The sequence below is a fragment of the Pteronotus mesoamericanus genome, unplaced genomic scaffold (assembly GCF_021234165.1).
Source record: "Pteronotus mesoamericanus isolate MK-2021 breed Mesoamerican mustached bat unplaced genomic scaffold, CSHL_Meso_final contig_657, whole genome shotgun sequence".
Taxonomy (NCBI): domain Eukaryota; kingdom Metazoa; phylum Chordata; class Mammalia; order Chiroptera; family Mormoopidae; genus Pteronotus; species Pteronotus mesoamericanus.
Window position 1 is genome coordinate 2,562,877 of NW_026555229.1, and position 1,114,865 is coordinate 3,677,741.

The 1,114,865-nt window shown below is 40.0% G+C and overlaps 8 protein-coding genes, 1 non-coding gene and 3 pseudogenes across 14 annotated transcripts; 5 read left to right on the forward strand and 7 right to left on the reverse strand.

The window, feature by feature from the left end:
• The first annotated feature begins 16,820 nt into the window (after positions 1 to 16,820).
• On the forward strand, positions 16,821 to 16,927 carry LOC129077370 (U6 spliceosomal RNA). The gene has a single exon (XR_008529830.1). It is a non-coding gene; the product is annotated as a U6 spliceosomal RNA (small nuclear RNA).
• A 7,420-nt stretch (positions 16,928 to 24,347) lies between these two features.
• On the reverse strand, positions 24,348 to 108,701 carry HPS1 (HPS1 biogenesis of lysosomal organelles complex 3 subunit 1). Its single transcript, XM_054581329.1, has 21 exons — positions 108,491 to 108,701; positions 107,160 to 107,266; positions 106,043 to 106,159; positions 100,595 to 100,732; positions 100,234 to 100,376; positions 99,723 to 99,831; positions 97,391 to 97,551; positions 96,837 to 96,954; positions 96,106 to 96,207; positions 95,900 to 95,975; positions 93,674 to 93,729; positions 92,405 to 92,572; positions 92,139 to 92,318; positions 91,023 to 91,084; positions 90,403 to 90,537; positions 90,264 to 90,329; positions 89,032 to 89,176; positions 86,861 to 86,974; positions 85,174 to 85,256; positions 83,911 to 84,645; positions 24,348 to 24,362 (listed from the first exon to the last, which is right to left on the reverse strand). Exons 3-20 carry the CDS (start codon positions 106,157 to 106,159, stop codon positions 84,483 to 84,485), a joined length of 2,136 nt encoding a protein of 711 aa, XP_054437304.1. The 5' UTR covers positions 107,160 to 107,266; positions 108,491 to 108,701; the 3' UTR covers positions 24,348 to 24,362; positions 83,911 to 84,482.
• Positions 59,180 to 81,951, reverse strand: PYROXD2 (pyridine nucleotide-disulphide oxidoreductase domain 2). Its single transcript, XM_054581330.1, has 16 exons — positions 81,825 to 81,951; positions 78,275 to 78,294; positions 75,782 to 75,875; positions 75,623 to 75,696; positions 73,548 to 73,703; positions 71,481 to 71,634; positions 69,643 to 69,704; positions 69,442 to 69,539; positions 67,220 to 67,361; positions 66,686 to 66,820; positions 65,171 to 65,243; positions 64,758 to 64,914; positions 62,462 to 62,616; positions 61,636 to 61,742; positions 60,058 to 60,178; positions 59,180 to 59,250 (listed from the first exon to the last, which is right to left on the reverse strand). The coding sequence occupies exons 1-16, from the start codon at positions 81,949 to 81,951 to the stop codon at positions 59,180 to 59,182; spliced, it is 1,746 nt and encodes a 581-aa protein (XP_054437305.1).
• Positions 108,702 to 117,052: 8,351 nt separating the features above from the next.
• On the reverse strand, positions 117,053 to 767,291 carry HPSE2 (heparanase 2 (inactive)). 3 transcript variants are annotated; one of them, XM_054581332.1, is made up of 12 exons: positions 767,002 to 767,291; positions 763,856 to 764,013; positions 703,884 to 704,045; positions 378,464 to 378,637; positions 346,673 to 346,844; positions 324,512 to 324,559; positions 264,951 to 265,044; positions 251,127 to 251,233; positions 245,917 to 246,031; positions 145,360 to 145,505; positions 138,378 to 138,524; positions 117,053 to 117,228 (listed from the first exon to the last, which is right to left on the reverse strand). In XM_054581332.1, the coding sequence occupies exons 1-12, from the start codon at positions 767,289 to 767,291 to the stop codon at positions 117,063 to 117,065; spliced, it is 1,779 nt and encodes a 592-aa protein (XP_054437307.1). In that variant the 3' UTR covers positions 117,053 to 117,062. The 3 variants fall into 3 exon arrangements, with proteins under 3 accessions (XP_054437307.1, XP_054437308.1, XP_054437309.1); XM_054581333.1 differs by lacking the exon at positions 378,464 to 378,637; XM_054581334.1 differs by lacking the exons at positions 378,464 to 378,637; positions 703,884 to 704,045.
• Positions 362,214 to 362,923, forward strand: LOC129077097 (40S ribosomal protein S8-like; annotated as a pseudogene).
• Positions 767,292 to 816,782: 49,491 nt separating the features above from the next.
• CNNM1 (cyclin and CBS domain divalent metal cation transport mediator 1) lies at positions 816,783 to 866,705 on the forward strand. Of its 2 annotated transcripts, XM_054581335.1 has the most exons (12): positions 816,783 to 818,362; positions 837,031 to 837,174; positions 840,609 to 840,749; positions 842,394 to 842,563; positions 844,234 to 844,333; positions 845,167 to 845,214; positions 848,521 to 848,583; positions 856,569 to 856,732; positions 863,411 to 863,594; positions 863,745 to 863,894; positions 865,496 to 865,597; positions 866,573 to 866,705. In XM_054581335.1, exons 1-12 carry the CDS (start codon positions 816,799 to 816,801, stop codon positions 866,650 to 866,652), a joined length of 2,910 nt encoding a protein of 969 aa, XP_054437310.1. In that variant the 5' UTR covers positions 816,783 to 816,798; the 3' UTR covers positions 866,653 to 866,705. The 2 variants fall into 2 exon arrangements, with proteins under 2 accessions (XP_054437310.1, XP_054437311.1); XM_054581336.1 differs by lacking the exon at positions 848,521 to 848,583.
• Positions 866,706 to 871,640: 4,935 nt separating this feature from the next.
• On the reverse strand, positions 871,641 to 894,919 carry GOT1 (glutamic-oxaloacetic transaminase 1). Its single transcript, XM_054581337.1, has 9 exons — positions 894,718 to 894,919; positions 886,734 to 886,915; positions 879,755 to 879,878; positions 879,155 to 879,267; positions 878,824 to 878,928; positions 876,874 to 877,024; positions 876,622 to 876,787; positions 875,516 to 875,658; positions 871,641 to 872,449 (listed from the first exon to the last, which is right to left on the reverse strand). Exons 1-9 carry the CDS (start codon positions 894,833 to 894,835, stop codon positions 872,310 to 872,312), a joined length of 1,242 nt encoding a protein of 413 aa, XP_054437312.1. The 5' UTR covers positions 894,836 to 894,919; the 3' UTR covers positions 871,641 to 872,309.
• An 81,206-nt stretch (positions 894,920 to 976,125) lies between these two features.
• On the forward strand, positions 976,126 to 978,736 carry NKX2-3 (NK2 homeobox 3). Its single transcript, XM_054581717.1, has 2 exons — positions 976,126 to 976,489; positions 977,994 to 978,736. The coding sequence occupies exons 1-2, from the start codon at positions 976,126 to 976,128 to the stop codon at positions 978,734 to 978,736; spliced, it is 1,107 nt and encodes a 368-aa protein (XP_054437692.1).
• A 64,554-nt stretch (positions 978,737 to 1,043,290) lies between these two features.
• SLC25A28 (solute carrier family 25 member 28) lies at positions 1,043,291 to 1,052,839 on the reverse strand. Of its 2 annotated transcripts, XM_054581338.1 has the most exons (4): positions 1,052,549 to 1,052,839; positions 1,046,362 to 1,046,590; positions 1,045,257 to 1,045,313; positions 1,043,291 to 1,044,139 (listed from the first exon to the last, which is right to left on the reverse strand). In XM_054581338.1, the coding sequence occupies exons 1-4, from the start codon at positions 1,052,837 to 1,052,839 to the stop codon at positions 1,043,622 to 1,043,624; spliced, it is 1,095 nt and encodes a 364-aa protein (XP_054437313.1). In that variant the 3' UTR covers positions 1,043,291 to 1,043,621. The 2 variants fall into 2 exon arrangements, with proteins under 2 accessions (XP_054437313.1, XP_054437315.1); XM_054581340.1 differs by lacking the exons at positions 1,046,362 to 1,046,590; positions 1,052,549 to 1,052,839 and adding an exon at positions 1,046,002 to 1,046,355.
• A 13,814-nt stretch (positions 1,052,840 to 1,066,653) lies between these two features.
• Positions 1,066,654 to 1,067,060, reverse strand: LOC129077283 (40S ribosomal protein S15a-like; annotated as a pseudogene).
• A 4,823-nt stretch (positions 1,067,061 to 1,071,883) lies between these two features.
• Positions 1,071,884 to 1,111,635, forward strand: ENTPD7 (ectonucleoside triphosphate diphosphohydrolase 7). 2 transcript variants are annotated; one of them, XM_054581341.1, is made up of 13 exons: positions 1,071,884 to 1,071,953; positions 1,072,251 to 1,072,343; positions 1,073,426 to 1,073,608; positions 1,089,105 to 1,089,310; positions 1,089,557 to 1,089,707; positions 1,093,542 to 1,093,645; positions 1,095,792 to 1,095,848; positions 1,098,788 to 1,098,921; positions 1,102,619 to 1,102,785; positions 1,105,354 to 1,105,678; positions 1,107,527 to 1,107,612; positions 1,108,649 to 1,108,810; positions 1,110,285 to 1,111,635. In XM_054581341.1, the coding sequence occupies exons 2-13, from the start codon at positions 1,072,336 to 1,072,338 to the stop codon at positions 1,110,514 to 1,110,516; spliced, it is 1,815 nt and encodes a 604-aa protein (XP_054437316.1). In that variant the 5' UTR covers positions 1,071,884 to 1,071,953; positions 1,072,251 to 1,072,335; the 3' UTR covers positions 1,110,517 to 1,111,635. The 2 variants fall into 2 exon arrangements, with proteins under 2 accessions (XP_054437316.1, XP_054437317.1); XM_054581342.1 differs by lacking the exon at positions 1,073,426 to 1,073,608.
• LOC129077102 (receptor-binding cancer antigen expressed on SiSo cells-like) lies at positions 1,104,022 to 1,104,598 on the reverse strand (annotated as a pseudogene).
• Positions 1,111,636 to 1,114,865: the final 3,230 nt, after the last annotated feature.

Sequence of the window (1,114,865 nt, forward strand, 5' to 3'; positions counted from 1 at the left end):
GTATATGAACTACTTGGAACAGTGCATGGCACATAGTAAGAGCTGAATAAAAGGTGGCTATTAGTGCTATTATTATATCTGTCCTTGGGAGTTCACAGTCTGGTGAGACACAGACAATAAAAGAAACATAATTTTCTAATAACTCGAGCAAGGAAGTGATGCTGAGTTCTACCAAGTAGTGGTATTGGAATTTCCTGCTTCCCTGTTCTCTGTGAAATGCACTGAGCTCATCTTCTGTGCTTAGCTCTAGAGGTGAGTCCATCTGCAGGCACTCCTGCCACACTGAGCCCATGGGGTGTGTGGGTTCCAGGACCTGGGACCTTGCCACTTGGCCTTTGTTCAGGTTTCACCTTCTGAGAGAAGAAAACTGGGTAGGGATTGGAGAGCATTGTGAGGGCTTCTTCACAATTCTGCCCTGCAGACAAAAGACAATGAGATGGAAAATTCAAATGGCCAAAATGAATATATAAGAGCAAGAAGTTTAATGGCCTGGTGCAAGCAGCACATGAAATGATAATCTGCTGGCAGAAGAGAAGCGTTTCGGAAGCGATGAAGCAGGAAAGTATTAGTGGGGTGAAGCTGGGGACCCTCACTTCCCCCGTTCCTCCAGGGGTGGGCTCTGGGCAGCTGTCTAGACTGGCAGGGACTTCATTTTTCCATTTTGCTGCACCTGGAAGAATCACTCAGAGGTGAAACTCTGTTTTCAAGTATCACCTGCTTTAATATATTCAAAATGTTGAGGACAATATTTCCTGTAAATTCTCAGCTTTAATCAGACCTGTGATAATCGTGCTTTCCAATCCTAACTGTAGAAACTAAACAATTCTAAGTTTTTAATTTATTGTCAACTTTGAGCTAGCTTTAAAACATTTTAATTATTTTAAAAATAATGTATTATTTTGGAATACATCACAATCTATATGGAAAATCTACTTCCTTTTAGGAAGTCACGTGTGCTGGTCTTCGGATGAGATGGGACTGAAGCAAAATGCAACTATTAGGGCTGCCTGCTGGTAGGACTGTCCATTTCCTAGGGCAGCTGCTAAATGGATCTAGGCATGATCTAGGCCTTACAATAATGTTAAGCTGGGGCTGTGGACAAGCAAGGGATGAAGAAGCAGACTGGGGGAAAGGGAACCCACAGAGGAGAGATATATGGGTGAACTAGCACCATGCCTGGCAATGAGATTTCCCACAGGGGTGATCTTGTTCTGATGGGTTTGGGTTGAATGATGCCTCCCTCAGAGATATGTCTACACCTTAATCCCCAGAACCTATGACTGTGACCTTATTTGGAAAATGGGTCTTTGTAGATGTGATTGAATTAAGGATCTTGAGGTGAAACCATCCTGGATTATCTGGGTGGGTCCTAAATCCTTAAAAGAGATGGAAGAGAAGAAGACCAAGTGAAGACAGAGATAGAGATTGGAGCCAACCACAAGCCAAGGAATGCTTACAACCACCAGAAGCTGGAAGAGCAGGGATTCTCCCCTAGAGCCTTCAGAGGGTCCACAGCCCTGCCGACACCTTGATTTTGACCCCGTGATATTTATTTTGGACTTCTGGCCTCCAGAACCATGAGACAGTAAATCTCTGCTATTTGAAGACCCCAACTTGGTGGTAATTTGTAGAGCACAAAGTGGTGAGGACATTGGTTGAAGACAGGAACCCATGAGGACTGTGGCTCCAAACAGGGAGGACCTTTAGAGGCCATGGACCCCAGGGCACGGGTTGCTGTGGGAAAGAAGGGAACAGAGGTCAAGAACCTCTTTCCTCTTGGGCAGCACAAGCTCAGGCCCAGGGTGAGACATCCTGGGTTATCTGGGTGGGACCGCTCCCTGGTGACATGGATGATCAGGTGCTGACTTCCCTTTGATTCCTGCTTCTCCATCCTTCCACCTGGTTTGTCATGGTCACAAGGACAAGAATGGCTCTGGTGACTTAAGGGTGCATGAGAACATGAAGTGGCAGGGACATCATCTCAGCAGCAGCCAACTGGCACTGGAATCCAGTGCTTCTGCCAGATGTCTCAGCTGCTCTGGGGCTTCTGGATAGTGCTGGGGTTGCCTGAGCCCTGGGGCATGTCTGGTAGCAGGGCCCCATGTGTGGGCAGCTGGAAGGGGCTTTCTGACCCTTATGGGCCAGATTCATGCTCAAATCTGCTCAGTCTTCTCACCCCCGATCCTTGCTTTTTTTTTTCTTTAAAGATTTTATATATTTATTTTTAGAGAGAGAGGAAAGGAGGGAGAAGGAGACAGAGGGAAACATCAATGTGTGGTTGCCTCTCGTGCACTCCCCACTGGGGACTTAGCCTGCAACCCAGGCATGTGCCCTGACTGAAATTGAACCGGCTACCCCTTAATTCACAGGTCGGCACTCAATTCATTGAGCCACACCGGCCAGGGCAGATTTTTTTCTTTTTTTCTTAAAGCTTTGGTACCTGCTGCTGCTTGACTATTGGTAGCCACAGGAGGAGATAATAGCATGAATGAACAAGCAGCACACAGATACAAAAGAGAAACTGCACACACAGCCAATCTGAGCTTGGCAGCTATTTTTTCTCCTTCTAGGACATGTGTGTTTGTGGTTGCGATATTATATTGCACACATTAATATAGTCATATTTTCTGCTAGTAAAATTGTTGCTGGCACATAGAATGGCATTAAGTACCGCAGTATTTCATGGTGTTCCGCAAAAAGCCCCATAACTTCCAGGTGCTCAGCCACATGGACAAGTTTGAGAACCGCTGATCTATAATAAAGGGTAAAATCATTGAACACATAAGTAAGCAGGATGTTTGAAAGAAGCCATTTGTCACTGATCCGGCAGCATTCTGGGAGGTAGGAACTGTATCAAGTACAAGCAAACTGATAAATCTAAGTTATTTAAATTTTTCAAAATCATTTGATTAGACATCATGTCTAATAGAATTGATAGGAAACACTCCTGATGACCTCTTTTGGCCTTCAGAGCCAAACTAGACAGCCAGCTTCATTATTGCATGAATCAAACAGAGCCTCGTTACTTCCTGGCTACACACGGATATGTCTTTCCTAGACTGTCCATGCAAATGCATGCTAAATGTTTAAAAGCCACATCACAGATGTTGGTCCCAGGCCCCAGAGACCATGCACCCACCTCTCAATCAGGTGACTTGGAAAGCACCCTCTGGAGGAGGGAATACCTTGGGGCCAGGGCCATTGTTTTTGACCTGACTTGCATCCTACTGAGCTATTAAACAAAACCCCTGGACACTGCCTGGCCTCCTGCCAGAAAACATTGTTCTGCCTCTGAACTCAGCAGTGGATGAGCCACAGTGGAGTGTGGAATGCATCTTGGTCACTGGCCCCCCCCCCCAAATCAGAGACAGTTCAGAGAAATTTCCAGAAGGCCAAGGAGGTATTGATTTGGGATGAGGAAAAATAAAAATAGAGCATACAATAATAACAAAATTCTTCTAATAATAATATCACAGGCAAGCAAGAGATATATTTTAGACCTGGAAAGGATGTCTTCAAATAAAAAAAGCAAACAAAATTTCTTTGTAAAATGGAGTATATTACAAGAAAGCATACACAGAAAACAGCTGGAGGGAAAAAAAGAACAAAATCCTTCTTTGATGGATTTACAACTGGCTCTTTAAAAAAAATCATAAATTTGGGGCATGTTATTCATTCAGTGATCATGTATTCAGTCCCTGCCATGTGTCAGGTCCTGTGCTAGGCCCTGGGGAAATAGCCATGCTGAAGACAGACACTGTCTGCCCTTTGAGGAATGAACTCTTTGGTTCATTCTGGGGGAATTCCAGAAGGAAGGTGGTAATCACAACATCAGGAGTAATGTGGGAAGGGTCATGATGGAAGGCCCAGTACCTGAACAAAAGAGGGGCATCTCCCCTAGACCGGAGGAGTAGGAGCATCGCTGTGGTCACTGGTAGAGATGGAACCCTGGCTGACTGAGCCCTGGGTAGCATTTCTCAGGTGGGGCCAAACCCTGCCCCTCGGAGAGGAGCTACCATGAGCACAAATGGTTGTGAGAGCATTTTAATGAGAAGACCCATTCATAAAACAGCTGCTGCAGACCCAGAAGCTCAGACAACGGTAGCCTGGTGAGTCTACCCTATTATAAATATTTGATGTTCTAAAATGGTATTACCGTAAATATTATTTGCTGCCCTGAAAACTTTCAAGCTCATAGTTTTAATTTCCCACATTAGGAGTCTAATGAAGAGGATTTCAAAGGGCCTCTCCAGGGACAGGCTTTCCTGGCAGGTTCCAGGCTAGGCCCTAGGTGGGAGGGGGCAGTTAAATTTGGATGATGCGCTGCCTGCAAAGGAGATGGCAATTGCTTCAGGTGTGAATGGACAAGGTGGTGCTGGGGGCCCGAGGAGACAGAGACTCCTTGTGGAGTCCCGGGGGAAGCGGGGCAGGCTACACCTCAACCAGGCTTCCAGAGAGATGGTCAAGCATCGTGGTAAGGAGCTTGGGCCTGGAGCCAGCTGTTTCTGAGTCACAGGGTGGCCTCAGATGAGGTACAAGGTCATCTCATCTGCAAAATGCAGATAAGAACTGACCTGCCTTCCTTCTAGGGTGACTGCTTAGGCGAAGGTGTAGTAACCCCGTGCCTGGCACATCGGGTCAGCACTGCTGCTCTTCCCTTGAGCATAAGGAAGCTCCTGCAAGAGCCCATGCTGCTGCTGCCCTTCTAACCATGACCCTCAGGTTAGAAGCCAGCCCCCTGAGCATGGCTCTCAAGGCCCCCAAGAGCACACCTATCCTCTCCCCATCCTGACCTCCTCACAGCCAATTCAGGCCCAGGCCCCAGCCAGTCACCTTGCAGCTGCCCATCACTCTCACATCATTGCCTTGTCCTCCTCCTTGCCCTGCTCCTCTTTCCGCTGGAGCACTTGCCTCTAGGCCTCGCTGGCCTGGCCCTGGTTAACCCCTTCTAGCTGTCAAGCTTTCATTGCTCATGCCTCCTCCACAAAGCCTCCCTGACATTCAGGCACACCTGCTGGTCTTCTCGGGCCACCACACCCCATCCCTGTGAGGAACTTAAGGACTGCCCACTTCTTCACATAGCTGGGAGCACCTGGCGAGGGTGGAGACATGTTCACCTTTCTCTCTCTCAAGGCCCACCTGTCTCCCCAGAGTGCTTGCTTTGTGATGTTCAGTAAACGTTGAACAAATGAATGGATGACACAGATATTTATAACTTCTAAAGGCTTTCTGTATCTGGTGTACTATTCCACCAGATTCCCTGGGAGCATTATGATGCTTCTCAGCAGCTCAGAGAGGTTAAGTGACTTGTCTGGAGTTACTTAGTAAGTTAGGAGCATGATTGCAACCTTGGCTCATCTCTATCTTGGAACCCAGAGTATCTCTGAATGATTGTTGAGTTTACCAGGGTCTGAGCCATCTAAGCTTGGGTCAGGATCCCTTTTTCTGCCTCTGGCTGATTAGGGGTTGAGGGCTCCTCAGAAACTTTAGTCCTGGGATTCCCGCAGTTCCAAGTCATTGTGGGGTGAGGTGGGAGAGGAGGGGTTCTTCCTGGAACTGAAAGCCATCCAGAGGCCCCTAGTCATTAGAACCTATAACTTGAACCCCATGAATTCCCAAGGCATTCTCTTTCAAGTCCTTGTAACCCCACCTACGGAAGAGGAAACTGAGGTGCAGTTCTGTCCCCTGCTCAAAGTCACACAGTTGGTAAGTGGCAGAAGTTGGCAAGAAACCAAGCTCTTAACCACTGCTCATTTCCCTGGGTCTTTGAAACAGAAATCACGCCAGGGCCTAAAACAAATCTAGCCCCCAGGATGGCTGGTGCTGATGATTTAAAGGGCCGAGCAATGCTTAATCTTCCTGCTGGGCTCCCTCATTTTAGTAAATGCAAAGATTTAAGAGCTCATAAAACTGAGCTATAACATTGCTGTGCCAAGAGCTCTGCATGGGCTCTCTATCCTGGGCCGCACCTGGCCTGGCGGTCCCAGGCTTGTCCCAAGTCACCCTGAGTGAGTTCTGCAGCCAATTAAAGCTGCCAGGCTCCTCCAGGCCTCAAGAGGCCCATCAGGTTGTTTACGTGCTTACCAGGGCCAGATTGACATGCGGTGTGACAATGTGCACAGTGACTGACTGAACTCGTAAATTGTTCAGGATTCTGGCAGTAGCAGCAGCAGCAGCAATGCTGAGTGGGCATCAGGGTTCAGTCTGGTCACACAAGCAAATGAGCACAGGCAGATCATCTGCACGGGGACCATCTTGCTATGGCCACAGTGAAACAGAAGCTACTCATGCTGTGGAAATGACTCTGTGGCCACCAGCAGCCCTCTGTTTAATCTGCCCCAATAGTATGTTTCTTCTGGTTGAAACAGACTTCCAAAGTATCAGGTTCATGACACCAGCATACACATCCTCAGCCATGCCTCTAACACCTAGCATGATCCTGTGCTAATGTAGATATCAAGTCAGTGTGCGTTGCATGGAAGGATGGATGGGTGAATGGAAGGAAGGAAGGAAAGAGGGAAGGAAGAAAGAAGGGAGGGAGGGAGAGAGGAGGGAAGGAGTAAATTGTTTATGAAGTGTTCACAGTTTTTCATATCTCCCTATAGCCTCACCTTTTGCAATGTGACTTTTCAGGTCTTCATGTGAATAGGTAGAGGTTTTTTCTTCCCCATCCCTTAAATCTGGGCTGGCCTTGTCACTTCCCTTGGCTAATGGAATGCAGTGGAAATGAAAATGGGCCACTTCCAAGCCAAGATCTCAAGACATTTTGTGCACTTCAATTGTTTCTCTTGGGACTCTGTGGAGCTGCCAAGTAGATAAGCATGAACTAAGTGACTTGCTAGATGATGAGTGATGCAAGGGCCAGCCAGCAAGGGCCAGCCACCCCATCATCTCGGCCTACAGCCAGCCGGCCTCCCGCTGACCCTCCAGCTGATCACAGATGCAAGATTTGGTCCAGTCAAGGTCAGCCAAGCCTGGTTTAGATCTGCCCAGTTGACTCATAGTCTCATGAGAGAAGTTAATGCTCATTGCTTGTAAGTCATTTAGCCATGGAGTGGCTAGTTATGTAGTGATAACTGATCTGGTTGTAGAAGCCTTGGGAAATGGTGTCTTTAGGTTCCACATAGCCCCAGCTTTTCAACTTCCTTTCCCCTTTTATGCTAAGCCCTCCTCTCCCATCACACCCTAGTCAGAGCATGCCATATTTGGATGTTCTTCTAAGTCTGTGTCTAAGATGCTGGGTATGCTTCTTCGATTCAATTCAGCCACCAACTCCTAGGGAGCACTTGCTGTGGAAAAGGCATCATGCCAGCTACTACGGAGATAGAGAAAAACAACCTTAGGCTTTTGCCCTCCATGCAATGTAGGGGGTAACACAGCAGTTTGGATTCAGGATCAGTTATTAGTTAGTGCCTATTGTATATGCAGTACCATGGTAGATGCTGGTGAAAGAGAAATAAATGATGCAGGGTCAGGATAAAGATTCAGTCTTCTCTGAGTGCTGGAATGGTTTAGTCCCTTCCCTCCCTTTTCATGTGTCCCTGCTTGGAGAGGAACAAATATGCTGAGGCAAAGACTGCAAGGAACACATGTAAAGTTCCACATTTGCACTCAAAAAAATCAGTTTTGCAAGAGCAGGTTAGGGGAGCCATGGCTCAGCATCAGTCCTAGTGAAGAGGATATGAAGAAGTTTTAGTCACCAAAGCTACAGCTGAAAAGCCCATTCAAATCTGATATTACAGGAGAAGTGTAAATTCATTATAGTATCAGGGAATAGGGTGTGAGAGCTGCTGGGCTGGTCAGACTGCATCGAGGAGAAGGTGTTCCTGCAGGGCTCTACATCCTAAGGACCATATTAATAGACCAGGGTGTGGCCGGAGCCAGGAAAATGGGACTGGGATGTTTGAGGGAATTTGTGTTATTTAGCCTGGAGAAGAGGAGGCTAAAGAAAGATGGGAGGGCTGATTCAAATGTTTGAAAATCCTGTTGTGTTAAAAACGGCTGGTCTTTTCCAGTGTTGTCCAAGAGGGTACAAGGTGATGAACTGCAAAGAGACAACTCTCAGTTCAACTTAAGAAACAGTTGTCTAACATCTTGAATCGTCTGTTCACTGATGGGCCAGCTCTTCCTCTGTGGAGATCTGCAGATGCCATGATTAATGGTTGCTAGGAAAGGGATTTCTGCGCGTGGTACGAATTTGGGTTCAATGACATCCAAGGTTCTTCCCACCTCTGAGTTCCTGTGAAGGGCTCTATGAAATGGATTCTAAGCTGCCATGGTTCTGCAATGCTCTTTTTATAAAGACAGCTAAAGGGAAGGTCAATATGGAACAATGCTCCATCAGTCGCATTGGACTCTGGTGACTGCCAAGAACATTTGAGACACAGTCTATGTCAGGAGAATGTGCATTAGCCTTTCTATAGGGGCCTATATAAATGTTTTATTTATATAAAGATTCATATGTACATGTTGTAAAAATATTGGCCATAATTTATATAAATATGGCATCTATAGAAATGTGTAATTTACAATTCTGCTTTGAAAAGGTGGGAGAAAATCCTGGGCCTGTCTTTTCATTGTGACAAGTGTCTCATCTCCTCCCATTAAAGGGTGCAAGAAAAAATGAAGCCACTGTGTTAACCAGAGGGAACTGGAGAGGAAGGCAGGCAAGGGAGGGAACTAACAAGAAACACCAAATCAAAGAGGTGCTCAGAATAACAGGGCTGCAGTGAACATAGGGGTGCATATATCTTTACAAATTAGTGTTTTGAATTTCTTTAGATAAATACCCAGAGGAGGAATTGCTAGGTCATAGTTTTATTTTTAATTTTTGAGGAACCTCCACACTGTTTTTCCATAGTGGCCGCACTAGTCTGCATTCCCACCAACAGTGAATGAAAGTTCCCCTTTCTCCATCCACATCCTCATCAGCACTTTTTGTTGGTGATTTATTGGTAATCACCATTCTGATAGGTATGAGGTGATATTTCATTGTGGTTTTAATTTGTGCTTCCCTGGTGATTAGTGATGTTGAACATTTTTTCATATGTTTGTTGGCCTTCTTTATGTCCTCTCGGGAAAAATGTGTATTCAGTCCTCTGTCCAATTTTTAATCAGATTGTTTGTTTGTTTGTTTAGTGTTAAGTTGTATGAGTTCCTTATATATTTTGGACATTAAACCCTTATTGAATGTATCATCGGCAAATATCTACTTCCATTCGGTTTTGTTTTGTTGATGGTTTCCTTTGCTGTGCAAAATACTTTTTAGTTTGATGTGGTACATTTGTTTAACTTTTTCTTTTGTTTGTCCAAGCAGACACATCAAAAAAGATGTTGCTAAAAGCAGTATTAAAGAGTTTATTGCCTATGTTTTTTTCTAGGAGTTTTATGGTTTCAGGTCTTATATTTAAGTCTTTAATCCATTAACTGCACATTATTTATAATAGCCAATATAGGGAAGCAACTTAAGTGTCCATCAATAGATGAATGAATAAAGATGGGATACATATATAAAATAGAATATTACTAACTCATAAAAAATGAAATCTTGCCATTAGCATCAAATGAATGGATCTAGAGGGTATTATGCTAAGTGAAATAAGCCCAACAGAGGAAGAAATGCCAGATGACTTCACTGCTATGTAGAATCTAAAAAACAAAATAACCAACCAAACAAAACAGAAACAAATTCAGATACAGAGAACAAATTGACTGTCACTAGATGAGAGGGGTTTGGGGGTTTACCGTAATAATAGTCATGGGATATAAAATACAGGATAGGGAATATAGTCAATAATATTATAATAACTAGACTTATTGAGGTGATCACTTTGTAAGGTATACAATTGTCTGATCATTATGCTGTACACCTGAAACTAATATAATAATGTATGTCAATCATAACTAAATAATTGAAAAAGAAGTTAAAAAAGAATAACAGTGCTCCATTGTAAAGACTAAGCAGCTGGGTGAAGGGATGTGAAGGAGCAGTGTTCACTGTTTCCGGACATGCTGCTTTGAGACAATGATGCTGTTGATGATAATAATAGTAATAATAATTAACATTTACTGAGCACTTGCTATAAGCCAGGGAATATGCTTTATACACTGTATCTCACTTAAACCTCACAACAATCCAGTGTGGTAGTGCTCTTATTATCTTTATTTTGCAGAAGAGCAATTGAAGCACAGAGACCTTAAGTAACTTGTCCAAGGTCACACAGCCAGGAAGTAACAGAACTTACATTTTAACCTAGATCCTTTGACTAGAACCTGTACTTTTAGCCTCTTCCCAGTCACATCTTGTTTGTCTGTCTTGGTAGTGCTTATAGGGGGCCATCTGTCTGTCTTTCAGTCATCTGCAGTCCCCAGGGCATGATGAGATGGCGTCAAGAAACATTTCAAGAGCCCTGAGTGATCCCACCACCTCAATATATTGATTCTTCCTCTGGAAGGAGACAGGCAAGAAAGATGAGTTCTGCCTGTTGGCATAAATTAGCAGTGTGCCCTTGCGGTTTTGTCTCACCTTGCCGCCTCCTTGCCATTCAGGTGGCAGGCCCGCCTGCAGCAGAGCTGTTTCTTCAGAGCAATTCACGACCAGCACATGGCAAATGCCAGGACAACAGCTTCCACGCTGAGCCTGGACAAATGGCAGAGCAGAGCAGAGGGCAGTGCAATTTACAAGGAATCTTAGCAACCAGGCAACAGGCAATAAACCAGAAAATCACGGAGGAAACTCAGCAGAGCATGAACTAAACGAATTGCAGGATTTGTGAACCAATTTACACCCGTCAGAGGAAGGGAGAGAGAGGCACTGGGAGGCTCTGAAAGCCACAGCCAGAGATCTGCAGGCTGTCACCTCCGGCAAACCTATGGAAGGGCAGTAAGGACACACAGTCCCTGCTGGGGACAGCTGAGCGGTGGCCTCTGGGGACATGGCTGGGTGGATCTTGGGCATCCTTCTCTGAGACAGATCTGGGTGTGTTAACAGCCCACTGGGAAGGATGGATGTCAGGTGCAAGGGGTAGAGGTGTGAGTGAAGTGAGTCTCCCTTTTCCTCATGCCCAGAAAATCGATTAGAGACAGATGAAGTGTTCTCAGCCAGAAACAGAGCCCACCTTTGGTCTCCATTCTAAGAGGTAAGTCTCTTGGGAAGCAAGCATCATCTCTCAGGTGAGACACCTCATTGTGAGGTCAGAAGCAGACTTGTGAGGATGTGGAAAATAAGCAAAGTAGGGAAGGGCCCCTTCTTTTCAGGATGACATTGGCACCTGATGCTCAGAACACATTCCATCCTGAGAGACCTCTGGGAAGATCAAATCTGTCTGTCCTGGAGCCTGTGGAGTGGGGAGAGGACAGGTTTTCATGACATAAATATACCTACCTGGCTAAACAAGACAACCAAAGAAAACACTACCTTCAATTGCACAGGGCCCAGAAGGGTGTCTGCTTTGTGGCAGTGCAGAATATTCAAGTCTCAGCTGAATAAATTACACACTAATAGTAATACATGGACACGATGCAGCATTAGGATTAAGGGATATAATCTCAAGTTAAAGACAAAGGCTTATAATGAGTCCTAATAAGGGGTCCGCTGTGCTGCCCCAACAGTGTAATTCTTGCTGGTGCTCCTGGGGAGTGAGTGAGGTACTGCATTGTAGAGACAGGGGCCTCAGTTGCCCCATTGGTAACCAAAGTTTTCTAGGGCCATTTCCCGCTCTGCTTGCTGTAGTGATTTTCAGCAGTTCACGTATTTTCAGCAGGGGGTTCACGTATTGCCTTAGGAGAACAAGTGTGACCCCAATTTCCCAAAGCCCCATAGAACTCCTCCTTGCAGCTTCTGGCATGCCTCCCTGACTACCCATTCTTCTCTTGCCTCTGAGTTCTCCCGCCTCCACTGGCCACGGAATGGCTCCCCAAGGCTTTGCTACTGCTCAGCAGGACACAGCACAGGGGGTCCTGCACAGGATCTCCGCAGGCCTCTGCCACAACTCCTGGCTAGGGGACCACCTGCAGTTGGGTTGGAGGGTTGGGGGAGGGAGTAATGACAAGGATGGCAGCTACCCAAACCCAGGACCTGGCCCTTCACTGGGTTTTCTGGCCCTGAGTATGATGGAGATTGTTTGTCTGCCAACCTAGGTGGTGGTGCACAGAGTAATTCACACAATTTAGATTTTAAAAAAAGGTAACAGTATGGTGTAGACTCTGGAGTTAGACATCAGTGAGGTTGAGTTCTCCCTCCACATGGTCATGAGACTTGGGCAAGTTACTTTCCCCTGAATGCATCAGTCTCCTCGTGGGTACTAATACTATTATTAAAGATAATAATCCCTGCCACATAATTCTGAGGAATACCTGAAATAACACACATAGGCCCTTAGTGCACTTTGTTAGCACATGCTCAGTAAGAGTTAGCTATTTTTAGAACCCAAATTCCAGGGACCAAAATGCATACATTCTACACCTACTCATTGTTAGGACATCCCAGAGAATCCAAGCAGCAGCCCCAGGACTCTGAGCTGCAGTGAGGTGCTTGGGACAGGCTGAGAATACACATAGGAGTGAAGTCTAATTTCCAGGGGACTTGAAACTTAACTGAATGGTCAAGAATCAGGCCAAGAAAATAAGATCAAGAACAAGAACCAGATCTTCCCAGAAAGATCTATCATAAAATGTATCTGTCAGCTTTTGCTGCATAACAAACAAGATAACATCTCAGTGGCATAAAATAATAAGCATTTATTTTGTTCATCTGGGGATGCTCTGCTTTGTATGGATCCCAGGCTGAAGGAAGCTATTCCCATGACTACAACAGAAGCACATGGAGCAAGTGCAAGCTCACCAGGCCTTTTAAGGCTTAGGCTTAAGGCTGAGGTTCACATTTCTGCCCATTCTATTGACCAAAGCAAGTTGCAGAGCCAAACCAAGGTCAAGGACGGGGGAAATGCACTGTGCCCACACTGAGACCATGGCAAGGGCATTGTTACAAGGAAGGGTGAGGAATTTAACATAAAGAGTGGGTCTTGATGTGGGAGGAGGAAGTGAATATAGGAGATGGAGTTTGCCAAGGTCACATATGCCAAAATGGGGAGACATACACCAAAGGAGATCCATGGTAGGGCTTAAGGGGAGAAAGGAATGTTAAGTGACAGAGCTGGTTCAGGCAGAAGCAATAGTGTCTCCTCACATGGGTCCCAGAGCACTGAGAAACCTCTCTCCATTTTGCTTTATCAGTCACTAAGTGAGCTGGCATGAGTGTAGTGGCTGTAATCTTTGCAGGGAAATATCCTGCTGTTATACCAGTGAGAGGCTGTATTTGATCAGAGAGGCTTACCAGGACTTAGTTATATAGGAAAATGGCTAAGTGAAACTAATATATAATATCTCATTTCTAAAAATTCCTATTCTTCTCAGTCAGGCATAATGTATCCAAACTGCTTCTTCTAATAGCTCCATGGGTGCAGTTGCCTGGAAATACCAGGAAGGAGTTTGGAATTAATGAAGGGAGTTATTAATTACAAATGCAGATATGACTTTAAAGCAAAGGCCTAGGGATACAGATTATTGTTTATTTATTTATGATTTGTGTTCCTACTAACTTCCAAACAAATTTGAGATGACTGACTATTAAAAATAGAGGCCCCAGGACAATGAGATTAAAGATGAAATATCCAAAGTCATATGGATGAAGGGAGGAAATGATTAAACCAGAAACCTAGCAGAAGATAGTTACTGCAATTGCGCATTAAATTGAGCTAAAGCGAAAGGGGAAATGTGATGAGTTATTGGATAAAAGGAAGTATAGCCATTTGTCAGAAGAGGCAAACTTTTCCCTGACACTCATTGTGAGCACAAATTTATCATGAGAATCTCAAATAAGGACAGCAAGGCACATAATAAACGCTCTCTTCAAAGACTTCTGTGGAAAATGCAGAAACATTCTTCAGATGGTCGTTTATTATATCGACCCCGGATAAAAGCTGAGGTCTTAGGGATGAACCCTTCTAGATTTAATATTGCCCCAGCTAATGGCTTATAGATTGTGGCAGAGGCAGGTCCAGTTAAGAGTGTTTAGAAACCCAGGGCTGGAGCCAGAGGTCAAAGGCTTGGGAGAGATGTGTGGCTTTCCTCCTGGAGGCTTCGCGGGGAAAGCACTCCCCACTGACAGACACTTGTCCCCCCAAAATCGTGAGAGATAAGCAAGGCAGCCTCCTTCTGAGTGTGGGAAGGTCAGGAAAGTCCCTTGGTAGAGAACAAAACATGAACAATCAGACTACAGAATGGAATGTGTTGTCACGCACACAAATAGAACACTAAAGAAAACAGACTTAAAGGAAATCCGCTGAAATGTTCATGGTGCTATATTTTGGGCTGTGACAATTTGGGGCATTCTTTTTTAAAATATAATTTTATTTCCTTTTCAAATATTCCAGATGGAGCTTGTTAACTTTTGTAAAGAGACAAAAGAAAGAAAAAGGTTTCTTTTGTAAATCCTGATTTTTTTCTTCTGACTTTTCTTGTCTTTCTTTTTTACATTAATTTATTTTATTTGTTAATTATAGTTGACATTCAATTTTTTTATATTAGTTTCAGGTATACAGCACAGTAGTTAAACATTCAAATAATTTATGAAGTGATTCGCCCCCCATAATTCTAGTACCCACCTGGTACCACAGATAGTTATTACAATGATATTGACTATATTCTCTAAGCTTTAGAGCTTAGTCTAAAGTCTCTGTACTTTAAATCTCCATGATTATTTTGTGATTACCAATTAGAGCTCCTTAATCCCTTCACCTTTTTTCACCTGGCCCCCACGCCCCTCCCCTCTGGCAACCATCAGTGTGTTCTCTATATTTAGAAATTTGTTTCTGTGTTGCTTGTTTATTTTGTTCTTTAGATTCCACATATAAGTGAAATTATATGGTGGTTGTTTTTCTCTGTCTGACTTATTTCACTTAGCATAATACCCTCTATGTCTATCCATGCTGATGCAAATGGTAAGCTTTCATTCTTTTTTATGGCCAAGTAATAGTCCATTGTATATATGTACCACAACTCTTTAAAAAAAAACTATTTATTTTTAGCGAGAGAGGAAGTGAGGGAGAAGGATAGGGAGAGAAACATCAATGTGTGAGAGAAACATTGACCAATCCGTTCAGCTGGGGACCTGGCCAGCAGCAACCCAGGCATGCGCCCAGACCTGGAATCAAACTGGTGACCTTCCAGTTTGCAGGACGACACCCAACCCACTGAGCCACACCAGTCAGGGTAGTATCACAGCTTTTTTATCTACTCATCTATTGATAGGCATTTGGGCTGCTTCCATATCTTGGCTATTGTAAATAATACCACAATGCACATAGGGGTGCATATATCTTTTCAAATTAGTGTTTGGATTTCTTTGGATGAATACCCAGAAATAGAATTGCTGGGTCATAAAGTAGTTCTATTTTAAATTGTGAGGAACCTCCATACTGTTTTTGACAGTGGCTGCACCAATGTGCAATCCCACCAACAGTGCAGAAGGGTTCCCTTTTTCCACATCCTCAACAACACTTGTTTATTGATTTATTGATGGTATCCATTCGGCAGGTGTGAAGTGATGCCTCATTGTGGTTTTAGTTTGCATTTCACTGAAGAGTGGTGATGTTGAGCATCTCTTCATATGCCTATTTGCCATCTGTATGTCTTCTTTGGAGAAATGTCTGTTTGGGTCCTCTGCTCACTTTTTAATTGGATTGTTTGTTGTTTTGGTATTAAATTGTATGAATTCTTTATAAATTTTGGATATTAACCCCTTATCAGATGTATCATTGGCAAATCTGTGTTTTCTTGAACAGGTGCTTTTCTGAGTGTGTGCGAACAAGCACTCTCAGAGCTATGGCTGCTCATTCCTGTTTCTGCTTCTCTCACAAGCTACTAACCTAACTCCACCCATTCAAATAGTTTATGTAAATCACAAGCCTTAGTTTCATGATGGGGTAAAGGAGATAATGAAAGAATTTGGTAGCTGCAATTCCCTGAAAGTCAGAATGTATTATTTCATAGGTAAAACTTCTCTGGTAAGAAAAGTGGCAATATATGGCAAAAGTCTTAAAAATCTGCATACTATTGCTATACTAATTTTACCTGTAGGAATTTATTACAGGTAATTACAGGAATTACCTGTAGGAATTCTCGGGAAATAGTCATGGCTACAAGTGATAAAATGTGGGGAACAACCTAAATATTTACCATTACTTAGTTAAATAAATTGTGATCCTAAAGAGCACAACTCAACCATCAAAAAAAACAGCTTGGAAGGATTCTTAATGGCAAGGGCTGATGCTTTGTGATTCACTAGTAAATAAAAAGTACAGGTAACAAAAGATCATGTGGAGGACCACTGTATTTTTGAAAAAGGGAAAAAATGTATGTATCAATAGGGTTATAGGTAATTGTCCTCCCTCCCCCTTATTTTTGGCTTTTCTGTATTTACTAATATTTCTGTTATGACTATTTCTTTTTAAAAAATTTAATTCTATTTTATTGACTATGCTACTACAGTTGTCCTGATTTTTCTACCTTTGCACCCCTCCACCCAGCACCCTCCACTCCCTCAGGCCATCCTGTCACCATTGTTCATGTACATGAGTCACGCGTATGTTATTTTGCTACTCCATTTCCTATACTGTAATTTACATGCCCATGGCTATTCTGTAACTACCTATTTGTACTTCTGAATCCCCTCACCTCTTCACCCATTCCCCACAGCCCCCTCCCATCTGGCAACCTTCCGGTAACTAACTTCTTTTCTCTTGCTTTTAAGAGTCTCTCTTGCGCTGGCTTCGGCAGCACAAATACTAAAGTTGGAACAATACAGAGAAGATTAGCATGGCCCCTGCACAAGGATGACACACAAATTTGTGAAGTGTTCCATATTTAAAGAACAAAAAAGAGTCTCTCTTTTTCTTTAACCTTTGGTCTTTTAATGAAGATGTGTCTTGGTGCGGGCCTCTTTGCATCCATCATAACTGGGTCTCTCTGTGCTTCCTGGACTTACATGTCTATTTCCTTCACCAAATTAGAGAAGTTTTCTTTCACTATTTTTTCAGATGGATTTCCAATTTTTTGCTCTTTCTCTTCCCCTTCAGGCACCCCTATGAAGTGGATGTTGGATCTCTTACAGTTGTCCCAGAAGCTGTTTACACTATCCTCATTTTTTTGGATTCTTTTTTTCTTCTTGTTCTGCGTGGTTGTTTTTTTGCTTCCTTCTGTTCCAAATCAGTGTTTTGGTTCTTGGCTTCATCCACTCTACTGTTGTTTCCCGGTAAAGTGTTCTTTATTTCAATTAATGCATCCTTCACTTTTGACTGGGTCTTTTTCATGCTGTTGAGGCCTTCACTAAGTTCCCTGAGCATTCTTATAAAAATGGTGTTTTGAACTCTGTACCTGATTAGATTGCTTATCTCCATTTTGTTTAGCTCTTTTTCTGGAGTTTTGCTCTGTTCTTTCATCTGAATCATATTTCTTTGTCTCCTTGTTTTGGCCGCCTCCCTGTGTTTGTTTCTATTTATTGGGTAGAGCTGCTTTGACTCTGTGTCTTATTAGTGTGGTCTAATATATTAGGTGTCCTGTAGGGGCCTGTGGCACAGCTTCCCCTATTACCCAAGCTGGGTACTCAAGGTGTACCCTTCGTGTGGGCCGAGTACTCCCTCCTCTTGTAGTTGAGCTCTGGTTGCTATTGGCAGATCAATGGGAGGGATTTACCTAGGCCAATGAGCTGTAAGGACTGGTTGTGACCCCTGACCATCAACCTCCACCATTCATAGAGGATCTGCTGTGCAATAACAAGGTAGTGGTGCTCCAATGTGGTCTGTAGCTGTCCACTGAGTGTGTTGGCCCTGGGGATTCCTGGGTGGTGCAGACCAAGGTCAGCCCCCACTTGTGTGTTTCCTGAAGCACCCTGCCTGAACTGAGATGACTGCTACTTGTGCTGGGCTTGGAGAATCTCAGGTGAAGCCAAGCTGTGTCTCTAATCTGGCTGCAGCTAGGGCTCACTGAAACCAGCTGTTGCTTGTTTGATAGGATTTAGGAGCCAAGACCAGCCATTCATGTGCAAATGCAGCTTAGGTGGATGAGGTAGAGCCTCTTTGGATCTCCAAGGGGGATCAAACAGTGTTAGCCAGGTTGACGGAGTCTCAGATATGGCACCAGCCTACAGGCTCTGTCAGGGGAGGGCTCAGCAAAGGAACAATGGCCTCTGCTCACTCTGGTGCCAGGCACTTCAGTTCCTCCCTATATACCACTGGTGCCCTTCAAGCTGACACCCCCGTGCTGGAGCTCAGAGGGAGTAAGTCTCAGTAGGTAAGTCCATATGTAGGTTCTCCAAGAGGAACTGCTTGGGGCTCCAGCAGCCTCCTCCTCCTCAGTCCCCACTGGTTTTGCAGTCAGAAGTTATGGGGACGTATCTTCCTGGCACTGGAACCCTGGGCTGAGGGGCCTGGTGTGGGGCTGGGATTCCTTGCTCCCCATATATCCCTCCCAAATTTTTATCCATGTGGGTGTGGGAACAGCCCTTTCCATATCTGAACCCCTCTTACCAGTCTGGATGGATGTGGTTTCCTTAATTCCATAGTTGTGAGATTTCCATTCAACTCAATTTCTGATTTCCTGAGTGATGGTTGTTCTATATTTTAGTTGTAATTTTGATGTGGCTATACAAAGAGGTGAGCCATGTCTGTCTATGTGGCCATCTTGACCAGAGCCATGACTATTTCTTTAGTAAGAATAAAAAAGGGGGAAAGCATTTTTTTCCAAAGCAGTACTATTTCTGGAGGAAACTTGAGGACCATCCCTCACGGTGGGATGCTCTTTAAAAGGCGCATTTGGAACGGGCTTTCCCATTTGTCACCGCCCCTGCCCCCTCATTCCTTTTTGTCCCTCCTGGGTTTGAAGCAATTTGTGTGAGAGCCTAAAGGTCCAGTAGGTCTATCCTTTTCTCCTCCCACTCTCATCCCAATGGACGTGATGGTAAAGGATTAGGTAGGAGGTGATTATGAGGCTTGTCCTAAAACCTCAGCTACCAGGCGATGCTCTCTCCTGAATGTGAAAAACAATGGGAGGCAAAAACAAGCACAATTGCTGACCCTGACATTAGGCTGGCTTTTAAATGATGACCCATTCTCAGAATAAACCAGCTTCTAAGAGACAAGGACCCAAAGCAGTGCCCCTGGGTCTTGCGGACACACTCCTTGAGATTTATTTGGCCTTTTGCTATTAAGTTCAGCCCTTTGAAATCCATCTCAGTCCAATTTCTTACCATGTTGCTTCTCTTTGCAGACAGGCTAAGACAGATGAACATTTTCCCTCTTGGTTTCCGTTGCTCATAAGCCATGCCAGTGAAAGGAAATGTCTTTGAGGGAAAAGAATAAATTTGACCATGTCAAAGTGTTGCCTGGACTTTGTGCTGGGAGATGAAGGGTTGTCTTGTGGAAATAAAGACAAGCCAAAAAATAAAATGCCACTAGGGTAAAGACAAGAAATCACAGGCTACAGGGGTCCTAGGCTTGGAGAGACATGAATGAAACTGGCAAAGTGCCTCATTGTCTGTTGAGATGGTTCTTAAAGTATGGCCTGGGATCCTGGAGGGCCTTGGAATTCTTCCATGTGTTTCAGAGAGAGCAAGGAAGCAGGTATTTATTGAGGGTCTTGCAAATGCAGGACGTGTTGCAAGTGAGACCTTATGAAGCGCCACTACCACCGTAGCAGGTAGCTGTTGTTATCCACCCCCTACAGTGACAAGACCAAGGTTCGGAAGGGCTGATTAACTTGCCTGAAGGCACATAGCTAAAAAGCAGAGGAGTGTGAATTTGAACCCAGTCATGTCTGACTCCTAAGCATGAACTCTTAATGCCCTACCATACGATCTCCTTCACTGTTAAGAATTTATTTATAATATGACAAAAGTAGATGGAAATTTTAGGACAATGCTTTGCTTTGGCACTGATTAACTCTGTTTGTCAGAGGCGCTTATTTTTAAAAATGTTAAATGCTTTCTATTTCTGGCATGAATCAGTTGTTTGCTTTTGAGATTGTAAACAAAGGGTTACTTCAGAGTGTCCTACCAGAGCAATACCAGCTTCTTATTTACTCTCGTGAGAGCTCTTTAAATTTGTTATATTTTGTTTTGGTGTTTTGCACTGGTCAGCATAAGAGGGGATTGTTCTTGCTTCACCTCAGTGGATAAAGGTGAGAGCTTTTTAAGAGGTTCTGCTCACCACAGTGAGGAAGAGCGCTCCTTTACTTTATCAAGGGTCTAGGGTACATGGATTGCAACCTCAGGACTTGTTTTGTGAATACATTTTTATAATTTATTTTGAAGTACTTGCAAACTTACAGGAATGTTGCAAGAAGAATACGAAGAATTTCTAATGCCCCTTTACCTCAATTCTCCATTTGTTTACAAGTAACCCATTCACTCCATACTTTCTCTCTTTATATATATATATATATATGTCTTTCCATTCTCATTATTGCTTTTTCTAAAGTATTTGAGAACAAGTTGCAGACATGATCCCTCCCCCACTACATACTTCAGTATATACTGAATCAAAGACACTCTCCTATAAAACAACCACAAATCCTCTGAATCAAGACATTGTTACAACAGATTTCACCCAGAATTTGCCAGCTGCCCCAACAACATTTCTTTTTATTTTTTGGTTCATGACCAATCTGAGAGCACGTGTTGCTTTGGGTTGTCACCTTTCTTTATTTCCTTTCAATGTGGAACATTTGCCCTTCTTTTCCCTTGACCTTGACAGTATAGAAAGAATACAGTTCTTTCATTGGGTTTTTCCAAAGTTTCCTCATGCGTAGACTCAGGCCAAGCATTTTGACAGGAAACCCACAGAAATGAGCCTGGGCTCTTCTCTGTGCACCTCTCTGGGGTCTCATGATGCTGACCGTCACACCACTGATGGACCCTCAATCATCTATCCAGTCAGGGTGGTGTCTGCCAGGCTTCTGTGCTGTAAATGCACCATTTTCCCCTTTGTGGTTGATAGGTATTTTGTGGGGAGATATTCTAAGGCTACTCGAACATCACATCTACTCAACCTTAGTGTCTGTTGGTGCCCCTATCAACAACCCCTATGATGGTTGCCAAACAATGATAACTGATTTCCATCATTCCTTCTACATTTGTTTGTTGACCTCGTGTGGTAAAGAAGAGCTACCTCTTCTGATTTACTTGTCTGTTTATCTATCTATCTATCTAAAGTTTACATCAAAACTTCTAACTACAGTCTATCACTTCAGAATTCTATCTTTCCCTGATCCGTCTGTATTTGTAAATCCCATCTTCAACAGTAAAAAAAAAAAACTAGGCTCTAATTAGCCTCAATATATTTACTTCTCCACTTACTCCTTCTTACTTAGTGAAGCTTCTGATGATGCCTGCAGCCTCTGGGTTTCTTGCCCTGCCCCTACCATCTCGGCCCTTGGCTGCCCCCTTGGCCCTGTTGCCTCTCAGCTCCTGGCCATACTGCCACCTCCAAGGGAAGGAAAGAGAGAGAAAGAGGGAGAACAGGAAGTGAGGACTTGATCATTTTCTTCAGGGTCTTCCTTCTGTGGCTAACACAATCTGAGGCGACCTTCTTTGGGAATCATTGTCATTCATAGGCTATGCTGAAGGGATGAACGTATTTCTCTACCGAAGGATTCCCACCCCTCCACTCTTCCAAGCGATTGGGTAAGAAAGAGTCAAGGCAGGTGGCTGGGCAATAACTGGTGAGATTCTTTCCAGGACTTGAGCTGAAGGTGGCAGGGACTCTAGCCGATGAGACTGGGCCTTGCTGAATGATGGGTACAGACTGGCCTGAGGCTGCCACTTCAGCCACCGCGCACAGGTGTGTGGGTCAGCAGAGAGGACTGAGGCATGGAGCACAAAAACGGGTCCAGCTTTTGCAGGGTCCAAAGCTTATACCACTTTAAGAACAAATTCCTTAAGAAACATTCTTTAAGAAAAAATATGGCGATGAGTATGTAAACCTGAGGCCTCTAGATGCCCCTTACTTTTTCCATAACTGTTTTATTTAAATTAGCCCAAGTGGCTTTCTGCTTCTTGCACCAAGAAGCCAAAAGTCTGAGTATTAAGGTACTGACAACAAGCAAACACTAGCTGATTTTTCTTCTTTCAATTGTGAAGGCAAACTCAGTTCCACATTTTTGTCCATGAAAAATGTCCCTCTTAACTAGACCAGTGAATTGCCAGATAAGATTTGGGATTTGCAGCAGTAAATAAAGAGGAATCAGAAGTTATAGTTTTGGCATTGCTGTCCCAAATTTTTAGTCTGGTTCACAAAGATGCCTTCTAAATCAAATGTCTGAGTGTCCTTCAGGATTGCTGTTGATTCAAGATTACCAGGGATGCTTTATATCCAGTTTCAAATAACTTCAGAGTTCATATCAGAAAAAAAGCTTTCAGACTTGCTAGCAGAATATACTTGTGAAAGTGGAAAATTAACCCTTTTTGCAGGAAGCAGTGAACCTCAGTGAACAGAAGTGAACTGCAAATTAAGGAAACTACTCAGGTTTAGCCCACTCGCCAACAGGGGGCAATGTACTACAGGGGCGGTCCCTCCTGTCCCTTCTCTTCTTCTTCCATCCCCCCATGACAAACCAAGAGTCGTAACCGATTTGTGAGACCTTGTAAGAAGGATATTGCAGATTTAACATTGCTGATGTCAAAAAGAAGAAAAACCACCTAGTGTTAGCGTGTGAAGACCTTTTTATCATCTATGCAATTCCTGGGTCAGGTCTAGCTTGCACTCACTAGCTAAGCAAGTTACTCATTTTTCTTGAACGTTGGGTCCCTCTTCTCTAACATGGGTGCAATATTAACACCTACAGCTCTTTGTAAGTGGCAGAGTAAACAGCAAGCACTCAAACATAGCTAACAGTGGTGTACTGTGTGTTAGACTCTGTCGTGGCTGCTCAACTTCCATCATTTCATTCAAGCCTTACATCAGTCATATGACTAACCATATGACATAAAACAGCTCTTTTTATTCCCATTTTACAGATGAAGAAAATGAGGCACAAAGGGGTTAGATGATTTGCCGAATGTCCTTTAACTAGTTAATTGCTATATTTTATGGCACCTGAAGAAACTGGTGTAAGGAAGACTGAGATGACTTGCTCAAGCTGATGGCATCAGTCTGATGAAGGAATACCTCTTTAGTTTCACAGGAAATTGGGTTTTTTTCCTACTCAGTGGGGAAAGCTGAGACTTGGAGAACACGAGGAGACTTGTGAGCCTGAAACCCAGGGAGAGAGAAAGTAAAGCTTCTCAGGCCTCCTCCAGCCAGGGTGGAGCACCTGCGTGGCTCAGAGACTCTGGTACTTCCTCCTCTGGTCAGGGAAGGAGCAGCCATCTGTCTATGGGCTCAGGAGTCGCCATCAGCAGTGCTGACGATGTGGATCACCTGTTACCTCTGCAGCTCCAGAGAGGTGTCCATGAGGGACTTTTACTTAGGGGCCAAAGTAACCCACCATCCTTTAAAAGTAGAGAGCTAAAAGTCAAATGCACATTGACGTTTTAAACATAGCAACTCCTGCATTCACTTTGCCACATTATAATTAAATGGCATCAGGCAGGTTTTTATTTAAGACTTTGACTCATTTGGGGGATAATTTGGTGATCCCTCAAAAAGAAAGTCTTATTATAGAGAGATATTGCGTAAAGGGCACTCAGGCCTTCAAAGGGACATTAAACAGCCATGCGACCCAACTTGGTCACATGGCTGTTCAGTGGCAGAGCCAGGACTAAATACTTCCTTGGAATTAAGGCTTAGGCTGTGGAGTCATTTTGACATGGGTCCAATCCCAGCAAGCTCCTCACTGGGAATCTGAGCAGATTCCTTCTTGTCTCCAAACCTGATTTTCCTTCCAGGGCTGTTTTGAGAATTATATAAGATGATGTAAGTAAACACTTAGCAGAGACTAATATGAACTATTATTGTAGTCTAATGTTCTTACAGCTCAAGAATAATACTGCATGTCTAATTCTTTTGCAGTATTCCCTCTTTCCCTCAGCTTTTTGGAAGTATAAGGAACACACAATAAACTGCACATACTTAAAGTGTACAATTTCAGAAACTTTCTGGGGTGATGGCTATGTCCACTATCAAGATAATGAACATAGCCATCACCCCAGGAAGTTTCTTTGTGTCCTTTTATAACTCATCTCTCCTCTCCCTCCCGGTCTCTGAGCAAATGCTGATCTGCTTTCTTTCACTATAGTTTGCATTTTCTAGAATTTTCATAAATAAAACCCTACCATATGCACTTTTTGTTGGTTTTTTTTTTTTTTTTGCCTGACTCCTTTTACTCAGTGCAGTTATTTTGAGAATCATCCAATCTATTATTGGCTTGTTTTTTGGAGGACGTCCTTTTCTCTCACAAGCAGCTGACAAACTGTTTCCAAGTGAGAGACAGGGGCCAGGGGAGCGCTGCCTCAGGGTCTCAGCTGCGGCTTCCAGGCGTGGATGCAGATGCCTGGGGTTTCCAATGCTCCCGTCTTAAGTGCTCGGGCGCTCCCCTGTCCCAGGAGCATGCAAGTGCAGGTGGTTCAAAAGCAGGAGGACCTGAAGGGTTCCCACCAGGCAGCCTTTCACATTACACGTGCACAGACGCCACCCCCAGGCGCTCATAGGTCTGGTGGGTAGAATGGTGGAAAACCACTTTTCTAAAGTGATGCCACGAATTTCCAAAAGTCACTTGGGCAGTGAACATTAAAGCAAAAGGAAGGGAATTCAGATAGCACCCGGTGGTAAGAATCACATTTCACAGAAAAAGTGGGATGCTCTGTGGTCTCCAAAATACATTGTTAAGACATCCATGGGCCATCACGAATGATGTGGCACCTACAGTGTTTGTGACCACATGTGAAAATAAGCCTGCCCCCTGGGTTCATTTCAGCATTCTAAACCTGTGTGACCAGAGAGCCATCGTGTGTTGTGTGGACCAGGAAATAAACAAGGGTGGTGCCATCACCTGCTCCACATGCGATGCCAGAAAACCACGCTCGAGAGGACACGGAAATCAATATCGAAAATGAGACACTCGAGTTACCGCAAAGAGCTATTTTTGCTTTTTCCAAATTGCTCTGTTTCTCTAAGAAGCTATTTTCATGGCAAAGCCAGCCTCTTCCTCGGCTATGTATAGGGACAATTCAGCAATTTAAAAACAAGTGGGAAGAGAAAAGAAATTGGCAAATAGGCTCACACCCCAGGAATAAATCTGGGGCAATTCAAAAGGCAGTGTGAGTTGGTTATTTTTCCAAATATCCGGCCTCTTCAAATTCCACCCTGGGGGTTGGAAACCATCAAGAAATAAATATACATGCACGTTGGAGGGTCACTTTCTAGTAAGCACTCAGTGTTTAAAAATAGGGATTGAAATGGAAAAGTCTCCTCCATGTCTGGTGGTGACAGTCCCCTGTGCTGTCGTTTGCTCCGCTATCCAGGGACAGTGTTTAGATGGCAGGTGAGGGGAAGTGTGGGTCTATTTTTAAAGCTCTCTGGTTTTCTGACTGTTGCCAGGGAGAAGGTTGACAAAAGAGGAGCACAGCAAAAGGAAGGTCACCTCAAACATTGGTTCAGTGAGTCACTGGACAATTATTTACTGGTTCAACTGCCCTGAAATACACAGAATCTGCCCACTTGGCTCCATCTCCTGAGCCGCTGTATTTGTCCGGCAACCATTATTTTTCCTCTTCACTAAGAGGACTTCTGTTTTCTCTTGAGGCTTCTCCAGTAATCTGCTTTCCACCCAGAAGCTTTTAAAAAGTGGAATCACAACCTTGATTGATAGAAATGCATGGTAAAAAGTCTGGAAGAATAGCCAGCAAACTGTTCAAAGTGGGTATCCCTGGTGAAGGGATGGGGGGAGACCCAAATGTTTTTACTATGTGGTTTGAATTTTATACCGTGGACTGTATTTCTTTCATAATTTTAAAAGGATCTCAAACATTTAACTTGGTCCCTATACTCTAGGAGCTCTTAATCTTGCATTAGATTCCCAGACACTGAAAATTCTAGGAATTAAGCTTGTTCGTTATGATCTCAGGGGACAGAGGCTACTGTGGGGTGGGCCTGACTGAGAAACTGAACATCAGGGGAAGCGTGCTAATCAGCAGAGCTGCCTGAGAAAGATCCGCAGGCCAGCCAGCATCGGGGCGAAGGCCAGGGCAGGTGTTTGGGCTGAGGCTGGGGGCCCTCTGCTGGAAGCGGTGTCCAGGACTTACGTGTCACCTTTCCCTACAGTTCCATGACTCCATGGGCTGTCCCAGAAGGCACATTTTTTTGAGCCAGACTGCTAAAGGGATATTCTCCAGGGGGTCCCGTTACTGTCTGCTTTTTTCATTTCTGCCTCCAATTTCTGCCAGACAAATACATTCCTAGCAGCCTTAGTTGCATGTGCCAGGTATGGATAGGGTCCTTCTACGAGATAAAAAGAACACACAAGACGCATGGGAAGCCAAGTTGCATACTAGAAGCGGAAAGGGGAAGGAACTCCTGGAAAGGAGATGAAGGAGAAGCAAACAGCACAAGCGTCCCTGCTCAGCTTTGCCTTCAACCCTGCGCTATAACTCCACCCTAGCCATGCCCACCGCTGCCGCCCAGTGGCTGGCTTCCAGGTCACCCAGGTTGCTTCCCTCAGGCACAGCACCATTTCTCCAAGCAGCTCATTGTTTGGCTCCTGGAGCAGAAGTCAGTCATACTGCTGTTCAAAGCGATGACCTATCCTTTGAGATGTCATTATTCTTGCTCTGGAATGAATAGAGATATTAGTCTGATTGGACAAGCGCTTTATGGAGCCTTCCTTGCTCCCTGTAGACTCTTAGACTGTTACAAATCGGTTGAACCATGTTTTTATTTTTTCCACCACCTCAAGGCCATACCATTTTTCTTTTTAATATACAGACCATGCCTTGCACAGAGTAAGTGCTCAATAAATATTTGTTGAATTGATTTTCTTGTTCTGAGAAATGGCAGAAAGACCCCCTTGCTTTATGCGCATAATTCTTTCATGCGGCTATTGTTGAATTCTTTTCCCACACCAGGGTAAGTCTCAGGGTCTGAACTGCATCTTGGCTGGATCAACAAAACAAATGTGACCGGAGACGGAGGACAGGTTCTGGTGGGAAAGGGAGCCCCGAGGTGGTAAAAGGAGAATAATTCCAATCCCATGTGGGCAGGGGACAAATATGAACCATAGGCTGAGAGTGTATGTGAAGAAGAACAGATGATGGGAGGGAGAACAAAGCAGGGTGCTGTGACGGGCTCAGGAGCCAGACAGTGACAGATGAGGGTGGCTCAGCCAGACACCCTGGGTTTGCCTCCTGGTTCTGTGACACGTGTCACTCTGGACAACTCATTTAATTCCGTCCACAGAACCACCACAGCATTGGGGAAATGAGGCAACTCTGTCAGTGTGAGGATTTAATGAGGGAGCTAATATATGCGGCAACACTGTAAACTGTGAAATGTGATGCAAAGAGAAGATGAATTAGCAAGATTTGAAAACATTTCATGTCCTTGAAGAATCCTTTTTAAAAATTTTTATTTATCTAAAATATTTTAAAAAATTTCAATTACTGTTGACATTCTACATTGTATTAGTTTCAGACATACAACATAGTGGTGAGACATTTATATAACTTATGAAGTGATCCCCCATAATTCTAGTACCCCCTGACACTGTATATAGTTATTGGCTATATTCCTTATGTTGTGCTTTACATTCCCTTGACTACTTCTTTTAATCCTCACCCAAGAATATGTTTATTGATTTTAGAGAGATAGGAAGGTGTGTGTGGGGAGAGAGAGAGAGAAACATCAATGTAAGAGAGGAATAATAATTGGTTGCTTCCTGTATACACCCTGACTAGGGCTCAAACCCACAATCTAGGTATGTGCCCTGAAGGGGAGTCAACCCTGTAACCTTTTGGTGTGCAAGATGACGCGCCAACCAACTGAACCATCCAGCCAGGGCCCCTTGACTATTTTGTAAGAACCAATTTTGACTTCTCAATCCCTTCATCTCCCTTTCTTTAAAGATTTTATTTAGTTAGTTTTTTAGAGAGGGGAAGGGAGGGAGAAAGAGAGAGGGAGAGAAACATCAATGTGTGGTTATATCTTGCACACCACGTGCTGGGGACCTGACCTGCAACCTAGGCATGTGCCCTATACTGGGAATTGAACCAGCAGCCATCTGGTTCGCAGGCCGGTGCTCAATCTACTGAGCCACACCAGTTAGGGCCTAATCCCTTCATCCTCTTAAAGAGCCCTTTACAAGTGTTCTTTTGCCTTCTCTTTCCTTCTATAATTTTATTCATGGGGACCCAGTATCTCCAAGCTTGAAGGGATCTTAGAGTTCATATGACCCATTCCTGTCATGTTCTGGACTTAGTAATAGACTCAGAAAGATTCAGTCACACACCATCAAACCCATCAAAGTTGTCTGGATTGGACTCTCCTCATTTAAACTTCACTTTGTTCTCTACTCCCCTAGTTGACACTTCCCTTTTTCCTCACATGTCATGTTAAGGACAACCCATGCTGCTCAGTACAAACAGTGGGTCTAACTACTGAGTGCGGGGCGGGGAATCTCACCCCACAGCTGCTAGGCCCTACAGCCATAATTACCGTAGGACTCTGCAGCTATGGCCAGGCTGTTTTGGAAAGGATGGTTTTCTGTGGGCTCAGGATTCCATTGGTCAAGGTGGGATGGGAAAAGATGAGGCCTCTGCACCCTTGTATCCTGAGCATCCTCATACTCTCTCGCTCCCAAGATTGACTTCCTTTGATTCTCTTTGGTTTCTGTGCACACCTTGCAATGTGTCACCCCTCCATTTTAGCTCATGTCTTTGATGCAGCCCTTTCCCTCCTCAGTGGCACACTCGTGAATGTCCCTGTTTGGTGCCTGGTCTATCTTCCTGACCAATACAAACACCGGGGATTTGATATCTATCCGTAGGCATGTGTATCACAGAGAGGTCACATGGCAGAATGATTAAAGAACCAATCAGAGAACAAATAAGATCAGTCCTGTGTATTTACAAAAAAAAAAAAAGATTAATAGTGAGAAACCCCAAGAAAGATGAGTGCTTTCTGTTTTGTGTCATCCCTTCCTGAGAGAGCAGAAGGAGGAATGAGGGGCTGACAGTCCCAGGTAAGGCAGGCTGTTGAGCAAGGGAGCCAGAAGCCTTTTTTGCCACCTCATTTAGCAGCCTTCCAAATGCAGCCGCCTTCTCAATCGTTGGGATACTTTTCCTTCTGCTGTCCTCTGTAGCCTCCACAAACTGCTGGCCCAGCTCAATTGCCCCCCTGCAGCTGTGCACCGGTGACCTGCCTGCGTGGAGCTTCTGACCTGCCCCTGAGTCCTGCCTGTTGAATGAATGGCCACTTGACCTCCCCCAGATGTCTCACCTTGCACTTCCTGATGCGGAAACCAGCCTCCCGCTCTGCGGTGAAGTCTCTTGATCCTGGCAAGCCTCTTCCTGGCTCCCCACATTAATGTCCTCCCTACAAAGACTAATGATGACAGTAAGATGGAAGATATATTTTCCAAACCACCAAAGGCATCACATAAATATATGAATGCATGCATTTGTCAAATACTGGCATACAATACTGCTAATGACTGAATTAGAGCTGGCTTGGGAAACAAGGATAAGCTATCAGCAAACCCGCCAATTTGTGGGAGCCAGATACTGGGAAGAGTGTGCGGTGTGAGTTCTCACACACTCACCGGTAGTTACGCTGCTGCTAAAATAAGTCTCCCTTTCCTCATTTGCAAAATGGGCCTAATAATCAAAATAGTGCCCATCCTATTTGCTTTGCAAAGTTCTTGTGAGGATCAAAGAGCATAAAACTCTATGAAACTTTTTTAAAAACCCTATACTTACATACAAGATTATTAGTTCCATAATTAGCAGAGTGCCTTGCCCAAACCAAGTGCTTACTAGACTTTAAACTGCAGTTTGGTTGTGAAAGGAAATGTCACTACTTTGTGACATTTCCAACCTGGCATTCTTATTTGCTTGCTTATTCCTGGTCTCCCCTATTAGACTCAAAGCTCAATAAGGGTAGGAATTCTGGCCATCTTACACTGAGCTTTGTCCTTGTGCCTTGGGTGGCCTTGGCATGGAGATAATGCTCACTGAGCAGTTTTGGAGTGCGTGACTTACAATGTAGGGAGTAGGTAAATTGGGCTTAATTCTGGGGACCTCTTGCTTATTTAACTAGAATTTGATGCTGGTGTAGAAATAAAACATACCTTAGAAAGTGACTGGTTCATCTTAGAAATGGAAATATGGATGGCAACACTGAGCATGAAGAATAGGTTAGGGACCGTGAATTTTGAGTAGAATGAGAAGATGTGTTCCAAATGTCTTCTAAAGTGCTGACATCATTCGTGTTGCTCCAGGAGGTAGATGCAAGACCTCAAGTGAGATGGGGTTTGTTTCAGTTAAAGGTATTTGAAAATGAGTTGGCTCAGGAGGTGTGAATTTCTTGTCAAGGGAGGTATTCAAGAAGAGGCTGGATGAATTTGTGGCATCAATGTTGTAGGTAGATGAGTTACTATGATACTAGACAAGATATAAGATGGCCTTCATCTGGTCTTGCCTATAGGGCTCTACAAAGTCCAAACTAAATAATTAATATAAAATAGCAGGAAAAAGGTTAAGAACGGGAATGGGGAAGAGGAAGAAATGGGTACCCCTGCTATTTTGCTTCTTTGAGAATCCTTTCCACCCCCAATCTGAGGCCCCCTTTGGGGAACCTCAGACATGACTCACAGCCATCTCAGAACAACCAGTGGTCACATGCCCCTTCTTCAGCCAGACCCATGTCTCTTACAGGGACACATGGCCTGGGTATAGCCCTCAACTCCCATCACCCCCATTCTTAGTCACCCCTTTTACCAGACCTGCCTACATATAGCTCTCCACCTGTTCTTTAGTATAAGCAGACAACAGTTTACTTCATGCTGAGCTGGATAATGGCTTTTCAGACATGACCTCAATACACTCATGTCAGGTGGGAATTGGTGGGCCTCAGTTGTGGATTACATGTTTATGCCCCCTCCCCGCCCCACTTTCATGTACTGAAGCCCTAATCCCCAGTGTGGCTATATTTGGAGATGGGGCCTCTAAGAAAGTGACTAAGGTTAAGAGAGGTCATAAGGGTGGGCCATGATTTGATAAGCAGGAAGAGTATCCCCACCAGCAACTGTATCTGCCAACACCCTGATCTTGCATTTCCCACCTTCCAGAACTGTGAGAAATGAAACACCCAGTCTGTGATAAAGTCACCCAGGCTGTGATATTTTGTTAGAACAGAGCCAGCATACCTTATAAATATAAATATACCTTCCTACAGATTAATATACCTTCTTTGTAAAGTAGCTTCAAGAAGAAGGCATGATTTGAGCCTCTTTCCTGCCACTTCTAGCTGAGGGGCCTTGGCCACATTATTCCTCTTCTCTCTAAGCCTCAGTGTAGCCATTACTGAGATGAGGGCTGCAACAGCTCTCGCTCAGGGCTACGGTGAGGATTAAGTGAGGAGTCTTATGTTGGGTATCTGGTACAAGGTAAAATTTAACTTAGAAAGTATTAAATTTAGTGAAAGATGCTATCATCTTGAGACAAGAACCCCTCTTAATATAAGCGCTTGGAAGGAAAAAAAACCAATAGCCATAACATAAAGCACAAGCCCCTAGAGAGGCTGCCTCATCTGGACTTTGAACTTGAAGTTCCCACTTGTTTGACAGTTATCTTTTGGATTTATCATCTACCAACACCAGCCTCTCTTGGGTCTCTAACATTTACATCCAAGAACTCTGCTGGAACATTTAAGTTCTCCTGCCCTGCTGAGACCTGCAGACATAGGCAACAATTCCATGTGCGAAATTTCCAAGCAATGATCATGGTCCTGGGACCATAATTCATTCCTTGAGTCCACCCCCTGGAGGAAGGCTGGAGGTACCCCACTGGGGGCCAACCTACCCAATTGTTCCATGAGCCTTGGCAGCTTTTTAGATCAAATCGGATGCAGGGAGAGATTTATAGCTTCTCTCAGAATACCCTCAACAACAATGTCTATGTCAATTCCAGATGAGCAGCAGGAGAAGGTTCTTGGTGCCAAATTACAGGCCTTGCTTCTGAAAGCAGCTGCCCTGAGTGTTAGCCTTGAACACTTCTCAGTGTGCTATCTCTCCAGAGTGTGCACATCTGGACTTGAAACTAAGAGTAAGAACTATACATTTTCCTTGCTGCTGAAGTATGGCTCCCTGGGGACCCAGCAGGTCTGGCCAACACAGTCACTTCCTACATCCTGACCTCCAATAAGCCCACATTCTCCAAGATAACAGAAAAATCTTCCAAATCTGCAAGCTGCTGTCAGCTAAGAATTCAGGCATCCTTGCCTTGTGCTGCGAGGAGGCTCTTAAACATATCACTGCCTGGGCTGAGTTTAGTGGAGAAGGAAGCAGAAAATGTGATTAACAAGTAACTATAAAATCTTGCAGTCATTTGAAAAAAAAAAAAGGAAGAAGGGAAAGAAGTTAAGCGTAAGTAATGGCCACATCAAGCCATTTCCAAAAGCTCCATCTCACTAAATGGCAGTCATCTTGCTTGCCAAGTAGAAACCACCTTAAGGCATTTCAAAATTAGTGACATTCTGCCAGAAGCCACACTAGCTGGCTGCACAGAGATCTGACCACTGTCAGCTTGCTGGAGTCTCAGACATCCTGACAATTGACTTAAAAACATATGATTCCTCCTGCAGGATGAATGATGGGGATTGGTCGGTCCTCAACGACAGTGTCATGATCAGGTGTGATATGTTACAACTTTTGGGTCTCAGAGGTAAGGTAGACATGCTATGAAAGGATAGAAAAATGTTTTGAGATTTCTACTTAATAAACTTCATCATCTCACTTATATTTTGAAGTAATTTCCTGAGTGAAAGAAAAGTTGTTAAAGGAAAAACAAAGACCACAGCAGGGATGAACTAGGTGGGAGCAGAGGTGATCTGGCTGCCCTGGGAGGGAACTTGCACTGTGGAGGGCATTCCTCAAGTGGCTGTAGGATGGCAAATAGCCTGGATTTTTTTAAAATTCATACCCAAGGACATTTTTTCATTGATTTTTAGAGAGAGAGGAAGAGAGAGAGAGAAACATAGATTAGTTGCCTCCCATACATGCCCCAGCTGGGTATCAAACCTACAACTCAGTCATGTGCTCTGACCAAGAATTGAACCGACAACCTTTCAGTGCACAGAACAACACTCCAACTTAGCCACGTTGGGATTTTTTTGTTCTAGAAAATGAAGTTTCAGTGTTGTTATGCCAATTAAAGTTTGAAGCTTACAGCCTGGTTAGGATGGGATAAATCCATAAGTCTATATGTGTGAATTCACATCTGTACTAACAATCCATGAGTCCACGTGTCATGAATCTACAAGTCCATACCATGAACCCATGAATCTATACTATGAAATATATGTTGAATCCATCCATAAACTTGTACCTAATGAGTTAAAACAAATCCCACTTTCCACTGTGAGGTCCAGCACTCTGGGATTGCTCACAGGCCATGGTCCTTCATCAGTTTTTCTTGGTTAGAACCAGTAAGGGTGAAACACAGCATCCAGTCTTGATATCTGCAAGGCAAATGATGCAAGTGGAAGTTCTTCTTTTACAGAATGGAGTGGTTGAGGCAGGAGTTGACCAAGTACCGCAAGAGCATGCTCTGAACAGCGTTGCTGCTGTGGTGGCAGGGAAGAGATTGAAATTTGTAGGACTGTGTGTATGTTTCTACAGCCCCTGCCTGAGCCCGCATTCCAGGTGCTGCAGCTCTTCCATCCTTGCCCCAGAGATTTTTGACTTTCCTTCTCTTTGAACCTCTGGATCATACCTCTTCTTAGGTTTACCCTACCTTGCTATCCTAGAGAAAGTGTTCTTGCTCAATTTTGTTTTTACAAATTCATTCTTTTGTTTAGGGTTGATATTTCAAACTTCTCCTTGAATTATGTGTTCTTCTATTATCTGTTACAATCTACTTTCTACACTAACTGTTTGTTAGTGTGGACCAGAAGAGCATCATGTTTTGGTGAAGAAGTCAGACAAGGTAGATAGATGCAAGGATGATGTTCTCCTCAGTCCCTGGGTCCAAAGTGTCCAGCCCAGCCTGATAGTCAACAGACTCAGACTAAAAGGGGCCTCCTGACTTAGGTCCCGAGGATGTACAACATAGTTGGCTATGTGATAGGGACACGAAAACCACATAAAAGGGACCCCAGAGAGCTCCCTCATCCCTTCCACCATGTGAGTACACAGTGAAAAGATGGTCTTTTACCAAAAAAGAAGTGGGCCCTGACACTTAGTCTTGATCTTGAACTTCTAGCCTTCAGAACTGTGAGAAAAAGATGTTGGCTGTTTATGCCACCCAGTCTATGGTAATTTTGTTGTAGCAGCCAAAATGGACTAAGTAGGTACTGTTGTTACCCATAGGCTGTGGATTATAGGGATGGGCCAAACTCTTAAGGAAAGGTCAAGAAAAAAGTTCTTTGTCTGAAAGATGTGGTACCTGGAGCTGTGGAATTCTGTTACATTGAGGATGGAAAAATGCCCATGTCTGTTCCAATCAAGAAAAAAATCATTAATTATGAAGAATTTAAAACTTGTCAGTGTGTTCCATGATAAGAGCTAGGGCTAGAGTTCAGAGAGTGAAGTGACCTGGAGCCAGGTTTATGCTCAGGAGGGAGAGAGGAGGGGAACAAGCACCAGCAAGGTTCCTAAGGATGTTTAAGCTCAAGTCAGGTGTGTATGGAACTTCCACGTCAACCTGGCACAAAACATTTGAAGAGTTCAGAAAGGAAAAGTGGACTGTCTGTGGCAACCTGTAAATTCAGGGGGCAGATGCCACCTGCCTAGAAGACACCTCTGGATTTTGATCAGTTGAAGGAGTGTGGGGCAGCTGCCAGGGGAAGCCCGCCTGGAGATGGGGACTTTGGTGACACACAAACATAAGGAGGGCTCTGGCCTCCATCTTTCCTCTTGTTTTTTCTCAGAAAGCAGAGAAGGCCTGGAGCCCAGGAACTTAGGATAAAGAAGGGCAGATAACAGTTGGCCAAGATTTTACCCTTTTGAGGTTGCTGAGGACATGAGGAGACACACTTGCGCACCATGATGGGGTGGACAGGGAACAATCATTTTGGAATTCAGTTTGGTAAATCCACACACGTCTACAACTAGCCTCTCCTGGAGTAAGAGTGTATCTTGCATTCCGGGGCTTTTGCTGGTGAAGACTAACAAAATGCAGGAGCAAAAGCATTCGAATTGCGGGCATCTGCTTTGTACTTCCCACAATGCCCCTCACCAGTGTTGCAACTGTGGAGAGTCTGTTTCACCTGCTTCAAAATAGTCATGGGGTTGCTGGGAGGGTGACACAGGAACAGGCTTTGAAAATTATAACTTGCCTCTCAAATGTCAGTGAATATTGCTGTTATGGCACGTGAAGAAGTGGAGCTTTGGAGTTTGGGGGGCTTTTTCTGAGAGAGGGAAGAGGTAAAAGGCTAGGAAAGTATGTCTTGCTCTGGATGCCTGGAATTGCTGTGCAGGAGTTAAAATCACAGCAAAAGAAATAACTATGAAAATGAGCTTTGGACACAAGATAAGCTTTGGACAGAAGTTCAGGAAACTCAGGAAGTGCCCGTGAAAGTACGCAAAGAGCAAAGATGAAAAACGGCAAGTATGTCTGTCAGGCTACGGAGATCTACGATTAAAGAAGAAAAGAAAGAATGAATAATGAGAATTAAAGTTCTGCAGACAAAAAAGGGAGAAGGAGGAAGCAACTCCTGCTCTTCCTGAAATACATCCTTCATCACTCCATGCGAAGGAGGCGGGGGTGGTGTAGAGCTTTGAAGGACAAAACGGGCAAGTCAAAACCAAAGCGCTAATGAGATAATGAGAGGTTAATAAGAGCAATTTCCAGATCTGTCAGAAAACATGGGTGTGACTAAGACTCAAACATGATTTGGGGGTCCCCTCTAAGATGCTACTGACAGAGGGGGAAATAGGGGATTTCAAGAACATAAGCACTGGAGGGGAAGGACCACTTCTGGGACAGATGGGTTTATTAAAGAACCTTTTCCCAGCAGAGGTGCCTCACCATCCAGAGAGGGAGAGAGCTGGAGAGGGAGCACATGCTGGATGAGCCTGCAGGGGTGGGTGTGACCCATACTTGCCTCCTGTGTCAGTGCCCCTGCCTGCTCCCCTTGTAGCCTGGAAGTCCAGGTCCCCATCTGTACCACGTTATATTTGCAAGGACTTTATTACTACCAGGGCTGTACTATTAGTGGTGAAAACTGATGGAGTGATTCAAGGCACAAGAATGTTCTCTGAAGACTGGTAGGAAACATGAGACATGGAAAATCATGGTTGTGACAGTCTAAGTAAGTCACATGGGGCTTCTGATCCCAGTGCCACGACCTGATAACCTTATCTCCCTGGAAAGGGACTCAACTACGCAGTTGACTTGCTGAATCTCAGTTTGCTCAGCTACAAAATGGGAATGACAGTCCCAGCCTCAGAGAATGACAATGAAGATCCCCTTAGATAACAGGTGTGGCACCGAATTATCCTCAGTGCTGTGCTCAAGAAAGCGTTTCCTTTCCTGTGCATTCAGAGAAGCCCAGGTGCCTGGATGTACAAATAGAATCTTAGTGTGCAGCTGCCCAGAAAGCACCTAACACCGTCATTTAGACATTGATGCAAGCTCACATCATGTCCCTTTGTCCTTATCTTGTCTTTTCAAGCCCAGGGGTGTCTTCTAAAAAATGGGAAAGCCTAAATCCTTTAAAAGAAATACCAGTGCCAGGCAAATGCCATGGTGCATGGGTAGACATCTCAGCCTTCCCTGAGATCCACTTTCGGGCCTTATTGCTGGCCTGTCTGTTCCAGACCCAACCCTCTGTTTGCTCCTCTGTGGCCTGGTGCCTTCTTTCCTAGTTTCACCTGCTCTGTTTGTCCTGGACTTAATATTCGCCCATTCCTTCTGGTTGAAGCTTTCCCTTTCTGACCTATTCTCCAGTGTCCCGCTTTTACAGTCCCAGAAAATGTCCCAAGTCTTCTGTCTAACTCCAGCCTAGTAGTTGGCACTAATTTACACTGAGGGGTAAGTGAGGCTTAACTCAGGGATATATTTGCAGCCCAGGAGGACAGAAGGTTTGAGGGACAGAAGTCCCTGGGTGGGGCGTGGCAGTGGATATGCAGTCGGCAGGGCACATGCCTTCAGGAGTGTGATTGCTCCTTGCCCAAGAGAAGCCCCTCTTCGCCCCACAGACCTGCTCCACAGGTTCCCAGGAGAAGGGGTGAAGCACTGAATGTGAGACTCAGCTGGGCCCCTGGTCTTTGGTGGCCTTCACCTTTTAGCTGAGATCGAGAGTATAGTCCCTGTGGTGCAGCTGTGCAGGCCACCGACCTAGCCAAGTGCCCCGCCCCACCCCTGCACCCCGCGCTGTGCTGGGGCACAGGCTCCTCACCTGACCCATGTGACTAAGACCTGTGAGCAGTGAGCTCGGTGTTTTGCCCCCTGCTCTGCCCCCTCTGACACACAGTATTTGAGCTGCAAGATCCCATTAGCTCTCCTCTGACCCCGGGGCTTTGCGTTTTCCATTGAATTTATTTTAACCAACATTTATTGACTGTGTGCAAAGCTCTGGGCTCAGCATAGGAAGAAAAAGAAGGGTGAGCTCAGCGAGCTCATGACAGGAACAAATCTGTGAGCCCAGGCTGCTAGAAGAGGGCCGCACACAGGGCTGGTGAGTGAGTATGCGGGAGGGCAAGGGGCTGGAGAATTCATTCCGCAGGGTCAGGGGCCAGGGCAGCGGGTGTGCTGCTGGTGCGTGAGGACTTCAGAGAGCGGGGAAGATTTGAGGTAGGCCTTCTTAGGAAATGGTCTTCAGGCAGGGGACGCCATGACTAGAGGCACGGAGGACTGGGCCTGGGCAGAGCCTGAGGCAGCTGGTGGGAAGAAGCTGGAGAGGGTGGTGGGGCCAGGCCACCAAAGGCATTGCTTAACTCTGGAACCTGAGGCCAGAAGTGTCAGGGTGTCTGGGGTCTGTGTGATCTCCTGGCTGCATGGAAATACCTGAGTAGATAGCATTTTAAAAGAGGATTGTTTATACATTTCATCAGGATCTCAGCGGGATCTAGAGCCATTACTGCTGACATAGACTATGGGGTATATATCAGAATATTTTTAAAAAATTAAAAACATCACTATAGAGGTTTTCCAAACATACCAGAAATGGGGGGAGTAATATAATGGGCTTGATGTCCCACCTCCAACGATGACCAGCTCAGGGCCAGTCCTATTTCAGTGTATCTTCACCTCTTCCCGCTTTCCTGGGTTAATTTGACGCTAATCCCAGACATCATATTGCCTCAACTGTAAATATTCAGTTTGTGTTTCTAAAAGATAAGGACTCCTTTAAAAAGTTTTTTTTTAACATAAGCACGATACCATTAAGTCATCTACAATGACAATATTTCCTTAATATCATCAAATGTCCAGTTAGGTGTTCCTATTTCCCTCTTTTGTTTTTGTTTTCTTTTAACAGTTTGCTTATTAGATTCAGGAGCCATTTAAAGCCCGTATATTGCTTTTTAAAATCTCTTTTAATTCACAGGCTCCCATTTGATGTCTTTTTTTCCCTGACAGTTTTTTTTTGTTGTTGGAGACATCTGTCCTGTAGAGTTTCCCGGTCTGTTTTGCAGGCTGCCTGCCCGTGGTGTCACATAACACGTGCCCCTCTCTGTGCGTTTCCTACAAACTGGGAGAGCTGGAGATGTCATCAGATTCAAGCTTGATTCTTTCCTTTCATTCTTTTTGTTTTGAGATGACTTCAAGAGGTTCATAACGCCTGCTCGTCTCCCTTCCAGCCAGCAGTGTGACAAGCTGGGGAGGGAAGTGCCAGGCGTTTCAGAAAGGACTCTCTGTGGAGTGGGGTCTGGGCAGAGGCAGGGAGACCTGGAGGTGGGAAGGCCAGTTAGAAGGCTCCTGCAGAGGCCGCGGAGATGCTGCCTTCCAGCCTCACAGATGATTTCCAGGAGACAAGGGGTGCCTTCGCTCTGCATTTGCAGGAGGCCCCCTGGAGCTGCGGGCGTCTCTCTGAAGCTCAGGCTTGTTTTTGTGACTGGGAGGAACTTGAGAGCCACTGGAGGGCCAGAAAGCAACTAAATACAGCTAAATAAATGAGCCAGTTTTATAGATATGTTTGCTTATTCTGTGTCAGCCTGCAGCTTTGCTAGGTGAATTAGATTTCCAACGTGTGGCCCCTCCCCAGAAACACAAAATCCCCAGAGGTTAGGTGGTGGGATGGAAGTGACTGGAGCACAAGGAGAGCTCCGGCCTGTGGTTTGGGGTGTGTTCCAAAGGAGAAAAACAACAGCTGTTTTATTATGGTAAATGCTTAAATGGTGAAAAAAACCCAGATTGCAGGATCTACTCTTCCCCAAAAGGTACAAGGAACCTAATGTTTGAAAGTGGTTTTAAATTGGGGGGTGGGGCGGGGCAAAATATTCTCGTTGTCCCTATGCCCATCAGTTAGGTCTCCGAGTCTTCTGAATGTGTGTGGGGTAGGAGGAGACTATCCCACCTCCTTCTGGAATGGGTACACAGAAAAGTATCCATTAGTATAATTTTTGAATGTGTAACTAGGCTTATTTTCTGATAGTCTTGAGTCATAAAATCAGACATTCATTTTAGAAAACATTTTGATTCCAAGACGTAATAAAATCATATTGAATGCTGTGAAACATATTACAGTATGTTTTTAAAGGAAAATAATACACTTTGGATCACTATTAAGGAGCTCAGCTATTCCAAACAGACTTTAAACTGCAAATAAAAATGTACTTGGATTATATTTTGAATTTTGGCATGATACCTTAGAGACCTGCTGTAGCGACAAGGCCAGACACTGCAGGGCCTATCAACCACCACAACTCCCTCTCCCCAAACCCTGCAGCTTGACCCAGTGCGAAGTAAAGCTGATGGCTCCTCAGTGGGTCCATTTCTGAGTGTGTTGAGGAGGCTGATTCAAAGAATGACCAGGTTGTTGTGGCATGGAGAGAGCAGAGAAGCCGAGAAGCCCAGCCCTGATCCAGGAGAGTTTTGGGCAGTAGTTGAAACAAGGTAAAGGAAGGATCTTGAAAGTCAATGAGCCAAGGTTTTAGAACTTGATTACCACTTCCTGATTGGGTGACCTGGGACATGTTATTTAACTTCTCTTTTGGTTCCTTCATGAATCCATAGGTATAAAAATTCCTTGTTTCTAATACCCAATAAGTGGGAATTAGAAATAATGAGTAGGGAAATTGGGTATATGCCTGGAACTAAGTAGTTGCTCAAGAAATGATAGCTCTTATTACCAGGACACACAAGAAAGTATATCTTTAATAAAGGAATAAATTAGTTGTCACTTATAGATGAGGGGATAGTTTGTGATCTCCTTTTATTATTCAGTAAAGGTAATATGAAGGAATTTCCCTGATTTATAAATATTGAGAGTCTGTTGTGTGGTAACCAGCTTCCAAGACAATGCCACGATTATCCTGGTCTTCACGAACAGAAGGGGATGTGCAGTCCCTTTCCACATTGTATCAGGATTGGCTTGTGTGGCCAATCCAATATGGAGAAATAATAGGAAATCATTTTTTGAGATTTGGTCATAATATCTATTGTGTCCACATGCAATGAATGAAGTTGGATCCTTATCTCATACCCTATGCAAGAATTTATTCAAAACAGATCAGAGACCTGAATATAAGGGCTAGAACTATAAAACTCTTACAGGAAACCAGAGGAAAAAAAATCATTATGGCCTCAAATTAGGCAATAGTTTCTTAGATATGACATCAAAAGCACAAAGAGCTAATGAAAACACAGATAAACTGGACAGCATCAAAATTAAGACTTTTGTGTCTCAAGACCAAAGTTGATCAAGAAAGTGAGAAGAAAACCCACAGAATGAGAGAAAAATGTTGCCAATTATATTTGATAAGGGCCTTGTACCTAGAATATATAAAAGACTCTGACAACTCAATATTAAAAAGACAATGCAACTGAGAAATGGACAAAAGATCTGAATAGACACTTTTCCAAAGAAAATATACAAATGGTCAACAAACAAAAGAAAAGATGCTCAAGTTCATTGGTGATGAGGGAAATGCAAATCAAAACCCCAAGACACCACTTCACACTCACTAGGATGGCTATAATAAAAAAGATAGGTGATAACAAGTGTTGGAGTGGGTGTGGAGAAATTAGAACCCTGATATTACATTGCTGGTGGGAATGTAAAATAGTGCATCTACTTTGAGAAATAGTCTAGCAGTTCTCAAAATGTTAAATACAGAGTTACCATATGACCCAGCAATTCCACTTATCAGTATATACCCAAGAGAAATAAAAACATGTCAGCTCAAAAACTTACACATGAATGTTCATATTAACCAAAATGTGGAAACAACCCAAATGTCTATTAATTAATACTAAAAATATTCACATACCATATACTCAAGTATTTATCAGCCAGCTTAAAAAAATAGAATATTACTCTTCTATGCCCTTCCCAGTGGAACTCCCCTCCCTCTTCCAAAAGGAAATTCTGATTTTTATGTTAATTGTTCCCTTAGTTTTCTTTCCATCTACTGTCTTCTAAGTGTTCTGTTTGTTGGCTCATTTGCCCATCCTGGCTGACACATTTTCAGTTGGAAGGATTCTAGACCAAACCAACCAATTTCTCAGGTTTTTGGATGAGAAATTCTGACAGGAAAAATATTATACAGGTCTCCTTTCTCTCATGACCACCCTAAGTAACATGAGAGTGGGTGCGATGTCTGTATCTTAGCAAAGGGACTCTAAATACCATCTACGCCGGAGATGAAGAAGGAGGGCAGGACGCTGCAATCCCTGCTCTCATGCAGTCATCACTAGTCAATCATGGCATTCTGTCATATTGATCCCAGGCCAAACAGTTTTTTGTTGTTAAATTATAACAAGTCCTCATGGTCTAACTCAAGTTTTTCTTCTCCAGATATCCATATAGAACAATTCAACTCCCAATTATTTCTCTACTAACTGCTCAGAACATACTTTCCTGGATCTGGTTGGCTTGGCCCCCAGGAGGTAACTTGTAAGCTGCCTCCGGGCCGGGGTCTTAGCCTGATCTTACAGCCTTCAGGGTACCTAGCCCAGCCTCAGGTTATAGTTGGCACTTCATTAATGCCCACTCATTGACCTGCTGAGATCATGTTCAGCCAATCCTTGGGGGGGGTCTCTGGTGATCTGGAAGCCAGAGACCAAATGCTCCAGGGCTGTGCTGTTGGAGGAGTGGCCAGTTCACTCATAGTATCCATAGGTCTTGTCCTGCAACTATTTATGGCAACCTACCTGGCTTTCTTACTTTCCCAGTGTTCCTGACTTTCCCATACTTTGACCCGATGGCCTGTCTCCCTGCTGCTGGCCTTCTTTTGCCCCAGCAGCCCTAGCATGACTACTGTGACTTGGATGTGTACCCTGAATATTCCTCTTGGCCGGGGCTTCCATTTCTGCCCTGGACGACTGCCTCGTTTGGCCCAGTCTGTCTCTCCTGGGCTGGGCCCCACAGTATTTGCTTGGCAAACTAGACATCAGGGGACTTTCCTCTCCATGCTCCATTGAATTGTTCTGGAGCATGAATTTAACCCATTTCCCAAAAGGTTTCCCTCAAAACACCACTTTTTGCCATGATTTTGAGGTACTTGAGAAGCAAATCTACAGGATATAAGACAACTGAATAAAAGTTTAAATGTTGAGTCAGTCACCTTGTTGTTTCAAAGGCTTCTAACATGGACAAAGCTTTGGGACCGATAAGAAACTGACCCTTCAATCCTGCACACTCAAGGGATCACAGACAGTTTGAAGTAAATTGTCAAATGACTTTTGTCTGTGTCAGCTGAGGCTGGCTGCTGACTGCTGGACCACCTCTGTCACCTCCCCATGGTCTCTCATCCTCCGCCATCCTGCTAGGGCCTAGCACATGCCAGCGCTTCCCAAGTCTGTCACATTTGCTACTGTCCATGGCCACACTTAGAGCCAGCATGGAGGGCCACTTCCACAGGGAGTGAAGACAGGGGACAAATTGAGCCTGTTAGTGCCATCAACCAACTATAGAAAGGTAAGTAACACTTTTATGCACTTACAAAATGCCAGGGACCATGCCAGAGGCTAGTGTCCCCACTTAAGAATGGGGAGGTATCACTCTGAGACACTGAGTTGCTTGCCCACAAAGTTAACAATATGGAGAGAGATTCAAACCTGTGCTGCTGGAGAGCTGGGTGGGACTGGACCTCTGAGAGAAATATAAGTTAATCACAGTGAGGATGTGCCATGAAGCCACAAGGAAGTCCTCCTGAATCAAGCCCCTGAATGAAGCTCCCAAAGTAGACCCTGCTCCTCACCTTAAAAAGCATAGCCTTTCCCCCAGCAGACGCTGGTCACAGGCAGTGATTTCTGTTGGTGCCCATGGCTCTCTATCCCTCACCAGTGGAGGTGAAGAGAAAAAGGTGGAGAGAAAGGAAGCAATGTGTCCTTTAGGGCTGGCATCCCAGAGCTGATGGCCTCAGCAAAGGGGCATCTGAGGACCTCTTCTCTCTTGTGTAGGTCTAATGCCAGGCTTTACTCTCTGAGGGCTCAGTGGTCACCAAAACTCTTTTCTATATTTTCAGACAAATCTTTTTGTTTTTCTGTTTTGTTTTTTTTTTTTTAACAATTTTGGAAGTGTTAGGTTAAAGACAAGACTGTAGATGGGCCACAGAGAAGGCCTCATTCAGACAGCTCCCATTTGATATAAAATCCTAGTAAGCCCATGGATGGGGCTCAAACTGTCGTGCTCACATGGCACATGCATCTGAACACGCATCTGAACAGTAACACAAATCACTTGACGGAATAGTGATCCGAAGTGAACTCGGGCTCAGGACAGAGGAGCAGGTTAGGGCCCCCTAATGGAACCTCCGTCATTCTGCCTTTGAGGGCTATTGCAAGCTGCGTGGAGTCATGCCAAAGAACAAAAAGTTTTTGAAAAATGCTGTTTTCAAATTCAGTGGAAATAGTCTCAGACGAAAGGAGGCACAGTGAAGAGCACAGAACTCGCGCTGCTTACAGCAATCAAAACAGGCAGGAATGACTCCAGAGCAGCCCTGGGGCTCTGCCTCCACATTTCAAAAGTCTGAGTCAAGCCCTGATCGTTTAGCCCCCCTGGTGACTTCCTGAAGCCTAATTACAGTTCAGGGACCAACACGCCCCTCTGGGTAACACACAGAGGCCTGCACGCAGCCCTGATGACCCCTCTTTGCACACACGGGGTGAAACAGGAGACAGATGAACAACAGGAAAGAGTTGTTCGGCCCCAAACACACCACCTGACTCGGAGCCAGCTTGACGTAGCCGGAATTTCCGACTTCACCTTAACCCACCCTCAGCAAGTTCACAAACTCACTGCCCTCTTTATCCCCAATGAAAGGGGACAGTTGTCTTGCTCTGTGCCCAGGATGCCGGTGTGTTTACTCTTCTTTGTGGGGAGTATTTCTGGGTCTGTCCTCTTCCTCACAATGTAGGACAAAGCTCCCCTCACAGATCAAGGAGGAACTGGGGATCCTGTTCTAGTTCCATTTTCTTACCCCAGGATAAACAACTTTACCCTCAGCTTTATGAATTTCTTCCTTATTCTTATATGTCAGAAATTTTCTTAAAAAATTGACCTGATATCTCATGATCTGTTGACAAAAGCACCATTACACATGCCCCAGTTGTATGTAATTCACTTGCTGTTCTAGCTGAGGCCTTGGTAGAGGCTGGATTCAAACTCAGGTTTTTAACTTTGATTCCAAGGCTCTTTCCTTTATGTGATTATGCATCCCTTAAGAGGGAGACAGAGGAGAAAGAGGACACAGGGAATAGGAGAGAAATAGAGTTGATCAACTATTACCTGGTTCCAAGCAGCAGAAACTGCTTCCAGCTGGCTCGGATGGCAAAGGGCAGGTGGCCTTCAGAATCCAATGGAGTGTAGGAGGCCTGGGCTTGGAAAGAGTCAAGAACCAGAGTGTTCTAGGGCCTGGTAGGAGAAGCAAATTTACAGCTTCCTTGGGGCTCTGCCCCTGGGATAAATTTGCTCTAGTGGTTTCTGTCTCACTCTGTCAGGGTCCCAGGAGAAAGGCTGATTGGTTGTGTGAGGGCTACGTGTGTGCCCCTAACCCTGGGGGGAGAAGAGACGACACACAATGCGGGAGAGACTTCTAGCTCTGCAAATGCTGTTAGCAAATAAAGGAGACGTGGGGGCTGAGTGCCCACAGAGCATATCATTACTATGTCAGAACTTCCTAGGTTTGGGGGACTAAGATACTAGCCTCCCCAATCTGGATCAGGGCTTCAGCTGGATGCTCCAGGTTGAGTCCTACTCAGTTCTTCTAGAAATAAAATGAGAAGAGCTAGCTAGAAAAGGTATGATGTAACTATAAGTGATTGTGATCGCATTTGGCGTAACTCACAAACTAACACTTCTTTTTCTAGCACCACTTACCACACAAGACTCTGAGGAAATACCTATCTCTTCTCTGTGCCTCAGTTTGTTAGGCTGTAAAATGGGAGGATAATCACGTGTGCCTATTCTGTTTCTGTCCCCATGTTGTTCCAGCAAATAAAATAAAAATTGTCAGAAGTTTGTAAGCTGTGGGTTACATACAAATAAATACAGGGAGGCAGTGTTATAATTTTCATTATTATCCAGGGAGGCCAGGCTGCTCAGAGTAAGTAGATGGAGTCAGGAAAAGCAGCTGCGAAACAGTGACAGAGAGGCTGGTGGAGGAGTGGAGGGTGGAGACCTGGAGGATGCAATGGTTTAGGCTTTCAGATTCTTCTCGGCTTCTCAGCTTCAAGCACTGTGAATAGAGGAGGCTCCTCTAGATTCCTTCACCCATCCCCAGGTCAAATGGCCTGAGGGCAGAGTTATAAATTCCACCAGTGATTTTCAAAGCTCCGATATAAGCTTTACCTCCTTTACTGAGAACACAACCGCTAAACCCTTCCTGGCAAGTAAGCTCCTTGAAGCAGAGCTTTAACAAAGCTGGGTTGCCTCCAAGCTTCCCCTCTTTGCCTTTCATGGGTTGGCATCATACAAGGATGGATCCTGATGAAATACATCCTCTTCCATCCCTGCCCGTTCCTCGTTGGCCGCCCTTCCTGCAGCTGTGCTCCAAGATGAGCGTTTCAATCGTCGCTAACTCATAGCTCCACCTCCCTCTACTCCAGAAGGACGGGAGTGCCTCTCCTTGCTTACAGGCCCCACTTCAAGCCATCTGCATGTACTACAGGGCACTTGCCACCTGACATCTTGATGTCCAAAACCACCCACATCCTCCGGATTCTCATCAGTTGTGCTATTTATGCCCCTGAAACACAAAATAGAAAGACCAGCCTTCTCATGTCTTTATTCTCAGTGTTTCATACAGGTTCCATGGAGCTGGCCCATCACAATATGGTGTTCTATCAGTCTTTTTACTAACTCCTCATTGTCTTCCTTATCCTTGACCCTCACAGATTATTCTAGACCTTTTCTTAAACCCGATTCCCACTCATGCCTTTATTGCTTATTTACTTCCTGGAGGTTTCTTGAGGTTATGGACTCTGTTTTTTTGTTTTTTGGTTTTTTTTTTTCTGCTGTATCCCCAGCACCTAGCACAGTGGCTGCTCATTATAGGTGCTCAGTAAATGCTTGTGACAAGAATGGATGACCGCATGCGTGAGCCCTCCGAAGCTGCTGCAACGTGTAGTAATCCCCTCCAAACTAAGCATTATTGCGCAGCATGCCGGAAAGGCTTCTCTTTACCTGGTCTCCTCACTTTGGGAATTGAAATCTCTTTTGCTACAGTCACTTGGGGGGCCTTCCAGAACAGATTTACAATATAGGGTCTGGCAGAAGTAATGCCTGCTTGAGTGTGGTTGGTAGGTTAATTATATGGTTGTAATAATTTATAGTTTTACAATGAACATTTCACCTAAAATGTCATATAGTGTGCTTGAGTGTGATATTGTTATGTCCCAGAATCACATGCTTAGGATTTTGTAATCAAAAGGGAGCATTATTTGTGCTGGACCCTGTATAATAATATCCAGTCAAGTTTTTACTGCAGGACTTCTAAAAACAGCAGCGGAATTGTCTGAGACTACCTAAACCTACACTACAGAATGAGAATTAAAGACAGTTGACTGTAAAGTAAACTTAAGCATAATTATACATTGTGAACCACAGATCCACAGCGGAATTCTAATATTAATTTCCAGTCACTCCTCACCAAGGGTGGTGGAAATCCTCAGCCAAGTGTGGTTCAGGAAGTGGCTCTGTTATCACCTGGTTTAGGTTTATCCCCTACTTGCCTTGAATCCTCTCACTCCAGCTTCCGGTATGTTCCTGCCCCACACTGGTCGTCCCTCACCAGGATCCCTCACGTCAGAGCCTACGTATTGCATGGACTTCTTATGTTCTGCTTGCAACTCTACACAGTTTAGATTTTAAATTAAAAGGGTGAAAGCAGAAAGGTGTGAATAAAAGTTCACAGAACATCAGTGTTAGAAGAAACGTTCAACATTATTGAGTCCAGGGATGACACAGTTTTCTGTCTCAGGTGACGTGCCAATCAATGCTGGAAAAAAATACAATTACCATTTGGTAGCTTGGCCTCAGGCAAGGGATGAGGGGTGGCCTGGCTCATGCCACACACTTGCCTCCTTGCAGAAAGGCAGGGATGTCATATGGATGAAGGGAGGGCAGGATTTAACTTGCAAACAGCACAGGTATTTTAGGAAACTGGAGGCCTGGTGGCAGTAGTGTTCTTTTACTCAGTATCAGTTGATATTCAAGGTCACTATCAATCCAATAAGGCTAGTAGCCAAGTGAAAAATAGTATCTTACATGCCTGACTGGTATGAGGCAAAATTTTAAATTATAATTTAAAACATTGTAATTTAAAGAAAAGCAGACAACACTGTGATGACACATAAAGACATATATATGTATGACAGAGTTATAAAATAAGATATTGCTCATTAACAAATATACACCTATGGGATTAAAAGAGATAATAGAATGTGTAAGTTACCTGGCTCTCTGAATTTCAGTGCTAGAAGTAAAACTCAAAGTCTCTAATTTTGAAATTTCAAACCTGAAACTAAAATGTCCAATTGTGGTGACTAAGTCATTGAAGGTTTATATATGTCATGGATTGTTATACACCTCTCCAACATCATGATTATTATAAAAGAAGGGCTTGGAGCGCCATGGGGAAAGGCTTGTTCTGACTCCAAGTGAAACCTCAATTTTGTAAAATGAGGATGATCACAACTAGGGAAAAACATTGCTCCACAGGAAAAAAAGCCCTCTTCATTTCTCTCTGTGGTAAGAAAGGGTTAATGTTATGTATTATATATAGTTCTGTCATTATAGCTCTCTTGGTGTTTTAATCTATTTCTGAGGCATCAAAATATTAACAGCATTTGTACTCAAGAGCTGTCATCTCATGGGTGATTTTTTTGCTAGTTTTATTAACATCATCCCTTTTTGTTTAATGTGGCAATGGTAGGGAAGAAAAAGAAAAAAAAAAAAACAATGACAATTTTACCCTGATAAATGACATTTTGGTGATATCTTTCCAGGTATTTTAATAGACACGTAAGTACATTTATTTTATAAAATTAGGATCACATTCCTCGTCCAGGGAACACTTACAACCCCTGAACTTGCCTGGGCTGTGGGGAAGCTTACTGTCTCCTCCAGGTGGAAGGTCACGGGCAGTCATGTCACAGAGTCGTCTGTAACTCAACCAAGTCTGCATGGTGCATCTATAAGGAGACTTTAAATATAAAAGCAAGATAATGTGCAACCTTCTCCATTTCTGCAGAGCAGTCCTTCTCAGACAATCTGATGAGCTCTGTGCTTTTGTCCTAGGAAAAAAGCAGTGAAGGGCAGGACGGCTCATGGAACCTCTTGCCCTTTGCCAAATGGGGTGTGGAGAGGGAAATGTCAAGTGGTCCGGCTGGAGGCACTTGGCCAAGGACATCATCCTCAGGGAGAAGGGGAGGGGTGCCCACCAGGGCCGCCGCACCCATGTGGGGCCCAGACAGAGGCCCTGTGATCATGGCCCCTCTCCGTGCCCACACTCTGTGCCCGCCCCGGGGAGGAGGCCCCCAGGCTCACTGATGCTGCTGCCGAAGAGACAGGAAGGACACAGCGAAGACACTATTGAGGAGCTGCCTCTCCTCTTTTATTCCCAGCCAGAAGGAAGACCCTCTCACACCTGGGGACTGTGAGCCACTTAGGGGCCCTTCATTAGTTTCCTGGGGCTGTTGTAGGTAAGTTCCACAAAGTGGGCAGCTTAAAATAACAAAAAATTTATTCTCTCACAGTTCTAAAGGCTCAAACTCCAAACCAAAGGTGAACAGGGCCCTGCTCACTCTGAAGCCTCCAGGGGAGGACCCATCTGGGCCTCTTCCAGCATTGGGGAGCCCCAGGTTCCTTGGCTTGTAGTCCCATACTCAGATCTCTGCCTTCACCCTCACGTGGACACCCTCCCTCTGTGTCTGTGTGCTCACATGGTGTTCATGTGTGTGTGTGTTTATTTCCCTCTTCTTATATGGACACCAGGCATTGGCTTAGGCTCACCCTAATGACCTCATTTTAACCTGATTTTATCTGCAAAGACCCTGTGTCCCAATAAGGTTGCATTCAAGGATAATGGGGGTAGAAACTTCAACATTTATTTTTTGGGGCCAACTGAATTAACCCTCTTTCACTACTTCAGAAGTATTTGGAGGGGGTGACTAAGTAGGACAGGCTAAATATCTAAAAATCCTACAACTTTCCCTCCTAACACACCCCTAAAACACTAAAAATATATTGGGGGGTCTTCCTGACAGTGGTAGCTTTGTTAAAGTCCTTTAACTTCCACGGGCCTTGGTTTTCTCATTCACTAAGTGAACTAACGCAGTGACTTGCATGGCACTGGCCTCGACGCCTTGGTGAGAACCAGGTGTCATGCTGATGGCTGGACCGACCAAGGAATGCAGACCTTCCTTTGCTCCTGCAGGTGACTCACACGCATTCCATGGACTTTCCTTTTCACGCACAATTAAAGGCTCCTTGCCAGTAACCCACCAACATTTGGTATTCATAAACTAAAATTAGCATCTGCATGGTTTACTAAGGACTCAATTTTGTTATTCCACACCTACTTCACATAGGTGGATTTTCTCCAGTTTTTGGAAGGATGTTTTTTAGTCAGTTCTTCAGGAGTTGTTATGAGCCGTTGTGGTTTCTGATTGCTGTTATTCATACTTCTTATTTATAAATTACTATTGGTTTTGTGCCCTCATTATCCATTTTAGTCCGATGAGAGAGTTTGGTTTGTCGTGCGTGGGTATTTTTGGCCTATAAATTATCCACTGTCTCCATGTTATATACAAATGAATTGCAGTTCAATAAGTAGTCACTCACACGGCCCTGCTGCTGAAGGTGTAACCCCTTACCGTCTGCTGCTATGGCAGAGGGAGCTGCTGCGCTAGTTTGCTCAGAACTGAGGATTTTGCCAAGATGCAGAACTTTCAGTACTAAAACCAGGAAAATCTGGGCAACCTGACATGAATGGTCACCACACTATTTAGGGACAATTTTATTGGTGGCTTGCTTGCCTGTGCTATTCTAATAACTGTCATCTTACAAGCAAGAGTAGTATAATAAAATTAGTAAGATTATTTTCGAGACCACAGGCCACTCATTTATAATATAAAATCAAGTGTATAATTTGAAGATCTCTTTTAACATTAAATAGAAAGCCATGTGTTTTGCATGTTCAAGTTCAGTGTGACATATTCATTGGATTCCTCTGCAATTCTCATCCCCTTCCTTTAAACCCCATCCCCCTAATGATCAGACTCAGGAGAAATGGAACAGACTGGACGTGGTGGTTCTTTGGCCTCACCCAAGTGGGCATCGTCAGGAAAGTTTAGGGGTCCCTGGGTAAAGGATTCCTAAGGATGTTCCTCCTGCCACCAGCCCCCTGCAGCCTATGGTTACAAGTCCACTTGAACTTAGATCAAGATTCTAAAATGCAGAGTGAGAATCAGCCTGGTGAAGCACCTTGGAGGTTCTCACCAAGAAACATCTAAAGGGTGGGTAATTCTGCTCCCCTTAGGGAGATTTTGATACTGATACGGCCTCCTCTGAAGAGAGTCCAATGTGGATTCTTTCATTTGGCTCCACTGTTTTCCAGGAAGGGGGAGGGGAGGCCAAGCAGCTGTCATTTACTCATACATTCGTCTCCAGCAGGTTAGAACTTGGACTAGGGGCTTTGGCTTTAATTTAATTTCGTCCTCACAACAACTCTATGAAGTATGACTGATCCTGTTTTGCATGTCGAATTCAGGCTGGCCCTCCTGGGCCTGCCTTTGCTCAAACCCGGTCTCCCGACCACGCCCCAAAGCCTCTGCGGTCCCAAAGGCCCCAGCACTCCACTTACCTGAACAGAGGTCACTTTCAGATTGTGAAAGTGACAGAAGCCTTAAAAAGCTCAAACAAACAAACAAGAGGCTAACAATTTAAAAATAAAACCAATACGCACTCAGCCTGGAATGGAAGCTTCCAATGGGTTCATCCGTAGAACTCATTGCTCCCAATTTACCACACATCCTGGGCAACCCCTCCCCCACCATTCAGGAGGCATTTAGGGCTTTGTTTGCTCATGTGGTATTGTGGCCACCATAAAAGGTGGCTGAACCATCAGTGACAGGCAGCTTTGCCCCCACATGTCATCTCCTTTTGAGTCTTCAGTGGGTAAAAGCAAACATTTTTCTGCCTTATATTTCTAGAAGAATTGTTTTTAAGAGTGGGTAGGCAACTATGTTGTGACCTGATTCTTGCTCAGCCATTAGATTTTTCTGTCCCCTGCCAAGGGGACAAACATTCAGCATTCCAGACAGGGTTAGTGGTGGGACTGCTATTTATTTTACTGCTAATCCCACTTATGTGAAATTAATTTACTCTTCTATTATAACTCTCCTTGCTTCCTGCCCTGATGGGCTCCTATAATTTACACCTGACTGCTCCATTATGCTCCTGCTTCCTGGGCTAAGGGTTGGGAGCTAGGGCTTGGGTGACTCACTTTAGAAGGTCATTTATACAGAAGAGAGGTTTTCTCATTATAGACTGAGCAGGGTTACTATAAAAGCAGCGGTGGTGTTTCGTTTTTCTCTGTCCCCCCTCCCCCTTCTTAATAGCAAGTTCCCCTTAGGCCAAGCCTTTCCAAGGAAGTTTGTTTACTATTATTAAACTTCTTCCTAGCTCCGAATACAGGCTGCTACAGTTTATACAGCGTGCAAATGAGTCTCTGGCTTCTCAAGTGGAAACCAGCCCCGGGTCCTCACCTGCCTCCGTCATTGATGAAATGCAGGTCGGCGGCAGGGTCCCAAAGCAGGTGCTCACAGGAAAAGTGTCTGAACTGCTCTTGGAATAAAAGGCTCGAGGGGCCATTACTTACAACGTTTTACAAATATCTCTGATGGAAAGCAGAGACTGCCCACTAAAGCTTCCCGAATCTGGGTCCCATAGCCAGGGTCTCTCTCCTTTCTTGCAGCAACAGTGAACAATGAGCCACTGGCATTGTGGCTGCTGGTGACTGGGCTCTTCTATGGAGACCAGGTGGGGCCACGCTGACCTCCAGGGACACCCTCACGGTGAGCTCTTGGCTGGGGCAGGCAGTGGGGTGTGATGGTCTAAAGATCTGGTTCTAGCCTCCTGGAGACAGTGTCCCATTCCTGACTCACGTCTGTCCCCGAACAGCTCATCTGAGTACCTTGAGAGAGTGCCAGGAGGGGGTGACGGCCACTCGAAAGCTTGCCTTGGGTGGTCTCTTCCAACACGGTGTACTGACCTCTTAAGCAAGTAAAGGAACTGGACATCCTCCAACTTGTGTAAAATTCCCAAAGTCTTCTCAGATTCCACGTTGGCTGCGGAGTGAAACCCGCCTTTAACCGGGCATTAGGGTTCTCGGTAGCCTCCCACCCATTTCGCATCATTGCTTTTCACAAATGCCCTTCCCGTCCAGCTGTGCACTCTGCTCTCTCCACCCATGTCCACCTCCTGGCCTTTGCCACATGCCCCCTGGAGGAACTAGAATACCCCCCTTATCCTGGTCACTCATCAAGTCTTTTTACCCATTGAGTCTAGAGTGATCTCACCCTAGCTCAAGACCCCTCGCTGGAAGAACTACTCTCTGATTCTCCCCATTCATAGGTAGCTTGTCTTTCCATCAAATTCTACTGTGTTTTCTGCAGATTCATATGGCGCTACAGGTGTTAATAATTTATATATGCATGTTTTTGTCCCCCCACCCCAACTAGACTAGATGCTTTGGGGTTAGGGACCATGGATTGCTTCACTTTTGTGTGTAGCCCTAACATAAAGAGAACCACAATTAGCAGGATTTGTGGTGATACAACCACTTGTCTACTAGTGGGATCCAGGGTGTAGCTTCTGATCATGACTTTTGGTATCAGAAAGACTTCAGTTCAAACCTTGACTGTGCCCACTCCCAGCTCTGCGACCTTGGCTTAGGCAAGCTGTTTAACTTCAGTGGGCTTGTTTCCTCATCTGTGAATGAGACTCTGTGTAGACGGTTCCTGGGTTTGTTGTGAATTTAAAGTGAAGTAGTGCATGTGAAATGCTTGGTTGGTGCTGTGCTTGGCACAGTGTCAGGACTCCATAAACAGCAGCTGTTATTATTACTACCTGAGCCTGTTTTGGGCCTGTGCCCAGGTACCTCCACTGCAGCAAGACTCAACAAGTAGCAAATTAATGGAGACGTTGGTTTTAGGAGAGGCATCCTAGAGAGAATGTTGAAGTGAGTTATGGAAATCCAGCAAGGAGAACAATCGAAGGTTAGCCCAGTCCTATTTCTCCCAATTTTTCAATACCCTGCAGACAGACTATCTTTAGCGGATTCTCCAGATACTACAGAGCTTTTCCCAGAGGCAGGTGAAGAGAGAATGTGTACAAGTCTGAAAACCTGTGCTTGTCACCTGACCTTGAACGTAACAAACTGCCAGGTAGGAAGGGAGCTCCAATTACAGTCATGGAGTTGGAGGAGCTCTTTCAAGGCAGATTGATTTATTGGGCCAGAAATACAGCTCACCAGCCCACACACAGATTCCACCTTTGGCAAACTTCCCTGCCTGCTTCTTTCTCTCTTGCCCTGACATATTGATCTATGTGTGGGTGAGTTGGTGTAGTTGATTATAGAAGTGCATGTGGCTGCTGCTGCCCTAGGATGGAAGCTCCTAGCTTGGGGGCCCGCTCTCTGAGAGATCTTCAAACCTGAAATTGAAAGGAATCTTGTTCCATTTCTTGATGTGGTGGCTTGAATTTCATTCCTCTGCTTCATGTGAGCCCAGAATGTTCCAGAGTGCCTCTCACCTTGCCTGAACCCTCTGAATGCAGTAACATGTCACTTTGTAAGGAAGAAAACTATTTTTTGTCATGTGCCTCATGCTAGGCAAAAAAATCACTATCCCCATTAGTCAAAAGCAACCAACACTCAGAAGAGTTAAGGAACTTTCCCAAGGTCAAATGGTAGTAGAACCAGCATCCAAACCCCAGTGTCTCTGACTAACGACCACAGTGATGGCTGACTCCAGGCTTACCCCGCTGGGGACAGGTGGCCAACCATCATGGGAGAGGCGTCCAGATCACAGGGCCATTTTAGATGGAAATACTTTGAAATCTAGGAGCACAATTTGAATTGAAATCATCAGGTATAATGTATGTATGCATTTATACAATATGTATGTTATATATATATTCCTCGCATCTCTTCTGTGAGGAAGGCACCCACAGTGCCTGTGTGCACAGCAGCATCGGAGCCAGACCTACACTTCTTCCACAGGTCCTGGAAGAGCAAGCAGGAGGAAAGGCCAACTGACACAGTGGGGAAGGTAGGTCTGGCTCCAATGCCTTTTCACTATTGACAATGCTATTACTTCTTCTTAAGAGACCCATTGTTTTGGAAGATGTCTGCATACCATGCTACCAAGCAAATGTCCTTTGCTCAGTGTCATTTCATTCATCTTGCAATTTCTTTATTAGTCAAAGACATATCTCACCATAGAGTTGTTGATCTGACAACAAGCATAACATAACTGAAATAATTTCAGATAAATCGAAAGAAAGTTCTCGGTTGGGGTCACCTCTGTAGCATCCAGTACTAGAACACAGGACTTCTGTTGGGCGGTTGAACACTGGCAATGTGCTGCCTGTCCCCTCTGTGGTGGCGATGGAGACCGCCCACCCCCACTAAGGAAATCTGAGACCCAGACGTGTTGGAAATTCACAGGCTTATGATCAGTACATTCGTGCACAAGTAATAAGTTATTTGGACCAGGCCTTGACCATCATTTTCAACAGTTTCAAAGTCCTATCCATTTACTTTGGATTTGTTCCTAAGTTAAAATAGGTTATATGAAGGCAGTAAGGAGGATTTTCCAAACTGCCATCAAGTGGCAGAAAGACTTCAGGCTACTGCTAACATTTGGGTGCACTTGTTTCTTTCCCATTTGTCTCTCTGTTCTCCATGTCTCTCTTTCTGTGTCTGTATGTATATATATGGTAAGTATATCATACATATATCTCTAATATATAAAAATATATACATACATGTCTATATTAGAGACAGCTATATACTTTTATCTTTACAAATCAAATTGGGATCCCACTGTCTTACATTTTATCAGCATTTTTTCATGTTATTAAAAAAAGTAATTTCAAAATGTGATTTTTTAAAAAACATTGCCATTTGATCATCCATTCCATGCAGTACCATGATTAATTTAACTAATTCTCTATTTTGAGACATTTCAGCTGTTTTCAAATAACACTGCATGAATATGCTTGTACTTCTAGCCTTGGGGACAGCTCTGATATTTTCCTTAGGCTAAATGACAAGCTGTTGAATAACCCACCAAATGGGGTGACTTTTGGATGTTGTCTTTTGAGTCTCATTATCAAATACAAATCTATGCCTTTGCCAACAGCATATGAGAATATCTTTTTCTGCCTACACTGGTCATTTTCTACTACAAATAATTTTTCTTAATTTTATAGTTAAAACACAATAGTTTGGTTTTAATTGAATTTACTTGATTACTAGTGAGGTTAAGTTTTGTTTTATTTTGTTTTTTTAGGTGTGCTGGCCATTTGCTTTTCCTTATTTTGCATTTTCCCCCCTGCATTTGGCTTCAGTGAAGTATTTTGCATTTTGTGTTCCTTTTTATTCCACATGTTTTGCCCTCCTCCACAGAACGCCCTGATGTGCTTGGGCAGGTCTCTGTCTTTGCTGCTTCTCTTCCTTTACCACAGGGGGTGGGGTGGGGAGGGGTAACATCAATATCCCACAAAAGGACTCAGTGCTGTCAAATGCTTTGCAAACAGAACACGCGTCAGGAAGATGCACACTCACAGGACTGCAGGTGGCTTGGCCAGCCACATTTGTCACCCCTCCAACTAGGATGCCTGGATTCCTCCCAGACTGTAAACCTCACATCTCACCCAGACTCGGGACACCGTCACCCAGGGGCCATCAGGGCCAGCGGGGCTGGCCACGTTACCTAACAACTTTGCCAGGTCAAGTTCACAAGCCTGTCGGGGTTTTTATACAATTGTGCCGCAGAGGAAGTGACTCCCCGCTGCTTTGGGGAAACGGACAAGTGTAAATCAGGTAACGATATGCTGCTTATTTATCCTTGTAAGGGCTTTATGTTCTGGAGTCAGCAAGGGACCCATGGCCTGATCCGTGGCCAATCCCACTTCTCAGCTGGCTGGCATGTGCTGGGGGCTGGTAGGAGCCAAGGCGCCCCGTAGGGCAAAGGCCCGGTGGTGAACCAAATGCGTCTTCCAGAGCCCTGAGAACAGACAGAAAGCCACCAAACAGTGGGAAATTCTTTCTCTCGCTGCTGAAGCTGCTCTTTGGCCTCTCCTTGGACTTCTCTGAGTTCCTCCCCCTTTGGAGGGAATGTTTGCCTGGACAGCAGCTGCATCCTGGTGGACGGGACCATGAGTCATTCAAGTAGGAGCAGATGTGGTAAAGGAGTAGCTTTCCTACCTTTGGCTGGAGCTGATCAGCAATCAAGTCCAAGGCTGAACTCAGTGTCCCAGAATAAATGATGGTACACCTCACAAGAGACTATCAGACAGCTATCAAAACTAGTGTTTTCAAAGAATTTTTTTAACACTGAAAAATGCTCATGACACAAAGTAAAAGAAAAATATAAAACTCACATATAGAATATAGGATGTGATCTAAATTATCTAAAAGACTAGCTAGAAATATTGTAAAATGGTAACTATGATTATTTCTTCAGGTAAGACTATGTTTGAGTTGTATGCTCTTTCTCATTATATTTTTAAAATTTCTTGAATTAGGCGTTTTTGACTTTTATTTACCAGAAAAGTCCCAACTATTAATATTTTGAAAGACCAAGTCAGAAGCCCCAGGCCTCTGAAGATTTTACAAATTTGTATTTGTTCTCAATTCTGTTCTCTTTATGTGACAGAAAGGGCTGAGCTGTGACACCAGGGTGATGAGAACAAGGCAACTTCACAGAGAAAGAAGACACATCTCACACCAGATATCAGCCAGCACTTGCCCTCATTTCACATTCTCCGTTTTCCCTCCCTCCCTCCTTCCCTTCTGCAGAGTACAAAAATGACAGCAACATCTCCACCAACAGTATTAGCAGCAAGACCGCCACCATGCACTGAATACGCACCATGTGCCAGATGCTGGACTGAAAACATGACCTTCTGTCTTGATCTTTAAATTGCAATGCCTTTGCAGATGAGAAACCTGAGTTCAGCGAGGTTAAGTAATGAGGTGGGTATATCAATCTGTCTAAACTTGCCTGGGGAAAGGAGGGATGAGATGCCCCAGGGGATCTTCCGCCTCCTCTGCCCATGGGGCCGACTGGGCCTGTGGCCCTGGATCTGGGATTGGAGAAGCTGGCTGGGAGGGTGTGTTACCACACACGCGTTTGCGTGAATCTTTCTAACCAAGAGTGACAACCCACTCTCTAATAGCATGTTTGTGTGGAGAGATTTTAGTGATGCGACAAGTATGTCTCACTTACAGGAAGTAAGAGGTGGAATGCTCTAGAGGCAGGAATGTGGGCTCCCAGCTGGCCCACACCTGCACCTACCTTGCATTCACCCTCGATGGCTGTCTGCTGACTGGTAATTTTGACAGTTTGAGATACCAAGCATTGTTCAGGCCTGTGGCCCCAGTGGATGACTGGTGGGTCTCTGGGGAGCTGGGTCGTATTTGCCTGGACTGTAGATTGGGTAGATTGGGCCGTAGCAGGCGGTCATCCGATCTGACGGTCGTGGGGGCCCAGCCGCAAGATGGGGATGCTTGCTGGCCACATGGGCTGTTTGGAGCTGGTGTTGTGAGAATGGTGGGTATTCTAGATGAGCAGACCCCACCTGCTGTCACACAGACATACGGTTACATAATCCCACATTACCTATTCTACTAATACATAGAACAGCGCAAACTACCTGTATAAAACATTTTTTTAGATTATTTTTATTTATTTTTAGACAGAGGGGAAGGGAGGGAGAAAGAGAGGGAGAGAAACATCAATGTGTGGTTGCCTCTCGTGTGCCTCCTACTGGGGACCTGGCCTGCAACCCAGGATTGTGCCCTGACTGTTAACCGAACCAGTGACCTTTTGGTTCACAGGCCAGTGTTCAATCCACTGAGCCACAACAGCAAGGGTTAAGACATTATTTTTAATAAAATAAAAGCAGTTCATTCCTGAAGGCACAGCTACAAGGGTAATCAGTACCAAATGCAACTTGAATATTTTTTCTAAAATAGTCACTTCAGCCTTGAGGACTGGTCTGCCTCCAGCCATAGCCTGTGAAGATGACCCAATGGGGCTTTAAAAGCTCAAGGGTGGATTCTTCTTCCTGGGTTAGGGTCACATGCTTTTGAGGTCCCCAAAAACAACGTGGGCTGCATTACGTCCAGTGGCTCCCATGACACCTCCTCCTGGAAGGGAATCTCCCATGAACCAAAGCTGCACTCATCCCGAAACCCAGGGAGGGGGCAGGGCCAGGGCTTGCAGGGGACCTGCGGCCAAACAGAGTGGGGATGCCCGAGAGAGGCAATCGGGCCATGGGCAGGGCCACCCTGATGACCGTGAAGACAGATTCTGGCCCCCTGAGGGTTTCCTGCCGCAAGAGTCCTGGGGAGGGGCCCGGGCACACAGTCCAAGGAGGTGTCCCCTGTCAGCCTGAGAGCTGATGTGCTTAGATGGTGAGGCTCTCACTCAGCACATGAAAGACTGAGGGCTTGAGGGGGAGGATGTGGAAGCACAGAGCCTTTACGGGAGGCTGAAGGCTGCTCAGTGCAGAGAAAGTGTCAAAACAAAGTGGCGGCCTCAGTGAAGTCAGCTAAGTCTGGGACAGGTGCAAGGAAGAATTTGTACATTGAGAAACTTTGTCTTACTAGATCCTTATTGGCCTAAACCCTGGAAGGGGAATTTAGGGACATGGGTCTCCCAGTCCTAAACTGGAATTTGGAGAGGTGCCTCTGGGACATACCCTCAGACCTCAACAGGTGGCAGTGTGAGCGGGCTGAACCGTGGGCTGTGGCCGGCCTGGCAGCGGCCCCTATGTTTCCCCAAGAATTCTGAGAGTTCTGAATGTGGGGGATGGCTCGTTCCTGTGGCAGTCCCATGGCCCCGCCCTCTCTCCCTGCCTCCCTCGCTGCTTATCCGGGTCCCCTGTCTGCATGCCTCTGATGTCTGGCCAGCCCTTGCCACCCACACAGGTGGTAGGACTGCAGGTCACTCACCAGGATGGGCCCCGCTTCCACAGAGGTACAGGCCCCGGAGAGGGCAGCGGTAGTTGGCATGCAGGGGCACAGGGCGGGCAAAGTAGAGCTGGTCCAGTGTCATGGCGCCGTGGAATATGTTCTGCGGGAGGGAGGGTCACAGTGGTTACCTGGGGAGTATGATGATCTTTGCAAGTTTCTCCCCCTCCCCTGTTCTCTGAGGAAGGGTCTCCTCCCGTGATGTTTCCTTGGTTCTTACAATGCATAAAGGGGAGGGGAAGAGAGAGAAGGTGCGTGTCCTGGGGCTGGGGACGTGGTTCTCCAGAGGCATCTTTTCAGGAAGAAAGAAGGGCGGGGACTGTCTTCAGGGTGCGAGGAAACCGCATGGGAAATTTTAGACCGGGAATCTAAATGCTTTGCTGCAGGCTGTGAATCCTGCTCACTGTTTGAACATAGAGGAATTTGACTTATTTTAGCCGCTGGCACATGTTTCTTTGATCAAGACACACATCCAAGCCTGGGCCCCGGGCCCTATGCTCCAGCCAGCCACAATAAGTGGCAGACAAAGGGCATGGGGGTCCAAGCTCAGTTCTGCTCCGATGGCCTGGGTTGGACCAGCCTCGGAGGGAGGCAGTGTGGACGAGTGAAGGTCGGGCTCATGGGGCAGGTCTGGATGAGAAGACCAACATCTGCAGGACGTCACCACAGGGATGTCCTTCGAGCCAGCGTGCTCAACGTGTCCCCAACTGAGCTTATCCTTGTCCCACAAGTCTGCGCTCTCCCATCTTCCCTGCCTCAGGAGACGACACCGCGGCCTCCAGCCTGGATCCCCCACGTCTGCCACCTGCACCTGACCTCTGCGTGCACATTGTCAGCAAGGCTTCTAACTTCCGCCTGCCCCATGCCTTCCACGCCCGCCACTCCTTCCCTTCCCACTGCCTGGCCTCCTTTATTCTATAGCTGGGCCACTGCAGCCTAATGAAAACATAGCATGAGCCACAGATGTTTTATTTTCTAGTAGCCACATTAAAACTTTAAAAGGGGACTGGTGAAATGAATGTCAATATATATTTCATTTAACCCAGGAGATCCAAAATATTACCATTTCAATATGGGAATATGGGATTAATATAACAATATTTAATGAGACTCTTCACATTTTTCTCACACTAAGTATTCGCAGTTTGGTGCGCCTTTTACACTTGCAACCCATCTCATTTTGGCTCAGACACACCGAAGCGATCAATAGCCACATGGGCCTAGTGGCTCTTCCATTGGAACTGGTCTCCTACCTGGTCTCCCGGCCTCCAGCCTCAGTAAGTTTTGGATGCATGGACTAGAAGTCCAGAGATACGCTGCCTTAAGGAAGGGAGCGCCCTCTAAAGAAATTCAAATGGGGTAGGCTGACGTGGATGTCTAGGCGGAAGGGCCACCTTCTCAGCAGCCGCCGCCTCCTATCCACACTCTTCCCCCAGCTCCCTGGATCTGCCCCGTCCTTGCCATGGTCTCTGCCACTGTCCTCCCTTCCAATGAAGGCTGGGTGTGGAGCAGGGTTGCAGAGAGAAGAATGTGATGAGCAACCCTCAGGCGTGTTCTTACCCCTCCAGGAAGCCCGAAGATTCTCTCCAGATCAGGTGGTACGAGGATGTCTCTGCCCACCACGGAGCCCTTGAAGCCAGGGGCGTAGGCCTCGATGCAGTCGAACACTGGCACCAGACAGCAGGGACAGGGGTGGTGGGAGGAGGAAGAGGGGTTACTGCTCACGATGTGGCAAATTGACTATAGTTCATGAAACTATACACTTAAAATGGCTTTATTTTAGAATATGCATATTATATCTCAATAAGCAAAACAATAACAAAATTAGTCCCTAGGCAAATAAATAATCCAGCACAAAGGCCTATGGGTCTCAGGCTGGTCCAGCCCTTCACTCTTTCTCACCTTCTCACCCTGACCCTAAACACGAAGTCATCTGCCTCCCTTTGACTGTGCAAGGCGTTCTTCACCTTATTGCTTAGTTCAACCTGTCTCTTTTGCTTGGAATGCCCTTTGCTGCCAGGCTCACTCCTATTCGTCCTGTAAGGCCCAGCCCAAATGGCCCCCCTCTTTGGAAAGCTCTCCTTGTCTCCTTGGCTCATCGTTTCCTCCTTTGGTTCACACGGTGCCTTGCACTGTAACGTGTTTCTTTATTACTTGACGTGTCAGCAACCTGAGGCCAGGAACTGTCTTTCTGACTTTCTTGGCCCAGTGCCTGACCCTAGAAGACATTCACTACATCGACTTAGATTCCCTTGGGGACTTCTCTCCCCATTGGGATAGAATCGGAAGCTGTTAATCCCGAATGGAGTGGTCAGAAGGAGAGGGGTCCATTTGGACCGTAGCGCCCCCTGGTGCTCTGGAGGCAGCAAAGGCCGGCCCTCTTTACCTCTGTCCACATAAGCATTTTTCTCTTGCTCGTCCCAGACTTTGCCTCCGGCCAGAGTGTAGGGAGTGTACTGAGTGAAGAGGGAGACCACGTGGCAGCCGGGGGGAGCCAGGGTGGGGTCCAGCGAGGAAGGTATGCATAGCTCAATCATGGGCCTGTGACAAGAGGAGAGACTGACAGATCTGAAGGGGCAGTTGCCCGAAGGGAAGGGGCTGGGGGCCACTCTGAGATGACAGGGGACAAAATGTAGATATGGGGCAAGATGACACCAAGGCTGGGCTGATTGTCACTCTAAGGCCATGGTGGCTGGTCACCAGCACGGGGTCAGTGGCCACTAGGAGATTCCAGATGACCCCTGAGGAGGTCCCCCAGCCCTGAAGGCGTGGCCTGTCCCTGCCTTCCTCCACCTCACAGCCTGTAGAACACTGGATCTCAAATGTCCCCAGGGTCCAGACAGAAAACATGGATAAGTGAGGAACGAGGCTAGGACAGCAAGTGCTTGGGCAGCCAAATTTCAACCACGCTCACCCCTGCCTGGTGACCTTTCCTGAGCAGGCCCAGCAAAACAGCTGCTGGGCAGCCTGACACCCAGAAGAAGCGGAGACTGCTTCCTGCCCCTCCCTGTTCACAGCACCTGCTCTACCTGAAGCACATTCTTCCTCTGGCCTCCAGATAGGACCACCCTTAAGGCCAGGTGACAGGCCCCTTCTCCCCACACTTGCAGCATTTCCTCCGGACTCGGTTGTCCCCCAGGCCTCTCCAAAGCAACTTGTCCAAACCCAAATGCCTGGTATCCCCTACCACCTGCTGCTCCCTGAACACATCATCTTCCCCCCTTTCAACAAAAAGAAACACCATCTTCCCATGGCTTCTCTTTCTCACTCACGCCCTATTTCCTGTCCAACAGCAAATCCTAGCAGCTTTACCTTCAAACAGGGTGGTATGTGGCCACTTCTCATCACTCCCACTGCCCCTACCCTGGTCCAAGCCACCATCCTTTCTCTCTTAGACTCTGTAATAGCAGCCAATCACGACAGATGCCCTTTTTCTCCACAGAGTGGACACAGTGGCCCTTCTAAAATGTAAGTCAGGCTCTGCACCAACTTCCCTGGAGTAAAATCCGAGAGCGGTCGACATGGCCCCACAGATGTAGCAGCTGCAGCTCAGACCCTGCCTCCTGCCCTTCACTCCCAGGTTCTTTCTCCAGCCACCGCAGCCTCATTCCTGTGCCACCAGCACAGCACCACCCTCCTGCCCCAGGGCCTTTGCACCTGACTTTCTCTCTGTCTGGCTGTTCTTCCTCAGGTGCCCACAAGACCTGTATTCCCATTTTCTTCAGGTCTCTGCTCAGATGTCCTGTTATCAGAGAAGCCTTTTCTGACCTCCTAATAAAGACAACACCTCTCCATCCCCTGACCTACTTTTCTTCATCTCATCAGTGCATGCTTGTTGCCTGTCTTGTCTCCCACCATAAAATGCCAGTGACCTGAGGGCAGAGGCCTTGCTGACTCTTCTTGCTGCTTTGCGCCCAGGTCCCTAGACTGAGCCTGGCACAGAGTAGGGGCCCCGAAAGATTTATGAATGGATAAGTGGGCTGTGCCCTCTACCCTTCTCTCAGGGCGCACATCCTCTTTACCTCATGCTATAAATAGCTGTGTGCCTGTCTTATGATAAACTTTGTGTTTGTGTCCCCTGTTCTCCTAACCAATGACTATGCAGTACCCAGCACAGAATAAGTTTTCAGCACGTTTTGGTGGACGGTTGACAGTATGCAAAGATGCTTGCTCCTGCAACATCCCTGCCTGTTCCTAGAAGCATGGAGACACAGCTGGGGTGCGGTGGGAGGTAGGAAATGCCTTTACTTCCTACCTCCCATTTTTGCATTGAGGCAGCTTCTCAGAGGTAAAAGGAAATATAGAATCAAGTGAGTGTGTGCCTTTGGTTGGGTTGCTGAACTAGAGAACCACCTTTTCTCTTCCAGAAAATGTTTCTCCAGTTCTTCTCAAACGCCAGCACTGGCCCCTCTGCAGTCTTTTGCCCCTTCTGCTAACCTGTGACACTTGGCCGAACGTGTTTGACTCTTCACTTCTTACCTGCCTGGGCCCACAGATTTCTTGCCTGGGGTGCATTTCCAAGTCTTAAAATCTAAGTATGGATTTAGGCAGGTCCTACGTCATTGTGAACATCTAATGCCAGGCGGAAGAGGCGATCCCGGCTGCGTCCGGACAGTCCCCCCACCTCACCAGGGCCCTGTGTGAGAACACCGCAGGGGACGCAAAGCCCCGGGACCACCCACCTGTGGGAGGGCCGGCCATCCATAGCATCTTCAAAGGCCTGATGGAGCAGGCGGGTGTCCTCACAGTTCAGGTGGATGGAGCACTGGTGATGGGGCAGCGGCTGGCCCCTGGGAGTGTTGGGGGCTGCCAGGAAGTCAGGCAGCCTGTTGACAGCCACTGAGGAACCAAAGCAGAGGAGGGATCAGGGCCCAAAGGCCTGTGTCCTCAGCCCCCCGGCACCCTCCCTCTCTGCCCATCACCCAAGTGTTAGGCTAGGAAGAGAAAGCATGAAAAAGTGTTTCACTTTCAAACTGGGGGGCAGGCTGGGGGTTGGGGATAGACATGATGACGTAGGCCCGTTTTCCCCAGACCCGGCCATGGCTTACTCAGATCGCCTCAATGAGACGGCTCCACAACAGGGCGCGCCTCTTACCGTTGATCTTGGTGACAGGTGACTGGGTGTCCAGCTGAGAGATCCTCTGCACGAACTCTTCAGGAAGCCACTCCTGGAAGCAGAAGTTCCCATAACAGGTCTGGGAATCGTGGAGGCCCCAAAGCGGCTGCCTTCTCAGACTGGTCTCTTAACCTCTATCTCCAGAAATCCTCTCCACCTTTCAGAGATCAGCCAAAACACCTCCTCCGAGAAGCCCCCCTGCTCCTGCTCAGCACAAACCACTTCTCCCTGTGTGATCTGCCAGCAGTCCTGGCTGTAAATGGCCCACACTTTTTGGTGAACAGGGAGGGGCAGGAAGCAGTCTCCGCTTCTTCTGGGTGTCAGGCTGCCCAGCAGCTGTTTTGCTGGGCCTGCTCAGGAAAGGTCACCAGGCAGGGGTGAGCGTGGTTGAAATTTGGCTGCGCAAATATCTAACTCCTGTGTTAGATATGGCCAGTGGTCTGCGGGCCTCTTTTGCCTCCAGTCCGTAAGCTCCTGGAAATCTCGATGATCTCAGAAGTGCCTTAGCAAGATGCTTTTTAACTAATGTTTGTTGGATTTTATTAGTAGAATCACTCAGAAAAAGTGGTGCATGCCCCAGGAGTAGTCCCCAGAACGGGTGGAGGCTCCATGTGCGCACACATAGTATCATCTATTTTAGGGACGGGGAGTTGTGGTCAGCTGCAAAAATCACTCCAAATCCTCCCCCCTCCCTGAATGCACGCCGCTTTGTCACGTTCTCCTGTTCTGACTCTGGGGTTGGCCATGAGGCTAGACCAGTGTTAGTAAATAGGATGCAAACAAAAGCCTGCAAAGCACTTGCATGGTTGGGTTTGCTTGCTTTTGACTTCTGCCAGATGCTGGTAATATGCTAGAGGATGAAAGAGAGGTGGAGCACAGCCAAGTCACCCGGTCATTCCGGCAGAGACCACGCAGCACAAGCCACAGCCCACTGCCCCCGGCATGGGAGCAAGCCCAGCTGAGATCAGCAGGGCCCACTAGTCAGCTCGTAGCGGGCGGAGGTGGACGAGCAAGCGACATCAGCTGAACTCAACGAATATCAACTGATTTCTCCAGCTCGCTATGCTAAATCAGTATTTCTTGTGCTGTGCCTCAAAGTCACATGGGTGGTTGTTACACGCCATTCAAATGGAAACCGGTCATGGACACAGACGGGAACTGGGGTTGGTTAGGAGGGCGCAATCAGCATGACAGGGGAGTTGTATAAATAACTCTGGATTGAAAGTCAGACCTGGGGTCCAGCTCTGGCTCTGTCCCTTGCCACCTGCATGCCCTAGGGCACCTCACCTCTCTGGACACCTCTCAGAGAGTGTGTGACTTCTTTCCTGTTGCCTACCTGCCTGCTAGGTAAGAAACAGAAGGACTGGCTTCCCTCAATGTGCATAGACTTGGCACTTGCATCTCCCACCCTGGTGCAGTCCAGCCTCCCTGATCACCCCATTTTTTTAGCTCCTGTCTTGGCAGACACCTTCACCTCCATTCCCCAGGCCTCACCTGTGGTGTCAGCTTCAGGAAGGTGATCTGCGGTGATGCGTTGGACAGCACCACTTTGCTCCTCACCTCTGAGCCGTCTTGTAGCACGACGCCTTGAACGCGCCCTCCACTGCTCACCTGCACCTTAGCCACTGGCTAGACCCCACAGGAACAAGGCCCCGGAAACCCCCAGGAAGGAAAACTAGGTTAGATCTTGAAGGATGTCCGTCATCTCTGCTGCTCCTAGACATTCACAGCTTCCCCATCTGAATCCACCCTGCCGAGCTCTGCAGCTCCTCGGTGAAGCCTCAGCCGTCCCCTCCAGCTGGAAGGCGCAGCCCGGGTGTGGATTAGCGGTGGGGAATTCAAAGGCGGCAGAAAAGCTGGGACCTGGTTGACCCCTGCTCAGCTACTAACAAGCTGTATAACCTGAGCCCCTGGATGCTGAGCCCCGCCTCAACCATTGGTAAAACGAGGGAACTTCCAAATCGGAGATTTTGCTCTACCTTAGGCTCCTACCCAGTAATCTGAACAGGGAGTATAGGGGCCATTCACCTTTTCAGTGAAGATACTTGCTCCATGTGCGGCGGCTGAGCTGGCGATGGCACCAGAGAGGGCACCCATGCCACCCTGGACGTAGCCCCAGGCTCCCTGCACCCCCTCCAGGCCCCCCATCATGTGATGCAGCAGCACATACCTGAGGGCAGATCATTGGAATCAGTTGGGATTTAATCTCCCCAGAGTTCAAGGTGCAAATACTCCATCCTCTCGCGTACCTTCGGCCTCTCCCTTCCCCACCCAACCCTGCCCCACTAGCCTTTCAATGGGATCTAGGTTCTCCTTAGAGTCCTTGGCTTCCCCATCTTACATTCCCTCCCCATGCAAGTGTGTCTGCGTGCAGCTTTGGTATCAACAACAAGGCGATGATGCCCACACCCACAGCCCCAGCTCTGTCCTGCGCTCCAGCCCATTTGTCCACAGGTATCTCCAGTTGGACGGTTTCTTGGCAGGCACCTAAACCCGCCCCTTTCCCACATTCCCCAGCCTCTTTCTCCTTCAGTCTTCGCCATCCTGGTAAATGGCATCTTTGGCTTCCAGAAGAAACCTGGGTGCCTCCTACTTGTCTCCCACTGCCTACATCCAATCACGGGCTGTAACTGCCTCCTAATGAGCTGCCCCACGCCCCTGCTCCCTGCTGTGGCTTCCCTGTCCAGGCCCCTCTCTCCTCTTCCACAAACCACTGCGGTAAGTTCTCCCCGACTGGCCCACCTTCTCCTGCTCTTTCTTCCTGCGGACCTTTCTCCACGCAGAACCTGGAGCCTGATCTCAACACCCAGCTATGTTCCCATCTCTTCTCTCCTTTCAAGCCTTCACTGGCTTGTTGCTCTTAGCAGCATGGCCAGACTCTGAAAAGGGCCCCCAGGCTCCTGCCTGCTTGTCAGCCTCGTCCTTGCTGTGTACCCCCTGCACCCCTTCCAAACCGCACCTCTTCCAGTTTCTTGAATAGGCCACACGGCTTCTCAACTCCCAACCTTTGCACACGCTGTTCTCACAGCCTGCGGCCCCCTTCCTCCCTCATCTTTTACTTAATTAATTCCTCCTGTCCTTAGATCACAGACTAAACACCTCTTTCTCGTGGTGGGCTTCTCTGACTCCTGAGCACATGGTTCCCCGGCTTTGTTTCCCCGATCACGGTGCTCACAACACTCCACTGTCATTACTTGCTCTGAGTCTACCTCTCACCCACAGGATTTCAGCTCCGTGTACCACTATGCTAGCCCCAGCACCCAGCATAGGCAAGTGCTCCATCAATATTTATTGAAAGAATTAATGAAGAAACAAATTACTTGAAGGCACATTTTACAACCTGGGAAGTAGCTAATCCTCCTGGAGACCCACAGAAAAAGGGAGAGGAGGCCCCAGCTGAAAGGTCCAACTTGGCTGTCTGGTCACAGAGTTTGGCCAAGGTGTGGCAAGTGCTGCCAATCCCCCTCTGCCACGGCCCTGGGGAACCTGGGGCCGGCTTAATGCAGGCTGGAAACCACTTCCAAAGGGCGCTCTCCTCCCTTGAGAGAAAAGCCACATTGACAGCTTCTAGCTGCATCTTCTGGCGCATTGGACAGGGCCCAACACCTGGCAGCATCCTCCATCCCAACACACACACACACCCTCCCTTCCTGCTCTTATGAGGCTCACTGAGTCCTACACAACTAAGGACTCCACTGTGTCTGACTGCCCCCTCTCGGACCAGCCTGTCAGCACAACCCACTCACAGAGCGAAAGGCAGCTTCCCACGCTCACAACGGTGCCTGGGTGTGACCATGCCCTGGGACCCAGGGAAAGGATCAGAGGGAGGTGGAGGGACAGCCGGGCTTCCTGGGAGAGGAAGAGATAGGAAGAGAAGTGAGTGAGGGAAAGAAGAGGAGAAAAAGTGGGAAGACGGTATGTGCATGTGATCTACCCCAGTGGGAGGCAGTGAGGGGCTTTTCTTAGTGAAGAACAGAGAGTAGTGGCTAAGAAGGAGGGTTTTGGGGAGGAAGGTCAGATAATTTGGGCTGCAAATCAGCTCTACCACTTACTAACTGTGTGACTTTGGGCAAGATATTTTCCCTCTCTGAACCACGGCTCTTAGATGTTAACTTGGGGGTTAGAAGGATTGTGTATGAAGTGCGTGGCTCCATGCCTGGTTCGCGGGGTGAGCTCAGTGAATGATAGTTATCACTTTTGGGGACGAATTCACTCCTCTCCTACTACCCCCCCTTGTCTCCTGCACTCACCCACTTCCTGGAGTGCGGGGACTTGTCATGGCTCCGATCACAGCGTCCGTTGCTAGAGTGGCTTTTAGAGGCTCAGACTCAAACCACTGATCCAGCACCTGGGACAGCAAAACGTTAGGGAAAGGAGGGGGAGGCTCAGGGACCTCAGGAGATGGGAATGTCACACTGCGAGGTGCAGCCTGAGGCCGGGGAGCCCCTCACCTTCGTCATTGGAGCTGTGAGCACCTGGTAATACTGGGGCAGCCGGGCTCCCAGGATGCGGCCTAGAAGAGGAAACCCAGAAAACATAAACTGAGACAGGCAAGAAGGAAATGCTCTGATCTGCAATATCTCTGCACTTGCTCCTTTGTCTGTAAAATGGGAGTAATATATCATACACCCAAGACCTATTGTGAGGATTCGATGAAGGTGTAAATGTCTGCAAGGCCATAGGCACTTAATACATTTTTGCTGCTGGAATTATTCTGGGAGAATTTTAACTTGTGCCTTATTCCCTGAAGTTGAACTCTGTAAGTCCTGTGTCCTGGGAGGTAGCCGGTTTGGCTAGTCCACTCCTCGGATACTGATTCAGAGCATCTCAGAGAGTGACTGGGTAGTAAGGCTGTGAGGACAGGGTCTTGATCTCTAGCTATTGGAGCCCCCATGCTTAGGTCAGTGGGGCACATAGTAGTTGCTCAATGAATGTTCATTACATGAACATTTCAGCATGAAGCTCTTTGGACGGGTAATCTGAGAGATGATGTCTACTTTTGGAGTGTGTGATAGATACCACTGGCTCCAATCCTTCTCCTCCCCACCCCCATCCACATACTTGGTCCTGTAACTCTGCAGTGCCTCCCACCCTAGCTGAGTTGCTCCTGCCCAACTCCTTGATTCTAGACTCATCCACATGGTTTGTTTGGCCAATGAAATGTCTGAAGATGTGATGCGAACAGCAGCTTGAAATTGGCCTGCCCATCAGGGCTTCCCTCTGAGCTTCTGCCATTGCTGCCAGAAGGCCATGCCTGGACTAGCCTGCAGCTTCCAAGGGAAGAATGAGAGGCACCTGGAGCAGAGTTCTGCCTCAGGCACAAACATATATGTGAGACCAGACCAGATTAGCTGAGCCTAGGTGCACGAATCTGAGAATTCATGAGAAATAAATTTTTATTTTTAATGCCACTGGAGTTTTATGGCTTTATGCAGCAATTTTGTGACCATAGCTAACTATTTCAGTGTTTTTCTAAAATATAGATGCCAAACTGGTCTTTATAACCTAGAGGAGTAGTACAAAGACCTATGCTTGCTTGCTTGGCCAAACTTCCCTTCTCATAACCATGGCAGACATCACTAATTGATCACAGAATTTTTTTCTTGATGAGCCCAAATCTAGCATCTTCTTCAGATGGGGCACCTCTTCAAATCTCTTATTCCAACTGGCTGTGGTGACAAGCTTCACGCAGACTTCCATCAGCGTCATACAGTGCAGCTCACAGCATCTCACCTCACACCTGTAGGATGTGCCTCTTCATTTCTGCCTTGGGGCCTCTCTGGCACCATGACAGGGTACCCACAAGTAACTACTTGGCACCCAGGAATGCACAGCCCTGTGTGGGAATTAATACCCCATGGGGCCACCTTTGCTCAGTGGGAGGCAGAACCCGATGGAGAAGTGGTTCCCCTTTATTCTCTTGGGAATGGTCTCGTGCATTTCATAAGTCTTCCAGAGGGTCCTCACGGGATCCTCACTCTGTCACCCACATGGTGGCCAGCAAGCAGCACACCCCAGTATCGAGTCCCCGTCTTTCCAGTTTCAGTCCGCCATTCTCTGGGTCGCCTTTCAAAATGCACTACTCACATGTAAGCCTTTGTGTCAGGCTCTGGTTTTAGGGCAGGCCAAGCTACGACCTCCTCCCTCACACGCTCCAGGCCACCCCCAGAAGTGGACGGCAGCAGGCAGGCTGCCTTGGAGGTTCAGGCTTATGTCTGGTAACAGAGAGAATGGGCTCCACTCCCTGAAGGTCGCACGTCGTGCCCTGATGCCAGCCCTGTGGACTTACCTGCCTGTAGCAAGGGGCTGAGGGTGGACAGCGACTTGAGCCTTTGCAGCAGGGAGCCCCGCCGGAAGGCCTCCATGTCCACGGGGGGTGCGTCCAGCAGAGGGTCAATGGCTAATGCCAAGCGATTCATGAAGTCCTCATATTGGGGAAAAGCCTAGAACAGAGCCCCAAGTCAAGGCCCCATTGCCCAGAAGGGACATGGTCCCCATGCCTGCCCTCCATGCTGCCCCCTGCAGCCTGCTGCCCCGGGGCCGAGCCTCTGCGGTTCCTCGGGCCTGGCGCGGAGCCAGCTGAGCGTGGCTGTGCTGAGCTCCTCCCTGTTCTAGGTCTATGTGCTGCTCTAGGTCCCTCAGGGGAGGTCAGAGGGAGCCTGGGCAGCCGGAGGGCCCTCAGGCGGCGGCAGGAACAAGGGACTCATGCTGGCCCAGACCAGTCGTCAGCCACAGAAAACCGGCAAGCACCAAGGGTGTGGTCTCTGTGACAAACCAAAAACCATTTAAAAGTTTCTTTTTTCTCTCTTGTTTGTCCACATATTGCTGATAAAAGTAAGAGCTCTTTCCTTGATCCCAGCAGGCCAACTGTGCTTTCCTGGTCTGCAAATCTCCCACGGCCTCTCTTCATAAGCAGGCACAGTAGTCTCTTCGCTTCGCCCCACAAACTCCCATGACAGAGTCCACTTTGACACCCACCCGTCCTTCACTGTGTCACTGGAGGCCTTATCTTCATTTTCAGCCCAGAGGCTTTAATTTTTGTTTCATCTAGACACACAGCTATACCCATGGAATTTTAATAATTGTTACATAAGAAAAGTTCTGTGTTGAAGTGCATTTGAGAAGTCTTGATAAATGTGAAGCTGAACAGCTTTCTCCGCAGCAGGTCTTTAATATGACAATGCACAAAGACAAAGGCGCAATTTGGGCCCCGTACCTTCCACGGTGGATGTACCCCCTCCTCCAGCTTCGGAGGCTGGCAGCACTTGAGGCCACAGCTGCTGTCCCACAGGCCCAGGGACCAGCCCTGCCCGGAACCCTCTTTAGTGCATCTGAGATGCGCAGGATCCGGAGAACAGGGTGCAGGTAGGCAGCGGTCCCCAACCCAAGTGCATGGAAGAGTCACTTTGAAAAAAAAGCAAAGCTCCCTCCGTGACTCTGACTGTCAGCCAGGTTTGGAAATTGCTCGTTGAAGAGATGTACTGTGCGTCTGTGGTCCTCTTGGTTTTACCCAATACTAGGTTAACACAACCAAAAGCAACACACGTTGACTGTATTAACCTAGGTTTTTCTTATAAAAATGTCTCCACCGAGATATTAGTTAATGCTATGCCTTCAGCTTATCTCTAGGCTTAGTACAAAAAACAGCCACTTAAGGACTCTTTTAATAACTGCAAAACCAATCACACCAGGCCCACTACATTCAATAACTCTTTAGACAAAGCTACACAACAACTCCCTTCTAATGCGAGCCTCAGGAAAAAGCGTGCACTCCCCACCAGGTGTGGCGCTTCCCTCCATCAGCCCCGCCTGCCAGTGCGGACGGTTTCTTGCCTTGGGCTGCCAGGGGATGGATGCCAAATCGAATGAATATTTATTACAACTCTCTTGTCCTCTATTCCTGATCCAGTCCATTCTCTCCTTAATCGTCTCTGATCCATCCTTAATCCTTCCTTTTGGCCTTCCTGTGCTTTAATATTGATAACCACTTACAGTTTTGCCAGAAGCAGGGGAGACAGAAAACCCGTGCGGTGTGAGTCATAGGAGTGGGTTCCCTTTTGAACCTCAGCAGGCAGAGGCCACTGACCAGAGGCCTCGGACTGGACACACACGGGCTCGGGGGGCTCCAGTGTCCACTGGTCTTGGCCACTGGCCTCCATCCCCTTCTCTTTGCAGTGCCCAAGATCAAAGGCTGGCACAGGCTGGAACCCTCCTGGGGCAGGTGGGATGGCTGTGCGAGCGCCTGCGGCCCTTGGACACGGGCGCCAGGCCAGCGCCAGCCAGCCCCGGCTCCTCTCACGGGCTGCCTGCGGCCTGGACAGGGAGGGAGAGGTCAGCCGCCGGTCACTTTCCCCACCTGGGCATCCTTCCGGGAGAACTGGGCGATCTGCTTCTGGTTTTCCGCCATGTCTGTGCCCAAAAGCAGGGACCGGGGCACCTTGCTCCCTGTGCCTTCTTCCAGCATGGGGGTGAAGGAGCGGGGGTTTCGAAGATGAAGCCTCAGCCCATGTTTCTGCAGAACACAGAGCAAGCGACACTTGAAGAAATTCGGGGCCTCTGCCCTTGACCCTTCTCTGATTGTGTTTATGACCATGTATGTACCTGTATGCAGGCTCCCGAGGCCCTGATTCCTATTTTTAATATACGTATATAAAATCCCCCTTGCCCAAGTACTCTGTGGCAGATCATATCATACCATGCCACACCATGTCATAGCACATCATACCACACCACAACATACAATGCCACACCATGTTATGTCATACACATCATGCCACAGCGCACCATGTGGTCATGTACACCATGCAACAGCACGCTACCCTGTGTCAGGGACTGTACCAGGGCTTCCAATGGTCACCTTACAACAACCCTACATCTTTACTGTACGTATGCAACAACAGAGGCTCAGAGACGCTAACTTGTCCAAGGTCACATGGGGAGGTGGATCTGGGTCTCAAAACCACATCTCTGTGACTCCAGAGCCCTGGCTCACTCTCAGCACTAGCCTGTAGCTTCCCCTACTCCAGAGATAAATAATTAAAATTTAGAAAGACACAATAAAGCAACAATTATGTGAAAATCCATATTTACAAGGGAGATAAATTATTCACATCAAAAAAATTTTATTTACTTTGCAGACTCATTTACTCCAGGGTCACCTTAAATGGAAGCTCCCTTGATGCATTTAAAATATGATTTGCTTTACAAATATTTGAGTAGCACATGGAACTTTTCAGGAGCACATTAAAAAAAATAAAGTGAATAATCATGAGAAAGTTTCTATTCTGTGATTCTTAGTTTTTAGAAGCTAGATTTTCCAAAAGAAGGGGCTACCCACGCACCTGCTGCCCCACACCCGCCACTGTGCGTAACTGCTCCGCACTGCCTCCCGCTGCAGCCGGCTAGGGACAGAGGGCCCGAGACCCACGTCCAGTCCTTGGCTAGATTTCACCCGGTCCCAGCTGGCGATAGGCTCATTCTCTCTTCCCTCTTCCCTCTTCCCTCTTCCTTCTCTCTTTCTGTCTTTGTCTCTCTCTTCCTCTCTGTTTTTGCCTCTCTTTCTCTGAAGGGCTCAAAGGCTCATTTTTTCATGGGTTTCTGTAGTTACTGAGTTTGGAGAGCTTCTCTGTGTGAAAGAGTTCAAGGCGCCAAAGAGCTGTGAACAGTGGCTCAACGTCTTATTAATTTCAAACTTTTAATTTAGAGCCCAAGGCTGTGCTAAAAGTGCATGGCAGCTTCCTGTACAGATGGCAAAGGACATTTTTCTCTCGAGTGACAGAGGCACCAAGCAGGTAGAAGCTAGTGGGCTCAGGGACGAGGCGACCAGAGATTATAAAAGAGGCACCGTTGGCCAAGCCCGTGGACTAAGGTTAAGGGAAGGCAACAGGGGCAGACTGAGGGGCCTCCGACCCCCTCACAGCAGCCCAGGGGCCAGAGAGGGTGAGAGTCCCTCCGGCTTCCCGCTCAGGCTGCTGAGGATGGTAACAGGATCTAAGGTTTAATCAGCCTCATGTCCTAAGACAGCTTTGCAAACCTGGGGGCTCAAAGGCTCAGCTAGGTCCGCGGGGTGGGGGGCAGACAAGATGCCGGAGAGCGATGGACCGGGGAGGGCAGGGCTGGGGCCCCGCCCCACGCGGGGGTCAGAGCGCTGCGCGGAGGAGCACCGGTCTGCTGTTGTCACAGCTCGTCCATCAAAAGAAGTTTCATTTTTATGTGAAATTTCCTGATTTTTAAGACATTGGGTGGGCTGGACAAAACCCATCTGTAGGGACGTACCAAGGAGACCGTGTGGGATGGACAAGCTCTCGGATGGAAGAGGGACCTGGGGTTCAGGGAAACATCATGGGCGCAAGACAGGGAGCCTTCACCCCAGAGGGAAGATGGAACTGACCACCCCGCCTCCGCCCAGGGGCTGCAGGGCAGGAGCTGTACCTTCAGCTCCAGCTCAGTGTAAATCTGGGGCCTCAGCAGGCTGAGAAGGTAGGATGCTCGGGAGAATTTAAACCCTGAAACCAGATAAGATGAAGCCGTTACCAGTGGTCACCGATGGTTCCCGCTGCCGCCGGTTCCCGCACCAGCTCTCCGGCTCACCTGGAACGATCTCCTCCGTCACAGCTGCGCCCCCGATCACGTGGCGCCTCTCAAAGACGGCCGTGCTCACCCCCAGTCTCTGTAGGTAGGCCGCCTGGAGAGACACACGGGGGGGGGGCCCCTTCATCGCCGGGGACCAGCCTGCAGTCTCAGGGCCCTCACCTCAGGGCCAGCCTGCCACCCCTCAGCTCCTGCTGTTCCCGCCTCCAGGAAAGCCACGCCCCTTGTTTCTCCTGTAAACTCGCACTTTCCCAAAAGTCTTCCAGGATCCCACCTGCTGGCTCCTGCCCCGGTACGTCCTAGCTGAAGCTCACCTCCCCTAGTGCCAGGCCCAGGTGCCTATGAACTCAGGTCCCTCTCCTCCAGGTGGCGCGACCTCAGCCCTCCTCACAGGGCCTGAGAGGCGACACAGTGACCCTGCTGGTGGGCGCTGAGCCAGCTTTGACTCTCCCGCTTCTAGTCCTCTCTCTTTCCGCCAGGGCAGCCCCGACCCCCAGTCTGCCAGGCCTCCATTTGCTCACGTGCAAAGGTGGGGCCCCTGAGAGCGATACCCGCGCCACCTGTTTTCGCCGCCGCTGGAGGATTCGCGGAGCTGGGCCCTGGCGCACAGACCGTGCCGGATGAACGAAGCTAGGGCTCTAGTACAACTTTATTTGGAGGAACAGATGATGGAGGGGTTTATTCATTTTTCTCTACCACTTAGTTGGAACTCAATAAATATCTGCTGATTAGAATTCCTTGGGCTTTGGGTCTATGCTGGTCCTTCACCACCACCAAGGTGACAACAGGGGCATGTAGCTCACAACTCAGACTTTTTAAAAACAGTTCACTTGGCACCTACTAGGTGCCAGACACTGGACTGGATCATGTTATCAATCCAGTGCCCTCAAGGTAGGACTCTAGTTCTTCCCATTTCACAGGTGAGGAAACCGAGGCTCAGCGAGGTGACTCGCTTTCCTCAGGCTCACGGAGCTGATGAGTAGAGGACCTGGGAATTGAACCCAGCTGGTCTGGAGCCAGGGCTACACCCCCAGCACATCCCAACGAGAAAGGAGAAAGAGCGGCGCCGACCGTGGGAAGCTGGCCTGGCTCTCCCTGAGAAAGGCCGCCTTGGACCAGGGTAGCCCCAGAGCACAGAGACGGAGACAGAGCAAGCCCCCTCCACAATTCTGTCCAAGCACAAACAGAAAAGGGGCTCTGGGCCACCTGAAAATACCAAAGGCTCCCTTTCTGGGCTGAGTGACTGCTGCTTCTTCACCAGTTCCCGTTCTCCTCCCTCTCCCTGCAGACCAGAGTCATCGAGGTGCCCAGTCAGAGCGGTCCCGCTTTCTGACAGTGTCCATCGAGAGCAAGCGCCTGCTTCCTCGGATCTCCCTCAAGTCATCCAAGCAAAGCACCTCCTAACGACCTCTCACTGAGTCGCCCCGGCCTTCCCTGCCTGCCCCCCACCCCCACACCCTGGGTGCTGTCTCCTGGCTGCAAAGGGTCACCACCCAACTCGGTGAGCAGGGAGGGTGCCTGGGGGCCCCTGGGCCAGAGACCTCCAGCAGTGAGCCACCAGCCTTTGCCTGTGCCGGGCCCTGGGACACGTCACCTGCTCCTTTTACAGCAACTCCGTGAGGCTGGGCGTCCCTGCCCTGGTTTCACCGTGGCTGCAAGAGCTGGAGTGACCTGCCTTGCCCTCCGCAGGTAGGACATGGCAGAGCTGGGGGGCGAGCCCAGGTTTATAGCCATACAAAACTGATGTTTTAAATTACTGATTGCTTGAATTACAGAATGCCCCCTGTAAAATGTTCAACTAAGATTGCTTTGTCAGGGAAAGCATTGAGATTTAATGCATGGTTCACCCCTCCCCGGCGTTGCTAAGTCCCCTCTATTGATATTCTAGAGCTGCCACTGCTTCAGAAAGATGTTCTACGTTTGCCTTGTGTCCTGAACACCCACTGGCACACCGTGCCCTCCTAGCCGCACACGGACTCAGGTCTGAGAGGCACAGCCACAGGGTAGCCCTGGCCCAGCTCAGAGTGGCAGGCCCCTCCTCTGCTGCACTGGCTTCCATGCCACCTCCAGGGTGCACGTGGGACCATGTGGCTGCTGTGTGCTCCCCGCCGGGCCTAGGCCTGGCGGGGAGCACAGGGCTGTGCACCCAGGACTGCCCATAACCGGAGCAGAGGGCCCCACCCAGCTCTGGGGACCTGACCCCCAGACTCCAGCACATCTCCCAGGCTGTGCCGGTTACACACTTCCCCAGCTTCTCATCTCTCACCTCTGGACGTTCCCCGACTCTCCCAAGGTCAAGGAGAAATCCACATGCATTAAGGAGAGAAGAAAGGGAGCCCCTGATGTCCTTTTTAACTACTGCAGGTGTCTGTCCCACCTGGCCACGGGTCAGCACCAGGGAGGGGGACAAGCCTGCCTTTCCTTCTCTCCCAGGGCTACTGAGAGCCACACACCCAGGGGCCAGTGGAGTGGGGCAGAGGGGGAGGTACTCACAGCCACCAGCCCGTTGTGACCTGCAATGATACAAGGGAGAGGGGAGGAAAGCAATTCCGGTCAGTAGGCATACAGACACATTCCTTGAGTAATGTGGTCACCCATCCCTGTCCCCATGTCTGTGAAGATGCTGGAGAGGTAGCAGAGTCTTGGGGGACCCCCTAAACCTGTATCTGGATGTTGGAACAGCCTCTAGCTTGATGCCTTAAAACACCTGGTCTTTGGACAGTCAGAAAACTCTGGTTCTTCCCCTGGCTCGAAAGATGTCCTTTCACCCTGGCTTGGCCAGGGGCTCCATGCTGCCGGGAGGGGCAAGGAGAGATCTGTGGCCATCAGATGGAAGCTGAGCTTCCGTCACTTGGGGATGAGTGGGTGACTCTTGGGGGAAGCACCACAGTTTACTTGGCAGGGAAGAGAAGGGAACGTGGCTGGATCGCTGAGGTTGGAGGTTTCTGTCCAGGATAGAATCAGTGGCCAACCAGGTAAGTGTTGGTCGTGTGGACGGTTGCGGTCAAGCCTGGCTGGTTTTGCCAAGTGTGGTTCACACACTAGTGCTCTGGAAGTCTTCAGGCACATGGGTTTGTCTGTCAATCCCCAGCGCCCCCAAAATAAACTAAGTACCATCCAATAGGGAGTCATAAACGTAGATAGATTCCATGTGTGCTAGAGTAGCTAGTACGTTTCAGGGGTGCCAGGATTTTGGGCAAACTTACCTATCTTACATGCAAAGTTTCTTTCTAAAAATCTTAGGATGGCTGCCTTGGGTTTAGGAGCCCTGCACTTGGTTCAGGATCCCATGTTCTGCACCAAGCCCACTGCTAGCAGATGCCTCTCCAGCTTTAAGAAGCTTCAGGATCACCTGGGAACTCGTGCAAATGCTGAGACTCCCAAGTCTCTCCTCAGAGTCCAGCGGGCTGTTGGCGGGGCCTGGGATGGGCTTTCTCCCAGGTTGTCTGACACAGGGGGGTCCCTGGGGCTGAGAGGCTCCCTCTTTCTTTACTTTTAGGAGAAGGTGCAGCTGTCCATGGATCCTCCATGGACAGAGAACAGGCCCCAGTAATGTTTGGGGAAAGAGGCGGAGCTTAGTCTGGACTGCCTGGCATGTGTCTGTCCCTGGTGATAAAAGGTCATCCTGCGTCTTCAGAGATGTTAGATGACTGTGTTCTCTGAGCATCAACTCAAATGCTGTGTTGACTCAAATAAAATGCTCAACTGATAACTTCACAAACATCCATAAATAGGGGAACAGCAATGACCCATGTGATGGATTTCTTCACAGCTGAGCTGATTTTGTTTTAAATTTTCCACATAGCAACTCCCAGAGTTTTAGAGGTCATTGAGCCAGCCTCTCACCCACTGGAGGAATCTCTAGCACAGTTTCCAAACCCCTCCAACACCGATCCAGGGGAAGGAAAGCACCCGCACTGCGGCCTGGCACGGCCTGCACACGCAGGTGCACTGCACAGAAACAGGTTTCGTGAACTGATATTAACTCTTATCATGGGATCAGCAGGCGATGATCTATTTGACAATATATTATTTTTTTACTTGCTGGTGGATATACTATTTTTACATACTTTTGAAAATTCTCTTAAGAAAGTTTGAAAAATATTGTTGGGTGGACTCATGAATGGGTTGCATCCTGCAGTTTGAAAAACCCTGCTCTCAAATACACACAGCTTAAAGGCCAGCTGCCCCGAGCGCAGCCGGGTTCTGCTATTTACCAGGCATGGCCCTGAGAGAGTCCGTTTAAAGGCCAGGAGCCTCACGCTTCTTCGTATGTAAAACAGAGACAATGCTGGGGACCTTGCAGTGTCCGCGGAGAGAATAACCAATAATGTATGTAAAGCCCTGGCCTTTAGCAGACCCACAATAAATGGTAGCTATTGGTCCTTTAATTAGTGCTGATTATAAATCTTGGAAAACTAATAAAGGCTTCCAGGCAACTGGGTTCCAGTTCAATCATCACAGATAAGCCCACAAATGCACAAACACACCTCAAATGACAAAGGTCGAGAATCTCTCCCCCCTCCACCCCCTCCCTCTGAGTCCTGGCTGAACCCGCCTGTGGCTTCTGGTGACCTCTGAAGTGGCCTTAAGTTGCAGGCTCAGCTAATCTCCAGGCCTGACCCTGCGATCCTCAGGCAGCGGGCACCAGGCCTCTCCAGGGAAGCTGCTCGGAGCAAGGGTTCCTGAACCTTCGGGCTGCCGCCGCCTTTATCGGATCCACTCAAAGGGCTGGTTAGACATGCTGACCTCCCGAGTCACCTTCAGTCCTGAGAATCCTAATCACCAGGTTGAGGGCCTGGGAAACCCAATTTTCACAAGTTCCTGGGTCATTCTTAGGCACATTGAGTCAGATGACTAAGTGAGAGTCATCTTCGAGGTGGCTCCCCGGTACGGGCATGACTTCGGGGATGCGGAGATAAGGCTCATCGGTGTGTGTGTCTGTAGCTGAAACATTGTGAATAGCACAGAGAACGGAGGAAAGGGCCTTCCCGATTTCAAAAACTATCATCTGATTGAGGAAAGCGTGTCCCATTGCTGAAGGAGCGAAGTTCAAGTATAAATCTTCTTTGTTTCACTTATTTCACTTTTGTTCTACTCTTTAAAGTGAATAAAAATATCAAACATTTTTGGGGGGAACTATCCACATTTGTCAATTGCAACCATAGATTGGCTACTGAGTTTGGCAAAAATCACAGGAATTCGGAGAGAGTCATTTGGTTGGCTGGGGTTTAGCACACCGTCATTTTATCTGTAAAGCTGTGTGCCACGCCACTTTTAGATGCAGCTTTAAAGCTGTGTGATGGACATGTTCGCTCAGTCCTGTCATTCTCTCTCTCTGTAAACCCAGTTGGAAATAATGTCAAAAGCTGAAATTCAGGCCCTTCGTGCGCGTGAATGGCAGGTCCCGAGGAAGGCCAGCCTGGTCCCGGCCAGCAGCCTCGCCCTCACCGGGTAGCATCCTGTGCTCCGCAGCCCGCGGGCCAGCGGGCTGTAGCGGGACCACTGTTGCAGATTCCACACCCCACATGTGCAAGGTGGTGGGGGCTGTCACTCTCTGCGGACACGCACTAGGATCTCTGGGACTCATTTCTATTTCTCCCTAGCTCCCCTATAGGAAACAATTCCAGTTTCCTCTGGGGACGGGTGACCTTAGTGATGAGGTTGTGGTGACCAGAACTCAGGGCACCTGGGGTGGCTGGGTTTCACGGGTCTGCTGTCCCAGGGCTCTTTCTTTCTAACCCTTATATACCATTTGCTTTTCAAGAATGTGATGGCAACCAGCAAACTTCACAGGAGATGGAATGACCTAGTTCCCCATCGTCATTCTAGATGGGAAGATGCAAGCCCAGAGAGGGAACGAATCTGCGCCAGACCACACAGCAAGCAGAGGGCAGAGCTACCCCAGAACCCCAGTGTCTGCTTGCAGACTGGTGGGCTTTCCACCGCAGCCCCTGCTGTCACTTGCCCCAACTCCTGGCCAGTTTGTGCCCAGAAAACAGGGGAGGTTGGGAAGGAGGCCCTCCCCGGCAGCCCGCTTTACCTGCTCCTATTATCACCGCATCGTACTCAGGCTTCAGGCGCGCCTTGGCTTCCCAGTGAGCTTGTCTCCAGTCAGGGCTGGGAGAGGCACGCAGGGCCCTGGAGAGGCCTCGGCCACCTGCAGCCATTTCTGCCCAGTGCCAAACCAGGAATTTGCCTGCAATCAGCGTTTGCCCTCCTCAAGCAGGGGGGAGGGGCAGGGCGGGCGCAGGAAGAGAGGAGGAGCTGCGGTCCCGCGGCCCTTGGGCCACGACTGCACGAGGAAGCGAGCTGCACACGCCCCCGCGGAGTCCACACAGGACAGCGTCCTGGGAGGTCGCCTGCGATCCCGGCAGGAGAGGTGCGGCCTCCAGGGCTCCGGAGAGGCATGTCTGTGCTGCTAACTCCCTAGGGCTTGCGCGTGCCCGGTGCTGTGAGGACCCCGGGGCTCCCGTTTTACAGACGAGGGCCCAGAAGCTCAGAGAAGGATGTGCGGCAGTGCGTGTGCACCGCGCGCGTCCTGCTTCTCATTAAGGAATAAATGTCTGGGATGGGCTGAGTGGGAAATTTGAGACTCAGGTTCGACTGTGCTTCACGTCCCCTGTGCTGCTGGCCTGTGGGGCGGTGAACCCCGCAGGGAACCCAGGCCCTCAGCAAAACTGCGGGGAGGGCACGTCTGTCTCTGCCCACAGCGCCCCACCACCGGCCCCCCGCCCCCAAAAGCGGCGCGGTCCCGGGTTCTCTCCCAATTGCTTAACCTCCGTGAGCTCAACAGGCTGCTGCAGGTGCCTGAGGGCCTTGGGGCCAGTTCACGCACCTGTAATTCTCGGGGTTCACCTTTTTTTCTTTTTAAAAAGATATTTTCAGGGAGAGGGGAGGGGTGGGAGAGGAGAGAAACATTGCTAAGTTGTCTCTCCCACACCCCGAGCCGGGACCTGGCCTGCTACCCAGGCATGTGCCCTGACCAGGAATCGAACCAGAGACCTTTTGGCTTGTGTGTTGATACCCAACCCACTGAGCCACACCACTCAGGGTCATCTTTCTCTTTCGTTGGCCTGGCGTCTTCTGGCACCTTCCCCAAGAATCCTCAGGGATTAAAGATCACATCTACGAGTATCTTGTGCTAAAGTGCCTTCTTACTACCCGCTGGCCTGTCTTGAACTAGGAGCCCTTGTTGTCAGCCCGGTAGTTCGCAGGCCACTCCCCTTGTAGGAAGAAAACACCCCCGCGGCTGGAAGCGTCCATGCTGCTCTGACATCTGCTCCAGAAACCCGCTGTTTGAAACTCATCTCCAAGTTGGGAGGACACAGAGAAAAAGCGCTTCTGCGTAAGGGGGCGTTCCGAGGACCGTCTCCTCTCGACACCTCTCCACTCACCATGGAAGTTCGCCCCCCTGCGGAGCTCTGCGGAAATCCCACCCAGGACGCTCGATTGGTGTTACTAGAATATTGAAAGGTAAACCAAATATGTCACCGCATGCAGCTGATAAAATTTAAGGGGACAAAGTGGGGACCCTTAAACAGTGGAGGGTGGGGGGCTTCCAGACTTAGTTTCCCCTTTGTGCTGTTCTGTATTTTCCACAATAGATATTTTTAAATTTCTGTCCATTAAATTCTATCAAGGAGTGCAGTCCCAATTACCTCAGGTGACTCTGTCCCTGTCACCTTCTGAGCACTTTAGCCTGGGATGTGATTCTAGTTCCTTTCTCTGCCCCGCTGGGCTGTTCTCTTACTGGGAAAGGGCAGCCTTAGTGGCACGAGTTTGGGCTGGACTGTGGACACAGAGGGCCCGGCTGTCCGCGTGTCATAACCGGACCCAAAGCTCTGCAGCGCTGGGTGCCGCCTGCTGCCGCAGCACCTCTGCCCAGGCCCAGCGCTCCAGCGGCCTGCCATCCTTGTGTCCATCCTGGGGTGGGAACTCCTAGGTTGGGGGCTGCACCCCTTGGGCAGTGGACCTCAGTCCCCGGCACACCAGGGTCGCCTGGGATCCATGGCTGGAGGACGTGGTCTCTAGGGGGGGCTTGGGCAGGACTCGAGCACTGTGTGGGGCACCAAGCGGCCGGGAGTGTCCAGGGGCCCGGGTGTGTCTGACTTGGACAATATCAATACCCGCACCAGTATTTATTGAGCACCTGTCCCGTGTCCAGCAGGCCCCACACACCTGGAAAGGGAGGCGTTGTCACTCTGTGTGTGGGGAGACAGGCTTAGTTTGGAAAACCTGCCCAGAGCTGCAGATGGGAAGTGGAAGAGTTGGAATTCAACCCTGGCCAGCGGAGCAGCGTCCGCGTGGGGTGGGACGGGGCAGGTGTCTTCAGACACAGCAGACACTGGGGATTTGCTCCGTCTCCTGGGGATAAATGGAGAGGCAGCCCTGAACCTCACAGCCACTGCTGTTTTAGGGAGACCGAAGCAACCTCCCGGTCGCCCTCCTCCACAAGACGGAGGAGTCTCGGGGCTTGGTCACTGCCTGGAGTAGAGGCTGTTCTAGGTGAAGTTCCTTTAAGAAATGCTAAAGGGAGGGAACAGAAGAAAACAAAAAAGAAAAGAAAAATTTTGGGCTGCCCTGGGGACTGTCCCATCCTCAGGTGGCCTCCACGGACAGAAAGAGGCTCTTGCCATGAGGAACGCCTGCAAGTGAGCGTGGGTCTGCAGACCCGGGGTGCACAGGTTCGTGGCACGGCCTAGAGCAGAGGCACACGGGAGGCCTCCCACAGGCGCCGGGCCAGCTCGCCCGCCTGCTGCACCAGCACGTCTACGGGGATGACTGACAGGTGGAGGGCCAGCAGCTCGTGGCACCTGACAGTCTCGGCCGGGTGGCCCTTGCTGTAGTAGCGCAGGAGCTTCCTGTGGGGGAAAAGGGAGGGCAGGTTTCAGGAGCGAGGCCCTGACCTCCCCCGCCCCGCCCCTGGCCAGCGACCTCCTCCGCAGCTCACAAGCACCGGCGCCGCCCCAGCTCCCAGCACCAGGGCCAGCAAGGGATGCCCGGCCCCCGCTGACCTGACCGTGCAAGGCTCAGCCCCGGGCTGCCACAGTCCATCCCCATGGGTTCTCAGTCCTGTGTGGGGCCTGCTCGCCACACGTCCCAGCTAAGACGCCACAGAGCCAGCAGGGAAGTCCTGGGGCTCCCACACAGATGTTTGCAAAGGCTGCCAAGGGGGTGCCAACAGTGGGATGGGCAGAAACCCCAGTGCGCTCCACTTGCTTCTCTCACTGCAGCCGGGCTGGGCCGGGCCAGGCCAAGGAGCCTCTATGAGGGTTTCTAGCTTCTTTGGGTGGTGGCGGGGGGGGGGGGGCATCCTGAAGGAGGAACTGCCACGTATCACCCAACGTCTGTGCACCCGTAGCCCCATCAGCCTTCCGAAGGGGTGTCACCTGTAGTAGTCTCCGCCCAGCATGCCCACGGGGGCCGAGTCATCGGAAAGGACGGGCACCTCGATTATCTGGAGTTTGTACCCCTGAGGAGGGAGAAAGAGGATCGTGACTGGGGAGGCGGTGGGTGCGGCGGGAAGAACATGACTGTGGGTCAGACGCACCAGGTCCGGGGCTGGCTCAGCCCTGCCTGGTACGGGCTTTGGTGCTGGGAAAACCCGTGGACCTTTTACCTTGCTTTCTCATCTGTGAATTGGGAATAACAATAATTCCCAGCGAACACTGGGGATAATGTGTATACAGGCCTGACCATTGTGCCTGGCAGATGGTAGCTCCCACTGCCATCGATGAATGGACCTGGGTCAGCATGCGCAGGAGGGCTGCTGGGACAGTGACCCGGGCAGGTGTCATGAGGAGCGAGGCATTATCAAAAGGCCCGTCTCTCTTTGAAAACACTGGGAACTCACAGGGTAGGATCTGGAGGGGAAGGGAACCAAGATCCCCTGGGCACCTGCTGTGAGCCAGGCCCAGTCACGGGGCTCCTCAGAGAGCTTGTGCGGCACCGCGGGGCCCGCCCTGCAGATGGGGAGCTGGGCTCGGCTGCAGTAAGTGGCCACTCACGGTGGCGCAGGTGCGGCCAGACTTCACACGGGGCTCCCTACCCCACAGCTTTTACTTTAGCCTACCCCACAGCTTTACTGTGGGGCCAACCAAGCACACAAAGCTGTGTCTCGCTCTAGAAGTTCTGAGGACACAGAGCAAAGATGGGAGCAGCCTACAGGTCAAAAGAGCTGAGCCTTTTGAACCTGGCTTCATCACCTATGGCCTCAGTGACCCCAGCCATGGTGCCTGATCTCCAGATCACCAGTTTCTCCAACGTGTAGAATGCGGTCAGTGATACCTGCCCTGACTGTTGCGCGGGGTTGTGTGGATGTGGGGTTACGAGAACCGGGGTGAGAGACTCTAATATCTGCACCGTGGAAAGGGATGGCCATCACCTCAGGGACCCTTCTTGCCCAGAGCAGAGAGAGAGTAGGGCATGGGGGGGAGGGGACAGGGGAATGGGGACCAAGGGCATTTGGGGGGTAGAAGAAACAACCCTTAGAGAGTAGAAATAATGACTAATGGTGACAAGGGAGAAGAAAACAAAGAGAAGTGGAAAAGGAAGAGGAGTGGGGAGGGAGGGAAGAAGGCAGGACATGGGCGGGGAGAGAGAGGGAGAGGAAGAGGGGGCATGGGGACGGCACAGGCAATAAATTCCCAGGCCGTGCGCGGACACTGCAGTGACAGTGAGGCCTAGAGACGCACTGTCGGCTTCCCCCTGGGCAGGCTGTTGACTGCTCTGGGCCTCGGCGCATCCAGCTCTGCTGTGGGAACGAGTGTGCCATGCTTCCTAAGTGCAGTGGGTGGCAATGAGGCACCGCTGAGGCAGCACGTGATCTGGGCGGCCTCCCTCACAGGAGCGTGCGTCCCTCTGTTCACACACTGCCTTGAACAACAGCATGAGTTTTTGAGACCACTGGGTGGAAGGGTCAGAGAGCCGGTGTGAAAATGAGACCTCTGAGTTCTTGGTCCCCACCCGCCTGACTTGTCCGTCGGCTCCACCAGGGACAAGAAGAGATGAAGAGACAGGCTGAACACAGCCCACAAGCAGCAGCCAAGAGTTGCAGCAAAGGAGAGTCACACCCACCATCTCGTTCTGGAACCAGAGGAAGTAGGAGCAGTAGAAGTCGCCCTCCTGGAAGAGCAGCGTAGTGTAGCCCTTCTGCAGGTATCGGCGTGCCAGCCGGATCAGAGACCAGACCTGGGGCAAGAGGAGAGAGCGCTCAGCCCCGCCCGGCAGCGCGCCAGCCGCAGGGCCGCCGGCTACCCCTGGCCGGGGCGGAACTCGGGCTCTCGCCTCCAGGGGCGGAAGCACCAGAGGAAGAGCTCCATGGAGGCCAGGGCCATCCTGCTCATCGCGTCCCTGAGTGCCCAGCCACAGCCGTGGCTCAGAGCCAGAGCTCAGGGACACATCCACAGGGGATGGACAAGGGGCTGCCCCTCCAGTTACCATGACAATAAAATATATGTAAAAACACTTTACATAACTTTGCTCTACACACTAGCTATAGATTAGTAAACACCCTTCAGGTCAGAAACCAGCCAAGGATGATGTTAATGGCCATGGTAGGACACAAGGGGGCGCCGCCTAGAAAGCCTTCCCGCTCCCTGGGGCCAGCCACTCACCGGCCACCTTCTGCTGGGAACCCTGGGCACACCTAGGTTCTAGGCCTGGAAGGTGCAGGTAAGGTGCTCGGAAACGCAGGGCGCCCTGATCCCAGCAGGTCCCCTGCTGCAGGGGTGAGGTCCAAACTAGGCTCACCAAGGGGCCTGACAGAAACACGGGGCTCGAGGACTAGTGACTTAGATGCCTTCTGCCATGTTCTCTGCCCTAATTCAAGGACTTCCGGACGCTGCCTGCGCACCGTCTGTGGGCAGCTGCGAGGACGGCTTGACTGCCCTGTTCCCAGGGCTGGGAAAGGCCTGAGGAGCCTTCTCACCAAGGAGCTGAGTGGAAGGCACGCACGATTGACTCAAACCTGCCCACGATGTAATGTCTAATTACATCTGCAAACAAATACATGGATTTGCTATGTTTTCAGGAAAGCAATCTGACAACATGTATCAATAACCTTAAAAACATTCCTCCCATTTGACTTAGTAATTCCATTTCTGGGAACGCACAGTGAGAAAAATCATCAGAGATGAGGACAAAGACAGATGCACACAGGTGTGTGCTGTGGAATTATTTATAATAGCAAAAGCCTGGAAGTAATCTTCATGTTCAACATCGGGGAAATGGCTAAGTAAATTATGTTGCATTCGCATGATGGACTGTTGTGGAGCTGTTAAAGATCATGTTTATAAAGAATTAATGACGTGAGGAAATGCACCCGGTAGAAAGTAAAGTGAAAATGTGGTAAACACAACTGCAGGCAGAAAGAGCTCAACCACAGCGACCTGCACAGAAAAATAACGGGAGAAGTGCACCAGGAGAAGGCAGCTGTCTCTGCAAAGAGGGACAGAGCTGGAGGACGGAGAGGAGGAGCGGGGAGGAGGGGGAGGGGGAGGAGGGTACGAGTAAATACTCAGGAAGTTCTGTCTCTAGGCTGTGCCACAGATGGTGCTGAATGCCATGCGCGCACCGCTCCGTGTGTGCGCTCCCCACAAGAGCGCTGCGCTGTCGCTAGTGCCGCCATCCTCTTTCACACATGAGGAAGCTGAATTTGCACTAAGTAACACCCCAGCCTTGTGGCTACTGAGAGCCAGGGCAGGATTTCCAGCGCACACCTTGTCACCCATCTGCTTTTAACCATTAGGATACACAAAAAGGGGGTGGGGGGAGAGAGTGAGTGTGTGTGTGTACACGTACACACACATAAAAGTGGAGGAGGGTCCGCCCTCCTCGTCATCAAAAATACTAGTTTGCCAGGAAGAAGAGTCAGTCAAAGAGGAAAAGAGAATCCTCAGGGAATGTTTCCTTAGTAGAAATGACCTAGTTTGAAGTCCTGATAGTCAAATTAAGCTTTGTTTCTTCTTTCTTTTTTAATTCAGCAAACACTTATGGGGCATTTATTGATGCCAGCACTATGGCGGGCTCTGGCCATTTCTCCCTCTGACCTGGCTGCCCAGTCTCTGCTAATCCAGGACATCAGCAAACACCCTGGCACTGACCGAGGCCCACGTGGCCCTGGTGCCGACCTGGGCCCGAGGGCGACAGAGACAGGCCACTATCCTTCGGAGCCTGCAGAGCTGGGCAGGGGCCGGGCCAGCATCCCGTCTGAGGGGCAGTGCAGCGTCCGGGCCGGCGGTGGTTACCTTGGTTCTGATGAAGGCAGCCAGGGGCCCCCTGCCCAGCTCCGATGAGGTCCTTTCACTGCTGCTGAGGGAAGGGGCCACCATCTGGCCGGTCGTGCGGTCCACGTAGATGAAGTGCACCAAGCCTGGGAAGTCTTCCAGGTAGGTTAAGGTCTGAGTTAAGGCGCTCGTTGACCAGAAACGAGGAGGGCGCTTCTCTGTCCCTGACCTAGGCTCCGGCAAGGCTAAGCAGTGGGGCCAGAGGCTGCGCCTGCTGCGCCCGCCGCTCCCGCAGGTTAGCGTTTCAGCCAACACTTCGGGTCCCCCCTCCCAGATCTCCCTCTACTTCTGAACCCCTCACCTGAGAATTTCTAAGATGCAAGTACAATGGATCCCTGACATTAGCACATTTAACACACGGAGTTCTGGATGCAACAGGAACAAGGGTCCCGGTTTTACGACATTCATGACGGATGCATTTAAATTCTCCCCCCCACCCCCACATGGCGAGGCTGGTGGAGAGGAGAGCCATGTAGGTGATGAGTGCGCCGAGCAGGCTGCCCAATGCTCACTCCTCACTGACTTTGTTCACCACTACACTTCACCTCGAGAGGTTGGGAGGCTGGGAACAGACGCCCGTGGAGCGCAGTGGCTGGTGGCTCTGCCACCCCTTTCACCTGCACCCTGGAGACAGAGGTTTCAAGGGACTGGAGACCAGACCCTTCAGAGACCTTAACATAGGCAAAGTTGCTTTATGTAACACTCCAGGGAAAATCAGTGTTCAATAAAACTCCTGTTCCACAGTGAAAGGGTCTTGTAAGTCCGGGGCATGGTTTCTTAAACAGGGATAAAGATATTCTGTGCAGGCCTTTCCCGAGCCTTCACGTTCTGCTGTGAACTGTGACCTGTAAGCTGGAGGACACAGCTGTCGGACCAACCCGTCCCCAGAACTTCCGCCCCCTCTGCAGTGCCCATCAGCGATTTTCTGGCTGGGCAACGCCAACATGAATGAATTCTGAGGCTTTTACAAAGCAGCTTTGGGACCCAGGGAACCTGGCTCCATCCCTGGAGCGCTCCAGCAGACAGGCACTGAGGACACTGTTTCTTATCATTGCTGCTCAGGGAAAAGGAGCCGAGGCGATGGGGTATATATTCTCCCATCCCAGCCACAGTCCTTCCGAGGGGGCCAGTGGAGGGGCAGGCGGGCACGAGGGCCTTTTCTGGGCCGGCTTGGGGCTCAGACAGCAGGATATGACACCATGGTGACGTTCCTCCTGCTCTTCACCAGCAAAAAGTCCTTCCAGTCCATCAGCTTCTCTCTGCCAGGGAAGCAGGGGCATGGAGAGGCAAGCCCCACCCGCCCTGGCCCTTGGGGGTCGCCCCCACACTCACTGCATGAGCGCCTGGACCTGGTCCTGCAGGTGCTGGGGCAGCTGGGGGCCGCCCCGGCCCGGAGCTGTGGCCAGGAAGCTCAGACGGTAGATGGCGCAAAGCTGCCGCTTTAGCTTCCCACACGCCTGGACCAGCCTGGGCACCGGGAGAAGAGTGTCAGAGTGGGAAGGGCCCTTGGAGAAAGCCTCGTCCCCTGAGGGGTCACCCTTGCCCTTGCACTGATGACGGACACAGCTGACGAAGTGCACCTCACCCTCGTGACCTGGAGGCAGCTCCCCAGTCCCCCCCCCGCGTGGTGCTCCATGCACTTGGATGAGGTTCATGGGATCCTGTCCAACTCCATGGTTTATTTTTACCAATAAATGGGGGGAAGTGACGTGTTCGAGGTTGCACTGAACCAGTGCTGGAGCTGGGCTGTCCCCAGTGTTGGGTACTCACAGCCCAGCTCCTCGGCCTCTGGCCCCTCTGCTTCCCGACCTCCCTCCAGCGTCCTTGGGCTGGACCCCACTCTCCCAGGACCCCTCTCCCCTCAGAAGCGCCTTCCTGAACATGCTCTCCCTCTTGGGCTGGAGGCAGCTTCCCTACCCCCGCACCCTCGCCACAGTGGGCCCACCACTCACTCCCAGGACGATCCGGGTTCACTTTTGGAGAAGGCCTTGGTCTTGAACTCCTGCCAGGTGCTCTGCAGGACAGGGGACAGGCCAGTTTCTGGCAGTGTAGCCACAGTGAGGTCCAGGGGAGACCCTCGGATGTCAGCCTCCTGAGGGCATATGCAGGCCCAGCACCCGTGTGTCCTTGCACAGCCAGAGTGAAGATCTCAGCCAGGCCCCCAGAGCCCTGCACCCACTGTCCACCACGCTCTACTCTCTTGGCAGGTGTCTATTTAAAAAGCAGTGTCTGTGTGCTAAGTGCTGGGCTCACGGCCTGGATGGCACAGCCCTGTGAACAAATGCTGTCAGTGACTCGAGGGAGGGTGGACACAGGGCGGGCGCTGGGAAGGAGCCCTGGCCGCCTGCTTAGGGGGGAACTTGGCATTCTGACAGCCGCCCCTGCGAAGCCCTGAAACATGGCCCTCGGCTGCTCTGAGCGCTGGGACCCCAGGTCTCCCAGGGTCTGGCCTCCACTGGCTTGCCCTGCCTCCCCTAGTACTCCTGCTCGTTTCAGACCGGCGGCGCTGCGGCCACAGCGACTCTTGCTGGGCTCCTCACGCGGACCCAGGCTCCGCCAGCTCTCATCCCGAGCACTCTACCCGGCATTCCTTCTAGGCTCCCGGCTCCGCTGTGCCCTGCTTCCTACTGCTCACGCGCTGCCCTCGGACACTGTCCTTGTCTGTTTGCCTCATCTCCCCACCAGGGCTCTAAGCCCTCCGGGGGTGGGAGTGGGAGTGGCTTCTCTGTGAGACCTGCCACGCTGTGACTGCGTCAGGGGCAGACCCAGGCTTTTACTGAGTCCTGGAGTCAGGCTTTGGCTCCCCTGAGTAATCCTGGACAAGTCGCATTCTAAGTCCCAGTTTCCCCTTGTAAAAAAAAGGGAATTACAACTTGTGTTCTGCCAAACTTGCAAAAAGATGTTCTGAAAATGTCAAGTGCCATTTTAAGTTTTTGCCACAATTTCTTAACGGAGAAACAAAGCTGTGGTGGGCAGAGGTGGCGCCTGCAGCTGCTGGCACTCGCTGGTGTGGACTGAACGGGCCGCCTCCTCCCCCAGAGGTGGGCACAGTGAGGACTGGGCCTCACCTGAATCTCTTGCCCCTTGTAATTCTTGACAAACTTGTCCATCCTCTGGCGCAGGTCCCCCAGGAGCGGGAGGGACCGCAGCGAGCTCCGCCCCTCCTGTCCCTCCTTCAGCTTCTTCTCCAGCAGGGAAAGCCCGTCCAGCAGCTGGTACACGACCAGGGCCAGGGGTGCGCTGGGGCTCTAAGGGAAGAAGCAGAGGGCAGGGGTCAGGCAGCCGTAGCGAGGCGTGCAGGCCGCCGCGTCGCCGGGGCAGGCGGGGCTCATACCTTGGTCAGGAGCACCATGCTGATGCCCGGCCACAGGGGCAGGCAGTACATGGTGTGGGGCACCATGGGGCAGTAGCTGTCTTTCACACTGGCATCCAGGAAAATCCTTCTGGGGCAGGAAGGTGCTGGGGAGTCAGGGATCAGCGTTTGCAGGGTGTCTTCGGCTATCTGCGGAGGGAGAGGCGCCATCAAGGGAGGAGGCGGGGGACCCGTCTGACCCCCTCCCCACACCGGATCCACCCACGGCTGTCATCCCCCGCCCTCACTGTGAACCACGGGAGCAAACATTTTAGCTCCAAGAAATCCCAGCGCTTCGCTCCCACACTCTGCGGACACTGCTATAGCAGCTCCAGTTCTAATGTCTGCCTCTCTCAGCTCCTGGGCTTTTCCACCCAGAGTCAGGACGGGATGCCAAGTCGGGGTGGCGGGTGGTAGAGAGGAAACGAAAAAGGCAGGAGAAACAGACGGGTGGAACAAGGGCGAGCAGTTCTCCCTCCACGTCTTCAACATAAATGAAGGCATTTAAAGCAATACTCTATCACTTCAACCACCCTCAGAACATCATGACGGCCATTCTAAGGGGGAAACGGAGGCATAAAGTGACTAAAGGAGCAAGTCCCCAGTCTTGCAGAAGGCTCTGAGTAAGCCAGCCTTCAGAGGGCAAAAGTAGAGAATGAAGGGACTCATTAGAGATGCCACCAAGACTTCTCTGTGAGGTGGTCGTTGCAGCCTTATGATAAAAGCAAAACGCTGGATACAATATACCAGTTGTTCTGGGGATTTGCCAAATAAATAATAACACACATAGAATGGCCTCTTGAACAGCCATTAACCACGCTGCTGAGGAGGCCTAATGAATGAGAAAATGCTTAAGGAAAAAGCATCGTGATGTACACTAGGGTTCAAATTTGATAAAAGAAAAAATATACATGTAGTACGTGTGTGTAGAGATTTGTATTCCTTTTCCATACTTTCATATTTCCCAATTTTTCTACAATGACTATATTTACATTTTCATTTTTAAAAAATACATTAAAAATTAAGTTAGACTCTCATTCCCAAGACCAGTGAGGAGAGGAGGGGTTTCTCTGGCGCTGGGGTCTCCTCTCACCCCCCACCCCGGCCCCTGCCTCTGGGCCGAGCTGTCCCCTGCACTGCTGGCCCTGAGGTGGAGGAAGTTACTCAGAGAAGCCTCAGAGTCCCCAGCACTCACTGCGGCAGCTCAGGTGAGCTAGTGCCTGGCACACCCCTCCCCCGACGGGGGCTCACCTGGATCTCGGAAGCATCTGTGGGTGGGGTTCCCCCGTCCAGCCAGACGGTGCTACCTACAGGCCACAGGTGATAAAATAACACAAATAATTGGAAAATAGAAATAAGAGCCCGAGAGTGTGTTAGAGGGGGAGGGTGGAACAGGGACGGCCCCGCCCCATCTGCTGTCGGGACCGGGCACCCAGCACTGGGCACCCAGCACAGGCTGAGCAGCGCTGCCCTTCCCCCCGCCTCCCCCGGGGCCAGGCTGCAGGCACAGGCAAGCCCTGCGACACCAGCGCTAGAGCAGCTGGGCTGGGAAGAGAAGCTCCCCCCAGAGCTGGTGCTGGCAGCATGCACCTGAGGGTGCGCCTGGCAATGTGGGGGCATGTACCTCAGCCCCCTCCTCGCCCCCTTAAGCCTTTCCTTGCTTAGGCCCTTTCCACCCCTTTAGGCCCGGGCCGGGCTGTAACAGAGTCTCTTCCACAGGAGGCAGCGTTTCCCCAGTCAATCAACACACTTTTACTGAGCACCTACTATGTGCTGGGAATTGAGCTAGATTTCCCCTCCTAGCATAGCTCACAAAAACCTCCTGAGCCCATTACATGTTGCAAATGTTATATGTTTGTAATAATAGTGTTCCCTCATAGTTTATTGCAAATAACTATCATTTATAACCATGTTTCTCTGGGGAAAGTCTGTTCCTACATCTCAAACACCCGATTTACAAATGGATGAGTGCAACTCAGGCCATTTATTTATAAGCTGTGAGTTCTGTGCACTGTGGAATGGCACTGTTTACAGCTCTGAGACATAAAAAACTAACCACTGAGAGAAAGGTGCACGGGGGAGGACTGCGGTGAATGAGGGGAGGGGGCAGAAAGAAGCGACCACCCCAGGCGGTGCTTCTCACTGTGTCCCGGCTCATGTGGAAGCTCAGAGAACAGCGATGGGTCCTGGCCTCAGAGAACATACATGCGTGAATGAGCTGCCACACGGCCTCAGGGCACCAGGCTCCTGCCCTCTGTCCAAGGGCCTAACATTAAGAACTTCTAACACAGTGGTTTTCAACTGTGGCTGCACACGAGACCTTTTAAAAATCCTGATGCTGAGGCCCTGGCCAGGTTGCTCAGTTGGTTAGAGTGCGGTCCCAAGGTTGTAGGTTCGATCCCCAGCCAGGGCACATGCAACAATCAACCAATGAATGCATAAATAAGTGGACCAACAAATGGATGCTCACTACCCCCCTTATCTTTCTCCAAAAAAAAAAAAAAAGAAAAAAAAAAGAAAAAAAAAGAGTCCTGATGCCTAGGCCACACGCCAGGCCAATTACGTCAGCGTCTCTGGCACAGGCCCAGCTTCAGCAGTTTCTGAAGACCCCCAGTGAGCCCACTGTGCAGTCATGGGCGAGAACCACTGCTCTAACCTAAATCTGTGCATACCAGAGGTTCTCGCCGGGCGGCTCACGGGCCTCGCGGGGAAATTTCTGGAAGTACTCACATCTGGACTCCAGCCCTGGGACTACAGCTTAAGTAGTCTGGCTGAAGCTGCCTAGGCCATTCCACTGCCCAGCCAGGGTCAAGAACCAGGGTCTAAGGAAATCACACAGCATATTCCTTTCAGAGCCGAGTCACTGAGGAGTTTCCCTCATGAAACCCTGGCCTTTTTCCTCCCATCAGAAGATGTCAGCGTTCCCTTTTCCCCAAGAACTTCAGAGAAAACACGTGATTCCGAGCCACAATGACAATAGTCTAGATTTTGGCTTATCTATTTCTCTAAGCAATGCTGCCTTTTTTGTTTTGTTAATAGCATTTAGAATACTTTTAGATTATTTTTGCTGTTTACCCACATTTTTTGAAAAAACAGGTAAGGTATAAACTATAGAGACCGAATAGTTATACTTTAATTCACTGTACTTGAAATCAAATGATTACTACTAATTTTAACTACCTGATTACTTAATTATGAAAAAAGAAAGAGAAAGCAGTAAACACACATGTGAGAGGTGGATTTTTAAATGGAATCACCTTGTCATAAAAACTTTTAGTGACCATTTGAGTGACCGCTTGGGTGGCCTTCACATCCTTGAATCCAGGCTGGAGCTGGCAGGGCAGGTAGCACTGGCTGCAGACCCTGCACTGTGCCCTTACACGCAGGGGCCCCCTGAACCCTAAGACGGACTCCCTAGGGCTGCCACTTGGCATCTGCCTCCTTCCCCCCGACCACCCCCCTGACCCCAGGTCTCACCTGAACCTGAACTCTGCTCCCCTGGGGAAGGAGCTGGGGTGAAGTACTCCTCAGGGAGGGAGAAGCGGTCAGTCTCCTGTGGGGAGAAGGGGGCCGCACGCGGTGAGGGCTCAACCCTGGCCCTGCTGGCCTAGCAGGGGCAAGACCTCCCCGGCCCTCCCATCCTGTCTTGTCCCCTCCCCTCCCTGCAGGCACACAGCACTTACAGTCCCTGCAGAGCTCCGGGCTGGGGCCGAGGACCGAGGGCTCCGGGCCTGCTGCAAGGGGATGTTCTGGCTGCTCTGCCGCCTCCACCTCCGTAGGGAAGGCTGCGGCAGGCACGGGAGACCGTCAGAGGCGCGTGAGCGGCTCTGCCACCAGCCCTCCACCTCCCCGCACTTCCCAGCACAGCCCTCCAAGCAGAGGCACCCACATGAAGCCCTGGCGTGTGCCCTCACTCTCCAGGATGTTTCAATTCTAGGTGGTCTAGTCTTTCTTCAGAACCACTGACATTCCATCACGCTGATACCAAACCACCACTGAAGACAATGAGGTTGGCTACGCTGGCGGCCAGCACTTCCTGAGGGTTCCGTACGCCCCAGGCGTTGCTGGGCTCCAGGCAACTGTTTCCCTTATTCCTCAAAACCCTGAGCGGTGGCTGCCATCGCTGTCCCACTGCACATATCAGGCAATTGAGGCTCAGAAGGGGCAAGGACTTGCACAGTTCACATAGCTAACTGGCAAAGCAGAGACTATCTGCCTCCAAAAATCTGTACTTTTAACCACATGCATTCTAGAATTCTCCCCTATCTGAAAGCAGCAGGAAAAGCGTCCCACCCAGCCGTGTGCCCTGTGACCCCGGAAGGACGGCCTCCCCAGCTGCCTGGCCGGCACCCTCTGGGCTGTTTTCTGGGCCGTCTCCCAGATGGCCTCCTGCGGCCCCAAGAGTTGCAGAGACCTGAGTGTCGTTGTCATTGTCGCTGTCGTCCTCTGCTGTGCTCTCGCTGGGGTATAGGTCCTGAACCAGGAGGATGAGGGCGAGGAGGTCGGCTGGGCGCAGGGAGCTGGCACTGTGGCTGCAGAGAGAATGGGCAGCTGGTCGGCACGTGCCCGGTGCCCTGGGTGGCAGTGGGCGGGGACAGTCGGTTAAGGAAATCTGGAGCATGGTCCCTGTCCTCAAGGAGTTTACGAATGTGCCAGCTGATTTCATCCTTTTTGGAGGAAGGGAAGATAGATATAAAACTAACTCATCAATTTTAAACTAAAACTTGGTAGTGTTAAAAAGAAAAAAAGATTACCAATGGGAAACCACCAGGGACCAGGGTAGCCTATCAGGACGCTGAGAGTATTGCAGGGAGAAATAATTCAGAGAGGGGCGTGAGCTGAGAGGGGCTGAAGAACAAAGACTCTGAGAAGGCTCCACGGAAGAAGTGGGTCTTGCAGGTTTTCTCAGCCGGGGAAGTGGAGCTCCTCAGCTGGGTGCGGGCAAGGGGCCAGGGCCCGTGGGCTCACCTGGAGTAGAAGGCCAGCAGCTTGGAGTGCACGAGCAGGAAGGCGTGTAGAGCCTCCTCGCCGGCCCGGGCGGGGCTGGAGTTCACAGCCTGGATGACGTGCCGCTCCAGCGCCTCTATGCACAGCTTGCAGAGCTGAGGGTGAACCAGCCGCTCCACAGCCTGGCCACACGTGGGCAGGGCGAGGAAGCCATGTCATCCGCCACCCTCCCCAGCTCCAGGCCCTGGCTCGTGGGGACATTCACTCAGTCCACACTGAGCACAGACTAGGTGCCAGGCACGAGGGAACAGGGAGACTCAGGCCAGCACCGTCCCTGCCTTCCTGGGGCTTTCAGTCTGCTCACTGGAATCTAGTGGGTGATTCAGACAACGTGCAAGGAAACAGACAAACTAAGTGCCATGTAAGAAACGTACAGTGCTGGACTAGAGAAAGTAGGGAGACCTACATGGGTCAGGTATACGAAGAAAGGTCACTTGAGGAGGGGACCTTTAAATTGAAAGAAACCAGTTTAAGAACAAGAAATCCTGTCAGAGAAAGGGGGTGGAGAGGGTGCTGCAAACAGAGGAAAGAGCACACGCAAAGGCCCAGAGGCGGCGTGAGTGTCAGGCAGTGTTGTCCCACTAATACGTAAGGCAAGCCCTAAGCACAATTAACAATTTTCTGGTAACTACATTAAAAAGAAAGGTAAAATTAATTTTAATAATTTGTTTTACCCAATATATCTAAAATAGTTTTGACATAGAATATAAAATGATTAATGAAATGCTTGACATTCTTTTTTTTTGTACTAAGTCTTCAGAATCCAGGGTATACTTTACAGCATAAGTCAATTTAAACTACATTTCAAATGTTCAATAGTGCTGTGTAGCTAATGGCTACCATGCTGGACAGAATAAAACACAGAGTCCACCTGAAATGGAAAGACGTCCCAGGCGGCCAGTGCACAGAGAGTGAGGACAAGAGAGGCATGAGATGAGGCTGGGGCAAGACAGGTGGTGGCAGACCATACAGGGCCTGGTAGGCCTGGGAAGAAGTTAAATTTTATTTTAATTGCATTATATCACCTACAAAGAGCCCTTCCTAATGTCTCAGAAAGAGGTGGCCACAACACCCTTTGTACTGCCATGGATTTTGATGAGAAATCCAAAGCGACAACACCCCAGCTACTTTGTTGTATATTTTAGCATATATGTATGGCTGATTTCCCCTCAAGGGCAGGCAGGGATTGTGTCTTTCTTTCTCTCTGTGCTCCCAGGGCCTGGCACACCTCTTAGCATAGAGTAGGCACTATATGTTTATTGTTTGAGTGAATGAGTGGGCTACGAAAATTAGTTCCTTCAGATCTATTTTCCCATTCACTAATCTTCTTTCTAGCTATGTCTCACCTATTATTTAACCCATCTCATGAGGTTTTCATTTTAACAACTATATTTTCATTTCTAAAATATCTACATGGTTCCTTTTTAGCTCTTATGTTTTTAAATATTTCATAGTTACTTTATTTTAAGTACCTAATAATTCCAGTATATCAAACTCCTTGGGTTCTAACCCAAATGGTTATTGACTCCCTTGACTCCCATTCATGGGGACTTATTTTCTTATGAATCTGACAGTTAATTGTGAGCTCACATTGTTTCCTCTTAATCTGTCATCTACAGCAGTAAAGCAGTGGCTTTGAAAGTGTAGTTCCTGGACCAGCATAATCAGCATCACCTGGGAACCTGTTAGAAATGCAAATTCTAGAGTATCCCACCCCCACTGAATGAGAAAAGTGAGGCCCAGACACCTGTATCTAATAAGCCTCCAGGTGATTTGGATGCACAGTGGGGTGTGCAAACTCCTGATGCAGAAAGAATTTTTGTCTCTCTGTACAGGGGTCAGGGAGTACAGTGGTCACGTTAGCACCTCAGGCCTGGGCTCAGGATTCTGGTTGTAGAGTTGGTATCATTTTTTGCACTTGACCACCTTGTTTTTGGTGCTGCTTATTTTTCACTACTTTCCACTCTACCTTCAGCTCAATGTAATTTTTTGGGGGGGGGTCAGAGTTGAGAGGGGCTATCTGCAGAGATTCTTATAATTTACTATGAGCCCCAAAGCTGCAATAAAAAGTCTTTCTTATGCAGGAGCTAGCTGTTTTGTTGTAGACAGGTCCATCAGATGCCAACCCCATGGTCAGAAAATTATGTGGCCAGAAGAGCACCTCTAAATGCATGAGTTTGGGGGGCTTCCTGTGCCCTCATTCACCAGAGGGTTCAAAGCACGGTCTGAAAGCTGCACGGCCCTTCTGAGCGGACACCCCCACGACCCGAGGGCTCTTGCACCCGGCAGTCACCTCCACAGCGAAACACTGCTCCCGCTCCCGCAGGCGGCCGTAGGTACACAGCAGGCCCTGGAAGCGCTCCCACGCCTGGATGCGCTGCAGCACGTCTGGGGGCCGCAGCCTCGGGGAAGAACAGGACAGAGCCATGAGCAAGCTGGTTGCCCCCAACTTCAACCAAAAGAGCACAGTCCTATATCCCTGCTGAGGCTGGAAGAGCTCATGTGACCTGACCCAATAACTGGGAGCCCACGAAGCACAGAGCGGGCCGTGTTCGGGCTGAGCCTAGTTGTGGAGTAGGAAGGGCAGGGAAAGGGAGCCAGGCGCCTGAGAAAATCGCTGCACTTCTCAGTCTCTCTCACACACAGATATGTGACACAAAGCCAGCTAGAGGCCCAGGAAGGTGCCAGGGGAGAAGCAGGGGCAGAAAATGGGTGGGCAGCTGCCCAGAGGCTGAGTACACACTGCCTGGCCTCAAGAAGCTGCTTAGCAAAGGATCCGGAGGGGACCAGCCATGAAGACTCACTCCTTTCGGATGAGCTGGCAGTCCACAGTGACCAGCCCGAAGTGCAACTCGAACAGGTACTTGAGCACACGCAGCTTCTGCCGCAGGTCCCCCTCGCCCTCACTGTGGTCTCCGTTGATGGCGACGAACAGGCATTCCCCGAACTGTAGGCACAGCAGGCTGATTCTCAGCCGGCCCCGGGGTCTCCCCTCACCTGCCCTGATCCCTGGGACAGTGAGAGGAGGACCATGTCCCAGGGGATTGCCACAAGCCTCAACTTCTGCCTCCTAAAGGAGTCTGAGGTCCCGGATAAGGGAGAGGCAAGTGGACTGCCCAAGGACTCGTGGGTGGAGGAACACGGGCCCCAGAGCCACGCACTCACCAGGTGAAGGACGTAGAGATAGTCGCCATTTTCTGTTGAGAAGCAGGTGTACGTGTCTGAGAGCTTCTCCAGCATCGTCATGGAGGAGATGATGACCGGGGCCAGGAGGGTGCTGAGCTGGTCCTCCAGGGCAGGCAGCTGCAAGAGGGGCAGAAAACAACACTGTTTGAGCATGCCAGACACTGAGGACAAAGAAATGGACAAGATCCAGGCCTTGCTGCCAAGGGTCTCCCTAGTTTAAGATCTGCTGGGAGGATATCACTGTTTTGACAGAGGGACACAGAATGATGTTGCCTCCAAACGCTGGGTGGCAGTTAGGAAGGCCGGAAAGGGGTGGCCAACTAATTGTGCTGTTTAGGCCCTGAAGGTAGAAGGGAACAATAAGGAACGAGGCCACATTTCCACAGAGGAATGCTCGGGGCATTTAGTGGAGAGCTGGCCAACTCTAAGAACATTCATTGCGTGTGACAAAGTCCAAGCTCTTTGCAGCAGAAGGTCTACTGTGGGGGAAACGCATCCCAAGGAAGATGATCAGACAGAGGCGAAGACACATGTACAAAGATGTTCACTAAGGCAGGGGTCCCCAACCCCGGGGCGCAGGCCACTACCGGTCTGTGGCCTGTTAGGAACCAGGCTGCACAGCAGGAGGTGAGCAGTGGGCGAGTGAGCGACGCGTTGCTCACATTACTGCCTGGGCTCCACCTCTTGTACAGCTCTCCCCCCACCAACAGTTCCCCCACAGAAAAATTGTCTTCCACCAAGCTGGTCCCTGGTGCCAAAAACGTGGGGGACCGCTGCACTACAGCATCATTTATAGTAGCAAGCCACTGGAAAAAATGTGGATGTCTAGTACCAGGGGAATAGTTAAATATATAACAGTCCGTGATGCAAGAATAGAGTGTTTCAGTGACATGGAACATTCCTGTGATACAATGTTATGTTTTTGAAAAATGGTGTGAATGCTCTGTATATTAAACTGCATAAAAAGCACTGAAAAATATTGAGTCAACATGGTTAAACGTATTACTTCTGGATAGACTGATTGTGAGTGATCTTCCCTCCTACTTTTTATATATTTCTGTACTTTCCCTATTTCCATAAGCATACTTTTACTTTTACAAGCTCTTCCCCCATCCATCCTCTCTGCTCTCCAAAATAAGGAACACAAAAAATAAAACCAAAAAGAGACTGGACAAATAAGTTGAAAATCTGCGAATAAAATGGGATAAAGCCAGTGGAAAGGTCAGAGCTCAAATTCACAGTACTGGAATGAAAAGAAGAACAGCAGACCTCCTCCAAGCTGATTTCGGGAGACTGGACTGAAATAGACAGAAAGCAGAGTCCAAACGCTGGGCTGGTGAAATCTATCTCAATACAAGGAGCTCAGTAAGACCTTGCCTTGAAAAGCAAGACAGGCAGCCAGCCAGCAGCCATGAGCAGCATTTAAAACGCGAGCAGAACGCAGCACCGTGCGGCTTCTTTTCCCCCAACGTTCTCAGCGTTCAGGGACTGCGGCCTGTGTCCGGCTGCTGCCAAAGCGTCAGTGAACCTTCAACACTGGTTGCTCCTCATCACTCAGGTCCCAGCTCAGAGGGCCCCTCCCTGACCGCCCTCAGGCCACCCTGCCCCAGTCACCCCTTGTCCCCTACCTGGGTTACCATTCCCTGACTTCATGGTGTCTATTTGGTTCATTGCATGTCATCCCTCCTTAGCCTCTAATCCCATGGGAGTAGCGTCATAGTCCCTGCTTCACCCTCAGAGACCGGCACAGAGTGGGTCCTCAATTAATACTTGTTGATTGAATATCCCTCCAGAAAGGCAAATGCTTGTTGCATTATTCACATATAACTATTTTCTGGAGCTGTCATGAATGAATTATACTAATAGAAAAGTCACTTAAAAATCTAGATTGTGTACAGCAACTCACCTTAAAAGGAGTGACTTTTTTGGCAGGTATAGCAGGGATGTTTTTTGGTGAGAGGAGATGAAAATATCTGGTGCAGGCAGAGTGTAAAGGGACAGTCTTGTATACTAGCTGGTGGAATTATAAAATGGTACAGTATCTTTGAATGGCTTTTGAATTGATGTTTCTATTTTTAGGAATTTATCCTAAGAAGAAGTGAGATGTTACGTAAACTTCAAGCACAAATGTTTCCTACAGCAACAGTTACAGAAAACTAGAAGTGCTATACATGTCCAATATTGAGGAAATGGTTAAAGACATTGGAATATGTTTCCATTAACATATATGCTTAAAAATTTTTTTAATTTTTAAAAAATATTTATTTATTTTTAAGAGATGGGGAAGGGACGGAGAAAGAGAGGGAAAGAAACATCAATGTGTGACTCCCTCTTGTTTGCCCCCTTCTGGGAACCTGGCCCATAACCCAGGCATATGCCCTGACTGGGAATCGAACTGGCAACCCTTTTGGTTCACAGGCCCACACTCAATCCACTGAGCCACACCAGGCAGGGCAACATTTATGCTTCTAAGAATAACAAAACAGAACAACACTTCAGATATAATGGCAAGTGAAAAAAAACAGGAAACAAAACTTTCAAAACGGAATGATCCCAACCATCTAAAAAATGAAAGACCCAAAGTACATATGTTAGAAAGCTAATAGCTATGGGTAGTAAAATTATGGGTCATTTAAAAACGATTTTTCTCTGCTTCCAAATTTTCTATAGTTAATTCACATTATCTACAGAATGAGGAAAAAGTGTGTTATACACATTAAACAAACAAAACTTTAAAGACCAGTCTCTGCTGGTCAAAAGGTTTAAAGACCCTTTTTTATACTAGTCATGTAGAAACTGAAAAATCAGGAGTTCATCAGTTTGTTCCCTTGCCAGGTTATCATTAAAGAGGAAGAGAAACAGCATCAAAGGGCCAGTTAAAAGAACACTTAAACATTCACAACTTAAAAATTCGATGTGTTGACTACTAAAATGTAAGAGCCAAAGATAGACCTCTTTTTTAGTTTCATTACAACCAGTTAAATGCCCATGACCTTGGCTATTTTGCTTTATTCCTAAAGGCTGTAACAGGAATATCAGCACTTTGAGGAGAATCGCTTGAGGTCGAGGTGCCGCCGGTCAGGCCCAGGCGCAGGCAGGGCCTGAGGGACGACCAGGCCCTGCTGCTGCAGAAATGCAAGGACTTCTCGACTGCATCCCCCACTGATTTTTTTTTTTAATCCAAAATTAATCTGGAAAAAATTCTCAAATACGTGACTCCTTTAAAATGTAGAGTGGAAATTATATGAGTGAAAATGACAATGATCTCTGAGTTGTTATATTAAAGTGTTCAACTGGATGTCCACATGCAAAAAAAAAATTAACTTTCTAACTCATATCTGACACCATATAAAAAATTCAAAATGGATCATTTGATCTAATATAAACCTAGAACTATAAAATTTCAAGAAAATATAGGGAGAACTCTGTGACCTCGGGTTGGGCAAAGATTTCTTAGAAATGGCATCAAAAGCATAATCTATAAAAGCAAAGAAAAAAGGATAAATTGAAATGATCAAGATTATAAACTTCTGCTCTTTGAAAGACGCTGTTAGGTGGATGCAAAGATTTAAGACACAGGCTTGAAGAAAATACTTTTAAAAAAAGTGTATCTCCTTGAACTTATATCCAAAATACATAAGAAACTCTTGAAACTTGATAAAAATAAGAAACAATAAATTGGCAAAAGATTTGAATAGACGCTTCATTAAAGAAGATATAAGAATGGCAAATAAGCACATGAAAAGATGCTCAAAATCATTAGTCATTAAGGAAATGAAAATTAAAATACAATGGGATTCTGTTGTGAACAAATTATATTAATAGAAAAGTCACTTTCTATTAGATACCTCTCAGAGTGACTAAATTTATAAAGCTTGACCATAGCAAGTGTTAGTCAGGCTACTGAGGAAATGGAAGTCTCATGTACTACTGGTGGAATATAAAATGATACAACCTCTTTGGAAAAGTTGGGCAGTTTCTTAAAAAGTTTAGCATACACTGACATGATCCAGCCATGTTACCCTAGGGATTTCTCTGAAAAGCGAAAACCAATGTTCATACAGAGAAAGGCCTGCATGCAAACGTTCACAACTGCTTTACGTGTAAGTAAAAGCTGGAAACAACTGATGTTATTACCATCAACAGGTAAGTGGATGGACAAATCGGGGTGTACTGTTAGAACAGACTACCGCTCACAATGCCGGGGAATGAGGTACCCACGTGGTGCAAGAGGCATGCCTCCCCATCAGGTTGCGTGAAAGAAGCTAGAGCGAACCAAAACCAAAGCCACCCAGAGGACCGCTGTACGGTTTCATCATATATAAGTCTAAACAATAGACTCATCCATTGTGACAGAAAGCAGAGCTGTGGGGGGAGGTGAAGGAGGACCACAAATCCGGGGGATGGTGGGGATGTTCATCTTATTGACTGTGATGATCGCAGGTACTTGCACATATTAAAGCGTATCAGACTGCACACTCTGAGTATGTTCAGGTTTTAGTCTGCCAATTACACCTTAATATGGCTGTCATAAAAAGTAATGTGTTAAGCTTATGCTAAACTGTTTAGGTAAAGAAATGGGTGACATTAAGTTTCTTTGCTGTGTGATTAAAATTCTATTAGGCTGGCCAAAAAATTCGTCTAGTTTTTTCTGTACGATGGCTCTAGCAGTGCTTAGTTGTCTTTAACTTCATTCAAAACAATTTTGCTAGATTGTATTGTGACAGCTGTCATATCAGCATATATTTAAAATAAAATTTACCAGTAGTGGTAAATTTTTGTGTAGCCATTTTAATATTGAAGATGGAAGAAAACATGGAACATTTTCAGCATATTATGCTTTATTATTTCAAGAAAGGTAAAAACACAACTGAAATGCAAAAAAAGATTTGTGCAGTGTATGGAGAAGGCACTGTGACTGATCGAACATGTCAAAAGTGGTTTGCGAAGTTTCTTGGCACTATTGACAATTCGGCCAAATAACTCTTTGCTGTGAGGCTGTCTCATGCACTGGAAGATGTTTAGCAGCACCCCTGGTCTCCACCCACTAGAAGCCAATAGCGGGAGACAGCCGACATGCTCAAAATATCCAAATCAATAAAGTTATTGGTGAAAATGAAAAATGTGTCTTCTATTTTACGGAAAAAACTTAACGGGCTTTTTGGCCAACCCGATACCTCTTCTTGCCCTCATGTAGCCCAGCGGGCCCCTGGGGTGTACCATGCGGTCACTGCGCCCCACGCGGCATCCCAGAGCATCAAGAGGCCAGCGCTGAGGATCGGGGTGGGGGTGAGGGACCCGGCACCGCACACACTGCCCTGTTAATTCCATGGGCTGGGCAGGAGCGGGTGGCCGGGTTCTCTTGCCTCCTGGCCTTCTGGTGGTTCTGTGCTGCCCCCTCCTGCCCACCTCCTGTCCCACACTCACCTCTTCTCCCTCATTCTCTGACTGCCTGAACTTCAGCCGCAGACTCTCTTCAAACTCCTTGTCTGTCCAGTAAAAGAGGACCTCTGCGCCCTTCGTGGCCACCAAGACACACTTCATCTGCCAGGGAGAAGCAAGGTCAAGGTCACCTCCCAGCCCCACATCCTTAAGCCTGGCCTGAGTAACGACGTGGACCGCAATCCCAGCAATCCCAGCAAACATCTCCCGAGTCCCTACCGTGTGCCGGGCACCACCCCAGGCCTCCTGGTGTTATTCTGTCACACCCTCACAACCACCTGATAAAACAGGAACTTTCACTTCCTCCCACTTTATAGGGCACGATGTGGCACAGCTTGGTGAGGCCAGGGAGTGGAGGTCTGATCCTCACTAGCATTCCGAGGTCTCGGACTCATTTACACTCTTTAGGATCCCCCACAAGACCAGCTTAGCGGTACTTACTGAATTCCCCCCAAATATCCCGTTGCTTTATCAACTCTAACTCAGTGCACATGGCCTCACGGTGTTTCCAGCACAGTGACAAAAAGAGAATGGAGCCTATTCCTGTAGCATTGCTATGCACAGGCAGAGACTGGGAGAGTAGTGAAGGGTGAAGAGGTTGCTGGATGAGCGCAGGTGGACCTGGAGGAGGCTCTGGGACTCCCACGCAAGAGCGGCACAGCTGGGGACTAGAGGGACCAGCCTGATGGGAAGGGAGGGTGGGCTTGGGGCATGGTGGGTATGGAATGGAGGCTGTGGTCAACAGCAGGAAGCCCGTGTGGGCTGGGAAGGGTGTGGCCATAGATGGGTGAGGTCAGGTTAGGGAGGTAGATCATTCACGTGTGGGATAATGAGGGCTCACACTCTGCTCCTTGGTTGAGGCCAGGAGAAAAAGTGTAGCGTAGAGACACTGCAGGCCTTGATGACTACCTGGATGCAAGGGAGGAAGGGCAGAGCAGGCAAAGATGACATCAGGGTACAGAACTGAGCAGGGGGTGAGGAGAGGGCTCTGCAGGCCTGGGGAGAGCCCAGTCCACGGCCTGCCTCACTCTGTCCACCTCCCACAGCCCCGGAGCGGGTGCTGCCCGCCTCGGTCTGCCCCAGGTAGGGGAGACTCATCTACCTTGGCAAGGAGCACTGCAGAGCTTCCAGGTCGCTAGAGGTTCAGAACAGGCTGCAGTGGACAGACTTGGGGACCAGCTCATGCAGAATAGCATAGCATCCTGGGCCCTGCAAACGCTTAAAACAGAGAGGTCATGAGAGCACAAAGTTGACTGTTCCCAACCCCGCTCTCAAACAATTAGAACAGGAACCCAGCAACACAGTCATTTGGATATAGCAAGTGCCTGCAAACATTAATTCCCACCTACTGTTTCCTCCTGAGCGTTCCCATTTCACTGTGGGTCACTCAGCACCCTGGTGTGGTTGGCAAACCCACCCTGAGCAGCCCCAGGGAACGTGCTATAACTGACTGTGGGGACAGCTTGGCAGTCAGATGGACAGGGAGGCAGTCCCAGAAGAGAGTGGGTGTCACTGGAGGACCCGGTGAATGGCAACAAACCAATAAAAAAGGAAGCTGACACCTGGTTCAGTTTTGGCTTTGCCAAGGCACATAAACCTCTCTGGGCCTCAAACTCCTGCTGGGAAAAGGAGGAAAAATCCTCTGCTCTACCTCCCTGTAAGGTTATAGAGTCAGGGAGTAACCAGGCAGGACTGCCCTTAGCAAAATGCTTTCTTACATAAAGGGGGTGTGTGCGGCGGGGGCGGGAGGGGGGGGTGGACGACGACGAGGACGGGGTCCTGATTCTTATTTCCCAAGTGCCCTTCCATCAAATCACAAAAACTGGTTCCAGATCATTCACATTTTGATAAAAGACGGGAATAATATAAAGCTTTAGCTTAATTAGGAAACCAGAAATTGTAAGCAAATTAGAGGCAAGAAAGGGCTCTTAGGGGCTCTGCATTTTTCTGCAATGTAACTGAGACTTGCTACATCACCGGCATGACTCGCCTTAATGCCATATTCCGAGGAAAATGGAAATGCTTCCTAGTGAACATTAGGTTCTACTTTTCTTATTCCAAAAGGCTGACAAGAGAAACTCATCGGTGTTATTCCCCGTTCTCTCTATCCTGCGCTCAGGCGGAAACACGGGACCCATGGGAGGATGGGGCCGGCCAAACCGGTGGTGGGGCGGGCCGGTGCCCCTTTACCCCATTCTGCCCAGCAAACCACCCCTGCGGCCGGCCGCCGCTCCTGCCTCCGGGCAGCTCCTCCTGGGGCCCGCTCGCTTAGACCTCGGCCCGGCCCCCGCTGGGCTGTCCGATTCAGAAGGGACAATCGGCGGGGTGCAAGGAGCAGCTTGCCGCCGCGGGGCTCCCTACCCCTGGCAGCCTTCCCGTTTGCCCCGCACTCTCCAGTTTCCGCAGCAGTTTCACCCCCACATCCCCTCCGACCTCACAACTACCAAGGGAAGAAGGCCCGGCTCGCGGAAGCCGCCCCACTCCGTATCTGCAGAAACTTTGGTTCCAAGAAGTGAAGCGACGGGCATCTGTCCACACAGGCGGGGCGGGTGAGGCCGCGGGGGTGGAGCCCGCTCCCGCACTTCCGGGAGAGCCGGGCCGGGGACGGGAGGAAGCTCTGCCGCCCGCCGAGGGGGCAGCCGAGGGCCGCGCCCCGACAGTCCCAAAGGTCCACAAACCGGATCGCTGCCCGTCCTAGCCCGGCCCCCGGCGCGCTTCCTGGTGGGGCCACGTGACTTCCCACGTGACCACCCCTGCCCGGCTTCGTCTCCATCGGGGTTGTAGTTGACTCCGGCTCGGCTGCCTGGCGAGGGGGACTCGGACTCCTGCAGTCCTGTGCTCACCTTCCTGTTGCCGTCGAGGAGAGCGCCGAGGTTCAAGGGACCGGGGGCCTTGCCCACAGCCGTCAGGGGCAACTGCTGCGTCCCGCACTGTACTAGGCCTTCCCCTTGCCTTAGTTAAAGTGATTCCCCATTGAGGCACTAGGATAGTCCCCATTTAGCCTCATTCTACAGAAGAGGAAACTGAGGACCGAAGAGAAGTGACTTGCTGAGGAGGCCCCATTAGGAAGAGAATCCAGGTCTTCTGGGGCAACTGATGCGGGCGTCCCTGGCCTCCAGGGGAGGCCGCAGCATTCAGGAGGGCCCAGTTGCCCCCAGAGTGCCGACACTGGCATTTCTTCAAAAGTATTCTTAGTCCATTGTGTGTGTGTTTGAGGGGCTGGGGAGGGAGTGGCGGGAGAGCTGTACATTAGGGACTTTGTTTTTAACTCGTGTTTGCAACATTTTCTTAAATTGTGTATTTGTAGTGGCTGAAGGTGGGAGAGCTGATAAAGGTCATGGAAGGGACTAAATCTCCATCCCTGTCACCCCTCAGTGCCCTGGAGTCTCCGGGGAGCCTTGAGCACAGCCCAGTAGGGGATGACTTTCAGGGGCTGTCTGGGATACTGCGGGTTGAGCGCTCCCCCACCTGCCACTCCGATGGAAGGCGGGGGCCAAGAATTAATGCCTCTGTCACCTGCAGACAAAGCAAGCATCACTTCCCCTTCTCTTCCCCCATTCACTGTTCAGTCCTCGCAGTGCCCAAACCTTCCAACTCCGCTTCTACAGCACATCGCCTCACCGCAGGCATCTCCCTCACCCATAGTTGAGATCTGGCTGTGCACTCTTTATCCTGTTATTTCCACCACCATGTTTCTGTCTTGTGTCAAACTCTTCATAAGCATGAATTTCAGTGGTTGGATAAATTCCATCAAGAGGATATGCTGCTATTCATTCCCCCTACTAATCCATTTCCCATCAGCAATGTATGAGGGTCCTATTTTCTCCATATTTTCACCATCACTTTTTGCCTATTTTAACTCAGATGTCCTCATTGGTGTGAAGTGGTATCTTGTGATTTTGATTTGCATTTCTCTAATGACTAATGATGTTCAGCATATTCTCATGTGCCTTGCAGCTAATTGTATATCTTCTTTGGAGAAATGTCCATTCAAATTTGTTGCCCATTTTAAAATTAAGTTAATTATCTTTTTAATTATTGAATTGTAAGAGTTCTTTATATATTCTGGATACAAGTCCCTAATTAGATATATGATTTGCAAAAACATTCTCCCATTGTGTGTTTTGTTTTTCACTTATCACGTGTAGCACAAATGTTTTCAATTTTGATATAATCCAATTTATCTCTTTGTAATTATGTCCAGGTTTTTGTGTCAACATAAGGTTTTATTTCACTTGGGTAAATAAATACCTAGGAGTGGGATGGCTAGGCTGTATGCAAAGTGTATGTTTAAGTTTTTATTAAGCTGTTGAACTGTTTTCCAAAGTGCATGCACCATTTTACATTCCCCCTAGCAATACTGAGAGTTTTAGTTGCTCTGTAGCCTCCTTAGCATTTGATATTATCTTTTTATAACGTTTGCAATTCTAATAGGTATGTAGTGGTTTTTACATATGTATCTCATTGTGGTTTTAATTTCCATTTTCCTAATGACTAATGATGTTAAACTTCTTTTCATGTGCTTATATACCATTTATATCCTCTTCTCTGATAAAGTATTCAAATCATTTGCCCATTTTTGAATTGGATTACCCTGCTTCTTATTATTTATATGATTTCTTTATATATTTGGATACAAATCTTTTTATCAGATGTCTGTTTCACATGTTCTTCCAGTCTGTGGCTTTGTCTTTTCATTTTCTTTACAGTGATTTTCAAAGAATAGAATTCACATACTGTCTAAAAAATCTTTGCCTATGCCAGGGTCACAGAGAGTTCCTCCTGTGTTTCCTTCCAGAAGCTTTATAGTTTCAAGTTGATTTTTGTAGATAGTGTGGCAGAAGGGTTCATTATTTTGCATATAGAGATTTAATTTTCCTAACTCCATTTGTTGATAATATATCCTTTATCCACTGAATTACTTTGACACATTTATCTCGTATCAGTTGACCATATATGTTTGGATCTACTTCTGGACTCTATTTTGTTCAATAAATTTGGAAGGATTCAGGTCACATTAAGGAATTTATTGATTTTTTTCTCAAACAGCTTTTGGTGTCACCAATTTTCGCTGGTTTTCATTTCAACAATTTCTCTACTGTTATTTACTATCTCCTTTCTTCTGTTTCTTTTGGATTTAATTTGCTTTTTTTATAACCTCTTAAGGTAGAAACTGACCTGATTTGAGACCCTTTGTCTCTTCTAACAGTGAAGTTTGGTGCTATAAACTTCTCTCAAAGTACTGCTTTATCAGCACCTACGACTTTTGATATGTTGTATTTTAATTTTCAATTCGTTCAAAATACTTTCTAACATTTCTTTTGATTTTTTTTTGACCCATGGGTTATTTAGAAATGTGTAACTCATTTCCAAGTATTTGGAGGTTTCCCGGGTATCTAGATTTCTATTTCAATTCCGTTTGGTCAGAGAACAGCTTTGTGTGACTCGAATCCTTTTAAATTTACTAGTGGCCTAGGGTATGCATTTTGGGTGATGCCCATAGCAGTCTTAGAGGTTAAGTGCTGAAGGTGGTGGAGAACCCAATTAGCCTGGATTCCTAAAGGACCACATGGAACAGAACCGCTGCCCACCTTAGCCCCATTACTACCAGCTGAATTTTTCATGAAGTATGAGCAAGAAATAAACTTAAATTGTGTTAAGCCATTGAGATTCTGGGGCTTACCTGTTATTGTAGATAATAGTTACTTAAACTAAGACAATGACCTCTAACATGAATAATAAAATTTAATTTCCATTTAGAGTACTTGATGCAAAGCTTGTGGGGTTGGGGGGCGAGCGCAGCACACCATGAAATCAAGGATCCCCAGCATGTGTTAGTTTGTCAGGCAACCAGTCTTAAGGTCAAGGTGTAGCACTGACAACAGTCACCGCCCTTTCCCCACAGAACACCCTGAGAACAGAAAGTTAGAGCATTCACATTTTATTACTTACAAAACATTACCTCAATATATAAACTACCTCATGAACCCAAACTGTCTGCAATCATCAGGCTCATATAATCCTTAATACAATCTGTTTTCTGGAAGAAAATATTAACACCTGTTAAAATCCCCTGCACAGAGAGGAAGCTTTCCCTGGGAGGTGTTCCTGCTCTCATTTTGCCAACTTCCAATCAATAAAACTAAGGTTTCTTTTTGCTTCTTCCAAAAATATAATTTATTACATAACATTTACAGCGGGATCCTAGGTTTTCATGAATAATAATTAGAAGAGTAATATTAGTGACATAGGCTGCAAGGAAGGGCCCCCTTTTCTCTGCTGGGTGCTTAGGACAGCGGGGTTTATTCACGAGCCAGTCATTTGGAACTTGGTCCGCTCCCCGCAAATACTCCCAGGGTTCTCGGGCTGCTCTGGTGTTTGGAATGAAATAGGTGCCAAAGCACTTGATTTGCTGTCTTTTGATATTTTGGCTTTCTTGTTTTAGAATGATGTTTGCAAATACTACCCATATGGCAATGATTAATGGGTTTTGTTATATAGTTGGGGAGGGTGAAGAGAAACTTCCAAAATTCTGGGCGGTGGCGGGAGGAGGAGCAGCGCTGGCAGAAGCAGGGCATGCGAGGGTGCCAACTGGCTGTGTCACTTAGTGCCGGGATCTAGAATATCAAGATTTGTCACCTGCGGTGGGTGGTCATGGGGGGAGTGGCCTTTTAAATTGCTCTACAGGAAACATAGAGGGAGAGGAGCAGACCAGAAGGGCCACTGGTGGGCCAAGATGATCCCTAATTCAAAATCCTACAGCCAAGGCTGGTCATGGCCCAACTCACTACCCATTGGAGTTGTTGGCTTCCCCAAGCCCGGGATCAACTGTCCTGGGTGAAGGCACTACTGGGGTTCTCTGTAGATATGCAGAGGGTGTTAAGAAAGCTAACTGTGGATATCACAGGGATGCAAATAAGTTGGCCATAACCAGTCCAACGAGGGAGAGAGTACAATGTAATGAGAGCAGGCTTTGGAATCCAGCGGACCTGGGTTCAAGTCCCAATCCTGCCACTCTGCTTATCTGGATGGCCTTGGATAAAATACTTCTCTGATCCTCCCCAAATACTTACTACCCAGGACTGAGATAGGAAGGCAGTTACAGAAGCCTTTGTATTCCTCCCAGTGGAACTGAGAGGCAGTGATTAGCATGTTCCAGTTGTTTGGGCCTTATAATAACTGTTTCTACAACCAAAATTTAATTCCCTCTCAGTACAGCAGATTTCCCTGGGCTCCATGTGGAGGACAGAGTGACTGGCAGAGGTGAGGCTGTGGAACTAGAGTGTAAGTGACTAGAAGAGAGCAATCAGGAGTGTCCGGGCTGGGAAAGTGGTGCTGAGGTTGGGGTCAAGGGGAAGCAGAAGCAGCCATGCTGCATGAATGTTTATGCCCATTCCTCCCTTGCCTTCTCCAAGTCATTTATCTCTATTATTTTTGGTTGCTCTATTGATATTTCAAATTTTTGAAGTCCTTTCCTGTTCCAACGTTTTCATCCACCTGGTTTGCCTTTGCTTCTACAGAGATTAAACACTTCCCTTTTGTTTCAGATATAAAACCGCTCTCAAGGGATTTCCAAGGTGAATCCTGCAGCTGCATCCACCCCAAACACAGGGACCTGGAGTGCACGCGGTGGAGCACACCTGCAGAGGCTGGGCCTGGCCCGGGCCCCCGGGAGCTCAGCACTTCACAGTCCTGCAGGGTGCCCCCCGCCCCAGCGGCCTCACCCCGGAGGCCCCAGAGCACCGGTGAGGCTTCTCAGGCGGATTCCACCAACAACCTGTGCCCTGTCAGAGGTGCAGGGCTTGGGGGCATCTGCCGGGGGAGAGGCTGGGGCTGCAGAGGGCAAGTGGGCCTCTGGGGATTGTGGTTCTGGGAGTCCCAGGCCTGTGTCCCACTGTAGCTCAGTTCTGGTATTTTCAAACTTTTCTCCATTTGGAGATAATGCTGACATCTCACAGTTGCAGCTTTTTCACGGCACTGGAAGAATTGGGACACTCTCTCCAAATAACAATGAGAATTTGTTCTGAGCCTTTGCGATAAGAAAGGAGAAAGAAAATCATTCCTAGAGGCAGAAGGAGCAGAAAATCTTCTCAACAAAAGACACAGACTTCTCATTACACATTATCAGGCTTCAAATAAGCACTTTAGAAGCCCATTCTCTGGTTTAAAATAAAGTGGTTCTTAAGCCTTAGATTACCTCAGCCGTGTCTTGTTTTAGGAGGAAGTATCCGATCTGGGAGGCTGGTGGATGAGCTCTTTTGTCCTGGGGTCCAGCCTGCCACGCAGCTCCCCTGAAGTGGATGACTATGCTGAATTTTGCCACAGGGTGTCTTTTGCAGGAAGTGTGATAGGGGACTCCATTGTAAGGAGCCATCCCCACTGATTTAGTCGTTACCCCCACCCAAAATGAAAAATCCAAGATACATGCTCTGTACTAAAATCTCTGTGGGATGTGATTTTTATACTGAGTTTCTCGGTTCCCTTTGACAATGCAAATACTTCTTCCATGAGACAGTTGCAAAGTTAGAATTTAGGACTCTGAAGATAAATGCCAGTGATTCCCTTCTCCTTTTTTATTTACTAAAAACCAAAACAAACCTCTTAAGAGCAGCATTTAGTACAAAGACACAAGAAGCAGAAACTGCCTATATTCTGCACACGTGGAGACTTAGTGAAGAATCGACACTTACAGAAAGTGTGTCTGAGTGGAGCTCTGGAGGTCGTGGCTGTACTGAATTAGCGGGACCTATGAATTGGTGAAGGGGTGAGTCTGCGAACTGGGCAGTCACTGAGTGTGGGAGTGAAATAAACAGGCTCTCGCTTATTCTGAGCTCTGCAGCCCATCGCCCTGGGTGACCCTGGGAACGCTCCGGGCCCTCTGCATGCCTTCCAGGAAGAGCAGGGGCTACTGTGTGTGTGAAGCTAACTTGCAGAGGCCAGGCCTGCAGGGACCTCAGGCTGCTCTAGTTATTATCAGGGGCCCTGCAGCAGTGTCGGCACCAGTGTGTAGAAGAGATTTTGGTATCTGCACAAAATTTTAAAAGTGTGGGGAAATGACTTTTGGGCTCTCATTTGTCTTTTTCGCTTGGGCCCGGTCCTCTGTCACTTCTTTCTTGCCCTTTCTCTCTCCATCCCTTTCAGGGCTGAGCGTCAGTGGGAGGTGCCTGCTCCAGAGGAGAGGGGGACCCACTGACCTCAGGGTCGCTCCTCCCTCTCTCCCACTGCGTCCAGGCTGAGCCTCCCGCTGACTGGGTCCAGCCTGTCCCCGGTCTTTTCTTTCTTGCTGCACCTCCAGTGTGCTGTTCCTTCTGTACTAATAATGAGCCTGTCAAAACCGTGTCCACTCTCTTCCTTAAACATAAACAGCCTGTTGGCTTCCCTCTCCCCAACTCCCAGTTCTCCAAGCGGAGAACCTTCTACCTCCTCTCCTGTTTAACCTTCCTCCTGCCTCTCACCTTCCATCACTTTGCAGGCTTTGCCCTGGTCCTTATTCACCTCCCTGGCCGCCTTGGCAGGCTCCCTGGTGTCTGCCTTCGGCAGTCCTGCCCCCAACCCCCATTTCTGTCCCTTCCTCACAACAGCAGAACTTGGAGCCCTCCTTTAGTTGGAATCCTGTGATATTGTCAACTATCCCCTCCTTTAAAAAAGCATCTATCATGTCATTCATCCTGAGAAAGAAAATCACATCTGCAGGAAAGGAAGTCATTTCAGTTGCAGATTGTTTGCAAAGACCCCATAGCCTGCCCAGAAGGTCCTCACAATAAACTTTAACTCCCCCAACTTGCCCCCACCCCACCAGCAGCTTCTCACCTCCCATCCCACAGTTTCCTCATCAGTCCTGTCTCCAGATGCCACCTCCCCAGGGTGGCTAACTGAAAGCTTCGGTTGCCACTCAAATAAGCTGGTCTGGGACAGGCGGACCTGGTCATCTTCAATGACCAGATTAGATTTCTGCCTAGTGAGTGCACTGTGAAGAGGCAGAAAGATTACAGTCAGCTGTGTCTTTCAGTGAGGACCTTTGATTTATGCCTCTTTTTTTTTTTTTAAATGGTTTTGGTCAACCAAATCATTAAGGGCTTGCCTTTAATAAATATTCTTTCAAGTTTGAGGCAGGTCTAATTATTTGCTTTGTTGTTGTTGTTATTGTGTGGAAGTGTGGTGGTGGTTTGTTGTGCTTTCTCTTTATACTAAAGCTCTTCCCCTCACAGCCACATGATGGATGGCGATCGCCTTTCATGGTGCCTAATGCATTGCTGTCCACTCAATGAATATTGTTACCTGACTCCCATTTCAGCCCTGGGGGAATGTGGATTCACAGAGGAATAGAACCTTCTTATAAAATCTGGAGTATGATTACAATTTTACTTTCGAAGCCCCTGCTTCCCAGAGGAATAGCCGGTGATGGATGCCACTGTCAGAAGCCCAGATGTACACACTCATACATCAGCCAGGAAATTACATAAAGAGCTCACCCAGCAGCCAGTGCTGACTCACCCACTTGCTCCCCGCTGGGAAGAGAGCTGATAGGAAGCCCAGGGCAACAGCAGGGAGCAGACAAAGGGAAGGAGTTGGAAGAGGGCGGGGCTCTCGAAAAGCCCACCAGGTTTTTTTCCTTGCTCATCTTCCTCTGAGGGCAGGAGCGCAGGCTAAGGTCTGTAGTGCCACGGCCTTGTGACCAGAGACAAAGGGAGTTGTTTCGTTAGTCTGGGGCGTGTGCTTTAGCTTGGTTTCACGGTACACGTACAAGGATACATACAGCCCGACACACATACTTTCATCCTTCTGTAGGTACAGACGATGCCCACATTTTCCTTTGGGGTGGATGTGACCTACCTAGGCTAAGCTCATGCTATCTCGGGAGAGCAAGTCTATGTTGATCCCAGCAGGATGGGGCAGCAGAGACTGGTTTGTTGCTAAGATGTCTGAAAAATGTGGATACTATCGGGGCGGAAGAGTGGAAAGCAGCCCAGCGGGCCCGCTGGCACTGTGTGAGTGTGAGGGCGGTTTATCGGTAGCGGCAGGCCAAAGCGTTGACATTCTTGACCACATAAAAGCCCATGGTGACTGGAGGGATGACCAATGTCCTGCCGGCCCGCAGGGGGCGGGGCTTCAATTCAGGGAGGGTCCCATCGTCCACCATCACCAAGGGCTGGCCGTTCAGCTGCACTGACCTGCAGTGAAGAAAGACACAGGGAACTCGTTAATAAGGCATCGCGAGGGAGCCCTCGCAGCAAAGCCTGGGTGGCTCCTCCGGCCGCCTGCCTGATGCGTGCACGGCCGTCACGTACCCTTTCCATGCCCAGGTTCTCTCCCATGGGCCTTATTTTAATAACACATTCGGACATCTCAGCAACACTCTGAGGAAGAAACTGTCATTATTGCCATGCTGCCCTGGAGGGGTTAAGTGACTTGCTCAAGATCATACAGCTTGTAGATCTGGGAGCCAGGATTTGAACATGTCATCTAGTTCCATAGACACATCATTTAGACAAGTGACAAGTCTCTGTGATGCAGAAGCTGAAACGTATCTCATGCTTAGGTTTTTAAAAATCACAGTAGCACTTTAGTTAGGCCTGTGGAATGGTGCACAGGCTTAAAATGATTGTAGAAATCTCCTATTTAGCTCAAAATTTTCATTCATTTATTTGACAGCTTAGAGAATTGACATCATATTACTTGTACAGGATTATTTTAAAGGACAGAGATACAGCTAACAATTCTCCTTTTTCTAATCTGAGAATGAGTTTTCATATCTAATATTTAATGAATGTTTCCATTTTTCTAGCAACACAATGAAGTATAAGGTGATAGAAGCAGGCATTTGCGATCGTAATTCCCCCATCTGGTCTGCTTTTATTCTCCCTGGGTAGCGCCTCCTCCGTTCCTGAGACGGCCCGCATACACAGTGCTCCTAGAGAGCAGAGGGAAACGGATCGCCCATTCCTGGCCTGAGGTACAGAGTCCAGACAACTCCCAGCTGTTCCTGACTGCGGAGTGACTTGTACGGCCATGTACCCAGGCTGAAGCTCAGTTTTATGGGTCAGTAGAAAAGGCCAGAGTCAAGCCACCAGCTGGGAACATGGCTGTGAGCTACCCTCAGAAAATCAACATTGCGTAGTGATGACTGTTTCTGGGACTTGCCCAGGCTTCCATGTGATAACATTGCAGTGATATCATCTGAGCTATAAAGAGAATAAAATGTTAGTAATTGATGTAAAGGTCTTTTGTTTAGTGTTCCTTCTGTGCTGTGAGTGATAGACAGGTTTAGAGAGAGATAATCAAACCCATGCCCAACAGAGCAGTGAGTTCCCAGAGATAAGTGTGTTGTAAATTGCTCCCAATGGAGAGGGAGGCAGAGAAGCAGGTCTGAGTCTGGCCCCACATGAGTAAGTTGGCACCCAGTCCAGATCTGACAGACCAGAGGGGCAGCTCCGCCCTTCTCGTTGGTATGACTAAGGAGTGAATGAGCGAGGAGGAGACCCCTGTGTAGAGGGCCAGGCCTGACTCTAGAAGGGATGGGGATGGGAGGAAAGAGATCTGAAGATGCGCACTGACCTCATCAAATAGGCAAGGAGCTCTTGCTCTGAATTTGAGTGATTCTCTGGTGAAGACGGGCTACTCATTGGAATGGGAGGCAGGCTGCAGAGAGGTGTTTCTTTTGCAAAAAAAACCCCTCAAACAATAACAAACAATATCCCTCTCCCCCAAAACCCAGACAGGTCTTCACAGTGTGTTTTTATCATTTTGTTTCAGGTGGTGTGACTATCCAGCAACCAGACCTATGCATTGTCAAATACAAGTTCAACAATATTGATTAATCTTTCCAAGGCATACTCAAATGTACATCACTCTCTACTTGAAAACCTTTACCTTCCCTCTTGCAGAATTAGGTGCAAGCCCTTTCCTAGAGGAATTGCCTATTGCCTTTGCCGATTCAGATGATCCCAGCATACTGCCATCTTTGGCTGTTAGGTAGTGCAAAACCAAGTGTGTTAGGCGAGGCTTTTAATTTCTGTGCTAATAGTGAGTAGTTATTCTGGAACAGGCCCCATTCTGATTTCCTCATTCGTTGGTTAAAAAGCTAACTTGGAGTGGCTGGAAGCAGGAAGCGTAGTCAAGACTCTGGGCTGGTCTCTAATTCGAGGAGCTGGGCTACTGACTTGCTAGATGGCTAAGGCAAGTCTCCTCACCTCACTCTCTGCACTTTGTGCATCTGTAAGAATGCTGCATAGGCCGTAGTGTGAATGCAATGAAATAAAAATAAGAAGGTGCTTTGAAAGCATAATGAGCCATATAAGTGGAAAATGGTGTTTTTGTTATTCTTTTCATTGCCATTTTGGATACATAAACTTTTTGGTCCATCTACTTGCCTGCTCTGTGGAACTGACAAGTTTTCATGGCTCCCTGTCTTCTCTTCTGTTGCCTCCCATGTTCTTGTTCTCTCTCTCTCACTCTCTGTCTCTGTCTCTTGGTTTTCGTTCTTCATTTCCCTTTCAGAGGGACTGTTCTCTCCTACTGCCTCTCAGAGGTTGGGGTTCCCAGTCTTTGCTTTTGGACCTCTCCTTTTCTACACTCCATATTCCCCCCTTGTGCCATTACCCACACCCAGAACTTTGATTATTATCCACATACTGATGCTTCCTAGACCTGCATCTCTAGCCTCGATCCTTTGAACTTATATATCCCCACTTAGCTGTCCCACAGAAACGTCAAAGTCTCCATGTCTAAAGTAAAATCTATTCAAACCCTGTCCTTTGCTCTGTCTTTTTATCTGTGGGCTGGTACCACCATCTGTCCAATTACCTAAGCCAGAAACCTGGGAGTCATCTGATATTTCTCCCCCAGTTCCTATATCTAAGGTCCCTAAGTCCAATCAATTCTGCCTTTTAATATTTTTCATTTTTGCTCCTTACTCTCCATTGACTGCTGTTATTTTAGTTCAGTGCCTGCCCCACACTTGCCACATTGTTGACCCAGTGATCTGTTGCTGTTTCTGCTTCAAGCTCTCCAGTAAGTCCCCATCCGTTCCATTTGCATTTGGACAATGAAGCCTAGTTCAGCTCCCTCTCCCGTCTCAGGTCGTGCCAGTACCCTTACTCCAATGCTAACCATGGATCACAGACCTCTGGGCAGGTGCGGGGGATGAGTTGGCAGTTACTACAACAATTTCATCAACATATGCATGAACAAAGATTGTTTTGCAATGAAAAACTAGTAAGTCTAGCACATAGATAAGATAATATTTCTTAAATGAAAATGTCAGTAGATACTGTTGGGATTAAAATACACAAGTTCATTTAGAAGTATAGTAAATATTTTTCAAATGTGAATGCCATTAGATGCTGTTAGAATCAATAAGACACAAGTTGGTATAAAACAGTAAGGAAATTCCCAACAGGATTTTTTGGGAGGATGAGGGCATCATGCATCTTTTTTTTTTTTTTAAACAAGAGTTTTTAAAAGACAATCACTGCAGTGTCAACACTGCAAAGGAAGCCGCCTACTCCCCCAAGTCCCGCACCCTTGCCTCAGCAGGGCCGAGCTGAATGGCGTGCAGTTCGGCTCCTGGGTTGTTGCGAAGACGCTCTCTCTGTTAGACTGCCTGCTTGGGCAATTGCAGAGCTTGCTCAGGTGTTGCTCCCTCGGGGGATCCTTCTCTGACCCCTGCAGTAGGAGCCCCACCTCTGGGCTCTCTTGTACCCCGAATTTATCTGTTACCACCTCACCGAATTGTTGTGATTTATTTGCTTGATCCCTTACTGGATGGTAAACTTGGTGCGAAAAGTGAACGTGTCTTTTGTTCTTAAATCTTAGGTGCCTAAAAAGATGCTTGGCACAGGGTAGGGACAAAATGTTTTCTGAACAAGTGAATGAATTTCTGAGACTCTTTTGCATTATTTCTGGTCCTCCAGGTTGAGTTTCTCCAGTTGTAAGGGGGCTCCTTGGAGCTCGCTAAGTGTCTACAGATTTCATTAACACAGTGATTTTCAACCTTTTTCATCTCATGGCACATAAAACATTACTAAAATTCTGAAGCACATCAAAAATAATTTTTTTTTCTGATCTGACAATAAATATAGGTATAATTTTGGTTCATTCACACAGGACTGCTATTGTTGTGTTGGCTGTTGTCATTTTTTAAATGACAATCTAAAGGAAAAAAGGTCAGTGCGCCTGACTCAATAGGTATTGCATGTTTTAAAAATTCTGGTGGCATGCCAGGTGAAAATCGCTGCATTAACATACCAATTACTCTGGCTCTCAGTGTCTCTCGAGATGTTAGATAGGCCCCAATTCTCAGTCACCCACTAGAGAACTTCATCCCAACCTGAAACAAAGTCACTGATCATTGGGAGTGCTTTTCATCCTTAAAAAAGATCTGTAAGACCATCTCTTAGTTAAGCCAACATGAGTTAATTTCGTGAGAACTTGAGTCCTCATACATCCTGATCTACAAGAATTGCTCACTATAAACATGGCCCATGTGCTTAACCACCTCCATTCTATTTTTCCTTACATTTTTCTTTTAATATTTATCCTGTTATCCAGTGACATCATATCATTTCATTTTTATGCATTGAACAATTTGCAAATTTGCAAACATAATCATGTTAAGGATAAAAATCACTGATTATTGAGCACTGTCCGTGCAAAAGGCACTATACTATGATTTACTTGGACTATTGCATTTGTCCTTACAACTACCAACTGAGGCAGGTGTTAGCATCCCAGTATTTCAGATGAGAAACACCAAAGCTTAGAGGGGTCTAAAACTCATCTAAGTCACTCAGCCAGTGAGTGGCTGGGCTGAGGCTGCAACGCTGCCCTTCACCACAGTCCTACCTGGCCTTCCTTGTGATTGCTAAAGAGCCCTGTGAAGTACGCTGGGCAAGTATTGTTATTATTATTGTGACTTTACTATTGAGATGAGGTCAGGGAGGTTAAGTGGTCTGGGCAGGGTCATGTAGCTAATAGGTAGCTAAGCGAGGTCTCCAATTCAGGCCTCCTGACACCTCTTTCAACTATTTCATGTTTTTCTTCAATTCCAGATGGCACTCACCAGGATCGTGTTTCTTTCTTTGAAAACCATTCTTATTATATTTTCATCATATTCTGGATCTCCTTACTGCCCATGACTTTTCAAACCAAATACTAACTGACCAGCCTATGTGGAACTATTTCTCTTAATTCCCCTAGCTGTTAAGGGCATTTAAAGTGTCCAAATATTAGAACAACTGGGTTTTATCACCATCTGTTTTTACTAAGTCTGAGTTACTTTGCAATTCCTAAAGTTGTTTTCTTTATTTTGGATGCTAATGGGATTCAATGTCTCAATTTGGAGTCAAGCCCTCTGCTCCCCAGGCCTCTAAGGGAGCCTCTTGGCCTGGTCACCCTCCTGCCCTTCCCCCACCACCTGTCTATAATCTCTGGTCTTCATGTATGACCATGGTTCTTGCTAGCAATGGACGCTGAAGCAAGTTTTAGCGGAGTCAACTGTCCTGAGGGCTCAAATGCAGGTCTAGTGAGCATGCCCTTTGACAGTCTTGAAGATAATTTGCTGGACTCTGACCTGGCCCCAGGTGGACTTTTGCAGGGGTGGAGACAGGGCAAGCCTGTGTATTATTGAGAGTAGCCTTAACATTCCTTCTGGCTTGAACATTTTTCAGGTAGGTGGCCCACACCCTAGCAGCAGGCCTGAGGCAGAGCTGAAAGTGAAATTCAGACTGATCCTGCCCAAACAGAAATCTGACCATGACATCTACCTACCCAACCTTGGAACGTTGTCCAAAATGTCCTTACAAGAGCCCATCAGCAAGGCCCTCTACACACTCCTCCAGCCCGTCAGAGGCTCACTGGAGCCCCTGCCCATTCCAGCTCCCCACTACCCATCACCTCCTTTCATTCTGTGCTGCAGTTTCTCCAGCCACAGCTTCTCTAATCTCAGGGGTTTTGTACCTGTTCTCTCTGTTCAAAACCTTCTCCCTGCTTCCAGCTTCCTCTCCTGGCTAACTCTTGGCTGTCCTTCCGCCAGGCGCCCCTCCAAAGCGCTCGCACATTACCCAGGGTCTTGAGTGGCCCTCATCATCACACAGTGTCGGGATTGCTGACTGCGAGTCAACCTCTCCAGCAGGCAGGGAGACCATGTTTCTGTCCTCCTCATCCTGCACGCTCCTGTCCCCCAACTCACAAAGCAGATTCTCGAGAAAAGGACTGGATATAAACATGTGGGGAGCAGAAAAGACACTGGACTGGAAGCTGGAGGCTGGAGTTTCAGTCCAGACTCTGAGAATGACACGTGCGGGTCTAGGCATGTATGTTGTCTGCAGTCTCAGCTTCCAGATTGTTAAATGATAAGGGAGAGGGAGGGAGGCAAGGAAGAAGTGGGGATTGGGCGAGAAGGAGAGAAAAGAGAATGAGTAAGAGACTGAGTGTGTGTGTGACCGGGGTGGAGGTGGAGGGGAGGGAGTGTACGGACGTGGGGTCCGGCAGGTATCAGCTTCCTTTGCTCCCCAATGATCCGCACACCTCCTAGTTCTGACGCTGTTCCCGTGTGCTTCCCATGAGCCGCTAGAGGTCACTCTTGTTCTACACAACACTTTCGGGGAGCTCGACTGGGTGGTGACTCCCAGGAAGCCGGGGCGCGTGGGCCAGCCTGCCCCACAGACCGCTGCCTCGTCCCCGGAAGGCCGGGAGGTGAGCCCTGCGCTTGTTCTCCCAGAGGATCAGACCACAGGCTCAGTCAAATCACAGCAAAACTTCGTTGGGGTCCGCTTGGCAGGGGGTCCACCTGGAATGGGGCTCATGTTTAAGCATACGTGCAAACCTGGGCTGAGATTCCTGCCGGGGGTGCGGGATTTCGGGCCAGTGTGCGGAGAGGGGGTCTGCGCAGGTGCGGGCCTGGCGGTGCCTGCGCGACTCCGCGCCCGGCTCTCCAGGCCCCGGTCCCAGGCGCCCCAGCCCACTCGCCAGCTGCGCACCTGTGTGCGTTTTACAGGGCCCCGAGGCCTGAGCTGTCCCCCCCTGAGGCCCCCTGCCTGAGTTAGAAAGTTGGTATGTGCAGCTGCCCTGCCCTTTTCCAGGTCAGGGGCAGGTTAGGGTCGCAGGGAGCGCGGCCAGGTTTGAGGAGAGACCTTGTTCCCTCCCCTGCTCTGGGAGGGGCTGTGCATCTGGGGTCGCTTAGAGAGGAAGTTCTTTGAAACAGCCATGAGTGATGGCGACTCCTCCGAGAGGGCTGCTGAGGAGCGGCCACTGCAGCCTGGTGTCCCTGGTCCCACGTGCCCAGCTGGAGCAAAGGCTGTGTGTTTATGACCCTCTCTGGGGGCGCTCCTACTCCGCAGGGGACGTGGGGAGGATGACTTCCTCCCAAGTGTGCCCTTAAGTTTTTCTCCCATGTGCTTTTTGCTCTGTTTGGAATCTGGTACAATCTGTCAAAAAGCAAGCTCTTCCCTCCAGGCCCCATCGGATGTGGCCCCCTCCACAGGGGCCTTATCTGAGAGCCCCAGCTGGAGGAGAGGCACGTTCCCTGCCCCCCTTTTAGCACGCACCCTTCTCCGCTTTATTTCATCCATGTGCAGGAGTCATTTGGCCTGCTAAACAGAACTGTTTTCATTTCTTAATTTTCAGCCCCATGTGGTTCAGTGCGTTCTTGCCTATGATAGTTCAAATTAATGCTTGTCGAGTTCTGCTCCACCCCTCTAGGCATTCTCATGTGGCTGGTTAGACACTCCAACCCCTTCTGTTGTTAAAGAGAGGAGGCCTAATGAGAGAAAAAATGGAGATAAACACTTTCTGTTCCCCCCATCCCTGCAAAAGCTCACATCATAAGTGAAGTTCCTGGCCGCTGAGACACTGGGGGGCTGCTGAGATCATCAGCCTTCACCCTACTCTTTGAGTGCATATCGACACAATGAGGAGTATCCGTCAAGTTTCAGTATCATGGAGGAAACACTAGGACTCCTCTACACAAGCAGAGCTGGGGGTTTTACAGGCAAGTTGTTAGGAATGTAGGCTTTTCCTATATGCAGTTAGGTTTGGGAGGTCCTGATTTGATCTGTGTTCTATCTAAGTCTGTGTAATAATTGTCCAAGTCATAGTGAAATTCTACCATGCACTTCTAAAGGCTTAAAGTAACTTAGCACATTTGGCAGACAAGATGAGAGTCCAGCTAAGGAACCTGAACTTACGCCGATATTAACTCCCAACAGAGGAGGGAATCATCTAGGGGCAGTTTGGGAAGAATATTTGACTCTGCGACCATCTGAAAGCTCCATGTCATAGGCATATCACACTCATACCACAGGACCCAATGGGAACCAGCTGTCAAGCTTATGGAGGCTCGAATATGTGGTTTGCTCTGTTCCCTTCCCATTGTAAAGGTTCAGTGCCATGACCACCAACATTCATAAATAGTGTGTAAAAGGCGTTACTCATATTCCTACTGTTCTTAGTGTTGTACAGATTTAATGATAACAAATGTAGTCCTTACCCACTAAGGCAGAAAACACAGAGACATGCAAATGTGTGGTCAGACACACTGTAATTAACACATTACACAAGGAGACAGAAAGAAAATCAACTTCCTGGCTGGGATTTCCAGGCCTTCTGAATCCTGGCACTCATATACTTTTGTGGCCTTTCCCCTTCACCCCACAAAGCATCCTATACGCCAGTCCTGGAGGTGATGTGCCACACCCCCAAGCAAAATGGCCTTTGAACTTCTGTACTCCCAAATGTTTACTAAACATGCCTTCCCTCCAGCATTTCCTAGACACATGGCTCATCCGTCCAGCTTCTCCTGGTCCATGGCCCTGAGCCCTGAGGATTTCCCAGAGTTCCAGGTCAGAATCCATCTCTCCCTTCCTTACACGGCCCCTCTCCTATATTTTCCATCATGTGGTTTGCCTTGTCTTAAAGTATCCCCTGCGGGGAGGGACCAGGTTTCCCCAGCCCTCATTGTGGGAGGCTGGAAGGGGCAGTCAGGGGGTTGGGGGAGGGCCAGGAGCACCCCTTCACAGGCAGTCCGTGGGTGAGGTGGAGAGAGCCAGGGGATAGGGGGGAGGAGGGGTGGGTGTGGGTGTGTACGCAGGCGCACATGTGCACAGACAGGTTTTCCCACATGTAACAGTATGAGGTAGAGTCTGTAAGCCATGCCCCAAATTAGTTCCATTACTATAAGGTCATGGCTCCCTGGATATCTATTCAAATATGTTAAATCAAAGGGATATATATCTCAGTTTTATTGGATTTTGACAGTGTTCCTTATAATATCAAATGCACTGGTATATCCTAAATAGGAAAAGATAAGGTGTCCCAAGTGGTACAGTTTCTATTCCAGGATCCACAGATGTCTAAGTGCAAAAGTGTGGTTCTCTGAGTCATTCTTGTGAGGATGAGCAGGAGAGAGGTAGTCTGCTAAGTGACAGTGATGTTGGCTGCTGGTTCACAGTCTGGTGCTCCAGCCCCGGGTTGGGAAAGAACCACAGCCTCGCCCTGCTATGGGGACGGGGTGGGCTAGGACCTTTCAGTTCCCTGGACCTTATATTTGTCCATCACCCAAGCTACAGCCTCTAGAGGCTATGGAGAAAGGAGAAGACAGGGACCACATCTTTTTAGCATACCAGAATTGCCTACATGTCCTGCTCGCCACACCTCAGTTCAGATCAACTGCTTGGAAACGTCAGCTTTGCTCTAACATGAGCATTTACCACTGCTTCATCTGAGTCACCTGGAACAGAATGGAAATCTCTGCAATAAGGGTCCCCAAGTGAGTGGAGGTGGGGAGGGGAGACCACAGCCTTGACGGACAGCTATGCAGAGATTCCAGCTGCTGGGAGTAAGCTGGAAGAAAATGCACTCTGTAGCTGAAAACAAATGGAAAACCCTCAGGAAGTAACAGTGAAAACTCTGGACTCCTAAACATTTTGGTTTAAGATGTAAAGTCATCGTAAAATATAAAAGCATTTTATAATCCTCTAATCTGCACAGTGATCTGACCATTACTAATCCGGGAGTTGAAACAAACAAGAAAACCTTTGAGGAGTCATACATTTGGTCACAAAGAACTCACGGGGGCGGGGGTGGGGGTGGCTCAAGGTACCTTCACACCTTTGGCTACATGGCTGAGTTACTGAACGAAGAACAGAATCTGGGTGAAATCAAAGATGCAAATCAGCAGGGATCTTGTTCCAGTGTTTTCTAGAGGGACAATGGTTCTCCACCTTTGCCACATATTTGAATCACCTGGGGAGCTTTAAAAAATACTGGTGCCTGGGTCTGAGCCCAGAGATTTTGGTTTAATTGGTCTGGGTGAGGTGTGGGCATTGGGGTTTTTTAAACTCCCCAGTGATTCAAAGTGCAGGCACAATGGAGTGCGAGGGGCAGGGACGTGCGGCAGCGAGCCTGCAGCGAGGGGGTGGGACCAGGAGGCTTTCTAACCGCGCCATTCTGAATTTATTTTGAAGAAAACAAGCATTTTTTTTTTTTTACTCTTTTAGAGTACATGTTAGGAGGTCACATTTTTAAACCTGAAAGGAAGATGTGGACTTTTAAAAGACATGCTTTTTGTTGAATAGTCTGAAATGAGCATTTTTGCTATTTCAGTAGACCTGCTTTATTAAGGTTTCTCCTGTACACTACACTAGTTTTAAGGTTTCTTCATGTACACTAGTGAGATGAGCTTGCTCCTCAACACGTACCGGGCAAGTGTGTGTGTGTAGTACTTTACGGGATGGATGAGGAGTGGAGTCAGATGAAGCATTCCCACAGACAACGAACTCAGGCATTTCTTTAGCACTGAAGGGGAAAACTTTGTCCTTTCCTTGAATTGCAACTTCTATAAAGCCATGTAGAGTCCTCTCACGCTGATCACAGAGCGCTCCCTACAGACAAGCTCTTTAGGCAAGGGGAACTATGGGGATTAAATATATCATTCAGTACCCTCACTGTATTTTCTAGATACATATGTAATTATTTACTTAGGTAATGCTATACACATTTGTTAGAACTCATCTCTTTCTTAGGCACAAACACCTCAAAGGAGCACAAGGATTCTTTTAACAAGAGTTAAAAGAATCTAAACTCCTCCAAGGTTCAGTGAGAAAGCTTACATTGACTAAAAATGTGTAAGACCCATTTCTCTATGTATTTACTTCTCTTTTTTTTGTCTATAGACTGACTCAGCCTTATGCATAAGTACTCTTATAAATATATAGGCTCATATATATTTACACTTCTACCTTCACAGTGTCTACTTCAGACTTTCTGAACTGGAACGGGAACTGAGGTGTTGCTGGTTAGAGTGAGCACCGCCTCCCTGCTCCCTCCTGGCTGCTCCGAGTCCTCTCCCGAGTCCTCTCCCGCAGACATCTCTCCTGCCACTGAACACATCTCTCAGCCGCAGCAGCTTATCTCGCCTCCCCGGGGGTTCCGAGTGGCCTTTCAAAAGGGCTGCAGATGATGTGGTTGCATCTGCGCCAGTAGGGCCGTTTCCTCCAGTAGGGCCTCTACTCGAACGCTTACTTTTAAAAAAAATGACATTTTTAACCAGCACTTGAAGCCCTGCATGAGTTAACAGGTTTCTTCACAGCCCTCAGCTTGAAGGGCACAACTGTCGATGTTTTTTACCTCTTACAGGACTTCAAAACAAATTCCAAATTCATTAAAGAAACTGATAGAAAAACAAAACAAAAAAGAAACTAGGAAGAAAATAAAGATACATATTTATCTTATTTCAGAAATATAAATACATAAGAAATATAAGTGGAATAGAAGAAGTCACACAAAAAATATAGATTTAACTATATAAAAAGGAAACACTTCTGAATGTCAAGATAATACCCTAAAAATGAAATAGTTGGAAAATAGCAAATAAAATACTGGAGAAAATATTTCAACACATATGATAGATAGCAAAGGGGAAATTGCCTTATATTAGAAAAAACTTACAAATCATTCATAAAACAGATAACACCCCAGTAGAAAAATAAGCACAGGACATAGAAAATTCATGACAACCATACAGTACTAATAAAAATAAAAAATTCAACCTCACTAATACTCAAATAATACAAATTAAATAAGAATACTATATTTCATTATTAATTTGGCAAAGATTAAAAAATATTACTATTCTGTGTTGATGAGGTAGATTGTAATAACGTAATGTTCACATTTCTTACTTCTTAGACCTCTAAAACTAAGCTTATCTGAGGTAAGGAAATTGAACTGTTAATCATATGAGATAAGGTTCTAAAACTCAGTGGATTCCAACGCAAAGGGGATAGTGAGCAACCTCTACATCAGGCTACCTGAAGAATGGTTGAAAGAGCTGAGAGTATTTATCTTGGAGACTAGAGTTCTAAGGGGAAATATATTGAAAAATTGTGAAGAAGAAGGTATAGATTTACTCTGCTTTTTTTTTTTTTTCAGCAAGGGAAGAATGGGAAGAAAACGCCCTTTGGCCACATATAAAAAGGGTCTTTCCCACAATCAGAGCCGTGTAGCCCTAGACTGGGCCAACCCATGAGATGAGCAGCCTCATCGAACAGAAGCTGACAGGCTTCCTCTCAGGGATCTTATGGAAGAACATCTTGATCTGTAAGAGTACCTCCATTTTTTTTCCTGTATAAAGTTATCTTTTAACAAGTGCAGAACTTTTATAGAGTGGTTTATTTAAAAGAGTGACTAATTTAAATTATCTCAGACAAATGAAGATAATGGAAACCTGCAGGGAATACATCCGGTAGACCAGAGTTCAAAAACTCCAGGTACCAACTAAGATCAGCAGCACAGAAGTTAAACACTTAGACGTCTCGAGTCCGCTGAGATAAATGGAGTAACGGCCCTTTGGTCCCAGAAAACAGGTCTTCAGACTTTGTGGTTGAGTGAGTAAAAAACCTGCTTATAGAATTGTTAGGGTTGCGGTTTTTCCCGAAGCTCCTTTTGCCATGTCTGTCTAGGTCCCAAAATAAATGCAGTGCTTCCAGTTATCACCAGAGAGAGATTGTGGTGGCTCAGGTGGTGGCCATTTCAGACCTCAGGACTTTTCACACCAGCCAAGCTCTGAATCTGGAAATGAACTATCAGAATGTGGTCTGTTTCAACATGGACATGAAGTTATTTTTAAAGTCTTAGCCCCTGGGAGTTACTTCAGTATTTTCACAACCAATCTGTTTGGCTAATATTGAATGACACCTCACAAAAGGTATGCAGCTAGATGCCAATGTTCTTCTTTGATATAGAATTTAAAGGGGGTAAAATTAAAGCAAAAATGTGTTAAAAAAATCTAGCAAGATGGGGATCTGGAGCAGTATGTAGAATAAGGGGAAAAATTCATTTCTTCCCAGAATAGGCGATAAGATTCTTGTTTCATAGCACCCTTGAGATTTTTTTCAGCTAAAATCATGGCAGCTGAAGGAGAGCCTCATGCAGATATGAAATTCAAGCATTTAATAAGGAACCCATTACCCCCAAAGCTGAAGAGCCCTGCACCTCTCTCCTGGTACCATCCACAGGCTGCTTCCTGCTAGTTATTTGTTTCTCATAACAGAGATGAGCTCCTTCAGGGCAGAGACCTGAGAATCACCATCCTCCCTCCCCCAAATATGCCACATTAAATAGCTTTTGATGGCCAGGTGCTGACATGGCCTGCCATTAAGTTGATCAAGAGACTTTCTGATCTGAAGTATTCACATTAAACTTTATATTCAGACTTTCCCCCTAATTTGTCACTTGGGATTCCTGAGTTCTTATATACGAGGATATAGATATGACTACACTTCATTTAAAATCTTAGCTAGATTAATTGCTACTGCAAGTTAGACTGCTGAAGAGGAAAAAAGTTATGTCTGGTACAGAGTATGACCTCAATAAAAGTTGATGAATGGTTGATATATCCTCTCCAGTTTCCCTGGGAACCCTTCCCGGCCAGCACCTCCCCTCAGAGATGGGCCTCTGAGCGGGGCTTGTGAGGCGGAGGGTAGCGGGCAGCGTCTGTGTGTGGGGTCACAACAGAATACGTTGAGATTGATTTTTAGAGACCGCAAAGTAAGCCAATTTACAATCACTCCTGGTATTTAATAACCCCTTTGGTTGAGAAGAGCACAGAAGAAATAGGAGGGAACCACCCAATTTTGCCGAGAAAAAAATTTGCTCTTACTAAAATTCTGTGATTAGGAAGCAGAATCTTAGAAGCAGCTCAGAGAGGAAGTTTTAAGAAGGATCTGAAATTAGGGCTTGTGAAGAAAAGTTAATGAAACTGGGATGAGTTTAGCCCAAAGGAGAGAACATTGCTGAGTAAACTACTATCTTAAAAATATATTCATTATGTAAAGAGCCTAAGATGAAATTAATCCAGAGAGTATCATGACAGAGTTCAGTTATCCATACTGTATATTTGTCATTATGTCATTATAATTTCATATTACTGGACTCTGGGGGTAGTACAGTGGTGAAGAAAGTACACTGGATTCGGGGTAGGAGAGCTGAATGCTAGGTATTTTCCAGCTCTATCACCTAAAAGTTGTGTGACTCAGGAGTAAGTCACTTAATGATCTGAGAATCACCTTCTTCAACTCTAAAAGGGGAGAGAGGCAGGAATTGCTGTACTTGCTTCACAGTGCTGTTCACAAGGTTAAACGAGATAATGGCTATGAGAGCTGTTTATTATCTATACAGTCCCAGCCACAGCCACGGCAGGCCCCCGTGTGCTCATATAATTAAGAATTCTTATGCAATTCAGACAGAATGGAAACTGTGGGCACTCCTTCCCCAGAGGTCTTTAAACACAGAACATCTTCTGGTCCAGATGTCCTAGCCGCAGACTGTCTGCAGGCAGGGGAATGAACCGGAACACCTCGAAATGTCATTCCACTCCAGGATCTTAGCATCTGCTGATTCCCTCAGGTCAGTGTGTCGGAATAAAACAGCCAATGTGAGAAAAGTTGTTTTCTTCTTTTCTAATTTTTGGATAGTTTTCCCTCCAAATGGAAATGAACCAGACACATAGGGAAGAACACTGGGATCTAAACAAACACCTGCTCTTGGTTTGAGTTTTCTCCCCAAAAGTGAGTCCTTCTGCTTTCTGATGTAAGTTGACTTGTTTGGCCTGACTTCATGTTGCTTCTCTGTTGAAAGACATTGAAGATATTTATGTCTGGGGTAGAAGTAATTCCCTGCCCCTCCTAGAGGACGTTTATTGATTTGTGATTGTGTGAAGCAGTGGACAGATTCTCTCCTTTGTAGACAGTAGAGCTGCCCCCAAAGGTGCTCTCTGACTTAGCCAGAAGGGGAACTATTATTGTCTTGGGAGCGAATGGTCAGTCTCCCTCACGGAAAGGCAAGAAATCAAGTACATGTCAGAAAGGGACCTGAAGCTGGAGATTTTTTGGAGAGAAGCTAGCCTCATATGACCACCACTCCCTCCTGTAGCACAGTCTCTTCGTTTGGACTTTCAGTGGCTTGAAGAAGCGATTCAGCTGGTGAGCATGCAGACAGAAGGCCCCACAAGTGAAGTGGGGGTGGGGGAAAGGGAGTGGAAGAAAAGAACAGAACTTCTGAGTTTGGTGGGAAGCAGTAATCTTTTACCTCAACCTTCCACTGTGGAGGAGTCTCTGATTGATAGGCTACCTCTTGAGAGAGCCTACCTTGCCCTTGGTCAGACCAGGGAAGCCTTGGGAAAATGAGCTCACGTTGTGGTGAAATCTCTCTCTTTTAAATGGTACTCCCTGGTTTTCTATCATTTTAGAGGATTCTAGGCCAAATCTGTTCTCTTTCCTTTAGCAGTCCTTTGATTATCTGAAGAATGTCTTTGCGACTTACCTTATTTTTCTTCTCTGGATTAAATCTGCTCATTTCCTTCAGCCATCCTTGAAGAATATGTAATCCAGATACAGGACACCCTTCCCTTATACACACTGAAGTTTTGTCAGAGTTTCTCTTTTCCTATCCTGGAGGGTATAGAGCACCCTCCTTTTGTCTGGTTCCTAGAATGAGAACTATCTCTTATGAGACTTGGGTGGTGGGTCTTATGACTTGTCCACTAACTGAGATGAGAAACAGGAACCTTCACTGTAGACCTGGATGCTTGGACTCTGCATGATTATTGTCCTTAAAGGTGCTTCTTGTGCAGTAACACCTGACATACCTGAGCCTGGAGTTCACATGGAGAAACCCTTTCAGAGATTTCAAATATTTCCATCCCTGATGGCAATTTTGAGAGAAGGCAAATTATGACATGTTTTCTACTAATCGAAAACGCTTGCCAATGTCCCCCTCCTCCTGAAACCCCAGGCCAGAATGCCCAACTGGTGGACTGAATGGTGCACTGACTTGCTCTATATCCTCTTCCAGGTTCCTCCAGACAGGAGCAATTATAGGTTCTCCTGTTTCCAGAGCTTTCCATCTGCTTCTGAGCTAACATGGCTTCAGGCTGCAGCTAGGAATTAGCAGACACAGAACACAGAATCTGGCCCCAGAGGCTTATAAAAGAGAGGAGGAGACACCAAAGGCTGAAATCACTTCCTAGCATTTCCTTTCATCCTTTCCTGCAGAGTCTGCTGCATCGAAACCATGCCCTTCCTGTGAGACCCCCAGCCCAGCACTGCTGAGGGCTCTTGCTGTTAGTAGTTACTTTGCAGAGTGCTGGATGGGGCACTGAACATGTACGTGGAAGTCCCTATCTGGCAGCTTATAGTCCAAAAAGCCACAGTTCAAGGCCAGAGCCACCAAGGTCTACAGTGGGAGAGGTGTTAAATTAGCAGTAGTTTATAGGAGAGAAACAAGTTTAGAGAAGTGAGCAAAGGGCTCAAAATTCCATAGTGGAGTAGATGCAGGGTTCCAGCTGGAATCTCTGTTGACTTCCAATCCAAAACTCTCTTAAGTATAATGTATGCAAAATCATATGTGTTGCCTGTCTTTATACTTACATATGTATGTGTGTGCATGGGTGTGTAAGATTTTCATTTGTAGGAGGTTTCATTTCACTCGTGTGTTCTAATTTGATTCTCACAATAACCCCATCTGACAGACCAGGGAGCTGAGGTTTGGTCACACACGCAAATGGTAGCAACTGGATTCATATCCAGGCCTTCTGATTCCAGCTCCCTCTGCTTCCAATTGTGTGACATTGTTATTTGATCTTAGTAGGTATTATCAAATCTCTCTTCAAGACCTCTATGGAATGACTAAGTATTTTGTGAGTTCCTTCCATGTGGTACACATGGTCTTCCTGATTCTGGGCAGGCCCAGCTCCTAATCTCTTTCATTACAGAAGACCCAGAGCTGTCACAGTCACTGCTAAAGAGTCATCCCCTCTGTCAGACATGACTTTTAGGTCAATATTAATGGCAGTGGGAGAAGACTTCCAGTCAAGATGGTGGCATAGGTAAACATGGCTCCTTGCACAACTGCATCAAAATTACAACTAAATTATAGAACAACCATACTCAGAACCATCAGAAATTGAGCTGAATGGAAGCCTGACAACTATGGAATTAAAGAAACCACATCCATCCAGAGTGGTAGGAGGGGCAGAGATGCAGAACAGGCTGGTCCCACATCCACATGTGGTAGATGAAAATTTGTGAGGGATATCTTGGGAGTGAGGAGTTCTAGCCCCACACCAGGCCCCCTTAGCCCAGGGCTCCAGTGCCAGGAAGATAAGTCCCCATGTCTTCTGGCTGCAAAAACAAGCTGAGATTGAGTCGGTGGAAGAAACTACTGGAGTCCCAAGTAATTCCCTTAAAGAACCCACACATAGACTTACCCAGGCTCACTCCCTCTAAGCTCTAGCACCAGAGGAGCAGCTTGAAAGGCATACAGGGAGGAACTGAAGTGTCTGGCATCAAGGTGAGGGCTAGGGGACAGCTTTCTCCCAGACAGAAAGGCAGGCAGAGACCATTGTCCCTTTTCTGAACCCTCCTCTGAAAGAGCCACAGACCTGGTAGGTGAGTGCCATATCTGAGACTCCATCAACCTGGTTAACACTGTTTTCCCCACCCTGGAGATCTCCTGAGGCTCCATCCCATCGAACTTTCAGCTGTTAACAGTGACTTTTCCATATGAATGGCTGGTCTTGGCTCATGCTTCACAGCTTCCCAAATCCTATCAAACAAACAACAGCTGGCCTCAGTGACCCCCAGGCCCAGCACTAGCAGCATCCAGACTAGATTCACAGTTTGGCTTTGCCTGGGACTCTCCAACTCCAGCACAAGTAGCAGCCCTCTCAGATTGCTCTATACTTCAGGCAGGGTGCCCCAGGCAAAACACAGGTAGGGGCTGACCTTGGCCTGTAACACTTGGGAAACCTCAGGGCCTGCTCACCCAGTGGATAGTTACAGACCACACTGGAGCACCACCACCCTGCCCCTGCACAGCAGATCTTCCATGGGGGTGGAGGTTGATAGTCAGTGGTCACAGCCAGTCCTTGCAGCTGACTGGCCTGGGTAAATCCCTCCACTGACCTGCCAACAGCAATCAAGGCTCAGCTAACCCAAATGAAGAGCACACCTTGAGTACCCAGCTTAAGTGATCAGGGAGGCTGTGCCACGGGATCCTATAGTACTTACTACATTAGGCCACACTACCAAGCAGGGAGTCTTAGCAGCTCTACCTAAAACATAGAAACAAACACAGGGAGGCTGCCAAAATAAGCCGACAAAGAAATATGGCCCAAATGAGAACAGATCAGAACTCCAGAGAAAGAGCTAAACAAAATGAAGATAAGCAATCTATCAGAGGCAGAGTTCAAAACACTGGTTATAAGGATGCTCAAGGAACTTAGTGAGGACCCCAGCAGCATTAAAAAAGATTTAGTCAGAAACAAAGGATACACTAATTGAAATAAAGAACAATTTATAGGGAAACAACAGTAGAGTGAATGAAGCTGGGAATCAAATCGATGATTTGGAACATAAGGAAGAAAAAAACAACCAGTCAGAACAAGACAAAAAAAGAATAAAAAGAAATGAGGATAATGTAAGCAGCCTCTGGGAAAACTGTAAGAGGTCAAACATTCACATCATAGGGGTACCAGAAGGAGAAGAGAAGGAGCAAGAAATTGAAAACTTATTTGAAAACATAATGAAAGAAACCTTCCCTAATTTGATGAAGGAAGTAGATATGCAAGTCCAGGAAGCGCAGAGAGTCCCAAAACAGATGGAAGCAAACAGGTCCATACCAAGACACATCATAATTAAAATGCCAAAGGTTAAATATAAAGAGAGAATCTTAAAAGCAGCAAGAGAAAAGAAGTTAGTTACTTACTAGAGAGTTCCCATGAGACTGTCAGCTGATTTCTCAAAAGAAAGTTTGCAGGCAAGAAGGGACTGGCAAGAAATAGTCAAAGTCATGAAAAGTAGGGACTTACATCCAAGGTTGCAGTACCCAGAAAAGCTATCATTTAGATTGAAGGGCAGATAAAGAGCTCCCTAGACAAAGAAAAATTAAAGGAGTTCATCATCACCAAACCATTATTATATGAAATGTTAAAGGAACTTATTTAAGAAAAAGGAGAAGATCAAAACTATGAACAATAAAATGGAAATAAATATATATCTTTCTGCAGTTGAACCTAAAAAACAAGCTAAGCAAATAAGAACAGAGACAGAATCATGGACATGGAGATGGATTTGACGGTTGCCAGATGACAGGGGTCGTGTAGGTGAATGGGCAAAGAGGTGATGGGATTAAATACAAATAGGTAGTTACAGAATAGCCATGGGGATGTAAAGTTCAGCATAGGAAATGGCTACTGCCATTTTGGCTACTGCCAAAGAACTTATATGCATGACCCATGGGCATCGTGTGGGGATTGCCTGAGGGAGTGGGGGATGCTGGGTGGTGGGGGGGTGGGGCAAAGGAGGAAAAATTAGGACACCTGTAATTGCATAATCAATAAAATGTAGTTTAAAAAATAAAGGACTAGTAACACACACACAAAAATAGCAGTCAGAGACTTAAACTCATGGTCCTCAGAAAATTAGACCAACGATGAGAATTTTAGAGCTGGAAGGGATCTTAGTGAAAATATAGTAATCCTTGAATTTTGCAGATTAGGAAATTGAGTCCTAGGATTAGGATTAAAGGATTTGCCCAGGTCACAGATTCTTTAGGAAACCAGAACCAAGCCTCCTGCCTCAGATGAAGCCCAGGGATTCAGCATACCAGTCGTGAGCTACTTGGGAGTTGAGGGAGAGGGGATAAAACACTCAAGAGTTCTGCTGATACAGGTAGGATTGAGAGGAAAGAAAAGTATAAGCAGTGTACATGTAGCCAGAAAACAGAGCCAGAAGGTGAACCAAGACTGAAAGTACAATTCTAGGGTGGGCTAAAAAACTCCATAAGTGACTTCCCAGATTGTGTTTTGTTCCCATTGCATATACAGTTGGAAGCCAAATGCAAGCCACCAAGGTTGCAGTACAACAGCGAATAATTAAAGCACAAATAGTTGTGGGCAGCTGTGGGAGTGCAAGCCACCTGCTCCAAGTTTACAGCTTTGTTAAACTTGGTAAACATTAAAAATGGAGTGGGAATGCTCCCAGTCCGCACAACCTCCCATACCCTTCCTGGGAGGCCTCACTTGGGGAACTGAGGTGGCTTTGCCCTTGACCAGGCCCTTGTCACTGGGGCAGAGAGCTGCTCTCTGCTGATAGAAGTCAGTGTTGTCAACAGTCTCTAGTAAAAACTGAGAAAGTAAGGAGTATTGCAGAATAATGTATTTATAGAGTTTGAAGGGACCACAAAGCCTCCAGAATATAATTTCTTTATTGTTGTTCAGAGAAAAAAATTGAGATCTAGACAGGTGATGTGCTCAAAGTTACTAGGTTAGGGGCAGAGCTGACTTTGAGGTCTGCATTTCTGATCCTTTGTTCCGTTCTCCTTCCTTGAAGCCCCGCGTTTATAAATGATGACAGAGTCACAGCATTACAAAATGTTATGGCTGAAAGGGATGTGGTTCTCAGCTACCAGTGTTTTAGCTTGTCACATGACTAGGGGGTGCTATGGGCATTTAATGGGCAGGGGCCAAGGGTGCTAAATAGTTTGATCATCCTGCATCATGAAGAATTGTCTTGCCCAGATACCAAGAGTGACCTTGTTGAGAAATATTTCATCCACTGTTTCATTACAGTTGAGAGATCCAAGCCTAGAGACAGGGAAATGACTGACTCCCAAAGGGAGTCAGTAGTCCCCTGACTCCATCCCGCTGAGCCCCTGAGTTAATTAACAGTGCCATTGATGACTTCAGCAAAGGTGTGACTCTTGCCCCCTCCCCACCCAGCTTCTGCTGCCCTTGCACCTGAGCGATGTCCAGGCCAGCACTTACCTGGACTTCAGGCCCTCCTGTCCGTAGGGCTGCAGCAGGTACTGGTGCACAAGCTTGTCCCTGAGAGTCCCAGCCAGTTTGATTTTCTTTCTTGATCTGTGCAGGTTGATGATAAAAAGTGTGATGGACCCCCGAACATAGTTGTGGCTGAGATTCAGAGAGAGAGAGAGAGAAGGAAAAGATGGAAACAAAGTTGGTCAGTTAAATGCATCTAAATAATTTACAGACCACAGGAAGCAGGACTCCACCAGCATAGGGTACTTATTTTATGGTTCTTGGCCACCTTCAAAAACAGAAAGGCCTTGTTGTGGTGATTTCCTGCAAAGAAGATGGTCGCTTCTCAACATCCTCCTTTTGTTTTTGGTTAAGTGTATTGTAATGGTTTGAGAGAATAAAATATCTTTCTTTAAGTATGGAAATAAAACATGTTGACTACCTAAATAAATAAATAAATATAGATAAACACAAAAAGAAAATTCCCAGAATTCAACATGTCGAGATACAACAACATTTCCATAAACATCCTTCCAGTTTTTTTAGTTTACCAATTTGACAAGTGTTTACTGAGTATGTGACGTATTTCCCAGTTTTTACATAATTGGGATCAAGTTGTTTACACAGTGTTTTCAGTTCATGAACATCTTAAACATGTTCCCATGTTATTATATGATATATTGTACTTATAAAAGAATGCTAAATTCTTCTGTCATAGAACTGTAACATAATTTATTTAACTAACACCTTACTTTTGGGGACTTAGGTTGTTTTCAATTGTTTGCCATTATAAATTATGTGATGAAGCACTGGACTGTACATAAACTTTTTGCACATCATGATTATTTCTGATGGATGAAGTCTTTGAAGTCGGAAACATTAGGTCAGGGGAATGACATTGTACAATGCCTCACCAAAACTTCTGGTTTGTTCCTGGTGGTGCCCCTCCCTGTGGAGTATTTTATGTCCCTGCTCTGCTGAAACCAGTGAAATGTGGGTGAGCATGATAAAACCTCCGGCCAGAAGCTTTAAGAGCCGACCCATGTTTTGTCCCTTTTCTCCCTGCTGGAAGACTGGCAGCATTCTTATCAGAAGGTGAGGTACCTTGCTGACCAGTAGCCTGGATGGAGACAATGTGAAGCAGAGGTACAGCTGAGCCATGACAGACAAGGGTTGGGAATGAGAAATCCATTTTCTCCTTGAAAGCCATGGATATCTGAAGGCCTTTTGTTATCAGAGCATAATTTCACCAATCCTGACTGATAACACACATTTTGATAATATCGATATTAACGCTCTAGAAAATCTGTACGGATTTGCTCTGATTGACTCTGTACAAGATCACACTTTTCCTCATACTCTTAACAACACTGGATATTAAGCTTTCTCAACCTGAGAGGTGATAATGGGGTTTCAATATTATATTAATTTCTAATTTTAAAAAACTCATACCAAAGTGCAGTTAGCCATTTCACTTCTTTTGTAAACTGACCATGCCTTTTGCCCATTTTCTGTTGGTTTATAAAACTATTTATTTACTAAAGATAGTGAGCCTTTGCCTTCATGTATGTTACAAAATTTCCCCCAGTCTTCTTTAACCAAATTCAGTTCGCTTACATTGTATTTGATGTGTAAAAGTTAAAACCTTTATGTAGTCAAATTTATTGATCTCTTTGATTTCTGCTTTAGCTGTTTTACCTACCCTGAGATTATAAAACTGTTTAACATTTTGGAATCCTTTTAAACTACTACAGGATGTTCAGAAGCCTGGGAGAACTATATGCCTACATGGCCTTTCAGTATGTATCAACAAAGCTATAATGATTTCCTTCTCTCTTGTAGGAAAAAAGATTTTGTTTCTAAGGGGTCCCTTAAGGCCCCATCTGGATGGGTTAATGAGAGGAAACAGAAAAAATGACCTGATCCAGCCTTCAAAGGGGGAGCTCAGAGAAACTCTACATCAACTTTGCCCAGAGGAAAATACCATTCCCTGCAGTAACAGCCCCCTCAGCCCCTGGGTCACTCATCTCTTCCAAAGGTGATAATTAAGGGGTGAGTGACCAAGGGTAGGTCAATGTGATAGCTTGGGTTGTTTATTTGTTTTTAGTAATATAGTTTCCAGGGCTAATGCCTGGATTTTTTTATTCAACCCATTTGTGATGAGGGCTTGGAAATCTATAATAAAAAAATATCTTTCTGGGATATTTGGCAGAAGAGTTGGGTTTGGGAACCCTTAGTGGGATGGCTCTAGCCACCCCACTAAGGTCATGAGAAGTGTATCCCACTGGCTCTGTGTCATGGTTTTTCTTGCATGTGTAGGAGGGCACCTTACTGTGTTCAATGCTTTCTGTGTGCTTATATGATATTCTGATAAATTATTAGATGACTTTTCCATCTGGTCCCTTCTCCCCTGGTCCTTCTTCTCAATCCCCTGAAACATGTGAACTAGCTATTGGAGCCAAATGAACTCGGTCAGAAGAGATGCCGACTTATTTGAGCAGACTTGTGTCACCAGAGCTCTGGAGAAAGATGCTGCTAGTCTGTGTCAGCATTTACCATCACTGAAGGACACCAACTATATTCCATTGGCAGGCCTTAAGCTTAACTTACTGGTGTATGAAACTGAGGAAGACAGCATGAACTACTGCTGCTCTGGGCTCCAGAGTGTGAACGAAAGTAGGCATGCATGGATACCAACTTTGCCAACTACAGTAATCCCTTCTGTTAACAGTCATCCAACAACCTTCTCAAAGGCCAGCAGTGGAGGAGGAGAGAGGTTGGTGCTTGCATTTATGAGTTTCTCTTCTGCAGAGCCACGGCATAATGAGGCCTCAGAGACTGGAGAGGAGAGGGTGGGAGGTGGGGAGTGGTAGGTGGGAGGCAGACCTGAAATCACAGCATTGCTCCAGGGAGAGCTGTCTTTTCAACTGCCTGGCAAAGACCTGATTTTCATTTACATAGTTCCCCTGAGGGAGACAAACCAGTACTGAAAACCAGCCCAGAGACCAAGGCTCAGAGGCTCTCATAGAACTCCTAGAGCCTCCTGTCGGGTAGGATCTGCCTCTGCCAGGCCTTCCCTGCTCGGCTGATGGGCAAGGGCATGAAGCAGAGGTCTTGCCGTGAAGACGTATTTTTGGCTGGGCAGTACAGCACCATCCTGAAAGTACGGTGTTGAGAATCCAGATTCCTGAAGAATGCATATTCTCTGCCCACAGAAAACTAATCTTGGAATGGTATCTGTTCCCTTGGAAAATGGGGTCTGATTGAAGGTGTGGCCTGCAGGCAATTAGTCCAGGTGGTTTTTGGTTTTCTTAATGAATGTCCCTTTTTGTCTGGTAGAACATCTGTCTTGCTCTATGTCTCACTCATGGTGACATTTTTACCACCAGCGGAGAATCCTGCACGTATCTGGACTTCATCTTTCTGGCTGTTCTTTTGCTGCCTAACATCTTCTCTGTGTTGCTATGGGAGGAGGAGGAAGTGAGTCAGAAAAGGGAGGCTGGAACTGGAATATCTTGGACGTAAGAGGTGGGGAATGTCATATGGGGAGGTGCATCTTGACTTCCAGATAAAAAACAGTCACCATCCTAGAAGCTGTCTCTAGTGAAGCTGGGAGACTAGGAAAGGGAAGGAAGGGTGGGTGATACTTTGGAATCACAGTCATTCTCAGGGAAAGTCAATGAGCTTGAAAACTAGGTTGGTCCATTGTCTCCAAATCTAATTCAAAGTTTTTGGGTTCGGTAAAAGTCAGGCCATGTTTTGCCAAACATTTTTTCCCCCTAATTTCAAAGCCCCTGTGTATTTTAAGGGAAATTTAATCCACATGTTTCTGATTCATTTACACTTAACTCATCAAAATATTGTTTTGTAAGAGCCATTTGATGTCCAAGAAGCCTCAGGAACCTTTTTTATGAGCCTTTAAAAAAACTTCTTCTGAAAAACAGGAAGTCATGTTTTGCCAATAATAAATGAACTTGAACCCCAAAAGGATCAGTTTTGCTTCAATATCCACCAGGTTCCAATTGGTTCTGAACTTGGCTAAGGACCTCTGTGCCTCCCCAGAAACATACATTCTCAGCAAATGGTGTAGAAAATGGTTTTTCCCAGTCAAAACGTATTTGTTCTCTGAACAAGAAGACCAAAGGTGAGACCTCCCATGCTGCAAGTGTCCTAATTTGCTAACTCTAGGACAGGAAGCAGAAGACCATCTGCTGGTGTTGGTATGGGCATCTGACTTTTGCTCTTAAGTCTATCATAAAAGACAATGCCCTCCAAGGTCAGAAATGACCCACAATGCAAGAGACTGCCATGAGAGACACAGAGGTATTCAGGTAGCGGTTGCCTAACCGTCAGGGAGAGTGTAAAAGGCACTGCTGTGTTGTATAGGACACGAGGGCCAAAAGATCTCTAAGGGTTCTGTCCAACTGTAAAGTGGTTTGCATTATTAATGGTGTTATTGCATATACAAGGGTGATGCCACAGAACTGTGGAATTCAGTATAACATAAGTGCAAATTACTGGCAAGGTGGCTGGCATATAGCAAGTGTTCAATACACATTGGAGTGCAGGAGCAGTGTTAATAGACACTTTCTCTGGGTTCTTCTAAGGTAAGTTTATACTTTTTCACCCAATCCTTGATTTGACCAAGGATATATAATATATTTTCAGAGTACTGGTCAAGGCTGAATTGTGTGCCGCCAACATGCCCACTCTGGCACATTTTGTGACCTGGGCCTTGTTGGCCACAAATAAATTAAGTGAATCAGCAGTGTTTCCTCAGGACTGTTGTGGAGGATGAGGGCATACAGACAGGGTGTGTGGCTTCCCAGAGAGATGGAGCAGAGGCACCTCTCTCCTTGTGCCTACCTGTCTGGGGTGCCTGACACCCAGTGACATGGAGGAGACCTGCAATCTCAGCCCGTGCAGTACATCCACTGAGGGCTTTCTTTTCTACAGGAACAAAAAGGCCTTTACCCCAACTACTACCATTAGAGTCATGTGTAGAATGGATTAGTAAAGTTTTTCCTTCCTTCCTCCCTTCCTTCTTCTTTTAATAGGGAGAAGGAAGAATGGCCCTGAGAGAAGCACAGTGGCACCATTTCCCCAGAGAAGTTCTGGAGTGACTGATGCCCCCCAGAGAGCAGAGGAGAGCTGGTGACATAGAAAGAACATTGACTCTGGATGATCTGAGTGACTTGTTGGAGGCCTCGTGCTAGTGAGTGTCGAATTCTTAGCCACTCTACCACAGCTTCTCCTTCTGGCTGATGTTGTGGTATCAAAGCAGAAGGGAGCTAGAACTCTACATCAGAAATAATGTCTTAATGCCTGTTTCTGCATTCACTCATTTATTCATCAAATATTTACTGAGAACTTCTTTAGGCCAGTCACTGTATTAGACACCAAGAATACAAAAACAAATGAGACACTGAGTTCATGGTATACTCAGAATATTAGTGACAAGTTCAGTGAGAATGTGGAAGAACGGCAGCATCAACGTTGGGAAGAGGCTAGGTGAGGGGCCCTCTGTGAAGACACTCAAGTTCTGCTCAGCCTGTGCTATTGACATTTCCCCCCTCGAGTCCTCAGACAGATGGTATGAAGGCCACAAACTGATGTGCTTCCCAAAAGGGACGAAAGGTGCCAAGAATAATTTTTCTCTCTTGAAGCTTGGGGTCCACCTTTTGGGTGGTTACTTCGGGGTGGAGACAAGGAGCACAGTGTTTCCTTGTGTGGTGATCAGATAACTCCCGGCCAAGGCCGTAAAGCAGTCACTCTCTGTCAGGTATTGGACTGAGCTTCCTGCTGAGCAAAAGGGATGTTGAAAACCTCTGGCCTCTGCCCAAACCAGACTCCACTCATCCACAATAGGTACTTGTATCTAAAGACAAGACAACTGGCCCCTGGCTGCCTTTGCTCAGAGTGATTCTTTGAAAAACCTTATCATGAGAAATTAATTGGCTTGGCTCCTCTCTCATCAAGGAAGGGGAAGGAGCGCCTGTTGTAACCTGACCACGGGGCCCTTTGTGCTGTCTATTGCCCGTGATCGGCCCCTGACAGGCCTGCTGGAATGAAGGCCTGGCTGGGGACACTGCCCCCAACCCCCCCACACCCCCTTTCTTTGCATTAAGAGAAGGAATTCTCTTTTCCAGGGCTGCCTACTCTGTTCCTTAAACAGGAAATGATGTAAGAAAGACATTTATGGTCTGAGGGGTTTTGCTTTAGGCTCAGTTTTAAAGTTTCACTTTATGATTCTCATGTTTTAAAATATTTTATCTGCCAAACTTTACTTACTGATAACTATTTTTCCTGTTTGTTTTAAAGACAACTTGAACAACAATTAGTGCCCCAGATCACAAAGAGGGGGACAGCTGTAGGTCACCATGCTGGGTTGCTGTAGGTCCAGCCCCCTAAAACGGATTTTGTTTAACTTTTTAACCCTTAAAGTAGCTGAAAAGATTATTGAAGTACTGAAAGTGGCTCTAAAGCTGACATGACTCCTTTGGGTACACCTTCTCTCACACCAGTTTGGGACACACTGGTGTGGGGCTAAGTGTTAGCATGTAGCTTTCCAGCATCTGTCAGAAATGTCAAATTATTTCCTTAAGCTCTGCTGGTGGATCACAGGAACAGATTTTATACCTCGCCTTGGTTTAGCCAGAGGCGTACAAAAAAGCCTCGGGCATTACATCAACTGGCACAGAGAAAAGGCTTAATAAAAATTTGTTGGATGAAGAAGTAAATGAACAAATAGCATGTATTTTTATGAATGTTTTATGAATAAATCCTCTAAGTGTGAGAAAGGGGTTTACTTGGGGAAAAGTTATTTATCAGAGATCATTTGAAATCCACAAAGAGCAAGTAGAATGAGTAATTCCAGAGGCAGTGTTCAAGAAGTCTTAAAGGGGTCCCAAAAGGCATGGAATTCTAAGAGGGCCCAAAGCCTGAAGCCCCTCAGGCAGCCTTCTGTGACACCTCTCTAAAGACTTACTTGTGGTGGTTTGTGCAGTGAGCATAAATTCTCAGTTTGTCCCGGATCACTCGGCCTGGCCGCGGCTTCCTTTGGAGCCCAGCCACGTGCACGGCCAAGACCTTGGGGCCGATCAAGCGCTTGTACAGGAGAGACAGCCAGTAGTCCTGAGGAGAACACACAAGCAAAGAGTCAGGGGAGGACACATATTCAGGTGTTCTGAGTACACATGACAAACACACAGGCCAGAGAGTCCTTCTGAGCAGGAGTACATCCTGACCCATGCAACTGACCCTGTAAGCGTGGTCACCCAGAGGAAGCGCTCACCCTGGGTTGATAGTAAAGTCAGCACTATCTGAAGTGGCTTTTCAACTGACCTAAGGGGTTAATGTAAATGGAGGTGACTCAGAGCCACATGCACACACATGAATCAAAGTTTCATTGGAAATAAAAGTTTCATGTGACATAACAACTAGTTGGGGCCTTAAAGTTTCAACTTTACTTTCCTATGAGTGTACTTTTATATTGGTTTATGGCTTCTGTTTAATTGTAGAAGGGAAGATTTACAATCTTTAGAATTGCCACCAATATGAGAATCCAAAATGTCATTCTCCAAATATCGTCGCTGAAGACAACTAGTGTGGTGTGAGAGAGCTGAGGTTTCTCCAGGTAGGAGACCAGAAGCCTTGATTCCAGGGTCAGAAACAAAAACAGAAAAATGTTTGCAAACCATGGTGCTAATTCTGGGTCATCCCCAATAATTCTAAAATAAAAAGAATAATTATAAACTAAAAAGAACATGATATTTTAAAAACTATTCCAGGGTCTATTTGGAACTGATAAATATTCAATTTGTAACCCACACATGTACTTGAACTTTGAAAAGCCTGTTCATCAACACCTTAATTTGTATTATATTTGCTATTACCATATTTTGTGTTTGTATTTGATACAAACATACAATTGCATTTGCATTGTGTACGCGTTTACTCCCTGGTGCGGGGTAATGACTCAGTGTTTGCAACACAGGGCTTCCTAATTTGCCTACGGGCTTCTCCCACCACTTCAGTCCTGTTATTCAGTGAACAGACTATTCGGTGCCTGCCATTCGAGGTCTTAAAGATGTCAACCATGTCTTCTCAGCCATCATCTTTCCAGGCAGAAGCTCTTAATAATCTTTTTATCTTCTCTTGTGTAGCCATCTTAACATCAGCTGCTTAAAAATGCCTGATGAGTTGCATAAATCAGAACAGAGTCTCAAAGCCCCTTTGCCACCAGGAAAAAATCTGAATTGGTCCTGAGTAGTGGACTCTAAACCTTGCCGGATCATCTACCTGAATTAACTTCAAGTGGTCTTAGGATGACTATTAAATATAGTCTCCTATTATTTAAAAAGGCAAATATTTCATCAATGTCAGTCTTACAGATACAAAATCTCATTGGTTTAATCTGCTCTCATTTGATTACAGTTTCTGTGTTGTTGAGTGTAATGTGTTTATTATAGTCACCCATATTTCCAATGAGATGTCTACCTTTTACTTACCATTCTGTAACATAGCTTTTAATATGATTAGTAAGAATCCTTTAGAATGTATGTGGGCAAATGTTCTGTCCAAGTTTGTAATTTTCCTTTTATTACCTTTTTAAAAATTTTTTGATATGAAGAATTTAAAAAACTTTTACAGGAAAAGATGTCAATCTTTTTCTTTCCATTTCTTTTATTCTTAGAAAGTCTTTTCTCACACAAGAATCAGACAAATCTTCACTTATGTTTTTCTAGTTCTTATTATAATATCATTTAAAAATTTAACTTTTTAGTTGATTGAACAACATATTGGTTGTGTGATAGTAGCCTTATTATTTTCTGAATAATTTATTGGTTGTTGTACCATCATATAGTGAATAATCTATCCTTAAGTCCATCTTTATTACATACTAACTATATAGAAATATAAATAGTATTATAAATAGAATAATTCTATCATAAATGGAATAATTCTATACATTAGTAATTATATATGATATAGTTTAATATATTACCTTTACATATTTATTTATCTATGTATTATATTATGATATAGTGTATAATACAAATTAAATATATGTAGATATAGGAATACATCACGTATTTTATGAATTTTGTATCATGACATACTGATAAGAAATGTTATATATAATTCTGCATCCAGATTTTCTATTCTCTTCCACTGAACTCTCCATTTCATTATCAGTTTCACATCATTTTAATGATTAAAATTTACATTTTCATATCTACAGATTTAAGTCTATTTCATTATAATTTTTTCTTATCAAACTTTTCTTAATTAGTCATATCCATTTACTTTTCCAAATAAACCGTGAAATAACTTTTTATAGTGTTTGTTGTTCCAGAGAAGTTCGAGGCTAGCATGAATTTTATTCTATGTTTGGCTAGCCTGTTTATTTTCTATCTTTTATGTTCTGCCACGATGCTTGTAGGAGTCTTGTTTTATCCTTGATATTTGAACTTTTACCAGGAATGTGTCAATGTGGGCTTCTGCATTAATTTGCTGGTATTCGGGAGTGCTTGTGATAAGAAAGACTAAGTAAGGCCTTTCTTCAACCTGTGAGAATGTTCTTTAGATACAGCCTTAATCTTATTTCTTTCTGCTTGCTGCAGTCTCTGTTTCGGGAGTCTGTTAGACCTCCATCCTCAATTCTGCACGAGCATCATCTCTTTTCTCATTTTTAAAATCTTCTGTTTTCTCTCTACAAGAAGAGGCCTCAAATTTGTCATCACACTGAATATCTATTTCCCCTAGGATCTTTTCTGTCATTTATTACAGTATTAGTTTCTTTGTAATCTTTTTTTGTCTCAGTTTACCTGATCAGCACTCGTTTAATATTTTTTCCCATTTTATGTGTACTATGTATATTTTCCATTTACAGGAGAATATATGATTTTTACATGAAAGTTCTGAAGCATATGAGAACCCATCATCCACCTTAAAAGCTACAGTAATACCCACACTGTTGCGACTAGTTATACGATTCTTCCCTTTCCTGTTTTTGTGCTTTTCATTCCTTTGGTTCATATTTTAACTTTACCCTGAGCAATATATTATGTAATTTATTAGCTTTTAAAAAGCGACATCATGCTGTATGTAATTTTCTATGTCTTTTTTTTCTCTTCACATTATGCTTCTAGGATTCATCCAGGTTGTTACACCTACATACAGTTCATTCATTTTCAGTGTTGTGTACTTCACTGTGTGAACATACTTCAATTTATTTATCCATTCTTTTGCTGATGGCTGTTTGGGTTGCGTCCAGATTGTTGCTATTATGAACAATGTGGCTTTCAACATTCTTGTTTCTACTTCCTAAGACACAGAAGAAATCTGGAGAAGCACTTCTCCAGTTGTGATTGGAAACCAGCAGCAGCCTCATCGCTTACATGCTTCATAGAAACACAAATTTACAGACTTTATCCCAGACCTATTGCATCAGAATCCCCAGAGGTGGGACCTCCAGATTGCATGGCTGCGCAGGTGATTCTGCTGCTCATTAAAGTTAAAGAAGCACCATAGCACTGTTCTAGAGTAATACCTAAGAGTGGAATTGCTGTGTCCTACACAGATATACAAACATTCACTTTATAGGATAAAGCTAAATTGTTTTTCCAAAATGATTCCAATTATCCCAATTTATACTTCCTGCAAACAGTGCCTGTTTGATTCCCTTTGATCCACATCCTTGCCAACACTTGTTATTTTCAGACTTCTTCATTTTTGCCAACCTAGTGGGCATATAATATTTAGCTTTTTTGTATGTTAGTAAGTCCTTCCTCATGCCTAGTTCATAAAGATATTTTATATTTTCTTTTAAAACTTTCATTTTTTTCATAGTTATGGCTTTAATCAATCTAGAATTGATCTGGGGTATGCGGTGAGATAAGTATCTAGTTTTATATTTTTCCATATGAATAGTCAATTATACCAGCATCATTTATTCAATGGTCTCTCATTTCTTTAGTGACCTACAACCCCCTCTGTGTCAGATATTAAACTTCCATATATTCATGGGTCTGTTTTCTGGGCTCTTTGTTTTGTTCCATTTTTCTGTCCTGCACTCTTTTAATTGTCGTGGTTTTATATATAACTTAAAATCTGGTAAAGCAAGTCCTCCTGCCTTATTCTTTGGTAATGGCTTTGCTAATCTTGGGACTTTACTCAGTCATAGACATTTCAGAATCAGATTATCAAGTATCTACACAAAATCTCCTGTGACTTTGGAATTTCATTGAATTTATAGATCAAATGAAGATAATTTATATTTTTATGATGTTGAGCCTTCTTATCAATAAACATGAAAGGAACAGAAAAAAACTCCTTCCACTCAGGGGTCTTTCTTCCCTCCCTCCTTTCCTTTCTCCCTCCTTCCTTTCTTTCCTTCATTCCTTTGAGGGTGAAGGCTCATAATCATCTATTTTTTTTCTATTTAGAAGGTATCTTAGATCTTTCAAAATGAAAGCAAATCTTGAAAGAAGAAGAAAACATGGAAAACTTTTCAATTCAGAGACTGAAATCAGAACACATTTTATTTTTAAAAGTTTTCTATTCACCATTTAGCAGTAAGCAAGCAATAAAGAGAATTCAGTGTTAAGCCCCAAGTTTGCTCTATTGGCAGATTCATTGAGTTTCCATTTATAGATAAGGTACTTTCCAAGTGCTTCTACATTTCTTTTCTCTCTGCCTATCCTTTTGGTAATATATGAAAAATATTTGCTATGGATCTCTTTCACTTCCAAAAGTGTAAGTCAACGGACAAAAAGCCTTGGTTTCCCTGCTCCTACTTCACCCCACCTCCCAGAATTCAAGGATAGTGCACTCAGGTAAAGCGTGGTCTTGGCAATAGCTCTGTGTTTCTTGTACGGTGTAGACAAATGTTTGCTTTTTGTTTTTTTAAAAATATGTGTTCATGCCCTGGGTGGTATGGCTCCTTGGACTGAGTGCCAGCATGAGAACCAAAAGGTTGCTCGTTCTATTCCCAGTCAGGGCACATGCCTGGGTTGTGGGCCAGGTTCCCAGTTGGGGATGTGGAAGAGGCAACCAATTGATGTATCTCTCACACATCGATGATTCTATCCCTCTCTTTGTCCCTCCCTGTCCCTCTCTCTAAAAATAAATAAATAAAATCTTTAAAAAAAGAATCTTTTTGGTCATACATGTTGTTTAAGCACACATACATTTGTAATAAAATTGTGTGTATAGGTATATAAGCAATAGGCTGATAAACACAAAATTTGGGATAACAGTTACCTTAAGTAGATCAAGAGGAATCAGGAAAATGGCATATGAGAGAATTATATTTTGATGAGACTTATCAGCAATGTTTTAGTTTTGGGTTTCGGTGGTGGATTCACAGGTGCTGATTGTATTAGTTTGCTTTAAAAGTAACATGCAGGTATGGATACTCTTTTGAATGTGTCAAATGACATATTAAAAAGATAGTAAAGAATAATTAGGGCTGCATTTGTTAATCAGAGCTTCCTGTCTGAAGATGACATCAAGACCCATCCATAGGCTGGCATCTCTGAATTGTTTTACCCAAGGAGAGATGGTTTATGGTCACTTGCTCTTAGGTTATCATCTCTCCCCTCCAGGGAATGGGGGATTTTGGTTGATGAGTCAGCTGACAGTAGGTTAAACACCAAGGTGAATGTGAAATTTTCATTTATACTTAGCTCCATTCACCATTTTTAGTCTTTTCTTTCACCTGTGTTCTTTTCTCAATTCCCTATTTATCTTCCTCTTCCTCCTCCTCCTTCTTCTTATAATCTCCACCCTCTCCCTCACTGTCCTTAGCTCTCATAAACTAACAGATGACTCAAATTGTATTTCCTTCCTTCCTCCCTCTCTGCCTTTGTCCCTCTCTGTCTCTTTTCTCACTTTCTTTCTTTTGTTTTACTGTCAATATGTGCCATTTATATAATCATAAATAAAATAAACAAATAATACAATCTCTAAATATATCTTTTAAGGTAATGACATGAAAAAGCAGAAATTATCTTTATGAACAAACAGGAAAGAAAGAAGAATGCATACACACATCTCTAACAACAACAAAAAAGAACGTAGTAAGAAAGATGGAATATAATGAGAAGTTTTCAGACAATAAAAGTCATCAAGAAGGAAGGCAAATATATTGGCTTTTTATGTCAACAATAAAAAAATCCACAGCAAGGAATGCATTGCAATTTTCAAGGGACAAAGAGAGACACAAACAGACATTCTTTAAATGTATCAGACATGAGAGGGGACTGAAGAAAAATAGTGTCCATTTATTAGTTGGAGAGGAAAACTAATAACAGATGACACTGAAAAGACAGAGGTTTTAAATCTTTCCCTTTTCTTGAGTATTTGTCAAAAAAGTCAATTGTCTGAATGCTAGACAATGAAGTATATGGAGTAAGTTGAACCAAAATAAATGGGAAAAGAGAAATAAACCGACAAGAGGGTTGCAGAATTTACTGGATTTATCGCTGAACCATGTGTTCATCCAGTCTGAGATTATTTACCCATTCCTACAGTCCACACTGAGGAGAGCACCTGGCTTATAGGAGGTGCTAGAATTCGCTGATGGAATGTGGACCATGTTTAAGGCTCTGTGCTAGGCATTAGGGAAACTGTGGTGAATAAGGCACATACAGTTCTTGCTATTGTGAAGCTCATAATCTAGCAAGAAAGAAAGTCCTTAAGCCAATGAGTTAGATAGTGAATTAATTTTAATGGTACTAATGGTAATGGAGGAATCTATGAGACTGTGAAATAGAAAATGTGACCCAGTTTGGGGGTAGGAGGCAGTCAGGGAAGGAGTCTGTCATGGAGTGACATTTAAGGAAGAGAAGGGAGGGGATAGAAAGTGTCTCAGGCAAAAGAAAGCTTATGCGAGAGCTCTGGCATGGGAAGGAGTTTAGAAAGTTTGAGAATCTGAAAAGAGACCAATTCAGTTTGGAGCTCAGCAAGTGAATACCAGATGAGGATGGTAGGTCCAGGTTTGATAATAGACTTCAGGATTTTAGAATCTGCCTTAAAATAAATGGGAAGCCACTGCAGAATTTTAAGAGGTAAAGTGACATTATTCAATTTACATTTAGCAAGTTGACTTTCACAGCTGTGCAGAAAATGGATTGAAGAAAACCATTTAGGAGGTTAGTTAGAAGAAAGATGACGATCGTTTAAGGTGAGGAAATTAAATTAGAGAGAAGATGAGGGATTTGAGAAATATTTAGGAGATAAAATTGATTGGACATGGTGATTGATTGGATATAGAGAATGAGCATTAAGCAGGATTCGCAGCTTTTTAAATGCTCAAATCCTTGATTGCAGAGGGTGGGATGGCTCCCGGCAGCCCAGCAACAAGAGCTGTATTTCCCATCTGTCCTCAGCACCACCTCCTCCTTCCCCAACCCAGCCCACTTAAACTCAGTGGGATCAAGTTCAGCCAGGGATAAGTAAAGAACATACCTAAAAGGAAACAGAATCAAAGACCGTAACAGTAATAACTAACAAATGTGCACTGGTTAAATCTTTCCTAACGTGCCCCTGAACTTTAGTTCTGAAGTTTGTTTTGTCATTTTTAGTACATATAAATCCAGTGCATATTTTTGAAATGTTTTGTCTTTATTCCACTTCACTCATTATTTCTCGCATTTGCTATTCCCATCAGTTTAGAGCCGAGCAAGCGGGCTCTTGCTTTAGAGAGCCAAATTCTGGTCTGCCGTCAGCTGCACCCCTTCCCGTGGGGTAAGATGTCCGCAGAGCCAAGGGCCCATGCCTCTTTGGGGATCATGTTGTGAGTCCCCATGATCCCAGAATTCTCTGCTCAGATGGTCCCTTGCTTGTTGCCAGAACCTGCGTGGACCTCAACCTGGATTCTGACTTCCTGAGAGTTTGCACAACCAGCTTGGAAAGGTGGTAAAAGGAAGCTATGCCTGGAGCCTTGAGCAGGGCTTGCGCTTGCCGCACCTCATGGCCATCAGACCCTTGATGATACATTATAGAACTAGGGCTGGGAAGGGGGTGCTGGGCGGGGGCCCGAGGCTCTGACCAACCCAGTGAGAGCTGTGAATACATTCTTTTATTCTATAAGCATTTCATGAGCACATATTAGTGGTATGCGAGGTATTCTGTTCAGCCTGGGTGATACAAAGATGAACAAGACATCTTCCTGTCCTCAAGGAACTTAGGGGCCAAGATACATGTAAACAACTCTGTAAAATGAGGCTCACCAAAGTAAACACCACACGAGCAGGAACCACTTGCACTCTGGGAATTCAGAAGAGGAAACAATTAATTATGACTGGGGGACTTGGGGAATGCTTCACAGAAACAAAAGTGGAGAAATAATTTGCTTACAGTTGAAAGATATATACTCAAACCCTGGAAAGTTATTTATTGTATCCAAACCCGAGTTTCTTCACAGGGGCTTAATGAGATGATGCACCTGGAAACAGCTACCATAATGCCTGGTATATAAAAGTATTTGGTAAGTGTTGTTTATCCTTCTCTTTACTCCTTGAAAGATCTTTTTTTAGCCTCATTTGAACAGTTATTTTATAGTATGTATGCAGTTATGCTTCAAGTTGCCCCAAAATGTAAACTTAACTAGTGTGTGCGAGTGTGCGCATGTGCTTTGGAAAGTTTAACGATGGCTGGAAGGAAGCTCCTTGAGATCAGGGCTTACCTTTGCATCCCTAGTGCCCGTGAACAATAATGTTGGTATTCAGGAGGTGTCCTTTGATTGAATGAATTATTCAATCTGAATTATTCATCTGAAGCTGATGGGAGGGCTTCCAGGGCTGACTGTGAGTGAAATGGTAACTTTGCAAGGTCGTGGTTTTCCCGAGCACTGGTAAGCCTTCCTGTAGGTGCCTCAACTTGTATATTTTCAACATTTTCTGCTTCTGGGAAGTATACATGTACTGAAGTGTGTAAGCAAAAAGGCAAATATTTTTCCTTTATAGAGCCTCTTGTCTGACTTCTAAAGTTACAAAAACCTGACTGACTCATTTATTAGATGGAGTACAAATGTTACATCAGTAGCTACTCTTCATCTAGGAGAAACGAAGAGGAACGCCACCATGGATGTCTGCCCCAGATGTGCTGGTGTGCTCGAGCTCACATGGAAGGGAGAGGACCCTGCTGCTCTAGCCTCCTCCAGAGAGGGCACTGCAGGGCACATCCAGAAAGTTTCTGTGGGACTATAGCATCTTCGGACAACTAAAAGCTATAATTTTCCCTGTTACTCTTTCTAGAGGGAATGATATCCCTCCATCCCATGGTTTGACCACCTTACTTAAAATTGTCAAATAGCTTCGCATTTCTTGCAAACAAGAGGCTGAGACCAGTGGTTTTAACACAAATAGGGCCCTAAGTGCCTTGCCTATCATGCTCAAGGACATTGATTTTTTTTTCCCCTCCCACATGGGCAGGGCCTTCTTGTTTCTGTAATTACATCCCACTCCCATCCCACATACCCCTCTCCAGCGTGCGCGCGCACACACACACACACACACACACACACACAGTTAACTCTTAGATGCTAGCTTAGGGTCATTTTCCCACGGAAGACTTCCTGGACGCCCCCGACCCCCGTCCCCTGCCTGAGCTAAATCACATTTCTGTGTTACATGCTCTCAAAGAACCATTTCTTTCTCTTAGGACACTTGATTCAATTTGTACTTGCACATTTATCCGTAGAATTTCTGATTCATATATCTCTTCCCTTCTGTCCGTTATGAGTTTCATGATGATGGGACTGAGTTTTCTCATTGCTGTATTCCCAGAGCCAAACCCAGCATCTGTTTTCCCTTTGGTCTGGTCTCCTGTCCCTTGGTTCTCTTACCCATCTCTAGAGGGACTTCAGATGATCTACTTGAAACAAAATTACAGAATTTTTCTCTACTGAGCCTCATCAATCCCAGAGCTAAATAAGGGTGAGGGGTGTAGGTTCAGTTGGAGCTCTGTGGAGCAGCCAGTGAGGAACTCCTAGCCCAATACAATGGAATGATGCACAGAGAACTGACTGGAATCGTAGCCCAGGAAGCCTCCAGTTTAGAAATGCAGGCCAAAGGGTCATCCCACAAGAGGCACCAGAGACACTGGTGTATGCAGCCAGAATTCCAGGCATATTGCAAGTGAAAGCAGCCACAAGTTTGCACAAAGAATTTATAAAGGCTCACATTCATCTGCTCACTGTGACAGTGATGTTGTCTGGCTTCAAAATGCCAGGGGCATAACTGATAAGTTTGTTGTAAAAAATGTCATACTATCTGATTTTAATAAGAGTTATTTTTGGAAAAAATGCATTTGAACCATTCTTGGTTCAATAATTTGGATAGTTAGATCATAATGGTCTAGCATGCCAATGGAGCATTTCCTAGTGTTTAGTATCAAGAATGAATTGACAGATGGTGCAGTCACCGTGGGAAAGTTTGGCAGTTCCTCGCAGTTAAATAGAATCACCACATGATCCAGTAATTCCACTCCTGGTACATACCCCAAGAAAGGAAAACAGGCGCTCAAATGACATTACAACATTATTCACAATAGCCAGAAGGTAGAAATACTCAGGTGTCCATCAGCAGATGGATGGTTAAATACAACGTGGTCTATACATACAATGGAATAGTATTCAGCCATAAAAAAGAATAACATTCTGATATATGCTACGGCATGAATGAACTTTAAAATCATTATGATGAGTGAAATAAGCCAGACACAAAATGACAAATATTGTATGATTTCACTTATATGAAATACTTAGAATAGGTAAATTCATAGAGCCAGAAAGTAGAATAGAGGTTACCAAGGCTGGGGGATAGTTATTGCCTAATGGGTACAGAGTTTCTATTAGGAGTGATAAAAAATTTTGGAAATAGATAGTGATGATAGTTGCACAACATTGCGTATATACACCATGATATTGAATTGTATACTTAAAAATGGTTAAGTTGGCAAATTTTATGTTATATATATTTTATCACAATAAAAAAGGGAAAAAAAGAATAAATCACCAGAAATAAACTTTCTTGAGAATAACTTGGCAATATGCATCAAAAGGCCTTAAATCACTACATACTCTTTGGCCTAATAATTCCAATTCATAATTTATTCCAAAGGAATAATGATAGATATGTGCAAAGACATATCCGTAAGATGGTTGTAGTGGCCATTGTTGGTTTTGTGTCCTAGTATCAATTCGTCCCCCTCTGATTACAGCATCTGGATTTTCTTTGGGGAATGATTCAGCCATGATTGTTTACTATTTTTCAAGAATCCCTGAGCTCCTTTGAGAAGACTAAATGTTCACGTTACGTTAATTGAACTTTCTCTTGGGGAAGCTGGAAACCGAACAGTGTGCCCACACCCACTCAGAGTGGTTGAAGTGGATTTCTTCTATGGAGCAGCACCTTAAAAAGACTAAAGTCATTGGTGCTGCACCTGGATTCCATGTTGCCCTGAATCCCATCCTGCCCAAGATGGGTGCTTCAGCTTTTGAGTACCTTACTTCTCTGAAGTCCTTTATTTTTTTAAAATTTTTTCTAGCATGTTTAATTAATATTACTTGAAGAGTAGATTTATATAGCCTCTGATTTACAGTATTAGGCAGGGGAATGTTCCCTAGTGAACACAGTATTTATTTCAACAATACAATCAGGTAAACGAGAGGTAATCGCTTCACATTAAGCCTGCTCAAAATATGCCAATTTGCCTACAAGTTTTACCTTAATTCCATCAACTCTTACATTCTCAACTACGGCCTCCACTAGGAATTTATCCACAGGTTTGGGTTTATATATTTTATTGGTTATGCTATTACAGTTGTCCCATTTTTTTCTCCCCTTTATTTCCCTTCACCCTGCACCCGCCCCCGCAACCAGCATTCCCTCTCACCCCCTAGTTCATGTCTATAGGTCATACAGCTAAGTTCTTTTGCTTCTCCTTTTCCTATACTACTCTTAACCTCCCCCTTCCTATTTTGTACCTACCATTTATTTTATTCCCTGTACCTTTTACTCCATTCTTCCCCTTCCCCTTCCCCATCCCCTCTGATCTCCATTTCTGTGATCCTGTTCCTGTTCTAGTTGTTTGCTTAGTTTGTTTTTGTCTTTGTTTTTTAGGTTCAACTGTTGATAGTTGGGAGTTTGTTGTCATTTTCCTGTTCATAGTTTTTAATCTTCTTTTTCTTAGATAAGTCCCTTTAACATTTCATATAATAAGGGTTTGGTGGTGATGAACTCCTTTAAATTTACCTTAGCTGGGAAGCACTTTATCTGCACTTCCGTTCTAAATGATAGCTTTGCTGGATAGAGTAATCTTGGATGTAGGTCCTTGCCTTTCATGACTTTGAATACTTCTTTCCAGCCCCTTCTTGCCTGCAAGGTTTCTTTTGAGAAATTAGTTGAGAGTCTTATGGGAACTCCTTTGTAGGTAACTGTCTCCTTTTCTCTTGTTGCTTTTAAGATTCTCTCTTTATCTTTAACCTTGGGTAATGCAATTATGATGTGCCTTGGTGTGTGCTCCCTTGGGTCCAACTTCTTTGGCACTCTCTGAGCTTCCTGGATCTCCTGGAAGTCTATTTCCTTAGCCAGATTGGGGAAATTCTCCTTCATTATTTTTTCAAATAAGCTTTCAATTTCTTGCTCTTCCTCTTCTCCTTCTGGCACCCCTATGATTCAGATGTTGGAATGTTTAAAGTTGTCCCAGAGGTTCCTAAGCCTCTCTTCACTTTTTTTAATTGCTTCTTCATTCTGCTCTTGTTGAATGTTTATCTCTTCCTTCTGCTCCAAATTGTTGAGTTGAGTCCCAGTTTCCTTCCCTTTACTGTTGGTTCCCTGTATATTTTTCTTTATTTCATTTTGCAAAGCCTTCAGTTCTTCCTCTATTTTGTGTCTATAGTCAATCATTTCTATGAGCATCCTGATTACCAGTGTTTTGAACTGTGCATCTGATAGGTTGGCTATCTCTTCATAGCTTAGTTCTACTTTGGGGGTTTTGATCTGTTCTTTCATTTGGGCCATATTTCTCTGTCTCAGCGTGCCTGTTACATCGGAAGGGGCGGAGCTTTAGGTATTCACTGGGGCAGGGCAACCCAGGTCTCTGTGTTGTGGCACTGTATGTGGGGGAGGAGTCCAAGAGGGAACAGTGCTGTTTGCTCAGCTTTTATCTGGCTTTCAGTCACTTCTCCCACTACCTACAAGCAAATTGTGGCCTTCTGTGCTGACTCCGGTGTGGGTGATCTGTGTACATACTAGGACCCTGTGGATCTCTCCAATAAACTCTCCTGTGAGGCTGGGAGTTTCTGCTGCCATGACACCCCCCACAGGTTTTTATAGCCAGAGGTTTTGGGGCTTTTCCTGCACTTGATTGTGTAGTCTGTCTCACTCCCCAGCTGTTCTTCCCAGTTTACCTGCATGCAAATGTGGGACCACCCCATCCTTCAGCCACTGCCTTGCCCACCTGGTCCGCCAGCTGCAGCCTTGCTGTGCATCCTCTCCACCCCGGCTGCCCATCTCTGCCCCTCCTACTGGTCTGGATGAATGTTTCTTCTTTAATTTCTTGGTCGTTGGACTTCCATACATTCTGATTTTCTGGCAGTTCTGGTTATTTTTTGTTTTTAAATTTGTTGTTGTCCTTCTTTTGGTTGTACGAGGAGGCAAAATGTATCTACCTGCACCTCCATCTTTCTGTCTAAGTCCTTTATATTTCTTCCCTTCTTTTTTCCCTTGTGACCAAAGAATTGTAATTGGTTCAACAGCAATCACAGCATTATTTTTAAATTAAAAAAAAAAAAACTGTTGACATAAAACTGAAAACTGTTAATTAAATAAATTAACGGATAAACAAATTATGCTAGACCAACTATTAAAATTTTGCAATCACTAAAAATTATATTTGAGAGGAATATTTAATGATGTCAAAAGATGTTCATTATAGTGTATAGAAAAAGAGCAGCCTCTAAAATTGGGTGATCTTATTTTTGAAGGGAAATAAGTGTTTCCCTGTGCTGTGAAACTTGAAGGATATAAACCCAAATGATAGCAGGAGTTATCTCCGAGTAGCGCTGCTCTCCTCCCAGTTCCTTGAAAACCCACTTCTCTCACACCTCTGGGCCCTGAGAAATGCTGCTCCCTTTGTCTGGAGTACTTCCACCCATGCTCTGCATGGTTAATGCTTGTTCTTTGTGTTTCTGCCTAAATGAAACTTCCTCTGAGAAGCCTCCTGAAGTCCCTAGCCTGGGTTAGGGTTTCTCTTGTATGTGATCTTGTGGACCCTGTGGTTCCTCTTTCAGAGCAGTTTTCATACTGTATGCTAATTGCCTGTTTACTCATATGTATTCACCACTGGATCTTTCAGTGAGATCAGGGTCCATGTTTGTTCATAACGATGTCGAGGAACAAATACTTCTTGAGTGTTTACTATGTGCTTCACATGTATCATCTCACTGAATTCATGAAACAATCTTGTGAGGAGGCACTATTATTTTCCCTCTTTGCTGGTGAGAATACTGAAGCTAAGAGATGTACCTAAGTGAAAGAGCTGAAGCTCCAGCACCTAGCACGATGCCTAGGTGTATAGTAGGTGCTTAATAAATATTTCTTGAGTTAGTGAATGAATGTACTAAAATTGTGTAGATAAATCTCACCATTGCAGTTCTCTGAATATATAATTTAAAAGTGTTGCTAGAATTAAAAGTGCCAGCCTGATCCTTTGGATAATACTTCAGTGTGCAGCCAAAGGGGGAAAACATCTTATCTCACTCATGAATGAATTCACAGTGAAGTTCCCATAAAAATTCAGAGCCACCACTGCCTGGAGATAAAAATCTGCCCCATTCCCTCTGCTCCTCTGAATGCTTCTGTGAGAATGAATGTAATAGAGGCCACACTTCACTGGCTGAATTAGACCCAGGGAAAGGCAAGAGGAAGGCATCCTTGCAGAATGCCCTGTACCCCACTTTGTTGCACTTTGAAGGCCTAAGAAGAGCCCAAGTTCCAAGAGTGAGGGTCATTGTCCAGACCCTCACACTGGGAAAAAGGTCCTGGAATATGAAGAACAAACCTGGGGCAAACGTAATAATCAATTGAGCACTGCAATGTAAAGAAAAGGAATAAGCTGCTAAAATCTCCATTTTTAGTGGAGGAAAATTCACTGATTTCTCCCTGATTGTCTGAGAGATTCTATAAAATTTCTATGTATGTATATACATACACACATACACGTGTATGTATATAGATATATCCATCTGTCTCTACCCTCAGTTCCTGCTTCTACCTGGTTTGACCCCAGTTCCTGACACAGAGCTCTGAAGTCCCTTGGAAGTCCCTGGGAGTTAGGAGCAGCTTTTGTTCACCCAAGGCCACTCCTGCTGGCTTCCTGGATCACAAAGACAGAGCATGACTAGAAGCTTGGAGCTTTCGATCTTCCCTACCCATTCTCTAAAGAGGGGAAAGGCCCTGGAAATCGAGTCAATAATTGATTGTGGCTGCATGATACAGACTCCATAAAAATCACAAAAGTACAGCATTTGGACAGCTTTTGGGGTGGTGAACACAACTCTGTGCCAGGAGAGTGGTGCACCCCAGCTGCTCAGTGACAGAAGCTCCTGTGCTCGAGACTCTTCTGGACCTCACCTTCTGTATCTCCTCACCTGGCTGTTGAATCTGTATCCTTTATCATATTCTCTATTACATAATAAACCAACAAACATAAATAAATGTTTCCCTGGGTTCTGCTCTAGCGAATTATCAGATCTAAGAAGGGGGTGGGTCATGGGAAAACTGATTTATAGCAGGCCGTTGGTTGGAGTGCCGGTGGGACTGCACCCTGAAGCTGTGGGATCTGACACGAGCTCCAGGCAGTTAGTTTGAGACCGAAATTGACTTGTAGGACAACCAGTTGGTGTTGGAAAATTGGTTGGTAGGGGAAAAACCCGACACATCTGGTGTTAGAAGTGTTGTGAGTGTGGCAGCGGTGTGAGAGTAAAGGAAAAAACAGATTTTTTCTTAGGTAGATTCCTGTTTTCAAGCATAGTTACTTTTTCATCCAGGATGCAGGGAAATATACTAGGATCAATTCCTTCTCTAGAATCACAGGAACCTAGAGAAAAAGTATACCATTCCCCTGATTCTAAAACCTTGGGCAGGGCCTTTTAGCCTTGGCACTATTGGTAGCTTGGGCCTGTGGCAGGCTGTCCTGTGCAGTGTGGGATATTTAGCAGCATCCTTAGCCTGCAACTACCAGATGCCAGTAGCTCACCCTTCCTCCATTTGTGACAACCAACCATATCCCTAGACATTGCCAAATCTCCTCTAGGGGACTAAATCACCTCTCCTTGTTTGGAGAATCACTGCCCTAGAGTGTGGCAAGTGGAAAACATTGGTGCATTACTCTTCCACACTTCATAGGATATCTTACAAATAATACATGTGGACATATCTGTTTTGTTTATTTATGTGAGGTAGAAGTAAATAGTATCCCATTAAGCTAACATTCTATGCTTGATAGTGATATGTAAGAATGTCTAACATCTGCCTTGGCTGGTGCGGCTCGGTGGATTGAGTGCCAGCCTGCAAACCAAAGTGTTGCGGGTCGATTCCCAGTCAAGGCACATGCCTGGGTTGTGGGCCAGACCCACAGTGGGGGTTGTGTGAGAGGCAACCACACATTGATATTTCTCTCCCTCCCCATCTCCTTCCCTTTCTTTCTCTAAAAATAAATAAAGTCTTAAAAAAAAAGAATGTCTAATATCTTGTTAATAGTAATTTAAAAATTTCCTTCCAGTCACTCCAGTCAACTAATGTTTTTGAGCGTGGGAAACTTGTATTAAAATCTTTGCCTTTGCAATGGAGCCATCTTCCTGGCTCATTTTGGATTTCTGGACACTTGTGTAGGCCCCTAGCAGAAGCAGAAAGGCATGGGTTTTGGAGATCGGCAACCTGGACTGGAATTCCAGTTCAAACCCATTTCTCTGTGTCCATTGCAAGTCAGACAACTGCGCTAAGCTGCAGGTTCCTCAACCGTAAAAAACTTCCTTGCTTGAATATGGTGAACATGAAATGAGATGAGGCCTGGTAAAGTGCCTGGCCCAGCCAATCCTGGCAGGTAGAATCAGTTGCTGCTCACAAATTTTTTTTCCTTTGTTGCTTGATTATTACCCAGGAAGTAAGAGAAAGCTTCCCTCCCAGTATCTAGAGCCCCAGAATATTCCTTCAGCTCTTCTCAAAACATAGTGAGGGCAAGTGGCAAAGTCAAGCTGCCAACTATAAGGGAAGGATCCTGAGTGGACGGCACAGCTTTCCCCTGGAGTTTGTTGGAAGCAACTTGGGAGGCAGTAAGTACTGGTCTTGAGTGGATAGAGCTTTGTCAGGGAGAGGCCTCCCAGGCTGAGAGGACTGCGGGCACAGAGGTTTTGTTTCGCTCAGGAGACCTCTTGAATGTCATTTTGCAAGTTGTGTGTGGTTGGCAGTAATGGAAGTCAGACAGGCTCCAGTGACACTTCACCACTGCCTGGGTGAGACTCCCATCGTGGGCAAGTTACTTTCCCCCTGTGTCTCAGGACTGTCATCTATAAAATAGGATAATATTGTGCCTACCTCATGAGGCGGTTGTGAGGATTAACGAGATAGTAAAGGAAAGGGGTTAGGCAGTGCCTGGTGAACAGTAGGCACTGAGAAATATCAGCTGATGTTAGTGTTAATAATCATCTTCTGTAAATGCCTGCACTTCTATGTGTTGTATGTGAATACATTAAAAAAAATTAATGATAAGAAAAACAAGATCTAACGTAGATAAGACAGAACGCAAACAACTAACCAATCAAAAGAAAATAAGCAGAAGATAAACTATATATCGGAAAAATGCAGGAGTAAAATAGAAGGTGAAAGTAGGCAAAAAGGATAAAAGTTAGAAGTGGATAGTGGCATTTTTATGTAAAAGCTGAGGGCAGTTACAAGGGTGCTACAAAGTTAGAGAATTGAGCCAGGGACAAGGACAGAGAAGCGTCCTGCCTTCACTAGAAATGAAAGGATAGTAGAAGGACTTTTTGTCTACATAGCATCATTGCCATAAGTTAGCACTTGCTGAGCACCTGTGATGCACTGAATAAATGGAAATAACTAAGACAGTCTCATATTTTGAGAAGGTCATAGTTTAGCTGGCGAAAAACAGTATGGTCTCTCAGTAGAGCTTTTGAGCTAAATCTGAGGTCCCACATCTTCTTCCTTAATCAACTCATCCTTTGGGTGTTGGTGGGTAGACAGGTGTAAGCCCCTATAGGTTTGAGTAGATCCTCTTTCTCTCCAAATTTGTCCTCTTTTACCAAAGCTTTTCTGTACCAAAAGTATCTGTGCAAATTGTGAAAGTTAAGTGCACATGAGCTACCGAGAGAAGAGGCTTTGTAATAATGCAGTTCTGGGTAGGCTACAGAAGCCGACCTAGTGGAGAGATTTCTGGAAGGGCTTTTGGAGAGAAACTGATTTATTCCTTTGTCCATGGTGGCAAAATGCTAGCAACTTTCTGACTACAAAGAATAGAACTGAGTCTGTGAAGTCAGCCACAGACAACCATAGCTTTAACGGGCCAAGCAAGGTCAATGAACCCCAGAGGAGCCATTTTCCTCTGATGAGCTCAAGGGATTCATAACACAAAAGTGAAGGTGGTCTCCACCCAGGCAGCTCCAGGAAAGCCTCCGGAACGTTGCATTGCCCACAAGCTACTTTGCAGCTGCTTCAATTAAAGAATTAAACTGTATCTGAGCAGCAGCAACATCCACAAGAGCCAAATTGGATTTCTCCTTGGAAAACTAGCTGCAGACCACATCTTTATTGTGTAGACACTCATTAACAAATATGTAAAAAAAAAAAAATACCAGTCAGAGAAAGATGTTTTCCTGCTTTGGAGGCTTTCTATTTTAATTTATTTTATTTTTTATTGACTATACTGGAGTGACATTGGTTAATAAAATTATATAAGTTTCAGGTGTACAATTCTATAAAATATCATCTGTATATTGTATTGTGTGTTCACCACCCCAAGTCAAGTTTCCTTCCATCACAATTTATCCTCCCTTTACTCTCTCTACCTCCTCCCACACCCTTTTCCCTTTGGAAATCACAATACCATTGTCTGTATCTATAAGGTTTGTTTGTTTGTTTGTTTGTTTGCTTAATTCCTTCAGCTTTTTTCACCAAGCCCCCCAACCTCCTCCACTGTGAGGGTTATCAGTCTATTCTTTGTATCTATGTCTGTTACTATTTTATTTGTTGGTTTATTTTGTTCATTAGATTCCATATATAGCTGAAATCACATGGTATGTGTTCTTCTCTGACTGAGTTATTTCACTTAGCATAATATTCTCCAGGTTTATCCATGCTGTCGCAAAAGGTAAGAATTCTTCCTTTTTACATCTGAGTAGCATTCCATTGTATAACTGTACCAGAGTTGTCTTTTTTTTTTAATCCTCACCAGATGATATGTTTATTGATTTTAAAGAGAGAGGAAAGGAAAAAGAGAGAGAAACATTAATGTGAGAGAGAAACATCAATAGGTTGCTTACACATGTGCCTCAACTGGGGATTGAACCTCCAGCCTAGGCATGAGCAATGACTTGGAATAAAACCCAAAACCATTTGGTGTATGGGATGACACTCCAACTGAGCACCTGGCCAGGGTGAAAATTAAAATGTTAAATATTTAGCATGAACTTTGCCATCCAACCTTATATTGCACATGTGAGGCTTAAATGCTAATATAAGGGCATTTAACTTTTATGCAAATCACCAAAATTATACAATCTGCATTCATAGGTTTATATGCATATGCATTTTGTTCTTGCCAGAACAATGGAAACACTGCACAAAACTAACTCAACTATTTTTATTTTACTCCTGATATGTGCACATTCTACCAATACTCTCTACCTTTGGGTTACTGACAAGTAAGTAAGGACTGAAAGAAAAAGGACTATGCATTTCCCTAACTTTCCCTTCCCTTCTGCTGCCACTTTCACCAAAGTCGTTGTCTAATTCAGGAAAGTAACATGAGTAGGAAAAGATATGATAAGGTTCTTCTATATTTTTTGGAATGAGATTGCCATCTTCCTGTGTTCAAAACAAGTCCAGTGTGAACAGAAAGCATCGCCTCTTAAGGCCGTTAGCCCCTTCACTCCCCACTTACACACACTCACCCTGCACTCACATGGAGCCTCACTGAACTGCCACGCAGTGTGGGTCGCCAGAATCCTGTGCTCATGGGCATCACAGACACTGTACGTCAACTGGATAGCAAAGAAGTACAGACCTGCATGTTGTGCATACCCCCTCTGGTCAGTGCGTGCTCCTTTGTCTCTCTAGACTTCAGTTACAAAACAGAAGTTCAACAGCAAAATTATTAAGAATTACAAGATGGCAACAGTAGAGCATCAAGCCAATTGCTGTTTTCCTGCTTTGGAGGCTTTTAATTAATTTAATTCATTCTGGAACACATGGCTGAACCTGAAATGGCTACAATATGTAACTGATGGGAAAGCATGACCAATGCAGTTTTGTCTATTAACCCACCATCTGCAGGACAAACATGCCCAGAACTCAACTAGGGTTAGGAGAAGGGGCAAGCTCCACTTACTTTTCCTGAAGACTGGACAGGGGCATTCTATGCTTGAGGCGCTTAAGTTCAGGATCTTGCCCGAAGAAAAGAAATACTGGCTGCAAAGAACTAGGTTAATCTCTCCATCTCTCCTTATTCCTGAGCAGAATCTGAATGTCTGGTCAGGACACAGCTAATGAATCCTAGAACCATGTACAGGGAGGATTTAAAAATTAATTTTCAGGAAATATTCCCAAATAACCTCACATTTTACTGTTTTAAGTATAGAATATAGAATATGTGTCTTTTATGCGGCCCATTAAGTTGTCTGGACCCCTAACCCTGCTCTACAGGGCCCATATGCAGGTGGATCTAGGCCTTCCAGTAAAACGGACTTCAAGATGTAAGGTACAATCCATCCCTTAAGAGGGAACTGTATAGGAGAATCAAGATGGTAGCAGAGTGAGTAGAAGTCACACCGACCTCCTCCCAGGACCAATTTGGAATTACAACTAAATTGGGGAGAAATCGCCTGAAACAAACAACTGAACAATAGCAAGAGAGGAGCCTTATAACCTCGGACAGACAGAAGAATCAGCTTTAACACAACTGAGCTGCTACTTACCCTGGTCTCTGGCAAAGGCGGGGGCAGAGTGGGCTAGAGATGCCTGAAGAGAGACTGGGGAAGGAGGCTTTGGGGAGAGAACTGAGAGAGTAGCTGGGAGGATACTGGTGCTGGCTCATCCCCCATACAGCAGCAGCCATCTGGCTCAGGCAAGACCACTCCCCTGAGCCATGAGAGGACCCAATAACCCTGCCCCTAGGAGGAACTCTGCCCAACCCGGGGGTGTCTAAGCTGGTCTGCAGAGTGCAGAGTGACTAGATTAACAGCTGAAGGAGACAGCCACAGACACTAGATTCCTAGAAGTCTTGACCAGGCTGCCAAAGGTCAGACAGGGTCAACATCTGACATCATCAGAGGCAGACCCAGAAAGAAAAAACAGTGGTGTCCTACCATAGAAGTTCACTTCACAAAGTCGGGAAATCAAGACAGACCAATTTAAGAAGCAGAAGCAAAAAAAGAAGAGTTTCACAAACAATGGGAAGACAAAGAAACACCCCACAATCAGAGGGAAAGGAGGAATCCCCAGAAAGAGAACTAAATGAAATAGAGGCAAGTAAACTATCAGATACTGAGTTCAAGCAATGGTTCTAAGGAAGTTCAATGAGCTCAGAGAGAATTACCAAAAAATACAGGGAAACTACGAGGAACTTACTGCAAAGTCAATCAGCATGAAAAAGGACATAAGAACTATCAATAAAAGACAAGAGGAAATGAAGAATACAATTTCTGAATTGAAGGACATAGTAGAAGGAATTAAAAACAGGCTAGATGAAGCAGAGGATCTAATCAGCAAGCTGGAGGACAAGGTAGAAGAAAGCTCCCAGAAAGAGCAAGAAAATGAAAAAAGACTAAAAAAGAATGAAGAGGTGTTGAAGGAAATGCAGGACAACCTGAAACGTAATAATACCTGTATAATAGGGACACCAGAAGGAGATGAACAGGAGGAAGGGAAAGAGAATCTGTTTGAAAAAGTAACAATGGAAAACTTCTCTAATTGGAGGAGAGAAAAAGTCACCCAAGTCCAGGAAGCAAAGAGGGTCCCAGGCAACAGGAACCCAATGAGGCCCACTCCAAGTCACATCATCATTAAAATGGCAAATAGCAAAGACAAACAGAGAATCCTAAAAGAAGCAAGGGAGAAAGAGTTAGTAACATACAAGGGAGCCCTGGTACAGCTAGCAGCTGACTTCTCAACAGAAACATGACAAGCCAGAAGGGAATGGCAAGAAATATTCCAAGTCATGAAAAGCAAAGGCCTGAAACCAAGACTGCTCTTCCCAGCAAGGCTCTCAATTAAAATGGAAGGTGAAATAAGGAGTTTCCAACAAACCAACACTGCAAAATATGCCAAAGGGACTGCTTCAAGAAGATGAAGAAAAAGAGTCTATGAGTACCCAGTTCCTTTCAAAGTCACCAATACTTGATATAACCAATATTTTTAATATTTATTAATCTGATTGTGACAATGATGTGTTATTTTAATTGTTCCTTTATTATTTGTTGAAACTAAACCTGCTTTTGTATATTCCTATTATTTTTAAAAAGCTTTAAATAACTTTTTGGTATTCTTCATCCATTTTTTGATTAAATGTTTGTAGAATTTTTTCCCTAAAAAAACCCCTATTAACCCTTGTTTTAGATGTGTTGCAAATACCTTTCTATTCTATTACTTGTCCTTTAACTTTTTAAAAATATATATTACTATGTAGTCTTAAATGTTTAATATAGGCATATTGTCAGTATTTTACTTTATAGCTTCTGGGTTTGAATATTTTACCTCGGGGTAAGAAAAATATTATTTTGTGTTTTCTCCTAAAACTCCTTAGATTCTACATATTGATTTTTAACTCACCTGCATATTTTTTGTCTAATGTGTGAAATAGGGCTCTATATTTGTTTTATTTCAAGTAATAGTGGTCCATGTACCTTATTTGTTGAATAAGCTTTTTTTCCCCAATTGATTTGAAATATCAATTTAATCATATGTTATATTGTTAGACAGATATATATGTTTGTTTCTAGAATGGTCATTTTATTTCATTGATGTACTTGATTGTTTCTGTGCTGGTGTCATGTTATTTTAATTGCTGAGACTTTATAATGGATTTAGATTTGTTAATATTTTATAATGGATTTTGACATTAAAAAAATAAATAAATAAAATCAATCTGCATTTAAAAAGAAAGAAAGAAGGAACTCCTACCTTTTGTGACAACATGGATGGAACTGGAGAATATTATGCTAAGTGAAATAAGCCAGTTGGTGAAAGACGAATACTGTATGATTGCACCTATAAGTGGAATCTATTCAACAAAATAAACTAACGAACAAAATAAACCACAGGCATGGAAACATGGAGCAGACTGAAAGTGACCAGAAGGGATGGGGAAGGAGGACAACGGTGGAAAGAAGGAGAAGGGAGTAAATAAACAACACATATGAATGACCCATGGACACGGATAACAGAGTGAGAATTGATTGTGGGGCGGGTGGGAAGGGTGGAGGAGGGCAAAGGGGGAAAAACTGAGACAATTGTAATAGAATAAACATGATTTAAAAATAAAAAATTAAAAAAAGAAGGAACTGTATACATAGTGGCTTTTAGGGTATGTTCATTGATATCAGGCTTTATGTGATTTTCAAATTACAGTTAATTTTGCAGTCAGTGCACCCCAAAACCAGGGCATTCCTGTAAAGAATCAAGCTGGGGAGTAATCTGTCCCCCTCCATATCCTGTAACAGAAGCTGGTAGGGATTGGACTTTGCTGTTTATAAAAAGCACGGAGGTGTATGAGGTGTGCAAGTCATTTCTAGGTTGTGTGTGGAAATAGATCTTGAGTGGAATAAACCCCATCTCCATCAGGGCATCTCGAGAGGAGGAGCCAGAGGCAGTAGAGGGAAAAGGCAGAGGACAGCAGAGGACCTGCATCTCTCCCGGGCCTTGAGTCGAGCTTTTATTACAGTGACCATTTCTGTTGACACCAAGTGAAGAGGAGCATTGACAATTAAGTGGCAAAACCACACTGCCAAACAGAACTATTCCAAAAGAAACTACATGAGAAACAAAATTAACCGAAGTGCTCATCCACACAGCAGGATTTTTCTGGCTTGTGGCTCAGTTTTTCCTATGTGGATGCTGCCCTATGGCCAGGGCAACACGTAGTTCTCTTGGCTGGGCCTGGCACAGAGCCACTGGGAAAGGCCTGTACTTTTAGCATTACCTCATCCTTCCTATTCAGAGAGTAATTGAGGGTGAGTGACAGGAACACTTTGGAGCAGGTTCTTTGCCAATATTATGTTCTTATTCTTAATAAGTGCAAATGGGAAGCCACAGTACAAACTCAGAAATATCTTTGATACTTTTATACATAATTTCCACATATTGGAAATCAATCATTACAAATCCGAAGAGCTTCATCTGTGGGGTTTTACAGACTTTGCACAAGGAAATATTAGTTGATGGAGAAGCTGGAGAGAACAGCAACCTTGGTATGGAAATTCGGTATGAAATAGAATATGGACTCTTTGAAATGCATAACATTTTTTAAAATTCAAAGTAAAGTCTAATACCATAAAACTTCCAGCTGGAAAATAGATTATTGTGCCTCACACGGAGACATTATAAATCTCATTACAGAATTTGTTAATTCTGATATTTGCAAAAGCACATTGACCTAAGTCTTGATTTGCACAAAGTCAAATCCTCCATACAAAAGAAGCTGATGGAAAATTTTATCCTAATTTTTTGATGATTACCTTTTGTTAGTTTTAAGTGACAGTGGTGGTTGCTTTAATAGTTTAAGTGGGGCACTGAGAATGCATTTTTAAATTTCCCTTCTGTTAGGAATTAAATTTTGTTTCATACAGGTTCACCGCCTGTTCTCTCAGTTTTCTTGTCAACTAGAATGAAAAAATTGGCCGTGCTCCTTTCTAGCCTCTCTACCCCCTTAGCCAAAAATGTAAACAAAATTTTCAGATGTCCTTGAAAGAAATTGGACTAGAAAGTCCAATAGGTTTGGGGCCTTTCATTTTATAACAAGGGATTTCTTTTGGCAGAGTCAGGATTCTGTTCCACCTGTTTTTTTCCCCAACTACCCAATCCTATAATCCATATTCAGGGCCCAGGTGGGCTTTATGGGCATGCAACCTGTGCAACTATACTGGACCCGGTGCGCAGAAGCCTCTGGGAAACAAGGGAAATGTCAACTCTGTGAGTATGATGATTACAAGTAAGGTCTAGATAGAATCTTTGTCTTTTACTGTGAGTCATTTGCAAGGATGATAGAGAAAGTTATTGACTTTCTATCAAAGTCAATTCTTACAAAGAAAACTACAGCTTTGGTGTGGTTGTGAAATAGAAATGTGCATAAGTCATTTATACAAATGTCATTTCTCTCATAGCATAATAACAATCACATGTATCAGATGTATCAGATCAGCTCTGATGTTTTATTTTGATTATAACACTAACTCCAATGTTAAATTAAATCCTATGGTATGAAGTTTAGCACTAGTCATGGGGAACCAGTCTCATTCCAAAATCACATTTCCTTGGTTCAGATTTCAGTGCCTCTACTCATGCAGCATGGCCATCTGTTCACAACTTCAAAATAAATACAGAGAACATTGTTTCTAAAGGACCTGGATGCTAAAATACAGAACATGGTCATCATTAAGTTTGCAGATGACACTGTTGGAAAGAAAGGAGGGTTAGGAATTCCAAACAGGAATTAATGCAGGGTACAGGGTTGGAGAGAAAAATCATAGAAGGGAGCGATGGTGAAGGATCGCCTGTGGTCATGACTAGATTAGGATCAGGGTTCACTGGGGATGGGGAGATAAAGCTGGTAGAAATTTCTGGGGTCTAGCAGTCTGGAATAAGACCTAGCATCAAACTAGGCTAATATCAATTTAGGTTCCTTGCAAAGATTTTCAGCCAGTCTACCTTTGCTTGGAGTGCTCAAATCAGGGTTTGTACAGTGTTGGTGTGATTTAGGATTTAGAATATAATAGAAATGTTTTCTCTCTTATCCTTACTCCTTCCCACCCAGTCCGCCAGCAGCATATCCTTTCATTTCCACCTCCGACTATATCTCTCAGCTGTCCCCTCTGCCCTCTTCATTGCTATTACCCTATTCTGGGCCATCACTGTTTCTCATCTTGTCTGCAACAGCTTTCTCTCTAGGCTCCCTGCCTTCACTCTTTACAATTCATTTTCCACAGAGCAATTACAGTCATTCTCCTCAAACTCACATCAGATCATATCATTTCCTTGTTAAATCCCTTCACCAACTGCCCCTCGCTCTTAGACTAAAATCCAAGATCTTCATGGTGATCTGCACCCTCTGCATGATCTGGCTCCCGCTCAGCTCTCCAGCTCAATTTCAAATCACTTCTCTCCTCGCTCACTGCTCCTAGCCTTCTTCTCTGTTCTGTGAATCCTACAGCCGCTCTCCCTTCAAAGGCCTCTGCATGAAAGGTCTTCTCCCAGCTTTGCTGGAGGCCATTTTATTCTCATCTTTCAAGTCTCCTTCACCAGGTTTCTCCAAACCTTCAATGCATTTCTCACGATCTGTAATTATCCTATTTATCAAGTTACTTATCATTTGCCTCTCCTCTAGAAAGACTTTGCTTCTTGAGAGCAAGAGGCCATACCTATTTCCGCATAGCTCTATTCCCAGAACCTAACACAATGTGCAAGGCTGGTGCTCAATAAATATGTATTGAGTAACTAAACTTGTCTCCTGTCACAGGGTAACTGCCATGCCCAACATATCTTAAAACTGGACCTCTGAATCTATGGTCATTCCTGGGGAAGGTAACTGCAGCCACAGAGCTGAGGAATGTACCTGGACAGTGAAATTAATCATATTTTCCAGCTCCCAAGTTGCTTATCTGAGGCCCTTCATGGGTGGGAGAAACTCTGTGAATCTCTGAACCTTCTATTATAGCAGTAGTAGCTTTGAAAAAACCATTTTCTTTCTTTTGTGCACTTTCCACTTATATTTTCTAAGATATATAGAAAGTGCTTTGGAGAATGCCTCCAATTTAGTATCACCTACATTCTCATTACGGTGGCTTTAACATCTGCCTTCTAGATCAAGAGGGATGATGAGAGAGACAACAATTAAACGGTTCCTCATCCCTGACAGCCTCACAGCAGGCATTCCTCTGTTCAGCCCAGAGTCACTCATCACTCTCCTGCATTTGCCTCCCCCAGTCAGCTTTAGTTCATTCGACTGGCTTCGATTCAACACACTTAAGTTTTGAAAGCTGAGTTTATGAGATATAATTCCAGATACTTACATTCTCTGAGTCATGTCATTTTATCAAAAAAGCATATGATGCAAGTTTTAGAGGGCATTTCCAGAGGCACAGCTGGAACTTGGGGGAAAAAAAAAGAAAGAGTCGGAGAGCAAGGGGATGAACGGTACTTTGATCAACACTCATTCCCCAGGCCACATGGTGATTCCATCAGAGGACCTAAGTGTGTGCAGATCAAACCGTGAGAGCCAGTGGAGGACAGACACCCAATTAGTTATAATAACCTTTGACTGGTAAGTGAAAGGAGGGACCTATGGAAACGTGGACACCCAGAAGGAATTATGGGACAAAAACACTCTGAGTTTCCCATCTGATGTGTCAGCCGGAAGTGCAATCCCTCTGAGTGATATGCTGTGCATTCATTAGAACGCAGGGAGCCAAGTGATTGGGAAGCAATAGCTCCAAATGAGCTTTACAGTTACTGCAAATGAACAAAGGAAGGCCATATATTTTTAAGAGAAAAAGCCATATAAATCTGACAGCTCCACCCCACTCAGCAAATCCCCATCATCTCTAGCCAAACCACTCTATTTTCCTGACAGACTTGAACAGTGGGAAGACATCGTGAAAAATAAGTGGTAAAAACCACAAACCTCTTATGGTACATGCTAGGCTCAGTTACAATGTCTTTGGGTTCATCCAGGGCAAGGTAGGTCACTTTCCATTTTTAAACGCCACCCCCAATCCATTACTCAACCAACACACATGCAGGAACAGTCTCATACAACACAAGATGAATTATGCAAGTAAATATTTTGCTTCTTTTCTTAAATTGCATTAAACTTTTCTGCTTGTTTTGAAACTTCTGAGTTATTGGTCTTAATAATACTATTACTCAGGTAAGGCTTTTGTTTTTGTTGTGTTAAAAGAGACTAACAGGGATGAAAACAGTGTTTTAAAAAAGTTTCCAGCAAAATCTGCAATATAATGATAGAAAGTTATATCTATCCACATTTAATACCCTTGAACAAGTAATTTTATTTCTAGGTATGTTTACTGAAGACTTACAACAATACACACAGACATGCACAATGACTCATTTTCTCCATTTTTGTACCCAAGCAGCTGAATGTAGCTGGAGAAAAGCACACAACAGGCAGACAGGCTTCATTTTAAATATGATCCCGTACCTCAGATGTGCTCTAGTGTTACCTATGATGTAATCCTATGATGCTTCTCTATCTTCTTCATCAAGCTTGCTTTGCTATTCTCTGAGATAATTATTTTGTACATTTGCTTTCTGCTCAAATCCTCATCTCCATTCACCCCTCTCCTTCTCAGTTAATAACATTGCCTTATGCTTCAAGCAATATGAGAAGTGCCTTGGTTTAGAAGTGCCTTTTCTTCCAGTCTTCCAATCTCTGCACGGCTACCTTTGTGGCCTACACTTTCTTCCTGAGCAAGTCAGAAATGTCAGTTAGAAAAGGTTAGTGTTTATTATCTTTCATCCTGTTTTCTCCTTAATAGTCAATACTCATACTCTCACCTGGCTTTAAACATATTGACAAATTTATATCATCAGTCCAAACATCTCCTTTGAACTCCAGACTTGCGACTAATCTGCATACTCAATACTCCACTTGGATGTCTCCTAAGCATCAAAAAATTAATATGTTCAAAGTGTACATTTGATTCATCCTTTCCTATAAATGTATTCTTTCCCCAGTCTTCCTAATGCAGTGAATGGTTCCACTACTCAATAGCTGTCCAGGTTTTTCTTCTTCAATCCCCACATCCATCCCTGTTATGCATGTCAATTTTACTTTTTAAAAGATATCTTGAATTTCTCTATTTCTATAGCCACTAGTCTGACCCAAACCATCCATCATCATCTTGTCTATACTGCTGAAATGGTAAGCTTTTTGGTTTCATCCTTATCCCATTAAAATCTATTCTCCACAGAGTACCTAAGTGGTCTTTTATATATCTCTATCTCTAACTATATCTGTATCTACATATCTATGTATCTATCTATATCTATCCTTTATCATCTATCTATTTCTAATCACATTACTCGCCTGAATAAAATTCTCTAGTGGCTTCCCATAACATTTTGGAATTTCAAATATATTATGATTGGTGTTTGCTTACCTCTCCAATGTTATTTCATGCCACTCTCTCACATCCATCACCTTTTAGCTACATTGGCTTCTTTTCAATTCCTTTAAAATGCCAAGTTCCTTTCTATCCAGGGCTTTGTAATGCTCTTCCCTATGCCTACAATGTTCTGTCATTTCTGAGTTTCAATTTAAATGTCAACTTCTCAGAAAGTCCTTCCTGGCTCTGCTGTTAAGGTAAGTGCTCCCTGTTAACTTTACAATAGCATGCCTTATTTCCCTCAGCACTTATCACAACTTGTAATTACATTATAACCGCTGCCAGACTGTAAGCTACACAAGGCAAAGGATATTATTTAGATATGAATACCTAGCCCTTCCCACAGAGAGTGGTCAATAAATATTGATGAATATTTGAGTAAATGATTGAATACACAAATGTTAGTTATAGCATTGTTACAATTGCAAAAGTATACACAACTTATATGTCTATTAATAAGTGAAAAATTATATAAAGGATGATGACATAACCGTAGAATAAGGATAGAACGATTTGCACAGAGATAGAAATCTACCCAAGATACAGTAAGTGAAAAAATAAAACTGCAGCACATCATATTTAAAAAGGTTTGTGCCATGCATAAATATATTATTGCATATGCATGCAAAATTTCTAAAACTAGCATGAGAAGCTGTTATATGGATAGTTGATATTTCTGTTTAGAGGGAATCCTTTATACCTCCAATATAACTTGAATTTCTTCATAATTATGTTACTTTTATAATTTAAAAGTTTTTAAAATAAAAATATAAACATATTAATTAACAAAACTTAACCAAATATTGAGTTCCTGCTGCAAGGGCTACTAGGCCTTTCTTGCTAGGGGTTACTGAGATAAAGGATGCATGCGTAAGTAACTATTTTCATTCATTGATGGAGACCTGCTGTGCTTCATTCCAAAGAAATAACTCAAGGTGGCTAAAAATAACTATGCTTAAAGTGACAGTTAGAAAACTTGAATTTGTAAGCAGATCAGGGAGGACCTTCTATGCAGAGCAAGAGGTCTGCACTTAACTGGACAGGATCTAGGGGGTCATAGAAGACTTTGAACTTCAAGAAGTTCAATATGGGCAGCTAGAAGGCTAATCTACCAGGGTAAATTTAATCTCTTAATAACATTTTATGATTTAAAAACCACAAACCAGGTAACACTCTCATTACTCCTCTGCTAACAGTAATAAGATGGAGTTGCCTCCAGTTTTAAAGTGCTTAGGTGATTAGAGTCATCCCTGATTCCTCTAGGTCAGATCTCCATGATCCTCACCGATTGTCAGGGCTGCATCTTCTTTGAAAAATCTGCTGACCACATTGGTGCCCACTGGCTCTTTCTGGCTGCTTCATTTGTATTTATGGACAGACATAATACTGCAGGGGTGTGTGTACTTGGTAGGGTGAACCATTTTCTCACTCTTGCTCAAAGATACCTAGTCCAGCCAGACTTACTTTGGCTCACTTGTGTGCCCCGTCCCTCACTTGGAGGGCTTTAAAGCCTCTGGCGGTTGTCAAACTTTAGCGTGCAGAAGGAATCACTTGGAGGGCTTGTGAGAATCCAGATTCCTGGGCCGCAGCCCCAGAGATTTTGATTCAGTAAGACAAGAATTGTCCCGAGAAGTTACATTTTTAACAAGTCTCCAGGTGTTGTTGATGGTCTGGGGACTCTATGCTGAGGGTCACTGCTTTAGTGGTGTACCCCTGACCCTCCTTTCTCCCTGCACAGGGATCCTGAGACACATGACATGACACCACACAGGAGAGCACTCACCCTTTTTGTTAGTGTGCAGTCTTGACTTTGCTGCCTGAGAAGCTCACAGCAATCTTTGCTTTTAGGGATTCTCCCTAAGTCTAGTCACCAGATTTTAGCCTATCATTTTACCTTTCAGAGAGGGTGGAACAATAGCCTTCTTTCTCTCTCTGGGATTCAAAGAACAGACTGCAGATTCTGGGAAAGCTCCCCTTGTCTATTCTGACCCCTATTTCTTCTGGTCTTGTTGATTTTCAAGGACAAGGGCTGACCTGGTTCTTTCTCTTCCATGGGTCTGAGTCCATTTTCATATCTGCAGATGCTTTGGACTTACTCTAATCTTTGGTATCTTGATATCCACTGAGGACCTATGACCAGATATGCCCCCTTCGTGGAGCCTCAATATTTTCAATTGCAGGGACTGGATGATCTCTAAGGTCCCTTCTAATTCCAGTGTTCAATGAGTCTGTAGATCTCTCCTGGTACTCCCATTCACTGGATGTTTGGCTCTGACTGCTATAAAGCCAGATGCATTCGGGGGCAGTGCAGGCAACAAAGATCTCAGCCAATGGGCTAGACCTCAAATGAAGCAGCTGTGATGTCAAGAAGCATTGCCATAATCTGAGGCTCAAACAATGTAAAGTAGAATTTTATAGAAGAAGGTAGGTTTTGAGAGGTATTTATGGGAGTCACAATGGGACATTTTGAAGATATAATAATGCCTTAATACAAAATTTCCTGGCTTTCTTTTGAGTCACTGGAACACAGTGTTTATGTTTCGTAATGTTAATCACATGCAATTCTTCTAAATCTGGGATCTAATGGATGCAAAAATTGGTCCAAATGTCAATTTTAAACATATGTTTTTATATTGAATGGACCTGTATGGTTCCAAACACCGGTTAACTCTTTGATGAAATTAGGGTCTGATTTTTCAGAGGTGGCTCTGATTGGTATTCAAGATGGGAGAAGTCCTTAGATCACTCCATCGACAGGGGCAGCAGAGGAACTGGGAAAGCACTCCCTGAAGCACAGCCTGAAGGCCTGTGATGGCTCAGTGGACACGGCTCACTCTGGGAAATGGAAGAAATTAGGAAGCTGTCCGGCAGACTTTGGTAGGATGTGGAAATTTCAAAATTGGACAGAACAATGAAAGCCAATGTGAGAAGCCTTTCATGGGGACTTTAAATGCAGATGGAGAACATACTGATTTTGTTGGTCATTAATAGTTATTCTGAATTTCAAAATGACCATTTTCATTTTTTTCTAATGATGTGAAACAGTTTCACTTGGTCCTCAGAGAGCAATTAACCATATTTTTTGTTGGTGTCCAACAACCGTGTGTGTTGTTTTGTCTCTAGAAAAGGAGGCTGGGAGATGACTTAGCTTTTTGGGACAATAAGAAATTTATAATTTAAAAAGTAACAGAAATAAGGGGTAGACATAGGATTAGACATCACAATTAGAATTGGCAAAAGCCATGACACTGAGTGATAGGTGGCATCTGCTCTGATGCCAAAACTACCCTGTTGTGTCCTACTGAGAGACTAAGGACACTTTGATTCTTAAAGCTGGACACCAACTTGGTCATATGATGCTTTAAATAATACTGCCATGACTCACGAACATTTGGATAATTGAATTGTATTGCCTTTTGAGCCAGTAAAAGTCATGGAAGAAATCTGCTTCACAGTCATAACCTGGGATTTTTTTTTCTACCTCCAGTAAAATTTCTCAGTTAAATTATCCATTCTATTCATTAGTCTTCACTCAAAATAACAATTATTTCAGAAAATCAAACCCACTATCAACCCAAGATCAACCATGAATAAGATATCAAAGGATGTGCCATAAACTCAGAAAGGAATTTCTAAAGAGATGTTTCAGCAAAGACAGTATCAGTAAAGGAACTGTAGAGCCTTGCAAAGTGACTATTTCTGAAGAGAGATGTCTTTATTTGGGTACGTAAGTTCTGGAAGTTTTGATAAAAAAATCAGCATGTTATCTCCTAACTTTGCTTTATATGTAAGGTAGTTACTCCTTCCTCCATTCCCACACTACATTAGATTTTAAGAATGAAAGTAAAGTGGTTTATACTTGGAAGGGTTCAACTTGGTGGGGTGCCCAAGAAAACTTTACACTTTTCTTTTTTTACTACTGCCGTTCTTTTTTGTTTAGTATTATTTATTTATTTTTATTGTTCAATACATTTGTCTCCATTTTCCCGCCACTACTACTGCCTTTCAAATGCACTGTCCTAAATGTCATCTCAAAGCTGACTTCTTAGCTTTTGGATGTTAATGAAAGTTTTCATTGTCAAGTATTAAAAAGTCCAAAGCAATCTTCTATCAAAAATTCAGTTTTTCATCCAGTTCCATTTACATCATGACCAGTTTAGGCTTGATATTCAAATCAGAAAATTAGTGAAAGAAGGGAACAAATATTTCACTTGTTAGTTTTTTATTTAATCCTCTTTTCTACCAATTCCTGAAGGTGTAGAGGGAAAGAATGAAGGTGATTGGGGGCAAAAATGCCTTATTGACTGGTGTTATTGCAGTCTGGCTTTGGTGCACCCTCTGAGGGAGATGCTCAAGCCATTGACTCTTCTTGTGGGACACACAGCAAGTCCTCCCAAGAACTCTCCTGGCGCTCCTCCATTAGTGCTTCTGGAGCTGAGGAGCCAGAGATGTTTATGAAGTTAGCAATTAAAACAGTGGGCTTGCCATCCCAAACTAATGGATACCTGGTCTGTTCTCTTATTATCTCAATCCTACCCTCCTGGGTGCATTTTAAAATGACCATGAATTAGGCAAGTCCATGTGGCCTCACTATTTGAAGAAAACCAAAAAGAAATGAGCAATGATAACTACATGGAGTAACTTGTCCTGATGCTCCAGCCTGTGCATTGTCACTGAAAGTCACCACCCATCTCCAAAATCCTCAACTGTCATTTTAATGGTTACTAATAAAGCTAAATGTTGTCATATTTGGGAGGAAAGCAGAAGTGGCTTTCAGGAGTTCCTGACATATTCTGGATGCTACCAGGAGCTATTTTATAGTTTAACATGGATGCTGATATCCAATGGATATGGAACATTAGCAAGAACAGCTGAATAGAAAGGAATGCAATAAGAGCAAATCACAGAATGACAAGAGTCAGGCATAATGCTCAGATATTGCATCCGGTCAAAAATGCCAATGATGGTGATTCTTGCATTTTCTCTAAAACATTTAAAAGTCATGGCCAGCTACTCTTTTTTCTTTCTAGGGAGTAGAGGTTATTCGATTCACTTATGGGAGGACATACTGAAATTTGCCTAGCTCTCTTTAATGTTTCCTAAAAGAATGTCCCAGTTTGTACATTTATGTGGAAACTTTCTTTCTCAAAGGTTGCTATCCTTTCATGTAAAAATAATTATGAAATATGTTGCTGTTTTAAACACATAAAGCCCATGAAACATGCTTTTCTCTAATGCATATTTATTCTTAGTTTAAATGTTTGTAAGTACTGAAAGGTCTATGGTATGATTTATAAAGGTAAATGGGCTAAAACATACAGCGAGATGGGCAGCCACCTGTGGTGCCATAAAACCCGGACCCAGAAAAGTGGCCTGTTTGTTTCTGCATTGGCCCAATAGTGCTCACATAGGACAGCAGGATACTATTAGAACAGTAATGATATCAGAGAAATGGCATAATACTTTTAAATAAGTAACTATAGGTATTGATATAGTTTTAATAAAAGGTAATATAATCATGGTGATGACTGAAAATATTATTTCTTTGGTGCCTGAAATGAAGGCCATTTTTACTCTGGCTTAATATAAATTAAGATTCACTTTTATCCAATATGACTTGTTTGGGAAATAGCCAAGAAATAATTCAATATTATGAAACATGCAACACAGAAGGTAGGCCTTTATTTAGGGTATGGTTCCTAAGCTCTGAGTTTAAGCACCAGCAAATTTGCAAAAACAATTTGGGGTAAAGAGGAAGAACCTTCTTCCTCTCCCTACTGCTGGGCCGATAAAACTCTATTCAGACACAAACACAATCTTCCCTTCATTAACTACTCACCCCCTTCTTGCATGTAGACAGGAAATGGGCAAACCCTATTTGGTTTGGGTCCAGAACTGATTTGGGAAGTCCTGCATGGGTGGTATAGTGTGGCACTTTATACCCATTGACCTCAGCTTTGGGATCTCAGTTGAAATAGACAAAGAAATGTCCAATTTGTTATAAAAGTAAAGGCTCAATGAGAATCAAAGCCAAGTCTAGTAGAAAGGACAGTCTCAGTTAAACATTAAAAAATAATTTCATACGTAAGTATTTATTACATTATTTTGGATTGGTGAAGAACCCAAACAAAACTGCTAAAGCAGCAGGACTGGAGGAAATCATTAAGGTGATGCTGAAAAGAGAGAGTGCTTCTGATGTGAGCAGTGAATAGCTATGTCCTTCCTACTGAACTATTAAGGCAGAGTTAAGCAGAGGTGGACCTAGTTACCAGAGAGGGGAAAGAAAGGGGAAGGTCAGGGTTGCTGGTGATACATCAGGGAGTAAGGCCAAGAGCATAAGAGGCAAGAGGTAAAAAAAAAAAAAAATCAACAACAACACCACCAAAAGCAACAAAACACCCAAAGATCAGAGTCGGATAGGGCAAGAGAAGGATTACTGGCCTGTATCAATAGATCAGTGCTGGTGAATTAGTTCATTATGAGGGAGAAGAACATCTAAGGCTCTGGGTGCTGAAACCATATTCAGTCTCTCATGCACACACACTCACAGGACACAGTGCTCCTTGGGTCCATACTCTGTACCAGGTACTGTGGTGGGGACTGAGATTGCGGCAATGAACACAACAGAGTTTACCCATAGATAAGGAAGAAAGAAACCACCTTGAAGGGACTAAAAGAAATTCAATTTGGCTGAAGCACAGAGTACAAGTAGAAGAGTGGCAGGAGATGGGGCTGGAGCTGTAGGTAGAGACCAAATCATGTACCCTGTGCACAATTTTAATGAATCTGAATTTTATTCCATAGGCAATAAACTAAGGGTTTTAAGCAGGTGTTAATAAGCATCGTGTTTTAGGAGGTCACTTTGGCTTTAGTACAGAAAATAGATTGAGGAGAAGCACTGAAGAAGGGCAGAGACAAATTAAGGAGGCAGGATTGAGGTGAAGAGGTAAATCAACATTTGTAGCTTAGGCAATTGGGTGGATGGTGGTGCCAATCATTTAAATATGACACAGGAGGACCCTCCAACTTACGGCAAGGGAGTGGAAAGGGATGGGAATTGAGATGTTGAGTTTGCACTTAGGCATGTCTATGAAGCACCTAGACAGACATATCCAGTAGGCAGCTCAAAGTCAGGAGAGAGAAATGGGATAGGTATGTACATTTATGAATGACAGATATGTGAGTGGATGAGCTTACACAGGGTATATGTTGAATAAAAAAAGAAGTAAGCCTAGGACAGAACCCTAAAGAATATTAATATTTATAGGATGGGTAGAGGAAGAGTAACTTGGAAAGAGAAATTGTCTCAAATGAAGAATGGTGTCTCAAAGTCAAGCATCCATCAGCCTCCTCCCCCCATTGGGCTTTCTTCATCTTCCTGCATTCCTGACCGTTATGAAGCTTCCTTAAACTTGGTTTACCTAATCTTACCAGTAAATTTGGTAATATATTTATTAGTGATTTACATTAGTTTCTTAGGGCATCTGAGAGAGAATAGGCAGATTATTCTCTAGGACTCTGTATTGTCCCCCAGCACATCTCATTAAGAAGACCCAGGTCAATTGTTCTGAACTTTGGCTGTATGCTGGAATCATCTGGGAGCTTTAAAAATACTGATAAATGTGTCCTATCTCCGCCCCAAAACTCTGATTTAATTGGTCTAGAATGTTGCCTAAAAATTGAACTTTTAAAAAGCTCCCCAAGTGATTCTAAATGTGTAGCCAAGATTAAGAACAACTGACCTTAATTAAGATGGCTTATGATCTTGCATCCATGTTTCCTAAAAAAGGGCATACATTCATCTCCAGAGAACTGCTTGGTTTAACTTAATGGAAGAAGTGAAAAGTTTGAGCGGGCTCTTGAGGAATGCAAATGAATGGAGTGAGCATGCCCATCTGTGAGGACAGCGAAGGCTTTGGAGGGGGCCACAGCAGATGGTTTCTTATGTATTGTCAGTTACTTTGACAAATTTTGTCTAAATTGTCCATAGTTGGCCAGTGACAGAGCCTGCTTTTTATAGTAGCACCAAACAGGGAACCCGAATATCACACTCCAGAATTACTGACCCATTGCACCAGGAAAGCAATATGATTGCTTAATACTAGGCTTAGGAAGCTGTGAAGAGGTCGAAATCTGTTTTTGGCTCTCTTGTCAATCCATTTAATCAACAAATCAACTCCACAATATTTAACAGCCTGGTAATTGCAAAACATGATGCTTACCCTTCCTTAAAAGGTATGTTAAGAAATGTTAAGAAAGCTGTTTGTGATCCTACTTTAAACATTTTACTCATATTTTTAGAAGGGTGAGGGTGATATTCTACTTCAGCAGCTTTCCCACTTGCATCTTTCTTGTATCTCTGCATTTCCTTCTTTCTTTGTTCCCGGCTCTCTCTGCCCCCCACCACACCTCTCTTCTTCAGTTTCTCTCCACTTCATTCTCTTTTCTTTTTTCCCTCTCACATGGCTCCTTCTTTCAGTTTCTTGGCAAACTGCTCTACATGCTTTGACTTTTTTTCTCTTTTAATATCCGTATTCATTCCTGGTTTTACCCACTGTTAAGCACACCTTTCTTAGTTTTGTCTCCCACAGTTCTCCCTGTACCCTTGAACAGTCTCCCTACCTCTTTAAGAGAAAGCATTATGGGAGAAAAGCCCTTAAATGGAGAAGTTTGAAATCTGGACTTTGGGCTCCACCCCAATGATTGTGTTACCTAGAATAAGCCAGTTAAACACTGAAAACCTCAGTTTCCTCATCTGAAAATAAAGTTGGTGCGGGTCAGTGCTCCTCAACCCTGACTGCATTAGGGTAGAATCATCTGGAAAGTTTTTTTAAGAATTCCAGTGTCAGGATCCGATTCCAGGTCAATGCAATCAGAATATGTGCTGAGGGAACAGTTGCAAGGTCCACTTTCTCTGTCACTGTGGGGTATAAGGAGACTGCTCTATTCTCCAAAATTCTGTCCCATCTTCTTTTTGCCATATCAAATCTGGCTCTGCTTCGGACAATCCATTTTTGTAATTCCAAGGTCCTAGGTTTTTAAGGCTGAGTTAAAACAAATGTGAAGGAGCAAATAGCACTCAGGGTTCAGTTTGAAAGAAATCGGAAAGGATTGGTTGGGTCACATTTATTTTAACCATATCAACAATGACTGTGTGAGGCAAATATCACACAGGATGGAGTATAGATGTGTGCATGGAAAATCTCAATGAGAGAAGGTAAAGCACTAATCTAAGCGCCAACCAGAAAAGTTACCATGAATAAAAAGATTAAAATGTTAAATAAAAACCAAGGATTTCAGTTTTATAGAATTATTGATACAGAGGCCTTGGAAGAACTATGGATTGTCTAATTCAGCAGATTTCAAAATACTCCTCCCTTTTCCAACTACAAATCTGTATAAGTACAGATTTTCTTCATATAATTCAACCAAAACAATTTATTGTAAAAAATTGAATGCTGAAACAGATGAAAATTCAGCTATCTTCTGTTAAAATAGACATGAAAGAGAAGTGTGAAACTATAAAACAATGCCATTCTTTTCAATTACTTTCTTGTTTTGGAAAATAGAGTTATTTTTATGAGATGTGTTATTTATGTTAATATAAATGGGATTTATATTAATACATAAATATTTAAAAATTTTTCTCAGCTTTAATTTCTATCAGGTAAATACTGATAGATATAACCCACGTAACTTTGGTTTCTTCAATAATTTTAAAGAGTGAACAGGGGATCTGAGACCAGAAGTTTGAGACCTGCTGGTCTAATATGACAAGCTATTGGAGGACAGGGAATGTGTCTGTTTTCCTTCTCACATCACACTCAGCCCTAGGGGCCTAGTACAGTATTATGTATGAGCTTTATGATAGAGTAGGAAAAAAACCCTAAACAGCCAATCATCCATTGTTTGATTCAACAAATGTTTACTATTCTAGGCATTGGGAATACATTGGTGAAGAAAACAGATGAAAATGTCTTTCTTGTGGGGATTTCCTTCTGGGTTTTAGTTCTGATCTTGTCCCCAACTCACTGTGTAACTTGGGTAAATCATTTGATCTTCCTAGGGCTTAGTTTTCCCACATGTGAAAAGAAGAACTTGGAAAGAATGATATCTAAGGGCTTCCTTGAATTCTGTGCTTTTATAACTTTGGGCTTCTTGATGTGACCCTACTGATTCACCTGAAATGCTGCCCCTCATTATCACCTAGCCAACTCTTCATTTATAACATCTTATTTTAAATGCCATTTCTTCAAGGAGACTTAAGGACACTAATTGGATGGGTAGTTGCCTGTTCAATACCTGTCTTACCCACTGAACTGTGAGCTCCCCGAAGGCAGGGGGTGTCTGCCTTTTCACCATATGAATGAGACACAGCTGGTGCCCATAAGATATGCACAGAGATGCCGCTCTGTTTAAAACTTTACCCTTCTATCTAATATTTCCTAACCACCTTGCTTGCTTTTTAAAAAGTCCTTGGCATTTATCTCTTTCTCAGTTATCATGTTTATTATCAATGGTGGGGATGGAGATCTACAATAATGAAAATCCCAAAAGAGTACACGCAACGTAGGAAGAAGTCAATAATTTTTTGTTGAATAAATGAATAAATGTTCCTTGAATATGTCATCAAAGGTAGAGCACATACATTGAACAATTTTTTTAGCAGTGGAGTTGGATTTATTTGTATATGTTTTCCCCTAGTTTCTCTTGTGCTTAAAAATATATATATATTTATGTGAATTTTGAACAAGGTCGTGAGCAAGGTCTGTGATCTGTAAATGATGCAAAATAAACTGACCCATGTGGTAAAGGGCTTGTGACTGACTATGGTTGTAGCAGGACCATGAAGATGTAGTGACCAAATGCAATTATAGTTGGCTTTCCCATCCTCTAAAATCATTTAAAAGTGTGTCTTAAACACATTTTTGAGGAAATCAAGCACATATGAAGGAAGCAAAAGAAGCATTTTTTAAAAATAGAGAACAGAGTCCACAGGATCTTAGAACAATAAATCAAAGACACAAAACATAAGCTCCTTCACAAGCATAACTGAAATAGATAATGTTCTCGAAAATACAGTTTGCAAGATTGAGGGAAAGTTAAACAGCAAGAAAATTAAATAAGCAAAAGCAACTAAATCATAGCACATTAAGACTCGGATTCCAGTTAGGAAACAGCAAGTTTGGAAAACACAGACAGTTCAAATGCATCCACCATCATATAATTGGATTCTAGATGTAAAAATTTTTTTAAAAAGTAAGGATAATTAAATTTAAGGTTGTATAGACTTAAGGACTATAATATAAGTTGTATCAAATTATAAAGGGGAAGCAAGAACAATGTGAAGAAGAGAAATAGCTGGGTTTCTTTAGGGATAATCTTTACTTAGAGCTCAGATGACTCATTAGACAGATGATTCTTAATCAATTATCTTTATATAACTTTAAAAACCAAGGTTCTCCTATAATAATTTAGTGTGCAATAAATGTTTAGAGCCATTGTAGTTAGAAAAACAGTTTTCTACATCAGAGTTTAATTTTTGAAATTTAATTTTTTCAAAGTTAAACTTTACTTCCTTGAAATGTGCTGCATACATCAAATTCTGAAACACACAGAAGTATTATATTTATCAAAATATTGCAATGGTCTCCACAAATTACATAAAAAAAAAGTAAAGTAAGGATATTGGAACTGGCTTGTCCATGTGAAAGAATTCATTTAAATTCAAAATTATTTGAACTAGACATAATTTTCAAGTTGGGCAAGAGATCTTTCTCTCCTAACAATAATTTAATTTAAAGACTTATTATGCACTTAAGAGATTCCAGTTCTGGAAGTACAAATATGGATAACACATAGTCCCTGCCTTCCAAGCTGATGGTCTCAGAGGGGACAAAAACACCCACAGATAACTGTAATATAATTAAATTTATACATTTCATAAGAGGACAAAGCATGAAGGTCACAAAGATCACAAAGATGTATCACTCACATCTAATAGTTTTATTTTTAAATTTTTATTTATTGATTTTAGAGAGAAGAAGGGAGAGAGAAAGAGAAAGAGAAATATCAATTTGTTGTTCCACTTATTTATGGATTCATTGGCTGATTTTTGTATGTGTCCTGACTGGAGATCAAACCTGAAACTTTGGCATAACAGGACACTCTAACCAACTGAGCTACCAGGCCAGGGTCCTATCTAATAGCTCTTATAAAACTTTGGCCATGATCTTGATTCTCTGATGACTTAGAGCATGGTGTTGACAAAAAAAAAAAAATACAAAAAAAACAACATTGTTAATAATGGGTGGACAAATTCCCTTTCCCTCTATCTTCCTATATGACTTTAGAGATTCAGGTGAGGGGGTACTTGGCTCCTTTGAACACTGACATAGGCAAACTACTGTAGGAATCCCGTTTAGCACACTGAGAAGCTAATATATTAGGACCATTCCCCCACCCCATAATTCTACAATCAAATAGTTCAGCATCTGGATCCATCTTGAAAGGGTCAAGAAAAATAAGCACAAAATTAATCTTACTGTGATACTCATATTTCTCCCACTGTGGCAGGTAAGAAGGATAGGGTTTTTTGATTTGCTTCTTACTAGATCCTTATTGAATTTCTTACAGAATATTCCCAAATCACCTCTGTTCCTACAGAATCCCCAACTTCACCTTCTTCTGTCCACTTGCAGCAGATGACCTCAACTTGTATTTAATTGTAGTGTTAAGTCATCTGACACATGTATCCTAAACTCCCGTTCTAGCAACCTGGAAATCTTGATAATCTTATAGTGTATGCTGGTTTAGAGTGGAAATTTTGGAATCAATTTACCTGGAATTAAATCTTGCTTACACAACTTACTGGCTTTGAGATTTCAGACAGGCTATTGAAAACTCTGAGACTCATTTTCTCGTAAAATGAGAAATATAATAGTACTTACCTTATAGAATTTTGATAAGATTAAACACATAAACTATTTAGAATAGTTCCTGATATTTAGCAAAAGACCAAAATAATACTGCTATTATTATTATTATCCTTCCCCTGCAGAGAATGAAGTGTCATACTTGTTAAAAGTCCCTCTTTCTTCAGATTTCCTCCAGAAGTCAACTCCTTTGATTATCTACATCTTATATCTTGACTTACATTAAGTCTCTGCCCTCACTACTTCAAAATTCTATTAAAAAATCTATTTCTTCATTCCTGTGGCTCTTCCTGAAAGACCAATCTTGAAAAAACATCTGCAACTCCTGCTTTCTTTTAAAATCACCTACCCACTATTTTCTTCTAATCAGTCTGATGCAACTGTTTTTTCTCATCGCCAGTGAGCTTCTCATTACTGAACGTGAGGGTTTTACTTAGCCATTTTTCTTCTCTACTGCTGCATGTAACATTGGCAAAGTTTGCATTGACCAACAACATCCTTCTTGAAGCTCTCTGCTTTCTGTGAGCCTCGATAGTTTCAGTCTTCCTACCTCAGACTGGGCCATCTCCTCTAACTTTATTAGACACGGGTTTTCCTTAAGTTGTCCTTAGCTTGCTTCTACTAGATCCCTTCCTCAGCAATATCACCTACTCCCACAGCTGAGCTCTGCATCTGACTCCCAGATAAAGATCCCTGGCCTGATATCTGCCCAGGTCTACACACTAGTGTTTCCAACTAAATGTAGGATATTTGCACCTGCAGTTAAAACCTTAACTGGTCCAAGTTTAAATATTTTCCTTCCAAAAGAAATTTTCTCTCATCCAAGTACTAACCAGGCCTGGCCCTGCTTGGAAATTTTCTCTTTTCTTTTTTTAATCCCTGTTGGTGTTGGTTACAGACTGAATGTTTGTATCCCCCTCAAATCAATATGTTGAGGCCCTAATCCCTCAATGTGACGGTATTTCAATGTGTGGCTCTTTGGAGGTAATTAGGTTTAGGTGAGGTCATGAGAGTGGGGCCCCATAATGGGATTAGTGTCCTTACAAGAAGAAGAGGAGAGGTCAGAGATTTCTCCCTTGATTATATGAGGACACAGAGAGAAGGCAGGGCTGTATAAGCCAGGAAGAGGGTTCTCACCAGGAACCAAATCTGCTGGAACCTTGATTTTGGACTTCTCAGCTTCCAGAACTGTGAGAAATAAATTTCTGTTGTCCAAGCTACCCACTCTGTGGTATTTTATTATAGCAGCCTGCATAAAAACAATGATTTTTCCTATCTTTTAAAACCTTCCTTCTCTCAGTTTCCATCCCCACTTAGTTGACAAGTATTGTAGATTCAAGTCCTATGGATTTGCAATGTCTCATGCCCATTTTTTCTAGTTTTGCTGTCTAGAAACTGTATGTCCTTGGGCAATTTACTTAACTTCTATATATAATGGTGAAGAAAAAGAAGATGACGATGGTACTTATTCATAGGGTTTTTTATGGCACTTAACATAAAACAGAATGCTGCCTGGCACAAGATAGTTACATAAGCATTAAATAAATGAATGAAATAAAGATAAGTAAATGAATAACCTTCCTTCATAATGAATGGATGTAACATAAATGAATGCAATAAATGAATGAAATGTGTAACATAAATGAATGAAATAAAATTGGATAGAAGGGTCTGAATTTAATGGGAGAAATTCTTGCAGGAGATAAAGATTTGTGAGTTATGATTCTAGAGGGAATGATTGAAGTCATGTGAATGATCAAAGAAAGTATGTAGTATATAAAAAACAGAAGGACCCCTGCTTGGTGGGCTTTTTCTCTTATTTCAACCTGTCAAAATTCTTCAATTACCACATTTCATCAATTCTAGACTTATTTTTTCACATTTTAAACATCTCTAGGATGTGGATTTCTCTTACAATTAATGACATGTCATAGTTTAATTATCATAGTTCTTTTTTTCTTAGTGGTGCATGAAATAAAGTTCTGTCTTTAACCGATAGCATTTTAGATTTGATTAGATACGAGAAGTATGATCTCTTTTCTTTGAACCTCTAAGACATCCTACATAAGTTTCACCTATAACATTTACTTTAGTCTGCCTATATGAGTGATGCCTGTCAACCACTACATTGTAAAGTCCTCAAGGGTCAAGACAGCCTCTGAGTCTCCTCTTTGTTTCTCTTGGAAACATATTGAACAGTTCTGCCTGCAGAAGACATCAATAAAAATTTTTTGAATTAAATTGGATTCCAAAGTAGGATATCAATTTTTAGAATTTCTGATATTTTGCAATTAGCCTCATTGCTGTTCCCATCTCTCTGTTAATTTGACATGCATAAACACACACTTGTTTTCAGATTACTAACATTACACCTGATTCAAAGCATCTGTCATATGAATTCCATGTGACATGAATTCATGTGATCACTTCCACATGAATTCTTGTGGAACTGATTGCATGAACTATTTCAAGAAAACATATTCCTGGCATTCCTGGGAATATTTAAAAGTTATATTGAGAACAGAGAATACTAGTCACATACATATTAATTAGGAATAAACTATGGAATTGCAGTAGATGGTTTTTCTTTCTGAGTTATCTAGGTTTGTATTGTCTGTTCTTCCTATGTGTTAATAAGTATTCCTTTTTCTGTTGACACGTAGGACTTTGGATGGCCCTTACCTGTGTGTACAGTCTACCAGGATCCTCAGGGGTCAACCACATGCTCAGACATGCATCCTTATTCAAGTAAAAGGCTCGCCTCTTCCCCAAGTCTCCCCTTTGTACAAAGGATACCACCTTGGTAACAGCCAGGTGACTCTCCTGGTTTGCCCCAACTGATCTTTCTGCCACCCTTTTCTCCACCATTTCTAGACCTGCCATCCATTGCTCAAGCCCTAATTTCACCTCTTAATTTCTGGATCCTCAGATCACACAGAGTCATTAGCTTTCCCTCTTTCCAAGGCCATTGGTTGCTGAAACCTCTGCAGAGTCACAACAGGAAAGAGCAACTTAGTTGTCCTCACCAAAGATTGCTGTTTGGTGTCTCTCCTTTGTATGGCTCTTCTTGTGCTGGTTGAGGAGTCACTTTTCATTCCCATTGAAACTCCTTTCTTCCAGGAGGATGGTCAGCTCTGTCTCTGTCTTGTTGATCCTCTAACCCCTGTTTATTTTTATAATATAATCTCGCATCACGATACTGTTCATTAGTGCTCTCTCCTCCTCGGAGCTCACTGCGGACTCAGGGTACTCAGTGTTAAGTAATTAGAGATATAACCACGTAATAGTCACTATGGGAACACGTGATCCCTTAGTCCCATTTTCCTTTTTCCATCATTTAGAAAGTAAAATTCAAATTCCTTGGCACTGCCTCCAATGCCACCAAGACTCAGACTCATCCCACCCTTGAAGCCTTACTTCTCAGAACACCTTACTCCACTAACTAGACCTCCAGCCAAATCAGATTATTCACTGTTATCCAAACTCATTAAATGCTCAGGCATCTATCAGTCTTTGTTCCTGCTGTTTACCTGAGCCTGAAATGTTCTTCCTTCCTTCCTTTTTTCCTTCAATTTATTTTATTATGGTGGAATATATATAATACAACATTTACAGTTTTAAGTGTCTTTAAGTGTACAGTTCAGTAGTACTAAGTACATTCAAAGTGTTGTACAACCATTACCACCATCTATCTGCAGAACTCTTTGTTTTGCAAAATAGAAACTCTATACCCATTAAACTAAACTCCCTATTGCCTGCTGCCCCCAGCCCCTGGCAACCACTATGTACTTTCTGACTCCAAGATTTTAACTTTTCAAAGTACCTTATATAAGTGGATTCATACAGTATTTGTCTTTTTATGACTCGTTTACTTCACTTAGTATGTATGAGAATTTCCTTCCTTCCTAAGACTGAATAATAGTCCATACTACGCATATACCACACTTCATTAATTCATTCACTTATTGATGCAATTTGGGTTGCCTTCACATTTGCTGATGTGAATAATGCTGCTATGAATATGGGTGGACAGACATCTTTCTGAAACCATCTCTCCCTTTTTGCCCACTGAAATCCTATTCATTCATCCAGGCCAAACTCAAGTAGCACCTTCTTCATGAAGTCTCTCAGTCTCCACCTAGAAATAGTTGTTTCTTCATCTCATACAAGTCTTTCCTTGTATTGTTATATCTACATATACTTTATTGTGTCTTGAATAACTATTTGTACATAAACATATAATTCCTCATAAAATTTAAGTTCTCTGTGGTCAAGGACCCCTTCTTCTTATCTCAGCATTCCTTACATCACTCCCCACAGTGCTCTGTGATGTTTACTGAATGAATGACTACATCAAGTCAGAGAATTTGTTTGCAGTTACACAAGTATCATAAAGTGGGCAGCCAAAAGAATAAGTTGAATACCCAGAAACTTTTCCAATTCTGAATTCCCTCAAGTTAACTAGGAAATCTTATCAATTGCAAAGAAAATGTGCTGGTCTTGGAATTAAGAGGCTCTGGTATTTGTCTTGGTTCTGCCAGGGATGGTATCTTTTTTCTGCCTTAGTTTCTTCTTAGTTGAGATGAGGGAGGCGCGCTAGATCAATATGTCCCAAATCTTTTTTTGTGTGTGCAAAATCTGCACAATACCTGTGCTTTATTTGCACAATAGTTTTCTTTAAATCAACCTAAGCTTAACATTACTATTAAGGTTATCCTTGTCCTAAAATAAAGTATCTGTGAAATTATGGTTTCAATGTGTTAGCTGTAATTCTTTTCTAACACAAAATAAAATAAATGCAACTATTACAGTAAAACAATCTATGTACTATTAAAATAACTGTCTAGGCTAGTAGTGGCACATGGACCACTACTTTGGGAGGTATTGGCCTAGACTCTCCTAAGGTCTCTTCCAGCAATAACAGCTCCGTCTTCTCTGGGGAAGTCATGTCCCCTCTTGAGCCATTTAGCAAAATGCATTAAATGAGTCTTTAACTGGGAATGATTTAGCATTAGCCCCAGGGAATGGAGTGCAACTTAATAAGCCTTCCAGCACCTCTAATGCCTGGGATTCCACCCTCTTTATGCCTCCCTTCTGAGCGGTGCTGTTTGCACATTCTGCCTTTTCTGCAGCCGCTGCTTTCCTTCAGGGCCTTGTCTGTGTTTGCCTGCCCAGATCTCCCCTCTGAGGGCTGTTTATGTTTGCACACTCGGCTTGTCTTGTGGACTTGTCTAACTAAATTCCCCTTTGAGGGCTGTATATTTTGGCACAGCCTGGCTCTCTAAGGGATTCTTTTGTCCATTAACACCTCTTGTCTTGCAGTTATACCAAAGTCTTTGCTGCTCTTGCCTCAAGCAAATAAGTCCACACCATTCTGTTAACAATTTTTCTGTGTACTTCTATTTATTTTCTATACTTCTACAATAAGCATGTATAAAATTTGTAATAAAACCCTAACATTTTAGCTTTTAAAAATGTAAAGGGGACATCTGGTTGCAAATGATGCAATAAAGGCATTTTAACTTCATTCCCCTCCTTAAAAACCCACTGACAAAAACAAAAAGAATGGAAAGCAGCAATAAGAAGGTCCATTATCAATGAAATAAGGAAACAACCCCAATATATGATAATTAGCGCCCTTACCAAGTGTTAGGCTTGCTTGCTTGAGGTAGAATAAAAAGCCACACTTCTGAAAGCTTGTTAGCACTATGAGATCTAAGGGCATAGGTGGAATACCAGAGAAATGGAGAATATTCCCATTTGATACTCATCTGCCTACCACAAAAAAGATGGAATTGAATAAGAAACCATGTTGACCTCCCACTTTCATTGTTTACCACCTGCACCTGTAGCCAAAAGAGACTGGTGGTAATAATGGGAGGGGTAAGCTCACTAGACTGTAATAGAGGGTCTCTCTCTAGATGCACAGAACAGAGGAGGAGCATACTTCCAGAGCGAAGGAAATATGAACTTAGTGGAAGGATGTATGAACAACAAATCCCAATACAAATGGTAGATTACCCTGGTGAACATACTTCTTCAGCAAATGGCCCCAATCAAAGATAAATAATATCAGAATAGGAAAAATAAAACTGTTATTATTGACTGACAATATTATGTGTATGTAGAAAATCCAAAGAATCTACAAACTTAGAATTAAGTGAATTTAGCAAAATCACCACCTATAAGGTCAACATACATAGAAAATAAAATTTTAAAAAGGTATAATTCCAACAAATATCAAATACCTAGGAATATATCTAATGAAAAGTGGGTTAGACCTCTATCCTGAAAACTATAAAATATTATTCAGAGAAACTGAGAAGTCTAATAAATGAAGAAATTTACCATATTCACAGAATGGAAGACTTGCTGTTGTAAAGATGTTAATTCTCCCTAACTTAAAGTACAGATTTAATGCAAACTCTATCAAAATTGCAGCAGGTTCTTTTGCAGAAATTAGAAGGTGGTTCTAAAATTCATATAGAAATACAAAATGCCAAAAATATCCAATGTAATCTTGAAGAAAAAAAACAAAGCTGGAAGAGACTTACTCCACCTATAGTAATTAAGACACTGAGATTTTGGTACAAGAATAAACAAACTAACAAATAAAATGTCAACCAGAGTCCACAAACAGATTCTTACATACATGATTACCTGCTTTATGATAAAGACAACACTGCCGAATCCTGGGGAAAGGATAATCTTTTTCAATAAATGGTGTTGAGACAATTGGATCTCCACATGGAAAAATGTTTATTGACCCTACTTTCTACCATACAATGAAACAATCCCAGATGGACTGCAAAGCTAAATATGAAAAGTAAAACAATAAATCTTTTAGAGAAAACATAGAACATCTTTGAGACTGTGGAGTATGCAAATATTTTTAAAACATGATAGAGAATGCTGATCATAAAGAGAAAATTGATAAATTGGACAGTGTTTATCAAAAGACACCATTAAAGGAGTGAAAAAGCAGGTGACTGAGTAGAAGAAGATATTCATAGTATACATGTATATTTTAAAGAATTCATATTCAGAATATATAAAGAAAAGGATAGATAATGCAATAGAAAAGTGAGAAAATAACTCATCACCTCATAAAAGAAGCAATCTAAATGGCCAATGAACATAAGCCAATGAACAACATCATTCATCACGGCAATGTAAATCAAAATCACAATGCAATACCAATACATATCCATGAGAATGGCTAAAATGAAAAAAAAAATTAGTGTTGACAAGGTTGTGGAGAGACTGGAACTTCCATACACTGCTTGTGGGAATGTAAATCTGTACATACATATCAGCAGTACCTATTAAAGCTGAATATATACATATTTATTATCCTGCTTCTTCATTTGTAGGTATATTTGTATACTCGAAAGAAATGTAGACATATGATCACCAAAAGATGTTCCTAGAAGCACTATCTGTAATAGTTAAAATACTGGAACTAAATGTCCTACAACAGTAGAATGGACATATAAATCATGGTGTATTCACACAGTGGAATATATATAGTAGTGAGGATGAACAATCCACAACTACATCTAACAGTGTGAATATTTCTCATGAGCATAATGTTCAGTGAAAAAACTCAGACACAAAAATTAAACACTACATGGTTCCATTTATATAGACTACACAAATGGCACAATTATTTTATGGTATTAGAAGTGAAGATAGTGGACAGAGGTTACTACTGAGACAGTAAGAACTGGAAGGGAGTACATGGGAGCTGCTTCTGAATTGATAATATTCTGGTACTTGATCAAGGTACTTGTTGCATGGATGTGTTTAACTTGTGAAAATTCACTTACAATATGTGTACATTTCTGTATACATTATGTTTCTTTTTTAAAAATTGATTTGAGAGGGGGGAGGAAGTGGGGGGGGAGAGAGAGATCAAGATCGATTTGTTGTTCCACTTATTGATGCATTCACTGGATGCTTCTTGTATGAGCCCTGACTGGAGATCAAACCTGCAACCTTAGTGTATCAGGACAATGCTCTAACAAACTGAGCTACCCGGCCAGGGCATCTATTACTTTTCAATAAAGAATTTAAAAAACCCAATTAGTTTCAAAAACTTCACAAATGGGAGATTTTACCAAAAAACACATATTTCTGGATTTTCTTAAAAACATATCAAGATCCATCCATGGTGGCTCACATCTGAGACTCCATGGGAGCTGAGAAAAGGCTCTCTAGCCTTCAGAAGATATGCTCTAGTCCCTGCTCACGTCACCCACTGATCCTCCCTATCTAGCCCCACAGGAATCTGTCTGTTGATTCTTTAGCTCACCTCTGAGTCCCCAGGATAGAGCTCACTCTTTGCCTTGTATACTCCCTTCCCCTCTGCCCACTCTTGCCCACTCGCACCAATCTCCACTCCCATCTGATCCTACCTTAGCTCATCTTTAGTCATCTCACCCTAAAGCCTTCTCTCCTGGTCTGCACTGGCACTTGCCTGATTATGTCTGTCCTCACATCCTCCAATCCTTCCTCCCCTTTTACACATCTTTATTCCATTAATTCATCCACCCACTGATTCAACAAATATTTATTGACTACTTATTATGTACCAGACTCTATATCAGAGGCAGGTGAATTAAGGGACAACCTTGCCCCTGAGAAGCTTGTACTCTGAGAGAGGCAAAGACAAACTGTAAAAGTCACTATCCAGGTAAATAACTATATGTATTTTGGCAAGTCTGAGAATAATTCTGTATGGAAAGAAGGACGTAGGGGTTCTGGAGAGTCCTTGTGGAAGAAGTGGGTTGTAAGCTGGGCTTTGAAGACATGGCAGTTATTTGGATACACAGAATAAAAAAAAGTATATCCAGACATGGGCTGGATTCTGGTTCCATTTGGGAGAAATTAAATACTTCAGTGTGGTTGGATACAATGAAGAGGAGCAGTGGGAAGTAAGGTTGGAAAATAAGTAGGGGCCAGACGGTGGAGGGCAATGGATATCTCACTATGGACTTAATTTTATAGGTAGTACAGGCTATTGAATTGTTTTAAAAAATGGAATGCAGAGTTGGGGTTATAAAGAGGCAGTTTCATCCATGATCACCTCTCCCATTCTCTCTAAGTCCCTGGGTCTCCTCCTTAAGCTCTACGTTTCATGACTACCAATCGCATCCCCAAATCTCCTTGAAAAATCTCCTCTCCCCACCACCACAGCAATCCTAGGTACTGGCAAAGATGGTCACGGCCTGCTTCTTTCTCCCTAATTCCTTAAAATGTAACTGCAAGTGTTGCCTTATTCTTCCAATCAGATTTAATTGAAACAAAGAGCAACTAGAAGAAGGGGCAAAGCCACACAGGACTTTTCTCTGCCCTGAGAGGCACCTTCCGAATGGCCCTGGGCCTTGCCCCTTCCTTTGTGGTTTACTGTTGAACCCTGAGCAGCCTGAGACCAAAGCCTACTTCTGTCCCCCATAGGCCCCAGTTTCCTCTTTGCCTCTCAGGCCTTTTCTTCTCTACTTAGTGTATTTTTTTTGTTCATCTCAGGAGGACTTCCCTTCCCTGATCACTTCTACTACAAGTCATTCAAAATTGAACACCCAGTTAAGTGTATAAATTGCTCGATTCCATTAGAGCCTCAAGGACACACTTCAGAGAGCCTGGAAAGGCAGGGATTAGGTCTTCTGACTTCAAATCCATTGGTCCTGTCTTCTATATAAGGCACTCAAACAGTATTAGTGGTATGAACAGACAGATAATTCAATGAACATCTCTCTCTCTCATGAGGATTAGTTTCTTATTTTTTTTCTATTTTTCTCTTTCTTATTTGGATGATTTGATTTTATAAGGGGCTTGACATGGAACATTTAATTTTAAGATAATCTTCCATGTTCCAACTGTCATGTAAGTGGTTCCTGGTGCCCTGGCTTAAAAAAAAACTTTAAGAAAAGGTACATGTGTTTCTCAAAAGGATACACATAGAGTTATCATATGACCCAGTATTTCTACTCCTTTATATACCTAACAGAAATAAAAACTTATGTGTACACAAACACATGAATGTTCATAATAACCCAAAAGTAGACACAACTCAAGCATTCATCAACTGATAGAAGGATAAATAACATGTTATATATCCATGTAATGAAATATTATTTGGCAAGAAAGAGAAATAAGGTAGAAATATATGTTATAACATGGATGAACCTTTAAGCATATGTTGAGTGAAGAAGAATGAACTGAAGACCACATATTGTATAATTTGATTTATGTGAAATGTCCAGAATAGGTAATTCTATAGAGACAGAAAGCAGATTAGTGATTCCTTAGGTCTGAAAGGATTGGTGGCAGACAGGGAGTGGCTGCTAATGATTATGGGGCTTCTTTTTCAGGTGATGAACATGTTTGAAAACTGACTGTGGTGATGGAGGGTTGTACAACTCTGATGATACTAAAAATCATTGAATTGTATACTTCAACGGGTGAAGTATATGGCATGTAAATTATATCTCAATAAAGCTGCTATAACAAAGGCATTCATTGAGTAAAACTTAGAAAATATAGAAATATATACTGAAGAAATAAATTCCCCTTTCATATACTACACAGAAATAATCACCCTTGACATTTCTGCTGTACTTCCTTCTTATGCTTTTCCAATGGGCACACATACACAATTACAGTCATTCTCTAAATTCAGGTTTGCAGCCTGCGTGTTTGGCTTAATAGTGATCACAGGCACCCTCTACAGATGCTAAGGACAGGGGACCCAAGATCAGACAGGATTTCTGAGTCAGAATCTTGCTTTTGTCCTCGACTTACCATGAGCAAACTCTTTAACCTCTCTAAAGCCTCACTTTCCTTAACTGTGAAATGAAAATGATGACACCTACTTTCCATGGGTTGAATATAAAGTTCTATAAATGCTATTTTTCTTCATTCAGTGCCCAGTAAGGATCAGTTTGTTTCCCTCAATTGCAAGACAGACTGCTCTCACCAGTGGCCAGCTCAGAGAAACAAGAAACCAGGTGGTGCTACTGTCCTCACTTCAATTAAACTAAATGTTCTTTTTCTGGGGGGAGCAGTTGCCACAGTGGCAGAAAGCATAGGTTCTGGATCCAAATAGGCTGGCAGATATTGTGACTCTGCCATTAACTTTGAGCAAGTTTTTTAACTTTCTGTCATTCAGTTTTCTCTAGTACTAAATTCCTAGGGTTTTTTTTTTTTTTGAGAATGAAATGTATTATTAGTATCTATACAGTACCTGGCACATAGTTACTTGTTGTTACAATGTTCTTACCCAAGTAGTAGTCTACATTCTTATTTCAACCTTTTAGTTGCCCAATAATTCTTAACTTCCAAACCTACAACATTTCTTTCCTACCATCTGAGTCATAATGTACTGGCTCTAAATTCATAATGGTTGCTCATCCACATCCACTAGCCCACAGCACAAAGCAATTTTTGTTTGGCAAACTGAGTAGTTAAGAATATTGTTTCCATTAATTTTACTACCTACGTACCTCCTGGAGGCAGGGCAAGGCAGTTTAGTTAAACCAAACCAAACAAAGCATTTAGAGGCTTATAAATGAGTACTTATTTGCAGTTGTTCATCCCAGCCAGATGGGCATGTTTTAAATATTTCCAAAGGAGAGATTTCACAAGCTCTCTTAGAAACCTGTCTTAATGCTTCCAGCCCACATTGGAACTCGTCTGAAAATCTAATGTCTGGGGCGACTCAACAATTTATTATCCAAACTGGGACATTTTTAAGAGTACTAATAATTACCACAGGAACAAAGTGAGGCAATTTTGGGCCACTGTTGGGACATACTGTCACCCACTAATGGCAGCCTTTCCTGTTGCGAGTGCTGCCCACGTCATTCTCCTTGGTACTCAGTGGAGAAGAACAGCTGGCTTTCATGGTCTCTGTAACAACCTTATACACTTAAGCTTTTACTTTTTTTGTTAATTTGTGGAATGGAAACAAAAGAAGTGGAAGGCCAAAACTTGAAGGCAAACTTGAAGAACTTTTTTCCTTGCCCTCTTCCAGCTCGATGGTAATATTAATGATGGTGATGATGATGATGATGCTTACAGAGAACTTAACATGTACCAGGTACTCTTGTGAATGCTTTCTTTCTGTGTATGATTTTATTTAATCTTCACAAAAACTTATACTATCATCATCATCATTATCATCCTTTTTTTGTAGATGAAGAACTGAGTCACAGAGAGAGGGAGCATCTTGACAAATTTGTATACAGCCAGGACCTGCCTCAGCAGGAGACCAGAGGCTGGGCTTTTACCTGAAGTGCCCAACAAAGGCCTTCTGCATGACCCTGGGAGGCCACAACCTTTTACCTCGGTGCCCTGCCCTGACTAACAACACCAGTCTAGTGGGTGGATTCAGTTCTCTGCTTTCTGAGGACTGACACACAAGGGTCTGAGCTACAGGATCTCCAATGGCAGGGAGATGACTTAGTCCCTGTGGCTCCAGAGGGAAGAGGAAATAATGGAAGAAAAGTAGATGAGAATTATAGATGGTAAAATTCAACCCAGTAAAAGAATTCTTTCCCTCCATTATAATCATCTTGCATTAGACTTTGCCCAGGAAGCAGTGGGTTCTACATGACAATGTACTCAAACAGGGGTAGATGGTTTGTATCTTGGGGCAGTCACAAGGGAGTCTGCTGTTCAGAAACACCTACTGGTAAGCTTGTAAAATGCAGATTCTGAGGCCATGTCCTTATAATGCTGACCCCAGGAATCTGTATTTTTAACAAGTTCCCTTGCTGACTCTGACTCAGGTAGCCCAAGCAACACTGCTGTAAAGAAATTCCTGCTTGGGGTGTGAGATGAGATGAGGTGGAAGGCAGGGTAAAGGGATAGAGAGACGGGCTGACACATCCTTTCTGAGCTGAACCATATGGTTTGCGTGAACTTTACTCTTTTAGTCTCTCTAATATTAATCTTCTTTTTGGATGTTTATTCCTTGGTTTCCTGACAGAGAATGCTTGAGTGACATATGAGGTGAGAGATCTGGGGTGTAATAATACCATGTCATGGAAACACTCATAAAGCCATGACCCTATGGCATATGAATTCTACGTGGGGTTTGCACAGGTATTAAATGTTCTGTGGTTGGCTTTTGGAAGCCTGCTCTATCCTGACACCAGGATTTCTAAGCTGGCCTGGAGAAAAGCAAGCCTGCAGCTTCCTGGTGTTTGGAGCAGATGGGGAAAGAGTCTGAAATATTCCTTGTCATCACCTCCAGCTGACAGACCACAGGCAAAGGAGGCAACAGGGAGAAGTTAGACCAGTTGAGCTGGGAGAAAAGAGAAATCAATGGTGATGCCTTGTGAATATTTCCTTCTACGCGTTCCTCTGGATGGTGTGTGTGTGTGTGTGTGTGTGTGTGCGCGTGCGCGCACGCACACACACACCAAATTGTGTAGCACTTGTCTCTGGCTAGAGACAGTAATAAATCAGGGGCTACAAAACCACCACTAGCCACCTCCTGCAGGCCCTGTCAAAGAAACAGGCCTTCTTGAGCATAGCTGAACCAGCAGGATCCCTAGTACTGCAGCCCCACTGGATAGGATAAAAATCACACATCTGGGGTCTAGTGTACCAGATGTGCAAAGGGCTAACACAGAAAAGACCCTGCTGGGAAGACCACATCGGTCTCAAAAACATTAGTGAAGGATTCAAAGATTTTTATAACCTTGCTCGCCATTGTGCTTTTTTTAGGCTTGGATAGTAGACTTTTTCTTATGCTTTGATTCTCTGTCCTGGGGTGTCAAGAAGGATGCAGAAGGGTGTTGATCTCACTGAAGCAGTGAGAGTGAAGATCTAAAAGCTAAAGGAGTACTCGTTGGAGTCTTGGGTTTGAAATCAACTCATGCACTTACCAGGTGTTTGACCCTGAGCAAGTTACTTTAACTCTGTGAGTTTTAGTTTGTTAATCTCTAGGCGGGGGTGGGTCAGCCTCACTCAGCAGTGGCACCAGGCCCTCCTGAGGTACCTGGTCCAGGGTTGACCTTCCAAAGACCTGGTCAGCAGTTCAATCCCTGTTAGGTACTGAGAACACACCTAAGAAATAATGAGAAACAATCTAGAGAGAACCTAAAAACTGTACTTTTAGAATTAGGTTTAATTGAACAACAATTAAAAAATTATATAATGAAGAAAAAAAAAGAATTAGCTTTAGTGATTCTCATGTTTTTTGTGTTTCTTTCCTAAGATGTTAGGATATTTTTAGAACTCATATATTAGGCCTGTCATTTTTGTTAAACATTTGGAAGTGTTTTTAATAAATTTGCAACCCACATTTAAAAAAAAGAGTGATAGCCATACCTACCCCATTGGGCTGTGGTAGAGATTAAAGTACCTCTGTGGGTAACCCTGAGAATAACCCTAGCTAAGGTACAGTACTTAGCAGCACTATGGCAGAAAGGGGGAGATAAGCATGCTCAACCACTCCAGGAGAATGGGTAGAAAAAGGGAAATAACTTCCTGCTCAGTCATTCCCGAAGTTGTGTGGGGACAGAGCAGTTGTTCAATTGTCCTGTAAGAGTCTCGCACTACTAGGGATGCTGGGAGAAGTGCTGACTTCTTACCTGATCCACAGCCCTGGCCCTGGTTGGTTTCTCTTTTCCTTGGAGCCCAACAGCTTTCTTTCTCTCCCTTGGGATTTTCCTATAACTCATTCCTTTCTGGGATCCACCCCCTGCAGCCTAGCCACATCAGGATATTTTTCTGTAGAGCAACAGTGACGTGGGACTTGAAGATTAATGAGAGTCATTCAAGGTTCCTACCCAGCTAAGACAGACAAAGAATTCCTGGCAATCAGAGCCTCCATTTTCATGCATTTGTGAGTTCAAAGTTAAAAATTGGATTTCTTTTGGGGGTGATGAAAGTGTTCTAAAATCAGAGAGTGGTGATGGTTGCACAACTCTGTGAAGATATTGAAAACCACTGAATTGTATATTTTAAATGTGTGAATTTTATGGTATGTGAGTTATATCTCATTAAATCTGTTGCAAATAAAATAGGTTAGACTAGTTAGATTTCCATTCTTCTGCCTTCTCTAGTTTTAATTGAAATATAAATTGTCATTGAATTGTTAATTTAAATTATTAAATATAAATTCAATTAAACTATAAAGAGCTATAACATACCATATAGCTTTAAGAATCAAGATTAAATACCACCTCTACCACAAATCTACATGCCTTCTCATTCTCTTCCCTCCTCAAGAAATTTTGTACCTGTCAAAATTCAATTCATCTTTCCAGGTTTATCCTACAAAACCTTTCCGGGTCCCCACCAGCAAGACTCTCTCTAACCATTATCAAACCAGTGCTTAGTTACTCCTGCCCATTCTCCATGGAACCAGACTCCAAGGAGCAGAGATGAGGAGGTGAAGAAGAACACTGACAGGACCACTCTTGGGGACTCTTCCACCCAGAGGCCTCTCCCATTCACCTCTTCTGGGAAAGCTCCCCAATCTCTGACTCAGACCAGGAATGACACCTCAAAGACCTTCTTGCCTCCTGGATCCTCCCATTCCACTGACTCCCAAAGAGTTGGACAAAAGAAATGTCCTCACATGCCAGTTCCATTTATTTTCCTCTCCTAATTAAGAACCCAACATGATCCATTTGCATATTGAGTTCGTCCAACTAAGTGCTAAAAGGCCTTCTCTGCACCAGCTGTTTTATATCTCACTGGCATCTCCAGCACTTGTCAACATGCCCACTGTCTCTGTAAGTTCTTCCCGGCAGATGGAATCCTCTCCCCAAGCCACTCCTTCCTTGTCCCTCACCTCTTTCCAAAGCCAGGCCCAAACCTCCACCTCTTTGAAGGCAGACCTCCCCTAAGGAGCCTATGCTGCAGTTACCTGATTTTTTTTCCTTCAGCTTACGGACCATTCTTTTGCACTTACGGGTATTATTTGCAGGCATGGCTTCTATCACTCTATGCCCTCACCACACAATACAGTACACTGCACCCAGCACGTACTCAAATAAATTCATTTGCTGACTTGACTTTTCTTCTTTAAGAAGAAACTCCTTGTTTTGTTTTTAACAATAAACAGTTAATTAATTAATTAATTAATTATTAATCGTCCATGTGGGAACTATTTCCTTTCTTTTCTGACCTGGTCAGAATAGGCAAACCAGCATGTAGTGGTGACCTGGTAGTTAGATTCATTGTTCTGTCTGCTCAGCTCCTATTTATTAATTCCCTTAGTTTTTCATGTAAAGCAGAACCATCAGATGGTTAACCCCAGAAGCATCCCCTTGTACAATGTGACCCTGTAGCCACAGATGAGGGGTCCGGGGTGGACAACTGACTAGGATAAATCAACTGGAGTCCCTTCTTTCAAACTGCACCTTGCACATTCTGACTCTAAGTTTGAGGTTTGAAATAATCCATCATGCCCAATTTTTAAAATACTGTTCCTTTCCCACATTCTGTTTTCAACTGTATAGTGTTAATTATTGTATGTTTGAAGTTCTAGTCCTGTACAGTGTAAAATCTCAAGTGTATAAATCTAATGAAATATGCTTGTTGTGGCCTTGCTGAGGGCAGTGGGGCTGCACAACTTTCTTTTTAAAATATAATTCAGGCAAATAAAGGTATTAAGTTATACTAGTGCAATGGAAGATTTATTATCTAAACTTGGAAAAGTCAGGCAATTTCAGAGTTGGATTCCAGGAGAGATATTTCTAGAAAGGAAAGTAGGAAAGACCTAATGCATGTCAGTATTTGGTCCATTTATTGCCTGGTACAATAATCTTGTGGATTAACCATGGGGATCACGTTGCACAAACTCTAGCCTGTACCTTACACAAAGGAGACCTGTATTTAATGAATGATTGTTGAATGGGTTTCAAAGGAATTAAATAATTTTACATTTTGAAAAAGTATTTATCCTAAAAGAACTGACCAATAAAACTACATTATCTCTATTACAAAAGGAAAAATTGAGAAACAGAAAAATGAAGTAACTGACTTAGGTCTCCTAACGTGTCCATAGTAGACCTAGGACTGAATTCAAGATTCCCCCACTCTGTGGACTGGACTCAAATTTTGATATTGCAATGTTCATGGACTGCTGACTTATTTCATGAGATGAAGAAATGAGCAGAATGGAGGGCATTCAAGGCTGCTTCCAAAACAAAGTTCCAAACAAATCTCACTCAAAATAATTGTCAGGCAAGCAGGGGTCTTTAAGCCCAGGCTGATTCATTTCAGGCACTAACAGCTGGAACAGGCTCATTTTCACAGCTGTCCATCTCACAGGGACTTTTATTTTTTCCAGCTTCGGCTCCCAGTCCTAGGGTTCTAATGCAGAGGAAGAGAACTCCTCTATTTCCTTTCCATTTGTAACTAGCCTTACATCTAATTTCAAAATAAAAATTGCTTTTCAAGTACAGTATCTCCTTTCCATTGAAGCAAGATGCTATAGTTGATGATCTATATTGTGTGTGTGTCTGTGTATCTAGATATAGCGTCTGTGTGTTCCAGAGGTCACTTTGCTTGTTTCTATGAACATGTAACCATATCTCCATGTGCCCTTTTCTGTTTTGGTCACTGCTCTAATTTTCTCTTTCCTAATCTGATCCACACATGCTCATGTGCACGAGGGATAACTGGAATTGGGTTCCTTCCTTCTGAAGGCACCTTGTTAACTCTTGTACCTGTCATTTGTATACTGCCAACTGCATCCTCCCCAACTCTCCACTTTTCTGCTTTTTTGAGAATGAATGTACCTTCCATGACTAATGCAATCTGTAAGCAGCCTTCATGCTGATTCCACAGATTTTAATTTCCTAACATTTCCCTTTAGACTCTTCCTAACATCCCATTTTTAAAAAGAAAATCCCCATCTTGGAGTTAGTCAGAGGATCCACATGGCCTCCTGTGTGAACCTGCCACAGGCAGCTCAGACACCTCAGGCGGTATGTGGCCATGTTCAGGCAAGATCTGCACAGATGAACTAAAGCAGAGGGCTCTAAGAATGCATTTCTACCAACATGTACTAGGAACCAACTGTGTGCTGAGCACCCAGCTAGGATTGGCGAACAAGACAGAAATTACTGAGTAAGGCCTCTGGCCTCAAGGATCCCTCAGGTTGTTAGCGTAATAGTCAAGGCTAAAATACATAGAAGACAGCATGATGCAGCATAAAGGGCATTGGTTTTGGGGCAACAGATCTGCATGACTGTGGGCTAGTTATTGTGCTTAACCTTATTTTCCTCAATTATAAAAGGAGATGACACCTTTCTTATAGGGCTTGTGAGGATTTATGCAAGTGGCTAGGCAGACAACATGGTGACTAATTATTTGTAGTTATTGTTTCTTAATATAACAGCAGCATTTACTATTAGGGCCCTAGAGCCAGAAATACAGAATATGAAACTCACCTCTAGTGTAGAGAAGTATTCAGAGATGCCTTTAGTTCAGAGAAGAAAGGAATTGTTCCAGCTCACCAGTGAGCCTTACATCTGAGGCCAGAATATGGAACTTCTTTCTACTCCCAAAAAAGAGGTCTATTTTTTACCATGAAGCAACTGGAGAGGGATTCTTTGAAGACCCCACTCTAGGAAGTGTTCATTGTTCAGATACACAGATGAAAAGGCAAACACTGCATTTGCCGTCCTCCATTCTAGAACCACAGTGAAAGGGCATGAGAGCAAGTTTCTTGCTTGATTCCAGCTCTGAGGATAGATGATGGGAACCACTAGGAACTCTGCACTGCTAAGCTCCTGTACACTTTGCCCCTTACTTTTTTCACAAAGGTTACAGGTCACACAGATCATGGCTCAAACCTAAAAAAACATTTCAGCTGCTAGGGAAACTAGGCTTGTCACAAAATACACTACCTGTGTAGATGAGGAGCTGAGGTTAAAAACCACCAGGGCTATTAAAGGGTTCCTAGAGATGACCTTTAATTTAATTAGTCCCAATGAAGCCAACCTAATGAGATTATTTCTATATTTATTTTTCTTTTATACAGCTTTATTGAGATATAGTTCACATACCATATAATTCATCCATTATATGTACAATTCAATGGCTTTTAGTACATTCACAGAATTGTGCATCTATCACCACAATCAATTTTAGAATATTTTCTTATTCTAAAAAGAAACCCTGTACACTTCAGTCATCACCCCCCAACATTATTCTCCCCTCCCATCCCCAGCTCAGGAAACCACTAATCTACTTTCTGTCTCTATAGATTTGCCTATTTTGGAAATTTCATATAAATGCTATCATATAATATGTGGTCCTTTGTGACTGGCTTCTTTCATTTAGCACTTCTATATTTCTTGAAGGAAGGTAGCCTCAATGTTTGTCAAAGGGGAATAGCTAAAGCAGAGTGCAGTCAAACTGTGGATTACTACAATACTTAAAAAATTAGGTAGATGTACATATACTAATAAAGGTCTCTAATACATGCAAACAAATACATGTGAATCTGGAAGAACACACATCAAAATGATAAAAGTGGAGACCTGGAGACCTCCATGTAGGGGTAAAGAGGAATAACAGGGTGGATGGAATACAAAGAATATTCTCCTTATTTGGAATATGTTAATTTTTCAAGGATAATTTATTCATGTATTACTTAAAATTTAAAAATTAATTAAAATGATAACATGAGACTTCTGGTTTCCAGTTCTGCATGTAAAAAGCCTGGGGATAGCCCCTTCATCCTAACAATAAGTAAAAACCTGAACAGACTTGAAAAATCAACGACTCTTCTTGGATCCATATGAAAAGGAAGGATGCAGTACAACCCATTGGCCCCAAGACTGGAGAGTCAGTTGGGTGAAAACAGGTCATCACTGCTAACAGGGGCAAAAACTTAGGATCAGAAACTGCCATGGGGACCAGTGCCCAGGTAGGGAAACCTGAACTATAATTTAGTTAAAAACTCCAGGGAGGTCCATTTATGGGTATTCCCCGTAGTTTACCTCTAGGAGCTTGATCAGGTTCCCACAGCAGATTCGGAGAGAAATGCCCTTGAGCTGCTGGCAGGGGAGGGGCAAAGGCACTGGAGTGCTCTGCCCTTCAGTAAGAACTGCCCTCAGGGGAAATTAGTTAACCAGAGCCTAACCTGCTGGGGTTTTATCAGCACCTACTGACCTGGGGAAGAAAAACACTCAACTCCAGCTCACTCTAGCCACGCTGCCCCACCTAAGGGAAGGAGAAAAAAAACTGAGACACAATTTGAGTTCTCAGTGGAGAGGCATAGCCTTACTGAAAGACAGATGCGAATATAGAGCCCCTCTCCCCTCCCTACCCTGCACCACCACATTACTAAAGGCCTGTTTATGGCAGTTCCTTTTACCCAGTACATCATGCCCATATAGCATGGAAATATTACAAGGCATACCAAAATCAAAAAACCCCTCCCACAATTTGAAGAGACAGAGCAAGTACCTGACACGGATGTTGGTATTATTAGACTGGGAATTTAAAACACCTATGATTAATGTAGTCCAATGAATAAAGTAGACAACACGCAAGAACAGATTGGCAATATAAGCAGTGAGATGGAAACCTTAAGAAAGAACTAAAAAAAATGCTAAAGAAATAAAAAAAAAAAAAGCCACTACGGAAATGAAGAATGCCTTTGATGGATTTAATAGTAGACTGGACACTAATGAGGAAAAAAAAAGTCTGAGCTAGCGGATATGGTGATTGAATCCTTGGAAACCAAAAAGCAAAGATAACAAAGATTGAAAAAGAGTATATCAGAAATGATAAAGAGAAGCAGGAGTTTTCTTTGGAAAGCCCCTGCTGAAGGAAGCTAGACAGGAAGTATTAGGTGCCTTGACATCTCTTGAAGAACTTGAAGCCTTTCAGATATGAGCTTTTATGTCATCACAGACACACTCAATTGACCCAATGTGCAGACAAACTCCTTGGATGAGATTCAGGCCCAAGTCAAAGACCAGGAAGGGATGATTCCCTTTGTCCACAGGAGTAGAAACAAGCTCAGCTTCTACCACGGGACAATGCCAAGTTGTCCTAAGCTTCCTATTCATTTAAAGGAAAGTGGACAACTGGGACTATGAACACCGAGACTGTCAAGAGCTGGAAATATAAGGGATGTAGGAACTACAATACAGGATGGTTATCCAGGATGGTTACACAAAGAACAGGATCCAACTTGTAGAACCTTGGGAACTACCTCAACCTCAGTAGACTCCACACACATTAGTATCTCCACAAACTAGTTTTTTGTTTCCATCCCTCCCCACCACCTCTAAAATTTTCTGGGATAGCAGGAAAGAGAGGGGCTAGGCAGGCTGATTCTGTGGCCAGTCACTGAAGGGGAAGATCCCTAAGAAAATGGGTGAAGCGGCCTTGACAAGGAAAAGACATCAGATAGGATCCTGGGTTTAAGCAACTAATTATGGATTGTGAGAAGAATTTAGGTTCATTTTTATTAGACTCCGATATTTCTTAAGATCTAAGTATGATGGAATTTGCTTATATAATGACCATAGAAGGGATACCAGCTATACGTATGGAGGGAAAGAATACAAGTCACCACCAAGCTGTGGTGGTCCGTGGTAGATCTTAGGTGGAAGAAAGGCGAATTGGAGATAACAGAGTTAAGATAGAACTCATCTATTCTGGTGTGCCCAAATAGGTAAAGTCACTTCCCAATTGTGAATTTGTAGTAGCAATAGTCATAGAAACACTGAAGATAAAATATTTAATATTTACTATGTGACAAATACTATGCTCAGCATTTCATTTATTATTTCAATTAACCCTCACAACAGCCTTATGATGTTATCATTATTCCCATTTTATGGTTAACGAAATAGGATCTCAGAGAGATAAAGAAATTTGCTTAAGTCGAACAGTTAGTCAGAGGCTAGAACTCCATCCACTTCATGTCTCCTGATTCCAGTCTAATATTACTGCCACACTGTGATGTCAATACTTTCTTGCCCTAGGCCTCTTACAATCACCAAAATCTTTAATTCCCTATAGCTTCCAAATTTAAGACAGGCTACTTAATCTTTTCTTGTCATTTGAAATTGTATATCTGAGCTAAATTCATCTGATAAAGACAAGGGATTATTTTAGTAAATAATTATTCACTAAGATTTTGCTAATCCTGTGTGAACCTCCAGTTAGTATTTTCATATGCTAACACCTCTAATCTAAGTGTTTATTTTCACTGTTTACCTAAAAATTGAAATAGACTGTTGAGTTTCTAAGTGAAATGAAACCCTTGCTTCACTTTTTAGTAGAAGAAATATATGTGAAGGTCAAAAATGAATTCAGAATAATCTGAGTATTATAAACTAAACTACAAAGTGACCAACCTATAATATCACAGATAAAACCTAGAGCAGGTTAAAATAATCAAAGGTGTTGTAGAAGAGCACAAATCACCAGGGAAACAATAAAAATTCTGGCATATGAGAAGGTGGATTACATTTACCCAAGGGAATAGTGTAGGCTGAGGGGGAGGGGCAAGTGTTTGAAGACCACTTACCCACAGAATGAAGTCAACTGAGGACCACAGAGAAATAAAAAGCAACTCAATTTGGTTTAATATTCTTTTCATGAGAAACAGAAACTGTTTAACTCATCTGCTTTTTCAATTATGAACAGGAAACATAAAACTATAGTCAATAAATACACTGAAAATTGTAATAAAGATTACTCCAGGCCCATGTTACAGCCAGTGAAAGAGGAAAAGGAGCAGTCAAGAAAGAGGGAATGTAGGGAGAGAATGGAGGATGCTCAGCAGGGTCCCAGGCACCTCTGTACCTGTCCCTGCCAGGCCTCTTTTGCTCTTACAGAGTGCCCTCCTCAGAGCTATCCTGTTTCTGTTCTCCTGGTGCCTGCCTACATTTCTAGAATTCTCCTTTAGCTTCCAATCTCTCCCCCTCTCCCGGGGTCTCCACTTAGAGAAAAGTTGATGATGATCAATGACCCCTTCTCTAAGGAAGCCCTTACTTTCTTGAATCTTTCTACCAAGCTTTCAATTACTAATTAGCCCTTCTTTATTCTTTTTTTAATTACTAAAGTCATATTTATTCACATGGCTAAAAATAATACCAAAAGGCTTATCATATAATAAAGCGTGCTGCCCTCCCACCAAACATACTATTTATTAATGATCAACTTTAGAATTTTCCCTGATTTTCTGATATGTAGGATGAGGATTTTAGCTCTTTAAAAGCCCAGGCCCTTTATTCCTTCTCCCAATGGAATTAAATTATATTCTAGCTTCCTCTACTGTTCACCTCTGTAATTTCAAACAACATATTCAAACCAGTAATTCTTTTGTCAGCAACCACATGCAATTACTTAGTGATACTCCACGGAAAAAGGAAAACAGCTACTGTCTTTATTATTTCACTGTTTTCATCAATATGATTTTCTTATTTCAGGAAGCTCTTGACCAGAAAGGTACAACCTGAAAATAAATTTATTGTTTGTTTTAGGAACTTCATGAAAACCTATTTAAACAACATTAAACTGCTCAAGTTTTCTATAGATCGCATTAAATGACTGTTCACTCTCTAAGACTCTGCAACTGTCAAAATTAATGACTGTGACTTTCACCAAGAAAGGAATAGGAGGGCCTGTCGGCAGAGTTCTCATACTCTATGTTGGTCAGGATAGCCCTACAGGAAACACCCCATATACTTCCTCTTCTTGCTTATAAACATACTTCCTCTTCTTTGTTTTGCTGGACTTGCACATGGCTCAACATGTCTGCATATACCTGATTACGATCCTTCCTTTTTCCCAAAATAAATCTTTTAGCTGAAGGAATACCCGGTCAACTTTTTGTTTGCGGTCAACAAAACCCTGCCCTCAAAACTCAAAATTATGGCATGATATTGTACTTAGGCAACCCTAATTAAGGCTGCACGTTGAAAGGCCTACTTTAAATCAGAATTCAAAAAAGCCTCATAAATATCCTTACTTTATCTGTGCCATTCTGAGATGTTGCTCACGTGGTAAAGGTTATTTTCTCTGACTACATGAAGCAATAAACTCAGTTTTCCTTTATCAACAGGTTAGTCTGGTGATATTTTGGGGCCAACATTCAACAGCTTTGGCCGTCCTGCCAAGGTCCAGCTGAGACTTCTTCACCAACAGGACCCAGGGTTCTCAGTTCAAAACCAGTGCTCCCAGGGCTCCTCGCCCCCTACTGGGGCATCTTTGACACTGCTGCTGGGGTTACTAAGGCCTGCATTGGGCCTGGCTCTAATTTATTTTTTATTTTATTTCCTTGAGCTCCTCAAATGCTGAGTTTATTTTGGGTCCCAGGATTAAGAAACCCATTTTAGGAATCCTTTGATTAGTTAAAACACTACTATTTGTTTCTGACTGTCCTTCCCCCTCCTTATTGTGCATCTTTAGGATGAAAAGGAGAGGACAAAGACTCAGTGTCTATTCCTCAAGCTGGTCCCAAGGTCTGAGAATTTCAGGAGGTTTTGTCAGGGAGGAAAATTTTCCTCTAGCTTCTAAGGTCTCTGGCTGAAAGTTAAACTAAGACAGATTAACCAGAAAAAAAGCAAACAAATTTATTAACGTTTTACATTAATACACAATGAGGTGGGAGCCTTTAAAAAGAAATGAAGACCCAAAGAAATGTTGAAACCTTAGTATACTTATGCAGGTTTGATAAAGAGCGGACAGCTGTGGAGACTTGTGATGAGTCAAAGGGCATGAGGTGAGTGTAGTAAACCGGGGAAACTTAGGAAGGCCCGTTTGTTTGGCCTCCCCACTTCAGGAGTAAAGGTGGGGGGTGGGGAGAAAGTACACTTCTGCTGTTGTCTCAAACTCCTCCAGCTTCAAATATTCAGTATGCCAAGGTGCTGTTTTGGGGGGCAGTGTGTCCTGAATCCTGTCAGTTTCTTCTTGGGTAGCATCCTTTGGAAAACTGTTTCAGGTAAGTTTTCGAAATTTTATGAAAGCTTGTCTCACACTTGCTGTTTTGTCTGTGAGACTGATTCTTAGGAGAGTTCTCCTCTCCAAACTTCTGTCCCATGGGAAGTTCAAGTTTTCTAATGGTGACAACCCAGCCATTTGGACAGGTACCTAAGTTATGAGGTACAGTGACACCCTCAACCATTCCCAGCCTCTCAGGGGTTTGTCTCAGTCTAAATCTAATGATTCAAACTTCTGGGCTATAGTCCTGCTTCTTACATGTACATATAAAAAGCCCAAATTCATTAACTTACTTTCTAAATGGCATAATTATACCAAGGATAATTTAGAATTGCAGAATTTTTACATGAACAAAAAATGTTCATATGCGAAACATCTTCAAACGAAAAGGAAGTAAATATTAAATGGTCTGCATTTTTTGATTGGTACAAAGAGCATCTAAAAGAAATTCAAATTCCAAAATTGTTTCCTTAAGCAATTCCTTGGCCAAGCCAAAAGAAAAATGTGAAACACTCAAAATTATCTTTTAGGTGCCCCCACAACTCACAACTCAAAACAATTGGCCCTCACTTTACTATTTTTGCTCTCCCATCCTATGTTATTCCTTTTGCTCTGCTTCTATCTCTTCTTTACCCACTCTCTTTCTGTCATAGATGGCCAGAAACCCTCAAAGCCCAGTTACCTCTTAAAACTAAACCCCTTTCAGAATAGGGCTTTTAACTCCTGGTCTCGACCTGAGCTGAGGGCCATTGAAAAAAGACTTTTCAAAGCCTACGCAAGATATAGTGAAATTTGCAGAGAAACTTAGAATAGTTTTAGGATAGTTGTGCATCATCCAGGGCTCCCAAATCCACACCCTTTAGTTCATAGCTTAGTGGGAACCTCAGGTGCAAAAATTCGGATAAGAAGACAGAAAGGGAAGACCCTGAGAATCACTTAAAGTATCCAGAATTGCATCAGGAGCTCCTATTCAGTCCTGTAAGTACAGAAAGAATGAATCTACATAAGACTTTGATGATAAGCTCTTTAACACTGTTAGAAAGCATTCTGAACAGATCCTGAAGCAGAGGGACTCTAGCTCTCTTCTCACTTCCTGTGAATGGCCTTGAGCCAGAAATAGGGGATTTACTATGCAAGGAAAATCTAAAATGAGCAAGAGTCCTATTGGCAGACCATCAATGCCTCACTGTATATTTTAAAAGAGTCTGAGAACAAAAGTAGAATAAGGTTTGCCAAGGCAGTGAGTGCTCTCCATTGCTGCAGTAAGTGATAACATTCACCTTTGGCCCATTTAACAAGACTACTTGGGTGCACTCAACTCCACTTTGAAAAAGAAGGTCTTTGGTTTTCCCATCTTTTCCCATACCTCTCCTCTCATCTTCCACCTCCCAACTTCTGTCAGTGTGCCCTTACTTTTACACTTTTCCAAGGCTGACAGTATTTATGGTCTATTCTATAACCATGACTATCTTCCATTATTTGTCTAAAGGGGTATTCTAAATATTGAAAAACATCTGCTGAAAATCTTATCAACTTTTAATTTGTTCTCATTTGAGTCACGATTTTCTTATTTCGTTTTCTCCTTCATTCTCACTCTTCTTGTCCACCTCAGAGTTTGTAAAAGGCCTTTCTTTTATTCTTGAACTCTATGTCTTTATCATTTTCTGTTTTTCTTAAAATCTCCGATATACTTCCTGTTTCATCAAATTGCCCCTTTTCTCTCTTAAAACCTTCTGCCTGGAGTCCTCCATCTTCCTGTTGCAGTTTGGGGTGTCTGCTCTATAAATGTGCTGCGCAACTGGTGCTTTTGGATTTTCATGTGTAAAAATTTTTGAATTTGCCCTTACATTTGATTGAAAGTTAGATGAGGTGTAGATTTTTGCAATAAAAACTAACTTTTCTTAGAGCTTTGAAGATATTATTCCATTGTATTTTAGCCTCCCCTGTTTTTGATGAGAAATTTGATGCCAATCTAATCCTTGTTCCCTTTTCCTTCGGAAGCTTTTAGTATCTTCTACTGAATTTTAAAAAATTTTTACAATAATGTGTATATATGTAGGTCATTTTCTTTCATTCTGCTCAGAATTTGCTAGGTTCTTAAAAATATCAAAACATTTATCTCCTTTCAGTTCTGGGATGTTTCTTTGCAGTATTTCCTTGATCACCTTCTCTCTTCTGTTTCCTTTGTTCTCTTTTCCAGGATGCTTACTAGTGAAATTGTGTGTCCTACTAGTTCTCTCTACTTGATAAATCTTAGCTCATAGTTCATCTCTTTGTTTTTCTTTCTGTTCTAATTTTGGTGAGTCCTCTACTTTTCAATGTTATTGTTACTATTTTTAGAAATAATATTTTCAGTTTCTTAGAGGTCCTTATTTCTTAAATCATTCCCTTTTTAATACATAATAATATAGCCTGCTCTTCTGGTTTTTAATGTAACACAGTAGACACTGTTTCAGCTGACTTCCACCAGCCACTTACTGGACACATTCCCTCCCATCTGAGAACCACAATAGTGGTACTCAGGACTTACTGCATGCTCACAGCTGTTAGGCTACTCACTGGTTTGCTCACAATCCTACTTCCATCAGTCAAATTAAATACCTGTCAAGAAGAGATGTGCTTTTCCCCCAAATCTGTTATGCTAATGGTGGTTGATTTTCATGAATATATGAAAAGTAATGAAATGTGAAGATAGATGTTATTGCTGTTTATTTAGATGTAGACCAGAACTGAAGAAAACAATAAAACTATATCAGAATGCTGGTCTCAGATTTTTCTCAAATATCTTAAAATATAGCACAACTTTAAAGAAAGCGAAACTGGAAAAGATCAAAAGGAGTTACATACATTTTTGTAGTAGCAAACTTTTGTATTCTATTTTCAGTTGTATCACTACTGAAACTACAAAAATGACAGGCAAATACACTTTGACATGCCATTTTGCAGAAGGGAATGCCAAAATGTTTTGAGACTTTCAAACTTTTAAGTCCTAAAGCTCTAACTATGACTAATATAAGCTTTTAAAAAGATCCTGAGTTTAATTTAGGGCTTAATAGATAATTCATGTTATTTTAGTGCTTAAATAGATAATTCATGTTATTATGGTTCTATAACATTTTATTCATATAAACAAGGAATAATTTTACAGAGCTGCAAATGGTTATTTCATAAAATGATATACTATTTAGTAAATTCAGGTGGTTAAAAAGGTCAATTGAGTAAACCATGTGAAATTCTCCTAATGACGCATTGGTGAAATAAGAACAGAAGCTTTAAGCTTCTGACCTTTAGAGCTAACTTGGTTCCACTAAAACCTGAATGAAATAGTACTGGAATTGGAGTGGACCCAGTTCTACTGGATGGAGTAGACCCAGGGATCATCTTAGCCACGTGGCTTTAGGCAAGTCAAAGCCTTTTTTGAGGCTCAGTTTCTTCATTTGTAAAATGGGGATAAATATCGAATGCTTACATGTCTAATAAGATCTTTAAGACAGTGAAAAAAATCACTAGTTTTTTAAAAATATATTTTGAAACTATTAGTGATTCTTAGGAAGTTGCAAAGATAATACAGACTGGTCTCATGTATCCTTTGCCAAGTTTCCAGTAATGGTTATACCTTCTTAACTAACTTATAACACAATATCAAAATTAGGAACTTGAGATAGGTATACTGTGTATACAGCTGTATGCCATTTTACCGCATGTGTATATTTGTGCAAATACCACCACAATCGAGATATAGAACCATTCACCAAACAGATCTCCCTCAGGTTAACCCTTCATAGTCTTGTCCACCTCACAAGCACCCACCATTTCAAATCCCTGTCAACTATAAAGCTGTTCTCCATCTCTATAATTTTGTTATTTCAAGAATGTTATGTAAATAGAATCATACATTATTTGACTTTCTGGCTTTTCTTACTCAGAATACTGCCCTTGAAATCCATCCAAGTTGTTGTATGTGTCAATAGTTCATTTCTTTTTATTGCCGAGTAACACTTCACAGTATGAATGTGCCACAATTTAACCATTCACCTATTGAGAGACATTTTGGTTATAAACACATTGCTGATTATTTCTCATGAAGCTTCTATGATTAGTAATGTATATGTTTTTATGTAGACCAAGTTTTCTCTGGAAAAAATGCTTAGGTGTATGATGACTCGTTTGTAGGGTATGCATTTAGTTTTCAAGAAACTGCTACACTTTCCTCCCTGCGTGGCCCTACAGTTTCAGTGTGTGAGTGATCCTTTCTCTGCAGCCCAATCAACAGTCAAAAGCATGTGAAACAGCAAAAGGTACACAAACTTGAGGTATGTTGGCATGTTCACACAATGCAGAAGTGTCAATTTTTCTCTCTTCTAAGCTCTTGAAATTTCCATATATTGGGCCATTTTCCATTTGACTGACAGGAAAAATAGAATGATAGGAGACTGTGTGGTTATGTTGAAGCCAGGTGGAAAATGGGACCACATGTCCTGCTGAGAAGAGTAAGGAAGTGGGAGGTGACGAAGAATGTTCAGTTCAAACCCTGGGGGACAGTCTGTCAGACGAGGTTACCTTAAATCACTCACATTAGATTCCATTTGCAGTTTGAAGACACTCAGCCATGATGAAAGCATTATAATCTCAGGAGCGGGCAGAAGGGCTACACTAGCTCCCCCCGCCCCAAGCTATGAACAGGGAAGGCATGAAGAAAAGAATTTACTTGAACGCTCTCCATGTGGTCTTTCTGTATAGGCTAGTTTGTGCTTCCTCACCGTATGGAGGTTGGGATACAAGAGTAATTATCCTGAGAGGACAGAGGAGAGTGCATAATGTTTTATTTTTATTTTTATTTTTTTCCGTTTTTAAAAAATTTTATTTTATTTTTTCAAATACATTTGTCTCTGCCTCCCCCCACCACTTTCCCTTGCCCCCTCCCTCCTTCCCTCCCTCAGCTCTTCCCCTTTGGTTTTGTCCATGAGTCCTTGCTATATGTTCCTTGACTTTCCCCTTCCCTTCCTTTTCCCCACCCCACCTCCCTCCTTCCCTCTTGTCTCTGTTGATTTCTTTTCCTTTCAGTGTTGCTGGTCTTACTTTCCTTGCATCTTTGCATTGTTGGTTAGGTTCTGCTTATAGGTGAGATCATATGCTATTTGTCTTTCACCCCCTGGCTTATTTCGCTTAGCATAATGCTCTCCAGTTCCATCCATGCTGTTGCGAAGTTTAGTAGTTCTTTTTTTCTTTCTGCTGCATAGTATTCCATTGTGTATATGTACCATAACTTTTTGATCCAATCATCTACTGATGAAGAATGAGTAATGTTTTAATGAACTAGTCTTAGAAGTCATGTAGTATATCTTCTACTGTGCTCTATTAGTGGATGTAGTCATAGTGCTGTGCCCCAGATTCAAGGAGAGGGAATACAGCACTTTCTGCTTTATAGGAGGAGTGTCAGGTCACAATGTAAGAAGAGCATGTGAAGTGGAAGATATAGTTGTGGGAGTTTTAGAAAAGAAGGCATAAGCATACTTCTGGGGTTCTAGTTTAGTGAATTTTCATGTATTTCAGTCTAAGTGGGGGTAGCCCTATTTCTGAAAAGAAGCAGCTCTTCTTTCTCAATAGTCTGATTTTGCTGTCTTTGGGAACTTCAGGCGCTGGCAAGGTAGCCTTTGGATAGGCCTGACAGCATTTCTTCCAGTGAGGCTGAGCACACCTCGCGCCACATGGAAACAGCTTTCTGAGGAAAGGAAATGCAAGGGGTGGGTGTGAAGGGTGGGGGATGGGTTGGGCTTCCCTAACTGTCTTCTCAAGACAAACACCCAGGGTAAATATGTTTCATACACCAAGTTATGGCCTATTAGAATTAATAGGACCTCTTAAACCTGAAAGATGGAGATGAGAAAAAAATTATAAAGTACTGCTTGCCCAAAGTCACTCTTGCATGGAGTTGAACAGGGAGAAAAGAAGATTTTGGGGTAAGAATTCAAGTTTGTGAAAGTCCTATTTAAGTGAACTTGACAACATGTTCTATAAAATCAATTAATGATTTGTAAGCCATCAATAATCCAGGAATTCCTATTAGTTGAATGCTGCATATATGAGCTGTTCAGTAAAACATTGAGGATAAGTTTTTAAATTACTTCAATTTAAACTGAGGAACACTAGAAGAAGAAAGTGAAACAAGTCTTAGACTCTGACTGCAGACTGTGTCCCCTCTGTGCCAGCACCACCTCCCACCGCACATATGTCCCCCGCCACCCAAACTCCTTCTTAGCCCGTAAAGCTCAGTTTGACGCCACCTGCTGGCCAGAGGTTCTCTCTGCCCACATGGAGCTAATTACCTCTTCCTCCTTGCTCCCGTAGCTCTCTGTACACTCTTACACTGCAGCACCAACCACGCTGAGTTATAATAAGTTGTTTATGTGTCTGTCTTTGCCACCAGACTGAGAGATTGTTGAAGGCAGAAATGGTAACATTCATCTTTGCAATACACAAATTACAAATTACACAGTACCTGGGATAGAAGGGGAACTGAATAAATGAAGAATTAAAACAGTGGAAAGTAAAGAGGGTAGAGAGCCAGTCGCGGAGGAAAGAAAATGGATGGATAGACTGATGGAGTATTTTAGTTCTCCAAACTTTAGATCTCAAATATGTGAGCAGATTTTATACGGAGTCTCCAGAATTCTTAGTGATTCAGGGTTAGGGTCAATTGTTTCCCTTATATATTCAATATGTTTTTCTTATAGTTCATACCATCATCCTGTTGACAGTGGGGTGAATCCGGATAATATGACAAGTTGTAGTATTAAATGTTTTTATTTAGTATTGTTATAATTATTTGCTTATTATTATTCTTACTCTTTTCATGTCCTTTTTAAAAAAATATTAATGAGTGGATCGAAAAATATCATACATTTATACAATGGAATACTACACAGCAGAAAGAAAGAAGGAGCTCCTACCCTTCATGACAGTATGGATGGAACTGGAAGGCATTATGCTAAGTGAAGTAAGCCAGGTGGTGAAAGACAAATACCATATGATCTCACCTATAAGTGGAACCTAATCAACAAAACAAACAAGCAAAATATAACTAGAGATATTGAAATAAAAAACAAACTTATGGTAAACAGAGGGGAGGGAGAAAGGGGAGAAGGGGGGAAGAAGGGGAAGGGTCGTCAAGGAACATGTATAAAGGACCCATGGACAAAGCCAAAGTGGGGTAGGAATGAGGGTGGGAGGTGGGGGTCGATGGGGTGGGGGAAAATGGAGACAACTGTACTTGAATAACAATTAAAAAAAAAAAAAGAGTTTCAACATTTAAAAACAAAATATGTGTTGGGTGTCCCGAGATCACAACATCCAGCTGTAAGTAATTTGTAAAAATCAGTCCTTTCTTCTTCATGAAGAAAATTGATTTTTACCTTGAGAAAGTCATTTTAACTTACTACGACAGTGTGGGTTTTATAGCCTTTATGAACTCAGAGGTTTTGTAAAGATTAACCTTTTAATTACAGTGCTAGGATTATATAGTGGACTTACAGCAAATTTATATTTAAATTACACAATTTTTTACTCTTTGGTTAATATAGTTTATTCACAGTCACTATAGTTGTTAGAAAATGTAAGCCATCACTTACCACGACTATGCCCATTGACATCAGTGTGTTTCACAGGCATCGCGATAGGCGAGCCGGCCCTAGATACAGGCATTGACAGCGGGCGCATTATGTACAGAGATTTCAAAAACAATAATGAAACCGACTAAAAGTCAGTCTGCTTTTTATTATCACCATGTGCCAACAATTCTAAATATTGCCAGTGATAGAATACTCCTCCCTGAAAAAGTCTTTTGTTGGTCTTTGAAACAAACTACAGTGGTTACTGTTAAGTTTTAATCGTGTATCAGTAAGCTTCAACTTAGTACATTTTAATAATTTGTTTGTTCGTAAACATTGTATTCTACATGGAAGTTAATTCAGAGAACTGGCTTCTTCAGTGAGTCCCCTACCCACATGGAGTTGGCAACGCCTCCTCCTTCCGAGACCCAGCCTGTACCGGCAAGGAGCTGCGCGGGGTGGTGCCCGCCCTCCGCCAGCCAGGACTTCCCCCTCTCGCTCCTGTGGCAACACGCAGTCCTGGAATTAAACTGGGGCTTCTGCAGAAACAGGGACTGCTCCATTATCTTAAAGATGAAAAAACAGAATGAGTGATATTTCAATTCTGTCACTTTATGTGACCACTTGAAGATTTTGTGTTTAAAATTTAAACAGTACAAGAGCTGTGAGGAGTACTGTTCTTATCTGACAAATGCAATTTTCATTTACACTAAAATCATTTACTGAATTTGAACAATCTCTACATAAAAATATCTTTAAAATAGATATGTATTTACTTTAAAAATTTTTCAACTGTTTAATACTAAAAAAGGAATCAAGAAAATGATGTTATTACTGATTATCAATGCAAATAATTGTCACACTGAAGAGATCCCCGGCGTACTGAGCGGGCCCCTGTGTGACCTGGCCCCTGGGACCAGCGCAGGCAGTGCGTGCACCAGGCGAGGTCAGCTGTGCCAGTTCCTCTGCTCCACTTCCTCCTCCAGGGCCTGTTCCTTCTCAGTCCCCGCCCACTGTTGACCAATCCAAGATTCCTTTTCTGAAGTTTTGCTCTCAGCAATCAGTTAATGGATTCTTTTATAGCTTGACCCTCACTAAAGTGTATTTACATTTTATGGGAACCTTTAAAAAAAGGTTTATTTTATTCTTATGAGAGAGTGAGAAGGGGAGGGGGAGGAATGGAGTGGAGGAGAGAGAGAGAGAGAAGGAAAAACTGATGAGAGAGAGAAACACCGATTGGCTGCCTCCTGCACAAACGCCAGCTGGGGACTGAGCCCGGAACATGGCCATATGCCCCGACTGGGAATCAAACTGACAACCTTCTGGGCAATTTCTTGCGCAGAAATGAAAGAAGTTGGAAATAATTTAATTGTGCATTCCATGCCTGGAAGACTTGTTAACCCATCAATAGAAAACAGCAAAAAACAGTTTATACCCCAAGACTCCTTTGAACCCTCACCTTAAAATCCTCCACTGAAGCCAGCATGCAACAGTGGATATTTGTGAAAGGAAGCCAGAAACCCTAAATGTATATGTAGACAGGTGCCTTATCTTTCTACCTGAAAGGTCAGACCCGCCTCGGAATGAGCGGTAACAGGCTCCTTCCTGTATTACTAAGGAGAGTGGGAAATATGTGACAAAATACTATGGTAGTAGAATGAGAAAAGCAAAGACAGAAAACAAAATTGAAATTTTCTATAAGGATACAAGTTCTACTAGAGGTTTCCAATAATTTAATGGCTCAATAACTCAAAAAACAAACACAAACACTTTGCAGTTTGGACTGAGGCTACCAGGTGGTGATAGTGTGACAAAGCCATGACTAAAATGCCTTAGGTCACATGGTTTGCCCTGAATTTTGGGTTAGTTGCTACATGGAAAGTTACCATTAGCAAGAAATATGCCGGATTATACTGTTAAGCACTTCTCTGTTTTTAAAAGTTGTTCTAAAGCAGGATCTTTTAAAAGGAACAATCACCTGGTATTTATTTGATGTTGAATGATTTATATTAAAGAGGTATATTTTTCACAAATGACAATTTGTCAATGATTAGAGGAGGAAGGCAGAAGCTGCCACCACCCTGGGATAAACACATACCTCTGCCTTGAGCTTGCTTTCCTTCTTTTTCTTTTTCATTTTTCTTTCTTTTTTTCCCTTTTTTATCCCCCCCCCCCCCACTAGGGCTGGCTCAGAAATGGCATGTAAGAATATTGTTATTTATGGATTTTGCTATATTTCTTTATTCACTTCATCTAGGATGTTTGAATTAAATCATAAGAAGGCCTCAATTCTCTTTCCTACCTCTCTACTTTCAAAAATCTTCATTCTTTTCTGTGCAAATCATAGATGAGAGAGAGCGCATGCAAAACAGGGCAGGCCGTTGGGTTCAGGGAGTGCAATGGTCTCTCAGGCTTTGCTTTCTACATAAGAAGGTTTAACTGTCATCAAACTCTTTTTTTTTCCTTTCGCAAAAATTACCTAACTTATTTTGTTAGAAGTGAGTATAACTTACTTTGCATGTAAGTTCTCATACATTTCTTTTACTATTATTTCATTTGAAATAACTGAAGGTAGAGGATTGGAAAAAGTCAGAAATTTTCCTAAAACTGCATTTCCTCAAAGAGGTGGGCATACCTCACTTATGGAAGCATATTTTGCAACCTAAAAATAACCTCCTTGTTTGCCCACATTCCATTCTGAAAAATTTATGATAGGCCTTATTTGCTTAACAGGCAATTGTAGGGGAGGAAAAATTTTACCCTCTTAGGTTCAGCATGGCATCTGGGGTCTGTGAATTAGACAGACAGAAGACAGATTAACTGGAGGAAGGCATACACATTTTCTTTGATGTTAATATTTTAACTTTTACATGCATTGAGTTCTTCATAGAAAAAAATACCCAAAGAAGCAGTTAGACTCAGGTTTTATAATATTTTGACAAAGGGTGATGTATTTGTGAAGAAGTGGCAAGACTAAGGAAAAGAATCTTGGGCTTCCAGGAGCAGTAAGCTGTGGGAAGGTAAATCCAAGGTATATAGTGGAAACTCAGGTATCTAATAGAAGACAAGGGTTATTGAAGGTTTGTGTATGCACGCCCATCTTGATGCTGACTTTCTGCTTCCAGTGATAAGCATTGTTTTTCCTCCTCCTGGTATGTGAGAGGTGAGGGTGAAGACCTTTACAAACAGGAATTTATGTTCTGCTTTGAGGCCAACACATTATTCTTTCTGCATTTATTTGTTGCCTCTTAACTGTCTTAAAAAAATCCTTATGTCAAAGTGGCATATTTTGGGGATGGCATATTCTGATTCTCTTCATCTTCATCTCTTGCCTACTTTCACAAAATGAAACTTTTCTAATTTTTAATCAAGGTTATGGTAGTTCCTTATGAAAAGGAAAGAAGAGTTCACAATGGGCAACAAAAGAGACAAAGATCCTATTTAATATCAGTCTCTTCTTTATTATAAATTATAAGGTAAAGGATTCATGTATACTAATAACATTGCCTGTTACATGTCTCAAGAGCCACCAAGCATATCTTAGCTCCCCAAACAGTTTACTGTTTCCAAATACACCATATGTTGATAAGCTTCTCATTTTATGAGTCCCTTCCTCTCCTTGCAGTGCTTTTCCTTTCCCCACCAGCAGCTATTGTCCACTATCACTGTTTATCTAGTGAGATCCTATTCAGTAAAGTACAGTGCCTTTGTGTCCCAAAGGTCACTCATGTAGGCCACTATCACATATTCATCATCTATCTCCACTGATATTCCCCCAATATTTAATAAAAATACTTTTTAACTTAAATAAATGTATAAACTGGAAAGTTATCAAATCAAATCATATCAAATTATGTGAAATTTTATGTTTTAAAAATTAATTTATTGATTGATTTTAGGGAGAGAGGAAGGGAGACAGAGAGACACACTGATTAGTTGTTCCACTTACTGATGCATGCATTGGTTGATTCTTGTATGTGCCCTGACCAGGGGGTCAAACCTGCAACCTTAGTGTATACGGTTCATGTTCTAACCAACTGAGCTACCTGACCAGTCCCTCAAATTATGTAAACTTTTAAAAAGCACCATTTTCCATAACTAGAAAGTTAGCCATAAACAATAAGTGCTATGAAAAAATGCATTATTAAATTCTAGTGAGAACGCTGCCAAGTGCTCTGAGCCCGAGGCTCTTTGTAAAATGGGAGATTGGCAAGATTGAAGATGTGTAAAAACATTCCATCACACTGAAACTTCCTCTCATACTTTAACAGAAAAATGAAACGGCAGTAATTCCCCCACTATGGGATTCAGTGTTATGCAATGCTGTGTCATGTGTCGCCTAATCTCATTCACAGGACACCAAGGTTCCTCTCCCCTATGGGAGTGTGGAGGTGGTGCTGGTCCCACACTTTGGAAACACTGGTGCAGGAGAATGATGGTGGGCTTTGGAGCCAGATTGTTCCAGGCTCAAATCTGAGCTCTGCCATTTATAAATTTGGTGTTGGACAGGTCACAGAACCTCTGTGAGCTTCACTTGTTACTTCTTCTGAAGTAACTAAGATCTATCCCCGTGGATGCTGTAGACAGAACGTTTATGTCTCCCCTCAAAATCTCTATGTTGAAACCTAATCCCCAATGTGAAGGTATTAGGCAGGAGGGCCTTTCCAAGATTGATTGAAGCTCTCATGAATGGAATCAAGGCCCTTACCAGAAACTCCAGAGAGATCCTTCAATCCTTTCACCATGTGAAGACACACAGAAAAGACAGCCAGCTATGAACAGGCAGAAGGCCATCATCAGAAGCCGAGGAGGCTGGCACCTTGGTCTTAGACCTCCCAGCTTACAGAAATGTGAGAAACAAATTTCTGTTGTTTAAAAGCTACCTAATCTATAGTATTTTTGGTACAGCAGGCCAAATGGACTAAGTGGGACATTTTGAGGATTTAAGATAATGTATATATAAAGTGGCTAGCACATGATAGGTCTTAATAAATAGAAACCTATATTAATATTAAGTTTATCATCATTATCATTACCATTCTTCAATATGTAAATTGAATGTCAAGCTTATCTGCAAAAATGCAACTTTTCCCCCATGAATTTCACAGTACTTTGAACATATTTTCATTTTGATAGAATAATCCGTGTCTGCCTCATCTGTTGTTTGCTGAGTTTTTCAATGACAGGGCCTGTTTTCAGCCCAGCAAAGCAGACAGTGATTGAAATTTCACTGTATTCAAGAACTTCCAGCCAAGATGGAGGTGCAGGAAGATATACTTTGCTTCCTTGCACAACCAAAAGAAGGATGACAACAAATTTAAAAACAAAAAAAACCCCAACCAGAGCGTCCAGAAAATTGAACTGTGTGGAAGTCTGATAATCAAGGAGTTAAAGAAGAAGCATTCATCCAGAGTGTGCCACAATGCAGCAAGGTGGGCTGCCCTGCCGTGGCCAATATCTGAGGCTCCACCCCTTATAACTTAACAGATATGCCATGACAGAGAAATATAGCCCAAATGAAAGGACAGATCAAAACTCTAGAAAAAGAACTAAGCTATGAGGCAATAGTCAACCTATCAGATGCAGAGTTCAAAACACTGGTAATCAGGATGCTCATAGAAATGATTGAGTCAGACACAAAATAGAGGAAGAACTGAAGGCTTTGGAAAGTGAAATAAAGAAAAATATACAGGGAACCAACAATAAAGGGAAGGAAACCAGGACTCAAATCAATGATTTGGAACGGAAGGAAGAAATAAACATTCAACCAGAATAGAATTAAGAAGCAAGAATTTAAAAAAATGAGGAGAGGCCTAAGAACCTCAGGGACAACTTTAAATGTTCCAACAGCCGAATCATAGGGGTTCCAGAAGGAGAAGAGGAAAAGCAAGAAATCGAAAACTTATTTGAAAAAATAATGATGGAGAACTTCCCCAGCCTGATGAAGGAAATAGACTTCCAGGAAGTCCAGGAAGCGCAGAGAACCCCAAAGAAACTGGACCCAAGGAAGAACACATGAAGGTACATCATAATTAAATTATGCAAGATTAAAGATAAGGAGAGGATCTTAAAAGCAACAAGAGAAAAGGAGACAGTTACCTACAAAGGAGTTCCCATAAGACTGTAAGCTGATTTCTCAAAAGAGACCTTGCAGGCAAGAAGGGGATGGAAAGAAGTATTCAAAGTCATGACAGACAGGGACCTACATCCAAGATTACTCTATCTAGCGACTACTATCATTTAGAATGGAAGGGCAGATAAAGTGTTTCCCAGATAAGGTCAAGTTAAAAGAGTTCATCATCACCAAGCCCTTATTATATGAAATGTTAAAGAGACTTATCTAAGAAAAAGAGGATCAAAAACTATGAAGAGCAAAATGACAACAAACTCACAACTATCAACAACTGAATCTAAAAAAGAAAAACAAAATAAGCAAACAACCAGAACAGGAACACAATTGCAGAAGTGGAGATCAGAGGAAATGGGGAGAGGGGAGAGTGGGGGAAAAGAATAAGAAGCATAAATAGTAGGTACAAAATAGACAGGGAGAGGTTAAGAATAGTATAGGAAATGGAAAAGCCAAAGAACTTATATGTATGACCCATGGACATGAACTAAGGGGGGGAAATGCTGGTGGGAAGGGGGGTACAGGGCAGAGGGGGATAGAGGGGAGAAAAAAAACTGGGACAACTGTAATAGCATAATAAAAAAATATGCTTAAAAAGATTTTAGATTAAAAAAAAAGGAAAGCCTACTGTATTCAAAGGTTTTTGAGCCATAATTTGGAAAAATTTGCAAATTCAGTTATCAAGACAAAGAGTACTCTAGGTGGGTTATGGCCACATTGTTAGAACAGTTGCTCAGAAAATAGCCTATTGCATACTGGACAGAGACACCGGAGTATTTTTCCACTTTATAAATTAAGAGACACTTAAGGCCAGAGAATTTTCCACTATGTCCTTAGCATGTCCTTGCTCCCACAGCTGTTCCTCTCTACTCTTAATAAAATTTGAATTGCCCAAACAGTGGCTGCTAATTCACAAGTACAATTCCTCCCTCTTCTGAGAACTGTCTTGATCCAACTATTCCCGAAACTAGCTGAACTTCAGCTAACCCCTCCTGCTAAAGTCCTGTTAAAAAATTCTGCCCTCTTTCCCCAAGTTACCTTCTTTCTCCTGGCATTTTTGAATAAAGGAGTATGCTAATATACTCCAGGTGATTTTCTTTGGAGAAGGCAGTAAAGTATACTGAGAGTGATACTTTGAGATCTAAAACCAATGTATTTAAATTTTTAAAAATCATAAGAATAAAAAGAATATATAACCAAATGTCCTTTCATTCTCTGTAAATCTTATGGCCCTTCAACTCTTTATATAGTGTATCAAGTACATTCAAGCTTCTTTAGAAGATCAGATACCACTTACAGCAGAAGAATTAGGGCTCAGCTTTGATTTTCAAATTTGCCTCAAAAAACTTAGTGAGGCAAAATTTTAGAAAGTAGATTTTATTAAGTACCCCCTCCCAATTCTTAAAGCTTTTCTTAACATAGCAACGCTAAGAGGTCTGAACATCAAGTTGCACTGGAAGCCCTTCTGTAGAGAGGATTGAGGATAGGATTGACAGAGGGAAGATTTGGAGGGGATAAGACCAGGGTTAGGAAGTTACCTGGATCACAGAAAAGAGATGCAGCATTCATCCCCCTATTTCTCAGGCCAGGAAGAAGGAGAAATTGAAAGAAGAGTGTATATGTGTCCTACTTTTCATATGAAACTCAAGGTCAGGGGAGACAGCATATAACAACCAAGGGCAGATAAAATGGCACAGAAATGGTGGCTGGCTTGGTGTGATTCCGCAAAGGGAGAGTCTGAGTCAGTGCTTCCCATCTGCCAGGGCCTTTGCGTTCCTGAAGGAGATCCACAAGTTCCCATGTGCTCTGCAAGCCCACAGAGAACTGCTGTTTTAGAAGAATCTTGGTGACAGTACAAGAAGTCCCAGAGTATGGGAGCTCAACATGGAGCAATAGTAATGCCCGTGCCCAATAGAAGGTGCCAACATTAAGCCCAAAGACTTGGCAGCACTGGCCTCACTTAAGTAAATACCAGGGCAGTGCACCAAGTAGAAAGAAGGAAGAAAAGAAGGAAAAAGAGGTGGAAACTCTGAAAAGCCTGCAAAATGATTAGGAAGAAAAGACTCAGTTACCTTTAATTGGCAAGTTGGTTTTTGTTGTTGTGTTTTGTTATTCTCAAGCAAGGATAGGGGCTCAGAAGCAATGAGTTAAAGTTTGTTTCCTAAAGATCTGAGTTGTAGAGTATAAATTCATGTCCTCTTGTAAAATAACCTAATGGTTAAGATGAAGTGTTCTCAGATCAGACTTGGGCTTTGAATACTGGCTCATCACTTTTAGCAAGGATTACAGTCCTCCTTTTACCTTCCACTCGAGGCACATTTCTGTGCCTTACAAGAAATCTATGCCCTGTAGAAGGAATCTAAACTCTTTTATAAATGATAGCCTCTCACATGTCACAAGACGACCTTCACATCATCTATGAGGTTGCCCTTCTATAGCCTAAATTCCCCAGGACTTTCAACCCATACTTACGTCTTTGATTCAGTTCCTTCACTATCCAGGTTGCTCTCTCTAGAAGCATTTGCAAATTGTCTGTTTTCCCTTCACACTCATTCCACACTGATGTAAGACTTTCAAACATCCCACACTGCTTCATAAGACTTCAGTTTTATCCTCAGTCTTGATCGGAATGATTCTTTTCATTCCCTTGAATCCTCATTTTTGACTCAAACTCCTCATGGAATTACTACAAAATTTAGTCAGCATATCGGAAGAAAGGCCTCTGTCAGCTGTGACTCTTCTATCTATATGTTCACAGTATTTTCTACCTTGTCTCAATTAAGTTAGTAGATTTAAATAAAGATAAGCTGAATTAAAATGTTGACTCTTGAGTCCAAGCCCCCTCATCATTACTTCTCTACAAAGCAGTGAGAGAAAATATTAGACAGGCATGTCTGCTTATACCTACACCAAACCTCAAAGCCCACTGTCCTTTCTCCTAATGAAAAAGATAATTTTTCATTCTCCACACACCCCATTAAGAAGAAGCAACCATCCTGCCAATGAGAACCTCCGGTTACGCTTATAGGGGTCATATCATTTAAAAATTGTTCTGTTTAAATATCACACCTTATTATTTCACTTTGGAATTCTCCTGTCTATTCAGGATGGTGGCTAAGAAAAGAGTTACATATCTAGGCTGGAGACACAGTGTGCCACCTGCTGATAGGTATGTCACTTCAGCTTTTCTCCAGTATAAAAACATGCCATTGATTAAAATCTGTACCCCAGGTTTACATACACCCAGGATTAGATGCCAACTTTATTCTGATAGAGATTTCCTCTCACCACAGGAAATTACATTTATGATAAAGTAGTTTCCAAATAGAGTACAATGTAGTCGCTAGAGAATGAGTCCTGGAGACAGACTGCCTGGTTTTGAATTCTAGCTGCTTCACTAACTAGCCAGTAGATAAGTCATTTAATCCCTCTGAACTCTACCCTCTTTCTCTACCTTAAAGTGAGAGTAATAAGGTCTACATCACAGTATTGTGGACATTAAATGAGTTAATATAGTAAAATGCTTAGACCATACAATCAATCCAATCAACAAGGGATTTGCATTATGTAGAGAGACTTTCAACAAGCCATGGGAACCTTCTTCCCAACAGAGTCATATGGATAAGCTAAAATCACTTAAATATAGGAAGAATACTGAATCAGGGGTCAAAAGAACATGATTCGAGTGCCTAACACTGCCACTTGCTCCAAATTATTTGTCATCTCTGTGCTTCAGTGCTTCATTATCTTCATCTGTAAAAATGAGATAGTAATATTGCCAGGCAGTTACTGGGAAGTTTAAGGAACAATTTGTATAGAGTACCATGTAAATGGCAAAACATTATACAAATGTAAAAGACTGCTATTGTAATTGACCATTACTAGTTTTCTCACACTTCACTGGGTATACAGAAACTTTCATAATATCAGGATATCCTACCTCTCAGAGAGTAATAGGTTATTTCCTTCAATTCTCTTTTCTAGACTCAAAGAAAAACTTTTTATATCTTTGGTATTGGGACATTTGGCCTTCATACCAATGTACTTGATAACACTGCAAAACATGGCCCAATTTCCAAGATCAGAAGTTATCTATAAAGATTGAACTTTAGTTTGGCCTGTTTAGATGGATGGCTGACCTCTTCAGAAAGTATTTTCAAATGACAAGGAAGGATAAAACACTTATAGAAAGGGTCTCTGTGGATGGTCCATAGTGCACTTATGACTTCAAACAAAGACTGTTCTTCCCTTGGAAAGGTATCCATTTGGGCTTGAGTGTCAGTGTCTCTTGCTTGAGAATTCAGACTCCATTTTGCCTCTGGACTCTATGCTCAAAGATTATGATCTTGGCTTTGGTTATTTATTTTCTTGAGTTGCCTGGAAAAGTTAGTTTAATTTTAGCCAAACCTTTCTTCTACCAAGTAAAGATTGATATAACCAAAGGCAAAGGCTTTGCTTACATTCTGTGGGCAATAAATAGCATTTCATATCAATAGTCCAGGGCCTTTTATCTTGCATCCTCAGGATAAGAATGACCAGCCTTCTATCACATGGGCCAGGCCAACTAGAAATCACCCTTAATGTCTTGTAGTCTTCATAACTTTCTTGGGTTCTCCCTAAAACAAAATCGCTCTGTTTCTGATTATTTTGCCCCAGATGTACCTGGAGCAAACTTTCAAGCTGAATCTCATTTTCTTATTTCCTGTCCGTATTTCTAACCTCCCCAGACCCCCTGGATAATTTATCTATTGCACTAATATTTGCAGTTAAAGAAGTATAGACCTGCTCCTTCTTAGTTTTTGGGCTCAGGAAATATCTCCAATCATTTTTCAATCATTTGTGGTCCACAGAGAGCCAAAACATGCCTTTTCTGGGGAAATATAATCCACATGTTTATGATTAATTTATATGTAAGTCATTAAATTGGTGTTTCTAGGACATTTCATTTGGCAAGCTACCTCTCTCTCACCCTTCTAGTCCCTTCTCAAGTCTTATTTGAGTTGGTATGGAACCACTGCACCAGGTGCTTTTCAGAGCTGGCAAAACACTCAGAAAAGTAGTCCTGAATGCATCTGAGATTCCATTATATCCATGTTGCAGTTGATAAACAACTGCCTGAATGGTGGGTGTGTCACAGTATAGAGAATGAGTAAAGAATTTAAAATCAGTGTCCCTTCAGGCAGTAACTCTTCCTCAGAGTGGGGCATGGCTTCCTATGCTGAGTCACCCAAAATTCAAGTTCATTTCAATATAATTCCAGCCAACTTTATAAGCTTTCCTTATGTACCTATTATGTGCTAGGCATAAATTATAATATTCCCTGCCTTCAATTTTCTCATTTTCTAAAAGGTGAGACTGACCTGTGTATTTATAAATATGATAGACAGCATTGTATAGTGTGAACCAAGAATAACATATAATCAAAATGCTGTGAGAAAACCAGAGTGAAGGATTTCTATCAGGGACATTAGAGAAGGTGGCACTTGGGATGGGCTTTGGAGAAAAGCATGAAATTGGAGTAATAAAGGGTCAGTGATTTCAGTGGAAGACATGTAACTTGGGAGTGACTGGTTGGAAATAGGACTTAGAATGGCAGAACAAATCCAAATTATGGAAGATCTTGAGTGCAATGTTAGGAATCAGGGGAATTATGTAGGCAATGAGGTTTTTGAAGAAGGGGAATGACATGACCACATCTCTGATACTGTGGAAGATTTATTGGAAGTCACTGTGATGATTAGATAAGAGCTAAAGAAGCTCTCTGTGATTACAGAGACTAGAGTAATGATGGTTTTGCTTTAAGAGATAATTGCTGAGATGAAATGTGTAGGGCTTAGAGATGAGCAAGGTATGAAGATGAGGTAGGTTGTGATCTCTGGGTAAAGAACCTAAATGCTCTGGGCCTCCATTTCCTCAACAGTAGATTAAACATAATATCTCCAGTAATTTTAAGGATTAAAAAAATGTGGTATGAAATGACCTACTTCCTGGCATATAGCAGGCTCTCATTTCATGGCAGCTAAAAGATGAAGGTGATACTGAGGTGTATAGACTAGGATTTTAGAACAACCCAACACCCTTGTTATTTGGGTCTCTGAACATTTTGTTATTCTACTCACAGGTCTTTCACATGTATGCTCTCTTAAACATCTAGTTATTGGATCATTTTAAAGGCAACCAATCATTACAGAGGTGTATGGTAGTTAAAGTGGTCATTAACATAAAGGCCATGCTTTCTAAAAGGGACTCTGAACTGCTAACTAATAATCAGAAACACCTTTAAGGTGGGCTGTGTGTAATTAGCACATTTGCATCAGTGACTCTGTACCCTAGCTTGAGACAGCCCAATTCAGGGGACAATTTTTTAGTGTCTATTAGGTACTGACTCTGTACTTGATACTAGAGGAGATACAGGAGTCAGTATACCAAGTCCCTACATTCAAGGAATTTATAATCTAGGAAGGGAAATATGACCAGTTTGCAAAAGACTAAAAATATTTATAGATAACACCATACATACTAAATGCATAAAAGAATACAGATGCAATGCTAATGAAATTTAGAAGCTGGAGAAAAAAACGTTGTCTCAAGAAAATTCGAGAAAAATTGTAAGAAAGAGTCAATCTGTGTGAAATATAGCTAGGGGTTTTCTTTGTTGTTGTTGAATGGAGATATTAGGGAAGGCAATTATGGGGAACTGAAGAAATTCCATCATGCATTCACACACCCAATCCCATTGTCATTCAACAAACCTTTACTAAATACCTACTATGTTTGAGGATAAAAGTTTATTAAAATAAAGTCTCAGCACCCACAGTTTCATGGTCACTTTCAACTCAAGTGATTCTTCCCCTCATGGCAGAGGAGGAGAAAGAGAGATGAATGGATGCATTGCAATACAATCTGGGCAGTATTTTATAGAAGTCCTGTAGATAGTGGCCTTATTAAATGGCATCTGTATTAGTTAGGGTTCTCTAGAGAAACAGAATCGATAACCAACAGGATATGTGTGCTTATATTTCTATCTATCTATCTATCTATCTATCTATCTATCTATCTATCTATCATCTATCCATCCATCCATCCATCCATCCATCCATCCATCCATCCATCCATCCATCCGATTGATTTTCAGTAGTTGGCTCACACGGTTACAGAAGCTAGCAAGTTCAACATTGGCAGGGCAGACCAGCATCTAGAGGCCCAGGGAAGAGTTATGATGTACTTAGAGTCTAAAGGTGATCTGCTGGCAGAATTCCTTCTAGCTCAGGGGTCAGTCTTGTTTCAAGTCTTCAACTGGGTGAGGTCCACCAGTATTATGGAGGATAATCTGCTTTACTCAACTACTGATTAAAATGTTAATCTAATCTTTAAAAAATACCTTTGTTTAAATGTCAAAAATATTGTTTAACTAAGTACATGGCCTAGCAAGATTGACACATAAAATTAATCATTATGCTGTATGAGACAAATGCAACAAATCTGGTCCCAGACTCTGTCAGTCAGATTCATCAGATTAGTTGACAGAGTGGCACACTGGAACACTCAGGTATAACCCTATATGCCAACGACATATAGGGTTAAGGAGTAGATTGTTGGGAAAGGCAGCTGGCCACCAATCCTGATTGTTCCTGCATGTTCTTGGTGGGTGTACCAGACTGTAAGGCTTAACTATCTTTTGATAAAAAGCAGTTACTCACACAGGCAACTAAGTAGATCAAAGTGACCACAGTGAGACTACCATTACACTGCTCCCCCTGAGTGGAGCAAGACTATCTTGTTTGCTGCTTGCTACAATGTTTGCTGCTTGCTTAAAAAGTGCTGCAACTCAAACCAACAGTCTGTGCAACATTCATTCGGGTCCATTGCATTGCTCCAATGTAATATGGTCCCCAGAAGAACCAATGGAAATATGCTAATGCTCATACTTCTTCCGGTGCATGGATATATAAAGTCTTTTGTCTCTGACCCAGGAGTATTGTATCTTTGGCCTACATCTATGAAGCAGCAAAAGCTAACATATTAGCTTGTAAGTAAGGTAAAATCTTAGGCCCTTCACAGTTCTTGACAGCTTTGGTGAAAAGGATGGGATGTTGACAGTGACATGACTTTCTGGATAAGGAAGGACAAGTAACAGAAGGAAAAATAAGTACAAGAAAAGATGCTCAACATTATTAGACATTAGGGAAATGCAAATCAAAACCATAACAAGATGTCACTTCACACCCACTAGGATGGCTATAACCAAAAGTCAGAAAATAAGAAGTGCTGATGAGGATGTGGAGAAATTGGAATCTTTGTATATTGCTGGTGGAAATATAAAATGATTAAGTCACTATGGAAAACAGTTTGGCAATTCTTCAAAAAACTAAACAGGTGGCCCAGCAATTCCTCTCCAAGATATATATCCAAGAGAAATGAAAACATATGCCACATGAAAACTTGTACATGAATGTTTACTAGTGGCATTTTTGATAATAGACAAAAAGTAGAAAGAGCTGTAATACCTATTAATTTATGAATATATAAAGTGTGGTATATCTAAATTATGGAATATTTTTCAGCCATAGAAGAGAATGAAATATTAATACATATTATAATATGGACGAATCTTGAAAACATGCTAAGTGAAAGAAGCCAGTCACAAAAGGCCACATATTGTGTGATTCCACATTATGAAATATCCAGAATAGGCAAATCTATAGAGGTGGAAAGTAGATTAGTGGTTTCCAGGGGCTGGAGGAAAAGGAAAATGGAGAGTAACTGCTAACAGGTATGGGGTTTCCTTCTCAGGTGATATTCTAAAATAAATTGTGGTAATGGTTGCACAACTCTATGAATATACTAAAAACAATTGAACTGTACACTTTTAAAGGATGGATTTTGTGGTAGGTGAATTTTACCTCAATAAGGCTTATTTGAAAAGAAACCCTAAATTAATGTAAATGCAAAAAACAGAATAACTTCATTTGTTCCATCTCTATTTTAAAATACTTCTGCTTTTATTTAAAAAAAACAACAAAAACATAGTTGAGTTAGAAAAAACATAATGTATTCTCTTTGGCTCTTGGGTTCACTTCTATGAGAGGCCTATTTGTTAATTCCTAACCATGATAACCAGACATCATTGTGCCCTTAGTATCTGCAAATATTTAAAAAGAAATAACCTTAAGTTTGTCATATTATGGCACTTATAAAAGATCTTTCCAACCCATCACAGAGCATTCCAGATTATTTTTAGATTACTTTCTAGTGTTTTAGGTGAGCCAGTGGGGGTAGGAGAGAAGAGGCTTCTCATTTCCAGAGCTGGTCTTGCCACTCTATCATCTGTAGGTGGCTTCAAGAATAGCACACTATACTCCTAAAGTCAAATGCAGTGAGGCTATAATTGCTTCTTCTCCTTAATTTATTTAGGTTGCTGCACAATTTGCTATAGCTGTAATCCCTCAGTACTGCAATCTGGGAACAATATAAATGGTTGATGGCAGAGTAAGAATTTCAATTGTTGCTTCCCAATGATTCACATAATGTGCTGTCATTAGCACTGATGTTACATATCAAGGTTTTCAGGGCTTATTGGGCCATTTATAAAAACCAAATGAAGGTGTTAGAGCTAGTATTGCAGTGTGGTTACTGTCTTAATTGCCTTCACTGGGAAAGGCTGGCAGCATATTCTCTGGAGGAAAATAAAATATAATTTTAAGTTTGTCTTTAACCATTTTCTGTCAGTTCCTCTCAAGTACAAGAATCACAGCTTTCCTTTTTTGTTCTTCTAATTTTCTAGTAATAGAATTTTTATAAAAAAGATCTACTTTTCATATATTAGTTATAACTTGATTTCCAGATATCTGTACAGAGTCAAATGGATATTATCTAACCACAGTTACATTCACATTACAAATAATAATTATTCCTGTGACTATAGAATTTTATATTTTACAATGTGACTTTTAGCAGCTAACATTTATTGAGTACTTACCATGTAGTAAAAGTTATATATGCATGGGCTCAAGTAATCCTTTCCAGCTACCCTCTGAGACAGACACTGTTATTGTCTCCATTTTAAGAAGGGAAGTTGAAGTTTATTAAGGTTTAGTAATCTGCCCAGGGACACAGAACTTGTGATTGGTAGAGCTGGACTGGAAACTCAGGTCAGTCTGATTCCAAAGCCAATCCTACTTTTAAGCACAACATTGAAATACTCCCCAGCCCAACCCCAGCACAGTTATCCCCATTTTACAAAACTGGAAATTCAGATTCAAGCAACTGGTGCATTGCAGTGCTGCACTTTGAGCCTGCATTGCCTGGTTTCAGGTGCAGAGCTCTTTCTTCTTCAGAGGCATCTCCCATCAGGGTGAGCTGTTACAACTGCTAATGTCTGTCGCTGACATCCCACACATACAACTCAGGCTGATAAATAAGCAAAGGATGAGGACTGTAGTAAAAAAAAATCAGAGGGGCTTCTATTTAAAGCATTAGGAGCCAAAGAGCTGCCCACCTTTTCAGACAATGCAGGCGCAGGCTCTGATCTGAGGAGCCCGGGTTTGGAGGCACCGAGGAGGAGAGAAGCAAGTCATGTTCACTGGGCATGCAGCCCAGGCGCTTCAGCCACTAACGTGGTGGTGGCCTGAGCCCCAGCAATTGATCTTGCAGCCCAGGACACCCTTCTCTCAGCAACAGGTTTCCACAAAGGGAGGCTGTGCATGGAGAAGGTTTTGTCAGGGCCTCTAATGGGAGGATTGGGTTTCACATCACAGCTACCCCTAAACAGGTACACTCTTTTTCTTTCATCTTCCTAAGGGCTCCCACGGGAAAGAAAACGAGAAAGGAAGCTGCAGCAAGAAACAGGTCACAGGCTGGTTTGGCTGAGTTTTGTACCTCCCTGCCTCACCACCTCCAGCTTTGAAATTCTTTAATTTTCACTCAGTCTGTGTGGCCACTCAGCTTGTCTAAGTAATTTTTCATAATTCATCTACCATGACTCTCTGGAAAATTAACACCTCTGTAACTTTGCAGATGCTATTGCCTTTCTTTGGGAGATTTTCTTCAGACCCCAAATTTTTCTTCCTATGGTTGACTTGCTCTTCCCCTTCAAGATCCAGCTCAAATGGTGTCTCCTCCAGAAAGACTTTCTTGATGCCTCATGCCTGCGGGCAAGGGCTGGCTTCCGTCCCTCTTCTGTTCTGACCAAGCGCTTCTGCCGCAGCCCCTGCTGACTCATCTGTCTCCCATCCACACCATAAGCTCCTTGAGGACCAGATAGTGACTCCAGTCTCCAGCATGTATCTGTCTAGCATGTAGTATGAGTGTGATAAGTGTTTACGAATGAATGACTCAATGAATGATAAATGAACTAGGTGAGGATAGTATTTGGTCAACTCTTTAAAGCACTTAATCTTTTCAAAATACTCTGGTATTACTTTTAAAAATAGCCTTTTTTTCAGATTTAAAAACAGTAATGCTGATTGTAGCAAAATTTTATACACCAAAAAATCCACAAAGAAAAAAATAAATACTATCTGTAATCCTACTACATAAAGAAAACCACTTTTAACATTTAGATGCAGGCTTTTCCAGTAAATTTTTGATGTATACATGTATATACACAAAATCAGAATCCTATTGTCATATCTAATTTTCTCAAGAAGTGTAACAGTATCTTTCGTAGGCAGATAGAGCAGACATTTTTATCACAATTTAAATGATGAGAAAATTGGAATCTAAAGATACATATCTAATTAATGGCAGAGCTAGGACTAGAATTGTGAATCATTTCATTATACCAGGCTTCTGCTACTTCCCTTGCCCCCTAATTAGGTGGTCTTCTTAAAGAAGAAATTGTGCATCCATCCAGCATCAATAGAACATGGGTTTGTAACTGGCTGTTCTTCTTCAAGGAAAGGGACAGATTTAAGCTGATCCTATGTCTGTATCATGGCTGGGCAGTGCATAAGGGGCACTATCTAACCTTTTGAAGGGAAACAAGAATGGAGCACCTGGGACCTTAGCCCTGTGACAGGCTAGCTACTGAAGTTAGGCAGGCACCATTAAGATTCAATTTTTTTCCGATGGCCAAATGACATCTGATCAGTGGTGGCTTGGCTCAGATGCTGTTGCTATGGGAACCATAGCCATAGGTTTCATCCCACCATAGACTAGTGAGTTGTACTACAATCCATGACCCCTTGACTGTATTCCAGAACAATGTACACAGCAAGTGTTCAATAAGTATGCACTGGGCTGAACTGAATATTTATTATTATTCAGCAAGAGCAGTCAGCAAAAAAGAATGCTGGTAAAAAGTATAAAAATTCCACCACTATGCTCAATATAGAAAAGGCAACCCAATATAAACTAGTTTTCTATTTTTTTCTAAATAGAGGACTAAATTGTAATCCCTCAAATACAAACACACACCAGATTGTTAGCTTTGTGGATGAGGGAACAGTATCTTATTTATCTGCATGTCCCCAGAATACCTAGCACAGAACTAGACACACTTGAAGTGTTAATGTTTTTGTAATTGAATTATATTTGCTAGGCTGGAGTGGGAGTTAGGAAGATGCTGAATAGTAATTCACCAGTCCTTTCCCTGAGAGTTCTGTAAATCAAGCTCTAAAAAAAAAGCAACAAGCTAAATTCCCAAACCCTCTCTTAGGAGAATGTCCACAACTGGTGGGGTCTGGACTATGTCCACTGAATGTGCAGATCTCTTATGCATGAACATCACTTACTCCCAAGGGAGCCCATGACTGGCTGACTGGCTGCGGAGGCTCACGCGTTCCCTCTTTCCCAATGGCACGGGGGTCAGGGGAAAAGGGTGGGAGTTGACTGATGAAGCACTGCTGAACTAAATGTTCTCTTCCCAGGAGAAGGAAAATCTCCCAATAGGAGGAGAGTTGGCACTTCTCTGGAGGAAGAACCATAAAGAACATGGATATCATCGAAAATGACCTTTTCTGAAGACAAGCTTTCTCTCTTACCTTAGACTGGAATGGTGCTATTGAAATGGCCTTGTCAGAGCTGGGCTGGAATTCTACAGACTGGGGTCAAAGCAGACTGAGTCCGTGAAGGGTAATACAAGATATGGGTTGAGGAGCCATTAGGCCATGATCCTAACTTTTAAAAAATTTATTCTAGAACATTAACAAAACAAAAACAAAATGGCATTTTCTAATAAAAACCTTTCCTGAAATGTACTGAGCTAGGTTTGAAGGAGCTGGAATAGAAAATACTGATTTTTCTGGGAGGCAACCAAAACACTACTCAGTAATCCCCTAAGCTCTTAACAAATTCTCTTGAAGATTTAATCACAATATAAAATCTGCAAGTTTTTATTGGCAGTGTTTGGTTATCAGCTGTACAACTCTCTGAAGTGGCATCCCATACAATTCCCAGGTGTATCTCCATTACACATTCCAGGGGGTTGCTGGCAAGGACTGTCAGATTGGTGCCCTGATCCCGTATAGGAAATTCTTTCCAGGGGACTTAGGACACACTCTCCCAGCTGCCAAGTTCTCTGCTTATAAGGTGAAGAATTTATTAGTGCAAAGATAAAAAGAAAGGCTGCTACCTTTTTAACTGTTTTTACATACAGTTTCTTTATTGGAGCTTGGTGTGTTTCCAGAAAAACAGCTGTCCAGCTCATTTGTGCTAAATCAGTGGGATTTGTTTTAGCTTCCTATGAACTTCCGCGAGCTCTGCTACCACCACTTACCAACCCAGGTCTCTTGTGCCATGCTTTCAAAGGAAGTCACTTGCAGCAATGTTCATTTGAGAAAACCACGCCAGGAAGATTTGCATCTTTAACTGGTACATGGCCCTGCTCTGGAATTCAGGTTTGTCCAGTTCTAGAAATCAAGTCTATCTAAGTCACCCAAAGACCATCTTTTTGTAGTCTAGGTTTTCTTTTCTCAAGTCCCTTAAAATGCCTATATCCATCTCCAGACCCAAATCCGAGGCAAACATTGACCTAAAACCATACTGCAGACTCAACAGAGAGAACTGCATGAAATAGTGCAGCGTGAGTTAAAAATAGGATTTGGAAGCGAGGAACCCTGAGAGTTCCTGCTCTTCTACTTTTCTGACCTTAGATAAGTCACTTAATAACCTTAGTTTCTCTTTAGCAAAATAAATATAGTCATACTTATCAGACTACCTTCAGAGCAATTATGACAGTGTAACTATTTTATCTGCATGTTTATTTATTTTCCATTTTCTCAGTATGCCTCACTATGTTATAAGCTTCAAGAGTTCCTTGTCTCTAGAGACAAAAAGAACAATTCAGAGGATCAACCAATCCAGAAGCTGGTTCTTTGAAAAGATTAATAAAGTTGACAAGCCTTTAAGCAGACTCATCAAAAAAAAAAGGGAGAGGACCCAAATTAATAATATCAGAAATGAAAGAGGAGAAATAACAACTGATACCACAGAAATACAAATGATCATCAGAAACTATTATGAACAATTATATGCCAAGAAATTTGAAAATCTTGATGAAATGGACAAATTTTTAGAAAAGTATAATCTTCCAACACTGAAGGAGGAAGAAACAGAAAGCTTGAACAGACCACTAACAGCTGGGGAAATTGAAGCAGTCATCAAGAAACTCCCAGCACACAAAAGCCCAGGGCCAGACGGTTTCCCAGGAAAATTTTACAAAACATTTAAGGAAGAGCTAACCCCTGTCCTTCTCAGACTATTCCAAATAATCCAAGAGGAGGGAAGACTCCCAGACTCCTTCTATGAGGCCAGCATCACCCTGATCCCAAAACCAGATAAAGACCCTACAAAGAAAGAAAATGACAGGCCAATTTCGCTGATGAACATAGATGCTAAAATCCTGAACAAAATATTGGCAAACTGCATCCAGCAATACATTCAAAAGATTATCCATCACGATCAAGTGGGATTCATCCCAGGGATGCAGGGATGGTTCAATATACACAAATCAGTAAACATGATACATCACATAAATAAAAGAAAAGACAAAAACCACATGATCATCTCGATCGATGCAGAAAAAGCATTTGACAAGGTACAGCACCCATTTATGATCAAAACACTCAGCAAAATGGGAATAAATGGGGCATTCCTCAACGTAATAAAGGCCATATATGAAAAACCTATAGCCAATATCATACTCAATGGGCAAAAACTGAAAGCTTTCCCACTAAGATAGGGAACACGACAAGGATGTCCGCTCTCACCACTTCTTTTCAACATCATATTGGAAGTCCTAGCCACAGTGGTCAGACAAGAGAAAGAGACAAAAGGCATCCAAATAGGAAAGGAGGAAGTAAAACTATCATTGTTTGCAGATGACATGATAGTGTACATAGAGAACCCTGTAGACTCTACCAAAAAACTCCTCAACCTAATAACTGAATTTGGCAAAACAGCAGGATACAAAGTCAACATTCAGAAATCAAAGGCGTTTTTGTACACCAGCAATGCAATAGAAGAAGAAGAAATCAGAAAAAATATACCATTCGATATACCATGAAAAAAGATAAAGTACCTAGGGATAAATTTAACCAAAGACACAAAAGACTTGTAAGCAGAAAACTATACAACATTGAAAAAAGAAATTAAGGAAGACACAAATAAATGGAAGCATATACTGTGCTCATGGATTGGAAGAATTAATATCCTCAAAATGTCCATACTACCAAAAGCAATTTATAGATTCAACGCAATCCCTATTAAGATACCAATGACGTATTTCACAGAAATAGAACAGACATTTCAAAAATTTATATGGAACCATAAACGACCCTGAATACCCGCAGCAATTTTGAGAAAGAAACACAAAGTAGGAGGGATCACAATACCGGACATCAAACTCTACTACAAAGCCACCATACTCAAAACAATCTGGTACTGGCACAAGAACTGACCCATAGACCAGTGGAACAGAATAGAAAGCCCAGAAATAAACCCAGGTCTCTATGGACATCTAATATTCGACAAAGGGGGCAGAAGCATAAAATGGAGCAATAACAGCCTCTTCAACAAATGGTGTTGGGAGAGCTGGACGGCTACATGCAAAAAATTGAAATTGGATCATCAGCTGACACCATACACAAAAATAAACTCAAGATGGATAAAAGACTTAAATATAAGTCGCAACACCATCAAAGTCCTCGAGGAGAACATTGGCAGGAAACTCTCAGATATCCCATGCAGCAATTTTTTCACTGATATGTCTCCTAAAGCAAGGGACATAAAGGAAAGAATAAACAAGTGGGACCTCATCAAAATAAGAAGCTTCCGCACGGCTAAAGAAAACATCTGCAAAATGAAAAGGGAGCCAACCGTATGGGAAAATATATTTGCTAATGATACATCAGATAGAGGTTTGATCTCCAAGATATACAAAGAACTCACTCGACTCTACTCCAAGAAGACAAACGATCCAATCAAAAAATGGGCAAAGGACCTGGGCAGATGCTTTTCTAAGGAGGAGATACAGAGGGCCCAGAAGCATTTGAAAGAATGCTCGGCATCACGAGCCATCAGAGAAATGCAGATCAAAACCACCATGAGGTACCACCTCACACCGGTCAGAATGGCCGTCATAAACAGATCCACAAACAACAGGTGCTGGCGAGGCTGTGGAGAAAAAGGAACCCTAGTACACTGTTGGTGGGAATGCAGACTGGTGCAGCCACTATGGAAAGCAGTGTGGAATTTCCTCAGAAAGCTGAAAATGGAACTGCCTTTTCCCCTGCTGGGACTATACCCTGAGAACACCAAAACGCCAATACAAAAGAACCTATGCACTCCAATGTTCATAGCAGCACAATTTACAATAGCCAAGTGTTGGAAGCAACCTAAATGCCCATCAGTAGATGATTGGATCAAAAAGTGATGGTACATATACACAATGGAATACTACGCAGCAGAAAGAAAAAAAGAAGTACTAAACTTTGCGACAGCATGGATGGAACTGGAGAGCATCATGCTAAGCGAAATAAGCCAGGGGGCGAAAGACAAATACCATATGATCTCACCTATAAGCGGAACCTAACCAACAATGCAAAGAAGCAAGGAAAATATGACCAGCAACACTGAAAGGAAAAGAAATCAACAGAGACAAGAGGGAAGCGGGGGGCAGGGAAAGGGAAGGGAAGGGGAAAATCAAGGAACATATAGCAAGGACTCTGGACAAAACCGAAGGGGAAGAGCTGAGGGAGGGAAAGAGGGAGGGGGCAAGGGAAAGAGGTGGGGGGAAGGCAGAGACAAATGTATTTAAAAAGTAAATAAATTAATAAAAAAAAAAAAGAGTTCCTTGTCTCTTTGATTCATCACAGTGGCCCATTGCACATGATAAAAAGAGTGAATAAAATTTGAATGAGCGAAGGAAGAAATAGAGCAAGAAGGAAAGAAAGGAAAAAGGAAAGAGAGGGAAGACAGGGTGTTCAGAACATTATTGATGTACCATATATGAAAGTGGTCTGTAAACTAAATATTATCCACATTATTAAAAAAAATTATTACATACATTTGGTGCATTAATTACACCAGGGTGATCTTTTAAAAATGTTACTTCCCTGCATAAAACCATCCAATGTCTTTTCATACTACTTACCGTAAAAGTTGAACTCCTTTTCGCTCAGAGAGCCCTATGGGAGCTGACTCCGCGGGCCTCCTGCCCAGTCAGCCTTTGCTGCCCTGCTAGGCCCCCATCAGTCTGCTGTTCTTGTGATCCCTCTACCATGCCTGCTGTGAAGCCTTCGCTAGCCTCTTCCTCTCCCTGGAAGCTATCCTGCTGAATCTGAATAGCTCGCTCCTTGTCATTTGAATCTTAAGCTTAAATGTCACCTCAGAGAAGACTTCCTTGTGTGTGTACTGTAAAGGAGCCTTGCTGAACCCCCTTATAGTGTTCTATCAGTTAAAGGTCTGCTTATCTATTACTAATCTCCTTAATACCTGATGATTAAGTAGTTTCACATGATATTATATCTGTTTAAGATATTTTTCCAATTTTTATTTTGTTTATCTCCACAGGTTTATGTGCTCAAAACAAACACAAAACCCTATGGTTCCAAACTGAAATTTCCCTTTCCACCCCTCCATACCCAGCCCCTGAATACATTTTGAGAGAGGTATCTGGGCCCTGTGAATAAAAGCAACTGTGCCATTCACTTTTAGTATTGTGATTTAATTAAAGTGATGGGCAATCACTGATACAGTAATTATTCAGAAGTCTGACTAGAGGGATTGTTTGGAGACATGGAAATGGTGCTGTTGGGTGCCAAGCTGTTCTCGGTTCTAGGCTCGGAGGCCTCCTGGTTCAGGGCTGGGAATAGGCAGAGGGAAGCGAACGGCAGAAACACTCACTGGTTCCATTGGGTTTGTTTACTGTTTACTGTGGACCCCGGAGGAGCAGTACTTCTATAGAAAGAGCACTGGGCCAGGGCACAGGGGACACAGGTTCTCAGGCTGGCTCTACCTGCCCTATTTTCCCCTACCCTGGGCTGTTGGTCCCTCTGTTACATGAGGTAGAACTGGATCATCTTGAAGAGAAGTCCTAGACCTGACATTGTAGGGTTAATGAGAGGAGTCTGACCTTGCATCATGACCAAGACGTCTGTGAAAAGGATGGACCATGTAATATTTCTGATAAGCACAGCTTTTCTGGATTAAGTGGGATTTCTCTGACAGGTCTGTCACTGGACAAACCCAGATCTCTGCTTTAGCCGTTCATGTTTAGCTTTCTGTTTCCTTTGTTTTGCCAGGGAAACCGTTGCTCTCGGCAAGGCTCCTCATTGCCACACAGGGATCAACATCTCACTGTACATAAACTTCTTCAGCCACTCTCCAAGAGATGGGTTCCTACTGTATCTGATCTTGGCCAGCACTCTCCCATCTGCTTTCAACATGCTACATCTGACATTAACTAATGTCTCCTATTAGCATTAAAGAAAACAATCTGGAAAAATTCACTCTCTAGCAGAGTTCAAACAGGCCACAAGTAGATGTGGAATCTCAATTGCACAAGGCCTCTTAAAATATAGTAGTAAATAAATACATAAATATATTATATATAAATGCATATATATGTATGTGCATATATTGTGTGTATGCATACATGCCCATATAGAGGTGTGTGTAGGCAGTGGGTGGTGAAGCCAAAAGTCTGCAAAATGGGTCAAGAATGCTTCTGTCCAATTTATGAAATTAACTAGTAACAGAAGAAGAAAAATTCTCTCAGCATGGAACAAGGCACGATCAAAAGAACTGAATGACATGGGAAAAGAGCTGGGAATCTTTATCTCACACTTACTGGTAATGGGTTAAAATTCTGGTCCACGAGGTGATTGTATCCATGGTCAAAAAATGAGTGGCGTATCACAACATCAATGCCCTGATTGGCCAGCATTCCTAAAGTGTTCAACCATCTAAAAAGCAGGGGGAGAAAGCTACATCAATACATTTAAAAATGGCATATAATATGCTTTACAGAGACTGGCTAACACACTAACCCCCGCCACCAAATTTACCTCATACTTTAAAGGAGAAGATTATTTTAAGCATTGAATAAACAGCTGGAAGAGATTTTAGAGATTATCAAATCTAACCTCTCATTTTGTAGGAAAAGAAACAGAAGTCCAGGAGAATAAAATGAATTGCCCTTGATCATAAAATAGCTTGCTGATAATGACTTATATCTTATTTCTGTAATATTCAAAAATAAAATGAACACCCTAGCCACTTGTAAGCCTTATTATTGCCCCTGGCCATGGGATATACAATCACAGAAGCACACACATTATACACTTTGTCACTTAAACTGCTTACATTCTATCACTGTACATGTACCTTTCATCATGTGTCTCTAACTCAAACACTTCTATGACCTGTGCAAGAGTGGTCCAATCATTTGTATTGCTCATATATTGCCATCAGCAATCGATACAATAATAATTGTCCATGACACTGAAGCTAACTATACAGGGATTTGAGTAGGCTGCTATCACATATATGTCACTGTGGAGGACCTGCATTGCTCAAACACATTGTATACCCCATTATGCCAAATACCTACTTTCCAGGGCATGCCATCCTTCAAAAATACTGTTCTCTTGGTTCTTCCAACACCCATGCTAACTCCACCTTCATTATTTACAAATTCAGTTCATTCATTCATTCATAAATTCATTTACTTTTTCTCCTTGTATTCCTACTTTTGAAACTTAGGGAATTGTAATAATATATGTGTTAGAAGAACTTCAGTGTTCTCAGTAGAGAAGATAAGGCATTTCACAATCTTTCCTGAGCATATGTGTCTAGCTTCATCTTCACCTCTTCCTTCCCTTTTTCTCACCCTAAATTATATTCCCTAGGTTCTAAGCCACATAAAACTACTCTTGGCTGCCCTGATATACCATGCTTTCACATGTTTACTTGAGGCTTTATATATATTTTACCTTCTGCTCAGTATTCACTTTCTGTCTTCCTCTAATCTACCTCATCTAGCAAATTTCTCTCCATCTGTTAATCTCCAAGTTAACCATCACCTTCTTCTAACTTCTTCTGCCCCAGGCAACAGTAATACCTTCCTCCTCTGTACTTCATGAAACTCTTATTCATCCCTTTGCCAGCCTGTTAAATGATAATCAATTGCTTACTTCTCTGCTGTCTCCCAGTCGGTTATAAACTCATCAGGAACAGACATATGTCTTAGCTTTGTACCCAAAACATCCCACCACAGTTCCTAGTACACTATAGATGCTCAACCCTCTTTATTATGTTGAAATTGATCTGGATCAAATTAGATTCAAGGAACTTTAAGAATCACCATTCAGCATACTAGGGACAAATTATGCATAGTTATGATTTCCCCAAACTCAAACCATATGGAGCTCCAAACTAGTGACCTATAGAATTAAGATTTTCCCTTACTGCAATAAAGAACATTGCTAATTTTTATATTATAAATACCTATCATTAATATTTTCAAATATTTTTCACATTGAAAATTATTATTTTATTCTTATAAAAACTAGCAAAATATTTGCTTATAATTATAGTTACAAACATAAAACAAAACAAACCACAGAAATAAAAGTTTTAAATGAAAAAGAAAATGTAACAATAATATAATAGAACTTTTTCTGTTATTGTTCTGATTGGAAAGTTGCAATGTAGGGAATTAAAATTATTTTTGGAATATCACATGGTTAAGCTACTTGCTTTAAGATTTTTATTAATTTAGCAACCTTGTGCAATCAGGATAACAGGTTTAGCTTTTCCTTTGAGACACAGTATTAAATGTCTTGTGGTAGAACTGTAACATGAATTTTGGGCAGATACCTCCTAAAGTGTTCTTTGAATGAGAAAATAGCACAAATACAGTATAGTCTATATCTAACAAGTATTTACCTATAAAAAGAAGTGTGTCTTATTCTCCTTTTTATCTCTCTCCTTGTTGGAAGAATGAAAAAACAGAATGATGAGTAAATATGTAATCACATGTATGTGAGTCCCTTTACAGCATCTGGTCAAAACGAGACCATATTTTGGTATTTTTATATATAAAAAACCCCTGCTTATTCATTTATTCTTTGTTCAAGAGTATTAATCAATCAACTGTAAATGCTAGGCCTTGTTCTCAGCATTGGGGACAGGTTAAAAAAAATGCTTGTGTGACCACGTAAGTCATTTATAAAATGTTCCAGGTATGTAAATAGCCTGTATATATATATATACACATTTATAGGAATGGTACCAAGTTACTATTTGTCACCTCTGCAGAGCCTAGCACAATCATCTGTAAAGACTGTGTGTGTGTGTGTGTATGTGTGTGCGTGTGTACATATATAATTAATTAACAAATAAATGTTAATTAGTAAATCTGCTATTTTTGCTAGTATATAGGGAGTTTTTTAAGGAACTCTAACATGAAAGGGAAGTATATGCTTCTTCCTCTCTGAACCCACATCCTATATGGTATGCACATCTTTGCAGTGTGCAAAAATGACTATGACCAGAACTCCTGCTTCCCCAGGCTTTTCAGAATGGATGGTTAGTAGTGAAGTTATTGTCATCTTCCTGTAATAACAAGCCCTGAGAAGGAGAAATGAATGATATTCCAAGTCTCCCTTTTCTGCTCAAGCAGAGAAGGTGGTAAGCTGGTTGAAATCTTCCACCAAGGTTGCTACCATATCTATTATTTTCCATTCCCTCAAAGTGTACTGAATATCTGCAATGTGCCAGGTACTACTAGAAGCTGGAGGCATAGTAGTATGCCAAGGGTATATTGAAGTGCACCAAAGAATTGCAAAGTGCTGATGGGAAAATTACCCTGGAATACTTGGCTGTAAAGAATTCTGATTCATGATTTCATGGGTATGTGTACTAGTAAGCTCATAGTTATGCCATATATTGAAAAAAGGCTAAAAAATGCCTTCTTTCCAATTTCTTGCTTTCTGGAACTTCCTATCATACTTTACTTTTTTTTTCCTAGGAAGCAATGTATGGCCCTTGAAGACAAGTGAACTCAAAGGGCACAATGCTGGATAGCTGCCGGTGGAGTTAAGAGCAAATGGGTGATAATAACATAAGAAAGAAGACCAGGAGCAGAATAAACTACTTTTCACATGATCTGTGCCAACTAAGCAATGGGTATCTGACTTAAAACTAAAATCTAAACAACTATACTCATCTGTGTTCTGCAAAATGATGAGAGGTCTACAGATATTTGGCCTCATGGTGCTCATGAGAAAACAGGTGTCTCTCTAGCTCCCTCCATGAAGGTCTGTGGTATTTCTCTTTTCACATCACCCCCCAAATGGGACAATGCTCATAAAAACACTCAGTGCAACTGGGTTGCTTGCTGGGCCCTGCAGCAGAGATCTTTTGCAGTAGCTATGTGAAAGCCATTCCACTGCGGTAACCTTTGTCCCCGGGGCTCCCAGGGAAACCCAGTGGGAGTGTATTTTGGAAAAAAGACTGTCAGTAACAGGGTAGCAAATGATGACTCACTCCATTTCATTCATCTGAACCACGCTCCTTAACAACTGCTCTGTGCCACTCAATGTTAGAGGCCAAGGACACATGGATGGAAGACCCAAGGTATCACAGTGTATTAACAGCATTGACTCATTATCTTCATCTGCACTTGTGGGATTTCACCGTAAAGGCAATCTACTTGACTGGCCTGATTTGTTCTCCACAAAGATATCAAAGAAGCTTCTTAGGAGGATCTTGCTCAGTCAAAAAGCCAGGATCTTGGGACTAGACTAGACCAGGTTAATTTGTGGTCCTGAGTGGTTTGTCCTTGCTATATAACACTGACAGGACAGTCAGAAGCCCTTATTCTTCTGGCTTAAATTGTTCTTCAGACAACTGCAGTAGCCTTCAAATTCATTTTCCCATCTCTTGCCTCTCCAAACTCTTGAGTGTACTGTTGCCAAAGCCAACATTTTAAAATACAGGTCAGATGGTTTCTCGTAGCCATCCCTCTAGCCCCCTCCCCACCCCCCTGGAATCTTCACTGGCTTGCCACTGAGTACAGAACAAGGCTGCATTTCCTCTGCTGGGTTTTTAAAGCCCTCCATGATTTGATGGTAGACCTCCTCCCTAGTCTCAGCCCTTCTCCATCCCTGCAGATGCTGAGGCTTTGGTCACACTCATCCTTCTCCCTCCCCCATTCCTTCAGTTGAGAATGCTCCCCGTGCCATCTCCACCATCTCCACCAACAGCAAGTGGAGTAATCGCTCTAGGTCCCACCCAAATGCCACTCTTTCCATGAAGCATTTCCTGATCCTCTCAGTGAGAGAATTCTTGATTCCTTGCATGTCTACCACTTTTCCTGTATAGACAGACCCTGTGAAGCAGAAAGAAAGGTAGTCTGATGTAGTGGCAAGGAGGCTGGACTCTGGAACCTGCTGCCTGGGCTCCAGTCCAGTCTCTGCAACTAACTAATAATAGCATCTATTTCACTGGCTTGTTATAAAGTAATAGTATCTGTTTTGCTGGTTGTTAAATTCTTAATTACATATAAAGCACTATAGATGGTGCTTGGCACATAGAAAGCACTATAGAGTTAAAACTATTATCATTGTGGCATTTATCTTCTCTGACTTTACTTATTTACCTTGTCTCCCTTCCTCCAATGTTAAGATTTTGGAGGGCAAAAACCCTGTGTTATCCTTACCTAGCCTATCTCCCATGATTGTGGTGAAAATTAGATGAGAAAATGTATGTTGTCAGCACTACAGTTTGCACTGGTGACATTAAATAAACTTCTTATTACTTTTATGACTATTGCTGCTATTATCTTGTTCTGATGCCTGTGTCTGACATTTTAGTATCTAAAAAAGTCCCTAATCACTGTCTTTTTAATGGTAAAATGCATTCACAAATAAATGGATGAAGAATTTTCAACAAGAAATGGACTCCCCCCTCTCATGGGCCGAATACTTAGCAACTGCCCAGTTTCACTGTCCTTTCCTCAAAGCGCCTGGGAATAAACTTTCAAGTGTTACTCACAGGAATCCTGCAGCGTAGGAATCTGAGAGGTTGTTTGTGCCTCCAGCTGAGGTGGTTACCACACCTTCAAGCCAAATCTTCTTTCCTGGGGTGTATGTATTAACCACCTGTTCACACATCAAGAGCAGAAGGGGAGAGTGAGATATTTAAAAAGCTATTCCAAAAATAAGAAAAAAACACCTATTTCCTTAAGGAAATTCCTCCAATCCCTTGCTCCCAGGTGGTAATGACCTGTGCTTTTTTTATGTTGATGCAACCCACACACCAGCATTAATATTAATATATATTCTTTCAAAAAAATAACCATTTTTTCCAAAGTAAATTCAATGTGACAAGAGAACAAGTGCATATTCCAGGACACAAACTGCAAGCAATACCCTTCACAGGAAAATATAATTCTATGATATTTCCACATTAAAAAGCAAGGAGAAGCAAATTTTATTAATACCCTGTTACAGTACACGGTCCTGGATGAGTGCACCATCCATGCATTGGAAGTCATGAATCATGAGAGAGGATGGAGGTCAGTTTTGGGGAAAAGTATTTTATAATTATGAGGGCATATATACATATTGCAACCACACTTTGAAATAGCTGCAGCAAATATAAAAAGAAAATTCACCGTTCCCCAGTGAAAGGTCCTATACAGGGAGCAGTCTCCTAAGTAAAGGCAAAGCCTCTTGTCAAAGGTGGCCTTCTGGAGTTTGAAATGGCCCAGTTTCTTCTGACCCACAAGCTGGAGATTGGTCAAACTATCCCAGTCAGAGCTGAGATCCTTTGGAAAGCAATCTGGCAGTACTTAGGGATAATGTCGTACACTGCGTAAGCTCTGGAAGCAGAGCCTGAGACAAAGACCTGTATATAGGTAGTTCATTTGGGAAGTAATAACGGCAGGAATGAGGAACTCGGGGACTGAAATAGGGAAGAAGGGAAAACTAGCACAGGAAGTATTTTTAAGGTGGCATCAAATGCTGGCAACTTGTACTCAATCCCACAAGGATCTTGGTAAGAGCCTTATGAACTGTGTCTCAAAACTGTCACCTAAAAGGGAACAAGGGGAAGTATTTATCCCTTGGCTTGTATTCTCCAAAGGTCAAGAGCAGCCTTGTGACTGTCAACCCCCTCTCCCCATGACCCCATTTCATTGTGCAGGCATGAGAGCTGAGCAGGTTCCCTGTGTTCCATATCTTTGCCTTAAAGAAGTCCCCACACAGGAAATGTAGGGTGAGGCCCTACTCTACCACATCAGCACCACGCTGGTTGCAGCCTGTGCACCTGCTTAGTTCTGGTCTTGGCAGAGATGGCTAGAGCAGCAGGTGGGACTGCAGGGAATTTGGTAATGCACAAGAGGCACTGGATAAATACAATAATGTATTTAGGTAGGTCCTATGGCCCACCAATTCTTCTGTACGTATAGACCAAATCAATTTTCCCTTAGGTCTCTAAGGAGACAAGTATTAGAATGTTGACTATGTCACTGTTTGTAGCAGATGCCCATTGCTAGAGGAACAAAAGTGAAATGTGGTGGATATATACTACCACAGCAATACATTCAACGTAAAGCCAGTAACATGAACAGGTTTTGAAGGTTTAGTGGTAAGTTAAAAAATAGCAATGGGATAAGATTTATGGCACAATATTGTTTATATAATTACTCATTCACATCCAATACCACTAAATAATACAAAAAGATATGTCTCTTAAAGACATATCAAACACATAAGGAAGACATGTATTTGAGGGAGGTATGCGTGAGTGGGGATTAGAAATGAAGGTGAAAATGAAAACAAAGTAGGTCTTTGCATGAACTGATAATAACTTGCTGTATTTCAGGAATATGATTTTAATTAATTCTCTGCACCTCAGATACAAAAATATGAGTCTATATGGTGTAGCATATATGTCAGAACTTTCCTTTTCCCAAACCCATGGGCAGACACCAGCAGATTACTTATTTTATTTCTTCCGAGGTATAGCTCCTGCCCTTTCTGCCATCTACTAGAGAATTTTTGTTATATGAGACCTATTTTAAAATAAGATTTGGCAAATTGCTTGACTCTTTTGGGAATAACAGTATAAAAATATTTCAAAAATTTCAGATGAAATTAAGATAGTAATCAAGAATGGGAGAAAAACCCTGGGAACTAATAGTGGAGGTCAAATGATAATGTTGCTAGAGATTAAATAAGAGTTCCCCTTGCACCCAGAAGGAGAAGAGTCATTGAGGACACCACAGGTAGTACTGTCTGCACTCTCAACACTACTCACAGTGCCTAACCCAAGCGGAATTGAAAATAGTATAACTAAGAAAGCCAGAAAAACACCTTAAATAATCAGAAGACAGAGCCAAAGGGTGAAATTAAAGGACTACATCAATGTTTCCCCTTAAAATACACCTGTGCTAGGAGAATACCTGTGCTCTCGATGAACTTTGTACTTCTTTTATGACTAACTAGAGCTTAGTAACATAATGGTGTTTTTCATTTTGTCTTTGGCTTCTAGGATATTCAGAATTTAATTTTTGCTCAAAGACAGATATTGAAATGAGGCAGTTAGAGAAGGGGGTTGGTTAAACAAAACAAAACATAAAGGTAAATACTACAGTATGATGAACCTTGAAATCATTAAACTAAGTGAAAGAAGCCAGACAAAAAAGGGCACATATATGATTCCAATGTATGAAATACCCAGAATAGACAAGTCTGTAGAGACAGAAAGCAGATGAGTGATTCCTTGATTTCCTTGGGCTGGAGAAGGAGAGGGAGAAGTAGAGAGGCAAGAGGACAGGGAGTGACTACAAATAGGTGTGAGGTTTCTTTTGGGGAGGATGAACATGTTCTAAAATTAAATAGTGGTGATGGTTTCACAATTCTGTGAATATAGTAAAAGTCACTGAATTGCATACTTTTAAAGGGTGAATCTTATGGTATGTGAATTATATCTCAATAAAGTTGTGTGTGTGCTTTTTTTGATATTTAAATTACCTAATAATTATGAAACATTTGGAAAAGTATCTGGTTTACAGTAAGCTCTTGAAGTGCAAATCAAAATTACCTAGACCAAGGTTCTTCAACCTTGAGGTCACAGAGCAGTGCTGGTCCAGGCCTGTTAGGAACCAGGCCACACAGCAAGAGGTGAGCTTGCAGGTAACGTGCTTGAATCATCTAGGCACCATCCTGCCCACCTCAGTCCGTGGAAAAATTGTCTGCCACAAAACAGTCCATGGTGCCAAAAAGGTTGGAGACTGTTGACCTAGATCACTCTCCTTATCCAAAGTAAACATGATAATATTTGGATCAATCTAACATTAAAACTGGTTGCTTTTCTTATGGACACAACGCTTGTAGAGGTAGGTAACAGGCCAGATATATGCTAAGTAGCAGAGGAAGGCCTGTTTAAAATTTAAAATGTACATTAACATAATTAGCATTCAGAGAAGTTCATTTATCCACTCTCAGCACAAGAGCAACTCCTGTCTTTTTAAAGAGAAGTCACACAAACAAAAAAAACACACAGTGAGGTAGAACTTTGAAAGAAAACCTAAATGAGTTATATGAAATGTTTTGTGGAAAAGAGATTCCTAGAAAGTACTCATGTTCAAGATTCTGCAAGTAGGTATGGATCAGCAAGGACTTTCTGAGCATTTACTCTTTGTAACAAGACGAGAGTCTTGGTGAGCAGCATGTCTACCATGAGCAAAGACCATGACGATGACATGGTGGCAAGGTGCTGAGGCTGGGTGCTGGTTGGGCTGGGGGTGGGGGGAAAATCCGTATGGGCAGGATAGGAGAGAAAAAAAATCAGGAAAACCAGATTAAACCACCTGCAAAATTCCCTTAGAAAGTGAAACTCTAAGAAACTGAGGGCTATAGTTCAACCCTGTGGTTTTCTGCATAAATATGATTCTCCCTGTGCTGGAAGAGAGAAAATTGCAGGACTGGAAAAAACGAGGGTACGTTCCTGGTGAGAAATGACGTGCCAATGAAGGTTATTTTAAGGAACACCCTGTCTGAGGAGGGAGAAAACTACAAATGCTGAGATTACTGATAGAAGGGTAGAGGGAGGTCCAGTGGCTGGCTCTCTTTCAGCAGCCTTTTATTCCTAAATAGACTTCAGCCATCGGGCACACGCAGACAAGGGAGTTTTGAAGCACCCACACTGATCAGAATCCTTGGGCCTGCAGTGTGCAGCGTGGTGTGAAGGGAAGCCCAGCTCCCTGCCCTCACATTTCGGGGTTGAGGGAGTCAGGACTATTTCATGTGGCTATGCTGAAGGAGGAGGGGTGAGAATGGAAGAGAGAGGTTAGGAAAAACAGCAATAATTTTTTTAAAGTTTTATTTTCTCTACCACTTTGAATTTTTTTAAAAGAAAAAACAGTAAAAATAGAAAAATAACCATTTAAATGGCACGTTTTCAAAACTGGACTTTCTTTTCCTGTTTCTCCAAAACTGTGACCTAAGTCTTTAAAAAAGGCTCCTGAGAGCCTGGTCTCAGCCACTGGCTGTGCAAGAGATGGTAGCCTTGTTGCAGCAGACTTGTTGTTTATGGTTATCCAAACCCAACACCTTCCTTAATGAGAAAGGAAGCAATAAAACAGGAAGAGTGGACAGGCCAGCTGGGCTAATCAGCCCTGGCAGGAGGCCCACCTCCAAAAGAAGCTGGAGTCCATTATTTCCAGCATCTCATCTACTTAGAAATCAACCTTACCCAGGACCTCAGGAAGAGTAGTAGCCCTTTAAGAAACTAGAATTGGTCCCCTGTATCATCGGTTCAAAGCTTTAGGAAGCTTCTTAAACCTTATTTATGCACAGAGTGTCTCTGCCTCTCTGTTCTGTATTATGTTTATAAGAGGTCCTGGTCTGGTAATGTTCCTATGTTTATTTTCATCCTTCTTGCGTGTTTTTGGCTCTAACCTACCTTCCATATTAGAACAACAAGGGATCATTCCATTCTGCCATCTCCTTCCCCACAGCCCCTTTGCTGAGTGTTAGATCTTCCCATTTTTCCCTTGGTCTTCCTGCCAAGTCCATCCTCCTCTAGTCCACCCTCCACACTGCTGTGTGTGGTCACAGAGGTGTGTGTGGCCACAGGGAGAGGTCTGTGTGATTAGTTAGGAAATATGCTATGAGAAACTGGTTACTAATGAATTTAAAAGCAATGATCTGGGGAATGATTTACAAAAAGAGAGAGAGAGAGAGGATTCAAAGTTGTCACAGTAACATTATCTTCATTTACCAGAATTATGAAATGTTTTTTTTTTTTAACTGAGAAAAAAACTAAGGAGCCAAAAACTGCATACAACCCATGGTCTATTTTATCCATTTGTCCATGGGAGCACGTTAGACAACAGGAAATGACAGTGAGAACAACTGACCCATACAAATATGATGCCAACTACTTTAATTAACTTGGTATCTAAGATCTTTCGTAAACCCTTTAGCTACCTCTTCTGCCATCCCTCCCCACAGCACCTATGGCTTATAACACAGAATGGACTCATTATTTTCAACTGCACAATCTTCATTCAGGTATTCACTGATCACCTTCTCCCCTATCCATTCCTCACCCACGTTGTCTGATTTTTTTTCCCCCATGGCTTAATTCACACTACCTCCTCTGTGAAACTTTACTTAAACTTTCAGAAAATTATTCCTCTCCTCTGGGCCCCAAGTTCTTTGAACCTGTCTCTGACCTTAACCTTATTATACTGAGTTGTAATTTTCTGTTTGCCTATCTATTTTAGCTCCTACACTATATGAAGCTTGAGAAAGCCACATTTTTTCCCTTTTTGCATATCTTATAGAATGCCTATTAAATACTTATAAAATAATGGGATAATGAAATAACTTATGTGTTAATAAATGAGATAACACTTTACTGATGAGAAGTCTGAGTTTTAGAGAAGAGAGCCTCAAAAACTGAACAGCAAACATGAAATCATTACAGTTGCAGCTCAGGGCTATGTTCACTTTTCTACTTGAATTTTTCTGTTTGAGGAAACACAGAAGCTTTTAGTAGACTAAACTGCTTCCCTATTTAATGTCCTTCTTAGGTTAGACAAGCAGGGCTATTTTGAGCTCAGCCATTCCAATATCTCATCACATTCTTCTTGATTTATTTCTTCTGTCTAATGTACTTTCTGTCAGTTTCATTAATTTTTTTCTGAATAATTTCTTTTTATCATCTCCCTGTTCTGGAGAACCACATTTGCCCATTTTCTTTTGGTATTAGATCAATTTTTAATTTGCGGCTTCTGTGTCATTTTTAGGATTTAAAATTGCATTCTCTGCTCCTGTTATCTCAAACCACAGAAAAAGCAATTGAATGTAATTGCAAAACTACATAAAATTAAAATAAGACATACACAGAAAAGTCACTGGGGAGGCAAGGAAATTATGAGCTTGTGCAAGAAAATAAAGAAGAAAGTTTCTCAGCATCCCAAAGCATGTTCAAAGATAAATATTGGTGGAGGAAGAGATTGGACAGCAGCTACTTGCACATAAATCAATCATTCTTCCTTTTCCAGCCTTTTCTGTGACTAACCAACCCTCACTTTTACTAGACAGTCTACCCATTGACAAATGATAAGTTCCACTAGCCTCAGTGATAATTTCCTCTCACTTAGGACAAACCCTATAATCTCCCCATATCCATTGGTAAATCCCCTCAAGCTGCTTCTTCCTTCTGAAGATTTTTGCCCTGAACAGAAATTTGTTCCCAGGGCTGTTCCTCCAATATCCATGGGCAGCACATAGCTCTATATTGTTACTGCCTTGCACATAACAGGACCAAAAGCCTATACACATGAAATATATAAACAGAGTCCAGGAAAGGAATGCAAATCACTCCCTGAAAAGCTTTGTCCTCTTGCGCTACCTAATTTTGTGGTAACATTAGATATGATCTAATATTGTGGTTCCAACTTTCATTCAATCCTGATTTCTAAGACACCCACCCCAGACTATATCAACTGATTTGGGGATTAAATTGATGTTCTTTTACCAGGACAATTCAATATTCTTCTTTGAGAGGCTCCCTAATGTTGGGTGGTTAGGAATATAAATATTGCATGTATTACAAAATAAATGGTTAACAAGTATGAGATGCAGATAGCGTATTGGATAACAGTGTAGGCTCTGGAGTTAGGTGGGCCTGAGTTTGAATTCTAATTTTACTACTTAGCAAGTGTGACCTTGAGCAAATCAGTGGTTTCCTCAATAGGTTAGTAATATGTGATCACTTAATAAATGACATTTAAAATCTAAAAGGTAATACAATTATATTCCTAGAAGTGAATGGTGCATTTTTCCCATTTTAATTGTTTTGAAATCAGAATGTTTTTCATAATCAGAATCAAAAGAAACTTATCAGCTGTTTACTCTCTCCCCCAGCTGTTATTAATGATGGTATATTTTATAATTATTAGTGCATAAGAATCAAGAAAATATGGTTTATGTAATGACAATAACCTCAACTTTGGAGCTCTTTCATGGTAAACATACCTTTCCAGTTAGAGTACCGATTTGTCATTAGTGTCTCATATATGAAAGCGTAGAACCACAGTTTCTCTTGGGTCATATTCTCCAATTTGCAGATGCACAGCCAAGTGGAGTCACGGAGGCTAATTTACTGGGAAGTTCTTGAAGTTTACACTCCAGCTCTGCACTTCCACAGTCCTCTACCAACATCTTACAAGGGCCTAGTAATGCATTCATTTGGTCAGCTATATTTCTAAAACATGAAAATTTGTTTTGTTTCTTTTCTTTAAGGAGGCCCCCATTGTATAAGCTTCTGGCCACATAAAATTCAGAATCACCCAGGGATGTTGCCCAAGGTATTAGAATGACATACTAACAAAATACATAGTTTGCATTTAGGATCCTCTGCTTCCCCTGAATACTTCCTTGGGCTGTGTTTCTTTTCCCCTCAATCAAAACCTGCTCTTGGGAAAAGCCTTCTATTTGATATTAGCACCATAGCATGACTTTAAACCTGTGTATTTTACTTTTTCTTGGGATATTTACATTTTTATATCCTTATTCTACTGTAGAATGAAATATTACTTTTGTAAAATGAAATATTCAACATTAGTAGAGTGCAGTGTTATTTTGCATCACAAAGAGATCTTTCCTTCATTCCCAAACACATGCCCAGAAGACTATCTCCAACTATGCCTACATATAGCCATAGTCCATTTACGGCTGCCTAAATCAATTTCTACCTATTTAACACTATATTACAAACTTAGCAGCAGATTAGATTCTTCTGCAACTAGATCCAAATGTGAATGAGACAAAGATATTAGTTGACTTCTACACTTCCATTATTTGATTCTGCTCATTCACCTTCCCCTCTGGCCTGCCTTCCTCCCTCTAACATTTATTGAGCACCTGCCAAATGATAAGCACTATGGTAGGCACTAGAACATTGAAATAAGCATTCAACATGATTGAATGAATGAGTGGATGAATGAATGAATAAATTAAATACTGACTTTTGTGGTGATAATACTGTTCTTAATCTAGTGATGTGTTTTCATTTTGCAGTTTGTTTCATTAGAGAAGGTTAACAATGTCATTGTCCTCATTTTTCCTTATGAGTCCAGTTATTTTATGATCCTGAAGCAACTGTTATCCTAAAAAAAAAACACTGATTTACCCTCTTCCCTCTTGATATACTAATAGGCTCAAATAAGTAGGTAAATCAGAAGATTGGTTGAGAACAAAGGTTCTTTATTTGAACTATTAATTACTTTAAAAGAATTAAGTATTCCTCTGCCTTACATACTTCCATAATCCTGCAACTAAGATATACTGGAAAAAGTGGCATAATGTTACTGTGTTTGCTTAAATTTCAAGAGTTAATCTTTATCAAATATTATCAGCAATCATAAGCAATGATAATATTAGCAAAAGAATGATCATGGTTATATCATGAACCATATAAACCATACCCTCTACCATATACACCCACAAGCAGGAGTCCTCTGCTCACACCTTAGGAAGAACTGTATAAATAACAACTTGTCTATCCTTTAAGTGTTAGCCTGAATGTTACTTCCTTTGGGAGGATTTTTTATATTTCTCTTCCTTCAGAAGGTAGCTATTTCCCACTGTGGGCACCCATAGCACCCTATATGTTCCTATTATAGGAGACAGTGCATCTCACTCTCATTGTTTGCTTCATTAACTATTTTCCCACTAGACCATAGGTCTATGAACACAACTACCATATCAGTCTTGCTTACCATTTTATCCTCAGGGTCTGAAAAATACTAAGAATGTTATAACCAGCTGAAAAATGAAGGAAGAGAAGAAAGAAGGAAGGAAAGAGGAAGAAGGAACTTTTCAACTATTAGGGAAGCCAATTGTCAGCTTATTTAGTATTTAAAATGCAATCATATAGTCAGTATTCTTGGAAATTCTTCCCTTGTGACTGGGATTTCACCAACTCCTTCCTGTACTTATTGAATTGCTGAAAATAATAACAAAAAGTGTTATTTCCTCCTCTGATTCCTCTAGGAGATGAAGACACAAATCACTGAATCCAAGTGACTCAAGCCAAAGTGGTTCTTCTTGGTCCTTACGTCATTGTTCTGGAGTCAGCCCAGCTATCCACACTATACCATCTGTACGGTATCCTAAACATCTCTTGCTTTCCCAACTGACCCTTGCCTGCATTGTTAGATTCTCAACTGTTTTCCCTTGACTCATCTCCCAAAGTACAGATGATTATCCTCAATTCTAATGGAAGGGAGAGAGAGTGTGGATCAGCCAAAGTGGGTTGTCCAAACACTGTCTCTGTTTAGCTTTCAAAAGCATCATGTAAATTTTCATATTACAGGAATTCACCCACTTCTCAGAAAACTGACAATTCTTATAAGTGGCAGTCCAAATTTGGAAACCACAGCTGTTTTTAGCAATTGAGTTATTGCGTTTCAGGTGCCAAAAATATCACCTATCATACTCTCCAGGGTTCAAAGAAAGAGAAAGAGAAAAGAAGCAAAAAAATTGAGGATAAAGGTAGCATGAAGCTTCTTCAGTTACATAAATTATTAAAAATAACTACAATAACTGAAACCACAATAATAATAACATAAAGAATCAGCATTCAATAGCAGTGAACAAAAAGAAAGGGCTTTACATACCCTTCCTAATCTTCCCAAGAAGGAAGGTAGTGTTCTTAGCATCTTAATTTTACAGATAAAGAAAGAGAATCAGAGAAATTAAATAATGTCCCAAGGTCACACCACTAAGCCTGAACTCCAACCCAAGCCACGAGACTTCAAATCCTGTATCCTATTTCTTATTCAAACAGGCTCACCACTGATTTACCTAACCAATCCCATAAAAATCCATTTTGGAGGCAAATTGACCCTTTTTCTGTCACTGTGGGCCTGCGGGGAGGGGGAGAAGGATGTTATTAGGACTGCTCTGAACTTCCCAAAGTACAGAAAAAAGCAAAGATTTCATTTCCAGCTTTTGGATGTGGGTTCCACGTAATATTAAAATCTTACTTGGCTCATGTCCAAACTGATTTTGGGAACTCGCAAGAAAGCAGTTTGGTCACTCTGCCCTGGTTTGCACCTTGGACTCTAAGTTTCTATACTCCCTTCCTACCCACAGGGGACTTCAGGAACAGGAAAAGCACCTTTTCCACTGGCAAAGCTTGGTGACCCTTCTCTAGTCTTCTACCAGCCCTCATCTCCCCAGGGCAGGCCAGTACTTAGCACATCCTGGGCTGTGGTGAGAGACCTCATCCTGAAGACCCTAACAACTGGGTCCAGGCTGCTGCAGTCAATGGAGAGCCTACCCTGTACATCAAGTCTCAGGAAGTCTGTGATCAGGTAATACCTCCAGCAGATACCCATGTAAGGCAAAATCTGGCAGCAGCTTTGTGAGAGAAAGCTGGAAAAAGAAAACTAGGAGGGAAATAACTGAAAGGGCTACTAAATGAAACATGGATGATAGAACTTTGGCAGACAGTATTTTCCAAAAATAACTGCAAAAATATTTCTGGTCCTATACACTCTTCTTGAATCCTGTCACTCCCCCACCAAGCAGAGTTTATTTCCTTTCCCCTTGACCGTCTATCAGTCTTGAAGTGTCTCAATAAATTATTGTTGAAGCGATGCCCTGTAACTTCTGAGAGTAGGTTAGAAAAGGTGATACAGTTTCCACCTGGCTCTCTTGGGTTTCCGGCTTTAGAACCTTGGGAGGAAGCCCAGGCTACAGAAAGAGCTCAGATGTAGGTATCCAGTTATCAGTCCCACAAAGGTGCTAGTTGACAGCTGGCATCAACTAACTGCCACATGCCTGAATCCACAAGCTTTATAATGATTCCTTTTGAGTCACAACAGCCTTTGAGTCTTCCAGTGAAAGCTTCAGACATGATAGAAGAAAAATAAGTCATCCCACAGTTCTCTCTGGGAATTCCTTACCCATAGAACCCACGGGCATAGTCAATGGTTGTTTTAAGCCACTAAGTTTTGGGGTTATTTGTTATGCAGCAAGACACGATCAGAACAGGAACTGAAGCCTGAAGGGACTTCTGGGTATGTTCTATTTGCAATAGCAAAAGGTAACTCCGGGCCCTAATGCAAATTCTAGCTGTCGCCTGCCATGTGCCTTCTACATGTAGGTCATTTGTTTCTCTTATAAGTTCCATTCTTTCTCCCTGCAACTGCACTTTGCCCTCCTCATCCAAGAGACATGTTTTTAAAGCTCTGAATCTTAACTGCGCACACAGAGTTTGAGCCTTTTTTCCTTTGGCCATGCCTACTACACAAACCAGGTGATAAGCTTAGCTTATTAATTTCAGTCTTTGAACATTCTCTGATGGTTAAGGAGTATGCAGTAGTGGAGGGTAATGGGTTGTGGGAAGAAAGGAAAGAATCTAACTCCTGACACCTTTGCCTTAGTTCTGACTTGGAGCTTTTTGTTCTACTTAAAAAATTATACGACTACAGCTAGAACCTTCACTGTCAGTGCCATGATACCACTGAATCATTTTATTTCCACTTTGACTAGGTCAAGACCAGAAAAGTAAAAAATACAGGGACTTGTCTATTTTGTACAATGTTGTAATACAAATGCTTGGAATGGCGCCTGGAACACAGTAAGCACTCAATAAATATCTACTGAATGGAAGAATGAATGAATAAATAAATGAGATCTATTTACCCCCTCCATTTAGAGAGAGCATTACTTAACATTGGATTAGCATAATATGCTTAGAAAACTGTAATGTTCAATAGGTTGGCATTGTGTAGCATTAGGTAGTGTTTCTCAACCCCTCAAAGTAAGCATTAAACCTTAAGCTATGAGTTCCTCAAGAGCAGACATCATGTTTTTTTCATTTTGTATCCCAGAACCTGGAACTTTGGTACTTGCTAAGTGCTCAGTAAATATTAAATATTTAAATATTAAAAACTAAATAAATGTCAAACACTGACAGATATTTCAAGTCATTTAGTTCTCCTAGGCTGTGCCCAGTAGATGGCAGTGACAGATGAGAGTACTGGCCAATACACCTGATTCTCAGAGAGGTCAGACAGGGATGCACATGTCCAGAAGTCCTGAGGCTTACCAGTCTCTATAACCTTTTAATAATAAGAGGACTCAAAAGGATATTTGTAATCTGAGTATAACATTTGTATGAATGCAAAAAAGGTTACAGACTTCCACTTTAACAATCAAAAGTGGTTATCTATGATTGCTGTTATTTACACAGGATTTTATTTCACAGCTAATTTTATATACAAGTCATTCATTTATTTGTCTGTTCACTTATTTATTCATCCCATATTAATGGCAGCTGATCTGTTGCTATTTTTCTGCAAAGATTTATTTAATCTGCTCAAGAGATAGTTGAGTGTTCAAAAGGTCCCCATTCCCTGGAGAAGGGCCTGATTAGGTAACAAAAGATGTGAGATCACCATTTTGAAGGGGCAGATGGAAATTGTAGATATAAGATCCTCATGATTCAGAATTAACTAATCCAGTATATTTCAAAATGTGATCTGCATTGGGTAGAGTCACTTAACAGATGACTATTAAATATGGAGATGTCTGGGATCCACTCTAGGCATACTAAGTTGTAATATCAGAAGTGAGATTGGAAACTTTATGCGCAAGCTCTGGTGATTTTGACTCTACTCAAGTTTGAGAACTATTGATCAAAGGTGTCTTGTTAATAGGACCTACATGCAATTGCTTAATATGGCTTTCCTCACATCTCTACTTGTTATCTGGCTGATTCTACAACATCTAGAAATACTATAAATATGGTTCCCAATTGCCAATTCCACAGGTCAAAATTTCACTGAAAAAATGTAATAATTTTCTTCTTCAGCTAATCCAAAATCAACTCCTGCAAAAAAGAAAACAGAGTAAACCTATCCTTAAGAAACTCACAATTTAGAAGCAAAATATTACAAAATATTTGTTACAAAGAACATGTATGAATGACCCACAGACATGGACAACAGTGTGGGAATTGACTGTGGGAGTGGGAGGATGGGACAGGCAGAGGAGAGCAAAGGGGGGAAAATAGGGACAACTGTAATAGAATAACAATAAAAAATGATTAAATAAAAAATAGAGAATCTTTTAAACCTTGGTGTATAACATTCCAACCCTTCTCAATTTGAAAAACAATAAACAATCACCAACTATGAGAGGGAGCTCTGGACCATGCAAATCTGGACTACACTATTTTTCTACCCTGCTTCCCACAGTGCTGACGTCCATCTACGCCCCTGTGACCTTTGCCTTGCCTTACCCCCAGACTGTCTTCTCCTCTTCCCAGGAGGCTTTTACTCACTTTCTGAATTTTCCTAATCTGGTCAGAGAGTGTATCTAACAGGCGAGTTTTCAGGAAGTCCATCACCTTGACCACCCGGCCATCAATGTAGCAACTGGAATAAAAATAAAATAAAAATCAGACAAAATTTTGAGTAGGAGACTACATATACTTCACTAGCCAGAGGTCTCTGTTGCCTGAGAAAAGAGCCCAGGATTCACCTGGGTTCTTATATCCTAAAACGTTTGATCCTGAGTACTTTTCAAGTAAATAATATACTTTTCTCCTTCTTTTTAAAAATTTTATTAAATTTATTGGGGTGACATTGGTTAATAAAATTATATAGGTTTCAGGTGAACAATTCTGTAATACATCATCTGCATATTGCATTGTATGTTTATCATCCAAACTTCAGTCTTCTTCCATCTCCATGTGTGGGCTAATAGTGTGATTTTTTTTTTCAGTCTTTGTCACATGAAACTGCATTGCTTGCTCTATAGGAATAGATAGGAATCTGTAAAACAAATTGGGTAATGGAGAAAAGCTTCTATTTCCACCCTAGGGGGAAAAAATCAACACCTATCCCATACCATCCCTATTTAGACCTTAAAGTAATAAAGGTATGTGAGAGGTTTGAAAGAATACTCAAACATTTTTATAGGTTTCCACACCTTTATATAAGAAAACAAACACCAACCACAAAAATCTGATTTAGTGTACAGTGAGTGGGTCTCAAAAGATTTTACCTCCCTGGACGAAATACCTTATAGTCAACCTTCTTTTACTATCTCCAAAGTAAATGAATGGTGAATGAATGAATAAACAAATAAGTGAGTTGGATATATTAAAGTGCAGGAGCCTTCTCCTAAAACAATAAGAAGGCACTCGTAGGTGGCTGGTGAACAGGTTTTGTTAGGTACCTTCAGTGAAAAATCAAGTTGTCCTGATACTATGCTGTGAGCATTTAACTCACAGTTCCTGCTTCTTGAGGACCCTCTTTGTGAATTCTTACTCTTAAATTCTAAGCTGAGACTGGCCCAGGGTTAGGTGACTCAACCCTTCCCATCCCCATCTTCGCAAAATTCCAAATTAGATCAACTAAACCAATGCTTATGAGTCCCAGGTATCTTTTCCAGCCCACTTAGGTCTCATTGATTGATGGCTAACAATAGATTATTTCATTTTTAACAACACCAACCAATCAGTACACATTATAGAACAATGTGAAAATTCTTTTTTAATGTCAAATTCCCATACCAGTATATGATGTAGTAGAATGGTTAACTTTTTTTAATTGTAAAGCACATGCTCTGGTTGAAGGGAGGGTGGGAGATGACCCCCCCCCGCCCCATTCAGCCTTCCCTTTGGCCTCCCTCACTACCTCAGACACCTCCACAGAATCCAACATTGGTATGTTGCAGAGAGTATGGGTTTTGGAGCCAGAGATTTTTGAGTTCAAATTCCAAATCAGGTATTTCCTATCTATGTGATCTTGCACAAGAGAGTTGGCCTCTATCAGCCTTAATTTTCTTATTCTTAAAAGAGAGGTAACATATTAACTTCTCAGTATTAACTAAAGTTTAAGCATATAAACCTAAAGTGTCTGGCACGCAGTAGGAACTAACTCATTTTTTTTCTAATTTCTCTAATTTTCAGCTTACAAAGATGGGGCCATAAACAATATGGGACTGATTAAATTAGTTTGAGTATAGAATTCTAAAAGTGGAGCACTTAGGGAAAAAAAGGTGGTGGAGGAGTGAATGGGAGTCATGCTGACCTCCTCCCCCCAAGACCAAACTGGAAGTGCGACTAAATAGTGGATAAATCACCTGGAAAACAATGGAACGACAGTGGGAGAGGAGCCTTGGAGACATGGACAGACAGTGGATTCGATCTCACACATCCCAACGGGTGAGGAGTGTGGTGGAGGCTTGAGAGGGTGGGCTGGGTGCCCACGGGCACTAGCACCAGAGGGACATTGAAATGGCCAGTTAGCTCCCCCTGAGAAGAATGGGGTCTGAATCATAAACAGGGACCTCTAAACCACAGCAGCTAAAACCAAGAAAATACAGACAAAACGCAACCCTGAAAAGTTTAGGGGCGCTCTCTGCCAGAGACAGGTGGCTGGGGATGCAAAGAGACATTTAAAGGGCCAACACAAAAATTGCAGTGGCAGCCACCCTCCTTGATCTCTGGGTAGAGGCGGCAGTAGGGTGGGCTGGTTCCTGGGAAAAGACTGGTGAGGAAAACTTTGTGAGGAGAACTGAGACGGCGGCCAGTGGAGCCCTGGTGATAACGCACCTCCCACTCTGCCGCTACCATCTCGCTCAGGCATAAGGGAATCAATTAACCTGCCTTTTGTGCACTCCGCACACAGCTTGTGCATGTGAGCTGGAGGGCTGAGTGCAGACTGGCTGGGAGAGCCTTGAAGAGAGACTGGAGACGGAGGCATTAGGGAAAGAACGGGAGGAGGAACCGGGGAGTCCGGACTCCCTACTCATTCTGTAGTCTCCCTTGTGGGCTGGAAAGGCGTGCCCCCAAAGAGGCAGAAGCGGGGCACGCATGAACCAGACTATCTGCGATTGAAACGCAGTCCACACAGGTGGTGGATCCTTGGCCGAAGGGGTCACGGAACTGCCCGGAGGCCCCTGAGGAGAGACTGGAAATGGAGGCATTGGGGAAAGAACGGGAGGAGGAACCGGGGAGTCCCGACTCCTTCTCCTTCCCGTAGTCTCCATTGTGTGGGAAGAGTTCACACACTCAAAGAGCCAAAAACCAAAAACGACACAATAGACACCCCAAAATCACCCAGTGCAGGCATGCACACTTGTGCTAAGTGGCCGGTGAGGGTTGGCGGGCGTGTGTATGGACCTGCGTGGGCTGGCAAGGACTCCCACAGATTGGCACCGATATGGCCTGTGAGGGAGTGCGTAGAGCAGCGAGGGCAGGTGTAAATTGACCCGTGCAACCCGCGATTGCGGAGTGGCTGACAGAATTAGTAGATCCCGGGCCGAAGGGGTCACAGAGCTGCCCAGAATCTGTGGAGACTGGAGACAGGATTAACCAGAATCCTAGAGCTGACTTCCTCCCATTTCCATAGTCTCCATTTGGTGAGGGCAAGAAACTCACCCAAAGAGCCAAAAGCGGGGAAAGGACAAAATAGAAGACCCTAAACTGACCAGTGCCAGGGTGCCCGCCGGCCAGGGAGGCCAGACGAGTACGCGAGGTCGCGAATAAGCCCCCTGGGCTTGGGTAAGCATGCGCGAACCCAGGCGGGCAGGGAATCCGGCCGCGCCGGGGAGTGCGCTCAAGGAGACGGAGTCAGAGTGCAGAGCGATCCAAAGAAATAGACCATCGCTGACCGAAGGGGTCACAGAGCTGCCCAAAGCAGGAGTCAGAAACAGACAGAAGACTCCTGGAAGGCTCAAACAAACGACCCAAGGTCATATAGGGTCAACAACTGACATCATCAGAGGCAGGCCCAGAAAGAAAAATAAAGGGATAAATAAATAAATAAATAAATAAATAAATAAAAAGACCCACCTACTATCATAGAAGTTTAATCCACAAAGTCAGGAAATCTAGATGGCCCAATTGAAGCAGAAGCAAAAATAAATAAATAAATAAATTACTTAACAGACTCTCACAAAAATGGGAAGAAAAAGAAGTTCCCCCCACATGAATGGAAAAGGGGAATCCCCACATAGAGAGCTAAATGAAATAGAGGCAAGGGAACTATCAGACACTGAATTCAAAACAATGGTTCAAAGGAAGTTCAACGAGCTCAGCCAGCTCAAAGAGAACTATGAGAAACTGCAGAGAAACTATCAGGATCTTACAACAAACTATATCAACCTGGAAAAGGTCATAGAAACTATCAAGAAGACATAAGAGGATATGAAGAATATCATTTCTGAATTGAAGAACACAGTAGAAGGAATCCAGAGCAGGCTGGATGAAGCCGAGGATCGAATCAGTGAGATGGAGGATAAGGTAGAAAAAAAGCTCCCAGAAAGAACAAGAAATGGAAAAAAGACTCAAAAAGAATGAAGAGGCATTTAGGGAAATGCAGGACAACCTGAAACGCAATAATATCCGTATAATAGGGATCCCAGAAGGAGAAGAAGAGGAGCGAGGGATAGAGAACCTCCTCAAAAAAGTAATGATGGAAAATTTCCCTAATTTGAGGAGAGAAGGACTCTCATGGATCCAGGAGGCACAGAGGACCCCACTCAAGAGGGACTCAAGGAGGTCCACTCCAAGACACATCATCATTAAAATGGCAAATGTCAAAGACAAAGAGAGAATCCTCAAGGCAGCAAGGGAGGAGGAGAAAGTAACATAGAAGGGGGCCCCGATACGCCTAGGAGCTGACTTCTCAACAGAAACACTACAAGCCAGAAGGGAATGGCAACAAATATTCCAAGCCATGAAAAGCAAGGGCCTACAGCCAAGGCTGCTCTACCCAGCAAGGCTCTCAATTAAAATAGAAGGAGAAATAAGGAGTATTCCAGACAAGAGACGACTAAAAGAATACATCTGTACCAAACCAGCACTCCAAGATATGCTAAGGGGACTGGTTTAAGCAGATGAAGGAAAAGAATGAGAAAGAGAGGAACACAGGTACAAAGAGAAAAGATGGGTAAGTTTCTATCAGTAATATCTCTCAATGTGAATGGACTAAATGCCCCAATCAAAAGACACAGGGTAGCTGAATAGATAAGAAAACATGACCCACACATATGCTGCCTACAAGAGACCCACCTCAGAGCAAGAGACCTACACAGATTGAAAGTAAAGGGATGGAAAAAAATATTCCAAGCAAATGGGCAAGAGAAAAGGGCCGGGGTTGCCATACTTGTATCAGACAAAGTAGATTTCAAAACAAAAGCCATAAAGAGAGACCCAGAGGGGCACTTTATAATACTTAAAGGAAGAATCTATCAAGAAGACATCAACATTGTAAACTTATAAGCTCCCAAAATAGGAGCCCCCAAGTTTATAAGGAAATTGTTGGACAACTTCAAAAAAGATATAGACAGCAACACACTGATAGTAGGGGATTTCAACACCCCACTGTCAAAAATGGACAGATCTTCCAAACAAAACATTAATAAACATATTGTGGCGCTGAAAGACACACTGAATCAAAGAGACTTAACTGACATATATAGAACCTTACATCCAAAAGAAGAAAAATACACATTCTTTTCAAATGCTCATGGCAGTTTTTCAAAGATAGACCACATGATAGCACACAAAGCAAACCTCAGCAAATTCAGGAAAATCGAAATAATACCAAACTTTTTCTCAGACCACAAAGGCTTGAAACTGGAAATCAACATCAAAGAGAAATTTCAAAAACTTGCAAACTCATGGAGACTGAGCACTAGACTATTAAACAATGAATGGGTCAATAATGAGATAAGAGAAGAAATCAAAAAATTTCTGGAAACAAATGAAAATGAACAGACAACAGGCCAAAACCTATGGGACACAGCAAAGGCGGTCCTGAGAGGGAAGTTCATAGCAATACAGGCTTACCTAAAAAAGATAGAAACATTTCAAATAAAAGACCTAACACTACAACTTCAGGAATTGGAGAAACAACAACAAATAAATCCCAGAGCAAGTAGAAGGAAAGAAATAGTCAAGATTAGAGCAGAACTGAATGACATAGAGACAAAAAAAACAATTCAAAGGACCAACCAATCCAGAAGCTGGTTCTTTGAAAAGATAAATAAAATCGACAAGCCTTTAAGCAGACTCATCAAGAAAAAAAAGGGAGAGGACCCAAATTAATAATATCAGAAACGAAAAAGGAGAAATAACAACTGATACCACAGAAATACAAAGGATTGTCAGAAACTACTATAAACAATTATATGCCCAGAAATTTGAAAACCTGGATGAAATGGACACATTTTTAGAAAATTATAATCTTCCAACACTGAAGGAGGAAGAAACAGAAAGCTTGAACAAACCGATAACAGCTGGGGAAATTGAAGCAGTCATCAAGAAACTCCCGGCACACAAAAGCCCAGGGCTGGACGGTTTCACAGGAGAATTTTACAAAACATTTAAGGAAGAGCTAACCTCTGTTCTTCTCAGACTATTCCAAATAATCCAAGAGGAGGGAAGACTCCCAGACTCTTTCTATGAGGCCAGCATCACCCTCATCCCAAAACCAGATAAAGACCCTACAAAGAAAGAAAACGACAGGCCAATTTTGCTGATGAAGATAAATGCTAAAATCCTGAACAAAATATTGGCAAACCGCATCCAGCAATACATTAAAAAGATTATCCACCACGATCAAGTGGTATTCATCCCAGGAATGCAGGGATGGTTCAATATACGCAAGTCAATAAACATAATACATAACATAAATAAAAGACAAAAACCACATGATCATCTCGATAGACGCAGAAAAAGCATTCAATAAGGTACAGCACCCATTTATGATCAAAACACTCAGCAAAATGGGAATAAATGGGGCAACATAATAAAGGCCATATATGAAAAACCTACAGCCAATACCATACTCAATGGGCAAAAACTGAAAGCTTTCCCACTAAGATCAGGAACACGATAAGGATGTCCACTTTCACCGTTTCTTTTCAACATCGTATTGGAAGTCCTAGCCAGAGCGGTCAGACAAGAAAAAGAAATAAAAGGCATCCAAATAGGAAAGGAGGAAGTAAAGCTATCCTTGTTTGCAGATGACATGATAGTGTACATAGAAAACCCTGTAGACTCTACCAAAAAACTCCTCAACCTAATAAGTGAATTTGGCAAAACAGTGGGATACAAAGTCAATATTCAGAAATCAAAGGCATTTTTGTACACCAGTAATGAAATACAAGAAGAAGAAATCAGAAAAAAAATACCATTCGATATAGCAAGAAGAAAAATAAAGTACATAGGCATAAATTTGACCAAAGACGTAAAAGACCTGTAAGCAGAAAACTATACAACATTGAAAAAAGAAATTAAGGAAGACACAAATAAATGGAAGCATATACTGTGCTCATGGAATGGAAGAATTAATATCATCAAAATGTCCATACTACCCAAAGCAATTTATAGACTCAACGCAATCCCTATTAAGAAACCAATGACATATTTCACAGAAATAGAACAGACATTTCAAAAATTTATATGGAACCATAAATGACCCTGAATAGCCGCAGCAATTTTGAGAAAGAAAAACAAAGTAGGGGGGATCACAATACCGAACATCAAACTCTACTACAAAGCCACTATACTCAAAACAATCTGGTACTGGCACAAGAACAGACCCATAGACCAGTGGAACAGAATAGAAAGCCCAGAAATAAGCCCAGGTCTCTATGAGCATCTAATATTTGACAAAGGGGGCAGAAGCATAAAATGGAGCAATAATAGCCTTTTCAACAAATGGTGTTGGGAAAGCTGGACGGCTACATGCAAAAAATTGAAATTGGATCATCAGCTGACACCATACACAAAAATAAACTCAAGATGGATAAAAGACTTAAATATAAGTCGTAACATCATCAAAGTCCTAGAGAACATTGGCAGGAAACTCTCAGATATCCCATGCAGCAATTTTTCACTGATATGTCTCCTAAAGCAAGGGACATAAAGGAAAGAATAAACAAGTGGGACCTCATCAAAATAAGAAGCTTCTGCGCAGCGAAAGAAAACATCAGCAAAATGAAAAGGGAGCCAACCGTATGGGAAAATATACTCGCTAATGATACATCACATAGAAGTTTGGTCTCCAAGATACATAAAGAACTCACTCAACTTCACTCTAAGAAGACAAACGATCCAATCAAAACATGGGCAAAGGACCTGGGCAGATGCTTTTCTAAGGAGGAGATACAGAGGGCCCAGAAGCATTTGAAAGAATGCTCGGCATCACGAGCCATCAGAGAAATGCAGATCAAAACCACCATGAGGTACCACCTCACACCGGTCAGAATGGCCATCATAAACAGATCCACAAACAACAGGTGCTGGCGAGGCTGTGGAGAAAAAGGAACCCTAGTACACTGTTGGTGAGAATGCAGACTGGTGCAGCCACTGTGGAAAGCAGTGTGGAATTTCCTCAGAAAGCTGAAAATGGAACTGCCTTTTGATCCAGTGATTCCCCTGCTGGGACTATACCCTAAGAATCCCTAAATGCAAATTCAAAAGAACCTATGCACCCCAATGTTCATAGTAGCACAATTGAATAGCCAAGTGTTGGAAGCAACCTAAATGCCCATCAGTAGCTTATTGGATCAAAAAGTGATGGTACATATACACAATGGAATACTACGCAGCAGAAAGAAAAAAAGAACTACTAAACTTCGTGATAGCATGGATGGAACTAGAGAGCATTATGCTACGCGAAATAAGCCAGGGAGTGAAAGACAAATACCATATGATCTCACCTATAAGTGGAACCTAACCAACAATACAAAGATGCAAGGAAAATAAGACCAGCAACACTGAAAGGAAAAGAAACCAACAGAGACAAGAAGGAAGGAGGGAGGTGGGGCGGGGAAAAGGAAGGGAAGGGGAAAGTCAAGGAACATATAGCAAGGACTCATGGACAAAACCAAAGGGGAAGAGCTGAGGGAGGGAAAGAGGGAGGGGGCAAGGGAAAGTGGTGGGGGGTAGGCAGAGACAAATGTATTTAAAAAAAAAAGAATTCTAAAAGTGGAATTGTATCAAAGGGTATATGCTTTTGAAAATTTTCGTGGTTACTTGTAGTAGGGAATAAAACAAAACAATGACATGAACTTTCACCTCATTCCTGGTACAAATGCTAGACTCAGATACAGTAAACATTTATTATGTGCAACCCAGAGTGGTAGGCATGTCCACGTCCATTACCTCCTATTAGTACTTCAATATTAGTACCTCTGGTTTTTAAAAAAAGTTGTGATTAGACAGCATACTACATGAAAGCTAGACATATTAACACATAGTGTTAAAATTGAAAACAATTCATGCAATGTTAATCTAACACACATTAAAAGACATGAATACTTGTTACTATTTTACATGATGATTAGGCATATGCTAAAAATGCACTGCAATTAGTGTTCTGTTATGTTTTAATCAAATATATTACAGTCTTCTCTTTGTTAGCGCCTAGTAACTATTTTACACATCAGAGTTTATATATTTTGCTGGCAACCCATACAGTTAAATACTTACCAAGATGAAAAATGCTAGGTGCACTTTTTCTATATGTAGAATTCCCTATGAACACCCTTCCTATCTCACAAATCCATGGTCCAGGGCTGAGGTACCCTTCACTCTTACCCTCCTTCCTTTTGTTTCTTTTCTCAAGTACACAGAATGTAGAGTTAGAAAACTTTGGTTCAATGCCAGCTTTGACACTTATTACTGATATGATAATTGGGTTTCCCCTTATTTAAAATTGAATTAAAAAGAAAATATAGTATTTTCACAGGGTTACTGTACCAGTCAAATCAGAAAAAAAAAAATTCTGGGCTCAGAACCTAGCACATAAAAGGAGTTCAATAACCACATCTAGCCTCCAAGGTGGGCTCTTAAGTAACCTGGACTAAAAAGTCATGGGATGAAGTGAGCAGGGGAGCACCTGTCTGGGGAAGGAAAGCACGTTCATCAACTGTAGGATTGGGAATGAGGGAAGTATCAAGCAGCAAGAGCAGACAGTACCGGTTGGTGGGAGGCAGAGGGAGGGTTGGAGAGGGCTGTGATTATGTTGCAAAATATGGAGCTTGAAAATACCTTTACAGTCAAGCAGGTAAGCTTGCTACGTCATCCTTGAGAAATGACTATCTAGCACAGGGAACCAGCTTTCATATACTAGCACTCTTCCACTGGACGACAGCTTAAAGCCATGGAAGGTGCTTCTAATATGGGTTTAAAATTTGCTCCCTTTTACTGTCCACTCAATAGCTGCTTTCTTAGACCCAAGAAATAGTCCAATGTCTCCTTCATTTAACATGTAGAGGGAGAATTCCTATAAAAACTTTGGCTTAAGCTTTTTAAAGCCTGTTCCTGGCCCCACATTTAACCTGGTAAGCTGGAATCAATCATTCTCAGTTGATCTCAGGCTATTTCTCTGGGCTGTGAATTACACTGGAGCAGGGCAGAGTTCCAGGCAGGAAGCAAGTGTGACAAGGTTATCTTATCTCAATAGTGTAGGTAAGAAGGAATCTGGGGCTATGCAGGGAGCTCATGGAAAGAAGTAAAAGCGAGAGTCTGTGAAGAAAAAACTAAAATAAAATAAAGCTCCGTGGAGTGTAAGAAAGAGGAAGGGAATGAGTGATGACTACAAATGAATGAGAGAGAATGTTTCGGAGAACACCCTGCCAAGGACATGCAGGCCACTGAGACTAGGTTGTAGGCTTGTCAAAGAAGATGAATAACTCTGTGTGAAATATCAAGGATGCAGAGAATACCAAAAAGGAAATATACAACAGGTAGTTGGAGATTTAAGGAGGATGTACAGAGAAAAGTTGAGACAGGTAATGTTGACCTGGGTGTCTTTTTCAGTTTGTAGGAAATAAATAAAGCCATGGCTGTAGAGAAGTTCTCTGAGAGAATAAGGGAAATTAAGAGAGAGGTCAGACACCCACAAAAATGTTTCTCAGCTATGGCCCTGGGCATGGCCTCAACCTTTGGCTCAGTTAAGAATCCTTTCCTTCCCCAACCTGACGGACAATGGTGTCTTTTTAATAACCTCAGTCTGAGTCAAATTCACATTGGGATGTCAGAGGAAGCCCCATATTATACAGAGACGTTTTAATAACTTTCATTTGCAATCTTAAACCCACATTTGTTTTGTACTGAGGAAGTAGGAACTTTGGTCCTCCAGGAATTTAGTATCACTTTTAAGAGGGGATAATTTAACCACAGGTATGAATCTGATAAATACCTAAGCCCTTTTCTTGGGGACCCTTGAACACTTAGCTTTCTCTACTTAACCCTTCAGAAGCTGCTAAGAAAACATTGAACATCAACAATCTGTGGTTATTTTAAAAGTCCCTGCCTATTACAGAGCATTCTTTCTCTGACAATGGCTGCCTGTAGTGAGGGGCCCAGCACATCTCTTAGATTTGGATATGGAGGAGGTGGGGTAGCCTGCGGTAACCATTTGGTAAGAGTCAATTGTTAAAAATGAGGATGACGGTGATGCCTCACTAAGACTAGGTAAAAGAAGTAGAATCAGATTCCAACTGACTATCCAGTGACCTGGGGGCAACGGTCTGCTTTTCTCTGCCTTTCTCACTGGAATTGATAAAGATGATTCTTAGCTACCAACCAGTCTCTCCAGAAGAGTTAATTCATTTCATAATGGCTACAAAGGTGCCAGGAGTCTAAATAAATCAGAGAGAGAAGGAAGGATTGAGGGAAGGAAAGAAAGAAGGGAGAGAGAAAGGAAATTCATCATTTAGAGGTACTTCCACATAAACCCTGGCAGAATGGTTGGTTCTAGAAACACTAATACTGATATATTTAGGTAAGTCATAGTCCTCCTCCAAGCTCTCTTGAAATTGCAGCATCTCTTAGGATCACACCATAGTGGCTGAGCTATTCAACTAAGAGTTGAAGCCAGGAGAGACTGTGCAGAAATGTTGAAACCTTTCTGTGCAGAAAAATAGTCTGTCTGGCTCAATACCAACAACGTTCAACCCTTCTTCTGCTGGTCTGTAGATTGGCAGATAATATCAAGCACACATCTGGGGAGGTAGCAAAGATGACAGAATATACAAAATGAATGGGACCATTTACCAATTCATTCACCAACTCTCCTGCCCTCCACAGTTTTAAATTTTATTTCCAGTTTAATATATTTCATCTTATTTAAAGTTTTACCCTTTATATGGAAAATGGTGTGGGGATTGACTAAGGAAAAAGGGGGGCTGGAGGAAGAGGGCAAAAGGGGGAAATTGGGACAACTGTTATAACATAAACAATAAAAAACTTTAAAGAAAATGCATACAAAAATTAAAATATAAGAATGAACAATCACTGAGAAGCCCAACACCAAGAGAGACCCCTTGTTAAAATTTTGCTGTATACCCTTTCAGAGTTTTTCATAGTAAACACACATAAAATTGCTCACAATTAGTTATTTTTAATAACTTACTCCAGATCCTATTCTACAAGCATATAAACTTAAAACTGTCCCACGCTAGACTCCCAAGCCCATCTCACTGGGATACTGACAGAAACGTTAGAGACGCTAGGCTTCAGGTCATCTTACTCTGACTTTAATTCTGCTCTGTCCATTTAGGGATCCTCTGCCAGGGGCAGGTCTCATCTCCTTTCTGTCTCTGCCAGCCAGGTTTTAGCCTGGGCTCCCCTTCCCGCTTCTCCAGGTCCCTAGATCCAGCCCTCAGCATTGTATGTACTACAATTAGCCACTTATGCCCATTAGCCTCTTAAAACATTTAATGAGGAGAGTTTGTTGGCTCCAGTGGCAGCTGGTTTTGTTTACCTGGCTCTTTACTTTAAAAGGAAAAACCTTTGCCCCTTATTATCTGACCCCTTCTTTTATTTCAGGTAATTGCATTAGTGCTGGCTTCCCCACACTCAGGAATTTCCGGACCTATTTTGCTGCCTGCTGCTTTTAGGGAGGAGGGGCAGTCTGCTCAGAATTCTAACACCCAGCCTGCTGACTGGGCAGGTAATTCCATAAAACTGAGGCCTTCCCCACTGAAGGGGGAAAAGGTTGGATAATCATTAGAACAACCCTGTTGACCTATAAAACCTATTCTGACACCTTGAAGCCAAACACTGGAGAGGCTGACTGGAGTTTCTCTAAAGCTCTGTAAATTGTATTTGTCCCTCCTCCAAAGGACCTCACTCTGGTTTCCTGCTGAGCACATTCTTCACACTTGCCTTTAGGTTGTCTTTCTGAGACTACATTATTCTTGCTCTTCTTTGCAATGGGTCAACCCTCCTATCTTGTGCTCAAAGTTACTTTGGGCAAGTAAAGCTTGGAAGAAATGAATACTATTACAAAAAATTTTTTTAAGAATACTACTAAATATTGCTGTTTCTTTGAATTTCTTAAACCAGTTCCGGTAAGTCCACACAGGAGTCACCCCGCTGATTACAAAGTTGAGGTTCAGGAATTTCCAAGAGTTAGTACTCTGAAAAGATGTTGTCATTGAAAAATGGTATAAGTAGAGCTCAGGGTTGTGGGTAAGTCCACAGGCACATAATGGGTGCTCAAAGAATACATTTAATGAAACCATGACTGCCTGAATGATCAAACCCATAATAAGTCAAAAGGGTGGCCCTGAGGCTTAAGAGCTGTTCTAAGAGCCCCAGTTTTCTTGCTCTTTTTTTCTCTCCTAATTCCTTGCACACTTTTGGTCCTGAGGCCAGGTCCTTCTCCCTCATGAACCCAGTGTATGTGGAGTGACACTGTCTCCTGGCAGAGGCTCAAACTGCTGACCCTCCTTGTAGTGCTGAGGAGAGCTCTACAAGCAGCACATAAGGACAGGGGTGGAAAAGCCACCTGCAGCTCCAGCCACTGGAGTGGACTCTGAGGAGGGCACCCCTGGGCATTTTCAGTCACAGCAAGTGATGGCATCCAAAGTATGGACAGGAGTGGATCCATGTGTTTTGGGGCTGAAACTTAAACAAATTGTGGGACCCTCTTTATGAAAAAGGAATCAAAAGTACAAAACACAAGATTAGTTACAAAAGTAAATATTTATTTAGAATGGCAAAATAAATCACAGCTCCCAGAATCAAGCCCCTTACCCATTTTGTTTTCTCAGAGCTCTTCAGGCAATTTACAGGAAATGCTCACAGAACAATGCTTCCTGATAGCATCTGCCTCTACCCCTTAACACCTAGCTAGGGTGTCCAGGTTCCAAGATGAGACAGATGTCTGAAAAAAATTTGCCCCTCTGAGTAATCTCAAGGGATACTTCCTGATTTCATTATATTCTTCAGAAAAGGGCAGAAATATGAGCAAATATTGTCATGCTCCCCATAATGACATTTTGTTCAATGGAACCTATATATGGTTGCAGTTGTAACATTATATAGCACATTATAGTACTCATGTGTTTGTGGTGCTGCTGGTATAAACAAACCTACTGCACTACCAGTCTTATAAAAGTATAGCACATACAATTATGTACAGTACATAATAATAATAAATGACTATGTTATTGATTTAGGTACTTATTATACTACACTATGTTTTTATCATTATTTTAGAGCATACTCTTTCTACTTACAAAAAAGAGTTTGCTGTAAAACAGTATGTAACAGTATGCCACGTTACTGTGGTAGCAACCTCTCACATTTCATGTTTACCTAGTTCCTTGATTGCATCATTTTCTCTTGTGCTTGATTTAATCTTCTGTTGTTTTGTACAGTAAGTAACATGCTGTATAGACTTGTAGCCTAGGAACGGTGTGATATAACATATAGTGTAGGTGTGTAGTAGGCTATACCATCTAGGTGTGTGTAAGTACACTCTGTGATGTTCATATAATCATGAAATTGCCTAATGACATAATTCCTTGTTGTTAATGGTACATGCTGTACTTCATATCCTTATCCCCTGTAGGTAAAATGTTTTTCTCCTGACTTCTTTCAAGGTTTTCTCTTTTTCTTTGGATTTTGGCAGTTTGAACATGATATTTCTTGGTGTAGTTTCTTAGTATTTACACTACTTGGTATCTATGAGCTTCCTGGGTCTATGTATGATATTTTGCCTTTCATTAATTTTGGAAACTTTTGCCATTATTACTGATTTACTTCAATTAGAACAATATTACTTCATTGTTCTTCTGTTGTGTTCTCTCTTTTTTCTCCTTCATATATTCATCTTCCAATTACATGGTACACACTTTTCAAATGTCCCATGGTTCTTGAATGTTCTGTTGTATTGTTTGTTTTTTTCATTTTTCATTTCAGTCTGAAAAATTCCTATTGACCTATTCTCAAGTTCACTGATTCCTTAGATGTGTCTGATCTCCTGACGAGCCCATCGAAGAGATTCTTCATTTCTGTTACAGTGTTTTTGATTTCTAGTATTTGCTTTTGGCCATTTTGTAGCATTTACATCTCTCTGCTTACATTATCCACCCATTATTATATATTGTGTACTTCTTCTATTAGAGCCCTGAACATATTACTCACAGTCACCATATTTTGTTGTGTATAATGCACATATTTTTGCCCAAATTTTTGAGGGAAAAATAAGGATGTGTATTATACATGGGGAGTACTAATTCTGTATCTATATAATTCTTTTATTTCTTAATTCTTTTATTTAGGCTTATGCATTAAAAGTATAACTCTAGAAAGCAATAATAATATTCATATGAAAATAATAACCTGGAATATGATAATCAGTTTGTTTCTAAATATAAATAAATGAATAATTGAATTAAAAAATTAAAATGAAAGATTTTTTTCCTGACAGTTTGAGCCAAAAATGTGGGTGCACATTATACACAGGAGTGCATTATAAATGGCAAAATACAATATTTTTAAGTCCCCGTCTAATAATTCCAACATCTGTGTCATATCTAACTCTAGTTCTGAGGCTTCTTTTGTTTGTTCAGACTGTGTGTTTTTTCCTGCTTTTTGGTATACCTTGTAATTTTTTGTTGAAAGCCAACATGCTGAATTGGGTAATGGAAACTGAGATAAACAGACATTTACTGTGAGGGTTTGGGCTAAAAGTTGGGCTATATTATGTGTTTGTTGTAGTTGTAGGTACCAGAGGCCTGAGATTTCCCTAATGTCTTGTTTGTGAGTCCTCTCTTGACTTTAGGCTTCCCTAATTACTCCTCCTCAGGGAGAGTCTGTGTGTTGCAGTTCTTTTAGCTAGAATTCACTGTTACTATATTAGCACCCTGTTGATACTGTGGTTGAGTATAGAAGAAGGATATTGTTCCCTAATTTTATGATTCAGTCTGTTTTTTACCAGGTCTGCACCTCTTGGATATGCGTGTCACTTTTTAAGTTATTCTTTCTTAGATGAGACAGGAAAGCTAGGGAAGTTAGAGTGAGAGGAATGCCTTCCTACAAAAGGGATAAGGCTCTGGTTATAACTTTTCCCTTAGAGAGCTGGCATTTGTTGAAGGGAATGCTCTGATTATATTCCACAATGATAACTCCTACTTTCCCCTGGCCAGAGCTACTAGGTGATTTTTCTTGGATTCCACAAAAGCGGAGGGTGAGGGGCTAAGACTGAAGCTTCCAGGAGTTCCTCACTTTCAAGCCAGTCCACACTAAATCTCTCTTTTGAAAGTCATTAAAAATACTTCTTAAGTGTTCCTACCAGTTTCTGGTAGTTTAAGTTTAAGTATCTTCTGTTTCAAGTAAGCAAATTTTGGTCGACTCTGGATTAACCTGTCTTTCCAGATTTCACAGTGTTGGTTTGCCCTGCAATCATAATTCTCCAAGAAAAGTTGTTCATTTTCAGATTGTTTATCTTGTTTGCATTGAATAAATAAGGATAACAACTTACTCTTTATACGTTGCGGCTAAAACCAGAAGTCCACCAAAAGAATTCTTATGCATTCCAGTACCAACCTTTTGACAATACTTGCGTTGTGTCGTGTCAAGAAATAGCCTTATCTCCAATGTTCATTGTCAATTAGTGTATTAATGTGATCAGTTAGTAATGTCTGCCATGGTAATGGGAATAAGAAATGAAGGCACGTGTGCCACATACTTGCCATTTTTGACCAAAATGATTTTAAAGCCCTTTCTGGATCCAAGGCTCAAGGTCTCCTCTTTGACACAGAGTCAAATGATACCATTGAGTGTCCCCTCAACACATATGAGAATCCTATATTTTAGTTGATATTAATTAAATTGCTTTTGCATATAATGTCATCCAACAAATGCACACAGGAATATATACAAAGAGGAAAGCAAAACAAAATGACTTGCCCAAAAGTCTCATACAAGTTTCCTATTCGAGTTTTATTTTCCACACTGTCATTTATATACAAGGTTGAGAAATTACTTCTGTTTTGTACTTCCTCTGTCCATATGCCATACCTTTCCTTAACGTGGATTTTGCATCCATGTCTTTGAAAGAATAGGATAGGCAAAAACTGTCTATATTACATGTATGTGTGTGTGTGAAATAGCATCCATGTCATCATACAGGAGTAGACTTTTCAGAGGACCCACCAGAAAAATGGGTCCTATTATCAGAAAAATGATATTTCTCATAAAAATTACTCTTGTTTTTGACTTACAGACACTAGATTTTGATTTCCATTTTGCTTTGGCTACTTGGAAACAGAATGGAATTTATAGTCCATCTCTAACAAGAGAATAAAACAAGCTTATAAACATTTTGGTGATAACATTTCTCACTGCTTTATTGTTCTTCTAACACTATTTTCCATTTACTCTTACCTCCTCACTTATTTTTATATCATTTTTCTACTGGACATAAAAGTGGCCAGATGGAAGGTTGAGACAAATAGTGGGGAAAAAGAAGGCACTCAGTTATTCACAAACTGTATAATTACCCCTCTATATATACAAGGCAAAGCCAAGCACCTTTGTCTTATTTCCTCCTTTATTTTCTTTTCTCCAATATCAATCTTTTATCTTATTAATATTTGGGAAAGCTTCAGTAAGTCATATTTTCTTAGAGAGTTTAAAAACACTCTTTTCTTTGTCAGATCAAATGTTTTATTTGATACAATATAGTATGAGGTTGAATTATGAATCTATTAACCTTTAGTTTATCATAAATATATTTCCTCTTCTAAAAATCTTTAGACATTTTTATGTTTCCATAGGACTAGATTGGTCCTCCTAAGTGGCACCAAGATTTGATAAGGATTGAATTAATATAATCAGAGCAACCTGATATTTCCAGAATATATTTCTTCCAAGATTACAGTACTTCACAGATAAGCTTAAAGGATCTTTCTGAATGAGAACAGGGCAATTTTGCTTTCTTCTTTCATAATGAAGAACAGTAGTCCAGGGCTTCACTATAGGACAGTGTGTGTGTGTGTGTGTGTGTGTGTGTGTGTGTGTGTGTGTGTGTGTGTGTGTGTGTGGGTGCGAGAGGGAACTAAAGAAGTGGAAGCAGCCTTGGTGTTATGGGGAGACTGATAGGCCTACACTAAGGTAAAGGCCTATAGGCTTGCCCAGTCATCTGCAAACATGACTGAGGACTATGTGGTCACCGTTCACCATTACAACTTCTTAACTCTGCTATTGTAATGCAAAACAGCCATAGACAATTTATAAATTGATAAGCCTGGTTGTATTCCAATAAAACCTTTTTTATGGAATTTCATAAAATTTTCACATCACAAAATATTATTCTTTTGATTTTTTCAACCATTTACAGATGCAAATAACATTTTGTAGGTTTGCTGACCTACAAAACCCATCATAGGCTGGGTTTGGCCTGTGGACCCCAGGTTGCTAGTACCTGCCACACTAGACAATTAAAATTCTCTACAGCTACAAAAGTACAAGCTATCCCTTTGAATTAAGTATTATCAGCAATATTTCCCAGAATTGAATATACAACTCCTGCTGGTAGGGTGAATATATCTATCTCTGGTATATATCTGTAATAATTTCACACTTTAGCATATGAATTGCCATCATAGAAAATATGTTAAATGTTTTCAATTCCCTGGCCATATGTAGAATCCTTAAATCTACATTTTTAATCAGCATCTCAGGTAATATAATTTGTCAGTAGATCCAGACTTTGAGAATCACTGAATTACTGTACATTACTAGATCTTTGGCTTATACAAAACAAACAAACAAAAAGCCCACCAGGTCCCTAGTGACAAGTGCTCAAAATAAGTTCAACAGAAAAGAAGGTGCTAAAAGCACACTAGGTCTTCCAACATTGGTTTCCAACAATTGTATAAATCTCCAGATCCCTCTGTTTCACTCTTCCTAGTCTAAATAGCTTCCTTCTCTGTGAACCCTTCTAATCTACTGTGCCCACAATGATTTATAGTAATATAAAGTCATGAATCCAGAAACAATCCAGGGCCATATCACCCACTCTAATCTGAACTGACTTCATAAAAATGGAATTTGGACTTAAGTCAACACATATGACTAAGTAGATGCTAGGAATCCCCCATCCAATCTTAAACATGTAGAAATGTTACACAAATGGGAGAAAGAAAGAATATTAGTTAAACTTGAAATGAAGGTAAATCTCCAGATAGAAGAAATAAATAGAGCTTCAAAATCAGAATGGTAACTAGGAGCTATGACTTACACAACAAGTCTCAGAGGGCTGCTCCATACATGAAAAAGGCAGTTTGTGAAGCACATTGTCATTTTTTTTTTGTCCTTGTTAAGATAAAATTCCATCTTCTCTTACTAACTAGCAGGAATATTTTATATATTCTAGATGCAAACCATTTGTTGTATAATCTCATATAAGGCCAATATCCTGTCTCAGTTTATGACTTTCCACTCTTCATGGTATTTTTAAAAATGTTTAATAAACAGATATTGCTAATTGAAATGCGCTCCAATTCATCAATCCTTTTTTCAGGTTTGGTGATTTTTATGTTCTATTTAACACATGTCTGGGTTGCAGGCTGGTACTTCAGTAGGGGGCAGATGAGTGGAAAACATACATTGATGTTTGTCTCCACTCTTTCTCCCTCCTTACCCCTCTCTCTAAACACAATGAAGTAAAATCTTGAAAAAAAAATTCTATCCTTTAAAAAAAAAACACTTTACAAAGCCAAAGTGGGGAAGGATTGAGGGAGGGAAGTGGGGCAGAGGAAAGTGGTGGCAGGAAAATGGAGACAAATGTATTTGAACAATAAAAAAAATTTTAAAGAAAGGAAATATTTGCCTACTTCCAGGTCATGAGAACACACTATGTTTTCTTCTGAAGCTTTTTAGTTTTACCTTTCACATTTAGGCCTGTGATCTATCTTCAATTAACATTTTCATCTATGGTGTAAGATGCAGATTAAGTGAATATCTAAAAGGAGCCAAAGAAACAAAGACTTTGCTTTCAAAGAAGTGACCACATTACTTACATTCAACTTATCCACACAAACTATGGAAGCTAGGAGATAATAAAATGACATTTTTTCAACTGCTGATTTCGTTCTCTAGCAGTATGAAAATAATTCATCTAAATGTGGTTTTCTTTGTACGTATTCTTACTGTAATTTGCTGAGCTTCTTCTCTATATGTTTTTCAACTGATAGACAACTGCATAACATGAAATAAATCATTTTAAAGTTCACAATTCAGTGGCATTTAGTTTATTCACAACATTGTGCAACCATCATTGTTATCTAATTCTGAAACAGTTTCTCCCAAAAATGAAACCCTATATACCCATTAAGCAGTCTCTCCCCATTCACCATTCTACCAGACCCTGAATCACTGATCTTTCTGTCCCTATAGGTTTATCTATCCTGGGCATTCCACATAAATGAAATAATATAACAAATGGTCCTTTGCGACTGGCTTCTTTTACTTAGCATAATGTTTTTGAAGTCCATCTATGTTGTATCATATATCAGAACTTATTTCACCCCATAGATATACCACATTTTGTTTAAACATTCATTCATTCATGCACATTTGAACTGTTTCTATCTTTTGGCTATTGTCGATAGTGCTGCTATGGACTTTCAAGTTCAAGTATTTGTTTTTAAGAACACTCATTTTCAATTTAAAGTACACTTGTTTCAATTATTTGGGATATATAACTAGCAGTAGAATTGCTGAATCACATGGTGAAGCTAGGTTTAACTTTATGAGGATGTGAGCTTCATGAATTTGTGGCATTTTCTTGGCCATTTTGTCTTGAAAAAATTGGTTTTGTTGCATTCTCTCCTTTATATTTTTTTGGTACTCCAATTTCAGATACAATAAAAATCGACTATATCCCACATGTTCCATGTACTCATCCTCTGCACCCCCCCAGGCTTCATTTTGGATATTTCCTAGGAACTTGTCCATGAGTCAATTAATCTTATTTTTGGCTCTATCCTGTCTGCTGTTAAACACACCAAGAGATAGTTTTGGCACTTCTAGACTGTTCATTTAATTTTTGTAAAATAGATTCCAATTCTCTGTTAAAATCCTCTATTTTTCACCATTTATTCATATTTTCCTGAACATACTTATCAGACTTATTTAAAATTATTTGTCTGATAACTCCAATGGCATGATCACCTGAGTGTGCACATGTGGGTATATGTGTTTCTCCTTTCTTAGCTTCTGGCCACTTAGTTCTGTTTTTTACTATGTCTCACAATCTGCAAGTGGATATGGACATTGTGAATGAAAAATTTTAAAGACAATGGATGATTTGCCATTCTCCAAAGATGGTTATATTTTCTTCTGGAAAGAATACAGAATACCAACAGATCACCTTGATTCTACTAAAGCTTGGTTTAAGGCAGTGGTATGTTTAGTCTATTTCAAGTTTGTCCTTACTCCTGAGATACTGTCTTTACTTCTAGAGCATGGTCATTACTTCTAGAGTATGAGGCTTGCAGACTCTCCACTGAAAACCAGGAGAGTTTATTAAAGCACCTAGACATTACCAGGACTTGAGTTCTGATCTCTGTCTCTATATTACCACGTGTTTGCTGAAATCTTTTTGTAGCACTTCAGCCTCTCAGCTGCTTTCTTCTGCTTGGTTTCTAGGGGTCTAATTACTTGTATATGAGGTTGAGGATTTGGCCAATGCCTGTGAGAAATTTGTATTCACGTTTTTGGGTTCCTTCTCTGTGCTTTGCTTTTGTCTAGAATTTTACCCTTTAATATCAGCCACTTTGGCAGCCCCGAATTCTGACTCTGTCACCGAAGCCCAATAAGAACATTATTTCTGCTTAAACTCTACTCCTCTAGGTTGCAGTCTGGAAAATGTCCTTTGGAAAATAATCTAGGGATGATGTTTATATGGGGTTCACTTCACGAATTTCTCTTCTTTTAAGGATCCTAGCCCCTCAACACTCTCTGTGTTGGTTATGCTCCAATGCTTTAGAGAGGTTACTTTATTTGATTAGCTTTTAGAGTTGTTTTTTGTTGGAGGATCAGTCCAACACAAACTACTTCATCATGACCAGACTAGACGCTCTCTACAAACAAGTTTAATGAATAATACCTATATTAAATACTTTGTTGCAAACAATAGGCAAAGAAGGAAAACTGTTCAAATCATTGTATGGTGATAGTAGAACTCCTACTCTGATGGCAGTAAAGAATAGTACAAGAAAACAAAATTATAGAATCATCTCACTTATATATATGGAAACAAAAATCTTAAAATATTAATGAATAGAATACAGCAACATATTAAAAAATACTATAGTCTAGACATTTATCCCATAAATGAAAGGATTGTTCAATACCAAAAACTCTGTCTATGTAATACACTTTCTTAACAGTAAAGGAGAAAAGCCATATGATTATTTTGATAGATACAGAAAAGGAGTTGGATTAAAAACTGATACTTTAAAAAATAATAAAACTACTCTTTAACAGGCCAGGAAAACAAGATCTTCTTAACCTGACCAGGGCTATCTATCAATAATCCAGAGAAAACATCATACATTATGGTGAAAATTAAGTCATTCCTATTCAAGTCAAGAACAGACAAAAATGCCTTCCATCACCCTTAGCATTAAACACTGTACTGAAGATCCTAACTAGTTAAAAAAAAATTTAATGGCACATAATTATTAGAATGAACCTAATTTATCATTATTTGCAATTAATATATTGATCTATAGAAAAGCTAAAGAAACTACAGAAAATTTTGAGAACTGTTAAAAAAGTTTATCATGGTAGTTACTTAAAAGATGAACATATAAAACCTACAGTGTTCCTAAGTACTAAAAACAACTAATTAGAAACTATTAAAAATATGACATTTAGCAAACCTGTATGATTCTTGGGAATAAATCTGTCCCAATGTGCAGGAACTATATGAAGAAAATTATAAAATCAGATTTCTAATTCACATCTATAAATGAAAATATATTCCAGATGGAACAAGACTTAAGTATTAAAAAAAAAGAACCTTTAAAACTCTAAGTAAAAATGGAGAATACTTTTATGCTCTTACATAGGAAATGTTTTTCATTATACTATATAGCAGAAAAAATAAATAAAATAAATTTATGAAAGTATATATATATATATATATAGACCTTAAAAACATGTAGAGTAAATAGAGCAATTTGTAGAATATGAGTGTTATCACTCTATTTTATGCAATTTTATATAATTTTCAATTACATAACTTATGTAAATGTTTACAGCATACAAAGCAATACAGTAGCTAGTTTATAGATTATCATGGCTTTAGTAAAAATATAAAAATAATTATAGACAGGAGTATGCAATATTAAATTATGTAAATGGTTATCTCTGGAAAATAATGGGACTAGTTGACTAGTAATACTAGTTGTTCAACTAGTAGAACAAGTTGACTTGTTCTTCCAATAATGGGAAGAACAAGTAGACTTCAATTTTATATCAATGATGTTTTGTTTTATATAAAATATAATAAGCAAAACTTTAAAAATTAATACTTACTAATTATGAGCTAGATACATGAATGTTTTCATATAATTCTTTCTGCTGCCATTTCTGACCTTTTGTAAACCAAGGCATTGGGAATGTCTTATGGATAGTTCTTTTCATTTTTTGTTTTTTTTAAACAAAATATCCAAAATTTATTTTCCATTAGTCAGCATCAGCAGGTACAACTACAGGGTTCTCTCCATACATGACACATTCACAAGGTGCAACAGTGAGGAAGGTTCTGGTGTGTCCTCTGTAATAGCAACTGCTTCACAGTGTGAACAGACACTTCCACTGTGTTCACTTAAAACCCCAGGAAGAAAGGCACAACTTGGCAAAACAAAAAAAAAATGTTTCTGGATCCTAAAGTCAGGTGCAATCACTCAGAGACCAGCTTTTGATATTCTTGATCTACATTTTCACATTGAGGGGGAAAAGACTCCTCCATGCAGAAATTAGGGTCTTTCCTTCTTCCTCGTTAAATCGTTAAAAGCAACGTTTTATCATTTGCTTAATGTTACATACACAGAAAAGGGATTAAAAAGAGTCACAAAAACATCTTGAATGTCCAGCTGCTCCCACCAATACATCAACTCTTAGGTTTAAGACAGGGACTAGGAACACTTTCAGCAGTCATAAAATAGGAAAAGAGAGACTAAGGCTACAAAAATAAAAAATAAATGAGGTAGATAAATTAAAGCTTTCATACTCAGGACTTGCCTGTTCCAACTTCATAGCCTTCATGCAACAATACTCAAGGGGGGAAAAAATCTTCATAATTACTTGGCATATGTCACATCAAGGAAATTTTTATAAAAATTAGTATGTGAACCTCTAATAAGAAACATGTCCTTCCATGAATTTCTTAAAGAATGAAAAACCCATTTATTTGACAGAATAGGCACTGGTGAACTAAGTTAAGTCACCTGAGGCCCCCTGCTCAGGTACCCACCTGGCTTGGTGTTCAGGAACAATGTGGCATCTAGAAAGCACAGGGAATACATTGGCACTCTTAGGGCTCTACCCGAACTGTACTTCAATAAGCAGCAATACACATGGACTCACCCTTTCCCCTTGGAGTCCTCTGAGCAAATTTAAATGCAGAAAACTTTAAAAGGTAAAACAAACAAAACCCAGGCCTAAGTGAAACTTAAATTTTACAGGAAAATGGGTCCAGTTGTAGAGGTGGAAAGGAGAGCTGACAAGGGATGCTAAGAGTGTTAGTATTTTCCTCCCTGGGAGCGAGGTGTGGTCAACTTCACAGAGTGCTTGTGAAGCATTAATGGGCTAAGAACAGAAAAATTATGAGTCTTTGTTCAAGTAAAATTTGGTTGCACCATCATTAAAATTAAGCTGTTCCACCTGCTACTAATTTCATTCTTGGCTACTAGGCTCGTTATTTGTTTGTCTGAATGAAGAGAGGAAGTGCTGCTGGTAGGGCAGATCAAACTGAAGTACACATGAGAGGGAAAAATGGTCATGTGTTAATGGACAAGAATGCTGATCTGGAGTGCTTCTCACTGCAAATTTATGGTCTAAATTTGATGACAGTTTGAATGCAGAATTACACAAATGCCTGGGATTTCTATCTTTCTTTTCCCAGTTTTGCTCGGTAGTTTTCTTACTTGGAATTGGAAGGGGCTAGGTCCTAAGGACCTTTTCATTTACAGACTTGGAAACTGAGACCCAGAGAGATGAAATCATTGGTCCAAGGTCATGCAACTCATTACTGGCCCATTTCCAATGCCTCTGAAAATAATTCCATGTTCTACTTCTAAAATTATTCCACTCTGAATAAAAAGGCAGCTTTTGAAAGGCACCCTTTACACACCGTAACACCTCTTGGCCAGAGGAAAGACCTTGGCAAAGGGCTGGCAAGTGAGTCCACTTGGACAGGGGAGGTAATTTCTGACTGTGTCTCTGAACTTCAGCTTCCCCATAATGTCTTTTATACATTCAGGGTAAGGTTCCAGAGCTTGAAGAAGATATGGCCCCTTTCTGCTTCCTTTATGAGGGATGGTGGCGCAGCAACCAGGAACAATGCTGCTTGTCATTTTAGTGGATGCACCTGGAGCAATTTACTCTCCAACAGCAAATCCCTCTCTTCCACATATATGGAACCCACTGCATTTGCCAAGTACATTTTCATCTATAATCTCATTTGAGCCTCAAAACCTCCCTGATACAAGTAAATTATCCTTATTTTTCCAAAGGAGAAAGCTGAAATGCAAGAGGGGAGTATGCTAAATTGGCACCAGAGGCCAGGGCCCATCTCAGGATGTCCATCTTGAATCTGGGCTGCTGGCCATTCCTTGGCCCCTCCTTGTCCTGAAACAGCCTTCCTCTCAGGTTGCAGTAAGCTTGACAGACACAAGGTAACCATAACTGGTGCTCCCCTGGGAATCGCAAGCCTAATTAGGGCTGAGAGGTTGAAGAGGCAGGAGAAAGGAGAGGGACGTGATGATCTCTTTCAAAGGATGCAGAAGGGAGGTCACTGGAGGTAGCATGGGACAAAACTTGCACTAATAAAGTTTTAGAGGATTCTGGCCTAGGAGGACAACATACAGTCCAGTGTTTTCCAACTCCCCGATTCATTAGAATTACCTTAAACTGTTTTTTATTTCTTTACTTTTTGTTTGTGAAAGGTAATAGATTCACAAGGTTCAGGAATTAAAAGAAACAAATGTCTCCCTCCCACCTCTATGTCCTAGTGACTCTACTCTCCTTTTTGGAGGCAGAACATGCTAACAATGACATTAAGGTCATATAATCAAAGCATATATCCCCTCTCAACATACATTTTTACATAAAAGGTAATATACTACACATTGTTCTCAGCTTTCTTTTTTTCACCTAAATAATTTATTTTGGAGATTGTATCATACAAGTACACAAAAAGCCTCCTCTTTCTTTTTTAAGCTGCATAGTATTCTTTTATGTGCATAAACCATGAATTTTATTTAACAAATTCCATATTAATAAATTATTAGGTGGTTTTCAATTTTTTGCTATTGCAAAGCTGTAATAAGTAACTTTGTACAATGGGTGTGTAAGAAAACTGAGTTTAAGTCTAAGCTCTAATGCAATGAATGCACCTTTTGGGAAGTCAGTCAGGATTTTGACCTATCAGAAATGGAAAGAATCTTAAAGACCTTTTGGTCTGGCATTGTCCCAATGCATATGCATGGAATAGTCCCAAAGGATGTACACCTTGGAAATTGATAGTATATATAAGACTTCAAGAAGACCACTGTGAAAAAACATTAATTAACCCAGGGTTTCTCAAAATTATTTAATAATGGGGTCATTTTCTTCAGAGATTGTGATGGTTAATTTTATGTGTCAACTTGGAGTATATTTGGATGAGATTAATATTCAAATCTGTGAACTCTGAGTAAGCAGACCACCCCCCCCTAATGTGGGTGGGCCTCAACCAATCAGCTGAAAGCATGAATAGAACAAAAAACTGGCCTCTCCACAGGTCAAGAGGCAGTCCAGCAGATGCCTTTGTATTTCATCTGCACCATCAGCTTCACTAGGTCTGAGCCTGCTGACACGCACTGCAGATTTGTACTTGACAGTCTCCATAATCATGAGTCAATTGCTTATCATAAAATTTCTTTATGTATATGTATAGAGATCCTATTGGTTTTGTTTCTCTTGAGAACCTAATACAAGGACCAACTATTAACATGTTATGGAATTAATGTTCCTTAAAACCCTTAAAATTTAGAGAGGGAGATTTAATATGGGCCACAGAGGATGAGCAGATTCAACAGCTGAGGTATGAGGGTCAGACATTCCAAGAATCAAGAATACACAAGACATGTTCCAAGTATAATGGAATCCAGTTTGATTAGGCCTGCAGTCTTTGCTAATAATCCTTTACTTCTCTCATTCAACAATTCATTATTGAGCACCTACTACATACCAGGTATCATTTTAGTGACTGGAAATAGAGCAGTGAATAAGACTGACAATGTCTCTGCTCTAATGGAATGTATATTCTAAGAAGGAGAGAAAAATAAAAATAAACTATTAAGTGTGTCAGACTGGGGATATATGCTATGAAGAAAAAAATAAAGCAGAATGAAGGGGTTACAAACCTGGGAGAAATCACTTTTTTACAAAAGTGACCAGAAAAGGCCACTTTGGTTAGGTGACATTAGAGCAGAGTCCTAAAAGAGAAAGAGAGAGAGAGAGAGAGAGAGAGAGAGAGAGTCATGCATATTTCTGGAGGAAGAATATTCTAAGCAAAGGGAAAAGCAAACGCAAGGGTCATGTTCAAGGAAGGAGCAGGCAGGAGTAGAGTTGGACGGGGATAGAAGGGTGGTAACAGGAGATGAGTTCAGAGAACCAGTTACTGTAGGGCCTATAGGACAACTTAAGGGCTTAGGTTCTTATTTTAAGTCAGATGAAGAGATAGTGAAGGATTTTGAGTAGAGGAATGATAGGATCATTCTAGTTGCCTGTTGAAAATAGGCTATAGGTGAGAGCAAGGAGATCAGTTAGGAAGGTATTTCAACAGCCTGAGGAAGAAATAAAAATTGTTTTGAGTTTTGATGGCAGTAGTGAAAATGGTTAGAAGTGTTTGGAATGTATGATTTTATTTATTTATTTTTAGAGAGAGGTACAGGGAGGGAGGAGGAGAAAGAGAAATATCTATGTGAGAGAGAAACATCGATCAGTTGCCTCTTGTATGCACTTGTAACCAGGACTGAACCTAAAACCCAGGCATGTGCCCTGACCAAGAATTGAACTGGTGACTTTTCACTTTGCAGGATGATGCCCAACTGAGCTACACCAGTCTGGGTGAGTCTGGATATACTTTGAAGGTAGAACTAACAGGGTTTTCTGATAGGTTGCCTGATAGTAATGTAGGACAGAGAGTTCTGCTCAGGAAAAATCCTGGGTTCTGGTCTCTCTTGCAACTATTTGATTATGCAACTTTGAGCGAGCATATAACCTCTTAGGGTCTTACTTACCTATCTGTAAAATGGGGTCATTAACTTCTTGCTTGGAGCTAGGGGGGCCAAGTCAAATAGTCTCATTAAGTGCCTTCACTTGATCTATAAATTTGGATTACTCTATGTCTCAAAAATAACACTCTATCATCTGCTCTTTTGTATTGCTGGCCGTAGTTTCATGTAAAAAACTGTATCTTCCCCACTACACTGCACATTTCTTGGATGTTGGGACATTGTCTATTAGGTGTCTTATCCCTACATATCATCCAGTATTTATCAACTGATTGAGAAAAATCAAGTGTCAAAAAATAACCCTAGGTGAATTATAGTGCTGTATTCAGTTGCTAATGGATTTTGCAGTTCTTCATCCCCCACTAGTTATTCTACTTTTCTTGTAAGTCTTGAAATTTAGTGCAGAAGAACCCCAGTTTCAGAGAGGAAGAAAGGGAAAAGAGGAAGGAAATTCTAATTCAATAGTTGCTATGCTGAGGTAGGTAGGTTAGTTAAGAAAGGCTCAGTGAAGATGTTGAAAGTTTGTCATGGGAGCTCAACTTTAAAGAAGAGGTAAAATTTTTTAAGTCAAGAAGGGAAAGAAAGGCATTACAGGGAGAAGAAATAGCACTAGCCTGAAAGTGCATGCTGTGGAAAAAGAACCACTGCCTCAGTGGAAGCACAGCATGCCCAGGGGTGAGGGAGGTAGAATGAACAGGGATAAAATTGGAATGATAAGTGTCATGCTGATTATGATAAGCCCTACCTGTTGTTCTAAAGTATTGCTATTACCAAGGGAAAAAAAAAAATGGGAAGTTATCTTTAGAATGTAATCACCATGATAGCAAGTACTTATGACTATCTTGTTCTTCACTGTATTCCTAGTGTCTATTGTAGGGATTCAGTTAGTAGGTACTGGGTGAATCATTGTTTTTAAATAGGAGAAGTATATAATCAGATGCATGTTTAAGAAAAATAACTGGTGATAGTGATGAGAAGGGACTGAAAGAGAGGTAACAAGAGGTAGGAAGACCTCAGTTAGCTGATTACTGACATTCTAGGTGAGACTAAATAGGTCAGTTATACAATGGTCCTTATTATAATCAACAGGAATTTTGTTAAATAAAATTTAAACAACTGAATGCTAATAACTGTATTTTCTTTAAAACTATTAGCAATGGGAATTCAATAAATATTTGTAAAATTAGTGTAGAAAATGTTAATTAATTCTACATTATCTAATATGCTTTGTTTTCTGAGAGGCCAATCACTACGTAATGATAATATCAAAATTGCTATAACTGACTAGTTTATTTTAGAGAATATTTTCTATCATGCAAACAAAATAGTTACTGCTTTTCTGCAGTGATGGCTGGTTTATATAATTTTTATTTATAAGATGATATCAAAGTTATAAAATGGCAAAAGGCAAAGGGATTATTTGTGAAAAGGTTAAAAATATGGGAGAATTTATTTACAATAAAACAGAATTTTTAATAGGACTACCAAACGAGGGAAAAAGGGAAGTCCAGGTCTAGAAGGAGTAAGAATTGAGGGAAAAAGAAAGGAGGATATTGGAGAAGAGAGGAGATAAAGACAGAGGAAAAGAAAGAGGAAGTGTCCTTCAATAGATGATTGGGTAAAGAAGATGAGGTACATATAAACAATGGACTACTACTTATCCATTAGAAAAGATGAAATACTGCCATTTGTGACAACATGGATTGATCTTGAGAATGTCATGCTAAGTGAAATAAGTCAGACAGGATAAATTAAGAAACATATTATTTCACTCATATGTGGGATATAAAACTGAAAGCAACAAATGACCAAACAAATAAAAACTCATAGACATAGACAACTGTACAGTGGTTGGGGGAAGGAGGATGGAGGTATAATAAAGGATAAAGGGGGTCAAATAGATGGTGATAGAAGAAGATTTGACTTTAGGTGGTGGGCACACAATGCAATATACAGATGATGTATCATGAAATTGTACACTTGACACCTATGTAATCTTATGAACCAATATCACCTCAATAAATTTAATTAAAACTTTTTTTAAAAAGAGGTAAGGATTGAAAGATATTTAGAGAAAATTAAAATGGACCTAAATATTGATCTTACATTAAAAAGGGATCTTTGTGTAAGTGGGGAACAGATGCTGATGATGCAAACAAATAAACACACAAATAATAGACAGACCTAGCTTGAAGTACTGAGAAAATTAGTAAAGCCCTCTGAACCTTGCCTTTGTCATCATAAAAAAGGTATAACAATACCAACTTTCCATGCTTGTTGTGAGGATTAAATGAGATAGTGCACATAAAGTGTAAGATACATAACTGTGTGACAAGTATAGCTATGAATTCCATCAAAGAGAAAATGAAGGGCTAGTTCTGTAGTAAAAAGGACTTGGGAAAGGTTAACCTGAGGTAACAGTCAGGAAGGGGAATTTTAGTATCTGACATTTTGGAAGCACAGCAGAACCACACTGAATCATGCTATTCACTTCTTATACCTTCATGCCCCTTACTGCATCAGGTTAGATAGGTATTTGATCATCTTCCCAACAAAGCCAAGCATTTTCATTACAATTTTAAAACAGAAAAAACACCTAAAAGTGATTATAAGGAATCAGGACTGGATCCATAATTTGTGGGGTCCAGTGCAAGAATGCAAAAGCCCTTGTTTAAAAATCATTAAGAATTTCAAGATAGTGAGAGCAGAGCATTAAACCAAGTACAAGGTTGTTCTGAGCATGGAACCCTGTGTTACTGCACAGGTCATACAACCATGAAGCCAGCCCTGCAAAGAATAAACTACATTGGCATTCAAGTGGTGAAGTTCATGTTTTAATGCTCTAAAAGTACAAGCATGGGTCTGTCCTTGGCAGTGAGTATCTAGGGTCACAGTCACAGGGCCATTTGGCCCTGAAATGGAAGTTGAAGGGAAACTGACATTAGAAGGTTGGCACTAACTAACTGCTTTTGAAGCCTATGTGAAATATAATCATTCCCTGCCTCCTCAATTTCTTACATTTTAGTTAATTAAATTACCACCTGAAGATAGAAAATAACCCACTGATGTAAAAAAAAAAAAAAAAAAAAAAAACAAAACCCAAAAAACTCTTCTAGGACATGCAAAATTTTTATGTTGGACCACTTGAGATGGGTGCATTTCTGACTCATCTGAGGGAGGTGGATATTTCTCCCCAAATCCAACATCTCCTAATATGCACATTAAGGTAGGCCCAGCCTTGGGAAACTGGTAACATTTTAAATTTGTTTTTATCTCTCTTTAACTGTCCTCCTGGTAAATGTTTAAAAATAGAGGGGAATCAAGATGGTGGAGGAGTGAGTGGAAGTCACACTAACCTCCTCCAAGGACCAACCTGGAATTAATACTAAATTGTGGAGAAACCACATGGAACAAACAACTGAACAATAGTGAGAGAGGAGCCTTATAACCTCGGACAGACAGAAGAATCAGCTTCAGCACAACCTAACTGGTAAGGAGTGTGATAGAGACTAGAGAAGGTGGGCAGGGCACCCATGGGCGGCAACACCACAAGGATATTGAAACGGCCAGTTGGATCCCCCTGAGAAGAGTGGGGTCTAAACCATAAGTGGGGATCTCCAGTCTACAGCATGAGAGCCCAAAAAGGACACTGATAACAGCCAGCTGCGAAAAGCGGCAGGGTGCTCTCTGCCAGACACAGGGGGCTGGAGACACAAAGAGCCGTTTTAAGAGCGAACACAAAAATTTGTATTTGCAGCCACTTACCCTGCACTTCAGCAAAGGCAGGGGCAGAGTAGGCTAGAGACATCTGAGGAAAGACTGGGGAAGGAGGCTTTGGGGAAGGAACTGAGAGAGTAGCCGGCAGGATTCTGGTACTGACTCCTCCCCCATGTGGCAGCAGCAATCTAGCTCAGGCAGACCACATCCCTGAGTTGGAGCAGAGACAGGACCCAATAACCCTGCCCCCATGAGGGACTCTACCCTGCCCTGTGGTGTCTAAGCTGGCCTGCTAAGTGCAGAGTGACTAGATTAACAGCTAAATGAGACAGCCACAGACAATAGATTCCTGGAAGTCTCAAACAGACTGCCAAAAGTCAGACAGGGGCAACATCTGACCTCATCAGAGGCAGACCCAGAATGAAAAAACAGCAGTCTCCTACCACAGAAGTTCACAACACAAAGTTAGGAAATCAAGACAGGTCAATTTAAGAGGGAGAATCAAAACAGAAGAGTCTCACAAATAATGGGAAGACAAAGAACCACCACCTAGTCAAAGGGAAAGGAGGAATCCCCAGAAAGAGGACTAAATGAAATAGAGGCAAGTAAACTATCAGATACTGAGTTCAAAGCAATGGTTCTAAGGAAGCTCAATGAGCTCAGTGAGCTCAGAGAGAATTACCAAAACTACAGGGAAACTATGAGGAACTTAACTGCAAACTATATCAGCATGAAAAAGGATAGGAACTATCAATAAGAGACAAGAGGAAATGAAGAATACAACTTCTGAATTGAAGCACACAGTAGAAGGAATAAAAAGAAGGCTAGATGAAGCAGAGGATCGAATTAGCAAGCTGGATGACAAGGTAGAAAAAAGCTCCCAGAAAGAGCAAGAAAATGAAGAAAGACTCAAAAAGAATGAAGGGGCATTGAGGGAAATGCAGGACAACCTGAAACATAATAATACCTGTATAATAGGGACACCAGAAGGAGAAGAAGAGGAGGAAGGGATAGAGAACATGTTTGAAAAAGTAACAATGGAAAACTTCCCTAATTGTAGGAGACAAAAAGTCACCCAAGTCCAGGAAGCAAAGAGGGTCCCAGGCAACAGGAACCCAATGAGGCCCACTCCAACACATCATCATTAAAATGGCAACTAGCAAAGACAAAGAGAGAATCCTAAAGGAAGCAAGGGAGAAAGAGGTAGTAACATGTAAGGGAGCCCCGGAATGACTAGCAGCTGACTTTTCAACAGAAGCACTACAAGCCAGAAGGGAATGGCAAGAAATATACCAAGTAATGAAAAGCAAAGACCTGAAACCAAGACTGCTCTACCTAGCAAGGCTCTCAATTAAAATGGAAGGTGAAATAAGGAGTTTCCAAGACAAAAGAAGGCTAAAAGAACACATCTCCACCAAAACAGCACTGCAAAATATGCTAAAGAGACTGCTTTAAGATCAAGAAAAAGAGTCTATGGATACCCAGTTCCTTTCACAGTAGCCTATACTTGATATAACCGATATTTTTAATACTTATTAATCTGATTGTGACAATGATGTGTTATTTTAATTCTTCCTTTATTATTTGTTGAAACTAAACCTGTTTTTGTATATTTCTTGACTATATTACTTTTAAAAAAGGTTTAACTGACTTTTTGGTATTCTTTATTCATTTATTGATTAAAGGTTTGTAGAATTTCTTTTCCTAAAAAACCCCTCAAAAAACTATTAACCTTTTTTCAGATGTATTGCAAATACTTTCCTATTCTATTACTTGTCCTTCAGCTTTTCTTTATATATATATTACCATATAGTCTTAAATGTTTAATATAGTCATATTGTCAATATTTTACTTTATAGCTTCTGGGATTGAATATTTTACTTCAGGGTAAGAAAAATATTATTTTGTATTTTCTCCTAAAACTCCTTAGATTCTACATACTGATTTTTAACTCACCTGAATATTTCTTGTATAATGAGTGAAATAGGGGTCTATATTTGTTTTATTTCAAGTAAAGTAGTCCCTGCACCTTATTTGTTGAATAAGGTTTACTTTCCCCATTGATTTGAAATATCAATTTAATCATATATTACATTGTTAGATATATATGTTTGGTTTTAGAATGTTCATTTTATTTCATTGATCTACTTGAATATTTCTGTTCTGGTGTCATGTTGTTTTAATTGCTGAGACTTTGGAATAGATTTAAATTTTTTAATATTTTATAATGAATTTTGACATTTAAAAAAGTAAATAAAATCAATCAGCATTGTAAAAAGAAAGAAAGAAGGAACTTCTACCTTTTGCAACAACATGGATGGAACTGGAGAATATTATGCTAAGTGAAATAAGCCAGTCAGTGAAAGACAAATATCATATGATCTCACCTATAAGTGGACTCTGTTCAATGAAATAAACAAACAAAATAAACCACAGGCATGGAAACATGGAGCAGACTGAAAGTGACCAGAGGGGATGGGGAAAGAGGACAATGGTGGAAAGAAGGGGAAGGGAGTAGACAAAGAACATGAATGAATGACCCATGGGCATGGACAACAGAGTGGGAATTGACTGTGGGGAGGGGGGTTGGAGGTGGGATGGGTGGAGGGGGTAAAGGGGGAAAAATTGACACAACTGTAGTAGAATAAACATGATTTAAAAATTAAAAAATAGAAAATCCTTTTTCGAAAAAGTACAATTAGTCATATTAACTAAATAGATTAGTTGATTAATTATCATACTATCATAAAAATAAATTGATTACATTATTTGACTTTTCTCAATCTCTCTTTCATCATCTACAAAATAGAATGTTTTCATGAAAATCACAGTTCCAGGAACAATGTTCTTAACACATGTGCAATAACATAATTTTTATTAATTAAATAACAATATAATTTTGGCAAGACTGTTGGAGGGTTAAAAAGCACTGTATTTAAGGTTAATCTTTTCTGGAGGGCCTAAAAACTATCTTGCTATCTAACTCTATGTACTTGAAACTTTTTGTACCTTATCCTCAGGGGCAGGCTGCGACACAGAGTTAGACCTGAGCCATCTCCCCACAGCACTGTTAAGAGTGTTCTTCAGGAATAAAACATGTATTTTACAGCCTGATAAGGAAAGGCATCTGAAAAACAACCTTGTAATTATCATTGTTTCACTTCTGTCTCTTTTGCCTCAGATTCAGATGTAACTTTTATTGACTGTCTCCCACATGTGAGCAGAAAGCAATTGTTAATTGAATAGTTTCCAGAAAATGATGTACTTGAATAATCAGCAGCTTTTTGCAATCTGTTCATTAAATATCTGCTATATCAGTTGAGCATTATTTACTGTTGATTATAATTCTTAGTACAATTGTAGTAAAAATGCTTGTCCTTACAGATGTTGCAAGAAGTGCTGGAAAGAATGTGCCAATTAGTAATATTCCATGAATCTACGAGGCAGGAATTCAAAAGCTGTATGGATCATAGTATTATACAAACATTTCACTGCCTTGTTTTTCTCTTACACCAAAACTCTGGCAAATATCAGTCCAGGAAAAATAAGATAAACTAAAGTGTTTTCAGATAGTCATATGTGTCTTTTCTGTGTGTCATCTCCATTTCTATCTACAGTGATTTAATGAACATTAATCATATATATAAAACTTCGAGGGCAGTAATGAATGGGAGACTAAGAAAGAGTTCTTTCTCTTGTTACCCACAGCCCCCATCTCTTGTTACATAATAATAATTTAATTTACATTAAGATTTTTGGGACTTTATATATTCTACTTCAAAGGAATTTTAAAAGAGGACTTGGGGGCATAGGAGTTAGTCAAGCGGTTACGAGGGCAGGAGGAAGCAATCTCACATCTAGTTCTTAACATAGGGTCTCAGGATTCCTTATGAGGTTTGTGGATGGGCTCTAGGGGAATCCATAAAAGCCTTGAACTCTTATGTAAAAATGTGTGTGTGTGTGTATTTCTGCACATACACATGCGTTTTTCTAAGAAAAATCATTTTCATCAGAATCGGAAAAGAATTGATTACTTTGAGAAGTGCCTTAAACCCAAAGAAATAGCAGTGAAGATTTGGCTCCTGAGTTAAGTAGATAAGGATCTGCAAAATCTCTTAAGACCTGGAGGTCCTTCATGGGATTCTGAGTCCCAGCAGCCCATAGTCTGCACACTCAATAGGCTAGTTTTCTCAAGCAGTGAACTATTACTACTGCTGGTGATGCTACCATTTCCTCCCTGTCTGGAACAAGTGCTTTCTGCTCTCCTTATGGCCAAACTTGGCTCTTCATGAAATAAAAATGCCCCCTGTGCCACAGGGAAATAATCATTTCTTCACTCAGGGCATACCAAATATCCAAAAAGGAAGGGCTTTCTCCAGCTCTCTGTCACCCTCCCAGCCTGATAGGGTAACACCAAATTTACAAAATTATTCACACAGAACAGGATATGCAAATGTTAAAGCACTCATAAATTTCAACCACATTTTTCATGTGATTCACATTAAAGCAACTTATGTAAAAGTTGGACAAATATTGAAAAACTATACTAATTATACATAATGTAAATGAATTTTTAAAATTATAGAAAATTTGAATTTCTTGATTTCTACAGGTCAAGTGTACAACTTAAGTGGTCATGGATGGTGGTTCTTTTGTTACCCTTAACTTTGTTTCTTTTTATTTATACAAAATGAAGTGGGAAGAGAGGGGAAAAAAAGGGGGGGAGAAATGACGGGAAACAGCTATCCACCTCTGCACCAAATGCCAGCAAAAACCACAGTTATGCCACCATCTAACAACAATACATTCTGTTTAGGAAACAGCCATGTAACCCTAGACAATGATGAAATTACATCCTGTACATGCTCAAAATCATCCTCCATAGCTTCTAACGACATATATTTTATTTCTCTTTGCTTTCTTGAATTCTCTGAGATTTTGTTCCTTAGAAAGGAGCCCACTATGACTTTCAGAGAAGCTGGTAGTGGTGGTGATGATGGTGGTGGGTACAGATGTGGTAATTTAAGTTTAACAGGACATCCAGTTTCAGCTGCCGTAGTTTGGGAACTCGGATAAGAGGGCCTGATCATTTCTTACCAAAGAGAGAAGAAAGCAGCCACCTTTCTGAAGGGGAACAAATGTTTGTCAGGGTCAGTCATTAAGAGCACTCAGCCCTTTCTCATGTGACAGTTGTTGGGCTCACTCTCAATTTGTCATCAAAAGACAAGTTATTTTTTAAATTGAACTTATTGGGGTTACACTGGTTAATACAATTCTATAGGTTTAAGGTGTATAACTCTGTAATACGTCATCTGCATATTGTATTGTGTTCACCACCCCAAGTTTTGTCTCTTTTTATCACCATTTATCCCCCCTTTACCCTCTCCTGCTTCCCCTGTCACCATTTCCCTCTGGTAGTAACCATACTGTTGTCTATGAAGTTTTTTGTTTGTTTGTATCTGTTAGTTTATTTTGTTCATTAGATTCACATATGAAAGGGGATCCAACCCCCCCCCTGGAATTTATAAAAACTTACGTATTTATTCTCACATGTTTAAACTTCAGTCACCTGTAAAGTACTCTCCATTTGATGCAATACATCTCCTGAGATTTTTTTCTACTCCTCAAAACAGTATTTGAACTCATTGATTTTGATGCCTTTTAGTGCTTCTGCCACTTTTTGTTTCACTTCTTCCCATCAGCAAAATGTTTCCCTTTGAGGACTTTTTTAATTCAGGGAAACAAACAAACAAAAAGTCACTCAGAGTGAGATTGGGTGAATAGGGAGGTCATGCTGTTTTTGGTTCCAAACTGTTGAACACTCAGCACAGTATGGGTAGTTGTGCTTGTAAATTGCCCATCACAAAATGGGCAAATGGGTTGAAAGAGTCTTCAAAACAATTTCACTCAAGCCAAATGCAGTCTCTCACAATAATGCCAGCTGGTCCATTGATACAGATGGGTTCCTAGAACACTCCTCTAGCAGGGGAAGCCTGTACTACAAAGGGCCCACCCTCCAGAAGATAATTCCAGTTTTTCTGGGTTTTGCACCTCATGTAAATGAAATCATATGGTATTTGTCTTTCTCTGGCTGGCTTATTTCACTTAGCATAATACTCTCACTCATGCTGTCCCAAAAGGTAATACTGCCTTCTTTTTAATGACTCAGGAGTATTCCATTGTGTAAATATACCACAGCTCTTTTATTCACTCCCCTGCTGAGGGGCACTTGGGCTGCTTCCAAGTCTTGGCGATTGTAAATAATGCTGCAGTGAACACAGGGGTGCAAATATTCTTTCAAATTAGTGTTCTGGGTTTCTTCAGATAAATTCCCAGAAGTGGATTTGCTGGGTCATAAGGCAGTCCCATTTTTAATTTTTTGGTGAAACTCCATACTACTTTCCACAGTGGCTGCACCAATTTGAATTTCTACCCACCGTGCATGGGGGCTCCCTTTTCTCCACCTCATCGCCAACACTTGTTGTTTGTTGATTTATTGAAGATGGCCATTCTGACAGGTGTGAGGTGGTATCTCATTGTGGTTTAATCTTCATTTCTCTGATGATTAGTGATGTTGAACATCTTTTCATATGCCTATTGGACATACGTATGCCATCTTTGGAGAATCAGGTCCTTTGCCCATTTTTTAATTGGATTGTTTATGTTTTTGGTGTTGAGTTTTATAAATTCTTTATAAATTTTGGAAATTAATGCCTTATCAGAAGTATCATTGGTGAATATGTTCTCCTATGCAGTAGGTTGTATTTCATTTTGTTGATGATGTCATTTCCTGTGCAAAGACTTTTTAGTTTGATGTAGTCTCATTTGTTTATTTTTTCTTTTGTTTCCCTTGCCTGAGTAAACATATATTGCTATGAGGAATGTCCAAGATTTTACTTCCTATGTTTTTTTGCTAGGATTTTTATGGTTTGAAGTCTAATATTTAAGTCTTTTACCCATTTACAGTTTATTCTTGTGTATGGTGTAAGAAGGTAGTCTAGTTTAATTTTTTTGCACCTATCTGTCCAATTTTCCCAACACCATTTATAAAATAGATTCTCTTTACTTCATTGTACATTCTTGTCTCTCATTGAATATTAATTGACCATAAAGCATGGGTTTATTTCTGTGCTCTCCATTCTTTTTCTAGTGATCTCTATATCTGTTTTTATACCAGTTCTGTGCTGTTTTGATTACTATAGCATTGTAATGTAGTTTGCTATCAGGCATTGTGATTTCTCCAACTTTGCTATTTTTTCTCAAGATTGCTATGGCTATTCAGGGTGTTTTACATCCATATAAATTTTTATTCTAGTTCTGTGAAATATGCCATTGGTATCTTGACAGGAATTGCATTGAATATATAGATTACTTTAAGTACTCTAAACTTCTAAGAGGAAATATTTAGCTGCTTTTGAAATCACACAAGTGTATCGATTTTACTTTGCAAACCTTCAAATGGTGAGTGTCTCTTGCTTAATTTTTTCAAGAAAAAGATAATACTGAATAATAAAAACAATAACTTTTGTACTGAGATCAAGTTTGAAAAGCGTTGTTTACAAAGACCACCTGAGATGATAATGTGGAATATATTACCATAAATTGAAAATTGAAGATGACTTTGAATATCTGTATAGTTTTCTCAGATGCTATCGAGTATGGTTTAGTCCTAGAAACCAGAACTCTGATGGTGGTAATATAATGATGGGTCTATGAGAGCCTAGGATCCAGTCATCTGTGAGGTTCTATGTTCTGTAATCCTAGAATCCAAACTCCCAAATGAATATAATCAGCATTTCATGTAATTTGAGGAACACAATCAAACAGTACTCACTGCACAAAGTAAGCCTGAAAGTCAAACATCCACACTGAGATAATACAGCTCTCCAAGGGATCAAATGACACCAGAGACAACTGTATCGAGTTGTTTTGCAACTGATCCAAAGTGCGGTCCAGCTGTTCCCAGTCTGTTTTCCCAACATCAGAGGCTATTCGCTCAAGGCAAACCATAAAAATACCTCCTTACTCATAAAAATAGACATTCCCTGATTTGTACACCAGGCTGTTCATCTCCTCAGGCTATTGTCTGCTGTTATCCATTCGTTCTTGTGTTGTGCTCCTCAGAGTAAGATTTGGGGAGAATCCTGCCACAATTACACTTGGATTCCCTAGTTCAACAGAAAGGCAGGTTATCTTAGAAGAACAGGGGAGCATATGACATCCACCCACAGCCACAGACAAATTCAAGTATCATGTTCTAGACCTGCTTTTTTGGTCCAGGTGTTTACCCTCAGCCTGTCTGGGCAAATGCTTTCAAAGTACATTCGAGCAGAAGCTGACCTATTTCTTTTTTTCCTCTATAAAATAGATTATGAAATATGTCTATTAAAAATACTGTGAGGGAAATAGTATAATGGAAAGAATACACACTCATCTCTGTGAACAGATCTCAGTTAAATCCAGGATCACCACTTACTTGCTGTGAGTAATTATACAAGTTAACTGCTCTTTCTGAAACTTACTTTCCTCATCTGAGGTAGATGATAATAATATTTGTTTTTTCAGGGCAGTACTTCTCAGACTTAATGTGCATATGAAACACCTGGGATGTTATTAGACTGCAGATTCTGACCCAGTAACTGGTCTAGGGCAAAGCCCAAGATCTGCATTTCTAACAATTCCCAGGCAGTGCTGATGCTGCGGGTTTGGCCCATACATGTGTAGCCTGGTGGTCAGGTCTTTCAAGGATTTAATTTTACGTACAGTAACTACAACAGTATTTGGTGAATGTAGAGCTTTCACACAATACATTACATTGTTAGTACTATGTATAAAGAGCTTCAGATCCTCCAAGGATTTGCAATTAAAGAAAACCAAAATAGAATTTTGATAACATAAAATCTCATGCTTTTTTCAAAACTGAAAAGAAACATGGAAATGAAAGCTGTTAGATTGTCTGGGGATACTGGAAAGTCTTCTCTAGCGGTGGCTATGCTTTTGATTGTAGTAGCCTTTTAGATAATAACCACCAGGAGATTTATAAGGCAACTGAAGACCTGGGAACAGTGGTCACATCTCCAATTTAGCCTCAAAAATTTTTTAATATAACACAGTTTACATCTTTTTCATGACTCTTGTCAAGGAAGAAAAGTATTCAGAGATAATAAATGTATTTTTATCTCAAAGTAGTATGTATAAAAGTCAAGGATATTATAACGGGCCACAGCCAGGGCCCCCCAAAGGGTACTTGTAACGGGGCCCAGAAATTGGGATGTCCAAGAAAAATATATTCTCCCCACCCCAAGGCAGGCAGCCCTGGGGGATGGGAAACCTGGAGCAGGGCCATTGAGAGTTACTTTGTGTATGGGTGGTAACAGGCCATCTTCCTACCTGAGGTGGAGCAGGACCACTGAGAGTCATTTTGCATGTCAATAACAGGATAGCTTCAGACCTCATATGCAAAGAGGGTTATTTTGCATCTCAACAAGGCTAACCAGGAAGGTCTGAAAGACTTAATGTGGAAGGTAACTGAGAGAGAAAAGATAGAGAGAGGGCCAGCGGGAGAGACAAAGGGACACAGGCTCTGGGGAACAATATGAAGTCCCTGTGGGAAGAAAGAGGGGAGAAAGGACTCTTGCTAGTGGGCCAGGAGAAGGTGCAACACGGTTTTGGATTAATAACTGGAGATCGCGGCAACACTGCAGATGGTGCTGAGAACCGCGAGAGGCCTGCCCAGCGAAGCCCCGGACTTCTATTCTTTCTCTTCTGAGGGATGGTGCCCCTGACTGGCCTAACTGGGCAAAGCGGGGAAGGCAGGACTGTGTGTGTTGGCGGGTGTTTTAAAGGGATTTTGAGATTTAAGGGCAACATTTAGCCATTAATCAAACCTGTATAACTTTTGAATAAATAGTTCCTTTCCTTTTCACCAAACTCTGGCATTGAGAGCCATAATTCCAAGGGCGGGGGGCAAAGGACCTACAACCGAGGGACTCCGAGGAAGGGGGCGGGGCGGGGGGCGTTGTTTTGGTAATAGCAGCTGGGCACCCCACCATGGGTCCATTGTTTGGTAACAAAATGTGTTATCTGTAAAAATGATAGTAATCATAATCAAACCTTACTAAACACTCATAAGTATTAAGTACTACGCTTAATGCTTTAAATGCATCATCTCCTTTATCCTCACAATCCTATGTGGTGGGAACTAATACAACACCTAAGACCCACTCCTGTCTTGGAGCCTTTGATCTCGCTGTTCCCTCTGCCTGTAACACACTTGCACAAGGTATCTGTGTAGCTAAATCCCCTACCACCTAGTTACATCTTGGCTCAATCTCACCTTTTCAAAGTTAACTCCATTTAATACTGCAGTCTGCCCTCTTCCATTCAACATTGCCTTTATTCCAACGTCTGACCTTCTACCATATCATATCATTTTATTATATTTATTGTTTATTGTCTTTATCCACCCTTCTTCCCACCGAACCCCATCACACTCTCCCAGAATGTAAATTCCATAAAGGCAGGGATTTTTGTCTGTTTTGTTCACTAATCTACTCCAAGCACCTGGAACATTGTCACAGAATAGATACTCCATTAATGTGCTTTGAATGAATGACTACCTATTTTACAGATGCAAAAACCAAGATTCAGTCGAGTTAAATGACTTGTGCAAGTTTAGTAAGCTTTTAGAGCCAGAATTCAAAACCAGACTAGTCTGACTCCAGACTACTGCAATACTTGTTTCACAGAGGAATAAAGAAAGTGAGGACCAGGAATTTCTAAGTCTAAACTCACATCCAGACCCTTTGATATCTCATGACGTAACAAGATGGATAGCTATAATCAACCAACACCTCTCCAGGGTGGGCTCCAGGGCAATTAAAACAAGGACAGTCAAGACCTGGCATATTCTTGGTATTTCAAGTATAGCAAGTCTCTAAAAGCTGCCCCATTAATATCCATACATTTTGTCAGATGCCTTTGATACAATGTGCTTGCGCAACTTTAATTAATGGCAGATGTTATTAGCTATGTATAAGGCCCCAGATCTGTGTTTCTCAAACTTGCCCTCCTTAGGCAGAGGAGACGCCTGTGGAAATCTGGAGATAATGGCAGATTGGGCCTTTGGGGTTTTGTGTGTGTATATTCACTGTAAGATGGGAAAGGAGTTGCTCACTCTCTCTCAGGTCAAGGGGAGACAGATAGCTTCCATGGGAATGAATGAGGTAAAGGGAGCTACTAATGAGATTACTCAGCCTTCCAGAATAATCAGACTGAGAGGAAAGCTACAAGCATCTCTTGGGCCAATGGTAAGGAGCCTACCACCTGTGTCACAAAGAAGGCATTGAAGCTCAATTAGGTGTGAGTAACTTGCCTCAGGTCACACAGACAATATGTGTTGAAGACCTGAACTCAGCCTGTTAGCAAAACCCATGCTGTCACTTCTATACAGAACTTAGCACAGAGCTTGATCCCAGAAAATGCTCAATTAAAATATGTATAATACATATATACACATGAAGGTGTGTGTAGATAGTCTTCTTCTTAAAGAGCTCTTTGATTCTTCTATTCACTTTTAGACAGTTCTCTTTTTCTTTCTTTCCTTTTTTTCTAATTTTTTTTTTTCAGCCAAGCTCCATGAATCACTTATGGCTCCCTTCCCTCCTTATCCTTTCTTCCCTTTTTAAATCCTCTGCAGCAGATAGATGTCTAGGCATGGCTCTCTCTGGGGCCCACAAGGGTTTTCTTCTGATTGTGATCCTTACTTCCTCCATCAGGAGCACCTCTCCTTTCCCACCTTCACTTTGGGAAGAAGGGGAATAAGCACGGCCTGCAGAAATGATCACAAGAGGGATAAACTCCTTGCTAACTAGGAGCCCATTGAGTTCCCCAGAAAGGATCTTATCTTTTTCTAAGTAGCCTATCTAAAACATCTAGCAAAATGTCTGAACATATTTATTGGGGCTCAATAAATAACCTTTGAATGAATTAATAAATAAAACACAATAGGGTTACCTCAAAGAACCACCCAGTTTCCTCCTTGGGCTGAAAGACCATAAACAAAAGCCTTGAAGCATCTGCAGATTACTACAAAAATGTTCAGTAATGGAATATGTGCTAAACATCTGTTTATTCCATAGTGAGACACTTTCATAAACAGAGATGGGGGAGGATCACAGAAAAAAGGAGAAAGAATAAAACACAGTTTGTGAGGACTCAATATATAGTATGTAGTACTGTGAGAAGTGATTTTCCTGCATTACCTCTTTCAGTCTTCACAACAGTTCTGTGAGGTAGGCATTAACCATACTTTGTAGGTGGGAAAACTAAGCTCTGAAGGAAGCACTTTTTCCCCAAGGCCCCAAATCTGCTAAAGATCAGAGGAATTCTGTCCAGGCATATTTGACTTCAAAGCCCTTTTTCTTTCTATCAAACCATAATGCATAGCTCTACAGGTTCTTTACTTCCAAAATAATGTTTTAAATATTTTATGATTCTTGTGAATTACTTACATTGTTAAATCGATTCTCCAATTTTTTACAAACAAGGTCCACGAGCTTGAATTCTTTTCTCTAAAATTGAGTATCCATATGATGAATTCCTTCAGCTTTCCCTTTAAAGCAGAATCTCTGCTTAACAAGTCATTCTAATATCCCATTACCCCTGGCAATGTTCATGAATTTCCAACAGATGCTTGTCTCAGAGTCATTTGCTCACATTTACTTATATTACAGGCAAATACATAGCTGCTCTTGCAATGACTTTTTAAAAATGTTCATTTTTATGCTTGTAAATGTAGCTAAAATTCTAAATTATAAAATTGATTTCTTGAAGCCTATGGCTGTAGTATACCACCATATTTCACTTTTCTGCAACAAGAGAAGTGAGGGATGATGTATATAAGTGCAGACTAAGACCAAAGAGATGAAAGTGCTGACTTTTACATGAGAAAAACTTATTGAAAATTAGATGACTTGAAGCTTTGACTCTGATTACAAAGGGCAAGGAATTTTCTGAAGGCCGATTCCCAGGACAATTTTCCTTAAATCTTTTCTCCTCTCCACATGTCAATAAAAAAGCTACTGAAGAAAGTTTAATGCCACAAAACACGGTAATGAGTGTATTCGTAGAAATAAGACCCAGGCAGTCATCTATGGCTGTGGTTCTCAAGCTGTAGAACACATCAAAATCACGGGGAGAGAGTGTTAGATCACAGATTGTTGGATCCTGACTCCGTGGGTCTGTGATGGGGCTTGAGAATTTGCATTTCTAACAAGTTCCTGGTGATGCTACTGCTGCTGGTCGAGAAGCCACAGGCTGAGTGTGCTCTTTGGAGTTTAAGTGCCCAGCAGTTACTGATGTTCAATCAGAAGGCTGCAGGGCAGTAGTTCTCAATCCTCACTAAACATCAGAATCACCTAATGAACTTTAAAATACGGATGTCTGGGCCACACAGTCATAGTTTTTATTCTGTCTCTGGTGGGGCTCAGGCATTGGGAACACCTGGGTTTGCCTAACTTGATAAATATTAAAAATGAATTTTATATTTTGGGGAAGTAATTTTTAAATTTAGTCTTATTAAAAGTAAGCCTAGAAGAAATAAAAAAGCAGACAGCAGGATTTCAGATTAAATATAGTGGTTTAAAAACAGCCATTTACACCCTGGCTGGACTCAGTGGACTAAGCACCAGACTGAAGCAAAGGGTCGCCAGTTTGATTCCTAGTCAGGGCACATGCTTGGGTTGCAGGCCAGGTCCCCAGTGTCGGGGGTACATGAGAGGCAACTGCTCTTTGATGTTTCTCTCCCTCTCTTTCTCCTTCCCTTCCCCTCTTTAAAAAAAATAAAATAAAATCTTTTTTAAAAAGCAGCCATTTACTAAGCTCCCTCTCAAAACCCCACTAAAAGAATTCTAATGAACCAAAAAAAAAAAAAAAAAAAGGCATTACCTTACAAGGTCTAAAAGGACAAGAAAACACCATAAATAAAGTACTGATATTAGAAAACAGTAGGAAGAGGGTAACTGATTTAGCTGACCAGAGAAGGCTGAATTCTACATCTGTGGATTATTTTAGGGAAGCCTAAAAGCAGGCAGCATGCTTCTTGCTGTGGAACCCTAAAAAGTCTCAGGAGCCGGAAGCACAAGGTACCTCTGAGAGTGGGGTGAATAGGTGGACTGACACAGGGGACTGCGAAGTAACTAGACCCTGAGGTTCCCTGCCCCCATTCTACATCAGCGGTTATTAGAGTATGGTCCAGAAACTCCTGGGAGGCTCCAAGACCTTTTCATGGGTCCATGAGATCAAAACTATTTTCATTATAACACTAAGACACTTATTTGCCATTTTCACTCTCATTCTCTCGTAAGTGTACAGTGGGGTTTTCCAGAGCCCATATGATATGTGACAATGTCATTGCTCAGTCAACTAATGGAATGTAAGGTTGTAAATTCTTGTTTTCTAGACTCTTCTAAGGTATGGTTTTGGGACATAAATATGTATGATTTCAAAGGTTAACTCAGTTTGTCAAGATTTTTTCTATTATACCTGCTATAATCTGTGTAACCCCATAACCATCCAATAATTTATTTTGAACTTCTAATGTTTTTCTTACGCCTATATGGAAATAAGGACATTTTGTTATCTTATTTTGCAATAACATTTTAACATTATTTTTAAGGTTATTATACTTAAAAGAGCAGGTTATCATACGATATTGGCTAGAAAGATGCATGATGTAGCTGACAGACTATAAGAGCAGGTGACACTGATGGATGACTGCTGGATGAAAACTCAGCCAAATCAGTAAAAAAAATCACCCCATTGCCACTTCCCAACAATACAGTAACTTGTTAACTTAAAGGTTTAGCTACAAACATGAAGACAGTGTTAGTATTTCAGGATATTAATATCTGGGTAAATCTACAGATGTGCCTTTTTTCCTTGCTTTCATCTAACATCAATACCAATTAAGCATTGATAAAGATTGTTTACATAAATGGTACTAAAATAACTTGGTGTATTGGCACTAAAATAACTTGGCTTATCAGCACTAAATACAAATGGTGATGAGATATATAAAGTGTTAAATAATTGATTTGACTCTCAGATTGTACTGGAAAAACTATGCTGACATTTAGGCTAATGGTACAAAAGCAGCAGTGAGTCAAATTGCTGGCAGCTTAGTACAAGTCAAATCAGGGGCATCAAACTGTACTCGTGATCATTGTCACACACTTGCAGTAAAATAAAAATGTCAGTTTTATCTAATAATTCTCCTGATAAAATAATAAAAATTATTAGTTTTATTACATTTTAATCCCTAAGCACACACTTAAAAAATAATCTGTATGACTAAATGAAAAATATACATAAAAGACTCCACCTTCACTGCAAAGTATGATGGTTGTCTTGAGGACAAACACTTGTATGATTGTTAAAATTGTAAATGGAAATGGTCATTCTTTTTATGGAACATTTTTACTTGAAATAATGACTGAGACAAATTGTGATTATTCAGATTTGGATATTTAAAGGGCATTTTTTCCAAAAATGAACACAGTAAGCCTGTCATCTCAAGGAAAACAATTGACAGACTTATTACTGATTATAAATTTTGAACTGTTAAGTAAAAGTTAGGATTTTATTTTATAATTTTTTTATACTATAATAATTGTTACAATTTTTCCCTCTGTGTCCCTCTCTACCTAAGTCCCTGACACCCTCAGGCAATCCCCACACCATTGTCCATATCCATGGGTCAGGCATATATGTTCTTTGGCTACTCTATTCCCTATGCTGTACGTTACATACTCATAGCTATTCTGTAACTACCAATTTGTACTTCTTAATACCTTCATCTCCTAACCCATTCCCCCACACCCCACAACCATCAAAATGTTCTCTGTTTCTTCATTTCTGTTTCTACTCTGCTTGTTTATTTTGCTTTTTAGAAACAATTGCTGATTGATATTTATTTATTGCCATATTATTGTTCATATTTTTTATCTTCTCAAAGAAGACCCTTTAACATTTCATTTAATATTGGTTTAATGGTAATGAACTCCTCTAGTTTTTTCTTGCCTGGGAAGATCTTTATCTGTCCTTTATTCTAAATGATAGCTTTGCTGGGTAGAGTAATTTTAGTTGTAGGTCCATGTTTTTATCACTTTGAATATTTCTTGCAATGTCCTTCTGGTCTGCAAAATTTCTTTTGAGAAATCAGCTGAAATTTTATGGGAACTCCCTTATAGGTAACTAACTGCTTTTCTGTTGCTGCTTTTAAGATTCTCTTTGTCTTTAACCTTTGGCATTTTAATTATGATGTGTCTTGGTGTGGGCCTCTTTGCATTCATTTTGTTTGGGACTCTATCAACTTCTTGGACTTGTATGTCTATCTCTTTCATCAAGTTAGGGACATTTTCTGTCATTTTTTTTTCAAATAGGTTTCCAATTTTTGCTCTCTTCTCCTTCTGGCACCTCCATGATGGGAATGTTGGTATGCTTGAAGTTGTCCCAGAGGTTCCTTACACTATCCTCATTTTTGGGGGGTTCTTTTTCTTCTGATTGGTTGTTTTTTGTTTCCTTGTATTCCAAATTGCTGATTTGATTCTTGGCTTCATCTACTGTTCTGTTGATTACCTGTAAATTGTTCTTTATTTCAATTAGTGTATCCTTTGTTTCCTATTGGATTTTTTAATGCTCTGAGGTCTTCACTAAGTTCCTTGAGCATCCTTATAACCATTGCTTTAAACTCTGATTCTAGTAGATTGGTCATCTCCATTTTCTTTAGTTCTTTTTCTGGAGTTTTGTTCTGTTCTTTAATTTGCATCATGTTTCTTTGTCTCTTTAATTTGGCAGCCTCCCTGTGTTTGTTTCTATCTATTAGGTAGAGCTGCTATGTCTCCCAGGCTTGGTAGAGAGGGCTAATGTAGTAGGTGTCCAGTGGCAGAGCCTTCCCTATCACCCACGCTGGGTACTTGAGGTGCACCCTCCATGTGAGCTGAGTACACCCTCCTCTTGCAGTTCAGCCTTGATTGTTGTTGGAGTGTCCAAGGTCAGCCACTGCCTGTGTTCTCTCTGGGGTCACACAGAATAAGCTACAGAGCAGTCTGCACATGGCTGCAGCTTGTGCTCAGCTTGGAGGTGCCTAGGTGAGGTCAAGCTGTGAACCAAGGCTAGTTGAGGCTGGTGCTGGGCTGGGGCAACTCAGTAAGAGGTATGGGGCTCTCTGAAGCCAGGTGCTGCTTGTTCAAGAGAATTGAGGAAAATCTGAAGCATGGGCCAAAAGAAGATATTCTTATGGAATAGCCACTGAGAACAGTTTGGGTGAGTCTGAAAGTTAGATGGGGCCAGGACTCAGGAAATCACCAGTGTAGGGGACAAACAGAATGAGCCAGGTTGACAGAGTTTCAGGTATGATGCTTGCCTATTGGCTCTGTGGCTCTGTGGGGAGAGGGCTTAGAAAAAGAACAATGGCCTCTGCCAGCACTTCTGTCTGGGAGAAAGCTGCCCCCCAGCTCTCACCCTGATGCCAGACAATTCAGTTGCTCCCTGTTTTTATCTGATGCCTTTCAATCTGCTCCCCTCATGATGGAACTCAGAGGAAGTGAGTCCAAGGCTGTACATGGGCCCTATAAGAGGAACTGCCTGAGACTCTGGCAGGTTCTGTCTTTCACAGCCTCAATCCCTGCTGGTTTTTACAGTCAGAAGTTATGGGGATTTCTCTTTCTGGCACTGAAGCCCTGGGCTTAGGGGTCTGGTATGGGGCTGGGACCCCTTGTTCTTCACATACTCCTCCTGATTTTTATCCACCACACATGGGTGTGGGACCAGCCCATTCCTCGTCTCCACCCCTCCTACCAGTCTCTGAGTGGTTTCTTCTTTAATTCTGTAGTTGTGAGACTTCCATTCAGCTTGATTTCTGATGATTCAGAATAATAGTTGTTTTGGAGCTTAGCTGTGATTTTGATGTGGTTGCATGAGGAGGCAAGTTGTGTTTACCTATACCACCATCTTGACTAGAAGTCCAAAAGTGCTCTGTCTTTATCTCAAAAATTAGGATTTTGGAATACTTGTATCTGTTACCATGAGCTTGTCAGATTCCCAAAACTTAAAGACTTTCTGATTAAGTCAGTTATGATAATAAATGTGCTTTTTTATGATGTACTATAATGAAATGTGTCTACATTTGGAAGACCTGTATAATTCACAACTTAGTAAAACAATATTTTCCAAATGATCAATGCATGATGTTACAAAGTCATGCATGGGTAAAAGATACATTCAAAATATAAGACTAATAGATTTTAATGCATCAGAGTATGAAGAGTTCATTGATATGGCTTCATATTCCACATTGCAACAAATCTTTAAGAAACTATCATCTGATGCATTTTGGTGCAGTATCTGACAAAAATAGCCAACAGAAATCTGAAAAAGCCTATTCAAATAATCCTCTATTTTGTAGCTATATATATTTGTGAGGGCAAATTTTCTTCACACTCTTAAACCAGAACAACACATTGCCACAGAATATAAATGATAATTTGAGAATCCACATATCTTCAGTTGAGCAACAAACAGATATGGACAATTAGGAGGCCCATAATGTAGTAACCCAGCTAGATTGCCCTACATAAACCCCCACTAGTTGATAAGAAATGTCCATGAACAAAATAATTCCAATCAGCTTTTCAAGCCTCTCTCTTAAATATTAGTGGAGATCCAAGGATCATTTGACATTTAGAAAAATCTTTAATATGAAAGAGAGAAACTAAAATAAAGAAATGGGTAAGGAAGGAAGGACATGGAGGACAAAATGTTTAATTTAGAAACTGTAAGAAAACTATGAGAGAGAGAGAGGGAGGGAGGGAGGGAAAGGAGAGAAAAGAACAAACAAAATTAAATAAACAAAGTTGATATCCTCAGAGAAACGAGAACCTATAAGAAGTCATTATAAAGGAAGTTTTGAGGAATAACAAGAGCTTTTGGAAATTAGAAATATGATAACAGAAAAGAAAATTTCAACAGAAAATTTAGATGATTAAAGGAATTTATGAGAAAACAAGAAAAAAATAAGGGAGAGAAAATACATAAACATTAGAGTACTGTTTGAGGAGTTCTAATATCTGACTAAAAGAAGTTCCAGAAAGAGACAGCACAGAAAATAAAAATAAGAAAATTATCCAAGGAAAAAAATTCATAAAAATTTTTCTAAATTGAAGGTCATGAATTTCAGATTGACAGGGTCTACCACAAACCTACTGAACAGAATAAAAAAAGGATCACATGAAGGATCACTTGAAACAAGATCTTAAAAGTACCAAAATAGAAAAAACTGAAAATAAAAGGACTAGAAATTAAAAAGGCATTAGATTTCTCAATAGTTAGAAGGAAAGCTAGAGCAAAATAGAGGAAAACATCAAAATTTGAGGGAAATCTTTATGGATCCAAAATATAAATCAAACTCTAATACACGGTCTCAACATATTTACCTCTCATTTATCTTTTCTCAGGAATTTCCTGGAAAAAAATGTTCCACCAAAATGAGGGAGTAAACCTCAAAAAAAAAAAAAAGGGCATGGATCCAACAAATAAGAGAGTCAAAGGAATCCCCAGGATGATGGTGAAGGGAGATCCCAGGACAACAGCTGTGCAGGAAGGACAGAGATCAACCAGTCCAGGTGGGACCAGAGAGGGCCTGCTCCAGGAGAATCTCCAAGGACAAGGTGAAACTGATGGCTACCTGGGGTGTTTGCAGAGAGAGATATTTACCCCTCTGGTACAGAGGTAGGGATAGATTAACAGGAACTAGGCGAATGAAAAGACTGTTATTAATTCCAGGGAAAGCAAAAAGTTGTGAAGGAAAAAAAATGTAATCATAGCACAGCACATTCTCTGCCAGGAATCATATTTATATAGTAATAAAAATGTGAGCACTGAATTCTGATCTCACCAATACTGAAGATGTAAAATATTGGAGGACAGGCAAAGGTAAGTATGTTTCACTGTGTGAGGAGTTAGGGAAATGAGAGAGCTAAATTCTCATCTTCCATATTAGGAAATTAATAGATAATATTTGAATTGGGAAAAATCAAGAAACAGCAGCATTAGACTGTTATTTAGAAATATGAAAACAAACATCAGAAGTGGCTAAAAATGATTATTCCTTCTAGAGAGGGGGAATTGGATGCGGGAAGGGTGGAGCTGGGTACTGATGGTTTCTATTATAAAGAAAAATGCATTACATGCTTATCGCAGAAAAATCAGAAACTACAGAAAAGTAAAAAGGGGAGAAAAATGGGACAACTGTAATAGCATAATCCATAAAATATATATTTTTAAAAAAAGAATGAGTCCCTATAGTCTATACATGTAAAGATTAACACTTTGCATGTATGTATAAAAGGCACTATGAATCTATTAGTGCCTTTTCTTTGAGTTTATGTGCATTTTGTATTATTGAGGTATGACTTGTATATTTTATATTTTACCTTATTCATTTGACAAAAGCATTTTCCCATTTATATTTTTCATAAATATTTTCATAGCAATATATTACTTCATAATGAATAATATTATTTATTTAGGTGTCACAATTTAGGCCTGTTTCTTAATACTTTGTTATGAAAAACTTCAAACACAGACAAGTGGGAAAGAATTATATAGTGAAAACCATATATCTACCACCATGGTTCTACAATTACTACTTTGCTATACATTCTCTATCACACATTTATCAATCTAGCTATCCCTCTATCCATTCATAGATCTGTTTCATGTGTTGAGGAATTTCCAAGCAAGTTGCAGACTTTGGTATACTTTACCCTAATCACTTCATCAGGCATACCATTAACTGGAGTTCAGTATCTGTTTATGGTTATTTTTCTTAAGTAAGTTTTATGTACTGTGATATGCACAAATAGTAAACGTATCATTTGATAAATTTTGACAAGTGCAAACTCCTGTGTGCCCCACATTATAATTACCCCAGAATATTCCTTTATTCACCTTTCCCTCTCAATCCATAACTCTATCCTTTAAACCCAAAGGGACACAGTCAGTGTTCTAATTTTAAAAATCTATTCCAGAACTTCATGTAAATGGAATAATACAAATGTGCTTTTTTTTTTTTTTTTAAATATAAGGCTTTTTGCACTTGGCATAATGATTTTGAGATGCATTCATTTGTGGAATGTGTCATTAGCCTGTTCTTGTGATATTCCTTATTTTGAAGTCTACTTTCTCTGATTTTAAGGTAGCTTCACCAGCTTTTTATGATAACTGCTTGCATAGCATGTCATTCCCATCCTTTTATTTTCAGTTTATCTGTGGCTTTATATTTGAAGTTTGTTTGTTATAAGCAGAGTATAATTGGGTCTTTTATATGACCTAGACAGACAATCTTTATGTTTATGTTATTTAGAACAATTACACTTAATATAATTATTGATATGGTTGTGGTCAGGTCCACCATTTTGCTATTTGATTTCTTTTTCCAATTTATTTTTTTTTTGTTCCTCTGTTCTTCCTTTCTTGCTTTTTTGAAGTTAATTCAATATTTCTTATAATTCCATTTTAATTCCAGTATGGCTTTTTAGCTATACCTTTGGTTATCTCTCAAGTGATTGCTCTCGGACTACACTTTTCACTCTTATCACAATCTTCTTAGAGTAAATATTATACTACTTTACATAAAAAATCTTGCAACAGTATAATTCCATTTACTGCCTCCTCCTTTCCTCATCTTTTGTGGTATTATTGCCATGTATTTTTATATCTATGTATGTTATATACTCCATAATACAATATTATATTTTTTGCATTAGAGTCAATTACTTTTGAAGAAATTAAGAGGAAAAATGTAGTCTTTTATATTTATCCACAAGTTTAACATTCCTTATACATTTTATTATTTTCCTTTTGTGATTCAAGTTTCTTTCTGCTGTTACTGTTGTCTGAAGACTTCCTTTAGTATTTCTTGTAGCATAGGTCCATTGGTTTTCATTTATCAAAAACGTCTTTATTTCAGCTCCATTAAAAACAAGACTTTTGCTAGATATAGAATTCTGGTTTGACTTTTTTTTCTTCAGTACTTTAAAGATATTCTATTGCTCCAGTTCTCCATTGCTTCTGATGTCAAGTTAGCCATCATCTGTGTCTTTGCTCTGAGTGTCATTTTTGTCTGAATACTTGGAAGAATTCCTCCTTAACTTCTTTCCTCAGCAGTTTGACTACGATATGCCCAGGCACGATTTTTCTTATATTTATCCTTCTTAGGGTTTGCCTAACTTCTTGGGTCTATAAGTTAATATTTTTCACCAAATTTGGGAGAAGTTCAGCTTTTGTTTCTTTAAAGACAAAATTATGCTGCTCCATTTTCTCTCTCTTGTCCTCTGGTCTCTAATTACACACATAGCAGACCAGTTGATATTGGCAATGAGGTCGCCAAAACTTCATTTTTCCACAATATTTTTCCTCTGTTCTTAATTATATTATTTTTATGGATCTGTATGGAAGTTCACCCACCCTTTCTTCTGTAGTTTCTAATCTCCTGTTAAACCTATCCAGTGAGGTTTTCATTTCACTAACTGTTTTTATTTCTTTAAGAATTTCATTTGGTTCTTCTTTTAAACATATACTGTTTCCATTTTACTGCTGATATATTGAAATGCTGCTGATATTTCCCCATGTAGTCACTCAATATAGGTATTTTTCCTATAATTATTTGAATATATTTGCAATACCTCCTTTAAAATCCTTGTCAGCTAATTCTATTATCTGGGTCATTGCAGGATTTCTATTTATTGGTCATTCTCTTGGCCAAGGGTCACATTTTCCTGTTTTCTTTGCAAGTCTAGTAATCTTTTAATTGTATAATGAAAGTGTGGATTATATATTTTAGAGACAGAAAAATGCTGCTTTTGGATCTAGCAGGAGGTTGGGTGAATGGCTAATCATCGTTTTCTTGTAGCAGCTTCAGTCTACACATTTTTAGGGTAAGTCTGTTTTGGTTGTACATTATACTTAGAGCAAATCCGTAGTCCTGGGACACAGGCTGTACTCTTGAGGCATAACTCTTTTGGTTTTCACTGGAAAGCACAAGGTGTTTATCAAGCTCCTCTTAATTTATAAGATTCAAAATACAATCGTAGTCCCTCCTGTGACAGCAATTGAAATGTCTGTTTAACTTTTTCAGGTGTTCAGCTGTTGCTTTTTACCAGGCTTCTTTGAATCTCCCTTGAAAATGCACATTTCAGTGATCAAAGATTTGAGGCAAATTCTTATGCATATTTGGCATTTTGCCCCACAGCTCCTTCTTTCTGAGATTTCCATCTTTTCACTCCTTCTTCTAAAACCTCAAACCAACATAACCATGTATTCCATTTGGATTTTAGTCATCTCATACTGCATGGCTTGTTAAGTAACCACAGGTCTCATCAGTACCATTCAATTCTTTCAAGGACTGAAGAACTTCTTCTAGTATTTGCTTTCTTTTTGTCACTCTTCAGTGTGTGTGTTTTGTACAGATTTCTCACTGATGTCTGATAGAAGCTACTCCACTATTTCTGTAATTGCAACTTCATCTCACTAACTCTTGCTGGTTTTTCTGCATGGTTTTGTGGACCAATCATTAAGTCATGTATCTTGGTCTTCAAAATTTAAAAGCCTGAATTTTCAAATAAAAATAGTCTAACTATATAGATATGTTTATTTATGGGTTTGGACTCAGAGTTCTGATTGTTCAATCTCCAAGATGAGTACCTCAGTATTGAATTCATTCTTTTGCATATCTATATATAGGTATATAAGAGAGGGGGACCCAAAAACCTGGAATTTATTTATAAAAATTGTATATTTATTGTTATGTTTAAACTTCAGTTACCTTCAAAGTACTTTCCATATGATGCAGTACACCTATTGAGATTTTTTTTTCCCCCACTGCTCAAAATAGTTTTTGAACTCATCAATTTTGATGACTTTCAGTGTTTCTGCTGTTTTTTATTTCACCTCTTCCATATTGGCAAACCATTTCCCTTTGAGGACTTTTTTTCGTCCAGGGAAGCAAAAACCAAAAAATCACTCAGGGCAAAGTTGGATGAAACGGGAGGGTGGGGCATAGCGGTTATGCTACTTTGGATCAAAAACTGCTGAACACTCAACACAGTGTAGGCAGGTGCGCTCATAAATCACCCATGATAAAGTGGGCAAATGGATTGAATCTTCAAAAAAAAATTCACTGAAGCCAAACACAGCCTCTCACAACAATGCCAACTGGTACACTGATACAGATGAGTTCCTAGAACACTCACCTAGTCGGGGAAGCCTGTACTACAAGGGGCCCACCCTCTGGAAGATAATTCCCTTTTTTGGGTTCCCCTCATATTGACAATTTTATCTTAATTCATTTTTTTTCTGAAAACGACTCTTGATTTTCTTTACACGATTAAGAAATTTTCACCTCAGCACTTTTTAGGATTAGAGTCCTCCTGGTCAGGATTTTTTTGAACTGTTCCATGATTATTCCAAGTCTTGACTGGAAGCTGTAGCTGGAAGGAAAAAATGGCAGATTCCAGGGGCTACTTGTTGTCCTCAAATGAGTACTGATCCTGGAGTCAAAAACCAAACCTATTGCCTGCTTCGGGGGAATTTTTAGAGTAGTTGCAAACCTAGGATCTTTATCTTGAGAGAAGTTAAGCAGCTAATAAACAAAACCTATTTATAAACAGTGTATTTCTCCATTATTAAAAAAAATACCGTGTTTACTTCATTTCATTTGCACTATAAAGAGTGCTGCACTAAGGAATAGAAGTGTTCTCTGATCCCTCCCTTTCAGCCATGATAATTAAGCAAGACTTATTCTTACCCATTAGTATTTGTATATTTATCTCACTATATCTCCCTGCAAACACTAGAGATTCTTCAAGTTTCATTCTTTATGCTACATTATCCAGACAGCCTTTGGTGAGGACACTGAAAACGATTTGAAGTCCCACTAGAATGTAATACTTTCAGTAAAGGATCATTTCTTGTTATCAAAACATTAATAGCTAAGAGAATAGCCCTTCAAGTGAGATAAATCTAAACTTCAGGTCCAAAATCTGCCACTCCCTGTGCAATCTTTGGATTTTCTACAATTTTCTCTAAGTTGTAGATAAATAGAGATAAAAATAGTCCCTACCTCATTCAGTTATTGTGAGGATCAGATATGGTAAGGCATACAAAAGATTGTGACAGTCTCTGCTGTACTGTTATTATTATTATCATCATTGTTGTTATTTCCCTCCAAAGTAAATGCCCAATAAACAATTGCCAAAATGGGGGACTGGGTGAAAAAGGTGAAAGGATTAAGAAATACAAATTGGTAGTTACAAAATAGTCATGGGGATGTAAAGTACAGCATAGGAAATATAGTCATGATAATGTAATTACTAAGTATGGTGCCAGGTGGGTACTTAAAATATTTGTGGGATCACTTTGTAAATCATATGATTGTCTAATCACTATGTTTTACACCTGAAATTAATATAAAATAACACTGAGTGTCAACCATAATTGAAAAATAAAATTTTAACAAGAGCAGAACTGAGTTTTATAAAGATTTGCAAAGCTGACAGAGATAATACTTAAAAGAACTGTGATTCAAACCCAGGCCTCCTGACAATGATGCCCATGTGTTCAACCGTTACACCATATGGATGTCTGGTTCTAATATGCCACTTTTAATTTAAGTAATTAATAAAATGAAAGTATTGTCTTAAAACAAAAACAATTGCCTATACAAGCACTTGTTGAATTAAATAAGTGCTATTTTGATGGAAGAGAAAAACACGCAAATTACAAAAACAAGTTAGAAGGAAAAGTAGTAATTGTAAATTATAATAAACACGATGAGTAAAAGAGCTAAGAAAGAGAATCAGTGAGGAACCTGGTTTAGATAGGGAAGGCCTCTTGAAATAGATGACATGTAAGGTGAATCTTAAGAGATGAGAAGGAGCCAGTTACACAAAAAATGGGGAGAACAGCATTCCAGGCAGAGGAATAGCATGTACAAAGCTCCTGAGGCAGACATGCATGTGAACCTTCTATGGACCAGAAGACCACCAGTGTGCTGGGACAGAATAAATAAGGGCAGAGTGGCACCAGGTGCCCTCAGATGTAGCAGAGGCCAAACACAAAGGGCCTTATCGACTAGAGGATGAAGTTTGGCTTTTGATCTAAGTGCAAAGGGAAGACATTGAAAGGTTTTAAGCTAAAGAATGGCAAGATCTTCATATTTACTAAATCCATGACTTGCAAAAACAATTTGAAGGAGGATAAGAATATCTGAAAATATTTGGAGCTTGTTGAGATAAACTAAGAGTATGCATGTAGAATAAAATATTTTCTATTATGATTGAAGTTATTGATTGCCAAGAACCTAAAAATCCTTTTGGGACACTTAATAAAGATTTCATTCACTTAGCTCTCTTTCACATGTCATGAATATGTAAGGAATACTGTGACCCACTTAAAACAGAAGAAGACAAGTTATGAGCTAGGGAGAAAAGGTTAGAGTAACTGAGAAAGATGGCCAGAGTTGACAGCTATGAGGGCACATATGAGAGCAAATATCTAAGCTATGAAGACCACATTAGATGAGAGATGATTTGGAAGATGCTATGGTATAGATTTCTTACAAAAAGGAAAGGCAGGATTCCAGTATAAAATTGTGAGATGTTGTAAGATGTTTGACATTCCAGCACAAATGCCATAAGGAAACTTAGAGAAAATGTAAATTTATATAGCAGATAATTACCTTTACAAGTCAATCTCCCTTTGGGGTAATATATCTTTGCCATTGCAAGCTTATTCCTGGAATGCTAGGGTTTATTCTCTGTTGAGGCTGCTTCATTCTCTTCATATTTTTTTTTAAACTTGCTTCATATTAGTGACTCTCTTGGCACTAATTAAGACCACTGCCATTAATATAATGAAGTGTTTCTATTTTCACATGATATATTGAGTAATCCTCAATATTTCCTCTCTTAAGGAAATTTATTCCTAAGCAAAAGCTTATGGGGAAATGGTGACATGTTCAGATTTCCATTACCTGCTCACTGATGACAGATTGATTTAAGAGAGTACATAATAGTTGAGCTTTCCCAAATGTGTCAGTGTTGTTGTTGTTTTTAAATTGTATTACTAAGAGATAGTATGTGTCATAAGAACAACTCTGGAGTTAGTCTCAACTTTTTTCCTGGAGGCTGAAGAATAGCTTATTAAGTGTCAGCTATAAACTTCATGACAAAAACTTTCATTTCACAGCAGCTGATAATAAGAGCAAAAACAGTGAATACCTACTGTTGCCAGGTAACTGCATCCACTGTGCTTCCTGCCACCTTCATGAATCTGTAAGGAAAACAAAGAGCAAAGATATTGCAGCTTGAAGTAAACCATGTCCCCAGGGTTAATATGAAGGAAGGTAAGAGGCACAGATCAGACCCATCCCTGGGCAGCTGTGCTTTCAGAGAGGGTCCACAGCCACAAACGTGGCCAACCCACAGCTATTAGAAGTGAAACTGTACAGAAGGTGAAAGTAACTATACTTTCAGCTCTCCACATATCCTTCACTACCTGGAACTAAGACCCAAGAGGACATTCTACCTATGTCTGTCTGTCTTAAACCCATGCCTGATTGTTCCCAAATTGCTTCCCCTATGATCAAAACTTATCTGTTCCATTTTGTGTTCTCTAAGGACACTGAGATCTAAGAGAAAACAAATAAAGGATAACATTTCCCAAGGATGGCAGTACAACAGATGCCTTTGAAAAAATCTCAAACCTCTCTTTTGAAGAGAGCCTGGGAAAACCCGATTTACTTATACAAATATAAAGCACTATCAGACATATCTCAGTGATGGGCTGTTATACCAGTCTGATTATAGAAACCGGAGCACCATACAGAGAAATCTAACCATTTCTGGAGAAGCTAAGTAGAGAAGTGAGTGTCACCTGAAAAGCATGCTCAGCTAAAAGGGAAATCAGACCTGTTTGTCTGCAAAGCACACATTAAAGTCTTGTTAGAAATTCCCCACCTTCCTGTGCTTTTGGAGGTTCCACCAGAACCACAAGGCCAGGAGGAAGCATCTGAGGCCTCCCAGATGCCACAGGGTATCGTAAGTTTAAGTCTGAGAGTAACTCTTACCTACCTGCCTCTTTCTCCCCATCCACATGTCCTGAGAATGTGTGCTGACATGGCTATGGTTATTATTTGAGAGAATTACCACCCAGACACAGGAAATCCAAAGGAACATCTCAGTTCGTTAAAATACTCCTTTCAACCCTGAGGCCCTGAAGGAGAACTTCCCTTCAGATAGAAACAATCTTCACTCAGTACTTCATAATTAAAGAATTCTTCCACTAGGAAGGGAGGTGGTATTTTACCAGGAAGGCCCTATCCCTGCGGTACCCCAGCATAACCTTGCCAGGTGAACACGTGCTGTTGGGGGGAGAAAGGGAAGGAAGAGGAAGAGAGGAAAGAGGAGCAGGAGGAGGAGGAGAAAAGGCTTATGTATTCTCTTTTCCACCCTGCCATGTGCTACCTCTGAGTCAATAAGCATGCAATCAGCTACATGCTTGAATAGAAAAGAGAAAAATGGAAAAATACAGGGAGATTAAACACAGATTAGCATCCAAAATACTACTCCTGCCAAAGATATAGGCTAAGCGATGGAGGCCCGATAATAATCTTACAAGTAATATCAACCAAAAATAAAGAGGGGGAGATGGAATTGTGCATTCCTCCTCAGGATATATTTTTTTTAATCCTTACTTGAGAACATGTTTATTGATTTTAGACAGGAAGGGGGAAAGAGAGAGAGAAAGGGAGAACAAGAGAAGAGAAGAAGAGAAAGGAGAAGAGAAAAGAGGAGGAGGGAGAGAAACATTATCAGTTGTTTCCTGTAAGTGCCCCAACCGGGGTTCGAACCTGCAACCTAGGTATGTGCCCTGACCGAGAATTGCACAGGCAACATTTTGGTATACAGCATGATGTTCCAACCAACTGAGCAACCTGTCCAGGGCACCTGCAGGGCATTTTAAAATTATAAAACCTAGACAAACTTAGATACAGGTATCATTTTTTAAAAAAGAAATAAAATACTTAAAATATATTTACATGTGCTTTACTCCTCCAAAATAATTTCTAATATTTCTGAAACAAAAATACTTTTTTATATAGAACTATCTCCAGTTACATATAAAAATAACCATAATGAAAATAACACTGACATTTATAGTGCTTTCTCATTTTAAAAAATTGTTCAGTTTTTTATGTGTATAATTTCACATAACCCTGAAAATAAACCTGGTTGGCAGATATTCCTAATTTATAGTGGAGGAGGCTAAGTTTTAGAATTATATGGCTTTCTCAAATTCATAGAGCTAGTACAGCGTTAACCCAGGTTCTCTGATTCCAAAGCCTACTCTCCTTCTCGGGTCCTATACTCCATCCAAGCTGTTTTCACTGAGGCCAAGAAGGACAGTACAACTCTTAGATGCAAAAAATAAGTTGAATTTTTGCCTTGAGAAAATACTGTCATATTTATCAGGAAAAGCAAAAAGGCCTGAGCCCCTTCTTTGCTTGTTGGCTTCCTCTCACAGACTTGAGCGTTTCTGTACCTATTTGTAAGACAAGGCACTAAAGCAGGTATCAAAAGATGACTGACTTAGGGTCTCTGCTATAAGACAATCACAATAAAGCCAACAAAACAGACACCTAGACAATTAGCTATCAGAGTCTCCATGTGCACACTACTGGTACAAACTAAATGCTGTGGGAGAGCAGTCAGCTCTACCTTCTATGGTGTTAGAAGAAGGATAAGCATTAAGAAAAGCTTCTCATTGCACATGACATTCCATCTGGCTTTGAAAGAAGGGTAGGATTTAGCCATGAAAAGCAGACAGGGCATAGAAACAGTTTGAGCAAAGCAAGGAAGACTCAGGGTAAGTGTATTCTCAGGAGTCCACTGCGGCTGGATATCAGGGGACAGGTAAGGGAGTGGCAGGTCAGACCACCCTGTGATGCTAACATGTCTGGTTTTTATCCTGTAACAACAAAGTACAAGTCCATGTCCTATTTATTTCTGTATGACTAGCACTCAGTCTATTACTTATAGAATATAGCTAGCTTGTCCCTCATGTGTAGTTCTTGGATTTATCCTGTGTTTAAACAAGAGAGTGTCATGATCAGATTTGAGTTTTAGGAAGCTCACTCTGTCTATGGTAAAGGTGAAAGGTACTGGTGTGGGCAAACTGGCAGGAGATGAAATGTAGAAGTTGTGAGACTGAAACCTACTAATGAAAAAAGACACAATTGAGAAACACTGTTGGAGCACTCAATAGGATTTATCAGGTGTGTTTAAGTGGGGGAGAATGTGTAAGAAAGGACCGTGAAGTTTTTAAAAACATTTAAAAAAATTTTTCAATTACAGTTTACATTCAGTATGGTTTTATATTAGTTTCAGGTGTACAGCATAGTAGTTTAACAATCATATTCTTTATAAAATGTTCTCCCAATATTGCCAGTACTGGTATTGTAAATAGTTATAACAGCATTATTAACTAGACTATATTCCCTATGCTCTACTTTACATCCTTGTGACTATTTTGTAACTACAAATTTATACTTCTTAATCCCTTACCTTTTTCACCAAGTCCCCCAACCGCTCTACCCTCTGGCAACCAGACCCTGAAGTTTTAATTGAAGTAATGCCACTGCCCATATGGGCAATCCAGGAACAGACTTTTGAAGCTGATGTTGATGAATATATTCTAATATTCCTGAATATGCTGCAAAGAACTTGAAGTAAATAGTTATTGATGATAAGTTATGCATTCACAGAAAATTAGGAGGAAAGCATAATCAACAATGCTTTGTTTGGCTAAAAGGTTCTGGGCAGGCAATTAAGAATTAAGAAACATCTAACTTGGCATTTTATTTTATTTTTTAAAGGTTTTATTTATTTATTTTTAGAGAGAGAGGAAGGGAAGGAGAAAGAGAGGGACAAAAACAGTGATGTGCGAGATACATTGATTGGTTGCCTCTCACACGTCCCCAGCTGGGGAACTGGCCTACCTCCCAGGAATGCATCTGGCAACTTTTTGGTCCACAAGCCAGTGCTCAGTCCACTAAGCCACACTAGCCAGGGCTAATTTGGCATTTTAGAAGTTGGAAAATGGTTCTTCATGGTACTATAATCTGAAGATCCTCATATGCATTGGATAGTTTGTTCTGCTATAGGTTGATAATTAAGTTCTTAAATAATCTTTCATTTTCAAATGTAGCATTATAAAAAGAATGGGAAAACTTGGAATCTTATAAACAAAATGAACTAACAAACAGAATAGAGACAGACTCATAGGTAGAGAGCAGGCTCCCAGCTGCTGAGGGTGGGGGACAGTTGAAGGGTGAGAGGGTAGAGGGATTGAGCAAAAAAGCAAAAAGAGGAAAAATTCATGGACACAGACAACAGTGTGGTGATTGCTGGCCAGACATGGGAGAGAGTACAGGGAGGGTAAATGTTGATGGAAGCAAACTTGACTTTGGGTGGAGATGGTGTGTTGTGGAACTGTACACCTGAAACCTGTATAATTTTGTTAACCAGTGTCACCCCAATAAACTCAATAAAAAGGAAAAAAAGAATGAAAAAACTAGAGTGAAGGAACCTAGTTTTAAGAGTACTGCTAATGTTTTCTCACCAAACCAGTGCCCCACACCCCTCAAAGAAAATATATAATGTCTATAACTAAAAATAAAATTTAGTGGACCCATATATAGAATATTATATAGTTTAAAGAAAAATACTTTAAAATTGAAATGATCCCAGACAGGAAAAATCAATTATTCTTCTTTAATTTTTGGATTTAATAAAATTCTAATTAAAAAATCTCAGCAGATATTTTTGAAACTTTATAAAATCATTTCAACATTCATCTGATGAAGCCAAGAAAATTCTGAAAAACTGGAATAATGAACATTTATTTAATCTATCATCTATTAAAATATACCATAAAAGTTGCAATGATTACAACATTTCTAGCTCAGAAATCAGAAAGGAGATCTATGGAACAAAAAAAAAATTATATTTATGTATAAGAATTTATTACAAGAAAAAAATTAGTATATGAAAAGCCAAGCCATTTTTTAATGTGGATTTCTGGCTATTTGAAAAACAAATTAAAGTCAGATCCTCACCTAAGATCTTATTTTGTATAAGAAATCAAAATAGTAAAATATAGTTTTATTACATTTAAAAAAGTACTTCAATCACAACTTAATATTTTTAAACAAATGATATTATCTTCTTAACTTTAGTAGTATATTGAAGAAGTAGAAAAACTATTTTCGCTAACTTTGAGAAAACACCATTTGATGTGTTCACATGAAAATTGCTACAAAGTTTTTTTCTTTTTTCCTCTTAGCAAAGTGATAAGACCAACTTCAAACATATGGAAGCATTTCTACACTTATTTTGAGGAGGAAAAAATATAATTTGCAAATAATGTCAAACAAAATATGCATTTCCAAATATTACCAGGATGGCCAAACATACCATTTTTCTTGAGATGTATAAAAAGTCATCTAAAATGGAGCAAATGTTTTGTTTTCAGATGTCTTTGAATGATACTTTAAAAACCCTAGACATACAAAACCAACCACAGAAACATGACATAAAAACAAGTGATCAGATGAAACTCTAAGGAATGGATATCACAGCCAAAGAGTTTAGAGAATTCCCCCCATTACCATCCTCCCTTCCTAAGAATTAGGGCTCTCTATAGCTACCCTGTATCTATATTGTTTCTATACTCTGTTTTTTAAAAAATTTTGATTCAAGTCTGGTTGGCATACAATATTATATTAGTTTCAGGTGTTTTCATATCTATATTGGCACTCTGGAGGAAAAGTGCAAAAAAGATCATTTTCTTTGTTCAGATCTAACACTGATGGATTCTTCTGCTCTCTAGTTCTGCCTGTTTCTCAGAAACTGGCCCAAACCACATAAATGAATAACTTCAACACAGCTGCATAATGCTCAGCAGCAGTAATATTAGAGGTGGAATAACATGCACACAGACTCCTGCTGTCAGGAGTGAAATACCACTGGGGCAGTGAAATTCTATTTAGTGTCTGGTATTATCCAAGGATTTTCCACCATCCACTTCCATTCCAATCCCTAGATTTAGGTGTATGAACATACAAATAAAAGATGACCCAGGATATGAATAATGACAAGAGGGAAAGATGGTGGTTTTCCAAGGTTGGATGTCTCCATACCTGACTTATGAAGACAGAAGTTCTGGATGATTATCTCAGAGAACAGGAGCCCTCATGCTGACATCTAGTCATTCAAAGAAGGATAAGAGACAGAAGAAACAGGGACCTGTATCAAAGGAAATTGACCAGTGCCAGGCCGACCTTTCAGTATTGGGAAAGCTTTCCCATTGGAGTCAATCTGCTGCTTGGAAAAAAACAAAATATCCCCTTTCATTGTGAGAGTTCCTTTCCTCCCTCAAGAGACCCAAAATCTGGGAGAATTTCTTTCCTTTGTTATCCACCTGCACATATGACGTATCTAAAATATTGTTGAGCCTTCTCTCCCAGGGCATATCACAGCTCTCTCTTATAATAAGGCACATCTTTATTCATGGTCTTTGGGGTTTGATTTCTACTTTCTGGACCACAAAGTGTAACCCTAAAAACTGGATTCTAAATTTTTCTCCCAGGAAAGAGGATAAATCCTTCACAAAGAAATAGGTATCTGCAGGAGTACAAACTTCAATAAGAGTGGGCAGCCTGATCTTTCTTCCTTTGTCTACAAAAATAATCTTTGGTTATGTAACTAAAATGAATAAGATGTGACAGTCACTCCATGCAAAACCCTAGAAGAAACTTGTGAGGAAATTATTCATTTTGAGTTTCAGCAAACCAGGCATATTCCATTTGGTCCAAAGCCAGTTACTTTTCCATGGCTAATTATATATTGAGCTCTACCAGCTACTACACTGAACAAATATATGGATACCTTTCCCTTGTTCTCCTTCTTTTCCTCTCCCTCCTTTCAAGCTTTGCTTCCTTTCTCTCAGGCTCTCCCCTTCCTTTTCTCTCCCTATCCCTATTTATATATGATAGTCCACTAGCAGTAGGTTGATTGGCTTCCCTTATAGCTTAAAATTCCCTTAATTTTATAGATTTATAAAGTTGTTAATATATAGTGACTAGAGATGGGTGAAATTCTTCAATCTCTCTTGGCCAGTAAGTTACACCCATCAAGTTTAATTTAAGTAGGTTCTTGAATGAAGAAAGAAAAAGTAAGTTAGCTACTTTTACTGATTGACACACACTTGGTACGCAGTTTATGTAATGTAAAATCCTGTAAGTTTGGTATCACTTTCATTGTATAGATGAAGAAACTGTGCTCAAGATCACCCAGGTAATAAGTTTCAGAGTTGAGATTCAAACCCAATTCTGATTCTGAAGTGCTTGTTTAAACCATACAGAGATGGCAAATTTGTGATATGCGTGGTGCTGCTCTCTTTTTCTAAGCCTACAGTAGATATTGGTAATACCCTCTCACTAATCTCATAATTGGCCTAAGATCTTTCTCAAGACAGGGTTCCAAGTACTTTTACCTGGAACTGGCCCCTAAGATGAAACTTAATTGCTGATAATGGGGGGTGGTTAGGAGGAAGGACGCTATATAGGACAATGGAGGCAGATGTGAGGCAATAATACATAAAGGATAAAACAGGTTTGCTTGATTAGAATAAAGACAAATGGCAGGGATGTAGGGTATGATGAGAGAAGACATTGAAGCAAATCTGGAAGGCTATGGCTGAGGCTGGAAGGTGCTGGTTAGGGGAATATTTTGACAGACATCTTTTGACAGCTGCTGAGACAGTCATAAAGACTTGAAGCAAGCAAAGAAGGCTATAACTGATATAATACGATTTGCCCTGGCTGTGGAGCATGGTAAGAAGGAGGAAAAATGCCTCAAGATGTTATGATGAATTTCACACAAAAAAGCAAACTTTCCAAAGGCTCAAGCCCTGGAATGAAGCTGAGTCTAAAAGAGTGAACACTGTGGAACTAAGGTGAAGAAGGATTATATTTTTGTAGTACGCTAGACTGTGTGGCTCCATTCAAGGATGAAGATTCAGGAAAACATCACCACGTGGGCCCAGGAATCAGATGGATATATAATTTAAGACCTGACTCCATAGCTTTTTAGCCATGTGAAGATGTTTAACCTCCCTGAACCACTTCAAATAGACAGAACGGCAACTACTTCTCAAAGGTTTTGTGACGATTATCAAGATAACATACATAGAGGAACAAGGGTAATTCCCGGTATACAGCTGGTACTCAGTAAATGTAAGTTTGGTAAATAATTTAACATCTGTGCACCTCCATTCCTTGATCTGTAAAATAAAGATAATAAAACCTGCTCTGGGTATCAAAAGGTGGCAGTGGAGTAGGAAAATACATTGCACACCTCCTACCAGAACCAAACTGGAACTAAAACTAAAGAGGAGAATAGTTCCCTGAAATAAACTGAAAACTACCCAGAAAAGAGGCTTTTAACCAAGGATGGGCAAAAACCACCATTAGGTTTTTTTTGAGAGCAGCACCACGCATATCACAAATTTGCCATCTCTACATGGTTTAAACAAGCACTTCAGAATCAGAATTGGGTTTGAATTTCAGCTTTGAAACTCAGCTCTGAGACCAATAGGAAGGGTGAGGTTGTTAAAGAAGCCAGCCCGGTTCACATGGGTGGTGGGCTGAGGGAGCCAGCTGTGGGAGCTTCCCCTTGAAAGGAAAGAAGGTGGGACCACAAATCAGGCTCCCAAGTGCAGAGCACCAGTGCCAGGATCAGACAGTACATAGTGTCCAGCGGTGAAAAGCCGCAGGGTTTTCCTCCGCTGGGAAGAGCCAAGTCCGCTGGAGACAAAGCCACAATTTTTTTTTTTCTTAATTCTTAAAGGGGTCAAAGCACAGATTTTGTGCTTGCAAACACTCACCTTGGGCCCCCGTGAAGAGAGGGCAGCATGGACTAGAGTCATGTGAGGAGAGTCTGGAATCAGAAGCACTGGGAAGAGAGAAACTTCCCCACTCTGGCCAAGGAAATAGACCTCCATGAAGTCCAGGAAGCTCAGAGAGTCCCAAAGAAATTGGACCCAAGAAGGAACACACCAAAACACATCATAATTAAATTATGCAAGATTGAAGATAAGGAGAGAATCTTGAAAGCAACAAAAGAAAAGGAGAGTTACCTACGAAGGAATTCCCATAAGACTACTAGCTGATTTCTCAAAAGAAACCTTACAAGCAATAAGGGGCTGGAAAGAAGGATTCAAAGTCATGAAAGGCAAGGACCTACACCTAAAATTACTCTATCCAGCAATGCTATCATTTAGAATAGAAGGGCAGATAAAGTGCTTCCCAGCTAAGATAAAGTTAAAGGAGTTCATCATCACCAAGCCCTTGTTATATGAAATGTTAAAGGGACTTACCTAAGAAAAAGAAGAAGATCAAAAACTATGAACAGTAAAATGACAACAAACTCACAACTATCAACAACTGAACCTAAAAAAGCCCCTAAAACAAAAACAAGCTAAGCAACCAACTAGAACAGGAACAGGAGCACAGAAAAGGAGACCACATGGAAGATCAGCAGGGAGTGGGGAGAATGGGGGAAAAGGAACAGAGAATAGGTACAAAATAGACAGGGGGAAGTTAAGAATAGTATAAGAAATGGAGAAGCCAAAGAACTTATATGTATGACCCATGGACATGAACTAAGGGGCGGGGGATGTTGGTGGGAGGGGGGTGCAGGATGGAGAAGGATAAAGGGAAGAGAAAAAATGGGACAACTGTAATAGCATAATCAATAAAATATACTTTTTAAAAAATCCTTAATCATAATGGCAATAGCTGATAACCTTGGGCTTGGGTAAGGAATTAGGCTATTTCTCTAATTGGGAAAGAAATCCTTTCCAGGGGAAAAATGTATAAATGAAAGCATGTTTAGAAGTAAGTAGTCATTAACACAATTCTCAGCGAGAAAGTAAACCTTTCCAGTAGCCAGTGCGTCTTTCTTAATAAGCACTGAACAGCTGCTGGGAGACCTTGCCTCTCTCTAGAGGCAGGGATGAAAACTCTCTTTCTATGAACTAAAATAAATTGTTCTCTTCTCCTGTAGTTTGGCCAAGTCATATTACCTTCACAGTTGATATAAAACAGAACAATTATTAGGTATAACATTGTAATAATTACTCTGTGCATCAAACTGTCCCCAGTTGTACATTTTTCCACTACAAACTAGAATGCGGTGTAAGCAAGTTTCTAGGCAGGAGATAGAGTTGTGATCACACTCATTATACTGGCATGTTATTGTAGCTAATCTTTCTAGTTCCCACCCTCACTCAGCTCTGTGAACTGCTTAGAAGACTATATTGAGTCATATTCAAAAAAGCAGTCAGAAAAAAAATCTGCCTTTTCATCTTTGAAATACATTTGTTACTCTTAACAATTACGGCTGACATTTCTTTAAGTGTCAACTGTACCAGGCCTTGTGCTAAGTTCTTTAAATTCATTATCTCATTTAACATCACAAGTCTAAGAAATAGGAAATTTCATTAGTCCCATTTTACAGACGAGGTTTCAGAGAGATTACATAATTCCTCAAGATGACCTAGCTGGTGGCAAACCTGTGTTTCCTCTAATTCCAAAGGGCATGTTCTTCACCACCCTGCCTTTTTTTCCTCCCCCAATCCGGCTATGTTGACTCTTTAAATAGAAAACAGAAAGCTGTTGTTTTTAAATGTCTTTATGAGACCTATGAAGGAAAAAAATGCCTATGGCCTACAAAAGTCATAAGGAGAGCCTGTGTTAGGAACATAATGAAGTGTTGATCCTTATCCACCCATAAAACCTTCATTATTATCTATGCTTTAGGTATAAGTGTAGTCTATAAATCAGTTTCAGGCATTTAGTAGAAGTATTGGTAATTAGACATAACTAAATATTGAAATTCTGGATATAAAAAGGCATTTTTTTTCTGCTTCTGGTTTTTAGACAATTAAGCATATAGCATAATACAGCATGTGATCTGGTGTAATGGAAAAGATCATTGTTTGCTTTCTAATTCTTTTCTGCTTTTATCCTCTTTGCCAAAATTAGAATGCTTTCCACAACACTCTGGGCCATCATGGGAGCTAAAAGCCCTGTCTAGCTTTCTGTTCTAACACAGTTTCAGCTTAGAATATTCCACTACCAACTCTGTAGAATGCTATAACTCTTATTCTTTCTTTCATTCAACAAATAGGAGCAGCTACTATGTAGTAGGCTTTTTGCTAGCACTGTATCTACATTGGTTATTACAACAGACATACTTCCCAACAAATAAATATGTAGTTACAATTTGTGATAAATGTCATAAAGAGAACTGACCGAATGAGTTGATAGAAAATTACTTAGATAGGTTACTCAAGGAAGGCCTGGTGGATGAAGAGAAACCTGGCATGTGGCAAGTGGAGAGAACACTCTAGGTAGAAAGAGCATATATTAACAGCCCTCCAAATTGCAGTGAAGATTAGCACATGCCAGGCCAATGAGGCCTGAGTGAAGAAGGACAAGGGAAAGCTGGAGAAGGTAAGAATGAATAGCTGGGCAGCAGCCAGGTAATTCATTGTGGAGCCCTGTCAGATGTGAGTAAGGAGATTAAGTTTTATTCTAAAAGCAATGAAAAGTTATTAAAACGTATTTAGCAGTGACTGGCATTATGTAAATTATGTTTATAAAAGATTTTCTGGCAACTGAGTGACAAATAGATTGACGAGGACAAGAATGGAAACAAAAACAAACAAACAAAAAACAGTAACAAGGCTATTGAAGTGGCCCAGGTTCTGAGTTCTCCAAACTGTAATTCTTTGTTGTCTGCTCTACCGTCATCCCTCACTTAAAGCAGGCTCATATTTCAAATCAATGTGATCCAAACATGTTAGTAAAACAATGGTTCTTCAAGATGGTCTCTGGTCAAATAAACTTAAGAAATTCTGCATCCTGCCCTGGCTGGGTAGCTCAGTTGGTTAGAGTATCATCACGATACACAATGATTGTGGGTTCAATCCCTGGTCAGGGCACATATAAGAATCAACCAATGAACGCATAAATAAGTAGAACAAAAAAAAAATCAATGTTTCTTTCTCTCTCTAAAAAAAAAATCAATAAAACTAAAAAAAAAAATGCATTCTAAATCTCCTCCTTAGAGATTCAGAATGTAAACTAATGTATTAAAGGTTCTGGGAAGCATTTCCATAAATTTGTGTATCCCAGTATTTCTCAAACCTACTTGGAACTTCTTATTTTTTCCCCCTCCACATAGTGTTAATATCCTGCCATCTGATGTTCTCCAGAGTGCATTGAAGGAAATGATATCATAAGTTACTCTAACCAAGATTTACCTCCATATGCTTCGTTTACTGGGCCCCCTCTTCTCCACCTCTTTATTTATTATTTCAGTGAGTCAGACAATATTTTCTGACTCTACCTATGTTACATGAGGATATCAGCCTTTTGATGTCTTATTTCTTCTCTTCATTTCTACCATCTATTTTCTGTCAACTGTTCCTTTACTTTTACATTATAAAGGTTGACAAAGTTTTTTCTCCTTTCTATGACCATACTTTTCTTCCTTGTTTCTGGATCTGGATCTGTTGCATATCCTGAATTAATCCTGTATATCAGTAATATTTTATCTCAAATTTTCTCTCTCTATCTAAGCTCTGTGTATGGTTTATTTCCTTGATTTTATCCTCCAATTCTTTTATTAGACTTTTTCTTTTAAAGGCATTTTGGAGATATAATTTAATACCATATAATCTACCCATTTAAGTGTACAATTCAATTTTTTTATTATATTTACAGAGTTGTGCAACCCTCAATATAATGTAATTCTAGAATATTTAATTTCAAAGAGAAAGCCTGTATCCACGAGCAGCCACTCTCCATCTCCCCACCATCTCTACCAGCCCTAAGCAACCACTAATCTATTTTTTGTCTCTATTTTTTGCCTATTCTGGACATTTCATGTAAAAAGAATCATAAAATAGTTGGCCTTCTTTCAGTAAGCATGCTGTTTTCAAGGTTTGTCTGTGTTGTAACATATATTGGTATTTCATTTATTTTTATTGTCAAATAATACTCTATTGTAGGATACACCATGTTTCATTTATCCATTCATCAGTTAATGGACACTTGAGTTGTTTCTATGTTTTGGCTATTATGAATAATGCCACTATGAATATTTGTATACAAGTTTTTATGTGGACATATGTTTTTGTTTATCTTTGGTATACACCAAGGAGTGGAATTGCTGATTCACATGATAACTCTATGTTTAACATTTTGAGTAACTACTAGAGTATTCTAAAGCTGTTGCACCAGCAGTGTATGAGGGTTCACCTCCTCTCCAGTATTGTTCTAGTATGTATTTTGATTATGGCCATTCTAGTGAATGTGTAGTGGTATCTCGTGATTTTGATTTACGGTTCCCCAATAACTAATGATACTGAGCATCTATTCATGTGCTGATTGGTCACATGTATGTCTTCTTTGGAGAAATGTCTACTCAATCCCTTTTTGCTCATTTTAAAAATAGATTGTCTTTTTATTGCTGAGTTGTAAGAGTTCTTTATATATATATTCTGGATGCAAGTTCCTTATCAGTTTTATGACTTGCAAATAGTTTTTCCCATTCTGTGTGTCTATTCACATTCTTTTTAAAAAATTTTTTATTTGTTGATTTGAGAGAGAGAGGAAGTAGGGGTGGTGGAGGGAGGGAGAGAGAGAGAGAAAAACATCAATTTGTTGGTTAACTCTTGTATGTGCCCTGACTGTGGATTGAATCTGCAACCTTGGCATGCTGGGATGGTGCTCTAACCAACCGAGCTACTTGTCCAGGGCCTTCACATTCTTGATGATACCATTCAGTGCATAAAAGTTCTTAATTCTGATGAGGTCAATGAATCAATGTTTTCTTTTATCATTTAAGCTTTAAGTGTTGTAGCTAAGAAATCACTGCCTAACCTTTATTGGACATAATTTCAGCAATTACATGTCTAGTTTAAAAAGTATTTTTTTGTTCTAATTGTACCTTTTTCATAGAAATATGTTTTTACTGTAGAAGTACAATATCTTACTATATCCTTATGAGGATTCCAATTCCCGGTTTTTATTCTTAAAAATCTGATCTTGCCCTGGCTGGTGTGGCTCGGTGGATTGAGTGCCGGCCTGCGAACCAAATGCTCACTGGTTCAATTCCCAGTGCAGGGCACATGCCTCGGTTGCAGGCCTGGTCCCCGGTAGGGGGTGTGGGAGATGCAACCACACATTGATGTTTCTCTCCCTCTCTCCCTTCCTTCCCCTCTTTAAAAATAAATAAATGAAGTTTTAAAAAAAAAAAATCTGATCTTGAGTTATAATCTTCTTAGGTCAATTTTTAAAATTTATATATGTTGGTTTTTCTATTCCATGCTATTGGTTTCCTTCTTATGCCTTGTGATCTTTGACTAGCAATTCATATTTAAAAGTTGAGGACTAAGTAGACTCTTTCAAGTATCAGATGCAGATTTTTCTCAGCTATTGAATATGTGGGCTTTTTAGATAAGTCTCTCCTTTCATTGGATTGTCTATTTTGTGAGCAAATTTTATTGACCAACACATTTCACTTTAGAGAGGGAGGAGGGAGAGTGCATACACAGACTTTGGTATGGGTATCCCACAATGCTTTATTCAGTGGTTTATTTGTTATGTAAGAGCAACTCTATTTTAGCAATACCAGCTCATCCCCAGGCTATTCCTTCAGTTTCTTTGATGAAGGCTCCTGAGATTTGGTTTGGCATTTGCTTGGAGAAAACCAACTGAGCTGTCTTTGCTCTACATGGGTTGGGTAGGGCATTTAAAATGATGGAGGAGGAGTTGAGCTGTAGGTGTAGTCCCTCTGCAGACAGACTTTCATATAAACACCTTGGCTTTGTCCTCTTTTCTCAGGACTCTGAGCCTATCTGCTAGGCAGATTGACTATCTTTTCCCAGAGCCCATTTCTCTGGGTTGCCATTTCCTTACTCTGCTTAATCGGTTGACAGGCTTCCACCTGTTCATCTTTCTCACAGAAATCTGCTGATGATCCCTCTTTTGTGTGTTTACTATTACAGATTTGTTCTTTATAATTTTTTAATAGGAGTTTGAATGGTGGTTCCATGAGAAAGTGGAGGAGCTTGGGCTTAGATCACTATCCTGAGCTTGAAGGACACCCATTATATTTTAAAGTCATCTTTTGTTGCTTCAGAATATTATGTCCTGAGTATAAATGTGTGCTCAATTTGGTGTAACTTCTTTTTGAAAAGCTCTTTTTATTTTCCTGCATGTGATTGCACTTGAAAGAGAGATACTAACTATTCAAAAGGTGGAAGTCATCCTTTATTAATTCCTCCCCACTCTCTCACTCTCACTTTGCTGAGATATCCATTAACAAATCATTTCTACCCTAACTTTTTGCCATCCCCTTTGCCATTTATCTTAACCCAGTCCAACATCATCTCATAGGGAAACAGACTGCTTATCAAGCTCTTTTGATTTCTTACTTTTGACTTCAAAATCTACTTGGTACACAGACTAGGGTAAGCAGACTCCAGTACATGTTGCTGCCCTTATAAAACCTTGCTGGGACTATACGCTAAGAATCCCAAAACACCCATTCAAAAGAACCTATGCACCCCAATGTTCATAGCAGCACAATTTACAATAGCCAAGTGTTGGAAGCAACCTAAATGCCCATCAGTAGATGACTGGATCAAAAAATTATGGTACATTTACACAATGGAACACTACACAGCAGAAAGGAAAAAAGAACTACTACCCTTCGTGACAGCATGGATGGAATTAGAGAGCATTATGCTAAGCAAAATAAGCCAGGGGGCGAAGGACAAATACCATATGATCTCACCTATAAGTGGAATCTAACCAACAAAACAAAGATGCAAGGAAAATAAGACCAGCAACACTGAAAGAAAAAAGAAACCAACAGAGACAAGAGGGAAAGAGGGAGAGGTGGGCGGGGAAAAGGAAGGGAAGGGTCAAGTCAAGGAACATACAGCAAGGACTCATGGACGAAGACAAAGTGGAGAAGGATGGAGGGGGGCAGGTGGAAACAAATGTATTTGGAAAATAAATAAATAAATAAAGTGTAGAAAGAGAAAAAAAAAACCAGTTATGGTTTTCCATGGTTCATAGAATAAAATGTGGTCTCTTTATTGTGGTCCAGTAATGATCTGGTCCTTGCCTGTCTGTGCATTTTTATTTCCTACCATTCTCCTTTTGCTCATAATATTGCCTGTCTTTCTCTTCCTTATATGCCTTAAGCTTGTTTCTGATTGAGGACATTGATAAACAAAACTTAGAACCTCTACCTAAAACTTTATTCCTTTGATTCTTTGTACAGCTGGCTCTTTCATTCTTTTGTTCTAGACTCAAATAAATTGTTCCTCAGAAAACTCTTCTCTGTTCACCTTGTCCAAATAGCTCCCCTAACCCCAGGTATCTTGATCATTTCTTTCATGGAATTACATGCAATTTGCAGTAATTTATTTTTCTTATGTAATGTGACCCTCTCTTGACTTTACTCATCAACATATACCCAGAATTAAGCAAGGATCAAACACAAAATAGATGTTCAATAAATATTTATTGAAAGGAAATTTAGTACTTATTGCCCTATGATTTAGGCCTCTTTAAAAACCTCAAAGAGAGCCTAAAGAAACATGCTTTCAACAAATATCTGCTTTTCTTGACACTATTGCATCACCAAAAAATAGGCTAGGTCCACTCTATAGTAGACATAGCAATAAACTCCAAATAAGTTAGAAGAGCTTAACATTAAAAATTTATAAATCTAGATGAAAAGAAATTAATGACTTTATCTGAACTATGGAAGGAAGAAACAAAAAAGACTTATCAATAAGAAAGTAGACAAGATAATTATAAAATAAACTTCTGAAACAATAAAAACAGGTTTCAAAGTAATAAAAAAGCAATGGATTAAGATAAAATTGTCATTACATAGATGATGTATAAAAGTTTATAAAATATTAACAGGAAATTGATATAATCCTGAAGAACAATTCTTCATGCCTTTAGATAAAAATCAATACTAAGACTAGCCAGTTCCCAAATGAGGAAATGAAAATAATAAAACAAGCACTTCATTAAATACTTCCCATATTCTAGACAACACACTAGTCCCTGAAGATATAAACATGAAGATTCTCTCTCTGTTCTAGTGGAGTTTGTATCTTAACTTGAAAGTTAGTCCTGTTTAGCCTGTAACTACCTAAGTTAAAAAACTTAAAAATTAGTTTGGCTTTATATAACTAAAGCTAAACATTATGATTTATATAAATCACCATAATTTATTTAAATCACTATTTATACAATGCTTTAAAATGCTTCACAACCACATTTAACTACATTGGAATGCAAAAATGCATTCCATTTTTGGATCATACGAAATTAGAGCCAATTGTTGAATAAGACACCTATTGCAGTCCTAGGTTCTGAAGCTACAGAATGAATAAAACATAGGCTGGGTCCTGATCCTAGCCGCAATTTATTAGGGGAGGCAAGCTGTGTAAATAAATAAGTTATCATCAATTTGGTAAGTGGTATAGTAGAAAAATAAAGTGCCATACAAGGACAGAGGAGGTGATAAGAAAACCTGCCTAAAAAATGTGGGAGATCTACTGGAAAGAAGTAAAATTAGGGGAGAGAGTGGTATTCCAATGAAAATGCCACAAAATAAAAAGATTCAAAGGCAAAAAGTATATGGCATCTTCCAAAATTCACGTATACTTTGATAGCTAAGGGCAGGTTGTGCAAGGGGATATAGCTATCTGCAAAATGAGGCAGGCACTTGACCCTAAAGCCCAGGGGTGCATGTGGAAGGGCTTGGATTTCAAGCAAGAATGATTTGAGCACATGTTACATTTTTTTAAAAAAAAACACTCAGAAATCTATATGAAGCAATTATTAGAGTCTGAAACTAGATATGGAGAAATCATTTAGGAGGAAAAATGATAAGGTTAAAAATGAAAAGGAGACAGAATATGAGTGATACCAAAATGTCAGAAATAATAGAACTTAATAGTAACTGGTAGAGTATGTGAACAAAGGATGGGAATGAATATAAAATGGCCTCCCGGTCTGTGCTTGAGGCAAAATTGTATTGCCATTAACCAAACCTGGGATGGGAGAATGGAGACTACATAAAGACTTGGAAAATGTTCAGTTCTTTTCATAGTTAACAGCATTCAAATTTAAAAAACCAAAGGGAATCTTGCATCAATTAAAATAGAGTAGAGTAAATTAACTAAAATGACAATACTCGTTGTGGGGTATTGAGGGAAAGGATTCACTAATACATTGCTGCCCTGCAACCTAGTACAACTGTTCTAAAAAGAAATCTGGCATCAAATATATGAGCCATAAACATTATCATATACATACTGTGTCCCAGAAACCCAACTTTTTGGAATACAGCCCAAGGATGTAATTCAAAAGAAATAAAAAAACCTATTTGTATAAAGATGTTTATAGCTGCGCTGTATATTATAGACAACAACTGGAAACAGTCCAAATGCCCAGCAGTGAGGGAAGGCATTGGTATATTAATGCAATGGAATGTTTTATTGCTATTAAGAATGACAAATATGAGAACTATGTAGAAATAAAGAAAGGGCAATATAAAGCAATGGGTAAAACATGCAGAACTCAAACTGATACCTACACAATGATCACAACTATGTAAAATGATATCTATATCACCAGGATAATTGGAAAAGACTACAGAGCTGGTAATTTAGAGTGCTGACATTTTTGTTATTGTTGGTTGAGTTGCTGGGAATGTTTATGTGTTTCAAGTTATATTACACTGTATATTTAGAACATGTACATTGAGAAAGATAACTCTCCATTTCCTGGTATATAAAAGAAAAAAAGTGCTCGCCAGCACCTTTCCTTGCCCTAAGTGATTTTCTCTAGTCTCCTAAGTCCTGTTAGTTTTTGGATGCATAGGGAAGTAAACCCCACCATTTGCTACCATAGAATTCAGTTACATGCACATTTCTTTTATCTTGTCACTTACTATTATATCCAAGTTTCCTGACTTTTTCTTAACAAACCAGCATCTATGTGCTTACATTTACAGCATGTACACACACTGGGATGCCCTAACTACACCTATGTACCTGGTGGAAGTGTCTCTTCAAAATGACTTTTTAATCTCTGAAATGGAGAAATAATTTGATTTTTACCTTCTGTTACCCTGGTGGAATTACCCCTCCACTTAATGAAGGCTGATCCCTCTGGATGCCATTTCTTCTAATTGTAAAGAACTCCTTACTTTGGTTATATCTTTGATCTCTTGTATCATCTAGCTCTTCTTTCCTGGATAAGACTCATCAGACCTGTTCTAGTGTCTTCCAGAAGAAAAACAGCATCACTTTCCTTGATCTCCATATTAGTTTTTTGCTCTCCTTCACAGTAAAAATTCTCTTAAAGATTGTTGTCCATATTATTGTTTCCAGTCCCTCAACCCCCATTTACTCTTCAAGCTATTGTGATCTGCCTTCTGTTCCCACCATTCCACTGAACTGTGTTATTCAAAGTCACCCACAATGTGCATGTTGGCAAATCCAATGTCCCTTTCCTACCTTCCTGTTACTTGACCTCCTGGCCTCCTAGCAGCACTCCTCCTTATTTAAAACTCTCTTTTCTCAGCTCCTGTAACACTTCAATCTCTCTCTTTTCTCTTACTTCTGAGGTCATTCCTCTTTTTTCCCTCTAAATGTGAGAGTTCCTCTGGCTCTTTCCTAAGCCTCTGTCTCTTTCCACCTTCTCTAAAAGATCTCCTTTATTCCCATAGCCTTAAATCCTTTTTGCATGCTAATGACACAAAATTAATCTCTCTAGCAGAGATCTTCATCCCTTAACTCATTCAATGATATTCTTGACATCTTCATTTAGATTCAAGCATAATAAATATAATATGAAAACTGAAGTCATAATTTTCTTCCTGGACCAGTTACTCCTCCAAGTCTTCCCATCTCTGTAAATGGAAATACCACATACCCAGTTGCTTATACATCCCTATGTCACATCACCATGCATTTACCCACTATATCAAGACTTTTGGATTCTATCTTCAACAATACATTCCATGCGACCTTCTTAGTGTAGGCTCCCATCATTCTTTCTGTCTCTGCTTCAGCAGCCCACTTACTGCTTCCTCTCCAATCTATTTTCATAGAGTAGACACAGCATACTTTCTGTTTAATAAATCAAATTATTTCCCTCCTTAGCTTAAAACATTCACTCTATTTCCCACTGGACTTAGAAGAAATTCTAAATCCTTCTCTATGCCTGTAAGTCCCTATATATTATAATACTTAATTACTTCTCTAGCTATGCTTTTCTTTAGCCAACCTGGACCTTTTTTCATCCTCAGTGTCTTTGCACGTGCTTTTCTTTCTGCCAAGAACACTGATATTGTTCATTGTTCACTTTTTTTAGTTAACACCTACTTATCATTTAGATTACACTTTAAATCTTTCTCTCTTATATGTGACTTTGTTAAGGGAATATTTCCATGACCTGCTACTCAGTCAAATCCAAACCCTTTTGGTCATTATAGTACCATGCACCTTTACTTGGTATTGTGTTAGTTTTAAGATCAGTTGATTAATGTCAATGTCTTTCCTCCTATATTATATACTTCACGAAGGCTGAGAAAGTACTTGGCACATATCAGTTACCCAAGAAACATTTCCAGGATGAACAAATAATTGATACAGAATCATGCTACTGAGAAGACACTGTCAGCCCCATGAGAATACATTAATCAAATCATTAAAGAAAAAGATAATCCAAAAGCATAAATACATGGATGCAAATGATGGAGTTATTGGCTTTGCTTGATTATGTATTATGAATTGAGGATAAAGTTCTACACATGTGATTCTTATCCACTAATTATAACATGTAAAGTGAACCCAACTTCATCTCATACACACACATACACAAGCATACATATATACAGTCATTTCAAAGTTCAGTGAAAGTCTGCAAAGGGAGACACAGAGCTGCATTTTTAGGCTAGGGCCAAGGTCATGAAATTGTTCTGCAAGAAAAAGGGGATTAGCTCCTGAGAAAAAACAAAAGGGTAAGAAAAGGACAGGAATTGAAGCAAGGGCTTTGGGATTCTTTGTAAGGAAGAAAATGTCTAAAACTAAATTTCAGGTTGTTAATATAGTTACAGTATAAGTCTTTCTGCCTTCCCAAACCTTCAGTAATATCTACGATGGTAATTAGCATAGATCAAGACTAAGTTGCCACAAAAGGGAACGGGGAGAGCCACAAAAGCACTCAAGCCACAAGGCTCATCTGGGAGGATGGCCAAAGGTTTCCCTCTCCTCAGATATCTCCACTTGTAATCACATGGCATTTATCTAACCTAATGTGGGGTAGTGCACCTCATTGGAAAATGTCTTACTTATCTCTGAATTAGCAGGAATAAATATATCTATCAGAGTGTATAACAAGATGCCAAATAAAAAGAGTGCCTTTATGCTTACTCTGTTCCAGATGAAGTCCTCACTCTCCCAATTTCATTGTTCCCACCCTTCCAGCTCCAGTTACATCTCTACTTTGGGTCTTGAATTCAACATACAACTTCAGTCTTCCTTGTGTTATTCCCTCTGCCATTGTATAACTGGAGCAAGCTGGCACAGATGGGTTATATGCACTATTCGATCTAAGTCTAGCCTACCAGCAGGACTGGGGCAGAAAGCATTTAACATAGTGCCTTGTCTCTAACCAATGCTTTAAAAATGATTATTAGATTCAGTCAAAATCAAAGAAGTCACATGACAGCAATTCTCCAGGATACCTGCTAATCTACTGGTTAAGTTTTGCTTTAATCTGAAAGCATTTGTAGTGTTTCTTAACTTTTTTAACCCAGTTCCCTTGGTCAAGATTTTCTCAAGCTTTACTTTCTGTAAAAGGATGCAAGAATAGATAATATTTTTAAAAATATATATAATGATGCTATATAATGCTGCAATCTTAAATGTGCTTTTTAAAACAATGCATACCTTCCCATCTGTCCTGGAAATGGTGATGTCCCACCCCACACCCACCACCTTCTGCTGACTGTAGGAAGTCTGGGGAGATGAAAGGTTATTCCACTGCTTGATGGAGAATTCCTGATTTAGCGTGGGGAAAATCACTATGGAAAGACTCTCTCTGTTCTTCTTAAGAACAAAATAACCAGGAAAAAACCAAATACATTAATTCATTACATTTAATAAACAATATTATAAGAACAGCTAAATAATCTGACCTACCCATCTAGGAGGGCGATGACATTCTTCCTGGGCCGCCCAATATTAGGGCCATATAAGCTGGCTCTGGAGTAAATCCGGATGGGCTGCAATAGCCGCTTCAGCTGGATGTAATCCTTTCCCAACTGGCTGCCATTTACTGCCCGGCCATGCATGGTCCGATAGTTATTTGGCTCTAGATTAAAAGAAGACATGCAAGTCAAAGTTGAGAAGGATAAAGCTCTGCCAACCCTTTCCTGTCCACAGAGCCTCTGCCTTTCTCTAAACAATGTGAATAAAATAACCAAAAGAGGATGTGAGCTGGATTAACTTGAGAATCAACCCCAACAAAAAAAAGTCAAATGTCATCCTATCATTCTATTCATTTTCAAACCAATCTTCACAAAAGATTACCTATCCCACAACAGAAAGAACATAGTGATTTTCAGGTAATATTTTATAATTAGTGAAATACAGGGTTGAATAATGTCCCCCTAAATTTATGTATACCTGAAACTTCAGATGTGACCTTATTTGGAAATAGGGTCTTAGAAGGCATTAAGAGGAAGTGAAATGGGATTAGGGTGTGCCTTAAATGCAATAACCAATGCCTTTATGACAGAAAGGAGAGGGAGATTCAGGTACACAAACACACAGGGAAGAAGCCCATGTGTCAGGGGAAGCAAAGATTGAAGGGATGCTGCCGTGCAAAGGACTGCTGGCAGCTGCCAGAAGCTAGGAGAAAGGTATGGAATAGATTTTTCCTCAGAGCTTCCGGAAGTAATCAGCCTTGACAATGCTTTGATTTCAAGACTTCTGGTCTCTTGAACTGTGAGAGAATGAATTTCTGTTGTTTTATACCACCAAGCTCATGGAAATTTGTTATGACAGGCAAAAAACCAAAACCAAACAAATAAACAAACAAAAAACCCTAATACAAATAGTAAAAAAGGAAAGCTTGAAAAATATGGTCATTGTATCAAAAAGTTATAAAAACTTAATGTTTGATAATAACAAAATAGCTGAGTGAAATAATTTACAGTAAAACACTGTCTCCCAGTTTTTCTTGACTTAGCAGTTCTAAAGGGCAATGAAAGTCCTTAATACCAGCAGCTCCACTGCTGGAAAGGGCTAACTTGATATGGAGTGAAGCACATGCTCCAAGAGATATTTATGTGGGCTTGAGGTTTTGACACTTGTAGGGGCAAGAAATAGACCAGAAATTTAAAAGGGAGATCTGGAGAAGAAGACAGTCACAGTCAGCCTTGATAAGCTCACATATACTCTGTGTAGTCTGGAAGGCCGTGAGTGTTCAGAAGACACTAGAGAAGGCATTAGCTATCTATGCTTTCCCAGATGAATGTGAAACCTTGTACATTCATAAAGAAGACATGTCAGACAGTAAAACTCAGTCAGATTTGTAAAATAACTAAATTTTAATGTGTTCTCCAGCTTACCCACAGCTCCACTAGCAAAGGGTGGAAGCCTTACTGGCTCAATGTAAGTACAACCTTTGTTGAATCATTGTCTCACCATTAAGGGATATTGACTCAGGGCAACCCCCAGCAAGTAGGCCAAAAATAAAAAAAATAATTAAAAAATTAAAGAAAAAGCCTTAAGAGACAGATTCTACAGAATTAGTCCAAACAAACAAACAAACAAACAACAACAAATAACCTCTGGGATGGAGGATTTGGAATTCACGGTTGCTCCAACATATCTAAAATGTATAGTTTTCAACAATAACAACAAAAAGTTATGACATGCAAAGAAATAGAAAAGTGTGGTTATAAACAAGAAAAAAAAGCAGTAAATAGAAACTCTGGGGGAGCAAATGTTAGACTTCACAGATAAGGACTAAAAACTGCTATTAGTTTGTGGAAATTTCTTATGTGGTTAAGTGGCCCTTTGCAGAGAAATGGAGCTGGTAGAAACCAGCCTCTTTTTTGCTGGATAAAAATGAAATATTAACAAGGAAGTTTTCTTCTGAAGATTAACATAAGTTACAAATAAAAATAGAAAATAAAAACTGCTACTGTAAATATGGTCAAAGAACTAAAAGGAAAAATAAAAATGAAAGGAAAGTATAAATTTATTAACTGGTCTAATATGGAGAGAGCAATTATAAAAAATGATCAAATGGAAATCTTGGTACTGAAATGACTCTTTACGTACAGAAAAAGAGAGTGAAATTAACAGCTGAATTTTTTTTACCACAATTAATGGACATCGGAAGACAGCAGGATGATATATTTAAAATGTTACAGGAGACATTTCTAAAATGGTGGAAGAGTAAGGGGAAGCTACATTAAACTCCTCACAGGACCAATCTGGAGTTACAACTAAATTGTAGAGAAATCATCCAGAATATCCAACTTCGGAATATCCACTAGCTGGAGAGAAGCCTTAGGACCAAAGACAGACAGAAGAAATTACTTCACTACAATGAGTCTGGTAGGGAGTACACAGTAGGCACAAGAGGGCTGGCTGGGCTTCCACAGGTGGCACCTGAAGTTACAGAGAGATATTTCAGTGGCCAGGGAGTTCCCCTTGAGAAGTGTGGGGTCTAAAGCCCAAGCTGGGCTCCCAAGCCTACAACACCAGAGCTGGAAAGGAACTCAGATAATACCCAGCTGTGAAAACAGGAGGTTTTTGTCTGCCAGGGAGAGATGACTGGAGACATAGAGAGCATCTTAAAAGGTCAATGCACAAAATTTTGTTTACAGCTACTTACCCTGGGCTCCAGCAGAAGCAGGGCAGAGTGGACTAGAGACAATTGAGGAGAGCCTAGAGTTGGTGGCTCTGGGGAGAGAACTGAAGGAACAGCTGTCAGGATCCCTGTGCTGAATCATTTCCTATACTGTAGAAGCCATCTTTCTCATGCAGAGCAGTCCTCTCCAAGTGGCATCCTGAGGGGAAGCAATAGCCCTGCCTTCAGGAATTACTCTGCCCCACACTGTGGTGCTTGAGCCTGACTTCTGATTACAGCTTGAGGTTATATCATTGATTAGTTTAACATCTAAGGTAAAAAATACAAAGAAGCAGCCAAAATGGGAAGACAAAGAAACAGACCCCAAATGAAAGAACAAGATAATTCTCCAGAAGAACTAGATGAAATGTAGGCAAGTAATTTATCAGACAAAGAGGTCAGAGTAATGATGATAAGAATACTCAAAAGCATAAAAAAAGACATAAAAACCATAAAAAAGGACCAGTCAGAAATAAAGAATGCAATATCTGAAATAAATAATACACTGGAAGGAATAAACAGTAAGTTAAATGAAGCAGATAATCAAATCAGTGATTTGGAAGACAAGGTAGAGAAAAACAAGCATACAGGGCAGCAAAAAGAAAAAAGAATTTTAAAAAATGAGGAAAGCTTAAGAAACATTTCAGACAACATGAACTGTAACAACATTCGCAGCATGGGACTACCAGAAGGAGAAGAGAGCAAGCAAGGGATTGAGAATCTATTTGAGGAAATAATGACCAAAAACTTCCTTAATCTGGTGAAGGAAAAAGACACACAAGTTCAGGAAGCTCAGAGAATCCCAAACAAGTTGGACCTGAAGGCCTACACTGGGACACATCATAATTAAAATGACAAGGCTTAAAGACAAGGAGAGAATCCTAAAAGCCACAAGAGAAAAGCAAGGAGTTGCCTACAAGGGAGCACCAATTAAACTGTCATCTAATTTCTCAGTAGAAATATTTCAGGCCAGAAGGGAGTGGCATAAAATATTCAAGCTGATGAAGAGCAAGGACCTACAACCAAGGCTATTTTACTCAGGAAGGCTATCATTTAAAATTGAAGGAGAATAAGGAGTTTCTCAGACAAGAAAAAGCTAATAGAGTTTGTTAACACCAAACCAGTACTGTAACAAATATTAAAAGGCTTGCTTTAAGGAGAAGGAGAAAAAGAAGAAGGAGGGGGGAGAGAGGAAAACAGTCTAAGAATAAAATGGCACTAAATACGTATCTGTCAATAATAACCTTAAATGTAAATGGCTTAAATGCTCTGGCCAAGAGACATACGGTACCTGAATGGATAAAAAAACAAGACCCATATATATGCTGCCTCCAAGAGACCCACCTCAGGTTGAAAGATACACACAGACTAAAAGTAAAGGGATGGAAACAGACATTTCATGCAAATGGAGAGGAAAAAAAATCTGGGGCAGCAGTATGTATATCTGACAAAATAGACTTTAAAATAAAGGCTACAGTAAGAGAAAAAGAACACTACATAATGATAAAGGGGACAATCCAACAAGAGGTTATAACCCTTGTAAACATTTACACACCCAACATAGGAGCACCTAAATGCGTGAAGCAAATATTGACAGGTATAAAGGGAGAGATCAACAGAAATAGTCATAGTCGGGGATTTTAACATCCCATTGACTACAATGGATAGATCTTACAGACCGAAAATCAACAAGGAGACAGCGGCCTTACATGACACATTAGATCAAATGGATTTAATTTTTATCTTCAGAGCATTTCATCCCAAAGCAGCAAGATATACATGGAATATACATGGAATATGCATTCCAAAGTGCACATGGAATGTTTTCTAGGACAGACCACATGTTAGGACACAAAATAAGTCTCAATACATTTAAGAAGACTGAAATCATATCAAGCATCTTCTCTGACCACAATGCTATGAAACTAGAAATGAAGCACAAGAAGAACACTGAAAAGTACACAAAGACATGGAAGCTAAATAACATGTTATTAAACAATAAGTGGGTCAACAACAAGATCAAGAAAGAAATCAAAGGATACATTGAAACAAATCAAAATGAGGGCACAACAATCCAAAATCTGAGAGATACTGGGAAAGCAATCCTAACAGGGAAATTCATAGCATTATAGGCCTACATCAAAAAATGAGAAAAAGCTCAAATAAACAATTTAACTTCACACTTAAAGGAGCTTGAAAAAGAACAACAAACAAAGCCCAGAGTGATGAGAAGGAAGGAAATAATAAAGATTAGAACAGAAATAAATGAAATAGAGTCTAAAAAAATCATACAAAAGATCAGCAAATCCAAGGTGGTTCTTTGAAAAGATAAACAAGATTGACAAAGATAAAACAGATAAAGATAAAAAAGATAAACAAGATCTTGTTTAATGAGATTCATCAGGAAAAAAAGGGTACCCAAATAAATAAAATCAGAAATGAAAGAGGAGAAATGACAACTGACATCAAAGAAATACAAAGGAGTGTAAGAAAATATTATGAGCAATTATATGCCAACAAACTGGACAACCTAAACAAAGTGGATAAATTCCTAGAAATATACAATCTTCTAACACTAAATCAGGAAGAATCAGAGAATCTGAATAGGCAGATTGCACCTAGTAAAATTGAAGCAGTAATCAAAACACTCCCAACAAACTAAAGTCCTGGAACAGATGGCTTCACAGGTGAATTTTACCAAACATTCCAAGAAGAATTAACACTTCTCCTTCTCAGACTGTTTCATAAAATTCAAAAGAAGGGAAGGCTCTCAAACTCATTGTAGGAGGCCAGCATTATCCTAATTCCAAAACCAGATCAAAACACAACAAAGAAAGAAAATTATAGGCCAATATTCCTGATGAACATAGATGCTAAAATCCTCAACAAAATATTAGGAGACCAAATACAACAATGCATCAAAAAGATCATGCACCATGATCAAGTGGGATTTATTTTGGGAATGCAAGGTTGGTACAACACTCACAAATCAATAAATGTGATTCACCACATAAACGAAAAGAAAAAAAACTACATGATCATATCAACAGATGCAGAAAAAGCATTTGATAAAATCCAGCACCCATTGCTGATAAAATCTCAACGGAGTGGAATTAGAGGGAACATACCTAAACATAATAAAGGCCATAAATGATAAACCCACTGGCAGCATCATACTCAATGGGCAAAAACTACAAGCATTCCCCTTAAGATCAGAACAATACAGGGATGTTGCTTTCATCTCTCTTATTCAACATAGTACTAGAAGTCCTAGCCACAGCGATCAGACAAGAAGAAATAAAAGGCATCCAAGTTGGAAAGGAAGACATAAAACTGTCATTATTTGCAGATGACATGATACTTTACATACAGGACCCCAAAAATTCCACCAAGAAACTATGAGAACTGATAAATGAATTCAGAAAAGTAGCAGGATACAAAATTAATATCCAGTAATAAGTTGTATTTTTACATGCTAATAATGAACTAACAGAAAGGGAAATAAAGAAAACAATCCCATTCACATTGCTTCAAAAAGAATAAAATACCTAGGAATAAATTTAACCAAAGAAGTAAAAGATCTGAACTTGCAAAATTAGAAGACACTGAGGAAAGAAATTGAAAAAGATACAAATAAGTGGAAGCATATACCATGTTCAGGGATAGGAAGCATTAACATCATTAACATGTCCATAGTACCCAAAGCAATCTATAGACTCAATGCAATTTCTATTAAGTTTCCCAATGATATATTTGACAGAACTAGAACAAGTATTTCAAAAATTTATATGGAACCACAAAAGGTTCCACATAACAGCAATCTTGAGAAGGAAGGACAAAGTTGGAGGAATCATGCTACCCAATACCAAGGCCATACTAATCAAAATAGCATGGTACTGGCATAAAAACAGACCCATAGATCAATGGAACAGAACAAAGAGCCCAGAAATAAACCCACACCTTTACAGTCAATTAATATTTGACAGAGGAAGCAAGCACATACAATTGGCTAAAGGTAGTTTATTCAATAAATGATGTTGGGGAAATTGGACAGATAATGTGCAGAAAAATGAAACTAGACAACCTTCTTACACCACACACAAGAATGAATTCAAAATGGCTCAAAGACTTAAATGTTAGACCCAAAACCATAAAAATCATAGAAGAGATCATAGGCAGCAAAATCTCGGATACTGCTCACAGCAATATTTTATTGTATATATCTCCCCAGGAAGGGAAACAAATGAAAAAAATAAACAAATGGGACTACATCAAACTAAAAAGTTTTTGCACAGCAAAGGAAGTCATCAAAAAGATAAAAATACAGCCCTCAGAATAGGAGAATATATTTGCCAATACATCTATCTGATAAGAGCTTAATATCCAAAATTAGTAAAGAACTTATAAAACTCAACATCAAAAAAATCCCCAAACAACCTAATTAAAAAATGGGCAAATGACATGAATAGACACTTCTCCAAAGAGGACATACAGATGGCCAAGAGACATATGAAAAGATGCTCAGTGTCACTAATCATCAGAGAAATACAAATTAAAACCACAGTGAGATATCACCCCTGTCAGAATGGCTATCATCAATAAATCAACAAAGAGCAAGTGCTGGTGAGGATGTGGAGAAAGGGGAACCCTTGTGCACTGTTGGCGGGAATGCAGATTGGTGCAGCCACTATGGAAAGCACTATGGAGGTACCTCAAAAAATTAAAAAGGGTATGCCCTTTGACCCAGTGATCTCACTTCTGGGAATATATCTGAAGGAAACCAAAACACTAATTCAAAAGAACATAAGCACGCCTATGTTCATTGCAGCATTATTTACAATTGCCAGGATATGGAAGAATCCCAAGTGTCCATCAGTAGATGAATGGTTAAAACAACTATGGGACATTTACACAACGGAATATTACTTAGCCATAAAAAAGAAGAAAATTCTAGACCTGGAGAACACTATGCTAAGTGAAATAGGCTAGTCAGAGAAAAACAAATACCATATGATTTCACTCATATGTGGAATCTAATAAACAAACTGAACTAATAAGCAAAATGGGAACAGACTCATAGATGGAGAGCAGGATAACAGCTGGTTGTGGGGGAGGTGAGGGGATGGAGGGATTCAGCAAAAAGGAAAAAAAGGACTCATATACATGAACAACAGTGTGGTGATTGCTGGGAGAAGGGAGATATAGGGGGACTAAATAGTAATGGGAAAAAATACAATAAAGATGAAATCAAAATAAATAAATAAAATGTTAAAGAAAAAACTGTCAACCAAGAATTCTATATGCAGCAGTCAATCCTTCAAAACTTAAAGCAAAATTTAGACCTTCTCAGGAAAACAAAGGAAAGAATTTGTTGTGAGAAAATCTGCCTTACATGAAACAAAAAAGGAAGTCTTTTAGGTTGAAAGGAAATGAAACCAGGTGGTGACTGAGAACCACACAAAGAAAGAGAGAACACCAATAAAGGTAATTACATAGGTAAATATAAAAACAGTTAAAAATAGTCATTACTCTTAACTAATTTAAATGAATTATTTAAAATAAAAACTAGAAAACTGTATTGTTGGGCTTATGACATATGATATTTAGAGTAATAATGCTACAAAGGAGGTGGAAATAGGGCTTTATTAGAGTTAAGTTTGTATATTTAACTGGAATTATATTACTCTAAAGTACATTATAGTAAGTTAAAATGTATTATAATAAGTACATGAACAAAAAATAAGTACATGAGCAACAACAACAACAAAGAAATGCATATAGCCCTACAGAAAATGGGGCAATATATCTTCCTTTTGATAGTGCTTTTTAAATAAAACTATGGTCAAGTGTTCTCTGCTTTCTGCTTCTAAAACCTATACACTATCCAGCTGACATAACTCTGATATGTCTTTATTACTTTAAATAAGTAAAACAATTCCACAAATCCAACCTTATTTTTATTTGAACCTCTCCTTGATTACTACAACACACTCAGTTATGACCTAGAGAAACATGATTGGTTATTTAACTGAACTGTGAAAGAATTCCAACAGTAATGTACATGAAACTGATATTTTTCTATGTAATACTTAAGATTTTCAACACCCACAGGAAGTTAATGCTGTGCATAATTCTTCCTTTATTTAAGTGATTAACTCTCCTAAAGTATATAAGACATAAAATATACTAAAATAATTGAAATAAAATGAGATTCAAACAAAAAAAATATTTTTTGCCTTTTGGGGAATTTACCTATATGAAAAAAATTCACCTTGTGTACATCACCCATCATTTACCAGTATTTTTTTTAATCTTCATCTGAGAACAGGCTTATTGACTTTAGAGAGAGAGGAAATGAGGGGGAGAGAAACATCAATGTGAGAGAGAAATATTGATTAGTTGCCTCTCGTACACACCCCAAGCGGGAACTGAACCGGTAACCTAGATATGTGCCCTGAATGGGAATCAAACCTACACCCTTTCGGTTTAAGGGATGACACCACAATGAACTGAGCTATGCTGGCCAGTGCAATTACTCATTTTCTGAAAGCATTTTAAGAATGCCACCATATATGTTGCATCATATATGTTGGGAAATGCCCCACCAGGTTTCAGTGATTGTAGCATTGCCAATAGGCAAGAGGGCCCCAAGGCTGGAGCTAATCAAGGAGGCCTTGGGAAAACAGGCCACTAAGGAGCCGAAACCTGTCCCTCTGGCAGGGGTGCAGCCCCTGCCCCTTCACCTCACCTGCTTGGCCCTGTGATGGTCAGTTGTTGATGATGGGTACATTCTTTTGTGAAGGGAGACGATCTAAGACAGACATCAGTGGTATGGGGAGCAGACAAGGATTTGGGGGACATGGAGAAAGGGCAAAAAGGCCTGCACCCCTAGGCTTGGTGTCAATGTGGCCAGAGTTCTCATTCTACCTGAAAGAAGTCTCCTTATCTCTTGATGGCTCTGCCCCGCCTGCCTGGCTCAGGCTTGAAACAATACTAAAGGCAGGTACAGCCCTAAACTGGATAAGGCTGTTCCTGGGGACAATCAGGCCTAAAAGTAAGTTCCTCTAAGCATGCTTTGTTCTTCCCTCAAAAGGGATGATAACTGACTCATACTGGGAAGGAGACTTACATTATTCATAGACCCTGACCTGAAGCAGATCTCTTGTGTTCCTCCAATTGTTATCCAAGATCTCTGCTTTCTGTAAACATAGCCTTTGACATTGATAGATGAGCTTTGCATCCATACCCCTGTGCATATGGTTCTCAATAAAAGCCTTTGGACATGGGGGTTCGGGGCCTTCTCCCTTAGAGGGAAGAGCCATGTCCCCTCTCCTGGCAAACAGAGTAGAGTTTGTGACTGCTCGTGTTTATTCCCCACATCCACAACAACCCCGGGATGGGCTCTGCGGGATTCAGAGCCCCGCTCCCTCCTCAGCTGGCTCCAGACAGTAACCCTCAAATCCAGGAGCTCCACGTTCCACGGGGCACTCCCTACAACACGTCGCTCCCTGCGACACACATGAAACTTCCAAACATTCCAAAATTCCAATAATTCAAAAACGTAATCATGAATTTTGGGGGTTTGTAGAGACCTTGAAAATCATTGAGTCCATTTGTTAAATTCTCAGAAGGATATGGGAAATGTTGCTTATTTTTTTAAATTGAGCTTTCCACAACTCCCTTTCAAAAATCTTACAGTTTGCATTGAAGAAGATAAAATGTACTATAATAAGAAACTACCACAAAAACAACCAAAACAAAACAAAGAAATTAAAATAATACCTTAAACAATGTCTGTTTTGCATTAAAAGGCTGTAAAGGAGAAACAGAAGATCAAAAAAGGAAAATAGCAAGCTGACAGAAATTCAACTACAATATATCAAAAATTACATTAAATGTAAATGAATTAAACACTCCAATTATAAACAGAAATTGTCAGGCTAAAAATAAAAAAAAGAAGATCCAACTTAAGAGACACACTTTAAAGTCAAAGGCTCAAATAACTTGAAAGTTAAAGGATGAAATAGATTTACCATGTAAACAGTAATCGTGAGAGAGCTGGAATGACTATACTAGTATCAAACAAAACAGTGTTTAAGACAAACATGTTACTAGAGACAATGTGGGGAATTTTTATAATAATAAGAGTCAATTTATGAGAAAGATATAACAATTATAAATATATACATACCAACAAAAGTACATCAAAATACATGAAATAAAATTGAAAAATTTGAAGAAAAAGTAGAAAATTCAACAATAATAGAAGGCTATTTTAATATTACATTCTCAATAAAGGAAAGAGCAACTAGATAGTAAATCAGCCAGGATATGGAAAACTTGACCAACAGAATAAGCTAACTTCACCTGATTGGTATCTACAGAACACTCCACCCAATGGCAGGATACACATTATTTTCTAGTATATATATAACATTCTTCAGGACAGGCCATATGCTAGGCTGTCCAGTAAGTCTCATATACTCAAAGGGATTAAATCACATAATGCATGTGCCCTGACTGCAACAGAATTAAACTAGAATTCAATAACAAAAAGAAATTGGAGAAATCTATAAATATTTGGAACATAAATAATCCATGAGTCAAAGAAGAAATCACACGGGGAATTAGAAACTATTTTTAATGGAATGAAAACAAAACAAACAAACAAACAAAAAAAACCATATGGGATGACACCAAAGGCACATTCCATGAAAGAAATAATAATCTGGACTTCATGAAAATTAAAAACTTCTGTTCTGCAAAAGACAATGTTAGGAGAATGAGAGGACAAGTCACAGACTGGGAGAAAATACTTGCAGAAGACATATCTGCTAAAGGGTTGTTATCTAAAATATACAAAGAACTCAAACATAACAAACAAACTGATTAAAATATGTGCCAATGACTTTAACAGACATCTCACCAAAGAAGATACACAGATGGCAAACAACTATATGAAGAGATGCTTCATATTATACATTATAAAAGAAATGCAGATTAAAACAACAATGAAGTATCAGTAATACCTATTAAAATGGTCAAAATGTGTAACAGTGACAACACTGAACACTAGCTAAAATGTGGAGCATCAGGAACTTGCACTCATTGCTGATGGAAATGCAAAATGATAGTCACTTGGGAACAATTTGGTGGTTTCTTACAAAACAAAGCATACTCTTACATAAGATCCAACAATCATGCTCTTTGTTATTTACCTAAAGTGGCTGAAAACTTACATCCACACTTTTTTTGCATGTGGATTTATAGTAGCTGTATTCATAATTGCTAAAACTTGGAGGCAACCAAGATGTCTTTCAGTAGGTCAATGTATAAATAAACTGTGGAGTAGTATTCAGCACTAAAGAAAATGAGCTATCAAGCCATGAAAAAACATGGATCTTAAATGCATATCACTAAGTAAAAGAAGCCAATCTGAAAAGGCCACATATTGTGATTCCAACTATATGACATTATGGAAAAGGCAAAACTATGGAGATAGTAAAAAAAGCAGTAGTTTCCAGGGTGGGAAGAGGAGGGAGGGGTGAATAGGTAGAACACAGGGCAATGAAAAGTACTCTATATGGTACCATAATGATAGCTACCTGTCATTCTACATTTGTCCGAACTCACAGTATGTGCACATGAATGGTGAACCATAATGAAAACTATGGATTTTGAATGATTATGATGTATTAATCTGGTTCATCAATTGTAACAAATGTACAGCTGTGAAACTAAAATTCCTCTGAAAATATTTTTAAAATAAGGAAATTTGGATGTACATAGAGACACTAGGATTGCACACACACAGAGAAGGCCATGTGAGGATGCAGAGAGAAGATGGACACCAGCAAACCAAGGAGAGAGGCCTCAGGAGAAACCAGATCTGTTGATACCTTGATCCTACACTTCTAGCTTCCATTAACGGTGAGAAAATAAATTTTTGTTGTTTAGCGAAAAAAAGTAATACTTATACAGAAATTCATAGCTTAGATACCTATATTAGAAAAGAAGAAAGATCTCAAATCAATAATTTAAGCTTCTATATCAAGAAAGGAGAAAAAGAAGCCCTGACTGGGACACTCAGGTGGTTGGAGCATCATCCTGGGCACCAAAAGGTTGCAGGTTTGACTCCCAGTCAGGTCATATACCTAGATTGCAGGTTTGATCTTCAGTTGGGATGGGTACAAGAGGCAGCCAATTGATGTTTCTTTCTCACAGTGATGTTTCTATCTCCCTCCCTCTTTCTCTAAAATCAATAAATATGTCTTCAGGTAAGGATTTAAAAAAAAGAAAAGAAAAGAGAAAACGAAGAGAAAATTAAACACGAAGCAAGAAAAAGAAATGAAATTTAAAAATTTGATTGGAAATCAGTGATACGAAAAATAGAGAAAATCAACAAAAACAAATATTGGTTCTTCAAAAAGATCAACAAAATTGAAACACTTTTTGCTAGAGTGACCAAGGAAAAAGACAGCAGAGATTAACAAAATTAGGAATGAAAGAGTGAACACCACTAAGGATGTCACCCTAATAAAAAGGATGTGAGATGACTATTAACAATTTTATGCCAATAATTTATACAAATTAAATGAATTGAAAAACTTTCAAGAAAGACACAACTTGCTAAAACTGACTCAAAAAAAAATAGAAAAAATGTAAACAGATCTATAACAACAAAAGACATTGTATTAGTGATTAAAAATATTTTCACAAAGCACAGACCCAGATGAAGTCATTGGTTATTTCTATTAAATATTTAAATAAGAAATAAAACAATCATTCACAAACTCTTCCAGAAAATGGGATGAGAGAGAACACTTACCAGGTCACTTTATAAGGCTACCATTCCCCTGATACCAAAGCTAGAAAAAGACACATCACAAGAAAACTACAGATGAATGTCCCTCATAAATATAGAATCAAAAGTTCCCAACAAAATATTTACAAATTGAACCAGAAATATATAAAAGTATTATAAACCATGACCAAGTGGGGTTTATACTAGGAATGCAAGGTTGATTTAACGTCAAAATCCAACTAATATAAAATACCATATTAATAGAAAAGAGACCAAAACCACATTATTGTTCTCAATACATGCAAAAAAAAAAGCATTCGACAAAAATCCAACACCCATTCCTGATAAATACTCTCAACAAATTGTGAATAAAAAGGAAGTTCCTCAATCTTACAAAAAATACCTAAGGAAAACCTACTTACTTAATGGTGATATGCTGAATGATTTATGGTAAAACATCATAGTTAATGGTGAAATATTGAATGTTTCCCTCCTAAGGTTGGGAACAAGGCAAGAATACGTGCTCTTGCCACTTATATTCAACATTTGTATTAGACTAGAGGTTCTAACCAGTGCAATCAGACAAGAAAAAGAAATAAAAAGCATCTAAACTAGAAAGGAAGAAGTAAAATTATCTTTGTTTTGACACAACTTAGCCTTTATATTATACAGAAAATCCTATAGAATTCACACATGAGGGGAAAATACAAGATCTAAAAAAAACAAGTTAAGCAAATCTTGACAATAAAAGATCAACATATAAAATCAATTGTATTTCTAACTACTAGCAATGCACAATGCAAATATGAAATTAAAAATAATTCTATTCACAGCTGCATCAAGAAGAATAAAATATTTAAGAATAAACTTAACAAAAGATTGCCAAACTCATACACTGAAAACTGTAAAACATTTTAAGAAAAATTAAATAAATGGGGAGATAATCTATGTTCATGAATAGGAAGATTCATAATTGCTAAGGTGGCAATTCTCCCCAAACTGATCAATAGATTTCAATGCTATTTCTACTAAAATGCCAGCAGGTTTTACTGAAGAAATTATAAGCTGATCCTAAAATTTATATACAAATGCAAATACCTAGAATAGCCAAAACAATTCTGGAAAAAAAAAGGAACAGAGTTGAAGTATTTCTACTTTATAATTTCAAAACTGATTATAAAGCTATTATAATCAATTAGCATTATGCTAAGTGAAATAAGCCAGGCAGTGAAAGACAAATACCACATGATCTCACCTATAAGTGGAACCTAATCAATAAAACAAACAAGCAAGCAAAATATAGCCAGAGACATTGAAATAAAGAACAAGCTTACGGAAACCAGAGAGGAGGGAGGAAGGGGAAAAAGGGGAGAGAAGGGGAGGGGTCGTCAAGGAACATGTATAAAGGACCCATGGACAAAGCCAAAGAGAAGTAGGAATGAGGGTAGGAAGTGTGAGGTGATGGGACAGGGGAGAATGGTGGAGGGAAAATGGAGACAACTGTACTTGAACAATAAAAAATATATATTGTAATCAAGATAATGTAGTCCTAGTATAAGAAGACATACGGGTCAGTGAAACAGAATTGAGTCCAACCCAGATTATAGTCAACTGATTTTTGACGAAAGTTTCAAGAGCATTAAATAGGGAAAGGACAGTCTTTTAAATAAACAATGCTGGAACAAGTTTAGCTCCACCTGCAAAAACCTGAATTTAGACCCCTGTTTTATACCATACCCAAAAATTAACTCATAATGGATCACTTGCCCAAAAGTAAGAACAAAAACTATAAAACTTTTAGAAGAAAGTATGGGAAAATTGACCTTGGGTTAGGCAAAGATATAATGCCAAAAGCAAGATCCATAAAGTAAAAAATTGATAAATTGAACTTTATCAAAGTTCAAAATTCCTGTACTTTAAAAGATGACACAAAGGAAATGAAAAGATAAGCTATGGACTAGAAAAGAAATTACAAATAACTTACTTAATAAAGAATTTGTTGTATTTTTTACAAACCAGACCGTGACTCCTTCTGTTCTCTCTTTCCAGCCGGCGCCAAGCCATGGGCATTTCTCGGGACAACTGGCACAAGCGCCGCAAGACTGGGGGCAAAAGGAAGCCCTACCACAAGAAGTGAAAATACGAGCTGGGACGCCCTGCTGCCAACACTAAGATTGGCCCCTGCCGCATACACACAGTTCGTGTGCGAGGAGGCAACAAGAAGTACTAAGCCTTGAGGCTGGATGTGGCAACTTCTCCTGGCGCTCAGAGTGTTGTACACGCAAAACAAGAATTATCGATGTTGTCTACAATGCATCCAACAACGAACTGGTCCGTACCAAGACCTTAGTAAAGAACTGCATCGTGCTCATTGACAGCACACCATAAGGACAGTGGTACGAATCCCACTATGCACTGCCCCTGGGCCGCAAGAAGGGGGCCAAGCTGACTCCTGAAGAGGAAGAGATTTTAAACAAAAAACGATCAAAGAGAATTCAGAAGAAATATGATGAAAGGAAAAAGAATGCCAAAATCAGCAGTCTTCTGGAGGAGCAGTTCCATCAGGGCAAGCTTCTCGCATGCATCGCTTCAAGACTGGGCCAGTGTGGCTGAGCAGACGGCTGTGTGCTAGAAGGCAAGGAGCTGGAGTTCTATCTGAGGAAAATTAAGGCCCGGAAAGGCAAATAAATCTTCCCTCCTTTGTTTAAAGCTCACGATAAAAAAACAACAAAAGGCTTGTGTAATAAAGGTGTTCATTCTTGGGTTTAAAAAAAAAAAAAAAAAAGAATTTGTATCCAGAATGTATTTAAAACTCTTACAATTCAATAAGATAACCCAATTAAAAGGGCAAAAGATTTCAAGACATTTTACCGAATGAAAAGATGTTCAACATCATTTATTTCTAGTGAAGTGCTAATAAGAGCCATATTAAGATATTACTTGGAACTCACTAGGATGACTATCTAAAAATAAAACAGAACAACAACAAAAAACCAGACTCATAGAAACAGAGACCAAAGGGATGGTTACTGGAGGGAGGGAGTGATGGGGTGAGTGGAAAGGGGAAGAGAAATATAGTCAATAACATTGTGATATGTTTACATGGTGACAAATGATTATAAGAATTAGTGGGATCATCACATTGTAAATATAAAAATGTCAAAATACTATGTTGTACAACTGAAACTAATATAACCAATATAAGATTGTATACCAACCATACATAAAATATGGATTTAAATTTATTTAAAAAAAATAAATTTAAAAAAATAAAGTCATTATAAAGTGTCTCCAAGGATATAGAAAAAATGGAAACTCTCATACATCATTGATAAAAATATAAAATGGTACAGCTACTTTGGAAAATACTTTGGCAGTTTGTTAAAAAGAAACATAAACTTACCATACAAACTAACAATGCCACTCACCTTCGATATATCTCCCTAAGAGAAATGAAAGCATTATTTATCATAGGCAAAAAGTATAAACAATACAAATGACCATCATGTAGTGAATAGAAAAGCAAAATGTGATATGCATTACATTCATAAATTGGAACACTATTTATCGATGAAAAAGAAAGAACTACTTTTACTTTCTGCAACATGGATGAACCTGAAAACATGCTGAGTGAAAGAAGTCAGATATAATATATTACATATTGTATGTTTCCAGTTTTATGAAATGTCAAAAAAGAAAAATCTATAAAGACAGAAATTAGTGTTTCCTGGGATTGGGAATGGTTACAGGAATTGCCTGAAAACTGGCATGAGGGAGCTTTTTGGAGTGATGGAAATGTTTTAAAATTGGAGTTTGAAGATTGTTGTACAAATCTGTAAATTTACTAAGAATTAGTGAATTGTAAAATGAACAAGGAGAAAGGGAGGAATAGAGGAAGGGATACATTTATTCATTGTTAGAGAAGCATAACATCATGTTGAATATTTCAATTTGAATTACTAAGGTAAAAAGTGTGAGAGAGAGGATAATGATAAGCTGGTTTCAAATCTTATTTACTACCTATCTCTTCTACTAAGATATAGGAAGGGATATTTACTGTTTTATCTCTTAAAACTAGTACAGTATCTTTGGCACACACCAGGCAATCAAATATTGGTTAAATGGAAGTTGAATAAAATGAAGAAAGCCAAGAAATTTTAATATCATTAAAAAAATAGGGTAGTAAGAAAAGAACCTCCTTTTCAGTTACAAGTTTAGTTCCTGATGTAGATTTAGCATTTACCACTGCCTTTAGCAATTTGTTTGACCTTTCCAATATGTTTCCTCACCTGCACAATTATTTACTTATTTAGCATTTGGAGGGAGGTCCAGAGAAAAGAGTGTTAGGAAATGCTATGTAAACTAAATAATAAGCAAATATCAGTTGACAATATTACTCATAATTACAAATGTAAGCCTCCTAAGGAAGTAACTATTTTATCACCAACCAATGGCAGAGAATATGCATTGCCTTTAAAATAAAAAAGATAAACATACCATATTCTCTTTTTCTTGGTAGCAGCAGTATTGAGATATAGTTTGTATACTATATAATTCACCAAGTTAATGTCTATAATTCAATGGTTTTAAAGTTTACTCACAGAGTTGTGCAACCATCACCCCAGCAAATTTTAGAACATTTCATCAACTGAAAAAATAAATCTCATGCCCCTTAGCAGTTGCCACTCATCCCCGAAATCGCCCGTAAGGATAGGTTAAAATTGATCTACTTTCTGCTTATTTAGACTTGCCATTCTGGACATTTCATACAAAGAGAATTACACCGTGTGGTTTTTTGCAATAGGGTTCTTTCATTTAGCATTATCTTGTCAAGGCTCATCCATGTCGTAGCATATATCAATACTCCATCCATTCCTTTTTATGGACAAATAATATTTCATTGTATGGCCATAACCTATTCTTTTTATTCACTCATCAGTTGATGGACATTGGGTTGTTTCTGGGTTTGTTTTGGTTTTATTTGGTTACTACGGATATTTGTATACTGCTATGAATATTTGTATACAAGTTTTTGTGCAGACGTATGTTTGCATTTCTCATAGCCATAAACCTAGGAGTGGAATTGCTAGGTCATATGTAACTGTAATTCTATTTAACTTTTTGAAGAAATGCCAAACTGTTTTCCAAAGTGGCTATATCACTTTATATTCTCATCAGCAATGTGGGAGTCCAATTTTTCTGCATCTTTGCCAAGAGTTGTCATTTTCCTTTTTTATTATTATGGCCATCCTAGTGGATGGGAAGCACTATTTCATTGTGGTTTGGTATGTTTTTCTTTGATGGCTAATGGTATTGAGCATCTTTTCATGTGTTTAATTATCTTTCACATTTCTTCTTTGGAAAATCCTTTGCCCAGTAGGATTCTTTGAATTGATCCTTGTGTTGTCCTTAGTATGAAATGAAACAGCACAACAAGTAAAATTCATAGTCTACACTGGGGCTCATAGTCTTTTTTTTGTAATTAATTGACTTTATTTTTATCTTTTAGAGCAATTTTCAGTTTACAGAAAATTGCATAGGTAGTACCAACAGTTCCTGTATACCCCATCTATCCTCTCTACACACACAATTTTCCCTATTATTAACATCTTGCCTTGGTGTGGCACATTTGCTACAACTAATGAACCAATAGTGATATGTTATTGTAACTCAAGTCTATGGTTTACTTTAGGATTTACTCTTTGTGTTCTAAGGCTGTATGGGTTTTGATAAATGCATAATGTCATGTATCCTTCATTACAGTATGACACAGAATAAGTTTGCCTTCCCAAATCTTATATTACATCTATTCATCCTTTTCTCCATCTCCCTGAACTCCTGAAAACCATTGATCTGTTCACTCTCTATAGCTCTACCTTTTCCTGAATACATGGTAGTTGAAATCGTGGCTCACAGTCTTTTAAATGCAATGTGCAGTTGGTCTTATATGCTGTGAACAGTCACTGGTGGTGCATGCCCAGTACCCATAGCCAAAAAGTGACCAAAGGAGGTTGTCTGTCCCTTGTCAACCTAATATGGACAGGGAAGTTACTGGTGTGTCAATGAGTGAGAACAACAGATTCCACTTTAGCTTTCACAAGTTTCAGAAGGGATTTAAAGTATTTAAGAACAGCAGGCAAGAGAGAGATTGGACCATGTCAGTCAGATGGTTCTCTTTTGTAGTATCTTGACCTAAACAAAAAAAGGTACCTGTTCAAGAAATGCATAAAAGGTGATGATTATTTTCTCTGTTTCTTAAAGAGTCAGTTGCACCTCAACGGTGGATCATACCAATGATAACAATAAAACAAATGATCTTGGTCATATCAATGATTCATCCCACATCTACACATGTAACAGCTACCCCACAAATTCTTTCTTCAACTAACTGGGACAATAAACAGTTAAACACTGTAAACTTTAACACGAAACCATGTGCATGAGATACCATGGTTCTCCACTATGACAATAAACTCAAATGAAGAATTGATGTAATTCAAACATCATTACATTCCCTTCATAATCAAATGATATAGTTAAGTGCTTATAAATGTAAGCTATGAATTTATCAACCTTTTGTGCATTATCTATATTTTTATCCCACATTATTTGTAGGTTTAACAACTTCTCTGATTTATTCTATACTCCTTTCTAACTGTGAAGATTCATTCCAATTCTAATATATGAGGGTTTAAACATTCAATAGTTTTAAGTTTATCCTGCCTTTATCTTTAGATAATAAGCTCCTACAGCCTAGGAATTCTTTGTTGTATATATTTACTCTCCACCACAGTATGTTCTACCAAAAGATACCATAGTGGGCAGAGAAAGACTTTAAGGTTGTTCTCCAATTCCATCTCCAGTACTTGGCATATTTTGCATAGCAGGTGCTCAGTAGCACATACATATTAAATGCAGGAGTGAATAAAGAGCATAAAATTATATATGTGAGTGGGTGTGTGCAGAGAAATAATTGAGATAATGAAGGTGGTGAAGGGGAGGAGCATACAGGGAGAAGAAAAAGGAGGAAAGTAAGTAGGTAAAGAAACTATCAATACATATGACTTTTCATCTTCCTCTCTCCTCCTCCTTTATCCTCCTTTCTGTCCCTAACTATTAAAACTTATATACTATGGAAGTTAGGAAGATAGCGGGGGAGTGAATGGGAGTCACGCTGACCTCCTCCCAAAACCAAACTGGAATTGCAACTAAATAATGGAGTAATCACCTGGAAAGCAGTGGAGCGATACTGGGAGAGGAGCCTTGGTGCCGCGGACAGCGGATTCTACTCTCACACATTCCAACGGGTGAGAATTGAGGTGGAGGCTCGAGAGGGTGGGCTGGGTGCCCACAGGCACTGGCACCAGAGGGACATTGAAATGGCCATTTAGCTCCCCCCAAGAAGAACGGGGTCTGAATCATAAACAGGAACCCCTAAACTACAGCAGCTTAAGCCAAGAAAATACAGACAAAACGCAACCCCAAAAAGCTTAGGGGCGCTCTCTGCCAGAGACAGGTGGCTGGGGATGCAAAAAGACATTTAAAGGGCAAACGCAAAAGTTGCAGCGGCAGCCACCCTCCTTGATCGCTGGGTAGAGACGGCAGCAGGGTGGGCTGGTGTCTGGGAAAAGAATGGTGAGGAAAACTTTGTGAAGAGAACTGACACGGCGACTGGTGGAGCCCGGGTGATAACGCACTTCCCACTCTGCAGCTACCATCTCGCTCAGGCATACAGGAATCAATTAACCTGCCTTTTGCCCGCTCTGCACACAGTTTGTGCATGTGAGCTGCGGGACTGAGTGCAGACTGGATGGGAGAGCCTTGAGGAGAGAATGAAGACGGAGACGTTGGGGAAAGAACGGAGGAGGAACCGGGAAGTCCCAACTCTTTCCCCGTTCGGTAGTCTCCATTGTGGCCTGGAAAGGCGCGACCCCAAAGAGGCAGAAGCGGGGCGCTCATGAACCAGACTGCCTGCGATTGAAACGCAGTCTGCACAGGGGGTGGATCCTTGGCCGAAGGGGTTACAGAACTGCCCAGAGGCCCCTGAGGGGAGACTAGAAACGGAGGCATTGGGGAAAGAACGGGAGTCCCGACTCCTTCTCCTTGCCGTAGTCTCCATTGTGTGGGAAGAGGCCACACCCCCAAAAAGCCAAAAGCCGAAAAGCACACACAGACACCCCCAAAACACCCAGACAGGCGCGCACACTTGTGCCCAGTGACCGGCGAGGGTTGGCGAGCGTGTGTGTGACCCACGCGGGCTGGCGAACGCTTGCACCAGCCGGCAAGGCCTCACACGGACTGGCACCCAAACGGCCTGCGAGGGAGTGCGCAGAGCAGCAAGGGCAGGCGTAAATTGACCTGCCCACTGCGATTGTGGAGCGGCCCACAAAATTAGCAGAGCTGCCCAGAGTCCCTGGAGGAGAGACCAGAAACAGGAATAACCGGAGAGTCCTAGAGCTGATTTCCTCCCATTTCCGTAGTCCCCATTTGGAGAGGGCAAGCAACGCACCCAAAGAGCCAAAAGCGGGGAAAATACACAATAGAAGACCCTAAACTGACCAGTGCCGCGAAGCTCGGGTGCCAGGGAGGCCAGATGAGTACGCGAGGTCACGAATAAGTCCCCGGTCTGGGGCAAGCACATGCGAGCCCAGGCAGGTGGGGGACCCTGCCGCGCTGGGAACGCGCTCAAGGAGCCCACGTGAGAGCGCAGAGAGATCCCAAAAAATAGCCCAGCGCTGACCGAAGAGGTCACAGAGCTGCTCCAAGCAGGAGTCAGACACAGGCATTAGACTCCTGAAAGGCTCAAACAAACAACCCAAGTCCCTATAGGGTGAACAACTGACATCATTAGAGGCAAGCCCAGAAAGAAAAGTAAAGGACAAAAATACTTAACAGACTCTCACAAAAATGGGAAGAAAAAGAAGTTCCCCCCAAATGAGTGGAAAAGGGGACTCCCCACAAAGAGAGCTAAATGAAATAGAGGCAAGGGAACTATCAGATATGGAATTTAAAACAATGGTTCTAAGGAAGCTCAATGAGCTCAGCCAGCTCAAAGAGAACTATGAGAAACTGCAGAGAAACTATCAGGATCTTACAGCAAACTATATCAACCTGGAAAAGGACATAGAAACTATCAAGAAGACACAAGAGGATATGAAGAATACCATTTCTGAATTGAAGAACACAGTAGAAGGAATCCAAAGCAGGCTGGATGAAGCCGAGGATCGAATCAGTGAGATGGAGGACAATGTAGAAAAAAAGCTCCCAGAAAGAACAAGAAATGGAAAAATGGCTCAAAAAGAATGAAGAGGCATTTAGGGAAATGCAGGACAACCTGAAACGCAGTAATATCCGTATAATAGGGATCCCAGAAGGAGAAGAAGAGGAGCAAGGAATAGAGAACCTCCTCGAAAAAGTAATGATGGAAAATTTCCCTAATTTGAGGAGAGAAAGGCTCTCATGGATCCAGGAGGCACAGAGGACCCCACTCAAGAGGGACCCAAGGAGGTCCACTCCAAGACACATCATCATTAAAATGGCAAATGTCACAGACAAAGAGAGAATCCTCAAGGCAGCAAGGGAGAAGGAGAAAGTAACATACAAGGGGGCCCCAATACGCCTAGGAGCTGACTTCTCAACAGAAACACTACAAGCCAGAAGGGAATGGCAACAAATATTCCAAGCCATGAAAAGCAAGGGCCTACAGCCAAGGTTGATCTACCCAGCAAGGCTCTCCATTAAAATAGAAGGAGAAATACGGAGTTTCCCAGACAAAAGAAGGCTAAAAGAATACATCTCTACCAAACCAGCACTCCAAGATATGCTAAGGGGACTGGTTTAAGCAGATGAAGGAAAAGAATGAGACAGAGAGGAACACAGGTACAAGAGAAAAGATGAGTAAGTTTCTATCAGTAATATCTCTCAATGTGAATGGACTAAATGCCCCAATCAAAAGACACAGGGTAGCTGAATAGATAAGAAAACATGACCCACACATATGCTGCCTACAAGAGACCCACCTCAGAGCAAGAGACCTACACAGATCGAAAGTAAAGGGATGGAAAATAATATTCCAAGCAAATGGACATGAGAAAAAGGCTGGCGTTGCCATAGTTGTATCAGACAAAGTAGATTTCAAAACAAAGGCCATAAAGAGAGACCCAGAAGGGCACTTTATCATACTTAAAGGAAGAATCTATCAAGAAGACATCAACATTGTAAACTTATATGCTCCCAATATAGGAACCCCCAAGTTTATAAGGAAATTGTTGGATGACTTCAAAAAAGATATAGACAGCAACACACTGATAGTAGGGGATTTCAACACCCCACTGTCAAAAATGGACAGATCTTCCAAACAAAACATTAATAAACATATCGTGGCGCTGAAAGACACACTGAATCAAAGAGACTTAACTGATATATATAGAACCTTACATCCCAAAGAAGAAAAATATACATTCTTTTCAAATGCTCATGGCAGTTTTTCAAAGATAGACCACATGATAGGACACAAAGCAAGCCTCAGCAAATTCAGGAAAATTGAAATAATACCAAACTTTTTCTCGGACCACAAGGCCTTGAAACTCGAAATCAACCTCAAAGAGAAACGTCAAAAACTTGCAAACTCATGGAGACTGAACAGTACACTATTAAACAATGAATGGGTCAATAATGAGATAAGAGAAGAAATCAAAAAATTTCTGGAAACAAATGAAAATGAACAGACAACTGGCCAAAACCTATGGGACACAACAAAGGTGGTCCTGAGAGGGAAGTTCATAGCAATACAGGCTTACCTAAAAAAGATAGAAACATTTCAAATAAAAGACCTAACACTACAACTTCAAGAACTGGAGAAACAACAACAAATAAATCCCAGAGCAAGTAGAAGGAAGGAAATAGTCAAGATTAGAGCAGAACTGAATGACTTAGAGACAAAAAGAACAATTCAGAGGATTAACCAGTCCAGAAGCTGGTTCTTTGAAAAGATAAATAAAATCGACAAGTCTTTAAGCAGACTCAAGAAAAAAAGGGAGAGGACCCAAATAAATAATATCAGAAATGAAAAAGGAGAAATAACAACTGATACCACAGAAACACAAATGATCATCAGAAACTATTGTGAACAATTAAATGCCAAGAAATTTTAAAATCTTGATGAAATGGACAAATTTTTAGAAAAGTATAATCTTCCAACACTGAAGGAGGAAGAAACAGAAAGCTTGAACAGACCACTAACAGCTGGGGAAATTGAAGCAGTAATCAAGAAACTCCCAGCACACAAAAGCCCAGGGCCAGACGGTTTCCCAGGAGAATTTTACAAAACATTAAGGAAGAGCTAACCCATGTCCTTCTCAGATTATTCCAAAAAATCCAAGAGGAGGGAAGACTCCCAGACTCCTTCTATGAGGCCAGTATCACCCTGATCCCAAAACCAGATAAAGACCATACAAAGAAAGAAAACTACAGGCCAATTTTGCTGATGAACATAGATGCTAAAATCCTCAACAAAATATTGGCAAACTGCATCCAGCAATACATTCAAAAGATTATCCACCATGATCAAGTGGGATTCATCCCAGGGATGCAGGGATGGTTCAATATACGCAAATCAGTAAACGTGATACATCACAGAAATCAAAGAAAAGACAAAAACCACATGAATATCTCGATAGACACAGAAAAAGCATTTGATAAGGTACAGCACCCATTTATGATCAAAACACTCAGCAAAATAGGAATAAATGGGGCATTCCTCAACGTAATAAAGGCCATATATGAAAAACCTACAGCTAATATCATACTCAACGGGCAAAAACTGAAAGCTTTCCCACTAAGATCGGGAACACGACAAGGATGTCCGCTCTCACCGCTTCTTTTCAACATCGTATTGGAAGTCCTAGCCACAGTAGTCAGACAAGAGAAAGAGATAAAAGGCATCCAAATAGGAAAGGAGGAAGTAAAACTATCATTGTTTGCAGATGACATGATAGTGTACATAGAGAACCCTGTAGACTCTACCAAAAAACTCCTCAACCTAATAAGTGAATTTGGCAAAACAGCAGGATACAAAGTCAACATTCAGAAATCAAAGGTGTTTTTGTATACCAGCAATGCAATAGAAGAAGAAGAAATCAGAAAAAAAATACCATTCAATATAGCAAGAAAAAATATAAAGTATCTAGGCATAAATTTAACCAAAGACACAAAAGACCTGTATGCAGAAAACTATACAACATTGAAAAAAGAAATTAAGGAAGACACAAATAAATGGAAGCATATACCGTGCTCATGGATTGGAAGAATTAATATCCTCAAAATGTCCATACTACCCAAAGCAATTTATAGATTCAATGCAACCCCTATTAAGATACCAATGACGTATTTCACAGAAATAGAACAAACATTTCAAAAATTTATATGGCACCATAAATGACCCCAAATAGCCACAGAAATTTTGAGAAAGAAACACAAAGTAGGAGGGATCACAATACCGGACATCAAACTCTACTACAAAGCTACTATACTCAAAACAATCTGGTACTGGCACAAGAACAGACCCATAGACCAGTGGAACAGAATAGAAAGCCCAGAAATAAGCCCAGGTCTCTATGGACATCTAATATTTGACAAAGGGGGCAGAAGCATAAAATGGAGCAATAACAGCCTCTTCAACAAATGGTGTTGGGAGAGCTGGATGGCTACATGCAAAAAATTGAAATTGGATCATCAGCTGACACCATACACAAAAATAAACTCAAGATGGATAAAAGACTTAAATATAAGTCGCAACACCATCGAAGTCCTAGAGGAGAACATTGGCAGGAAACTCTCAGATATCCCATGCAGCAATTTTTTCACTGATATGTCTCCTAAAGCAAGGGACATAAAGGAAAGAATAAACAAGTGGGACCTCATCAAAATAAGAAGCTTCTGCACGGCTAAAGAAAACATCAGCAAAATGAAAAGGGAGCCAACTCTATGGGAAAATATATTTGCTAATGACACATCAGATAGAGGTTTGATCTCCAAGATATACAAAGAACTCACTCGACTCCACTCCAAGAAGACAAATGATCCAATAAAAAAATGGGCAAAGGACCTGGGCAGATGCTTTTCCAAGGAGGAGATACAGAGGGCCCAGAGGCACTTGAAAGGATGCTCAGCATCACTATCCATCAGAGAAATGCAGATCAAAACCACCATGAGGTACCACCTCACACCGGTCAGAATGGCCATCATAAACAGATCAAACAGCAGGTGCTGGCGAGGCTGTGGAGAAAAGGGAACCCTAGTCCACTGTTGGTGGGAATGCAGACTGGTGCAGCCACTATGGAAAGCAGTGTGGAATATCCTCAGAAAGCTGAAAATGGAACTGCCTTTTAATCCTGTGATTCCCCTGCTGGGACTATACCCTAGGAACACCAAAATGCCAATACAAAAGAACCTATGCACCCCAATGTTCATAGTAGCACGATTTATAATAGCCAAGTGTTGGAAGCAACCTAAATGCCCATCAGTAGACGATTGGATCAAAAAATATGGTACATATACACAATGGAATACTACGCAGCAGAAAGAAAAAAAGAACTACTAAACTTTGTGACAGCATGGATGGAACTGGAGAGCATAATGCTAAGCGAAATAAGCCAGGGGGCGAAAGACAAATACCATATGATCTCACCTATAAGCGGAACCTAACCAACAATGCAAAGATGCAAGGAAAATATGACCAGCAACACTGAAAGGAAAAGAAATCAACAGAGACAAGAGGGAAGTGGGGGGGGGCAGGGAAAGGGAAGGGAAGGGGAAAGTCAAGGAACATATAGCAAGGACTCATGGACAAAACCAAAGGGGAAGAGCTGAGGGAGGGAAGGAGGGAGGGGGCAAGGGAAAGTGGTGGGGGGGGAGGCAGAGACAAATGTATTTAAAAAGTAAATAAATAAACAAAAAGGAAAAAAAAATAAAACTTATATACTATGAAAATATAGTTCCCTAAAGTGCTGGGCTATGACTTAGCCTCATAAGCAATTGGCGATGTGTTTGAAGACAATGGCTCAACCATGTTTGGCCTTTCCAATGTTGTAACTGTTATATATACACAGATATATACAATTGAAATATATAAATGGTTACATATAAGTACATCATGCATTAATTCACATAATCACAAAATGAAAGGTTAATAATTACACGAGTGAATAAATGACTAAATAAAACTGAATTTCCAGAATAATCATCTCTAAGGAGCTAAATTTTATAAGATCAGAAATCTGATTTTATGAACTAACTCAGTAGACATCGGATTCCAGGGAACTCAATCATAGAACTAAAATCGTAAGAGAATAATTGGTACGTATATAGGTCAGGTGAATATATGACACTAATTAAGTAATTATAGTAGCTTTTATTTGATCACAGAAGTGGGAAGATTTATTTAGGGAATGTACTTAATTTGGGGAGCAATTTATAATGTACAACTCAGTTAGAGATGCTGCATTATTTTTCAGAGGATTTTTGTTAAGAATGACCTTCTAAACAACAAACACCATGGCACCATGTCCCTGGAACACTGTTGGACTAAAGTGTACTTCCAATGTCCGATTATCAGCTTCCAAATCCCTCCAGTTCTTTCTTAATTTAGATTCACCAGTGATTAATAGAAATGCAAATAATTACAATAATCACCTGGCATTAAGAAAATACAGAGTTTACAATTTATGACTCTTAAGAAAACATTTTATACCTACAAAATGTAGTTAAAAACCTTGTATTAAAAAGTAATTCTTTCACAGATTTTGACGTCCTAAACTTTTGTAATTTTTACCTCTACATACAGGGTATATCTTGCTCTTGTGGTCTACAGGGTACACCATACATTGATTTCAAAAAAGGGAAAAACAAAAAGTTACCCACTTTAAGTTTTGCTATTTTCAGAGAAATAACCAAAGAAATGTCTGCTTTGGCTTTTCTAGTACTAGATTTGCTCTACAGATAAATTATTTGTTAATAGGATGTGGTTATATGGGAGGATGAGTAATAAAAGGACTGACAAGTTCTACTGCCTCTCCCTAAATCTGGGTATAATGATTAAACTATTACCTCTGTCCAAAAAAGATAAGTTTACAAAGAAGAAAATAGGTAGAAGTTTGGAGAGACTATTCCAGGCCAAGAGGATGTCCACACAGATAATTTTTTAGGGGGAAGGCTCTGAATATACAACACAACAGTTGAGAGCAGACTACACAAGATATCTTAAGAGATATAATTCTAGCACAAGAAAAACTATCAGTAGTTTTTGTGATTGCTGGGGGAGGGAGGTATAAGGGGAGTAAATGGTAATGGAAAAAATATAATAAGAGCCATTAAAATAGAATGGCTCTTCATGGACCCAAACTTGAATCACTGCTAAATGAATCTAGGTTACTATCACTTTCTTTTTTGTGTGTGTGAATATATTAAAGTAACAACTTTGGCATGGTTTGGGGAGGTTAGATTTACTGGAAATATATTCATACTGTGAATTGTGATCTGATGGTTAAAAAAATTGACAAGATCGTCAAGCATTCCATATTAACAGTGGATGCAGAAAAATTTTTCAGATGGATAAAATGTATATGGTATAGATGTAAAGTTTTCTATGTAAAAAATTCTGTACAACTTTCTGTACAATATTGATTCTCATCTGGCATCCTCTAATTAGGTTATAGATTAATAACGTTTTTGGATTATTTTTTAAAAAGTATATAATAAAGGTGAAAAATAAAATGAATTAGAAGAAGCAGCAAAATAAATCTTCCTCAAACCCTAAAAGGTATACTGAGTTTGGCAGACTATTTATTAGTCATGTCAAAAAAACAGAAATGCAGTTTTTAAAATAAAGGGAAAGGGGAAGGACCAAGTCTAGTCTTGACTAGAGACTCAAAATCATCTATATCTACCTGGATAGAAATGTTCATAAAAAGATTACCAAATATTTTCTACTTCATTGAATTTTAAAATTCATAGATTTGGTTATTCTTTATCTATTCTTATCTATATACTTATTTATTTTCTTGTCTGTCACTGTGCCTTTTCTCCTCATAAATGATTCTTTGTTTTTGTTAACCCTTAAGAGACATTTAGAAAGATGATGATGGGAATCAAAAATTGTGTGGCTAAAATGACTAAATAACATTTTAAAATGTAATTAGCTGCATCTCCAAACTATTTAGTATAATTGGGGGAAGGAGGTGGATGAGAAGGCAGGCTCTCAGTTGTCTGGAACAGATGGGTATATATAGAAAGATGCATATACTCTCTTTACCTGCTCACCCCTACCACCAAATCTCCCCAGTTATCCCAATTAAAGATTGATTTGTTTTAGCAAGCTCCAAAAAACCCTGGAGGGATTATGCCCATCAATCACTTGTAAGTTTTAAGTGCTTTGGTTTTATCTACAACTAGCTGAGATTTTTTACAAACCGATTTTATTTAGGTACCACAATATTTTAAAGAGACAACAAATAAATAGAGCCTTTTTAAAGCAGAGCCTATATTCTTCAGTTCACCAGAGGCCCTATCTCTCCTTACTGTCTTATACTCACCCACTTTAAGTATTATTTGTAATTGGTCCTTCATGACAGTTGTAATGCGTTGTTTGGGAAATGCACTGTTTAAAGAATATTTTGCTCTGGGGAAGAGAGCTAAGCTGTGTGGAGTCTGATATTGCAGTAGGGTTACTTTAGATGAGTAGTCATGAGTAGACAGCATAAAATACCAAAGAACATCAAGGAGTATGAAATAGAAGATGGGAAGGGGAGAGATCAGTAAAAGGCTTTGCCTACTACGTACTAATTTTCCTAGTTTAAAGCTCACCACACCACTCTTGCTTTTGTCATAGAATGTATGATTGATACCCAGGCAGTCTGGGAAGATGAAAAGCCTCAGGCTACCCCAATACTTCACCCTACAGCAAAGGCATCTTCAGTTCAGCTCAGTGGGTCTCCATCTGGTCCCTAACTCTCCCTAAATTTCTCCCATTCCTGGTTAGGCAGAGAGAAAAGAAGAGTAAGAGAGCTACATTCCAGCTAATAGCAACAGGACACATTCTCATAAGGCCCTCATTCCTTCCAGTCTTATTATGAGGACTTCAAATTCTAGTGTTCAATAAATTCACAAGAGCATATGTATGTGTGCACACTCCAAACAGATGTGGGTTGGCTATGGATATACAATGCCATGGACAAAAATGCTGATATCAGTTTGTTACAGTAATTTTAAGAGAAGTCTTGGTTTGTTCGACTCAATTTTCTTGTTCTAAGGTTTATCAAAATGTCTTTTAATTAGAGAATCAGAATATTTTCAAATTGATACTATCCATAATTTTAACTAAAACCTGTATTAATTGCCTCAATAATATTAGAGTCATGGAATCTACAGAATATCATCTATATACCATATATACATATATATCATTAGGAAGAACAGTTGAATTTAGGCAATATTTCTCTAAAGTGTGTTCCATGGAATATTGTTGCATGGGATGATAACAGATCACACACACACACACACACACACACACACACACACTTCGATGACTAAATAAGACTGAGCTCTGTAAAAAATGAAAATGTGGGTCCTCTTAAAAATTGAGAATTTCAAGACAGCAGGGGCAGAGCATTAAACCAAGCATGGGTCTCTTCTCAGCATGGGACCTATGTGATCTATGTGTTGTGCATCCCTGAGAGAAATCCTAGTTAAATGGCTTAAGAAATGCTGGGTTAAAAAATGTTATACAGATTACATTGCAGCAGGACTTCTCAGAGTCTTTTATATGATAATGTGAATTGTGAACCTCCAAGAGGTACATATTGTAAAGAAGTCCCCAAATATATTTCACCAAGTTTTTTGAATTATTATAAAGACCATCTTGTAGGACCAGTGTGCCACACACTGTAAAATACAGCATAGGCTGTGCAGACAGGTTGTATGTGGTTTAGCATCAATTTGTTAGATACAAGTCACATATGACACTTTCCCTGGATTCAGAATAGGTAAGTAGAGATAAGTACAACTATAGATGCAAATGGTGTGGATTCCCTAAATCTGCTGCTCTTCACTATTTGGTCTTTTACTATTTGAAAAATCAACTCAGTGGCTAAATACCCCAAGTGTTTTCTGAGCTAGTATACTAGAGATGGTCAGATTGAGACTATTATCCCACACTAATATTTCTCCCTTTATCTTGTCAATTAGAGGAAATAACATCCTTACTTACCATTACCAAGTTCCCAAGAAATGTTGTACTTTTTGCTGGCACTGTACTTCAACAGACTCAAGGCACTAGAACTGTTCCAGGAGTTATTGGGATTACGACGCAGTGCATTTAGAGCAAATATCAGGTGGAGTCCAGAGCAATCAGCAAAGTTATAAAGTTTGTCTAGAGACCTGGCTGGGAAGAAGCAGAGAAAGGCTTGTAACTCTCAAATCAACATTCCAACAAAAGGAAAATATTAGCTACCACAAAAAGCCTTTCTATGAGCTTCCTAATAGGAATTACACAGAGGGGCTTCTAAAGGAGGCTAGTACCTTTTGGCTCAGGATACATTTCAAGGTGATTGTAGACAGCAGCACACACAACTGCAGACAGAGGCTGCAAATTAGCAAACAATTCCAGTCCACAGTGTGTTTTGTTAACCAAAAAAGTGAGTTGTTAATATTTAAAATGGAAACATATCATAAAGTACCTAGATTTCTAGCTTTTCTTAAAAAGACCTGACACTGCTAGGTCTGTATTCCTTTATGAAATGATAGGAACACTGTCAGAAGACAAGACCAGGAAAGGGCTGGCTGTTGAGTCTCAGAAAAAAGCTCAGCCTAGCAGCACTTAAAAAAAAATCACCCAATTCCACATTTTTAATCTCTCTGAGAATGGAAGTACCATAACCATTAGTGGAAATATGCTCATTATCAGGTTGATACCAAACACCATCAACTCTATTCACCATGTGTTCCATACTCATCCCATTTCTTCATTTATGCTACCACAATTCTAGTTCTGGCTCTCATTTCCACTTGCATAAGTTACCACAATATCTGTACTTGCATGTCTACATCTAGATTCTTCCCACCCTGCCAGATTCATCTTCTCTCAATCAATTTCATCAGTTTGACTCACCTCTCAAAATCTTAGTGGATATTCAAGACCATTTTCTTCCACAGTTCCCTTCCCCTAAATTCAGGCCTCCATGGTGTCAATGAATTCTTTATTGGTGTCAGCCAGTTCTACTTTTTAGAGAATCCCCTACCCTACTGGCCTTTGCTCTAATTATCTTCCTCATTTGGTATTCCCTTTTTCCTCTTTTAAACATATCCAGACCTTACTTGTCCTTTAGGCAGTATTCCCCAAGGTATGAGTGACATGAATTTAGGTGGTATTCAGACTGAAAAAATTTAGGTTAATAATTTTGCATAGAGGTTCACATTATTTTAGTCCCTAGAGCAGGATTTCTCAAATGGGGTTCTGTGGAACACTAGGGAGGTAGGTCTACAAGATGTCTCTAGGATGCTCCACAAATATGATGCAGAGTGACCGAGCTGTCCCATTAGTAACTGTTATAGGTCTTTTGGTTGTATAAAGTGAGGCCATGATCATTTTGTTGAGTCCATTATCTATTTTTAAAGTGGGATATACAGGGGTTGCCATTTTCATCATATTTATATGAGGAAGTATTTTTAAAGAAGAATCAAGAACATGAACTCTATAAATAAACTCTATTTTTAGTGTCAAATCAATTGAAATTAAAATTCATTTATAAGTCTACTAAAGTCATCATGAAACCAACACACATATATTAATTTTATAATTATCTATGTGAGCCTGACTATGTTACTCAGTAAAAAAATAACTTCTTTCAAAGTTTTATATACAATTTTGTCTTGGGCTATAATTTTATTCATATTGCTTTGACATAAGAAAATTTTAATAACTTTATTATTCAACATTTTAAATTTATTTTCATATTGAAAACAACATTAATTAAAGTAAATTCATAAACTTTCTTTAAGTAAACCTAACAAGCCTATCTTTGGAAAAACTATATCCCATTTTGGCTTAAATCAGTTACTTATCAAAAACATATTATGTTTGCCTTATAAGTCTACAAATTCACAAAAAGGAAGGAAAGGGATTAATTTTAAAAAACAAAGTTAACTACTGTCTTTGTTTTCTTTTCAAGAAAGGGTGTCAATAAAGTCACTTTTAGTTTTAAATAGGAGGGGAAAATCTATCCTTGAACTTACCATAAACCATACTTTATACTTCAATAGCATTTATATAATAGAAATATGTGATAAGACTTTTAGCCCTACTTGGGTAAAGTATCAAAAAATCAAGTAATAAATTTTAAAAAGGAAAACCTGAAGTTTCTTTTACCTATACTACTGACCTACATTAGAGGTGGTATCTTTTGTGGAGAGAGGGGTCCTACAGAAGAATAGGCTAAGAAGTTGGTCAAACTAAAGAGTGTTCTTCAGTATAAAAATTTCAGAAGGCTGTCCTAGACTTCAAGAATGCATAGGAAAACAAGAGTCATCCTAACACCAAAATATTCACTGTTGAATTGAGAACTGACTTAAGTAATCCTTCCACTTTACAATATCCTCACTAATCAAATCAATAATGTTTTCAATTTCTCCAATATAAGGCAAAATCAGTATAAATCTATTGGAAAGCCAAGTTACAAATCTGAGCAAAAGAAGCAGAATTTCATGAGACTAAAAAAAAGGTCTGAAAACTGCTCAGATCACATGAAAATCCACTAACAAGGATTTAAAAGAATTAGATAGTTAACTAAACAAGAGAAAACTCACAAGGATGATAACTAAATAGGTTGCTCATAAAATAATTTGAATATTAAAAGGTCAAGAGAGGTCTATTTTGAAGTCTTTTACTATTTATGATTGTGCCACTAAAGTTAAATTATTTTATCAAAAAATAGTATTCAATTAAATAATATTTTGTTCATTCAAATTGTTCTTAGTTGCAATAGCATATAATTTGTTAAGTATACAATGAAATACTTTTTTTCATAACTTTTAGTTTCATATGCAAACTAAAATCATAATCAAGCTTTTATATCAAAAGTTAATATAAATGACTGATTCTCTTTTTAGATAGATTGATTCCCTTTACATGGTCTTTCTGTCAATAACGTCATTTTGTTCAATGTCATTTTATTATAACATTGATGAGATGCCTTAGGTATTTAACTCTTGTTTAAATAAACTAGCCTATGGTAAGACTGGTTTCATTATACATAGTTTCTCTTCAAGTCACAGACTCTATCAATGATTAAGTGAGGACATACTGTAATTATCTCCATATAATGAGGACTTCCTTTGTTTCATATATATATTAGAGAAACAAATATATAGCAAACACAGAAGCTCATTAAATCTGTGATTTCCTGGATTGAGACAGTGGTGTCCAACTTGTGGCCCACAGGCCACATGCAGCCTAGGATGGCTATGAATGTGGCCCAACACAAAATCATAAATTTACTTAAAAAAAAATATATATATATTTTGCCCATCAGTTTTCATTACTTTTTATGTATTTAATGTGTGGCCAAAGACAACTCATATTCTTCCAGTGTGGCCCAGAGCCACCAAAAGTTTGGACACTCCTGATTTAGACAAAGCAAAATACATTTACCAAAAAGAAGTATCAATGTAAAGCATGAAGAAATAACAATACAGATGGTTTTCTTAACATGGTAAAAATGAGAACTAGAGTTCTAGAAATTTTGGAAATACTTTTCCAAAGATAAATTGAAGCCCTGCCTTCTTCATGAAGTCATTCTTGAACATATCAACATCCCTACAGTAAATTCAACCTTCTCTACACTCAGGATCTATTCAATTTATTGGAATCCAAGTGCCTAATGACATCTCCTATGACATTGCTATACCTTGGGATTTACCTCTTCCCCAGAGCACATGACTTGTTTCCCAGTTAAACTGTTAAGTTCCTTAAGGCTGATTCTGTATTTCATTATATCCTTCACAACATCTATCAGAGAGCAATTTCCTGCCTTAAAATCATGCTGAAGAGTTCTTATAACCCAAATCCTGTTAGTTGCAAATAAATGGTCTAGTAAGAAATTGACAGGTCCCAAAGAGAGATCTAATAGATAGTATTGCTAGCTCAAGAGATGTACTATAGAGTTTATTAGAAAATTGCATATGTTTGAACAGAGAGCATTTAGTAGATGTTCAACAAATGCATCTTCATTGCAACATCTGCTGTCAGGTCCCATCTTTAAGCAAGCAGATACTTAAAAATGACTTTCTACTCTCTCCACCAGAGGGTGCCAATGCCCCTAGTGTCCTATAGTCAGGCTCCCTGGCATCTCATAGATATGATTCAAAGGAGCCTTGTCTAGAGAGCAGCTGAAGATGAAGAACTGGTGCTTGGGATGTAAGAGAGAGCAGGCTTGAGAGTCATGTACAGGGTGGGACAAAAGTAGGTTTACAGCTATGAGTACATGAAACACAGAGTTTATTCTTGTATTACCACTTATTAATTTATCATTTTCCATACAAACAACTGTAAACCTACTTTTGCCCCACCCTGTACAATATACTGAGCTGATAGTTGATGCTGTAAAAACTCTTGAGGCTTCTTAAGGACAAACCTTAAGAAATGTCTATAAATAAATGTCAAAAGGAAAAGGGGTTGCAGAGAAGGAGAACTCAGAAATGTAGTCTTAAGTAACCAAGAATAAGAGTTTCAAAGAGATGCTGATCAATGAAAGCAGGTGTTGGTGAGAAATTGAGGAGAAAAAGGTCAGAGGAAAAAAAAGGCCATTACAGTTAATCAAAAAGTAAGTTTAGAAACTAGATTTACAGTAAGGGTGTGAACTTAGAAAATGAGTGGTAGAGAAAAAGGAATAGACTCTGATAGATTCAATTTAACTTGCTGAAGCTCTGCAACAATACCAGGAAGAAAAGAAACAAAATAGTTACAAGAGAAACACCAAAGATAAGTTAAGAAAAACCAAGACCCACCCTGTCCGGATAGCTCAGGTCTCATCCTTTGGGATAGTCTCATCCCAAAACGTCAAGGTTGCTCGTTTGATAACTGGTCAGGACACATACAAGAATCAACTAATGAATGCGTAAATGGCAAGAACAACAAATTGGTTTCTCTCCCTCTCTCCCCCACCTTCCTCTCTCTCTCTCTAAAATCAACAGTAAAAAAAAGAAATCAAGGTCCAAAACCTCATTTTGTCAAAAAAATCTTTCTTCAATGAGACTAATCTCAGCTTTAAATTATAAATAGATAATATCATTGAATTAACACTAAGATATAAATGACAGTCATTTCCCTTAGTTTCCTAACTACTTGGCATTTTAAAAACAAAATAGACAAACAACAACATAACAGACAAAAAATAAATAGCATCCTTCTTAATCTAAGCACCTGGTGGCTAGAATTTCTAGGATTCATTCATTTACAACAAATATTTACTAAGCACCTACTATGCCAGGCAATATTATACACTCTAGGTTATGGCAATGAACAAAACAGAAAACAGGCCCTAGCCCTAATGGAGTTTACGTTTAGTGTAACTGTGGTGGAGGTCAATGGGGGAGATAGGCAGGGTAGAGGATAATAGAACCAATGGGTGTGGTATGCTTTTTAAATAAGCCTCACCAAAAAGGTAACATTTGAGCAGAGGGAGGTAGAGAGAAATCAATGGATAACCATGGGAAAAAAAATCCAGGTACAGGGTACAGTAAAGGCAAAGGCCCAAGACAGGTCTGAAACTGATGAATGTGAAGAACAGCGATGGGGCCTGTGTGGCTGCCCCTGAATGAGCAAAAGGGAAAGCAGTTAGGACATGAGGTCAGAGTGGAGCAGGGCCAGCCAGATTACATAGGGCTCTATTGGCCACTGTAAGGACTTTGGTTTTTACCCTGAATTTCAGAGAAAACCACTAGATGGTTCTGATTATGACCCAATTCACTTTTTAAAAGCATCACTCTAGCTACTGAGCTAAAAAGAAACTAGAGGGAAGAAAAGGGCAAAGGTGAAAGCAAGGAAAGTAGGTAGAAGTAGATAGTAATCATTGAGGCAAAGGATTATAGCAATGTGGATGAGGGTTGTAGCAGCAGAGTGGTGGGAGTGGTTGGGCTTCTGGGGTATTTCAAAGGTAGAGCTGACAGGATTTGCTGATGGATTGGATATGGAGAGGGGATAAAAAGGCTAAGTTTTTAGCTTGAGCACAGAAAGACAAACGATGTTGAAGAAGGAAGTATGGAAGAATGGGAGAAGGGAAGAGAGGAGGGGAAGGCAAAGCTTAGAATTTGATTTGGGGCACGATAAGCTTGAAATGACATACAAGACATATAAGCAAAGACTCTGAGTGGACAGAATATATATATCCAGAGTCAAGGGAAAGCTATCATCTGAAGCCATAATTCCAAGTAAAACATTTTGAAAGGCTGGGAGAGACACAGAGCTGTAAAGGGGGGTGAGTGGCTGACACAGGATTTTCTGGGTTCCAGATACCAATGTGCTCAAAGCAACCTTCCAGCCCTTCTTCCTGCTCTCTTTGTTGCTTAGCACTTATACATTTTGATTCTCACCTTCTTTGACTCCTTCTCCAGGACTAGCATCTCCCTCTTTCATCCTGTTTCTGTATATTTCCCCCCAAATAATGGTTGCCCTACTCCCCCCTCCCATTTTTTAATGGGGACAACCAACATTTTCTTAATCTTATGTAAAGTGCTATACAAACAAGGCTTATAGACATGGTCCTATCCCTCACTTTCCAAACTGATAGCCACCTCTAAGTTGAGTCACCTGGGCATTCAATGGTGATTTGTTGGGTAATTTTGGCTTCTACTTGTGCTTCCCCAGAGTTCTATCATGATAAGTCATTAAAACTTTTCATAACTTAGTATCGAGGAAGTCATCCCATTATTAACCCTCCCCCAAACCAGCGCCTTTCCATTACATTTTGCCTCCTTGAGTTGGGGTCTGGGGCAGTTGCCTCAGAAGACTGACACCACAGTATTAGCTGAGCTCTGATCAAGTGTGACTAATCTCTACATTCTGTTGTTCATGTGATTTTATAATTTGTTCATATTCTCATGTGCCCACAATTAGAATAAAGTCAGCACCAATTTTCCTTTTTGGAGTCACTGGTAGTATCCTCCAAGAGGTAAGAGTAAGGATCATGTGCCTGAGTCCTTAGCCACACAGAAAAAAAAAGCACATTTTTTTTTCAAAAAAAAAAACAAAAACAACCCACAGTAGTCACAAGGGGGGCATTTAGCCTTTTTTGCCAGTTTAGAAATCAATAAAATCAGATCGAATCCTTAAAACAAATATACCATGTTTTCTGTATGATACCTGCTTATACAAGAGTTTCTCAAATACTAGTCTGATCAACTTTAGGCCACATTAGAGCTCCCCATCATTCCCTGACAACCACATTATTCCATGGCTCTGTTATTTTGAGTTTTTAATCTTTGTCTGGAATACCCTTCTTCCTCTTTTCTTCATTCTTCATAGCCTAGATCAATGGCCTCCTTTCTGAGGTCTTCACTGACTCCTTAAAGTAAAGACATTGGGGCTCCCCCTTCTCTGGTCTCTCCCAGCTATTAGGTAACTCCTGTAACAGCAATAGACAACCATGCTATCATCATTTAGCTCTGCCTCCTGCTCAAATGGCAGACTGGAGCAATTGTCAAAGAGAAGGAACCATGTCTGCTTTTTTAGAATCCATTTCAGTGGATTCTAAATCCACTGAATACACAATAAGCTTTGATAAATGTTTAACTCTGCAGGTATTATATAAGCCCATTCACTGCCACTTACAATCTGTACCCTAAATGCTTAGCCTCAATTATCATTATTTATTGTAGCAAATTCCCTATAGATTATGTCTATTACTTTATGCTGTTAAATACATTCAAATAATATCCTCATTGCTTTAAGTGTTCAGTTTAGAATGAATAATACAAGGGAGAGATAGGTTATTATCCACTAGAGACTGTAATAACAGAGGAATTTCTAGTGGAAGCCAGAAAAGAAATGTAAGAGTGAAATAGAGTAAGGCAAACTCTGAACCAACTCTGCCTCTTATAATTCAGAGAGAAATGATCATCAGTTAATGGGGAACTATTTGAATTACTGAGTACAACCAATAAGAGGAGGGGCACTTTAATTGTTGCTATTAACAAGAACAGTCTGAAAACTGCCTAGGAGGAAAACACAGCCATTTTGCAAAGAGTGAAGATGTCTCTAAGCTAAGAGCAGATTTTAATATAAAGAGAAATATCCCCAGTTTAGTCAGGGCAATGAAACTTTAACTAGGTTATAAAGAAATCAGCATAAATGTCTACCATTTGACTAAAGCTGTTGAAGGATAATGAGACTGGAGAAATGTCTATGAATAAAAATTACAACAATGTTGGAAGACTCTGGGCTGGAGAATAATGACTGCATTAATCAATGTAACCAGATTAAAGCAAAAACTAAAAACCAGTGAGTATAGTGGGACCTCTGGATCCCATCAGAAGTACATCTTAATGGTGACAGGAAAAAGTTAAAGAGCTAATGACATTAGCAAACAGGCTAGGATTGCTTTCAAGAAACATACACTTAAGAAAATAATTTTAAAAGATGCAAACAGTATTCTAGAGGATAGTTTAGAAATAGCTATAAAAATCTTAAATGTTCATTTTCTTAGACCAAGAAACCCATTGCTAGACATATTTTCATATATATATACATATATGTATATATATACACACACACATACAATCTCTTTAAGATATATGTACAAATATTATCACTACAATACTCTTTTTAACAGCCAACAACTAAAAGCAATCCAAATGCCTATCAAATGAGGATTGGTTAAACAAATTATAAAGAATTTATGTTTTATGTTACGAAAAGTGATTCCAATAAGAAAAGGGAGAGGTTAGAATAAACCTTGTGGAACTGGATTAGAATTGGAGGTATTAATATAACACATGTTTTAAAATATATGTACAGATGGATAGATATAGAAATATATATATATGGGTGATATATGCATCCATAGATAAAATATAATACTGTCTACTTAGCAGACCTGGAAGCAATGGCACTCCAGTATTAATGAGCACTCAGATCTTGGTTTCTAAATGCCATTCTCTAATAAAAGGAATCAGGGCTCTTTGGAGAAATGCCAGAGGCAGATCAGAAACCCCCCCCCCCCCCGACACACACACAGGATGAGTCCAGAACATCTGGTACCAGAAAGTAAGGAAGTGCTCAAAAAATTAGAGGCATGTCAGGAGAACATAGGAGCCAACCTGAAGGAGCTCCCAAAAGCCAAAGCTGAGACAATTTGAACAAAAGAAATAATGGTAGCATTGGATTATAACCCACAGAATAAAATAAGTATCCAGAAGTCATCTTATACAAATAAATAATTGCCTAAATAAATCCATGGGAGAGAAGGAACAGCCTGTTCCTCACAGAATAACAATTCATAAATGTAGAAGAATAGACATAGAAAACTGCCATTAGGCAACACCTCAGTAGTAATTGTAGTTAAGACAATTGATGGATGCTAAAATTATCATGTGAGAGTATGATAACAGAAAAAGGTGTTTGGATCACCTCAAATTATTTCCAAAAAGACATTCATTAGTTACAAAGACAAAAGTAGAAACTTTTACAAAGAAGAAACCTGGCAGGCACCATTTTATCTTTGTTATCAAAATTAACATTAGTTTCATTTAGCATGACTTTCTCAAGATCCATCCATGTGTAGGGGTAGTGAAGGGCAAAGAGGGGTCAAATGGTGACACAAGATTTAATTTTGGATGGTGGGCACACAATGTAATATACAGATGAAGTATCATAGAACTGTACACTTGAAACATACATCATCTTATTAACCAATGTCACCCCAGTAAATTGAATTTTAAAAATTTTTAAAAATGAACCTTAGTAGATGTATTAACATAAGGTATCAGATATAAAGCCCTGAGGAAAATACACCATTTTTGTGATATTTTGACGGAATACATAAAACTTCAATTTAATTACTGGAAAACATCAGAGAAACCCAATTTAAGGGACAGCCTATATGATAACTGGTCTGGGCCCTTCAAAAGTGTCCAGGTCATGAAAAAGAACAAAAGACTTAGGAACAATAACAGATTGAAGGAGACATGACAATTAAATGCAATCAATGTAGTGTCCCAAATGTAACCGTAGGACAGAAAAAGGACAACAGTGGGAAAATTGGCCAAATTTTAAAAAGCCCTATTGGTTAATTAATAGTATTCTATCAATGTTAATTTTCTTTTTAAAATAATTTTATTTTTATTGTTTGTTATTATAGTTGTTCCTCTTTTTCTCCCTTTGCTCACCTCCACACAGCTCTACCCACACCCCTCCCTCAGTCAATCCCCATACTGTCATTCATGTCCATGGGTCATACATAAAAGTTCTTTGGCTAATCCCTTGACCTTCTTTCATCCAGCCTCCCCCACCCCTCTGGCAGCTGTGAATCTGTTTCATGTACCTATGCTTCTGTTTCTATTTTGTTCGTTAGTTTATTGTGTTCATTAGATTCCACATACAAGTGAGGTCGTATGGTATTTGTCTTTCATTGACTGGCTTATTTCACTTGGCATAATATTCTCCAGGTCCATCCATGCTCTTGCAAAACCTAACAGTTCCTTCTCTTTTACTGCTGCATAGTACTCCATTGTAATAATGTACCACAGCCTTTTTATCCACTCATCTACTGATGGGCATTTATGCTGTTTCCAACCTTGTCTATTGTAAATAGTGCTGCTATAAATATAGGGGTGTATATGTTTTTTTGTATTGGTGTTTTGTGATTCTTAGGATATATTCCCAGAAGTGGAATCACTGGGCCAAAAGGAGTTCTATTTTAATTTTTTCAGGATACTCCACACTGTTTTCCACATTGGCTGCACCAGTAGGCATTACCACCAGCAATGCAATGCAGGGTTCCCTTTTCTGCACATCCTCGCCAACACTTGCTGTGTGTTGACTTATTGATGGTAGCCATTCTGACAGATGTTAAGTGGTATCTCATTGTGGTTTTAATTTGCATCTCTCTAATGATTAGTGACGTTGAGCATTTTTTCATATGTCTATGAGCCATCTGTATGTCTCCCTTGAAAAAATGTCTATTTAAGTCCTTTCCTCATTTTTTAATTGGATTGTTTTTCTTCCTGGTGTTGAGCTGTATTAATCTTTGTATATTTTAAAGTTTAAGCCCTTATCAGATGTATCATTGGCAAATATGTTCTCCCACACAGTGGGTTCCATTTTCATCTTGCTGATGGTTTCTTTAGCTGTGAATAAAATTTTTAATTTGATGCACTCCCATTTGTTTTCTCCTTTGCTTCCCTAGCCCTAGGAGGTGTATTGGCAAAAATATTACTACATGATATATGAGATTTTACTGCCTATGTTTTCTTCTAGGATTTTTATGGTTTCTTGACTTACATTTAGGTCTTTTACCCATTTTGAGTTTATTCTTGTGTATGATGTAAGTTGGTGGTCTACTTTCATTTTTTTGCAAGTGCCAGTCCAGTTTGCCCAGTACCATTTATTGAAGAGATTGTCTTTGCTCCATTGAATGCTCTTGCCTTCTTTGTCAAATATTTATTAACCATAAAGGTGTGGGTTTATTTCTGGGCTCTCTGTTCTGTTCCATTGATTTATATGTCTGTTCTTATGCCAGTACCATGGTGTTTTGATTACAGTATAGTATAGTTTGATATCAGGTATTGTGATACCTGCAACTTTGTTCTTCTTTCTCAGGATTGCTTATGCTATTCAGGGTCTTTTTTGGGTCCCCTATAAATTTTTGGAATATTTGTTCTAGATCTGTGAAATATGCCATTCGTATTTTATTGCATTGAACATACAGACTGCTTTGGATAGTGTGGATGTTTTAATGATGTTAATTCTCCTAATTCATGAACATAGTATATGTTTCCACTTATTTGTATCTTCCTCAATTTCTTTCTTCAATGTCCTTTCCCTAGCACAGGACTTTTACCTCCTCCATTAAATTTATTCCTAGGTACCTTATTTTTTGTTGTTGCAATAGTAAATAGGATTTTTTTTTTTTTTTAGTTTCTGTTTTTGATAGCTCTTACTGGTGTATAAAAATACCATCAATTGCTGACTATTGATTTTGTGTCCTGCTATCTTGCCAAATTCATTCATTAAGTCTAGTAGGTTTTTTGTGGAGTCTTTAGGATTTTCTATGTACAAAATCATGTCATCTGTGAATAATGACACTTCTACTTCCTCCTTTCCAATTTGGATGCCTTTTATTTCTTTTTCTTGTCTGATGCTGTGACTAGGTCTTCCACTACTACGTTAAATAATATGGTGAAAGCAGACTTCTTGTCTTGGTCTTGATCTTAAGGGAAATGCTTTTAGTTTTTGTCCACTGAGAAGGATGTTGGTTGTAGGATTTCCATATATGGCTTTTATTATGTTGAGGTATAATCTCTCTAGTCCCACTTTGCTAAGAGCTTTTATCATAAATCGATGCTGGATTTTATCAAATGCTTTTTCTGCATCTATTAATACGGTCATGTGATTTTTATCTGTCTTTTTGTTTATGTGATGTATCATATTTGTTGATATGAGAATATTGTACCAACCTTGCATCCCTGGGATAAATCCAACTTGATCATGGTGTGTTATCTTTTTAGTGCATTGCTGTATCTGGTTTGCTAATATTTTGTTGAGGATTTTAGCATCTATGGTTATCAGTTATAATGGCCTATAATTTTCTTTTGTTGTTGTATCTTTATCTGGTTTTGAAGTTAGAAATACTGGCCTTGTAAAAAGAGCTTGAAAGTTTTCCCTTCTCTTGAATTTGTTGGAAAAGTTTGAGAAGGAGAGGTGTTAGTTCTTTTTTTGAATGATTAGTAAAATTTGTCTGTGAAGCCATCTAGTCTAGAACTTTTGTTTGCTGGGAGTTTTTTTTGGATACAGCTTCAACTTCATTAGTTGTTGTCAGTCTCTTCAAGTTTTCTGATTCTTCCTGGTTCAGTTTTGAAAGGTTTTATGTTTCTAGAAATTTATCCATTTTGCCCATGTTGTCCAATTTCTTGGAGTGTAATTATTCATAATAATTTCTTACAATCCCTTGTATTTCTGTGATATCAGTTGTTACTTTGCTTCTTTCATTTCTAAATTTATTTATTTGGATATTCTTTTTTTGTTGTTTTTGTTTTTGATGAATCTGGTTACAGGCTAGTCAATCTTGTTTATCCTTTCAAAGAACCAGCTCCTGGTTTCATTTATCTTCTGTATTTTTTAAAAGTCTCTATGTCATTTATTTCTGTTCTGATCTTGATTATTTCCTTCCTTCTTCTTGCTCTGGGCTTTGTTTGTTGATTTCCTAATTCTTTTAGGTGTAGGGTTAGATTGTTTATTTGAGATATTCTTGCATCTTGAGGTAGAACCATAATGCTATGAACTTACCTCTCAGGACTGCTGTCCCTGTGCCCCATAGATCTGGTGTTGTTGTGTGTTAATTTTCATTTGTTTCCAGGTAATTTTTAATTTCTTCCTTGATCTCACTGATAACCCATTAATTATTTAATAACATGTTATTTAGCCTCCGTGTATTTGAGTGTTTTTGAGTCTTTTTATTGAGATTGATTTCTAATTGCATGACATTGTGATCCAAGAAAATGCATGATATGATTTCAACCTCTTTGAATGTGTTAAAACTTGTTTTTCAACCTAACATGTGGTCTGTCTTTGAGAATTATCCAGGTGCACTTGAGAAGAATGTATATTCTTCTCCTTTGGGATGAAATGTTCTGTAAAAATCATTTAAATCCATTTGATCCAGTGTATCATTTAATGTCACTATTTCCTCACTGATTTTTTTGTTTGGAAAATCTATCCATTGATGACAGTGAGGTGTTAAAATCCCCTACTATGACTATATTGCTGTCAATCTCTTCCTTAAAGTCCACTAATATTTTCCTATATATTTAGGTGCTCCTGTATTGGATGTATACATGTTTACAAGGGTTATATTTGCTTCTTGGATTGATCACTTTAGTATTATGTAGTGACCTTCTTTGTCTCTTGTTTTGGCTTTTGTTTTGAAGTCTATTTTGTCTGATATAAGTATTGCTACTCCAGCTTTTGTTTTTCTTTTCCATTTGCATAGAATATTTTCCTCCATCCCTTTACTCTCAGGCTGTGGAAATCTTTTGTTCTGAGGTGGGTCTCTTGTAGAGAGTATATATATATGGGTCATGTTTTCTTATCCATTCGGGTACCCTTTGTCCTTTGATTGGAGCATTTAATTCATTTACATTTAAGGTTTATATAGATAGATACCTATTTATTGCCATATTTTAAATTGTACCTATGTCTGGGAAGCTCTTTCCTTTGGCCTTCAATTTTAAATGATAGCCTTGCTAGGTAGATTAATCTCAGTTGCATATTCTTAAATTCCACCACTTTGAATACTTCCTGCCTATTCCTTCTAGCCTGAAGTGTTTCTGTTGAGAAATCAGCTGGCAGCCTTATGGTTACTCCCTTGTATGTAACTGACTCTCTCTCTTGCTACCTTTAAAATTCTTTCTTTGTATTGACCTTTTGCCATTTTCATTATGGTATGTCTTCATGTGGGTCTCTTTGAGATCATTTTGTTTGGGACTCTCTGTGCTTACTGCACTTGTGTGACCTATTCCTTTACCAGGTTGGATACGTTTTCTGCCATTATTTCTTCAAATAGGTTCTTTATCCCTTACTCACTCTCTTCTTCTTTGAAAATCCTATAGTGTTATGCTTGATGTTGTCCTGAAGGTCCCTAAGACTTTTCTTTTTTCTCTTAGGTCTCTTTTCTTTTTCATTTTCTCTTTGGGTGGATGCTGTTATCTTGTCCTCTAATTCACTGATTTAATCCTCTTTTTCATCTAATCTACTGTTCATTCCTTCATGTAAGTTCATTTCAGATATTGTAATCTTCATTTCCTACTGATTCTTGCTTATTGTTTCTATATCCTTTTTAATGCTTACTAGCTATTTAAGTTCTCACTGAGATTATCCATTCTTTGCCTAAGGTCCTTGAGCATCTTGGTAATCATAATTTTAAACTCTGCATCTGGTATTTGGGTTGCTTCCACTTCATCTATCTTTTCATTCTTTTCATGGGGTTTTCTATTGTTCTTTTGTTTGGGACATTTTTCTTTGTCACCCCATTTGAGCTCTATTTGTTAGGTAGATGTGTTATGGCTCCCACATTTGCTTTGATGGTTTTATGATGAAGTTGTCTTTTTGGAATTGGTGGCACAATCTTTCCTAACCCCTGAGCTCCAAAACCTCAGGAGGTGGTTAAGCTCTTTGTCCCATTCCCAAGGAATAGCCTCTGAGGGTCTTGTATTTTGAAAGTCCCTGTCCTGAGCTGCTCTTCTTTTACCCCATGGAAGTGTAGCCAGTGGGAGAATCCAGTAATTGGCAGGTTTTATTGAGAAGGGCAATATAGTAAATATTTTAGGTTTATGAGCCACAGACCATCTCTTTCACATACTTTTCCTCTTCTTTTTTTAAAATAACACTTTAAAAATGTAACAATCATTCTTATCATATACTGAGTTTCCAAACTAAGGGCCATGACAAGTTATAGACATTATTCGATTTCTAGGATGAATAAATCATGTATGTCATACACATATTTACTGATACTCTTTGAATAGTATTTACATTCAAAACAAGTATTACTGAAAACAAATTATTTTTTAAGCATATTGAATTCATAATAACTTCCTGTTCTTATTAATTTTCTCAATCACTGAATACCAAAACTGCAACTGCTCTTATTTGGAGTGTCCGTTGAATGCCTAGATATTAAAAAGAAGTCCTCACACAGGAACTCAGAAACAGTAACTTCCATGCATTCACCTTCCTAATGGAATTATTTAAGGTTTCAATTCAAACAGAAAAGGAAGCCACAGGATCCAGAGAAAGTAGATCAAACTCAGAGAGCAATAATGAAAAGTCTAAGAATGAGACTCATGTAGACAACCTAGAGGAGGAAGAGCTTACATTAGATAGAAAAGTTTAAAAAATTGTGTGACTGTGATGAAGAAATTTAAAAACTTGGACACAAAAAAAGCTGAATAAGAAACTCAAGTCCAAATATGAAGTAATCTGAAATATAAAATGGTCTTAAGCAGTTAAAGGAGTATAAAGGAAAAATTGTTTAACCTTAAAGGTAAGAAAATTCTTCCTTGAATGACCTAGGAGTTGTGACATTAAATTACAATGTAGAAAATATCACTGTAGCTTAGATCCTGTCACAACAGTAATGACTTTGATATGTCATAATTATGTAAATCTTCTTTATTGCTTTTCAATATTCAGATACTTTCTATAGTAAAGCATAGAGGATTCAGGTGGAATTGCAGAACAAAATATAAATAACATCAATGATAAGGTTACTGAAAATGGTAGAGCCTTAAAAGGGGAAGTAGATAAAAGGGTAGCACTATTAACATCTTCATTTTACAGAGCAGAGCATCAAGAAATACTGTCAAAAGTTGACAGAACAAAACATGGAAGTTAAAATGTACTATTTAAAGTTACAATGATAATAAATAGATATTCTAAAATATTTATATTGAAATATATTTATTAATAATTATAAGTTTATGTAATTGATGAATATGAATATAATACATATCAGTTATCAAATATATTTATGTCATAAAGCAATCAAGTACCTGAAAGAGTAGAGGGGAGAAGTTAGTTATATAAGCTAAATCCTCATCTTTCTCAGCAAAAGTTAATAGAGCTAAAGTTATTAAATAAATAAAAGAGGGGATGAGCACATTGTCTAATCATAAGAAGATAAATTTTGAAAGATTTAAAAAATAGAAAATCACACTATATCATAGCCTTATTCTTTGAAAAACTAATAAAATTATCAAATTTCTAATAAGACAGATAAAAGAGAAAGACAGAAGAAAAAGAAAAAATGGAGAAAAAGTACAGAAAAATAATTTCAGCCAAGAAAAAAGCAATATAGCTATTGTTAAAGCAAGTATTTTTATATGCTGACAATACATATAAATAACATTATGCAACTGAAGTTGAAATGGACAATTTTACTTTTGAGCAATAACTAATTAGAAAAATGCAAAACAAAAAACAAACAAAAATCTTACCATTTATGAAAATGGCATATTATGAATATGTTGTAATATACATGTATCTGCAGGAACCCAGGCACATATACAACAAAAATGTTCATTACCCTTATGGAGAAAGTTACAAAACCTTATTGACAGACCTAAAAGAAGGTGTAAAAAATAGAAAATTATGCCTTATTTGGGGGTAAGAAGAAGTCTTGATTTTTTTAAAAAATGCCAATTCTCTGTATATTAATGTATTACATAATTCCAACAAAACTTTCACCAAAGATACCATAGAACTTGACAAAGTGATTTAAAATTAATATGGAAGAGTAAGACAAAGAATTTCACAGAATAAGGAGCCCATCTGAGGGTAGCTGATGATTGCCACCCATTTTATTTTATGGTGACATTTGCCAGTTCTGGATTATCTTGAGAATCTAAAGGTCTAATATATGTGTAACTGAGTCTCAGAAGAGAGGAGAAAGGGAATAAGAAGCACGAAATATTTGAAGAGATAATAGCCAAGAATTTTCCAAACAATGATAAAAATAAATTCAAATATTTAAGAAGCCCAGAAAATCCCATGTTAAAAACATACAAAGAAAATCTAGAAAGATCACAGATAAATTGCTAAAAATCAAAGCTAAGGGAACAACTTAAAAAAGAATTCACAGTGGGGGAAAGGCATATTATCTTCAAACAATAATAAGATTGACAGCTCACTTTCCAGTAAATACTATGTGTGTTCACCACCCCAAGTTGTACATCTGACATCTATGTAATTTTATTAACCAATGACACCCCAAAATTTTTTTAAAACGATGTATGTTAGCTGTCAATGAATAGCATCTTTAAAGTTTTAAAAGTAAAAAATTTCAATGTAAAATTATTTACCTGGAAGAAAATACGTTCCAAGAATGAGGGTAAGACTTTGAAGACTTCATCGGTCTCAATCAAGACGGGGTAAAAACTCTCACAATGATTACAACTAAAATCTCTGGATAGAATACAAAGACAACCACCTATACACTCTGAAAAGTAAATATTAGCAAGCAGACTGTGGACTGAATTTAAAATCTGGACAATAATCTGTAATGAGCTGAATTTTATGGTCTTATTTTCTTCCTTCACCTCCAGACTTTGACTGAGGGAAGGCCCAGCTGGCAGAATCGTGCCATGGGTGTCAAAAGCAAATATTCTCAGAAATAAAATATTGTTTCTAGCCACGGAACCAGGAAAAGGATAGACAGTGTGTAGAGAAATACCCATTTCTTTCAACATTTTCCTTCTTTCTCTTTCTCCCCCAGCTCTATTTGTAGGACTAGCCAGTGGAGACTTTTATGGATGTGGCAGTGATGGCACAAGTACCTAAAACCCTGACAAAAGACTCACCTCTCTTGACAAAGAATTGGGAAATGGGCCTCCATTGCCCAAATAATGTGGAGGAATTCTCTAGTATTTTTTCACCTTCTTTCTTACAAGTTGTCCCTAAGGTGGCCCCAGTGTCATAGAACTTCATGCAAATATAGGAGGATAAAACCCTGAGGAAAAAAACATCGTTTGGGATAAAAGTCCTGAGGAAAAGAATCTCTTACGTCGTGTGTGTGTGTGTGTGTGTGTGTGTGTGTGTGAGAGAGAGAGAGAGAGAGAGAGAGAGAGAGAGAGAGAGATTCCCAGAGAGGAGAGGGTTACAAAAAAAGATACACCTAGTCCAGGATTACCCTTGAGTCGCACATATACCAAAGAGGCCCAGAGAAGCATAGTAAATTATTTAAGAATAAAATATGATAGAAATCATGGCCCAAGTCCAAAATAATCTCTAATAGCAGATGCTCTGGGCAGACCCAAATACCATAGCAGCAGCTTTGAAAACTAAACTGACATTAAAACCACTACTCATAGAAGATAAGGTAGAAATTACAGTCTGAATACAACCAGGTTGACTGCCTGCCAAACAAAACAAAACAAAACAAAATAAAAAATAACAGAAACCAGTGTCTCACAATATAATGCTCAAAATATCTAGAATACACTTTAAGTTAATCAAACATGGGAGGGAAACCCCAAAAATCAAAATAAGGAGAAAAAATCTGACCAATTCTCAAGAGAACAGACAATCAACAGATGGCAATCCTGACATACCCACACAGTGAAATTATTAGAGAAAGACTTGAATGCAGCTATTATAGCCATCATCAGTATGGTAATGACGAGCATGCGTGAACCGAACAAAAAGACAGGAGTTCTAAGTAGAGAAATAGAAATTATAAAGGAGACCCAAATAAAAATTTTAGTTCGGAAAAAAATACAATATTCAAAATTAAAATTTCACTCTATGAACCCAACAGCAGAATGGGGATGAGAGAGGAAAGAGTAAATTAATTTGAAGATAAAACAGAAGAAATATACAATATAAAGACTGAAAGCAAAAACAATGCATGGACACAGAGTCAGGCAATTGTGAGACAATGTCAATGCTTCTAACATTCATGTAGCTGACATCCCAGAACCAGAAAGAAGAAGTATAAAAAAAAATTGATGAAAGAATAGTCTAAAACCTCTGAATCTGATAAAAAAGAAATAATAAACTTAACAGATTCAAAGTACTCTGTGAATCCCAAGCAATGTAAAGTAAAAAAATAAAACAAAACTACCACACCAATAATACCCACAGTCCGTCCTTTTCCAGGATCTGTCAGTAACTATTAAAAAAAATCTTACATCCATATATGTGTCTTGAAGGCTCTGGATATGGTTTATTGTTCTGGTGGGATGGAGGTCGGGGTGGTGGTTATTTTATTTTGGCTAGGGACATTATGGAACTGGCTTCTTTAGACATAAAGACATTTTCTTAGGAAGAAATTTCTTAAGATGCCATGATGACACACTAACCAGTTTTTTAGCAAGTCCCACTGATCCAGTGATAAATCTTACTGTATGGGAGTAAGAAGTATAACATTTCTTTCTTGACTTAAAGACATTGTGGCTCTAGGACAGATCCAGCTCTCCCCTGAGTGAGGCTGGTGGGTACTACATAATGAAGGGAAGAGAAATGATTTTACAGAGACATGGGGCATCTCTCTAAAGATTGCGATTATAATGGCAAACAACAAAGAGCTGGTCCAGGGAAGGCAGGAGAGGATTAGGGAAAGAAGTCACTAAATACTTACTGACACTGCATTAGTCACTTGGGTATTGAGTGTAATCCAAGGTAAGACATGATCCTTGCTTCCAAGGTCTTTATAGACTGAGATACAGTAACATGGATACAACTAGCAGATTATCAACAGAGAACAGAATAATGAGACAGAAACATATGCACTAGTCAAGATGGTTACATACAAAAAACACACTTTCATATTACATTTTTTTTTTGGATGTGGAGGTGAAATGTTGTTGCTCAGCTTGAAGAGTATCTGTCTAGAAAGGGCATGGATAAAGAAGCCCCTTTGTCAAAACCACTGAAACAGTGATCGAATGCATACTTGGTGTTTTGTATCACAAAATGCCCAGGAGGACTCCAACTGGCCTCTCATGTCTACAGGGAGTTCTCAGTTTATAATTCTGTTGTATTCCCAAGACTTATCAACAAGCTGTGGGAAACTTGGTATATATTGTCACATAGAAATAAAGATAGGAATGGGGGTCATTTCTTTAGACTGGCCAAGAAAGTTTGTACAAACCCATCCTAAATAAGAAATAATAATACTATTGGTATGGTAGAGTCTGATCCCTAAGTATACTCTGTGTGTGTGTATTTGTATATTTTTGAATTTGAATTGCAGATGCCAGAATCCCTTTTCCCTGGATATAGCCCCTCAGACACTCTCATATGCTAGTACTGAACATGAAGATTTACTGATCTTAAGCAATGACTCTGTGTGTGCATGTGCACATGTATGCTATGAAATACTTCTGTGTGCTAACAGAAATCCTGATATGGGTTCTCGCTGACACCTTTCTGCATTCACCACCGTGGTTATGCTGAGGCCACACTTCCCATGAGCTGTTCCCAATCAGTGGCCAAAAGTCCTAAGATAAGTTCAGTCCAGTAGGTTTCAGGACTCCTACAGACAAATTTGGCTTGAAGACTCCCTATCAACTTGAAAGAAACTTTTTGGAACCATGCTGTAGTCTAAGACTCCTCCTAACCTATTATTTCTTTCCTCTCTCTACAGACATTAGACTCGTCTGAAGTCTTTCACTTTTGCCAACTCCTCCAGCTCCAGTCAATCTCTGGCACATTTAATCCTATCTTTGTGTCTGCTTCTTGGCATACTTAAACTACTGCAAATGATAGTGAGAATGGTCCAAGGACTCAGGCAGTAAAATGAAGAACTGGGACTGGCTCACTCACCACCAAGTGGGCAAAAAGGATACCATCTTGAGTGGGACGAGTGAGAGAGTGAGTGAGTGCTAAAGATTTCAATGGTGGCAACTTGAGAAAACAGCCAGGAATAGGGATGCAGCTGCAGTAATTTAAAAGATGTGGTGGCAGGGGTATTTTACAAAGACAGCATAGTTTCAGACTATTGCAAAAAAATGTATTGAGGCTCTAATGAAAAATAATGAGAAATTGAGGGCTGTTAAGTAACTAATGGCTAAGTGTTAGAGCCAGAGGCCTTCTCTGGTTATTTGTAAAGGTGCCATTATATCCTGTAGTGGAAGAGCACACACAAATACGTAGAAGACTGAAGATCTGACAGTTACAGGGCTTCAGGGACATTTGAATGCTCAATCAATAAAGATCTATTATGGTAATACGAGGCTCTAGTTGGAAAGACCTAGTAACCTGAAAAATGGGATAGGGACATCTGGATGGATGCCATAGATGTTGTAGCTGAAGACCCCTTCCCTTAACCCCTGTTCTTCCCCTAGTAAGAGGTAGCTCTTGCCCTGTGTTGGAAAACCCTGCAGAGCCTCTTCCTGCAAGACAGGTGCCATCCCCCCAGGAGCTGCCCCACCTCCTCTCCTGGCTACCAGGCTAATATCCAGCATTAAAGTTCATAATTACCCAGTTTAGGAAATAGAGAGACTATGTATTCAAGGAGTTGGGAGAAGTAGCTAGCATGTATCTGTAGAAGCAGGGGAAGTACTCCTGGAATCTGATTTTGAAGGTGCCTGATCAAGGCAGACAGGATGTAAAATTAGATAATCAAGAATTCATTGACTTGGGGTTGCTTTCTTGGGAAATGGGATTTCACATCCTGGGAAGGATCCCAGGGGATGGGGCAAACTCACTGCTAGGATGACATTAGAATCCTAGAAAAAGTAATGGCCATAGTGAACAAAGTAGAAATGCCTGAGTTGTCCTGGAAGATGGTTGAAGGAGGGATAAAAGAGACTGAGGGAAGTGGTCATACTAAAATGGATATATTAATAAGGCCAGGAAACTCACCAGAGGGTTATGGTCCAGGGGAGAACCCAAATGAGACCATTCCACCAAGGCCATTAGGACTCTCCTGGTGATAGGGGAACTGCATTGGTAAGAAGTTCAGTGGTGGCTCTAATCTGCAGCCAGGTCTGGGCTTGTCAATAACCACTAGGATGGCATGATAGGGGCCAAAGCAATAGATCCCAGCAGCAATGCTTAACTCTGATAAGCCAGAAGGTTGCAATTACCATAACGGTCAGCAAAATTAGAGGGGCAGCCAAGGGGGCTTGATCAGCAGGGAGTTGTGGAGGTGGTTAATGGAGCATAACATCCCTAGGGCAAACAGATTGGCAGCCACAGGAGTATTACTCGGTATCTGCAACCACAAAAAGACAAAATGGATGAGCGGGAGGCTGAGAATGGCTGTTCCAAAGAAAAGTCATAATCTCTTGTTCGTTTTTGTTCCTGAGCCAATTTTCAAATCCACAACCCATTGACAGAAGCCATGGCCAGGTCTTTAGGAGGAACACTGTAGCATTATATATTGTAATAATTCTCATTCTCCAAAGGGCCCTATAGTCATTTAGTCAGAGACTGCACACCCAGGAAAAGGGAACATCCAGATATTTTGAGGAATATTTAGCACTAGGACTGGAGGGAAAATGATACCTGGAGACCCAAAGTGTCAGTGTGACCTTAATATTAGAGTGAAAATTATAAAGGCCATATAATAAATGGAGTCCCAGAATTGTGACTAATGTAGATTAGATGTGTACTATTTGTTGATTGATTTGATTTATTGCAAGAATGGCTATGTAAAATAACAAAAAGTGTCCTATCCATTGGACATAGCTACAGAAAGTAATCTTCCATGTATAAGCATTCTAAAGACAAAAATATCATTAGAAAAAAGTGTTAAGTATGAGAATTGCTGCTTGGAGGCTGGAACTCTGAATAGAAATTTATTAAACAACAGAGGTTTCTAGGGAAGATAAGAACTGAAAAAACAGTTCTTCCATTAGGCTGCAGTAAGTTAATGAGACCAACAAAGAATTATGATTGATTAGGAAAGATCTACCTCCTCTTCTTGTGAAGACCCTTAACTTCTACTTTGCCTGCTCTCCTTTTGAAAGCTCATGATGGCCTATTTCCAAGGTCCTAGCCAGAGTTATATGAACCTGTACCCAGCAGTCAAGGGTATTCTGTAGATTGGAATTATTTAATTCAGTGGACAAAGCAAGTATCTATTCTTTTACAGTTTAATTATTTTCTACAGTAATAGTATCTCCTTATATATTTTTGGATTTTTTATGATACCCTAGGCTTTTAGTATTCTGTATCTCAGACACTATGAATTCATTTAGACATGAGCACTACATATGCATCAATGAGTACACCATCAACAGAGAATCAGAGGCCTAACTCTCAGGTTAGCTGTCTCTCTGAGTCCATCCAGAGGAACAGAGAGGACTTACTCTTGCAGTCTTCAATGACAACTATCCCAATTGTTATGGATGAGATACTTTCAGAATATACAGTAATGACCTCCCTCGTAATGTGTAATCCCCCTCTCTAAACCCCAATCTGTTTATGGAAATTTCAGATTATATAATCCTTATAAAATTTTAACAGCTCCTCTGGAAAGAAACATTTTGGCAAAAGATATTAAAAACTTTAAAACTGCATATTCCCTTGGACTTAAAAAATCCACTTCTAAAAATTTTCTCTGAGGGAATATACAGAACTGGATGCAAAAGTACCTAGAATGTTCAACATAGCTTTATTTAATGGCAGAGAGAGAAGAGAGAGAGACTAACTTTCCAACAATAGGGGAGTGAATAAATAAACCCATAGTATGGATTCAATAAATACACTATAGAAAATATTTTTTGACATGGAAAAATATTAATATACTGCTAAGTGAAAAATAGCAGTCTGTAAGACATTAAATATAGCTTTGTTGTTTAAAAACCATTAAGCAAATATTTCTGTGCTTTTAAAGTGTTCTGCATTGGCTGTAATTTTGAACTTTTGTCTCATTCCAGCCTTAATACAGAACTTTCAGATTAAAATTAACATCAGGAAATCTAGGTCATCTTTTGGAGATATGTACACACACACACATACACACTCAGAACTGTAAATCGACTTTTGCCCACCCTGTATACATAAGTTGGTTTATAGTTGTGAATACGTGAAATGCAGAGTTTATTCTTGTATTATTTATTGTATTATTTCAAATATGAACAACTGTAAACCTACTTTGCCCACCTCTGTACCTACATACACACATAGTCTATTCTGATCCTTAAGCCTTCTCAGCCTTCATTGTATCTATTTGGATATATACATATGTACATATGTACCTATGTACACAAAAAATTACAGTGATGGCAAAGAAGACATTAAGGATCAAAGTAGAAAAAAACAAGATAACTGAACATGAGTGCCCTCATCAACTTTTATAGTTCTCCTATTGGCAAAGTTAATATAATATTTAAAAGAAAAATAACTCTCTGCTTCATATATTGAGCAATGTTGGTGATTAAATATAGCAGAAGCTAGAGAGCTATTATCAAACCATTAAAACAACAATTAAACCAGCAATACCTACAGCAACCAAAACAAAATACAGCATAATGTTGAAATGATTGTGTTAGCTCTCTATCTTGCTTCTTGGTACTTGACTACATTATTACTGTGTGTTAGTGTGCGGGAGAAATGTTCTGAATCAGCTGCACAATCAGATCAGAACCCTCAAGAGCTTCCCACTCATCCCAACCCCCACTCACTGCTAATTGCATCCTCCTTTCTTTTAGCCTTCATGGGTCTGGCTGGTGAGGCGTGGGCCTGGTCAGGGGAAAGAAGTAGGGCAGATGATGCAGTTTTAAGTGAAATCAGGTGTTGCCTGCCCTGATGTGAGATCTGGAAAATGTCAGTCCTTAAGTAACAGGTATTGGCAACTGAATACTCAGCCTTCCCTTTTCCTCTTATATCGTCAAGCTCCTTCATCTCCTTTTTAGAGACCATTGAATAAGAGTTTCCATTTTGTAGATATCCACCTGACATGAGTCTAAGCATTCTGGGAATAGGAAGGTTTCTGGTAATGTAATATTACAGTTTCAATAAAGCACTACCTAGTGTTGTTAGTGACTCAGGCTTCCACCTGGGAGGGACATATAAAAGATTTCTTGGAGGAATGGGGAGGAAGGACTGGCTCTCTTTTCTCTGGATGCTGAGAGCTACAGGCAAAAACACAGCACACAAGTTTGATAAAGTCAAAGCATTACATGGGGCTGGGAAAACATTCTTTGGGTTTCCTCTCTTTTTCTTCTTCTAGGTCAGTCTGGAACTATTTCATCACAAAATTGCAATCCAGATTGCAGAAACATACATGTGCACATGCACAGCTGATGTATGATCATCTTTATTGTGATTGGTTGATCTGCATAACATGCCTCAGCACGTTGTTACTTGGGTTGAACCAAGCAACAATGGGGGAGCCTCCCCTCAGTCCCATCTCCATACTAAAGTCCCACGTTAAATAGGGTATGGCTCCTTTGGGAGAGACAGCCCCATATCTCCCCAGGGTATTTGGATGAAACATGGATCATTTTGAGTGTGGGGTCAGTACCAGTGATTCTCTAATCTATTGGGACAAATGCAATCTGTGATGAGAGCTAACAGTTATGAATTTAGTTGGTGACTAAAGACCAAATCAGTGGAACAACCTTAAAACTTAAAATGCTGAAAAACTAAACAAGAACTCCAGGGAAAGAGCACTGGTCTAGGAGCCATGGCTAAATCTTAACTATGAATGCTCTATCACCTCAGCATTCTTCACCTCGTATTCTTTCTAGGCAAACTGATCTGTTTCTATGGCTTTAATCCTATTATATGCTAATATTTTAGTCCCCAATTTAAATCTCCTGTCCAGGATTTGTCTTCTGAACTGCAGTTCATATCAATCATCTCTATCTAAATGATGCACGAGCATTTCAAATGATACACGTGAAAAATAAGCTCATCAGCCACCCCAATTAAATTACTTTTCTCATATTATCTGAAATGATGAATGACAAAGTAGTTTTTTCAGTAACCCTGAGAATTATCTTAGGTTCCTCCCTCTCTATTGCCTAGTACAACCAAAGCTCATCAAGTCCATTTCCTAAACCTTTGCCAGATTTTCCTGCCTCAGTTCCCACCACCTCTTCTCTAATTCAGGCCACCGTATCATTCACCCAAAAAACTGCCACAGCCTCCCCGAGGTTTGCCTGTTCTCTTCTCACTGTCCATGAATCTATGATGTTGCTCTAGAGAAATCACAATGGAATTTGTGTAATAGATTCTGGTACAGAAGAAGTTTTCCTCCTTTTAAGAGAAATCATCTCAGTGAAGTTGTGAAAGTCAAATAAAGGATAAAGTTCCAAACAGCCAAGTTTAATGGACTTCACTAATGATGTAACCAAAATCTAAAACATGTCATCTGTGAGATTTATATCAAATTACATATGAAAATTTAAATAATATGGTGAGACAGATGTTAAGTGAGACATTAATTTTAAGCTGCAGAATGAAATTTAGCCCTATTTTGTTACCAGGCAGAAAACAGGATCAGGAGCAGAGAGTCTATGTAAATGAGGTTATATGAATGTATCCCACGAAGGAGAAAAATTCTCTTCTTAGTGACTTGTTTTCCCTCATCTGTTAGATGCAAAAACAAGTTATAAAAAGCTCTGAGGATGATCAGTGCCTGAAATCACTAACAGAGGAATACCTTGAAATTATTCAATCTCTCCCTCTCTCTTTCTTCCAAAGACTCAGAGCTCTTTCCACACATTGAAACTGACATGTAGGTGGTGTGAAATAACTGTAATAAAGCTAGAGGAAGAAGCACTTCAGCATTATTCCACTCACTCAACATGGGCAGTAGAAGCGCAAATGAGAGAAGGTACTGTTTTTTCACAATTCCACTGTTTTATTCAGGGGGAATCTTTATGCAAGTGGTAACACTTAAAAAAGTTTATGTTTAAACATACAGTGGGCTCCGCTCTACACAATTAAGCTCTAATCAGGAATTATCTTGAGAACCGAAAAATTAATATGTATTGTTCAAAACCTTTTATTTTAAAATGTGTTTTAGGTTCAGAAATAAACTAGCAAGAATCTTTTAGAAGATTCTAGTATTCATTCATTAATTCATTCAACATTTATTAACTACCTAGTCATGGCATATACTGAGTGAAGTTAAGAGAATACAAAATAAATAAGGCAGAGTCCCTAATCTCGAAAATCTCGCAAACCAGAAACCAGTCCTAATACTGTCAATATCTTTAAGGACATTATCTTCAAGTCTAAACCATTGGAGTTAGCTTTAAAGATTTTTATCAAGAGGCTGACATCAAAGGGTAAGGACTTGCTTCATTTGGCAGACACTTGCTAGAGAGCCAAACATTGGTTGCAAGAATGGGAGTCTTCATAATATATTTCTTCCTCCTTCAAGCCAGAATTCTTTGAGCAAATTTTTTAAAAAATTACATTTAATTAAAATTGTTTCTCTTATAGTACTAGGTTTCCCCACTATAAAGCTAGCTTTCCTGTTTCTCAAAGCTCCTTGTGGGGAGTTATTAATAGGAGATTTGTCTTTTCATCCATAGTTATTTGTTTATTAAATAATTTATATCAATATAGAAAAAAATGTTTCTTCTATAAGAACATGAGTGGGAAGTGAGGGAGGCTGAAAGAGGGGGAAATAGTACATGCAGGGAGGCAGAATTATAAAGGAGGTTCTGAGAGCTATTAACAAAGTGACATTTTTCTGATTAATCATAGGCAGAGAGTTTAAGGGCTGAGGGAAACTTGCAAAGTGCTGACTTTAAAAATGGAAACATAGTTAAACACAAAACATAGAAAATCTCTAGTCTTCTGCCACCACAGAGGGCAGGGTGCTGTGAGGGGATTGCAGGGGAGCTATCTGGGCCTGGGCGCCAGCTACCCTGGAAGCTGTGATCGAGAAGTGGAAGTGTGCCTGGCGCAGTGATAGCCGGCAGTGTGACCTGGAGGGTGTCGAGGAGGAGTCACGAGACGGGAAGATGGCGGAGGAGTGAATGGGAGTCACGCTGACCTCCTCCCAAGACCAAACTGGAATTGCGACTAAATAGTGGATAAATCACCTGGAAAACAATGGAAAAATAGAGGGAGAGGAAACTTGGAGCCACGGACAGACAGTGGATTCAACTCTCATACATCCCAATGGGTGAGAAGTGCGGTCGAGGCTTGAGAGGGTGGGCTGGGCGCCCACGGGCACTAGCACCAAAGGGACATTGAAATGGCCAGTTGTACCCCCCTGAGAAGAACAGGGTCTGAACCATAAACAGGGACCCCTAGACTACAGCAGGTAAAACCAGGAAAACACAGAGACAAAACGCAACCCCGAAAAGCTTAGGGGAGGTCTCTGCCAGAGACAGGCAGCTGGGGATGCAAAGAGACATTTAAAGGGCTAACGCAAAAATTTGCAGTGGCAGCCACCCTCCTTGATCTCTGGGTAGAGGTGGCAGCAGAGTGGGCTGGTGCCTGGGAAAAAATTGGTGAGGAAAACTATGTGAAGAGAACTGAGACTGTGGCCAGTGGAGCCCCGGTGATAACTCACCTCCCACTCTGCAGCTACCATCTCACTCAGGCATAAGGGAATCAATTAACCTGCCTTTTGTGCACTCCACACACAGCTTGTGCGCATGTGAGCTGGGGGGCTAAGTGCAGACAAGCTGGAAGAAACAGAAGATCCCTGGCCAAAGGGGTCACACAGCTGCATAGAGAGCCTTGAGGAGAGACTGGAGACGGAGGCGTTGGGGAAAGAACGGAAAGAGGAACCGAGGAGTCCTGACTCTCTCCCCATTCTGTAGTCTCCATTTTGCACAGGCAGGAAGCGCCCCCAAAGAGGCAGAAGTGGGGCGCAGATGAGCCAGACGGCCTGCGATTATAATGCGGTCTGCAGAAATAGTGGATCCCTGGTCAAAGGGGTTACAGAACTGCCCAGAAACCCCTGAGGAAAGACTGGAGACCAGAGGCCTTGGGGAAAGAATGGGAGGAGGAACCCGGGAATCCCAACTCCTTCTCCTTTCCTTAGTCTCCATTTTGTGCGGGCAGGCCACACCCCCAAAGAGCCAAAAGCTGAAAAGCACACAATAGACGGCCCAAAACCACCCAGTGCAGGAGCGTGCACACACACACAGAGTGGCCGGTGAGGGTTGGTGAGCACATGTGCGGACCTGCGCGGGCTGGTGAGGGCTTCCGCGGGTTGGTGCCCACGGGGCGTGGGAGGGAGTGCACAGATCTGTGAGGGTAGGCATAAACCGACCACTGCGGGCCATGGGTGCAGAGCGGTCCGCAGAAATAGTGGATCCTGACCAAAGGGGTCACAGAGCTGCCCAGAGACCCTGGAGGAGAGACTGGAGACAGAATTAACCAGAGAGTCCTGGAGCTGACTTCCTCCCATTTCCGTAGTCTCCATTTTGGCAGACAGGTGACACCCCCAAAGAGCCAAAAGCGAGGAAAGCACACAATAGAAGACCCTAAGCTGACCAGTGCCAGGGTGCCCGCTGGCAGGGGGCCAGACGAGTGTGTGAGGTTGCGAATAAGTGCCCCTGGGCTGGGACAAGTGTGCGCAAGCCCAGCTGGTTGGGGATCCTGCCTGGTGGGGAGCGCGCTCAAGGAGCCGGGGTGAGAGTGCAGAGCAATCCAAAGAAATAGTCCATCCCTGGCCGAAGTGGTCACAGAGCTGCCCAAAGCAGGAGTCAGACACAAACAGTAGACTCCTGGAAGGCTCAAACAAACGACCCAAGGTCATATAGGGTCAACAACTGACATCATCAGAGGCAGGCACAGAGAGAAAAGTAAGTAAGTAAGTAAGTAAATAAATAAATTAAAAGACCTGCCTACTACCATAGAAGTTTAATCCACAAAGTCAGGAAATCTAGACGGCCCAATTGAAGCAGAAGCATAAATAAATAAATAAATAAATAAATAAATAACTTACTTAATAGACTCTCACAAATATTGGAAGAAAAAGAAGTTCCCCCCACATGAGTGGAAAAGGGGAATCCCCACAGAGAGAGCTAAATGAAATAGAGGCAAGGGAACTATCAGATATGGAATTCTAAACAGTGGCTCTAAGGGAGCTCAATGAGCTCAGCCAGCTCAAAGAGAACTATGAGAAACTGCAGAGAAACTATCAGGATCTTACAACAAACTATATCAACCTGGAAAAGGACATAGAAACTATCAAGAAGACACAAGAGGATATGAAGAATACCATTTCTGAATTGAAGAACACAGTAGAAGGAATACAGAGCAGGCTGGATGAAGCCAAGGATTGAATCAGTGAGATGGAGGACAAGGTAGAAAAAAGCTCCCAGAAAGAACAAGAAATGGAAAAAAGACTCAAAAAGAATGAAGAGGCATTTAGGGAAATGCAGGACAACCTGAAACGCAATAATATCCGTATAATAGGGATACCAGAAGGAGAAGAAGAGGAGCAAGGAATAGAGAACCTCCTCGAAAAAGTAATGATGGAAAATTTCCCTAATTTGAGGAGAGAAAGGCTCTCATGGATCCAGAAGGCACAGAGGACCCCACTCAAGAGGGACCCAAGGAGGTCCACTCCAAGACACATCATCATTAAAATGGCAAATGTCAAAGACAAAGAGAGAATCCTCAAGGCAGCAAGGGAGGAGAAAGTAACATACAAGGGGGCCCCGATACGCCTAGGAGCTGACTTCTCAAAGTAACACTACAAGCCAGAAGGGAATGGCAACAAATATTCGAAGTCATGAAAAGCAAGGGCCTACAGCCAAGGCTGCTCTACCCAGCAAGGCTCTCAATTAAAATAGAAGGAGAAATAAGGAGTTTCCCAGACAAAAGAAGGCTAAAAGAATACATCTCTACCAAACCAGCACTCCAAGATATGCTAGAGGGATTGGTTTAAGAAGATGAAGGAAAAGAGTGAGATAGAGAAAAACACAGGTACAAAGAGAAAAAATGAATAAGTTTCTATCAGTAATAACTCTCAATGTAAATGGACTAAATGCCCCAATCAAAAGACACAAGGTAGCTGAATGGATAAGAAAACATGACCCACACATATGCTGCCTACAAGAGACCCACCTCAGAGCAAGAGACCTACACAGATTGAAAGTAAAGGGAAGGAAAAAAATATTCCAAGCAAATGGGCAAGAGAAGAAGGCAGGATTTGCAATACTTATATCAAACAAAATAGATTTCAAAACAAAGGCCATAAAAAGAGACCCAGAGGGGCACTTTATAATTCTTAAAGAAAGAATCTATCAAGAAGACATAAACACTGTAAAATTACATGCACCCAACATAGGGGCACCCAAGTATATAAGGAAAATCTTGGACGACTTCAATAAAAAGATATAGACAGCAACACACTGATAGTAGGGGATTTCAACACCCCACTGTCAAAAATGGACAGATCTTCCAAACAAAACATTAATAAACATATCGTGGCGCCGAAAGACACACTGAATCAAAGAGACTTAACTGATATATATAGAACCTCCATCCCAAAGAAGAAAATACACATTCTTTTCAAATGCTCATGGCAGTTTTTCAAAGATAGACCACATGATAGGACACAAAGCAAATCTCAGCAAATTCAGGAAAATTGAAATAATACCAAACTTTTTCTCGGACCACAAGGCCTTGAAACTCGAAATCAACCTCAAAGAGAAACTTCAAAAACTTGCAAACTCATGGAGACTGAACAGTACACTATTAAACAATGAATGGGTCAATAATGAGATAAGAGAAGAAATCAAAAAATTTCTGGAAACAAATGAAAATGAACAGACAACTGGCCAAAACCTATGGGACACAGCAAAGGCGGTCCTGAGAGGGAAGTTCATAGCAATACAGGCTTACCTAAAAAAGACAGAAACATTTCAAATAAAAGACCTAACACTACAACTTCAAGACTGGAGAAACAACAACAAATAAATCCCAGAGCAAGTAGAGGGAAGGAAATAGTCAAGATTAGAGAAGAACTGAATGACTTAGAGACTAAAAGAACAGTTTAAAGGATCAACCAATCCAGAAGCTGGTTCTTTGAAAAGATAAATAAAATTGACAAGCCTTTAAGCAGACTCATCAAGACAAAAAGGGAGAGGACCCAAATAAATAATATCAGAAACAAAAGAGGAGAAATAACAACTGATACCACAGAAATACAAAGGATTGTCAGAAACTATAATGAACAATTATATGCCAAGAAATTTGAAAACCTGGATGAAATGGACAAATTTCTAGAAAAGTATAATCTTCCAACACTGAAGGAGGAAGAAAGAGAAAGATAGAACAGACCGATAACAGCTGGGGCAATTGAAGCAGTAACCAAGAAACTCCCAGCACACAAAAGCCCAGGGCTGAACGGTTTCACAGGAGAATTTTACAAAACATTTAAGGAAGAACTAATCCCTGTCCTTCTCAGACTATTCCAAAAAATCCAAGAGGAGGGAAGACTCCCAGACTCTTTTTATGAGGCCAGCATCACCCTAATCCCAAAACCAGATAAAGACCTTACAAAAAAAGAAAACGACAGGCAATTTCACTGATGAACATAGATGCTAAAATCCTGAACAAAATATTGGCAAACTGCATCCAGCAATACATTAAAAAGATTATCCACCAAGATCAAGTGGGATTCATCCCAGGGATGCAGGGATGGTTCAATATACGCAAATCAGTAAACGAGATATATCACATAAATCAAAGAAAAGACAAAAACCACATGATCATCTTGATAGACACAGAAAAAGCATTTGATAAGGTACAGCACCCATTTATGATCAAAACACTCAGCAAAATAGGAATAAATGGGGCATTCCTCAATGTAATAAAGGCCATATATGAAAAACCTACAGCCAACATCATACTCAACGGGCAAAAACCGAAAGCTTTCCCACTAAGATCGGGAACACGACAAGGATGTCCACTTTCACCACTTATTTTCAACATTGTATTGGAAGTCCTAGCCACAGCGGTCAGACAAGAAAAAGATATAAAAGGCATCCAAATAGGAAAGGAGGAAGTAAAACTATCATTGTTTGCAGATGTCATGATAATGTACATAGAAAACCCTGTAGACTCTACCAAAAAACTCCTCAACCTAATAAGTGAATTTGGCAAAACAGCAGGATACAAAGTCAATATTCAGAAATCAAAGGCATTTTTGTATACCAGCAATGAAATAGAAGAAGAAGAAATCAGAAAAAAAATACCATTCAATATAGCAAGAAGAAAAATAAAGTATCTAGGAATAAATTTATCCAAAGAGGTAAAAGACCTGTAGGCAGAAAACTATACAACATTGAAGAAATAAATTAAGGAAGACACAAATAAATGGAAGCATATACCATGCGCATGGATTAGAAGAATTAATATCATCAAAATGTCCATACTACCCAAAGCAATTTATAGATTCAATGCAATCCCTATAAAGATACCACTGACATATTTCACAGAAATAGGACAGACATTTCAAGAACTTATATGGAACCATAAACGACCTGAAATAGCTGCAGCAATTTTGAGAAAGACACACAAAGTAGGAGGGATCACAATACCGGACATCAAACTTTACTACAAAGCCGCTATACTCAAAACAATCTGATACTGGCACAAGGACAGACCCATAGACCAGTGGAACAGAATAGAAAGCCCAGAAATAAGCCCAGGTCTAATGGGCAACTAATATTTGACAAAGGGGGCAGAAGCATAAAATGGAGCAATAATAGCCTCTTCAACAAATGGTGTTGGGAGAGCTGGATGGCTACATGCAAAAAATTGAAATTGGATCATCAGCTGACACCATACACAAAAATAAACTCAAGATGGATAAAAGACTTAAGTATAAGTCGCAACACCATCGAAGTCCTAGAGGAGAACATTGGCAGGAAACTCTCAGATATCCCACGCAGCAATTTTTTCACTGATATGTCTCCTAAAGCAAGGGACATAAAGGAAAGAATAAACAAGTGGGACCTCATAAAAATAAGAAGCTTCTGCGCAGCGAAAGAAAACATCAGCAAAATGAAAGGGAGCCAACCATATGGGAAAATATATTCGCTAATGATACATCAGATAGAGGTTTGATCTTCAAAATAGATAAAGAACTCACTTGACTCCACTCCCAGTAGACAAATGATCCAATAAAAAAATGGGCAAAGGACCTGGGCAGATGCTTTTCCAAGGAAGAGGTACAGAGGGCCCAGAGACATTTGAAAGAATGCTCGGCATCACGAGCCATCAGAGAAATGCAGATCAAAACCACCATGAGGTACCACCTCACACCGGTCAGAATGGCCATCAAAAACAGATCAACAAACAACAGGTGCTGGCGAGGCTGTGGAGAAAAGGAAACCCTAGTCCACTGTTGGTGGGAATGCAGACTGGTGCAGCCACTGTGGAAAGCAGTGTGGAATTTCCTCAAAAAGCTGAAAATGGAACTGCCTTTTGATTCTGTGATTCCCCTGCTGGGACTATACCCTAAGAATCTCAAAACGCCAATACAAAAGAACCTATGCACCCCAATGTTCATAGCAGCACAATTGACAATAGCCAAGTGTTGGAAGCAACCAATGCCCATCAGTAGATGACTGGATCAAAAAATATGATACATTTACACAATGGAATACTATGCAGCAGAAAGAAAAAAAGAACTACTAAACTTTGTGACAGCATGGATGGAAATAGAGAGCATTATGCTAAGCGAAATAAGCCAGGGGGCGAAAGACAAATACCATATGATCTCACCTAGAAGTGGAACCTAACCAACAATACAAAGATGCAAGGAAAATAAGACCAGCAACACTGGAAGGAAAAGAAACGAACAGAGACAAGAGGGATGGGGGGTGGGGATGGGGGAAAAGGAAGGGAAGGGGAGGGTTGGGGAACATGTAGCAAGGTCTCATGGACAAAACCAAAGGGGAAGGATTGAGGGAGGGAGGGGGGAGGGGGAGGGGAATGTGGTCGGGGGAAGGCAGAGACAAATATATTTGAAAAAATAAAAAAAAATTCACTTCAAAAAAAAATAAAAGAAAAAAAAGAAAATCTCTAATTCTTAGAATTTTTTTTTAACCTATTGGTAATGATGAATAACTAGCTAGATTTTTATCAGGAAGTTCATTTGTATTTAAGCATTTTTTTAAAAACTTACTCTGTTATAACTTTAAGACATGTAATAATAGTAATTAGTGGGAAAGTCACTCATGCATGGTTACAATTGGGTATCTTCTTTCATTTTTACAATATTTTTAAAGGGAAAAGCATCTATGAACAGGATTGTTGCTTTAGAACTTTCACTTCAGCTGTGTCATGAGAGGTGAATCAGGGGCAGGAGAGTGGGAAATGGCTATATATAGAAATAGACTATATAAGATTATTACAATAATATAGACAATAGTTAGACTTTGGTTAGACAGAGAAAAGAACACAAGATAACCACATATTTTTAATAAGAAAGGAATTGTGAGTGATAATGTATTTGAAACAAGTAGATCTTAAAATAGAGCAAAAATTCTGAGAAAATTCCTTTAGGTCTTAAAGTGTCACTTTTTCTGTGAAGCCTTGGTGGCAGGGAGCAAAAATGGTACGACCACCGCACCATTTCCTTTTCTTAGGCAGACAGGAGGGCATTTCCTGGATTTCCGTGTAGTTAAGAGCGGGAGCATGTGACTTACTTTTGGCAAATAGGAGTGATACATTACTTCCAGGCCAAGGCACCTATTGACTACTAATCTATCCCCAGCTCTCTCTTCCCTTAGAAACGATATATCAAAGTAGCACCATCAAAACATGAAGGAAGCCTAGAATCCTGAATTGCTGGATGGAGTAATGAACCACCTATATGAGATTTCTTATGAATAAAAACTAAAATTTTGTTGGGCTAAACCACTGATATCTAGATTTATTACTATGACATAGCATAGCCAATTTTGATTAATACACTTTTCCAGACCAATATATCCAAAATTTCCTTTGGCCCATCTCCCCACAAAAAACCCAAATACACAATTCCTATACTTGTTTCTTGCTCCTTATTTTTAAGTGCTTGGCACTCTATAACTTATTATGCATTTCATCTACTTATCTTGTTTATCACCTGTCTTTCCCAGTAGACTGTTTTCCATATGGCCAGGGATTTGTGTGTGTTTCATTCATTGTTATAATCCAAGTGATACAGTGCTTAAAAGATGATAAGCACTGAAAAGATATTTGTGGGGCCTTAGCCAGTGTGGCTCAGTTGGTTGGAGCATCCTCCCATTACAGAAAGGTTGCGGATTTGATCCCTGGTCCAGGCAACCTATGATCCCCAATCTGGGTGCATACAGGAGGCAACCAATTGGTGCTTCACTCTCACACAGATGGTTCTCTCTATCCCTTCCTCTCTCTCTAAAAGCAATGAAAAAAAAATGCCCTTTGGTGAGGGGAAATAAAAGAATGAATAAAAAGAGAATTTTATGTCTGTCTGGAAAACATTCAAACCTTCAAGTGGAGAGGTCCTACCAGCAGTAGTGAATTCAAGTATAAGGGACACATGGACACATGTTTGGGACACATCAACATAGTTGGAGGGGTCATAGTTAAAGTCATAGGAATGAGTTCTTTCAGGGGATGAGTTTTGCAGGTTTGGTTCTTCTAAAGCAGAAGCTGGGACAAAATCTGGATGTTTATTAAGGACCAATGCCTTTGAAAAAAGGGAAGAAAGTGGACTGGATAGAGGAACAAGTCATACTGCAATGCAGGTTGAAAATGCCTTGGCCAATCTGATGGTGAGCTCTAGAGCAAATACTGTCTGACAGAGTTGCCCTACATCAGATCATAATGGTTGGGGCTTGTGCCACCACTTCATTCAGTCATTGACTGAGAAGGGCTGACTTCGGGTGAGAAAATACCTGAAGGAGTTGATAGCCAGAGACTGCCTGCTGACCTCAATCCCCACTGCTGGGCAATCCCTTCTTTGAAGGCAAATCTGAGCAATACATCTCCACATATACTGCAAATAAGGAAAGAAGAGAAGGCTAATGGCTAGGTTTAACAAATACAAATAAAGCTATTTGTTGTTTATCTGAAATTCAAATTTAAGTGGGTTTCCTGTATTTTATCTGGCAAGTCTACTAAGGGCTAAGTCTTAGAATAAAGCCACAGTTGTCAGGAAAGAAGTGGAATTGTCAAGAGATAAGAGGAAGTCATAGAATGATCTAAAACCCAAGATGAAATAATAGCAATGAGATCCAATGATGGAGGTGATTTTTTAAATAATGTAAAATAAATGATCATTGAAAAGTGAAGAAGATAAAGAATGAGAATTACTGCAGAGACTCAGACTAGGGATAAAAAAAATCTTCTAAAAGTAATGGATTCCAATGTCGAATGACACAGACAGGCAGAGCACAGTTAAAAAATTGGAGTGGGGCAAGCGGTGATGGAAATGCTTGTTGTATGTCATATTTAAATGTGGTAGGGCATGCCTTGCCACAAGATGGCACTCATAGTTCCTTTTTTTCTGAGTTTCTATCAATAAATATTCTGTGCATTTTTTATTGTCATAGAACAAAGAGAACATCTTATGTTCTTATATTACATAGAGCGTTGTGTTCCGTGTTCTATCATTTCCCACAGCTTATGATTGGTTTCTTTTTAGAATATGGAGACATAGTAAATGTTGGACTAGATTGTGGGGTGAGGGCAGGCATTAGAACCTGGCAGAGGGAGCAATTGTAATACTACTGCAGATACTCAGTATAAAGACTAAACAAGAAGCCATTGAATTTGGCCATTGGATGATGATGGATGAGCTTCAAGAAAACTAATACTGTTGGAAATGAAAGCCAGACTGCCTGGTATTGAGAAATGAAAATGTGCTGAGGAAGTGTAGACTATATGTTTGTACACGCGCTGTGAATGATAGGAGGGTTACCAGGTAGATTTTTTCCTTATAAGGAATCCTTTCCCAAATATTGATTTGTGTGCCTTATTCCTAAGTTTCAAATATTTGACCAAAATGCCTATTAGCCCTGGCTGGTTTGGCTCAGTAGACTGAGTGCCGGCCTGTGAACCGAAGGGTCATTTGTTCAATTCCCAGTCAGGACACATGCCTGGGTTGCAGGCCAGGTCCCCAGTAAAGGGTGTGCAAGAGGCAACCACACATCGATGTTTCTCTCCATCTCTTTCTCCCTCCCTTCCCCTCTTTCTAAAAATAAATAAAATCTTTAAAAATGCCCATTAAATGGAAGTTGACCTCACATAAAAATATCTCTACAAAACAAATGCAATTGTGTTCTAGAGATACTTCTACTTGATTAACACCTTTAGTTCCCCAATAGTATAGCACTTATATCTTTTCAAAATAATTTCATACCTATTTCTTATATTATACTGCTTAGAGAATGAACGTTTGAATGTCTAGAAAGAACACAAGATTTGCCTAAGATTACACAGATAGACAGAAACATAGCCATGGGCCAAAGTTTTCTGATGCTTAATTCCACACCCTTTCTACTGAATTATTCTTTGTGTCACTTAATTCCTAATTCGAGTTTTCCACTTATTTAATTTTATTTTTCTGGCATGCATAAAATGATAATGACTCTTTGAAATTACACTGTTTTGAATATTTTTCCATGGTATCTCAGATATGAAACTGTTAAAAATTGCCTGTCTCCAAAAGAATATGGGTAAATATGTTCATTGTCAGCTCTGCCTCTTACAAAACCAAGCATAACCATGAGGTGAACTTAAAATAAGAAATTATAAATTAATGTACCATTAGAGAGGTAAAATCCTGTGCCTGTCTTTTCAGGTGCATAAATACTTCTGCTAGAATACAATCCCACCACACAATCAAAACAGTTTTCTTTTTAACCAATAAATCCAATCATTAGCCATTTATTTTTATCTTTCTTAATCAAGGTAAAAATAGTATTGGTGTCCAATTTGTGTAAAAATCTTTTTGATCTCTTTAAATACACATGCAAAAAAGTGTAAAATTAAGACAACTTTAGCTTTGTTTCTCCCCCACCCCTAATATAGAAAAAAGGGGTAGAGGGACTTCTATAGTTAGTTCATCAACAACTCCATACAAGCTAAACAAAAGAAATCTTCAAACTTCCTTTGTGGCTAGGCCTCTATGGGGAACAGCCTTTTTACTGAGTTGGAGAGAATAAAGGGTATTTTTGAACTTACAAGTGTCTGAAAATATCATGTCTGCAAAGTGTGGTTAACATTTGTATGCATTTTAAAAGAGTCTAATGAAGCCCAGCTCCTTACAGATTCTTACAAAAAAAATGAAGAATGAGAAATGGTGCCTGCCACCCAGGGGTCAGAGTAGTGGTTATTGCTGTAACCAACTGTACAGAGGAGACCTGTCACTTAGAGATTGCATTAGCAAGAACATCATGAAGACTGGCCCTTACCCAAAGAATTTACTGAGAGAGACATTTAATATGGAGGAAATAGAGCCTCAAAGAGAACAGCTTTGAAGAAGGGCTTTGAAAAAGTCAGAAGAAGATGAAATGAGGAATGTTGTTACTTAGTGCTGATTAAACAAATGCCTGCCTTCGTTTTTCTCCAGCACATCTCAAAATGTGGCAAATAGCATGCGCATTCACAGGCAAAAATATAACTTGGAATGTGAAATTTTTCATTAGGATGGGCCCTTGGGACAATGAGTTGTTATCAAAATGTGTGAATGCCCTAATTCTACCTGCCTAATTCTACAATCGCTCCTCTCTCAGGGACATACCTACTCTTCCGTGAACACTCCAGGATCTCAGATGGTCTCCCCTTATTTTCATACCAGTTAAGATTGGAAACTCTGTTCTCCCTAATCTTTAAACCATGTCCTATCCCCTCAGGCCCTGGCTCTAGGTAGAGAGTAATCCATCACTGCCATTACAACATACAGCACTTTAGGTGTTAACCCTTTTGGAGTCATTGCCACTTTCTACTATAAAAATCAACTGACTCATGGAGTTGAATATAATTTTTTAGTTATCTAAAACACCTCTACAAATGATTTTTTTCTGCTGCTATTTATCTCTAGTCTTTGTATTCATAAACGCATTCATCCTCCAACAAATGTAGCTGCGTACCTACTATGTGCCAGGTATTATTCCAGACAATGGGCTTATAAGCAGTCATGAAGACAGGCCCCTGCTTTCATGAATCTATATTCTAACTATGTAAGAAAGGAAGAATGGGAGTGAGGGAGGTGACAGGCAAAGAATAAACAAGATAAATTCAGAGATGGTAGCTCCAAGAAGACAAGAAAACAGGTTAGTAATTGTGTGGAGAACTATTTTTGTTTGAGTAGTCAGAGACTGCCGCCCTGAGGTGAGGTGCTGAGTGCCACATTGGAGCCAGGGTCTAACAATGACAATAAGTCAACCATGCACATAACTGGAAGGAGTATGTTGTAGGCTCAGAAAATAGAAAGTACAAAAGGTTTCAAGGCAGACCAAGCATAGAATGTTTGAAGAACTAAAGAAGGCCACGGCTGTCGAATTCCAATGAAAAGAAATAGGTAGGACATGAGTTCTGAGAGATCCAAGAGATGGGCTGGGGCTGCTAAATGATGAAGATGTTATATATGGGGGATCTCAAGAGCTGTGAAGATTTTATTAACTCCGAAATATTTCAGCATATTTTCCCTAAGATTGAGGATAATTATGAAAGTACAGGATCCAAGATGGTGGAGGAGTAAGTGAAAGTTACATTAACCTCCTCCCAGGACCAGTCGGGAATTACAGTTAAATTGTAGAGAAACCACCCTGAATAATGAACTGAACACTACCTGGAGAGAAGCCTTTCAACCATGGACAGACAGAAGGAATCACTTCAGCACAATATGACTGGTAGGCAGTGCAGAAGAGGCATGAGAGGGCTGGCTGGGCTCCCATAGACAGCAACTGAAGCACCAGGGGAATATTTTAGTGGCTGGGGGCTTCCCCCTGAGAAGTGTGGATTCTAAACCCCAAGCTGGGCTCTCCAGCCTATAGCACCAGAGCCAGAAAGGAACCCAGATAATATCCAGCCGTGAAAAGCAACAGGGGTTCTCTCTGCCAGGGAGAGATAGCTGGAGACACAGAGATCCTTTTAAAGGGCCAAAGCACAAAATTTTGCTTATAGCTACTTATCTTGGGTGCCAGCACAGGGAGGGCAGAGTGGACTAGAGATGCTTGAGCAAAGCCTGGGGCTGGTGGCTCTTGGGAGAGAACTGAGGGAGCAGCTTTCAGGATCCATGTGCTGAATCATTCCCCATATTGCAGGAGCAATCTCTTCAGGCAGAGCAGTCCTCTCTGAATGGCATCAGCTTGAGGAGAAACAATAGCCCTGCCTGCAGGAATTACTCAGTTGTGGTGGGGTGGGGGTAGTGGTTATGGGGTGGAGGGATTGAGCAAAAAGGAAAAAGGTTCATGGACATGGACAGCAGTGTGGTCATTGTTAGGGTGGGGGGTATAAGGGGGCTAAATGGTAACGGAAAAAATATAATAAAGAGTATATATTTAAACTAAAAAAAGTAAAATTATCAAAATCAGGAAATTTCCACTAATATAATTTGAATATAATTATAAAAATCAAAAAATAATATTAAAACATTATTATAATTATCTCTCAATTTAAAATATTATTTAATTTATAATAGACCTTAAATTTTTAAAAGATTTTTAAAATGTCCTTTATAGAAATTTTATTATTCCAACCCAGAATTGCACATTGCACTTAATTTTCATACCTCTTTAGCCTCCTTTAATCTGGAACTGTTCTTTATTCTTTATCTTTCACAACATTAATTTTTTTTAAAGTACTGACCATTTGTTTTGTAATACATCCTTAAATTGGAGTTTGTCTGATGTCTCCTTGAGATTAGATTCAAGTTATACAGGTTATAAAAAGTTTATCCTTTTCGATATAGAATATAAGGAGGTATACAATATCAGTTTGTTTCATTACTAAATAAGATAGGGAGGGTGGAAAGGAAAAAGTATGTATTAGGTTGGCCAAAAAGTTCATTTAATTTTTTCCATACAATGGTTCTAGTAGTGTTTATTTGTCTTTAACTTCATTCAAAACAGTTTTGCTAGATTGTATTATGACAGCAGTCATATCAGTGTGCATTTTAAAAAAATCAAAATTGGTGAATTTTTGTATAGCCATTTTAATATTGAAGGTGGAAGAAAATAAGCAACATTTTTGGCATAGTATGCTTTATTACTTCAAGAAAGGCAAAAACTCAACTGAAATGAACAGTGTGTGGAGAAGGTACTGTAACTGATCAAACATGTCAAAAATGATTTGCTAAGTTTCTTGGTACTATTGACAATTCTTTGCTGTGGGGCTGTCTTATGCACTGGAACATGTTTAGCAGCACCTGTGGCCTCTACCCACTAGAAGCAAGAGATAGCAAACATCTCAAATATCTAAATCAATAAAGTTATTCATGAAGATGGAAAGTATAACTTATTTTACAGAAAACAACTTAACCAACTTTTTGGTCAACCCAATGTTTTGCTAGATAGAGATCAATGTATGTTTATGCTTTAGATGGTAACAAAAATATAATGTTAATTCTAAAATTAGAAGTATAATATGGACAAATTCCTATGAATTAAATGCAAATGCAAGAGGCTTTCTTTACTTATTCAAAACTGTGACTACAGGACTTCAGAAAAATCTCAAGGGTCACTAAAAAGGTAAAGAAGTAAGAGAGAGATAACAGAAGGTAAGTTATTAATAGGAACAAAGATATGCTTATAAACTTCCAACAAATACAAATAACTGTGATTTTGAATATAAATTTATATAGCTTAAATAAAATATACTAAATATTTAAATAAATAAGCTGTTTTTACATAGGAAAAGGAATTGTTGAGCATTTATGAAATTGAACTAATTTAGATACCCAGTGACAATCACAAGGGTCTCCACTGCAGTGAAACTTCCCTTGAACTGTTAGTATAGCTTATTTTGCCACAAATACTAGCTAAATGCAAAAAAACCAAACTTGAAACATATAGTTGGAAATTTTGTCACTAGGAATAATAAATAAGGAACAGACCAGAAAATCCAAAGTCTATATAGAAAATACAAAGAATGAGAGTGGGTAGAGGTTGAGCAAAATGTTCTGTAACATGAACATAACCAGACCATTGGATAAGGGCCTTGAGGGCACAGTTGTTCTCTGGTTACAGGTTTTTTGTTTTTGGTTTTTGGTTTTTTTTTAAATCAATGCCTATCTTCATATATGGTATTCAGAAATCAAATTAAAACTCTATAAATAACCTAGGACATCCAACAGGACTGCTGCTTCCCTTTCATTTCTATACCTCTATTAGTGCCTAACTTACAACTATTGAATCTAATCTGCAGAATTTAAGAGATAAAGAACCAAGGCTGTCATTTAGTTCAGTTTCCTTGGTTTCAAATGAGAAAAATGAAGTAATTAAAGTTAACTGACTTGCCCAAAGTTACCCAACAGTGACACTTCTAGTGTTCTGACAGCTCAGACTTGGAGGCCCAGAACACTGGTAAAGATGTCGTAAAGGCATCACTATCAAATAAAACCACCCAGGGAGTACAGGGGGCAGAGCACTGGACTTGTAGTCAGAAAACTTATTAAAACTGTAGGCCTGCCTTTTACTTTCTATGAGACCATGGGCAATCGCTATAACTCTCTGTAAAAAAGAGTAAGACCTACCTCATAAAAATTTTATATATATGCAATGCAAAAGTGCTTTGTAAAAAGCAATTAATATTAAAATTATTAGGATGTATCATTTTGATGATGATCTTCTAGTCAAAATTTGGTTAACAGATGTAATATTTTTCAAGTAAGACTGTTACATGGATATTGTATAACAGGTAATTTATATATTCAATTTTCATGCTTCAGAAAAGATGAGGCATACGTTTAAATTTGCCTTTAAAGAATCTTAATTTTTACTTGATTGTGGAAAATTTCAAACATATATAAACAAAAGAGAATATAACAAATTGCCACGTACTTATTACCCAGCTTCAATATTTTCAAAATTCTGCCATTCTTGTTTTTTATTGTGGTAAAATACACATGACAAAATTTACAATTTTAACCATTCTTAAGTGTGCAGTTCAGCGGCAGTAAGTACATTCACAGGTTGTGTCTGACATTCTTATATCATCTAAATCTCCACCCATCCCCCACTTATTTGCTCCATGATTATGAGAATCTCACTTATTAAATCACACAGTTAACACTTCAGTTTCCATCCAAATTCACATGCAACTTCTTTTGCTCTAAATCCTCAGATCCCCCTTCATGAGAATCATAACTCCTCTCTCTCAGAGTTGCTGTAAATATTTAAAAATGCACTGTAATACAACATAGCAGGTACTCAATCACTGTTAGCTCACTGCTGACGCCATTCATGTGCTCTGACTGTTCCCAGAGAAGCTGTGCTGATAACACAGTGAATTCAGTTTCACTGATGTGATGACTCTCTGGTTTTAAAGTATTTTCTTGACATTTCATTGTTCCCTTGTACCTTATCTAGGTGGACATATAAACCTAATTAAGTTTCCAATTGGATCACTGTCTTTGTAGAAAAGTAATGAAGAAGTTCTCTATATCTTTGTGATAGTATTTAATGATAAAAGAAATAAAATAAACTCCAGTAGCCGAAGTGAGGAGTTTCTCAAGTCATTGCAGCCACTTATTCAAATGTATTGTTGGGCACATCAAAACCAGTTTTGACTTGAGTCACTGTGGAGGACATAGGAAAGCACTGACTGCCCTCTTCCTGGTCACTGCTCTTACTAGGCTCTCTCATCACTCTGACAGAGTCTTCTCAGCCGCATTTTATCTTTCTGCACTAAATGGGAAGATATTCTAAGACATATTCCTAAGCCTTGCATTTTTTTTTACAAGCTCTCATAGACAACCCATTTATATGATCTCAGCCTACATTTCTACATGAGCTACTCTGCAATCAGCATCTCCAGCCTATAATCCTCTGACTCCAAGAATCCTCTGAACACATCATCATTCCTCTGAACTCTTTTTCCCTCCCAGAAATCCTGTTTCTGTTGATGGTACATCACCTTCCTGGTCTTTCTGTCTTAATCTAGAGCCTCATCCTTACATTTTTAAATCCCTATCTCTTATACCCAATTCAACTCCAAAGAAGAGCGAATACTCCTTAGAAATATCTGTTATTTGCTCCACTCTTTTCCCAAGTCCACTAATTGGGGACATTACAATTTCAAAACCTAATTAATGCAATAGCTCATGTGGTCAATCAAATACAATTTCTTGCATACAATGCTTAATCAAAAAAGCATAATACTGTTTTTAGGAGTTGTAAGAGTCATGCCTCAACATTCCTTCATTTAACACTTAGGGGAGTTTAAAAAGACACAAATCCTTTTTCTGAGCCAGGAAAAAACCCAAAGTTTTCCTTATTGGTAAAGCATGTTATTTTATAACTAGGTCTGAATAATGCAAACATCTGATAACCTTCAGAGAAATCACACCAACAAAATCTGAGTGTAATCTGGGCCCTCTTAAATACAGCTCACATTTCCCTAATTTTATAGTCTCTATATAAAAACTTATACTCCTATTATTACATTTAGAGAGCCCTTCAAAAGTGTCATAAAGTTCCAGTCTTGATAGCCTCCAATTAGTGCCCTACTTACATAGCTCTGAAGTTCCAGTTTACTACCTTAACCTGCAAGCTAGAGCTTATCTTAACTGAGAACATTTATCTCTAATGACTGGTTTCCATGCCAAGTCCCCAACTATACAAAACAGCTAATTTCCAGACTTTAGTTTTCTTGTTAGTTTTTCTTTTACAATTTAGTAGAGTCCAGACGTTTACCTTCCCTTGTGAGACTTCCATCAGAGTATACTCCAATTGACACTCACTCCAGTGCTCAAAGCTTTGATAATATGCATGCACAGATACATTTACAAATATATTCATTATAGTTTCATTTATTTAGTAAAATCTTAGATATAACCTTTGTGTCTTCTCATAAGTGGGTAGGAGAGTGGTTGACCGTACAGGTAAAACACAACTGCCATGAGTTGTTAATTCTTGAAATCAAGTGATGGGTTCATTATACAATTCTCACTTATTTTTTCCTATATTTAATTTTTTCCCATAAATTTTAAAAATTAAGGTACACACACCCTATGAATACAGGGTGGGGCAAAAGTAGGTTTACAGTTGTTCATATGGAAAATAACACAATAATCAAAAAATAATACAAGAATAAACTGTTTCATGTATTCACAACTGTCAACCTGCTTTTGCCAACCCTGTACAAAGTAACACCAGAAACAGTTAATATGATCTATCTGTACTCACAGAAATGGACTACAATATGCTGTTAAGTGAAGAAGAACAACAGTAAGAATAGTATGGCTCCATTTGGGAGTTTTGAAAGCTCTGTGTGTTTATGAATGTGTATGTTTGCATATCCAGAGATAAAAGGCTGGACAGAGACCCACCAAACTGACAGCTAATTCTGGGAATTAGAAGGGATAAGAGTGGATGATCATATCTTACTCTATATAATGCAAAAAGGTTTGAAGTTTTACCAGCACCTGTAAATTTAAAAAAATAAAGAAAATAATAATATTAATGACTAAAATCCTTAGTGCTACAGAGACCTGGAGGCTATATTCTTGGGAGCATTAAGTACTAAAAAATCCACCTTTACTTCAAAGCATATTGAAAGTAAAACCCATTTATCTGACCTACTACTCTCTCAAGGCATTGACTTTTCCTACCAACCTTATCTGGGACTGCCTTCTGTTATGTCCTGGCAAGGTTTTACGCAATTCTTTTAGGCAGAACAGGTGGAGGTAAACTCTAAAAGATTTTCTTGCTCTTTAGTCAGGTCCAAATTCAGAATTTTCTTCAAAAGCATGATCAGAGTAAATTTGTGTTTCCATGGCAACCAGTAGCCACTAACTTTGACCCAAAGGCACTCCTACTAGTTCCCTATTTGTACTATGGGATCTGCACCTCTCCTTGATCTACCAATTCTTATGACTTTCAGGTACTAGTTTCCCTGCCTTTCACTACCTCCCCACCCATGTCTGGGTCTGGTGCCGTCTTCTATCATAGCACTTGTCATATTATACTATAATTGCTTACTTATCTGATTCCCCTGTAAGACTGCAAGAGGACTGCAACCAGGGGTGGATCCAAGTTTTGTGGGACCTGAAAATAATACAACTTAGGAAGTCTTCTTTTAAAAAAGAATATAAATTATGAATACAAATTTGTATATAAACACATATGTTTATTTATAAAGTGAAAAGAAATCACAACAGATTACTGAAGCTTCAAAGATTAAGATCTTTCTCTTCTGAGATTTCTTTAGGCAGTTTAACAGAAATAGGAGTGTATCCTAATTGCAACCTGGCTTTCCTTTCTCATTACTAGTACTCATAAAGCCTGTGCAAATGGTGAGACCTAAAATCTAAACTTCATTAGCTTCATCATAAATCTATGTCTGGCTTCTTTATTGCTGAATTCTCAGCAATCAGCTTAGTTTATTGCATATATTAGGTCTTCAAAATATAGCTGTGATGAATAAAAGCAGGGGTGTATGGATTAATCCTCCCTTTACTAAGTCCCTGCTATAAACCTTTTGATGGCTTCCCATTACTTTTAAAATGAAATACTACTGCATAATCTACCCCTTGCCCTCTTCTCCAATGGCCTCTTGAATTTCTCTTTTTTACTGTATATACCCAGCTACACTGGCCTTCTCTAACCACCTCAAGTCCTGTCTATAGGCAGTTCCTTCTGTCTAGCCCCCTCTTCCTACCCCCTTACCTCAGTTTTAATGCTACTTTGTCAAGGAAGTCTTTTAGCCTTGGTTAAATCCACCAGTTATCTCACTCTGTATTTCCTACTTGTTTAAAAACACTTGAGACTATTGTAATTACAGAATTTTACAAAGTAATTTGCTATCTATTTCACTACTGGAATGAAAACCTCCTGAAAGTAGGGGTCAGTGTGTTTATTTATTTATTGTTTCCCCAGTTTACCTCAATGTTGTATACAGAGGAGGTGCCCAATAATTATTTGCAGAATGAATGAAGAAATGAATGAATGAGGGTGACTGCCAAAGAGGATACAATTCTGGATATATATTAAAGGATATGCAGTATCTAAGATCAAAGACCTCCACTGGCCAAAGGAAGAAATGCATAATAGCAGCTAATATTTATTGCTTACTATATGCTAGATTTTGTAGTAAACTCTTTATATATAATTATTTTATCATCAGAGCAACCTTATAAGCAAGTAGATGTTAGAATCAGCTTGTTAAAGTCTACAAAACGTTCTATTGGATTTTGATTGGGATTGCTTTCACTCTACACATCATTCTAAAGATCATATTGACATCTTAATAGTAAGTATTGCAAACCATGAACACTGCAAGTATTGTTATTTATTCAGATACTATATTACTTATCAGTGTTTTGTAGTTTTCAAACATGCAGATCTTATACATATTTTGTTAGATCTATATTCAATTGTTACATGGTTTGAAGTGCTACTGTAAAAAATACTATTTTTAAAATATTAATTTCTAATTGTTCTTCATTGGGATATAGAAATACAATTTTTAGGAGAATCAAGATGGCAGAGGAGTGAGTAAAAGTCACAGTGACCTCCTCCCAGGACCAATCTGGAATTACAACTAAATTGTGGAGAAATCACCTGGAACAAACAACTGAACAATAGTGAGAGAGGGGCCTTAAACCTCGGGCAGACAGAAGAATCAGCTTTATACAACCAAACTGGTAAGGAATGTGGCAGAGACTCGAGAAGATGGGCAAGGTGCCCATGGGTGGCAGCACCAGAAGGATATTGAAACAGCCAGTTGGATCCCATTGAGAAGAGTGGGATCTAAACCACAAGCAGGGATCTCCAGCCTACAGCACCAGAGCCCAAAAAGCACACAGAAAATAGCCAGCTGCAAAAAGCAACAGGATTGCTCTTTGCAAGAGACAGGTGGCCAGAGGTGCAAAGAGCCATTTAAAGGGCCAACACATACATTTTTATTTGCAGCCACTTACCCTGGTCTCCAGCAAAACTGGGGGGTAGAGTGTGCTAGAGATGCCTGAGGAGAGACTGAGGAAGGAGGCTTTGGGAGAGAACCGAGAGAATGGCCAGTGGGATCCTGGTGCTGACTCATCCCCCATATGGCAGCAGCCATCTTGCTCAGGCAGAGCACTCCCCTGAGTGGCAAGAGTGTGAAAGGACACAATAGCACTGCCCCCAGGAGGGACTTGGCCCTAGCCCAGTAGTACTAAAACCTGACTGCTGAGGACAGAGTGGCAGCTAGATCCCTGGCTAAAAAGGACGCACAGTGGTCTAGAGACACTTCAGTAGAGACTGAAGGCAGAGTGGTCTAGAGACACTTGAGGAGAGACTGTACACGGAGGCTTTAGGGAGAGAATGAAGAGAGTAGCGGCGGGGAGGATCCCAGTGCTGACTTCTCCCACATATGGCAGCAGCCATCTGGCTCAGGAAGAACACACCCCTGAAGGCAGCAGCTTGAAAGCACCCAATAACCCCACCCCGAGAAGGGACTCTCCCCCACCCTGTGCTGTCTAAGCAGGCCTGCTGAGAGCAGAGCGACTACATTAACAGCTGAAGGAGACAGCCACAGACAGGATACCTGGAAGTCTCGAATAGACTGTCTAAGGTCAGACAGGGACAACATCTGACATCATCAGAAGCAGATCCAGAAGAAAAAAAACAGTGGTCTCCTACCATAGAAGATCACAGCACAAAGTCAGGAAATCAAGACAGATCAATTTAAGAAGCAGAAGCAAAAAAGAAGAATCTCACAAATAATGGGAATATTACTACAAAGGTAGTAATATGTAAGGGAGCCCTGGTACAGCTAGCAGCTGACTTCTCAACAGAAACATTACAAGCCAGAAGGGAATGGCAAGAAATATTCCAAGTCATGAAAAGCAAAGACCCGCAACCAAGACTGCTCTACCCAATAAGGCTCTCAGTTAAAATGGAAGGTGAAATAAGGAGTTTCCCAGACAAAAAATGCTAAAAGAATACGCCTCCACCAAACTAGCACTGCAAAATATGCTAAAAGGACTGGTTTAAGAAGATGAAGAAAAAGAGTCTATGAATACCCAGTTCCTTTCAGAGTTGCCAATATTTGATATTACCAATATTTTTAATACTTTTTAATCTGATTGTGACAATGTGTTATTTTAATTGTTCCTTTATTATTTGTTGAAACTAAACCTGTTTTTGAATATTTCTTGCCTATTTCTATTATTTTTAAAAAGCTTTAACTGACTTTTTAGTATTCTTTATCCATTTTTTGATTAAATGTTTGTAGAACTTTTTCCCTAAAAAAACCCCCCAAAACTATTAACCCTTGTTTTAAATGTGTTGCAAATACCTTCCCACTCTATTCCTTGTCCTTTAACTTTTTTCATATGTATATTACTACATAGTCTTAAATATTTAATATAGTCATACTGTCAATATTTTACTTTATAGCTTCTGGGTGTGAATATTTTACTTCAGTATAAGAAAAATATTGTTTTATATTCCACCTAAAACTCCTTAGATTTTACACATTGATTTTTAACTCACCTGAATATATTTTGTATAATGTGTGAAATAGGGCTCTAAATTTTTTTATTTCAAGTAATAGTGGTCCATGCACTTTATTTGTTGAATAAGCCTTATTTTACCCATTGATTTTAAATATCAATTTAATCATATATTACATTGTTATACAGATATATACATTTGTTTCTAGAATGCTCATTTTATTTCATTGATCTACTTGAATATTTCTGTGCTGGTGTCATGTTTTAATTGCTGAGACTTTATAATGGATTTAAATTTTTTAATATTTTATAATTGATTTTGACATTTTAAATAAATACATAAATAAATAAATAAAATTTAAAAAACTGCATTTTTTTTAAAAAAGGAAGAAACAAAGAACTCCTACCTTTTGTGACAACATGGATGGAACTGGAGAATATTATGCTAAGTGAAATAAGCCAGTCAGCGAAAGACAAATACGATATGATCTCACCTATAAATGGAATCTATTCAACAAAATAAACTAATGAACAAAATAAACCACAGGGATAGAAACATGGAGCAGACTGAAAGTGACCAGAGAGGATGGGGAAGGAGGACAATGGTGGAAAGGAGGAGAAGGGACTAAACAAAGAACACGTATGAATGACCCATGGGCATGGACAACAGAGTGGGAATTGACTGTTGGAGCGGGGGGCAGGGTGGGATTGGTGTAGGAGGGCAAAGGGGGAAAAATTGAGACAACTGTAACAGATTAAACATGATATAAAAATAAAAAAATTTAAACAAGAACATAGAAATACAATTTTTGTGTTAACCTTGTATCATGCAACCTTGCTAAACACACTTATAATTTCCAGTGGTATTTTTCTAGATTCTTTAAAATTTTCTATACAATCATGTTGTTTGTGAAAAAGGCAATTTTACTTATTCCTTTCTAATCTGAATGTCTTTTATTTCGCTTTCTTGCCTATTGTCCTGCTGAATACAGGTGGTTAAAGCGGACATCTTTGCTGTGTTCTTTATTCAGAAAACACATTTAGTCTTCCAGGATTAAGCATTACAGGTGGGTTTTATGAATGCTCTTTATGAGGTTGAAAAAAAATTCCTTTGTATTCCTAGCTCACTGAGAGTTTTCATCATTAATGGATGTTGAATTTTGTGAAATGCTTTTTCTGAATCTATTGAGATGATCATATAGTTTTTCTGATTATAGTTGTCTGAGGAAAATTGCTTTTTGAATGTAGAACCAGCCTTGCACTCTTGGGATAAATGGCACTTGATCCTTTTTTCATGTAGTTGGATTCAGTTTAACATTTTGGTAAGGGTTTCTGATTCTATGTTCATGAGGGATATGGATGGGTCTGTAGTTTTCTTTTTTGGCAATGACATCTGATTTTGACATTAGGTTAATATTAGCTTCACAAAATGAGTTGGGAAGTGTTTCCTCTTCTTCCATTTTCTTGAAGACTTGGTATATAATTGGTATAATTTCTTCCTTATGTGTCTGGTAGAATTTACCAATGCTGCAATATGGGACCAGAGGATCTATTTTTTGCTTGAGTGAAATGTTGGTAGCTCAGGTCTTTCCAGGAATTTGTCTATGTCATCTAAGTTCTTGAATTTGGGGGCATAAAATATGTTTCTTGTTTCTTTTATTAATTTCTTGGTGAATCTGGCTAGAGGTTTGTCAGTTGTGTTTATCTTTTCAAAGAACCAGCCTTTGTTTCATTGATTTTCTCTCTTGTTATTGTTTTCAATTTCACTGATGTCTGTTCTTATCTTTACTATTTCCCTTCTTCTACTTGCTTTGGACTTAAATTTGTCTTCTTTTTTATAGTTTCAAAATGTTTAAGCTTAGATCATTGATATTTACATAAGCATTTAATGCTACAAATTTCCCTCAAAACACTGTTTTATCTGTATCCCACAAATCTTAATATCGTGTATTTTTATATTTATTCTATTTTAAACATTTTAAAATTTCCTTTGTGACTTCCTTTTGATCTGTGGATTATTTATATATGTGTGATTTAATTTACAAATATTTGAGAAGCTTCAAAATAATTGGAGAATTTTCCAGATTTTTCTGTAATTGGTTTCTAGTTTATTCTAGTCAGAGAACATACTTTATTTGATTTCAGTCCTTTTAAGTTTATTAAGATTTGGCTTGGATTTATGGCCAGAATATGGTCTATATTGGTGAATATACTCTGTGCACTTGAAAAGAGCGTGATTTTGTTGCTGTTGGTTTGAGTGTTCCATAAATGTCAATCAATTAAAGCTGGGAGATACTGTTGTCAGGTCTTTGATACCCTCATTGACTTTCTGTCCACTTAATCATTGTGAAAAGAGTACTGAAGTCACCAAATAGAAATGTGAATTTGTCTATTTCTCCTTTCAATTCTCTCTGGTTTTGCTTTATGTACATTGTATCTGTGTTGTTATATTCATATACATTTAGGAATATTCTGTCTTTTTGATGAATCAACCCCTTTACCATTATGTAGTATTCTTCTTTACTTCTGACAATAATTGTTTTTCTGAGGTCTACTTTGTCTCTTTTTAATAAAACCATTTCAGTTTTCATTTGATTACTATGGCTTTCTCATAAACCTATCCAGCATTAACCAAGGAAAATGCTACATTAATATCAGACAATCTTCTTGAGGGTAACTCTTGTTCTATCCTCAATCCACAACAAGTATCATTCAGGGAGGATTTAGTTAGTCATTGAAGATTACCTGGCAGTAATCTGAATTGCTCTAACTCCTACGATTTATAAATGGAAGAAAAACCCATAAAAGACTTCTCCAGGAATTTTCAAACTTTACTCTGCACAGGAATCACCTATGAATACCTATTAAAAATACACATAAATATGGCCCACCTTCTGAGATTCCTGTGCTAGTATCCAGGAATCTGTCATTTTGATCAGCCACTCCAGGTGAGTCTGATGCAGGTGGTCCATGAACCATATTTGAGAAATACTCATTTATTCTGCATTCTATAAAGCAGCACTTTCCAGAAAAACAAATGTCATAAAACCACATATGTAATTTAAAATTTTTTGGTAGACTCATTAAAACTAAAAATAGAAAAAAGATAAAATTAATTTCAATAATGCATTTTTAGCCCATATCCAAAATATTATCATTTTGACATATGGTACTGGCCATATCTCAAATACTCAATAGCCATTGTAGCTGGTGTATGAAATAGCATAGATTTAAAGCAATGTTTCTCAATTTCTTGGATGAGGACAATCACCTTGAATATTTTATCCTTTTCTCTTTGAATGTTTAATAAGATTCTCCCTTGATAATTTTAATTCAGTAAATTTGGGTAGGGAACCCCAAGAATGTGTGTCACTTTGGGTGATTCTTATTTTCAGGGAAGTCTGGGACTCACGGCAAGAGAACATGGACCACAGCTTCTGTGGGCTCTCAAAACAAATATTTTCTATGAACTAGATGAGGTCAAACACAAGAAAAAGAGATCCCAGATTATAAAAGAACTGGTGGTTAATCCTGGTTTTCTCTAGCCTCCCAAGTCTGTTTACTTCTCCTTACCTCATTATGTGCAATGACCTCACTTTCTTCCTCTCAGAAATGTAGCTTTTTGATCTACCATTCCTATCAAGAAATAAACAACTAATAACAAGTGTCACTCACCATAAGACTTGAGCCACTTAAACACGAACCTAGATCAAAGACTCATGAGCAGGACTTCAGCTATTTTCTTCCTACAAATCGTGAAAAGGCCCAGAAATTCTAGCATTTTTTTGATCTCTAAACAAAATCCACTAGCTAGAATCAGGGTGTCTCTTGTTGGCAACGTTCCAGACATTAGCTTAAATATGGTCACCTTAATATGAATCTTCAATTCATTAGCTCCAAAGCCTTATGAAATTAAAGAAGGGGGATTGTTGACCTGAGAATCTCTAAAATCACTTTCTTTTCTATCAAAGTATAAAAGTGGCCCTATCCAAAGAGTCAAATAGAACTAGGTCAATTAAAGGACTGCTATGCAAGAGTAAAATATAATGTTTTAAGGCATAGATTCTGGAATCAATCACATGGAACTGGGTCCCAACTCCGCTGTACACCAGCTATAGCCTAAGCTAATTTGCTTTATTTCTCTAAGCCTCATTTTTATCAGTTGAAAAATTCTTCATAGGATTGTTAAGAGATGATGCATAGAAATATATATAAATTATTATTTAGAGTTCAGCCAAGATGGAGGAATAGGGAGAAATACTTCACTTCTTCACACAACCAAAAGGATAACAATCAATTTAAAAACAATAAACAACCAGAAGAGCCAGAAAATCAAACTGCATGGAAGTCCAACCCCCAAGGACTTAAAGAAACATGCATCAAGACTGGTAGGAGGGGTGGAGATGGGGTGGGGCAGAGAAGGTGGGGTGTACAGGGAGGAGAGGGATAAAGGGGAGAAAAAAACTGGGACAACTGTAATAGCATAATCAATAAAATAAATTTAAAATGTATTTATTTTATGTTTATGAATAACAATATATTACATGTATTTATATAATAGTAATCATATAAATATTATATATAAAGTATGAATTACATTTATATTATTTATAAACTATAAAATCTCTTTGTATAATTATATTTATTTAATTGTAAATGGTAAATTTATCATATATAAATATGTTATGAGTATTAAATTATTTATGTTAATTTTAGTTAATTACTTACATATTTGTATAAATTATACATACACACACATATATATCTATAAAATATATAACTATAGCTACCATATATTGAGGGTTCTCATAATCACCAGTCTAGAAGAAACCAGATGATCTACTGATGTATCAACCTACTGCAAGTTCTCTTACATCTGGTCCTGTGCTCGTGCTGCATTTCATAATCAGCTTTCCTGAAAATGACTACTAATTAAAAATACATCAGGCACTTTGGGACATAATGCTACAATAATATGCTTTTGCATTAAGCTTGATGCTCTATGAATCTGATAGAGTTAAAAGATGTAAAAAATCATCATTTCTCCGAAAGAGTAACAGATGCCCTAAAATAATTAAATTAATTATATTAGATATTGTTATTAAAATAGAAAATCCTTTACTTTATCTTATGAGTTCCAAATTATTATCTCTCTATAAATAACCTTCTTTATTGCTATCAGCATTTATAGGGTAGTATTTTCCATAGGACAATTCCCTGGCCTTTGTTTTGTGAATTAATTAATTAACTCATTATATGCTCATTATATTTTTAATGGCATTTTTTTATTTCAATATGTGCTTGCTTTAATCAACCAAGAAGTATCTGAAAAAGTTAAGATAACTGATTTGGGCATGTTTGAAATAAAACATTTTAAATTCATAGGTAGAATATGGTTCCTGCATTGTTATGCAAAAAGGAGAAAGACCACTAGTTTATTAAGCACCTGCTTATATATGAACTAATTTCAACTCCTTAAGGTAATTCTTAGTATCCTAATTTTAAAAAAATGGGGGAAACAGAAATCTAGAGAGGCTACATTATTGTCTAAGTTTTCTCTGCTAGTCATCAGTAGAGCCAGGGTTTGAATTTGTTTAACCCAAAAGGTCTTGTACATGTTAATTAAAATGTTTTATGTTAATTTTCACAGATCCAATTTATCAAATGTATTACTAAGTACTTTTTGATGCTATTACAAGTGGTATTTTTAGAAGTTTTATATTCCAGTTTTTGGTGGCCAAAATGTAGAAATATAATTGATTTTTTATATTTCTGACCATATAGCTTATAAATCTGTTAAATTCACTTAGTACTACCTGTATTTTTATAAATTATACAGATCCAATCAATATAAACATAACTGTATGTTTATTACTTTGTTCTATGTCAACTTAAAATAACCACATGGATGTTCATAAATTTAGAGTTAAACAATAAATTTTTGGGTTAAACGGATTCAAACCCTAGCTCTACTGATGACTAGGAGAGAAAACTTAGACAATAATGTAGCCTCTCTAGATTTCTGTTTCCCCCTTTTTTTAAAAATTAGAATACTAAGAATTACCTTAAGGAGTTGAAATTAGTTCATATATAAGCAGGAGCTTAATAAACTAGTGGTCTTTCTCCTTTTTGCATAACAATGCAGGAACCATGTTCTACCTATGAATTTAAAATCACATGACTTGTGATTTGGCTAATAGTCTACCCAAGAACAACTAAAGGGAAAGGTTTCACTTATTAAAATACCAGAAACAGAGAAAACAACCAATTAAGGAACATATTAACTGCAAACATACCAAGCTGCAATTAATGACCTGCTTTTCATTGGGCAACTCTATGTATTATGATGCTCAATAGTGAAAAGCAGCAGAGATTTACTTACTTAACTATGTTAAACAATGTTCTTCAGCAATAGGGAAGTCAACCAGTAAAACAGCCATTATTTATTGTTTTTAAATGTTGTCTTTGCTCCTTCCGCTTTATCACCCAATATAACTTTTTATTGTGTTATATATTTGTGGCTGATTAATTTTAAAATAACTCTGAGGTTTCAATCTCGTTTATGAAGAGTCATGCTGCATATTACCTTCCTTTTGCTAGAAAAACTGAATTTTAAAAATCAGTTTGAAGGCATTAGAGAGCTACGAAGATGGGCATGACCTAAGATGCAGATCTATGAAAAAAAAAAGGATAGCTTACTGAAGTTAACTGAATGTTTCCACGATCTTCTCAAAGCATTTGCTGATTCCTATGCAGTGCAGAGCCAAGAAGCTGCATAGTCAGGGAGAAAACAGCATCTAAAGGACTGAGGCACTGAGCAGTTTCCAACAGTCTCACAGTGCTGGGATATATGATTTGTTCCAAACTTTCTGTTGGGACACTGAAAGGATGCATGCTAAGAGTTAGAACAAACAAGAAATAGAATTCCTCACAAAAACCTGAGACAAGTTTTAAGTCAGCTCAATGCTAAATGGATTAAGGTAATTGGCCCCCTACTCTGTCTGATAGAAACAAAAGTAAATACTTTCTGGAGGAAAATAACGTCTAGAGTGTGATGATTTGTGTTGTTAGCTTAGTGAAGTTGGGAACATTTCCCCAAACCTCTTCCCCATATAGTTCTGGATTAGAATTGGCCAAAAAAGGAATTTATGGGGGATTGGAAAGGCAGGAAATAAGCAACAGCCATTTCACTCTAAAGGATTTTTTTCATGGTCAAAATTTATTATCAATAATGCAAAGGTGCCTAGTTGAGTGCTAGTTGAGTGAGCATGTGTACTGCATGGCAGTCGGATTCAAAATGACTGAGCAAGTAGAGCAATTAATCTGTATCAGATTTTGCATTAAACTTAAACATCCTCCATCCTCCATGGAAACTATTCAGATGATTCAGAAGTCTTTAGCTATGGGCAATTGGTGATTGGCAGCTTCATCATGACAACGCACCTGCTCATACATCATGTCTCATGCAGGGTGTTTTGGTGAAACATCAAATCACCCAGGTGATTCAATCCCCCTACAGCCCAGATCTGTTGCCCTGTGACCTCTGGCTTTTCCCAAAACTAAAATTACCTTTGAAAAGAAAGAGATTTCAGACCATCAATGAGATTCCGGAAAATACAGCGGAGCAGCTAATGGCAATTGGGAGAACTGTGTTAGCTCCCAAGGTGCTTACTTTGTAGGGGACTGAGGCGTCATTGCCCTAAGCACAGTTTTTGTATCTTGTAGTTTCTTCAATAAATGTCTCTACCTTTCATAGTACATGGCTGGATATATTCTGGACAGACCTCGTATTCCTACAAGTAGAATTGCTGGGTCAAAAGGCAGTTCCATTTTTAATTTTTTGAGGAAATTCCATACTGTTTTCCACAGTGGATACACCAGTCTGCATTCCCACCAAGACTGCACTAGGGTTCCCTTTTCTCCACATCCTCTCCAGCACAGTGAGGTGATATCTCACTTTGGTTTTAATTTGCATCTCTCTGAAGGCTAGTGATGTTGAACATTTTTTCATATGTCTATGGATCATTTGTATATCCTCCCTGAAGAAGTGTCTAATCAGGCCCTTTGCCCATTTTTCAATTGTATTTTTTGTCTTCCTGTTGCTGAGTTGTATAAGTTCTTTATAAATTTTGGAGATTAAACCCATATCTGATGTATTGTTGGCAAATACTTATGTAAAAATCCTAAGTATAATCTTAGTCAATAAAATCTAGCAATATATTAAAAGGATAATACATCAAAACCAAACTGAATTTTCCCAGGAATGCAAATACTTTCTGCATTTAGTTTAATATTAAAAAATAAATGTAATTCACCAGGTAGGAAAAACAATTACATGATCATCTGAATTGAGTATAGAAAAGCATTAGATAGAAATAAAAATCCATTTACAATAAAAATTCTGAACAAAAAAGGATTAAAATAAACATCCTTAATATAATAACAGGTATCTACAAATAATCTAAAACAAACTTCATACTTCAAAATGTAGAAAAGTGACAGATTTCTCCCTAAATAAATGGGGCATTCCTCAACATAATAAAGGCCATATATGAACCCCTACAGCCAATATCATACTCAAAGGGCAAAAACTGAAAGCTTATCCACTAAGATCGGGAACAAGACAAGGATGTCCGCTTTCACCGCTTCTTTTCAACATCATATTGGAAGTCCTAGCCACAGTGGTCAGACAAGAGAAAGAGATAAAAGGCATCCAAATAGGAAAGGAAGAAGTAAAGCTATCATTGTTTGCAGATGACATGATAGTGTACATAGAGAACCCTGTAGGCTCTACCAAAAAACTCTTCAAGCTAATAAGTGAATTTGGCAAAACAGCAGGATATAAAGTCAATATTCAGAAATCAAAGGCATTTCTGTACACCAGTAATGAAATAGAAGAAGAAATCAGAAAAAAAATACCATTCGATAGAGCAAGAAGAAAAATAAAGTACCTAGGAATAAATTTAACCAAAGAGGTAAAAGACCTGTAGGCAGAAAACTATACAACATTGAAGAAATAAATTAAGGAAGACACAAATAAATGGAAGCATATACCATGCTCATGGATTGGAAGAATTAATATCATCAAAATGTCCATACTACCCAAAGCAATTTATAGATTCAACGCAATCCCTATAAAGATACCACTGACATATTTCACAGAAATAGGACAGACATTTCAAAAATTTATATGGAACCATAAACGACCCGAAATAGCTGCAGCAATTTTGAGAAAGAAAAACAAAGTAGGAGGGATCACAATACCGAACATCAAACTCTACTACAAAGCCACTATACTCAAAACAATCTGGTACTGGCACAAGAGCAGACCCATAGACCAGTGGAACTGAATAGAAAGCCCAGAAATAAGCCCAGGTCTCTATGGGCATCTAATATTTGACAAAGGGGGCAGAAGCATAAAATGGAGCAATAACAGCCTCTTCAACAAATGGTGTTGGGAGAGCTGGACAGCTACATGCAAAAAATTGAAATTGGATCATCAGCTGACACCATACACAAAAATAAACTCAAGATGGATAAAAGACTTAAATATAAGTCGCAACACCATCAAAGTCCTAGAGGAGAACATTGGCAGGAAACTCTCAGATATCCCATGCAGCAATTTTTTCACTGATATGTCTCCTAAAGCAAGGGACATAAAGAAAAGAATAAACAAGTGGGACCTCATCAAAATAAGAAGCTTCTGCGCAGTGAAAGAAAACATCAGCAACATGAAAAGGGAGCCAACCATATGGGAAAATATATTCGCTAATGATACATCAGATAGAGGTTTGATCTCTAAGACATATAAAGAACTCACTTGACTCCACTCCCAGAAGACAAACAATCCAATAAAAAAATGGGCAAGGACCTGGGCAGATGCTTTTCCAAGGAGATACAGAGGGTCCAGAGACATTTGAAAGGATGCTCAGCATCACTAGCCATCAGAGAAATGCAGATCAAAACCACCATGAGGTACCACCTCACACTGGTCAGAATGGCTATCATAAACAGATCGACAAACAACAGGTGCTGGCGAGGCTGTGGAGAAAAGGGAACCCTAGTCCACTGTTGGTGGGAATGCAGGCTGGTGCAGCCACTGTGGAAAGCAGTGTGGAATTTCCTCAAAAAGCTGAAAATGGAACTGCCTTTTCCCCTGTTGGGACTATACCCTAAGAATACCAAAACGCCAATACAAAAGAACCTATGCACTCCAATGTTCATAGCAGCACAATTTATAATAGCCAAGTGTTGGAAGCAACCTAAATGCCCATCAGTAGATGATTGGATCAAAAAGTGATGGTACATATACACAATGGAATACTACGCAGCAGAAAGAAAAAAAGAACTACTAAACTTTGTGACAGCATGGATGGAACTGGAGAGCATTATGCTAAGCGAAATAAGCCAGGGGCGAAAGACAAATACCATATGATCTCACCTATATGTGGAACCTAACCAACAATACAAAGATGCAAGGAAAATAAGACCAGCAACACTGAAAGGAAAAGAAATCAACAGAGAGAAGAGGGAAGGAGGGAGGGGCGGCGGGGAAAAGGAAGGGAAAGGGAAAGTCAAGGAACATATAGCAAGGACTCATGGACAAAACCAAAGGGGAAGAGCTGAGGGAGGGAGGGAGGGAGGGGGCAAGGGAAAGTGGTGGGGGGTCGGCAGAGACAAATGTATTTGAAAATATAAATTAAAATAAAATTAAAAAAAAAGATTTCTCCTTAATATTAGTAATGAGATAAGGATGCCCATTAGTACCACTTTTTTTTTTCAGCTTTGTTCTGGAAGTCCTCACCAACTAATAAGCCAAGAATTAATAATGAAGGCATAAGAAATGGAAAGGAAGTAGTAAAATTGCCGTTGTTTGTAGATGGCATGATTGTATACATTAAAAATACCAAAAACGTGCAGATTAGATTTTATAGTGAATAAGTAAATTAAGCAAGGTCACAAGATACATGTTAACATATAAAAAAAATCAATTGTATTTCTGTATTTCATCAACAAATAATGAGATAATGAAATTAGAAATGTGAGATTATCTCCAATAACATAATGCATATGAAACCAGATTGCTTTGAATAAATTTGAATAAATTTAAAGATGTATAAAACATCTACCCAGAAATCTATGATATATTGCTTAAAGTAAGAGATAAATATATGAATGGACATACCGTCTTCATGACTGGAAAACCCAATATTGGTTTTCCCCAACTGATTTATAGATTAAATACATTCCCAAGCAATCACAAAAAGCTTTTTGTAAAAGTTGATTAGCTAATGCTAAAATTCATACTGTAACGTGAAGGCCAGAAATTGCCAAGGCAATGAAGAAAAATAAAGTTGGAGAATTTATTCCACCAGATATCAAGACTTATAATCTTCACTAATTAAGAATGTGATATCAGTATAAGGATAGACAATAGGCCAATAAAACAGAACAGAGAGTCCAAAAGTATACTTATACCCATCTTATCTGGACTCTTGCTTTATAATAAGGGCTACACTGCAGACAGGCAGGGAAAGGATAATCTTTTTTAAAAAATGGTGCTTGGTCAACCAGATATGCAAATAAAAAGAATTTTAACCTACCCTTTCATTCCCACCTCATCTATAGGATAATCAATTCAATGGATATTGCAGGTCTAAATGTAAAGAGTAAAACAATAAAGATTATCTAAAGTAACACAGAATATCTTCATTACATGGAGTAAACAATAATTTCTTGAACAAAAAATCACTACCAGAAAGGAAAAAGATTGACAAGTTGAGCTACAATAAAATTAAGAACTTCTTTTAATCAAAAGATACCACTAAGCCAGTGAACAGAACACAGAGTCGGTGAGGATATTTGTAATACATACAATCAACAAAGCAATCATATTCAGAATGTATAAAGACAGAACACTTATTCAATAAGGAAAAGACAGTTAATAGAAAATGGGTACACTTGAAACGGCATTTCAAAAAAGAGGATTACCAATAGTTAATAAACATTTGCAAAGGTGCTTGACTTCACTAAGTCATCTGGAAAATGCAGTGAGATAACACTATGTACCCACCAGAATGGCTAAAATGAGACTGTCAATACTAAGTGTAATGTAGGAAAACTGGATGAGCCAATGGGTGTGTAACCACTGTGGGAACTGGTTGGGCAATATGTTATCTGGTAACCTACCAATTTCACTCCTAGGCATATACCCGATACTCTTTTTAATAGCCCCCAAACTGGAGAAAACATAAATGTTCATCAATAATAGACATATTAAATAAACCTGGTATGCATGAATAATAGGATACTATGTAGCAATGATAATGAACCAACTATAGCTACATGGAATGTGAAGTCACAAAAATAATGTTGAGTGAAAGAAGCCAAACAAAATCAGTATATACTCTGTTTCCATACATATAAACTTCAAAACCAGGCAAAACTAACCAATGGTGTTTAAAGTTAGAATAGCTGTTATGTTCAAAAAGAAGATTAAGGTTAAGGAGAGTGGCCATGGTGAGATCAGTGCTAGCAATGATCTACTTCCTGATCTGGGTGGTCATTATTCAGTGTGCTCACTGTAAAAATGCATCTAGCTATTCACTAATGCTGTGTGCACTTTTCTGCATGTATGTTTTAATTAAACAAATATATTTTGTTTATTTAAATACCTCAAAATATATTCCATCATTTTTACTTCCTGTAGCATTGAAAAGATTTTGTGTATGTGCTAATGTCTCCTACCACAACAGACACCTGACTAGATTAACAAAGTGATGTTTAAAATGAAGGAGTTAATCATTAGATGACTTCAGATATCCATCTCATTTCTAATCTTTTATGATTCTATAAACCAGGGGGAAAGATTCAGCCACATTTTGATTCTCATGCTAAAATTATTTTATTCCTTTAAGCTATTTAGATGGCCATCTGAAGACAGAATTAAGTGATGGGTATTGCCTAGAATACCAAATCCACTTCATGAGTCAGTTATGTTTTCAAAAAAATCCTTCAGGCAGAGTTAGTTATTGCTGTTTTTTTCCCCTTAAAACCCTTTTAATATATTACTTCTAATATAGCTTCTAGCAGGCTGCATTGAAATTGTTGGCTTATTTTTCCATCTTCCTTAGTAGCCTGTATGTTTCTTAAGGGTAGGAATTCTTCCCATACCTCCCTTCCTTTTATTCATTCAACAAATATTATGGAACATTATGTGTGGCATTGAGCCAACAATATTATATTAGGAATATGATATTGAGAAAAATGAGTATATCTATGTTCTGACATCCCTTTCAAAGATGTGGTGCAAGTCCCACACACTACTCAAGTTATCATTCTCAAAATCTCTGCTGTAATAATTACAACAAAAGAGAGGTACATATATCTTACAAAAAATGCAGTTCTTTAGGCTTTATCAGTCCAAGAAGGTTCAGTCCAGTGTTTGGATGTATGTGATATGGGTAGAAGCACAGAAGGTTTTCCTGAAACCTTCAGCAATGCTTGAGATGAGCTTTCCTAAAGAAAAAATAATTATCAGCCCATGTCTTTATGGTCAATTAATATTTGACAGAGAAGGCAAGCGCATACAATGAAGTAAAGACAGTCTCTTCAAAAAATGGTGTTGGGAGAACTGGACTGGTACGTGCAAAAAAATGAAACTAGACCACCATCTTATACCATACAGCAGAATAAACTCAAAATGGATTCAAGACTTAAATACATGATACCATAAAAATCCTAGAGGAAAACATAGGTAGTAAAATTTCAGATATCTCATGTAGCAGTATTTTTGCTGATAGATCTTCTAAGGGTAAGGGAAATAAAAGAAAAAATAAACAAATGGGACTACATCAAATGAAAAATCTGCACAGCTAAAGAAACCATAATCAAAATGTAACCAACTATAAGGGAGAATATATTTGCCAATAAAACATTGGACAAGGGATTAATCTCCAAAATATATAAAGAACTTGAATGACAATACCAGGAAGACAAAAAATGGGCAAAGGACTTGATTAGACACTTCTTCAAAGAGATCATACAGATGATCTATAGACATAGGAAGAGATGCTCAACATCACTAACCATCAAAAAGATGCAAATTAAAACCACAGTGAGTTGTCACCTCACACCTGCCATAAAGGCTGTCATTAATAAATCAACAAACAACAAGTGCTGGTGAGGATGTGGAGAAAAGGGAACCCTAGTGCAGTCTTGGTGGGAATGCAGACTGGTGTATTCACTATGGAAAACAGTATAAAATTTCCTCAAAAAATTAGAAATGGAACTGCCTTTTGACCCAGCAATTCCACTGCTGGGAATATACCCTAAGAATACGAAAACACGAATTTGAAACAACTTATGCACCACTATGTTCATAGCAGTGCTATTTACAACAGTGAAGATCTGGACACAGCTTAAGTGCCCATGAGTAGATGAGTGGATAAAAATACTATAGTACATTTACACAATGAAATATCATGTGGCAGTAAACACAAAGGAACTCTTACCTTTTGCAACAGCATAGTTGGAACTGGAGACTATTATGCTAAGTGAAATAAGCCAGTCAGAGAAAGACTGATACCACATGAAGCAGAGATGAGCATTCTCTGTCAAGCACTGAACGAATATCATAGGATCTCACTTATAAATGAAATTTAATGAACAAAATAAACAAATGAGAAAAATAGAACCAGAGGTATAGATACCCGGGATATACTGACAACTATGAGAGGGGAGAGGGAAGGGGGGACTGACTGAAAGAAGGTGAAGGGACTAGTCAAAAAACATATATAAATGACATATGGACATGGACAATGGTGTGGGGATTAATTATGGGAGTGGGGAACACTGGGTAGAGGGGGGGCAAAAAGAAAAATTAGGACAACTATAATAGCATAAACAATAAAATATTTAATAAAAATTTAAAAACTAAAAAGAAAATAAAAAAAGAAAAGAAAATTCCATTTACATAATGGAATACTATGCAACAGAAAGAAAAAAAAGAGCTACTGCCCTTCATGACAGCATGGATGGAACTAGAGAGCATTATGCTAAGTAAAATAAACCAGGAGGCGAAAGACAAATACCATGTGATTTCATCTATAAGTAGAACCTAACCAACAAAACAAACAAGCAAGGAAAATATAATCAGCAACTTTGAAAAAAAAGAAACCAATAGAATCAAGAGGGAAGGAGGATAGTGGGGGGGCATGGCAGGGAAAAGGAAGGGAAGAGTCAAGTCAAGGAACATGTATAAAGGACCCATGGACAAAGCCAAAGTGGGAAAGGATTGAGGAAGGGAGGTGGGGGAGGAGGACAGGGGAAAGTGGATACAAATGTATTTGAAAAATAAATAAATAAATAAATAAATAAATAAATAGGAAAAAAGGAAAGAATAAAAGAAAATATAGGTAGTATATTACTCCAATGAAAGAAAGGGGAGCATACAGCCACTAGGAAGGGCATAAGCAAGGGCTGAAATGGATATGTGCATAATTATTCAAGGAAAGGCTGGAGAATTACTAAAAGGCCAATTTCATAGTTCCTTAAAAGTTTCCTTTTCCTCAAGCAAGGCTGGCTTCTTACTGTCATTCAGATTTCAGCTTCATTGTCATCTCTTCAAGAAATGCCTTTCCCAACCTTCTAAATCAAAATTTAGTTGCTGAAGTTAAAGCCAATTTCCCCTTCTTTGTTAACAAAACTCAAATTTTATTTACCCTTCCCCTGAGCAGACAGTGCTTATGGGGAGACAGACGCCATCCCAGGGGATGAATCCTATTGTCTAAGTCAGTTACGGTGGCCCCAATACCATTACTAGGATTGGTTTAAGCATGAGCATGTGACACAGCAACTCTAGCCAACAAGACATGAAGGAAACCTACCTCTGGGAAAATTTCCCTCACTTACGAGAAAGAAAAAGAGAGAAGATGTGCATACACATCCCCTCTATTTATCTCTTTGTCATGGGACACAGTCATGAATGCACATGATGCCAGAACAGCTGCGTCATTTTATGACTCTGAGAGGGGAAAGATGGAAAGCACCTGGGTTCTTGATGTTGTCTCTGACCACTAAATTAACCAACCAAAACCACCCTACTTCCAGACTCATTATTTAAACTATTCTTAATTAATTGCAGCTGTTACTTGCAGCTGAAAACATTCATTTTTAGTCATGTTATCACATAATTGCAGTTCAATTCTCTGAATATTATCTAAAATCATTAGGTTATCATGTATTTGTTTCCCCACTAAAATGTACATGCCAAAGAAGCCAAAGACCTTGTCTCTGTTGTTCACCATTGTGTTACAAGTGTTTAGAATAGTGCCAAATACATAGTAGATGCTCAGTAAATATCTATTGAATGAATACATGAGAACACTCTGAAGGATATTAAGTGTGTTGTATAGAAGCAAAAAAAAAAAACCCCAAACTGACCCTATTTCTAATATTTTTAATACTCATTTTACTGTACTTTAAATTTTTAAATTTAAAACAGAAAATCTTTAAAGAGGGTGAAGACACAAAATTGAGATTAATGGAAGTATCTTTCTGGCAGGTTTTAAACTTGGCCTCAAGTTTTTTGACACCCCTTCCACTGAAAGGTGGAGTGTATGTCTCCTGTCCTTGAATCTGGACTCTGTGACTATTTGACCAATAGAATTCTCCAGAAGTGATAATGTATGGGTTTTTAGGACCAGGCCTTTTAGGAAACTTCCTATCTCTTAGACTGCTCACTCTAGGTACTGGCCATCATGCCATGAGAAAGACAAACAGCCCATGTAAAGATCCATGTGGGTAGAAACTGAGACCTCTAGCCCTCAGCTCCAGCAGGCATTGTGCTAGCTCCAACTTACTAGCCATGTGAATCAACAGGGCTGGAATTGGATCCACCAGCCACCACAACAAGCTATCCAGTTGGCTGCTACCACATGAAGCAGAGAGGAGCGTTCTCTGCCAAGCACTGAACAAATTGAAAACTTAAGAGGAATAATTATTGTTGTAAACCACTAGTTTTGGGAGTAGTCTATTATTATAAAGCAATAGGTAACTATAATAGCCTTCAACAGTAAAAAGAAAAAAGATACTTAGAGAAGAGCAGCTTAAATTTGGTTACAAATGTAAAATAATAATGGTAGTTTTAAGAATGGGAGTTAAAGGACAGGGAAATGAAAGGTTGAATGAATTACATATTTTATCATGTGGCAAAAGTTAATAGTTAAAAGCTGCTTTAAGATTGTTAGGGCAGTGGTGTTACCAAGGAATCTATCTTTCCCACTGTATCACCATGTGATGATTAATTTTATGTGTCAACTTTGCTAGGTCATGGTATCCAGGTAATAGGTCACATACTGTTCTAGATGTTTCTTTTTTAAAAAATTATTTTTAACTTTAGAGAGAGGGGAAGCGAAGGACAAAGAGGGAGAGAAACATCAATTGGCTGCTTTCCTTACATGCCCCAACTGGGGAGAGAACTTGCAACCTAGGCATGTGACCTGACCAGGAATCAAACTGGCAATCTTTCGATTTGAGGGATGATGACCAACCAACTGAGCCACAACAGTCAGGATTATTCCAGATATTTTTGTAAGGATATTTTTTTGACGAGACTGACATTTAAATCAGTAGACTTTGAGTAAAACAGATTACCCTCTATAATGTGGATGGGTCTCATCTAATCATTTGAAGGCCTTAAAAGAAAGAAAAGATGGACCACTCCAGAGAAAAAAAAATTCTGCCTGTAGTCTAACTTTGGACCTGAACCGGAACTCTTCCATGAGTCTTTAGCCTGCAAGCCTATTCTGCAGATTATGGACTAGCCAACTTCCACAAGAGTAAGAACCAATTTCTTAAAATTGTCTCTGCCTCTTTGTCTTTCCCTCTCTGTGTGTCTTTGTCCCTGTCTCTCTCTCCACACACACACACACACACACACACACACACACTTACTTCACTGTTTTTTTTTCTCTGAAGAATCCTAGCAAATACACAATGCTTCCTCTTTGTGTAAAGCTTTGTAGTTTTCAAAACTATTCATATGTATTTTCTTTTGGATACCCACAATCTTGAAAGGTAAGAAGAGTGAAATTATCAAGGATGCTGAAGCTTGGAAAGAATAAATAATTTGGAACAAAATCACAAGGGTGCTAAGTGGTAGAGCCTGGGATAGAACCCATAATCATGTGAATCTTGGTACAGATTATTGGTGCTATATCATCCTGCCCTCTTTTTGAACTTTGACACATTCTCATGAAGAAAACTTCATGCACTCCTACAACTCAACAATGAAAAACAAATAATACAATTCAAGAAAGGGCAAAGGGCTTGAATAGACATTTCTCAAAAAAGGATATACAAATGACTAATAAGCACATGAAAAGATGCTAAACATCACTAATCATTAGGGAATCCAACTCAAAGCCTCAGTAAGATATCACTTCCTACCCGTTAGATGCCATTATTAAAAAAAAAAGTATAAGTGCTGGCAAGAACGTGGGCAAATTGGTACCCTGTGCAGTGCTGGTGGGAATGTACAATGGTATAGCCACTATGGAAAACACTATAGAGGTTCCTCAAAGATTAAAAACAAGAATTATCATATGATCCAGCATTCTACTTCTGGAAATATACCCAAAAGAATTAAATGCAGGGACACATGTTTGTATACCCATATTTACAGCAGCTTTATTCACAATAGCCAAAATGTGAAAGCAACCTAAGTGTCCATCAACAGATTAATGGATAAACGAAATGTGGTATATACATACATACAAAGGAAGGGCATTCTAATGAATATAATAACATGAATAAACTTTTAGGACATTATGTTAAAATGAAATAAGCCAGTCACAAAGGACAACTATATGAGATATTTATTCAAATTCATAAAGACAGAAAGAAGAATGAATGAAGGCTGTTATTGTTTAATGGGTACAGATTGCAGTTTTGCAAGGTGAAAAAAATTCTGGAAATGGATGGTGGTGATGGCTGTACAATAATGTGAATGTATTTAATGCAACTGAACTGTACATGTAAGTGATTAAAATGCTAAATTTTAGATTATATATATTTGCCACAATTAAAAATGGATTCTAAAAAAATGAATATCCATCCAAAAAAAACCCCAAAAACACATTCAACCTTTAATATAAGGGTGTGGCTTGCATTTTCAAAGTGATTTCAACACTACCTTGAATTGTGAAATTTTTACCACTCAATTATTTTCCAATATCACTGGGAATTTTAAGTTACTGGTTTCTGGCTATTCTCATTCATTCATTTAATTAGGCAGTCTTTCAGCTACTCAGTAAACATTATTTTCTACTATATGCTTGATTCAAAAGAAACTTCAGTGAATAAGGCAGATGCAGTTCCTGTCCTAATGGAAATTACATTCTAGCAGGGAAGATAGAAAATTATAATAATAAGTGTAATGGAGAAGTAGAAAAGGAGAGGGAGGGGAATCAGGAGGAGGAGGAGGAGATGAAGAAAAAGAAAATATCAGGGTAAGGACTAGAACTTAATGAAGATACTATTTTTACCTCTCACCATTCTCAGGTCATGCCTTCCTCTACTTAATGGGCAAATGAGCAAAGGGCACCTATGATTCAGAAACAAAAGGCTTCAGTCTGAAAATAGTAGGTTCAATGACAACCCTGAACCCTGAACCTCAGAACCTACAACCCCACAGGGGAAAGGGAGAAGGATTTATGAAAATTATTCTTGACACTTCCTAAATCTAGCTCTAAAGTAAAAGTGCTCACGTAGACACTTATTAACAAAACTTCTAACAAAATGAGAATTTTTTTTCACTAACCAAGAAGTTTAAAAAATAAACAGCCATCTTGTGTGTGGGAAAAAGACTTGATGGTTTAAAATATTCTTTAACTTAATATCCTTTGGTTAAAAGCAAACACACATTTCAGCCCTAGAGAGCATTATTCTCCCCTCAGAATCAATGGGAAAGTGGGGCCATGCATTTTCAATAGTGGACATAAAATTCAATTTGATTCACAATAGTCCATGAAGATTTTTTCCCAAGTTATTTTTTATATTAAGACATGCTTGAAAAATTTCAACCCAGATTTAAGTTTAAGTTTCCCAGACTTAGTAAGTAATTGCTGCAGTAATGAGTTCTTATGTCTTAATTTGGTCTGCTCCAGATGTTAACATCTAGATTGTTTGTTTTTCATTCTCCATCCCCCTCTGCATTTCTTTATAAAAGAGTACATTTGTTAATGTTCTGATTTTTATATGTAGAGTGTTGGGAGGGGGGCATTGCACAAGAAAGCAGGGAGAAATAGGGTGAGCAAGAAATTTAGAATCTCAGCTGTTATGCCAATTTGACCAGCTTGTCTGCTGCAGAGAAGCTGGGGAGGACCAGCCAGTTTTTATCTTCATGGAAGCTATATTGGCCTTTCTATCTTTGGAGGATGGTGTGGTGCTAAGGCACCTACATTCAGAGATGATGATATGCTTCCCTCAAGGCAAGGTACTATATTGGTGGTCCTCTCTGAGTGGGAAATAAAATCCCTGTGGAAGAGTTGGCTGAGCTATACCACAACTCAACTTACTTCCCTCCTCCCATATTTATTGAACCAGGGGAATGAGTCCCATCCTATAAACCAGCGCAACTGAATAACAGGAAAAACTTGGCTTATACATCCAAGCTAATAAAGTAATGTACTGATAGAATATATTAATAAGAACCTGCATTTTAGACCAGCTGGTGAGCAGCTGGATGGCAGCTGGGATATCTGGGATTGTTCTCCAACAGATAAGGGAGACCCTTGCTCAAGGGCAGTGGTTCTCAAATGTAGTGCGCATATGAATCAGCTAGAGTGCTTTCTGAAAATGCAGATTCCGTGGTCACAGGCCTAAGGATTCTGAGCCAGAAGAACTTGGATAGGACCCAGATATATGCCTTTGCAATAAGCAGCCTCAGGTGATTCTGATGCAGGTGGTGGAAAACCACATTTTGAGAAGTTCTGCTCCTTGAAGCTACTAATAGTATCATTCAAGATCTTTAGCAGCTGAAAAAGAAAAATAGAGCTTTCAACCAATCTTTCTGCTTGGTTTTTGACAGCCGAGTCCAATCCACAGCTGGTATAGAGGTTGGATAATGACCATAGATAGGCTTGATTCCTCAGGATAGAATGCTTAAAATGGTTTGGGGACCTCTGTTTCTCCCCCATCAATAGGGGGGTTGGAAGGCGGCCACAGACTGGGCTCGAAATCCAGCTGGCACAAAACTTGGAAGACAATCCTCAGTGAGGTCTGGGTTCAATATCTAACTGCTAAAGAGCTTGGCTGTCCGCCTTGTGGTGTGCAGTCAATCTTCAATCGATATAGTACTTGGTAACATATGAACATCATGGGTTAAATCCAGAAACTATAAAGAACTTAGATAAAAGTCCTAAGACCTAAAGTTTGGTCCCCAAATGGCATGGAGCTTGGACAATATTTGGGAATGAATTTAATCCTCAAATGGTAAGAGTTTTGGATGTCAGGAATGAGGTCTGCGTTCAATCTCTTGTCATTAAAAAGCTTGGAAGACCAGCTTGGGGTCTGGTTTCAATCGTCAGATGGTAAAGAGTTCAAATGACAACAATGGTTTCTAGGTTCAACTGAAAGCTGACAAACAGCTTGAAATAAACTGCAAGATCTGGGTTCAATCTCAAAATGTTAAGGGTTTAGATAATTGTCATGAGGAATGAGTTCAGCTTGGAGGATTCTAAAAGTCTAGGTGAGGTAGCTAAGAATCTGCACCAGATGATTAGAGACAACTTGTGGTCATGATCCATGTGGGAAAGGATTTAGATAGTGGCTACTCTTTTCAGATTACAAGAAGAGAGGGTGCCCAGACAACACTGATCTAGGGCTTCATATTTAGATAATGTAGAAAGAAGCTTGAATTCCAGCCATGGGGTAAGAAAATGTGTATACAAGTACTAGGTCATGGGTTAATTTTGCAAGAGAATATTATGAGACATCTCTATACCCATAACTATGGAGATGTAAGGCACCAGGCCTGAGAATGTGATTCCTGAAATAATGGAGCTCTTTTGCCAGGACTTTTGCTGACAAGATGACTGTTTTATATGGCTAAGAGAGCAGATGTCTGAAAAGCACTGAAATCTATGATGTGTGTTCCTAAGTGGGATGACAGCTGGCACCATTGCATAAAATCTTGTTCCTACTTTTACAGTTTCACTAATACTCTTCTTTCTGATTTTTCTGATTTATCAACAAACAGCACTTTCTGGAACCTTTTAAAAGCATACTCAAATAGTCAAGAGGCAGACATCTCTCTAAACACCTAACAATCCATGAGGCTCTTAGAGAGACAAAAATGGAACCAGATCCCTTAGGGAAGAAGCAAAAATCAAGCCATGACTACTAACTAGTTTTCTTCCTGGAGATCTTTATTCTTTGACCTGACAATTCAAGGTGAATTCAAAAAAGATGGCTTCATTAGGGGACTGGTTTAGAGCATGAATATATCTGCCAAAACTTTCTCTGCTTCTTGAATCTGAGCATGTTCTGAAAAATACCTTTTAAGGAATAACCATACTTCAGACTTCTGGAACATATTAGGCATTTGTTTTAAGACATTGCAATTGAAAAAATTGCTATTAATAGGTAACATTTATTGAGCATTTATTATATGTCAGGTACTATATGAAATATTTTATATGTAATAACATATTTAAGCCTGAACATAACCCTATAAAGGAGGTTTTGTTATTATCCTCATATTATAGATAAGGAAACTGAGATCCAGATGTTAAGCAAGTTACCTAATATTACAGAAGCACTGCTGTGTTCATCATATCACTTTTTCCTAAGCACAAAGGAAGACTACCTTTTCTAGCATTTAGCATCCCTTGCAATTAACTTGCAACCATGGGATTAAATTCAGCCAAAGAGGAATGTGGGTAGAAGTGTTACCTACCAATACGGGGCCTAAACTTTTAAAGCATTCAATACAATCCTCAGGTTTTTATAACCCTGCCACAGTAAGCTTAGAGGCCAGTATTTCAGATAATATAACAAGATGGAAGATGGACAAGGGCTGCTAACATGCCTCAATCAGACTTTAAGTAAGAAATCAACCTTAATTGTGTTAAAGTACTTCAACAAATCTAAGATGCTACTGATGATATTGTCCAACAAATAAAACATGATGCAACAGATTGAATGCAAAAGCAGATATGATAATCCAGTTGTCTCCTATTAAACCGGACATTAAAGGGATTTGCAAAAAATGTAAAACAATGTCATTCTTCTGAGAAAAACTTTTTCATTTTGTAAAATATAGTTATTTATGATTTAAAATGTTATTTATGTTAACTTGTAATAGGTTTATTTTAAATAAATTATTACATAAATATTTTTAAATTTATCAGATTTAATTTCTAATTTGTAAAATACTGATAAACATGATTCAAATAAGCAAAAGCTTTTGATGGGGAGGGGCTTCAAAAATTTTTAAGAAATAAAGAAATCCTGAAATTAAAATGTTTGAGAACTGTTGGTCTTGCCCAAAACATCAAATCTGAGTCTGATTAAGCCTCTGGACTCAGCTGTCAATTCTCAGGAAATACAGAGGACACAGGAACATGTTGAACTGCAACATAAGTATGTAATCAGCACAGCTCAGACTGTGGGAAAATCTATAGGTCAAATGTCCTGGATTCTTCCACAAACTGTTATGGAACAAAAAAGAATGAAGGAAGAACTTAATAAAAGAGACTTTGAAAACATGAATTTTTTAAAAATGGGCAAGACCAAACTATAGTGTTTGGGATACACACTTGAGTGATAAAAGTATACAGAAACATAAGAAATTGATTCCTATAGTAGTTACTTTGGAGAGAGGGACAGTGTTAATTGGAGAGGGCACTCTAAGGGATTTGGGGTAGCTAAAAAAGTTTCATTCTTAACCTCAGTGGTGGTTATAAAGGTTTTAGCCTTATAATAAGTCATCAAGTCTAAAGAGTCCATATTACAATTAATAAGATATGGTAAGTCTCCATTGCACTCAATCTTTTCCAATGCAGGAATGGGTGGCAAGCCTATCTGCATAATCATTTTGTCATACTGATGGATGTGTTACAACTTGAAAAGATCACTCTTCAGCTACATATTTAAAAGAAGATTAGATATTAGCTATATGCCTCTTAGGTTCTTGGGTCTGTAATTCTAATCATGGGTTCTCAATACCTTTTCTTTAGAATCTACAACCATCTTTGAAAACGAAGTATAGTCATGCACCACTTATTCTAAGAAAGTAATAGGGATACACTCTGAGGAATGTGTTGTTTGGTGATTCTATCATTGTATGCACATCACAGAGTGTACTTATACAAACCTAGATGGTAGAGCCTACTACATAGGCAATAGGTATAATCTATTGCTCCTAGGCTAAAAACCGGCATAGCATGTTACTGTACTGAATACCGTAAGCAATTTTATAACACAATGGTAGGTATTTGTGTGTCTGAACATAGAAAAGTTTCAGTAAAAATACAGTATAATTTTTACTGTATGATTGAAAAAATGGTACATGACTATAGGGCTCTTAACCATGAATGGAGTTTGCAGGACTGGAAGTTGCTCTGGGTTAGTCAGTGAGCTGTGAGTGAATGTGAAGGCCTGGGACATTACTGTACATTACTGTAGACTTCATAAACACTGTACATTTAGGTTAGACTAAATTTATAAAACAACGCTATTAAATCAACCTCAAGAGAAAATGATACAGTCAAGAGATGTAGTAAACAGATGTATGAGGCTGCTGTTAGAGTGACACAACACACTCCTTTATAGCAAATTTTTTTATAAGTAGGAAAAGTATGCTTTAAAAGAATGATTAAAAGTATAGTAAATACACAAACCAGTAACAGTCACTTATAATTATTAAGTGTTATGTACTGTACATAATTGTATTCCTTTTATACATCTAGCAGGGCATGAGATTTGTTTAGACCAGCACCACCACAAACACATGTATAATACATTATGTGATGACATTACAAGGACTATAATGTCACTAGGCAATGGGAATTTTTCAGCTCCATTATAATTTTATGAAACCAACATTGCATATATGCAGTCTATCATTAAATGAAATGTTGTTACATAGTACATAATATTTCACATGTTTAGCCAGTAGCCTGAGATATAAAATGATCTCCTGCCTCCTTCAGCCATTTGAAGTACCCCATGCAAATCTCTAGTGCAGAACCTGGAATGTTTTGCTGTCTCTATCCATTTGCAATCTACCTGCCTCCTTGAAATAGACTGGCACAAAGCAGGTTCACACAAACCAATTATGTAAGATCTGACAAACTTAAAGTGACTCCATGTAAGAATTCACAGAATTTTTAGCTAGAAGCACAAGGATTTATGCCACTTACTCTGTTCCTCCAACCTTCACTTAGAGCCTATCTATTCTTACCTCATGTCTTGTCTGGTTTATAAATTTATAGTATGTTAGAAGTGACAAATTAAAAATGGATAATAATGGTTCAACTCAGCAAATGTATTCTGTACCTATTATGTGCAATACACTATAAAACAATGGAAGAAAAAAATAGCCTCAAAGTGAGAGAGGAGATAGAGAAACAACTCAAAATAATAATTTTTGAACAATTGTACAATAATAACATACTTAACATAAAAAAGGAAGGGAGAGAAGGAGGGAAGGAAGGAAGGAAGGAAAACCCTATCATATTTTTTCAATATAATATACAGGGTTTGGCAGAATTAATGCCATTGAGGGTGGTTGGCAGTGTACATGAGTATCTCCCATGACATGGACAGCAATTTGAACATTTCACCTAAAATGTCATATGGTGTGCTTGAGTGTGGCATTGTTATGTTACAGAATTACATGCTTATAATTTTGTAATAAAGATTTTTATGTAATAAACAAGGGACATTATTTGTGCCAGACTCTGTATCAGTCAGAGTTCAATCACAGAAACAGAACCAGTATGAGATAGGTAGGTAGGTAGGTAGGTAGATAGATAGATACATATATACATAGATACATAGATTTATTGATAATTATTAAAAAGGTTTATGCAATTGCAGGGTCTGGTTAGCAAGTCTGAAATGTATAGGAAAAGCATCAGTAAGGACAGGCTGAAACTTATAAGCACAGACTAAGGCTGCTGTCCGTGAGCAGAATTTCTTCTCTCAGGAAGTCTCCACCTTGCTTTTATAGGACTTTCATCTGATTAAATCTGACCCACTCTGATTATGTAGGACAATCTCCCTTAAATAAAGTCAACAAATTATGAACTTTAATCACAACTACAAATACTTTCACAGCAACTCCTAATTTAGTGTTTGATTAACTAGCTGGGGACATAGTTTAGTCCATTAACATCAAGAAATGTATGCATTAGTCTCAGTCAGGGTTGACTCAAGAATTTTTGCATTGAGAAGCTTAGAGTTTGGTTAGAATAAAAGCTTAAACAGCACTTGCACTGTACTTTACAAAAGGTAGAGAAATTATAGTTGTCTATTTCAAAGAATGGGGCAGGTACCAAAAAATGATGAGTGAGTATAAGGCAGAGCCACTCCTACTCTATTTTCTTGCTTAGGAGTAAGAAATATCAAAATCAGAATAGCTGTCACCTCATGAGAGAGAAGAAACTGGATCTAGGAAAGTATATATAAGGTTTTGTTTTAAAAAGTCTGAAACAAATTTGATAAAATACTAATATGTGACAAATGTTGGTACTAGTTACATGGATATTCATTCTATTATTCTCTACATTATCCTGTATGCTTGAACTATGTAATTTTTAAAAACATCAGAAAAGTATGCCTATCAAAAATAATTGAAATGATCCCCAAAACTGCAAGTTGGAAGTTTTTTCTCTCTCTCTAATATCCCACAGTAGTTTGTACTTCTCACCTATGGTTCAAATCCTACTGTAATTGTCTTTCAAGTCTGACAGACCTGGGTTTAAATTGCAGCTCCATAGCTTACTAGTTCAGTGACCACACACAAATTACTTTATTCTTTTGAGCTTCAGTTTTCTCATCTGTAAAGCAGAGATACTAGTGTGTATCTCACCCTTTTATTGTAAATATTATATAAATTAAAATATAATAATGTGCATAGAGCTTGGCACATACAAGCTGAATTTATTGTATTATTGCTGTCTACCTTGTAACATAATCATATTTTTACATTTTCATCCTCTCTTTTAGAGAAGGATCCATGCCTGATGAATTTTTATGTTCCCCACAGCACCTAGCACAGGTCTAGATGTTCAAGTGATTATGAAGGATGTGGGAAGGTGTGCATTCCTTCCTGGGCTCCTAAGCCCTTAGCTGACCTGGTGAGGCAGAGCCCTCCTAACAATGGCAAAGGGGTACATCTGTGGACCCTTTACACAGTCTTCACCCAGCTACAGGATTTATAATCTAGTCTATATTTAAAATTCACAAACTATCTAGAGAAGTTAATATAAAATGTAATAGATCAGTTCTAGAAATCGGCCAGTAAAATATATGTGATTCACATTTTACTAGAGTATGCCTTTACTAATGTAGGTAATGAGCCATACAAAGAACACTCATTTCTTTCATCTAGACATAATTAAAATACATAAACTTTATAAATTAAAGGCCAAGTCAGAGCCATGTAACATTAAGGCTGACAATCTGAATGCAGAAGTTAGGAGAGATAATTTTCTCATGTTATTGATGTCTTGTAACTGTTGAGAGTACTGCTGTTGCATTTGATATTGGTTATGAGACTCTAAACTCATCAGATTCAAACCCTTCCCAAAACCTCACCAGCACTCTATTCCTGAAAGGTGAGATGGAGATTAGAAAAATAAATGTATTATAAAAAAATGAGTAATACTTTCGTAATCATGAATTCAAATTCATCATTCAATCATTAAGTATAATAGAACATCCACAATGTTTAAGACATCGTATTAAGTTCAAGGAGGTGCATACAAAGATGAAATAAAAGATCAGGAACTCAGTCCTCCAGATCCTTATAATTTAGTAGAAGACATAGGGCATACACATAAATAATTATAATAAAAGGTATGCATTAAAAGTGACCCAAGTAGGTATGGTAAAAGTGCTACTGGGTTCATAAAAAGGAAGACTTAACTTTCAGTTAAAGAAAGGGGTGATGATTTCAAATTAAAATTTCTGAATGGCATTTAATATCACCTTTGGAAAGCAGAAGTAGGAAGAACTAATAACATTTTAAAATATTTTACTAAGCATCTTAAAAATATATAGTCACATTTAAAAACATATGTTCTCATTTAAACCTTATGACAATCTTCATTTGTATTTCATTTTCTGCATATAAGGACATTGGGGCTTGGAGGACTGCAGTAATTTGTCCAAGCTCCTATAGCTGGTAAATTTAAACTCAAGTTGTTTTATTTTATGTACACTGTTTATTTCAGTCAACAAGTTATCCCTTAATTAAGAAAACCTCCTACCTGTCAGGATAGGGTAGGAAATCATTTACAAGGAAAAGCGAATTTATAGTTCAATTGATGAATTATATAATGGGTAAAGAAGAAAAGTAAAAATATATGGTTGAAAATAGGCATAAGCAGATGGCAGGTCTGAAAGAGCAAGCTACTTAGAGTTATATCCTTAGATGTTAAAAAGTTCTGAGCAAAAGCATGCCATGAAATATGAAAGTATGAAGGGAGAATAAATCTGAGAGCACATGGAAAATGGATGGGGAGGTAATAGGCTAGAAAGAGACAGTAGTTGGTAGTTTACTCAATATTGTAGGAGAAACCTAACAAGGGCTTGGAGCTAGAATGATGTCAGTGGAAACAGAGAACAGGAGGGCAGGGATAGACTCTACAGGACTTGAAACTGATTAGACTGGGGAAGAGACAAAAGGAAAAATAGGCTTCAGAGATTACTCCAAATATTCAAGCCTGAGTGGCTCGGAGGAGGAGAATGTCATCAACAGAGTCATGAAATCCAGAGGAAAAATATTTGGGAAAAAGAAAAGTCAACATTGTATCATACCAAGATATGTGAGAATGGTTAAAAAAATTAACATGTTTAGCCTGGACTAAGAAAATGAAAGGAAGTCATGACAGCCGTGTTTATTTAAAGGTCTGCCACTTTAAGATGGAATATTATTCTAATCTACTGTACACAGGATTGAATTAGTCATAATTCTTCATTCATGACACGCTCCAATTATTGTTTAGTTAACTAATATTAACACATATGAACTTGACATCCAAAAGAGAAGTGTAATACTGATAAAAACATACACTCGTCTGCATGACCCTTCCCTATTCCTTCCCTCCACCTCTCTGACAACAGTTACTCTGAGGTAACTACTACTCTAATCTCTTGTTTATACTTCCCTTAGCTTTGAAAAATATACATAGGTTGAATACACACACACACAGAGCGAGAGAGTGCTAAAAATTATTTTTAGTTTTAGTTATATTTAGCTTTATAAAAAAGATCCCATGAGTTTTTTAAGTTATATTTTATTGTTTATGCTATTACATTTGTCTCAGTTTCTCCCCCTTTGCCTCCCTTCACCCAGCCACCACTCCCCTCAGGCAATCCCCACACCATTGTCCATGTCCACGTGTCATACATACATGTTCTTTGGCTACTATATTCCTTGTGCAGTATTTTACACCCCAATGGCTATTCTGTAACAACCTATTTGTACTTCTTAATCCCTTCACCTTTTTGCCCATTCCCCTGAATGCCCTCCCATCTGGAAACCATCAAAAAGTTCTCTGTATCTTTGATTCTGTTTCTGTTCTGCTTGTTTGTTTATTGTTTTTTATATTCAACTGATAGATATGTACTTATTGCCATTTTATTGTTCGTATTTTTTATCTTTTTCTTCTTCTTAATGAATACCCTTTAACATTTCACATATTACCAATTTGGTGGTGATGAGCTCCTTTAGCTTTTTCTTGTCTGGGAAATTCTTTATCTGTCCTTCAATTCTAAGTGATAGCTTTGCTGGGCCAAGTAATCTTGGTTGTAGGTCCTGGCTTTTCTTTTTTTTTTTTTTTTTTGAGTTGTATACTTCATATTATTTTTAATTTTTAAATCATGTTTATTCTATTACAGTTGTCTCAATTTTTCCCCCTTTACCCTCCACCACCCATCCCACCCCCACCCCCCACTCCCACAGTCAATTCCCACTCTGCTGTCTATGTCCATGGGTCATTCATACATGTTCTTTGTCTACTCTCTTCTCCTTCTTTCCACCAGTGTCCTCTTTCCCCATCCCCTCTGTTCAGTTTCAGTCTGCTCCATGTTTCCATACCAGTGGTTTACTTTGTTCATTAGTTTATTTTGTTGAGTACATTCCACGTATATGTGAGATCATATATTATTTGTCTTTCACCAACTGGCTTATTTCACTTAGCATAATATTCTCCAGTTCCATCCATGTTGTTGCAAGAGGTAGGAGTTCTTTCTTTCTCTCTGTCAACCTCTTTTTCTTTCTTAAAATCAGATTGATTTTATTTATTTTATTAAATGTCAAAGTCAATTACAAAATATTAAAAAATTTAAAACCATTATAGATTCTAAGCAATTAAAACATGATACCAGCACAGGAGTAATCAAGTAAATCAATTAAATAAAATGAGCATTCTAGAAACAAACATATATATCTGTAATATATGATTAAATTGATATTTCAAGTCAATGGGGAAAATAAAGCTTATTCAACAAATAAGGTGCATGGACCACTATTACTTGAAATAAAACAAATATAGGGCTCTATTTCACACATTGTACAAGAAATATTCAGGTGAGTTAAGAATCAATATGTAGAATCTAAGGAGTTTTAGCAGAAAATACAAAATAATATTTTTCTTACCCTGAATAAAAATATTCAAATCTAGAAGCAATAAAGTAAAATACTGACAATATGACTATATTAAACATTTAAGACTATATAGTAATATACATATGAAAAAAGCTAAAGGACAAGGAATAGAATGGGAAAGTATTTGCCACACATCTAAAAAAGGGTTAACAGTTGTTTTTTGGGGAGGTTTTTTTGGGGGAAAAAATTCTACAAACCTTTAATCAATAAATGAATAAAGAATACCAAAAAGTCATTTAAAGCTTTTTAAAAATAATAGAAATAGGCAAGAAATATACAAAAACAGGTTTCAACAAATAATAAAGGAACAATTAAAATAACACATCATTGTCACAATCAGATTAATCAGTATTAAAAATATTGGTAATATCAAGTACTGGCAACTCTGAAAGGAACTGGGTATTCATAGACTCTTTTTTTTCATCTTCTTAAAGCAGTCCCTTTAGCATATTTTGCAGTGCTGGTTTGGTGGAGATGTGTTCTTTTAGTTTTTTTGTCTGGGAAACTCCTTATTTCACCTTCTCTTTTAATTGAGAGCCTTGCTGGGTAGAGCAGTCTTGGTTGCAGGTCTTTGCTTTTCATGACTTGGAATATTTCTTGCTAATAAGTCAGCTGCTAGCCATACCGGGGCTCCCTTATATGTTACTACCTCTTTCTCTCTTGCTTCCTTTAGGATTCTCTATTTGTCTTTGATATTTGTCATTTTAATGATCATGTGTCTTGGAGTGGGCCTCATTGGATTCCTCTTGAATAGGACTCTCTGTGCTTCCTGGACTTGTGTGATATTTTCTCTCCTCCAATGAGGGAAGTTTTCCATCATTACTTTTCCAAACAGGTTCTCTATCCCTTCCTCCTCTGCTTCTCCTTCTGGTATTCCTATTATACAGATATTATAACATTTCATGTTGTCCTGCATTTCCCTAAATGTCTCTTCATTCTTTTTGAGTCTTTTTTCATTTTCTTGCTCTTTCTGGGAGCTTTTTTTCTACCTTATCCTCTAGTTCGCTGATTTGGTCCTCAGTTTCATCTAGCCTGCTTTTGATTCCTTCCTCTGTGTTCTTCACTTCAGAAATTGTATTCTTCATTTCCTCTTGTCTCTTATTGATAGTTTCTATGTCTTTTTTCATGATGATATAGTTTGCAGTTAAGTTCTTCGTAGTTTCTCTGTAGTTTTTTTGTAATTCTCAATGAGCTCCCTTAAAACAGTTGTTTGGATCTCAATATTTGATAGTTTACTTACCTCTATTTCATTTAGTTCCCTTTCTGGGGATTCCTACTTTCCCATGAGTGGGGACTATTTCTTTGTCTTCCCATTATTTGAGAGACTCTTCTTTTTTGCTCTTGCTTCTTAAATTGATGTGTCTTGATTTCCTGACTTTGTGGTGTGATCTTCTATGGTAGGAGGCCACTGTTTTTACTTTCTGGATCTGCCTCTGATGATGTCAGATGTTGTCCCTGTCTGACTTTAGGCAGTCTGTTTGAGATTTCCAGGGATCTACTGTCTGTGGCTGTCTTGTTCAGCTGTTAATCAAGTCACTCTGCACTAAGCAGGCCTGCTTAGACAGCTCACGGCAGGACAGAGTCTCTCCTGGGGGCAGGGTTATTGGGTCCTCTAGCACTGCTGCCACTTAGGGGAGTGGTCCCTGCCGGAGCAAGATGGCTGCTGCCATATGGTGGGGGAGTCAGCACCAGGATCCCACCTGCTACTCTCTCCTTTGTCTCCCCAAAGCCTCCATCCCCAGTCTCTCCTGAAGTGTCTCCAGAACACTGTGACCCCTTTAGCCGGGGATCTACTATCTATGGCTGCCACTCTGCACTCAGCAGGCATCTTAGACAGCACAGGACTGGTCGGAATCTCATCTGGTGGTGGGGCTATTGGGTCCTCTGATGCTGCTACCACTCCAGGGAGTGGTCTCTGCCTGAGCAAGATGGCTGCTGCCACATGGGGGATGAGTCAGCACCAGGATCCCGCTGGCCACCTCTCTCAGTTCTCTCCCCAAAGCCTCCTTCCCCAGTCTCTCCTCAGGTGTCTCCAGCCCACTCTGCCCCTACCTTTGATGGAGACCAGGGTAAGTGGCTGGAAATAAAAATTTATGCATTGGCCTTTTAAACGGCTCTTTGTGTCTCCAGCCCCCTGTCTCTGGCAGCAAGCAACCCTGCCGCTTTTTGCAGCTGGCTGTTTTCTGTGTACTCTTGGGCTCTGGTGCTGTAGGCTGGAGATCACCGCTTTTGATTTAGACCCCAGTCTTCTCAGGGGCATCCAACTGACCCTTTCAACATCCTTCTGGTGCTGCCACCCGTGGGTGCCCCACCTGTCTTCTTGAGTCTTTGCCGCACTCCTTACCAGTTAGATTGCGTTAAAGCTGACTCTTCTATCTCCAAGATTATAAGGTTCCTCTCTCGTTATTGTTCAGTTGTTTGTTCCAGGTGATTTCTCCCCAATTTAGTTGTAATTCCAGATTAGTCCTGGGAGGAAGTCAGTGTGACTTCCACTCACTCTTCTGCCATCTTGATTCTCCTGAAATGAGGTCGCTTTTCTTGCCACTCCCTTCTGGCCTGCCAAATTTCTTTTGAGAAATCAGCTGGCAGTCTTATGGGAGCTCCCTTGTAGGTAACTAACCACTTTTCTCTTGCTGCTTTTAAAGATTTTCTTTGTCCTTAACCTTCAGAATTTTAATTATGATGGTCTTGGTGTGGGACTCTTTTGAGTTCATCTTATTTGGGACCATTTCCTGGATATATATGTCTATTTCCCTCACCAAGTTAGGGAGGATTTCTGCCATTACTTTTTCAAATAGGTTTCCAATTTCTTGCACTTTCTATTCCCTTTCCAGCACCCCCAAGGTGTGAATGGTGGTATGCTTGAAGTTTTCCCAGAGGCTCTTTAAACTATCCTTATGTTTTTGGATTCTTTTTTTTTTCCTTGCTGTTTTGATTAGGTGTTTTTTGCTTCTTATGTTTCAGATCGCTAATTTGATTCTCAGCTTCATCTACTCTACTGTTGATTCCCTGTAAATTGTTTTTTATTTCAATTGGTGTATTCTTTATTTATGACTGGATCTTTTTTATGATGCTGAGGTCTTCACTAAGTTCATTGGGAATTTTTATAACCAGCATTTTAAACTCCGCATCTAGCAGATTGCTTGTCTCAGTCTTGTTTAGTTCTTTTTCTAGAGTTTTGTTCTGTTTTGTTTTGTTTTTTCATTTAGGCCATTTTTTTTGTCTCCTCATTTTGGCAGCCTCCCTGTGTATGTTTCTATGTGTTAGGTAGAGCTGCTGCATCTCCCAGGTTTGGTAGAGTGGCCTAATGTAGTAGGTGTCTTGTACTATTCAGTTACACAGCCTCCCCTATCACACAAGCTGGGTACTCAAAGTGTGCCCACTGGGTATGCTATGTACACCCTCCTGTTGTAGTTGAGACTTGATTGCTGTTGGAATGTCCAAGGTCAGCCACTGCCTGTGTTCTCTCTGGGGCCACCCAATATAAGCTACAAAGCCATCTGCAGATGGTTTCTACTTGTGCTGGGCTTAGAGGTGCCCAGGCAAGGCCAAGCTGTGAACCAAGGCCAGTTGTTGTTAGTGCCAGGCCTGGGGCCACTTAGCCAGAGGTATGGGGCTTGCTGAGGCCAGATGCTGCTTGTTTGAGAAAATTTAGGAAAATTTGAAGCATGATCAAGCCATTTGTATGGAAAAGCAACTGGAAACATCTTGGGTGAGCCTGAAAGTTGAGTGGGGCCAGGCTGCAGAGAATCACCAGGGTGGAACAGTGTGTGTCACGCTGATGGAGTCTCAGATATGGTGCCCGCCTGCCAGCTCTGTGGGAGTAAGGCTCAGAAAAGGAACAACAGCCTCTGCCAGTTCTTCTGCCTGGGATAAAGCTGTGCCACCAGCTCTTGCCCTGCTGCCAGACAATTCAATTCCTTCCCATATGTCCCGTATGGTGTCTTTTAAGCTGCTGCTCTCAACCTGGAGCTTAGAGCGAGTGAGCCCAGGTAAGTCTGTACATGGCAACTCTCTGAAATTCCAGAAATATCTGTCTTCCACAGCCTCAGTTTCCGCTGGTTTTTACAGCCAGAAGATATGGGGACTTCTCTCCCTGGCACTGAAATCCTGGAGTTAGGGGCCAGTTGCAGGGCTGGGACTGCGTCGCTCCTGAGATATCCCTACCAATTTTTATCCACCACATGTGGGTATAAGACCATCTGTTTCACATCATCATCTCTCCTACCAGTCTCAATGTGGTTTCTTCTTTAATTCCATAGTTGTAGGACTTCCATTCAGCCCAATTTCTGGTGGTTCTGAATTATGGTTTTTCTGCAGTTTAGTTGTAATTTTAAATGTAGTTGTGTGAGGAAGTGAGCCATGTTTATCTACACAGCCATCTTGACTGGAAGTCTAATACCATGAATTTCTACACTCATGATGTAAGTAATCTTCTGGAACTCACTTTTCACTCAATAGTATTGCAAAGATCCATTCTTATTTCTATGTAGCTATAAAGCATCTGTGGAATCATATTCAGTCTTACCCCCAGAATTGTAACTGTGAGTGAAATAGGGGCTCAAGCACTCCCCCTTAGCATGTTCTCCATAAGGACTGTTTTTTTCAATAGTTCCCATGGAATATGCTAACAGGAGAGTTGTTAAGGATATGACAAAAAGTATATAGTCTTCCCCCAGTAGAATGTAAATTTCATGATATTGTTGGTCAGGGATTAGTTTTCCTTATTTACTGCTGCACCTCCTTGCCTGACTCATAATAGATACTTAAAAATATTTACTTCTATACATTGAAGCAATGGTATCTAATATATAGAAACATTACTGGTCTAAAGACAGAGTGGGTCATTAGAAATACTGTCTTTATATGTGTTTACTTAGTTGCAACAACCAATGGAGACTCCAAGTTCATTATGGCTATGGTATCTGCCTCCATTAGTCTAGTAATTTGAGGCACAGCATCCATTTGCATTAGCTGATTCTGATTCAGTTTGTCAAACTATTTTCTTCATTATTTTATAGTCATGTCAATGATGCTAGGTTGGCTTCATTGGGATTTAACATCTCTTCTATAAAATTTATAAAATTTAAGCTATTTAAAATTCTATGTTGGAATATAAAGAAATCGTTTATACTAGAAAAGAGAATCCAGTAGAGAGCATAACACATTCTCATTTATAATAAAATTGAAATGAAACAATGATATAGCTAATTCAAAAGTTATTTGTATTTGGCTTTACATTTGGACACCTATGTTTGAACATAAAGAGTTTTTTGGAACTAGAATATATAGTTTTAATAATTAAATCAAACCATAATATAAAGACCAATGGAAAAAAGAAATAAGTCCTTCAAATTTCCTAACCTACTTTCTGCTAACAGCTATTTCCATCCCTATTCTCACTGCTGGAAGTTAATATAACATTACCTCTCATGAAAAACTAACATTTTACAACAAATGTACAAATAATAAGTCTCCCTTTCTTACTAAACATTTATATTTGTATATTATTCCTTTCCAGGCTGGGGAAAGTATCTTCAAATGGTTTGGTTCTAAAGCCTCTGAGTGATGTGTTTACTGCCTGGTGAGCAAAGGTAAATAAAATCCTGAGTCTTCTGATGTAATTTTAGATACATGTATTTCTTCTATTTTCAGAAAATGTTATTACCTAAATTATAATTCTGGCTAACAACAGGCTCTCTTTCATTCCTAAGATGATAGTTTCATTGGAAGACTAGAATTCCTTGTTGCTTCTAAGGAGCTACCAACAACAGGAGCTTATTTAAATTGCACATTAATTGATCTTGTTCTACTTCTAAGTTATGTGATGCTAGGCAAATCATTTTCCCTCTCTGAGCCTAAACTCTCTCATCTGTAAACTGAGAAAGTAAGACTAGATGACTGTTGAGGTCTCTTCCAGCTCTGATATTCTCTGGGCTGATAAATATAAAAGGGGAGAGGAACTTCCTAGAAGGCTTCTGCAAGGTTAAAGCTCCCAGCAAGAGCAGATAAATGTGTATGAAGTGATCAGTCTCTAGACTTCAAGAATCTTCACTTAGAACTTCTTATACTTTGGAGCTGTAGGCTATGCTTGAATTTACAATATTGAGTTATTCATACTCTTATGTGGTTTTGATAATTATTTAAATGATATCAGTATATTCAAGTCATTTCTATAGAACTAGACAGTAGATTAAAGAATTTAGACATTTGTCAAGTTTTGACCTGTATACCAGACAAAGTTTCAAAGACAAAGAGAAAGATTAATATTATGAAATGAAAAGTCAGAACCATGGATTAGCTGTAATCACAGATTCAACAGGCCAGGCCATCATTCAGCCATATGACCTTGAGAAAGTCACTTGGCCTCTGAGAACTTCAGCATTTACTTTTAATAATAATAGCTAGTGTGTGTGTGTGTGTGTGTGTGTGTGTTATCATGTTCTAGGCATGTGTAAGTTTTTATTACATATATATTTTTAATATTTAATTTTAACAAATCCTGAAAAGTAGGTGTTAATATTCCCATGGTACCACAGCCTGTGCAGAGTGGTGGTCCCTGAGTGGGGGTAACGAGAGATTGAGAAAGGACAACACAATACAAAGACACAACACAAGACAGTTTAGAGGAAAGTGGGGGCCTGGTTGGGCATTGTCCTCTGATGGAGAGACAATGACAATGACCACGGTCTCTGCATTTATATTATAGGGGTTGGTTAGATAAAACTCAAGGGAGTTTTGCAGACTTAAGGGAATGCTGTGGGCACAGATTGTTCCATCCTCAAGCTATCTATATGATAAAACTTTCTTCTGCAAAGGTTGCAGTTGTCTTCAGCTGAAGTTTGCAGTTACCTATTTGCTCTCTTCTCAACCCCTACATCCCCCCACCCCCTGCCAGGCTCCAGCTGCCGCCAGTTGCCAGCTTGCTCTGCCTTGCAGATACAAGCAGTAGAGGGTGGCCTTGCCAAGCGCTTAACCTGGCTTTTGATGTCAGCCCTCACTGTCCCCCATACCATGATACTGATGAAGAATCTTAAAGACAGAGTGGTAACAGAACTTGAGAACTCCAAGATTCTAACCCTGGCCTTCCAAATGAAAACCCACCTTCTTCCAGTGCACTCCTCCATTAGCAAATTACATCAAATCAAGAATATTTCTATTGCCCTGACCAGATTGCTCAGTTGGTTAGAGCATCCAGATACACCAAGGTTGTAGATTTGATTCCCCAGTCAGGGCACATATAAGAAGTAACCAATGAATGCATAAATAAGTGGAATAACAAATAAGTCTGTCTCTCTGTCTCTCTGTCTCGCTCTCTTGCTCTCTCTTTTTCCCCCCCACTCCCAATTCTCATTCTCTCTCTCTCTGAAGTCAATAAATAAAAAAAATTTTAAATGATATTTCTATTATGTGCAAGGCAAGGTAGTTTTAAAACGCTATTAAGATTTAATTTCCTGGCTGAAGGCACTGCCGAGTGTGACACAAATGAAATGGAAGTAACTCCTAAAGTTGTGGCTGGGAGGGAAAAGGTAGTAAGGGATAGTTAGGAACAAGGGAGCTGCCTCTGAACTAGGCAGGAATAAAGACTTGGAGAGAGGGGAAAATAAAAAGCAATTTGTCAAAGTTAGGAGCATGGGGTCAGGGCAGGAGAGCTCTCACTGCACTCAAATCAGTGTTGCAGTGCTGAAGACTGGGTGAGTGGCCTAAAGATGACTTTCAACATCAGTTTCTCATCTCCTTTTCCTGTTTCTAATGGGTGGTTCATGTCAATGATGGTATCTCTGGTGGTATTTACCTTCTCTCTGGACCCTTCCTCGGAGTACCAGATCTATTTTGGTTAAAAGACCAACATGTGAGTATAAAGAAAAGAACAAATTTCTTGAGAAGATCATAGTCTCTAAAGGCCTGCTCAAGGAGACATTCTAAAAGTGTTATGAGCAATGGCAGCATTTTATGTTTTCCGTGGTGACCACTTTGAGGAACAATCCTCAATTGGATGCGTAAATCCTGTTCTTGGTCCAGTTGTCATGTTTTGTTTCTGAGTGAACCTCATTACTTTCCAGTCACACCTGGTGTGTGTCTCTGATGTGGCTGCAAGCAGGCTGGACAAGGGACTTCCCGTCTACTCTCCAGTGTGTCCTGGCCAGTGCACAGGTGTGTTGTGGACTAGCATAGGTTGGGAACTGGGTCATTTGCAGGCTGAAGGCAGCTGGAGTCTTTAGCACACAAGCTCCTACTGATTGTCTTGGGACTGCTCAGTAAAGGAATCAGAGATTTTAATTACCAGTAGTGTATATCCCAACCAATAAGAATGCTTTTCCATTCCAAGTATTTCCCCCTTGAACAGATGCAAAATAAGGGGCCTTGGGTCTGGCATGTGGTGTGGGATTTCTGTTTCCTATCAAGCAAGATAACTTTACAGATTCTCTTTACTGCATGGGGTTTTGTAATGGCTGATTCTGCAGAGAAATATACTATTATAAACTTACTAATAGAATTTTTATTTTGTCTTTATACAGCTTAAGAAAATAAGCTGGGTTAAAAGCCTCTATCACCATTTGAGAATTTGAAAAAAGAAGCAAGTTGAAGTTGAAGTTTTTAGTGGCTATATAATCTCTGGATGCCTACCTCTTAGAATGACTATACAAATCTATTTATCTGAAAGTGCTTTGAAAAGCAAAATGTTCTGTTTAGATCCAACATATAATCACTAGGCTATGAAGAAAATTAAACCTAATGAATATTGTGCATGGTCATATATGAGTTATTTTAAGTTTTCACAGTTAAGTTTTATGAGTTATTTTAAGTATTTTTTTCAAGTTTTTACTAGGAAATATTGAATTAAGACTTTCCAACCCTTTCAAATAAAACATTCTTTGGCATTAGTTAGAAATTTAAAGGTGTGATTGACATTTTGTTTTCAGATTTCATGTTTTGGAATTTTGAAATAGAAAACATAAAGCATTATTTTAAGGGATATTCTTGAAAAAACTTTGAAATGGCAATAGGTATATTACTTTAAAATGATGACAAAATTAACAAATAATTTTTAAAAACTTTAACAGTTCAAGGAGCAGAGACTAGAGAGTAAGGGTAGAAGGGTATTGCTATTAACTACCTCCTAGAAACCAGAAATTGTGTTATATTCACATTTGAACATGCCAGTTTTAACAGATTCCAGCATCTCTTACATGGCAAATAAATGGAGAAGAGGTGTGAGATACCTGAAGAGTTTTGCTTTTTAATGTTTTTAACATATGTCCTACCGACCATAGAGAGTTTTTTGACTTTTAGTTTCTATAATTTTATTTATGGAATGATATACTTTTTGTTTTCAAACATACCATTAAATATCAAATATACTTTTAGGATCCAGGGCTTCTAGATCTGTTAGTTATGTTTTGATACTTCTTACATTTGATTATATTTCTTCTTTATCATGACCTACGTTTTGAAATTCATGATTAGGTGAAAAGGAACCTGAAAATACAACACAAGGCTGTATGTGAGCGTGCTGAGCCTGGAGACATGCCTTGCTACATATCTCCTGCACACATTTTTTTCTTGTTGTCTGGGAAACCAGGAATGGGGCAGCAGCTGTTGAAGATATGTCTGGGATAACTGATGCAAAATTCAAACATCTTCATCATTAAGGAAAAAATTTTCAGTTAAATCTGAAAAACTAATAGTTACTAAAACTCAAGTCAACAAGGAAAAAAACAGATTAAAATAACAAATAAAGAAATGCTGTTTTAAAATGAGCTTCCCTGAGGCAGCTGCCAAACTGCTGTAATGGCACATTGTTTTTAATAACAAGGTTCACATGAGGAGTAGAGGAGATGAATTCCATAATATTCCACGCAAGTCAGAGAACATGTACCTACAGATACAAAGAAACCTAGAGAAACTTCAGGCAAGTATAAAATATAGTGGAAAAATACTGATGGCTGAGGTTAGCTCGAGCATACATCTTTGCCAGTCTGGCACAGTCATTTCTTCAGTTCACCATCCACCTTCAGATTAAATAACATCTGACAGGAAACACAAACTCCAAGGTACTAAGAGATTTCCTGGAGCTATTTAGAAGGTATTTTAAAAGTAGAATCAACCTCCCCTTGTCTCTCAGTCAGAGATGGGTCATACTACCAACCGAAATGTATTTGGTAACTCTTTTAATTCTAATCGTAACGGCATCTACCATTTATTGAACACACATTATGTGTCCGGCATTTTCAGTACTTCGTAGTATCTCATTTAATACTTATAACAACCCCAGGAGGTATTTTTTATTATCCCCATTGAGCAAATTGAGGCCAAAAGAGGTTACACAGCTAATAAATGTTTGAGCTTAGACTGAACCCAAATTTGCCTAAGCACTAAAGCCTGTGGTTTTAACCACTAATCCAAGCATGGCTATTGGATTTCACTTTATATGCCAGTTTGCTTGGATTGGAAATACATTCCTAGATTCTTAGGCAAACTGTGACCTCAGTGGGAATAAGAATTGTGATCATTTATTGATGTCTGCTATGTGTAAGGGATGAAAAGTGGTAGCAGTGACATATACATCAAGTCTTTGCCAGCTCTGCCCTAGATAATAAATACTTCCTCTATGAAGTATTATTCTCTCTCTATATATGATATCTCTTTGGTAGATCAGTTTATGTCATATTTATGTGACCATATTTTGCCAGACTAATATCAGAATATTTAAACAGAATTTCCTTAATTAGCACTCTATTAGACTATCCAGGCTGTATGGTCACTGCATTATTTCTGAGTAACACGAGCCAGCCTTGAGTTTTCCATGAGAAACTGATGGCTCAACTGGGGTGACAGAACAGTAGGAATCAGCATATCAGTTTTTGAAATGTTAACAAGACTTTATGCTCTAGCTAGATGTTTTATATGCATATCATTCATAAAATAATTCAGGTGAAAAACAGTCTAAAAAAGATTAAGACTAAGATGAAGCAGACTTGTGCACAGCCAAGGAAGTTAATTCAGGATTTGAGAGTAAAAAATAAGACATATTTAGCAGGAGGTGAGTAAAGAAATTAAAAACTAAGAAATGCCAAAGGGCAACAAGGTTAGACAAAAAGAGAATCAGATCAAAGCTGGAAACACATAAAAGCCAGGCCCTACTATAATGAAAGGATTATTTACTTACTGTCTATGTTTCGGTAATTTTTATCACTACACTAAAACAGATGTGCCAAACTTAGTCTTGTGGATGGATATAAAGAATGGAACATACATTTCAGAAGCCATGGAAATTTGAGAGTGTCCTAAGACAATGGCAGGGAAGTAAAGCTGTTAGCACTCCTTTAGGTGCAACAGTCTCTCTTTCTAAACTCAACTAAGATGACAAAGTACCAAACATACTGAAGACTTTTACTCCACCTTCCCGCTTTCCTGTGTTCCTCTCTGTCCTTCGCCCTTGTTGCCCTTCCTCCCCTCTTTACTCTCTCCTTTCATTACTCTCATAAGACATTGTTGAAGGCCAATTCCAAGTGCATTGAGTTTACATAAGTGAATCAGATTTACTCTCTACCATTTCATTGCCCCACAACCTAGAATCTATTATAATTTTATAGCACTTTATAAAGAACATTCTCACACAGGGCAGGGAATTATTACCTCCATTTATAAGTAAAGAAACTGAAGCCCAAAGAGGTTAAGCAAATTGTCCAATATCAACACTCTAGTATATAATATGGGTTTCTCTCCATGTTAATTAAGTTTCACCATCAGCTGCATAATTAATATACATATACTTTGGCATATGTGTATACACACAGATACAAAGTGTGTACAAAATAATACTAGATATCTATTAAAGAAAGTACTCTGCACCCTGCAAAGGCTAAGCAAATTTAAATTAGCACATTATGCAGAATCAGAGTAAATAAGGAAAAGAATAAGCTAAGCTTGAAATATCTGACAACCATTCTTCTGCTTGCAAAAGGCAATACATTTCAAAGTTCAGGATGAACCATTCAAGAAACCTAGCTGGGCTGAAGAGGTATAAATAAATAAATAAATAAATAAATAAATAAATATACCAAGGTATAAAGGTATGGATTCATCATCAAGAAGTTAAGGAACAGAGTAACCAAAGGCTTTGGAATTCAAAGTCAAAGCTTTAATATAGCCATAAAATCTTCTAAAAGTAAAGGAAATATGAGAACTAGAAAAGTTGGAAGACTATTCTTTCTCATATATGAGTAAATATAAAGAAGTGATAATTAGCTATATGAGTTAGCTTTATAAAGTAAAAATTAAAAAAACTGATTTCAAAAATATTTGTTCTTCAAACTGAACGAACAAGAAAAATGGAGACAGATCTAAAGATGGAGAACAGATAACAGCTGGTTGTTGGGGTAGGTGAAAGCGTGAAGGGATTGAGCAAAAAAGGAGAAAGGACTCATGGACATGGACAACAGTGTGGTGATTGCTGGGGGGAAGAGGGTATAAGGAAACTAAATAGTAATGGAAAAAATACAATAAAGATTAAATTTAAAAAAATTTGTTCTTCTATGATATATGAATTCAAATATGCCAATGAGATCACTTTTGTAAGAGCTAGTTCTATTCACCTAATGAGAGAGAAGTTTCCTGATAGAAAAGGCCTCTCTGTACCACACAAATTATCCCATATGGAGTGGATGGCACATTCGATGTTGATTTCACATTGTTCAAGAGACATCCCAAGTCCTTACATAACAGAGAAATAAAGCTTAGAAGTGATGAGGAGAGAATACAAACAGTTCTGCCAACTTTAGAAGTAACTAAACAAAACAAATCAGTAGACCCAAATGCTTACTGGGGTCAAGGTATTATGCTAAATGAGTTAGCGTTACTACTTTAATCCTCCTGACAAGCCTGCAAAGTGGATATCCTTATTGTCATTTTATAGGTGAGAAGATGTCAGAGAGATTAAATAACCTTTCTAGACAAAACAATGTAGATGCTGCTTTTCCTTTTCTTATCTTCCAAGATGCTGAGAGAAATAGATGTTTAATTAGCAGATGAACCAGAAAAGAACATTAGAAATGACTCTAAAATTTAGGATTTATTCTGAATCCATGTCAACTGAATTGACAATATGACTAAAATTAAACATCTGAAACTAACATAGTCTACATTTTGAGACTGTTTACACAGTAACAATATGACAAATAGCCAACCATACATGTTGAGTAGATGTAAGTTTGGAAAGGAAGAGGTACCTAAGGAGAGATATTATGTGATCTGGTTCTTATAAAGTCTTTGGAAGTGAAATCTCAAAAGGTTTTGATGACAGAGGCAGGAAGTTACCTGAGACTTAGAGAGCCTGGTGTAAGAGAGGAAGCCTTGAATTTGAGTGATGCTATAGGTCCTGCTATTTCTCTCTGGAAAGCTTCAATGTACTACCCCCCACCCCCCGCCTTCTTACTTGTCCTTAAACTCCTACTGCACAGCTTTTTACAAAGTGAAAAGGTTTTAATTTGGTTTGGCATAAGGCCAGGAAGGTATTCCTCAAGAAAATATGTCCCATAATGAACTCATGCCTCTTTCCAGATCATTCTGCTCTTCTTTCTGAAAGAAGCAAATTTCCCTGATATGATAAAATCCTTCCTATCTGTAGTTTCCCCCTGGCTTTTCACAAGTTGGATCTTCTCTCCCAGATTCCTTCACATTTTTAGGAATTCTTTCTTTTAAAAGACCCTAATCTTACACTTACCTTCCTTAACATTGAGCTAGAATGCTGAATTCTTGTGGTCACTAAGACTAGTGTTAATTTAATTGTACTATAAATAAGCTTACTTCTACCTCCAAGAAAACTTCTGTATGGATTCAGACCAATTATTTCTGGAGTTCTTTTCTCTGCAGCTACATGTCCTAAGTAACCAGAGTCATCTAAAATCAGCTAGACAAATCCAGGTTGGTAATGCTTTTCTTTTACCTTGTCTTCTAAGAAAGCTTAGAGAAATAGATGCTATAATTAGGAGGTAAACCAGAATGGGAGACTAAAATGACTCAAAATTTAGGGTTTATCATGAAACCCACCATGTCAGCAAGACTATCCAACTATAGTAGCCTCCACTTTCACTTATATTTGAAGAAATAATCCTCTTCAGATGAAGATTTCACAAAATTTATAACCCAGTATCGTATGTAACAACATATAAACTGAATGAAGAAACTAAAGAAAGAAACTGGGAAGAGCAAGATGGGCTTTTCTCCCTACCTGCCACCAGAAAGCTGTTGACTTCCTTGAACAAGAACTGAAAAGTTTCCTATATGCATATAACATTCGTTGGATCACTTACTTATTTGTTTACACAGTTTCAAGGCCCTCTGCTGGGCTATATATTATCTGGCTGAGCTCCAAAACACAAGTTTTAAAATGTAAATTAAATACAAATGGCAAAAGCCACATATCTGAATAGTTACAAATGAAAGTCACAGAGGCATTTTCATAAATATCTTTGTCATTAATCTTCTTTAAAAAATTCTTATGCAATAGGCAATTTATGAAAGGCCAAACCATTTTATTCTCACGGCTAAATGAGGAGGAATAGCAAAACTTCCCCTGAGCATTTATAGAGAGTTTCTAAACACACGCACGCACGCGCGCGTGCACGAAATGCTTTCCCTCTAATGTCTTCCATAAACCAAATAATGCATTGAGGCAATTTCTTCCAATCTTCTCCACAGAAGCAAGGTGCTTCAGCAAACAAAACTCCCCAAGAATAGAGTTCTAATCCAAGTTCTCCCAGTCAGTGTTATTGCCTTGATACTGACAGGAGGCAGAAAGAAAAATAGAGCTTCCTATCTTTATCCTTTTTCATTCACTTTTGTGTCTTCTGTTTCTTCTCTCATCTCCTTATCATCTCTTTTATCTCCTGTTCACACATACCAATAGGAAAAATGTTTTGACATAGTGCGGTGGTGTGGTTTAGAGTAAAATGGCCAAAAAAAATAAAAGTGCTGTCTCCCACATTAGCTCCACCCACCCACAATAATCTCTTCCTCGGCACCAACTATCCACACATGAATGAATATATATACGAGTCCTAACAAAAACAGAGCAATTAGAAAGAAGCAATTTGTGATGTTAAGCTAGAATATATGATCCAACTCGCTACTTCTCACTAACCGCATTACTTTGGGACACTCCTGTCTCTATTCTGAACTTCAGTTACTTTATCTGTAAAATGGAACTAAAGATCTTACCTAACCATCTTACACATGAGGTATGTGAAATTGCTTTGTAAACTATAAAGGGCTAGACAAAGAAAAGGGAATATTATTATTTTCTTCTTCTCTCTGGTCTTTTCTCTAATTCTAAGTAGGTTAACAAAAAAAATCAAGACAATAGCAACACTTGTGTAGCTCAATAATTTTTTAAAAAATATATTAAAATATGGAATAATATCATAAGAAAAAGTTCCTCCCTTTTCCTTTACTGTGGGAATTGAAAGCTTAATGGCAAAAATGAGGATTTAAAAGTGAAAGTTTCTTGATGTCCTCTGCTCTGTTAATTTCCTTTAGACTGGTTTCCTTATATTATACATTTCATGCACAATTTGCATCATAATGACTATTTTATGAGTTGATAATTCTTTTATAAGAAATGGTTTTCTGTGTAATCAAGCAGTGAGAGAACTGTCTCAAGGTTCACTTACAAGAAATTCAATTATGAATTACTAAATGTACTGCTCACAGAGAAGATTGAAACCTGTTTGTTTTGTTTTGTTTTGTTTTGTTGTAATGTATCATTAGGTATTAATGTCAGCATTTTTTTGCTTATCAAGGCCAATTCATGACATTTTAACTTTACATTCCAAAGTTATGACTCTAAGGAATGAAATAACTCTAAAGACTGGGTAGTCTAATGATCTATAATTAAGAGAACTAGATTAAATAACATTCTTTACTTTGAATTTAGCAGAATGTATAAACTTACTGCTACACGTATGCTATGGTGAGGCAGGGAAAGACAAATGTAAATAACAAATATAACTGCTGCCCACAAGGAGCTGAAATTCTAATGGGTAGAAAAGGGAAGGATATACAACATGTAAGGAGCACGCTGAGGAACACATGAAAGTTAGGGATTCACAGACACTAAAGAGAGAGTGGCACCTATTACTAGTGAGGAGCAAGAAAACCAAGCTGTCTATTCTAAACCACTAGGTTCTTTATAGATAATACTCACTTATTATAACCAATAAAGCTAACAAATAGAAAATTGTCTATTCAATATCTTTAAAAATTGTGCTGTCAATTCTCTGGTATTTTGATGTCTTCTTATAATAATAGAAGAAGCTTCACTTCCCACCCTAAAGATGGGAAAAAGCCAGACAATCTACCAAATTATTTCTTGAACCTCTCAGTTCAAAAATCTTGGGGCAACCAACTAGCTTGAATTCTAAGGAAAAAGACACTTTCAATGAGTGTGGGATGCCTGCACTTGCTTGCCTGGGGCAGAACATGAGAGTAAGAACTCAAAAAATTTTTCAACAAATTGCAAAAGGCAGAGTGTGGACTGGCATGAAAGCATAGACCCCTCAGGGAATCTGAGATACAAAAATTCAAAGGAAGTTTGGCATCCACTTGCAGGCTATTCTTTCTGGATCTCATTGGGCATGCATTAAAATGATTGGGTGTGGTGGCAGGGAGGGTGGGGCAGGAGACCAAGGAGCACTCTAGTTGGTGGTTCAGGCCTGGGAGAGGCGAGGCATGGGGAGAAGAGTGACAGTCATTCTGGAAAAGGCACAAAGTCTGTCAAGATCCTTCTTCCCTGCCTTCTGTAAGGTACAAAATCTCTAAGCTGCTAAAGAGCACAGCTGAAAACCAATTGTAATTGAGGGTTGGGATGAGAAAAAACCCCACTACCCCTTTGGTTGAGGCACGAAACAGACCTAGATTCAGACCATCAGAGATTCTCCATCATCCAGGATGAGGCAGGATCACCAATAAGAAAGTCCACCTCTGAGATCCAAGGACACAGTATCTATTTAAGATTACGGCTGAACCAGGATAACAGAATGAATCCCCTGCCCCTTGCCTTTCCCAACTAAGCAAGTACAGTCATCCCACATGTAGCAATTTTTGTCTCCAGTAAAATTTAGAAACATTGTGATAGGAACTACTTTACTATTATTCCCACAAGAGAACCCTTGCTACTTAAGGAAGCCAAGTATGGCCAAGTCTCAATGACCCAGCAATAAGACTACTGCTTTTCCACAATACACATAGATAATGTCTCCTTCCTCTCTCTCTCTCACTCTCACATTCAGCTTCTCAGTAACTCTTACCTCCAGACAATATCCATCAAGTCTTGATCACAAAAAGTTATAATTAGTAGAGTCACTCAGACACATCATCTTTCAGGAAACACCAAACCAAGTATGTGCAGTCAGCTCCCTTTTTGGGATTTTGTACCAATTTATCCTCTCAATCTTGGACCTTCTCTTCACCTAACTATGTTGATCAGTCCTTCCTATATATTCCAGAATCATCTCTTTTACTTACAGTCCCCTTTGAGTACCTTAATTGCATCAATAGGGAGGATTCCCTATCTGTACTTTGTAGCCAGGCATATATGTAACAGAAAAATAAAACATGTTTATATCTTTGTATAAGCTAAGAAATAATAGCTCACTACAATGTGATGGCAATTCAGCCCTCCAATCACTAGAGGGAGAGGGAACAGTATAATCTTTCTGGAGCAACAGATATTTCTTTATTGGTTGAAAACACTAAATACCATAATTTTAAGTCATTCCCCAAAGTATATTAATATAAATACAATATTTACAAAAGAAAAGGAAGTTTTGAAATACAGAATAGTAAACATATATACATACATGCACACATACACCAAATCAAGTTTCAAAGACAAAAAAAAAAATCTACAGCATAGATCTCAATGGAGGTACACTAGAAAGAGAATTGTATTAATGACCAGAATCTAATGAGAGTTAAACATACATGACTTTTAGTAAAGATGTATTAATAATGAAGTTTCTCAGGGATCCTATCTATGATAGTTTTACTTAGCATTTTTATGCATAATCTGAAACAGGGAGTGAAGAGTGGAAACTTCACATTTGTGGAGTACAGAATCTATTCTAAATTATAAGATGTCAAAGTAACAAGAAGAAAACACAATATGGCATATTATGTTACATTGTGTTTTCACAATGTAATATGATTTCACAAAACATTGTGAGTAGAAAAAATTGTGGAGACTGAGCTATTTGAGAGAGAGTTTATAAAAAATACAATACTGGTCTTAAAGAAAAATAATAATAGTTATCAAATATTAATCATGGATATTAATAGTTATCAGGTATCATACATCATCTCATTTAATCTTTAACAATCCTTCACGATAGCTATTCTTCCTATTTTATAGACAAGCTAACAGGCTCAGAAAGTTTAAGTAGTTTGCCCAATGCTGCAACAATGGTTGTTGAATGCAACCTGTAAAAAACAAAACAAAACAAAACGTGATGCATGATTATTAAGCTTTGATTCCTTAACAACTTTAAATATCTAAGATATTTTTAGGGCAAGTAATAGAAAACCAAATTTGACAATAGGAATTTCATTCCTGTACTTGTTAGACTGGCTTCCGTGCTCTTAAAGCCACAACTTTCATTAATAAATCGGCAGGAAGTTAGAGAATAGTTAAGTTTGGAGAAAGAATAGTGGTCTGTACCAGAGACTGAAAGCTAAAGATGGAAAGTTTGCTAAAAAAGCCTATTTGGGATTGTATGGAAGAATGCCAAACTCTATGTTACTAGTAAATGTGAGCTGGTATTGCAAATTATTGCAAAGGGAATGAATTTCTGAGAAATCTATTCACAATGTATCTGTGCATAAAGTCAACCAGCAGAGGGGGCTGCTAAAATAAGATACAGTAGAGGCTACTTAGCCCCTACCTTAGTCACAGGTTGTTTTACAAAAGCCTGTTTCTAAGCCAATTGTTTAGAATGCAGAATTCATTTCACCAAGGGAACAATGTTCCAAATCTGGGATCAGCACTATGGCCCTCAAGCCAAATCCAGCCCACCACCTGTTTTTGAATGGCCCATAAGCTAAGAATGGTTTTCACATTTTTATAAGGTTGAAAAAAATTAAAAGATGACTAATATTTCATGACACATGAAAATTACATGAAATTCAATTTTCAGTGTCCATAGATAAAGTTTTATTGGAATACGGCCACACTCATTTGTTTATGTATTGTCTATAGTTGCTTTCACATATGACAGCAGACTTGAGACAGAGACCATATGGCTCACAAAGACTAAAACACATGCGCACACACTATGTGGCCCTCTACAAAAGAAATTTGCCAGTTTTCATTACAAATGATTATTACACGCCTGGACTGTATGGCAAAAAATGGTATCATTTAAAATGTGGTTGTGCTGTAGTGTTAATAGCATCCCCAAGTCTATGCCTAGAGCTCTTTGGAGAACTCCAGTGGCATTCCAGCTGTGGATGCAGTGAATATCAAAGCAAATCTTTCAAAATCATACATTTTTTTTACCTTTATGTATACTATCCAATCAACATGGAATATCCTTCCCCCAACAAAAAAACAATAAAAATAGCTACGATTCATGAGTTAACCCAATTGAGCATTCTCCATGTTTTGAGTATTTTACATGCATTGTCCTATTTAATTCTCAGAACTAAATGCAACAGTTGCTATTAATATGCCCATTTACAGATGGAATAACTGAGACCAAAAGAAATTAAATAACTTGCTGTAAGTAACACTTCTAGTAATTGCTGGAGTCAGGATATAAACCCTGGCAATCTAGAACAAACTTGGATATTGTGCCATTTATCCACTAATCACAAAGCAATATTTTTTTCAACTTTTGAAAGCTCTTTCAAATTTTAAGACTTGATTCAAATGCCATCTTCTTCATAAAGCCTTGTTCCCAGATTTCCTATGCCCATAGGTTCAAAATAATTACATTAGACTGCAGCTATATCAGAGGGCTACTACATAACCCAAAGATAATAACCCTGGGCACTATCAAGAGGGGGATGCAGAAAAATAAAGGACTCAGAGGGCCACATCTCAACATTGCAGCAGGGTGACCCTGGTATCACTAGTGGTAAGGAATGTGATATTGCTCCTTACCACTCCAAGATGTCTCATGATTTAAATATCACCTGGAGGGGGTGAAACTTTTAAATGCAGTATTTGTAGAAATAATGAATTGCCTGGTATGATACCAAGGTGAAAATCCATGCTTAAACTGAAAAATATTAATTATGTGCTCCTAATTAAATACTGGTTAACAGATATATCAAGAAAGTATTTCATTTTATTCCATAACAAGGGTACTTGCTGGGATGAAGTTAAGACTCATATACATATACCATTATATGGACCTAGGTAACACAGCTCCAAGAGTATTGGAGATCAGACCCACAGGATGAGAACTCAAGCAAAGAGGCAGAAAGCTAGCTTCTAAAAAGAGAAAAACAGAGAATGAGGGAATTAAAGGAACAGAGAGAGGGAGGGATGTAAAAAAATTGAAAATAATGAAATATTATTAAAACTTTTCACATTTGAAGAGAACCATAGTTTTAAAAAAATTCAAGAAGTTCAAAGAATCCCAGCATAAGAAGCAATAAAAAGGGGAAAAAAACCCTCCAAGGAATATCATGATCAAATAGCTCAAAAAAAATAATAAAGAGAAAATTTTACAAGCAACCAAAGGAAGAAAAATACATGCTATATACAGAAGAGTAAAGATAACTCAAACTTCAGATGTCGCATTGGAACCAAAGCAAATGAGAAGACAGGAGCAACACTTTTGAAGTACTTAAAAAATAATTTAAAAAAATGAAGACCATCAACCCTGTCAACTTAGAATTCTATAGTTGCAAAATGTCTTTTAAAAAATGAAGGCCATTATTGAGAGCACTGAAAAACTACTAGAACTGATCAATGAATTCAGTGAAATAGCAGAATACAAAATAAATATTCAAAAATGGGTTGCATTTTTACACACTAATAATGAGCTATCAGAAAAGTTATCAGAGAAGCTAAGAAAACAATCCCATTTATAAGTCCATAAAAAATACCTAGGGATAAATATAACCAATAAGGTAAAAGACCTGTATATAAAAAATTATGACATTGAAGAAGGAAACAGAAGAATATACCAATAAATGAAAGCATATACTGTGTTCATGGATGGGAGAAATTAACATGGTTAAAATGTCCATATTACCCAAAGCAATCCATAGAATACAATTCCTACCAAAATACCAGTGGCTATTTTCACAGAAATTGAACAAATAATCCAAAAACAAGTATGGAAACACAAAAGACCCCGAACAGCAACAGCTATCTTGAAAAAGAACAAAATGGGAGGCATTATACTACCTGATATCAAAACTAAAGTAATCAAAACAGTATGGTACTGGCATGAAAAACAGACACATAGATGAAAGGAACAGAATAAAGAGCCCAGAATTAAACCCACACCTATATGGTCAATTAATCTATTACAATGGGGTACAGACAGTCTATTCAATAAATAGTGTTGGAAAATTGGACAGATAAGTGAAAAAAATGAAACTAGGCCAAAATGAATAAACTTAAAATGATTAATGACTTAAATGTAAAACCTGAAACCACATAACTCCTAGAAGAAAACATAGACAGTATAATCTTGGACATTTGTCAATATACAGGGTCTGGCACATAAAAATATTTTATTACAAAATCATAAGCATGCATTTCTGTAATATAACAATATCACACTCAAGCACACTGTATGACATTTTAGGTTAAATGTTCAAATTGCTGTCCATCTTGTGCAAGACATTCACATACCTTACCAACCACATTCTATGGCATTACTTTTGCCAGACCCTGTATTTTCTGATATGTCTTCTGGGATAAGAGAAACAAAATAATGATAAAGAAATGGGACTACATCAAACTAAAAAGTTTTTGCACAGCAAAAGAAACCATTAACAAAATGAAAAAAACAGCCTACTGAATGGGAGAAGATATTCACCAATGATATATCCAATAAGGTGTTAATACCCAAAATTTATTTGAAAACTCATACTGTTTAACACCAAGAAAAACAAATAATCCAATTAAAAAGCGGGCAGAGAACTTGAACTGACACTTTTCCAAAGAGGACATCCATATGGTCAATAGACATATGAAAAGATGCTCAATGTTACTAACCATCAGAGAAATACAAATTAAAACCATAATGAGATATCACCTCATACCTGTCAGGATGGCTAACAATAAACCAAGAAACAGTAAGTGTTGGCAAGGATGTGGAGATAAGGGAGCCCTTGGGCACTGTCGTTGGGAATGCAGATCAGTGCAACCACTATGGAAAACAGTGTGGAAGTTCCTCAGAAAATTATATATGGAACTGCCTAATGACCCAGAGAGTCCATTTCTGAGCATATATCTGAAGGAACCCAAAACACTAATTTGAAAGCATGGATGTACCCTCATGTTCAATGTAGCATTATTTACAATAGCCAACATATGAAAACAACCCAAGTGCCCATCAATGGACAAGTTGATAAAGAAAATATGGTAGAGTTATACAGTGAAATATTACTCGGCTATAAAAAAGAATGAAATTCTGCCTTGACTGAATGGCTTGGTTGGAGTATTGTCCCATACATCAAATGATTGCCAGTTTGATTCCCAGTCAGGGCACATACCTAGGTTGCAGGTTTGATCCCTGGTCAGGCATATACAGGAGGCAATCAATCAATGTTTCTCTCTTTCTCGCTCCTTCTCTCTCTCTCTTCCTCCCTCCCTCCCACCTCTTCTCTCTCTAAAATCAATGAGTATATATGCATATCTTCTGGTGAGGATTTAAAAAACAAAAACAACAAACTGTGGCTGAGTGAGACAGAGGATTCCTAGAGTCCTAGGCATTCCTCCTAGAGGGCCCACACATGGAATTACTCAGACTCACTAGCACTGAGTTCCAGCACCAGGGAAGCAGCTCAAAAGGCACCAGAGATGCAAGGGGAGAACTGAATTGTTTGACTTCTGGGCAAGGGCTGGAGGGGCAGCTCTCCCCCAGATAAAAGTGCCGGCAGAGGTGATTTTTCCTTTGCTGAGCCTCCCCCCACAGAGACAGGCACCATATCTGAGTTTCCATCAACCTGGTATATATACTGTTCACCGCACTCTGGTGACTCCCTGAGAACCTACCCCACCCAACTTGCAGGTCCACCCGAACTGTTTCCAATGGCTTTTCCATACCAACAACCTCTCTTGGCTCATGCTTCAGGCTTTTTCTGGAGCCACAAACGAGTAGCATCTGGCCTCTGCATAACCCATACCTCTTGCTAAGTGGTCCCAGGCCCGGCACTAGTGGCAGCCAGCCTCGGTCTATAGCTTGGTCTCTCCCAGGCAGCTCCAAGCCCAGTATGAGCAGCAGTCAATTTCAGACCACTCTGTTGTTCCTTCCAGGTAACCCTGATCAGAGTACAGGCAGTAGCTGACCTTGTCTTGTACCTCCTGGTAGGACCCAGAGCTAGTGCACCCGGTAGACCAGGCCAATTACAACTCAACCACCTCCTCAAGTGACACACTCAAGGGGTGGACTTGGGGGAACCAAAGCCCCACTGAAGCAAGTCCTACTCCATGAGGTCAGCTCTTGCACAGCAGCTACTTCACTGTAGTCACAGCTGGTCCTTGCAGCTGCCTGGCCTGGAGGTCAGTCCCTCCCAGTGATGTGTCAACAGCAATCAGGGCTCAACTACAAAAGAACAGTGCACAAAGACTATACAGAGACAACATCTGGAGCATGAAGCTCCAGTTACTGTGAAGACTGTGCAACTGGGCCCTACAGGACATCCACTACATAAAGCCACTCTACCAAGACCAGGAGATGTAGCAGCTCTACCTAATACATAGAAACAAACACAGAGAAGCAGACAAAATGAAGCAGCCCAAATGAAAGAACAGGAGAAATCCCAAGAAGAACAAAATGAAATCGAGGCAAGCAAATGACCAGATACAGAGTTCAAAACAATGGTTATAAGGATGCTCAAGGAACTTAGTGAGAATTTCAACAGCATAAGAAAGGAAATGGAAACCATAAAAAAAATAAATAACCAGTCATAAATGAATAACATACTAGCTGAAATGAAGAATACATTACAGGGAATCAAGAGTAGTGTAGGTAAAGCAGAGGATCAAATCAGCGATTTGGAATATAAGGAAGCAGAAAAGGCCCAATGAGAACAGGGGGGAAAAATCCAAAATCATAAGGATAATGTAAGGAGCCTCTAGGACAATGTCAGGCATAACATTTGCATCATGGTGGTATAGGACAGAGAAAAGAAAGAGCAAGAAATTAAAAACCTATTTCAAAATAATGACAGAAAACTTCCCCAGCATGATGAAGGAAACTGACATACAAGTCCAGCAAGTGCAGAGAATCCCAAACAAGATGAACCCAAATAGGACCATATCAAGTCACATCATAATTAAAATGGTAAAGAGAGAATCTTAAAAGCAGCAAGAGAAAAGCAGTTAATTACCTATAAGGGAGCTCCCATAAGATTGTCAGCTGATTTCTCAATAGAAACTTTGCAGGTCAGAAGGGATTCACACAAAATATTCAAAGTGATAAAAAACAAGGATCCACAACTAAGATTACTCTACTCAACAAAGCTATCATTTAGACTCGAAAGACAGACAAAGAGTTTCCCAGACAAGTAAAAGCTGAAGACGTTCATCACCACCAAACCAGTATTACAAGAAATATTAAAGGATTTGCTTTGAGGAAAAAAAAAAAGATAAAAAATCTGAATATTAAAATGGCAATAAATAATCACTTGAAATACAAATGGATTACCATCAAAAGACATATGGTGATTGAATGAATAACAAAACAAGACCCTTACATATGCTCGAGAAGAGACTCACTTCAGATCAAAAGAAACACACAGACTGAAAGTAAAGGGATGGGAAAAAGACATTTCATAAAAATGGAAACCAAAACAAGCTGGAGTAGCAATACTTATACCAGAAAAAATAGGCTTTAAAACAAAGGCTATAAGAAGAGACAAAGAAGGACCCATCAACTCTGCTTCTTGGTATTTATTTGAAGAAACCCAAAATACTAAATCAAAAAGACATATGTTTATTGCAGCATTATTTACAATAACCAAGATATGGAAGCAATTGAAGTGTTCATCAATAGATGAATGGACAAAGGAGAAGGAGTGCACATACACAATGAAATATCACTCAGCCATAAAAAAGATTGAAATCTTGACATCTGCAGCAACATGGATAGACCTAGAGGTTATTATGCTAAGTGAAATAAGTCAGACAGAGAAAGACAAATGCCAGATGATTTCCTTTATATGTGGAATATTAAAGAAAAATGAAAAAGCAGAAGAAAAACAGACTCATAGAGAGAACAATTTGAAGGTTGCCGGATGGGAAGCAAGTTGGGAATAGGCAAAAAAGGTGAAGGGATATATAAGTACTAAATGGTAATTATAGAATAGTCACAGGGATATAAAATAAAGCATAAGGAACATAGTTAATAATATTGTAATAACTATATATGGTGTCAGATGGATATAGATTTATCAGGGTGATCACTTTCTAAGTTATATAAATGTCTAATTATAGGGTTATACATCTGAAAGTAATATAATTATATGTCAACTGTAATTTAAAAATAGTAAATAAAAAAGAAAGAAAGCTTCAATTTATGTGCAAAATTTGGGGGGAAAAGTAAAAAAAAATGTACAATTTCACATCTGGCAAGCCAAGTGAATTATAAACAGTTTATATTTGCCTATTAGTGGTGCCATTTAAGCTGATAAACAGAATAGCCACTGATGTCAGCACGGTGAGATTTATACTATTCATGTACATTAAAATTTGGGTGAGATGTTTTGGTAACTACTATGCAGTTATTTTAACAGTGGCCATCCTTGCAATTTGAAATAATTTTTGCTTATAACAATACTGTCCCATCACTCATTCAGTAGTAGAAGTGTTTGCAAGTAAACTCAGGAAAATTAAATCTGATAAAATGCCATGAAGAATGCTAGACAACCACCATGGTTTGTCATGCTTCTAATTTAGGAAAGTGCAGTTTCTCCTTTGTTACTTCATCTTGTGATAAAGTCAAAAGAACAAAAGCACCATTAAAGACAAAGTTTTTCTGTAATGATTATAAGACCTTACATTTATTTCTATGTGAACATACATCATTAATTTTATGATTTTAAATATATCAAGACTTCAGGAAACCATCTTTCTCATAATTTGTTGTAAGAAGCACATTTTTTTGTGATGGACCATGCCACTTAACCATATAGCAAGACATATCTGCTCAAAGAAAGTAATATTTCTACTCTAACCAACACCTTCAGCACAGAAGGTTCAAATACTATTATACTGGCTGGTCTCTTGACTCTCTTCTGAAAAATATGAAGTGTAAGATGGTGCTTTTGTATCCACCTAGAACTTTTGTGTCTTGTGACACTCTCTGACTTTTAGCTGACAGCCTATGTTATGTAATAGACTGCAATTGTAGAAAGGTCAAGTGGTATCAACACAGGGAAGACATTACCATGTGACCTTGTTAACAAATTTCAGTTTATCACATCACAGAACATTCTGGTGGGCAAGAAAGAATCCCAGGAGAATCTGGAGTATGCTACCAGACAATCATTTTAGCATATTTTCATGTTAAAAAATATTCTTGAGAACTTGAAGCAGGTAGTAGAAACTTAGCACACTATTTTATCATGAGTTTTTATTTTAATTTTCACTTTAAACTTTAAAGTTTGACACAAAATCCAATGGAGAAGACAAAGAGCAGAGGAAGGCAGGAGATGAAGAAAGATCCGTACATATTACCTAGAAAGACACACAATCACACCTTGTTTTGCACACCTGGTGGGTGTAGATAGGTTTTATTTAAACACACACACACGTGTGTGCGCACAGTGTAAATTTTGGATGCACAAAGTTATTTTTATTTTTCAAAATAAGCAAACAATAAATCTTTAAATTCTTCATATTTAATATATAGAATCACAGACTATCAGAGTCAAGTTTAAAGTCTTTAGAGAGTATCTAACCTCAAATCACCCATTTTACATGAGAGGAAAACTGAGCTCCAGAGGGAGACAAGAACATAAGTTAGTAACTTTAAAGAACTGAACTTCAATGAATTGTCTTTATACCTCACTGTCATAAATAACCCATGTCTAAATTATCTGTTGCACACATCTGGAATATTACAGAATGGGGCACAGCTGACTCAGAGCATGACATAAGATTCTTAATTATTAGCGAGTGCTAAAATTTCTAGCCATTTTAAACATTGGAAAACTCTAATTTATTACTGCTGGTAAAGTTTTTATTAACTGAGGATGAATACCCACTTTTAGAACAATTTACATTTTTCATATAATTACAGGATTTTTGGCTGGGAGGATTCTTAAAGTCTCAATTCTCTTTCAAGCTAACCTAATTCTCTAGAACAGGAACCTTCTATTGGAATCTTCTCTATAACATCCATGCCCAGTGGTCATTTGGGTATCTGTTTGGATACATTCCACCTTTAAGAACTTTTGGCTGTGAAAGGGATTTTCTTTAATTGTGCCAAAATGTATATTCCTTTGATCTCTCTATCCATTACCCCTATCAAGGGTACTACATTTTGACAACACATAAAACGTATCTTATCTCTCTCTTCCATTTGATAGCTGTTCAGAGCTATGAGGATGGTGAACATATGGCTTCTCCTCTCCAAGCAAAGCAGCTCTGTTTCCTTTAGATATTGTTCATATGACATGTCTGGGAGAAGGGAAATCATAGTGGTAAAGAGTACAGTCTTTGGCATCACACTCTGAAGATTCAAATCCCATAACCACAACCTGCTGGCTGTTATATTTGGATACTGAATATGCTCTCTGTATCAGTTTCCTCCCTCTACCAAAGAGAAATAGTAATGGTATTGATTCCATAGATTGTGGTAAAGAATAAAATAAATTATTTGTGGAGCATTGGGGTAGATGGGATGATTATTGTTCCCAATTTTTCATATCCTCCCTGTATTAGAAGTATGCACTCACATTCTTTGCCATGTTTGCAGAGCTACTATGTGTGGAGCATACTTTCCTGTTCCAGTGATGTTGGATTTAGACAAATGACTGGCTTTAGCCAATATAATGTTAGCAGAAGTGATATAATCAGAAACTTTAAACATGCTGGCACGTGCTGTGATGAACTTCGATCAGAATGTGCCCTCAGAGAGCGATCACACGAAGCCAACTTAAACCCAATCTGCATTTTGAAGCCAAGCTTAGCCTATCTCAAACGAGTCCAGCAGAGCCACAACTGATTTCACAGATTTTTGAGAAAAAAAATTTTTGTTGTAGAAAAAAAAATTTTTTGTTGTAAGCCATTGAGACTTTAAGGCTGTCAACTATTGCCACTGCTGTATAACAAGCTACCCCCCCCCCAACTCAGTGTACAACAATAAGCACTTATTTCTAGCTCTCTTGCCAGACTGTCTGGAGTTCAGCAGAGTGATGCTGGTCTGGGCTGATTCATTCCAAAAGCTGCAGATTGGGTCTGGGTTTGCACCTAATATGTCCTATCCCCCTCAGACCAGAAGCTATCTAAGACATGTTCATCTTATGGTGAACAGGAAGAGTGTAAGGGGGCAAACCCAGCTGAAAAAAACTTACAAAGGGCAAAAGCTGTGCTTTAGTCTATCACATCAGCTAGCTTACCATTAGTCAAAGAAAATTATTTGCCCAAGTCTGAAGTCAAGTGGGGAAAGCAAACTCTGTGGACCTTGAGTCCAAAGCAATCACAGAGCCATGCTCAACATTAATGGGGTGGAAAATTTTACTATTCTAACAGATTTGGGGAGAGAGAGGAGTGAATATTTAACTAAATAATAACCTAATATGCCACAACTATGTAGCAAAAACTAATACAAGCTCTTAACAGAATATTTGGGACATAGAAACTGGTAAACTCTACCTATCATAATTAAACATCATCACAATAATTAGGGTTCTTGTCTATTTCTGTTATTCTCCTATAATTGCCATTTGTTATTATACCTATCAAAAATAGATGTTGATACAGAAAGCAATGGTTATATATGGTCTGACTGGTTATATATGGTCTGAATGGTAATATATGGTTAGACTATATATCATAGTTCTAATTCTAGGTGCTTTTCTTATTTTAAAATGACCTAAACATTAAAGTTTTTGGAAGTCCATTCCTCTCACCTAAAATCAGACCTTTCTTCCATATAGACTGATGCTTAAACATGGCTTCCCATTAAGCAAAAGGTCATTTAGCTGTATGTATAATTAAGTCCATCTTGTTATATTTAATTTAGTTGCAGCCTATTCAGATATTTTGGGGCCCTGATTTTATCACCTTCTTGTCATTCATGTATACTCTATCTTCATCCAAGTCATTGAGAAAAATGTTTCACTGACAACATAGGAGGAAAGGATTCAACTGGACCATGTCTACCCAGAGAAGCTGTGGAATCCCTACCCATAAAAACAGGGCTGACAGCTTTCGGCAAAAGCAGACCTCCTGAAAACCCTGACAGTTCTCTGAGTTAATTCTTTCTGTGTTCCTCCTGAGCAGCTGCTTGCAGCCTGTGCTGAGGCCATGAATCTGTGGGGAGAGGAGTATGAAGAGCCAAATCTGGAAGCAAAGAAAGCTATGCTTCTGGGCAGGAACAGTGGGTCCTGTGAAGCTGTCCCTGAATAAAGGAGCAATGCTATGGGGTAGAGATGGGGAACACATATTTTGCTGGAATGGCAGATTTTTCATTGACAGTAAAGACTGACTGCTTAGACTGGGAAGGCAATCTTAGAAATATCTGAAAAGACAAACACCAAGAACAGGTAAAATTTTTCACAATTCACAAGATAGAGGCTTGCTGGTTTTTAAAAAGTAATACTTGAACAGGGAAAAATGTGATGATACAAAAGGATACACAGTGAAAAATAAGTCTCACTCTTACCTCTGGCCAACCCCTAAGGGCAACAATTGTTGCTCAGGCTCTGTCATAGTTTTGAAGAGTTATTTCAATGTAATTATAAGCATACTTATACATAGAGCATTTAATAATCAAAAGGAAGCAGAGCATATAAACCCATTTAATTCTGAATATTCATTTTGTACCTGCCAAGAGCAGAACATCCAAGTTACATGAAGTTCCTGAGGTTCACAAAAGCTAATTGATTTGTACAAGTCCTAAGTCTATTAAGATGAAAAAGCAAGTATCTGATCTGAAAAGCCAGGCCTGGAGTAAGACTTAAGCATAACAGGCATGAGTTTAAATAAAGGAAAAACAGCCACCATACTATTTAGGGAAGGTTTTCCAAATCTGCAAATAGGCTGTAGCCATTTAAAGGGGCAATAAAGAGTTGTTTGGTTGTGACTGTGACCCAAATCCATGCCCTACAACATTAGCCACACCATGGCAGCTTAAAACAGTGACTGATGATTTCTCTTTTTGCACTTTGTGAGTTGGGGATCTGGTATTTCTCAAAAACCTAAAATATTCTAACTGAAAACTGTCCTAAGAAAAAGGAAATGTTTCAATTTGAAATCTTTAATTAAAACCACATTCATAATTCTAAGTATTTAAAAAGAAAGTTAAAGAAGAAATTTACTTTTGCACATCACAGAGATTAAAATAAACACAGAACCTTGCCAAAAGACATGTCTCCAGCTGCACTGAAGAAACATCAGAGTAGACCAGCACTGCAGCTTTTGCAAGAGAAAGACTGAAGGCAAAGTCATGTACAGAAAGGCAAACAACCATAATGTAAAACTGATGTTCCCTGCTGGAATAGAACTCTGCAGAAATGCATCTTACACACACACACACACACACACACACACACACACACACACACACACTCAGAGTACCACAGTTTTCCCCCAGTATTAACTCAATAACTATCAGCTCTAACTCTATTTCCTTGAGGACCACCAAGGCCACAGATGTTTGCTCCATAAAAACATTGTCACTTTGGGGACAAGTTCAATGAACTTGTGCCTGAAAATAATTCACTTGAGTCTTTACACTGCAGAGCTCATTACTTCAGGGATTTCCCAGGGCCCTACATTCCTGGCTGCCTGATCCAATAAGGGGAATGCGTGTTTGTTTTGCCAGGATACACATTATGGTAGAAGAAAAATCCTTCAAAATTCCTGTAATTCCTAAGAAATCTATTGCCTCAAATATGGAATGATATACCTATTAAAGAGAAAAGTGGGTCCATATCAGTCACCAGAATAATGCTTCCTGATACCTCTATCAAAAATGTTTACTGTGCATGCACTTTTTATAGAAGTTTACACCAGAAGCTTGGAAGAAGCAGAAGCACTCTAAAAGAAACCAAAGACTAAAAGCATCTTTTACAGAACACAGATGTGTGAAACACCTTAAAGCATCTACTAACCATAGAGAGAAGTAACACCACCACCAAAAAAGCTTGGGGACAGGGATACTTTTACCAACATCTATAGCTTCTATTACTACCTACATGGTGAAGCGTCCCAAATCTTGCTGGCACTCCCTCTTCTGTTCTAGACCTGTGTTTTCACTACTTTGACAACTTCACATGCTATTTCATAGGCATCTCAAATGCAATGTGTCCAAAGTTGAGCTTATCTTGTCCTCTCCCAAATATGTTCCTTTTTCAGAACTGTCTCTTCAGTGAAGAAAAACATTCTCCCAGTTGCTCAACACAGAAACAGGGAAGTCACCCCCTTCTCTCTCTTCATTTCCCTCTTCCCCTGGTATTTAATTTATCACCCAGTCTACCTCACTCATCTACTTCTTTCCATTGCATTGTCATGCTGCAATCCAGTCTCTACAACCACCCACTGGGGCATCTGCATTAGCCTAACTGATCTCCCTGCCTCCTGCCCATTCCAATTCATTCTTGACTTGGAGTCAGAGTGATCTTTTAATAACACAAAAGTGATTCAATCTCTATTTTGCTTAAAAAAAAATCAGTGGTTTCCAATTACTACTGGGATGAAGCATCATAATCTTCACATGGCCTACCACCCTCTGCCATTCTCTGATCTCTGCAGCATTCTCCAGCTTCATCATAGCTCCTCACATGCCCACTCCCTCTATTTCCATTCTAATAAAACTAAATGTTAAATCAATTGGACATACTAGTATCTCTCACTTCTGGGTCATTGAACTTTCTCTTTCTTCAGTTTGGAACACCCAATCACTTTTAACTACCTTGTCCTGTTTATCTCTTATTTATCCACCAGGAAAAAAAAGTCCATGAGAACCAGTTACCCACCTTGTTTGTCTTGCTCAGCTCTGCCACTTTAGTGACTAGAACAATGCATGTATATGGTAGATTCTCAATAAATATTTGTTGAATTAATAAGTGAATCTTTTAGGTCTCAGCATAAATACCACTTCCTCAAAGAGGCCTTCTATGACTCCCAGAAAAAACAATTAGATCCCTTAACTATACACTCCTATAGCATCCTGTACATGGGCTATGATTTAGGAGCTACTTCCAACCAGTAAGTTAGAGCTGTTTGTTTCCCTTTTCTCAGTGATCACAGTCCTGTGCTGCCTAGTATCCAAGATCTGAAACCTGTCTACAGTTTATCCACCTTTTTAGTTGTTTAAGCCAAGAGCATAATTCCAGTTCCTGTTATTCCATTTTTGCCAGAAGTGAACATTTCAGGTCAGTTTTAAAGACTAGAACTCACATACTTTGCTTTGTAATTTCTATATATTAGCATTCTCTGTGGTTTAGAGTCTATTCTTCCCTGAAGCTAGCCAGACTTTTCCTCTTGATAGCCTCTTGAACCGACATGCTAATTTCCTTTGAGCTGGGGTTTTATTTTGTTTATTTCTGAATATTTCTGAATCCCCAGAGCCCAGAGCAGCCCAGCATGTAGACATTAAATAAATTAGAAGTTCAATGCAAACGGCCCCAAAATACCCTCATTCATTGCATATATGTTACCCAGTCTAAAGTAGGACATAGGCCTTAGTAAATCAATCCTACAAATAACTGGTTCATTGATTTTGGAAGTGAAAATATTCACATTGAACTTTTAACTAGTTCAATTCCTTATAACTTATTCTTCGTAATAATTAAATTCTACTTATTTATCACATTTTCTACTTTTGAAAAACAACTTTCATTTATTTTGTTATGATCTGCAGCCACTATACCAAGCATTAACTTATTTAATCCTTTCAACAAACTTATGAGATGGAGTCTATTATTATTCCCAATCAATTGATGAGAAAAATGAGGTACAGAAATGTTAAGTGAAATATCAAGATAACATAGCTGGTACACAATGGAGCCAGGATCTGAATGCAGTGTAAGTATGTATGTTTTATTACTGCTGAAACTGCCTCTTACTACTTTCTACTTCCAAATAGGATTATGGATGGCTTAAAATAAAAGACATATACAAAACACTTAATTAAAGTAGAAATTTAAAATAAATTCAGTCATAGTGATTGGAAGCACATATTTCCTTTAAAATCTAGGTTAATATATGTTACTCTAAAAGAACATTAATTTTAGTTCCAAGCTTCACATCACTTAGGAGTATAAGGGAAACCCAACAAATAAATTTTGTTTTGTAATAAAAGAAAGGATGATAATTCATTTTCTAAAAGGAATGTATGCAGTAAGTTCTTACATGATAGATATTTGGTCAGTCAAAAAGTCCATATGGTTTTTTTCCATAAAATAAAAGACATTTTTCATTTTCACCAATAACTTTATTGATTTGGATATTTTGAGTATATTGGCTATCTCCCACGGGGTATAACAGTGATTGTTCTCAATTAATGTCTCAATTTGATTGCAATCAACTTCAACTGGTCTACCCAGTCTTGGAGCATTGTCCAGTGAGAAATCTCCAGCACGAAACTTTGCAAACCACTTTGAACATGTTCAGTTACAGCACCTTCTCCATACACTGCACAAATCTCTTTTTTTGCCTTTTGGCTGTGTTTTCACCTTTCTTGAAATAATAAAACATAATATGCTGAAAATGTTGCATATTTTCTTCCATCTTCAATATTAAAATGGCAATACAAAAATTCACCAATTTTGATATTTTTTTAAATGCATGCTGATATGATAGCTGTCATAATACAATTTAACAAAATTGTTTTAAATGAAGTTAAAGACAACTAAGCACTAACTAGAGCCATCTTATGGGAAAAAAACCAATTGAACTTTTTGGCCAACCCGATATTTCACAATAAAATAAACGATGTTTTTGAGGATGGCTGCATAAAATATTCAATAGCATTCCCTACAGTAAAGCCATGTCCAATTAACTCCAGAGGTATAACATACAAAAACTCAATAAAAGCATATATGCAGGATAAGAAGTAATGAGATTCAGGTAAATATTCATCTGTTGTTTTATCTGGTCTGAAAATAGAACTTGAAATTCATAGAAGGGTAGAAAACATTCCTTTGCCCATCTTTAATTCTTAATGATCTCAGCCAAGACTGTGGCAACATCTGTGTAAGTGACATTGCAGGAAAAGCTCTCCAGTGAGAGTCTGAAGTGAAGATATTCTATTGCTGCTGCTTGCAAGAAAATCCATATGCTTTGAATGTTAATGTACAGATGACAAAGTTGCTATTGTGTTATGAAAATAGCTAGAAAAACCCACCTTCAACATGCTTAGAAATGGGCTAAAGGGTAGCTGAAAAGAGGCTTAACATTTTCCTCAACAAGTAAAACAGAAAAGGTGAGTTTTAGCCAAGGAAATTCTAGTAGCCTATGTACCAGTCATCTGCATTCATTCATTCCTCAACAAATATTTATAGAGTTCTTGTTATGTGCCAGGCTAAGTGCTAAATCCACTGGTCACAAATAATCTTTGGAGTAGTTTCATGAAATATTTGATTTGGGAAAAACTGCCTCTTGGTGGTTCTGTAAAAACTGGCTAACTCACTTGTAACTCCAAGCATAGTACTTTTCGAAGTTTAGTCATCTACCTTTATGATTTTAGCTATAGCCTCCTAATATCTATGCTAGTATTTACTGAATAATTTTTCTATGTTGACCACTTTTTTAATTCTCAAATTTCATTTTAATGTAAATTTAATTTCTTACTATAAGGAAAATTATTATCACTTGTCAAAAATAAATACAATAGCTAACACTTAATGAGTATTTGTTAGTATGTGGTACTATTTTAAGTGCTTTACATATAGAAGCTCTTTTGATCTTCACATGAACCTCAGGAAGTACCACCATTAGATCCATTTACAGTTAAGAGCAAAAAAAAAAAAACACACACAGAAAAAAAACAAAACACACACACACAGAGAGAAATAAACTACCTAAGACCTCAAAGCTAGTAGGTAGCAGACCTGCTATTTCTAATCCAGACTGAGTAACTTCAAAGCCTGTCTGCCTAACCACTATAATACACTTCTCTGTAAACACAGATACAAATGGAAAACACAACAATGCTATTAAAATCTAATTACATATCACTGTCTTTTGAATTATTTGAGATATTCAGCTAGTGCCAAACTAAGAAAGTATACTTGAATAAACAGAATTAAAGGAGGCTTGAAATAAGAGTAACTTCCTCACTATGCGATTCAAATTTCATTCAATTCCATGTCCATGAACCATGTTAAATCAATTCATATACCACATAAAAGTGTCCTATATTTTGGTAAACAAAACTCCAGAATTAAGTGAGATTAGATAGGGACTCCTTTGACCATGATGGTACTAAGATAACTAAATGCGGTTAAATTTAACCTTTTTTGGTTAACCTACACAGAACAAGCTGCTTGGTGTACCTTCAATGGAAACCACATTTTGAAATTTTCTGGGTAAATAAGAAGAAGTAAACATATCGTTGAGTCTTCAATTATCGATAAGTTCATTTATAAAAGTTTGTTGAAAACCTATCACATGCCAGAAACTGTTATAGGTACTGGGTGACAGCAATGAACAAGATAGCTTCATACTCTAACATGATAACAAATAATATCTACAACTTGTTGTAGTTTTCCTGGTACTTCTCAGATACCATCTCCTTAGATATTCCAGTCAGCAATGTCAAGGTACCATGGTGAGTTGAAATTATCACTGCTAAAAATGTATGCATAATGTTGGTGGCTCATGAGAAGATTCTGGGTAGTAGATAGGCAAACTTTTTAATGTTACTTTGAATTTAAAAATATAATAGCATAGCAAACCTCATATTCTACAAATATATTTACCTTAGGTGAGGTAAATGTAAGTATTTAAGTAAAAAGTGTAAGTTGCTATAAAGAAAAACAAAGTCAAAGATTGAACAGATGGTGAATAAATACGGCAAAAATCATGAAGATGGTATAAATAACTGAAGTTTGGGTAACTCTAGCTTAGGCTAATACTGGGATTGTATATCTCATGTTGACCACTAGAAATGGGCCTAGTCAACTCTCTATAACAGAAAGGAAAAGCAGATGTTCATTCTACCCATAGGGCTGGACATAAAGTAAAGCAAGGTGCCCTTGCCACTTCAGTACTTTTAGAGGAATCTGTATTTCATTTTTCAGTGGGGAAGAAAATCTTTCTGAAAACAGTTCTTCCTTGGCATCCAGGCTGCATACTTTTTTCCTAAATAGTCTTTAATTCTTGCCCATAGGATGGAACCTAAACAAAATGCCTAAATAGTTGATATAATGGTAGAGAGAAGAGAAAAATAATTCATCTTAGGTTTTTAATTTTTCTCTCTTGTATATAGATAGGAGAATAAAGACAGAGAAGCAGATTGGTAGATTTTTATTGTTTTTGCATTTGCCATTTTGCATCTTCAATGAGTTCCTATCTAAATTGTCAGGTTTTCAACTTCCATAGCTGAGGTTATTTCCAAAATAAAAATAGTCTCTAACTTTACTAATCAGGTGCAGTGGATTACTGCTCATAGAGGTGTCAACTCTATCAAAGATTGGCAACACTTTACCTGCTTGGAGACAGCAGCCAGTTTTCTGGAATCCTTTTCTCAGGTTGTTTTTCTGCTTGGAATGGCCTGCCTTACTAAATCTGCATGTCTAAATCTTTCCTTCAGGATGCTGATTAAATGTTACAGTTCCATGTTTTCAGCATGAATTTAATAAATATTTGTTTAATCAATGAATAATTGATCTTAAATAAGAATAAAATTATATAACATAATTATCTTATCTTTGAAATACTTGCTATTAGATGTCATTAAATTATAAATAATATTATATACTATTAAGTTATTCTAACATATCTAAGAATCTAAGTTATTTTAACTAAAAAGTGCTCAGGGTTTTCTTTTTCTTTTTTGAAGACCAAGACCCAGTGATACGACCATTGATGTGAATGTAGGGAAGACAAGTATCTGGTTCTGTATAACCCTGCTGTGAGAGGGTCAAGGACCTCATTTGGGTACAGCTCCTGACTGCTTTCCATATCAACAATGTTGGGGTTATGCCAAGAGGATTATATTTAACCTGTCCTTAACCACTACTGGGGGTGCATAGAGTTAGATTTCCATGACTCCCAAAATATAACCCAGGTATATAATCAAGATCTCATTTATTGAGAGTCTATGCTTTGCACACACTTCATCATGTCAAGATTACAAAGTAGGTAGAATTGTTCCCATCACATGGATATAGAAGCTATGGTTGAAAGAAGTGAGATCAGTTTCCCAAGGCAACTGAACTTTAAGAGTTAGGGCCAGAGTGTAAATCTAGATCACATCAGACTCTGAAACCTGTACTTTCTCCACTACTATTTCCTGCTTCTGAGAGGTTCTCAGGGAAACTCTGGCTTCATCCCTGGCTCCTGCTGAATAGGTATTCTGAGAGCCACCCCCTATCTTCTATGAGGGCATCTCCGCTGCCTTGGTGGCCAATTAAATTATACATTCAACTTTGGGTTCTGATCACTGAAAGGCAACGTAACAAAAAAAGACAACACTGGGTTCCTGAGTTCTACTTCAGGTTCATTCAAATTCACAATTAACCATTTATTTACTGGATAGTTCATTCTTTTCTGACAGCCTTTTACATAACACAATACCTGTTCTTAGCTATACAATTTAGACCCACTTCTAATAAAATGCTAGTTGCAAGAAGTTATTTTTTCCAAATTTGAAGTTAAAATTTAAGTTTACAGATTAAAAAATAAACAAGAGTATATCATAAAATCATACTGTTAATTAACATTTATACTCTCTTTTTCCCGTCTTGAAGCTCCAACCAAGTTGCCTCGGCTCCTGACTTTCAGAGACTATTTGATTTTCTACTGTCATCATTGATAATATCCCCTCAATATACTAAAGAAGGAAATTGAGGCCAAGAAGAAAAGAAAAATGACTTGCCCAAGACCACACAAGTATTTAGAAAATGGTATATTTATTCCAAATTTGCTACCATTGATTTTCCTTGGACTTCTGAGCCCGTGGCACATTATTTTATTTTTTCTTTATTTTTATTGTTGACACTATTGCACATTATTTTAAATAAACACTCTTACAGGTGATAAAAGCAATTTGGAGCAAGTTAGTAATGAAAGTTTGTGACTAAACTACCTAATTACATTTGTAGTAAAAAAACATTCTTAATTACAATAGAGTGGAATTAATTTTCTTCTGATGAGGTCTTAACATAACTGTCTGAAAGCTAATTCCTCTTAACAAAAATGTTTAGCATGATAAAAATAACTGCTATAGTATGTGTCTGACCTCTAGTAAGAACTACTTTAAAAAAATGAAAACTTATTTGGACATTGGAGTTCTAATGTATTTGTTTTTAAAACATTATTGTTTATCATTTTAGTTTGGTATCTAATAAAATTTACAAGAATAATAAATAAAAATAAAATAGCCAGACATTGCCCTAATATCTGTTTTCTTATTTAATACTCTTAACAGGAATTCCTCTGTAACACCTAGTACTTTGGACAAAAATTCTAGAAGATTTTTGTGTATCTTTCCATTTCCAATGAATATATTCCAAAATATGTTCAATTTAAGCCAACCTTATTGGAGAGACTAAACATAACAACAATACAGGGAATTGTTTATTCTCTTAGAAAATGATAAGACAGCTTCTTTTGGGGACAGAACAGAACTTAATTGAAATAATATTTTATGTGCTTAGAGTTTGGAGCAAGACCCCTTAAGTAATAAAGAAAATCATGCCTCCTACAACACAGATCCTACTAAGGGTCCTTTGGTGTTTGTTTATTTGTTTGTTTGTTTTACTGAGCCTTGTGATTGAGTTAGATATGTAAGTTTGCAAGTAGGAGTTAGAACTAACTTCAATAACTTTGCATAGTAAGGTATGAGAAATGGAGAATTTCTCATAGAACACCTAGTAGATAAAGGAGCCCAGAAAGCTGAGTAGTGCACAGGAAAAAAATATGTATATAAAGGAAGAAAATTCTTGATAGTTGCATGGCTAACGAGAAACTTTAAATGGTAGTAGTATCTCACAGGGCTTTTGAAGGAGCTGACTGTAGAATGAATGATATAAACTCTCTCCTCTGCTTCTTCAGAATATCTACAACAAAATCAACATTTTTTGCTGGTGCTATAGGGAAAGTGAATTTAGGAGAGGTTATGAGAAGGTTTCAATGGGTGCTAAATTCTACATCCATAACTATTCAGAGATGCAAATGTGGAATAGCTGATTTGGGGGTACTCCAGGAAGAAAAGGGTGGTATTGGATATTTTTAAAAAGTAAACATGTTGGCAGAGCAGGAGTAGAAATTTTTGCCGTGGTGCCTCAAAGTACATGAAGGAAACAATAGAAGGTAAATCCATGACTTAGAAACTGTTTGCTCAATTTGTTAGGGGAAAAGAAACTAAAATATGTAGAATAGGGGCTAAAAAATATGCTTTGGTATGGACAGAGCTAAGGCCTTAGGGGGACTGGAAATGCCTACTCAGTTCCAGAGTTTATTAATCTAAAGAATATGTAGGGTTTTTTTTAAATTTTTGTTTTTGTGTTTCCATTTAAAGTATCAAAATTATTTAAACTTCTGGGATCATGGAGAAACTTGAAGACAGAGAATACAACCTGAAAGATGTTGAAAGTTTAGATGAAAGACCAGCTATAGAAAAATAAATATCCTCTTATGATGTGAAAAAAGCATAATCAATTTATGAGGGTCTTATTAAAACTTTATAATAAAAAGAAACTGAAAAGTTTCTTCTGAGGTATCAATATTAAGATATACAAAATAAAGAATTTTATAAAGACATTTATAGATGAATTTATTCCTTCTAAGACTATTTTTGCCATAAGTTCTTATATATCTTGATCATATCCTCCCCCATGGTTTTTCAAAAACAAGACTGAGGAAGAAATACTATAAATATTTGTATATTCTATACATAATTTTATACACAGATACATGCAAAACACATAAGGCAAAACCTCATTTGCTTGGACTAAAAAAAGGCATGACAATCTAATTTAGAATATATTTAATAAAGATTTATTACTTTCACATATGCCCAATTCCATATAAATTTATAGAGCATCTATTATGTATAATGCCTTAAGACAGAGAAATACATAATTTCTAGCCAGAGGCAGTGAAAGGTCTATTAGGGAACAGAAGAGACACATGCTAGTGACTCAGACACAAGGCCTACTACTAAGAGAAGAGTACTATAGGGAAGCTCCTGCACAGTTAAGTTTCAAAGGAGAGATAAAAGGATTCATTAGGCAGGTTTTTGAGATTTATCCATTCAGCAAAGAGTTAAACGAACTTGAGTTCCTAACATAACCCCAGGTTAGTGCTAGACATTGGAATGGCGTGATGAGTAGATTTATCAAGAATGGAGATTAGGGAGAAGGAACTGGTTAAATGATCAGAAAAGCACAAGATGGACATATTTAATGAAGAGCCAGCCGGGTATAGCTGCTAGTATACTTCCTTATTTCCGTAGAGAATGCAAAGCCAATTTTGTTTTTTAAGCAGGGAGTGATAGCCTTAATCGTGAATTTGGAAGATATAACTGTATAACTAGCTGCTTAAAACCAGTTTCCAAATCTCAAGGGGTCTAATTTACAATTAGTCATGTGCACATAAAACAAACAATATGGTCATATCCTTCCCAAACTTCTGTTTTCCAAAGAAGGCAAAGCAGAGACCATGGTTTGGAGTTCTCTGTAAACTTATAGTGATAACATAAAGGAATGCATCAATACTGGCTATAAAAAAGTCACAAATTTCAAATGATTACAATGCTAAATGAGTTTTCCTGTGTCACAAAATGTACAAAATGACTTCTGATAATGCTCTATACAATACAAAAATACAATATGAGTAATTTTTTTAGGTCAAAGATAGGAATCATAATGTCAGCTTTAATGCTGCATGAATTCCAAGGCTGGATCTCAATTTACCTCACTTTCTTCAAATCATTAGCCCACTCTGTTTCTGTGGTGGAAAAAAAATTGATATTATCCGCTAGCTCAGTTGTTGTATGAAAGAACTAAATAACATGGGTAAAGAGGTCCAAGACATGGAAAGTGCTAAATTTAATTATTTATTATTAGCATCTCCTCCCCATGCAGATGTTTCTGGTTTAAAAAATGTGAACCATGTGGACAACACAGGATCAGGGAGTCTAGTAAACGGGGATCAAGAAAAATAGACAGAGGCATTATGAAAGCCATAGGGTCAGGGAAGAAAGCATCTGAGGTGCGGCAGGAGTTCAAAAGTAAATTAGGATCAACCCAGAAATATTCACAGGGATGAGTTTAAAGAAAACAATTCAGCAAACCAGAAATGAACAAAAAAAAGTAAAAAGGGAGGAGGGGCATAAATTATGCAATCTTAAAGACCTAAAAGGAGAACCTACCATAGGAAGAATAAGAGAAGCTGCATGGAAGAGAAATAAAAGACAAGCATTTGCCAAACTTGGTGCAAATGAATCCTTTGGAAAACACAAAATATAAGCCATGGTGAAAACAATCTGATGCCAGGAAGATATATTTAAAGCAATTTACAAAGGAAAATGTGAACACACACAAAAGACTAGTTGCAGAAATTAATGGAAACAGGCTTTTAAACACACACACATACAAGCACACACAGACACATAAACATTAAGATAAGTTCCAAAGAAAGCCCAGCAGTGCATAGTAATGAGCCCTGAAAGAAATTTAATAAATAGGTTCATCTTTCCATTATCTCTACATTTATTCTCCATTGAAGTCTGTTGAAGTCTAATCACAAAATCTCATAGTTAAGAAAATTGTTTCAAAATAACTCTTGGAATCACTGTTCAGAAATCACCTTTTCTAAAGTTAGAAATGAACAAATATTTTTGTCTACTTATTTAAAAATGGTCATTGTAATTGACTATTCCAATTTTCATACTAGGAAGTTAAGGGAAAATATTAGTGAGCTTCAATGACAAAAGAAGCCATAGTGGAAATGAGGCAGATACCACCTCACCTCTCAATTATCTGTCGTGACCTTGAATAAGTAGTAAAATTCTCTTAGCTTCAGTTTTCTCACATGTAAAGGGGAGAAACATCCTCTGTTTGAGGATTATATAAGTGAAGGTATGTTAAACACAAAGCGGGCACATATTAAGTTCTCAATTATCCTCTCCTTTCCCCTCCTCAAAGTGACTGGCATAAACACACTGAAACAATCAAATGGATTGTTTCTCTAAAATCCATAAAGCCTTAGTAAACCTCTTGTTAACTATGAACAAGGCATTTCTTCAACAAAAACAAGGAATTGTGGGAAGCCAATTAAATTTGATACTTCTTTTGATCTGGAATTGCTTAAAAGATATGTGAAAACTAATCATTTAATTGATTAATCATTAACTCTTCTGAAACAACAAGGCTTTTTGGTTTAATTTGTTTTCTCTTGCCCCTTTCCCAATAAAAATGAACTGGAAATGAGGTTGACTCAGTCATACAGTTGGACTTGTCTTGGTTCTTAAATTTTTATTCTGCAGTTTACTCTGCAACATTATTGGCATCTGGGGGCAAGGACTAAATGAAAACAAGAAAGGGAACACAAAAGGAAGACACAAACAGCTGGATGGCAGCAAAGGCACTACCCCTGGGAATCGAGTATCCCAAGTTGGTCTTGAGCAAATTACTTCACTCCTTTGAACCTTACTTTGGTAATCAATAAAACAATATTCCTGGAGTTCCCTTCCAGCTCCAAAATTTTAGATTAACTATGGGGTGTGTTTTGCTTTTATTCAATTAACAATGCTGAGAGGATTACTTCACTCCTTTGAACCTTACTTTGGTAATCAATAAAACAATATTCCTGGAATTCCCTTCCAGCTCCAAAATTTTAGATTAACTATGAGGTGTGTTTTGCTTTTATTCAATTAACAATGCTGAGAGGACGGTGCAGTGAGGAGAGCAGGAAAAGAATGCAGAACCTTTTCTAAGGGTCACAGCTTCGCTGGGTGGACAGCACAAGGTAGAGAACTGCTTACAAATTAATATACATCCAGAACCTGAGACTCACATAGTGTTCAAATTTGCAGTCTCTAGTTTCAGACTGGCAGATTTTCAATGCCCATTTAGTAAGGTTGTTTAACACAGTTATCCATTCTGTAAAATAAAGATAATAACGTAGCGGTCTGATGGGGTTTTGTAAAGATTACAGTAAATTCAGGTAAACACCTTCTCCAATCACAACCTGACACATAAGAAGAACTGAAGACATATAAACTATTATTTTTATTAATGTTTCAACCCAGTAGCCTCATTTCTGGGGATATATTTGGATAAACTGAGTTATCCTGTTTTTTTCTTTTTAAAAACTTTTTTTCATATTAGTGTGGCATTGTTAGGCAATGTAATTAAAAATTAATTTAGTAGATAAAAAGAAACAAATGAAACAAAAGAAAAAAACCTCCAGGAAAAGAATAATGTTAAGAAATGATGGTTCTAGCTCATTTGGGTTTTAAAAGGGACATCAATCCTAGGGCATCCTAATAGCTAGGACATTTATCTGCTGTGTACACAGGGTGATTAGAGAGTATGATTTTGACATGGCTATTTTACTAATAGGACTACATTTAAAATTCTTCTGGTCACCCCATCAAAGTATTTACTCTAAATACCAATTGAGCTAAAAAAAGAAACAAACAAAAAAAAAGAGAACCATATCCAAATGAACCTCAATAGCCAAAATAGCCTGCTATTTTGAATAGCAGGTCATCAAAATTTCAAAATGATCCCATAAGCAAGGAAGGGTTAAAACTAAACTGAATAAATAATTCAATCTTTATTTTTTATCCTCACCCAAGACATTTTTTCACTGCTTTTAGAGAGAGAGGAAGGGAGAGAGAGAAACACTGATGTGAGACAAACATCAATTGGTTGTTTTCCATACGTGCCTGAAAGGGGGATAGTACATGTCCAGACCAGAGGTCAAAACCACAGCCTAGGTATGTGCCCTGATAGGGAATCAAATCCACAACCATTTGGTTAAGGGACAACACTCCAACAAAGTAAGCCACACTAGCCAGGGCAATAACTTACATTCTTAAATTGAGAGTGTGGGAAAAGATTTTTATTTTCTGGCATTTGGTCACAAATCTTTCAGACATAAAACTAGGGATGGGAAACATAAAATAAAGATGAGCAAAAAGTTGAAAAATATTCTCAAAATAAAGTGAAAGGAAAGAAAAGGAAGAAAAACTTAAGTAAATAAATGTTATTAGAAAATGAGAGGGCCCTCCAGGATTAGGCACATTGTATCTCTGTCACATTATCTGAATACTTGACTGTCAAAAGGTCATGACCTAATATTACAATCAAGGTCCATTACAATCCCAAAGATCCTAACTGAACTTTGGAACAAATATGGAATAAAATTATTCAATATATCCTGATACCACTAAATCCATCTTTTATTTAATTCAGCAAATATTTACTAAGTGTTTATCATGTGCAAGGCATGGGAGTACAGAAAATCTACCAGACATAAACAAAAATGAACATTTTTCTTATTCTCCCAACTTGTGAACTCTCAGATATTTCTTGAGCAACAACAACAAAAAAAATCCTCTATTATCCTTTACAGATCAATATAGGAAAAAACAAGATATTCACAACTGAATTGAATTTCAGTCCCAACTTCTAAAAACCACAAGCTAATTCATCAACCAGTTAACTGACAAAGAAAATAAATTGCCTTATGACAAGTCTCTTGTTCCCCTGAATGATTTTAATTATCCCTGAAGCCAAGAATTGTGGCTAATTTCTGTAACAGAAGTGAGAAGTACATTGTTGAAAATGCCATCAACACTTTTATTTTTGTTGGTAAGCCTTGTACAGCTGTCATCTCTCCTGGAACAGGGAAGAGGTGAGTAGCTAACCTGAGTACTTAACAAATGCAATACACTGGTCTAAGTGCTTTATGTACATTATCTTATTTAATTCTTGTGATCAATACTATGAAGTAGATATCATTATCACCCTCATTTATAGAATAAGACTTAAAAAGATTAAGTAGCTGCCACACAGTCACAAAGTTACTAAAGATATCCCTTTACCTGAAATAAAAGGGTATGCATTCCATGCAAACATCTGCATATGGAGTCAAACCACAAAATTCATGAACTAGAATATTAAATATTAAAAGAAAATGCCTGAAATGCATTTCTAATCAGACAGCAAATTACAATACATACCCTGGGCATTACTTAACTTGCATAAAAAGTTAAATTCTGAATAAAATGTAAAAATATCTTGTAAAATTACTGAGCTGGCAAGAAAGTAAGAGAAATCAAAGAAGGTAGAAATTAGGGAATCTAGAGATTTGGAATGATACAAAACACAGCATTGTCAGACTGGCTTCTTTCATTTAGCAATATGCATTCAAGATGCATCCATGTGTTTTGTGGCTTAATAACATTTATTTTTATCACTGAATAATATTCTACTGAATGGATGTGCCATATTCATTTACATGTTCACCTACTGGAGGGCATCTTGGTTGCTTCCAGTTTTGAGCAATTATGAATAAAGCGGCTACACACATACATATGCAGGGTTTATTTTTTATTTTTTTGGACATAAAAGGTCATATCAGTTGGGTAAATACCTATAAGTGTGATTGTTGAATTGTACGGTAAGACTATGCCTAGCTTTCTAATAGCTGTCAAACTGTCTTCCAAGGAGAAAATACGTTTTGTATTCCTCTTCAATACCCTAATAACAAATGACAAATGATGTTGAGTGTTCAGTGTCATTTCATATGAGTATTTACACCTGTATATTCTCTTTGATGAGGTTTCTGTTCATATCTATTGCTTATTGTTTAGCTAGGCTGGGATTCTTCTTCTTTTAAGAAAAAATTCCAACTTGATTTACAGCCAGACCCCTAACACCCTTCCCACCCCAGCTCCTTGGCTTAGCTCTGGGGGAGGAGCTGGGTTTTCTATTTTTCTTATTGTTGACTTTTAAGAGTTCTGTGTATATTTTGAGTATAATTCCCTTATCAGATATATGCTTTGCAAATCTTTCCTTCCAATCTGTGGCTTTTCATTCTCTTAACAGAATCTTTGCCAAGCAAATTTTCTTAATTTCAATGAAGTCTTACATCAATTTTTTCTTTCATGAATCAGGCTTTTGGTGTAATATCTAAAACTTATCACCAAACTAAGGTCTCATAGGTATTTCTCTTATGTTTTCTTCTGAAGTTACATAGTTAGCATTTTACATTAAAATATATGATCCATACAGAGCAGTGAAATCAAGTGGTATTGAATTATAACCCGAAGTATAAAATAAATATCCAAAAGTCCATACTGATATAAATAAATGATTGAATAAATAATAAATATGGAGAAGAGACAGATCTCTCCTTCAGAAGAATTCCACATAATTTATAAAAATATTCCATCCTCATGGAGGTAGAGCATAACTCCTCACTCTTTAAATGTGGGCTATAATGAATAACTTCTTTCCAAAGAACACAATATGAACAAGAGGGGAGGGTTAGTAACTTTACAGTGGAGAAACCTGACGAATGTCACCTCAGCCAGGTGATCAAGATCAACAACAAGGATAAGTCATATTGATGGCATATATCCTTAATATTATGTGATGAAAATGGCACTTTACCTCTATGGTCTTCTTGTTAGAAGCACACTCTAATCATGAGAATAATACCAAGCAGACCCCAAATTAGGGACATTCTAAAAAATACTTGACTGCTGTTAAGGTCATCAGAAACAAGGGAAGTCTGAGAAATGTATAGCCAAGAGCCAAAGGAAACATGACAACTGAATGCAATGTGGTATTGTGGTATCCTAGATAGGATTCTTGTACAGAAAAAGAGCATTAGGTAAAACCTGAGGAAATGTGAACAAAGCATGGACTTTAGCTAATAATATAATAATTTATCAGTATTGGTTCATTAATTGTAACAAATATACTAATGTAAGATATTAATAGTAAGAGAAACTGGTTGTGATGCATGTGGGAATTTTCAATACTGTCTTTGCTATTTTTCTGTAAATCTTAAACTGTCTAAAATAAAGTTTATTTTGAAGAAATGTGTTCAGGCCATGTAAAACAAAGAAGAATTGAGACTTTACCAACTAAAGGAGACTAAGAAGAATTAATAAATAAATATAATATTGACTCTTGGATAGGGTTCTGGAACAGAAAAATAACATTAATAGAAATACTGGTAACATTTGAATTGTATAAAAATTAATTAAAATTAATCTCTTGGTTTTGATAATTGTACTTCAGTTATGTAAGATGTTAAAATAAGAGGAAGCTGGGTGAGGGGTATTCAAAATTGTATTATTTTGGCAGCTTTATTTATAAGTCTAAAATTTGTTCATAATTTTAAATAAAAGAACACCACTTGGTCATATTCATATGAGTCTACTTCTGGGTTACCTATTATGTCCCATTAATCTATGTGTTTATCCTTCTGTCAAGAGTGCACATTCTTGATTACTGTAGTGATATAATTAAACTTTAAGTTATGTAGACTAATTCCCCTCAATTTATTATTCTTTCCGAAATGGATAACTATCCTCTGTCTTTTGCCTTACCAAATAAATTTTTAGAAAACAATCTTTTTTTTTTTATCTTGCTGGGATTTTGGTAGCAACTGTATTAAACCTGTGTATCAGCAATAATACAATATCTGGGAAACTCTCAAATTACATGGAAATTAAACAACACATTTCTAAATAATTTGTGAGTAAAAGAAGGAAAGGAAAGCATAAATACAAAATATTTTGTACTGAATGAAAGAGGAGACAGAACATGCATATAGGGTGGCCCTTAAGAGAAATTTATGAACCTTAAATGCTTTTATCAGAGAAAGAAAAAGGTATAAAATCAATGATATAAGGTTGTATCTTAAGGTGCTAAAAAGAAAGGAACAAATTAAACCACAAGGAAGCTAGAAATCAAAATAACAGCAGAAATGAATGAAATTTTTAAAAAGAGAAAAAACCATAAATATATTAATTAAACCAAAATTTGGTTCATTGAAAATATAAATAAATGAAATTCTTAAATAGACAACATAAAAAAGAAAAAAGACACATGTTATATCAGGAATAAAAGAAGAATCATCACTAATATTGTAGCTATAAGAAAAGAGTAAGAAGGGAATATTATAAATAATTTTATGCCAATTTGGCAATGTAGATGAAATGAAAAATTCTTTGAAAAAATTGTCAAAATCCACTCAAGAAGAAATTAGAAATCTGAATAGCTCTACATATATATTAAACCAATTTAGAATTTAAAACTTTCTTACAAGAAAAATTCCAGCAGTATATAAAACAATAATACATAATGACCAAATGAGGTATATCCCAGGAGTACAAGGTTGTTTCAATATTTGAAAAACAATCAAATGTATTTAAACATATCAACAGATCAAGAAAAAAACCATAAAGTCAGTAACTGCAGAAGTACCTTAAGAAAATTCAACACCCATTCATGAAAAACACTCATAGCAAAATAGGAATGGAAACATTCTCAATTTGATTAAAAGTATCTATAAGTAATCATGCAAACATTGTGCTTAATAGTAAACTATAAATGCTTTCCCCCTAGGATTCAGAGCAAGAAAAGGCTGTCCATTCTTACCGCTACATCCAACAACGGATTGGAGGTCCCAGCCAGTCAATGCACCAAAAAAAGGCAGCATTCAGATTGGAAAAGAAACACTCCTTTTTCTTAGATGACATCATTGTTTACATAGAAAATCCAATGAAGCCCTGGCTGGTGTGGCTTAGTGGACTGAGCATTGGCCTGCAACCGAGAGGTCACCTGCCAGGTCATGTGCCTGGGGGTTGCAGGTCAGGTCCCCAGTTGGGGGCGTGTGAGATGCAACCTACCAATATATCTTGCGCACATCGATGTTTGTTTCTTTCTCCCTCCCCCTCTCTCTAAAAAAGTTAATAAATTCTTTAAAAAAAAAGAAAAGAAAAGCCAATGAAATCTATTTTTAAAAAAGCTACTAGGTTGCAAGATGTAAGATAAATATACAACAATCAATAGTATTTCCATATACTAGCATGTAAAATTAAAAATTAAAAATTGAAAAATACCATTTACAATGCCATCAAATACTGAAACACTTAAGAATAAATATGACAATAGTAGTGAAAGATTTTGCACTGAAAACAATAAAACATTACTGAGAATTATGAAAATCCTGAATAACTAGAGAATATACCATGTTTATGGGTTGAAAGACTTAATATTGTTAAGATGTCCAAAATTTGATCATTAAATTCAATATAATTCCAATAAAAATATCAATAGGCTTTAAAAAAAAAAAAGAAATGAGTAAATACAAAGGACCTAAAATATTTAAACATTTTTGAAAAAGAAGAAAAAAGCGTAGGACTAATACTATCTGATTTCAAGACTTATTTTAAAACTAAAGATAAAAATCAGAAGAGTATGGGATTGCTGTAAAGATTGACAAATGAATAGATGGAGCACAACAGAAGGCCCAGAAATAAACTGAAATATATATGGAAAACTGCTTTTGAAAAAGTGTAAAGGCAATTCAGTGGAGAAAGAATGGTCTTTGCAACAAACTTTGCAGGAACATATGTCCATACGTAAAACAACAAATTTCAATCCACATTTCCACTCATAAAAAACAAAAACAAAAACAAAACCCTCAAAAGTGGATCATGCGCCTAAATGTAAAATCTAAAATTATAAAACTTGTACAAGAAAGCACAAGTGAAAAACTCTGTGCCATGTTAGACAACCTTTTCTCTTTGTAGATAAAAGGCAGGAGAGTAACTATTTATTTTAGACTCTGTGGGCCATGTGCTTATTGTTACAAATAAGTCAACCCTGATGGTGAAGCTTGAAAGCAGTCCTAGACAATATGTAAACAAGTAGTAGTAGTCATGGCTATATGCCCAAAGATCTTTATTGCCAAAAACAGGAAAGAGGCCAGATTTGGTGTATGGGCTCTAAATAAAATGCCAAAAGCACAATCTATTTTAAGAATTTGATAAATTGGATTTCATCAAACTTAAAACTTTTGCTTGTTGAAAGACTCCATAAAGATAATGAAATTACAAGTCACATATAGGGAGAAAAATATTTACAAACCATTTATCTAATAAAGGACTTGTGTCCAGAATATATAAAGAACTCTGAAAACTCACTCACTAATAAGAAAACAAAGAACCAGATTTTAAAGTGGGCAAAACATCTGAAGAAACATTTCACCAAAGAAGATATGATATATTGATGGCAAATAATGACATGAAAATGTATTAAACATCATTAGTCACTAGGAAAATAAAAGGGAAACCATAACCAAGTACCAAAAGACACCTATTTGAAGGGCTAAAAATGAAAGGCTGACTATACCAGGTTCTGTTGAAGATATAAAGGAATGGAACCTCTCATACATAGGTGGCAGGAATGTAAAATAGTGCATTTGGAAAGCATTTTGGCAGTTTTTTAAAAAATTAAACATAAATTTACCATGTGATCTAGACATTGTATTTCTAGGTATTTACCCAAAAGGAATACAAGCATATGTCCAAATAAAGACATGTACAAAAATATTCATAGCAGTTTTTATTTGTAATAGTAAAAAACTAGGAAAAATCCAATGTCCATCAATAGACAAAAAGATAAACAGGCTGTTGTAGGACCATACAATGAAATAATACTGGCAATAAATAAGAATACTATGACATGAATCAATATCAAAATAATTATGCTGAGTAGAAGAAGCCAAAAAACAATGTACACTCTAATATTCTATTTATACTCAATTCTAGAAAATGAAAATTAACCTAAGTAATTAAAAGAAGATCATGTTACTTGGGAACAGAGTAGAAGGCAGGGGGGGAAAAGCAGAAGTTGCAGAGGAGCATGAGGTAATTTTTCAGGATAATGGATATATCTTGGTTGTGAGGATGGTTGTAAAAGTGAACGTGTGTGTCAAAATGTATCAAACTGAATATTTTAAATAGGTAGTTCATTGAAGGTCAACTAAATTCTTAAAAGCTTTTTTTAAAATCACATATAATGAAGTACGACTACATGTCCATCAAAATAAGCAAAATTAACAGACTGACAATACCAAATGCTGGTGAAGATGTGGACCAAGGAGAACTCTCATACATTACTGGTGGGGATATAAAATGGTACAACCACCTTGGAAAACAGTTTGGCAGGTACTTATATTTACCATATAACCCATGAATTCCACTTCCAGTATTAGTTGAAGAGAAGTAAAAACATATGTCTATTTAAAAATATGGACATAAATATTCATAGGAGTTTTATTCATAGTAGCCAAAAACTGGAAACAACTCAAACATCAATCAACAGGGGAGTGACTAAAGAAATTATGGTATATTCATACAAAGGAATACTACCTGGCAATAAAAAGGAATGAGCCACTGATACATGCAAGAACGTGAATGAATCTCAGAAACACTATGCTGAACAAAAAAAGCCAAACCAACATCCAGTATGATTCTATTCATATTAAACTCCAGAAAAGACACATCTAATAATCTATGGTGAGAGAAATAGATTAGTGTTTGCTGAAGCTGGGGATGGAGGGGGTCTTAACTCAGGAGAAGCACAAGGGCACTCTGGAGGCTTATTGAAATGTTTTCTATTTTGATTTTGGTGGTGTTTATATGGTTGTTTAAATTGGTCAAAAATGTGAAGTTAAAATGGGTACATTTTATTGTATGTTAATTTTACCTCAATAAAGTTGATTTGGAAAAAAAATCCTGCAAGTGATTCCATTATTGGGGAAATCAATAAATGCAACCTCCACCTGCATGCAGATATTTTCTCTACAGCAGCCACCTAGCCCTCCCTACCTTCATGTCTGAAGCTTGTTGCTATACAAAGCTGCCTTGTCTACTTTTTGGGCTGTTGGAAAAACTCCCCATGCTGTGTCTAAATATACTTCCCTCTAATGGCCATATTTGGTCCAAATTCTGACCTCAGCAGCTGCCCTAAAATATAATCTTTCTTGACAGCCTTTGAATATTCCAAGATACCTGTTTTGGAGACAGCATAACAGAGTTGTCGTAACATGGACTCTGGACTCTGACAGGTCTGGAATTTAATTCTGGACATATCATTTGCGAGTGATTTTGTTATTTAACCTTTCTAGGCCTCAGTTTCCTCAGCTGTTAAATATTCATAATAATAGCACTTTGAGGATTATGAGGATTAAGGAGATAATGCAGGTAAAGGACTTCACATAATGCCTGACATATGGCACATCCTGTTATTATTACCAGCTTTCTTTATTTTTCTTAGCCAGGTTAATCAACACTGGGTACCTCAGTCTCTAAGACTTTAATTCCAGAGAACTTGACACCTAGGTTGCCTGAAAATGCTACAATTTATTAATGTAAATGAAAAGCCACACAGCCATCCATTAGTTCTTTCATCATTAAAGATATCTTAGTATCTCCATTCACAATTACAAAATACTGAATTAAGAGGTAATAATTACATGAGACAAATAATAAGGGGATAAATGTATAAAAGAGATGTGGAATAGTTTGTGAATATGATTTTGTAGTACTTAAATATAATTTTGCAAACTAGGGAGTATATGAATAAAGGTGTGTTTGAAGAAAGAAGTGAGAATCTAACTTATGATCATGACTAGACTTCTCAGTGTCTTAACTTATTTTTTTCCATGAAGTTCTCTGAAAGGAAACTTTATTATTTGACATATAAAGTCATGCTTCACTTAAGCCTATGTACAATAAGCATGAATTAAAACTTAAGATTATTGCTATGTTAGGAGGCTGTCTATGAATCATAGTAACCTCAGTACCTAAGGTCTAGATGACAATGTGAGTAAAAGCATGCTAAGCTGATGGTGTGTATATGTGTGTGTGTGTGTGTGTGTGTGTGTGTGTATGGTTGTTCAAGCACAGTTATCTCCATTCTCCCCCTACTACTCCTCGCCACCCCACCCATCCCTGCCTCCCACCCTCAAACCTACCCCCTTTGCTTTGTCCATGTTCTTCTCTTGATTTTGAACAACTTATCCCCTTCCCCTCTCTGGATATCAGTTTTTCCTATGTGTAAATGGGAGGGAGGAGTCTGTAACGATTTTCAAGGTCTTTTGTAACTTAAGACCCTATAACCTGAGCTACATGTGTGTATATATTTGTTAAGACTCAGTGAATACATCCTATTACTTGTTCATTGCATTGTATGCAAATTTTGTGTGAAATGAATAAACACTATATGCAAATAATAAACTTTAAATAATGATGTGCATGCTAAAACATTTAGGGATAAAGTATGCTGATTTCTGCAATTTATGTTCAACTGTACCAAAATAAGATGAACAAATGTGTGGATAGATGGATAGAAAGATGATAAAGCAACTATATAGAAATGTTAGTGGTAGAATGTGCCTGGTGAGTATATGTGTTCAATGTAAAATTCTGTCAATCTGGATGCATGTTTGATATTTTCATAATAAAATATTGAAGAAAATAGCAATTAAGGAATTTTTTAAGTATCAAAAAAAAATACTCTGCAGTCTTTTTCTTCTTACATATTCAAATAACATTGATCCTATACCCCTGCCCCAGTGCATAGGAAGATTCTTTTCCATAATCTTTTCAGCAATGCTCCTTGGTCCTTCCCTTATATAAAAAACAAGTCTCAAAAAAAGATGACAATAACAAACACTGGCAAGGATATGAAGAAACTGGAACCCTCATGCACTGCTGGTAGAAATGTAAAATAGTGTGCCCCTTTGGAATAGTCTCACAGTTACTCAAATGGTTGAACATAGCATAACTATGCGATCTGAAAATTTCACTCCTAAGTATGTACCCAAGAAAAATAAAAACATATAAAAACCGGAACACAATGTCTATAATAGGATTGTTCACAGTAGCCAAAGTGTAGAAACAACGTTTAAATGTTCATCAACTGATAAACTAAATGGATAAGCAAATGTGGCATGTCCACACAATGGACAATTATTTAGCCATAAAAAGGAATGAAGTATTGATACATGCTACAACATGGATAACTTGAATACATTAGGCTGAATAAATAAAAGACAGTTATTCAGAAGTATATTGTATAATTTCATTTAAATGAAACATCCAGAATCAGTAAGTCTTGACAGGCAGAAAGTAGGCTTGTAGTTCCCTAGGGGTAAAGGTTTGGGGGTAATGGCTAATGAGTGTGAGTTTTCTTTTTGGTTAGTAAAAATGTTCTAAAATTAATTGTGGTTATAGATGTACATCTTTATAATTACACTACAAGTTATTGAATTGTACAGCTTAAGTGGGTACATTGTATAGTATATGAATTATACCTCAATAAAACTGTTAAAAAATTAAAAGTCAAGTCAAAAAACTTGTTACATCTCTCTCTAGTCTCTTTTCCACCCTATGCCTCTTTCCTACTATGATCAAAGAGCAGTTTCACTGACTCTTTTTCTCATTTGTTTTAGAGGCATTTAAAATTTTCTTACTTATCCCTGGAAAACTGCCTCTCAAATTTTCTTTTGGAGTTTTATTTCACGTGTGTTCTTGGACTACAATAATTTGTGAGACTATCCTTGACAAATTTATAGAGTAATTATGTCATGTCAGACACCCTACTAAGCAACTAAGGTATAAAGTCAAATAAGATCTGATGTCTGCCCTCAAAAAGTTTACAGTCTATTAAGGGAGGCAGATACAAAAACCCATAATTAAGACATAAATGACCACATACCATCACTGAAGTATGTAAAAGTGCTAATGTTATCTTATAACAGTCCATTGGAACACTGGAAAGCCTCCACCATAGGCTAAGATGGCGGTGACAGGGAGTGGTTCCCACACTGAGTATGTGAAAAGCTAGCAAGATATTTGGATAGAAAAAAAGCCCTTTCCCTACCCCTCCCTGTACCAGATTGGGGGTGGGGCCAGGGAAAAGCAGGTATATGCACCATAAAAGTCAAAATGGTGCAGGGGGAGGTGCTGGATGAAAGAGGCATGGCACTCTAGCCTGCAGAAAGAAGGGATTGGTTGGGAGGTGGACCCACCTGAAGTACACAGAAGTTTGGAGAGTTGATTGGTCATTTTGAGAAAACACCTGGTCCGTCCCACACCCAAGCAAATATAATCCCAGAGGACAAAGAAACTACCTCTCTCTCTTGCTCATCACCTGCACTCACACAGTGCACTCACCTGTTCTCTCCATGGCCATGTGGCTGCTAAGGCACATGGCCCATGGCCTCCAGGACGGACTCTGAAATGGACAGCAGCCAAGAACAAGCTAAGCTACCTGGATGGGGACTAAGACCACCTAGCAGCCACTGTGGGCTCCAAAGGACTATTCTTTAAAATGAGACAGAAACTCTGGACACTAGCTTTTGTCTTGGCCTCACTGAGGACATGGTTGGACTTTTTCCATGGCAGAAAGAAGAGATAGCCTTGAGACAGGAGTCTACCATTCTTCCAGGCTGCACTGCTTCTGAATAAAACCTCTTTCTTTTTGTACCAGCAGCTGCCTCACAAGTTTGTTTTCTATGGCGACAGGCAGCTGAGCCCCCATTTTTGTTCACTTACACTAAGGGAGAAGTGACTTTGACATTAGACTTAGACTTGAAAAATGTGGGTTAAATAAAGTAGGTTTAATAGCTTTGTGACCTTAAACACATTATTTAATTACCTTGAGTCCCAGTTTTTAAACTGTAAAATATAAAAAATAGTCACCCACTGGGTTATTGTAATAATTAAATGAAACATAATATGAAACTAAACTGTGTATTATAGTACATTATGATATATTAATGTTTTAGAAAGAATTGTTGCTTTACCTACTTTCTTTGTAAATTAGTGAGAATAAAGTTAGTAATATGTTCTAAGATCTGAAAAAATAATAAATACAATATTTTTATTCTTGTAACTGAGAGTAACAGATGGAATTTTAATAGTTTCTGGAAGAAAACAGCTTGAAATGTAATAATTTCAAGACTGACTGAGGAGATGGAGAGTAACATGGAAGAAGGGTTAGATCATGGTTGGAAGAGAAAAAGGCCAACTGGATAGTAAGCTCGAACAGAACACAGGTGTGCTAAAAATCATGCTATTGAAGGCAGAGCTTTGAAGGTGAGGAGGAATTTTAGTGAGAGCTATAAGCTTGCCATACCCTTATCAATCATATGTATTTTCTTTTAAAAGGTGAAAATGAAATTATCTCATTGAGGACCATATCCCCTCCCAGAATAATTTAAACAAGAAGTTCTCCTGTAGTTCAAATCTCCTGCAAATGAGGACCTGGGCAGCTACACACAGAGACATAAATAACAGCATGTTTCCTAGTTGGTTTAATATTTGCTTGTCTGTACAATAATGGCTTTTAGAAAAAAAACTGTGGATTATCTGCATATTCCATACCCTTATGTATCTTTATAAAAAAAAGCCACCAAGGAATTTATAAGCTAAAAAACAAGTTAATCAATAAATCCATATAAATTCAAGAAATTAAAAAAAATTGTAAAAGGTGGCTCTATGGACTGATTGTCTATATTAACGATAGGCAAACAATTTAAATTATACTCTTAAATAATACTCAGTATAACATAGAAGATTTAATAGTACTATTTGACATTTAATATTTCAATTTCCAACTCTTGTATACATATAATTATTATTTTATTTTTTATTTATTGATTTTAGAGACAGAGGAATGGGGGCAAGAGAGAAAAACATCAATTTGTTGTTCCACTTATTTATGTACCCACTGATTGCTTCTTGATGTGCCCTGACTGGAGATTGAACCTACAACTTTGGCATATCAGGATGATACTCTAACCAGCTGAGCTACTTGGCCAGGGCCATGTATGCATATATTTCAATCTTAATGACATATAAGTTTAAGATAGTTTTTTAAATGTTTAACATCTAATACATTATTGCCAGTTCTCACTATCTGGGCATAGTAAGAGGCAGAAGTAATAGAGAGATCACAGGTAACATCAATCATATATATGGGTTATATGTTTGCTCTTATTGTTATATAATATTTATGGTTACTAACAAGTACTTCTCCCCGCCCCCCCCCCCGTACCCCCGTGGTAAGTTTTTCTTATTTACTTATTTATTTATTTTTTCAAATACATTTGTCTCCGCCCTCCCACCACCACTTTCCCCTGCCCCCTCCCCCCTCTCCCTCCCTCAATCCTTCCCCACTTTGGCTTTGTCCATGAGTCCTTGCTACATGTTCCTTGACTTGACCCTTCCCTTTCTTTTCCCTGCCCACTCCTCCCTCCTTCCCTCTTGTTTCTGTTGGTTTCTTTTTTCTTTCAGTGTTGCTGGTCTTATTTTCCTTGCATCTTTGTTTTGTTGGTTAGGTTCCAGTTATAGGTGAGATCATATGGTATTTGTCCTTCACTCCCTGGCTTATTTCGCTTAGCATAATGCTCTCTAATTCCATCCATGCTATCGTGAAGTGTAGTAGTTCTTTTTTTCCCTTCTGCTGCGTAGTATTCCATTGTGTAAATGTACCATAATTTTTTGATTCAGTCATCTACTGATAGGCATTTAGGTTGCCCTTCACTTGCCTAACACTTGGCTATTGTAAGCTGTGCTGCTATCAACACTGGGGTGCATAGGTTCTTTTGATTGGAGCCCAGAAGTGACAGATGAAAGGGGGTAGAAAACTAAACTAAGATTAGGAAAAGGGAAGCATCTTAAGAGGAATACTTAAATGTTCAGGCCCCAATGACTCCTATCCATCCAGTCTCTCAGTATGGAGGCAGCAATGATTACCCATTGCATTTTGGTGGCCCTCCCTTCTAGATTAGCATTAGAAACAACTCAACTGGTTATAAAGTTTTTTTTTCATGAGTTGCTATAAATAGCACCAACAGGGTACTATTCGGTACTATTCAATAAAAGCTGGAAAGGAGTAGGTTAAGAGTTACTGGCCCTGGATGGAAAAGCCCTTTGTTGTGTTCAGACTTTAAATTCTGAGGCAAGACCAGAAGAACACAATTGGAAACTAAAAGAATGTTGCTCAACAGAGAAAATGGAATACAATGCCCTTTGGGGTTAGGAGAAACAACTGCTCAAAACAAGTGATAGAGAATGCTGTGTTGCCCCTACCAGATCCTTCTTCAGGATTAAATGACTCAGTTATCCAACTGCTGGGAGTGCTGCCAGTTGACAACGCTCAACTGACAGCCGCCTCTAGGAATTGTTGCTGGCTGAAGCAGGCTGCTTCTTCCAAAGTGATGCAGCGTCCATCCAATAATTGGCTGATGCCTGGGTATGAAGGACTGACTTCCTCATCTCCACTCTGAAAGGCCATCCCAGCTCCAGAGCTTTGGCTGAATTTCCTGAGCCCTTGTTTGAAATGTAACACAGATCAAATTCCGCCTTTGCCCAGTTTTACCTCCTTCCGTTTTCACAAAAATGTTGATCCTGAGAGCACTCTCCCAAAAACACTCCCTCTGTGCTAATCTCTGCTGCAGAATCACTTTCTAGGAAACCAAACCGGTAAGCCAAGGAGATGCTGGAACACTGCCATGCAGTTTCATTGTGAAGAAATTATAACATTAGGAACATCATGGGTCTCTAGGTAATCCAGGACACTAGCAGTTCATTGCATTCTTGCTTAGCTATGCTGTTCAACTCAGTACTTGACAACTGAATAAGCTACAGAAAACCTGAAGAATCAGAGTTAGAGGTGCCAAAGGAACATCAGAGGAAAAGTGCAGGAACTGGAATTATTTCAGAGACCAGTTAAGGGAGAAAACCGATAGTATATGAATATAGAGTAAAATTTTAGTATAAAGGATATAGGTTAAAAATCTGCCAATAATTAAAACTGTTAGAATATTACAACTTAATAATGAAGGTAATTTATTCATTTAATATTTGTAATAATAATGATTTCAAATTTACTCTATGTTAAGCATGTCATATACCGTATTTAAGTATTTAATTCTTGCAACAATGTTATGAGGAAGTACTATTATTATGCCTATTTTATAGATAAAAAAATTAAAGTTTTCAAAGATAAAGTAACTTGTCTAGAGTTACACAGCCAGAAAATGGTGAAGTAATGACTCAAAGCCAGTTCTTTCTGACTCTAAAACTCATGCCCTAAACTACTGCTTCCTTGTGTATACATACTTATACTGTCTTAGAATCTGAGAAGATGAAAAGATCTGCTTAATTTTCCTTAACCCAGAGGAAAGAATGACTAGTGTACATAGATTTTGACAAATCATAGAATCTTTTGCAGCCTCTGTTATTATCATGTTAAATAGAGATAATGGTACCTTTTTTGCATTTGGAAAAACAAATGATTGTCTGAGGCTCCTCTTATCAATAAAATCTAAGATTTTATCATTTTTGTTGAATAAAGTAAATTTTTTCTGTATGTTATATACCTTTAAGAAACTAAACTATTAATCACTTACAGGAACCTGCTGTGAGGGATTTCAGAAAACCTGGGGGCAGAAATAACATCCTTATATGCAGTCCGTTTAAAAGGCAAGTCTTATACTTCTGAAGATCAGAGTTGATTAAAAGAGTAGGATTCTGAAAACATAGTAAGTAAGGATTAAGCAATAGGATGTGAAAATTCCCAGAAAGAATGGTACCTTGAGATAAAGATGAATATTGCAGGGCTGGTAGAATCAGAATAGGTGTAAGTAATACTGCAGGTCATTCAAGCAAAACAAATTAGCATTAACATGATCAATAATAGGCATGGCATGTCTATGAAGATAAGTCTTTGAAAAAGAAAGAATTCTCATCCATATGGAATAACTTAATACCATCTTTTTATGAAGGCTGGGGAATAGCTCAGATCAGTATTTCACAAAGTTTGTCATTTCAAGGCACAAGTTAAGTGTAAATTTTCCATTTGCCATGGCACACACCTGGAGGGTTAAGAGACCACTGTATTGCCATTTAAAAAAAATATATTGTATGCACTGACAAGTTAGGATAGCCACAATGTATTGTGGAGTTGGAAAAAACTGTAGCTATATATTTATATGTGTATATATATGTGTGTGTGTGTGTGTGTATTTGTGTGTAAAAGGCTTGTAAACTTTCATCTAGACACTTTTAAAGATATGTACACACATATACAGAAACATGTATATATATATATATGCATATATTCTACAACTATTGAATATGTGGTTTTGAAATGCATGGGTCCACATATATATGGATTTTTTTCAATAAATACTGTTAATGAATTTTCTTCTTTCTCTAGCTTATTTCATGGTACAAATACAGTATACAATACATATAGAGAATACATGTTCATTGACTGTTTATGTTATTGGTAAGACTTCTGGTCAACAGAAGGCTATCAGTAGTTAAGCTTTAGGGGAGTCAAAATTTATATGTGAAATTTTTACTTCAGGGGTGTCAGTGCCTCAACCCTGGCATTGTTCAAGGGTCAATCGTATATTACTTTAAACATTTCTCATATGCATGAATTACTCATATAATTTTAAATATAAAAAAATTAGAATGTGAAAATAACTTAAAAAGCACTATTGTTTCAGTTCCCTTTCTAAATAAGGAAACAGACAGAGGAAGGTTAATCTGGGACTAAAAGTTAAGATTCCATAGTCCAGGGCTAGTGTTCATCCCATTATGTCAGAAACCTCATTGTCTCTGTGAGGGTTTTTTTTCATAAATTTATCTGCCAGAAGTAATCTAGATCAAGTGTCAGCAAAATATTTTTCTGTAAAAACAAAGTAAGTATTTTTAGCTCTCAGGATATGTCATGTTTTCTTTTCTGCCTCCCAACTCTTTAAAAATGTAAAAAATATTCTTAGCTCTCAGGACAGTGCTAAACCAGGCCACAGACCAGATCTGGTCCACTAACTGGCCTACATGAAGTAGGGGGGAAAAAAAGGACCAGAGGTAAGGATATCTGTTAGAAGCTATTACAGCAGTCCATAGCAAAGATATAGAGATCTCACTGGAGTGGTTATGAGTATAACTGCAGGAAAATTGACAAGACTGGATATGGGAAAGAAGCTTAAATAATAATTATGCTCAGACCTCCCCTAGTTTCTGTATCAATCTGGATGGTATTTTAAATGGACAGCAAGATAAGTAATTAATACATAAAATTTTCAGGGGAAGCTGGATTTTTGTTTTGATATATATTCATACCTGTGGTCTCAGGGCGGGGTGGCCAATACACCTGCAAGGAGGTGCAATGCTCTACTTTGTTTTTAATACTAGTACATTGTTTAAATCCTTGTAAACTAAGTTAAGAGCTCCTTCTAGTTCTTAATTAAGAAGTCTAAAGAGAAAAAAGTGAATGCAGTAAAGAAGCAGCTCTCAACCTTAAAAGATTTTCACACAAGCTTCAGGTCTTTTGGCCGGTGCATAACAATAGACACTGTAATTGCTCTGACACTTCTTGGCCTAAAAACTGCACATTATTCCATATTAACATACCACAAGTGCAACAAAGAAAACAGAATAAATAGGGGGCATCATGGAACAGTAGAGAGACTTCGATGGAAGACAGATCAGGGTTTAAATTCTGAACCTACTATTTATTAGCAGTTGTGAACACAGATTAATGACCAGAACCTCACTTTTCTTATCCAATCAATCTGGAGAACAATACCTACTTCACAAGGTTCCAGGGAGATACATTAGATATGGTACAAAAATACAAAACAGTATCTGACATACAGTAAGTGTTCAACAAACTATAATTTCCTTTCCCTCCCTGCATCCCCAACAACCATTCACTGCTGTATTTAAGCTTATTTTATAGAGGTTACCCTATTTTGTGAATCAAAATTACTTAAAAGTGCTTAGAACACTCAATATCAAACACCGAGGTATGCAAAAACATATATAAGATACCAAAATAAAGGCAAAAAACTGATAGTGGGCTTGGGGATGTCAAGCCTCTTCATACAATAAGTAATAATAGACAACATTTGCTGAGCACTTACTCTGTGATAAACACTACTCTAACATCTACCTGCACTAAGTTGTTAAATATTCACTACAACCATATAAGGTAGGTAGATGAGGAAAACAAGGCCAAAAGAGGATAAACAAGAAGTGAAACAATAAAGAACCACACAAGTCACTTTAATACAGGGCTGGTATCACATTTTTGAAAAACAATTTGGCATTATACATCAAGAACTTCAAAAGTATTCAAAACTAGAATAGCTAATAACATAAAAATGTTCCTAAGATGTTAGGCAATAAATAATGTATATAATATACATATGCAAAGTAATTGCTACTTTATTTGATATTCAGTATATGTACATAAAAACAATAAAAGTAAATATGTCAGCTTACTCTCTTAGTTCATTCAGCCTGCTATAAAAAAATACACTATAAACTCTGTGGTTTATAAACAATAGAAATTTATTTCTCACCGTTCTGGAGGATGAAAGTCCAAGATAAAGTGTCAGCCTGGTTGGATTCTGGTGAATGCCCTCTTCTATATTACAGACTGTGGGCTTCTCTTTGCATCCTCACATGGTGGAAAGGGCGAGGCATTTCTCTAGTCCCTTTTATAAGGGCAGTAATCCCATTAATCTGCCCTCATGACCTACTCGGTTCCCAAAAGCCACATGTCTGAATGCTTTCACACTGGGCATTAGGTTTTCAATGTATGAAATGGGGATTGGGGAGCACAATCAGACCATAGAACACACTAACAGGTTACTTCCAGGAGACAGAATTGTGGTTAATATGCTAAAAATAATGCTGTATGTTGTTGAAGCCATTTCATTTTCCTCCTGGTATAAAAAGAGAAGTGTTCTGCCCTCAACACCCGTTTCTTTACAGGCTTGTAGCTCCCTTGGCCAGGTAACTGAATTCAGGCAATGGAAGGTGGGTGGGAGTGAGATATTCTAATTCCAGGCCTGGATCTGTGTGTGGTCTTCTGCCTTCTCTTTCCCCTGTGAGTCAGCTGTGACACCCAAATGACTTTGGAGCCAGAAAGAGAAGTATTCTCAGTCCCTGATGCTTGAAAGAGTCACACAGGAGAGGCCTGACCCACCTTTCTCTAAGAGAGGAGTAAGCTACTAATGCGATAAACCACTGTCATTTCAGGGGTTATTTGTTACTTCAGTAACTGATACAGGTAATTTTTTAATCTTCTTTGTTCCTTTCCTGTATTTTCCAAAAAGCCAATAAGTAACATGTATAAAAATTCTACAATTAGGAAAAAAAGTTAGATTTTGAAACACATGCCTTTTAACTCAAAACATTAAGTTTGGGGAATTCAGCCAAAGCTAATACATTGAAATTCAGACAAAAATGTATATACAAAGATGTTTACTGAAATATTACTTATAAACATTAAACAATAAAAACACAAATTAAATATCATTCATAAGAGAGTGGTTTGGTAAACTATAGCCATGTGATAGAATCCCAGACAACTATTAAGATAATTTTAATGAAGAATTTTAATGACATGTGCCAACACCTATAATATCACATTAAATGAAAAAAGCAAGATTAAAAACTGTTCAAATAGAGAAAAATAGTCAAGAGAAATATAAGCTAACTCTGCATGATTACTTAATACTCTTATCTATACTTTATTCCAAATTTTCCAAAAAGAGCATAATACTTTTATAAGAAGAAGAATGTATTCATGAAGATACATTTAATTATTCTGGGGTGAAAAAGGAACCAGCAAGATCACTGATACAATGGGCCCAGTAGGAGGAGCTTTTAGGGGCCACCTGCCTACCTTCCCAACAATAGAGGAAAGAAACTGACAGTTTTGAGGGAGAGGAGTGGTGGCTTGATGGCCAAGGAAGAGCTGAGACAATGAGATGAAGCTGCTTTTTTAGACAAAGCTCTCCCCTGTCAGATGCCCTCACTGTCTTCAGTACAGCATCAGGCCCAAGAAGAATTCTGAGTTACCGGGAAAGAAAAGTTTCAACTGAGGGGGATAAAGAGACCATTAATAAAAATTTGAAAAATCAACCACAGGACTCATAAGATAAGGGTGGGGAGGGTCAGGGAGTGCCAGCAATGCTCTGTAACTTAATAGTTACATGGGGTTTCATGTAAAACTACTTGTTAAACTCTACATATATGTCTTATGCACATTTTAGGTTGAATGCTATATTTAATAACAAAGTGTAAAAGAAAAAAACCCAGCTGCTGTATCTTCATAGATGAGACAGAAGAAGGCTTTAGAAGAAGGAAGGAGGGGACAATGCTTAATGTAGACCTAAGGACAGGCCCAGAGGAACAGTAGTCCCTCAATGTCAGTGTATTACTTTGTAGTTTTCAAAGTGCTTCTGCAATGCATACCGCATTTAAGACTCAGAATGATCCAGAACAGAGACCTTGAACCCAGGTCAGCTGATCATATCCAGTAATCTTTCTACTAGACCAGATTCATTGCAAAACACACTTGTGGATTAAAAATGCTGTTGAAGATCTTAAGACATGAGTTTTCAGTCTTCCTTTAAGACCTTGATTAACTAAAAATAATTGAATTTTTGCCTCATCAGCTTTACCTGGCCACCCTCCAATATTAACGCCTGCCCTAGCTGGTACTAAAATTATGTGGGTTTAAGAAATTAATAATGTTTTTTATTTTGTTTGCCTCTTATTCTTGTTGAATAAATCAAACTAGATCTCTCTCATTTTTACCTACTAAAATGTCATTTCCCTCAATGATCAGTTTTCAGTCTTCCTTTAAGACCTTGATTAACTAAAAATAATTGAATTTTTGCCTCATCAGCTTTACCTGGCCACCCTCCAATATTAACACCTGCCCTAACTGGTACTAAAATTATGTGGGTTTAAGAAATTAATAATGTTTTTTATTTTGTTTGCCTCTTATTCTTGTTGAATAAATCAAACTAGATCTCTCTCATTTTTACCTACTAAAATGTCATTTCCCTCAATGATCACATTGGAAAGAGAAACACACATACACATATTAGCTTTTTATTCCTCTCAATTATTTGTGGATTTGAGGCTCCACTAGTCATTCTGAAAAAACTTCTATCTCAACAGGAAAATGCAGAATATTAAGGATCAGAAAAGGAAGGCAATTAAACCAGAAGAAAAGCAAAAAAAGCTTAGCCAAGAAAGCCATGGAAAGAGGAGACAGTATTGGGGAGTGATAAGAAAAAAGTCTAGTGGGTATAGAAGAAGCGGTGTGGAGGGCAAGGAAGACTTTAACAAATGTTGCTCTTGTCTTTGGATTGTACTTCTTTGACCAAGATAAAATGTTGATTACCAGTGTTCTAGGAGTAGCACATTAATTGATACCCATAGCCAGACTATTGGCTAGGAGCAACAAGAGACAATACAAAGACTAAGACTTGGCTCCTAATCTTAAGGAGCTCACAGGCTTGTGAAGGGGAACAGACACAAACTGCTAAAGCACTTGACATGTGTAGTAGAAGTAAGGGTCATAGTGACCAACTGCCTGGCAAAGCTGGGAAAGGCCTCACAAGGGAAATAACACCGGGGCTGATCTAGGAAGATAAAGAAGTGTTCACAAACTAAGAAGAGTCGGTCAGAGTAAATTCTAGGCAACTGAAATAGCCACAGAAATGTTAAAGAGTAGGAAACATTCAGATAATGCCAACAAATCTGAAGCATAAACAGGTGAAGCATAAGTAGCCAGGAGGTAGAAAGACAGGGGATGGGTTGGAGAGTAGTCAGAGATGAGGAAGGGATCCAGCTATGATCCATTTGAAACAAGCCTAGATGTTTAGACTTCACTGTTTAGGAAATTGAGGGCACAATGATGTTTGCATATTTTAATGTTAACATAGCTTTACTACAAAAAAAGAAAAGAAGGGAGCTAGAAATTAGATGGAGGTGGTGGTAGGAAAATTAGAAGGATATTGCAAATAGAACAGGGAATGGATGAATTCATTTCAGAGGCAGATGGATACGGGTTTAAAAAGTTATACATTGTTTAACCTTGTAAAATCACATAGTCTTCCCAACCCTATTCCCTTTCCTGTAAGATACAAACAGTAATGCCTTTGCAGAACTGTTAATGTGGTATGTGTCTAAATATGATAATGTAATATCTAGCTACAAATTAAGTAATAAATGTAACAAATACATTGATAGTGCAATAGCATTGATGATAAGGATTACTGTGAATGGGATTTAGGCACTCATTGGATATGGAATTTAAGGAAGATGTAAAAAGAGGGAAAAGTCCTGTACTTAGCAACTGACTTTGTTCTCTGTAATAAACATCTCTAATATCAACCCAGAGAATTGCTAACATATGTCTCAGCTAGACTCCATGGCCAGTTGAACATAATTCTCTGCAATGCCATTTGGTATAAGTTTAAGTTTCTCTTCTTTCTTATATTTCCAGCTACTTAATTAGCTAAAGTTAAGATTCTCTATTCAAAGATTTCAGATATTCTAGAGAAATGTATTAAAGAATTATACAAATAATATATATCCAAAGTAGAAGTTATAATCTAATTAGCAAAAACATCAGTTGCAAAATGTTAAAAGAATCCCATCTCTTTATACTGAAACCGTGAGTAGCCTGCAGAGGTCCAATAACTAAATTGAGATGACTGAAGTCACTGCTCCTAAAGCTTGTGTATTACACATACTGGAAGTCAATCAACATTTTAAATTATCTGATTTGCTTTAATTGCAAAACTGTTAAATGAGCCATAGGACAGAGATAATTTGTAATCTATCTTCATGTAATTAAGTAAATTTTGTGTAAATCACCATAATCTCTTATGGTTTCATTAGTTAGCACACAGTAGAGGCAAAGCAGGGCCCAGAAATACTTGCAAAAAGAATTGGCCTCAGAGAAGACAAATATTCCTGGCTTTTATTTCCTTCTAAAATACAGAACATACCATCATAAAAATACCTCATTTGTGAGAAAAATTGGTCTAAAATTTTCCCAAACAAGCAGCACAAATGCCACAGGGCCCAGCAATATGAAACACTGAGTGCCTACCATGGCTTGGAAATGCCTGAATCAGAGCAAATAAAATGAAATTAAAGCTTTCACTTGGGGCATGTAAGATGAATCTTCAAAAATTTTAAAACCAATTTCTTGAACAGAAATACTTTAAGAACTTAAAAAGAAGGGGATGATTCCTTAGTTAAAAAAAAAAAAAAAAGCAAACAAAATACCATACCAAATGGCTGATGGAGCCTCAAATCCACATATAACTGAGGAAATTAAGTAAACAGTTAATTTTTTTTCCTTTTCATAAGATCAGTGAGGGAAATGAAATTTTAGTAGGTGAAAATGGAGAACTTTAGCATTATAAGACCTAGTGCTGTATCTTCAATAAAAATTAGAGGCAAAACAAAACAAAACAAAAAACACAGTAATTTCTCAAACCCACACAACTTAGTGTCAGAGCATTAATCTTCCTGGAAGGAACCATAAAATAAAAATTAATACTGCTCCAATATGTTGCCTAAAGGCCAAACAGCAAACATTTCTTAATCCAGGGCAGCCACATTTAGTAACCTGCTATGGTAACATCAGATGTATATCTGATGTAGTATCTTCTTACATAGAGAATGAATGTTTAATAAGAAAAGTTACACAAGTCTAATGAAAAAAATCATCCTAATGGAAGCTAAGAAATCTGAACTGTGGCAGCACTAAGATACCTGCCCTCTACATTCAAGGGCAAAGGGAGAATAGTATAGAAGATGGACATCCAATTACTACCAAACTGAAGCCAATTTTATCACATTCCAGATGCCCTGCTGGCTAAACATTCAAAGAATAATGGAAGGAAGCTAGAAGGTAGACTTTACCTCAAGGCCAGGCCCCTACATCAAAGAGCAATTAAAGAAAATAAAATTATAAAATTTTCCAAACTTAAAAAAAAATCCAAAAATGTATACACAGTATAATCTCAACAATATAGAAAATATTATGCACTAAAACAGATTTAAAGGAAATATGACATCATTCATTGTTTTTATCTTTGATGGCAAGATTATTTTTTCTTCTACCTACTTCTATATACCTAACTAAACTTTGATACTTTGATACAATTTTTGAGTATTTTTCTTTATACTTTTCTAAATTTTTCATATTTTCTATAATGATACATTAATAGTTTTACAGCAAGAAAATAAATGTTAATTTTTTTTTAAGTTACAAGCAGGGAGAAGCTTAGTTCTAAGGGGATAATTCTAGACTCTTCTTTAGAATGTCATCATTTTCTCCATAAGTTAGCATCACCAAAAGTCTGTGATCATGATTTAAAAACATAATCAACAGACTAACACTTTGCATGTTCCGGTCTCTGGTCTTCCTGTGTTTGCTTATCCTCTGTGCAAACTCTATTAAAAAAAATGCTAACAATAATCTCATTCTACAAAAAGTGTGTCAGTGAAAAGAAAAAGAAAGAGAGCAATTTGTACTTGGGGAGAGGAAGAGTACTAAGAAAAGGTCACTAGAAGAGTCTGAAATATTCAGAGAAATATTCACAGGTAAAAATGCATATAAAACTCCAAATGAGATAATTGAGGCTGGCCTTACCAAGAAGAAAGAAAGTGTGAAAAGATTATAGTGGACAGGAGAGAGAGTACAGAAAGAATAGCAGGAAATATACAAACTTTGTATGTTTTTTTTTCACATAGGATTCACAACATTCCTCAGAAAATTCAATTTAGTTGCCCTGTTCTAGCTTGCTAACCAGAACCAATTTAATTTTAAATCTACATGCAGAGCCAAGGGGGACAAAATATTTTGCAATTACTTTTAGCTCCCTCTTGGAAGACAGAATAAGATTTAACCAGTTCTGTTCTGGCTGCAATAACCATCCAGGTTTGTCAGAGACCTAAATGGTGTCCTTTGGTTGAAGATTAAAGAATAGAAATCTCTGTAACATAATTACTTGCTTTGCTTAACAACTTAATGGGAGTGAATTTTTGAGAATGTGACAAATTGCTTTTGATTTATCTGCATAAGGCATGAAATACTGATGCAAGAGAGGGATTTGTTATATAGACAATGTCTACCGCTTGCTATAAATCTGCCCACTGTCACACTCTATTTGACACCCAGTTAGGTGATTTTTGAAGGACTAGTTTATTACTGCATTTAACAAAGAGCAGAAAACTGATATATGACTCTCTTGTTGCTTCTCAGCTACCAGAAACACGTTTCTCAGATATCAGTCTATGCAAACGTTTCTTGGTTTTATGCTCTATTCTGACAGATAGGCAAACAAGCTGATAAAATCAAGTGCTTTCAAAAAGGAAAGTTATCATATTCATGTATGTCATAGCTTGTCATGAAACTTCAAACAGTTTCGGGTTCTGCTTACCATCTGCACAGATTTATTCCAAATAACATAACCAAGTTTGTTTCTTGATTTCTTTCAACATAAATAGAACGATTAAGTTTTGGGAGTGTTTATATTCTGGGAGATAATCAGATCATCTATTCTGATTATCCGTAACACATTGGCCTGGCCCCTTGTCTTTACACAGAGCTCAGTCCCTGCTCCCCTTCTCAGTCAGCCCTTTCCACATTAGCACTGCTGTATCTCTAGAGCATTTATCCTCACCATGCCTCCTACTGGGAGGAAATGAGGCTGCTATAGGGTCTGACTGGAGTTCCCCTTGGGCTATACTGTGGTCTGTCTTTATTAAAAGCAAAGTATAGGCCTCAAATGGGGACTTGGCAACTATGCCAGATTGTGCCAGCTTTGTCAATTCTTGCTTTTTTGGTGGGGAAAGTAGAAAAGGAAGAGGCTTTTTTTTTACTATTACAAAAGTTTATTTAACAAAAAAGTTCAGTATGAAAATGTATATGACCCAATTTTTATTTGTAAAACAGGTGTTGTGGGGAGGGGACATGTGGAAGTAGTTGATTTCTCCAGTAAACACAGCCATTCTTTATACTCATCCCAAGGCTTCTAACATGATGATGCTATTTTCTCATGTTACCACCATTTGAATACTGCTCTGTTTTAACATGAACAAATTCTTATAGGCAAACTAAGAACTAAACTATAAACATTCTAATTATACACAGTAGATGTTCAATATATATGACAGTGACTCAGAAAGTAATTCTGTATGCCATCTAATATGGAAGTTGGTATCATCAGATTCCTGGTTTGAGTGGAAAACAATTCAGCAATATAAATTACATAAGCAACATTTTGGTGAGTAGATGGGAATAATTCTGAAATCAATCCTGAAATAGAGCTATTTCAAAACACTAACTCCTATCTTCAAATCTTAGCTCCATCAGTTAACTTCTATGAACATCCAATTCTTCATGTTTAAAATGAAAATAATATTTTTTACTACCTCATAGACCTGTTCTGAGGATTAAGTCATCTAGTTTGATGCCTAAATGAGCACTCAATAACTGGCATCTACTCTTTATTTTCTTTCTTTGTGGATTGTTATTACCTACCATTATAAGCTGAAAGATAAGTGAATGGGTGAATGAATAAAAGAAGTAATAAATGAAGGAACAAATAAATACGTAGGCATCTAGCCATGAAGTTTAATTTCTTTTTTGTTAGTCTTCTAATGGCAATACCCATAGGGAATTTTAATGAAGTGCAGTCACATATCACTAGCAACACAGTTCTGAAGATACAACCCAAAATAATTGTTCAGGAATAGGTTATATGAAAATGAAAATGTGTCAGGGCCATGCTTGTCAGGAAACTCAGACTCTCAATTCTTGCCTATTGCATCATCACACTTATATAAACATGTGATACACATATGAATGGTGTTGACCATAGTACAGCAAGTTAAGGCAACTGGTCTAAAGTAATAAAAAATCATAAAATGTAAACATCATCAAGTCCAGTTAATGAATACTGCAATTGAGGTTCATAAAGTTCCTTAAATATATTTTCATTTTATTTATTAACATTCCATTTCACAAACATTTGTTCAAGGAGACTCTGTGGTAGACATTGTGGGCAGTACAACTCAATTTTGGTTCAGTTCACCAATATTTATTCAGCACCTCTTCTGGGCTGTGCACTGTGCTAGGGGCAAGGATTATAAATAAAAATAAGATACAACCTGGTCCATTAAGGAAAGGATACAAATAACTGTGATACAAAACACAGAGCATGCAATTACAGACTGGTAAGAGATTCCATAGGAATGCAAAAGGTGAAGTGGTCAGTTCTGAACAGAAATCCAGAAAAGCTTCAAAGAGAATATGATATCTGACCATATTTTTAGTAGCAGTGGGTCAGATGGACACAGCCTAGACAAAGAAAAGCCTGTATACACAAGCAGACAATGTGCAGAACTGTAATTGGTTCCATAGCACTGGAATAAAGAGCACATGGTGGAGGATCGAAAGAGATAAGGTTAGCAGTGAGCAGGGTTAAGTTATGAACTGCCTCACTTGTCATGCTAGGCAGCTTGGATTTTTTTCCTTCTAAATGCTAATAAACCATGGAGGTTTTCTAAAAAAGTCACATTTGTATTTTGTACCTGTACAGAAAGTGAACCAAATGTCAACAAGACAGAGGGAGGGAAAGGTACTAAAATAATCCAAGGAAGTGAGGATGAGGCATTGTGCTATTCTAATAGAGAAAATGGAGAGAGAGAACAAATTTTAAATATATTCAAGAGACAAAATTATCATTTTAGATTAGTCAATATTTGATAAAGAAAAAGTGAAAAGTAAGTACAAGTGTTCTCCCTACACATCAGAACATAAACTTAAAGCATTTAGAAAAATTATTGGACCTCAAAATGGCAAAGTTTTAGCAGATTCCAGAAAAAATAAATAAAAAGCCATATAGCTGGATATGGCACCTAGAAAGAAAGAGACTAAGAGGTTTTATTAGACAATACACTTTGATGCCAAGGGATTTATTTTTAGGAGAAAAAACTGCTGAAATGGAAAGTCTACTTCTTGCTTCATTTGACACTAGCAGTAAATTTTAGGAAAGTAGACTCCAGTTTAGCAATGCAGTATGTAACTGTGGCAGACATGAATATGGCCCACTCAGCTCTCCTCCCTTCAAGAAGACCTGCTGCTAGAAGCAGAGCTGTCGGACAGCCTCCAGCTGTTGTACGTTTAGATCTACTGCAATGTTCATTCTCAGGCCACGCTCACTACCCCACCCTCTACCCTCTGATTCCCATGCTGCTGCCAGGCAATGACTAAGAACAGAAGGTGCAGTAGAGCTAGGCCATCCTCCCAACACAGTTTCTTTAATGGGCAATATTTGACCAAAGGTTCCCATCAGCCTAGCCAAGACTTTTTCAGAACTGCATTGTGGTCTGAAGCTCTTCCTGACCAATTTTCTTTCCTTCTGCACCCTTCACATCTGAAGGCTCTCCCTGCCTACTCCTGCTGTTTTCCCCTTTTTCCTTCATGGGTGTTTCTCCAAATAAAACTCATGTATGTCTACTTCTTGTCTTAGTTTCTGCTTCTCAGAGCACCTAAACTGGCACGGTAGTTTAAGCAACCTTATGAAGAATAAGAATCACAAGGAAACCTGAGGCCCTCTGCAGAGAATCTCAAACCTAAACCACCTGCAGGAGACAGAAATGTAGCTGGTCCTCAGAATTTTCCAGAGATTACACAATGACCCAGTGTTTAACAACCCTCACAGTAAGACATTTTATTCCTAATGACTTACCCACCTCCCTTGGGTTACATGTTTCATTCTAACTTCCAGAACATCTTTTACTAACATTTCATATAATTGAATTAAATTAGATTAAACTTCCCATAAAAAAATGGATTGAACTAAAAATAGTGAAAACTCTATCCATAAGAATTTTGTCTTGAACCAAGTGAGCTCTCAATTTAAATAATCATAGTATCCTCTTTGAGCCCCAAGGGTGCAAGCAATTGAGGCACACAACAGAGTCTTCTCTGGAGTACAACGTTCATCCACTTCTCAGGAGAATTTGCCTTTCCTGCTGCAAGCAGCTTCATCCAGCTGCCAGGAGAATATTTGGATGACACTGCCTCAAAGTCAACACATAAGAATTCTAGTGAAGGGAGGCAGTCTGCCTTGATAGTTATGTGTACAGGCTCTGCACTCTTACATACTTGGTCTAAATCCGGACTCCACTAGGTGCTCAAACTGGGTGATCGCAGGCAAGTTTTTTTCCTCTCTGATCCTCGGTTAACTTCATTTGTAAACTGATCTTGATAATAGTGCTTATTTGTGTGCTTGTTGTGAGAACTAAATGAGCCAAGGCAGATAGAGCATTTAGCACAGTTCCTGGCACATACTGAGAACTCAGTAACTGGAAATTGCTATTATTTATGTCATTTTCATCAGTTGGAACATCTGCTCATCTGCTCTGGGAGCAGACAGAGTTGCTCTCCACATTGGAGAAGCCAGTGACCATATAAAGTGATCTGCCTCTTTTTTGACTAGAAAACTAAGAAGCTATGTGAGTGACCACACATTAAGGCTCAACCTTCACACAGCAGCAAAGGGGAAGCAGGCCTCTCTCTGAATAACGGGCAGACAGCTGGGGATTGCCAAAAAAAAAAAAAAAAAAAGGATTACCAAAAGATTATGATGGTCAGGGGAAAGCTGAAATAACTATTTTAACAGACAATTTCTGCTCCAATTACCATATAACTGTTCATGGTAAATAAGAATCCATAAAAACACATCTGTAAAACCCCAACTTTAATGACTGGGGCTTTGCATGGTTCATTAGCACATACTCTTTTACACAACTGTAACATCACTTATCAGCACAGCCTTCTCTTTTCAAAGTCTATTCTCTAGCAGTTGGAGCCAGTGTCCTGCAAGAAAATGCTCTAAAAATCACTGCAGTCACAGACCTCCTCCCACAGGTGCAGGAGAATCTTATTAAGGGAATATTCTCCATGATGTTCTGTCACCTACCCACATGCTCCTCTTTTAAGGTAAGGGTTAGTAACTATAAATTAGTAGGTAACAATTTGGGGGGGAAACTTGTGTGCTAGATACAAGTGATCAGCTGTAAGAAAAGGGTTAAATCTAGGACCTCTCTGGCATTCTTAGAGATTCTGTGAGCTACCTAATATCCCTTAATTAATTCCCTTTATGCTTAAACTAGCTGGAGTGGGTTATGTAGTTTCAGCTATGAATGCAAACTGATAAAAAAGAAATTTAGAAAATGTCCTATCTAAATTTTGATATATAGACAAGGGTTTGAGTCCCAGCTCTGTTATTTACTGGTCCTGTTACTCTGAACAAGCCATTCAGTCTCTCTGGATCCCATTTCCTCATCAGTATATGAGGGAACAATAATACCATCTTCCTTATAGAGCAGTTGAGGAGTAATAGAGATAATGTATGTCATATTCTTAGCACAGGGCTTCATACATAGTGTGTGCTCATAAAATGTGATCAATTATAACGATTATCAGGATTGACAAGACAGGGTTCTCCACTTCATTGTAACACATCCCCACTGCCTGGTGAAAAGCAGGGTGTCCAAGAGCCTAATACATTGAAGTCAAGCTGCAAAACACCATCAGGCTAATCAAAAGAGGTGTGTTTGCACCCTAGCTGGTGTGGCTTAGTGGACTGAGCATCAGCCTGCAAACCAAAGGGTCACCAGTTCAATTCCCAGTGTAGGGTACATGCCTGGTTTTCAGGTCCCCAGCAGGGGGCATGTGAAATGCAAGCACACATTAATAAAATAAAAATTTTTTTTTAAAAAAGAGATGTGTTTGCCTTTGCCTTGGAGGCATTCCATGGATGAATGGTATCCACAGGATGAATGAACAGAAAGGGAGAGGATTCTCAAATCACTGAACACAAACATGTCAACATAAAACTGACATACTACCAGAAGAGGACAGGGGAAAAAAAGGGGGAAGGAGGGAGAACAAGTGACTGAGCGAGCACCTATCTGAATCATATTTTATGAAATAAAGGGAAAACTAAAGGGAATAGAAATTGTTTGCCCACTCTTCAGGGTTCTTAGTGTATCCACGACTGACAAAGAGTAAGATTATTTATTTGTGATGATGGAGTATGTCTGTACAACAGCAAAGATACATTGTAATCGTACTTGTTATATTATAATTAAATTCTAGGAAGGAGAATGGGGGAGTTGGATCTGTGTAATACAAAATAAGCTTGAATAGAATTAGGAATTAACTCTATGTCAATGTACCTAAATAGACACTGGAAATATAGATGCGAATTGCAAATAAAACATTGACTTCATCTCCAGGAAACTCAGATTCTAGGGGCAGACAATATATAAGCAGTTAATTGCAAGTTGTACAATCAAGCTATTGATTACACTGGTTGTTCCTCTAGAAGAATGGTTTTTCTCCTAGACACATTGTTAACTCCCCAACCACTTCAAACCTTTGCTTAAATGTCACTGTCTCAGTTAAATATGCTATGACCACTCTAAAATTATGAATCCTCCCTGCAAATCTAGACTTTCTAATCTCCTTTACACTGTTCTACTTTTTCTATAGCATTAATTTTAATTAAAAATATTATTGAGATAATAGTAGATTCACATTCAATTTAGAGAAATATTACCGAAGAGTGCATGTACCCTTTACTCAGTTTCCTCCAGTGGTAACATCTTTCAAAGCTATAGCACAATATCATGACTAAGACATGGGCATTGTCACAGTGAAGATACAGAACACTTCCATCATCACAAGGATCCTTCATATTCTCCTTTTACAGCTAGGTCTTCTGTGCCACTTCTACTTCCAACATAACCCCTGGCAACCACTAATCTGTTCTCTGTTTCTGTCATTTTATAACTTCAAGAATATTACATAAATGGAATCACTCAAATGTAAACTTCAAGGATTAGCTTTTTTCTTTTAAAAAAAATTGTATTGTTGTTCAATTACAGTTGTCCCCATTTTTCCCCAATTATTCTCCCCTGCTCTACCCCCCCCCCCACATTCAATCCACCCTCCCACCATTGTCTTTGTCCATGGGTCCTTCATACATGTTCCTTGACTTAACTCTTCCCCTTCTTTACCCCATTATCTCCCTCTCCCCTTCCCTTTGGTCACTGTCAGTTTATTTATTTCCATGTCTCTGGTTCTATTTTGTTCACTTGTGTGTTATGTTGATTAGCTTTTTTCATTCAGGATAATTGCTGGAGATTCATCCAAGTTGTGTGTATCAATGGCCCATTCATTTTCATTGCGGAGTAGAATTCCATGGTTTGCAGGCACCACTGTTTGCTCTATTATTAACCCATTAAAGAACAACATCTAGGGTATTTCACATTTGGGGCTATTATAAATAAGGTACTATCAACAATCATGTATAGGTTTTTGTGTTTCTCTGAGATAGTTTCTACTAGTGCAATTGCTGGGTTGCATGGCAGTAGCACAGTATTTTCAAGACACTGACCAAGTGTTTTCCAGAGTGGCTGTGCCATTTTACATATGTTTCTTCACATCCTCACCAGCATTTGTTGTCATTATTTTTTATTTTTGCCTATCTGACAGGTGTAGTGGTATTTTATGGTAGTTTCGATCTGTTTTCCCCCACTGGCTAATCATACTGAATATCTTTTCATATGCTTATTTGCCATTTGTATATCCTCTTCATGAGAAATATCTTTCATGTATTTTATTTTGTTAGTTTTCTAACTGGATTTTGATTTTTTGGGTTTTTTATTGTTCAGTTTTGAGAGTTCTTTATACAGACATCCCTCAGTATCACAAGGGATTATTAGGCAAGGATGCTCAACTCCCTTATATAAAATAGTAATTGCATATAAGCTACAGCAGGGTATGCTTACACATCACGTAATTCATGTGGATTCAATATAGTGCTCAATGTGTGGAAAATTCAAGTTTTGCTTTTTAGAACTATCTGGGAATTTTTTTTTAATTTTTTGGTGAATCAAGATGGTGGAAGAGTGAGTGGAAGTCACACTGACCTCCTCCCAGGACCAACCTGGAATTACAACTAAATTGTGGAGAAATCACCTGGAACAAACAACTGAACAATAGTGACAGAGGAGCCTTATAACCTTGGAGACAGAAGAATCAGCTTTAGCACAACCTAACTGATAAGGAGTGTGGTAGAAACTCAAGAAGGTGGGCGGGGTGCCCACGGGTGGCAGCACCAGAAGGATATTGAAAAGGCCAGTTGGATCTCCCTGAGAAGACTGGGGACTAAACAAAAAGCAGGGATCTCCAGCCTATAACACCAGAGCCCAAAAAGTACACAGAAAACAGCCAGCTGCGGAAAGTGACAGGGTTGCTCTCTGTCAGAGACAGGAGGCTGGAGAAGCAAAGAGCTGTTTAAAGGGCCAAACATATAAAGTTTTATTTGCAGTCACTTACCCTGGTCTCCTGCAAAGGCAGGGGCAGAGTGGGCTAGAGAAGCCTGAGGAGAGACTGGGGAAGGAAGCTTTGGGGAGAGAATTGAGAGAGTAGCCAACGGGATCTCGGTGCTGACTCATCCCCTATGTGACAGCAGCCATCTTCCTGAGGCAGAGACCACTCCCCCTGAGCAGCAGCAGCATCAGAGGACACAATAGCCCCACCCCCAGGAGGGACCACGCCCTGCCCTGAGCTAAGGTGGCCTGCTGAATGCAGAGTGACTAGATTAACAGCTGAAGGAGACAGCCACAGACAGTAGATTCCTCGAAGTCTCTAACAGACTGCCTAAGGTCAGACAGGGTCAACATCTGACATCATCAGAGGCATATCTGGAAAATAAAAACAGCTGTCTCCTACCATAGAAGTTCATACTACAAAGTCAGGAAATCAAGATAGATCAATTTAAGAAGCAGAAGCAAAAAAGAAGAGTCTCACAAATGATGGGAAGACAAAGAAACACCACCTAGTTGAAGGGAAAGGAGGAGTCCACAGAAAGAGAACTAAAGGAAATATAGGTAAGTAAACTATCAGATATTGAGTTCAAAACAATGGATCTAAGGAAGCTCAATGAGCTCAGTGAGCTCAGAGAGAACTACAAAAAAACTACAGAGAAACTAAGACAAACTTAGTGCAAACTATATCAGTATGAAAAAGGACATAAAAGCTATCAATAAGAGACAAGAAAAAATGAAGAATACAATCTTGGAATTGAAGAACACGGTAGAAGGAATCAGAAGCATGCTAGATGAAGCCAAGGATCGAATCAGTGAGAGCTGGAGGATAAGGTAGAAAAAAGTTCCCAGAAAGAGCAAGAAAATGAAAAAAGACTCAAAAAGAATGAAGAGGCATTGAGGGAAATGCAGGACAACCTGAAATGTAATAATATCCATATAGTAGGGATACCAGAAAGAGAAGAGGAGGAGAAAGGGTTAGAGAACCTGTTTGAAAAAGTAATGACAGAAAACTTTCTTAATTTGAGAGAAAAAGGCACACAAGTCCAGGAAGCAAAGAGGGTCCCATTCAAGAGGAAGCCAATGAGGCCCACTCCAAGACACATCATCATCAAAATGGCAAATATCAAAGACACACAGAGAATCCTAAAAGAAGCAAGGGAGAAAGAGGTAGTAACATGTAAGGGAGCCCCAATATGGCTAGCAGCTGACTTCTCAACAGCAACACTGCAAGCCAGAAGGGAGTGGCAAGAAATATTCCACATCATGAAAAGCAAAGACCTGCAACCAAGACTGCTCTACCCAGCAAGGTTCTCAATTAAAAGGGAAGGCGAAATGAGTTTCCCAACAAAAGAAGGCTAAAAGAATACACTTCCACCAAACCAGCACTGTAAAATATGCTAACGGGATTGCTCTAAGATGAAGAAAAAGAGTTCATGAATACCCAGTTCCTTTCAAAGTTGCCAATATTTGATATTACCAATATTTTTAATACTTATTAATCTGATTGTGACGATTATGTGTTATTTTAATTGTTCCTTTATTATTTGTTGAAACTATACCTGTTTTTGTATATTTCTTGCCTATTTCTATTATTTTAAAAAAAGCTTTAAATGACTTTTTGGTATTCTTTATCCATTTATTGATTAAAGGTTTGTAGAAAGTGTTTAATATAATCATATTGTCAATATTTTACTTTATACCTTTTGGGTTTGAATGTTTTACTTCAGAGTAAGAAAAATATTAGTTTGTATTTTCTCCTAAAACTCCTTAGATGCTACATATTGATTTTTAACTCACCTAAATATTTCTTGTATAATGTGTGAAATAGGGCTCTATGTTTGTTTTATTTCATGTAATAGTGGTCCAGGCACCTTTTTTGTTGAATAAGCGTTATTTTACCCATTGATTTGAAATACCAATTTAATCATATATTACATTGTTAGACAGATATATATGTTTGTTTCTAGAATGCTCATTATATTTCATTGATCTACTTGATTATTTCTGTGTCATGTTGTTTTAATTGTTGAGACTTTATAATGGTTTTAATTTTTTTAATATTTTATAATTGACTTTGACATTTAATAAAATAAATAAAATCAATCTGCATTTTAGGAAGGAAGGAAGGGAGGGAGGAAGGGAGGGAGGGAAGGAGAAAGATGGAACTCCTACCTTTTGCGACAACATGGATGGAACTAGAGAATATTATGCTAAGGGAAATAAGCCAGTCGGTGAAAGACAAATACCATATAATCTCACCTATAAGTGGACTCTATTCAACAAAATAAACTAATGAACAAAATAAACCACAGACATGGAAACAAAGAGCAGACTGAAAGTGATCAGAGGGGTGGGAAAAGAGGACAATGGTGGAAAGAAGGGGAAGGGACTAGACAAAGAACATGTATGAATGACCCATGGACATGGACAACTGAGTGGGAATTGACTGTGGGAGTGGGGGTGGGGGTGGGATGGGTGCAGTGGGGTAAAGGGGGAAAAACTGAGACAACTGTAATAGAATAAACATGATTTTAAAATGTAAAGAAAACATAAAAGAACTTGTAGTTACATAATTAAAATTATGTTTTACACTTAAAAAAATATTTTCGATCTACAATTGGTTGAATCCCTAGATAAGGAACTCACAGTTACAGAGGGACGACTGTATATTCTATTTTGACAGACATGTGATTTGCAAATATTTTCTCCCAGTCTGTAGCTTATCTTTTTATAATCTTAAAAGGGCCTTTCACAAAGCAAACTTTTAATTTTGGCAAATTCCAATGTACTGATTTTTCTTCTTATGGGTTGTGCTTTTGTTGCTAAGTCTAAGAATTGTTGGCCTAGTCCTAGATCCTGAAGATTTTCTTTTTTTCTGTAAACTTTACAGTTTTAAGTTTTATATTTTGTCTATAATCTACTTTGCGTTAATATTTGTATAAGGTGTGAAATGTAGGCTATCCAATAACCCCAACACTATTTGATGTAAAGGCTATTTTTCCTACCTTGAATTACTTCTGCGCCTTTGTCAAAAATTATCTGGGTATATTTTTGTGGGGCTATTTATAGGTTCTCTAATGTGTCCCATTGATCTGTGTATCTATGCCTCTGCCAATATTACACATCCTTGCTGACTGTTAACTACCTAATAAGTCTTGAAATTAGTAAGCTGATTCTTCCCACTTTGTTTTTCTTTTTCAAAAGTAGCTGTTTCTACTTTCTTTGCCTTTTCATTTAACTTTTATATTAATCTTTCTATACCTACAAAAAATGTTGCTGAAATTTTGATAGGAATTATGTTAATTCAGTATATTAATGTGGAGAAAATTGACATTTTACTATCCTGTCTTTCAATCAATAAACATAGCATGTCCTTCCATTTAGATTTTTTGTTTGTTTTTTCATCTGCTTCTTAAAGTTTTCAGCATACAAGTCCTGTACACATTTTAGTAGATTTACACCTATGCATTTCACTTTTTGAGTGATTATAAATGGTACTGTATTTTCATTTAAATGTTCATTTGTCCATTGCTAATATACAGAAATACAATAGATTTTTATACGTTGTTCTTGAATGTTACAACCTTGCTGAACTCATTTTTCAGTTGTAGTTTTTGTTTGTCTTTTTATTTTTTGTAAACTCCTTAAGATTTTCTAAATAGGCAAGCATGTCATCTGCAAATATGGACAGTTTTATTTCTTTCCTTCTGTTCTGTATGGCTTTTATTTTCTTCCCTTGCTTTATTGCAGTGGCTAGAACATTGAGCATTATCTTGACACTCTTGCCTTGCTGCCAATCTTACAAAGCATTTAGTTTTTCACCATTAAGTATAATGTTAGCTATACATTTTATGCAGATGCTCCTTACCAGTTAAGGAAGTTCCCCTTTCTTCCTATTTTTCTGAGTTTTATCAGGAACAAATAGTCAATTTTGTGAAATGTTTTTCTGCATCAATTAATATATCTTAGTTTTCTTTAGTCTATTAATATGGTGGATTAGATTGATTGCTTTTTGAACACTGAAGTAGTCTTACATTCCTGGTATAAACCTACTTGGTCATGGTGTATAATTCTTTTTACATATTGCTGAATTCGTTAGTCAATATTTTGTTAAAGATTTTTGCATCAGTATTAATGAAAAATGTTTGTAGTTTTCTTTATTTGTACTATATTTTTCAAGTTTTGCTATCAGGACAATATTGGCTTTATAAAATGAATTGAGAAATATTCCCTTCCCTTTTATTTTCTGGAGAAAACTGCATAGAATTGCCATTAATTCAGTAGACGAGCTGGGAAATTTCTTTTTGTTTGTTTGTTTATTTATTTATTTATTTATTTATTTATTTTTTAAATACATTTGTCTCTGCCTCCCCCCCACCACTTTCCCTTGCCCCCTCTCTCCTTCCCTCCCTCAGCTCTTCCCCTTTGGTTTTGTCCATGAGTCCTTGCTATATGTTCCTTGACTTTTCCCTTCCCTTCCCTTTCCCTGCCCCCCCTCCCTCCTTCCCTCTTGTCTCTGTTGATTTCTTTTCCTTTCAGTCTTGTTGGTCTTATTTTCCTTGTATCTCTGTATTGTTGGTTAGGTTCCGCTTATAGGTGAGATCATATGGTATTTGTCTTTTGCCCCCTGGCTTATTTCGCTTAGCATGATGCTCTCCAGTTCCATCCATGCTGTCGCGAAGTTTAGTAGTTCTTTTTTTCTTTCTGCTGTGTAGTATTCCATTGTGTATATGTACCATCACTTTTTGATCCAATCATCTACTGATGGGCATTTAGGTTGCTTCCAACACTTGGCTATTGTCAATTGTGCTGCTATGAACATTGGAGTGCATAGGTTCTTTTGTATTGGCGTTTTAGTGTTCTTAGGGTATAGTCCCAGCAGGGGAATCACTGGATCAAAAGGCAGTTCCATTTTCAGCTTTTTGAGGAAATTCCACACTGCTTTCCACAATGGCTGCACCAGTCTGCATTCCCACCAACAGGGTACTAGGGTTGGGAAATTTTCTTTTTAGGGAGTTTTAAAATTATGAATTCAATTATCTTCAGCGTTACAGCTATTCAAAGTAGCTATTTCATAAATAAATTATAGTAGTTAATTTTCTATAGTTTGTTTTAATTAAATGTATTGAGGTAACATTGATTTATAACATTATATAAATTTCACAAATACATTTAATTTGATATCTGTATACTCTATTGAGTGCTAACCACATGATATCTAGTTTCCTTCTGTTATCATATATTTGAACCTCTTTATCCAATTCATCCTCCCACGACTAACCTTCCCTTCTGGTAACTACCATTCTGTTTTCTCTGTCTATGTCTTTGTTTCTTGAGGAATTGGTCCATTTAAGTTAAGTTGTCAAATTTATGCATGTAGAGTTGTTGTAGCATTCCCTTACTATATTTTGATGTCTGCAGGGGCTGTAGTGATAGCTTATTTCACTCTTGATAGTAATTTGTGTTTTTCTTTTTCTTTTTTTGTGTTGTTAGCCCATAAATTTTATTTCTTTTTTTCCAAGAATCTGCTTTTTGTTTCAATGATTTTTTTCTATTGTTTTTCCATTTTTAACTTCATTGATTTCTCTTCTTTATTATTTCCTTCCTACATCTCACCTGGGGTTTATTTTGCTCTTCTGTGTTCTTAACATGGGAACTTAGATTATGAATTGGAGACTTCTTTTTAAAAAATATTTATGTTTATTTTTAGAGAAAGGGGAAGGAAAGGAAAAAGAGGGAAAAACAACAACCGGTTGCCTCTCATATGTGCCCAGACTGGGGACCAAACCTGGAACCTTGGTATGTGCCTTGACAAGAAATCAAACCTGTGATCTTTAGGTCTGTGGGACAACGCCCAACCAAGGTAGCCACACTAGTCAGGTCAACACTTCTTTTCTAATGTAAACATTTAGTGCTCTAAGTTTCCCTCTCAGCTCTGCTTTAGCTATGTCCCACTTACTTTGATATGTTGCATTTTCATTTTTGTTTAGTTCAGTGTATTTTTTAAAAATTTCCCTTGAGATTTCCTCTATGACATATGAATTGTTTAATGTGTTGCTTATTGTTTAGGGTACAAGTGTTTGGAGATTTTCCTGCTATCTTTCTGTTATTGATCTCTAGTTTGTTTCCACTGTGGTTGGATAACATACTCTGCATGATTTCAATCCTCTTAAAATTTTTAAGTTTGCTTTGTAGCCCAGGATATGGTCTCTATTGGTATATGTTCCATGGGCATTTGAAGAGAATGTGTATTCTGCTGTTATTGGATGGAATATTCTACAAATGTTTATTAGATCCTCTTAGTTGAAGGTAATATTCAGCTCTATATCCTGTTAATTTTCTGTGTAGTTGTTAAGTATCACTTTTCTCTGGTTACTTTCAAGATCATCTTTAGTTTTCAGAAGTTTAATTATTATGTTTCTTAATGTGAATTTTGGGGACTAGTCCTGCTTGGGATTTATTTAGCTCATTAAATCTGTAAGTTTATATCTCTTATGAAATTTTCAGCCATTATATCTTTGATTACTTTATCAGCCTCACCCTCTTTATCCTCTCTTGTCAGGACTCTAATAACAATAATATTAGCTCAGTGTTATCATCCCACAGGTCCCCAAAGATATGGAGTTGTTTTTTTAAGTTTGTTTTCTCCCTTCTTTTTCAGATTATTTTCTACCATTTTTCAGCTCACTGATTCTTTCCTCTGTTCCCTCCATTCTGCTCTTGATTATGTCCACTGAGCTCTTTAATGTGATTATTATATTTCTCAGTTTTAAAATTTCCATTTGGTTCTTTATTATACTGCCTATTTCTTTGTAGAGACTTTCTGTTTTTTATTAGTTTCAGGTATCTTCCTAATTGCTCATTGAAGCATTTCTATCATAGTTACTTTAAGTTCTTTATCAAATAATTTTAACATTTCTTTTTCTCAGTGCTAGCATCTTTAATGAACTAAATGGTTGTGTCCCCCTAAAATTTGCATGTTGAAATCCTAACCCCCAATGTGATGGTATTAGGAGGTAAAGCTTTTAAAGGTAATTAGATCATCAGGGTAAACTTTTCATTAATTAGACTAATGTCCTCATTAAGAAAGCTAAAATGGCTTAATCTAATCTCATTTATTTTTTTCTTTTGTTTCCCTTGCCTGAGGAGATATATCAGAAAAATACTGCTATGAGAAATATCTGAGATTTACTGCCTATGTTTTCTTCTAGGATTTTTATGGTTTTGAATCTTATATTTAAGCCTTTAATCCACATTGAGTTTACTATTGTATATGGTGTAAGGAGGTGGTCTTTATTTTTTTTTGCACATATTGTCCAATTTTCCCAGTATTGTTTATTAAATAGCTTGTCTTTACCCCATTGTATGTTCTTGCCTCTTTTGTCAAATATTAATTGAACATATAGATGTGGATGTCTGGGATCTCTATTCTGTTCCATTGACGTATATGCCTGTTTTTATTCCAGTACCATGTTATTTTGATTACTATGGCCTTGTAGTATCAGATAGTGTGATACCTCCACTTTATTCTTCTTTCTCAATATCGCTAAGGTTCTCTGTGGTTCCATATAAACTTTTGGATCATTTGTGCTAGCTCTGCAAAATACACCATTAGTATTTTGAGAGAGTTCATCAAGCCCATAGATGGCTTTGGGTAGTTTGATATTTGATGATATTAATTATTCCTATCCATGAACATGGTACATGCTCCCATTTATTTGTATCTCCTTTGATTTCTTTCTTCAGTGTCTTATAGTTTTCCAAGTACAGGTCTTTACATCAAACTAAAAAGGTTTTGCATAGCAAAAAATAAAATTAAAAAAGAGAAGAAGAAAACAACCAAATGGGAAAACATATTCCTGAATGATACACCTGATAAGGATTAATATCCAAAACTTATAAAGAACTCATGCTACTCAATACCAAAACACCTCCAAATAATCCAACTTAAAAATGGGCAGAGTATCTGAATAGATAATTCTCCAAAGAGGGCATATAGAACGCAAATAGACATATGAAAAGAGGCTCAATGTAACTAATCACCACAGAAATGCAAATTAAAACCACAAGGAGATATCACCTCACACCTGTCAGAATGGCTATCACCAAGAAATTCACAAATGACATGTGTTGGCAAGGATGTGGAGAAAAGGGAACACTAGTGTACTGTTGGTGGGAATGCAGATTGGTACAGCCACTATGGAAAACAGTATGGAGTTTCCTCAAAAGATTAAAAATGGACCTGCCACCCTTGCTGGGTAGATCAGTTGACTGATCATCGTCCTGTACACCAAAAGGTTGTAGGTTCAATCCTGGTTGGGGTATATGCAAGCAGCAACTGTTTGATGTTTCATTATTGCATCAATGTTTCTCTTTTTCTCTCTCTTCTCCTCTTCCTCTTTCCCTGAAATCAATGGGCATGTCCTTGGGTGAGGATTAAAATTTAAAAATAATAAATAATTAATACAAACAAACCTGCTTTATGACCCAGTGTTTCTACTTCTAGAGACTTATCTGAAGAAACCCTAAACACTAATTCAAAGAATAAATGCACCCTTACATTTATTGCAGCATTTTACAACCAAGCTATGAAAGCAACTCAAGTGTCTATCAGTAGACAAGTGGATAAAAAAGCTAAGATACATATATACAATGGACTATTACTCAGTCATAAAAAGAGTGAAATCCTATCATTTTGACACCATGGATGGACCTAGGCAGGGGTGTGCAGCCTGCGGCCTGCAGGTTGTATGTGGCTCAGGATGGCTATGAATGTGGCCCAACACAAAATCACAAATTTACTTAATACATTATGAGATTTCTTTTTGTGATTATGTGTTGCAATGCATTTAATGTGTGGTCTAAGACAATTCTTATTTTTCCAGTGTGGCCCAGAAATGCCAAAAGGTTGGACACCCCTGACTTAGAGGGTATTATATTCAGTGAAATAAGTCATCAAAGAAAGGCAAATATCATGTGATTTTACTTATATGTAGAATTCAAATAACAGAGTAGACAAACAAAATTGAAACAGATGCATAGATACAGAGAGAGAACTGGTGATTGCAAAAGGGGAGGTGGGATTGGAGCACTGGGTAAAAGAGGCGAAGGGACTAAGAAGCACAAGTTAGTAGTTACAAAATATTCATGGGAAGTTAAGTAAAACATAGGAAACATGGTCACTAATATTGTGATAGCTATGTATGGTTTGGGGTACTGGAAATATTGAGGGAAACACTATGTAAAGTATATGATTGTCTAACCACTAAGGTATACACTCTAAATCAATACATGATAAAGAAAAAAAAAAAGAAAAACAACTATGATAGTATCTATTGATTGTCTTTTTTCATTCAAGATCTGGTTCTTGGTATGAAAAGTAATTTCCTATTGAAACCTGGACATTTCCATATTTCGTCATGAGACTCTAGCTGTTCTTTAAACCCTCCATTTTAGCTAGAATTTTTTACACTGTCCTGGTAGGGGATGTGAGGGCATTGCTTCAGTATTGCCAGGTGGAAGTAAAAGTCCAGCTTATCCATTCAGCTTCCATTAACACCTAAGCAGAGCTCCTTGTCTTTGCCTGGTGGGGGTGAAAGTCTCAGATCCCCTTAGTCTCCCTTGACACCGCAGTAAAGGAGGAAAGGAGCTCTTTGTTACAGTCAGTAGGATGAAAGTTCAGGTTCCCTACTGTACTTATCACTCTGACAAGAGTACTGGGGAACAGCATTAGAGCTTCACAAGGGTACAAGTATAGGCTCTCCACTCAGCTTCTGGCAGCATGGTGGAGGGGGGACACAACATTTTTTGTGGTGTTTTTCTGGACTAGAGCAGTTACTGGCTAAAAGTTTCCTATCTTGCTAGGTTGCTCCTTTACTGGTCCTTTGGCTATAGAAAACTACCATTTGTTGGGGCTTTTTTGGTCTGTGTTCACTGGCATTTACAGTGCTGGCCTTTTCAGTTCTAAGCCTGGGATATGTGAGAAAAAAAGAAAGCCCAGGGAACTTCACCTGTGTCATTCATTCCTTGAGTCCTGGACTGCATTCTTCTTGCTAACTACCCATGGATTTTAGTTGCACTTAGCAAGAGGAATAGGGGAAATTACATCTACCCTATCTGCCTGGAAGTGGGATTAGGCTACATTACCTTTTAAAATACTATATTTATTCAGCAATGATACAATTTATTGCTTGTCTTCCCTGGCTAGAAAGCAAGTTCCAAAAAGTCAGGGCTTTTAACTGGCAATAGTATATTGATGAATGACTTCATGAAGCCATAAAATGACTGCTGTCAGAAAAATACAATAAAAGGATTCTGATCTTTTTTAATTGGTTCTGAACCATTGGGAGGTTTGAAAGTGAATGGGAAGAATAAAGAAAAGGTCTAAATAAGAATTAAATGTAGGAAACAAAATTAAAATAAAGTATGATCAGAGAATAGTGAAATATATAGAGTACCTTGAGCTGAAATGAGGGAAAGAGAGATGGTGTATACAGCTAGAATTATCCATTCATGGAGATAGATCCTAATTTAGTGTACCCATGATCAGTAAGCACTGCACAAAGTATGAGAAAAAAGGAGGCATGCTTCATATTATCTGTTTAGGTAGTGGGAAATGTTTGGTTATTTAAATTGTCACCAACATATTTGCCTAAATACTTTCTTGTTGTCTGCCCTCCTAATCAGCCAATGTTCCCAGCATTGACAACAATGGTTATAACAACAAAATATCAACTTGTCTTCAAGGCACCATTAAATCTGAGACATGCTTTTACCATCAAACCCATAAGGTGGAAAAAAGAAAGGCAGTTATTAGGACACATTAAATGAAAGTTATAATACATCTTCTCCCTTATTCATCTTTATTTTCTCCATGACACTAAAACCCTGGCCTGAAACTAAATTAAAAAGAAGAAAAAGAAAAGCCAACCAGACATACAAACCCACAAACTCACCCCTCTGTTGGAGTCCTCCCTGGCCTCTGATGCTCCCTATGAGTCATCTACCTCCTGCCACATTCCTATTAATACTTATGGCACATTGAACATGCCCTTGTAAACACACATAGCAGACACAAAGTTCCAGAAACACATACCACTGTTATCAACCCAGGCAAAGGAACAAAGAAATGAGAAGCTTCAATGACAGTGGACACTGTAGATCCTATAATCTTCCATCTTCCCATTCTTTATGATCTATATCAGAGTAAGGCTTCCCTTGACTAGATTTGTAGTACTAGCTCTACCCTTGAAAAAAATAAAAGTTAAAAAACTCTATACTTCAAATTACTTGTTTATAAGATGGAAAAAAAAAGGAGTAAGAGGTGGGCAAGATGATATCTAAGGTCTCCTCTGTCTCTACTGATCCATGCTAAAAGCTTCCTTATTGTAAACAAGGGAAGAAGCCCGGCTTTGTGAATAAGTATGCATGTTGATGGCTACTGAAGACCTAGGATAGTTGCCAGAAGAACTTCAAAAAACCAAAAATTGAGATACTACAGATGAGAGGCTTGCTCTAGAGGGAATAACCCAGAATTGTTAAATATCCGTAATGGAGAAAAAACTAGACTATATATTTGTATTTGCTTGCATTTGTATGAAGTCTAGAACACAGGTTAGCAAGCTACTGCCAGTGGGCAGATTAACCTGTTTTAATACAATCCATAAGCAAAGAATGTTTTTTCATTCTTTTTAACAGTTGAAAAAAATCAGTAGAAGACTATTTTATGACACAGAAATGTTTTAAAAAGTTCAAATTTCAGTGTCCATAAATAAAGTTTAATTGGCACACAGCCATGTCCTCTTGTTTACTATTGTCTATGGGTGCTTTCGTGTATAGTAAAGTGGTTGCAAAAATGGTCCGTAAAGTCTAAAATATTTATTATGTGACCCTCTATGTAAAAAAGCTTCCAAACCCTGTTCCAAGGTAATATACAAGAAACTTTTAAAAATGGTTACTATGAGAAGAGGAAGGATGAGGGCAAGAGTAAGAGGCTTGTATTGAATGTCTGATGTATTCTTGTCATGTACCTCTTAACGACAGGGATATAATTTAAGAGTATGTCAGTAAGCAATTTTGTCCTGTGAAAATCATAGACTGCATTTACACAAACCTAAATGGTATAGTCTACCACTGCAATTGTATGCACTACACTTTTATATGACTGGCAGCACAGTAGATTTGTTTGCACCAGCAACACCACAAACACATGGGTAATTGTAGTGTGAACCCTGCAGTAGACTTTTCTTTCTGTAACTTGTAACTGCGTGTGAGTGATTTAAGCTTTAGTTGCCCAGGCATTCACTTTAAGGAGGCTTCCCTTCAAGAAAAGCTATCTCAAATAAACGCATGGCCAGCCACCAGACTAGATAAAGATCCAGGGCATCTCCCCACCCAAGACCCAACCCGGGGCTCCCTTTTTCAGAGATCATCGTTGATTAAATAACTGACCATTTGGACCACTTTTTTTCTCTTTCTGTACTTTAAATGCCGCCCTGGCATGTTTTAAATTCATCCATAAAGAGTGAGCCCACAAAACCCTAGGCTCCTATCCTGGACCCACCCAAGTAAAAGCAGAACCCCAGGCTCACTCTCAGATGCCCCTCTACCCATGTCTTGGACACTCCAGGCCCTGTAAGTAACAAAGTCTTTTCTTCAAATTTCTAATAGTTATTGCCGAAGGGTAGTGTCTTGCAATCATAAGAACCACAAGGATAGATCCACTCATAACATTGGTTAGAAACAGGGCATGTGTGCAGGGAAACCCACCAGTGCCAAGGTGAGGGCCTTCAGGCATTTCTAGTCAATCGCAATAGCATTACTAATGATAGAATAAGACCAGTATGCTTTTAGGGCAGCTACAACACTAGGCAATAAGAATTTTTCAGCTCTGTTACATATAAACTTATGGGACAACTGTCATACATGCATTCTGACACTGACCAAACCATAATTACGTAGTGCATGACTGTATTTTGACTTTTAGACTGCATGAATGTAGACCCCATTAACATAATTTTAAAATAAATTTTAATTGTTTCTGGACCTCCTCATTAAAGAGCACTCCTATACCTGTGTGGTAGCCAATGTCCAAGTTCGACCCCAATGATCCCCAGCTCCTAGTATTCACATTCTTGTGTAGTCCCCTCTATTGCTGTACCAGGAAGGCCTGCATGACAAATAACATGTGGCAAATAGTATGTCTCTTCCAAGACTGGGTTATAAAACTCAATGCCTTTTCTTTTCCTCTCCATTTCTCTTCTTCTCTGTCTCTTGACTCACTAACTCTGAGTGAAACCAGCTCCTGTGTTGTGTGGACACTCAGGCAACCTATGGAAAGGTCCATGTGATGAGGAACTGAAGCCTCTAAGCAAGAGCCAGTGAGGAACAGAGGCCTGTCAACACCATGTGAATGATTTTTTAAATGGATCCTCCCCACATTGAGCATTCAAATAAGATGGCAGCCCGAGCCACTTCCTTGACTGAAACCTCATGAGGGAGCCTTGAACTAGGACCATCCAGCAATGCAGTTCCCAGATCCCTTCCCCAGAGGAACTGAGGTGATAAATGTTTCTAGTTTTAGGCTCTTAGGTTTGGGATAGGCTATTATAGAGCAACAGATAAGTAATAAAACTATTACCTCTGGCTTTTTAAGAGCAAATAAAAGAATGGAATAGTGTAGAGGACTAAAATTCAAGACTGGGTGTAGTCAGGGGTACATGGAAGGTCTTTCAACTGGTCTCTGCAACAAGAATCCAAATCAGCTTGAAGGGCAAAGGGTGAAGGTAGGGAATGAGCTCAGTCAACAGGAGTCCATTTACATCAAGTACTCAGGTGAAAATGTATTAAAGGACTTGTTTTGAACCAGCTGAGGCAGAGAAGAGTAGGACAGAAAGCAGGCAGAAAAAGCTTTGTTGGACTAGGATCCAAGAGACTGGTATTTCATAAATTAAATATGCTTCTAATTAGCTATGGGATCCTGGAAAAGCCTCTTGATCTCTTCAGGGATTCGGTTTCCTTATCTAAAAAGGGGAGTTGGATAAAATGTCTGTAAACTCTGCCTATGGAAAAATTTCTTTGCACAATGCTAGAGGCAGTAGCATTGCCTTGGGCAAATTATAATTTATGCTGTTTCAGTGGTCTTGAGACACAGAGACTGGCAAGGCTTCTTCTCAGATTGGAAAGCAACCCCGTTCATGCTTTCGCATGTATTACTTACTCAGTAATTGTTTACTGAGTATTTTTCTCTGTTCCAGGCATAATGTGCTAGGCTTTAGGAGTGAAAATGGATTTAAAATGTCAATGAGACATAATACCATTCCTCAGGAAATCCATAACACTCATTCTGCCTGGTCCTGACACTATGTAAACCTGCCTTTTGGCTTAACTAGAAAAGCTTCTTTCCTTCATTCAGTTTCTGAAATCCTTACTTTCAAATTTCTTCATCCTTGAGCCCTTTACGCTCGAACATCTATTCTTTTACCTTCTCCACAGTACTAGCTTTGGAAGAAAGGACATCTGGTGAGTCAAAGAACTTCCTGAGCTCTATTTATTTAATAACTGGGGAGGCGATTATTTCCCTTTTAAACATTACACATCTATTAATGAAGCCTACAGTTGCTTAGATTGCTGTCATACCACAATGGTTGCTCAATCAACTGCAAATTCACTTAGTACAAATTCATCACTTTAGCAACAAAATTATGACATTGAAGCCTTTGTAAATTGATTTGCTGAAATCAATATACCCTTTATGTATGGAATTCCCCAATACATCAAGCCACTAACCCTACCCAAAAGAAAACAGATTTACTTTGGCAGTGTTACTTAGCAAACAGAGTTGGTACTTACTGACCACCACTTTTTCTTCTAAAGGTTAACAAAATGCAAGCCTTATAATTCTCTACATTGTTTTTACATTATTAGAAACATATAAATCACTTTCTTGTTTTCAAAATTTGCAACTTTTCCCTTTAAAAAATGACATTTGTTCACATTTGATCCTCTGATAGTTTTTCCTACTTTTCAAATTTACAGGTGACACAGAAAGATTCCCTTACTACTTTCTTGCTATACCTTCTTAGATGTAAAACCCTCAAATGAGAAAAGAATTAATAAGATATGCTGCCTTCAGCAGACACTAGCTTCCAGCAGCCATCAAGATAGTTAAGTTGCTCACAATTACTATAATTTGCTCTGTTCAGCATTGTAATTCTGTATTAGGAAAGTATTATTCATGTCTTTTCTCCGGTCAGATTGTATGTACACAGTCGACATCACATGACCAAATCATTTTTTTAATTTGAAAGGAACATTAGAAATCTTCTAGAAACTTAGGCTCTGGAGAGTAAAGTGTTTGTCCAAGGTCATAGAGCTGGGCAGATAAAGAAGTCAAAGTTCTTGATACCAAAAGCATCTCACATTGTAACACAAGATCTCTCCCTCATCACAATTTCAAATGCACATAACTTTCTCTTTTTACGCTCAGCCAAATGCTCTTCCCATATTAAAGTTTGTTTACTTCCAAGAAGCCCATTTTTTTGCACATTGACTCATGCAAAAAGTATTTATTGAACACTTAGCCAGTCTTGTGATTGCCTATTTGTGAACAACTTTTTGATAGTACAGCTTATCTTTAATCCAGTACAGTATTAAGAATCTATAATACAACATTATCCATAACAGCCAAAAATAATTATATTATCTTATATTAAACTGTGAAATCCAAACAATAAAGGAGAAATACAGCATAAATTATGAGCCATTAATATAATGGAATACTATATAGCCATTATGTTACTCTGATTTCTACCTAGAAATATGGGAAATATTTATTATATAATATGAAAAGTGGGATACAAAGAACAGGTAAATACAATTATTCCTCTATAGGCATTTTGGGCCTGGAAGGGAATATCCAAAAATACTTTAAGTAAATGGAATTGTGAGTAATTATTTTTCCATCCTCAAAGTTTTTCTTTAATCTTATATTGATTTTTTTCAGTGTCAAAATCCTTTTTAGATAAAATTTAATGGTACCTTAAGAGAGACAATTAGATAATACTAACCTCTTGTTTTACATTTACCATTCACACTGTAACATTTCATACTCATAGGAAAAATAACAATATAAATCAAGTACTTTAGGAGAATTTTATTTCTAACTCTCACAATCCTTCAAAACAAGTGTGATGCTCCCTCCATAGGCCCCCCAACACACACACATTCTAACCAGGTAGTTTTGTTGAGGGTTGCCAAATATAGGCCTCTGCCTTGTCCCATATCCAATATATCCCAAAGTGAGCCAATCAGTCTTTCCTTGGCATTTATTAAATTAGACCTTGGGAAAGAAATTCAGTCCCTCTCTGGTGGCAAAACTACTTACAATGTAAGAAATAGGAGCTTCTAGTAACCAAGTTTCCAACCACATGAAAGACACCAATCTGAGAAAATGAAGCTGACCAGAAAGTTGTAGAGTTTAGAGAGGCAAAGGGACAGTTCTTACCAACCCCTAGTATCAATCATCCCTGAGTCTCAATTGCACCCCTTTGTGGAGTTACCTCAAACAAAAAAATTTCTACTTTTACTGCTTGCCTAAATTAGTGTAAGATGGGTTTCTGTCACTTGAAATAAAAAGGTCATGCCTAATGTAGCAGATATTATTATTCCTATTTTACACATACAAAACCTAAAATTCAGAAAAAATAAGCAAGATTACAAAGTCAGTAAGCCTTGGCTTTGAACCACTATCTTTTCTATAAAGACAAGTTGTTGCATTCCATGCAAGAGGAGAAAAATAAAGCATAAAGGTAAAGGGCACAAAAAAAAAAGGGGAAAACTTAGAACAGAAAGGCAGAAGTATGGCAAATGGGGAAAAATACAAGTTCTAAAAAAACTAACTTACTAACTATATATACACACACACACAGAGGATTTATGTCTTGTTGAAACTGAGAAAAGATCAAGTGTTTCTAACATTAAGTTAGGAAAACAGAACTCTTGAGAATTTTTAGTAACAGCTGATTTCATTTTAGTTTTCCCTTTTTTCTTTTTTATGTATATTGTATCTAGAAGCAGCTTAACTGGGTTTTCTGCCTAAGGGTCTCTTACATGGGTCTCTCTACAGAGCATATCACAACAATGTGCTTTCTTGTCTATGGGAACAAGCAAGAAAGCAAAGGAAAGTGCCAGAGAAAGAGAGAATCTTAACAAGAGTACATTCATGATTTTTTGTAACCTAGTCACAAAGTGACCTCCATATGTTTTCTCATATCCTGTTCTTTAGAAGCAAGTCACTAGGTCCAGCCCACATTCAAGAGTTACCCAAGGGCAAGAACATTAGGAGGTGAGGATCATTGGGAACCATATCAGAAGATGCTTGCCATCCTAGTGGTACCTCAAATGATGATGCATCTTCTAATGGACAAAGTCTTAGTTACATTCACTGACATACATTAGGAGGAACTCAGTAAATACTTGTTGAATGATTAAAATGAATGAGAAAGATAAAATGATACTGTCCTTTTTCACAGACTCAATTATCATTTTCCTGCTATGTTATCAATATTTCCAAATGTTTCTGACCATCACTGTGACTATAACAACTTCCTTTAAACTAATTTTCTAAAACCACACAATCACAGAAACAATATCATTAACCTGGAGTTTCATATATGATGGCAGAATGTATCAGAACCTTTTTTTTCAGTGCAATATTGACATGTGCTCACTGAATAAACAAATCAGCATTTCCATATCAAATAAATCATTCAAGAGGATGAGCAATTCAAATGATAAGTCATGAGCTGAGAGTATGTTCTATCTTCTAAAAACCACAAAGTACCCTTGTGATTTTTAACCCATTGAGAGGTGGTAAGATTATTTCTCCCCTTGTTCTAGTATTGGCATCAGTGTTTACATATGCACTAACCTCTGTCTAGCTTTCTGTGCCACCTTTTATCATAGGCTGTATAAAGGAAAGCTCATGTGAAAGCTATGTAAGCCAGGCATGTATACACAAGTGACAAGAAGTGGTGGTTAGCCCCTTTGGCATACTACTAACTTAACTGGAAAAGGAAGAGGGGTGCAAAATGAAGAAGGCGACAGAGTCACTTATAAGCATTAGGAGACAAACACTAACTCCTTTTTGTTTTTCAAACCAAAACAAAATACAAATATCCAGTCTGAACAACAACAGTGTGACTATAGAAATACTCTGCCTCTACTGAAGAAGAGAAGCAAAGTATTTTTACCTTAACTGGTACCATTAAGATATGTTGATCATTCTTACAGAAATATTTTGTTACCCCCCACCCAGGAAAACATACTGTTTTGGGGAAGATATGACACAGTCAGCATATGTGATACGTGGAGCCTTTGGACTAGATGTTCTTCCAAGGAAGTCTCCCTCCTTTGCATGTAAGAAAAGGGTCTGCTTTGGAGAAGCACCAGGGAAGTGACAAAAAAAATAATACATGAGGTATAATACTTGGACACATTGTGCATAGGGCTAGGAGGAAAGATGCAAAAAAGCCAAATGCAGCTGACTTCAAAGGGCTTAAGAAGACAGATAAACTGAGTGTGCAGAAAACCTGACAGTAGCTTTACTGGAAAACAGGGATTTTGAAGATATTTTAAAAGACTTGGTGCCTATGAGGGTCTCTTAATCTTGTAGGAATTCTGTATGCTGTTTTTCATACTTGTGAGATCCCCAAGAACAGAAACATTATTTCTCTGTGTATTTCCAAATATAGTATCTTTTACAGGAGGTGCTTAGTAAATTATATTGTTATAAATTATATTTATTGTCTACTTAGAAAACCAGATTCTCTGCTATGAGCTTAACATAGATTACCCAAATAAATCTCTACATCCCTTTGAATAATTATTATCATAAACCCCATCTTACAGATGAGGCAATAAAGGCCCAGACGTAAAGTGACTTGCCCGAGTTCATATAGCTAAAATCTGTAGAGCCAAGATTCAAGCCCAGATAGCTGATTCCAAAGCTCTAACTACTCTTAACATTACACCAAATGATTGCTAACTTGAATTGCTGTTTTTCCTTACAGAGAGGAATGACTGATCGTCTTGATTGTTTTAGAATGTTGTTTTTCAAAGTCATGGACAGAAAAGAACAATCTATTGTCAAAGGAGAGCTCCCTCTCACAAATGAGGTGCTAAGAAGATCACTTCTTTGTCTCATAGTCCACCATCCCCAAATATGAAAAAAGAAGATCAAGAAAGTCAAGGGCCATTAAGGAAGGACTCCTTGCTCAAAAGGGTGTGTGTCAGGGAGTGCGGGGTGGGGGGCAGTGGGGAAACAATGAGAGGTGGGCTGCAACAAATGTCACTTTAAACTGGAAAATCCCTCCTCCCTCAGGGTAAACTTGTCAATCATTCACAACTCAGTGTGAATTCCTTTTATCAGTTTGCCTTTCTTTTAGGGACTGACAGAATTCCTGCCACTCTTGCCAAAGAAAATGACCAGGGAAAGGGAAGGGAAGGGGAAAGTCAAGGGACATATAGCAAGGACTCATGGACAAAACCAAAGGGGAAGAGCTGAGGGAGGGAAGGTGGGAGGGGGCAAGCGAAAGAGGTGGGGGGAAGGCAGAGACAAATGTATTTAAAAAGTAAATAAATTTAAAAAAAAAAGAAAAAGAAAAAAAGAAAATGACCAGACACTGAGGACAATGGCTCTGATGGTAAAGTAATTGTATTTATCAGCTTAGGAATAGCAAAGCACCATACACAGAAACTTATTCTTCACAGTTCTGGAAGCTGCAACTCCTATATCAGAGTGCTAGGATGGCAGGGTTCTTGCGAGAGCCCTCTTCCTAGCTTGCAGATACCCTCCTTCTCTTTGTGTCCTCACATAGTCTCTCCTCAGTATGTGTGCATGGAGAGAGGAATACGGTATAGCTCTTCTTCTTATAAGGCCACCAACTCCATAGGATCAGGATCCCACACTTATGATCTCATTTGACCTTAATTACCTCTTCAAAACTCTATCAAACAGCTTTACATTGGGCAATTAGAGCTTCAACATATGACTTTTGGGGAAACACAATTCAGTCCATAGCCAAAGAATAATGAATCATAATACCTAACCCACTTTTTATCTTCCTCCCACTTCCACCAGAGCCCCAAAGAATTCTACAACATTGTTATCATTGGAAAAAGGTGCCAAAAGCTCCTGGTGGACAAGGGTAATACTTCTTAAGAGAGCTAGGCTTCCTTCTGGTATAGCAGGGTTGACCTGGCAGCTCTGAGATGCCCTTTCATTGGTTACTCAATAAAAGGTTTAAATTAGAAGATCTCAGTGGGAGCTAGAATTCATTTGATCCTCTACTTGGGCCTGGGGATCAGAGTTGTTCCACATGATTGGAACCTTGCTGACTTGGCCTTATTCCATATGGACATGTTTAATCCAGCTCTGCTCCTGTGACTTTGACCTTTTGGCCTTATCAGTGCTGGCTTACCTCTTCACACTTCTGTCCAACACAACAGACACCTGGGCAGACTCAGCAATCTCAATGGGCCAAACTACTTGCATTCCCTAGGGCTGCTCTCTTCTACTCCCCAACCCATGTCTGTATGCTATAGTAGCCTGTATGATCCATCTAGCCCTGCTTGATACTGGTGGGCCTACATGATTAAGAGCAAAGGGACACAGCTCCATATTGAGGGAGTGGAAAGGATAGCTTATTTTGGAGCTTGAGGAATTGGGGGAGATGGTTAAGACATCCCAATGATACTTATCTGGATCATAACTAGGGAGTGAAATAACAGGCATCAAGGAGGCAGTATAACATGCCATATGACAGAACAACTGGTTAAGAAAACAGTCTTTGGAGTCTGATAGACCTGGGTCTCATCTCAGTTCTTCCAATTGGTGACTCTGCAACATTAAACACTTTATTTAATTTCTCTTAGCCTCGGCTTCTTCATCTCTAAATTGGGAATAAAATTCCTAAATTCACATGTATTTTTGCCAGGATTAAACCAGTAATGTAAGCAAAGTGCTAAGTATAGTAGCAAATCTATACTGAGTACTCAATAAAAAGTAGTTATCATTAGTAAGAAGGAACATAGATTTGGAGGAAAAGAATACTAATAGTTTGGAAAGGGATATGGCAGTAAAGTAGAAATGTCTAAAATTTTTATTTTTTCGTTCTATTGAGAGCCCTGGTGACGTCAAATATGTTATTAAAAATCTTGTTGGTTAAACACTCATCATAGGTAGATGCCAAGGTTTCCCCAAAAATTACAATACTCACGGCATTAGGGGGACCAATAAGCTTAAAGCTTAACCAACACCAATTGGTTGAAATTACTTTCTGACATTTGTGAAGGTTCACTTCCTAAGTTTTTACTTTTCTGTAGTAGAAATAAAATCTTCAGATTGATTTTAATGTATATATTTTCCTATAGCTTTTATAACTTTGGTTTGGAAAGCTATTGATTCGTATCAATACATGAAGGAATATAGTAAAAGAAACTGCTTCCATTTTGAAACATAAGATGAGGTGTAGTGTGGATGGTGCCCACACAGAGAACACTTTTTTTACCCAATTCACTATTTACTTTGCACCCTGTGTGAATGCTGAGGAGTCTTTTTGGTGAAAGCTGTGCTCTCCAGCTCTGTACTCGGGAGTTATTGGGTTGTCCAAAAAGTTCATTTGTTTTTTTTTTCTGTAAGATGGCTCTGGTGGCATCTGGTAGTTGTCTTTAACTTCATTGGAAAAAACTTTGTTAGATTTTATTGTGACAACCATCATATGAGCATGCACTTAAAAAATCTTACCAAACTGGTGAATATTTGTATAGCTATTTTAATATTGAAGGTGGAAGAATATATGCAACATTTTTGGCATATAATGCTTTATTAGTTCAAGAAAGGTAAAAATGCAACAGAAATACAAAAAAAAATTTGTGCAGTGTATGAAGAAGGTGGTGTGACTGATCAAATGTGTCAAAAGTGGTTAGCAAAGTTTTGTGCTGGAGATTTAGTGCTAGACAATGCTCCATGGTCGGGTAGACCAGTTGAAGTTGATGGCGATCAAATTGAGACCTTAATTGAAAACAACCAACATTATGCCACACAGGAGATAGCTGACATACTCAAAATATCCAAATCAATAGTTATTGGTGAAAATGAAAACTGTATGTTTTATTTTACCAAAAAAACCCCATCCTTTTGCATTCTCCCTACATTTCCTTCTATTCTCATAATCCTCCTTGTCATCTCTTTTTCTCTAAAAACTATGAAACCTCTTTATCTTTCAAAATATGCCCTCATCCTAATAGGTACAGAAGTCTCATTCTCACCTCAGTGAGAATGGCATCATATTTTATTACTTCTCTGAGATTTCTTATATACACTAATATCATTTCATCCTGTGTAGTTCCTCATTTTCCTCCTTAAAATATTAGAAATATTTCAAAGTTAACAAGTGTTCCTTGGTTTCCCATTACTTGCGAAGTTTCTGAACATTTTTTAATATCACCAATAGTTGCTTTTTACTCACTTTTAGGGGTATTTTCTTTCATGAGGTCAAATGAGATGGCAAGCTGAATACCAGTCAGCAACAAGTAGCTGCTGGGATCCTGGGAGTACAACTCTATTAAGCACTAACCTTGTTCCATAAATGAAAGAGGAAACCTTTCATTCTATTTGAGGCAACAGTTATCAGGTGAGTACAATATAAAACCAATATTTTCCACCTTCTTTAAGATGAATGTATAGTTTAGGTTACAGGGAACCTAATTAGTTGCAGGGAAACTAATAACTCAAAAAGCTAACATTTGGCCTGAAACCTCAATGATGAGGAGGCAAACATGAAAAGATTTGAAGGTAGAACATTTAAATCAGAAGGACAAGTGCAAATTTGCTGAGTGGGAACAAATTCTGAATTCTGTGTGCCTTTGGAATAAAAAGAAAGCTAGGGTATTAGCAAAAACTGAATGAGAAAAAAAGAGTGTTACAGCAGGAGGTCATGAGATTAGCACAGTAGACCTTATAACAGGCCATAGTAATAAGTTCAGATTGGAGTATTTTCAGTCCTCTTGAAAGGGCCACTCTTACTGTGATATGGATGAACAGGTCAACCTTTCCTGAGACTATCAAACATCTGATTTATCTATGTTCCCTTGTCATGAATATGGTTTTCTAATATACATGCTTCATCAATAATATAGCTTCTGATTCTTGAGTTTCACTCCTTCTCCCCCAACTTCCTTAGCAGCATTTCCCAACTGTTGCCTAGGAGTGCTTGGGCTTTAAGAAGATCATGTGGGTATGTCACAAACAGAGATACATTTCTAAGTAGTTAAATCTTAAATTGCCTCAAAATAAACATATTGGTCAAGTAATATAAGATTTCATTCTTGGCTTCCAAGAAAAATATTCAGAAAAAAATCTCTTAACCTTTGTTTGCAATAAAATAAACAGCTCAACAGTTTCCCTTCTGCTTCTCCCAGATTGCATACAGGGGTTTGTGGGAAGTGTTCACATCTGCAGAGAGAAGAAAGGGAGCAGCTGGAGGAGCTGCTTCTTCTTCCAGCATGCGCTCTCGATAAACTTTGACAATCTGAGTTACAGATCTTCCAGAAGGCTGAGCTGTTTAAAGATTGATCTGGATTCCCAAGAGAAGATCACTAAGGTTGTTAACAAAACAATGCCCTTTAAAGTTAGTGTGTCAGAGGTCTTTCATTATCTCTATATGTCACCTGCTCACACACTCAAACACATACACACACATATATATTCATATACACTTATATACATATACAATAGCTAAACCAGGCCAAGTAACTTGCATATGATATATTCTTAACACATTTGTAGAACCTGGCTGGGTATTGTAAAGAACAAGTTAAAGTCAAGGATTAGTTAAAGAGATAACAGAGTTTAAAAAAATATGCAAGGATGCCCTGGCTGGTGTGGCTCAGTGGATTTTGTGCTGACCTGCAAAACAAAGGGTCATGGGTTTGGTTCTCAGTCAGGGCACATGCTTGGGTTGCAGGCCAGGTCCCCAGTTGGGGGCATGCAAAAGGCAACCACACATTGATGTTTCTCCCCTCTCTTTCTCCTTCTCTTCCCCTCTAAGAACAAATAAACAAAATTTTTAAAAATATTCAAGGAACAAGAAGTCACACCGAGACCTACAGAATAAAAGAGAGGCTAATGCAATAAACAAAGTCAAATTTTAATTGAAAAGTGAATAATGATGACGATTATTAGTTGTATCATCTATTGTTGAGCATCTATTACATGCTAGGCAATGTGCAAATTACCTTCTCCCATTTAATAATAATAACCTCTAGAGACAGGCACTATTATTACACCTGATTTATAGTTAGAGAAACTGAGTACTAGAGAGATTAAATCTCTTGCCAAATCTGAGAATTAATAAGTGATGGAACTGGACTCAAACCAGATCTGTCTCACTCTAAGCCCTGTGCTCTAACAGCCTCTTAAGCTTATGTGATGCTCACATGCCACAGGGGGTAAGAAAGAAAAGAAAGGAAAATGCAAAGTTAAACTCTATTAATATTCAAAGTTTATAATATTTCTACTAGATTATATTCCTATCACACCTCACCTGAAGTATCATGTCAAATTTTCAATTTAATTTAAAGGTACAGACTTGCAGAGTTAAGAGATACCAGTTCCTACCACTTCTAGCTATGTGACCTTGGTCAGTTCCATAAGAACCCCAATTTCTCCATTTGAAAGTGGGAAAACTATCTACTTCACAGAATTGATGTCAAGATTAGAGCTAATATATGTAAAGTGAAAAACAGCATCTGACATATAGTAAGGAGAGAAGGCATTAAAAAAAGGCATACAATATATTTATAAGAGGAGGGTGACTAGGATATTGATCATGTTATTGTGAACATTAGCATGAGATGTTGAGTTCATACTTTCAAAAGGAGTGGTTCCATTATTACTTTGCTTTCTGCTAAAATTATAATTCTTAGCAAGGTTAAAGTTGGGCCCTTCTAAGGCAAACAAGCTAGATATTGTAAATTTAGTATTTTCACATTCCCTGGAGAACTGAGAGGGAGAGAGGGATTCTCTCCAGTTTCTTGTCAAAATTATCTCTGGAAAAAAATGGCCAGTGAGAAAGGAGTCGCAGTGGCTGCTGATGTGCTGCCAAGTCCAACACCCGTATCTCTTCAAAGGTCTAGCCCATAAAGAAATAATCACTTTCTGTCTTGACTGACAGCATTTATCTTGGATTTCAAAGCATCAAAGAACTGTTGGTGCCCAAGATGTTTTGTGAAATGATACTAATGTGTTCAATGATCTACATTTGAGAGATTGTATTTCTGAAGCTGATAAACTCCAGCGAACCCCACTAGTGAAGTCCATTTTCAGTATATAAATGTCGTCTGCATTCAAAAAGGCATCCATTATTCACATCTGCAGAGGCATTTATAGTCTAAAGCAGACTCACAAATGACAGGGGTGGAAGCCTTCATCTAGATGGAGACGACCAGAAAGAAGGCATTAGAAATACAGGAAAGCCAACATTCAGCTTTCAGTTCATCCTTATGTCTAAACCCAAAATGAGTTCTAGGGGCAGAAAAATAAGACTGTCAAATAGGAATAAGTCTTCCTCCTCCTCTTTCTATCATAGAAACCACATGCTTCTATGAACAGTTTTTCCATGGGAATACCCATCCCTCAGATTCTGCCAAGCAAAAGCCTCAGACACCACTTCTTCCATGAAATCTGCCACTTTTCTACTGAGATCATGTCCGTCAAACTTAAAATTTGGACTATTAATTCACCAAAGTACTTCCAAAGAAATGAGACTGGTACCATGAGTGGTAAGAGAAGTCATCATATAGCACTGAATCACATAGTGAGAAAGTCCTTCCATTTTAAATTCTGTTTCTGATTTTTTGATTTGTTAAGAAGCTAGTCTCAGCGTCATGCTAATGTGTCATTAGCATCTCTCCAACACTTGCTAAACTTTTTATGAGGACTCACTCTCAGAGCCAAGGAACAGGCAACACTACCTAGATAGAATTTAATAACACTATTTTGTTTATACCATCTTTATTTTTAGTTACTGTCTTTTTATGGTAAGTGAACTGGCTTTCCATTTATAGTACTAAGATAAAGTTTACTTTCTTAATCATTTTTTTGGTTTATTAAAGCTAAAAAGATGGATCAACTGTAAAAATGGTATGCAGATAAGGGAGAAATTATGAAGGTGGGTTGAAAGTTCATAAATTTGGAAGATACTATAGTTATTATACAATCTGAAAAGAGTATATTTGAAACATACCCCTCTTATCCAAAGGAAGAGCTAATCTCTCCCTCATCTGTAGCCCCTCAGCTGTCTTTGTACCTCTAATATAGCATGAATTCATCCTCTTTGAATTGCAATTAGCTATGTACCTTTTTCTCATTTTTCCTAAATGAAGTGTTAGCTCCTGGAAATCTTGCTCATCTTTGTAGATGCCCTTCATGTTATACAGAGTACATTCTCTGTGAATGTTTGTTGAACTGGGAATCTGATTCATCTCCATCACACTTTAGAAAAATATTGGTAGTCACGTTAAGGATCCTCAAGACCCACATAACATAATATCTCTACAGCACACAATTTCCATTCCTTTCATTAAAGATCAGTCAATAAACAATCAAGATAGATTTATTAAATGCCCATCATATTAAAGCTCTTTGAAATATGCGCTAAAAACCAACAGATACTTCTATCACTGTTTCTTTATAATTGTCAAAGTTAAAATATGATAATTGCAGAAAATTTAAACAATACAAAAAGCAAAAGGAAAAAGGTATAGAAATAGAAAAATAAATAGACCACAATTCCCATAACTGCAAATAACTACTATTAACATTTTATAGTGTTTTCATCTCCTATCTTTGCTTGTTTTCAGCATTGAAAGTGTATTTGTGTAATTAAATTGTGTTCCCCACTTTCATCTCACTCTTGTGCCACCTTTGTTCTGTACTTGGTTTTTATGTACCAACAATGTGAAACGTAGAAACATCAAGGAATACCAAAGTATGGCTATCAATGCCCCCTTAATAGACTTTTTCTCAGTAGAGCATTCCATGGCTTAACAGGAAACGTAAGAACTTTTAAAAAGGATGTGTCAAAATGTTTCTTTAGGTGGAGAACATCAATGGTGGCAGTTTTCAATTAAGGATAAGTCACAGAACCATAGCTTTGTGGGCTGGAAAAAGGCTTCAGAAATGACTTTATAGCCCTGGCAAGGTAGCTAAGTTGGTTAGAGTGTTGTTCCCACATGCCAGGGTTGCGGGTTTGATCTCCGGTCAGAGCACATACAAGAAGCAACCAGTGAATGCATAAGTGAGTGGAACAATAAATCAATCTCTCTCTCTCTCTAATCAATAAGTAAAAAAATTTTTAAAATGACTATAGACTAGGAACCATAGGTCAAGATAAAGTTAATGACTTAGCAAAGAACACTTATTATGAACAATAGGGTCTGTTATCTAGTCTCAAGGCCATATGAAGATAAAACATTTCACATTATAATGCATATCAAGGGGAAGCACAAGTGAATGTTTATGTAATTTGAGAACAGGGTGTCTATTACTAAACAAAGAGTACCTGCATAGCTCAATGAATCCACACAAGTTTTCCTCCAGCCCAAAGCCCATCCAGGAACCATTACCTTCATAAATTTTTATTTTGCTTTTCAGCTGCCTACCCTTTCCTAATTTTGTATGTTTTACTTTATTTTCTAGTTATTTACTATTTTCATTCCTGTAAATGTGTAAAGCATTCCCTATTTAAAATTTTCTGTACAGAGATCTAAGCTCTCTGGAGAAAAATAGCTCATACACATTAAAAATTAATTAGTTTATTGAAAGTGTAATTAGATTGAGCTACTTGGTATTCCTTGGCCTTACTTTCATTTTGTCTATTTTTCCAGGTAATAACTTGATTATTGTTTTAATAATAACTTAGAAACCATATTATCTGCAAGCATCAAGCTTCTGAAACTGTCACAATGTTTATTACACTTAATTTCTTAAAGTTCCTTCCTTCCTTTCCATAGTATTCTTCTTGTCTGGCTCTCCCACCTTCTAACACTCTATCTGTATTTCAGGTACCTATTTCCCTTTTTCCCTCTAAATGTTAGTATTCCCCCAAGAAGCTATTCCCAGTCCTCCGCTCGTCTCTATCAAAACACTCTACTCCTAGAGATTTCATCTGCATTCACGGCATTTGCTACCCCATTTATTAGTCAACTATTAATTAAATCTCAGGCCCTGACCTATGTCCCAAGTTCTGGTCATATCTTCTTAAGATGCCTGCAGAACATCTCCAATTATATGCCTTGCTAGAATCATACCAACAATCCAGTTTTATTATTTTTCCCCAAAATATATAATGGTTTCTCTTTCTCTCTTAGTGGAGGTAAGCCAATCTCCTAGATGACTCAGAACCTTGAAATCACCCTTGGCTTCTCATTCTTCAACAAGTACTGTTTGTTCTTCCTTGATCCTCTTCTTAATACTCATAACTTGTTTCTAATGTTTCCAATTCTCAGATAGGGCCACTTGTTACCTCATGCTTAGACTACTGCAATACTTTCTTTACTAGAAGGCAACCCTGCATCCTGCACATGCCTATCAGAATAATCTTCCTAAAATATTACTCTCATTATGTAATTCCCATGATCAAAATATCTTTCATAGGTACGAGTACCTCAAAAAGAAAGTTCAAATTTTTTAGATTTCTCTACAACTGGTTTCATCCCAAAGTTCTTATTTTGGGACTAGTTTTAAGAAGGAGCATGGAAAAATAGAAAGGTACTAGATTCCAGGTAAGTAGGTAAAGGGTTATAACACAAGTTTTTGCCACTTGCTAATTATGTAATCTTGGGTAAGTCACTTAACCTATATGAATCTGTTTCCTTATCTAGAATATAAAGATAAGTAACAACATTTTCAAATATTGTGGTAAATATTAATTAACATTAAATTAATTAATATCTTGACACATGGTAGACAATCAATTGAAGTTATCTGAATCAGAATATGAGGTCTCTTCCACCTCTAAAGTTCAATGATTCTCTTTCCCAATCAGTCCACTCCAATCCAATCCCCATATTCATTTGTCCCAAACAAAATTCTTCCACTTTCTTGTATCCCTGCTCTACACCTATACAAATGTTACCATCCATCAAGTTCTCTTCAAAACCTACCCTTCTCTATGAAATCTATAATAAAAACCTCAGCTAAAAAAAAAAACCAAAAACAATTGCTCCCTCTTCTAAGCATTAAGGTCTCTTAACTGTCTTATCATGAACCTTTAATGTATTCGGAACATATCATCCCAGCAGTATTACATGTTCCTTCAGGGCTAGTACTCCGCATTTGTTCCTCTTTGTGTCCTGCATTCATTCATTCAATCATCATTTGTGGGAAATTCTCTTTGACAAGGACTGAATTACGCTGAGTTCTAAAGGATTAGGGGAAGTTGGCCGGGCCAAAAAAAAAAAAAAAAGGAAGAAGAGCTTCCAGGCAGAAGGAACAGCTTGTGTGAAGGTCTTAACACTAGAAATAGCTTGGTAAATGAAAATAACTGAAAAAAGACATGAGGCTGAAAAAACAGAAAGGGATCAGACATGAAGCAGAGCAAGGTGGAAGAGAAGCAAAGGTAGTTTCCTCCCCTGAGCATATTCTCCCTAAGTATCACATTTTTAAATAGGTACCAGTAATATATTGAATTACAGCTGTTAATACTATAATGGAAAGACTTCAGAGGTAGCAGTAAGAAGGCTGCCAGGTGACAAAAAGAGAAGACAGTTAAAGTGATGTGTGTTTTTTTTTTAATTGTAGTTTTTCTACCAGGTTCTCTTGGTCCACTCCCTCTGTGACCTTCCCCCTTCAACTAGTTTGACATTTAAATCCTGCTAGGGGTGGGTTCAGATCACGCAGGGCTCTTCCAGGCTATGGGGAAAAAATAGTTAGGGTTTTATGCAAGGGGAGGAATGATCTGGTTTGCATTCTAAGATCATCCTCTGTCTTGTGAACCATGCCTTAAAAGAGAGAGCAGTTAGAAGAAAGTGTTAGACTCCAAAATGTTTTCTTCCAAGCTTTTAGCTGGCAGTTTCCATGGAGGCTTAAGCTAAAAAAGATGATAAGGATACAGAAACTGGTATAAGCTAAGGAGCAATAGAATATCCCAGAAACTGCCTACCACATACTACTGGGTTGGCCAAAATGCCTCTTATGTTTTTTTCAGTAAAAAGACACATTTTTCTTTTCACCAATAACTTTATTGATTTGTATATTTTGAGTATGCTGGCTATCTGCCGCTACAGGCCTCTAGTGGGTAGAGGCCAGGCTAAACATCTTCCAATGCATAAGACAACTCCACAGCAAATAATTATTTGGCCAAAATGTCAATAGTACTAAGAAACTCTGCAGACCACTTTTGATACATTCAGTCAGTCACACCACCTTCTCCATACACTGCACAAATCTTTTTTTTTTTCATTTCATTGCATTTTTCACTTTTCTCAAAATAATAAAGCATAATATGCTGCAAATGTTGCATATTTTCCTCCATCTTCAATATTAAAATGGCTGCACAAAAATTCACCAATTTTGATTTTTTTAAATGTATGCTGATATGACAGTTGTCACAATACAATATAATAAAATTGTTTCAAATTAAGTTAAAGACAACTAAGCACTACTAGAGCCATCTGGAAAAAAATATAACAGACTTTTTGGCCAACTAAATGTTTTATTAGCCCCACCCTAGCCATGTCCCAAACGTGGTTCTGTATTAGAGTTTATAATACTGTAGAGTGCTATAACACAGACATTAAGAAGTCATATTTTCTTCTCTCCACTTAAACCAGTGAAGTCTTCTTTCCACAGGTCTCCCCTTATCCAACCCTTTGGCTATTGCGACGTGAACTGTTTCTAAACCACCTGAGGTTGCAACTTCCCTATGCTTTGTCTCAACACAAATACAGACTCTTTCTGGGAAAATCTGAGGAAAGCTTGTGAACCATTTGTATGTTTTATTTAGTTTTTCAAGTGGAAAAAAACAATAGACATTTCCCTATTTAAAAAGAAAAAACAAATCTGTTGACTCTTACATACAAATAACTCAAACCAGCTGACCTTTAAAATGTCAAACTTCACATGTGGTCAAGCCTCAGACAGACTTCAAGCTAAATTAGGAAAAAAATAATTTAAATAATGAACTGGTAAAGCAAATAAAATAAAATATTTGGATGACGATTCAGTTGAGTAACCACTAGTGACCCCAAACTGCCACTTGTTTCAGATAGATGCCTTGTAAGATTTTAACTTGGGAGAGTTCAGAAACAACCCAATTATGTTGGGTGTCTTTCTAAATTGACCAGTGGCTAAAAGCAAGAGGAGAGGGAGTTTATGATCTACACAAGATTTAAATTCTGAGGCTTTAGAAAATACTGGAAACAAGTTATCACGCACATGACTCATTTACTCCTCGTTTGAATAATGGTTTGTTGTTTTTTTTCCAAATTAAAGACTGACTAAGACCTATAAAGGACTGAAAAATTAAAGACTTCCCCCTCCCTACATATCTCCTATCATGTAATTCAAAGTAAAAATACTATCAATAAAATTTTTTTCTGATTTTCTCTATGGTGGCCAATTTTATGCCTTTTTTAAAAAAATGAAAAGCTATTACCATATTTTCCCATCTATAATGTGCACTTTTTGCGCAAATTTTTGAGGGAAAAATAAGGGTATACATTACATGAGTAGTACTAATTCCATATATATAAGTGTTTTTAATTCTTTCATTTATGCTTAAGGAACATGTATAAAGGACCCATGGGCAAAGACAACAGGGGGAAGATTAAATGTGGGAGGTGGAGGGTGGGTAGGGCAGGGGAGAGTAATGGGGGAGAAATGGGGACAACAATAGTTTATTGTATAGTTGAACAACAATAAAAAAATTAAAAAATTAAAAAATAAATTATCAGCAAAAGGTAAAAAAGTATAACTTTAGAAAGCAATAATGATATCCATATGCAAAATAATACCCTGGAATATGATAATTGGTTTTGTTTCTAAATATTAAATACATAAAAAATTGAATTAAAAAATTAAAATGATTTTTTCCTGAAAGTTTGGGTCAAAATCATGGGTGCACGTTATACATGGGAGTGCATTATACACAGAAAAATACAGTAATTCTTTTCAAAAAATCTGGTGCATCTAATTTTGCTAGCACTCTAAGCATATGCTTAGTTTGCTACTGTCTTTCTTCTTCCTCTCTTCTTTTACCTAACTCAAACCACCCCATCAACACCCATCCCCAAAGCTTAAGATTTCCAACAGAAGAAAGACAACCATGCTAGTTCTATTTTCCTTATAACAAGTCCTACTCCTAATCAGCAATGCAGAAAACATTTTAGTTGCCATAAATGTAGTCTCATTTGATGCAGTTATCTCACAATGTATTTATAAGATACATATTTGTGGGGACATGTGGACATGTTTCTTATTTAGAGATCAAAAACGCTTTTAAAATATCACCTTTTGATATAGGTGATATTTAAAAAATTTTTAATTTATTGATTTGAGGGGTTGTAGGGGAGAGAGAGAGAATTTGTTGTTCCACTGATATTTGCATCAATTGGTTGATTTTTGTATGTACCCTGACCAGGGATCAAACCTATACCTTGGCATAGCAGGACAATGTCCTAACCAACCAATATACCCAGCCAGGGCCCAAGTGATCCTTTTTAAAAATGATAAATTATATATATATCGATTCCCTTTACATGTCATGTAATAGTAACACCATTATGTTGAATTGTGTGTGTATTGCTCTAGATTTATTACTCAATCAAAAAAAAGGATCTGTGAATTTTTTTTTCTTATAAGGACTGTAGTGGTTACCACTGTACAATGTAACTTTGTAATGATTTGTATAAATCAAGTGGGAGTTATAATAAACTATACTAATGAACTATAACATTAAGGCTTATTGTATCTTCTTCCATCAATCAGAGGCTATAGTAATCCTTGCCAAAAAAAAATCCTCAGCAAAGTAGTAACACAAAATTGACAGTGTTTGCAATTTTCTGTTTAAGCTATGTAACCATGATTACAAGTATGTCAAAATTACCTGAATAAATAAGCCATCTTCTGTCTAAAAGTCACAATTTTGATGCAAAGAAAGAAACTTTTCAGAAAAGAGCTTTTACCCAAGTAAAAACACCAAGCTGATTCACTAATTTCATAATATGTACCTATTTCTTATCACAATCTGAGAATGCTCACAGAATTTCCTGCCTACAAACACCTTTGTCTCTGAATATAAATTCTCTTGTAAGTATACTGCAGATGCTATTTCCAAAGTGAAACACACAGGCCTACAAAAATTAAAACAGCATCTGCTGTGTAAACAGTAATTCTGCACTAGATGACCTTGATGATCACATCTTAGTTTTAACAAAAGGTAAATTTCAAATTTGTTTTTACCAAATGTGAACTTCTGACAAGGAGAGCTTTTTCTTTTTTCTTTTTTTTTTTTTTCACTTGATAAACATGCTCATGTTTTTCATTGGAATTTTCCAGAAGTGCATTTGGGTAATGTTTTTAACCTCCCTTTCTATTTGTCTATCTTGTGCAAATTGTCTACAATAATCAAAATGGGCAAAAATGAACTAATTTCTTTTTTTAAAAAAACTTCTATTAATCCTCATCTTACTCCTTATCTCTACTACTAACACCAATACACACATACACAGCGGCAAAGACAGGTTCAAAATAGAATGGAGCTTGAGTGAGCAAAAAGAATGATTTGCAAAGCCAAATAAAATATATTTAATGTGGGGTTTTAAAAGACTGCAACTTTACAGAGATGGTAATTACCTGGTAATGATAGAAAGAGACTGTGAAAATTTGTAATATATGTTAGGATGGTAACTCAATTCTAGGCACCAATATATTCATTATAAAGTAACTACAAACTTTATGCCTTGTTACCTTTTACTGTTAATAAATATCTCTCCACCTATAACAACTAACTGAAGATTGACTGCAGATGTACTGTTTTTGGAAGCAGGAAACTGATACTTAATAAAGTTAACATCAAACCTTTATTAGTGGGGAAACTTAATGTTACTAGTTTTCTTATTCTGGTATTCTGTGCGGTAGTTTTGTTATTCTGATGTTCACTATAGCAGATAAAATGTTAGACTTACCTTCTTTAAATCAATAACAACTATATGAAGGCCGAACTATGAAAATAAAGTAAGAATGTTCTTCTAATTTGGTTTTAATTTTATCTTCTTCAACTTAATCTCCTAAGTGAATTTTTGGGTGACTGCTTTTCATGAAATTTATTAGATTTAACAGAGAAACTCCAACAGTTGCTGAGATTATAATGTTAATATATCTGGCAGAATCAGGGTTTTCTCTGCTGCATACTTACAAAGCAGAAAAACTACTGTGAGATCACATCACACTAACTGTTCAGAGAAACAAGATCCACCTTTTTTTACAAGACTTTTGCTCTTCTTTCTTCATAGCTATCTCTCTGTATTTCCATCAGAGGAATAAAGTGAAAAAATAATAAGTATTTTTTAAAAACATAAGCGCGTGTACTTTATTCAGGAAGCTTCTACTCTAACATTGAGGTATTTGAGACCCACCTCTTGTGTGTCAAGAGCTATAAGAGTAGGAATGAGTGAGTATAAGGGTAGATTGTTCAGCAGGGAGTATTCAGACAACAGTAGAGGTTGGAACTAGCACTTAGTTCACCTGAACAAATTGTTGGACCAAGGGGATTCACCCAGTGATCCCACATCTGGGAACATATCTGAAGGAAACCAAAACACTAATTTAAAAGAACATAAACACTCCTGTGTTCATTGCAGCATTACTTACATTACAGCGTTGCCAAGATATCGAAGCAGCCCAAGTGTCCAGCAGCAGATGAATGGACAAAACAACCATGGTACATTTGCACAATGGATTACTACTTGGCCATAAAAAAAGAAAATTTTACCCTTTACAACAGTATGGACGGATCTGGAGAACATTATGCTAAGTGAAATAAGCCAGTCAGTGAAAGACAAATACCATATGATTTGACTTATATGTGAAATCTAATGAATAAACTGAACTAACAAGGAAAATAGGGACAGACTCATATATGGACAGCTAGTGGAGGGGTGGGGTGGGATAGAGGGATTGAGCAAAAAGGAAAAAGGACTCATGGACATGGACAACAGTGAGGTGACTGCTGGAGGGTGGAGGGTATAAGGGGACTAAAAGGTAATGGAAAAAATACAATAAAGACTAAATAAAATACAAAAAATCAGAAGAGTTAATATTCAGAAAATCTGAGCTCTGCAAGGAATCTGATTTATTCAACTTAAGAGAAAAAGTCTAACTAATGTTTTTAGAAACTGAATATAACTAAGAATGCCCTCCCGCCCCAGCATAACGAGGTGGAATAAAGTTTTCACGCCTTTTCTTTAAAACTTTTCACTTATCCAACCTTTCTACTCTTCTCTACAGATCTACTTCAGAACCCTCAGGTAAGATTTGCCATAGCAACCTCTGAGACAGATTTCTTGACTTTGGTTTCTTATCCTACAACCAGAGCTCAGCTGTGTTAGTCCTGCATTTGCCACAAGATTTTCCCTCAATACAATTTTCTGTATTTCCTTTAAGGAAAGGGACAATGTTTTATATTTCCCTTATATCCCCAACAAAGGCAAATACAATAGCTAATAAGAGTTCATATGCATTAATTAAGTCCTTACTATGTGCCAGGCACTATTCTAAATGTTTTACATGTATTAACTCATTTATTCTTTACAACAATCCAATGAGGTAAGTACTATTATAATTCCTATTTTATAGGCAAGAATTACCCAAGACCACACGCCTAGTAAATGATGGTGAGAATTTATAGGCACGCAATCTGGTTCTAGAGCCTGTATTCCACTATCTTCCCAGGAAGAGGGAACTTCATATTAAATTTCTCAAAAGAACTTAGCTTGGGTGGTTGGGAAGATATTCAGAACTTAATATTCTTTACAAAGACAATCCTTAAGCATGTCTGAGTTGTATTTTGCACATACTGCCATCTCCCTGTTTACAGTTGTCAATATCACCATTTCTCACACCTGAAGTAAAAAAAAGTTTGTATCCTCATAAAAACAGATTGACAGTGGTTGCTATCTGTGACAGACTTAAAAATGGCCCCTCAGAATATCCATGTGAACACTCTGGAGCCTGTGATTATTACCTTATTTGAAAAAATACATCAAAATGTCCATACTACTCAAAGCAAATTATAGATTCAATGCAATCCCTATTAAGATACCAATGACGTATTTCACAGAAATAGAACAGACATTTCAAAAATTTCTATGGAACCATAAACAACCCCGAATAGCCTCAGCAATTTTGAGAAAGAAACACAAAGTAGGAGGGATCACAATACCGGACATCAAACTCTACTACAAAGCCACTATACTCAAAACAATCTGGTACTGGCACAAGAACAGATCCATAGACCAGTGGAACAGAATAGAAAGCCCAGAAATAAGCCCAGGTCTCTATGGGCATCTAATATTTGACAAAGTGGGCAGAAGCATAAAATGGAGCAATAATAGCCTCTTCAACAAATGGTGTTGGGAGAGCTGGACAGCTACATGCAAAAAATTGAAATTGGATCATCAGCTGACACCATACACAAAAATAAACTCAAGATGGATAAAAGACTTAAATATAAGTCGCAACACCATCAAAGTCCTAGAGGAGAACATTGGCAGGAAACTCTCAGATATCCCATGCAGCAATTTTTTCACTGATATGTCTCCTAAAGCAAGGGACATAAAGGAAAGAATAAACAAGTGGGACCTCGTCAAAATAAGAAGCTTCTGCACGGCAAAAGAAAACATCAGCAAAATGAAAAGGGAGCCAACCATATGGGAAAATATATTCGCTAATGATACATCAGATAGAGTTTGATCTCCAAGATATATAAAGAACTCACTCGACTCCACTCCAAGAAGACAAATGATCCAATCAAAAAATGGGCAAAGGACCTGGGCAGACGTTTTTCCAAGGAAGAGATACAGAGGACCCAGAGACATTTGAAAGGATGCTCGGCATCACGAGCCATCAGAGAAATGCAGATCAAAACTACCATGAGGTACCACCTCACACCGGTCAGAATGGCCATCATAAACAGATCAACAAACAACAGGTGCTGGCGAGGCTGTGGAGAAAAGGGAACCCTAGTCCACTGTTGGTGGGAATGCAGACTGGTGCAGCCATTGTGGAAAGCAGTGTGGAATTTCCTCAAAAAGCTGAAAATAGAACTGCCTGTTGATCCAGCGATTCCCCTGCTGGGACTATACCCTAAGAATACCAAAATGCCAATTCAAAAGAACCTATGCACCCCAATGTTCATAGCAGCACAATTTACAATAGCCAAGTGTTGAAAGCAACCTAAATGCCCATCAGTAGATGATTGGATCAAAAAGTTATGGTACATTTACACAATGGAATACTACGCAGCAGAAAGAAAAAAAGAACTACTAAACTTAGCGACAGCATGGATGGAACTCAAGAGCATTATGCTAAGCGAAATAAGCCAGGGGGCGAAAGAAAAATACCATATGATCTTACCTATAAGCGGAATCTAACCAACAATACAAAGATGCAAGGAAAATAAAACCAGCAACACTGAAAGGAAAAGAAACCAACAGAGACAAGAGGGAAGGCGGGGGTCAGGGAAAGGGAAGGGAAGGGGAAAGTCAAGGAACATGTAGCAAGGACTCATGGACAAAACCAAAGGGGAAGGGTTAAGGGAGGGAGAGAGCAGGGGGCAAGGGATGTGGTGGGGGGAAGGCAGAGACAAATGTATATGAAATAAATAAATAAATAAATAAATAAATAAAAATACAATAAAAATTTTTAAGTTAAAAAAAAGAATAAATGCTTTTTGCAGATGTAATTAAGATTTGAAATGAGATCATCTTGGAGTATCTGGGTGGGCCATAAATCCAATGACAAGTGTTCTCAGAAAAGACACACAAGGAACAGAAGAGGAAAAAGACAGTGACCACAGAGGCAGAGATTGTAGTAATGCCTGGAGCCACTACAAAGCTACTACTCAAAGCGACAAGGAACAGGCCTGCCTGAGAGCCTTCAAAGGAGGCCAGCCCTGCAACCTAGATTTTGGACTTCTGGCTTCCACAACTGTGAGAGAATACATTTCTATTGTTTTATGCCACCATGGGTAGAAGTTTGTTATGGGAGCCACAGGAAATTGCTACACTATTCATCTGTAATAGATGGTACAGTCCTGGAGCAAGAACTGTATTTTGCATATCTTTGTAGTCTTCAACTCTTTCAATCTAGAGTAGTACCTAAGAAACATGGGTATAATGGCAATAACGTTGAGAAATAAGTGAAAATGGAAGAAGGGGGCTGATTTACTATACAAAAATTATGACCTTGGCATTTAATCTATTCATTCAGTGATTGTACACTGGGGACCTACTATGTGCCAGGCAATGAGCTGGGCAATCAAGAAATCAACCATGAAGAGAACAAACATGATGCTTGCCCACATGTCATTTCAGGTGACTTACTACATTATCTTGTAATTAATATTCTAACAGAACAGGACTCACTGTAAATTCACAGGAGGGGCCCACTTGAAGATGGTGAAGTCTGGCAAAAAGATCTCTTTTACAAAACATAATAAACAATAGAAATGATATAAACAGTGCCTGCCTTAGAGAATTGTTGTGTTCTCATTTAAACTATGTTCTTTGTAATGACAATGCATACTTATAAAATGCTTATATGTACCTAGTTGGTGCTATGTAGTTTATACAGCTCATATCATTTCACTTTTACATCAAACTAATAATTATATATGAATTATATACTAATTATAGTACATATGAATATAGATTTCATAAATTTTCATTTGTTAATATTTCATATATTTATAGTATATATGAAATAAAATACTCTATTATTTCACCAGTTTTGTAGAAAATTAGACTTAGGGACAATAAACATCATGCCCAAATCTATACAGCTAATAAAAGGTTAAGCCAGCTTTTGAACTAGGCTTATTTTCAACCACTAGGTTGAACTAGGCAGAAGTTTCAACCACTTGTTAAAACTTCTTGTTTCATACTTGTTATGAAGTACAAGGCATCATACTTGTTATGAAAATGTTAAAAATTACATTAAAATATATTTGTTTAACAAACATGTACCTTTGACATGTATAAAAGATAAAGAAAAAAAGGCTATAGCCTCAAAGAAATCACCTTTCATCAGCAGACCCTCAAAAATAAAAAATATTAAAAAAACCAACAGAACAGAATCTGGTCCTGTTTTGTCACAGCTGCATTTTGACTAACAAGTAGTTTATTCAGTAATTTGAAAATAATCACTCTACTTACTTCAGCTTCTGTTTGTCTAATAGTAACCTGATAATAAATTCAAAATTTTCCTTTATAGGGCTACTCTGAGAAATACAGTAATAAAGTATGTGGTAACTTTTAAGATATTACTTTGTTTTTCTAAATTCATTCATAGTATCATGAAAGTCTTGAAAACTGCCATGCATTAAAAAATAATTGTTTTTTTTAAAAAATAAATGCAATTACAACTGATACTTTTATTCACTGATTCTGTATGTGCAAATCTGTCCCTTACTAAAATTTACTCAGAACCCCCAAAGTCACTACCTGTGGTGATCTCATGGTCATTTACAGATGCGCCCAGAGTGGCAAAAATTTGACGTCTAACTCAAATGCTCCCAACTGAGGTAAAAATAGGTGTCTTCTTTTTTCAGCTTTCAAACTGTAAACAAGTGCACTTTTTTCCTCCTTATTTCATGCTACATTTTTGTGTTTTGGTGCTTTTTGTTGGTGATTTTGCTATTTAAAGTGGCCCCCAAGCTTAGTGTCGAAGTGCTCTGTAGTGATTCTAAGTACAGGAATGATGCATGTGCCTTACAGAGGATATACAGTTCTAGTACTGGCCTTTTTCCCTCAAACTGCCCACTTGCTGGCCTTGAGTTCAATGTTAATGAGTCAATAATACAGTTCCTCCAGAAAAAAGGAGGCCACTCTAAATAGTACTAAAACAATATCTATAGCAAGTGGTGAAGTTGGGAAAAGATGAAAAAGTAGCTTTATTTCTGGATTCATGAGATGGCCAATTGAAAAAAAAAAGCATAGAAGACAGCATTGCTGAGTCAGGAAAATGTTACACGCTTCTTAGGTAGTATTTTATTGGAAAGAAAAACTGCATGCAATGAACTGTTTATATGAAGTACATACAGTATTAAACAAGGTATCTTTAACCGAAATACATCTAAAACAAGGTTATTGACTTTGTTAATGAAAATGTGACCAGAAGCTCACAGGACCCTAATCTTATATTTACTCCAGAAGCAATGACTCAGTACTCCCTAACGCAGTGTTTTTAGCAACTTTATAAAACATAATACTATAGTAGTTCATTAAAAAAGAAACAATGAGTAGATGAGAAAAAAATCATTTCTTATAGATAGGCCCTTTCGAACATCCTCCCTGTGTTCCAAAAGGATATTTAAGAAACAAAAGCAAAAATGTCTCGAGGAGTTTGCAAGGAAAAGAAAAAAAAGAGGAAAGCTACATTGGATTGGCCTCAGAATAAAGTTATAAACTTGAGGCCATTTTAGGAAAGTATCTGCAGCTAGAGAGGCAAGATATCCATTTTTGCATGGCTTAATTAAAATGTAAATAAAACATTGCATGTGTAATGGATACCACAGATAGCCATTATTACAAAAGTCTTTATTTTTATTGACCTCCATAAGGAATCAAACTATTATAGTGAAAGGCAGGGCATTTACAGTAAGAGATACCTGAAATATGAACTCTGCTACCTTCCAACCCATCTGCCCATAGACAGCACTGACCATCTCTTAGCCTCATCTCAAAAAGGAGGAAATAGTATCTGTAGGAAATAGAATGTATCACACTTTGCTCTGAAAATTAAGTAAGATAATAATGGTAAGCATTTAGAACATTGTAAAGATTTAGCAATGTCAATAAATTATTGCTCTTATTATTTTGTTACTCTTGTTAAAAATGGTAGGGTATTGACAATTCCACATGGCTAAACCTAATATTATTGCACAGCCCAACATTTAATGTTGAATAAACAGTTAAGACAATATTTTTGTCTAGTAGCTATATATTCTCGCTGACAATTCAAAATGTTTTTCCTCTAAGGCTCCGTCTCTGCTGTGGTTTGGCTGCTAATTTGGAGTATGACGGGACACTATAATTAGAACCTTCCCAAATTCTGACAATTTCAGTAGCTATCCCTCATGGATCTTTAGCCAAAGATGAGAATATGTTTATGTTTGGTGGCAATATTCCAATGTATTGAGTATACAAAATATTGAGAGAAAAACCTCAAGTACATAGTCACCAGACAATTGAAAAAAAGGTCCAAATAGAATGAACTCCACATTTATGTGACCTGGTTTTGGATAAAATACAATCAGATTCTCATGTTGTCTAAGCTACTCCCTGATTTCTTTCTTAGACAACTATTTCATGCTCTCCATCTGCCCTCTCATTCCCAAATTACTTGTGTATTTCTTAATCCCTATCCCCAGAGTTCCCTTCCTAGGTAGAAGAATCAGTGTGATATAAATGGGAAGAACATGGACTTTGGAAACAAAATACTAGTTTAACCTGGGCTCTACCATGCACTAGTAAGCCCCTTAATGTCCTCATCTGGAAAATGAAGCTCATATCCTCATAGGGTTAGTATAAGAGTCGTTGAAATAACATTTATGAAAGTTTAGCACAGTGTCCAATTTCTAATGGTTTCAAAAAATGTTCTTTCCTCCTGTTCACTCCTGCTCTAGCTCTACCAGGATATCCAAACATTCTTTAGATAGAAGAACACTAAACTACTTCCCTGGCTGGTGTGGCTCAGTGGGTTGAGTGCTGGGCTGCCAACAGAAAGGTCACATGCCTGGGTTGTTAAGGTAGGTCCCCAGCTGGGGGCAGAAGAGAGGCAGCTGATCATTGTATCTCCTACATATCGATGTTTCTTTCTCTCCTTCTCTTTATCCCTCCCTTCCCTTCTCTTTAAAAATAAATAAAATCTTAAAGAAAAAACACTAGACTACTGAAAGTTCAAACCTCTATTTCTAACTTCTATTTTTATCTCTTCTAATTTCTTGTTCAATATCATCATCTGCCTGGTGGCTATTTCTACCTCTATGCCCTTCTCCCTTCCCCACCCCAATATATCTAAAATCACTGTACCTTCTGTCTACAACTATTTTCATTTCTCACTTATTACTCCTAAAAAAAAAAAAAAGGTCAGTCTTATCCTTGCACTCATACATTCCTGCCTCTTTCCCTGATACCTCCTTAACACTAGCTAATACCTGAGTCCTGGATTAAACACCACCCTCCTCACAGGTCTCCTTCCCTCAAACTGTCCACTTGACTGGTCATTAACTTCATACTAATTTTATTTTAATTTTTTCTTTTTTTTATTGTTCTTTTTTCTTTTTTATTGACTTTTGGGGATGGCATTAGTTAATAAAAGTACATGTTTCAGATGTACAATTCTGTAACACATCATTTGTATGTTGTATTGTGTGTTCACCACCCAAAGTCAAGTATCCTTCCAACACCATCCATACTAATTTTAAATCACTGCTTCCAAATTATCACTATGAGAAAATGCCGCTTTAATTTTTTCTCAAAAACTGTTTTGTTTCATTTTGATCAATATGTTTTAAAATGTTTTTTAAAGGAAAACGCTTAGCTTCCATCAGAAATTCAGGTAAAGAGCCCTGGCTGTTATGGCTCAATGGATTGAGTGCCAGCCTGTTAACCAAACGGTTGCTAGTTTGATTCCCAGTCATGGCACATGCCTGGGTTGCGGGCTAGGTCCCCAATAGGCGGTTACTACAATAGGCAACCACACATTAATGTTTCTCTCCCTCTCATTCTCCCTCCCTTCCTCCTCCCTAAAAATAAGTAAATAAATAAGAAATTCAGGTAAAAAGACAGAAAGTCACCTATCATTTTTCTTAAATACCCGTTGATCTGCATAGTGTCATCTAAAGCTTTCTTAAAATGTTTTCTTGAGAGGAATCTGGAAAAGTGAGGGGTGAATATAAAGCTGCCAAGTTATAAGATATTTAAGTTAAGGACAAAACAACAATAAAAAGCGAAGGAGCTGGCGGTGGGAGGGCAGCCTATGGAGAAAGTTTTCTCTGTGAATCCATTCCCTAGCACTGACAAGACTCTCATATAGACAAATGAATTCCTGGCTCAGTTTTTAGGGTAGAGTCGCTAAATAAATAATATCTGAAAGCAAAGGAAATAAATTTAGTTTCTTCTTGATAAGAAAGAGTAAAAGAAAATTAAGAATCAGGAGAAAAGAGCTATTAAACACCTAACAATAGATGTGGCTCTCTCATATGAGAGTTGCCAGAAACCAACCAAGCTGATACCAAGATAAAGTTATGGTAAAGACAATTCATTATGCATTCTAGATAAGATCATAATCCTAATTAATCAATCAACTAGAGATAGTTCTACTTACAGTCTATTCAATTGCATTTTTTATTATTCTTGTTTATTCTATTATAGTTGCCCCAATTTTCCCCTCTTTGCCTTCCTCTGCCCATCCCATCCCCCACCCCCACAATCAATCCCCACACTGTTGTCCATGTCCATGGGTCATTCATTCATGCTCATTGACTAATCTCTTCCCCTTCTTTCCACCATTCACCCCCCTCCCTTCTGGCAGTTGTCAGTCTGTTCCATGTTTCCATGTCTCTTGTTCTGTTTTGCTCGTTAGTTTATTCTGTTCATTATTCCTCTTGTCAGTGAGATCATATGGAATTTGTCTTTTACCACCTGGCTTATTTCACTTAGCATAACGCCTTCCAGTTCCATCCATGCTGTCACAAAAGGTAGGAATTTCTTCTTTCTGCTGTGTACTATTCCATTGTGTAAATGTACCACAGTTCTTTCATCCATTCATCTACTGATGGGCACTTAGGCTGTTTCCAACACTTGGCTATTATAAGTAGCGTTTCTATGAACATAGATGTGCATAAGTGCTTTTAAATTGGTATTTCAGACTTATTAGAGCATGTTCCCAGCACTGGAATCACTGGGTCAAAAGGAAGTTCCATTTTTAATTTTTTGAGGAAATTCCACACTGGTTTCCACAGTGGCTGCCCTAATCTGCATTCCCACCAACAGTGCACTAGGGTTCCCTTTCCACTACATGGTCACCAGGACTTGTTGTTTGTTGATTTATTTTTTCTATTTTAATTTTTTTATTGTTTATTCTATTGTAGTTGTCCCAGTTTTTCCCCTTTTGCCCCTCTCCATCAAGCCCACCCCTCTCTCCCATGGTCCATCCCTTCTCCGTTGTTCATGTCCATGGGTCATTCATACATGTTCTTTCCACCGCATTTTAATCCAAAGTATATTTCATTTAGTTATTTACTTCTGATATAACAAATAATGTTATATTTTAATAGTTAATCATTTAAGGAGGGAAAAAACTAAGTCTAAAGACTGGATCAGTAGTTAATCTCTCGAATTACTTGCTGTAAAGGAACCATAAAGAACTGTTGTCAAAAGTCTAGACTTGGGAACCATCCTGTTGGATGACCTTAAGGTAAGTCACTCAAATTCTTCGGGACTTGTTTCCACTCAACAAATAGTATTCATAAAACCAATATTTATTGGCTTCTAAATGCCAGACAATGTGCTAAACAACAGTTCTTGCCATGAAAGCATTTATAACATCATGGTAGTAGTTTAAACAATATGTGTCTCCCAGCTTAAAAAAAAGAAAATTAATTAAAATCTGTTCATTTATTGCAAAATAAGGCAAGCTGCTGGAGCTCCAGCCATAGGGACACTGGAGAGGCTGTAATCTTCCATGAGATGTGCTTAATGTACTCTGTCTTGATAATATGAAAGGCATACTCCATTCTTCTAAAACCTGCAATCGCTTCACATTTATACAAATAAAATTTATAGCTTGTTCAGAATTTTTCACAATATATTCCAACATAACTTTACAAATTTTGTCCTACCATTTTCAAGTTAAACTCAATGCACCAGTCATGTTAGTCAACTTACTGATTCTATAATTAATCATATTTCCATCTCACCTTATTTCCTTAAACAATTTTCCTAAAATGAAATGCCTTTTCTAGCCTTCATCTCTGAAATGTCCACCCATTTTTCAAATGTCTACTTCATTCATTCATTCAAAATTTAGTGAGTGTCTACAACATGTAGGCTCTGAGAATATAACTCAAAGTAAAAAAAAAGCTTTTATTCAAATGGGAAGTGACAAACACTAAACAGATAAACAAATAAATATATAATGCAGATAGCAATAAAACAGAGTAAGGGGACTAGAGAGTGCTAAGGTCAGACTGGGGATTAACATTCTATGTAAGTGGCCAGGAAAAGCTTCTCTCTCATTTGTGCAGAGACCTGAAGGAAGTCAGTGACAAGCCACACAAGCATCTGAGGGAAATTTCCAAGCAGAACAGCTAATGCAAAAGCCCTTACACAAGAGCACACTTTGTACTTTCATCAAGAGCAAGGAAGCCAGTGAGGGTAACAAATGGGAGAGTAGTATGAGACAGACCAAAGAGTAGGCACTCAGTTGTGGTGGAGTTGAGGGTGAATGACAGACCACAGGGCCTTGTACCGCTCTATAAGAACTGTCTTTAATCTAAGAGGCAGGGACGCCAATGAAAGCTTTTGTGTATAAGAGTCAAATGGTCTGACACAGGTTTTAAAGAATCCATGTCTGTATGCTACAGGAAGTCAAAGATAAAGAGGGAAAAATAATTGTAAGTTTTGAGGAGAGAAAGTAAGGAAATAAGAGAGTAAATAGACAAGAAAAATAGTAAGATTGCTTAGCATCATCAAGGCCTATTTCAGGTTATTGAAATTCATGAAATTGAATTAAGACGTTTGTTTTTCTCCAGCCACATAAAAGTACTTGGGAGCAACCAGATAACTCCACTGTCTCCCTTACCCTAATCCTAACCATTCCAGGTTTCAACCACCTCTTCTGTTTCATCAGTTCCACAAATATTTCTCTAAAGCCATAAGACATTGACTCTTTTCCAGTGATGTAGAAAATAAACCAAATGCATCTTTATCAATTGCATCTTGCAACCTTATCTTGTTTCTCAATTAGATATTTTAAATTATTATTTTTTTCATCACCATTTATCCCCCCATACTGTCTTCCACCTTTGCCCACCTCCCTCCCTTCCCCCTCCAGCAATACCACTTTCTTAAAGACAGAGATTATCTGCTACTGAATATTCATAAATACAGGATAAACTCATATGTAAGGTAAGGTAACTTTTTAAAAATAAATGTTCAACATAACAAAACAATATATTTCTTTCCTTATAAAATACTTTATGGTTCCCTTGGGCTTTAGAAAATTGTAATAGTCCCTTTGCCCTTTAGCTTTCTACCTTCTTTAGAACTGATTCTATAATTTAAATAGTTGTGTTTTTTCATACTAACTGTGACTTTAAAAAAAAATAGAACATCTTTAGTAATAACTCTCTAAAAGGGGCAAAATAAGAGATCTTAAAATAGAAAATGTTAATATAGTTCAGAACATAGGCATGAGATTATGTTGCTGCCAATATTTACTGAGGCAATGAGAGTTTAATTCCCAAGCCACAGCCCAGGCTCTGTGTTGAAATCATTGGAGCACAGTAAGATATAATTCAATTCAATAAATTTTCATTGAGCACCTATTATGTGCAAGACACTGTGTTTGATCTATGGTGGAATAAAGAATAAGAAAAGCCTTACAGCCAGTAAGTGTATTATAAAAGGCTGGTGAGAAGGCCCAATGTACTTAAGGAAAGGAGTAACATTCTCCTTCCCTATGGATATTCTCAATGGTAGCCAGTTCTGGAGTAAATTAAAATGAGATATAGGAGTCAAAAAGTCTTCATATTATACTGATTTAATGCATGGCCTTTGAAGTTAGACAGCATTAGATTCCAGCAACTGTTCGGCCTTGGACAAATTCTTCAACATCTCTGAGCCTTAATTCACAACAGGGATAACAGGTATGGTGAGAATCACTACAGTTTAACAAATATCCAGTTTTCTAGTTCTGGGTACATAGGAAGATTGTATATTCTTGTCCCCTCTTTGATCACTTTGACCTCAAGATCTGCCATCCAATCATTCACCAGTGAAAATTTAGCTTGTAATATTGCTAAACATTGTAATTGGTCCTAAAATAAAACAAATTACAAGAAGAACAGGGCAGGGAGTAAGTAAATGCCTGGAAATGTTAGGTAAGGATGCACCAAAGAGGTGCCCTTTGAGCTGAGTCTTGAAAGACGAAGAGGGCTAGGGAAAGCTGCATATACAATAACATAAAAATGCAATGTCGTATTCTGGAAAAGACAAGTTGTTCAGACATATAGAATGTCTTAAAGTTTTACAATGTGATCTGTTAAAATTGAACATAGTTGTCCTCTTGCACATCAACTTCAAAACTTGGAAGTGTTCCAGCTCCCTCCCTGTCACAGCCTAGCTCCCCTAAATAGCTCATGAAACTGCCATTCATTAAACTTTTCAATTCTTCCTCTGAATATATTTCTATTTTTACCCTTCACTACCTCTTCAGTTAGTATGTTCTATTAAGTTATGTAAAAGTCTTCCTTTTATTTTACTTAAGCTTCCATCAATTAAAGAAACTTCAATGATGTTTCTCTTATGTTACAGTTGTGGGATCCAGTGACTAAAACTATGCTCGTTTTGTCCGTACTCTGGATACTTTCTGTATTAAATATTTTCCTCCTTGCCTTCATATATCAGTACTAATGTGTATAATCTGTTCCTGAACACCTCCATCACCACCACTTCTCCTTTTCCCTCTAGATTCTTTTAGTTGATCTTCTGATTCCATCACTTTGAAGTATAGTGACAAAAAAAAATATACATGGTGCTCTAGAGAGGCACCTATTTTATCGAAGGAAAAAAATAGTTTTCCAGAAAGTTATCAATAATTTTGCCACAACAGTGATATCAGGAAACAGTTTTCCATAGCACTAGGGTTCCATGTCCGCAGCCACACACACTGAAGTTCACTGATTTTTTCTGTCTGTCAGAATGGTGCAAAAATTAAGTCTACAGGCTCTGCAGTCAGACTGCCTGAATTCAAACCCTGAATTCATGATTTTCTAGCTGTACTTGAAAAAAATATTTAATTGCTTTAAGCCTTGGTTTTCTTACCTTTCAATGTAGATAACAGTAATCCTACTCACAGGACTGTTGTAAAGATAAAATTAAATAATGCTTATTAAGCAATAAGCAAAGGTTCTGTTACATACTGAACACCCAACAAGTATTAACAATTATTTTTATTGTTATTGTTATTATTGTTATTATTATTAGGTTCATTCCTGATATATCCTCCTTCAATTTTATATTTCAGAGTCCAGACAAATTTAGTTCAACCAGCCTTTCTGGAGAAGTCATAGTATGTTCTTCTCTCCAGATTAATTTCAAAAATATTAAATCTGAGTCCTCCTTATGATCCATAGGAACTCTAACTTAATGCTTCCCACACAAAACAAAAAACAATACAGACAAGATACTTGGACATTTTACAAAAGAAAAATCTATAAATGGCCAATGAACACATGAAAAAATGATTATCATTAGTCACCAGAATAGTGCAAATTAAAACCATAATGAGATTAAATGCAATGTGTGCAATGTGGTATCCTGGATTTGATCCTGGAATAACAGCAACCAAAAAGGACATTAGTGGAAAAATTGAGGAAATGCAAATAAAAGCTGTAGATTAGTTAACAGTATTATAACAATGTTAATGTCTTAGTTTTAATCAATGTACCATAATGATGTAAGATGTTAACATTAAGGGAAGTTAGGTGAAGCTTTCATAGGAACTTATGAATCCAAATTTACAGAAGTTTTAAAACTTCTGTAAAGCCAAATTTGAAAATAAAAACTTAAGAATATTGAAGTATCATTCCATGTCCACTAGAACTGGTAAAATGAAAAAGAATTTATGTTGGAGAGGATGTGGCATAACCAGAACTCTCATACCTTGTTGGTGGGATTGCAAAATTGTAGAACCACTAGAAAATAGTTTGGCAGTTTCCTAAAACATTAAACATACATCTTCCTACTGTATGATTCAGCACTTCCACTCCTAGGTATTTAGATGAGAAAAATAAAAATCTATGCCTAAATAAAGCCCTGTACAAGAACTTATAGAAACTCCATTCATATTAGCCAAAAACTGGAAACAATCTAGACATCCATTAACAGGGTAATGAATCAACAAACTGTGATATATTCATATGAGAATAGTACTCTGTAACAAAAAAAGGACAAGTTTCTGATACAAAGAAAAACATGGGTGAATATCAAAAATGTTACACAAACTGAAAGCAGCCCAATACAAAACAAATACATATTGCATAATTCTATTCCTATGAAGTTCTAGAATAGTCTAATTCAATCTACTATGGTAGAAATCAGACCAGTGGTTGCTTAAGAATTGGACAGGGTAAGCACTGACTGGAGAGGGGCATAAGGAAAATTTCTGGGGGTGATGAAAATATACTGGGTACTGAGAGGGACCCAAGAGTATGCATTTGTGAAAACTAATCAAACTGTTAATACTTACAATCTTTTACTTCACTCTATGTAAATTACATCTTAAGAAAACAATTTTTAAAATAACATAAACATGCATTATTGCTTCATTTTCTGTGACTACTTCAGTCAAAATGAGACCTTTCCCCCTACAAAATCAATGCAATGACTACATTATAAAGCCCTTTGATTAGAAATCTTATTATTGATTTTTGAAAATCTAACTGGATTATATCCACTTGTTCCCCTCAAAATATCTGGCCCTTATCTTCACAACCAGGAGATAGAGGGACTATAGTATTTACTTTGCATTGTGTGCTTTGGCAAATTTTTTACACACAATTTAAGAATATACAAATGGCCCTCTTATCTGAAGGAATCCTAAGTGTTTTACAAACCCTCAAAACAGATTTTTAAACTATCTAATATTTTATAGAAGGAACATTTCATGCACACTAAAGTGCAGCGACATCTGGCCTGCAACATGGCAGCTGTTTAACAGCCATGACACCTCACAAAAGTTTAGGACAGGAAGTGAAAAATTCTACAGCCAACCAAGGCGAAGAGAAGGAAGGCTGCAGAAGCAGAAGACTGCAATGGCTTGGGCTGGAACACAGCCAGAACGATGTGGTTAACACCTCTGTTATAATGAAAAGCACAAGTGTCATTAGTGGTCAGAGCCTCATCTCACAGAAGGCATGTTGCATAGCACAGGGACCTTTTCCTTCCATCAGGAGCATTGGTTTATTTCTAATACAACAGGAAAAATACTCCCACTAGTCATACTCAAACCATTCCTTTCTGAGGTCTCCCTTCCAGGTACTAGACTACACACAAGCTTAACTGTGCTGAAAGTTGACAAGGTCTTTATCCTGATGTCAGAAGGTTGAGTCAACCCTTAGTTTGATATATTTCATCACAAACAAACAGAACAGAAAAACCTGCAATTTGGGTTGAGGGAGTACAGGCAAGCACATTGCCATCCAGGGATTCTGCTTTCAGGTATTTTTTTGATAACTTTTGTTTTATTCATTTAGTTTTGCCAAATTAAACAAGAAAATTTTGAGTGCTTTACCCACCACCGCCCCCTCCCCCACTTTGTGATAGCCTTCAAGTATCTCCTTAATGGAAAGCTCAGCTAGTTTTTGTTGAGCCTAAAGAAGACTTCTAGATATCAAGAGATAAAAGGCCACAGATTTCTTCACATGTTTTTCTTGCCCAGTACTACCTACCTATGAAAGCTTCTTGTAGGAAGAGCATGAACACACCTGTAAATAATCATGACACCTTGGCCTCAGCTCCCTGGAAACATAGACTCTCCTTCATTTAGGTTTAGCTCCAAATTCTTTTGGATGCTAGACCTCAAGTCATTTTTTCCATACACAACAACTAAAGATCATTCAGCTTTCCAGCAACTCCCCATCACTTCACAGGATTACATAAGGATTTGTGCCTTGAATTTCAATGCTTCACCCTTGATAGTAATGCATATACAATTTATAAGACCAGATGAAGAAAACTCAGTATCCAGAATTTCATACTACAGTAAGAGGTCCATTCATGCAAAAGGTATGGTCTACCCTTTCACAATGCCTATAAGGTTGTAGTGACACCTCCTGGATACCAGAAGATATTGAAGAGACTCCAATCTTGTCTCACCCATCATTATCAAAGGACAAGTTCTTATTCCTCTTTCATTCTTCCCAAGGGGCGAGGCAGGTCAGAGGCAGAATTCTAACTGAGGTTGGAATTAGATTTATCTATTATTGCATAGATCTAAGTAAATGTGTATGTATGTATGGGGATGGGGTGGTGGTATCTGGGGATGACTGAGGTCGGTGGAAAATGAAAGAGATAATTACAGTTAAATTCTGTGCCATCAGGTGAAATAATATATGTCAATATTCACTGGCCCCACGCTATACCCTAAGTACTTTGCTCTGTGTGTGTGTGTGTGTGTGTGTGTGTGTATGCGCACATGCACATGCGTGTGCAGGGGCCGGGGAGGAGGGAGAGAGAGAGAAAATGAGAAAGATGCATATGGAGGGAAAGGAAAGGGGATGGGAGGAGAGGGAAAGAGGAAAAGAAGGGGAAGGAGAGGAGAGGGAAATTACAAAGAGATCACTAACTCATCATCATATAGAGGAACATATAGAGGAAACATAGAGGAACAAACTGAGTTGTGTAAACAATTCTGCTACAATTTAGTTTCAGAGGTTCAGATGCAACAAACATTTGTGGGAAATTACTAGGTGCCAGATACTATGCTTGAAGAGTTTACATATGTCTATTTAATCCAATGAACACCCTTGTATAGGTAATGGTATAGTCTAACATTTATAGACTAGGAAATGAAAGTTGGACAAGCAAAACGATTTGTCTAAAGCCACCCAGATAGTGAAGTCCTCTCAGCTCAAATGTTTTGTTTTTCCTTCTATCCACCACACTACATTTTCATGCTGCCACCCTGCACTCATATATAATCTCACTAGAAGTGAAATGTGAACTGGGACTTGAAAGATGTGCATATTTCTCTGTGGAATGGAATAGGGAAGGCATTTTAGGTAAGCAGACTCTGACTACCATGATTTTTAAAAAGGAAAATCCTAAATAAAAGGTGAGTTTAATGGATTATGAAGAAGCTTGCTTTGGAGGAAAGAGGATTATATAGAAAAGAAGAAGGAGCTGACACTCTAAAAACGAGTGTGGTCCAAGTTGTGGAAGGATGCTACCCTTAAGCTTAGGAGTTTTACCTTATTCCCTTTAGAGTGGGGAGGCACTCTAATTTTTTGAATGACATTATAAAATTCACTTTCATGAACTGTCATCTGAAATGGAGTATGATAGATGGATTAACAGAGAAAGAATAAAGCAGAGAAGCCAGTCTGAGGTGGTCATTGTAATAATGCAGATGTGTAGTGATAAATCAGAATAAAATGGACAGGAAGAGAAAAATGAAAACAGGACTTAGTACATAGTGAACAGTAATGGGTAAATATTTACCAAAAACAGCAAAGCAGAGGGAAAAAGGCAGTGCAAGGAGTAAGTCATTAGAAAGTATTAACTCAAAAGCTAGGGAGAACAAAAGAACAGGTATTATCAAATGTCACTTTAATGTCAAGCCCAGGCAACTCTGAGAATTGTAAGATTATTAATAGAGAAATTTAAGAGAAAGCAGGCAAATTTAAGAAAGAAAAATGACACATTAAAAGACACTGCATTTGACATGATCCAAGACACCACATGAAAATGTTTCCTGGAGATAATAACCCAGGAGAAAGATCAGACTGGAGATTTACATTTGACCATCAACTATATAGAGATGGAGCCCAAGTATAGGGAACAAAATTACGAAGAAAAATTGCATGGCGTGACAAAAATTAAGACCTAAAAACTAAACTTTAAAAAACACACACATGCACAGAAGTACATGCAAATCAAGGAAACTAAGGCTGGGAAAAGACAATTGGATTTGGCTACTTGGAAGTCATGGTGACCTTCAAGAGTTCTGGTTCAGGCAAGTAATCAGAGGAAAAGGTGGATTTCAGAGAACTAATGATAGTGTGGGTTCAAAGTGGAAGCTGTGGGACTGCTATATATTTGAAAAGATTGGCAGTGAAAGAAGAAAGAAATAGGGCTTTATATTATGTGCTAAGCTTAATGTACCTGGAATAACTTGAACTTTCTCAGTCCATTTTTTAATTTTTATTTTTATAGTAAAATTCTAAAATAGGGCACCACTAATTTGAATTAGGCCATACAATGGGTCAAATCCTGTTCCCTGTGGGCATGGTATTATATAAGATATCAGCCTCAACACACCATAGAAAGCACATGAGTATCATCCCAGTCCATTCTCTATTCATATCTATGTTATTACAGGGTTTAAGTTTAATTTGAATTTATAACACTATTGTTGCTTCACTGGGACTTTAATATACTTATTATTTGAAATAAATCACCCCATTTCTCTGATCACCCTCTAAATGACAACCTTACTAATTTGATAAGATGATGATATTGGAGTATGAAAGTAAGATTTATGTCTAAATCCAGATGTTTAGACATATTAAACCACTATGGAGTCTGATGATTTATTTTCTCTCAGTACTGGTCAGAACACATGGCTTAGAGAACACTTAGGAGAAGTGGGCTAATGCACTCATATTTCACAATTGGAAACTTTGGTTCTAATTTGATTAAATTCACTAATGAAATAAGTTTGATGGACTTGTACAAAAACCTTAGTCAACATTCTTCACTTCACATCAAATTCTCTACCTATCTGCTTCTATGGGGCAGACCTAGTGCTACAAGAAATTTTTCAAGTACATAGCCATTAAGCAACTCAGACCTTCATTATATGAATCTTTTAGTCCAAGTCAATAAAAGGAATAAAGACATAACAGACCCTATCTTTGAATTTTTTCTTCCACGAAAAAACTGCTAACAGAAAAGGTACTTTACAGCTAGTCAAACACCTGGACAAGGAAGCAGTCATAGCCAAACTAACATAGCCACCCAAACCTATGAGTGTGTAACAAAGGCTTATTGTAAAATTGGTGACCAAACTTGGGGGTCAAGATCATATTCTGAGAGGAAAAAATGACAAAGTTAAACCTGAAAATCCTAGAAATTATACTCCATGAAGTTACAGCTACTAGAAAACACAGAGAATGGTCTAAACCGAGTTAGCAAACTTTTTTCTGTAAAGGATCAGAGAGTAAATATTTTAGGCTTTGCAGGCCATATGGTCTTTGTTATAGTGACTTGACTTAACTCTGCCTTTGCAGTGCAAAAGCAGCCATAAAGAATATGTAAAAGAATGAGTGTGGCTGTTTACAATAAAACTTTATTTAAAAAAACAGGTGGCACAAAAAGCACTCAAAAACCAAAACCAAGTGATGGAGTATGTGAAAGGGACATGGGAGCACAGGGAAAGAATTTCCAATGGCTAAAGCTGGAACAATTTGAGCAGTAAAGTATAATACTGGATTATAACCAAAAGAATAAAATAAATACAAGTCCATAATGATATTAATAAATGAATAGGTAAATAAGTGGGGAGGCAGAGATAAATCCCTCATGCAGAAGTATACAAATAGTTTATGTTGATACTCCATCCTCAAGGAAGCGTATTGCACCTTCCCACTCCTTAAGTGCAGGCTGTGCATAAGGACTTCCTTCCCAAAAGTACAGTATGGAAAGGGGAGGGAAAAAAGTAACTTTATAGTGGAGAAATCTGAGAAACACTACCTCAGCTAGGTGATCAAGGTCAATATCAATGTTTCTACGTCATGTTGACAATATGTACCCTTGATATGACGCAATGAGAATGGCACTTTACCTCTGTGGTGAAGTTGTTACAGGTTTTTCTTCCTGAAACCAGTAGGTCCGGTCTAATCATGAGAAAAACATTAGTCAAATCCCAAAAGACAGACATTCAATAAAACACCTGACCAATACTCCTCAAAACCATCAAGTTCATCAAAAACAAGGGAAGTCTGAAAAACTGTCACAATCAACTGGAGCCTAAAAAAAAAAATGCATGACATCCTAGTGTAATATGGTATCCTGGATGACAGATCCTGAACAGAAAAAGAATATGTAAAAACTAAGGAAATCTGAATAAAGTATGGACTTTTTAGTTAATTTTAAAATAATAATAGATGGCAGGCCAGATTTAGCCTGGGCCAGCCTGGATTAATTGCTATATTCACATTAGGTCATGGTGGTCTCTCACAGCTCTAAACATAACACAGATACGTATGACAGAATGAGATCTGGGTCTTTAGAGACTATCCACTCTAGCCCCTTATTTTACAGCTGAGAAAACAGGAGCAGAAAGGTTGTCTTACCCAAGGCCAACCATCTATAACTGGTAAATTTAAATCTGGGATTTGGGGTTCTAACTTCTTGGCTAATGCTCTTTAAGCTGCATTATGCTGCTGCCCTCTCCCCTTTCCCTATGTACACAATTCCAAGTCAGTACAAAAACAAAAGAGCACTTTGGCAACGTGTCTGACATGTCCTCTAAAAAACAAAATCCTACTATGCCTTTCTGTTTTCTTTCCAGGTAAGATTATTTCCCTAAGTCCCTGCACCTGAATACTAGAACCCACGAAGCACCAGAGCCCAGAAAGACTGGCTTCTTACTGTTTTCCATCTCCTGATCTTGTTTACATGTGTTTGTCTGCAAAAGTTTTAATAGTATAAGAGAAAATGAGTGCTTTAATTTCCCAATAAAATCTGTACTGCAGTATGAGTCATTGTTTTCTTTTTTTTTTACACTAGCCAGGGTAAAGCCTTCTGGTTTTAATAACTAATACTGCTGAGTTCAATAAAAAGCACTTAATTTAATTTAATCCAAAACTTGATCAATGCCAGCTTCCCCTGGAATTTTATCTTTGTTTTAATTTGAGTGTCCATGTTCAGAAAAATGAGAGGCCAAGAGGAAAGGAACAGAAGTCAATTAGCTTATAGGCTTGTTTCTAGGCAAAGGACACGAAAATACAAGATTGACAAGTAAACTCCAAGACTAATATTTCTGCCCTGCTGGACAAACTTTTCCTGGCAGAATTAATGTTTTCTTTAGTCCTGAATAAAAAAAAACTGAACAATCCACAGTCCATCTGAAAAATGTTTTTTAAATAAAATATCCCAAGTCAATTAGTATCAGATTCCTAAGCTAGAAGTGTATTGCCTTAATGTGTTAATAATCAAGAGATATGCTACTGTAAAATTAGATACAGAAAGTCTCTTGAGTGAGTCTGCTTGAATACTAACACAGACTCAGTGCTGTGGGTGGAATAGATATGGGGACTGAAATGGAAATAGAATGAAGCAATATGAAGAACAATTTGGTAAGCTTTTCTTAAATGGTTTCTTTATTACTGAAATAGAATTCAATCCTATATCTGAAAACACACATCATTTTAGAAGAACTGTCATTTCCTATTAATGAAACCACTCCCTTAACCTACACCTGAAAGTTCCTATTACCCTGTCAAGTGTGAACCAAAAACTTTTTGAAGGTTGGGGGGTAATTATGAAAATCTCCATTTTGATTCAATTATGTAGTTATTCAGTGCAAAAGCTTTCAGAGCTGCTCTGAAGGATCTTGAACAAAGACCCAGCACAAGCTCCAGCTTTCAATCTCCCCAGAGCAGGGTTACTGGCAGCCAAATGATCTTGCCACCATCCTCAAGCACTGATTCAGCATTGGACCACAGGAACAAGGCAACCAGCCTCAGGCAGAATTCCAAACTTCAGTTCCTGTAGCACCTGGATTCTCCATAGAGATTTTATGTCCAAGTCTGATCCAACTACATTTGACAGACTAGAGAATGTTAACCCTGGGAGGAGAATTGGAGAGCATGGAAGCCAGTTATTCATATATTTATGGATATCATGGAAGATCAACATTTCTAAAAAAATAAATGGAGGGCACCAAAATGGGGTTACTCATTTTCTCATAATAAATAAAGCAAAACACAGACAATTAAAAAGGAACTACTATTAATTATCAGTACCATTTCATAATGTTATACAAATTTTAATAACAAAAATGTGGGAAGGACATAAACTTGGAGTTTAAAAATTAAGATGAATTTAGCATCACTAAAAACTCACCACATAGTTCTTATTTTCTCATTCCATCCTAAATTGATGAAAACTTCATCACAGACTGGCATTCATCTATAGATCATTTTTGGTAAACAATCGGCTAGTTCTACCCTTTTACTTTACTGATGAGAACACTGACTTCTTGAGAGATAAAGAGACTTGCTCAAATAAATCAAATTGACTAGTGGCAGAAATTACACCAGAACCCAAATCTAAATTCTGTTGCTTTTCCTTTGATAGCAGATTATTTCATTTGCCCAATAAACATATCCTGATCCCTGAGTACTTGCTTCTTAAAAAAAAAAGTTAAAAGAGATACACAGAGAGAGACCTCTCCTTAAGAATTATTATCAAGAAAAAGAAGATCCAAGATGGCAGAGGAATAAGTGGAAGCCACACTCACCTCCTCCAAGGACTGAACTAGAATTACAAGTAAATTAAAGAAAAGTCATCCTGAATAATCAACTGAACACTAGCTGGAGAAAAAAAGCCTTATTACCAAGGACAGACAGAAGAAACCACTTCATCACAATGAGACAGGTATAGAGTGCAGAGGAGGCACAAAAGGGCTGGCTGGGCTCCCTTCGGTGGCAGCTGAAGTTCCAGAGGGATAGTTCAGTGGCCAGATGTTCCCCTTGGAAATATGGGGTCTAAACCTCAAGCTATGCTCCCCAGCCTACAGCACTAGAGTGGAGAAAGGAACTCAGATAACATGTAGCTGTGAAAAGCAGTGGGGTTTCTGTCTGCCAGAGAGAGACACCTAGAGTTGCAGAGACTCTTAAAGGGCCCACACACAAATTTGGTTTGCAGCCACTTACCCTGGACTCTGACAGAGGGAAGGCGGAGTAGACTAGACACTTGAGGAGAGTCTGGGACTGGTGGTTCTGGGGAAAGAAATGAAGGAACAGCTGCCAGAATGCCTGTGCTGAGTCATTCCCAATACTGCAGAGGTCATCTTTCTCAGGCAGAGCACTCCCCTCTGAGTGGCATCATCCTGAGAGGAAGCAATTTTCCCATTCATAGGAATTACTCTGCCCAACCCTTTTTCAAGCTTAAGCTAGGTTGCTGAGGTTACATCAGTGATTGAGTTTAATAATTACAGTGGAACTCTAGGAGCTCTGAAAGGTTAGACCTTACCCCTGGCCTAATGATAGTAAAAGCCAGCCTTGGTTCACAGCCTGGTTCTTCTGCACACAAATAGGCCCAGCAGAATTATCAACATGCTGTGGCTCACTGATAGTTCCAAACAGGTTGCCCAGGGCCAGCCACAGGCAGCATCTGACAAAGGACTGCACTGCATCAGAGTCTTTGCAGATCTATCTAATATATAGAAACAAACACAAAGAGGCAGCCAAAATGGGAAGACAATGGAACAGGCCCCAATGAAAAAACAAGAGAATCATCCAGAAGAAGAATTAATGAAAGGGGGGCAAGCAATTTATCAGATTCAGAGTTTAGAGTAATGATACTAAGGATGCTCAACAGCATGAAAAAAGACATAGAAACAATAAAGAAGGACCAGTCAGAAATAAAGAATGCCATATCCAAAATAAATAATACACTGGAAGGAATAAACAGTAGGTTAGATAAAGCAAAGGATCAAATCAGCAATTTGAAAGACAAAGTAGGAAAAAATACCCAAGTAGAGCAGCAAAAAAAAAAAAAAATTAAAAAGAATGAGGAGAGTTTAAGAAATTTTGGAACAACATGAAGTGTAACAACATCTATATCATGGGAATACCAGAGGAGGAAGAGAATGAGCAAGGGATGAGAATCTACTTGAAGAAATAATTACTGAAAACTTCCCTAGTCTGGAGAAAGAAAAAGTACACAAGTCCAGGAAGCACAGAGAGTCCCACACAAGAGAAATCCAGAGGCCTGTACCAAGACACATCGTAATTAAAATGACAAAGCTTTAAGAAAAGGAGAGAATCCTAAAAGCTGTGAGAAAAATGCATGTAGGTGGCTAGAAGGGAGCTCCAATTAGACAGTTATCTGATTTCTCAACAGAAGCATTTAGGGCCAGTAGGGACTGGCATGAAATATTCAAGGTGATGAAAAGTGAGGGCCTACAACCAAGGTTACTTTACCCAGCAAGGCTATCATTTAAAATTGAAGGAGAAATAAAAAGCTACCCAGGCAAGAAAAAGCTAAAGGTGTTTGTTAATACAAACCAGTAATGCAACACACATTAAAGGGCTTGTTTTAAAAAGAAAAAAAAAGAAAAAAAGAAAAATAATTAAAAAATAAAATGGTAATAAATATGTATCTATCAATGATCATCTTAAATGTAAATGTTTTAAATGCTACAACCAAAGGACATAGGGTAGCTGAGTGGATAAGAAACCAAGACCCATATATGAGGTCTGTCCAGAAGGTATCTAGTCATGTAATATGAAAAATAGAGACTTATTGAAGAAGATATAAGATATAAGAAACACTGTACATAGGACAATAACTTCTCAGTCACCTTCAAAAATTGGCACCTTGGAACCTCACATAGTTCTCCGAATCGCCATCAGCTGCCATGTCTCACTTTCTGAATCTCGCCAATGATCTGGAATCTCTTCCTTTTCAAAGGTGATTTTAGTTTTGGGAAAAGTCAGAAGTTACAGGGCACCAAAACTGGGCTGGAAAGGTTCTGAGTCACCTGAGTGTTTGATGTTTCACCAAAAAAACTCTGCAGGAGATGTGATGTATGAGTGGATGCACTGTGGTGATAAAGCTGCCAATCACCAGTTGCCCACAGCTGTGGCCTTTTGAATCTTCCAAAAAGTTTCTGTGGAGGAATTCTCAAGCTCAAAGCAAAATTTTTTTTTCTTCTTTTTTTCTTTTTTTTTTAATTTATTTTTTTATTAAATTAATTTATTTACTTTTTAAATACATTTGTCTCTGCCTTCCCCCCACCTCTTTCGCTTGCCCCCTCCCACCTTCCCTCCCTCAGCTCTTCCCCTTTGGTTTTGTCCATGAGTCCTTGCTATATGTTCCTTGACTTTCCCCTTCCCTTCCCTTTCCTTGCCCCCACCCTTCCCTCTTGTCTCTGTTGATTTCTTTTCCTTTCAGTGTTGCTGGTCATATTTTCCTTGTCAAAGCAAAATTTGATGCAGATTCATAGCTCTACTCGCTCAGTCATTTTGAATGCAATGGCCACACAGTACACATGCTCACTCAATGGCATCTAGAGCCCCCACTAACTAATACAGTGAAGTTGTCATTGTTCGTGCATGCACAGTCCAGTCCACTATCCTTGGCTACCAGATTACATTGATATTGTGCAAACAGTTCTCATTATATTAACAATGGTTGGACTTTTTCTGGATAGACCGAGTATATGCCATCTCCAAGAGACCCACCAGAGATCGAAAGATACACACAGACTATAGATAAAGGAATAAAAAAAGATATCTCATGCAAATGTAAAGGGGAAAAAAAAGCTGGGGTGGCAATACTTATATCCAAAAAATACAGTTTAAAACCAAGGCTATAGTAAAAGACAAAGAAGGACACTACATGGTAATAAAGGGAACAATTTAACAAGAGGATATAACCCTAGTAAACATTTATGCATCCAACAAAGGAGCACCTAACTATGTAAAACAAATCTTGATGGACCTAAAAGGAGAGATCAACAGAAATACAGTCATAGTAGGGGATTTTAACACCCCATTGACTGCAATGGATAGATCTTCCAGACAGAAAAATCAACAAGGAAACAGTAGCTTTAAACGACACACTAGATCAAATGAATTTAATTGATATCTTCAGAGCATTTCACCACAAAACAGCAGGCTATACATAGTTTTCAAGTGCAAATGGAACATTTCCTAGAATAGACAATATGTTAGCACACAAAATACGTCTCAATACATTTAATAAGACTGAAATCATATCAAGCATCTTCTCTGACCACAATGCTATGAAACTAGAAATCAAGCACAAGAAGAACACTGAAAAATACAGAAAGACATGGAAGCTAAATAACATGTTATTAAACAATAAACAGGTCAACAAGATCAAGGAAGAAATCAAAAGATACCTCAATACAAATGAAAATGAGGACAAAACAATCCAAAATCTGTGGAAAGCAATCCTAAGAGGGAAATTTATAGCATTACAGGTGTATCTCAAAAAACAAGAAAAAAGCTCAAATAAACAATCTAACTTTACACTTAAAGAAACTTGAAAAAGAACAACAAACAAAGCCCAAAATGATTAGAAGGAAATAAAAAGGATTAGAGCAGAAATAAATGAAATAGAGTCTAAAAAAAGATACACAAGATCAATGAATCCAAGAGCTAGTTATTTGAAAAGATAAACAACACTGATAATCTTTAACCAGATTCATCAAGAAAAAAAGAGGACCCAAATAAATTAAATCAAACATGAAGGAGGAGAAATAACAACATCAAAGAAATACAAAGGATTGTTAAGGAAATATTATGAACAACTATATGCCAACAAATTGGGCAACCTGGATGAAATGGGTAAGCTCCTAGAAATATATAATCTTCCAAAACTAAATCAGGAAGAATCAGAGAATCTGAATAGACAGATGACCCCTAGTGAAATTGAAGTGATAATCAAAAAACTCCCAACAAAACAAAAGCCCTGGACCAAATGGCTTCACATGCAAGTTTTACCAAACATTCCAGGAAGAACTAACATCTCTTGTTCTCAAACTATTTCAAAAAATTCAAGAGGAGAGAAAATTTTCAAGTTCATTTTATGAGGCCACCATTATCTTAATTCCAAAACCAGATAAAGACATTACAAAAAAAGAAAAAGAAAATTACAGGCCAAATCCCTGATGAATAGAGATGTTAAAATACTCAACAAAATATTAGCAAATTGAATACAGCAATACCTCAAAAAAATCATACACCATGATCAAGTGGGATTTATTCCAGGAATGCAAGGCTGGTACAACATTCACAAATCAATTAATGTGATTCACCACATAAACAAAATGAAGGATTAAAAACCACATGATCATATCAATAGATACAGAAAAAGCATTTGGTAAAGTTAAGCACCATTTGTGATAAAAACTCTCAGCAAATTGGGAATAGAGGGAACATACCTAAACATAATAAAAGCCATATATGACAAACCTACTGTCAGCATTATACTTAACGGGCAAAAACTAAAAGTGTTCCCCTGAAGATCAGGAACAAAACAAGGATGTCCACTTTCACCTCTCTTATTCAACATAGTACTGGAAGTCCTAGTCATAGAAATCAGACAAGAAGAGATAAAAGACATCCAAATTGGAATGGAAGAAGTAAAACTGTCATTATTTGCAGGTGACATAGTATGATACACAGAGAACCCCAAAGATTCTATCAAAAACTACCAGAACTGATAAATGAATTCAGTGAAGTAGCAGGATACAAATTAATATCCAGAAACCAGTTGTACTTTTATATGCCAACAATGAACTAACAGAAAGGGAAATAAAGAAAACAATCCCATTTACAATTTCTTTAAAAAGAATTGAATACCTAGGGATAAATCTACTGAGGAGGTAAAAAACCTGTACTTGGAAAATTGTAAGACACTGATGGAAGAAATCTAAGAAGATACAAATAAGTGGAAGCACATACCATGTTCATGGATAAGTAGAATTAACATCATTAAAATGTCCACACTACCCAAAGCAATCTTACATGGTCAACGCCAATTCCTATCAAGATTCTAATGTTGTATTTCACATAACTAAAATAAATATTTCAAAAATTTGTATAGAACCACAAAAGACCCTGCATAGCAACAGCAATCCTGAAAAAGAAGAATAAAGTTGGAGGAATCATGCTACCTAATATCAAACATAATATAAGGGGCCATAGTAATCAAAACAGCATGGTACTGGCATAAAAGCAGACACAGAGATCAATGGAATAAAATAGACATCCCAGAAATAAACCCACACCTTTATGGTCAATTAATATTTGACAGAGGAAGCAAGCACATACTATGGGTTAAAGATAGTTTATTCAATAAACGATGTTGGGAAAATTGGACAGATATGTGCAGAAAAAATGAAACTAGACCATCTTCTTACAATACACACAAAAATAAATTTAAAATGGATTAAAGACTTAAATGTTAAACCCCAAACCATAAAAATCCTAGAAGAAAACATAGGCAGTAAAATTTCAAACATTGCTTATAGAAATATTTTATCAGATATATCTCCCCAGGCAAAGGAAACAAAAGAAAAAAATAAACAAATGGGACTACATCAAACTAAAAACGTTCTGCACAGCAAAAGAGACCATCAACAAAATGAAAAGACTACCCATGGAATGGAAGAACATATTCGCCAATACATCTGATAAGGCGTTAATTTCCAATATTTGTAAAGTCCTTTTAAAATTCAACACCAGAAAAATGAACAACCCAACTGAAAAATGGGCAGAGGACCTGAATAGATACTCCTCCAAAGAGAACATACAGATGGCAGAAAAATGAACAACCCAATTGAAAAATGGGCAGAGGACCTGAATAGATACTCCTCCAAAGAGGACATACAGATGGCAGAAAAATGAACAACCCAATTGAAAAATGGGCAGAGGACCTGAATAGATACTCCTCCAAAGAGGGTATACAGATGGCCAATAGACATATGGAAATATGCTCAATGCCACTAATCGTCAGAGAAATGCAAATTAAAAACCACAATAAGATACCATCTCATACTTGTCAGAATGGCTATCATCAACAAATCAATAAATAACAAGTGCTGGCAAGAATGTGGAGAAAAGGAAACCCTTTTGCACTGTTGGTGGGAATGTAGACTTGTGCAACCACTGTGGAAAGCAATATGAAGATACCTCAAAAAATTAAAAATGGAACTGCCTTTTGACCCAATAATCCCACTTCTGGGAATATATCTGAAGAAACCCAAAACACCAATTCAAAAGAACATAAGCACCCCTCTGTTCATTGCAGCGTCATTTACAATCTCCAAGATATGGAAGCAGCCCAACTGTCCATCAGTAGTTGAGTGGATAAAACAACTATGGGACATTTATACAATGGAATTTGACTCAGCTGTAAAAAAAAAAAAAGAAAATTTTACCCTTTGTAACAGTATGTATTTACCTGGAGAACATTATGCTAAGTGAAAATAAGCTAGTCAGAGAAAGACAAGTACCATATGATTTCCCTTGCATGTGGAATCTAATGAACATACTGAACTATCAAACAAAATAAAGACAGAATCATAGATAAAGAGCAGGATGACAGCTATAGGGGAGATCTTAGAGGGTGGGACTTTTAAGCAAGAAGAAAGAAGGACTCTTGGACATGGACAACAACATGGCAATTGCTGGGGGTAGGGGGCATAAAGGGGTTAAATGGTAATGGAAAAATTAAAATAAAATTTTTTTAAAAAAGTATTTATGGTCAAAGTAGAAGAGAGAGCTGGATGTAGATTTGGAAAAAAGGTAAGTAACAACTCTAATTAAGACAAGACTATAATTTACAGGGAGATATAAACTACTATGACAGTTTTAGGAAAAGGAGGAGCCACTTATAGATGAGAACTTCCTGCTATCTTTACAGACAAGGCCACATTTGAACTGGGTCTTAAAGTAAAAAGGCAGTTAAGAATATCTGTAGTCGAGTAAATGATGTGAGCAAAATTAGTAGGAAACTGTGATAGAATATTAACTATTTGAATATGGACAAATCTTAATAGATAATAAGAGCAAGAAAGTTTGTTAGGATTCTTCATAGCTGTTGAATGTAAGTCTAAGAAGTTTACATCCATGCGTCTCAGACTTTAGTATGCAAGATCCCCTGAATAGTTATTAGAACACAGATTATTTGGACAGAGGTTCTGATTCAACAGGTCTAACTGGGGTCTGGGAATTCATTTTCAATAAGTTCCTGTCATGTTGATGCCCCCCATTTGTGGGTCACATTGTAAACAGTAGTAATGTTTGGCAACATATAGACATAAATGGAAGATATTAATGGCCAACTGAAACTTTTTGATCAGAGGAGTGATATGCTTTATTATTGTCTATATATTCACTTATTTTAGTCTAAAAAATGGAATTACCCAAAGGCCAGTTATTAATGGCAGACCTTTAGAATCTTCTCTTGTAACCACAGCTGTTACCCCATAAAGATATAATCCAAAACTCAGTGAGATTTTTAGGGGAATGACATTCTTTACTCTGCTTAAAGAGGATATCAAATGGAACTTTTCTACAATTGAACGTTAACAACAAAAGCATAAAGCAACCATCATTTTAGAAATCCAAAAAACTGGGAAGGAAAGTAAATATGTTTATTAACTACTATTTTGAACATCTTTAAGCACTAAATATTATAAAAGGTAAATAAGATATATTTGGGAAGAAATATTTACCATGGAATCAGCCTGTTTAGGAATCTTAGTCTTCCTTTAGAAGAAGTAATAATGTTGACAGTATAACCTCCTAGTTTGGGAAAAAACAGACTCGTGAATTGCAGCTTGTTGAAGGAATGATTAGACTTGACTCCTATGATTCAAGGTCAGAACCTAGTACAATAAGTAGAAATTTTAAGGGATGCAAGGGATAAAAATAAGAATTTTTTTTTTTCTGCCTGAAATACTCTTAACATTTCTTTAATTTCCTCCTTTTTACCCTACTCCATTGCCGATACATATTGATAATACTGGCACACAGCAGGCATGTCAGCTGAACAAATGAGAGAATAGATGGTACAATATAATTATCATGAACATTGAAAATAAGCATTGAAATCTAAAGCTTTTGCTTTTATGTTTACTTATATATGAACATAAACCTCCTAACATTCTTAAAGGCTGTCAGAATTTTCATAGTAGTTCCACTCATTTAGACTCAATTTTTATTAAATATTTGGACAATTCAAATAAATTTTTGAAGAGTATTTTTCACCTAAAAAAAGTATTTTTAAAGGCATAACTAAGTATGTTCAAAAATAATGGCTGTCCAGTTGATGGGTTGGAGTGTCAACCTCTACCAGCAAAAAATCAGTAAAAGATTAGTTGAGTACTTTAGAATATACCAAAAAAACCCTCATGAGGATAAATGTTAGTTGTAGAATTTCAGAATACCAATTAGTCAGCAATCATCAGTCATGTTACTATTACTGTTGGGAATCTGAACTCTTAAATATTATGCTCTTCCTTCAACAGAATGTTATTTTTAATCAGATCAGAATCTTTAAATCCATTTTTATATGTGCTTTTGATACACATTTTTAAGCACCTACTTCATGACAGACACTATGCCTATGTGTTGTCCTGAAATAAACATACCCAGATATTATATGGAACAAAGCCTCTTTAATTTTAAAAAGTCTTACTCCCTAGCAGAGGAGTTAACAGTACCAAGGTAAAAATGCAGAAGGAATAGCCACTCACTTGAAGAGCTTCCCTATCCAGGAATAGCTCCCCACCACCTGAAAGTTCATGAAATTCCTCCAATAGGATTCCTTTCCCCTGATTCTTGAAGATTTTGTGTTTGAAGACTTCTCTTAAAAAGCAAACACCTCCTGGGAAGAGAAATAGCTGAAACCTTTAGCAGTTAAATCACTTCCCATCTTTGGACTTCAGTTTCCCTACCTGTAAAATAAGTAGTTTTGACCAAATGATCTCTGTGGACACCTCCAGCAATGAAAATCTAGCACTTATTAGGCCTACAGAGCAGAGAATGGGAGCAGCTCATGACAGGGTTTTCAAGGCTGCTTAGAAATGGACCTTGGAATCATAAGCAATCCAAAGTACTTGAAATGATCAAACTCTTTCCTAACCCTGAAGTTATAGAGAAAGATTTAAACATGCCTCCAAGCCTCATGGGCAATTCACTCCCTTTGAGCTGTTAGAAAACCTTTGGCTAATAAAGATTAAACAAATAAATATTAAAAATGGTTCTATCCAGGATCCTGAGAGGCCAATTTGCTGTTAATGGTGGTGTTTAGGCCCTAAAAGGGTATTAACTTACAGAGTAGTTAAGTCTCCAAACACAGACCAGAGCTTTAAAAGATGTACAGGTGCCAAAATTAAGGGCCAAATTACCAATCTGTTTTAAATGATGGTCTGGGAATGCTCAGTATGACAAGGAAAATGTATGACAAATAATATCTTCAATACAAAGAAAAAGTTGCTTGAATTTATTAGAGGAAATGTGCTGCCTCTTGGGACTTCTTTTTGCCCACTCCCCAAAGAGGTGATTTTTCAAAATCAACTTGAAGACACAGCTAATGCAAAATGGCCCTTTAAACACAAAATAAGCTCATTTTAAACTAAAACAGTTTCCATCTCAGCATTTGCCAAAACCTTTGAGAACTTAGAAATCCTTTCCTTAATGCACATTCCATTAGTTTCAAACTAGGTGCTTCCACAATATGCTAAATGCCTGATTACTCAACATGAGCAAAAGCTTTAGACCAGAGTAAAGCCTGCTGCCTCTCCACTCACCAACAACTTTAAAGAATTTCATTGGCAGCCCTGCTGGATGACAGCAGAATGACTTCCTGTTAAGTAACCTCCATCTTCCAAGGTGACAGGAAATGGGTTTAAACACTAGTATTATCACTAATCAATTTGAGGGAGCACATGTTCCCAGCCTGCAGTTGTGAAGTTTGGTTGCAATGTGTTAGCTGCTTGCTGGGCCATGTGATTCAGCATAATGACAGATGAAAGGAAAGGTCAGATTTACAGAGTGTTGAAGAGGTGTCATCAAGAATTGCATATTACTTCAAGATGCCCTCTGCATCAGAGGCATCTCACATACAGGAGGCAATTTCTCCTACAGAATTATGCAGTGTCATAATAACTTTTATGGAAGCTCTCAATTTTATTTGAACACATGAAGAATTGGGCTTTCTCTTATTCCTGATTGAGACCAAATAGTCCAAGGCAATGGTCTTACCTTTATATGATCCTACCATAACCTTTAAGGTAAGTGCATACATGCATACTGTATTTTCAAGCTTTGCCAAATCCACTCTTGTCAAGTTAAATAGCCATATTTTCCTCAAAAGCTCTTTCTAGTGCCCCCATTATCTTGACACTTTCAGAGATCAAGATGGTTTTCCTCCTCAAATACTATGGCTTTTCTATTTCCTTTCAAAGAAGCACTATTTATTCAGTTTTACACTAAGGAGGAATAAGGATATTTTCCCTTTATTTATAGAAGAAGAAGGGACCTCTCCCAGAGTTTATTTATATTATAGACTCATTTCTTCAGTCATAATTATTTTTGAGCACTTATTCAAAGTTAGGATTTGTGTTAACAGTTACCATAACCAGTACAGCCAGGCATGGTTACTGATCTTTTGGAGGCACTCAGTTAAGTAATAAAACATAAACTAAATAATTATTTAAATGAATGCATAAATCATAAATTAAATATTCATAATTATTAAATAGATTAAAAAATTGTTGAACAAATGTATAGTTATTAACTGGGGATGAGTAAATAAACATCGAAAGGTGAAGAGACTTCCTAAGGTCCCACAGTAAGCCTGTTACAGAATACTGGTCTCCTTCTCAGCTCCCAGCCCAGTTCTTTTTCACTCTGTATCCTGGTGCATTTCAGTGTGCTTCCCCTGAACTGACAGATGATTGATTTCCAGGGCAGTCTCACAGGAGCTTCTCTAGAACAGAGCGTTCCAAGTTTTTTGCCTCCTACCACAACTATAAAATGCTTTATTCTTTGCTGAGGCATACCTGGGGGAAAGGCAAGATAGATGTGTGTTTATGTTTTGTGGGGAGGGCAGGGTACCTAGAGGTAACACCATGATGGAGGTCTCCTAAACTTTTATGAAGAACACACAAGACTACCATAGTGAAAGTAGAAGACAGTAGTGCCCTCATGGCTTCTCTTTAGGGGGCAGGGTTAGCCTGTTCCTAAAGGAAAAACGATATATCTTGGGGGAGGTGAAGAGAGTCATTTTAAGTGATTTTCTAAAATAATCACCATCTTCTGTCTTAAAAACTGGCTGAAAATGGCAATGCAGCTCAGTTTTAAGGGCCAGGGAACACAGAGGCCATGGACATGACTGAACCAAGTAAAACAACTAGATATTGCCCAGGATTATGCTTCTTAGCTAGGAGAGTGGAGTCAGGGTCTTGGAATCATTTTCTTAAAATTCAGGGTAGCAGGATCAGGTAGTCCTTTGCCCAAAATAATAACTCCTCTCACAGCTTAAATTCCTGTCTCCAGAAAGAGAAGAAACCCATCCTCAACACAAAATCTACAAACTATGTGCTTAGTCACTATTTGCGGAATGCATAAATGGTGTGGACAGTAGCATCCATCTGAATCTGCAAACATTAATAAATAAGAATTTATTGCACATTAGTTTGTAGATTTTAACATAGTGAAAGACACCATGTTAAGGCTCTGAATTCATTATCTTACTTAATCCTAATAACCCTGAAAAATAGCTAATAGTATTATTCCCATTTCATAAATGAGAAAGGAAACTTAGAAAAGTTAAATAACTTATCCAAGATTACTAAGATAGCAACTAGGATTTAAATATAGGTCTGGTACACTTCAAAGTCCATGCTCCTGTTCACCATATTTATTGCCTCCTTGTGGGTAAAGACAGGACAAGATGTTTATCACCTCACTACAGGGTCCTACTTTCAATTTATTAGGGCACTTTTAGCAGTAAAGAATAAGAAAAAAGTAATTTAACAATACATACATGTAATACTTCACATAAAAAGGGGAGTCTTGAAATAAAGTGTGTTTAGGGCTGATTAGTTCAGTGGCTCAGTGATATCTTTAATGATGTAAATAAATCCTTTCTGTTCTGCTGTTCTGCGAGTGCTGGCTTTTGTCCTCAAGTATGTCCCTTAATAGTAGCAAGATTGCTGCAACAGCGGAAGGCCTTATCTCCTCATACAATTGTTTTTTCAGTGCATTTCTTTTAAGAATAAAGAAATCTTTCATAGTAGCCTCCCAGTAGACTTTCATTTTTATTTTATTGGTTATTTCTATAATAACTATTATAGAAATTATTTTATTGGTAATTTCAATAACTGGCAAGGAGATTAGAACTACCAAGGTTGACTTAAAGAAATGAAGACCCACCTACCTAAGTTTGGGAATGAATCATATTCCCCTGAAGCATATAGCTGCCTATTCCTGAAAAAAAGTGAGGCCCTTTTAGAAAGGAAGAAGGGTAGGAAAGGCTGTTGGGTAAGAAACTAATAATAACTGCCACATACCCAAATCAAATAAAAAGTGAAATGAGAAGCTCTATCAACTGACACATTTTTCTAACCACTGCCATATACTAGTTGACAAATGCTTTCAAATCCAGTTATGTTTGAAAGCAAAGTAGCAATCAATTCCAATCTTCTAGGTTTTGAGAATGAGAGGAAATTGTAGAAGCTACCAAAAGAATCAGTTTTCCACCCATCTGATGTAAAGGAAAGAAATCTGTGGTTTCTCTCTGAGTTTAGAGTCCAAAATCTAGAAAAAGGTAAGGAAATACATAGCAGCCATTCTTCCAATCTCCCTGCCCTTGAACACAAGATCAAGTACTACTTTCTGTACCAAGGATCCACTATGGCTCCTGAGCATTTAATTATGTTGCAGAATTTCTCCTGTATTAAATCAAGGGGAAACCATTCCTATTTATTCATCCCCAGAGACTGTTAACCCAGGATTGCTATTTCATGTCTCTGACTCTTAATTTAGGGATGGTAATCTCTGCTTATAGTATTAATAAACAGATCCGAAATAACGTGAAAATTCTTCGTGAATTTTAATTTGCTGCACAAATAGAAGGACTGCTGAAAGTTCCAGTTTCAGCCAGGGGCATGACTTACACGGTGGAAATCAAAGTATTTAAATTTTTGAAGAGCCTTTGCCAGGGGCTCACTCTCCTATACCTCCACAAATCAAGTGTACTTCCCTATGCCTTAACCCTAGGTTTGGTTGGCCACATGGCTTTCTGTGGCTAACACAAAGAGGCTGAAATGACAGGGGTCTATTTCTGAACCTAAGTCTTAAGAGGCCTTGCATGTTTCCATCTGCTCTCATGAATTCTATTGTCACCATAAAAACATGCCAAGGTTAGTAAGCTCACTGGTCTGAAGAGCAGAAATGCCTAAGCCAAGCCTAGTCTAGATAAGCTAATTCCCAGGTAGGTCGCTCTCAGACTATGAATAATAATAAATACTTGTTGCTTAAAGCCATTGAATTTTGGAGTCATTTCTTAATAAAAATAGCAAACTAATAAAGTGCTCAAAGTGTAACCATATTCATCAGGGAAAAAATATGAACAAAAGTCTTCCAAAACAAGTCCTCAAGCATTTTGTTCCAATTGCTTTCTACTCCCAATAACACTTAAGACTGATTTCATAGAAGAAGAAGAAATCAGAAAACAAATACCATTTGATATAGCAAGAAGAAAAATAAAGTACCTAGGAATAAATTTAACCAAAGGGGTAAAAGACCAGTACGCAGAAAACTATACAACATTGAAGAAAGAAATTAAGGAAGACAAAAATAAATGGAAGCATATACCATGCTCATGGATTGGAAGAATTAATATCAAAATGTCCATACTACCCAAAGCAATTTATAGATTCAATGCAATCCCTATTAAGATACCAATGACGTATTTCACAGAAATAGAACAGACATTTCAAAAATTTATATGAAACTATAAACGACCCCGAATAGCTGCAGCAATTTTGAGAAAGAAACACAAAGTAGGAGGGATCACAATACTGGACATCAAACTCTACTACAAAGCCACTATACTCAAAACAATCTGACACTGGCACAAGAACAGACCCATAGACCAGTGGAACAGAATAGAAAGCCTAGAAATAAGCCCAGGTCTCTATGGGCATCTATTATTTGACAAAGGGGGCAGAAGCATAAAATGGAGCAATAATAGCCTCTTCAACAAATGGTGTTGGGAGAGCTGCACGGCTACATGCAAAAAATTGAACTTGGATCATCAGCTGACACCATACACAAACATAAACTCAAGATGGATAAAAGACTTAAATATAACTTGCAACACCATCAAAGTCCTAGAGGAGAACATTGGCAGGAAACTCAGATATCCCACGCAGCAATTTTTTCACTGATATGTCTCCTAAAGCAAGGGACATAAAGGAAAGAATAAACAAGTGGGACCTCATCAAAATAAGAAGCTTCTGCACGGCAAAAGAAAACATCAGCAAAATGAAAAGGGAGTCAACCATATGGGAAAATATATTCGCTAATGATACATCAGATAGAGTTTGATCTCCAAGATATATAAAGAACTCACTCGACTCCACTCCAAGAAGACAAATGATCCAATCAAAAAATGGGCAAAGGACCTGGGCAGATGCTTTTCCAAGGAGGAGATACAGAGGGCCCAGAGGCATTTGAAAGGATGCTCAGTATCACAAGCCATCAGAGAAATGCAGATCAAAACCACCATGAGGTACCACCTCACACCGGTCAGAATGGCCATCATAAACAGATCCACAAACAACAGGTGCTGGCGAGGCTGTGGAGAAAAGGGAACCCTGGTCCACTGTTGGTGGGAATGCAGACTGGTGCAGCCATTGTGGAAAGCAGTGTGGAATTTCCTCAAAAAGCTGAAAATGGAACTGCCTTTTGATCCAGTGATTCCCCTGCTGGGACTATACCCTAAGAATACCAAAACGCCAATACAAAAGAACCTATGCACCCCAATGTTCATAGCACCACAATTTACAATAGCCAAGTGTTGGAAGCAACCTAAATGCCCATCAGTAGATGATTGGATCAAAAAGTGATGGTACATATACACAATGGAATACTACACAGCAGAAAGAAAAAAAGAACTACTAAACTTCGCGACAGCATGGATGGAAATAGAGAGCATTATGCTAAGCGAAATAAGCCAGGGGGCGAAAGACAAATACCATATGATCTCACCTCCAAGCAGAATCTAACCAACAATACAAAGATGCAAGAAAAATAAGACCAGCAACACTGAAAGGAAAAGAAACCAACAGAGACAAGAGGAAAGGAGGGAGCGGGGTCGGGGAAAGGGAAGGGAAGGGGAAAGTCAAGGAACATATAGCAAGGACTCATGGACAAAACCAAAGGGGAAGAGCTGAGGGAGGGAGGGAGGGAGGGAGGGGGCAAGGGAAAGTGGTGGGGGGTAGACAGAGACAAATGTATTTGAAAATATAAATTTAAAAAAATTTGAATAAAACATAAATATAAATAAAAGAGTGATTTCAGTTATTTTTCTCCTTTAGACCATGCTGCTGGGAGAAGGTAGTCTTTCTCCATCAGTTCTCTCAGTACCTTCATCCAAAACTGATTATCTGTGTTGCATACTCATTTGCTCATTTAGGTAAGTAAAGAACATGGATTTTTTTCTTATACTGAACATACCACGATTAACAAAGTTACAGAAGACATTGACTTACATGTAAAAGGTGCTCAATAATGTTTGTTCAATTAAATTTTGACTTCATTTAATTGCAGTGTCTGATGATCTAGATTAAATGATTTTCAAGTACAGAATGTTACTACCTAAAGTCAGCCTCACAAAGATGACTACACTGATAAGACTTTTTGTAGACTGTCACTTCCTTTCCTAATTCCACCCTTGCTCCTACTCCCAATTCCCACCTAAGTTCAGAGAATACTAAACCTCACCCTGTTCATGATTACTTAGGAGTAGGGATCTTTTTTCTCTTATTCTTCAAAGACCTGTACTTTAGTTCAGATCAAGCACTACTGCTGATAGTCCTAGTGTCCACCCATGGAAATCTCCCTGGGTGGCTCTCTCTTTCCTCAAATCCTAAGTCTACCTAGAGATGTTCTCTGACTATTTCCCCCCACTTCCAAGTGTTTCTTTTTCACAGATCTGCTACTACTTGAGTATATAACCTTTGTCTTCATCCATGACAATTTATTAATATTAACAGCTAATACATATTGATGGCTTAGTTCCCATCAGGGATGATATTAACAAATTTATATGCATGACCATTTTTCATCCTCAAGAAAATCCCTTTGAGGCAGATTACCATCTCTATTTTATAGATGAGGAAACATCCACTTAGAATAACATATCCAAGACTTATGCAGAGAATGAAGACTATTAACAAGTCATTCATGTTAACAAGTTCACATTTCCTACCATCCTTTTTTTTCTCTAAGTCTCTAGACCTAACATAGTATACATCATGATGGACACATAATGGCCTGTCCTATAATAACTCTACACATCCTGTCCTAAAGAGTTCAATCCCTGAGCCCCAAGGTGTCTGGTTCATTTTTTTTCCTCCTGCAATATTAGTAGTCTTCAAACCTATATTTACTTTTCCAATTGCTTCTTAATCCCAGAAGCATTTTGGGGTAGGAACAACTGAATTACAAAAGCTCTAGGAGACTTGGGAGAGGCTTTACCCTTCAAAGAAGAATGAAGAAAATTCAGAAAGAAAAGGATAATCTCTTGTCGATGTAGATAGCATTAAGTGAACTTTAACCCAGCAAAAAATTCATTGGGTTAGCATTAAGTGCCACCTACATCACTGAGATGTTACAAGAATCAATGAGACTATATTTGGTAAAGTGTTTGTCAAATTTCTGAATATTCATATAGATGTTAGTTATTAATATTCTATGAAATAAGCTTAGTTATTATAATAACAACTAGTTACTCTTCCAATTAATTATAACCTTCTTAAGTGAACACTTTCCTTTTCTATGACTCTTCTGGAGACCTAATACTTGACTGGGTCCCCTGTTTTATATTACCCCAAAATTTACAATATCCTGAAGACTTATTTACAAAACCCTTCTATCATTTAATGAACACAAGTATAAATACATATAATATCAATCCAAACAAGCCACAGATCACAACTGAGAGATACTATTATACATTCATACCATAAACATACGATCTACCTGCACTGTATAAAGATTCTAGTTCCTCCATATCCTTGCTAACACTTACTATTTTCCATTTAAAAGTTATTATTATAGCCATCCTAATGAGTGTGATGTAATACTTCACTGGGGTTTTTATTTGCATTCACTAATGAATAATGATGTTGAGCACATTTTCACATGCTTGTTCTTAGCTTTGGGGTTTCATTTATTTACTTTCTTCCACTAGACCAAGTTTGTAAATAACTTTTAGTTTTGTGACTTCCAGATTCAAAATCTTAAAAACTTTTTTTTTAATCTGTCCTTCACATACCCTCTCCCTTTAGATTAGGTTCTCCTTTTCTCAGCTAAAACAGTAATATCAGACATTCCAGAACTTCCCTCACCTCCTTGACTTTCATTGATGTATGGCCAGAAAGAGACTATCCGAAAGGAAAGGAAGAAAAAAAAGGAGCTTCATGTGGTCAACATACCAAGGATCCAAAAATGGTAAACAGCATATGTAGTGGGGAAGAGTAAGAAGAGAGAAAAATATGGAGCCTTTGAACTAAAACAATTGTGGGAGATTAGATGTGTTCCAGTCTATCTCTTTTAACTTTCTGTATAGCGTTATTGAAGCATAAACAACAAATATTTAAAGTGTACAATTTAATAAACTTTAAAATATGTATATACACAAGAAACCATCACCACAATAAAGATAGTGTACATATCACCCCTGCATGCTTTCTTGTGCCCCTTGGGAATTCTACCTTCACTATTCAGGTAACCACTGATTTGATTTTTGTTGCTATAGATTAGTAAACATTTTATATTATTTAAAATATAATCATTTTAAATGTAACATCTAAATAATTAATTTATCTTAGTAACTTTTTGCTACATGTATTTTTGAAGCTCTGTTGTTAGGTACATACAAATGTATGACTGCTATGTTTTCTTGGTGAAATGATCCTTGTATCATTATGTAATATCTTTCTTTGTTCATGGTAATATTCTTTTCTCCAAAGTCTATTTTTTCTGATATTAATGTAACCTCTCAAACTTTCTTTTTATTAGTGTTTTCACATTATAACTTTTCCCATCATTTAAATTTTTTATTGTGGTAAAATACACATAACACAAAATTTACCATTTCTATTGCTCTTCCTTCATTTCTGATTTTCCAAGTTTCTTGCTGGTACCATTTCCATTCTGTCTGAAAATTTTACTTTAGCAATTATTTTAGAACAGTTTTCCTAGAAATGAATTACTTTAGTTAATCTGAAAAGATCTTTATTTGTCCTTCCTTCTGAAGGGTATTTTTACCTATATGTATAATTTGCAGCTGACAGTTCTTTTCTTTCAGCACTTTAAAAAATGTTATTCCACTTTCTTCTGGTTACCATGGCTTCTGATGAGAAATTTGCAACTGTTTGAATTGTAGTTATATCATAAGTAATAAATCATTTTTCTCTGGCTGCTTTCAAGAGTTTTTTTCTTTGCTTTAAGTTTTAGTTGATTGATTATGTGTCTGGTGTACATTTCTTTGGATTTATACTATTTGGAATTCTCTGAGCTTCACGGATCTGCAGGATCATGTCTTTCATTGAATTTGATAAGTTTCAGACATTACTTTATTTTCTAAAATGCAGTTCTTATTTTCTTCCTCTAAGACTCAGATGACATAAATGTTAGACATTTTAATTTTGACCATCAGATCCTTGAGGATCTGTTAAATTAGTTTTCAATCTTTTTTCTTTCTTTTGTTCTGATTGAATAGTTTCTCTTGATCTCTCTTCACATTCACTGACACTTTCATCTGTCATCTCTCTGCTGCTATTAAGGTTCTGCAGTGAGTTTATTTCACTTATTATATTTTTCAGTTCTAAAATTCCATTTGCTTCTGCTTTATATTTCCTATTTATTTACTGATAAAGTCTTAATTTCCATTTGTTTTAAGAGTGTGCATGATTTAAGAGTGTTGGGCTAAGGCCTTTGTCAGATAATTTCAACATTTCTGTCATATTTTCCTTTGCATTTGTTCATTATTTTTCCCAATGTAAGCTGAAATTTTCCTGGTTACTTTTATGCCATGTAATTTTGGATCTATCCTGGACAACTGGAATAGTAAGACTCTGGGTTTTCTCAAGCCACAAGTTCAAACCAGTCCTCCTTGGATCATGATTTAAATGACAGTGGCCAGAAGAGTTCAGACCACAAGTCAAACTAGTCCTCAATGAAAGTCCTGTTTTCAAAGGCTTTACAGTGTTATTTTAATATATTCTACCATTGTGCCCCCACCAGTGGCCAGTATGTTACTAGATCAATGGTCTAGCTCTTAGTTCGCCCTCAGAGGCTTTTTTTCTTTTTGTATGTATGTATGTATGTATGTATGTATGTATGTATGTATTTAAAATACATAATCTTTATTATATTTTTCCATTATCATTTAGTACCCTTAAATCTCCCTTCCCCCAGCAATCACCACACTGTTGTCCATGTCCATGAGTCCTTTTTCCTTTTTGCTCAATCCTTCCACTCCCTAATCTATACCCCCCCTCACTACTTGTCATCTGTTCTCCATCTATGAGTCTGTCTCTTTTACTTATTGGTTCAGCTTGTTTGTTATATTCCACATATGAGTGAAATCATGCATTTGTCTTTCTCTGACAGGCCTATTTCACTTAGCATAATGTTCTCCATGTCCATCCATACCGTCGCAAAGGGCAAAATTTTCTTCTTTTTGACAGCCGAGTATTCCATTGTGTATGTGTCCCATGGTTATTTTATCCACTAATTTATTGATGGAAACTTGGGCTGCTTCCATATCTTGGTGATTGTAAGAGTCCTCAGAGTTTTTAACATGCTGTTAAGGAGCCCAGCTCAGGCATGATCCTTGGAGCACTTAAATAACTCAGTCACCCTCCCAAACTCTTCCCTCTTAGAACAAGTTTTATTTTTTTGATGCCTAATTTTTAGTTTTGTTAAGTATAACCAGAGCAACCTCTGATTTAATACTGATTTTACCCCATCATTAATGAATATCCTTCAAGTAATTTACCTAATGTCCCACTAATTATAAGGTTTTTCACTATAGCTTATGAGAATATGTACTATTCCCAGACTTTTGTAAACCTCATAGATTGTTCCTTCTGCTTCTTTTGCATAGCCATTCCCTGGCCTCTGAAACTTTTCAATACATACATGTGCTGGTCAATAGTCAAAAGAAAACTCATTGGGACCCTCTGAATATCTCTGAAGCTCTCTCAATGTATAGATGTAATTCTAGCCACCTTGGCCATCCTAGATTCCAAGTTTAGTCTCCTTATCCCAGGGAAACCAGTAGGCTCAACCTCAATTTCCTGCTCCTTCCACTGAAGTCTGGAAGACCTCTGAAAGCATTAGGCTGATAAAACTGTAAAGCTTATCTCATTTGTTTCCCTTTCTTAGAAATGACTGTCCTGAGCTTCCTGATCTGCTATGTCTTCAAAGCTCTTATATCATATATTTTGTCTGATAGTGTAGATGTTACAGGTGGGAATGTTAACTCCAGTCCCTATTACTCACTCCTTCTTGGTCAGAAACAAAAGTACCCAATCTCCTTTGATAATGAGCTCCAGATTCTGACCAGGAAGAACAGTAAAATGTAGATGAAGATCAAGAATGACAATGAATTGAGGCCAGAGTTTGGGGAATCCAGATAACATGTTTTCTGAAGTGCAATATAACAGCAAAAATAAGGTGAGGTCACAAAGGAAAGCAGAAGTAAGTCCAATATGATAGCTGAGGTCAGCAAAGATTTGGTAAGAATAGAGAGATAAGAGAACATGGACTTTCAATGACAAAATGATGGATTAATGATCTGGAATAGGTTTCAATGATTGCTCTAGTTGCTCAATAAACATTTATGTTGAATGAATGTTTGTTGAATAGATACAGTTTTGGATGACCCTTCATTCTCTCTCCTTGATAAATGGAAATGGGGTAATGAGAGTTATGTGTAGAAGACCTATGTGATTTCACCTGAAAGCTAGTTTTTGGTTAATTTGATCAGCTTAAGGGAGAAATAATGTGTTCAGCAAGAAGAAATTTGCCCATAATAGGACAAGAACTCTTGGAATAATCTTCATACTTTACCACCTTAGCCTCCTAAGGCTTAAGAAAATAATACTTTCTTGGGTGTTCTTCATTTATAAGATGAGCTAAGAAACACTACAGTTAAAATTTCCCCTTCTTTGTTCTAAAGTAATATTACCAAGAAGACTAGTATACTATCTGCTATTAAATAGTCTTAATCTTTAAACCTCCCATATCAAATACATGAAACCAGTGTATTATGAATAAAAATACATTAATAAAAAATAAAAGCATACAAACACTGAACCCAATTACCAAAAGCTGGTTTTTAAATGTGAAGATTTTTCTGTGTGGGTGGGCCCATATCAACTGCCCTACTTTTCTACTCTAATAGTTATTTCATATACTGTTATTATTCACTGTCTCCTGAGAACTTCAATTTTATACTGGGTTCTAAAGAAAGAGGGAAAATTCAGAGAGTCCCACTAAATACTCAAATTTCCATAATATATAACACAGTAAATTAACCTCTCTCTGACAAATTCCTTCCAGTTTGGAGGAAATAAGAGAATGTTTCATAAAAAGATACAGAATTTGGGATTTTAAAACTTCTTGGAACTTTTGTAGGCTGGGCTAGAAGAAGGACAGAAAATAATACAGGCAGAGAAAGAAAAAGGTAAAACTAGCATCAGGGACCAAAAAACAACCAGTTTTTGTATATTTGAATTATTTATATGGTACATTGGAAAGTAAAACAGGGAAAACTGAAAGTCCTCAAATACAAGGATAAGCAGTCAATTGGTCCATTACTAAGGTAAATGTGATATAGTGGCAAATAAAAAGAAATAGGCTCAGCACTTTTAAGGCAGATGTGAAGAAAGCCAGAAGTTCAAGTATGGCAAGCTATTAGTGATATTTGTTCCCAAAATTCTACTACCTTATTAAGCAGGAAAGCAATAACAACATTCACAAAATACGCACAAGTCAACCTAGACTTTTAGTCTTAGTTTGAATGTCTGCATCATTCACACCACATAGATCTGGTTCAAGCATAAGCACAATAATCTTAATCTCTACTTGCACATCATAAATACACGTAAGACATTTTTTAAGTGTTTTTCATAGATACTGTTGAATGTTTGAAGCATATCATAAGAAAGTGAGAAACAGCTGTTGTATCTAGATTCAGCAGATGCATATTTGCACATAGAGCAATGTTTAAAAAATGTCTTCAACCTGTTCCATTAGTTCTTGAGATTATGAGTCCCCTGACTTCTGTTTACCCACTCCTTGAGGAAGTAGGTGGAGAGAAAAAACTATAATACATCAGCACATAAAAAACTATGGGTCTACAAAAGCAGAAAAACACACCACTATTTAACCATTAACAATCAATAATCTTCTAAATATCATAGAACCCTAAGGAGTCTACTGAAGTACCTCAGGATTTCCGCATACTCCTTCTTCTATCCTTTTCAATATCATTGTTATCTATTTTAACATTTATTTATCTCCCTGTTTTTTAAGAGCTTTTTAAATAACTCCTATAATAGATGAACCCATTGATGTAGAAGCATTATCTTGATAATTATATTAGTTTTTCTATTGCTGTTGTAACAAATTGCCATAAATTAAATGGCTTCAATAATACAAATTTATTTTATTACTGGCAGTAAGAATTATGAAATGGATCTCACTGAGCTACAATTAATGTGTTGGAAGGGCTGCATTCCTTTCTGGAAGTTCTAGTGGAAATTTCACTGTCTTGCCTATTCCAGCTTATGGAGGCCACACACATTCCTTGGTTCATGACCTGCTTCTTCATTCTTCAAAGCAAACAACAAGTCAAGTCCTTCTCACATCACATCTACATGTCTCTAAGTTATTCTTCTGCTTTGGTCTTCCATTTAAATCCCTGTGATTACAGTGGGTCCATCCTCTGTAACCTTAGTCTCATCTACAACCTAAGTTCCCCTTTGCCAGATAAGGTGACATAGTCACAGTTCCAAGGGAACTCAACAGTAATATAAACAAACAATCCAATTAAAAACTAAGCAAAAGACATGAAGCATATGTGGATGACAAATAAGCACATGAAAAGATGTTTAACATCACCAGCCATCAGAAAAATGCAAATTAAAATCATGATGCTTTCACTGAATACATATTAGAACAGTTAAAACAAAAATAGTGGCGATACTATAATGCTAGCAAGAATGCAAAGAAACATTGCTGGTAAGAGTATAAAATAGTAAAGTCACTCTGAAAAATATTGACAGTTTCCTAAAAAAATAAATATATACTCACCATATGACCCAGCAATCATACTCTTGGGCATTTATCCCAAAATGAACATTACATCTACACAAAAAATCTGTACACAATTGTTTATACATTAGTTGCAATAGCCAAAATACGGAAATGACCAAAATGTCCTATAATAGGTGAGTGATTAACCAAACTGTAGTACACCCATTATGGTGTGTGTATGGGGAGGGGGGCATTGTGGATATACAGGGGAGATCTTTAGAGTGATGGTATAGTTACTTACCTTGTTTGTGGTGGCAGTTACACAAATCTACCCAAGTGATAAAATGACATTGAACTATACACACACCTAACACCAACACTGACTTCCTGGTTTTGATACTGTAGTATAAGTCAGTGATATTCAACCTTTATCATCTAATGGCACGCATAAATTAATTACTAAAATTCTGTAGCACATCAAAAAAAGACAGGGTCCAGCACAAATAATGCCCAGTTTTTTTACAAAACCTTTTATTTCAAAATCATAAGCATGTAATTCTGTAACATAATAATATCACACTCAAGCATACCATGGCATTTTAGGAGAGATGTTCAAATTAAAACTATAAATTATTACATCCATGTTATTAACCTCCTAACCACAATAAAGCAAGCATTACTTCTGCCAAACCTTGTACATTCTATTTTTTGCTGATCTGACAAAAAAATAGGTATAATTTTGATTCATTCACACCAAATGGCTATTGATGTGTTGGCTGTTGTCATTTTTTTAGTTGACAATCTAAGGTAAAAGAGGTTAGTGTCCCTGACTAAATAGTCAGACATGCATGTTTTAAAAATCTTTGTGGCACAACAGTTGAAAATTACTGCTACAAGCTATGTAAAATATAGCTAGTGGGGGAAATGAGATGAAAGATACTTGATACTTGAGAGACTTTTCCTTACTATCTTTGCAACTACCTGCATATTGTTAATATCTAAAATGTTCCTAAATAAAAAGCTTTTAAAAATCAAGCAATATTATAAATTCAATACCCTCTGCCACCTGCTCCCCTTATTTTCAATCACTTTTCTATGTTACAAAAAGAATAAGGTAATTTTTATACCACTTTATATTCCCAGCAGAAGTATCCATTTTCATACATAGTCACCACTTTTTATCTTCTGTATTTCATATCCATTTTCCTCAATCTGTTGTTCATCTTTTAATTATATAGAGTATTTTGTGAAACAAAAGAGTATTCTGATGTAGGTAAATCCAACACTGATTGCCTTTATTATAAATAAGTTTAATGACTTGTATGTTTATATCCAAAATTGTAAATATTTTCTCTTACATTTTTGTAACATTTATATAGTTTGGATTAGGATGATGCTGACCTCATAAAAAGAATTTGGGAGTCTTCACTCTTCTTGGATTTTGTGAAATAGTCTGAGAAGGATAGGGGTTAGCTCTTCCTTAAATGTTTTGTAAAATTCTCTTGTGAAACTGTCTGGTCCGGGGCTTTAGTGTGCCAGGAGTTTTTTGATTACTGCTTCAATTTCACTAGCTGTTATTGGTCTGCTCAGGCTTTATGCTTCTTATTGATTCAATTTTGGAATATTATATGTTTCTAGAGACTTGTCTATTTCATGCAGGTTTTCAAATTTCTGGGTATATAGTAGTTTGTAATAATTTCTTACAATCCTTTCTATTTTTGTGGTATAAGTTGTAATCTGTCCTCTTTCATTTCTGATTTGATTTATTTGGGTCCTCTCTGTTTTTTGCTTGATGAGTCTGGTTAAAGGCTTGTCGATTTTGTTTGTCTTCTCAAAGAACCAGCTTCTGGATATTGATCCTTTGAATTGTTCTTTTAGTCTCTATGTCATTTAATTCTGCTCTGATCTTGGTTATTTCCTTCCTTCTGCTTGCTCTGGACTTTCTTTGTTGTTGTTCCTCCAGTTCTTGTAGATGTAGGGCTAGGTTGTTTATTTGAAATGTTTCTATCTTTTTTACGTAGGCCTGTATTGCTATTAACTTCCCTCTCAGGACTACCTTTGCCGCATCTGTGGTCAATTGATATTTGACAAAGGGGGCAGGAGCATGAAAAGGAGTAATAATGGCCTCTTCAACAAATGGTGTTGGGAGATCTGGACAGTGACATGCTGAAAAATGAAACTCGACCACCAATTTACACCATACACAAAAATAAAATCAAGATGGATAAAAGACTTAAATATAAGTCACAACGCCATAAAAATCCTAGAGGAGAACATAAGCAGGAAAATTTCAGATACTCCACACAGCAATATTTTCACTGATATGACCCCAAAACATAAAGAAAAGAATAAACAAATGAGACTTAAGCAAATTAAAAAATTTCAGCACAGCTAAAGAAAACATCAGCAAAATGAAAAGGACACCAACCATATGGGAAGATATATTTGCCAATCATACTTCGGACAAAGGTTTGATCTCCAAAATATATAATGAACTCACACAACTCCACTCCAGGAAGTCAAACAATCCAATTAAAAAATGGGCAAAGGACCTGAACAGACACTTCTCCAAGGAGGACATACATAGGGGGCCAGAGACATATGAAAGGATGCTCACCATAACTAGCTATCAGAGAGATACAAATTAAAACCACAATGAGATACCACTTCACACTTGTCAGAATGGCCAGCATAAACAAATCAACAAACAACAAGTGCTGGCAAGGTTGTGGAGAAAAGAGAACCCTACTACATTGTTCATGGGAATGCAGATTTGTGCAGCAACAGTAGAAAACAGTATGGAATTTCCTCAAAAAACTAAAAACAGAACTGCCTTTTGACCCAGCAATTCTGCTGGGATTATACCCTAAGAATCATGAAACACCAATTCAAAAGAATGTATGCACCCCAATGTTCATAGCAGCACAGTTTACTATAGCCAAGTCCTGGAAACAGCCTAAGTGCTCATCAGTTAATGAGTGGATCAAAAAACTGTGGTACATTTACACAATGGAATACTATGCAGCAGAAAGGAAGGAGGAACTCCTAATCTTCATGACAGCATGGATGGAACTGGAGGGCATTATGCTAAGTGAAATAAGCCAGGTGGTAAAAGACAAATGCCATATGATCTCACCTATAAGTAGAACATAATTAACAAAAGAGTGAGCAAAATACAACCAGAGACATGGAAATAAATAACAAATTGACAGTGACCAGAGGGGAGGGGAGAGGAGGATAATGGTGCAAAGAAGTAGAGGAAGAAGGGTCATTAAAGGATATGTATAAAGGGCCCATGGACAAAGACAATGGGGTGGGCGGGAAGATTGAATTTGGGAGCTGGGGGGTGTGTAGGGCAGGGAGAGTAATGGGAAAATGGAGACAACTGTAATTGTGCAATAATAAAAAATATAAAGTAAAAAAATTATATAGTTGGAAAATTAATTTAGATTTTTAATTCATCTAGAATTTATTCTCACACATGAAATGCAGTAGAAAATAAAATCTAAATTTATTTTCTTAAAGTTGCTTAGTCAAGTATTCAGCACAATTAATTAAATTTCTTTCCTAATTGATCTGAAATGTCAGAAAAGTGAAATAAGCCAGTCACAGGAGATAAGTACCATATGATTTCACTTATATGTGGTATCTAATAAACAAAATAGAAACAGACTCATAGATAAAGAAAACAAACTGATAGCTGTCAGAGGGGAGGGGGTTGGGGCCTGGATTAAAAAGGTGAAGGGAATAAGGAAAGAAGAAAACCTCATGAACACAGACAACAGTATGATGATTACCAGAGAGAAAGACGGTAGGGGAGGTAGAAGAAGATAAAGGGAGGGATAAATGGCGATGGAAGAAGACTTAACTTGGAGTGGCAAACACACAATACAATATTCAGATGAGGTATTATAGAATTGTACAACTGAAATCTATGTAATTTTAATAACTAATGTTACCCCAATAAATTCAATACAATTTTTTAAAAGAAAAAAAAAAAGAGCATTAGAAAAAAACATGATCTAAAGTCCTGAAAAAATATTCCATATACACTTACTTCTTTATCTAGACTCATTCTTTGATGCCATTCATCTTTTACCAACCAAATGCTTTAAAAACATTAGCATTATAATATATTCATTTACAAAGTTTCTTGAATACTCTCATGTATTTATTATTATAAATAAACTTAAAAATCAACTTGCCAAATTTCATCCTTCCATAATCCTTCTGGGATTCAAATTATATTTGTATTACTAATGGTGGGACAAACATACGTATGTGTTACCTGATATCATATCATATGATAACATAGCATTTGAGAAGAAATAATGTTTGGTTTTCCTGAATTCCAGGAATATGGTATGCTTTTCTATTTATTCAACTATAGTTTTATGAACTTCAGTAGAACTTTATGATTTTTTGAACTTAGATTTCATGGCTTTCTGATTAAATTTATTTCAATTTTAGAGCAAATTAATTTTTAAGTGTTAATACATATATATCTTCTGGTTTGAAATTGAAACAACAAAATCCCTAAAATCATTCAAGTAAGAAAAATTATATATAATGGAACAAAAGTCATATATTATTTTCTATAACACAAATGTAAGACAACCATATATTATAGAATTTAAGGAAAAATAATTGTGACCACAAACTTTTATACCAAGCCAAGTTGTCATTCACACATAAAGAAAACAGAAAGCTATTCACAGAAATCATGGGCTCATACAATAATTCACTCAATGCTCACTTTCAAAAATTCTTTCAGACACATAACAATAAGAAAGAAGAATGAAGCAAATTAAATAATATGGATCAAGAATCTCAAAACATCAAGACAAGTGTAACTTCCAGTTATGGTAGGGTAAAGAGACCAGCAAATACTTGCCCCAAAGGGCAGTTTCAAGTGGTACAAGCTAGAAACTGAACAAGGTGAGCCTGTAAAGAGGGAGACACAGAAGAGCAACATAAGCTCATCACATATACCTGATTGAGAGGCATGCACAGAGGAGACCAGAAAGAGCTGGGCAGAAAGTAAAGGTAAACTTGTGAACTTGCTGAGCTTTGAGTACATTCTCTAAGCTTCATCAATAGAAGGTAGAAACCTTATGGGCTTAAGGAAACTTGAGCACAACTACTAGTAACTACTAACCTATGCAGGCATAAGACAACACCTTGAATGGCAAAATAAAAAATAAAAGTAAAATGAAACTAAGCAGAGATATCAATGTGAATACCACAGGGCACACAGATTCCTCTATGGAGTACAGGGAAGTTACTAAAAACAAACAATAAAAAAGCGTAAAATAAAACACAAACTTTTTAGGGGGAAAATCAAAATTCAGAGTTGCTCAATATATTATCTAAAATATTCAGCTCTCAGCAACAACAACAATAATAAAGCATGCTAAGAAACAATCAGGGAAAAGAAAGCGACAAAAAGAAACTACCTCAGAGAATCTAGATGTTGATGTCAAAGACTTCAAAGTAACCATTGCACATATGTTTGAAGAATTTTTTAAAATAGTTTACTCAGGAAGTTCAAGGGAAATAAGGATAATGACTCAACAAACAGGAAATCTCAGGAGAGAAATAGAAAATATTTTCAAAACTAAATGAGAACTCTAAAAAGTTCAAAAGTATAATAATTGGAATGAAAAATTAATCAAATTGGCTCAACAACAAATTGGAGATTGCAGAGGAATTAGTGAACTAGAAGACAGAACACCACAAACTATACAATATGAAGAGAGGAAAAAAGATTGAAGAAAAGTGAGCAAAGCCTCAGAGATCTGTAAGACAATTTTAATCACATCAATGGACTGTAGAGGTAATCTCAAGAGGAGAACAAAGAGAAAAGTGGGAGAAAAAATATTTAAAGAAGCAATAGCACTGAAAATGGCTCCAAAATGATAAAATACATTAACATATATATCAAAAAAAACCCTCAAGAACCTTTAAGTAAAATAAACACAAAGAGATTTAAACCTAGAAACATCATAGTAAAACTATGAAAGACAAAGGCAAAGAGACATTTTTTAAAGTATCAAGAGAAAAATTACCAATCACATGTAGAATAACAATACCATTAAAAGATGACTTTTAATCAGAAACAGTAGAGGACAGAAGGCAGTAGACATATTCAAAATGCTGAGGAAGAGGGGCAACAAATCTATCAACCAAAGATTCTATGTCCAGCAAAACTATTCCATAAACTTGTGAAGATGAAATAAATATATATTCAGATAAACAATCATAAAAGAAAAAATTTTGATTACAAGGATTTCATAAAATAAAAACATATGCTCTTCAAAAAACACCTTTAAGAAAATTCCTCAAAACTACAGACTAGGGGAAGGCATTCCTTGCAAACTGTTTATGTGATAAAAGACTTATACCTAGAATATATAAAGAACTTGCACAACTCAATAAGATGAACAATCCAATTTAAAAATGGGTAGAGTATCACCATACACAAATGAGTAATAAGCACATGAAAAGATGCACAAAATCATTAGTCATTAGGTAAATGTAAATTACCACAATGAGACTACCTAATATCCATTAGAAAGTAGACTTATGCAAGATAATCAGATGACATACTTATTTTTGACTCCCGCTATCCCTTTTAAAATATATTTTGTGGGGAAAGCATTTCCTGTGTCTCTGGATGAAAACTTCAGCAGTCCCATGGCTTTTAATTCTCACTAGCAGGTAGCAAATGTTTTACAATCACCTTAAGACTCAATCATAGTCTCAAACTTCACAAGATGTCTAATTTCAGGTTATAATTAAATCTTTAGACTTCATTCAAAATTACATCTACTTCCTGCTCTCAAAGGTTCTCACAAGGGTAAGGGAAATTAATTAGTATGTCATAATTTGGTTTCATGCTTTCTGAACCTGGTAGAAGCTTAAAGCTACTCCTTCAGTAGTAGTTGCTTTCACAGATTTTTCAAAGCACCACACATACACTCAAAAACTGATAGTCTGTCACTATCATTTCCCTTGACATAGAGGAGTGGCAGTAGTGGAACAGATGGTCTTACATTCACATGTGATGGATATAAATTGGGAGGGGTACCTTGGGAGGGATCACAGTCCCAGGCCAGGCTGCATACTCCAGGATGCCAGCACTGGGAAAATAAATCCCCATTACTTCTGGCTGTAAAAAACCAGGGCAGGGTTGGGGCAGCAGAAGAAACTGCTGATTTTCACCACTTAAAGGGCCCACATGGACTTAGAATATATGCAAACCCACCAACTCTGGGTTTCACCAACAGGGCAGCAGCTAGAAAGACACCTGGAGCATACAGGAAGTGGGTGAAGTGACTGGAAAGGGGGAGAGTGCTGAGCAAACCTTTAGGAGCCAGGCAGCAGCATTGTCCCCTCTCTGGACCTTCCTCCCACAAAGACCCACAAAGCTCTGGAGAATACCTAAGGCTTGATCCCATACAATTTAACAGGTGTGCTAAGACAAGGAGTCAAAGTAGCTCTACCTAATACACAGAAACAAACACAGAGAGGCTGCCAAACAGAGGACACAAAGAAATGTAGCCCAAATGAAAGAATAAAACAAAAGGCCAGGAAAAGAACTAAACAAAACATAGATATCCAACCTATCAGATGCAGAGTTCAAAACACAGGTGATAAGGGTGCTCAGAGAACTCAATGAGTACAGAAAAAAACAAAGGAAGAAATTAAGGTTACATTAAGAGAAATAAAGAAAAATATACAGGGAACCAACAGTGAAAGGATGGAAGCCAGGATTCAAATCAATGACTTGAAACATAAGAAATAAGCATTCAACCAGAACGAAAGAAGAAAGAAGAATTCAAAAAAAAACAACAACAACGAGGGGAGGCTTAGGAACCTCTTGAACAACTTATAATGTATGAACATCTGAATCATATGGGTGCCAGAGAAAATGAAGAGCAAGAAACTGAAGTTATTTGAAAAAATAATGAGAGTGAGGTAGGGAATCAAGATGGTGGAGGAGTGAGTAGAAGTCACACTGACCTCCTCCCAAGACCAACCTGGAATTACTAATAAACTGTGGAGAAATCACCTAGAATGAACAACTGAACAATAGCGAGAGAGGAGTCTTATAACCTCAGAAAGACAAGAAAGACAGCTTTAACACAACATAACTGGTAAGGAGTGTGATAGAGACTCGAGAAGGTGGGTGGGGCACCGAAGGATAGCAGCACCAGAAAGATATTGAAATGGCCAAGTAGATCTCCCTGAGATGAGCAGGGTCCAAACCATAAGCAGGGATCTCCAACCTACAACACCAGAGCCCAAAAAGTACACAGATAACTACCATCTGTGAAAAGCGGCAGGGTTGCTCTCTGTCAGACACAGGCAGCTGGAGACACAAAGAGCCATTTAAAAGGCCAACACATAAATTTATATTTGCAGCCACTTACACTGGGCTTCAGCAAAGGTAGGGCAGAGTGGTCTAAAGACACCTGAGGAGAGACTGGGGAAGGAGGCTATGGGGAGAGGACTGAGAGAGTAGCTGGCAGGATCCCAGTGATAACTCCTCCCCCATATGGCAGCAGTCATCTGGCTCAGGAAGATGACACCCCACAGCAGTAGTAGCGTGAAAGGACCCAATAACCCTGCCCACAGGAGGGACTCTGCGCCCCCCTCTCCGGTGTCTCTAAGCCAGCCTCATGACTGCAGAGTGACCAGATTAACAGCTGAAGGAGATAGCCACAGACAGTAGATTTCTGGAAGTCTTGAACAGACTGCCTAAGGTCACACAGGGTCAAGAACTGACATCATCAGAGGCAGATCCAGAAAGAAAAAAGAGCCAACTCCTACTAAAGAAGTTCATACCTCAAAGTCAAGAAATCAAGACAGATCAATTTAAGAAGTAAAAGCACGAGTCTCACAAATAATAGGAAGACAAAGAAACACCCCCCCCCCAGTTGAAGGGAAAGGAGGAATCCCCAGAAAGAGAGCTAAATGAAATAGAGGCAAGTAAACCAGCAGATACTGAGTTCAAAGCTATGGATCTAAGGAAGCTCAATGAGCTCAGTGAGCTCAGAGAGAATTACAAAAAACTACAGGAAAACTACAAGGAACTTACTGTAAACTCTATCAGCATGAAAAAGGACACAGAAACTGTCAATAAGAGACAAGAGGAAATGAAGAATACAATTTCTGAATTGAAGAACACAGTAGAAGGAATCAAAAGCAGGCTAGATGAAGCAGAGGATCGAACCAGTGAGCTGGAGGATAAGGTAGAAAAAAGCTCCCAGAAAAAGCAAGAAAATGAAAAAAGATTCAAAAAGAATGAAGAGGCACTGAAGGAAATGCAGGACAACCTGAAATGTAATAATATCCATATAATAGGGATACCAGAAGGAGAAAAAAAGGAGCAAGGGATAGAAACCTGTTTGAAAAAGTAATGATGGGAAACTTCCCAAATAGGAGGAGAGAAAAAGCCACACAAGTCCAGGAAGCAGAGAGGGTCCCATTCAAGAGGAACCCAATGAGGCCCACTCCAAGACACATCATCATTAAAATGGCAAATATCAAAGACAAACAGAGAATCAAGGGATAAAGATGTAGTAACATATAAGGGAGCCCTGGTACAGTAGCAGCTGACTTCTCAACAGAAACATTACAAGCCAGAAGGGAATGGCAAGAAATATTCCAAGTCATGAAAAGCAAAGGCCTGCAACCAAGACTGCTCTTCCCAGCAAAGTTACCAATGAAAATTGAAGGTAAAATAAGGGGTTTCCCAGACAAAAAAGGCTGTAAGAATACACCTCCACCAAACCAGCCCTGCAAAATATGCTAAAGGGCCTGCTTTAAGAAGATGAAGAAAAAGAGTCTATGAATACCCAGTTCCTTTCCCAGTCACCAATACCCGATATTACCAATATTTTTAATATTTAATCTGATTGTGACAATGATGTGTTGTTACTTTATTCTTGGTTGAAACTAAACCTGTTTTTGTGTATTTCTTACCTATTTACATTAGTTTTAAAAAGCTTAAAATGACTGGTGTTCTTTATCCATTTTTTGATTAAATGTTTGTCAAATTTTTTTTCCCTAAAAAAACCCCAAAAAACTATTAACCCTTTTTTTGATGTGTTGCAAATACTTTCTGATTCTATTACTTGTCCTTTAACTTTTTTATACTTATATTACTATATAGTCTTAAATGTTTAATATGGTCATATTTTCAGTATCTAACTTTATAGCTTCTGGGTTTGAATATGTTACTCCAGGGTAAGAAAGATATTATCTTGTATTTTCTCCTAAAACTCCTTGGATTTTACATATTGATTTTTAACTCACCTGAATATTTTTTGTATAATGTGTGAAATAGAGCTCTATATTTGTTTTATTTCAAGTAATAGTGGTCCATGCACCTTATTTGTTGAATAAGCCTTATTTTCCAAATTGATTTGAAATAGCAATTTAATCATATAATATATTGTTAGATAAAATTTGACAGTGACCCAAACAGCTTTTGTAAGGACACTTAGTCTATCTCCAAGATATGTGTATAATTTCTTTTCCCATTATAATACTGTAGGAGTGTTGCCTCTTCTTCCAAAAATGTGTAGAGTCAGTACACAAGAGGAATTTTTTGACGTATAAAAAAAGTCTGATTTGCTTGGATAAATTCACCAATTAAAGAGATTTATTCTGATATTTTTTTAAAAAGAAAAAATAATTTTTAAAAAAACTTCCCTAATTTGGCAAATGAAATACCAGCCCAGTAAGCACAGAGAGTCCCAAACAAGTTGGACCCAAAGAGAACCACACCAAAACACATCATAATTAAAATGCCAAAGATTAAAAATAAAGAGAGAATCTTAAGCAGCAAGAGAAAAGCAGAAAGTTACCTACAAAGGAGTTCCCATAAGACTATCAGCTGATTTCTAAAAAAAAGGCTTTGCAGGAAAGGAGGGACTGGCAAGAAGTAGTCCAAATAACGAAAAGCAAGGACCACAACCTAGATGACTCTATCCACAAAGCAATCATTTAGAATGGAAGGGCAGACAGAGTGATTCCCAGACAAGGTGAAGCTATAGAGTTCATCATCACCAAACCATTATTACATGAACTGTTAAAGGGACTTATTTAAGAAAAAGAAGATCAAAATCATGAACATTAAAAAGGCAATAAATTCACAACTATCAACAGGTGAATCTAAAAAAAAACAAAGTAAACAACCAGAAAAGGAACAGAATCATAGGTATGGAGATCATTTGAAAGGTTATCAGCTGGGAGGGGAAATGGGGAGAATGGGGGAAATGGTGCAGGGATAAAGCGTAATTGGTAGGAATAAAATAGACAATAGACACGTTAAGAACAGTATAGAAATTAAGAAGCCACAGAACTTACACATATGACTCATGGACACAAACTAAGAGGATTGCTGGATGAAAGAGGAACATGGGGCAGAGTAGGGCAAAGAGGGTAGTGTTGGTACAACTGTACAACTGTAATAGCATAATCAATAGAGTATACTTTAAAAAATTGGAAAGGATATCTCAGAAGTGAAGAGTCCCAGCCCCACACCAGCCCCTACCACACTGCCCAGGGTTCCAGTGCCAGGAATGTAAGTCCCCATAACTTCTGGCTGCAAAAACCAATGGAGACTGAGTTAATGAAAGAAGCTTCTGGAGTCCCAAGCAGTTCCTCTTAAAGAACCCATACATGGTCTTACTCAGATTCACTGTCTCTGAGCTAAAAAACTGATGTAGCAACTTGAAAGGCACCAGTGGCAAACAGGGAGGAACTGAAATGTCAGACATCAAAGTGGGAGCTGGGGACTGTTTTTTCTCAGACAGAAAGGCAGGAAGAGGCCATTGTCCCTTTCTGAGCCCTCCCTTCACAAAGCCAGGGAGTCAGCATGTTGATGTCACATCAGAGACTCCATAAACCTGGCTTACACTGTTTACCCCACCCCGGAGATCCCCTGAAATTCCATTGCACCGAACTCATTGGCCCATCCAAAATGTTAACCATGACTTTTCCATATGAAAGGCTGGTTTTGGCTAATGCTTCACAACTGCTTAAATCCTCTCAAACAAGCAACAGCTGGCATCAGTGACTCCCTAGCCCCCATACCTCTCACTAAGTAGCACCTGGCCATGACTAGCAACAGCCAGTCTAGATACACAGTTTGGCTTCACCTGGAACCTCCAAGCCCAGTACAATTAACAGCCCTCTCAGACTACTTTTTAGCTCAGAAAGGGTGGCGTTGGGCCAACACCGGTGGGGTCTGGCCTTGGTCTGCACCACTCAGGATATCTCAGAGCCAGAACTCCCAGTAGATAACTACAGACAATGTTGGAGTACCATCACCCTGCCCCTGCATAGCTAATCCTCCATGCAGAATGGAGGTTGGTGGTCAGTGGTCACAGCCAGTCCTTGCAGCTCACTGGCCTGGGTAAGTCCCTCCCATTGGCCTGCCAACAGCAACCAAGGCTCAACTGCAAGAGGAGGGTGTACTCAGCTCTCATGGAGGCCGCACCTCAAGTACCCAGCTTGGGTGATAGGGGGAGGCTGTGCCACTGGACCCTACACGACACCTACTACATTAGGCCACACTACCAAGACATGGCGTCAAAGCATCTCTACCTAATACATAGAAACAAAACACAGGGAGGCTGCCAAAATGAACAGACAAAGAAACATGGCCCAAATGAAAGAACAGACAAAAACTCCAGAAAAAGAATTAAACAAATCGGAGATAAGCAATCTATCAGATGCAGAGTTCAAAACACTGCTTAAAAGGATGCTCAAGGAACTTAGTGAGGACCTCAATAGCTTAAAAAAAGATCCAGTCAGAAACAAAGGATGCACTAATTGAAATAAAGAACAATTTACAGGGAAACAACAGTGGAGTCGATGAAGCCGAGAATCAAATCAATGATTTGGAACATAAGGAAACAAAAAACAACTAATCAGAATCAAGAAGAAAAAAGGATCCAAAAAAACAAGGATAGTGCAAGGAGCCTCTGGGACAACTGCAAGCATTCTAAGATTTGCATCATGGGATGCCAGAAGGAGAAGAGAAAGAGCAAGAAACAGGAAATCTATTTGAACAAATACTGAAAGAACACATCCCTAATTTGGTGAAAGAAATAGACATGCAAGTCCAGGAACCACAGAGAGTCCCACACAAGATGGACGTAAACAGGCCCACTCCAAAACAAAATTAAAATGCCGAAGATTAAAGATAGAGAATCTTAAAAGCAGCAAAAGAAAAGCAGTTAGTTACCTGCAGGGGAGCTCCCATAAGACTATCAGCTGATTTCTCAAAAGAAACTTTGCAGGCTAGAAGAGACTGGCAAGAAACATTCAAAATCATGAAAAACAGGGACCTACAGCCAAGATTGCTCTACCCAGCAAAGATATCATTTAGAATCAAAGGGCAGATAAAAAGCTTCCCAGACAAGAAAAAAACAAAAGAGTTTATCATCCCCAAACTGTTATTATATGAAATGTAAAGGGACTTATTTGAGAGAAAGAAGATCAAAACTATGAACAATAAAATCACAGTAAATACATATCTACCAACAATTGAATCTAAAAAACAAACTAAGCAAAGAAGAACAGAGACAAAACCATGGATATGAAGAGCACTTTGATAGTTGTCAGATGGGGTGGGGATGACACGAAATGGGTGAAGAGGTAAGGGGATTAAAAAGTACAAATAGGTAGTTACAGAGTAGCCATAGGGACATAAAGTACATTATAAGAAATGGAGTAGTCAAAGAACTTACACTTATGAGCCATCGACATGAACAATGGTATGGGGATGGCCTGAAAGAGTGGGTGTTCTGGGTGGTGGTAAGGCAAAGGAATAAAAATTGGGACAAGTGTAATAGCATAATCTATAATAAAAAAGTAAGTAAATAAATAAATAAATACATAAAAACACTAATGGATTAATGGAATCTTTCCCACTCCACCCCCCACAAATACTCTGAGAAGTGCAAGCCAATTCCAATGCAGTAGCAATTCTCCTTTGTCCCATCACAAAGGCAGTTAGGCCATCTATCTTCATTCTCTAGGTTTCCTGGGGAGAATTCAGTTCATTGCATTCTTCCATACCAGCGGTAGGAAATACATATCTAGCGCTTTACATAACCCTTCTTTCTTGACCTTACATGAAGAGGGGAGTACTCTCCTTCTATTCCTGGGAAAAAAACCTATGGAGAAAAGAATGCACAGTACCACTCTCTCCAAATAAAGCTTCCTTTAGAAATCCTCCTCGACTTTTATACACTCATATGAGTGAGGAGTTTTTAAGATTATGTGACTAGGTTCCAGGTACATCATTCTGAATCTTGGACTGGTATTTTGCTTTAATATACAACATCTGTTGGATATTGATACCTTAATAAAAACTTCCATCTTGAGTTTATTTTTGTATATGGTGTAGGTTGGTGGTTGACTTTCATTTTTTTTGCATGTAGCTGTCCAGATCTCCCACCACCATTTGTTCAAAGGCTATTTTTACTCCACTTTATGCTCCTGCTCCCTTTGTTGAGTATTAGTTGACCATAAAGACATGGGTTTATTTCTGGGCTCTCCATTCCATTCCATTGATCTATGTGTCTGTTCTTATGCCATTACCAGACTGTTTTGTTTACGGTGGACTTGTAATATAGTTTGATATCAGGTATTGCGATCCCTCCTACTTCGTTTTTCTTTCTCAAAATTGCTGCATCTATTCACGGTCATTTATGATTCCATATAAATTTTTGAAATGTTTGTTCTGTATCTGTGAAATGGGGGGTAGGATTGAGTGTGGGTGGTGAGGGTGGGTGGGGAGGGGAGAATAGTGGGGGGAAGTGGGGAAAACTGTAGTTGAACAATAAAAAAATAATAAAATATTGATGTACTTTAAAAAAATAGTCATCTTTCCTTCTACCCATTTTACGGAAACTGCTTTGTCAAGTAAATAAATTATTTACTGGTGTAAAAAAAGGAAAAAAGAAACTTCCAATTTAATATGCTGCTATACTTCCTTATATTGAAATATAAAAGGTATGGTTTTATCTCCATATAATTTCAGGAGTCCACTGGCAAGAGGCTCTACTCAAACATCAGAATATTAAGCAATTGTAAGAAGCTGGAAACTGTAGTTCCTGGGCTATTTGGCTCTTCCTTAAAATATTTTCACTCATATTTTCACCCCAAAAGCCTAATTGACCAGAATTCACTAGGTAATTAAGCTAGTAATAGTGAGGCAGAATCCTACAGTTGGCATTTAGAGGTACTATGCTCCACACCTTTGTTTGTCACATTCTATGTTCTCCTTACCATTTCTGATAAGAGCCCTCTAAAGCACCAAGCTCTTTGAGAACTTTTGCCTTAGCCCCACTTTGTTTTCACAAAAAAATATTCCATTGTGCTTAATCCTTGATGGTCCAAAACAAAAATTTTGAAACTATAACCTTCTATCATTGCTCATCAAACAAGATTTAATAGTAACAAATTTTCAAGCCCTTCAAAAAACTGGATTGAAAATGTGTAGCATTTGTTCATAAAATTTGGAATTCCATGGAAATGATTCTTCTGAAAATGCCAACTGCTTTTTTATTTTTAAATGGTAACATCATACATTTCTTATTTGATGACACGAACATTTCTGTGAGGAATTAAGCTAATACGTGCCACAGCATGCTAAGTGACAATTGGGAAAGACTGCTTCCAAACACATGCAGCCAATTATCATGACGTAGTCTCGTCATTTAAAAACAAATAAACAGTTCCATCCATACTGCAGCAAAGGATAGGAGCTCCTTCTTTCTTTCTGCTGCATAGTATTCCTTTGTATAAATTTACCATAGTTTTTTGATCCACTCATTAACTGATGGGCACTTAGGTTGCTTCTAGCACTTGGCTATTGTAAATTGCACTGCTATGAACATTGGGGTGCACAGGTTCTTTTGAATTGGTGTTTCGGAATTCTGAGGGTATATTCTGAGCAGTGGAATTTCTGGGTCAATAAGTAGTTCCATTTTTAGTTTTTTTAGAAAATTCCATACTATTTCCACAGTGGCTGCACCAGTCTGCATTCCCACCAACAGTGTAGTAGGGTTTCTTTTTCTCCACAGCCTCACCAGCACTTGTTGTTTGTTCATTTGTTTATGACGGCCATTCTGACAGGTGTGAAGTGGTATCTCATTATGATTTTAATTATAAATACCATATGATCTCACCTATAAGTGGAACCTAATCAATAAAACAAACAAGCAAGCAAAATATAATCAGAGGCATTGAAATAAAGAACAAACTGACAGTAACCAGAGGGGAGGGACGAGAGGGATACCAGGGGAAGAAAGGGGAAGGGTCCTCAAGGGAACATGTATAAGGACTCATGGACAAAGCCAAAGAGGGGTAGGATTGAGGGTTGGGGGGAGGGTGAGACAGGGGAGGATGGTGGTGGGAAAATGGAGACCACTGTAGTTGGAGAACAATTAAAAAATGCAACTGCAAAAAATAAAAAAAAAAACAAATAAAACTTTGATTTCTAACAAATTTCAAGAGTCCATAGACTTTCCAGAGCTCTCTAGAAAGAGTTTTCTCATGTTCTCTACCTGCTAAGATAGTTCCTCCTTTGCAGATATAGGTAGTTATGGCTCCATTTGTAAATTTTCAGGTAAGATTTATCAATTTTGAAGAGACGGGAGAGCATTCCTAGGCTTCTCAAATGCTGAATATGTAAATGTCTAGCCTTTACTTGTTGAATATTTGGAAAGGTCAGGACACCAACCAGTGTTGGGATGTGGGGACGTATTGAACTTTGAACCAAACAATATGTAAAATAAGCTCTTTCTCAGCTTTATGATTATTTCAGTTTCATCTATTTTTAAAATTGAATTTTAAAGTATTTTTAAAATTGAATTTGTACCATTTTTCAATAATCATGCTTTAAAGATTCTTAAAAGCACTAATAAAGTCTAATGTGAGAAATGGATTTCAAATTTATCCTTAACCCAGTTTGTGAGGTAGAATTTGAGTGTCCAGCCTGAGGCGCATGGGCTCCACACAGCCCAGGATGGCTATGAATGTGGCCCAACATAAAATTGTATATTTACTTACAACTTTTTTTTTTTTTTGCTCATCAGTTTTCATTAGTGTTTATGTATTTAATGTGTGAACCAAGACAACTCTTCTTCTTCCAGTGTGGCCCAGAGATGCCAAAAGGTTGGTCACCCTTGAATTATTTCAAAGTAATATAGAAAAGAGAATTAGAGCTTTTTATTCCACTGAGAGCTGGCAAACTATTTTCAACAAAGAGGGCTTTGAGTCTTACTCAGGGACAAGAACATTAGTTTATGATATATCTTCTTAGAATCAGTGAAATTTTGAGGGTGAATAGGCAAGTTATTTATTATTCCTCTGGTATTTATTAAAAGGCTTTAGGTGTCTTCTAAGGGAAGAGCTTTCACATGGCACTCACTTTTTGTTCTTTTCCTTTATTGTATTTTTTCCATTGCTATTTATCCCCTTTATACCTTCTTCCACCTACACTCCCTTTTTTGGATATCAGATTTCTTTAGGTTAGACTTTTAGTGTACTGCAAATTAGGTGATCCATAGAAATAAGGGCAGCAGTTTGCTCTGTGACCTCACTTCCCTGATGGAACCTAAGAAGACTTGTTTTTATTCAGTTTGTTCATCTTTTTATTTCTTGTTAGGATAAAGTAGAGATGTACATACATGCTGGACCAGAAACCAGAAGGCTCAATGCTCATTTTCAATTTCAATTGTTTGCCAATTCCTCACTATAAAATAAGGAAGAATAATACCCCACAACACAGGTTTTTATGATGATTTTTTTCAGATAACATACATGAAAGCCCCTAGCATAATGGCTCATTTATACACTTAATCATTTGTAAAGTCTAAATTTGTTGACATTGAACCACTCCAACTTATAAGCAGGTTTTATAAATGTCCACATATAAGCTGAATGTTTAGAACTTAATAACAATTCCACAATGAATCAATGATATGCACAGTAATTAAATTTTCAGATTTTCCAAAAAGCCTATTCTTATCTAACCCATAATATATAAATGATATTTCTCCAAAAATCCCTGCCAAGAGAGCTAACTTCAGATCACCAGAACTGAATACCTGAGAACAGCAGGAGGAAGGACAGAAAAATGGAAATCATTTAAAAAGTAACAAATACATCTAACCAAGTGCCATTATTCCCACTAGGTATGTGAGATTTCACAAAACTACTTATCTGAGCAGCTCATCAGGAAAACTATCTTTCCCCATTCTACTATAACCTAACAGGAAGGTGAAATGCATATATTCTTCAGGATAATCCTGAAGAAGCCCTCAAAACTAAGCATAAATTCCAAGTATACAATTATAATCTAAGTATGAAATCTAAGTAAAAACTGATCATTGACTGAATTGTGAGACTCCAAAAAATTCGGTCAGAAAGCAACTGCTGGAAAGTTGAAAAGGCTGAGCAAAGATTTCAGCTGCTGCCCAATGCAGAAAAAGAGTGTTTTGAATTTGAATTCTGCCAGTTGGAGAGGCATGACAAATATCTGGTCTGTCCAGTAAAACTGCAGAAAGGATAATGCCATAGGGCTAACTACTATGTCTCACCCTAAGATTAAAAGAAAAACTAAAACAGATCTGCTCTATCAAAGTATAAAATGAAGCCTACACACTAGTTTAAGTTGATCAGCCAAAACTGATCCATCTGCTTGAAATTTTTTTTAAAAAGAACTCTTCAGGGAAAGAGAACAATATCCAGATTCTCTACACTATATCAAACATAATATCCAGATATAATTTTAAAAATTACTAGAATTGGGAATAGAAATATGTGAACCACAGACAAAACAAAAAGCAGTCAATAGAAAGAAACCCCAAAATTATGCAAATGCTGGAAGTAGCAGACAAGGATTTTAAAGCTGCTATTAAAAATATGATCAAGGACTAGAATAAAAGATGATCATAATGAATGAAAAAATCGAACATCTAAGCAGGAAAATAGAACCTATATTAAAAAAAAGAACCAAAATGAAAACTCCAGAAATGAGATGTACAATATTTAAATTAAAAAACTGGAGACTTACAGTCAGGATGGCAGAATAGGTAAACACAGCTCATCTTCTCCCAAAAAGACATCAAAATTACAACTGAAATATAGAACAACCATCACTCAGAACCATCAAGTTGAATGAAACTCTGACAACTATGGAATTAAAGAAACCACATCCATCCAAACTGGTAAGAGGGACAGAGACGTGGAACAGGCTGGTCACATCTACATGTGGTGAAGAAAAATTCAAGAGGGGTATCTCAGGATCCAGGAGCCCCAACTCTACATAGGCCCCCCAAACCCAGGGTTCAAGTACCTAAAAGATAAGTCCCCATAACTTCTGGCTGCAAAAACCAGTGGAGATTGAATCAGTGGAAGAAAATTCTAGAGTCCCAAGCAGTTCCCCTTAAGAACTCACACATGGACTTAGACTCACTCCCTCTGAGCTCCAGCACAGGAGTAGCAACATGAAAGGCACTAGTGGCACACAAGGAGAAACTGAAGTGTCTGGCATCAAGTGAGAACTGGAGGACAGCTTTTCCCCAGACACAAAGGCAGGCGTGTCTTTTTGCAGTTGACATGATTCTGTATGTTGAAAACCCTAAAGATCTTACCAAAAAAATAAAAACTATTAGAAACAATAAATAAATACAGTGAAGTTACAGTATACAAAAATCACTGTACAAAAACCCACTGTTTTCCTATGTAGTAACAATGAAACGTCACGAAAAAAATGAAAGGAAGACAATTTCTTTTAGAATTGCAACCAAAAAATAAAGTACCTAGGAATAAACTTAACAAAGGATGTGAAGGACTTATATACTTAAAACTACAATGCATTATTAAAATAGATTGAAAAAGACACAATGAAATGGAAAGATATTCCCTGTTCATGGATTAAAAAAACTGACATATTTAAAATGTACATATTACTCAAAACAATATACAGATTTAAAGCAATCCCCCATTAAAATCCCAGACTTTTTTTAAGAAACAGGACAAAAATCACCAGATTTGTATGGAACCACTAAAGACTCCTAATAGCCAAAGCAGTGCTCAGGGAAAAAAGAAGAAAGAAGAAGAAAGAAGAAAGGAAAAGGAGGAAGAGAAGAAAGAGGAGGAGGAGGGCAGGAAGGAGGAGGAGAGGGAGGAAAAGGAGGAGGAGAAGGAGAAGAAGGAGAAGGAGAAAGGAGAAACAAGAAGGAGGAGGAGGAGAGGAGGAGGAGGGAGGAGGAGAAGGAGAGGGGTAGAGGAGGAGAAGAAGAAAGGAGGAATAGGAGAAGAAAAAGAGAAAGAAGGAGGAGGAAGGAGGAGGAAGGAGAAAAAGGAGGAAGGAGGAGGAGGAGAAGAAGGAGAAGGAGAAAGAAAAAGAAGGAAGAAGAAAGAAGAAGAAGAAGCAGGAGCAGCCACCACCACGGCCATTGCCGCCAGAGGTATCTCACTACCGGACTTCAAATTATACTAAAGAGCAACCATAATTCAAATGGCATGGTACTGGCAGAAAAATAGACACATGGAACAATGGAACAGAACTGAAAGCCCAGAAATAAAACCACATGTATATGGGCAAATAATTTTTGACAAAGGAGCCAAAAACATACAACGGAGAAAAGAAAGCCTCTTCAATGAATGCTGCTGGGAAAATTGGCAAGCCAAGTGCAATAGAATAAAAACTAGATTACAGTTTGTCCCCTTGTACAAAAATTAATACTAAGTGAATCAAAGACCTAAATATAAGACATGAAACAATAAAGTACATAGAAGACAACATAGATACTAAACTTATGGACATTGGTCTTAGAGAACATTTTATGAATTTGACTCCAAAGGCAAGAGAAATAAAGGCAACAATAAATTAATTGGACTATATCAAACTAAAAAGCTTCTGCACAGCAAAGTAAACTGACAACAAAACAAAAAGGCAACCAATTGAATAGAAGATATTTGTAAACAACAGCTCTGACAAGGGGTTAATACCCAAAATACATAAAGAACTCATACAGCTCAATATCAAATAATCCAATTAATAAATGGGCAGACCAACCTGAACAGACACCTCTCCCAAGAAGACATACAAATGGCCATCAGATATATGAAAAGATATTCAATTTCACTAGCTATTAGAGAAATGCAAATCAAAACTACAATGAGATACCACCTCATACCTGTTAGAATAGCCATTATCAACAAGACAGATAATAACAAGTGTCAGAAAGGTTAAGGAGAAAAAGGAACCTTCACTCACTGCTGGTGGGAATGTAAACTTTCCCACTTTGGTACAGGGTCATATTGGTTTCAAGTGTACAACCACTTTGGAAAACAGTATGACAGTTCCTCAAAAAACTAAAAACAGAGTTACCATATGACCCAGCAATCCCTCTTCTGGTTACCTACCTGGAAGACTCAAAAATATTTATTTGCAAAGATATAGACACCCCTATATTCAATGCAGCACTATTCACAGTGGCCAAAACATGGAGACAACCAAGCTGTCGTTCAAAAAAGGACTGGATAAAGAACATATGGTACATATATACCATGGAATACTACTCAGCCATAAGAAAGATGAAAAACTGCCATTTGCAACAACATGGATGGACCTTGAGAGTATTACGCCAAGTGAAATAAGTCAGTCAGAAAAATCTAATTACCATAGGATTTCACTCATATGTAGGATATAAAACTGAAACTCAGAGACACACAGATGACAGTATCATGGTTACCAGGGTGAAGAGGGTGGAGGTGGTAAAGGGGGCTAAATATATGGTGATGAAAATTGATTTGACTATGGGTAGTGGGTACACAATGCAATATAAAGATCATGTATCATAGTAATGTATACTTGAAATCTATATGATCCTGTTAACCAATGTCACCCCAATAAATTTAATAAATAAAAAATTCACTAGATGGCTTAAGAGTGAACTATTGAAGAAAGAGCAGTGAACTTGAATACAGATGAATAAAAGTAATCCAATTTGAAGAAAACAAGGAAAGAAATTAATGAACAATTTAATTGAGCTTCATGGATCTTTGGAATAATATGATATGAACTAACATACCTATAACAAGTCCTGAAGGAGACTGGGACAGAAAAAAATACCTGAAGAAATAATGGCCAAAATTGGTGATGAAATACACCAACTGCAAATCTAAAAACCAAAAGACTAAAAATGTACACAATGTATTCTCCAACAAAAAAAATTAAATTAAAGTAGAAATCAATAATAATGAGATATCTAGAAAATGTCCTAGTATGTATATATTAAATTAGGTAACACATATCTATATAATCTATTGGTCAAGGAAGAAATCACAGAGAAATTAGAAAATACTTCAAACTGAACTACAATACCACATCAAAATTTGTGAAACACAGCCATAACAGCACTAAAGAGCAAATATATAATATTAAATTACTACATCAGAGAAAAAAAAGAAAGTTTTAAAATCAATTATCTAAGTTTTCACCTTAAAAAAGCTAAAGAAAAAAAAAGCAAATTAAATCCAGATTAAGTAGTGGGAAAGGAATGTTAAAGACCAGAGTGGAAATCAACATACAATATAAAAAATTAACAATGACAAAAGTTTTTTTTTCTTTTTAAATGATTAATAAATAAAAAACAACTACCAAGAGTAATTAAGAAGAAGAGAAACACAAATTAACAATATCAGGAATAAAACAGAAGCATCACTACAGATCCTACAGACTTTAAAAGGAAGGTAAGGGAATATCACGACTTTATGCCAATATATTTGGTAATTTAAATAAAACGGGAAAATCCTTTAAAAAACACAACTTAAGAATAACTCAAGAAGAAATGGAAAATCTGAATGTCCCTAGATATATTAAAGAAACTAAATATATATTAAAAATTTCCCACAAAGAAAACTCCAGGCCCACCTGAGTTCACTGGTAAATTCTGTCAACCTTCAAAGGAGACAACATCAATATTACACATACATTTTCAGAAAAAAAATAAAAAGAAAAGAATGCTTCCACTTTATTTTATGAGCCAGCTTAACCCTGATACCAAAATCAGACAAGGACATTACCAAAAAAAGTTAACAGAAAAATAGCCCAAATCCTCAACTGTGTAAGTGGGGGAATTTGTTTTTAACAAATGCTGCTAAAATAACTAGATAAACTTATGGAAAAATAAACATTAATCTCTCCCTGATACAATCTATGTGAAATGGATCACAGATTTCGGTGTAAAACCTAAAGCTCTAAAATTTCTTGAAAAAAACATGAAAAAAAATTTTTGTGGCCTTGGGAATAGACAAGGATTTCATATATGGGACAAAGAGAGCATTAAACATAAAAAATATTTTTTTATTAATTGGACTTCCCATAGTTAAAAGTTTCTGCTCTACAGGTTAAAGTTCTTTAACAAGAGAAAGCATAAACAAATTGTAGGAGAGTCATACAATGAAAAACAACTCAGAAATTTTTTCAATGGACTACTGAAACACAACATGGATGAGTACTGGAAACATTATGTTATGCTTGAAAAGCCAGACAGCCATGAAAAATAATGAAATCTTGCCATTTACAACAACACTGATAGACCTAGAGAGTATAATGGTGAATAAAATAAGACAGAGAAAGACAAATACCATATGATTTCACTTATATGTGGAATCTAAAAAACAAAACAAATGAACAAACAAAATGAACAAAATAAATTCATAGATACAGAGAACAAACTGATAGTTGCCAGAGAGAAGGAGAGTGGGAAGATGGGTGGAAAGGACAAGGGGATTAAAAAGTACAGAGTTCCAGTTATAAAATAAGTCATAGGGATGTAATGTATAGCATAAGAAATAATAGTCAATAATATTATTAAAATGATATAGAGTGACAGATGATGAGTAGCCTTATTATGGTGATCACTTCATAAGCTATATAAATGTTAAATCACTATGTTGTACAGTTTAAACTAATATTGTATGTCAACCATAATTAAAATAAATTTTTAAAAAGGGCCAGATACAGAATAATACATATGAAGCTTAAGAAGAGACAAAATAACCTCTGGTGGTAGAAATCAGAACAGTGGTGCCTTTGGGAGATGGGGACTGACTGTCAAGGGACAACAGAAGACTTTCTGGATGGCAGAAATTTCTAGATCTTATCTGAGGTAGTAGTTACACAGGTGTATACTTTTATTAAAACTGATCAAATCGTACACTTCATATTTTTGCATTTTATGCATTTTCTTAATGTGATAACATGGGAAAAGAAATTTCAGTCCCTCCCAATTTAATATAATTTTCCATCTAGATTTCAGAAGTACCAAGTACCAAATAAAATTAAACTCAGGTGACCCACATACCTTACTTGAACTCAATTATGAACTACAACATACCTAAAATGGAAGGTTAAAATACTCATCCATTTTATATTCTACAAATTAGGAAAGGTATAGTCTCTACAGAAAGATAGAACAAGGGCACCAGATAGCCAGCAACATGGGGTTTAATCTGCCATCTGCTTCTTCCCTTCACCTCCCAGAGTTTACAGCTTTCAAGGAAAGCCTACCAGAACCCTCTGGAAACCAAAAGATGTCCATAAATTTAAAGGCTTTGCCATCATAATCTAGGTATAAACAAAACGTATCATCAAGGCAATAGCCAAGACCAATTCAGAAGCAATCATTTATTTGATAGACCCTCTCAAATCACTCAAGTCAATAAGACTGACCTCACCCAAAATTAACCCAGGATTCTAAGCAAGCTGAAGTGGAGATGAACTATTTTGTCCAGCTGGCTACAAAAATACATGTATGAATTCTTTCTTGCTCACTCTCATGCTAGCCTTTCCCTCCTCCTGTTTCTTTTCTCACACATGCACAAACAGTCACGTCGTCATATGAGACAAGTGAACACTGAATCTTATGGGTAAAAAAAACAGATGTTTTGCAATTTTCTTTTGCAAAACCATATTTCATATTGGGTTCTATGGATTTACAGCCAATGAAGAGATGTTAATACATTAGCTCATGAAGGGGGTTGATAAAAACTGGAAAGGAAGACACAGACAAGGCAAAGAGAAGCTATCCAGAAGGCTGCAATTGGAGAAGCATGACAAATGGGCAGCACAGTTTTAGAGGGTCCCGGCAGAAAGGCAGATTGCCTGACTGGGAGAGATTCTCCACAGCTGGAGCATCACACACACCATCTGGAATTTTTTAAATCTGCTTTCCCCAGGTGATCTGATTCTCAGAGTGTCAGTGGAGATGAGAAAAGGAGTAATTGTATAGCTCAGAACAGCTCCAAATGCTCCCCAAATTAGTTAATAAAATCTTGTTTGAATCAGTTTCAGCTTCTTCTCCAAATTGAGCCCCTACTTTTGTATTGTTGTTTCTCCACAAAGAACTGAATGGTAGGAGTTTAACCCCTCAAGGTTTTCTGTACAGTGGAACAAAACAGGATTCCCAGTGTGGTGGTCAAACACGATGCTCAGACTGTCAGATCTCATCCAAATTTCCCAAAACAGGCCAACAAAGCTTCATTTTCAGTCTCACTCCTCTTGACTAATCTTAGCACTGCTTTCAGTTGTTGCCAAATGGAGAGCCTACATACTGAGGTCCCCAGTTTTCTTTCCCATATGGTCCAAGCACCAGGTTTAAAATAATAAAGGAAAATATAATTTTTTTAAAAAGTACAACTGTAAACCTTCACAATAATGAAAGACTTTGATTTTCTTTCTTTCACAACATATATGTGTCTGTAAATACAGATGTAGTGTACAGTGGGGGTTAGGAGTGTGAAAGAGAAAGAGAGAGTTTGCTGGGGAAGCAATAAAAGATAGCAGAAAAGGGATCCTGCCTTTATCCTCTGCCCCTAACTCACTTTTTTTGAGAGAGTCTCCTATTCTCAAAATCTTATATCTTGCTTTATATAAGGAGTATAAAAGTAAACTTTTTTGTAACAGGCCAAATATATTGTAGGTACTGTGAGCCATGTGCGTTCTGTCCTAACTACTGAACTCTGCCATTGTAGCAAAAAACAATCATAAACAATATGTAAATGAATGAATATGGCTCTGTTCCAATTTATGGAAATTGAAATGTGGATTTCATATACTTTTCATATGTCATGAAATATTCTTTTGATTTTTTTAAACATTTAAAATTTTTAAAACCATTCTAAGCTTACAAACCATACAAAAGCAGTCAATAGGCTACATTTGGCTCATGGGCCATAGTTTGCCAATTCCTGTTTAATACCAATAAAGACTATTATTCAAACTGATAAAGACTAATATTCAAGATTCAGTTGCAGGATAATACAATGGTTACAGCAAGAATCTCACATGATTCCTTACTCAGAGGAGATTTTTAATCATTGAAGTGTTTCATCCTACAATGTGAGGAACTGTGGTAAACTTTTCATTCTCAGAGCAACAGATGTCAGGGGTCTAAATAAATGTGTATCTAATATAAATTGCTTCTTCACTTTTAAACTTCCAAAATTTTTCTACTTTGCGTATTTTTTAACGTATCTTGTTTCATTCTTGTTGGCATCAAGAAAGGGTAGTCTCAATGATCACAAACATTATCTACTAGTGCTTTACTTTGATGATGATTAAGGATAATATAGGTACCAGTACATTTCTTTTTCTCTTCCCCACTTTCTTTATTCCCCTCCCTTCCCCTCCCCTTCCTTCCTTTTTTCTATCTACTAAGAAGTATTAGAGGAAATTTCGACTTTTCCCCATGGTTGGATACAAGATACTGATTGTATATAAGAGGAGACCCGCCAAAAAAACCAGAATTGTCTTCTGGAGGGTGGGCCTCTTGTAGTACAAGCTTCCCCTGCTGAGTGAATGTTCTAGGAACCCATCTGTATCAGTGTACCAGCTGGCATTGCTGAGAGGCTGTGTTCAGCTTCAGTGAATTTTTTTTTAAGACTCAACGTGTCTGTCCATTTCATGATGGGTGATTTGCAAGGGTAGCTGCTCACACTGAGCTGATTGTTCAGCAGTTTTTGACCAAAAACTGCATGACTCCTTTGCCCTATCCTCCCTATTCACCCGATCTTGTCCAGAATGACTTTATTTTGTTTTTCCGCATGAAAAAAGTCCTCAAAGGGAAACGTTTTGCCAATGTGGAAGAGGTGAAACAAACAAACAAAAAAGGCAGAAGCAAAAAAAATTATCAAAATTGAAAAGTTCAAAAACTGTTTTGAGCAGTGGGAAAAAACATCTCGATAGGTATACTGCATCAAAAGGTTAAGTACTTTGAAGATGATTGAAGTTTAAACATGTAAGAATAAAAATACACAATTTTTTATAAATAGTGTTTTTTGGGGGTCCCCTATCATATGCTTAAGGTAAGGTATGAGGTTTATCAGGATGACCACTTAGTAAGTTTTATGTATAATCACCAGATCGTACACCTGAAACTTACATAATATTTTACATCAGTTGTAACTGAAAAACAAAAAGTGATTGAAAAAATAAAATTGTATCCATTAGTTCTTTTAAAAAAAAAAGTAACCTTATGGTGGCAGTAGAAGCTGATGGGAGAATGGGTAGAAACTGCTCCAAGACTTCTATCAATTTTCCACCAAATCCTTATCAGGAGGTTTTCTGCATCAATTAGAGCTAGAGTTATATTTTACAAATTATGAGTTAGAATCCTAACCAATATTCTAGGGCAGTGCTTTGTTCTATAATAATAGGATTACACTATGCACAATGTTCTGTACTTTGCTTTTTTATTTAATAATACTTTATTTTCTAGATTTCAGGCTGGCTAGGAGGTGCATGCCAGTTACTTCCAGTTTCCTGCTCCTCTCAAATCCCAGGTGACAGAGTGATTAGAGAGAATTTATATGACTTCAATCCATACTGACAAAGGTAAGTTGCACATAATTAGTTCTTTTCAGTCAGAAAGAAGAGTAAAATGTACCATTCTTCCATCCCACCCTTACTTCCTCCCAAATATTTGGTATCCAATAGCTGAATTTTCAGGTTAAACACTTTGAGAGCATTTTTAAGTAAATTTTTTCTGTTGTATTCCCCCCAACTCTCCATCTCTCTGCCATCCACCGATACAAAAGCCTAAAGAGCCCAGTATCAGTATTATGACCATCAGATAGGGCCAAAATTGTAGATCTTGAACCAGGGGATCCACTAAGATTGCAGCCAGTAATCTGTCCATAGGCACAGTCAACGGTCAGAGCCAGGAGTCATGAAGTAAGCAAAGTTAATATCCAAGATCTGAGCCAAGAGCCATAAAACAAAGTTGGCAAGGAGAGGCAAGGAAGGGAAATAGGTGTCAAATCTAAGCCAAAGAAGTTACAAACACCTCATATCACCAGAACCACCAAGAACCCATTGCAAAACTATTACTGCTGCTTTAGGTACAGCCTCCTTAAAGACTATCGACCAATGTCTGGATCCTGAGGAGCAGTCAGTTTGGAAGGGAACATTCTTTGTTCTGTGGCTCTTTAGCAAATTCACCTGTCTTTCTATATCTCTCTTGTAGTAGTGTGCATTTCTGACAACGCAAGTTTAGATATGAGTCCCTTCCTCCCTAGTCCAGTCATTTAAGCTCTATGAAACTCAGCTAGCTCATCAGTATGATGATGATAGTAATTCTTACATTTATGGATTTAAGGATTGCATGAGAATAGCTGTGAAAATCTTGAAGATTCCACAAAATAAAAATATTTTTTGTAAGGCACACCATAAACAAAGTTAAAGGATAAACATTAAACTTAGAGAAAATGTAACGTTTAACAAAAATGTTAATATCCTTAATAATAATTCAAATACTTCTACAAATAAATATGAAAAATACAAATAACACACACAGAAAAATGGCAAGGCATATACAGGCAATCCACAGAAGAAATACAAAATGTTTAACTTCACTAGAGATCAGGACATTGCAAACTAAACAGGGGATACTGCTTTTCAGCTTGGCAAGAAAGGCATACCCATGTTGGCAAGGGTGTGGGAAAAAGAATACTCAAATATACAGTTGGAGGGAGTATAAACTTTATAGGTAGACAATTTGTCTGTAACACTTAAAATGTGAGTGACCTTTATTCCATCAATTCTGCTGCTAGTATAATATCGATCAGAAATATTATTATAAGTTTATAAAAAATACATGTGTAGGATATAAAGTAAAACAACTAAATTGTGAATATATGTGTATCCATATATAAATGTTATAGTTTTGCTATATATGTTATATATACACACAAAAATATGTTCATATGTGAATAGGAAAAGGTCTGGAAGTTTACACAACTCTTACCAGTATCAATTCCTGGTAAGCAGGATTAGGAAACATAAGATTGGGGATCATATGTTAAATAAGTATGGATGTATAGATGGATAAATGGATGGATGGATGGATAGATAGAATATCCTGTAATTTTCTCTAATGAAATATACTTCTTTCATAATTTTTATTTTTTTAATTTATTTTTCAATTACAGTTGACAGGCAATATTAAATTAGTTTTGGATGCATAACATGGTTATTATACATTTATATACTTTACAGAGTAATCACCCAATGGAATAACTAGTCTCATAATTTTTAAAGAAAAAATATTTTGCAGATTATAAAGCAAACTACAGGTGTTATTATTCTTAGGTTATATTTTATCAACTAAAAGAAATTTAAGGTGATATAAAAATATAAAGTATTATTCTTTTTTACCAGCATTTCTTACTAAAATTATTTTTGAGTCAAGAAAAAAAAAGTTGTGTCAAGCCTTCTATATGCATTAAAATGAAGTAATTCTAGGTTTAAAGTATAGAATGATAGCTCTCTTTAGAAAAAATATGATCAGAGAAAATTTCCTTGTAAATTTTGGGAAGTCTTGCTTTTTTTACTATTGTGCTGAAAGCTTATTGTAGACATTAATATTATTCCTAGAAAATGACTCCATCTCTGACCTAAATGTTTTCTAAATTAGCCCAAAATGAAATTTCCTTCTTTTATATCTTCCCTTTTTATAACTTCTTCGAATCATTTTAAATTTGAACACATTCATCTCAGGTATAAGATCACCAGCTCAATTTTGTGAAAGAGATTGAAATAAAGAATAAACTGACAGTAACCATAGGTGAGGGAAGAGGGGGATAATGGGGGAAAGAAGGGGAAGGGTTGTCAAGGAACATGTATGAAGGACCCATGGACAAAGCCAAAGAGGGGTAGGATTGAGGGTGGAAAGTAGGGGTGGGTGGAGTGGGGGAAAGTGGTGGCAGGAAAATGGAGACAACTCTACTTGAACAACAATTAAAAAAAGAAAAAACAAACAAACATGCATTTTTTCCATTCATCATTGAAGGTAACATAAAAATGATATAAATTTTGCAAAAAAACAAAAATTCCAATAAATCGTGTTAATCTCAGAGGTAAATGGAGCCTTTAGTGTGCCCTTTGCCCCTTTTGGTACCCAGTTCTTCTTTGATGTTGCTCCCAAGGTACCCTGAGCTCCCTCCCAACAAAGCCGACTTTCAGGAAAGAATCTAAAAAACAAATTTACATTGATGAGTAAATATCATACAAAAGAATAAAGCTGTAAATGCTAAATTTCAGAAACCAATTTTTTAAATTCTACATGGGTATCCAATATTGCCAGGTACCGTATCATGTGAACCAAATTGATGTGCCTGTCCTCACAGAATATAGAGAACAGATAAATAAACAAGCAGTTCCACTAAAGTGTAGTAATTGCTATGATAGAGTTAAGACACGGTGTTATGAGAGAAGAGGTCTAACAAAGTGCAAAGGGTCAGAGAATTCTAGAAGGATGAATATCTAAGTCAAAGATGAAGGAGTGAGTGGACATCAACCAGACAAAAAGGTAGATGGGAAGAGGGAATAAAGGCATGAAAAATGCCTTCATGATACCTTTAAAATCACATTACCCCATTCATCCAAAATACTGTTTGTGTCTGACCCTGACAAGCAGTGAAACTGGAAACAAAATGCAAGCCTTCTAACTTCCAGTTCCTTTCATCATTTGGAACACTATTTCCCTCATTCTCTCTATTCTCTTCAGCTTCAAGTGACTATGGAAAACAAGTAAAATAAGAAGTCACAGAAATCACAAATGCAAAGCAGAAAGTGAATAGGTATAGGCAGACAGCTGTGGAAATGGTTTTGTAAGAGTTTCTCTGGAGAGCAAATATTTGGGACAAAACAGAATTCCCAGCAACAGTGTAGATGCCCCTAAAGATTGTAGCTTTGGCAGGGCAGTAAATATTCAACCCCAATGTCCAAACAGAACAAATATCTGGATAGTCTCTGCCAAACCAAGATTAAAAACTGCTATTATATCTTCTGAAGTAAAAAATAGCCAGCAATAAATTTATCCATTTTTCAGCTAAGCAAAACTTAGAGGAGAATTTATAACTTTAAATGACTCTGCTAGAAAAAAAAAAAATCTTAAACCAATAACCTAAGCTTTCACCTCAAAAACATAGAAAATGAAGAGTAAACTCAATCCAAAGTAGAGAAGACAGAAAATAATAAAGATTAGACTGCAAATCAATTAAGTAAAAAATAAAAAGCAATAGAGAAAATAAAAACAAATGTTTCTCAGAAGAGGTTAAAAAAAAAAACCTATCAAACTTTTAGCAAGATCACTAAGAAAAACAGCAAGAAGACAAATCACCAAACTCAGGGATGAAAAAGGACACACCACCATTGATTCTACAGAAATTTTAAAAATTATAAAGGTGTATTCCAAACAATCTTAAGTCAACAAATTAGACAACTTAAATGAAATGAACAAATTCCTAGAAAGACACAAATGACCAAAATTGACTCAAGAATAAATAGAAAATTTGAATAGACCTATAATGAGTAAAGATACTGAATTAGTAATTTTTTTAAAAATGTGAAGAAAAGACCATAACCAGATGGCTTTACTGGTGAACTGCATGAAACATTTAGGAAAAAATAATACCAATCCTTCATAAACTCTTCCAGAAAATGGAGGAGGAGGGAATACTTCCCTATTCATTCATGAGGCCAGTGTTCCCCTGGAAGTACTCTCTTAAACCATGTTTGAACAAAACAGAATCACAGAACTCAGTTCTGAAGCATCTGGGGTCCAGATGGATTGTTAGGACCAGCTAGGAAACTGGAAATGTTGTTCAAGTACAGGTTAAGAAAGCTCTAGATCCAACCTGGATCTCAAAAGTCCTTTAGATATTTAAGCACATCTCATAGGGAAATTGAGAACAGTTACCTAAAAAGATCATAAGGAAACTTTTTGTTTTTGTGTCTCTTCCCAGAAAAGTTAGCAATGAACTATTTTCATTTGTGGGGCAATACTGGAATTAAGTCATGAGAGCTAGGCCTCTCAGTTCTCAAATCTATAGATTTTGGACATCCTTATAGGTTTAGGTGATATCACACATGTGAGTTACTACATCTGTGGAAAACAAATGATTTTTATAATTTTGAAAAACGTATTTAAAAGTATGTCCCAAAAATGAATTTCTTCCCACTCTCCTCCCTTTTTCTGTGCTTACATGTATTATATGCATACTATAGTTTGGGGGGTTTTTTTAAGATTTTATTTATTTATTTTTAGAGAGAGGGGAAGGGAAGGAGAAAGAGAAGGAGACATCAATGTGTGGCTGTCTTTCACGTGCCCCCTACTGGGGACCTGGCCTGCATCCCAGGCATGTGCCCTGACTAGGAATTGAACCAGCGACCCTTTGGTTTGCAGGCCAGCTCTCAATCCACTGAGCCATACCAGACAGAGCATATAGTTATATCTATATAATACTAATACTCAACTTCACAGTTGTGAGTGATGCTGAAAAGTGTTTAGCTAAACTGGCATAAAATGGCAAAGCTAAAGAGAGCCATACTGAGCAATTACTTATTACTCATAACTGTAATGGATCGTGTATCTCATCTACTGCTGACACTGTCCATGTCTGTTCTCATCTAAAGAGGGTCATCTGCAATTGCTATAACTGTAGCAGCTTCTCATTTGGCAAATTTAAAAAAACAACTATGCTTATTTGGACAAATAATATCGGGACATTTTGTCCATAATAGAGACAGGAAAAGTGTGATAGAGACAGAAAAACCAGGTACTGTTTTTTTCTGACAGAAAAAATCTAGGTACTAAGCAGATTTGAAGAGTATAGAGCAAATCTTTTCAGTGTTATTGTCCAAAGAAATTTAGAGAGAGATATCTAGAGACTTTTAAAAGAAGTTTCTCCATGCATTAAGAATGTCACACCATAATGGAAAAAATACAATAAAAATTAAATCAAAAACAAAGTAACACCAAAAGCATGACCCATAAAAGAAAAACAAATGATACATGAAATTCATCAAAAGAAAGAATTTCCGTTCTTTGAAAGAGTAAAGAGAGTAAAAGACAAGCCACAGACCAGGAGGAAATATTTGCAAATCACATATCTAGTAAAGAACTTTTACCTAGAATATATGAAAAACTCCCAAAACTCAATAATAAATGAACAACCCATTTTTTTAAATGGGCAAAATATTTGAACCTACACTTCTCCAAACACGATATACTTATGGCAAATAAACTCATGAAATGATGCTCTACACCACTTCCCATTAGGGAAATACAAATTAAAACCACAAAGAGAAACCACTATTAGTGGTATCTCTAAACTCAAAATTACAAAGATTGGTCATACCAAGTATTGGCAAGAATGTGGAGAAACTAGAACTTCCATGCAATACTAATGGAAAGTAAAATGATTACAACCACTATATACAGGAAACAGTTTCTTCAAAAGTTAAGCCCATTCTTGCCAGAGATTACAACCACTATATGTAGAAAATAGCTTGTTTAAAAGTTAAACATATACTTGCCAGAGAAATAAAAGCATATATCCATACAAAGACTGGCACAAAAACATTCATAGCACTTTTACTTGATTGTCAAAAACCAAAAACAAACAAACAAACAAAAACAGATGTCCACCAACAGGAAAATGGATACTCTAATCATGGTATACTGATACAACAAATTATTACTCAGCAATAAAAAGGAATGCACTATTAATGTGTGCAACAACATGGATGAATCTCAAAATAATTATACTTTAAAATAGCAAACCAAAAATGTATATACTGTATTATTCCATTTATATATATATTTTTTAAATGTAATCTGAAATATAATGACAGTAACAGGTCAGTGGTTGCCTGCAGATGGAGGAGCCAGGGTGGGGTGGAAAGAAGGTATTACAAAGAGATTTGAGGAAACTTTTGAGGGACATGGATGTGTTCATTACCTTGACTGTGGTAAAGATTTCATGAATATATAAAAATGTTAAAATTATTAATTTTATGCCTTAAGTATGCATAGTTCATTATATATTATATATCAATAAAATTTAAATTTTTTATTCTATATTTTAAGTCTATCTTAATTCTTTCAGTTACATTTTTCTGATAAATTGCTGTTTCTTTGAATAAGATACTACACCAAGACCAGTCATGAGAAACCCAAGGTATATTTCAGTGTCAGCTGTCATCTTCATTTTACAGACAAACAAAGTGAAGACCAAAGTGGATAAACAACTTGACCAAACCTATTGACATTTAGATCATAGAGCCAAGATTTTAATACAGATCTTCCTGGCTCCAAAGCACATGTTCTTCATATTGTTATAATCCATGGGAAAAGTGGAAAACAAAATGGTATGGACATGACATTGTAATTATTTAGAAAGTACAAAAATGAGCCCTGGCCTGGTAGCTCAGTTAGTTAGAGCATCGTCCCAATATGCCAAAGATGACAGGGCACATACAAGAATCAATCAATGAATGCATAAACAAGTAGAACAACAAATTGATGTCTGTCGGTCTCTCTCCTCCTACCTCTGTCTCTCTAAAACCAATAATTTTTTAAAAATTTACAAAGAGTAAAAACAAATATTTGTCTTTGGATGTTAAGATAATTATGAGATAATTTCTTATTGTAAAAAGATTTAATTTGGCTTTTAAATTATTTCATTGGCTTTTAGTGTCATTAAACCTAATGTCACTACTTTACTGTACCTAGTTTAAACTGTCTTGGCCAAAAAACATTAATACCAATATAAAATGCTTTTGTTGCTCCTTAATTATCTAGTAAACAGTATAAACCAGGCCTACAGAATGTGGGAAATAATGGCTTTGAGGACAAACACCATGATACATTTCCCTCTTAAAGCTATAAATCCCGTCAGGGTGGAACTATCTTTGGCATTGATTCTGGAGAGCCTAGAACCACTTTTAGGTACGTGAGAAAATAATGTTTAGCATTCATCACATTGGTTTATTTGGCATTATTCTGACATTGCTCAGTCATTTTGCAAATCTAAGTGATATTAAGTCTATATGTTTCTGGTTTCGTTCCACTTAGCAAATCAAAGTGCTGTTTTATGAGTGCTGTCTGAGATTTAAGGCAATACTCAAGTGGTATACTTTGAAATAGGGAGACTGAGTCAGAAGCCATCACTCAAGTGGCAGATGAGTTAAAGATGCTTTATACAAACCAGCTCTATTAGTTTCCACTGAAGTACATGTTCTTGCCAAATGCAATCTCTTAGAATATATAATGAGATTTTCTTTTACACATTTATAGGCCAAAATTCCTTTTGCAGCAACATTTTGCTTCAGTTTATTAGGAATCAGTCTCTATCTCTTTTGTATAATGCTGGCTGTAGAATATCTGAAGCCATGTTGCCCGAATTCCAGAAAAGTCAAGAAATGCAGTAGAGTTAACAGAGAAATCAAATGCAGATAACATGTGATCAGTGCTAGTTGAAGTACTTAAATTCAAAAACAAATAGATGAGAAATAAACAGAAAGAAATGAAAATGTATACAATCACAGATATTTCTTGAAATGAAGATGAGGCTGAGATGGAATAAATGTAAATAACACAGATATCTGGAAATTTAAAATACTGCAATAAATTCAAATAGCTAAATGGAGAGGTGCTAACCCCATTTCCTTTCTTCCTGTCTTACTGACTTTCATGTTTCTCTCCAACTCTAAATTTTTTTTTTCTATTCAACAATGAGAAAAAGTGTGGTGCAATGAGAGTTTTTAAAAAGAAAGAAGAGGAGGAGAAAGAGGAGGAAAAGAAAGAGAGGGGGAGAAAGAAAGGATAGATGAGAAAGAAAAAACTATATGGGAGAAATGGAAATAGAGAAGAGAAAAAAAGAGTATGAAAACATGTGAGCGCCTGATAAATTCTAAGCATTAAGCAGTTTTAAAATATGGTCCCAATTTTTTTTACTCTTCCTGTCAATAAGCAAGCATTGTGTCCCCTCCCCTTGAATCAGAATAGTCTTTTGGCTGCTTTTACCAATTGAGGATGTGGTATTACATGATATCCAGGATTCAATCATTAAAGGCAAACAGCTTCTACCTACTTCTTTTGGAGAATTTGCCCTCTGAAAGGTCCCTCTAAGGGCTCTACCACTTGGAGCCCAACCACCACACTGGGAAAAAAACCAATTCACAATGAGAAGCCATATGTACTAAGTGCTCTAGTAGACAGGCCCACCTGAGTTCAAACTTTGTGTCATCCCATCCCAGGCATCAGAAACGTGAGAGAAGTCAAGAGCAGTTTAATAGGCATGTAACCTGTACAGTCGCACTGGGGCTCACACTCAGAAGGGCCTTATGCTTCTTTTAATCTCTATCATTGCCATCTTAAAATTCTTAATATTATACTTGAACTTATGTTTTGTAAGTGAAATCCAATGGGACAATGGAACATGAGTGAGAACAAAGAAGATGCACATGATATTTGTGGCCTCCACAGTTCTTTGCTGTTCCATTAGCATAGAGTTTTTGTGATCTCACTACACAGCTTCTATAACATATTCACCTTATATGGAAGGCCCTGTGCTCACTATGCCACCATCTTAAAATTCTTAACGTTTGAATCTTTGAACTATTTTACAAGTTAAGCCTGTGGGACATTTCAGCATGGAAATGAGTAGAGGTGATATGCATCTACTCCCCACCTCCACATCCCTGCTATCGCTTCCCACCCCTTTCACATATAGCCTTTGTGCTGCTACATTCTGAGGCAATACAAACTTTAAATGAAAAAGTTAGAGGGGAGAGAAATTCCTGACTAGAATGTTGGTTCTAGGAGGACAATTTTGCATCTTTGTTTACTGCTAAATGTCTAGAGCTTGGTACATACTAGATACATGTTATTTGTTGAAGGGGCAAAAAATATGTGTTAACAGGGAGTATAAATCACCATTAATTATGCCATTACTGTCATCCTATTTCCTAGGAACCCCAAAGTGCATATTGTCCTGGATTCTAAATTATCATGCAAAATAGAAAAATATCTGAAGGTCAAAAACTACATTGTCATTTGGTAGCAAAAAATGTGTGTGTATGTGTGTGTGAGATTGCTACGTGTAGAAACATAAAAAACATATAAAAGAAACATATAAAAGAAGAGAACAGCAAAGAGATAAATTCTTCTTCCTGCACTGAGCATGCCTTTAATTAGAGAGCTCTACTTTGAGGTTCTACAACTAAAACAAGATTTGGGACTTGAGAAGATGTTTAAACAATGAAGTTTTTCAAAATAGTTACTATATAGAAAATCTAAGGAAAACAACATCTTTTACTCAGAGAAGCTGAACCTTCAAGAATTAAAAAAATATACAAGGTCTGTCCAGAAAAAGTCCAACCATTGTTGTCATAATATAATGACAACAGTTTGCACGACATCGATGTAGTTTGGCAGCCAAAGACACTGGACTGGAATGTGCATGTGTGAACAATGATGACTTCACTTACTAGTCAGTGGGGGCGGTAGACGCTGCTGAGTGAGCATGTGCATGTGTGGCCATCGCATTCAAAATGACTGAGCAAGTAGAGCAACAAACCTGCATCAAAGTTTGCATTAAGCTTAAATATTCATCCATGGAAACTATTCAGATAATTCAGAAGACCCCAGCTATGGGCAACTGGTGATCAGCTTCATCACAACATGTACACTCATGCATTGGGTCCGGTGCTGAGTTTTTTGGCAAAACATTAAATCACCCAGGTGACTCAGCCTCCCTACAGCCCAGACTGAGAGCCCTGTGGCTTCTGGCCTTTCCTAAAACTAAAGTCACCTTTGAAAGAGAAAAGATTTCAGGAAAATACAGTGGGGCAGCCGATGGTGACTGGGAGAACTGTGTGAGGTCCCAAGGTGCCTACTTTGAAGGGGACTGAGGCATCATTGTCCTATGTACAATGTTTCTTGTATCTTGTATCTTCTTCAATAAATGTCTCTATTTTTCATATTACATGGCTGGCTACTTCCTGGACAGTACTTGTATGTATTACATTAATAATGGTGAAGGGCTGTCCCACTTCTATTGTAATGAGACAAAAGGAACAGCCTTCCACTATAGAGGAAGATCCTAAGATTGAGAATCAGAATTCACATCACAAGGGATGTGAAACACTGGAAAAGACTGCCAAACAGATAGGGATTCTTCTCTACTAACTTTGATGAAAACAGTATCCATCTTTCTAAGGTTATTTAAATGGATTTCTGCCCAAAAGAAAGTGTGAACTAAATAACTTCAAGGTCACTACTCTAAAAAATTTTTAATCAAAAACAACTGTGAAAAATAGGGCATTTCCAAGTAGCTGAAGTAAATCACAAAATAGAAGATTTTGTACACCCTCTCGTTCATTTTTTGTAATATCTTACATTTAAATAGCATTTCACAATTTACAATGAGTTTTCATATAGTTCACCTCTTTATTTTTTTATTACGACATTGTATGCCAGATTTCCTACCTAAGTTCGAAGGATAAAGCAGACAATAAAATGGATCAGAAGTCTCAGTTTCAAATACAAATAACTCAAACACTCACAAAGGCCTCATACGTGATGAACGACGTGGTTTCACACATTAAGAAAAGAACAAAGGGAGAAGATGGCAAAGATAGGTAGGCTCAGGGCACAAGAACACTAACCAGCAGTAAATGTATTTTTTTCCTCAATCCAGACAGCATTATTCCTGGGTGCACACTGTGGGCAATCCAAAGGGCAGTGAGAAGTCCTCCATTCTCAACTAGCTTGTTAATTTTCTTGGAAAGGGGTGTTTGTTGAGAGAAACCCCAAGTTTCTTTTCCTCCAACAAGTATGCTTTGGGGGGTCAATAATAGAAAAGAAAATATATTGAAAAAGAGAACAAATGTCAAAGATGACAATGAGAATTTTGCAAAAGGCTGAAAAATCCTGAGCTAGAAGACATTGTTCATCTGCAAATCTGACCTAAAGGCCTACAAAGCTGTATAGGAATCTGTGAAAGCCTTTTCTATTTTTTTAAGTAACTGCTCAAAGTCCTCTCCCAAGAAACAGTTACCCCATTTTCAATCTGAAATTAAAGTGGCAACTATTGGAAAAAAGTCAAAACCAGGTCAGAAGTCTGAGATTTGTTTGTCTTGTGCCCTTTTCAGAGAAAATCATAAAACTCAATTCCTCTCCATCCTGAAATAAATGCTAGGCAGAGTAATGTTTCCATAATGTCAACAGAATGCCACAGAGAAGCATTTGCTTTTCTTGGTAACCAGTGTATTTAAGGGCCCTGAAGTCCATGTTTTCAATTCCAGAAAACTAAGGACAATGACAATAATTTCAAGCTTTTTTCCCCTGTAAGGAAAATGCTGGAGGAAATCTAGATGTAAAGTGGCTTTTCTTTTTTAAATCCTCACCTGAGGATATGTATATTGATTGACTGATTGAGAGAGAGAGAGAGAGAGAGAAATATCAATGGGAGAGAGAAATATGGATCAGCTGCCTCCCATACATGCTTCAACCAACTGGGAATTGAACCCATAATCTTTTGGTGTGTGTGACAATGTTCCAACCAACCGAGCCACCTTGCCAGGGCCATGTTTTTTTCTTTGCAAATATGCACTGGCTCCCTTCCCTAACAAACCACTCGATGCATATTAGTTCCCAGGTAGGTCAAAGGTCCTCACAGAAGAAGGATCCAAATGTTCTCAGGCAATAGGTTTTCCCTTATTCTCAGGGGGTTATTTTTAAAAGTTAGACATTTTTGCAAACAAGCCAACATTGAGCTTCCCTGGGGAACCACTTTTGATGGGCAGGTTGGCTCCACTGGTTAGACACTGATTTGAATGAGGCCAATGACTTTAATTTTATCCCTCAACGGACAAAAATTCTTAAAAAAGCAGAAACAAAAACAAAAACAAAAACAAAATAACCTGGTAAGACTAGGGATAGCACTTCTTGTAAATGCATGCCTCTGGTTCCCAGCAAACAGAGTGATTGAATCTGGAGAAGCTGAACAGAGTAGAATCTGCAAGAACAAGCCAATGGACCAACAGGCCAGTCAATACTGCCTAACACACAAAAGGTACATATAAAAGTAACAAATTCAGCAGTGAGAAAGATCAGCTTCACCTCTTTTGTAGTTCTGCCTCTCCCAGTCTATATCCTTCACACTTGCCACTGAAAGTACACCTTGACTGCTAACTTTCCTCTCTGCCTCTAGCACCTCTCCTCCCCACATCCTCCATTGCCACTCACTAGGTCTGTAGGTTTGAGGCAAGGTAAGGGAACAGAGCAAGACAGATGCAGGAATCTGTGAGTACATCCAAAGTGAGATGCTAGGTGCCTCAGTACTGGTCAGCAGCAACAAAGAGAATCCAAGGAGAGTTCTCTCTTGCTAGTTGTAGCTGTGACTGCTCATTGAATCATGGAAGAGGAAGGGAACTTGGAGCTTATGTAGACCAACTCCTCATTTTCAAAATAAGTAATATGAAGTCCAGAGAAGTAATTTGTACAAGTCTGTGTATTGGGGCTAAAGGAGAGGCTCAAAATTATTTCCCAGCACCACAGTTTGCCAAGCTGGGATCAGTTGCATGCCTGTGCTACTAACATACATCATCTATTAATAAAGCTACAATGAGAGGATAAGAGCAGAAGGCTCCATGTATCTCCCAAAGATTTCATATCGCCCTTTTTCACCTCAAATCCTTTCTATGATAACCATCATATTGGTTCATAAACATGTTTATTAAATATTAAAACTTTCCTGAATGGGTAGAGAATCATATTTACTAAAAGTATTGAAAATGAAAAAAATAAAAACTACATTGGAGTATAAGAGGCTTAACATAATATCTGTGAAACTATTTTTATTAAGAGAAATGACTCGAATTTTATCCTGATATGGACTGAAATTGGACAAAAAAACTAAGCAGGAAAGTGTTTTCAGAGCAAAATCCAAATTCCTCAGCTTGACATTCTAGGGCCAAAAGTTGGTCTTACTTTATTTCCACTATTACTACTCAATATACCCTGTGTTCTAACCACACCAGACACCTCACTGCTTCCAAATATCCATATCAAGCATGCATCTCATTCTTTTTCCAGGCTTATCACTCCACCTGGAATACTGTTCTCATTAGCCTACCTACACTTCTGTCACCAGTGAAACCACACTCATTTTCAAAGTACATCACAGATGATCAGAGGTATTTGGGCTCTTTCCAAAACAGAAGGCAAATTTGAACATTTTTCTATCCCACTTTATTCTCTCTCAGAGTTTTGTTTATATGTACATTATATAACTTTCCACACTCTTGTCTTCTGTGCATAGTATACTATGTCTCCTCCCATCATAAGTACCTCGCTGGCCAGGACTGAGTATTCAGTCTAGAGCATTAGCCCTGAGACTAGCCTAAAGGAGTCACACAGTAAATATTTCTTTAACTGAATTGAAGTTATGGGAAAAGGAAGTATTATTATTATAATCAGCATTAAACAATCTAAATATGGTAATACACAAGAGTACTTCCATCTGAAGAGTTTAAATGATGACCTCTAAATGTATTTAAATTGGATTTCTTTTTTGTGAAAAACTGTATTTTATTTATAAATATAGGTACAAAAATTCTAATTAGAATCAAACACCATATCGACAAACCAGTTAGGACGTATTCGAGGAATGCAAAAGTATTTTAATATCAGGAAACTGGTAAATATACTATTACTTAAAGGTGAAAATAAATATGATTTTATCAATAGGTGCTTAAAAGACATTTTTTATAAGATTTTTTTTATTTTATTTTAATTTATTTTTTCAAATACATTTGTCTCTGCCTCCCCCCACCACTTTCCCTTGCCCCCTCCCTCTTTCCTTCTCTCAGCTCCATGAGTTTTGGTTTTGTCCATGAGTCCTTGCTATATATTCCTTGACTTTCCCCTTCCCTTCCCTTTCCCCGGCCCCGCTCCCTCCTTCCCTCTTGTCTCTGTTGATTTCTTTTCCTTTCAGTGTTGCTGGTCTTATTTTCCTTGCATCTTTGTATTGTTGATTAGGTTCCGTTTATAGGTGAGATCATATGGTATTTGTCTTTCGCCCCCTGGCTTATTTCGCTTAGCATAATGCTCTCTATTTCCGTCCATGCTGAGGCGAAGTTTAGTAGTTCTTTTTTTCTTTCTGCTGCGTAGTATTCCATTGTGTATATGTACCATCACTTTTTGATCCAATCATCTACTGATGGGCATTTAGGTTGCTTCCAACACTTGGCTATTGTAAATTGTGCTGCTATGAACATTGGGGTGCATAGGTTCTTTTGTATTGGCATTTTGGTGTTCCTAGGGTATAGTCCCAGCAGGGGAATCACTGGATCAAAAGGCAGTTCCATTTTCAGCTTTTTGAGGAAATTCCACACTGCTTTCCACAATGGCTGCACCAGTCTGCATTCCCACCAACAGTGGACCAGGGTTCCCTTTTCTCCACAGCCTCGCCAGCACCTGTTGTTTGTGGATCTGTTTATGATGGCCATTCTGACCGGTGTGAGGTGGTACCTCATGGTGGTTTTGATCTGCATTTCTCTGATGGCTAGTGATGCCGAGCATTCTTTCAAATGTCTCTGGGCCCTCTGTATCTCCTTCTTGGAAAAGCATCTGCCCAGGTCCTTTGCCCATTTTTTGATTGGATCGTTTGTCTTCTTGGAGTAGAGTCGAGTGAGTTCTTTATATATCTTGGAGATCAAACTCTATCTGATGTATCATTTGCGAATATATTTTCCCATAAGGTTGGCTCCCTTTTCATTTTGCTGATGTTTTCTTTTGCTGTGCAGAAGCTTCTTATTTTGATGAGGTCCCACTTGTTTATTCTTTCCTTTATGTCCCTTGCTTTAGGAGACATATCAGTGAAATAATTGCTGCGTGGGATATCTGAGAGTTTCCTGCCAATGTTCTCCTCTAGGATTTTGATGGTGTTGCGACTTATATTTAAGTCTTCTATCCATCTTGAGTTTATGTTTGTGTATGGTGTCAGCTGATGATCCAATTTCAATTTTTTCTATGTAGCCATCCAGCTCTCCCAACACCATTTGTTGACGAGGCTATTATTGCTCCATTTTATGCTTCTGCCCCCTTTGTCAAATAATAGATGCCCATAGAGACCTGGGCTTATTTCTGGGCTTTCTATTCTGTTCCACTGGTCTATGGGTCTGTTCTTGTGCCAGTACCAGATTGTTTTGAGTATAGTGGCTTTGTAGTAGAGTTTGATGTCCGGTATTGTGATCCCTCCTACTTTGTGTTTCTTTCTCAAAATTGCTGAGGCTATTCGGGGTTGTTTATGGTTCCATAGAAATTTTTGAAATGTCTGTTCTATTTCTGTGAAATACGTCATTGGTATCTTAATAGGGATTGCATTGAATCTATAAATTGCTTCGGGTAGTATGGACATTTTGATATTAATTCTTCCAATCCATGAGCACGGTATATGCTTCCATTTATTTGTGTTTTCCTTAATATCTTTTTTCAATGTTGTATAGTTTTCTGCATACAGGTCTTTTGTGTCTTTGGTTAAATTTATCCCTAGGTACTTCATCTTTTTTCTTGCTATATAGAATGGTATTTTTTTTCTGATTTCTTCTTCTATTGCATTGCTGGTGTACAAAAACGCCTTTGGTTTCTGAATGTTGACTTTGTATCCTGCTGTTTTGCCAAATTCACTTATTAGGTTGAGGAGTTTTTTGGTAGAGTCTACAGGGTTCTCTATGTACACTATCATGTCATCTGCAAACAATGATAGTTTTACTTCCTCCTTTCCTATTTGGATGCCTTTTCTCTCTTTCTCTTGTCTGACCGCTGTGGCTAGGACTTCCAATACGATGTTGAAAAGAAGCGGTGAAAGCGGACATTCTTGTCGTGTTCCCGATCTTAGTGGGAAAGCTTTCACTTTTTACCCGTTGAGTATGATATTGGCTATAGGTTTTTCATATATGGCCTTTATTACGTTGAGGAATGCCCCATTTATTTCCACTTTGCTGAGTGTTTTGATCATAAATGGGTGCTGTACCTTATCGAATGCTTTTCCTGCATCTATTGAGATGATCATGTGGTTTTTGTTTTTTCTTTTATTTATGTGACGTATCACATTTACTGATTTGGGTATATTGAACCATCCCTGCATCCCTGGGATGAATCCCACTTGATCGTGGTGGATAATCTTTTTAATGTATTGCTGGATGCAGTTTGCCAATATTTTGTTGAGGAATTTAGCATCTATGTTCATCAGCGAAATTGACCTGTAGTTTTTTTTCTTTGTAGGGTCTTTATCTGGTTTTGGGATGAGGGTGATGCTGGCCTCATAGAAAGAGTCTAGGAGTCTTCCCTCCTCTTGGATTATTTGGAATAGTCTGAGAAGGACAGGGGTTAGCTCTTCCTTAAATGTTTTGTAAAATTCTCCTGTGAAACCGTCCAGCCCTGGGCTTTTGTGTGCCGGGAGTTTCTTGATGACTGCTTCAATTTCCCCAGCTGTTATCGGTCTGTTCAAGCTTTCTGTTTCTTCCTCCTTCAGTGTTGGAAGATTATACTTTTCTAAAAATTTGTCCATTTCATCCAGGTTTTCAAATTTCTGGGCATATAATTGTTTATAGTAGTTTCTGACAATCCTTTGTATTTCTGTGGTATCAGTTGTTATTTCTCCTCTTTCGTTTCTGATATTATTAATTTGGGTCCTCTCCCTTTTTTTCTTGATGAGTCTGCTTAAAGGCTTGTTGATTTTATTTACCTTTTCAAAGAACCAGCTTCTGGATTGGTTGATGCTTTGAATTGTTCTTTTTGTCTCTATGTCATTCAGTTCTGCTCTCATCTTGACTATTTCCTTCCTTCTACTTGCTCTGAGATTTATTTGTTGTTGTTTCTCCAATTCCTGAAGTTGTAGTGTTAGGTCTTTTATTTGAAATGTTTCTATCTTTTTTAGGTAAGCCTGTATTGCTATGAACTTCCCTCTCAGAACTGCCTTTGCTGTGTCCCATAGGTTTTGGCCTGCTGTCTGTTCATTGTCATTTGTTTCCAGAAATTTTTTGATTTCTTCTCTTATCTCATTATTGACCCATTCATTGTTTAATAGTCTACTGTTCAGTCTCCATGAGTTTGCAAGTTTTTGACGTTTCTCTTTGAGGTTGATTTCGAGTTTCAAGGCCTTGTGGTCCGAGAAAAAGTTTGGTATTATTTCAATTTTCCTGAATTTGCTGAGGCTTGCTTTGTGTCCTATCATGTGGTCTATCTTTGAAAAACTGCCATGAGCATTTGAAAAGAATGTATATTTTTCTTCTTTGGGATGTAAGGTTCTATATATATCAGTTAAGTCTCTTTGATTCAGTGTGTCTTTCAGCGCCACAATATGTTTATTAATGTTTTGTTTGGAAGATCTGTCCATTTTTGACAGTGGGGTGTTGAAATCCCCTACTATCAGTGTGTTGCTGTCTATATCTTTTTTGAAGTCATCCAACAATTTCCTTATAAACTTTGGGGCTCCTATATTGGAAGCATATAAGTTTACAATGTTGATGTCTTCTTGATAGATTCTTCCTTTAAGTATTATAAAGTGCCCCTCTGGGTCTCTTTTTATGGCTTTTGTTTTGAAATTTACTTTGTCTGATACAAGTATGGCAACCCCGGCCTTTTTCTCATGCCCATTTGCTTGGAATATTTTTTTCCATCCCTTTACTTTCAATCTGTGTAGGTCTTTTGCTCTGAGGTGGGTCTCTTGTAGGCAGCATATGCGTGGGTCATGTTTTCTTATCCATTCAGCTACCCTGTGTCTTTTGATTGGGGCATTTAGTCCATTCACATTGAGAGATATTACTGATAGAAACTTACTCATCTTTTCTCTTTGTACCTGTGTTCCTCTCTCTCTCATTCTTTTCCTTCATCTGCTTAAACCAGTCCCCTTAGCATATCTTGGAGTGCTGGTTTGGTAGAGATGTATTCTTTTAGTTTTCTCTTGTCTGGGAAACTCCATATTTCCCCCTCGTATTTTAATGGAGAGCCTAGCTGGGTAGAGCAGCCTTGCTGTAGGCCCTTGTTTTTCATGACTTGGAATATTTGTTGCCATTCCTTTCTGGCTTGTAGTGTTCCTGTTGAGAAGTCAGCTCCTAGGCGTATCGGGGCCCCCTTGTATGCTACTTTCTCCTTCTCCCTTGCTGCCTTGAGGATTCTCTTTGTGTTGATAGTTGCCATTTTAATGATGATGTGTCTTGGAGTGGACCTCCTTGAGTCCCTCTTGAGTGGGGTCCTCTGTGCCTCCTGGATCCATGAGAGCCTTTCTCTCCTCAAATTAGGGAAATTTTCCATCATTACTTTTTTGAGGAGGTTCTCTATCCCTTGCTCCTCTTCTTTTCCTTCTGGTATCCCTATTATACGGATATTATTGCATTTCAGGTTGTCCTGCATTTCCCTAAATGCCTCTTCATTCTTTTTGAGCCATTTTTCCATTTCTTGTTCTTTCTGGGTGCTTTTTTTCTACCTTGTCCTCCATCTCACTGATTCGATCCTCAGCTTCATCCAGCCTGCTTTGGATTCCTTCTACTGTGTTCTTCAATTCAGAAATGGTATTCTTCATATCCTCTTGTGTCTTCTTGATAGTTTCTATGTCCTTTTCCAGGCTGATATAGTTTGCTGTAAGATCCTGATAGTTTCTCTGCAGTTTCTCATAGTTATCTTTGAGCTGGCTGAGCTCATTGAGCTTCCTTAGAGCCATTGTTTTGAATTCAGTATCTGATAGTTCCCTTGCCTCTATTTCATTTAGCTCTCACTGTGGGGAGTCCCCTTTTCCACTCATTTGGGGGGAACTTCTTTTTCTTCCCATTTTTGTGTGAGTCTGTTAAGTATTTTTGTCCTTTACTTTTCTTTCTGGGCTTGCCTCTGATGATGTCAGTTGTTGACCCTATAGGGCCTTGGGTTGTTTTTTTGAGCCATCCAGGAGAGTACTGTCTGTGTCTGACTCCTGCTTGTAGCAGCTCTGTGACCTCTTCGGTCAGGGCTGGGCTATTTTTTGGGATCTCTCTGTACTCTCTGGTGGGCTCTTTGAGCGCGCTCCTGGCGCAGAAGGATCCCCCACCTGCCTGGGCTCGCATGTGCTTGCCCCAGACCAGGGGGCTTATTCACGACCTCGCATACTCATCTGGCCCCCTGGTCGGCGAGTTCCGAGGCACTGGTCAGTTTAGGGTCTTCTATTGTGTGTTTTCCCCACTTTTGGCTCTTTGGGTGCGTTGCTTGCCCTCGCCAAATGGGGACTACGGAAATGGGAGGAAGTCAGTTCCAGGACTCTCCAGTTAATCTCCTATAGTTCTTTATAGGTTGGAACTCAATTTTTTTCAAATTGTGATCAAAGATTTATCTGCATCAAACAGCTGATGTGCTGATTTGTAAAAATGGAATTTCCTGTCTCCACTCAAGAGCTATAGGGTTCTAGCCTATAAATCTGCAACTTTTTCTAACAAGTTTCCCAGAAAAATCTTGGGCTTACTTAAGTTTGAGAACTATTGCTTTAATCCATCAGTTCTCAAAATTCACTGCAGCCATATCTATCTAAGCCTTCCTTCCATAGGGAGGGTTTTTGTTTCCATAGGACTCTCCCTAAGTCCAGATAGTCTTTTAATTCAATCACTTGGATTTTACCCTAACCGAGATTTCTTTAACACTCTATTTTCTGGATAGGGCGATAAATCACTTTCTATCCATCAGTCACAAATAAATTGCCAGTGGCCAAGGGCACATGTAGAGCCACCAGCCACATGATGTAGGCTAGATACCAAAGCGTGGATGTCGTTATGTCATGAAAAGGACATGGTTAGCTGACTTGGTGACAGCAGGTGAAGCTGTTAATCCCAAACCAGCTTGGCAGCTGCCTGGCAAGTCTCTGCTAATGCCTAGCCCTTTCCTTCTTGAACCCAATGCCAAGCAATGACACAGGACTAACCCCTGAAGGGGTGGGCAATGGTGACTTCAATGGCACTGGCATATAAAGAGAATCCTGAAGAATAAGAGCTCTATGACTTCCTCTATGGTGGCCTCTGCAGAACAGTGTTCCAGCGGGAGTGTTAACAAAGAACTGAGACATTGACTTCTGGTCAAGACAGAGGTGTAGGTAAACATGGCTCACCTCCTCTCACAACCACATGAAAATTACAACTAAACTGTACAACTAGAAAAGTCAGAAATCAAGCTGAGTGGAAGTCCAACAACTATGGAATTAAAGAAACCACATCCATCCAAACTAGTAGGAAGGGCAGAGATGTGGAGAAGTGGAACAGGCTGGTACTACACCTACATGTAGTAGATAAAAACTCAGATGGGATATCTTGGGAGCAAGAGGCTGCAGCCCCACACCAGGTCGCCCAGCCCAGGATTCCAGTGCCAGAAAAATAAGTCCTCATGACTTTGGGCTGCAAAAACCAGTGGAGATTGAGTTGGTGAAAGAAAATGTTGGATTACCAAGCAGTTCCTCTCAAACGACCCACACACAGACTTACTCAGACTCACTCCCTCTGAGCTCCAGCACCAAGGTAGCAGCTTGAAAGGCACCAGTGGCATAGAGGGAGGAACTGAAGTGTCTGGCATTAGGGTGAGAGCTAGGGGACAGCTTTCTCCCAGACAGGAAGTGGGCAGAGGCCATTGTTCTTTTTCTGAACCTTCTCCCACACAGAGCCACAGTCAGCAGGCAGTAGCCATATCTGAGACTCCATCAACCTGCTGTTTGCCCCACCCTGGTGTTTCCCTGAGGCTCCGTCCCATCCAACATACTGGCACACCCAAGTGTTAACAATGGTTTATCCATATGAATGGCTGCTCTTGACTCATCCTTTACATCTTCCTGAATCCTCTCAAACAAGCAACAGCTAGCCTCTGACAACCTCCAGCCCCCATACCTTATGCTAAGTGACCCTAGGTCAGGCTCTAGCAGCAGCCAGTCTAGATTCACAGTTTGGCTTTGCCTGGAACCTCCAAGCCCAGCAGAAGTAACAGGCATCAGCAGATTGCTTTGTAGCTCATGCTGGGAGGCCCTGGGCAGAACACAGATGGCAGCTGACCTTGGCCTGCACCACCTGGGAACTCCAGAGCCTGCACACCCAGAGGACAACTACAGACCACATTGGAGCTCCACCACCCTGCCTCTGTGCAGCTAATCCTCCATGCAGGATGGAGGTTGGTGGTCAGTGGTCACAGCCAGTCCTTGCAGCTCACTGGCCTGGGTAAGTCCCTCCCATTGGCCTGCCAACAGCAACCAAGGCTCAAATGCAAGAGGAGGGTGTACTCAGCTCTCATGGAGGCCGCACCTCAAGTACCCAGCTTGGGTGATAGGGGAGGCTGTGCCACTGGACCCTACACGACACCTACTACATTAGGCCACACTACCAAGACATGGCGTCAAAGCATCTCTACCTAATACATAGAAACAAAACACAGGGAGGCTGCCAAAATGAACAGACAAAGAAACATGGCCCAAATGAAAGAACAGACAAAAACTCCAGAAAAAGAATTAAACAAATCGGAGATAAGCAATCTATCAGATGCAGAGTTCAAAACACTGCTTAAAAGGATGCTCAAGGAACTTAGTGAGGACCTCAATAGCTTAAAAAAGATCCAGTCAGAAACAAAGGATGCACTAATTGAAATAAAGAACAATTTACAGGGAAACAACAGTGGAGTCGATGAAGCCGAGAATCAAATCAATGATTTGGAACATAAGGAAACAAAAAACAACTAATCAGAATCAAGAAGAAAAAAGGATCCAAAAAACAAGGATAGTGCAAGGAGCCTCTGGGACAACTGCAAGCATTCTAAGATTTGCATCATGGGATGCCAGAAGGAGAAGAGAAAGAGCAAGAAACAGGAAATCTATTTGAACAAATACTGAAAGAACACATCCCTAATTTGGTGAAAGAAATAGACATGCAAGTCCAGGAACCACAGAGAGTCCCACACAAGATGGACGTAAACAGGCCCACTCCAAAACAAAATTAAAATGCCGAAGATTAAAGATAGAGAATCTTAAAAGCAGCAAAAGAAAAGCAGTTAGTTACCTGCAGGGGAGCTCCCATAAGACTATCAGCTGATTTCTCAAAAGAAACTTTGCAGGCTAGAAGAGACTGGCAAGAAACATTCAAAATCATGAAAAACAGGGACCTACAACCAAGGTTTTTCACAAAAGAAAAATGTCAATTAGAATCGAAGAGCAGATAAAAAGCTTTCCAGACAAGAAAAAAACTAAAGGAATTAATCATCCCTAAACCATTATTATATGAAATGTTAAAGGGATTTATTTAAGAAAAAGATGGCAATCAAAACTATGAACAATAAAATGGCAATAAATACATATCTATCAACAACCGAATCTAAAAAACAAACTAAGCCAACAAGAAGAACAGAGGCAGAATCATGGATACAGACAGCATTTTGATAGTTGCCAGATTGCAGGGAGATGGATGGTGGGAGAATGGGTGAAGAGGTGAAGGGATTCAAAAGTACAAATTTGTATTTACAGAATAGCCATGGAGCTGTAAAGCACAGTATAGGAAATGGAGTAGCCAAAGAATTTACACGAATGACTCATAATGGAGTAACCAAAGAACTTACATGAATGACCCATAATGGAATAGCCAAAGAACTTACATGAATAACCCATGGACATGAACAAATGTGTTGGGATTGCCTGAGGGAGTCAAGAGTGTTGGGTGTGGGGAGCAAAGGGGGAAAATTAGGACAGCTGTAATAGCATAATCAATAAAATATAATTTTAAAAAATATGCATTTTCTTCTTTTGATGGTAGTAAGTCATCAGAGGTAATATTTACAGACGAATATTTTTATCAGTGTCAAAAGTATTCCTTTTAAACTATAAGTCCTTAGCAGTTTCTTGCAATAGCATATCACAAAATTAGAAAATGAAATAGAAGTTCTAAAATATACCAACCTTTTTATTTTATGTATTCAAAGAGACAGAGCTATAACTACATTTATTAAGCTCCTACTATGTAGCAAATTCACTACTTTACTGTAACCTCAACCTTGTAAAACAGGGTAAATAACATTATGTTATTTGTCCAGAGCCACTTAGCTGGTATCTACAAAGCAAAATCTGAACCCAGGACTCCAGACTCTAAGTCCCCTATTATTTCTAGAATACTCACAGCTTCATCAATCTACAAATAGCAGAGTTCTTTAAGGTCACAACCACAACTTGCTTTGATTTTGGGCCAATTCTGTTTCCTTACAAAGTGGAGTTGCTTTAATTTAAAAAGGAGGAAAAGGAGGAAAGGGGGAAGGGAGGAGAAGGGTACAAAGTCTCCAACACATGTCCCATTTGGTACACTGTGCTCTATTTCCTATTGTAGTGTTTCTTGATAGTTCTGCCAGCATATTCTTCTGCCCCAGCTGCCCTTAATTTACCTTTCCATGGGAGCATGAATGTGATTACTATGTCCCCTAATTCAAATGTTCTTGATGCTGTAGTTCTGCTATACTTTTTCTTTCTGGTGTTTTAACCATATTCTCTTTTAATTAAGGACATGTTACTTTGTTCATTAACTTAAAACAAAACTTACTGTGAGTTTTTAATTCTCTATGAGTTTTTCTTTCCAAGGTCCTTTAACTCAAAAGTTACTCTTATCTTTGTTACATGCATGAGCTCAAACGCTAAGAATCTTGAGGTTTCCAAATAAATCCATTTAGAGGGTGTTTTCAAAAGTATAACCTTCAGATCATCCCAGTCTCAAGACATACAAAGGAAGTGGTACGGAAGAGGGAAGAGAAAGGATGACTGGTCAAATCAGGTTAGTAAAAAACACATTCTATATACCCTTCATTGAAATTCATAAGTATATACAAATTATTAAAGGCTCTGCTAAGTTTTTCAGTGGAAAAATGGTTTTAACTCAATATTTCCCAAACCTGCTTAATCATGCAAACTTCCCCTCCCCTAGTCAACACCTAGTAACATCCCACTGAATTTACTGCATGGCAAACAAAAGATCCAATAAATGTATAATGCCTACTAAATAATAACTGCTCAATAAAAATAGCTATTATTGTTTTCATTATTATCATCACTCATCCAATCCATTAGTCTAAATATGGCAAGCTCTGGTCCTAATGTGCTCAATCCAAAGCAGCTCCACTGACCCTAGGAAATAATGTCAGTTTATTACTACTAATGGAAAATTCATAAGGGCAAAGTATTTAGTGTATCTCTTAAGGGTTGACTGATCAAAATTTTTCATTTAGGGATAATCCACACTGTGGCACACAAATATTTTCCAGGAATTATGTTATCTCTAAATTGTGGAAACTGAAATAAAACATTTTTTCCCTATAAGGAAAAAAATAATCACATACTTGTTTTGATGTGAAGTTTACATCAACTTCCAGCCAAGATGGAGGCATAAGAAGACACACTTCACCTCCTCACACAATCATGAAAAGGATAACAACCAATCTAAAAACAAAAACTAGAACTGCCAGAAAATTGAACTGTATGGAAGTCTGACAACCAAGGAGTTAAAGAAGAAACATTCATCCAGACAAGTAGGAAGGGCAGAGATGGGTAACTGAGGCAGAGAGTACACTGTGTGGTGCAACAAGGCAGTGGCAGTGGCTGGTGAAATGGATAGTCCGACATTCACGTGCAACAGATAAAAACCAGGAGGGACAACGGGGGAGCAAGCTATCCCAGCCCCAGATCACGCAGCCCAGTGTTCCAGTGCCAGGAAATAAAGCCTCACAGCCTATGGCTAGGAAAACCAGTGGGGGTTTCAGTGGCAGAAGAAATTGCTGGTTTCTCAGGAGAGTCCATTTAAAGGGGTCATAGAGTCCTAGAACATGCACGAACCCACCCACTTGGGGAATCAGCACCAGAGCAGCAGTTAGAAGGGTGCCAGTCATCTATGGGAAGTGGGCAAAGTGACTGAAAATGGGGTAAGAGCTGAGCAAGCAGCATTGTTCCCTCTTGACCCCTCTCCCACATACACCACCACAAAGTAGAGAAGCAGGTTTCCCTGCCCTGGCAAATACCTAAAGCTCTGCCCCTTACCACATAACAGGTGTACCAAGACAGAGTCAAAGCAGCTCTGCCTCATAGACAGAAACACAGGGAGGCTACCAAATTGAGGAGATAATGAAATATGGCCCAAATGAAAGAATGGATCAAAACTCCAGAAAAAGAGCTAAGCAACATGGAAATATCCAACCTATCAGATGTGGAGTTCAAAACAATGATGACCAGGATGCTCACAGAAATGACTGAGTATGGCCACAAAATAAAGGAAGAAGTGAAGGCTATACAAAGTGAAAAAAAGAAAGATATACAGGGAACCAACAGTGAAGAGAAGGAAGCCAGGATTCAAATCAAGGATTTGGAACAAAAAGGAGAAATAAACATTCACTCAGAACAGAAAGAAGAAACAAGAATTTTTTTTTTAAAAAAAGGAGAGGCTTAGGAACCTCTAGGACAACTTTAAACATGCCAACATCCAAATCATAGGGGTGCCAGAAGAAGAGGAAGAGCAAGAAATTTAAAACTTACTTGAAAAAATTAATGAAAGAAAACTTCCCTAATTTGGCAAAGGAAATAAACATACGAGTCCAAGAAGCTCAGAGAGTTTCTTTCGTTCCAAAAACAAGTTGGAATGAAAGAGGGCCACACCAAGACACATCATAATTAAAATGCCAAAGGTTAAAGATAAAGAGAGAATCTTAAAAGCAGCAAGAGAAAGGCAGAAAATTATCTACAAAGGAGTTCCCATAAGACTATTAGCCGATTTCTCAAAGAAAACTTGCAGGCAAGACGGGGCTGGAAAGAAGTATTCAAAGTGATGAAAAGCAAGAACCTACATCCAAGATTATTCTATCCACCAAAGCTCTCACTTAGAATTGAAGGGTAGATAAAGTGCTTCCCAAACAAGCTAAAGTTAAAGGAGTTCATCATCACCAAACCCTTATTATGTTAAATGTTAGAGGGACTTATCTAAGAAAAAGAAGATCAAAACTATGAGCAGTAAAATGACAACAAACTCACAACTATCAACAACTGAATCTAAAAAAACAAGAACAAACTAAGCAAACAACTAGAACAGGAACAGAATCTTAGAAATGGAGATCACATGGAGGGTTATCAGTGGAGAAGGTGAAGGGGGAGAATGGGGAAAAGGTACAGGGAATAGGAAGCATAATTGGGAAGTACAAAATAGACAGAGGAGGTTAAGAATAGTATACGAAATGGAAAAGCCAAAGAACGCATTTGTAAAATCCATGGACATAAACTAAGGCTAGGGGCAAGGGGATTGCTGAAGGGAATGGGGGTGCCGGGGAGACGGGGGGCAAAGGGAAAAAACTGGGACAACTGTAATAGTATAATCAATAAAATACACTTATTTAAAAAAAAAACAACTTTTACATCTACTCTGGCCAGGTGGCTCAGTTTGTTGGAGCATTTTCCTATATACCAAAAGGTTGCAGGTTTCATTCCCCAACAGGGCACATATATAGGTTTCTGGTTTGATCCCTGATCATGGCACATACAGGAGGCAAGCAATCTATATATCAATGTTTTTCACATCAACGTTTCTCTCTCTCCTTCCACCGCCCCCCCCACCCCGCCTTTCTCTTCTGATACCTCTCTCCCCTTCTCTCTAAAATCAATAAACATTCTCAGGTTAGGATTAAAAAAAAAAAAAACCTTTATATCTCCTCAATCCCTACAAAACGAATAAGCAAACCCTGTTTTTACACTGTAAGAGGCATTTGGTTATTTTGGTAATATTAGAAAATTTCATGCCTTGATGTGTTTTTAAGTTTCTCTAAAAAATCTGGAAAATAACTGATCCATTCCAATTAGCTCTATAGCTTTCTTTGTGTAGTACACTCTAGCATTTACTTCTCACAATCTAATTATCTCCATTAACAAAATCAAAAAGAGGTCAAGTTTTTTATTTTGCTGCAGGTTTACTAGCAACTTTTTATTGTGATAAGTACTTTGCAATAATAATCCTGATAAACTATTTCCTTAAACACAATATAGTTAACACCTAGAAACATCCTTACATTACAATATTGTCTCATAATTAAATAGGGTTTTGGTTTAATAATTTGCAAAGTACTTCTATGTAATTATTTCATTTAATCTTGAAAACAATCCTATAAGGTAGATAATAGAAATCATTGGTCTCATTTTACAGATAAGAAAATGGGTTCGCAGGAATTTAGTGGAACATCCTAAATCAAAATTCTCCTAAGTGGAAGAACTGGACTGTGCCCCAGACCCAGGTCTTCTGCTTTTCAAAAATGCAGTCAGGAAAAGTCACTGTCTCCTCATGATGTTGCCAAGACTCTGAAACAGCCAGGGGTGGGGGTAGGGGTACAGTTTTCTACCGCTATAACTTATTTTTGGAGGTTCTATTCCTCCCACTGAGCCTATCTTTCTTGGAGGTCCATATTTTCTATTTCCCAATTCAATTAAATTTTATTCCTTTGTCATTAAATTCTGACACAAGATATTAGTGACTCAAAAACACACCTCTTTTTAAGAGGGTCTGTATATCCTGCAAATAGGCTGAAGTTTAATGCCAATGTTTTTTTACCCTTCCATTCACAAAGCTTGAGTCTCTCTTATTACGATTTCCCTAATATGATGTAACAAATAATGGATGAGTGTTTCTTACGTGCCTCTTTTATTCTTAATTCCACCTTATTACCTTTATCATTAAAGAATGTAAAATAATCTGTTATGTTATTTAGCTTTGTAGAAAACTTTAGTTCTTAACAAGTTCTTAAAACAGCCAACCACCACATTTATCATATTTATAAAATCTATTCAGAAATCTCTATAAGCAAAAATAATTAGAATCAGCTCCCTTATGATAAAATTTTACTGATGTAGATTTTAACAGTATTTGGGGGCAATTTATATACAGACTAATAATAGTGTATCAATTATATTTTACCAACCATTTTTTTAAAACCTACACCAGCTGCCTAAAGTACTGGAGTTCTCACCAGCTTGTATAAGAAAAGCAGTTCTGATTTTAATATGAGAAAACAAGTGTAAAAATTTTAACATAATTTCATTATATTTTAAACCCCTGCAATTTTTTCCGGGATTTTGGTTATATAATATTTATCATTGTTGCCACTTACTCGAAGCTTACAATATAAACTGGGCACTGTGCTAAAACCTAAACATACATATTACTTTATCTTCACATCAGTCCTATGAAATGATACATTATTAACCACATTTTATTGCTCAGGAAACTGAAGCTTAAAGAAGTTATTTTCCAAAGTCCACTGTTGATATTGAAATCAGAATACTAGTCCTGCTGGTCTTTTTGATTCCTAAGTTTAAGAATTTACTACTCTTCACTAATTTTTCTAGATCATGTCTATGTCCTTTTCTCCGACATAGGATAGTCTAGACATCTTTTGAAACAGAATATTTAAACTCTCCCTTAAATAGATTTGTTAGTTCTTCAACATTATCTATACCTTTATAGAGTAATCACTTTCTATTCTGACACTGTGATCTTTTAAAAATATTGGTCATTGGTTCCAGCCTTTTATCATTTCTCAGCTAATTTAGAAAATGAGTTAATTCCCCCAAAAAATGCCGTGTCATTCTCTATTTCAACCAACACTATGAATAAATTTTAACAATTTAATTTCACACTTGCTTTTGACTTTGTAAATTTTTTCTGAACTAAGAAAAACAGCTTACTTAATACTACAGGACATTATAAAGGGTACAACTCAGGAACAGCCAAGTGAAAGGGATATATAAAGCAAGGTATGAGTGTAGGGTTTGGTGCTTCCATGCCCTCTCTGAATGGCCACCCTCCCAGCACTTAGATGTGTTCACCAACTTGGAAGCTGTTCTTTGTAATTTTAAATGATACTTTTATATAGACATTTATTCTTAGATCAATATTTAAGACTTTGATTTAGCCCTAGAAATCAAGAACATATATTCAGCTTCTTTTTGTCCATGAATCCTGGCATTGTGCCTTATATATAATTGATTTTCAGTTAATAAGTAATTGATTGATAAAAGACTACTAAAAATCCCAACAACATATTTGAATTGCTGTGGGACTTCTGGATGAACACTAAACATGTATCTCTCAGAGACCTGCACACTGAGCATATTTGGTTTTCTTAGAATGAGGAAAAGGAACAGAATGAACACTAAGTATCTATTTCTTAGACTCATCTTGTAAAGAAGGCATCCCACTAGCCTTTTGCAAATACTAATTCCACCAAGAAGCAAGACAGGACTAACTATAAGGAGACCTTATTAACAGCTTAAATGGTTTTTGCTTTTTCAAATAAGACATAACGATAAAGATCTAACTTCTGTAAAGTTAAACAGGCTATATTTCTCTCTAGATTAAGGAATTATAGATAGCCGAGGCAAACAGTGACATTGCATATCTCTTTGTTCAGAGAGAATTCTGAGCTATTAAAGAGTTAAAAAAAGATACTGTTATTTTCGGCTACAAGACAGGAACAACTTAGAACAAAGAAATAGATAACAAAACTAGGCAGCTTGAGAGTCTGTTAAAAGTTTATTGTTTTCAGAGAAATTAGCACTGAAAAAAGTACTGAAAAGGCATTTCATAACTCCAGACTAACAGGCTTAACCAAAAAAAGAAGGCACACTGAAAGTAATCTTGGCAACCCACAAGTAAAAGAGGAGACACTGTTTAGAGATTTTTAAAAAAAAATCATAGTTTACTTAAACAACAGTATTCCCCTCATACTTAGAAATCTGTTTCTTCCAATTTCTGTACAGATATTTCATGGCAAATTTATATTATCATTTAGGTAGCCAATTATAATTCTATTAAAATACAATTATCAATATAGAACAAAGGGATATCATTTCTTTCCCATTACCTATGCCTAAAAGTTTATCATTACCTTAAAAAGAGACCATATTAGCAACTACCACCCAGCCACCAAAAATAAAAGGCCTACAGAGAATTAAAACGTCCCTCCTAAATTATGCTGTAGCCTCAATCTTCTTAGGTTGAAGTCGTTTCTTAAATTGGATGCTCTTGTAAGTGATGCCTTTACTACAAAGACATAGAAGTCTCCATAGGCCAGAAAGGGTCAAATGATATGTTCCATTTTCAACAAAAGTAAGCTGTATCCCCTCACACATCCTATAATTCATATTCTTCCTTCAAGATTCAGGTAAAATGTGCACTTCCTTATTCCCAAAGCAGAATTACTCTGGGTCTCCACATCTAAGAGTGGAGCACTTATCCTCCTTGTGGGTATATGCATCTATCAATCACACCAACAGATGGTAGACTCATTTGGTGCTAAAACACTGACGTATCACTTCCCTATTGTGAGTGCCTACCTCTGCCTGAGACAAGGCAGCCCCTCAACAGAATTTGGGGAGGATATATATGAATTATTTAATTATATAATTCATTTTCATTTGGACAGAAGTTATGTCATGTCCAGGAGAGAAGACACTTCACATTGTAGTGGGAAGAGCTATAAACTCAAGAATCCAAAACCTGGATTTTAGTCCCACCTAGCCAACTGTGTGACCTTGAACAAGTAGCCTATAGTGTAGAGGCGGGGGAGTAAACTTGATTCCTAATAACACTCCCAGCTATATGTTTACGTTTAATTTGGAAAACATTTTCATTTAGTTATGAGTTTCTTGGAATTCTTGCCTAGAGCACTAAATGCTGAGATGACAACCTCAGCCAGGCAAACCAAAGTTATTCCCATGGGATTCCAAGATGGCTGCAGAGTAGGTGGAAACTATACTCTCCTGCTGCCAGACCCAAACCAAATTTACAGCTAAATTATAGAGTAATCAAACTGAAGAACCAACTGAAGGCTGGCTGAACTGAAATATTATAACCAAGGATTTACAGAAAAAAAGCTACATAGAGATCGGTAAGAAGGGTGGAGACACAGAAACAGTTAACCCCCACACCCAGGTGAGATGACTGAGTAGCCACAGGGATGTCACAGCTGCAAAATTCCCTCCTCTCAGGAGTATGGGGTCCCAACCCCATGCAGGGATCCCCGACTCAGAGCAACAGAGGAGGGAAGACAGAACCACATAGCATGTGGTGGTGAAAATCAGCAGGGATTCACTCAGTCTCGGAGACAAATGAGTCTGGTAGAGACCCAGATGTCATCTTCGCAGGGATGAGCACTCCTATCGTTATAGCACCAGCCTGGAGAGTGCACTGCCTGGCCCACAACCGCTGGCGAGGCCATTCTGCCCTGCTTGGGTCCTGCGGACGGGGTCTGTTGGCAGCACCCCAGCAGCAGTGACCTTTGGAGCTCTCTTCTGGGGAGGCTCTTGGCATAGACTCAGTGACTGCACTGTGTCAGTTTTGAAAGGGGACAAGTCTCCCCCATGTCAAGTGCACAGGTGACACCCCTTCCCTCCAACCTGTTGAATCACTTGGCTGGCTCCACCCTGCTGAGTTCATCCAAGCAGGGGGATCAGAATGCCATGATGGGCTAGGACTTTTGGAGCATGTCTCCCAGGGAAGCTTTTGTCTAGAAATCGGATGGACAGTGCTGGGTTCTGTGGCAGATGGATAGGGCCACTCCTAACTCCCCTGTGAGCTCAGCCTGTACTACCCCAGGAAGGGGAAGAAGTGCCTGACACCTCTCATAGGCACTTAAACAGGAAATTGGATCTGCCATTCCAAGTCCTGAATACCCTGCCACTTAATTCCTCAGCGGGGAGGGAGAGCTGCTCAGAGCTGGGACATTCAGAGTGTGAGTTCCTTGGAGGCTATTGTCTAGGACCAGGACAAAGTGTTTAGCTTCCTCCAGAAGGCTGGCTGGCATCACCCCCAATGGGAGACTCGTGATCTCTCCTCCTGAGCTTGGTGGCTCCACCTGGATGACCTTTATCCTGCAGAGGGCATAGATGGCAGCATCCAATCTGAACCTTCAGTGCACCCCTCATGGGGGAACTCGAGTTGAAGTTCTGCCAAAAAATGTGTGGTTTGGCTCTGCAGCAGAGGCCATCTTCCCATCATTGAATGCCTGACCACATGACCCTCAAGTAGGAGACCCACTAGCCCCATCCTCCTGACCCAATTTGCTCCACCGTACTGAGCTCCCAACCTGTGGAAGGGTCTATAGGTTGTGGCCAGCCTGGGTCCACTCTACAGTTTTTCTTCAAAAGGCTCTCAAGGAAGACCAGGCAACTGCAGGGGAAGGCAGAGTAGCTGACAAGTAAAGGTAGGCCTCAGGGATCCTTGGTCATTTTACAGATCTGCTCCCAGCTCTAACCTAGAAGAAGCCAACCCTTATACATAGGTTGGCCTGCCCTTCCCATGCACACCCAGGTCTAGTAGACACAGCCACAAACAGTGAACAGCATGGTAGCTCCAGACAGGTAGCCTAAGGCCAGTTATACACAATGTCTGGCATTGACCTGTACCTGAACCCTGCCCAAGTGGATCCAGAACCAGCATAACTAGTGGTGGGCTTAAGATCACACGAGAGCTTGATCCAACTAGCTACATAAGTGGCACGCCCAAAGTGGGATTCCAGACCCTGCTAAGAACAACTCTGCCTTGGCAGGCAGCTTCTGCACATCATCTCATACACAGTGACTGAGGTCAGCCAGCCTGAAGGCTTAACCCATGAAAGGACCAACAGCATTCAAGACTTAACTACAACAGGAGGGTGCACATAACACAGAAGAAACATCCCAGGAGCACTGAGCTCAGTTCATTTGGAAGATTGTGCCACTGAATCCAAAGAGACATGTTCAGCATAACAAATTTGGGGATCATAGCAGATTTAACTAATACACAGAGGGAAAAAAACAGGGAGACAAAGAAATGCACTTCAAATTAAAGAACAAGGAAAAATCCCTAGTAAGAGAATTAGATGAAATGAAAGTAACCAAAATATCAGATACAGAGTTTAAAACAATGGTTATAAGGATGCACAAGGACTTTAGGGAAAGAATGGATGATCTCAGTGATAATTTAAACAGAGATAGTAAACACTAAAATGGACAAAGAAACCATTAAAAAGTCAGTAATAAAGAATACAATATCAGAAATGAAGAACACACTAGAAGGAATCAATAGCAGGCTGATAAAAGAGAGAATCAAATCAGTGGTTTAGAAGAAAAGATAACAGTAAGCACGCAAGCAGAGCATCAAAAAGAAAAGACAATTTAAAAAAATAAGGAAAGTCTAAGGAACCTCTAGGACAATAGCAAGCGTAACAACATGCCCATCATAGATGTACCATAAGAAGAGAGTGAGGCAAGAGATAGAGAACCTGTTTGAAGAAATAATGGCTGAAAACTTCCCTAACCTGGTGAAGAAAAAAGTCATATAAGTTCAGGAAGCACAAAGAGTCCTAATTAATACAAACCCAAAGAACCCACACAAAGAAACAACATAACTAAAATGGCAAAGGTTATTAAAGACAAAGAGAGAATCTTAAAAACAGCAAGAGAAAAGCTACCTACAAAGGAGTTCTCAAAAGGCTATCAGCTGATTCATCAACAGAAACACACAGGCCAGAAGGTACTGACATGAAATATTCAAGGTGATAAAAAACAAGGACTTATAACCAAGACTATACAACAAAGCTATCATTCAAAATTAAAGGTGAAATAAAAAGCTTCCCAGAAAAAGAAACTAAAGGGGTCCATTACCACCAAACCAGTATTGCAAGAAATGTTAAAAGGCCTACTTTAAATAAAAAGAAAAGAAAAAAATAAGTCAAGAGAGGAACATAGATATAAAGAATAAAATGGCAATAAATAAGTACCTATCAATAGTAAACATAAATGTAACTGGATTAAATTATCCAATCAAAGGACATAGAGTAGCTGAATGGATAAGAAAACATAAGCCATGTATATGTTGTTTACAAAAGACCCACCTCAGAAAAATAGACACACATATGCTAAAAGTGAAAGGATGGGAAAAATATTTTATGCAAATTAAAACAAAAAAAAAGCTGGGGTAGCATTACTGATAGCTGACAAAATAGATTACAAAACAAAGGCCATAACAAAAGATAAAGGTAAAGGTTACTACCCGATACTAAAATGATCGACCCAAAAAGAGGATATAACCCTTGTAAACATATATGCACCCAACATAGGAGCACCTAAACATATAAAGAAAATATTGGTGCACATTAAAGGAGAGAAAAACAGCAATACAATCATAGTAGGGTACTTTAACACCCCACTGTCTTCAATAAATACATTTACCAGACAAAAAAATCAAAAAAACAACAGTAACCTTAGGCAACACCCTGGATCAGATGGACTTAATTGATATTAACAGAATATTTCATCTCAAAGCATTAGAATATACAATCTTCTCAAGTGCACATGGAACATTTTTAAAGACAGACCACACATTAGGACACAAAATAAGTCTTAACAAATTCAGAAAGACTGAAATCATATTAAGCATCTTCTCTGACCACAATGGTAGGAAACTAGAAATCAACTACAATAAAAAAAAAATTGGAAAACGTTCAAATACATGAAGACTAAATAATATGTTATTAAACAATGAATGGGTTAAAAGAGAGAGAGAAAGGAATAAATTAAAAAATTACCTGGAAACAAATGAAAATGAACACTCAACAATGCAAAAATCTATGGGATAGAGCAAAACAATCCTGAGAGGAAAGTTCAGAGCATTACAGGCCTACCTCAATAAGAAAGAAAAGTCTAACCCTACACCTAAAAAAACTAGAAAAAGAACAAGGAGCAAAGCCCAGAGTAAGTAAGGAAAGGATATAATAAAGATCAGAGTGGAAATAAGTGACATGGAAACTGAAAAAAAAATACAAAAGACCCAATGAAACCAAGAGCTGTTTCTAAATAAGATTGATGAACCTTTAACCAACTCAACAATAAAGAGAGAGAGAACTCAAATAAATAAAATCAGAAATGAAAGAGAAGTAACTGATATCACAGAAATACAAAAGAGTGTAAGAAAATACTGTGAATAACAGTATGCCAACAAATATGACAACCTAAAGAAATGGAAAAATTCTTAGAAATATACAATTTTCCATAAGTGAATCAGGAAGGATCAGAAAACAAAATAGACTGATTACAATTTAAAAAAATAAAAATAAAGAAGTAATCAAATAACTCTAAGCAAACAAAAATCCTGGGCCGGATGGCTTCACAGGCAAATTTTACCAAACATTCATAGAACAACTAATACTTATCCTTCTCAAACTATTCCAAAAACCTCAAGGAGAAGGAAGACTCCCAAGCTCATTTTTGTTAAAAAATTTTATTTATTTGTTTGTTTTTAGAGAGAGGGAAGGGGATGGGGAAAGAGAAGGAGAGAAACATAGATGTGAGTGAGAAACACCAGTGGGTTGCTTCTCATATGTGCCCTGGCCAGGGACAAAACCCACAACCCAGGCATGTGCCCTGATCAGGAATCAAGCTGGCAACACTTTCCTTTGCAGCACAATGCCCAATCAATTGAGCCACACCAGTCAGGGACGAAGCTCATTTTAGGATGCTAGCATTATCCTAATTCCAAAACCAGATAAAGACACTACAAAGAGAACAAAAATTATAGGCCAATTTCCCTGATGAATGCAGATGCTAAAATCCTCAATAAAATATTAACAAACCAGATCCACCAATACATTTAAAAAGTCACACATCATGATCAAGTAGGATTTATTCTGGGGATCCAAGGTTGGGATAATATTCACAAATCAATAAACATGATACATCACATAAAAAAAAAATGAATAAAAATCACATGATCATATCAATAGGTGTAGAAAAAGCATTTGATAAAATCCAGCACCCACATATGATAAAAATTCTCAGCAAAGTAGGAATAGAGGGAACATACCTCAACATAATAAAGGCCATATATGACAAACCCACAGTCAATATCATATTCAATGGGGAAAAAATAAAACCATTTCCCTTAAGATCAGGAACAAAACAGGGATGTCCTCTTTCACTTCTCTTATTCAACATAGTACTAGAAGTCTTAGCCACAGCAATTAGACAAGAAGAAATAAAAGGCATCCGAAGAGCAAAAGAGGAAGTAAAACTGTCATAATTCACAGATGACATGATATTGTACACAGAAAACCCTAAAGACTCCACCAAAAAACTACTCAATCTAAGAAATGAATTTGTCAAAATAGGATACAAAATTAATATTCATAAATCAATGGCATTATTATATACCAACCATGAACTATCAGAAAGAAAAATTTTTAAATCCCATTTATTATCACAACAAAAAAAAACCAAAGTATCTAGGAATAAATTTAACCAAGAAGGTAAAAGACCTGTACTAGGAAAATTATAGGATATTAAAGAAAGAAACTGAGGAAGATACAAATAAGTGAAAGCATATACTGTGTTCATGAATTGGAAGAATTAACATCATTAAAATGTTCATACTACCCAAAGCAATGTATAGAGTCAACACAATTCCTATTAAAACACCAATGGCCTTGAATAGCCTCAGCAATCTTGACAAAGAAGAACAAAGTTGGAAGTACCATGCTACCTGATATCAGACTATACTACAAGGCCATTGTAATAAAAACAACCTGGTACTGGCATAAGAACAAGCATGTATTACTAGATCAATTCAACTGAACAGAGAGCCCAGAAGTAAAGCCACATCTTTATGGTGAATTAATATTTGACAAAGGAGGCAAGAGTATACAATAAAGACAGTCTCTTCAATAAATGGTGCTGGGGAAATTGGATAGGTATGTGAAAAAAAAAGTGAAACTAGACTACTAACTTACACCATACACAAAAATAAACTCAAAATGGATACAAGACTTGAATGTAAGTCATGAAACCATAAAAATCCTAGAAGAAAATACAGGCAGTACAATCTCAGACATCTCTTGTAACAATAACTTTGACGATATATTTCTTCAGGCAAGGGAAACAAAGGAAAAATAAATAAATGGGATTCTATCAAACTAGAAATCTTCTGAACAGCAAAAAAAAAAACCCAAACCATCAACAAAATGAAAAGGGGACCCACTGGATGGGAAAGCATATTTGCCAATGATATATCTCATAAGGGGTTAATTTCCAAAATATAGAAAGAACTTATAAAACTTAACACCAAGAAGACAAACAACCCAATTAAAAAATGGGCAAAGGACCTGAATAGACACTTCTCCAAAGAAGACATACAGATGGCCAATTAGCACATGAAAAGATGATCAACATCACTAATATTCAAAGAAATGCAAATTAAAGCCACAAGGAGATATTGCCTCATGCCTATTAGAATAGCTCTCATCAATAAATCAACAAACAAGTGTTGGTGAGGATGTGGGGAAAAGGGAACTCTCATGCACTGTTGGTGAGAATGAAAACTGGTGCAGCCACTGTGGAAAACAATAGAGTTTCCTCAAAAAAATAAAAATGGAACTGCCTTTTGACCCAGCAATCCTACTTCTGGGAATAAAACTGAAGAAACCCAAAACACTAATTTGAAAGAATACATGCACCCTTATTTTCATTGCAGAGTTATTCACAATAGCCAAGATCTGGTAACACCTCACATTCCCATCAGTAGATGAGCGTATAAAAAGTCTGTGTACATTTACACAGTGGAATACTACTGGGCTGTAAATAAAGAAGAAATCTTACTGTTTGCAATAGCATGGATTGACCTGGAGATTATTACACTAAGTGAAATAAGCCAGTCAGGGAAGAACAAATACCATACACTTGCATTTATATGTGAAATCTAATTAACAAAAATACTGACAAACAAAATAGAAACAGAGGCATGGATACATGGAACAGACTGACAGCCATCAGAGAGGGAGTGGGTTGGGGGAACCAATGAAAGAAGGTGACAAGATTAACTAAAAAACATATGTACATAACACATAGGCACAGGCAACAGAGTGGTTATAGTCAAACAGGAGTGGAGCACGTGAATGTGAGCAAAGGTGGGGAAATGGTGACACAAAGAGACTTTGCTTGGGATGGTGGGCACACGATGCAGTGTGCTGATGACATTTTATTGAGTTTTACACTTGTGAACCAATATCACTCCAATAAATTCAGTAAAAAAAAAAAATTTAATTTAAAAAAAAGCGTTATTCCCAACAGGAACAGGGTGAAATAGATTGTTTTTCCAGCCAAAAATTGGGTGGTTCCAAGAATGGAATAATAATGCTAAACAGAAAGCTCCTGTGTTATATAGAGCTGGCTCTTTCTTGTCTTTTCTTTTCAAAAGAAAAAAATGGAACAGAAGTGGCAGTCTTCAATACCCCCAAATACTCCAGAATGTTTGCTGGCTGCTTCACAAATGTGGGTTCTGTTCTTCTCTTCTATTTGCCTCTTCTCCCAAGACATTAAAGATGACATGAAGAAAAGTTTCCATACACTCATTTGGATATGCCAGAATATGAAAAAAAAATGGAGTCATCACAGATACAACAATTAAGTCAGAAGGAATAAAAATAGTAAACATCACTGATGACTATGGTATTGGTTGTGTGAGGTCCCATTAAAATTGGGTTCTGTGAATGTACATATATACGCCTGGAGAGAATGATGTGATGGGGATGGAAACAGTATAAATAAAAAAATCATTAAGGAAGGCATACCAATTTGTTCTCCAGATAACATATGTTAGCAAGTAAGTTTGTGTCATAAGCAAACATCTCTTAAACATCATACACAGGATTATCACACAAAACAACAGAGGATGTTAGTTAGTTTGGGGGTTTCTCCTCCTCAAAAAGTATAATCTTGAAGTTATTTTAAAAGAAAAAGTCATGCTCCTTAGCATTAGGTTCCTGTACTGTTTCCTGCTTAGTACAAACTGTTCTTTAGACTAGGACAACTTGAAAAGGAGATGGCATTCTCAGCTTCTGGTCAGCTCTTCAGCCAGAAGTCCTCTCTAAAGAGAAAGGAGTAAAGGAGTCACAGCACAAATGTGGAAACTGCTCCTCAGGGTGTGTGTAGCAGCTCTACCACTGACAGGTGTAACATATGTCCCCCTTGCCTTAGAAGCACAGACAATAAGCATCCTCTTCCCTCCCAATATAAAGTATGACTTCAGTGCTTTGGAAAGGAGAAGACTTTACAGAAAAAACTGATCTATAGGAGGAAATACAGAGTCCCATTTTCACAAAATGTAATGAGAAAATGGCAATCCTGGAAAAATATTTTCAGAGTAAATGGAAATTGGCAACTGAAAACAGGACTTTTACTGGAAAAAAAATACACATTTCACTTAAATCCTGATGACAGAAGAAAAATATTTTTATAACATTTCTCCTTTATTAATGGATTAGGAAACTAATACACAGAGAAACCAAAAAATTCTATTGAAATCACCCCAAAATCCACAAAAACATCATTCAAACCTTCATTGTCAGTCACTTTTCCTTTCATAAAACAAATTTCTGATAAATGTGTAGAGGATCAGCAACTTCTCTTTTGAAATACATACAACAGTGTACGTGAAGAGAAAGGGAAGATAATTTTTTGACAAGTCAAACATAAAATATCATTTCATATTATTCTAAATTAAAAATTAAGAATTCATGTCAAAAGGGAGAGGGGGACTGGATGAAAGAAGGTGAGGGATTAGCCAAAGAACATATATACATAACTCATAGACACAGACAACAGTGTAGGGATGGCCAGAGGAGGGGCGAGGGCAGGGGCTGGGAGCAGGGGGTAAAGATGAGGGGAAATGGGGACATCTATAATAGTGTCAACAACAAAAATACAGGGGGGAAAAATAATTCGAAGGATTTCTGGACCTATTTAGTAATTCTCTTAAGAGTGTCTTTCAAAGGAAAGTTTTTTTCAATAATTTTTTTATTTTTCAATTACAGTTGACATACATTATATTATTGTAGTTTCAGGTATACAACATAGTGATCACACATATATATAATTGAAAAATGATTACCCCAATAAATCTAGTACTCATCTGATACCATACATAGTTATTATATTTTTATTATGACATTTTGACAATATTCCCTATGCTGTGCTTTATATCCCCATGACTATTTTATAACTACCAACTGTTACTCCTTAATCCCTTCACCTTTTTTACTCATCCTGCAATCCCCTTCCCATCTAGCAACCCTCAAAATGTTTTCTGTATTTCTGTTTTAAATTTTAATAAAGTCCAACTTTTCGATTTTTTCCTTCATGGAGCATGCTTTCAGTGTTATATAAAAACATTCATTACCAAACTTAAGGTCACCTAGATTTTTTTCTCTGTTATCTTCTAGAAGTTTTATGGTTTAGTTTGTAGTTGTTACCTTAGGTCTATGGTTCACTTTCAGTTAATTTTTGTGAAAAGTGAAAGATCTGTTTCTAGAGTCTTATTTTTTCTGTATGTAGACGTCCAATTGTTCCAGCACAACATGTTGAAAAAAACCAACTTTTCTCTCTTGAATTAGCTTTCTCCTTTGTCAAAGACCAGTTGACTATATCTGTCAAGGTCTATATCTCAGCTATTTATTCTAATCCATTATCTATTTGTCTATTCTTTCACCAATAGCACATTATCTTGATTACTGTAGCTTTGCAGTAAGTCTGAAGTCAGGTAGTATCAGTCCTCTCTGGCTTTGTTCTTCCTCAGTATTGTGTTAGCTATTCTGGGTCTTTTGCCTTTCCATATAAACTTTTGTGTATAATTTTGAGTTCATAATTTTGCATCCTTTACCTTAAAGAGGGAAAATAAAATTCTATAACCTGCACATTCCACCAAGAGGACCTACCTCTATATGACAGTTCAAACCATTAGTGTGGATTAAAACCTGGAGGGAGAAAACAGAGTGAGGCCCTGAAGTATATCATCACACAGCAAAAGAGAGAAATGAGGAAAAAGAATAAGAAGATAATTTTTTGAACAATTGAGATCTTCCAAAGTGTTCAACAATTTTAATTCCAAACCACATAGCCAAGTACCTACATACAGTGCCTCTAATCTTAGTGTACAAAAAAGGGTATGTTACTTACCTATAAACTAATTTTATTTGATGGCATCACACAGGCGACCAAAAAATTTGAACAGAACTGCTCTTATGCCCAACAGTCCTTAATTTCTTCAATGAGTGCTAACCAGAATTTAATGTAAGAGTAGGAAATTTAGAGACCATTAGCACCACTTCATTCATGAAGATCCCTCTTATTTCCCTAGGCTAATTCAGACTACTGTTTCTGTAATATAGCCCTAATCACAGTGAGCTATAATTGCTTGCACATGTATCTCCTTTCTGGACTACGTTTTCAAGGAAGGCAGGAATCAGATCACGTGTTATCACATACATATCCCTAGTGGATAGTATAATGCTAACACATAAGAGGTGCTCAGATCTCTGTTGACAAAAGGCAGGTATTAAATCCAAATTTCTGAACTAAGGAAGCTAAGTTTTGCCCCAGGGTGTATGTGAAGTAAAGAGCAAAGCTGAAATCTAGGTTTCTCAACTCTGAAAATTTCTCCCTAATACCTTAACCATCAATCACTGTAACAATAATACATTTTACAACATAAGTCACAGGAGAATAAAATGGCTATTACAAATGAACAAAATGTTATTTTTCCCTACTGCATAGTACAATTTATCACTTCCTACTCCCACCATACTTCCACACTCACCCAGGTTATGTGTGAGATTATAGATCTTTATCTGTAGCACTATAAATTCATACTAAGAAAAGGAACAGGTAACTTCTAACAGTAGAAGCCATTACATTCAAAAGAAAAACAGACCAAAGACTAAAGAAATGGTAGAATCGTTGCACTTCTCCTCTTTAGAGACTAAAAGTTGATGTTGGAAAGAGTAGCAAGTATACTCATTTACCCATGCCCTGATAATCTCTGTAATAAAGTCTCTACTTACTCCAAAGCCTAGACCCTAACAAAAACAGACACTCAAAACAGATACAGGGAAAACTCTAGTGCTGGCAATCATGAAACTTAAAAACTTGGTTCTTTTGAAATCTACTTAGCTTTTTTCCACTTTGCATTATGATATTATCTGAAACATGAGTTAATTTATGGAAGATTCTCTAAAGGACAATAAATCTCTTAATTGATAATATAATTATAATAATAATGGTTATCATTCATTGAGTATACGGCTTTGTGTTAAGCACTTCATAACATTAGTTAATCTAATTTTCACAAACCATGTAAGGCATTATTTTCCCTATAATACAAATGGGAATGAGATTAAATAATTTGCATGAGGTCCTCACAACTAGTACATGTTAAGTACAGAATCAAAACCTGTGTCTGAACAGTGTGGTGACAGTCAAAAGGAAGGGGAAGCTGGGGCTGGCAGGAGAGGGGCAATGGGGAGGCGGGAAATGAGGACATCTGCAATAATATCAAAAATAAAAATAAAGATAAAATTCAGTGGCAAAAAAAAAGAAAAATGTATATTTAACCCTAAAGTTCCTGTTTCTACCTACTGTCTTATACTTCTTTGAGGAACAAAGTTCTTCATAGGTTGTTGGTCTCCAATTTTTTTACTTTACATCAGCAAAACATTTACCATAAATCATCCATATATAAATATGTGTATATTAATATATAACTACACACATAATATATATTACACATGTACCTCCTACTGTAATAATAATTTAGTTTCATTCTAAAACAGGTTAAAATTAAAAAATTTTAATTTGTCAGCTAAAAATTAAGTAAGCAATATTTTAAAATTGTGTCTTATTTTGATAATGGCTCAAAAACTTTTTCGCTCCTATTTTTAAAATAGTATTAATAATGTCTGGCCTTTGTATCAATGTTCCATAAGACACATTATTAAAAATAACATATAAACATTGGCCAGTGTGGCTCAGTTGGTTGAAGTATCGTCCCATAAAACAAAGGGTCATAGAGTTAATTCCCAGTCAGGGACATGCCTGGGTTGTGGGTGTGGTCCCAGTTGCGGGCATGAAAGAGGCAACAGATTGATGTTTCTCTCTCATATCGATGTTCCTCTCCCTTTCTTCCTCTCTCCCTTCCCCTCTTTCTAAAATCAATAAGCACGTCCTCAGGTGAGGATGAAAATAAAGTAACATGTAAATTTCAAATAGTTTTGATAATTCAGACATTTTTTGGACAACTTCTTGTCAGATTATTTTTACCACTTTATGTGGCTAACAAAGATTTCATATCAAAAGACAAACCACTGGTTTTGCAATTTCCTTGTTGTTCCTCTCTGGCTTTAGAACTATATTTAATCCAGTTTCTTTTCAAAAAACCCCTTTATTTTTTAAAAAATTTATTTTTATTGTTTATGCTGTTACAGTTGTTCCCACTTTTTCTCCCTTTCCTCACCTCCTCCCAGCTCCACTCTTTACCCTCCCCAAGCCAGTCCCCATATTGTCTATGTTCATAGGTTGTGCATAAGGGTTTTTTGGTTAATCCCTCCACCATCTTTCATCCTGCCCCCCTCCCCCCACCCCGCTACTGCTTCCTTTAAGTCCACTTAATTTGGCATGTGTGAACTGTAATATGTTGAGATACACTAAAATAAACTAACAAATGATGGTACATTGTCAATACCTCCCAACTGTGAAAATTCCTACTCTATTCTGAGAATAAATAAAAAATGTAAAAAACTAATAATCTTCTGACAAGATGACTGTACAATTAATTATTAGCAAAACTCCTCCACTCCATGGATTTCCTTGCATAGCTCTTAGAGTGCCTATCTAACCCACCTGGATCTTGAAGAACCCTGACATAAATACTCTAAAATCCACCATTGACTTCAACCACACCTGCAGAGATGGCTGTCTGCATTTAATTAACTGTCCAAAATACTGCTTTTATTTAATTACATTCTCATGTGACACCATCAGCCTAAATGAAGGAACCTATGAGAAACTGCCTCTCATAGTGAGAAAACAGGAGAGAGCTAAAGTTAAAATGAATTCAAAAGATCCCTTACTACATACATCATCTTACGAAGTACAGATGATAAGCAAGAAGTAGTCATCTCTCCAAATCTCCTAACACAAAGACTCCTGAAAACAGAAAAGTTCATTTGGTGATTAACAAAAGCAAAGCATACATCAACTTGGTAATCAAGCAATTGATGCTCCCAAGTCTGATTTTGAAAGCAACAGAACATGAGCACTTAAGAAAAAAAAAAAGTCCTTTGGTGATACTTTATACTAATTGCCAATACAATGCCTTTAATGAACAAATGCACAGTTTTTGTAATTATATCATTTTCTTCTATGGTACCGTTTTTTCCTGATCATACTTATTTAAGTGTTATTTTATGTCTGTTGAATCTAAAATAGAGTTTGTAAAAAAATTCATCCTTTATATGATGGTTCATAAGAGTACTTCAAAGCAACAGAATATATTTTTCAACTTAAAACCATAAAGCAGTTGGAGAAAAGGGGAACTTCTAATCATGTGTTATTTAACCTCAAGACTGTGCACTTGGGTATGGCCACTGACTTATAAACAAACACTTCATTGTGTTGATAATGACATTAGGCTCATTTTAAACAGGTAAAATAGCATCTGATTTCTTTTCCGCTCAACCTCAGACCTTCATTTTAGGGTAATCAGGAAGAATTCTAATACTAAGTGACAGTCCTCCAGTTAGTATCATGTATTGAAGAAACTCAAAATGCTTGACCAAGAAATTATGAGCTATGTTCCCATATTACACATTTTCAGACCTTTGTGCTTTATTTTACTAATCCTTACATACATCCTAGATAACTGAAAAATCCAAGGTTCAGAGTGCTGGAAAGGTTTATGAAGTTACCACAAGTTAACAGCAAAGCTCAACATTGTTACTGATTGGTTTTATCTTATTAAACTGTGTCAACTGAAGTTTTAATAGCAGACAGATTTCAGCAACAGAAAAAAAAAGAACTTAGCTACCCAAGAGTAATATTTGCATTTGAAAGCATAATAAGGTTAATCACAATAATAAATCTAACATATACTGAATAATTATTGTGTGCCAGGCACTGTGCTAAAGTATTACGCACATAACCTCATTTAATCCTCAATCAATTCTCTGAGGTAGGTAAGATACAGTCACCATATTATGCCTAAGGAAATCAAAGCTAAAGAGAGGATAAAAAATAACTAAGTAAATAAATAAATAAACTTACCCAAGGTGAGAAAGCTGTTAAGTGGCTATTCTAGAGTCAAACTCAGACTATCCAATTCCAAAATTCACATGTTTAACCAGTATACTAGATAGAATTAAAACCTGCCCAATCACTTGTGCATTTCTGTACCAAGGGACTACTATGATTCCTTCTTTATAAGAGATACTATCTATGAAGTTTTTTCACACTCACTATCTTATTATTCAAATAGAAAAAACAGAACAGTATTCCTCTAGTCTTGACACACACTGACTCCCAAAAATAATTCTAAGAGAAAAGCAATGTACATATTAATACCCACCTATTAATGATGGAGACAGTGAGGCTTAGAACATAGTAACAATTGATTACCAGCTAGGAAGTCTCAGCTAAGAGAAGCCTTCCCTAACTGCTATATCTAAAGTAGCCGCTGCTCCAAAACTGTCAACCTCATCACTGGCAGCCAGTAGTTTGACTCCTATATGAAAATGCAGATAAAAGTGCCCTGGGAGAAATGGTGGGTGAGAGCCAGATTTACTAAATGAGGGGTGGGGGTGAGGAAGCACTGCCAGAGGCAACCATTTGTAGGAAGTGGCAGGGAGAAGGTGTGAGAGAGGTTACAGGATACTTAGAACTGAGGCAAGCCATGTCACCTGGAGACTGCATGCATAACACCCCAAATACTACCACATAGCAGAACAAAACACCACTATAAAATCTAGTTCTGCACAAGGAACACTAAGGGCAGGGCAGAGACAATGCCCAAACTGCTAGTCTGGCAGCGGTGAGCACAGAGAAAGAGAGAGAGGCAGAAGAAAAACAAAATGTAAAGACTACTAAACTATACATAAAATAAAAACAAACTTAAAAAGTCCAAGAATACATTTTTTACAATATACATGACAAAATATTATCCATAATATATAAAAAGATCTTATAATTCAATAAGAAATTGACCAATAACCCAATTTAAAAAGTGGGCTAAAGAAATGGACAATTAGCAGGAGAAATAGAAATGGCAAAGAATATAAAAAGATTATTAGCCTCACCAGTAACCATGAAGTCTAATTAAAGCCAACAATGCCATATCAATTATTATTAATTACACTGACATAGATAAAAGGATGTAAAACAATCAGCATTAGCAAAAGACAAGATAAATGAGGTCTTCATGCATTGTTGGTATAACTGTAAACTGATATGACCTTTCTGTAATGTCATACAATTCCTTTGACAATTCAAAGGAATGAATCAAAATTTTAAAATGTTTATTCCTTTGACATATCACTCATACTTCTAGGAATTGTACAAAATATATATACAGCGATGCTCATCACATCATTGTTTACTATCATGAAAAATCAAAGACAAGAATGATATCTATGAATAGACCAGTTAAACAATTATAATATAGCCATACAAAGCAATTCTAATGTACCCATTACAAAAAGTGTGAACTTATATACTTTGACATAGGAAGATGTCCACAAAATATTAAGAAAAAAAGAAGTTACAAAAATAATAGAAATGTAGTATATTATTTGATTTGTATAAAATGTGTTTGTGTTTCCTACCTGTTTATAACTAGAGTATATGTATATTGTATGGAGAGATACATCTAAAAGAATAACCACCAAATATTTTTATCTCTATCATAAATAATAATAAAGTCATTCTCATTTTAAAAAAATATATTTTGACTTTTTAAAAAAAATTTGTATTGTTCAAATACAGTTGCCTCCATTTTCCTGCCACAACTTTCCCCTGCCCCACCCACCCCCATCTCCCACCCTCAATCCTTCCCCACTTTGGCTTTGTCCATGGGTCCTTTATACATGTTCCTTGAAATATATTTTGACTTTAAAAGTACTGTTGTTAGTGAGTATACAGATGTTTACACATGTGAAATAATACAGTCATTTTTTACTAAAATCATGTAAAATGCACCCCAGTCAGTGTGGCTTAGTGGTTGGAGTGTCGTCCCATAACAGTAACCAAAAAGTTGTGGATTTTATTTCAGTCTGGTTGTGTACAAGGCAACCAACTGATGCTTCCTTCACATCAATTTTTGTTTCTCCCTTTCTCTCTCTCTAAAAAAGCAAATGAAAATGTCCTCAGGTGAAGATAAAAAAAAAATCTAGCGAAAAGCAACTATCAGCACTATTTTTCAATATTGTTTGGGAAGTTATTAGGAATTAAAAAGGAAAATAAATGGTTGAAACTTAGAAAAGGGGCAAATCTACCTTTACCTTTGATCAACAACTTCTCTCTACATTGGAAATAAGTTATAAAGAGAAGAAAATTCCCCCTTAATACCACCAAAAGTATACATTATTAGAGAATAAATTGAACAAGAAAGCTAAAGGAAAAATTATAAAATATTATAAAATGACATAAAATGAGAACTGAACAAGTAAAACGAAATATCCTCCATGGTCTTAAGTGGAAGACAGTATCAGAAAAATATGAATCCTTCACAAATTAGGATATAAATTGATTGTAATCCCATTCAGAATCCAGTAATGGCCCTGGCTGGTGTGGCTCAGTGGACTGAGTGCCGGCCTGCGAACCAGAATCCAGTAATGAATTTTCTTGAAAATTAAAAATACATTTCACCACCTGGTTTATTTCACTTAGCATAATGCTCTCCAGTTCCATCCATGCTGTCACTAAGGGCAGGAGCTCCTTCTTCCTTTCTGCTGTGTAGTATTTCATTGTGTAAATGTACCATAGTTTTTTGATCCACTCGTTTACTGATAAGCCAGGTGGTGAAAGACAAATCACATTATGATCTCATCTATAAGTGGAACCTAAAACCAAACAAACAAGCAAGCAGAATATAACTAGAGACATTGAAATAAAGAACAAACTGACAGTAACCAGAGAGGAGGGGTGAGGGGGATAACAGAGGAAAGAAGGGAAGGGGTCATCAAGGAACACATATAAAGGACATATAGACAAAGCCAAAGAAGAAATCCATGTAGGATCGAAGATGGGAAGTAGGGGTGGGTGGGGAGGGGAGAGTGGTGAGGGGAAAATGGAGACAACTGTACTTGAACAACAACAACAACAAATAAATAAATAACACACATTTCAAAAAGTAATTATATGAGAATTGTCATGGGAACTTTGGAAGGAAAAATAAGGGAGTGGTTAATAAACCTTACTAGATTTCAAATAATAACAGCATTGGCACAGAAATAAACAATAGGAAAATGACAGAAAATAGAGTTCAGAAGTAGGTATAAACATATGTGGGAGTATAATATATAATATATATAATGTTTCAATTTAGTAGCAAAAGCATGTTTCATTTTAAAAACAGTATATGCAAAGCGCTAGTTACTTGGAAGAAAACAATGTTACATACTTACATCACACTATATACAAACATAAATTCCAGTCATATTTAAAGATTAAAGCTCTTAATTAAAAACAGAGTCATCCCTGGTCATGTAGTTCAGTTGGTTGAAGCACTGTTCCATATACTGAAAGGTTGTGGGTTCAATTCCAGGTCAGGGCACATACCTGTGTTGTGGGTTTGATCCCTGGTCAGAGTGCATGTGGAAGGCAACCATTTGATGTTTCTTTATCCCTCTCTCCCTCTCTGTCTCTCTCTCTTTTTCTTCCTCTCTCTCTAAAGTCAATAAACAGATCCTCAGATGAAGGTTAAAAAAGAGTCAAAAAATAAATAATATCTAGGGAGGAAAATGGTTTGCAATACATATAACAAAGGATTAACGTTCTTAATTCAAAAAGAGTGCTTACAAACTGATAAGAGACAGATCGACACCCAATTTTTAAAAACAAGGAGTATAAGTAGGTAATTCACAGAATAAAGAAAATGCAAATCATCAATAAATATGTGAAAACATACTCACTCTGGCTATAGCCAGAAAATTGCAATGAGATAACAGTTCTCACTTGTTATAATGAAAAAGATTGAAAAGAGCACTAATACCCAGTGCTAATGTGAATGCTAGGAAATAATTGCTATTGTACACTGCTAGTGGGAATGGGAATTGCTACAACCTTTTCTGAACATTATTTGACAAGATACATTAAAATTTTAAATGAAAACCATAAAAAAGTTCACAGACTGGACTGCATCAAAATTGTTCTGTTCTCAACAGGAACTGTTAGGGAAAAAAAGTCACAGAGGAAAAAATATTTGCATGTCACATACCTGATGGAGGACTTATAGACCAAAAGACATATAAAATTCTCAAAACTCAATAGTAAGGAAACAAATTCATTAATAGTTTTTAAAAATGAGTAAAAGGTTTGAAGAGACACTTCACCAAAGATCAATAAATGACAAATAAGCACATGAAGAGATATGCTCAATCTCATTAATTGTAAAATTAACTGGCAGCCAATAACACAACAAGAGACCTCATAAAGAAATTCTAGAAAGCATCTTGAGTAACACCATCCATTTATAATGGCTATGGTTCAGGCTACCCAGTTATTTCTTGCCCTCCAGGAGTTTATGTCCTAAAAAAAAAAAATCCTAGAAAATGTATTGCCCCTTAAAGGTTGACTTACAGCTTTTGTTTTCTATTTTTCATTTGATTATAGTATAGGGATCTGCCACACAAATTCAACTGATATCTCAGAAAGAGGGAGGGAGTGAGGTGAGGGAAGGCAAATAACTGAATCTAAACCTATAAAAGTTATTTAATAGATGTCAAAATCATTCCTTACAAAGAATCTTCAAGTAAATTCATCTATTATGTACACAATAGAACATTTTCAACAAATTTAGAGAACATAATTATATTAAGAATCATGAGAGCAAAAAGGAATTGAAGACATGATCCCTGTTCTTTCTTAAAGGTTCCTACCCACATTTCCCTCTCATTTATCACTCCTTGAGTAACATGCAGTGACATTAACACTATCAGAATCAAAGAGCTACAGGACCAGTATACAGTCAGATGTTGGTGAGTCAGCCTGATAAGTGTAGTATTTGACTCATCACCATTTAAAATAGTTCTATCACTGATGTTCTACTGTAATTACTCCTTCACTTTTCTGTAACCTTAGAGTTTAGTTTAAAACCCTCTATGACAAGTGAAGCTAACATTATTTCCAATACAATGTAAATCTTTCACATAAAAATATGAAGACATGACAGGCTCATAGATAGAGAGTACGGTGACAGCTATAGGGTGGGGTTTATGGGGTGGAGGGATCAAGCAAAATGGAAAAAGGACACATTCACATGGAAAATAGTGTAGTGATTGCAGCAGGGAGGGGTGTATAAGGGAGGTTAAATGGTAATGGAAAAAATACAATAAAAAAATTTTTAGAAAGGCATGTTTAGTACAATGCAAAAATATAATCTACTTTTAAAACAATATGATATAATGAGGAATACTTCAATAAGATATATGCATTAAATAATTATTATTAGTTTCCATTAACTGAGCTGTCACTAGTATTATAGTTGTTTCCTTTAATAAATGGTCAGAAGACCCTCAAAGCTAGAATATCATCTACCCTCATCTGATGGATGCCTGTTTAAGAGAGATCATGAGCAGAAATGCAGAATATGAAGGCATGCATCTCACCTCATTGCTGGTAGTCACATCATATAAAGATGAAGCATGTAAGAATGAGGGCTTGCTTGTGACATGGAGGGCAATAACCAATATTTTTAACATGCTTTTAACCATCTGACATTTCAATCAATTAATTTCTTACTACACTGATATTTCAATCACTTTATTAATTGTTTCCTATACTGTGATCTAAGTTGTCCAATTTTAAAATAAAGAGAAAAGTGGCAATGATTTAAGTATCTATCAATAATAACCTTAAAGGTAAATAGATTAAATCTCTAATCAAAAGATATAGGATCACTGAATGGATATGAAAACATGACCCATATGTATGCTATCTACAAGAGAACCACCTCAGAACAAAGATTTATACAGACTGAAAGTACAGGGATGGAAAAAAATATTCCATGCAAATGGAGATTAAAAAAAAAAAAAGAAAACAAGCTGGGGTAGTAATACTTACATCTGACAGACTAGACTCCAAAACAAAGGCCATAGTAGGAGACAAAGAACGTCTCTACATAATACAAAAGGGATCAATTCAACAAGAAGATATTACCCTTATGAACATGTATGCACCCAATATAGGAGCATCCAAACTAATATAAAGAAAAATTTTGGAGGACTTTAAGGAAGAGATCAACAGCAATACAATCATTGTAAAGGATTTAACAACCCCCTGTCACCAATGGACAGATCTTCCAGACAAAAAATCAACAAAGAAACAGCTACCTTTAAGGAAAAAATCAACAAGGAAACAACTGACACAGTAGACTGAATGGATTTAATTGATATTTACAGAACACTTCATCCCAAAGCAACATAATACATATTCTTCTCCAGTGCACATGGATCATTCTCAATGACAGACCACATAGTAGGACACAAAATAAGTCTTAACAAATTCAAGAAAATTGAAAAAATATCAAGCATTTTCTCTGATCACAATGGCTTAAAACTAGAAATCAACCTCAATAAAAGATGCAAAAACATTCAAATTCATGGAGGCTAAATAACATGCTATTAAATAATGAGTGGGTTTAACAATGAGATCAGGGAAGAAATAAAAAAGTATCTGGAACAAATGAAAATGAACATACAACAACCAAAACCTATGGGACACAGTGAAAGCAGTCCTGAGAGGGAAGTTCATAGCATTATGTGCCTACCTAAAGAAAATAGAAAAATGTCACATAAACACTCTAATCCTACATCTAAAAAAACTAGAAAGACAACAACAAAGCCCAGAATGAGTAGAAGAAGGGAATAATCAAGATCAGAGCAGATATAAATGACATAGAGACTAAAAAACAATTCTCAAGATCAACAAATCCAGGAGCTGATTCTTTGAAAAGATAAACAAAATTGATGAACCTTTAACCAGATTCATCAAGAAAAAAAGAGGGAGGACCCAAATAAATAAAATCAGAGATGAAGGAGAAGTAACAACTGATACCACAGAACACAAAGGATTGTAAGGAAATGCTATGAACAACTATATGCCAAGAAATAGGACAACCTGGGCTAAATGGATAAATTTCTAGAAACATACAATCTTCCAAAACTAAATCAGAAAGAAGCAGAAAACATGAATAGACCGGTAACAACTAATGAAACTGAAGCAATAATAAAAAAAAAACTCCCAAGGGCATACAGATGGCCCACAAACATATGTAAAAAATGCTCAACATCATTAGCCATCAGAGAGATGTAAATTAAAACCACAATGAGATATCACCTCACACCTGTCAGAATGACCATCATTAATAAATCAACACACAACAAGTGCTGGCAAGGACGCAGAGAAAGGGAACCCTAGTAGTACACTGTTGGTGGGAATGCAGACTGGTGCAGCCACTGTAGAAAACAGTATGGAATTTCCTCAAAAAATTAAAAATGGAACTGCCTTTTGACCCAGCCATTCCACTGTTGGGAATATACCCCAAGAATACTGGAATACTCCTATGTTCACAGCAGCCCTATTTACAATAGCCAAGATTTGGAAACAGCCTAAATGCCCATCAGGAGATGAGTGTATAAAAAAAGCTATGGTACATTTACACAATGGAATACTACACAGCAGTAAAAAAAGAATAAATTCTTAAACTTTGTTCGATAGCATGGATGGAACTGGAGACTAATTATGCTAAGTGAAATAAGCCAGTGGGTGAAAGATAAATACCACATGATCTCACTTATAAGTAGAATTTAATGAACAAAATACATTAATGAGCAAAATAGAACCAGAAGCATAGAAACATGGAACAGGCTAATAGCTGCAAGAGGGGAGGGGAGAGGTAGGGACTGGTTGAAAGAAGGTGAGGGGATTAGTCAAAGAACATATATGCATGATCCATGGACTTGGACAGTGATATGGGGGTCGGGGGTTGGGTTGGATGGAGGTGAGCAAAGAGGATAAAATTTGGACCACTGTAACAGCATAAACAATAAAGTATTTAAATTTAAAAAATTAAAAAAGAAAAAATTTAAATGAAGAATATACCATTAACTGATCAGGAAGCAATTATGATACATTGCTACCCATATACATCAAATTCTGAAAATAATTGGGAGAGGTGTGGAGGGGAGAACAGAGGTGTGAAAAAGTGATCTCTATCTGAGATTTTGGAGGCCCAGCTTCTTCATCCTGTTCCCACACAAATACTTTACTGCAGATATCTCAAACATTATGCTAGAGTTACACAAAATAGGTGGACCATCACCAAGCAGAGCTCCTAGAGTAGGTGTTCTGAACATGTTGGTAAAGAAAGTCACTTCATTTGAGAGGTCTCTGCCCCTTCAACCTCACCCTCCTTACCAATATACATTCATCACTGAAAAGGGAAATATTTACAAAAGTTAGTTTAGTTATGTTTAAATATTATGTTTAGCTGTCTGGAGACCATGTTCTCAAAATTTATACAAGAAATCAAGGATTAGACTTCATAACAATTAGAAAACCACACTGTATAAAATCAAAGACTTAGTTAAAGGACATTAAAATAGTTTTGCCATTGGTGCTAATTTGAAATGACTCCATCTCTTCCCAACACCTGGAACCAAAACCTTCTGAACTTTCATGTAAACACACCAGGGCACACCAAATGCTCTGTCTGCAGCAAGGTACCACCTCTGCACAGGCATTTGGGTGAAAAATGTGGAAAATGCCTGAGGACCCTTTGAAGCAGCTTGGGAGAAGTGAGAGCAGGAAAGAGGCTCTTCACTAGGGTAAGTTTGTTTAGTGGAAAGTAAGCAAGTTGTCAGGGTAAAAGTTGACAATGTTGATTCCAACAGTTTGAACTGTGAATAAACATCCAAAGGGATTATGTTACTGAGAATTAGAAAAGATTCCATTGAACTCAATAGAACACTTGTGTTTTCAAAGATAATATGCCTTTGAGCCACACTCTGAGTCCACAGTTTAGGGTTTGAATTACCCTAAGCCCTTTCTATGCCACATTAAAGAATATGGGGTCTGACCTCTCTAATATGTGCTTAAGATATTAAAATAAGGATGGAATAAAAAATATTTCACTTCCAATAACTGATCTGGAAAGCACTAAAAATATGTACATGTATACATCTGAGGTAGAGAAATCTGTTCTTCCCAAACATCTAAACTTAAACACAGTTTCACTAACCAATTTAGGGAAATACATACATTGTCTATAAATCACTTTTAAGTTTTCCCTCTTTAATGACCTATCAGAGAGCAAAAAACAGCGCCTATACTTATGAAATCCATAATCCTCTTTTCTGCTCTCCAAAGCCACATTATATCTGCCTTTCATCTCATGCTGTTGGGTTTTCCACCAGGTACAAAATGAAAAGTTGAGAAACACTTGTGCTTTTTAAAAAGCAAAACAATTCGGTTGTCACTCAGAAATACCAGTAAAATGCCAAGAAGCCTGTAAAAAAACAAGTTAAAATTTTCCTAACTTGGACTTGACAAAAATAAGTGTGAGATGTTCATAGCCTGTCAGACAGTCCATCTTCATATTTCTTAAATATTCACAAACAAGGAAAAACACACACTTTTGATTTGTTAAGGTTTATTTGGGTCAATATAACACAGGTCTGCCTTGCATGCCCTCAAGAAAATAGAGGTAACTTGAACTGCTCTTGTTAGTTCATCTCAAGCCCTTCATGATTCTCACATGAGAATTTGCTATTGGAATCTTTTTCAAAGCTTGACAAAGACATGCAACTCACGTGTTCTTTACCAGCAAAGTTTGCAAGCAACCCTGCAAGAAGTTGTTTCTCCTTTGAGTTCTTATACATATTCACTTCCTTCCTAGAGCCAAGGATGTAAGGAAGAATGGCTCCATCTCATAGCTGCTTTGCCCTTAAAAAGAAAGTCCAATTCTCCAGATATTTTCAAACTCCACCACGAACAGAACATTCTCAACTCTGCCTGTGGATCATTATCTCTTTTACATTTCATCTTTATATTCACTGGGTTCATAGAAAGGACATACACAGAAAGAGGAAAATAGCTGCTTCTTAGACACCAAATTTAGTAATTCTCTCAAATCTACTGGCACACATCTAAAAAGTCATGTTTTTATAAGGCTTCATTAGGTTTTCATTGGTTCTGTCTTTTAAGAACACACATGCTGAATCGCCTGTAACCTCAAGCCAAAATACATCTGCAAACTACAAGAAATGTTTTTTATAGGAAGACAAGAGTCACATCACAATTTTTTTTAAAAAGGGGGAGGGGGCAGATACAGTGAGTAAAGACAGACAGATGTGGGCTCATCTGGCTCCCACTTTAGTGTCTCCCAAGCATCACGCTGCTAACTGATGGAAGCCATCAGTCCATGGTGCTCTAAGATTCTAGCTGACTCTAATAGCCTTACCTGTTAATATGAGATTACTGTAAGTATTGGAGAACTGTTCCTTTAGAAGAACCAGATGCATCTGAGCTGCCTTCTCCCGCTGGAGCTCCAGCATAATATCAGGGTGCTGGGCAATCTTGCAGCCTTTCTGTTTATCTAAGGCAACATCACTTCGAACAATGTCTATAATAAGAAAGAAAAACGGCAGGCAGCACAATTGAAAAGTGAAAAGATAATTTTAAAAAATAAATAAACAAAACCATACACACATCCAAGTCCTGTTTCATCCCCAAATAACAATTTATAAACTACCAGTATTTTAATCAGACTGAAAATTCAGAAGTAATAAAGCTAAGGGTCTCCAATTTCATGATACAACCTGCAAGTTTCTCTAGTCATTTCCAAATTCTTTGGAGATGTTTTTGTTTCTTAACTCTCTGACCTCATTTAAGATTCTTATTACTCCATTCCCCTTCTAAACTCACTTCTAGTACTTATTTACCTCCTGGGGCCTTTTCTTAACATCTTTTAGCATTCTCCATGGGGAAAAATAATACACCTTTTCTGAATACTAGTGAGCATGAAGGTCATTTCTTCTACTTCATGCCATAGGACCAAGTAAGGTGATAGCTCCAGCATGTGTATTCAGAATGTTTGGCCTGTTCTCAAATTTACCTCCCAACCAGCCAACTCAATTCAAACTAGGACTGCCGACCTATGGGGTAGTTGCTTAGAATTTCTCCTGCTATTTTTTCATATGCCTCTGGCTACATTCTGACTTAGTAATCACTCTTTAAATCTAGACATATTTTGTGAGTCACTAAAGAAGTAAGATTAGAACGAGTCACTTTTCAAATCTTCCTCTTTCCCAATATTTTCTCGTTAGTGATAGACTATTTTTTTTTACTTTTCATACCTATTATTTCCACTCAAGGGATATTCTCCAGAAAACAACCTTCCTCAAAAACATTCATCTAGAATGCATCCCAATTACCAGGGAGCTTCCATGCTCTAAAGTTGTTTATTTTTACAAATTAAGCTGATTATCATAGAAACAAATTATATTATCAACAGCAATTGGATGGCAACTCTAGAAACTTTCAAGTTTTACCTAGCAAACTAAAGGATTTCAGGAGAAAATGGTAAAAAGTAACTGCTCTGCCATTGTTGACACCAATGGCTTTGGAAGGAGGAAAAAAAAGTGAATGTCCATGTTGATTGTACCAGTAGAAAGATTTGGCTCTTTAGGCAATGCTCAACAATATTTAAGAAAAAAATTGGGCATGTGACCATAAAGATTGGAACATTGTTATGGACAAATAATCTTCAAATCCATAAATAAAGCCCTAAAACAGAAGCCCAGATATAAATAACAACCCATGACAATGAGGGTTAGAATGTGTGGTAATCAAAGATTAGCCAGGTGTGGGAATGGTCCTCATTGATTCTTGTGTGAAAAAAGGGGAGCTGGTTGGAAATAATGCAGTATTTATGCCTAAACATATTTATACCAAGTTCTAGAATGCAGGAAATAAGGTGAAATTATTTAATATTCAAGTAACTAATCTCATAGATTTTTTGAGGCTTGAATACAAAATTAGAATAAATTAATTCAATTTACACTCTTCTTAAGTTCTTAAGATGAGCAATAGAAGGCAAGAGGAATAATATAGTTTATACTTATTTAAAGTATACTCCATGAGGAAGGACTGAGTGAGGGAGGATGGGGTGGGTGGGGCAGGGGAAAGTTGTGGCAGGAAAATGGAGACAAATATATTTGAATTAAAAAAAGTTTTTAAATAAAAATCCAAAAAAATAAAATAAAATACACATGCTAATTCAAAAAATAAATTACACTCTATTAATTTTTTAAATTACATTGTATCATTGAATCCTTCAAATAATCCTATGAAACTACGTGGCAGATACTGTTGACTTGCCAACACAAATCCTAAATACACTCCCTTATATTTTGCCTTCCACTACTGTAGAGACTGAAAAGCTAAAATATAAAATTTACCAGCTTTCCTTGAAGCAAGAGGTGGCCATGTATCATGGTTCTGGCCAATAAGCTGCAGACAGACATCCACAAAGGAAGATTTTTCTTGTCAAGTTAAAAGATAAAACTTCACTAAGAGAAATTATGTGTGCGTTTTTTTTCTTTCAGCCTTTCAGCCCTTTCTATTCTTTATGTCTGAAACATAGACATGAGGCCTGGAGTTATAGTAGCCATTTTGTTTCAATGAGTCAAGAAGCAAGAGGGCAAAGGACTCCAGACTAAGGATAATAAACAGAAAGATAGGACAAGCCTAAGTCCCCAGTGTCTTTGTTGAAATATCGTACCTACCAGTTTGTTCTAAACTGCCCAACTCTCAATTTCTTGTTATATGAGATAAAGGCATTATTTTGAATAAACCATAATAGTCAATTACTTATTTTTGAAATCATAACCTGTTCTTGTAATCTTAAGTGATAAGGAATAATATGATTATCCCTACTGTATATATGAGGAAACTGAGGTCCACAAAGCCAAAGTGACTTGCTCAAGTTCACAAACCATGGTCAGTCCCCAAATCCAGGAATTTTCAAAGCCAAGTCCAGTGATCTTTCCAGAAGTTACTCCCATATAAAAATTCATAAACTTAATAGTAAGGTACATTAAAAAATAAAAGTAAGGAACTAAAAAGAAAAATCTAATTATACTACTACAGTGGCATACTATAGTCTATCCAGAAAAGAAATATAGATATTCCCCAGAAAACAAATATGGATACTTCCCCGGAAAACATTACAAAATTTGTTCTAAAAAAAAAGTGGAGCTTAAATTACCTTGATATCTTCTGATAGAGGTCTAATTCAAAGAACAGAACACCTAAGAAACCCTTTATTTCCTATCTAATAAGTTTATTGTTAGAAGGGAGAGGAAGCCTGACATCCTCAACATGTTCAACCAGAACCTTGAAAATAAAGTTCCCATATTATCTTAATATTAATAATACTAAGAAAAGAAAACCATGTGCATGGCCAAACATATGTCCTAGACTTTAAAAAAGTACATTTCAACAATGTTTGGGGAAAAAAATAGTTATGTTATATGGATTTTTAATTCATCCTTGTTTGGCATTGTATCAAAGGCTAAACACAAAGCAAGAATACTTATCAAAGATGCACATGACCATGGCCATGTGGCTCAGTTGTTTGGGGCATCACCCCATAACCAAAAGGTTGCAGATTCAATTCCCAATCAGGGCACATTTCTAGGTTGAGGGTTCAATCTCCAGTCCAAAGTACAATCCCCCTTCCAGACACATACAGGAGGCAACTGATCAATGCTTCCCTCTCGCTTCAATGTTTCTCTCTCTCCCTGCTCTCTCTCTTCCTCTTTCCCTTCCTCTCTTATAAAAGCAATGAAAAAAAATACCTCCAGAAAGATTAAAAAAATAAAAAGATGCACATGGTCATATATCTGGAAGAAGAATTAGCATCATACATGATAGATTCAAAATGTGAAATTATCTTGGCAGCCTAGAAACTTAGGATGAAATCCCCAACATGTAAGTAAAGACATGAACACAAAATCCTGCATTATACTGAATATTAATTACATAAAATAATATGGAAAGGACAGACCAGATAGAAGCTCAAATATTAAAGATCTTATTAAAATTTATAGATTTTAGTTAAATAGAAAATTAATACAAGCTAGTGATATGCTGCCAAATATGATAGTTACCAAAAAGATTAATGCAGTCTAAGACTAAATTAATAGAACCAGAACATCCAGAATGCACGAGGTAACATAGCCACACTGCTTTCCATGCCAGCCATGGCAGCAGAGTGAAGAGTTGGAGTTGAGCAGACCTCATTTCAAATTCTGATTTGCTGTGTATCTATTAGTTGCAGAAGTGATAGACAAAAGCATTTCTGTAAGCCTCAATTTTTTCAACTACTGTTATTATAAAGAGACATATAAAACTTAGCACTGTGCATGCTACTTAATAAGAGTTCTATAAAAGGTAACTATCATTATTTTTGTTTTAGTATCCTACTTGTTGTATTATATTTATTTCCAGCTGTAACAGTCTCAGCAGGATACTAATCATCTAGATAGTATCCAAACAAAAGTAACAAGATGACAAATCATTTTATTTTTAAAAAATAGCTGAAAAAATTAAGAGTGTTAAACTTGGCAAAGAAAATACAAAAGAAAACTTGCTTTCATAGAGAAGAGATAACTGACCTGTTCCATTTAAATCTTGAAAATCAAACATTATGGGCATAACCAGAAAACATACTCTTCAGCTCCCCATGAGAAAACTGTAACAACAGAGGCTGTCATGTGAGGAAAAGAGCTACTTGAAGATGGAGTGAGTTTCCTGTTCCTAGAAAGAGTCAAGCTGAGACTGTATGACACAGACCCAATAAAATGATTTCAGTATAGTCATCAAAGCCTATCAAGTATAAAGTTAAGTACTTTTTATGACATTATGTGAGACAATATAATAGATAGTTAAAGGCACAGGCCTTGTATTCAAACAGATATATCATTAATAAAATGAAAAGAAACAAGAAAAACCTAAAGTAATCTTTACTTTAATTTTTACTTTACTTAAAAATCTTAAATTTAACATTTCATTTTACAGAACTAGAAAAAGAAGAGCAAGAGCAGCCCAAAGTCAGCAGAAGAAAGGAAGTAATAAAAATTAGAGTAGACTGAATGAAATAGAACACAAAAAGACTATACAAAACCTTAATACAACAAAGAGCTGGTTCTTTGCTAAGATTAATAAAATTGACAAACCCCTGACTAGACTCACTGAGGAAAAAAGAGGAAAGACTCATAACAAAATAAGAAATGAAAGAGAAGTTACCACAGACAACACAGAAATATAAAGGATCATACTAGAATGCTATCAAAGACTATATGCCACCAAATTAATTCAATAACCTAGAAAAGAAGGATAAGTTCCTAGAAATATATAACCTTCCTAGACTTAATCATGAAGAAGGGGAAAATCTAAATAGACAGATCAACACTTAGGAAATTGAAAAAACCCTCAAAACTCTCCCAAAAATAAACGTGCAGGACCAGATGGCTTCACTAGTGAATTCTACCAAGTATTCTAATTAGATTTGGTATCTAGCCTTCTCAAACTCTTCCCCAAAAATGAAGACACCCTGGTCGCAGAGCTCATTTGATTAGAGTGTTGTTCCCCATACTCCAAGGATGCAGGTCCGATCCCTAGTCAAGGCACATACAAGAATCAACCAATAATTTGCATCAATAGGTGGAAAAATAAAACCAATTCACACTCTCTCTCTTTTTTTATCTCTCTAAAATCAACAAATAAATAAAAAATTGAAGAAGAAGCAATACTTCCTAACACTTTTTATGAGGCCAACATAACCAATACCAAAACCTGACAAGGATAACACAAAAAAAGACAACCACAGGCCAATATCTCTGATGAATACAGATGCAAAAATATTAGCAAATCAAATACAATACATTAAAAAATAATACAATACAATCAACTGGAGTTTATTTCAGGGGCACAACAATGGTTCCTGAACCGTCCCACCTGGTATCAGGAACTGTAGCCTTGCCGACAGGTGAGAGGGCCACAAGGCTGGAGCTAATCAAGGAGGCCTTGAGAAAATAGGCCACTGAGGAAACAAAACCTGTCCCCTTGGCAGGCGCACAGCCCTTGCTTCCCTCACATCACCTCATTTGGCCCCGGATGATGGCTGGTTAGTCAATGGCAGTTAAGACCCCTTGATGGCAGTGGAAACCTAAGACAGGTACAGTCGCATAGGGGCCATCAGGGAAGGACTTGGGGGACATGGAAGAGGGGCAAAAGATCCTCACTCCTCAGCTTTGTTATGGTCAGAGTCCTCATTCTATCTGAAAGAAGTCTCCTTATCTCTTGGCTGCTCTGCTCTGCTCTGCTCTGCCCACCTGGCTAAGGCTTGAAACAATACTAGAATCAGCCCTAAACTGGATCGGAAGTCCCCAGGGGAAATCAGACCTCGAAGTAAATTACACTCTCTGAAGCATTCTTTGTTTTTCCTAAGCTATGATAACCGGATCATGCTGGGAAGGAAATTTACATTATACATAGACCCTGACCCTAAACCATTTGGTACTCTTATGTTTACTCGTATTGGACCCATGCAAATTGGTGTGTTCCTGCCCTTTGTCTTCCTCAAACATCACCTACTCTCTATAAATATTAACATACTGATGTAATGAGATTACCTGTACATGCCTGCTACCTGGCCCCCACTGACAACCCTTTCAATAAAAGCCATTAACACAGGGTCTCGGGGCATTCTCCCCTAGAAGGAATCGCCACCCCCTTTCCCTGGCAGACGAAGAAGTATCTGGAATGACTTATTTTATTTCCCCATCCATGGCAACCTGGAGCAGCTCTGCAGGACAGAGTATCTTCCCTCCAAACATACACAAATCAATCGATGTAATACACCTACATTAACAAAACGAAGGATAAAAATCATAATTTTATCAACAGATGCAGAAAAGCAATGAATAAGATACAATACCCATTTATGATTAAAACACAATAAAATGTTCATAGAAGGAAACTCAATACAATAAAGGCCATATATGACACTTAGCTAATGTCATTCTCAGGGATGAAAAACCGAGTTTTTTCTCTAAAATTAAGAACATCACAAGGCTGTCCATTATCACCATTCTTATTCAACATAGTACTGGAAGACCTAGCCGGAGCAATCAGGCAAGAGAAAGGAATAAAAGGCATCAAAATTGTGAAGGAAGAAATAAAATTGTCACTTTTTTGCAGGTGACATGATTCTGTATATAGAAAACCCTTAAAGACTCTACCAAAAAAACTATTAGAAACAAATAAATAAATACGGTGAGGCTGCAGGATACAAAATCAATTTACAAAAATCCATTGCATCCCTATATAATAACAATGGCACATATTCAGAAAAAAATTGAAGAAAATTTTCATTTTGCAATCCCAACAAAAAGAAAAAAATAACTAAGAATGACCTTAACAAAAGATGTAAAGAACCTGTATTCTGAAAACTACAAAGCATTATTAAAAGAGATTGAAAAAGACATAATGAAATGGAAAGATATTCCCTGTTCATGGTTTGGAAGAATCAACATAGCTAAAATGTCCATATTACCCAAAACAATATACAGATTTAATGCAATCCCCATCAAAATCCCAATGACAGTTTTTAAAGAAATAGGACCAAAAAATCATCAGATTTGTATGGAACCACAAAAGACCCTGCATAGCCAAAGTAATCCTCACAAAAAAAGAATGAAGCCAGAGGTATCACACTACCTGACTTCAAATTATACTAAAGAACAACCATAATCAAAACAGGATGGTATTGACAGAAAAACAGACACACAGACCAATGAAACAGAATTGAGAGTCCAGAAATAAAACCACATGTATATGGGCAAATAGTTTTTGACAAAGAAGCCAAAAACATACAATGGAGAAAAGAATGCCTCTTCAACAAATGGTGCTGGAAGAATTGCAAAGCCACATGCAAAAGAAAGACACTAGACTACAGTCCGTTCCCATGTATAAAAATTAATTAAAAATGGATCAAAAACCTAAATATAAGATATAAAACAATAAAGTACATAGAAGAAAACATAGATACTAAATGTATGGATCTTGGTCTTAGAGAACAGTTTATGAACTTGACTGTCACCAAAGGCAAAGGAAGTGAAGGGAAAAATAAATGAATTGGACTGTATCAAGCTAAAAAGCTTCTACACAGCAAAAAAAAAAACCTGACAAAACAAAAAAGAAACCAACCAAGTAAAAGATGCTTGCAAACAACAGCTTTGACAAGGATTACTATCCAAAATATATAAAGAACTCATACAACTTGACACCAAGCAAACAATCCAATTTCAAAAAATGGACAGAGGACCTGAACAGGTATTTCTCCCAAGAAGACATCCAAATGGCCAACAGATATATGAAAAGAAGCTCGATTTCACTTGCGATTAAGGAAATGCATATCAAAACTACAATTATATACCACTTCACACCTCTCAGAATGGTGATTATCAACAATACAAATAGTAAGTGTTTATTGTAAGTGTGTAGAAAAAGGAACCTTCATTTGCTGCTGGTGGGAATGTAAACTGGTACAGCCTCTATGGAAAACAGGATGGAGGTTCCTCAAAAAATTAAGAATAGAGTTACCATATGACCCAGGGATCCCTCCTCTGGGTAACTACTTGAAAAATTTGAAAACATTTATTTGCAAAGATGTATGTATCTCTATGTGTACTGCAGCATTATTCATGGTTGGCCAAAACACAGAAATAACTGAAGTGTGCTTTGATAGATAATTGGATAAAGAAGATGTGGTACAGCCCTGGCTGGTGTGGCTCAGTGGACTGAGTGCCAGCCTGCGAACCAAAGGATCACTTGTTCAATTCCCAGGTAGGGCACATGCCTACGTTGTGGGCCAGGTCCCCAGTAGGGGACACGCAAGAGGCAACCACACACTGATATTTCTCTCCCTCTCTCCCCTTCCTTCCCCTCTCTCTAAAAATAAATAAGTAAAATCTTTTTAAAAAAGATGTTGCACATATATACAATGGAATGCTATTCAGCCATGAGAAAAGATGAAATAGTGTGAAAACATAAAAGGAACTTGAGAGTATTATACTAAGTGAAATAAGTCAGTCAGAAAAAGCTAAGAATCATATGACTTCACTCATGTGTGAAATATAAAACTGAAACTCATAGACACAGACAACAGTATGGTGGCTACTAGGGAGGAGGGCGGAGGAAATGTAGTAAAAAGTAAAGGGAACCAAATACATGGTGATAGAAGATGATTTGACTTTGGGTGGTGGGCACACAATGCAGTGTACAGATCATGTACCATTGAAATGTATACTTGAAACCTATATAATCATATTAATCAATGTCATCCCAATAAATTTGATTAATTTGAAAAAATATTTTTCAAACTCTAAAAAAGTGAAAAGATGACCAAATATTTGAAAATAATATACACAATAAAAATATAAAGAAAATTTTTACAGCTTAATAAAAATGTTAATAACCCAATATAAAAACAGATAAACTATCTGAATAGATATTTCACCGAAGGAGATACACAAATGGCTAATAAGTACATGAAAAAATACACAACATCATTAGTCATTAGGAAAATGCAAACTAAAACCACGAAGAGGTGCTACCCACTAGAATGACTATAATCCAAAAGACAAAAATGCCAGGTATTAATAAAGATGTAGAGAATCAGGATATAGAGAAATCGAGGACCTAACAGTCAATCCTTTGAAAGAAATTCAGATACTAGAAGAACCTCTGTGATAAGAGCCTAGAGCTCTAAATGAAAGTACTCATGATCTGCTCTCTTCTCCCTTCAACTGGTATGCCCCTTAGTTTCCCTAATTGAGTCAACCACATAATTTCCCTAATCCTCTAGTTTCTGACCCCTGTCATCTTTTATTCTTCTCTCTCTCCCTTTCCCTTCAAGTCACCAAACTTACCCACTTTGGCTTCAAAATGTCTCTTAAGAGTTGCCCCCTTCTTTACAATTTCAGTTAATACTATGTACCTCTTATCTAGAAATTAAAACAGCGCATGCCGGCATCCACAACTCTAGATTCATGGATTGCCCAAGGCATTCAGCATATCACTTTTAGAAAAAAATCCTTTATTTTTACTTTGTTTTAATTGTATAATGTTCAAACAGAGTAATGTAGAAAAACTACCCACTCACACTCAGGTACCCTCTCTCAGCTCTATCCTTTTATAACATTTTACCGTATTTGTTTCATATTTACTTAAAGAAATAAAATTCAGAAACCCTTGAAGTCCTGTGTTTGCCTCTCTGCAATGACATTCTCCTTCCTCTCTCTGCCCTCAGATAACCACCATCCTAAATCCTACAAGTAATATACTGGATGGATGGATAGATGGATGGATATGTGTACATGAGTTTATTAAATACATAAAAAACATATAGTATTAGCTTACTTCTTTACAACCAAGTTTATAAAAACCTAAGTAATCAACATTGCTGCAAATACAATAACTAGAGATTTTCCTATATTTTGCCACTTTCTCTATTAGTTTTCTTTTTGTATTTCAGAATCTGATTCAGGATCCCACACTGCATTTGTTTCTACATCTCCTTAATCTTCTCTGAACTGTGACAATCCCTCAGTCTCTCCTTGTCTTTCACAACTTTTACAATCTTTGACAGTACTGGTCAGATACTGTTGAAAAGTGTTCAGACTGTCCCTCATTTGGGGTTGGTTGAAGTTTTTTTGTAAGTTATGGCTTTGGGAGAAGGATACTACAGAAGTATTCTTAGGTGTTATTAGTGATGATGTTAACCTTGATCACTTAATTAAGGTGGTCTGATAGGTTTTTCCACTGTTACTATTTTCCCTTTGTAATTAATATTTTATGGAAGAAAATTTGAGGCTATACAATACCACATTTTTCTGGAGACCTCTACTCACTAATTTCAACATTCACTAGAGGATCTTGCCTAGTATTCTAACAGTGATTCTATTTTTCCCATTCCTTCTACATTTATTAACTGGAATTCTTCTGCAAAAAAAAAAAAAACCCTACCTCTTCTACACTTATTTATTTACTCAATCATTATTTACATCAATATGGACTTGCGGGCATTTATTTTATTCTTGAAATAATCACATTTACCTATTTTATTGCACAAATTTTTCCCACTTTGGCTTTTTGGAGTTTTGTCAGGTAAGTTTCTGTGTTCTTCTGAAACACCTCCTTACTTTCTAATACCCCAAATGTCCTAGAATCATCCTCTATTTTCTCTGCCCCAGTACTAAAATCATACACTTCAAAGAGCCCTGTTCCTTTTGTTTAAGAATAGTATTTAAACACCAGAGTCCAGTGGCAGGAGGAGGGATAGAGCAGAGCTTTCTTCATGGCAATTTTTCTTTCTTTCTTTTTTTTTTTTTTTTTTTTTTGAACCATGGTGGTATAAAAGCCTGAATCTGGAAAGGGGCCACTAAATCCTAGCCTCTCTCCTCCAAATCTGCAACTTCCTCCTCCAAGATGGACAAAATGTGCAGTTTTTGGAGGTTCAAGGAGCATTGGCAGAGCAGTGGCCCAGAAAGGCTACAACTGGCCATCATCACCAGAAATCTACAAGTGGCCAAAGCTGCCACCATGACATTTAGCTGTGATGTTGCCAAAGAATATTATGTTCAAAATACATTTGAAGAAGTGGAGAAAAATTGAGGTCCCATTAATCTCTTGACAAATGCAGCTGAAATTAAGAAGTATAGCCTAACAAGGAAAATATGATTTCTCAGCTCCATACTAACCTGTAAAATCCCCCATGAAAACTATGATTCAACAACAAAGAGAATCTATTGTTAATGTGGTAAGTGTTATTGGTTTAAAAGGCAATGCTGTCCAGTCTGTGTACAGTGCCAGCTGGGCAAATTGGTTGGATTTTCACTTGCTCTTCCTAAAAAAGTTGCAAGAAAGAAAATTAGAATGAATGTAGTTACACCAGGATTTGTTCATACAAATATGATGAAAGACTTGAAAGAAGACCCATTAAAGAAAAATATCCCTGCATGGAGATTTAGAGAAACTATTGATGTGACACTTGTGGTTGTGTTTCTTTTTAGAATCACCATGCATTACAGGGAATGGATGGGAGATTACAAGTCATGATATAATTTACAGATTTTTCAGTTATAATGGTAATTAGAATCAAGGGCATACTTTGTCTGTTGATTAGACAACATACCTACAAGGCTGACATTTGCTAATCAAACCTATTCATGTTTATAAATGTTGATTTCCATCTTTATATGTATATATCTGAAAAGAAGAATGTGTGACCATTTGTTTTCTAAATGGTATATATACCTTATACACCATACCAATTTTAGTATTAGACATTTTTCAAGTGATATAAAAAGGTATTATCTTAATTTACATATTTTGCCTCAAAAATGGAAAAAATATATAGTTTGATTTTCATGAATTATTTCATTGTATCAGGTTGAATTGTCTAGCTGTTAACTCTGTGGGCCATTACCAAAATAAGAGTATTTACAGGGCATTGGTTAGTTGTCACTACTTTATCAACCCTACTAAAGTAAACACTATGTTCCAGTTTTATATTATGCCATGGATGATCAATTTTTATACAGGTTGAAAAACAGTATCAGTTTGATACAGATAGGAAAAAAAGAATGTTACTTAAAAACCAATATCTGGGCACAACATTGCTACTGGGTCATCACTACCTCTAGGCCTTCTTATAGACAGAGCTATGAAAAATATATGTATTCACTAACTAGTGTGTACATACATATGTATATTTCTTTATCTGTTAACCTGTATGTCTATTAAGAGGAAAAAAAGAGCACATTGGTTCATATTGATGCCTCCAACTCCAATTTAGTACCAAACGTTTCACTCTAGCATTACCATTTGTTTATTTGCAACTTCTTTCTTTGACAATGAGAATCACGCTTAACAACAATACATTTACTTATCTGTTCAACAGTAGTATGCATGCAAAGAAACAAATTTATCATTTGCAGTTCAGTGTTTCTCTTCTGCTCTCTTTTCATTAGTCATACAGTGTCAAAATGAAGCTACTCAGATCAGCTCCTTTCTTCTCCAAAACTTCAGTGGAGTTGTGTCATTCATTGTAGTACAGTTAGGTTGATTTATAAATATACATTTAACCTTTGGTTTCCCCAACACCCTGGTTGATGTTTTAAAATTTGAAAACAGTGAAATTCACTCTTTGGGCTGATTTCTCAAAAGAAACCTCGCAGGGAAGAAGGGGCTGGAAAGAAGTATTCAAAGTCATGAAAGGCAAGGACCTACATCCAAGAATACTCTGTCCAGCAAAGCTATCATTTACAATGGAAGGGGAGATAAAATGCTTCCCAGATAAGGTAAAGTTAAAGGAGTCACCAAGCCCATATTATAGGAAATGTTAAAGGGACTCATCTAAGGAAAAGAAGATCAAAAGCTATGAACAGTAAAATGACAACAAACTCACAACTATCAACAACTGAACCTAAAATAACAAAAAAAACTAAGCAAACAACTAGAACAGGAACAGAATCACAGAAATGGAGATCAGAGTGGGAGGGGTAGGAAGGGGGAAAAGGTACAGGGAATAAGAAGCATAAATAGTAGGTACAAAATAGACAGGGGGAGGTTAAGAATAGTATAGGAAATGGAGAAACCAAAGAACTTATATGTATGACCCATAGACATGAACTAAGGAGGGAGGGATGTTACTGGGAGGGAGAGTGCAGGGCAGAGGGAAATAAAAGGGAGAAAAAAATGGGACAACTGTAATAGCGTAATCAATAAAATATATATATTTAAAAAAAGAAAAAAGTGGGGGATTAAGCAAAAAGAATATATATTTTTACCAGGTTAGAGAAGTTCTTTACTCTTCTTAGTTTGCTAACAGTTTTTATCATGAATGGATATTAAATTTTATCAAATGCTTTCTCTACTCTATTGAGATAATCAGCCTGTTAAATAAGTTAGGCATACACACACACGTGCACACACACAGAGCTTGTAGGAATTTGAACTGCACTGAACTTACAAAATAATTTGCAGGCAATTTCAAGATATTTAGTCTTCCTATTCAGGATATTATGCATTTCTATATAAGTCTTCTTTAATGTTTTTCAATAAAGTCTTACAATGTCTTCTATTAAAATTTGGTACCTTTCTTAGACTTATTCAAACATACTATTTTTTTTCTTCTGGCATCATTTTTACAATATGTTCTAAAGTGTTGTCCATAGTTTATAAAAATGTACCTGGTTTTGTTATATAGAGCTTGAATTTAACAATCTTGGCTCTCTTATTATTTCTAACCATTTGTGACTAGATGTTCATGAATTCATTATATAACGAATTATAATTTGTTAATAAAAACAAGTTTGTTTCTGTCTTCTTAATTCTTATACATTTTATTTACTTTTCTTATTTGCTGGAAGACATAGGACTCTTGCATTTCTGCTTACCTTATAATCAGGGACACTGGCTGCCTTTGTTCAAAGATGTTTGTATACTGAACTCTTTTAAAGGATAGAGATAGTACCTCTTTCCAGAGGGCAGGCATGCTTAGTATCCAATATAATAAAGATAGTATTTCCATCTGGGGTAAAGGGCAGGACGGTTTACTTCTCTTTATAAAAGACTCAGGTTCCCTAATCTCAGGGCGCTCCTCCAGTTATATAACCCATTGCATGTGCAAGTATCACTTAACATTTTTATTGTCTTATGAGAACTGAGACTCAGCAAAACAGTTCAAAAATATGCTGATACTCTGTCCACAGATACTGCTGTAAAAAATAAACTGTGTTGTGCCTGACACAGGAGTCTCATATCTTCTGCCAGCATCCATGCAACTCTGGCAGGCTACCTTTTTAGCTTGCAAATAGGGTAAAACCTCAGACCCTTCGCAGTTCTTGATATTATTGTGCCAGTACCAACCTCCAGTACAAAGGTGACCTGAGGGATTAGTTGGCTTCTTCCTGACTTTTTCACCATTAAGCATAATAATTGATTTAGATTCTTGGTGGATACCTTGGTTGATACTATTTTTCAGGTTATGAGGAATGGTTAAAAAATTCCTAATTCATTTAACTGAGAAAATTGTTGCCTTAGTAGTCTAAAAGAATTGATACAGTGTTTAAAAAAATGGCTCTCCTGAGAATCAAAAATAGGGAAGGAATTTCTAGGAGGGAGCTACTGGAATTTCAGGTAAAACAGTTACTCATTATGTGCTGCAGGATTTTTGACATTCTTGGTCGCCAAGTACAAGTAGCATCCCAAGTGTCAATGATGTCAAATCCCGCCACCACCACCCTCCCCCCACCTCCCAGCCCCATTTTTAAAAATGTTCTCTAGAGCACGGGTTGGCAGACTTTTTCTATAAAAGTCAAACAGTAAATATTTTAGGTTTTGTGGCCCATACAGCTTCTGATGCTATTACTCAATTCTGCTCTTGTAATGCAAAAGCAGCTATACACAATACACAAATAAATGGGCATGACTGTGTTCCAATAAAACTTTATAAAAACATGTGGTGGCAAGATTTGCCTTGCAGACTATATACTTTGCTGATGGCTGCTCTAGAAAGATAAGAAAACAGTAGAATATTCTCATGTTTCACAGGTAAGGAAATGGGTCAGGGATGAAGTGATTGGCCCAGCATTATTTTAATCTTCACCAATGGATATGTTTATTGAGTTTAGAGAGAGAGGAAGGGGGAAAGAGAAACATCAATGTGAGAGAGAAACACCAATCAGTTGCCTTCTGTATGTACCCTGACTGGGGATTGAACCCACAACCTTTTTGGTGTATGGGATGATGCTCCAACCAACTGAGCCACACAGCCAGGGCTTGCCAAGCATTTTGATTGCACAGTATTTTGTATTAAACAAAGATTAGAACTCAGACCTCCTAACTGCTGGTGCTCTTCCGACTACATCACCCAGCATAATAAATGACACCTTGGCAGAGTCTGCCTCTGCAAGTATTTTTATCCATTTCTACTAAATGTATGCAAATATATATGCTTACTTAGCAGACGTCCATGAATATTCAAGTCTCTGCTCGAACTCCCTCCTCTGAGGTATGCAGTATTTCTCTAGTCTTACATAATTACCAGATGAAAGCACCATTGTTCCACCTCAAGAATGTTCATTAAAACAAGCAATACAATTGGGTGGGAGGCTGAACCCAGAAGCAGAGACTTCCCACAAAAACTCAGCATAAATCATTCATCTGCTAAATATTTCTAAGGCTATCCTTACAGTATTAAGCACAGCCCTAATCTTTCATCTGTGCAGCATGACTCATACTCATTCAACTTGGAGCCTATTTTCAAGTGAGAGTTCCTGCAGAACTGCATCTACTACTAATCTATACAAAGTAGCAGAATATATCACATCTACTTCTCTTCTTTCATCTGCATTTGCTGAAACTCCATCCACAAAGATATTTTGCACTGATTAATTTTTCATAAAAGTGCTAAATAAATTGCCTCTTGGAAGAACTGTGTAATCATAAATAACCATTAGTAGTAACACACACAGCTTGACGTAAAGCACTAGTTCTTAGAAGAGGACTGAGCTCAGACAAAAACAGTTACATAACCAGCCTTGGCCAAAGCCAAGACATTTGCTGGTTTACTCAGTGTATCTGGGGCCATTTTTACCCACAGTTGGCAGAATTCATACACCAGGTAGAAGACTAGACTATGTGAACTGAAGTTCTTTCAGCTATAAGATTTAATCTGAATTCTGAAAAAAAGACAGCATGTTACATCTTAGAGAAATCCTCATAGAAGATAAACTCGGCATGAACAACAGACAGAATTCAGATGTGGAAAAAGAAAACATAGATGCATACAGAGATAAAGGTAGCTCTGTACAAATGTGTTCCTCTTTTTCTCTTCACATCCAAATAGTAAAAACCACTCAGAAACTCCAGGGTTATTCCATTATCAAGGGGTTTCCAACGAGAAAATCTTATAAGAAAGGGTTTAGAACTTACTTTACCAAAGCAGCAATCATGAATGCCAATTAGAGCTAACGGCCTGGCATATTTGGTCATTGAGCAGCAATAATCTTAGATGGCAATTTCTATCAGAATCTGATATACTCAAATATTTTGAAACTAAATAAATAACAAGCAAGAACACAAATGAACAATTATACTTAATATGTGCTTTCTTAAGAATAAGAGAAAAATACTTAAGCACTAGATTAGAGTCAGTAGCACTTGACTTCATTCTGTGCCTGAAAGAAACTAACAGCTTCTTTGAGAGTTGACTTTTTCTCACTGTACATGTAGATTGGTTAGGAATGAATGTATATATGAGGTCTGTCCAGAAAGTATTCATCCACGTAATAAAAAATAGAGACATTTACTGAAGAAAATATAAGAGACAAGAAACATTGTACATTGGACAACGATACCTCAGTTCCCTTCAAAGTTGGTTCCTTGGGACCTCACACAGTTCTTCCAATTGCCATCAGCTGCCCTGCTGTATTTTCCTGAATCTTAACAATCTGAAATCTCTTCCCTTTCCAAGGTGATTTTAGTTTTGGGAAAAGCCAGAAATTGCAGGGCACCCAATCTGGGCTGTGGTGGGGCTGAGTCATCTGGGAGGTTTGATCTTTCGCCAGAAAACTCTGCACAAATGTAATACATGAGTGGGTGTGTTGTCATGATGAAGCTGCCAATCACCAGTTTCCCATAGCTGCAAGCCTTCTGAATCATCTGAATAGTTTTTGTGGAAGAATGTTCAAGCTTAACACAAAATTTGATGTAGATTAGTTGCTCTACTAGCTCAGTCATTTTGAATGCAATAGCCACACAGAACACATGCTCATCCAATAACGTCTACTGTCCCCACTGACTAGTACAGTGAAGTCATCATCGTTCATGCGTGTGCATCCCAGTCCACTCTCCTTGGCTGCCAAGTTACATCGATGTCATGCAAACCATTCTCATTATATTAACAATGGTTGGACTTTTTCAGGATGGACCTCAATCTTTGGCTTAGCATGATTTAAATATACTATAAGTTCTCCAAAGGATAATGTGTAATCCAAAGCTGCTAAATATCAAAATCAACCAAAAAACAAAACAGAATTCTAAAGAAATTAAAAGTTTAGACATTTGAACTCTTGATAAGGATTTGTCAAGCATCTTCATTTCCTTGTCTAACCTGGAAGCAAACCAAATTTCCTCATGTAGATGGCTTTGGAGCCTCCTAGTGGCAGCCTCAGGGGACCCATAGAGCTAGGAATCCAGAAAAGGACCAGGCTTTCAACAGAGTGTTAGGTATGTATGCTGGTGATGAATTCATACAAACACATAGGCTCTTACACTGTGCTCAACACACTATACTGGGCACTAGGAATGCAAAGATGAATAAATGTTGGTCCCTAACATCATGGAACTCACAGCCTACTATAACAAGTAAGAACAGAAATAACTCTAAAACAGTGTAATAGGCACTTAAAAATCTGCATACGTAGGGAAAGGGGATGAAGACAGAAATGTGTAATAAAGGGGTTTGACTTCTTAGCCAAATCTTTATTAAAGGATAAGTAGAAGACTATCTGGTAGAGAATCCAAGTACATTATATATTTTTATACCTTTGCTAATTCTGCTTCGGGTTTGAAATAGTCCTTTTTACATCCATATACCATACTTAGAATACTAAGACTAGAGTACAGCAGAGTGGGAAAAAACCTGGAGAAACAAGCTGGGAGCAAATGTATGACTGCTTTTATGGTTTGGGCTTTCTGTTCCAGGCTCTGAAAAAATGTCAGAGGCTCTGAATAAAAGAAGTGACCTATTGAAGATTATATGTGAGAATAATCTAATAGCAGTATGAGGGATATATTAGGAGAGCTGGGAAACAGAGAGACCAATTAATCCATCATTAATAGTCCAGGAAAGAAGGAAGACAGGCTGGCAATACAGAAGTTGCAAGAAAGAGGATTCCAGAATTAAGGACGACTACACCTGAGAGCCAAATAAATGTGGGAGATTAGACTCAGAAAAGGATCAAATGGTACAAAGTTTTCCTTACAAGACAAAGACAGTTATGTCATTATCCATGGTAGCAAACACAGACAAAGTCAAAAGGATGAGTAATAATGAAAAACTTTAGTAAATTTTATTTGGGATACATATTAGATCTGGGCTTTTTTTAATAAAAACTAGAAAGTATCTGCAAATTTTAAAAATCTGAAAAAAAAATAACCATCTCAAAATTACCACAAGAGTTATAACCTCTACTAAAATATAATTCCTTGTTGTAATAGGTAAAAGAACAATTACTTCCATTTTGGAAGATAACATTCTGAAATTGATCCAATATCAGGAGACTAAACTCCCATTAGACAATAAAAATTTTCTAACAAAGGTGAACATCTCATTCCCCTTACTTTTCTCCCCTTTGGCTTATCCAAAATACCAGTCCTTCAAGAAACACCTTGATTTCCATCTTTGCACAAAGCTTTATCTTATCCCTTCAAAGCCTTATATGTTAACTTATTAGGTTAACATATCTGAACTCTCAGAGCACTTAGCATACATAATTTTCTACTACACTCTCCTTTGTGATTTGTAGGAGTTTTAAGGAAATTTAGTTGTTCTCCCACTATATTCAAGTTCCTTAAGGAGTAAGACAGGGACCTAATGCTGTCAGCCAGAGGGCAAACTAATCACCTATTCCTCTACCCTTATATTTTACAAACGATAAAACTGAGCCCAGACAAATCAAATAACTAGGCCAGGATTCACACAAACTTGTCATAGACCTCAGATGGAAACCAGGTACCCAGAGTTCTAGTTTCATAATATCTTTATGTTTTCAGATGTCCCATAAGTATTTAGTTAGCTACTTGTGATGTTATGTTTCCTTTTGTATGGGGCATTTTTGCATATTAATAGGACCAAATGACCCAAGTTAATGATTACTTAATGGTGAAATTGTAAGCAGCTTGGGAGGCAGTAAGGAAGGTATTTAGGAACAGGGAGAACCTCTGGGAAACTTAAAATCAGTTCACAAATTTTAGCATCCAATCATGGTGAAGTAACATAAATCAGATTAACTCTCCTACCTTAAATAACTTAAAAGAGAACCAAGATATATGAGACAATGGTTTCAGACCTACAAAAACAGAAAGTACAGGACAGTGATCCCTGAGGAAGGAAAACAAACAAGGTGATCCTTGTGACGCCTGATCTTAACTACCTAGGAAGAGCTTTCAGGCTGAAATACAGGGAGGGGGAACCCAAATAGAACTCATCAGTCTTGCTAAGTTGAGGAGGTAGAGTTCAGAGTTAGGAAAAGCCATGGTAACTATAAGTTACAGAACAGACTACAGGAGAAGTGGGAGATAGACAAAGAGCAGGAGATCCAAACATCGGCAGCAGAGCCACCTAACATCTCTGGGTAATGACCTGCCATATGTGAGAAAACTACCAAGGTAAGAAAAAGAACCACCAGAAAGGGGCAAGTGAAGCAATCAACATAGTTTATACAGGACCAGAATAGCTCATGTTCTGGGCAGCCAGAATGAAAAGACTTCATAACACACAAGGCATGGTGTAAGAAGGGTATTGATGCTGAAAAGCACTGCCTCAGAAAGGTATTACCTCAATAGAGAAGCCAAACTAGCCATCGACCAAAGACTTTTTATCACCATAACAAAGATTAAGAAATCAAATGGACTCCACGGACTTTAACTTCATCCCCAAAAGGACAAAAAAAGATATTTCAAAAGAAATACCAAAATATGCAGCATTCAACAATGTAAAATTCAAAATGCCTAATATCCAATTAAAAATTACCAGGCATACAAAGAAGCAAGAAAAGATGACCCATAAGCAGGAAATAAATCAATAAATATAAACAGACACAGAAATTACACAGGTGATGGAAGTAGTAACCAAAGATTTGAAAAAACAATTATAAGTATATTCTTTATGTTCAAAAAGATAAAAGAAAGCACAAGAGTGAAAATCAGAAATATAAAAAAAATTGAGTTTATAGAACTAAAAAATATAACTGAGTCCTGGCCAGCTTGTCGGTTTGATTCCAAGTGAGGGCACATACCTAAGTTACAGGTTCAATCCTCAGTCAGGGCATATATGGGAGGCAACCAACTGATGTTTCTCTCTCATGTCAATGTTTTTCTTTCTCTCTCTCTCTCTCCCTTCCTCTCTCTCTAAAATCAATATATATCCTCAGATGAGAATTAAAATATATATATAACTAAAATGAAAGTATAATAGATTAAATTAACAGTAATTTAGACACTGCACAAAAAAGAAGATTAATGGAATTAAAGACACAGCAACACAAACTATCTTAAATGACAAATGTGGAGAGGAAAAAAGACTGAAAAAATTTAAAGAGAGTATCACTGAGCTATCAGACAATACTAAGCAGCACAACATATGAGCAATTGATGCCAAAAGGGATGGGAGGAGGAAAAAATACTTGAAAAAATAGTGGTCAAAACTTCTAAATTACAGTCATGTGCCACATAACTATGTTTTAGTCAGCAACAGACTGCATATAGAACAGTGGTTCCATAAGATTATAATGGAGGAGCATGGATGAAAAATGGGTACTGTAATAAACCTAACAACTGCCATGACTGCAAGTAACCTCACAAATTGATCTGATCATAAATTCCTAAGTTGGAATGTCAAGGTAAGTAGTCACACCCTTGGCTAAAGAGGGTAGGCATATAACTTCTTTAGTAAAAGGTTTATCTTTGCCTTGAGCAAGCCCTGCCTATTGTTCTTGTGCACCTAAGTTAATACACCTTTGAAATGTCAGAGTAATCCCCTTTTTCATACCTCCCCCCAGAAGCATAACCACTCCCCAAGAAAGTACAATCTTGTTAATTATCCTGTCTCCTACCTTCCTTACATTCCCTCCTTAATTCCAAATGCATAAGAGAAATTACAAACTGTCATTCTCCAGAACATTTGAAAGCTTGCTTCCCAGCAATTGTCATCAGTTTGCCTCAAATAAACTCATTAAAACTCTCTACAGATTTGGATGTTTCCTACATTCACAGGAGGTATACATGTTGTTAAACTTCTGTTTTTCTCCTGCTAATCTGTCTTTTATTACAGGATGTCTCAGCCAAGAACCCACAAAGATAGAGGGAAAATTATTTTTCCTCCTCTACAGAGCAATAGGATATAGATGAAATAAAGGGGTTCTATAGAAAGCAGCCTCACAGGGTGACCTATAATAAATTCCTAACTGGGCAGGTCATGGTGGGTAATCATGTTCCATCTATATAACTTCTTAGCAAAAGTTTTATCTTTGCATTAGCCTTAAGCAAGCCTTCTCCATTGATTCTCTGCATCTAGGTTAACACATCCTTGAAATAAGCACCCTCAAGAGAGCATATACTTTGGGTAGTGAAAACACAATACAGTGTACAGATGATGTGTTGTAGAATTGTGCACATGAAACCTGTATAATTTTGTTAACCAGTGTTACCCCAATAAGTTCAATAAAAAGGGAGAGAGCACATATATTGCTAACTATACTGTAATCCAATCTCTGCCATGCTTTCTCACAGCTCCATGTAATCTTCCTTAATTTCTCTCCTTAATTCCAAATGCATAAAAGAAGCTGCAAAACCATTATTCTCCAGAGCATAAGATCTTGTTCCCTGGCATATGTTATCAGTTTGGCTCAAATAAACTTATAAAAATTGTTTACAGGTTTATACATTTCTTAAGTGACATCACATAATCTAGGTTTATACATACCATTTTGGTTTTTGTAAATGCACTCTATGATGTTTGCACAAAGACAAAAATCACCCAATGATCCCTTTCTCAGAACACATCCCCATTGCTAACTGGCGTGTGACCATAGATTAAAACTATAAACCCAGAAAACCCCAAGAAGAAGAAACAAGAAGAACACAACAACACAACACCAAAGCACATCATAATCAAATTGATGAGAACCATAGCTGAAGAGAAAAATCTTAAAAGTAGACAGCAAAAAGACACATTTAGTATAGAATATATATGACTGCAGGCTTTTTGTCAGAAATAATGCAAGCAAGCAAGAGAGGACAGGTCAAATAGAGATTACCTAAATGAAATGCAAAAAGAAAAAAAGATAATTAAAAAAACAAAGAGAGAAACAACATCAAAAGGTATATTATGAGCATAAAAAGAATCCCAGAAGGCAAAGAAAAAAACAAAAGGGCTAAAGAAATACTATTGACTAAGAATTTTCCAAATTAGTGATAGACAACAAAACATGGCCAGAGCAAATAAACTCAGAAAACACTAAACAAGATGAATAACAATAACCAAACACACACACACATACACACACACATGCGCACGCACACGCGTAGGCATATCGAAGTCAGAATGCTAAAATATTAAGACGAAAAGAAAATCTTGAAAGCAGTCAGTGAAAAAAAAAGGTATACTGCTTACAGAAGAACAAGAATAAGAATGATAGCAAATGTCTCATCAGAAGCCATAGAAAAAAATGGAATGTCATCTTTGAAGTGTTTAAAAAAAAATCCTGTCAATCCAGAATTCTATACTATGCCAAAATATTCTTAAAATATACAGAAGAAATACTTCCAAAGAAACAAATTCAATGTCAGTATACCTACTCTTTAAAAAATGTTAAAGAAAGTCTTTGGTGGAAGGGAAGTGATACAGTCAGAAACATGGGTGTAAAAAAAAAGTGTCACAAAAAGAATAAATGTAGAAAATAATATTTTTCTTAATTACTATAAAAGGCAGTTGAATGATTCAAGCAAAAATAGGAACAATGTATTTTGTGTATAGCATATGTTAAAATGAAACTATTAATATCAATGGCATGAGGGATGAGAGGGAGAAATATGGTAATTACACTATGCATAAAACTGTATAATAATAATTGAAAGTACATCCTGATTACTTAAAAATGTATTTTTTAAACTCTAGCACACAAAGAGCACAAATCATTTTTTTAATGATGAATCAGGCATCATCGAAATTAAAAACTCTTTTCAACACTTAGCACACTGCCTATCAGGTAGTACCATTCAATAAATGTTACTACTATTACTAGGTGCAATACCTGCATGTTGAAAATTCAAACACAAACATAATCTAGACCCTGCCCTCAAAAGGCACATAAATCATACCAGAATGTTGGGAAAAAGATAGCTTACTATGATTTAGCAGTGTAATATGGCACTGAGCTTCCTTTTGCGCCCATGGCATAAGTGGAACCCTGAGTAATGATGCATAGCTGAACCTGTCTAAATGAAGGACACACTGCTTTTTCTTTTTTTTTACTCTTTCTATTTTCTTTTTACCTTTTGACCCCCTTCACCTTTTGACTCTTAAATAAGACATTTTAAGAAAATAAAAAGGCAAACCAGATACAAGGGGAAAATAGTTACAAAACTAACACCTGAGAAAGGATTTGTATCCAGAATACATAAAAATCTTACAACTTAACAATAAAACAACCCAATTCAAAGGTGAAGAATTTAAACAGAAATTTCATTGAAAAAAATATATATGGCAAATAAGCTCATGAAACAATGTTCAAAATTGTTAAGGGAATGCAAATGAAAGCAAAGAGATATCACTATACATTCACTAGAAGGGCTCGAATTGAAGAGATTGAACATTAAGCTTCAATGATGATGTGGAGCAACTGGAACTCTCATAAACTAGTGATGGGAATGCAAAATAGTCCAATCACTTTGGGGAAAAGATTGACAATTTCTTTAAAAAGGTAAACATACACTTGTCACACAATCCAGCAATTAAACTCCCAGATATTTATCTCAAAGAAATGAAAATATGTCCTTGCAGAGATAAGAATTTTCATAGCAGTTTTATTCATAATGGACCAAAACTAGAAAGAACTCAAATTTCCATCAGGTGGTAAAATGAAAAAGCAAACTGTAGTACATACATCCATTCAATGAAAATCACTACTTAACAATAAAAAGGAACGAAATACTGATACATGCAACAACATTGATGAATCTTCAGTATTAAGTGAAAGAAGTCTTTCATAAAAAGGTTATCTACTGCATAATTTTATTTAAATAAAAGTCTAGGAAGTATAAACCTATAATGACAGAAAGCAGATCAGTAGTTCCTGGAGAAGCGGAGGGAAGGTAGGTGGGGGGGAGGGCCCGCAGGGGGGCGGGGGGCAGGGGGTTGACTATAAAAGGACAAGAAGAAACTTTTTAAAAAATGTTTTGTATCATGATTGCAGTAATCATTAAGAAATAAATATATTTGTCAAAACTCATCAAATTGCACACTTAAAAATGGCAAATTTTACCTAAATAATGCCGGTTAGTTTTTTAAAAAAGGATGGGGAGGAACTGGAAGGAGGTGAAGCATGCGGAAATTTTTACAAATTCATTTGCAAAGGCTGTCGCTTGTTCTATCCACTCACAAGGTAATTCATCACCTAAATGTAATTGAGACCTACTAAATACACTTGAAACACCAGCAAAATACTATTATTCATTGAAAGAAAGCACAGTTACTATCTCCTGGTGCCGTAGAACTTTAGACCATAATAAAGCCATTGCAATAAAAGAAAGTTTGGAAGTAAGGTAGGACTCAAACAGGACTTGGAAGGCAGAGTAAATCTGGGATTAAAAAAGAAAGGCTTTGGACATGTAAAATAATTTGTTTAAATATTTTTAGAATATCGAAATGGAAATTCATTTACAGAGCTGAGAAGTTATCCTTGGAAAAAGCCTCTGATTTCCATATGGATTCATATGAAATAGTCTCTGTGCTCATGGCTTCCTAATTCTGAGAAATGGAAATTCCACGCTCCCTTCTCTCTGCAAGAGTCCTGTTCCCCCACATGACTTTTCCCCCTTTTAATACAAGAAACATCTAATTAACTTTTCTGCCACATGCAGCTGGCACCAAAGCAAACCAAGCTGTGGGGTGGCTGACCCAGAATTACTGATGAATGTTCAGAGTAAACATGTTTTCAGCCAATCTGGAATGCTATATTTCTAAGAGGACAAAGAGCTCTTAAAATTAATTAACTCATCTGGACAAACTGTCCATCCAATGGAAGTTTTTCAGTAATGAATATCAGACCACAGATCTTCCTGCAGCTGAACTTGTTTATCATTCAAGGAGGCTGCTTCTGCATGTTTCATGGATAACTTCATGATTTTTATTTTTACTGGCTTCTGGTTTCTTATATTTATATAAACAGGCCAAGAAAGCAAAACACACAAGTTTAAATGGAAGATCCCACAATTCCCCAAAAGGCAGAGACACCTACCTTTATCTCCTTTTCTACATGTCAGAATAGACACTTGAGGAGAAAAAGACCCCATGTTTGGGAAGGAGAAGAAGAGAGGGCCTCATTAAAAAGTATGAACTTACTTAAATGGTTTTGTCATTTGTGGAAATTCTAACAAAGTGCTTTCTCATGCAAAGATTGATTGGAGGTCATACACAAAATGACATCAGACCCACATGAAGACTGCAGCTTAATCCTAAATTAGGAAGTGCCAAAGTCAGTGTCCTGAAAGAGCTCACTTGATTGCATGGTCCATGTCAAGCCTGGTTTTTTTCTGTTGTTTTGTCTGACTGTTTATTTTTGTTTACATAGAACATAATCTTCTGAATGAGCTCTGACTGAGGCTCTGAATGGAGCAGTGTATCTCATGTGGGTCCTTTCAGAGGTAGAGGGAAACCCTTGCAATATCCTACAATGCCTTGCCTTTCTCAGAGTCAATCAACCATATTGGCTGTTGTGGTGGAGTTCTTACTGTTCTCTTAGTTACAGGGGGCCCAAGAGATGCTCTGGCCAGCTTAGGAAGCACACAGAGTGCCTCCAACCCTCTAAGAACTAGCCTAGGTAGATCCTTTGTTACCCTACATGAATCTATCCCACTGCCTACCCTCCTTATGGAGTTTTTCTAACTTCATTCAGTACAAAGTCCTGCCTGCCACAGAATACTTTACAGGGCAATCATGTGATTACTCAACTAAAACAAGAGAGTAACTACCATATGTTAACTAACTACTATGCACTGCCACTGTTCTATGTTATGTATCATGTCATTTAATGTCATGACATATAATATCATATCACTCTACAATAATAAATGTAACAGTACAGAGTAATAATTAAGAGCACAGGTTCTAGAGTCAGACCACCTCAGTTTGACTTTGCTGCTTCACCACTTATAAGCTGAGTAACCTTGAAGAAGATACATAACCTCCTTGTCCCTTGGTTTCCACATCTAAATTAGAGATTAGAGAATCTCTTTCACTGAATTCCTGTGAAAATTAAATGTACTCAATAAATGCTATTCATTTATTATTTGTTTTACAGATATAAAAAGTAACACCTAACAAAATTCTCAGCCTGACTGGTGTGGTTCTGTTCGTTGGCCATTGTCCCACAATGCAGAAGGCTGCCAGTTCCATTCCCATTCAGGGCACATGCCTAGGTTGTGAGTTTGGTTCCTGATCAGGCACATATGAGAGGCAACCAATCAATGTTTCTCTCACATAGATCTTTCTCTCCCTCTATTTCCCCCTCTCTTCTCTTCTATCTTAAGTTCTCAGACCCAGGGTTTTTCAAAGTATGTTTTGGGGAACACTGCTCTCATGAAATATAAACTTTGTCCCTCTCTTAGAGGTACACTGCATATTAAGATGTTAAAAGTTCCTTGCCCTGGCCAGAAGGCACAGTTGGTTGGAGCATAATCCCATATACCAAAAAGCTGTGGGTTCAATTCCCGATAGAGCACATATCTAGGTTGTGGTTGTTGGAGGTGGAGGCAGCTGATATTCCTGTCTTCCTTGAAGAAACCTGTTTAACTTGACTTAACCTAATGTTTCACAAGCACGTTTGATAATTAAGCTATATTTCATAGATACTCAGGATCATGGAACATCCTTTGCTTTAGAAAATCCAAGGAGGAGACACAAGATGGTGCAGGAGTAAGTGGAAGCTACACTAACCTCCTCCAATGACCAAACTTGAATTACAACTAAATTAAAGAAAAATCATCCTGAATAACCAACTGAACACTAGCCGGAAAGCAGCCTTATAACCAAGGACAGTCAGAAGAAACCACTTCACCACAACATGACTGGAAGGGAGTGTGAAGGAGGCAAGAGACTGGCTGGGCTCCCACAGGTGTCAGCTGAAGTGCTGAAGGGATATTTCAGCGACTGGGAAGTTCCCCCTGAGAAGTGTGCAGTCTAAACCCCAAGCTGGGCTCCACAGCCGACAGCATGAGAGCCAGGAAAGAAATCCAAATAACATCCATCTGTGAAAAGCACCAGGGTATCTGTCTGCCAGGAAGAGACAGATTGAGATGCAGGGAGCCTTGTAAAGGCCTGATGAACAAAATTCGGTTTGTGGCCCACTTACCTGGACTCCTGCAGAGGAAGGGCAGAGTGGGCTAGAGATGTGTGAGGAAATTCTGGGACTGGTGGCTCTGGGGAAAGACCTGAAGGAACAGACACCAGGATCCCTGTGCTGAGTCATTCCCAATAATGCAGGGGCCATCTTTCTCAGGCAGAGCCCTCCTCTCGAAGTAGAATCAACCTGAGGAGAAGGAAGTTAGCCCAACCACAGGAACCCATTTTTACCCCACCCTGTTGAGCATAAGCCTGGATGCTGAAGAGTGCAGCTGGGGGCTATTTCAGAGACAAAACCTAACAGAAAATCTTCAGGCAAAGAGAGATCTCTGGAAGCTCTGATACTTTAGCTGACCCTCCCATAGGCCCAGTGTGGGTAAAAGCCCCACTTAGTACACAGTCTGGTTCCTTCTGCACACAACCAGGCCCATCAGAGGGAGCCACAAGCTGTGGATCGCTGCCAGCGCCAAACAGGTTGCTCAGGGCCAGTCATGAGCAGCATCTGAAATAGACTTGCACCAGAACCTTTGAAGATCTACCTATAGTATTTTGCCATGTATAATGTACACTCACATTTTAGTGCTAATTCCCAAGTATAATTTGTATAATTTGTATTATACATGGAAATTAGTACTACCCATGTATAATGCACATCCTTATTTTTCCCTTGAAAACATGGGCAAAAATGTGCACATTATACATGGCAAAATATAGTAATACATAGAAACAAATACAAAGAAGCAGCCAAAACGGGAACACAAACAAACAGGCCCCAAATGAAAGAACAAGAAATTTTCCAGAGGAGGAACTAAATGAAATGGAGATAAGCAATTTATCAGATGCAGAATTTAGAGTAATGATTATAAGGATACTCAGCAGAATAAAGAAAGACATAGAAACCATAAAAAAGGACCAGTCAGAAATAAAGAATGCAGTATCTGAAATAAATAATACACTGGAAGGAATAAACAGTAGGTTAAATGAAGCAGAGGATTGAATCAGTGATTTGGAAGACAAGGCAGAGAAAAACACCCAGGCAGAGCAAGAAAAACAAAAAAAAAAAAATATTTTAAATGAGGAGAGCTTAAGAAACATTTGGGACAACAGGAAGCATAATAACATCTAAATCATGGGAATACCAGAAGGAGAAGAGAGTGAACAAGGGATCAAGAACCTATTTGAAGAAATAAGGACCAAATACTTCCCTAGTCTGGTGAATAAAGAAGACACACAAATCCAGGAAGCACAGAGAGCCCCAAACAAGATGGACCCAAAGAGGCCTAAACCAAGACACATCATAATTAAAATGGTAAAGCTTAAAAACAAGGAGAGAATCCTAAAAGTTGCAAGAGGAGAGCAGGTAGTTACCTACAAGGAAGTTCCAATTAGACTGTAATCTGTTTACAGAAACATTTCAGGCCAGAAGGTACTGGTATGAAACATTCATGGTGATGAATAGAAAGAACCTAAACCATGGCTACTTTACCCAGAAAGGCTATCACTTAAAATGGAAGGAAACATAAGGAACTTCCCAGGCAAGAAAAAGCTAAAGGAGTTTGGTAACAGCAAACCAGCACTGCAACAAATATTAAACGGCTTGGAAGAAGGAGAAGAAAGAGGAGGAGGAGGAGAATATGAAAAGAGAAAATAGATTAAAAATAAATGGCAACAAATATGTACCTATCAATAATCCCTTAAATGTAAATAATTTAAATGCTCCAATCAAAAGACATGGAGTAGCTGAATGAATACAGATCCACCTCAGATTGAAAGATGCACACAGATTAAAAGAAAAGGGATGGAAAAAGACATTTCATGCACATGGAAAGTATAAAAAAGCTGCAATAGCAAATTTATATTCAACAAAACAGACTTTCTTTGTAAATCTATCTTCATTGTATGTTTTTCCATTACCATTTAGTCCCCTTACACCTCCTTCCCCTCAGCAATCACACTTCTGTACATGTCCATGAGACCTTCTTCATTTTTGCTCAATCCCCCCACCCCATAGCATCCCCCCACCACTAGCTGTCATCTGTTCTCCATCTATGAGTCTGTCCCTATTTTCCATGTTATTTCTGTTTGTTCATTAGATTGCACATATGAATGAAATCTATGGTATTTGTTTTTCACTGACAGACCTATTTCACTTAGCACAACGTTCTCCAAGTCCATCCATACTTTTGTAAAGGTTAAAATGTTCTTTTTTATGGCTGAGTAGTATCCCATTGTGTAAATGTCCCATAGTTGCTTTATCCACTCATTTTCAGATGGACACATGGGCTGCTTCCATTTCTTGGCGATTGTAAATAATGCTGCAATGAACACAGGGGTGCTTATGTTCTTCCAAATTAGTGTTTTGCATTCTTTTGGATATATTACCAGAGGTGGGATTGCTGGGTCAAAAGGCATATCCATTTTTTTTTTAGGTATCTCCATATTGCTTTCCACAGTAGTTGCAACAATCCTCATTCTACCAACAGCATAAAAGGGTTTCCCTCTTTCCACATCCTCACCAACATTTGTTGTTTGTTGATTTATTGATGATAGCCATTCTGACAAGTATGAGATGGTATCTCATTGTGGTTTTAATTTGCATTTCTCTGATGATTAGTGACATTGAGCATCTTTTCATATGTATATTGGCCATCTCTATGTCCTCTTTGGAGAAGTGTCTATTCAGGTCCTTAGCTCATCTTTAAATTGGGTTGTTTTGTTTTTTTTGTTAAAGACTTTTGAAAGGACTTTATAAATTTTGGATATTAACCCCTTATTAGATGTATTGGAGAATATGTTCTCCCATTCTGTGGGTTGTCTTTTTACTTGTTGGTGATTTCCTTTGCTGTGCAAAACGTTTTCAGTTTGATATAATCCCATTTGTTTATTTTGCTGTTGTTTTTGCTTCTCTTGCCTGAGGAGATATATCCAATAAAAATTGCTATGAGCAATGTCTGAGATTTTGCTGTTTTCTTCTAGGATTTTTTACACTTTTGGTCTAACATTTAGATCTTTGATCCATTTTGAATTTATTCTGTGTGTGGTGTAAGAAGGTAGTCTAGTTTCATTTTTCTGTATGTATCTGTCCAATTTTCCCAACATCATTTACTGAATAAAATATCTTTAGCCCATTGTATATGTTTGCTTCCTCTGTCAAATATTAATTGATCATAAAGGTGTAGGTTTATTTCCTGACTCTCTATTCTGTTCTATTTATTTATGTGTCTGTTTTTATGCCAGTACCATGCTGTTTTGATTACTATGGCCTTATAATATAGTTTGATATTGGGTAGAATGATTTCTCCAACATTGTCCTTCTTTATCAAGATTGCTCTTGCTATGTGGGACCTTTTGTAGTTCCATATAAATTCTTGAAATAGTTGTTCTATCCCTGGCTGATGCAGCTCAGTGGATTGAGCGCAGGCCTACAAACCAAAAGTTCACTGATTTGATTCCCAGTCAGGGCACATACCAGGTCCCCAGCTGGGGTGTGTGAGAGGCAACTAGTCAATGCACCTCTCACACGTTGACGTTTTTCTCCCTCTCTTTCTCCCTCCCTTCCCCTCTCTCTTAAACTAAATAAATAAAATCTAAAAAAGAATAGAGGGAACATAACTAAACATAATAAAGGCCATATATGACAAACCCACTGCCAGTAACATAGTCAATGGGGAAAAAAAAACTACAAGTGGTCCCTTTAATATCAGAAATGAAATAGAGATGTCAGCTTTCACTTCTCTTAATTCAACCTAGTACTGGAAGTCATAGCCATAGCATTCAGACAAAAAGAAGAAATAAAAGGTCCATATTGGAAAGGAAGAAGTAAAACTGTCTTTATTTGCAGATGGCATGATACTGTACATAGGGAACTCAAAAGATTCCACCAAGAAACTACTAGAACTGATAACTGAATTCAGCTAAGTAACAGGACACAAAATTAATATGCAGAAATCTGCTGCATTTTTATGAGCCAATAACAAACTAACAAAAAGGGAAATTAAGAAAACAATTCTATTCACAACTTCTTCAAAAAGAATTAAAAACCTAGAAATAAACCTAACCAAGGATCTAAAATACCTGTACTCAGAAAATTATAAGACACTGAAGAAATTGAAGAAGATACAAATAAGTGGCAGCACATATCATGTTTATGAATAGCAAGAATTAACCTCATTAAAATGACCATACTGATCAGCAAAAAGGCAGAGGAATGAATGGAAGTCACACTACCCTCCTACCAGGACCAATCTGGAATTACAACTAAATTGTCAAGTAATCACCCCGAACAACTGAAAAATAGCAAGAGAGAAGACTTATAACCTCGGACAGACAGAAGAATAAGCTTCAGCACAAGCTAACTGATAAGGAGTGTGGTGGAGATGCCAGAGGGTTGGCTGGGTGCTCACAGGCGACAACACAAGAGGGATAATTAAGCATCCAGTTGGATCCCTCTGAGAAGTGTGGGGTCTAAACTATAAGCTGGGATCTGCAGCCTAGAGCACCAGAGCCCAAAAAGTACACAGACAACAACTAGCAGCGAAAAGTGACAGGGTTGCTCTCTACCAGAGGCAGAGGCTGGAGACGCAAACAAAGAGCCATTTCAAGGGCCAACACACAAATTTTCATTTGCTGCCATTTACCCTGGGATCCGGCAAAGCTGGGGGCAGAGTGGACTAGAGATGCCTGAGGAAAGACGGGGAACTGAAGCTTTGGGGAGAGAAGCTTACACTGGGATTCCAGTGGTGAGTCATCCCTTATATGGCAGCAGCCCTCATGCTCTGGCAGACCACTCCCCTCTGAACAGCAGCAGCCTGAAGGGAAACAATAGCCCTGACTCCAGGAGGGACTCTGCCCTGCTCTATGGTGCTTAAGCCTGACTGCTTAATGCAGAGTGACTAGATTAACAACTGAAGGAGTCAGCCACAAGAAGTAGATCCCTGAAAGCCTCGAACAGGCTGCCTAAGGTCAGACAGGGTCAACATCTTACGCCACCAGAGGTGGATCCAGAAAGAATAAAGGGGTAAATACTAGAGGCTACCGAGACAAAACGCACTCTGTTCTCCTCCATGATTTGTGATACTTTCTTTCCTGCATAGCTTTTAGTGTTCATTTCTTGTCCATCAAGTTTGTGCACATTAAGTCACTGGATTTTATACCATAGTTTATTTCAATTCACATATTTTGCCCCTCCCTTCTCTTACCACATTTTACCTTCTTATTTCCTCTCATTATTTTCATTTTAAATTTTGTTTTCTCTCTTGCTACAATTTGTTTCCATTCCACATTTTTGCTATTTCTCTACAGTTTAGCCTCTCAAAGCCAATTTTCTTCTCATTGGTCATCTCACATCCTTTCTTTCTCACTCTTAAAATATGAGTGCTCTCTTTACTTTTAACAATCTTTGCTCATGGGTTGTGGATAGGGTAGTTGTTGTAGCATGTTTTCAATTTTATCTCTAAATCTTCACTAATTTTCTATTTTAAATCTTAATTTTTATCGTTTCCCTCTCCTACTTTTTTTGTCTTATATTTTTAATTTTTCCATCTTAGTCTGTTTTTTCTTTCTTCTTTTTCTCCTTCATTCTGCCCTTCTTTTTTCCTTTATGCACCTTATTTTCTTTTTCATCTAAAATTTTAATCTTTCCCCTGTCTTAGCATGGTTTTCGTTCCCCACTCCTAGTATTCCCTCTCACTCTACCATCTCAAAACCACTTCCCATTCCTCTAGACATCTCTTAAGTCTTTCTTTCTTTTTTTTCCCTCTTATTCCCATCCCACCTATATTAATTTTACCTCATTTGTTGTTCATAGTGCTGTGGTGGATCTTTCCTTCCAATTTGGACTCCTTTTTTTTTATTTTTTGTTTACTTTTTTGCCCTTCATTTTCTTTTTCTCTCACTTTATTTTCTTTTAATTTCTGCTTAAAACCTAACACACTTCCCTTCTCCTACTCCATTCTGCCTCCTTTATTCTTTTTTATTTATGATGTAAATTTTACTTTCTCTCTTCACATTCCTCCGATTCCCAATTCCTATTAGTGCTCCTCACTCTACCCTCTCAAAATCATTTTTCTTCCAGTAGGTCATCACATATTCACTCTACTTTCTTATAATAGTTTTAATCTCTTTAGATGCTATTTAATACTAGTTCATTTGTTGTTGATAGAGGGAGTGTGGCATGGGGGAGGGGAGTTATTTTTGCAGGTGTGGGTTTGTTTCCTGGGCTTTGTGGTTTTGCTCTGGCAACACCTGCACAACAGCATACAAGATGTGGTGGGTAGAATGACCCTCAGTCAACCAGCTAAAGGAAAGGACCCAACAAAGAACAACACAACAACAATCAAAACCCAATTATATCCAGAGAGCCAACATAAACAGCATAAAGGGCATGCAAAGAGCACCAAGGTCAGAAGATCAAGGAGACTGCACCACTGAATCTCACAGGTTTCCTACAATAGAAGTTCACACCACAAAGTCAGGGAGTCAAAACAGATCAATTTAAGAAGCAGAAGCAAACAAGCAGAGTCTCACAAATAATGGGAAGACAAAGAAACAACCCCCAAGCAAAAAGAAAGGAGGAATCCTCAGAAAGAGGGTTAAATGGAATAGAGGCAAGTAACTATTAGATATTCAGTTCAAAACAACAGCTCTAAGGAAGTTCAATGAGCTCAGTGAGAATTACCAAAAACTACAAGGAAGCTATGAGGAACTTACTATGAACTACATAAGCATAAAAAAAGGACATAGTAACTATCAACAAGAACCAAGAGGAAATGAAGAATACAATTTCTGAATTGAAGAATACAGTAGAAGGAATCAAAAACAGGCTAGAAGAAGTAGACGGCTGAATCAATGAGCTGGGGGTCAAGGTAGAAAGAGACTCCCTGAAAGAGCAAGAAAAGGAAAAGAGACTCAAAAAGAGCTAAGTGGGGTTAAGGGAACTGCATGCAGGACAACATGAAACATAGTAATATCCATAAAATAGGGATACCAGAAGAAGATGAAAACCTGTTTGAAAAAGGTAATGATAGAAACTTCCCTAATGTAGGAGAGAAAAAGTCACACAAGTCTAGGAAACACAGAGGGTCCCAATCAAGATGAACCCAAAGAGGCCCTCTCCAAGACACATCACAATTACAATGGCAAAATTCAAAGACAAAGAGAGAACCTTAAAGGCAGCCAAGAGAGAAACAGAAAGTAACACACAAGGGAGTCCTGATAAAGCTAGCAGCTGACTTCTCAACAGAAAATCTACAAGCCAGAAGGGAATGGCAAGAAATATTCCAAGTCATGAAAAGCAAAGACCTGCAACCAAGACTATTCTACCCATCAAGGCTCCCAATTAAAATGGAAGGCAAAATAAGGAGTTTCCCAGACAAAAGAAGGCTAAAAAAATATACCTCCACCAAAACATCACTGCAAGATATGCTAAAGGGATAGCTTTAAGAAGATGAAGAAAAAGAGTGAGAGAGAGAGGAACCCAGGTACAAAAGGAGAAAATGGCAATGAAAAAGTACCTATCAATAATAACCTTAAATATATATATGGATTAAATGCTCCAATCAAAAGACATAGGTTAAACTGAATGGATAAGAAAACATAACCCACACATATGCTGTCTATAAGAGAACGACCTCAGAACAAAAGACCTCCACAAACTGAAAGTGAAGGGCTGGGAAAAAAATATTCCAAGTAAATGGACAAGGGAAAAGGCCAGGGTTGCAATACTTAGACAAAACAGACTTCAAAACAAAGGCCATAAAAAGAGACACAGAAGGACACTTCATAATACTCAAGGGAAGAAACCATCAAGAAGACATAAACATTGTAAACATATATGCACCCAACATACGAGTAACCAAATATACAAGGAAAATCTTGGAGGAATTCAAGAAAGATACAGACAGAAACACACTTACAAGAGGGGATTTCAACAGCCTACTGCCAACAATGGATAGATCTTCCAAACAAAATATCAACAAGGATATTGTGGAACTGAACAATGCATTAGATCAAATGGACTTAACTGATATATATAGAATCTTTCATCCCAAAGAAGGAAAATATGCATTCTTTTCAAATGTACATGGAACATTTTCAAAGACAGACCACAAGATAGGACACAAGACAAGCCTCAACAAATTCAAGAACATTGAAATCATATCAAGCATTTTCTTGGACCACAAAGGTTTGAAACTAGAAACCAACCTCAAGGAAAAAACTCAAAAACATTCAAACTCATGGAGACTGAATAGCACACTATTAAAGAAGGAATGGGTTAATAATGAGATCATGGAAGAAATCAAAAAGTTTCTGGAAACAAATGAAACTGAACACACAACAGTCCAAAACCTGTGGGACACAGTGAAAGCAGTCCTGAGAGGGAAGGTCATGGCAATACAGGTCTACCTAAAAAAGATAGAAACATTTCGAATAAACAACCTAACCCTACATCTACAAGAATTGGAAGAACAACAACAAAGCCCAGAGTGAGTATAAGGAAGAAAATAACCAAGATCAGAGCAGAATTAAATGACATAGAGACTAAAAGAACAGTTCGACTTATTGATCCTTTGATCGAAGTCGAAGAGCTGGTTCTTTGAAAAGATAAACAAAATCGACAAGCCTTTAACCAGACTCATCAAGTAAAAAAGAGAGAGGACCCAAATGAATCAAATCAGAAATAAAAGTGAAGAAATTACAACTGATACCACAGAAATACAAAGGATTGTAAGAAATTACTACGAACTACTACATGCCAAGAAATTTGAAAACCAGCATGAAATGGACAAATTTTTAGAAACATATAATCTTCCAAAACTGAATCAAGAAGAAGGAGAGAACCTGAACAGACCAATAACAGCTAGTGAAATTGAAGCAGTAATCAAAAAACTCCTGGCACACAAAAGCCCTGGACCAGAGAGTTTCACAAGAGAGTTTTACAAAATATTTAAGGAAGAGCTAACCGCTATCCTTCTTAAACTCTTCCAAAAAGCCCAAGAAGAGGGAAGACTCCCAAACTCTTTTTATGAAGCCAGCATCATCCTAATCCCAAAAGCAGATAAAGACACAGGAAAGAAAGAAAACTACAGACCAATACAACTGATGAACATAGACACTAAAATCCTCAACCAAATATTGTCAAACTGCATCCAGCAATACATTAAAAAGATCATACACCATGTTCAAGTGGGATTCATCCCAGGAATGCAAGGAAGGTACAATATCTGTAAATCAATAAATGTAATACAAAAGGAAAGACAAAAATCACATGATCATATCAATAGATGCAGAAAAAGCATTTGATAAGGTACAGTACCCGTTTATGACAAAAACACTCAGCAGGGTGGGAGTAGAAGAAGCAAACCTTAACATAATAAAGGCCATATACAAGAAACCTACAGCCAACATCACACTCAATGTCAAAAACAAAAAGCTTTCCCACTAAGATGAGGAACAAGACAAGGGTGTGTGCTTTCACCACTTCTATTCAACATAGTGTTGGAAGTTCTACCCACAGCTACCAGACAAGAAAAAGAAATAAAAGGCATCCAAAATGGAAAAGAGGAAGTAAAACTGTCATTGTTTTCAGATGACATGATAGTGTACATAGAAAACCCTATAGACTCCATCAAAAAAACTACTCGACCTAGTAAGTGAATTTGGCAAAACAGCAGGATACAAAGTCAGTATTCAGAAGTCAAAGACATTTTTGTGCACCAATAACAAAATATCAGAATCAGAAATCAGGAAGTAAATCCATTTGCTGTAGCAACAAGAAAAATAAAGTACCTAGGCATAAACTTAAGAAAGGGGGTAAAAGGCCTGTACTCAGAAAAGTATACAACACTGAAGAAAGGAATTAAGGAAGACACAAATAAATAGAAGCACGAAATGTGTTCATGGATTGGATTAATTAACATCATCAAAAGGTCCATACCACCCAGAGCAATTTATACATTCAATGCAATCCCTATTAAAATACCAATGATATTTTCACAGAGATATAGAACAAACATTTCAAAAATTTATATGGAACCATAAAAGACCCTCAATAGCCACAGCAATTTTGAGAAAGAAGAAAAAGTAGGAGGGATTGCAATTCGTGATATCAAACTATATTACAAGGCCACTGTAATCAAAACAGTCTGGTACTGGCACAAGAACAGACACATAGGTCAATGGAATGGAATAGAGAGTCCAGAGATAAACCCATGTCTCTATGGTCAATTCATATTCAACAAAGGGGGCAGAAGCTTAAAATGGAGTAAAAATAGCTTCTTCAACAAATGGTGTTGGGAGAGCAGGACAGCTACGTGCAAAAAAATGAAACTCAACCACCAACTTACACCATACACAAAAATAAACTCAAGATAGATAAAAGACTTAAATATAAGTCACGACACCATGGAAATCCTACAGGATAACATAGGGTGGAAAATTTCAGATATTCGACGCAGCAGTATTTTCACAGATATGTCCCCTAGAGCGAGGGACACAAAGGAAAGAATAAACAAAAAGGACTTCATCAAAATAAGCTTCTGCATGGCTAAAGAAAACAGCAGCAAAATGAAAAGGGAAACAACCATATGGGAAACATATTTTCCAATGATACCTCAGAAAAGGATTTGATCTCCAAAATATGTATAGAACTTACACAACTCCACACCAGCAAGACAAACAATCCAATAAAAAAATGGGCAGAGGACCTGAACAGACACTTCTCCAAAGAGGACATACACGGGGCCCAGAGATGTATAGGGCCCAGAAATAGATGAAAAGATGCTCAGCATCACTAGCCATCAGAGAGATGCAAATTAAAACCACAATGAGATACCACTTCACACTGGTCAGAATGGCCATCATAAACAAATCAACAAACAACAAGTGCTGGAGAGGCTGTGGAGAAAAGGGAACCCTATACTCTGTTGGTAGGAATGCAGACTGGTGCAGACACTGTGGAAAACAGTTTGGAATTTTCTTAAAAAGCTAAAAATGGAAATGCCTTTTTATCCACCAATTCCACTGCTGGGATTATACCCTAAGAATCCCAAATCACCAGTTCAAAAGAACCTATGCACCCCAATGTTCATAGCAGTGCAATTTACAATAGCCAAGTGCAGGAAGCAACCTAAGTGTCCATCAATAAATGAGTGGGTCAAGGAATACTATGCAGCAGAAAGAAAGAAAGAGCGACTACTCTTCGTGACAGCATGGATGGAACTGGAGAACATTATGCTAAGCAAAATAAGCCAGGGGGCGAAAGACAAATACCATATGATCTCACCTATACGTGGAATCTAATCAATAAAACAAACAAGCAAGAAAAATATAACCAGCAACATTGAAAGAAAAAAAAACTGACAGTAACGAGAGGGAAGGAGGGAAGTGGGTAATGGGGAAAAAAAGGTGAAGGGTCAAATCAATGAACATGCATAAAGGACACATGGGAAAAGCCAAAGTGGGGAAGGATTGACAGCGAGAGGTGGGGGTGGATGGGGCAGGGGAAAGTGGTGGCAGGAAAAGAGAGACAAATGTAGTTGAACAATAAAAAATAAATAAAAATTAATTAATTTTCAAAAATAAAAATAAATAAAATGACAATGAATTCACAACTAAAACTGAATATTAAAAAAAAAAAAAAAAAAAAAACCTAAGCAAACAACCAGAACAGGAACAACATCATAGATATCGAGATCATCTGGAGGGTTATAAGTTGTGAAGGGGAAGAGGGAGAATGGGGGAAAAGATGAAGGGATTAAGAAGCATAATTGGTAGGTATAACAAAATAGACAAAGAGATATTAAGAATAATATAGGAAAAGGAGACTATCAAGAGGGAGGAGGAATGAGTGGAAGTCACACTGATCCCCTCCCAGGACCAACCTGGAATTACAACTAAATTGTGGAAAAATCACCAGGAACAGACAACTGAACAATAGCAAGAGAGGAGCCTTATAACCTCGGACAGACAGAAGAATCAGCTTTAGCACAACCTAACTGGTAAGGAGTGTGGTAGAGACTCGAGAAGGCGGGCAGGGCATCCATGGGCGGCAGCACCAGGAGGATATTGAAATGTCCAGTTGGATCCCCCTGAGAAGAGCAGGGTCTAAACCATAAGTGGAGATCTCCAGTTTACAGCACCAGAGCCCAAAAAGTACACAGATAACAGCCAGCTGCGAAAAGCCGCAGGGTTGTCCTCTGCCAGAGACAGGTGGCTGGAGACTCAAAGAGCCATTTAAAGGGCCAATGCATAAATTTTTGTTTGTGGCCACTTACCCTGGTCTCCAGCAAAGGCAGGGGCAGAGTCGGCTGGAGACGCCTGAGGAGAGACTGAAGAAGGAGGCTTTGGGGAGAGAACTGAGAGAGTAGCCGGTGGGATCCCGGTGCTGACTCCTCCCCCATACAACAGCAGCCATCTGGCTCAGGCAGACCACTCCCCTGAGCAACAACAACATGAGAGGACCCAATAACCCCACCCCAGGAGTCACCCTGAGTGTAGGGTGACTAGTTTAACAGCTGAAGGAGAAAGCCATAGAAAGTAGATTCCTGGAAGTCTTGAACAGACTGCAAAAAGTCAGACAGGGTCAACATCTGACATCATCAGAGGCAGATCCAGAAAGAAAAAAAAGTAGCAGTCTCCTACCAGAGAAGTTCACACCACAAAGTCAGGAAATCAAGACAGATCAACTTAAGAATCAGAAGCAAAAGAGAAGAGTCTCACAAATAATGGGAAGAAAAAGAAACACCTCCCAGTCGAAGGGAAAGGAGGAATCCCCAGAAAGAGAACTCAATGAAATAGAGGCAAATAAACTATCAGATATTGAGTTCAAAACAATGGTTCTAAGGAAGCTCAATGAGCTCAGTGAGCTCAGAGAGAATTACAAAAAACTACAGGGAAACTACGAGGAACTCACTGCAAACTATATGAGAAAAGGACATAGAAATTATCAATAAGAGACAGGAGGAAATGAAGAATACAATTTCTGAATTGAAGAACACAGTAGAAGAAATCAAAAGCAGGCAAGATGAAGCCAAGGATCAAATCAGTGAGCTGGAGGACAAGGTAGAGAAAAAGCTCCCAGAAAGAGCAAGAAAATGAAAAAAGAATGAAGAGGTGCTGAGGGAAATGCAGGACAACCTGAAACATAATATCCATATAATAGGGATACCAGAAGGAGAAGAAAAGGAGCAAGGGGTAGAGACCCTGTTTGAAAAAGTAATGATGGAAAATTTCCCAAATAGGAGGAGAGAAAACGCCACACAAGTCCAGGAAGCAGAGAGGGTCCCATTCAAGAGGAACCCAATGAGGCCCACCCCAAGACACATCATCTTTAAAATGGCAAATATCAAAGACAAACAGAGAATCCTAAAGCAAGCAAGGGAGAAGAGGTAGTAACACATAAGGGAGCCCCGGTACGGCTAACAGCTGACTTCACAACAGAAACATTACAAGCCAGAAGGGAATGGCAAGAAATATTCCAAGTCATGAAAAGCAAAGTCCTGCAACCAAGACTGCTCTTCCCAGCAAAGTTCTCAATGAAAATGGAAGAAGAAATAAGGAGTTTCCCAGACAGAAGGCTAAAAGAACACACCTCCGACAATCCAGCATTGCAAGATATACTAAAGGGGCTGCTTTAAGAAGATGAAGAAAAAGAGTCTATGAATACCCAGTTCCTTTCACAGTCACCAATACTTGATATTACCAATATTTGTAATACTTATTAATCTGTTTGTGACAATGAGGTGTTATTTTAATTACTTCATTATTTGTTGAAACTAAACCTGTTTTTGAATATTTCTTGCCTATTTCTATTTTTTTTAAAAAGCTTTACATGACTTTTTGGTATCTTTATCCACTTTTTTATTAAATGTTTGTAGAATTTTTTTCCCTAAAAAAACCCCAAACTATTAACCCTTATAGATGTGTTGCAAATACTTTCTTATTCTATTATTTGCCTTTTAATTTTTTATATGTATATTACTGTATAGTCTTAAATGTTTAATATAGTCATATTGTCAATATTTTACTTTATAGCTTCTGGGTCTGAATATTTTACTTCAGGGTAAGACAAATATTATTTTGTATTTTCTCCTAAAATTCCTTAGATTTTACATATTGATTTTTAACTCACCTGAATATTTGTTGTATAATGTGTGAAATAGGGAACTATATTTGTTTTATTTCAAGTAATAGTGATCCATGCACCTTATATGTTGAATAAGCCTAATTTTCCCCCATTGACTTGAAATATCAATTTAATCATATATTACATTGTTAGATAGATATATGTTTGTTTCTAGAATGCTCATTTTATTTCATTGATCTACTTGATTATTTCTGTGCAAGTGTCATGATTGCTGAGGCTTGATCATGGATTTAAATTTTTTAATATTTTACAATGGGTCTTGATATTTAAAAAAATAAAAATAAAATCAATCTATTAAAAAAAGAAAGAAAGAAGAAAAGAACTCCTACCTTTTGCAACAACATGGATGGAACTGGAGAATATTATGCTAAGTGAAATAAGCCAGTCAGTGAAATACAAATACCATATGATCTCACCTATAAGTGCAATCTATTCAACAAAATAAACTAATGAACAAAATAAACCACAGGCAAGGAAACATGAAGCAGACTGAAAGTGACCAGAGGGGATGGGGAAGGAGGACAATGGTGGAAAGAAGGAGAAGGGACTAAACAAAGAACATGCATGAAAGACCCATGGACATGGACAACAGAGTGAGAATTGACTGTGGGAGAGGGGGACAGGGTGGGATGCGTGGAGGAGGCAAAGGGAGAAAAATTGAGACAACTGTAATAGAATAAACATGATTTTAAAATAAGAAAATAAAAAAAATAAAGAATAATATAGGAAATGGAGAAGCCAAAGAACTTGTATGTATGATCCATGGACATGAAGTAAGGGTATAGGGGGGATTGCTGGAGGGAAGGGGCTACCAGCCAGACGTGGGCAAAGGGGGAAAAATTGGGACAACTGTAATAGCATAATCAAGAAAATATACTTTAAAAAATGATTAAATGAGACCATGCTTGTAGCACCTTGGAAATGCTCAGTAAATGTAGGCTGACAATGTTACTGCTATTGCTGTTTCCAGAAGATACACTTAATCTCAATTTTTTTCATGCATATAATTGATAAGAACCACCTGGAGCCTTAATCTCAAATTATAAAACCATTCTGTAATACAGAGGAAACTTTAAGAAATCTCAACAATCAGAAATAATGAGTAAATTTGGTCACACCTATAAAGTCTTCAGGTAAAGCTTACCGCCTTTCTCTGTAATCTGTCTATTCATATTTCTACCATAATATTATCTATTTTGACATTTTTCCCCCATTATAGTGTGAGTTCTATCAGAGCAAGGACTATATCCCATTCATTTTGGTATCCTATAGACAGAAGATACTGCAATGTTAACAAAATGTTATATAGCAGATGCTTAATAGTTATTAAAATATTTCATTAAAAATCCATCAATTTCTTGTAATTTCTCATCTGTCTTAACTCCTGTTGCAGCATCCCTGGAAAAAAAGGAGGAAAGCCTTTTTTTTTTAATGTAATCTTTACTGTACTTTTTTTCCATTAAGGGTTTTGAAAGCTGACGAATTTAACAATTACAACCCACATCTCTACCCAACAGATGAAAACACCTAAGTAAGTGAAATTCTACTGGTTTTGCCAGTCTTAAAGTTCCAACGGTTCTCAGGAACAAAGAAACACTCTGAAACAGGTTATTTAGCCCTCGTAAAACACTGAGAGTTTATATAACCAACCCATGATTCCTGCCATCATCACTAAAGTAAAATAGATAAGCAGCCCCTCCCAGCTCCCTCTGGCTGCTTGCTGCCTTTCAGTGAACATTTTCCCCTTTTGGCTATCATAGGTACTAATATTAATATCAGTAGCAAAGCCTGCTACTCCAAGTATGGTCCCCAGACCAGTGGTATGGGCAAGACCTAGGAGTTTGTTAGAAATGCTGAATCTCCGTTTTAAATAGATTCCCCAGGTGATTCACATAAACATTAAAGTTTAGGTGGCACTACAGTAGAGTTGACTATGCCTGGGCTCTAGATTCAGACTGTCTAGAATTAACTCCACAACAGACCAGCAGGGGTACCTCACACAAATCACTTCACCCAGAGATTCTTACCCTGGTTGTCCAGTTTAGAAACACCTGGGCAAACTTTTTTAATCTCAATGCCTCAGCTATACTCCAGAGATTTACTTAACTGGAGTAGCACCCAATATTTTTTAAAGCCTCCCCACTGACTAACTCCTTCTATCAAATGGGACACTTAATAGTACCGGCCTCATGGGGTTGTGAAGAGAAAATCTGATAATCTTTGAAAAGCTTATGGCTCAGTACTTGGGATGTGTAAGTGCTCAATGTTTCGTAGTTGTTATCATACTTGGAAACCTGGAAATAAATTATCCTACAGTAGGCTCACACGTACTGGGCTGGCCCATCTTACAGGTTGATACCTGCCAAACACATGAGGCACAAAAGAAAGGACACAATCAAAGAACACATTATCCACAGGATGCGTTTTTCCTAGCAGCAAACTGTTGATTAAACCTTCAAGGAAACTACAGTGTGTCAGGCGAGGGCAACCCATCTCTGCAAGGTGTCAGTAAAGGCCAGCACCTTCATCTGGAATGTGTTGATGGAGGGTGGGGGAGCACTATTTCAGCAGTTCTGTAACACAGGAAATCCCCCTTACCACACCTTCCTGATTTACACTGATTCTTGATACACACCACATGTGTCCTCAACTCTCTTTTCCCCTCCCCCAAAGTTTTCAGTCGTTCTGTTCCACATTTAGGTGATGAAAACTTAAAACTTGTGGTTATAACTTCTATGAGAAATTTCATTTTGAAAGCTTGCTAAATTTCAACTTCATTGCCATAAGGAAACAGAAAAAACAAAAGACCTCAGTCATCCAGTAACACAAAAACCCCTAGTGAAGACATTTAATAAGTTTAAGTTTTCTGCTACAAGTTGTTGAAAATCCTGACCTTCAGACTGCGGTGTCATTTATTTGCTTCTACAAATGTTCTATGAAACAATAGCACTTATTTTTCTAATAGTTTTAGGTTACATGTTTAGTTTCACCCACGGATTTTAACTTGGCTAAGCCTGGCCTGTAAGCAGTCCCTTTTGAATCTATACCTCACTGGATTTAACCTGAGTCTATCCTTCCAAGGGGATTCATAATGGCCAAGCAAGTAAGTCCCACAACCTGGCTTTTCAACAATTGGAAGGAAATAAACACCCAGATGGAAACAGCATACCTATTAAGGCAAAAATTTATCTCAGTGGTGATTCCATTTTTTTTAAGTGTGCATGGTTCAGTGACTATGTCACCAAAAAGCTCACATTCCATTTCCAGCTCTTCTGCTTACCCCTTCTGGGCCTCCTCCATGGTAGATGAAACAGACTCCTCCTCCCTTTCACTGGGTGCACTTACAGCTAATGAATGTCTGCGTTTAAAAGGATTTGAAATTCTTTGTTGGAAGTCTCCTCAATGACAGTGGCCTCCCACCAGTGCTCTCAAAGTCCTCTCCATCCCATTCTTTGGGCTAATTCTAACTTCATCCTGAGAATGGGGCCCAGTCTTAAGGGAGTCTGGGATTCAGGTGCTAGATCTCCAAAAATTAAATTTTATGACCTGTTAAAGAGTTTGTCAATGAAGAACAGTTCGAAAAGATACAAGAATCTGGGACTAAAATGGACCCCAACACACCTACAAACAAAATGGCCTCTCAGAAAAACCCATTCTAGCTTCCCAGAGAACCTGTTGCAGATTGGCCCAATTACCAAAGAGCAACAGTACCTACCTGGTTCATTGCAATAGAGTGAAGGGATTATTAGCTGTGATACCTCTTTTAAAAGTTTTAGGCTTGAGGGCAGAGGCATTGAGTTCTAATTCCAGCTATGCCACTTACCGTCATGTTACTCTGAACAACTTCTTTGAATTCGTTTTCTCATTTATAAAGTGGGAATGCCAACATTTAAAATAAGACTAACTATACACAGTTTCTGTGGGGATCAGAACATTTTTAAAGAACATTACAAATATAAAGTGTAATTATTTTTCTCCTGCAAACAACTGATTAAGGAGCTATTAAAAAATGACTACCTTGTCATTTTTTACAAAACATATGCCAGGTCTTTTTTATAACTCTCTTTTTCAGCTAACTAGTATTCAAATTCACAAAGCAGCTTTAACAAGATGAATGAAATTCTGAGAGAATCAAGAAATCCTCAGCTAGGATGTCTCTCAAATCATACAGTGATATACTGTTTGCATAAAAAGGCAAAAATACTTTTAGTGTCACTTTCCCTCTGTATCCAAAATTTTACAAACCTCTTGTTTTACTAAAGGAAACCATACCATGATGCACAACATTAGTTTTGCTGTGGCTCTTTTCTTGACATTTGTTCAAAGAAAATATTATAGCTACAAGGATTAAAATGGATAAGCATATTTAAAAAGATGTTAGGGGAAATAAATAATTTATATCAAGTTCCAATTTGGAAAAATAAATACAACACTACAGCATTGCTTTATTAGAAACTATAGACAAATAGCAAACAGAGAGGTGCTTGCTAAAAAGTACTAATGAGAGACATTAGAGATAATGGTTAAATTAGAGCTCACTCATACATGGATTATTCTGTAGCCACTGAGAAACAGACTGTAATTACTAAAAAAAAAAGAAAAAGAAAAAAGGTTATCTAGATAAGCAAGTTGTACAACAATATAATCTCACTTATGTATTTAAAAACTTATATACATCTGTATATATAGACAAAGGCCTGAAAAGAAACATGTGTAATTGTTGTAAGTGGTATGGAATGAGATTGAGGTTTACTAATATAGGTATTATTAAATGTGTATTAATGAACATGCATTACACTGGTAATTAATACAATAAAAAACATAAATTTTTCAAAATATGTTTCAAAATTTTTAAAAAGTTAAGCATTAACCAGAAATAATCCTATAAATTTTTTAAAAGCAAAAACAATGAATGGAAAAGAGGTTATTCCTTTTAGCATAATAAGCTATCAGATAAATGGCAAATAATCAGTCAACAAGTATCTACAGAACAGCTACTATGCAAAAGGCACTCTATTAGAGGTGGGAAAAAAGAGAAATGATATAATCATTACCCTCACAATTACCTAGGAGTAGAGCCAAGTCTACATGAACATACACAAAAAGATACCTGAAAACATAAGAGGGAATATGAAAATGGCCAAAAAAGTGATTTTTAGACGAGTACCTTAGAAATTCAGGTGAAAGAAAGAAAAGGAAGGAAGGAAGGAAGGAAGGAAGGAAGGAAGGAAGGAAGGAAGGAAGGAAGGAAGGAAGGAAGGAAGGAAGGAAGGAAGGAAGGAAGGGAAGGGAGGAAAAGAAAGGAAGGGAGGGAGGGAAGGAGATCACTTTGAGCTGAGATGTGAAGAATTCATAGAGGGGGACAATTCTGAGCTGGACTTTGAAAGAGAAAGAATTCAGAAATGGTTAGGAAGTGGGCAAAAGGATGTGGGGAATTCAAAGGGTTAGAAATTAAGACAATGGCAGAGAGTAGCTTTATGACAGGAAGCTACACCATTTGTGACTAGACCCAGGTTCCTGTTGGTAGGAGGAGAGAACAAGCTGGGCAAGGATGGTGGGCTGACTCTAGAGCTTTGGAAAGCTGGAGAAGAGTGAAAGGGACTTGAGTTAGCAGACAAGGGATGTCACTGAAGGTTTCTAGATGGGCAGTCACAGGAGGACAGATAGCTTCAGAAAGATTAATCGGGCAGCAGGATAGAGAAAGACTGGGTACAGGGAACCCACTTTCCTGAGAGAGAGATGACAGAATAGGTGTAAGGTGATGAGTGCCCAAACCAGTTGGAAATAGCCACAAGGAAAAAATAATAATAGTTTTCATTTAGCCCCATTCTCAAACTTTCAAGTCAGACTCAACCTAATATAAACCCCTAGAGGAAAGAGCTTTGAAGCTGTGTTGGTAGACAAATGAGGAAAACTGTTCTGTGATGTTGTTAGGGGATGTGGTGATAATCAGCTTTGGAGTAAGACTATCATGGTCCCAACCATAGCTCTACCACTTACTAGTCAGTTACTTAAATAACCCCTAAGACTTTGTGTAAAACATATAACCTCTTTGCTCCTGGTTTCTTCAGTTGAAGTGGCTATAAGTGTGTTCTCTACGTAAATTTAACAAACTCAGTTCAAGAAGAAAGATAATGGAGAGAGGAATGAAAGAAGGGTTTTCTTGAAACCTCACCTTTATCAGTTCCCTTTACCCTCCACAAAGTTTCACTGGGCTTAGAACTTGAAGGAAGAAGGTAGAGTATGGTTCCAGTTTATACATTTAAAAAAATAAAGTAATTCTAAAAATGCCCAACAATTTGATGGTAACTTCTAACAACTTTTTCAAATATTCTTGTTTTTTTTCCTGCCATTTCCCCTACCTCAATAACACTGTTGATTCATTTCTATTATTATCTTCTAAATATACCTCTTTCCCAGAGAAACTAGTAAGTTCTATCTGACACTAGACCAGTTGATGTTCTATTCTTTCACCATGTCATAAAGTGTGACAACCATGTCTTTCAGTTGTTCTTATGTCTCTCTGTGATTATTTCATTGTTTTTACATAACAACTATTTTGTGTCCTGACCCACAAGATCTTTAAATATCCTCATAGGACATGGCACATATTTTTTTAATGCTCCATAATGCTTAGTATAGGGCTTTTGAGTGCCTAATAAATGAATAGATGAAAAAAATGAAATAATGAATCAAAGACTGGATTCCTCTCTTTCTGAAGCACAGTGAAGAGAGGATAAGACTGGGTTCTAATCCTGGTTCTACCAACTATTCATCTGTATGAACTTGCTATGTGACTGTATGAACAAGTCACATAGCTTTTCTGAGTCTAAGTTTCTCCATATGCACACATTTCTCATCAGATTGATTTAAGAATTAAGAGGTAAAAAAAGGAAAAAGAAAAAGAATTAAAGGAGGTACATATGTCAAACACAGAATTGCTCAATAGGGGCTATTATTAGTAATATTATTATTCACCCTTAAGGCCAGGTCAAGATCCCTCCTCCTAGGCAACCTGTAACTAACTATGCCAGCTCTCATTCACCCCCCTGCTCTGAATTCCTATGGCTCTTACTACTTGTACATCCTTTAACCTTTGAAAATATCCTATCTTGTTTTCATTGCTATTATTTCCCGCATGTCTTGTGTGTCTGAGGAAATCTTTAACTAGTAGAATTTTACAATTAGATACTACATGTACACAACATAGTCAATGCTATTTCACAGTTAAAGAAGGCTTCAGGAGCATGAACAATTTCCCCAATGGCATATGTTTAATTAGTAAAGAACTGAAACTCAAAAAAAGAAACAAACCTGAAACTAATACCAAAGTCTCCTTATGAAGTTCATAGTGGAGGCTCCATGTAAGCCGGCAGGTTTAATGAAAGATGTCACTGAGTCCATTTCACACTGCATTAACTGGGTGGTCTTGGGCAAGCTACTTAACCACTCTATCTCCATTTCCTCAAAACTACTTTCCTCACAGGGTTGCTAAGAGAATTAAATGTGTTAATTCACATAAATTGCTTAAAATATTACTTGGCACATAAGCACTCAATAATGTTAGGTAATATTATTATATTATTACTATTATTAAGCTGAGGAAAAAACATCTATTCTTCCATAGTATTTCAGAATAATGCCCCAAATCTGGGCAATTTACCTTTTCATAGCTTTGCAATTTCTCCTTCCATCCTTCAAGGTGTTTTTGCCTTTCCAGAGTAAGTGAAAATAAGGTACTGATTTAATTTGCAACTCCTTCAATGCAAACATATAGATACAAATATGTATCCCCATCTTTTCTAAATATGTAGCTTATATTTTTCATTCTTCATTCTTTGCCACACAAAAAGCAAAACATGTGCATTAAGGTTTGTAAATAACATACTTTGTTTGACTTAATGTGTCTGTTCTATGCATTGTGATGATGATTATCTCTATATGGATTTTATGTGCATGTCAATGCCAGTGTGTTTTGATTGTAAATTCCTAGAGACAAAAATTGTCTGTTTAAGTCAATCAAACATACATTCAGGGGCACTTGCGCCAAATTGAATCAAGTATTCAGAAAAGAATTTCAGAAAAATTTAGAAAATGAAGGGGGATTAATGGAGATTGGCTTAGCAGAAGGCTTAATGAAAGAGGGAACTTGGGTAGAGCATGAAGGACAAGCAAAATTTTTAATTCAAGAGGGAAAGTGAGTGTTCAAGGTGGAGGTTATCATACTAACAGAGGGACTAGGCAAAAATTAGTCTAAAGTAGAGCGGTGGTACTAGAGACCACTGTGAAATTCTGTTGAATATGTAATACCAGAGCACTTTGATAGTACAGTTCATGTTTTATTCCTCTTGGAATAAAGGTAGCCACAATATCTAGCACTATTTGGATACAGTTTATAATCAAAAAACATTTAAAAAATTAAGCAAAATTATAGTTTTTCACTCTATGAAAGTGAAGAAAACTAAACAGAGTTGACCCCAACTCAATCTGACCATGAAATCAAAGGATAAAGGAGTTAAAAAAAAGTCTCTCTACCTTCTACAGCACCAGCTGCTAGTCTAAAAATGTTTTTACTTTGCCTATATCACCATCCATGAATGAGTGCAAGAAATAAAACACACCAAATTCTCTCATGTTCATATATTCATATTCTCTTTCTCTACCGCCCTCCTTCCACTCTTCCCCTCTACCCTCCCACCCCTCACCACACACACACACACACACACACACACACACACACAGTCTCAGACTGAGACAGCTGAAAACTTGATTAAGGCATAGGAAGCACTGAAGTTAAGATTCTTAACATCTAATCCATTTTGATGAAGGATTCTCAGGAGAGGCTCCTGACTCCAAGAGCCCAGGCCATGTGACTGGCAGACTAAACAGACAGGCCAGGGGAATTTTGAAAAAACCTTCTTTTCTTTATGAGGTACCCATCACAAAAGAAGTGCTTGGGAGAATGGGAGAGAGAATTTAAACAAATTTGGCAAGACAAATAATGATATTTGGTATTGGCAACAGTAGCACAATTTGCGTTACACAGAAACATATAACTGTGTGTGAATTACCAATGACCAAGTGATAACTATATAAATTAGGCTGAAAGTTTTGTTTACTGGACTTTTTTGTTTCACTGAAATTAATTAAGCCACCTTTACAAGCAATAGATCAGAGTATTCTAATCTCTTCTCTACAGATGGCCAAATGACTAAATTTTGACTAAACGACACGATGATTATATCTTTGTGAGATACCACATTCAAGTTCACAAGGGTACAGTGAGCTGCAGCTAGCCAGCACTCAGGACCTGGTTACCATATTTCAAATATTACAGAAAGTACATTCTTTAACACAGTATTAAATTGTATCAAATCTTAAAGTTGCTGGCAGACAAATCATAAATGCCAAATGACAAAGTTGAAATGGAGGCTTTTCTTGGACCTACAAATCTCCAGAAACTGCTTTTGGTTGATGCTGCATAAGTGACAGGAGGTCAGTTGTGTGTAATATGACAATAGTCCCTGGGCCTCATTCATCTTCCCAGCCTCAGTGTCAAAGAGGAACCTGGAACTAGATGCCTGTTCAACAAGCAAATTCACAAGTGATTGGATATAATAAAATACTAGGCTATTTTTATACTATAAAAGAAGGATAACACAAAAATTATCAAGCAAATTCTAAAACTTTATTTTATATACCCTGTAATATAAGAATCAAATTAATAATTTTACTTTTTAATTATATCTTATTGATTATATTTTTACAGTGGTCTCAGTTTTTCTCCTGTTGCCCCCCTCCACGCAGTAGCCCCCACTCCCTCAGGCAATCTCTACACCATTGTTCATGTCCATGGAACATGCATATAAGTTCTTTGGCTATTCCATTTTCTATACTCTATTTTACATCCTCATGGCTATTCTGTAACTACCTATTCATTCTTCTTAATCTCCTCACCTTTTCACCCATTTGTCCATATCCCCCTCCCATCTAACAATGATCAAAATGCTCTCTGTAACCATGATTCTGTCTTTCTCCTTGTTTGCTTAGTTTTTGTTTTTTAGATTCAATTATTGATAGATATCTATTTATTACCATTTTATTGTTCATAGTTTTGATCTTCTTTTTCTTAAATAAGTCCTTTTAATATTTCATATAATAATGGTTTGGTGATGAACGCCTTTAGTTTTTTGTCTGGGAAGCTCTTTATCTGCCCTTCAATTCTAAATGATATCTTTGCTGGGTAGACCAAACTTGGATATAGGTCCCTGCTTTTCATGACTTTGAATATTTCTTGCCAATCCCATCTAACCTGGAAAGTTCCTTTTGGCAAATCAGCTGATAGTCTTATGGGAACTCCCCTCCCGGTAACTAACTTCTTCTCTCTTGTTGCTTTTAAGATATCTCTTTAACTTTTGGCATTTTAATTATGATGTGCCTTGGAGTGGGCCTCTTTGCATCCATCTTGCTTGGGATTCTCTGTGCTTCCTGGACTTGCATGTCTATTTCTGTTACCAAATTAGGAAAGTTTTCTTTATTTTTTCAAACAGATTTCCAATTTCTTGCTGTTTCTCTTCTCCTTCTGGCACCCCCATGATGCAAATGTTGGTATGCTTGAAGATGTCCAGCAGGCTGCTTACACTAGCTTCATTTTATTTATTCTTTTTTTCTTCTTGCTGTTCTGATTGGTTGTATTTTGCTTCCTTATGTTCCAAATCTTTTGATTCAACTCTACTGTTGCTTCCCTGTAAATTGTTCTTTATTTCAATGTGTAGCATTCATTTCTGATTGGGTGTTTTTTATGCTGTTGAGGTCCTCAATAAGTTCCTTGAGCATCCTTATAAACAGTGTTTTGAACTCTGCATCTGATAGGTTGCTTATTTCCATTTTGTATAGCTCTTTTTCTGGAGTTTTGATCTATTCTTTCATTCGGACCATGTTTCTTTGTCTGCTCATTTCAGCAGCCCCCCTGTATTTATTCCTATGTTTTAGGTAGAACTATGACTTCCTGTCTTGGTAGCATGGCCTAATATAGTAAGTGTCCTGTAGGGTCCCATGGCCCAGCTTCCCCTATCACCCAAACTGGGTACTCAAGGTATACCTTTCATGTGAGCTGAATACACCCTCCTCTTGTATTTGAGCCTCGATTGCCATTAACAGGTCAATGGGAAGGATTTACCCAGGTCAATCAGCGGCAAGGATTGGCTGTGACCACTGATTACAAACCGCCATACTCCAGGGAGGTTCGGCTGTGCAGGGGCATGGTGGTAGTGCTCCAACATGGTCTGTAGCTGTCTTCCAGCTCTCACCCTGATACCAGACACTTCACTTCCTCCCTGTATGCCACTGGTACCTTTCAAGCTGCTACCCCAGTGCTGGAGCTCAAAGAAAGTGAATCTGGGTAAGTCCATGTGTGGGTTCTTTAAAAGGAACTGCTTGGGACTCGAGCAATTTATTCCACCAACTCAATCTCCACTGGTTTTGCAGCCAGAAGTTATAGGGACTTATTTTCCTGACACTGGAATGCTGGGCTGGAGGGGCCTGGTGTGGGGCTGGGACTCCTCGGTCCCAAGATATCCCTCCCTCATTTTTATCCACCATATGTGGATGTGAGACCAGCCCTTTCTGCATCTCCACCCCTCCTAGCAGTCTAGATGGATGTGGTTTGTTTAATTCCATAGTTGTCAGACTTCCATTCAACTCAATTTCTGACTGTTCTGAGTGATAGTTGTTCTATATTTCAGTTGTAATTTTGCTGTAGTTGTGCAAGGAGGCGAGTCATGTTTACCCATGCCACCATCTTGACCAGAAGTCCTCATAATTCAATTTTAAATTATCTTTCAGCCCTGGCTGGTGTGGCTTAGTGGATTGAATGTCAGCCTGCAAACCAAAGGGTTGCCTGTTCGATTCCAAGTCAGGGCACATGCCTGGGTTGTGGGCCAGGTCCACAGTTGGGGGCCCACAAGAGCTAACCACACATTATTGTTTCTATCTCTCTCTTTCTCACCTCCTTCCCCTCTCTTTAAAAACGAATAAATAAAATATCTTTCAAACATACTTCATAACTCAAATCTCACCAAGTGCAATTATAACACAGTAGTTAGAGTACATAAATGTGTGCAGTGATTAGATGAGGACAATGGGAGAGGGGAAGATCACTGATCAGGTTGAAAATATTCTCCTCCTCTCCACTGGAGTAAAAGAACTTAAAATGGACTCTATTTTCCTATAGGGCCAATTCCATTTTACTATGCCTAAAATGCAAGATTCTCATAATCTGAATTGGATTTATTCAATCAACATTTATTTTTACACCTGTGCTTCCTTCTTTTTTAATTACATATTTTGGAGCTAATAGAAATAAAACTTTTTAAAACCCAATTTAAGCATAATTCTAGAAATATCAGCTTTTCTTAGTATTTCTAACATGCACTTTACTTTTATATATATTTTTAAAATAATAAACATTTCTGAATTAACAAAAATGTGCAAATGGGCTTCTATAAAAAATTGACATGGTTCTAGCAACATGAACTAAGATAATTTCTAACATGTAATTAAGTGTTTCTAACATGTACCTGCTCTGAAGCCAAGATGCTCTCTTTAATGCCCAAACACATACTTAGGCTTTGGTTCATGCTTTTCCCTTTGAATTTGAATGTCCTTTCTTTTCATCTCTTCCTCTAGTATCCATCTATCTTTGAAAAGGCCCAACCTAACTCCCATCTAAGTCTGGCCAGTATTCATCTGTACTTTTACTGTTATACCTTGGCAAACTATTATGTTCTACTTAGCACTCTATTACATATTATCTTTGGGTTACTCTTCAGTCTTATCTGTAATATTTTCTCATTTAAGTTGTTTGTTCATTGACAAAAGGAACAGTGTATTTTGAAGGGTCAGGTCAGGTATTTTATAGTGCCCTTCAATTTGGGTTTTACTAGCATTTTCTCAGATTTACAGAGAGTTATGGATTTGAGGAAACAATATCACAAAGGTGAAGTGCCCTTCTCATCACATCATATCATGAAATACATGATGTCAACATGACTTATCTGCTGGTGTTAACCTTGATCACTTTGCTGAAATAATGTCTGCCAGTTTCTCCAAAATAAAGTTAACATTTTCCCCTGTACAGATTCTCTTCTTTAAGAAGCAAGTCATTAAAGCCAGTCTATACTCAAGAGGAGAGAAGTCAATCACCATATCCTAGAGGGAGCAGTAAAGAATTTGAGGACATATGCTAAAACGACCACAATAGTTAGTTAATAAATATTATGGAGGTTATGCAAATATTCTGTTTAACCTTAACGTTTCCTCTATTTATTTTAACAGTGATTAGTAGATCTTTCATGTAGCAGTTTTCACTATTATTTTTCATATTGCATTCTAATGGTGATTTAGGACAGTATCTTTTATTTATTTGATATTTTGCCATTCTTTGTCCAGCATGAAACTAAACATCAAGTAAATAATCAATAAACACTTGTTAAGTATAATTTAATTTTAAGAAACATTTTTGTGAAATAAGATAATGAAAGGTGGATAAGTTCAAGGCAAATATGTATTTTGGCAGGTGTGCCATTCTTATGTCATACGCTTGATTAATGCAATGGATATAGAAACAAAAAGAACTAATTACCTCACCTCTACTAAAACTGGGAGAAGTTCCTGGAGAAAGGAGAAAAATAATAATAGTTGTATAGGGCCTTAGAGTTTACCAAGCATACTCACATTCATCATTTAGGATTTTAGAAGCCCTCTGAAGAGAAAATCTTCAGGAGGTGAAGATTTTAAAAAAAACAACATTTAAACTTGTGGAAAGGCACTATTAAGTCAGGAATTGGAAAGTTAGGCATAGAAATTACATAACACTAACAAGGAAAAAGCACAGCTAAAAGCAAAGAAACAGATACAATAAAAAAAATAGTGTGGGTCGAGTGCAAGGCTTTAAACAAGGTGGTAAAGTTGATTTAATGCAGAGCATGAAACCAAGACAACTTAGACAGCCAAAGATAAAGAATACATGGTTAAAATAATCAAGAATGTCATTAAACTAAGCATTAAGAGCAGACTTCATGGGAACATGCATTGAAAGTGAAAAATGAATATAATATTCATTCATTTCTCCATTGGTCACCTCCATTTTCCTGGTGACTTTAACAGTGCCTTTAACCTATTATGAATCCAAAAATATTTGCTTAAGTTCTACCATGTGTCTTACAAAATACTAGACATTTTGGGATACACCATAATTACATATTATCCCTTCTTATAAAGAATGTGCATCCTAGTTGGAAAGGTAAAAGAAACAAACATGTGTGTAAAGTTAAAGAGCAAAACAAGGCTGAAGGGGCCAAAAGAAAAGCATAAAGAGTTAAAAGCTTCAACAGTCCAGACAAAGAAGAGACCATTATGGAATGCCCTGTTCAGGAAAGACTTTGTGAAAATGAGGGGCATTTGCAATAGGCCTTGAGGAATTGGGCAGAGTAGGAGTGAGATGTGAACAAAGCCAAGAGAAAGGCATTCGAAGCAGAGATATACCAGCTGAACAAAGGTATGGCGTTGAAACAGTGCTTTAAGAAGACAGTGAAATCAACTAGGGTTGTAAAGGTATATGAAAATATAAGGTATAGGAGGTAAGCTGAGATTGAAATGTAAAAAGCTTTGAATGCCAAGTTGAAGAGTTTGAAGATTTTCTGTAAGCAATCTAAAAATAAAGTTTTTTGAGCAAGAGTGGCATGATACACCTGAAACTAATATGATACATGTTTGATACATGTTTGATAATTGATACATCAATTATAATTGAAAAACAAACAAAAAATTTAAAGAATGACATAATGAATGTGACATTTTAGAAATACTAAGCTAGCTTTTGATGTGCATAATAAATGGTATACATCTTAATTAAAGATATGGTTATGGCAGTAAAGAGACAGGTATATAAAGAAAGCACACTGAATATGTAACAAAGAAGGGCAGCGTGGAGCAAAATAAACTTACGAACAAAAGATTAATGCAAGATTTCTTTGTTGGGAGCAAGTAAAGCATAACATCACAGAACAGAGAGGAAGTTAGGCAAAGGCTAAGATTCCAAGGTATGAAGAACAATCCAATTTTTATTTCCTCCATCATCACCATGTTTGTATGAAATTTAAGTTGTCTAAGCATAGAGTGTATTTAAAAAGTTAACAAAGAAACTCCCAAAGTGATAAACAGTGGCTTTAGAAAGAGAAAATGCAGTTGCATTAAAGTGCTTAAAAGGTACTTGGAAAATACAAGACACATGAGTTTCTGTTATTATACAACATTATGGTTAAGTCAGTATATCTTTTTTAAATAAGGTACTTATCCTTAAATGTCGTTTACTAAGAACACCTAATTATTTTAAGATGCTCATGATGATAACAATTATCAGTGAATGAAAAGTTAACGACTAAAGTATAATTTTTCAAAATTTCTGAGACTATACCAAAGACAATTTTGCCTTGAATTCTGCAATGCAATATGCAACAACAAAGACAACACGGGTGATTTAAGAATATGTAAGCATCAAAGGGCAGAAATAGGTCATTCCCACTCTCTTTAACTCTGCTAAGGCCTCAAATACTGATATAGTTCAGAGCATCTTATTACCACAGAGACATAAATCAAAAGGAGTTCAGCTAGGAGCAATAAAACAGATTAGTGTCTGGAAGGGCAGACTTTAAAGAAAGTTTTAAAAGAATTAAATCCAGGTAGTCTAGATAAAAATCAGCTATGAGGATATCTTTTTTTTGAAGCTGACACACCAAGGTCAGAAATTACTTAGAATGTAGAAGTCTAAAAAATATAAAAGTAATCATAAATATTTACAAAACATTTTTATTTATAAAGGGAAATCTCAGGATGAATTTGCTGGCAAAAACCTATGGGAAAGAAGAATTCCCTCCCACAGAAGTGGTGAAAACTCTATTCCTGGAGATATTTAATGCCAGGTTGGACAAAACAAGAAAAGGACTCCATATGGAATAATCCTGTACTGGCCCCTGAAGTGGTGGGAGGATTAAAGATGATCTCTTAGATCTTTTCCAACTCTGATTTTTTTTTTAATTCTGTGAAGTTTTATGGGCACAGCCTTTTGCCAATTTCCTTTCTTCCCATGATATGCCCACTTTCTCCTTTTACAAAAGGAAACAAATTGTATCCTTCATTTGAAGATGAGCTCATGTTCTCAGTGAATCATAAATATAATTCTAGGTACAAGTGTGGGAGAAAAAGGCCAATTCCTATAACTTATAATGGTCATTTTTTCTTTCACCCCAGTGGTTCCTGGGGCTCTTACAAGTTCTCCTACAAACTAAGGAAGTATTTCAAATGGATTCAAAGAAGAACCGTTTCATCAGGAAAACATTAATATTTTCCGTTCTTGTGTCTGATCTCAGAGCTGACAGTGACCCTGTATGCTATAAGGTCCTGGGTCAAATTACCAAAAAAGATGCTGTTCAGGATTATCTTTTACCTTTCAGCATTTCATGCTGAGTGACAGCAAAATCTACTTGCAATCTACTTTTTGTGGTAATGACATTTATTTACCTCTGAAAAGATGTAGCCTGAAATACCTACACACTTTGGCAAGTGTTTTAAAAGAGGAAGTCCTATTCACACTTCAAACTGAAGAAACCTCAGCTTTCTTTGCTCTCTTTCTCCATTCTGGCACTTAAAAAAGGGGGGGGGGGCTTCTCAGTCACCCTTGAAATAAATCCCAATACCTCTCTAGAATTCACATTCAGTGAAAGCCCCAGAAAATACAACTGCATTTCCTCGTTTTCCTGATTTATAAGGACAAGATGTAACAAAATCCAGGCAGTGCTGAGAAACTGTCCCTGAACCCTTTGAAAATAAAACTGTAGCTCACTTATGAGAAGGAACAGCAGGACAGAGATAGCTGTCCAAGAATGGACACCAATGTCTCTTCTATCTAATCTAAACAGCTTCAATGACTGAGGAGCCACCAATGCCTACCTTGCCTGTATGAAGAAAGTATGTTCCTTTACCCACACAGAACGTTCATAGGTATTAACACCAAACGCTCTAAATAAATTTTTTAAAATACCATTTTCATTTTTTCCCTAGTTAAAATACCTAAAAAGATTGGCTTCTCACACTGGAATAGGATTTGTAGTTTTCAAAGCCTGATACTTAACTCATCTGATGCTAGCAGAAAAGAAGGCTGGCATTTATAATCCCATTTTTAAATGAAAAAAAATGCGACTCTGAGATTAGGCGGTCTGAAGGAGAACCCACCATGGGGATTTTCAAACCCTCTCTAACAAGGGACCAATTTAAAGGGATTATTCCAAAACACTTGAGAGTGGGTTTCCAAAAAAAGCTGGATCTTGTCTCAGGAAAGCAAGAAATAAGAAAAACAATACCTACTTTTTTCTAGAATTTTAGTAATGAAACATAAGCCTGGCCTTTTGGAACCTATGAACTTGCCTGTATTTTTTCAAGAAACCGACTGCAACTTCTCCCCACAGGACTAGCCTAACAGAGGGTTTGACTATCAGTTAATGGCCTCAGAACTCAGCGGCCCAGTGGAAGACCAGCAGCGGGGACTAGAACTACCTTACCTGGGAGCCCCCTTGGCGTAATCAAGTCAGGAGTCCCACCACTGGTGTGCCCTTGCCTGCAGCTACCAGCTTTTCAGAGGAGCTTCTACGAGGCTCTCCTCCAAATCGCCCCCCCCCCCCCACACACACACACCCACTGCTCGTTCCCACTCCCCAAACTTCCCCCACCGTGCAAGAATGGGAAGCAAGTTTCTCACCATCCTCGTAGTTTTTGAGATAGTAATCCGGGCCGGGCCCCCCGCGGCTTTTCGCCGGGTTCCTCAGGTTCTGGAACTGCAGGAAATCAGTCCGTTTGCCCCCAAAGCGCAGAAAGGCGGGCGAAAGTCCCCGGGCCAAGGTCACCAGACGCTTGGAGCTGCAGGGACAGAGAAAGAGAAGAAAGGATCCCGAGGGGAGGCGGGAGGCCGTGGAGCACCCATTAAGGCCCTCTTCCCACTCTCTGCGGTCGACCCGGCCAAGGCTCGGCGTCCGCCCCAGCTCGCCAACTGCACGGGCTCCTGGCCGCTCCGGCCTCACGTGCGCCCGGTGCTCCTGGCCACCCTGCACTTGGCTGCCCGGCCCCCGGGGGCTATGCCTCCTGCGCTCAGCCAGACAAGGCCCCCTCCCACAGACACCCCGACGCTGCTCACCAAATATACTTATTTCCAGAGGGTTAGACTGTGTTAACTGTGTGTATGAGGTGGAGGGTGGGGGCCCTTCTGAGATCAGGGGGCTAAGGCGCAATTGCCCTGTTCTGCCACTGCGGGGAAAGCGCTCCTGAAGTAGACGCGCAGCGCGGACCGCAGGACTCCGACTTGAAACCAGAGATCTGCCTCCTCGGCCCCAGAGCACCACAACCTCAGTAGAGAAGGTGAAACCTGTATTTTTTCTCTCAGACCAGGCACCTGAGGTCAAGTTGATTCTTTGTTTTTTAATGCCAAAGTTAAAAGTTCCCTTTTCCAACACTTTGTAGAAACCGCATCCATCTCTTAAATCCCTGTGCAAGAGAGCTTCCCCGGGTAAATCCTTGCCTTTATGCGAATACTTCCCATCCCTGTCTTGCACAGTAAAGGCAATGTCTCTTTTGACCCCTGGAGCTATTCAGGCTGATCTCAGAAAGGTATCATTCTTCTCTCCACCCCCTGAATCGGGCTCCATCTTTTCTCCTTCACACTTGGGGTCATTTGGAAGCGATGAGGAAAGTCAAGTTTGCCGAAATGTGGGCCGTCCGCGTCGGAGGAAACTGGAGGAGCACCAGAACAACAGCATTTACCCCTACTTAGGTTCAGGATTTCCATAAATAGTTTTGTTTTTTTAAAACCAAGCGCTGCTACTTCGGAAAGGGGCGGAAAGGGTAATGCAGATGCTCAGTGCTAAGGGAATCAGCTGTTGAGTTCCAGATCTGTAATTTATTTTTAACGCTTTGCTGGTTCAGGTTCTTAAAATCCACACCCAAATGGAGAAACTAAAGAGTATCATAAACGCGGTGAATAAGGGAGAAGAAAACAACCGCAGATTGCACTCAGGGACTGCCTAAGCAGCCCGGCCGCCCGGGGCAGTCCCGTGGCGGAGGACTCCAGGACTGCGTTCCAGGGCGGCGCGTGGGCCCTAGGCAGGCAAAGACGTCCGCGCGACTCCAGCCCCGCGGAAACGGCGTTTCCAGCAACCGACCGTCCGGAAGCCTCCACAGCCAATGCAAATGCGCCCCGCCACGGCTTCTTCCCCCAATGCCGCCTTCCAGAATCTTTTCTGTGGCAAGCATTTGGCATGAACAGGATGGTTTTTTAAAAAGAATCCTTCAGGAGTCCGCGCAGCTGAAGAAGTACAATGCAAGGGGGGCTTGTATTTCGGCAAACCCCCGTTGCCCCCACCTGGGGACGAGCTCAGAGACGGGCTCTGCTTCACTGAAGAGCTTCCAAGGAGGACACCGGGCGGCGCGGAGCTGTTCCCGCCCTCCCACCGGGGGCACGGGCAGCAGCCGAAACAGCCTCGGCGGCGGCAGCAGCTCAGCCCTCACGCACTGTTGTTTCACGTGGAAGGGGCGCCGCGTGTTGCGCCTCCTGCTACCTGCCGCGTCCGCTGAACGGGCAGAGACCCGGGGAGACTCAGAAGGCTGAGGGGCGGGCGCACGCGAGAAGCAAACCTCTAATTTCGCAAGGAGTGAGAGATATTCACGAAAGACACGACACGCGGTGGACGCGGCCTCAGGGAGGAGAAATGGGACTGGGAGCGCTCAGGACTTTTTAGGAGAACCCACTGCTGAGGCTCCAATTTGGAGCGAATTTTTAAAAACTCAACAATTGGATTCGACATTGCAGACGATTTCTTCCCCCCACCCCCACCCCACCCCTTTTCTTTTTAACTCTGCAACTCTACCCCTGATGGGAATGGATCGTGGTTGCCTAACTGCTGAACATTTACGATGGGGGGAGAAGGTGAACACAGTTAGATTCCAAGCCCTAGGGTAAGGGGGTCCGTGAGCACAAACCTCCGGGTTTGCTAATCCACCAGTGCTGGGTTCAGACTTCCAAAACATCCCCGGAGTATTTCTAGAATCCTTTCCGCTCTCCTTATATACGCCATGACCCGAGCGAGGATTTTTTTTTTTTTTCTTTAAAGAAAAACTAAACTGTGCAGTTACCGCAGGAGATTTGAGGAGGAGGGACTGGGGGGGGCCATTTGGTCTATAAAAAAGCGTCTTACAAAGTCCTGAAGTCTGGAGACGACAGTTGACCATATATATAAAATAAAAGTTTAAAAATCCGACCCAATTTACCCACCGCTCAAGCCTTTGCTTAAATTCGTTTTCCGTCCGGGAATGGGAGAAAACTGACGATACTATCTTTACGTGGAAAATTCCACTTTCATGCGATTCTCCGCCTGAACACTCACAAACACACGCAGACACGCGCTCTTTCTCTCGCTCTCTCTCTCTCTCTCTCTCACATACACACACACACACACACACACACACACACACACCCATTCTCTCGGGTCTTTGTTGCTCGAGACTTTTTCTTCATTTTTATAACTGCCCTGACCCTCTTGTTTCTTTTTCAGAAGATGGGGAGGCTAATTGTGGGTATATGTAAGCACAACATTTTTTCAGTCATAACTGATAAGTTTCTGAAATGCCTTCTGCATTGCAAACATGTGCATCTTAATAGAAAACACTGCTTTTCTCAATCACCAGTTACAGCCTTACAGCAAATATTCCAGGAGGAGGAAAACCTCCTTTCTTCTCTTTGAGAGATCCGCTTGGCTTATTTTCTTCTTCTTCTTCTTCTTCCCCCTTTGGAATGGGAGATAGGAAGGGGTGGGGGTTGTTACTTTTTTAAAAAATCCATCGAAGCCCCTGCCTTACCTTAAGAAATCGAGCCAGCCATCATGAATGATGGACGGATCCAGCTGCAGAGAGAGGAAGTTCTCATTGACTGTCTTGATTGGGTTCTTGGTGCTCACATCAAGTAGAATCAGAGTCTTTTCCTTCAAACCTGGAGCTCTGTCTACAGGCAAGGGTCTCCTGTCTCCAGCTTGGGAGGAAAGGAAGAGATGGAGCAACAGAGCCAAGAAGAGAGCCACCGGGGCTAGGCACGAGGGGGGGCGGGAGTTGCTGGAGGGCATGGCTTCAGGGAAGGCACAGAGCACCCTCATTAAATCCCTCTGATTTAAACCTGTCTTCCCACAGGGTCTCGCTGGTGACTAATTGTCCTTATCTAAAGTGTGTGTCTGTCTGCTATTCCCCCCCTTTTTTTCCTTCCTCCCCCCCCCCTTGCTCTTTCTCTCTTTTTTTCCTTTTTTTTTTTTTCTTCTCTGTTTTGGTGCTTGGTGGAGCGAACTCACGCCCCTAGCCAGCCTTCTCAGCGACTCGTGCCAAGAGTACTCGTTCACCAGCACCGCCCCTTTAAGAGATTTCGACTGCAGACATTTTTTAACTTTTTAAAGGTAAGGGGGTGGGTGGCGGGAGAGGCGGGAAGTAGGAGGAAGGGGTGGCGTTGTACCCTCCTGATTTAACCCTCTAGGGTCAGGAAGCAAAGGGAGGGATCGAAGCAATACTATTTTAAGTTTTAGGGCAAGGGTGGGCTGTCTTTACTTCCTTCCCTGCGAAGCTCTGGGGAAGTCCATTCTAGCTCCAGCCCCAACAGGAAAGCCCAGCGCCAGCCCTGGGCACGCTGGAGTAAAAGGTCCGCACCGGCATGCGCCTTTTTGTCCTGACAGCGTCAGGCTTTTCGCCTGCTCCAGACCCTTCCCTTTGGGTTGAAGCAGCCGAGCATGGTAGTTAAGTTGCAGATGGGGTCCTGATTCCCACAGCGACTGATTCCTGCCAAAGCACAGAGTGCAGAGGGAGACTCCATGGACGTAAATTGGAACCTCTGTGATGCACTCTGCAGCCACCCTGAAGCATCCTCTGACCTCGACAGGGCACAGAGTGGCGAGAAGGAATGCACACAGTGACCAAGTCAAAGGGCTTATTCTTCCGAAGGGGCATAAGGGTCCAAGCTGTGTGTATCTTCATTATGACTACAGCTGAAGTTGAAATATCTTGGGGACTTCAATTTATGCTGTTTTTAGCCAAGACAAATCAGCCTGGTCTGTGTTGGGTCTGGGTGGCACTGTGCCCATCTGAGCCACTGCTTGGCCACTCTAGTGCATAAGCACAGCCCAGTCTCGAGGTCAATCTTGGGCTTATAGCTGCTGTTGGGGAGGTGAGCTGTTATGGTGCCAGAGTAGAACAGAATGATTGTTGGGTTTTCAAATTCAACCTGAAGTCAGCCAGAAATCGCCCACAAGTAGGCCCCCTAGATGTGCAAGAACAGCTTGGAACCAGCTTCGCCTTGCACCACCTGCCCTGGTTCAGGGAGCAGGGACCCACAGCACCTCTCGACTCCAACCTTGGGTCTCAAACCAAAGCATGAAGTAAGGGCCAGCCCTAGTTTGTGCAGTCAGACCACTGGACCCCACTTTTAGCTTCTTTCTAGAACAAAACGGGCCTTCTACTTGACAGATTAAGAGAACTACTTTGTGTTGTGTGGGTATGCATAAGTGTCCCAGGGCATCCTGATATCAAAAAGCAGAACTCTAAAATGCAGATCAAAGGTTTTTCTCCAGGGGTGGTCTTGGAGCCCACAAACACTGCAATGGCCACCTGTCTCCCTTTTCCTACCCCCAGATAGGATTAAGGAATCTGCAAGGGGCTGGAGTAGATAACCTTCAACTTATGTTCCCAGAGGAGCTTCTACCAAACTAAGCAACCAGGAAATCCAGAGGTTATGTTGGGTTAGACTGGGAAGTGCCTCTTTCTAGAAGTAGGACTACATAAAATGAGGCCAAAGAAGAAAGAAAACCTAAGGCATATTATTTAAAGATGTTTTAAAAACCAAGAAGTTAAATACTGAAATATTAGATGTGAGTCTAATAGATGTGGTTCCCTGAGGCCTGCTTCTTTTCCTGAAAGTTTCTTCCACACCTAGATCCTTTAAAAATATGTGTGTGTTTCTGTGCACAGATGTGTGGTATGGTGTAAGTTCCAGTAGAAATTATTGTAATTTTAAAATGTGCACTGAGCACCTCCTGGAGATGGTAACAGCCTGGTGAGCAAATATTTTATTTTGTATCTTCAGACCCAGGCACGCACTTAGTAGGCCCTCAATAAATGTCTGTAAAATAAATTAATGGTAAATCAAAGCATGCTCAACACACTAAAATCATATACTGCCCTCTAGAAGAATGAAGAATACTTTTATTTGTCACGGTAAACTTTGTTTCAGGTTTCTGTTCAGTAACTTGTTTCCCCAGTTATGAGCATTTTCCTGATCACCTCCTCCAGGAAATACTTATCTTGCAAATTCAGAAGTAATTACCACCTTTTCTAATTCATAATTAAAACCAAGGAGACGGATTTTCCAAGGGCCTAGAAAACAACCCCTGGTTTACAAGTGAATGTACTTTTAGAAGCCACATTAACTAAGACCAGAAGAAGACCACTTGAATGAAATAAAGAAATCACTTCACCCACTATATACTGTATCTATAAGCAATTTACCTTACCTTGTGACTAAGGATGAACTTGGATATAATGAGAATGTGCTTAATCATGAATTTTAACCACAACGTTTGCTTATTGACCAAATTATTCTGTAATTGTTTGGTGGTCTAATTACTTTAACCAGTATTTAATATTTTCACCAGAACCTGTATGTAATAGAAAAATAAAAGCCAACAAGACAAAGTGCTTTTTTCTTAATTTCTGATTAAAGTCATCTTTCTAGTGTAACCACTGAAATTCTATAGTCATGTCCAGCCTCAGGACATTGAGGCAAAGAAAGCAATTCAATAACATTTAAGGAGTTCCAGATAGTTCTGGTTGACTCAGATATGACCTGATTGTTTGGTTCTTTGGTTTAGTTTGGGTATAGATCTGCACAGGTCTACTCTTTCCAAATACCACCCATTCCCAATATCATGGTTTTTGTCTTGCCTTCTATCTAACCCTAAATTATATGCAGTAAATAACTCATTATTAATCTGTATATTAAGATTGATATTTCTATCCTACCCTCTTTGTGCTGCTGGGGGACAACAATCTGCCATCTCTGTTCTGTCTTAGTTTGTCATTTCCTAGGGGACAGCAATTGGGCCTCAGTATAAAATATTAATTACTGGGAAGTAGACACATTGAAGTCTCCTTGGAAATGTTCTGCCTGGTGTTGCTAAATGGTCTTTACAGATAAATTCTTTTGATATCTAGGAGTCTAGTTTCCCAGACCTGTAAGAAATCTTGAAGATTAACTGGTTCAGTGATTTCTAGACTATGAGATTTCAAAATAAATATTAATGAGGAGAGCTGACGTATCTGCTAACTTTTTATTTTGTCTAGTAAGGACCTTAAAAAAATTAACTACTTATCACTATTACTTCCCAAAAGAACATTTGAACAGCCAAAAAAAGCTGAAATTATATGTGAAAATAGAGCAAGTGTTTATACTGAATACATTTAGTTCATGAAAAATCACTATAATATTTTATCATTTCATTTCAGACCAGTGAAAATATGCCAGTCACCAACATGCGTACTAGGACTGGTGACTGCAACTAATAATATATCATGTGTGTATGGCCAAATTCTACTTTGTAGCCTACAGTGTTGCTGTAATATGTACACACTTTTTCTTGATGGTCATCTTGACTACAATAATTTCTTTCCACTTTACGTATGCTTTTTTCTCTCACTTTTAGCCTGTCACAAACTCTTTAACTCTACATACCACTTTTCATTCTAGTAAACATTCAAAGCCATAATTATTGCTATGCCTGTCTTCTTCTTCTGAGAAAACTATACCTAGGTATCTGATAACAAGAAAAAAAAATTTTCTACAAAAACTGGGATTGGGAAGCATGAAGCTATAGCAGCCAGTCCACTGTCTGATCACTGGCTATATGCTTGTCCATGATGACTGCTATTTATTGAAGTCTTGTGGTCCATGCATGATGCTCTGGGCTATACCAATTTTTATTAATTAGTTTTCTTGAATAACTCTGACAGGTGGATATAATTTATTATTACACCTAGTTTACATTTAAGAAAATTGAGACACAGAGATGTTAAGCAACTTTCTCATGGTACACAGCGAATAAGTGGCAGCAAGGATGGAAACCCAGGGATGCTTGATTCCAAAGCCCATGTCTGTGTTCTTAACCACAACTCTCCACTGTAAGTGGCTAAAATAATACATACCCTCAAACAACCTGTCAATATATAATGGGGAAAAAAAACAATTTTGACTAGGACTTGTAAGACCTGAGTTTGCCAGATCCCAGCTTTGTGACCTTGGGTAAATTTTTAAAGTGTTCTAAGCCTCAGTTGCCTACTCTGTAAAATTAATATAATATCCCAGAGCAGAATAGAATAAGATGATATATAAAGTACTTTATAAATTCTAAAATATTATGCCAATTGTGCTATTTGTTTCATGTTATTTCTTATTCCCTCTCTCCCACACTTGCCACAAATATATCCTGTCAATTGGTAACTGGGACAAGAATTAAATTATATAAAAATAACTCTGTGATAACCTTGAAACAAAAGGTCAGCTCTAATATAATGTCAATAAATGCAGTAATAAAATATAATAAAAGTACATACCACATATTTTGACCATGCAGGCTCTTCTGCCTATAATTAGCATCTGAAAAAAAGAAGTAAAGTTAAGTAGGTTTTAAATACTTCCTTCAATTTTCCACTAAGAGAGGGGAGACAGGAGTGGGTAAAGGACAATGCTGAGGAGTAAGACAGAGTCTCTGATCTGCTAAGAGGGGCAAGGAATGGCAACATTTTCCCTATATGGGAAGTTGAAGAGGAAAGAAATTTATAACTCTAAGACTATTCTACCTCATTATGTAAGAAAATTCTGTCTGGAAGGCTTTTGTTCCCATTGTTGCCATCAAGCAGTAAATGAAGATCATAACCATAATAAATGTAGTTGCCTCTCTTCAATTCAGTTTGATATCCCTTAGCTTGTTTGGGGGTAGGTATGACAGTTTTTTGAGAAACTGCTATAGGTGGAAAACCAAGTAACAGTAAAATAAATTAAAAGTATTTGTGTTCTTAGTCACCTTCATTGATCATTTTACCATTCTAACTCAATTTGCCTTTTGTACAGTCAGGTAAGTCCTGAAAAGCATCATCATACTGCAAATTGCATGGGCTTTGGAATTCAACAGACTTTTATTAAAACCTACTTCATAATCTACTACCTGTCATGCAACCTTTGTTGAACAAGTCATTTATTCTTGCTGAGCGCCAGTTTTTCCATCTATAAACTAGGCATAAATATACTTCCCTCCACATGTGTCCTGAGGATTAAATGAGGCAATGCCTTTAGTTCCTGGCACATAGTTACTACTGAACTATCATTTTCACTGTTGGATGTCATGGTGGAAATAAATGTAATCTGCATAGATAAGGTAGGAAGAAATTTATACACCTGAAACCTAAGGTTGTGAAATAGTATAATAATAACCTATATGAATGTATATAATTCCATTTTATGCTCATAGCACAGATAGGACAAATTTTATCCTCTAATTCAGATAAGGAAATCAAGAGTTAAAAAGTTCAAAATGTTATTTCTTGAAGAGCCTGAGACTAAAGCCAGTCCTGCTAACTGATAGAGACTGCTTTTGGAATGTCTGTTATTGAAAATACCTGAGAACTTTTACAGATAAAAGTTATAGGTATGTGTGTTATATGTCCCACAGCAAAATTCAAATTGCCTTTCACATTCTACGGCTTCACTAAATATCAATTGTTTATATAATTTCAAACAACTATAAGTTGTTTATAGTTTCCACTATATTACTTTCCTAGTCAGATAATTTTAAGCCTTAATTAATTATAAAGATAATTTCTAAGAAAGTAAAATATATAAATCATATATATTTATCTCAATATACCTATTTTAGTCTCAACGTTGAGAAATTGGATCTATAATAAAACATTTGCCTAGGGCACAAATATGTTTGTTTATCCACAAAAAAATGACTAGCCAGGCTAATGGCACACTTTGAGCTTTTTAAATACCCTAATGTTCTTAGTTCATAATAATGGAAGTTGAGCCCAAGCTGATGTAGCTTAGGGGATTGAGCGTCAGCCTGTGAACCAAAGGGTCACTGGCTCAATCCTCAGTCTAGGGCACCTGCCTAGGTTGCAGGCCAGGTCCCCAGTAGTGGGCACGTGAGAGGCAACCACACATTGATGTTTCTCTCCCTTCCCTTCTCTAAAAATAAATAGAATCTTTCTTAAAAATAATGGGAGTTGAACAAATAATGACAACAGAAGGCCTGCAACAGGTCCAGTACACTCAATAGTCAAAATCAGCTGATAGACTCTACTTGTACATTCTTACTCAACTGAGTATTTTATCTCTGCCTGAATTAACATCTAGATCACTAATTCTTTGGAGTGTCAGCCCCACTTGAGAAGATACAAGTCCTTCCTTAGTTCAATGCCCAGTGTGCTAAACCTTATCAACTCTAACTTTTATCAGATTTTTCCACTTTCTTTTGGTAACCTAGAAATATTAATGTGCTGTAACTTTTAGAAAGTATGTTTCATTTTCCTCAGACACTTAAATTTCAAATTTCTCTCGATTTCCTGAAGCCTAGCTAGCAAGCACAATACTGTGTTCAAACACTGAAAAAATGTTTTTCCCTTTTAGGAAGAAATAAAAATAGTTTGAGAGTTTAGGTCAGTGATTCTCAGCCCTGGGAGCACATTAAAATCACCTGAGGTGCTTTTTAAGAGTAATCATGCCCAGGGCCACCCCCAGATATTCTGATAATTGATTTAGAGTGGGGCCCCAGCATATCCTGGATCCCATGCTATACACTCTATTTGGTTCCTAGTTTCAGAGAGCAAATTTAGATGACAAGGGATACATACATATTATTTGAATCTAGTTGACTCCTAGGTTTCAAGTAATGAGGAGCCAGAGTTCAAACACCAAGGGATATATTAAAAAAAATTATTAGAATCTATTCTGTTCCTAACTTTAGACAATGAAAGTTCAGATAATGAAGGACCCTCCTCAAAGGGGGGAAATTATGCAAGTAAATATCAAAAACCTATTAACTTTCATGAATTTTCAACTGATTATTCCTTCATTCAAGAAATGTTTCCACTTTACCCCACCTGACTGGCAAAATTTGAATATACGAAAACAGTAATTGTGGATGTGGGGAGATGGTAACCTTCCTGCATGCCAATAAGTGTAAATAGGCTGGGCCATTCTGGAAAGTGATCTGGCAATATTTAGTAAAATTATGTATGTGTATTCCCTAAAACCCAGAAATGCCACTATGGGCATAAACTCCCATGCGACTCAAAAAAAGGCTCATAAAAGGACTTAAACGAGGATGGTCAGTAAAGCATTAATTTTAAGACTGAGGAATTAGAGGCGCCTTGCTGCCATCACAAGGGAAATGGACTGGTAAAATGAGCAGGAGAGCAGTTAGAAGCAATTAATTAAATGTACATACAACAACATAGATGGGCTTTTACATATGTGAGAAATATGAAAAACAGAATGAGAGTTACAGCATAAGAGCAGTAAAAATGAAACACACAACAAAACAATATATTTTATAAGAATATAAAAATATCAAAGGACATAAATCAAACATGTTAAAGTCAATGCTTATATAGTAAATGTTGAAAGGGAAAAAACAAAACAAGAGGCCTTGCAAGGACCAATGTTCATAAACTTTCTCCTGAATTCAAAGCAATACTTAGCCAATTTGAGGGAGGAAAGAGCAATGAAAGGGAGAAATATTTATTGAGTGCCATCTATGGGCTAGGTAGTATATCTGCCTACCCACCCTCTCACCTTGGGATCCAAAGAATAATCCTGCCCTTGGACTCACAGTCAAGCTGGAAAAACAAACAGGTTAATAAATACAAATACATTTGATAAGTGCTACAATAGATGTAAAGTGCCACGGCATACTGTAAAGGATTATGACATATTCTTAATTTGTATATGTAGGGACTATTACTTGAAACATACGTAATTTCCATCAGAATTATAACTGAAATATTTCATACTTTAATGAGTTAAAGTTTTCTTTTTCTTTTTTTGTTGTTTTTTTGTTTGTTTGTTTGTTTGTTTGTTTTGCTTTTTGTCTCCAGTTTTGCCTAGACTCTACTTGGGAATAGCTAAGGGTTGCCTGCTGAGAAATGTTGGAGTGCCATCTGCTGGTGAAGTGTTTTAAGTGCCCCCTCCCCATTTATCTCAATTCATTTTCAAAAATAAAAATATCACATATATTACAGGATATTTGGGCTTGAAGAAATCTACTTCAGGCCTCTGGTTCTAGAGAGGAGGAAATATCTTCTTACAAGATAGGATCTCATTTAAGGACAATGTATACACACATGCACTCATTCCATCACCACTATAAACATCACAGAATTCTATAAAGACTCACAAAGTTAAACTATCTAAAATTTTCCAGGCAGTTACACATATAAACTCCTTCAGAGGGTTCCATGGATGTTTTTAAACACTTTTATAAAGCCAATTTCCCAGTAAAAATCTTAAGAAGGCAGCTTATTACAGTGCCAAATGAGCAAGCTCTGAGGTCAGACATAAGGCCATCCTAACTATACTATTTACTGAGAAACCTTTAGGAAGTTAACTTCCCTGAATCCCAATTTCTTTATAAGTGAAATAAGAACACTAATCTAATTTATATGGCTGTTGTAATAATTCATGGGGGTACATGTGAAAAAGACACAGTAACATCAGAATAAATTTACTACTAAACCACTAATATTAATTCAAATGTTTCCTAATCCACCTTCAATTGAGCTAAAAAAAAAACAAACTGTAAATAGATCTTCCTCTTATTTTTGAAATTAATATTTAATAGAAATAATTTGCCAGCTCTAAGATACTTCATACAATTAATGCCAATAAAAGTGTAAATGGAAGGCAAAATGTGTGTTAATAGTTTATGTATCTGGTGAAATCATACTTTTGCTGTAAGGCCTTGCTATTCAAAATGTGGTCCACCAATTTAGCAGCATCAGCATAATGTAGGACCTGGTTAGAAAGGCAGAACCTTTCAGGCTCCAACCCAAACCTACCAAGTTAGAACCTACATTTTAACAAATTTCCCCAAGTGATTAAAATTTAGATTTAAAACCTGAGAAGCATTACTTTAGGGGACAGCAAATCAAGCCTTACCTCTATTTTTTAGAAGAGGTTTCCAGAACTAGCTCTGCTCAATTCCTCTTGGCTAAATTTATCTAAGTTTTAACAGTTAAGTACTGAAACTTCTTCAGTTCTTTAAATTTTTAGTGAAACTCATCTTTGCCTTCCACATAACACTTAACATACAGCCCATGGAAAAAAAGAGAGAAAGGAAAACACTACTGTCATTGATAAAATGATGTTTCAAAGCAAAAGAAGATAGAAATTGAACAAACAGTACAAGAAATACACAGCTACAGGGTCTCTGTTACTGATGGTGAATAAGCAATTGTAAAATATGGAATAGATCAGTCAAAAATAACATGAAAACTAATGCTCACATATGTGTTTATGTATCTTTGTGATTATGAGTTTAATGATAAATGAAGCAGCAATCGCAAACCTCGCAACAGCCAGCACCAGCTAGAGAAACAACCTTCAGTTGCTGGTAAGTCTGAAAGTCCAGGTAGTAAAAAAAGCATGAATTTCATAAAGACAAAATTGGGCATGGCCCACCTGAACTTTACACATTATATAAAAACAAGTAATGTGTTTCTTGTATTCTGTGAAGACAAAAACAGTTATCAATTATTTACTTAATACCCACTGGGTGCAAAGCATGATGGAATCAAAACAAAGTCACTGTAACAGAGAAAGTATATGCACACAATACCAGACAGGCAGAAAGACAAAAATCTGTTCTCGCCAGGGAGGGACGCAAAATGAAAATAAAACTAATGTCACTATAAAACACTTCTTTTATCATCTCTGGTATGAAATCCATCTACCCAGCCAGGTTAACAAAAGAATAATACTTAACAACTTTCTTGAGCACTTACTAAGTACCAGGCACTGTGTAAAGCATTTTAATTACACTTTTTTAAATTATATTTTATTGATACTATTACAGTTGACCTGATTTTTCCCACTTTCTCCCCTCCACCCAGCACCCCCCATTCCCTCAAGCAATCCCTACACTATTGTTCATGTCCATAGGTCAGGCGTATAAGTTCTTTGGCTACTCTATTTCCTATACTGTACTTTACATCCCCATGGCTATTCTGTAACTACCTATTTGTACTTCTTAATCCCCTTACCTCTTCACCCATTCTCCCTGCCCCACTCCTATCTGGCAAACTTCTGGTAACTAACTTCTTTTCTCATGCTTTCAAGAGTCTTTTTATCTTTAACTTTTAGCCTTTTAATAAAGATGTGTCTTGGAGTGGGCCCTCTTTGCATCCATCATAATTGGGACTCTGCGCTTCCTCAATTTGCAAGTCTATTTCCTCCACCCAATTAGGGGAGTTTTCTTTCACTATTTTTTCAGACCACTTTCCAATTTCTTGCTCTTTCTCTTTCTCTCCTTCTGGCACTCCTATGAGGCAAATGTTGGACCTCTTAATGTTGTCCCAAAGGCTGCTTGTACTATCGTCATTTTTTGGGATTCTTTTTTTCTTCTAGTTGTTCTGATTTGTTGTTTTTTGCTTCCTGATGTTCCAAATCATTGATTTGATTCTCAGCTTCATCCATTCTATTGTTGTTTCCCTGTAAATTGTTCTTTATTTGAATTAGTGTATCCTTTGGTTCTAATTGGGTCTTTTTTTATGCTGTTGAGTTCCTCACTAACTTCCTTGAGCATCCTTATAAACACTGTTTTGAACTCTGCATTTGATAGATTGCTTATTTCTATTTTGTTTAGCTCTCTTTCTGGAGTTTTGATCTGTTCTTTCATTTGAGCTATTTCTTTGTCTCCTTGTTTTGGCAGCCTCCCTGTATTTGTTTCTATGTATTAGGTAGAGCTATATGACTCCCTGTCTTGGTAGTGTGGCCTAATGTAGTTGTGTCCCATAGGGTCCCGTGGCCCTTTGTGTGGACTGAGTACACTCTCCTCTTTTAGTTGGGGCTTGGTTGCTGTGGGAAGATCAATGGGAAGGACCCACTCAGGCCAGTCAGTTGCAAGGACTGGCTACGACCACTTACACCAACCTCCACCCTCTGTGGAGGATCCGCTGTGCAGGGGGCAGGATGGTGGTTCTCTAATGTGGTCTGTAGCTGTCCACTGGGTACACTGGCCCTTGAGTTTCCCAGGTGGTGCAAGCCATGCACCCCCACCTGTGTTCTTCCCCAGGCCACCCTGCCTGAGTTATAAAGCAACCTGAGATGGCTGCTACTTGTACTGGGCTTGGAGATTCCCAGGTGAAGCCAAGCTGTGAACCTAAGCTGACTGCAGCTAATGCCCGGCCTGGAGCTCACTGAGGCCAGCTTTTGCTTATTTGATAGAATTTAGGAAGTTGTGAAGCATATGAGTGGACCCATAAATTGGGTGGGCAGAGTTTCTGGGGATCTGCAAGGTTGGTCAAACAGTGTTACTCAAATTGAGGGAGTCTCAGATATGGCACCACCTTGCCAGCTCTGTCAGGGGAGGGTTTAGAAAAGAGACATTGGCCTCTGCTCTTCTTGATTCCAGACACTTCAGTTTCTCCCTATATACCACTGGTGCCTTTCAAGTTGCTACCCTGGTACTGGAGGTTCTGAGTAGGTGAGTCCGTGTGTGGGTTCTCTAAGAGAAACTGCTTGGGGCTCCAGCAGTTTATTCTACCAACTCAATCCCCATGGGTTTTTGCAGCCAGAATTTGTGGAGATTTATCATTCTGGCACTGGAACCCTGGGCTGGGGGTACTGGTATGGGTCTGGGACTCCTTGCTTCCGAGATATCCCTCCCGAATTTTTATTCACCATACATCGGTATGGGGACCAGCCCGTTCCGTGTCTGCACCCCTCCTACCAGTCTGGATGGATGTTTGTCAGACTTCCATTCAACTCAATTTCTGACAGTTCTGAGTAAGGATTGTTCTATATTTCAGTTGCATTTCTGATGTGATTGTACGAAAAGGTGAGCCATGTCTGCCCATGCCACCAACTTAATGGGAAATCTAAAATAATTTATAGCCTTAATGCATTATCTCATTGAATCTTTACAATAACTCTAATAGGTTCTCATAACTTAATTTTAAAGAAGAAAAAAACTGAAGTTAAGTAAGATTAAGTAACTTGCTAATAAGCAGTAGCTTGGAGATTCAAACACAGGTCTGTCATTGCAGACGCTAATCTCTTAATCTGGGATATTCGGAACCAGTCCTTGTTAACATATAAGTAGACTCTGTATTTAATTACTTAGTAAATGTCTTTAACTATTTTTAATAGCTCCCTCTCCTTAATCTAAATGATAATCCCTTCTGTATAATAGAGGAGATATTTTGCACAAAACAAATCTTATTTATTTAGCAATATCAATAATTTGATTTTCTCTATAGATTTTGTAGTTGATATACAATATTTATTAGTATATAAAGACTAAATCTACATCGTTGATTATTTCCACTTTTACTAAGCATACTATGGTTAAGAGAGTAAGGCATAGGAAATCTGGCTTCTGAACCCTTCTCAGAAATCCCCTAACTCATGTGTGTAAATTCTTATTTATGTTCATTCATAGACATACATTCATTCATTCATTCATTCATTCATCCATCCATCCATCCATCCATTCATTCATTCTCTCTCCCTGTCTCCCTCTCCTTCCTTCCTTCCCTCCTTCCCCTCTCTTTCATAGTTACTCACTGGAAAGAGCATCAGACATATTTGGAAACAACAGCAGAAAACTGGAAAGATTTTTATAATCCAGCTTGGGGATAAGTCAATGGGAAGTCTGAAGGGCCTGAAGCACTCTGGGTCCAGTAAACTCACAAAACCAACCAGCCAAAACTCCCTTCCACAAACAAAAACCCAAAATGAGGAGAACATGAACATGCACACATACACAAGAGCTATAGAACTGTGAAGCTAGGAAAGCTTTCATAACCCACTTCTCCTTCCTAAAAGTTCAGGAGAACTAATTTTGCATTAAAAAGGGCCACACACAAAAAAATCAGAATCAATCTCATGCAAAAATATTGTGAAAAATATAAAATAGAAGTTGAATAACTTTAGAAAATATTTTTTAAAGATTTTATTTATTTATTTTTAGAGAGAGGGGAAGGGAGGGAGAAAGAAAGGGAAAGAAACATTAATGTGTGGTTGCCTCTCACACACCTCCTACTGGGGACCTGGCCCACAACCCAGGCATGTGCCCTGACTGGGAATCAAACCAGTGATCCTTTGGTTCACAGGCCAGCACTCAATCCACTGAGCCACACCAGCCAGGGCTAGAAAAATTGTTTTTAAATCATGCTAGATAAGACAGGGCCATGAAACTTATAACCTAATATTTTCAAAACATGTTTGGTAAAGGAAACTAAGAAAATGATAGACAATATGAAAAAAAGCATAAATTACAATTAGAAAAACACTGACGTGAGTGATAGAATTCAGGAAAGAATTAAAAATTTAAAAAAAAATTTCCAAAAAGAAATCCCAAAGAACATGAGGCCAAAAGAACTGAAAGAAGAAATAAACATAAAAACATAAAAAATACTGCCTTAAAAAAAGATAAAAAATGAAAAGGAGATAAAAAGAAGCAAAATAATACAAAGATTTAAAAAGCAATTTCAGAGAAGGTGACAAATAAAGAAAACAATTTTGAAAATACATCTAGCCAGGCCAGAAAGTATTAGCATGAAATATTCAAAATAATGAAAAGCAAGGACCCACAACCAAAATTACCCAGCAAAGATATCATTTAGAATTGAAGAACACCCAGCAAAGATACCATTTAGAATTGAAGAACAGATAAAGAGCTTCCCAGACAATAAAAAACTAAAGGAGTTCATCCCCACTAAATTAGTATTATGAGAATTATTAAAGAAACTTCTTTAAGAAGAGTGGAAAAAAAAGATTTAAAATATGAGTAATAAAATGGCAATAAGTACATACCTATCAGTAATGACTTGACTTTTATTTTTTAATCCTCACCCTAGGATATGTTTTTTATTGATTTTAAGGAGTTGCAGGGAGAGAGAGAGAAAGAAAAAGAGAAACACGTTGATGTGAGAGAGAAATATCAATCAGTTGCCTTTCATATACACCCCAACCGGGGATCAAACCCACAACCTAGGCACGTGCCCTGATGAGGAATAGAATCCACAAACTTTTGGTGTACAGGATGATGCTCCAACCAACTGAGGAGCCACTCAGCCAGGGCAGTAATTACTTTAAATGTAAATGGATTAATGTTCTAATCAAGACAGAGAGTAGCTGAATGAATAAGAAAACAAGCCTCATACACATGCTGCCTACAAGAGACCCACTTCAGATCAGAAGACACACAAAGACTGAAAGTAAATGGATAGAGAAAGCTATTTCAAGCAAATGAAAAAAAAAGAAAAGAAAAGGCTGAGGTACTAATACTTATATCAGACAAAATAGACTTTATAACAAAGGCTATAACAAGAGACCAAAAAAAGGACCCAGCTATTCCACTTCTGGAGAAACCTGAAGAAACCTGAAATACTAATTCAAAATAACATATGCATCCCTATGTTCACTGCAGCATTATTTACAATAGCCAAATTATGGAAGCAACTTAAATGTCCATCAATAGACAGATGGATAAAGAAGAGGTGGTACATATACACAACAGAATATCACTTGCCATAAAAAAAGAATGAAATTTTGTCACTTGCAACAACATGGATGGACCTAAAGGATATTATGCTTAATGAAATAAGTCAGAGAAAGATGAATACCATATGATTTAACTCATATGTGGAATCTAAAAAACAAAATAAATGAACAAACAAAACAGAAACTCATAGTCACAGAGAACATTTTGATTGTTGCCAGATGAGAGGGGGTTTGGGCGTATGAGTGAAAAATGGTAAGGGATTAAGATGTGCAAATTGCCAGTTACAAAAACAGTCATGGGGATGTAAAGTACAGCATAGCGAATATAGTCAATAACATTGTAATAACTATGTATGGTGTCAGATGGGTACTAGACTTACCAGGGTAAGATCACTTCGTAAGTTATTCAAATGTCTAATCACTATGCTGTATACTTGAAACTAATATAATATTGTATGTCGACTATAATTGAAAAATAAACCCTGGCTGGTGTTGCTCAGTGGATTGAGTGCCAGCTGAGGGGTCGCCAGTTTGATTCCCAGTCAGGGCACATGCCTGGGTTGCCGGTCAGATCTCTGCTTGGGGGTGCATGAGAGGGAACCACACATTGATGTTTCTCTCCCTTTCTTTCTCCCTCCCGTCCCCTCTCTCTAAGAGTGAATAAATTTTTAAAATCTTTTTTAAAAAGCACCCTCCCAAAAAGAGAAAAAATTATTTTTAAAAAATCTAGCAAATTTATAATAGGCATTTCTGAAGAAAACTGAAGCAATGGAACAGAATATGAAAAACTGTAATTTAATAAAACTTTATTTTGAAAACTACATATTGAAAGAACATATTGCAACACAGAATGCCCCATATACTTAGATATATTCTAGTAAAATACTGGATAAAGAAGAAAAGAAAGTATCCTGTAGCTCAATAAAGCTGACGGAAAAAAGAAAATATCCCTTGGTCATAGGCAAAAAGGCCAAGTTATTTACAAAGAAAGGAAATTAGATTTACCATAAGTTTCCAAGTGCTACAATTTATGAAAACAGAATATTTAAGATACTCAAGAACAGAAAATATTTGTCAAGGATTTTATATCAAGCCAAACTGACTTTCAGGAAAACTGTTAGGGACACATAAGAACAAAAGGAAGCTTATTCTCCTGAGGCCTTACAGAGAAATCTATTAAAGAATAAATGTTAGGCAACCCAAACAACTCATGAGACATCTACGTAAGAACTACATCAACAATATACTTACTTAAAGAACTAAGACTAAATGATAGTTTTAAGGGAGAGAATATAGCAGGCAATGTCTATACTATGTAATAGACATTGTAACAATGTAATATATCCAGCAAAACTATTAAAAAAATAGGAAAGGATGAAAAAGTAGAATAAGCTTGATACTAACTCAGAGTCAAGGGATATTACTTCAAATCAAACATTGGGGGAGAAGGAATGCAAAAGGAAAGAAGTTATCCAGCTATATTTTAATACTGATCGCACTGGAAGGCAACAGACAAAAATCCAAGTGGACTAAGATATTATATAGAGATACTGAACTTTTAAAATTAGATTGTTTTACTGACTTGACTTAGAACCGTGCAAATATTTTACTTAATTATAACGAAAAAATTTAAAGCGGTCCTTAAAAACTAAAAATCAAATGATATACTGCAACATAAATATGTATCCAAGCAGGGGTTTAACTACATAGAGGAACTAGTTCAAGTGACTTTAAAGCCCAGTAATTTATACAACTCTAATAATCCTAACTATAACTGGTAGTGTTGGTACTATTATTCTTAGACTGTTATGTGTGTAATGTGTAATAAATTAACTTTTATGTAATACCCTATTTTATTCTATAATATCCAGCATTCTTGAGAATCAGAGTTCTCAGCATAAAAGAATTGAAAGAGAATTAGAATAACACATATGAGAAAACAAAAAAGATAAGGTTAAGTAAAAATCCTTCAGTACTGAATTTGAATTGGAAGTATTATTACAAATTCAGATGTATTTTATGTTTTAAAAATCATAATACCTAGTTCTATCCACTAAAATAGCCTGGAAACAATGACCAACCCAGTAGGAATGAGCACCTTTATGCACAGATTTTCTTATAAGAGGAATCACAAATCCTTGGGAACATAACACTACAAAAAGAGAGACCATCAGATATGATGCGCCTCCTGGTAAAAGAACACAAGATTATCTATGAAGAAGCCTTGAGGGCAAAAAAAAAAAAAACCAAAAGAAGAAGAAGAAGAAGAACCTGAATCGCTTAACTATCAATTTACAGGAAAATCTAGACTTAGGAAAATTCTACAGGACAAATGATCTAGTTTCTCCAGTTTCTTTCACAAAAAACTGCAAAGGATGGGGGAGGTGCTTCAGATTAAAAGAGACTTTAAAACTATACCAACCAATTACAATATGATTAAAATAAATTCAGAATATTTATGGACTTGAAAATTCAATTATTTGATGATATTAATAATTTACTGTTAATTCTTGTATGTGATGTGGTTCTATAGGTGATATAACTATATGGGTATAGTTATGTTTTTTAAAAAGCCCTTATTTTTAGAGGTACAATACATAATGGAATATTTATGCAAATGTTCTCAATCTCTGAGCTTGTGTTGGTATGCCCTAGAAAAGCATCTGCTTACAAGTGAAATTAAATAAAAACTGTAACATGGCAATATCAGCAGTAACTAGATAGGGTCTGAATCATCTGTTATCCTGTATCTGATTTTAAAAGTGATTAAAATTCCCTTTAACAACTCTGACCTTCACGAGGTTCCGTTGCCCCCACATACACACCCTAACTTCCCCTTCAATTCCTGTCTTATACTTCTATTATCAAAGTTCCCTTTAAGCGAAAGCTACAGCATCAAAGATGGAAAAAAAAAAAATCAGGCTGTCATGGTGTTTTAAAAAAGAAAGAAAAAGTCCTCAGTCTTAAGTATTTATAAGTTAATTTACATGTTAAAATTTGCTTTAAAATGCTTTAGGGAACAAAAAAAGAGGAAAGACAGCTGAAAAAATTTTCAAAATATTGTAATTACTGAATCTAGGTGACAGATACATAGGGGTTCATTATAATTCTATTGAAGGGGGTCTTTTGGAAATTCTCCATAATAAAAGGGTTTCTTTTAAATTTAAAAAAAAAAAACAAAACGAAATTATGGCCTCAAAATTTTCTTTCTCCATTTGCCTTTGGCCCAAGAATGACGACTGTAAAGTAGATTAAGGAACAAATGCTTAACAAATTACAGGCAAGGAAAACAGAATCTAAGAAAACAGAATCTTAAATCTAGGCAGTAAAATGTGGGACAATCAGGTCTAAGACAAAAAGCCCCATTACAAGAATGGAACTAGTTCCCAAAAGAATCAAAGGGTATGGGTCTCCTCTCCTGGAGTTACTTGATACAGGCTGGGCACATATAAAATGGGCAGATAAAGGAATAGGCAGATGGATGAGTGGATGGATGGATGGAAGGATGAATGGATGGATGGAGAGAGTGATAGATAAATGATCCGGTAACTGACAGACACTCTAAAAGAAATGAATGCTAGAGAAGGAGGGGCCGTTAACAATGGCAAGGACAAAAAGAAAGCCATGATGCTCTGCCCAGTGAGGATATGTGCACTAATTCTGATGCTAGGGATGTGACATAAAATCTAATCTAATGCAAGTCCCTATAGAAAATAGTGGCAAACAGATCAGTAACCAATCTGGGGTCATGTATCTTCTCTGATACCATTTGTATAAATGAAGAATACATAAATGCCTGTCAGCAATGTGAGGCCAGAAGTCCAAGAAGACAGGAACAGAAACTAAGGACTAAGCTTGCAGCTCCTAAACTGTAATCTATCAATCAATGGACACAGAAACACAAAGAGGGCTTTCAGCTCCTACTCCAGAACTGTCTTGGCAAGAGATGACATCTCTGAGGGTAGCTGGATGTTTTCAGAGCTTCCCATTCTGTCTGAGATCACGTCTTAGGAGGCTAAATGTAGGTAATGAAATTCTTGAACAAGGATGGCACTACAACTGTCTGAAAAATATTTTTTTTCTCAGTTTCCACAGAGAAAGCTAGAGCAAGTCTTCATGTTGTATAAAAGAACCATGTAACACTCAACTGGGAAATACACTTCACCAACAGTACAGTTGGGGATTTCACTTACATAGATATGACTTTTTAAACTATAACAAAATTCTGCAAGGGGACTCTTCCAGTCCACTTCTCATGAAAACAATAATTATTTAAATATCAGAACTGCAGGGGACCCAAGAAATAATTTAATTCAGTCCTCCATTTTACAAATATGGAAATTATTTGACTGAATTAGAGCTAAAATCCAGGTCCTCAAAAACCCAGTACTTTGGAGAATTGGTGTACTTTTGCATTTAGCTTCTAATTTTTACTAGGAAAACAAGCCAAATTGAAATCTTTCAAGTTTATCTTACTGATTGCAGTTAACTCTTTGTTATTATTTCCCTGAGGGTATCCCTTTTTTCTCTGTAGGTAGTCATGTAGATGGTAGAAGCCAGGGAAGCTTTTTTTTATTGAATTATTGAGGTGACATTGGTTAATCAAACCATACATGTTTCAAGTGTACAACTCTATGACATGTCATCTGCATACCACATCATGTACCCACCACCCAAAGTCGACTCTTTCTGCCACAATTTATTTCTCCTTGGTTGTTTTTCCACCTTCCTCCAACTCCACCTTCCCTCCGGCAACAATGATACTGTTGTCTGTTTGTTTGTTTCTTTGCTTAATCTTTTCACATTTTTTCCCCCAACACTCCCTCCCCCTGCCTCTTCTCTGTTCCCTCTCCTCTGACAGCTGTGAGTCTGTTCTCTGTATCGAGGAGTCTGTTTCTATTTTCTTTGTTAGTTTATTTTCTTCATTAGATTCCACATATAAGTGAAATCATGTGGTATTTGTCTTTCTCTGACTGGCTTATTTCACTTAGTATAATACTCTCCACATCCACCCATGCTGTCGCCAAAGTCAAGATTTCCTACTTTTTTACAGCTGAGTAGCATTCCAATGTGTAAATGTACCACAGCTTTTTTATGCACTCATCTACCAATGGGCACTTGGGCTGCTTCCAAATCTTGGCTCTTGTAAATAATGCTGCAGTGAATGTAGGGGTGCATATATTCTTTCAAGTAAGTGTTTTGGATTTCTTCAGATATATTCCTAGAAAGGGAGATCACTGGTTCAAGAGGCAATTCTATTTTTAATTTTTTGACCAAACTCCATACTGTTTTCCACAATGGATGCCCCAATCTGCATTCCCATCAACAGTGCATGCAGTTCCCTTTTCTCTACATCCTCACCAGCACTTGTTGATTTACTGATGATAGCCATCTTAACGGATGTGAGGTGACATCTCACTGTGGTTTTAATTTGCATTTCTCTGATGATTAGTGATGTTGAGCATCTTTTCATGTCCATTAGCCATCTGTATGTCCTCTTTGGAGAAATGTCTATTCGGGTCCTTTGCCCATTTTTTAATTGGATTATTTTCTTGGTGTTGAGTTGTATTAAGTTCATTATATATTTTGAAAATTAACCCCTTATCAGATGTATCATTGGTGAATATGTTCTCCCATTCAGCAGTTTGTTTTTTTCACTTTGTTGATGGTTGCCTTTGCTGCTCATAAGCTTTTTAGTTTGATATAGTCCCATATTGTTTTTCTTGTTTCCCTTGCCCAAGGAGAAATTTCAGAAAAAGTATTGCTATGAGAAATGTCTGAGATTTTACTACCTATGTTTTCTTCTAGGAGTGTTACGCTTTTGAGGCTAACATTTAAGTCTTTAATCCTTTTTGAGTTTATTCCTGTATATGGTGTAAGAAAGGTGATCTGGTTTCATTTTTTTTGCATGTATCTTCCAACTTTCCCAACACCATTTATTGAATAGACTGTCTTTACCCCATTGTATGTTCTTGCCTCCTTTGTCAAATTATGATTGACTATATAACCATGGGTCTATTTCTGGGCTTTCTATTCTGTTCCATTGATCTATATGTCTGTTTTTATGCTAGTACTGTGTTTTGATTACTATCGCCTTGTAGCATAGTTTGATATCAGGTAGCACAACACTTCCAACTTTGTTCTTCTTTCTCAAGATTGCCAAGGCTATTTAGGGTCTTTGGTGGTTCCGCAAATATTTTTGATTATTTTTTTCTAGTTCTGTGCCATACCTCTTTTTAAACAAATTTGACTAGGAATTGCACTGAATCTACAGATTGCTTTGGGTAATATGGACATTTTAAAGATGTTAATTCTTCCTATCCATTAACACTGTAAAAACTTCCACTCACTTTATCTTCTTCAATTTTTCTTCAATATCCTATAATTTTCCAAGTACAGGTCTTTGACCTTTTTGGTTAAATTTATTCCTAGGTACCTATTTTTTGTTGCAATTGTAAATGGAATTGTTTTCTTAATTTCTGATACTTCATTATCAGAAATGTTGTATAAAAATCCTGACGACTTCTGAATATTTTGTACCCTGCTACTTTACTGAATTCGTTTATCAGTTCTAGTAGTGTTATGGAGGAGTCTTTAGGGTTTTCTATTTATCATACCATGTCATCTGCAAATAATGATAGTTTTACGTCTTCCTTTCCAATATGGATGCCTTTTATTTCTTCTTCTTGTCTGATTGCTGTGGTTAGAATTTCCAGTACTATGTTTTATAAGAGTGGTCAAAGTGGACATCTCTCTTTTGTTCCTGATCTTAAGGGAAATGCTTTTTTTTTTTGCCCATTGATTATGATGTTGGCTATGGGTCTGTCATATATGCCCTTTCTTATGTTGACATATGTTCCCTCTACTTCTATTTTGCTGAGAGTTTTTATCATAACCAGGTGCTGGATTTTATAGAATGCTTTCTCTGTATCTATTGATATGATCATGTGATTATTAACCATTTCGTATGTGATGTATCATATTTATTGATTTGCAAATATTGTACCAAGCTTGCATCCTCAGAATAAAACCCCTTTGATCATGGTGCATGATCTTTTTTAATGTATTGCTGGATCCAGTTTGCTAATATTTTGTTAAGGATTTTATCATCTACATCCATCAGTGATATTGGCCTATAATTTTCTTTCTTTGTAGTATTTTTATCTGGTTTTGAAATTAAGATAATGCTGGCCTCATAAAATGAGCTTAGGAGTCTTCCCTCCTCTTGAATTTTTTGGGATAGTTTAAGAAGGATAGGTGTTGGTTCTTCTTTGAATGTTTGGTAAAATTTGCCTGTGAAGGCATCTGGTCCAGGACTTTTGTGCTGAGAGTTTTTTGATTACTGCTTCTATTTCATTAGTTGTAACTGATCTATTCAGGTTTTCTCTTTTTTTAAATCCTCACCTGATGATATGTTTGTTCATTTTAGAGAGAGGGGGAGAGAGAGAAAGAGTACAGAGATGTGACATCGATTAAATGCTTCTTGTATGCACCCTAATTGGGGATTGAACCCACAACCTAAGTATGTGTTGACTGGGGATTGAACCCTCAACCTTTTGGTGTATGGGATGATGCTCCAACCAACTGAGCAACCTGGCCAGGGCTATTCAGATTTTCTGATTCTTCCTGATTCCATTTTGGAAGATTTTATGTTTCTAGGATTTATCCATTTTACCCAGGTTGTCCATTTGTTGGAATAGAGTTTTTTGTAATCTTTTCTTACAATCTTTTGTATTTCTGTGGTGTTAGTTGTTACTTCTCCTTTTTCATTTCTGATTTTATTTATTTGGGTCCTCACTCTTTTTTTTTCTTACTGAGTCTGGTTGAAGGTTTGTCAATCCTGTTTACCTTTTCAAATAAACAGCTCTTGGTTTCATTTATCTTTTGTTTTGGTTATTTAGTCTCTCTATCATTTATTTCAGCTTTAATCTTTATTATTGCCTTCCAGGGGAACTTTCTTGACTCCTACACCTTCGTATCCTAAAGGTAAGGCAACCGTATAATTTATCATCCAACCTAGGACACTTGTGAAACCTGCTAGTAAATACACAAGGACCAAGGCATTAACGGGACTCTTCTGGACAAACTAACATATTATGGTCACACTACTAAAGTATTGACTGCTAAAACTTTCTGGACCAGAAAGGATCCCAGGGACAGCACTGTTTCTTCCTTCCTTTTTAATTTAATCATGACCCGCTTTCCTCCTCTCTGTCCTCCCCACCCTCACCACCACCCCCTGCTTCTAGGATTCACCCCAGGGATATGTAAATTCCATATACTTTGAATCCTCCCTTTTTTCCAATATAGCACCCTTTTTTTAATATTAATTTTTTTTATAGAGAGGAGGGAGAAAAAGAGGGAGAGAAACATCAACATGTGCGAGACACATCAATAGGTTTCTTCTCTCACACCCCCAAATGGGGACTGGGCTCGCTACCCAGGCATGGGCCCTGACTGGGAATCAAACCAGCGACCTCCTGGTTTGCAGGTCAGCACTCAATCCACTGAGCCATACCAGCCAGGGCAGATACAGCATCCTTTTAGGGTCTTCTCCATTCCCTCTCCCCCAACAAGATGACTGTAGTGTTACCCTTAGGACAGCCAACATCATCCCAGCTACCAACTCAGACCAGGCTCCCTCAGGTCAGAATATATCTCAGGACACGAGACTGTAAGAGAACCTTTCTACTGAGAGCAAAAAGAAGAGATTGCAACAGGATGGGGTGTGGGTGTATGTGTATGTGTGTGTGTGTTGCAGGATGGGAGGAATCCTGGTACTGTAAATGACTGAATAATAGTACATAGCATCATAAATATGGATATGTAAAAAGTAAAAGATATTAAAAATTGTGTTTTATTAGTAATCTTTAGTAATGATAGTTTATATGTCCAAGACAATAGATTATTATTCATCTTATTATCACACTCAATACTTTGCCTACAATAAGTCCCTAATATATATTTGTTGAAAACTAATTTTTGAACTATTTTATCACACATATATAACAATATTGCTACTTAGAACAATCACCATAATATCTCTATTTACTAACACCTACAATGAGCAAGACTCAATGTTAAGTGCTTCATAGACATTTTCTTTACTAATTCCTATTTACTTAAAACCCAAGTCACTGTATGTCTTATTTCATTAGCATATAAAACCCTACAGAAAAGTTTTTAAAACTTCATAGTTGGATACTTACGTTGTGTGGTTATCTAGTGATAACTTCTAAAAGAATTTTGCTTCCAGCCCAGGGTTTTTCACTACACACTAATCCCTTTAATATATGTATGTCTTATATAACCTATTAGCCCCTTCTCTTCTCTGCTCTTACCTGAGCATTCATAGCATCATCCAAATTTTATTTATAATGCTGTTATGCTATCTAGAGTTTTTTTTAAATCTGTGTTATTTTTGTGATCTGTGCTTAAGAGTTTTGAAAATCCCATAACTAGTAAATAGGATAACTGCTACTAATAACAGCAGACAAAAAAACTATTGAGTTCTAATCTCTGCAGGGTTTGTTAAATCAGATACAGTGACACATGTACTGATACTTGCAAAAACTGATGACTACAAACATTTACAATGACTACTGTAAGATTATGTGCTGAGAATAGAGATATTAAATCATGGTGCTATATTACCTAAGAGTCATAATCTTTATGTTACCAGGTTAATTCTGAAAGAATAAGACAGAGGAGAAAATGGATAGTGACTGTCATCTGGTAGGTTTTAATCTAATTATAGGGACATTTGGAAAACTACTGGGAGTTCATTTATCCCCATTCAAATCAAGATATCTCCCAATGGGTGAGAGAAGCAATAGCATAAAAACAATCATCTCTATCGTTTTATGGCATTATAAAGTCCAAAGGTAAACACACACACACTTGTACCCACCCGAGGATTACAGACAACATGAGTAATTTTTTTAAAAAATATATTGTGACAAAGGGAAAAACAATTTTCCTAGGATTCTGGAAGAATGTAAACCCTGACTTTACACCAGTAAAATGTTTCTGTACTTCTCTTCAGGAAATCTGCTGGTCTGCATTTTAAAATCTTGAGTACATCAATCTGGCCCTGGCCAGGTTGCTTTGTTGGTTACAGCACCATTCTTCCCAATACACCAAGGTTGCAGGTTTGATCCCTGGCCAGGGCACATACAAGAATCAACCAATGAATACATAAATAAAATGGAACAACAAATCAATGTTTTTTTTCCTCTCTTTCTCCTTTCCTCTCTCTCTAAAATCAATAAAATCTGTAAAATTAAATTAAATTAAAATGATATTAATAAGCTAGAGAGCTTGACAGAAGGCAAAAACAACATCTTATGAAGGTCAGCTACAGAAAGGCCTTGGGAGACTTTTTAGCTGAAAAGGGGACTATAAAAGGGAAGCTTCAGATATAGGAAGGATAAAGGAGAGGTCTCCAAACTTTTTTATCATATTTTAACAGATCTGATACACATCATTGACTTAGTACATTAACACATTATTACATTAACAATTTGCAAAAATATAAATCGAAAGGTAAATCATCATATACATTCTGCTGGGAAGCTGGCACCACACTTTGAGGAAAATCAAAAAGAAGCTGAAGTACTTCATTCTCTTTTGCTGTGGAGAACAGAGCTAGCACCAATAGGTAGAAGCCAAAGGAAAGCAAGGATTGGGCTCAGTTTAAGGAAAATCTACCAAGTAAAAGTGATCAATGAAAATTAAATGGATGTCTCCTGTGGTAGTGAATTCAGCCTGGCTGGATGAAGCCATGAAAAGACAGGAACCCTGGATGAGGTTGGTCCTTTACCAGGTGAGATCTCTAGGAGCCATTCCACCTCTGATAATACTTTAAATACCATCACGCCCTCTATGTTGGAAAGCATTCAGTAACAGAAATACTAAGCATTTAAGCATCCTCGTGTTTTGGGGAACAATTAGCTCATGCTCTTGACAGGATAAATGCCATATGCACAATATAATGAAATAAAAATTCTCAAATTTCTAAGAATGGAAATTTCAAGATGTCTAGCATATAATACAGTTTAACATGTATGCACCTCACTTAAAGAAAAGATATGTAAAACTCAAAAATTAATTAATTAGGAACAGCAGGATTCTTCATAATACTTTGACAGTGAATATATATATAGTAATATGTATGTCAGAAAAAACGTTTGAAGGTAGGTATGGCTATTTCTGGGTTTACAAGTGATTTTTTATGTTATTCTTTATACCTTTCTATGTTTCCAAAACATTCTATAATAAATACATATTACTTATGTAATCAGAAAAAATAAGAACAGTTTTGAGAAATAAAATTTAAACTATAAAGTCAGAGAAGAATAATTAGGAACTTCAAAAATGCAAATTTTATTGTGTATTATTATTATTACTTTATGAAAGTTCAATTAAAGAATTCTGGAAGGAATAATGCTATAATGCCAATAATAATAACTGATGTGTAACAGATAATTTAACATTATATTCTTATATTTATTATATAACTTATTTCTGCATATAAAAATGTAAGAAAATAGATCAGAGAGCACTTCATTTAAAAAGAGAGAGATCTTACCAAAGACTACACCATGACACCATGAGATTACCTTAAATGCCTAAACATGCAGATTCTGGAATCTTGAGAGCTTGTTTGGAGGTTGTAGCAGGGGAGCGCAGCTACTCATATACCCTTGACCGAACTCCGGACCTCTCTTCTAGTTGGGAAGGTCGTCCTCTTCAACCAAGCACATGGCCTCGGAAGGGACGCACAGGGTTTGGTGAGGGAGGAAGGGGGACACCTACCTAGCCAACCAGATCAGTCAAACCAACCCTGGCAATCACTGGGGTGACCGATGTTGCAGCCTGATCGCCCTCATATCCTTAGAGATCTTAGAGATGTGACTTCAAGTCCCAGTTTTGCCATATACTTACCTGTTTAAGAGTGTGAGTTACTTAAATGACTCTGACCTATGGTTTCCTCACTTGCTAATGTCAGTGATAATTATAATTATTATACCTATATCCATTAGATTGTTTCAAGAAATACTGAAATAATGCAAGTAAAATGCTTATCCCAATGACTAGCACAAAGATATGATTAAAAAAAATAAGACTGCCCCTCTGTCCCAGTGTATTTAATATGATTTAATTTTCAAAACTTTAACTGGTCTACTGTTTGTCATAAATATATCTGCTTCATAAATCAAGTCATATCTATAAGTATACTTCATGGAACTCACTTCCAGTTAAGAACTTCTTGTGACCAAAAGGCAACCAGTGTTTCTCAAAATTTAATAGGCATACAAATCACCTGAAGATCTTATTAAAATACAGATTCTGATTCAATAGGTCTATGACTGTACCTGAATGTTGCAGTTCTTACAATTCCCAGGTAATGCAGATGCTGCTCATCCACCCGCTATATTTTGAAGAGTAAGAGACTGAACTATACTGAACTTAAAAAGTTAGTCACTCAGTTATTCAAAATATGACCAAAATATGGTGGGCCATGGCCAGGCAGCTCAGCTGGTTGGAGTATAGTCCTGCACACCAAAAGGTGGTGGGTTTGATTTCAGGTCAGGGCATATACCTAAGTTGAGGGTTTGATACCCTGTCAGGGCACATATGGAAGTCAACCCAATTGATGTTTCTCTGTCTCACTGATGCCTCTTCCTTCCCTCCCCCTCCTTCTTTTCTAAAATCAATAAAAAACATCCTTAGGTAAGGATTTTTTAAAAATGCCTGTTTAGATTTGAGACTTCAAAATACCAAAGATAACTGATTAAGTCATCAAAAGTCACAATTTATAAAAACCATTATTTCTCTCCTACTCACTGAGCTTGTATATATTCCCTGGATCTTCATTTATCATCAGAAAAAAAAAGAAATCTCATTTCAGAACAAAGGTTGCAGTTGTTCTTTTTGATAGTGACAGAACCAATTAGGAAGAAATTGTTTCTTTTCATGAAAAGGCTGCCTTGTTCTTTATTGATACCACAGAAAAGTGATAGCACATAAATGAGCTATCATGAGAAATGCTGCAAGCAAATTATACAAAGAAAGGCAGGATGATGCTGGATTTGGGGGCCAAGAACATCCATCTGATAAAGAACAAGTTACCACAGAGGTGGAAGAATTTATAGTTCTCAATAAGAATCAAGGCTTTTATTCTTTACCAAAGGGAATACACTTAACGAAGAGAGATTCCTCAACTGTAAATAAAACTCAGGTTCCAATTTTTTATAAGACTAGCTTTCCATTGCCAAATATTCTAGTTCATCAGAATACCTAAAAACCCAATTTCTGAGTGGTAGATTTTGGAAAGTTCTAAATTTAATGCATGGAGGATCTTCATAAGTAAATTATGAATGCCCAATGTACATAAGTCAGACATTTAATAATCTCCAGCTTAGTCCCATATGAAGCTACCCAGGGCTGTTTTCATTATGGGAAATCAAGCTACGACAAACAAAACCCATGGGAAACAAAATGTTTTCCTCCCCCCTCAGAGACTGGCAAGTCACCAGGGAAAGCAGACTAAATAAATTCTACATTTGCATATTGCTGTCAGGGACTACACTGAGTAAATAAAACAGACATGACTTTCTTGGAAAATCCCATACTCTATATATATGAAAATTCACACTGGTACATATTTTAAAGTTGATGTCAGAGGGGACCCAGAGGCCCTCTCAGCATATCCTTTAGAGACTACTCTTAGCAATCCAAAAGTGAGGCAGAGTGAGGCTGCCCATAGAGCCTGTGACTACAAGTCTAAGAGAACTGGGTTCTTAACTAGCTTTGCCATTAACTGTTGTGTCACCTTGAACAAGTCTTAAACTTTTTGGATCAGAAGTTCTTTAAAGTCCAACTCAAAAACACTAAGTTTGTGAATATCCCAGATTTATCACAAGACAGGGTATTAGCCTCATTAGGCAAAACCTCAGAGAAGGGAAAGTGAAAGATCTATTAGATGGGCACTGAATGAAACAGATCATCTAAGGAAGGATTCAGCATGGGTCGTAATGGGAGAAAAAGTCAAAAAGGCAAGTTTGGTCACATTGCAAAGGGCTTTGAATACCACTACATCTTTTAAAACACCTGTATTTACTTAACATCAGTAGTATAAAGCCTCCAATGACCACAGTTATAGAGAAAAGAAAAAAAATGGACACTTGAAATTCATAAGCATTCCCCAAATCTCAACTGCTTAATAATTACTTCAACCTCTCTTTCATACCTTTCATCAGAGCAGTTAAACAATGACAAAATTTCATCTTCCCTTCCCCAGACTTTGAGGAACAATGAAACAGCCACAATTTGAAGCATAAAAGCAAAGAACCTCTGGTCAATTTCGGGAACAATTCCCTAACATCGTGACTTAACCTCATGTATATGTAGCACAGTCCACACTTTCTGCCACCCTGTGTTACCATTAATTGTGAGCATGCCTGTCTCATACTACAAGCTAGGCAGTTGTTAAAATTCCAGCTCTGGATTCAAATCCAAACTCCTACACTTAATAGCTCTGTGACTCTGAACAAGACACATAAATTCCCTGAGCCTATTTATCTATTAAATGAGATTTTTTTCATTCACTCAACAGGTACTGATTAAATGCCTACATATGTGAGATACAGTTCCAGGTGCAAAGGGCATCTACGAGGGTAGAAAAGTGAAAAATACAGGGTCCTTATGTTCATGGAGTTTATATTATAATGGAGAGATAGGCAATAAAAAAGTAAACAAATAATTCAGGGCAATAAAGAAAACAAAGCAGGGCAACATGATGTAGACTAAGGGAAAGAGGGCAACATTAGATGGGATGGTCACAGTATATCTTAAAAAGGTAACATTTGAATGAAGACCTAAATGTCAAAGGATAGAGAGAACTACAACTCAGGCAGGAATCAGAGTAAGGAGAGTTACAAGCTTGTTGTGGAGGGAAGAACCAAAAGAAGGCTACTGTGTTAATATTCTCAGTCTACTCTTTTCTCTCTGTTCCAATGGAATTCCTCTGCTTAGCTTTGAAGCTATAGTCCCTCAAAATTACTTGAGAAGAAAATCTCAGATGACAGTATCAGTTTTCTCACTTACCATACAGCTACAATAAAAGAAGGTTCTATTCCAGCGATTTTCAGTCAGTGTTTGCAAGACACTGCAAGAATTTTTAAAACATATAATATCTGACTATTTAGCCAGGGGCACTGACCTCTTTTCCCTTAGGTTGTCAAATAAAAAAAATGACAACAGGCTATGGTGATTACCAGTGGGAAAGGGGTTGGGGAGAGGTAGAAGACAGTAAAGTGGAGATAGATGGTCACAGAAGGAGACAACTTAGGGTGGTGAACACACAATACAATATATAGATGATGCACCATAGAACTGTACACCTGAAACCTATGTAATTTTATTAAGCAATGTTGCCCCAATAAATTAAATAAACAAAAAAGTAATAAAATTTCAAATGAAAACAGTCAACACAACGATAGACATTTGGTGTGAACAAATCTAAATTACACCGATTTTTTTGTCATATTGGCAAAAAAAAATTTTTTTGGTGTGTTGCAGAATTTTAATAATTAGCTTATGTATGCCATGAGATGAAAAAGGTTGAAAATCACTGCTCTCTCCTATAACAAAAAGTTATACAGTATAATATTTGAGTAGCAATACAGCATATTCTTAAAAGTGTGGACTCTTGCCCTGGCTGGTGTGGCTAAGTGAATTGAGTGGCTGCCTGTGAAACAAAAGATTCAATTCCCAGTCAGGGCACATACCTGGGTTGTGGGCCAGGTTCCTAGTTGGGGGCAAGTGAGAGACAACTGCTCACACATCAATGTTTCTCTCCCTCTTTTTCTCCCTCCTTTCCCCTCTCTCTAAAAATAAATAAATAAAATCTTTAAAAAAAAAAATGTGGACTCTGGAGCCAGATTGCCTCAGTTCAAACCGTAACCTTACCACTTACTAGAGGTAACTGAGGCAGATTACTTAAACTTTCTGTACCACAATTCAGTATCTCTAAATTGATGAGACTAATAGTACCTACCTCATGAGTTATTGGAAAGAGTAAAAGTTAATAAACATAAATAAATGAAAATACTGCCTGGCACATAGTAAAAGTAACATATGTTACTTAGTGTTGTTATTTGTATAATTACAACAAATATTTGTATAATACAAACATTTGTATAATTACTATATTTAGTAAGATGTTACCTTGAGAACTTTCACAAAATATCCCACTTACTCTGCTATCTACTTTGAGGACACTTGAGAAAACACAAAATACTGTTCTGTTTTCTGTTACAAAAGGGTCATTCATAAAAACGTTAAGAAATCAGTTAATTGTTGCTTTGTTCTGTGGAAGTAACCTATAAGTCTAAAAGTCTCTATTTCTGATTGTTTCATTTAATAATTTATTGCTCTTGTAAGAATATCTGAATTGTAAAGTCTAATATTTGGAAAGCTCTCTGTTTAATAAGAACAACCCTGGAATTTCCTTTTTTTCACTTTATCATTAAAGGTTGTAGTAAATCTTGTGGCTCTACTGGATTCGCTATTAAAAGAGCTTATCTCATCTAACTTAAGATTGACAAGCAAGGAACAGATTGTGTGAGACCTTGTAAATCATGGTAAAGAATTTGGACTTCTTTCTACATGTACTAGAAAGTCCTTGAATGGCTTTAAGAATAAAAATGACTTAATCTTACAGACATTCTTTTAGTAGTTCATGTTGGTTGCTGTGTGGAGAGAGATGGTGTAAGCAGGGACACCCGCAGGTTCCCTAAGAAATCACTGGACCTAGACTAGGGTAGCAGCAGTAAAGACACCAAGAAGAGGACTGAAATGAGAAATATTTTGGAAATAAGGCCAAGAAGACTGGTTGATTGAGTGAGGGAATAAGAGAATAATAACACTACTTAACCTCAGAGTTGTTGCAAAAATTAAATAAACTCACATTTTAAATGTCTTAACAGCATGCTTGCCTTTGTTGAACAAATGGTGGCTACCATTACTATTTTATTTTTTATCTCTATGGAGCTAAGCACTGTGCTTTATAAATATTAAATGCCTAATAAATGGTTGTTTAAAAATAAAACCTTAAATAACTTCTTTTTTAAGAAGGTTCTACTTCCCTTGAACAATTTAACATTTGATAACTTATGTTTCTCACCTTGGTACTGATTCATATAATGTACATACAATCAAAAACTACTTTAAAGCCATGATTCTTTCATTTCCTCCACAATTTGAGGCCTACCAAGGAACTGCAGAATAAAAAGCATACATGACACTCAAAAAATAGGCAGCTAAGTGCCAGAAGTAGGCCCTTCCTGATCAATAATTACTTTAAATATAAAGAAATTAAACTCTTCAATTAAAAGGCAGAGACTGGCAGAATGGATTTTAAAAAACATGATCCATCTATTAATATACATTGTCTATTAGAGACTCACTTTTTTAATTAATTAATTTTTTCAACTATATTTGTCTCTGCCTCCCCCCCACCACTTTCCCTTGCCCCCTTCCCCGCTCCCACCCTCCCTCAACTCTACCCCTTTGGTTTTGTCCATGAGTCCTTGCTATATGTTCCTTGACTTTCCCCCTTCCCTTCCTTTTCCCCCGCCCTCCCGCCTTCCCTCTTGTAGAGACTCACTTTAAATATAATGACAAGAAAGGTTGAAAGTGAAAGGATGAAAAACTATATTCCATGCAAATAGTAACCATAAGATAGCAGGAGTGGTTGGCTATACTAATAAACAAAATAGACTTTAAATTTAAAAAAAAAAGATTACAAGAAACAAAGACATATTAATAAAAGGTTTGTTATAAAAAATAACAATTTTAATGACAGACCATCAAAATATATCAAGTAAAAACTGACAGTATTGAAGGGAAAAATACACAGTTACATAATAATACAGTTGACCCTTGAACACCACAGGTTTCAACTGCACAGGTCCTCTTATACTTGGATTTTTTTTTTTCTGTAAGTGCCTATACTGTTTTCTATCTGCAGTTCTAAGTCTGCAGATGAAGGAGGCCAGCTATATGCACTGATCTATGCCATTTTATATGGGGTACATGAGCATCCATGGTTTTGGTTTCTGAGGGAAATCCTGAAACTAGCCCCCAAGGATACCAAGGGTAGTTAAGTTTTGGGGGAGTTAGGTTTTCAGTTTCAGAGGGTCAGCACCCCTAAGCCATATTTTGTCTGAGGGTCAACTACTGTTGAACACTTCAATATCCCACTTACAATAATGTATAAAAAAGCAAATACAAGATAAGGAAACAGAGGACTGAAATAACACAATAATCCAACTAAATCTAACAGACATATACAGGATACTGTCATCATACACAGTCTTCTCAAGTGCACATGGGACATTCTCTAGGACAGACCAAATGTTATGCTACAAATTAAGTCTCAATAGATTTTAAAATATAAATGTTACACAAAGTTTCTTCTCTGACCACAAGAGGGTCAAGATAGAGATCAATAACATAAAGAAAACTGAAAAGTTCATAAAATTTTGGAAATTAAACATCACACTTTTAAACAATCAACAGATCAAAGAAGAAATCACAGCAGAAAGTAGATGATATTTAGACACAACTAAAAATGAAAACACAACAAAACATATAGAACACAGAAAAATCTGTGCTAAGAGGGAAATTTATAGCTATAGACGCTTACATTTAAAAAAGCAACAAAGACCTCAAATCAACAACCTAACTTTATAACTTAAGGAACTAGAAAAAGAACAAACTAACCCACAGTTGGTCAAAGGAAGGAAATTATAAAAATTAGAGCAAAGACAAATGAAGTAGAGAATAGAAAAATGACAGAGAAAACTCAGTGAAAGAAAAATTGATTCTTTGAAAAGATATCAATTGACTAATCTTTAGCTAGATGGACTAAGAAAAAAAGAAAAGACTCTACTTACTAAAAGCATAAGTGAAAGTGGGGACATTACTACCAACTCTACAGAAATAAAAAAGATTTCAAGAGAGTATTATGAACAATTGTATGCCAAAAAACTAGACAACCTATATAAAATGGACAATTTCCTAGACACACAAAACCTACCACTACTTACAGAGAAAATAGACAATCTGAATAGACTTATAACTAATAAGGAAATTAAATCAGTAATCAAAAACCTCCCCAAAAATAAAAGCCCTGAACCTGGTGGCTTCACTGGTGAGTTCTACAAAGCATTTAAAGAAGAACTAATACCAATCAAACTAACTTTTCCAAAAAATTAAAGAGGAGGGAACATTTCGTAACTCATTCTATGAGAAAAAGCCAGATGAATACACCACAAGAGAACTACAGACCAACATCCCTTATGAACACTGACATAAAAAAAATCTTCAACAAAATACTAGCAAACAGAATTCAGCAGCATATTAAAAGGATTATATGCCATTACCAAGTGGGATTCATTCCTGGAATGTAAGGATGGTTCAACATACAAAGATCAATCAATACATTATGTCACATTAACAAAATGAAGGGAAGAAACCACATGATCATTTCAACTAATACAGAAAAGGCATTTGACAAAATTCAACACCCTTTCACGATAAAAAAAAAAAACAAAACACTCAACAAAATAGGAATAGAAGAAAACCTCCTCCACATAATATAAGCCATATATGAAAAATCTACAACAAATATAATACATAATACTCAAAAGTAAAAAACTGAAAAGGAAAGTTTTTCCTCTAAGTTCAAGAAAAAGGCAAGGATGTCTGTTTCCCTACTTCTATTCAACATACTACTGAAAGTTCTAACCAAAACAATTAGGAAAAAAAAGGAAATAAAAGACAACTAACTTAGAAAGGAGGAAGTAAAATTATCTCTGTTTGCAGATGATATGCTCTTATATGTAGAAAATCATAAACTGTCAGAACTAATAAATGAATCAGGAAAGTAGCAGGATACAAAGTCAACACACAAAAATCATTTACACCTCCATACCCAAAAAATGAACAACATGGAAAGGAAATTACGAAAACAATTCCATTTATACTAGCATCAGAAAGAATACTTAGGAATTAACTCAACCAAGGAGGTTATAAAGACCTGTACAATGAAAACTACAATACATTGTTTAAAAAAATTAAGGAAGTCATAAATAAATGGAAAACACAACTCATGTTCATGGATTGGAAGACTTATTATTAAAATGTCAATATTATCCAAAGCAATATACAGATTCAAAGCAATCCCTATCCAATCCCAAACATACTTTTGTAGAAAGAGAAAATCCCATCCTGCCCTGGCTGATGTGGCTCAATGGATTGAGTGCCAGCCTGTAAACCAAAGGGTCATCTGTTCTACTCCCAGTCAGGGCACATGCCTGGGTTGTGGGCCAGGTCCCCAGTAGGAGGCAAGCAAGAAGCAACCACATACTGATTTCTCTTCATCTCTTTCTCCCTCCCTTCCCCTCTCTCTAAAAATAAATAAAATCTTTTATAAAAAAAAAGGAAAGAAAATCCCACCCTAAAATTCATAAGGAATTTCAATAGCCTGAATAGTCAAAACAATCTTGATAAAGAAAAACAAACTTAGAGGACTCACATTTCCTGATATTGAATCCCGCTACAAAACTACAGAACAAAACAATGTTGTACTGGCATAAGGACAGACATATAGACAAGTGGAAAATAATTTCCCAGGAAAAAAGTCTCAAACACATGATCAAGTGACTTTTGACTAGGGTTCCAAGGCCATTCAATAGTGAAAGGATAGTCTTTTCAACAAATGGTCTTTAGAAAACTTAGTATCCACATGCACAAGAATGAAGTTGAGCCCTAATCTAACACCAGCTACAAAAATTAACTTAAGATGAATCAAGAACCCTGGCTGGGTGGCTCAGTTGGTTGGGACCTCTTCCCATACACCAAAAAGGTTGCAGGTTCAATCCCAGTCAGGGCACATACCTCGGTTGTGGGTTTGATCCCTAGTAGGAGTACACAGGAGGCAACCAATAAATGTTTCTTGATGTCTGTCTCTCTCTCAAAAAAAATCAATAAACATATACTCAGGTGAGGATTTTTTAAATATTATTCTGAATTAATTTGTCATTACAATTAGTATTAGTACCCAACTGAGCAAAGCAGCATAAACATAATAAAATTTATATAGATATAAATTGGTAAACATAAGAAACATTTTATTGGAATCATATCTCTTAGATGAATGTGACTTTTATGAATCTATGCATTTACTGAAAGTTATTAGTCAATATACACAATCAAGTCAATTCCTTTCCTTTTTTTATTTTTAAATATAAGCTCTGAGGAAGTTTGTTTACATAAATATATAGATAGGAATAGTAAACATTTTGTTATGGCAAAATCATACAATTTTTTACCTCCTCCAGACTTACATGCCAAAAATCCCACACTCATCTCTTATTAAAAATTATTTTTAATTATCAGTTAACAACTACATTACGCTCTCCTTCAATTTTGTTGAAAGAACTGGAAACCACCCTCAACGGAAAATGATGTGTGGCCCAATGATTTGGGTCATTCACTGTCTCAGCATCAGGACCAATTTTCCTGCCATGCACCATAGTAAGATTAGGAATTGATAAGAAATACGCAAAGGAAACCGATTTGATTGAACTATAATTATCAAAATATTTTTTAAATTAGTGATACAGTATTAACTGTTTCAATGTTTATGCATTGAATAAAAGACCAGATGATGAGTTAAGTAACGCATCATTTCACGGTACTGAGCAAAAATATTCCTAAATACTACAATGTGAATGTCAACACCGTGATTTCTATGGTCACAAAGGTGATTTCCATTGATGACATAGTCACAAAAACTTCTAATATTTCTCTGATTTACAATTACTTTTATAATTGATAAAGACGCAAAAACTTGGCTTAGACGTTAAACAAAATAAAGATGTAATATCCTTTCCATCCTAGTTCACGGGCCACATGAATTCTAAGGTTAAGAAGTCCTGGTTTAATGACAGGAAGGGGGTCGGTGATGAGGAGACAATTAAGGGGAGGAGTGAAAAAGTGAGGAGGGAAAGAAAGGGAGGAAGTTGGTAGGAGGAATGTAATAAAGGCAACCAAGAAATAGATACATCTAAATCTCTGGACCAAGGCCAAGCAATAAGCTCGGAGGTCCGCTGCCAGTTATTTCCAAGGTAATTTACATTAATATCTTACAATCAGGTTCTTCAGCGGAGCCCTACCCACTAATCCTCAGTTCCTAAAGAGTCGCCCCGTTGCAGCAATTTAAAGTCCAAATACAACCAGTATCTTCCGAGGTCTTCCACAACAGTATAAATCGGACTGATCCCTGCAGGGCCATATTCCAAATCTTGTGTCCTCAGTCCCCACCCCCTTAATCAGCAGGGAGTCACCCCTCCTCTTAGTCCCGACAGTAGCCCTCAAAAGGGGGCGGCGCTCACCTGCTGTCTCAGCTGCCCCTGCCGCTCTCTGCCCGTCGCTCAGGATTTCTTCAGCCCACAGGGCCTCCGCCCGCTGACTCCGGGCATTTCACCATTGCGGGATGGAGAAAAATAATCCCCTCCCGGGCCTTTGGGGTTTGGGGGTGGTTGTTTTTTTTTCATAAGTAGAGCTTCCCTGTGCTTCTGGACGCTGGTTTTCCTTTTTATGCCCTGCTCTCCACGCCGGGCCGAGGCGGGGGTGCGGGGAGCGGGGACAGGCCCGCGCCTGGCTGGGGGTCACCCCTTCCAACAAGGGCCACCAGGCTCAGGCGGGCTCTTTTCTTTTTGGCTAGGGGAGATTTTTCCTGTCAGAACTCCAGTCCGGCGAATAACAAGTCTTCCACAGGTTCCGTCAGTTCCAGTGTGGCGTTCTGGGACCTATGGAAAACCTGGTGCAGAAATGTCGGAACACGTGCTGAAAGGCACACCGTCGACGACCAAAGAAAAGTTCCTGAACTTTCGAGGATCTCCTGGAACATCTCCTGTAGGAACGTTCTGGGCCGCGCGGAAGCCCCGCGATACTTTTCGTGGTGTTTGAACCATCGCGATGTTACCAGCCGTGAGAAGACTCCTGGCTGAGAGGCCCTCCAGGGCCTCCTGAAGGCCCCGGAAGGAGAGTGTGGCCCAAACCAGGCGAAAAATACCGGTGTGCCACCAAAGATGTGCCATTGAGGTGGAAATCCTGAGCGCAAAGCGGCACCAGCTTCCGCCTGTCCCAGTCCGCTCTTTTCCTCTCTCTCCCCAGCTACCAGCTGCTTTTGAGTTCGCTCTCGGTTGTGCTTTGAGTCGCTCCCACAACAGATCCAAACAACAAAATAACTCTAGTATTCCCTTACCAACCCCCAATGTTGTTTCTAAAAACTTACGTAATAGAAGAATAAATACCCTATTAAGGAATTCTTAAATCTTCCATTCGTTTATGCAGCAAATATGTTTCTGGTACCTACTATGTAGTAGGCACTAGGGATTTATGACAAATAAGATAATTGCAACCCCTAAAATCACAGAATCCAAATTTTTTCAAGGAGGTAAACTGGCAATTATTAGTTATATGTCAAGGGAGGAAAAAGAATTTATACGACTGTAGTTCAGGGGCTTCTGACCTAGATTTGGGAAATTATATAAAATTTTGAGATACTTTAAAGATGAGCTCTGAAGGATAAATAGAGAAGGATTTTCCAAGCCAAGAGAGTGGTCAGAGAAAATTCCAGGCAGAGGCAATTGCATGTAGCAAAACCTAAAGACAAGGCAAAGCATAGTTCATGGGAGATAATGAAAGAAATTCAGTATACCTGACTGCTGGACAATGCAAGAAAGCAATTAAGAATATTGTCTCTGAAAGTTGATTATCTGGGTTCAAATCCCAGCTCTGCCACTTACCACCATTGAGAAACAAAGTGATGGAATAGAGAGAGCAGGCAGCTCACGAAGGACTTTAATAAGCCATGTTAAGGGATCGGTACTTTATCCTAAAAGCAACAGATACCCATTGGAAGCAAGTAATTGATAAAATCAGATTTGTTTTATAAATATTGATTTCTTCCCAAACAAAAGCTGAGAAGATTCATCACCCCTAGACCTTTCTTACAAGAATTGCTAAAGGGAGTTCTTCAAGCTCAAACAAGGGACACTAATTGGTAACCAGAAAACACATGAAAACTTAAAGTTCACTGGTAAAGGTAAATATATACTCAAGTTTGCAAAATTGTAATCCTATAATAATGGTATATAAATCACTTTGAGGTCTAGTGTAAAGGCCAAAAGATGTAAGTGTTGAAAATAACTATAACTAAATATTTAGTGGATACCCAATATAAAAAGATGTAAATTATGACATCAACAAAAAAAAATGGGGGAAGGGGAAAGAAGACAAGTAAAAATGTAAATCTTTTTTTATGCAATTGAAGTTGTTACCAGCTTAAAATAGACTGTTTAAGATGTATTATGAAAGCCTCATAGGAACCACCTATAGTAGATAAACTAAAGATAAAAAGAATTAAAGCATACTACTATAAAAAGTCATTAATCCACAAAGGAAGACAAGAAAGGAACAAGAGAACTACAAAACAAACAGAAAACAATTGACAAAATAGCAATAGTACCTCCTTATCCAGCAATAATAATTCTAAATGTAAATACGTTAAATTCTTCAATCAAAAGACAGAGAGAGGCTGAATGGATTAAGAATAAAAAATAAAAATATAAAAACAAGACTCAACTATATGCTGCTTACAGGAGACTGACTTTACTTTAAGGACAGTCATAGGCTGAAAGTGAAAACATGAAAAATATATATCCTGCAAGCAGAAACCAAAGAGAGGAGGGGTAGCTATACTTGTATCAGGCAAAAGCTGAAATAAGAGACAAAGAAGGTCATTATATAATGATAAAAGGGTCAATTAACCAAGAGATGTAACACTTGTAAATATATATGCATTCACTATCAGAGTAGCTAAATATATTATGCAATTAATTATTAACAGACTTAAAGGCAGAAAGAGACAGCAATACAAATAATAGCCAAACCCATAGAGTATACAACACCAAGAGTGAACCCTAATATAAACTATGGACTTTCGGTGATTATGATGTGTCAATGTAAGTTCATCAACTGTAACAAATGTAACACTCTGGTAGGGACCTCTGTAGATAATGGAGAACTCTATGCATATGTGAGTCAGGGGTAATATGGGAAATCTCTGTACCTTCATCTCAGTTCTGCTGTGAATCTAAAACTTTTAAAAAATAAAATCAATTTTAAAAATAAAATTTTAACCAACATCAATCTCTGCTGTAAAGCACAAAGAAACAAAATAAGACTGGAGTCAGGGAAAATGTAGTTGAAGAAGCCAAGGCCATCATGAATGAATCAATGAAATCTCTTATCGATATGTTTTCACTCCTGCTAATAAAACAGTTAATTTCAACATATCTTCCCATTTTTGCTCAAAACATTTTAATTTTGACAAGATGCTTGGAAATTTGTTTTGCTTGATTGCAGATAATCTACAAACTAAGAAAATGTTGTCCCTGTTGGTTCTAACATCCAAATATATCTTTCTGATTTTAGAACACTGGGTTGTCACTGACTCCCACATCCTTGGTATCACAGGTTCACAGAGACTGAACCACTTGGATGCCCAATACAAAAAGGCCTTAGACACACCTTATGTAGTCTGTTTGGCCTAGCTGAACAGGTATTTCTCGACCCTCTCTGCAAATTGCATGGCTATATAGATCTTGTTTCAGCCCATGATAAATAAGTTCATTCCAGGGCACATGCCCCCAACTCCTCTTATACCCCGACCTCCAATTCCCTGATTCCTTAGTGGTCTAGGGAATTGGTCCTTGCTTTACTTCCTCTTAGCTTCCTTTGCCTTTCCCAAGACTATATTACAAAAAGCTCAAATCTTGTTCCACCATGTTTTACCTCCTGTTTTTGTTCCTATCCCCCTTTCCAAATTGTACATGTTCCTCATTATGACTGAAACAATGAATCAAGATCACACATTTTCAAATATGGAGGCAAATCTTCTTTAACTAGAGTTTCTCATACAGCACATAACTATCCAAGTAATTAATCCACTGCCTATTCTCCAGGCAGATGACCACCAGGCAGCTGGAAGCCCTGGATACTAACTTTTGCTCTTCTTTTAACTTCTCAGATCCAGGGCAAGTCACACTGGTGTTAGCCAAATCCTGGCCCTACCACCTGTTTGCTGTTTAATGTTGAACAAGTTAAACTTAGCCTCTTTGTATTTTAGTTTCTCCATTTGTAAGGTGTGGTTAATCAGAGTCCTATCTAATAAGGTTGCTGTGATGATTAAATGAGTTGATACACATAAAACACTGAACAGAATCAAGAATATGGTAAGAACTCAATGTGTGTTAGCTATTACTTCATGAAAGGCACTGCAACTATAGGAATGAGTGAGATAGAAACATCCTTGTTCTCCTGGATTTTACATCCTAAAAGGGGGGGGAAGATATTACACAAATAATAAAGTTAATTTTAGTTTGTGATAATGCTATAAACAGGATGATGGAGTGGGAATGGAGACTCTAGATAACATGGTTATGTAAGGAAGAAATGAGAAGGAATCAATAATACAAGGAACTAAAGAAATGCTAATTTCTCTCAGCAAATGCTAAGACTATGAGACTAGGAGAGTTTGGAGAGTTCTAGAAATAGGGAGAAAGCCGGTGTGGCAGATTGGTAAGCTCAGGGGAGAATGGCAGGAGCTAATATTTAGGCAAAGGCCTAGCAACATGGGCCCTGTTAAAAGGCTAAATTTATTCTAAATACCATGGGAATTCATTGGGGAATTTTAATCAGGAGAATAATATCAGATCTATATTTTAAGAGGACCCTTGCTAGATATCTGTGAAATGCAGAGCCCAAGGGCAACCTGCCCTGCCTACAAAATTTTAACACTGCCCAGGAACTTAAAGGTCATCAAAATTCATTTATACAGTCCCTCCCAGCTCCAACAATCACTGGTTCTATGCCAAAATTGAAAGAAGAGACCTTCAATTTCTTTGATTTCTCAGTAACACAATTAAAGTATGTAGTTTCATTATTCCTCTTTTTTTCTGTGCCTTTGGTTTTGAATGGTTGAGCTGTGTCAAATAAATGCTTTTAATTGTTCTTGTTTCTTGCCTCCAAATTCCCAACTGCTAATCAACAATTTTCCATTAATGAAGTGCCCCAAACTAAAAACAACATCCCAGGTGCTATCTCACTAGAGCCAAAGAGAAAGAGCCATTATCTTCTTGCTTTGTGACAAGAGGCCAGTATACTATTTTTCTTATAATATTAGATATATATCTAATTTGCCATTTAGTATCACCCTTAGGCCTCTTATAGCCGTCACTATTTTCCAGGTGTTGCCCACCCCATGAAGAATGTTCTTTCCAATTACTTTTCCCCAGATGCCTCTACCTGAAATTTTTCCAAGTTGAATGTTATTCTCTTTGCCAATATTGCTTACGTTTTATATAATTTCTTTGGCTTTCCTGGTGTTAGTTGAATATCCTCTTTTGGGGTCATCTGCAAATTTCATTAACATGTTAGTGGACAGGATGTAACTGGAAGAGAATTGTTGAGCGATCCATCTTCTGTTCCCTTATTAGTTAGGAGCTGGTTCTAGAACTGGAGAAGAAACCTCTTCATTGAAAGTGGAACTCAGCCCTGGTTGGTATGGCTCAGTGGATTGAGTGCTGACCTGTGAACTATAAAAGTTGCCCGTTCGATTCCCAGTCAGGGCACATCCCCGTGTTGCAAGCCAGGTTCTTAGTCAGGGGTGTACAAGAGGCAATTGATCGATGTATCTCTTGCACATTGATATTTCTCTCCCTCTCTTTCTTCCTCCCTTCCTCTCTTTCTAAAAATAAATCACATTTTTTTTAAAAAGTAGAAATCACCGCTGCTCTTTTCTTATATATACACATACGTATACATGTGCATGCACACATGTGCACATATACATACTTTTTTAAAAAAGATTTGATTTGTTTCTTTTTAGAGAGGGGAAAGGGAGAGAAGTCTCTCGTGTGCCCCCTACTGGGGACCTGGCCTGCAACCCAGTCATGTGTCCTGACTGGAAATCAAACCAGTGACCTTTGGGTTCACAGGCCAGCACTCAATCCACTGAGCCACACCAGCCAGAGCTACACATACATACTTTTAAATGTCCTCAATTCTCTGAACCTCTCTCTTTACTAAAAACAACAACAACAAACTCCTTGCCATAATATAGAAGAAAACCGTCTATATCACAGGTCCCTAACATAAGGACCACAAATGTAATGTCACTGGGGTTCCCATGAATCCCTTCAATTGTATTCACAGCATATTCACATTATCATGTCCTTGAGTAAATGTGCAGTTTTCTGGGAGAAAAGCCCATAGCTTCTATCAGAAATTCCCAGGAATGGGCAAATCCAAAAGGACTCATTGGACATAGACAACAGTGTACTGATTGCTGTTGGAGAGGGGGATATAAGGGGACTAAATGGTAATGGGAAAAAATACAATTAAAAAAAGAAGAAGAAAAGAACCACTCTTTTATATCATTGTTTCTTACAAAGAGAATCAACAATCAACTGTATTGGAATCACAGGAGCTGCTTGTTAAAGTGCAGAGTCTTGGGTCCTATGCCAGACATACAAAATCAAAATGGAGCTAGAAGCATGCATTTTTAAATTAAATGTAAATATTTTTAAATAGGAAATGCATGTTAATTGCATAATATTTAAATTTGTTATTGATTGATTTTAGAGAGAGGGAGAGAGAAAAAAAACATTGATTTATTGTTCCACTTATTTATAAATTCATTGGTTGATTCTTGCGTGTGCCTGACCAGAGAGCGACCCTGCAACCTTAGGGTAACAGGACAATGCTCTAACCAACTGAGCTACCCAGGTAGGGCTAATTACATAAAATTTAAAAGATCAAAAGGGGAAAGTTTCTCTCCTATCCCTGTTTCCCAGCTACCACTTTCTCTTCAGAGAGGCAACCACTGTTACCAGTTTTCTGTGCATGCTTTCAGAATCTGTTAAAGAAAAATCAAATCTTTCAGGTGATTTTTATGCATAATAAAATTTGAGAGTCATTGCTTTATAAAGAGAAAAAATGAATATTTGCCTGCATTAAAGACTGTCTCAATCGGATTGACTTTCCCTTGCCCCTCTGAGAACCAGATTATCCTGACAAACACTCAAGGCAATTATATATGAATAATTTTGAAATATTCCCATCTCCTCTTGGTAAAGAAAACATCATCAATATTTTTAATTGTTTGGCTGGAAGTTACAACCTCTGCTTCCAGAACTTTGTGACACAGTCTGCTGCTTCATACTGGATTCAGGTGTTTAATAAACTGCTTAGCTGGTGATCAAAGTGGGACTGACCTAGCTGCCCAGATGTTAGGGATTAATCATTACCAAAGAAAATTCTTGACCTTTTTCTTTTTCTTTTTTTTTTTTTTTTTTTTTTTTTAGCAGAAGGGTGGGGAATCTCCCTGCCCTAGGCAGGAGCTTCACTTATTAGTTGATAGAAATGCCTGTATCTCAGAAATCTTGCACACACAATCAATGGTTTATTGCAGACAATAATGAGTCCAGACTGCCTTACTCCTCATTACTGGGAAGCCCCACTTCCATGCTTCTGTCTGAGAAGGATCCAGGGCTTCAAGCAGAGTAAAGTATGTGTTAGTGTTTTCAGACATGAAGCATGGTTGAATATATGTCCCATAAAAGAGGAAGCTAGGCTACAGAGAGATTAAGTACCATAGTGGCCAAGATAATAAAACCAGTGGCAGAAACACTGCCACTACACTGTACTACATTGTACTACACTACACTACAGCTTTCTGTCATACTTTTTTGGGAAAAAAGTATGCATAGGTGCGCTTCTAACATTTTTACAGTTGCAGCATTGTTTCAGACAGAAATTTTATCAGCGGTTGCTAAAGGCTGGGGCAGAGAGTGAGCTTCCTTTTGGGGTTGATAAACATATTATGGAAGTAGATAGTGGTGACGGTTGCACAACTTTTTTAATATACTAAAAACCACCTAATAATATAGTTCAAAGTGTGAATTTTAAGGTATGTGAATCATATCTCAAAAGAAAAAAATACATATCAATACTGTACATTTTATAAGGATATTTAGATCTAGAAAGACATATCAAAATATTGGAGGGGGTGCCTGAATGGGGAGGACATGGGATTAGGGGTGAGGATGGGGATGAGGTCTTCTCACAACCCATGAACTGAGGAAGATGATTAACTCAATCCTCTGTGCCTGTGGTAAAAACAACAAGCAACAGTAACAACACAGGGGAAAGAGAGGAAAGAAAACAATGTTTATAGCTTTAATAAGGGAAAATAATTACACTATAATGAGAAATGAAAGGAAACAATACTACAAGTGTAAAAATGTTAGAAGCGCAACTATGTAGAACCATGTATGTAACTGGGTTTAAAAAGTATGACAGACAGCTGTAGTGTAGTGTAGTGCAATGTAGTGCAGGGTGGTGGCAGTGTTTCTGCCACTGGTTGTATTATCTTGGCCACCACAGTATTTAATCTCCCTGTAGCTTAGCTTCCTCAATTAAAGTGGAAATGATAACTTTCAAAGGTGTTTATGAGAATTAAATGAGTTAATTTATGCCTGATTAGAGCAAACCTTATATAAGGGTTACCTGGTATTAGTATTTTTGTAACTTTTTATTTATTTTTTTAAAGATTTTATATATTTAGTTTTAGAGAGAGGGGAAGGGAAGGAGAAAAAGAGGAAGAGAAACATCAATTTGTGGTTGCTTCTTGCGCACCCCGCACTGGGGACCTGGCCCTCAATCCAGGCATATGCCCTGACTGGGAATTGAACTGGCAACCCTTTTGCTCACAGGCTGGCACTCAATCCACTGAGCCACACCAATCAAGGCTAACTTTTTAAATTGTAGGCTCTGAACTCAGGCTGCCTATCTGATTTGGCTCCACTACCCATTAATGATGTGACTTTCACAAACCTACCCAGTTAGAGTTTCAGTTTTCTCATCTATTGTTAGAATTAAAAGAGATAATGTATTTAGCAAATAATAAGCACTCATATGTTAACATATTATTAGGAATATTATTAATACATTGTCATAGTTTTAAAACTAGTGCAAAAAGAATAGAAAGAACAAAATGTGACATTTATCATGTTCTTCCTAATATATAAATTCTTCCATATTCATTAAGCTTCATTTTGTGGTATAGTCCTCCCAGACTTTCCTCTTTAGATGCACTGCACTTTGAACTTCTCCTCCATAAGAGTAATTAATTAATTAGATAGGTAAGCAATTTCTAGTTCATCTCTGTCATGCTCAGTAGCATCTAGGCTCCATGAAGGCAGGGATGGTATCTGTCTATGCCCAATATCTAGTACTTTGTTGAGTAACAAATATTTGTTCAATCAATGAAAAAGTAATGAAAAAACATTTTAACATACACCTTCTAAAAGAGCATAGTCATGATATTAGAGGCAAGTATCATTTCCTCCATCTGTCTGAGAAATGAGGAGTTGCCCGTTTTGTAAGCTAGGAAGACAGTCAACATTTGGATTCTGGGAGTTATTCTGGCAACCCTTCCTTAGTAGAATCACACTGCCTGACCCTGTTTCAGGAATCCTTTCGGTTAGAGGACAATACTGGAAACCTAGTACTTTTCCAGAACTTCCTGCTCAGTAAAGGAAAAGTACTCCACCTCTCTAGATTACCTTCACCCAGTGCACATTAGCCCATACCCACTGACTCATGAAAAGGCAAGGACCTTAAAACTGTATTTCATTTCATAGATAAGCAAATGGGTGCAGATAAGTGGATTGACTTTCCAAAGCCTAATATGTGCTAATGAAAGAGCTAGTGCAACTAGAAATAGAAGAATTCTTACAGTCCTCTTTCTCTCTCTCAATATTATACATATATATGTAATGGTATCATTCATTAAAAACTATCTTTATGAAAGAATCTTTATTACATTAAGGAAAACGCTCTTGATATGTTAAGTGACAAAAGTAGACTATAACTGAACTTATAATATGTATTAAAAAGAAATAAAGATATACAAATAGATGTGTGTTTGTATTTCTCAGTTACCTATGTAGAAAATTAATATTAACAGTGCTATAATATTAACAGTGTTTATTTCAGGTTGGTGGGGTAATAGTTTCTTTTTACTTATGCTTTTCCGTATTAAAAGTTTATCTTCAATGAGCATATAATTCTTTATAATCAGAAATTAAGCCTTTAAATTCCTGATCTAATATTTTTGAACAGTTTTATTTTGATACTGGTTAGTATTGAGGGGTGAAGCAGCATCAACCTAGAATCCAAAGACGTTTTACTGGTCAGTTAATCTAATCTGTAAAATGGGGATAATTATATCTACTTCACAGGAATATTGTGTGAGTGAAATAATAAATACGAAGTTCGTTTGTAACTCTCAAGCTTGATAAAGGTGTTAGGTGGTGTTATAATGATGATAAAGCCCTGTGGCCTAAAAGAGATGAGAGAACTCTTAGGATAACGTACCCTTATGCTGAGAAGCTTTAGTTTGAGAGAACAGAGATCTAAGTGTCAAGGGTAAAGTGAGAGCTTTATTTTCCCAACACTTATGGGAAATGATCACATGACCCCACCTCTCTTTTTCTTCTATACAGCCAATAAATGCCTCAATGTTCCTGCTTCAAATTAAATCATCCATCTATCTCTTAAGCAACCCATGCTAGAGACAGCTGGTAGTGGACAGGATCTAGTGTATTTTAAGGCAATAGCAGGTTTCTTTCACATTCCCCGCAGAGTGAAAAGGAAGCCTATGTAGGACTGTGACCAGCAGCCTAAGGCCTATCTAGTCCCAAACCAAAGAGGGGCTATTTCCACTCTGGACGATTAGAGTTTGTTATGAAAAGATAACTTTTAACTGGGACTATTTGTATTGAGCTTTATCCTCTGTAAGGCTTTTTAAATCAATATATTTGGGGTCTCAAACATCTAAGGAAAATAAGATTTCACATAAAACAATGATATTTTTAATTAACAAGAAGGACCAAAGGTAGTATGTCAAACTAATGTTACCTTTATATTTAAAAAAAGTAATACAGACCTATGATGAATTTACCCAGGAGAAATGAAAACGTATGTTCACACAAAAACCTGCACATGAACATTTATAGCTGCCTTATTCATAATTGCCCAAAACTGGAACTAGCTCAAATGTTCTTTAACTGGTAAATAAACAAACTGTGATACATCCATATAATGGGATATTACCCAGCCATAAAAAGGCATGAACTCCTAATAAACACAACAGCACAGATAACTCTCAAATACATTATGCAAACTAAGGGAAGCCAGATCCAAAAAGCTACATATTGTATTACTTCAACTTATGACATTCTGGAAAAGGAAAACTACAAGGGAGAGCCACTTATTAGTTGCCAGAGGATGGGATGAGGAGAAGGTTGACTGCACGGAGACAGTGAGAGGGAATATTGGGGGACGATGGCACTACTCCTGATTGTGGTGCGTACGTAAATGTGCACTTGTCAAAACGGACAGAACAGTCAGCCAAGAGTGAATTTTACTACATAAAATTTAAAAGTAAATGCACAAAAGTAAAAATAAACTGACAGGCCCATGATAAATTCAAACAATACAGGGAATTCAGTAAAAAGTCTCCCTTTCAGATTTTTGTGGTGATAGAATAAATATTGATAGCTCTGCATTTTTATTGCAATGATGGTTGTATAAATCTACATGTGTGGTAAAATGACATGAAACTATACACTCATATCAATATCAATTTCCTGCTTTTGGTATTATACTATAGTCAAGTTATAACCAGTGGTAGAAATTGAGTAAAGGGTAGTGTATCTCTGTATTATCTTTGCAACTTCGTGTGTACACGCACAGGCCTCTGTATTTTAAATATCTCTCAACCAAGCTTCAAGACTCTAGTCCTGCTCCCCTCTCCTCAAAGGTGAACGCTATTACAAATTTCTTTCATATCCTCTGCATGTTAAACTTAATCTTATATATGTACGTCTGTACATATAAATTTATACAGAAATACTTTTAACACAAACAGTAGCACAGTACACACATTGTTCTACACCGTGCCATTTTTCAATTAATTTACTTTAGAGATTTTTTTCCATATCACAAACACAAGGATCAATGCCATTCTTTTTTCCTGCTGCATAGTATTCCTTCGCACAGTGGTATCATGAGTTATTTCAACAGTTTCTTACTGATGGACATTCGAGTCTTAACAAGGAATTGAATTTACGTAATTTAGAAAAACTTAAACATGAAAGATCAGTCGGCGTTGAGACTAAACACACAATTTTCACAGATTCAAGACTTGCCTCCAGAATCTCTTTTGACCAGAAGGGGGAACGCTAGCGGCTGGAGAAGCAAAACGATGGGAAATTTCCCCAGCCAATGGGGAACAAGAGGGCCTGGCAGAGAATTACTGCCGGGTAGGAGTTCGCTGAGGGGCGCCCTATAGCATAAATAGGGGGCTGTGCTCCAACCAAGCTTTCTCCAGGCTGCAACTCAGATATACCGAACTGTGGCAGGGTTATGCACAGTGCAGTGTTGAGTGGCCATCTCCTGCCTCCTGGGGGGACACCCTGCTTGGGCAGGCTCTGCACCCCCACCGCCTCCGCCCACGCGCGCAGGGGGTGTACACGTGGTGACCTGCCTGGCGCCGGTTCCCGGCTCTGGCTCCTCCTCCCTCCAGTTCTTGCTCTGCTTTCTGCAGTATCACGTGCAGCCGCGCCGGGTGCAGGATGGCGGCAGCGGCAGCTGCGGTGGGTGTTAGACTCCGGGACTGCTGCAGCCGGAGCGCTGTGCTTTTGCTCTTCTTCTCCTTGTCCCCTCGGCCTCCGGCTGCCGCCGCCTGGCTGCTGGGCCTAAGGCCCGAGGACACCGCTGGAGGCCGCGTGTCCCTGGAAGGGGGCACCCTACGCGCGGCAGAAGGCACCAGTTTCCTCCTGCGCGTCTATTTCCAACCCGGGCCCTCGGCGCCCGCGGCACCGGTGCCCGCACCCACCCTTTCCCCGGGGCAGAATGACACCGGAGACTGGTCTCCCCGGCTCGTGTTTATCGAGGAGCCCCCGGGCGGGAGCAGCTTGGCGCCCAGCGCTGTGCCCACGCGCCCACCAGGGCCTCAGCGTTGCCGCGAGCAGAGCGACTGGGCGTCCGACGTGGAGGTCCTCGGGCCCCTGCGCCCCGGAGGCGTGGCGGGCTCGGCTCTAGTCCAGGTGCGAGTGCGGGAGCTGCGCAAGGGCGAGGCAGAGCGGGGCGGTGCGGGCGGTGGCGGGAAGCTCTTCTCCCTGTGCGCCTGGGACGGGCGCGCCTGGCACCACCACGGCGCTGCCGGCGGCTTCCTGCTGCGCGTCCGACCGCGGGTGTACGGCCTGGGTGGGGGCCTGCTGCCCCCCGCGTGGCTGCGGGCGCTCGGAGCGCTCCTGTTGCTCGCCCTGTCTGCCCTGTTCAGCGGCTTGCGCCTGAGCCTGCTCTCGCTGGACCCGGTGGAGTTACGGGTGCTGCGGAACAGCGGCTCGGCTGCCGAGCAGGAGCAGGCGCGCCGCGTGCAGGCGGTGCGCGGCAGGGGAACCCATCTGCTCTGCACGCTGCTCCTGGGCCAAGCTGGAGCCAACGCGGCCCTGGCCGGCTGGCTGTACACCTCGCTGCCGCCGGGCGTCGGGGATCAGGGGGAAGAGTACAGCGAGGCGGGGATTCATTTCCCGTGGCTGCCGGCGCTCGTGTGCACCGGCGCCGTGTTCCTGGGCGCGGAGATCTGCCCCTATTCGGTGTGTTCGCGGCACGGGCTGGCCATCGCCTCGCATAGCGTGTGCCTGACCCGACTCCTGATGGCTGCCGCTTTCCCTGTGTGTTACCCACTGGGTCGCCTGCTAGACTGGGCGCTGCGCCAGGAGATCAGCACTTTCTACACAAGGGAAAAGCTGCTGGAGACTTTGCGGGCCGCGGACCCCTACAACGACCTGGTGAAGGAGGAGCTCAACATCATCCAGGGCGCCCTGGAGCTTCGCACCAAAGTGGTGGAGGAAGTGCTAACCCCCCTTGGAGATTGCTTCATGCTACGCTCGGATGCCGTGCTGGACTTTGCCACGGTCTCCGAGATCCTGCGCAGTGGCTACACTCGCATCCCGGTGTACGAGGGCGACCAGCGGCACAACATTGTGGACATTCTCTTTGTCAAGGACTTGGCTTTCGTGGACCCTGACGACTGCACCCCACTCCTCACTGTCACCCGCTTCTACAACCGGCCACTGCACTGCGTCTTCAATGATACTCGGCTGGACACCGTGCTGGAGGAGTTTAAGAAGGGTGAGTGTGGTCTGTCTCTTCCCTCAACTCCTACCCCCTGCAAAAGTATTACCCTTTCATAAACTTGTGAGGCTTCAGGTACCCAAAGCAATTGCCCTTGGTACCAAAAACTCAAGATAGATCCTATCTCATGCCTCCCTGGCTCTTTTTATTTCACTTTTCCCTACCTTCCTTTCCGTTGACTGAGCTCCAAGCTTCTTCCCATTGGCTTGGCTCACAAGATGCCCCGTATTTCTCATTCATTTCATTCCAGTATTTTTTTTTTTCAGGGCCTACCAATTGCTAGGTATTATGCAGGATGAACTTTGGAGATAGTCCTTGGAGGCCATTGCATTTAGCTCTTCATCCATTACAGGAGGAACCTGTACAGGTTCTCATAACAAGCAGCCTTAGTTTTCAACTCCAAGGCTGGAAGCTCACTATTTCCAGGAGATACTCACTGCACTGCTGGACAGCTCCAGCTGCCGAATGTCTTTCTTACATGGAGTACAAATATATTTCTCCCAAGCTTCTCTCTGGGTCCTACTTATGCCTTTTGAATGACATAGAGTAAGCCCCAAACACCTTAGATATTCTTCCCCCACCTGTTTAATTTTTCATCAGCTATTCGCTCCATAGGTCAAGTACCCAGGTTGGAGATTAAAAGTTGACTAGGGAAGTGAGGTCCTTGTACTACTGGGAACTGTAGTCTTATGAGGTAGGATAGATCTGTACATAAGGAAACAGTCTGGTAAAGGGAACCACTAGAAAACTTGCATATCCACTTGAAAAGAAAACTTGTGTGTTTCCTTCCAGAACAGTCACCATCTCCCTTTGATGCCATGTTTATAATATTACATGTTATAATGCTCATTGCATGTCTGAGGTTTGTCTTTGTAAACTGTCTTCTGAGGCTGAGTACAATTCATTCAAGACACTTCAGCCTGGACACTTTAGGGTCCATGCTCTTGGCATTCCACAGTTTGACTGGTCCCCTTAGTTAACCCAAGTTGATCCAGAAGGACACTTGGTTGTTTTCAGAAATTAAATCCACCTTCAAGGGTCACCACAAGAGCATTCAGAAGACTATCTCACAGACTCTGAACACAATTCCAGAAATGATTTATGAACAGTGACATGGTTAGAAAAAGGGCAGGACCTTCCAGAATGACTTTTTTGAAGGAGGCGCTCATCTATACATATGAGTTAGCTTGTTTATTACGGCTAAGCGAAACAAAAAATAATAATTCCCTGACTTTAGAATTAGGCTTCTAATATAGCTTCCATGTGACTAGCAGGAATCTCATTTGACTGTGTGTTTTTTATTTTGTTTATCAAAAATTCAATTGCATTGCCCTATCGTCATAGGTAACTTGAAGCTCTTTGCATGCAGAAAAATATCTGGAGTCGTCCTTCTGCTGCCAAGGGGAAAAAAGTCAAAAAGCTGCTTTCAGTCTTAGATTTGAAGAGAGAATCTAGACTTTGTGTTGGTCCCCAGACTTTGTGTTGGTATCGTAAGAAGGGGAGGAAATGTATATATATTGCAGCTGTTTTAGCCCAATTTGGCTGCTGTCTCACCCTCTCTCTGTCTCCCCCTGGTTCTTACATACCTCATTCTCACAGCACTCTGAAGTTCATCTATCCACTCTGAGAATTATCTTCCATTTTTTGTACCTTACAAAAGGGAGTCTTGGATCTGAGCATAAAAACTTTGAAAATCTGTATAAGTTTGTTAAGGGTGCTGTAACAAAATACCACACAGTAGGTGGCTTAAACAACAGAAATTTATTTTCTCACTGTTCTGGAAGCTGGTAGTCTAAGATCAAGGTGTCAGTGGGTTTGGTTTCCTGTGAGGCCTCTTTGCTTGGCTTGCAGGTGGCCACGTTCTTGCTGTGTTCTGATCCCTGGAGTCTCTCTATCTCTGTGTCCTAATCTCTTCTTTTTATAATGAAATGACACGAGGCAGATTTTATTAGGACCCACCCCATCAGCCTCATTTTAATTTAACCACCTCTGATATGTGACATTTAAGACATTTAAGGTAGTGCTGTGAGAAAACATTTTTAATGAAAATCCTGTGAACTCATTGACTCATACGTTTAGTATTGATTGAGCATCTATGTTGTATGAGGCAACAGGGGAGACAGTACGACTGCCCTCAGAAAGTCAACAGTCTTCAAGGGCATACAGTCTTAGAGTGAGGGTAGTCTTCAGAAGCAGGAATTCTGTCTCACTAACCTGTGTATCCCCAGCACACTACTTGTATAGTGCCTTGCACAGAGTAGACTACTCAAAGTCAGTGGTGATCAGAAATGAGTTCTGTTGCAGAATTTCTAAATCTGGTCCAAAAAAGGCTTGTTAGGATTCTGGTAGTTAGTTTGTAATTAGGTAGATCATGGAAGAGAAGCAGGCCATTACATTGAATACCACGCCAAGGAAGATATGTCCGCGTCCCTTCAGAGCTTTGCACCTTCCTCAGGCTATAGTTCATCAACCAGCAGCATGGGCCTTACCTGGGAGCTTTTAGAAAGGCAGAATTGCATGCCCTACTCTAAATACACAGAATAAAAGTCTGCATATTAATAATCCCCTAAGTGACTCAGGTGTACATTAAAGTTTGAGAAGCATTGCCTTTGGAGAATTCTTATTAACAGTGGTTAATAGATTTACTTAGAATAGAATAAATACAAGGAATAATTATCAAGGTGGCTGTCCTGTGGCTCTAAGCTATATAATACAGTGGTCATTTCCACTTACAGTGGTAAGAGAGATGTTTACACCATAGGAGACAAAAGTTGAGTTGGACTACTCTTCTTTTGTTTACCTTTAAAAATGACCTTTTAAGTAAGTCATAAAAGCCCTTCAACTCCCCTCACTTCTTGGCATCTTGAGTTATTTCACTACCTACACAAGCCCCTTAGGAGGTAGGAGAGGCAAATGATAATATTTTAATAGGAGCAACAGTTTCCATTAATGGAGGTACCACTCTGCCAAGCACCACGCCAAGCCCTTGATAAACTCAGAACAACCCTCTGGGGTAGGTATTATTAAATCCATTTTACAGATGAAGAAACTAAAGCTCAGATCAATTACATGACTTGCTCAATTTTGCATAGCTGATAACTGACTGGTGATTTGAACTAGGTCTGTAAGACCCCAAAGTCTATTCTATGTCCCACCACCCCAGTCATATTCCCCCTCCCATCTCAGAACTCCTGCCACCCACAAGCTGGCCTTTCACCTGTGACTTGCTGCCCATGACTGATTTACCTGTAGTTTCTGCAAGTTAGAAATGTCAGTTTTATGATGTTAATAATTGCTAATAAGCATATTGAGTTTTACAAAACATTTTTACCTACCTTCGTCTGATCTCACTCTGTGATTAAAAGTGAGAACCCTAAAACTGCCTATGATCATCACTCAGCTAATGTATTCCAAGGCCCATATTCAAATACAGTTCATGTGACTCCAAAGCTCTTGCCCATATGGGATTTTGATGAACCCCAGGTCTTTAGGAGAAAAGGAAAGTGGTCTTTCCAGCTAGCACACTAGCTTTACAAAAGGAAACTTATTTTTCCCCAGTGGACTCTGAGCTCCTTGACGACAGAGAATGAATCTTACTTACTTAGTATTCTCAGGATAAGCACAGTGGCCACTTCGGCTAGGGGATGAATAAACATTTATTGAATAAATGGTTTTAAATAGCTAACTTCCATATTTCTATGTTGAGTGAGGTAAACCCTGAATTCAGAAAAATTAGTGTTGCTTGTTCCATTGACCATAACCAATCTCACCTCTTCGTCGTGCTGGGTTCTTTACCCCAGTTACCGGCACCACTGCCCCTCTAGGCTTCCAGGCTAGAAACCTCTCCTTCACCACCCACCGTCATCTCAGTCCGCTCCAGCTCCCATAACAAATCACCATACACTGGGTGATTAACAGCAGAAGTTGTGTGGGCTAGATGTCTAAGATCAAGGTTGCAGTGATTTGCTTTCCGGTAGAAGCCTTTTCCTGGCTTTCAGAAGGCCACCTTCTCACTAGTCCGCACATGACTTTTCCTGGGTGCATTCAGGGACAGAGAGAGAGAGATGGGGCAGGGGCGGGGAGGGGAGAGAAAGAGATAAGACACACTCTGGTCTCTCCTCCTTTTTATAAGGATGCCTAACGGTTGGATTAGGGCCCCACACTTAACAATCTCACTTAACCTTAATTACTTCCTTAGAGTTTGCAGTGAGGCTTAGGACTTGAACATATGAATTTGAGGAGGAGCAACATATGAATTTATAGACATTTAGTCAATAATCACCAAAGTCTGCAAAAAATTAGCTAATATTGCATCCAAAATATTCCTTGTATCTATACACAGTTCAGCCCACTATTTCTTTCATGTAGGTTAGGCACAGTGGAAGACACCAGCAGTATGGCCCCTGTCTGCATGGAGCTGTTATTTTAATGCAAGAGACAGAAATTAAACAAATGGCATAGTGATTTAAGAGCATAAGCTTTGATACCAAACTGTCCAGCTTGCATCCCAGCCTTGGACAAGTTATTTAACTGTTTGTTTTGTTAATGAGGATAACAATAATACTTATAGGGTGGTTTGAAATAGTAAGACAATATTTCATTGTAATGCTTATTTAATAACTTTAATAAATGCTAACTGTTAGCTGTGATTATTAAATATCAACACAAATCTTTTACTCATTTGTGCAAATGCCTCCTAAGAAGTTTTGCTTCTTCCATATTATGTCTCCCTCAAATTTGCCCTCTCCACTGCCCCTAAACTAACCTCTGGTGATGTCATTCCCTGCTTTAAATTTCCTCACTCTCCACCACCTAGGATGACGTCTGAGCTGTGCTCTCATCATCTGCTCCTAGCCCACCGCTGGCCTAATCACTCACCACTCGCTGCCTCAGCTGTGTGCTCCGGCAACATTAAACCTGTGGCCATACTGTGCTGTTTCTTGCCTTTGTCCCTTTATTCATGCTGTACTCTTTGTCAGGAATATGCATTGCTTGACTGATCCCTACCCCAGTTCCTCCTTTAACACTTAGCATATGGGCTACCTCCTCTGTGAAGCTTCTCCTATTAACTCCAGTTTTGGTCAGCTTAGTTCTTCTTTATCTCTGTTATTAAACTAACAGGCTCTATTATCCATATTTGTTTATTTGTTTTGCCAACATATATGATGAGCAGCTGGATGACAAAGACTGTCTTATGTGTCTTTGTATCTGTAGCATCCTAAGAGTAGACACGACACATAGTGAGTTATCAATAAATTTTTGTTGAATGAATGACTGAAGGATTTAAATGTTAATATAATGGAAGAGATCTTCTTCAGAGCTCTAGTAAATGAATCATTAATTATCTCCAGCCCCATCATTTGGGACCATGGAGCAGGAAAAAGTCAAATTTTAAATGTTAGAAGATGAGTGTTGTATACATTGTTTCTTTGCTTCTTTAGCCACATCTATTTATTATAACAATTATCTAGTCCTTTTCATGTTCAAAGCAGTGTACTTAGAGTTGGGTGTATGAGATACAAACCCTGCCCCCAGAGAGTCTATAGCCTAATGGGAGAATAGTAGTCCACTTGTAAGGCCAGAAGGCAGGCTGGACTCACCTTCCACCCCCCACCTCCCCACCTTGAACCACAGTGCAGTTCACAAGTCATGTCTTAGTATATAAGTATATGGATAAGACAGTCCTATATATAAATTATTAAAACAAATGCTAAAATATAAATATAAAAATGCATTGAAAATATGAAGAGGATAACTATGGTTAGGTTGTTTGCTGTTATAAAAATTTTTATTGAAGCTTATGTTTCTATACTGCATATTGTAGAAAATTGAAAAATAGAGAACAGTAGAAAAAGTATGAAAACAACCTGAAGATAATCATCCCACTATCCTGGAATAATAACTCAATATTTTTGTCATGTTAAAAGTATATTGCATCCTCACTGGTGTGGATCATTTGCTTGGCATCGTCACACAAAGTGAAAGGTGCTCCTGGTTCCATTCCTGGTCAGGGCACATGCCTAGGTTTCAGATTCGATCCCCCGTTGCGGCCCATGCTAGAGGCAGCTGATCAACGTTTCTCACATTGATGTTTCTCTCCCTCTCTTTCTCCCTCCCTTACCCTCTCTATAAAAAATAAAAAATTAAATCTTTAAAAAATATATTGTACATAATAGCAGCCTTAATCAAGTTCTTTAAAAGAAGATAAAGGGGAAATGGTCTTGCCTTCTTCCACAAATGAAATATCTCATTCTAATTCCTAGAATGATTTTTTCATATGATAGTATTATTTTTACTGTAGTCTCCTTGGGGTTGAGCTCTATAATTAGGGAAGACTAATTTACAAAATAGAGCCTTAAAGATTTATCAAACTTAGTTTCTAAAGTTTACTACTCTTTTTTTGGATTGTTTTTAGAAGAAACTATTGTGGAATAGACAACAGGAAGAAGAAATACAGCTTTGTTTTGAAGTCTAAGACCTCTGATCACTCCAGCTCTGGTATTTAAGTCAGTGAAACAACTTAGCTCTACTGGGTTAGTAACACCATCTTCCTAAACAAAAGACAGCATAACCCACATAATGCTGGGTCAGTCTACCTGAAGAGTACCATAGCCATGTAAAATTATGTTGGGTGGCCTATTGCCATTTTCATACTCAGTCTTTGTTCATTTATTTATTCATTCATTTATTCAGCAAATTATTGAATTCTTGCTTTGGGCCAGGCACGGAGGGGTAGACACAGGGAATGCAACTGTGAATGAGAGACACTGAGTAGCCATTGTGGAGCTGAAAGGTAGCCACTTCAATCTTTGGTCCTACTGTATGTGTTCTGTTGCCAAAAGTCTTGCAAACAGCCAGCAAGTGCTCAGTAACATTTTCACTGAGGAATAATCTGGTTGAAAGTCCGTGTTTTGCTTTATCGCTCCAAATTCTTGCAAGAGCTATTTTATCAGAAAAAGTAATTGTCCCATTGCTTGATTTTTTAAAAAGCTGCCAGAATTTGAGTAATGCATTTGTTGTCTTCCATAAAAGAAAATAAGCTATTTTCACTCAAAGTTATAGTTCACTGGTATAATTAGATGTAATGTGCTTTAAAATGTGTTAAATGTTGCTAAATAATAATTAGTAATGTTTAGAATGAGATTCTTACCTTCCAAACAGTAATTAGAGCAAACAGTAAGGAAAACATAGTCTATCATGTACAGGGAGGGAGAAAAAAAAGGAAACAAGAAAAAGTAAAAATAATTACACAAGATGATAAAATTGTTCGTTTATATTTCTTTAAAATTTTTCATTATGATTATTGTAATATTGTTCTGCAGTCAATTTTTTTCTCAGCCTTGCAAAAGAAATACCAGGTAAAAATAGAATCCAAGCTGAATGGGACATTGAAAAACTTGAGAGAAAATCTAATTCACACTTTTTTTTAAAGATTGATTTATCTTTTCCAAGGTATAACAGCCTTTATTGTCAGACCATCTTTTTATCTCATCTAAATCCCACAGGCTGCAGTTAAATTCCATTTCCTCTTTTTATCATCCTTTGTGAGTCCTCTTTTATTTGAAGAATAGAGTACCTCACCTCAATTCTATTTTTTAACAACCATATACATTTAGTTGTGTTTCTGATTCCCTTAAAGCTTTCTGATTCCCTTAGAGCGTTTGGGTGTTTCAGAGGAGCGGGTCTGTGGATTTTCCTAGTCCTCTCTCAAACTGGTTTACCTCTGGACCCACATTTGGGACCCCTGGATCTTCAATAACAACTCTCAGTTCTCTTTTTATTTTCTGCTGTCTGTTCCTTTCCAAATTAAGATTTTCCTCAATTTACTTTTTCCCTCCCTCCCTCTTTCCGTCCTCCCTCCCTCCCCCCCTTCCTTCCCCATATGACACTATTCTTTGTCAAGCCTGCTGCCCTCCTGGTGCTTGCAGTCAAGTAGGGAGATACACAGTAGCCAATAAATAATTATAAACGGTGGCAAGTGATTTGAAGACAAAGTATAGGGGCCTGTGAGAGCATATAACTGGGGTCCTGACCGGGTCCTGTGGGTAAGGATAGGCTCCCGCTCCTCAAGTAATATCTGAGCTAAGTCCTAGAGGGTGGTGAGGAGTGAACCAGAGGAAGAGCCCTCCAGGAGAAGGGAGCAGACCTGCTGAGGCTTGAGGAAAGAGCGCCAGTGTGGGTACCATGCAGGGTTCCTGTGCCATTTAGCATCCATGAGGGAAAACGCCATCTCTGCCAACCAACCCTCCCTTAACCTCTAGCAATTGCCAAGGTCATCTGGGCAACTGAATGCAGTAACATTCACTGGGTGCCAGGCTACCAGGGCTCTGGGAGATGGATGTGGATATAAATATGGGAAAGACCCTGTCTTCCAAGAGCATGAAAGGAGGAAGGGCCCTGATGGAAATGCTGCAAAGGCATCCAGACGACATCTGTGGGGGAAGGGCGAAGGAAGAAATAATTCCCTGGAAGGCTCTGGGAAGACTTCTCTGAGGAAGTGAAAAGAGAGAGACTGATAAGCAATTATGACAGGAAAGGGAGTGCCAGCTGATGTAGGAGCTTGAGCTAGAAAACTAAAGGCGGAGAGGGAGCCAACGCTACATTCGAGTGCTCACAAAGCAGTGATCATAATGCTGCTTTTCTTCCAGCAAAACGGGGAACTAAGTAGAATGAAGTATTTGTCAGACATAATGTATTTGCCGAAAGTGTATCTTTTAACCATTTTTGTCGGTCTTATTTCTAATTTTTTTGGTGATATTATCTCTGCCTTCCTTAACAAAGGATCCTCAATATAATTTAATCTCTTCTTGAGGACACAGGAGCATGGTCAGGAGAATGTAGTTATTTTATGCAGCATCTACTTCTTTATTTTTCTCTGTCCACTGGCTATTGGCTGCTGGTTCTGCTGGAGCCGGCTGCAAGCAAATCCCTGCCCCACTCATCACAAAGCCACTCTTTCTGAGCCTATTTGAGAGCTTTTATTTAACTGAGAAACCAAGTATACATGTTGGGAATCGTGTGCCTGATAGACAAAAAGCTTCAATAAATATTTGTTGAATAAATGATTAATTAGGCTTTGACTGGGCATTTGGATTATGGGGTTGGTATACAAACCTGGGAGAGTTCCTTCTGGGACCAGAGTCAAAGCCGTGCAAAGTCAGACCTCCAGATAATGGGGTCGTTATGCTGCTATTTTTATAGTGTTGCTTAGCAAGCCAAACTGCCAATCGGCTTAGATTCTAGTGACTAACAACTACTTTTTCATGCCCTGGTGATGCTGGTTACCATGGTGCTCTGGGTGACACAGTTGGCTTTTTTATAATTGCCTTTCAGTGGCTCAAGAAATTTTTTTGTGATAAATGTGTTGATTACTTTATTTCTGATGAATTGGAGCAGGATAATTACTACAAAGGACAGCTTTCCCCCCCCACCCTTTCTCTAACTAGTAACTAGAGAAAGGGACTTCTGTTTTTCTAACTCACGGTGGTTGCTGTAGGACTGCTAGGATAACATTTTTATCTTTCTTTCTAATTTGACAGAAAGTGATTTGATTTGATTGTGGATATTTTTTAAAGATTTACCATGTGGTAAGACAGCTTTTTCTCCTCTTCAGTGGAATTCTTCAATATTAAAATGTGAGCATTAGGAGTTTACAGCCCCTTGTAAACACAAGAGGCTATAACTTTTGGCACTGTTAAAATTTGGGCATATCACATACCATCACAAAGAAGCCTTCTGTAAAACCAAACTGTCTTTGCAGTCCAGGACTTCTTTGACTTATTAACAAATAGAATTTTAGAGCCAGAAAGAGCACCTTGGAGATCACCTGGTCCTGTCCTTTCATTTTAAGGTGGAGAAAACTGAGGCCCAGAAAAGACAAATAATAAAAATAGCAATGATAAACCATAGTTGTAAAGCCTTTACACTAGCAAAAATCTTTCCAAAGCAGTATCTCATGTGCTCACCATGCGTGTGAAATCAGTAAAATTTATCCCCATTTTATAGATGAGGTGCCTGGGATCTGGAGACACAAGTGTCCTGCTCAGTGTTAGTGACTGAGGCAGAGTCAGAAACCACGTCTGTGACTTGCTGCCTCAGGCCATGGAGCCACAGACACAGAGAACTGGAGACACCTGAGCTCAGATCCCCGCTCCTCCATTTACTAGCTGTATGACTGGATAGGACAAGCCCCTCTGCCACTTTGAATGAGGCTTATCTTCCTTCTTTAAAGGGAATAGTGATACTACATTTTAAGTTTATTGCATGTACAGCACTTGGGACACTCCACTATTTGCTTCTTACCTCACTGATCCAGTTAAATGAATAGTATCTAGTTAGACGTTTTGTATAACGCGTACTGATCCAGCCCACGTAAAAGTGACTGCCTATAGTAAACAACACTGAGAGTTGTCTGTTTTGGATAGGGCCCAGGAAACCAATTTGAGTCCCAGCAATTTCCTTACATTAGGTTTCTTCACCCATCACTCTGCCTTTCTTCTGCCATCCCAAGCAAATTACAAAAAAGAAATCAGGCCCAAAGTTCTCTTTCTCTCCTGCCCCACTTTCAGTCCCTCACGTAGGCTCTGTTTTCAGCGTAGCTAGAGGATCTGACTGCATCTCACCACCATCCCAGTCCAGGCCACCACCCATCTCTCACTTGGATGTATGCCAGAGCTCCCTATGAGGTCTCTCTGCTTATACCTTTGCCCGCTTTGTGTCCATTCTTAACATACCAGGTAGAGGGATCCATTTAAAACACGTCAGATCATGTCACCTTTTTTTTTTTTTTTTTTGACAAAAAATACACATGAAAAAAAACACAAAACTCTATAATGACTTTATCTCACTCAGAGTAAGAGCCAAAGTCCTTACAAAGCACATACAGGCTTGGTCATAGCTGCTGCTACCTTTCCCTTCCTGATCTTAGCTCTTACTATTGTCCTCTTCCCACACTTTGCAGTCACCCCACCTGCCTCCTTGCCATTCCTTAAGCACATCAGCTACAATTCCAACTTAGGGCCGTTGCATCTTGTCCTACTGCATACAGAGATCCCCCAGGCATCTGTGGGGCTTCCTACCTCACCACCTTCAGATCTTTATTCAAATATCTCCTTCTCAGGGAGTTCATCCCTGACCTCCCCTACCTAAAATTGTAACACCTACTCGCTCACTCCCACACACTCCCTCCTCACCTTTCCCTGCTTTGCTTTTCCCCTTAGCACTGTGCTATGATTTTACATATCTATCTGGCTTATTATCCCTCACCCCCATTTACTAGAAATTAAGCTGCAGGAGGAAAACTACTCTGTCCACTGTGTTCATTCCTGCATTTCTAGTGCCTAAAATAGTGCTTGGCACATAGTAAGCATTCCATAAATACTGTTGAAAGAGCAAAGTAAAGACAAATTATAAGAATGTGGGGATTTCTTCTAAAGGAAAAGGAGGTTTAAAATGACTCGTAGGTTATGACTCTGGGTGACTGGAAAGTTGATGGTGCCATTTGGTGCAGCAAAGAGGGAGGCAGAGCAGGGATGGGGGGTCTTGAAGATCACGTGTCGTATTTGGATAAGGGATTTTGACAGAACAAAGAGACTTCAGGCAAAATGTCTAGAACAGGATGAGAGTTCAAAACAGACACTAATACTAAGATATAAGTTTAGTTCTCAGGAAAGAGGTAATGGTGATATTTAAAGTGATGGGCTCTGCTGGGATCTTTAACTGAAGAGAGAGAAGAGCAGAGGATCAAGGATTGGAGCAGTAGTTCTTAACTGCAACTGCCCATTAGTCTCCTGAAGAAGTTTTAAACATCCCAATACCTGGACCACACCCCAGACCAATCAGGTCGGAATTGCTGTGGGTGGGACACAGTTGGCAATAAGCTTTAAATCTCCCCAGTGATGCCCATGTGCAGCCAGTGTTGAGAATCACTGAGAATCTGAGAAATAGTTATTAGGTGAGGATAAGGTAAAAGAAGCCAAAATGGAAACAGAAAAGTATCAGTATCAGGGTGGGAAGAAAACCAAGTTAGCCTTGACCAGTTATCATACTCAAATGTGCATGAGAATTACTTGGCTATCTTGAGGAATGCTGACTTGGACTGCTGGGATGGAGGCCAAACTTCTGCATCTGTCACAAACTCCCAGATGATACCAGTTCTTCTGGTTGCAAGTGTTGAGAGCAGTGCTTCTCAAATTTTAGTGTGCATAAGAATCACCTGAGATATCATTAAAACAGCTGTCTGGGGCCAACCTTACCATCCAAGATCCTGATTCTGTAGGTCAGGGGTGGACCCAAGAATCTGCATTTTGAACAAGTGCCCAGGTGATGTTCAATTCTGCCCCTCCAAAGGAACACACTACAAGTGGTAGAGGGTCACCAAGACCAAGGTAAGAAAGAAGAGGCACTCAGTACTATCAACGAAATGAATAAAAGATGCTGCACAGACACCAGGGAGAATAAAGAGCCACTCTGTTTTACAAGATGAAGGTCGTAAGTGAAGCAGAAACCATAAAACCATAAAATGATTTCTGCTTTCCTTAATTCTCTATTTCTAAGCAATATGCTTTCCTCCAAGCTTCTGTATTTTATCTTGGGAACACCTTACCTTACCAAAGTGATGTAGCTATTTTTGAAAGAGAAAGGAAGCAAATCAATTTTTGCTTTTTTTTCAAGGTATAGGAGATATGCTAACAGGGTCCTTGGGAGCTCTTCTCTGTGGACGTGTCTAAACCATTTAGAGGCTATATTTAATAAAGTTTCTTCAGAAGAGATTTCAGTTTCTTTAAATACCAAAATGCAGTTGTGATTCTCTGTCTCCTTAAAGCAAGGTTCCCAGGCACAGCACTATTGACATCCCTTGTTGTGAGGCCATCCTGGGCACTGAAGGTGCCTCTGCATCACTAGGTATCAGTAGCATCCACCACTCCACGTTTTGACAATCCAGATTGTCTCCAGATATAGCCAGATATTCCTGGGGGGCAAGGTCAACCCCAGTTAAGAACCACTGCTTTAAAATCAGCGTCTGAAAACCTAGTAGCCCTTCTAAGAAATCTGTCCTGTAGTTTGGGTATGTATGTTGATGCCAGGTGGTGGTGAGATCGAACACCCTGTGGATTTATGGGGCAGCAGAAAAGACTAATAGTTTGGCTTTCAGCGTTAGGAAATTGTATTAACCTCGGACACACTAAATGCCTAATAGATAACTACCTCAAACTTATCTTAGAGGTGATTGGTACCAAAACTATAAGAAACTCCTTTCCAAGCTCAGTGTTAAGCGGTCAACATCCACTCTCTTCCACAAGTCAACAAAATACTTTCACCACCACACCACATGAGAGAGAGCATTCATCAGCTTGCCAGTACAATTGCTTCCAGAAGGTTCTTTTTGTCTTTTCATGAGTACTTAGAGTCTTGTGACTTAACCCAAGTTTACCAAAGGGACCAGGATTTAACTAGACATCTCAGTGCTTGTTTCTCTTCCCCATTAATAGGTCATCACATGAATAACCAGAGTTCTGTAGCGCTTACCCATAAACCAGTGGTTTTCAAACTTTAGCCTGCATCACCACTGGTTGTAAAGCTTATTAAACTGCAGATCACTGGGCAGAACCCCCTGAGATTCTCATTTACTAGGTCTGGGTGGGGTCTGAGAATTTGCATTTCTAACTAAGTTCTGGAGGTGCTTGACAAATTGTGAAGTTCTGTATAAATGTTAATGATCATCACCATTATTAGCCTAAATTAATTCATAGACATCCTGCTTTTCTACTAAGTTGGAAGGAAACTGAACTATTAATGGACTAATAGTTGTGAGAAGGCACTTTGAAAAAAATTCTGCTAATCTAGAGGGACAGCTCAACAGGAAAGACCACAGTCCCCATTTACTGAAGCTCACAGAAGGGGGGAAGAAGGGAATAGGCAAAATTTAAGCCACATCCTCATCAACATTTATTGCTTTTTGGCCAGTGGTGTATCTTGAATAAAGGTCCGTTTACGTCCTTTACCCACTTTTTGATTGAGTTGTGTATTTATGAGTTGTAAATTTTTTTAAAAGATTTTATTTATTTATTTTTAGACAGAAGAACGGAGGGAGGAAGAAGGAGACAAGCATCAATGTGTGGTTGCCTCTCATGCACCCCCTGCTGGGGACCTGGCCCACAACCCAGGCATGTGCCTTGACTAGGAATCGAACCCATGACCTTTTGGTTCTCCAGCCAGTGCTCAATCCACTGAGCCACACCAGCCAGGGCAGTTGTAATTTTTTTTTTATGTATTCTGGATACAAGTTCCCTATCAGATATATGATTTGCAAATATTTTCTTACATTCTGTAAGTTGTCTTTCACTTTCTTTGATGGTGTTCCTTTTTGATTTTGGTGAAGTCCTGTTATTTATTTATTTAACCCTCTCCCCCTTTGGTTGCTTATGTTTTGGGTGTCTTATCTAAAAAATCACTTCCTACTCCAAGGTCACAAAGACTTACTCCTGTGTTTTCCTCTAAGAGTTTTATAGTTTTCACTCTTACATTTAGGCATTTGGTCCATTTTAAATTAATGTTTGTGTATAGTATAAGGTAGGCATCCAACTTTATTCTTTTTCATGTAGATAACCAGTTTTCACCTATTATTTATGGAGTTCTCACTCTATGCCAGGTCTTATTCTACATTGTGGGGAAATAGGTAAATAAAACACGGCTGTTACCTCTCACAGAGCCTACCCTCATCATGGGGGATTACATATAAATAGAGAACAACAACATGGTGAAATAATGTGTGTATGATACTTAGCACTGGCCCCTAGAGTGTGTACAGCAAATGGTAGCTGCTACAATAATCGTAATATTTATCATTGTACATATTATAAATGCCAATGGAGAGGTATGTCAAAGCTCACTGGCAGGAGGGAGTGGCTGACTTTTCCCTGTCTCAAGATTGGCTTCGTTTGGAGCCGCCCCCATCACTCCTGGGGTCCAGGAAGAGCAGGGATACAGAGAGATAGGCCTCCCAAAGGCCAACCTTTTTAACAGAGGAAGGACCTTAGGTATGTATGTCATGGAAATATCTGGTTTTCTTGTCCCTGTGAAAGTCAGCTCAGAATAGGCTGTGGGATTGCTGTTTCCTGTCCCAGTCCGTACCCCCGAGAATGACTATCTTCATTGGTTTGTAGACCTCTACAGGCACTTGAGGGAATCATAAAGGCTGATTGTGGATTATAAAATGTTTCTAAATAGATTATACAAATATACTTTCTTGATATCATATAATTACGACTTAAAATCTCTATTCCTTGGTGACCATATAGTGTGTCCTCAAATTGATCTTATAAAGTACAGACCAATGGATTTTCACATGGACATTACAGTATTTTGTGTGAAACATCATAAAATGTTAATTCATATGAACTAATCTCTTAATGGCAGGAAGTATGGCTGTAGTACCTATATTCTAGGCTCCACATTACAAAAATTATCCAATTATAGAAAATGATTTCAAGAAATCACTTTTTCAAGTTTTTTTTCATTATGGTAGCATTTGTTTTGTCATCTGCTAGCACATGTTAGCAGAAAAGTGTGAATAGGTACTGTAAATGTTAGAACGCTGTGTTGGGGGAAAAATTTAAATTGAGCATATTCTAATAATCAACATAATCTAAGTTGAGCTACAAAACCCTTCAATTCAGTTAAATAGGGTGCAGTTGTTTCAAAGAAGGATAATTTTAGAACCACTGAAACATAGTTTAAATTTTAATTAATTTAAACACATTGTACTTTATTAAAAAGTAAAAGCTTTAGTGTCTGGTTTTAATGTCGTATATTATATCCACTACAGATTTTTATTATGTTTTAGTTCAGTTCATCAGGCACTTGCTGGCTGCCTGTTATATGGAAAGTGCCCTATCTGAGTCTGTGTCCTGATGGAGCCTATGATCTGAGGAAAAAACATGGTCCAGTGGAGGACACGCGCATTGCTAGTTACAGGAAACAGCAAACTGTGATAAATACGCTAATGGAGTTATCAAGGGCTTAGAAACACCAGCAAGGAGAGGTTAGTTCAGGTTCAGAACGGGGAAGATCCGGGAGAGCTTTCTTGAGGAACTGGCATGTGAGTGGTAACTTGAAGGGCCAGTGGAGATGCAATGAGAGAATGAAACTGTGTGTGTGAGTGAAGACTTAGAAAGTGGACATGCTGAAAGTTGAGGAAGTGGAGATAACCTGGGACACCTGGACTATGGAATGATTAGGGAATGTAGCAGGGCATGTAGTTAGAAAGATAGGGAAGAGCCACATTTTGCAGTCTTGATAATACCACACTCATGAGTCTGGCTTTGATTCTCTGCACACTTGGGAGCCATAGAGGGTTTCTGAGCAGGGCAGTGGCATGATCAGATCAGTTTGGGAGAAAGTTAAAGGATAGGTTGAAGGTGGAGAAGAAATTACAGACCACTATTGAGTTATAAAAATACCATCTTTCAATAAAAATCCCAATAGGTAGCTTCCTTGTGATTAGAAGTATTTGAAGTTAATGTATTTAAATTGCAATGACCAAGCAAAAGCTTATAAAAAGTAACACTGATAAAGCATGAACTTCCTTTTTTTTTTTTTTTTTTAAGAATAACATCCTAGTCAATACCCTAGATTTTCTCAGGTATCTCCTAGACAAGGAAAAGAACCACCCAGATTTTCATTTTAGAAATAGGACCAGGAAATGTGTTTATCAGAAGATGAAAACAAACCAAGATCAAGCAGGACTATTACATAAAACTGGACCCCTTGGTTAGGACTGAACCCAGTTACCTGGGTTTACAGTCCAGCTCTGCCATTTGTGAGCGGCTGTGTAACTTGAGGGATTTTACTAAACCATTCTGTGCCTCAGTTCTTTGATCTGTAAAATGGACATTATAATAGTACTCAGCTCAGGGTTGCTATGAGAATTAAATGAATCATTACATGTAAGGTGCTCTGAATAGTGCCTGGCACATAGTTAGAGCTCAATAAATGTTAATCATTATTATTCAGTTGGTTCGGCAATAATAATGAACTGCCTATGACATGTTACAATTTACAAAGTGCTTTCACACATACCCTAGGTCATTTGAGCTCCACATCACCTTATGAGTACCATTTTATTATGCTCACAGACTCTGTGAATCAGGAATTTGGAAAAGGTACAGCAGGAATTGCTTATCTCTGCCTTGCAATGTCTATGCCAGCAGCTGAAGACAACTTGAGTGAGCTTGGAGGACTCAAGAGGATAGAGCTATCTCAACTGAGATTGCAGATCCACTGCCTTCTTTACTAACTTGGCTGGCACTTTGATGGGATGGCTGGAAGGCTGGGCTTAGCTGGGAATGTCATGTAGTACCTGCATGTGGCTTCTCCATCATGGTGACCTAGAAGCCTCAGAAGTCTCATTGCAGACACTTCCCTGTTCTCTATTGGTTAAAATCCTCAGAAGGTTGACTACTCATTCCTAACTCAAGAGATGGGGATAGACACCACACTCTCTGTGGGAAGCCTATCAGAGAATTTGGGGGAATGTTTTAAAGTCACCATACTGGTATGTTTCCCTTATTCTAGGTGAGAAGATTGAGACTCATAGAGATCAAATGGTTTGACAAGGGCCCGTTGCACAGATAGTAACTGAGATACTTAGTGGGTAGGGGATGGGTGTAGTTTGGAGGAGGAAAAGCCTTCTAACCTAATTCTCCTGACTCCAACTTTTTGGTCTTTCAATTAGACTATTCATATTCAATTAGGTATACCGTTGACCACTGAACAACACGGGCTTAAGTTTCATGGGTCCACTAACATGCGGATTTTTTCAATAAACAAAGTTTGGCCCATGGTTTTCGCATTTGCAAATTGAACCAACTGCAGCTCAAAAACAGTATTTTCGCATTCCCAGTACTATTTCAATCCACAGTTGGTTGAATCCATGGGTGCCAAGGACTGGCTGTAGAGTCAGAAGTATATGCAGATTTTCAACTGCGCAGGGGTCAGTGCCCCAACCCCTACATTGTCAAAGGTTCAACTGTACTTGCTAATTGTGAAAAGAAAAAGAAAAAAAATTTAACTGACTTTGTATACAGGGTGGGCAAAAGTAGGTTTACAGTTATGAATGTGTGAAACAATTAATAAAGCTGTTGCAATAATCATAACTTGCATGTCTTTTTCCAAACGTAGGACAGTAAAACTAATTTTGCCAACCCCGCATATTAGGTTACTTTCATAAACAGAAACAAAGATGTAAAAATATAATGTTTGCATCCTGGCTGGTGAAGCTCAGTGGACTGAGTGCCGGCCTGTGAACTCAAAGGTTGGCAGTTCGATTCCCAGTCAGGGCACATGCTTGGATTACGGGCCAGGTTCCCAGTTGGGGGCTTGTGAGAAGCAACCAACTGATTTATTTATTGCACATTGATGTTCCTCTCCCTCTCTTTCTCCTTTCTTTTCCCCTCTCTCTAAAAATAAATAAATAAAGTCTTTAAAAATATATATGTACGGTTTGCATTTATATAAGTTTGTATACAAACTTCATATTTTAAGGAGGTCAAGGGATAAGTTCAGTCTTGAGATTTAGTCAGAAAGCAACTTTGTATAATTTTATGATAAGGAAGGGTCTCTGAAAATGTCCCAGATGCTTAACTGTGACTTCACTTGTTCTCTAGGAAAATCTCACTTGGCCATTGTCCAACGGGTGAATAATGAGGGAGAAGGGGACCCTTTCTATGAGGTGATGGGCATTGTCACACTGGAAGACATCATAGAGGAGATCATCAAGTCAGAGATCTTGGATGAAACTGACCTCTATAGTAAGTGCATGGCCTTGGCTATTGTCGAAGGTCATCTTATTTTCCTCTGTGACTCTCAGAGCTGGCTCAGTTTGATACACAATGAGAAGGAGTGTCATGCCAAACCCATGCATTGCTGTGTTAACCCCCTAATGCCAAGTGCGGGCATGGCAAGGTACCCTGGCTTGAATTACCCAAGTCCCTGAGAACATGCTGGGTCAGTGATTTTCAACCTTTTTCATCTCAAGGCACGTTAATTGCTAAACTAATTACTAAAAATCTGCAACACACCAAGAAATACATTTTTTGCCAATCTGACCAAAAAATAGGTATAATTTTGGTTCATTCACATCAGACAGCTGTTGGTGTGTTGGCTGTTATCATTTTTTTATTTGACAATAAAGGAAAAGAGGTTGGTGCCCCTGAATAAATAGTCGAGAATTGCATGTTTTAAAAATTCTTGTGGCACACCACTCGAAAATCACTTTTCTAGCTAAATATTTATCAGGAGAGAACCTTCAAGAACCAAGACTGTGAAAAGGAGACCTCCTGGCCTTTGAATGAAAAAGGAAATAAAGGAAACAAAGTATACCTTTGATGGCCACTCTGCCCTTGTTTCTGTCCCCTGTGTTGTTCTCATTTTGACTCTGTCCACCTAGACGCAGACCCCAACACACCCTGGGGTTCCACTCAACAGTCTACTCCCACCAAAGCATGTGCAGCGGAGGCTGTCCTGAGATTTGCACTGCAACTGAAACCAAACCTTAAATGTCCCTTCTTACACATTTGTCTTCTCTCTTTGGCTTTTTCAGCCCTATCACTTGGTTTCCCCTACTCCTCCCTTCCCCATGCCTGGCTCCTATCCCTGATTCTGTCCCTGCTCCCTTCTTTCTGGTCTCTTCACCCTCCTACCCGTTCCCCCTCAGGAACAGTGTGGACTCCTCCATGCAGATAGTGACCGCTTTTAGTTACTGAACCTTATCAAAGCTTTGCTTGTTAATGTCACAGACAGCAGGCAGAGCTTTGTCTCTGGGATGGGAGTGTTACTTAAATCCATGGAAGTCCTTAGGCCAGGAAGTGTTCCCTCTGAATCTCACCTCATGGTATAGCAATCCCTCCTTCTCCCCACCAGTAACCCATTCCAGACCCCTGTCCTTAGTTTGTAGAAGCAGCCATTCTAAAACTAGCTCCCAGTAGAAAAAGCTTTGATACTATAAGACAGTGAGCAGTGCAGAAAGAGTGCCCCCACTTTGGACTAAGAATAGATGTAAGCTGAAAGGTGGCCCCGTCTTGACAGAACATACCAGGTGTGTCAGAGTATCTAGTATGTCTGTGATGTCAGGCCAGGCTTATCCTCTTCAAAAAGGGACTGACCTCTTCCTTCCCAATTCCCTTCTCCCTTCTCCACCTGTGCCCCCTACTCTCGATTTAGAATTTGCAAGTGTCTCCATAGGTATATTGGTGAAGACATTCACACTAAAGTGTTAGTGGCTGATAGTAGGGATAGTCATCTAAATGAGTAAGCTTCTCCTAAGGCATTTGTTTTAGCAACCGTAATGCTCCAAACACTCACTATTAAAATAAAAGGAATGAAGAAGGAGGTCAAAGAAATGATTCTCCATGATGAAATGTTTAGTGGCATTCTGAGAGAGGAGGAGAGGGATATTTAGGTAAATATCATGCAAGTCAGAACTTTGGTCACTAGTGAGGACAAAAGAACCGGCATAGCCCTGGTAGGGTGGTTCAGTTGTTTGGAGCATCATCCCATACAACAAAAGGTTGCGGGTTCAATCCCCAGTCAGGGCACATCCCTAGGTTGTACATTTGGTCCCCAGTTAGGTCATGTATAGGAGGCAGCCAATTGATGTTTCTCTCTCATATCAATGTTTCTTGCTCTCTTTCTCTCTTTTTCTCTCTTTCTCTCCCTTCCTCTCTTTAAAATCAATAAACATATCCCCAGGAGACTTTTAAAAAAGACTGGCCTAAACAAATACTTGCTACTCTCTTGCTGAGCAATTGATTCTCTTTCTAAACGAGAAGGTTAGGGTTTTCTTGCCCTTGGAAATAATCTTCTGGCACGCTTCCTAAGAGCTGTAGAAGTCCGAGGAGCCAGGAGTGTACTGACTGCGTTGCTTCTCACTTGACCCTGACCCACAGGAAAGATGGGTCTGGATCTCACCACTGTTTCAACCTGAGAAAAGGGAGTGTTAAAGCAGGACCCCAAGTCTAAGGCAGGCCACAGAGAGCAGCAGAGTGGAAGGACATTTCTCCCTTCTAGAAGGAAACCCAGCCATTATGGCTGAGATGAGCACCAAAAGAAGGGGGAGAGTCCAGAGAGCCAGATTTTGAGCCCTAGTTCCCTGTCCCTGGGCTACATTCCCTTTAATTTCCGTGGGTTCCACTCGGCTGCACTCACAGTTCCCCACAGTCCTGTTTTTCTCTAGGCCAAGCTTGGAGAAAATCCAGACCTCTTTTTCCTGCTCTCCTTAGCACAGGTGAGATAGACTGGAAGTTTCCAAATTTCACTGAAAACTAAGAGAAAGTGAAATAGAAATGGTTAAATAAAACATTTTATTTCTCCCCCGAAAAATATTTTTTCAATAAAACTTAAAAAAAGAAAGAAGGGAGAAAAAAAATTGGATAAAGCAAATTTTCTCAAACAATGATCACAGGCTCTCTGAGGTTCCTCCTGGTCCTGCTCAGAGAACCTGCCTGTTTAGGTTATAGGGCTGTTCCCATTTCCTCTCCTTTCTTCTTTCCTTTATTCCCCCCAATTCTCTCCCCCGGAGACGAGGGGCCAAAGTTAAACCAGGAGAATTGTGAGTGGGAAGAGGAGGTGACCACCCGCCTCCTTTGGGTGACATGCCTCGGGTTCTGCTCAGAGCATGGTCAAAATGAGCAGGAAGAGACCAGGTGAGTCAAGCTCTGGGGACAGAAACAAGGCAGAGGCAGAAACCCCCTGGGACCCCAAACCCCTTGATACTGAAGATGCACATCCCTGATGTTTGAATGCCTTTGCTTCAGTGCTTCACAGAGTTTCTGGTTGGAGGCTCATAACATCAATGACTGCATGAGATGGGCAGATGAGTTATAAATTATTAACCTCATTGTATAGATTAAAAGAAACAAACATTCTGATGCTTAGAGAGGTTGCACAGTCGTAAGTAGGGGAGCCAGCTCTAGAACCCTGACCTTGGCAGTCACAGGCCAGCCTCCCCCGCTTTCCACCATGCAGCAAACACAGAGCTGATTATAGCACCCCTCCCCCCACCTTCTATCCCTTATCAACATCCTTCCACTCCCTGAGAGAGGTATTGTAATGTCGCCTACAGTTGACACTTTGCAGAAATTCAGGTAGTCTCAGAGGATCTGTCTGTCTTGTAAAACTCTGGGAAAACCTCCAAAAACCAACGGTGATTCTGAGATAGCTGCAATCTGTCCCCTGTGATCCGCAGCTGACAATCGGAAAAAGCAGAGGGTGCCACACCGGGAGAGGAAACGGCATGACTTCTCCTTGTTTAAACTTTCCGACTCGGAGATGAGGGTGAAGATCTCCCCCCAGCTTCTGCTGGCCACACACCGCTTCATGGCCACAGGTATGACTCTGCCCACCTGCGTCTCCACCCCAGGCAGGTAAAGCAGAATCTGGAGGCACCAGTCATTTTTAATATCTTGTGGCCTAATTCCAATGTGAGGCTGAGAACCACTGTTCCAAGAGAGGCGATTGCCTTAGGTCGGGTGACAGGATGCCGCATACGGTCCCCCCGGGCCTGATCTTGTGTGGAGAGAGTGAATACAACTCAGCTCTGCTTGTCTCTCTTTTCAAGAAAAAAGCTAAAGAAACTGCTGCTATACTTTTTCCTTCCTCCACTCGCTTGCTGTTGGGAGACAGAGGCCAGCCTCCATCCTGTTGGAGTTGGAGTGCCCAGAGGGTTTGTGGGGGAAGGAGAGGCATCAGCCTACCCAGCAACAAGGCCCTGGAGTCCTGTACCCTCCAGAGCCCATATAGGCCTAGGATATACAAGTTCTTAAAATAGAGAAGTGGACTGTGAATCTTGGCTCTGTAGAAAACACACAGTGTGAGGATCGAAAGATAAACTTGCGAAGAAGGTAAAGTTTGTCTTTAAACCCTCTGACCTTCTCACCCATGCCTGATATGCTGACCTAGACTGATCGTACCCATTATGAAGTTCAGTATTTAATTAATCCAGTGTATGATTTTTGAGTATAAAGTGAGTACTAGTACTGTTCTGGATGTTAAAAAACAGAAAAGTTTATGTTGTAGTTCTCTAGAGTTTTCAACATGTCTAATTCTGAATACAGATTTCTTTTAACTACTGACTGATTTACTAGAGCAAAGCAGCTGTATCTTTTAATATAATAATATAATGTGATATAACAATATCTATTAATATATAAATTTGATGCAAGGATGCTCCACGTTATAGAGCACATATCACTTAAATAATTACCATTTTTGTTAACTTGAAATTTCGTATCAGTCAAGGATACACCTGTGAAACCATCACCACAATCTATGCCATAAATGTACCCATCACCTCCAAAAGTTTCCTCCTGCCCTCTTTATTTATTATTATTTTTGTGTGTTAACATAAAATCAACCCTCTGAGCAAATTTTTAAGTATACAATGCAGTATTGTTCACTGTAGGCATTATGCTGCGCAGTGGATCTCTAGGATTCATTCATCTGACAACCCCAAGACTTTGTACCCTCTGACCGCTGCTCCCCTGGTTCCCCCTCCCGCTAGCCAACGCAACCACCCTTTCACCCTCTGCTTCTATGAGTTTGATTGTTTTAGATTCATTATCTAAGTGTTACCATGCAATGTTTGGCCTTCTGTGCCTGGCCTATTTCACTTAGCATAATGTCCTCCAGTTTCTTCCATGTTGTTACAAATGGCAAGATGGCCTTCTTTTTTAAGTCCATATGCAACTTTAAATAAAGTCAAGTAGAAAATTAATTGCAAAGCTGACGTTTGCAAACTGGTGACCTCTTTTTCCTGAGGTGCCAGTGCAGGGACATGCGTCCCCGGGAGGCATGAGGAAGGCCTGAGACACACACTTGGCTTTAAGACCCCCTACCCAGGGAGTCACAGGAGGAGCCTTTCCAGCTGGGGGCCCAGAGCACAGATGGAGGCTGGCTCTAGACACATGCCCTGGTTGTGCCCACTCTGACTTTCACCAGCTGTCAATTCCTCCTGACTCCCACTCTCCTCTAGAAGTGGAGCCCTTTAAGTCTCTGTACCTTTCGGAGAAAATCCTACTCCGGCTCCTGAAACATCCCAACGTGATCCAGGAGCTGAAGTTTGATGAGAAGAACAAGAAAGCCCCGGAACACTACCTCTACCAGCGCAACCGCCCCGTGGACTATTTTGTGCTGCTTCTCCAGGTGAGTGGGAAAGTTAGAGGCCCTCTAGGGGCAAGACAAGGGCATCCCTAGGTTGGAGAGGAATGGCCATGCCTCCCCAGTTCCAGATTCCAAGGTTCACCTGGCTGCCTTGGGGACAAGGCCGGTGGGGGTGGGGGGTTTTCAGTGACCCACAGAAGGAGCCCAATATGACTGGTTGGTGTCCTGGGAGGGGTGGGATCTTGATGACATTTAGTCTGACCACTCAGGGGGATGTTTGTAGTAGGGTGTAGTGGGTACCTCTCCAGCAGACGGATTTTGTGACTGAACTGCCAAACCTGCTGTCCTACAGAATCCCTAATACTTTCTTGTCTCTGCTTGGACATGCCCAGAAGTGGAAGTGTCCTGTGCCTTCTCCCAGACTTCAGACCCTTCCTATTTCAGGCTTTTCCCTCTGTCTGTCTGAAAGCTCATCATCTCTGTCTTTCGCCCACTCGTCCTCTCTCTGCTCCCAGGAGGTGCACAGAACACATCCATTCTCTCTGAAACATCTCAGCCTTTGCAGTCCCTTGACTCTTCTCCTTAAGAGAACCAGGAAGGACACTAATAACTGAGTGAAAGAGGTGCAGCATTGTCCCAGTACTCACATAAGTACAATCGCTTTCTGCCCTGCATGCCTGGATAGGCCTGGAAATGAGTGGCAGGCATAGTCCCAGCACTGGATACTGCTGGCTCCACCCTTCGCTCTATCACTGCTCTATCTCTTCCCAGTAGAATCTTATGAACCCTAAATACAGTGATTGTCTTAAATTCTTAAACTCATGATAACTGGCAAGCAGCCTCTATTTTGTCACTGTCCACCTGCAGTGTCTGCTCTGACACGATAGTGTGCCTCACGCCCATCCTTCCAAATAGCCTCAATAAAGTGACCCCTCTTCTACAAAAATGGAGCCGCATGCTTCACTGTTGGAAATCAAGAACGGTTCTGTCACATTTTTTAAATATCATAATGAGCCTCTATATTCTACTGTCTTATGCTTAATATAAACTTAACTGTTTTCAAATCAAAGTTGGAGGAAGTAAAATGTGAGTGGCAGGAGTGTAAATTCAGAAATTAGATCTGGCTTTAAAATTCCTATATTGCCACTCCCTAACTAATCTTGACCGAGTTGTGTAACCTCTCTGAGACTCAAAACCGATTCACCTGGAAACTGAGGGTGAAAGCGGCATGGGCCTCGCAGGTCATTACATGCCGTGCATGTAACGCAGTGTCAGGCCCATAGACATACATTACATGCTACTCATAAGCTGCATGGTGATAAATTTAAACAAGCTTCACACAGTCAGATTTTATCTCAACCAGATTTAAAGATGGTCTTATCCCAGACCAAACCATTGAGACAGTTTATAAGGCCCTGGGCCAGCTGGCGCCTGGACCTGCATCATAGAAGGGCCATTACATTATACAAGGAGAGCTTGCTTAGGGTTATTCATGGCTGGATGCAGCTTGGTGAACTAAGCACTTCATTTACTGCAAAGGGCTACTGAATTTGGAGGTGCTATTTCTGAAACATAAACCTGGACAGTATTCACGTTTTGCTCTGAGAAGATGTTAAGTCCACTTGTTATCCAGACAGAAGTGTAGGGTTGTTGTTAATAGTAGAACTGGAAGTGTGTGTACACACCCTTAGTACACTTCCTTCTTTCTCCAGGGGAAAGTGGAGGTGGAAGTTGGTAAGGAAGGCCTTCGCTTCGAGAATGGAGCCTTCACCTACTATGGTGTCCCAGCCATCATGACCGCTTCTTGCTCAGGTATTCCAGTTCCCAAGCCGCAGCTGGTTGGGAGAGCAATGGGCTGTTGTAGAAAAAAGCATTTGGGTTCAATCAAGTCTTGACTCCCATTAGAGACCATGGACAAGCCCTTTTATTTCTTGGGCTTTAATGTCCTCCAGCATAAAGTAGGAATTAGACTCATTTTTCTTTTCTTTTTTCTTTTTTTAAGATTTTATTTATTTTTAGAGGGGAAGAGAGGGAGAGAAACATCAGTGTGTGATTGCCTCTCGTACAACTCCTACTGGGAACCTGGCCCGCAACCCAGGCATGTGCCCTGACTGGGAATTGATCCAGTGACCCTTTGCTTCACAGGCTGGCACCCAATCCACTGAGCCACACCAGTGAGGGCTAGACTCATTTTTCATTCAGAGACTTTGTGGAAGTTCATGGTAGTTGATAATGTTATCAAGTGTTAGGGATGGATAGTGTTTTTTTTTTAGTATGAAGAAACAAGTTTATTTTTCTTTTTATACTTCCATTAGATTGTCTGGGGTTTTTTTTTTAATTGATTTTAGAGAAAGAGAGAAGAAGTGAGAGAGAGAGAGAGAGAGAAAGGCATTGATTTGTTGTTCCACTTATTTATGCATTCATTGGTTGATTTTTGTATCTGCCCTGATGGGGATCAAACCTGCAACTTTGGCATATCAGGACGACACTCCAACCAACTGAACTACCTGGCCAGGGCCTAAATTGCCTGGGTTTTTTTTTCAGGGTTCATCAGTGCTGGGGGTGGGATGGAAGAAGGAGAATACCCATAATAAGGTGTACTTTCTGAACTGCCTCTCAAACACATTGCATCCTTCTGTCCTTAGATAATGATGTGCGGAAGGTGGGAAGTCTGGCTGGATCGTCTGTCTTTCGTATGTATTTCTCAAACCCCTCCCTCGTCCTCCCCATCGTAGTCCTGCCTCAGCCCACTCTGGGGACCTGGACCGAGCACTCTGAGCCTGGGTTGGGGCTAACACAAATGCTGGCAGCCCCTCTGTAATGCTCTGCCAAGAACACTGCTTCCCGCCAGGTACCCACAGACCACAGGGGCTTTGTTTCTGTGTCTGGAATGTTTTTTGCTGCTTCTCTGCTCATGTACAAGTGAGAATGGCGGGGAGGGAGGTTGTGAGGGGCAGCACCATTATTGTCCCCTGCCAGGAAATGCAGGTGATTTATGTGCTCTGGTGAAGGTTCAGCCTTTCCTTCTCTGCTATGATAATTCACCCACTGGCCTTTACTTGAAAACCTAATATACTGTTATTGTTTCAGTGGGGTTAGTAGGAAGTGACTGCAAGATCTTGGGATGTACAAGTGTAAGTCACAGGCTGGTGCAATATGTTGCTTATTTGCTTCTCTTTCCTTGTTTGCCACATCTCAGTTGGTGGAGAGGTGTCTGCCAGCTGGCCATGCATGCTGATGGTGGGGGCTGACACAGGGCTGCTGGCTGGTTTGCTCTGCCCCTTCTGCGCTTTACCTACTTGCTGTTTCCTGCATCAAATTATGGCACTTGTGTTTAAAAGGCATGGCATTTATTGTGATGTAAGTGTGATCCAGGAAGAATTATTTCTCTAGAATTTTTTTTGACTCACTGGTCTGACTTTTACATTGCATTCAGCTGTATTGTTTACAGTGCCTATTTTAATGTTAGATGGGGTCCTTTCTCTTATCATAAAAATATTTTACATAGCATTTTATATTGGATTTCTCAGAGGGCCCCAGAGCTTGATATCAGGCCCTGGCACATGAAAGATAGGTACTGTTTTAACACAGAGAAACTAAAGAAATGACTTGCTCCAAATTGCCCAGCAAGCTGGTGACTTTCATAGATGCATTCTTCTGTCCTGACTAGTAGACACAGAACAATGAAATACAGATTTGAGCTCTGCCATGTTCCAGAATGCTATTTCTGTGTGGGACTATTGGAACAATTTATAGTATAACATCTACCCCAGTAGAGGGCTGAAATGAAATTGGAGTAGCTGCCCATACCCAAGGAGTAGCCCAACATGAGTTGAAGGAGATCTGAAAAATAAAAAACCCTGGTATTGATACATTAGTATACTTACAGAAACCAACAAATCTCCAGTAAGGTTGACGGAAGAAGCATCAGTACTTGGAATGAGAACTCTGGGTGGGTGAGGGATATGTTCCAGGGCCAGGCAAACCTTGGTTCCCTAAAGATTTCCACCCATCACATTGGTCAAGGGAGAGTAACTTGTGGGGTTCGGAATCTTACCTAGACATGTTGGCCTTGTTCCGAGTCGTCCAGAAGACCAAAAGAGGTGGGAACTCTAGGGTAAAATGGTTTCATAAGGCTCCCCAGCCCACCTAATTTAGATGACCATCTTTTAAAAAAAAAATTTTTAAAGTAGTAGGAAAATGCCTGTTTTCCGCCTTTCCTTTCTGTCTCTAATTTTTTCTCTCAGAATCCTTCCATTTTATTAGTGAAACGGGAGTCAACTTGTAACACTGATCTCTCCTTCAAAACTGGTTAACCTAAAGGAAGCATTACACTCTTTCCCTCCCGCAACTTCTGAGCATCTTTAGAAATCTTCAGGAGGAAAAAAAAATTGAATTACTCTGTAGGGGTATGGAGACATTTACCATCCTCCCCCGACGCCTTCCCCACTTAGTAAAGTATGAAATAACTGCAAAGAATGCCACACCCTCTGGTTGTCCCTGCTGAAGTTTCAGCCCAGAGTCCAGCCACCCAGCATCTTTCACTGGCCAAGAACTTTGGCCTAAGCCACAAGGCAGTAAACTCTTTTAGGGTCTCACTCTAGCAAACTGCCCCTGTCCTTGAAGCCAGCCCATAGTCCTATCAGCCTTTGAAGGTGATAAATGGTATGACCAGTTTGCCAGCGAACTAGCCTTGTAATCAATGCTTCAGAGTTGAACTTGAGGTTACAAGTAAGTCACTCTGGCTTTCCTGTGCGGAGCAAAGGGAACACAGCCAGCACTGTCTCCTTTATCTTGGTTCTGATTGCCAGGGAACCAAGAAGATCATGGTGAGCCTGGCGTTGGAGGAACTGGGCCTGAGCTCGGTGTAGCCAGAAAAGTAGCTCACAAGGCTGTGCAGGTAGAAAGAACAAGTCTCCTATTGCTTGTCAGGGTATACATTTAATTTGCAGCCCAGAAGTGCCAAGATTCTTCTTAAAACTATGGGGTTTCCTATTCCAGTGTGTCTCACATCATTAAGGGCCTGTTCTAGTATTCTTCAATATTTCCTGTCAGAGTAAAGGGTATTAAGCTCCCGACACACACACTCCCTTGCATGTATGGGTCCTTTCAGTAAAGTCATCTGATGTGGCAAATAAGACCACAAAACTGCCTACTTCAGTGTGCCATCACCTGCAGACTGGCTTCATATAGCTCCTCGGAAGGGACTCGAAATGATCATGTAAGAAAGATGAAGACAGGTGCCCATGCAGAAACACTGCTTGATCAGGGTCAGGATTGAGGAAGGACTGGAGTATTACTATGCACCCCACCCAGGCCCCAAGGGATGGCCAGTGCCATTTTGGACCCTGTGGGGAAAGAGAGAGATGGAAAAAGGAGCAGGAAGAGAGGTGTCCTCGAACACCTGTTCTTGCTAAGAAGTGACTATGAGTTATTTCACCAAGTTGATTCACGTTAAGATTGCTGGAAATGCTGCCTGCCCTTTGCGTTTCCCAAGCCTCCAGCAACGCATAGTTCCTCCATGGCACTGTGACCACAGAGGGAGCCCCTAGGAGTCCCAGGCAGGGTACAGCTTCTTCAAGGATGCCCCTAGCAGGGGCATGCACTTTGTTTTCAGCCCTCCGGTTGGCGAGCAGGTATGTGTGGCAGCTGGGAGAGCCTCGTGGGAATGCAGTGCTGGGCTCCCAGCAGATTGGCCAGCTCAAAAAGAAGGCTGCTGCGAATGCCTGTTCTTGTCCTTGGCAGGTTTGATTGCCTTTAAAATTACTATGCATCTTTTTGGAAGACCTTCAGAAAAGTCTATTTTCTTTTCCTCTTCCGGGAGAGTGCTTTGTAAGAGGGAGCGGTTTCCAAGTTTTCAGAGGCACGATTCCCTTTACAGAGAAATGTGATGCTGTGAAGATTGGGGAACAGACTGTCTCACCACACTCTTTGTCTCTCTCCTTTTGTGTTTATCTTCCCCTTCGCAACTCACAAATCCTTGGCTCTTGACTCTTTAGTGCCCGTCTCTGTGTCTCATACCTTCGCCTTCAGCAGAGGGGACTCTCTGGCAGGCTCCCCAGGTAAACATGCATGGGTGTCTTGGGTCTCCATAGATCCAGTGGGGTTTGCAAGAGGACTGTGGTCTCTGACTCTCCTGCATACGAACAGTCTCTCCCAGAAGGCATTCCCATGCCTAAGGCATAGCACAATGCACAGATAACACTCATTTGCACATAGGGCTCAGGCATTGCTGGTTCAGTGGTGTCACTTGTAAATTTAGCTCCCAAGGCTGGACCTCTGTATGTAAATGGAGAAATAAAGGGGTGAGAGATGTTGTGAGCTCTTCCTCCTCATTTGTCTGAATGGAGGGAAGGGGAGTGCAGCAGGAGAAAAATAGGAAGAAACAATGGTGTACTATGCTTTATTCCTATTTTTTTCTCCACCTTTCTTTCAATGTGGCCTCTGCCTTTAGCTAACCACTTACCCATCCTCATTATCTTCCTAGTAATATTACCATGTGGTGACCATATTCCCTCCGGCTCTGTTCACACAAAGGATGCTCTATGTAAAATTTCAATACAACTTTTCAGTAGGTTTAGCTCCTCATTAACTAAATACAAGTTACCGATTTCTTTTTAATTGGGTAAACCAGCTCCCCACAGAGTTACACCATAACTCAAGGACTGGGTAGAATGCAATAAATCCTAACAATCGATTAAGTGTTTCTGTTGTTTTCATCTCTAGGGGTTGATCTCTTAGGCTCAGGGAATAGGCCATGGCCAAACCAAGAATTTATTTGTTAAATTGCTTTGGAGTTGGAACACAATTTCCCACACCCATTATGTCTGTTGCCCTTATTCCAGTGCCACAGTAATGATTCTGGGGCCCCCATCATAGTCTCAGTCATCAAAAACCCAGGTATAGTTTGCTGTGTGTGGAGTACATAAATCCTCTACATTTAAAAGGTTATGTGAGATAAACCCCCAAGTTTGCAACTTCAGAGGTACTTATGTTGACTCCTACTTTCTCCCAAATCACATTTTCCCATCAAAAACCATCTGGTTCCCATGTTTATCTGTACAGGAGAAGTTAACCACATTCTCAAATTTCACTAAATTTTCTCTCTCCCTTGATGGTGATTTTCCACTAAGAAATAATATTTTTCTCACTTTGCTTGCATGATGACCACAGGACAGTATGGTCGATGTGAGATGCCAAGCTGGCGCCTCTGCCAGCTACTCTTACATGCCAGCAAAATTAGAAATGACCACATCATGGTCCTGCAAAATCTTTTACATGTGAGGAATCTTGATGAATGGAGAATGTGCTTTGAGTTTCAGCAAAAGGGAAGATGCCCATTTTTAAAAGATTTTCAACCAAAAAGATCAAAGCTTTTTAAAAAAAGCAATAAAAACAGAGGTTTATTTTCCTTTCTAATTAACCCTCAGTTAACCAGACAACCTAGTTAATTGTAACTTTCCAGTTAAACTAAAGGTGAATTCTAGTTCATTGGTGTTTATTATGAAAACCTTCATGGTAACCCAGTGTCAGAGATTAAGGTGACTCATTCCTGCTGGGCAGCCTCCCCATCCAACTGGCTGGTGTCTTGTGCTCCTGGAAGCTCTTTTCATCATCCCCGCATTTTCCCTCTTTGTGGGTGTTCAACCCAACAGGAAACAGATGAGTGACAAAGAGGCGAGAGCAAGGCCACCTTACTCCAACTCTTGGTTTCAGTTTGCAGAGTAGAGCCCTGGCCTACCCAATAGGAAATGAGAGGCAGGGATGCCTTGCTTCTCTTTTGGCTTTCCTCCCTACCTTCTTTTGTCTGGTCTCTATCTACAGCTGACTGCCAAACCTTCCCAGTGGTTGGGCAACACCCCCAGGACCTATATTAATCCACTCTCACTCTTGCTTCTGTTCCATGTCAGCAGCAGCAGAAGCCTCACTTGTAGGAGTATTGTAGAAAGCAGTCCTGGGCACCTTCTGGCCCATGCTTGATTCGTAATCCAGGTACATATTACATATGTTATGTCTTATCCCCCATGTTACACAGGGAAGAATATGAATCCTGGAAGTTAATAGGGCCTTTAAGCTTAAAAGGAACACTGTCATTTTATTTCATCTCCACAACCACCTTGAGAGATGGGCAGGAATTATTATTGGAAAGCAATAGGTAAGGAAACAGGCTCTGGGAAAGTAAGCCATTGGGTCAATGTCATGGGTGTGTGAGAAGGCGGGGGGACCTTGCTGCCCCTCTGGAAGCAGGCATTTTATGCCCTCTAGAGGGTCGAGACTGCTTGCATTGAGAGCAGTTGTGCTATAATGAACGTGGTGCTCACCTTGGCTTGGGGCCAGTGGTCCTTGCACCAGATATTGCCACCATTATCTATAGGGAGTTTCCTTCTATGTGAGCCTCAGTTTGAAATAAGGGGAGCACAGTGGTCTGTGGATTACCTCCAGAGTGTGGTGTCATCAGCCAGCTTGGCAGGTGCCTTCACTTAAAAGTGAAACTTGTGATCAACCCACTGAGAATAAACACCCTGCTGCAGTTGTTACTACCTCCCCTCAGATTCATTCCTTCTTTCTCCTCCCAACAGAGGAGATGATTTCACAATCCTTCTGAATGCACGCGCAGAAGCAGGAGAAAGTTTAGGAGCAAGGGTTCTTTGTCAGTGCTCGATTGTCTATCTGTGATGTGCTTTGAGATCAAGGAGGATAGAGTTTTCTCCCAGATTATATGAGGAGCCCCTAAAAATAATCTTGTTACTTTGTGAAATGTGGTCAGTGGAAATATTCCTTTGGGTTGGCTCTTGCATTGTAAACATTTGGGAACCATTAAAGCTCCGTGTAACATGAGCAAGTTCATCTGGGCTCTGACTTGGGCTGATTTGCAGAGTTCACATTGTAGCTTTGACAGAGAGCTTTTGACATTTGGTTGTCTGATGTTGACTATAACCCAAAATGATGCATTTTTATAACCCTAGTTTGTACTCTTCTAAGCCTGTGTAATTAAACTCCCCCATGCAGTTGGGAGAACACAGATAGCCTATGGCTCAGGGATCATGACCAAAGTGGGCTGTTCCCTTTGTCCCTCACTTCACTGAGTGCTCCAAAAGATGTAAACAGGCAGCCACTGAACCCCAGCTTCCTCTCAAATCCCCAGACTGAATAGAGGAATGGGGATTCTTCTATATTGTAGATCCTTCTCCCAGGGATAGAACTGTGGCCACTCTCCTGATACAGGTATCAAGAGTGCCAGAGCTGTATATAGGTTTTTGGGGCTCCTGCCTATCAGTGCAGAGTGAGAAGAGATTCCATGCAGCCCTACTGCAGTAGAAAATCCACTTTCACCGCACCTCCAGTTTTGCCTCAGTGTCTTCTCTCCCCAACCTCAGTAGTCATCTCGGGCAGATCTGCCTTGCAGACTCACCAGGCAAAGGCTGCAGGAATGAGGTCTACTGACTTCTCCACAGAACTTGGAGGTCAAGAGTAGGAACCCCTGCCCCCCACGACCCTGTTCCCACGAGGGCCAGCTTGAGGGCATGATGAGCAAGAGTTGACAAAGGGGTATGCTGGCTACTTGGCCTCCCTCCTGTTGAGGGGGCCTGTGGCCCGTTTCACGCATCACTGTTCGGTCTGTCCTCTTTGCACTACAGTCAGGATTTCCCTCTTTGCTTCACTCCCCCAAGCTGGGCCTCTGTGTGCTTAGGAAATGCCAAGGGGAATTGTACAACTTGAACTAGTTTGCCATGCTGCTGGGACACTCGTCTGTTACTGATTTCTTCTCCTTTTTTATTAAAAGCATTTCCATGTCCCTCGCTCAGAAACCTCTGCATGCATGGGCACAATTACCAAAATGCCTAGTCATCAGCATCCCACCTATTGAGGAATGTCAGGCTCTGGGACACGAAAACACTGATCTTGCACAACTCTTGGATGAACTGGGGACCTTCTTTGTAATGAAATGAGGGTTTCTTTTCCTTTTAAGAATTACTTTTATAGACCTGACCTTTGTAAGACAGCTCTATCTTTTCATGTGGGGAATCCTTTGGGATTTTATGAATAAACCTTCAATAGCATTGTTTTTAGTTTTTAAAAAAGGGGGGCCACATTTCTCATCCCAGTACAACAGGGATATTATTTGTGTTTGACATGCAGGTCCCTGTGAGTGACAACAAGGTGACATGTCTGTGCGGGGTGTCAGTCAGGAGGAGAGCTTGGGAAGCAAGTGGGATATTAAACGTTGCCTCTGTTTCCAATAGGGAGTAGAAATGATTCAGGCAGAACCTTCTATGGATGGAAGTTGTTTAGTAGATAAGAAAGGGCAGTGTTTCCCTGTCATATTCCTTGACTATATCTTGAATTGTGACAGAAGGGGTGAGGATGAGGGACGGTGGATATGGGGTCTGTGAAGCACACGTCTGACCAGGCAAAGAGAAGATTATCAAGGAGCGATGGTTATTTCTCAGGGTAACTGAAGCCACAGGCCCAGCTCACAGTCTCTCTCCTTGTTTCAAACTGAATTGAGGACAAGACCCACTAGGACAAGGCATGGTTTTCCAGATTCCACTCACACGCCAAAGAAGCTGCTCTCCTACAGAACTCCCTGCCTTTGCCCTGACAACTAGCATCAGCAAGGCACCATCAACTGACTTAGCCAGCCACCACTAAAGCGGCACGAATGGATCTAGCCAAGCCAGAACTCATCAGTTTGTTTTCAAGGGACCAGGACCAGAAATGAAACACGTATTTTTATGCCCAATACTACTGCCATTTACAGTCACCTTCATCACCTTGATGCTTCACTCTGTCCTCCATTGCACCTTCACTGTCCCTTTCAGTCCTTGGTCACTCTGCAGGAGGGCCTGGCCCTCTAAAGCCCAGTGCATAAGTATACTGGATCCCCTGTTACAAAAGCTCTTATGAGACAGACAGAAAGTCCTAATGCTCCCTGTGGTCTCTTCCCTAAGCTACTGGGCCAGCGCCCGTGGCTTCCTGGGGCTCTTTGATTCTCATTGCACATGACCTCATTCTCCAGCTGTGTTTCGGAGGTGTCCTTCTAGCCACTGCTAGCCTCTTGGAGACGTCTACTTTCTCAGAATGACTGTAGGTTGCAGAGGAAAGTTTTTTGATTCCAGGGTGATTTGAGAGCTCTGACATTTTTTTTTTAAACAAAATTTAGATTTTAAATTAAGAAAAAAACTCCTTGAAGGACTCTTACATGCTGGTTCATTAATTCTACATATCATTATTGGGCACTTACTCTAGGCCAGGCCCCATGCGAGGTACTGGGTGTACAAATGATGACCAGAAAAGACAAGGTCAATGCCCTCATGGAATTTAGAGTTAAATTGAGTAGGTATAACAAAGAAGAACAACTGTGCAATTAAAACTTGTGAAACTGCTTCGAAAAAATGCACAGAGGGCAGTGATAGAAGAAAACAGGGAAATCTTGTTGGCATGGCCAGACCGGGTCTTCAGAGAAGGCAGTGTTTTGCTGAGACCTAATGACTGAGAAGTGAGAGTGGTCGGAGGAGGTGGTGGAGGGTGGGATAAGGAGAGAAGGGGAACCGGGGATTGAGGGGGGAGAGGGGATGGTATCTATGGAGGTGGGAGATGCTTGCACCATTGAGGATTCAGAGCAGCCAGCAGAGCAGAGCAAGCAGGGGCAGAGAAAGGCGTCGCAAGATGCAACCCGACAGGACAGTAGAGGTCAGGTCATGGAAGGGCTTAAAGGTCACAGCACAGAGTATGGGTTTTTTTCAGATTCAATAAGAAACTGGTTTGTGTTTTTCAAATGTGCTACTGGCAGCTGAGGTGAGAAATGATCATAACTACGATTTTAAGTGGGGATACCAGACTGGGGGCCAGGTGAGAGTGATGAAAACCCTGACTTGAGGAGAGACAGAGGCAGAGGCAGATGGGCTTCTTATGTCCGTGGTGGAGATAAGGGGACTTGCTGTGGGGCTGACGGAGTGGCAGGAGTCAGGGGTGACTGCCAGGTTTCTGTTTTAAATAACAATATATGTGAATGACATTTACTGAGAAGGGGAAGACAAAGTGGAATCCTTAATTCTGTAATCCTATCAAGGCAATGATTCTTATGGTTCTAATGAAAAAATAATTCAACCTGTTATTTTAATCTTTCTGAAACACAGTTTGTGAGACAATAATAATAGCTTGGCAGCTGAACAGATCATTAGCCCTCAAGGACTCACTCTGAATAGATGCTAATTGGATATTTTGATTGAGGGTAACATTATCTCAGGAGACAGAATTAAGTTCCTGACAGTCTACCCTGAAAGAACAAGGAGTAAAATATCTGAATTATGAGACTCTTCATTTGAACCCCTGCACTAAATCTGTATTAAGAGAAGTTGACAGCCTCCTGTTTCTCCTTTTTAAGAAGAAATGCAGAGTCGTGTCAGTTAGGAAGGTGAGGGCTGGGATAAATATTCCCAGCCCTTATTCCCAGGTTGAGATAAAGTTTAGAACCTCTCTTCTATTAATCCTGGGGAGGGTAATTCACATAGTTCATTTTGAAACCAAGTAACATGGTCTTACTTGAATTGTCCCAAGAAGTGCTTCTTGAAAAATGGAAGAAAAACAGACTCTGAACATTTAGGAGGCCTTATTCTTCGCCCCCCTCCCTTAGGCATAGACGGTGCCCTGCCCTTGTCCCACACTTCAGAGGGCCCCACTTTGGCCCTTCTAAATCCTGGCCCTCTCTGTGGGGTGAGGAGTTTGCAGGGCCAGAGGGATGTGTCTACACAGAGCCTGTGTTTTTCCTTCTAGACCACATTTCAAATATCAAAATCCCAGAATTCCCCATTCAAAAAGGGGCCTGGGGATTGGTTCTCTCCATAGAACCCTGTTTTCTGGCACAAAACTCTAAGGAGCTGGATCTTGCCCTCCAGGTTTTCAAGGACAAGGATAGAAACTATTTTAACAGTTCATTGGTGTGACTTAAACATGTCTCCATAGAGTATGTGGGCCTCCACTTGTCCCGGGCCCAGCCAGGGCTGGGGCAGAGCTGTTACCCCAGTTGGGGCAGACCTGAGAATTGGTTACCTGGGTTGTGGCAGATGGGTTTGAAAGCAGATCTTGGCCTTTCTAAAATAAGGGTTGTGAATGGAGTCTATATAAAATAACTCACCCCGGCAGAAGGTCTCATGGTCTGGGGTAGCTGACCACGCCGCAGCCTGGGCCTCATTTGCACTGTCAGTGTAAGAACACACCCAAACTGTAGAGAATTTTTATGAATTTATTTGAACCAAAGTGATGACATGCCAGGGAGCAAGATCTCACAATGCCCCTGATAATGGCAGTTGTGCACTTCCTTTTATACACTTGGAAATCAAGGAAGGCTATAAGGACAATTGAATGAAGGTGGGAGAAAGCAAAGTACAGGATAGTTAGGATTATGAGCATCCTTGAGAGCAGTTATGCTTAAGAGGGGTCTAAAAAAGACTACTCTGACATTTCAAAGGTGTGTCTAGATGCACAAGAGCAGTGGACAGGGCTTGCTTAAACCTTGTTATAGGCCTGGAGTGTGACTGCCCAGTGAGAAATATATGATTGGATCACCCTGTGGAGTTATTTTCTGTCAGATTTATTACAAAGCCCCTTTTTCGTCCATAGGACTTAACCCAAAAATCAGAACCAAATAGGGCAGTGATACCCTCCACCCAGTTCCTCCCTGGCTGAGGTCTTGGGGAGCAGGAGGAACCTGAGCAGAGTGGAGCCATGAGTTCCTGGGCTCTGATGGGAGGGGTGAGGACCTGGTTCTACCCCCCAGGGTAACCATTGCCTTAAAGGCCTGCAGAACCTCAGTAAACAACACCTCTCTCTCTCTCTCTCTCTCTCTCTCTCTCTCTCTCTCTCTCTCTCTCTCCCCCCCCCACCTCCCTCCCCCTCTCCTTCCCTCCCTCCCTCCCTCACTCCCTCTCTCTCCCTCACTCCCTCTCTCTCTCTCTCCTTCTCCACCTGTTTCTGGTCCCCTCTCCTTCCTCCACACCCACCCCTCCTTGCCTTTACTCCCTCTCCTCTCCCTCATCATCTGCAGTAAACCGCTCCCCTTCTCGCTGCAGCGGGTTGAACCGCTCTGAGTCTCCCAACCGTGAGCGCAGTGACTTCGGGGGGAGCAACACCCAGCTGTGCAGTAGCAACAACAACCTCTACACTCCTGACTACTCAGTTCACATCCTTAGCGACGTGCAGTTTGTGAAGGTAACGCCCCCAGGTGGACCGTCCCTTGATCCTGCTGGCAGAGTTGGCTGGGGAAGCAGGACAGGATGTGTGTCCCATTCCCCCATGATCCAAGATAAAGTGATGATGAGGCTAAACCTCAGAAAGCCAGAGCCCATGATTCTTCTCCCTGTTGCTTCACTTCCAGCCCTGCAGCCCTCTCATTGCAGAATTTCCTCAAAAGTGGGTATAGAATGAAATCAGAGAAAAGAAATTTTACTGTGCTCTTACTGCTTTGTAGTACTAGCCACATAGCTTGTGGGAAAAGAAACGGGAAATCATAGTGTTGAGTTATTGGTTCGAATATTTACCGAAGGCCTGCTCTGTGCTTGGCCCTGTCCAGGCACTGGTGAGTAAACGGGGCAAACAAGACAGCAAGCTCCTGCCTTTCTGTACTTTCCATGCCAACAGGGGAGAAAGATGATAAACAAGTAATCACATAAAACCTGGGTAATTTCAGGTAGTGATAACAGTTATGAAGGAAATAAACAGGGTGGTGGGATAAACAGTGAGGCTACTTTAGAAACGGTTATCAGAACGGGCCGAGAAAGGCGCGTTTTTTGCTGAGACCTGAAATGGGAGTTGGGGAGAATGTTAAAAACAGAAACAACAGGCAGGAAGGAGCTTGATGGTCCAAGGATCTGAGTGCAACAGCAGAGGCTGGTGTGAGGTGAAACTGGAGTGTCAGCAGCAATGTCCTCTGGCATCTGTTTGGCCAGAGCAAGGCATTTGGATTCTATTTGAACTGGGATTTTGTATTAGGTTTGTTTCTCAGGTCTTTCCATTTGTCTTAGTCTATTTGAGCTGATGTAACAAATTACCATAGGCTGGGTGGCTTAAACAACAAACACTTCTCACAGTTCCGGAGACTTAAAAGTCCAATTTCTAGGTGCTAGCAGATCTGGTGTCTGATGAGAGCCCCATCCTGTTTTGCGAATTGAAAACTCTGATTGGAATGAGTGGTTCGATAGAAGGGAATTTGACAGTTCAAGCCCTTGTTTTAACATAGGGATTTATTTTGGTGTCATTTTACTCTTTTGTTTCATTTTTTAAATGTAAGTTAGGGTGATGCCTCAGACTAAAGTTAAAAATTCCCTCCTCCAGATTTAATGGATGTGTTAGGGCCATTATGTAGGCTGCTCTTTTATTGACCTCTACCACTCCCCAACCCCCTTTTTTTAACATGAAGAGACTTTTTGAGGAACTTTAAGAGAAGTCCATACAAAAGGTGTGTTTTCACTGGCTGAAGCCCCTGTGGGTAGCTGAAAGAAGTCCTAGAACTGTTTATTAAGTCCAGGAGTAAATTGACTTCACAATAAGTTACAAAATTTGATTAAAATTTGATTATCTGAGAAAGATATGAAAGCTATGATTAATAGTAGTTAATAAGTTGTGGAGGTACCAAAGAGTCCTTATGCCTTTTTTTTTAAAAAAAAAATACGTTTTGTAAATATCATTATTACACTAAGAATATTTTGGCATAATCTGGTTTGTGTCACTGTGACCAAGATGCCTCATCACCATCTGGTGGCAGAATCCCTAAATTGCAGGATCGTGTTTTCAAGGATGAAAGTCATAAAATGATTAAGAGGCATCATGCTGGCTAAAGGTGAACTTCTGGACATGTTGGCTGCTAAGTCAAAACTTCCATAAGTAATATCAGGTGCTTTGTTGGGTTTATCAAGTGTCACTTAGGAAATTTTCCTGTCCTTTAAGCCAGGAGAACCTGCAAGACTCCAAAGAAATCTTTACCTTCAGGAAACCCATGGGCACATTTAAAAAACTGGGTTTTGATAATGACCTTGGTTCAGCACTGTGCCAGCTTCTTGTCAGCCATCCAGATGCTTATGTATCCCCAAACTACAAAGTAGCTATTGGGGCATTTCCCTTGAAGGATGGTGAAAGGCACCCTGATGGAGCCAGGCACTTTTGCAGTGTACAGAGCAAGAGTTAAGGTCCTTTAAACTAAAATATCCAGATTGCAAAGCATGCCATTATTAGACTCTGGAGTTTCCCCTCTGAGAACTTGGAGTTCCACATTCTCAGTTCACCTTCCATCTCCCTGGCTCCAGTGAATAGCAGCTCCCCAGGCAAAACCCGTACCATATGAGATAGTGTGCTGACTAAGACTCTGAATGCCTGCAACTCTCAAACCCTAGACAAGTTCCTCAACCTTTTTGGGCTCATTTACTTATGTGTCATATGAAGAGTATAAGACCTGCCCTCCCCACACAGTCATTGTGACCAGCAAAGGCAATTTCACAGGGCTAAGTGCTCTGTAAGCTGCAATGCACTATACAGATGGGAGGTCCCCTCCTCTTCTACCAACCTCTGCCTGCAAAAACAAGCCCTTCTGGGTAATGCTAGCACTAGAGTTTTCACCTGTGTCTGAAAACTCAATCCCTAGTTCCATCTCTTTAGGATATTTATAGCACTTCCAGTAAGATAGTACATGATAGCCAAAAAAATAATCCAGTTATGTTTTAAGTTAAAAATTGAAAACAGATTGTAAACCAAATTGGTGAAAAAGCTATCAGGAATGAGTTTGCTACTGAAAGTAAATAGTAAATTTATCTGTGAGCTTCCTGGTCATAAAAGCAAAAAGCAGTAGAGAATCAAGATGGCAATGGAGTGAGTCGAAGTCACACTGACCTCCTTCCAGGACCAATCTGGAATTACAACTAAATTTTGGAGAAATCACCTGGAACAAACAACTGAACGATAGCAAGAGAGGAGCCATATACCTAGGACAGACAGAAGAATCAGCTTTAGCAAACCTAACTGGTAAGGAGTGAGGTGGAGACTCGAGAAGGCAGGCGGGATGCTGATGGGCAGCAACACCAGAATGATATTGAAACGGCCAGTTGGATCCCCCTGAGAAGAGCGGGGTCTAAACCATAAGCGGGGATCTCCAGCCTACAGCACCAGAACCCAAAAAGTACACAGATAACAGCCAGCTGAGAAAAGCAGTAGGGTTGCTCTCTGCCAGAGACGGGGCTGGAGACGCAAAGAGCCATTTAAAGGGCCAATGCATAGATTTTTATTTGCAGCCACTTACCCTGGGCTCCGGCAAAGGCGAGGGCAGAGTGGGATAGAGACACCTGAGGAGAGACTACAGAAGGAGGCTTCGGGAAGAGAACTAAGGAAGTAGCCAGCAGGATCCTGATGCTGACTCATCCCCCATAGATCAGCAGCCATCTTGCATAGGCAGACCACTCCCCTGAGCGGCAGTAGCGTGAGAGGACACAATAGCCCCACCTCCAGGAGGGACTCGACCCAGGCCCGGTAGTGCTAAAGCCTGACTGCTGAGGACAGAGTGGCAGCCATAGATAGTAGATCCTGGGCTAAAGGGGGCACAGAGTGGTCTAGAGACACTTCAGGAGAGACTGGACACACAGGATTTAGGGAAAGAACGGAGAGAGTAGCCAATGGGATCCTGGTGCTGTCTCCTCCCCCATACGGCAGCAGCCATCTGACTCAGGCAGAGACCGCTCCCCTGAGTGGCAGCAGCGTGAGAGGACCCAATAGCCCTGCCCCCAGGAGGGGCTCTGCCCCACCCTGTGGTATCTAAGCCGGCCTGCTGAGTGCAGAGTGGCTAGATTAACAGCTGAAGGAGCTAGCCACAGACAGTAGATTCCTGGAAGTCTCGAACAGACTGCATAAGGTCAGACAGTGACGACATCTGACATCATCAAAGGCAGATCCAGAAAGAAAAACAGCGGTCTCCTACCATAGAAGTTCACAACACAAAGTCGGGAAATCAAGACAGATCAATTTAAGAAGCAGAAGCAAGAAAGAAGAGTCTCACAAAATGCGAAGACAAAGAAGCACCCCCCCAGTCAAAGAGAAAGGAGGACTCCCCAGAGAGAGAACTAAATGAAATAGAGGCAAGAAAACTATCAGATATTCAGTTCAAAACAATGGTTCTAAGAAAGCTCAATGAGCTCAGAGAGCAATACAAAAAACTACAGGGAAACTATGAGGAACTTCCTGCAAACTCTATCAGCATGAAAAAGGACATAGAAACTATCAATAAGAGACAAGAGGAAATGAATACAGTTTCTGAATTGAAGAACACAGTAGAAGGAATCAAAAGCAGGCTAGATAAAGCAGAGGAACAAATCAGCAAGCTGGAGGACAGTGTAGAAAAAAGCTCCCAGAAAGAGCAAGAAAATGAAAAAAAGACTCAAAAAGAATGGAGAGGCATTTAGAGAAATGCAGGACAACCTGAAACGTACTAATTTTCGTATAATAGGGATACCAGAAGGAGGAGAAGAGGAGGAAGGGATAGAGAACCTGTTTGAAAAAGTAATGATGGAGAACATCCCTAATTTGAGGAGAGAAAAAGTCACACAAGTCCAGGAAGCACAAAGGATCCCACTCAAGAGGAACCCAATGAGGTCCACTCCAAGACACATCATCATTAAAATGGCAAATATCAAAGACAAACAGAGAATCCTAAAGGAAGCAAGGGAGAAGAGGTAGTAACATATAAGAGAGCCCCGGTACAGCTAGCAGCTGACTTCTCAACAGAAACACTACAAGCCAGAAGGGAATGGCAAGAAATATTCCAAGTCATGAAAAGCAAAGGCCTGCAACCAAGACTGTTCTACCCAGCAAGGCTCTCAATTAAAATGGAAGGAGAAATAAGGAGTTTCCCAGACAAAAGAAGGCTAAAAGAATACACCTCCAACAAACCAGCATTGCAAGATATGCTAAAGGAACTGCTTTAAGATGAAGCAAAAGCGTCTATGAACACCCAGTTCCTTTCACAGTCACCAATACTTGATATAACCAATATTTTTAATACTTATTAATCTGAATGTGCCAATGATGTGTTATTTTGTTACTTTATTATTTGTTAAAGCTAAACCTGTTTTTTTATATTTCTTACCTATTTCTATTATTTTTAAAAAGCTTTACATGGCTTTTTGGTATTCCTTATCCATTTTTTTATTAAATGTTTATAGAATATTTTCCCTAAAAAAAACCCAAAAAACTACTAACCTTTTTTTAGATGTGTTGCAAATACTTTCCAATTCTATTACTTGTCCTTTAACTTTTTTTATATGTATATTATTATATAGTCCTAAATGTTTAATATAGTCATATTGTCAATATTTTACTTTATAGCTTCTGGGTTTGAATATTTTACCTCAGGGTAAAAAAAATATTATTTTGTGTTTTCTCCTAAAAACTCCTTAGATTATACATATTGATTTTTAACTCACCTGAATAAGTTTTGTACAATGTGTGAAATAGGGCTCTATATTTGTTTTATTTCAAGTAATAGTAGTCCATGCACCTTATTTGTTGAATAAGCCTTATTTTCCCCATTGATTTGAAATATCAATTTAATCATATATTACATTGTTAGATATATACATTTGTTTCTAGAATGCTCATTTTTATTTAATTGATCTGCTTGATTATTTCTGAGCTGGTGTCAATGTTTTAATTTCTCAGACTCCATAATGGATTTAAATTTTTAAATATTTTATAATGGATTTTGACATTTAAAATAATAAATACATAAAATCTTCATTTAAAAAGAAAGAAAGAAGGGAAGAAGAAAAAAGGGAAGAAAGAAAGAAAGAAAGAAAGAAAAGAAAGAGAGAAAGAGAAAAGAAAGAAACTCCTACCTTTTGTGACAGCTTGGATAGAACTGGAGAATATTATGCTAAGTGAAATGAGCCATTCGGTGAATGACAAATACCATATGATCTCACCTATAAGTGGAATCTATTCAACAAAATAAACTAACGAACAAAATAAACCACAGGCATGGAAACATGGAGCAGACTGAAAGTGACCAGAGGGGATGGGGAAGGAGGACAATGGTGGAAAGAAGGAGAAGAGACTAAACAAAGAACATGTATGAATGACCCATGGACATGGACAACAGTGTGGGAATTGACTGTGGGGGGGGAAGGGTGGAGGAGGGCAATTGGGAGAAAATTGAGACAACTGTAATAGAATAAACATGATTTAAAAATAAAAAATTTTTTTTAAAAGCAAAAAGGAGAAACTGGATCTTTGAGTTCTCATCCAATATAAGGAACTATATAATTCACCTAGAGAAGGAGCTTCTTTCTGGCAGTAATTTCTTGAAGGATGTATCAAATGTACTCCTCTATTAATTATGGAAGGCATCAAAAGATACATACTGGCTTCATCTGTGGGTTTGCAAGAGTTTATGTTCTGCATATGACGGTTTCTTATTTCAGCCTTTTACATAAGTGGAGGGTCTCATTCTTGCCAAATCGCCACTGACCCTTAGGAAGAGGGCCCTTGGCAACTAAGCCTGAATTTTAAAAGTCTTTGTGGGCGACCGCTCTGCTACCCAAAGATGCCCTGTGTCCTCTCCAGGGTCTCAGGGGAAGAGTTAGCTCCTCCAGGTGCAATTTGAGAGTCCAGAGCCAATAAAAATGACAGTGGGAACACTGGTAGCAAACAAGCAAAGGGTCCCCTCATTGCCTTCACTTGCTGGCCTGGTATAGCTTGGGTGAGGCCCACCAGTTCATGGGCCCAGGCCACAGAGTCCTGGGTTCCAAAGCACCCTAGTGGGGCTGCATCTGAGCTTGGTCAGCCAGGTGACACCTAGGGAGGGCTCTGCCCAGCTCCTCCTGAGCTTCCGCCCCCCCTGCCTCTTCCTTCCAGATCACACGGCAGCAGTACCAGAACGCGCTCACCGCCTGCCACATGGACAGCTCACCCCAGTCCCCCGACATGGAGGCCTTCACTGATGGAGACTCCACGAAGGCCCCCACGATCCGGGGCACACCCCAAACCCCCAAGGATGACCCTGCTGTCACCCCCCTGAACAACAGGAACAGCCTGCCATGTAAGTCAGTCAGGTGGATGGGTGGCGCTGCCTTGGGGCGAGGGCAGCCCTGCCTTCTTCCTCATAGCTGTCCACAGCTGCCGTCTTGTGCTCGTGGAGCCTCAGTTGTTCTCCAAAGCTGAGGGGTGACAAGCTCTCTGTCCTCCTCAGGCAGCCACTCAGATGGGCTGAGAAGCCCCGGCGAGGTCGTGTACCTGAGGATGGAGGAGATGGCCTTCACCCAGGAGGATGTGACAGACTTCGAGGAGCAGAGCACAGAGCAGCTCTCGCTGTCTCCTGCAGCTGTTCCTGCAAGAGCAGGTCAGGGAGGGAAACAGGGCTGGGGAGGAACATGGTCATCACCATCGGGCACTGGGTGAGGGGAGCCTGGGAGCCCGGCCCCTGTGTAAAGGTCCCAGCTCTTTACACCCCCCGGGAAGGAAATTAACGTCTCCTAAGGAACTACTATGCGTCAGACCCATCCTAATTCATTCTAGGAAGACGGTGGGTAGGGCAGTGGTAAGAACGAGACTTCCGCCTGAGTTCAGAACCTGGCTCCTTCACTTAGGAGCCATGCAATTTTAGGCAAGTTACTTTAATTGAGGGTTCAGTTTCCTTGTCTAAATAGTAAGTCTCTTTATGTTAAAAAAAAAATGTAAATCATGGTAACTAGCTCATAAAGTAGCTTTGAGCATAAACAAGAAAGAAGGCATATCCCAGTACTTGGTACCATGCTCTCTAAATATTACGGAGTTATTGTTAGACCTACTTTACAGATTAAGACATTGAAGTCAGCCGCCGCTCTCATTGCCAGGGCTGTTCCCTTCCTTGGAGGCCCAAAGACCAGAAGTAATCTGTAGGACTTGCCCTGAAGTCTGATATCATATCACCTCCCTCCGAGACACTGGACAGCTTTGTCTTGACAGTGATGTTGCTCCAAGTTCCCAGTGTCCCAACAGTCCTGAGATTCTTCTGTTCTTGCCAAAGGTATACTTCCCCCAAGCTTTCGGCAGCCCTCTGCATCCACTCCCCAGGTTAGCAGTTACTCCACCTGGCCTTTGTTTGAGACCCCTCAGGTTCAGAGCAACGACCTGACAAGTGCTAATAGATTTTCAAAATCAGAGAGACAACATGTTTGAAATTGTAGCTAATGCAGCAAATCTGGGACATACATAATCACTGTTCCATGACCCAAATTTAGAACTGATGTTCTTTTTCTCCCACCCACACTGAGTTTAGTAGCTAAAACATGTAGCAAGAAATTGTATCAATGGAAGAGATGGAATAGTCTAAGGAGATTATCTAATCCATCCTCCTCCGTGACACATAAGGACCCTGAGACCTGGAGAAGGGAAGTGACTTGGCCCATCCATATGCGGCATTAGGAGAGGGCTCAGCCTCATGGCTCAGGGTCCGCTGCAGTTTCCACTACACCATTTTGACTCCCGGATTAGGTTCTTCCTGCATTGGCAGTAGAAGCCTGAGCCCCTTCCTGGCTCTGAGGTTTCTGACTTCTCACCAGGTTTAGTGGGAGAAAGCCTGACATGTACTTAATTGTTACTGAGCCCTGTGATTTTTCCAGGGTCTGTTCAAATAGAGGAAGGAAACATCCCCACCTGTCCTCAAATGCGCATTTTGTCTGGCAAAGATGCTGAGTAAAGGACATCCTGTTCTCTTCTCTCTTCTACCATACAGCGTTTGAACACTTGATTCTGATTCCTGTTCTGTCTCTTTGTCCCTTTTGTGACGCTAAGGGTCCCCTGCTAAAGGCTTCCTGGGCATCCCTCCCATGCTAGGGCCACTGCTAACTTAGGTCTGGTTTTGAACTTTCACTTGCTAAGAAACGTCACCCAGAATCATTCCACCTACATGCCTGGGTGCATGGGTTGGGAAAACTTGTGTTCTCTCTTCTGTCCTCGTAGCATCAGATAGTGAATGTTGTAATATCATCCTGGATACAGAGACCAGCCCCTGCAGTAGTGACTTTGAGGAAACCATTGGCAAGAAGCTGCTGAGAACCTTGAGTAAGTAGTTCTTTACCAAGATGAAAGCCATCCACCAGCTGGTTAGTAGAAAAAGCATGTTAGGATCTTACTCATGGAGGAGAAACCATTGGCTCCTTTTGGGAACCCTAATGAGGTACAATCATGGAAATCCATCATGGGGCTTCAGCTGGTACCTCACCCTTGATAATTTGGGGGATCTGTCCCATTCAAGTGATGTTTATTTAGGACAGAAGTCTGCAACCATGGCCATGGGCCCACCCAAACCACCACCCTGCCTGTTCTTGTAAAGACTTAATTGGATCATAGGCAGACCCATGTGTTATTTATGGCCACAGTGGCAGAGTTCAATAATGGCAAAATGGACCATAAGGCCTGCAGAACCTATCTGGTCTTTGCAGATTATAAAAAACCAATATTTACTATCTGGTCCTTTAACGACAATTTATGTCTAGGAGACTCATTAGAAAGAGCAGTGTCTCCCAAGGAAGTCAGTGGCAGAAGAAAGGTGAAAAAAACTCTTTCTAAACACAACAGAGCTGGGAATAGATTGCTCTTTCACCCCACCTGCCCAAAGCAGGCAGAGCTGCAGAGCCAGAGAACATAGATGCCCAGCTACACCCACCACCCGTGGCTCACGGGACAGCAAAGGTGTGAGACCAATCCTCTGTCAGAGGCCGGGCAGTCAGTTGGGCTGAGGATGGGAAAGTCGTGACCCCAGGCATTACATGGCCCTTCCTCAGTTATCTCCAGGCAGCTCCATTCCATTTGCACTAGCCTGGGGTTGTTGCTTTTTAGAGCCGTCGCCTCAGGTGGAAGGTGCATCCCCATCCTTCCACGGGTAAATATGCTGATATCAGCACCAGGATACAGGCAGATTACTTCCTGCCAAAACTGTCTTCATATCTGCTACTTTGAAGAAAAGAGCTTGGACCACCAAGAGAGTATGAGTGTCCTCCCAGTCTTACAGATTGATCCTTGCAAACTGTTTTTCAGGTGGTCGAAAAGGAAAGAGGTCACCTGATGGAGAGCAAGCCTCTGAGGAGAACTCCAATTTAACACCTCTGATCACATGATGGGGGCAGACATCGTTTTCTGAGTGCGTGAGATTCCAGAGCTTTGAGGGAGAACCCACCCTCCCATCATCCGCTTCTCCCCAAGGCCTCCCGCAGGTGACAGTGCGTACTTCTTCCCTTACCACCTCTTCATCCCTAACCGTCAGTTTGGCACTTTCCCTCGTTGCCTCCAGTTTGACTCAGAGCCTTGCTGTGGCCAGAACGGAAGGAGAGGTGGCGCCAGTGGAACAAGCTAGAAATGGTCTTGTCCATGGCACAGCGTGGGACTGGAGAAGACGTGACATTGCCACTCGGGGACTCTTGATGCCCTTTTTGTTCTTTGAAATCCCTTGATGTCATATTTCATGCTTAGCTTATCTCAGAGGTGCCACTGACAGACAGGCACAGAGGAGGCTGTTTGGAAGTTAGTTCAGGGGATGCACCAAGAATTCCTCCAGAACTTTAAGGCGGTGGGACTCAGCCATGTTGGGTACAGAGTCCCCAACAGTACAGAAAACTGTTGGTGCCTGGTTTCCTGTTAGATAAGGGTTCCAGCAGCCTGAGAAGTGTGTCTTGGCTGGAATGGAAAGAATGTGAGGTGGTACCTCAAGTCACTAATTTTCCCAGGGACACATCTGCTTTGGCTCTCCCTCACCAGTTATCAATCCATCAATAAATCTGCTCTGGGAGAGAAACAGAGGGCAGAGACACCCAATTGAGAGCCAGAGATGGAACTTCAGGTTTTAAGACACCCAGTTGGGAGCCAGAGATGGAACTTCAGGTTTTAAATTCAAGTAGAAGTAGAAAATATATATATATATATGTATATGTGGAAAAATTCTAAGCTGTTGAAGCAAGTTCAGCCATGACAAACCAAAGAGTGCCCAGGTCAGCCAAGAAGGATGCACGCTCTCATGGGACTTCAATGTGCATTTCGCAGTAACATTGAAGAGTCACTCCTCTTTTTAATTCATTCCCCCCAGCTCTACCCCATACTGCACCCCAGCAGGTCAGCCATGTGTACTTTAATCCAAGAACATGTTAAATTTCTGGGTTTTCCACCTGGATGCAGGGGCAGATGCAATTCCAAGCATAACCATCAGGTGGCAGAATGACTGCACATACCTGCTTGAGTAAAAAAGTTCTGCTCCGGACAAAGACAGCCTTTAGGGAAAATGTGCACTGGAAGGGTGTCTTTGGGACATCTGCACCCCTTTCTGATCTGTCTCCCTGATCTAATGCTGCCTGTTGAATCTCCAAAACATTCCCTAACTTTTCCCGTGGGTAGACCACCAGGCATCCCTTCCCTTCCTCCATAACCATTACTCCCATGTCCTGCCCATTCATCAATAATCACATGGGTTGAATAATCACATACTAATTCCTCTGGGTTATTTGCAGCTCAAAAGAAAATGCTTACCCACAGGAACCTTTAACTCAGGAGTTCTTAACTTGGGGTCCACCACCCCAGTGGGTCCATTATTGGACTTCAGAGGGTCTAAGAATTTAGCATATGTGTTCTTATGCGTGTTTTCAGGAGGGCTAAAGCTTTCATAAGATTCTCAAAGGTCTCAGACGCACAAAGGTTTAAAAACCACTATTTTAACTGAAAGTGGAACTTTCAGCCCAAGGTTTCTGCAATGCAGAGTGAACACTGGCAGTTTGAGACAGATTTTTAGTTGTAAGTGGTCTTTGCAAGTGTCCTTGAAATCAATGGGGAAAGTTGGAACCCACCAAGAAGTGGAAGTCCTCAGAAATTCTTGGCACACCTAGGCTGTGCACAACCTACACCCCACACAACTTCATCCCCTCTTCCCCCACCGAACCAGAGCAGGTATTACAGCCAGGAGCATGTGAAAGTAGACTTTCCAGCTGGTGATATTTTCCAGCAATGTATTATTGACTTCACATCCCTTGCCTGGCTCTACCTGAGGCTCAGCAGTGCATGACTTCTTGTAGATAGTTCCACAGCTACCACTCACCTCCAACACCTGCCCTTGCCCAGTAGGAATAGGCAGTGTCGAGCTCCCCTCCATCCACCCTCCTGCTGACTGCCTCAGACCCAAACCAGTGAACTGTGAATTTCAAGCAAGAAATGTCACCAGGCATTCTTCTTGCCCAGCTGGCCACTGGCCCAAGGGGGCCTGCCTGGCTAGTCTTCCCTACTTTACTACTCAGGCCACTGCTGTTGCATTACATCCATCCCTTTGCAGAATCCCTAAAGAGCCTGTCACCACTCCCTTCCCTGTTCCCCAACTCCCCCACCCCAAATTCAGGTGAAAACAAAGTTTAAGAAAAAGGATTGTAGTTTTAAAATAAAGCACTTACGAAGGCTTAATGAATTGTAAATAATTTTTAAATAAAATGAAAATGCTTTTCCTTGAATGTGACTGTTTTCCTTGCCCCTGAATCTCAGAGTTCTGGAGTGGTTTCATTTGAGATGCAGGTTGGGTGGAGCTCACATGTGATCATCTCACCTGGGGCCCACCTGCCTGAACAGGCTTGTTCTGAAGGCCAGGTGTTAGGCTGCGGTTAAGGTTACAGGAAAAGTGCTGGTGCTCTACTCTGGGAAGCCAGATGGGTAAGATTTTGCAGGAGCAAATGCTAGAAATGGAAAGTAAAACCCAAATGAGAAGCCAGAGTGTGAGTGAGGGCAAGAAAGAAGCACTAAGACAGTATTTGTTGAACACATGTGATGCATGACACACTGGTGGGGACCTTCCAAGTTCAAGGTCTTGGGGGCCAGACTCAGCCAAGCCCTTGAGGCAACATGCTAGTCACAGTGGCTTGCTTTTGCAGACTATTTGGAGAGGAGCCACAGTGGTCCAACTCTAGCAGTTTTCCAGCAAAGGCTGGGAAAAGGAACAGGGGAGTGGACCAGGCTAATTGGTCAGTTTTAAACCAATGCAGCCGGGAGGGACCCCCAGACAGGTGGGAAGGTGTGTTAGAGTATTAAACATCTGTGTCATGGGAGGAAGGTTGGGATCTGACACCTGCGACCAGTCTCAAACCAGCACCCAGGACGATTAGTGGCGTACTCCAGGACAATTTAAGATTTTTCCCAGGAGCCTCCATAGAAGCTCTTAACTTCATCAACGGTAAAAGTAAGCAATAGTAACAATTATTTTGCTGAGGGCTTTATGTGCCAAGTTTTGTGCTGAGTAGACATTAGCTCGTTTCTCAGAAACCACCCTGTGAAGGTCTGTTTTGTTTTAGTCACAAAGTGGGCTCTGATCATTTAGGTGACTTGCTCAAGGTCACACAGCCAGGAAGTGGCAGAGCATGGAGGTGTGCCCTCCTTGTGAAACCATCGTATCTCTGAAGTTCACAGTGCACGGCTGCACGCGGAAGGCCCTGGAAAGTCCTTCAGCAAAAAAATGGGCCATAACTTCCTAAGCCCAGTTTTTCCCAAGCTTACCGATGTTAACATACTGGGGGAAAATACTGACTAAAAGGTGTGTAAGAATAGAATGAAGAAGGCCAAACTTCCATTGAGATAAGGACTTTTTTTTTTAACGCTAAAAATATTTTAGCACTTTGGTAGAGGCACTTTGGTTTACAGAAATATTTTTTAAACATTTTTCTTTAGCTCCTCCTCCTCCACAAAGAGAAAAATTAAATTTTCCCTTACAAGAGAAACTAAACACCAGGAAAGAAGATTTTGTCTGATAGGACTGTGCATTGGAGGGCTATAAACCATTTTAATATCTTAGACATTTTTTGCCCTCTTGCAGGAAATATCCTCATTGAGAGCTTTGAACCCTGGTTTAAAAAACTGCGCTTGGGGAGCTTGACAGAGGTAAAATCATTTTGTTCCTATTCTGCCTATGTTCCCTTATTAACAAGCATCTTTAAATAGGAAGGAGAATAACACTGAGAGGAAATGGAATGGAAGGTAACAAGGTGTGAGGTCATTTCATCACTTTTTTAAAACTTTTTAAAAATTTTATTGGAGTGACATTGGTTAATAAAATTACATAGGTTTCAGATGTATAATTCTATAATATATTATCTGTATATTGTACTGTGTGTTCACCAAAGTCAAGTCTCCTTCCATCACCATTTACATTTCATCACTTTAAATCCGTTCTCATCACCAGCCCAACTGCACACTTGAAGAGTGTTCTCTGAAGGATCAGGCAGAACGGTGAGGGGTTGGAAACCATATTCTGTGTAGGAACAGTGAAAAATGGGGGGAGGGAGGAGGTTCGCATAGAAAAGCAGAAACTAGGAATAACTGCTACTTCAAATATTTAAAACGCTACCAACTAGAAGTGCCAGTGGATTTAATGTCTGTGGTTTAAAGGAAGGAAGGAGACGGGGGAGGAGAAAACAAGCAGATCAAATTCTGGATCAAGGTAAACCACCTCTTTAATTAAGGTGCTCCATCCATAGAATGGGGATGCAATGCTTCACCAAGTGTTGAAAGAATTCACCACCACCATCCCCAGTTGAAAATGGAAAGTCAGGGACAACATGGGAGACTATAGCACTGGGGGAGAGAGGCTGGCGTTAATGACTTCAAAGACCCCAGTCATCCCTCAAGACTAGGATTTTATAACAAAGGCATCCTAGAAAGGGGCAGATCCTGTCAAAATAAGAATTATCTTTCACTGTTTTCAAAGTCAAGACTCAAATTCTGTAAGACCTTTAGGAGAAAGTTCCTTGGACTCTGGAAAATGTGACCTGTGCTCAAGGAGCTCTAACAGATCAGGAGATACTTGACTGCATTGGGCAGCGCTGTGTTCTAGAATCACCCTGAAGGATGTCAACCCTTCTATGAATCCATGAAGTCTAGGGCCTTAAAAATTACAGTAAGACAGCTGGCCTCTGAAGGACAAACCCAGAAAACTGGCAAAGAGCTGTGGAGCGGCGCGTTCACTAGAGGGAAGCCTGTTGCAAGAACATATGTTAGCTTTTTATTTAGCAACTAGTACATCGCTCTATAGCATTCATTTTAATTCATGGGTTATAACCCATTAGCGGGTCACGAAATCAAATTCCACAGGTTCTCAATCAGCACTTTTATTTCTTCAGTGAAATGGAACACAACAAAGTAGAATGGACTAGAAAAATAATCAGAATGCATTGCACATAGAAGGGCAAGTACCGTTTTGTGAAACTTTTCAGTTCAATGTGTGCATGTGTGTGATATAAATATATTTATTTCTTACCATGGCTGCCCTAGGGAACTAAAGCTTAGGGCTAGGGACACAATCATGCGGAAAGAGCAGGGAGACAGACACTCCGGGTAGAGATGACGAGTTTTAATGACAGACAACACCTACAATCACACGTGCTTCTTTAGACAATTTGAATTTTGGGACTAGACTTCGTAGAGAGTCAAGCAATACACAGAAGCACACAAGTGACGCAGGCAAGACTCCTGCTTCTAGCAAGGGGGCAATATATCTATGTCTCATGATCAAAGTACCGTTTTATTCTTAAATAGAAAGCATAATTTGCTCTGGCCTCCAAAAGGGCTCTAATCCCAGGCCTGCGTTACTTTCCAAGGGATGCTCTCTTCATGTGGGGCCAGTTTAAGCAGAGGCCACCTCTCCAGAGCGGGCTTTCAGTCCCACAAAAGTCTGATTTGTGATGTGTACAACTAGGTTTGGGCAGGCAGGGAACAGACATGACAGGACTGCTTTGGTGGTGCTGGTTTCACTGTTGCTTCTTCACTGGATTTTGGTGACTGCTTCATAGATGGAGGTGGCCACATAATCTATATTTTTGCTGGTTAAGCCACACATGTTGATCCGACCACTTGGCAGCAGGTAGATGTGCTTTTCATTGACCAGATATTCAACCTGCTTGGCTGTTGAAAACCAAAAGAGATATGTAATCATAGTAGGAATCCTTTAAGCCATGGAGGCTCAGCGATTCCATGACAATTAGTTTCCCTTCTTTCTCCGTAACACAGAGAAGCAAAACAAAAGGAATTATTTTGTCCAACTGGTATACAGGGAAATATGCTCAATCAGTTCTGAAAACTAGGCTTATTAGCTAACTTTCTAAGCCCCAAAAAGTTCAGTATCGCTCCTCCTCATGGGAATTTTAATCTGGGACTACCTCCCAACCAAACCTTGTACATCCCATCCATCAGGACACCCTATCAACTAAAACAACCCTCAGACTTAAGAGCATACCATGGATATGAAAAACTGGTTATGAAGTGCTTCCTTCTTCTCTTCCTTAACCTGTATTTGCTTATCCTTAGGCACCTAGCAGCAACCTCCCATTGACATTTCCTTCTCACAGTCCACTGTACAAGGTCTATACTTGAGAAGAGCTAGATAAAGGCTGTGTGCATGAACCAACGGGCCGAAAACTGCAGACACCTCTCAGACCTGGCACTTCTCAGCTCTCTCTTTCAAACATAAGCAGGAGCTCCTTCCCAAGTGTTTGCAGAACTTCTTGTGGATAAAGTAGGAAGGGATGCCTGTACTTCCTTTGTGTTACCATCTCTACAGCTCTTTTGCTTTATTGCAAAGCCACGAGAGAATTTCAGCTGATTTTTGTCTTATTTGTACCCATAAGACACCATCAATTTAAGGGAATGGGATAATAATCATGTCACGCACTGAATGTCTGTATCCCTCCAAAATTCATGTTGAAAGCCAAACCCCCAATGAGACAGGACTGGGAGGTGGGGCCTTAGGCAAGTAATTAGTTTTAGATGAGGTCATGAGGGTGGAGTCCCATGATGCAGTAGTGCCCTTCTAAGATGAGACAAAAGGCAGCATGCTCTCTCTTGCCATCATGTGAGAAGAAAGCGAGAGCACAGCCACCTGCAGGTTGGGAAGAGAATCCCCACTAGAACCAGACCAAGCTAGTACACTGTTCTCAGACTTCTCAGTTTCAGAACAGTGAGAAATAAATTTCTATTGTTTAAGTCACCCAGTCTACATTTTGTTACAGCAGCCCAAGCTAAGATGGTAATAAAATCGTAATAATCAGAGGAGCAAACACCGTGCCAGGCAGTATCCTAAGCACTTTATATGAACTCAGTTCATCTTCATTTTAACCTTCTCCTCCCCATTTTACAAATGTTGCAGAGGAGAGTCAAGTGACCTTCCCAAAGTCCCACAGCCAGCCAGTGCTGGATCGGGGATTTTAAGGCAGGCAATGTCGCCCCTGATTCTGAGTTCTTAGGCATCATACTTCGCTACCTCTGTATGGAAGCAGAAAATCTGGACCCTATGCACTGGGCTAACTGCGGGCCCCTCCAAACAAAGGGACCTTCAGAAGTAGCTGTCACAGCTTTAGCTGTGTGAATTAGGGTTATCCAAGAAAATAAAGACTAGCCTCACATAGCAATACAGCCATAGGCAAACCACTATTTGTAAATCCCATGCCCCAGTGGCAGATGTGGTTACAGGTCTCCCATTCTGATTTTTAAAATAAAAATGAAACTGCTCTACTTTTGCGGGGGAGGGGAACATCACAGTTGAGAAGTTAGTAAGAATTATAGACTCCTACCCTAGAAAGAGGCCAATACGCACACACACAATTTTTAAAATATCATTTCAGGGGCTCCACAGGCCTCCTAAAGCACACCCATGGACTACAGGTGGAACGCTCCTGTTCTGATGAATAAATGTAATAAAGGAAGTACTATAACATGAAAATTGTAGATGCTAGGTGATGGGTATATGGGGTTCTCTGCACAATTCCTCCAACTTTTCAGTATGTTTAAAATTTTTCCCAATCAAGCATTGGGAGGAGAAAAGAAAAACAAACACCTGTTTTTAAAAAGCATTAATGGTGCCAGGTACTAAAAACTGAACTTTTGGATTATAAGCACAGTCTAGTCTCACCATTCTTTAGTTCGTAATAAAACTAATTTCTTACTCTGGAGAGTGGGATGACATAGGAGGTATGTGAAGCTGACGTTTTATGGGGAAAGATCCCCATCCTGTGAGCTTTTAGAATATTACTATTCAACACCATTTCCATTACACTTAGTATTTTTAAAATTGTAGAAGGATTATTTTACTCATTCAGGTGAACTAATCCCCCATTCCAGAATCATGAGGACAACTATGGCTAAACGAGCTATCCCTTCACTTTCTTGGGTAGCCTCTCACCTTGCCCCAAAGTATTTCAAGAGGTCCTCAGCATACTATCTCCGCCATCTTTCTTGTTTTTATATTTTTTTCCTTTGGCTTTTTCTGAGCTCATTTCAAATGGGAATTCTGATGGCCCTGGTTTATAGTACCTTCCAGCACCTCTGATGTCCCACTTATTACCCAAGCTAGGCACACAGCACCATGCAACCCAAGCTTGGCCAGTAGGTGCTTGGGAATAGCTTATGAAATGAATGAGCCTTCTATCATTGGAAAGGACAGCCAACTGGAATAGGCCTTACTGACAGCGGACCAAGATCGCATGTGTCTGTCCACTGGACATTCAATTGTCGTTTAATTCCAACTACCAATCTAAGTTCTTATTTATGAAATGGAAAGATAACTTTGAAACTTCTTTTTGAGGGCAATGCCTGGAGACCAGCAAAGACCTGTTAAGAAACTAGGTCTCTGAATAATCATATATAACATTCATACTTTGGATTAAGGAGGAGCCCAAAGGTACCCGAGGATTTATGAGACCCTGTTACTTGCCAGCTGGCTGTGAGCTGCTTCTCTGTCCACAAAAATGAAGACATCCTAATTATGGGAGGCAGGACAGACCATAGCAATGCTCTCCTGCGACCCACGGAGTTCAGGAGATGGATGGGGCACACTGAGAAAACCTAACTTGTACTGGTCCAAAGCTTTGGTTGACCAGTTCGGCAACAGCTAATGCAGCTGAGCCCAAGGATGCTGACTGAGAGGAATGAGTGCTGTGTCTAACAGTGAGCATTCGCGGGCATGGGGCCACTTACGGTTCAACCCCGTGAAACTGAACATTCCAATTTGATCAGTGATGTGGTTCCAGGTGCCAGGGGTCTTGAGAGCTTCTAATCGTGCCCTGAGTTCAGATCTCATGGTTAGAATCCGGTCCGCCATTGTCTTCACATTACCTGTCCTGAGTAGACAGTAACATAAATACTAATACAGATAGGAGAGACTACACATGAAAACACATAGGTTTAAAAACCACAATTTAACTTATAAGCTGAAAATGGGATCATGAGCTGCCTGCTATGGTACGTGGATGCCTGGATGCATGGAAAAGCAGGCCAGAGAGAGAGAGAATTACCAGGCAGAAGAGACGACTATATTTACTGATGGAATTCTGGTCTTGGGCATACTAGCTGTTATACCTCCTATGCTTTAGACTTCACCGAGGTATTGATCTAGACAGAATGATGCCCGATTTTATCAGGCCTAATTAAGTAAAGATTTCGAATTCAGCTACTTTGTAAAAATTATTCTACTTCAAAATAAGACAAAATATATGTAAAGTTGTTAAGAATGAGGAACCCTCAGCCCTGGCTGGTGTGGCTCAGTGGATTGTGTGACAGTTTGTGAACCAAAGGGTCACCAGTTTGATTCCCAGTCAGGGCACATGCCTGGGTTGCAGGCCAGGTCCCCAGCTGGGGGCGCATGAGAGGCAAACATACACTGATGTTTCTCTCCCTCTTTCTCCCTCCCTTCCCCTCTCTCTAAAAATAAATACATAAAATCTTTTTTTTTAATCTAAAAAAAAAAAGAAGAAAAAGGAGCCCCTAGATTGTCGCACCAACTTGAGGCTGGATTTCCTGTTTCCCAACTTTAAGGGGATGAAGCCGGGTGGTGGGGGCATCGGGGAAACTCACATTCATCTAGTGTCTCTTCCTAGATTCTCGGTGCTTGTTAGACACACGTGTTGTATTACACACATGACAGTAGGTGGCAGCCCTATTTTATAGAAATATCTGAGACTTAAAAAGGCTAAAGTAATTTTGTTCTGCCTCTGCCAAAATAAAAGGAAAAGACAGTTGCCTGTGATGGGACAATTACTGTTCTACACCCCCACCCCCTGCCCATCAGGCTGTGAACCCCTTACCATTCCTTAAAGAGCTCAGGGTCAGAGAGGGTAGTGGCCACGATTCGCGCTCCCTGAGCAGGGGGGTTGGACCAGGTAATTCGCACAATCTTCTCCATCTGGGAAAGGACCCGCAGGATGCTATCAGACTCTTTTGCAACCACGGTCAGATTCCCCACACGCTCATCTAGAAACAGGGACAAGAATTAGCCTGGGTGGCCCTGATGAGGGCAGGGTGGGCTGGGTGGGTCTGTAACTCAGAAGAGCACTCACTGTACAGCCCGAAGTTCTTGGAGAAGGACTGGGCACAGAAGAGCTCGAATCCTTCAGACACAAAATAGCGAATGGCCCAGGCGTCTTTCCCTAGGTCTCCAGATGCAAAGCCCTGATAGGCTGAGTCAAAGAAGGGAAACAGAAACCGGCGCTGCAAGAAAGGAGAGTGAGTCAGGGCAGGAAATCCTTCTGGATCCAGCCTCAGACGCTGGCTTTCTTTCCCCAACGGGTGCCTGAAAGGAATTCCTAACACTGTCCATTTCACCTATTCCTCTTTTTTCTGCATCCAACCACCACTTTAAATCTGTTTCTCTGTTCAACTAAAGACCAGCCCCCAAATCTAACAATTTCAATAAACCTTGCATTTTTAAAGTATTAATATATCATTTTTGAGGCATGGAGGTAGTGTCTGTCCTGCGCTGGTCAATTCTTTCCCATGAATTCCTGGTGTGATAAACTTAGTCAAATGTCTGCTGGTATCCCCAGGGCCTCTTCACAACCTCAAGGCTATTCTACTGCACACCCAAGACCAAGAAGACTGCACGCTCTCTATTCTAATTACACCTGTCTTCTCAAACACCTCCCTCCACTTAACTTGCTCCTCCGACTGGGCTCACTCTCTTTGTGGACACCATCTTCCCTGCCCCCAACCATCGAAGCCAGAGGCCAGGGTGCATCCTCCACTCCTGCTTCTGCAGCTCATCCCTCACCTCCACTCATCCTCCAAGTCCTATCACTCCTGAGAGCTCTAGAATCCTTTCATGTCTGTCACTGCCCCCTACTTAGCTCAGGTCCCTATCAGCTCCTACCTGGGTTATAGTAATAGCCTCCTACCTGCTCCCCCAGTCTGTCTAATCTTGACTCCCTCCGACCCACCGCCTGCCATGCAGCCAAGGTAACTTGAAGACAATGCACATCCAATCACGTCACCCCATGACATCCAAGATTTTCAGTGGCTCCTCACTTCCCCCAGAATGAAGTCCAGTGTCTCAGCACAGGCTCTGGCCTCCATTTACGACTCCAGCTTCATGACTCATGCTTCCCCAACTCCCTAGGAATCTAGGCCAGGAATTACTTTCATTTCCTTAAACAAGCCATGAGCTCTGCACCCTGGGCTTTTGGCCATATTCTTCCCCTTGCAAGGAATATATTCCTGCTCCTCCAGCCCCAGTCTGTCCTCATCCTTCAAGTCGCAACATGAAAACCACTTCTTCCTGGAAGACTTCTGCCACTCCCACCCCTCCCGACACCCCCACCCCCTTCCCGAAGTCAGGGCTGTGTGCTTCCCTGAACGCAACCAACACATCTGTCTCCCAGTACTCGGCTGTCTCCGCAGACAGGCTGAGTATACGCTCTTTGAGGGCAGGGACCATCTCTGCTTTGTTCACCAGTGCATCCCCGTGCTGCTGGTCACATGCCTGTTTCTCAGCAAGTGTTCTTTAAGCACATTAATGAAGAACATATACTCTGTAAGCTAGAAACTACAGTCTAGAAAGTTATCCCAAAGAAATAATATAATGGAGTTGACATAATTGCTCGTAAGAGCGAGAAACCTAAGATCTTAATGTCCATCAACTGATTTAGTCAATTGCTAATGGGATATAACTGGGCACAGAAAACAATGCTACAAAACAGTTAATGACATATAAAGGAGCTCAAATAAAAGATAAAGTATATTATAAAGCAGTATAGACAAAATGATCCCATCTTTGTGAAATAGATATATTTATATGTATAACTACACTTTAAAAAAAAGACAAAACCAACTTACACTCTGCACCAAAATATTAACAGTGGTTTTCTTTGGGTAATAGGATTTACAGTTAATATTTATTTCCTTCTTCAGGCTCTTCTCCATTTACAAGTTCTTCAGTAAATAGGTATGGCTTTTGAATATATTAAATGTTAATACATGTATTTTTTTAAGAGATGCTTTGAAAAGGCAGTTACCTTCATGACAGTGGCAATCTTTTTCCACTGATCTGGAGTTGGGTCCGTCCCAGTTGGGTTGTGTGCACAGGCATGGAGGACAAAGATGGAAAACTCAGGAGCGTTCTGGGGAAAAGGAAGCTACGTCAGCTCTGACACTAGCAGGAACGTGGAGAAACAGAGTCAGTGGCACATTGGTCAAGGGTGACATATTCCATCCTTATGTGCCATTTCAGAAATCATTGTCTGGTTTGGGTAGGATCTCTCAGACTCTCTCACTAACTGACCCAGAAACTTTCCCCTGCTCCTCATGACACCATCAGGTTGTTTACTTTTTCATCTCATTACCCACCTCCAAATCATTCAGGAAACCCTGGAGGTCAAGCCCTCTCTTCGCTGCATCCCAATAGTGATAGGACCGGATGTCTTTAAATCCAGCAGCAGTAAACACAGCATTATGATTCTCTGCAAGCAAAGGGGTAAAACATTAAACACTTTTACAAACACAAGGGGACATAACTGAAAGGACATAAGTCAACCTTTAGGGCCCTGGGATGTCCACTGCATGACAGTGAGGTGAGGGGTTAAGATTTAGAAGAATGATTGTAACTAAAAACAAATTTAGCCAGTCTTATTCATACTAAACTTACATCCTAATATAGATACAGGAATTGCTTGTACCTACATTTTATGGCTCCTCTGGGAAGTTTCAACGTACATGAAAACACAAGTCTACCAAGAGTTCAGGGAAAAAGTATTCCAAAGTGAATGTGAGCATCAGCTTACTTATGTCCTGCCATAATCCCCTGCTCAAGCCGTTGCCAAATGTTAGGGGACCCAGGGCTAGGTTACATGTTCTAGATAAGTGGCGAGAGTCATGAGGATAATTGCCCCTGGCTTCTCTGTTTCTCCTCCCGATTTACCTCAAGTATGATACTCCTAAAGAACTCACCCCAGGTTGGTGAGGATACGTAGACAGGCGTGTCCTTGTTGTTTGTCCCGTTGTACCATCGTGCTAAGAACTCAGCTCCAATTCGAAGTGCACCCGTTCCCCCCAAAGACTGCACACCTCCTGCCTGAAACAAAACAAGCAGGGTCACTGGTTGGTAACAGAAAAATACAGTAATGAAGAGTACTTACTTTGCATCTGCTCTGTGCTAAGCCCTTTAAATGTACTATCTCATCAAACCTCACAACTACATGAAGAAGATGCTGTTATTTGCCCCTGTTTACAAAGGAGGAAACTGAGGCTGAGAGGTGAAGCACCTCACTCAAAGGTACCTGCTAACCGAGCAGCAGGGCTCTTCAACCCAGAGAGTATGAAGTCTGATTCTTAGCGGAGCTTCCTTTCTGTAGTATGACATCATCGACATCAACCTGTAATACTCCTTTCTCCTTCTCTAATGCAGGCTTATTAATCCTTAGAAATATGTCCTAACAAAACAAAGGTGACACGTGAAAACTCCTTTCTTCTCCTTGAGCTTCATTCCATCTTAAAATGGCCTCACATGGTCAATAATAAAAGTCCTAAATTTTACCATTTACAAAATATTTTCCCCTACATCCCTATTTGATCCTCATGCAGTCCCATAAAGTAAGTTCTACATCCACAATTTACATGAGGAAATCGATTCAGAATAGTGGTTTGCAAAGGCTACACAGCTGGTGAGCAGCAGAGCTGGACATCAGTCCAAGTCTTCTCCCTCTAGTCACATGCCATGCTTATGTAGTTCTGCCTATGTCTTTGATTTTGCCATTTCACAATTACAACCAGGTTTTAGCATAACTCTGTCAGTAGAGAAATGGCATAAATTACATGTTGCTTACTCTGTTTACAGGATTAAGGAGAAAAGAGAACACATGAGAACGTCTATCTCAATAAAGGGAAGAGGCACATACCAAGCTAATAACAGTGGCAGCCTCTGGGAGGGGCCCAAGCTAAAGAGAACAGTGGTCAAAGGGACTGTGGCCGAACCTGTAAATTGTCTTGTAAAAATAAGGAGAGTGTATTCCTGCTTTATGTGTAAAATTTTAAAGTAACTTTTAAAATATATTGTGATGTCTTGGATCTGCTGTAAAAGAGTTCAGCTTTGGCAGGGGGCGAGGAGGTACACAAGGCTCTGGCCAAATGCAGATCATTGTGGAAGCCAGATGATGGACACACGGAGGTTTGGTCATCACACTGTTTCATCTATTTTGTGTATATTTGAAATTTCCCACAATAAAAGGGTAAAAATAAAATCCTAGATAAAGAAGAAAAGCCTCCACAATCTTTTTTAAAAAACAAACATAACACAGATGCTTGAAGATGACAAAAACAAAAATAGAAGAAAGGGAGAGACTCAGCTCTTTCATTAATATTGATACTAACTTTCCAAATAAACATTAATGAACAGTATGAATTCAACAGTACATTTAAAACTACCCCTTTGATCAAGTGATAATCTTCCCACGAATGCATGATTATTAAGGTATACATTATAAAATTTGTGATGCTTCTAAATAGAGAAAATCTGAATGATCATCATAAACAGATGAGAAAAGCAACATAGCCATTTCTGATATAAATGCTCAGTAAGACAGAAAACAATCATACATCCTGAAAATAACTGGGAAAAACATTCATTCAGCCATGATGAATAAGTAAGCCTCATGATGAACAATGAGTCATTAGCCGAAATCCCCTTTAAGCCATAAACAAGGCAATGCTCCCTATCGCCACATCATTCCTCACTGTCCTATTTATATTCTGAGATATTCACATCTGTGAAAGAATACTGTCTGAAAGAAGAAACAGAAGCAAAGCTGAGGTTCTAGGAAATGCGAAACTGAGCACAGCTGTACACTGCAGGGAGAGGCAAGAGCAGCGGACTTGCGTGAGAATGCCGGTGCCCGTCAGCCCTGGCACAGTAGCTTCCCCGCTCTTCAGTGGCCCTGGCCAAGCACGGGGCCCTTCCCATTACATGAAAGGTTTTGCTTCCACCACTGTGATCTATCTGGATTCTTTCATGCAAATCTGTATCAAGGTGATGTAACCTACATGTGCATTTATTTTTCATGGATTTGTCACTAGCTAAATTGAATGTCAACTCTATTCACTATTTCACATTTCGAACATGTAAGCAACTCTGGAATGGTGACATTTCCTATAAAATGAGCAAGGTTTCCCTAAAACAAGGTTTTAAGTTATCATCAATATGTAACAGGTGCATGTGGCTATCAGAGAAAACATTCTCAGGGATGATTTTTGCCCCCTATGCTCAACTCTTAATTCTACTTTTCCTCTCCCAGTCCAGAAAGCACATTCATTAATCAAAAGAAGTCAGAAAGTCAGTAGATGATTGAAAATGTGTTTGAAGAGATAAACCCACTTCACTAACATGAACTGATCCTTGATATTCATGATGTTATAATACTTAACAAATCAAATTCTCAAGAAACTACCACTCTCTAAAATATATATATCGAACAATGAATGGCTTCAGTGATATACCAGTTGCTCTGCATTACATCTGCATTAACAGAAACAAACTTACAATGACTCAATAATGTAGCAATTTGGTCATTCTGTCAAGTGATTTTTGGCAAATTGCTCCAGAACCCAGAAAGCTCTGCATTTGGGATGAAGGAACATCATAATATCAAAGGAAATAAATACATATTTCTCAAGAAGCCAGACAACAAGACCTAAGTGGCTAAAAAGGGATCTCCAGAACAAGGGAAATCCAGTAAGCTTTGCTGTGAAACTACGTCAGCAGATCATCTGTACTCCTGACACAGTCACGCTATCTGAAGAAATCCCTGCTAGCCTCTAGAATATTTGTCTGGATCACAGACTGCTAATGTGAAAACTTCACTGTGAAGGGCAGGATGACTCAGTAGAAGCTGCTTGCAGTCAAGGTCATATCGCACTGCTCTGGATGCCCATAGCAATTCATACAGTATCTGGCATATCGTCCTAAATACACATGGACTCAACTAGACAGACAGAGGGACGACGATAAGAGGAGCGCCACAGCATAAATCTCACGCCTCCCAGTCGCAATGGTCAAAGCAAGAAACTGGAGTGTCATCACATGGCCCACACATCCCCCCACCTACAGTGGCTCAGTAATTTCAGAAGCTGAAACGCTACCATGCAAGAAATGAAAACTGGACATTTTGTTTGGATCCTCTAGTCTAAAGAGGAGAAAGCAGTAAGAGGTGGTAAGGATCTAGAAAATAGGCCTTCTCAAATGGTTGTCAGACCTGGTCATGTTAAACCTTGAGAAGAAAAACCTAAGGGAAGATGATTACTGTTTTCTGGTTCATTCATTCTTTCATTCATGCTTTATCTCCTCAAGTCTTCACCCAAACGTCATTTCTATTCTATCATCCTAGTTAAAACTGTAACCACCTATTACCATCCTAGTTAAAACTCTAACCACCCTCACTCCTACCCTCAGAGTCCAAATATGCCTTCCCCCGCTCTAGTTTTATAGCATTTATCGTCTTTTAATGTACTACATCATGTTCTTATTTATCATGTTTATAGTTGGTTTCTCGCCACAAAACTCTAAGCCAGCACAGGGCACTTGGGGCGTTTTGATCACCGCTGTGCTCCAGCATCTGGAACAGTGCCTACCCCTAGGGGTGAGCACCCATCTGTTGACTGAATAAATGAGTAAATTCAAACATCTGAGGATCTCTGAGGTACCGGCCAGGAGCTAAATGGTGAAGATCTGCAAGATAAATAGACAAGCCATCATCCCTGCCCTGGGGAAGTTATGGTCTGGTGGGAGAGAGACTTATAAAATTATAAAACTAATTATACTTATAAAATTAGTAAGCACAGTAATTACTGTCATTCCCAAGCTGTGAGCAAAGTCCTGTGATAACTCAGACTCCAACAACTAGCTCTGCCTGAAAGAGCTAAGGATTCAGCATGGAGGTAAGACTTGCTCAGGCCTTGAAGCACTTGAAGGTGGTGACTGGGGCTTTCAAGAGGTATGGGGGGCATTCACAGCAAAGAAACACCTGAGGCAAAGACTCTGAGAATGACAGGACTCTGCGGGGGAAAGGCAGAAGGGTGTGAATAACTGAAAAAACATGATGAATGAATAGCTATAAATATGCCCAGTTCAAAGTCTGGATTCTACCTTGTAGATAATGGAGGAGCTATTGTGCATGAGAAAGAAGGAGCAGGTGCCATGGTTAGCTTTTTTTTTTCTTTTTTCTTTTCTTTTTTTTTTTTTTGCTAAGGAAGACAATTCTAGCTGCACTATGCAGAATATACTGGAATAGAAAAGAGACTAAAGGCAGGAGGTTAGTAAAAGAATCCAAATGAGATGGTGGTGGGCTGAACTGATACAGGAGCCTGGGGGTGAAGACGTCCAGGGACAGAGGAAGGGCTCAGAGCTCACTATCAACTGGTACCTAGGGTGACATAGTACCATTCCTTCCCTACCAAAAACTTCAACTATTTACACGCAACTATTTAAATTTGTCCTATGATCAAAAACAACACAGGATGAACTGGACTAAGAGGGAGGGCTACATTCCACAAGCAACAGCCCTAAGTCTTATAGCATTAAGTGATCATAAATGGGGAGCATTAGACAGAGAACAAGAATCTGCCAACACAGTTAATAAGTGTATATGAATGCACAGTCTCCTGGCTGGTGTGGCTCAGTGGATTGAGTGCTGGCCTGCGAACCAAAAGGTCACTGGCTCAATTACCGGTCAGGGTACATGCCTGAGTTGTGGTCCAGATCCCCAGTAGGGGGCTCATGAGAGGCAACCACATTTTGGTATTTCTCTCCCTTTCTCCATCCCTCTCCCTCTCTCTAAAAATAAATAAAAATCTCAAATAAAAAAAAAGAAAGAAAAGAAAAAAGAATGCACAGTCTTAGAGGAAGAAGTTTCCCAACACAGAATCTCTATTTTCATTTGTCAACAGAATTCCAACTATCAACAGTATCTCAGAAAATAGCCCCAGTTGCCAAAGTTCCCCACTTTCAACTTCATCAGGACACTCCTCTCCCTCTGTGGAAACACTGGATTATCAGAGCAACTCCCCAGTGTCACCGACAATCTCTAAACTCTACCCCCTCCACCGTATTCCCCTTCAGTTCCTTGAGGCAAGTATCACAGCCTCTCACATCAATCCAGACAAAATGCTAATTAAGTTAATTACTTGCCTTATTACTGACCTGAGTTCCAAGAAATTCACTTGACCCTGCAGCCCTGTTTATCAGGGCATATGGGTAACAGCACGTGGGGATAAATCAGACAATGCCAAGACAAGGTGTCTTCCACGCATAAGGACTGCACTAGACAACAGCCCAAGGAAGCAATAAGGGCCGCTGGTTTAAATTGCTTAATACCTAACTATACTATTGCAAAAACCTGAGCTCTTCCCCTTCTTAATCATCCAGCCAAGTTTATTTTCTTCAAATACTTGCATTGAGTAACTCCTCTGCTCAAACCCTCAGGTGTCTTCCCCTGCCCTGGCTGCCAAAACCAGCCTGCCTGATCTATCCAACATACTCCCAGCTCTAATCAGAGAGGTCTCTTCACATCTAGGCCTGCTTACCACTAACCTCTGGCCCTGGACTCCCACTAATTCAGATAAATATTGAGTACTTTTCCTCTGCACCTTGTGGTTCTCAACCCTGCTATACTTTGAAATCACCTGGAAGGCTATTAAAAATTGCCCATGCCCTGGACAGTGTTGCTCAATTGGTTGGAGCACCTTCTCATGAACCAAAAGGTCCCCGGTTCAATTCCTAATTAAGGCACATGCCTAGGTTGCGGGTTCAGTTCCCAGTCTGGGTAGGTACAGGAAGCAACCAATGTTTTCTCTGGCATCAGTGTTCCTCTCCCCATCTCTCTCCCTCCCTTCCCCTCTAAAATCAATAGGCATGTCCTTGGGTGAGGATAAAAAATAAATAAAAATGCCAAAAGGAAGGGGACTGACAGGGAAAGGTAGTGAAAGGGTGTGATGGTGGATGCCTCAAAGGTTCTAATTTAACTTGTCTGGTACAAGGTCCAGCCATCAGCATGTTTTTTAAAATTCCCCAGGTGATACTCATGTACAGCCAGCACTGGAAACCGTTGTTCTGACCTCATTCCCCAAGGTTCAGCTGAAGTCTCATCGTTGGCCATTACCAGCCTCCCTCTTCTCTGAATCCCTACAACACTAAGAATCTCCACAATACCACTTCGTGCCACAGAGAGCCTCTCTTGCTGGCTGCTTCCAAATGTGTCTTCCATGTGTCTCCAGCTGTACACAGACTATATGCCAGGAAGCACTTGAATGAGAAGCTGAGATCAAGGCTAGAACAATGAAAGGTTATTAGAACTGACAGGAACTTCAGAGAGCATCTAAACTAGTGGTCCTTGAATTTTGGGGGGTCACAGACCCCTTTAGAAAATCTGATAAAGATTACAAATCTTCTCCCCAGAAAAATACACATACACACAGAATTCTGCATAAGATGTTAGGGGATTTGGAGGCCCCTTAAGTGATCCCCTATGCAAATGCTCCTTATGAGACCACGGACCACAAAGTAGTCCTTTGGTAACATGTAGATGAGAAATAGGGCCTGGAAGGGTAACTGATTTCCTCTGGTCAAAAAGAGTGACAGAGCTGAATCCAGACCCTGGTCTCTTGATCATTCCATCAAGTTCCTTTGTCTTGGCATTTCCTCTGACTGCTTCAAACCCAGCAGCTGAAATCTGATCATCAATTGGGCAAAAGTGAACAATCGAAGAAGTTGTGCTTTACACAAAAGCACTCTCAGGTTCCTGAGGTCACACCACTTAAACCCTTATTCATTGACAGTTCAATAGGCATAACACCTAATATTTTAAAACAACTTGAATATTCAACCTCTTTTTTACCTTCACAGTTCCTAAAGAGAAAATATACATCCTCATCCAAAACTTACCCGCTTCTCCCGGAGCGCTGGGCTGTCATCCCCAAGGGCAAGACGGGAAGCATGGGTCCGGAAGTCCACTAGGCCCAGGATCGGCAGGTACTCGTGGTTTAGGCTACTGTCGTTAGCTATCTTCTGCTCCACCTTCCTCACTACAGGCAAAACCCAGGGCTGGGAGTCATCTGTGCGATAAGCTGCAACAGGGGAAAGAGTTGTATAAAGGAATTGTCAGAGGCTTTGTCCAAGGGAGAGTTTGGAACTGTGAACAGAGAAAGTTCTACCACCATCCGATAAAAACTGAGCTGTGAGGGAAACTAAAGTTCAGTCGCTTACCGACTGCCCGCTGTGGGTGCTGGCAGTCAGTGAATGACTGAACTTCACCGGACTAGGTGCTGGGCAAGCAGAAGGACAAACATGGTTCCCATCCTTATGGAACTTATAGCTCTAAAATATATAACCACCAAAAAATAGAATGCTTCATAAAACTGGGACATAAGTCTGATCAAGTGAGAGAGTGCATGTGAAAGCCCTCGGTGAACTAAAACGATACAACACACAAATGCTATGTCAGTATCACTAGTACACTGAGGTCTCTATGGCCATTGGCTCAGCATCTGCTTCCTTCTGCATCTTCCCCAGGGATTTCCAGAAAACGGCTACACTACTTCAGGTGAATGCTGCACCTTCAAACATAAACAAGGATAAGGCAGGGGTAGGGGGTGGAAGGAGGCCCGCCCCCTCCTCTTGTCCTATGAGAGCAGAAATGGGACAAGTGACAAGCAAACACTTTGTGACTAAAGATCCCAACAACTGGTTACACAATCACCCAACAACCCCCTGAAACATATCGGTGTCCTCTGTGTTCTGACATCATTCAGTGTTTACCATCTTAACAGTTCTGCCCACTGCATGTGCTTCACACTTTTATTGATCTAAATGCATCTATTTCATAACATTTAATCTTGCTTACAAGCACATTTCTAAGCACTTCTACACCAACACTATTTTTTGTCCACTTTGAGTTATCCAGTCACCATTCTTCTTTCCCTATACTACCCTATGATTATTTTGGGATTACTGCTTTAGAGGGCAGCTGCTCAGGCTTGCACCCAAGCCAGCGATCCCTCTGAACAGAATCCCTGATGGGCCATCTGCCTGTCTGCTTGAATGTTTAAGGTATCGAACAAGCCTATACTTTTGCAAGTGACTTTGAAACTGGAAATCTTAGAGTAGTACTGATTAAGTTTTAGCTGGTTGATTTCTGTCCAATATTAATCCCTAACTTTTTTTTTTAAATCACTTTGTAGAGTGGTTGATACTGTTTACTGAAAAAGACATGTTGATTATAGAAAATTTAGAAAAGCCCAAAGATGGCAAACATTATGATTAACATGTAATCCCAGCATTTAGAGATAAGGAGTATGAAAATTTTGGTGTACAACCCTCTAAGCTATATTTCACATGAGTATATTCTTTTATAAAATATGGATCAGACTGTACACAGAATTTTCACATGCTTTTTTTCACTTATTAAATATATGAGTATCTTTCATCGCCGCTAACTATTCTTCTAATAGGTGGTATATTCGCATGTCCTCACCCCATCTTTATCATCCAGCTACCTAGTTCTAAACACCGTCCTCCATAAATAACAGCTGTTCCTAATTTCTTTTTGTAGCCTTCCAAAAGTTCCCTATGCACACACAAGCCAATACAGCTATTCCCCCCATCTTTTTACGCAAAAGGTGAGATAGCTTACTATACACTGTTTCATACCTTGCTTTTCCCACTTGAAGATCTTTTTCTATCTGTGCATAAAATGCCTTTGTTCTTTTTTACAGCTACAAAACTGTTGAATGCACCATAATTTGTTTTGCCAGTCTCTTGTTGATGAACATTTGAGTTGTTTCCAATCTTTGGCTATCATAAAATTTCAGTGAACAACCTTGTACACACGTCATCTTGCTTGTGTGCAAATATATCTGTTAGATGCAGGGTTGAAAATGGAAGAGTGAGCTGAGAAGTATGTGTATTTGTGGTTTTTGACAGAAATCCAAACTGGCCTCCATCAAGTTTTTATCAGTTTACAATCCTACCAGCAATGTATAAGACTGTCTGCTTCCCCACAGTATCACCCACTGAGTGATTTTTTTGCCAATATGAAGGTGCAAATAGAATCTCAGGGTAATTTTAATTTGCATTTCTCTTATTATAAATGCAACTGGGCATTTTCTTACATATATGAGCCATTTACAACACAATTTTAGTGGCTAAACAATACTGCTTTCTGTGTATAGTTTATTAATTATTTGTGTTGCTTTAGATTATTTGCTATTATACACATTGTGGTGAATATTTTTACTTCTTTACACATATTCATGAATGTTTCTTTAGAAAAAGTTTCTAGATGTAAAATTACTCGGTCATATGTTATATAACTAATAAGACTTTTATTAAGATCGTTTTGGTGTTACATCTGTTTTCTATCAACTAACTTTACCCTACAGGAATGTGTCATCTGCAAATGTGATAAGTATATCAAGCCAATAATAAAAATGTGGACATTGCTCCAAACTGACATACCCATTGATCAATCAACAGTCTCTGGGTAGATGGATCTAACTCCAGTGTTGTCATACCACTTACATTATACCCCTGGCTCACGAAACTAATTCCCTCTCAACAAGTTCAAAAAGCCTACTTTATCAGGTGGGATCTGGTCTGGCTTTTTAAAGAGATATAAAAATAACTATGTACTTCCAAGTAAGAGTTGTACCTTTTGCAATTGTTTTTAGAGGTGACATCTCATTATTTTGAGTATCTTAAATGGTGCCAAATCTTCATTTCGCTGGATGTAAATTTAATTTTTGGAAACGGTACTTCTATCGTGTCTAGCAAAGCAAGTGGGTGAATAAACTGAATAATATTAATGAAGAATTATAAAGAAATGATCTGTGTGCATCTAGGCCACCGCAAGACAGTTTTCAAAAACCTTTGAGCAATAGCAGTATATATGGACTACACTATACAGAGAGAATACTATTTAGATATATAAGAGTTTTGGAATTAAAAGAAAAAAATAGTTCTATTATGCCTTACTTCTATGTTTGGAGGTTATATATGTAATTATGCTACATATGTGATATTTATGATAAAGTCATTTGTAAATCATATATCCTAAATAAATAAAATACGAAAGATAAAGAAAAAGCCATAGTATTGCTCTTACCAGTACTGTACACTCTGTGCAACTCTAAGAAATACTGTAATACATCTTGTGTCAAGGAGGCAGCATGTCTATGTTGTGACAAAAGATAAATTAGCCAATTTATAGCTCCCCTTCCTTCTTTACTGCCCAGTTTCCGCAGGTTCACTTCCAGATGTATTCCCAATGCCTCGCCTAGCTGTCCTAATGAGGCAGAACTGCAGATTCCTCTTGGGTGACGGGAGTAACAAGGTTAAGCATTATCAACAACACTATTCCTGTTCTCCAGGGAATTTTATTTCTGTTTCTAGACCCATGAGCCTCTCATTCATTTCACAAGGACTTATTACTAAATCTACCATTCACCAGGCACTGGCTAGAAATCACAAAAGAGAGATGGATAAGAAAAAATAAGACAATGCCCTCCAGGAAACACAGAACATAGAGCTTTTCATTCTTCTGTGAGGGATCAGGAAAGATTTTCAATTTTACAGATGATGAAGTGTGAAATGATTTAAGAGAAGCTAGGAAAGAAAGGGCATTTTCGTCAGAGGGAACACCTGTGCAAGGTCCTGAAAGTTTGCAGAGATGAGGTGTTGGAGGGTCTGCATTTTCATGGCTGGCACGTAGGATCCATGGAGAAATAGCAAAGAGTAGCTCCAAGAGTCTTGGAATCTCTTCTAGAAGGAGCTTCATTTCACTGGGCAAACCACTGAAAGCACTGAAGCAAAGGAGTGGCAAGGACAGCTGCACATTTTAAGAAGATCATCTGAGTGATACGATAGAAAATAAACTGGAGAGGAGGACAGAGGTAGACAGTTAAGTCAGGAGGTTGCTGCAATAATCCCAAAGGAAAACAATGAGGTCTTTAACTAAGGCAGTGGCAGCAGGGATAAAGGAGAGAGAATTTAAAAAAAAAAAAAAAAGACTTATGATGTAGAAAAGACAAAAGCTAGTGACCAAGTAAACAGACATGGGAGCCAGGAAAGGGTGCCTGATGACTGAAAGTCTCTCTCTCTCTAGTTTGGATAATGACTGGTGATGGGGGGGTGGGGGTCAACCAAAACAGAGAACGTAAGGGGAAGAAAAAAGAAAAGGTTGGGGTGAAGGTGAAAATGATTAGTTGTGTTTTAAAACGTGCTGAATTTTGAGGTGGTTGTAGGATCGGTTCAGCAAACTATAGGAAGTATGGGTCTGCTGTTCAGGGAAGAAGCCCGGGATGGAAAGAAAGATTTTATAACTATAGACATTGACAGTAGCCAAAGCCACAATATAACAAGGACTTACTGAATACTTAGTACAATACATACAAGGCACTGTGCTAAATACTTTACATTTTTTTTTACTCTCAATTCTCATACCATCTCACAAAATAGATACTGTGTTCCCTATTTTGGGGATCTAGAAACTGAGACCAGAAAACTTAAATAATTTGCCCAAGATCATAAGGACTGTAAGAGCTAGGCTGTCAAACTATTAAGTCATGGATCTATGTGGGTTTTTTCTTTTTTTAAGAGCACAAGATGTCTAGAAAAAGCCCAAAGCAAGCAGGTCCCAGAGGACTGTGTGAGCGACCTTTTTATCAGCATGCTCCCACCTCTTAGCACCACCACCCTTCTCCCTGGGTATAAGCCCTTTTAAAAAGTCACCCAGGTTTCAGGTGAGTCCGGCAGTCTTGCTTTCCAGAAGAAAAGGAACATGATAGAGATTTAAATGATGAAACCATCACCCTCTCCTCCTCCTAAGATTTCCATTTCCCTCACCCATCCCCACCCTAAAGCCCGTACAGGTATGCCTCTAATGCCCTTCTCCACCTGGGGTCCTAGGGGGAGGTCCAGGGGTACTCAAACACCCAATAGAGCACATCTCTCTGTTTTATCTGAAGATGCCAGAACCCAGATTAAAAACAACAAATATTAAAGTTAAACACAGTTTGGAACAAGAGAAAACTGTTTACATAATAAACAAACTGAGTCTATGAAGAATGTCTTGTTTCAGGCTGCCTGAGGCTGGACCCATGTCTCCCTGGCCTTTAAATTTGTGAACCTTTGAGAAGCACTAGTAACAGTCAACTCTAGAGAGCATCAGACCTAACAGTGGGAAGTATCATGCTCTGCTCTAACTATAAGTTATGCAAATAGTCACAGCAAGAAGAAACTGAGGAAAAATCTGCAAGTAGCAACTAGCGAATGATATTACAGTTGCAATTTATTCTAAAAATGCCTGACATCACTAGAACTTGAGTTGGATAACCTCTATTGGGCTTTATCTTAACTTGGAGGGAAAAAGAGTATCTTCCCCAAAGGCTGTGATTAATTATATTTCCTTCACAAAGGATATACTATGAGGTGTGTATGGAGCAAGGACATACAAAAGCTGGAAAGAGACCTCTTATTCTACTCTACTCTCTTTAGACTCTTACTCAAGCACCTGCCATCCACAAAAAAGACAGGTCACAGTGATCATCAAAAGTAATGTTCATATAACACCTTTCATTTACATATCACATTTCACAAATAATTATTCATTTAATCCTCAGTCAACCGAAGATGCCAGTCAGATTAACATTATTATCCTACCCTACAGTCAGGTAATGTGCTAGTGAATCCTCGAGTAGCATTTTAGAGAAAGGTTATACCCACCCCGGCTCCTCATTTAATCAACTGAATCTGTTAGATAACCCACCCAAGGTCACAGCACTGAACCTGTGTCTAGGTCTCCTGGTTCTTCCCACTTCAGAGCACTGACGACCTCTGGAGCACCTCAAAGTACCCAAAACAGAGGAGGCGGCAGAGACCCATGAGCGTGAGAGACCTGGCCTGGAATCCCAGCTCCACACCACCCTTGGCCTTATAACCTGAGGCAAACTGCTTCATCAGTCTTGGCTTTAGCTTCCTTACGTCTAAAACAGCTATAGTTAACAATCCTACAGTCATTGTAAGCATTAAATGAGATTAAATGCATAGATCATTTGCTCATGGTAAGGAGGTGGAGTTCCTGGAAAACATGACAAAGGATGACTGTCACAGTTGAAGTGAACTTCTGAGATGCAGAGTACGTGTCTGAGTTAATTACTTCTGGCATGAGCACTTCGTTTCTGAACCAATGTCAGAAACTTTTTCACTTTGCAGCTCTTGAGCTGAAAATTTTAGTCAACATCTTTTATGTGACCCACCCCAAAAAATGTCAAAACAATAATAGTAATAACTAATTCTTACACAACGCCTACTTAGGTGCCAGAAACTGTTCTGAGCACTTTAAATGCAATGAATCCTCATAAAAACTCTGTAAGATGGTTCAGAAGCAACTGAGTCAATGATATCTGAGGTTTTAAAAAGATATACTTAGATCAACATCAATATTAGCTCTTCACTATATATCTGGCCCTAAGGAAACACTTGGAAGTTTTGGATTGGATTTAAACAGGAATTTGAATGGTACTCACTCCAAATCAATTCAAAGTAATCTTTCAATATTTCTCCCACTCTGCAGCTTGCTAAAAATATCACTTTCCCTCTGTGGGTGAATCCATGTAGTATTGACTTTAAAATGCTTTATTATAGAAAATTTCAAACATATACAAGATTGCAAGAATAATATAAAGGATAGCCATTATATGTACCTATTTCCCAGCTTCAACAAATTACCAGCTTCAGAAAAAACATCATTTTTAATGGCTTTTTTCTCATTCCTCCCCTATAATCTTTGGTGGACTTTTTAACGGGTCCGATGTATAGACACAAACAGTCACGGTGGGAAGCCTGATTCTGAACCTCCTCCCTTCTTGTCACCCTCTGCTACAAATCAGTTCAACTTTCTCCTTTCAAAATTGTTAGTCCTTTTACTCTAAGTCTGTTCTCTAATATAGCACATCACCCTACTCATGTTCTTCTTCCTGGTTGGTCTCTGTATGTGGTCAAGAAAGTGTCTGTGGAGTTTCAAACATCCAAATGATGGTGATAGAAATAAGAAATTAACCAGAGAAAATTAGAGTTAAAGGAATTTCACACGCACTTCAGTCCAAATCTCTTTCTTGGCAGAAGAGGAAAGCAGGTCCAAGCACTGAACTGTCCAAGGTCCAAGCAATACAAGAAAGAAAGAAAGACAAGGATGTGTGAAAAATGAGCTTCTAAAGTCCACAGGCTTTCCGCTCTTTTCCGCCATCTCTAATTCCTTCCACATTTCAGAGCCAGAACATTTTCCCCAGGTTCCCCCAGGAAGGATTAACCTGTCACAGAAGTGAATTCGATCTCTATTATCTCACTTCACATCTACTGATTTTAAACTGCTTGAGGCCAAAACCAAGCCTCAGTCTTCCCCCTTCTGCCCCAAGCCTTGGTGAAGTACCTGATTGATATTTAGTAGTCATTCAAATACTTACCGACTCAGAAAAGAGCTCCCTAGAGCTCCCTAGTCTTTTATCCACTTCCCATCGACCCCGACTCCAAGCCTATTAAGTCTTCCTATCTTCCTCCCTCTCCTTACAATCTCAAGCCGCCCCAATTCTTACTAAGCTAAAGGATGTACAATAAAGAACACAGAATGGGGGGGCTGGAAGAACTGAGTTTGTGTCCTGGCTGCCACACCTGTTCTGTGTGACCTTGGATACACCTCCCTTTTCCAGGGACTCATATACCCTGTAAAATGGGCAGGTTGAACTAAGCCTCGAAGATCTCGCCCCCTCTCCGGGCCACCCCAGCGCCAAGCTGGGCCTCGGCCTCTCCCACAGTCCCCACGGGCCCGACTTCGCTCCGCTCCCCAGGCTGCTCACACTCGGCACTGCATCTTTACCTCCCACTCCCAGGTTGACCTTGCGAGGGTCCGGATCCTCTCGGAAGTCGGCAGTGAGCTTAAAGACAAGGACAGGCTGAGCCTGAGGAACCTCTGCAAACACTGACGGAGGCGCCATGGCGAGACAGCTGGAGTCGGCCAGGAGCTCCCACCTCGAGCTTTACGCCGTTCGATTCAGTCTAGCGGCGCCGGCTGGAGGAGACTCTCACCTTCAACTACCCGGCGGGGCGGGCCCGCGGCGTCCAATTGTCAAGCCGCGTCCGGAGCTTGGCAACGCGGTTAACCTCTTGCGAGCTCCTGACGCAAAAGGAACACGAGGAGGAGATGTTATTAGCCAATCCAAAAAGGAATGATACAACCAATGCAATGTACTCTGGCTGAGATGAGGGCGGGGGCTATGGCTGATTGGCAGAGCGTGCTCCTATAGCTGAGGCCATTGTTCCTCGGGACTGAGGGGAGGAGCCGAGCGGCGAGCTTGTCCCGGCAGCTGCTTCATCGACCTTTTAGAGCTACCAGGCTAAGGAGAGGTGGCAGGAGGGAGTTATCGGGGATCGGCCTTTCGGTACCCGTAGAGCAGGTGTTCTCGCTGCCAGGCCCGGCAGTGCACACGTTCCTGACCCTGCCTGGCCCGGCCTGGGCTGGCAGCCAAGTCCCCGGGTCTGCGCTCGGCACGCTAGTTGTCGGGCCAGGACGTGCAGCTCCGGAAACTGCGCGGGCGACCTTGACCATCTGCACTCAGCTCTTGGGGGAAATGTGGGTGGGCTGCCTTCCTTGGCCTCAGAGGACATCTTACTAAAAGTGAGGGAGAGACCAGGAATTCCCTTCTGCCACTCTTAAAATTTGAGATTGTTGCTCCCATTTCCTTACGGAAAGGGTCTGGTCCTCAAGGACCTTCAGGCCTAACCTCTCCAGCATTCCTCCCATGCACGCACGTACTCAACCAGTTCCTGCGGTCCTAAACTGGCTGGTACCCAGACTGACTTTTCTTTCGGTCTGCCCCTTTCCCCTGAATATTCCTTCCTCCCCAGTCTCTCCCAACGCCGCCCCCCCCCTTCCTCCATCTGGCGACCTTTAAGACCCCAGATTAAATGCCTCCGCTTTAAAGTCTTCCCTTAACCCTCACTCTGGTCAAAATCTGTCTCTCCTTTGCTTCTGTGCCTGGTTAGTAATATTACCATTTTAGAAAGTGTCCTAATTAAGAACCTATGCCCTAGTTTACATTCTGGCTCTGCCATTCACTAATCTGGGTAGGTTTAGGCAAATTACTTGACCTCTCGGTTCCTACTCTGTAAAGTACGTAATAGTACTTTCCTCAGGGTTGTGGGGATTATGTGAGTTAATGCATATAAAGTGTTTTGTTGCATCTAGTGAGCACTCCCTAAAGGTTAGCTCTTGTTATTGCTCATCTGCCACACCCCTTGCAGATGGTAAGCTTCTTTTGGCTAGAGATCTTACCCTGCCTAAGTTTTCCTCAGTTTCTTACACTTAGTGAGTATTCAGTAAATGGTGGAAGGAGGAGCCTTTGGTGTGTCAGAAGAAAACAATACTTGAGCCTCTCTTCTTTGGGTAATAGGACAAATCTCCAAATGAGTTTTCCATTGGAAGTAATGAACACAAGCCAAAGAAACTTTGTGCAACACCTGCCAACCTTTGACTCCCTGCATCTTTTTGAAAATGTTGCCTCGGGTTTCGAAAGCAACTGCCCACAGTGTTTCATCAACAATGCTTTCCTCTGAGATTGCAAGTTTAAAGGTGAAATAATAATGAACCTTGGGTGTTTCCAAAAGCACAGGCAGAGGGCAACTGCTGATAGGGCTGTTCTATAGCCCATCCTCCAGCGTTTGATTTAGACATATGATCTTCACAGTGTTGCACAGCAATATCATGGTCGCTCCTTACGTCATTCCCTGGGGGAAAAACCACCCTAGGTTAGCTCAACATGATCAACCTAGCTAAGTCCAAATAAATATTTATTGACAACCTAAGCAGCTCCATTACCAAGGCAGGGCTGATAGGGACAAAGAAAGTGCCATATGCAAGCAGTTTTCCTCATGTCTCCATGATATCTGTTCTGAATTTTAGGGAGGGGCAAACAGTTACTGGGTGTGTGTGTATGTGGCAGGGGGAACAACATATAGGGGATCCAAGTCTCAAGATTTATTCCTTGGGAATATGAGTTTCTTGGAGATTAGGTTTTTTTCCTTTCTCAATACACCTTAATTTTTCTCTTCTTTTTAATTGAATTTATTGGGGTACAGGCTTCAAGTGTACAACTCAACAAACCATCATCTGCACACAGCATCATGCATCTACCACCCCAAGCAAAGTCTTCCATCCCCATTTCTGCCTCCCCCTTGTCCACCTCCACCTACCCCTCACCCTCCTTGCCCTCTGTTATCACCACACTGTTGTGATACATATTATGTATGTATTTTTGCTTAATCCTTTCCTTTCTTTCATCCAGTCCCTCAATTCCTTTCCCCTCTGACAGCTATCAGTCTGTCCCATGTGTCCATGCCTGTGTTTCTATTTTGTTCATCAGTTTATTTTGTCCACTAGTTTCCACATATAAGGGAGATCATGTGGTATTTGTCTTTCTCAGACTGGCTTATTTCACTTAACATAATAATCTCCAGGTCCATCCATGCTGTCGCAAAAGTTAAGATTTCCTTTTTTTTTTTTTTTAACAGCTGAATAGTTTGCCATTGTGTAAATGAACCATAGATTTTTTTTTTATCCACTCATCTACTGATGGGCACTTAGGCTGTTTCCTTGGAGATTACTTTAAATTCAGTACTATTGCATCTTGAGCCCTGCAGATTGTCTCTCGAAGCAAAATGCCAATCTTGAAATAAACAAAATGCTTCCCAGGCCATAGCTAATTTTAACTCTTTGACTTAGAATTGATGCAACACTGCCTCTCTGCTGAATGGATAATTCAAGCAAAAGACTCTTGAGAGGCCAACACTGCCCAGACAAGTAGGCAGCCAGGGAAAGTGAGGGTCCAGGAAAGGGGCAATAAGGGTGAGTAGAAAGATAGTCTGGTATTCTCCTTGCCTCCTGACTTTGCTCTTACTATCTGTTTAAGCATTTAAGAGTCCTCCCTACAGTTGCCCTTCTGCCTTTTTTTTTCCTTGTTCCTTCAAAAGAATTGTATGGGAGGAATGGGAACGGCTTCATCTGGAATGAATCTATTTAGAATATAACTTACTTGCAAATCTAAAGCCTTCAGGGATGAGCAGTTCTGCGCCATAGCATAAGAGGCAGGCCAGGGCAACAGTGAGCACTGCATGAACCTCTAAGCAAACCCACCCCTGCTTACTGTATTTAATCTTGCTCTTGATACCTAGAAGGTCTAAATTTAGAAACAAGTCATGGGAGGAAGGAGTTTTTCACACTTTGCATTCAATTGCAAAGTGGTTTTAAATGGTTATATTTGGGTGTGTGCTGTCACTAAAGGTAGGATATTATTTAGTAGCTGAGCTGTGTACTGTACAAATGTTTCTTTAAAAACCAAAGCTGTAGCTTCTAGTCCCAGGTGCTTCTGGAGCTGCAGGCTTTGGTGCAGATATGGCCGAGTTAAAGAAACACACCACGCACCGGTAGACCTGAAAATGGCACAGAAACAGCATCAAAAACCCCAATCACAAAGATACGAATCTCTTAAAGGGCAGACCCCAAGTTCCTGAGGAACATGTGCTTCAACAAGAAACACAACAAGAAGGGCCTGAAGAAGATGCAGGCCAACAGCACAAAGGCCATGAGTGCATGTGCTAAGGCCATCAAGGCCCTTGTCAAGCCCAGGGAGGTCAAAGGGTGACAACCACAAGCTCAATCTACTTGCCTACATCACCCACCCCAAGCTTGAAAAAGGTGCTCATGCCTGCATTGCCAAGGGTCTCAGGCCATGCGAACCAAAATCCAAGGCCAAGGCTCAAATAAAGACCCAGGTTGTGGCTGCAGTCTGGGCTCAGGCTCTAGCTGAGGCTCCTAAAGGTTCCCATGCTCCATGAAGGCTCCAGAGTAGAAGCTTCTGTCTGCTGATGTGAGGATGGAAGGGCCGGTGTGACCTCTGGGCTTCGGTCTGTGTGGGGCTGATCGCCTCCTCTGCTATTGGTGCAAATAAGCTTGAGGTGGGATCTGCTTAAATAAATAAATAAATAAATAAATAAATAAATCTGTAAGAAGAGATCTGTTCCAGAATCACTGTGTGGCTAAACAGTGAGTAATAAGATAAGTGTAGAGCTCCTACGTTGGTGTGGTTCTCTCACTGAATGAGTGACTGAATTGAGTGACTCTTGCTAAGGAAAGAGATTGTCTATCAATCCAATTGACTGGATTGTTTCCTGGGTGAGTTTTGTGTTTACTGGGTGTGTTTTGGTGGAACTATATCCTCTTCTCTTCCACTGCTTCTCTTCTCCCTTGTTTAAGTATGACTCCTTGCCCAGCCTGCACGCATGGATTGGACCAAGTGAGGGTATCTTGTTGCTTCCTATCTCATAGAAGGGTATGTCCAATAAAGCCTGGAGTGAACAGAGTCTAACATTAGTTCCTGAACTAGATACTCACATCAGAACATTTTTTTAAATCTCCTGAGACTCTTGTATAACAAAGATATCAACAGGATGACAACTATTGATGTCTTTATCTACTCTTTAAATGTTATTAAGTTCCAGGGCACCATTTAAAAATTGTTGTTCTATATAGTTACTTAAAAAGCAGTATAGCATAATGGTTAGAGCACAACTTCTGAGTCTAGATTGCTTCTGTATGCCTCAGTTTCCTCATCTGTAACATGGGGATAATAATAGTTCTATCTCATGGGGTTGCTGTGAGGATTAAATGCAAAGGGTGAGGATTAAATAATTTAATGCAGCATGCTCTGAATTGTGTTGTGTACTTAGTAAACACTCGGTATGCCAGCGGTCAGCTCCACCACCACCACCACCACCACCATCATCACAAATGTTGTTTACCAGCACTTGCCGTTGAGATTTATTTACCTTGTTTATTAAATGACAAGCTGCAGAGCAGAACAACACATATGCTTTGCACCTACTCTAGTTTTATCTCTTACTAGTTTTTGAAACCGCAAGTATGTATATGTCTGAGTTTTGGTATTCTTAACTGTAAATTGGGACAAAAGTTTTTTGCCTAGTGTTGACACACACGCCCTTACCACCGTGGTAGACATTGTTATTGCCATGGAGATACGCTTTAGTCCCTGGGCAGCTGTAGGATGATGACAGGATAAAGGTCAATTCTCTTTGAAATCTTTCTGCTCTGGCCTCTTGCAGGATATACCCTGAAATTTTTTAAAAATGGAAAAAATAAGAAAACACAATTTTTAAGTATTTAGAGTTCTCCAAGAAGTCTTTGTAGTGACCTGTAAAACTCTCAAAGCAACTTAAAGGAAATATGACAATATATTTCATAATTGCGTTAAATGAAGCAGTGTTAATTATAGCTCTTTGTATTTCTATATTATCTTTTTTTAAAGAATAGAACATGTTTTAGAAACACTATTCCTCTACTCTCTCAACATCCCCAGGTGACTGTCCTTACATCCAGCTGAAACACGAAGGAACTGGGTTGACTTAACAAAAAGCAAATGAAGACACTCCAGTGACAGAAAAACTGCAAGACTACAGATCTTCAAAATCAGAAGAAAATTTCCTCTTCTTGCCCCGTTTCTCCCTAAATGCATCACAAGTATGGCCTCTTCTAGAATAATGTGTTAAGCATTTTTCTCCAAGTTATGATGTCTTTTTTATTGAGTTGTGTTCTAAAGTCCTACACTGTGGTAAAAGATGAGAGAAGATGAAGAGATTATGAAGTGAATAAATTCAAAGTGTTTCTCAAGAACAAATTATTTTAGACTGAAGCAATGCAGTAGATTATCTTAATCTATTCCACATAGCAGGGAAATAGAAGTATATTGTTAACATTTCAACACCCAACAGTAGAGGGCAGCACTGCCCTTCTTATGCAAAATACAGGGTAAGGCAAAAGGTTTACGGTTGTTGATATGAAAAATAATACAATAATTAATAAATAATGATAAAAGAGTAAACTCTGTGTTTTGTACACTCACAACTATAAACCTACTTTTGCCCCACCCTGTATTCAGTGCTCATGAGAAGTAAAATAAAAGCAAAGTTCTTCATCATTGAGTCTGTGTGTTTACTTTTATCTAATACTTTTAAAAAAGTATTTTTCTTATTGTTTAGGTGATTACAGGGAAAGAAGTTCAGAGCCTGTATAGCCTTGAAGTAACTGGTGGAAAATGCAGAAGGTTTTAGGTCCTCTGCTCAGGATATGGGTTCTGTCTGGCAAAGATAAACAGTAGCTTGACCCTGGACAATCAGATAGGGTTATTGTATGAACAGACCTAATGTTCCTGTGCTTTCTGGGTAAAAGTCAATCTACTGAACTAGCAGGATGTGGTTTTAAAATGTGTGTAACTCCTATGGTTTTAGCTGTGATAAATGCTTTTACATTATAATTCACTAACTTGATTGTGCTGGTCTCAGTTTTCCTCTCTGTCACACCTGAGTCAGATCAGACCTATCTTCACAATACCACATGTATTATGGCTTTAAAGAATGATGTCCGATATGAGAGTAGGAATGTCTTTCATGGGACTGCAGTTTGTTGAATGGCTGTGCGTGTACAGAGCTGAAATCGAAGCCTTGTATGCTTGCCCTCGTCCTACTGGAGTATGATTACCCTATCCAGTAAATAGCAAGGACAAATCTGTTATTTTATAATAAAAATTACATGGTGCTCTTGGGAAGAATGACAGAAGAGAAAAACCCTAATTCTAGAAAATACATAACCATAGTATCCCTAGTACATTTGGATTCTGCTCTAACCCTCAAAACTTTTTTTGGCAGCAAATCTTCAGTGCCAATTTAAATAAATCCCACCAGGAATAAGAGCTGGAAGATGCTGAGTCTAGTTCCCAGCTCTGCCTTGTGCACTTGGAAAAATTACAATCTCTGAGCCTTTGTTTTCTTTTCAGTTAAACACAGATAATGCCTCCTAGATCTAGTAAAAGGGTCAATTTGGAAAATATATATTAAAATGCTTTAAAAGCTATTTAGGTACCTAACACATATTTCTATCACTGTCGCTCAAAGAGATGCCTGCCTTTTCTAAACTATAAAACTTTGTGTTTCTTCTCATTTAGTATCATTGTATTGCCTGCGGTTGTTCATTTCCATCTGTACTTAACTTTTGCCTCCGACTTGACTGTTTGTTCCTTGAGAACTGAAACCATCAGTTATACTTCCTGGTATCCTCCACAGCAACAAGATTTTTCATACGGAATAGGTTACAAAATATTTGTTGATTGATTAAAAATATAAGCTCCCATGCAGAATTAACTTTTTAAATTTAATTGTGGTTAAAAAAACATAAAATTTGCCTTTACAACCATTGTAAAGTGTATAGTGCAGTAGTGTTAATTTTTATGAACATTGTTGTTCATCAGATCTCGAAGATTTTCATCCAGAATTCATTTTTAAGTTTATTTTTATTGTATTTTATTTCCATTACTATTTATCCCCTTATACCCTCTTCTACCTCCACCCCACCACCCTCCACCCCTCGCAATTACCACATTGTTACTCGTGTCCATGAGTTCTTTTTCTATTTCCCTCGATCCCTACACCCCCTCAATCTGTCCCCCAGAGCTGTCAACCTGCTTTCCACCTATGAGTCTGTCTCAGTTTTGCTTGTTAGTTCAGTTTGTTCATTAGATTCCATATATGAATGAAATGAAATCATATAGTATTTGTCTTTCTCTCACTGGTTTATTTCACTTAGCATAAGGTTCTCCAGATCCATCCATGCTATAGCGAAGGGCAAAATTTTCTTCTTTTTTATGGCCAAGTAGTATTCCACTGTGTAAATGTACCATAGCTGTTCTATCCTCTCACCTACTGATGGACACTTCGGCTGCTTCCAAATCTTGGCTATTGTAGATAATGCTGCAATGAACATAGGGGTACATATATTCTTTAGAATTAGTGTTTCCGGTTTCTTCGTATAAATTACCAGAAGTTGAATTGCTGGGTCATAAGGAAGTTACATCTTTAATTTTTTGAGGTAATGCCATACTGCTTTCCACAGTGGCTGTACCAATCTGCATTCCCACCAATAGTGCAGGAGGGTTACCCTTTCTGCACATCCTCACCAGCACTTCAATGAGATACTACCTCACACTTGTCAGAATGGCTATCCTCAGAATTAATTCTTAATAACTATCTTCCACATCCTTGTTTCCAAAGCACTTCTTTATTGATTGGGCACAAACAGGAAAAAAGACACAGAACTTTCACTCTGTAGTTAGGTATGTGTGGAACAAGGTAAACAAAAATTTCCATTGTTTTAAATTCTTTCTCCTCTTGTAGAGGTTCTGCCCTAGTCTTTCTAACCTGTAAATCAACCATTTTCTATAAACCTAGGAATATATGCCAGAAAAGAAGGTGTCTCTATAAAGTGCTTTCAACGAGTCATTTATATCTAGCATATATGAAACATATATATGAAGGAAACTATCACATTAAAATATAAACTCACTTGCCAATTATTTGATTTTCAGAATATCTGACTTTTGCTAATTATTGAAGATAAGGACTATTTTTAATCATTATTTCTGAAAAGCAGTATTTTTATTTAGCTGGTATGTGTGAGGACTGAACCTGGTAGATGGAAGGAAATTGTCTCAGAAGAAGTCCCTGCTTTAGCTATAGATATATGTGCTTCTGGAACATTCTCAGGATAGCATGACCATATTCAAATCTCAGTATGTGCTTTTAGAAATAATGTACCTTTTCAAGCACATATCTTTATCTAATGTTGTGATTGTCAATTCCTCAAATTTACTTGTGATAAAAAATTTGTTTTTCTCCTCTGCAACAAGCATAAAAATAAACTCTAGATGCATCTAAGATTTAAATATTTTAAACTACAAACAAAATAGGTAAAATAAAGATTTTTGAAACAGTATTAGGATAGAAGAGACTTTCCCATGAAGGTCTCATGACACAACCTCAACAGCCATAAAGAAAAAAAATTGACTTTGTATGGTGATAGGCACCATAAATAAAAATATGATGACTTGGAAAAATATTTACAGCATGCTTATCAGATGCAGCTATTACATAGTCAGAGCTTCATTGTATTGATAGAGAAAAGATCTAAGGCTATGAAGAAATCAGTCAGGAAAGAAATACAAATGGCCAATAAACATACTAAAAAAAAGTCATTCTTATTATTAAACGAAAGCACATCAACTTATCCATTTCTGCACATCAGACTGACAAAATTTAAAATATCGATAAAATAGTGTTGCTGAGAGTACAGGGGAAGAGGCACTTTTATGCACTGTTCATGAGAGTGTAAATAGATCGAGCCTTTTCAGAGTGCATTTTGGCATTATCAGAGTCAAAAGTGAAATGCAGATACCATTTTACCCATCCAGTTCTCCTCTGGTGATTTATTGTAAAGAAATTTATACAAATTTTCAGAAGTAGGTATACAGGTATACAGTTATATATTGCAGCATTGTTTTAATAGAAAAAATTAAACAATAACATACTTTTCAATAACTGCACTATTTGTACGTAAGAAATCAAGATTTTATTGAAAAAATAACAGGCTTGAAAGAGACTTCACAAGAATACAAAATTAATGCAGTCTATAACAATAATAAGTAGAGGAGAGGGGAAAACTAGTTCTTCAAAGCACTACGAAAAAAGAACAGAAGTTATGAGAAACTATTATTTTCTTAAATAATAATATAATGTGCTACAGTTTAGAGCAGATGTGGAAACTGGGAGCTATTGAAAATCATTTGATAATAAAATAGTGATTTTTTAAAATATAAATTGGAAGACACTGTCTCCTAGGACCTAAAACAGCTGCTGACATCTAGTAGACAACAAGTACAGGCTGAAGGAATGAATGAGGATATTTCCATCAGGGTTGTCATAAAAATTGATGTAAAGCTACTTAAATATTAGCACTTGATGCACAGCAAGTGTTAAGCAGTTCATTACTTTCCTGGGAACCTGTTGGTACTTAATACCTGTCTATCATATTATCAGAGTTTGTTTATTTAAAACCACATATATAGCTCTGACTGGTGTGGCACAGTGGATTAAATGTTGGCCTGTGAAGGCAAAAGGTTGCTGGTTCGATTCCCAGTCAGGGCACATGTTTGTGTTGTGGGCCAGGTCCCCAGTTGAGGGTGTGCAAGAGGCAACCAATCAATATATCTCTCACACTTCAATGTTTCTCTCCCTCTCCTTCTTCCTCCCTTCCCCTGTCTCTAAAACTAAATAAATAAAATCTTTTTAAAAAAAGGTGTTTCCCCCCCGCCAAAAAAATCCCACATATATAGTGCTTGTTATATGCCAGGTACCGTTCCAAATGCTTTACAAACACTAAATAATTCAAATTACAATAACAACTGAAATACATGGTTTTCTTATCCCACTTAACAGATGAGGCGATTGAGGCAAAAGCAATTGAGCAATTTGTGCAAGATGGCACATCTAGACAATAGTGGTCCCTGCTCCACTGTGCCGTATTGCCTCTGGTGTGACAAAAAAATTATCAAATGAAAGAATGAGATTTTACTGTTTTTATGTTTTGCTTTTACTGTAAAGAGCTCAGAATATTTTCTCTTAAGTCACACCTGAAAATCAACACCACAACTTCCCTTTTGAGGTACAGCATATTTTTAAAACATTATTACTAGCTCATTAATTGTGCTTAAAATGACCATGGGAGATCCTTGTTCCTGTGATAAAGTCACAGTATTTGCTTTCTGACATCGTATTAATTTCCATACAACAGATCCAAGTTCTGAACAGAGAAACGTCCTGCTCTAGAAGTGGAAGAGGCATAAGGACTTAAAGGAAATTACAAAATAACGTCAAAATTATTGAAAGAGGTAAGATATTGTGTATGAGTTTTGATCTTCCACATGACTAGAACAATGGATCTCCAACTTTTCCAATCAGGAATACTCCTTCTGTAAGCTAAGTTTTGGAGACTTCTTGAGAGTTATTTTTTAGTTTTTGTTTTAAGTTTAGTTTTAACCTTAGTTTAACTTCATTTCACAACATAATACCAATGTTTCTTTTTCTTCATGATTTATTTATTCATTTGATTAATACTTATTTATAATCTACTATGTGCCAGGCATTGCACTAGAAGTTAAGGGTAATATGGTGAATAAGAAGACAAAGCCATTATCCTCGTGATTTCTCTAATTTAATTGGGAATATAATAAGAGAATTATCTTTATTTAGTAACAAAATTACTAAAATTACAGCCATGGTATAAGTGCTACACACCTGTATGGAAAAGGCACATGAAATCGTATAATAGGGGGAATTAATTTAGTGGAAGCCAGTTCTCGCCCCCTCAGAGTGTTCCCTCAAGCATGAAGAGCATCTCACTTCTTTTTCTTTCTTTTTTTTTTTTAGAGATTTTATTTATTTATTTATAGAGAGAGGGGAAGGAAGAGAGAAAGGAAGAGAAACATCAATGCATGACTGCCTTTCAAACACCCCCTACTGGGGACCTGGCCCACAACCCAGGCATGTGCCCTAACTGGGAATCGAACCAGCGACCCTTTGGTTCGCAGGCCTGCTCTCACTCCACTGAGTGACACCAGCCCAGGCACATCTCACTTCTAATTCCTATCCCAGCAGCACCTCTTGTTATCCTACAGCTTGCACATATTAATCTTTAATTTCTGGAATCCATATTGGCAACCAATGTTTTCAAGAGAAAATGGCCCATTAAAAAAAATGCCTTTATTATTTTCTTATTGCCTCTAGCTCTTTTGTTCCAAAAAATTTAAAAAAACACATTATTTTTAAAAGTCTAATTTCCATTAGTAAGATACAAATATTTTTATTTTTGTGATTCAGTTGAGAAACGTGAAGGAAGTAAGAAATTAAGACTACAGAGATTTATTAAGTTAAAGAAATAAGTATCAAGAGAAGGAGAATCAGAAACATTTATGTTTATTATTCTTATCCTACATAGGACAAGAATTTCTAAAGGTTGAGAGGAAAACTGAGGACAGGCACTATCCAAAGAGGACAGCCCTGTCATAGAGGGTGAGTAGATATCGCCAAGAGACTTGCAGTGTCTCCTTCATGTCTGATGGTCATGAAAGCCAGTGCTGGGCTGCAAAGCCCCCTCTGGAAGACCATTGACCCAAGAGAGTAAATAACAGGCAGAGGCAATTCAATTTGAGAGTTGGGTCCTCTGGTTCCCCATGGGAGGATTGGTCTATAATTTAGGCATGAAAGGCAATGGAATGAGCACTAAAGACCCCATGAGCTCCATCAGGATCCCTCAAAAAGCAAGGTTATAGCCAGGGACAAGAAACAGTGCTGGGCAAGCTCCAGAATTATATAGATGTTATGATAGCCAATAGGCTTAGAATCCTTTTAGTGCCATATTCAGAATACACTCCTATGACACCCAGTTTCTTCCATTGAATTGGATATTTCATTGTATTTACCTCAATACCTTTTATCCAGGTGCTTACTAATCAAAGCATGGTCCTCAGACCAGCAGCATCAGCATCATCTACGTGCTTGTTAGAAGTACAAAACTTCAGGCCCCACCCTAGGCCTACTAAGTTGGCATCTGCCCTTTAAGATCCCAGATATTTCCTAAGCACATGGAAATTAAGAAGCATCATTTTTACCCCCATCAATTCCTGAGACTGTAAAATAGATAAGATCATTCCTGGCCCAACTTGCTCACAGTTTTGAATTGAAGATAACCTGAGATTAAGAATTAAAAAAAGAAAAAGGAAAACATTTTCAAAAGATAAATAAATAGTTATATAGCTGCTGTACAACTATTAAACACCACATTTATTATCGCCCGTGCTACTCGATTTCTTCAAGCTGTTTTCAGAGTAGACAATCAGTGATAGTTTGACTCAGCTTCTGTAATTGTTGTACTGTCTTAAAATGCTCAGGAGTTCTGGTCTGTTTTGTTTAATGTATAGATCAATGATTCTGGATCTTTGCTGCCCATTAGAATTTTCAGATCTATTTCTGACCACCCAAAGCCTGAGCCCTTTGTCAAAGATTCTGATTTAGGGGGTCTGGGGTGCAGTTTGGGCATATATAATTTTTAAAAGTCCCTAGATAAATTTAATGCACTGCTGCCGTTGAGAACCATTGATGGAGATGAATTGAGAGATGGAAATTTAGACATATGATGCAATAAACAAATGGAGAAATGGTAACGAAATCAAAAATGGCTTGAGCTTTGTCCTGGATCTTGCAGTCCTGTGTCCAGGAATCTGTCCTACAAGAAGATGCGTACACAGATGTATGTACACAGAGGCTCATTGTGGCATTGTTTGTAATAGCAAACATATTGGAAGCAATTTTCATATCCACCAATTTGAGTAATTCCATAAGTAAGACACATCCATGTAATTCAATACTGTGCTAATGTTGAAATGAATAAGGAAGACATAAATACTGCCATGAAAATATCTCCAAAAAACATATATACTAATACTTTTTTAAAAAGTTACATAACAATATGTAATATATAATCTCATTTATGTGGAAATATAATAATATATGTATATGTTTATTTTTATTTTTTATCCTCAGCCGGGGACTTTTTTTTTTTCATTGCTTTTAGAGAGAGAAGAAGGGAGACAAGAAGGGAGAGAGAGAAGCATCAATTGGTTGCTTCCAATATGTGCCAGGACCAGGGATCGAACCTGCAACCTAGGTATGTCCTATGACCAGGAATTGAACCCACAATCTTTTGGTTCTGGGACGATGCTCCAACCAACTGAGCCATACCGGCCATTTATATATATTAGACAGATGACTAAAGGGTACTCACCGAATTGTTGACAATGGTTACCTCTGGGAAAAGAAATGGGAGGGAAAGGGACTTTTTTGCTATATAAACTTATAAATATTTTACAGCAAGAATGTATCCACACACTACTTGTGTAACTATCCAAAACACATTCCAGGACTGTTGGCTGTCATAGCATCTGCAATCCTGGATTATAGACTATTTAAACTAATTATTATTTTAATATTATAATTTTGAATGCATAATTTTATAGTAAGTAATATAATGGCTGACAAAAATAAAACAGATCTATAATACCTACACAAAACAAAAACAGGTAGGGCACCCAGGGTTTTCATCAGTGAGCCTGTCGCTTCTCAGCTCTGGGATTACTGGAACTGTGCTGCTCTGACTTTCCCAGATACCCTCCCATCTAGGGTTACATTCAGCATCAACTCTAACAACCTCCCCAGTTCCTCTGATGCACCCATGCAAGCAGATCCCACCTCTAGAAGGGTCTCTACATTAGCACTTTATAAATTCTCCCTTGTTCCACCCCTAAAAATCACCAGGGACAGAGGGCCACGTACAACTCAGCCTTGCTAGAGCCAAGTCTTCCCCATTTTAAGCAATTAAGAAAAGCATGCTGATTAAGCTGTTCAAGAGGGATGTGAGTCCTTTCCAGGGCAAAATTCTCCAAGTCTGGTATGATGGCTCTTCCTCTTTGAAATGGCGATTACGCACTAGAAGTGTATAATGAGAGAAATTACTTATGAATCTGTGCCTCTCAGCCCCAGGCCACTTCTCTTTCTCTGAGAGAAACTCACAGATTTTACCCTAATAGCACTGGAACAAAGTCAGGGCCAGGCGGGCCGACACAGAGGGAGGTTTCCAGCTGGTGGTGGGGCCCTGCTGACAGCTTGTTAGAAACTGTCTCTCTTCTGCTCCTCCCTTCATTTCTTCCAGTTACAAAGCCTGACAGTTTGATGGGAGAACCAAGGTGGTAACCTCCCCCGCGGCGACCAAGTCCTGCTCATCTATCTTTGTTTGACAGGTAAGGAGAGTAGATGTCACCTACAAAATGCTTCACTCACCTGAGCCAAGTGTGCCAGGACAGCCTCGTCGCCTGCAGAACCCTACAGGAGAGATCCAGGCAAGGCCCACAGACCACGATTAAGATTTCTCTCAGAAGAAAACAATTCCAACCAGACAACCTGAAAACCAAGTGCCCACTCTAGTTGTCCTCAGAAAAGCGCATAACACCTAATAACTCAAAGAAAGTTATGCTTTGATTTACAGAAGTCCTTTTCATGTTACACCTTCCACCTGGTCTTTGACAGCTGATGACCATCTAAGACCTGAGAAATCAATGTGAGGTTCCATGCAGAATGTCTGGGCCTCCAGCTTGGCCAGATTGCCAGGAAGGGGAGCGTGACAAAACAAAACAAAACAAAATCACCTCTCCACCCCAGATGGTAAATAGAACACATTGGTAGCTCAACCTTCTGTCAGTGTTAACAAACCACAGAAAAATCTGGGGAGCTTGTTTAAAATGCAGACCCTGATCCAGTAGGCCTGGAGTAGGAGTACTGCTCCTTGAAGTCAGCACCTCCAGCAAGGACTCTTAATGGCATTTACAGCATATCCCTTAGCAAGAGTTCCCTCAGCAAATTCAGAACCAGTTCTCAGGCAGCTGCTCCTGTTAGAGGTGGAGTCAATTGTCTCTAGGATTCTCTTGGAGGTAACAATAGTCCCAGGAGCCACTTCCAGCAACAAAGGCATCTCCCAGAGACCAATGTCTCAGAGCACTTTCTAGAGGCAACTCCCAGCCAGCATAGTCCTGCTAAGCCCAATGCTGCCACATGGTCATAGTAGCTGTTGATTTTAATCAATTTCTCTTTATTAGATCACAGGTTTTTAAACCTTGGTATGCATCAGAATCACCAGGAGAGCTTGACAGAGTCCGTGGACACAAGGCCCATCCCAGAAACACCTAGGCATAAAGGTGGTAGGTCAGGAGTTTAACAAGCTACCAGACAGTGCAAATGCACACCAGAGTTTGGGAACTACCTTCTAGAACAAAAGCAACGAACGTAGAAACACTGTCTTTAAAGCCCAACTACTGTATTGCAAAAACTTAAATCTAAAGCAATGTTAACACAACATAATCGGTTTTCCTTGTTTTCATATCCCCTAATAATTCACCACTCAAGTGCTCAAATACTTTCCTAGAGGAAAGAGCTGCTAGACTCTAGCTGACTTACTAAGTACAGATATTCTGTGATTTAGGAAAATCTATACTCAGAAGTCTAAATTTTAAAAATTAATTAGAGACTTTTTAAAAAGATTTATTTATTTCTTTTTAGAGAGAGAGAAAGGGAGAGGAACATCAATGTATAGTTGCTTCTCATGCGCCCCAAAACAGGGACCCTGCCTGCAACCCAGTCTGCAACCCAGTCAAGTGCCCTGACTGGGAATCAAACCAGCAACCCTTTGGTGCACAGGCCAGCGCTCAATCTACTGAGCCACACCAGCCAAGGCTAATAGAGATTTTTCATCAGTACAAAAAAATTAAAGTGATAATAAATACTTATTATGTCCTTATGTGCCAGGTATGGCTCTAAGCATTTTCATTTTAAAATAAGTGACATTTATTGAGCACTTGCTTTGTAATGAAAAAGATTATTTGTTAGTCCTTCATTTTCTCTAAGCATTTTAGATGGGATAACAAATGAAGAAACTAAGCACAAATAAGTTAATTACTTTCCAAAAGTTGTGCGGCTGTTAAGCAGGAGAGTCCAATTCTTAACCATTTTGTCACCTCACTCATATTAATAACAAACAATAGTGCTTTATTCAGCAAATATCTAAGGCTATTAAGTGCCAACATTTAGGATTATGTTCTAAGTGTTGGGTGTTGTGCTCTAAGCGTACAGTGACAAACAGGACAAATATGCTCCCTGCTTTCGTGGGGCTCACAACCTAGACAGCTACCCAAATCATTCAATGCAATGAGGAGTGCAGGACCAGACAAGGAGGAGAAGGGCGAGCTTCTCAGAAAAACTGAGGTATAAGATGGGACTAAGGAATCAGTGTGAATTAACCAAAAGAAAGAAGGAGAAAGGAGGCTCAGGGTTGAAGTGACAGTAGTTGTAAAGGCCCAGAGTTCAGAGAAAACATAAAACAATTAGTCAAAAAAATGAAAAATGGTTTGGGGTAGCCTGGAGCAGAAAGAGAATAGGAAATGTGTGAGTGATGAGATTGGCAAGATAAACTGCAGCCAGATTTTGAAGGACCATATAAAGCATGTTAAAGTGTTTTAGCGTGTTGGCAGTAGGCAGAGCATGTAGCTGAGGAGAGAAATTGGCCTGATCCACTGACATGCATGTCCTGGGCATGTGGTGATAACTGAAGCCACAAGAAGATAATATTACCCAAGGAAGGCAGAAGAAGATCCTCAGACAGCAGCACTGGGAACACCAGCATTTCAGGGTTGGAGAGGGAAAGAGGAGCCCACGAAAGAGACTCAGAAGAGGTAGGAGGAAAATAATGAGAGGTGACATTCAGTAAGTCCTTACTTAAGGTCACCAATAGGCTCTAAAACTTTAAGTGAAATAACATGGAATAAAGCTAATTTGACCATAGGCTAATCAATATAAACAAGAGTTAAGTTCCTAGGCATCTCATCAACGTTTATAACCAAACGACATTGAACAAAACTACATTATTCAAGGACCTGCTGTAGTTTGCTCAAGATCGCAAAGCTAGTAGTATGTGGCAAACTTTGAATTCAAATGTTTCTATCATTCCAAAACCACATTCTTAACTTCAACATCTCTTAAATATTATTTTCTTTTACTACCTAAAATTATGGTTGACATAAAAATTGTAGTTATACATATTTTTCCAGGAGTTCAACAAAAATTTTTGTCAAGGAATTTGTTCAACGCATCCTTGAGTTGCATTGAGGAAGCAAACTTCTGAAACAGGCTTCTAGCTGCCTCCTCATCTCTCTCATTGTGTATAACCTGCCTTATCTTTGGTTTAGATATGCTTTTGTTCTACAAGAGTGTCCCCTAAGGCAGAGCTGTCACCATACACAGTTCATTGGCAAATTCTTAGGATTTCTCTTCAGAAATCCTCCCACAAGGCCCAGTGACATTTATGCAAATCCAAGAACTACCCTGGGTATCTGAAATTCTCCAAGAAGCAAACCAAACATTAGTAATGATCTTTCTTCCCCATACCATGTGTGTCTTTTCCACAAGACAGATTAATGAAAACTATGGATGTTTTTGTAACTATTTATTGTCTTATTAAATCAATAAATACTCAGTCTAAATATATGTGTATATAATTAAGTGCAGGATATACAATAGTTCAGAAGTTATAAAGTAAAAATGAATTATTAAATTCCTGTCTGTTTCCCTCACTCCATTACCGGTAACCCCAAATAGTACTTCCCAGAAATATTAACAATTTGTTATATATCCTTACATGAATTTTCTATACATATATACATACAGATTTTTAATGAAAAGGGTGATATTATCTGTATGGTTATGAGACACTTCTTAAACTAGGTAGTGACCATCTCTTTACATCAGTTTACAAATTTTCCCTATGTTATTGTTTCCACATACCAGTCCACCACATGAAGGTACTATTATTTCTTTAACCAGTCCTCTAACCAATCCATTGGTATTATTTTGGAGGGCAGGATTCAGGGGAGGGGGCACGCTTCTTCTACAGAGTGTGAAGGGTCTAAAAGAATGTTGTTTGGGTTCCGTTTTGATCTGAGCGTTTCTCTGAGTTTACCATTGTCTGTCCTTACATCGCCTCCCTTCTTGAGCTTGTGGGATATTTCTTCCTGCTGTTCTCTCTAATCTTGCCCCTACTCAGTCTGAGGTATATTTGTTGCTGTAAAGATCTCCTTACAAAGTCTAGGACTCTTTGGAGGAGGTAAGTTCAGCAAATAAACAAACTACTGTTCTAACTCTACATTCTTATTCTAGAGGATTTCAGAAGCACTGGAAGAAGTTCTCTTGTTATCTGGAAATCAGCTTAAAAACCTTCCCATGTTTGAACTGTGTTTTTCATCTCCTTTTAAAGAACATCCCAGATAGAAATTGACTGACTATATTAAATAGAAGGCATATCCTATAACTTCAAAGAATTTGCTGTCTCCTACAGTCTGTTGAGAGGCACAATTAGCCTTAGGGAAACAATTAGAGAGCAGTTGAGTGCTATATTATGTGTTACAAGCCCCTGGGCACCAGGAGTTCAGGGAAGAGAGACCTTGGAGGCTGTCTGTGCCTCCAAGGGGGAGGTAGAACTTGAACTGAGTTAGGAAGCAGGAGGTAACATTTAAAAAGTCTAGGCAGAAGGTGGAAAGCTTTTCAAATACCTGGTAACTCCTCATGCCTTTTTTGTTATCTGACATTTTTAGTTTTTGTTTAGAGTCTGCCTACCCCCATGAGAACATAAGCTTGATGAGGGTAGGGACCATGCCTTGTTCACCACTGACTCCCCCGTACATGGTGGATGGTCGATGGGTATATGACCGAATAAATGAATGAATCAATCAATGAATCAATGAACAAATGGCCATGGGGTGTGTGAGGAACAGTGAGAAGACCTGCCGTTTGAAAAGAAGTGTCTCTCGTAGAGGAGTGGGTGGCCTCCAACAGGCTGCCAGAGGGGCCACTAAGAGGGCCCCTGTGAGATTCAAAACACAGGGGCAGGTAGAACCAGCTGAGCAGGGAATGGGAGCCCCTGGCAACTGCCGTCCCTGTGGAAGTGCAACAGGGGACTTGAATCTGAAATTAAACTAAAGCACAAACAAGTAAGACAAATGAGTTATGGACAGCCTCCTGGACTCTGTGCTTGGCCAGCTGATAGTTATATTAAAGTAAAATAGAAGAGATTTGTTCAGTCCTACCTTTCGTTTGTTAAGAACATAGTAAAATGTCAATGTTATCACACTAGTTTTATGAATACCTACTATGATTGTAGTCGCTATTTAAGCAGATAAGTTTCATCGTCGTCTTACATCAAACCAGTTGTTGACCCAAAAGTGTTTGGTCTGGTTTGGTTTGTTTTGTTTTGTTTTTTTCATATAAACTTTTGTTTTGTGGATCTTTCCATCCTATACTTGTGCATTCGATTATTGGACCTAAAAGCAGGGCTTCACATTCCTGGCACATCCTATCTTATTGATTTTAGACCATCTTTCACCTAACGGAATTCATTTTAAAACTTGATCCTATCATCAATCAGTAGTTATTCCTCTTAGCTGGTGTCATCCATATATATGATCTTCAATCCTTGAGGGATTTGGATGCCTAGAGATAATTAGGAGAGTTCAAAGGGGCAAGGCTCTTTACCAGCTGATACACCAATATCCATATATAAAAAAGAAATGACATTTGGCACCAGGACTTAGGTATGTAGTGCAAAAACCTAAGGGTAGAGTTGAGAAAGGAGAAACTGTTGGAATTTCAGGTTGGAGCAAGCCAAGGTCAGAATCTCCAGTTTAAGCAATCCAGAAAGGTCTCTCCTAGGAAGCAGCACTTTAGAAGTGAAAGAAAGCGCCAGCAGCTTGACAGGTTTTCAGGCAGACAGGGAGGGAAAAGGGGCATGTTGTTCAGGTCAGAAGCAAAACCAGGGGTGATAAAAGGATGATCAGCCAACCTAGACTGTGAAACCTCACTCCATGGCAGGCAGATTCAAATTTACTTAGAACCATGGGCTTCTTTGAATATCCTTGTGCTGTAGCGCTCAGGAATAGATCCACTTTGGTGTTTCAACATATTCCTACTCCTTTAGCCACTCTCCAGGCTGTTCATGGGAATTCTGCATCACTGAATCTCCTTTGCACCTCTCCTCTCACTCTGCATGTGTTGTAAAATCAATTACAATTGGCTTATATATCCAGTGATGGGTACGTTTTCCGTCTGCTTCAAACACACACACCCTTTGACTGCACCATTCCCTGCTCCTCCCACCTCCCCACCCCATCCCTTCTCCCCATTAACTTTATCTTCTTAAGCAGCTCAGGAACACAGATGTTTTCACCCTGTCGCTCCAGCACAAGGGTATTTTCCCAGTGTCTCTCTGTGTGTATGCTCCAGGCACCGACTCTCCGACTCTTCGGGGAGGGAGAGAGTAAATGTTTTCATTCCAAACCCTCAGGGTCAGGTCTTGTTTGTCTAAACTGTGTTTGTTGCCATAATTATCAGATTAGCTGATCTCTGGCAGCAAGTTGGGGGACAGGAGTGGGGGGAGTATTAACCCTTTGAAGGATGGTTGCTGTGCTTTGTCACGGGAATTTGTAGGGGAGGAGGTGTCATTTCTCTCCTAACCTGAAAGATTTGGCTAGAATTGTTTTTGCCAGCCCTCATAGGCCTCAGTAACAGTTTGCTCTGAGTCAGTCCAGTCATCCAATGGGCTCCACTGCTGGGATCCGAAAGGCATTTAGCAGAGACGGAGGGTTGAAAGGGCATCTCTCCAGGGATCTACTGGAAAAAGAAAGAAAGGGAGCTTAAGGAGGATGGGGATAAGTAACTCAACAAAGAGTATGAGTGTCACCCAAGCCAAATAGGAAAATCAGGAGCATGCACTGGAGGTCTTCAGTTTGTCCATCAACCCCTCCTCCTCAGCATAAAAGCTGTGAGACTAGCAAACCCCATTTAGGCTTGTTTGGGGATTTTCTATTGTTCCAAAGAATATTAAGGACACTTTTCATCACTGCTGTTTAAACAAACAAATGAACAAACAAACAAACAGCAGCTCTCCCTTTGTTAAGCCATTCCCAATCCTTTGTCATCAGACTCAGATGGCTGGTCATTTCAAAGTTTTTCTCATCTGTCCTTGCCTCCGACCCAAGGCACCATTGAACTTCTATCTTGGTCTCCAAAGAATCATAAATGCAGAGATAGATCTCTCCCTACAACTTTAAGAGCAACAACTCCTCAACTCTGTCTTTTAACGATCTCTTTTACAAATGAATAAATCCTGTCTCCTCAAAATTATTGTAGACTCTCTGAGGATAAGAACTGTGCTTGAGTCCCATACATGGGTTACCTGGTGGAGGACACAAACATCTAAATAGGAGGTGCTCAATAAATACTTGTTGATAGCATTTTTCTAAGCTTCTTGTTTTCCATTTCTCACCTCTTTTCCTTTCTATTTTGTGTTGGTTTTTTTGTTTACAGATCCTTTGTTTCTGCAATGGTCCTCTAATTCAAATTCAGTTCCTTCTTTTCATTCCAACACACACACACACACACACACACACACACACACACACACAGAGATTAATATTTACTAAGGGGCTAAATACCTAGCACTATGTAAACATATTTCATGTGCTTTTCAAATATCTCATTTGAAACCCACATTGGCTTGTGAGATAAATGCTATCACATGGAAGGAAGAGGAGATCCAGAGAGTTAAGTCACATACACAAGCTCCCACAATTCTAAGTGGTAGAATGAAGGTTGACCCCTAGGTGTGTGTGGTGTGACCCTAAAATCCATACAAATTCCATCTCCCTAGTTAATGAAGAAGAGAAAAGTTCTGACTATTAGAGAAAATACCATTTTGCCTAACTAAACATCAATCAGCCTCTCTTCAGTATTTTTTCCCAACCAAGCCAACTATAATATCTGTACTTTTAAAAAAAAAAAAGAAAGAAAAGAAAAAAGGAATAGAAAAGAAAGAAACTTAAACCCAATAAACAAATTTTGAACAATATTTTATAGAATAAAATAGTTTGGGAATTGCCTTAGCGTTAGCTGTAAATTGAATTGGACTATTTCATGTCCACGTCCACATTATTTATAAAGCAGTCATTGTTTGAAGGCAAATATGACTTTAAAATATTCTGTGTGGCCCACACATTGATGCACCAAAATTATATTTAAACAAAACAAACCCAAACAGCCCTGACATAGAATATTCCTGTGTCCTGAGAGGACAAAAGTCTTTTTCTCCCTACTCATGTTTCCAGACCTGGTTCCAAATGTGGATAGGGCACAGACAGGGGTCCTTGGGAAGAATAGGGCAGGAGTTTTCATGCCCAGTTCCTAGGCTGTCCCAGGAGCAAATCCAGGTCAATTTCCATGGAAGCAAACAGCCAGATAGCCAGCTCCCACCTCTCCTGTCAGAGAGGTGTTCTGTTCAACATGCAGCCAGCCCCTCGCTCTGCCCAGAGTTTGCCTCTCCCTGATACCTGCTCTCCCACATCCTTCACCATAAGCCATGCAAGAGAAAGATCCCACAGATCTTCACTAGGTCAACTGAACTGTATTTGTCAGTTGTTCAGATAAAAGAGTCAATGGCAGAGAAGTTAAAATGATTATTTTGTTCTCGATCCAGAAATCTCACTCTAACTTGGAGAGAAACTGACTTGGCTGCATTAGAAACATTCTAAAATAGACTGGGGAATGGAAGTGCCTGAAAAGAAATTCAAAGAAGGGCTTATTTTAAAAGATAAAAACCGTAAGAAAACAGGTGATTTGGGCACCTTGTGGCAGAGTATTAGTCACATGTAGAGCAAAACGAAGCAGATTCTTCTGAAAAAAGATTTCAAGTTCCTGAAATACCTTACTAGATCCTGGCTATGAATGATGAACCTACTGTTATTAAAACATTTGAGATCCTCCCTGCCACTAATAACTGTGTGACTTAAGGTGAGGCATATACCTTCCCTAGGACTTATCTGGAAAGTTGGGGATTGGACTAGATGACTAGGTTCCATCTTTTGCTGATGTGCCATCATATTCTGGACCCCTGTACAGAAGCAAATAATAAAAGTTGTTTAAAAAATTATATATATTTTTATTTAATATATGCAAAATGATTGGAACAATGCCTGGCACATAGAAATTCCATAGAAGTGTTAGGTATTATTATTACACGTGGAGATGAGGTTGATGAGAAAGGACCCATGAACTACAAATACATATTTACCTCCACATCTGTACATTTTAAAAAGACAAATAATCCAATATTCTGACAATCTGAAAGCCCTTTCTCTTGCAAAGACTTTGATAGAAGGGGAATAATCTGTGGCTACTGAAAGTTAAGAATAGCTATCATTCATTGGAAGATAGTTTGCTAAGCAAACAACCAACATGACCAAATATAGAAATGTTTTCTCTGACCCTGCCTGGTATGGCTCAGTGGATTAAGAGCTGGCCTGTGAACCAAAGGGTCACCAGTTCGATTCCTAGTCAGGACACATGCCTGGGTTGCAGACCAGGTCAGGCCCCCTGTAGAGGGTGTGTAAGAAGCAGCAACATATTGATGTTTCTCCCCTCTCTTTCCTTTTGTCTAAAATAAATAAATAAATAAAATCTTCAAAAAGAAAGAAAGAGATGGTTTCTTTGAATATTCTGCTTTTTTATTTGGCCATGGAATAAACTGGGATGCCTTGGGAAGTAGTGAGTTTCCCTTCCCTGGATTCGAGGATGTCAGGTCACTGGATAGACTACATTGACTTTGAAGGATCTTTCTGCCAAAGTCTCTACAATTCCAAAGTGAAGCCTACTCAGAATTACTAAGTGTCCCAATGCCTGTGGACAGTAGAGTGGCAGAGGCTGGGCTTCAACCAGAATACTTAGTCCTCTAAAAAGCATAATATTAGCTTGGAACCTTTTGCACCTTAAATGGTGAAGCTGTGACCTCTAACCCATTAGTTGAAAGGTGACTCATGAGCATATTACTCAGTAGTATCCTAGTTCGTTCTGTCTTTTTCAATGCTGACACTAAAAATGAAAGTACTAAGGGAAAAACAGAGCTATATAATAAGTGAAGTGCTAGAACCCAGAGTTTTGGGGGGCTTTCTAATTTTTTCTCCTTTCAAAGAGATGGAGTTATCTTGAGCTGAAGATATAGACCTGAATATGTGTATAAACTCATGCAGTATTAGAGCAATAAGAATAGTGAGACAGAAAAGGAAATAAATTTTAAAAAAAAGAGCAAAGGTCAAAAGGGCAGGAGATAGAGAATTGGAAAGGCAGAGGAAGAGAAAATATGGAAATGAAGGGACTTTTTATAAAAAAAAAGTTTATACTCTGAATGAAAGAGAGATATAAAGAGACAATCTTTTAAAAGGACAGGGATTACAAAGGAAGAAAGTTAGCAAACTGCATCAAGTACTAAGAAAGCTAAGTGTAAGAGAGCAATTAACATTCAAAAAAGAAGAAGGAGGAGAAGAAGTAGTAGTAGTCTAGCCCTGATCCTTCTGGTTCGGTTGGTTGCTCATTATTGAAATGTCATGGGTTCCATTCCTTGTCAGGGCACAGGCTTGGGTTGTGGGTTCGGTCCCCAGTGGGGGCATATTGGCAACCGATCAATGTTTCTCTCTCACATCGATGTTTCTCTCCCTCTCTTTCTCCTTCCCTTCCCCTCTCTCTAAGAAAAGATAAATAAAACCTTTTTTTTTTTTTTTAAAGTAGCCTATTGTAGTTTAACCTAGATGATCTATAGGAGACAGCTGCTTCTGCTAAAGAGATTCTCAGCCAGGGATTTCAGGAACGGGAGGACAAACCTCTTGTCTACTTCCCAGGATCTCAGCCTAATATAACATTAATCAGTTGTTAATGCTGTAACCAGAAGCAAAGTTTCTGTTGAACCACCTTAGAGCCTTTACCCCTGACTCTCCTTGGAGGGCTCTCTTCCTTTGTCCCTTCACTTCTCTTTAGTCCCTTCTTGACATTACTGTTACCACTCTTACTTGACTGTGGTATGGTTGTTCAGGAGAACATTCAATGCCTTCTAGTCCTCCAAGTTAACAAATCTGTACTGCTTTCATATCTCTTTCTTCTTTCTTTCTATGCTCTGTCCTTTATTGGGATCTGAGGTTCGGGGAATAATGTAAGGACAGGCAATGGGAGCAGGGACAACTCACATGAGAACTTAACTGTATTGCTATGGCTGTTATCTCTTTTTCTGGTACAAAAAAACCACCCCACCTAAGAGTTGGTTCAGGTCCACAGAGAGTTGCTTGGTATCAGGTTTCAGACATCATTGGAAACAAAAAGAATGTTTCAAAATAGCTGACCATTATTTTGTTAGCAACAATAACAATAATGAACTAAGTAATTTAATGAAAAGTTAAGGCTGAAACCGTAGAATATGTCCTTGAGGAGCTCACAAAACAAGGGTGGTAGCCCCAGATCCCTACAGTTGAGTAACAAACTTCACTGCCTGGTGCTGGGTACAGTGCTGATCATGTGACATTCATCCAGTTAATAAATCCTCATAACATCCCAGTGAGGCCGGTACTGTTGCTGCCACCCCCACTTTACAGAAGAGGAAGTGGAAAACAAAAGGATAAATGATTTATCAAGACTGCTCAACCTGTGACACATTGGGATTCAAATACATTTGGAAGCACTTTACTAGACGGCCTTTGAGAGTCCACTTGCTGCATGAGCCAGAATCCATTTAATGTCTCAAGACTGACTGCAAGGGCAGTGAGGTCCCCACATTCATCTCACTCCTATTTCAACACTCATTTTGAGGATTCATGCTTGGGAGCCACTCCCATGAACCCTTTCTCATTGTGTCACCTATGAGCCAACCTGCTTTAACCTGTCTGTTCTCTTACCTGTCTGAACTTGCAGATGCCCACACTGAGGGATCCTTGGCCTTGGGTTTCTCCCTCTCTCCCCTCCTCTCCACCAATCCATCCACAACCCTAACTGCATCAAACCTTCCGTGCAACAGTGGTGTTACCCGCAACGACCCGTGCATGCGTCTGATGTTTGGTGTTCCTACCTGTGCTGCTTGTCCCCTTCGAAAACCAGATGAATGACTGAGTCAAGCAACAAAACCTGCCTCAGGATATGAAATCCTGCTCTTTGGAATCTTGTCCTCCAATCCAAGGCATAGTGCCTTCTTTTCAAGTGTTTTCTGCCCATAGCAACAGTCCAATAAAAACTTTCACTTGGACTCTATTCTATTTTGGAATTTAAAATCACTAGTTTGGGAAGATTATGCTAAGTATTCATGTAACCAGGATTTAGGGTAGAAGAGGACAGAATGTTTTCACATAACAACTACTAATATGGTTGTTACAAATCATATTATATTATCTGTTTTTACTTTCACTAACGATACTTTTTAACCCAGTTTGAGGCTTATAGTGATCTGAAAATAATGTTAGAAATTATAATTCAGAATTTTTATTTTTTTAAACCAATCTGTTTATTCCTCTCAATGCCCCCACCCTGCCTTTCCCATTCCTTCCAGGTATCCAATATGGTACAATGTATATAAATAGGGCCAGGTATCCTATGAATACTCAGTAAATATTAACTAACTGACTGCCAAATGAATTAATCTATTGTCCTCTGGTATAGGTGCTTTCTCTGTTTCTCAAGCTCGGATCACTTCCTCTCCTTTTACCAATATAGGCACTCATGCATTCAATTCAAACAGTGGTTTACTTAGGGCTGTTTTGGCCTCCACAAATGTGCAGCCTGCTAACGGCACAAGATAGTAGGAGAACAAGTGCCCACGTGAGGGCTGCAGCAAATGGGCAAATGAAAAGAACCTGAGCCTTGAGCCCAGCAGCCCCAGGCTCAAAGGCTGCCTCCTCTGTAAAACTGGAGTACTGACTCGTGGCTCCCAGTGTCGTTGATAACAGCCAGCACTAGGGGAGGATGTCGAGTACTGTGTTCATTTACCTCTTCGGTTGTCCCTGAGGCCCTACATAAGGGGGAAATGGCGGTTGGAGGGCACAACGCTTTGCCCAGCCTGAGGCCTCCCAGCTAGTGGGGGCACTGCTGGAGCTTGAACACACTCTTAACTCTTCTTTATAACACTCTGTTTGTGGGAGTGGCCTTGAGAATTAAACTTCTGTCAGTTCCTTTTACAGTATGTGTTCAATGTGTCAGTGTCCTCAACCGCTTGTCATTAGACAAGGACACTAGGTTCTAGGTATGGAAATCAGCCTTGTTACTATAATGCTGGAGAGGTGTGAAGGTTCGCGCTCTGAGGGCAATGGTCCATTTGGTCCCCAGACTCATAGTTGGCCCTGAAAGGATGAAGGAATCAGGATTCTGCTTCCTTCCCCTCAAAGGGTTCTGGAGTGCAGATGCGGAATGGAACTGCAGCCCGGTGAGCTGGCAGCCACTCTGGAAGGACAACGGTTAAACCATGAAGAGGATTCTCCCTCTGTCAGTACACCTGCTTCGATGCTTTTGTCTTTCCTGGTTGCAGTTTGGTTTGATTTCATCTTACACTCCCAGTAAGTGTTCCTTTACTTTTGAAAAGTGCTCTTCCTGTTTCTGTACAAAAAAGGGAAGAGGGGGATTTGTCGCCACCAGGTTGGCCCAAGGAGAGGACTGGAGCGTCCTTCAGGTTAGATGAGGTGATAGTAGCGGGGAAGGGAGGGAACTGAGAGGAACTGGGCTGATGGAAAGAAGAGAAGGTGGGACGCGAGTCATCTCTATTGCAGGGGGTTCCACCGCCAGCTCTTCCCAGTGGGATTTTTCAATCCCCACGAAAGGCAGTCAGTGCTCCAGGAGGTCAGAAATGGAGACATCCTCATGCCTGGAAGTAAAGGGAAAAGACTGGGTGGAGGCAGCAAAGCCCAGAAAATCGTTACAAAGCTTTGGATTCAAGGACACCAGCTTTGCTATTTGAACAAATTACTTAATGTTTCTGAATGTCCCCATGTATTCTGGTGCTGATACACAGACCTCTGAGACAACCCAGTGAAATCAGGGTCATAGGGGCCTGGCAGGGGAGGTGCCTGCGGAAAGATGCAACACTCAGATCCCACTAAGCCCCACTAAGTGGTAGAGTTTGGCTTTTGCTGCATCCTACTCAAAACGTGGTTGGGCTATTATGATCCTCCCAAGAAAATGTGTAAAGGTGGTAACTGTAACAGCCACTAAAGTTAACAAAATAGTCCATTGGAAAAGAACAGGAAACTGCAAAAACAAAACAAAACACAAACTCCATTATCAAGGAGAATAAAAATGTAAAGGACCATTTTGGAAGAAAAAATATATATTGCAAATCTAGAAAAAAAAAATCTAGAGTACCTCATAGAAGATCTAAATTTAACTTTAAAAAAAAGTCCAAGTGTCTGAGTGGGAAAAAATGTATGCTGACTTGTCAAGTAAGATATTTATAATAGAAATAGAAAAGAGCTTTTTAAGAATATGATAGTAAAAGTAAGGTTAAAAAAGGAAATCCCACATATGAGTCCTACTTTTTTTTAGCTGTGGTAAAATACACATAACATAAAATTTACCATCCTAACCATTTCTAACCATTTACTCTTTCCATCTCGTAAAACTGAAATTCTACCCATTGAACAATCACTCCCCATTCTAGCCCTTGCTCCCCCTTCTAGCCCTTGGCAGCTACCGTTCTATTTTCTGTCTTTATGAATTTGACTGCTCCTGTTACCTCTAAGAAGTGGAATCATACAGTACATGTCCTTTCGTGACTGGCTTATTTCATTTAGCATAATGGACTCCCAACTTTTAAACTAGGTATCTTCCAAAGCCGTTTACAAAGTGATTGTGGATGTAAATCACAATAAATGTTTTAAATAAAAATAAAAGTGCAGATCCTACCAGGCTAGCATAATACAATGCCAATATCTAAATAGAAAGTGAATGAAGATGGCTCTTCCCAGCCATGGAGGAGGGGATGGCTGCAGGTGAAATGTGGTCTCAGTGAAGCCCCAAATACAGCTTTTGGGGCCAAGAACTTCTTTCCCTTTCTTGAATTCCTTTGTGTCGCCACACATAAGAGTTCAGAGGAGTGTTGGCCTTAGGATTCACAGCATTTCCCTTTTTGTTGCCCCTCCCCAGATATTCATAAAGTTCATAATAAACAGGCACATGGTCAGTTAGACAATTCATAGTTATTTAGAACTTGCCACATGCCAGACACAACAATGTAAAGTGGCTTGTTTTAAAAGAGGAAGTTACAGTGGACAACGTAGTCACCTCCCATCATCGCCACTCTTCTCTTTCGCAGATTATGAAGCAGCTGCGGGATTTGGAGGGCTTGCACCTCGCTTCAGCTCTCCAAATAGACTCTGAGTGGTTTAGGTGAACCAGTAAAGCCCATCACCCTGCCGCAGTAATTGGTTTGGGAATGGGTCCGTGCTACAGTTCTAGCTAATGAGACTAGGGCTGGGAGGTGAACTGGGAAGCACCAACTCTCAGACATCTTATACTGAGAGAATAAGCAGTCTCAGCATGAAGACAACGCTGTGGATATCAGAGTCCTTGATATGGTGCAGGCTGGCCCACCCAAATTTGTCTCTAGTAGTTATCTAGACCAGCAAATACCCTTGATCATTTTAGTCTCAAAGGGTCTTCTGTTACTTACAACTGAAATCATCCTAACTGATACTGAACTGTGTCCCCCTCCAAATTCATTTGTTGAAGCCCTAATCCTCAATGTGATGCTGTTTGAAGATGAAGATTTAGATGAGGTGTGTGGGTTCCCTTAGTACTTTTATAAGAAGGAACACCAAAAAGTCAGCCTCTCTCTATTCTCCTCCTCCTCTTCCTCCTCTTTTCAGACATGGTGAGAAGGGAGCTGTGTCTACAAGCCAGTAAAAGATTCCTCACTAAAATCTGACCATGGCAGCCCCATGCCTCTGAAATGACCTCACAAGCAAGCTGCCTTTGCGACAGGGTGGGGGTGGGGTGCTTTCAGAGCGGCAAGACCAACTAAACAAATGAAGATGAAGAAGAAATCCAAGGAGAAGGAAGAGGAAGAAAGAAGAGGTGAGAGGCAAAGGAGTAGAGTGCAGTATTTCTCACTTGTTTCCACGAGGACAGGCAGAGAACGAGGAAGCACGCCATCAGAAAGTTTGAGCCAGAAGGTGTCCACATTAGCACTAAGAGATATCTTTGAAATCTTGTATTTTATCATAGAAAGTCATGCAAATTCTGTGTCTTACATTATAATGTGCCTTTATACTTTTTATATCAAAATATTTCCTTAAAAATCTTTGAGGAGTACCATTTTATCCCAAATCTGTGAAATAATCTCTTGGTCCCACCTGCCTATCTTGGCATGCTTTACCCCAATGTGAGTAGAACAAGTGCATCAGAAAGAGCCCTAGACTCAGAGTTTTAAATGCTCAGTTCTTTTTCCAAATACATTTTTTCCTAGCCACATGACTTCATAAGATCACTCGCCTTCTTTAAGCTTCTCTTTCCTCATGAGTTAGAGGGAAAATGACATCTTTTCTACCAATCTTAGAGGACTGTCAGTCTCCAAGGAGTGAACAGGAGAGAAAGGATTTTGAGACCAGGAAACTCTGACTCTTTGGCCCTCTAAGGTGGTATCAAGTATTATTCTGAAATCATTTTGGAAGTTTCCCTAGCCCAGATTAATCAATTCTAGGACTAACCTTTCCTATTCATTCTGATACCTTTTTATCCACTCCTTACACCTGTGCTAAGGAGAGGTGTATATGAGACAGAAAGAACGAGGAGGGGCTGTTGATAATCAGTTGTCAATGGGAATGGAGAGAAGTCAGATCTTGTTCTCATGACTCTACATCTCTTAGTTCCCTTCATTTCTACATTTTCCATCTTTATTATAAAATCTCAATGCTTCCCTACTCAGAGGAATTTCAAGCCTGTACCTTTTGTATTTGCCTTATGATCACCTAAGATAGAGGGTAGGGCAGGAAAGACAAGTTGGTTTCATCTTCAGCACCAGCTGTGATTCGTTGTTTGCTTAGAACATTGTATTAGGAAGTAAAAATTACTCAATGGGAAAGATTGTAGAGATTGATTTGAGATGTCTGCCACAGGCACAGGGAGGGAGAACTGGCTACTTCTGGTTCAGAGGCTCAAGATGAGTCAACTCTAAAAAATGCAGCAAATATTGAAAGCTGGAAAGTTTTCAGAAAAATTTCTAATGTGGGAGTTTTCATCCTGGGATCTTAGACCCCTGGGACATTTATGAAGTCAGAATTAATGGTTATGTCTAATTTTAATAATATGAAGGGCCAACTCCTTATCTGTGATAGGATTGATGAGGTTAACTAAATGTCAAGTTTCTATCCCTTTGAATAGAATAGTATCAACTTCACTCACTAACCTTGGGTGTATCATGTAGTCACTGTGACTTACATTTATTGAAATCACAGAATTTTTTGGAATGTTATTTGGTCAACTGGACAGTCCAGCATTGAACCCATGAGCAACTGTAGACATGAGTGAAGACCTAAGATAAAAGACTGATCGCAGAGAACAATTGCTGATTAAGAGATTGGAAATCACTGTTCTATTGAAATCTGGTGTCAATCTTAATATAAGTGCTTCAAATCCTACACCGTATTTCTGAGAACCCTAGGGGTTTCAGGTTTGGATGAATGCTCTGCAAGTGTATTTCACAATGCCTATTTCTACTTTAGCATGTGTTCCTTGAGACTTTTAAAAAATAACAAATAGCTTTCATTAAATAATTAAATGTCTTTTTGTTGTGGAATTCGAAAGGGTTTAGCACTGTGTATGTGCGCTAAATTTAAGCTTTTAGGAATTCATTTTACCGCTTTAGTGCTTTCAGTTTGCTTGAAAGCAGTCCCTCTTGGGTGAAAGGTCTGGCTGGTGTTTAAAAGCTGTCAATTTGCCTTCATTTGCTCTTTAGGCCACGAGACTTCCTGGCTGTGTTGAGTATGTTTGTTTAGTTTTAGTCGTGTCCTATTGTGCTACAAGAAGCCACATAACAACAACAAAAGGCATACTAATTAAATAATTTCAGAATTTCTTATTTTATGTTTAATTGGTACCTTTGGGGCCTACTATTATTTCTGTGTTCTGAGCTCCCCTTGCGAATGAATTCTTGCATTTAGGTAATAGCCACTGAAGGCAGGGCTGTGAGAAGGGTAACATTTTGTAGAAACCCCCCTGGAGAGTGACATGAGGGGGCGGGGAGGTCTATAGTGGGTGATGAGGGTGAAGGAGAAACCGGCAACCTGGTTTCTCCTACAAGCAAGGTCGGGGTGGTTCTAGTAACAGACTCTCTACTGGTACCTTTTGCTCCCCACTTTCTTTTCCTCATCCTCTTAAATTTTTCCTCCCTCTCTTTGCATCCTTTTCTCATTTTCCTTCTCCTTTGTGTTTCTCTCCTTTTCCTTATTTCTAATTTCCCTTCCATTCTCCTGCTTTTTCTTGTCCCCTTCTATCTCTCTCCCCCATCTCATATTTTCTGTCCTATCTCCCATCCTCTTCCCCTTCTGTGAAAACCACTTATGGAATCAGACTGTGTTTCCGAAGGTGTGTGCCACCAAGTACTAGATCCCTGAGATGCATTGTGGAAAATTTAAAAAAAAAAAAAAAAATGGGGGAGGGGGATGCGAGCTGGATCTTTGGTTAAAGGAGCTGAGAAAACACTGCAGAACAATATCCCTCCTTTGGAGTGCCCTACGTTAGCAATTGACAGGTTCTGAGAAATCCTGCTGTGAAGAGACTGACCTAACCTGTCTTAACCCACACTTCCCAAAACCTCCTTGGCCTCAGGGTCTTTTTCTTCCAAATACATGAGTCTCATTGAGAACACAAAACCCGCAGAGCCTCTTGTCTTGGCTCACCTTGGGGTTACAGAGCACAGACTGCATCCAGCCACGCCTGGTGACAAGGTGTCTTCTCACTTGCCTGAGGTTTCCTGAAGGCCATCTCAGCCAGCTGTCACTGCCCAACGTTGCAGCAACCTACCTACTACCTCTCTGGCCGGCAAAGGTTTCATAGGGCTCACCTCTTGTGTTCAATGTTTATGGTTGGTTGCTCTTTCTTCTTTTCCTAACAAATTGTCAAAGAACATTTTTTGAAGAATGGGCATCATGACAGAGATACAAGCAGGGGGCTGTTTTGATTCCCTGCTGGTGGCAATGTAAGTTGGTATAATCATTCTGGGGGCAACTTGACAATATGTAGCCAAAGTCTTAAAATTGGGACTTTATCCTAAGAAAATAATTAAGAATGTAAGCAAAGATTTAGCTACAAGAATATTTTACTGGAGTGTTGTTTATAATAGCAAAAACTGGAAACAACCTGAATATCCAACAGTGGAAGGCTGTTTGAGGGTGCTGTGGCATATTCACATGATGGAGTATTATGCAGCCCTTATAAGTAGTTTTAGGAGAATGTAAGTAGATGCCTCAAATTAATTCTGTGTAAAAAAAGATATACATATGTACAGTGTGAACAATTTTTGCAAAATCAACCTTCACTGACTGTGACATATACATATAAATATGTAAAAGCTGGAAAGAATATTCACCAAAAATTTGCAGTAATTATCTCTTACAGGGTAGTGGAATTTCAGCAGATGGACCTGTGCTTTCTGATTTTTATATGAAGAGTATGGGCTTTTTGTATATTGAAAGGAAGCAATAAATTAGAAAAATTAGCAAAAATGGTTGGTGATCCTATACAAGCTTTGTTACCGGCTGAACTCCCAGATTACTCCAAATAGGGTCCTGTCAACACCAACTGGGATTTTTCTGCCTCTTGGGGGGTAAATACTTCATAAGGAAGGTCAAAGAGAATGTCAACTTTCCTTCTGCTATCTGAGGAAATCTGGATACAAAAACTGGCTTCTATGTTGTGATGCAGCAATTTACTGAGGAAAAAAAAAGATCAACACACCCCACCATCTATTTATTTAATATTAAAAATAATATTTCACTGAGTTTGGCTGGCGTCAGCTTGAGCAGTTACTCATACAGGAATTCAAACAAAAGCAACATTGGCGCCAAGCCAGTGGGCTGGTGCTGGGTGGTCCGTGTCTGTCCTTAGCCCGGAGTAGCTCCTAGGCTGCTTTCAGACCTGCTTTGGGTCAGGAAGATGATGTATTCATTTATTTATTAGAAATGTTTTAACAGGAAATGCTAATAGTTTGCATTTAGGGAGAATTGCCCTGGAGACAGCTGGAGGAACCCAGCAGACGTTGCTGGAGAGGAGATTGTTGCTCTTGGCCTTGGAGCCAGATCAGGGCCTGTGAAAGGATTCTACAATGCAGCCCAGCACACCAAGTTCGCCCAAAAGATCCTGGTTGCTTTGTACCAGGAGCAGAGCCATTCTTTCGGCTTCCTTCTTTCCCGTCTCTGTTGCCATTTGTTTTTTAGAGACCTAAGGGTATGTTTCAGATGTGGCTGTGAACACAGATGTCGGCTCTGCTAGGAATGAACAGGCCTTGTGTACACAAACCTCCAGGTGGGAGCCTGGGAGCCGAGGTGTAAGCAAGCACATGTGTAACTCGAACCCACTTTTAGTGTGACTGTGGGCTGGTGGAATCATGTATGAGTTCAGGGGTTATATATGCACATCCTTTCTGTGTATGAGGATGAATGAAAGACAAGTGTTTGCGGGGATTTCAGGCGTGTCCTCAAGCTCCAGGGTACATTCCAATGGTCGAACATGAGTGGTTTTGTGGAGCCCAGAGAGAAAACGAAATCCAGAGGGAAGGAGGAGTCAAACTCAAATGTATGTGTATATGAGAGGGACACAAGCAGGTTTGTGTACTTTTAAAAACTCTCCTCCAGCTCTTTGGAAGACTGTAGAACTTCACTCATGGGGGGAGGGCATGGCTACAGGGCTGTGGGGAGTGGGGTCCAATGTCTAACCCAGTCTGGCACAACAAAAGGGCTGTTCCTGTGTTTCCAGATAACAATGGAGGTAAAGCCTGATCCTGGAAACCAGTCAAGATTCCCAGAGATAAACCTTTGGGCAGCAAGAACGCTGTCAATGAAAAGAAACTGACCTTTGCCTTCTGGAGTCACAGAATTCCCACAAATGCTGTGCCCTCCTCAGTTCTGGCGGGCCTCACCACCACAGCCCCAGACTGTGACACCAATTCATCAACAGCACGCAGGGTGCTGCTGGAGTCTCTGAGGACGGGACTGTGCTCGAAGTCAGGGCATCTCCACGTGCAGCACCTCAAACACAGGATTTCCCCCTCCCCATTTTCTTCCCGGCCTCCAGAGTTATGCGAGAGCCCCTGAAAGGGTTTTACTCTGACGATGTGGTCTGCGCTGCCGCTCCTGGTCGTACCCCAGGTGAGCCTGTCACCTGACAGAAATGCGGCGTTCAAAATCCGAACTGAGAGCCTTGGCAAGGACTGCACGGCCTTGGAACAAGAGGCAGTCAGTCTCAGAACAGGGTGGCAGGAGTTTTGGGGTGAGGTGAGGAAGAGCAGGGTGAGGGAAGCTGAAGTCAGGGGAGAGAAGTTTGTGTCTATGACAGTGAGACATAAGCAGAAGGTTGAAAACTCATTAAATTTCTAGCTTAAGATCCCAAAATGAATTTCTTTGAGCCCCAGTGTTTCAGCAAAATGAGAATGTTAAGAGTTTTGGTTTTAAAACCCAATAAACTAGGGTTTAACAACTGCTTTCCCACCCAAACCTAAAAACCATCAAGCATTACATAAGCTGTCAGAACAAAGGTATTCCACCTCAGCTGCACATGGAACCACGTGGGAGCTGTCAAATGTGTCAACGCTCAGATATCGCCTCCAGTCTGGTGGAATTGGTCTGGGCGAGGCCTGGACACCAGGATTTCTCTCTCCTTCCATGCGTCCCCTTGTCAACTCCTACCCTGAAATGTAGGTCTTTTTCTAAACTATCTTTAACTCTTATCTTTCTCTGTATGTTTCTTCTCATTCATTCCCATATCTTTAGCTATAACTTCTTTGGGGATAATGGCCAAATCTGTCTGAGTCTCTTACCTATCTGTCCAGTTTTCTTTTGTCTATCTCTACCTGGAATGATGCTGTGGCTCCAATACCTGCTCAGTTCCAAACTCAACATCTTGACCCCGGTGTTCATGAGTTCCTTGGCTCTCCTGTGTCTGTAATGATGTACCCTCCATTCTCTTATCACTAAGGCTCAAACCTTAGTGTTATTCCTGGTTATGTAAAAAATGAATGAACGTGGAAGTGTTATTACATAACCTCTCTGCCATAACATAAGCCAATCTGCTACTCACCTGTGAAGAGAATATTATCTTTGATAGCTTCAGGAAACCTCTTTCTAAGAAGAGTTCTGCCTTTTTCAGGGTGGTTCCTAGGTTTTGCAATCTAAAACCAGGAGATCAGATAAACAGAGACAAGACAGAAGAGGAAGAAGGAAAGAAAGAAGGGGAACTAAAGATCAGGGCCTCATGGGCTGAGTGTGTTGAGAGTTTCAGGAGAGAAGAAATGGAAAGTGAGGGGTGAAGAGAATGAAAACTCCAGAGCTGATGGGATATAAGAATTACTAAGGAGAGAAAGGGGAAGTTTAAGACTTCTTCACAAAGCTTATTACATTCTTTTTAATGTTCTTGAAGAATGGCAAGGAAAATTTTGAATTAGTTTTAAAATAGTTTGGATTGCTAGACTTTTTTTTTTTTAGTTCATCATTGCTTTGAGACTGAGCCGTGTTGAGCTTATATTTGGGTTATACATGACACCTCCTTTTCTCTCATTTGCCACATCTAAACAGTTGCCGAACCCTATAATTTCTTTTCCTTCCAGCCTTATCACCCAGCAACATCATACACACCAGATAGATTTCCTTAAATCTAAACTTTTTTTTCTGAGGACTTTGGCTTATTCTGTTTCCTGCACCCAGAATCATTGCCCATTTCCATTGCTGTAAGTTCTATCTAAGTTTCAAAGCCCAGCTCAGATTGTACCTTCTTAAGGAGACCTTCCCTGGTTAATGTTTTCTGCACATTCCACATTCCTTCCTGTCCTTGCACATGCAATTCTCCATAGCAACAATAATAATGATGATGATGATACCTGTAACTAACATCATACTGAGCTCATTACATTCAGGCACTTTCTAGGTGCTTTGCACGTATTATTTTATTTAAATCTTGCAACCACCTTATGAATTAGTATTGTGGGAACTAGTACAATGAAGAGTAAGTGACTTCCCCAAGGTTACCCAGCTATCATTGTCACATATAAGATCTAAATCCAGGCTCTGGAGTCTGTGTATTTCTTACAGTGCACTTGCACTTTAATACTTTGATGCATGCCTGAAATATCCTTGTAATTCCTCTCTGTCCACAGGCAGTGTTCATTTGTTATGACTTCACATTTTGCACCTCCCCTATTCGACACTATCCAATAAGTGCTTGCTCTTCACTGTCATCAGATTTACGTAGTCACTTAACAATTCCCACTGATATCCAAATAGAAGACATCAGCATGTGCATAATCAGGATTTTGACTTACAGAGATCCACTTTAGGTTGAAGTCTTCAGGGACACTTACTCTAAGAGCAGTGAGCATGTGTTTATAAATCTTACCTTTGAGTTTCATCTTCTTCCTCATAATGTCTTTGACATGTCAGCTGTAAAGCAAACCACAGAATGGCTGTACTTGAGTGAGGTGAAGATTTAATGCTGCTGCTCTAGTTTAAGTGGCTATACCTAGAACTACAGTTGTGTTTTGCCAGTCACTGTGAAGTACACACGCAGTGATTTAATGCAGCTTGGTTTATATTCAAATGCAGCTCTGCTCTAACATCTCGGAGTAAGTAATGGGGTTGCTAGTAAAGCAAAGGGCAATTCACTCAGTCAGGAATAGTTTTCAGGTGAAGAAAACTAGAGTTTTAATTGAGAAATGTATAAATCAATTCTTTTTAATTCTCTAAAATACACAAAGAATTTTTAGGATAAAAGCAGGCTTTAGGTTTTAAATGTAGACTTCCACTTCTGAGCAAGATGGAGGATTGGTCTACTCCCCTACCTGAAACAACCAAAACAATTTGTAAAATATCTGAAACAACAGTTTGAAAGCTTCTGGGTATTAGGTAAAGAAGAAGAGTTATCTCTGAGTGACGTGAGGCAAATGAAATAAGCACTACAATTGTCCCAGATCCCTGTCTTGAGAGAGTTTCCAGGCCATAGGACAGACAGGGGGACTCAAACAGACCTGGGCAAACTCAATCAGCTGAGAACACAAAGTTGATACAAGATCAATATGCAAAAATTACTGTAATGTTATTTCTATATACTGGCAATGGGAAATCAAAATTCAATAAACAATACCATTTACAAGAGTATGAAAAGATATAAAATGCGTAGGTATAAACCTAACAAAAAATATGAAAGAGCTGACACTGCAAACTATAAAGCAATGTTGAGAGACATTAAAGATGTAAATAAATGGAGAGATATACTAAGTTAATCACTAGGAAGACAATATTGCTAAGATGTCAATTCTCCCAAAATTGACCTGTAGATTAAATGGAATCCCAAAAAAAGCCCAGCAGGCTTTTTATTAGAATTTGAAAAGCTACTTCTAAAATTTATATGGAAATGCCAAGGACCTGGCAATGTCAAAACAACTTTGAAATAGAAAACCAAAGTAGGAGGACTATTTAATTATAAAGCTAAAGTAATTAAAACAATGTATCAGAATGAAGACAGACCATTAGATCAACAAAACAGAATAGAATTTAGAAATAAATACACACAGTATGGACAACTGATTTTCAACAAGGTGGAAGACAACCAGCAGATTGTGTTTTCAACAAATGCTGATGAAAAAATTGGATTTCTAGATGCACAAAAAATGGATCATAGATTTAAATGTAAGACCTAAAATTATAAAATTCCTAGACACAAACATAGGAGAAAAATCTTTGTGATCCTAGATTAGGTAAAGATTTCTTAGACACAACCTCAAAAGCACATTCCATAAAAACCTAATTGATAAATTAAACTTCATCAAAATTAAAACTGCTCTTTGAAAGACTCTGCTAGGAGAATGAAAAGACAAGCCATGGATGACAAAGGAAATATTTTCAAATTATGTATGTGATAAAAGTCTTAGAATAAATTTAATAAGAAAAAAACCTTAATAATAAATAATTAACCCATGCAATATAAAAATGGCAAGAGATTTAAGTAGACACTTCATCAAAGAGGACATATAGATGGCAAATAAGCACATGAAAAGATGCTTAACTTCATTAGACATTAAAGAAATGCAAATTAAAACTACAATGAAATACTACCACATACCTATTAGATCGGCTATAATTAAAATACAGACCACACCAAGGGTTGGTGAGGATGTGGAAGAACTAGAACTCTCATCTACTGTTGGTGAAATGTAAAATGGTCCAACCAATTTGGAAAATAGTTTGGCAGTTTTTTTTAAAATTAAACATAAACTCTCACATGATCCAACAATTCCACTCTAGATATCTACCCCAAAGAAATAAAGGTGTATGTCCATACAAAGACTTGTACATGAATGGTTCTAACAGCTTTATTTGTACAATAGCCAAAAAAGTGTGGTCTCTGAACCAGCACTATCAATATCACTTGGGAACCTGTTATAAATGCAAATTCTCATACCCCAGCCCAGACCTACTGGATGAGATGGTTTCTGGGTTTACTAGTTTCCCTTTGGCTTGGGAATTGTCTGAGCAATCTGAGATTAACAAACCTTTCAGGTAATTCTGATGCAAACTAAAGTGTGTAAACCACAACCCCCCAACTCTACCCAATCACTTACTTCAGATGATGCTGGTAACTGAACCATACTTTGAGAATAACTGCTTCAGAACAATGCTTCTCAAGCTTCAATGTACACATGAATCACCTAGGATCTTGTGCAAATATAGATTCTAACTCATAGGTTTAGAAGGGTGGGGATTTGAGATTCTGTATTTCTAATAAGCTCCGAAATGATACAGATTCTGCTGCTCTTGGAACTTATAGTGAAGACCATCCTTGGAAATGCCCTAATTTCTTGAAAGCAGAACCCATTTGGCTATCTCAATTTGTCTGCCAGAGAGAATCCATTGAGTGATAGGATAGAATAACCTTCCTTATTTTCTTCTTCTCTGATACCTACACAGTTTTGGAAAAAAACTAAAGCCCTTCCCCCTCCAGCAAAAAGGGACTCTGTTGTGGAATGTTCTATTGGCTGCCTTACATTCTGGCATTCCTTTAGAACCTAGCCCAGAAGTTCCCAACATTAGATCCACCTACAGAGCTTTTTAAAACTACTGATGCCTGGGCTCCCCACTGAGACTCTGTTCTGGCTGGTCTGGCATGGGGCCTAGGCATCAGTATTTTTAAAGCTCCTCTAGTGAGCTTACTGTAAGCCAGGGCTAGAATCACTGACTAGCCTTACCTGTATCCTCGGACTGCCCCCTCCCTCTCTAATAGTCATTCAACAAATATAGAAAGCCATCCTCTATTTCCCAGTCTCTCAGCTAATATTCCAGAGATGCCAAGATAAATAAGCCATGGTCTCTGCCCTCAGGAAGTTCATAGTCTGGTAGAAGAGACAGACAAGTCAATACACAATCTTCATGCCTATGATAGCCACAACAACAGGGATATTTCATTCTGTAAATATTGGGTCGCCCAAAAAGTTTGTTTGTTTCTGTCTGATGGCTCAGTAGCATTTAGCTGCCTTTAACTTCATTTGAAACAAATTTATTAGATTGTATTGTGACAATTGTCAGAGTGCATTTTAAAAAACTTATTAAAACTGGTGAATTTTTGTGTAATCATTTTAATATTGAAGATGGAAGAAACACAACATTTTCAACATATTATGCTCTATTATTTCAAGAAAGGTAAAAATGCAACTGAAATGGAGAAGGTGCTGTGACTGATCAAACATGCCCAAAGTGATTTGCAAAGTTTTGTGCTGGAGATTTCTTGCTGGACGATGCTCCACGGTTGGGTACACCAGTTGAAGTTGATAGCGATCAAATCAAGATCTTAGTTGAGAAAAAACATACTCAAAATATCCAAATCAATAAAATTATTGGTGAAAATGAAAAATGTGTCTTTTATTTTATGGAAAACTAAATGGACTTTTTGGCCAACCCAATAGTTATTGAGAATCTACAAGATTTAGGCACTAGGAAAATGACAATGAACAAGACAGACACAATGTCTACCTTCATGGAACTCATGGCCAAGGGAAGCCCCAAGTTTTGGTTGGTTTTGAGGCTTATCCAAAAGGTCCCTCAAAGGCCCTGAAGCTTCTGTTGAATCTTACAACCTCATACCATTCAGGCCTGAGAAAAGGGGAGTGTACTCCAAGCAGAAAGAACGGCCAGGCATTTCATGGAGCCATGAAAGAGCACAGAGAGCTGGCAATACCATTGCTGAGGGGCTTTCCACAGACCCAGCCCTTGGAATCCAACAGTTTCTCCCTCTCCCCACCCGCTCGCTTAAGGCAGCCTCCCCTCCGTCCACGGAAGAACACTCTTCAGGGTTCAGCCAGATACGCACAGTTTCCTCCCAGCCCAGAATTCCACAGTTCTGACTCTGTATGAAGGAGTCTCAGGTCAGAACCCTCCTCTCTTCAGACCACACTGCCGGATGGACACACCCAGCCTCTTTCCTGCCTCCACCACCACCAGAAAAGGCCTCCAGGTGGAGCCCTGTCCCTCGAATCTTCTGTTGTTGGACACACCCACCCATTTGCGGTTCCCACCAAATTTCCTCTCCACTGAATTTTCTCCCCACAAACCCCAGGACTGGAATTGTAACCATCTTTAGTCTGAAGAAGAGGATCACAGGAAGCATGTTTGATACACACACCAGATGAGTTGCTCACTTTGGCCTTTCCCTTCACTCAAGCAACGTGGGGAGCCCTCAGTTCTTTCCGTGCTTCACCAGCCTCTACCGAAGCCCACTGTACTCCTACCTACGACTTCCCCAATTCCATCCGCCTTGAGATGGATGCTCCCCGCCCCCCGATGGAGAGTTCTGTCCCCCCAGATGATGCATGCACAGAGAATTGTTTCCCCAAAGAGGATAAATTTTTTAGAAAAAAAATTCAAGATTCAGCAGGCCTACCCTCTTTCCCTGTTCTCTGTCTACAAGAGAACCAGAAGGATGTTTCCCTGCTATAGAGGCTGCTGCTGAGAGGCAAGTTGCACATTCCCTCATGGAATAACCACTTGAACCAGTTTCAGCCATCACACCAATTGTGCCAGTTGCTTCCCCTGATCATTTCCCTCACCACCTAGAGCCTCTCCATTTTCCCAGTCTTGCTTAACACCCAGGATGGAAATCAGATCCCAGCAGAAAGGTAGGGAGGAATTGTTGCCAACATTCCTGAAAGTAGGAGCCATGCAAAGTCATCCTGGTATCCCACAGAGCACCTCGCACAGTGCCTTGTCCAGTCCAGACAGATTAGTTTGTAACCAACACAAATACAACAACAACAAAAAATACGTGATGGGTTCCAACCTACTTGAAGAAAGGAAGCTGCAGCAGAAGGGCAATTCCAAGCTTTCCCTCAAAGCCCATAGAGACACTACTTCCTATTGATTTCCACTTACTACGTATGGCTTGAGAAGGTGATTCAATTGCTCTGTTGGACATTTTTTGAGCATATGCTGCCTGATGGTGCTGTGGCACCGTGACTAAATTAGAATTCCCATAGGGCCAATTATATAAGAACTTGCCCTGCTAACGACATCAACAACATTTCTAATGAGCTCTTCCTCAACATGCCTATCCACTCAGTTGGGGACCACCAAACTACAGGGCAGTTGTGGTGGATTAAAGATAACAGTCAGTTTTTTTGCTTCTCCTGTTTTCATGTGGCATCTAATTCTCCTTCCTTTGTATCTGGCTTGCCTGAATGATTCACTTGGCCAATAGAATGTGATGAAAGCGGTGTTCTGGGACTTTCAAGACTAGATCACAAGAAGCTTTACAGCTTCCACCGGGCCCCTTGGAACAATTGCTCTGGAGTGAGCCAGCCACCACATTAAGAAATCTGATTACCCTGAGGCTGCCCTGATGTCAGGAAGCTGGAGCTGGGAAAGGCCACTTGGAGAGAGATGGCTCACCAGCCCAGCTTCACATGAGTGAAGAAACCTTCCGAGTGAGGAAGCCTCAGTTGTCATCTAATGGCAACTGAATGAAAGACACAAGAGACCCAGCTGAGCTCATCAATCTCTAGAGCCACCATAGATAATAATAAAGTGTTTGTCTTTAGATGCTACATTAAAAACAAACTACCATGGTTAGATAAGAAATCATCATTGCGGGGAGCTGGGTGAAAGGTACACAGGAACCCTATGGACTATTTTACAACTAATTGTGAATTCTAAATTGGTGTTTTGTTGTTGTTGTTATTAAAGTATAAAACACTGGCCCCCCAATCTGGAGAAGATCCGTTTTGAAAGAATTAAAGACAGCTGGAGATTTTCCCTAAGCCATGTCCCAGATGCTGACAATACCAGCACTGACTGCCGCCAACAGGTGTGTGTAACCAGGGCCCTAAGCACATTTGCTCGGTTTGAAAGCTCAGGGAAAGGCTGTGATTCCCCACCCTCCCAATGCCGGTGACTCAGCTTCTATTCTACTGCTTCACTCATCACATGTGGGTCTCCTACCAGGGAAACACCCAACTCTTCTTTTTGTCTGGTGAGGAAAGAGACTGCTTTAGTTCTTCATTTTTCAAGGACTGACATAACGATATGAACAGGCATGAAATGTCACTCAGCCAAAGGAGAGAGATTTTCTCTGCTAGTGTTTTTTTTAAATACCCTTTTTCTTTAGTTCAAAAAAAAAATTTCATAACAAACAAGTGAAATCATGTCTTCATTCTGCTGTACTACCAAGCTATTTCGTGGCTATAGCTCTTCAGGGAGACCATACCCCTCACAGAGGGAATCCCCAGAGAACAAACCTCAACCCCCCTCCCCATATACAGCTTCCATCACAGACGATGTCTGGGAAGAGCAGATTTTCTACCTCTGGTGGTTTTCAGACTCATGGTTCATGACAAGTGGAAGCAGCCACCATGAGTTGGGAGGAGATGGGATATAGGATGAAAAATGAATATCTAATAAGGTCAATAAAGCAATCTACAAATAGTTATTGGAGTGTCTAATTTTTCTCAACTCTGAACTAGGCATATAGAAGTGTGAGATAGAGACAAAAGACTGTAGTAGGAAAGCTAATGACTTCCAGGTCCCGGGCTGACATCCCAGTGTTGCCATTTGCCATATGATCTTGGGATAGGTTTTTTTGTTCTTACTGAGAGGACAAGAAAATTCTCCTTACCCACTTCAGGACTTACAGAAATCCCAAGTGAGTGCAGTGCTTTGTCAACCACTGGGCCAATGAAGGCTATTATTATCACACACCATTGTGTAGTAGGAGGTCAGAGAAGGAAGAGGGAACTGGGCAGGAGCTGTCAGAGAGGACTTGATGGAGGACATTGGTCTAAAGTGGACCTTGGAGGAAGGAAAGGATTGGAAAAGGCAGAAAAGCCATTCCTCCCGAGGGGATCTGAGGGAGAGATTGTATCCTGTGGGGGAGGGATGAAAGTAAGGAAATTGGACCTAAACTGCGAGAGGGGTTTTGATTGAGGAACCACATGGAAAATAGATTTAGAGAAATAAAGGAGCCTCTAACTTTGAAGGATCCAGAAAAAATAAAGATATAGGAAAAGGTGAAAATACTGGGTGAAGGATGCTCACCAGCTTCTTACCTGCACTATGCCACAAAATATACCCAATCTCATCTTTCTGAAATATTTACTGTTCAGGTCTGTACTGCAAAACCACCATAATAAACTATATTGTGACCATGGAAATGATGACAATAATTTTAATGTAATCAGTTACATTGACAGATGCTATATATAGGAGAAGGGGCAGTTTGAAATTTATGCTCTCAGAACCAAAATGATATTTATCCAGTTGGATGTCTTCTAAAAGATGCAAAAAAGCATCTTCCTAATTAGAAGTTTCTAGGAAGGGAACCCTGTACCTCTCTCTTTTTGTTTTCACACACTGATCTACCCCAGTACTAAATCAGCACACTGAGAGAAAGGATAGCACATGTCTCTACACAGCCCTTACACCAAGATTCAATCTGGATAGAATCCCACAGTTCCAGTCTATCATTTTCCCTGATCATGAAACTATTTTTGGATGGGAGTATTCCAAGGTAGTAAATAAATTCCCTTACAGGTTAAAGGCTATAACTCATGAAAGGATCTCTTTTTGTTTTTTCTTGTACAGTTGTTCCTAATATTTCTTTGGCAACTTATTCCTTGGTGGTGGGGGTCTCCTTTTATTTAACCTAAACTCCCTCCTTATGAAAAGAAAATCTCCAGAAGAGTCTGGTTGTATGCTAGAGAAACGTAGCGCATGACAAATGGACAATAAGAATAAATTCAACTATATTGTGGCTAAAGACCATTTGAAAAGAATCACATGAGACCTCCAGAGCTACTGTTTCTTCTAGTCCTTGCGAGAATAATCCAATAATTTTTCACAAAATTGTGGCTCTAATTTCTAGTCAAACGACTGCTTGCAAAACAACTACCAAACCAGAATAAAGTGAATGCTTTCAAAGTGAGAAAAATTTAGCTGATGCCTCAAGACCTGAAGTCTGAGATTGTGTCTTGTCCTTTTTATATTCCTGTAGGCTAGTACAATAAATGTTTGTTAAATAAGTAAATGAATACATTGAGTGAAAGCTAATGATAATAGTAAATAACGTATCATAAAAATAAGAAAAGACGATGAGCTTCGGGATCATCAATAAAAAAAAAAAGCTAACGAAATGATCAGTGAAGAAATTCTGTGTACCCAATGTGAGCGTAATCATGTCCTCACTGGGAACAAGCACCTATCCCACCATCCAAAAATAACTATGCTAGCTTCTTAGTCTAAAGAGCAAAGTTAAAGCCGTAATTCCTATTCTGAGGAAGCTTACAAATTATTGGAGGAAACAATACATGAACTTATTCAACAGAAATATTTGAAAACAATCATCTGCAGGCTAGCGTGAGAAAGGTGGTATGTCAAGAACTGTGCTGGCAAGTTGGAGACTAGGTGGGGTTGCTCAGGAAACATGAAATTCCTTATCATCAACTACTGTTTATTGAAACTGATTCTCCTTGATCAGGGGGAAAAGAGGAAGAAGTTACGACTATGGTTGAGATTGAGAATAAAGTTGAAGATAAAGTGAAAATGAAGATGGATAATGAGAGTGGAGGCTGAAGAGATGGGAGCAAAGATTGCAGCTGAGGTTAAGAAAAGACTAGGCCTTATGTATACATCCTAGGATATTCTCATAAAATGAATAGTGAATGGATATCCTTCCAATACTTTGAGTAAATTACTCATCCTTTTGGACTCCTGATTTCTTTTTCTGTAAAATGAGATAAAAAGTCACTCCCCTACATAATCACAATCACATATATTTTCTATGACTTTGGATGTGATAATATGCAGAAAGCAACTAGCAGAGTGCCTAGCACATAGTAGACACACAATGAATTGTGGTTGTCTTCCTCCTATATTTATATTTTTCTGATGAATTCTTTTAAGATAACTCTACAGATTTTCTAATTTGTCCCCTGCCTCATTAATTGTCCATGGCTGTTGGTCCTTGTTCCAATTCTGCTGTTAATTCACTATATGAACTTGGGCAAATCTCATGTGCTCTCAGAGCCTTGGCTTTTCCATGATGAAATGGGGATGATAATATGTGTTTAATATACCTCCCTGGCACTGGTGAAAGTACATGAAATGTATCGAGTGCCCAGCAAACCTAAGTTATTATTAGAATTAGGCCTATATGTATCATTCCCCCAAATAGTAGATTCATCACCCAGGAATAGGGTGAGGCTGGACGAAGACAAGGTAACTTTGGTGAACTAATTATTGCACAGATCTGGGGTTGTATCACCAGCTCTATGGTGCTTCCATGGGGAGATTTGCATAACAAGGATGATTAACCGAGCCCTTTAAATATTAAATTGCAGTTATAATTTGAGTTTAGAAAAACAAAGGGAATCAAAGAGTCCACATGGATTTATCAGCTAACCACAGAGACCATTGTACATACTCATATTATTGTGAAAATGAACATAAACTTTCACTTCCAGGAGTTTGGAGGTGATTCCAAATTAATAGACAAGACAAGACCACCAATAGTAAGCATACACGTACACAGACATCGTATTCACAGACACAGAAAGGGCCAGGCTTATTTGCAGGTTGATAAACTGATTCAAGACCCCAGAAAAATATTCTGTCAAATTTCCCCAGGGGAAAGTCAACCCAGAATTCAGTGTCTGTTCTCTTCTCCTGTATGTGCTGAGAACAAATAATGGTGTTGATTATTCATGGGATAGTTGAGAGGTTTGTTTTTTTCCCCTGTTTTTGATTTTATAGTACAGAAGTCTTTTATTTGGGATTTGTTTTAACACCTCTTATGCAATGAATTCATAGAGAATAGGGTCCAGCAGCTCAGTCTCCTTTCCATCGATTCTCACAGAAGTGTTCTTCTGGTGAATCTAGGTATCCTCTCTTTGGCATCCTCATTTTTCTGATTATTTTCCTTCACACGTTTCAAGAAGCCGTCTCACCTCTTAGAGTTCTTAATATGTTCAGTAAGTACATTAATTCTCCTGGCAAGAATCTTGCCTGAAAGAGAGAGAGAGAGAGAGAGAGAGAGAGAGAGAGAGAGAGAGACGGGGGGGGGAGGAAGGAGGAAGGAAGGGAGGAAGAAAGGGAAAAAGAAAGAAAATATTGCCCTTAACTTGATATAAAAAGAAGAAGGAGAAGGAGGGGAAGGAGGAAGGGGGAGGAGAGGAAGGAGAGGAGGGGGAATCTTGTCCTTAACTTGTTTGTTTATAACACCACCAATGGCATGCTGGGTAACACTGTAGACTCCTCCAGTTTTACCATAGGAACATTTGTGGGACATTCCTTTCTCAAGAGTGCCCATTCCCTTGATGTTGACAATGTCACCTTTCTTGTAGATTTGCATGTATGTGGCCAAAGGAACAAGCCCATGTTTTCTTGAAGGCTTTGAGAACATGTGATGGGTGTTTCTTCTCTTTCCTTTGTGTTGGTCATTGGGTGAATTACTAAAAGATGGCAGTGCTGGCTGGGGAAAAAAAGCAGATAGTTAAGTTTTAAACTGAGCTTACATGATGACAATCATGTGTGCTTGGAAAGTCCTTAAATCAGCCAAAAGTAGAACAGATGTGCCTATACTCTCACATGTCTCTCTAAAGACATCTTCGTCTTTAGACGAAGCCTAGTCACTATCTTTAAACACCAGGATCACACTCACTGCAGCAAAACGCTTACATCATGACAGGCACACTGCAAGTGAGACCAAATGAGTGAAGAAAAGGTTCACCTCTCTAGTCTCACTTCCTCTCTGGGTAGAATCACCCATGCTAGTTAAGTTGTTGCATTTTAAGTCCCAACTCTCTACTCTGGCAGCTTATCTGCCTCTTTGCAAAGAAGCAAGCTTCTTTCAAAAAGCCCCTTTTTCCAAAAAAAATGTCTTTATTGATATATCATCTGCAAACAATAAAACACATTTGCCTTAAATATACAGTTTGACAAATCTGATAAACATATATAGCGATGTAGTCACCACCACTTCAAAGAGCTCGAACATACCATCACTGCAAAGAGTTCTGTTGTGACCTTTTGCAGCAAATTTCTACCCCTAACACTAGGTAACTATTGATGTGCTTCTCTTTTCCTCAACTTTCTAAAATTTCATATAAATAAAATTTCCCTTTCCTATAATTTCATATAAATGGAATCATATAGTATGCACTCTTCTGTGGAAATAACTCATTTAAACAAAGTTTTAACCCTTTTTAAAAAATGTAATAATTGCAGTAGGTGGTGAAGCCTTTGCATGTAATTTACAGGGAAGAAGCAACATAGTGTGACAATCAAGAAGGAGGTTGCTCTACAAATGTGGGACAACTTGCTCAACCCTGTAAGACAGGAGAATCAATTAATAATCAAACCTCAACAAGGTCAATGTCAGTAGAAGGATGGTTTTGGATGGACCGTTTTGGAAGATGAAGGTAAATAAAGACCATTAAGAAGGATGTGGAGGTAGGAAGTAGAAAAAGCCTGGGAATGAGTGTCAAACCTTATTTTCAGTCATGGTTTTTTCACTAACAAACCACATGACCTGAGACAATTCATGTGCCTACTCTGATCCTGATTTCATTTCTGTATGATAACTGGACTACAGACATTCTGAGTAGCTGCATTATTAGATATAAGTCTCACAAGGGCAGGAACTTTGTATGTACTGCTGCACCCCCAGCATCTAGCAAAATGCTAGCAGTCAGTATATGTTTGTTGAATGAATGAATAATCTAAGATCTCTTGTAGCTCTGACATGCTATCACTTTTGTTAGAATCACATGATATAATGTCAATTCCTCAGTACCTGCCAGCCCCCAATGGTCTTGGCCCAAACTTCCCTTTTTGCCATACAACTTATGTACACATGGAGGCTAATGGTTAATCTTGCCCACCCATTAAAAGCCATTGAGAATGGCTTCCAATTACCAAGGAGAAATAGCCTCCAGCCTCCCATAAAAGCCAAAGATAGAGGACAAAATGGGAAATGGTCTGACTCTATAATTTGTGGTAGTAAAATTCATGACATATGTGTGTTCTAATGCAGCACACTTAGTGGACAAATGAGGCTGAAAGATCACGTGTGTGACCTCCTAGAGTTACTAAGATGGTTATAAGCACAGTTTTCGTTGGCTTGACAGCTATCATTCAGATAGTTTGGCAGCCTCTATCACATGGCAAAAGGCTTATCCCAAGAGTTGCAAACTTCAAGACTTTTAGGGGCTGGAAAAGTAACGAATGAAGGACACTGAGAACATGCCAATATAGAATGCAAGAAGTGTGGTGAACTGAACAGGACATGCTTAAACTTAAAAAAAAAAAAAAAGAATTTAATTTTTAAAGTGATTTGCTGGAAAAAACATTGCTTCTAGAATTAGGCCCCTGGCTTTGTAATCCAGTTTACAATCCAGGGCACTCCTTCATGATTGTATTCATGATGGCCAGTGTCTCTACAGTGGCAGCTCTTTGAAAGTCCTGAGCACGCAGTAAGAGTTTAATGAATACTTTTTGAATTAATAGATTGTGGTGCTGGTCTGGGGTTTTACTGGACTAAAAAATCTGATGGCGTGAGTCCTTTCTATCATCTCTTCTTTCTACCTTGCTTCCCAGTAAAGCGCCAGTTCCAATGCATGACTGTTCATTCATTTCCACACTTTCAGCTTGGCAATGTTGAAGCAAACTTGACTTTGGTGGGCTCAAAACACTCAAGTTCTCATTGGTTATCTCTTTCTCTCTGCCTCCCTTCTTCCCTCTCTCCCTCCTCACCATGACCCTGTATTCTCAGGACAGAAGCTGGGTCATTTTCTCCCTCATTCCACCATCCTCTTCATAATGTTTGACCCTTGTAGCTCAGCTTTATCTTTCTTAACCCTTCAAGTTCATACATTTCTTTCTATTATAAAAAGTACCCAGTAAACCTACTCACACAAAGGCATTAATGACTTAATATGGTACTCCTTTAAAAAATGTTTACTTTAAAGCAGGTATAAGGGCAATACTGAATGCAAAGGAATATACCCCAGGCAATGACAACAACAACACAAAAAACTGACCTTCTAGGTGACTCTCAGATCACAGTACCACTTTCACCTTGTCAGTGGAATAAAGACAAGGAAAAGCTAGGTAAACTTTTTACTATGAAGTAGGAAGAACAAAGCTGAATTGGCAGAAAGTTTAGTAGCTGTTTGCTTAGGTTCACATTCCAGTTTTGTTTCTTACTAGAAGATCTTGGGCAAATTATTTAATCTATCTATGCCTCAGTTTCCCCATCTCTAAAATGGAGACAATAACAGTATCTACCTTATAGGTTGCTGTAAGAGTTAGAAGTGTTAATATATCAAAAGCCCAAGAAGAGAGTTTGGTACATATTAAGAATTCAATTGGTGTGAGCTATTATTGTCTGCAAACTGGAGCAGTACATACATCCTAGAGTAGGAAAATTAGAAAGATACCTGCATTGAGGCACCTAGCACAGTACTTAGCACATAATAAGTGTTCAATAAACTCCTATGGTATTAAAGGGTGTAATAAGTAGAATTATGACCCTCAAAAATTTCGAAGTCCAAATCCCTGCAACCTGTGAATGTTGTCTTATATGGCAGAAGGAACTTTGGAAGATTATTCTGGATTATCCAAGTGGGCCCGAAATATAATCATAAATGTCCTATAAGAAGAAGGCAGAAACTCAACAACAACAACAAAAGACCACTTCAAAGATGAGAAAAGGACTTGAAAAGACATTTCTTTGAATAATATAAACAGTCAATAAGCACTTGAAAAGATGTTCAACAGCATTGATCATTAGGGAGATGCAAATCAAAACTATAAGACACTGCCTCACTAACATCCAATAGATGACTACTCTCAAAATAACAGGCAATAAAAAGTGTTGGCAAGGATGTAAAGAAATTGAAACCCTTGTGCACTATTAGTGGGAATGTAAAATGGAACATAAGGCTGCTGTGGGAAACAGTGTGGCAGGCAATCCCTCAAAAAATTCAAAATAGAATTATTGTATCACCCAGCAACTCCACTTCTGGGTATATATCCAAAAGAACTGAAAATAGGGTTTCAAAAAGATACTTTTTCATTCATGTTCACAGCAACATTACTCAAAATAGCTAAAATGTGGAAGGAGCACAACTGTTCATTGGCAGATAAATGGATAAGCAAAATGTGGTATATACATACTATGAAATATTACTCAGCCTTAAGTAGAAAATTCTGACATATGCTTCAACATGGAAGGAAACTGAGAACATGATGCCAGTGATATAAATGGAATGAGCTATTTGCAAAAGCATCGTATGATTCCATTTTTATGAGACACTTAGAGTAGCCAAAATCATAGAGACAGAAATCAGATGATGGTTGCCATAGGGCTGGGGGTGGGAAGGGATGGGGAGTTATTGTTTAATGGGTATGGAGTTTCAATTTTACAAGATGAAAAGAACTGTAGAGATGGATGAGGGTGATGGCTGCATAATATTTGAATATATTTAATACCATTGAATTATGTACTTAAAATGGCTAAGATGATAAACTGTGTTATATGTATTTTACCACAATAAAAAAAAAACTGAGGAGAAAAAAGGAGGCAGAGGGACAGAGGAAGGGGCCACAAGCCAAGAAATGCTGTGAACCATCAGAAATGGAAGAGGTAACGGACAGATTCTCCTCTGGAACCTCCAAAGGGAACCAGCCCTACTGGAATCCTGGCTTTTGACCCTGTAAGACTCAGTTTGGACTTCTGCTTTCCAGAAATGTTAAGAGAATAAATTTCTGTTGTTTAAAGCCATTAAAGTTTATAATTTGTTACAGCAATCATAGGAAACTAATACAGAGAACTCATTTTATCCTGAGTCTCCTTTATGGCCCAGCAGGATCTTCGTGAAAGTCTGAGGAAGAAGAATCACTGGGGACAAATAGAAATACTAACACTCTTTGGGAGAAACACATTTTTGGACCTCTCTTGACCATAAGGGGAATCCAGTTAAACTGTGTTTTGCCCTGGGTTTGGAAGGAGGCAAAGAGCTGACACTCCCAATCTATTTGCAGCCATTCAAGAGTCAACAGCTAAAATGGTCATTTTTGCAGTTTTTTTTAAAACAATAGAGTTTGTTATTTCTTGTCTAAATGCATCAGCAGGGCCAGTGAAGAAGGTCTGGAAAGTGACAGCTAAGATTAGCTCCCAACCTCCCCACAGAGACCTTGACTGGCTGTCAGCTCTGCAGGGAACAGCAGCGAACCCTCACGCAGATGGCCTATAAAAAAAGGCCTTGTCAGAGGCACCTTGACCTGCCAGGGTTTCTCTGGAACTCAGATTCCCAGCGGCCCTCCCCGGGTTGCGCTCCCTCGCATGATGTATTTCCTCTGCCTTTTTTAGAGCTGCGTTATGCTTGCTCCAGGAAACAGCCTCTTCCTTCTCATAAACACAGCCTTGGGTTCCCGACCAAGTGCCCTGCCACTCCACAGCTCCTTGTCCATCCATCACACCTTGCTGTCACCCTGGCCGCAATTGTGGAGAACTGGTCCAATTCCAGAGGTGAACCCAGGGTGGGGAGAAGGAAGGGGAAAGCCCTGGGAGCAGCTGAGGGTCACACACACCCCTGCTCCAGCAGGCTGATAAGGTCCCTGGAAGCTGGCTGGCCTGCACAGTGAGCAAGCCTTTCCGATGACCCAGCGGGTGTGATGGAAAGTCTTGATAAGGTCACCACCACAGCTAGGCTTTGCGTCTCCACTCCCTCAGATGGCCGTGCAGTGCCCAGCGAGAGGATGGAACAGAGATCCCGTAAAGAGGCAGGAAGGTGTAGTGAAAAACCATGGCTCTTGTAAGCAAGGTGGACATGGCTAAGGGTGGGATTTCAAGGGTCATCATGGCTCCCCCCCAATATATGCTCCGTTGCCTCTGGCAGTGCACCGGGAACCCCCACCAACGGCTTAAGAAAAGATAACATTTATTGAGTGCTTATGATGAGCCAGGCACTATACTCAATGTCACATTTAATTTTCTCCATCATCCTATCAAGTAGCTATCATTTTGCCCCATTTTACAGATGAGAAAACTGTGATGCAGAAATGATAAGTAAGTTGTCAAAGGTTGCAGAGCTGGTAAGTGGTGGAACTGAAATTTAAACCCAGATAGTAGCCCAGTGTCCACACTTTTCACCATTGTATCCTGCTTCTCAGGGGCAGCTAAACATTGAAGTCAGCTCTTCCCAACATGGATTCTAGAGTTGGACCAGTTGTCCAAAATCACAACCAAAGGTACTGAGAGCACCGTTTAGAGTGCTGAAATGTTCTATATCAGGGTGTGAACAGTGGCTACACCGGCATATACTGTATAAAAATTCATTAAGCTGTACACTTAGGATTTGTGCACTTTCCTATATGTATGCTATCTTTAATTAAACAGTCTCTTCATCTATCTTTCTATCTATCTATCTATCTATCTATCTATCATCTATTATTACTAGGACCTCCCCTATGAATATTTTAAAGCACACAGTTATGGAGGGCAAAGAGCCTTGTATTTTAACCTCTTGCCAATATTTTTATTTAGAAAAGTGGTTTAAATTAAAAGTTGCAGATTTGAATGCAATATGTACTTGCAAGAGAATGGCAGCTGGGATATGGAGCAGCAGGGAGAGAGGAGGGAGTGTTCCCTTCCTTTGCCCTGGGCATGAACCAGTTTCTCTGTAGAGGAACATGAGGTGGTGATGGAGGGATATACGCTTATTTTATATCTACTTCACCCCGCTCATAACCCTTCAACCTGATTTTCCCTTACTCACTTCATTAACACTCTCTTAGCTCTCATCACATCCGATGGCCTTCCCTCAGTTCTCATCCTCCTCGACCATCCTGCAAAATTCCATCTATTGAGCAGCCCTCTGCCTTCTTTGGTGGAACCCTTTATAAGACTTTGGTAACACTACAACATCCTTCTTTCATTCTCTCTCTTTAATGTGTCTCTGTCTCCTTTTTTTGTTCTTGGTTTTCTCCAACATTCTCTCGATGACCCTACATATGACCTCATCTTTGGTTCTTTCTACTCTCTCTCTTTATCCATCTCCTGCCATGGCCTCTACCTTCCATTGCCTCTAGTTCAATGATTCCTAATTCTGCAGCCAAAACAGAGTCCTTTTCTGAGCTGCAACCCTGAATCTCCAAATGACCACTTGACACCTCTCTCTAGATATTTTTCAAAGGCAATATGCCAAATACAATGGGTACTGTCATCCTTTCCCCAAAATCAGCTTTAAGCTTGCTCAGCCAAGCTCAAGTCTTGGCATATGCCCTGATGCCTCTTCCTCTTTCCCAGTGTCCAGCAAATACCCAAATCCTTTTAGTTCTCCCTTCGCAAAACCTCCCCAAATGTTTCCTCCCCTAAAGCAGGCCCTCATGTGCTCACCTCCACCTCCAGGTAGAGCAAGCAGAGACAGGTCTTTGGAAAGGTAGTTCTTTCCCAAAATATCTTTATCCAAAGCCCAGAATCCCACACTACCAATTTATCACTGTGTGTAAAATATTATCTTCTTTTGCAGCCCTCTTTTAAGATGCAAAACTCCTGGGAGGAATGATATTTGGTTGTGAAGTAAACACATGAGATAGAATCCCACCTCTGTTCATTAGAGTGTTGCCTATAGTAAGTTCTTAACTTTGTGGGACCTTGTTTTCCTGGTCTGTAAGACAGGATATTAATGTCTTCCCTAGCTAACTCATAGCCAATATTGCTTTAAAAAGAGATTTTTAAAAGATTTATGTGGTTTCCAATATTTATTTATTTATTTTAAATCCTCGCCTGAAGATATGTTTATTAATTTTGGAGAGAGAGGAAACATCAGTTGGTTGCCTTCCATGTCCCATACATGTCCTGACCAGCAATCAAAACTGCAACCTAGGTGTGTGTCCTGACCGGGATTCAAACCTGCAAACTTTTGGTATATGGGACAATTGAGCCACCCAGTCAGGACAATATTTATTGTTTTTTTAAGGTCCCAACAACTTTGTGTAAATGTTTTTGTTGGGTCCCTAGGGAAAAAAAAAAACAAAACAAGGCTCTGGTACCTCAGGACAAGGAGCTGGCCTGGTTCTACCATTTTGTCTCAGGGATGCTATCATGTAGTTTTGAACACAGTTATACATGATTTTATATATATAATCACTTGTAATAATACCAGATTAAGAAGAGAACTGATAAAGAGTGGTTTTACTAAAATCTGGAAATAGGGTAAAATGTCATGATGTTAAAATACTCAACAATGAAAAAGAAATAGAGGAAGTAAGATGAGAAAATGCTACTTTTTAAAATCTAAGCTGTATACATGTGAATGTCCTTATGACAGTCTATCTACCTTTACATGTTTCAAATGTGTATAATTTTAATATGTTAAAGACAAATAATTAGTAATATAGAAAATGTTCATCATATATTATTAAATTTGAAAAGTGAGTTAAGGAAAAATATATGTAATATGTTACCTAATTTATATCCCCCCCAAAAGAAGAAAAAGAATATAAATTATAGCATGAGCAGTAAATGATCCTCAAATTGTAACTTGGCAGTTGCTGGGTGAAATTATGGAGTTTCTAACTGTCTTATTTTGCTTTTCTGTATTTTTAGAATTCTATCTAACAATCATTTACCTTTTGTGTAATAAGATTCTGGAAAATGTTATTTAAAATTAAACAAAACTTATTAGATAGACAAATATTTTCAGAGATTGAAAGTAACCTGGGTTACTATGGGTTAAGCTATGGAGAAAAAGAAAGGAACTTTCTTTTTAAAGAAAAAAGAGAAATAGTTTTATTGAGGCATTATTGATATACCAAAAAAACTGCACATATTTATTGTACACAATAACTTTGTGTACAAACTTTGGTAAGTTTGGGCAAAGACATACACCTATAAAACTATCACGATGAGCAAATAAATGAACATATCAATCACTTCCTAAAGTTTCCTTGTGTCTGTGTGTGTTCGTATGAAGAATGCTTAATATGAATTGACATCTACCCTCTTAACAAATTTAAAGTGCACCCATACAATATTGTTAACTATAGGTGCTATGTTGAACAGCAGATCTCTACAATTTACCCATCTTGCATAACAAACTTTATACCAACTGAACAACTCCTCATTTTCCCATTCCCCAGCCTTGGTAACCACCATTCTATTCTCTGCTTCTATGAGTTTAACTAATTTAAGTATCTCACATAAGTGGAGTCATGCAGTATTTGTCTTTCTATGACTGGCTTATTTCATTTAACATAATGTCCTCCAGTTCAATCCATGTCGTTGCAAGTGACAGTATTTTCTTTCTTTTGTTTTAAGGTTGAATAACGTTCCATTGTATGAATATATCACAATGTCTTTATCCATTCATCTGCCAATGAATATTTGGGTGGTTTCCATCATTTGGCTGTTGTGAACAATGCAAAGTAGGCACTTTCATATATTTGGTAGGAGTGTAAATTGCTATCACCTTTTTAGTGTGTAATTTGGCAATATCTGTTAAAATTGTAAATGCTTATACTCTATATTTTAAATAAAAATTTAAAAGAAGACAGAGGGGGAAAGACTAGAAAATAAAGCCTTCAAAAAAAGAAGTAGAGATGAAATAACATAAGGGATTACTAATCGTGGATTGGTTGATTGCATTATGGTCTATCCATACAATAAAATACTAGGTAGAAGTACATTAAACAATAGTAACAAAAAGTACTATTGGATGGGGTTATGGATGTGGAAAACTGTGTACAGAATACTACCATCTATTCAAAAAGCAAAAAGGAAGAAAAAGAATATGTGCTTATTTGCTCATATGTGCACACAATATTGCTGAAAGTTACATAGAAAACATATAACATTGGTTGCCTCTGGAGAAGGAAACCAAGGGCAGGGGCACACAGGAAAACAGACTTGTACCTTTTGAAATTTGAAAAACATGGATTTAATACCTATTCAAACAAATATATAAAATCACAGTTAAATAAATGCAAAGTATAATGAAGCAAAAAGAAAGGAAGATGTGGAGCCAAGTCAATACATTACCAGGTGAGGAGATTTATAAAAGAAAGATCAGTCAGAGTGAATTCTAAGACTGTTGTAAAAGCCTGTGATTCCTCTTCCTACCATGATAATACCAACTGAGACTGCTGAGAATAACACACTTTGTATTCACTTACCCCAGCATGGGTTTCAATGATGGGTTTGGAAACTGGAGTCTAGTTTTGGATTGTCCTGGTAGGGCAATAGGAGATGAGGTGTTCCTGCATTGGTTTTCCTTATAGTCACTCTATGACATACTCTTCTAGGACCAAGCACTTCCGAAATGTTTAGAACTTTACCAAAGGAAGTCAAATCAGATGAAGCAACTTGGATGCAGTTTGCTCCGCTGATCAGATTGCCCTGCAAGTTCTTTTCCCTCAAGATCCAGACTTCTGGACTCCCTCTCTTCCCTTGGGAGACGTGTGCTCAAGGACCTTGAGCTAGCTGTGTATGAGGCCAGGCAAACATAGAGCTCAGAGAATGCCTCCTGGGGCAAATATGGGGTGACTGGCTTGGGAGCTCTTTCTCTGCACATGACAGGCTTGAATGAGTTCCAAAGTGCCTTCCAGTTCTGGCATTCTCTTGTTCTAGGAATGCAGGATTCCCTCCATTACCCCAGGTAGTTAAGGAATTAGCTGAACATCCAAGACATATGTAATTTAACTTATTTTTTCATCCTTTTATACATGTATGAGTCTTTTCTGAAATAAAAATTGAATCTCAGGGTCCAGAATTTAATCTCATACCATAGTTTTACCTTTGTTTGTTATTCTTTAGTTTGTTCACATCCCAATTAATTGTAAGAGTAGGGACAGATAGCAGAATCAAGAAAGTTGAAACCCAAGCCAGCAATTGGTAAAGCTGAAAATCAAGCCAATTTATATCATAGAATCTTCAAAATCTCAGCATGGGCAGTACCAAGCAGAAGATTGAAAGATTCTTCCCTGAGAATTTGACCAGCCCATGAGAAAATGTGTTAACAATTCTAACAAAGCATTTGCGCCAACAAACAGCTCACTCAAATCACTATATGTTGAAGCTCAGAGTCCAAAAACCCACTTCTGTTCTCAGAAGTTTTCATTGGTATTTTAGGTGCCTGTTCTTAATTATTCAAATATCACTGGACATCCAAGGAAAGCCATTATTATGAAATTCAAAGACAAAAAAAAAATCTAGGTTGGGGAAACAGCAATTATGCAGAGAGAAGAAAAAAGACAAACCAAAATTATCAATATTACCTTCAGATAAATAAGAGAAGATATTTCAGTCATGAAATAAGAACAGGGTGTGTATTACAACAGAATAATATTCAGAGGACAAATTAAAAGGGGCTCTTGAGAATTAAAAACCTGAAAACAACAATGTAAGGCTCAGCTATTTTCTGTGCATTTTACATGAAGGAGCCCATGGAGGAAGTCTTCCAAAAAGCTGAGCAGAGAGTGAAAGAGGCGAAAAGGTGGAATGAAAAGAAAGGAAAAATGAGGATCAGTTTCAACAATCCAATCTTCAGATAATAGAAGAGAGAAATAAGAAAACAGAGAGGATAAAACCCAATGAAATAATCTAAGAAAACTTCCCAAACTGAAGGACAAGAATTGATAGACTGAAAGACTACACAACGGATGGAAGTAGATCCTAAATAAGGCACGTTATTACAGAATTTTATAATACTGGGTGAAAGAAAAGTTCCTACAAGGTCCCAGAGAGAAAACACAGGTGACTTAGAGGGGATTAGAGGACTACTCAACACCAAAGAAGAAGCTAGAAGAATATGGAAAATGTTTTCCCAATTCTGAAGACAAATTATTTTCCAAACAAGAAGTCTAAATCCACATAAACAATCAATCAAATGTTAATGTAAAATAAAACTCATTTTAAGATATTCAAAATCTCTAAGGACACTAAATGATAATGGAAAAAATACAATAAAGATTAATTTTTTTTTCATTTTTTTCCCTTTTATTTTTTTCTTTCTTTCTTTTTAAATACATTTGCCAATAAAGATTAAATTTTAAAAAAGATATTCAAAGTCTCAAATTGCTGACTTTCCACGCACCCTTCCTTTTTCAAAATACAACTCTTGGAAATGGTGCTCCCACAAAATAAAGCAATAACCATGAAAAGAACGTGGGATACTGGAGACTCAAAGCTAACCTAGCAAAGGGCTGAAGGGAATTCCTAACAGAGCGCTGGAGATCCCAAGAGAACAGTTTGCCCCCATTGAAGAGGACAGCCAGTTCAGACTGGAGCAGTGAGATTCACAGACCAGACGTCCAGAGCACTGTCATCACCTGCGTTTCCTCTGTCATTGCACCATCTTTAAAACCTGAGGACAGAACTTCCAGGTAAGCCTGACCCAGATTCTTATCTGTACTTGTTTGCCTTGACAAATTCTAGCATGTGCGCTTGCTCGCTCTCTCTCTCTCTCTCTCTCTTCCTCCTCTCTCTCTCATGCTAACTTCGTGGGCTAACTGAAGACATTCATTTTACTCCACGGAAATCTTGGATCTACTCTTGAGCATTAGAGGGAATCTATGGGGGCTTAAAAGCAAAACATAGAGAGTAGCCTGTTCTCTCTGCCCGCATGTCTACTGATCATCCTGTCTCTGTCCCACACCACTGCCCTGCTAGTTTCCCTGGTTTGACAGCCCTAGACGTCAGGGCTTATTTATGGTCTTGCCCATTGACGTCTCCTACATGGTTCAGGTAAACTCTCAGTAAAGCTACAGCAGGACTGTGAACCAGAGGCTCTTTATACCTTCCCTCCTTCTGGGCGCCTCCATCTAAGAGCAGCAATATTGTCCTCACCTCACAGAGTTAGATTTGTGTTTGATACTCGGTTCCCACACCCCCCTGCCACCCCGTCCCCACCAATTAAGCAATATGGTATTTAGGGATACACGCATAGGTAAAAACCTCTAAGAAATACTTAAGACAAAAAAAAAATGTAGCTTGGGGAAACAGCAATTATGCAGAGAGAAGAAAAAAGACAAACCAAAATTATCAATATTACCTTCAGATAAATAAGAGAAGATATTTCAGTCATGAAATAAGAACAGGGTATGTATTACAACAGAATAATATTCAGAGGACAAATTAAAAGGGGCTCTTGAGAATTAAAAACCTGAAAACAACAATGTAAGGCTCAGCTATTTTCTGTGCATTTTACATGAAGGAACCCATGGAGGAAGTCTTCCAAAAAGCTGAGCAGAAGGTTGAAGAGGCGAAAAGGTGGAATGAAAAGAAAGGAAAAATGAGGATCAGTTCCAACAATCCAGTCTTCAGATAATAGAAGAGAGAAATAAGAAAACAGAGAGGATATTAAGAAATACTTAAGACTGGGTGGGGATGGAGGAGGGAAGGCATACAACTGGGTAAGGGACTTCTAAGTGCCAACAATGCTTTATTTCTTTACCTGGGTCATGAGTTCATAAGTGTTTATATTACTGTTGTTGTAACTAAAACTGAACATATCTATTTTATACATTTATTTCTGGGTATTTAGTACATACATATACACACAGTAATTATACCGAAGAGAAATTCATGATCCCAACACCTAGATAAAATCATAACAATTTAAATTCTTTTCTGTCATCTTCTTTCTGTGCATTTTTCACCGCTGATATCATACTGTGTGCACATTTTTGACATATACATTTTTTTGAAAGCCTGTTTAACATGAGCACCTTATGTTCTTAAATACTTTGCATATTTGTCATTTTAAGAATCATTGTAACATTGCATTGAAACTCTTCCCTGTTTCAAAGAGCATAACTCTCGGTAATGTTAGATTGAATCTTTGTGCTGGTGGAAGCTGTGTCTGAAATGCTCTCAGGGGAATCCCGAATTTCCTCCCACCACCCATTCACCCTGTCAAAATTCCACCCTCCTTCAAGGTCCAGCTCAAATCCCACCATGCCCAGGAAGCCCGACCACCATCCAGGGAAACCTCCTTCTTTAACCTGCGAGGGCACGTGTTCTCTAGTCTGCCTCTTTTTATAGATATTTGTGTTCATTTCTTTTCTTCTCTGGTACACAGTAAATTCTTGGGGACAGAGACCTGTGTCTAGAGGCCCCGGAAAATACTAAGTGCTCCATAAGTAATAAGTAAATAAATTGGAAAGACTGCTTTTTTATTCTTTGCTTCCATATCCTGCATTACCAGTAGTGTTTGTCTATATAATTAAGTCACTTATGGGCTTTCACCCAAATTGAAGGTTCTCAAATGAAAACACATTCTGTTTGTCCATAATTGCCACATCCAGAAATTGGGAACATGCCACCCCTGCTGTCCCTGGTAATAGATTTGATATGCGCTTTGAGGACTGGATTAAGGAATGTTTGTGCTCTAAAAACAACAATTTGTGTTTATTGCGGGCCTATTATGTGCCAGATACCAGCTTGAGAAGCTTGCATAAGTCTATGATTTAATTCTCACAGAAACACTGTGAGAGAAAAGCTATTTAGTTTCTTCGTTTTACACCTGAAGAAATCGAGTCACTTGCCCAGACTCAACCAGGTTGTATACATAGGCATTAGGACTCCAGCTCAGATCTACCTGAGTCTCATATCCTTCACTTCCAGGAAAGGATGCTTTCTTGGAAACAAAAGTATAATATTTAAATTTTGATCTCCAGCTCTCAGCTTCATATTGCAAAACTAGTTGTCCATCAAATGGCTAACACTTGTGAATATATGTTTATTGATAAATACAGAAGAACAGTAGATAATGTTCAAAAGACAGATAAAAAAGAAAACCCTAATTTTACCACCTCAAAAATACTATCACTTGGGAGTACTCTCTTCCAATCTTCTTCCATAGGTGTATACCTTTAAACAAAATCCTCAGACAGTTGTGCATGTGCTCGTAAACAGAACAGTCTGTTTATTGGTAAAGACAACAGTGGCACCAATGACAAATGTCAGCTCTCCTGCAGCTTTGCCTGGGGCTCATCTTGCATTAGATGGAAAGCTGGAAAGATGACGAAGGTGAAGTGTAATTAACAAGGAGTTGATCTCCTACAGTCAAACATAGCTTGTGTGCAGCGGGGGACTCCTGGGTGAGAAGAGCGGTGGCCGTTAACAGCACTGGTTTCTGCTCTGAGTATCATATGTCTACTGTTGCTGAACATGCAGCAAAAAGTAAAATATAATTTACTAGAAAATGTTGAATTTTATAGCTATATTCTTAATTCTTAATTGTTTAGTTATTTGAAGTTCTTTTTTCTGGGAAAGACATCAGGCAAATGTTTCTTTTGTAGGCAGAATAATTGTCTCCAAAATGACCTATATCCTGATCCCTGGAATCTATGAATGTGTTGCTTTACATGGCAAATTTGCACTGTAATTAAGGGTACAGACCTTGATATGGGAAGATTATCCTGGATTATCCAGGTTAACCCAGCCTAATCACATGAATCACATGAATTTCCAAGCTGTGGTCAGAGAGAGACTTGATGACGGAAGAAGGGTCAGAGGAAGAACCAGAAAGGTTGCATCTGAGAAGGACTTAGCCTGTCATCGCTGGCTTTGAAGATGGAGGTCGGGAACTATGAGCCAAGGGATGTGGGCAGTCTCTACAAGCTGGAAAAGGCAAGGAAACAGATTTTCCTCTAAGTTTCCGAAAAGGCTAACACTTTGATTTTATCAGTGAGACCCATGTCAGATTTCTGACCTACAGAACTGTAAGATAGTAAATTTGTCTTGTTATAAATCACTAAGTCTATGGGGTTTGTTACAACAGCAATAGAAATGAATTTTCTCTATTTCTCCCTCGCCCTGTCTTCTCCTCTTTCTCCTTCTGTCAACTGTGTCCTTACTGATAAGTGTGTGTGACTATGCTATGCTTGATTCTCCACTCCAGGCTCGGTCACTGCAGTTAGTTCCTGGATTTGCTGTCAACTTTTGGATCCACTCAAAATGAAAACAAGAAAAGAAACAGAAGCTACAGGTGTCACTCTTTGCACTGGCTAAAGGAACTGATGACAGAACTCTTGTCTGTCTTGTTTATTACTATGTCCTCAACACCTAGAACAGTGCTTTGTACACAGTACTAGCTTAATAAACACTTGCTGATTGATGGATGGATGGATAAATGGTAATTTAGAAACTTGTATCTTTTCCCCAAACCATGTGCTGTTGTTTGCCGCTACTAACTCTCTGAATCTCATCATTACCCCATGTTTATTCAGGGAGAGGCATGAATGCCATGGGCCTGCTGGAGTAAAACTGAGGTTGAAGTTAACATAGGAGTAGCTCTGCTTAGCCAATGAGGACTTTGTATAAATATAGCTTATGTAGGGCTTGATGACATATATACAAAGCTTCCTTAATCATTCATTCAACCAAAATTAAGAATTAACTATGTGTAGGACTCTGCCACATTGTAAAGACACGAAGAAAACTAGGACATAGTCACTACATTCCCACATTGACAACCTAGGAATGGCTATTGGCTGTCTTAGAATGCAACGTGGTGGACACTCTTTAACCAACATCCCCCCTCCCAATTATTTTCTTTAGATCTTATAACAATGACCCAGAAAAATATGTATTATTATGTAGTGTCATTTTATGGATGAGAAGACTGAGGCTGGAAAGGTAAATAGCATACAAAGTGCAAGTCAGTTGTTCCTGCCAGGCTTGGAATCCAGGTCCATGTGGTTCCAAAGGCATATAAGAACTACACACATTGCATAGTGACTTAAGAGTTTACAAAGCACTTTTATCATACATGATTTTACTTACCTCTTCTAACAAGTGTATGAAGTAGGCAGTGCTATACTCATTTTACTAAAGAGAAAATTTAAACTCAACTATTTGCCTGAGGCACAATTTTTAGGAAGACATACATTAGAATACAAAGTGAGACAAATGGTAATGGTAGAGATGAAGTTTATGCCAGGTGAAAATTTGTTAGTTAACTGTGTTGATTATAATCATTTGCTTGATCTGGGGCCAGCAATTTCATAATCATCCTAAGTGTCATGTTGGGTGTATCATGCACATTTCTTATATTTGGAAAAGCCCCACTTTGTTCAGCACTTTAACATTATAGTGGTGTTCATCAAAGCTGTGGTCTAACTCATTACCTTTTATAATAGAAAAGATAGATTCCCAACCAATCAACATGCTACAAGTTCTTCCACCCTTCCAACAAGGCATCTTTGGCCCTAAGTGATTGTGCAAACATCAAATCAGACCTGGGTCAAAAAAGAGACTTGATGCTTATCAGGGTTATTTAAGGTTGATGGTGATGAGAGAGGGTATCTGTGAAAATTCCTTAAGGGTAGTAATCACCTCTTTACTTATTTCTTTGTCTTTCAGAGCATCTAGGACAAGGCCTGGTCCATGGCATTCATTGAATGAATGACTGAGTGAGTAAGTGAATGAATGAAAGTTCCAAAGATGCAAACATGGGAAAATTCTATGAAGGAGCTCAAAACTCAGGAGCACCTGAAGGCAAAAAGGAAGGCAGTGTAGAAATTTGATGGAGAAGTTTACATAAGGCCATGGTGAAACGGCTTGCCACTGACCATGTGTCATGCCCTGAACTAACCACCATCAAGTGTAAGGATTAAATTTGACAGTTTAGGATAGTGGACTGTTCCCCTACCTCTGCCACTAGCAATGTTGCCTTTAGCAAGTTTCTCTTTTTATATATAAAAAACAGGATCAAGGTGGGGATGGAGACCAGTTAATTTCTAAAGTTTTTCCAGAGCGTCTGCCAGCATGTTAGGATGAGTCACCAAAATGTCCCATTCTAGCTTCCATTCATGGTGCTCTCCCATGCCCCAGACTACTGTGCCCACCAAGTTCATGTGCACCCCTTCCAAGTAGTCTCCAAGGAACAGCTTCTGCTCAGAATTCCTGATCTCCCACCCCACCCCTGACATCTCCAAGGGGGTTCAACTTTCATCATTTGAGCAGCCAGTGCTAATCAGGGAAGTCCAGATGCAGAGAGTCCCACATTTTGTGTGAAAACAGCCCTTGGAGAATTCATTTTAAAATGCAGTTTTCTGGGTCCACCTACAGAGTAGATCTTAGAAGGGCCGTAAAATTTTCTAACAAACACCCCTAGACGACTCTGAGAGAGGTGATCCAAAGGCCATTCTTTGAGATGAAATGATCTAGATTTTGACCCTAGACCAATGGTTCTTAACCTGCAGTTTATGGGTTTCGAAAGGACCTGAGGATAGAATGCAGGGGTCCATGAACTTGAATGGAAAAAGACATCTTTATTGTTATTAGTCCTAACTGTAATTTGGCATTTCATTCACTTTGAATGTAGGCAACAAACCCAGTAGTATTAGCAGTATCTGTGATTTTTATCACCAGTTTGAATCACAGATAAGTCATAGCCCATTACTGCTCCCTCTGATAACTTGACATCCCATTTACACTCACCACAACTTTAAAATGATGGTTGCTTTTTGGGGGGTAAGGAAGGGTCTAGTCAAGGAACATGTATAAATGACCCAAGGACATGCACAACAGGGTGGGGATTGACTGCGGGAGTGGGGTTTGGGTGGGCTGGGCAGTGGGGAGCAATGGGGGAAATTTTGGAAAACTATAATAGGACAATAATAAAGTTTTTAAAAAAGAAAAAAGAAAAGTAAATAAATAAACCGATGGTTGTTTTTAGATTTGCGATTGGATTTTGTTATTTAAAAGAAGCACATATTACTATATTATTATTTTTAAAAAGATTTTAATAACTGCATTTCAATATCATTGTATGTATATTATTTTATGTATTTAAAAATACTATTCTGAGAGAGGGTCTATAGGCTTCACCAGACTGTCAAAGTTGTCAAAGAGGTCCTTGGCAGAGGGGAAGGAAAAAAAAGTTAAAGGTCCTTGCTCTGTATAGTGACAGTTATGCCAAAGAACCAAAAACTATTTCTGGCACCCTTTTGCTCCGTGTTTTTATTCTATTGCCCCTCTCCCAAAGAAAACCCATCAGCCAGGTGGAAGACCTCACAAAAATTACAAAATTCTCAGGGCTAAAGAAGAAGCAGACTCCCAGGGTGGACTATTTTCTGAAAGTGGCCTTGGCAAAGGTTAGGAAAGGCTGATTCCTCCTAAAGCTTCCCTTGGCCTGGAGAACATGTCCCTTTGTTTTCTCAATCAAATTGAGCCACTTTTCCTACTTCAAAATCCGCTGTTTTATCAAAATAAATATTGACTTGAGAGGATAAGAAAACCACACTCTAGATGAACAGAAACTTCCTGGAACAAGTCACTGAATACTCATCAGAAATAGAAACTCAGTGAGGTGGGGAGCAAGGACCGTCTAGTCTGCTGTGTGCCAGCACCATCATCCTTGCTCGCTTTCACATATAAGCTGGCCCAGCGGTAAGTTAGGTGGGCATTTCCTTTTGGAAAGAGAAGCAAAAGCAAGGCCACACAAGCTAGCGGAATGACCACCCTAGGTCACAGGGTGTTTGGGCAGTGCCCACAAATTCCAGGTCCCCTGTGCTTTATAAGCTCCCAAGTAGCTGCTGAAAGCCTTATCCAGTTTACAAATGAGGAAGGAGCTTGAAACACAAGCATCCTGGCCCCTGGCACTAACTACACTGGTTGCTCTCTGCTAAGAGTTTATCTGTGCATCCACAGCCGGAAAGAAATCAGCATTCCTGGCCCCTGACTTAAAGAAAATTAATGACTAGGCTAGATGCGTCCTGGGGACTCCCTACTCTCGCGGTCTTAACACCCAGAGCAGGATGTGTAGGCTGGGGGAATGCCCTACCTTCTGGCTTTGGTCAAGACAGGGATTTCTTAGAAGGCTGGGGCGGGCGGGGGCGGGGGGGGGGCGGCAATCAGCGGCCATAAATCTTGGAGAACCTTCACCGTTTACAAGCGAGTTCTCGGGGCCCCTCTTTTCTCTCTCGAGGTATATTTACAACGCCAAAATCTCCGTGTTAATGGACCTGGGATAATGGTGTTTACTTTACCGCCGATAAAGCGCTCAGCTTCCTGGGGAGCGGCTGTAAAATGTCCTGGAGGTAGGGGCGTAGGAGGGCTCCGTTAAAGTGGGCGCTGGTAGAACCGGGGCACTAGGTTTTTTTCCAGGCAGGCCCCCACCCTCCACCCCTAGGCCCGGCTGAGCAGCCCAGGCCTCGCGGGTGAGGACGGTTCCCACATAAATCACCAGCGCCAGAGTCTCGGGAAAAGGCGCATTTTTCATTGCCGGCTGCAGGGCAACTCCCGACAGCGAACGAGAAACAGAAGTTGTCTTTAGATAAACCGTTTACCGGAGCGCGCCTCCTGGCAGCGAGGCCCACAGAGCACAGGGCAACGGGGTCCAGGCGCTGCGTCCCCCACCCCGCCCCCCGCCAGCCGGCCAGCCGAGCACGCCGCAGAGGCCCCAGAGAAAAACCCAGATAGTCCGAAGGGCTGACTCCAAGTTCTCCCGCCGAGCAGACGGAGAGTAAGAACCAAGAGGTAAGGAAAAGAGCTTCAAGGTCTGGGGAGACTGGCTGGAGAGGTGATGGCCACGAAGACTCTAGAGTCCTAAGACCGGAGAGCCCAACTCCACATTTACCAACTGTGTGGTTTCCAGCAAGTGACTTTACCTTTCTCAGTTTTGGGGATCTTCAGTTAGAAAATGGATGTAAAAAAAAAAAATACTGTCTTCTTAGTCTATATTCAAAATTAACAAATTAAATCAAATGCGATTTGTATAACCTGTAAAGCCAGTTATTAACCAGAGATCTGAGGATGGGGGTTCCATGAAAGCCCTGGAATTGCTGACCAAGAGTTGCATGCGCCCATGGGCATTCTCCTGGGGGAGAGGGTTCATACCTTACATCAGGGCCCCAAATAGTTGCTCTGACCCCAAAATGTTAAGAACCACCGCTAGTTCTGTAGCGGGACTTCATAGAGTTCTGTCTCTGAGACGAGCTGTGAGAACTAGCCCTGACTTAAACTCTTTAGGAGAGTTTCCTCTTCTCTAAATGAGATAATAGTTCCTAGGATTGTTGTGAAGAGTAAAAATGCTTAGCACGGTGTCTGGCACTAGTAAAAGCTAACCAAATGTTATTTTAACGCGTCAGCCCTAGCAGTGGAGTAAAGACGCGTGGCTCCAAAGCCAGAATTCCAGGCCTAGTCTTTTCCAGCTGAAGGCTGCCAAGATCCTAGAAATCCTTGTTAGCCCTGGGCGCCAGCGGGTGGGCTACCTGCCCGCTAGCAGGTGGCAGCGGCCTTTCCAGGGCGCGTGGTGGGTGCACAGGCCGCGTTTTGCTCCAGAGAGCTCTGTGGATATACCGGTGCGCACCTGGGGCCGGGGCCGGTGGGGCCGTCCCAATTTGGGGAACATTGCGGACCGCTGGGTGGCCGCCCTTTGAAGGCTGAAGGCGACTCTAACCCGGCCGACCGCCAGGCGCCCGGGGCTCAGCTATAATCCGGATTTGGAGGCCGCAGCACTAAACTGGCCGCCACCTACAGGGAGAATCAAAGCGGCCGCCATCCTGGGAGCTCCAGGTCTTGTTTACTTGTTGACGCGTGCGCATCCGAGCGGGGCGACCTCGATTTGGGAAACAGCCCTGAGAGAAGAAGGGTAGGGGCCTCCCAGGAGCAGGCACCTCCAGCCTCCACCCCACCGGAGGCCAAAGCTTCCTATCGCGGGCAGACACGTTTCCTTCCCTCCTAAGGTCAGAGGTCGAGCCCAGGAGAGGCCTGCTCCGTCTTCCCTCCAGGCCCACCCCACTAGGCAGCCCGGAGCCCCGTTTCCAGCCCAGCCGCCTTCCCCCACTCCCGGCTCACCATCCATTAGTGTAATCCCCTGTCCAAACACTGCGGCTGGGACAGCCAGACGTTGGTGTAAACAGACCCAGGGGGACAATTCTAACGATATAAATAAAATAACCATTAATAGCGTAAATTTTTCGATGAGCCGGAGGCCGAGCACTCGGGGCTCCAGTCGTGCTCCAGAGTTTGTGTACACAGCGTGGACAACACGCATCCGTCAGGTAAACTGAAGGTTCTTGCCGGGGCGGAAATCTGAATCCGGAGCAGGTGAGGTCCCCGCAGGCGCGTCAACTGGGACCCCGACACACACAGGCCTGAGCACGCACGTGGCTTGGGACAGGCGCACACGCCTAGAAAGTCGCGCCACCGCTGTTTGCGTTTCTGTTACCGCCCGAGCCCAGCCCCAAACCCAGTGGAACAGGCGTTAACCGGCCCTTCTCCCAAACAACCCGCACCTGTGTATCCAGCCACGGCCCACCGAGGGTCCCATCCTCAGCCTCAGTGCGAATGGGAACGCAGCGCTTATACAGAGAAACGGATTCAGTCAGCCCCCACTAGTCCTGGAGTTAATACTAATAAACTAACATTGACTGAGAGTTTACTGTACTAGTCACAACGCTAAGTGCTTCACTGGGGTAATCTTTCATCTTCAGTGTGACCAATGTGATAGGTACTTTCAGTATTTCCAGTTCTACAAATCAGAAAAGCAGGGCTCACAATTAAGGAATTTGCCCAGAGACAAAGTGGAAACAGGATTTGAACCCACCGCTCTGCACTAAGAAGCGCACTGTGCACACTAGAGGTGCAGGCACTTGCTCAGATTCCCAGGGGCCTGGTGTCCAAGGTCTGGCATGTCCCCGCCCCCGCTAGGCTGCAGCGGTTGGTTTCCAGTGAGAAGTTCCTTCTTCGGAGGGACTGGGCATAGTAGATGAGAGGTCCGGGCAGAGAGAGGGGCACCTCCTCCCAAAGCCCTGTAGCCTGTTCCCAGGGACTGGGATTGGGGCTTGAGGCGCTCCCAGAGCTAGATCTCTGGACTCACGTCAGCTCAGTGGCCCTAATGCTAGACACTCAATCTATGGATAGCTAGGGGATGGTCCCCCTGGGGGCAGGTGGCCTTGGAGTCCTGGTTCTTGGAATCAGACTTGTGCAGGACGGTCTCTCCAGCCTACCTATGAGGTGGAGCAGCAGTGTCTAGTGCAAGGGCCTGGAACTGTTGCACCCATCCCTTTTGTGTGCTCTATGACCTGGGACAAGTAATTTCTTTTTGCGGGCCTCAATTTCCGTGGCTCTAATTGAGAGGGGAAGAGCAATAAAATCGTGCATGTGGAACATTTTGTTCACCAGTGGGAAGTTTACTATTGTGATTAATATTAACTCCATGGCAGGCACTTCAGAAGGCAGAGCATAGGGTGTGGCAGCACCCGCTTCTTTTTGAAGAGAGAGCTAAGAAGAGCAGGGATGGGAAGAAGGGAAGCAGTTCTGAGGAGATGCCCCTGGAGAGTTGGGGGACTCCACAGGGCTCCACCCCACCTCCCAGCAGTGTTTATTTTCAAGGTAGCCTCCAGTCAATCCCCTCACCTGGGCACATTCTAACACATTCTTCTCCAGGGCTGCGGACTGCCACCTGGGCCCTACTGGAACGTTTGGGGAGGGGGATGGCTGTCGAACTGGAATTTGCAAAAACAGAAAGAACAGTGCCTGGGCAAATAGCCCATGTGCGGAGCTCATCCTGGTAATGCTGGGGCTGTCCAGGAAAGTCGCAGGAGCAGAGAGAGGGAGCTGAACGTGGAATGCAAGGAACTTAAACTTGGGCAAGTTACCTCACCTCTCTGAGCCTCAGTTTCCTCCTCTGAAAAAAATGCTTAATGAATAGGGCCATAGACGAGAGCTGTTGCAAGAAGCAGAAACAATAACAATGGTGGACACTTAGGAAGGGTTTACAGCACTCCTGGCACTGTTCTCTGATCCTCATAGCCAGCAGTCTCCCAGCCCCCAGTCCTACCGAGGTCTCTCGCCAGCGGTCTGATAGTTTATGTGGGAGCTGGGAGTGAGGAGGTTATTACCCTGAGTCATACATGTGCTTGTAGGAAAGCCATGAAAAGTAACCAATGCTCTCTATATGACCATTGCTGGTGGGAGTATTATTGGTGTTACTGTTATTAGCAGTATTGTATCTATTGTTATTGCTGCTCACTCCTACCTGAGAGGTAGTCATCAATAACTTCTCTTTATGGAAAAAGGAACAGGCTCAGAGAGGGTAGGTGACTTGCCTGAAGTCACACAGCGGATGTGGGACAGAGTGTAGAGATCAGATACCATGTGAAACTGAAGGTCAGATGTTCTCACCCCTACCAGAAGGAAAAGGAGAAAATGAAGTGTGTGGGACGTTGCACTAGGGCAGGGTGGGGAGAGGGACACCCACCACCCACTGCCCGCAGGGGTAGGTCCTGGGCTGCTGATTTATTTACATTCCAGCATGGACACTAATTGGCCAGATCTTTATCTAAACATGATAACAATGACGTGAGACTTCGGGGATTTGTTTACTGCAGCTAAAAAATGATGCATTTGTGGGAGCGGAAAGCTGGGTCAGGGTGCAGGATTTGTTTGATATGCCTGTGTGTTCTGTAGGGTAGGTGGGAGGGGGGGTCCAAGAGGATCCTGTTGGTGATTCCAAAAGTACTCAGATATCCCAAAACTCCAATGATTAAGAGAACTAGTCTCCTTGTTTGGGGGCCAAAATAAAAAGCACAAAATTTGATTGATAACTAAGTAATGTTTAGGGTTTTTTTTCCCCAAGTGAGAAAAGCGGGTACCTGGGAATACTGCTCCCTGAGCTCTGCTCAGGGGAAGAGAAGTTCAGAGCCTTCCTCCTTGTGCTTAACACCCACTCCTCATACCCACCCTGAGGCCCATCATAAGAACACTTACTACACACCTCTCCATCCTGAGGGCTCTGTAAGCCCATCATTTCTTTAATCCTTACTGCAGGCCCATAAAGTCTGCGCCATTATTATCTCCTTTTACAGGTGAGAAAACTGCTGCTTATCGGGGCTGAAGGGTTGGTTTGAGGTTACAAGACTACAAAAGCGGCCCTGAGTCAACACTTTGGCCCAAGACAGAGGCATGAAGTGTGAATATAATTTAGAGAAAGTTCAGTCTTCCCAGGCCCCCACCCCAAACCCAACGTCCTCATTCTGTGGGCTCTCCCCGTAGAGGAGGGGTGCGTGCTCCCGAGGTTTGCGCGCATCCATTCATGGACACACTGGCTTACTGGTGGTGGGAGGTGTAAAACATTCATATGTGCTCATGTCTGTGTTCACTCAGTGTGAGGGTTACGATAGTACACAGACATACACACGGACTACCCTCCCTACTATACTAATGGGAAGGGGATGTGTGGAGTTTTTAAAAGTCTAAATTACAGAATAATTTCAATGTGGTTTTATTACTTTCAAGAACACACACAGTCATTACAACTCTGGTAATAAAAATCTATCCCCTCTTCTCTGACTGTAGCTTAGACAGGTCCTTATGAGACCACTTTGGACAAGACTAATTGTAATGATCCCATAAATTGCCTGAATGGAAATAGTGCATCTGATACTCATGAAAGCTAGTTTTCATCTTGGATCATATAAATACTTCTCTTCAAATCTCATGTCACTACCCGTAATTCACGTTTTTGTGGGGAGAAAGGGAGGGAGGGAGTTTCAGAATGGATGTTGGCCGAGCGCTCCTGTTTTCACCACACTCTCTGAAAATGCAGCGCTCTAGTGTGAGCCTGCGTTTATGGGGAGTCCTAAGTGCCTTCTTCCCCATGCCGATCTGCATGTGCACACTGATGTGTTCACACAGGAAAGCACATGCCTTTTCATTCAAAGAGAAAGGTAAGTCCATAGAAACATGCATGTCAGGTCTGCGTGCATTTGCTGGAAATCCATATTTATCAGATTGTAGCAACTGCCGTCAACCTCAGAAACAGGGTTGCAGATGGGAGGTAAGGGGATGGAGATTGGCTGGCTGCCGACCATGCAGCTGGGGAGCCCGACTCACGGGCAGACAGCTCCAGATCCTGTCTCCTCGCCGGAGACCAGTGACTCGGTGTCCCCTCTGGCTCCCTACCCAGCAGCTAGGAAGAGGTTACAAGTGTGCTGGGGACAGCTACAGAGTGCTGTGAGGGTGGGGGAACCTAACTCTGCTCTCCCAGATTTGGCCCCTGCATTTTAAAGCAGTCTGAGAAGCACTTCAATACTTCCCAGCTGGGATGATCTCAAGGCTAAACTGCCCCCTAATCTACAGTGGGGCTGGCAGGAAAGGAGAAGGGAAGGTTGGCTCAGTCTGCTCTGCCTGTGTGTGTAGTGGGGGGTGGGGGGTGGGGGTGGCCCTGGCCTGAAAGCCCCCATCTGTGTTCTCAGGGGATGTTGGGGGCCTGGGTCCTATGCTCCCCTTCAGCTCCTCTGTGATCCTCTTTGGGCCGCCACAATAGAAGGAAGCGGAGGCTCTGCAGGATCCGCCTGGAGCGGGGATTTCCATAGAAAAGGTGGCCAAGTTTGCCACCTGGAGCCCCACAGATGGGTCAGGGTCCACAGCTGAGGCTGCTGGAGGTTGGTGGGCAGGGAGGTGAGAGGGGTCCTACAGGTTGGAGCGGGGTGCAATGGAGGGTCCCTATCACACACCCAAGGTGCTTGGGCATTTTTATGAACAGTTCCCAAGACAGAGTAAGCATGCCTATGAAATGGAGGGTAGGGGGCCTGGGGTTCAGGAGTGGGGTGGGGCTCTACTAGTGTGGTCCAACCTGTACAAGTTCTCTGGTGCCAGATAGGGGATTTCTCTCCGCATCAAAAGCCTATAGGGTCCCGGGAAAAGAAAATGTGGCAGCGTCAGAGTGAAAAAGTGAGAAAAGAGGGGTGAGAGGAATAAAATTAAAGTGGAAAGGGGAGGGAGTGAAAAAATAAGAGAGAGAAACAGGTGTGCAGGAACGGAGATCCAGTGAGAAAGAAGTCAGAGGGAGGAGGAGATGAGAGAAAGGAGCTGGGGGGAAGGAGAGTGAGGAAAAGAGGGGAGTGAGGAAGGGATGAGGTGGAGGAGCAAGAGATGGGCCCCAGTGAAAGCAGAAGGGGCCAAAGGGAAAAGAGACGGGCTTTGGGGCGGAAGAGGAGGATTGCCACAGAAGTTTTGGGGTCGCGAACTCCGAGGTTCTCCCAGGTCTCTGAGTACCGCGAGTCGCCAGAGGTGAGGTCTTTTTCCCCGATAGTCAGGAAGGAGTCCGGAGAGGTGGAGAAGAGTTCGAGAACCTACAGGCGGGTTCAAGGACAGAGGTCCAGCGGGGTCGGCCCCGGGTTCCTTGGTAGGGCCCCGGGCTCGTGGCCGGCAACAGGAGAAAGACGCGCCGGGGAGAAAGCCCCGCACTCCAGTCCTCAGTGCCCACAAAGTGCACAGGCTTGGAGCCGCGCGCCGGTGGCTGGCAGGGTGGAGTGAGGCCTGGCAACCTTACAGTTCCTGCAGCCTCATGGCCTTGGATTCTTCATCTCCGTCCGACGTGACACAGCGGCGTCTCTGCCGGCTGTGGAGGCTGCGATGTAGAGGCCCGAGTGTGTGGGCCTGGCTCCTCCTGCGCGTTGCGCCTTTGGTCCCTGTAGCAGTGCACAGTGGTGTCCCGCGGCTGCCTGGGGCCTTGGTCCTTTACAGGTCAGGTCCCTGGCCTGTGCGGATCAAGGCCAGCAGTCCACAGCAGCACCGCGCCCCCCCCCCCCCCCCCCCCCGCCCCGGCCCAATCCCTGCAGGGTCTGGCAAGCTGGGGTTGTCGCCAGGGCGGTGGTAATTGTTAGATGTCCCCACCGCTTCAGAGAATCAAGAGCAAGTTGGCGACTAGACCGGCAGACTCGATTGTCTACTCACGGAGCAAAAGTTCCTGCTGCACCTTGGGAACCGCTTTCAGGTTGCGGACCAAAGACCCGGACCTCCAGGCCGGACGCTGTGAAGAAGAGACAAGGAGTTGCTTTAGCCACAAAGCTGTGGCAAAGATTTCTTTCCAAGTGAGAAAGGTCTTTTTCGTTCTCAAACGGTTTGAAGTTATTTACTCCAAATTGACCCCCACAGAGATATGGAGAAAAGATTTCTACATCCGTGGACAAAGTCCTACAGCTTGCGGTTGAGAGCAGACAGGGTTGAAAAGATCGCGGTGAGAAGAGTCACGAAGAATCTCCGTTCCTTGGAACGTGATGACCACATTCCCCCACCTCCCACTGTTATGGCTCAAAGATCTGCACCAAGCAGGCGGACGCTCTGGTTTAAGTGAATTTATTGGCCAAAGACTGCAGCTGCAGTTCTGAAGTCAGACTATATTTTTTAACGTCTATAGACATTGAAATTTCGCTACAGGAAGTTTAGCTCACACCAAAAAAAAAAAAAAGTTAAAGAATGCATTCAGAATTCCAGTTTAATCCCCGAGTTAAAACCTTCTCTGCACTACCAAAAAGAGGATGCAAACAGTAGAAATAAATGTCTGTGTTTGGGCATCCTTTATTTGGGTGATTTTGTTTGAAAAATATTGCATTAATTTTTATTAGACAAAGTTAGATTTTCTGATGTGTGTTTTCTTGGCAGAATAGAACTTGTTTTGGTGACAAAAGTTGTATTTACATTGTTATCATAAAATATTTTGGAGTGGCGCAGATACATATAGATATGGAAGGTCCTCTCCCTGAGAAATCGAAACTCACTTCCTCAGTAAGGGCCTGTAATTTACAAAGAATTACAGGATTACTGAACGTAGACTGGTTTTCTCCAAGGAAAAGAAAGTGGTAACTTATTAAGAAAACTCAATTCCAAACACAAAATGGAAAAATCTGGCATGTAAACACATACAAAACAAGCTGAAATGTCCAAAACACCATTTTTAAATCACTTACAAAATTACCAAAATGAGGAAAAATTTCCTCTGTAGGAGTTAGATCAGTTCGATGCTTTCTGGGACTGACCTACTAAGTTGACTGATGTTTCTTGAAAAGTAGAAAATGTATTTAACCTCCTCACAAAACACGATTGCCTTTAGATTGCTCAAAATTTTTGAATCATTTTCTAACATCCCTCAACTAAAAACCAAACCAAAACAATTGTACACATACACACCACCACCAACAACAAAAAACCCTATTTAGTGCTGCCCCTAAAGAGGAAAAAATTTTTCCTTTTATTTCATTTCTTTTTTTATTTTTTGGTAAGAGCCATTAAAGATAAAATTTCTAGGAAAGCAATAAAAATGAAAAATTATATGAAAAAATTCTGCTGAAATGTTATCATGTAGTTTAGCTGTAAGTTCATCACAGATGGTTTTTCATGTTGTAATAGAAAAATCACTTCTGACTTTGGTGCTACATTTAGATTAGAAAGCCGCAATAACTTTGAACTTTCTTGTGGCATTGGTTACATAATTAACTGGTTATTTGTATAGTTGGATGGTAACAACAAAAGCGGAGGCTTATTTAACTAAAATGATTGATTATCTGCCTATATTTATATGTATGTTAATGAAGCAATTTTTGTGTAGAGGATAATAACTTATGGGAATGCATTACAGTTTTCAAAGAAGCATCACATTTTTATTTGATAATATATTTACTGTAATGATTAGCATGTGACTTTCTTCTATAAAAGGCATAGTTTTATTTATTGCTTACACACCTATATAGCACTTGCCCCTCAGAATTTGCCATTGTTTTACTATGATCTTTATCACTTAAGGCAGGAGGGGGACTTGCATAAATGTATAATGTGACAAGCATATATAGGCAGGTACACTCGATTAAAATAAAATCAAACGCTTCCATGGATGTGATGATATTTACTTTATATGACAGTAATTAGCTAAACTATCTGGAACGAAAACCTATTATTAGTTGAGCACAGCTCCGGGATTTTAAAGATCCTCTTTTCAGACAAGAGAATGCAAATGCCCCAGAACATGATCGTAACTGGATACTCCTTGGAACCAGATTCCACGTCCTGATAAGTGACTCCGGAGCACCACAGGCGGCTGTAAAGTACCACTGCTCTGGCGCTCTCCTCCCCAAGAGGGGTGCACAGCTGGTGGTGTGTACTCTCTCCAGGTCCTCGGGGCTGCAGGCTGCAGGCAGCTCAGCTCCCAGAAAGGCAGGCCACTTAGATAGGATTGGCCTGGTGGGGATCCCTGCTGGGAAGGTCTGCTTGGAGGGAACCAGACCCACAAAAAGCAACCTGAAAAACCAGGGGAGGGCAGCGGGAGACACCCTGAACCCCTGCACAGGGCATGAGGCCAAGATCAGCTCCAGGTATCAAGTAGAAGCCTCCCGCCGGCTCGATCAGCCCTGCTCATGGCTGGGTGTGAGAAAAGAGGGACAGGGCACAGAAACTGCCTGCTAGGCCCCTGCACCTGGGCTCCCCGGGCTCCAGATCCTCACCTGCTTTCAGCCCAGTAGTTCTGAACTGAGTCCCCAGGCAGCCTGCTGAGGAGCAACTGACCAGGGGATGCAGGGGATAAGCCACTCAGCCTGGCCCAGGGGTACCTGGCTGAGTACTGGTGGCAGCGGGTTTGGAGGAAAACAACTGACTGGGCCTGCGGGTGGGGAGGAGACAGCCTTCTGTGTGCTCAGGGCAGAGGCAACTGGGTAGATACCAGCGGCAGCCGGTATGTGGGCATACCTTGTTGTTCTCAGTGCCCCTGAGCCTAAAAGCAAAGCCTGCAGAGAAGCAAGAGAAGTGTAGCAAGGAGAAATGCAGGCTTTGGTTAGAAATGAGAGATAGTTTTGGTAGCTTTTGTCTTTTTCTTTCTTTTTTCCCTGAATCTTGAAATCACACAAGAAAAACATCCGGGGGTGGATAGGTGGGAAATGGGGTCCTTAGGGGACAAGAAACATTCCCGGGGCAACCTCTAGCCCTAGAGATGGGGGCAGAAAGTGAAGCTGGAACGCAGCTTCCTTCTTTTACACTTGCCTGCCACCACAACGCACACATTCAAGGATCCCCTCCCCGCAGTGCCCTGCACTCACCCCCACCTCTTTCTGGATCTTTGCGCCCAAGCGTTGTTGATCTGCCACAAAACCAGGCTCATCCTTCTCTCTGCAACACCATGGCCTGGTTTGGAGACGCCAGCCCGCCTGGGCCGCCAACGGTCTGAGAATTCAAAGCAGAAAGGCACGGGTGCCCCTGTAGCTGTGGTATAGTCTTCCTGGTGCAAAGCCCTGCCCAAAGAGGGCCTCCCCGCAGCCCACCGGCAACCACCACCTAAGTACTCCCCAGCGCACGTGGCCCGTGCTGCTGCATCCCAGCTCCCCAGCGCCCCAGGGGCTGACTCCCCAAGCATTTCCGTTCCCTCCTGAACAGCCCCGCCTCTATCCCCTCCCGACCGGCTGTTCTTTCTCTCCCAGGCCTTGGACACCCACTCCTACTGCCTTGCCGGGGAAGGGGGGGCAAAGGGGGCACCTGGCAGCTCTCCACTCTGCCCCGACTCCCATTCCATGTCTGCAACCAGCCAGGGACATTGTCCACAGTCCCTGCACGGTCCACCCTGCTCCTTCCAGCTGATACTCCGGTCTCTTCCAGCTCCACCACCATGGCCGCCAAAAAATGCTTGGGGAGGCTAGGGCTGGATCAAGGGCACCAAGGTTGGGCAGGGAAAAGATCTCTCTTTTTTCAAGGCCAGCACTGTTCACGGTCTTTCTGTGGGCCTCACAGCAGCGACCGCTGCTCCTCACTGGGCTAGGTGTGATGGCAAGCGAACACCTATTGTACTGGAAGATAATCCCTACCAGCTCAGAGTTTCCAGAATCTCAGGGAATACCACAGATTCACCCAGAAAACAACTAGGGCAGGGCCGCATGAGGGTGCCAGATGGAGTGTGGGTTGGAAAAATTAGATGCCACCAAGGGTCAAGGCCTAGAAACAGGCGCCCAATTTCAATAGACGGAAAAGACAGCCTCCATGGCTGGGTTGCCTCCCTTCTGAGGACAGATCCTGCACTCAAGACGGAGCCTTGTGCATGGCACTCCAGCTATGTCATCACCAGTGCAGTCAACAAACACTGCTTGACCTCTCAGGTTGAATGGCTGTAATTGACATGTATTTGAGCACTTAACATGCATGGGGACTTCTCTTAGTTCCTGACATGTTTTGCCTCATTTATTCCTGGCAGCAACCCTGAAGAAGGTATTACTGTCTCCTTTTTGCAAACAAAGAAACTGAGGCTTAGAAACACCCAAGGCCACACACTGACTAGGCTAGGATTCAAACCAGGACAACAAATTTCAGTAATAACTCACTTCACTGTATGGTCTTTCACATACCTGCTTAGTGCAGTTGCTGCAAAGGCTAGGAGCGCAAATGCAACCAGCATCCTGCCCTCAGGGGCTCATAGTTACCTGGGTTGAGCAGGCAAGCAATACGGCTACAGTAGTAGGTGGGAAGTAATAAGTGACACACATGTCCTTTACTAACACGTGCTGCAAGTTCAGATTCGAGAGAGATGACTTCTGGCTAGGCAATCAGGGAGCTTGCTTCCTTGGAGAAAGGTGGTATTTGAACAGAACCTTGGAGAACAGCTTTTGACTCATGGAATCAAGGGTGGGGAAGTGTTTCAATTGGAGGGAACAGCTTGAGCAAAGGCAACGAGGCAGGAATAGACACGTCGCTAATCTATAGACATATATAACACATTCTGTCTTCTTGGGGATCCAGTGCCTGGTATTTACAGGCCAGGAACTTTCCTGACCGGCAACAGCTGGAAAAATCACGCTCCTGGGCCATCCATCCTTCCTGGAGTTGATTTGCAGACAGGAAGCCTCCCAGAACTGGCGCTGGCCGGGAAGCTGCAGCCAGGAGGCGTAGGAGTCAGTGTTCGGGCACCCAACGTGGTGCAGCCTCACTAGCTGGGACTTGAACTTCCCTCGAGACTCTACACTAGTCCTTGTCAATTCTGGTAGCACCACTACACCCTACTCAGTGGATGCCGGGGGCGTGGTCCACATGACCTGGAACCAATGGGAAGGGAGGCCAAGGCGAGAGCCCCGCCCCCGACATGACGCATGAAGGCCAGACACAGGCTTCACAGCGGAGGCCCCAGTCTCTGCAGTGGTTGTAACAAAACCCAGACTCCCAGGTCTGGGCCAATGGAGGCGATTTAGACTGGAGCCGGACCGGGTCTGTCAAAAACCCTACTCGGCAGCAGCGGTGGAGTCCAGAAGGAGCGCTGGTGCCGCGGTGCTTCCTCCCCGCCCCCGCTGGAATTTATTGAGTATTTGGACTGGACAATTAAGTGGCCCTGATGATGTTACCAAGCCCGGTCACCTCCACCCCTTTCTCAGTCAAAGACATTTTGAACCTGGAGCAGCAGCAGCAGCAACAGCACTTCCACGGCGCTCACTTGCAAGCGGACTTGGAGCACCACTTCCACTCGGCACCCTGCATGCTGGCCGCTGCGGATGGGACACAATTTTCTGACGGAGGGGAAGAAGACGAGGAAGAGGAGGGCGAGAAACTGTCCTATTTGAACTCACTGGCCACAGCCGATGGCCACGGGGATTCGGGACTCTGTCCCCAGAGCTATGTCCACGCAGTCCTGCGAGACTCGTGCAGTGGGCCTAAGGAACATGAAGAGGAGTCCGAGATCGTGAGGGACCGGAGCCAAAGTGAGTACAGGGGGGGAAAAAATGCACCCGCACATCTGGAGCAATGGCGGAGCGTCCACAAATAGCCCACAAACCTTACCAGCATGGCTGCCTGCCCCTTTACCCTTTGGCTGGGGTCATACCTCGCCCTGGTCAATGACAACTCCACAAAAAGCAGGTGCTGGGGCGCAGGGAAAAGGACCAAGAGACCCTGATAACGACTCCTCCCAAAGAGGGGTCGATGCAGCCCCCAAGGGGAGAGAAAGTAGTTATTGCTGCCCTGATGCTGATAAGCAACAGGGGCTCAGCTGCTGGGTCCGGGCAGCTCACTGTATTTTTGCTCTTCCCAAGAGCTAGAGGGGCAATAACCTGAATCTTTTTTACTTTCCCTCTAGCATGAGACGAGTTCTCTGATGCCAGAGAACTGGTCCCTCTTCTCAGAAGAGAGGGTCCAAGCAGGTTGTGTCTGCAGCGTCCGCAGGGCCCGCAGGGCACAGGAACTTTGGTAGAGACCAGCAGAGTGATTTCCTCACATCCCTACTTGGAGTTCAGCGTTCTCGAACCTACAGCTCCGGGTAGAGAGGGAGGGGATAGGGGATAGCTGGAAAGTGCAAGGGAACACAGCCCGTTCGGCAGAGCAATCACGCCCCTGAGGCCCCAGCCTTTAAAAAAAAAAAAAAATTGTAACGTTTTGCTTTGTGTCCCAAACTAAGCGGCTGTGGGCTGAGGAAAAACCGCGCCGAACTTAGTCCAAAATCCCAGCCACTCACATCGGATGGGAGGTGACTTGGGTAGGGAAATCGGATAACTGAATAAAAGCTCCAAGGAAACGTTTGTTTCTGAGGGGACACAGTCTAATCTCTTTCCCCAAGAGGAGATTTGATGTGTTCAAAGCCAAGGCCTGTGTTCTGACAGCTCCGTGGGCCTAAAATCGACACGAAACTGTTTAAATCATTCAATCAAATTTCTTTTTCTAAGGTAGCACAGACATCACACTAACATTTAGTTATGAGCATGTAGTCGTTAAAGAGCAAAACACAGTCCCTGGGCAATGCATGACCATTACACTCAGACACTTCCCTATCAGATTTTCGAACAACTCTCGCATACTCACCCCCAAATACCAACATGCCTCACACTTTCAGCTATCCGTGACAGACTGGAAGGCAAACAAGTTTGCAAATACTGTAGTTATTATGTAGTTGCAAACTTGCATCCTGAAAATAGTCATTAGCACGCTGAGCCGCACATTTAATACAGGGTAATCTCTTCTTTCTCAGATGCTCAAGTTCTAAATAAACGCGCACTTACTACCCCTCCCCATGGAACGTGCCTCAAGGGCGTTCTGACTGTACTTGGGCGGTCGTAGGGTCCCACGGTGCCAAGAACCACAAACTTTTCCAAAACTCCAAGCATCTACTACCGCTCTCTCCGTACTGCTATCAAGTGGGGCCACAGTGTTTTGGGATCGGAGCCGCCGCGAGGCCCGGAACATCTAAGGGACGCAGTTGTTTTTCTTCCGCAGAAAACTGCCCGCTGAAGAAGCCTCTGGAGGCGGCCGGAGACTGTAAGGCGGCAGAGGACAGCGAGAGGCCGAAGCCACGAAGCCGCCGGAAGCCCCGGGTCCTCTTCTCGCAAGCCCAGGTCTTCGAGCTGGAACGCAGGTTCAAGCAGCAGCGGTACCTGTCGGCGCCTGAGCGCGAGCACCTCGCCAGTAGCCTGAAGCTCACGTCCACTCAGGTGAAGATCTGGTTCCAGAATCGCAGGTACAAGTGCAAGAGACAGCGGCAGGACAAGTCTCTAGAGCTGAGTGCGCACGCTCCCCCGCCGCCGCCGCGCCGCGTGGCCGTGCCGGTGCTGGTGCGGGACGGCAAGCCATGTGTCACGCCCGGCGCGCAAGCCTACGGTGCGCCCTACAGCGTGAGCGCGGGCGCCTACTCCTACAACAGCTTCCCCGCCTACGGCTATGGGAACTCGGCCGCGGCTGCCGCAGCCGCGGCTGCTGCCGCCGCCGCGGCTGCGGCCTACAGTGGTAGCTACGGCTGTGCGTACCCAGCCGGCGGCGGCAACGGCGGCGGAGGCGGCGGGGCCTCTGCGACAGCCGGAGCCATGCAGCCCGCCTGCAGCGTGGCCGGAGGCGGCCCTTTTGTGAACATGAGCAACCTGGGCGGCTTCGGTGGCGGTGGCGGCGCCCAGCCGCTGCACCAGGGTGCGGCGGCCGGGGGAGCTTGCGCGCAGGGCACCTTGCAGGGAATCCGGGCCTGGTAGGGTCACGGCTGCAGGCGCCCCACCGCAGCCTCGCGCCGCGGGACTGAAGCGCGAGAAAGGCTAGATCCAAGGGCCCCGTCCCTTCGTTAAAAAAAAAATAAAAATAAAATAAACGTCTCGCTCCCCAGAGCCCAGGAGCGCAGCTCATACAAGGCCGGAGGAAGGGGGCCCAAGGGCGAGGAGGATGCCCTGAACGGGTCGCGGACACTGTTTCTAAGGCAGAAAGGCCGCTTGGGTGCCTGAGAGAACGATGGCCCCAACCTGGCCCTGAAGGGAGTGCGCGAGGCTGGGAATCTGGCTGCCGCTTGTTTCTCCCAGGGAGAGAAGGCCTTCCCGTGGCCTCTTTGAAATGTTGGCGGAAACTCCAAGGCCAAAAAAAAAAGAAAAAAAAAAAAAAAGGCATGAAGGAGAGAAAAACGGGCATCGTGGCTTGAGAAATCCCCAGGCCCTGCCGACCCTCTGACCCCTTTGCGGGCCCGGAGCGCCACACTACAGTCGATTTTCGTTTTTTCCAACCGCCTGCCCTCAGCAGCAGAGTCTTCGGCCTGGATCTCCGGATTGTCAGGGGGCATAGACCTCTTCGAGAAAAAACAGCGGAGCGAAATCAAAAGTTGGGGGACTGAACAAATGCAGGAACTGGTGGCCTATGGAAGGAGTAACCGGATTCCTTTCTGTTTCATATTCTGTATTCAGCACATATAATATATATATATATATATATAACTATATCCACATGCCGTGTACACACCAGCTGCCATACACTACAGGAGTCAATAAATAAGGTGCAATATTTCCAAACCTTTGGCTGGCTACAGACTTTGTTTAGCCACCCCCAGAGTGGGGAGAAATCCTTTAAACAGCGTGAGCAGGGAAGAACTAGGTGCATAAGAGAAAGCACTACTTCTTGGGCGCTCGCAGGCCTGTTCTGCCCTGCATCAGTCCCCAGGATGCAAAGCTGGGCTCCTCAAGGCTTTGTTCATCAACTTCTTTTTACTCTAGTAGGGAGGACCGGTCGGAGACTCGGGGCCTTTTAATCCCCCGAGTTTTTACTCAGATGCTTGGGCTAGTGCCCGAGCCCTCGTTAGATCAAGGCTTAGACTCTGCACCACCTCTAGGGTCGCCCAAGAAAAGGAAACCTCGTCCCAGGCCAGCCGTAGGCGGCGCGAACGTGGCTTCTACGGCTGCCGCCGGGGCTTCCAGCGCGCCCGGGAGCGCTGCGCCCCGCCGCGGCCGAGCTCTCCCCCTCGGCCGCCCTCCCTTCTCCCCCGGCGGCCGCGGCTTTATGCCGTTCCTTGTCACTTGCGGAGAATGCCGTGCGAGGTCTGTGCTGCCACACGGCCGATTGTGAGCGTGCCAAGGCGGGTGAATGGGGAGGCCTCAGAGCGCCGCGCCATTGTGGGGCCGGGCCCTGCTGAAAGGCGGCTCCGGGCCGGGAAGGTGCGGAAAGAATGGCTTTTTATTGGAGTCCTGAACAAAAGGTGTGGTAGGAAGGCGAAGTCCCCTGCACGAACAAAAACCCCAGCGCGTCGGGATTGACGTCCCCCCCGAGCTCCCTATTGCTTCTCAGAGCGGGGGCTTTGTGCAGCAGTCTGCTCAACAGAGGGACGGAGAAATGCGCTGGGGTTTTGTTCCCCACTTTTTGTGAGCTGGGGGAGGGGGCGCAGGGAGGGACAGGGTCTGGGCGGGCAGCAGGGAGGGGCGCGCTGATTAGGCCCGGCGGGCCCGGGAGCTGAGACGTTCAGCGGGAGTCGGCTGCCTGAATGCAGGGTCATTATTGCTACAAGTTTAGCAATTTCGCCTTTACTGGAGGGGGCAGGGGCTGCTAGGCTGCAGCGGGGCCGCCAGGCTGGGGAGCAGCAGAGACCAAGGGGAGAAGGAAGAAAAAGAGAAGGGGAGGAGTAGAGGGGAGGCAAGGGAATCCTCCAAAACCCGCTGACCGCCCAGGATGAGGCTTGGACGCGACCAAAAGGGCCTAGCGGGAGGCTGGAGAGGCGGCGCCTGGGGAGGGAAGACCCTCCCTTTCCTCGCCTTTCTGGAAGCAGAAAGACCCTGAGTCCGAGCTTGAGTTACTGTACCAGACTGCCGGTCCCTCAGCTACTTGCCGCCAGTTCCCTAGTTTCTGAAAAGCCGCTGTGGAGCTAGGACACCGCCTCCCAACACCGCGTTCACCACCGTGAAGCCCCAAGCCCCCTTCCTAGCAGCTCTCTCTTCTGGAGCTATTATCTTCCCCCAAGTTGCTAAGGCTAAGGTCTGAGGAGGATATTCTCCCTTCTTAACACGTTTCTCACTGCCTGCGGCTGCAAACGACGCATTCATCCATCCATCCATTCAACAGCATTTACTGAGCACCTACTAAAATATTTTCACTTGCACTGTTCTGGATGCTGAGGACAGTGAAAAAGAAGCGTTCTCGGGTGGATGAAATTTATTTTCAGGGGTGCGTTGGCAAGGAGGTAGACAACAAACAAATACGTGTAAAAATAGTCAATAAATTCTAAAAAGGAAATAGAACCAAGTGCCGGAGGGAGGGTTCTTTAGAGCAAATGGTCAAGAAAGCCACGTGGAGGAGATTACATTTAACTGATGCCTGAATGACAAACAGCCAGTCCAAACAGAGCTTTGCTGTTGCAGTCTCCATGCCTCTGCACATGCCCTCCCATAGTCTGGAATCCCCTTCATTCCCATCTCTCTGGTGGACCCTTGCTCCTCCTTCAAACCAACCTTCTTTCCTGAACCACCAAGTGGAGGTAATCACTCCCTCATATGTTCCACCAGAGTCTTAGGTACTTTCCAATATCACAACATAGTGTCATGCAAAGATTTATCTGTGTCTCTCCCTCCACGTGAGGTCCCAGTAAGGTTGCAGGGTATGTGTGTGGGGCGGGGGGGGGGGGAGACAGGTTGGCGGCATCTTTTCCTCTGGGATAATTAACACAGGAGAAGATCATGAGGCCAGGCTCCTTCAGGGCCACCTAGCCAGGTGCTCCAAGACCCTGCTGATAGCCCCAATGGTGTCAAAACTGCCTGACACTGGATGCTGACTGCAAGGGAGATGTGGGCTGGGCTCTTGGCTTATCTGGGCAGAGCCAGGACAGCTGAAATCACCAGTGGAAGACGTGCAACCCAACTGATCCCAGAGGAAGTTCCCGCCTTCAGTACTCCAAGATGCTGCCCCAGGGATAGGCTTTCCCCAGGAGTTGTTGGGGAAGGAGGCTGAAAACTTGGTAATGACTTTGACACCAGGACAGAAAATTTAGGTGTGGGGAACATGCAGGGATAAGGAGGAGCGAGGACTTGGGCACGGTGGGGGATTAAAAACTCAGATGTATAGGATAAACCCTGGACCTACATCTGGGACCCATTCGGAATTCCCCTTCATTCATTAGATGAGGAATATGGTAGGTGATTGAGATGCTGCCTGTGCCCTGGGAACACTCTCTTCTAAGGTGGGATTTCAGCGCCTTTGCACCAGAATCCCAGGGCTCTGGGAGTAGACGCACTTGCTCCCCTGGGGGTTTTCTACGTAAGCAACTTAATCTCCAGCCTTGTATTCCTCTGGGTCGTGGCCTCTCAGTGCTCCCAGTTCTAGACCCCCACCTTCCTTGCCCGTCTTCCTTCTGGCCCGCATTTATCTTTCTTATTCTGCATCCCCTCCTGTCCTGGGGGTGGGGTGGGGAAAGGCGTGTGACCCTAATAGAGGAAACAGAGCTGGTGCTACGGATTGGTTTCCGAGCAGTTTGCGTGTCTTGAGATACTTAAAGCCAGCCTGGATCAGCCCCCTTCCCGCTCCTTACCCTTCCCCAGAGCCTGCAGTCTCCGCATATAAATAGCTCCCCATCTCTTCGCTGAAGGATTTCCGCACTGCTCCTTGCTGGGATTCCAGGGCCTTGGCCATTGGAGGGTCCTGACCAATACAGCTACCTCTCCCTTAAGCTCCCTCTGAGGGGGAAAAGACTTCTCCCAGGCCCAAACTGCTGCTTCCCTGGATTGTCCTGTGAGCCAGGAGGAACCTCGTAGCCCAGCCAGGTCTTCTAATGACCCATGAGATTTGAACAGGTGAAGTAAGTTGTCCTTTCGGGCTCTGGTTTCCAAGCTCTCAGACAGAGAGAAAGATGGACTATAAAATATCAGAGATTACTTCTGGCTCAGGCCTTTCGTACTTCCCTGAATGGGTGGCTTATCCATCCGCACCCAGCGACTGGTGCCCCACCTCAACTTAAGAACTGAATAGACTCCACTGGCGGAGGAAGTGGAATAGGTTTTAGAAGACCAGCATTTTTTTTTTTTTTCTGCAGAACCCAATCTTGAGGGGTCAAGAGGCTGGACTCTGGAGTGAGGCTGCCTCCTTTCTCACCTCAAGCACTGCCACAGCCAGTGGTAAGGACCTTGAGTAAGTTAGGAGCTCTCTGAACCTGTTTCCTCTATAAAATGGGTATGCTTATAGCACCTCTCTCACAGGTTTTTTAAGCTACGGTAAAACGCTCAGCTTTTAAGCGTACAACTCAATGAATGTTTATGTATGTAAACGCTCATGTACAAATCATCTTGGCTTTGGAAAACAAATGAGATGATCCATGTAAAAGCAGCTTCGCGCAGTGTCTGGTACGCACCAGGCATTACATCAATGTTATATAGGCCAGGCCGATGCTAGGCGCTGTGTATGCTGAGAAGCCCAGGACTCTATTCTGCCCTTGAGGCACTCCCAGGTCTGTGGTGGGGAGCCGGCAGGCCAGGTGGTTCAGAACCCCAACACCGCAGGCGGGCGTCACCACAGAGGCTGGGCGGAGTCACTGCGGCTTCGCACAGGCTTGGACCTTTAATGGTTTTGTTAAATTCGACGTCAGGGGAAGGCGAAAGGGGGTGCCAGCTGGAGCTTCGGGGCACCTCTAGCTCGTTCGGGCGGGGAGGAAAGGTTCGGGAGGAGAAACCCATCCCCTCTCCGCAGGGCTTCTCCTGGGTCCCGCGCTCAGCCGCTCCGCCGCACAGCCAAAGTAACCGGCGGCAGCGCCTCTTCTCAAGGGTGGGGCCGGGTGAGGCCGGGTGGGCGGGCGCTTGCAGGGGGCGGTTGGGTTCGAGGCCTCAATCGCAGCGTCCTCCCCCTTCACTTCGTAGTTCAGGGCCCCTTGAGGGATCTTTCCGGGCGCTTTCTCCCAACTCGAACCGAGCCCTGGAAGGAGGACAGATTCCCAGTGACCAGAAAGAGTTCAGTGCTGGGCGGGAGCCTGGTTCTGCGCAAAGGGGAAGGATCTAGGGAACAGCCGGGGGCAGCGCAGGTGACATGGGGCCGGGCGCAGCCTCCCAGACAGGCATGGGGCGGTCAGAGCCCGCTGGGCAGGGAGCGCACCGGCGAGCCCCGGTAGAGCCTGGCTAGCAATCGGGATGGGAGCCCAAACTTGAAGAGCCAGCCGTCCTGACGATCGCAAGCTGGGCGCAGAGCCAGGCCCAGCGCGCAGCGAAGAGGCAGCACGTTCTGGGAAGTTTTGGTGAGTCCATAATGCCTCTGTAGGAAGACCAGAGGAGGTGCAGGGGAGGCGGCACTGATCTCAAAACCACATTTATTGAAAGGACGCGCTTTTTAAAAACTAGGCTGTCGGTAACACTAATAATAGAAAGGTTTCTAAAGCAGCTTTTCGAAAATTTATTGAAGGAGCAAATACATACAGAAAAGACGTGAGAGTACAGCTCGCCGAATCTTCATAAACTGAACGCTCTGATGAGACCAGCTCCCAGTTGAAGAAACAGTACATTACCAGCCCCCAAAAGTCCCCTCGTGCTTCTCCTTGTCACTACCCCCAGCGCTTTCCTGGGTGACCACTATGCTGGATTCTAACAGTGGCCAGGATAAATTAGTTTTGCCTGATTTGGAACATTATATTAATGGAATCATATAGTATGTACTCTTATGTGCCTGGCTTTTGGCATTGTGAGATTTATCTATATCGCTGCATGAAATTGTAGGTCGTTCGCTTTCGTTACTTAATTCCATTGTGTGAACACACCACAACTAATGTATCCGTTCTGCTGCTGATGGGTAATTTCTAGTTTGGGGCTGTTGTGAATCGGGTTGCTACGGACATTCTAGAATAGTATGCAATAGAGCTTTCTGCAGTGATGAAAATGTGCTGTATCTGGGCTGCCTAATGTGATTCCCGCCAGCCAACATGTGGCTGGTGTGACTGAGGAATTAGGTTTGTAATTTTCTAAAATCGTAATTAATTTAAATATAAAAAGCCATGTCTGTCAGCACACTTTTGGTATGTCTTTTGGTGACTGTAATAAACATTTCTATTTACCTGGGAGTACAATCTCCATGTCATAGGGTATGAATAACAGCGTTAGTAGATTCCTCCAAGCAGTTTTCTCGAGTTGGCCCGCATCACTTTACACTTCTACCAGCAGTAGTACCACGTGCTTCCCACTACTTGGACTTTTTATTTCATTTCTTTTTCATTTTAACCATTCTACTCAGCATGTAATTAAGAGGTTTTTGTTTACTTTTCAGTATGATTATGAAAATTGCCACTTAACCCCATAAAGATGATGCTGATGGTAGTTGGAGAGATTCCTGGGGACTGAGAGACGTAACAGGGGTGTAAAGTTCACCCTCTATCCCTCCCGTGCGGTCACTCCTCCTTCCCAGTCCGCCTTCTCCCCTAGGAACCATTAGGGTAAGCAGGGCATAAGGAAGGGGCCTTGGATTTAGATCTTCTCCCACAGCTCCTGTTACGTTTTGTCATCTTAAAATCAGCGACGCTCTTCCTTTACTGTTCCTTACTGGATTCTCCCACCAGAGGAGATGGCTCGTGAGGCGGCCTGGTAAGCTGCAGCCATGTCAGAGAAGCCAGGCTTTGCGCTGGCTTTGCTTTAGTGTGTAGCTTAGCTCTGCCTTGCATAAATGGCATGAACAGCCTTTAGGTGTGCCACCTCCCTGGCTTGTAGAGAAGCAAAGTAAGCCCTGGGAGACAGCAAAGGGCCTGTCTACCATGTGTCAGGCTGTGTGTGTGTGTGCTGCTTTGTTGACATTCTAATTCTCAGAGTTATCTGTGTGTGTTAGGTAGTCCTTGTTTACACATGTAGAAACTGAGGCCGAGAGATTAAGTCACTCTCCTTAGGGCCACAAGCTAGTACCCGTTGCAGTAATCCCAAAAGTGCTTTCCACCCAAAGCCACTGAGTACATTTCTGACGTTTTTGTACCTCTATTCTCTGGGTAAACAGAGCCCTGGCTAGTGCAGATCTTGAAATTCTGGATCAAATGAGATGTCCTCTCATGGACCCAAACTGATCATTGACCACTTGTGCGCAGCCAATTAAGCAGGGGAAGTGTTTGTTATGTTGTAATACCAGTGAAATTCACTTTGTGTGACATACAAGTTCTTGGAAGGTTGTGTTCAAAGTTTTTTGCTTGTGGGGAGGGCGAGTACATTTTAAGTTCATCCCTGGCATTTGTTGCTTAGAGTATCCCAAAGTGAATTATTTTGTAAAGTGGGGGATCCTTTTCAAATATAAATAATAACCCCCTGCATTTGCTTTATAAGTTTGGGTTTTCATGTATAATAAACAAAGATGAAGAGCAACTCAAAGTTATATACAAGATATATCAACATTTCCTCTTTCACTGAGAAGAGTTCTCATGAAAGTTTCACCTGGACCATCTTGACAGTGAGTTTTCTGGAAGGTCCCCAGATTAGTTTTCTGTCCAGATGATAAATAACTAGAAGCCTAGGGCTTCCAGTGCCTACCTGTGCATTCAGGCTTAGCTCAGGTGTGTTTTACAATCCCTGATCACTTAGTGAGGCTGTCATGGAGCGGGCTCAAGAGTCAAATGGATTATTAGATTAGATGACCTTTCAGGTTTCTTCCATCCTTGAGACTTTTAAATTAAGTTTGTTACGTGCTTATAGATTTCATCTGTGCTAGTGGGAAGGGCCTTTAGAAATCACCAAAGTCTAACTCTTGTCTGATATTAAATCTTGTCTGCGGCATCCTAGGCAAGTAACTGTCCCATATCTTCTGGACACCACCCAGGGAAGAACCATTCACCTCTCCACTCCACAAGTGTGAGAAAGTTCTGCCTTATGTTCATGTGGAATCTGCCTCTTGTAACTTCTATCAGCTGTTCTTCCTATTCCCACAGATGTTTACCCCTTCTGCATAGTTCAAATACTTGAAGCCATTGATTCCCATGTAGATCTTTCCTTCTCCAGGTGAAATGGCCTCAGTCCTTTGAGTGTCCTCAGGCTCCTGGTCATTCTTCAGTGGGTGTTCGCTACCTCACCCATTTCTTCTCTGCCTGGCTGTTCTGGTGTATTCTGCACAAGAGGTTCCCTCTTGCTAATCACTTCCATCTTTAACTATTCTTCTAAGAAGGCTGAGGCCCATTGGGAGACTCTCCCCTCATAGGTCCCATTCACCTCAATTTATGTTTTTATTCCTTAGTTTTCAGAGGAATAAGTATCCATTCTTTCCAAAAGTAGCATTCCCCCTTAGAGTCTAGACAAAATTTCTTTCCTACTTCAAAAAACAGTGCTTCTTATTTTAAGTTCTGATATCCCCCAGAGAATACAATTTAATATTCTCTACCTTTCTTCCTTTTACCTTCAAACATGTAGCAATCTCTCCAGATTGTCTTTTGGGTTAGATTTTTGAGGATTTGTTCTCACCAGCTACTTTCCTTTCCCTCAGCCTGAATGACGCTTATCTCCCACGTGGTGAATATTGATGCCAGTTGGCGGTTACCTTTGTGATCCGCTGGTTCAACCCTTTCCCCGATGCCTGAGTCCCTTCCCTGGCACTCCCGAGGAGCGGAAGTCCTGCTGCTTCCTCCAGTTATCTGAGATGCTTTCCTTGAGACCCGATGGCTTCTCTTCAGGCTTGTGTTCTCTTCAGTATTTGGCATAGTGCCTTTTTTTCTGGAAAGTCTTATTGTGGTTTTGACACCCTGTACTATCCCAATCATTTTCTTTCTTAAAGAGTAGTCACTTCTGCCCTGGCTGGTGTGGCTCAGTTGGTTGAAGTGTCACCTGTGGACTGAAAGGTCACAGGTTCAATTCCTGGTCTGGGCATACACCCGGGTTGTGGGTTTAATCCCTGATAGCATCTGAGAAGGCAACCAATCAATGTTTTTCTCCTTCACATTTCTCTCTTTTTCTTAAAAGCAATGAAAAATGTCCTCAGGTGAGGATAAAAAAAGAGAAAAGAGTAGTCACTCTTCTTCCTTCTCCTGCCCCACTTAATACAACCCTTCAAGTCTCAGTGATTTTCTACACTCTTGCTGTCCTAAAGTTTGTCATTGCACACACAGTATCAACTGTCACTTTGACATTAAGAGGCCTGAATCTACAGATTTAGCGTGGTCTCTCTAATGTCATATTTTCAAATGCCCAGGGAATAATAATACTTGTACCTATACCATCATCTCAGGTTCATCACTGTTCCCCCAAACTACTCACGTTGCAGCTTCTGCCAATGGCATCACCTTTCCTTGTTCTCTTCCCTTTGGATGGAACCAGTCCGTCCACAAAGGATTTCCCTGAGAGTCCCTCATCACTTAGACCAGAAGGAATGAGAAAACGAACATTCACTGAACACTTAATACGTTGCAGGACTGGACTCTGCCTATCCTGTCCAGTTTAATACTGCAGCCATCTTGAAAAGTAAGTGTCATCATTTCTATTTCATGGGTTAAGAAATCAAAATCTGAGAATATAAACACCTTGCTCAGGGACATTCAGTCCAGACTCCAGGGTTTAAATCAAGGTCTATGTGATCCTAAAGCCTAAGGACTTTACTAAAATGGCCTCCTGACTTGTCACCTTGGATTGAGCAGATCTCTGTTAAACTTCATCCTCATAAAAGCACCAGATTCATTTTCTCCAAATGCCTCTTAATCAAAGGTACCTACATTTTCTCAATTATACTATGACTCCTCACTGTGCAAAGATCAAATGCACTCTCAAAGACCACTAGTGTACCTTCATAACTGCACCTAATCAACCAAATTTCTCATTATTCTTAAATGATCTATACAGCCTCCTTATTGTCCCAGTTATGAAGTCCTTTCCAGCTACAGTGCTCACAGCAATGGCATGTCACCTTCTCTAAATGTAGATGAAATGGCCTCATCTGCAAAATTTAGCTCTTGATTCAAGTAGTTTTATTGATTATCTCATCTCCATCCTCAATTAGAGAATAAGCTCCTTGGGGGTAAGGATTATGTTTTATGCTTCTTTTCTATTCCTGCAGAGAGAGATATAAGTGAAATCACATATGAAAAATGTTTAGAAAAGTATTAAGTACAATATAAATGAAGTATAGTACTCTTAAGATTACTATGTTATAAACATTGCCAAAGTGTATTGCCTGGTTGCCATTGGGCAGAAGTTCAGCAAACAGCAGAAACTTGAGGGATTCGATAAATAAGTCAGACCTAGAATTCCCCCTCCTCCTCCCCCTTCCCCCCTCCTCCTCCTTTTCCTATTGAATTCTTAACATCTTCCTGCCCTCTCAGACTAACCATGTTAAATGAGAGGCAACTCCATTGCCCACTAGATGGTTGGCTTCTTAAGGACAAAGAACACTTATCTGTCCAGTTCCGCACCCCTCCCCAGCACCTTAGTACAGTCCCCAGAACATGCTGAATGTTTGATTCATGTTTAACAACAACAAAAAAATGAACTGGAAATATGACTTGGAGCAGATGTTGGTGTTGTCCTAGATTTCTACTTCTTTGAGATTCTCTTCCTGCTTCCCCATGTAGAATGAGAGACTGTCTGAGCTACAAGGGATCAGCCCAACCTCCCCATTTTAAAGATGAGACAATGATTGCAGAGAAGAGAATGTCTGTCCTCAGATCACCTCTCCTGTTAGTGGTTTTCTGACGTCCCACCCAATCCAGTGTTTCCCCTCTGTGTTTCAGTAGCTCCCTCTTTTCAGCATTCTGTCCCTGACCTTGTCCCCAGCACTTCTTCCTTTTTGGCAGGTTTCCTTTCCCACATCCCCTCTCCCCACTCTGCTCTCTGCATGCTCCCGATTTATGTTTAATGTTGTACACAGCGCTCTTGGGAATGTAAACAAAAAATACCTCCAAGGTTGCAAGCACACACACTTTAATAGTGGTGACTATCTGGCAGAACACACCTCCACCAGGAAGTGACAATTCATAGTCTTTTCATGGGCTCTCTCCAGGGCTCAAATACCCTTTCATAATTTCCCTGAGACCAGAAACATAGTAGGATCTATATAACAATAAACTATAGTCCAGATGCTTAAAGTGCAAGACAGTGTACTGGACATTCTAGAAGGTTCATGGTAACTCTGCAGCCCAAAGTCATAATAGCTCAAAATATTTTACAGATGAGTAAACTGAAGGCTCATCTCAAAGAAGTAACACAACTTGCTGACGTTCACTCAGCTAGTATCAGAGCAGGGGGTTGAAGTGGTCTATTTGCCTTCTCTAGAAAACTCTTTGAGACACATTGACTGGCCGCCGCTTTACTTGGACGCCCGCCTTGTTCTCAGTGCCTGCTGAGGTGAGGTCTCTCAACGTAAGAATTGCCTCCGTACTTCGGCTCTATCACTGACGGCATCTGTTTAGCATCTATGGAGCAAAAGAAGCGGTGCCCTGCCTTCGCCCTCTAGTGGCCACAAGGAGACGCACAGCTCTTTCTGACAACGACTCTGAGGACCTCTGTCAGCAACTCTGCCATTGACCGGGGACACAAGGCCATATAGACTCAGGCTTCATAAGTCTCTCAGGCTTCCCTGGGCTGAGGAAATACCTGGATTCTCTGGGTCCCCCACCCCTACTACTCCTTTAAGGAAGACCCACCCATGTCTGACAATCACCAAGTTAAGATAAGAGGGATTTGGCAACATCCCCAAATTCCTCTTTAGAGAGTCAGCAAGTGCATCTGACTCAGAGTCTCTATAACTGATGTCTATTCTTAGCTTCCACCGTTCTTTGTTCATTGACACACCTCTGCCTGGTATTGTGCTAAGTTCCCAAATTTACTTATCTTATGTGTCCTTGAGTAGGTCTCAGTCTCTCTGAGCATCGCATGTGCAGATCGAGCTTCTGGAACTGTGCACAATCTCACAGCCTCCCTTCAGATAAATAAGCAAATCTGCCCCGAATGGAATCTGGGTCACATAGGACCACTGCCCTTTTGGGCAAATTAGAAAAAGGCATTGTTTCCTCCAAGTGGACATGGATTTGCCAGGTGCTTGGCTTGGTTGGTGGACGTGAGTGTCTGTCTCTTGGGCAGACCACCCTTGTTCAGTGAAGAGCTCCCACAATGGAATGTGGTGGCTTTAATAGGTGCATCGTGTCACATGCCATCTATTAATCCCTCTGTCTACTCCTAGTATAACATGACGCTAAATGGATAAGCCGACAACCTTTACAGGACACCAAAACAATCACTGTTTTGTGCCCTGGCTGATGTGGCTCAGTGGATTGAGTGCCAGCCTGTGAACCAAAATGTCACAGGTTAGATTCCCAGTCAGGGCACACACCTGGATTGCGGGCCAGGTCCCCAGTTGGAGGCATGCTAGAGGCAACCAATCAATGTATCTCTCACACATCGGTGTTTCTTTCCCTCTTCCTCTTTCCCTATTCTCTAAAAATAAATTTTAAAAAAATTTTAAAAAAGCAAACCCAATCACTGTTTGGGGAAAAATTCAGGGGGAGGGGAAAGTCCAGCCCCCTGCCTGGGTTTGCTTGATTTCCTTAGGTGCTGGGACAAAAGTTGCTCTTGTCACTGGCCCTACACCCCAGGAAGAATTACTCCCATTATTGACTGCAGTTCCTACAGTGGGTTTAATCCTTAAGTCACTAAAGGTACAGATGAAGACAGGTTGTGGACAGTGATGAATTAGAGACTTACACTTTGAGGGCAGGTGCGAACAAATAACCCTGTGATGAAAGACGACCGCCCTGGTGAGTAGCAGGGTGATTAAGGGCATTTTTGACCGCGTTTTCTTCTGTTTCCCCCATGCTCTTTTCTCTTTCCCCTCCTCCCCTCACCTCTTCTCTCCATCTTTCCTCCTTCTCTACTCTTCTGATGCACTCCCTCCCTGCCTCTTCCTCTTGAAACCTCTTCTTGTCAGTCTGTCTTCCCCTCTCTCCTTTTCCCTTCCTTTTTTCTTTCCCCACTTCTCCTTTTATCCACTCACTTATAATATGAAATTAAATAATATTTTAGAGGCCTTGCTGGTGTGGCTCAGTTGGTTGAAGTGTTGTCCCTTATACCAAAAGGTTTAAGGTTTGATTCCTGGTCAGGCACATACCCAGGTTGTGGGTTTGATCCCCAGTCAGGGCATGAATGGGAGGCAACCAATCCATGTTTCTCCCTCTCTCTCTGTCTCTCCCCCTCACCCCTCATCCTCTCCCTCTAAAATCAATAAACATATTTTCAAAAATTTAAAAAATAACGTTTGATAGCTTTACGTATTCTAGTATATTTAAAAATAAGACAACTTGAGCCAGTCATAATTTTCTCATGAGAATAGCAACTATATTACATGGCTTCTTCTGTGTGTATAAACCATATTATTTTTTTCTGTGCATCCATGATCTCTGATTAAAGAAAAGTCATCCCCCCCGCGCCCCGCCCCCCCACAGAGTTTATACAGGAATAGGGAGGGGAGGGAAGACAGCAAGGAGCCACTCATCTGATTAGCATCAAGGGGAAATCCTCAGGATGTCAGCAGCAAGTAAGGTATAAGATCGTGGAATGTTGAAGGTGGACCCTCTGCTCCAAGGTCCTAGCTTTATTTCCAGGCTCCCGCCTCTGGAGTTTTCTGGAGAAGGCAAATAGATCATTTCATTGCCCGCAGACAGAAAATGGAGTGCCAGAGACGTGACATGATTTCTCTAAAGTCACACAGCCAATTATTTCACCACAAGACCTTGCATATAGAACCTATTTGTATTTGTTGAACACAAATATGTAACACGGAGTATATCATTTGAGCACATTATAGGAACTACAAGAGTTCGAACAGCTTAATAAGACCCAGTTACCACTTAAATGGAATAATGACCTCCAGGGAGAAGACGGATCATTTAACCAACACTCATTTACCAGGTGGACAAAATTGGATTCAACTCTAGTATATAGATTACCTGTCAAATTCGCATTCACACACAATAGGTCACTCTAATGGAGGGCTCAGCGATGTGGCACGCAGAAGATGATTTGTTTTCCTTTCAGCACTCAGCACACACCCAGCGATGACATGTTAGACAACAGCTCGCCGCCACAAGCAGCTGCTCCCATTATAGTCTGCCCTTCGCATCCTCTAAGTACCTTCCATAATGAGCCATGTGATTCCTCTTCCCTGGTAGGTTGTGAGCTGCAATTGGCAGGCAGGCAGTCTTGCTGACTGGCTTTGAGCTTATTAAGTCCTGAATCCAAGAGCATTTTTCCTTTCTTTCTTTTTTTTAATGGCTCCAATCACTTTCTGTGTGTGCGTGTGCGTGTACGTGTGCGTGTGCGTGTGTGTGTGTGTGTGTGTGTGTGTGTTTACTATTTACTATCCTCCCGAACTGTGCCGGGTACTAAGAACAGATACAATAAATCAATTGTATCTGTTGGGGGGTTGACCCAACCAGGAGGGCTCAGGACTGGCTTCTGGGAGGAAGTGACATGGAGCCCAACTTTGAAACATGAAGAGGAGTTAGCCAGTGCAGGGAGGAAAAGGAAACCTAGTTCTGGAAAAGGGAAGGCGGGGCGTTGGTGAGAGAAGGGGTGACGAGAGTGCTAGGCACAGGCAGTGCCCCCTGTTGTGTCACTGTGAACTTTTCCCACCTTAAAACCATCTGTCTGCATTGGGGAGAAACAGGTAGACAAGCAAAGGTTTTGTTTTTGACGCTAGGAACAATTTCCATTGACTTTTAAACTTACGTTGTATTAATAGGGGTAACAATGTGCAGAGGAGAGAAGTTTATGGGAACTACTGTAGTATCTGCTCCATTTTTCTGTAAATCTAAAAATGTTCTAAAAATAATGTATATTAAATTTTAAAACCCTTGTGTTGGATTATTTAACTTTATTTACTTACTGAGGGGGCAGCCAATGTTATCTTTATTGCCATTGAGAACACGGACCTCCATGGAGATCGTGATGAGGGGCCTTGCTTCTCTTCCCACCCCCACTTCCCCCCAGTGTCTCCCCTTCTCAGTCCGAGCACCACCCTCACCCTGCTCAGGCCAGCCCGCCTTGATCATCCTCGTTCCCTCCGTCTCCCTCACCCACATCTAGACCATCTGCTAGTTCTACAGATTGTACTTAAGCTCTCTCTGGAATTCCGCCAATTTGCTCCATTGCCTTTTCCTCCTCTCGGGAGTGAGCCTCATCTTTCTCCCAGCCTGGCTTCTTCAGTGGCCTCTTTTGTGGACAGCCAGTTGTATCAGTCTGCTCAAGCTCCTAATGAAGTTCTATAGACCAGGTGTCTATAGATAGACAATAGAAACTTATTTTAACAATAAACAATAAACATAAACATAAACAATAAAAACTTATTTTCTCACAATTCTGGAGACTGGAAGTCTAAGATTATGGTGTCGGCGGGATTCTGAGGCCTCTCTCCTTGGTTTATACATGGCTATTTTCTCCCTGTACTTTCACATGGGGGTGTGTGTGTGTGTGTGTGTGTGTGTGTGTGTGTGTCCTCATCTCCTCTTGTTATAAAAGGACACTTACCAGGCTTCCCTTAAAGACAGTGACTGTTCTGAAGTTCCCATTTTTAAAAAAAAATGACTTGCACATAGTAGGCCCTCAGCGATCCCAGCTGGGAACAGTGTATGCAGGCCTTAGTTACATGCACAGCCTCAGTTGTGGAGGCCCTCACACCTGCCCTAACACCCTGGGGATGTTGGTTCTCCAAATTCCCATGTCACTCACATCCTCCAGCCCTGCTCAGCCTGTTCCATTCCTGATGGCCCCTCACCCTTGGCTTGTTTTCAGCCCTGGCAGAAACAAAGCAAGCCCAAAATACACCAGCCAACTGGCAAGTGATGAGTGATTAGCTGCCTGGCTCTAAAAGGCTGGAATGAGGCGGCCTTTCAGTGCTAAGTGCAGTAACCCTAGCCCTGGCTCGCTGTAATTCTAGATGGAGGTGGTCGGGGACTGGGCACGGGCAGAGCAGTACGCACAGACCCTAGAGGTCCGCAGCTAGGCGGCGGGAAGAGTGCGCATCTCACTGGGATCAACTGAAAATGTGAAATTAATGCTCAGATGGAAGCAAAGGAGATGCACTGGCTTACGTGAGAAGATAGATGGGTGATTCTTTTTACTAAGGGAAGGCTCTCTGCAAGAGATGGGGAGGCAGGATTGCCTCCCCTTAACCTCTTTCTTGCTCTATACCTCAGGTGAGATGCTACATTTACAGGAAGATTCTCGGGTTTTTTCCCCCTTCACTTTATTTTTGTCAAATATCCTACAGCTCTGTGGCTTCGAACCTCAGTTTTCTCATTGATGAAGTGTGAGTCATAGCCCACGCATCAAAGGGTTGTTGTGAAAACCTAAATGAGCTAAAGGATTGAAAAGAATCCCCTAACCGAGGTGGTTAGCTCCTACTAAAAGGAAGTCTCTCTTTTGGGAGTAGCAGAGTACTGGAGAAATGCAGTTAGCTCTGAGCTGTCTGTGGTTTACAGTGTGGTAGTAAATATGTGCTCACTTAAAGTGTGCCCTGGGACAGGGCAGTGCCTTAATCAAGAATATGCAAGAGTGATCAGCTAGTGTTTAATTAAACATTCACTGTTCTTCTGAGGGCTTGGGCCACCATCATCTCCCATTAGCACCAGAGCATTTTAATTAGTGTAGTAAGTGTATTAGATCAGTTTTCACTGGAGGGAAAATGAGGCTTGTTAATGAACCCAGTTAGAAATGAGTTTTTACCATTACAATCAGTAATAGGGAAGATATGCATATTGGCTAAGATAGTTTACAGTTATTCCTCACCCTTGTAAGACAGAAAGAAAGAGTTTTCTGAGCCCTGTATATTTTACATGAGGCTAGATTTTAACATGGTCCTGTGTCCAGCCATAATGCCAAAGAATTTGATTTGCTCCAAGCCTTAAGGTTAACCTAATCCTGTTTCTACATTATGGAATTTCCTTAAGCAAACTTTTCACACAAGGCCTGGTTAGAACATCTGATAGGACAGAGCTGTAATCAACTTTCAGAACAGGTTTTGTGTCTACTTGTTGATAACAGTGTGTCTAATAAATGTCCAAAATGTGGCAGAATTTGATCTGAAACTTGTGTGAAGTTATGGGGGGGAGCAGCTAGTCCTCAACAGCCCGTAATATTTGGGGGCGACCTATATCTACCCAAAGCAACCTCATAGTTTGTGAATAACTAAATTTGTTTAGGTTAGTTTGCAACGGCTACTGTTAATATACGTTAGCTCTAAGGATTTTATCTACCTTATTTCATATTATCCTTAGAACAAATCTGTGAGGCATGTCCTATTATTATTCTAATATTTTTAATCAGGGAAAAGGTGGCCCAGAGATCTTAATGCACTGCCCAAGGTCATACAGCTACTAACTAGCAAGACCAGAGTTAGAATCCAGGACTGCTGAACTCGGAACCTTTATGTTTAATCACTGCACGAGACTTTCCCGTGGCACGTGAGGGTTTGAGTTTGAACAACTTTTCCCCTCACACAGGCCCAGCCTGTAGTCTGGCTCTGCTCACAGCTAGGCCTTCCCCATCCGCATGCCCACCTGCAGAGGAACAGCCCCCTTCCAAGCTAGGGAGCTGCTCCACCTGAGGGCACTGCCAGATACTGGCAACGCCCCCTCTTGACTTTCCCTTCTCACAGGTTTATTTTTTCCTGTTTTCCTCCCTGATACAGATACTTAGGACCTCAGAGTTGAAACAGACAGCGCCCCCCTTTTTTTTAAACTAGGAGAATACAAAAGTATACAAGGTCCCAGTGGGTCTCCGGCCTTGCCTGGATGCAGCGCGGGTCGGGCCCCTGTGCCGACTGGGACGGCTCTAATCCTGCAGGAGCCTTTCTTCTTACTGACCAGACAGTGCCTTCTTGTGCCTTCATCCACTGGTCCTGATTCTGCCCCCTGGAGTCACTCCCTGGGTCACACGACAGCCCTTTGGGCCTTTTAGGGTGGATTCATGTGTCCCTGAGGGTTCCCCTCAGGAAGGACCCAGGGGTGGCCGCTGCCTTGAGATAATGGGGGCCCTCTCCAGAGCCTGCAAGTCTCCCCAGTGGAAGCTTTGGGACCTGAGAGATTCCGGCTTCACAGGGGTTTGTGCTGTCGTCTGGGCACAGGCGCTTCCTGAACAGCTTCCCAGAGGCAGAGAGGGCGCTGTGGGAGTACTCTTCCCTTCATCACTATTCACACCCAGGTATCATTATGTAATTATTTACACAGGTCATATTGTTTTGGAAGTTTTTATTCAGATGTAACTTATATACCATGAAATTCATCACTTAAAAGTGTACACTTTGGTGATTTTTAGTATATTCACAGTTATGCAACCATTACTACTTCCTAATTTCCGAACATTTTCATTGATCCCTGAAAGAAACCCGACGCTCATCAGCAGTCACTCCCATTCCCGCAGCCCCCAGCCCCGGCAGCCACTCATTTACTTTCTGTCTCTATGGATTTGCCTGCTGTGGACATTGCATCTAAGTGGAATCATACAATATATGGTCTTTTGCGACTGCCTTTCACTTTCCTCAGACCTTCGTTTTCAAGGTTCATCCATGTTGTCTCATGTATCAGAATTTCCTTCATTTCTGTGGCCAGATGGTATTCCATGCTATGGACATACCACCTTTTGTTTATCTGTTTCTCAGCTGATGGATGTTTGGGTTGTTTCCACTTTTTGGCTGTTATGAACAATGCTGCTGCAAACATTTGTGAACAAGCTGTGGTGTGAATGTGCTTTCAGTCTTCTTGAGTATTCACTTAGGAGTGGGCTGCTGTTGCTTAGCTCTTGAGTGTACGCTGTGGTGCATTTCATGGCAAGCTCTTTCCACACCTAAGGTTTCATTCAGCCCAGGCTTGGGACTTGGGTGAGCAGTCAGGAGCTTATCTGGGTGGGTCCAAGTCAGGATGGTGGGTCCAAGTCAGCTGGAAACTCCGGCCAGAATCCCACCGGCCGTTCCTCTGCCTCTCTCCCCCACCCTGTGCGGCCCAGTGGTTTCTTCAATTCAAAGATGCTGTCTATTTAATAATAAGTCAGAGCGTGGGGCAGAGGAAGTGATGGCAGGAAGGTTTCTTTTGTCATTGATTGTATAATACCTCTTCATTTTAAAAATATTAAGTTGTTGGGAGAGAAGGATTATTGCATTTTAGAGTTGGGGAGATTATAGCCTCAAATGTAAAGGTTACCCTCAGAGTCCAACTCAGAATATTTATAGAGAAGGAAAAGGAGGGCTGGCTTCAGAGCTTAAACAGCAGCCACGGGCACACCCTTTTGCTGAGGCCTGAAGAGAGAAGTGTAGACACAGGAGGGGCAGGTGAGACTGGCCTGTGGGCCATCCATGGAACATCGCTGAACTGGCCTCTAGGGACACCCAGTGGAGGCACAGGTTACTCAGTGAGACAGATACTACAGATTAATGATCTCTTCCTTAACGCTCTATTCCAGCGGTGTCCAACCTACGGCCCAGGCACCGCATGCAGCCCAGGGTGGCTGTGAATGTAGCCCAACATAAAATCGTAAATTTACTTAAAACATTATAAGATTTTTTTGTGATTGTGTGTTGCAATGTATTTAATGTGTGGCCCAAGGCAACTCTTCTTCCAGTGTGGCCTAGAGATGCCACAAATTTGGATACCCCTGCACCGTGGAGAGGCTTCGGAGCTCCAGGTGACAGAGCCCAGAGAACTCCGGCCTCCGGGCCCAACCTCGTTCCTTCCCCAATGCCACAAGTCACTCCCCTCCCTGGCCTTGCTTTCCCCATCTGTGCGGTCAGGAGGGGGATCCCTTGCCTGCCTGACCCCCTGGGTTGCTATCAGGACCAAGCCAAGGGAGATCACTGGGAGGGGAGCACTCTTTACAGTGAAGAATACATGGTGGGCGATGATTTACTATGGGCCTGGACTCACTGAAACTCATTCCTCTATTCCTGCCACAGATATTAATGAGCACGAAGTTATAGTTTAAGCTTAACTACCCATTAAAGTTAACTACCACTACATTGTTATTACCTATTGTATACTTTTGTTTACCCTAAATCACTCTATCTGACTTCAAAAGCGGTTCCTTGGGTCTCCCTCCTAGTACTCGTGCCTACGACCCCCTGCTTAGTAATCATGCCTTTCTGAGGCTGTGGTGTTTCTAGCAGTCTCCTTCTCAGGACTGTTTCAATTCACTGATGTTTGGCTGAGGTCTCAAGGCCAAAACCATATGCAAAATGCACCAAAATATTCTCTGGTTTACACTTTGTGTGTTTTCTCCAACAGTGCCTAGCAGACATCTTCTAGGATGGGTGAATTTTTTCAGCCTTTGGTAAAGTTTTAAGAGGCTGAGGTAACTTCTTCAAAGCATTCACTTTATGCTGAGTCTTTCCACTACCATATGCCAGGCTCCCAAATGAAACATATATCACCTCTTACTGTTCTAATGGCTTTGTAATTATACAAGTGACAAGAAAAGAAAGTTGAAAAGTTAAAGGCACAACCGAAATTTCCATTGATAGATGAATGGATAAACAAAATGTGGCATAGCCATACAATGAATATTATGCAGCATAAAAAAGTAATGAAATTCTGATACATGCTACAACATAGATGAAACTTCTTCAAGTTCAATTATTCTAATTGAAATAAGCAAATCACAAAAGGGCAAATATTGTATGATTCTACTACTTTATTTTTATATTTTTAAATATTTTATTTATTTTTAGAGAGAAGGGAAAGAAGGGAGAAAGAGAGGGAGAGAAACATCAATGTGTGTGATACATTGATTGGTTGCCTCTTGCACACCCCCAGCTGGGGACCTGGCCCACAACCCAGGCATGTGCCCCAACTGGGAATTGACCTGGTGACCTCTTGGTTCACAGGCCAGCACTTGCTCCACTGAGTCACACCAGCCAGGGCTGATTCTACTTTTTTAAATTTATATTTTATTGATGATGCTACTACAGCTGTCCTGATTTTTCCCGTTGTCCCCCTCCATGCAGCACCCCCCACTCCCTCAGACAATCCCCTCACCAATGTTTATGTCCGTGGGTCATGCATATAAGTTCTTTGGCTGCTCCATTTTCTATACTGTACTTTACATCCCCATCGCTATTCTCCAACTACCTATTTGTGCTTCTTACTCCCCTCACCTCTTTACCCATTCCCCACACCCCCCTCCTGTCTGACAACCAACAGAACGCTCTCTGTACCCATGATTCTGTCTTTGTTTTTCTAGATTGTTTAGTCTGTTTTTTAGATTCAATTGTTGATTTGTATTTTTTGTCATTTTATTGTTCATATTTTTGATCTTCTTCTTTTTCTCAAATAAGTCCCTCTAACATTTCGTATAATAATGGTTTGGTGATGATGAACTCCTTTAGTTTTTTCTTGTCTGGGAAGCTCTTTATCTTCCCTTTGATTCTAAATGAGAGCTTGGCTGGGTAGAACAATCTTGGCTGTAGGTCCCTGCTTTTCATGACTTTCATATTTCTTGCCAGTCCCTTCTAGCCTGCAAAGTTTCTTTTGAGAAATCAGCTGACAGTCCTATGGGAACTCCCTTGTAGGTAACTAATTTCTTCTTGCTTCTTTTAAGATCCTCTTTTTATTTTTAAGCTTTGGCATTTTAATTATGTGTCTTGGAGTGAGTCTCTTTGCGTTCATCTTGCTTAGGACTCTCTGTGCTTCCTGGACCTGCATGTCTATTTCCTTCACCAAATTAAGGAAGATTTCTTTCATTATTTTTTCAAATAGATTTCCAATTTCTTGCTCTTTCTCTTCTCCTCCTGGTACCCCTATGATGAGAATGTTGGACTTCTTGAAGTTGTCCTACAGGACGCTTATACTATCCTCATTTTTTTGGATTCTTTTTCTTCTTGGTGGTTTTTTGTTTCCTTATATTCCATATCATTAATTTGAATCTCAGCTCCATCTATTCTGTTTTTCTTCCCCTATAAATTGTTCTTTATTTCAAGAACCAAAAAGACTGGATTTTTTAAATGCTGCTGAAGTCCTCGCCAAGTTCCTTGAGCATCCTTATAACTGTTACCGAATAATGGACCAGTTGTGGGGGGAGCCCCAGATGCTTTTACCAGACAATGATCCCCTTCCCCAGGGTCCCTGGTTGTAGGTCCTTTGCCCACCACCCTTGAAATTATGGCTCTCAATGGCAGACTTTGGTGAAAAGAAAAGGAACTATTTATTCAAAAGTTATACAAATTCTTGAATAATGGCTAAATTTCACTGGTAAAATCTCAAAATCCCTTTAAAACAACCACCAACACACAGTCGTGCCTTCCCCCGCTTTGCCCAATCGGGCCAGTCAGGGGCACTGTCCTTCAGAAGAAAAAGAATGGAAGTCTGGAGCTCGGCTAGGCAGGCCTCTCGTGGTTCCCAGCACCACCTGCTGTGTCACCGTGATCTCCAGTTCTTCATCCAAAACCATGTGGCACCTTCTCATGGCCCAATACCAAGAGTCCTTTCTCCTCTTTCCTTCCTGCTTGGACTTCACATTGTTTCCCAGAGTCTGTGTCCCATTCCCTCTCTTGCAGGCCCTGCCTCCCCGCCCTAGTTACATCCTGCTTCCTGAGCCATGTGGTCAAAGACTCTAGCATGGCTGCCTGCCTGGGTTTTAAACCCCAGTGCAACTCCTCCCCTGCAACCCCATCTCTAACTCCTCCGACTCCTTCGGCAGGCACTGTAACTGGGGAGCTACTTCCAAGTTCCCTCCTGGGTTAAAGTTATGCAAACCTTCCTGGTTAGCCTTGTTGATATGCAAAATAACATTTTTGCATATGAAGTATGAAGCTATCCTCCTGTATTGACATGCAAAATGACTCTCAATGACCCTGCTCCCTGTCTCCCATCCCCCACGGCAGCCTGCCTGGGGGTGGGGTGGGAGTGAGAATATCCTATATTTTTCTTGGACACCCCAATTTCTGGACCCCATTACAAATCCCCTTTGGGGGGACCCTGGATGTGTCCTGTTACATAACCAGTGTTTTGAACTGTACATCTGACAGACTGCTTATCTCTACTTCGTTTAGCTCTTTTTCTGGAGTTTTGATCTATCATTTGGGTCATGTTTCTTTGCTCATCATTTTGGCAGCCTCTCTGTGTTTATTTCTGTGTATTAGATAGAGCTGCTTTGACTCCGTGTCTTGGTAGCGTGGCTTAACGTAGTAGGTGTCCTGTAGGGTCCAGTGGCACAGTATCCCCTATCACCCAAGCTGGGTACTCAAGGTGCACTGAGTACACCCTCTTCTTGTAGTTGAGCCTTGGTTGCTGTTGGCAGATCAATGGGAGGAATTTACCCAGGCCAGTCAGCTGCAAGGTGTGACCACTTACCACCAATCTCTGCCCTCCATGGAGGATCTGCTGTGCAGGGGCAGGGTGGTGGTGCTCTGAAATGGTCTGTAGCTGTCCACTGGGTGTTTCCTGGGTAACGCAGGCCAAGGTCAGCTCCCACTTGTGTTTTGCCTGGGTCCCCTCCTTCCTGAGCTATAAAGCAACCTGAGATGGCTGCTACTTATGCTGGCCTTGGAGATTTCCAGGTGAAGCCAGGCTATGAATCAGTGCTGCTCCTGGGGCTCACTGAGGCCAGATGTTGCTTGTTTGATAGGATTTAGGAAGTTGTGAAGCATGAGCCAAGACCAGCCATTCATATGGAAAAGCAGCTTGAGTGGGCCTGTAAATTAGGTGGGATGAAGACTCTGGGGATCTTCAAGGCAGGTCAAACAGTTTTAGCCAGGTTGATGGAGTCTCAGATATGGTACCAGCCTGCTGGCTCTGTAGGAGGAGGGTTTAAAAAAGGGACAGTGGCCTTTACTCACCTTGATGCCAATCACATCAGATCCTCCCTTTTTACCACTGGGGCCTTTCAAGCTGCTACCCTGGTGCTGTAGCTCAGAGGCAGTGAGTCTGAATAGGTGAGTCTATGTGTGGGTTCTTTAAGAGGAACTGCTAGAGGCTCCAGAAGTTTCTTTCACTGACTCGATCTCAGCTTGTTTTTGCAGCCAGAAGTTGTAGGGACTTATGTTTCTGGCACTGGAACCCTGGGCTGGGGGCCTCATGTAGGGCTGGGACTCCTAATTCCTGAGATTTCCCTCCCAAATTTTTATTCATCACACATGGGCAAGGGACTGGCCTGTCTGCGTCTGAGCCCCTCCTACCAGTCTGCATGGATGCGGTTTCTTTAAATCCATAGTTGTTGGACTTCCATTGAAGTCAATTTCTGACAGTTCTAACTGGTGGTTGTTCTATAATTCAGTTGTAATTTCGATGTGGTTGTATGAAGAGGTGAGTCATATCTGCCTATGTGGCCATCTTGACTGGAAGCCTGCATGATTCTAAGGTACCTAGCATAGTCGAAATCATAGAGAAAGAAAATAGAATAGATGTTACCAAGGGCTGGGGGGGAGAGAGAATGGGGAGATATTATTTAATGGGTACAGAGTTATAGTTTGTAATGATGAAAAAGTTCCAAAGAGAGATAGTGGTGATGATCGCGTAACATTATGAATGTACTTATTGCCACTGAATTGTACAGTTCAGAGGGTTAAAGTGATCTATTTTGTGAGATATATATATATATATATATATATATATATATATATACACACACACACACACACACACATATATATCACAAATTGTTTGTTTATTCAACTGGTTGATGGATATTTGACTATATAGCTTCTCTCTAGTATTTGACCATTATGAATAAAGCCACTAAAAAAAGTTAAAGGCAGTCTTTAGAATGCTGTGATATAGTAAGGGGAAAGTGGGTTATGAGCGACTATCATGCCCTTTGCAGCATCTCTCTATGGCGCCATAATGGTGCACATGAACGTGCTGGCCTAGGCTCTCAGGTGCGTCAACACCAGGCTGAGCTGAGAGGCAAGCACCAGGTTCTAACTAGGCCTGCTCCAAAGTCATCATCTGTTTTCTAATTGATGATGACTATTAATGACCACAGAGCTGGGGAAATTGTTATGAACCTTGCAAGCAGGTTAAACAAATGTGGAGTGATCAGCCCCAGATTTGGCATACAATTCAATAATCTAAAAAATGGCAGAATAGTCTGCTCCCATCCCTCAGTTTGGTTTCATTGACTAATGACCTCAGCTGGCATCGTGGACCAGGAGGAACAAGATGAAAACACACGGGAGAGAAAATCCTGGGATTCTTTCTCTAGGAATGTAATACATGCACACAAATCCAATACTCAATGAACAACAATAAAAAGACTATAATTTCTTTCTCTAGAAAACAATGATATGCACTATTACATATACACAGTAAAAAGCCTTGGGTAATATCCAACAAAATGCAAATAGTGAAGAGCTCTGCATACTGGGATTATGAATAATTTTGTTCTCCTTTTTGCCAATTTCTGTCTTCTTATTTCTCTACAGGTAATCTTATTTGTATGTACAAAAATTACATAAATTTGTTTTTGGGTGTATATCTCTGCTTCCCCCTTGCCATGACAGAATACCTAAGTAAGGAGACATGGATTTTCCTTTCAATGATCTGTTTCTTTTCCATTGTGTTCTATGTGTTTACATGTTGAAAGGGTCTGTGGTTCAAGAGTGGAGATTGTGACCTTAGAAAAGTCACTTAATCTCTCTGAGCCTCTGTTCCTTCTCTCATTACTTAAGAATGGTAATAATAATAATAATAAAACCTTCTTTCTGTGTGGTGCAGAGAAGTGTGGAAGCACTCAAGAAATACAACTGATGTCACTCTTCATTACAGAAAATACTACCGTATACAGCTTACCACAGGAAGTAGGGTTGAGGGGAATTTTCAAAATTCTTCCCGACCTAGCCAGCTGTAATGAATTAAGCCTGTCACTGACCTCCAGCATCAGTCAGTCCATTCCTCACTTTTGCTTCTGCCTCTTCTAACTTGAATATCCTAGAGAATGACCACCAGGGGGCACAATTTCATCACTTGAAACCCTGGGTCCCATTTCCCTCAATTTTTACCAGTGCATTTTCCCATCCAAAAACTCTGTGATTAAGGAGCTAAGTATTAAGAAAGCTTTCAGGTGGAGGGAAACTCAAGGTCACAGGCTCACAGTTCCACGCTTCTGTGAGCCTCCTCTTCCTGGACTCTTTTCCCCCTCTCAGTCATAACTGGCACCAGTTCCTTTTGCCTGTGGTGGCTGGGTCTGGCTGTGCCTACTCAGCCAGGTGTTGCCAGAAAGGAACTTTTCTCCCCTGTGGACTGTGTGGTTAAATGTTATTTGTTATTTTAAAGCACTGTTCAAGGCTGCTGTGGGGCGTTCTTTGGTTTGAAGGCCTTTTTTCTTTGCTTTGGCCCAGCTCAGGGCAGCTACCAAGTTCAGAAACAGACTCCCTGTTTCTTTTCAACCAAATTCTACCAAACTCTTACTAGGTGGTTTAAGACTATTCCTTTAAAAATATTTCATGGGGGAGAGGGCATCAAACTTACCGCATCTCTCTACTATTGATGACACTCGAGCCAAATCCCTGCTTTGCTTCTCCGAAAGCTCACTATCCCTCCCCTCTCTCTTAAAAAAAAAAAAAAAAAAAAAGATTTTATTTATTTATGTTTAGAAAGAGGGGAAGGGAGGGAGAAAGAGGGAGAGAAGTATTGATGTGAGAGAAACATTGACCAATTGCCTCTCGCTCTCCCCCAACCAGGGACCTGGTCTGTGACCTAGTCACGCGCCCTGACAGGGAATCAAACCAGAATCCTTCAGTTTGCAGAACGATACCCAACCCACTGAGTCACATGAGTCAGGGCTCCCTTTTTCTTTCTGATGCTAAGATTTCTGAAGAGGAGCAATTCTCAAACTTAGGTGTGAAAAAGAATCAGGTGGAGGATCATATTAAAAGTGCAGATTCTGCCCCGAACGATGTGGCTCATTTGGTTGGGTGTCATCTGGCAAAGTGAAGGGTTGTGGTTTGATTCTGGTCAGGGGACGTGCCTCAGTTGCAGGTTCGGTCCCTGTCAGGGCATGTGCAAGAGCCTCTGATGGGTGGATGTCTCTCTCGCATCAATGTTTCTCTCCTGCTTTCTCCCTCCCTTCCCTTCTCTCTTAAAAAATCAAAAAATATTTTAAAAATTAAAAATAGTAGCAAGGCTACATTTTAACAAAATGCAGATTCTACCACAACACATCCATTGGGAGGGCTATTACAAAAATGAAAATTAAAATAGCAAAACAGAAACTAAGTCTTGAAAAGGATGTGACAAACTAGAACCCTCTGCATTCTGTGGGGAATGTAAAATGATGCAGCTGCTGAGGGAAACAGTATGGTGATTCCTCAAAAGATTAAACTCAGGGTTACCATTTGACCCAGTAATGCCACATCTAGGTATATACAAGAAGAATTGAAAGTAGGGACTTGAACAGATATTTTCACATCTGTGTTGATAGCATATATTCACAATAGCCAAAAGGTGGAAACAACCCAAATGTCCATTGATGGATGAATGGATGAACAAAATGAGGTATCTCATACAATGGAATATTATTCAGCCTTAAAAGGGAAGGGAATTCTGACACATGCTACAACATGTATGAACATTGAAGGCATTAGTCTAAGTGAAATAAGCCAGTCTCAAAAGGACTATATTGTTCCACTTACATGAGGTACCTAGAATAGTCAAATACATAGAGGCAGAAAGTAGAATGGGGAGCGGTTGTCTGATGGGTACGGAGTTTTTGGTTTGGGATGATGAAGAAGTTCTGGAGATGGTTGGTGGTGACAGTTAAGTACAACAATATGAATGCACTTATTGCCCCTGAATTGGATACTTGGAAATGATTAAAGTGGTAAATTGTTTTAATATATATTTTAATACAAAAAAAAAAATTCAAGATAATTTTTTGAAGTGCAGATTCCAGAGTTGCACACTACTGATTCCATAGGTCTAGACTGAAGCCAAGATATCTGCCTTTTTTAAGCCCCTGGGAGGGGTTTGGTGCAAGTGGCCTTGGGGAAGCATTGGCATCCTGTGACGGTGGCTGTGGTGACGCTTTCCAAAAGCCCTGCAGGAGGGTTATCCACCACCTGGGCTTTAAATAAACTCCCACTTCCCAGTGGATGGCAAGCATTAGACCTCCCTGTGCCTCAGATTCTTCATCTCTGAAAAGGGACTACTAATCCTACCTACCTAATAGGGTCTTTGTTAAAACTGAACAAGTGATACCTGCAAATTGCTTTGAAAAATTGTTCTAACACATAATGGGAAGGTCTACTTTTTAAATGTCTGCTTGTGAATATTCTCAACAGTTGGGAAACAGCTGCATTGGGTAGTTCATTTAATAAAGCAGGGTTAGGAGTTAGAGGCATCTCTGCTTCTGCTGAAAGTTTAGTGGTGAGGATCTTGTTCCCTGAGAAGCAATGACGTTCTCTAAGGTGGGGAAGGAGAATATGAGACATACTATAGAATTCTAGTGGTTTTATTTTAAATTATTCAGAGGCACTTAAAAAAAATTAGAGGAGTAGGATTTGTGACAGAAGGTAAAGAGGAACTTTCACTTTTCACCCTATTTACTTCTTCTGGGTTGTTTGTGTATTTTACATTGTGAAGCCCTGTATTGCTTTCATACTTAGGGGAATGAAGGTTTGTCTTAGTGTTGTAGATATTAAATGCGACTGTACTCTCTTATTCAAAACAGCACTGGCAGTAAAAACACAAATACTCAAAATAATATCCTTATGTAATATTATGGATGATGATACCTTCCTGAGTCATGAGGAATTTACAAAGCACATTCACATCCATTATCTCATTTAATCCGAGGTATGGTTTTGTGAAGTAAGTACTATTTTACCCATTTAACAGCTGAGAAACTAAATGCATGTCATAGTTGTCTAGGTTATGTCTTTCTCCCTCCTTATGTTTTAAATGTTATCTTCGGTTCACTTTGCTGTAGTATTTCTGGCACTTATTCTAGTCTTATATAAATATATTTATAGCCCATTCACTTAGAAATAAGCATCCTTTGCTGAAACTGCCTTCTCTGATCCTCAATTTTCTCATTTTGAAAACAGAAATAAATACAGTACTCTCCTCACTGAGTTGTTTTAGAAGCAAGTGAATGGAAACTGCTTAGAACAGTGCCCAAGACTTAGTAAATTATTTTTATTAATTACCACAAGTGTGACCAACTCATCCCAGTTTGTGTGAGATTTTCCTGATGTCATCACTGAAAGTCCCAAGTTCTGGGAACTCCCTCAGTCCTGAGAAAACTGGGACCTTTGGTCACCCTTAGCCCGATTGTCATGTATAATGTGGTTTTTTCCCTCCTAACAAAACCACTCTATTCAGTACCTACATTGATTCGCTCAATTTTTACAGAAATATTACAAAACGCAAATTTTTCATAAACATAAAATCCACGCTCTTATCTCATTCCAATGGCGTGCCCCTCCCCGGCACGGGTAGACATTCTTCGGCCATCAGAGCTTAATCTAGGATTTCCTCTGATTTCCACTGAGCCAAGATCAAAGAGCCTCCCCTACTCCAAGAAGGGGAAAGTATGGGGAGAGAAGACACGGGGGTGGGCGTCAAAATTGGGTTAGACGACAAGGACGTTGGAGACCCAGAATACTTTTGTTCTAGAATAAGGAAATAGCACTCTTCCTGGGACTGACTTGCCAGAATGTTAAAGTCAGAGAGTGATTGTCCGCCTCACTCACTAGCTACTCTGATTTCAGCCTCATAAAGGACCGGCGGCTGGGGTTGGGGGGAATGTATCACAGGGGAAGTAGTATAGTATGTATTTCTCAAATCTTACCACTGAAGCTGTACCAGCTCAGCAGAGGTGTGTAGAAGGCTTTGAATCCAAAAGGATAAAAGTGCCAGGTCCTGGCTGGTTGGTGGGGGGAGGGGAGAGGATTATTTGTGTTGGAGAAATCAAGTCTTGGGCCTAATTAGACTAAATTTAATAGTAGAACAGAGAGAGGCCTGGACTGAAAGTGAGAAAACAAAGTTCTAATCCTATCCCTTTTGTGAATTAACAACCCCAAGCCACCCACTTCTCCCTGAGCCCTGCACAACTCCAGGGGGTTCATGTCATTCACAGAGATGTGTGAATATGCCCTCTTGGAGCTGGCCGTACAGAACTCCCATGTCTCTTCTATTTCTCCCTCCATAAAATGGAAGTACTAAATTTGATGGTAGTCTCTTCTTTTCTTTAACCCTCCCCCAAGGATATCTTTTCCATTGCTTTTGAGAGAAGGAGGAAGGGAGGGACGGGTTGGCAGGGGAGGAGAGGGAGAGATAGAGAACATCAATCTGAGAGAGAAACATTGACTTGGTTGCCTTCTCTTATGTGCCCTGAGGTTGATCGAACCTGCAACCTGGGTATGTGCCCTGATCCAGAATTGAACCCACAACATTTGGGTCAATGGGTTGGTGCTCCAACCAACTGAGTCACACTGGCCAGGGCTGATGGCAGTTTTTATCATTCAGTTGACATCCTTCACCATTCAATTCTAATCACCAAACTGGAGAATGGGCTTTTGTCACAGAATGCTCCCTTATAAGTGTCAGTTGAAAAAACAATGTATTCTGATGCTAATACCAACTGGTTTTGTGGGCTTTTTTTTTTTTTAACTTTTTAACTCCTTCCCTAGAGAGTGTAGTGGTAGAAACTAACAAGGTGACTTGTTACCGAAACTTACTTTCAGAAGAAAGTAAGAAGATAACATGTTGAGCAAACATCTGTTCTTTCAGCCTCACCTGCATCCATTCCTTTTTCTTTTAGTGACTGTTCTTAATTTTGCTTTGTAGAATCACCCCTTATAATTGGATAAAGTCTAGCCAGTCCAGACACCCCACTTTCCCTTGAACAAATAATGAGCGTGTAACACAAGTTCTGCCAATCAGATGCTCTCTCTTTTGAAATTTTTAATTGAATTTATTGGTGGTGACATTGGTTAATAAAGTTACATAGGTTTCAAGTGTATGATTCTAAAATATACCAATTGTATATTGCGTTGTATGTTCACCACCCCAATTTCCTTTGAATTTGAATCTTGAGCCAAGTGATGTGAAGATTGAAAATAGAGCAGATCCATGCAAGGATCAGTAAACTATGGTCATGTACTAAATCCAGCCCGCCAGTAATTTTGTAAATAAAGTTTTATTGGGACATAGACACAGTCATTTGTTTAGGTATTGTCTGTGTCTGCTTTCATGCACAAGGACAAAACTCAGTGGTTATGAGCGAGGCTACCCAGCAAAGCCTAAAATATTTACTGTCTGGACCTTTACAGAAAAAGTTTGCTCATCTCTACCCTAAAGGGATCGCCCATGAGCTCCTGCTGCACAGATCCCAAGAGCTATCCTGGTTCCTTTTCAGTCCACAGCCTGACTTTCCAGGGTTTCCTTAGATTCTGTGAGCTACTCCACATTTTTCTGAGAAATTCATTTTTTGCTTAAGTTAGAGTGATTTGGTTCCCGGTTACAACCAATGAAGCCTAAACTTTTGGGGCTTTAAATGTTTTTAATATTTAAAATCACCTAGAGAAATCAGAATTTGAATTTATTTTTTTTGTCTGCCTAGGTGTAACCATTTAGTATAGCCCTGATGGGGGAGGAGCCGTGTCTCTGTGCAGCAGGCTCTGTGTTGTCAAGGACCCCTGCTGTGATCTCTGCTCCTATGCAGGATTTTTTTTTTTTAAGTAGCCAATAATCCACATCAAAGCTCACAGTGACATCTAGTATGACCACTGTCCCAGTTTGCCCAAGACTGAAGGTTTGTCCAAGACTGGGGGTTCCCTGGGACTTAGGTGTTTGTGGATGGCAGGACTTTACAGCTTTCAAACTGGGACAGTTCCAGGCAAACCCAGACAATTTGACCACCCTAGGATACTGTGAACATATGTTACACATATGTTGTCTTTAAAAACCAGAATAGAGTAGCATTTTTAAAAACGGAGAAAAATAAGGTTTTCATGTTTAGCTAAAGGGGAAACAAGTTTACCGTGTTTAAGAATTCTGTGTTATAATAGAAATTAATAATTGAATCACGGTACCACAGAATACATGGGCTTGGGGATCTGGAGTTCTGGGTCCACATCCTGGCTCTGGGACGATGCATTTTGTGTGTATGCACATTGCTTCTGAGAAGCATAAGGTGCCACACAAATGCAATATGTTATAATTATTGGGGAAGGAAAAGAGAGTACAATTGCAGATAATTTCTGAAACCTCAGCCAAGCACCAGAGCCTGGTTGGTGCCGGTGATTTCAGAAATGAATCCAGGGCCGATGCTTGTGTGAAGGAAGGAGACTGATCCTCTGGATTTGCAGAGTCCTGAAAAATACCTTCGGTGATGAAAAACATCTATTTGGATAACGCAGCCTCCAGTAAGTAGGTGGATTACCGAGCTTCCTTCATTCAGAACTGACTAGACTTGTTAGACAACTTCATAACTATCAGGAAGGAAGAAGGAGGGATGTGCATGTTAAATCTAGTGCAAATATGAAACGTGCTGAGTTGGAAGATGGCAAGACGAGCTTCTTTTTATGTATGTGCAGAGGATGGCTGGAGAGTTGAAATGCCTAGAGATTGGAGAAACCCCAAAACTAATTCTGAATCCTCTCACAGTCGTGGGGGCTGTAGATGCCAGTGTTGGTTAGAAAGGATAGAAAATATGAAAAAGGAAAGAGATTTGGAATCTTCTTTCACCCTTCCTAGGCTAATAAGTATAGAAATTCTGTGTAGCAGATTAAGATGTCTGTTGACCTAGAACCAACTACCGCTGTAGAATTCAGGAGGTCTATGAACTCAGGTGAAGGAAAAAAAAGATCTCTGTTTTTGCTAACATAAAATGAAATGTAGCATTTCCTTCAATTACAAATGTACGCAACTGACTGCTGCTGTATTAGTGAATCTGAGGCTTGTTACCAATGGAAATCACAGATATTTTTAAATCGCACTGATGTGTAGACGTCATGAAATATTTATGTTCATCACTACTTTGAAATTATTATGCAAATTAAACTCACTGCTAGACTTGTTCCTTGATGCTCAAAGAAGTATATGAATTATTGCTAGATTACATATCTTTACTTTGATAATTGTATTTCAGTGTTATCGGTTTCTCTTGTAATCCTCTGTATTTTATTTTATACACTAGGAAGTATTATTGTGGGAAGGGGTTCAGGGGTTTCACCAGGCAGCCAAGGGCCCTGACGCTGGAGCTCTGCTCTGGACACTGCCCTGTGGAGCAGCCCAGCACCCCCCCTCCCCCCTCCCCGCTCCCCCCTCTCCTCTGCCCATTGCCCCTGCAGAGAAGCTTTTAAGGGAGAGCTGCAGAAACATGGGCGAGTGTTTCAGATAATGTGGTAAAGGGCATCTCAGCATGGTTACAACTCAGTAAAAATACAGGGTCTGGCAGACGTGATGCCTGCTTGGGTGTGGTTGGTAGAGTAATAATATATGGGTGTAATAATTTATAGTTTCAATTTGAACATTTCACCTAAAATGCCATATGGTGTGCTTGAGTGTGATATTGTTATGGTACAGAATTGCATGCTTATGATTTTGTAATAAAGGATTTTGTAATGTAAAGGAGTGTTATTTATGCTGGACCCTGCATTTATTATAGTTCTTGTGTGTGGACAAGAACTGGAAAATAATTCAGAAAAATGAAACTATCTGTGTTTACTTTTAAAGTGCCATTACAGCTCTCCGATTCTATTTTTTAAAGCCTGTATAATCTCTTTTTTATATAAGTAATATATCTTCACTGTTGAAAAATTACAAAATGCAGTGTTAAAAGAAGAAAAAAATGTTTGGTCTTCCTTAACCAGTTTTTAAAAAGCACACTGCATTTTTTAAAAAGCATATGTAGCATTTAAAAAAAATGATATAGAGCTATATATTCTTACTTGGTAAAATTTCTATTATAAAGTGGAAAAACCAAGAACAGTACATAAAATGGTATCCCATTTTTGTTTTTTTAAAAAGAGGATGTATATATACATATGAAAATGTCTAGGAGGCCACACATCAAACAAGCATGCACGATAACAGTTTATGATGATGTGTTAATATTAGCCAATACCAGTTTTGCTGAAGGAAAGGAAATCCTTCAAGGAAAAGCGCAGTGTTGATGCTAGGATTAGCAGCTTCAGGGTGTCCCGGGCATATCCTGTGGCAGCCTATAGAGGTGGCTCCATGCATCAGCTGGCTGGTGCCTGGGGGGGCGGTCCACGGGCACCGCCACAGGGCCCTTTATGGCCTGGACCTCAGCTTTGCAGGCTGGAAGGTACTATTTGGTTTCTATACCCAGAAAATGGCTTGTCTCTGGAGGAATGATTAAGTAAATGGGTAAACTGGGATTTAAATTTTTTAATTAGAATGATAACACTTGCCTAACAGAGTGTATGAAAACTGAGCAAGAGCCCCTGGCTGGTGTGGCTCAGTAGATTGAGTGCCCGCCTGCAAACCAAAGTGTCAGTGGTTCAAATCCCAGTCAGGGCACATGCCTACCCCCCCCCCCCAGTGCGGGGGACATGTGAGAGACAACCACACATTAATGCTTCTCTCCCCCTCTTTCCCCGTCCCTTCCCCCTCTCTAAAAATAAATAAATAAAATATTTTTAAAAATCTGAACAAGAGGTGTATTCAAAGCTCTTAACAGAGCGCATGGCATCTGAGAAACCCTTGATATAAGAGAGCAATTGTTGTTATGAGGTTTCCTGAAAGTTATCTGTAGGGAAATTAAGCTGGTCAGTCAGTAGCCATCAATAACTCGTGCCATGCACATGGCTAAGGGCTTTGTGTATATCCTCTCATTTTGTCATCTTCACACACCCTCAGGTGTTATCCCCATTTTACAGATGAGGGACTGGGGCATAAAACAGTTGAGCTGTGACAGAACCAAGATTTGAACCTCATTCTGCTGACTTTTTACCAGCACTACCTTTGAGGATGACGTGGGAAGCATGAGCTTGGAGCATGGCTATCACCTGGGTCATCTTAATGGTAGTATCATGCAGCTGTGAGTGCCAGTTACTCCGTGTCCACTATCCTGCTGTGGCTTTGAGTGGGTCACTTAACTTCTCTGTGCCTCAGTTTCCTCATAGGTAGAAGGGGAATAATATTAGTGCCTGCCTCCTGGGGTTGTTGTAAGGATTGAGTCTTTTTAAAATGGCGACTGGCACATAGTATTCAATTAATGTTAGTGGTGGATGTGATGGTGGTTGTGGTTGTTATCTGCCTCCAGGACTGATCTCCAAGTTGTGGGTCTGGGAACATTGCCCCCTACTTCACACTGAAGATATAATGACCAGCTACCTCTCTGAGCACACTTTCATGGGCGCCTTATACAGACTATGCCAGTTCTGGGCATGTTCTTTCTTTAGCTGGAATTTGTATTTTATTTAGCCATAAAATACCAACAGTTTAAGCTTTCTCAGGTACACCCACAATTAAGTTGGGTCTCCCTGAAGTTGCCTGTTCCCCTCCAGGTTGGATGGGACTTTGGCTGGATTTTGAGTGTTCACAAATTCAGGACTGCTTTTAAAAAAAAGACTTTATTTTTTTAGAGCACTTTTAGGTTTGTAGCAAAATTAAGAAGGTATAGAGATAACCCGTATTACCCCTGCCCCTATACGTCCATGCCCCCCATTATCAACATCCCCATTAGAATGGCTCTTTTGTTACTATTGATGCACCCCTATTGACACATCATAACCACCCGTAGTCCACAGTTTACATTAGGATTCACTCTTGTTGCTGTGCATTCTATAGATTTGGACAAATGTATAATGGACAACATGTATCCCTAAAAATCCTCTGTACTTCATCTATTTTTTTAAGGGTTTTATTTATTTATTTTCAGATAGAGGGGAAGGGAGGGAGAAAGAGAGGAAGAATAACTTCCATGTGAGAAATATGCATCGGCTCCCTCTCTCTGTGCCCCCAATGGGAATCAAACTGGCCACCAGCGACCTTTTCTACACTGGATGATGCCCAACGAGCTGAGCCACACTGGTAAGGGCTTCTTCACCTATTTATACCTCCCCCTTCCTGGGACATTTTAAAGATGGCCACTCTCATTCCTAAAAACTGGATCCAATGCCTTTTTATTCTCAGAGTGTGATTGTCAGCCCATTAAACTGAGCACAAATCCTTCTCCCATCCCAGCACCTTGGATCATCCAATCCCCGGGGGAACTCTGAGGCCCATGGGGTTGGCCCCCACAGACGTGGATGTGTCCTCTTAGGCAGTAACCACTCTGAGCTTTGTCCACCCAAGCTGCAGGCAGGGGCTGTCAAACTGAGAAAATCCTGTCCTTGCCCAGCAGGGACCAGGTCTGGCTTCCAGGGACCAGGTCTGGCTTCCTCGGACACCAGGCTTGGACAAGCATAGTTCTCTCGATGTGTCTGCAGCGGGCTCAGTTGCTGGGCTGAGTGTGGTCTCACTCAGGCTTGTTGGGGCTTGAAAGCTCCAGTGAAGCTGCTAGGCCCTTCCCTCCGCTGCCCCTCGCGGCAGGCCCAGGGGAAGCTTGAGGCTGTGCTGTTTTCATTCCTGGCCATTATTCTAAGACAATGGATTTCTTGTCAGCAACAGTAGTTCTTTATCATTGAAAGACAGCTGCTGACAAGAATGTTTCTTTCCAAGAACACCTTCCCTTCCATCTCAGACCTTCACACAAAGGACATCATCCACCCCCTCCCTCTGCACCCTCAGGGCACGCCCAGGCCATTGACAACGTGTTGGCCATATCCACGTTCCACTTGTACTATTACTACCTTAATATTTGCTTTAAGTCCGCTCCTTTTTTCCTCAAATAAATTAATTTGCCAGGCCCTGGCCAGTGTAGCGCAGTTGGTGGGAGTGTCGTCCCCTTATACTGGAGGGTTGCAGGTTTAATTTCTTGTCAGGGCACATACCTAAGTTGTGAGTTCAATCCCCAGTCAGGGTGCACGTGGGAGGCAGCCAATCAATGTTTCTCTCTCAGATTGATGTGTGTGTGTCTCTCTCTTCTTTCTCTCAAAAATCAGTAAACATATTTTTATAAATTTGATTTGCCAGGAACTTTATATCACAAATATCTGTAAAATTATAGATTTAATGTGCTGCGTTTTTTAAATATACATTAAAATAAATACATAAGTATTAAACATTTTTAAAGTTTTCCCATGGATCACCCAGAACCACCCTTGTTGTGTGGTTCCCACCAGTGGGACCCCAGCCCTGCCACGAGAAACACCAGGTGGGAAACCCTCCCAAATCCCTGGGTTGTCACTGTTGACTTCTTTTCCAGAGACCCCTCAGTCTGTGCCCTGTGGGCAGCTTCGGCAAGAAGGAGGGGCCTCTTCCCTTCGGAGGCCCCACCCCGCAACTGCTGTCCACTTCAAACTTGGGTCTCCTTCCTGTCTCATAGAGACAGACCCATTCTTTTCCTGATCAGTGGTGAGGATTCTAACTGACTCACTTCCCTGGGAATGATGTGGCCAGACAAGGCCCTGAAAAAGGGTGCATACATTAAAGGCAGATGGCAGTTGGTGGCAGCTATGGAGAGAGGATGGACATGCCCGATTGTCTGATTGAAGGATATGTGCCTCTTTTCACAAAGCAATTGATGGGTAAATGTTTGCTTCTTTTTCACAAAGAATTTGAGGCAGAAGATGGCCGTGGGTTATGTGGGTCTTAGCTCCATCAGTTACTAACTATCTAACCTTGGGCAAATCCCTTCACCTTCTTGAACCTCCATTACTTCCAGTAAAATGGGACTGAAGATATTTAGTCACACTTGTCTTATCTGCTGTCCAGGTTGTAAGGATTGAACAAGAAAAGAAAAGCAGACTGCTCTGCAAGCTCTAAGGCAGGGTCCTCATCTATGGATGCACTTTGGAATAACCTGGGGGCATTAAAAAAACAACAACAAAAAAACAAACCAAACTCAAAGACCCAAACCAAGAGATTCTGATTTAATTGGCCTGGAGAAGATGCTGGGCCTCTGTATTTTTAAATGTGCTTCTTGTGATTCTCATGCACAGTCAGCATTGAGAACCACTTCCCTAGAGCCGTGCTCTGTTTATGCTACTTAAACATAAATTAATTAGAATTAAATAAAATTTCAAATTTGATTCCTCAGTCACTCTAGCCACATTTCAAGTAGTCAATAGCCATATGTGGCTAGTGGCTGCTGTGTTGGACGGTGCAGGTATAGAACATCTCTATCATTACAGGGAATTCTCTTGCCTCTAAAAGTGTGGTCCATGGCCCAGCAGCGTGGGCATCATTTAGAGCTTGTTAGAAATGCACAGTCTTAGGCCCATGCCCAACCTACCAAATCAGAATCTGGATTTTAATGGAATTAAGCAAAAGCTCTAGGGTTTTGGTTAAAGTTTGTGAAACATAGTTCTAAAGCATCCATTCCATTCATTTATTCTTTCAACCAGTATTTACCAAATGCCTGGTATATACCAGATATATGTAGGTGATGAGGAGTGACCAGAGGAAAACACAGCAATGCCTATCATCCTAGCTGCACACAACAGACATAAGGCAAGAAAACCCATAAGCAAACTCATTTCAGAGTTTAAAAAAAAAAAGGAAAAAGTAATCCAGTGAATGTGCCAGACAGTCACTATAGGGACAAGGTGGCTACTTTAAATTGGGGCAAAGGAGGGTCACGAAAAATGTCCCATCTATAAGGAAGGGACATTTAAGTGGAGCCCGAATGACAGGAAACTGGACAAGAGAAGATGTAGGGATGGTGTATTCTAAACCCGGTTAACAACAAGTAAAAATATTTTGAGTAGGTTGCCAGATTTAACAAAAATACAGAACACCCACGTACATTTAAACTGCAACTAAACCAATTCATTGCATTATACCCCAAATATCACATGGCCATACTTATGTGAAACAAGGTATTTGTGGTTTACCTAAAATTTGAATTTAACTGGGCATCCTGTACTTTACAAAGACCTTATCTGAAAGAGAAGCAAGAAGGGGAGTGGGAGGGGCGCGGAAGGAGCCCAGTGACCAGGGTAATCTGGGAGCAGGGTGTCGTGAGGAGGGGTCAGAGAGAGAGCAGGGTCCAGGTCTGGGGCTATACAAAGGCGAGTTTTAAACAACAAAATGGTCACTAAGGACTGGACCACTGCTGTTTCTTCCCCTTGATGAAGTCACTGATTTTACCTTCCTGCAACCCTATGGTTTCTGGGAAGGACTTCTTGGAAGATGAACAATTGTCTGGGCTGTTATGCCTGGGTGGTGCTTGGGGAGGCCTCGGGCCGCTGGTTGACCTGCCTGAGCATAGCGTGCAGTATATATTGTTTGGTCTGAGCTATTAAGTGCTCTTTCCCTGTTTGTTTGTTTAATTCCTGTGCTTTTGTATGTGACCTCCTATAAATCTCCCTCTCCTTAAGGGCTGTGTTTGACAACTTCATTTCCCTGCAACTGGAGACATTTCCCCTGCCAGGGGTCAAAAAGACTAATTACCCTAAACTGAGCATTGGAGACACCCTCAGATTCCCACGTGACCCAGAAGTGCATGATCCCTGCCATATTAATAGAAGAATGCAATCAGAGCAGACCTGTCCCCAGAAGCAGTGACAGCCTCAAAGCCCAAATTGATACTGTTGGAAAATGAACTCCTGACCCCTTCAATGGCAAATATGTGAAACCTCGCAGTAGAAGAGGCCACGAAAGAGTTTCTATTCACTTTCGTTTACGTGTGAGGAAACTGATGCCCTAGGAGAATTGTGACTAGTCAAAGGACCCAAAACTGATGATGGGGCTGGGACCCAAGCTCAGAGCTCCTAACTCCCATTCCAGTGCTTCTTCCATGCAAGTTGGCTTTGGTGTGCGTGTGGGGTGGGGGCGGAAATTGCGAGGGGACATGGGAAGGGCAGCAAAACCACAGCTGACTCTCACAAAGTGCTTTAACATTTACAGAGTATTTCCTTACATTATCTCAGGTACAATTTCCATTTTGCAAGTGGGGAAGCTGGAGCTCAGGTTCAGTGACTTGCCCAAGATCACACAGTTGTTAAGTGACAGAACCACAAGTCAAACCCATATTCAACCTCCTTGGTCTGTTTCCACCACAACCTGGAAAAAATGGACAAGGAGAGAGCAGTGCTGGTCACCAGTGGTATCAGATCAAGGGCAGGAGGGTGTGAGAAGACACTTGCCTGGAGCCATGCTGATCACTTGAGCACACAGTCTCCTTCAATCATCACATTAAGTTTATGAAAGGGATAGCAGCACCTACACCTTACAGTTGAGGAACTGAGGCTCAGAGAGGTTAAGTGGCAACCCAGGTGGTTAGTAATAGAGTTGGGACTTAAATCCAGATCTGCACAACTCGAGAGCCTCAGCACGTTCCCACTGAGGGTTGTTGTTTTTTTGTTTTGTTATGTTTTGTTTTGTTTTGGTGGGGGTTGCTCAGCGAAAGTCTGCAGGATGAAACTGGGCATGAGGAAAGCACAGAGAACACACAAGGAAAAAGATCCAGGAAGGCTTACGGGTGTAATCAATAAACCTTGTGGAGGAGTGTGGGGGGCCTCTTCCTCCTTCTCCATGGCTCTCTCCTCTCCTCTCCTTTGTACGCAAATAGTGTCCCAGAGGCATCAGCCAGATTTCCTCTTCTGCACAGTCTGCAGATTTGCTTGGGAGCTGTACTAGGGCTCTACCTGCTTCTTGGGTAGGTTCCACTCTTAGAACTTAAGTGTTTTGGCCCCCTGCTTCTCTGGCCACACCTAACAGGGCCCCCTTTTCTCTTAGCTGCCCCCCTTCTGAAGACCACCAGCATTAGGCAGGAAACAGCGCTGGATTGCCTTGTTTTCAGGTGAGAACTTGTCCCATCTTGTCCTGCCTCCTTCCACCCTCCTCCCAGCCTCCTAATTTTGTTTCCAAAATAATTGTGAGTTTTTCCCCAACTGAGGTTCCTGATCTGGCTACTAGTAGGGAAATTCCTACCAAGCCTCTCTTATCTTTTCTCTGTTGTGAAAGAGGCAGCATCATTGACAATCTTACTACCATTTGCCCCTATGCTCAGTAGGTTCACAGCAAGTCTTTCTGCCCTGAATTGACAGCTCAAGGGGGTAAGAGGCAGAATCATTCTGAGGGGCTGTTATTGCTAATATTTCCCCTGTTTAGACATCTTTTGCAGTTAATGAATTTCTCAAGTTCGGCGTTTGGGTCATTCATTCCTCAGAAGCCTCCCCATTAGGAAAGTCACTGGATGACCTTCTTGTCCTCTGCGGGAATGCTGGGAGTTGGCACATCTGTTCCCAGCGCTCAAGGCTCGCACATGGTCAGTGGAGCCTGTGCTCACTGGTCAGTAGCCGCACTACTTTTTCCCCTTGCCCTCAGTAGGGGTCTGCAGTCCCCAAAATCCAAATGAAAATTTCAGTCCAAGGGAATATAAAAATGTATTCAGAAAATCCAACCAATATTTACCCCCAGCCATAAAAGGCCAACATTTGGAGCATGTAGATGAAGGATAAATATATGGGATAGTTTGTACAGTTTTTGTGAAATTTCTGTTCATCTGAAAAATATCTCAAAACAAAATGTTAGACAGACAAACAAAATACGTTTTGTTACCAGGGTGAGTAAGTGAGCAAGAACATGAAGGATAATGTGGAGCAGATAAAGGCAGGGAGTGGAGTGGTAAACTTGAGAGCTTTGGGGGTGGGGGGAGTTGGGTTGGCATTTTGCTTTCCCACTTAAGAGCTGTCATACCTTGAACAGATTACTTAACCTCTTCAAGTTCCAGTTTATCTGGAAAATAGAGATGTTAATGTCTCCTCCCTGGAACATCAGGTTGAATGAGTTAATACATGGACAGCATTGAAGAACATGACTGAGACTTAGTAATGGGTCAAAAAATGGTGTGAAAGAAAGCAAACGAAACAAAAGAAAGAAAGAAAGAAAGAGACAGGAAGGACAAAGTCCTCCCCTTATCCAATCTCAATGATTTCTCAGTCTGCCATTTAAGGCCCTGAACCCCACACCAGAGACCATGTTGTCTGTCATAACCAGCCCCTGACTTGAACCTGCAGTTGTCTATGTGACGAAATAGGCCAGGGCTGCTTCCCATAGAATCTTTCCTGACATTCCCAACTGGTCATCTTTTTTTTTTTTTCTGGTGAGTAGACATTCTTTGGTCATTTTATTAATGGTGTCAGAGAAATTAAGCATATCTGGAGTGTAATATTACAATTACATAAAGTTTTTCTTTATTTTTACTTTGATTTTTTGGGGGTGACACTGGTTAACAAAATTATACAGTTTTTCAGGTACATAATTCTACATACATCATCTGTACACAGTGTTGTGTTTTCACCACCCCAGTTCAAGTCTCTGTCCATCATCATTTATCCCCACTCTACCATCCCCCCCCCCGCCTGCTCCCAGAACTCATTACCTTGTTGTTCGTGTCTATATGTTTTCTCTTTTTTTTCTTTTTTGTTCAATCCCTCCATCCCCCCCAACCCAGACTCTCCCACCAACATTTAACCTTTACCATTTTAATTATGATGTGTCTTGATATGGGCTTCTTTGAGTCCTTCTTGTTTGGGATTCTCCGCATTTCCTGGACTTGTGTGCCTTTTTCCTTCACCAGGTTAGGGAAGTCTTCTGTCATTATTTCTTCAAATGGGTTCTTCATCCCTTGTTTTCTCTCTTCTTCTGGTTCCCCTATAATGCGGATGTTGTTACACCTCATGTTGTCCCAAAGGTCCATTACACGATCCTCATTTTTTTAAATTCTTTTTTTTACTTTTGCTTCTCTGATTGGGTGTTTTGTTGTTTATTTTTTTACCTTGTCTTCCAAATTTGCCAATTTGATTCTCTGCTTCATCCAACCTACTGTTTATTTCTTTCAGTTTATTCTTCATTTCAGATATTGTATTCTTAATTTTTAATTGATTCTTTTTTATGGTTTCTATGTCCTTTCCTATGCTGTTGAGCATCCTTATAACCATTACTTTGAAATCTATATCTGATAAATTGCTTGAATCCATTTCATTTAACTCATTTTCTGGAGATTTCTCCTTTTCTTTCATTTAAGGCCTGTTTCTTTGTCTCCCCATTTTGGCTGCCTCTGTGTGTTCATTTCTATGTATTAGGTAGATCTTCTATGACTCCCAGTCTTTATGGGGTGGCCTTATAAAAAGTAGGTCTGTAGGGCTCAGTCAGTGCAGTCTTTTTGATCACCTGAGCTGGGTGCTCCAGGAATGTCCCTTGTGTGGGTTTTGTGGGCCTTCCTGTTGTAATTGAGTCTTGATTGTTATTGGCCCATTTGTATGTGGAGTTGACCGTCGGGCTGGCTGACTGTGTGGCTCAACCCTGACCATGGCATGTGAGCTGCTGTGCAGGTGTTGACCACAAGAAGAGGAATTCGCCTCATCAGGTTTTGATGCCTGCCAAGATCTCCCTTTGGATATACTGCTTGGGAAGCTTATTCAATCCTGCTCTGATATTGTCTGAGAATGGACACTGGATGTGTCGGTTCTGGGCCTCTTGGGAGGGACTCTGACATAGGTCTGTGTCAGACGCTGCCTGTGACTGGCCCTGTGCCACAGTTTGGAGCAATCTCAATGTGGCTTCTTCTGTAAGTCCTTGGTTATATGACTTCTCTTCAACTAGTCTTCAGTTGGTTATTCAGGATGATTATTCTATAATTTAATTGTAATTCTAGTTGTGTCCTGGGAGGAGGTAAATATAACTTTCACCTATTCTGCTCCTATCTTGGATCTCCTCCAGCCGGTCATCTTAAAAGCCAGCAGGCCGGTGCTTATGGATCCTTCTTAGCTTGTGACCTCAGGGCCACTTTCGTTTTCATGCATGCATTCATCCATTCATTAAAATTGCCCTGGCTGGTGTGACTCAGTGGATTGAGCACTGGCCTGTGAACCAAAAGGTCATGGGTTTGATTCCTGGTCAGGGCACATACTGGGTTGTGGGCCAGGTCCCCAGTTGGGAGCATGAGAGAGGCAACCAATTGATGTATCTCTCAAACATTGATGTTTTTGTCCCTCTTTTTCTCCCTCCTTTTCCTTCTCTCTAAGAAGTAAAAAAAAACAAACAGAAACAAACAAACAAAACTTCGTTGGGTAAGAGTGAAAGGAACCATGAACCAGGCAGTGTACTTGGCATGGGGATTTAGCATAGAATAAAATTTGGTCCTTCCCCTCAAGCTACTTACATTCAAGGAAACAGCCTTTCCCTGTGATTTTCTCTGGCTTCGTTCCTCAACAACAGCCAGCCTTAACCATTCCCCCAGAACGCAAAACTCCTTTACTGCAGCTTGCAAACAAGTCAGGCTCACACAACCACCGAAGGCAGGGCACATGAAAAGATGTTGGCAGTTATTGGGCCTGATCATTGTTTAGCTACAGTCCTTGGCTATAATTCAGCCTTGGGAATTTGGGAGGGACTAAAGGTAGTCAGGAGGGAAAAGCTGAAACTGCCTTATCTGCAAATACTTTAACTCCAATTGGCCTCCCCATACCCTCATTCCATGCCCACGATATTTTTTTTAACCTAGTCTCTTCCTTCTCTGTCTACAATTCCTATCAGTCTGAAATCCTTTTTCCAAACAGCTTTTCTTTTGTAATCAAATATGCTCTTCACTCACCCTGCCCCATCCTGCCTCTCCAACCAATTCTACCAAAAGTTCATGCTTCGTAGCACCATAGATACCAAACAGTCACATAATTAGCAAACCTGCCTAGCCACTTTATGAGGCAATTTTTCCATTCATTTGTTTTACAGGAAAACTGCAATAATAATCCGAAACACAATACTGATTGAAGGAGGAAGAATGCCATCTTTCTTACCCTCTTTCACATTCAAAATTATTTTAGTAAACCTCTCATTTGTGAAAATTGTTGACATTGAATGTTCTCAAGAATAAATTATTTTTCCTTTTAGAACATCATTTTAATATTTACTGAGAACTTCCTGTATTTTACAACCTATATAATATAGTCTTCACAAATAAGACTTACAATATCCAAAAAAACATAACTAAATACATTCTAAAGGAGGGACTCCCATGTGTTGTGGCTGGTGAGATGCAATTTCAGAAACTGTAAGGTTGTGGAGGGAGGTGTTTGGTCAAGGGAAAAAGAAAAAGATATTTACCAATTATTTTGTCATTTTTATATCATGAAAATTAAGTCTCCATGAAGCCTAAAAGTGATTTTAAGAAAAGAGCCCAGGCTCTGAACTCAGACACAGTTCAGGATTTATTCTCCTTTCCACTATGTATGTGCTTGTTGAATTGGAGTGAGCAATAAAAGAGGTAATAGATATACACTGATGACCACAGTACCTCAATAGATGGTAGCATAGACTGCTAGCTCTGTGCCCCAGAATCTATACCCCTTTTTCTCTTGGTGACATAACCCCGATTTTTACCTAAGCCTCCAGACTTCCTTACAGGTAGATGCAACCATGAGATTAAACCTGTGAGTTCTGAGCAGAAGCATTGCCTGGAACTTCCAGGGAGTGTTGCTAAATGGAGGAGGCACTATCATCCTTCTGCCCATTGCTGGCCTGGACTCTAAATGTGATGGCTGGTGCCCCAGCTGCTATTTTGGAGCATGCGGAGGGCGACGGCCTGGAGGTGGCATGGCAGAGAGCTCAGTTAAACATTCTGGGTCCTTGGTGAGCGGGGAGCTGCCATTCCAGCTGTGGATTTCCTGAAGATTTCTATTCATAAAATGTAAATTACTTTTTCTCACATTTAAACCATTATTTTTCAGGTCTTGTTTTCTCAAAGTGAAGCTAATCCTAACTAATAGACTATAATTATTATTGTCATCATTATTTTATTAGCTGTAGCCCACATTCCTGCTCTCTCCCAGATCCCCTCTTTAGGCCATTAGAAACAGCCTAAATGCCATCAGTAGCACAAAGAATTTCCCTTGGTTCTAATCTCTGTTGCCAATTCTTTCATGCATTTAATGTGGGGGTGCCTTGTCCTCCCAGCCCTCACGGCATGCACACTATCTCCGCTGCTTTCCCTTCTTTCTTGCCCCCTTTCTACACTCCTGATTCCAGGTCTTTCCCCACTTCCCATGGCTCTCCTTTCAGAGTTCTCAGCTGACTGGGTGGGACCAAGCCACCCTGAAGGTGGAGGATGTAGGCTGGATAGGAAGGAGGGGGAAGTATTCCAGGTGGGAGAAAGCGTAAACAAAAGGGGAAAGCAGATGGAGCATAATGTGGGGACTAGGAAGAGAGGTGACTGGAGGTTCCTGCTGAGGGTGGCAGGAACTGGGAAGGGGGGTGGGACCCAATTATGGAGGGTCTTCAAGGCCCAGTAGCAGAGTTTGGACTTGATCCCGGAGGAAACAGAAAGTCATTACAAGTTACTAGAACAGGGCAGTGACACAAGGCAAGTGATGTTTGCAAAAGAATTAATTTGGCTGAAGAGTACAAAACAGATTGAAGGCAGGAAGAGTCTGGAGACAGGGAGACCAGTATAAATCATTCACCCAGTAATCAAATGCTCAAACATTGTCAACAGATTATGAGAGGGGCCATATGAAACTGCAAAATTAAAGTGCAGTGTAATGATTTCAGTTAAACAGAATAAGAAGCCTTAAACAAAGTCCTTCCCCAGAACTTCTCACACAGCAAAAGTAGCAAGCTTCCAAATGGAGAAAATTGGTTCAATCCTTTTGGAAAACAAGTTGGCACTATGGATCAAGAGCCTTAAAAATGTTCACACCCTTTGACCCAGTAATTCAGCTTCTGGTAATGCTAGGGAAATAATCCAAACCAGAGAAAGGGAAAAAGAATGTGTGGAGATCTTAATCACAGCACACTTGATAATAGCAAATAATGAGAAACAGTCTAAATGCTCAGCAGTCGAAGGGATAGTTAAGCAAACAGTGGCTCTCACTCAAATGTTACCCAGCCATTAACTCCCAGGAATAAGAAGACCAGGCAGATGACATGAAAATGGCCCAGACATAAGGAGAGGAAAGCAGGCTGCAAAATGCATCGAGTATATATCACAACCCCAAATGTAGACAGAACCATACTGGAAAGTAATATTCTAAATTACTCCCAGTTGTTTCGTTAAGGTGGAGGGATAATAGTTTTGTGTCTTTTATCTTAAAACTTTTTTCTCCAATATGTTACATCTATATTTTTGAATATAGGGAATATCAAGGAAAAGTCTTACTTTTCATTCAATTCACTCTGAATTGTTTGGCTTTTATAAGACTATGTTAATGTATGGCTTGTATTTTTATTAAATAAATGATTTTTCAAAGACAAAGAGGTATTAATAAATACGGGGAAATCATGAGACATGCTCATGACTTTATAGGCACAGGTACTTATATTCATCTTCCCTCTGAGTTTTCTTTTTTTCTTTTAAGGTATAGGCTTTGGAGGGTAGAGGGCCTGAGTTTATTTATTTATTTTTTAATTTTTAAAAAAATTTGCCATTACAGTTGACATTTTTTAAAAAGATTTTTATTTATTTATTTTTAGAGAGAGAGGAAGAGAGGGAGAAAGAGGGAGAGGAACACTGATTAGCTGCCTCCCCCACATCCCCAACCAGGGACCTAGCGCACAACCCAGGCATGTGCTCTGACTGGGAATCGAACCAGCAACCTTTTGTTTCGCAGGCTGGTGCTCAATCCACTGAGCCACACTGGCTAGGGCTCAATTACAGTTGACATTTAATATTGTATTGGTTTCAGATGTACAGCACAGTGGTTAGACATTTCTATAAACCTCCAAGGTACTACCACCAATAAGTCTAGTACTCACCCGACACCATACATAGTTATTACAATATTATTGACTATATTCCCAGTGCTGAGGGAGCAGAGGAGCTGAGTTTAAATCCCACCTTAGCTAGATGACCATGGCTAGTTCATCTCTGAAGCAGGGAATAATGCCTCTCACGTATAATTATTGGGGAAATGAAGTGAGAGAATGTAAGGAAACCTCTCAGCACCGTGCTCTGCAGTTAGGAGACGCTCAGTAACTATTGACAGCTATGGTTTTCTCCTTTCTGTTTTCTGCCTCTTACAGTTGGGGAGCTGTGAGTTTCTGGGGTGACAGTCTGAGGAGGGAGACAGAAACCCTGAGCAGTGTCCTCAGCCACCTAATGTTCTGTGGCCACCCAGACTTCCCACTCTGAACCGCCTGGGCAATTTCTGCACCTCCATCTGCCTTTGCCATTCTTTGCCCTCTGCCTGGACCACACTTGAGGTGTATAATGAACTTAATGAATTTTCATAAGGCAGTTTTATTTTCCATATAATCCACCTGTATGTGTGTAAGAATGGTTTAATGTTTTGACATTCAAGTTGGAACACAAAGTTGCCTTTGTTTGCATAAATTATTCTGTTATGTCTCCCTTGCCCCACTTGCCCCAGTTTTTATTGCAAGTCCCAGTTTGCAACGCTGCATAAAGGTGCACAGGTCCCTTTGGAGGACATTATATGATTTTAAAAAGCTACTGAGATCAGGAGAGAGACAGATGGGGAAGAAAACAAGGATAGCCAGGAGACCACCTAGGGCAAGGCAGATTCATGGCAAAAATGGTTTGCGGGGAGGAGCTATATGGTCCCACCAATTTCCTCAACATCCCACTTAATAAAACTTTCATACTCAGCCATATTTTCCAAGTTTCTCAAGGACTACCTAAGTGGGGGCCTATTCAAAACCTTACGAAAGTCCAGGGAAATGATGTTTATTGGCTCTGGAATGTCACCTAAGTCTGCAGGCTGTCAGGGAACGCTGCTCATTGACTCTCGGGTGTCTGTCCCCAGCACACAGTGCACTGGTGCTCTGGGAGGGAGAAAGAGCTCCCTTCCTCCCCCTTTCTTGGATTCTGGTCCAAGGATGTGTCCCGTCTGGGAACAAAAACACTATATGTGACCCTTGGACCACAGGCTCTGCCCCTCCAAGAATGGGGCTGGTCACGTGAGAGGGCAAAGCGAGGCTGGGACCATGTTCTGGTTGCTGTGTGGCTGCCTCTGACCCCTTTTGCCCAGCACTCTCTCACTTGCTTATCCAGTTTCGTTTTTTAGTCAGAGCGATGCTGTGATGTGAGCTAACTTAGAATAAAGGCAGGGGCCCTATCTTAGGCACCATTGCATTCCCAACACCAGCCACGTACTGGGTGTTTACTGATGGTTTGATGAATAAATGAGTGAAACTACTTTCTGTTCCCTCTCTGCTTCTGCTGACCACTTCCCATGTCTTAGCTTCCACTGGCCGGTGAATGTTATGGGTACTCATGGCTATGTTTCAAACCATCTTTTCTCGTTATTGATTATTAAAAGAATTATGACTTTAAATGAAAAAAAGTAGGACATAATTTAAATGCAAACAAGAAATCTGAGTTCTGTAACCACATGGAGCAAAGCTGCCAGTGAACTGGACCCCCCATGTTGAACTGTATGCGGTGGGGAAAAAAGTCTATGTTCTAGAAGGGAGGAAGGGAAGGAGAAGGGAAAGGAAGAAAGGAGAAGAAAGAAACAGAGGATTGAGAAGGAAATTTGAGTTCTGGCCCTGTGGCCCTGACTCGGCAGCTCATGGCTTTGTAACTGGAAGCCTCAGTCTTCCCATCTGCAAAGTAATAGGTGGGACTCAATCAGTTCTCAGACTGTGAATGCATCAGAGTCACGCAGACCTCTGAGCCCCACCCCGAAAGACTTGGGCTCTGGGCTGGGGCCCTGAGCGCCTTCATGTTTAGCAAGCCCAGCTGCAGTTGTCACAGAGCTTATTTTGGGAACATAAGACCTGATGGCCTCAGAGAGGCTGTGGCTCAGGCTCCTCTAGGACGAGACTCTGGAACTGGGAGGTGAACCAGTTCCATCTCTTGGGGTAATAGTCAGCCACTTTGGGGCACGCTTTAGCCCTGGTTCAGATGGGAATGACTCATTAGTAAGTGCTGGAGGCAAAGGGAACGGTACCTTAGTGTCTTACAGACTAGCAGACTCTCTCAGCCTTCTGCTCTTAGGACTTGTTAAACAGGATCGGGATGAACAGAGATGGACTGTCTCCTTGGCTGTAGTTACCCACGTGGAGAGTGTGCAAACGGTACCTCCCATCGGGGTAATTTGTGCATTTTCTACGTACTTTCCCCTACATGATCTCATAGACTATCACCCTCATTTCACAGATGGGGAAACTGAGACACAGAGGCTCTTGCCAGATTATACACTGCTTTTCATTGGCAGACACAGGGAAAGAGCTTATGTCCCCTGAACCCTAATGTAATGGTTTTCCCAGTGTGCCATGTTGCAGATAACTGTGTACTGACTGAAGCACAGTTAACAGTTAACGTATTAACAGTTAACGTATTAACAGTTAAGTTTCTAAAATGTTTTGCCTAGACAGAACAATGATAAAGTTCCAGTGTAGGCTGAGATGACTGCTCTGACGAAATTAATGATAAAAATTCTAAGCAGCCCTGGGGGTACACTTCATGCCACCCAGTCTCATGGTGACCAGGCACACGTGTGTATTTGTAGACATGTGCTTTGGATAAAAGACAGAAAGGGCGATACAGAATGGTAACAGTGACTAATCATGCATGGTAGAATTATAGGTTGTTTTTACTTTCTTCTTTATACTTTCTATAATTGATGATATTCATGATATTTTCCATGAGTCATTTTACCTTTTTTAATCAGAAAAATATAAACGTAACACAACACATCTCTGTGTTTATAGATCCTTTGGAGTTTCTAAGATGCTTTTACATATTTGTTGTTGAATTTTATTATCACTTTGTAAGAAGGACTCTCAGCAGCTGTTGTTTTATTTTCCCCATTTGATGAAGGAAGTAACTTCCCTCGTGTCGTACCACACAGCTTATAAGAGGTGGGCGGCGACACAAACCCAGATCTGCCAGCTGCTTTGAACACGACTTCCCCTCTGACCCCTGTGTTTGGTTAAGTGAGTGAGCTCTGAAGCAGTCAGCCCCCTCACACACGCAGTTTCAGTCCTACCCTCACTTGTTCTCCTTCTGGGTGGCCTCTGCCTAGGACAAGGAACCCAAAGGTGGCTCTTTCCCTGGTACCCATCCTCACAGTGCTGGGAGCAGCCTGAGGCCCTTCAAGGGTCAGGTGTCCTCACACTGGTGGGGTGGATTGTTTCCCTCAACACGGGGCCTGCTGAGACAGAAGCCCGGGAGCCCTGCCGCAGGGCTCCGGGAGGAAGGCCGGGAGGGAGAGAGGCAGGTGTCTGGGGCAACACGGGAGAGGTCGAGCCACTCTTGTACTTGGAGGAGGATTTGTGCATGGCCCACTGCATGGGCTGAATGCTAGATGGCCTCTGGAAGAGAGGTGGTGACACGGATGCTGGGCTGTGCTTCCACCCTTCCCAGGAACTGTGAATGGCCATCTGGGTGCAGTTGGCTTCTTTCCTTTCTATAATCAGCCCATAGTCCCTGGACCACAAAACTGTGACTTGAGTCAAAGGAGGGCAATGCCGGGCTAAGAAGGTGGCGTGGGAATGACAAGGCCCTGGCATACATCCAGACTGACGGGTAGGCCCTGCATGAGTGACTTCGACTTGCTGTGTGACTTCTCTATGCACGGTCCCTTACTTTAAAAACAATAATGAGGTTCATGATGTTAATGATACCTTCCTTGCAGGATTATTGTTTAAGGTTTAAATGGATTTACTTGCTCAGTGAATTATTTATTATCTGTTGTGTTCCAGATCCCATTCTATGTACTGGGGGTAGAGCAGTGACTGGAGTGGAGACAGAAAAGGGCCCAGTCTTCATTTGGGGACACAGCAATAAGCAGACAAGTGTATAATAAAACGCGGACAATGATGAGTGCCATAGGAGAAATAAAGCAGAGTGAAAGGCAGAAAGAGGTGGAGGAGGCTGTTTTTGATAAGGAATTGGGGAGAGGCCTTTCTGGGGAGCTGAGGCCACAGCAGAGACCAGGAAGACGTGACCGATGGAGCTGAGTAGAACCTGGAGGGCGCATTCCACATCAAGGGAGCCTTGCAAGCGCAGCAGGATGCGGTTAAGCAAGACAACGGACGAGGTGGTCTTGGCCCTATCAAATCTGGACGTCAAATGTGAATGGAAGGACCCTCCGAGGGGGCCACTCCTCATTGGCCTCTTGATCCTCTGACAGCTAGCAAAGGAGTGAGCAGCCACAGGGAGACAAGTGTTAAACTTGACATTTCCAAAGGTCCCGGGGTCCATTCCGGAGCACCACCACAGGAATTGGCAGAAAGAGAGAGAAAACACTTTCTTTGTGCCTCTGTTAGAGCCAGGAACACCTTACATTTCATGATCTGTCTACATGCCAGTCTTCCCCTTGGGTTGTGGCTTCTGTAGGCAGGACTGCCTCTCACTTCTCAGGGTTGTTGGAATCCTTGTTCTGTCTTGCATTTGCTGCATGAGTTCAGGCAGGTTTCTTTCCTTTCTGGGCCTCAGTTTTCTCATCTGAAAAATGGGGGTATTTTTATAGCTAACCCATGGGCTCTTGTGAGAATGAACAGGGCCCAGCATAGACGAAGTACAAAATCAGAAATTGTTTGTTGTCATTGCCCACATTCCAGATGCCTGGTATATAGTAAATGCTCAACACATTTTATGGAATGAAGGCTCTAAGAAAATGCTGCAGGAAGAACTTCATACACAGCGCTGCTGCTATTGAGAAGGGATGTACCCCCGAGGAAGGACACAGCCATCCACCTTAAAACATCTATGAAGCAGGCAGGTGAGCTAAATCTGAATCCAACTCCTTGCTCTCAAGCCTCCTTTAAGGTCTTGTACTTAGATGAATAACCCGTCAAGCCATTAACTTGGTAAGAACAGATGCAGTACCTGATCTCCGCCTGCAGCTAAGAAGCAGCCCATTTGCTTCCCGCCTAGGCCTTGGCTGTCTTCCAGCTCCTGCACGCACGGCCTTCCCCCAGCCCTCTCTCTGCGGGCTATATATGGACTTGTACTTATTGCCCTCCACCCCGAACCAGTGCTTTGTTGTAGCCATTGGTGCAATTTGTGGATCTGTGGAAAGCAGTCTTAGTTAGAATCAGGTGAGCTGGGTAGAAGTTAAAGCAGAGATCTCAGGATTTAGTCAGATGCAAAACATACCCTAAGTTCACATGTTCCAAGGGTGAGACCAGCAAGAACCATCTCAGTTGACAATTACCCATGTAACTGTGAGGGTTAGAAAAATTGCAACAAGTAGCTCATGGTCACAGAAAAGAGAGAGGATCGGAGGGGAAAAGAGGAGAACACCTCAAACAGAAGAACTTGGTGGTTGCGTGGCTGGGGGTGGCTGGGGAGTGAATTCCCAGGGGCTGGCAGGAGTATCTGCGGGACAAGGCTTCGGAAAGTGCCACCCAGGGATCTCCTCTTTGTCTACTTTAATTCCAAGCAAATTTCACCATTTTGTTAGCTCTCCTGAGACCCACTCCTGGCATGAAGAAATAATGGTGACTTTGAGACCTGCCCTCACTCCATCTGCCTGTGCCTGGTGCAACCTGACGACATGCAGGTCGAACGAGTCCTCCACTTCCTGGGGCCCCAGCCGAGTCAGGAGTGGGGGAAACGGACAGGACAGTTTCATGTTCTACAACAAAGACGGGGTGATGACTGGGGGGCCAGTTTCCCTCTCTTCACCGCTACTTCTGTTCCTTGGACACTGTGTACAGGTGGCCCAGACTCAGCTGAGTGACCCTGAACCAGCTCAATTTCTAACCTTTGGTAAATTGATGCTGGGAATTTGGTGTGTTTAGCTGAAGTGGGCAGCAGGCCTGGGTCAAAGTGAGTGGTGTTTACACAGAAGGACTCTGTAAACACTGTGTACATGAAATCAGAGTGAAAGTAAGGAGGAAGGGTCCCCAGGTTTAGGGTCCAAAGAGCTGGCTGAGGTCCTGGACTGTGTGGCTGTGAGTAGTACTTTAACCTTTCTCAGTGTCTGTTTTCTCACCTATAGAATATGGATAATAATTCCTGCCACACCTAACACACAGGGTTCTCCTGAGATTCCTGTAAGAGCAGATTTACAACACATGCTGTGAAGTGGTAGAAAGTACATGACTCCCTATATGTTTCCCTCAGACAGTGGTTGTGACATTCACCCAAGCAGTTAGCTCAATGACCAGCACATAATAGATACTCAATAAATTATTATAAATAATTCTCACTGTTGCTTATAAGAATTCTAGATAGGCAAACATGATCTCAGACCACAGAGCCATATACAATGTACATTCTTTTTTTTTAAAATAATGAAATACATTTATTGTGACTCATCCTTTTTTTTCTTTTTTAGTTTACATTTTTTTAAATTTAGTTTTTCAAATACATTTGTCTCTGCCTCCCCCCCACCCCTTTCTCTTGCCCCCTCCCTCCTTCCCTCCCTCAGCTCTTCCCCTTTGGTTTTGTCCATGAGTCCTTGTACAATGTACATTCTTATTTCCACCTTTTATTGAACTGCTAGTGGGTAAGGTTAATACACGATCACGCTGCCATTGGTCGCAGCCCAAGCAGATCCCTCCCCTCCAGGTGACGTCAGTGCCCCGTCTGCCATCCCCCTTGCACTGCGGCCGCCCGCTTCAGCCTATACACAGCCTCTTCCCCAAGCATCATTCTCATCGCACTGTCCTTTTTGAAGCACCATGTCTTGTAGAGGCACATGACCTCAGCACCCTTCAGTCTGGTCTTTGAAGCCACCCCCTTCTCTCCTCTCAGGACCAGCCATCTCTCCTCTATACCTTTGCTTATTCCTCGTGCCATCACTACATGGAACACTCTTGTCTCTTCCCCCTTCTTCAGACTCCACCCTTCTTCACAATCCATGTCAGCTCCTTCCTTTGAGAAACTTCCTCTGCCTTACCCAGCCCTCAGCTCACTCAGCTCAGTCTGTGTTCTGTGATTGTGCTTTTGCCCGCACATGACTTGCTAAATATTCTTTGAGCTGCGAGGCAGGGTCCAGGCCCTCTGTTTCTTTAGATTCCTGACCAGCACTCCGTGGGATGCACTGTGCTTGGAGGCGTTCTGCAGAGACTGTCCTTGACCATGAAGCTCTCACCTCATGATCTACATTTCCAGGCCCCGCTGTAGCAGCAGAAGCTCCTTGGGGAACAGCCCCGCGTTCAATGAAACACCCTGTGTCATGCCAGGGTGGGTCCCCACTGCCCGCCACACCCAGGGAAAGCTTTCAGCTGGTGCCTGAAGGGAGCAAACCTGCATGACTCACAGCTTCCCTGCTCAGGTACAGCAGCTCCTGTTCAATTTGGCAGAGATCTTGCCAGCGAAAAGAAACCCACACAAGGAGCACGTTAGAGCCTTGGGTCAGTGTTTTTGCAGCAAACTGAGATTTTTCTCCTCCTTCAGTTTTCTGTGTATATCTGTAGGCAAAGGCCCAGGCTGTGTCTCCCCTGGCCACTTCTGGTTTGGTTCCAGGCCTTCCTGGGAGGCCCAGGATCTAAGATATCTGACCTGGCACCATGTTGTTACTGGTGGGAAGGCTCTTAGAAAGTACAGTCCTGAGCTTGCTTCAATGTGCAGACCTGCTCCCAAATTTCTCTTCTTTCTGGTTTCTGTTCACTCGGCATTTGTGTATGTGCTCAGCAGTGGAGCTATAAGATAAATAAGATCCTGTCTGCCCTGAGAGCCTCACAATCTGATGGAACCTCCTGGTCCACAGGTGGGAGGCCTCTAAGAGGGCCTCTGCATTCCTGTTCTTGTCTCTCGCTCCCACAAACTTTTAAAGTTCAAAACTACTTTGAGAATACTTGGAAAGTTATGGATTCCCTCCCCTGAAAAAATGCACACATATCCAATAGTCTGCATAAAACTCCAGGAAGTTTACAGACTCCGTGAAGCCCATCCACAAACCCGAAAAGCCCTAGGTGAGGGATACTCCTGCTCTTAAAAAAAATCAACAAGGATGAGGAGAGGAGGGAAAAAAAGAACACCTAAAATGGAATGCAAGCAGAAATAAATGAAACCAACTCTACTGCAAATAAATAACATTACCACACTGAAGGGAGAGTAAACAACAAACAAAAACTAACAAATACTGAATTCTAGTTAGAAAGAGGTTTTTGCTATAGTGGTATGGGTTAGCAACCCTGAAATATATTTTGTGTGTCATAAACTGAGCAAATGAGTTAAATGTACTCGGGGTAATGGGAGCCGGTTCTTGCTGGTGGAGAAGAGAGTTACTAAAGACAGGGAAGAATAAAATAAATCTTATATTGAATTGGACCTGGAGGTACCTGTATGAGTTCATGATTATGGTCGTGTGTGTGCGCGCGCATACTCGCGTACATGTGTGTACTGATATAGACATAAATTAAGATATAAATATTTATTTATATTTCTCAGTTCTGTCTGCTAATGGGCTTGGAAGTAGACACCCCAGTCACACTGAGCACACCTGGCACCCAGATCTTGGTTTCTAAATACTGTACCATTCTTCACTAATAGGATCCAGTACTCCCTGGAGAAACGGCTAGTTTCAGGGCTGAGAGAGGGAAAGCACAAGATGAGTCTAGAATATCCTGTTGTACCAGGAACGAAGGAAGTGCTAAAAAGATAATGGTGATATGTCAGAAGAACAGAGGAATCAGAGAGGACTCCCATTGGTCAAACCTGGGACAATCTGAATATCAAAATATGTAACAATGGTAATATTACCATAGAATAATCCAAGAGTGAAGTAAGAATCTATGACTTCATACTAATGTAAATAAATAAATAAATAAATAAGGAAGAAGGAAGAGCTTCCCCTTACAGAATATCAACTAGTAAATATAGAAGGAATGGTGAAGTTAGAATATCATGATTGTGCAACCATTATAGTAATAACTGATGTAGACAAGAATTATCAGTGGATGCTAAAACTTGGAAGTTTGATGGAGAATAAGGTATTTACATAAATGGAAAGTTACCCTTTACAAATTACTTATTCACTACAAATGGAATATTAGTCATTCTAAAGTGGGCGAACCCACTGAACACAACCATAAACATTTCATCAAAGTTAACAATACCAATAAAGAGACAAACTGACCTCATGCGCTTCCTCATACGACGCCCTGAGAAAGACTCCATGTCGTTCCTATGGTTCACCTACCCAAGCTGCATAACCTGAATCTAATTGTGAGGAACCATCAAGCAAACAAAACTGAAGGGCATTCTACCAGATTACTGGCCCGTAATCTAAAATAAATAAATAAACAAATAAAGTTCATGAGAGACAAAGGAAGGCTGATGACATGATCCAGATTAAAAGGACATGAATAGTAAGTACAATGTGTGATATGGATTGGATGCTGGATCTCGGGGGGAAAGAGCTGTAACAGAGGACATTATTGGAACCATTGGTGAAATTCGAATATGGGTTGTGGGTCAGATAATAATTTTGTATCAATGTTACATTTTCTGATTTTGATAAATGTGGTTATGTAAGAGAAAGTTCTTAGAAAATACACACTGAAGTATGTAGGGATAAAGAGTGTATCCACACAGTTCAGAAAATATACATATGTGTGCAGATAAATAGATTAAATAGATACAGATAAAAATGGTAAACCACCTGGGGCAAAATGTTAGCAATTAGAGAATCTGGGCAAAGAATATATGGGTGTTCTTTGTACTTTTGTGGGGGTCGATATTTTTATAATTGTGAGGTATATACAGAATAAAAGTAGAAAAAAATATTTGCACTAAACTGGAACTATCATGCATTATTGGTAGGAGCATAAATTGATATAACTACTTGTGGAACTCTTTGGTAATATCTACTAAGGCTAAACATATATATCCCTATGACCCAGCAAGTCCACTCTTATATTTTTACCCAACATAAAGAGTGCTGTGTCCACTAAAGGACAGGTTCAGGAATGTTTATAGTAGTAAAAACTGGAAATGGCCTAAAAGTAGAAGCAAACACAATAAATATATTGTGACATATTCAAACTACACATCATGGAAGGACAAACAACTACATGTAACAACATGGATGAAGCTTAAAGATATCTGTTAAGCCAAAGAAACCAGACATAAAAGAGTAATATGATATGAATCTTTTATGAAGTTGAGGCACAAGCAAAACTAATCTATAATAACAAAAGTCACAATAGTTGTTACCTCTGGGAGATGGTATTAACTGAGAGAGGACATGAAGGAGCCTTCTTCAGTTTTGGAAACGTTGTCTGTCCGTGTAGTAGTTTCATGGATGCATACATACGCATCAAGCTGTGCACTTCATGCATGTAATTTAAGCATTTTTTTGTATGCTATTTTAAAAGGGTTTACATAAGAGTACTTGCTTTAACTCATGCCTTTTCTATCCACCATTTAGTTATAACCTCTGACCGGTTAACTCCTACATTCATAATTGCAGATCCCAAAACCTACCCAGGCCTTAAATACATGTCCATAACTATAATTATTATGACTCTCCAGAAAACTTGCTTTCCTTTCCAGAAATGTGTAAGCCATCTCATAACCTATATATAACCTCCATAACCCCAAGAGCAACTGATCACCAGGTAGAGTTGATTCAACCTCTTATTTGCCCTCCAGTGTGTGTCCTCCCTTGACATCCTTTTTTCAGGCTCCCATAATTTCTTCTTGGGCCCCTCATCAGTCTCCTCATTAGTCTCCCTGCCTCCATTCTTTACACCCCTCATATTCATTTCCAAGGCTGCTGTAAAAAAGTATCACAAATCGGGTAGCTTAACACAGTGGAAACTTATCCTCTTGTAGTTTTGGAGGCTACAAGCCTGAAAGCAGGTCTGCAAGGCCACGCTCCCTCGGAAACTCTAGGGAAGAGTCCTTCCTTGCGCGTTCCAGCTTCTCCTGGCTTATAGCAATCCTCGGCATTCCTTGGCTTGTAGCTGCACCACTCCACTCTCTGCCTCTTCTTCACTTTCTTCTTCTCTCAGGGTCTCTGCCTCCTTTCCTCTTCTTATAAGGACAGCAGTCATTAAAGTTAGGGTCCTCCCTAATCTAGTATGAGCTCATCTTGATCCTAACCAATGACATCTGCAAAGACAATTTCTAAATAAGGTCATGTTCTGCGGTTCTGGGTGGACATAAATTTCAACCCTCTACACTCTCCCTTCACAAAACCATCCCCTGGATGCGAGAATAACATTTTTAAAAACCCAAATCTGACCACAGTCTTCCATGAATTTAAATCCCTTGGTGATTTACCACAGGGCCTGTGAGAATTAATAAAGAAAACCCTAACTAAATTTGGAATCAGGAAAGCCTGTAGAGGAAGCTCTCACACCCTACCACTTGTCATTAAATACCCCAAACAAGGAAGAGATATATCTTGCATCTCTTACAATGGGAAGCTGTATCCACCCTGGCAGGAGGAAGGTTTTCTTCTAGCCCATCAACGAGCCCAGCCAATGGAAAATACCACAGCTCAGCCAATGAGAAGCCATCATCAACCTAAACTCTTACTTTCTTCCAATGAACTTTCATTTTTCTTTTGCTAATGATTTCCTCACCCCACCATCCTTTCTATTAAAAGACTTCCATTTTGTTTAACTCCTTGGAATATCTTTGCTAGATGAGATGCTGTCTGATTCATAAATCATTTAATAAAGCCAATTAGATCTTCACATTTACTCAGCTGAATTTTTTTTAATAGACCAAGTAAAAATAAAATAAAACCCAGATTCCTTAGCATTAGGGAATGAGCTCAAAAAGAGCTTGGCTTCTGTTCTCAGGGAGTTTATAATTGAATTGGGACACAACCAACAACAATACAATGGAGTAAATAGTGAAACTAATATCTAGTTGTATGGCACATTAATAATAACAAATTATTAATAACAAATTATTAAGTTGACACTTAAACAGTGTCAACTATGTGCCAGGAGTGGTTTTAAACACTTGCAAAGTATTAGCTCAGTTAATCCTCACAGATGAGAAAACCAAGGCAAGAGGGGCAAGGAACTTGTCCAAGGTCATACTGTAACTGGTAAAGGGTAGCGCTGGGATTGGAACCCAGGAAAGCCAGTACCAGAGAACATGCTCTTAGCCACAGTGTTACACAGCCTCAGGGACTACACACCTGATTCAAAGTGAGCATCAAGACTCAAATGAGACCTAAATTTCCCACTGGACAGTTACCATGCTGGCTACTTATTCATCTCTGTTATCCATTTGACTTTGAGTTCTTTGGCAGCAGGAGCTGGGTCCAGTTCATTCCTTCATTCATTTAACGGTTTTTAAAAAAGATTTTATTCATTTATTTTTAGAGAGAGGGGAAGGGAGGGAGAAAGAGAGGGAAAGAAACATCAATGTGTGGTTATATCTCACATGCCCCTGCCTCCCCAGCCCCCAAGGACCTGGCCCACAACCAAGGCCTGTACCTGGACTGGGACTTCATTTTGTGGGACAACGCCCAATCAACTGAGCCACACCAGTTAGGTCCATTTAACAGTTTTTTAGTGCTGGCCTTTTGCACATTTGTGCATTGGAATGTTGTGTGGTTATCCACAGTGAGTTGATGGAAGAAAATTATGCAGGTGCTTAAGAGATCCCGACTAGAGATATGATTGATGTTCAGACAATGTATGATATTTCGTTACTTCCTGCCACCTTAGACTGGTGAGTAGAGATCAAGTTCTGAGAGTTTAGACATAATGTTGTTTATCAATCCTCCTAAGTCAATCGATGAAGAAAACAGAGGGAATATTTATATTTTTAAGAAAATCTGTTGCTTTGAATGCCTCCTGTTCACGTGGTAGGTTTGGGCTGGAAAGATAGGCAGGGGCCAAATTATGTAAATCCCTGCTGGCCACAGTGAGGAATTTGGCAGCAAAGCAGGGAAGTGATGTGATCCTCAAATGGAAGCAGGAGACCATGAAGACTGAACTTCCTGACTTTGCATGGTCTTATTAAGCAGCAGGGAGTGCCCAGACACAGGGCGAGGGTCCGGAACCTCTCTGTCCAGCATGCTTTACAGTGAGGTTAGGCTCCAGGAAGAATGTGAAACAAGATGACTTCTAAGAAATCACGCTACCTCTGACATTCCTGCGGGCCAGCCTCATCCCTCCAATCCCTTATCCTGCACCCTGGTCTCGTCAGGATCTCTTCGGCACCTGCCAGGAGGTGGCGCCAAACTGTTTCCTTATTCTGAAACTCTTCACTCCTACTCCACTCTCTTAGTCACTCAGCAATGCTTTTCGTAACAAATTATTCTAAAGGTGCAGCAAAGACTGAATAAGCTTTTGTACATTTGTACATTTGTACAATGGAGTGTTGTGTGGTTATTCACATCGAGGTGATGGAAGAAAATTTAATAACGTGGAAAAACGGGCACCATATACGATTTTTGAAAGACACTGGTTACAATGCAATCTGATTTTGGAAAATTAACAAAAATGTGCATGAAAATACTAGATGATGTGTTCCTCAAGATGTTGTCATATTCTCTGTGTAATGGGACGAGGGGTATTTCTTGTTATCTGTGATTTCTAAAGATTTATTTATTTTAGAGGGAGGGGAAGGAAGGGAGAAAGAGAGAGAAATACTGGATGTATGAGAGAAACACCCGTCAACTGCCTTTCGCTCAGGCCCCAACAAGGACTGCGCCGCATTCCAGGTATGTGCCCTGACGGGGAATAGAATGGATATTTCCCTTTGCAGGAAGACGCCCAACCAACTGAGACACCCCAGTCAGAGCAATTACCTGTGATTTCTAAATTTTATAAAATTAGCATTACACAACTTTTATTGGCTTTTCTGAAAGACTTTTATTATTCTACTATTCAGCAAAACCACTTTTCAGTTAACTCTGACCTATACTTATTTCTTTTCTGTCTCTAAACCTCATTGTTGATTCTCTATAATCCAGTACATGGCTATACTCTGTTCTGTTATTATGAGATTCTTTCATTCCCATTGGTCTTGTACCTCTAATAAAGAAAAGTTTTCTCCAGTCAAATTGTGACACCCCCCCCCCCCGCCCCCCGCTTACTCCATGGCATAGCACTGTGCAGAAATTGGTCACTTGATGGTGGCTTGGTCCGGGGTCCTCAAAGGCCCACATAATCCACCTCTCTTTCCAGAGAGGCCTTGGACCTGTGAATGTCCCAAACGCTCACAGCTTTCATGGGGATGGTGTGCCCACGGAAGTGAGGCTTACTTCCTGATCCCGATATCCAGCCACTGGCATTCCAGGCAGCTTGACCTTATCAGCTGCTCCACCTCTGTCTTCTCTAGTGATTGGGCCAAGTAACCTGCAAAACCTTATGTCCTGTCAAAGTGCCAAGCAAACTGTCCTCCAGTAGCTAGAGAACAAGCAGGATTGGAAGGTAACCTTTGCATTTTTTTTCTCATTGTGACTGGCATTGGAGCTCGGGGGGGGGGGCCTTTAGAGACTACCATTCTTTCAGAAACTGCCCCATACCAGTTCTTGAAAAATGGGCCTTATTACCATAGCGCCTGCTGTGGTCTGGATGTGTCTGCAGAGGCAAGGTCCAGAGAGGCATCCCTTTGTCCTCGTGCTTAGTCTGCGCTGGGAGGCAGCTGTTCTGTTCCGTTTTCACTGGCAAACCCTCTGACTTGACCTTTGTAATGATTTTATCACATTCTTTTTACTTTATAGGCAAGTCAAATTCCGGTGACCACCGATTAGCACTATTAACATCTCTCTTTTCCGTTGCTAAATGAGAGAGACAACACGACTTACTTGAACAAGGCTTAGAACAGGAGACCCTGCTGTTTTCCTGACAGTTTTATTTCAAGCGCATTCAGACATGATTCTCCTTAGATACTTGAAGGGCTGTCAGGTGGAAGAAGGACAAGATTTGCTCTGTAACCGAATCCTATTGATTCCACAATCCTAACATTGCTCCAATTTCGCACTTTCCTCCATCTCCTTGTCGCGGTCCTGGTCTGGACCCCCTTGCAGCCTTGCCTGGATGACTGTGAGGGCCCCCTAAGCAGTCTGCCTGCCAGTCCAGTCTTGCTCCTCTAATCCTTTCTCAGAGAGCCTCAGTAATCTGTTTAAATTGTAAATCTGATCACACCACACCTCTGTTTAAAATCCTGTAATGCTTCTGCATTGCCTTCAGGATATACTCTCAACTCCCTAGCATTGCTTTTAAGACCCAGCCCCTGACCCAGCCCCTGCGTAGCTCTCTAGCGCCACACCTCGCCCAGACTGTCAGCCCTACCAGACCCCTTGCGCACCAAACCCCAAACACTTCTTGTTCTCTCTTAGCTCTAGGTCCTTGCCTGGAATATTTCCCCTCCCCTCGTCACCTGGTTAGCTTGTCTTCCAGACATCACCCAGATGTCACTTCCTCCAAAAGCGTACCCCCCAGTCACCCAAGGCTAGGCTGGGTATTCTTATGTCCTCCAAACAAGTATTCTATGTTAATCCTGTCACATTTCTTGTCATTTTACCTTGTAATTGCCTATTTACATCACTCTTTTCCAGACAATAAGCTCCTTGAGGGCTGGGATGGTTTCATTTATCATCGACTCCCAATGCCAGTGCTGGCCACATAGACACTGAATAGTTAATGAATGAATGAATGCCATAAGGATAATAGATGGAAGTTTTGTAGACTTAGGTTTCTAATCTATACACTGAAGAAATTGCTTATAACTACTGATATCCCCCCAAAAAGGAAAGACTGACCCACAAAGCACAACGAAAGCCACTTCCCTAAGTCTCCTAACAGAGCCTCCAAGTGTTCACCAGGCAGGGAGCTTCCTTAGGAAATGGCAGGTTGGAAGACATGCCCTCTGCTCCTTCCCTGTCTGCTGGGTGGCACAATTAGCTTCATTCCTGGGGACAAAAGATCTGGGCTGGGGTCCCAGTTTTGCAGTTACTGTGATACCTTGAGCAAATCATAGCCCCTACAAGCTTTGCTTACCTATAGAATAGCTACCCGCACTGCCTGCTTCTCAGATGTTGAGAACAGATGAGATCACGTATGCTAAAGTACTCCTACAAGCCTCAGAACCAAATGAAAGATATTCTTATTTACCACCAATCTTCAGGACTTGCAGCTTCGCTAAATAATTCCAGCTTTGCAATGACATTAGAAAACAAAGTGCCACTTGGAAAGTTTCACTGCGGCAGGCAGAGCTGAGAATTAGAACCAGGGTCTCCCTTTCCTGCGCTGCCCTAGGGAAAAGGCAGTAGTGGCATGGGGAGCACCCCTTTAGTGAGGATCTGTCAAAGGCCCATTGTCCTGCCGTCAGGGACAGTCCTTACAGCCTAATTACTAAAACAAGGGGAGTAGGGCCCCAATGTCTTAAATCACCATGAAAATCAGCAGAAACAAAAATGACAGCCATATGTAATAGATCTTCCCCTTGGGCCCCTTGATTTATGCTTAAAGTCAAGAATAGTCGACAGCCTTTCACTTCCCCTTTGGCAAGACAAACCCAGTGAAACCATTTAATTTAAAGGCTTTTTATTAGGAACCAGGGGAATGAGCTGCTTTCCCTCTGTAACAGTCTAGAGCAGGTCATCAGGCCCAGGATGGACAGAGGTTGTCAAAGGTGCTGTGGTGTGCTTTGTTGCACTTACTTGGGGCCTGGAAGGAAAGGTGGTGGCAACGGAGATTGGCAGGAACTGGTGCTAGGCAAAACACCAATAGCCTGGGGAGAGCCCTCTACCTTTCTTCCAACTCCACTCAAGGCTGGAGCATGCCAGGAGAGAGAATGTGGCTGGAGTGGGTGGGGCACAGCAGTGTCAGCTGAACCCCTGGTTTCATTCAGTGCTACTTCACTTGCCTGCTCTCCACTCTTCTTGCCTTTTAGTGATTAGGTATTTGAAGAACTCATACACAGACCATGCAATGGCTGTGGAGGGGATCTGGTAAATTACTCTAGCTTGCACCCCTCGGAAGTAGGCGGTCACCCCACCTACTTGATATACCGTCCTGAAGGCACTAGCCATGCCTGTAATATGTCCCGTGAAGTTTGAGTTCAAAGCCAGGGATTCCTGGGTGTTGAGCAGTGTTTTGCAAACGTCCAGTGGGGTTGTGACGGCGGCAGCTACAGCTCCTGCACAGGCCCCGGAGAAGACATGGGAGCTAGGGTTGTACCGTCTCTGGGGGTTAAAGTGCTCCTGCAGGAATTCATAGGTCATGAAGTGAATGGCTTGGAAGGGAACATTCATGGTCAGCTGGGTGGTGTAGCTGCGGTAGAAGGCCCCAGCCCCTTCATTTTGCCACACTGCCCGCACGCAGTCTGTCACCCGGTGGTAAGGTGAGTTGTACATCTGCATCCTTTGTTTGACCACTGCCAGTGCCATCAACAAGAAGGAAAAAATGGCGACAGCAACCAACCGATGAGCAAGGGTCCAGATTCCAAGTCCAAGTCAGCGGATCAGCCAATAGAATGGAGACAGAAAAAAAATAATGAGTGAACTGTCAGCCTGGTAAGATAAGGTTTCTCTTTTTTGACAAAAGGGATCAGAGAGGGTTGGTAACAAGTCAAGAAATAATAAACCCACTTCCAGTAGGATTTCTTTAAAATGACCTAAATAACACATTAGATAGAGGGTTTCCTTGAAATAAGTACCTATGATTAAATCATTATTACGTTAACTTTTTGTAACTCCCAAAACAAGAAATAACTCGGTGGCAGTGAACATAATAACAAACACATAGCCCCGACAATCCCAATCCTGAGGTACTAAGAGTGCCTAACTCTTACGACATAGGGATGGTTACAAAAGTGCTACCAAAGAAAAAATAAAATTCTTAGCCAAGAGTGTGACTTTAGTTCCCAAATATCTCCTACTCCCTCAAGTGGATTACATGGTATGAACTCTGTGGATCTTCACTTTAGCTTTGGCCCTTCCCACACCATGGTCTTGCCCAGACAGGCAAAGAACTGGAAGTTAGGAAACACTGCAATTACGCTATCCCTTCATACTTGTTTGAGTACCTTACTATCCGACTAAAATGCCAAGATCCAAGCCACAATGCAGGGACTGAGCTCTGCAATTCACCCTTTCACTCCTATCTCCACTATCTTCATTCCAGCAAGGCAGTATTTTCAAATGTGAACATCCATCTTCACCTATTTGAAGGGAAATAATCTCCTAATATTTCAGGTGAGATCAATTCCGCTGCAAAGGGGACATCCAAGAAGGTCCAGCAACAAGCCAAATAGAGCCATTATCTTTTCCAGGGAAGCCTCAAAGATGAATTAAACCTCAGTGAATATGCTACCTGTACAAGGGGTTCCTCCTAAATTCGGACATGGATGGAGCACCCTCTAGTGGTAAGACAAGGTAACATGACAGCATTTCCTACTGAAACTTAGCTTCTGCAAATCAGAAATAAAGGAAAAGCCCAGAAGTGCAGATGCAGCTGCCCACAGAGGGAGAGGCTGAGGAATCATTCGTTACCTTCAGCTGGATTCATGGCTGCATCATGAAGTAATGTTGCTACACACCCGGCCGCACCTGCAAAGAAGAAAACAACTGCCACATGTAAGGCTTGGAGAGGGCGACAGATTCACTGAGGCCCCATACTGAAGGGAAGTGGCTGTGCTAAACCACAGCAGAGTGAGGGATGCTAACAGGCAGTTCAAAAGTTGGGAACCCACTACTCCTAAACTCCTGTTCTGAGAAATGAAGATATTTGCTCTCATCAACGTAGTAAAGTCACCAATGTACATCTCATATCTACAATACTACTGGCAGGAAGAATCAAACAGTCCAGACTTTATCAATAAATTCAGTTCATGCAGATACACTGCTGCCAAGGGAGGCCAGCACATCCCTGCCTTCAGTGGAGGAGGAACATGAGGGGCCGGTGGCCAGATCTTCACAGAATCTCACCTTCTACCCTGATGCCCCTGGGCTGCCCAACCCGCCTCTAACATCTGTCCGTCTGCACTTTTCCTCAGATCCTGAACTACCATATTCCTCACCCTCTGCTCTATACACCCAATTTGGTTTTCATACACTCCTCAATCTCCAGGCTGCTAGCCATTCCCTTACTTCCACACAACTTCCAACCCTCTGTTTTTTCCATACAGAAGTCCCTTGGCTCCACCCCCATTCACTTGTTGAGGCCTTGTAGGCATCCTGAAAAAGTGAGGCAAAGAGCTAGGGCTCCATCAGTGTCTTCCTTGGGTGGCTAGGTCACCTCCAATCCTGCCCTGAGGAGCAGGACACCAGCCGACGATCACGTAATACACAAGAGATAGTTCAGCGTGTCTCCACATTACCAGGGCATGAGAAGTTGACGCCAGCGAGAAGATGAGAGGAAAGTCAGCAGGTAGGTAAGGGAGGATATTTTAACCCTTTGATGAGGTGCCCCAAAGGAAGGGTGGGGTCAAAGCAGCCTGTTGTCTGGAAATACCAGGTATGGAAGCCTCTCCCCTATAATCTGGCCTACCCCAGCCCAAAGCTTCAGCTACGAACCAGGCTGAGACTGCAAAGCATTGACAATAGCAAAGCCAAAGAGTTGGGAAAATGGGGGACCCAGCACAGAAAGGCTCAATACCATTGGCAATATGGCTATTGCCCCCAGGATGGATTATATCACTCAATGTCTTTTTTAACTTTTCGTAGCAGGCAAAATAGAGGGCGTGGGCAGGCCCTGCGCCTGTTGCTGTGACATTCAGCCCCCGCATGGGCCTCCACAGGCCCTCCGTTCTTATAATCCTCCAGAGGGCCTCCAACACATTGCGGTAGCGGGCTGCTGGGTCGGGCTGTAGGCTCTGCATTCGGGTCTGAAATTACAGAAAGGAGAAGTGCAATGTCAGTGATGCCAATTTCTCACCCAACCTCAACACGCAGGCTTTGGGCACTGGGCAGACGTTCAAGCCAGAGTGGAATCCAATTGGAATGTGTGCAAGCCAGTGGAATCAAGCCAGCGCACAGGAGTGATACCTGGCATCCAGTTTTACCTCCTTCCAAATCTATATCCAATCTTTCTAAGCCTCGGACCTTTCTTTTTCTAGTCATTCATGACCTTAGGAACAGAATACCATTATTTTCCTGAGAATATCACCCTTTGGTGTCCTTGAACTCCAAAATGATTCAGTGTCAGCAATAAATATGAAGTGTGTGTTTAAGAAGTTCCTTTTGTGCCTTAATAACTCAGGCTCAGAATTCTTTAGAAAAAGGATTCTAAAGTATTTATTGTCTACACATACTGGATGCAATTTGAAGACTGATCCTGGGCCTGCTTCCTGACCAAATGGCTTGAGATGATAATGGCTCATCCTTTGATAAAACTAAGATGACAATCTGACTTGTTCATAGAATTTGGCATTGGCAGCTGGGTCAGTAAGATAAAGTCTTGGCAAAAGTAGCATTCCTAATAGATGCTGCTCTAATTTCCTGGGAAGAAAGTTCACCCTGAAACTATGAAGGTGGACACCAACCTAGTCTATAAAACTGAAGGAGCTTCCAGATTGCTAAACTGACCAAATCCCAAAATTGGCGCCAGTGAATAAAATCAGTCTCAGAGAAATATAATCCTTAGAATCTCTAGAGGATTCAAAGATTGAAAGTTTATGAGAGATACCTCTGTTACATGCAATACCATGGACAAATCTCACAGGCATAATGTTAAAATGAAATAAGTCAGACACAAGAGTATATACTGTATGTCAATGTAAGAAATGTCCAAACCTGTAGAGAATTTTTATGACTTTATTTGAGCCAACTGACAACATATGCCAGGAGCAAGATCTCAAACGCTTTCAGTAGACATTTTGTATGATATTCCTTGACAAAGTTTTATTAAAATTTGGGAAACAAATCTTATTTGAAACATTCCCCAAAGGGGTGACTCTGAAGGGTGTGTCTCCCAATGAAGATGTCTTGTCTATTGACCCACTTCAAGGTTAAAGTGGCACAGGGACTAACACAAGATAAAATCAATATCCAGTGCCTAGAACACGGTAAGCACTCAAGATGTTTGCTGAATTAATAAATGAAAAAATGAATGAATTTTAGCTGTGTCTGCACCAGTTCAAAAAGTAGCAAATCAGCCATTAGTAACCAGCAGGGGTGGCCAAGAACAGCTTAAATTTGTGCTTCATTCTAATCACTGAATGAATCTGCACTGAAAAGCTTGAACCTTCTTCTTGGCCATCTAGAACCCATGAGTAATGCCTTTTCTGAAGAGCATGGAAGAAAACTAACTGGACTAACAGAAACTAATCAGATTAACAGGTTCTAATTAGACATAAGCAACCCACATTCCTCTATATTATTTCTTCCTGCCTGCTACCAACCAAGAATTGGAAGCTTGAAAGGTTAATTACTGGAAGTTCAATCAGAAACAGTATCACTTAACACAGTTTAACACATTTGTTTGCTCTTCAAAAAAAAATATCTCCAATAAATCTCCAATAAAGAGTGTGCTTACTGATCTTTCACATCACCCAGGGGGGCATAAAATCCATTATGAGTTATTCAGAGAGACTACGTCTTTGTTGACTGTGGCTACTAACAGATAAATTGGGCCTAGTGGCTTAACAATTGTTTCCGTAAGTTAGTTTGAAACTGATCTTGTACAGGGAGAATGTTCAGAAATTACATTGCTTTGGCCTATTAGGATGATGCTCCAACACAGTGAGCTGCCAGGCCAGGGTCATTGCTTTGCTGGAGTCAGTGGTATATTCAGCTAACCAGTCTTGAAAGGTCTGGCCTCAGAGGCCTGGAACCCCGCATCCCCAAGAGAAACCTGGACTAGGAAAGTTACTCTGAACATTTTACACACATCTATATCTAACTCACTGAAAATAAACCCTGATAGAGAGAACCAAGGCATAAGCTATGCCAAATATAAAAATATGGCTCCCCATATATGTGGGCCAGTAAATCTGTATTTTGGAAAAAGATAAAATCTAAGTAAGAATAGCCTTCAATATAAAAATCCTGGCTTTGAAGAAAAGCCAAATGGCCAAGTAGGGAGATAAGTGGTTTGGTAAAAGACAAGCCACATTTGAGTCAGAAAGCCTGAGTTCAAGCCCCAGCTTAGCTAGATGTGTGGTCCTGGGATGTCAGCCTCTCTGAGCTTCAGTATTATCATCTATAGCATATGGCTAAGAATGGCTGGCTCACAGGGCTGTTGCAAGGACTCGAGAGTTAAGGCATGTACAAGCAATTGGTAGTTTATAAGGTGCTAGAAACAGAAAGGTTTTTATTGTATTCAAATATGAGTCTCAGAAATATTAGTTCATATCTTAGAATTTACAGATCACAGCAGTGTTGTCTATTATATGTCATTTCACAAATATACACAGGCAACTAACTGGTCCTTAACTGCTAATAGAGTAGGTTTAATTTTGTATTTTTTGTTCTCACTTAAAAATTTCTTTGTGGTTATAATTATTTATATGTCCAGCTATTAATCCGAAGGTCATATTTAGTAATGAACACCATTGTGAAACTGTGCCTTGCCTGGTTCTGGAAATCTGTTTCTGGAAGGCTGTGTAGAAGGCTTGGGAGTTAAGACTGGGTTCAAAACATGACTCTGCCACTTAAACTATGTGACCTTGGACAAATTAGTCACTTTGCCTCCTTTTCTTCATCTTCATCAAAATATTGAAAATGGTGTCTACTTCATGAAGTTGCTTCAAAGATTAAATGAATAAATATAAGGCATGTCAGGCAGTGCTTGACAAATAAGAACAATTGCAATTTATTGAATATTTATTATTATTAGCTGCAAGAAAACCAAATAAGCCAATGTTCCCATTTCATAACCTCTCATCAAGTGTGTATAGATATACATCTATTCCATTTACATCTGGAATTTGGAAAAAATTCCCCATTAACTCATTATGGGATAGATTATTTGCTTCACCACTACAGAGCCAAAAAGCAGCACCTTGGTGACAAGTGGGTACTTCACCAGCAGAGTTTGAGAAGAGTTCCAACTGCTTTGAGTTGCAGAGCGTATCTAACCCTATAGATAAAATCTGGTGCTTGCCTCCAAGGCCCAGAAAAGGATAAGTGGGATTTATTTGGGTTCTCAAACCGCCCTATGACCATGGAAATAGTTAGCTCAATAACTATAGTCTAGCAAGGCTGTGCTGACTTCCCATGGTCCCTCCCAAGGATATTTTAAGTCAACTTGACCTGTTAAGTGGCTGGGGGGTACACAGACTTGCATGCCGGAAGCGGTGTCGGTTTTCATTTGCTAACCCTGAGATTGCCTGGGAGGCTCCAACACGGATTCCTGCTTTTAGCCTTAGGGGACAGGTGGGCTGCTCTTCCTCTCTACCACTCATTTATGGTGAAGAGGAAGAAGAGCTGCCCAGTGACAAGTTAACTGTGAAGACTTTGAAGAGATCTGAATTTTACTTTCATGTCTGCACAAGTGTTTAACATACATTCTAACAATAAATCCTACTGGTCTCACCTAGTTCTTCCCTTTTCATTTAAATCCCAGCATTAATGGCAAATAAATATGATTTTTCTAAAATAGCTCTTGTCTTTTTGAAGATGCCTGAGTATTTTTTCCTCCAAATCCAAAAATTGTTTCTTTAATGTAGGGTGTTGAGGCATGACTAAGTTTATTAAAAAAACTCCAAAGCTTTTGTAAATGAGTAAGAACTGTTCTTCAAAAATACTGTAGTTACCTTGGAAGGCTAGAAGTGACTTCCAGCAATGCTGTGGTTATGCAAAACTTTTCTGGAACTCTTGTTCAGAAATGGTTCCCTTAGTGGATTTATCAGCTTCAGGACTTAGTCTCCTTGCTTTTTGGTCCCATCTTATCTTTGACCCTGATTCTGAACTGTCTCAGTTATTAAAAAATCAATTTCATCTTGTCACAGGACAAAGATTTGCCCCATTAAGGATATGTTCCCAAATATTCTAGAGGCATTCCTAACAGGAATTTGTAAAATGTTTACAGCAACAATAGCACTATGTAAATACATGGAGTAAGGAAATAGTCTCCCCAGGTGATGAGACACACTTGAAGTGGTAAGTTGTAGGAATATTTTTAAGTCAGTTACATTATATTTTTCAAGTAATAAAATAATTTTCATTGTGTTCCTTGATCTAGTTTTCACTTGATACCTATCCTGAAATTTAGCACCCCAGACCCTGCTCTTCACTGACAGTCTAAGTACAGTGACGTTATTTTGCAGTTAGATCATACTAACTTTTGGACATAGAGCATTAGCAATTCACAGGCATTCAACCTAGACTCTATTACATAAATGTCTCAACCTTCTTCATTTGTAGTTATCCATTTTACATTTCAATATTGTGAAAGCATTAACCATCTTCTTACTTCTCTCTGATGTACTTTACTGTTTATTTCTATTCCTCCCAATTGACAGGGGCATTTAAAATTCTAATGTCCACTTCAGCGAACGGCATTTACTACCGTTTCAAAGGATATGGCCCTTGTTAGGAGTTACCTTGCAATGTATTCCTGCCAACTCAATGTCATCCACAAAGCTTAACGAGCCCCTTCCCCATTTCCTCATCCACATTACTAATGTAAACCTGAGATGATACTGGAACCAGGAAAAGGCAGAACAGACTTTGCATTTCCCAAGCTGATACTCTCATCCTTTTGAATATGTAATATTTTCCTAATTTGAGAAGACAACATGCATCAAGGAGCTGACAGGATATTGTGTAACTATAGCCTTAACATGTAAAGGAGGCACCAGTCTCTGTCATATTTATTTCAAGAGACCCCTCGAATTTATTTCTCAATTTAGTTCTCACTTTTTCTCGTGGTTGGTACCTTAGCTCATGCACAACAATAAGAAATGTCAAGAAGTGTTCCCCACTTCACCCTGCTTTCTTCAAAAACACCTGTCTTCTGTATCCACTAATCCGCCTGCCTGGCTCTGCATGCAGTTACTAGATGTACCTTCACCCAAATCATGCCCTCACACTGAGCCCGTTCCATCTTTTTCACACTTACAGCCACTTTCTGATCACAGTGCTTCCCTTCCAGGGAACTTTTCTCTCTTTCTCAACTTTAGGTGGCTAAAGAAAAACACGCTATCAGTTCCATCTCTTGGTTGGAAGCTGATGTGCTACCTACATATACACAATCCTAATCCCAGCTCAAATTTCATGTTCAGGAAATAGGTGGGGTGTCACGCTCGCTGCACAGAGAAACCGAAACCTTTTCCTGAACAACTCTTTCCCACATTATTTCCAGTCTGTACTCTGAATTACGACTGCACAATGATTTCCAATTATTCATGGGTTAGATTTATTAAGTAAGTCTTTTATCTGAGAGATCCTAGATTCTGGTTCCCGCCCCGTCACTTTTAAGGAAAGACACAGCAAGGAACTTGTAAAAGCACTCGCCCAGAGAACATCTTAAGCCCCTGAGGGTCTGATTCATACCAGTTGGCTTCACCTTAATCAAGTTAGCAGCACTTACCTGTTCTCATCCCATCCCACCCTATTCCTGTTTAGTCCCAGCTGAGATCCAGGGTTTGGGCTGACAGATTTTCGTTCCAGAGTCCCGATTCAGATCTCACTGACGGTTACAAATGGGTGCTGTTTCCTGACAGGGATCAACTCCCTGCCGGGACCTTGCTTGCATGGAGTATCGGTCGAATAGTGTGGTGATGGCAGGAGCCAGGAAGGAACTCATGTCGGCTCCGGCTCTCGGCCGGGATCCTGGCTCCGGACTGGACCCAGGGATCGGGTCAGCCCCAGGTCGGGTTCGGAGCCGGTCCAAGTCTCACCTTGACGCAGTCGATGGGGTACATCACGCAGTGCTCCAGAATCCCTGCCACGGCGCCCGCCACCATGTGCGTGGTGACAGTGGCTCCAGCCGGCAGCGCCTCGTAGTCTGGGTCGGAGTCCGGATCCTGCCGTACCGGGGGCCTGCAGGCCCCGGCCTCCCCGCCGCCGGCCCCCCGGCCCACGCCCCGCTGCAGCCACCCGTCCAGCAGCGCCGACTCCCCGGGGCTCCGCCCCGGCCCAGCTGCCGGTCCCCCCGCCACACCGCCAGCACCCCGACCCTCTAACTCCATCCACCCGGGCCAGCTGCGGCGCCCACCCTCGCCGCCGCTGCCGCCGCCGCCGCCCCCCGGCCCCGTTGCGTCTGCCTCAGGCACGGCCCAGAGAGCCCCGGGCCTCCTGCTCCCGCTTGGCCCCCGCGGACACGCCTCCCAGCCAGTCATTGGTGCCGCCGCCAAATTAGCCCAGCCCCTTTGGTTACGTAAAAAAATATGTCTACGGTATTAGTGAAGTTGTCTGTCACTCTTCCGCCCCGCGGCGTTGCTACCACTGAGATCCCACCCCTTCCCCTTTGATCTTGGAAGCTTCTTGTTTATTGGCCACTGATTGGCCGACCTGTAAAACTTAAAGCTGAACTTTGATAGGCTCAACCACCCCTGATACTCGACCGCAGCTACGCCGGGATCCGATTGGCTACAGAAAAGAGAGCGAAGCGCCCCGGCAAGATAGAGGCCGGAATTGGGCCTCCGACAGGCGTCTGTGAAGGTATCGGCGCGGCGCGTCGGATCGCTTTGGGGAGCAGTGCCAGGACTCAAGGTCGAACTGCTGACTGCTCTACCGTTAGGATCCACGCTCCAGCGCCCGCCCCAAACTCGAGACGCACGGGTCTCTAGGCCGAGAGCTTTGTTCCCGCGGGATCTCGGGCTGGCGTGAGGTGGAGCCGGCCTGAGCGGGACCTCCACTGGCATGGCCCGCAGATCTGTTCCGGAACCTGTTGCGACATGAGGGTGGCGGCCCATTAGACTCCCGTTGGTTCTGGAGTGTTGCCCTCCGCCCTCAGGTCGCGCGCGAGCTGACTGCTGAGGGCCCGGTATTCCTCAAGCCCCTGCGCCCCGCACAGAGCTTGCATCCAGTCACCCAGTAACTCGATGTTGAATGAACGATTTCCCCGGGTGCCCGTTATCAATGGGCCCTCGAGGCGGAGAGCTGGAGGCAGGAAAGGGAGATGTCGAAATAGGGTAGGATGATTCTGAGATGTCAGCAGGTGGAGGGGCCGGACTGAGGGCAGCTGCTCAAACGGGGAAATTACCAACTATGAGGAAGCTCGGACGTACAGCTGGTCCCTAAGATGACTCTCTGATGCGAATTACCTCGCCCGGTGATGACGGTCTTTAAAAGACCGCTCCCTCCCTCGAGGTTCGGCTGGAGTCTGAGGGGCTCTCACTGGCTAAAAAACAGTACCCAAAATTCCCAGCTTTGAGCAACACCTCCTGGGCCGAGACGGTGCACAGGACCTCTGCGGGACCTCGGTTGAGTAACAGGCACTTTCCCCACTCGGATCTTCCCGGCATCCATTCACTGGAGCGTGATTGCGCAAACCTCCCCACTGCTTCCCGCTGTCTCTACTACCTAATTTTACTACGCTGATAATGCCATTGTGAAATTTTCATTCTGATTATAGCTTTTCCTTAGATAAGCAGGAGATTTTCCTTCTCTCTAAAACTTAACCCTTCTCTGGGCCTCCAGGTTTTTGTTTTGTTTGTTTTCAAAATTAAAAAAAGCAAAAACCCTCATCCACTATCTTCTTCTTCAGCAGTGGTTATTAACCTCTGAGTCTCGACCTTTTAGAATGAAGTTACAAATCCTTGTCTCCTCCCCACCCCACACCCCTCCCACCCCCCACCGCTATGCACGCACGAAATTTCGCATGTAATTTCGGAGTTTGCAGTCTCTGAAAGTGACTTGTGGACCCTTAAGAGTCCCTTAATCTCAGGTTAAGAAACCCTCCTCCAGAGCATGTCCAGTCTTCCCTCCTCTCTAGTTCATTTCCCTTGGAACTGAATAGGTCTCAAAAAGAAACAGCTCATCCTGCTAGAGTACTATTTCTCTTTACAGCCAAACTGCTCCTGATTCAACTATGAGTGATTTATACCTGCTATGTCCTTTCTCTTCTAAAGCCTTACATTGTTATACCTTTCTTCAGTGGTTGCAAATGACCTTTCCAGATCCGATGTTTTTTTTTTCTTATTCCCATCTTTTCTGACAGATAACACTTGCCCTCTCCTATTGACCCATCTCTCCCTGAAACTTTTTCCTAGCTTCAGGAACCACTCTATCCTACCTCTTAGACATCTCAGTCTCCTACACTGCTTTACCCACTGAGGGGCAATATTCCTAAAGCTTTAATCTCCTTGTTCATCTTTAATACCATAGAGAACTTTACCATTCCAAATCAGTTTTCTTCATTACAGCCCTATATGTATTTCTTTTATTGCATACTTTTTAACTGAAATTTCCATGTGGACATTCAATTAATATTTACTGACTGTCAACACTGTGCCTGACACTGTACTTGAAGCTGGTGGTACAGGATAGATTCCATGCTCTCATGGAGTTTACTTTTTTTTTTTTCTCTTGCTGGTTGCATGTCATTTATTTTCCACTTGGTGCAAGGGACAAGGTTACGGGTTGTAGGGAAGACTGTGTGTGGCTTGGATAGCAAAGAGTGGGGCTCTCTCAACTTCCTTTTTTTGTGTTTTGCTGTTTTGATATAAAAGAGCCCAACTTTGCTTCTGCCTGTGTCAGCCTGCCTAGTCTATGGAATGTGGCGGGGTTAGGAGAAGGAGAAGGGGCCATTGGAGAAGGGAGGGGCTCAAAAGAGTCTAGGGCCTCTGGGAGTCTGGTGGCTGGTGGAGGCCGCTCAGGGTGGGGTCCCAGCATTGGCTTTGCTGTGCTGGCTGCCAGGCTGCTTCCTTGTGGCTTCCTGAGTCAGGTCACAGGTGACCATGGCGCGATTCTGAGTGCTCTGGGGACTCCAGTACTGTGGCTATGAACAGGAGAGTGGACTTCCTGAAAAAGAAGATTGCCTCCCAGTGACCTGGAGTGGCATTGGGGTGGTGGGGCATGGCTTCCTAGGGCACTAACACCTACACAGGAGCTGTCACTGGAAGTGGAACAGACAGTGCTGGTAGTAGCTGTGGATGTCATGAGTGAGCCGCTGGAGGGATGGCCGCCATGATCTTGTGGCCTGGTGGAAACCTTGATGGCAACCCCTTGTGGGCCTTGGCGCATTATCAAGAATGTCAGGGACCAGCCATGAACCCATTTACAGAGGAGACAGACCCAAGGCCGCTCCACAACTGAGACAAGCGGGGTCATGGAGCTTACTTTTTAATGGGGGGAGGGGGATAGGCAAACAAAAATATCAGGTACTAAGCCTGTAACTGAAATAGAGAGTTGTGATAAAATGTGACTGATTGGCTACATTCATATGACCAGGAAAGGTCTTTCTGAGACGATGACACAGTGTCAAGTTCTGAGTTAAAGGTAGGAGCTCACAATGGACACAGAAAAAGAGCATTCCAGAAGAAATAGTAGGTATAACAACCCTAAGGTGAGAACAGGCTGGTATATAAAAGGACAGAAGGAAGGCCAACATAGCTGGAGCTTGGGGAGTCAGGGGGGAAGTGATACAAGGTGAGGTTGGAAAGCCAGGCAGAAGGTGAATAGTCACCTTAATTTCTCACTCAGCATGTCCATTCCAATCTCAGCCTTTCCACTCCTACCCCAACCAATTCCTTCAAAAATTTTCCTATTCATGCAAGTCTTCCCAATTTGCCTAGTAAATCAGACTCTAAAGCTGAGAAACTCTTTTGACTACTTCTTCAGAATTATTCTGAAACGTTCCTTTTTTCATGCTCTCCTATTCCTTCCTATTGATATACTTTCTTAGTATCTGATCACTTTACATCTATATTGTAATAACTCTTTGAAAGGCCTCCCTACCTCAGGGATCCCTTACCTTTACCAGTATTATGATTCCTTTCCTTCCAGGTATGTGGTAGGATTATTCTTCCCACTTCCTTGAAGATAGGCATGGTCATGGGATTTGCTTTAGCCAATGAAATGTAAGACAATCATGAAAGCCACACATTAACTTACCCTGCCACATGAGTGTTGATGTTCAAATGGTGGAGGCTCCATCAGCCCATTGAGGATGACAAGCAGAGGCCTCTACTTGCCACCTACTTCATCCCAGATGGACTTTTAGTATGCATGAGAAGTAAATATTTGTTGTTTCTAAGGTACAGAGATTTTACGATTATTCCATCCATAGCACAGTCTAGTCTTTTGCTTCTCAAACTTTAATGTGATATTAGTTACCTGAAGAATTTGCTAAAATGCAGATTTTAATTCTGTACGTCTGGGTGGAGACTGAGATTCTGCATTTCTGACAAGCCCCCAGATGATGCAGCTGCTGCGAGACCCTGGATCACACTTTGAATAGCAAGGACCTAATCCATTCTGACTATCTGGTATACCCCTCTCAATACATCTACACACACTCTATTCCTACATCTCAAAAGCACTAAAACTTCCTAAAAACAAATTAGCAGGCAAAGATACAACTTTCTTGGTAATATTCTTTCTAAACTCTCAATAGCTTCCCTTACTTTGCAACTCCTCAACCAGGTACTCTAGACTGTTTTCTTCCCTTATGTTCCTAGGACAATTGTTTTCTACATTCTCCCTTCTAGATCCTGTCATTTTCTTTTCTTCATCTATCTATGAAACTTCTAGTGGTCTTAATATCAAGTCTCATTTATTTTCTTTAGTAATCAAAACCCCAAGTTTTAGCTTGGGCCAATGGCTTCCCAGATGAAGCCTACATTATCCCCAGCTTCCCTTGCAGCTAGCATTGGCTGTGTGACTAGGTTTTGGCTAGTGGGATGTGAATGTGACATGAAATATGTGGGTTCTGCCTTTAATAGGAAAGATTATGTCCTCTGAATATTTTCCTCATTTTCTCTCTTGTCATCTAGAATGCATACACAGAAAATGTCAACCATTTAGCAAAAGGTAGAAGAAACCTGATGTCTTATGGATAACAATAGTACCATTGGACTACTCATGTTCTAGTACATGAGAGAACTTGATTAAGCAATTGCTGTTAGTCTGAATCCTTGTAGTAGCAGATGATTTAGTATATCCTGACACATGTTCTTTCCCAGAATGCATTTTTCTCTTTGTTCTTAACAAAATTTTCATTGTTGAAGATCCAAAACAGGCCCCACTACTCCTTCCAGCTTATATTACTCTTTTTCAATGTATTGCCATTGTACATGACCAGGCACAATGTATGATTATCATATAGACTGATACTGATTTCAGCAATAACACATAAAAATAAGACTGATCTCTTTACAGTCACTTAAAGAAAAATTGCTTCCTAAATTATGAGGAATCGATCATAAGAGCTGTAGAAATTCAGAGATGGGGCAATCAGTGAGGACTGAAGGGATGAGAAGATATTGTATATTTAAGCAGTTTCAAATTTAGGAATGGATACAGGATGGCTTCCCAAGAGGTCTGTAGGGAAAATTCCACTCAATTTGCTATTACACATCTTCTGCATCTTTCTTAAAACTCATCTTCCCAAGAAGGCAGTTGAAGCAGTTCTCCTTTCCTTCCTCCCATTTCTCAGTCTGTTCTTCCACCTTACAAAAGAAAAGTGTGCCTTTACCCATACTTCATCTTGTTATAGTTCATTGCCCTCTCTAATCAAGGTACAGCTGTAGACTTCAAGTCTTTCTCTGACTTACATATATTTCTCTTAGGGCAAAACATGGCCTTAGGAATGGATATTTTAGTCTGTAGGGTATTCAGTGCATACATATATAGTACAGTGGAGCAGTGGGTTTTTAATTTACATTACCTAATCTAACCCCTGACTTCTATCAAAGAATACATTGTTTCTTAGGGAGATTCCCTTTAGAACAAAGAAAAAAAAATTAGATATTAAAAGTGGTGGGGCCTTATTCAAATGACACATTGATGGCAAGGTCTGTGTCATCTATCTTGGGACCAGGATACTCAAGATTTTTAGAAATGCATCCTGGGAAGTAATAATGCGCTGCAAAGTATAATGCTCCTTCCCTGGTCAGAAACAAGAAAGAGCTATGGAATATACTCTTCATTTGCTCATGTCTCAACTTGGATCTCAATTTTATATCTTGCATTATTTCTAGAAGTATAGGGCAAGTACGTGTTTAGTTTTCACAGATCAGCATCTTTAAAATGGTTAATTTTATGTTGTGACTTTCACCTCAATTTAAAAAACAAAAGATTGACTAACATCCAACAGATGAACTGAATAAGCATCTCATTATTCTCTCAGAAGTCTATGCTTCTGTAACTCCAAGCAGTAGCTCTAAACCTGTCACAACTCCCAGGTTGCCCACATAAACTTAAAGATCTACTTTGGACCAAGTGAAAGATCTGGAAAGTGACTACTAATGGATACCAAGTTTCTTTATGGTTGATGCAAATGTTTTAAAATTATATTGTGATGATGGTTGCACAACTCTGTGAGTATACTAAAAACCATTGTACTTGGTGAATTTTACTGGATAAGAACTATATCTCAATGAAGCTATTTAAAAAAATGAAACATCTAATTGAGGTACACTGAAGACTTATCTTCTTTTGGAACTTCAGTTTCATCAACCTTGAAGCAATAAACAGTTTCCCTTTGCACATCTTTTTTTTTCGGGGGAGGGGAAGTGGGAAAGCGGTGGTTACTGTAATCACACCACCCTTTTTTTATTAAATTTTCTCCTATAGAATCTTATTTCTAAAAGAAAAAAAAAACAACACAAAACAAAGTAAAGTACCAGTTTTCATTTACCTAAGAAACAAACATAGTGTCATCTTTGGGTCATGGGTAAAAATCCAGAAAAATTACTTTAGCTTCATTGGTTCTTTGTCTATTAGGAAATTTCAGTTCATTTCACACTCAAATTAAGTTGAAACAGGTACAGTTAGAAAAAAATATCCAATATGCTAAGTCTATATTCATTATTTGGGTGTAAATCTCACTGCCACTCCTTCCCAACCCTCTGTTATTTATTAATTTCTATTATATCTTCATTGTCTGGGCAAAAGCATGTTGCAAATTCTGTAAATAATGCACCCATATAATTATTTTTACACTGCACCTACCAGTCATATAAAACCTTCTCTCTTTTTCCAGTTTATTTCCACTCTTAAAAACTTCTACTTATGTACCTGGTAAAACAAAGTTTCCCCAAAAAGTAATGTAGGATACTATGTCCTGAACCTTAAGAAACTGTTTCATTTAGTGATAATTAATTTCTCCAGATGGTGACTTGATTTTTTAATGCTGTCAAGTATATAATTTTAAACTTGTATAAATCTTGAAATGAAATTAAAAACCTGTATGTAATATTTTTACAATACCAATATCTGACCACCTGTAAAGTCTTAAGGTATTTGAACATAACCTAAATAATTGAGATGGGTCTTTGTTTACAATTAACAAACTTTGTCTTACTGGGTGATAAACCACTGAAATAGAGTTAGTTAAAATGCTAAAAAGGAAGCAACAGAGAGCCTTATGTCTCTGACTCATCCTGCCTTTTTTGCCTTGGCTATGACTCTTGGAAAATGTCAGAATGAAGAAGGAAACAGAAGGTAGCCGAAGTTTCATGACTTGATCAAAATTTTGGTCGCCTATTCTGTAAAATGTAATAGTAATAACATATACTTCACTGGATTATTTGAGGATTAAATCAGAAGAAGAATAAGTTCTTGCTACACTATTAGGCATAAAGTTAGAATTCAATGTTGCTTACTATTACTATTATTATAATTATTATTAACTATTTTTCCTTGATGACTGCCTGTCCACCCATTGTAGAAGTCGATCCCATCATGTTACCTAACTGCCAAGCTAGAAACCAAGATGAACATGCCTACTCCCTGTCATTTGTTTGCACAATCAACTTGTTGACAGAACACCAAATTTGGACTATCTCACAAATAAGCCTTCTTTTCTTTTAATGATAATATCCTTACTTCAGGTAGGTGGCCTGAAGTTTATACAATTATTGTATAAACTTTGTATAATAAAGAATAGATTGAAATATTTTTAATACCTTAAGTAAAAGGACTAGCATTACAAAACTTTCCTTGAATCTTAAATAATGTAATAATCTCTGTTGTCCTTGACATACAAATAAGATAAGCTATCAGCAGAGGATGAGATTTGGCTTAATTATCTAAATAGTTGTTACATATTTTTAATGCTCCATGTTATGGAATTCTTTATAAATGTAGGATGTATTCTCAAAGCAACTAGCCAGGGTTATGGAGGCAGCAAACATCAACAACATCATTGACAAAAAAAACTAATTATGGCAACAAATGTGGACTCAAGTCCATGCACCTTGAAACCCTGAGTTATCTCTGTGATTTTCCTGGCTGTTCTTCATGTCCTATTCCCATTTTTTACTCTTTTTACTACAGGTGCATCCTTGACTCTTTTACAAGGTCTTCTGTCTTATCCAATGCTCATTTCTTCATTGCCTCTTTTTTTTCTTCTTTTTTCCCCTTTGTTCTCCTCCACCCTGCACCCCCACTCCCACTAGCATTCCTCTCCCCTCCCCCCCTTAGTTCATGTCCATGGGTCATACATAGAAGGTCTTTGGCTTCTCTATTTCCTATACTATTCTAAACCTCCCCCTGTCTATTTTGTACCTACTATTTCTGCTTCTTATTCCCTGTACCTTTTCTCCCTTTCTCCCTCCTCCCCCTCCACTCTGATCTCCATTTCTGTGATTCTGTTCCTGTTCTAGTTGTTTGCTTAGTCTGTTTTTGTTTTTGTTTTTCTTAGGTTCAGTTGTTGATAGTTGTGAGTTCGCTGTCATTTTCCTGTTCATAATTTCTGATCTTCTTCTTTTTCTTAGATAAGTCCCTTTAACATTTCATATAATAACGGCTTGGTGATGAACTCTAACTTTACCTCAGCTGGGAAGCACTTTATCTGCCCTTTCATTCTAAACGATAGGTTGCTGGATAGTCATCTTGGGTGTAGGTCCTTGCCTTTCATGACTTTGAATAATTCTTTCTAGCCCCTTCTTGCCTGCAAGGTTTCTTTTGAGAAATCAGTTGATAGTCTTAAGGGAACTCTTTTGTAAGTAACTGTCTCCCTTTCTCTTGCTGCTTTTAAGATTCTCTCCTTATCTTTAACCTTGGGTAATGTAATTATGATGTGCCTTGGTGTGTGCTTCCTTGAATCCAACTTCTTTGGGACTCTGAGCTTCCTGGATCTCCTGGAAGTCAATTTCCTTGGCCAGACTGGGAAAGTTCTCCATTATTTTTCAAATAAGTTTTCAATTTCTTGCTCTTCCTGTTCTCCTACTGGCACCCCTATGATTCAGATGTTGGAACGTTTTAAGTTGTCCCAGAGGTTCCTAAGCCTCTCCTCATTTTTTTTGAATTCTTGTTTCTTCATTCTGTCCTGGTTGAATGTTTATCTCTTCCTTCTGCTCCAAATCGTTGATTTGAGTCCCAGTTTCCTTCCCTTTACTGTTGGTTCCTTGTATATTTTTCTTTATTTCACTTTGCATAGCCTTCACTTTTTCCTCCATTTTGTGACTATACTCAACCATTCCTGTGAGCATCCTGATTACCAGTGTTTTGAACTGTGCATCTGGTAGGTTGGCTATCTGTTAATCACTTAGTTCTATTTTTGGAGCTTTGATCTGTTCTTTCATTTGGGCCCTATGCCTTTGTCTCAGCATATCTGTTATGTTGGAAGCAGCAGGGCCTTAGGTATTTGCCAGGGCAGGCAACCCAGGTCACTGCGTTGTGACGCCGTATCATCATTATCTCTTTCTAATCAGTCAGGTCTTTCCTCTTCACTTCTTAGTCTTTTCTTGCCTTTACAGCTTACTCATTACAAACCAGCGTGTAAGAGCTCAGGCATTTACATTGACTGCAACAAGGGAGATAATCAGATACATTAGGAAATGGAAAGTTATCCTCACAGTGACAAAGGTAAATTGTTTCATATTTGGATTTAATTCCTTCCCTTTGAGAGTTACTTACTGGGCTTCTGTTATATGTGGGCCCAGCAATGTGCTAAGGGGCAGAGAAGGATGAGGAGAGGCAGAGAGTATCAAAAAAAGGAATGGGTTGTACTTCTCCTTTTTAAGAAACTTGAAATCACTGGTGAAAAAGGACATGCATGTACTATACAGCCACGATTACAGCTAACTTTTATGAATGGATTACTACATGCCAGCCAATGTATATATTATTAGTTTTACTCCTATGTGGCTCTATATGAGTTATCCACTGCTCCAGGACAAATAACTAGAAAATATCATGGCTTAAAACAGCAATAAACGTTCATTCATTATCAGTTTCTATGGGCGAGGAATTTGATGGTGGCTTAGATGAGTGGTTATGGCTTTAGGTATCTCATAAAGTTTTAGTCAAGATGTTGGCTGGGGCTACAGTTTTCTGGAGGCTTGACTGGGGCTAGAGAATCTACTTCCACAATGGCTCACTCACACGACTGTCGAGTTGATGCTGGCTGTTGGCAGGAGGCCTCAGTTCCTCTCCATGTGGGCATCTCCAGAGAGCTGCTTAAGGGCTCTCATGACATGTAGCACATGGCACCACATTCTTGGCAAATTATTACCTGTCTTTTCGATTATAGACATTCTAGTAGGTATTAGTAGTAACTCACTGTAGTTTTAGTTTGCATTTCCCTGGTGACTAATGATGTTGACCATCTCATGTGCTTATTTGCCATCTGTGTATCTTTTTTGGTGAGGTGTGTAAGTATTTTGCCCAACTTATAATTAGGGTTTTTTCCTTATTATTCAGTTTTGACAGTACGGTTTATAATCTTGACACAAGTTCTTTATCAGCTTTGTGATTTGCAAATATTTTCTCTCCCAGTGTGTGGCTCATCTTTTCATTCTCTCAGCAGTGTCTTTTGAAGAACGGATCTTAGATTTAATAGAAACCAAATTATTATGTTTTTATTTTGTGGATCTTGCTTTTGCCTTTGAGCCTAAGAGATCTTTGTTAAACCCAAGGTCACTAAGGTGTTCTCCTTTTTTTTTCTTTCACATGTTATATAGTTTTAGCCCTTACATTTAGGGCTATGATTTATTTCAAGTTAATTTTTATATGTGATACAAGGTTTTTCCTTAACTGTCAGTTTTTATTTAACAGTATTTCTTTGAGATGTTCTTATACATAAAGGGCTTCCTTATTCATTTTTAGAGCCAAGTTCCTGCTCTGATGGAGAGTAAATTGTAGTCGCAGGGAGACAGACAATAACCATTTAATAAGTAAAATGGTGATTGGGCAATGAAAATGGTGATACAGGAAGTGTGAGTGGGAAAGACAGTTATAATTTTAAGTAGGATCATTAGGGTGGATAAAAAGGGGTTCCTGGACCCAATTCCAATGTGTGTGTGTAGGTTTCCTCATATCAACAAGCAATTCTCAGGACACCAGCAGGGTGTCCGAGAATTCAACTCAATTTTGACACAATTTACCCAGAGATAGAATCAGATTCCACAGGTAAAGGGCTCAGTTCCACAAGACCACCCTCCACTTCAGACCCCAGTTGCAAACCCAGGTTTTCTGTGCTTCTGACCAACTGGCTACAAATTAGAGCTTCCAACGCCCCCCTCCAACTGTGGGTGCCAGTCACATGTTCAGGTTGTTACCTGTACTACAGCTATAAATCAGAGTGTCCCAAGATCCCCTCCTTGGATTTGATTAATTTCCTAGAATAGCTCACAGAACTAAAGAGAACCCATTTAATTATTAGATTACTAATTTATTACAAAGATTATTAAATGATATGAATCAACAGACAGATGAAGAGATATATGGAGCGAAGTCCTGAAAGAAGGAGCTTCTGTCCTTGTGGAACTTGGGGCTTCACATGGTGGCACACAGAAGCATTTTGGTTCCCCAATGTGGATACTCTCTGAAAAAGGACCAATGAGCTTTGCCTTTTTCATATGTCATGACTGACTAAGCCATTGGCCATTAGCGGTGATTCAGGTTCCAGCCTTACGCCCATTCCCTGAAGTCAGAGGTAGGACAGACTGTTCCAATCCTCTTATCTAATGGTTGATTCCTACTGGCAACCAGCTCCCAGCCTTGAGTGGGATCCAAAATTCACCTTATTAACATAAGAGACGCTTCTGTTGCTCTCATCAGGAAATGCCAAGGGGTTTGGGAGCTGTGAGCCAAGAACTGTGAATGAAAACCAAACATATCTGAGAAATACATTTGAGCCATCTGAGTTGCTGTATTTCTTATAAATCACAACATTGCAATGGGTCTCACTAAGAAGTTGGTATTTTAATAAAGACTGAAGGAGGTAAGAGAACAAGGCTTTAGGCAGGGAGAGCAGGTGTATAAAATCTCCAGAGAAGGGAACACTAATTACAAAAACTTAAAGAGAGGACCTGTCATGTTCTATAAACAGTAAGGAGGCCCATGTAGCTGGAGTAAAGTGAGCAAAGGGAGTAATAATGAGAAATGAGGTTAGAGAGTTAAGAGGTGTGTATGTTGTAAGTTGTTATGAGGACTAGCACTTTTACTCTGAGGTGAGAAGCAACTAGACTGGCGTTTGAGTGACACCATCTGGTTTACACTTGAAAGGATCACATAGATTGCAGTGTTCAGAATAGACTGTAGGGCATAAGGGTAGCAGCAGAAAGACCAGCTAGGAGGCTACTGCAATAATTCAGTGAGAAATGGTAGTAGTTTTGACCAGGTTGGTAGCAGTGAGCTTAGTGAAATGGCTGGATTCTGGATACATTTTTAAGGTAGTGCCAACAGACTTTGCTCAGGGACTGGATGTGGACTTGGGAGCAAGAGAGGGATTAAGGATAACTCACAATTTTGGACCTGAGCATCTGGAAGAATGGAGTATTTTTTACCCCTTTACCAACATAGTGCACTATAAAACAATTTAATTTTTCCAGCCTGGTAGTTGAAAGATAGTATCAAGTGTAGGTTTTTCCCCTATATTTTGATTGTGAAAATTGTCAAATAAAAACTTGAAAGACTAGCACTCATTTCATATTTACTTAATAAAAGATATTAGCTCAAATAATTGGATGCCCAGACATAAAATGAAATTCAGGTTTGGTCTGACTCAGTGGCTTAACCGTGTTAAGAATCTGGGGACTGGAGGAAGGAAGAGAGAGGAAATTACTCCTTAATACACTCTCTAAAAAAAGCAAACACACTTTTTTTTTGCCTCAGGAAATGTCTCTTTATTTGAAATTGAGCTCTATGTTCACTCCTAGAAGAAGAGATGAGGTCAAGGGATGGAATTTTGCCTCTGTTGCGCCTTGCTTACATGTCTCACTCCTAGAGGCAGGGGTGGAGTCAGAATCCTCAAAAGCGCATGAGCTACTGGTGGGGTAGGTACCCACACCAGAACAAAATTAGAATGGATACTAAGAGAAGGGGTCAACATCTTTCTCTCATGTCTGTGTTCCAGGTACTATGAGCATTTTAGAGTTTCCATACTGCACCTTGCCCCTGCTGCTGGTACTTCCAAAGCATGGCCTCTCACTTCTCTGAATGACTACTAATTTCCTGTGATTGTCAAACTTTCAGCTGTGCTACTTGTTCATTCATTTCCCCCAGTTGTTGTCATCTTTTTGTACTGCTATCCTTCATTCCTCAATGTTCTCTAATACACGGCTGTAGTGTTATCAAATTTTTATTAAAATTTGGGGGCCATGGGAAGGATTATGACATAGCACAGAATCAGAATTAAACCCTCAATGTCAACACTACTATTTGAAATTTCTTTGGCCATTTCACCTTGGGCACTGTGGTGGTTTAAAAATGTCTACAAATTGTTTGTTTTGATACTTCTCGCTTCAAAAGTTACAGCCTAATTGCTCATCCCTTAAATATGGGCTGAGAGTTAGTGACTTGCTTTTAGCAAATAATATGTGGCAGAACTAAAGATATGTGATTTTTTTTTCCCACTGAGGCATTTTATTTGCATGTATGTGTTATATCCCTAGAAAAAGAATCTCAGGATTTTCCTTCCTGTATGTTTTCCTCTTGCTTCCTCATAGTCCATGATTCCCACCTCAGTTGTCATTACAATGGAACCAAACTGACAGGATGGGAGCAGATTGTTCAACGATTTATTTTTAGATCTTTGAGTTGCACATCAAATCTGGGGCTGATCACTCCACTCTTGTTTAACCTGCCTATAGGGTTCACAACAATTCTCCCAGCTCTGTGCTCATCAGTGATTTCAAATTCACCAATGTAACCAGGCTTCACCATCACAGTTAGAAATTGGGCAATGACTTCGGAGCATGGCCTAATTAGATTCTGGTGTTTGCCTCTCTTTTTGGGATTGTTGATGCCCTTGAGAGAATCAGCCAGGATTTAAATGCTCACCATTAAGAGGGCAGAAAGAGAGATAGAAAGAGATGTGACTTCTGAGGCTAAGTCATAAAAGGGCTAGAGCTTCCACCTGGGTCTCTCTCTCTCCCCTTCTCCCTCTTTCTCTCTTCACTCTGGGAGAAGCCACATGCCATGTCACAAAGACACTCAAACATCCATGGGAGTGCCCCACACAAAAAGGAACCGAGGCCTCCCACCGAGAGCCAGCATCAACTTGTGAGCCATGCAGTATGCCATCTTGGAAGTATGAGTATGTTTTTGGGTTTCAGCTAATACTTTAGACAACTGTAACCCCAGCTGACATTTTGACTGCAACCTGTGAGAGACCATGAGCCAGCCACTCCCAAATTCCTGACCCATGAAAACTGTGAGAGATAATAGTGCTTGTTTGTTTAGGTCCCCAAGTTTTGGCATTAATTTGTTATGCAACAATAGACAAATAACACAGGGAATCTTTCACAGGCCCTTCTCTTCAGTTCTGTCTGCCACTACCTTACACACAGGTCCTTTTTCTTTTATCTCTCTTTTTTTCCTTACCAGAGCTCCCCAAATCCAGCCTCTAAAGGGAATGCTCAAAATTCTTGGATTTTGTTATGCGGAATAATTTAAGCACCTTAGTCTAAACCGCTCTCATTTAGGCTGAGCCCAGGGGATCTCACTTTCTCTGACCAAACATACTAATTGAGATCTAAAATCTAGATTTTTTTAAAATTTATTTTTTTATTGTTGTTCAAGTACAGTTGTCTCCATTTTCCTGCCACCACTTTCCCTTGCCCCACCCAATCCCACCTCCCACCCTCAATCCTACCCACTTTTGACTTTGTCCGTGGGTCCTTTATACATGTTTCTTGATGACCCTTCCCCTTCTTCCCCCCATTACCTGCTCCCGCCTCCCCTCTAAAACCTAGATATTCTGTCGTTCTATCAGGCCAACTGGAAATAGGTCCACTCAAACGGCTGTCAGCTTATAAATCAATTGTTCTTGCCAATAGAAGTATAATAGAAGTATACATGAGCAAAGTGTTATAAGAGCAGAGAGGGCGAAGCACCTGAGCAGACTGGGGGAGCTCAAAGACACCTCACAGAGGAGGTGTCTTTGAGCTCAGTTTTGTAGGATAAGTAGGAGTTCATTTGGTAGATGAATGAAACAAAGTCATCTATGCAGAAGTAACAGCAAGTACAACGGCTCAGAAGTGAGAAAAGGCATAATTCTGAGAACTGTAAACATGTCAGGGATGTGGGTAAGAATACCTATTGGGGTGCTTGGAAGATAATGGGGGCTACATTATATTAGGCATTGTAAGTCACATTATCAGTTAGAAGACCACAGGCAACATTTCCCTGATCTGAGTGACTTAAAAGTAAGAACAGTAATGACTTTAGTATCTCAGATAATTAATTGGATAGAATGGTGAAAGGAAGTAGAAGGAAGAGATTTTAGAATGACTTGAAGATTTCTGCTTGGGTGAATCATAGGGTATTGAATCAAAGTTGATAATAAGAATAGAGGAGGTTTGGGTAGATAAGGTGAAAGTAAAGAGACAATGAGGTTGGTCTTGGACAATGAGGTACCTTTAAGACACATGAAGAGAGACAAGTAAACTTGCAAGGGAGAGTGAAGACCACGTTACTTAAACTCCTTCAGAGATTAGGGCATGATAGAGTGTGGAGCGAAGGAAAATTAATGAGAGAAATAAAGCAACACAGACAAGTGACATCTAGTGTGGGACTAGTTTGGCTGATTTTGTTCAGGGCTAGGTAAAGTCAAGAACTTCCAGAGAAAATTACAAATGTAATTGTAGACAAGCCTTTAAAAAGCAGTTAAAAACTTGTTTTGAAATATGGATTTCTGTAATTTGTTTCAACATGTTGAGTTACAGCAAATGAGATGGAGAAATGATCTCAACCCATATATGTATTTTTTTTTTTTTTGGCCGTCTGGAAACCTCAGAACTTAGCCCTGTGAGCCGTTAATCAGATAAACATTGCAAGCTTTTGTAAAGAATTATGCTTTACAAATACCTGAGGGCATATGGACTTATTGAAGGAAGTATTGTCCAAACCAGGCAGACAAAAAACTGTAAGGAGAAAGTGCTGAGCTCCGGGCGCAGTGGCTCAGCTGGTTGGGCATCCTCTTGGGAACCAGAGGGTCACCAGTTTGATTCCCAGTTGGGGCACATGCCTGGGTTGAGGGTGCGGTCCCTCAGGGCACATATGGAAGGCAGCCAACCAATGTTTTTCACATTCTCTCTCACATCGGTGTTTCTTGTCCCCTCTTTCTCCCTCTCGTACCCTCTCTCTAAAATCCAAAATAAAATATTTAAAAAAATATAATTATTAAAAAAAGAAAATGTTGAAATTAAATGCAGGCTTCTTTTCTGTGTAAATTAGATGTTTCAATGCACTTTCAAGTTCTAGGTTAATATAGTTCATAAACCATATGAATTAAGTACTGTTTAAAACATAAATAGGAATTCTATTCGCATGAAAACAACTCCCATTTGGTGGAACACTGGAGTTTGAAATACACATAGCTTAAGACTTAGAACTGCACAGGTGGCAGGCAACTTCAAGAATTTTATTTAAAAAGTCAAAATATTTGTTGACTGTTTTCCATGTCCATGTTGTTTCAGGCACTGAATTGCGCTGTGGAATAATAAAAATACCTGATATTTGTATGATTTTGTGGTTAATCCTAACTTTATGCAACTATTTTAATCAATGTGGTTTCTGGGGGTCCAGATAAAATATAACACTTGAAAAACTGTAGGGACTGAGAATTGAGGGAGAAAGGCAAGTTAGAGAGCCAATTAGGTTGGGAGGGTTACAGAAGGAAGAAACAATATAGTTGATCCTTGAATATCATGGGGCTTAGGGGCACTGACCCTGCTCTGTCAAAAATTCACATATAACTTTTGACTCCCTCAAAACTTAACAATAGCCTACTGTTGATCAGAAGCCTTATAGATAACATAAATAGTACATTAATATATTTTTTGTATGTTATATGTAATATATACTGTATTCTTACAATAAAGTAACTAGAGGAAAGAAAACTACTTAAGTCATAAGGAAGAGAAAATACATTTACAGTACTGTACATATCGATTGAAAAAATCCATGTACAAGTGAACTCATGCAGTTCAAACCCATGTTGTTCAAGGATCAACTGTAGTCATGTAAGAGTGAATATATAAACTAGACAACGGTGAGACCATACATGCCGATTAGAACTCTGACCCACAACCTCTGCAGCAATCAGTCCAGACCTCTTGACTGGCTAATGACGGTCTGCTTCCTTATTTTTTGCCCCTCCTCTACCAACTCAGGACCAATTAGAAACAGCCAAATATGCTCCCCTCAACACAAATACGTAAGATGCTCTGCTTCTTGTTAGTCTGCCTCTAGCTTCCTCATGCTAATACTCTCAAGTCAGAGCATATATGAAACTTCCCTTCCTCCCCGCATTTTTTTTTCATTTTTAGTTTTCCCGCTCCCCTAACACCCTTTGAGTCTGCTGGCCACGAGTGGCGGCATCTGACTGCCTTGTTATAGCAGGCGTGTAATAAATAGCCTGTTTTTGTTCTCATCTGGGTTGTATTCATTTAATTCCGCACTTATTTGTTCACTTATATATTAGTGATTTTATGTGCCAGGCAGTGCCCAGCATTGATGTGGAAGCAGACAGTCCCTGCCCTCAAGGATATTCTGTCATTTGGACAGACAGGCACATAAATATACTTGTAGTTTAATGTGGCGAGTGAAACAACAGGCATATGTAAAGGGGGTGTAGGTCAAGTAAGACTTTTAGAAGCGGCGACGCTTAAGCCGAGTGTTAAGGGATAGGTACGAGTTGGTCTGGCTAAAAGTCAGAGGATATTCAAGGCAGTTGGGGGTGGGGGGAGGCAGAATGAGCAAAACCTAGGAGGGTAGAAACCAGAGCATTGCTGGAGCATAATAACGGAGGTAAGGAGCAGGCAAAAGATGCTGCACTGATGGCTCGTGTATGGCCATCTATGTGCCACGTTTGTAAGGACTTGGACTTGATCCTTTCCGAGAGGCTCCCTCCTGGAAATGAAACAGCTTGCGTAAGCAAGGAGGAAAAACAACATTAAGGAAACGTTACGTTTGTGTGTATTACTGTAAGGTCCAGGTGGGCAGGAACATAGATGCTCACAATGTCTGGCACACAGTAGACATTCAATTAATATTGAATGATTGGATCTAAGCGCTTTGGTGTAGATGTCATTGTCCCAAATTTTTGTTTTTCTCACGGGACACAACAATGAAGCTGAGGCATCAGTACGGGAGGCTACCGGAAAGGTTTAAGGTGGGAGAGCTGCCGTTCTGCTAGCCAGGGTTGGTGTACACAAAAACTCCGACAGGCTGTGGGTAAGGGACGCACTATTGTCGCAGAAACCCCGAGACCCACCCACTGGGGCAGCTCTGACCTGGAAGCGGCTACGGAGAAAGCAGCCGGCGGAGAATTGATGCAGCCGAGAAGGCAGTGGACCCCGGGGTCTTTGCGTACCCGCGGGTGTCACCACACCGCTCACCTGCGCGCTTTAAGCCAGCCCCTTCAGGCGGAGCCGCGGCACGACGCCCTTCCGGATTGGACGCACTCGAAACCCTGGGGCGGGCATTAGAAGACGAACACTCTTGGGGATTGGCCAAACTGATGGACGGACGTGCAGCCAACGAAGCTGGTTCGATGGTGGCTCTGGCTGGGTGAGGGCGGGTTCCTCTCTGCGGGTCCCCTGTCAGTCATTGGCTCCCTGCGGTTTCCTTGGGGACGTGGCGCCGCCGCTGGCGCAGGCCTCCTTCCGGCTGAGCTAGAGACTGCGGGCAGTCGCAGTGGACGGAGCGGAGAGGTGCTGGAGGGGCCAGCGGGCCACTCGACCGGTGAGTGTAAGTGCTGGAGGGCTGCGGGGCCGGGAGGGATGGGAAGAGAAGGGGCACCAGGAAGGGGCACCCCAGTCCCGCCACCTGGGCACTGCCGTTTCCTCGAGGACATCACTGGCCCTCGAGAACGCCTCGCTCCTGGGAAGCCGGGTTAGGGTCCGCTGGGCCCCAGGAGCGAGAGCGGACGTATCTGGAATGGGAGTTCGGGGTGCGCGTGGGCACTGTGGCCTTCCCCTGGAGGTCTGGTCTTGTGGGCATTGCTGGAGGTGAGCCTGAAACCCAACCAACTCTTTCCAGGCGAAGGAGATGCCTGGGACAAGGAGACCACTTTCTCAGGGCAAAAGGAAAAGGAGGTGACAGGCGAGACCACTGAAGGGTACCCATGGCTAGGTAAGGCTGTGCACTTTCTTTTCAGCTGGGGGCTCGGTGGGGGATGGCAAGCAGGTTGAGGGCCCTGGGAGGTTATTACAAGTGAAGATTGCTCTAGGACTGCATCTGGACTTTGCATCTGGACACATGGATGCAAAGATCAAAGTTGCATTCGTTTGAAGGCAGACACAACAAAAGTAGCCAGCCCATAACCCGGGGCTCAGGTGGATAGGGCTAGACTGTAACATTCTTTCATATTTCCTTTTGAGTGAGGCTAGGTACCCCTTGAGGAGATTAAACAAATATATATATTTGCAATGAACTTTGAAACAGACTGAGGTCCTTTTGAATCAATACAGAAAGTGAACTTCCCAATTGAATGTACTTATCCATAAACTGTAATAATACTCTGAAATATTAATATGGATCTGTGGATATGGGACAGTTGTCAAATAGAGTAACTGGGGAAAGATGCAGAGCAATATTTATGGTGTAAAACCAAAGGAATGGAGATATATGCACACACGGATTTATTACCAATTGTGATAGATCTCTGTGATTGTGTATGCATGGAATATCCCTGGAAAAATACATAAACTGAGTAGTAATATTGCCTTTAGGAGAGAAATGGTTGGGTTAGGGCAAAAGATACACTTCCCACCATATATCCTTTTAAACTGTTAGATTTTTTAAAGTGATGTGCATATATTACCTATTAAAGTATTTTTTAAAACATTTGAATAAATTTTCCGACTATGCAGTTTTTTGACAGCATTCTTTTGGGACGGTTGCAGTAGTCTGGTTCCTCAATATTAGGAGGTTGCTCAGGGAGACTAGTAATCCTTTCATTAAAATAAGATTAATTCTTTGAATTGTTCCCCAAAGTACAGACTTGGAAAAAGATTAGCTAAAGCTTTTCTGATTTATATGGTAGAAGCATCACGTACCATATAGTTCTTTTTCTAACGTTTGAGACTAAAAGATTTAAATTTCTGTTGGCATGAATTTTTGCTTTTACTAGGAAGGGCTTTACTCTAGTTTAATAGCTATTTTTTAGTACTCAGTTGTAGAGACTTTTCTTACTAATGTTTGTATCATTTCAGGATTAGTTTTTCCTACCTCTGCCCAGCCTCCTGGTACTTTACTGTGCCTACAGTGAGCCCATTTTCCCGTCAGCGGGTGGCATTCCTAGGACTCTTCTTCATATCCTGTTTCCTTTTACTTATGTTAATCATGGACTTTCGACATTGGGGTGCTCCATTACCTCGAGATAGGCAATATGAAAGGTGAGTCAGCTTTAGATTATTTTGATTAGCTTTTCACTGAAGTCATAAGTATTTTGATAAGCTGTTTAACACATTACTACCTTTGACCCTTTTGGGGAATACTGCACTTTTATTAGTAAAATTGAATGCCACTTACTACATAAAGATCTTGATAGTTTTCAGTTTTGAATCAGGAATGATGATGCTGTGTTTGTATTTTTCTTTTTTCTTGTTTTGGTGGGCTAACTTCTTAGGTGCATAAATGTTTAGGGTTGTTATGTACTCTTGATTAACTGACCCTTTTTATCATTATTAAATGACTGTCTTTATCCTTGATTGTATGCTTTGCTCTGACATTTACTGGCTTGGTATTAATATAGGTACTTGAGCTTTCTTTAGATTAGTGTTAGCACAATAGATGGTTTTCCATACTTTTAGTTTTAGCCTATTTGTGTCTTTATATTTAAAGTGGGCTTGTTGTAGGCATCATTTAGTTGAGTCTTGCTTTTTAGCCCATCTGACAATGCCTGCCTTTTATTTGAAATGTTTAAGCCATTTACATTTAGTGTGATTATCAATTATGTTTGTGTTTAAATCTATCTTGCTATTTCTTTTCTGCTTGTTACATCTCTGTTCTTTGTTTTACCTCTTTTTCTCTCTTTGAATTGAGTACATATTTTATGATTGCATTTTATCTTTTATTGGCTTATTAGATATAACTTTGTTTTTAATTTTTTAGTGACTGTTTTAGGATTTAGCCTTTATAGTACACATATTTAACTTATCATAGTCTACATTCAAGTAATATCATACCTCTGCACACACAGTGGGAGAACTTGTCCCTTTGCCCTTGGCCTCCGTGCTCTTGCTGTCATACACTTTATTTCTCTATGTAAGTGCCACTGTATATTATTTTTATTTTTGCTTTAAACGTTCAATTAGCTTTTAAAGAGATTTTAAAAATAAGGGAAAAAATACATATATTTACTATTTCTGGGCCTCTTTATCCCTTTGTGTAAATTCATATTTCCATCTGCTGCCATTTTTCTTTTGCCTAAAGGACTTCCTTTACTATGGCTCGTAGCGTGAGTCTGTGATTGATGAATTCTTTCATTTTATATGATTGAAAAAGTATTTATTTTGCTTTCCTTTTAAAAGAATTGCTCATTAGGTTGATTAGTTTTCTTTCATTACTCTAAAGATGATACTCCACTGTCTTTTGGCTTGCATTCTTTCTGAGAAGGAATCTGTGGTCGTTTTTATATTTGTTCTCTCTGTACATGTGTCCTTTTCCTCTGGCTGTTAAGATTTTTCTCTTTATCACAGGTTTAAGCAATTAAAATTTTTCATTGGTGGAGTTTTCTTCATGATGCTTGGGCTTGTGATTTGTTGAATCCTAAATCTATGAATTTATAGTTTTTAATCAAATTTGGACAAATTTTGACTATCATTTCTTCAACAACTTTTTCTGTGCACTCCCACTTCATCTTTGACATCTCCAAGCACATAAATATTGAGATATGTTGAAGTTTTGGTTTTTTAAAAAATATTTATTTATTTAGAAAGAGGGGAAAGGAGGGAGAAAGAGAGAGAAAGAAACACCAATGTGTGAGAGATACATTGATCGGTTGCCTCTTGGAAGCCACCAACTGGGGGCCTGGCCCACAACCCAGGCATGTGCTGTGACCAGGAATTGAACCAGTGACCTTTTGGTTCTCAGGCCGGCACTCAATCCACTGAGCCACACTAGCCAGGGCGAGCCATGTTGAAGTTTTTCCCCAACATAATGATGCTCTATTCATTTTTTTTTTCATTTTTTTTTGTGTGTGTGTGTTTCTTTCTGGAAGTTTTGTGTTACTGTGCTTTCTTGTTCATTATGTTCTTCTGTAAAGTCTAATCTGTCATTTCCATCCAGTGAGGTCTGAATTATACCTTTCTTCACAGAAAATACATCTGAATTATTTGATATAGTTTTAATGCCTTACTAGTTGCGTAGAAGGTCTGCATTTCTTTATAACTGTTTCATTTTGCTTTTTCTTTAAGTTTAGTTTCTGATTAGGCTATAAAATGAAATGATGATATGTTATGCTCATCATCTTCAACATGAAGATGTATCTCTTTGTTGCTTTTGAGATGTATTTCAGTTAGGAGGTCTTGGGCTGTAAGTAACAGTCAAACTGACTTAAACAGTAAGAGAGTTTATTGGCTCATGTAACTAGAAGTCCAGAGGTAGCAGAACCACGAGTTCAACACTTAACGTCAGGATGGGAGTTTCTGTCTTGGTTGTCCACAGTGTCAGTTTACTTGATGGTTGCAAAATAGCAGCCAACAGCAACAAGGGCTGCATGCATCCTCATCCATGTTCTGTCGGAGAGAACCAGGCCTTCCATGCTCTCATAAGAATGAAGAAGACCCTTCAGAAACCTCTAGTCACTTTTTCCTTGAATCTTTTTTTGTTAGAATTGGGACACATGCTTAGTCCCCTTAATATTTCTGGGTTGTTTTGTTTCCATAATTTTTTATGTCCTGTTTACTTGATCATTCATCCATTCATTGGACAAATACTTATTGAGCAGCCAATATGTGCCAGGTAATAATAGGTATGAGGACATGGAGGCTTTGGTACCTTTTCTCAAGGAGGTTATGTTTCAACCTTTATTCCTGTAGCAGTGCTATTGTATTTTTGACTCTTCCTTTCCAGAAGAGGAAATACTTGTTTAGATGACCACAGTTGTCAATAATTGGCCTTAAGAAGCTGTTGGCTTTGGAGAACTACACCCATAATTTGAGTTTTCTTAATGCTTATTGGGATTTTTTTTTTTTTTTCCCTGACAGACCTGAGCGTAGTTTCCCACTGGACGACAGCATACTCTGCTTATGGTATTCTGTGTAGATTGATATGGCTGCAGTGGAGACTGTTAGTGAGTTAGCAGTGAGCTATATGACTGGAAAGGCAGATCAGGCTGAGGCTGCTGAGCCTTTTTAGGGGGTTTAGACATTATTGTAATGGCAGAGGGAAGGCTTTTGAAAGGCTTTGAAGAACATATGGCCTGAAATGCCTTTTAAAGAAAGCTTATTTTGGTGGCATTGTAGGGAATGGAATGGAGAGGAATAAAAATGAAAGGGAGATGAATTGGAATACTCCAATAGAGAGATGACGGTGGCCTGAACTTGGGTCTCAGCATCGACAATGAAGAGCAGTAAATGCATTTTAGGGATATGTGGGAGGCAGAGTGATCCGGCAGTTCTTGTCTGTCCCTGTACCCCAAGTGGCTAGATCCAGTAAACACTTGTTATGTTGAACTAATTGACTCAAGTTAGCTGCAGTGCTAAGGAGCACGCAGACTGTGCTCTTTTGGTGACCTTACCAAAGTCTGGACACCGTGTAATACTTTGGCTGAGCAGCCAGCAGCCATGTAACCTAAGGCTTTTTATTCTTTTTTTTTGTTATTATTATTCTCGTTTATTCTATTACAGTTGTCCTAATTTATCCCCCTTTGCCCTCTTCCACCCAGCTCACCCCCTGCTCCCACAGTCATTCCCCACACCATTGTCCATGTCCGCAGGCCTTTCATATGTGTTCTGTGACTAGTCCGTCCCCCTTTTTTACACCATTCCCTCTCTCTCCCCCTCCCCACTGTCAACTGGCAGTCTCTTCCATGATTCCATGTCTCTGGGTTCTATTTTGCTCATTAGTTTATTGTGTTCATTAGATTCCTCTTATAAGTGAGATCATATGGTATTTGTCTTTCACCAACTGGCTTATTTCACTTAACATAATAATCTCCAGTTCCATTCGTGCTGTTGCAAAAGGTAGAAATTCCTTCTTTCTTTCTGCTGTGTAGTATTTCATTGTGTAAATGTATCACAGTTTTTTAATCCGTTCATTTACTGATGGGCACTTAGATTGTTTTTAACCCTTGACTATAGTAAATAGCACTGTTATGAACATAGAGGTGCATGTGTTATTCTGAAGCGGTGTTTTGGGATTCTTAAGGTATATTCCCAGCAATGGAATCACTGGGTCAGAAGACAGTTCCATTTTTTAATTTGTTGAAGAAATTCCATACTGGAAAACCCACAGTGGCTGCACCAGTCTGCATTCCTACCAACAGTGCACTAGAGTTCCCTTTTCTCCACATCCTTGGCAGCACTTGTTCATTTACTAATGATGGCACTCTGACAGGTATGAGGTGATATCCTACTGTGGTTTTAATTTGCATTTCTCTGATGGCTAATGATACTGAGTTTTTTGTTTTTAAAAAGAATTTTATTTATTCATTTTTAGAGAGAGGAAGGGAGGGAGAAAAGAAAGGGAGAGAAACATTGATGTGCGAGAGATACATTGATTGTTTGCCTCTAGCATGCCCCAATCTGGGAACCTGGCCCACAACCCAGGCATGTGCTCTGACTGGAAATCGAACCAGTGATCTTGATTCAAAGGCTGGCACTCAATCCACTGAGCCACACCAGCCAGGGCAGCATTTTTTCATATGCCTTTGGGTCCTCTGTGGGTCCTCTGTAGGTCCTCCTTGGAGAAGTGTCTGTTCAGGTCCTTTGCCCATTTTTTAATTGGGTTATTTGTCTTCCTGGTGCTGAGTCGAATGAGTTATTTATATATTTTGGAGATAAAACCCTTGTCCAATGTATTATTGACAAATATGTCTTCCATATGGTCAGTTTCCGTTTTCATTTTGATGATGGTTTCTTTAGCTTTGCAGAAGCTTTTTAATTTGATGTGGTCCCATTTGTTTATTTTTTCCTTTATTTCTCTTGCTGTAGGATATGTATTGGTAAAAGTATTGCTACGTGGGATATCTGAAATTTACCCCCTGTGTTTTCTGCTAGGACTTTTATAGTATCATGACTTATATTTAAGTCTTGTATCCATTTTGAGTTTATTCTAGTGTATGGTGTAAGTTGGTGGTCTAGTTTCATTTTTTGCATGTACCATTCCAGTTCTCCCAACAACATTTATTGAAGAGGCTATTTTTACTCCATTGTATGCTCCTGCCCCCTTTGTCAAATATTAATTGACTGTTGAGACATGGGTTTATTTCTGGGCTCTCTATTCTGTTCCATTTATCTATGTGTTTGTTATGCCAGGACCAGATTGTTTTGATGACAGCGGACTTGTAGTATAATTTGATGTCGGGTATGTGATCCCTCCAACTTTGTTCTTCTTAAGATTGCTGTGGCTATTCGGGGCCTTTTTTCATTCCATATAAATTTTCGAAATCTTTGCTCTAGACCTGTGAAATATGCCATTGGTATTTTAATAGGAATTGTGTTGAATCTATAGATTGCTTTGGGTAGTATGGACATTTTAACGATGTTGATAAAGCTTCCTATTCTTTAATAAAAATTAATGTGCATATTGCCACAAATTACCATATATTGTTAAACTACTCACAGCAGCATCCATGGCTCATTTAGGAAGCAAACATTTGTTGAGAGCTTGCTGTGTGCATGACATTCCTAGACACTGGGGTATAAAAGTGAATAAAATGTGGCCGCTGAACTCATGGAGTTAATAATCTAGCCAGGGAAACAGACATGGAACAATAATTATTTCCCAATGAGAAAATATTTTTTTATGTATACCTGTGTAGAGTCAGGACTGGAGAGAATCAGGTCAAGAATCAGGAACAAAGTTAAGAATCAGAAATAATCAAAAAAGACCCATGAGTAACCAAACTTGATATCACTAAGTTCATGTACTAAAAGCTTATGTACTTTACTGATAAGATAGGCTCTCATCTGGAGACTATTTGCTTTTATTTTACACACTGTTTTAATTAGCTGGGTTCTCTGTTGTCTCAGAACACAACAGATGACAGCAAATTAGAACGGTGGTAGTGGGGAGTATGTGTTGATCAAGAGATGTAGGCACACTGATAACAATAATTAATAATATCTGGCATCTCGCCCAGGCTGGGTGGCTCAGTTGGTGGCAATGTTATTGGTACACCAAAGGGCTGCATGTTTGATCCTTAGTCAGATCACATACCCAGGTTGGGACACAAACAGGAGGCAACTGATTGACGTTTCTCTCTCTCTGTCTCTCCTCCTCCCTCCCTCCCCGTCCTCTTTCTAAAATCAATGCACACATCCTCGGGTAAGGATTAAAAACATATATCTGGCATCCTGACAGTGAGGCAAGAGAGGAAGTTTATTAAATGTGGACTTACTCAAAATTTCTATAGAGCATTTCTATAATGGCAAACAGCTCTACACATTTTTGTTAAAACATTTATTACACAGTCTAATAGTTATGTAATGATGACCTGAAATCAGTTGTTTTCAACTTTTCTGTACCTAAATCACTTGGGGACCTTTAAAAATGCAAATGATCAGACCTCTTCACAAGGAGACTCTAGTGTGCAGCCTACGCTGAGAACCATTGTTCTAAGGTAGCGATTTTCAACCTGTGTGTGCGCTGCACGAATTTTTAAAACATGAAGTACCTGACTATTTAGTCAGGCACTGATCTCATTTCCCTTAGATTGTCAAATAAGAAAATGACAACAGCCAACAAAACAATAGTTGTCAGATTGGCAAAAAATATATTTTTTGGTGTGCTCCAGAATTTTAGTAATCAGTCTCTGTGTGCCAGGAGATGAAAGAGGTTGAAAGTCACTGCTCTAAGATTTACCTGTTTGAGGAGGAGACAGAGTGTAGGAAAAAGAGGATTAAATTTAGAGCTAATCGGCCCATCATTTGCTAGTTGGGTGGCTTGGGCAGGTGTGGTATTGTGGAATGTCATTTTCTTTATGTATAAAGTGCAGTAGTCATGTCATTTGGATTAAAAGAGAAAAGCATCTGGGACTGCTTGTTGCATCTTGGATGTTAGTCTTATTATACTATTTGAAATCTTGATTTTCTTGTTCTCTAAATCTCTTTCCTGCCCTGCAAATATACACTGAAGATAACAGGCAGCATTATCTCCATCGAAATTTTTCCTTCCAGAATTACATTTTTTGTGGCAGCAGCTACTGCTTAAGCACAAGCGACTGCTAGCTCTGATTATAAAATCATTAAGCAAATTAGGAATTTTTGAGCAAATAATTAGGAGTTGATGACAACACCTATCATTTTAGTTCAACGGCTTATAAAAAATTTTTAAGATAATGTTGTGGTTGGGATTTTTTAATTACATACATATGATGTAGTCATATTTATTCTTATTTAAATTGTTCCTAATTTACACAATGAATTATATCAGTATTTTGTGATGTCCCACAAGAGTGTACAGCAGGCCCTTGAATAACGTTGTTTCATTCAATGTTGATGAGAAAAAAAATTGACCCCCAGCTGGGGCCACTGTCTGTGTGCAGTTCGCCTGTCCCCCCATGTTGGTGTGGGTTTTCCCTGATGCTCCGGTTTCCTCCCACATCCCAGAGGTCGCACAGGAGGTGAACTGGCATTTCTAAATGGTCCTGGTCTGAGTGAGCATCAGTGTGTCACAGAACTCTGGGTGCGAGGGTGTCCCGTTCAGGTGGGTTCCCATGTTGTGCCCTGAGCTGCTGCTGGATGGACTCCAGCCACCTGAGACCCTGGACTGGAATCAGCGGGTTGGAAAGTGATTATCTTTAACTTGTTTTTATTAATTTTTCTTAAATGTGTGTATATTCGCATTTATTTCAGTGTTCAATATTAGAACTGTTTTGGGTCTTTATTTAGAAGTTGATGATGTTTTGGTGACCAGAAATATGCGATAGGAATTTAACTCTTGTCTATATCATGAGCCTATGGTAAAATTGGTTTTGTTCTATGTTGTTTTGGTTCAGTCTCAGTTTCCAAGAACCTATTGATGACATTAAGTGAGGACTTACTGTGCTGTGTTGCCAGGAGCACAGTGACTCACAGATATCTCCATGGGAGCAAGTTTGGAAACCCTTGATCAGGAAAATATGCTGATAAAGAACACTGAATTCATTCCCTGGTCTTGATAAAGGAGGCATCGCTTTAGTTAGAAATTATAATCTCTTTCATTGCACCTTTGTATTTTAATACATGATTGTGTGAAAGTTCTAATGTTTAAAAAATATCTTAATTTTTATATTGAAAAAACATTTTGAGTCTAGTTTTTTTCAGCCATTCATGGAACTTAGCGTATCACCTCTAAAGTGATAATGTCCCAGAATTTCAGAAGCCTGTGTGGGTTTTCTTCCCTCAGTAGTTTCAAAACTAAAGAGTTGTATTTTTTGTTTATTATGAACATGAACCCACATTGCTTCCGAAGGGAGAAAGAAGAAAGTTTGCATTAGAACTAGCGTTCAGGGAAAGGTAAATTTAGAGAGTGGTGGAATGTCAGTAAGGATTGACTCCAGAGCTGTTTTGTTTTGTTTTAATAGATTTTTTTTAGCAGTTTTAGGTTCACAGCTAAGTTGAGCAGAGAGTTCCCATATAACCCCTGTAAACCTCCCACCCTCATGCACAGCAAAACTGTTTTTAAGAATAATTTTGGTTAGATGTGTGTTTTCATTAACTTTTTATCTGGCGTGTACCATATATTATAAGATGTGCACCAATGACTTCTTCAGGCTTAATCAATATTTTACATTCATCGATTCGTTCATCTATTCACTTTTTCAAAAAATAAATTGAGTGTCTACACTGAGGCATCCAAATAAGGTAGCTGCTACACACAAGTCACATTTTAAATTTAAACATTAAATAAAATAAATTTAGTTCTTCACTTGCGATAGTCACATTTCAAGTGCCCACTGGCCTTCCTTAGGGGTATGAATTTTGTTTAAAGAAAGTCATAAAGAGGAATTTTTTTAGTAGAAAAAAATGATTAACCTTAGGATATGCACATAAGTTAAGCGTTCTTATGTATAGTAGAATAAATAAGAGATTTTTGTTGGTGAAATTGAAGACATTTATTCTTATTTATTCATTTATTTTCTTACTTCTCTTTAGAAGTATTTATAAGCAGAACTTTAGCTTATAAATGTTACTGAGCGCTCTGATTAATCTTGTTAGGAGATGAAGAGTAACCTTACAATATGCTTTTCTGGGCATGTATCACTAAGATCAGTCATGCACAGCTACTTTGGCTATAATGGTATAATATTTGGGTTTGAGCCTTGAATGACGTGGAAGAGTATGTGACATTCGGCAGAAAGCTGGGAGCCCCGTGCTGACGGGGGCCACTTTAATTGACCTTCGGCGCATTATTGAATTCTATTTGAACTCTAGAAGTGGTGTAATTAGTTTCGATTTTGTAAGCTAGGTAATGGTTTGGTCAGTTATGGCTCTAATGCTGTTAATGCTTTCAGGATAATGGCAGTGAAAAGCGGCTCTTTCACTTCTACCTTGGGTGATGTATATGTGGGGGACTTTCTTTTCATTGACTCAGCAGTGACCAGAGGGAAATCACGTTTCTCAAATAGGGAGACAGTGTGTGTGTGTGAGGGGAGGGAGACAAGTGTGTGATGGTGAGTCAGATCTCCCCTGGGAAAGTGGATGTGAGGGATTCCAAGGCTTTCAGAACTTTTCTCTCAGGCTTTATTTAGTTCCTCTTTGGGGATTAACTTAGTGCAGCCTCAGCAAAGTAGGGGGGCCCATCAATGTAAAGAATTGGCCATGATGGCTAAGGCCGGGACTGCAGGCTACAAATGAAAATATCCAAGAAGGACCAGTGGTGATCCATCCATGTTAGGAGCCTAGCCAGAGGAAGACCTTCAGGTTGTTAAGTGTAAGAAGCCTGATTAGGTCACAAGATGTCAGAGTTCCAGAGAGAGGTGACATTATTACTTCCTAGGGGAGATAATTGTTCTGCAGTTACTCATTTGTATGCAGGATGAGAAAAATGGAGACCTGCTGCTGCCTGCAGCACTGATCAAATGGGAAGTGGAACAGAAATGCCTCTGGTCCAGTCTTTCTCCCTTGGGTTCTAATGTCAGCTGACATTTTTGTGCCAATGCATACAGGATGACGTCTAAGAGGAGAGAAAGAAAAGATGAGTTGCACCCAAATTAGAGCTGTAAAATTGTTCATCTTGACAGGAAACAAAGAGATGACAGGATGCTTTGGGAAGCCACGGAAACTTACTGAGGAGACCAGTTGATTTTGAATGTAGTGATACAAAGACATTGAGGAGTTAGTAACAAACCAACAGCTTCATACTGTGAACTCTGGGACCAGACTAATCAGTATTGATTGATGCATATCCAAGAAACGTGAGGAACACTGACAATATCGAGACACTACAGATAAGATACCTACTCTTAAGAAACTGATAGTCTAAATGGAAAGGTGGAGGAAACGTAGATGAAAGAAGTCTTAGGGGCTCATAATGAGATATTAATGCTCCAAGGGAATAATGGCACTCCGCATTTTACAACAGCAGGGGGAGGCCTTTTCAGATTATTGTGGCTATTACAAAAGTCAGCACTGTGGAGCGGAGGCTGCTTAACAGGCGCAAAACCATATAGAAGAAGGGAAATGGGAATGAACAGGTAGAAAAGCATATGGTTGTTAAGAAAGAAAAAAAAGCTCTCATTAGAGCATTGGTTCTCAAAGCACTTACTGACCCTGTACAGCCTCTGAGGCCCTTTCAGTGGGTCTGTGAGGCCAAAACTGTTTTCATAATAATACTAAGATATTTGTCCCTTTAAAAATTGCATTAAAAACATACAAAATTTACCATCTTAACCATTTTTAAATGCCCAGTTAAAGTATATTCACATTGTTATGCAAACAGTCTCCAGAAGTTTTTTTTCTTGCAAATCTGAAACTTTTTATCCACTGAACAACACCCCCTTTTTCCCTCCCCACCCAGCCCCTGGTAACCATTATTCTGTTTTCTGTTTCTACAAATTTGACTGCTTTACGTAGCTCATATAAGTGGAATTATACAGTATTTATCTTTGTGACTGGCTGATTTCACTTAGCTTAGTTTTGAAGGGTCATCCATGTTGTAGCATGTGACAGGATTTTCTTTTTTAAAACTGAATAACTTTCCTTTGTATGTATATACCACATTTTGTTTTTCTCTTCATCTGTCAATTGACCTTTGAGTTACTTCTGCCTCTTGGCTGTTGTGATGTTCGTTGGCCTTTTCACTGAGTTGACATTCACACTGATGATATAAAAACAATGGTGAGGAAAGCGGCTGGGGCCTTAAGACGAATCAAGATTCGATGTTCCAAATTGTACTAGTAGTTGTAGTTGTCATTGTCATACAGTTGCAATGGGGGAGAAAGTACAGTTTCACCTAAGAATATCACTATTCTGTGTGACAAAATGGAAAATATACATTAAACGCTTCTCTTGCATACTTAAGTTGTCTTGAGGAAAAGCACTTCGGCAATTGTTGGAGTGATGAGCTAAAGCTAGTTACTTTTGTCACGCAATACTATTTTTACTTGAAAGAATGACTGCCAGAAAAACTATGGTTTTCAGCCTTGGGTATTTTATAGCCATTTTCTTGAAAATGAATGAAGTAAAACCTGTCATTTTAAAGAAAACATCTATCACTATTTATTGCCAGTGATAAGATTTGAGCTTTCAAGTGAAAGTCAGAAATTTGAAAAATTTGTATCTGCCATTGTGAATTTGATAGCTTCCCAGTATATAGAAGCCTTTTTTGGTAAAATTGGTAGTGATGTTAATTAATCCATTTTTTAAATACTGTATAATGAAATGTGTGAACATTAGGAGATTTGCATAGCTCAGTGAACCAGTATTTTCCAATATATGACTTTACAAAATTATGCATGGGAAAAAGCCCATGCTCAAGATACCTAATGGATTTTGATGTTACAGAGTATAAAAGTCCCTAGATATGGTTCTAGACTCCACATTGCGGCTAACCTTTAAGAAAGTCCACTTGTTGAGTTTTAGAGTAGTATCAAAGAAGAACATCCACAATGATCCAGAAAGGCTGTTGAAATGCTCTTCCCTTTTCCAACAACATGCCTATGTGAAGCTTTATTTTCTTTGTAAAATTCAAACCAAAACAATGTATCACAACAGATTGAGTAGTGAAGCAAATCTATCTGTCTTCTCCTAATCCAGACACTAAAGAGGTTTGCAGAACTATAAAATATCACCAATCTGCTTTTTGTTTTAGAAAGTATAGTTATCTTTCATAAAATATGTTTACATATAATGAGTTTATTATTGTTATATCTAAATAAATATTTTAAAACATCCTGTTTTATTTTCTAATAAGGTAAATATAGATAGATGTAACCCAAGTACACAAATGCTCTTTGGGGCTCAATAATTTTTAAGAAAATAAAGGGGTCCTGGGCCCCCAAAATTTGAGAACCAGTGGATTAGAGAAAAGTTATTCATTAAGCGGGTGGTGATGGGATCCAGAATGTTGTCTGAAAGAATTAGAAAGGGCGGTTTTCAGAGGAGCAGAGAAAGATCTGTGAAGCACTGAAGTTCAAAGGTTACTCTGATGGGAAATGAAAAGTCACTTTGGGCTGGAGATGGATTATCTTGCCTATTTCTTTTCTTTCTATGGTATCTTTCAAGGTCAGCATTTGCACGAGTTCTGTAATGAACCCAGGCCTCTGCCCAGCTTTAATATGATAGGAATGAGCTGTTTCGAGTTGATTGGTGGATCATGAGCCCAGTTCAGCCCAGTAATTTGATTAGCATGGGAAAGGATGTGGTGAAGTGGAATCTTTAGGACTGTAAACTTTCTGTTGAGTAGTTTTGCCACCTGTTTCATTTCCCATAACTTGCTCTCATATCAAATCCAGAAAAAAGCTCTGCCTGACCCTTTGCTATGCAATAATTTACAGCATTATATTGAAGCTCAAATATATCTTCTGTTTTTTCAAACTATATGAGAAAGTTTGTTTAGAAAATTACAGAGGTAGAAGAGGTGAGTCATAGGAGAAATGGGCTCAGGAAACAAGTTACAAGGCACAGGAAGGGCCCTTAGAACTTAGGAAAGAGAGAGAGAGGGAAAACACATGTCGGGGAGCCTGTGGGGGCAGCGAGTGGGGAAAGGCACTGATACACTCCATAGAGGCAGGTGCTGTCTTCTCTTTTTAAAAAACGCATTTTGCATTGTAGAATAGGAAAGGTACTCAGCTCTACTTTTTGATTTTAGAACGGTTTCTCCATGTTCTTCTTTGAACAAGTTTGCTTTTCTGTCCAAAGTAAGGAACTCTGTGGTCTGTGTAGCAATATGAAATCACCAGTAAACACAGTTCTGAGGGGCATGACATGTGGCTTAGTGTTCTGATCAAAAGTGGATTTACTATGAAGCTAATGATACCTGCACTTCCATGAAGCTAATGATATCTCCTCTTTAAGGCCCCTCACTTGCATAGGCCCCTTTTGTGTTTGTAATGTAGAATCTTTTTTCAAAAAGACCCTCCCCTGCCATTGTGTTAGCTTCAGGCTTCAGAAAAACCTAGTCCTGAGGAGTTTTGTGTACGGATCTTGGGGATGAGTAGGACACATATCTTATAAGGAAGAGAGCTTAGCTATAATACTTGAAATAATCCACAGCGTTGCTTCCAGGGTATTTATTCAATTATTAGCTCAATTATTTAGCAGATAAAATTTTAATCTGTTTACCACACAGTATACGAGGTCTGTCTGGAAAAAAGTCCAGGCATTGTTAATGTAATGAGAATGGTTTATGCAACATTGATGTAACCTGGCAGCCAAGGAGAGTGGACTGGAATGCACATGCGTGAACAATGACAACTTTACTGTACTAGTCAGTGGGGGTGGTAGACGCCATTAAGTGAGCATGTGTACTGTGTTGGCCGTTGCATTCAAAATGACTGAGCAAGTAGAACAGTGAATCCACATCAAATTTTGAGTTAAGTTTGAATGTTCCTCCATGGAAACTATTAGGATGTTTCAGAAGGCCACAGCTATGGACAACTGGTGATTGGCAGCTTCATCGCGACAATGTGCCCACTCATGCATCCCATCTCGTGCAGAGTTTTTATGACAAAACATCAAATCACCCAGGTGACTCAACCCCTCTACAGCCCAGATGTGGCATTCTGTGACTTCTGGCTTCCCCAAAACTAAAATTACCTTTGAAAGGGAGGAGATTCCAGACCGCTATTGAGATTCAGGAAAATATAATGGGGCAGCTGGTGGCGACTGGGAGAACTGTGTGAGGTCGCAAGGTGCCTACTTTGAAGGGGACTGGGCATCATTGTCCTATGTACAATGTTTTGTGTAACTTGTATCTTCTTCAGTAAATTTCTCTGTTTTTGATTTTACATGGCTGAACATCTTCTGGACAGACCTCATATATTCTTAGATCCAAGAAAAAGCTCTCCTTTTCTGAATAATAAGCTAAAAGCCATTCTCACGGGGCTCCTTTTTGAGTGAAGCTTTTAAGGAGACAATACTTATACTTTTCAGACCCTCAGGCACTGAAGGAGTTTTAATACTATTTGAAGCCTCAGTGCTCAGAAGTATTTATCCTTCTTTTCTTTCTGGATTTTTCAGCCCCTTTCTCCAAAAAGTCTTCTATTATTTTCTCTCCCAACATTATCACAGGATAAGGGCGGTGGCCACGGCACCACAGCACTGCGCTAAGTGCTCCCCTCGCGCAGTCTCTCTGAGGGTGGAGCCTCCACTGTCCCTCTGTTACAGACGCGGAAACAGTCTGAGAGAAGTAAAGTGACTTGTCGAGGCCACACAGCATATAAAGTACTAGAGCAGATACTTGAACCTCAGTGTTGCTGGCAACATCTTTCACTTGTTTTATCTTCCTGCTGTCAGTCAGATATCTTGGGATGAGAATCTAAGAAAATCTCAACACAAAGTACTGTCTTATGACCTGGAAGCTTTTATTGTTTTACAGTGTAATGTTTTATTTTTAGTCTGGGTGTTAGGCACGCAGGCATTGCTTTATTAGTCTTCTTTATACCCTATACTACATATTTTATGAAAATTCTTTTTACAGCTGCAAAACTTTTAAAAGATTGTAAAGAAGAATAATTATTATTCTTATGAAATCCATGTGTACTAATGCAATTGTAGCAATTTAATGCAAAACAAAAAGGCCCATAAAAATGTCACCACCCGGAAACACATATTAAGTGTGATATATCATTCCATAGTATTCTTTATGTTTATATAAAGAAAGGATAAATAGATAGAAAAGAAATTATTAGGATTGCTTTACTTATTTAAGTGTGTATAACAAACCACCCCAGAAGTTAGTGGCTTATAACAACAAAAACCAGTTATTTACCTGGACCTAGAAGCTCTTCGATGTTTGGCAAAAGATTTGTTACCATAGCCAGTTTCAGAACTCCTCCCAAATTTGGAGGAATATTTTTAAAAAGTTATCTAACTGCATCGACCTCTAGGCAAACAGACCTGCAATTGCCTCATATACATCGGTACGTATGGTTGTATTGTTTCATTCCTTTGTTAGGACCCATAGTCCCATGTGCCTGGTACATTAGGCGCTTAATGAAGATTCATAAACCATGAATTAATGGGCAGTGCCTTTTGTGGACCTGGCCTTTTCTTCACACTGCATTTTTTTTTCTTGGCTCAGATATTTGGCTCGAGTAGGGGATCTCGAAGCTACTGACACTGAAGACCCAAATCTGAGTTACGGACTTGTTGTGGACTGTGGCAGCAGTGGCTCCCGGATTTTTGTTTATTTTTGGCCAAGACATAATGGGAACCCCCATGACCTGCTGGACATCAAACAGATGAGAGACCGCAACAGCCAACCAGTGGTTAAAAAAATCAAGCCAGGTACTAATGAATTTATTCATTGTCAGTCTCTTTTATTTGCTCTAGGCATGAGAGAGGAAAGATGAGAAGGGGGGAAAGCAAGCTGCCCCTTTCTCTTGAGATTCTGGATAACGGGAGGGATACCTCATTCATTGCCTCCCTCCTCAAATAAATAAATGTTTAGGAACTTAGGCAGAACCTTGTTGGTATCAGTCTTCTGAGTATATATGATCTATCTTTTAAAGAAAGTACTTTATTTCTCTTAAGGAATCTCTGCAATGGCAGATACCCCTGAACATGCCAGCGATTACCTTCGTCCTCTTCTGAGCTTTGCTGCTGCTCATGTGCCTGTGAAGAAGCACAAGGAGACCCCCCTTTACATTCTATGCACAGCAGGCATGAGGCTCCTTCCTGAGAGGTGAGATGCAGGTCTGAGAAATGCAGGAAAGTGGCTGACATATGAGTTGGAAGGCTGATTCCAGGCATGTCCTCTGTGGTTCCCTGGTCTGGAGATGGGATGTGGGTTCACCACAGAGTGGACAGGTGACACTAAAAGACTCCTTGCTCAAAAAGAGCAGATCCTACTCCTACACCCAATTATTTCACAATCAGTTGTTCACACCTTCATATCATTTGCTTCTTTGGGATCCATATAGATCTGAGATGGCTATAATGATTCTTAGCTTTGATTGAGGATTTGGAGCAGTGGTGATGGTATTAAATTGGATCATGAGGTAGCTAGAGTGGGAGCATGATAACAGAAGAGTAGTAGGAGGGTCACCTGAGGGACTGGGTACCTGGGGCCTAATAGGGCTCTGGTAGGAGTGCTGCTTTCTCTCTAACTTTGCCTGGCTCCCTAGTGATAGTTCGTGCCACTTGCAAAGCTCAGGCTCTGTTGCTTTATACCAGTTTTTTTTTCAACCCTAGCCAGTCAAGTCTTTTCCACTTGACCTTGGCAGGTTAGCCTGGCATCTTGCCATCTGATCCGTCTTCCCTCCCTGGAGGAGGAGGAGGAAGATGAAGACGCAGCAGCTGTACTTAGGTCAGACCCCTCTTTGTTTGTGGTATCTCCTCTGACCACCTCCCTGATCTCCCACAGATATAATCTTGGGAGGGGAGTGAGCTCCCTTAACTCAGAATCCATCCTTCTGGAATGTTCATAGTATCATGGGCATCCAGCATTTTTTATTAGCTTAAATGTTTTTTCTTGATAAGTAGCAGTTCCCTTTTCCACAAAGTTTCATTTTGTACACTTGGCCAACTACAACAGAACCTCAGCCATACCTGTAGGGCTCCATGCTGCTTATGCCAGACATGCCTTCTGTTTAGACACAGTTACTGGTTTAGTACCTGGTTTACTGTTGAGAAGCCGGTCATTTTATACAGCCACTTGTGCACATAAAAGGCCTTCTAGCTCCTTATTTTCCCATATATCTTGGTTTTAAAAAAAGTTTTGGTTTTTTTGTATGTGTTTTTAAAACCAAGCTTTAAAATATTATACCTGCAAACTTACATCATTAAAGGAGGTCTTAAAAGTAAAAAAAAAAACAAAACCAACAACCAAAAAAACAAAACAAAAAACTTACACTCCTACTACTCTATTTCCTTTTGTCACATTCCCTTTCTTTCTGTATACCTGTATATAATTTCTACAAAGTTGCAGTCACACTGTGCATGCAATTTAGAATTTTTTTTGATATCAAGTAATATTCACATTGTTCAAAATTTTAGAAACCCAGGGAAGATTATAGATGACACAGGCAGTGCCACATCACAAGTCTGTGACCAGCCTGATGACTCACAGCGAAGGACCAGGTCGGGTAGGAGGGCCAGAGGAAAAGCTGAGTCGGAGGTCAAAAAGTACAGTCAACCAGCAGGGCGATGGTTTGGCCAGCTTTTGTGTGTCTGGAGCAAAGGAGAGGATTGCCTCATCTCCTGGCACTGCTTGCTCAGCATCGCCTGTTTGTCAGAGAAATTCTATTCAAACAAACCCCACTGTATGGCTCTGCCCCATTTGTCTAAATGTTCATTGTTAGCCTGGAAGCTCTGAATATTAATATTTATTTTATCTTAGGGATTTTTAAAGAATTCTCCTTTTCTTTTAACTTGTTTCTGATCCTCTCCCTATTGCCTAGCCCTTTGCTGGGCTTATGAAATCATTGCCATCTCTACGGCAACTGTAGTTGTTGACATAAGTGTAACTATCACCGCAAAAACCTGTTTTGTACAAATAATATTTTGCTAATTTATTAGCATTTGTGAGTGATATTCAGAATTAATTTAAATCAGCTGGATTTTATTTTGAATTTATTGGCACTAGGTTTTATTTCTTTGACAAAGACCTGGACTAATAAACTTTGTTCTACCTCCTTTTCATTTTGTAATGGAAGAACCCTTAAAAAAATACAAAGGTAATATATGATGATATTCAAGGGAACAAAACCCAAAACCTTTTTTATTTTGGGAAATTTAAAACATGTATAAAAATAGAAAGAACAGTGTAATGAATCCCCATCATACCCACCACCCAGCTTTAATAGCTAATATTTTGCCATTAAAAGTTTTTGAAAAACAACAGTATTTTACAAAATGAAAGTTCATGTTTTAACATAAATTGGGATCATATCATATGTTGTTTTGTAACCTATTAGAACTCAAAATATATTGGATAAATTTTCATACTAATACATGTAAATATAAATTGACATAATTTCTTTTAACGTCTTTATAGTATTACATTGTGTGGATGTACCATCATAAATTATTTAACCAATTCCTACTTATGTATTTTAGGTTATTTCCAGTTTTTCATTTTTATAAATAATGCTGCACTATTCTTCCTCTTTGTAATTTATTTGATGATTTCCTTGCAGTAAATTTCCAAAAGCATAATAGCTGGGTCAAAGGTTAAGCACATTAAAATTTTTTTATAAGATTTTATTTATTCATTTTTAGAGAGAAGGGAAGGGAGGGAAAGAGGGAGAGAAACATTAATGTGTGGTTGCCTCTTGTCCACCCCCTACTGGGGGCCTGGCCTGCAACCCAGGCATGTGCCCTGACTGGGAATCGAACCAGTGACCTTTCTGGTTCACGGGCTGGCACTCAATCCACTGAGCCACATCAGCCAGGGCTGAAAATTTTTGATACATAGTTCTGGATTGCCCATTGGAAAGGTTGTACCAATAATGTACATTCCAAACAGTGGTGTATGTTGGTGCCCATTCTTCCTTATCATAATTAAAACCAACAAAGCCCTCTTCTTTGGGAATTTAAGAAGCGTATCCACTAGGGAGAGGAAAATAGCTCCTCCTGTTCCCCATGTGAAATTCATATTGCATGAATTTTATATGTATAACAATGATTTTTTTTTTTAGAAACTATTCTTGACATTATATTGAGAGGTTACATTAAGTGTAATTCTTCACTTTGAAGTGCTGACCCCATTCTTCACTAAGTCATGCTGACAACTGTCTGAGCTAGTAAAATATTTCTGGAATGAGTAATTTTAAAAATGCAAGATAATTGGTCTTATTTTTAACTAACATTTTCTCTAGATTCATAGTATTCTAGCTTTGTTTCTTTGCTTTTCTTTGTCTGATAATATTGATAACATAAATCTTTAGAAGAGAAAACAACCCTATAGATACTAAGCTTCAAATGTTATTCCCAAATTGTTATGACCTTTGGGTTTGATCCTGATCTGGGGTTTTCAGATGATAAGATTTTATAAAGAAGAAAGTTTAACTGAAATATGGAAAAGGAGATCCAAGCTCTCACGGTAGCTTATGTAACAGAGCACGAAAACCCGCGGACCCTGACAGCGCCTCTGGTGCGCTGAAGTGCGGTGTTGTTTCTGAAGACTGTGCTCCCCAATTTAACTGCTTACTTTCACAGCAGTTGGGAAAAATGTAATTAGACCTATTTTAATAGGTTGCGTAACTGTGCTTCAACTTCCTGTGGCTTATGCAGCCTGTGAGAGGCATAGGACCATAGTCTCATCTCTTAACACTGCTTGAACTGAACATCACAGAAAGGAGAAGTATTATCATAACCATATTGCCTTTTAAGTGGGAGGCTATGTTTTGAAGGCAGTTTAAACCTTTGGAATGAAGAGGCGTGGGAGAAAGGCAGGGCTTGACGAGGGATGGGGTAGGTGGACGGTGAGGTCATAACAGGGCTAAGTAGAAGAAGGACAGTTGAGGCTGATTTTGAGAAGAGAATTTAACGATTAACTTTTGGTTCTTTCTTGCAGGAAGCAGTTGGCTATCTTGGCTGATCTAGTGAGGGATTTACCACTGGAGTTTGACTTCCTCTTTTCACAATCTCAGGCAGAAGTGATCTCTGGGAAGCAGGAAGGTATTGGGCCTTGCGGGGCGTGCTGGTTTACCTCCCAGCCAACCACAGTGTAGTCTCTCTAACGGGCATCCAGATTACGTTATATATCTGATTTTTGTTTTTCTAACAATTTTCTCAATTCTGCTATTTGATTTGCATGTTATGCATTGGTATCTGTTTTAAAATACTGCTTCTAGAAATCATAAATTTGTTTTTTTAACTTTGTGCTAAGGACTGTGTTTATAAGAATGTATTACTATTTAATGGTGATTCCAAATGGATCTTTGGTTAGCTAATTGTAGTTTTGAAAACATACATACACCTAGGAATTGTACTGAGTTTGTCAAATTCAAATGTAAAGCAAATTATTAAAGTAAGGGGATACTTTAATTTCAGGGACTGATCAGGATAGTTACTTTTGTTTTGTTATGGGCTCGCCCATTATTGCACTTACTATGCAGTATTGATGCTTCCCTAAACCCCCCACACTATTGGGTTTGTAGCTTAGGGGTGGAGTCGAACGGGTGTCCTCATGTAGCCCATATGTGGCCTGTAAGATGAATGATATTTTAATTTCTTGAAAAAGATGATCTTTTATATCTTCTAGTTGCATTTTATATAAGGGAAAAGATTTTTTTTCAATTTCAACATTGCATTTTTCAGTCCCAAAATTTTCAATTAATTCTTTTTATATTCTATTTCTTTGTTGAGGTTTTCTGTCTTTCCACTCATTAGAAGACTGATTTTATTCCTTGGTTATGAAGCTGCTTTAATACCTTTGCCTGATAATTCTGACATCTTTGTCCTACCAGGGTTGGCATCTTTTGACCATCTTTTCCCTTATGAGTTGAGATTTTCCTAGTTCTTTGTACGCCAAGTAATTTTATATTATAATCTGGACATTTTGAATATTACATTATGAGAGCCTCTGTCTGGTTTCAAGCATGAGAAGAATATTGTTTGTTTGAGCAGACAGTTGACCTGGCTAGATTCAGGCCTCAAGTTCTGACCTGCCTTCTACAGGCTATGATTCTATTCATTCATTTTTCAAAGCCATGGCACTGCTATTTGGATTTGTCCCATGTGTGTGCCAGCCGTTGGCCAATCTGCAACCTGGGCATAGCCCATTGGTTGTCTGGCCCCTACCTCAGTTCTCAAAACCTTTGATATGTTGTTTACAGTCTGGTCCGTGCATATATAGTTTGGAGGTGAGCCCAGGAGTTCATGCACCACTTTATTTCCTTCTCTCCATGATCTCTCCCCCCGACATTTTCTGTTTCCCCAGGGCTTACATTTATGGTCTTCCAGTCAGAAAGCTAGAGTTTTAATTTGTCCACTCTTGCATGAATTCCTATGATTGTGTCTGCATCCAGGGCCAAGAGGTAGGAGAGAGAGGAGCGGGGTAAAAAAAAAGCATTAGGGATGTGCTGCAACTGTTGAGGCACAGCTCCTGTTGTCAGAGAGAAGGATTCCCATCCCTCAGAGGTTTAGGTCCCTGCCCAACATTCACTTCTGCTGCTGCAGGATTGCCTGGTAGGAGAGAACAAAACAAAGGAAAGAGAGCAAGGTATTTTCCCGACTCTCACTAAACCTTCGGAGTCTTCTTTCCAGCTCCTTGGAACAGAAAGCAAGCAAGTTCTTTCTGTCCACACCTGGTGTGTACTTTCGTTCCGATCAAGCCACTTTAGAGTCCAGGCCAGGCAATGTAAGGGGAAAAGAAGGGGAAGCTCATTACTGGTTTGGTGCTTCTTTCAGTTCTGATCTCTGTCCCAGCATGTCCACTGTCATTTACTTGCAGAGGTCTCAGAAAGCTGCCCCCTACATTCTTTCCAGAGCTTATACTTACATTCAGCGGGGAGGCAGGGTGGAATGTGTTTACTCCATCTGGTCCAGAACCAGAACTCCAAGATTCACTTCATTGAATGTTTGTTTCTACATAATAATTCCTATTCATTGTAGGAAATTTAGAATTGCAGATGGTTTTAAAAGGAAAAACATCACAAGATAAAAGATTTTAAATTCATACATTGAGAATGTGGACTAAAATACTATTAGCACCTTTTCCAAGAAAAGCAGAGTAAGAGCAGCCCTGCGGGGAGAGAGGTGCATGCAGGGCATAGCGGGAGAAAATTTAGTGGGGGCTTTTACTCATATATTTCTCTCTTAGGTGTTTATGCATGGATTGGAATCAACTTTGTTTTGGGAAGATTTGACCATGAGGATGGTGAGTAATGTTGTCTTTTTATGGAGTTCTTTAATTAAGGACTGAAGGTTTCTTTTTCACTTTTTAGTATGGAAAGTTTCAAACTATCACAAAAATAGAGTAAATAATAAAATGAACCTCTATGAATTTGTTACCCAGACTCAACACTTTACTAACATTTTGCCATTTTTTTTTCCTCCACACTTTTTTTTTCCCTCTACCCTTTTTTTTCCTATTGGATTTTTTTTTAGAACAATAAACACCTTTATTACATGAGTTAAGGTAGTAGGGAGGAGGATATATTTACCTTTCTGGGCCTTGATTTTCCTCAGAACGCCAGCTCCTTACCCTCCAGCACAGAGCCATCTGCCCGGCCACTCTGTCCTGGTCTTGGAGGATGCCTGTAAGAAGCTTGCCCTGCGGCCCTGCTCCTCTACAAGACGCCTGTTTTGGGCATTCTTTTTCCTTCCATTGTATTTCTTCTGAATTTTCTTTGGTTGTTTTTTGTTTAAAATCTCTTCCTCGTCAGGAGTCAGCTTGGCCCCCTTCTTGCCCAGGGGCAGTGAGTGGGGCTCAGACCACTGTCGGTGGGCGTGGTGTGCTGTCAATGCAGGTTTTTTTTAAAAGCTTTTCATTTATTTTTATTGTATTATTTTCCGACAGTGCAGTTCTTTACTAGGGTCTTGGTAAGGACCAGTTTGTTGTTGGATGCGTTGCAGACAACATCAATGATCCTTGTTTGGCGTGTACAACACTCTGAGCCCCCGGAGAAGTTGCCCATGTCCGACCTCAAGGCTCGGTACACAGGCGGACTGTGTGTGTGGGGTGGGGGCCGATCTTAGTGTGGGCAGCAGGGCGTCCCAGCTCATGTGTTCGCTTGTGGTAGGGCTTTCTCTGCCCCTGTCTTGTGGTGCTTATGCCAGTTGTCCTGAGAGAGGACCATGGCTCTGCACCAGCTGGAGAGAGCTTTCCTATTGGATTTTTAAATGCAAACTCCAGGCATATTTTACCTTCACGTTCTTTAGTATATATCTCTAACAGATAAGGAGTTTCAAAACAAAAAACATACCCACAAAGCCATTTTTATGTTTAACAAAATTAATTCCTAATAGGTAATACCCATTTAATACCCAGGTAGAGACTTTGCCAATTGTCTCAAGAATATTTATTTGTATCTGTCTTCTTCAAATCAGAACCTTGTTGAACAAGGATCATAAATGTCATTTGATTGATATGTCTCTTTTAATCTGTAACAGCTACCTTTCTCCCCACCTCTTTTTTTCAAGTCATTTGTTAAAAAAAACAAAAAAGTAGTCATTGGATAGAATGAATTTGCCATGTTCTAAATTTGGTTGACTGCATCATTGTGGGGCCTTTAACGTGTTTCTCATCCCCTTTTATGTCCTATAAACTGGAGATTAGATATAGAGGCTTTATTAGACTCCAGTTCAGTTCTTCTCACAAGAATAAAGCATAGGTGGTGCGAATGTTCCTTCCTCCATCATGTCAAGAGTCTGTGTGATGTTTGGTTGTCTCACTTGTAGCCATGTTAAGTCTAATCAGGTATTCATGGTTCAGGTATTGTCAGCCTGGTCTAATCTGTTATAAAAATTCCCCATTCACTTTTCACTTATTAATTTAGTAGCCAATTATGATCTGTTGCTTAGATCTCTTTTTTCACTAGAAGTTGCAAAATGATGATTTTGCTAATTCTGTCATTCCTTCTACATTTAACAGCTGGAATTTTTTTTTTAAAGATTTTATTTATTTATTTTTAGAGATGTGGAAGGGAGAGAGAAGAGAGGGGGAGAAATATCAATGTGCTAGAGAAACATTGATTGGTTGCCTCTTGCACGCCCCCAGCTGGGGAACCTGGCCCACAACCCAGTCATGTGCCCCAAATGGGAATTGAACCCATGACCCTATGCTTCACAGGATGGCACCCAATCCACTGAGCCACGCCAGCCAGGGCTGGAATTTTTATAAAATGAAATCTTCATCAACTATTTGGTTATCCTTAAATACAGTTCTTATGGGAAAGACAAAATAAATCTTTGATTCTTTCCCTTTATTTATCAAAATAATGAGTAGGTATCCTAGCAGCTTCCAACCAGGGGAGTTTATTTTCAGTATTATTATGAACTTGTGGATTTTAATGGAGTTGAGGCATTACAGTCCATCATATCACTATTTTTTTGGTGCTTTGGTGCTCAAAATACACCATCACTGATGAGCTGGGATACCTTTAAGTTCACTCTTGTACCCTTTGAACATGACCTCAGCAGTTCTGTATGTCCTATGCCACTTGGCACATCAGTGTTCCATGCTCATCTTGTACGTTGACTCTAGACCTGATTATCAGGTTTTTATTTTTTTAGAGGACCCTTGGTTTCTTTTAATGGAAAATGATATTTATAGGCTGTGGTCTAAATACCAGGGATGCTCATTGCTCTTGGATTATCATTGTTTCTAGGCCTAGGAAATATGTACTTTTTAGAAAGAAAAAAAATATACCATGAGTTCATAGTGGTTATCTCCAGCTCATATTGAAGGTTATAAGGTTATTGTTTAATTTCTTCAGTTTTATACTTTTATCCTTCTTCTTTTATGCTGAATATTTGTTCCTAAAGATATTAACATAAATTTTTGCATTATTTCATAATATATGTTTAATGGTTTTAAAATAATAATAATATCAATAATATCACCAATAAGACTACTAGAATGTGGTTTAAGATATTTGTTTCTTTTGTCATTAAATATATTCTACAAGGAATATTATCAAAATACCATGTTTTAAGTCACTTGAAATAATTCTCTGTGTCATGCATAGTTAATACAGTTAATTTCTTTCAGTTTGCTTTCAATTTTTTAAGTGGCTCCTGTTTTTTGTTTTTTCCTTTTTGACTTAATTTTGGTTTTAAATTACTAGACCCCTTCTGTTCCCTTGTTTATTTCAGGATCAGATGCTGAAGCTCCTCAGGAATTGGCAACAGGGCGCAGAAGGACAGTAGGAATATTGGATATGGGAGGAGCCTCTCTTCAAATTGCATATGAAGTTCCTACCTCAGCCTCTGTTCTTCCTCCAAAACAGGTATTTTACCTTTTAGGGAAAGTTGCTAGGAATGCTAGTATTTAAAAAGAAGGGCACCATCTTTGGATGTAGACCAGTTTGCCTGGGTACAAATATTTGTTCAGATACTTGCTAGCTTGTGTTATCTCTCTGAGCATCAGTTTCCTTATATGTAGAAAGAGAATAATAATAGTATCTATTTATAGCAGGGAGCAATGCATTGTGGGGAGCGCCGTGGTGGAGCGCGGGGCTCCTGGATCTGAGGGTTACTGTCCGGAGCCAGCTGAGGAGGGAGCAGGGCTCTGATTCCCTCAGAGCTCGTCCCAGGTTTGTCACGGATGGGGAGAATAAACACGCGTCGTCCCAAACACTTATCTGTTTGCCAGGAGAGGGGACATGGCACTTCCCTTTAGGGGAGAAGGCCCCAAACCTCCATGTCCAAAGGCTTTTATTGAGAACCATGTGCACAGGGGTATACAGCAAAGCTCATTAATCAATGTCCAAAGGCTTTGTTTACAGAAAACAGACAGAGATCATGGATAACAAGCGGAGGAACACAAGAGATCTGCCTCAGGTCAGGGTCTGTGAACAAGTAAATCTTCCCAGTATGAGCCAGTTATCATTGCTTTTGAGGGAAGAACAAAACATGCTTAGAGGAACTTACTTTTAGGCCTGATTGTCCCCAGAACCACCCGAATTAGTTTAGGGCTGTACCTGCCTTTACTGTTGTTCATGCCTGAGCCAGGGGGTTGGAGCAGAGCCACCAAGAGATAAGGAGACTTCTTTCAGATAGAATGAGGACTCTGGCTCTGTCCAAGCCGAGCCAAGGGGTGCAGGCCTTTTTGCTCTTTTTTCTTGTCCCCCCCAAGTCCTTGCCCTGCTGCCCATACCGACCGATGTCTGGCTTAGGTTGTCCTTCCTCTTGAGAGAACGTACCTGTCATCAACAACTGACCATCACAGGGCCAAGCAGGGTGAGGTGAGGGGGACAGGTTTCATCTCCTCAGTGGCCTGTTTTCCCAAGGCCTCCTTGATTAGCTCCAGCCTTGGGGCCCTCTCGCCTGTTGGCGAGGCTACAGTCCTTGAAACCAGGTGGGTGTTTCCCAACGTCTATTTCATAAAGTTGTGAGGATAAAATATCACAAAGTATTTAAAGCATTAAGCAAACTGCCAAGCATATAATCAAAATTTAATACATTTTAGCAATTATAAATATACTGCCTATATCCCAGGATTGCCTGAGAATTAAACATGGTAGTACATATAAATCCCAGAGCATAGTATTTGATATGTACTTGTTCATTAAGTTTACTCCCTTTTCCTTGCCAAAGATTCCATTCTTATAATATCCCTTACCTAACTAGAATTTAAAGAATGCACTTTGAGGGAGAAATTTTATCATAGAGAGGAAAAGAAGATACAGTCACCTGTGAGCACCTATTACGTGCAGGGAATGAGAAATGTTACAGTGGCCCCAAAAGCTTGTAACCTATCAGTGGAGACAGCCTGCAGTAGCGGGCAAACCATGACAGTGCTTTGATTTGATGCAAACCAAGGTTTCTCATCAAAAACGTCAGTAGTTGGCATTACTGACATTTTGGTCTGGATAAGTCTTTGTTGGGACTGTCCTGTGCATCATATGATGTTTAGTGGTATCCCTCGCCTCTGCTAGATGCTAGTAACACCCCCCCAGCCCCACCTCTCAGTTTTAACAACCAAAAGTATCTCCACATGTTGCCAAATGCCCCTTGGGGTTACAAAATCACCCTGGTTGCGAACCTTTGGTCTAAACAAAGCTGTGACAGTGTGTGAACTGGCAGGGTCAATTGCATTTGCAAGGCTTGATCAGGGATCCTGTGAGCTTCCACGGTTCCCCATTTGCCGGGGCCTTGGGTGATGATAGGTTTTTGCATAGCGGAACCTGAAGGAAGGCCATCGGCGTAAAGCAAACAGAATGCACAAAGGCACAGAAAAAGCAAAGAGCCCAGAATATCCAAGGGATGATGAATAGCCTGTTGAGGTGCAGGATTTGCAGTTGCAGTAAAAAGTAAGGCCAGGAAGATGAGATGAAGTTAAATCATGAGGAGTCTTGGTGCCATGCTGGGGATTTGGCTTTTATATCTACAGATAGTGGGGAAGCAGCAAAGGTTTTTGAGTATGGCATTCATTATGGGCTTTAGTTTCATCATCTTTGAAATAATTAAACCCTGAATGTCCTTCCCAGCTCTGAATTTGGTGACTATGTTAACTGTATGGCTTTGATCCAATGAGTGTATTTTTTAAGAAAATAATTGTGGTATTAGAGAAAGAAATGCAGGTCAGGGTGAGAAGTAATAGGGGGCTAAGCTAGACAATGTAAGTGGAAATGGAAAGAAAGAGACCAATTTGGGACATTTTGGAGTGAAAAACCAATGTAATGTGGTGGTGTGGGCAGTCAGGGAGGGTTGGCCAGTGACTCCGAGGGTCCAGCTCAGGGAACTAACTGACGTGTGGGGAGCCCAGTTACTGAGAGAGAGAGAGAGAGAGAGAGAGACCACAGGGGAAGGGGCAGAGTTGGTGCTGAGCTAACCAGGATGTCCGGGTGGTTTGGGTGAGAGAGCATCTTTCTGGTTTCTAGCTGAGGTCCTACAACCAATGAATTCAATTTTGGGTAGATTGAATTTGAAATAACTGTTGAACACATGTGTCTAAATAGCTCACAAGACTGTTGGACATTTGGGTTTGGCAACCTGCCAAAAAGTCTCTGCCAGGGTTGGCAATTTTGGGAACTAGGTTGTGAGATTTTTTTAGTCTATATTTGTTAGTATGTATTCAGCAGGTGAAATGAAGGCATGGTTCTGATACAAAAAGGATAAGTGACAGGTGAAACAGGGCCTTAAAGTCTTAAATGAGTGACATTTTTGTGTCTGCAGATTTAGAAAGCAGCACTGGTATAGGAATGGACTCTCAAACAACAAAGTTGTATATATAACAATATAATGGATCCTAAAGATAGATCTAAGAGCTTAATAAAAAAAGGAAAAAAACAATGAGGCATAACACAATAGCACGTCTAAAAACTTAAATAATCCTAAATGCCTTATGTATTTTTTTGTACAATTCACAAAATTGTGTACATTCACAAAATTATGCAACCACGATTGTTGAATTCCAGAATGTTTTCATCAGTCCAAAAAGAACCTTCATACTCATTACCAGTTAAAGAGAAAGAGAGAGAGAGAACATGAATACCTTTTCTTTGGAGGTACACTGAAGTTGGACTTTTCCAATCCCGAATCTGTAACAGGGAACATTAGGACTTCTTGAATAGTTTTAGAAAAGGCCATTGAATAGATCTCATGAAGATCTCCCAAATTCCTTTAATTTATTTTTATCAAAGGATTTTTTTCTAATTATAAAAACAGTACATTCCTATTTTGGAGAAATGAAAAATGAGAAAAACACAAGAAAACGACGACATCTGTATTCATTCTACGTTCTATAAAACTACAAATAGTGTTTTAGTCTTTACGTTGGTGTTTAGCTTCTGATTTGTTCTTTCTTGTACAGTCTTATCATTTATATTTTTGTTTAAAATAATGCTACGAGGATGAAAGAATGCCACAAGATATTTTAGAGAGTAGTCATAACAAATGAAGCCTGGGGTATTAGCAATGTCCTAGCTTTCTAGAAATCAACCTAACTAAAATTCCCTTTTTCCTCTTTACATTGCATTACAGGAAGAAGCTGCAAAGATCCTGCTGGCTGAATTCAACCTGGGTTGTGATGTGCAACACACCGAACATGTGTACAGGGTTTATGTCACCACCTTTCTGGGTTTTGGAGGCAATTTTGCCCGACAGCGCTATGAAGACCTTGTGCTGAATGAAACTCTTAACAAAAACAGGTACATTTGACATGGGACCTGTGCTTCTGACATAGAATGTTGTCAGGTTGCAGATATCAGAAATATTCATGCCCTACTAAGATATGTCCTTGTGTTCTCCTTCCTGACCAGCACTACCAATGGGGTAGTATCCCTTAGAGACCTTGGTTAGTCAATCAGGGTGAGAGTGTGTTCTAATCTTTATTAGGACCCATAAAAAGGTACAGCAGCTTATCAGGTCAGTATAGTGCTGACCTCTGACTGTCTCACTTCAGACATCACAGGCTTAAGTGAGATTAATTAAGTTGTTAGTTTTAAATGTGCAGTATAATGTAGATTCTAGCAGTTCCTTCCACATGGAAGTGCTCATGACATGTTTCTTGAATTGTTGGTATAGTGGAATTGCATTTTATGTGGCCGTTATGTTCCATAGTGCACTTAAAAAATAAAAAGCGTTGTGTAGTCAAAAGTAACCTTTTTTTTTTAATCCTCACCCAAGGACATGCTTATTGATTTTAGATGGAGGGGATGGGTGGGAGCGAGAGAGGGAGAGAAACAGTGATGTGAGACAGAAACATCAGTCAGTTGCCTCTTGTACACACCCTGACTAGAGACTGAGCTTACAATCTAGGCACATGCCCAGACCGGGAATCAAACCTACGACATTTTGGTTTATGGGACGATGCTCCAGGCAACTGAGCCACACTGGCCATGGCAAAATTAACTTTTAAATTGTTCTCTCATTAATTCCAGAATCACCACTTGTTCCTCCAGCATGGACCAGATCACTGATTTTTCATTTGAGTATTAGATAAAGCAGACCATAATGTATAGAGAGTTGTGGGTTTTTTTTTTTTAGCATTTAAAATTATTTTATCATTATGTATATTGAAGGGAAGCAGAGCAGATGGCAGAGTTCTTTCCACTGTACAATTATTTACTCCCATTTGTTTAGCTAGAAACACTAGTTTGAAAAGGTATTGATATATCCCATTTGTAGTGGTGCTGGTATATCCCAGTTCTCTATAGTACTCAATTATCATGTTGGCAGCATGTTAAAAAATATTGTCTCATGAGTCTTTTTTGTTTTTGTAAGAATTCAAGAAAATTTGGGAGAATCCTGTTATCCTGGATAATTGATAAATGCATTAAAATTAAGCAGTGTGTTTATATTAAAAAATACTCTTAAATCCATACAAAAGTTGCTTGGTTTGCGGATCTCAGATCACTCCTGCTGACACTATGACATCCAAACAATTATGAAAGTTTCACACCAATTTCGTTTTGTTCCTTCTTCATTAGCCCCTGTGCTTCCTTTTCCATTTTCTTCCTTTGTCTTCTGCTGCCCTTTGTTCTCCGTCTACTGTGTTCTCTGCCTCAGACCTTGCCAGGCCGTGCCATCTCCTTCCCATGCATCGGCCTTTCCTTGCGATGTTTTGTAAGTGACCTCAGATGCTAATCTACTAGAGAAACCTGTGCTTCCAGAGATGTCAAAACATACTGGTTCTCTCTTAATAATGACTTTCTAAGTTTTCCTCATAATTACTATCACGTCCTTCAAATAGGTTCCAGTGTGCCCATTTTGTTGTATTGCTACATTCCCATTCCCTTCGTTAGCCTATGTACTTGTATGTGCATCCTCATCCCAGAAAGTCCACTCTTCAATGTCTGCCTCTTTAGGAACTGATGCATAGTTAACTACAGTTGGCAAAGCTACTTGCTCTCCACTTAATTTTTGTCCTTGGCAAGATCTGCATATTAATCTCTTGAGGAATGAGAATACTATTGCTTGGCAAGTGCGGACTTTTAGTAACTAGAACTGTGTGATGGCCATGGCGGGACTCAAGCCTGTCCCTTCCCTCCCCACTCAGAGCCAGGCGTGTGCACCTCATTGTTGCCAGCCTTTGACACTGACCCACTGCCATGGTCCCCTCAGGAAACTCCTTCAGCCCCTCCCACTTTGCCTCCTCCCAGTCATTATTTTAAACATTAACACCACACTCAACCCTGGCTGGTGTGGCTCAGTGGTTTGAGTGCTGGCCTGAGAACCAAAGGGTTGCCGGTTTGATTCCCAGTCAGGGCACATGCCTGGGTTGTGGGACAGATCCCAAGTAGAGGGCACTCAAGAGGCAGCCACACATTAAGGTTTCCCTCCCTTTCTTTCTCCCCACCTTCCCCCTCTAAAAATAAGTAAAAAACAAACAATCAAAAAAGAACCGCACACTCAGCAGGGTAAGATCTTTGCACTTTTAAGAGGCAAGTGTAAATGAAATCCTGACGCAGAATAGCAGATTCACATCTCCAATTGTACTTTACACTGAGAAATATACATGTTGACTAAAAGGTTGAACAAAACTGATCACTGCCGTATTTCTCTTTTTCTTTTTTGCTAAATTGAATTTGCATAAGTTACATGTTTATGTGACTCAACTACATGGTAATAGTCCATCCTTGTTTCTCGGGATGTCATGTAAAACAGTAACAAGGTATCTGTGAGTCACTTTCTTAGACCAGGTTTGTTCAATTAGGAGTTTGTTAGAGTAGATTGAGCACAGTAGTTGATGTGTTTTGTTCTTCTCATTGTGCTAGGTTGCTGGGTGAGAAGACAGGTCTGAGTACTGACAATCCGTTTCTGGATCCGTGCCTGCCCGTGGGACTCACAGATGTGGTGGAGAGGAACGACCAGGTCCTGCATGTCCGAGGAAGAGGAGACTGGGCGACGTGTGGGGCAATGCTGAGCCCCCTGCTTGCTCGCTCCAACACCAGCCAGGCCTCGCTGAATGGCATCTACCAATCACCAATTGACTTCAACAACAGCGAATTCTATGGTTTCTCAGAGTTTTTTTACTGTACGGAGGATGTGTTACGCATCGGCGGCCGCTACCATGCGCCAACATTTGCCAAGGCTGCTCAGGTGAATTATTAATCAGAAGGACGATTCATGCCATCAGTGGCTATTTATTGGATGCCTAACTTTGCTCGAGGTGCTGTGCTCTTTGCAGGAGTTGTATAAACTCCCATTTCACAGATGAGGAAGTATAGTATTTAGAGAAGTTAGGGAACCCGCTATGCTGTACTGCCTTCAATTAGTTAAGCTTAGCTTTCCAAGGTGTCCTGTCACCCATAGTATCAGCCAGGTCTCACATTTTTGTGGCAGCTGATAGTTTTTCCTCCAACGTACACCAACAGTCTTGCTTAATATTTGTGGCCAAGTAGTGTCATCTTTAGGTATTTTTCCCCTTACTGGGTGTTCCCAGTTGTAATGTATTTTTGGAGATGATGTCACCCAAGTGGGCAAGTCCATTTTTCTTGGTTTGAGCTGTTAAGAAGTTGGTGTGGTATAAGGTCACTCAGAATATTAGAAAGGTGTGAAAATGTGCAGTGATGGTGGCAGAATTTTTTCAATTGAAAATGCAGAAGAAGTAAACATTCATTTTGAGCTTATAGAGGACTTAAGCGTCCTATAGGCTTAAATCATTAGTTACCTGGACAGGTGAAAGTTCAACTAGCTTTCTATAGTTCCTGCTTTAATTTAGATTCATCACTTCGAATTTTTGTGTATATCTCTCTAATCCCTCTATCAGAGAAACTTATGGGAAGACTCTGTTCTTATATTTTTTATTCTTTGCTTTCTTATAATTCTCTAGGGTCCTCTTGGTGGAAGATTTCCAGTAGAATAGTATTGCAGTATGTGTACTTTTCTGTTCCCTAAAGGCAGTCCCTAAGAAATGTTAAGGAAAACCTGGTTTGTATTTGCTTTTTCCTCTCCAGCCTCCAGGAATATCCTCATATTCCCTTTCCTTTTCCAGCGTCCAGGGCTTCCTGACTGTTCATGGCTTGAGTCTTTCTCTCATTTTAAAACTTCTTCAAATTCTATTCCTTGAATACCAAAGAGCTCAAATTATTGCTTGCCTGAGTTGGTAGTGGCTTAATATGTTCTCTTTCCCAGGTAAATGATTTTAGTCCCTTACTTGTTTTTTTCACTTTGACTTTTATCTTTCCAGGGACTCCTTCCCTGGCCAGCCTACCCGAAATTGCAGCCCTCCCCAATATTACCTATTTCCCTTTCCTGCTTTATCTTTCCTGTGAGCATTTATGTCATTCAACACATATTACTTGTGTACATATGTATGTATATTTGGTTATCATCTGTCTCCCACCACTAGAATGTAAGTTTCTGAGAAATGATGAAAATTCAACAGAAATTTTTGCTGTATTTACTGCTGGATCCCCTGGTATGTGAAGTAACACCTGGCACATGGAATAGCACCTGGCACAAAGTAGACATTCAGGAAATGTTAGTTTACCGAACAAACCAAAATTGGGTGAGAATTACCACTTGGAGGTAGGCCAGTGCTAGGTTTTTGACCATCTGTCCCATCTGCTTTACCTGCTTGTGACAGTCCTTTGTAGAGCAAAGCTCTCTTTGGATTTTGATGTTGATATTCCTGTTCCTAAACTTACCCTTCTCTGCAGCCTGAGAGGCTCAGGAGCCACCTCAGGCTGGCTTTGTACTGCACATGGAGGTGCTAGGAATAAAAAGGAGTGTTTCAGTCCACTCAAGTCTCGCAGAAGCCTGAGGGCTGGGACTTGCATTGCACAGGACCTGACACAGTACAGAGTGAATGAATATGCCATTCCCATTTTCCTATGTCAACGAGTAGCCCAAAGGTCACTTTAGAAATGGAACAGCTATGACTGTGGAGAAAGTTACAGAGTTTGCCTCCAATTTCATGTTGTACCATTTCTCTGGTTTTTCCAGGATTACTGTGGCATGACTTGGTCAGTACTAACTCAGAGATTCAAGAATGGCCTTTATTCACCACATGCAGATGAGCATCGACTCAAGTAAGTAACTTCCTTTTCCCCCTTAGATGTGGCATTATAATGTAGGTAAAGTATAATGAAGCAGAGGGGGCAAGCAATGGTACAGATTGGATTTTTTGTTGAAGGAGAATTTGATTCTATCAGATTTTGATTTTTTTGAATTATAGATGCCAAATAATGAACCTATTTTACTGAAACCAAGGGAAACCAGTGGTTACCAGAGTTCTCTCCAAGTGGTTTTAAATCAAAAGTGATGGTCTTTTTTTTTTTAACTTTTTATTAAAATATTAAACATGCAGAGAAGTAGAACTAACAAACATTCATGTAACTATCACTCACCTTCAACAAATAATAGTATTTTATCAGTTTGGTTCATTAGTCCTATCATTTTATAAACATTTCAGTTAAAAAAAATTTTTTTAAAGATTTTATTTATTTTTAGAGAGGGGAAAGGAGGGAGGAAGAGAGGGAGAAAAACATCAATGTGTGGTTGCCTCTTGCGCACCCCCCACTGGCCCTGGCCCTGGCCCACAACCCAGGCATGTGCCCTCAATGGGGATCACACCGGCAACTCTTTGGTTCGCAGGCTGAGCCACTCCAGCCAGGGCTAGTTTAAAAAATTTAAAACATAAAAATAGTATAATCAACTTCTGGGTACTTATCAGCCAGCTTCTCTGCTAACAGTTTATCAACTCCTGACCGGTCTCGCCTCATCTATTTTCCTACCCATAACTCCCCTCTTATCATTGGGTTATTTTGAAGCAAATCCCAGACTTCGTAATTACATATGTAGATATTTCAGCATATTCTCTGAAAATAAGAACCCTTTAAAAAAAAAGAAGAAGAAAGAAAAGAAAACATAGCCATAGTATTATTATTGCCTAAAGGTGCTCTTCACATGTGTGGTAAATGTTAAGATAAAGTAGACTGAAATTTGGCTCCACCTACAGTGAGAAAGGTAAAGATTGTAGAGACAGTGACATCCAGTGGGAGTACGCAAAGGAAAGCATTAGAATTCTTTAAAAATTTTTAAAATTATTTATTTTTTGTCAAACAGGTATCAGTGTTTTAAATCAGCTTGGATGTACCAAGTCCTTCATGAAGGATTCCACTTTCCTTATGACTACCCAAACCTTCAGACAGCCCAGCTGGTGTACGACCGAGAGGTTCAATGGACACTGGGAGCCATTCTGTATAAAACACGATTCCTACCACTTAGGTAAGGTGGACTAACCAAGCTGACATCTTGAGGTCAGAAGATGATAGTGTCTCAGAATAGGTTTCTTAAGTGACACCCCCCAAAACAAACAAGCAAGCAAGCAAACAAACAAGCAAACAAACTCCCTCTATTACTACCAGGTGAAGTGCTGTTACTAACTAGGCATGTTGAAACAGAAAGAAGTTTGAGCATTATGGGTCTGGAGTCTGTTCCTTAGCTTTGCAATTTCATAAATTTAGTTTTATTTGCTGATCCACAACAAATAAACCTTTAGGATTGAACTCTCACTAACCACTTCTAAGATACTGACTGATAAACTAAAATGTAATTCTTAATTTACCCTAAAAAACCTATCTGACTAGAGAACTGGGGTAGGCTGTCTGGGCAGAGCCATTCCAGAAGTGGTGTCCTTGCCTTGGAGCGCTTTTGGTGGGCCTGAATTTGAACAAAGGACATGAGGTGCTCCAAGGGGGATATTTTCATCAAGCGGTGGTAGCCTGATGTCTTGCTGTTGAGAACCATAAGATACTTGGGATAATCTTTAGTTATTCTCTCCCCTGGATTATTTGAGATGAACTAAAATGAACTCTTATTAATTAATGTGTGTGTGTGTGTGTGTGTGTGTGTGTGTGTGTGTGAGAGAGAGAGACTGTTTTACTAAAACTCAGTACTGTCAGAAACTTTGCAGGTACTAGAAGTCAGAGAAGTGGGGAAGTGGAGAGCGTGCACCCTCCCCGAGGGTGACAGCTGCCATGCAGAAGTGCTGTCCCAGCATTTGCCCATTCTCATTTGCCACAAAAAAAGCCAGGAGTCTGTATTTTATATGCAGTCTTTCAGTTTGGAGAGTCACATTAAAACAGAACACCGCAGGTCAAACCAAACAAAAGCCGATGTGGTATCTAGACGGCCAGAGAATGGCCTCTGTTCTAGACAGGCAGAGCACTGCGCTTAGCTTTCCATGTCTCTTCATTTTTGTCCAAGTTACAACAGAATGGATCAGGTGACAGCTTTCTTTAGCCATAACCTAAATCCTCAAAAAGCATAGCAACTTCTTTTAGAGATTTAGGCATACTCTGATTATTCGATTGGATTTGGGGGCCACCCTATTCTCATTAGTACTAAATTTACAAGCTGTATATAGGCCAGAGTTTTATGGGCTCACTCTTAAGATTAACGTTCTAGATGACCAGCCTTGTCTTACTGTTCATTTTTTTGGCTTCTCATTTTGCCCCAAGATCCTGGAGGGTGTAAGCCTGTGAGGCTTCCTCTTCAGGCTTGGAAAGAAAGGCACAGGGAATCACACAACAGCCCTGGGGCTGGGGACATGCTTCAGCTTTGCTTGCTCTATGGAGCTGGTGTCATCGAATGTTTGAGTGAATGCAATAAGTGGGCTAACATCACTGGGCCTTTTAAATCAGCATAAAGGTTTCTCTCTGAAATTGATATTTCTTTTCACCCTCAAATTGTTTCCTAGGGATCTACGGCAGGAAGGTGTCCGACAGGCCCATAGTAGCTGGTTCCGTCTCTCTTTTGTCTACAACCACTATCTCTTCTTCGCCTGTATCCTGGTGGTGCTATTGGCTATCATCCTGTACCTTCTGCGGCTACGCCGAATTCATCATCGTCAAACTCGAGCCTCAGCTCCATTGAACTTGCTGTGGATTGAAGAGGTGGTGCCCATGATGGGGGTACAGGTGGAGCCATGAGGCTGGGCAAAGGCTACGGAGCTTGAGTACTCCAGAGTTGCTGCTCGTCGAATTCCACCACTTTCTTGTACTGGCCTCAGATGCTGCTTTGCTTGACCTTGTGGATTTTTGGCCTTGGAATTTCTACTTTAATATCTTCTTTAATTCCTTCTCAATCTCCAGGTCCTGTTATCTATGAGAAGCTGTAACTTAGTCTGTGAAGAACTAAATAATGAGAGATTGGTGCTAACAAAGATGACCAACCTTAGTCCAATCGATCTGCTCCTTTATCTGAGAGACCTGGTGTGTTCCCGGAATTCAGACTTTCCTCGCCTTGCTAAAGCATGAAGTTTGGCATTGGGCACACTAGAAGCAAGGCTGAAACCAAACTTGGAGCATCTGATACAAAGTCGAAGACATTCTAGCAAGTGCAGCAGCCCCTTCTTTCTCTGTAACAGAGAGATCATTTATGTGGACATCCACAACCTTTAATAGGGATCCAAGATAATTTGCAGTTCAGTGGGACAGATATGAATTTCCAGGCAATCAAAATAACACAACTTCCTTGCTTCCTTGACAAAGAAGCCATTATGAGCATGGTCCAAGGTTCCTGACTTACTGTTGCTGATGTTAGTATGTGATTTTAAAGGGTTAGAACCCCTTCTAAATGGTTGGTCCATTGAAGATTTTGACTAAATCTTATCTGATGTCTTGTATGATCAGGATAGAAAATTTTTCCATGTCTGTGTGCCTCAGAGGCTGTTTGGGCATTAATTTTTCTTTTTGAGCCTTAAATGTGCTTGTACAATGGAGCAACTGTGATGGGGATTAGAGATCTGGGTTTCCTTTCAGGTCACTGTCCTCTAAGCCTATTTTATTTTTTATTTTTTATTTTTTATTGAATTTATTGGGGTGATACTGGTTAATAAACTTATATAGGTTTCAGGTGTACATCATCTGTATATTGTATTGTGTGTTCACCAGCCCAAGTCTCTAGGCCTATTTTTATGAGTCCGTATACAGGAAGATTCAAGAGTTCTTTATTTCACTAAGATCAATATATAGTTTGGGAAGGGACATACTTGGTTTGTTTTTAAAGAAGGAAAGAACAATATTAGGATAGTGGGCAAAATAAATCCACACTCTTATTTATTAAGCTTTTCTGAGAAATTGAAAATTTCTCAATTTGATTCTTGGAATGTCTGTAAAGAAGCAAATTCTAAACTCTGGAATAAATAGATAAATCTGTTAATAAGGTCCTTGGAAACTTTCAGAACCTTTGTTAAGAGATTGCTCAGTTGCAAACAGCATTTCTCTTAACAAGGAGAGAGGAAAAGCCATAATAATTACATTTTTATCCACTACCCTTCAGGATCTTTGTTCCTCCTCCACACTTAGCCTTTAAGTTGCATGAAGATTTCTTATTAATCAACTTCCCCCTTCCCTCATGGAATCTTCTTTATACTTTATCCTTTCCTATATGTAGCTTTGAATGTTCTGCCCAGGAATGTGCTCCCAGAATTGAAGTAGCCTTCTTTTCTTGTTTTGTTGCCTTTGATTTCTAAAATTAGAGGAATAGGATTATGGGCCCTGACTTTAAAGGAAAGAAGAAGTAAAATTATTAAAATATAAATTTCATACTGGGAGCAGAGGGACTAAAAGAAATCAAGATCCCTCCTAAAAATAAACAGGGGAAAATGAGTATACTGACTCTTTGTTGGTAGGTGAAAAGGTAACAAATCTTGAATTGTTTCCAAATTAAATAATGGGTCTAACAAAGTGTCTTATAGTGTCCTTTGGAAATATTTTATTAGGACTCATCACAGCAATTTCCATTAATTTTTAAGTCTTCTAAATTGCCTTTTCTTTGACTTCTTATCTTTCTGTCACTGTGAGCAAGCCCTTGCCTTATGAATGCTGATTATAAATAATATCAAAATGTTTTTTGCTAGCCATTGCCTGCTTGGGTGACTTTTCCCCTCACCTTGGTTTCCAAATACTATTTGTGTTTTTCTTGTAGATCTAGTCAATGACCTAGCTGAAAGCTGCATGGTTGGCTAACAGTTACCTTTTCATGTGTCAAAATGAAGCTGAAGCAGGGAGGAGGTGGTGATTAGTCCAAGTTGAAAGCTCTTATGAAGTTATTCTTCATCCTGGTTATAACTGTAATAGCCACAATTTGTTAAGCACTTATTGTATACCAGACACTCTGTTAAGAATTTTATATAGTACTCAGTCATTATGGTAACTTTTCAGATTGATAGTACTATGTTCTTTTTATAGTGGAGAAACTCAGGATGCCTATATTTATCATTTTTTTCACTGTAAATGTTTTTCACATTCTTAATTTATTTTAATTGGTCTGATTTTTTGTTTAGTGTGCTAGATTCTGAATATTATTTTAATATGGAATCTAGGCTTGTCTTTATGAGTGAAATCTCTCAGAGTTCCATGGTATAAAAATATGGACAAAATTTTATCACACCCCTCAGAAAAACTGAATAGATGCTCTTATTGGTTCCAGTGCTTCTCCCATTACTCCCAATTAATGATCTTGAATGAAATCTCATTAGCTAGAAACAGAAGACATTCCTTGCTGAGGGCAACAGCCCTGTTCTCTTAGTTTTGTGTTTTGCTTTTTGTCAGGAGGGAAAGATGGGTGGTATGGTTACTGACATAGTCATACCTCTGTAGTCGTCAGCTTCAGAACTCATCAAACCCTGTACTTGTTGCATTTTGACAAAGTTTCATCACTTGTCACTTGATGAGTACTCGTCAGTTTTGGCACTCATCCAAGTTCTGTAATGAATTAACAAGAAGTACCAAGGTGACACTGTATATAGTTTTCTCTTAATGAAATATTCTTGCTTATAGAGTCAGTTTCTCTTGCTTTTAACCCTCTTTTAGCCCTCATTATCTGAAGATTTTTAAAGATTTCTATTTGCATTTCTGCATTTTGGTGGTTCTCCTGTGAATATAATTATGGTTTTTGTAAAATTCACATTTCACTGGTTCCTTTGAATCCTACAAGCCAGTCTTTTTGATAATAGCAACAATGAACCGGAAATGGTTTAGTACTTTTATTACTGAGACAGGTTCACAAATGTCGGAACCAGAGTCAGTGGCCTCTAAGGGTAATGTATTTTTAGTCTTGTGATGGCACAGCCCGTCACATTTCTCTAAATTCTTGTCACCAGAACATAAGGCAAATATGTGTAATATTCATTTATACATTACATTCACTTAAGTTGCAGCTAATTCTAAGCAAAATTATTCCATCTGTTACTTAGCTCCTTGAATTGATTTTCCTTGGTCAAGGAAATTTTAATCACCTTTTACTAGCTTTGTATTCTTCTAATTTCGTCTAAAGTATTTTGTCTCTCTGCTCCTCAGCCTAAGAGCTTCCTTTAACTCCAAAGGCAGTGATTATTAAAAGGTGGATGATAAAATCTGCCATCCATTGCTAAGCTAGATTTTTTAGGCATTAACATTTTCACATCCATTATTTACTTTTTTGAAATAAAATAACTTACTGGTATTATCTAAATAGATGCCCCTCCATCCCTGTTCTCTTAGTTTTGTGTTTTTCTTTTTGTCAGGAGTGAAAGATGGGTGGTATGGTTCAGGGGAAGGAACATCAGACTTTATGAAGAGCAGACTTGGATGCTAGTCCTGGCTTTGCCGTTAACTAGCTCTGCTGTTCTAGGCAAGTCATTTGGCCTCTCTGGTTGATTTTTCATCTATAAATCAGGGTGGCTAAACAAGGTGATCTGAGGTTAGTTCTTTTTATTTTTTTAAGCATTTTAAAATTGTTATTCTATTACAGTTATCCCAATTTTCTCCCTTTGCCCTCCTCTGCCCATCCCATCCGTCCTCCACCCCCGCCCCCGGCTCCCACAGTCAGTTCCCACCCTGTTGTCCATGTCCGTGGGTCATTCATACATGTTATTTGACTAGTCTCTCTCCTTTCCACCATTATCCCCTCCCCCTGCCTCCTGGTCATTGTCAGTCTGTTCCATGTTTCCATGCCTCTGGTTCTATTTTGTTCATTTATTTTGTTCATTAGGTTCTTCTTATAGGTGAGGTTATGTGGTATTTGTCTTTCACCAACTGTCTTATTCCAATTAGCATAATACTCTCCAGTTCCATCCATGCTGTCACAAAGGGTAGGAGCTCCTTCTTCCTTTCTGCTGCGTAGTATTCCATTGTGTAAATGTACCACAGTTTTTTGATCCACTCATTTACTGATGGGCACTTAGGCTGGCTCCAGCTAAGGTTAGTTCTTAAAGGAGACCCATTGGCCCAAAGCCCTAAAAGTAGGAAAAAAAGTAGAAAAGTGACGGTTTCAGGAAGAGGATTTTGGCCTTTGG

Coding starts and splice junctions, on each gene's coding strand:
- PYROXD2 (XM_054581330.1), bottom strand. CDS start 81,951: ATGGCTGCAGGTGGCCGAGGCCTCTCCAGGGCCCTGCGTGCCTCTCCC. Junction 71,635..73,547: donor TCTCCCGGAAGGATGCCCAG/GTGGGGAAAGTG, acceptor GCTCTGTTCTAG/GCTTTTCCCCAATATGAGGA. Junction 59,251..60,057: donor TGGAAGCGGGGCCCATCCTG/GTGAGTGACCTG, acceptor ATTCCCTTCCAG/GAGGAGGTGTCATGGGAGCC.
- HPS1 (XM_054581329.1), bottom strand. CDS start 106,159: ATGAAGTGTGTCTTGGTGGCCACGAAGGGCGCAGAGGTCCTCTTTTAC. Junction 90,538..91,022: donor GAACCCGGATCGTCCTGGGA/GTGAGTGGTGGG, acceptor CCCGGTGCCCAG/GCTGGTCCAGGCGTGTGGGA. Junction 90,330..90,402: donor CAGGTCCAGGCGCTCATGCA/GTGAGTGTGGGG, acceptor CTTCCCTGGCAG/AGAGAAGCTGATGGACTGGA.
- HPSE2 (XM_054581332.1), bottom strand. CDS start 767,291: ATGAGGGTGCTCTGTGCCTTCCCTGAAGCCATGCCCTCCAGCAACTCC. Junction 704,046..763,855: donor TCTCAAAAACTACGAGGATG/GTGAGAAACTTG, acceptor TTCTTATTATAG/ACATTGTTCGAAGTGATGTT. Junction 138,525..145,359: donor CACTGCACAAACCACCACAA/GTAAGTCTTTAG, acceptor TCTGAATCTCAG/CCACAACTATGTTCGGGGGT.
- CNNM1 (XM_054581335.1), top strand. CDS start 816,799: ATGGCGGCAGCGGCAGCTGCGGTGGGTGTTAGACTCCGGGACTGCTGC. Junction 844,334..845,166: donor CATGACCGCTTCTTGCTCAG/GTATTCCAGTTC, acceptor TTCTGTCCTTAG/ATAATGATGTGCGGAAGGTG. Junction 863,595..863,744: donor CAACAGGAACAGCCTGCCAT/GTAAGTCAGTCA, acceptor TGTCCTCCTCAG/GCAGCCACTCAGATGGGCTG.
- GOT1 (XM_054581337.1), bottom strand. CDS start 894,835: ATGGCGCCTCCGTCAGTGTTTGCAGAGGTTCCTCAGGCTCAGCCTGTC. Junction 879,268..879,754: donor CGTATCCTCACCAACCTGGG/GTGAGTTCTTTA, acceptor CTTTGCTTGCAG/AGAATCATAATGCTGTGTTT. Junction 878,929..879,154: donor GTTTCCTGAATGATTTGGAG/GTGGGTAATGAG, acceptor CCTTTTCCCCAG/AACGCTCCTGAGTTTTCCAT.
- NKX2-3 (XM_054581717.1), top strand. CDS start 976,126: ATGATGTTACCAAGCCCGGTCACCTCCACCCCTTTCTCAGTCAAAGAC. Junction 976,490..977,993: donor CGTGAGGGACCGGAGCCAAA/GTGAGTACAGGG, acceptor TTTCTTCCGCAG/AAAACTGCCCGCTGAAGAAG.
- SLC25A28 (XM_054581338.1), bottom strand. CDS start 1,052,839: ATGGAGTTAGAGGGTCGGGGTGCTGGCGGTGTGGCGGGGGGACCGGCA. Junction 1,045,314..1,046,361: donor CAATAGCCATATTGCCAATG/GTATTGAGCCTT, acceptor TCTTCTTTGCAG/GTGCGGCCGGGTGTGTAGCA. Junction 1,044,140..1,045,256: donor AGCCATGAATCCAGCTGAAG/GTAACGAATGAT, acceptor TGGCACTGGCAG/TGGTCAAACAAAGGATGCAG.
- ENTPD7 (XM_054581341.1), top strand. Junction 1,073,609..1,089,104: donor CGAGATAGGCAATATGAAAG/GTGAGTCAGCTT, acceptor TTCTTGGCTCAG/ATATTTGGCTCGAGTAGGGG. Junction 1,098,922..1,102,618: donor CTGTTCTTCCTCCAAAACAG/GTATTTTACCTT, acceptor ATTGCATTACAG/GAAGAAGCTGCAAAGATCCT.